Source organism: Malaclemys terrapin, chromosome 10 (assembly GCF_027887155.1).
Source record: "Malaclemys terrapin pileata isolate rMalTer1 chromosome 10, rMalTer1.hap1, whole genome shotgun sequence".
In the NCBI taxonomy this organism is placed as follows: Eukaryota; Metazoa; Chordata; order Testudines; family Emydidae; genus Malaclemys; species Malaclemys terrapin.
In genome coordinates, this window is record NC_071514.1 from 77,232,945 (window position 1) to 78,240,844 (window position 1,007,900).

Consider the following 1,007,900-nt stretch of genomic DNA (forward strand, 5'->3'; position numbering starts at 1 on the left):
GACCCATCAGGAGCAATAATCACTGAACAGAAATTGCAAGTGATTTGGGTTCCAAGGATGTTTATTTCTCAGAGCTGCAAGTCTCTTAGCACTCTTAAAAGGGGGAGTAGTGAACCAGCCATAAATGCAATCAGTAGGTCGAACAGTATGGCTAGATTAAATTCTAGTGCTCCAGCTCATTCAGCATTAAACACAGATGCAAAATCCTAGATTGTCACTGTCGCAGAAGCCCTAAACCCCTGGCTGTGCCTTGCGTCCCCAGAGTCATCATGAGATGGAGTAATTACTGCTGCTTAAAAGCCCCAATTTTACGTAGCCATTTGGCATGTCCTAATCCTCCTGAGAGCACTGGGTTTACACGCAAATTCTGAATCCTACAGCACTGAATTCAGTCTGCCTGGATACAGCATTCTGATTTCAGCACTTGGTCACTGCAAGAGTCCTCCAACCTCAGGCCATGAAAATGGTCCAGTATAAACGAACATAAATATATAAGTGACGTACAGACATTTCTATAATAGTTGCAGCTGACCTCCATCTAAACTTTGTAGGGAGGAGTCTGCTTTGTGTCAGTTCTCCCTCCCTGGCAAATTGTGCTACCACGGCTGTCTGCTACTGCAGAACAATTGACAGGTTAGCCTCCAGCCAGCATGCTGATGCAAAAGAAAATCAAATACTGTGTAATAAAGTTTGCATGAAATTCTTACATGCAACAATTCCCCACTGTGCTGACCTGTATGATACTGACTTATATAATACAGCATAATTTAAAAGTTGGGCAAAGCAGAATGGAAAGTTGTATTTAGTTTGCTTTTCTTTATTATCATAAATACTGCCCCACATCTAATGACTGTAAACCACTATTAATGTTACTTTAAAGTTATATAAATAAACGTTAATACCCCACCCATGACTTACTGGTACTTTACCAAAAATATAGTAAACAAAGCTTGTTTTGCTAGAGTTGTGTGGGAGCCAGAATTTTTGTGTGTGGGAAATTCCATTATTTTTGAGATATGTTTTCGGTCTAAATTGGAGCAAAACTGAGAATTTCAAAATTTCCTGTGAAATTAAATTTTTGAAAATGTTTTGTTTTGGGTCAATTGAAACATTTCATTTAGATTTCAACTTAAAAAAATGAACATAAAAATGTCAAAACCAAAAATCAAAACATTCCATTCTGAAAATGTCAAAATGGAATGTTTCAACATTATCAAAAGGCTTCATTTTGATGTAATGACATTTCATCGAAATTATCTTCCTTCTGTGGAATGTTTCCATTTTCCACTTTTTGGTGGAAAACCATACCATTTTGAAAATTTTCGACCAGTTCTTCTTTTGCAATTACTTAAGGGTAAAGAAATACATTTTCCAACAGTTCATTTTTCAAAAAGATTTTTATTTCCTGGTTCTGTAAGTGTTCTTGGAGAATAAATAGCTCATCAAGTGACAAGGCAATTACCTTGGATGTTGGAAATCTCACCTTTTCAACTTAAGATTTTGAAGAAAGTTGAGACATTTTCCAACTTCCAATTACAACTTGTATTTTAAGAGTTTGATGTAAACTTTGCTTACTTACTATAGGCCTATACAAATCAGATGCATCTTCAGTAGAGATGGCCTGAGCCAAATCTCCAGATTCAAACCCTGGATTCCAGTTTGAATGTGGTATTGCAGCTTGAATGTTTCTTTAATGGACTGCCTTACTGATATTATTTACTTGTATCGTGGTAGCACCTAGAAGCCCCAATATTGGATCAGGACCCCCATTGTGCTAGGGGCTGTACAAATGAAGAACAAAGAGAAACTCCTTGAGCTAAAGAGCGAACACCCTGACATTTGGGAAAGCTTGGATTCTAATCTGGATTTCAACCCCACACACTCAGGAGAGTTCAGACTGGGATTTTTGGCCCATCTTTATTCTACAATAAATTAAAACCAATTTCCAATTAGTTGTCTGGTGGGCAATTTGCTTAGTTATTGCTCCGAATCCCTTACAAACACTGAATAAATGCTGTCTGCTACCCAAGGATGATTAACAGATTGGCTGTGCTCAAAAGAATGTCTGGGTGACTAAGGGAGGTGGGGTTGGTCATTTGAAAAGATACATCACAAATAAGAACTAGATGAATCAAAAACCTGGAACTGAGCCCCTGCGCCAAGGGTGGATCTCAAACCTATCTCTGGAGCAGGCGGAATCTGAACACAGATGCTGAACCCCCTCAAATTTGGAAAAAACCTCATTCACATTTCAAGCCTGCATGTTTGCATATGTGTCGATACCAGAGGTTAGGTTGCCCCATTACAGAGAGGTGACACTTGGATCAGGATCCAGACCCTCAGCTGGTGTATGTTGTCATGGATAACTCCACTGACTTCAATGAGGCTATGGCAATGTACACGAGTTCTGGCTCTGTCCCTTGAGTTCACATCTGCGGATCGGATGGGGGACAAAGCTTCCAGCCCGTCTCCAGTAATTCAGCCTGGAAAAATGGATGAGGATTCCACGTACTATACAGATTGCCAGACATCTGTGTAAAGCAATTGGGTGTAGTAGAACTGGGAGCTCTGCCTGTTGAGCTACGGATGACTCCACTAGTTCACACCAGCAGACGCTCACAATTCCTTACAATATCAACAGCCTTGGAAATCCCAGCAGGTGCGTTAAGGTGCCAGGAGACTGCATCACTTCCATGGAGTCACTCCTTTTACAAAAAGAATTCGTTCTATCATCTCATCCAACCTCAGTCTCTATTGCCACCTTCCCATAGTCTCTGCATAAAGATGGTTCAACGCTAAGCCTTGCGGTCTCAGGACATTACAAATACCTGGAAAATGCCTGATATTGCCTTCAGCTCTTGTAAGTGACAAATGCCCTCTAGAGAATCATGCAATGTGCTGAGTTCACCAGTTGGTTGTTACCCCCTGCCACAGAATGGTTGCATGGTCATTGCATATGTATACTAATCGCTTCTCGGCTCTATGAGCTGTGGTGCAAGTGTAATCTGTAAAGAATTTGAGGATTACAAACTACTAGTAGTGGTATAATCTCTCTACTCCCCTACACTGCAGAAGAGGGCAGATTCCCAACGTATGGAGTAGGACAGACAACTAACTATTCTCAGAGAAATACTTGCTATGAACAGCTTTTCAAACATTAATGATGTGATGGGCACAGTAGCAGGGAATGAGAGGGAAAATAGGCAATGATTTCTATAAGGTACCATAAGAAAAAAAAAATAAAGTACACCACTGCATGTGTAGGCACAGTCTGGCAAGCTGACCAGGACAGAAAAAAGTGCATCACCGTGGAGAGGTACCCAGCACACAGGAACATCAGAGACACCTTCCAAGGAAAATGCAGTCACTCATCTAGCAACTGTGACAGCGCCAGATGTTTGGCTTGGGCTCTGTGTGCCTTTTTATTACCAGCTGCTGCATGCTGGCCTGAAGCACTGAAACCAGGGACTTTGGATGAGCACAGGAACAATGACAACTTTCAGTGTAGAATCCATCTAAAAAGGGAGGCGAATGGGGAGGCATGGATGACTCAAGGGAAAAGGGACGTAAAGCCACAGGTCACTGTTTCATTTATTCCAGGTCAGCAGTGGTGCACATCATATTATTGGAAGGTTGCTGTGAAAATTAATTTGGTGGTTTCAATCCGGTGCCTAGTGTACAGGCGTAACATTTTCAATAGCACATAGATGACAAAGGCACTTACGTCCCACTGACTGTCAACAGAAGGCAGTGCTTTGAAAATGGGGCCTACGTTCCTAAGTAATTTAGACACTTTTGAAAATTTTACCCCAGATGTCTACAGCTGAGTGTGATACTCACTGGCTTCCATGCTGGCAATCATGGCAGAGGCCAAGGACTGAATGGGTCACGAAAACTGAACTTCCACTAGAGGAAGAACTTCCCCGATCATCCTCTAAAAATGGCCCCTCCTATTCAGAGCAGGCATGTTGGCAGATGGCAGCACAGGGGAAGCATGTAGGTCTCTGGGGTAAATGCAGACATCCAGTTTCCAGGAGTGCACCAAAATTCATCTTCTTTTTTCTTGCCACGTCCCTATTGGAGTCAGCGACTTTTATAGCCTTCTTCCAAAACTCATGATTGTATGCCCGGCTGTCATGAAGATTGGCCTCTCTGAGGTCTACAGATATTTGGTCTATGTACCGAATCTTTGGTCTCCCCTTTTGTCCTCTTCTGTCTACAATCATTGCAAGAGCCATTCTACCGATATAGCTCTCAGGTCTCCATACTGACTTAACCTAACCTTCCTCAACTTGTCTTCAGTTGTGGCAACCCACATTAGGCCCCTTACAACCCCATTACATTTCCTATCATGGAGCATCCAACCATTTGACAATCTCAACATCTTCATGGCGGAGAGCATACTGATCTCCTTTCTGGCCAAGTCTCTGTTCCGTAGATTAAGATGGGTTGAGTTATAGTTTTATACACTCTACCTTTTAACTCCATTGGCATCTTTTTGTCACAGAGAACTGGAGTCAGCTCCCATCGTTTGCACCAAGCAGCTTTAGTATTAAAATATGCTTTTGAAATTCAGGATTGAAGTTGTGGGACTAGTAAAATAACAGTAACAGGGATCAGCTAAGTGAAGCGTGGGCCCATTTGGAAAGGTTTGATTTGCCATTGGGGAGCTGAGAGTTTGCTTTGTTGAGGGTGCCAGGATGGCAAATTGCTAAACAGAACTGAGGTTTAAAAATAAAGGGAAAATAAATTGTCATTTTCATTAATGCCAGAAACAATGGTTATTTTCTTTCCTTCCCACATGACTGCACCTACGTGTACACACAGGGCTGTATAGCTGCTGAGGGTATCAGTTGCAGTGTTTCTGTTGCTACTCGGCACCTTGCAGCTTCTCTAATGGAACATACTCCGCTTCTCACTTTGGACTGGGCGTGGGGCGCGCCCTAGGTTCCATGTCCTTCAGCCTGACCCTGATCCTTTATCTCCCTATAGATTTCACTACTCTGGTCACGTCAGGAGATTAATGAGGTCCATCTTTATACATAATAAATTACCTCAAGCTCTCTCTCAAGATCTTTGGCCTTCTCGTGTGTTAAACAGCTGCCGACTCTGAATGGGGGAATCCGGCGCTATGCTGGTAGCAGCGTTCTCATCCATGTCCTCGCTACCTAGCATCTGTGACACTCACTGTTAAACACACAGCTCTGATTCCATTCGACACACAAATTCTGCCAGCAGAAAGAGTCCCCAGCCAGCAAAGATGAAACAGGAGCGGCCGGCACTGCATCAGAGAATTCTGAAAGCCCCAGCTCCACTTTACTGTGTCCTTTCATTGCCGCTGAGCTCCATTTTATTTGCTGCTATTTTTATAGCTGATCTTCGTCTATCCAGATGGTTTTACGCTGCTCTTCCCCAATCTTCTCCTTGATTATTCGGATGAGATCCTCAATACTGCTCCACATGTCTGCCTCTAGGGGGGCATAAAGGCACGGTAGTGCCTCCAGTTCTTTCTCCTTCTGGCGACACATGCGTAGGAACTCCTCCTCAGTCTCTGGCCTTGGCAACAGCTTCCTGCATCAGATGACCAAGCCGAAAATAAGCAAACTAGGGTTATGTTTAAAGTGAATCCTTACAATCTCCCTCTATCCCAGCAAGAGTTGATATAAAGAAGGGTATAGGAGAGCTAGAAAGTGACAGCTTCTCCGGTCATGTCCTCTCCCACCAAAACTATCATGGAGAACAATGAAGCAGTGCTCATTGTAGGGCAATTATCACTACTCCAGACCCAATCTTTCCCAGTAGGGAACGGCACAGGAGTGCTTAGTATGGGGGAGCACACAGATAGTCCAGTCCAGTGCCATCCTCTTGCAACAAACACTGCCATCAGGAGTGGTGACAGAGGGCTGAATTTGGGGCAACTCATAGCTACTCCAGTGGTCATATTTCCAGGGAGGAGGGGGAGGAGTCATGGGAGGAAATAGAGACATACTGAAGTACTAGATTAGCAAGAAAAAGCTCTTCCCCCTCCCCCCCATGATAAAGTCATTGGACTATAGAGTTATTCAGTGACAAAGACAGAATAGCATATGTTCGAAAGATTTGATATGTTACCTGAACCTCTTGATGTTTTTCTCTGAGACTCTGATAAAGAGAATAATGGGATATATCTTGGCTTTGATTAAATCCTTTGTGCAGCTTATTCCAGCTTCCAGCAGACAATGCTTATTCTAAAAACATAAAGGCATAACAGGGTCATGAGGGAACATCCACAGCACTAATATCTTGTGATACAGACAGACATATCTCAACAGGGTCAGGTGAACTGCTCTTCATTCATCAGACCTGATGTAAAACCTTTACATCAAATGTACATTTCAGGTCCAAACTCCTCCCATGAATTCACAACTAGCCAATCAGACAAAAGCTAATTTTAGTACTCAGTATGAGAGCTCTCCTTTTGCAAAGGTTTAAAAATGAGTGACTCGATCTAAAGATAACGAATAAGCTAAAATACTATAAATAAAAAATAAAGTCAGACATATATTATATATTCACATGCACAGGTGTGGTCTTTGTTCAAAGAAAACATATACTGTAATTACTTCTGAAAAAACAACCAACTTCTCACTTTAATCCTTCTGTTTTTCTCCACCGTGTAACAAATACACTGTATTTGAAGCTATCTCTCTCTTTGACAATGTTATCTTTATACTGCATATCATTGTCTCTCTCTGCATCCCAGTCTATCCTTTTCCTTGTCTAGGTCCCTGTCTCTCTTTTGCATTCACACACAGACAAAACAAAAGGGGGACTGACTAGGGAAGAGTGGGTAGGAAATGAAAGGGTATTTCACTCTATCAAGGTAGGCCATCACAGAGAGAGAGCACAAATGTAAAAGGATATGGCTAAGGATCAAAAAGAAAAGAAAAATAACTGCACAAAGCTAAAGCTATTTGGGGAAAGATAAATAGAAATTTGGGAACAGGATGAGAAAGGGAGAAAAAAGATGTTACTCTGAAAACATAAGCCCTTAATGTGGCAGTTAATTGACCACTTTGTTTATGAAAAGCAACCCGCTCTGTAGACAGATTCACAGACAGCCTAAATACTGGCTACATTCCACAACCCTCACCTTGGCAGTGACGGCCTCAATATTGGCAGGTACAATGCATTCATAGGTGTTTGAATTCTTCTCTCTGGAAAAGATGATAGTCTCTGTCCTTTGCTTCCTTAGGAACTCTTCCTTTGTTACAATATCTGGAGGGGAAGGGGGATGAAAGGAAGGTTAGCGGGTTCACATAATATGTGCACCTAAGAAACTGTCCAGCAGGAATTCAGACAGGACTCTGACGGTACAGTGAAAGAAGACCAAGCGTCTTCTTGAGTGCTGGTCTCATTTCATTCATTTAATTGAACTGAAGCCTCAAATATGGCCTGCACCAGTGAATTTCTGAGCAATCACCACAATACAATCAAGGCACCCAATGACAACAATAAGATGCAGTAAAAACTATACCAACACCTAAAATCAAAGAGCAACTATGTTCCACAGCACCAAATCACAAGGCTGGAATATTACACAGTAGCTGAGACAGCATTTCACACAGTAATAGATTACTATGTCACCACATTATTATTGGTGTTGCCATGGGGCTAAGGGGTCCCAGCCCGTTGTACTAGGTCTTGGACAACCACATAGCAAAAAGATGGTCCCTTCTCCAAAGAGCTTACCCAGCTCTTGTACTCATACTAAATAAACATTGCAAACCAAACTCTACAGCACTGTACAGAGCCTCGGAATCTGAAAATCAATCCGACTAGCAATAGACCAATTTCACTGTCCAAGGTGCATGAAATACAGAATAGTAAACAAACCATACAAATGGCAAAGAGTAAATTAGACTCTTAAAATTACTGTATTTATATCAGTCTAAGTTGTTCATAATAACACAGACCAGGGTACTGGGATTTCAGAACAGATGGTTTTTAACCTAAGACAGGTTTCAGAGTAGCAGCCATGTTAGTCTGTATCCGCAAAAAGAACAGGAGTACTCGTGGCACCTTAGAGACTAACAAATTTATTAGAGCATAAGCTTTCATGGGCTACAGCCCACTTCTTCGGATGCATATAGAATGGAACATATATTGAGGACATATATATACACACATACAGAGAGCATGAACAGGTGGGAGTTGTCTTACCAACTCTGAGAGGCCAATTAAGTAAGAGAAAAAAAGGTTTGAAGTATCATGGTCTGGGGTCATCAGAAGAGGCTGGAGTCACCTGACTGAAGAACTGAAAAGCTATGAAAGAGCTCACAGGGAGACACTCAGAAAGTGTGGGCAGGAGAGGGGAAGAGGATGGACCGGCCAGCCAAAGTTGGCATGGGTGAGCAGGGGGAAAAGGCTCCAGGTTTCAGAACACAAACCATGCACTGCAATGGAAGGATGCTGGATGGCCTCAAGGACTCTGACTCCAGCCCACAGAATGCTCCAGAAATGGTGGAGAAACTAAGGCAGTGCAATGCACATAGGGTTTATTATTTGTGTATAGGGCTGTGTGTCTCCTGCTATTAAGAAAGAGCAATAATGTGTTAGAATCCTGTGCGACGTCTGCATGTGCTATGTGCTACACCTTACCACGTGCCCCCAAGAGGAAACCCAGAAGCCTCAAAACTGCAGGTGGAGATCTGAAAGAGGGTGCGTTTAAGCTATGGCAGGAGTCTGAGGGTGCATTTTGTTTAGTTGCTGTGGAGTGGTTGCAACTTAAGCTGTTGCATCCCCGCTGGATTACTCAGAAGCACTTGAGCTTCAGCCCAAGACCCCACCAATGGGCTAGCTAGCCCAAGCCTACAGTACCAATTAATTCAAGCTAGAGATTAGCGTGTGTGGATGGGAATTGAGTTAGTGGTCACAATCAAGTTATAACCCGAGATAACTGTGCTGTGAAGACATATCCTGAGGGGCCAGCACTGGTTCTAGGGACTAGGCTGTGCAGTCTAAACTCTCGGGAGGGGGTGCCAGATTAAGATCTGTACTCTGAAGGCGTGTTAGGGATCCTAAACTGGGGGAGTGACTGTACTCTGTTCATAGTCTGCTGGCTTAAAACACAAGGGATTCAGCACCTCATAGCTGTCTGGTGAGTGGAACAGAGGTGGCACTATGGAACTATGACAGTAGTGTATCCCAGAGCAATCACAGTACAGCAGGGTTTCTCAAACAGGGGACGCCGCTTGTGTAGGGAAAGTCCCCAGTGGGTCAGGATGGTTTGTTTACCTGCCCCATCTGCAAGTACGGTTGATCACAGCTCCTACTAGCCGCAGGTCACTGCTCTGGGCCAATGGGAGCTGCTGGAAGCAGCGGCCAGTAAGTCCCTCGGCCCGCACCGCTTCCAGCAGCTCCCATTGGCCCGGAGCAGCAATTTGCAGCTAGTGGGAGCCGCGATCGGCCGGACCTGCGGACGGGGCAGGTAAACAAACCGGCCCGGCCCGCCAGGGGCTTTCCCTACACAAGCGGCGACCCCTGTTTGAGAAACCCTGCGGTACAGGATACTGCTTTGAATGATAAACAGTTAACAAGAAAGAGTTTCATTCAAAAACCCAGTCTTTGGAGAAGATCAAATGCAAGATCTTCATGCCCTGGACTGGAAAGAAACCTATAATTGGTTGGAAGGAAGATATTCATCATTATAGCAACAGCTAGACACGAGCTGAGCAAAATGTCACATTACCTAGAGTTAAACACATTAGTACTGACAAAGAGCACTCACAATATGCCAGTCCCTGGAGCGTATCATGGCAACTATAGAACATACACATGTATAACATTCACAGACACAGCACCTCAGGACCATTTATGATGGATATCTCAGACACATTCAGAATGTTCTTACAAACTGTCACAATGCAGGATCCGGAGCTATGCTGGGTGGTGACATGGCTCTGGGAGTCCCCAGCAGCTGGAATGTGTATGCCTACAGTAAAAAGGCTTGCTAAATTTAATACATACTGCAATCTTTTACACATTTACCTGGCTTGCACATGTTGAATTCCAAGGCACCTCCAGAATTGAGAAGCTTCTGCACCAAGGTCTTTGCAAGCATAGTGGGAGTGAAGAGGACCGGGCGCCTCCGGTCACAGTGGATTGGTCGCACCAAACTATAGGGGATCAGACTTAGGCTCTTATTGATTTCACTTTCTGAATCCAAATCTGGATAAAGAGGAGACCGTTTACAATCTAGTTTGTTCTTCACCAGTACTGGGAGAAGGATGTAGAAGAATCACATACATTAGAGAAGGGAATTGCATGGTTGGTCATCTTATCCATCCCTCCATCCAGAGCAGTACAGTCCCCTACAGTATATTCTCCAGTGCAATATCCAGTCTAGTTTTAAATGACTCAAGCAATAGGACCCTTGTCATTTTCCTTGGGAGACTATTTCACAGCTAAATAGACCACTCAGTTAGACATTTTTCCTGATTAACAGCTTAAATTTTCCTTTGTTTAACTCTAATTCACTACTTAGAGTTATACCACCTTGGAGGAAGAACAGGAGAGAACCTAGGAACAGTTGTCAACAAAATAGGACGTTTCAGTCCAGTGGACTTGTTTTCAAGAGCTATCTTCCCCCTGACTCTCCAGAAAATTCCAAGGATTGAGTCACATGCAGAACATAAAAATTAGATATGGAAAAGGCCTAGGACCTGATTGTGCACTGCCTTCCACTTGTGTAGTCATTTAACCTATGTCAAGTGGGCGTAAAATCCTGTCGTGCTGTTATGTCCTTACCTTCCAGTTTATCAGGCAACAGCTTCATTGCTTCCGAAGAGGTCCGGGCCAGACTGGAGGAATAGCCAGTGACAATGCGGACTCGCTCATTGCTGTTCATACGTTTGTATTTGTTTTCAGACCTGCTAACAAACTGAAAGAGCAAACAAAGAGGCTTGACCCCCCACCCATTCTATGGAATTATATTCTTTATTCTTCCACATATTTGTTTGCTCCATGTCCCCTTCCATTATCTACCAGATTTGAATTACCTCTGTGTCTAGCAAAAACAAGGCTACATGTTCACCAACCCTTCCACAGAGATGCTGGCTGAATTCCAGGGCTATTTTAAACAATGTAGATCTGACCTTCAGCTTTTGTTATTCCCTTGTGGAATTCTTTTCCTCTTGTTCTCTCTACTTATGAGTCATGTTCTATTTCTTTCTCAAAACCCTCCGGCATCAACAGAGTTACTACAGATGGACTCACTGGGGAGTAGCATGCCCACTACGAATGTTAGCACAGCAGTTCCAGAAACTACCCATTTCTGTACCCTTACCTTATTGCAGCCCCCAACTTTTAGCTTGTCAGCACTCAACACTTTTTTCCTATAGCAGAATTTAACACCCAACAAAATGCTTCTTTCATACACCATCCACCCAAATATTCACTCCCCCACCTGTGCATTCTCTAACCTTCCCAACCACACCCTTGGGGATTTTTGTTAATAATGTGCTCTTTAGTCTAGCAGAGAAAGGCATAACATGGTCCAATGGCTGGAATCTGAAGCTAGATAAATTCAGACTAGAAATAAGGTGCAAATATTTAAGTGAGAGTAATTAACCATTGGAACAATTTACCAAGGGTCATGGTGGATTCTCCATCACTGACAATTTTTAAATCAAGATTGGATGTTTTTTTAAAAGATCTGCTCTAGGAATTGTCTGGGGGAAGTTCAGTGACCTGTGTTATACAGGAGTTCATACTAGATAATCACAATGGTCTCATCTGACCTTGGAATCTATGAATCATACCATTCACCCACCCATTTGCCATCCTCTCCACAATATCTGCCCCTGCAATTAAAAAACTATTCTCTTCTGGGATTTCATTCTCCTAAGTACCAAGAGAGTTAGTCTGGCCAAGAGAATTTATTGTCATGCTTCAGATGAGGTCCATTTTAGCCCTTCAGAGCAGGGCTGTATGATATATCCAGATTATATTAATAATGGAGATGAGAGTATTAAAAGCTAAAGGTCCTGCATGACAGGGACAGTTAGAAAGTATAAATCAATCAGATTTCTTATATGTTAAAGCTCTTTGTTACAATCATAAGCACTTGGACAATGTCTCCAGCACGGGAAGTTAGACTCTGAGAGAACATGATACCTGAGAATATCACCAAGAGCTATCTGACTCAAAACTCCCAGTGAAAAATCATGCTCTGATGTTTTGTAGAGGAGAATTTTAACTTTATTACCTGTATAATTTGTCCCAAAAGGAAGCTTGCACGGGAGAGGCGAGGGCTGGCTTTGGGGTCATTCTGTGGGTCCTCTGGCTGCAGTGTATTCTGATAAGAATTGTACAGGAAAAGATCAATTTCAGTAAATCGTAGCATCCAAAAACCAAAACAGGCCTTGAGCAGCTATTCGGCTATTTACAGTTAAGGAGATAGGGACTTGTTAGCATTCATAGCCATTACAAAGTTAAGGAGTATTCTGTGCAAATTACAGACCTAGCACTGCCTAGGCTGAGAAACTCTGCTCCTGTTACTACTTCCCCACATGCCTCTCTTCAGAGGAAGTTCTGTGACTGTGTCTGCACTAGAGATTTGACCAGAGGCCATCTGTGCAGTGACTAGTTTACTGTGGGATGGCAGGGCTATTTGCATCCAGTCATGCTTTTATGCCAGTGATTGCCGTCTACCCTGACACTTGATCAGAGGAGACTGGAGGACCATCTGGTGCTTTGCCTTGTTTGAAGTCTAATCCAAATGGTGATTGTAGCATCTCTGCATTATTGGAAGCATTCTTATGTGTGGTCCCAAAGTGTGTTAAAGGAGTGCTAGGTGCACACAAGGTGGCTAATACAGCAGAAAACTAATGTACTAGTGTACATAATAGGAACTCTTGGGGCTAAAGGAATAGACTTAACCCAGTATCACTGTGAGTAGGGCGAAAAGTCTGAAGACTTGATGCACAGAAGATACAGTAATCCCACTTCTCTGCATGGGATATACTTATGGAGGAGACAGATTCTTTGGGCCTGGGACATAGAGAACTCTAAGGGTTAGACGCTTGTTCAACATAGGAGAGAAGAAATTCTGATTATTAGCTCTAAGGACACAGCTTCTTCCCCATGTACGATTGAGGGAAAGACCTTTGGAAGGTTAGAGGTGTGGAAGACTTAAAGAGACTAGAGACCAGGTAGAGTGGATATTAAACATGTGGAGACTTCTCACTGTCAGCATCAGGAGTTAAAATTATACTGGAGCTAGACCCGGAGCAGGAAACACTGTGGGTAAAAGGAATGGAGACACAAGACAGTTATCCACAGAGTGGACCAAAGGAAGCTTACAGACAGTGATTCAAAAAAGGAATGTAACGTAAAGGTGAAGTAGTGAGCAATAAAGAGTGCTGGAGCAATTGGTGTGGAAAGACCCTGGCTGTGGAGACCTACCCGGAGTGCTCGAAGAGTGTTGGATGAACTTTCTGTCTCATCCCTGCTGCCTCTGTGCATCAATCGCTGTAGCTTCACCAGAAAGAGCTGCTGGGCTCTGCAAGAAACAGTGAACATGTGGATCAAGAAGACGCATTTGAGATCATCTAGAGGAATGCAATGGTCAATGTTTGGGAAAAGACTAAAGAGAACGGGGGAGGATAGTTCAGTGGTTTGAGCATTGGCCTACTAAACCCAGAGTTGTGAGTTCAATCCTTGAGGGGGGGCCACTTAGGGATCTGGGACAAAATCAGTACTTGGTCCTGCTAATGAAGGCGGGGGGCTGGACTCAATGACCTTTCAAGGTCCCTTCCAGTTCTAGGAGATAGGATATCTCCATTAATTTAATTTATTTAACAGCAACGAGGAATGGATGAATCACACAGTGAAGACACGGAACAAAATAGTCAGCAGGACTGTGGTACACAGCTGAGGAAAAGGGGGTCTCCATTGTACATCTTCCTATCCTGCTCTCTGAGAAACCCACAGTCTCCTAATAAAATCTGGGGTCTCCCCCTCAGAACCCTTATGCTCACATGCTTATGCTTATGTTGCAACCAAACACCCGTCTTGACCACCAACTCTGAGAGTTGCACCTCCCCCCATTATAGCAGGTACTGATTCACACAACAGTGCTCATATAGTTGCTGCTCATGGTCAGTCACTGTCCTATTTCAGCCTGCATTATGCTCACCTGCTGTAGCTGGGGATGGTCCCCGTTTCCAGGTTCCTGTCAGTGAAAGGGTCAACTCTGGCACACAGCCACTCACACTTCCCCTGGTACATGGTGTCAAGAATATGCACAATCTCATCACACTTCACCGACAGGGAGCAGCAGTCCAGCTGGCTAGAGATGTTCAGATTCAGGCGGATGTGAAATGAGTCCCCTGACGTGATCAATCCTTCATCCAGTTCCGACAGCAGTTTCCTGTAACCTGCAGCAACAAAGGAAGGAGCCAAGCATGGTCAATCTGTGGCCAAGTGCTGCTGTATTCCTAGCTTTCAATGAGTAGACACTGTTGTGGTGGAAGTTCACCGCACTGAAATCCTAGTTTAAATTGACAGGGCACTTCTGAGAGGAAACTCATACTGCTAGAGTGTTAGTTGGAATGGTCTGGGAGCAGCTCACGCTGCAGGTATCACAGTCCATAAGAGATTCCTGTTGTAAGGATACATTTAGGCAACATCATTTCTGGTAGGTTTTATACAAATCATCCATAAAACAGTGAACTTCCCAACAAAGACACAGGCTGAAAAGCTTAAGCTGTTATACTTAATCCTGCAAGTATAACATGAGTTCTACCAGGTGGTCTAATGGCAGGCTATTCGCTTCATTAACAGCTGTAACTAGCACTCCCACAATCTGTAACATGCTTTATCTGCAGCCAAGTGGTGCTCAAAAAAGGGTGATATTCTTTTCTACTTAAACATCAAAGGAAAATCAAAGAAATCACTTTCAGCATGATCTGTACAACTGAATTCCCCTGACCAGGATAAAGAAGGGGCCAACATAGCTACACAAGTAAAAAATGGGTTTTGGAATGCAATTTTTAATCCAAAATACCAAATTATTACTACAAGCCATGATCATTAAAACCAAACTCCATTCAGCCGTTAAAGATAAGATAAAAGTGCAACAGTAATAAACAAAGTAAACTCCAAAGTGTAACTGTTAAATCAGACTTTAGAGGTGTAAAAGAAAACGTAACACACCATGTTACATCACAGAAAATAGTACACAAAAATCATCTGGCACATTGTGATTATTGTCTCCAATGACCCACCCACTAAGCTCTCCAGACTCTTGGGATGACAGATGTATGGGCTATTTCTGCTTTCAGTTACATTGGTATAAATCTGGGGTAATTCTATAGAAACCAATGGATTTACCCCAGGTTTACACCAGTACAACTAAAAGCAGTGTTTGGCTCAGTGAATTCTGATCTAGCAGAGGACGTGCCTTAACTAGAATTCTGGCAATATGTGATGAGCCAAACTTTAGGTCTTACCTTCATGGTTTGATTTATACTGGAGTGTTACTGGTCCACTGCACCTCTGAATTGTCCAGTGTGCTTCTTCCTTTGTGCAGGTATCCAAGGGAACGCTCTGATTTTCCCCTTTGATGCAGCCTTCCAGCTAGATGAAAGAGATACTCTTAGCTGTGAGCTCAGTGTGTGAGACAATTATGCCACCCATTACATTCTGTAGTTTCTTTCTAGATTAAACAACCTGCCTATTTTTGTTAGCAATGCAATTACATTTAAATGATTTGTCTGTAGCTTCTTTTCTCTCCTCTGGAAATTCTAGAAGTTGGTGGAACTGTAACTCCATGATAATCCATGTTTCCCCAGTAGGAGTCACTACTGGGAATGGTATAGGGATGATGGCTTTAGGGTAAGCCAGCAGCTATTCCTTTCCCAGCTTCTCCTATCAAGAGCAGCAATAGGGAAGGGTGTAGCAATGCTGGTGGCGGGGGGAAGCTCATAGTATGTCCAGTTCCTGCAGGAATCATAGTAGGGAATGGTTCACAAGCCAGGGGGCTGAACAAAACCACAGAGCTACCACAATGACCGCTTCTCCAGGCAGAAGTGGCTACTGGGTCTAACAGTTTTAAGGATAACAGCTCATAGACTTGTAGACATTAAGGTCAGAAGGGACCATCATGATTATCTAGTCTGACCTCCTGCACATTGCAGGCTGCAGAACCTCACCCATCCATTCCTGGAATAGACTCCTAGCCTCTGGCTGAGTTACTGGAAGTCCTCAAATCATGGTTTAAAGACTTCAAGTTACAGAGAATTCACCATTTACACAAGTTTAAACCTGCAAGTGATGTGTGCTCCATGCTGCAGAAGGCAGCGAACCCCCCCAGGGATCTCTGCCAAGCTGACCTGGGGGAAAATACCTTCCTGACCCCAAATATAGTGATCACTTAGAACCGGAGCATGTGAGCAAGACCCACCATGCAGACACCTGGGAAAGAATTCTCTGTAGTAACTCAGAGCCCTCCCCATCTAGTATCCCATCTCCAGCCATTGGGGATTTTTGCTACTGCAGTTGCAGATGGGCCACATGCAATTGTAGGCAGTCCCATCATACCATTCCCTCCTTATCAAGCTCAGTCTCGAAGCCAGTTAGGTTTTTACCCCCACTGCTTCCCTTGGTAGGCTGTTCCACAACTTCACTCCTCTGATGGTAAGAAACCTTCACCTAATTTCGAGCCTAAACTTGTTGTTGGCCAGTTTATATCCATTTGTTCTTGTGTTCACATTGGCGCTTAACTTAAATAATTCTTCTCCTTCCCTGACATGTGTCCCTCTGATGTATTCATAGAGAACAATCAGCCTTCTTTTGGTTAGGCTAAACAAGCCAAGCTCTTTGAGTCTCTTCTCATAAGGTAGGTTTTCCATTCCTCAGATCCTCCTAGTAAGCCCTTCTCTGCACCTGTTCCAGTTTTAATTCATCTTTCTTAAACATGGGATATCAAATGTGACATTCCATACCTTGTGGGAGTGTCCTGTAACCCCCATATTCCTCATTTTTATATGATTGTGATCTTACATATAAAGCATGCCTTATAAGGTATCAGGGGAAAGATTATGATCTGCTGAAAGTCATTTCTTTATCCATATATGTATATCATTAATGCATATGAAGTTATGAGAATTGTGTTGTATGGTCGTCACTAAAACATGCCGTAAGTTGGGGAATCAGCCAGATATTAGCTCCCCAGTGGCAACAGCAAGGAAAGTAACCAATGCCTGGGCGGGTGTCAAACAACCCATCAACAACCATTGTCCAGCAAGGGAACTACAATTTAATGACTCACCTGCATGAGGCCACACCAGGGGAATTGCTCAACCTTGCCTGGAGACTCAGTAATGCCCACCAGACATGCCTGGACTTGTGTGTTCCCCAAGCACATGGGACTGAGGTTATAAAACAGAACAGAGCAGGCCCATGCTTCGCCTTTCTCCTGCCCCCACCTATGTTGCAAGCAACCAAGACACTCGGAAGAAGACTGAAGACTCCAAGAGAGGAGACTGGCCCAGATTTAAGGGCCAATCAGTATATTAAGGACTGCAATATCCAATGGGGTGAGAAAAACTGCTTAGTCTAGTTGTTGCCCAGTCTAATAGGATTGAGAGTTTAGCCTGTGCTTATATTTTGTTTCTTTTGGTAACTAACTCTGACTTTTTGCCTATCGCTTATAGTCTCTTAAAATCTATCTTTTGTAGTCAATACATTTGCTTAACTATTTATCTTTACCAGTGAGTTTGCCTGCAGTGTGTGGTAAATTTGCTCAGGTTTTATACAAAGGCTGGTGTATATCTGCTTTCCATTGATGAAGTGGAGAACCAATTAATAAATTTGCACTGCTCATCTTGCGCAGTGCAAAATGGTATATTCCTGAGGTACAGTGCTGGGAGCTGGGGGGATTTGACTCTGGTGCCTTTCTCTGTGTGATTCATGAGTGGCTCTGGGAGCATTCATGCAATCTAGCTAGGTGTTGGGTCTCCACATGCAGTTGTGCTGAGTGATAACAGCCCCTGGAGGGATTTGCTGCTGGTCACTAGCAAAGCATTGTGAGAGGCAACCCAGGCTGGAGAGAGTTCAGGGGGAACAGCGGTCCCACGGTCACAGGCTGCACCCCGGGAATCCCGTCACATCCAGAATTGCACACAATATGCCAGATGAGGTTTCACCAGTGCCTTGTGTAATGGTACAAACACTTCCCTGTCTCTTCTGGAAATACCTCGCCTGATGCATCCTAGGACAACATTTTTCATGGCCGCATCACATTGACAGCTCATAGTCATCCTGTGATCAACCAATACACCCAGATCTTTCTCCTCCTCTGTCTCTTCCAACTGAAAAATCCCCAGGTTATAGCAAAAATTCTTGTTCTTAGTCCCTAAACACATGATCTTGCACTTTGCACTATTAAATTGCATCCCATTTCTATTACCCCAGTTTACAAGGTCATCCAGATCTCCTTGTATGATATTCTGGTCTTCCTCTGTATTGGCTATACCTCCCAAATTTTATTAGCACACTCTCACTTGTGTCAAGATCAGTAATAAAACTGTTAAGTAAGATTGGTCCCAAGACCGACCCCGAGGAACTCCACTAGTAACTTCCCTCCAGCCCGACAGTATGACATGTTGTTGTCTCCCCTTTAACCAGTTCCTTATCCAGCTTTCAACTCTCATATTAATCCCCATCTTCTCCAATTTACCTAATAATTTTCCATGTGGAACTGTATCAAATGCTTTATTGAAATCCAGATAGATTAGATCTACTGCATTTCTCTTGTCTAAAAAGTCAGTTATCTTCTCAAAGAAGGAGATCAGGTTGGTCTGGTAAGATCTACCTTTTGTAAAACCATGTTGTATTTTATCCTGATTACCGTTCACCTCTATATCCTTAACTACTTTCTCTTTCAAAATTTGTTCCAAGACCTTGCGTACAATTGAGGTCAAACTAACAGGCCTGTAGTTTCCTGGATTACTTCCCCCTGCTTTTTAAAAAAATAGGAACGATATTAGCTATTCCTTTCTCCATTGCTGTGTCCATTCTTACTTGATTTTCCTTCCTCTTAATGTTAAAATCAGACATGGAGATTACATGAGCTTCTCCCAACCATCTCCCCCCGAGTTCCTAGTTTAAAGCTCTTTTAATGAGTTGTGCCAACCTCCATCCCAGAAATCTATTTCCCTTCCTACTCAGGTGGAGTCCATCCCATGAGAACGGTCTTTTGTCCACGAATGCCTCCCAATGGTCAAACATCCCAAAGTCCTCCTTATAGCACCACTGCTTGAGCCATCTGTTGATCATCATAACTTTGTCTCGCTTTCATTCTCCTCCTCTAGGGAGGGGCAGAATCCCTCTGAACATCACATGAGCCTCCATTTCCTTATATGTTCCAGTGAGAATCTAGCTGTGTCATTTGTTCCCACATGAAGGATAATCAGTGGATTCTTTTCTGCTTCCATTAGGATCCTCTTCAGCCTCAAGTCCACATCCCATATCTTAGCTTCTGGCAGACAGCATACCCTCTGGTTCAGCTCTGGTGACAGGCGTGTCTGTTCTTCTTAGTAGGGAGTCCCCAATCATGTAGACCTGCCTTTTTCTGGTGATGGTGTAATTCTCTGGCCTTCCTCCTGTTCTTTCTGGCTGCGAGTCCTCTTGTCTTCTATTCTGCCTTACAATCTTCTGCAAGTCATCCTGTATTGTCCTGGGGCTCTGAACTCTGGCTATCTCCATTGACTCTTCCCCTCTTCTTGTAGGATTAGCCACTCTTCTCTTCTTCCTTGCCCTCCCTGCTTCACTTACAGCCTGCTGTGCCCCTTCTTCGTTTTACAACTCAGCAAACCCGTTCCTGAGCTCTATTTCTCCTTCACCAGCCAGGCTTTTACTCAGCCTGGTTCTTATAGTCACATGCTTCCACTGATCACTCTCCTCACCCATCAGGCTCTGCTCTGAGTCCTTTGAGTCCAGCTTGCATCTGCAAGTCTTGGCTTTTCCCTTCAGCCTCCTCTTGCCTTTGCTCCATCATCTGCTCAAATCCCCCTCTGCTCAAACTCCACCATAGTTTCCCCACATCTCCATGCCTCGGATCTTCTCTTCCATCAGCTCTATCAAGTGGAACTTCATACAAAAAAAGTTTTTTCAGGTACCCACTGTAGGATCATGTACATCTAGGGTGACCAGATGTCCCGATTTTATAGGGACAGTCCCGATTTTTGGGTCTTTTTCTTATATAGGCTCCTATTACCCCCCACTCCCTGTCCTGATTTTTCACACTTGTTGTCTGGTCACCCTATGTACATCCCACAGCTTCCACATCTGGTCATCTTCATTGTCTCTTCCATGGCTTGGGTCACTACCACTGCTGCCTCTGTACCTGCCATAGCTTTCCCGCCTAAATTCCTGTCAAGGAACAAACAAACAAACAAACAAAGACCCAAACAAACACCAGATCAAAATCAGAAGACCACACATCCCTACCCCTAACAAACTCCCACTCAAACTCCCCTGTTTACAGCTCTGTTTGCTGCACCTGTGCCACTGGCTGACTGTTTGGCTGCCTAATCAGGGCTCTGTTTCTCTCACAGCACGCTGCCTCCTACCAGCCTCTACAAACTGAACAAGAGAAAACAAACAAACAAGCAAACACACAAGACAGAGATGACAGGGAAAGCTCACAGCCACTCCCGTGCTAGTCTTTTCCAAGGGGTATCACTATAAGGAAAGGTGTAAAAGGAGGTGGCAGTCACTCCTGTCCCAGCTTCTTCCAGCTGGAGTGATTGTAAGCTGTAATTGTGCAGGTGTCTGGAAAGCCTACAAATACCCCCACTTCCAGACTCACTCAGCAGGATTCCCGATTGGATCTAAAGATGTAGGAATATTGGCTGCAGAGATGCTCATGTTTTGTCATTACTAGGGAATTAAAAGAAGAAAAAAGAAACAAAGGGGATTAGTGCAATAAGCACACACTGTTTGTTGTATGTTTAATGCTCACCAGAAGCAGCTGATGTCCCTCCCGGAGGCCCGCTTTCTCTGCTTGGGATCCCAGCTTGACAGAGCTGATGAAGCTTCCTTTGTCATTCCCCCCCAGCAGAGTGATTTCTGAATTGAGGCTGTCTCCATTCAGTGTGATGCGCTGGATAGTGTGGCAGGAGTTCTTAATGCGACCAACAGATGTCACAGAAGGACGGAAAGGTCTGTGTTCATGAAACAAATAAACAGCTTAGACAATGCAGTTCTCAGCTTCTGTCAACTAGTCTGGAACCAAAATAGAAATTCTCCACTCAGGACAAATGTGGGGAGGGAGCGGGGCATGCAAATGAGCTTTCTACATTTATCAAGCACTAGGATCTAATGACCCCTGAGAAATCTGTCCTCTCTGCTACAATACTACATAAGTTATACTAGAGAGCAGCATCTGGGCACCTCCTAAATGCTGAAACAAGACTGAACAGCCTCAGATGTCTGATGGCAGAGTGAGCAGTGAGACAACAAGGTCACTAGGATAAAGCTGTTTTCTTCAGATCACCTTCCTCCCCTGATTTTTCTGAGATAGTCATGATAGTCAACCACAGTCTCAGTTTGCAGGATAAATGGTCCCAACATAACGTGTTGTGTTGCTGCACTGTGACATGAGGACATAAGGAAGCGAACTGCCCATGCAACATTGTGATATCACCATGTCATATGATATCCCATCCTCTGAGATTCATGGAGTGATCTAATATCTTGCATTTAAAGATGGCAACTCTGCCCTGGGTAGCCTTTCTACCCCCAGTTCAGCCTTGGGCAAATAAACCAGCATCCCCAAAATACCTTTCCAGAGAGAACTTCCTAAAAATGGAGCTGACGTGCTCAAGGTCATAGGCTTCCATGCCTTCAGACTGGTGAGAGGAAGAGGAGGAGTGCACTGAGGGAGCTCCATGCGAGTATCTGTCATGACTCTCATCTGAAAAAGGACACAAAAATCAGAAGGAATTCCAGATGCCGTGAGGAAACAGAGACTGGGGAAAGGTGCAGACGGAGCTGATCCCAGGGCAAGCCTGAGGTGGAGGGATGGGGGAGAGACACATTATTTTGATTCAGAGCAGGGAATGGGTTCCACCAGCCCTGGAGGCAGGAATGAGAATCCCCCTCATCCAAAGTCTATTCGGTCACTGTCAGCTTCATATTTTTGTCATGCTGTCTATTAAGCCTGGAACGGTCACCTAGTCCTTACCAGCCAGATGAGCTCTCTCTCCTCCAAATCAAATCCTTCCCTAAGACCACTTCTTCAAGCAATAGCTCCTCCCTCCTTCTCATCACTAATCACCACCTTGCCTTTCCTCTTCTGAAGCGCAAACCTGGGCTTTTTCTTGTGCTTTTGTGTCTCATCTTATTTAGATTGTTAAATCTGCAGGACAGAGGATGCCTTGATATCTGTAAGGCACCTTGTAAATTAGCAGCCCCACAGAAATGGTTTTCGATAAATGCTCCGGCGCCACTGGAACAGTGACGGAATGATGGCATGTAACAATCCCTTTGAGAAATTCTTTACAAACATTAACTAACGCTCCCAACAGCCCAAGAAGAAAAGCATCATTATCCCCATTCTATGTAGGGATAGACTGAAATACAGAGTGGTTTAGGGACATGCCCAAAGATCACACATCCATCCTGGACCAGAGCCAGGATTAGAACTCAGGAATTCCTGGTTCCCACTCCCTTGCTTAGTCCTCACTACCTCTTTCTCCAACAGCCAGAAACCATTCCCCATTCCCTATAACAACTCCTGCTGGGATCAGAGAGCTGCTCCACAGCCATTGCTCCTACACCACTTCTCATTGTGACTCCCACTGAGAGAGGTTTGGACTAAATAAGCTGCAGCTCCCTCTACAGCCAGTGCTCCAACACCATTTTCTAAAATACAAGGTTCAAAGGTCATTTGTTTCCTTTTCAGCACTGAATGTCCCTTCTGGTCATTACAGTCCCTGGATTTGGCAGAACCCAGCACAGAGCTTCGGCCTCAGAAGGCCTGCCTACTGGGGTCTACTCCATACGAAAAAAAGAAAATCTTGTGTGGATTGATTTGGTCTTAATTGTTACATTTTCCAAAAGGTGTGAGGGTGGGAATCCTTTATATCCCTGCTGCGGTTCTACCTGCGTTAATGGAGGTCAGTGAACGTCAGGCACCCCTCTCCTATCCCAGTTCTGCCTGTGATAATGGAAAGCCAGTGCATATCATGTATCCTCCTTCCTCCAACCCTATGTAACGCCGACAGACCCTGGGAGCAAACCTCGGGAGCTGAATGCATGAGCCTCTACTGCAGGAGCTAAAAGCCACATGGCTGTTAGCTAAGACTGTAACAGACTCATTAATCTCTCTCTAAGGGTACGTCTTCACTACCCACCGAATCGGCGGGTAGTGATCGATCTATTGGGGATCGATTTATCGCGTCTGTTGTAGACGCGATAAATCGATCCACGATTGCTCTGCCGTCAATTGCAGAACTCCACCGCAGCGAGAGGTGGAAGCGGAGTCGACGGGAGAGCGGCGGCCGTCGATCCCGCGCCGTGAGGACGGGAGGTAAGTCGAACTAAGATACGTCGACTTCGGCTACGCTGTTCTCGTAGCTGAAGTTGCGTATCTTAAGTCGATCCACCCCTAGTGTAGACCAGGCCTAAGTGGTCTCGGTGCCATTAGATGGGACAGAACACCACACCCAGGAGGTGTTACACCTTTATGTGATCATAAGGGCTGGTGGATAGTATCTGAATCTGGTGAGTTAAGGAATCATGATCATGGATCAGAGCTAAGGTTACAGACTGGTAACCACCCCTTACTTACCATCTAGTTCCAAAGTATCATAGCTAAAGCTGTCATTGTCCTCCTCAGCCAGGCTGGAATTAAAAACGAAGAGAGAGAGAGACTTTCACTTTTCAAAATTCAGCAGGTATCGGTAGACTCTGACAGAGGAAGCTCTGTGATGGAGGAAGGTGTTGGAGGTGGCAGGTGAAACAGCAGGACAGTGCCAACAGACGAAGCTTTACAGACACATGTGGCACAGGGAAGAAACAGGAAGGCTGCATAGGAAACATTATCTAGAGAGGCCTGTGGAGGAGAGAGAGGTGTGGGAAGCAGTAGGAAGTTTCAGAAGGAAGAACTGTTAACAGAGAGGTAATGAAGGTTCTGACAGGTGGAAGGAAACTGTGGTCTCTGGTGGCCTGAACTGGTTGATCTGCACTTACTATTTCAGTTCTTCTTTTGAACACTTTGATACAGTGCATGCATAATACTTGCTTTAGACTGCAATGTGCTTTATTCCACACTGGGTCCAAAATGTAAGGGACGGGCTTCAAGTAGAGCAATAAAAATGATTTATTTTGGTTATACCTTTGAAGTGCACTTGCAGTATTATAACAGCTGCACAGGTCTTTCTGAGGGACCTTTGACAATGGAATGTCTGGTGAAATCAGAGGAATGTCTGGTGTACCCGGCTACGTGCAGAACCTCCAACTCCACAACCATCGTCCAATCCAAATCCCTTTGAAATCAGTAAGATACATCGCTTCAATGGAAGTTGGATCAGGCACCATGACAAAATACTAGCCACTTCAGGTCTTGCTGACATCTTTACTAAAAATAAAAATAAGGGGCCAGATTGTGATTCCCTTACAGTGACCGAACAGCATCTTCCTCCACAATAGGTGGCCTCACAGGGACTTCTAGAGGCGGGAGTAAGATGCTGCTCATCATGAAGAAGATCAGCCAAGATTAAAAACAATGCAGCGTCCGTCTCTGGTGTTGACTCTGACTTGCAGCCTCGCTGCTGCAAAAAACACAGGCCCAGCACATGGTCGTATCAGTCACTCCGAGACCTGGCAAACTGGTACCAGCATCGGGCTATTTAGGGCATTATATTAGTTGCCTTTTTGGTAATAGGCTTTCCTTTTTAGACAGAAGGTAAAGGAGAGGAGAGGAAAGAGAAGAAATAAGGTGGGGAAGGAAAAGGACACACAGGAGATGACAAAGTCTCACACCCAGCTTGTATTTGGCATTAACCGGAGTCAGTGGAGACGGTGCTGTCATCTGGTCCCTCTTTATTGGCCCAGTTAGGACATCTTTCAGGATAGGATGATAAAGGTCAAGGGGGTCCCAGGAGATGGTGGGGGAGGTAGCCATGGTGATGAGGCTTGCTCCTTCCCTATCTCCTGTCTTTTCATCAGCGAGCTTTATGGTAGCCAGCTTACCCCGCCACCCCAAAGTCTCTTAAGGACCCCAAAAGAGAATGATGGAAGGAATAGCCCATCCCCTCATTATTCTGTCCAACAATTAGGCCTATTTTCCAACACATCAACTTTGGTTCATTAATTTCCGGTCCCACACTTCTCTTGTTTACCAGGCATGATCTTAACAGTCCTTGAATTATATTAATAGGCCCTTTTGTTTAGATTAATTTGGTCTGTCTCCCTATTGCATCTTTTCTCCCCAACATTTGTTATTATAGGTTATTGTGACATTTTATGACCTTTCATTCACTTTTCACCATTGAACTCACAATTAAGGTAAATTTGTAGGCCCAGTTATTACAACTGTGTCCAGTCAACGGAGTGATTCAATTGGCTAAATATCTAGGGCAGCTTGGTTATGGCAAATGCTGCCGTAAAGTTTGGAGAAAATCAATTCAACTTGTTTTAAATTATGTGATGCTGCAGGGGGAAATAAACCCAACCACTTTTCCCCACTATAAGAAATTGCCTCAATTTATTTTCACACAAATAACTCAAAACTAGCTGAACAGTGAAACCTAAAACTTGGCATGTAAATAGGTTTTTGTTGTTGTTGTTGTTGTTTTGAGCATGTCCATGAAATGAACAAGTTTGAAAAAAGCTTGGCAGGCTAATCACAAAGTTATAAACTATTGAAAAATTACTTCTGAGCATGCTCCAGGGACATCTGTGAAGATTTTTGACTCAGCAGAAAAAGGCTACACCTCTACTCTGCTGGACATTATGCACATCTGTCTTGCCAGACAGAAACAGGATGTGCTGCTGGGACAGCTTGCATGATGGAAATGCGAGAGTCTCTCTTTCACACACACCGCTCCAAAAACAAACAAAAAAACCCCTAGTACTTTAACACAGAATCATAGAATATCTGGGTTGGAAGGGACCTCAAGAGATCATCTGGTCCAACCCCCTGCTCAAAGCAGGACCAATCCCCAGACAGATATTTGCCCCAGATCACTAAGTAGCCCCTTCAAGGATTGAACTCACAATGCTGGGTTTAGCAGGCCAATGCTCAAACCACTGAGCTATCCCTCCCCCCGTCAGGAACTGTCATGGGTCCAAAGGTTTGCAAACATGGCAGATACCATGATTTGAAGATGGCATTATAGTTTTTACTGCACTCTCAAATTTTAAGTTTTCATTTGAAAAAAATAAGACACATTTTCAAAAATGGCCACTGATTGTGGGTGCCCAGGTTGAGATACGTTGGTTCTGATTTTAACAAGTGCTGAACCCTCTGCTCCTAGTGACTTCAAATGCACAAGGGCTCTGTCCCTCTGAAAACTAGAGCCAAGCTGACTCAGCCTGGGCATCTAAAAACTGGGGCAGCTCAACTCAGTGGCCTAAATGTCTATCTTTTTCACATGCTGACACACAGCCAACACTTTGTACACAGATGGGCTGATCTCTCCTCTTAGCTCAACCATGCTGAAAACTGTCTCAAAGAGATGTGAACTCTGCTTCCTCTTCCACCCCATTTACCTCAGTGAGGTGTGAACTTCAGAACCTCTTTGGGACCATTTATGTGCTAATGGTACCAAAGCACAGGCAATTGCCTAGTCTCTCTCCTTTGCCTTTATAAAAAAAACTATCACATGCAACCCTCTGGCCCCTACAACAGCACAACTTAAAGAGGGCACAGTTAAACCAAAGAGAGTCAGGAAATGTGAAAAATTAAGTACCTACAGTAACATGTACATTTTACAGTAAACATGTAATGAAACAACCAAAACTGTAATACACCAGATTTTAAGAAGAAAAATAGAACTAAAAATGCTAAATATGTGCAATGTACCAAAGTTAACATTTTAGAAAGAACCTTAACTTCTGTATTTCTTGCTTTTTAAAATTTCTACTGATTTTTGGAGTGCTGGATGAGTTGGGATTACCAGTTGCAACTCCTCTCTCATACACATGTTGTGCATGCATTGATATATGTTTTGTTTCATTATATGTTTATATTTTATATAAAAATAAAGTTTTAAAAAATTTCCACTGTGTGTCCTGAACACCAGTGTTTTGCATTTCCTAATAAAAGACCAATATTTGGTGTGACAACAATAATAGCAGTTGGGGTGCTACAATCCAATACAAACACATATCAAGATCAGGTCCCAGGACTTTTGCTTTCTTTTTTTTTAAAGGAAGTCTGAACTTAAATTGCATATCAGCAGGTATGATGAACTGGGAAGTATCTGTACTATTTGTTATGAATATGGTGCAGGCTTCTGCATGTTTGGTTATTGTCATAACTATAAAGGGAAGGGTAACAGCCCTCCTGTGTACAATACTATAAAATCATTTTACCTGTAAAGGGTTAAGAAGCTCAGGTAACCTGGCTGACACCTGACCCAAAGGACCAATAAGGGGACAAGATACTTTCAAATCTTGGTGGGGGGGAAGGCTTTTGTTTGTGCTCTTTGTTTTGGGGGTTGTTCGCTCTTGGGACTAAGAGGGACCAGACATCAATCCATGCTCTCCAAACCTTTCTGAACAAGTCTCTCATATTTCAAACTTGTAAGTACTGCCAGGCAAGGCATGTTAGTTTTATCTTTGTTTTCTCAACTTGTAAATGTACCTTTTGCTAAGGTGTTTACCTCTGTTTGCTGTAACTTTGAACCTAAGGCTAGAAGGGGGTTCCTCTGGGCTCTTTAAGTTTGATTACCCTGTAAAGTTATTTTCCATCCTGATTTTACAGAGATGATTTTTACCTTTTTCTTTAACTAAAAGCCTTCTTTTTAAGAACCTGATTGATTTTTCCTTGTTTTTAGATCCAAGGGGGTTGGATCTGGATCCACCAGGAGTTGGTCAGAGAAAGGAGGGGGGATGGTTAATTTCTCCTTGTTTTAAGATCCAAGGGGTTGGATCTGTATTCACCAGGGAGTTGGTGGAAGAGTCTCTCAAGACTACCCAGGGAAGGGAGTTAGCCCATTTGGGAGTGGTGGCAGCAGACCAGATCTAAGCTGGTAGTTAAGCTTAGAAGTTTTCATGCAGGCCCCCACATCTGTACCCTAAAGTTCAGAGTGGGGAAGGAGCCTTGACAGTTATGATGAAGGTACTTCCTATGGAGTTTAATTAAAGTAACCAAGAAGGACTGGTAAAACAATGACACAGATAAGGTTTGTTGGGGAATACCCCCTAACTGGCTCCATCCAGACTGGAATGGATTACTCTTCCCAAGGTTAAAGCCTGGAATCAAGGGGGACCCTACCCTCAAGATCTTAGAAAAGGGTGGGGGGGTTGGGGGAGGTAGGAGAAGCTGCTCACAGTGTATCAGTGAAATGCTATCAGGCTAGCAAACACAGTAGAAACTACAGCACGGTCAGTCTGTTTCCCCCTGCCAGAGATGGAGAGAGCTGGGCTGAGGGGAATTTACAAAGGTGTAATGATAGCCATGCATAAGCAGGCCATTTGTCTGGTTTTAAACCAGACAGTCCTGCTTTTCTAAATCTTTGTCCCCCGTCCAGTACTGAGACTAAACCACACGTCGTTTTGTCCGGTATCAGACGAGAGACACCGTCATGAAGAGTGCACTGCTCTGCCCCTGCCAGTGTGATGTTGCATGCACTGTGTGAGAGAAGTCACGCCAGCAGGGGCAGGGTGGCACGCTCTTCAAAATGGCACCCCCATGTGGTGTGACCTGGCCCGCACCATGCACATGAGGTCATGACAAGGGGGGTAGGGTCATGCCAGAGAGGGCAGGCCCATGCTGTTCCCAGAAATACCAGAATGTCTGCTACTCCAGGAATGTGTGAGTGGCCATCCTACCCATGCGTGTAGGGGCTTTTTATTGTTTTAACCCTGGGTTCGATGTACTTTGCACCTTTGAAAAATGAATAAAGAAAGCTCTGGTCTGACGATGCTGTTTCTGTATCACTGCAAACATATGCTTGTCACAGGCTCCCCAAGGGAAATTCTTACAGGGGCCAAAACCAAGCTGGGCCTGTGTCACTAGCATGGTAGGGAGTCATGCATCCAGTCTGAGTCTGACTGGACCACGGGGTTCCACCCAGAATGAGGTGTGAGAAGCCAGGCCAGTCACCTGAGGCGTGCCCTTGGGAAGGACTAAAAGGGATAGGAGGCACAGTTAGTTCTCTAGCCTTAACAGCGTTTTCTGCCCATCTTTCACTAACACAGCTACCCACCTGCAATGAGGAGCATCTTCTTTGTACCGTCGGACTATTGAGTCATTTCCTGGAGGTTCTGGAGTGGTGGACATGATACTGTGGTTGCGATTTCTCAGGGTTTGCTTTTATTTTAAAAAGAAAGAAAGAAAATCCATGTTAAGTGTCATATCCATTTCTCATTTGAAAAGTCATCAGTGTTTTGGTCTGGTGCTTTACTGCTAGTCTCCATCTAATATGGACTAGGACAAACTCATTCCATGGTCACAGAGTCCCATGCACATGAGCATACATCTATATGTTCCAACTGTTCTGTGCTGGTGTGTGTTGTGTGTGTGTGTGCGCACGCGCATTGTGTATAGCCATGATATGGTCTTATGTGGCAATGCAAGTGGCTGATTCACTGCAGAGTTTTAGCTTTAGCCTTGTTAAGTGGGACATATGTTGCATTGTGAATACATGTACCAGAGGATACAGAAAAAGAAGGAAAATACATGTCTGCTCATTCTAAATAAACTAATAACACCAGTTCGTAAACTATTCTAAACTGCCCTGTAATCAAGACAGTGTAATTCATCAGTGTATATGACTAATAGTCCAAAGGGTAGCCCTATAAAGGCAGTTGAGCTTATTATGAGTGGCAGAGGGTCCCCCACTGGCTAGTCTAGGTTATAGTTTTTAATTTCCTGGGGGCAGCATTTCTTACAGTGCTCTGGCAAGGTCTTTTGTTCTTCATCAGATCTTTTATTAACACTCTGCAAGATCATCCTCTCTAACTATACCTGCTGTGCCAGTGCTCACATTGTGTATAATGGCATGTCTGCCTTGGGAGATTATGGGGCTACTGCCGAAATGGATTGGTTAGTGTGTGCAGAAATTACCAGCTGCTAGCTGCGCCCCTTCTCTGACCCATTGTTGCTTATGGATATGAAGGGCATGAGAAACTCCAATAGAATTTCAAATGTTCCACTAAAATCAATTACAAAGCAGCCTTTGAAGGAACGCCTCCACCTCCTACACTAAGTGTTAAACGGAGAGATGAGATACGGAGAGGGTGTAAATACCCTGTAAAGTCCTGTTGAAATATATTTAAATAAACATAAGCCAGTTATGTGGTTTTGGGAAAGGTTAATAACGTGGTTCTAATAACATGCTGGTAAAAAGGATTAGGGAGCTAGTGATAGGGCCCTGAGTTTGACTGCAGCTGGGCTGCTAGTGCAGAGCTAGTGCTGGGTTGTGGGAGCTCTGAATCACATTATAGGGAAGGTCACAGACAAACAAGGGGCACCCGAAGGCTCCTTACAATTTTGCCAACTTCACAGCTGCTGACTGAGTTATTGATGGAAACAGGATTGGAGGAATTGGTGTCTGTGCGGCTGCTGCTGGCATCAGCCCCATCTTCATCCTGTGCTCTGACTGCTGTGCTCACAAATGACAGAGACAAAGGCAAAGGCAGAGAGGGAGACAGACACCAGAGATATTTATATTAGATCCACTTCAGTACAAATTATTCCTTACATTCCCAACAACATGTAGGATTTTCCACCCATTCGGGCTAATCTTCTGTCTGCCCCTTCATTCTCTTTACTGAATGGGAGATTGAGGAAGCTCTCCTTTGCCTTCTGATTCCAGCACCCTTTCCTGTTGGGAGATGCGCTAAAGCAGGAATGTGCACACTTCTGGGGAGCACTCTGCCCCTCATTCAACCCCCTCTTTAAAACACGTTTCTCCTATGAGGTTCATGAACATTAATCCACCAATTAAAGAAATGTCTTATTTATATAAAAACTTAAACGAGCTGGAACTGGTCATCTGCTCCATGGGTGGAGATTAATCCATCTGCTCATTTAACATACTATGTATCTGAACTCTACTGATTGTCTGCTTAACATGTAGGCTCCATGGAACAGTGACAATCTCTTCTTCTACCTTCTACCATTCTACTCAGTACAATGCTAAGCATGCTGCCTGCACATAACAAATAATGCACATATTCCCGGCTCAAACCATTTATTTTTGTTAAGTGTCTGTTAGTTAAATGCAGGGCACTAGGAAAATTCAGAGAGCCAAGACGCACATGATAATTTGGTGAGATTACAGCTAACTGATGGATATGTAAAAATAAATATCAACAGGGGATTACAGTAAAAAATGGACTCCATCTTGCCAACAGATAAAGGGACTGTTTAGATGACCCAGTAGATTAGGGGCCCTTCCTACTCAAAGATTCCATCAATATTCAGAATGGTATGATGATCTTTAAAGTAGGTCTAATTCTGACCCTTTTAAAATTATAATCAGATAGAAGATGCCAGTTAAAAGTAGCTAGAAAGCTGAGACTGTCTATGGGACGGGATAAAGCAGTCTATAGAGTGACCATGGATGGAAAGAATGATCAGACAGCCTCTCGTCAATTTGAAATGACGATTAACATCATTTAGTGCAAAAGAAGACTGCTGCTTAGGTCTCTCGGGTTTAGTTCTGAGTTCGCCCTGTTGGCATGTTTGTTACAACAAACTGACGCAGATGGACTAGATGAGACAGACTGAGACAGGCAATAGGGATACTGGTGCTCTCTCTGACCTTGAAAATCTGATGCTTTGCTTGTATTGATGGGGGATTTAGCTCGTGGTAGCTGAAAGAAAAAAGACAGAAATCAAGCCAAACTCAGGATATGTGTCACATTCACTGTAAAACAGACACCTCCTTTCCTTCCCCTTTGTCACACTGCAGAGCCTATGTGTCCTCATCAAACAGGGCCTGGAGAAGAGTTATTTAAACACCAAATGCACTGCAGTTCCCATATTCTGCAAAGGGAATGACAAAAGATGAAGTGGGTCTCTTGTGACTGGTTTAAACAGGCTGCTCATACAAGAAGCCTCCCTTTGCCAGGTAAAAGGAAAAAAATGGACCTCCACTGCTCCTGGCAATAAAGACAGCCGGGGCTCAGAAAGGTTAGGAAAGACAGAGAGAATTCAGATGGGGACACAGAGAAAGAGCAGCTCATACATTCTATACCCATCTTAGATGGTAGGTTTTTACAATTCATGAATGCAGTGGCAGCCACAGTCAGCCCAGCAGTCAGGGAAGTCAAGGACCTCAGTCATGCTGCCGCTTATATTTGAATGGGTAGGACATGCTTCATGTAATTCTGAATTAGCTAGCTATGTTTGCTCCAGATTTTGTTCATTTCTTCCGATCGCAGGGACGCCCAGAGGATTCAGGGGGGCCTGGGGTCTTCGGTGGCGGGTCTTCAGGGCACTTCGGCGGCGGGTCCCGGAGTGGAAGGACCCCCCGCCGTCGAAGACCCAGAGCGGAAGAAGCTCCGGGGGTCTGGGTCCCACGAGAATTTTCTGGGGCCCCTGGAGCGAGTGAAGGACCCCACTCCAGGGGCCCCGAAAAACTCTCATGGAGGTCCCTGTGGGGCCCGGGGCCTGGGGCAAATTGCCCCACTTCCCCCCCCGCCCCACCCCGGGTGGCCCTGTCCGATCGCTCCTTCCAGACGATGCCAGCTTTTCCATCAGTGCTGCATTTTCCATCAGCCATTCCACACATACTGGGCTTAGGGCATTAAACTAATTTTCAAGACATACTTTTTTCACTACTATTAAAGAGGCAAAGATCCATTTTATTGAAGCCACAGTGAGAATATAAATGAGCAGCATGAGTATGGAGTGCATAGGGGAGGAGGAAAAGGGGGCAGCAATTTTCCCGCGAAACCTGATTGCTTTCTCCGCCGCACAAAGCCTGACTGTATCTCCTCCACAACCCATCTGAACTACACAGTTCTGGCCTCAGATTGGGACACACCTGGATTCCCTTCAGGTTCATTCTTCTCTTAAGTCGAGACTGATCAAGGAGGAAGAATTTATTGTCTTCTGCTGACTCTTCAGAGGTGGAGGAGTCATCTGCTTCCTGACCATTGGCTTTGGGGCCAGGAGCACCAAAGGTCTGGGAAATAATGGTAACCGGCAGATTCCTTGGTAAACTCTAGAGATAAAAGAGAGATTTTAGTGACCTTTTGCTGAAGGCTATTGCCAAAAGCTAGTACTACTTCTGGTGGCCTCCCTTTAGTACATCAGGCGGGGCTGCCTGTGGACCGAGTGAGGCCTGCATGCTCAGTTGTCATGGTGTTCAGGCCACATTCCTGTAGTTCAAGTGGTTCAGCCGCTGTCTGTTGACCAAATAGATTGTGGTTCAGGTCTCAAACTAGAGACTGAAACTGAAATTCACAGAAATTTCTGTTCGTCTTTAGCATTAGTTCATGGCCCATAACCAGTTTACCTATTTGCAAACTTCATTAGAACTAGCTCCTCAGAAAGAGTTGTTAGGAGTTTCCTTCCCCAGTATGCAAGCAATCCCCCCTCTACATTTCCTCCTCTTCCATTTAGCGTCAAGGCTCAGCAGAAGTGAACCTCCAGTCTCTGAGAGACTATGTGGGTGGCAGAGCCAAGTTCCACCCCTTAGCCCTGGAGGGCTTCTCACACCATTGAAGTTGAATAGAAGAGAAATTTCCCTCAACTGCTTTCTTCAGACTAGCATTGCTGCTCACAGAGGGAATAAAAATAAAATCCCATCCTCCTCTACATCATGCTGTAACTGAGACAGCCATGAAGGGAAGAGAGCACAGCTAGTTCTCCCTAGCCCTACCTGGTCATGACAGTTCTCCTTAGAGAGTCGTCGGAGTTTGCACTCCAGGTTAACAATGCAAGCCTCCTTCCGGACTGCCTCGATCCGAAGTTCATCGTTCTTCTCCTCCAGCTCCCGGATCTGCTTTCTGTACTTGTCCTTCTCAATCAGGCACTGTGAGTATTGGGTCTGTGCCTCATCTCGGGAACGAAATGCCTGCAGAGGAAGGAAAACACTGCTTACCCGTGTGCGCCACATGGGTTCTCATCTTAATTTAGATTGCACAGTCTTTGGGACAGGGACTGTCTCTTACTGTGTGTTTGTACAGCTTCTAGCACAATGTTTGGGACCTCTGTGCACTATAGTAATACGATTAATGAAGATGATGATGGCTGACAACTTTTAGTTGGCAGCAAATGTTGCAGAGTGCTAACCAAAACCGTTGACATTAATAAGCAGCCTACTGTGTTGCCATTAAAAAGTCAGCACCCACTGGCAGCTGCCACAGAACCTCGAAGAATCTCCCTATGCTTAGACTAGTAGATAACAGTAGTATGGCAAATGCCACTATCTAGCAAGTGTTTACTTTTTTTAATAGCAACCACTATATGTAACAAATGTAGTGACATTTTGGGTCCAATTACCCTCAATTCCCAGAGGTGGCTTCCAGCAGAAACAGAAGAAAGAGAAGATCCAATTTCTCATTGTTACTTCCCCTGCTTCAAATGTGACGTACCTGGTCTCGCTCCTTCTCCACCTCCTCAAGCTGTATCATCACAGTGGTCATACGGTGCTTGTACATCTCACAGTCTTTCCCCAGAGTTGAGCACTTTAATTCCAGGTCTTCTTTCTCCTCAAGATACTGCAAATGACACAGACTAATCAATACAAGCTGTACATCAAAGTAATCGGGAGGTCTACCCTGCTGCATGGAGGAGATTCCTGTTCACCTCCAGGTGTGCACTAATCTATACATTTGCTTACATAAGACATAGACACATATGGCTAGAGTGAAGCCCCGTGCTGAAAAGGCATGGCTGTGAGGAAGCTCAGACTGCTGCAGTCCAAGCTGATGCTGATGGGGTCTTGTTGTAAATTACTCCCACAGCAGTGAATGTTGTCTATATGAAAAATAATTGGTTTGATGGAATTGCACCTGCCCTGTCTGGATGACCCTAGACAGATTCATGTGAACAGCTGACGATGGGAAGGGAGGACCGAACCAAATTGCTACTGCACTTCTCCATCAGCAGTCACCTGCAGGTATCACTGGCCATCGCAATCAGAGATCCCTCAAAGAGATCTGATCCCATTCTTTCAGTCCTGTCTTTCTCTCACCTTGTCTCTCAGATCCTCCACATGACGGATCTCCTCCTGGAGATAAAAAATCTTGTTGACCAGCTCCTGGCGGTCCTCTAGCGCCTCCTTACGGTCATGCTCCAAGATATCCAAGATGGCTTTGTCCGAATCTGGCAAGCTACGTTTGCCAGCCTGAGGGGACAAGGTTTAAAGATATAGGACAGGAGGAGAGAGAAAGAGAGAAAAAAAGGGATGCGGAGAAGAAAGAAACAGACAGACAGTAGAAGAAAAAGAAGAGAAAATAAGATTGCAGTGTGAAAGTAGGAGAAGGGAGGGATATTTGTTAATGTTTTGAAAGCTGAACAAAGCCCAGCTCACTGTCAGAATGGCTGTGGAGAAGGGGTTATTTTTATTGGATCTGATATAATTTGATACATTTTGGATGCAGCGACAATGAGCAGCCGCTCCTTTGCTCCAGGCCCTGCATTCAAAACCTCTCTCTATTAATCAGCCCACTGAGCACAGAGTTTGCCCTTTGCCAAGGAGCAGGGCCCAAGAAAACATGCAGAGGAATTTTTAAAACATGCAGACTTTGCATGACTATGCTTAATGAATATTAAACACATGCTTAGAGTCACCAATGCCCCTGCCTAGAACTAATACTTCATTTTCTACAATGTCCAGAAACTTTCTTTCCCCCTTTAGGAATTAAAATTAACAAGATGTCTGTGGGAGAAATAAATTGCAGCCAAAAATAACCACATAAACCAGGAATCAAAGACAAAAAACTTAAGCAAGAAAATGCAAATTTATTTTAAAAATACTTATACTAAGTTGGAGAGTCCACTGACATTTTGATTACTGAATAAAATAAGTATTTCTAAAATAAGTTGGCTTTTTGTTATTTTGGGAGTGTTTTGTTCCCATTTTTAGGTAGTTATTTTTTGGTGATTATTTCATTATTTCCTTGTGCGTCATAGTAATCATCATGTTAATTTTTAACAGCATATGAGTCTTCAGATTAGACTACGTCTCAAAGTAAGCTTAGATATTATACCTTTTTTAAGATTTGAGCTTCACCTGGTAGAAAACTAAGGCCTGCTCTATACTAGGAAATTAGGTTGGTATAACTGCGTCGCTCAGGGGTGTGAAAAATCCACACCCCGAGCGACACAGTTAAACTGACCTAATCCCCAGAGGAAACTGAGCTAGGTCGATGGGGGAATTCTCCCCATCGACCTACCTGCTGCCTCCCTGGGAGGTGGAGTGCCTACATAGCATAGGTAGTGTCTTCCCGGAAGCACTATAGTGGTGTAGCGGTTTATGGGTAGGCAAGCCCTAAAACTTTTTAGGCACCGCCAGAGAGGCTACAGCTGGGCTCTGGCATAAGAATGAGTTGAGAATCTTTAAAAGGCGTCATTCTGAAAAGGAAAGTCTGTTCCTGCAAGGTGCTGAGCACTCGCACATTGAGATAGATGCTGGGGTCTGGCCAAGCCCTGCTTAGCACATCACCTGAAAAGGAGGGCTAAGGTGGCTGTGCCCTCCTTTATGCCCTTCCCTTACCTGGAGCTGGCCACCCCTGGCGAAGCCCCCAATGCCAGTGAGAGCAGTTTTCTGCAATAACCCACAAGGAGGTCGTCTCAGTAGCTTGTGACTTCTGGAGCGCAGAAACATTCTGACCAGGCCTCCTTTCCCCAGTCAAATCCCTTACTCCAGCCTGGGTGATGACATAGGACTGGCTGTGCAGACCCTACACCAGGAGTATCTAGGGGAGCTAGTTAAAGGGGTTTTGCATTGGTGAGCTGGGGCAAAACAACTCCAGCAGAGCCAGGATTTGGCTCATTGATTTCAATAGGAATCGAGAGGGCTCAGCACTTCATAGCAGACACTCAGCACCTTGCAGGATCCAGCCCTTTGGCTTGTGCATCTGTTTTATATGGGGTAATCTGTAGAAAGTTGGGGGTTGTGCAACCTTTTGGTCTTTGCAAACTTTGTGATTGGGTTCATTGTAGTTCTGGGGGCACAGCTTCCCCCCACATTTCCCACCAGTATAATGGGCGTGTGTACTGATTTCAAGGCACAGAGTAAGAGGATGGCGCATAATTCCTCCTCTGGCTTACCTGAATGATAGATTGTAACTCTTGGATTTTGGTCTTCATGATCTCATTCTCCCGCTCCAATTCCAGAACCTGTTCCTTCTTGGGTCGGTTTTCAATGTCATTCTTCAGCTTCAGTGACTGGTTCCTCTCCAGCTTGCATTCCTCCTCCATCTTATTCAACCGATGCTTCAGCTGGTCAATCTAGGACACCCCAGGAACCAATGAAAAGCAGAAAGAGGCACAGGGAAAAAAAAGATTCTCCAAAATACATCAAGCCTCTGTATATGCTTCTCTAAATACATCCTCACCTCTCGTTGAGTGCACACAAAACACGGACTTCATGCTCTTGGGGTGGTTAATTCCCAACAGCTCAATACAGTGCCAGCATGGTATGCTGGAACTCTTGGATAATCCACCATGAAACTTTAGTGCATACTTGGGTAACTGCCCCAATATATTATTGATGCTGAAAAAACAATGTTTTTCCTTTCTCCATAGGCTGGGAAGTCCCATCCCTCAGAGGGAATCTTACACTAATACACATCATCTCCGCTTAACATTTCATTATGCTGTGAGCCTCTAACCTGGATAAGCAAAGCAAGTACGAGTTCTACACACCTTTAGCATAATTGAAAATACCACTGAGCCAATTGCCACACTTCATGCTCCATCTGTGATTTATACCCAAACCAATCCAGAGCATCTCTTTTACCTCTAGCTGGAGGTCCCGGCTCCTCATCACAGCCATGTTCTTCTCTTCGCTCAGCTGGGCGTATCTCATGGCCAGATTGTAGTTCTCATCCTTCACCTTGATCAGCTCGTCGTTGTAGTTGTTCCTTTCCTCCTTCATCTTGTTGTATCTCTCCTGGAAGGTCAGCAACTCTATATTGTTCAATTTCAGCTGCTTCCTGTCATCCTCCAGCTGGCGGGACTTGGCCAAGAGTTCACAGCGCTGCACATCCTTTGTCTTCACCTGCTGCTGTAGCTTAATGATTTCATTCATTAGGAAATGGGTGAGACCCTCATGTCCCTCCTCCACTGAAAAGAATCAAACAGCCCATCAGCTCCAAGATCCATGGCACTGCTCTGGAGCAGGTTAATAATGTGGGTTCAGGCAAAGTTGGGACAGCACAGGTGGGGAACAAACAAATGCACATGCGCACACACACACAATACACACACACAATGAAATATACAGACACAGTCAAACTCACTAGCAGACACACAAATACCATACATAGACAATACAATCATACATATATGCACCCCATCATATATAGAGTCACTATACACAGACACATATGTATATTTATATTCATACATGCACATGTTCAGAGTACACACAGACAGCATATGTAACTGCATATGTACACTCAAACTCATCAACTCAGTCTTCACACACATTCTAATACACAGGCATAGATACTACAATGGTGAATACACACATATCCATGCCCCTGTTTTTGGACTTGGTGGAGCAGGTTCATGTACACCCATTGGATCTCAGTTATCCTGGTGCAAATCCAGAGTACCTCTGTCTATTTCAACAGAGCTACCCCAGACTCACACTAGTGTAACTGAGATGAGATTCTGGTCCCTAATGTCTTTCCGTGAGGCACCTTGTAATGACTGCCATCCTAGAAACGGAGGCAGACTGGGTAGCACTCCTACAACCGGGGTGTTGCTTTCACCAACAGCTTAGTCAATGTTAGGCCATACCAGACCAGAGAGTGAGAAGTGGGAATGAGCTACTACCCGTCACTACGCCTCATTAACACTTCTCATCTGAAAAAAAAAAAAGCAGTCTTATCTCGTGTCTTGACTCCAGCCCTTATTTCCTCAGGGACTGATCCTACTCACCGACAATGGTAGAAAATCTCCGTGTGGGCTCCTTCCCCGTCACCAGTTTGTAGAGTTCAGGATAGTAAAACTCCAGGCTCTCTAAGAAAACTACATAGCCCCTTTGACCCTTGGTATGAAGGATGTCCAGCAGTCGGCCTAGGGACAACCCAACAATAGTGCAATGAGAGAGGACACAGGAGTACTGGGAACAGGATAATCAGATATTGTAACCCTGAGGCCAAGCCCGCTCCAGATTTAACAGTCGCTGGCACATAAATACACAGTGCAGTCTTGGCCGTTCAGGAAAGAATTACCTGCTCGGTTAATTTTGGAGAGCAGCATATGCGAGTTGAGCACCTCGTCCTCATCTTGTTCGTCGATGACTTTACACTGACGCAGATACGGGGTCAACTTGGCTGGATTGATGTACCGACTCAGCATGTGCCGATTGCACTCTACATTCTCCCACAGGGCTTCCTCCTCATCTTTCAGCATCTCTAGGCAGTCATCCATTTCTGGCTCTGCTCCTTAGCAAGGGAAACAAATCAGCAAATAAATACGAAGCACACCGACTCAGGAGGGTTTCAATCCTGTTTACCATTCTGAGCTGCCCTGTCACATGCGATGAACTCGGCTGCACCTCTCAGGAATGCTGATATTGCCCTATATTAAAACTGTTTGTGCTGAAGTGCAACCTGTCTTCAGCTCATCTGAGAAGTGACAGCTTAGAGAGGTTCTAGCTAGACTCTGAACGATTGCATATTGCTCAAGCGATGATTCTGCAGCCCGGTTAACACTATGATGGTTCCTAAAAGTCAGAGAATTCCTCTTCTGAATGGTTACTGTGCTGCAGGATGTGTAATGGAAGAAAGGGGCCTGAATTTGCAGTGCTCAGCAGCACAAAGACACGCAGCCACTAAACTATTATGGGGCATTCACTCTCTCCCCTCCCCACACAGGTTTATCTCAGCTTTACAGATGTGACCATGTACTCTTCAGGTGTATGTGCAACGTGCAGCTATATGTGTGAGTGACTGCATCTGAATTTCCAAAAGTAGATGTATGCACATGCAGTACATGGTGGCTGTCTGTGAATCAGTGCATGGGCATGAACGTAAGTATCTGTGTGCATACAGGTGTCTGTGTGTGTGTGTATGAGTGGGTTTAAATGTGTGTGACACCATCGGAGCATGAAAATATTCTCGACTCATGCAAAATGTGGTCACATAATATTTGAGCTGTTGCTAAACGGTCTCCTGCCAACTTTTTCTTGGTGACCAGCTCATCCAGGAAGGTTTCAGGGCAGGCAACAATGAGGTGAGAAAACGTAGCGAAGTAAGTCAGCACACAGCAAAAGAAATCTCCCAGGCATCAGATAGGAACGCTAGGTACTCTGAATTTTAAATGTTTTTATAATGCACTCTAAGCTTAGCAATCAAGTCAGAGTTAGCCATTCTGGCTGGCTGGACTCAGCCTGTCTTCAAGATGTTAACAGCAGCGTCCTATTATTATATCACAGTAGTGCCTGGGAGAGCCCAACCCAGACTGCAGACCCACTTTTCAAACACATAGGCAGAGATCTAAACAGGACAGACAAAGGCTGGAGGAGATGGGGAGCTGAGAGCACAGAGAGATTCAGTGACTTGCACATGGGGCCGTCCATAAATTACATAACTCATTAGGGTCCTTAATCTGTGTGTTTGTTCCAGCATTACAAGGGGGTGGGTGGATCTTAAAAAAAGTCACCGAAAATGTGTTATGTAATTAATGGACAGCCCCTAAGTTCACACAAAGAAAGTCTGTGGCAGGAACTGAACCCAGCTCTCCTGACTCCCAATACAGGGCTTTCAACCCAAGACCTTCCTTCCCAGTGATGTGTTTGAGAAAAGAAGTTTCTATGTGCATGGCCTACAATCAAATGTAATAAGTGTGAGGAACGCTGCATACAGCAGGTATATTATGTAAACACCACAACACCCTCAGATGGGGAAAGGCAGAGACAGTTCCCTTAAAGCTCCTTCCAGGGTGCTCAGATCAAGGATGTGGTAACAGATTTTTGGATGGAACTAGGAGAAGGAAGTGTTCTGGCCCTACTGCAAGCAATCCCCAAAGCACCCTGTCAAGCCCTGAAATCCCACCAGGGATAAAAGGAGGCTAGGGGCTCTATCCAGGAGGTTTCCTTAAGCCAGATATTGAAGATTTTAAAAGGATGTGATCTAAAAACAATATGCTGTTCTCCAGGTCTGAGAACAAGAGTTCTGCTTGATGAGACTTTTCTTAGTAACTGACTTTTAATCAGTAACTAATTAGCTCAACAGCAATAAACTATTTTCCTTGGGCCAGAAGAGTTCTCGTGAATGCGTTATGACTTCCTCAGCCTCCAGTTTCAGGAACTGCAAAACTGCCTGGGAAAAACTGGGAGTCACTGAGCTGAGCTAGCCCTTAGGGTTAGGTCTATGAAGCCTGGGGCTGAAAGCGCCTTCAAATTTGGGGGAACTAGAAATTTGACGCCTTGTCTACGTGAGAAAGATTTTTCTGAATATATTTTACTGCTAGAACTAATGCAGAATAACTATAGTGAAGGAGTCTGTACACTGCTTTGTTGATGCCATCTGTGGTCACTTGGGTGCCTTTGGCCGTTGTTACAGTGCCATCCAAGGCCTTCCTCCCCATGCTGGGGTTTGGTGGTGATCTCCCTTGCAAAAATCCAGTCCAGCTCCTCATAGTAGGGACAGATAGTGGGAGCATTACTGGAGGTCCCGTTCTTGTCTCTTGCCAGAGCTCTTTTGTTTTGTAGCAGCACTGGCCTATGTCCCAGGACTACCCTTTCTCCTCCATTTGTTTTTCCTTGCATCTAGTGACTGCTGTTCGGATGGGCCTGGATGATCTATTCTCGCCAGAAGGCAAGGAAGTCCAGAACTGCCAGATGGGAGAACGAAGAAGCACAGGGCATGGCTGCTATTTTGGGTATGCAGCTCCACCACAGACAGGAATTGCAAAGGCATGCACTTGCCTGAGTGTTAACATTTAAAAGAAAAGATGACACCCATTCAAACGACCCCAAAGCAGTAGAGGGCACACAATCCAGATGTGAAGCTATGCAGTTTCGACAGCAGTGGGAGGACTGCCTGAAGTGAAACAGTTAATCCAAAATACTGCTGTGTCCACAGGAACCTTACACTAAAAAACTCATTCTGGAATAGTGGTATTTCACTTCCAAAGCAGAATAATAAATGTGGGATACAATGCCAGAGAATTAAAAAAAAAAAAAAGTGGGTGTATGCGTGTGTGTGTGCGCACACGCACAGTAGTTCTTCCCCCCCCCAAAAAAAACCCTAAAGTTATTCCATGCACACAAGGCCTAAGCGTATCTTAGCTTTCATTCTTTTAAAGCTAAATTTCTAGCCCTTTTCCTTGAGAGGATGGACCAAATGTGGGCCAAAGCTTGGACCTAAAGATCACAGAGGAACTAAAGATCACCCTTATATCCACCCAGGGCTAGTCTTTTGCATCCAAAAGCCCAATGCCCCAGATCCTTTGATTTTTGATAGGTTCCCAATAAGCTCAGAGATGGGCCTCAAGGGGAGCAATATAAACTCTTCTCTGGAGTTCACAACACCCCAGAATCTCTTCCAGCCTGCTCTGTGGAATCAGGAACTGTTACATTCTTTGCCAGTGCTCCCTTGGGACATCACTGAGGGATCCCTCCATGAGATGATTCAAAGAGCGGAGTTCACTCAGCAACACCACTCTATTGCAGAAACATTTTCATAGGAATTTAAAAAAAAAAACCCTCCATCAAGATCCTTCCATTTAGGAATATAAGAACTTCATTATAAAACAAGGATTTACTACACATGCACAAGCCATCAAAAAAATCCTAGAGGAGTGGTCCCCTGTCTCCATACAAGAGCCTTTTGCGTCTTTCTTTACATCTCCCACCTTTGAAGTCCAGTGTGACAAACATCCTTGACTCCTCTCAGAGCTGATGTTTGGTCTATTAGAGGGGCTATTAGTGAGTAAAATACAGCTTCTGGAGCTCAGGGTTTTGCATCGCGGGATTCCTTGGGTCTGATTCTGTTCTTATTTACAAGAGTGTGAGCCTGGAGTAACTCCATTGTCTTCCATGGAATTACTCCTGCTGTTCACTGGAAAAACCGAAGGTGATTCTATGACAGCACCAAATGTCTATTTAACTTACTATTTAACCTAATACTCTATAATTAATTAAATACTAGTGAGAGGCTGGAGCCTGGGTGCTCTGGGGTCAGGAACCAGAGGAGATCAACTAAAGTCCAATGAAAACTAACAAATTCACTGCATTAGTGGCTAAGAGTTTTAAATGGAGAAGAGACTTCCAGCAGCACACACGTCCTGCATATCTGAAGTGCATTATTCCTTGCCTCTATCCTTCCTTCCTCTGACATCTTTGCAGAGAAGCTGTTTTCACTTAAAATAAAAAGCGATTAAAAATGACAGATTTCAATGTCCTTGAAATGTATAAAAATATGTAACCATTTATTGCATCTGATCTTTATAAGCATTCTCTTCTAGCATCTGATTCCAGCACGTCTTGAGTTGTAACCTGACACCTTCAGAGACTATTAAGTACCATGGAAACACTTTGGCATCCATCACAAATCACAGGTGCAAATACACAAACTTGGGCTGACTTGAACCGTGATTTGGCCATAAAGAAATAAGACTATACACAGCAGTTGAGGAATTGCTCTCCCGCTGTTCCTTTCAGTGTTTAGTATACAAGATATTCTTTAACAATAGGAGATCTTAATCCAATAATAACCTCCAGCTAGTCCTAACTATTTCAAAGGTCTTCGTAGATTCAGAAGAATAAAAGAGAGAATCCCTTTTTACATTAAAAGAAGCATTCTCTTCCCCTCTCTCTCTCAGGGACTGGCCTTCTCCTGGCTGTTTCACACAAATGTACCTTACTATGTGTTTGCTATTTTTTTCTTTTTGTTACAATTTTTGACTGAACAAATCACCTCACAGTTAAAGCTCTTCCCTGGTCTCTCTCAGCCTTCACACTTTCATATGCCAGGGACTGCTCTCCACTGATCAAGGGAAAAAACCTCCCAGGCTTCAGAACCAAGGTTCCATAAAGCACTCATCTCCAGGTCAGATCTAAAGCTTCATTTTTAGACAGATAAAATGCTTGGGATTTATTATTATTCTAACAACATCCAGTGAATGAGTTTAGCTTTGAATCCTGGGGTCTCTTAGTTAGGTGGAAGTCCAAAGGCAGGACAGGCAAGGAGCTTCTCTTAGAAGCAACAAGAACAGCAAGGGAAAAATAGTGGGGATGGAAGAGTTGTTATTCTGCAATTCAACTCAAGCGAGCATTGCTAAAACACTGTTGTGGAAAAGCTCCCAAGGCCAGACTTCTATTCAACGCAGGCAGCGTTCACCATGATGGTGCAGAAGTTAATCCCTCCAGCCCCTTAATCGTTTCCATTACCTTCCTCTGAATTCTTGCCACTCTATCAGTTCTGAGGTGACCAGAACCAAACCCTGCTCTCTAGAACAGAGTGGGAGCACAGTGCTCAGCGATCTCTGTGGATCACTTGGTTGCTTCTTCGTGAGATATGAAAAAACACAGGGTGCCGTGCAAGTGAGGAGGAGGAAGTTTATTCTGGAAGTGGTGAATTATCTGGGTCCCTTGGACTTCCGCATTTTGTTCACAGATGTTCATAGCGTGGTGGCAGTTAAAAAGAAACCACAACACAGAAAATTCTCATGTTAACTACACGTTAATATACAAACGGGGGTGGGTTGGGGGCGTGGGTTAGTGTTTGATGCTAAATAGATGAAATAAAAGCAAGGTTTTAAATAATATTTATAAAAAAGAAAAGGGTTACATAAGAAGGATAAGATTTTTAAGCTGGAACCTGCAAGCTGTGTGCCTATTATCATCAGCAACGCTTTGCGTGTATGCTGTAGCTCATTCTCTTCCTTTGTACGTTTCTCTAGCACACAAGGGACAGGAAGTGCCTTCCTACCATGTGTTTGTACAGTAATACAATAAATCATAATTAAGGCTGCGAGTTTGTCATGGAGGTCACAGAAGTCACAGATTCCGTGACTTTCCAGGACCTCCGTGACTTCTGCAGTGGCCGGTGTGACTGGCCCAGGGGCCGCCTGAGCAGCTCAGGCAGCCCTTGGGTCAGCCACACTGGATGCTGCTGGGGAAGTCTCAGGTCACTGTGTCCCCCTCCCCCAGCAGCAGGAGTTTGGGTGAGGGAGGGGGCTCAGGGCTGGGGGTTGGGGCGCGGGACAGGGTGAGGGCTGTGGGTGGCACTTACTTTGGGGGAGGGCTCCCCAGAAGCGGCTGGTATGTCCGGCTCCTAGGCAGAGGCGCGGCCAGGGGGTTCTGCGTGCTGCCTCTGCCTGCAGGCACAACCCCTGCAGCTCCCATTGGCTGCCAATGCAGCTCACGGCCAATGGGAGCTGTGGAGCCTGCGCTCGGGGTGGAGGCAGCATGCAGAGCTGGCTGGCCGCGCCTACACCCAGGAGCTGAGGGACGAGGATGTCACTGCTTCTGGGGAGGCATGGAGCCAGGTAGGGAGCCTGCCAGCCCCATCAACCCCCCAGCACCAGCAGGGGTCCTGGGTCACACACCACTACCCCCGCCCCCAGCACCGGCGGCACCCCCAGTCTGCCCCACCAGCACCCGTGGCACCCCCCAGTCCGCCCCCCTAGGACCTGCAGCGCCCCCAGTCCGCCCTCCCCAGCACCCATGGTGCCTCCCGGTAGTCCCCCCCAAGAGTACCCATGGCACCCCCGGTCCATTCCCCAACCCCCAAGATTTTGTCAGGGGTATATAGTACAAGTCATGGACAGGTCACGGGCCATGAATTTTTCTTTACTGCCCGTGACCTGTCCATGATTTTTACTAAAAATCCTTGACAAAAACATAGCCTTAACCATAATAATAATGACAGCAGAGAGCTTTTTTCATAAGCCCTCTCTTTGGATAGATGCAGCTTTCCGGTATCAGAGCAACATACAACAACAACAAAATACAATAAAAAGAGAAGAATTTTGTGCTATTTTTCCTCCTAAAGGAAAATCAGAATGTGAAATGTGATAGGGAAATCACTTCTTTTGCTTAAAGAACCAGGAAACGTGGCTTTATTCTTGGCTCTGCCACTAGTTTTTCATATAGCCTTGGGTAGGTCATTGAAGGCCAAATTTGCAAAAGTGGCCTCTGAATTGTGGGTGCTGAACTTTAGACAACCTCAGTCTAATTTCAGAGGTGCTGAGTACCCACCACTCTCACTGATTCTGGCTGGAGTTCTGCACTATTGAAAATCAGGCCCCTTTTATTTAGATACATAAATATGGATTTAGATACCTACCGGTAACTTTGGGAACCACATTTGAAAAGTTTGTCCAGACAGGTGTCTAAATTTGGATACCCTAGAGGAGGGAAACCTAAAATCAGAGCCTGCTTTTGAAAATTTGAACCTTAGTCTCTTTGTGTTGCAGTGTCTCCATCTGATAATCAGGCCTTGGCTACACTGGCGGATTCACAGCGCTGCCTCTCCGAGGGGAGTAGCGTGCAGTGCTGCGAGCGAGCGTGCAGTGCTGCAGGCGCTGATTACACTGGTGCTTTACAGCGCTGCACTCGCTGCGCTCGGGGTGTGTGTGTGTTTTTTCACACCCCTGAGTGCAGCAAGTGCAGCGCTGTGAATTGCCAGTGTAGCCAAGGCCTCAGGATAGCAATAAATACCAACATCACAAGGCACGATTCATTAGTAACTGCGAAGCACTTTGAAATCCCAGGATGGTAGGTATTAGGGAAGTATTAATTATTATTACTACAGTATTATTACTTCAGATTCTGAAATCCTCAAAGTATCTCTAGGAGGCCGAGAGCATTGCTGGATAATCAAGGTTGAAAATAGCTATGTTTCTGCTTTACTTAGTTTGGGTGGACACTGAAACAACCACTTCAATCAGCACTCCCTCTCTCTGTCTATAAGAGAGTCAACCAGCTTGCAAAATGCCCCAGCGTCAGCAAAATGTAGAAGATATAAAATGTCGGACCCATAAAAAACAGAATAGAAAGTTTTAAACACAATAAAGTTTTCCATTAGCATAAATATCTTCTATCCACTTCTCTTACTGAGTCAGGCTTCTTGTTACAAATAACTTGCAGCGGGAAAGAGACTATTACTAGATTTCCAGGGGATCAGTGAGGTAAAGCTGGGTCCTTGTCCTAAGGCATGTCCCCATCCCAATCAGGAGAAGGCTAACGAGCTTCTCTGGGCTCAAATGGTACCAAATTGCACACCTGCAAAGCGTGCTCCAGCTGAAGGAAGCGAGCTTAAAAAAGAAATCTTGTCACAGGAAGACGTAGCAACCAGGAGGAAAGCTGCTGTGTCCCAGAAGTAGCGGACTCTTGCAACAGAGCAGCAGAGAGGGAAACAGCTGACAAGCCTCTGCTGCCTACAAGGACTTACTAGACCTAGGACAACCTGATCACTGCAGGGCAGAGGTTGAAGGTAAACCCTGACCCGGATCCAGCTGTGCCAGACTGCCATATACAAATCAGACCTTTATAAGGGAACTCAGAGACTGAATGTCCCCTTAAGCAGGAGATCCCCATAGTGCCAGAGAGTTTGGCGTAAAGTTCCCAAATGGGGAAAGGACTCTGTAAGTGGAAGAGACTCAAACTGCCTGAGTGTGACCCAAAGGAGAGGCCCAGCCTATCACAGTCCTCACTGAGGACAGTTAGGAGGTACGCTCATATATCACTTGATTTCACTTGCAGTTCACAAGAGAGTTACCCGTTATTCAGTTTCCCTCTTGGTTCACAAGGGAACCAACTCTCATTTTCAGTACACATCAGAGACGAGAGGCAGAGACAATCCAAACCTAAACTGTGGTTTAGAATGCTCTGGAAGCAAACCCAACTCACTTCTGGCAAAAGGAGAAAGAAAGAATTCCTCTTCACTCTTCATACTTATTATCACTTCCTCAAGAGAGTCAGACCTAGAAGAATAAAAAGGAGAAATCTACAAAGTTGTCCCTACATTCATATTTATGTCCTTATGAAATATTAAAATAGTGGAATAAATCCCAGAAGATTAGTTCCTAGTCAGGAGTTCTAAACAGGAGAGAACAACTGGAATGAACCTCAGAAGAGTTCTACTTTCCCAACTAATAACAGAACGACGTATAAAACTCCATTCCACCAAAAGTGAAAGAATCATGCATGGATGACGCAAGGATCAATTATTATCATTATTGCGTAGTGCTCAGGAGTGGCTTTGTACCTCACAGTCTAGAAAAGATGACATGCATCAAAGACAGAATGCTGGAAATTGTTCTGCATGCCAGGAGAATCTTGCTTAATATCTGAACAGTACACACTCTTGCTTATTCCATTTAGTTTTACTTGAGCTTGCATGGGGATTCCCATCCCTAGCTTTAATCTATTTTGTGGAAGGGCAAATTGATCCTTTACTGAGAATGCTGGTTTGTCCTATGAGATGTTGCTGTGGAGGTCATGTGTTCTCCTAATCAGTGCAATAATATTTAGTATGTCACTGCAGTGACTTCAGTCCGGTACAAGATTAAGATTCACTTTTTCTGCAGTGCTTTCCATCAGGTAAGATATCTGAGGTCCAGGGCAAACCGATTGTGCATTCCTCAAGTCTGTTAGCCTTAGCCCTTCAGAGTTCTTATCAAGTTCTCATACAGGAAGGAAAATGACTAATTTTGTCTGAATAGCAAAACCCACAACAGATTGTGATAGCCCAGACAGGCAGCATCCAATCAGATTTGCCTGCACAACATCTATTACCAATAATAAAAACACAGAACATGGAAAAAACCCTCCTTCGCAAACAGCATGGTAGCGACGCTTAGGCTTTTTTGCCACCCTTTCTGTGTGTATTCTCTTCTATGCAGGTATTTATATCCCGCCCACCACCATAGCATCTGAGCACTAGTTGCTAATCATTTTGAAAAGCATCGTTGAGTGACTTAGGAATCTACATCCCATTTTGAACGCTGTGAGGCTATGTCTGCTCTTAAAATGCTACACCGGCATAGCTGCAGCTGTGCCACTGTAGTGCTTTAGGGTACACACTCACTACAGTGCTGAGAGGGGTTCTCCCATCCCTGTAGTTAATCCACCTCCTAGAGAGGTGGCTAGGCTGTAGCTTGCAGTAGCTAGACTGACAGAGAGTTCTTCCATTGACCTAGCACTGTCTACACCAGGATTAGGTCTGTGGATTTTTCACACCCCGAGACATAGCTATGCCAATGTAAATTTTCAGTGGAGACCAGCCCTAAGACAATGAAACTTGGGCTCCTAAGTGTCTACATCATTTTTGAAAATGGGATTTAACGTAGGCTCTTCTGAAAGTGTTACTCATGGCATTTCCCAATACATACTAAGAGAAAACGGAATGATTAACAGGGTGATCAGGACAGACAACTTGACAAGTGTTACTCCTGGGGGAATTCTGCGCCACTGCGCAATGCAGAATTTTGCAGAAAATAATGTTGTGCGCACAGAATTTCCTCTCCCCCCACCCCCCCAGAAATGGGTTGCAGAGATGTTGGATGCCACTAGGGCCAGTTCAGAGCCCAGCTCACAAATAGAAGACAAGGCCGGGGGAACTGGAGGGTTCCCAGCAGCTGCAGTTTCCAGCACACCCTGAAGGAAGGAGAGGGGCAGTGCGCAGGAATCTCTGTGCAAGCCTGGGACCCAGCATCAGGCTCTTTCTCCCTCTGGTTCCCTGGCCTCTGTGGGGGTAGAGGATAAGAGGGTCTGGGCCTGCAGCTGGCCTCTGGGGGATAGGGAGTGTGAGTGGCTGGGGTAGGCCCATGGCTGGGCTGGGGTGTGTGTGTGAGTGTCTGGGCTGAGGCGGGGGCATGGCTGGTCTGGGTTGGGTGGGAGGGGGTGTGAGTGTCTGGGCTGGGACAGCCATGGCTGGGCTCTAGCGGGGAGGGAGTGTGAATATCTGGCTCCCCAGCTGGGCTCTGTGGGGAAGGGGACAGAGAAAAAGGAACTGGGTTGTCGTAGGGGTTTCTTTACCTCTCTACTCTGGGGGGAATTTTTGTGTGTGTCTGTATTGTTACAGACATACTTGCTGACAGGTATTTTGAAATACATTACCAAAATAATTGAAACTGGTGTGATTATATAGTGAAATTTTGACAAATAAAATTTGCAGAATTTTGCAGAATTTTAAAAATTTGTGCCGAATTTTTAAGGCGCAGTATTCCCCCAGGAGTGTCTGAAGACGTACATCTGAATTTTCAGATGTGGGCATCTTAACAGAGCTTCTTAGGTGCATATGTAGCTGCTTTATACATGCACATTAGGTGCCAATCTAACATCCAAATGTAGGATTTCAATGCTCCATTTATATCACCATCGTTTAAAATGGTGCCTCTAGGGACAGCTCTCCTGTAACAGAAGGATGCGAAACAGGAGGAAAGAGAGATGGGGAAAGACAGAAAAGAGAAACAGGGATAAGGAAAGATCGAAGGGAGGAAGAAGAAGTAGGAAAGGTGAGAGAGAGGGGAATGCAGAGAGAAACAAAGAGGAGACACAAGAGAGATGGGGATGAAAGAAGGGTTATAGTAAAAATGGTGAGAGGTGAGACGCAATTGGGGAGATACAGGGAGTGTAAGATTGGGAGGTCCCGAGACAGATCTTGGCATGCTAAAGATTAGTGTTAGTTCAGAGCATGCAAATCAAGCTAATGGCACAATAATTTTAATAATTTACCACAGGAATTTAGTGCGTTTAAAAGGATTCGAGAAGCAGCAAGCAGAGAGATGAAAGCTCGACACTTAGTAAGTACTTTAATTTACACATCCTCCACGCTACTGTGCATGATGATGAGGATGACGACAATGAGGGTGATATTGTAATACAAACAGGTTTAAAGACTGGATTTTTTTGTTTGAATGCAGCATTTAGCTGCTGACACAGACACTCTCTTTTTACTAGAGTGCGGGGGAAAACAGAGGTATAAAAAGAAGCTGTTGTCCTTGGGTAGTACATGGCTCATGAGATACTTGATCTAGGGAATGTTGTTGAGATTACGGGAAGTCCATTGCCAGGCTTCACACTTGTTTTTAGTGGTGATGAACAGTCTGTTTTTACAACTGGGATCTGGATTCCAACTAGGCTAAGGGGAGGAAGAGTTACGAGTTAAGAGGAAGGGGAGGACAAGATGCTAGGTACAGGAAGGTCAAGTCGCCAGCCGTTCAACTCAGGAGATCTGGGTTCAAAATTCATTTTGGCCATCAGTGCAAATGAGTCTGGTGATCTTAGCTTAGGTCTTATTGTTAAGGCTAAGATTTTGTCACACATATTTTTAGTAAAAATCACGGACAGGTCACGGGCAATAAAGAAAAATTCACAGAAGCCCATGACATGTCTGTGACTTTTACTAAAAATATGCATCACAAAATGGGGAGCTGCAGGGTCCCCACACCATCCCAAAGGTCCCCAGCTTGGAGCTGTGGAGTCACCCCACTGCCCATGGCTCCCAACTTGGGGCACCCCAGCAGACTGTGGTGGCTTGAAGCTCCGGGGCACCCCTACCGTGGGGAGCTGCAGGGCACCCGCCCGTGGTGGCTGGGAGCTCCCGGGGGCCCTGCTGTCCGTGGCGGCCAGGAGCTACGGGGCACCCCCACCGCCCACAGCGGCTGGGAGTTGCGGGGCATCCCTGCCCCCCCACAGCAGCTGGGAGTTGCAGGGCACCCTCGCAGCGGTTGGGAGTTGCAGGGCACCCCGCCATCCACTGCGGCTGGGAGCTCGGGCCCTCCACAGTTTCCAACCACCATGGGCTATGGGGAGGACTCTGCACCTCCCAGGCGCCAGAGGCTCAAGTCACGGAGATTTCTGGACACCAAAATCGTTGCCCTACTTATCGTATATATCTGTGTGTGTGTTCGTCCCCATCATAAAACTAGCACTAACTCTAGTACAGTGAGCCTTGGCTCATATTAAATTGAATTGACAGAGCTGTGTGGGAACCAAGGTTGGGATAGAGGTTCATTCTCACATTAGCAAAAGCTCCCACTGCCCTTGCATGCATTATAGCTGGTTCTCATTAGTGCTATTAGCATCTCCCTTTTATGAGTACAAACAGAAAAATATTAAGAGAGAATGAAATGTAATTGTATCATATAAAATTATCATGGGTGTTATTTACTTAAGTTTTGGCTTATTCTAAACCCATATGTTACATGGGTTAGAAAATGCGTCCACAAAATTCAAACTTGCAATGTTTCTCTCATCCAGTGAGGTCAATGGGATTCTTGTTGAAAGTACAGTATTCTGTCATTTCCAAACAACCAGTTCATGACATGGAATGTCTGAGAGTCAGGACCAGATTGTCTCATTTACCAGGAAGTGTCCAAATTCAGCAAGAAATTAGCACAAAGTCATGTGACATTCCAATGAGCAGAAAGGCCAAAATTTTCATCTGTTACATTCATGTAATTCCACTGTCTTCATCTTGGCCCAGATAAATTCATGAATACTACTTTACTCAAAAGACTGTATGAGATCCAATATCACCTACTGTTAGGAATGTACTGTCACACTCCTGCTCACAAATGAGAGTACTACACGGTGGCTAGACAAAATACAAGAAATATGAGATATGAATAAGTAACAAGCTGACTGACAGTTTCAGAAGACAGATGGATCTTAGCAGACCTACTACTCCCAACACATAAGACAATACAAGACACAAAACCTCACCACTAAAATAAAGTATCACAATACAACAATTCTGGCCTTTCATGGGAATATGACAGCTCTTTCAAACATCTCAAATGCACTATACACATGTATAATGATTTCACACCTAGCTCTCTATGTAGAATCAATCACTTGTATGTTTACCAGCGAACTGTTTACCGTTGAATTTGTCATCCCAAAAACTGCTCAGCACCCTAGGGCCAATGATTGTTACCATCTGTGTACTGCTTCTTGATCCTCACATATATAGTATTCACCTAACTACTTATTCAATTTTGTACCTCCCTGTAATTATGCCTTTGAAATGCCAACAGTTGTAATGTAAAGACTACTTTTTGGTGCACCATCCAATTTACTAGTCCAGTTGCTCACACGTTTCTTTCTCAGATCCGCCTGAAGAACGAAGTAAACCCCATACATAACACAGGCATCAGGTGTCTTTCCAAGCCAGAATCAGTGGGTCAAATGATGGGACATGCTACTGCACTGCAACTTAGCAGAGGGTGTGCTAGCCTCTGGGGGAACATACTTACTCAACTGGTGGTAGGCTCCATTCTCAGGCATAAAGCTCCTTGGAAATGGCTCTGGATGGGCAGTGCCAACGTTCCTAAGACTCCCTTTGTGGTACCCCTGGCTTAAAGCTGGAAGTACAGTGCTGTGAGCTCTTCCCCGCAAGCAGAGCACAAAGCACATGTAGAAATCTGGATGTCACTTGGCAAGGAAAATTACCCAACAGATAAAATGCAACACTGCTGAGGAAGTACAAAGTCCTACTAGGAGTGAGAAGCAGCTCCTGGCAGGCTACCTACAGTTCTGCTGGTTAGAAAGCAGTGCCTTTCATACAGAAGTGGCTGAACCTTTTAAATAAGTTTCATCTAGTTAAACTGGCTCCCCCTCATTACCCCCTCTGATCCCCTCTCCTTCCTCTCGCTCTGTGTCCTGCCTCTTCACTTGCTGCCGCAGCGGGACTGTGTGACATAGCTCCGGAAGCGCACACCCACCATCCTCTCTCAGAAATGCTGTGTCTATATATAGCAGGGGGAGAGGTGTTGGGGGCTGCCTCACTTCCCCATTTCTTCTGAACAGAGGCTGTGAGTGACTTTAAAACATGACACCTCTGTAGAAGGAAATCAAAGAGGAAGTGTCTCATGGTGTTAGAGAGCTCTGCTCTGGATGTGATGGGGGAGAAGGGTATTACCTGAAAACAGCCTTCTCTTCTGCAGACATTACGACAGAGGTCCTTCTGCAGCAACGTGTGCATCAGTGAAAGGGTGGGGAAAACAAAGATGGAATGCACAAGACCATTCCCAGCCTGGGAGAACGTTCCCTTGAGACAGCCTATTAAGGCAGCAGCATGATGAGCCGCACCGTAATGAACTCCTAACTCCTTAACAGGTGGGACTGTACTTTGTTCCTGTAAGCAACGTTCTCCATTAATCATTATCCCACTGCCAGGGAAAAGGAATAATAGCAATACTCAGGACTTCTATAGCAGGTTCTACCATCAAACATTACCGTTTGTGCTGTGCAAACATTACTTAGTTAAACAAATCCCTTTGCGCTGCTTTACCTTGAAACTGTACCCATTGCTTCAGCTAAGGAGAATAAGATGAGGTACAAACACCAGTATGGAAAAGTTGTTCCCAGCAGGACTAGCGAAACATGGCATGAGACGGAATTCCACTTTCACCACAGAAGAGGCCAGTTGGTTCAATTCAGAGTCAAGTTGCATCACTGGTGAAGAGTGGAGAAGCCAAGAACTGAACAAGTCAGAAATCTAACTATCATCTTCTCCTAAGAGAACGTGGTCATCATGGGGAGCAGTATGGGGAAACACAGGATGAAGGAGTACTATTGACTGAATTCCCCTCTTTCAGCATGGGAAAGGAGCAGTTAGGAACTGCCAGATCAGATCAGAACAGTGCTCCATCTAACATGGATATCCTGTTTCTGAGAGTGGCCAGTACCAGTAAAACACCCTTTCTGGAAAATACTCTAAAAACATGACGAGGGGTGGGGGTCGAAGAATCCCAATCCCATCCATTTAGGGGGCCTTTTTTTAAAGGCACGAAGTGCAGACACCTAAATCCCACTGAAAGTCAATGGAAATTAGGTACCAGAGTATTGTTCGGGCCTTTGAAAATTTCCCCTTTTGTATTTGGTTTCTCTCCTGAAACATGAGGAACAACAATCCTTACCCATGTTTCTTCTAGCTAGTGGAACTGCAGAGATTGTGTGTATAAGTTATATACCTTGCTATCTCATATCACCCACTACCAATGGTTAATTATGTTTTTTGCAAAAGAGCTATCCATCGGTGGTCACCTTTTTCTTGTAATATGAGAATAGGTAAATAATTCCCACACTTGAGGATTGAATTCTTTCAGCTCTCAGCTCTAGTCAAGAGCCTTAGAACTAGATTTTTTATTTTCCTTCAACCCACAATCAAGGTCATGTTTTGCAAAGAGCTCAGCTGCCATGTAAGCAGCAAAATAACAGCTGGGGTGACCCAGCGACCCGTTGGTGTCAAGTGGCAGAGGACGTAAGGGATGCATAGGAGTTTACAGGGATCGCCTGGGTCTGACGTCTACAAAACAGTGCACCAAAGGGTGGGATGTGAGGTCTCTACCAACAGCTAGTAACACACTGGTCATCCTAATCATGTATGGATATTTAAGCAGCTGTGTGTATACACTGAAAACGATATTCTTAAGATATGTGAGTTATAAGACAGCTCCCCAGAAGACGACAAGCAGGTTTGCATCAGGCAAGGGTAGGGCGACCCTATGTCCCATTTTTAAAGGGACAGTCACATTTTTTGGGACTTCTTCTTATATAGGCGCCTATTACCTCCCTCCCCCGTCCCATTTTTTCACAGTTGCTATCTGGTAACCCTAGGCAGGGGGTAGTAGACCCTTCTCTCTCTGGCTGATCATTGTGTGACTTACAGTTTAAGTCTTGGCTAGAAAATGCAGCAAATACTTTAGATGGGCTAAACTTCACCAGACAGGAGAGTATCTGGGTAATTCAGTCTTGTGTATCATGTTATTTTACATGTAATCTTTTGTTTCCAATACTTTGACTTGCTACTTCTCAAATCTCTAAGCTTTGTTAAATAAACTTGTACTTGTTTTCACTTCAACCATATTTAAGTGCTGTGTGTTAAACAGAGCAGTGTTCTGAAGGAAAACTGGTAAACTGGTGCACAATGCTTCTTTGGGAGCAGCTAATCTGTGAATACTGAGAGCGTTCAGTGGAACAGGAGCTAGACACTCCAGGGTGGATGCTCAGAGGGTTCAGGTGTTGGAGTGTGCTGATCACTAACCAGGGGGGATGTGGGGCCTGCACATGTCTGGAGGGAAATGCTTGTGTTGCTGGTGGAGTTGGGGAGCTGACTTCTGGTAGGCACAGACAAGAGTTCCTCATGCTAATGGCAGATGGTGGCGGGGTGCCTCACAACCCTAGATGCCCTCAGGAAATATCACAGCTGGACTTTTGAAAGACCTAGCCCAGATGGTGAGAAAATCTGGTTCTATGTGTCACAATGGCAGGGAGCTGCTGGGTACTAAGCCCTTCAGAAAATCTGGCCCTTATTTAGATGCCTAAATTGGCTGAGCTCTTTGAAAATCTTGGTTCAGTTATAGATGCTGAGTACTTGAAAATCTGTTCCTTAAAGCCTTCTTCAGATGTTAGCTTTGCATGAATAGGATGTGGCTATAGAACACTTCTTGCATACAAAGCTTGCTGGAAGTAGTAGTTTATAGTTCTGGTTTGATGACACTGTATAAACTTTCCACTACTACAGAAAAACTACAAATCCCAAGAGGAAGAGACATGGCACCATAAATCAATGCTTATGCATGGTAATATTTAATCCTTGGGAACCCAAGAAATAAACATTCTGCTGGAGAGTAGATGGTAGTAATCACTGTCAATGGACCAGTCTAGAGTCTTTTTCAACATATTATCTCCCATCACAAACAACCTTTTGAGAGTTAGATTAGTATTTGCACCTTGAACCCTTCAAAAAAAATCAAAAAGGTTCTTTCCCATCTCCTCAGCAACACTGCTTTCTGAGAAGAGCAAACAGAATTGTTTTTCTTGTATTCAAAAATTAATATAGTGTAATAACTACATGGGGTTTTAGATTAGACTCTCCTTCCATCATTATTTGTTCTGTTTATCTTCCTTGTGAAAGCTGGGAAGTTTCATCTTGCTGATTCAGCTGCCTGAGCCAAAATGCAAAAAAAAAAAAAAAAAAAAGACTATTTAAAAAAGGTCCAATGATTTTATTTTCTCATCATAAATATGAAATTTAATTAGCAGCTCACTGCTAACAAAGCCACCATGGAAAATGAGACTGAGGTAACAGGCAAGCATAAAACACAACTGTTAAGCAGCAGGCAATTTAACTCCTGCTTTTCCCCGCCAGATCTTCAGCTCTTCTAAGGCTGTTGTGCCACGTTTTTCTTTCCTGGGAAGGATTCTCTGTCCTTGTGGTAGCAATCACTCCAGTGTGAAACAGCAACATACAAAGTGCAAAAGAACAACAGAAGAGGAGCACCGGGGGGCTTACCAGAGTCCTACAAAATATATAGAAACCTAGTATCCCTCACTAGTCTTCAGCCCACATCCAGGCATTTGTGGGCTGTGCACCTTTGCCTCAGGGCTTACCATGTCTCTAGCTCCCCTAGCTCCAGAGGGAAAGGAGGTTGTATGAAGGGGTAGGGTTCCAGAACTCGGGCTCCAGCCTGAACCTGAACGTCTACACTGCAATTGCCTGAGCCAGCTGACACGGGTCAGCTGCAATGAAGACATCCCCTAAGAGCAAGGGGCTTGTTCCTGGGAGTGTGTGTATGTGTGTTATTCTGCCAGCTCCTCTGACGCGGCTCCCAAGCAGCAGGAGACAGAAGTTCTTGCAACTGGGTCTGTGTATCAGTGTGGGTGTAAGGGGGAAGGAGTGTGCCAGGTTCCTGCACAACCACACAGCCACAGCTGCCTGAGGTAAGTTCAGAGCAAGGATGGACAGGTCCTTTTTGCCCTGGTGGAGGAGCACAAGTTGCCAAAAAACCCCAAACAACCCTGTACAGAGTCATCACTGAAAAGCGGGGAAGTACTGTGGGAGAACACTGGGAGAGCTGCCTGAACCAGTGCAACCACAAAACCTGCACTGCCTACCTGTTCTAGCAGTGAAATGGTTGGAAACGAATTGGTGCGGACAGAAATGTTCACAGGAGCTGCCCGGGCTAGTGCAAGTGAAACGATTTTTGGACTATTTGGGAAGCATTTGAAGCAATTCTGTGGGTGGGCAAGAGTACTGCTGGTACTTGAACTAGTGCTGTAAATGACAATCTTTTCTCATTGTTGTATGCAGTGTTGTTGTAACCATGTTGGTCCCAGGATATGAAAGAGACAAGGTGGGTGAGGTAATATCTTTTATTGGGCCAACTTCTGATGGTGAGAGAGACAGAGTCAAAAGCTTGTCTCTCTCACCAACAGAAGTTGGTCCAATAAAAGATATCACCTCCCCCACTTTGTCTCGCTAATATTTTCTAAAATAGATGCCAATTCGGAGGAGGATAGGGATTTCTGCAGGGAGACTTGAATGAGCTGGTGAATTGGAGTATCAGAAATAGGATGAAATTTAATAGTGAAAAGTGTAAGGTGATGCATTTAGGGATGTCTAACAACAATTTTAGTTACAAGCTGGGGACGCATTGGTTAGAAGTAACGGAAGAGGAGAAGGACCTAGGGGTTCTGGTAGACCGGAGAATGACTATGAGTCGACAATGTGACGTGGCGGTGAAAAAAGCAAATGCGGTCTTGGGATGCATTAGGCGATGTATATCTAGTAGGGATAAGGAGGTGCTGCTTCCGTTATGTAAGGCGCTGGTGAGACCTCATTTGGAGTACTGTGTGCAGTTCTGGTCTCCCATGTTTAAAAAAGATGAACTCAAATTGGAACGAGTGCAGAGAAGGGCCACTAGGATGATCAGAGGAATGGAAAACCTGTCGTATGAAAGGAGACTAGAGGAGCTCGGGCTGTTTAGTCTGACAAAACGAAGGCTGAGGGGGGATATGATTGCTCTCTTTAAATATATCAGAGGGATAAATACCAGGGAGGGAGAGGAATTATTCCAGCTTAGTACTAATGTGGACACGAGAACGAATGGATATAAACTGGCAGTGGGGAAGTTTAGGCTTGAAATTAGACGAAGGTTTCTGACCGTCAGAGGGGTGAAATATTGGAACGGCCTTCTGAGGGAATCGGTGGGGGCGAGGGACCTGTCTGGTTTTAAGATTAAATTAGATAAGTTTATGGAGGGAATGGTTTAATGGTAAAACATATTAGCTGAGGAATACCGAGCAATAGCAGGTAAATAATATAATGGCTAACAAGGGTCAGGCTGGAGACTCTTGCCTACATGCTCGGGGTCTTACTGATCGCCATATTTGGGGTCGGGAAGGAATTTTCCTCCAGGGTAGATTGGCTGAGGCCCTGGAGGTTTTTCGCCTTCCTCCGCAGCATGGGGCAGGGATCACTAGCAGGAGGGTTCTCTGCCAATTGAAGTCACCAAGACACAGGATTTGGGGACTTCATCAGCAGAGTCAAGGGAAGGGTAGGGACAGTTTTGTGGCCTGCAGCATGCAGGGGGTCAGACCAGATGATCATAATGGTCCCTTCTGACCTTAAAGTCTATGAGTCTATGAGTCTATGAGATGGGCCTTAACAGCACTGGCCCTGGTTACTATTTAATTCTTCTGGCTTCACTCCTGAGACTTCAGGGCAGGTCTTAAAATCCTGAAAGATGCTGGAATGAGGTTGCATACAAACAGTTTGCCTACCAATGTGACATACCCAGAGGCAGTTCTTCTGGTCAGTAATGGAAAACAGTGGCTAAGAACGAGCAGCATTCCACCCAGTGGCTTGGGGCTGCTGAAGATTTTCCAGATGAAACAGGATCTTGTCATCCTCAGCATGGCCTAAGGCAGGGAGTTTACATCTCTGATGTTTGTTTAGAAAAGTAAGAGCTTCGTAATACTGGCTCAGGAAAGTGCCAGGTGCTGATACCTGACTGCTGGCAAAGCCTCTCAGATCAAATCAAGCTCACTGGGTTTGCATAGCACTTTTCAACGGAGGATCACAAAGCGCTTTACGAACATCATTTAACTCTCATAACACCTCCATGGGGCACGTAAGTATCATTATGCCACACTTTACATGTGGGTAGACAGAGGAACACCGTGAATTGGTGGCAGAGCCAGGAATGCATCCAGGAATGCTGATGCCCAGTTACCCTGCTCTAATCACTGCACTGTCCTCCATTTCTCATCACAGATTTTTTTTCCCAGCTGAGCTTGCAGCCCCTATTTATACCCCGATGAAGAACAGTGAACCACAGCTCAGTTTCTGGGTTCTAGTCTCACTCTCCTCCCTGTAGACCGTAGCTGAAGCTGGACCTGAGCAGGTGAAAAATAAAGAAACCACCTGCTATGTTTTGGCATCCTCACTACTTCTATTTCCTGTAATTAACCCTGTCTGTTTCTGTAGCCTGCCTGTTCGGAATTATTTCTTACCAGCTGTGGACGTTGGGGGAGAGCGGGCTGGAAGAGTGATAACACACCAGGAATAATGAAAATGGAGTTAGCAAAGATAGAGGTGACTTTTCAGGTTTCCACTCACCAGCAGTGATTAATATGAAGCTTTTTACATGCTAATGTTTTCCTGCCTTCCGCCAGTAATAAATAACCAATATGCTTTAATACCTAGTTATTATTCATCCCTTTCAGATATTTGGATTTTGATTCTTTGCTGCAGCTCAATCACATTGAATTTCTTTAACCAGGACAGCTCCATTAAGGCGCCTCTCCAAGGACATCCTGGCAGGGCTGGTGACAGTAATGGATAACATGGCACATGAAAGAGAGGAAAACTACAACACAAAATATTACTAGCCATTGGGAAACATAAGAGAAAACTCAAACATACGCACAACTACATTTAAAGTAATGTTAGGGATGTGACACAAGTAATAAAATGAGAAAATGCACAATTACGCCTGACACTCCATTCTTACCTCGCTCTTTAATGTCTGGGCACTACAGCAAATACATTATGCTACTTAATCAGTGTTTGACATCCTTATAATATCTTGATATAATGTGGTGAGTTAAGAATGCAATGGCACCATTAACTATGAATTTCCTTGGGATTTTTTTTAACTCATCTGTCACAACTTTAACTTTCGTTTGTTAATTTTTTTTTTGTCTCTCCAGAGGTTTTTTTTTTAAGAAGAAACAAAGGGTAAAATTTTCAAAAGCACTTGAGTGACTTAGAAGTCTAAATCCCATTTTCAAAATTTTAGGTGCTTAACTCCCATTGGGATTCTCATTAAAATAAATGGGACTTTAGGGTTACCATATTTCAGGTTACCAAAAAGAGGGGCGGGGAGGAAGAGATCTAGAGGAGGGTACATTTGGGGGAACTGGAGGTGATACCTGCAGCAGGGATACTCACTAGAGGTGGGGGAGACAGCATCGCTCCCTGTCATGGTGACTGGGCAGCTGGCACAAGTCCAGGATGCAGCAAAAGCTGTCAATCGGTGCCTCTCTGTGGGCCCACTCCCCAGGGCTAGGAGCCGGGGCCTGGGTTGGCGGGATCCGACAGCTGTGGCTGCAGAAGAATGACCAAATCAGCTGTCAATGCAGGGAAGGGACCCATCTGGGGCTCTTTCTGAGCCGGACAATGCCTGTTATTTGAAAAATCCTCCCAGACAGAGGATGGAGGCTCAAAAAAGAGGCAATGTCCAGGAAAACCCTGAAGGCGTATGGTAGCCCTACTTATGAGCCTAAGTCACTGAGGTGCTTTTGAAATTTTTATCCCAACTAACATTCATAATCATAAAAAAGCTGATTAGTGGACACTCATTTCTAGGATACATGCTCTGCAGTAATCTGCCAATATACCCCAATCCTAACCGGCAAAACTTCTACTATACCAGTGCTGAGGAGACCTTGGGAAAATTCAAATTACATTTGGCAACTTCAGATATAAGTAAGAGTATGCTTATAAAATTTGCAGATGACACTAAACAGGGGGAGGGGGAGAGGGGAAGGGTTGCAAACACTTTGGAGGACAGGATTAGAATTCAAAATGACCTTGACAAATTTGAGAATTGGTCTGAATTCAACAAGATGAAATTCAGTAAAGACAAGTGCAAAGCGTCTTCTATATGCATGGAAGAAATCAAAAACAATACTATTGATGAAGAAAAGTGATTCAAAAGAAATGAGCAACTACTGTCCAATTACAGTCCTCCCACAAGTGTATAAAGTCTTCACCTGCGTCATACTCAATTGGATTAAGCAGGATCTTGAAATGCACGAAAGCAGAGAACAAGGTGGTTTCCGCTCAGGGTATTCGACAATTGATCACATACACTCAGTTCGGCAGTTCATCGAAAAATGCAAGGAATACAAAGTACCACTGTGTATTGCATTTGTCAACTACAAAAAGGCATTCGACTCAGTAGAGATCAACGCTGTACTCAACGCACTCAATGAAATCGGAATCGACCCGAGATACATCAACCTGCTGGAAGAAATTAACCGCAATTGCTTGACAGAGATAACATTATTTAATGTCCCCTGCATTATTAGTATATGCAGAGAAGTCAGACAAGGCAACATAATCTCACTGAAGCTGTTTGCAGTAGTACTGGAGTGTCTGTTCAAGCAATTGAACTGGGAAGAAGGAACCAGAATTGATGAACAGTTAACGCATCTTCTCTTCGCTGACGACTGTGTAATACTGGCAAAGGACACAGCAGAAATGGAGAACAAATTACAGCAATGGGATGGGACACCTGACCCGCACTGGCCTCAGAGGGTTAAAACCTGCCTAGGGAGGCTGAGCGGCAAACTGCCAATTAGGGCAGAGGCTGCAGACAATTAGGGTGGCAGCTGGACCAGTCAATCAGGGCCCAGCCGGCCCATATAAAAGGATGTTGCAGACCAGAGTGAGGGAGTCTGCTGCAGGGAGCCCTAGGGAGAAGACTGGCTTCCTAGAGGGCTCCTGACGGGCTGCCAGGACTTACAGGCTTGAGGCCCTGGAAAGAGGACAAAGGAGCTGGAGCCAGAGGCAGGAGCAGAAGGAACTGAGGCTGCGGGGAAGTGGCCCAGGGAATAGAGACAGTGAGCTGGAAGGAAGAGGCAGCAGGAAGCGACTGTTAGCCAGGTCCCTGGGCCAGGGCCTGGAGTAGTGGGCAGGCCTGCCCCTCCCCCACCAGCTACTGAAGGAGCTGGGAACTGTCAAGTTGCTACGAGGAGTAGCTGGACTCTTGTTGGAGGAGTCCCCCAGAAGGGGGGAAACCGAATGGTGATACAGCCGGAGGGCTGTGCCACGAAGTAGACGCTGAGAGGAAGGAGCTGTAATGGGTCTGCAGGCGGAAGTGAGGACAGGAGAGCCACCACCACCCGAGGGTGCACCCATTGGGACTGAGCTAATTCCCGAAACGCCCAGCAGGCAGCGTCAGTGTGGTGAGTGACAAGCAACTGCAAACATATTCACATGATATCGGGTTGGAAGTGAACATGTCAAAGATGAAGTGGATGTGGAATGACCACTGTAAATGGGAAAGAAATCAAGGAGGTCGACAAATATATTTACCGGGGTCAGCAGCTGAGCAGAGACGACTCATTCAAAGGGGAATGCAGTAGGAGGTGAAAGGCGGGGTGGCCAAGTTGCAACAAAATAAAGACATCCCTAATGGATGATGAACTGCCCATGAAGAAAAGGAAAGAACTGTATAACTCCACTGTTTTGCCAGCAATAATATACAGAGCAGAAAGCTGGTCAATGATGAAAGCGGAGGAAGAAAAATTTGCTGTCACCCAGAGAGCAATGGAAAGGCGAATGTGTAAGATATCGCTCCGTGATCATATACCAAATGAGGAGCTCAGAAGACATACGGAGGTGACCAATGTAGTGCAGGCGATGTACAATGCAAAGCGAAGATGGACGGGTCATGTAGTCCGCAGGCAAGACAATAAGTTGACAACCTGCATCAGTGATTGGATTCCCAGAGACCACAAGCGACCAATGGGCAGACCGAAAATGCGCTGGGCTGATCCCATGACAAAACTCTTTGGCCAGAAATGGAAAGAACATGCTCGCAACAAAATAGAATGGCGTGGCGTCGACTTGTGTTCATGGAGAGACAGACAGAGACGGACAAAGACGGGGGGGAGGGATATCTCAGTGGTTTGAGCATTGGCCTGCTAAACGCAGGGTTGTGAATTTAATCCTTGAGGGGGCCACTTAGGGATCTGGGGCAAAAATCAGTACTTGGTCCTGCTAGTGAAGGCAGGGGGCTGAACTCAATGACCTTTCAGGGTCCCTTCCAGTTCTATGAGATAGGTATATCTCCATATATTATATTAAGCCGGACAAAAGTGACAAATACCAAGTACTTCACTTAGGAAGGAGAAATCAAAATGCGCAACTACAAAATGGGGAATACTGCTGAAAAGGATCTGGGGTTATAGTGGATCACAAATTGAATAAGAGTCAACAATGTGATGCAGGTGCAAGGCTAATCTCATTCTGGGATGCATTACCAGTAGTGTCGTAGGTAAGAGACGAGAGATAATGGTCTTGCTCTGCTCAGCACTGGTACATAGCTAGAGCACCAGTGCCAAGGCCAGGCACCAGGTGGCCTCAGCTGGAGCACTGTGTCCAATACTGGGCACCACACTTCAGGAAAGACGTGGAGAGTCCATAGGAGAGCAACAAAAATGATAAAAGATTTAGAAAACCTGACCTATGAGGAACGGTTTAAAAAACCGGGCATTTTTAGTCTTGGGAAAAGATGACGGGAGGCGGGGGAGAAGACGGGGACCTGATAACAGTCTTCCAGTATGTTAAGGGCTGTTAGAAAGAGGACGGTAATCAATTGTTCTCCATGTTCACTAAAGTAGGACAAGAAGTAATGGGCTTAATCTGCAGCAAGGGAGATTTAGGTTAAATATTTGGGAAAACTTTCTAACTCTGAAGGTAGTTAAGTTCTGGAATAGGCTTCCAAAGGAGGTTGTGGAATCCCCATCATTGGAGGTTTTTAAGTACGAGTTGGACGAACACCTGTCAGGGATAGTAGGTTCACTTGGTCCTGCCTCAGCACAGGGGGCTAGACGTGATGACTCCTAGCCCTAAGTTTCTGTGATTCTATCAGTATTCACAAATTCAACTTTTTCTTCATCTCACAAATCAATAATGGGCCCATTAAAAACAAAGTTCAGATATATATGAAATTCAGGCAGGTGAAATCTAGATATCAGAAAAAGAAAGAAAAACAAAGAATGTTTACAATTTGTCAACTTTTATCCAAAATGGAATTCTGCCTCCAATAGCCAATGTTTCAAATGTAGGCCCAAGGATGCCATATAGGGTCGGTGACATCTGTAATTTAACAGGCTCAAATGCTATTTTTTCTGATGTTGTCCCTGGTGAAATAGCTTCAGGCTAACACACTATCAGGTTGTGACTTAGCATCAACGTCATGATGATGCAACTTTGAGTCATTGTGGCTTCCACATTATAGAAAAAAGGTCGGAACCTGTTGCCAGAACTTTCTGACAACTTGCCAGCCCCCAAAATTATGGTTAAAATTACCAGCATTTCTGCCCAGACCTTCAACCACGAATATAATTTTCTGATTGCTTTCTTGAAGTGGAGAGTTCAATCTATCCTTAACAGTAATGTATACAAAAGGCCAATATATTCTCACACCTGTGCAACACCCCTGAATTCACTGACATTGCACGTCCATAAATGTCAGAAGCATTTAACCAAGAGGCTCCTACTCCATTAGCCCCAATGACCACAAGGGAGTCGTACAAACACCAACATGTACAACAACACCATGTTGAGATGTCCCATCCTCCCTTCTGACCATAGAGTTTCAGGTAAAAAGAAACTGATTCAGTGTTTCCAGCCCTACAGGAAACATAAGGCTCCTTTATTTCTTCTAACAATCAAAGCAGAAGAAAAAAAAAGCACACCCTTTCTGACTTGAGACAAGAGTTTAAATACTTTGCGTTTCACATTGCACCAACATATTTCATAGCAAAGGCTGCAAAAGAAGCACAACTCTCCCAGTGAAATGAGTTTGATAATCTCAAATTTGGGTATACTACTAAGCCATTAGAGATTGACGGAACTGCAATTCTTTGTACAGGAGAAGCCAATAAATAGAAGCTGCAGTATGGGACCGAGGTCTGGAACGGAAGAGTTCGTTCTTGTTCAGGACTAAGGTGCAGTGGTAGAGTTTTGGAAGAACCCATAGAGTGCTGCAAGAAGAAAGTAAATAATCCTGTTTAAAACACATGCACAGAGTGAAGCGACTTCAGGTGTTTTCCCCGTTTACTTATGTTCAGGATTCAGAATTCACAGAGGGAAATATTTTAAGAGTTTCTTCATTGTTATTTTTAATCTTTATGGAAATGGCTCTTCTGCTTAGGTGTAGAAACAATATCCGGAAACCCATTAAACAAACCCATAGCCATTAACCAATCTAGCGTTGCACATACTGATATTTGTTACAATAATCATTATGTAGAAGTATTTTATGTATCGCATATAAATTTTTCAGAATTAATTTATAAACATATGTCCACATACACACATACTTACAAAACAAAAAGGAAACAACCTGTTAACTGCTAATGGCATCCAGATACATATTACCACCATCTAGCCTATTCCAGCATTCACATAGCAAATATTCTATTTTATCCACATTAATGAGGAAAACTTAATCACCAACGAAGGGACCCAGGGCCCACTGAGGTCAATGGGAGGCTTCCCACTGACTTCAATGAGGTTTGGATCAGGTCAAAGACTATTTTTCTAACACTGATAAGGAACCTTCATGCTTATGAATTTTCTCACAACTTTACCCAATTTACTTTAAAATGCTATTATTTAAGAGGGCTTACAGAATAGCATGATATTCGTGCAAAGAGAAAGTATATTTGACTATGCCAAAACAGACTTTAGACTAGGGTTACCATATTCAAACATTTAAAAAAGAGGACACTCCACGGGGCCCTGGCCCCACCCCCACCCCCACCCCAACTCCGCCCCACCCCCGCCCCCGGCCCCACCCCAACTCCATCCCTTCCCCACCCCCATTCCAACCCCTTCCCCAAAGTCCCTGCCCCAATTCTGCCCCCTCCTCTGAGCACCCCACATTCCCCCTCCTCCCTTCCACTCTGATCTTGGTTGGGGGTTGCTAAGTGCTTCCCTGCTCCCCACTGGCCCTGGAGCCCCTGCACCCCCCCATCCCTGCAGCCTCTGCGCCTCCTCCCTGCCCCTGCGCCCCCTACACCTGCAGCCTCTATGCCCCTGCTTGCCCTGCTCCTCCTCACCCTGCAGCCTCTGCACCCCACCGCCTGCCCTGCCCCTGCCTGCCCTGCTCCCCCTGCACCCCCCCACCCCTGCAGCCTCTGTGCCCCCCGCCTGCCCTTGCATCCCCTGCCCCTGCCTGCCCTGCTCCTCCTCGCCCTGCAGCCTCTGCACCCCCCCGCCTGCCCTGCCTCTGCACCCCCTGCCCCTGCCTGCCCTGCTCCTCCTCGCCCTGCAGCCCCTGCACCCCCCCACCTCTGCAGCCTCTGTGCCCCCACCTGCCCTTACACCCCCTGCCCCTGCCTGCCCTGCTCCTCCTCACCCTGCAGCCTCTGCACCCCCCTGCCTGCCCTGCCCCTGCACCCTCTGCCCCTGCCTGCCCTGCTCCTCCTCGCCCTGCAGCCCCTGCACCCCCCCACCCCTGCAGCCTCTGCGCCCCCCTCCTGCCCTGCCCTGCTCCTCCTTGCCCTGCAGCCTCTGCACCTCCCCGCCTGCCCTGCTCCCCCGCTCACCCAGCAGCCTCTGCCTGGCGGGGGCTTCGGATGCTCAGCGGCAACCGGGGCAGCGCGGGTCCCTGCAGCCCCGGCACATGCCGCACTCCTGCCCCGCGCCGCAGCCTTCTTCCTGCCACGCGGGGTGACGGGGCCGCAGGAAGGGTCCCCCAGTGGCCGGGGAGTCCAAGCCCGTGAGGGAAGCCCGAGCCGCTGGTTGGGCCCGGCCTCTCCGTGGTCCTGCGGGCTCGGCTGGGGCGCGCGGTCCGCCCGGCCTCCGGGGGCAGCAGCGGCCCCTCCGCCGCCTTCTGTGGCTGCGCTCCCCTCCTTCCCCCGCCCGAGCTCGCTACAATGTAGCCGGGCGGCTGGGCTGCGCTGCGGACCCGGCGGGTCCTGCTGGGGCCGGGCGGACCTGGCTTATGCTGCCTCCCTATTTCCTCGGACATGTCCGATTTTTTGGCAATTCCCCCCAGATGGGGATTTGAGCACCAAAAAGCCGGACATGTCCGGGGAAATCCGGACGTATGGTAACCCTACTTTAGACACCATAATCCAAGCATCTGTCATCGCTATACCTATTTACTTTACACAGAGATTCAGTCACTGAAGAAACAAGTACTAAGCCTCTAGTAATTTATACAGAACTATGTATATTTACCCTCTTTAAACTAAAACATTTAGTTTGGCATTTCTGATAGACTTCCAGGGATTCCACAACCTCCTTTGGAAGCCTATTCCTCTTTCCTGTTGAGTTGCTACACAGACTCATCGCAGCTAATAACATTGGAAAGCAATGCCACATACAGCGGTGAAAGCAGATGAGGCCTAGTGGGGCTTTTACAAGAACTATCCCTCTGCTACACTTGCACAGGAACTACATACATTATGCCCAGCTGTTAATAGTGCTATTCATTCTTTACTTTCATGAGCTTTGCAAAATGTACTCGGGTTTTTTGTATAAAAATGTAAGAGCCCTGTCTGCCAGTGATTTTAAATGCAAAACTCCCCACTGATTTCAGTAGATAGTTTTGCATGTGGACTGATGGCAGGATATGGCCCTCACTAAATTTAGTCTCTTCTGGAATCCAAATATTTGGCAGGAGAATGTGGAGGGGAAGAGAAGTCTAGTTGTAAAATAAAATCTGAAAACCACTTGTAACATTAACTGAAGCCATTGTGACAATCCTCCAGAAAAAAGTAATTCACCAACTACATTTAGGACACGTCATATGTGAAATGGGTATAACCCAGGTCTGCCAAAGCTGCAATTTAAATAGACTGATATTGTTTTTCCTTTTTGTCTGCAAGGGGCAAAAGTGAGTGAGGGGGGCCAAGAGGAGAGGAAAACGTGGCTGAGGAAGCTAGAACAGACGCACTTTTTAATACCTTGTTGGATCTGTGCCACAGATAGCAATCATATAAATCTTACAGCGACCATTATAACTCCTGAGCCCTTGAACAAATCACAAGCAGAAAGGTTACTCTCCTGAAAATATTCACCTCCATTAAAACTACTGACCCAGACAGGAGGGTGAAGGCAGCATTTTTAAGGAAATGTTGGGGTGGGGGAGATGGAGGCTGTTTGACGTGCACACTTGTAAAAATCCATCTGTACTGAAAATAAATGTATGCTTTTTCTTTTTTCTTTTTTTAAAAGTACAGACACTGTACAATACAGGCACTGTAGCCTCAGCAGTGAGGGCATCACTCTATGAGCTCAATCCAGCTTCTGCAGAAGTCCGTGGGCAAAGCGCCTAAGGGTGAAATCCTGGGTCCTCTGACATCAATGGCAAAACTCCCACTGACTTCAGCGAGGCCAGGATCTCACTCCTAGTGATTAGATTGCAAGGTCTTTGGGCAGGGGCTGTCTTTTTGTTCTGTGTACGTACAGCACCTAGCACAATGGAGTCCTGGCCCAAGACCGGGGCGCCTAGCAGGGTGGATTGCTAATTTAAATAACCAAGTGTAAAGCCTTGATTTAAATCTTTGGTTTCCATTTGCACTTCAGTTATTTTTCTAAAGAAAGGCGCATTCTCATGGGTTGATATAACCATTAAAACATGTCGATTCACAACTAACTAGAGCATTTACACTAGATTTGGTTTATCTTTTTGCTATCTAGGACAGTACACTATAACTGTCTATATTTATTTAAGCAATTACATAGTTTAATATTTTCAGATTCTTATTAATTGTACTTTTTTAATATGTTTGAAAATGGTGAATTGTATATTGCTTATTTACTATTGCGCCGCATTTATAAAGCTTGACCTCAAAAGTTAGAATCAGAGGGAAAAGATCGTTCTTAATATAGAAAAGCAGCCTTTAAACTCAAAGTTCTTGATAAAGGCTCCTGGATTCAGCATAGTTATTTTTTATTTAAATGTTTTAAGAGATTATAAGAAGTTTCTCCCTTAACATTGTGACGGGTTGGATCACAGAAAACCCCTTGGGAACTGCCAACTGATGTACCCCTAAGCCTGTTTTCCTTGCCAGCTTGGGACTCCGGAACCTTGCCTTGTTTGAGCCAGACATGCCAGTCTGCTGCAAACACAGACTCCGGTCTGAACCACATCCCCCAACAGCTGCAGGCTTCACTGAAAACAGCTTAAGAAGTGTTCCTGTCTCAAACACTCAGGTGCCCAGCTCCCAATGGGGTCCAAACCCCAAATAAATCCATTTTACCCTGTATAAGCTGTGCATATCTCTCTGTCAGTGTTATAGAGGGCGAACAATTTATGAGTTTACCCTGTATAAGCTTTATACAGGGTAAACTCATAAATTGTTCGCCCTCTATAACACTGACAGAGAGATATGCACAGCTGTTTGCCTCCCCCAGGTAGTAATACATACTCTGGGTTAATTAATAAGTAAAAAGTGATTTTATTAAATACAAAAAGTAGGTTTTAAGTGGTTCCAAGTAATAACAGACAGAACAAAATGAATTGCCAAGCAAAATAAAACAAAACATGCAAGTCTATGCCTAATACAGTAAGAAAGCTGAATACAGATAAAATCTCACCCTCAGAGATGTTTCAATAAGCTTCTATCACAGACTGGATGCCTTCCTAGTCTGGGCACAATCCTTTCCCCTGGTACAGCCCTTGTTCCAACTCAGGTGGTAGCTAGGGGATTTATTATAATTGCAGTCCCCTTTGTTCTGTTCCACCTCCTTATATATCTTTTGCACAAGGTGGGAATCCTTTGTCTCTCTCTGGGTTCCCACCCCTCCTTCTAAATGGAAAAGCACCAGATTAAAGATGGATTCCAGTTCAGGTGACATGATCACATGTCACTGTAAAACTTCAAGCCCTCATTCCTCCCAGCCTGACTCACAGGAAGGCCTGCAAGCAAACAGAGCCATCCACAGTCAATTGTCCTGGTTGATGGGAGCCATCAAGATTCCAAACCACCATTAATGGCCCACACTTTGCATAACTACAATAGGTCCTCAGAGTTATATTTCATATTTCTAGTTTCAGATACAAGAGTGATACATTTATACAAATAGAATAACCATACTCAGTAGATTATAAGCTTTGTAATGATACCTTACAAGAGACCTTTTGCATGAAGCACATTCCAGTTACGTTATATTCACACTCATTAGCATATTTTCATAAAATCATATAGAGTGCAACATCACAAACATATTTTGTATTAAATTCAGATTTCACTTTAAACAGGTTTATTTTTTAAAAGAAAAAATATGTAAATAACAACCATAAAAAATCTGTTTTTAATTGTTTTTAAAAAACAGACTATAATCCACCATAACTTCTAATGCTATAATAATACAAATACTAAATAATAATTTCAGTGGTGAAAGATCAGGTCCCATGGTGTTGACTGCTGTGCTCCCAACTTTTACATCAACATGGATGTTATTTACTAAGAGAGATGTAATGGGCCAACTACCACTCTCATTTATGACCATGCAATCCTAGTGAAGGTTGCGGCTCCACCAGGAGTGCCCAAAACCAGAGGAAATGTCCACATTTCACACACCAGTTTGAACCAGAGCAAAAATAGACTTGAGGCAGCCTTTATAAATGGGGTTAGTTTGTTCTTGCTCACTCCATTATTTACAAGTTTGTTCAGACTTTTGATAGTCAATGTTTTCCAGTTGGAAAGTGGTCATCTGTGAAGGCTCCTGCATGTATCAAACCAAATGTTTACAATTGGAGTGCAGGGCAAACAGGAGTGATTGCCAGGGAAAAGTCAAATGGAGAACTTTCTTAAAAGCTGATCCTAGTATCTTTCTAGTAACTGTTTGATTTATGGAAACACTTTTTGTCAGTTTCTGATGTGTTTTCATAAATTCATCAAAACTCTTGACATTGGAGCATGGAGCATTAAATTCTGGGGGTGAAATTCTCCTCTCTGTTACACTGTGGCAATCCTACTGACATCAACAGAGTTGCACTGGCAAAACCATGGAGAATTTGGCCCAAGGTTTATGTTAAAACCAATAAAGGGCTTGATCTTACATTCCTTGCATGCCCAAGGAGTTTGGGTTGCATAAAGAGTCAGGATTGGGCTCAAAATGTGCTAAAAGTCTGTTAAAGCAAAAATTCAAGATAGTTTTTTATTATAAACAGTATGCTGGAAATACCACAAGTTTGCTGTTTTTGCAGCATTGGAGATTGTCTACAGAGGGGGCTGGCAGACTCTTGAAGATCTCACATAATGCCTTGGAAGCTTGTCCCAGAAAACACAAGGCTCCAAAGGGGATGAATTTACACATAATTCAGAGAAAATAAGGTCTGGTTTACACTACAGATCTACATCAGTATAACTACGTCGCCTCAGAGCAATTTAGTATATCAACCTAACCCCCAGTGTAGACAGCGCTATGTCGGTGGAGGAGCTTCTTCTGTCAATATAGCTACCGCCTCTCGGGGAGGCAGATGAACTGCGCCAATGGGCGAGCTCTCTCCCGTCGGCATTGAGCTTCTTCATTCAAGTGCTATCGCAGTGCAGCTGCACCGATGAAGCATGTTAAGTGTAGACCTGCCCTAAGTGTTTAAAAAACGGTTATTTGCTTTTTAACAGGAGTCATAATTTGCCTAAAGAGCAAAATGAAGAATCAGAGAAAAACTGTCTAAAACCCGCATTTTCATAAGTGGTCCGAATTGCTGCTGCTTTCCCTTGGCTCTGAACTGGCAACAGCTCTTGGTCACTAAAGTTAAATTCATTGGGAGAGTTTGTTCAATGAAGGGTCCAAATTTGGTTGGTGCAAATCAAAATGGTGATAAATTGACAGAGGTGCATGGATGAAGACTGTACTGTTTCCACACCAGTTATAGGGTTCGTTATTCGCTTAGTTCAGGGCCATCTCTTACTTGAGACAGCGACATGAAAATGTCTTGGAGTCAAAGACTGATGTCCCGATTCTCCATTCTGGAGTAACTGTTCTCAGTCCAGTGGAAGGGAAGGCAAAATGGCGTTAACCTTTAGACCTATATTGGAGCAGACTGGGGTAAACCTAGGGGTTAAGAGAAGTTGTTCATGCCAATTCAAAACTTCCACTAGCTACAAAGACAAAGAGCACGTCTCAGACCCCTCCTGGTCATTAATGAAGCCACTGTAAGTAAGCTCATGAACTGAATAACAGCCAAGACATTGTTGTCCTGGGAGGAGATTTTCAAAGGCCAGTTACTTATCAGGTGTCCCAGCCTGCAACTTGGTGCAGTAAGAGGGAAACTCTCTGAAACGGGAGGTCTGATTACCTATAGCAATTGTACTGTAGTCCCACAGTCCTTGCAGGATGACATAATGAAAGGGTACACGAGACATGCCAGGGCCTCACAACATGTCAGGTATGGTGGCCCAGCACACAAAAGAACCTAAAACGCAAGGTGGAATCATGCAGAATGACTAAAATGGTGCAACTGAAAGCGGGGGAGAGGGGGGAAAGAAGCGCCCTGTGAATGGGACAGTGGAGGGATAGAAGGGGAAGCAAGGGGACCTATTAAGACTGGGGAAGGGCAGGGAGCTGGCTCCAACCTGGGAAGAGGCTTCCTGGTAGTTCCTATGGCCGTTCCTATGTGGTTGGTGCCCAGTGCCCCCTGAGCTCCCACACACACTTTTTAGCTACTGGCCCCCTGCCGCCTTGCTCAGGTGCTAGTGCCCTGTCCTGACCTCCACCCCAGCATCTGATGCATGTGTTCCTGCCCCTCCCCCATGCTGGGCATCTCCAGGACCCACAGTGGCTAGTGTCTGAAAGATAGGCCCATGCTGAGCTGAGGAGTCCTACCTGCTCCCCGGTAGCCAGCCTGATCTTGTGCACCTTGGTGGCCACTCCAGCCCCTCCTTCTGGTCCCCCTCTTGTCTGCATGAGATAGTGTGGGGGTGGAAAACATTGGGGGGCAGAAAGATAGATCCGCACCCCCAATATTTTCACTGTTTGGGCACTAATCACCCCACAGTGCCCCTAACTCAAAGTACTTTTCATGCCCACAAAACGAGCCAACAGTCCATGAGAAATAATAGCATTAGAGCTGGAGGAAGAAAAGCAATCGACTATCTGGGAGCCTGTGATAATATTCTCGACTTGTAGAAATTCTACTTCTCAATAGGCCTACAAGTCAACAGGTGACAGAAAAATTAGAATGCTGTTATTTCAGCATTCGGGAAGGAATGGTCACTGACAAAAGGCCATAGATTGCCCTGAAACACTTGGGATGCTGTCACATTTCAAGCACGCTATTTGCAGGCCTGCCTCCCTCTCCCCTCCACTCCCCATCCACAAGGGGAAGACCATCTAGAGAGCAGGACGGATTGCTAGAAGAATTCCAGTACACAAAGACCCCTCGTTAGTTCTGCTGGGATACGGGGCAATTCCCTACCTTTATGATGAGAAATCTGAAATCAGAACAACACTGCCAGCCTTGGAAGTAAATCTTCATCTTAAATGGCCCTGGTTTAAGGATGTGAGGCTGAGAGATGTCAAATCTAAGAAGTCTCAGGCCTTCCTTTAAGTGTCACAATCCAGTCCAAAATGTATCCGAACTTAAACCAGGACACAATATCACCTTATTACCCAATATCCTACATGTTTGAGACAACTCAAAATTCTCGGTACAGAAGAAATACGTAGCCTCTTAACTGTTTCTAACCCCTGCTGAATTGTTGTGAGGTTCTGGTAGCAATCACACCATAGTCTTAATGGACGGACACACACTAATCGGAGTCTACATCTTTGGGATTTGATAATCCAAGAGAATCAACAGGACAACCTCCTCCTCAAGGCTCAGAAGGTCCTGAGCAGACGCTCTGCAGTCAGGCAGAGGGAAGAGCGTAATTGGTTTTTCTATTTCAATTAAGTTCCTTGTCCAGCTTTTGAAGCACATATCTCATTCTGTGATTCTTTACCATTCTCCAAGGACATTTTGGACCAAACCATTCCCTTTCTCTGCCCACCCCCACTCCCACTGCTCTGCTCCTACAGCCTGCAATGGAAAGGGAAAGCACAGATATCAGCACTTCCTCCAAATTTCCTGCAGGCACCACTGGGGTATGCAAAGGCAGGGAGGCAGCAGAGAACTGGATCCCCAAGGTGGGCTCCGGTCCAGTATGGCAGCACCAGGAGCTAAAGGGAAGAAACTGACAAAGAAAAACTGGGGGAGAAGAGGAAATAGGAACATGGGGGAAGCAGGAAGAAACCTGGGGGAGACAGGGATACATGGGGGAAGGGCTGGGGTGGGGAGCTATGGGAGGGGAAAACTGGGAGGGGTGGGAAGAGAGAGAAACTGTTAGAAGAGGAGAACACTTGCAGCAGGAGAGAATGGCTCCTTTTCAGGGGAGCCGTATATATGTGCAAATGTGCCTGGAGAAGAAGCGATGTGCGTATAAAGGGAGATGCAAGGAGGCTGTGTGTGTGACAGACAGTCAGTGTGGGGAAGGGGGAGGCTGTTTGTTGTGTATTAGTGAGAGAGATTGAAGAAACCTGCATAGGTGTGTGTGTGATTGAGAGAGAGATGAAGGGATTTTAGGGGGGCTGGGGAGCTTTTGAAACAAATCTTCCAAGTGTGGACATGTGCAAAGGGAGACAGCATGTGTATGGAAGGGTAATTTTGGGGTAAAGCAAGAGCAGGCAGCCCTATGTGTGAGAGAGATTTTGGGGAGAGGAAGTGGAGAGAGACTAGAGGAGGGGAGAACAGAGAGATGGGAAAGGGGAACAAGACAGAGAAGAACAAAATAATAGAGGGAGAGGGGAGAGAAATGAATAACTTGGGGGAAGAGGTACAGCCCACTGCACAGGCTAAAAAAAGAGGAAGGTGCTGGAGGAGGATGAAAGGAAAAATAGGAACAGCTGTCATACAATAAAGAAATTATGCTGCATGGAAAATAGACGTTAAAAGATGTCAGAAAAGATAATAGAAGATATATCAGGGTCAAAGAAAACAGAGTGGAAGAAATGAGAAGTACAACTGTAAAAACATTCAAAGTGGTTTTATTACTTAGAGGAAGCATAAATCCTCAAACGAGTTTTACAGAAAGGGGCTGGATGGACTGTACTGTGGGTGGGAAGAGAAACTTCCCTAGCACCAGCCCTGGTCAATCAATCTCCTTCCCTCTTCCCTGCCCCCCAATTCTTCCTCCTGATTCCCCAAAATATTTTGCTATGTCTTGCACCTATGAATGCAACCTGGGCTTCATATATCTGTGCATGCAAAGTGGAGCTAGACCTGCTGAGGGTGAGAAAGGAGCTAGCAGAAAGACTATCAAAGAAGTCTCCGCAGAGGGGGGAGGAATGAAATTGGAAGCTGCAGTGATCAGAACCAAGCCAACAATGGTGTGGAGTTGGACTGGCAGGCGGTTGTTTTTCTTACCTTGGGTGCTCATGAGTGACCAGGCTCACTTGCTGTCCTGCTGCTGGGTGAAATTCACTAGGTCATCTCCATGCACTTGTAAGTATCCCTCTGCAGGAGCCCTAGAGAGGTGAACCTTGCTCTGCATCTGCTGGGAGGGAAGGGAATGGCAAGGGCCAGAGCCCTGCAGATAGCCAAGAGTCTAGGGAGAAGAGGGCTCTGGAATACAGGATGCAAGTGCACCAGTGTCAGAATGAGCAAGTGGCAAGACAGAAAGTAAGAAAAAGTGTGTCACAGGCTGGGAGGGGCGGAGAAGGAAAATGCAAAAACATGACAGGAAACCAGACTCTATTAATCTGCAAAAGGTAAAACAAAAAAACAAAAAAAAACCAAGAGCACCCTCTGCTCTGCAGTACAGGGACTGCTTGCAAAGGCTTCTGGACGCAGGTGGAAGCAGAGCCCAGAGGTGCACACTGCAAGCAAACTCCAGCCTCTAAACCAGAGAGGGATTGGGCAGCCCAGCAGCAGCACAACCACAAACTACAGCTTGGGGTGGAAGTATCAGATTTCCTCCCTGCCTCTTATGAGTCTGCCTGCATCACCAGGGCTCAGAGTCTGCACAATCTGTTCCCCTTTGATGCGAAGGCAGACATGGCAAACACACACCTTACAGCACTGCTCCTTTCCCAGCACAAGGTAATAGCCCTTCCCTGCCCACAGCCCACGCCAGCCAGAGAGGGGAAGGGAGAGGACGAAAGGACACTGCAGGCTACAGTGAAAAATAAAACGTTTCAAGAGCAGCAGTTTCAGGCAGAGTTTGGGGGTTTCCAAGTTTCAGAGGCTTCTCCAGGAGACATCCAGGTTATTGACTGCTTGTTCATTTTGTTGTTTTTAAACAAAGGGGGGGGATTTAAATACTATTATTTTATTTTTAAAATAACATTTTACATGTTTTATCAAGGAGGAGAAAAATCTCTATTGACTTCACTATGCAGCAGAGCTTTGACTTGCAGAACCTCTGCAGGCCTGATGCTAGGCTACTGGCTCAGGGCCATACGTGGGCAAACCCCCATATACTGGCGTCTCACTGAGCACCTTCACCTTCCAAAACGTGGAAAGAGGCCTCCTACCATCGGCACAGCCATGCGGAGTAAGGGGACATGTCCCCTCCATTTCCTTTCCCTTGCTGCTTTGCTGGCCCAATATTCCCAGCACCACCCTTCCTGCCACTGCTGACATCAAGCCCCGGGAATGCCCACACAGAAGGGCTCACATCACCCTCCACCCCAAAACCTCCAGGTCACCGCTTGCTGGGGCCAGCACAGCCTCCAGGGGATAGAGAATGCAACAGATACGGTACTACTGTACTGCCACCAGCAGGGGGCACTCGGGCAGCTATAGAACTGGACCCACCCTGAAGTTTCATCAGGAATAAGCACCAGGAGTTAAGTGGGAGTAAAGAGACAGATGAAGAGGAGACTGTGAGTGTGTGGTAGGGTGACCAAGTGTCCTGATTTTATAGGGACAGTCCTGATTTTTGGGTCTTTTTCTTATATAGGCTCCTATTACCCCCCCGCCCCTCCCCCCGTGTCCCGATTTTTCACATTTACTGTCTGGTCACCCTAGTGTGTGGATAAGGGAGCCATCATGTGTGTGTGCCCCAGAGTAATTCTGTGGGGGGGAAGAGGCACTGGTGTGTGTGTGTGTGTGTGTGTGTGTGTAATTTGCTGGGGGGGAAACAGGAGAGTGTGAGAGAAGCTAGACTCGTGGAGAAATCAGAGAGAGTGGGGAACAGAGAGAGAGAGAAGGGATCGAGGGAGAGACCGCTACACCGGAAAAGAATGAGGAAGGGGGGAGAAGGAAAGAGGAACAGTTGGTATGCTATAAAGAAAAATACAGCTGACAGAAAAACAAATGTAAAAAGCCAATGGAAAAATACCAAGATACAACAGGGTCATGGAGAACAGCAAAGGAAGTGAGAGGGCAAAGTGAAAAGAATGAATGCAAGGCAGAAAATGTAAGTCTCAAAAAGTTTTATTACTGAACAGAAAACTTAAATCCCTAATGAAAGTGTTTTTTAAGAAGGGACAGAACGTGTTGTGCTGGCTGAACAAAATGGCTAGGGCCAGCCTGCCTCGCCTCTCCATCCTCAACTTTAATTCTTCCTCTTGGTTCCCCCACTTTACGTCTGCACCCGGGCCTCTTGCCTTGATGGCTAGGGAGCAATTGCAAAAGCTCCCCCAAGGGGAAGGAACCGATGAGGGCTCAAACTGAAGGGGAATCCAGTTTCCTGTTAAAATGCTGTAATTACTTTAATAAATAGAAGAATCCAAAGACCAAAGGATACTGGAGTTCCTCATTTCCAGCAGAGAGCTGCAGTACAGTACAACGCACAGCCCAGTACACCCCTCATTACCTCCTTCTCTTCCAGTTTTTAAATGAGGGCCATCTTTTATCAGACCTCTCACAAAAATTTCCTCTTCAGCCTGTGGTGAAACCTCTGTACTGCATGTGTGCATTTACAGAGAGGATTGGTGGGAGACCAAGGAATGCACCTCAGCTGCATGCTTCCTTCTTTGGGCAGGAAGAAGCCAGTGAAAGAGGACTTTGGGGGCCGGAGTGTGAATCGCCCCTGCAATGTTTCGGCACTTGCTCCAAGTTCCATAGGCCTCAGAGCCGGAGGAGGCCATGACCCAACTATTTTTAAGCAGTGGTCCTGTTCTACTTCAGTACAGCTGCTATTGGAGTGGTCCAGAGTGTCGCTCTGGCTGCGTGTCACAACGCCATTGAAGTTGACCCAACTGCCCTTTCATATGGACAGAGGAGCAGCCGAGCCTAGTGGTGTTGCAACCTGGCGCCGGGGGAATCTGCCAAGAACTTGTCTCCTGGCGGCACTGGCTCATGTGCTGGTGACTGAATTACAGTCAATTAGTACCTACATGGGGAACAAATACTTAATAATGGACTCTTCAGTCTAGCAGAGAAAGGTACAACATAATGCAGTGGCTGGAAGTTGAAGCTAGACAAATTCAGACTGGAAACAACATGTAAATTGTTAGAAGTTGAAAGTAGCTAACCATTGGAACAACTTTCCAAGGGTCATGATGGATGCTCTGTCATTGACAATTTTTAAAATTAATATTGGATGTTTTGCTAAGAGAGACACTAGGAATTATTTTGGGGACATTCTATGGTCTGTGTTAAATAGGACGTCAGACTATATGATCACAATGGTCCATTCTGGCTGTGGAATCTGTGAAGGTGAGAGGGGATGTTTCCTGGCCTAGGGAGAGCTGGACTCTCGGGGGGAGGGGGGGAAGAGGGAGGATCTGGAATTTGCCTTGCACCCTCCCCAAATATCTGAATTGGTGCTACGGGCAGAAGTGCCATTTAAACACTGCATGCTAAGAGGTTTTGCAGCTTTTGGGGAAGTGTGGCCAACAGGCTGGGGCAAAGGAAGGAAACAGAAGGATATTTTTGAGAAAACAAGTATAGGACTAAGTTCTGTTTTATGCTTTCTACTCTTTTCACAGAGGAAGCAGATATGCAGATGCACTAGGTGAACCATTTGCAGCACAACCACTGGTACTAGCTCTGCCTGTAGCTCTCACTTCTACAGAAATACCAGGCAGTTCACAGCTGAGATTTCCCAAAGTTCTTTCACATAAATACCAAGCCACAGTTCCTTTACAACGCTGATAACCCCTCCCCGACTCCCAGCGGGAAAATGGGTTGGAAATAGGGCATATGGGAATTAGGATCTGTTCCTGGTTTGTTTGGCAAGGTGCTGTTAGGTAAATAAACAGCTTTCAAAAGACTCAGTAACTTGTTTTAAAGAAGAGCCTAGCATTCACTGGGCTCAGAGTGGGGTCTTACAGACTGGTTAATTATCTGCTGGGGCTTTAGAAACCCTAAGGATCCTGCCACTGAAACCTGCAATGATTTAAAATTATCCTAATAATAAAATGGAAGCCCCATACACTGAGATTAGCCTGGTGTGATCCAGCCCTTAGACACAAGGTCACATTCAGTCCCAATTTCTTTCATAAGAACTTCTTTTTACCATTGATCCCTATTTTCAGTGTCCTGGAAAAGGCTCTCGAGCAAGTGGTATTTCCCCCCTGCAACTTCTTGGCCCAGATTCAGTCAGCCTGGTACAAGAAAGTGTAAATTGCATCTCTCTGATAAGGGATCTGGCATTGGAAGAGGAAATTCACCAAAAGGGAACATAGGAGGTGTGTTCACTACCACTCTTCATCAGGATATCTATAAGGGAAGAGGAGTTTTAGTTTCCTCTGGTGGCTCCATAGAAATCTTGCCAATGGTGGTGAATGAGTGCACCCTTCAGCTGTCCTGTCCATAACACTCCTGACCAGCTCCACCCACTTTTGGGGCTTTGTTCATTCGCTGCGGTATCCCACTGTACCTTCCCTCCCTGTAGCACATTATCCATTGGGAGCCTTGTATCTGAGTTTACACTTTCAGAAACCAGCATAACCTGGAGGTGAATCTAGCTCATTTGGTCTACCAGGGTGGCCAAACATTAGAGTGGATTTAGCATATTAACAGAGTCCCTCTTCAGGTTGCTGGACTTGCTTTGTATGCATCCTTCCCATTAATGCTTCCAAGACATAAACTAGAACTCTTGTGGTCTGTAGGCAGGCATCCTCTCTTTGACTAGACCATAGGAGCTATGCAAAGCATCTCTCTCCACTGGCAGAGCCTCTTTGCACAATTTCCCCCGCTCCTCTCTTTCCACAGCAATTGATCACTGGCACCCAGGAAGGCATTCTTTAGTCCAGCAATAAAGCTACTAGATGTCTTTGGATATTCCCATGCTGGAGAGACTGACCAGAATCAGCCATGGGATGCAGAGGAACACTAAACTGTCCAGCTCTTAAATTGTCATCCCTGTGCTTCTCTTCCTTCTCCCCAGACAGTAATCCCAGCCCATGCAAAGACTGCCCTTAACTCCTAGGAAATCTTTCCTTATCAGCAGAATAGTTCTGAAAGTCCCTGGGGATACAAGAAATGCATTGCACAAGCTATTGATCTGAGAATTAATATAATGCATTTGTCCTGGAGGCCATAGCTCTGTGGTACTGTATATATGGTTTACACAACTCCTTTGCAGCAAAGAAACAGAACTATTGAATACCTTTTGTGACAGAGATGTCAATTTCCTGCAATATCCTTGAAAAGCCTTTTTGTATTACGTTTATGTATTATTTGTGGGCCAGGATTGTGTGTATCCTCTTTAGTGGGGAGATGTGACAGAGGTGAGACCGGGGAGTTCAAAAGACTATACTGAAATTGTGCCTGAGAAGTATTGACTTTTGGGACAATAAGTGTTAAATGGATTTCCTGGGAAATCCCTAGAAAGAGGTTAATGGAAATTCCCCAAATCCAGTTACACAAAACCCAGCCTTTTGAAGCGATGCCAACAGAGGGTAATTGTCTGCTGATTACCTCTTACAGAAGGTCAAGATCTAAGGTATAAAGAAAGAGATGATCTGCCCAGATGTTGTTCTGGATCTAAGATAGATATGAACTTTAACCGTGGAGATAACCCAATTCTGGGTTTTGAAGGACTGAAACCTACCAGAGCCCTAGGTTGGAGTTGGGGGTGGCCTTTGATATCTTTTTAGCATGTGTGTAGGCTCTTTTATTGTCTTAATATGTTTTATCTGTAATGCTTTTACTGTAAGAATAAATGTGCTTGCTTAGAAGGAGCTGTGTAATAACTTATAACTGTGGGCAATATACTGGTCATAGTCCTAGGCCTTTTTAGGCCGTCTGGCTTGTGGGGCTATCACAATGTAAGTCAGGGAGCTGGGCAGCCTTAAAATTGTTGGTCAGGAGGGAGAGAGACATGAGTCTCCACCCCAGAGAGGTGATGGTTGGGAGCCAGAAGTCTAAAGTGGTGCCCTTGGTAGACCATGGAAGGGGAATCCAGGCATATTTTAATATTATTAGTGTTTTTAATTATCCTAGATCAATGGTTTTCAACCTGTGGTTCGTGGACTTCTGGGGGGTCTACAGACTACGTCTAAGATTTCCAAAGGGGTCTGCACCTCCGTTAGAATTTTTTTAGGAGTCCACAAATGTAAAAAGTTTAAAAACCAGCTCCTCAGAACATCATTCTTAATTAGAGATATTCATAATTTATTATGTCTCTCTGAAGGTTTGACTCAGATGTATTTCCCCATCCATTTCACCACCCTGCGGACAAGTAGCTGTTAAGCCTTCAGCTCTAACATCAGACATCAGAAATACCCCTTGATCTTAAAAAGCAACATGCAGGTGGATTTTTATAACACCTATGGGGATAATGGTTTAAATCCAGCAGGAAAATGTTCCCATCTGTAGGCTTATGATACACATTCAAATAGTGTTTCAATTGCCTGAACTATGAAATATTGTGCTAGTGAGGCATATATCACAGGGGCAACAGATAGTATAAAATTCCCTCTCATATGACTGTACAGGATTTTATGTATTTTTGCACAAAATTTGTAGCCTTTAGTGATTGGCACAGTATTATTGGGTCTAGCAGTGTTTGCCTGTTGTTAGCACATTCACCCTTGTTCTGTAAGGGGTTGGGTTCAAATCCCACTCCAGGACTTTGGGGCGCATCCATTAAGACTTCACATTAAAGTAATGGTGGGTGGCGACTAGGGATGTAAAAGGTTCAACGGTTAACTGGTAAGCACTAGGCTTACCATTAACCGACCTTAACTGTTAACCCCGGTGGCCCCGCACCAGCCGGAGGGACCTCAGCCCTGGCCAGCCGGAGCTACTTTTAATCGTTTAACTGGTTAACTTTTTAAACCGATATTTACATCCCTAGTGACAACCTATCAGAAGAGCAACCCTCAGCTGAAATGGTGAACTCAGATCTATTTTGCCTGCCTCGGGGGCTGTATAGGTGAAGGTTTAAGATACTATGGCACTCTTTCCAAAAGAATACGGGTTTATTTAATGTCTGACTCTAGGCTAACAGCCCCTCGCTGCTACACAGACATTAGTTACTAATGCTCTGTGTGAGCTATTTCTCAGCACGCTGGCTGCACTATTGGCTTTAATTATACTTTCTATAGGGCTTCAAATCCAAGGATCTTAGTTTTACAGATCAAAAATTTTGCCTCACAGCAACCCTGCGAGATAAGTATTCATATCCCTGTTTTACAGATGATGAAGCTAACTCTACATAGGGAGGTTAGGAGTCTTGCCCACTCACCCAGGAAGTCTATAGTGAAGACAGGAGAAGGACTTAGGACTCCCAGTAAGAATTGGTCAAAAATGCCAATTTTTTGGTCTTCAAAATTTCCCATGAATATATTTGGTGAAAAATGAAAAAAAAAAAATTAAAACAAAAAAACTAAAAAAGGATGGTTTCCCAAAAAATATTTTCGATTACCCCCGTCCACACGTTTGGGGCTTGTAAACCAAAAATATTGTCCAGAACCGGAAAACATCCAGTTTCCATTTTTCACTGAAAAACCTGAAAACGTCATAGTTGTTGAAGAGCCATTTGTTGTTGAAAAAATGTTTCCACTAAAGCTCTGGTCAGCTCTATTCCCAGTCCGATGCCTAAGCACAATGCCATCCTTCTGCCTATGCAGTGACTGCTCTGCCAATATGTACTCTATGGGATTAAGCTGGGAAGAATGTTAGGACACCGGGAGTCAGAAGGCCACTCTATCAAAATTAAAACCGAGCAGCAGGCTGCTACTTCTTGTTCCTTTATGTTAAAGTGGAAATGTTGCAGTCTTCTTCACAGGTCAACATTTATTTTAATTAGTAATTTGCCTGTATTTTTAATGGAAACAAATTGAAAGCACCTGCACAGTCTTAATGATTGTGAGTTATTCTTAATTTTCTCTCTTTTTAATTCCATAAGGCTTGCATAAAAGGTCAGGAGGAAGCAAATCTTTGCTAAGTGCCATATACAGAGGGATCTACTACATCACAGACAGAGTAATAAAATAAAATAATAATAATAATTAACAAATGGTGCAGTGCCTGAAGCAAATAATAATTACAATTGAACAGGATTAGGGGATAAATGTAGCAAAAATAGCAGCTTCTCCTAATTTAGGGAGAGGCATGATCACAGTACTGGTAAGAACTCTGCAGCCCTAATTATGGCTCTCGCACTGACTCCCTCAGTGAGTTTGAGCAAGCCACTTGATCTGTGATTTCAGTTTCCTTATCTGTAAAATAGTCATAATATTTACCATAAGTGCTTTGAAGATACATAAAGTTAGAGATGTGCCAAAACCTGAACCTCAAATCCAAACCCCTTCAAGTTCTGTGGGGAGGCAGGATTCAGTTTAAAATCCTGGTTCTGAGCCCCCTCCTGCCCCAGGGTGTTAGTTCCAGTTTGGGTCTGAAATGAGAAGATACTTGTTTTCTGAGCCCATTCAGCTGCAAATACCACAGCTGTTTTTATGAGAAATCTCTTGAGATCAGCTGATCCCACAACATTTCTTATGTCAAATGGCAAAATCCCAAAACAGCTTGACAGTTTTCGCTTGCTCCTGAATTGGACCCTAGTCTTTTACCTTAATTTAGCCTCCAACCTGAACCATAGTCTAAATCTATTTTGCATTTATAAGCAATAATATTTTTAGAGGATCTAGCCAAATGTAAGATAGGTAGCGGGGAAGTGACTCAGAGATAACTATTAATAGCATACCCAAGTAAAACCTTTTACAAATGCATCTCCAGTGCAACTATGTGAGTAAGTTTGGGGAGCAAATGTGACATAACTCTATGGCAAATTGGAAAAAAAATCCTGTTATTCCAAAAGTGGAATGCCACAGGAGTCTACCTACAAGGCTGAAAATAAGTGCTATCTGAGGAAGACAGGAGCTGATGCAATTGTAAAGTTAAAATACAAGTCGATCCAGCTGGCTATCAATTACTGTTTGAAAAAATAACTGTGTTTCAGATTTACTTACAGCCCGTCAGATTTAGACTTCCCTTGAATATCGACATTGTAAACATGTTTCTCTTTGTCTATAAATACAAGGGCTGAACTTTAGAGTTATAATGCGAAAATATCCCTTGTGGAAAGGAAAACCAGCGAAGAGAGGGATATGCAGTAGAAGTTGCATTAAGGTTGTTTGAATTTCCCTCATCAAGGTGGAGGGTGATGCATTCATTTTGGTCACTGATTGATATATTCCTGGGATGTTCCTGCTACTTCCCTTTTTTATTTGTGGGTATGTGTTGTTTCAAAGCATTAAACTCTTCTTTCCACCCCAAGATGTTTGAAGTAAGCACTATACCACCCAGCGTCAGTACACTATGCATCAAGTGGAGTGCCAGGCTATTTTCTGAGCCGAACCACCCATATTCAGTGCAATAGCCTCAAATGCCACATATCCCAGGGCAACGGAAAACCTTCAGTCTGACTCTTACTGTTATAGCGTTGTCATGGGAAATCAGCAGAAAAACAAGACTTAATCAAAAGTTTGTCATTTAACTTCAAGGGTGAAAAATGTAGATCCCTGCTTGTCCAGGACTAAAAACTGCGAAGAGGGCCTGCAGGTGAAATTCAATGCCATTGGAAAGACACGGAATCCCTATAGTGGTCTGTAATGGCCCCTCCCTGTCAGGCTTAGAGGGAGGCCACTCTGCTTCCTGCATCAGGGAGAAAAACCACTATTAATGAGCAGTGTATAGACCCTGGCTCTCTGGGTGGGGCCGAGGCAGACAGCAAATATAATCTGGGGCTCTGACCCTTGGGGTGGGATGGAACAACAAGCAGTCTTTAGCTTCAGCCTTCTGGCTGTGGCATGCCACCAACAAGGTACAGGCCTTCTGACCTAGGGCGAGTAGGCCACCATCCTGGTGGCAGGCAGACCCAGACCCACCCTACTCCACTAGGTCCCAGCCCAGGGCAGTAACAGTGGCAGGTGGTCCTACCACTGGGTCAGCAGGGATCCCACCAAAACATGCTGACTCATTTCCCAGCAGCACAACTGGACTAACGTCTGGTTCCCTTGGGCTACTTCCTATTGCCCTCCGTTGGCATGGCTCCGTAGTCTGCGAGTCCTCAGGCTCTTCTGGGTAAATGGTGGACGGCAGTCCCAGCAGCTCCTCTCCACATTCAGGCCTCTGGGGACAGGGTGCTACATGGCTCAGCAGCAGGGCCACAGTCCTGCACTGGGCTAGAGATGTAGGCCTACTTCCCTGGCTCCCATCCAACTGAATTGAAGGGTCTGCCTCATACTTCCTGTCCCACCGCTCTGCTTCCGGCACGGGGGCGAGGCTGGCTTGGCTCCACCCAGGGGCGGCTCCAGGCACCAGCACAGCAAGTGCGTGCCTGGGGCAGCAAGCCGCGGAGGGCGGCCAGCCAGTCGCTGTGAGGGCGTCAGACAGGAGGCTTTCGGTGGCATGTCTGTGGGAGGTCCGCCAGTCCCTTGGCTTCGACAGCAATTCGGCGGTGGGAATGTTGATGGTGCGGCACTGGCGGACCTCCCACAAGCATGCCACCGAATCTGCGTGACCAGCGGACTGCCCGCAGGTGCGCAGCCGAAAGCCGCCTGCCTGCTGTGCTTGGGGCGGCAAATAATATAGAGCCGCCCATGGCTCCACCCACCAGGGGTCTGTAGTGGCACCTCCCTGTCAGGCTCAGAGGGAAACCACTCTGCCTCATTACAATCCTACAACTAAGGAAATAAATTAGTTGTTTGGAGAAAGTAAAAAACCAAAGAAAGGAGAAGCTGGTCCGTGTTTTGTTTTAATAAATCGATCCTACAGCTGACAAAACACCAAGAAACTGAAGTAAAAATGATCCAATATACTCAGTTGATGCATGGGAGGCAAGAGCAAAGACAATATTAAAAAACTAAATGGAAAAGCCAGGCTTTGAAAATTCTGGACACGGGATATGAATATAGGAATTAACTTTATGGACCAATCTAGCTTCAGTAGAGAGTGCAAGAAACCCTGTAATGGAGTAACATGCCCATAAATAGAATTTAAATGGCAAAACAAAGGAAAGATGTTACACGTGATGAAAACAAGCAGAATCTATTATCTTCCACTTATTCACCCTATTCCTCACTTGTATAGAAACCATTGCAGGAAGAGGGATTGGAAGCAACTAGACTGCAGGGCAAACGTGAAAGGAAGATACACTTTGTTTAGGAACTGGAGTCTGCAGAAAAACATGATGGCAGTTGATGAGACGTTATCAGGGTCCAGAGACCAGTTTTCAGACCTTTGGACTATGACATGAACATTTTGTTATAACTGTTATTTCTCATTATGGGCTCATTAAAATAGGACAAGATTCAGGTAACAAGTCACAGGGTATTCAGAAGTCAGTTTAGATGGAGTATGTTTGATTGTTCTATGACTTGTTGCTTGTGAAAGATTTTATCATGTTTGGTTTTATTTGTTCTTTTAAGGCTCTGATGTTCAGTTTTTAACTGTGTGCCCCCCAAGAGAATGAAACTTAACAGTATGTCGGGAGGAACTCTCAAATTGCTTATAAATAGCACTCATATTTCACTCACTATTATACTTACATGCGATTAAACATGGCTGTAAAATTATATGGCTGCTATTTATTAACCCATAAATGTAATACCTAGTTTTACTTATGTTTTACATTTTTCATAGTCCTCTTTGAAACAATGGTACTGATAGGTAGAAGCTAGGCTCCCTCTATGCATGACATGTCTATGAAATTAAATAGTTTTGTGCAATATATATATATAGAGAGAGAGAGCGAGCGAGCGTGCATTTCCATCCAGCCTGGTCCCAATGCTTTTTACATACACTACACATTGTGGGCCGGATTCTGATCTCCATTATATACTGCAAATCCATTGTCACTAGGTATGGCCAAGTGGCTAAAGGAATGGACAGGGACTCAGGAGACCCGCCACTGGTTTGCTGGGTGACCTTCGGCAACTAACTTCCTTCCCTGACCTTCAGTTTCTCCATCTGTAAAATGGAGGTGATGATGCTAAACTCTTTTGTGAAGTGTTTTGAGATTTAGAGATTACAATAATGAGGCCTGGTTTTTAATCTATGGAGTTACTTCAGATTTACACTGTGTAACAGGTCAGAATCTGTACCACAATATGTAACTGAAATCTAAATGTATACAAAGACTGAGCACATGTGTTTTTTGTGTTCACTATATAACTCCAAGTTCCCATTAGGATGATGATTTATTAGAGTAGTAGCCAGAGGCCCTCATCAGAGCTGGCTAGGCACTGCACAAATTAAGTCCCCAGTTCAGCAATTTATAATGCACAGGAAGACTGCTGTGCCCCATGTGGCTCCCTGCCGGCACAGCGTTCTGCCTGCACATTGTACATTGCAGGTTTGGGATCAAAGATGTGAACACTGTCCCTTCACCGACAAGCTTAATTTCAAAAACAGAATTTGTGCCTAAATTTGAAGCTCAAATGTTCTGGAGAAAACATACAATTGCACAATATAATTATTTCTGAAAGACAACCATTATACATCCATAATTTTATAGGTCGTGTAGCTCTCAGGAGCTGCTCAGCAACCTTCAAGATCAAGTTCCTAACGAGTACAATACAGTGCATCTTGGGAAACTTCAGTCTTTGTCCAAGATGAAATAGCTTTTTCTCAGTATTTTATTTTAGTGGTTGCAGCTCTGTTGCATCCTGTTTAGCACTACCCTTGAAGGCCATTCTGAACTAAACTTTAGCATCATGTGGTTGGCCACCTATTTGGTGGTAATACCCTCAGAGAGGATATTTCTTTCCAGGTGCACTGGCTTCCTCTTCTCTTTCAACTGAAATTCGATATGTTTAAGAAAAGCCTGTGTGGTTTGTATCCTGGCTATGCACGAGACCATCCCTCTACTCATACATTGGCCTTAGAGTTGAAGTCATCCAAGGCACACACAGCTAACTGTCCCAAGAGCGAATCAGTAAATGGTACTGGTGTGATGTTCTCAACAATAAGTTCTGTTCTCTGGAATTTGCTTCCCAGAGCCTGAGCACGTTGACCTTTAGACCCAACGCAATGGGTGTCCCTTGGCACATGCTTTTACCTGGGAACAGTTGTATGGGGAGTCTTATATTTCTTAGACTTTTGGCTTTCATTAAAACTGTGTTGAGAAATGAGTGCATTTTATAAATTAAATACATATGTTGAATATGGAAATTCATTCGAAAGAAAGTTAATTAAGAGAAATGAACAGGTGGTTGCCTGGAGCAGCATAATTTAACTGTGTATTTTGAAAGTGGCCGTGGGCTTGGAGGGAACTATATTTTCTAGTTGTATTAGGGCAAAAATGTGCTATAATGCCTGAGAGTCCAAGGAGCCCAGGAACTGGTGCTCAGCTCTCTTTCATGGGAACACACAGCTGGAACACGCCGTTGGACAAACCATAAAGTCCTCTCATTCTATGACAGTTTGGGCACTGTGAAGACATGGAGAGTGGGAAGGATTTATTTACAAGGAAATAAAAAGGTCTGCATTTTTAATGGGCTGGGAACCATTACATTGATGCCAACTTCAGTCCTGACTGCCAGAGACACAAGTGAGACAGATGGCAAAACTGTGACCAGCTTTGGAAACAAAAACAAACTACCACCCAAATCCTGCAAAGACACCAGCAGATGCCCTCTCACCGGACCCCTAAAACAAACAGTGGTTTAGTTTATGGCTTTATTTGAATCTGGTTTTGTCCGGCAAGATGTTTCTGAACAGCTCTGTAATATGTGACTGAATTTCTTGAACACTTGTAATTTAGTTCAAATTGCTACTCACCAAAGGAGCTCTGCACACTAAAACAAACAAGATTCATACTTATATTCAAGTGTACTGCAATACAAGCAAAATTAACTTAGGTAAATAAGATCCTCCTGTCACAGTAAGCATGCATGCATAAACTATGCTGTACAAAGAAAAATAATCCAGAAACAGCAAGTACCCAGTAATAAAGAGAAGGACTATAGGTTTTATTTTTATTTTCATGCAGCAGAAAAATAGAGAGAGGCGAGGAGGGTGGAGTCATTCTCACTGGGGTACAATTCAACCAATTTATTTTTGCATTCTTCATACAGACATTTAACAAAATGCATTACAGCTGATCACTTGTATTTGTATGTGGAGACTGTAAGGTATGCAGGTCACAATGTATTATACAGGCCGCATCTGCAGACACAACGACAGTAATGAACAGGGGCGGCTCTGTGTTTTGCTGCCCCAAGCACAGCAGTCAGGCGGCTTTTGGCGGTGCGCCTGTGGGCGGTCCGCTGGTCACGCCGATTTGGCGGCATGCCTGTGGGAGGTCCGCCGGTGCAACGCCTTTGGCGTCCCCGCCGCCGAATTGCCACAGAATCCGCGGGATTGGCGGACCTCCCGCAGGCATGCTGCCGAAGGCAGCCTTACTGCCGCCCTCACGGCGACCGGCAGGCTGCCCCCTGGCACGCGCTTGCTGCGCTGGTGCCTGGAGCCGCCCCTGCTAATGAACAAGGGTACAAAGGATAAAGCTATGCCTACTCTTAAACCACTACAGCACTGCTGTAGCTGCAGCGCTTCAGTGTAGCCACTCATGACAGCGATGGGAGGGATTCTCCTGTCACCGGAGTTATTCCATCCACCTCCCCAAGACATGGTAGCTAGGTCAACAGAATAATTCTTCCATTGACATAGTGAGGTCTACACTGAGGGTTAGGTTGTCCTAACTACGTCGCTCAGGGGTGTAGATTTTTTGCACCCCTGAGTGACATCGCTGGATCAGTTTAAGTTTTTGGTGTAGACCTGGCCTTAGTTTCATGGAAAATAACTAAACAAGGGGAAACAAAGAGCCTCCAGAAGCAGTCTGGCTTTGATGGTTTCATTAGAGAGGAATAGGAGCCAGGGGCCATGCAGAAGAGAGAGCACTGGAGATGGAATTTGAAGGGAGTCAGAAAGTCAGTAACAAACAAGGACATTTGAGGTGAGGAGGGAAGCATGAGAGATGGAACTGTAGAGACAGAGGTGGGGCATACAAAGAAATCTTGTACATAAAATGCCTACAGGTCGAGAACAGGAGGAGATAGTGAGGCAGGAGAGGCCAAAGCTCAATCCCTAGAGAACAGTAAGAGGAAGACTTTCCACCAATTGCTAGAAATTGACAAGGAGTTAATACTTCTGGCGATAAGAGTGTGGTTCTGTTTCCAGCAACAGGAGATGGGCAACAACTGGAAGTAAGTACTCTGCACCTCCATTAAGCTTTTGATTTGAGAATCTCAAAGCACTTTGACTCTAAATAAACTTCACCCTGTGGGGCAAGTAGGTAACAATTCTTCTCCTCATGTCATAGCTGGGTAAAGTGGGGGCACTGATAAGAACAAAATTTGCAAAAGGCTGCATGGGAGAAAACTCTGATCTGGGTTCCAATACAAGGGCACAAGTTGGAAAGGGGCAGCTAGGGAGTTTTCAAAGATTGTGTTAGATCACAGCCAAGTTCCCTGAGTGTTCTAGGACTAGTGTTCTCCAGGTGAGTCCTGATTCCCAGCCCCTCCTCTGACCACTAGACAACACTTCTCTGATCTTCACAGAGAACAGGCCCAAGTTCAAAGCTGCTATTATATAAGAACACGAGGACCCTAATTGAGTCCTCAACATGTGTCTTTAAGAGATAATTTCAGTCATACACAAAAAGAGATGAAGTCACGAAAAAGAGTGTTGACAGAGGAGTGATCAGCCTAGGATTAGATACACAGTGGAGGATCTGGAGCCGGAGTAGTTAGCATTGTAGAACTGGGAGATGTGAGAAGCAAACGATATGTCAGAATCAAACCAAACTCCTATATTAGGTTTCTGGCACTGGGGGCAAATATAGCAGTGGAGGTAGTTTTGCTGGGAGCACATTTATTGCCATTCAGAAGGATTTCAGTTTTGGATGTGTTAAGCCAAATAATCAGAAGATATCATTTGGGGGGTAGGTCCCCAGGAAAAATCCATATGAAAGATCTCTGGATTAACAACCTAACCCAGAGTGCACTAATTACAAACAGAAAGAGGGGCTGAGATGGAACCCTTCGGATTTCTTTAGTGGCTACATATCTGGGATCAACTAAACCATTTTGGGCCTGGCATATTTATGGAGTGCACACACGGATGCACACACATGCACTGAACAGCTGGAAATGGGGATCAGCTGGCAAAAAAAAAAGTATAACTATGTGGACAGAGAAGCAAAAAAAGGATGAGGCAGTGATCTCACAATAGGCTTTTTTCCCTGATCCTAAAAGCTACTCTAGTCTAGGAACAGACCTGAGACACTGATTTGAGAAACCAAGGCCCATGTTCAGGGCTTATCCTGAAGATAATAGATTCTACCTCAGGAAGGAAAGAATTAAATTAATTTCTCTTCATACACTTGGCTGACTGAGCGAGAAAACAGAGAGGACAATGGTTGCCATTGGTTTGTCTCAAAGAAAGAGCCTCAGTGATACTGACCTACATGTGTAGGAAAATGGGGACATGACACTTTGTGCCGAGAGACATGAAGCACAGGAATACATAGTACTGAGACCTCCCTGCAGTGCCCCTATAAGACAAGGTACAGCTTGATACCTATTTGCCATATAGTTGTGCCAACTTGCCTTCGGCAGGGGAGACCATTGCTGACATCCTATCAAGCTCAGAAACAAAACTAGGACTATAGCAAGTAAGTAAAGGATTAGTAATGATGAATTAACAAGGAAGGAAAGAGAGTGAGAAGAAAGACTCGGAAGATGTTCACAGTGCTTTCGGCTGCAGTTTTCTCTTTGCTGAGTCTAGTCCAAAGTGACAGCCCTGGCCGGAAGCTAAAACACAAGTGTTCAAAGGGGTGGAGAAGTGGATTTCACTTTTATTTTTTGCTGAGTTGAAAAGTGTCACTTTTCATTTTATTTTTATAGTTGCCTGAGACCATTGCAGCTCACCCCATATTGGCTGTCTCTGCCCTGGAGAAAGTGGATGACATCTGAGAATGCAATAACTGTGTGGTTTATCGGCCCATTACATAGTACCCTATGAAAACTACCACAGGCTTATCTATAACATTTGAGCTTTATGTCCACTAGATGAATCAGTGTACTGGGGGGGGTGTGTGGCTACATTTCTTTATATAAATCTCAATAATTTTACACTAGCGAAGCTGGAGTACAATGTCTGCTCTGACAGGTCTAACAGGAAACTGTGATCACCACAGAAGACATCTGAGGAACTCAATGCCCTTGAAAGGAGGCGGGGGAGGAAGAAAGGGGAATCAGGGGTGTAGAGGAAAGCAGACCAACTTTATTTTTGGAGTCCAGAATATACACATTTTTGGCAGCTCAGAATGTCTCCATATGCTGGGGGTGGGGTGGGGAGGAGATACAGTAAGAAAGGACTTACTGATTATTTCTGGCATAACCCCAAAGGCAAAGTTGGGGCACTGGAACAGTCAAATAATTCTTTTTGATTGCAGACAGATCTTAGATTGACCCACTGCAGATCATTTGATGGAGGAGACACCTTTGGGGATAATAGCACCTCTCTTTTCCTCCACTGATTCTCTAGTGCTCCCAGGGGAGAGGAAAGGGGGCAGTGCCTGGCCATACTACTTGTTAGGTCATGAGTGAAAGCTAATTAATTCTGTCATGGTGCAAATAAAGAGAGAAGAAAAACAGGAAGGAGAAGTGTTGGCAGTTGCCCTGTGCAAATGAACTTTATTAGGGCTGCATTCACAGAGACTATATGATTAAAGTAGAAGCTAAATCTCTCGCTCTGCAGCTCTCTCTAATTGAGATGAAACAACTGTCCTAGACAGTCACCTGGGGAAAGTACAATTATAGTTAGGAAAATACAAAAACACAATTAACATTTTAGTCCTTGATCCTGCAAAGTCTTAGGCAAATGTTTAACTTTTCACACTGAACAATCCCAGTGAAGTCAGTGAGCTGCTCAGAGTACATGGAGTTAAGGCCATGCATAAGTCTTTGCAGGACGGGCACCTTAGTTTGGATTTTTAATGTCATGTTACTCCATGAAGGTGGCAGATAGACATGAAAGGCTTTAAAAAAAACAAGTCTTTTTAAAATAGTTAAGATTCAAGAACCCCCATAAGGCAGACTGATTAACACTTGTTCCTCCCTGATGACACCTAAAGAGAGGTGAACATTCTTGCTATAGTAAAGGACTACAAGCAGTACTGGGAGGCAGATCTCTCTGCTGGGAAAAGGCAATGGAGTGTCATGTCTCAAAACAGGAGCATAAGGAACAAGGACCAAATTCTCAACTTATTTACGCAAGTGTAAATCCAGAGTTATTTCACTGGCTTCATTGTAGTTGCTCCATAATCACATTGGTGTTTTTGAGACCAGAATCTGGCCTCAAACAAGCACTCACTCTGCTGTGGTTCGTTTCCAGAACCAGGCTTCACCAGTGTGAAACAACCCAAGGCCAGCTCAGGACCACAGTTGCCAACTTTCACATGGTAAATAAGCACCCCGACTTTCACAATAAGCCAAAAATCAAGCTAATCCCATTTCAAAACAAGGCCAAAACAAGCCAATCCTTAAGAACCCCAACACTCTATGTCAGAGGTTCTCAAACTGTGGTCCATGGATAGTTCCCTCTAAGGTGCGTGCCTGGGTGACTGCACATGAGAGAATAAAGGGCCACCCACCTAATTAGTGGAGCCTCGCAGGTGTGGAGAAGATGCACATGTAAGGTGAGGTGGTGGCCTTGGGGGGAATAAGGATTGGTGGGAGGGGGTAGTGGGGTGAGAAGATGGGGTGGGGGGCATTTGGGACGTGCAGGCCAGAGAAAGAGGTGACTTTCCCCAGCTCCAGGGCTGCGGCTGCCGGGGAGAGATGGCCCTCCTTCCCAGCCCTAGCTCGGGGCTGCTGTGGCGGGGGAGAGATCCCCCTTCTTTCCAGCCCCAGATCGGGGGCTGCTGTGGCGGGGGAGAGACAGCACATCCATCGCATTAGAAAGGTAAGACTACTGATATTAAAATAGGAGTTGTGTGCTTTTATTTGTAGAACCCAAAAAAACGTTAATTATTATTAAGGGTTTTTTTATATAGCACTTTTATCCAAAGCACTTTACAATAGTTAGCTAATGGTACAAACAACATTTGGAAAGATCATTAAGTGGTCCGCCGAAATCCTCAGCAATTTTCAAGTGGTCTGTGAAAAAAAAAAAACTTTGATAACCACTGCTCTTTGTGACTAGATCCCCCAGTGTGCAGTCTGGGACTGTGGTGGGTCTGCTGTGCACCCCTGAGTCTCTCCCCACATTACCCCTGCTTGCCCCCAGCCCCTGCTTGCCAGGAGCCGATCAAAAAAAAGGAAGCAACAAGCTACAAGAAACAAACTACAAGCCAAAAACTAGCCAACAAGCAACTCACATGCCAATTAAGCCAAAAATAAGTCCAATTTCTGTGTTTTTTTCACGGGTTTGGCATGTCTGCTCAGGACAGAATGAAGGAGAAAGAACCTACAGCATGCATTTGTGCAGGTCTGAAATTCCATCCAACAGAGGGTACTGCTATACATACACACACAAATGGCAGCAAGTTTATTACCCATGCAACTGATGTAGAAGAAAGGAGATATGGAAAAAATAGGTGAAAAACAAAGCTCTTTCATGCTGCATTTGTAACAGGGGCTCCCCCTATTGCACTGCCACAAAGTTCTGTTAAAAATAAACAAACAAAAAACTACCAGGTATCTTACATTATTTCCCTGTGGATGTAGTGCAGATCATTTCAGACATTTGCTTTTTATTCAGGAAGTTAATGATTTCAAATACCTTAACAGCACAAAAAACAAACAGAACAGAAACCCTAAACTGAAAGTTTTAACAGTCTGATTTAAACTTATAAAAATTAGGAAAATCAGAGTCAGAAGGAAGGCTTTCAGGCTAGAGACTACTCTAAGATAGTGAAACATATCTGTTCATTTTCCAGCTTTGTTTTAAATGAAATTATTGACTCTTCCACTTTTAAAAAAATAGTTGAGTTTAAACAAAGGCTTTCTCCCCACAGGGCATCTCACCCTCTTATCTGTAGAGCCCTGCAAATCCACGGATATTCACTTTATATCCGCAGATATCTGCATCTGTGGATCATTTTTGCAGATCGAATGCAGGCACAAATTTTGTATCTGTGCAGGGCTCTACTTACCTGATTCTGCAATGTGGACAGAGGGCCACATAGTTCAGCTCCCACTTGAAACCACGTGGAAGGGGAGGACTTACCTTTAAAATATCCAAGGTATCCTTAACCTCAAAAGTTTGACATATGCTCCTCTCTGTGAGGCAGAGTTGGTGGTCCAGGATTGACCGGGGAGTCACTTGTTCAATACACAGAGCCTGAGAATGTGAGTTATGCGGGTTCAAAATCAAAGACCTTGGGCTACCCACACGCAGTATACAACTGTCTCTGTTCTCTCTCTCCTACTAGTAGCAGGCAGCAAAGCTGTCTTAGAATGGTGCCTTGGTGGTATTGGTTCCTCCTCAACAAGCTGCACCCATGTGACCCTGACTTCTTCTGCATTCCCCAGGTTAATCCCTTTTCTTAGGTGCTTCCTATTTCACATGGATGTGGATGGTGGCAGCTATATTGTGGGAAGGAAAATTCTGCATGGTCATCTTCCACAACAGACTGCACAATGGAGAGAAACAAAGTGCCCAGATTACTGAATTTGCAATTGTAATATTTCTCCATCACTGGAGATTTTTAAGAGCAGGTTAGACAATCACCCGTCAGGGATGGTCTAGATAATACTTAGCCCTGCCACAAGGGCAGGGGACTGGACTAGATGACCTCTCAAGGTCCCTTCCAGTCCTACAATTCTATGATTCCCATGGCCAAAAGCACAATCAAGCCAGTGGAATCTCACAAACTCTCACTTAGCTACTCCAAAAAACTATTTATTGTTATAAAAACACCTCGGTCATTTCCCACTTCAGGAAAGATGTGACAGATGAGCGCTCTAGCATGGTCTCTTATTACAGTGACTGTTACTTTTACAAAATATGCTGCAGCACATTTATTAGTGTGCTGTGAAGTATTATAAATAATTAAAACCAAACCAGACTAGTCAGAAATAAATGAATAAAGCTCATTTTGCAATGCAGCATCCCTGATTTATTTTTTATTGTGTTCGCTTACAGCACTTGCTAATTCACAAAATTCAGTAATCCACAATGGGTCTCCCAGTCATTAGCAAGGTTCTGCTATAAAGGATTATGTTTTCACTACAGGCTCAGCTAGGAGAAATAGATGAGGAAAAACAGCTTTCATTCAGAAACACATCTTCAAAAATAAGTATCGGATACCCAAAATTACCAACCAAGTTAATTGCTTCTTGGATAAATGTTCTATTTTCTTTTGCACCATTCTGAAAGCCTCTCGTTAAGGATCTTATCTTCTTTTATTTGAGACCATTGTGCTCCTGGGTATTGCAGTACATAAAGACACATAATATCATGTAGAATCACATTCTAATAATCACACATAATATTAAATACAACCACAGCAATATCTACACCTCGTGGGAGTGAGACTGCTTAATCCTGAATATCCTGGCTTCTGCCTGACTTGCAATGTGTTCGTTTGTGAGAAATATAATTAATGTTGCTTCTTTTTAAAGTTTTGTTTCACAGGTTTTTTGTTGTGTCATTGTCTGTTTCACTGATATATTTTGCAAGACAGCTGTGCCCAAGCCTGGGAGAGAATAAATATGCATATTGCTTCTGTGATGTTGCCAGTGATATGAAGTCATGTTGACAGAAAAAAATCCCTGCTTTTTCTGCTTTGTTTCATTTTTGTACAAAGCAGATTCTGTTTGGATGCTTATGCAAATTCAGGGGCAAATTCTCTCATTACCAGTACCTGTGTAACCCTACTGAAATCAATAAGGTCGCCCAGGTGTAAGCGAGGTTAAACATTCGGCCCTCAATCCTTTTTAAACATGAATGTACCAAGTACAAATGTACTACCTGGTACAAAAGGTAAATGTACCATATATAAATCACTAAGCATGCATGACCAGATGTGGTCCCGGAGTCATTTCAGACCCTTCAAACTCCATTCATTTCATAGCATAGCCAGCACCTCATTGTGGCTCACCCTCTACCAGAAGTTACACCTTTCACAGGAACAGCTCACTGGGCTTCTTTTGCTGGAAAAACGCCCAAGCAAACTGGAAGGAGTCTGAAGTCCATGTGAGAAATGTGAAGTGCTAGTTTGCTCTCAAGCGTCTTCTCTTTTTCTGCCAAAAGGTTCCAAAGCTGTTGCATGTATTTTTAATGCTGTATATTGAGTTAATTCATTTAACTAATTCACACTGTCTAAATATAAATTATCTTACAAGAATTCTCATCTACCCTTAGTGAGATTTCTCAGGCTCATTTATTAAGGGTCAGTAGTTTTACTGCACATATTTTCCACTGATAGCATTTTTTTTAAGCCTTGCTGAACTTTCTCTGAGATGAGCTATTCCTTCATGCCACTCAAACAGGATAAATCCCTTCAGACACTAGGGATGGGAGTGGTCTGGTAACAAGAGCAGGGGAGAGGGAGTCAGGATTCCTGGGTTCCATAGGTGCCAACTCCGTGGGTGTTCTGGGGCTGGAGCACCCACAGGGAAAAATTAGTGGGTGCTCTGCACCCACCAGCAGCCAAGCTCCCTTCCTCTCCCTCCCACCTATTTCTCCCCCCCTGAGCGCACCATGTCCCTGCTCCTCCACCTACTTCCCAGTCTTTCCTGCCTGGCCGCCAAACAGCGGGGAGGAACGGGAACGTGGCACGTTCAGGGGAGAAGGTGGTGAAGAGGCGAGGCCGGGGCGGGGATTTGGGGACGGAGTTGGAATAGGGGCAGGGAGGGAGCAGAGTTGGGCTGGGGACTATGGGGAAGGGGTTGGAGTGGGGGCAGGGAAGGGGTGGAAAGAGGTGGGGCAGGGGCATGGTCTCATGGAAGGGGTGGAGTGGGGCGGAGCCGGGGGGTTGAGCACCCAGGGAAAAGTGCAGAAGTCGGCGCCTATGCTGGGTTCTAGTTCCAAATCTGCAATTTGCTTGCTTTGTGATCTCAAGTCACTCCTCTGGCCTCAGTTTATCCATCTGTAAAATTACAGTAAACACTTACGTATATCACAGGCCTTCTATGAGAATTACTGGTCCCAATCTTGCAATCTTTGTATTGTCATACTCTTACCAAAGTCAGTGGCAGCTTTGCCAGCATTAGGCTGCAGGGCTGGGCACATAGGTCCCACCTGCAAACATTCACTAACCTGCATAGTGTTTTCTACCATGAGTAGTCTCTGCATTGACATCCAGGAAACCACGCGTGGTAGTAACCACAACATCCAAGAGTACACATTCACAGCATCAGGCCTATCATCTGGAAAACATTGAGATCCTTGGATGAAAAAGCACTGTGGAAGGGATCTAGCCTTCACCTCCATAACGGCAAAGACTCCACACGGTGGAACCAGCATGCTGTGCTGTGCAATGGAAAGTGATAAATGTAGAGGGCGTGCAAAGGAGATGCACTCCCACTATGCAGTATGGAGCTTGGTGAAGTGCAGGAGGGAGGGAGTGAACACTCGTGCGGCTTAGTGAACAAAATGTGAGCAGACTGGGGAAGCCGATCATCCTGTCCTATCTCAGAGTGGGAGACAACTGGCCTACTCCAGCCATTGGGCTAGCAAATCCTTCATGGAATAGCTGACAAGCTGGTCTGCATCTTGCAGGAAACAATTCCTTCCTCCCCTCTCCACACCTAGTATCCAATCTAGCTCCCACTGATCTCAACAGAAGGAATCCCAATGGCTTCAATAGGAGTAGGAACATGTAGCTGGCTACTTGTGGCATGAACTGAGCTCTGGGTTTGAGCCTGTACACAATTATTATTCCAATCTGATCATCTTTATGCGAGTCCTGGATTTATTTTATTCTTATGAGCCATTACTTATCAGAGCAGGCAGTGGAGAAATTAAGGAACGAATACCATTACTGCTGCCCTAGAGTGCATGTTCATATGGCTGCAAATGTACAAAATGTCAGTTTATATCAAGTAAACTGAAGATGTTTCTGGGCCTGATGGAGCATTGCAGTTATTTAATTTGTAAAAATTATCTTTCCCAATAATTATGTTTCTGGTGCCGTGCTTTCAGCACTCAACAGTTTGTTTTTCAAAATATTCCTTACTGAGTTTTAAACATCTACAAATAATGAACGCCAAACATTTAACAAAGCTACAGCGCTCGAGCTCTAAACACAGACAACAGTTTTTAAATGAGCAAACTTATTATGACTCAATTTTTACACAACCTTCAGCAGTGGAGGCAACTATTTCTTACAAATGAAACAGCTCTGATATCTATTTCAAGGCAATTAATATTAGTGACTCAAATATTGAGACTCAGACCTCTCAAATGTCCTTTATTTTAAGGGACGTCACTCAGTTTCAGTCCCAGAGTTCTCTGCATTCCACACAGTTTGTGTCCCCGCAGTTTTAGTGTTGAAAATTATTTCCTCAGAAAGAATCATGAAACTAAGATTATATAAAGAGCTATTTACACTAGATGAATGAATCCCAGAATTGTACGTTTCCTCCACATGTAAATTTTTTGTTTCTCTCATTTTAGAGTCTTCGTCACACACTGTATTCAAGTTGGGAGGTTGAGAGGTATGCTGAGGTGATGGTCATCGTCTAGACCAAAACACCATGGCTTGAACTGGGAGCATTCAGAACTAAGTACATGCGTCTTCAGAGCCTGAGATAAAGATCTAGGCTCTCTGGGCAAGATTGTAACAGATTCTAATCTTCTATGCCTCAGGCACAGTGAAGGACACATCACATGCACTGAACAGTGGATTACATACTTCTCTGGGACAGAGGAAGTCCATCTTGAGGATCTGAGTCCCACTGCAGTGGAAATCCCAGATGAGCATTTATGTGATGACCACCATATTGGCCAACACCACAGACTGAAGCACGGATCTCTAGAGCTATTTGCATAAATCACTATAGCTTGAACTAAAGAACCAGGCTCCCAAGCTAAGAGCTGTAACAGACCCATTGGGCACAGAAAAGTGACACATAATACATCCTTTCATGTATTTATACCTGCTCCTGTATTTTCACTCCATGCATCTGATGAAGTGGGTTCTACCCCATGAAAGCTTATGCCCAAATAAATTTGTTAGTCTCTAAGGTACCACAAGGACTCCTCGTTGTTTTTACTGACTAGTGAGTTACACTCTGACTTTGGTTCAGTCAGCCATACTTATGCTATCATAGCTTAACAACCCACACCAGTAGATAGCAGTACAAAAACACACAAATACATTACAGTGTCCACTCTTCTTTGTTAAGAAACACTGTTTTAACTTTTTTCACTCTATTCTTCCTAATGCTCTATTAAAACACTGGAAAAAATCCCACTTAAGCCGTGGTGAGATTTCCTTTGACAAACAGAAGTGGATCAGATCATCAGAGCATGTACGTTGTCATATCTCCATTAAAGTCAATGGACTTCTACAATAGTCAGTTTAAACCAGACGAGAACCTGGCCATAATGAGATTTTTTTTCTTATGCATTTGTAATGCTGGTGGAAATTAACATGATTTTTTTCTTTGTTTGCTCATTGCAATAATAAATTAGGCCAGCTGAATGTGCACAATGGGCCTTTCACCTGTCCTAAATAAATATTAGCTTTTTTAAAAAAGTTTCTCTGGATTGTAGTGATTGATTAGAAATCATGGAGCATTTTGGAGCAGATTATCCTATTTTTAAAATCAAATATGGGGCCTAATCTGCTTGACAGTGTCTCTAACTCAGAGCCCCTTTACATGTCAGAAGATTTATCAAATTAAAAGTTAAAAAAGAAAAAAGAAAAAAAGGAAGGTGAAAAAAGAGGGGTCACACATCAGCTGTACAATCACAGCTAAAATAAACCACAGTTAATCAAAGTGTTTCAGAGACATCTGCAGGCTCCCTTCCTGGGAGGCCTCAGCAGTACTCTTCAATTATAAAGGATCTCATAACTGGAGGTATTCAGCAAGCTGCTGGGTATAATTTATCCTGTTCTAATTTATTAGAATGTGTCTCTATATCACTTTTCTTATTTTAACAAAGAGGTCTTTAAACAAATAGAACTAAAAGTAGATTTAATTTATTTTGCCCAGTAAAGAATCCTTGAGAAAATCAATTCTCATTTACAAGGATATCCTGGCAGGTTGGAAGCCCCATTATTACCCTATTGTACCTTTTACATCCAGGTTTATGTGACATATGGCATCATTTTTCCTCCACGATTTCAGAAAACTATGTTTAAACAGCATTAAAGGTCTAACTTAAATTGACAAAAGTCAGGAAAAACAAAGGTAGTGCTGACAGTCTCTTTAACTTGTCCTATTATAGATGGAAAAAGCAAAACGAGCGGGTAAAGAGCAATAACGCAGAATTCCCTAGCTTTTGTTAATTCATCTCAAACCCTATATGTTATTTAAACAGAGGGCATTTTCTCTTTCCACTGAATGGGGATCTATCCAGGTACTCTCATGGAGTATTCAGTATCTGGGGTGTTAGGTCCAGGCTTGCAGTCTTTACAAAGATAAAACTCTCAGAGAAGTTAATAGGCATTTTGCCTGCATGGGGACTAAGGCCCTGATTCAGGAAAGCATCCTTGATTAAGAATGCAGTTAAGCACATGCTTAAGTTCCGTTGAAGTTGATAGAATTTAAATATTTGTTTAAAGTTAAGCACACTTTCCTAAATCAGAATCTAAGGGTACGTCTACACTACCTGCCGGATCAGCGAGTAGCGATCGATCTATCGGGGATCGATTTATCGTGTGTAGTGTAGACGCAATAAATTGACCGCCGATCACTCTCCCTTCGACTGCTGAACTCCAGCTCGGTGAGAGGCGGAAGCAAAATCAACAGGGGAGCTACGGCCGTCGATCCTGCGCCGCAAGGACGCAAAGTAAGTAATTCTAAGTCGATCTAAGATACGTCGACTTCAGCTACGCTATTCTCGTAGCTGAAGTTGCGTATCTTAGATTGATTTCCCCCCCCCCCCAGCGTAGACCAGGCCTAAGGGCTGCAAAATGGTGCAGTGGGACTGTCATTACAAACTCACTACTAGTATTGGGTACCATCAACCCTGTATTTCTGCAGCCATATGATCAGCTAAGTTTATGTTGTACTTTCCATCTCCCCACCTGCATTCAGTCTGCTAATTCATTGCCACTGGCACCATTTCTGACCATCTAAGCCTCAGAGCAGCTTCCCTTTCATTTAACCAAAAGAACCTTCCACAAAAGGTATTTTCTTCTTTCCTCCCATACGTTTAATTTCCTAACCCAAAATTACACTGATCAAAGACCCAGGATGGGTAATATTTAGTGCTGAACCAGTGACAGATTTAAAATCCCACGAGGGCTAGAAATATGTGCTGCATTTCAATTGGGAGATGGGAATCCCCATGTTCCAGTGGCATAATGATTTTGTTTTTAAGGGGTTTTAATTTTGTTCTAGTTTTTCTATCATTCTGAGGCCTGATAGATGGTAACTAAGGCAACTTGGCTACACAGGTGTAGGGATATAAAAATAATGCCAGTGTGTGCCAATGCAACTCTAAGAAGAATTTAAAATAACCTCTACAATAAAATGAGGCATAAATACATGCTGGTGAATGATGATATAAAAACATTTGTCTGGGTGACCTGGTTGTATTCAGGGGAGGAATTCTACTCCTGTGGTCCAGGCTGTGTCACCACAGTTGATCTCTTGACACTCCTTTGCTACAGTAACTTTGCTTCTGACCTTTTACCATGCAGCACCAAGGAGCCAAAAATTATGCCCTACAGAGTAGAGGCAGTGGTGGGAAAGATAGTCTAACACCAACTTCATTGCACTGCAACCCCCTTCGGACAACAAAAAATTACTATCCGACCCCAGGAAGAGGGTCCGAAGCCCGAGCCCCGCCACCCCGGAGTGGGGCTGAAGCCAAAGCTTGAGGGCTTCCGCCCTAGGTGGGGGAACTGTAACCTGAGCTCCGCTACCCAGGGCTGAAGCCGAAGCCTGACCCCTGCCACCCAAGGATGAAGCACTCAGGCTTCGGCTTCAGTCTTGGGCTGCAGCAAGTCTAAACAGCAGCCATGGTGGGTCCTGACCCACAGTTTGAGAACTGCTGGTCTAACAAAGTAAGTACATTCAGGCTCCAATGCTACACCCACCTCCATGTCCACCTGATTGTAGATCCTGGACCAGGCTCAAGAGGTGTAATGCCCAGGGTGGGCTAGGGGGTAGTCCAGAGCAGCAGTCAAGTGTATGAGGGTGGTCCGATAGCCAGCAGGTCAATCCGTATCAGAGGCAGTCCGGGGCAATGATCAGAGTTCTCACAGGGGTCAGTAGCCGGAAGACCTAATCCAAGAAGCTGGGTCAGCAGTTAGAGAGATGAGGTTAGGCGAGGCAGCAAGACAGGGGCAGGTGAGGCAACAGGGCAAGGCACTCTAGGCAGCAAGCAATGGGCTGTTGCTCAGACAACTTCCTCTTCCTGTTGGGCCCTTTATATAGTGCGGGTACCCAATGAGAATGCTGCCCGTCCATCCAATCAGGGACCTGGGGAGTGGCTGCTGTGAGTCTGTAGCCTTTAGCGCCAAGGCTGTTGGTCAGGGGCAGCAGTGCAGGGACAGCAGCTCAGAATGTCTGGTTTCCTCTCCAAGTTGTGACTATGGTGCAGCATCACCTATAATAACTCATTGTGCTGGAAGAGTTCCCAGCCTGACATCTGGAGGGCGGTCTACAATGCCTAGTCTCCCTTGATACAGAGCTCCTCCTCTGGTTACAGAACCTGGACATCGAGCGTTGACGCCTGCACATGAAAGATAGAGAGACCCGAATAACTCATATGTGGTTCCCTCCACTTGTGAGAAGTGCAGCCTCATGTCAGGGTTTCAGGATTTATTAGGCCTTCAGAACTGCCTCCAAACTCAAGCCTTTTGGCACTTGATGCAGCCATGGTGGTTTCAGCCCTAAGGGCAGGGGTGGAGCATGGGCAATGGGACAATGCAGGTGAATCTCTGCCTACCATGTGTACTGCTCGGATGGGCTCCAAGAAGCTGGGGGAGAGAAGCCATCAAATGCAAGGGTCTCTGGAACCACAGTTACACAGATTGTACAGCAAAGCCCCACTCCACGCCCCAGAGTTCATCCCATTGACTCCTACGTAGTTCCACACACAAAGGCTTTGGGCAAAGTAGAGTACAAATGTGTAAAAGTTACTAAAACCATTCAAAACCTCTCAGCCACACTTATCAATCATGGTACATTTCATTTAAGACTTGTAGCAACTGTTCCTATGAAACTACATATTTGCATCTACAGTCACCAGACCTTGAACTTCTAACTAACAAAATAAGGATCCAAACCTGCAATCCCTTTCGTGACTGGTTGACTTCAACAGGGCTATTTACATGAGAAAAGGTTTTCAGGTTTGGGCTTAGCTTGACATAAGGCATGTCCCGACTTTCCCCTTGTTTTAAATCTAAATGCGCATTATCTATTTTCACTGGCTTTTAAATGATTTTCAATAATTATTAGCTCTGCTGCCTCAGATGGCTTTTCCTTTTAATGTTATTGTAAAGCACTGGCCTTGGTAAGATAAAGCTCTATAAACGCTTGTTATTTTGGTTAGCAAATAAACCCAAGCATGGCGTGATATTATTTAATTCTTCTGCTTCATACAACGCTCTGTTGAGAAAATCACTGCAGAAAAGAAAAAATAGCCGTGTGAGGCATACTATTCAATAGAAAAAAATACGTGTGCCCGTAATAAATAACCAGCAGCTGTGAATTACAGGGCTATAATTCCATCAGGATGTTCTGATGACATCATAAACCATGGGAGAGAAGTTCTAGTAGATTGTGTAATCAGCAGAACTCAGAGCAGGAATTATAGCCCTCTAATTCACAATTGGTCTGCTTTATATTTTACATAATACACTGATATGAGTCCCTGGGGGTCCTGCCTCCCCCAGAGTCCTGGATTATGACAATTCTCCCCGCCCCCGTACTCTGGTAGCTCCTGCTGAGGCCTCCCCAACTATAAACTCCATCCCCAAACAGTTTCTGTTTCTGCCTGCTTTCCACCAAAGTCCCCAATTATTATCACTACCAATTCCCCCATTAAAAAAATGCCAGCAACCCCTACCGCTGCCTACTCCCAAAAACATTCAGTTTCTGAGGCTGCCTCTTTCCAACAGTACCCTTAACCGGGCTACATTCTGCTATCATGACACCAGTGAAAACTTGAGGAACACCACTGAAGTCAATGGAATTACCCTGACTGTAACTAAAAACAGACTGGTTCACTGCCTCCAAACAAGCCTACCCCATGCCTATAACGGTTATCATTTTAGTGCTACTTCAACCTACCTCTCATTCAGTGCAGTCTATCCTGTCTCTCCAGCATCAGATCCTTGACAGGCACCAGACTGCCTGACCTTGACTGCTCATGGCTCTTCTTCAAACACTGCTGGAGAGTTCTCATAGGTGCGATTTTGTTATTTATGAGTTCAACATCACACAGATGAATGTTGATTTGAGTGCATGCTATCACACCCACGATTATGAGGGCTTTTTCCAGGAACTGCAGTGTGCACAGCACTGCAATCAATATATCACAGTTCATCCACATACTGAATACCCTGCCTCAACCCCCTCCCCCCCAACACCGGACACCCAACAATCAGAAAATTACAAGGTTAAGGATGTCCATGAAACCTTAGCTTAGTCACTCAACTTCCAATAAAGCTTAGTGGGAGTTGGGTGGAGAACTTCCTTAGGACTTGTTTATGTGGGGGCACTCAGGAAAATTAATTCAAATTAACTAAAGGTGTGACTTTAATGTAGATGACTTAAACTGCATTAAATCCCTGTATGGACACACTCAATCAGAATTAAAATAGCCTTAATTTGGTTTATCTTAATTCATTTTAATTAACTTCCAAAGTGAATTAAGAATCCAATTCTTACCGGTGAATTTTCATTCTAGGCTCTTCCATGGCAGATAATTTTCACAGTGGGGCACTCCCCATTTCATGACAACCAGAGACAGACCAGATCTTTCCTTTGAGCCTGAGTTTAGGACTGCCCCTCAGGAAGAACTCTTCAGAACAATAGCTTCCAATACTAGCTATATAAAGGTTCACAGGTGCTATTCAATTCCATCATTTGCAGCAGAGCCTTGACATGAAATTTAGGGGTTCCTCAGAGGAACACCCTCTTCCCTTTCAAACTACTTAACCAGCAAGCAGTAGCAAGAAAAAAAAAAAAACAACCCTCTGAACATAATGCAATCCTCTGAGTGAGGGTCAGAGTGCTTGATGTGGCAGTATCCTGGGATGAAAATTCACAAGTAAGTCAGAATCTTCCCTTTCTCAGTCCTCTCCATGTCATGACATTTCCTTCACACTGGGATGTAGAAAACAGTGTTATTCCTAGGGAGAGAGGATGATTCAGTGTATCCATGTAGAAATGAGAAGACACCTGATGGTTACTGGAGAACCCTGTTTCATAACACCTTTCTACCAAATGTTGCATCAGCAGCTGTGAAGACATCAGTTCTAAAGGGTTTGAGAAAGTATGGAGGAAAGGCCATGTAACAGTCTTATAGACCTCCTCATAAGATGCATGTGAGGTCTCTGCTCACAAAACTGCTGCACTTTTCACAGACTGCGTAGTACTGAGAGTGTCATACCTGAGGTTTTGAACGCCTCTGCTATATACACCTTATTCCTTTGTCGACTCTGTTTCCATCTAGCTTCAATCCAAATGGCAATAATACCACTTATTATATGAGAAAGACTGTGGTGACGTTGGAGATGGAGGCTGGGTTAGTTCACAGAACTACAATGTTTGACAGAATGTATAACCAAGGTTTCATAAAGAGCACACCAAGTTCCAAAACCCCCTTTGGCAAGGCGGTGATGAAGAAAAGGACAAAAAACTACCAACTTTGATGGTGTAAGGTAACTTTATTAGGACTTAGGGGGCCCACAGTTCAAACTCATGACATGTTGTGTGCCAGTGACTAGAGAGTCTGATGGGTTTCTTATTGTGCAATATGCCTGCAGTTCCTGACCTGTCTTTCCAAAAGTTGATGGCCTTGAGCCCTATGGGTAGGCCATCTTGTAAAAATGCAAAACTGTCCTTTGCTTCAGCTGACTTTGCCTTTATGTGTGTCCCTTGTATCACCAACATCTAGATAGACCCCATTTGTGAATTTCCTCCAAAATGCTAGGAGGGTGTTTATCACCTTCTTAGAATGAGTGACTATAGTTCCCTCCTCTCAGCTCCCTAGCTCACAACTTAGGCAGCGCTAGATATTGGTGCAGGATAGGTCCCTGTTGTACTATGTTTTGTATAGGTGTATTAGGAGCTTGAGAGGAAGTTCCAATTACATCTGAATAAGGTATGAGAATCAAGATCTGAGGATTAATGAGAAGATGATTATAGTCATAGTGGCCTGTTCCTTTACAATCTTCCTTACCATATTTACTCTCACTGGCTGCAGGGAGGAAAGCATAAAGGAAACCTTTAGCCCACTGTGTTAAAGATAAATCTATGTGACAAAGTGACCACAGCATCCACTTTTGAGCATCTCTTCCTCACACAGTACTTCCTTTGTTTTTTTTAATTGAGTTCTGATGCAAATCGGTTCCATCACTAGGCTTCCAACCTGGGCAGTGATGCACCGAAAGGCTAGCTGATCTAGACTACATTACCTCGGTTCTAAGTATGTCTTGCTGAGCCAGCCGACCCTGACTTTTCTTCTTGGTGAAGAATCCTGAGGAATAGATAGAGCTTCTGCCTAGGACATGAACAAGGCTACTTTCTCTAAGCGGTGCTGAAGGTTTGCTGCCTTCATAGTAGTTGTATACATATCATGCTTAAGAATCATCTGCTGAAAACGGAGGAGTGAGCTTGGGGGCCATAGTAGGAGACAGGTTATACTACACATCTCCTCCTTGGGTCACAACTTCCCTAGAATCACATCAGACTCCAGATATGTTCCCTCTATATAGGGTTTAGTATCTGCCCTGATGACCAGCTTCTCTGGACCCAACATCCAACAACATTAAGAATGAAGTCACCAATGGATTCTAGTGACTATCTTCTTTGTTAACGAAGCCACAGCAGGCTTAACCTTAGGCAGAATAATGAAGATATTTTAGTACATTTAGGTACAGGGAGTTCTTGATAGTGAATTCCCACTCCACCTTAAAAATCAATCTTCAAAATCCAAGTGAAGAAGAATTACACAGCTCTTCAACTTTGCCTGGTTGGTGGGTTGTGCGTGCAGAGCTTCATTTTCTGAAAACATAAGATGTCCACTCATGCTTAATTCTTGGAAGCTTAGTTGGGAGCCCGAGGTATCTCGCTCAGAGCCCCAGCTTGCGAGAGCTCTCGTTCTCTTTAGAGGAGTTGGAGGAGACACTCTCTTATGAGAAGGTTTAAGACTTTGTGCTGCCTCTTAAGGAGCTGATTGTGAGCAATATCCTTCACCAGTCCCTGAGCCAAACCCCTGCAAGAAAGGAGAAGGGCCCCTGTGAAGGTGGCAGTGTGTTACTAGACAGATTGAGAGTCTGCAGGCACGCATCCTGTATGTCTCCCTAAAGAAAATAGTAGCCACTTTATGACCTCTTGTGGGACCCCTAGAGGCTGTAAGGGGAGACAAGGTAGGGCCATCTCCCAGGGAGGAGGATCTGAATCACTTCACCCCATGCTGCCTGCTATGGGGTCTCAGCTGAGTGGGGCTCAACCACACAGAATGAGGAATGAACCAGACCCAATGGAGACAAATGATTCATTGGTATCAGCAAGATTCTAGGAGCTGGCACCTGCTGTGACAGGTGAGGTTTTGCAAGTAGAACAGCTTGTGGGAAGGGGGAATGAAGCCTTCTCAACCATCTCAGACCAGATCTTGCCTACCTGCTGGCTGGGAGCAGGAATTTCTTCCTCCTAGTTGCTATGGGACAACCTTGCTTTCACCTAATATTAGGTGCAAGAGAAACTTTCCTGCTTCTTCCATAAGCTGTGGAAATTGGGGTCCCATGACTAGGGGAAAGCGGGGGGGACTTTGGAAAACTTCTCCCCAGTTCCATGCCACTGATTCTGGCTTGGTCTCGTTCAACTACATCAGTGTGGCTCTTGCCCACCCAACAGATGGGAGACGGGTCCCACTGTGTCCAGCTCAATTGTCTCAGCATGGATGGTGCCCACTTGCACACACAGAGCGCTCAATAATGCACCCTCTTCCAGACACTCACCAGCCTGCTGTGTTGGCTCCCTGTCCACGGAACCCACATGCTTTAAGCTTCCCTGGCTCTCAGAAGGCTACAACACTCTTCTTGGCCCCCTGGTACTTTTCCTGGGCACAGGCGCTCTTGTCTGTTACCCTTTCATGGAAATGGAACCACACAGACCAGATGCCCTCGGCCCCCCAGGACTAGCGATGACCCTCCCTCTAGATTCCCTTGTAGGTTAAGCACACCCTCTCTCAGAACATTCACTGTGAGGGTGCTATGGATTTACAGTTTAACCCTTCCAGGCATGTGATAGTGAAAGCAAACATACATTAAAGGCTTGTCTACATGAACATTGAGTTCATGGCAAGCTGGAGTGTGCAATCTACCCTGCACAACTCCGTCCATGTGCACCCTGCTAATCTGTGCTAACAATTCATGAGTATGCTTTAATATACTCCTGTTTCATAGAATCATAGAAGATTAGGGTTGGAAGAGACTTCAGGAGGTCATCTAGTCCAGCCCCCTGCTCAAAGCAGGACCAACCCCAACTAAATCATCCCAGCCAGGGGTTTGTCAAGCCTGACCTTAAAAACCTCTAAGGATGGAGATTCCACCACCTCCCTAGGTAACCCATTCCAGTGCTTCACCACCCTTCTAGTGAAAAAGTTTTTCCTAATATCCAACCTAGACCTCTCCCACTACAACCTGAGACCATTGCTTCTTGTTCTGTCATTTGCCACCACTGAGAACAGTCTAGATCCATCCTCTTTGGAACCCCCCTTCAAGTAGGCGAAGGCTATCAAATCCCCCCTCTCTCTTCTCTTCTGCAGACTAAATAAGACCAGTTCCCCCAGTCTCTCCTCATAAGTCATGTACTCCAGCCCCCTAATCATTTTCATTGCCCTCCGCTGGACTCTGTCCAATTTATCCACATCCTTTGGGGGGCCCAGAACTGGATGCAATACTCCAGATGTGGCCTCAGCAGTGCCGAATAGAGGGAAATAACCACTTCCCTCGATCTGCCGGCAATGCTCCTACTAATGCAGCCCAATATGCCGTTAGCCTTCTTGGTAACAAGGACACACCGTTGACTCATATCCAGCTTCTCATCCACTGTAATCCCCAGGTCCTCTTCTGCAGAACTGCCGCTTAGCCAGTCCGTTCCCAGCTTTTAGCAGTGCATGGGATTCTTCCGTCCTACATGCAGGACTCCGCACTTGTCCTTGTCGAACCTCATCAGATTTCTTTTAGCCCAATCCTCCAATTTGTCTAGGTCACTCGGGACCCTATCCCTACCCTTCAGTTTATCTACCTCTCCCCCCCAGTTTAGTGTCATCCGTGAACTTGCTGAGGGTGCAATCCATCCCGTCATCCAGATCATTAATGAAAATGAACAAAAACAGCCCCAGGACAGACCTTTGGGGCACTCTGCTTGAAACTGGCTGCCAAGTAGACATTGAGTCATTGATCATTACCTGTTGAGCCCGACGATCTAGCCAGCTTTCTATCCACCTTATAGTCCTTATAATTTCAAAGCAGGTTAGATCAAAGCATACTAACTAACAGTTAGGGTGATGCACCAACGGTCTGCATGGACAAGCTAGCATGAGGTAGATTCACAATCCAGCTTTCTGTGAACTAAATGTTTGCATAGGCAAGCCCAAATAGATTTTTGCATGAGACACGAAAACAAATTCTGTCTCTTGCTATCTAAGTAAAGAGCATCCAAAATCTAGCCAAAATAATGAATATATCTATACGCATTTCCCTGCCTCAGTTTCCTCACCCCCAGAGCGCTCTTTGGGAGTAGGGCAGAATCCTCAATCTCCCTCTCCTGCCCAGGATTTCTCCTCTCTCTAAGTCAACTAGCCTCCCTCTTCCTTGGCTGGTCCCACAGTTAAACAGAACACCTCCATTACAAAAGCATGCCCATCTCTTCCTCTCTCCTACCCAACTCTTTATGTGTCTCTGAGAGCCCCCCCCCCCAAATCTGGTTTCTTTGCCCTGTGTTTGAGGATTTTCCTCTCTCTCCAACCTCTCTCCCTGCAGACAAAGTTAGTCGAGCTGATTTCCCAAGGTTTCAGCCAACCCATTGTCCTAGGGTGTGTCCAACTGACTAGGGAATGATTAAGGTTTAATGAACTACCCTCGTAGCTGGTCTGGAAGAGCCATGCTAGAGCTCTGACAGCAGATGGCTGACTCCACATCCACTGAGGTATTCCATGATTCAATCATTCCATAACATTCACCAGAATTAATAAGCTGTACTTAGACCGGGGTTCTCAAACTTCATTGCATCGCAACCCCCTTCTGACAACAAAAATACTACACAACCCCAGGAGGGGGACCGAAGCCTGAGCCTGCCTGAGCCCTGCCACCCCAAGTGGGGGGCCTATAACCTGAACCCTGTCACTTCGGCCCTGGGCAGTGGGGCTCAGGCTTTGGCTTCAGCCCTGGGTCCCAGCAAGTCTAACACCAGCCCTGGTGACCCCATTAAAAGGGGGTCGCAACCCACTTTGGGGTCCCGACCCACAGTTTGAGAACCGCTAACTTAGATAGATTTCCCCAAATCGTCACACACACCCACAGACCGCCTGGTAGCTGGTTTCACTGCAGCCTGCTTAGCTGTCTCAGCATGGACATTGCCCACACTTTGTCTGGGAGCTGAGTTCCTTCCTTCAAACCCTCCTCAGACAACCAAGAGAAGTTTTGTTTTTGAAGAGAAAAACTGCAAACCCAGTGAAAAATCCAAGAGATGTTTAGTTAAAAATCTTTTTAAAAATCCTGTGAGAGCTCTGTTCCTAAGGGAGCCCTGGCATCTGCTATGCATGGAAGCAGAGAATTCTGAGGAGTTCTTCTTGAGGAGCAGGCCTAAACCCAGGCTCAGAGGAAGACCTGCCTCCAGTTGTGATAGAGATGTGGAAACACCCCACTGTGAAGATTGTCTCCTTAGAGGGGACTGAAAAGAGTCAGGATGCACCTAATACAATTGCTATGTGCCTACCAACATGAAAAACATACTTTTCCCCTTGTGGACATTAAGTCATTGAAATTAAATCTTTATTTTAAAATTGATTTTAAAAATCCAATTATTTATTTGTACATTTTTTAAAAGTCACCTTTTTTATTCTTACTGTTCAATCAGTGCACAGGTTTTCAGGTTCATTCCCTGCACATCAAGGGCCAAACTTGGCTCTGCCCACGCTCTGGGACCCCCTGAGGGGAGAGGGTACCTGAGCCTAAATGTCTACACTGCAATTAAATAGTTCCTTAGCCTGAGCCCCACAAGCCCAAGTCAGATGACACAGGCCAGCCATGGGTGTTTAATTGCAACGTAGACATACCATGAGTTACACCAGTGTAAATTCAAGCTATGAAGGAGATACCAAGACAATGAGCATATATAAAAACTTTAGCTAGATACATATGCTAAGTTGATATTTGTAATTGTGAACAGAATCTGGCCAAAAACATGGCATTGATCCCTGTCTCTCTATTTCATTCACTATATACTCCAGCCTTCTTCTTTTCACATCATCCAGTTTAAATGAAGCCAAAGCTTTGGGCAGTCCAAGGTTTAATGATGGTTGCAGGGGTGTAAACTTAAGCATGTTAAAATTACTTCAGGGGACAACTGTGTGGAAACCAGGTTTTCTTACTCAGATGTAGGGAGGACAGGACTTTACAGAATAATTCATGATCTGACACAATATTTAGTGTTTTTCTTAAATCCTTGGCACCTGGAATCATATGACATGAGAATTTCAGCCTTCATTTTAAAAAAAGGTAAGTTTCTCCTGATTGTGGAGAAAATATTGAAAACCTTAAAGACTCAAATACCAAAAGGCAAATAAAAAGAAAGCAGAATGTATTATTTTTAAAAAATCCTCATAGTTTTAAAGCTAATCTCATGATTTTTGAGGACCTGACTTTATTTTTTAAACTTCTGGAGTTGACAATACTGTAGATGGCTATGTTCAGGCTCTCCCCTATGTAACAATAATAAAATAACAATAATAATACCTAGCTCTTATATAATGCTTTTCAACCATAGATCTCAAAGTGATTTACCAAGGAGGTCAGTATCACTATCCCCATTTTACAGATGGGGAACCCGAGGCACAGAGATGGAAATGACTTGCCAAAGGTCATTCAGCAAGCCAGTGACAGAGCCAGAAATGTAACCCAGGTCTCCTGAGTTCCTGTCTAATGCCCTATCCACTCTATGGGTGTTGGATTCCCTTTCCTGGATGGCTCAACCCTGGGTCTGCTCCCAATAAGAACACAGTATTAGCCGAGGTGAGAAAAGGAGGAGTCTGCTGTTTCCTCACTGGGAAGTATAGCTGTCTCTAAACTAACTCATGGGAATGATGCTCAGGATACACAATAAAAATGCCTATGTATATCTCCTTATAACCAGTGCTTTTTTATTTGCTGCAGCTAAGTGAGGGATGCTTAAAAAATAAGTAAGTACTGTTAAGCCTGTAACAATAGCCACCGGAGTTAGTGGATAGTGACCTGGCCATGTGACATGGGGCATTAAACTTTTACCCCAGCCCATGTCAAGTGACTTGGGCCAGGAAATAAAGAGCAGTCTGTTGCCAGCATTCCTCTGCGTCAGACCTTAATACAAAGCCCTATCTCCAGCAGCTCTGGATTGTAATTGTGGGAGGCAAAACATACTGTATCCCTCATATAGGACCGCCAGCCTAAGAGTAAATTCCAGCAAACTACTAACTCCACAAGAATCAGTGAAAAACCAGAGGCCAGGCTGTAGCTATACAAGATCAGAATTTCTTTAGCACTTGTCCTATATATAGACACACACTGTTAATTCCACACCAAAAGCTGTTATCACCCCTCAAGCAGCATGTCAGAAGTGCTAAGCCAGTGACCACCATCTTTATCTTTGTCTCAGTCATCATCCTTCCCTCCCCCACCTCCAGCCCTTACAGAAAAAGCAACGACTAGTCCACCCCATGAAGCCACGTTGAAGGCCTTTTCAGTCACTATTTATGGACCTGGACTGGTCATTTTTGCATATTTCATCTTTATAGCCTTCACATCAAATTCTGAATAAAAACCTAAAAAGGACTAACATGCACCAAAGGCAGAACCAAAAAAGGAAATCACCTTCCAACAAAAGGGCCTAGGAAAAAATATGTATACTCTCTCTAAATTCCCTGTCCCCACCACATGCAGGTTTGCGTTAACATCTTTAATCATTTTCTTTATATACTATTCTTTAATGAGTGATGCTCAAGGAAATATAATACCTTTGAGAAGAGCACGTGCAGTATTCTAACATGAGGGCATAGAAGAATGGGAAGAAAAGGAAAGGCTGCATTTGTGTGTATATAGGGAAAGATCAAACAGTGGGAAGACACAGTGAAAGGGACTGGGGCATAGGCGGTCTTACCTAGCAGTCACAGCTGGCTGGAGGTCTGTCTACCAGGGACAGAAGTCACCGGGCCAGAGTTAGAGGAATTATAAGACTTGGTTCCATAAACAAGAGCCAGGATCTGAGACCAGAGACAGGACCAGGTTTGAATCAAGAGGCAGGAATTGGGGTTGAAGTCAGGCTGGTGTCAGAGACCAAAGATCAGGAGATGAGGCAAAGTCCAGCATAGTAACAGGCCAAAGTCTGTATGGTTGCCCAGACAACTTCAGGGGGCAACCCCTGGGGTTAAGTAGGGGCAATGGGCCAATCAGAGGGCCGTAGGATACTGTCATTCTGGGTCTTGCAGGCAGTACTTCCTGCGGTGCCTATTCTCCACAGTGCTCCCCTTGTACCACTAGTCAGCACTTCCTTCACAACAGCACCACTCCCTAGAAAGCTGCTCTTCTACCACTAGAACACGTGGCACTTCTGTCACATGTGGACTGCTGAGCCCACGTCTAATTAGGCTTCACTGCTGGCCACTTGTACAGAGAGAGTTAGGCCCAGAGGGAAAGATTCAAAGCTAAGATAGGGAAGGTTACAGAAGCTTTTACACAAAGCGTGAGAGGATGCCTGACAATACTTAAGGAAAACATCCCTCCAGTTGTCATCATAGGTGGTGTAAATATTAGCCATGTGAATTGGAATAAAAGGGCCATTGTCTGAGAGGATGCCAAGTTATAGATAAGAACGGGATCATTCTCTATTTGCATACCAATTAGCTAATATCTTCCCCTTCTCACACAAAGAGTGAAAGGCCAAAGTCTCTCTTTCACAACCAAAACGTTCAAGATCTTTCACAGTTCAGTCCAGCTGATGTTTTATTTTTTAGGCAAGTTGTTCAGTTTTCATGAGCTTTGCTAGCACATCTTAATCCTGACGAGCAGCACCTGCCTTGTTGCCAGCTCCATCAGTTCTGCCAATATACCTCAAGCAGCACCCCTACTTTTCCAGTCCCAGCACACCATCTTAGTCAATGAGCCTCCATCCTGCTCTGGAGTACCCCTCATACTTCAGACCCAGTCTTGCCTCCTCTTCCCCTCAGCTCGGTCAGTAACCTTCAGATCTTACCTCTGTAGTTCCCCTGCTGTTCTAACCACAGTCTCTCAAGGTCTTCTGTCAACACACCAAGGTCCTAACCTGCAGGACCTAGGTAATTTCAGCCCTGGGTTAATCCTAAACAATCTAAATCCCGCAATAATAGTGTATGTGATATAGTTTTGAGAGATCAGGTAATTTCCTCCCTGAGTTTATAATACATTTCAGTGATGTGCTTCACTGTCTGTCGCAGAGGCTTACAGCAGTAAGGAAAGAGGAGAGGAAGCCAGCGAGATGGAAACTTTTGAAATCCATTGACAGCTCTTTTGTGCTTATTGATCCCTCCCTTAAAGTTAAGCCCGTAGCCCTTTCTCCATGTTGTTCACACAGCAGATGGATAAGGCTGAGAAATCAGTGGTTCCACTGAGAGCAGAAGCATTACAGAGACTATAAATGGGAATTAGGAAAACTATCACTTTTCAGATTGATTTTTATAAAGTATTTTAATATTTCAAAGAATTCCTTCTAAATGTTTTAAGAGCTTTAAATTAGAAGCTGTAACCTGATCATAAATTAAAAACCAGCCTTTACCAGTGAAGAGCAGTGCAAAGTTATTTATATGTTTATAATTTATTTCCATTCCCCACCAAGATTTCTCTGGAGACTCTGATTCTCATTTCCAAGAGAATTCTAAGAGAGAATGCAGCATTCATGCTAAATCTTCCACTACACCTAATTTAAGTACCTGCAACACTCGTCATTTGTCCTCATGCACAAACATCCATCCAAAGAACATGAAATTTTAAATATCAATAAATATTCTGATGTCCACACAAGCAGAGCATCTAATTTCCACATCAGAACTCAGATAAATAGGAATACAGGTGTATATTCATATCCAAAAGGAATTCCAGTTGGTGCAACATCTCGAGAGAAGAGCTCTAGGCGGGTGCAGGAGCAGTGTTAATGCAGGTTTTCCTCTACAGTTGCAAATGAAGCTCAGACTCACAGTCGTGCAAACAAGGTAAGATTGAGTTCTGTATTTTTATATCATTTGTATAACATCTCTCATCTGAGTCAAGCACCCATTGTGTTATAGTACAGACATACAGAAAAAGATAATGGAACATGGGCAAGACTGGGGGGATGCTGATATGAAGAAAAAACAAGCTGATGAACTTGCCTCCTCTTTGGTATATCCCACTATTGATGGCACCTTCCCTCAGACAGTTAAATAATTTCACAACCTTGGGATTTGCTTCGGGCTTCTCAATGCTAATGGGTGTCCTAATAGCCATTGCAACAAAACAAACCCACTTCCATCTGTGATTGGCTAGAAAACTGAGCCCCATCCACACATTTCTATTCTGTAAGTCTCATGTCTTCAACTTGTTCTATATAGGAATGAAGACACCCACCCTGAGTAAAGTCCAACTCGTACAAACCATAGCTCACCTACTCAGCAACGTAAGTCACAATTAACACATCTCGCCGGTACTCTACTGTCTGTGCTGTCTATTTACTGCAGAGTGCAGGTTAAGATCTCTGTCCTAATATTCAAAGTTCTTAGCTATCTGAGAAACCTTTTCCTCTGTAATTATGACCTCTCATGACAGCTACATTCCACTGGAACAATGAAACTGTCACTGAACATATGAAAGCTTGTAAGAACAGGAGGCAGACTTTTCACAGAAGCTAGATCTACACTCTGGAACTCTCTGCCACCAGAAATGAGAGTGAACATGGAACTCACCACATTCAGAACTAAATGCAAAACTTTTTTTTAAACTTAGCTTCCTCTCAGTTTATGCACTTACATGAGACACAATACCCCACTCATTCCCAAACTCCAGAAGCAAATACCATTTTATGTAACCCTACTTAATCCCACCAATCCATTTGTATAAGTTTTTTTGAGTCCTGTGACACAGTTGCTCATAATTAAACTTTCTAATTAGATAATATGATTAGATTAAACAAACAGTTTATAACAACACACATCCCTCTCACAAAAAAACCTCACCATGCTAAATGCTCAGATATTGTGGTGATGGGGCCCATACAAATACTCAGACAGACAGCAGTTAGAATTACTAGAGACATCATTTTGATCATGCCATAAGAGCTGGAAGAAAGATACAGTCATTGCTTTGCACACTACAAAATATTTACAAGGCCTCACATTTAAACATTACTTTGTTTCATTAAAAAAGTCTCCCTACTTTGTTCCGTGTAAATGAAAAGATAGATGATTCATCAATTATCATCTTGGTTCCACAAGTTATTTCATGGCACACCATACCTGCCAAACCAACAGCTCTAAAGCGCCACCTAATGGCCTTAGAGTCAAGTACATATTTATGAGACTCGCATAGTAAATAAAACCTGGAGGGAGACCAGCCACATTGTTTTGGGATTTTCTTGTATTTTTATAAAGGATTTATCCAAACTCCTGGCATGTCATTAGTAATTCTGAAGGTCTGTAGGGGAATAATTCCTCAGTGGCTCCTTAAAACTGTTTGATAAACAAGCATTTTGAGTATGATAATGAGGTTAAAGCCACAGAAGAATTACATTATAATTAGAGCGGTTACAAGCTGCTGAAAACTTTGATACTCAAGTTGCCTTTGTTTAGTTACAGTCTGACTGCCAAATGACTGCAATTTCATATGCATGTGTGCTGAGTGGCAGTGACATGCTCAGCCCTGCTAAATTAATCTCAGTTATTTCTTTTATTTATTAAGCTATTTGCACAAGGCTGGATCAATTTAGCTGATATAATCTACTTAGCAATGTTTTCAAGGTAGGGTTTGTGCCTTAAAAAGCATAATGAAAATACATGCATACATACATACATACTGGAGCCATGGGATAACATTAACAACTGTGATATAATTCACAGAAACTACATGAGAAAATAATAATTACATTACAAAAGAAATATCACAGTAGCATACACTAATGCACTTAGCTGTCAAACAAACAGGGTTCTTTAAAATGACTGAGTATTGAAAAGCACTATAAAGAAATAAGATGGATAAACAGAGACAATTTATTTTATGTAACATCTATCATACTGCAAATCACAAACTACTTTATAATCCTTTACAAAAGCAGGTATTACAAATGTGGGGGAAGAGCTACAGGTTAAGTAAATGACTTACATTTGGTTACGTACTTAGTAACCAAACACTGAAATACAAAGGAGGTAGTAGGTCTGGAATTTGCATATACTCTGCAAATCAAGACACCTTTGGCTCAGTGCCAGTTTACTATCATTTGGGTACCTGGTTACACTTCAGTAAACAGATTCAATGGAAGATTTAGAAAATAGATCTATTTGGGTGGGATTAAATGGATTTTTATCACCAACAATACATCCCACTATATGGAATTTGATGGCAAGAGGTTCCCCCAAAACTATATTTATTTCAAATACTACAAAATACACATGTACATAATACTTTCCCTTTGTTTCCAATAACATATCTAAATGTAAGCAAAAGCGGCCCTATACCTACACAATAATAGCAAATGAATACAAAACCACATAGTAATTTTAAGCCTGTTATTTATTTTGAAATAATTAATAGTTGTTTCCCATTTTCTTTCAAACAGCTCTGAGTTCTGTGTTGCTCTTGCTGAGACTTGCTTCATTATCAAGTTTAGGTTGAGTCATTCAGTCTTTGGGTCCTGCCGAGTTAGTACATGCCATCAGAATTGCTTTTTTTGGCTAGAGTTAACAACAGTAACAGAACAATTATATCTGTTTTATGGAGTTGCAACACTTCAGTAATATCTATTACTGATATTACCATTGTGATAACTGAGCCTACAAATTTATTCTAATCGTGAGCTCAACTTGAAAAAGTATGTTAAAGTTCATAAGATGTCACACTAGCCTATAAGAACAAATGTTGATGAGAAAAGGTATGAAAAGATGACAGAAAAACTGAATTAATTTAAAGAAAAAGACCTACTAATGTAACTCAAGGACTGTGTGAGGTCCAGAAATCAGTGAACCAAAATTGACGTGTAAGAAACGAGGCCTTATTGGTGGACAAAATAATAAAGGGATAGGCTATTCCATCCCTGATTCTCTTTTTAGGCCCTTAAAGAAAGAGACTTTGGGGGGGAAATAAGAACAGATGGAAGCTACTGAAGCAAGCTTCACTATTGTGGCTGCCACCTCCACCATCTGCTGGGATCCCAGGCCTTCATCATCTTGGTCCTAAGGGATGTCCTGAGCAGACCCATCCAGAGAGAGGAACCCAGATAACATCACTACCTCTTCCGGTTCCAACTGAATCCCAAACACCAGCTGGGATGAAATGGGATCTGACTTTAACAACAACCGCTCCAGCCCATCTCAACTAACTTCTTCTCTTTTCCCCAAAAAGACAGTTATCATCATCTCTGATACAATCTAAGGCCTGGTCTACACTGGGGGAGGGAATCGATCTAAGTTACGCAACTCCAGAAGTTGACGTGCTTAGATTGACTTACCGTGGTGTCTTTGCAGCGGTGAATTGACTGCTGCCACTCCCCCGTTGACTTCGGTTGCGCCTCTCGCGGTGGTGGAGTACAGGAGTCGATGGGAGAGCACTCGGGGATCGATTTATTGCATCTAGACTAGACGTGATAAATCAACCCCTGCTGGATTGATCGCTGCCCGCCGATCCGGCGGGTAGTATAGACATACCCTAAGGGATTGTCAAACAAGAGGCTTTTCCTTTCCCTCCAGCTAAGGGGAAAGGGATGTTGTTCAAATGAAAGTCGTATATAATACTTATATTTCAAATTTTTAAACTGTTTTTACTTCTTTTCTTCATCTTTAATAAAAGGTTAAAAGGGTTTTTAATGATGTGTTTGTCATGGTACTAAGCAGGCTGAGGTCTCTGTATACTAAAGCCTGAACCTTGCTTAACATTGTTTAATGGTGGACAGCGACTGGGTTATGTTAACATCTTTGGCTCATTTATTCCATCTAATTTAATACAACAATTGTGGTATTTTAGGAACAAAAATTTCTATGGTGAGCATTAGGTTTATATCACTGACACAAATACAGTAACACTGCATGCTTAAGCATTTGCATTCCCACACATGGTAGTGACTTCTGATAGAATGGAACTCCATTTATAGTGAAGTAGGAAGAACATTCTAAATTCCATGCATTTAATTCCAGGTCTAGTGACCCTCTTCTGCTTATTGTGAAGTTCTTTTGTGGGGAAGAAAATGACAATTATAAGAGGTTTCATTTTGCTTGGAAGGAGATAGATGATCTTACTTTGTGCGGCATTTGAAAGAGATGCAAAACCAAACTGAATTAATTCTGTGAACACCTAATGAGATATGGTCCAGGCTCTTTCATTTGCTTAAGGATGCCTGCTAACTCATTACTGATTAATGTTTTATGCCCTTCCAAACTGATATTCCAAACTCGAGCCACATAGGCCAGGTCCTCAGGTGTGGCTGAGGAATGCATAGAGCAGGGGATGCAAAGGTGATTTGATGCCACGTTCACATTCTCTTTATACTGATCCAGCTGTGCACCAGAACAGTTCCCCATAATAAATGAGAACAGCCCTAAGACTACTCCATCCCCTACATAGGCAACAAGGGATATAAGGGACACTGCTAGCTTTCTACCACTAGAGGATCTACCTGGAGTGAAAATCTCAGGGACAGCTTTGCTGGGTTTAGGGTGGTACTTTGCCATTATCATAGCAAAAAGCAGCCATAATAGGGAAGAATTTAGGCCACAATATCTTAGGTTTTGTAGTGGAGCAACTGCCCCACTCCTGGAGAACAGGGCTTAAAAGCAGCCAAGCTAGGCGGATTGGGGAAACAACCAAGGCTGGGGCCAGCCCAATCAGGGCCCAGCTGGCCCTGAGAAGAGGGCTGGAGGGCCAGGAGCCAGAGGAGTCTCACTCCAGCCCTGGAGTGGGAAGGGCTAGCTGCCTGGGAGCAAGGTACCTGAAGCAGAGCAGTGCTGGGGAAAAGGGCCAGGGGAGCTCCAGCCTGGTAAACGCCCCCAGGCTGCAGGCCTTGTTGAAGGCCTATGAAGGTGCTGGGGTTGCAGAGGCTTAGGCAGAGGCAGTTGGTCCGGCCCCCTTGCCAGTGACGAGTGGCCTTTTACAGACTGCCGTCTGCCCCAGGGAGCGGGGGCTAGATGACGACTGGCAGTAGCCACTGAGGCAAGGTGGGTGTAGAGGGTGGTAGTTCTCCTGGGAGGGGGGGACCCAGAGTGAGTAAAGGGCACCGGAGTCCGGGAGGGACACGGGGCCAGCGGCAGGCGAGACACCGGCCTGCAGAGCGCTCTCCATATGCTGGAAAAGAGCTAATTCCCAGAAGACCAGCAGGAGGCGCCGCGCCGGTGAGTCTCGACTTCGCTACATATTCCTTTACAGAGGATGGGACTGCAGTGTGGTCTCCAGCACAGGATCTCTCCTACAAAGTCTTTAAGCACAAGGACCCTGCCACACTAACAGAACTAGAGACGCAAGGATGTAAGCTATTGAAGACTTAATTCCCTTCTTCGGCTGGCTGTTGATCTTTGCCATGAAGACGGAGCTGGCACATGTGATTCAAACCATGCTGCAGGCTGCCCTAACTGACGGGACCAAAGGGATAAGGAAAGAATGAGCTGGTCAAGAACCACAGCCAGATGACAGGGCTGGCCTTAGACAGAGGGAACTCAGCGGAGCATTCATTAACACTTTGGCTTTGGTGTTTGTTTTCCTCATTTCACCACATTCGCACTCTGGAGATTTTGCACTGATTCACGCTATCCCTTCTCCAACATTAGCATCCAGCGGCTGCAAGGTCCCCTGCCAAGCCAGCAAGGGGCACCAGGGGTAGCTTGAGGCCTCACAAATTGTAAGCCAAGCCCTGTTGAAAGACAAATAAGGGTATGTCTCTATCATAAATGGAGCATGTAATTGCAGCACACGTAGACACACTCAAGTTTGCTATGAAGCCATGGCAGCATGGGTTTCAGTGCGGGCTAGCTACCTGAGTAAGTACCCAGAGTCCGAGGGGGGCTTGTACATCCTGCGCTGAATCCCATGCTGCTACATCGTCACTGCTATCCAAGTACCTGAGCTTGGATATGTCTACATATGCTGCAGTCAGACACCCAACTGCCATACAGATGTATCCTAAAAGGCAGAAAATTCCCAAAAGGGATTGAAGAGCTCAGGCTAGACATGTTTCTGAAGAGATGCAGTTTAAAAACAACATGGTATATGCATATGTGTTGTCGCTACCTTATTACCAGTCAGTGCTGGTGCTACAGTCATGTACACTAAGCCTTTAAGTGTCTTTATCTAAGTATTATACTCAACCTGCCTTGTATTGTGTCACTGGTATATTTTGCTAACAAGTGGAAGATGCATTCGTTACACCTCTAATTACAACAGGAATTGACCAAAATGCTCAATTTTAGTGGAGACTAATTTCCACTGCAGGTGTCCGAAATTAGCAGAGAATGAGTCTGTTGATGTTTGCAGACCCAACCTGTCCAACGTTTTATTTGGAAATAAACCTCCTGAATATACAGCTCCCCCTTAATGTGTGTGTATAACTTTCCACTGTAATTCTGCATAAATATTTTAAATGAATCAATAATGGTTTCCTCCAGTGACAGAACATAAATGAAATTTGTAGGGAAAAGAAAAAAATATTTTTAGTGAAATCTGTTGAAAACTGCATGAGGTTTGCATGGAAATTCTTCTCACCACTCCCCCTCCTGTTTCCTATAATCATAAATAATTCACCACCAAAATCCCCATCCTGAGCAGGGACTGAACAAATGAAATAAACACAAGATCTGCAGATATCTATGTGCTTTGCAAAAGGCGTAAAAAAAATTCTACTTAAACTAGGTTTTCACTTGTTGGGAAACTTGCATATAGATAGAATTGTGCTTGAGAGGCTGAGATTTGATTCCCTTATCAGGCTCGATAAGTTGGCCAACATGAAGCAGAGCATTAGCAGTGAGCTCCTGTATTTCAAACATGTGGGGAAGGAAAAGTAATTGCACAGCGACAGTTCCAATTCATGGTAAACATACGTTACTGAACAGGTGACCAATTCAAACATCACATATTTGCCAAGGTAGGGGACTGGGCCAGGCTTTCTGCTGTCAACTGCAAGAAGTTGCTAGAGCTTCCTTGCGTCCGTCTTATCATGCTCCAAAGATCTTGAAGGCAAAGAACCTTGTTACTGGATAATCCAGTATTAGATCAGTGGAATACAATTTGTAATTGTAGGATGATGTTGTTTACTTTCATGCTACTGGTGTCAATATCACTCATCCCCTCCTCCCTCTCTCCCCTGCAGTTCAAACATCATTTCCAGTAGAAGGAAATCAGCCATCTAGACAGAGTACTGTTTCAGAACGTGAGCCTGCTAAGGCCGCTGCTCCTGCAGTGACTTCTCTCTGGTCTCTGGCGGTTAACAAATAATAATAACCACCAAAGTGTGAACTTGCTTAACTCTTTTTAGTTTTCATTACAGGGAGACAATTATAGCACTGGCTGAAGACATGTACTGTGTGACGGGCACCGCCTTGGCCCTGTCACAGCGTTGTATTCTCCCCTCACTGAAGTTGGTGTAAATCAGGAATTGAAGTCAATGGAATTACATCAGTGCTGAAGTAACTTGGAGGAGAATCAAGCCCAGAGTTAGGTCAGAGTGCATTAATCCTGACCTGCAGTTGCCTCTTTTAATCTACTAATGGGTGATACTGAAAGGAAAGAGACAATAGAGATGGATAACAAAGGAAAAGCAGAAAGAATATGACAATACAAGGAAGGGAAGAGCTGTAGAAAGAGAGAAAGTTACCAGAAACAACACCTTTGATTGCTCACATTGAGGGTAATGAACTTAGAAAATCCAACTCAGGCCAGGTGTCAGGAAGTGGGACAAGTGATAAGAACCACCTGACCTGGAAAATGCATTTGAAAATAATAGATGGAAAGGGCAAAGCATGTTGCATTTCTTGTGGCACAAAAATTCTCCCTGATTGAATCAATTTTTTTCCTCAGAAGGATTTAGCCCACAGCCCCAGAATTAGGATTCAACCCTCGCAGCACATCCATTTGTTCCTCTTCTCCCCCCATTTACATGTGAATTAACTGCAAAAACAGCACATGCTCAGCAGGCCTTCCCAATGGAACCTGCTCCAACTACCACTTGTCACAGCCCAGGCCTCAAGTCCTGGGTTTTAACAACCTTTATTTCAGTTTCCTGATCTAAAACTTCTAAATTACCTCTAAAGCACCGTTACTGTCCCCAATAAGCTCTTCTTGTCACTTCATTCCTGACCAGTAACTCCCTAGCTGTTCTAGTCCCAGGTCTCTCCTGAGCTATTACTGCCAGGCACGCTCAATACCTAGGGCTAGATTCCCGGCTGGTATAAACTGACATCGCTCCACTGAAACAATGAAGCTATGTGGATTTACATCAGCAGATGTTGTTTCTGATGTCAAAACGCTTCCTAAGGGCAAATTCATCATCCTGTGACTTAATCCAGACATGAACCTAGGTTGCCATAGATAAAAGGTTTATGCATTAAGCCACAGCTCATCTACTCCTAAACACTGGTATAAACTCAAAGATCATTTCCCTCAGCATGTGCATTGTGCTTTGGGATAATTTACCAGCAAGTTAGGGGGGAAAAAAAGAACTGGAGTTCAGGTCATTAAATTATTCTGCTGTTGACCCTCCTTGTCCCAAACAGACTATATGTTGAAGGACTCTTGTGTGTTTATTGTACTGGAGATAGTCTTTACTGATTCATCTACAGCGCAAAAACACCAGTTTTGTGGGGCCATGTTCATCATGTGGTTTGGTATTATCTGTACAGAGGACCCCAAATCATATTATATCCATGTTATCCAATTGTGAGACAACTGCATGAAAACTAGGGCTGTAGCAAGGTTCCATCACACAGTTACAACATGGTTTTGTCCCATCTACACAGGCAAGACCAAATCACATTATGACACTATGAGGGGGCTATCATGTTATAATACTGAAGCTGTCCTGCTGCGTGGTTGCAGATGTTGGAGACATGCAGGTTGGTTTCCAATTGGAGAAGAAATCAGTGTCATGGAGTCATTTTTTAAAGCATGACTTGTTTTCTTTACATTATATACATCAGTTCTTGAACAGAGGTGGTCACAAATGGTATGCAGAAAACCCATCTTTAAGAAATCTCAGCCCAACATCAATGTCCAGTTTTTAGGGAGCAACTCTTATTAATTATTTGCCATAAAAATTGACTACCTAGAGAGATGAAGGCACAGAACAAACTCTCTTGATATTGGCAACAGCTCCTCCCAAAAGAAACTATAACACAAAACAATCAAGAATATAGCATATCTTCAAAGACTCAACACTACCTGTTAACCATACCATCTGATGATCAAACATCCAAGTTTTGTGGCATAGCCTGGTCTTTTGTAGGAGATGAGAGGAAACCGATGTCATCAAAGGAGAAATATCTCAGCATTGTGAAAGATTTGCATGGGCAAATTCTGCAGTTATTAAAAAGAAGAACAGGAGTACTTGTGGCACCTTAGAGACTAACAGATTTATAAATCTGTTAGTCTCTAAGGTGCCACAAGTACTCCTGTTCTTCTTTTTGCGGATACAGACTAACACGACTGCTACTCTGAAGCAGTTATTAAAGGTACCTCCAGGCAACCCAGTTAAATTCAATGGGGTACATGGGTATAACTCAAGATAGAATTTAACCTGCAATTTATAATCTATTCTGTATTCTGCTGGAGTCTGCAGCTGTGTTGTGCTGATATTTAGCTGTTCTATTATGAGCTTCTTACTTTGATATGAATAAATACATTGATGATAGAAAGCCTGGGCAAAGTTAAACTCAGGGGGACTGCAAAAGGGTTTTCTGTTTGTTTATTTTTAAAAATTACTTCAAATCTTTTCAGTGGTTTTATTTTGGGGACCAGGATTTTTTAAGGGATCCAGAAGAACTTGCAGAAAATATCAGCTGGCTATCTTACTTTCTGAGTTATTTTCTTCAAGCAGTTTGTTGCAAGATAATTAAATACACCCCACGCTAACTAATTCTGTCTCTGCGGAAGCAGAAGTGAGAGAATTTGCTAGTGAAACAAAATAAAACTGTTGTAAAAGAAGATTATGGATGTCATCAGGTTGTGCTGCAGCACTGATGTTTGGGAGATAACACCAGTAGCCCACTCCTCCATCCCAATGTTTGTGGGGGAGAGGGTACACTGATGACCATCTCCTGAAGTCCAGAGATAGCAGGATCAGAGTGTAGCAATTCATTCAACACATACACACACACCATCAGCTAACTGTATATATGCAGCATGGGATAGCAAGTCACAACATTCAGCCCCCGAACCATGGGTCAATACTGGGCTAGGTAAGACTGCAGCTGCACTAAATTTAGGTAGGCTATTTTTACTGTTCTAAAAGCCCAGTGCAAAGTGTCCAGTTGACATCAGTGAAAAAATATATGCTAGCATGGTAAAGCCACTATAATGCTTTGATGTTCTTGACTATTTGGCTGTGTGACATACTGTCACCAAAATTGAAGGTCTGAATGAACATGGAGACTTGGTGCTTGCTGGGTTCCATTTGCAAAGGGGATGCCTACCCTCAAGTCCATTGACACAGCAATGGATGTGCTCCAAAGCTCACTGAAGTCAAAGAAAGACTCTCAATGGGATTTGAACCAGGCCCAGTGTGGGGAAATCCAGGAGGACTAATTCCCTTTTTGCTTCAGCAAAAGGTAGCCCTGCCAGGTCGAGTTTAGGATTTAGTTGATGAAGCAGGGTTAGGGGAACTCAGGACCGAATGCACATAAGAACTAATTTCTGTTTCATCCCAAGAAAAGGTGATCCACCAGATGGGAGCTGGGGTACAAAGCTGGAACAATAGGGGGGGAAAACAATGCTGAATGCTGGGAGACTGAATGGCATTCTCATCCTAGGAGGGAGAAGTCACATCAGGTGAGTGGTGCAGTGCACTGGTAGAGAAGGATTGTGAAAGCCCTTGGTTGATTTTGTTTGAAAATTCCCTTAACATCTGCTTTCTTCATGTACCCTTATAAAAGTGATCCTCAGCACAACGACCACAGTGGCTTTTGATACATTGGCATCCTGTTTCTCTTCATCATTATTGTGAAGCTTCACTGGTGGGGTTGTGCAGTTATTGTCAGTCTTCAGCACTAGGTAAGGTGTGAAACTCACCTTTTCTATCCTCTCTCCTTGTCTGTTAACAAGTGAGAACCAGCTTGTGCTGGAAATGGATGATCTAAAGGAGAATTTTCATCTCTCCCAACATTCCATGCCACTATATCTAACTTCCCTCAACAATCAGACAGCTCTGCTCAGGGCTCAGTCCTGCAAGGTGCTGAGTACTCCCAACTCCCACTCAGCACCACAGAGAAGTATTCAGTGCATTGCAAGATCAAACCCACAGAAAACAATACAGTATAAACTCACTCTCTCCAAGCCCTGAAATCTGACCACAGACCCTATGTAAAAGAGCCATTGCCCTACCCACCACCTCATATGTCTGCAAGGCCTTTTCTGCATAAATAACCACAATAATCTCAGCCCTGCATTTTGAACCTTCTTCTAGTCAAGCCATTGGGCCAAGTGAATATAAAACTTTAAACATAAAGGAGTAAGCAAGCTCTTATTTGCAATTTTCTCCCAGTGAACCCGCTAAGACTGAAGACAGCATTACAAATTCTCAGAATATTTAACTGCAATCAAGGGATTACCCTCCATCATTATCCTATAACGAAGAGAACAGGTTAATAGCTGTCACTGCCATTTCTAAATAGAATACTATATAATTATGGGTTGTTAATGCACATCCCTACCACAGCGTATCTGTAACCTAACACAATAACAGCAGTTATGTTTCATAAGACACTTTGATTTCTTGTAGTTCTTACAAGATTTTAGTAATCACAGTATTTATGGGAAGTGGGGGAGGAGGAGGATAAATCTTTTTCTTCTTCTTTTTTTAAATTTTTGTTTACCACACAGTTCTTACCACTTTTCTGACATGCGAGAACTGCCTGGGGGAAGCCAGTCTTTAGCAAAGCAGCCAGTAAGCAATTTATTTATGGTAAGAACAGGGGTGCAGTTACAAAAAAAAAAAAAAAAAAAGGCACATCTCACTTCACGGGTGTGTGCGATTATAAAGAAGTGATAGAATGATGGCCAGGGGCTAGCCTTTAATAACCCTTTTCCCTTCCAAGCACCCTAATCTCTTTTTCTCCATATAATTCCCCTGACCACATATACCTTTCCTTTCTTCTTTGCAATGTTAACAAGGGAGAGGTGTCAGTTGACTCTTGTTTATTTGTGCCTTGCTCTCTGGCTCCTCTGCAGAGGGACTCCCAATACAAGGGATTTGCAGTGGAAAGGGACATCTGCCATGGTCTGTAACCCAAGGGTCCCCCCACTCAGCACATGAGATGCCTTGTCAAAGGTCAAATGCTGATCTTGCTTGCCCAGTGCAATCCCAGTGACTTCAATATGGTAGCACAGGCTGCAAGCGAGAGTGACTTTTTGGCCCCGAGTGGGAAATAATTGGGTATATGTAGGAGCTGTCCATGTTGCATGGGCCTAAAACAGCTTGAACCCAATTGCCCTACAGAGCATAAAAAAGGCGCATACAAATATTCATTATGTGAGGGGCATTCCGTTTAACCTTCCTATCCCCCCACAAAGTAATGTTCAATAGCCCTTTTCACTGCATGCCCCAGTAATGAGGGATGAGTTGAAGCTGCCGTAAGATCATTTCTATTATGACAATTCTTAAGACAATAAGAGGCAAGAGCCAGCACTAATGGATTCCCATAGGGGTCTCCCCATACCATTCAGGCAAAGTGTCCATTGGCTGCAGCAAAAGGAACATTGCAGGCATAGCATTTGCACTGGCCTAGGTGGGTAGGGCATGATGCAAGAAACTTGTCATAGGTGACTGCATGGTTTGCCCCACAGTAAAATGGGTGTTAATTACAGCCATTACAGAGAGGCAGCATGAGCAAGTAGAGAGTGGTTGCCAGGTCCAGCTGGTCAATGTTTTTTTTTCTTTTTTGACAAAACTTGCCCTTTTGTGCAAACTGAAAGGTTTCATGGAAACATATTGTTTTCAACAAAAATGTAAATCGAGATGATTTTTATGATCTAGGATGGAATTTCTGGTCAAAACGCGAGACTGAGACCCCTGAATAGTCATTAGCCCAGTGATTGGAGCACTTGCCTGGCCCTGGAATGTGGAGACCCAGGTTCGTGTTGCTGCTCCATATGAGGCAGAGTAGGCCTTGAATGTGTATGTGTGTGTAATTGTGTAATTGTTGTCTTCTTGCCAGCCCTAGCACTACAAAGCCAATGATGGAATTGCAGGGCCACTGTGCTATGGCCTACAAGCTTACTGCATAATATATCAGAGTCTGGACTACAGTGTTCCCTTTGTTCCTTTTACCAAGGCCCTCCTCCTGAACCTGACCTGTGCAAGAGTGAGAAAACTCAGCTGCCCTACTACCCTACACCATGTGAGCAAGTTAAAACTGCTGGCGGCAGCGTTAACTTGCAGCCTCTGTATATACTGTTTTACATGTAGTGACAAGCACAGACCCCACACCATGGCATCCTGCTTTCATTTGACAGAGCGTCCCCTTGCCTAACCAACTTGTCTCTCACATGTACAAGTTCCAAGAATAGCTGTGGCCTCCCTCACCACTCCCGTGTTTACAATGGCTCCAGTGTCTCCCTAGAGCCGGGCCCATGCTCAGAAGGGGTCCTGGCCTGCTCCACTTGCACTGTGCCCTGAGACCCTGCTAGCTTCCCCCGCCCACTACTTGCTCCTCTTGGCCTGCCCGCCTGCTGCCTCTTCGGCCCCCTGGCCTGCACCTCTGGCTCTGGGCAGTCTCTGCTTCCCACCACCTGTGGGCCCCCATCTGTCTCCCTGGAGCCGAGCCGACTGAGACTAGTGAAGAAGCCTGGCCAGTCTCAGCCAAGGCTGGGGGTGTGGGGGAAGGGGACAGTGTGGGGGGGCTTGGCTGGGCCCCTCCAGGGGAAGTGTGTCTTGAGGGAGCCCGGCCGGGGCAGGCCCTGGCCTGGCTGATCACACCACTCCGGAGAGACCGGAGCAATTCCCTGCCCCGGGACCAGCTCTGACTGCACTGCCGGCTCAGCCTGGAAGACACAGTCGCCTCCCAGCAGGGCCAGTGAGTGGGGCCAGGAGGCAGGGCATGGGGGAGTAGGTTTCTTGCGGGGGGGGGGCATATTTATATTGGGGCACTAGGGAGTGGGGTTCTATGGGGTGTTCTGGGCAGTTGTGGTGGGTCTGTGGGCAGGGGAGTGCTGGGCAGAGATGGTGTTGTTCAGGGCACTATGCATTTGTGTGGAGGGGACTGGCGGGGGGCACTGGGTTTAGTGGGTCTGGGGGGGCTCTGGCCATAGGGAGTCAGGAGGATGTTGGGTGGGGGGCTGTGTGGCACAGCATTGGCCTGCCCCCTGAGGGGAAGAGTCACGCTGGCAGCACAGGGCTAGGTGGGCCACTGTGTGTCTGGCAACTGCCGGTTTGTAAATAGTGCCCTCCCACTGGGCTGGGCGGAGCTGGGCTGCCCCATTGCCCCTGGCTGGCCCCTCGCTCTGGGGACTGATTTCCACGCACCATGCTCCATTACCTCCATGGGGGCCCACAAATAAGTTTGGTGCTGGGCCCACAAAAGGTTAATCTGGCCCTGTCCCTCACCCTTCTGCTGAAGGAACAAAGGGTGTATCTTACATACTTGCCTAAATCGTGGGGATCAGCTATAGGTATTTTGTGAGCAGATACCCTGACTTCAATGGGAGCCAGACTACTTATGCTAGGGGGTGAATGTAGTCCAGAGTTTCATCTGTAGTTTATTTCAAGGGAGGGTCTTTGCTGCAAGGAAATGCACTCCCATACATATTCGCTTTCCTCCCCCAGCTGCCACTCACACTCTACAAATGCTCCTGGCTTCACATGAATCTCTTTGCAGCATACTAATTAAATTTTTCAAATGGTTTTATCCATGGTTAAGCAAAGATAAAATTTTAATGATTTAATTAGCAAGCTCCAGGAAAAAAAATAATAATGAAGAAAGGCGGGTGCAACTGTCCTGGGCTTTCAGTGTCTCTTTTTCATGTTGCATTAGAATTGCAGGAAGATGCAACACTTGACAACCATTCTCCTACTGCACTCTGCAGCGGAGACCCCAGCCCAGGCCCTTGGGGAGACTGTATTGTAGTGAGTTATGCCAGCTCTCAGCTGTGTGTCAAGAAGGGCATCTCCTTAGCACAAGGCGGCAATTTTCCTGTAGGGGGAAAACAAATCAGCTCTCATTTGGCCCATTAGCCTTGAACTGAAGTGGAAAAGCCTGATGCTATTTTCCAAAGGATAAACTGAAAACAGGTTCTTTTTAACATCTCCTCAAGATTTTTGTATTTTTCTTTACGGTTCACTGCTTTACCCTCCCAGGCCTCTGCGTTCAGGGCTTATTAAAGGAAATTCCAGTTGTTCTGTGTTACATGTTTTGGAGGAAAAAACTAATTATCCTGTTTGAATAATTTACTTATTATAATTTGGATATCTTTCTTCCGCTTTCGTCTCCCTTTCAGATTAGTCTCTCTATGAAAATTGCTGCACAGGTATTACTGACACAGATCACGATACAAAGGCTGTCTGAGTCTGCCTCTGGGATACAGCTATTCCAATCAACCCTTTCTGCTTCCCCTCCCCAGCCACAGAGAAGTCAGTTATAATATTCTTCTTCATAACATGCACTGTGCTCTAATATGCATATTGAATACCAAAGGCAGGCTAGGAAGGAGGGGGAGGGGCAGAGAGTCTGGATTGTTCACTCATTAGAAAGTGTCCCCTGTTCAGAGATGTTAAATATGCCAACAGGCAATCTTACCCCTTGGTAGAAGTCAGAAGGATCAATGGTGTGCTTAGCTACTGCTTTAAGAATTAGAGAGGAGACCCAAGCACAAGGAGGGCACAGAGAACATGCATTTTACAGCAATTAGAATTTCAGCCCATTGTAATTTATACATTTATTTAATCATTGTTTTAGTTCAGAAAATTTGCAGTTGGCAGAGATCTCATTCTGTCAGATGCCACAAAGCCTGCTCCAGAAAGACCAAGGCTTTGTTCACAACTGGTTATTGGAAAAAGTGGTTGCTGTGCAGTCAAAGAAATGTGATATCTATATCTCATTATAGTCATTCTTGTCAGTCAGACTCCCCAGTAAGAAGGAATAGCTGGTTCTATGAAAGTAAGTAAGTGGGGGGGGGGGAAGGGGGGGAGAAGGGGTTTACCTACATGGTACTCATTTGTTTTGCACTGTATTTTATTGAATCCACTCTATTCTATTCTGGTTCTTATACAATGCTCAGGCGTAGTCTACACCTAAAAATTAAACTGACCTAGCTAACATCAGTAAGTTCAACACAGTTAGGTTCACCTGACCCGCACTGTGGACACAATTAGGTCAAGTATCAGAGGGGTAGCCGTGTTAGTCTGAATCTGTAAAAAGCAACAGAGGGTCCTGTGGCACCTTTGAGACTAACAGAAGTAAGTTACTTCTGTTAGTCTCAAAGGTGCCACAGGACCCTCTGTTGCTTTTTACAATTAGGTCAGCGGAAGAAGTCTTTCATCAACCAAGCTACCACCTCTCAAAGAGATGGATTACCTACGTGGATAGAAAAAACCCTTCTACTATGGGACAACAGTTGCACAACTGCAGTGCTCTAGCTGTGCTGGTGTAGTAAATGTAGTGTAGACATGGCCTCAGCACCATGATATCTGGGCACCACCTGTGCCTTTAGTCTGCAAGTCCTTTGGAGCAGGGATTCTATTCTATGTGTGGCACATTCACCCTATTGTAAACCACTGGATACAACTAATAGCACTATATAAATGATTAACAATAAAACAGTGGGTGTGTAAGGAGTCTGGAAAGATGAGAAGAGCACAGGGAGCACCTGTAGAATTTATCTGAATGTAGAGAGAGATTGGAGGTCAGTACCATGAGTTCTACTTAAAATTCAAGCTTCTGGTTTTCGGCTTCAGAAGCAAACTGGGTGATATGTGTATGTCCTAAAGTTCCTTTTCCCTGCACTTTTTTATACTGCTCCCTGTCTATGAACCACATGCTTTTCAACACCAGTCTTTTCCCCAGCGGGAAAATGACAAGAAGAAATAAGGTGCACATATCAAAAGTGTTGCAAACCATATTATTCTGTTCCACTTCAGCTGATATTTTCCGGTTAGTCTGTTTTGTCCAGCCTCCCCCTGCCCAAGAGTCAAAGGTTTTGATGTTCTGGAGTCAATAGAGTTATGTTGATTTACACTAGCTGAGTATCTGGCCTTTTATTTTTAAATATTAAGTAAATTAGAATCATTACTTATATTCCCAGTATTTAATCTGGATAAGATGACAGAAGATCTTCAGGCCACACCAGATCCTTGTTGTCTGTTACATCTTTTGCTGATCTTTCTCCAATACTTAACGGATCTACAACATCCCTGTCTTTCCTAAGGAGCCTGTGTCTTTTCCCCCCTACTTTAAATAACACAAGTCATGGCTATAATTTGTGAATGAGAAAGACTAGATGGGGTTTCCTTTGGAGACCCTCAGTATTAACCCTTAATCATCTGGAAAGATTGTAACACAAGGCATGTCCTCTGCCACAAAGGATAGGGGCACAATCTCGGCATTGATCCTTACCCCTGCTGACTTGGGGACTGAAAAACAGGGATGGGGAATCAAAATATATCTGTCTTCCTAATGATTTTCTTTAGTGCCTATCAATGTAACATCTAATTATTACCACGTAGCACAGTACAGCACTGCCACCTTATTTAATCAATGTTTACAATGGATTGAAGCTTGTGATATAGACAGGCACACACTAGCCATTTGTGGCCTGTTTTTCAGAGGTTCCTAGTGTGACAGATTGACAATTTCCTGCAATATCTCTGAATTAAGTTAAACCTTATTGAATGAGCATTTATACCTTTGGGGTACATTATATAAAAACTGCAATTGTGTATATGTTATTGTGGCATTGTATGTATCTTCTCTAATAGGGATGGGGATGCTAATATATTTCCTCTGTTATCAGCCCTTTGGAGCCACCCCCCGGAAGGTGCACATATCCTTGTTCAAACTGGATTCTCCAGGGACCAATAGACAAAGAAAGGATTTTGGATAAATACCCTGCTTTTAAACTGGCTCAAGCCCTTCTTCCTGATCCAGCAAATGGACAGGAGTACGGGTCCACAGAGGGCCCCAATCCGTAGGTTAGGGTTGAAAGGACTGGGCATACTGAAGTCCCATAAGACTGAGTGCTTGTTCTAAGCTGAAGCTAGGATGAAGTGGTAGCCACAAGGAATTTCCCTTGGGTGGGGATTTGAAGGACTACTCCTGCCAGAATCCATGTTAGGGTTGCAGTTAACTCTAGTAAACTTCTTAGCATGTGTGTAGGTTCTTTGATAGTTTTAAATAAGTTTTCTCTTTAATGCTTTTTCTCTTAAGAATAAAATAAGCTTGAATTGAAAGAACTGTGCGATACTTAAAACTGTAGCAATTACACCTGTTGACCATCTCTGAAGAGAAAGCAAGCATGTGTCCTTGGGCAACCTGTTTGTGCTGCAAATAATGGAAACTGTACAGCTTTGAAATACCTCGGTCAGAAGGGAGAGAGATGCATATCTCCACCCAAGAGAGGTTTGGGTGCCTTGCAGGACCACTGAGGGGAAATACAGGTACAGTAGCTCGGTGACAACTAGCACCCAAAGATCTTAGTGAAGCAAATGGGTGTTCTCTGCAGAGGAGTTGGTGAGGAGAGTTGGCAGGAGAGGAAAGAGGAACCATAGAAATATAAAATATTTGGGATCTGTGCATTTTCTCTGGCTTTCCATATGAGTTAAAACACTGATTATTTTCAGTCCTTTTGAAAATGAAAAAATCTTAAATTACAGGTGAGATTGACACTGATGAGAACATGGCCAAGGCATGGAAGCTCCATGCTAGAATTACTAACTAATTTGCTGCATAGGCATGGCCTATTTTTAAGAACTAAGCTGGACAGAAGCAAACCATCAAAGTTCAAGAATATCTTTAAAAACGTCTAGCAGAGATTCTCAGAGTGGTGTTGCTTTAGTAAAACATCTATCAGCATTTTCATTATAATCCCTGTTTAATTCAACTGTAAAAATGTGCTCGGGACTAAGACTTGTAATTTAAATTCTTAGCCCTGGAGTAAATTTTTACTTTACACATTTTGAATATAAATTCGGCAGTGTTTCAATTAGAGGAGAACAAAATGGTCTCCTAGAAGTTTACCTGTTACAGAAGTTGGGAAGAGATGGGGGATTTGCACATTTGAACAGTTAGAAAAATCCCATTACCACCCCAGCTGACTTGTGCATGTGCATGATGCCTGACATGAGGAATTAATTCATAGGTTACTAGATATTTTACAGCTGTGTCAAGAAATATGGAATGAGTACGAACATTTAATAACCAAACCCTATGAATGAAACTATATTTGAGCACTTTGATGAACGTAACTAAGAAATTTTAGAACATTTCCAAGGAATCAAGGCCTTGGTCTTTATCTTCAACGCACTTACTGGGCTGAACTTGGGATACTGAAAAGATCACCTAAAATCTCCAGGATGAGGACTGTGCTCAGCAACTCCACTCCTCTGGAACAGTGGAGATCTATGGCGCCAACATAAAGCTCATTTGTGCAGGACACAGAGCTTTCTCAGGGGCTGGTCTAAGATTGTGACATAAACTCCCACAGAGAGTAAGAACCACCATAAACGTCACCAATATTTAATTCTAACTGGACCTTTGTTAATAAAAACACATGACATGTCATACATTAATTAAAAAAATCAAATATTCAAAAATATTGTTTAGTAAATCCACAAATGATTTTCCCCTGAGGAGAGGCTGAGAAAAAGAAAGAACAACCACACCTGACAGAGGGTAGTTATATCAGTTAGTGGACTTCTAGAAGGTGCTCAGATACCGTGATGATGGATGTAGTACAAGAACATTAATAGAATACAACAGAACCTATTCATCCCTAACTGATTGGAAAAACAATACTCTCGTCCATTATTCTTAGCACTCTTTTCTGATCTCTCTCTGTATGAGGGGTGGGGTGTTGTTCCCGTTCCCTCCCCCCCCGATCATGGTTACAGAGTGAGCTGCACCACTGTCCCGTCTCTGAGGGCAGTCCCCTCTCCCAGCCCCCCCCACACACCCGCCCCCGCAGCCCAGGTGACAAGCCCCAAGCTTTCACCTCTCTCAGGTGGACTCTCATGGTTCTCCCACTCAGACCCAGTCCTGGCTTACAGACCCCTGTGTACTAATGATTACCACCTCAGCATCCCTGACTTAGGTTCAGTACCTATAGCTCTGCTCTCTGGGGCTTGTGACCAGTGGCATATACACAGGCTTTCTGATTTTTAGTTTTAACCGATAAACACAGATAAAACATGCTAATACATACCCCCTCCTGCACCCCAAACCCGTCATCCCTGGCCTGACCCCAGAGCCCTCATCCCCCTCCCTCACCCCAACTGCCTGCCCTAGCTCGGTGAAAGTGAGTGAGGGTGGGGGAGAGTGAGTGATGGAGGGAGGGGGGATGGAGCAAGTGGGGGCGGGGTTTTGGAGAAGGGGCAGGGTGGGGACGGGACCTCAGCAAAGGGGCGGGTAATGGTGTTTGGTTTTGTGTGATTAGAAAGTTGGCAACCCTACTTTGAGGGTGTCAACAAGGGAGATCCAGTTGGTATAGTATACTCAGATTTTCAGAAAGCCTTTGACAAGGTCCCTCACCAAAGGCTCTTAAGCAAACTAAGCAGTCATGGGATAACAGGGAAGGTCCTCTCATAGACTAGTAACTGGTTAAAAGACAGGAAACAAATGATAGGAATAAATGGTCAATTTTCACAATAGAGAGAAGTAAATAGTGGGATCCGCCGGCACCAAGGATCTGTACTGGGACCTGGGATGTTCAACATATTCATTATTTTTTGGAAAAGGGAGAGAATAATGAAGTGGTGAAGTTTGCAGATGATACAAAATTATTCAAGATAGTTAAATCCAAAGCTGACGGAAAAGAATTATAGATCTCACAAAACTGGGTAACTGGGCGATAAAATGGCAGATAAAATTCAACACTGATAAGTGCAAAGTAATGCACAATGGAAAAAAAAATCCCAAATACACATCTATAAGGATAGGTTCTAAATTAGCTGTTACCAATCAAGAAAGAGATCTTGGAGTCATTGGGATAGTTCTCTGAAAACTTCAAGAGTAACAGAATGTTAGGAACTATTAAGAAAGGGATAGAAAATATCATAATGTCACTATAGAAATGCCTGGTGTGCCCACACCTTGAATACTGTGTCCAGTTTAGTCACCCCTTCTTAAAAAGGGGGGAGGGATAGCTCAGTGGTTTGAGCATTGGCTTACTAAACCCAGGGTTGTGAGTTCAATCCTTAAGGGGGCCACTTAGGGATCTGGAGCAAAATCAGTACTTGGTCCTGCTAGTGAAGGCAGGGGGCTGGACTCAATGACCTTTCAAGGTCCCTTCCAGTTCTAGGAGATGGGATATCTCCATTTATTTATTATTATTAAAAGGAGATAGTGGAATTGGAGAAGGTTCAGAGAAAGGCAACAAAGAAGATTCAGGTTAAAAAATGGCTTGCATATGAGGAGAGGATAAAGAGATTAGGGCTGTTTTGCTTAGAAAAGAGTGTGGTGTGGAGAAACTGAACATAGAAAAGCATTATTTACCCTTTCCCACAATACAAAAAGCAGGGTGAAATTACTAGGCAGCACCCAATGAAATTAATAAGCAGCAGGTTTAAATATAAACAAGAGGAAGTACTTTTCCACACAATGTACAATTAACCTGTGAAACTCATTGCCATGGAATGTTGTGATGGCCAAAAGTATACCTGGATTGAAAAAAATAACTAGATAAGTTCATGGAGGATAGGTCCATTAATGGCTATTAGCCAAAATAGTCAGGGATGCAACCCCGTGTGTGGGGCAACCCTAAACATCTGATTGAGAGAAGCTGGGAGGGGAAGACAGGGGTGGATCCACAGGTGCCAACTCTGTGGGTGCTCTGGGGCTGGAGCACTCACAGGGAAAAATAGTGGGTGCTGAGCACTCACTGCAGCCCACCATGAGCTCCCCCCAAGCGCCTCCCACCCACCAGCGGGCCCTACCAATCAGCGCCTCCACCTCCCTCCCATGATCAGCTGTTTTGCGGTGTGCAGGAGGCTCTGAGGGGCGAGGAGAGAGAAGCGGGGACAGGGCAGGCTCGGGGGAGGTGGTAGAATGCGGTGCAACGAGGCAGGGCAGGAAGGGGCAGAAAGAGGCGGGGCAAGGGTGTGGCCTTGGGGGAAGGAGTGGAGTCAGGGTGGGGCCTGTGGGCAGAGCTGGGGGTCAAGGACCCCCGGCACATTGGAAAGTCGGTACCTGTGGGTGGATCTCTCAAAAACTGCCCTGTTCTGTACACTCCCCTTGAAACTCTGGTACTGGCCACTACTAGAGACAGGATACTGGGCTAGATGGACCGTTGCTCTGACCCAATATGGCAGTTCTTATTGTTTAATTTCCTCCTTGATTTTCCTAATAGCCCCTTTTGACTTAATTCCCTACATTCAGGAAACTTCCTTTACAGCTATTGGACAATGGTATAACATATGCAGTAGACTTCATTAATACAGAACAGGCCCATGTCCTCCTCCCCACTCCCTCAATCAATTTTATCTTCATTTCTCTATTGGATTATACTGATTACTTTAGAATTTAAAACTGACAAGATCTAAAAAGAATTTAAAATAAAAAATTTAAGGTTGCATGAAGGGACAATTGTGTCTGAGTTACCATCTGACTTTTGCCAAACGCTCAACAATCACTCCCATAACATCTGGAAAGTGGTTTACACAGAAGCAGATCAGAAATGGGATATTGGATATCACAATGGCTGTGATCAGCCAATGGTAAATTTAAGATAATTTTTTCACTTTCTTCTTCTATAGAAATTGCTTTATTGGAGATTTAGTTAAAACAGATTACAAAAAAAAAGTGTGAAGAGAGAGAATGAGATATTCCTTTGAAAACCCCTTGAAGAAGTCAGAATGCACCTTTTCATATATGCACATTTTTTTTCTCTTTCAGTGTGTGTAAGTGGATTTTAATTTTACTGCAGTGACTGTCTATCATTACTCTCAAAACAGTCTGGGAGCAGCATGAGGCAACACAAAACTGGAAATGACATAGTCCTGGATACAAGACAAGTGTAGGGTTGCCCAGGTGCCCAGTTTTCAACTGGAAAGTCCAGTCAAAAAGGGGCCTGGCAGTGTCCAGTCAGATGTACTGACTGGACACCAAAAGTCCGGTTACCGTGGGGCGAGGGGAGGCACCGGGTCATTAACCCATGCCAGCCCCTGTTCAGCTGGGGCTGCCTCCTACCTGCAGGCAGGCTCTTTGTCAGGCTGCAGCAGCTCCTCTCCCAGTCCTGGAGCAGAGGGAGCCCATTGAGGTGGAGATGATCCAGCGACGAACTGGGGGAGAGGAGCAAATGAAGGGTGTGGGGCCTTGGGGGGGGGGGGGGGAAGAGGTGGAGCAGAGGCGGGGCCTTGGGGGAAGAGGTGGGAAAGGGGTGGGGCCTCAGGGGTCTGGTTACCAGCAATTAGAAGGGTGGCAACCCTAAACATGTGGCTGCATAGTGCTGAAGGTGCCAGAATCCTGGATATATGGTATAGGCCCACAAACTTCTTGAAATTTGTTCAGGATGTTAGGCGCATATTCACAAGATGCCAGAGACGCTATGGTCGTGCATACATAGCATAGGCGCACATTCCAGACATGCCAATATTCATATGTCCACAGAACAAAAATGTGTAATAAATCCTGAACAGCAACTGTGCCCATTCACCATACAAACAGCATTTGTGTGTTTTTCCACGATGTAGGAATCTCATTGATAACCCTACAGATTGTCTTCCATTTCCCCGCCAGTATTATCATTTCTGCCAAGCTGCTCCGTCAACATAGAGCCTAATTGTAAAATGATCAAACAAAGAATAAAGGGACAAACTTGCCAGGCTTGATTTTGACTAGTTCCTATTTTCTTTGTCTATGTGAGTGTGATAGGCATTTCTCCTCCAGGCCTTAGTGGACTATCTACTTGGGGACATACCATTATTTGTCTCCTTCTACAGTTCCCCACAGCTGAGAGCTTGCATTACAATTATTTTCAGGAAACTAGAAGAATGATATGCGAGGTTGTGAAGGAGTGTGAAGGACTAGCTGGAGCTTACAACTGGGCCACCTGGAGTGAAATCAACAGGACCGGCTCCAGCATTTCTGCCGCCCCAAGCAAAAAAAAAAAAAAAAAAGCCGCAAAGCCGCGATTGGCGGTGGCAATTGGAAAAAAAATTTTAAAAAGCCGCGATCGGCAGCGGCAGTTCAGCGGCAGGTCCTTCGCTCCTAGAGGGAGTGAGGGACCTGCCGCCCCCGAATTGCCGCAGGTGCCACCCCCCTCCCTTGGCCCCTCCAAGCACCTGCTTGTTAAGCTGGTGCCTTGAGCCGGCCCTGGTAATCAAGCAGGCCTGGTCCCATCTGGGGCTGAGCAATTTAAACAGGAGTAGGAAGCAGCACTGGAGAGGCCAGGCAGGCTACAGTGGGTGGTGGTTTCTCTCTCAGGAAACTAGTCTTCAGGAATCTATTCCATGACTTGGTTTTGTGGATTTTAAGTTTGGGATCTCTAAACCAGGGTCCTGATAAATTGTTTATTGTAATTATTCCTGTCTTGAAACCTTGCTAATCTTATTAAAAAGGGACATGTTATTTGGTTAATGTGTGGCTTCTCCTTGCCCCAACTGAGGGAAATTAAGGCAAGGACACAGCTTTTCTGGTGATCCCTAAAGTAACCTCCTCTGAAAAAGCCCTGAAGGTCAATACATTCAGGCTGGAATGGACCCAAAGAAGTGAATTCCAGAATTGAGCATCTTCCATGGAAAAAGTTCTGGCTTCAGCTTCCACATGAATATATCTAGGGCCCATGAATCAATTAATCCATCTCAGACTATTTCAAATGCCAGGGTAAGACATGAGGAAAGAAGTGGTTTCTAAGCTACCAGGAGCCACATCATTACAGACATTATACTGTAGATCCAAATCAAGACCTTGAATTGTACCCAAAGACTAAATGGATGCCAGGGCAATCTACAGAGAACAGGGATAACTTGGTCCATTAAGTAAATAGCAAGTGGCATTCTGTGATGTTCAGGAATAGCCCCACTGTAAAGTACACTGCAGAAATCCACTCTGGAAATGATAAAGCTATGATAATTACTGTGAGGGCGCTGGGGACTGTGATTATTTGAAAGGTAGAGGAACCCAAATGAAATTCAAAGAAAACAGGTAATATTTCAAAATTCTGAACACTTAAAGTTTCCTCTGCTTAAATTAGTAAATGTTTTACTTAAAGATTTACACAGGAAATTAAATTTTCCTATAAAAAGTTACTGTGCCAAATCTTGGAAGTAAATTAAGCCATTAAAGTGTGAAAGTCTTTTTTTACATTAAAATCTCAATGCAACCTTAACTACAGATTCCCTGCCAATGCCTATAAAATATCTAATATTACAAAACATTGGCCAAGATTTTCCAAAATGGGTGCCTAGTTAGACTCCTAAATCCTTTTTGCCTGAAAGCTACTAGGCACTCACCACTTTTGAAAATCAGACCACTTACGTGCCTAAATATAGACTTAGCCATTAAGTAAATAATCATCACAAGCCTCCCCCTGCTATCAAGATAAGTATTAATCTTATCTGAGGTAGTAATATTATCTTAAGCACCTATAAGTTTTGTTTCCAAGTGTCAATACCCCCAGGTGTGTTGTGACACTTAATCCATCACTCTGCAAAGTGCTGTGAGATCCTTAGATGAAAGGCACTAAAGATGTGTTTCCAGGATCCTTTTCAGAACTCTGGGAATATTTAAAAACCATGGGAGCTAAAAGGAAGGTGGGAGACCTCTGCAATGCCCCTTCTTCCTCTATATGATTTACAACACATGATCTCGAAAGGAAATTTAAGCAATTCCTATTTATATACACTGCCAATCAGAATTCTGCCAACCAGAGCTCTTTTCCCTCTACCTAGTCTCTCTTCTATTTTTGTTTTTCTCTAGCACTCTTTCTTCCCTTTAATGGTAAGGAAGGCAGATCTACTATAAGATGTGTACTTTTAAAGAAAATAACATACAGCACCTCACTTCTAGCTTATTAGGACTATTTTACTTTATTAGTCTCTGTACATATGCTTGTTTCTTATATAATTATCTTACACTTTTTTTTTTAAAGATAACATACGCTGAAAAACGAAAGGAAAGTATATGTTAAGTCTGGGCAAAATGGGATGAAATAATTAGGCAATCTTCCAGCAAAGACACAGTAAAAGGAAGGCCCTAGCTCAGGGGGTCGGCAACCTTTCAGAAGTGGTGTGCCGAGTCTTCATTTATTAACTCTAATTTAAGGTTTCGCATGCCAGTCATACATTTTAACGTTTTTAGAAGGTCTCTTTCTATAAGTCTATAATATATAACTAAACTATTGTTGTATGTAAAGTAAATAAGGTTTTTAAAATGTTTAAGAAGCTTCATTTAAAATTAAATTAAAATGCAGAGCCCCCCGAACCGGTGGCCAGGACCCGGGCAGTGTGAGTGCCACTGAAAATCAGCTCGCGTGCCGCCTTCGGCACCCGTGCCATAAGTTGCCTATCTCTGCCCTAGCTTTTGTTGCATATTTGATCTGTCCGGAGTTTTTTCATATATCATGACATCTGGTTTACAGCCTTGGTGCACAATTTAGTGAATAATGAAGATTGTCTCATTAACTCTATTAAATAAACAAACCAAAATGTTCTAGTGACTGCAAAGGTTGCAAAGGCTGTCTATACACTGAAACTAGAGGGGTTGCTCCTTACTGTAAAAAGCATGGCTTGTTTGAAAAGGTCCAGTTAGCAGGTCTCAGGATACTCAGCTTTCAGTATAGAATGAAATTGGAGCTGAACTTCTGCAAAACAAAACTCCAATGCACTGTTGCTCTCACGCTGACTGGAAAACTTAGTCACTGGAGAAGCAGGAAATAAAATACAGTGGGAGGGGGAAGTAGACAATCAAACCTTTTCTCTCCACATATTTTCATTTGCAGATTGACATTAAAGCCTATTAAGTGGTTTTTATTTACTTTCAGACAAAACCTTGGCTTCAAGTTTTCTCTCTGCAGCTTTAAGTTCACTCACTGAGAATAAATATTGCTAATTCTGCATAAACAAAAAAATGCCTCTTCTGAATTTTTTAATTTTTGTTTTTAAAAAATGACAATGGGGTAGCAGTGAGGCAGAGCAGTGCAGGGAGACCAAATGGAGCACATGAAACTGTTCAAGCTTTCATACAGGAGTCTTGCTTAAGAAGAGGGAGAAGCAGGCTGAACTCCTAAGTACATTAAAACAGCCCTCTGCCAAAAGGAAAACAAAGAAATTACACAGCACTTAAATAATGCTGGTATAAATCAGAGGAAAATCCTCTGACCTGAATGGCGTTACAGTAGGTAAAAGTCTTGTAAGAGACAGCAGAATAATGCCCAATGTGTGCAAAACAGTTTTCTGCTGCAATACCCAGAGGCCGAAGCCACCCTACACTTCCGTTCTAATATTCACATACATACCAACACAAAACCCCCTCTCCCAGGTGCACAATGTGGGATGGACAGAGCAGGAATTCCATTCCACTTGAGATAAAAGGTCTCACTCCTTGTTGGCCAGGTGTTTCTGATAGTGCAGCGCTTTAAGCTGCAGCTGTATTGCAACACATTAAAGCCACATTCATCCTATTCATCATACTGATCTCCCCCTGTCACCAAATTCTCCTCCTCTTCCTGATGAAGGCAAGAGATCTTTCAAGCATCAGGCCTCTGACATGCTGTAGTTTGTCCTATTTTATCTTTCCTGTCTCATTTTGGACTGGTCTCTGCTTATCTACACTGACAGAGTTGCCATTTCTCTGAAGGGGTGGAAAATAGGACAGAAAAGCCAGGTTGGCTTCATACACATACACAACCATATAAAGGCATCCATGCATACATATAGAAACACACTACAAAAAGAGGATGGTGGGAAGTGAGAGATATGAAATTGGTAAAGTCACCATGCAACTGGTCTCCCACACATTTGTAAGGTGGTATAATGGCCATAAATATAATGATCTGCCAATATATTGCTTCCTGTTCTGTACTGGGTTCCTATAAGACACGGGGAGAAATGAGGAAAATCTCCAACAGCCCTCCTTAGCATAGAACACATATGGTACCATAAGGCTGCACTGTAATAATTAAAAGTCTCCCACCACTGATAACCTCTGCCTGTAGCTACCTCTGCAATACCTAATATTTCCTAAGATCTCTAAACAGTGGATGATCAAAAACCAATGCTAAGATGGAACTGAGAAGGACATATGTAAAGGAAAAATGGCCATGCAACAGTAAGTCACAGAGCTGTTGGCAGGAGCATCCATGCTACCTAGGACCTGCGGGGACACAGGGAGGAAAAAATGTTGGCAGTCCTTAGGAAATGAGGAACACTCACTGTATATGGTACGTCTCCAAATCAGGTTCGCTGACTAAGACAGCGCTAAATACACAGATCCTCAGATGGAAGGTGCAATAAAAGTGCAAAGTATCATTATCATAGATTCTGCCAGCTGTACAAACACAGGGAACCATCTGCCACTGTTATAATATAGTACATAGGAGATCTAGGGCAGCAACAGGCTTAAAAACATGATCTTCCTAAGTAGATGAGGCTGGCTTGGGTCCTAGCCTCACTAACAATAGATCTGTGGGTTAGGACACATGCTCCTATGTCTTTCCCAACAGAACACCTGCACTTAGGGTCTTAGACTAATGGGTTTTATGGTTATACCTCTAATGCTCTCAGACACCGCATGCAGTACATGGATCTCTGGGGATGACAACACTCCAACATAGCTTTGCGGTGGATGTTGGCTTTCTTCACAATTTCCACCATAAAGGAGACTGTGCGCACAACAAGAGAAAAAATAGCAATAGTGTTTTTGTGGCCTAATAGGATCTGATCTAAAAATCTTGTATTGCTTTGTTTCTGCTTTGCTAACACTGCATTGCAACGTACGTCATGTCAAACTATATCACATTAAAGTATGCCATACTCTTACAGTACCTAATACACTGTCACAGTTACTATAACAAATGTACATTACTTCAGACTGACTTCACTATCAGTGCATATGTGAGAGATCAAAACCTCAGCTCGTGAGGAATGAATGCAGCCCAGTAACATGCAGAAAACAGGAGCTGGGGTAGTTTCTATTCCTTATAGCTAGGTTATTATTCTGTGTCAGTAATGCTGTCTTGTAGAGGTTACTGCAAACACTGACTATTTATTCTTGTAAGCAGACTAACCACTTGTGCAACATATTGGAAAATGTACATTATAAGGAAAGAGAGAATGCTAAGGCAGAAATTGATCTACAAATCCAAAAAGATTAAATCATAGTTTCAGACTGTGAATGCTTAGCACTTGATGCTGCAAAGCATGTATTTAAGTATATATACTGTATTAATCCATAAAATTGTACAATTATGGAATACAGTCCACTTAAATGCAAACTGCTTATATACATAGCAGGCACCCACTCCAAATCTTTCTCTCATGAACCACAGGTTGATTCCCCTCCATAAATTGTGTATATTGTTTATGTAAATAACTCAGTTAAGTGCTTACCTAATTGTGTCACAAGTTGCCTTCCCCTGTACACTGTGACTGCATAAATATATGGGTAGAATGTGAAAATGCAGCACTTGCATGAAAAAAGTATCACATGGACTGCTAATTCATCAGTGTTACTGTGACTGTGAAAGGACTATGAAAATCAACCTGTGGAACTCATCGCCACAAGAAATCACATGCCAAGAAGTTAGTAGGATTCAAAGAAAGAATCAGACATTTATAAAGGTAATGAGATCACCCACAATTACATTAGATAGGATAAAAATTATAAGGGATATAAAGCCTCACGCTTCAGGGCATAAAACAAACGATTAACTGATGGGGGTTAGAAAGGACTTTTTCTTACAAACTATTCCTTAAATGTTTGTTATAGGCTTTCTTGCACCCTCCTCTGAAGTACCTTGCACTGGCCAGTGTCAGATACAGGATATTGGTCCAGGTGGACCACTGGTTTTGATTCATTATGGTAAGTCCTATATCCAAATGAGCAACTATCAATGCTTTTATAACATTCATTGTGAAAGCCAATCAATCAAAATCAAGTCCAATACAGTAACAACTTTGATGTTTTTTAAAATGTATGTACAATAACACCGACAGTGTTAATAGTTTAATTGAATTTTTAATTTGAAATGTTTGTATTAAATGTGACACATGGGTACAATACAGTACGGTGGTTTAATTCTTTTTTTTTTTTAATCTTTGCTTCTTGAAAATACAGTAACCATGTTACAACAGAGTGTTGTATTTATTAAGGAGTTATTAAGTGCTCATTAGCATACGATATACTTTTCAGCTACATGTATACTTTAACGACAACAACAATTAAAAATCTATGCCTTTCAGTATCTTTTCAAGCATGAAATTGCCTTATTTAGAAGAAGGCATACTTTGCATATGTGCAGACTACTATGATGGCTCAAGAACTATGCAGATAAGAATGCTCTGTATATACACAAGAACAAAAGAGTGTTCCTCTTCTCATGTTCATATACTGTAAGGCCTTTTCCAGTAAACTGTATTCTCTTGACGTCTGTATTCTCTTGATGTCTGTCTCTCTCTCCCCCTTTCACACATACAAAAGCACATACATGCTGTCTACATTTCTCAAACTATAAACTTTTCCCATCTGCAATGTCAAGTTATAAGTGATAGCCACTGGATGCTAACTACTGAGAATTTCTTTATATACATTGAAAAAAATATATATAGTTTCTTGGCTAAATACTAAGCCTTTAATTAAATCATAGGGTTCTGCTGACATTTATAACTTGCTCCAGCTTTTATGATTTCAGCACAGCACCATCTTTTGAAAGACAGACTGGTGTTCAACTATAAAACATGTATTATTCTAAACATACAAAAGCTGTACGGTTGTATCCACATGAGCATTAACCCAAAGGAGAGCTGTTCTTTCTGGTGAGAATTACTGATGCTATTCACCAGGATGAAACATGTTTCCTGGGGGTGGGGGAGGAGGCAAACCTGCCTTATACTTAAAGGCAAAAACATAATTGAAACCAGACCAAAAATGTTTCGGATCAAAGGTTACCTTTCTCTTATTACTATTGCAAGATCTTGTACTTTGTACTGTAAGGAAAGGGTGTCTCTGTTCTAGTAAGTCCTGTAACATGAGCTAGCAGCACCTTCCCATAGGGCAGTGTTTTCATGTAATATATTTCATTGTCATAAGCACCATACAATTACAGTTAGAAAAACCATAAGCTTGAAAAAGCTCAGGGAAAGCTTAAAGAAAGCCAATGGAAAAGAATTAGGCCACCGGGGGAAAAATCTCCGATAATGAAAATTAGAGGAGATAATGACAATAAGGAGAAGAAGAGATGTTATTTCTTAACTGTGCTTTGAATTTTTTTTCTCTAAGTCCCCAACCATCCTGAGTTCAGCAAGAGAGATGTGATGTGTTATGCATATAACTGCAGCCTCTCTCACATAACTATATGTTTCTAGAACGCACACATTTGTTTTTGTTCCTGCTAAGTAGGCAAAAGCCATGATATTTTCGGAGGGAGGGAACAGAGACAAATCACTTGCAATTAAGAGGGAATGGAGGAGAGAGTTCACTTGCATTAATTCCCATTCACAACCACCTTAATGCTTGAGCCAGAATCATTCCTCTCATGTTTATTATTGTTGCTCTTTTTCTGTTGCCAGTGTCCCATTCTGATGCCAACATAGTCCCTCTGACAAATGGCAAAAGGCATTGGAGCCTTGGAGGTCAGCTTCCCCATGGAGAAGAAATCAGTGATGTAAATTCTGGGTATATTATAAGTGTAACTTGCGTTATTTACACACATATACCAGTCCTGAAATCATAGAATATTAGGCTTGGAAGGGACCTCAGGAAGTCGTCTAGTCCAACCCCCTGCTCAAAGCAGGACCAATCCCTAGACAGATTTTTACCCCAGTTTCCTAAATGGCCCCCTCAAGGATTGAACTCACAATCCTGAGTTTAGCAGGCCAATGCTCAAACCACTGAGCTATCCGTTCCAGAAATCCCACCCTAATAGTCAATCAGCAAGCAAAGCTATCCCCCCCAGAAATCTCAGCCCAATACCAATACCAATGCCCTGTTCACAGGGTGCTACTCTGTCATAAGAAGTGACCTTAACAAGATCCTCTTTCCTCAAATTGCCTCACTACAAAAAATCTTGTGTTACATAACCCAAAACTAAGAGCAACTCAGCATGTCTTCCTAAGGGTCAAAACTTGCTCAGACAATAAGAAATATAACTTGAGATACTGTGTAACAGCTCCACCTGGGGACACCTGCCATTACATTATTTGCACGATGCCAGGCACTGACCACTGTTACTATAGGGCGCTTATGGAAGCAATGGGGTTTAAAGAGAATCTTGAAGGAAGAGAATGGTGGCCCGTCACCACCAGTTTCTTTACACTTCATCACACATGGGTGGAAGATTTTTGACTGACACTTACCAGGCTATTACCATAATGTTCAATGCTTCCATGAGTAACCTCTAGTGAGAGGTTTTTAAGTTTTTCTTATGTCAACAACTCTGCTTAGTCTTTTAACAGCTTGAGATGAAAAGGATGGCACTTGGTACGGTTCAATAGTTTCACTGGTTTCCCTATTTGGGAATTAGCACTGACACCCTATTGCTCTTCAGGGGAATTTTTTTCAGGTCAATTCCCAAGTAACACTTCAGCAGCAGCAGAATCTCTCTCTCTCTCTCTCACTGGTCTTAGACTATTACAACAGAACTTGTAAGGCCTAGAGAAGAGGGACTCATTGTAGTGGTTGTGGCCACCGATGTTTTTTAGAAAGCATGCTTGCGTGAGATTTTTCATCCAGCTAGTAACCCAAGAGAATGGCAGCGGAGGGATGAATATGGGGATTATTGCAAAGAAACTCCAATAAATAAATTGAAACATAACTAAAAAAGCAGGCTTATTGGATGTGGCTAGGGTTGTGAATGGGACAATGGGAACCACAACACCTAGAGAAACAATCACAAAGGAGAAAGCACACTGAGCCAAATTCTATACTCAGTCCCCTCCACCTCTGTTGACTTTCAGGAGATTGTACAGTTGTAACAAGAACCATAATTTGACCCTTTGATAGGCAATAGGAATCAGGCAATCTAGTTAATTTTTGGAGAGGTATGTACTCAGGAAGCCAACATAGAGTCCAGATGTAAACTTTTCTCTGAATCCAAAACCAGCCACAGTACCCCTCCTCCAGCTGAATATTTCACAAAATCTACACAAACAGAATGAGTTTGTACCTAAGTAAAGACAAATATGATTTTAAATACTTTGAGCCCAATTCTCTACTGCCTTGCACCTTGTGTAATCATTTATACCTATGCCAAGTGAGGGCAGTGGAGACTCAGATCTCTTATTTTACATATTGCTCATCTGTAAATAGCATTTCTGAAGTGTCTCTTTTGTCTTTTTCAGAAATCCTTACATATGTCCCTGCACCTGCACATAAGATATGCTTTTTTCACCCATTTATTTAAATGAATCCTGTTTTGGAGGAGCAGATTTGGTAGATGAAAGTCCCACCTGTACTTTGCATGCTCTGGATCTTAAAGACATAACACGATTATATGTCACACATTCATCTTTCTGCACTGAAGCTCTTTCAGCTTTAATCCTAATGCATTATCTCCCCTTTTTGCTTTGCTTTACTATATTTGGTTTTTGTGTGAGCATATTTTTTATATGACTGAAAGTCAGGCCAACACAGAAGCAAGTCAAAACGTGCTGCTTATATTCTAACCTAATGCCAGCTGATTTCATGTGGACTGGCTAGTAGCCAGTCTCCTAATGGATTTTTCTGTGTTTTGCATGAACAGAGGTCACAGGCTGAAATCCTGGAGAACCCAGCAACATATTTCCATAAATGCTTGATAATCTAAATCCAAAGTAACTGAACAACCATTTCTCCCTCTGTTTCCCCAAGATAATTAAGATGAGCTGCCTGACCTTGCTTTCCATTCCAAGTTTCCATCTGGAATGGGTCAAAGATAGGATTTCCTCAGTGGAGGGAGCCACCCTATTGCACGCCCTTCCTGGTTATTTGCAGTGCACCACAATCCCTGAGTTACTAACTTCGGATCCACGAAAAAGACTCTTTCTTTCAGCTAATCTTTATTGATTTCAGCCTTCCTTTTTACCACTTTTTTTTAAAGTCTTTTATCTTTTTGTCCATTTTTTTGTTTGCAAGAATGGCTGATTTTTTGGGGGAGGGGGGGAACCATTGAGTCTGGATTGTATATAAATATTATTTGAGTTTGTACCAGCAATCCTAATGCTACAGATGGATGTCACAAAATTGATAAATATAAATTCCATCGCATAGATGGACCCCAGCCACAGCAAAAGGTGTTATGAAAGTGAAGAATGAGATACCATATATCTTTTATACACCAGTATAGGAAGATTCATGGTTCTCTCTTCTACAAGGCTTCCAAGCCTAATTAGATAACCTGAGACTTCCTACTCTGCGAAGGGCACCAAAATATCAAGAGACTCTTTCAGTGTATGAGAAAACTGGACAATGAGGTCAAAAGAGGCAACTTGTCTGTCTTTATGAGCAACTACTCTTCTCATAAACACTATCTACTTGTTTCTCAGATAAATACAGAAAGCCAAATTCTGCCTGAATTTACAAATGCAAGCCCCATCACATTTTTTGTTGTTGGTTATTTGAAATCAGTGGGATAGCTGAGGTAAATGAGGTTAGAATTAGGTCCTGAAAAATATTTAACTATGTAATAATGTACTAGCCCAGTTAACAGTTTCAGGTTTGTTCTTCTACAGTATGGAGTGGTTCCCCCCACCCACATTTAGCCATTTAAACTCTGAGCGCTACTTTCCCAGGCTTGGCCCCAACTGAAAATCAGCCCTGAGGAACTCCCATCTTCTCAGTTCTAGAGATTGCCACTTTTTCTGTCATCAGATTTCACCACTCCAAAAAAATGGTGTTTGCAAACATCAGAGTCTGACAAGAGGAACAAGTGAATCATTTCATTTGAGTCTGATGCCAACATCACTTCTTGCAAGGAGGATTTTGTACAATGAGCAAATACCACTTCTTTTCCCTCTTACTTCACTTGGATTAGTGGGTAGGAAGAGTGGTATTTGCTCATTGTACAAAAAGCCCAAGTGTGTCATTCCTATGAAGTGCCTGAATTTCATCAGTATATGCAATGGAAGAATCCCGCATCACAAGGCCAGAGCATTCAATCAGTCAGCATTCTGTTGTTTTCCTATTGATCCTTTTCAAACAGGGAGAAAATGTTCAACCTTGACGTTCCTGCACATCTTCCCCTATTTCTTTGCAGTGAAATCACCCAAAGATATAAATGATTGTTCTAAATAAAGCTCACCTTGCTGTAGCAATAGACATGTCTGCTAATGTATGTGACTGTCAGCCAAAATAAATTAACCGCCAATAAAAGTCATTTTAATTAAATTAATTATTCCCATATCAGCTAAAAGAGACAGGTGCACGGTCACTTTTCCTTCACCCAGACTTGGCAGAGCAGTGTGACGAAAGCTGGGAGTGTTCACCTGTACTGGGAATGACCCTAGCTTGTAATATCAGTCCCTCCCATTCATAAGCATCAAATTTACACACGCAAAACAAGTGAAAACAATTAAAGGATTCTTCAGGTTTATGTACTAGGCAGCCACACCTCTAGGTATCTACTTACCTCACTAGGCAAAACAGCAAAGCATCCTTATGGAACTTTTAGTGCAGGGTAACAGGGTCCACAAAGACCTGTGTAGTGCATGGGAAGCTGGAGTGCTATAGATTTACACCTTAGCTTGCTGTACTCTAGGTCTGCATGTAGACAAACCCTTAATAAAGAATTTGAGAAACCGAAGGAGATAATTAAAGAAGCCCCAATCCTGAGGTACTATAACAGGAAGTACAAAACTAAGTTGTCCACAGAAACCTCTAAGGAGCATACTGGCACCGTCCTCTTACAGCAGTGTGGTCAAAACTAGAGACCAGTGGTTCATGTGTCACAGGCACTAACAAAAACGGAGTGTCAATATGCTCAAATAGAAAAAGAGGCTTTGGCTGTGCCACACAGGTGTAAAAGTTTCATGTTTTTATTTATGGAAGCCTGTGTTAACTGAACCTAACCACAAACCATTTATTGCCATTGCTGGAAGGGACATGGCAAACATCTCTCTCAGAATACAGATATTATTTTTTCAGCTACAAATGCGTGATTTGCAAATTAAATACAAATCTGGGAGAAAATTGGTGGTTCCAGACACACTCGCTAGAGCATTTGACAAAAGTGCAATGGAGAAAAGTCCAGAGCTAGATTTTGCATGTCAACCTGATTTAAAAAAACCTGTCCAACCTCAGACTCAATGTGGACTGTGATTGTCAGAGATACTGGTCAGGATGAAATCCTTCAGCAAGTAATTAAGCCTATTAGCACAGAGTGGCCAGGTCAGCATGTTCTCAACCCTTATTATCAATTTAATAGGGACCCTTCAGTACTTGATAGGATCTTTTCTAAAGGCACCAAGTTAGAGATTCCTCCTAAAGTGTTACATAAAAATATGACTAATTGAACATTGTTTAGTTATAAGTATTTGTAACTGTGATATATTAATGTTGGTTTTTTTTTAAGTATTATTGTTATTAAATTTTCAGCTGGAAAGGAAAGATGTGGTATTAGGGACTATGCCTTTAGGAGCTGAAATTCCCATACAAGAACCTGGATGAGGTGATGCAGAATTTCATATTGTTGTTATGCAGACAGTTGGCACTGATCGCAGACTAAAGCAAAGCTCTTGCAAGCATCTTGAACTCCACAGTCAAGTCACACACACCAATCTTTCCACAGAATGGACAGTGAGATCCTGAGTTGTAGAGCCCTTCAAATCTGCAGATATCTGCTTTAAATCTGCAGACCATTATTGTGATTGCGGCTCAGATGCGGATACACATTTTGTATCTGTACAGGTGTCTACCGAGTTGAGATCCTGGGGTTGGAACTCCAGTAGGGCTGAGCACTCACAGCTGCAATTGAAGTCTACGGGAGGCATGCTTTGAACATATAAGGTGCTATATAATGCTATATACTCTAAAAAATCTGTTTCTGGTCTCAAATCGGGTACACAAAATTAGTGGATATTTTTGATCTTAAACTCTCTGTGCCTCAGTTCCCCACCTGTAAAATGGGGATAATGCCTCCTCATTTCACAGAGGTGCGGTGAAAATAAATTCACTAGTATCTGTGAAGCACTCAGCTACTATTGTGATGAGCACCACAGAAAAACCCACAAGGAAATTAGTAATCTGTCGTCAGAGTGGGGTTTGAATAATGTGCAGTAAATAAGGCATGGGGCTACACATCGAACTATGAAAAGAAAAAGTATATTGAATAGTAACTTGTTAAGTGAGTGCTGTCCATCCTGTGCACTGAATTAGGTTGGGGTCTTATGTAAAAAATAGTATGTGATCATGTAATTAAAGACAGTAAAGGCTATATTTTGTAAATCAGTGGGCATATTTACAGTTCAATATATGGATGATTATTAATTATATAGACTCTTGTTAAGATTGAATTTCATTGTGCACCTAAAACAGGGATTCAACCTCTTTGCTATGTATGAAAAATAAAGCGTATCCTCCCCAAACTTACAGCACTCACCCTGAGTTCAGAATGAATTCTGAGAATTTACAAGTAAAAGCATTAATTATTTTATAAGTTAAAAATAATTAAAAACTGAGTCCTATATTAAGACAGAGTTTAGGCTGAGAATACATATCAGTAATTTAAAGGTAAAACAAACAAAAACACGGGCATGTTGTAATTATCCCCAATCAAACATTACAAATCGTAGCATTAACCACAGTCTAAGAGGTTAAACTTAAAAGAACTCCAAACACGTCAAGATCTGGAAAAGCATAGTTAAGGCACCCACCCTTCGTTCTGCTCTGTAGTGACACTCTGAGTTTGAGGGAAGTATGTTAAAAAATAATCAAATGCATCTTTAAAAGTCAATTTAATCTAGGGCTACAAACATGAAAATGTCTCAATCATAATTGTATAGCTATTGCATGGTGTCACTACACAAGAACGTTAAGTTTGTTTGGGTACCTTCACTCTGCATTTTCATACCTTAACAAATTTGGTTTCCTTTCAAGTGTATCCTTAATCTGAATTTCATAGGTTTGTAATGCTTGGTTTTGGGATAACTACAATTTCACATCTTTTAAAAAAAAAAAAAAAAAAAAAAAAAAAAAAAAAATCTTTGACCCCACTTGCCTCTCCAACTACCACCTCATTTCTCTTCTCCCCTTTGTTTTTAAGTTCACAGAATGTGCTGATCATAAGTGCTGTCTGGAGTTCCTCTCTTCCAGTTCCACCCTAGACCCTTTCCAGTCCAGCTTCCGCCCCTTCCATTCCACTGAAGCCGCTCTTGCTGATGTCTCTAATGACCTCTGTGACGTTGTGCAGTCTATATGGTTTTATAAAAACATGATAATAAGTGAATATAATGTAACTGGGATAGTTTTAGAAAAATATGGTAATAAGTGAATATAACATAACTGGGATATGCTTCAGGCAAAAGGTCTCTTGTAAGGTATCATTACAAAGCTTATAATCTACTGAGTGTGATCATGCAATTTGTATGAATGTACCACTCTTATATCTAAAACTAGAAATATAAAATATAACTCTGAAGGCCTATTGTAATTATGTAAAGTGTGGGCCATTAATGATGGTTTGGAATTCTGATGACTCCCATTAACAAGGACCATTATCCGCAGATGGCTGTGTTTACCTGTGAGTCTTCCTGAATATGTGTGTGCTGGCAAGTGGGCAATGAAGTCTTGCAGTGACATGTGATCTTGTCACCTGAACTGGAATCCATCTTTAACCTGGTGCTTTTCCAGTGAGGGGGGGTGGAAACCCAGAGGGACAAAGGGTTCCCGCCTTATGCAAAAGATATATAACGGGGTGGAACAGAACAAAGGGGAGGGAGGAGCCATCATGAAGAATCCCCTAGCTATCACCTGAGCTGCAACAAGAGTCTGCACACATTCCCCTCCTGCTGTCCCACATCCTGCAAGGGCAAGTGCAGCTGTGGGCATGGTATGCGTGGAGCAGCCACTGAACTGCTGTGGGGGCTAGGCTTATAAACAGGACTTCTGAACCAGCAGGGCTGTGACCACTCAGAGTTTTAAGCAGTGCAGCTGGGCTCATTAGCAGTCTAGCAGCACAGTTATTCAGGGAGCAGGCCAGCAGCTGTTCCTAGTTGGTCCGGTCCCTGAAACCCTGGATGCCAGCCTCCACGGCCCTTGTTAAATTTTCAAACACTGTTGTGCTTTCTCCCATCTTACCCCACTTGCATGGCAGATGCTTCCCATAAGCATTCACAAAGCCACCTCATTATTCACCTTCAAATTCCCCCTCAGAATTCTTCTTTGCCATGATGCCTACCAAAAATTTGACGACGATTAGGCTGCTACTGTGCAGCCTTTCATGTTGACCAATATTTGCCACTGTTTACTTACCCTCCTCCGTCTGTCTATATCCATTTGTTGTCTTATGCTTAGATTGTAAACCACTGGGGGAAAGGACAGTCTTTTTGTTCTGTCTTTGTACAGCACCAAGCACAATGGGTCCTGGTCCATAACTAGGGCTTCTAGGGCCAATGATGATAGAAATAATAAAATAAATAACAACAAGAATGTTTTTTACCCTTAAGGTTACTGATATGTAACTCCATTTTAACCTAGTTTTTTGTCTAGAAATATACAGATTTGCTGTGTTATCATAATGGTATATTGAAGGTGACAGCTACATATTGGTGGTGGAGGAGTTTAGCCATACAGCAAGTTATATATGGGTAGGGAAAGATCATAATGCTATAGACAAGGCTTTGTTGCTGAATAGATTAATCTCCTTCTGCACAGAAGTACAATTTTTTTTTAACATCACAACATTCCAAGAGAGAATTGGAGCATATACTATTCAATTCTGCAAAACTATTGAATTGTGCACTTGAGATGGTAAATATGGACAGCATGATAAACAGACTGTTTTTATTCCAGAAAAATATTTTGTGTTGATGTTCTTTGTCAGACGATGCATATAAATAGCTGCCCTGAGGCAGGCCCCCATCGCAATCAAATTGTCAAGTTTAACACAGATATGCTATAGAAATATCTTTAATAAATAAATTAAGGATTGTGGCTACTTGCAAAGTAGGATACTTGCTATTTCACAGGCAGTTCAGGCATTTTTTATCTGTGCAATAGCAGGTCGCCATAAGACATTTAGAGGGTGATTTTCATCACCTGCAGGATAAACAAACCCAAGTTCCCCACCCTCAATCTCTTTCCCATCTATGTTCTCACACGTCAGCACACTAGTGAGGACATGTGCCCTGTCAATTTGTTGGGCTAAAGCTCTGGGTTCAAACAGATCTTACCCTGTTTCCCCGAAAATAAGACAGTGTCTTATATTAATTTTTGCTCCCAAAGATGCGCTAGGTCTTATTTTCAGGGGATGTCTTATTTTTCAGAAATGAAAAATGCCTTATTATCGATGGATGCCTTATTATCGGGGAGGTCTTATTATCGGGGGGATGCCTTATATTACAACGAGAGGCAAAACTGTAAGTAGGCCTTATTTTCGGAGGATGTCTTATTTTCGGGGAAACAGGGTAGAATGCAACTTAAGGTTTACTTCATGCTGCTGCCTGTTTTATTATTTGGAGATGTGAAAAAGCTTCGGGGAAATGAACATGCAACTTAGCATGACATAACAAAAGTATTATTTCCATACCTGCTGGCATTTGCACCCTCTTAATATATTTGCATCACAAAGGATAAACAATAGGATTTAAAAAGAAATACTCTGTTAATTATTTGATGTGCATTATTCTGTTCTCCCTAATCTGATGTGAAGTAGTGGGACACAACAGAAGTGTTAGAAGAAATATTTATTTTCCTTGTTGTAATTTTTGGGCAACAAATATACAGTGGGATTCTATTTGTCTGGATAAACCACAGAAAAATGAAGGTATGATCAACAGTTAAATTGTGTAATATCAGCAAGAAATTCACAACAGTGGGTATTTTGTTCTCATCACTTCTACAGTTGGGAAAACTAGTGACAGTAATTAGCAGTAAGTTTGGTTTGCAGATCAAGGGATGAAGGAAATAATGTCAGCACATCTATCTTTTTCACAGGTACAAGGAAAGCAGAACAGACGTTCAGCTAGGCTACTTCGTCCAGTTGGCTTCATGGACAGCACTGGTATAGTCTTGACAGAGCTTTCAGTCATTTGGATGTTGTTATGGGAACTGCAAAATTAGAGTCAAATTGGAGGTGGTGATAAAAGAAAAGAAAAAAATTGCTGTTTCTCTTCAAACATGTTTTGGTTGCTCACCATATGCTTGAAACAATAAAAATCAACGGGTAGCAGAAATATTAGGAGCATTTAGTCATTGTCATGGATTATGGGACAGGTTTTATATTTGATAAGATGGTTGAAAGAAAGAATAATGTAACATCTTATTTTCTCTTCTATGCTAACTTGTGGAAACATGCCGTAATTTTGAGTCTGTGCAGAAATTCAGATCAAATATTCTGCTTTTGCTTTCACTTGTCACTCAAACTAATGTCATATATGTCCAAACCTTATAATTTATTATACCCTAATGACCCTTGCCCACGTTTAATATTTTATTCCGAGTAGTCCTACTGATTTCAGTAGAACTGGTCATGGAGTAAGGCACCACTCATTATGGGTAACAGTATCAGAATCAGGTCCTTGGGGTGAGGATGGAAGGGAGGAAGGAGTATAAAAGAGAAGAGCTAAACACTTTACTTTGCTGAATATAGACCCCATCAAAAACACCAGAAAATCTTATCCTGGAAGGACTGCTGCAATCTCTACTATGCAAATGACTGCCCTACAAAAGCTAATTACAGAAAGCTAGTAACCAGAAGACAAGGCAATACACTGTTTAATTTAAACAATTATCTAATACTGTCATCAACACACCATAGTTCATGCTTTGTAACTAGCAACTGCTCCAGAACTAAAGAATTATTTACCTAATCATATTCATCCTCTCCTGCATAAAGTTTTTCAGCTGAAGTTTTTATAGTGTGGCATGATTTTAAATGGAAGGAACATAATGGGGTTAACATAGTTGAGTGCCAATACATAACAGCCTTTAACAGAGACATTTGTAATGAAAGAAAAGTGCAACTGAAGAACAAAAAATCCTACAATTTGGATAGCAGTTAAGAGACTCTAGATACAGCTAGAAAGCACGTGAACAGAAAACAGCAGTGGAATTTGTCTTTATGGAGAGCAACTTGTATGGAAAATAAATAACTAAGGGCCGGATTGTACCACCCTTACTCATGATGAATAATACCTCACTCCACTAAGTGTAACTGATTTCAATGGGACCACTCGCAGGGTGACATACTACTGCATGTGAGCAAGAATAGCAGACTCTGTCCCTAAACATGGTATTGACTGTAAAATATTCTAATATATTGTGACATATTTCCCATGGGATGAAAGCTTTCTGATGTTCTGTACATCTGTGGACATGTGTACAAGCTTTACACTTCTGTTAATTTTGTCTGATTAATGCAAAACTTACAAAAACATATTTTATAATTAACACTTTTTGTCATTAGAGGCACCCTGCAAAGAGACTTTGCAAACATATCCAATTTCGTCTATAAACAGCACATTAAGTAATTTTTAAATCATTTGGAAAAAACCCTCAAAACTTAATTACAGAATTCAAGTTACAGAACTTATTCATGCCAGTGTTTAAAAAAAAAAACACCCCTAAATAGTTCTCCAACAGAAATTACTGACCCATTCTTGAAAAGTAAATCCAAGAAATACAATTTGTCTCCAGGCTTTTGATAAGATTTTAATCATTTAAAACTTTGCTGGTCCCCAGTAAGTAAGGCTCCAAGACAGTTTTGATCCATTGATGAGTTCTATCTAATATGTTCCCTAAGGTACAGTTTCCTTAAATCTATTAGACATTTACAGCCTTTGAGAATGTGCTGCCTGAGATGCTCTATCACACAGTATTAACTTGACAAGTAATGTAGTGCTATCTTTTATTTTCATAGAAAGAACTATATTTGACCTTGAAACTACTAACAGTCGTTTACTATAACCTCCCTTAAAGGGCCTTTGTGATGTATTGCCACTAGATATCATACTGGACTTCCAAGACTTGCATATATCCTGCTAAGAAACTATGGGATTTCTCACCCTGAACCAGACCATTGGTTCATCAAAATTCAGTATCTTACTCCTGACCAATACCCAGTGCTTCAGAGAAAGTCAAACCAAAAAACCCCTTCCCATGATACATCTAGCTAATTATGCAACACAACTAATGGAAGGAAAAATATCCCTGCCCGTCTGTCTTTTGTTCTATGGTTTCTACATAGTGCCTAATACTGCAAAATCTTAGCATTGACTCCTGTGGTGATCACTTACCACCCACAACCATAGATGCAATTTCTCTTCTCTTAACATATATGATTACAAATATTAATGGTCATAAATTATCCTTCCCTTATTTGTTCCTTAGCAGCTTTCAAAAGAGCACCCACATACAACTGCACTCACGTAAAGAGCTGAAATACATTAGGCATAGTTGTAAACTCATCTTTCAATGGCCTTTGTAAGTTTATGCCTCACAGTAAGCTTCCAGGAATAAGAGTTATTTGTACATTAATATTCACCCAAATAAACTCTTTGTTCCAAATAATTTAACTATACTTAGCTATGTAGAAAGACAGTGACCTGCACTGACCACGAGGAGAGCTTTGGTCTCATCTTTCTTTTTCAGAACTGCTCTCCACTCAAGTGCTTATCAGCCAACTTGTGCTACCATGCCGCCAAAATGCAAATAAGATTAAAAGAATCCATCTCCTCCACCTCTTAACTGTGCTGCTCTGAAGGAAAAAGATTTCAATGTACATAAAAGAAAATCTAAAATTGGAACCATTTAAAATGGTCTTTATTATGAAAATGCTTTATCTGCATTGTTGGGTAACAATATGGGATTTATGGTTTGGTTGGCTTTCTAGGGGGTTTATGGTCAGCTATATTCTAGTAATTTTCCAAGGAGGTTTTTAATTACTTGTTGCTAAGATAAAGAACCACAAGTGACTGTAAACCTGCACAACTTGTCACAGAGATCACCCAACATATGTAAGTAAAGAACAACGTCTCCTGATATAGCACCAAATTCTGCTCTAAATGACATTGGTTTAAATCTCGAGCAACTCCTCTGAAATTAAATCCTGCAGAGATTTACACACATACTTAATTTTAATCTTCTGAGTAGTCCCATTGGACTATATGAGATTCCTCTGGCGCTTAAAGTTAAGCATGTGTGTTAAGAGCAGAGCTTTATTCTGGATTTACACCAGTGTGACCAAGTAGAATTTGTCTGAAAATTACTTAGGAGTGGCCTAACAGCTCCAAATATGTACAACTGTTCGATGAAAACTCTTACTGATTACATGCAAGTCTCTGAGACTTAAACATCCATAACAGGAGTCAGACTTCATCAAGATACTCAAATGTTTAAAGCTAATTGCTTGGGCCAAAAAAAGATGCATTTTATAAAAAATTAATTATGAGTGAATGAAACAACTCTCTGAACATATGGTTTTGAGTTTTGCCAACATTCAATGCCAATTTATTTTTTATTAATCTATGCTTGTAAGATATCTGAGCCACTCTGTGAATCTTCTCCTTTTGAGAGGCTAAAAATGGAGTCTCTGGAAACAAAAGTAGGATGGTGTCCTTGATCAGAGGATGCCACATTAGGAATCGCACTGCCAACCTGCTTTTGTCAAATGTCAGAACTAAAAAGGGAGAAGGCAAAATATTTATTTATTTACATTTGTAAAGCTCTACTTGTTTTGGATTTTTCTTAGAAGATTTAAATTTAAATTTCTTCCTTCACCAATTTAGTTCTTACCTTGGCTATCAACATGTTCCCCCCACTCCCTACATTTCCATTGACACTTGGAATTAATATGTCTTTGTTTACTTTGCTTGTTACCCATCTTCACTGCTCTCTGAGACCAACTGCAGTAGCTGCTGAGTGCTGTCTATTCCCATTAACTTCTATTGGAATTGAGGGTACTCAGCATCTGACAGTATTGGGTGAAATTCTGGCCCCAATGATGTCAATGGCAAAACTCCAATTGAAAGGGTTACGATTTCACCCCAGGTTAACTAATTGCTCCTATATGTCTTGATCCTTCCTGTACCAAAGCTTGAAGAGGGAGCATAAACATCATTTTTATATAGGACCAACATATAAACATTGGATTTTGAAAAATCTCTTTCAGTAGGAAGGAACAGATTTTGTTTAAACTTTTAATGTATAGAATTTTTAAACAAACAACATATTACGACACATTTCACAACTCCCAAAGCATGCACTCTGCATGCTTAAAGTAATCACATATGTAAGTGTGCATCAAGACTGGATTTAGCAAGCAGCATAAATAATATCTTGAAGAAAGGGAGTATATCTATCTTATCTATTTCATAAATTTTAGGTCATTCTTTATTGCTGGGGAGAACAGAAAGAGAGACGGAAAAAAGATGTCAGTGATAAAAACAAACCTGCTTATTACAGGAAGAAAAAATAATAGATAAACTGCAGTAGTTACATATTAGCCACAGAAACAAGTCAATGTACCATTAAAACATCTGACTTTTAGAATTTTATTTTCCCCTTTGGTATGGTAACAGCGTCTACCCAGTTTAGTGAACATTCACTAATAATACAAGAGTCAGTAGGCTGTATTCCTTCATTTAAAAACAATATTTTAACTGTTGTACTGCTGCTTTACAAAATACCTGCACATCAGGCAAAGTACAACTCCTGGGCTACTTGATGTATTACAGTTAGTATGTCATAAGGTTATAATCTGATTAAAGGGAACACTGGAACATCAGGGGAATGCTGCAGGAGTGGAGAAGCAACAGCAAAACATTTTATGTGATGAGAAATAACACACTTAAGAAAGGAGTATTATACAGAACACAAGCACTATATTTCTGCTTTGATTTGGGTTGCTTTTGGGTGCACACAGTTTGTCTTTGCTAGTCTGTACAGCATGATGAAATCTCTGCACAGAATCTCTCCTATACATCTCTGTAAGGCAGAAGCAAATATCCCTTGAGGGTATGTGGATATTTAAAACATAATGCAGAGCCTCATAACCAGCTCTCAGTGGACTGCTGGCTTTGACTGCTCCCATAAGCAGTCCATGATGGGAGTCTCCAACACTGGCATTTCAGCAATGACTTAAGAACAACTGCCCCTTTTCTCCACCACCCACTCTTATTCCTGACTACTCAAATGTATTATAGGTCTTGTTTAAAACACCCAACAAAATAAATGCCCATACACGAATCATATTGCTATGCCACCACTTTCAGCTAACAGCGGCTTAGAAGTCTGGTCACTGAGTAGCCGAGCCTACACCGCCATACTGTGATTCTCAGGGGATTACTGTGTCCATGGAGTGCTACAGGGGAATCATTTTCATCTTGTACTGGTAGATTTGCTCTCTTTCTCTGCATCTTTACCACAGATACCCTGTTGTTATGGTTTGTTGCCAGATTGACTATAGACTCATAGATTTTAAGGTCAGAAGGGACCATCGTAGAATCATAGGATTGGAATGGACCTTGAGAGGTCATCTAACTCAGTTCCCTGCACTCATGTTAGGACTAAGTATTATCTGACCATCCCTGACAGGTGTTTGTCTAGCCTGCTATTAAAAATCTTCAATGATGGAGATTCCACAACCTCCCTAGAAAATTTATTCCAGCACTTAAGCACCATGATAGTTAGGAAGTTTTTCCTAATGTCTAACCTAAACCTCTTGCTGCACTTTAAGCCCATTGCTTCTTGTTCTAACCTCATAGGTTAAGGAGAACAATTTTTCTCCTTCCTCCTTGTAACTATGTACTGGAAAACTGTTATGTTGCCTCTCAGTCTTCTCTTCTCCAGACTAAACAAACCCAACTTTTTCAATCTTCCCTCATAGGTCATGTTTTCTAGACCTTTAATCATTTTTTGTCCTAATCAGCGTGGAGTAGTGGAAGAATTACTTCTTGTGTCTTGCTTACAACACTCCTGCTAATACATCCCAGAATGATGTTTGCTTTTTTTTGCCACATGGCAATCATGATAATCTAGTCTGACCTCCTGCACACTGCAGGCCACAGAACCTCACCCATCCACTCCTGAAATAGAACCCTAACCTCTGGATGAGTTACTGAAGTCTTCAAATCATGATTTAAAGAACTGAAGTCACAGAGAATCCACCATTTACACTAGATCAAACCTGCAAGTGACCCGTTCCCCATGCTGCTGAGGAAAGAAAAAAAAAATGCCAGGGTCTCTGCCAATCTGACTGGGGGAGAAATTCCTTCCCGACCCCAAATATGGCAATCAGTTAGATCATGAGCATGTCAGCAAGACCCACCAGCCACACCTGGGAAAGAATTCTCGGTAGTAACTCAGAGCCCTCCCCATCCAGTGTCCCATCACCAGCCACTGGAGATATTTGCTACTAGCAGTTGCAGACTGGCTACATGCCATTGTAAGCACTCATGATACCATCCCCTCCATAAATTTATCAAGCTCAGTCTTGAAGCCAGTTAGGTTTTTAATTTAATTTTAAATCTAAAAGGGACAATTATGATCCTCTAGACCAGTGGTTTTCAACCTGTGGTCCGCGGACTCCTGGGGATACACAGAGGTCTTCCAGGGGTTTACATCAATTTATCTAGATATTTGCTTAGTTTTACAACAGGCTACATAAAAAACACTAGCGAAGTCAGAACAAACTAAAATTTCATACAATGACTTGTTTATACTGCTCTATATACTACACACTAAGATGTAAGTATAATATTTATATTCCAATTGATTTATTTTATAATTATATGGTAAAAATTAGAAAGTAAGCATTTTTTCAGTAATAGTGTGGCTGTGACACTTCTGTATTTTTCTGTCTGATTTTGTAAGCAAGTAGTTTTTAACTGAGGTGAAACTTGGGGTACACAAGACAAATCAGACTCCTGAAAGGGGTACAGTAGTTTGGAAAGGTTGAGAGCCACTGGTCTAATGGGTTTGCAAAAGGTTGTTGTTACCATAGAACAGAGGTTTTCAACCTGTGGTCTGTGAACGCTGGAGGTCCGCAGACTATGTCTAAGATTTCCATAGAGGTGTGAACCTCCATTCGAAATATTTTAGGGGTCCACAAACAAAAAAAAAAGGTTGAAAACCACAGATCTAGTCTGATACGCTGCATCACACAGGTCAAAGAAACTCACCCAATAATTTCTGCATCAAATTGATAACTTCTGTTACAATTATAGCATGTCTTTTAGAAAGGCATCCAGTCTTGATTTAAAGACTTCAGGTGATGGAGAATTTGTAAATTCTTCCAAAAGTTAATTAACCTCACTGCTAAAAACTTGTACCTTATTTGTTGTCTGAACTTGTCTAGCTTCAACTCACAATCATTTTATCTCATTATATCCTTTTCTACTAGATTAAAGAGCCATTCACTATCACAAATCTCTTCCCTATCTAGGTGTGTGAATAACACTGAGCTGAGAATGGGTTCCCAAGAGACCCCATTAGAAACACCTCCAACGGATGATGATTCACCATTTACAATTACTTTATAAAAATCTATCACTCAACCAAATGTATGATTTCATTAAAAAATTATGGGGAGGGATAGCTCATTGGTTTGAGTATTGGCCTGCTAAACCCAGGGTTGTGAGTTCAATCCTTGAAAGGGCCACTTAGGGATCTGGGGCAAAATCAGTACTTGGTCCTGCTAGTGAAGGCAGGGGGCTGGACTCAATGACCTTTCAAGGTCCCTTCCAGTTCTAGGAGATAGGATATCTCCATTAATTTGTTAGACAAGATAATTTAAAAAAAATAATGTTAATTGCATTGATTAAGCTACCATCTTTTAATTCTTTACTAATTGCACCCCCATATCAGCCTTTTCATAATTTTGTCAGGTTAACCAGCCTATGGCTACCTGGGACATCCTACCCTTTTATAAATACTGCTATCACATTAGCTTTTCTCTAGTCCTCTGGAACTTCCCCTGTTTTCCAAGCTTTGTTAAAAATTAACATTAATGGTACATAAAGCTTCTTGGACAATTCTTTTAATATTCTTGGATGTAAATTACCCACCCCTGCAATTTTAAAAGTGTTTAACTTCCTCCCTAGTTGCTGAAGGAATAGAAAGTATTCAATTGTCACTATAAGATATGAATACGTCATTATGCTTCTAGCCATATAAAAAAAGAGAACTATAATAGAACAGATGGGTGACTGCAGGTCTATTGTGCAGCAGCCTAGGTACCAGCTCCCTACCTTGTATCAGCCATATATGTGATGTTCTGGCATTTGTGGGTTGTTGCATACTTCAATATACTTGTATGAGCATACATGTTACTATTGGGTACTGGAGTTAACCTACATTTGGTACATTGAAATGCTCTTCAGAAGATCACCATGAAGACCTGCAATGTGCACTCTCTGGAGTATGTTATGGGCCTAATTCAAAGTTCTCAGGAGTCCATGAAATGACTCCCATTAACCTAAACGGGCTTTGGATCAGGCTCTTCTACAGATATAAATCAGAAGTAACCCCATTGAAGTCCATGGAGTTGGATTAATTTAAACCACGTGAGATCAGAATGAAGCTCTATATTTTCTTAGTGCTCCAGACTTAGCTGTATCCTGTTTTTGCTATTTGTTAGATGCTGCAACAGGTGCACAGCTGTGACTACTGAAAGATTTGTGTGTCATGGCAGCTCCCCAGGCAGTTTGTAGTTAGATTTTTCTTTTGTAACAATGAGGGCTCTGTAGGGCAGCTCTACTGGGGAGCTCTTGTACTAGCAATGCTTGATCTTAAAATACTTAAAAACTGATATATATATATATATAAATACATACACACACACACACACATGCACAAAACCAGGAATGACATCAATTTTAAATATGAATCTTAAGGTTTACCATGATTATTTAGAGTGGTATGTTTTAAATGGAGCTTATGTTCATAAAGCAGCAACTGCAAAAAGCTTCATACAGTTATCCCTCCTAATGCAGTTTCCGCTCAGAAAATGCCATGGAGTCTTTCCGTGCCATACTAAACTAGCTATACAGACTAGTATTGCCATCCTATTAGACATCAATAGGCAAAACTGCAAGATCTAGGGCCATATTGTACTTCTCAAATGCCCTTCATTACAAACCCATATTTACATTCATCATATGTAAACTAGGTATTCTCTCATTTTTATTACTGTGAATTACTGACACCAGAAATGTTGACTCATGAAACAGAGGTTACCAAAAAGCTGAGTTATGTGAAATGAATGAATCTCACATGGTTCCTTGAACTACTATTTTTCTTGCATCCTTTTTTGGGGTCATCTCTCTTTCATTGTAGCCCATATTCAGACTTTGGTATGTTAAGAGAATATGCCTGTCATCTATTTTAAATACAAAATATTGTATTAATTTCAATGGAATACAAGGGCCCAAAGAGTTAAAGGTGTTAACGTAACCCTGTAACTGTCCAACTCTAAACAATTTTAAATAAAGTTCAGGGGCTGGTATAGAGCAGGGGTCGGCAACGTACGGCACGCGTGCCAAACACGGCACGCAAGCCGATTTTGACTGGCACGCTGCTGCCTACATCGGTCCCGGCCCCCAGCCCCACTCAGCCCCCCTGCCCATTGCTCTCCCCTGCGGGGGCAGGAGGCAGAAGCTTGGTTCTGCGGCAGCCAAGCTTCCCCCCTCCCCCGCTTCTTCCCCCAGTGTGTTGCTTTCTTACCCCTCCCCTCCCCTCCCCTGCACTGATCAGCTGATGGCCCTTGTGAAGGGGAGGGGGAGCGGAGCAGAGCTGAGTGGCAGTGTGCTCGCTGCTCCATAGAGGAGGCAGAGAAGAGGTAGGGATGGGACCTTGGGGAAGGAGGCGCAACAGGGCATATCCCTTCCAGCCCCCTGCCACGAGCCACCCAGGGCAGGGGGCTGGGAGCACCCCCACGAGCTGAGCACCCCACCCCTCTGCCCTGACCCCTGAACACCCCCCCACACACCCAGCCTTCTGCCCTGCACCCCCACACCTCCAGCCCTGTGCCCTGACCCCCCCCACATCCCCCGCCCTGACCCCTGAACCTCCGACACACCCAGCCTTCTGCCCTGCACCCCCACAGCCCCCATCCCTCTGCCCTCACCCCTGCACCCCCCACACACACCCAGCCCTCTATGCTGACCCCTGAACGCCCTCCCCCCCGGTCTGGGGTCCTGGCTGCCGGCCCCTTGCCAGCCGACAGCCCCGCCGCAGACCCCGCTCAGCCCACTGCCGGCCTAGGTGAACAGAACCCTAGGCTGGCAGCGGGCTGAGCAGGCTGGCGGCGTAAGATCAGCATTTTAATTTAATTTTAAATGAAGCTTCTTAAACATTTTGAAAACCTTGTTTACTTTACATACAACAATAGTTTAGTTATAAAATATAGACTTATAGAGAGAGACCTTCTAAAAAACGTTAAAATGTATTACCAGCACGCGAAACCTTAAATTAAAGTGAATAAATGAAGACTCGGCACACCACTTCTGAAAGGTTGCCTACCCCTGGTATAGAGAGACCTCAGCCTGCTTAGTACTGTGGCAAACACATCAGTGAAAATCTTTTTAACCTTTTATTAAAGATACAGAAAAAGAGGGAAGAACAGTTAAAGCTTTTGAAATATAAAGTATTCAGTAAGGCTTTCGTTTTAACATCCTTTGTTCCCTTTCCTTTTGGCTGGAGAGAGTTTTAGAAAGACATCCCCAGTGTCTGGCAGTCTCTTATGGTCTTGAAGATGGTAATAACTGTCCTTTTGGAGGAAAAGAGAAGAAGTTAGTTGAGACTGGCTGGAGCTGTTGTTGTTGCTAAAATTTGATCCCGTTTCCCAGAAGAGAAAACAAGACAATCACACAAAAAAGGGGAAAGAAAAGAACAGTAAATATTGAAAGTTTAGCTTCTGTTTTGGGTGTTGACATTCATTTGCAACTTCACTGCTGAAGAAACACAGGCATGGCACACAGTCTGTTAGCCACTCCAACACCTGGCAAATATGTACCAGCATACAGCAGTTTAAATTATCGCTTTTAACTGCCTCTTTCTGGTCACAGGCTTACAGCAGTGTTGCAAAATATACAGTCATGGCCAGCTAAGCCAGAATCTGATTAGACAGAAGGCAAAGAAGGATAAGAAAAGATAGAAATAAGCTGGGGAAGGAAAAGGATTTAGCTGAAGCCAGTGGAGGTGACAATGTCATCTGGGTCCTTCTCTCTGGCCACATCTGGTCGAGACATCTTTTCAGATCAGCATGATGATGGGCCAATGGTATTATGGTAGATCCTAGGAGATGGGGGGTCGGGGGAGGGGAGGGGTAGTGGAGAGGATGGCAGCCAGGATGGTGAAGCTCATTCCTTCCTGTTTTCCCATCTTTCAGTCAACAACTGTTTCTAGCAGACAGCTGCTTCTTCCTGATTTCCTCCCCTCCCCAAAAGTAGTTAGAGACATAAAGAGTAACAAGAAAACATTCTACAAATACATTAGAAGCAAGAGAAAGACCAAGGACAGGGTAGGCCCATTACTCAATAAACAGAGAGACAATAACAGAAGTGCTAAATGCCTTTTTTGTTTCAGTTTTCACCAAAAAAAGTTAGAGCTATCGGATGTCTAACATAGTGGGGTAGATCTATAGGGAAAGAAGAAGTTGAAAATTACTTAGACAAGTTAGATGTTTTCAGGCCAGCAGGGGCTGATGAAATATATCCTAGAATGCTCACGGAGCTGACTGAGAAGATACCTGAGCCATTAGCAATTATCTTCGAAAACTCATGGAAGACAGGAGAGACTCCAGAGGACTGGAAGAGCGCAAATATAGTACCAATCTTTAAAAAGGGAAATAAGGACAACCTGGGGAATCACAGGCCAGTCATCTTAACTTCAGTTTCCGGAAAGATAATGGAGCAAATAATCAAGCAATCAATTTGCAAATACCTAGAAGATAATAAGGAGATAAGTAACAGTCAACATGGATTTGTCAAGAACAAATCATGTCAAACCAACCTAATAGCTTTCTAAGACTTTTGATACCATTTTACATGACCTTCTCATAATGACACTAGAGAAATATAGGTTAGATGGAGCTACTATAAGGCAGGTACATAACTGAAAAAACGTTCCCAGAGAGTAGTTATCAGTGGTTCACAGAGAAGCTGGAAGGGCATATCAAGTGAGGTCCCATGGTAGAGTTGCCAACTTTCTAATAGCACAAAACCGAACACCCTTGCCCTGCCCCTTCTCCAAGGCCCTGCCCCTCACTCACTCCATCCCCACTCCCTCTGTCGCTCGCTCTCCCCCATCCTCACTCACTTTCACAGGGCTGGGGCAGGAGGTTGGGGTGTGGGAGGGGATGTGGGCTCTGGCTGGGGGTGCGGGCTCTGGGGTGGGGCTGGGGAGTTGGGGTACTGGAGGGGATGAGGGGTGCGGACTCTGGGAGGGAGTTAAGGTGCAGGAGGGGGTTCCGACCTGGGGTAGGGGTGTGGGAGGGTGTTTTGGGTGCGGGCTCCAGCCAGGTGGCGCATACCTCAGGCAGCTCCCAGAAGTAGCCTGCATGTCTGACTCTTAGGTGGAAAGGCCAGAGGGCTCTGCATGCTGCCTGCACCCACAGCTCCCATTGGCCGGGAACCACGGCCAATGGGAGCTGTGGAGCCGGCACTCAGGGCGGGGGCAGTGTGTGGAGCCCCCATGGCTGCCCCTGCACATAGGAGCTTGACATGCCAGCTACTTCCAGAGCTGCGCAGAGCCAGGGCAGACAGGGAGCCTGCCTTAGCCCTTCTGTGCCACTGACCAGACTTTTAGTGACCCGGTCAGAAGTGCTTACTGGAGCCTTCAGGATCCCTTTTCGAACGGGCATTCCGGTCGAAAACCGGACGCCTGGCAACCCTATCCATGTGGGGATTAGTCTTGGGTCCAGTTCTATTCACTATCTTCATAAGTGATTTAGATAATGGCATAGAGAGTACATTTATGAAGTTTGTGGATAATACCAAGCTCAGAAGGGTTGTAAGTGCGTTGGAGGATAGGATTAAAATTCAAAATGATCTGAACAAACTGGAGAAATGGTTGGAAGTAAATAGGATTAAATTCAATAAGGACAAATACAAAGTATTTCACTTAGGAAGGAATAATCAATTGCACACATCAAAAATGAGAAATGGCTGCCTAGGAAGGAGTACTGCAGGAAGGCATCTGGGGGCTATAGTGAATCACAAGCTAAATGTGAGTCAACAGTGTAACACTGTTGCAAAAAAAGCAAACATCATTCAGGAATGTATTAGCAGGAGTGTTGTAAGAAAGAGAGAAGTAATTCTTCCACTCTACTCCACACTGAGAAGGCCTCAACTGGAGTATTGTGTCCAGTTCTGGGTGCCACATTTCAGGGAAGATGTGAACAAACTGGAGAAAGTCCAGAAGAGAGCAACAAAAATGACTAGAGGTCTATAAAACATGACTTATGAGGAAATATTGAAGAAATGGGTTTCTTTAGTCTGGAGAAGAGACGACTGGGAGGAGACATGATAACAGTTTTCAAATACATAAAAGGTTGTTACAAGGAGGACAGTGAAAATATGTTGTCCTGTCCTCAGAGGTTAAGGAGAAGAAGCAATGGGTTTAAACTTCAGCAAGGGAGGTAGGTTTAGGTTGGACATTAGGAAAAACTTCCTGTTAGGGCTGTCGATTAATCGCAGTTAATTCACGCGATTAACTGAAAAAAAATTAATCGTGATTAATAGCAGTTTTAATCGCACTGTTAAACAGTAGAATACCAATTGAAATGTATTAAATATTTTTGGATTTTTTTGACATGTTCAAATATATTGATTTCAATAGCCACACAGAATACAAAGTGTACAATGCTCACTTTACATTATTTTTTATTACAAATATTTGCACTGTAAAAATGACAAAAGAAATAGTATTTTTCAATTCACCTCATACAAGTACTGTAGTGCGATCTCTTTATTGTGAAAGTGCAACTTACAAATGTCAATTTTTTTTGTTACATAATTACACTCAAAAACACAACAATGTAAATCTTTAGAACCTACAAGTACACTCAGTCCTACTTCTGGTTCAGCCAATCGCTCAAACAAGTTTGTTTACAATTGCAGGAGATAATGCTGCCCTCTTCTTATTTACAGTGTCAACTGAAAGTGAGAACAGGCATTCACATGGCACTTTTGTATCCGGTATTGCAAGGTATTTATGTGCCAGATGTGCTAAACATTTGTATGCCCCTTCACGCTTCAGCCACCATTCCAAAGAACATGTTACATGCTCATGACGCTCGTTAAAAAAATAATGCATTAATTACTTAGTGACTGAACTCCTTGGGGGAGACTAGCATGTTTCCTGCTCTGTTTTACTTGCATTCTTCCATATATTTAATGTTTTAGCAGTCTCGGAGGATGAACCAGCACATTTTTGTTTTAAAAACACTTTCACTGCAGATTTGACAAAATGCAAAGAAGATACCAATGTGAGATTTCTAAAGATAGCTACAAGCACTCCACCCAAGGTTTAAGAATCTGAAGTGCCTTCCAAAATCTGAGAGGGTTGAGGTGTGCAGCATGCTTTCAAAAGTCTTAAAAGAGCAACACTCTGATGCAGAAACTACAGAACCCGAACCACCAAAAAAGAACATCAACCTTCTGCAGGTGGCATCTGATTCAGATGATGAAAATGAACATGTGTCTGTCCGCGCTGCTTTGGATTGTTATCAAGCTGGACCCGTAATTAGCATGGATGCATGTCCTCTAAAATGGTGGTTGACGCATGAAGGAACATATGAATCTTTAGCACATCTGGCATGTAAATATCTTATGACTCCGGCTACAACAGTGCCATGTGAATGCCTTTTTCTCACTTTCAGGTGACACTGTTAACAAGAAGTGGACAGCATTATCTCCTGCAAATGTAAACAAACTTGATTGGCTGAACAGAAAATAGGACTAAGTGGATTTGTAGGCTCTAAAGTTTTACATTGTTTTATTTTTGAATGCAGTTATTTGTTTGTACATAATTCTACATTTGTAAGTTTAACTTTCATGATAAAGAGATTGCACTATAGTATTTGTATTAGGTGAATTGAAAAATACTATTTCTTTTGTTTTTTTACAATGCAAATATTTGTAATAAAAATAAATATAAAATGAGCACTGTACAATTTGTATTGTGTTGTAACTGAAATCAATACATTTGAAAATGTAGAAAACATCCAAAAATATTTAACTAAATGGTATTCTATTATTATTTAACAGTGCAATTAATCGTGTGATTAATTGTGATTAATTTTTGTAATTGCTTGACAGCCCTACTCCTTATGTGTCAGGGTGGTTAAGCACTAGAACAAATTGTCTAGGGAGGTTGTGGAATCTCAATCATTGAACGTTTTTAAGAACAGATTAGACAAATACCTGTTAAGAATGATCTAGTTATAATGTAGTCCTACCTTGGGTGCAGGGGACTAGACTGGATGAGTTATTGAGGTCCCTTCCAGTCCTACACTTTTGTGATGCTATTTTCTTTTAAGGACCCTAAAACAGAGTGATGGGCGAAATAACTTATCCTCCACATTAGTTTGTTTACCAATTATGCCTAATTTCTGACACACCAATTTTAGCTGATTGATTTCCAGTCCCACACTTTTCTGGTCTACTAGGCATACTCTTAACACAATCCTTGAATTACATTAGCAGGGGTTTTTTTGTTTGGAGTTATTCAGTCTGTCTCTTTTTTGCCCCTTTCCCGTCCCCCGCATCAACATTTACTATTATAGGTTATTGTGACATTTTATAAACTTTCACTCAATTAGCATAAATGTGTAGGCCCAATTATTACAAGAAAACATTTCAAATTACTACTATGTCTGGATAAAAAAGATGTTCAGAAAAAATTAAAGTAGTATTAAAGGAAATGACCACAAGGCTTTGATGCTTACTTACTTCTTTAAGGATTCATTTTGATTTTTTTACTGCAATATTCCCCCTTCATTTCATCTGCCTTAGCATTGCTGCAATTGCAACATTCTGCCATTTGGTTAAGTTAATTACAATTGAGTATCGCTATGGCTTTTTCAAGGAACATGTATTCCAGATCATGTTTACTACTGAAAAGTGACAGTCTGAATTTGAATCAAATGTGCACTACCTGATGAACTTTATTACACATTTAAATAAATTTCTACCACTTACCTAAAGAATGTGCAGGAACAGCCCATGGGATCACTTGGAAAAGCTTTGTAATTAGATACTTTTAAAAAGATGACAATGGATATGGACAAGTCAGAATTTCTGTTACTGGGAAATATTCTTCCCTTCCAAAGCACAGAACTGCCTTATTGACCTTGAGTTAAAGGCTATACTTATTGGTACTCCTGAGATGGGAACCATATAAATAAAATATACACAGCCTGACTTGCTATTTAAACTACTTTTCTGTGTGTACAAACAGGATACGCATGGCAATAACTAATCAGGTGAGCAAAATTATTTTTAGTGTTCTTCTTGCTCTGACCCTGGGCCTAACTTGACAACATTCAAAGATATAGTCTATTTGCTGTTGATCACCTTCAAATGAATAACTCCATGAAGAAGGGAAGAATCATGGCACTCAGAAGAGCAAGGCTTGAAAAGCAGAGAAGTGCTGATTAGATGCCAGATGAATAATGGAGAGTCAGTACAGAGAAGGGGTTGGTTGACGTACACAAGGATGCAGCCACGGAGAACAGTGGCAACAATTAAATTATTTTGGCTGCTTAGATTAAGAACCTGTTGGTGAAGATCCTCAGCACCAACTGCCTGGGAAAAAATATACTAAATGACTTTAATATTGTGCAGTCACCCCAGAACTTGTAAAAGACAGCTAGCACATTGGCTCATCTGGTTTAATCCTCTGTCTTCATCTCCCTTGAGTCACATAATCTAGTTCAGCTTTTGTTTTGGCCACCTGGAGTTATGAGATTTAAGCTTGATGCCTAAACTTGAGCCATCAGTAAATTCAGAAAATTCTTGTATATGCAAGTATATGCACGCACAAAAGATTAGCAACCAAGAGAATATCATTAAAAGATAAGCAACACTCTAAATACAGGTAAAAAATTCTGCTGAAATCAACATAATGGCAAATTCCACTGGATTTGAATCTTAGTCTAAATCACTACTAATGAATACTTTTTTATATCCTTCCAAAAGAAAAATAATTTACAGTTAGGTCAAGAAGCCTATACTGTAATCACTATAGACACCTATGTGTGTTTAGAATCTTACGCTCTCATTTCATGATCCGTTTATTGTTCAAGTCCTCATAATAATTGTTTTCATCCTTCTCTTTGTTATATCTTTATTACCTTGTATTAAACATGATTTTTTAAAAACATTATTCCATTATAATCATGTCAGCCAATTAAAAAAATGCAGTCTTGGAATGCATTCCAACAATGGAATCAATGTTCACCTCGATCCCAATATAACGCGACCCGATATAACACGAATTCGGATATAACGCGGTAAAGCAGCGCTCTGGGGGGGGCGGGGCTGCGCACTCCGTCGGATCAAAGCAAGTTCAATATAACACGGTTTCACCTATAACACGGTAAGATTTTTTGGCTCCTGAGGACAGCGTTATATCAGGGTAGAGGTGTATTTATTTCTGTGCATTTTTCAACTAACTTAATTATAGTAACAAGTATATACTAAATTTATTTTAAATTATGTTTTCTTTGTATACATTTAATATTTTTTCTTTAAAGAAAAATACCGATTATGTAACCTCAGAATATCAAAATTCAACAGTATCCTTCCTTATGCAAGATAAAATATCTATGAACAGAACATATGTATATCATACATTTTGAAACAAGTCTTGCATTTAATAAAAATATTATCATTTGTACTTCTATAATGCTTTTCAAAACACTTCAGAAACATTAACTGAGCCCTCACAACACCCTTGAAAGGAAGTTAAGTGATATACAGTGATTATTTCTTCCACCATTAAAATGCAGCCCTTTCTGGGGTGAAATGCAGCACTTAATGGTGCAAATGAACACTATAACAGTTTAGGTCAGGAAATGAAGAAAACTGTGATCAGCTGAAACCGCACTGGAATTAAGGTAGGAAGAATATAATTCCTGAGCTGCATTTTTGCCAGAACACTGAGGTCACCTCTCCTCATACAGAAACTGCAATGGAATCTTTAATTATTACAAGTGGTCAAGACTTCAGTTTTGTGTCTCACCTTAAAGACAGGACCTTCAGCAGTAGCACACATAACATTATGCTCAGGCATTGGTTCATTAATGACTCATGGGGTAAGTGTACTGAATCACCAGCACCTCTCCTTGCAGCCCTAGGTGTTCCTTGGAGGTCTCCCATCTGGCATGACCCTGCTTAGGTTGACATATTACTGGAATTCATTACGAAGTGGTATAACTGCAGGTTTAAATACAATTTATTAGAAACTTTCTCTTTTGTACATATGATCAATTTTTACTTGTATTTTAATCTTGATCAATAAGTAGATTCAGAGACTTGAAAGCAGATGCAAAAGGAAGATCAACACTTAAGGAATTTAATATGATGGAAGAGTTATGGTATAAAGGTTTGGTACAATCTATACATTTTGTCTGTGTCTATAGTACTTATGGACAATCCCAGCCATTGCTCCACTCGCTCAGGTCACCTTTGCCTGGGGCATCCTCTGAATCATGAAAGGTAATCATTGCTGCCCGTTGCTGGATGTCCAGACCGATTGGTGTTTGAAGACTGCAGACTTGTTAAAATAAGATCTCTCTCTACATTTTATCCAAACTCGTCTGGAGTAGAATCATTACAGCCCCTGTGGTCTTCCTCCTGGAGGCTCTAAGAATGTTTTCAAACATCTACATTTCAAAAACGCAGAACCTGTTGTCTTGATCCTTTATGTTACTCCGCTAACTCTCTACTCCATAAAACACAGCAGGGAAACGTGGCCAGGTCATTGTAAATTTCTTCTGACAGCGAAATGGGATGGTCTTGTGTTACATTGGCATAATGCAGAAGATGGGGGTAATTCAGAAGCTACACTTACCCTTTTCTAGAGACTGTACAGATACTGTCCAAATCTGCTCATCCGGCTTTTGAATATATTAAACACAGCTATGTTAAGCATTATGAGGATAGGTCTTAAACTCATAAAAGCCATGAAGCGTGGAGTTCAGTCAGTCTGCTCACTCTGCCCTTAACTCTTACCGCTGTGCCTTAGCTCTACTGTTCTCAGATTCCTATTTCTTGACACAATGGTACTACGCAGTAAGTGAAGAACTTTTAACTCTGAATTTGCTGGCATTTGTGAACTTAGGCTCAGACTCTGGATGGCATTTGAACCTGTCTTCTATGTTTAACTGCTTTTTAGTAAATTAAAACCAAACAGAAGAAAACACAAGACTGTTACTGTGTTTGTATAAGAGGCATTATAACTCATATCATATTAAGTTATTTAACCCCCCAAAATTCTATCTGAATTCTTATTGTTATTCCTGAGCTGTCTTCTTTGCAGAAGACACTTCCAGAAGTGTGGTGAGGTCATTGTATAATGCTTCTCATGGGATTCCCAGCTATGTAATGTGATATTTTTTCATTCTCTTCCAATATTTATTATTGATGTAGGAGCAGGTTTACACCATTAAAGTAGAGCAGCTGGCTAGTGACCCTTGGGACTACCCCCTTGTTTAGGAAGATTTCAGACCCTTCAATGGTTTACTATACTCAGACTGATTTAGTGGGTTGCAAAACCATCCTGTTTTTAAAACAAGTTATTTTTCAATCACATATCTGTTGTTTTCTAAAGCTTTGTCTCTTGGGAAGACTGGAAAAGTACTCATAGTAGTATAAAATCGTTTGGAACAACCATATAGTTAAGTTAATGCAATTGTTTTTCCTAGTGATGAATTTGCACTGTAATTTTAGACTAAAGCAAAATCCAAGTTTAAGAATAAACTCCTGGACTCAGGAAGCTTGGAATTCTTATTGTTACCATTGTACAGACATGTGTTGTATACACAGAAGGGTTCTCTACATCAGAAACTTGAATTGCTTTATGGTTTAGCAGCTTATTCAAGATGGAGCAAGGAAGGCCTGGATGGAGATCATAGTACAAGATATGATGCTCAAGTATAAGAGGATAAATAGTGTTCTTGAGAGTCTGAATATTAACACCTATGCTGGTGCCACTTCTTTGTTCTATGGTATTACCTGTCAATGTAGAAGTGTCTTTCCTCTTATCTTTTAAAGCTATTGCTGTTTTTTTTTCTTTACCAGCTATATTTTCTGAGTACAGTAAAACATAAAAGAAAACATCTTGGTGGAAAATACTATATGCTGGCGTAAAATTAGTCAGAAATGCCTTTTCTAGAAGAATGTATGAAAGAAAATGACTAAGTTTCATTACAGGACTAACATAAGCAACCAAATCATAGTGATTTCCTGGTTGAAAAACTAGAATTTGGTGTGATTTGCAACCTTGCAATTCAGTATTATCCATCAGTGAATGGGATAGCTTTAGGAAAGTAAGATGGGATACATCTGTTGAAAACAAATATAATCAGGCACATTTGAGATACTCTCTCCACAGGAGTCTGACTGGCTTACAAAAGTCACAACTGTAGCAGTATTCAGTACAATTGTATGAGTCAGGACAAATTAACTGTTTGTGACAAAATTATAACATTTTTGTTAATGTCAGAAGTATAGTTACAACAAATACACCCAAGCCATATGAGTAACATAAAGATGTAAGTTGTCAACTTGTTGCATGGCAATTTGTTTCCCCCTTCTCTTTCCTACCAAACCAAGAACTGTGTTGTTTATCTTTAGTTCAGTTCCTCCATAGCTTGGTTGTATGATCCTTCTTTTTTAGCTGAACAGCTGTCCTCAGAGAGCTGGCATCTCTTGGGTAGGTGAGTTTTCTATTCCTTCCTCCACCTGTTGTCTGCCCTCTGTTCCCAATGTTTCTCTATGCTCTCATCACGTATATAAATAAAATGATACAATATTCTACAATGATGATACAAAACTATATAGCTTACAGTAGAATTGGTATCATGTTTGCATTTTAGTCATTTTTAAATTATAGGATCTGCCCCATATTTATCTTATTTTCTCCACCATCTGCCTGTCTTTTTACACCATTAGCTCCATCTCCTTCTCATCTATGCTTCTCCCCCCCCCCCCCACTGGTTTGCCTTCATAAGTCTCTAATAGTTGTCTTGGTTTTATATGGGAGAGCTGTTCTACTGCCTTTCCTGCCACTGGTTCAGCAGTTTGCTCCTCACTCATAATGTACATTAGGGAGAGTGGAGAGCAAGTGTGGAACAGCAGCATGGAAACAGCAAAAGCAATATTACCAACATCCAGGCAGCCATCTCACATTGCAACACTTAAAAAAAATATATTTCTCCAAAACAACTGAGCTGCATTTTAGAGACATAGGTCTTGTGTTTAAGGCCAAAAATGGTACAATATTGTCTTCAATTGTCTTATCTTAATACAATTTAAAAGCATTCTTAACACTTGTTAAGATGCAGGCTAACATCTTTGAAGTCAGGCTGGTCGTGTTGTAGCCTAAGTTCCACCCAGACCCACTAGCAGGTCTCCAAACATGTTATTCTGTGTCTCAGCAAACCAGGTAACAGGGCCGTTCAATTGCGTTAAGCTAACACAACTGAAGAAAACACCATTTTTGCCCTTCAGGAGACCAAAGGCACTTTACCAGGTCAAAAGAAAGTAATCAAACACACACTGCTTCCCTACTGAAAATACACAGGGGAATAATTTTTAAGAGACATTATCAGGTTGAAGAGATTTTTTAAAAAAAGCAGATGTCTTTGTTACTAAAGCACCCTGAAATATTAAAATTAAAATGTTTTAAAACTGATTTACTTTTATTTAGATGGTGTATTTATTTTTTTAATTTCACTCAACTTCATAGGCTTGGATGATGCAAATGGACTAGTTTAGTTTAATTTTCCTGTTTTTATAGACCAGCACAATCCTGTGGATTTAAGATGACTATAAATGAATGTTTTATTACAAGGAAAAACATGGCTTCAGTGAAAACAAAATAATGTAAACAAACATATTACTGCTAGGTTTTCTATAACTCATCTTTTATAAAGCCTTAATTTGGGGCCTAAACTGCCTGACGATTATTTTAACAACTGCTACTTCTTCAGTATTGATAACCACCTTCAACTTCACTATAACTTAAATAGAGAGTACCTGAGCCTTTCTTCCTACATGCAGGGATGTCATTTCAGGGGAAAAAAAAGAACTGGGGTTTGTGGCAAAGTTGCATCAGCATACAAAACATTATATATCATATATCCTCCAAAGTCCAGGAGAGGGGCCAAAAAGTGGCGCATATATACCTCTGTCAGGGGGCAGTTGCCCCATAGCAAATGACACCCACTGATTTCAAACTGACCTTAAAATCTGAAACTGAACTTCCAAACTTCTCAGGCAGATCTACAGCCATAATACTGCTTTGTAGTAATTAAAAACCCAATTAAGTGTGTTATGCATTTCCAGTTAGGGGAAATTAGACCTCCATCCCACCTTCAAACAACTAGTTTTAAAACAGTTTCTCCCCACTGCAGTGAATTGTTGATAGCTCAACAGAAATTATAAACACAGTTGTACCCCTGAGACCAGTTCTCTACACAGTTTAAAACAGGCTTGGCTCAGCTTGTACTGTACTGAAAACAGACCTTAGGGAGGGATGAGTATAAGAGTGGAGCCCTGAGTTCTATAATTATTCACCTGTTTCATACCAGTGAGGGAAAATGTGCTGGGATAGAGTGTATCATGCATCTGGTTGTTAATAAGGTTGGGGCTGAGCTATAGCTTGTATCTTTTGGTTACTAGGGAGAGGTTACAGAGCATTGGGGTAGCCTAGATCTCCTGTTAGCAGATATGGAACACAGTGGGATATCGATATCACAGAGATGTTAGATACTGAAGTAGAAAGAGTTCATCTGCAGGGGCAGAGGCATACTATGCACTAATTCAATAACAGAAAGAGAAAGATTGGGGAAAAGCTGGGATATATAATGCTTCTGTTAGATAATAAGGGGAAGAGGGAAAGAATGTGCAGGGCACTGGATATCATGAGCCTGATACTGATTGGGGGGGTTATAGCCACCCATTAGTTACTGCATAGGTAAAAAAGTGCACATGTGGCTATTAGAAATCAATGAACCTGTTACACATTAGGGAGTGGAAGGGCTACAGATATGTTGCACCTGCCGGATACTATATGTGAAGGAGATTGTGCAGGTGTGGGGCTAGTAGATATGCTCCAGTTTGTGAGGTGGCGTCGGAGACTTTCCTTTTTATTATGCAAGAAAACAGGGGAGTGTGGAAAGAGAACTGGCTTAATTTAAATGCCTCATTTCTTTGCCAAAGCTTCATGCCATCCCTTAATAATACAAAAACATCTTACATTTGACGTGACTGTGTGCGCCTGGTGAATCCAACGCAATAGGTATCTTGCCAAGATATTAAAAAAAAGTTGGGCGCAAACCTAGTTCAAACATTTGCTGATATATCAAATAAAACAAAGCTCAAGAACTTTGCAGCGCTGCTAGCCCTTGCAGGCTGAGCTAAAGCACCACACAAAGAGAGAAGGGGGGGGAGCGTTAATTTGTACCTCTAGGCGCCCTGGCTTTCGTCAAATCCCTCTTTTTGCTCGTTGCTGCCAAAAATTAATAGCTGCAGGGGATGCACAGAGAGAGATTCTTGACCCGCAGCTACAGCAGACTCACCCATTCTTTGCTGGGCGTGCCTGCCCTTCCACCCTTTCTGCTGCAATTGCTGCAGAGGCTGGCTTGCAAACCTAGGGGGCGCAGCGAGCGCGAGGACCAGGGGCAACGTTCCATCGGGGCTAGCGCGCGCGGCCGTTAAAGAACGCCCCACCCCTCCCCCTCTCTTTTTCCTCTTCCCCCACACGTCTTCTGTCCAATCAGTCGCCTGGCTGGAGGCGGCGCCTCGGCAAGGGTCGGGGTGGGGGGAGGGAACAGAACGGGTGGAATGGAAGGTCGGGACGGCGAGCGTTCCGTGCGGCTGCTGGAAGGTCCCGCGCTCATTACCAGCTAGTGTGTGAGGGGAAGGGAGCTGGGCTCCCCCCCTCCCAGCGCCTGTACAGAACGGGCGGGCAAACCTGTGTGAATACACCCAACCCCCGCACATCGTCTGCCTCTGACAGCCCCCCCCCCCCCCCCAGTGCCCTCGCAGCAGCTTTGCTTGGCCCCGGGAGGGATTTCCCCACACAGACCCAGCCCTCCTAGGTGTAGGTCAGGGGATGAGGGAGGAACTGGGAGCGCTGTGTGGGGGTCAGTTAGGTAGGGGAGGTGGTGAGATGGGGTATTTATGGTTGGGGGGGAGGAGAGAGGGGAAGGGAATGTGGATTGAGTAAGGGGGGTGGGAGAGGAGGGAGGCGATGAGGCAGGGGACACGACAGGAGGACTCAGTAAAGTGAGGGTGGGGGTGTGAAGGGTGGAGATGAACTGGGCGATAGGGGTAGGGTTGAATACCAGGTGACACAGAGCGAGAGGTGAGGAAAGTTCAGGCTCAATCTTGTGGCGGGCAAGGGAGGGAGCTGGCAGGATTTTTGTTTGATCCCTTTCCCTCCTTGGCGATTTGTTTTACTTTTGGTTCTGATTCGCTTTGTACTATTTGTATTTTAACCATCAGGACAAAATCTGAGGAGGAAAAACCTCTAAAAAAACTTTCCCCCACTCTCTTTAAGGGGCGGGGGGGAGCAATTCCCGCTGTTTGTTTAAATGTTAAACCTTTAGCGTTTACTTATTTTTTTTTATTGTGTAGGGGTTTATTGCTGCTCCGATAGAGCTTTCCCCCTTGTGTTTGCAGCCTCTCTGAGGGAGAGACACACAGGAAGAACCAGGAGCCCTGGACTGCACAAACAAGGAACGTAGGAGGAGTCCATATAAGCAAAGGGACTGGAAGGATTTCACCTTGTTGCTGCTTGTTTCAGGCGATTTTCCGTCCTCCTCCTTCTTGAAACGCCCCAGCAGAGGGTTTCTTTGTTGCTTCCACAACCGACCAGAAGCAAATCCTTTGCACGTTTTTGGAGGTGGTTTTTACTGCGGTTCCCTTGCAAGAAACAGACCAGCACCTTCCTGCTAGGAGGGAAATCTTGATCAACTGAGGTTTTCCCCACCTCCGGCTGAGTGTGCGAGTTCGAGTGACACCCCCACTGGCCTGTAGCTGACTTCAGATCTAACTGGAATCACAGCTAGGGCTGCTAAATCTACCTGGTCAAGGACCCTTCAGACCCTGACATTGATGACAGATTTGTAGCCAAAAGAAAATCGGATTAATATAATTGTGGAGCTCTGGGGGGATATCTGGAGACTACTCTGTCTGCATGGCTAATCTTGAAATTGTCTGAAATAAATCTTTAGTGCAAGGAGTAGTGCGCTATTTCCCCTTGGTTTTAGGTTTATTTTCTACTTATACAAGAATTTAACACTTCTGTAGCTGGGGTTTCACGGGGAATGGGACACATACGGAAAACTAACCTGCTCCATAAAAATCACAAGTGGGAATAGTTTCCGTCATCTTTGCGGTATGAAAGGTGCTCTCTGGATTGTCTGCTGGTGGCTATCTAAATGGATCAATCTCTCTCTGGTTTTGCTAGCGATGTGATGAAGGACCCAGATTTATTGGAATACTAACGCCAGTAAACTTACTTTCTCAGCGTTGAAGGCATTGGATGTGACAGTGCAAAGAAACATGTGTTTCACATTTCTGCCTGGTTGTTTTGGTGCAATCAATACCTCCCCAAGATACATTGATTTAGATGGCGATTATAACACAGTCATGCACACGGCGTGCTGCCTTCGGGTTGCATGCAAAGTGAGCACAAATCACCGAGTCCTCCGCTCCTGTAAACCGGGGGTTTCTGTTCCCCCCAAACTTCAGGATGAAGGCAAAGGGCGATGTCCTCAACCCACCAAAGAGAAACCGGCCTCGGGGTGTGGAGTGATCAATGGCCAAAGAGCTGACAAAACTGTCATCAGGCAGTCGCATCGACTGGGGATCCGTGAAGAAATAATGGTTGGAAGAAAGGTGGATCGAGAAATTATTGCACGAAGGAATAGCTGGAGAGACCGGATGATGATAAAGTTAAACTTCTGTTTCTTCTTCTGTCGCGGATGGTGGGCGTTTCTGTTGATTCAGCTCCACATGTTGCAAGCACTGGCACAAGGTAGGGCTCAGAGACATTTTTATTTAGAGAAATGCTGCATCTGCCTTTTAAGACGTAGAAATCCTGTTCAGGCACGGATATAGCCTTTTGCTTTAATCCCATAGAGAACAAACTTCAGAAACCGTAATTAACAATGGATTTAATATATAAATGGTATTTTATTTATAAACAGTCCTTTCTTTATAAGAACAAGCGTTTACCCCCTTACCTAATTCTCTTAGCTTTCTGTCCCGTTTCGACCCCCTATATAAGTATCAATAGCTATATCGGGACCTTGCTGTTAATCGTCACACAACCTTGCCTTTTTATTTAATTGGAGATAAACATACATTTCTGTTATTTCTTAGGCAGCAGAAGAGTTAACTTCTGTGTGAATTAAAAAAAAAAATCATTGTGCACCGACATAAGTTGTCAAGAGAAACGGACTCATAAATTCACCGACTAGAACTAAATCAGGCATGTAAACAATTTTTTTTAAAAATAGTAGTACCAGTGTATGTGAACTTCGAGTGGAGTCTTGTTCATTCCTTAGATTGTTTAAAAAAAAAAGTGACACAAAACTGTGATTGATTCGTAGCTGAGTATTTTCAAATCAGAGATCCTTGCTGTTAAATGAGTCTCTTGTAAACGAAGGGTCACAGTCGACCAATCGATTTCAAATATCAAGTGGCAATCACTTTCCATCTAAATTTACGTCTGTAAAAAAATAGCCAAATGCAGGGTAGTTCTTAATAATCCTTTGACAGAGTAAACAATAAGTGGTAGGCTATGGCATTACGGTTGGCTGAGCAAAATGACATGCTGAACAAATGCAGCTTTCACTTTCTTTGCTGTTTTGTGTTTTATTGCTGAATGTATTGTGTGTGCTCCACTAATGTGTTCATCTCTATAGTGTGGGATGCCGGGTCAGCGATTAAAACTTGTAAATTAATAATCTCTTAAAAGAGGGAATGAGTTCTGTGAACAAATCTTTAAAATAAAGTACCCTCTATGTTTTGATTAACCCTGTATTTAATAGATGTTTACCAACTTCATTTTTAAAGTGTAAACCAGTATATCCTGATTTAGTCAATCAGCCTTTTACAAATAAGCAAACTGCTGCATTGATTTTATCTTTGAACTGTTTCTGTGGGTGCTCACTAGCTCCTTAGTTTTTGTACATGGAGAGAACGCTACAGCTAAAGTTTAATAACTGGATAGTCTGTATGTTGAGGGAGAGGGCTATGAAACCAAGTCTGCTGTAATCTGTCTGCACCCTTTCAAACATTTTCAGCCCCAGGGTATGGAGTAGTTCTAATCCACTGTTTAATAGTCAACTCCACCCTCATAAATCTGTCTCTTTTTCAAAGTTTTGTTTATGCTGTCATTCCTATTCCCAAACTACTTGTGCTGAGGCCTGCAAACTGTAACAGAGGGTATTGTTATAGTAAAACAGAATGTACTTACATCTAGTTAATGTAATCCTCTGCAAATTATAATTCACATTTATTCTCTTTTTCTGTATCCTTGATTGGCATCTACCAATGTGACCTTTTATTTTGAAAGGCAAATATTTTAAAATATTTATTTAAATTAGACTTCTTGAGATTAGCAGTGAAGCCAGTTTTACATGTAGATCCCTGAATCAATTAAATTGACTCTTTAAAAAAATATTTGCTGTGAATAGTAAAAGTAACCTTTATCTTGCAGTAAAAACTATGGACATACATTTGTTCAGTACTTAATATACTGAAACAATATTTCTTTAAGTACCATATTTCAAAGTTTACTAAGCACATTAAAAATGCATCTTTATTGAATTTGTTTGGGATTTGTACAAAGTCTAGTGTTACAAACTATCCTAAAAAGTCGTAACACCAAATCAGTTTATTAAATGCACAGGCAAAGCAATAATTAAACAAGCAATAGGCCTGCAGGGGGGCAGAAAGATAAACTACTTTCTCCTTCAGTAGAAAAGCACTTATGCAACTACATGGGGATGGGGTTTAGTAACTATTAGTCAATGAAGTATGAACAATTCATTCAGTGAGGTACCAACAAAGGGTGGGCTTCAGAAAGGAACCTAGGCATTGCAATGCTGAGTGTCTAGGCCCCTAACTTTTAGATGCCAAGAAAATCACAAGAACACTACTGTGATCCACAAAGTTGAGTTAGGTGCCTCGGTTCCCTGTACAGTAAAATGGGGAGAGATAAGCACCTTAGAATGCAATCCACAAAAGCCAGCATGCCAGATAGGGACCTGCTTAAAGTAGACAGTGGAAGGTGGTGGTGAGAGTCGTATGTCCTAAGTCCCATCCTTCTATTGGAGATAGGTGCTTGAGTCTGGGCTGCAGGGAGGCACCCTCTCTCTGCTTAACAATCCATGAATTGGAATCAGGCTCCTAAGGTGATTCTTGTGAAAATGAGTTAATCTGGATATGGTCACCCTCACTTTCTCTCTGGCTCAGTGACTATTGAGGGATTTATCTACAGTCATTGGGCCAAAGAGAGAGAGAGAGTGTGTGAGAATGATTCTGTAGTCCAGTGGTTAGGGCACCCATTTGGGTGCTAGGCAACTCTGTGTCTAGTCCCCATGCTCTGATCACTCTTTCATTATTTAGCCACAAGCCCCACATCAGTGTATCCCATTGCCCACAGTAGTAGTCCTTTTAAAATGTGATGTAATAAAAAACAGTACCAGTCTTAATGCAATGCACTTCAAACAGGTTGTCACAAATTTTAAATTCAGTGACAAGTTGCTGTTCTCTATGCTTTCTGAATTGTATGATGTATCCATCATTTTTATATCAAATTGAAAATTCACATTATAGAAGATATTGATGTCAGTTTATGACAAAAGCTCATGTATCTTGAAAATGAAAGTTTTGGTACAGCTACATAGGGTTTCTAATGGGATGATGAGTTGGTCATATGGACAAGAGTATTACATGACTCTCTAATCTTTTTATCTGATAAAAATAAAATGCAACATTCTAAATGTGAAGCCTATGGCTGTTAGAATCTGAAGTCTTCACAAATGACTGTTCCAGCACTTTTAAAATTAAACTGGGTACATTGAAATGCACTATCAGTTCGGTTCCCAATAAACTGAATGGAAAAGATCAAGACTAAGTATTTAATATTTTCAAATACACAATCAAGTATTTTTGTGGTTGTAACTAGTTTGAGTACTGGCCACAACTGGATGATCTATATAGAACATAGGATTCAGAGATGAGACATACAAATAGAACATTTTGGCAATACGCTTTGCTCAAAGTTTTCATTGCAATTTTCTTAGTCTGTGTTACAGGAGATTTAAGCATTTATATTCATTAGCTTTTCAATCTTCATTGATAGCTAACTGTGATACTGGCTTATTGTGGTGTATTTTTATTTTAAAATGAATCCAAAGATACAAGGACTGAAAGTACTGGAAAGTGAAGTCTTCCCTTCAACTTGCAGTATTAGCGCAAGCCTTCCTACCAATGGTTCACCAATGAGCATGAATTTGTTTGGATAGACAACCCTTAAGGATGAGAGGGTAATTTAACATTTCTGTGCCTATTCAGTCCTTGGTCTTTCTGCTGAGCCTGCCAACCATAATGCTTGTGGTGGTTTTTGACAGGTTTGCCCATTAGGAATGAACTAGTTAGCACCAAATTATCATAGGCCATAAAATAGCCACAAGACAGTCATTTATAACCACTGTTAGTCATTGTTTAGGAATTTCAGGTTCAGATTAGCAGATAAGTGATGAAAGGCTTCAGATCACATTAACAACCCCCTAAATTAACTAGTGCTCCTGCAGGTAGCTACTGTATTGAAAACAAAGGTCCTGCTCCTGCAAATTACTCTCATTGGGTGGATCCCTGTGACTATGCAGAGCCCCACTGATTGAACAGAGCTCATTACAGGATTGGGCCATTAGAGTTTAATTGTAACATGTCTACTAGAGGATTTGAATTGAAGTACTACTGTTTGTTTAAATACGGTGGAAGTTGCTAAAGGCTGAGATACATTTTGGGGTGTGTCTCTAAATACTAAAAAAAAATTATCTCACTTTTTATTAAGGATTGAATAAATACTTTTTAAAATTTGACTGTAACGGGGGTAATTTTGAAAAAGATAAAACCACTGCAAAGCTCTAAGCATCTTTTAACAAGAAAAACAGTATCGTAATATTTAAAGAAAGAGAAGCTTGTCTGATTCTTAGTTTAACAAGAGATGAAAGTGTAATTTTTCCCATCACTTGATCAAATTTATAATATAAAATTGTATAAGAAGCTGAATCCTTATTTAAAGTGGCATTAATATCCATTATGCTTTTGATAGACCAGTGAAATGGATGGTTCAGGAATGTATTTTCATGGGGTATGGTTTTTTTAATGCCAGTTTGTAATCTGGTGGGATTTATAAACGTGTTAAGTGCAAGACACATGTGAAATAAATTGTACACTGCATTTGATACAAAAAGTGGATGAAGAAGTTGCAAAGGATACTTAGCAAATTATGTCAAGAGATAAATAGTTGTTGTGTAAGGGGAAAGACAGGCAGGCAGATGAGAGGATGAACTTACTGGAGAGCAGAAGGTATGGCAAGTTAAATGTTAGGAGAGGTATTTTTAGTCTTAAAACAGCCTTATGCCATTTGTCAGGGGGCCATCAGATCACAAAACATTTTCCTTCTGTGTTCCCTTTTCTTAGTACAGCATTTATGTTAGTTTTCAAATGTGTGAATTCTTCTTCCTGTGCATTTAAATAGATTTATTAAAATGGATTCATTTGTATACTTTGCTAAAAAACTTAAATCTAATATTCTAAGCATCATACATATTTGCTAATTTAATCATATTTTGAGTGAAGTGCCGCAGACAAATTAATGAGAGAAGACCTTAACGGTAGTGCGAGAGAGGATGAAGAGAGTATACGTAAGCCACACGATAGACATTGGTCTTGTTGCTTAATGCACTACTGGAAGGCGGATGACAGAAGAATCCATATGGAATCGAGTGATAATAGGGGTTTATACTCATGCCATTGTTCCATAAACTGCATTTATAGGGCCAGGTCATCATCCTCCACTAAAGTCAACATGCACTACTGTAGTGGTGCAAAGTGACTGTGAAGATGTTCTAAAGGAGGAGCTGAGGATTCGTACATTTTAGGGTAAGTGTCAGATGCCTCTTGTGGCGTCATCAGTGCAGAGGGCATGGTAGGTCCAGCAAAGGGTAGGAGAGGGTAGAGTATGATGCTCTTGACTGCTCTCGGACCACTGGAAAATAGGGGACTGTTTTAGCTGGTGTAAGTTCGAACAGTCTTATAGCCTGATTCACCTCTGTAATACTCTGTTTTATGCTGAGGGTCACTGGTTTCAGTGAAGTTAAGTTACAGTGGTGTAAAACTGGAGTGATGCAGTATTGAATCAGATTCTTTAGGAAAGTTTGAACCAAATGTGTTCAGATGACTTTGTGATAAGAATGTTGAAAAAAAACAAATGTTTTTGCTTTAAAATGCCCTATTTAAATGAACTTCTCATAAAGCTTCAAATTCAACATGCAAGAAAATTAGTCCTCTTGTTTTCACTTCCTCACCTATTGATGATATTCAAGGGAAACCAGCAAGGCTAGTGGCTTTTCTTCTTGACCAAACACCTACTGTAAGATTTTGGGAATAGACTGTGAAGTTAGTTTTGGGAGTTCCCCAAACCATATCACGCAACTGCCTCACAAAGTTGTGATGTCTGCATCTTCTTCTCATGCCATTGCTTCAGTGTCTGATGGTTCTGCCTTGTTTTTTTTTTCTTTTCCCCTGAGTAGGTGGGACTGTTGATGGTAGTGGGGGAGGGGGAAAGGTGGAGGTGTCTCCCCTTGAATCAGATGCATTCAGGTGAGTCAAATTCTTCACAGATCTTCCCCATGTTGTGCTGGAAGCTGCTCAACTGAAGAGAAGGAATTTGCAAAAATCCAAACATCCTCACGGTTTTGTTTTTACTGGTATGGCAGACGCACAACATAACTGAGAACCCATGTCCACAGGCTTCTTTGGCCCCATAGGCAAGCCTTTGGAGGTTCTGTTAAGGACTGTGACTAACTCACAAGTTTCAAGCAATAATCTGACAAATGTTTGCTTACATATGAAGATTGTCTGGGTGACAAAAAACTCTAGAAACTTAAAAAAAAAAAATCTGATCTTATTACAGAACTAAAGTGTTCCAAAATTAGGGGAAACTCGTGTCTTCAAGCTGCTTGAGCTTTTGTGGCTGTCAGTTTTTCAAATTTTGCCATTCTTAGGAGTGCATACAAGTATGTGCATCTCTAGAACACGTTCTGATCAAATGTGGGAGGACTTTAATGCATTTGTCAGTTTTGTATTTCAGCTATAGCTAAAATATAAACTGACTATATTGTAGTTTTAGGCCCTAGTGTTGTAATGAGCTTTGTGCCAATGGAGTCCCACTGAAGTTAGAGATTCAATAGGGGCTCTGGTATCTGTCTAGCTAGAGCTCATTGCAAGAATGTGGAAAAATTAACTATTTCAAAATAGTTTAAGGAACAGATTGATGCTAAGGTTGCCCATGAAACCTTAATTTGCTCCCTCTAGTGTTTGCATTTTTGACAGTCTTTAATTACATGGTCATTGTGTTGGGGTCCCTGGGGTGCAACCTGGACTGTGGGACCACTGAGCCGTCTGTCCCATCAACCTGGGCCTCCTCTCACACTGTGATGCTGTTGGCAAGCTACAGACCTCTGGCAGGTACTGCACTTACACAGAAAGGGACACACCCAACTGAGTTACATGAATGATCTCTCTGCCACTCATGAACCAACAATAGAGAGGATCCAGCCAATTGCCCCTTGCTCCTGATCCTTGCATCCCAGAACTGTACCATGTTGCACTCGTCAGAAACATGGCCAGTGTAAATTCATTACTCAGTCCACCCCTCCTTGATGTGGAGAGGACACACCAGCCTTTGTAAACTGAGCTGAGGTTTCCCAAGCACTTCAACCAAAACAAATCGTTTTAGCAAAAAGAACAGGAGTACTTGTGGCACCTTAGAGACTAACAAATTTATTTCAGCATAAGCATCTGAAGAAGTGAGCTGCAGCCCACAAAAGCTTATGCTGAAATAAATTTGTTAGTCTCTAAGGCCTGGTCTACACTACGAGTTTAGATCGAATTTAGCAGCGTTAAATCGAATTAAGCCTGGACACGTCCACACGACGAAGCCCTTTTTTTTTTTAACTTAAAGGGCCCTTTAAACCGGTTTCTTTACTCCACCTCTGACGAGGGGATTAGCGCTAAAATCGGCCTTTGCGGGTCAGATTTGGGGTAGTGTGGACGGAATTCGACGTTATTGGCCTCTGGGAGCTATCCCACAGTGCTTCATTGTGACCGCTCTGGACAGCACTCTCAACTCAGGTGCACTGACCAGGTAGACAGGAAAAGCCCCGCGAACGTTTGAATTTCATTTCCTGTTTGCCCAGCGTGGAGAGCACAGGTGACCACGCAGAGCTCATAAGCACAGGTAACCATGATGGAGTCCCAGGATTGCAAAAGAGCTTCAGCATGGAGCGAATGGGAGGTACAGGATCTGCACGCCATATGGGGAGACGAATCAGTGCTAGCTGAACTCCGTAGCAGTAAACAAAATGGCAAAATATTAGAAAAAGTCTCAAAGGCCATGAAGGACAGAGGCCATAACAGGGACGCACAGCAGTGCCGTGTGAAAATTAAGGCGCTAAGGCAAGCCTACCACAAAGCCAGAGAGGCAAACGGAAGGTCCGGGGCAGAGCCGAAAACGTGCTGCTTCTACGGGGAGCTGCATGCCATGCAAGTGGGTGTGGCCATCACTGCCTCAACCATGTGCTTTGACTCCATCAATGGAGAATCACGCAACAGGGAAGCGGGTACGAAGAAGATGATGATGAAAACAATGAAGATACTCACAGCAAGGAAGCAGAGAAACTGGTTTCCCCAACAGCCAGGATATGTTTACCACCCTGGACCTGGAACCAGTAACCCCCAAACTCACCCAAGGCGTGCTCCCAGACCCTGAGGGCACACAAGGGACCTCTGGTGAGTGTACCTTTGTAAATATTACACATGGTTTAAAAGCAAGTGTGTTTAATGATTAATTTGCCCTGGCAATCGCGGCCAGTACAGCTACTGGAAAAGTCTGTTAACCTGTATGGGGATGGAGCGGAAATCCTCCAGGGACATCTCCAGAAAGCTCTCCTTCATGTACTCCCAAAGCCTTTGCAAAAGGTTTCTGGGGAGGGCTGCCTTATCCCATCCGCCACGTTTGGACACTTTACCACGCCAGGCCAGTAGCACGTAGTCTGGAATCATTGCATAACAAAGCATGGCAGCGTATGGTCCCGGTGTTTGCTGGCATGCGGACAACATCCATTCCTTATCTCCCTTTGTTATCCTCAGGAGAGTGATATCATTCACGGTCACCTGGTTGAAATGGGGTGATTTTATTAAGGGGACATTCAGAGGTGCCCGTTCCTGCTCGGCTGAACAGAAATGTTCCCCGCTGTTAGCCATGCGATAGGGGGGAGGGGTGAAGTAATCATCCCAGAGAATTGGGTGGGGCGGGGGTAGTTGGGTTTGTGCTGCATGTTAACCCGGAAACCGCAGCCCCTCCTTTTACATTGCAAATCCATTTTAAATGGCCAAGCCAATGGGTGCTTGGTATGGGAAATGAGGGCACTACTGTTTGAAACCATTCCCACATGTTAAGAAGGTTAAAAAAGCCAAAAGACTGTGGCTTACCATGGCTGCCTGCAAGCCGAAATCTGTTGCCTGGCACTGCGTGAGTGATCTCTCCCATCAAACCGGCAGGCCCTCAATATAAGAGGAAAAATGCGACCTTGTAACGAAAGCACATGTGTTGTGTAATGTGAACAGCAAAATTTAACATGAAAGAGTGTACCCATTGTTCTCTTAAATGTGTCTTTTTTAACCACCTCTCCCTTCTCCTCCACCAGCTGCAAATGTTTCTCCTTCACAGAGGCTAGTGAAGATTAGAAGGAGAAAACGGCGGACTCGGGATGATATGTTCTCGGAGCTCCAGATGTCCTCCCACGCTGACAGAGCACAGCAGAATGCGTGGAGGCAGTCAATATCAGAGTGCAAAAAAGCACAATATGAACGAGAGGAGAGGTGGCGGGCTGATTCGCGGGCTGAAGAGAGCAAGTGGCGGGCTGAAGAGGATAGGTGGCGTCAGCTTGCTGACAGAAGGCAAGAGTCGATGCTCTGGCTGCTGGAGCATCAAACTGAAATGCTCCAGCATATTTTTGAGCTGCAGGAAAGGCAGCAGGAGCAGAGACTGCCGCTACAGCCCCTGTGTAACCAACAGCCCTCCTCCCCAAGTTCCATAGCCTCCTCACCCAGACACCCAAGAATGTGGTGGGGGGGGCCTCCAGCCACCCAGTCACTCCACCCCAGATGATTGCCCAAGCATCAGAAGTGTTAAAGTTTTAAAGTTTTAAACTGCAGTGTGTCCTTTTCCTTCCCTCCTCCCCCATCCCTCCCAGGTTACCTTGGCAGTTATCCCCCTAGTTGTGTGATGAATTAATAAAGAATGCATGAATGTGAAATAACAGTGACTTTATTGCCTCTGCAAGCGGTGCTCGAAGGGGAGAGGAGAGGGTGGTTAGTTTACAGGGAAGTAGAGTGAACCGGGGGGGTGGGGGCGGAGGGTTCATCAAGGAGAAACAAACAAAAGTTTCACACTGTAGGCTAGCCAGTCACAAAACTCATTTTCAAAGCTTCTCTGATGCGCACAGCGCCCTACTGTGCTCTTCTAACCGCCTGGTGTCTGGCTGCGCATAATCAGCGACCAGGTGATTTGCCTCAACCTCCCACCCCGCCATAAATGTCTTCCCCCTTACTCTCACAGATATTGTGGAGCGCACAGCAAGCAGCAATAACAATTGGAATATTGGCTTCACTGAGGTCTATCCGAGTCAGTAAACTGCGCCAGCGCGCTTTTAAACGTCCAAATGCACATTCCACCACCATTCGGCACTTGCTCGGCGTATAGTTGAACAGGTCCTGACTACTGTCCAGGCTACTTGTGTACGGCTTCATGAGCCATGGCATTAGGGGGTAGGCTAGGTCCCCAAGGATAATGATAGGTATTTCAACATCCCCAACGGTTATTTTCTGGTCTGGGAAGAAAGTCCCTTCCTCCAACTTTTGAAACAGACCAGAGTTCCTGAAGACGCGAGGATCATGTACCTTTCCCGGCCATCCCACGTTGATGTTAGTGAAACGTCCCTTGTGATCCACCAGGGCTTGCAGCAGCATTGAAAAGTACCCCTTGCAGTTTATGTACTCGGTGGCTTGGTGCTCCGGTGCCAAGATAGGGATATGGGTTCCGTCTGTCGCCCCACCACAGTTTGGGAATCCCATTGCAGCAAAGCCATCCACTATGACCTGCACTACCCTTGATATCAGCAGGTCTTTGATAGCGTTGGCTACTTGGATCATAGCAGCCCCCACAGTAGATTTGCCCACTCCAAATTGATTCCCGACTGACCAGTAGCTGTCTGGTGTTGCAAGCTTCCACAGGGCTATCACCACACGCTTCTCAACTGTGAGGGCTGCTCTCATTCTGGTATTCTGGCGCTTCAGGGCAGGGGAAAGCAAGTCACAAAGTTCCATGAAAGTGCCCTTACGTATGCGAAAGTTTCGCAGCCACTGGGAATCAACCCACACCTGCAACATGATGCGGTCCCACCAGTCTGTGCTTGTTTCCCGGGCCCAGAATCGGTGTTCCACGCCATGAACCTGCCCCAGTAACACCATGATTTGCACATTGCTGGGGCCTGTACTTTGTGAGAGGTCTATGTCCATGTCAATTTCCTCATCACTCTCGTCGCCGTGCTGCAATCGCCTCCTCGCCTGGTTTTGCTTTGGTATGTTCTGGCTCTGCATATACTCCAGGACAATGTGCGTGGTGTTCATAGTGCTCATAATTGCCGCGGTGATCTGAGCGGGCTCCATGATTCCAGTGCTATGGCGTCTGGGCTGAAAAAAGGCGCCAAACTATTGTCTGACGGAGAGAGGGAAGGAGTGGCGAGTGACGACACGGCTTACAGGGAATTAAAATCAACAAAGGTGGCTGTGCATCAGGGAGAAACACAAACAACTGTCACACAGAATGGCCCCACCCAAAGATTGAACTCAAACCCCTGGGTTTAGCAGGCCGTTGATTTCACGGAGGGAGGGGGAAGCAAATGAATACAGAACAAAACTGGTCCATCTATTTTTTACATCTTAAGCTGGCAGCAGACGGTGCAGCATGACTGATAGCCATCGGCATCTTCTGGGTGCTTGGCAGAAAATGCTATATTACGACTGCTAGCCATCATCATCAAGACAGTTCAATAGGACTGCCGGCAGGACTGAGTCTCCAGGAGACAAAACATGTCTGCACAGGTGCCTCTGACCAAACTCACTGAGGAGTACGACGACGACGGATACCAGTTGTAATACACCATCCACTGCCAAAAGGCAAGGAGCTGCTGCTGTGTAGCAATGCAGCCCCACGTCTGCCAGCACCCAGATAGCCGATGACTGCTACCTGTCATACTGCATCGTCTACTGCCAAAAGGCAATTAGCTGCTGCTGTGTAGCAATGCAGTACCACGTCTGCCGGCACCCAGGTGACATATGGTGATGGTGAGCTGAGCTGAGCGGGCTCCATGCTTGCTGTGGTATGTTGTCTGCACAGGTAACCCAAGTAAAAAGGCGCGAATCGATTGTCTGCCATTGCTCTGACGGAGGGGGAGGGGCCTGACGACATGTACCCAGAACCCCCCGCGACACTGTTTTTGCATCATCAGGCATTGGGATCTCAACCCAGAATTCCAATGGGCGACGGAGACTGCGGGAACTGTGGGATAGCTACCCACAGTGCAACGCTCCGGAAGTCGATGCTAGCCTCGGTACTGTGGACGCGGTCGCCGACTTAATGCACTTAGAGCATTTTATGTCTAGGTCACAGGTCACAGATCCTCAATGCATAGGCTGGAGCTGCCTTCCAGCCTAGGACCACCCTCCTCCAATTCAAAGTCTTTGTTCTTCAGACGTGTTTCTTTCCAGGTGTTGAGTTGTGGGGTAAACTGAGGCCAAGGATGATGTCACTTCCTCTCTTTTATAGTTTCTTCTAGCTTGTTGGAAAGATCTTTTGCTATGACATGGGTCAAGCAGTGTCCACTGTATATGTGCTCCCTCTGAGAAGTCTTCTTTCTATACAGTTTCTGGGATAGTGGATTCTTTCCTTGATGTGTGTTAATGAGTCATTAACTGCTGTCTGGTTACTCCATTGTTGTACCTGAAAGGCTGATTGTGGGTGTTCCCAACCTCACAACAAATTTCAGTAACAGACACATAGCAAAACTTCATAACTTCACATACAATGATAGCACATACAGTCCAATAAAATATTAATGTTCACCATATCAGGACTTTTAAAATGATACCTCACAAGTAATACTTTGTACAAAACAGATCATAATTATATGACAGTGGTGAATATGAAGGTTCCAGGGTGCTACTTTGAGGTTCCGAGTGTCACAGTCACATACTATTTTTCTTCCAAACAGGATTTCTGCCTCCTTTAATGCACAGAATGGATGGTGCTCATTTAATGGGAAGCTATTCAATACACTGTTTTCTCCTCAGTGTCCAAGTGTAGCCCTATGTCTTATTTATTGCATTGTACTCAGACAGAATTCTTCCTAGACTTTTCTGCAATACTCCTCACTATAGTATCTGAGTGCTTTACAAATATTTATTTATTTTCACAACACCTTGGTGGCGTGAGGGGATATTATCTCCATTTTATAGATGAAGATTTGAGGCAGAAAGAGATTGAGGAAAAAATTATCCTCTAATTTTGGCTATCCAATTTGAGAACCCGAACCTGCTTTTTCAGAATATTTACCTTTATATAACACTCTATAGATTGAAAGCAGAGCTCTCATTGATTTCAATTGTAAGTGCTCTCATCACTTTTGCAAATCAAGCCTCAGAGTGTCAAGGCAGGTACCCTAAAAATGAGGAACACAAATAATGATCACTTGTGAAAAGTTTGGTTAAAGTGACTTGAATAGCATCATTCAGAAACTCTAAAACACAAGCAGGAATAGAATACAGTTATCCAGGGCAGCATTCAGCTGCCTTAACTATGAGACCATCCTTTTTCTTCCTGCAATCCCCTGCTTCATTGACTTTATGCCGTATAACTTCTGCAACAAATGAAGCAGGAATCTACAGTCTCCTTCACCATGCAGTCTTGATTTATTCCTCAGTGAATGAGGCAGGGCCCTTATGGAAAAATTAGAATGTGATCATGCAAATAAAGACTGTTATAATGCATATGTAAAGGGGGGGGGGAATTAGGATTGCACAGGCAACCTTAATTCTGGTATATCCTAACTTTTTAAACAATTGATTTTGCAGTCTTAGTAATGTTGTTTTAACTTAGGTTTATGTGTTTAATTTCCTAGGTTTTTAAGAAAGCACACTGAACCTCCCACAAATTCTGTGCCACAGTGCAGGCATGTCCCCAGTACACTCTCTTGGGGTCAGCTGTGGTGTATCTGAGGAGACCTGCCTCAATTTTCCTCCAGTCAGAGTATAAACAAACCCCAAACAAGCTTCAGGTATTCTGGACCACCTTCCCCATAGAATTTATTTAACCGAAAGTCCAATACAAAGCCTCAACTTCCTGGCTGAGAGATTGAATCAGACCCAATCTGTCCCCCAGTTGAGTCCATTACTTACCTCCTCCCCGGGTCTTCATCAGGTTTCTCTCCTGATTAGTTCAGGCTCCCTTGCTCTAGGAGTACAGCTTCTACTTAGTTCAGGCTCTCTAGGAGCTCCCCTCCTTGAAAACTTTCTTTCTTCTCATGGGTCTCCTCTAACTGAGCTGTCATAAGCCTTTATTTAATTATCTTCCTTATTTAATTAACTCACTGTCATACACCTAAGCAGTTAACTAGGGGATTAATTGGGTTGGCTGAATCCCCCTCTGAAGGATGTCAGATGTGGGTAGAGCTTCTGACCCCTTCACAGGACCCTATGTCATTATGTCAAGTGGCATCATATTGGTAGCCACATGGTTCAGCAGGATTGGAATCTTTAGATCCACCTCATAGACCTGTCACTTGAGCTAATGATAGCAGTAAGTAACTGATAGGTTGTCATCTTCAGTATGGATCAGCACTAGCATAGTATGGGACACTTTATCGGTGGATTTCACAGATATTTGCAGATGGCAGAGGAATAGTGAGAGTCAGGAATCTTGGGTTCCATTCCAGGCCCTGGATTGGAGTATGCTCTGGTGGACACAGACTCTTCTGCCCATTTCTTCCAAGTATGGTCCCTTTTGCTCCTTCTGACTCCAATTTCCATATCCAGCAAGTCCCTCAGGACATCTTGTTTCAGTCTCTGTTTCCCCACCTATCTCTGTCCCTGTCTCTTTGCTCAGTTGTTCTTTGTCCTCAGTTTCCTTGCCTAGACTTTTCCAGTCTCGTCCCCTGGACAGCTCAACAACCAATCTATTTCTCCCCTAATCTGGCCTCCATTAACCCCTCCCTGCCCAAATTCCTCATTCCCATTGGCTCCTTGTCCAGTCTCAGTGTCCCTTTCTCCTTCTTCCCTGGATCTTTGTTCCAGTCTTCTTCCCCTGCTAGTCCTAGTTCTCCTGCCCTACAACCTGGCTCTTCATCAGATCTGATTCTCCTCCTTCCCTCACTTCCTTCCCCCCTACTCACTGTCTCTCAGGCCCAGTCTCCTTGCCTAGCAAGTTCCAGTCTCCCTTTGCCTGGCTCCTCCTTATCCCCCTCTCTCCTTGTCCCAGTGTACTCCCCCAACTCTCCTCCCCTTCCCCCCCCCAGGTCAAACTCTTGTTCCCTCTGCATCTGAATCAGGCAACTTTCTCCTCTATGCTGTCTGAGCCCAGCATGAGATCAGTGAGAGCACATGAGAGACAGTATCCTAGCTCTCAGCTCACATGCCCAGACATAGAGGTTACATGGCTTGCAGCAGCCCAGAGCTGCAATGGCAGGCTGAATAATGCCCAGTGCAGATGGAATTATTGGGGAATTTAGCTGCTAAATCTCAGAAGTCTCTGCTGTCCATGTGCAAATTGTGATGATCAAAGTCTTATAACTTGGCCAAATTTGGGCAGATTTTCATGGGGACTGTGAAAGGCACATCTCTGTTACTAAGGGCATCTATCTGTCTTATTTAACATCTTTGCTCCAGGGTGCTAAAGCTTTTCATAGAAAAGACTGCCAGATTTTTTTAACATGGCCAAGACACCCCCCCATTGTTTTCAGAAACCGCTGAAACATTTTGTCTAAAATTTTACAAAAAAAAAAAAATATCAGCCTGAGGCAGATACCTACCATAGAATAGATCAGCCAGTTGGTTAAAGTTTGGCAGAGTTCTAAACAACTGAAAAATAGAGTGCTGGGCAACCTTCTTAATAGGGAGTGCTACCAGCTCTATTTATAATCCCAGCTGTAGCTAGTTTTCTTCATGCAGCTAATTTTTCTTCATAATTTACAACTCTGGAATCGTATAATCCATTGTTGAACAATTTCAACAGTGTCCTTTCTATAATATTTATTTTAGTTTGCTGGGAAAACAAGAGTCTTTTCCAAAAATTAAAGAACCTGTCAAATCAAACATAGTAAACAGAATAGTTAATACAGTCCACAGATGCTGAGGAGTAGTTTTTAGATGCAGATAAGTTTTATAATCTTCAAATGTGCCATTATTATTTGGGTAAAGTGACCCAGGTTTTATAAGACCCAATGTATACTTTGGTTAGTATCATCTCCACTTTCCCTAAGTGGTTGGAAATCAGTTCTTACATTGGCTGCTCAGTCATAAGAATGGAAGAAGCCTATCCATGGTGTGCCCACGAGAGTGACTTTGTAGTCCAGGGGTTAGGGCACTTACCTGAAAGCTGCTTAAATCCTTTATGTGGTGGGGGAGTATTGAATCGGGGGGTCTTCCCCATCCTGGGGAGTTCCTAACCCCTGGGTTAACAGGGAGTCTGCCTCCCTCCCTCCTGATGTCTTGTGTAGAGTTTGGTGTATTTTGCCACCATTCTGTAAAGAAACAGCGAAGGGACCTGTTTTCAGGAGACAGTCCTGTGGGTTGCAAGCAGAGGTAGGTGCCTCCTTCCAGCCTGGATTTAGCAGGACTTGAGAAGGGCAGGGTTTAGAATACACCGTTCTTGTCAGAAACTGTGATTGGCCAGTTTAGGCAGCTCCCCACCTAGTGTGCAGGTTTTTGTGGATCCCATTCCAAGCCCGTATCTTTCTCCATGCATTGTATAGGGAGTGTATGCACCTAACACAGGGTTTGTGGATTCCAGTGATTTTCATGGCACCTAAAAGTTAAGCATTGCAACACCTAAGTCCCTTTGTGCTGGAAGAAAAGTTGTACTCTGTCTGAAAATGTCTACAGTATGCAAGGAGTGAGTGTGCTATTGTGGGGGAAGGATCTTGGAGGAAGGAGTCTCCTAAGACAGTGGCTATGAACCTTTCCAGACTACTGTATCCCTTTTAGGAGTCTGATTTGTCTTGCATACCCCCAAGTTATACCCCACTTAAAAACTACTCGCTTACAAAATCAGCCATAAAAATACAAAAGTGACACAGCACACTATTACTGAAAAATTGCTTACTTTCTCATTTTTACCATATAATTATAAAATAAATCAATTGGAATATAAATATTGTACTTTTACATTTCAGTGCATAATATATAGAGCAGTATAAACAAGTCATTGTCTGTATGAAATTTTAGTTTGTACTGACTTCACTAGTGCTTTTTATGTAGCCTGTTGTTAAACTAGGCAAATAATTAGGTAAGTTGATGTACCCCCTGGAAGATCTCTGCATACCCTCAGGGGTACATGTACCCTTGATCGAGAACCATTGTCCTAAGAAAGTGTTGCACTGGGGCTATGCTTATCATTTTGTCTAGAGGAGGTATCCAGACATTATGTGAGGGGGTGTACAGTTCTTTTAGCAACCCTGGAGGGTTCTGTGGCTACAGTGTGTTCCAATCCAGTGGTGCTATTAAGGAGAAGACCTTACTAAACCAGAAAATGGCATGGTATGTTTTTTAAATTAAATTCCAGCATGGATATTCAGAGACCTACCTTGGAAAGCCTCTCTCTTATGAGGTAATTGGGTGGATGAGAATCTTAGAAAGAAACTGGACTGTTTTAATGCTGGATGGAGAGAAGGGTTTGTTTTCTTGAAGTTGGGGCAGGCTGCTCTGAAAATAGATTTGGCTTGTTTATATTGCAGGTGTGTGATGGAATCTTTTAAAAAAATATGAATATACAGATTTTTAATATCAGATTACATCATATTTCTGAGCACTTCACATATTGTTACCAGAAACTCACAAAGGTTATTATAAAATAAAGGGATTAAAGAAAAAATGTTTTTTATGGCATGTTATGTATAGACAGTTTTATGTTCCCCCATCTAGTGAATTAGTCAGTTTCTCATTGTATGAGTTTTTCACTCAGTAACAGGGGATAGAGAAAAACACTTTAAATGCAGCACAGTGTGATATTACAACTGCAAAAATGATCAGGTGTAATATCTGGAATTGCTTTTAACTAACTTTTTTTTTAATCGACTAGATTGCCAACTTGAAATATCCCTTTAATTGCTAATAAGGGAAACGTGGCCATTGACTCTTATTGGTTACGTTTATAATTCTGCACAATATCCCACATAAAACCCCAGAGAGTACCCTGAGTCTCTTGCAAAGTTTCTCCTTAGCTCTGCTGATGCTGGTCTTATCACTAAGTAGTTCAAGCAGTTGATTTAATAGTCATTCAGTAGCACAAGATACTTTCCTTCCTATGGTCATGGTGCCCTAGGGCAGTGGCTCTCAACCTTTCCAGACTACTGTACCCCTTTCAGGAGTCTGATTTGTCTTGCATACCTCACTTAAAAATTACTTGCTTACAAAATCAGACATAAAAATTAGGGCTGTCGATTAATCACAGTTAACTCACGCGATTAATTTAAAAAAAATTAATCATGATTAAAAAAATTAATCACAGTTTTAATCACACTGTTAAACAATAGAATAAGAATTTAAATTTATTAAATATTTTTGGATGTTTTTCTACATTTTCTAATATATTGATTTCAATTACTACACAGAATACAAAGTGTACACTGCTCACTTTATATTATTATTTTTGATTACAAATATTTGCACTGTAAAATGATAAACAAAAGAAATAGTATTTTTCAATTCACCTCATACAAGTACTGTAGTGCAATCTCATTATCATTGAAAGTGCAACTTACAAATGTTGTTTTTATTTGTTACATAACTGCACTCATAAACAAAACAATGCAAAACTTTGGCGCCTAAAAGTTCACTCAGTCCTATTTTCTGTTCAGCCAATCGCTAAGACAAACAAGTTTGTTTAGATTTATGGGAGATAATGCTGCCCACTTCTTATTTATTATGTAACCAGAAAGTGAGAACAGGTGTTTGCATGGGACTTTTGTAGCCAGCATTGCAAGGTATTTACGTGCCAGATATGCTAAACTTACGTATGCCCATCATGCTTTGGCCACTATTCCAGAGAACATGCTTCCATGCTGATGATGCCTGTTCAATAAATAATGCGTTAATTAAATTTGTGACTGAACTCCTTGGGGGAGAATTGTATATCTCCAGCTTATTTACCTGCATTCTGCCATATATTTCATGTTATAGTAGTCTTGGATGATGACTCAGCACCTGTTGTTCATTTTAAGAACACCTTCACTGCAGATTTGACAAAACGCAAAGAAGGTACCAATGTGAGATTTCTAAAGATAGGTACAGCACTCCACGCAAGGTTTACGAATCTGAAGTGCCTTGCAAAATTTGAGAGGGAGGAGGTGTGGAGCATGCTTTCGAAAGTCTTAAAAGAGCAACACTCCAATGCTAAATAACAGAACACAAAGCACCAAAAAAGAAAATCAACCTTCTGCTGGTGGCATCTGACTCAGAGGATGAAAAATGAACATAGCATCGGTTTGCAATGCTTTGGATTGTTGTCGAGCAGACCCTGTCACCAGCATGGATGCATGTCCTCTAAAATGGTGGTTGAAGCAGGAAGGCACATATGAATCTTTAGCACATCTGTCATGTAAATATCTTGTGACGCCGGCTACAACAGTGCCATGTGAACGCCTTTTTCTCACTTTCAGGTGACATTGTGAACAAGAAGCGGGCAGCATTATCTCCTGCAAATGTAACCAAACTTGTTTGTCTGAGCGATTGGCTGAACAGAAAATAGGACTGAGTGGAGTTGTAGGCTCTAAAGTTTTACATTGTTTTATTTTTGAATGCAGTTATTTGTTTGTGCATAATTCTACCTTTTTAAGTTCAACTTTCATGATAAAGAGATTGCACTACAGTACTTGTATTAGGTGAATGTAAAATACTATTTCTTTTGTTTTTTACAGTGCAAATATTTGTAATAAAAAATAAATAGAAAGTGAGCACTGTACACTTTGTATTCTATGTTGCAACTGAAATCAATATATTTGAAAATGTTGAAAACATCCAAAAATATTTAAAGAAATGGTATTCTATTATTGTTTAACAGTGCGATTAATTGCACTATTAATGTTTTTAATCGCTCGACAGCCCTAATAAAAATACAAATGTGACACAGCACACTATTACTGAAAAAATGCTTACTTTCTCATATTTACCATATCATTATGAAATAAATCAATTGGAATATAAATATTATACTTACATTTCTGTGTATAGTTATAGAGTAGTAGAAACAAGTCATTGCCTATATGAAATTTTAGTTGGTACTGACTTCGCTAGTGATTTTTATGTAGCCTCTTGTAAAACTAGGCAAATATTTAGATGAGATGATGTACCCCCTGGGAGACCTCTGCATACCCCCAGGAGTAAACGTAGCCCTGGTTGGGAACCACTGCCCTAGGGAGCTGCCAAGCATTTCTTAAGTTGGAGGCTTGAAGTATCTCGCTATGTTTACTTGTAGACACTGTATTGTTAATTAATTGGTTAGCAATGTGTGTTTTATTAAATAGCTGTTACAATAAAATATTTTGTTCTAAATAGGGCTTCCATATTCCTTTGCAGATCTATGGCTTGAGCTGTCAAATGCTTCATTCTTGGCACTCTAATTGACTTCAATGGGATTTAGTGCACAGAGCCTTGAAGGATTGACCCCACTGGGCTGTACAATTGGGAGGGAAAAAGCTTCTCTTTTAGTGTGCTTTTTACCGTTATTTCTTAACAAATACTTTATTACATTAAAGTTCACCTTGCTGTTGCAAGATGTCTCTGCATTATTATTTGTCTTCTCACAATACTGTTGTGTACTGTATTTTACGTATTACTATTCTCATTTCAGAGGTATTATTTTACTGTTTTGCTATAAAAATAGAAAATACTGTTTAATGTTACTAGAATTCCATACTTTGTTGCCAATCCTGTGGCTTACCTGTGTGTTTCCAAACAGGTACAAAAATATATTTTGCCCATGAGATTCAATGTTAACAGCCTGCTCACTAATATTTAAGTATAGGTTTAGGTTTTCAAAAGTGTGCAGTGTTGGTAAAACTCCAATTGACTTCAGTGGGAACAGAGTTAGTCCAACAGTGTGCTTTTGAAAATCCCACCTTTTATGTTGCACAAATGATTGTATGTGTTGATATAATGTAGCACCCTCTGGCAGTTCAGCTATACTACAGTCTTATTTTTTAAAATTAAAATGATTGAAATACAGAGTAGACATTTAACATAATAAATTTGGAAGTTTAAGTGACTAGTTGATCAACTATATCCTTAAAAAAATAAAAAGTCTTGAATGGATGTATTTGAATGTACTTTTGTGCATTTGAAAACTATACATGAGGATGGAATTCTGTTAACACATGTCCATTTAATTTTCAGCTATGTCTCAGGGCTGCATTTGCCTTTTTGGGGAGATTTTCCTCTTCAGCTCTGCTTCATTTCTGAAGTGTTTGCAATGGTTGGTGCATTTTTCTAGTAAGGACAAGGCCCTAAGTTACAAGGTGTAGTGGGGAAGGACCTACCAATCTGAATAGGCTAGCACCTAAAAGCATTTATGAATTCACCTTTAATCTCTGGAGACTTGGTTTCAAACATAGGTTAGGTCATAATTAAATGAATTTGGTAGTCTCAGACTAGTCCCTATTAGACTTTTTTCTAAATTCCGAAAGTGCATTATAATTTGGCATGATAACATGGCATATTTTTGGAATAATAGAAGTGTTGGAGGTTAGGAGGGGTGAAGTTTGTTGACAGAACTGCTAAAAAGAAACTAGCAGTGTCTATATCATGCCTATTTCTAGCCAGTCCTGCCACTTCCATCACTGTTTAATGAAATTCACTCCCTAGCATCTCCCCGACCCAAAATAATTCATGGGGAATCAATTGTCTCAAGAAAGTGAAGTAGTTAGTTGTTTTATGCTAAAGAAAATTTCAGACATGTAATTAAAGAAATCCAAAAATCAAGCAGAACATATTTATCCATTCAGTCAAGTAGAATTCTCAAGTATTATGGAACTGGAAATTGGCACAGGTAGTTGTTTTTGTTTTATTTTTTTAACACAGCTAATGTGTTCCTTCTGAAGATTTGGTACTTCCATCTACACAAGCCATCACAGTGGAAGTTGAAGCTAGACAAATTCAGATTGGAAATGAAGCATACATTTTTAACAGTGAGAGTATTAACCACTGTAACAATTTACCACGGTTTGTGGTGGATTCTTCATCACTGACTATTTTAAAATCAAGATAGGATGTTTTTCTAAAAGATGTGCTTTAGGAATTATTTTGGTGAAGTTCTATGGCCTGTGTTATACTGTTACTGGAGATCAGACTATACGATCACAATGGTCCCTTCTGGAACTGGAATCTGTGATTATATGAACTCCCATGTTGGTCTTTGATAGAAGATGCTTTGAGCTCAGTAGGTTGTAGGTACATCAGTTCTGCTGTAGATGTAGTTGCTAGTGGAGTAAGGTGGACCCTTTCTGAAGGAAACTCCTGGATGTGAATCAGTTCTGTTTTCTTGGTTGCTTACTATGCTGCTCGTGGAAGTTGATGTGGCCATACCAGACAAAAGAGTAGGAACTGCCGGTGCTTTTGGGAAGGTAGTCCTTCATCAGTTAGCTCGATACTTTAAAAAACTCTTTGTTTTGCAATTAAAAAAAATGTTGTTGAACAAAATAACAAGTAATCAAAAGTTATAGAAAATGTAATAAAACAGAAAAATGTACCATAATACATCCAAGTCATCCAAAAAGCGGAAAACATTTTCCTAGTGTAAGATTATGCTGCTGGATTCTTTTTTCCTTTGCATGTAAATAAGGTCCTGGATATTTTTGCAGATAATAACTTGTAGGCTAAGCTTTTAGTTCAAGACAGACCCACTTGGCTACGAACGTGATGACATGGAGAAAGGGGTTAATTCCTGCATGGTATATCTCCCTTAGTTCTTTTCTTTTGATTCTTGATCCTGATCTGTCAATACAAAGCTTTGCCAGAAGTTTTGGAATTCTTAAGGCTCTCAGATGAGTGTGGCATAAAAGACTGGGTGGATGGATAGAAAGCCATTTTGTCCTGTAAGTTCTATTTTCCCTTTTCTCAAATTTGTCTCGCTGGGGTGTGGTGGTGGTGGGGGAAGCATATCAAGTACTTATATACCACAGTGATCAGCTCTATACAGAAACATTAATTCCTTTCCACTATTTCAGCATCATCATGTGGACATCGCTGATAATACAGCTAAAGATGATAATACAGATATGGATGATAAATAGGAACGATGATAGGAAGGATGGCTTTGTAGTGGAATAAGATAGAAATCTGGGTTGAATTCCTGGCTCTGCCACAGACTTCCTTTGTTATATTAGGCAAGACACTTAATCCCTCTGTATCTCAGTTCCTCATCTGTAAAATAGGGATAGCGTGTCTATTTTGTCTATTTAAATTGTAAACTCTTTGTGACTGTCTCTTTCTATGTGTTTGTAACGTGCATAGTACAATGGAACCCTGATCTTATTTGGGTCTCTAGTTGTTAACATAATACAAATAATAAAAAATGTGAACTCAACAGATACAAGAGGTGGTACAAGAACCAACAACCTTGATAAGGGGGAAATCCTTTATGACCAGTTTATGCTAAATGCAAGAGGGGATTATAGCATTTTATTATATGCCACACCAGATATATTTTGAAGGTATACTCATTAACAAGTGATAAGGTATACATGCTGATTAAGCACATTCTTAATTTGAAAGATGAGTTGCTAGAGGTTGGCAGACAGAGAACATACCTTGGCTGGCCAGAAAAGCAATTCTACTTTTTTACATTTCAGCACACTAACATTATTGCTTGAAGAGAGAGTAGACTGCTCCAGATAAATCATTGTCCTTTAGACCTCTTTAGACACCTTTCAAAGGATAAGACTGATAGCTTCCAAGAGTAGACTCTAATATTTCTGGGGTTACTAAGAAAACCATTCTCCAAGTCAGTTGGGTAATGAACCTCATAGACCAAAAGGCAGAGGGGAGTGTTCCAGGGTCTCTGTGCAGATGGCCAAGGCAATGTGGTTACAACAATTAGTTTCGGAGCAAAAATTAAGAGCCCTTTTCTCTGGGTGATCAACCCCTTTTATTCCTGGTACACACTATTTTCTGCCATGCCTCATAACTCTTCCGTTCTGAGATTCAAAATTAGGTAAGGATCAACATCTATTAGTTCAGAATGTTTTGCGGTTATGTGTTGTTATTTTTTTTAAAGGAAAATAACAAGGAACTCATGAGGAAAACAAAAACATTTAAAAAAACTTGAAAGGAAGTAGAATACATTTATTCATACTTTTACCAATTATACACACTCATACGCACCCAAAATGTATGCTGCTCAGTTATACTGGTACTGTTTTTGTTTATAGCCATTTTTAAAAGAATGTTTATGGACTAAGATACTCTCAAGAAGATACAAGAAACGGGGCAAAAATAACACTTCATGAATAGTTGGCTTAAGTTACTGATTGTTTGTTTGTAGTATGGCCTAGGGTATAGAGTACTGAAGTGGGCCTCAGGAAATCTGGGTTTTACTCCCAGAGTCTCCATTGGCTTGTAGGTGGCCTTGGGCATGTCACTTCTTCAGTTTTTCCATTTCTAAAATTGGGATAATAATACTAACTACATTTGTAACGTGCTTTGAGAACTATGAATGAAAAGCACCATATAAGAGCTAGGTGGTATTATTACTGGGAGAAAAGAAAGACTTTTTCTATAAGAAGAGAGCTATCATTTGAATTCATCATAGTGCGAAGGCTCTTTGCACCATTTAAGCCTTGTAGTGGGGGCTGCCAGCAGATTGGCCCTACTAGGTGGAGCCTCCAGGCTGGCATCGCATAGACTGATGCAGAGGGAAGCAATGGAAGTTTCAAAGGGGAGGGGCCACAGGGGATGCATTTATGCTGATACAATGTCCTAATGCCCTATATGTGTGGGTGTTGTTTCAGTTTATAAACTGGCATAGCATCTAAGGTGGGGGGCTTAACTCTGACTTTTTGGAGTGGTGATGGATTTCACTGGTCCAATACTTTGCCTGCATAATGACTGATTATTTGGGCTTTATGAAAGTGAAGTGACTTTCACTTATTTATGTACTTTTACATGTAAAGACATATTATAAAGGCATATCAAATTTTTACGAGGAAGAAGTCTAAAATCCACTTCTCTTTTGGAGGTATGGTTTGGAAAAATATATCAAACAAAAATTCTGCAAAGACCTGCGACAGTAATGCAGCCCTGTGTGCTCAGAGAATCACAGTTTTACCCCTGCTTTCCCCTTGCTCCAGAGGGACAGTCATCTGCACAAGCATTTTTGCTGGTACAAATTCTCACCTCTGTGGTTGCTTTAGGGCTAAAGCTCCACCCCTTCCCCACCTCAGCCTGTCCACCTCCCCACATCTGCACAGGAGGTGGAGTAGCAGCCTGATGGCAGCTGCTCTCCCCCTTGCACAGGCTCTGGTGATGATGCAGCCTGCTTGGGCTTAAATGGGGAGTGGGTCCTTACATCTCCTTTCTCCTCTGTGCGGGAGTGCAATAAGAAATAAATTACCCACACGTAAAAACACTATTTACTTCTCTTGTTTACAACAAGTTTAGTTTCCTTAGATGCCAAGTAAGGCTGGTCCATCCAATTTCCACATTTTACTGGTCAATATTTTAAGGCATCCTTAACACACATTTGCACTGTGCAAACTTGTACTAATATTCAAAATTAAGTTTGTCATCCTGGTTTAAAGTCCCTTCTTGGCTGTCAGACATGGAACTAACTCGTTAGTCATTCTCTAACTGGAATCTGCACAGAATATCCTATCTGTGACTAACATTATTTGAAGTTGGGCTGTTATTGTGCTGGAAGACCAGGTTCACAACAGATAATCAGAAAGATTATTACATGATGAATTATCCCAGATGTTGTTTTTCAAAAATGTCAGATAACACTAAGAGGCAAAAGATCAAAAGCAGTAATTTCTGTGCTACGCCTTCTATCAAGTCATTTTTAAAGAGGTTAGATTTTTTTCTTTTTTTAAAAGAGAGTAGTAAGAGTTGCAGTATTTTTGTGGCATTATGCATGCATATCATTGAAACAATAGGCATACCACACACCTGTTTTTTAGAAGTGGTATATCACAAAATACTGTAATCATCTCTTACATTGTCTTTTTAAAAAAATATTTCCTAGTACACTAGGTGTATTTAAAATAGTTAGGAAAATGATTACAGTTTACTTTTATCAAAGGTGCATCCTGAAATCCTGACAGCAAGATTTGATCCTGCTCAGTTTGTGGGGCAATCTTTAAAACTGTCAATCATAAGCTCAGCCTCTGGAAGAACTAATCCATTAATTCATTGTGAGAAATTCTGCCCATGTAGAATCATTTGAAATTTCTGGTTTGTTTTTTATTAGTGTAGAGCCCTTATCCATCTGGTTACCTCCTTTAACACCAGTTTCCTTATGGATTTTGTTGGACAGGCCTGGGTTCATCTGGATCCTGACTCCCCTCTCGCACCTTCCTGGCAGAGTCACCAGGGCAGGTTGGAAGGAAAATTGTAACCACGGGGTAACCCTCACTTATTTGCCAGATAATTGGATACTACCAAGAAATAACACAAACACACACAATATATTCAACAGAGTAATTATATTAAACAGGTAGTAAATATAACATGACAGGGTAAAACACTACTCTCAAGGTCACCAGTGCTTCAATAGAAGATTCTGCCTGGATAGCTGCTCCCATCTGAGCCTCTTAAAGTTTGGATGCTGGTACTCAGAACTGATCCTGTTTTCATACCAAAGTTTAACTCCAGCTTCTGGAGAGCACAGTAAATTGTCCTTCCATCCGTCTCCCCAGCTCCAGTGCAAAGAGAAATTGTGGCATATTTTGCACATCCGCAGAGCTCTCCAAACATATATTCACCATGCAGCTCAGTTCAGAAAGACAAATGTTTTGTTTGTGCTTTCTTATTTGTGTCAAAGGGAAAGAAGGTTTCAAAATCATCCATTTTAGCTGGCTGAGGTATTGTATGCTTTTGACATACACTTTTTGAATTGTAACTTCATCTTCCAATATCAGAACTCACTCTCTCAGAACTGTGGCAACTTCATGAGCAGGAAGATCATATGCCTCATATGAGGAAATCTGTAAAGCTGCCATTTAGTCACATGTTCTTCAAATTCAGCCAGCTGAACATCACTCATTGACTGACGTTGTCCTCTGTAGACGGGTGATCCTCACTGTAGTAACCCAGTAACTATCTGGAAAGGGCTGTTGCCTTTTGAATCTATACATAACTGTAGATAGTTGACCCTCCTCCACTCCAGTGGACACTGCTGTGAAAATTCCACTGTCATGAATCTGTGAATATTTTTATGAATAAGAATAGGAAAATTATCTCTGCTTTACTTGAAAATTTACTATTTTAGAGTAATGAGGTCCACAAATCCACCCCACCGTGAATGGGCTGTTACTTGGGGAAAGCTGTGGGATTATTAATTGGTACTCAAGAGTTTGTTTTTTCATTCAATTTGTTGCTCTGCGGGAGGATTGTTCTGTTTAGTCATAATGCTTAATTTTTCCTTACCGATATAAAATGAATAGTTTTCCTAGGCTATGGAAATGTCTTAACTGGCAGTTTTTCAGAGGTGGAGCCATACCTCCCCTGTCACTGATTGATAGGTTTAGTCTGCCTCCATGGCTTTATAGAGTAGAGACCCAACGTCATGGGTTTATGGACCTTATTATTCCAAGAAAGGAAAATCCCAGATAAGAAATGGGTAAGTTTTCTTAAAGTATTGTTACCTGATAATTTTATTTCAAGTTCTCCTATGCTAGTCTTGGTGCTCACCCTTACAGGATTTAATATTGATTTTTATTTTATTCTAGTGAAAGTTATTTAATTGTTCACATATTTATAAATGTACTGTTTTCAAAACCTCAGCTGAGGATTCTATGTCAGGAAGTGCAGAAGGATGTCAAATTCAAAAGTTCAAGTGCTGGGCAGTTTGGTATCAAAGGCACTCTGTGAATATAATGTAACAAAGATAAGGTGAGTTTTCAATCCTGTCCCAGCTTCCTTATGAACTTATAAACAGCATCAGCTCCCGGCATAGATAGTCCTTGAAGGCCTGTCTGCACTCCACTGTCCAGCGTACATACCGGGGCTGTCCTTTGTTAGGAGCTCTGACAGGGGGCCGCAACTGAGGCAAAATTGAGGATGAATGGTGGTAATAGCCTGCTAGCTCTAGAGACTGCTGCATCTTTTCTTTGTTATCCGTGGCAGGTAGGTTTGCAGAGCCTGGACCTTTCGTACGAGGGGGATACTTGGCCCTGCCCTAGGATGTATCTGATATAGGTGGTTTCCTGACACCTGATCCTACAATTCTTAGGATTGGCCGTCAGCCCAGTGGTGTGGAGGGCTCTAAGAATGGCTGTAATCTTGTTAAAATGGTCCTCCTAGTGGCTCCTGTAGTCGTCTAGATAGGCAGCGGTGTAGGTGCTTTGGGGCCATAAGGAGCAGTCCATCAGCAACTGAAGGTGACTGGGACTCCCTGGAGACTGAAGAGCATCCATGTGAACTGATATAGCCCAGTCAGTGTGGCAAAGGCTGTTTTCTCCCTAGAGCTTGAATTTAGTGGGATTTGCCAATACAATACCCCTTTGTGAGATCCAAGGTGGTGATATACTGGGTATCACCAAGTTGATTGAGCAACTCATTGATTCAAGGCATCGGGTACGCATCAGATTTCAAGATGGGGTTCACCCTCCAGAAACTGATGCAAAAATCTAAGATCCCATCTGGTTTCGGGACCAGAACAATGGGACTGTGCCACTTGCTTTGGGATTTCTCAATTAATCCCAGCTCCACCACGGCTTGAACCTCCCGCTCCACTATCTTGCGCATCTGTCATGGAAGTGGTCGGGTGGGCTCATGGACGACTTCTCCTGGGCTCGTTAATAAGATATGTGGGTGAGGTAAGTTTGGCCTGGCAGAGGTGTGAAGATTTTGGGGAAGGGCTTCAGTAGTCTCTGGGCCTGTCTCCACTGTTCTTTGGTGATGATGTCCCCCAGTTGTGGGTTTCCAGAATCTGTCGGTTGGGGATCCAGGGACACAGATCCGGCTCAAGGAGATATGGGGCAATTAGCAGCCCTTGTGCTCCTGCCATGGCTTTAAGAGGTTAACATGATAAATCTGTTGTTTCTTCCATCGGTCAGATTGCCATATTTCATAAGTGACCGGCCCCACCCAGCGAATAATTTCATAAGGTCCTTGCATCAGGCCAGGAGCTTTGATTCGTCCAAGGGAAGCAGGAGGAGGACCCTCTTGCTGGGTTTGAAGGTTCATCTTCAAGCTTCTTTGTTGTATGTCAGCTCCTGAGTTCCCTGCATGGCCTGGAGGTTTTCTTTCACCAGGTCCCTTGCTTAGGTCAAGTGCCCCTGCAGCTGTAAGACATACTGAAGGAAGCCTTGGAATGGAGATGGCATTTGTTCCCAGGTCTCTTGCATAAGGTCTAGCAGCCCCCATGTCTGCTGACCATATAATAACTCAAAGAGGGAGAACTTTGTTGAAGACTGGACTGCTTCTCAAACGGTGAGAAACTGGGATGGGACCAGCTGAACGCACTGGCAAAATTCCTTTGGAGGGAACTTCTGTAGCATGTCCTTAAGGGTCTGGTTAAAATGCTCCACCAGTCCATTGGTCTGTGGGTGGTAAACGGTCTTCTGCAACTTTTTTATCCCTAAAAAAAAATGATAAATCTATCAGAGCAGTCTTGAGATGAAATTCATGCCCTGATCCATCAATATTTCCTGGGGAGGCCCACCTGGGCAAATATTTTTAAGGAATTCCCCAGCAATGCTTGAGGCTGTGATGTTCTGCAGGGGGATAGCTTCCGGGAACTGGGTGTCATAGTCTAAGATGATGAGGGTATACTTGAATCCTGCGACACTCTTTGTGAGGGGTCCCATGAGGTCCGTGGCAGCCCTCTTGAATGAGGTTCTGATCACTGGCAATGGTATGAGGGGGGCTTTTGGTACTCCTTGCGGGGTACTCCTTGGCACTCGGGGCAAGAGTTGCAGAATCCTTTACATCTTGGTGTATCCCTGGCCAGAAGAAGCGGGTTAAGATTTGGGCTAAAGTCTTTACATGTCCTAGATATCCTGCCACAGGGTCATCATGGGTCAGCTTCAAGACTGTGTGTTGGTGGCACTGGGGTACGACCAACTGGGTCTGAGTGTTTTGGGTCTGAGGGTCACAGTCGATGCAGTAAAGGCTGTCACATGTCAATTCAAAGCCGGCGTCCTGGCTCACTTGATGGGGTTCAGTCACTTCCCCGTTGATACAAGCCAACGGTTCAGAGGCCTGGCTGAATGTGTGGCCTTTCCATTGGTCCTGGCTGAAGTCAGTTCCCAAACTCAGGGACTCTTCGCAAGTGGGTGGCGTCCGAACGGTCACAGTTAGTCTCCCAGGTTGGCTGGTCATCCAGATCTGGGTGCTTGGGAGGCTCATCTGCTCCTTTGAGGGAAACTCTCTTGAAGGCCCTCTCAGCATGTGGGGTCCCAAAGTTCTAAGAATTCCTACCAGTCATGTCCTAGGATGACGGGTATACTAGCCTCGGTGCTAGCCTACCGTCATGACCCACATCACCCAATTCACTGTCATATTGACCCTGGCACTAGGGTACAGCTTCACATCTCCATGGATGCACTGGAGCCAAATAGCCCCAAGTGATATATCTGATGTTCTGACAAGGCCCTGATGGACAGGGGTCTGCTCACGGCTGCCCACAGCCCTTCCCTGTCCAAAGGGATCATCACATTACCAGCGTGCTGTTTGCAGGCCCACGATTCCCCAGTCCAGACATGGCCAAAGCTGCAGTTCATCATTGGACACTTGTATTGCAGGTGCCCAAAACGGCCTGTGACATTGCACTCTACATGATTTTATAAAAATATGCTAATGAGTGTGAATATAATGTAACTGGAATATGCTTCATGCAAAAGGTCTCTTGTAAAGTATCATTACAAAGCTTATAATCTACTGAGTGTGGTCATCCTACTTGTATAAATGTATCACTCTTGTATCAGAAACTAGAAATATGAAATATAACTCTGAGGGCCTATTGTAATTATGCAAAGTGTGGGCCATTAATGGTGGTTTGGAATCTTGATGGTTCCCATCAACCAGGACAATTGACTGTAGATGGCTCTGTTTTACTTGTAAGTCTTCCTGTATACCTGTGTGCTGGCAAGTGGGTAATGAAGTCTTACAGTGACATGTGATCATGTCACCTGAACTGGAATCCATCTTTAACCTGGTGCTTTTCCATTGAAAAGGAGGGGGTGGGAACCCAGAGAGGGACAAAGGATTCCCGCCTTATGTAAAAGATATATAAGTGGGTGGAACAGAACAAAGGGGGAGCCATCATGAGAAATCCCCTAGCTATCACCTGAGCTGGAACAAAGGCTGTACCAGGGGAAAGGATTGTGCCCAGACCAGGAAGGCGTCCAGTCTGTGAAAGAAACTTATGGAAACATCTCTGAGGGTGAGATTTTATCTGTTTTCAGTTTTATTAATGTATTAGGCTTAGTCTGGCGTGTTTTATTTTATGTTACTTGGCATTTCACTTTGTTCTGTCTGTTACTACTTGGAACCACTTAAATCCTACTTTCTGTATTTAATAAAATCACTTTTTATGTATTAATTAACCCAGAGTATGCATTAATACCTGGAGGGGGGAGTGGGGGCAAACAGCTGTGCATTTCTCTTGATCAGTGTTATAGAGGGTGAACAATTTATGAGTTTACCCTGTATAAGCTTTATCCAGGGTAAAACGGATTTATTTGGGGTTTGGACCCCATTGGGAGCGGGGCATCTGAGTGTTAAAGACAGGAACACTTCTTAAGTTGCTTTCAGTTAAGTCTGCAGCTTTGGGGCACGTGGTTCAGACTCTGGGTCTGTGTTGGAGTAGATTGGGATGTCTGTCTCAACAAGACAGGGTGCTGGAATCCAAGCTGACAGGGAAAGCAGGGGCAGAAGTAGTCTTGGCACATCAGTTGGGAGTTCCAAAGGGGGTTTCTGTGACCCAACCTGTCACATGGCTCCAAGTGAAATGGGCTGATTTCAGGCCACCTGGGCCTATCTTCAGGATTTGGTGAGCATGTGGGCTGGCCCAGGGTTGGGGACCTCCCCACCATGTCAGGGCCTCTATGCGCTCTGCAAGATGCCAGGGGTGAGTGTCAAGAATTGATGACATCCCTCCTGTCGGGGCGTCTCAGGCCGGGCCAAGAGTCGTTATTTTAACCCCGAGTCCTCTCTTCCTGCAGTAGGGTCATCACCTGTATCACAGGGCAAGCACCGGGGTCGACGGGGGTCTCTGTCAATAAAAAGTCTTACATCAGGGAGACAGTTGCACTCAGTGTTGTTGGCCAGTGGCGAAGGATCCAAGCCCTCCCTCAGAGTGGGAGAACATTTGTAAATTGTTTGAGTGCCAAACTCCATATCTTTGGTGCTAGAGTGCCGCTCAGGCTGCAGCCACCTGGACAGGCATGCGTCTTTTAGCTGTTGCACTACCATCGTTGGCCAGGTGCTGGGCAGGTAGGTCCTTCTCCAGAATCGTCGCCAGAATGTCTCAGGTGCCATGTCGAGAGCTTTCAACTGCCCATAGTGTTGGGCTTCCTTGACTGGCAGTGGCACTGAAACATTTTTTACAGTGGGGTACTGTAAAAGCCATTGGAAAAAAATGTAAACCCTGTATATGATGCAAACAACTTCAAGCCAGGGGTGCTGCCATGCCCCCAGCACTCCTAATTTCAACACCCCTGTTGACTGGGAGCCCGCGGTATGCTGCCTGTGCCAGGCTTGTTAGATATGGGGCCACTTGGCGATCGAGGTGACCCGCTCGAACGTAATGAGGAAGGTCTCCGAGTTGTCTTTGGACCCCATCTTCGCCAAGCCTACAGGTATGGCTGGGACAGCCAGTGTTGCTGCTTCTCTGGGGTTTGAGCCCCCGGGGTTAGGTAGCAGGATAGAGAGTTGTTGCAAACATTGTAGCTGCTGCTCCCAGTGTTGGGCCCCCAACTCTCAGACCAGCTGCTGCTGCTCATTACCGTGTTGTTGCAAGAGTTGTCGTTGTTGCTGAAACTGTGCCACAAGTTGCTGCTGCTGGCTCTTGGCTAGCCACTTAATTTTTCGATGTCCATCCTTTATAGTTGGGTAGTTCGCTTCTGCCTTAGGCTCAGCCCCTTATCTCAGGGGTGTGGCATTGCCCACATTCTCCACCACATGTAATGGCCCCTCCCTGTCGAGTCTGGAGAGAGGCCACTCTGTCTCTTCATGGCTGACACCAACAGTTGGGTTTCTGGCCCTCTGTCCAGGGCAGAGTAACAAACAGTCTATAGCCACAGCTTCCCAGCTGGGCAGACAGGAAATAAGCAGTCTGTATAGCAGTGGTTCCCAAACTGTGGGGCGTGCCCCCCTATGGGAGTGCGGAGGAACTTTCAGGGGGGCGCAGCAGGGCCTGGGCCAGTCTCCAACGTGGTGGGGACAGAGTGCCCCCCATCCCCGCTCTGCCCCCACCCCTGCCTCCCAGCTGTGGACCCGGCTCCCGCCCCTAGCCATGGCCCCGGCTCCCGCCCCTAGCCGTGGCCCTGGCTCCTGGCCCAAGCCCCACCCCCAGCCATGGCCCCTGGCCACAGCTCCACCCCCAGCCTGGGCCCCCAACCATAGCTCTGCTCCCTTTGCTGCAGCCCCACCTGCAGCCTTGTCCCGCAGCTGTGGCTCTGCTCCTGGCCCCAACCCCACCCCAGCTGCAGCCCCAGCCTTGGCCCCCTTACCTCTGTCTGCACCCCCCACCCCCGGAGTTGTGGCCCTGCTCCCGGCCCTGGCTCCTGGGCGGGATGTGGGGGGACACCGACAAAGGTAAAGGGAGGCGCAATGTGAAAAGTTTGGGGACCACTGGTCTATATACTCTGCCCCTGTGGGCAGGGCATAGCAACAAACAGTCTATGGCCACAGCCTTAGGCCTCAGGGGAGTTGGTCACTGGCCCTAGGTGTGGGCAGTTGGTGAGAGGGGTTAGGGGGTCCTTGCCTCCCCCTGCACTTCACTGGGTCCCAGCTGAGGGCCCTAACAGTGGCAGATAGTCCCACCACTGGGTCAGAAGGGGAACAATCAAAACATGTTGCCTTGCTTCCCAGCACTAGCACAAGCGGATCAGTGTTGGGTTCCCCTGGGCTACTTCCTGCAGCGGTGTTGCTCCACTGGCAGCTCTCTCTCTCGCTGTTCCCTAGACTGCTGGCATTGGCTCTAGCAACTCCTTGCCGCCCTCAGCCTCCTCCATTGGCAGGGCACTGTGCAGCTCAGCGACTGATCTGGGATCCTGCAGAGAGCTTGAGACGTCCTCCTCCTTCCTTGGCCCAACACCAGCTGAGCTGTAGGTCCCTCTCTTTATACTTCCTGTCCTGCCCCTGTGCTTCCAGTGTGGGTGGCAGGGTGGGTTTGGCTCCGCCAATGAAGGCATGTAATGGTCCTTCCCTCTCTGATCCAGAAGGAGGCCACTCTGCCTCACTACAGAAGGACTGCCAGTCAGTCTGGATTAATACAGTCCAGTCATAAAGGAATTGTTTGGTAATAAATGATCAGGTAAGAAATTATCTTATTTGAGACATGCCCTGCAGGTTTTGTAGAATTTAGCCCAAAGCGTTCATTCTGTATATTTGTACTGTACATTTTTTAGATTTCCTAACATTCAAATGAGCAAATGCTTATCTTCTTTTAGAAACTTTTTGTGTTTTTTTCAAACTGTTATTGTCATAGCACTTCCTGAATAAACCAGCTCCTGTATGAATGTGCACTATTGTGGAATAAGCGTTGGCTGTCATTTTCTTTGTATTAATGGTGTTCTTGTGGTGTGTTTACTTGGAAATCATTGCAGCATGAAGTGAATAGGCATCAGTGCTTTGGTAAATTATGGCATACTCCACAATCTTTATTCCCCATCTGTCAATGAGTGTTGGGGCTGGGTACAGCTAGCCCATTCAGTTGTCAGTTGAGTTGAATATAGAGTTAATGTAACACCAAAGTCTATACATATAGTAGAACTGTTCTGTGTCACCCATCAATGCATGACAAAGTGCATTAATTCCCAGCTTGCAAAGGCAGTAGGTATTATATCATTAGGGAAAGGAAGAGCAATTTTCTACTTTGCGAAGTGATGTTACTTTTATTATTTTTGTAGACAAATTATTACTTATATGGAAGAGAGAAGCTGTGGATTAACTTATTTTTATAGCTATTTTTGGTCTCTTACATAATTCAGTTTTTGTTTCAAAATGATATTTTAAAATCTCTGACTGGCTCTTTAGTATTCTTGCTACACAGGTTGATTTTTCACATATCTTGAGGGATGTTTCTTGCCATTTGGGGTCAGGTTAAATAATTGTCTCTCTTTTGGCCTTTTTTGTCATCCGGCTGTTCAGAAGGATGGCCTTCAGGGTGCAGTGTAAGATGGGAAATGCTGTTCCAGCGGCAATAGCTTAGCATTCATTTCCCCCCAAACACTTGTCACTTGACACAAGTAGAACTGAGAGAAGCAACAGGGGAACTGTCTGAAGCAGTGCTTTGAGCAAGGAAGAAAGAAAATACCCTGAAAGCGGAGTTAAGATGCAGAAAATGGCATTTGTAACCTTCAGATGTGTGCATAGTGTGTTCTCTTAACGCAGGCCTTCTAATGTGTCAGTTTTCATAATATTCATTTTGAAGTCCTCCTTTCTCTTCATTTTTATGGTTTGCTTGTTCCCAATTCGTTGTCTGATTTAACTTTTCAGAACTTCCACTATATTAAGATCCTTCTGATAGTTACTATGTTGAAACGTCTAATGTCTGCATTGATGATTATTAGTACTTCTTGAAGGATTGCTTATGCAGTGCTTAACTGGATTCTAGACACATCAAATTGCCAAATACAGTAGATGTTTATTTCAATCAATCATATACACTTGTTTTAAACTGATCTCTTCAAAATTCAGCTATCCATTTCCTTTTTTTCTTCATTGGATGTCTATTTTGTAGAATGTGAAACATTGCACTGTGGTTTAATAATTTTAGCTTCCCATTTGGACCATAATAACTATTATTCTAAATACACCTCTACCTTGATATAACACTGTCCTTGGGAGCCAAAAAATCTTACTGCGTTATAGGTGAAACCGTGTTATATTGAGCTTGCTTTGATCCACCGGAGTGCGCAGCTCCCTCTCCCCCTGAGCACTGCTTTACCGCGCTATATCCAAATTCGTGTTATATCGAGTAGTGTTATATCGAGGTAGAGGTGTATGTGCATATTCCCCCTGCGTCTTTGTTAGGTGTCTGAAACTGAGTGGAAGGAGTGACACTTGAAGTAATCAGCTGAAAAATTGTGACCATCATAAATAATAAGATATCACTCAGAAACCAAATGATAGATCATTGTTTGGATTATTTTTCATTTAAGATAGGTACATTAATGTATTATTTTGTATTATATGTCATGGAGTAACTTGTGGGGAAAAGTCAAAACTATTTTTGTGATCTACATTTATGTACTGCTGGGTTTCAGATTTCTAAGCATATTTTAAATTTGTTAATGCATCTAAAGGAGGTTTCATGATAGGTTATTTAGGGCAGAGCCAAAAGCATAAACTCCTTCTGTAAACACATATGCAAATCCCAACTTTCATACATCTGTGTTGTCAACTGTAATAATATTAGAGTAAAAACACTGGAGTGCTTATTGAATTATTTAATTATCCGTTTGTGTGTGTGTGTGTGTGTGTGTGTGCAATAGTTCTTTCAGAAACAAAGATTGTGGGGTTGCGGCACTGCTTTCTTTTAAAGAAACAGGCAGCTATAGGCAACAGGTTTCAAACTTATTTTTAGCCTTGGCTATGAGTTTGGTAAAGGAGGGCCTATTGTCATGTTTGGTCTTTGTACATGCTGTTAATGTTCTTAAAGAAAGGGAAGAGTATTAAGTCCTTTACATATAATATTTGGAAACTTCAATATTTTTTGCCTAATGCTACACACAGGAAAGTGAATGCAGAACTTGTATCTGGTGCAAACTTCCAGTAAAGTCTTGGGCAGTTCCCAATAAATTGTTTGGGCACATGGAAACTAATGACATTTGAATTAGTGTTGTAAAAACAAAGATTGTGGCTTGAATTGATTAGCATTGTAATTTTAATATTTTCATTTGTAAGTTAAAAATGTAGTTGATTTTAATTTCAGCTTGAATATGCTCCAGTCAAACTGCCTCAGTCCAGGTGTTACATTGCCATTCAAAATTAAGGTTTTTTTTATTTGAAAATATTCTTTTTAAGGATTATTTTACATTCTGTGAAGTCTTTTGTTGATATGATGGGATTACTGATATAGAATACTTAACATTTTATATTTTAATAGGAAGTTTTAAAAGCATGACTTGCACTGGTCTGCAGCTTTTAATCTCTTCGTTTTTTGTCTGGGTAATTAATGTGTAGAACAGGGCTTACTAATAAGTATTACTGAAGTTATACAGATTGATCCCAGTAAAGTTCCATTCTTTAATGTCAATGTGTAAATTCTTCTCCTTTCATTACTGTTGCTCTGATCTAATTTCTTGCACAGATATAAATCCCTTTTTTGTGTGTGTGGAAAGGGATATGGTTCAATAGGGTTCAAGAACTGAAAAATTAGTCTGTCCATTTAAATTGTTAATGGGCAATAATTCCTTTTCCAAGTAAAGAGTCATTTTAAATGTAAGGAATTTATAATGGAATCACTTATCTTTTTGGTCATGTAGATTTTATTGGTGTTCATAGTAAAACCATATGGTCTTGCATTTATTTAAGAAAAAGTTATTAGATTCCTGGATCCTAAAAAGGTTCAAGGGGATAAAAAAGATGAAGTACTCAGCTGATGCTTGTCAAATTTGAAAAAAAAAAATGGTAAACATAGAGGAATAATTTATTTGTGTGTTTGGAGCAGAGGGAAGGAAAGGGAAAGTTTATGAGGGAGTGTGTGTCCTCATATGCGTAATATATATTTTAAAAAAATGAATACTTAACTAAATAAATTTTCTATACTTGGGCTGAAAATTAATGTCTGCATTGCAGAATGCACTGAGCAGTTTGATGGCTCATTTAATACATCACCATTGTCTATCACTGCAGATCATTTTTTATTAAATTAAAATCACCTGGTGCACACAGTCATAAGCTTTAACCCAGGAGTGGGCAAACTTTTTGGCCTGAGGGCCACAGCATTAAATTGCTCCCTGTAGGAATGTGCTACTTACAGCTGCCAGTCCTGGTGCTGTGAGCAGCATGGTAAGGGAGTGGGGGTGGGTGGGTGGGGTGGTTGGATAAGGGGCAGGCGGTCCCGGAGGGCAGTCAGGGGACAGAGAGCAGGGGGCGGTTGGATGGGGTGGAGGTTCTGGGCTGGGGGGGCGGTCAGGGGAGAGGGAGCAGGGGGTGGTTGGATGGGGCAGGGAACAATTTAATACACTACACCCCACCCCACCCCGTGGCTCTTGCAGCCCCGCCGCCCAGAGCGCTGGCGGCACGGCGAATTGAGGCTGCGGAGGAGGGAGGACAGCAGGGAAGGGACCGGGGGCTAACCTCCTGGGCCAGGAGCTCAAGGGCCGGGCAGGACGGTCCCATGGGCCAGATGTGGCCCCCGGGCCATAGTTTGCCTACCTCTGCTTTAACGACTTCTACTGGGGAAAGTATAAGCTGTTGAATAAAATTAAATATTTTTTCCAAGGGTAACGTTTTAAGTCTTAACTTTAGATGCATATTAATGTAAGTGTCTTAGACAAATACAGTCTGTTGAATATTGAATGAGAAGTGTGCCCATTTAATGTGATTGAAAGGCCCAGTTTTAATAATTGGATCATCAACAGAAGGTGAAAAATTTAACAAGAAATAAAGCGAGAGGATTCAGTACTCTAAAATCCATTTTAAATGTAACCATTTGGATATTTGGATTTATTTAAAAAAAACTTAGAACAAAAATGCATGGTATCTGATTTAAAACCTGGAAACAAGTTAGTTGTTTTAAAATAACATTACATTTAGCAGTGGAAACTAATAGAGAACTAGCATAACATCTTAAAAATCAAAATGAAGTTATCTTTCAGAATAAAAAAGAGGACACGGTCTGATTATGGAGGCAGCTTCCGTTTCTTCATTGTAGGGTAGATATGTCTGCAGTGCCTCCTGTGGTGACTGGGTGGAAATCCAGTGAGTGACGGATGATGCCCATCCTGACAGGAGCAGCAGTGTGAGTGGGGGCGACCTGGGAGACCTAACTTTGCTTCAGCAGCAGAGTTCCAAGACAACTTAGACAGGGAAATGGAGGAGAAAGAAAATAAAGCAGAGAATTTGGCCTAGACCATGAGTTCAGAATTTTTCTATATTTGAACCAATATTCCAGGATTATTCTGATACTTGTGTCCCTCACTCATTAAAAGAAATATTCTAGTCTCCTTCTCCTTTCCCAAGATCCAAAGAAGAGGCAATCATCATTGTGATCCTTCAGCAACTCATTCGGATAGGGTTTATTACCCTGGTTTGGGTACATTTTGGTTCTCAAGAGGATGGAATACATATGCCTTGTCCTGGACTGAGAGTAGCTAAACCAATTAATTAAATTATAAAAGTTGAAGGTAGGCAGTCCGTTTACACGTTCCTATCAATCATAGACAAAGAGGAATTTCTTGCATGAGGTTCTCACTTCCCCATCCCCACTGCTCTTTTCTCTCACTCCCCCGAAGTACCTTTCATTTACAGTATGGCATTTGTATTTCCAGAACCGCTCCCTTCTTTTCAGCCTGTCCTCAGTTTCCTGTATATTTTGCAAATATAATGGCCCACCTAACAGAGAGAATCTTTATGTAGCAAGCATCTTCAGGTGGCCTCATCAGAAGATTAATATAATCTTCCTATTCAAGAACACAGAAACAAGATCAATCTTGTACTTATGTTCCTCATGAAAGTATCCAAACCTCTTGTAAGTTCTGTGCCCACTTTTATTCCTGACCTTATAACAGTTCCTCCTGTCCATTCTTTCTTGGGGGGATACAGTTTGGAGAGACTGGTACCCATCCCCCTTGGAGTAAAATCATTCCTGAACTGGTGGCTGGACAAATCCCCCTTTATTGTACTTTGCAAGTTCACGTTATTGTTGATGCCAGCTTCGTTGTGTGGGAGGCCCCATTCAGCTCCTATGTTAATGTAGGGGAAATCAGTTAGCAGGTTGAGGAAACTCCAAATCAGTGTTCTGGAACTTTGAGCAGTCTACTGCACTTTTCTGTCCATGGAAAAAGTCATGTCAGCATCATTACATTTTGGTTCATGTGGACAAGTTTATTGTAGCCCTTGTTCCCACTTTTTGACCACAGCAGCTAGTCAGTGTTTGGGCCCTGGGAATGTTTCCAGTTGGAAGTAGAAATTGGTGATAATCAGGTATTTCTTTATTGCAGTTTTGTTTATTTAAAAAGAATGTACTAAGTCCTGTGTCTCTGAATACAGAAGGAACCAAGAACTAAAGGAGCAGCTCACCGCCCCTAAGTCTTAGCCAACATCAGATCCTAAAACTCTCTTTCTCTAGCTTTTTCCACACCACATTGTGCTTACAGGTTCCTGCTTGGCTTTTTCTTGCCTCTTTTCTTCCACCTCTCTCTCAGTTCTTGTCTGTAATGTCAGTATCTCTGTTCTCTCATGCTCCCACATACACCTGTCCAAAACAATATTCAGCCCAAAAGCTCCTGGGTGGATTCACACACACCTTTGTCTTAGGTGGGTCTTATTTTTAGTTATCTTAGATGTGAACTCACCCTTCAATTATCAACCTCAACGGGGCTTTTAATCCAGCCCATAACACCTATCTAAATAGCCCAGGGAGAATCAAGAGTAGCACCCTCTTATACAAGTTCCTTATACTGTTAATGTGATCAGAGAATAAACGAAAATCTTTGATGGCTCTGTACATTACAGTAAAGCAAGCATAGGCGCCAACTTCTCCTGGCACCAGTGGGTGCTCGACCCCCCCCCCCAGTCCCCTCCCAACTCCACCCCTGCCCTGCCCCAGCCCTGCCCGCATTCCAACCCCTTCCCCAAAGTCCTCGCCCCAACTTGGCCCCCTCCCTGCCCATATTGGACTCCTTCCCCAAATCCCCACCCTGGCCCCGTTTCTTTACCGCCTTCTCCCACCCCCCCGGAGCTTGTTAGGCCGCAAAACAGCTGTGGGGCAGCAAGCGTGGGGACGCAGTGCACTCAGGGGAGAAGGCGGAGGCGGAGGTGAAGTCAGCTGGGGTGGGGCAGGGAACTTGGCTGCTGGTGGGTGCAGAGTACCCACCAATTTTCCCCCGTGGGTGCTCCAGCCCTGGAGCACCCACGGAGTTGGCGCCTATGAAAGCAAGATCAGTAGGAGAACGGGCTAATGAGTAGTTTGTTTCTTTCCAGGACAGTGATGTCACAGGGACATCTTCTTGGGACTGATCACCAAGATGGGCACCCTGTCCTTGGACCTGCTTGCGTATCTTAGATATTGCCATAGATACCCTGGCTTGGCATATGGACTTAACTATATTCTGAATGGAGGAATTTGCTTACAAATTTCCACTCTTCCTTCTAATCTGGAAAGACTTGGAAGATTGCCAATGGGGAGCATTTTTCATGGTCACTCACTATAGCTTCATTGTGGCTGAGATGGTCCTGGTTTATTTATCTTCTTTATCTCTCAGAGGGCTATTGAATTAGCCAGCACATTATCAATAGATTTGTTTATTAAGTTGTAACCAGTTACACCTTTGTAAACCCTGTGAAGGTAATGGGGCTGCACAAATACCACCGAATGAGATTGCACAGGTATAACAGAGGGCCTAATTTCTCATGTACATACTTTATTACTGTTGTTGGTGTTCCAAAAGGAAAGAACCCAGGTTGACTTTCATCTGCTAGGTTGAGCAGGACTGTCAGATACAAAAAAAAACAAAAAAACCCAACCCCTTTTTATTTGCAAATAGAAATAATTGAGAGACAGTAAGCTTGGAAGCACATTACCAATTTTACCATCTCTTTTCAAAGTAGAACAGTGCTTTAAAGTTCAGGCATGAGCTATTTCAGTACTAAGGGACAATACTGGGAGGTTTCATATGGTGATAGTGTTTTGTCTTCCCAGGCAGTCGCCTATCTTAGGCCTCCACTTATTATAATTTATTATTTATTTATGTAGCACCAAAAGTATGGTACACTAAGTGCTTTACAAATTATTTAAAAGACAAGGTCTCTAATCTATGAGTTTATAGAAATCTCAGTCCCTTCTTGAAGCCTAAATTCAGTCTACCTGTAATGTTGGGACAAGATTTTAAAATGTGCATATACCTGACTTGCATATTGGGAGTTGCATATGTACAAGTTGAGCTTGGATAAATTTGCAAATGTGAAAAACTAGCCCTTGGAAAGTGGTCTATGTAATGGGCATTTATTGGCCAGAATGATGGAGTTATCAGCCCTTTTCTGTATTCTTTCTCCCTATTCTGAATTGTTCATTCATTAGAACACTTTTTGTCCTTTGTACCAGTTTCCTCCCTAAAATCAGTCTCTGTAAGAGGGTCCGGACTCACTCCTGCGGCGCCTCCTGCTGGTTGTCCAGGGAATTACCTCTCCAGCCTCTGGAGCGCCCTCTGCAGGCCGGTGATCTGCCTGTCCTCTTCCTCAGGTTCCCGTGTCCCTCCCAGGACCCCGGTGCCCCTTGCTCTGGGTGCTGCCCCCTGGCAGTACCCATACACTAGGTCTCCCCTCCCAGGGGAACCCCCACCCACTAACCCCACCTCACCTCAGGATAAGGCCACTGCCAGTCACCAGCTAGCCCCCACTCTCTGGGGCAGACTGCCGTATAGGCCACTCATCATCGGCAAGGTTGGGTTCGGACCTGCTGCCTTGGCCTAGCCCTGGGCTGCCCTCTGCAACCCCGAGTACCCCTTGGCCTATTACCAGGCCGCAGCCTGGGGCTATCCAGGCTGGAGCTCCCCAGCCTTTCCCCAGCCCTGCTACACCCAGGTATCCTGTCTAGCTCCCTGGAGCCAGGCCCTTCTCTCTCTGCACTCAGAGAGAGACTCTTGAGCTCCTGGCTCCCAGCCTTCTTATACAGGCCAGCTGGGGCCTGATTGGGGCATGGCCCAGCTGTGGTTACTTCCCCAATCAGCCCAGTAGCTTTTCCCTTTGCCCCAGCCCCCTGCCAGGGCTGTTTTAAACCCGTCAGGCAGGAGCGGGGTAGCGACCCTGCTACAGTCTCCCTTCCACTTAAAGGAATACTACCAATTTAAAACTCACATTGCTATCTAAAAGTTTAATAACCATAATTAAAACAAGTAACACCTCAGACTTCTGGAGCTGAGAAAATTTAGACATTATTTCTACTTTTAAAAAAAAATGTTCTTACCCTGTGCATTTGACAGCATTCTGTATATAACTGGTTTCACTCTTTCCCTTATATAGTTAGTCAATGTCCCCTTTATTTAGGTATGTTCTTCACACAGCAACAGGGCAAAGTAAAACATTTAACAAAATAGGAAAGTGTGATAATTAAATCAGCAACTTATAGGAGAACTTAGAGGTAGATATAATATTTGACACTACTAACTTTATAAAAGTGATAAAATTTTAGATTGACAGTATACCTTTAAAATAAGGAGCTGTTCTGCTTAGTGTCTATCCCAATCCGAAGGAAGAGTGGAGAGGGAAAAAAAGCCTGGTTGAGGTTAGACATGCATAGGATAGGGTTATTAAGCTTGAGCACATTAGAGTCCAGGAAATTGCCTTAAAAGTCACAAATCAGACCCCTATAACTTATTTTGTTCTGGACATATGATAAGTTCTGGGAAGTTGTGGGCATCCATTGTTCCTGTCATAAATAAGGCTCAGTTATCCTGTTTCATATCCTTTTGGGCTGAAAGGGGAGATGCCTCAGCTGAGTAACTGTGCCATGTTGTTACTTGATGTTTCCTAGTCCATGCTTTCACTAAGAACTTTCACCTCATTATGCTACTTTCAGCAGATGTCACCTTTGTGAATCATTATCTCTGATCAGTTTTTAAAAAAAGATTTGCTCTCTTCCTTTTAATTGGAGCCACAGGTTAATTTTGTTGATTGGGGCTCATTTTCTTTAGTTCTGAAGTAACTAAATTTTACTCCCCCACCCAGACTCTTAACTTTATGTAGGATCTGTTTAACTAAGGCCTCTTTCTCTTCCTCTCCCTGCCTTTTTGTTGTTGTTGGGGTTTTTTAGAGGGGGGAGGAAGGAATACTATGCTAATTCCATCTCTTTGCACTGACAACTAGGATAGGGAAAAGGAAATTTCATACTTGCTAACTATTTTTTGTGTTGTAGCTCCACCAATCAAAAAGTTCTGTGACCTCAAAATAGTTATGTTACTCCCTAATCCAAATGTTTTTCCAGCACTGTAAATCCTTGCACTGGAGAAGAAAAAAAGACGGTGAGGCTTGGCTGGCTCTGGGGAGTGAATTTGGAAGAATTCTATTGTGTGCCACTCTGCCTAGTGAATGGATAAGAAGGAGCCCAGCATCACTGTGCAACTTGTGTTACTAGGTCACAAAAATAACTAAATAAAGTACTTTATCAGAGCCAAAGTCCTTTTTTGTATTTAGCCACTGGGAATTATTTTAGTTGGCATATCTTTAGAATTGGAAGGGATTTTTCTTGTCCTGTTTAAATTCCTGGCTCACTGTTGCACTTAGACCACAGGTGGATGGATGGCCATGAACCTCATTCCACTTTTGACACGTCTCCAGGGGTAAAAGTGTAGCACATTTAAAACAATATGTTACTAAATTCCTTGAATCCAGATTTTAATTATGTGGTCTGACATCATACCACAAGTTATCACTCAAGTTAAAACAAATTGAAAGCAACGCTATAAACGTTAAAGAGCAGTTATTCTGAGAGTCTGCTGCCACTAATCCCAGTGAGTGAATACTCCCTTGGGCTTTGCTGCTGGTCAGCATATCAGCAGATTTTACAGAAAGAACATAACTTTGCCATCTACAAGTATACTTAGAAGCCTTGTGTTGGTGGTCCTCCCTGTTCAGCATATTCATTACTTGTGGAGGATGCTGTAGGAACATGTAGAAATGTGGACCTCTCTGCTTCTACGAGTTGCCATAAAAATAGAACTTCTTTGTTCCTAGGTTCAGTTGGGAAGATTGAGGAGATAGTGGTCCTTTTATGTTAACAATCACTTACGTACCATTCCATGTTTTCTCTGAACTGTAGGTCAGCTTTATCCATATTTTGCCTCTGGCGCTCCTCTGAATACGAAAGGATGTTACACTTCCTATAAATTAATCTGTTTTTAAAGTTCTGTTGCCTTGGGAGGCTGGATCCAATTATTCTGCTTGTGCTTAGAAGACCTTTAATATTAACTTTGTAGGTCCAGCAGTGCATCAACGATGAACTACAATGCTAAAATGAAAACCCAGAAAGATATACTGAATGTCCCCACTAACCAGACACTTTTAACTTTACTCTTTTATGTTCTTTTTCACTCTTCTGTGAAATCTTTAACACATCAGCATTTCCTGGTTTGCTAATGACAACCTAGAATTCATCCACAGCATCATTGTACAGATGTATCAAGTAACTTAGAGTAGTCAATCCTTAAATTTAGCATGCTTGGTCTCAGAGGAGAGCTGAATAATTTAAGAAAGTTTTAGCTTCAAGTACAAATGTTAAAAAGATGTTGCATTAATATTATTTAGCATAACATTGCTTTTTCTGCTGAAATACTTCTACAGTAAAAAGATAGGTGATCAATCATTTTTATTTGATTTCTGCTAATAACTTCTTGTGTGGATCATTAATTCCTGCATCCCCTGCACAAAAAAATTAAAATAAAAAAGCTTAATGGTAAAAATGGTACTGAACAGAGAAATAAATAAAATCACTTTCCTTTTATAAAAGTAAAATCCAAAAATCCCATTGCTGCTTTTTTTATTATTATTATGAGCAGCAAACATTGTTTTCCTCATTAACAATTTACCTGGCAGTTGGCATTTAAATGCCCAGTGGAACTACTCATCAAGCCTAAACCTGTTTCAAGTCCCAGCACTGTCATGACAACAGGCTGTGAATCACAGAACATAGGGCTATACCTATACAGCTGATGTTAATTGTGTATTTACACAATTTGCAGTGTCAATAATATGGATTTAGGACTTCCAATTATTTAAAGGGACGTTACAAATTTTTATAAAAAAGGATAATTAGCATTCAGGTTCAGAACAAGTTTGTTGACAAAATAGCATAATTTTAAACAAAGAAAATGGTGTTCAAAGGTTTGAAATAGAGATCTTATGAATTTCTATATTACTAAACAACAGTTTAGGAAAAAATGAAATAGGTTAGCTTAGTTTTTTAGCTAAGGACGTTGTTTTAAAAGAATTGCACAAGCCAAAAAGTCTATATAGACGTACTGCCCACTTTGTACAGAATAATCTTTTATTTCTGTCATGCTGTGTGTGTGTGTGTATCTATCGATATAGATATATATATATATAGAGAGAGAGAGCGCATCATAGTGGAATAGACATGAAACTATTTTTCTATTTAACAGAAAAAAAATCATAAAGCACAAATCTAAGGATTAAAACTTTGAAGACATTTGCGGTCAGAGTATATTAGAGACTAAACCATTCTCATTCATGCCAGTTCATGTAGAAGTGTTGATAAGGACATTTGAAAGGTGAATAACTTGTGGATTCTTAGAATAGTACCTGGGGAAAAGAGAAAACTCCAATGTCTGGATAAGCTGAGAGGAATTTTTTAAAACTTTTTCAGTAATTTTCGTTAATAAGCTAAAATTATTTTATAATTGGTCTATTTATACATTTTTAAAACACTTAGGGACTTGTGGTTAATTTTGTATCAAGTGATTGGCTGGCATAAATAATACTTGATATAATGCAAAATGTCCATTTAATTAATACTAGTGGTTTCTTTCTGAAAGATTGGTATTGTAGTTATCCTAATTTAACATCAGTATATATTGTCATCTAAGGCAATATAACAAAATGTGTGGAATTTTCAGTTACATTTTTATTTAAAAGTAACCATTAAAAGTTCATCAGCTTTGCATAGAGATTTGTTACTCCAAGCCTGAACACCCAATGGAGATGAATGCAGCCTGAGACAATAACTTTGAGACGTATGAACTACTCCATGTCAGTGGATATTCCTATCTTCACTCCCCAATGCTGGAGAGTTTCTGATATGTATTAAGCAAGCCTGTTCTCAGCCCTTCACCCAGTGTCAGCAGTGCAGTTTTGGTGCGTGGTCCGAGCATGCCTATTCTAAGCTCCCCACCTAGAGGGGCAGGGCTTCCCAAAATGCTGAATTATGTGGGAGGGAGCTCTGGGACTCTCCCACCCTGCAGGGTCCTAGAGCCCAGGCTCCAGCCTTAGCCTGGAAGGCCACACAGCAATGAAACAGCCCCGCAGCATGAGCCCCAGGAACCCAAGTCGACTGGCAAGGCCAGTCATGGGTTTTTCTTTGCTGTACAGACATACCCTTGGTTCATTAGCTGTTGTTGCATAACACTATCAGAAGCAGCACTGAAATTGTATCTAAAGTTTAGATGCAGGCGCACAGAGGTGCTTTTTCTTCTGTGGAAATTTCTAGTCTTGTTCTACTTCAATACAGAGTGAGGCCTGGTCTACACTTAAAAATTAGACTGACCTAGCTACGGTGCTCAAGGCTGTGAAAAATTTAGTACCTTGAGTGCCTAACCTCGGATGTAGGTCGACCTAACCTCTGGTGTAGATGCAGCCACGTTGACAGAAGAATTCTTCTGTCACCTTATCTACTGCCTCTTGAAAAGATGGATTAATTACATTGATGGGGGAAAAAAAACCAACTGTCAATGTAGGCACATCTGCACTATGGTGATACATTGTCACAGCTGCAGACACTCCTTCACTTTGACTGAAATAGATTTGCTTCCTTTGATTAATTTTCTAAAGACAAATTAAAATACTAAAGTGCAGCAATTCGCTTCAGTCTATGAGCTTGTCTACATAGGTACACTCAGGAAAGTTAAGAAGAATTAACTAAAGGTGGAAAGCTAAAGTGCATACATTAAAGCTCATTAAACCTGTGTATAGACACTCTCATGCAGAAGAAAAATGACCTTAACTCACTATAACTTAATCCTCTAACGCAATCAGGCAAACTACATTGAAAGAAAGCGATGTTGGATTAGAAATCTTCCTCCAAGGAGGATTAAGCTACAGTGAACCATGGCCATTTTATGTCGGAATGAGGAAATCCGCACAGGGATTTAATGTGCTTTAATTTATGCACTTTAACATTCCACCTTTAGTTAATTCATCTTAATTTTCCTGAATGTTCCATGTAGACAAGCATTATGAGTCTATTTACCTTTTCCTGCTCCGTTACTCCAAATTATCAAGTAGGATGGTCTTGCAGACACCTGGTACACTTCATCCTTCTATGTCAAGTAGTTTTGCCAAACTTGTTTCAATTGCATTGAAATATGAAGAGATTTACTAACTTCATAACCAGTTACATTTTTCAGGTGAATATGTAATTGTCCTTATCTTTTCTTCTTGAGCTGCCCTTTAATAATGAAGTAGAGGGAAAAATACAAGATGTTTCCTCAACACAGTCTCCTTCTCCAAGACCACTGGAGCTAGGAGGATATGTTTTACGTAATATTGTTAGTCTGTCCAGGATTAAAAATCCATTCTTCCTATTCTGTGGAAGCCTCTTTGGCAGAGGTGAGGCTGGTCAGGAAGAGCTGTACAACATGGCAGTCTGATCTTCCCTAAATATCTATATGAAGTACTACAGACTGGATGCTTTCGCTTCTGCTGATGTGGGTTTAATCCTTCTCAATTTAGTGCCTTCCCTGCATTTTCTGGTGTCTTAGTTTACTTCCCTTTCTGGGATTGCTATTCAGACCTCCATTAGCTTTGAACTAGAATACTAAAGATGCAGAAACAGATTTTACCATGCAGTTGGATTTCTATATTTGATTATTCCAATTTATTTCAGAACTACTTATCCGAGGATAGGCCAATAATTCATTCTTTAGGATAAGTTAAAATATAAGGTTTAGTTTTCTTAGGCTGAAGTTCAGCTGCATTCTCCTTACTCCTTAGTAGTTAAGCTTAATATTTTTTGTTGTTGAGAGAGAGTGAAAGTTATTAAAGTTTACAAGAAGGTTATAGAGTATATATTCTACCATATTATAGGATGTAGCTCTGGGAATGCCATATTAACTAGTATCAGCAACTCTTGAAAGGGAGGGCCAGCAGAGAACACCAATGCTTTTTTATTGGTTATTTGCTGCTCAGTGCATGGATGAACTCCAAAGTGCAATCTGTCAATCCTGAAATTCAAAAGTCAATTATAAAGTAATATATTAAAAATATAAATGCACCCTCCTACCTTTTTTGGCAATGGGGCCCTATAAATTATCTAAATAAATGTATTTGATTTAGTTGAAGTATAATCTCTCTTTTAATAATCTTAGTTGCAGTATAACCTGTCTTTTCATAATACAGAAAGGATGCAGGAGGACTAGTTTCAGCCATTTCAAAGGACCACAGAATCGCTTTACCCTTTACATTGAGAATAGTTTTTAAGGTTAATATTTATAGGGTATGCAAAAACTGTACCGCTAACATTTTAAAATATTTTTTAGGTTTTGTAAACATGCACAATAAAGTGCTCCTATCAGGCTGTGGGTCTCCTGCCAACACTTTAAATTACAAATCTATAATACAGATCCCAATCAACTTCACCCCTTTACAAAAATCTAGCATTTTAAAATAAGACAAACCCACATCCCTTCCCAAGTGAACCCTAACCCTCCCCAAAAGTCAAATAGACTTTGCAGCATGCCCAAAGGTCAGCAGATAGTGGGGCAATGAATCCCAAACTCAAGAGGTCCTCAAGGAGGAGAATACCCTGCCAGCCCCCTCTTTTATTATACTATTGTTTTTCCAATAATAGCATGTGTTGATGAACTTTCCAGTTGATGTCAGGAGAGTGTAGGAAGACTTATGCCACAAAACTTCTAATTTTATTGAAAAAAATCCCAACATGTTTATTGAACACTAACTTCCTGCTGCCTATGCTTGGCAAAGGAGAGAATTACTAGTATGCAGTCAAAATCCATAGAGCAAAGATTATATTGTTTTACTGGTGCTTTGCATTTTTTACTTCAAATTCCTATGCATAAGTTTTTTTTGCCTTGCATTTTTACTAAATATATTCTGCCACCACTGAAATTGTTTCAGAAGCTTACACAAAATACAGCTTCTCAGTTGCATACCATGTTCCAATTTCCTACATCTTTTCCCCAGAAGCTCTACTGCTGCAATACCATTGAACAATTTTAAGCAAAATGATAAAATGTATTTTCTTCCTAAATTTGGGAACTCTCATTCTAATTAAGCAATTTTAAAACAATATACTTATGCATTTCATTAATTAGGAACAACATAGTGTAACTTATGCAGAAAAGGTATGAAAAACAAACTTATTTAACATTAGGCATCTATGGATTCAGGATGCCATATGTATACAAATTTCCTTTTTCTTTTTGCAGTATACATTATGTTCATTTTAATTAGAAATAAACAGTAGTTTTCTTTTGATGCAGCCTTCTCACCTGAAGCTGTGTTTTCTCTTTACCTTGAGATTTAGTATTTTTTCTTATAAATTCCCCATGTTTTCTCCACTGGCCTTTTAAAGAAAATATTGACAATATTAAAGAGAAGTACAATGTGTTCTTTCTTTCAGCTATTAGGCTACTTTATTATACCCAGTTTGAGCACAGCCTGGCATCCTCCAAAGTGAGGAATTCATCTTAAATAGCTGAAAGTATGTTATAATATTTCACTTAGCAACAGTACAGTTAAGATTCTGTTGATGTTGCCACCACAATGCCATCTTTTTGGTGTTAAAAATACTACTTAAGCTGTTATATGTTATTTGAATTTGACCTACAGGATACCAAGTCTACATCTTTAAATTTCCATTTGTTGCAGTGTAAACCCAACTACTCCCTATATGCTCCAATGCCAAGGCTGAAAAGTGAACTGATAACAGCATAGTAACAAGCTTTATGACAGAATGTCACATTAAATGTTGTTGTTTGTTAGCCATATAGTTTTGTAATGAGATATTCATCTCCGTACCTTAAGATTATTTCAGTTCTGACTATTTAAAAATACATTTCACACTGGTGAATAGATATATATTAAAAGGTACACATTGAGATTCAGGTAACTGAAAGAGTTATCATGCTGTTCAGACCAATTAGTGTTTTTCCAAAGCACTTTAATGGTAGTGTCTCCACAATGTTTTCAGTTTCTATTCCACTTAATTCCCCTTTTTGAAAACTTTCTCTGCATTTGACTGACATATTAGGTGATACCATGGTGACAGATACCAGGACCGCCCGGGGTGGAGGGGGAGGAGCAAGTGGGGCAATTTGCCCCAGGCCCTGGGCCCCGCAGGGGCCCCCACGAGAATATAGTATTCTATAGTATTGCAACTTTTTTTTATGGAAGGGCCCCCCGAAATTGCTTTGCCCCAGGCCCCCTGGATCCTCTGGGCGGCCCTGACAGGTACATTAGAAATACTCAAGATAGATACTTTATATAATTATTGCAAACACCAGTGAGGACAGATAAAATACAAAAATGGAGTTAGCTGAGAAATGGAGTAGAAAATTCATAGATTCCAACGCCAAAAGGGACCATTGTGATCATCTAGTTTGACATCTCATAAAACACAGGTCAGAGACATTCCCCAAAATAATTCCTAGAGCATATCTTTTAGAAAGACATCCAATTTTGATTTAAAAATTCAGTGATGGAGAATCCACCATAAATTTTGGTAAATTCTTCCAATGATTAACTACCCTCACTGTCAAAACTTTAAACTTTATTTCCAGTCTGATTTGTCTAGCTTCAACCTACAGCCATTGGATTGTGTTATACTTTTCCTCTACTAGATTGAAGACCCTATTATTAAATATTTGTTTCCCATGTAGATACTTATAGACTGTAATCAAGTTATCCCTTAACTTTGTCTTTGTTAAACTAAATAGATTGAACTCTTTGGGTATGTCTACACTGGAATTAAACACCTATGACTGGTCCGTGTCAGCTGACTCGGGCATGTGAGGCTAGGTTGCAGTGCTCTCAAGCTGGAGCCAGGGCTCTAGAACCTGCGAGGGGTAGGGTCTCAGTGCCTGGGCTCCAGTCTGAGCCTGGATGTCTACCACTGCAGCTTTATAGTCTCACAGCCCGAACACTAGTCAGCTGATACAGGCCAGCTGTGGGTGTTTAATTGCAGCACAGACATACACTTTCAGTCTATCACTGTGCATGTTTTCTAATCCTTTCATTATTCTTGTGGCTCTTCTCAGAATGCTCTCCAATTTATCAACATTCTTGAATTGTGGGTAACAGAACTGGAAACCGTATTCTAGTAGTGGTCACACCAGTGCCATATGTAGAGGTAAAATAATTCTCTACTCCTCAAGATTCTCCTGGTTATGCATCCCAGGATTGCATTAGCCCTTTTAGCCACAGCATCATATTGGGAGCTCATATTCAGCTTATTATTCACCATGAGCTCTCATATGAGATTCAGCATGGAAAAATGCAAGCTAATACAATTGGGTAAAATAGTATGAAAATTAGATATTTAGTAGAATGGAAGTAATTGTTAACTGTAGATTGCAATGAACTAGCAATATGATAAGGTAGTAAAAAAAACCCAGCAACCCAAAACCCATACAAAGAGACACCATGTCAAAGATCAGGATGTGCTATTCCTTTTCTATAAGATACTGGTAAGATCACACCTTGAATTCAGTGTACATGTCTGCATCTTACTACCACAAAGATTTACTAACTGGGGGATATTCAGAGAAAAGAAATAAAAATGATTTAACAGCTGAAGGGACTGATCTGTGTGTAACAGAAAAGTCAAATATATTTTAAAGGATTAAAATATATACTGATTACGGTAGAAGGACGGAGAAGTGAATATAAATATACAGTAATTAGGAGAATGCACAAGTAAAGAGGGACAACAATTCTCTAGGGTGACATAATGGTTTGTAATGAAAAATATTCAGACAAAACTGAGTAAAGGAAAGTTTAAGTAATCACTTTATAATAGTAAAGTCTATGTTTCATAGTATGTATCATTGTCCCAAGAACTGTAGTGGAAGTCCCTCCCTTGAATAATATAAAACTAGACTGGACAAAGCACTTGAATCTATGGTAGAGAAATATCCTACATTGGTAGGAAACTGACAAGTTGAATGACTCTTCCATCTCTAATTACTATTCACTCATTTAAAATTAACACTTGTAAATGTATTTTTGTAAGTTTCCAGGTTGCTGCCTCTTTTGCACACACAGAAACCATTTGATAGCTTCTCCCTACTGTTCATTAAAATGTTTCATGGAAACTAATTGTGTAGTTCAAAGAATGTCACCAGACTTTTTGGACTAACGACTTCCTAATCCATGTGGTGTCCTTGACTATGGTTCAGATATATAGGTTTAAATCACTTTTACTAAGTAAATTAACCCAAACTAAAATCCTTAGAAAACAGGATAGAGATTCCCAGAGCACTCTGTTTTTGTCTTTCTTGATTGTTTGTTTTCTTCCAACCAGTCTGCTTAGATGGCAAAAGGATTCATAGAAAAAAGGATTTACTATCTTATCAATTCTTTTCTGAGAGGCCTATATTACTACAGATGTCTACCCTACAATTGAGGGATTTTTTGTTTTGTTTTGTTTTTAAGACTGAACTTAAATCTTGATGCATGGAATATCTCAAATAGAGAGATGGGTGATCTGACATTTCTCATTTCCATTTGATCGATCATCGATGGAAAGTGAAAATGGTCACAACTTTCAAACATAAAGCCTGTCTTGAGGGAAGGGTGGATAGTCAGTCTGTAGTTGTGTAATCATATTTCCAGAAAGGATAAAGGAGAGACATATTTTTCTTTTACAGACTCACAATTGGACAATATTTACTGTGCTGTCTTAGCCTTATTAACATTAGTTAACAGAAAATGTTTAGCTGGAGACTGATTGCAAATATAGGGACTGGGGCACTGATTGATTGCAGCTGACAGAGATATATATGACAGAAAGTAGGGAGAAAGTGTATAGACAGCAAGAGAAGCAGTGTGAGTTTAGCCCTGGGAGGAAGCCAAAAGAAGGAGTTTCTTTTGGATAGAGTACTTGCTGTCCTCTGGTGTCCGTGCCTTGTTGTGGCAGGACAGCTTGCATGCTCTAACGATCCCCAAAGTCTGTGTCGGCGGGGGCTTTTTGCTCTTAGCAGGTTCAACCATGCTGGACTCATCTGTGGGGGAGTGGCCAGACAAAACAGACTGGTCCTCCAGGTTGGGGGTTTGGCACAGGGCTAACAATCCTATCCCATAAAAAACAAGATATGTTACGGAAACAGTGGCGGAAAACTCAACCATTACTGTTTGCGATGGCCTACAGGAGTCAATGACCTCTGTGATTGCCAGTGTGAAAGCCGAAAGGAAGCCACTGGCATGAAGACTGAAGTGCTCAATACCTAGACAAAAAACAAACTTGTTTTTTGGAACATATGGACAATGTACGAAACAGGGAAGCAAGCGCAGGTCACAGCAGAGATGAGACACTACAGCTTACAAACCCTGGGTGTCAGCGAGAGCAGATGGATGGGATCAGGAAGATTAACAACAACCTTGGGAGAAACTTTGCTGTATTCTGGATGGGATGATGGACAACACCATGAGGGTGTTGCCATCCTTTTGAAGAAGGGAGTGGAGCAGTCCTTGCTTGAGTGGAAATCCATCAGCAGCAGACTTACGAGAGCCAGACTGAAAAGGAAACACAATAGTATCACCCTGATTCAGTGCTATGCTCTGACAAATGACAGTGATGAATAAGCAAAGGACAAATTCTACCTTCCATTACAGAAGGAGTTAGAGAGAGTATCACGCCACAACCTAACTATCATCATGGGATACCTGAATGCCAAGGTCAGTAAGGACAACACAAAACGCCAGAGCAATGGGAAGACATAGGTGTGGCACCATGAATGAAAACGGAGAGAGGCTTGTTGATTTCTGCAATATGAACAATCTAGTAATTGGCAGAACCCTATTTCAACATTGTGAAATTCACAAGCTGACATGGTGTTCTCCAAATGGCAGAGACAAGAACCAGATTGATCATATGATGATCAATGGCAAATGGCGACACTCACTGACAGATGTGAAAGTGAGAAGGGGAGCAGATGTTGGCAGTGACCACCACCTGGTGATAGACTCCATCTAGCTAAAACTGAGAAGCGTGGGTCCACCAAACAAGTGACATAGGCATTATGTCATTAACAAAGTTTCCTGAAATACAGAAAGCCTTTGTTCTGCAGTTAAAGAACAGGTTTCAGGCACTTGAAGACCTTGATGAAAAGGAGGGGAATGCAGATGAGGAGATCAACAAGAAGTGGGACAAAGTAACAACAATCTATAAACAGAGTGGTGAAGCTTGTCTAGGCTACCAGCAGAAGAGAAGAAAAGAGTGGATTACACCCAACACCATAGAAACCAGACGAACCCCGAAGAAAAAAGTTTTAGACAAAATCCCAGAAGCTAAAGGACAAATACCACAAGCAGTGTAGCAAGGCACATCAGGAGGTCAAACGCCTTGTGAGAGCAGACAAACGACATTATATTGATAATCTGGCAACACAAGCAGAGGATACAACTGCTCGTGGTGAACAAGGAACCATCTACAAAATAACGTGGTTTATCAGTAGTAAACGGCAGACACCAACAAACACTCTCATCCGGGACAAATAAGGCCATCTACTGACAACAGAAAAAGAACAAGAAATGCGCTGGACAGAGCATTTCAAAGAATTGCTGAACAGCGAGCCACCTAAAGAAGAAGCAAACATCCGGAAGGCAGAAGATCTTGATATCAGCACAGACACCTCAGCTAAGGAAGAGATCATTCAAGCCGTCAAATCCTTAAAAAATGGGAAAGCTCCTGGCAAGGATAACTTGAATGCAGAATTGTTCAAGGTAAATCCTGAGTTAGCAGCATCTATCCTGGCCCCTCTATTTACATCAGTCTGGGAAAGGGAAAAAGTGCCAGATGAGTGGACCAATTTGGTAATAGTGAAGATACCAATGAAAGGAACTCTCAGTGATTGTAATAACTGGTGTGGTATCACACTTATCTGTGCCAAGCAAGGTACTGAATAAGATCATAGTCCAGAGTATATCAGAGGCAGTTGATAGCATTCTCAGAAAAGAGCAAGTCGGTTTTCAGACAGTGTGTGGATGCACAGACCAAATCTTCACTCTATGAAACATAATAGAATAATGCTTAGAATGGCAATGGCAACTCTACATAAACTTCATAGACTTTGAGAAGGCTTTTGATAGCATTCACAGTACCAGCCTATGGTGCATTCTGTGGGCATATGTAATCCCTCCCCATATAATCAACATCATTAAAAGCTTCTATTCCAACTTTACATGCAATGTTGATCACAGTGAGCTTAGGTTTGAAATCAAAACAGGAGTACATCTGCATGTCTGCAATCCTCTTCAACATTGCCATCAACTGGGTAATGCGACGTACAAGAGAAGACATGCCAAGAGGCATTCAATGAATACCCTTCTCATCCCCTGAAGACCTGGACTTCACAGATGATCTTGCTTTCCTATTACATACTCAACTCCATATTCAAGAAAAAACAACCTGACTCAACACATTCAGCCAGCAAATTGGACTGAAAATTAACTGCAATAAGAAGAGATATCATGACCTTTAATATTGCCTCACCATCACCAGTACAGATAGAGGATCATGTTCTCTCGAATGTAGAAACATTCACATACTTGGGCAGCACTATCAGCCAGGATGGTGGAATAAGCCAGGACATCCAGAAATGAATCAATAAAGCCAGAAACACCATCAGGACCTTAAATACAGTCTGGAAATCCTCAAAATACAACACCAAAACCAAACTCAAGATTTTTCAGAGCTGTGTACTTCCAACATTATTTATAGTGCAGAATGCTGAGGAATGAGAAGATATGACATGTCCAAACTGTCTTCATTCTATACAGCCTGCCTCAGAAAAATCCTCCGTATCTTCTGGCCCAGAACAATCTGAAACCAAGACCTAGTCACACAGTGCAGCCAAGAAGTATGAGCACCATCATTACCAGGAGGTGCTGAATATGGATTGGTCATGTGCTTCAGATGGAAACTGATTCCATCACCGGAATAGTATTAAGATGGACACCTGAAGGCAAGCGAAAACGAAGCTGCCTGAAAAAAACATGGCGAAGAGCTGTGGAAGCTGAGCTGAAAAACCTGGCGCACAGCTGGGAAACCACTGAAAGATTTGCCAGAAACAGACAGGAGTGGAGGAGCTTCGTTGCTGCCCTAAATGCCAGAGGCATAATGGAAACATCATGATGATGATGACTTGCTGAGAAGACAGACTTGGATCTGTGAACAAGGAAACTGCATCCTGATATTTGTTTTTACTGTGTTCAAGGAAATAAGACTTTGTGCACATTCTTTGTAAATAAACAGGATTTAACCAAAGAAATAACTGGCTCATCTGTTTCTTCTTCTAATGGAAAAAACCTGGAAAGACCCTGAATATTGGCTCATTACTTGGACCAAAGAACAACACTAAAAAAAGACTCCAACAGAACAAATGTACCTTCCTTAAAAGGAAACAGTCTTGCTGTTGCTCTTCAAATATCCTGTTCTCCTTTAGCAGAAATTCTGTCTGATGACATGGCTTCTGACTGTGGAAATCTAAGTAGATATAACATGTCAGATTCTGTTATAAAGAGTTTTCAATCAGTAAGAAAAGACATGACTAGTTCCAATCACTCAAACAAGTGGAAAAGGTTTGCAGTCTTCTGCTGTCCTAAAAGACACAATCTTTGCACGTGACTTCTGTTAACTGTCTCATCCATGTTCTTCCAGACTGGCATACAAACACTGGAGCCCATTTGACTGCTGTATTACTTTCTATGCAAATACAAATTATTAAACACTACCTATTCCTAAATTGCACTGAAGTGAGAACAAATCTGGTATCCCAGAGTACTGAAATGGGATCTAGTTTCCACACACCCTTTCAATACCTTGATATCTTATGAACCAAGATTAATGTTTAAAAATTATTTTCTTTCTAGCAGTTATGTAAGCCATGAATGTAGGAGAATTTTATGTTGAAGAATTACTTTCCTCTCTCCAGATGCTGAAGAATGCAGATCTGGAGGGAATACCAGAACTCCTGCCTAAAGTCCTATTTTCACATCAGCGTTATATTTGTATTCAGAATCAAATATGAAGGAGACCTAATAAGAGTTTTAAGGTTGTTAAGCTTTGGTTTCATGTACATGAGTATAGTGATATTCTTTCAAATCAGAAACAGGAAGCGTGTGTGTGTGTGTGTGTGTGTGTGTGTGAGTGACAGAGATTATTTGAGGGATTTTTCATACAGCAATGTACAATTAAATATATTCTCTAGTTATAGTGCTTTTGAAGTTCTCACAACTATTCACCCGGCTATCTGTCTAGGAATTTTGACCAGATTTGATAAAACACTGTATTCATATGCAGTACTATATACTGCTTTTAAATCATTTTCAACTACTTTTCTGATTCTGACTGTCAGTTTCATAGCAAAAGCATGCATTTCTCAGGTCTATAAATAATGCTAATGTTGACAGGAAGTAATTGATTAAAAAGAAATTATCCCAGCACAATCAGAACCATGATCCCGATTTGCCACTGTGAAATTCCAGTTTCAGTGGTATAAAACTGGATTTATGCAGAGATGAATCAAGGCCTTTGTTATTAGACATACCCAGCAGACACTGTATAACTACTCTGACCTCTGCTGCTAGTGCAAGAATGTGTTCCAGTATTGCAATATCACTTGTCTATAAGGCTCTAGGAAATGGAGAATAACTAGTAATCTTTGTGACTAAAATAAATAACTACTTGAAGTGAGAAACTTATTTTACAGTTATTTAATTATGCAGTTAGTAAGAGAAAAAAAGATTAACATCTAAAGTATGTCCGTGTACAGGAGTTGGCTGGGGCTTGACCCGCTCCGGGGCGGCGGGGAGCCACACTGACCCACTACCTGCTGGGGCTTGAGTGCTTTGTTTGGCTGTCAGGTCTCGGCCGGCAGCCCTTGCAGTCCTGAAAGATACAGGAAACCCGACCCCGGCTCAGGGTGGGCACCAGCGTTAGGTCGGGGGTCAGACCCTTAGTCAGGGTTGAGCAACAGCAAACAAAGTATTTAGCCCAGGCCCGGGGGTCAGGGCGGGACAACAAACACGGAGGCAGAGCTCAGGCCCTAAGGTACTTAAGTCCAGGCCCTAGGTCAGGGCGGGGCAACAAACGCTGAGGCAAAGCTCAGGCCCTCAGGCAGGGCTAAGCCACAGTAATAGGCATGAGCCTCGACAGGCCTGGGAGAGGGGGAGACAGCCACTCACAGGTTGGGTGGCAGAGGGGACATAGGCCCTTCCACTCCACTGCGTCCCAGCCTGGGGCCCTAGCAGCAGCAGAAGACCCGCTGCTTCATCAGTGGGGATCCTGGCCGCAACACACTGACATTGGCTCTGGCAGTGCTGCAGCCAGACTGGGGTCGGCTGCCCCCGTGCTACTTCTAAACTCCCCCTCTGGGCCTACTTGGATGCTGGCTTCGGCCTCGGGGGGATCCTGGAGCATGGGTTCATCCGGCCAGGGATCGTTTGGCAAGTCCGGGAGCTCCTCCAGATAGGAGGCGCCGGGCAGGCCCGGCGGCTCCTCGGGGTAGCGGGCGCAGGGCAGGCCCGGTGGCTCCTGGCGGTCACTCTGGTCTGTGGAGGTTTTCCAGCCTCGAGCTAGGCTGGAGACGTCTGGTCTCTCTGGCTGCTGGGGCCAGACTGAGCTCTGAGGGCCCGGCTTTATACTTCTGGGTCGCCGCCTGACCCTCTGAGGGGCGGGCTCAGAACTCCCTAGCTCTGCCCACTCCAGCCTCCGGATGGGCTCTTCCCCTTCCAGGGCGGCGGGGAGCCACACCAACTCACTACAGTCTGAAAGAATTAATTACATAACATGTTTTAAAATTTACCTAAGATTAGAATTTACTGAAAACTATCCCATAATGTATTAACACTTAAAATATTTCTGGAATTAATAATTATACAGTGAGTTTTTATTAAAATATATTTTTATAATTTGTTCTTAGGGAGAAAGTATAGAGAGCAATACTGGTTGTGCTAGTTTTTTTTGTTGCATAGTAGCAATTAAGCAAACTGGAACAATGACATTAATCCAGACATTTAAATGCAATTGTTGTTTTTGAAGGAGTTTAATAATTTGACTGGTTTTGAGCTATTGAAAATAGTATGCAACTAGAAATAAAGTTAAATTTCAGAACTTAAAACTGAAATCAAAGTTTTAACATTTTGTAAACCTCAGAAGGTGTTCGGTGGCCTGATTTTTAAATTGTCATAAAAGTAAATCTTGAGTGTATGGGTACGGTGAGATGTTTATTTTCCAACATGATAATTATCAGACAAGGACTGTATTCCAGACAGCTTGGCAGATGGTGCGCTCTTAAAATGGGTTGGGTCAACAAAGAGATAGTTACACAAATGTTAACCCTTAAGGGATAGAACAAGCTCTGTCTTGCCCCTCCCCCCCAGCCCACTCTCCCCTCTCCCCCCCACTAGCTTGTTTTGAAGAGAATATTGAAATGGTAATTTTGGTCTAATTATTGAAAAATACTGCATTTAAAAAAAATTATCAGTGCATACCTTTCCAAGTTCTCAAAATTCTCTCAAAAACCACAGTATACTTTGGAAGCTGGTATTTAACATGTAGTCGCATAGATGAGGTGTGAAAAATGCAGTCTTTGCCTCAGGTCAAGTGTATATCAATTGCAACATCGTGAAGATGCTGACATACATTTAACAGAAATGGTTCATAACTTGTAGTACAATTAACTTGTGCAGGAGAAGAAAATTAAGTTTACTTAAGAAGTCTTGCTATAATTTTATGTTAGAATTATTTGACTTTTAAATGCTTTATCAAGATCAAAAGCTTTGTCTGTTGCCTAGAAAGATATTTGTAGTAATTACATAAAAACAAAGTTAGCCTTGACTGATAAAGCAAGAAACATCTGTTAAGAAAACTATCCCACATTGAGAAGTCTTTGGTCTTTAAGAAATTCTCAGCATACTGAATATTGAATTCTCCAGTGTCCATCTATGCCATCCCAGTCAAGTGAGTTTTGTCATTCTTTTCTCAGTGGGTGAAGACAAGGAAACAGTTTAATATTACTCTGTATTGGGGGGGTCTTCCTCCTTGCCATACTCCAGTTATTCTTGTTTCCATAAAGTGAAAAAGCTTGCCTGACTTGAGTATCTTAGCTTACTAAGAAAGGTAGATATACTTTGTTCTGTGTGTGGTTTTTAGCTTTAGATTAATTAACTTAAATTTCGTTTGCTCCTTTAATGGAACTTAAGTAAGCTTTCAAAAGTGCTAGACGTTTTACAGAAAAAAGAATATCCGCCATCCCTGCCTTTAAAGCTTACAGTCTAAATTTGACAAGACAAAAGTAGTGGTGATTATAAACAGACAAAAAAAAGGGAGAATTGGCAGAAGGACAAGGGTTTAAATAATAAGATAACATGATTATTTAATAAGGCATTTATACTTCTCATAGGTTCTGTCTGTTAGATCAGTCTGTGAATTCTTTTTACATCCTCTTCATAGGTGACATGGTGTGAGTGAGTTTTTAGTGCTGATTTGATCGAGGTGAGGGAGCTGGCTTGGCGGACCACATTTGGAAGGGGCTTTAATGCTTTGAGGGCAGCATTGAAGAGGCATGAGATGGGAGTAGGATACAGAAACGGGGCATCATGGTTGGCTTCACTGGTGAAATGGAAAGGACTTGAGAATCTCTCTCTCTTTCATATAGCATCTGCAGAGCAACATTCTATAGATGCAGTTGTAGGTCCTTAAGCCATTTCAAGGCCTTCTCTGTGATGTTGTGGATATGATCCAATTCACCTTTGAATCCATATTTGGGGCAATGTATTATGATGTGTTCGATGAATTGGATGTTCTCACCTTAGTTGCACAAAGGGGAGTCTTTGATTTTTCGCGTGTGCATCAAGTAGCTGCATCTTCCATGGTTTGTTCAGATGCAGTTCAGTGTGGTGCAAGGTCTGCGTGGCAGGTTGAAACTGGGAGAGCGGCTTGTTGGGTCAGTAATAATGTTTGGAATGTTTGCTGCTTCAGGATAGTTATCTGCGAGCCTAGTGCCCAGAAAGTGATAGCCTTGTTCCTCTTTTTTTCAACATGCGTATGAAGTACCTCTCATGTTGGATGGAAGTAAATTATTGGCAGCCCAGTGGGTGAAAGTTCTATTGACTCAGGGTGGTGAATGCATCATTTTGAGGTAGAAGAAATCATTTCCTGGTAAAGAGAGTGACTTGCCTGAAAGCTAGTAGCTCATGCTACTTTCCACAAGGGTGAGGGGAATCAGTTATTCAGCAGATGAGTGGATTTGTAGATATTCGGACTCAGGCTGGAGCCTGGGCTCTAGGACACTGTGAGGTGGGAGGGTCTCATAGCTCGGGCTGCAGCCTGAGCCCAAACATCTACATTGCAATTAAATAGTCCCTTAGCCTGGGCCCTGCAAGCCCGAGTCAGTTGTCACGGGCCAGTTGTGGGTGTCTAATCTGTGGGTGTCTGAGGCATAACTGAGGAGCAACTTGTTGATGTTTTGAAATACCTCTAGTGGGGAAGTAAAGGAATGTATAGGTGGCTCTGTCTTCCTGCTTGTAAATAGGAGTTCACTAAAAACAGGAGGATCCCGTTTTCTATCATCAGGAAGCGTTTGAACCTTATTTTACATAAGTAATGTCATTCTAATCCAGTGTCTCTACTGGTGGGGGTACCCCAGAGATGTCTCACACACTATGGTCTACAACTACATGATCAGTGGTTTCCTAACTTAATTGGTTTTGCATCATACTATTTTAACATGTTATTTATCAGCTAGAATATTTCTTTTTATTCTGATCAAAGAAATAAGTCAGAATCTCTTAGTGTGATACTTGGACTTTGGTGATAAAGACAGTAATTTCTGGACATGTTACAAGATTACTCCCTTCTCCAGCCTCAGGGTTATGTGTGATATATTTGAAGTCTATTAATAAAGGCAGTCATCATATTAAAAGTAATGCCATTTCTGATGCTCACATGTGAGAGTCTTATGGGGGAGACAGCAACTTTATAAACTGCTTTAATAAGGGTGGTACAATCTGCAGAAGAGTTTCAGTTTAAAAAAAATAAAATAAAAGTTAAATTTTTCCTTTGTGCAGTTAAACCAGTATTAATAAATGAGTTGGAAACTAGTTAACTTTTTCTTTCATAAGGTTGTCTTACTGCTTGCATAATGAACAGCATTACTTTTTAGCAATATAGCCTCCTCCAGGACATGGGCCTAGAAATGTCAATTGTAAAGTTTTTAATTACATTTCACAATTTATTGTTAGTGAAAATGAGATCATCCATTGATCTGTTCTAGATAGGGATTTAAAAACATCTTGGGCGGATAGAAAACTGATAAAGAAATTTGTAAAGCAGCAAACAATTTTATTTGTGGAGGCACTTGGGAAACTCTACAAATTTAAAACAATTAAATAAAATGAGACCCAATGGCCGAGAAAACCAGCTACTCTAATAAAATAAGTAAATAAATAATCCAGCTGTTGCAGCTTTCTGATCAGTTAGGGAAGATAGAGTGCCTATCCTAACCTGAAGGTATCAGAAGCATAAGTATAAGGAGGTTGTCACTAGTCATCCCTTCGTTGGCTATTGTAATTTCCTTCTCTGAACTCCCTTCATCTCTTATCTTTCCTCTCCTGCTCTATCCAAGAATATAGTGATGGAATTGCTGTCTGTCCTTGAAGCCCTTCACTGGCTTTCTCTCTTACTGAAGCAAGCTAAAACTCCTCGCCTTGACCTTCAAATCAGTTCATAATTTCTGATTAGGCTTCCACTGCTTCTCTTGGGAGACTATTACACAATTTAATTAATAGAGCTAATTATAAGGAAGTTCTCTTGTTGCTTATCTTAACTTTTCCATTTCTTAATTTCATCCCATGAACTCTTACTTATTCTACTTCTATCTATTTGGTGTTGTCAGATGCTTGTAGATGGTTATCATATCCTCCCACCCAGTAATAAATTAGCTAAGATTTGCTTATTTAATTCTCTTAATTATTCCTCATAAAACAATCCTCACAATCTCCTCACAATTTTTTGTCACTCTTTTTTGAGCTTGCTCCAATTTATATCTTTCCCAGATCTGAATGCAATATTGTATGCCCTGTGCCTTGGTTTTCTCATCTGTAAAATGGGGGATTGTAGCGAAGCGACGACTCACCAGTGCAGCAGCTCCTGCTGGTCATCTGGGAATTAGTTCTTGTCCAGCCCAGAGCACCCTCTGCAGGCCGGTGTCTCACCTGTCTTAGGGCCCCCGTGTCCCTCTTGGACCCTGGTGCCCCTTTACCTCAGGGTTCTGCCCCAAGCAGTACCCCCTTACTCTGGGTTTCCCCACCCAGGGGAACCCCCAACCCTCTAAAACCACCTTGCCTCAGTGGCTACTGCCAGTCATCATCCAGCCCCCTTTCCCTGGGGCAGACTGCAGTCTGTAATGGCCACTCGTCACTGGAAAGGGGGTAGGACCAGCTGCCTCTGCCTATTCCCAGGCTGCACCTCTGTAGCCTCAGTACCTTCTTTAGGCCTTGCACAAGGCTTGCAGCCTGGGGAGTTGCCTCTGGTACCCTGCTCCCAGGCAGTTAGGCCCTTCTCTCTCCACTGGTAGAGAGACTCCTCTGTCTCCTGGCCTCACAGCCCTCTTATCAGGCCAGCTGGGCCCTGATTGTGCTGGCCACACCTGTGATCAGCCACTCCCTCAGCTGCTCTCACTGCTTTTCCCAGCCACAGCCCTCTCCAGGGGTGCTTTTATCCTCTCTTCTTCGGGAGTGGGGCAGCTGCCCCACTACAGGGATAATGACAATGATCTCCTTTGTAAAGTGCTTTGAGATTTAAAGATGAAAAAGCACTATATAGGATTATGTATTACTATTGTATTCTAGGTGTGATCCCATTGGAATCATATAGAGCAGGGATCGGCAACCTTTGGCACGTGGCCTGCCAGGGTAAGCACCCTGGTGGGCCAGGCTGGTTTGTTTACCTGCAGCGTCCGCAGGTTCAGCTGATCGCGGCTCCCACTGGCCGCAGTTCGCTGCTCCAGGCCAATAGGGGTGGCGGGAAGCGGCGCGGGCTGAGGGATGTGCTGGCTGCCGCTTCCCGCTGCCCCTATTGACCTGGAACAGCGAACCGTGGCCAGTGGGAGCCGTGATCAGCTGAACCTGCGGACGCTGCAGGTAAATAAACCAGCCTGGCCCACCAGGGTGCTCACCCTGGCAGGCCACGTGCCAAAGGTTGCCAATCCCTGATATAGAGGAACTTGCCTCAGTACTCTGACATCATATTTCAGTTCATGCAGCCCACACGTTTTTTGTTTTGTTCTGTTTTTTGAAGTGATGTTTTATTTTTCCTATTGACTGTCACCCTTAGGTCACTTTCAACATTAGTACTTCCCAGATTTCTTTCTTCTACTGAACATTTTTATATTTGCATTTTCCCCAAATTGTACTATGGATCTCATATGTGCTGCCTATATTTCCAACTTCTCTAAGGCCGTGATCCAACAAAGTGCTTAAGCTTGTGTATAACTTTAAAATACACCAACTTCAAAGGAACTACTCATATGATTAAAAGTGAACTACGTGATTGAGTATATTGTTGAATTGAGGACAAGATCTCTTTGTTTTACTATTATGGAGCAGTAAACCACCACAGTTCAGATTGCATCCATTCTATTATCCATTTTGAGATAGAGAATCAATTTCAAATACCTATCGTACTTTGTGAACGGCTTGTATTTTCTAGGACATTTTGAAGAAAATCCTTTGTTATAAATAGAACTACACCTCTACCCCGATATAATGCGACCCGAGATAACACAAATTCGGATATAATGCGGTAAAGCAGTGCTTTGGGGGGGCGGGGCTGCGCACTCCGGTGGATCAAAGCAAGTTCGATATAACGCGGTTTCACCTATAACGGGGTAAGAGTTTTTGGCTCGCGAGGACAGCGTTATATCAAGGTAGAGGTGTATTTCAAAGAGCACCATATGACCAATTTTTAAAAGGGGATAATAAAGAGTCTTCAGACTCTTTTAAAAATGTACTAGAGCTGTATGAGGTATTAAATGCATATAATGTTTTTCTACAAGAAGTTGGGAAGAATGTTTGTTAAAAGGTGCAACATGTTTTGTATAAATAAATAAGGTTAAAAAGTTACTTTTATGTCATCAGTAACATTGTGTCAACACAAGTTATGTTGATATTCAAAATAGTATGACGACCTCATAGGTGTTATGTTGACACAATGATAGAGGGTTTAGGATGAAACAGTGTATCAGACATACTATTCAGTATGATTTGAAAAGACTTCAGAAAATATGATTGTTACCTACCATGCAATGATCTGATCCCAACACAGCACCTCCTTGAGGTGTTGCAGAGGATTTGCATGAACTCACTCGGGTCCAGTTACTCCAGCAGGGGCATGCCCTAGAACTCTGGCAAAGATGGGGTCTAAACGGTCTGGCCAAGCCCTTCTGGATACTTATCTTCCTTTTAAAATTCCAGGGAACAAATAAATTGCTCAGTAGCAGCAACAGTAAATAAACAAAGGAAAAAAACATACCAAGAGTCACAGCCAGGACACTGATCGTCCTTCCTGCAGAGGGGCCTTAGATGGGCCATAGTCTAACTCAAAGTCCACTAGTTCTCTAGCAAAAAATATAGATTACAGTCTCATCACTTCATCCTAGGAGACCTGCATTCCTTTTAGGCACGGGCATGGTCTCTGCTTGGTACCGGGCTTCTTCCTGGGAGCTGAGAAGCTCACCAATCTGCTCCCCTCTCAGCAGGACTCTCTACTGAGCTGCGTCTCCTTTTAAACTCCTCCTCCATTCCTACATGACTTGCAGGTGCAGTGGGGCAGGGCTACTCCAGCACAGAGCAACTCCTTAATCCCTATATACCCCATCACACCACCCTAACACAGTGTCTCTATCCCCCTGTAGGGCTAGACCACAGGTAGTGATTTGTGAGTCTGCGTCTGCCTTTAGCTAATGAATCTGGTCCTTTAGCTCATGCACTAGAGACACATGCTTTTAGATCCAGATGGCCCAGATTTAATCCTTGCAGACATGTATGGAGATTTCATTTTTTGTGTGGACCTCAGGTATTGGAATGATCTTCCCTTGCTGGCATACTTCGTAAGTATGCACTAAAACAATTAGGTTTTTGTGTAGCCACTAGAGAGGGGACAATTTGTAATTATGCCCCTATTTAGGTCTCTGGATTTAAAACCATGAGCCTTTATTGTTTGAGCTGAAATACCAGGTCCATTAACTCAAAGACAGTACCAGACTCATGAAACTCAATAGGTGATGTAGCTGTTACAGGGGAACAAAGCTAAACTGTGTTAGCATGGATTACACAATATTTTCTGTAGCAAAGGTGGCTCAGGGCATTTTGGAATAACCATTACATTACTATGGTGGAGTACAAAATAGGGTCAATGTATTATTTGTTGACAAAATTTTGTTCATGTATTAGCAAGCATGATTGGTGTCATTCATTGTTGGTTCTGAGCGTCAGGGAGCTTGGTCTCTCCCATTGGAGCCTGTGCCTCCGTTCCTCTGTCCCACCCGTTTGATTTTCCTCCAAACCCAGATTCCAACTTCTTTCACCCCAACCTCTGCTTCCTCCTGATGTGAATAAAAAGGTACCTAGTTTGTGTTAATGTAGTCCTACATTGCTACGCTAGCAGGCTCTACACAGAACAGTTAGAGAGAAACACTTCAGAGCACTCTACAAATCACACCTCCATAGTCTGGACTGCAGCGCCATGTAGACAAGCATAAAAACGGCAAGCAGTCATGTAAGTGTAAGGTTTAACTGCCTTGGAAAACTCTTCTGAGGAATGCTGCTAAAGTTAAAGGCTATTTTATGACTGGAATAGTGCAGCTTAAAATAAGTACTGGAAAAAATGCCACTTCTCAGTCCAAGTGTCCGCCAGTCCCTGGAAATTAGAACCTTCATCATGAAGACTGAAGGGAGTTCTTAGAATTATCAGTGCTGGCCAAATAGGGCCTGCTCTCAACATATTCTATTTAGAACATTCTGCCCTTGTTATGTGGACAGACCAAGCACTTCAGCTGATACCCAGCTTTTCCTTCTTTGGGAGAATTTTCAGATTTCTCTTTCAATTTTCCCCATAATTTCCAACTGTTATTGAGCCACAACACAAAGCAATCTGTCAGGACAAACTAGAAAAATTAACTGAAAATGAAAATCCCTAAATTTGGCAGATCAAGAAGATTCCACTGTGATAAATGAAGTAAACCCTCATAATGTTGTATAAATGGGCTAAATTCCTAGAGCTCAGATTTACACAGAAGGAAAACTTACAGGAGAGACAGAATTTTCCTACTCTGTCCTGTGTCCTGAAATGTTAATGGTCCAAGTATTGCTGTTTCTGAGCAAGAGTTGACCTCTTAAAATGCAGCTGCTTGAAAAAATATTCCAGTGAAAATATCTTGCCAAGAAGCTAGACACATCAAAAAACACCATTGGAGTAAGTGAAAATATCAATTCTAATAGCACTTCTATTGCATTTGCATCAGAGACCTTATTACTCCTTTCTGAAGTTTTATACAATGCCTGCAGCATTCAGCATGAGGAAGAGGACATTGTACCAAGATTTTCCTTGGCTAAACAATCTGTCCTCAAAGAATATGGTCTGCAATATGAGGCTATATTGTCTAAAGATGAAGATATTCAGAAAGCTGCCTCACCCAGAATAAGGAATCTGAATTCTGAATTTTACATTTTTTACTCTCTTCTGACAAGTCTTTTGGAATCTACTGAATCAGGAAAAAGTAGGAAAACTCCATCAAAAAGTAAAAATAGAAATAAAAGTATTAATTTTTGTGTTTCTTTGAATATCAGTTTAAACAGAGCATTCAGTATATAGTAATTATGCCCAAACTGCAGTACAGGATAAGTAAACACATAATTAATATCCATGTACACTCTTCCCAAAGTGCACAGATATTTTGGGGGAAAAATCAAACAGGCTTTTGAGAAGCTAAATTCAAGAGAGGTATCAGCTCTCATTCTAGAATTTCTTAAGATGGCATGGATATAGGCTTGAGACATTGCACATATGGCAACACTTTGTATTCTTGGTCAGTGAGGAATTCCATCCTCACATTATAAGATTAATTTATGTTGTTAACTTACACTATCTTCATCTAAAATATCTAGACACCATCAAGCTCTAAAAATAAATACAAACGGAGAACAGCCCAAAGTAAGGGGTGTTGTGGAACTCTCCTGGGGGATATAGTACTTGATCAAAAATTCACTGGAGTTTACTTAAACTCTGTTTTAAAATGAAAAAAATTAATTGAAGTATGGGACAGTGAGCAAAAGATCAGATTTAAATTGAAACTTTTTTGTATTAAGGTATTTAGTTTTATTTTAGCACTAGTTAAATGAAAATTGAAGTTCTAAAATAGTTTTAAGATACATACAGATCTAATACGCTGGTCTAATAAAGTGTAATAAACAAATTATGAAAGTCACATTGTGATACCTAGCAGTTACAGATTCATGGTAATATGAAGCTGTTTAATTGCAATCCATCTGAAACACATTTTTTATTAAGGGATATACATATAATATGGGCTTTGTGACTGATTACTTATGCAATTTGTTTCCAAATGAATACACTTTATAAACTACAGCTTATGCAATATAGAGAATAACTTTACATTGACTCAAGAACCTCTGAGGTAATATTATTCGCTACGTAACATTACTATTGATAGTATGTGACATAAAAAGGACCTTTAGGATAGAGCCTAAAGAATGTTTTTAGAACATTTAAATGTTCTTTAAATCCTTAAAACCTTTTAATTTAAAAACAATATTAGTGGCGTTTATGAACTCAAATATTTGTTTTCTCTCATTCTTGATAACTAAACTGTTATATGTTTGTGAACATGAAAATCTTTACTGTGGGTTAAAAGTTTTGCTGTAGAGGACTGCTGCTCATGATTTGCCAAAGTCCAAAGTACAATCAGTCTTTTAAAGGGAGGACTCAAAATCTGCTTCTGAAGGAATCAATGTATATATTTTTTAAAGCAAATTGTTCTTGTTTTTACCATAATTCTGTGGTTAATTAGTGAGAACATTCATTGTGGGGATAATTCTCATTCCTTTTGCTTAGCAGTAATCCTGCCTGTTAGCATGCAAAAAAAAAAAAAAAAAAAAAAAAAGGGAAAATCATGGTATTGTAAATGTCATTTGCATATGGATTATGCTTTTTTGTTTTTAAATGGTTAAAAAAAAGAGACAGAAAAATGGGAAAGATAAGTTCTACTTATACACACCAACAGCAATCAAGACATGAAATGAGGTGATGCAGGAAAACTGAAAGATTGTAAGGCAAAAACTAAGTTCAGGATTTAGAGCCCATTAACAAAACACTTCATAGAGAATCTACGGGAAGAGAACTTTCATGGTTTAATTTGAAGTGTAGTAGGATTATTAGAAATGAACTGTATCATATGAGATCATAAATTTCTTTATGAATTGGTACCATATGTCAGCCTGTCAGGTTGCAAATATTTACAGAACAAATATGTCTAATAGACACATCTCATTACAGCTTCTATTTTGATTATCGTAAAAACCCATGTAACAATAAATGGGTAAGAAACAGAATGATATAGTTTCAGTTGCAATTGCAATCTAAACAGCCCCAAATCATATTTTTTAAAGCTTTTTATTAATTCCTCATTATATTATGTGAGGTGAAAGAGATGGCAGGTTACATGGAATGAAGGAGTAAGAATTCATACAGGAGAAGGATTCTGTCATGAGAGCAAGTGTTGTATATTGGTTTGAAGTGTTATATTGTTCAATTTGAAATTACGTTGTGTTTTTGTGGACCAAGAAAATAGCATTTCTTTGCACTGTATTTTATTTAATATTTTAACCAAATCTTACTACTCAAAACAAGATTATACAGTCTGAGCTAAATTGTGTAATTTATGCGCTGCCCACAAGAGCTTCCAGGATGGATTGTGCCTCATAATAGCTTTCAATAGCTCCAGCGAATTCAAGGGGGGCAGGCATGCTACATCCACCCTTAGGCTGATGCAACATGCTCCTCTCTCCTAGTGGAGTAGTTTGCTCCTTCAGAGACACTTAAGAGGGAGCAGTCTCTGGATTCCTCTTGTTACGGGGAATGTGATTTCCCCTAATCCTTGCACAGCAGGCACAAAGCTGATGGAACCACTACTGTACTTGCATTCCCATCTCAGCACACTTGCATAAGGCTCAGGTATAACGTTAGCCCTAAGTGTTTTGGCTTAACAACTGCAGAACATTCTTTGTCAGAAAGCTCTTCAAATGGAAGCATTGCATCTTAAGTTAGCTTTTTTTTTATTGTTTTCATAGTTGGTGTATTAACATTTCCTGATAATTTCCTCCTGTACTTTTACTGCACCAGTTAGGGAGTGCTTTCTATCCCATTGGCAGACTAGAAGCCTGCTACAGGCATATGCACAATTAAGGTATTATATGTTTCTAAAAAATAGAGCTGTCTTGTGGGAGTCCTGGAGAGATACTGGTGAATCTCTTGGCAAATCACTACTTGATACCCAATAGCAAAATTCTATCTTTCTCATTCATCTTCAGTGAACTAATGTCTAAAAATAATCCGATTTCAATAAAAATATAAACAAATGACACAACAAAGAAAAATGTAATGGGTCTGGTTCTTGACTGACTTTCACTTTGTGTAGTCATTTATCCCTGTGAAAAGTGAGTTCACCACCCATGCAAATTAGTGGACAGTTCTGGTCAGTTTTATAGTCATAAGTGTAGATGACTATGCTAGTTGCAAGGCAATGGAGGATCAGGCCCAATAAACTGGATTTTTGTTGTTGCTGTTTTGTTTCAGCTTGGTACAGCTTAGTATGGTTGAAGAACTGAAGTCCAGTTCTCCAAAAGTCAAAGGAGGCTGACACATTCCAGAGTGCAATCCAGATCAGTGAGGGGTTGTGTCACCACCTGTCCTGCAAACTTAGGTATCTCACAATGCTTTGCTGTTGTAGCTCCCAACATGGGTCGTTTACAAAGAGCCAAGCAGCATGAAGGTCACATCCTGAGTATCTGTATAGCTGCAGTCCTGCTACAGCAACTCTGACCCCAGCAGCCTATCAGCAGTATATCAGCAACACTCCAGCATCCAGTAGCCTTTGTTACTACTTGCAGGTTGACTCTAACACACTCCCAGTCCCAAATTTTCCCCAAATTTGTTCTGAACTGTCTAGCATTCTGGACAATTCACATATGATAGGTCTGTTGCTGTGTAAGGGGTCAATATCCAACAGCATGCTCCTTTAAATGGATTTACCGAACAGCTCACTTTAAACACAACACTGAATTAATTTTGATTAGAAAATAAAGCAAATATCATTCTTGAATATATTAGCAGGGATGTTGTAAGCAAGACACGAGAAGTAATTCTTCTGCTCTACTCCATGCTCATTAGGCCTCAGCGGGAGTATTGTGTCCAGTTCTAGGTGCCACATTTCAGCAAAGATGTGGATAAATTGGAGAAAGTCCAGAGAAGAGCAACAAAAATGACTATAGGTTTAGAAAACATGATGTATGAGGAAAGATTGAAAAAATTGGGTTTGTTTATTCTGGAGAAGAAAAGACTGAGGGGGGACCATAATAACAATTTTCAAGTACATAAAAGGTTGTTACAAGGAGGATGGTGAAAAATTGTTCTCCTTATCCTCTGAGGATGGGTCAAGAAGCAATGGGCTTAAATTGCAACAAAGGCAGTTTAATTTGGACATTAGGAAAAACTTCCTAACTTCCAGGGTGGTTAAGCTCTGGAATAAATTGCCTAGGGAGGTTGTGGAATCTCCATCATTGGAGATTTTTAAGAGCAGGTTAGAAAGTCACCTGTTAGGGATGGTCTAGATAAATACTTAGTCCCGCCATGAGTGCAGGGGACTGGAGTAGATGACCTCTTGAGGTCCCTTCCAGTCTCACGAGTCTATGATTCTGTGTGCTAACATCATCATACAGGAGGAGTACATAACTTTGCATATAACATTGCTACACACATTTCACCTTGATATTATTGATGAGTGAGTTATTAGTTTTCAAATGATACCCCACAAGGCATATTTTGTACACAGGTTATTACAATAGCGTGTAGGGTGTGAATACAGGGGTGCATTCAGTCACAGGGTTTTTTTAGCCATTCCAATGGTGTGGTTGTCAATTCATCTTGAACTGAATTGTTGGAGGAGCAGTAAAAATTTCTGTTATGCACTTTGGGACAGAGAATGTCATTCGCTATATGTTTGAGGTCTCTAGGAAGTACGGGAATATAAACGAATAATCATAATGGTAGTCACTTTTTTGTGCCACGTTATACAGAGATAAATACTTAAGATTTTTGGAACTGATAGAAGTGGAAATAGTGTTTGTTATGCATGCTTTTCTTTGTCCTGACATAAAGTCTGTGTATTGGTTTACAGACGGTAACTGGAATTGAGACTGCAAAAATCCAGTCCAGCTACTGAGTTCCTCTAGTGGATATGCATACAATTTGTTGGATTAGTATCATATGGAGTAAATAGGCTTATTTTTACTTTTAATCATATAGCTCTTTGTATCTTCAAAATGTTGTACAAATATTCATTAAGGATTAATTTTATGGATTGCTTCAGTACCTTCATATTTATATCTAAATGCTTGAGAAATTTAAATATATTTTAGAGGAAATGCAGATAGTAGAAGATGGTGAGCTTTTCAAATATTTTTCTCATCCTTTCCCCCCCAAATTAATTTAGCACTTTTAATTTCCATCCATGTCATGCTTAATTTCCCCACATTCTGACTCCCTCTAATCTCACTGGTTAGATCATTTCTCCAGTAGTCTCCGGAATAGCAATTTTTTGCCTGGATTAAAAAAACAAAAAACTTTAAGAAATATGTTTTCTGGCACTGTCCCTGCACAACTCAGTAATTTCAGAAAGTTTTGTTTTAGAAAGTAAAAAGTAATTACTTTTCTTTCCTTACCTTTTTGTAGACCTATTGGACTTTGATCACAACTAGAGTAGACATTAGATATTAGCAGGGCTGTGTGTATTGTTATAGCTTGGGATAACCTCAATAGAAACTTGGAGGGTGGGTCTAGCTACCACTATTCATTTAATATATTTGTAATAATCTATTAAGCTCCTTTATGCAAATTTTTCCTCTCGCGCCCCACCCCTTATCAGTAATAGAATGTGTCTGCCAGGAGAGAGGGCCGAAAGTCGGGAGCCAGGAGCCGGGGCTGCGGTCAGGAGCCAGGAGCGGGAGCTGCGGGAGGGAGCCAGGAGGAAGACTGGGTGGCACTCCCTCCCTACCCCACAGTTTGGGGACCACTGCCTTTATGGAACCAGGTAGCTGAAACAGTAGGGGCATCCAGCCAAAACACAGGCACATGTGACCAAAACAAAGGCATGTGTGAGTGCCCTCAGGAATTTGAACTACATGGGCACAAGAGCATCCCTGGGGATTGTTTTAGGAGAGGGGGGTTGTCTATAAGAGAAGCAGGAAAAAGACCCATAGTAGAAGAGAGAGAAAAGAAAACACCAGACACAGAAGCATTGGTAGTGTTACCCTGAGAAAAGCTAAGAGAACTTTTGGTTTAAATGCTGACTGACAGAGGCTTGGAGCTATGAACAAATAAACTATCTGCTGATGTTTGATTCCTCCAGTGTTCAAGGAAACAGGACTTTGTACATCAAAGAAATAACTGACTCTACCATCAAATCTTCTCATAATGGAAACAATCCACAGGTCCCACATCTTGGCTAACTGCCTGAGTCAAAAAGGGGTAATACTGTAGTTTTTTGTAGCACACTGGACCTCAACACAGTTGAGACACACTTGTTTCTGTGATTTAGGGCATGTCTATACTTACGGCTAGATCAATGCAGCAGTGTCGATTTACCGGGTCTGGTGAAGACCTGCTAAGATGATGGCAGAGTGCTCTCCTTTTGACTTCTGTACTCTAGCTTCCCAAGAAGAGTAAGGTAAGTCGGTGGGAGAGCATCTCTCGTCGACACAGTGCAGTTTAGACACCACTGTAAGTCGACCTAAGGGTACATCTACACTACAGGGGGGAGTCGATTTAAGATACGCAAATTCAGCTACGTGAATAGCGTAGCTGAATTCGATGTATCGCAGCCGACTTACCCCGCTGTGAGGACGGCGGCAAAATCGACTTCTGCGGCTTCCTGTCGACGGCGCTTACTCCCACCTCCACTGGTGGAGTAAGAGCATCGATTCGGGGATCGATTGTCGCGTCAGGACCATGGCATCTGGAACCAGGTAGGAAGTAGCTCCGGGAGACTGGCTGTGGTGCTGAGTGGGGTCAGCATGTTTTGGGCGGATTCCCCGCTGACACAGTGGCAGGCATACTTGCCACTGACAGGGCCCTGAGATGGTCAGGGTGGAGCAGGGAGGAGCAGGGAGGCCCTGGGTCCCACTATCCGGCCGCCACCCATCCCGGAGTGACAGCCCACTCCCCTGACGGGCCACTGGGCCACACAGCCCCAAGGAAGGGGCAGTTATACTGACTCTGGCCACTAGGCCATGCGGCCCTGAGAGAGGGCGACCTTACTGACTCTGGCCATTAGGCCCATGCGGCTCTGAGAGCAGCCTTGACAGAGGGAAGCCCTCCTGACTTTTGCTAATAGGCCATACTGCCTTGCTGAGTCAGGTGGCCACAGTGACTCTGACCGCTAGGCGATACACCCCGACGAAACCGGGAAGCTTTATTGACTTGGGCCATTAGGTCCCACAGGCCTGTGGGGAGGGGCCGTCACCCTGACTCTGCCCATTGGGCCACACAACTTTGGGAGCGAGAACTGTCATATTGACTTTTACTGCTAGGCCACACTACCCCAAGACAAAGGGTTGTTTGTAAGGCTGTTACTGTGGGGAAATAATTACCCCACCCTGACCCAAGAGGGGACGGGGCTCACTTGCCCTGTGACACTGCCTTATTAGATATGCACCTGCTAAGTGGAGACCACAGGAAATGTAGAATACTGCTAATTTAAGGAGTGCCTTTTGCCTCTAGAGAATAGGAGCCAGATTCTGTACTGGACTACACTTTTGTAAAACTGGTGTAATTCCATTGAAATCATGAAGTTACACTGGCATAGAACTCTTGGAAAACAGAGGAGAATGTGGACTTACTTGTCTGTCTCACTCTAGCAATCTGTATTTAAAAAATATTATTTTGCCATTATCAAGAAAGTTTGTTCTGGAAGAGGGCAGAGGTAGATCTGACTATCAGAATGTAGGCTTAATTACCTTAACCTTCTAGGTCAACGGTATAAGCAAACAGTATTCAGAATAAGGTCTTTAACCTTTCCATAATGCATTAGACCATTTAATTTTTTAGATACAGAAATCAATTATTTAAAAAAATGAGTAATTTAAACAATGGTTGATTACTAAAATGTATTATTGCAAAAGGAATTATCTTCTTAATTATGATTTGGAGTTTAACGCCTGATTCATCTGCTTAATGAAAAGTAGTTGTTCTAATTGTGATGTATTTTTCACATAGTGATGAGAAAAGGACCAAGTTCTCAACAAAATATAATAGAAAAACTAATATCTAATATGTGTTTTGTGGGTTTATGAGAATGCCAAACTGATACTGGTTTTTATTTTGAACATTTTGAAAGAGTAAATAATCAAATATAATACATGTTACTCTAGCATATATTTTTCTGTCTAGAATTTGGCATCTAATTCAGCTTTGTACGAATGCTACAATTAAACATTTGGTATGTCTCTAAATTCCCTGAGTAGCTCAAAATTGGTATTTGGAAAACTGTTGAGTATGCAACTTCATACTTTTTAATTCAGAAGATTTGGCTGCCAACAGTAGCACTTTTATTTGTCCTTCAAGCAAAATAAAAATTCCCAATAGTAAATCATTGAACCTTCCTCTAAGATTAGTTGCAAGTCTCTGTGTAGTCAGTAGTTTAAGTTTAGTGTTAATAAACCCTGTAAAAAAAAAACCATAAAAAGTTTAAATTTAATTGCTGCTGGGGTATAAAAAAAGGAAAATTATTCCAGTGAAATCCTCCCCTCCCCCCCCGTTAGCTCTAACTGAAGCATGTATTCCCAGAAGGTTTAGATTTTGTAAGGGTCCTTAAGAAAGCAGCCCCTAAATATGGGAGGGCAGAATCTCCATTTGTTTGTTTAGTGCTGCTGTGTGTGTGTGTGTGCGTGCGCGCACGCTCTCCCTGGTTAATTTCAGGTGAGGTGGCCTGCTATACTGCAACCTGTTCTGCTGCTTCCATCCAGCTGACTGACAATGCCATTTTCACAATATTTCTAACTTACACAGCGTGAAACTTGATAAAGTTCAAATCCACTTCTCTTCTTGGTAGCGCACTATAGCAGTTAATGTAGTTTGCCTAAATAATTCCTGATGTCCTAGCCCAGCATGTATGTATGCAACAATTTGAACTCAATTCAGTTTTAGTTTATATTTTTCTCCCATTCATCCCATTTTAACAAGTAGTGACATCTTCAACCATTTGCTTTATCTAATTATTAGAATCACCCTTTTTCATGCCATAGGAAGAGATCAAAATCTAAGTAACCTGATCATATTTATCTATTAAATATTGACATATTGTTCTATATCAGGGCCGGCTTCAGCTTTTTTGCCACTCCAAGCGGCGAAGAGGGAAAAAAAAAAAAAAAAAAGCCGCGATCGGAGGCTTCATTCTTCTTCGGTGGCAATTCGGCGGCCGGTCCTTCCCGCTGAGAGGGACTGAGGGACCTGCCGCCGAATTGGCCACTCCAAGCACCTGCTTCCTGCGCTGGTGCCTGGAGCCAGCCCTATTCTATATCAATGTTTTCTGATTGGGGGATCCTTTCTTCTTTAAAACATAGTTGGTGACAGTACCATTGCTTCCCACTCTCCTGAGGTTATTACCTCATTCCGTTCAATCACAGACACTTTTAAAAAATGTTGTTGCCACTGCTATTTAGAAAAAGCTGATCAACTTTTGCACCATTGATCAGGGATCATTTAAGACCAAGGTTTGCTCCTGGGTACACAATTCCAATCTTATATACTCTTCTCTCCCTCCTCTCCCCCGCATCACGGCTTCACCTTCTGATTTCTAGTCATTATCACTTCATGAGTTAGACCAGGGGTCGGCAACCTTTCAGAAGTGGTGTGCCGAGTCTTCATTTATTCACTCTAATTTAAGGTTTCGCGTGCCAGTGATACATTTTAATGTTTTTAGAAGGTCTCTTTTATAGGTCTATAATATGTAACTAAACTATTGTTGTATGTAAAGTAAATAAGGTTTTAAAAATATTTAAGAAGCTTCATTTAAAATTAAATTAAAATGCAGAGCCCCCCCAGACCGGTGGCCAGGACTCGGGTGGTGAGTGTGTCACTGAAAATCAGCTCGCACATGTGCCATAGGTTGCCAACCCCTGAGTTAGACATTAAAACTGATGCTAGTATATAGCGTAGATGCTCAAGAGGGAGAGTAGTAAGAAGGTAGGGGGAGTGTGATGAAGGAAAGGAATATTATAATTCTTTCTCAAGTTAGCTGCCACTGATCCTCAACTGCTGGGTTGAGCCCTTTCATGGCAGTGTCAGGAGGTAAGTACAGCAATTAGTCATCCTGAACCACAGAGTGAAGCAGACTGCCCAATACCTGTCTGCTCCACATTTTCTGCTCCCCAGCAGGAGTGCACAGCACTTCTGTACTGTTGCCTTTAGAAAAAGAAATTCTCTTCCTACTTTTTTTAAATCCAAATTTTTTAAAAAATAAATCTCTTATTGCTCTTTCTTCTCTCCACTCAGCAGCATGCAGAGCTGTCATGTTTTGCAGTATCTTTAAGAGCAGTAAGCTTTCAGAATTGTAGAAAGTAGGGAAAGAACAGCCCATTTTTCACATCCCTTGGAGATGTAACTGTGCTGATGTAACTTTTCAGTGAGACCAGCCCTTAGAAAGTAACAGGAATAAAACCATGAGTGTTTTACAAATATCCCACTTAGGGCATGTCTCCATGGGGACACTTAGGAAAGTTAAGGCAAATTAACTAAAGGTATGAAATGAAAATCCATTAGTTAAAGCCCATTAGACCCCTGCATGTTCACTCTTCATTTAGAAGTAAAGTGGCCTTAGGCCTGGTCTACACCTAAAATTTAGGTCAACCTAGCTACATCGCTCAGGGGTGTGAGAAATTCACACCCTTGAGAGATATAGTTAAACTAACCTAAGACCCAGTATAGACAGTGCTAGGTCAAAGGAAGAATTCTTCCGTTGACTTAGCTACTGCCACTTGAACAGATGGATTTAGTACAGCAACTGAAGAATCACTCCAATCACTGTATTGCTACAGCTGTGCCCCTGCTGCATTTCTCGTGTAGATATACCCTAAATTCACTTTAGCTTAATCCCCTAAACTAAAGCCTCTACTTCCACATAAGTGTCCACACCGGGGTTTAATGTGCTTTAACTAATGCACTTTAACTTCACACTTCTAGTTAATTCATTTTAACTTTCCTGAGTGTCTGTCAGACCTGCTCGTAGAAGCTGAATTTTGTATGTCAAGCTGTTACAGCTGAACCATTCAAGCCACTAGTGGACACTGAATATACAGATGAATGGTTATTGTCTTCAGGAATTGGAGTCCATTCACTATCTTAGCCTACCTAAAAGTCAAATCGAATATTAATTTCAAATGCAGCAAAGACTAAATTGAAGAGAGGAAATTTTACTAAATGTTTCTATGAATGTTTGAGGGTTTTAATTATGAAAACTCAACTGTGGTTGATTGTTGAATGGAAATTACCAGGAAGTTGTTATCAAGCTGTGACAAAAATGCTTTAAAGGTCATACACAAAACACAATTATATTCCTCAAATGAAACAATAACATGCATTGCAAAAGCAAAATAATTTGAAGTATTTTTAATGCTGAATAATGCATGATGACATTTGAGTTATTTAAATAAATCAAAATGTGTTGTTCTTTCTCTTAATTGAACTTTTTCCCCTCCACTTTGGTTTGTTCTTTAAATATAGAAGTTAAAAGCCTCGAAGTTTAGAGGTATAGTCACCTCATGTGTTCATAGATTTATGCTAGACATACTGAGAAATTAACAAGTAAATCCATATATAACTTGTTCATTCTTCAGTGAAAATGTTGCTGTTCTTATACCAATATCTTTAAATCCTAGTTACTCAACTAAAAGTTGTTTCAAACTACCTAATTGTTTATGGTAGAATGATCCATGAGTTATATGCTTTCATAATTTTTAATTATTTTATTGTTAGTTTTATAAAATGCATCTATCAGAGTCCCAGAGTGAGTTTACAAGAAACTATTTTAAAAACACAACTATTTTACGTCTGGTAAATATGTGTGACTAGTATTTTTAAAAAAAAAGAACTTCACAAACACGTCCCTTTTTGTCGGTAATAAGACCATGTACTGAGATAGATGTACTCCCAGAAAGGAGGGAGTGAAGGATGCGGAAAATAATTTTTGGTCATCCTATTTAAACCAAACTGTTTTTTTCACAATTCAGGAAAGAGGCAACAATCTTCTATTAAGCAATACATGCTGGAAATGTTTACACTTTGTCCTGGACAACTATAGAGAGCATATTCATAATATAACAGAGTATTCCACTTGGGTAATTTGGAATGAGGAGTGAAAGCATAATGGAGAATATTTTATGAGGGTATTTTCCCCTATTATAACTTAAAAAAAACCCTGAGAGTTGTGACAATCTGGTAAATTCCAAAGGAAAAAGATTTTGCTTTTCAGAAGTGGTTTTTATGAAGTAGGGGTGAAAGTAATTTCTGGGGTAGGGATGATTTAGCAATATTTAGAGAGGGGGAGAAATCACCCCAACCCTCACTTCATTTGGTGTCAGAATCTTTTTCTGGAAGCTCCCATGAACTCAATACCCTGTCCAGCACATCTTTGCACCCACTGACCCCAGCTCAGGAAACAGCCTGAATAAAAAGGAAAGGCTTACATTGTATTACTGAAGAACAGCACATTTGGTCTCTTTCTAGGACCTACAAATTTCACAGTTGAAAATTTATCTTCCTTTATATAAATATAATACCTTATCAATGAAATGTGATATTTAAAACATGTTTATAGTTTACAAATAGAAAACTGGATGGAGCAGTGCAGAGATGTAGTAGGGGATCCCGGGGGACAGTGATCAAGAGGCAGTGTAGCTTCTGACAGTCTGTAGTAGGGCTAAGGTTCCAACTCATCAAACTGTTTAAGCATGTATATATGTAAGGCCATCTTATTCAATAAAAAACTTAAGCATGGGCTGAACTATACACATGTGCTTCAGTCCTATTGAAGTCAGTGAGCTAAAACACATGCCTGAGTGGTTTGCTTAATAGGGATGGGCTTAAAACACATTCAGTATTCAGTATTTGCAGAATCAGGGCCCAGGAGAGGAGCTTCAGTCTTTTTTACCTTTGGAGGTTATGACCCTAATAGCATCCTAGTGCCAAACAGCAAGGGGCTCACTGGTATCTGGTACTGAGTTTCAGCTGGCCTGAACCAATTCAGTGTGCCCCAACTCACTATGGCTATCATCTGTATTTAAAAGGTGTCATGTCATTGGAAAACTAATAACTCACTGATTATTAATATTCTTGCATGATGTATGTACATTGTATGTATTAAGAATTATGGCTATACACTGGAATTATGACTAAAGTATGTTTAAACCAGGCATGTCACGGGGTGTTAGTAAACAGGTGTATCCTAGACAAAGGAATGTATTTGTTTCTCTGACCAGCTCACTCATCAGGCAGAGTCAATGAAGGTCTAGTTACATATTAGGTAAACAAAGCTATCAAGCTATCAAGTGGCAGTTGTCTGCAGTTGTTGAACGCTGCAGTAATTGACCTTAGTCGTGTAAGAACATTGACAAGAATGAGCTGGCTTCCAGCCCAGCGGACCTTCAAAATCACTAGTGAGGCTCTTAATATTTCATTACTTGTTTTCCACTGGTTATACTGTTAACATAAACAAAAACGAAAACCTTACCACATATATTACTTTCGTTTTTTTACTGTATAGCCCAGTGGCTAATCTGCCAATATGGCCCATGCCCAGCCAGGGCCGGCTCTAACTTTTTTGCTGCCCCGCCGAGCCCCCCCGCCCCCCCCGCCGAGCGCCGCGCCGCCGGAGCGCCCCCCCCCCCGCGAAATGCCGCGCCGCGCTGCCCCCCGCCACCCCAAGATTGGCTGCCCCTTACCAGGTGCCGCCCCAAGCATGTGCTTGGTTGCCTGGTGCCTGAAGCCAGCCCTGTGCCCAGCGGCCGCGGCCAATTGGGGTGCCCCAACGTCCCAACCCGCTCCACCCGGTGCTCCTGCAGGAGTGCTGGGTGGTCAGAACGGGGCAAGCCCCTGCACCCCGACCCCATTTCCCCAGCAGCAGTGTCAGGAGGGAGCTTGGGATGGACTGCAGGCAGAAGGGGTGGGGAGGGGCCCCCACTTGCTCTGGCCCAGAGTCCCACAAAATGGTAATCCGCCGCTGTTATAGCCTAATTAAATAACAAACATTATTAGTCAGTTTTAGTTAAACTTCTGCTGGGCTTGATGGATAACTTTGAGTAACATAATATTTGCTCAAAACACGTTCTCTTAAAAGTTGTTTTCAACTATGTTGATTTCAATTTAGATATTATGTAAGAGAAACCCATTTGCTGAATCAAGGCCTTATTTAGCAGAAGTCACACTGAAGAACAACACACCATAGCATAGAGGTGGTTAATGGAGTGGGTTCAAACTAATTTCTCTAAACACCAGGCCTAGAGCCCTTCGTAATAGTCCTAGGAAATCTTGTTGTTCATAGCATATTCATTATGCAACACAAAATTTGACTTTTAAACTTCCTACAGAAGGAGGGGGGAAAAAATCACACAGTGTGGTCTGAATTTCAGTGACCAGACCCAATGGAGAATGGTTGCAAATTGGACGCAGCACTAGAGTGAATCCAAGCCTATGTTCAAATTCATCTGTAACACGCAGAATAATTGGTTTAATATTTAATGTATTTTTCCTGTTGAATAGACTTTGAACATTAAAATCCCTTTGTTTTAAAATGAGCTTGATATTCTCCCCCCCCCACTTATTTATTAAAAAAAACAACAACAAAAAACTTTGAACAAGAAGTTTTATAGTGATGTTTCTGATCAATAAAAGTGAAGGTCACAAATATTTTCATTTGTTTAACTTAAGGTTTCGAATTACAGCATGATTTCCTTTGTATTTCCCTAATGTGTTTTTTAAGTAACAATATATGTTCTCTTCCTATGAGTTCTCTTCATATTATTAAAATCATTAATTCCATGAACTTCTAAAATACATGTTCAATTTACATCTCCTACCATTGGTTTTGTACACTCATCTGACTAAGAATTATCCTTTGGAGATGATGTTGAAGGAGCTACCGTTTTGCTCTGATTTATTCAGAGAAAAAATCTGCTGTTCTTCCAAGCAGTCATGATGATATTTAGATTGGTCTGTAAACTTTAAAGTACTAAACCACTTTTATCCTGTGTCTAAACATATAGACATTATTGTAAACATTCTGGAAAATAATATAAATCAATCTAATCTGGTTTTGCAATATGGGGAGCAAATTCTGTTGCCAAGAGATTTCCATGCTTGTCCCCTCAAGCTCCTAGTAAAAAGGGCAATAGAATCTGCAGGAAGAAGAATTACTATTAACACCTTTTGAGGAAAGACTAAGAAATTCATCAAGATTTCAATTTTTTCCCAAGGAACATAGAAATATCAGGTCTGAAGGAACAAAAAAAATTTCACATACAGCATATGTTCATCTTGAAAACTGTAAGGGTATGCAGAAACATACTGTACCAGTATAGACTAGAGATAATAGTTTTCAGTGCAGGTAAGTTGAAGTGTTTTATCAGGAAAAAATCCTGAAATACTAAGGTGTGAATGACCCTAGATCCTAGTAGAGAGCCCCTTCTCAACCACTCACTGGGAGCCCCTTCTCAACCACTCACTGGATTTCTGTGGAGGAACCCAGCTGCAGGGTTGTGGGCATAGGCTACAGAGGAGTGTGTGTGTGTGTGTGCGCGCGCGCAACAGATCATAATGCCACTCACTCAGATTTGGAGGCAGTGGGTATAGGAGCTTGTGGGCCATGAGGGCTGGGGATAGGGAATCTCAGGCTGCTGGCAGGGGCACCTGAGAGCAGATGATTAAGCTTTCTTGGTTCTTGTTTGTAGATTTTTCAAAATAGCTTGTTCAGTCATCTCCCTTATATTTTTGTAAAACAGAGTCTAAGATGAAAGGTAGTATTTTTGCCTTTGGGTCATTTTTGGATAAAACAAAATCCCATTTAATATACAATTCCTGGATTTAATTATTAATTGGATATTAAATTGTGAGTGACAAAATTAGAAGAGGAATCTTGTAGTATTTGCCTTATCAAAAGCTTGCAAAATGTGTACATGGGATTGGCCCATTGAACCTGAAAATAAAGTTTTAAAGAAAAAGATTTAAAAATGGTTAGCTAGATTAGTATTTACTTTAAACCAGTGGTGGGCAACCTGTGGCCCATCAGGGTAATCTGATTGCAGGCCATAAGACATTTTGCTGACGACCGTCTGCAGGCACAGCCCCCCGCAGCTCCCAGTGGCTGTGGTTCGCCATTTCCAGCCAATGGGAGCTGTGGGAATGACGGGCTGCAGGAATGTGCTGGCAACCATTTCCTTCAGCAGAGTGCCCCAAGGGTCGGTCCTGGGGCCGGTTTTGTTCAGTATCTTCATTAATGATCAGGGGGATAGCGTGGACTGCACTGTCAGCAAGTTTGCAGATGACACTAAACTGGGAGGAGAGGTAGATACGTTGGAGGGTAGGGATAGGATACAGAGGGACCTAGACAAATTAGAGGATTGGGCCAAAAGAAACCTGATGAGGTTCAACAAGGATAAGTGCAGAGTCCTGCATTTAGGACGGAAGAATCTCATGCACTGCTACAGACTAGGGACCGAGTGGCTAGGCAGCAGTTCTGCAGAAAAGGACCTAGGGGTTACAGTGGACGAGAAGCTGGATATGAGTCGACAGTGTGCCCTTGTTGCCAAGAAGGCTAACGGCAAGTAGGGGCATTGCCAGCAGATCGAGGGACGTGATCATTCCCCTCTATTTGACGTTGGTAAGGCCTCATCTGGAGTACCGTGTCCAGTTTTGGGCCCCACACTACAAGAAGGATGTGGAAAAATTGGAAAAAGTCCAGCGGAGGGCACCAAAAATGATTAGGGGGCTGGAGCACATGATTTATGAGGAGAGGCTGAGGGAACTGGAATTATTTAGTCTGCAGAAGAGAAGAATGAGGGGGGATTTGATAGCAGCCTTCAACTACCTGAAAGGGGGTTCCAAAGAGGATGGATCTAGACTTCTCAGTGGTACCAGATGACAGAACAAGGAGTAATGGTCTCAAGTTGCAGTGGGGGATGTTTAGGTTGGATATTAGGAAAAACGTTTTCACTAGGAGGGTGGTGAAGCACTGGAATGGGTTACCTCGGGAGGTGGTGGAATCTCCATCGTTAGAGGTTTTTAAGGTCAGGCTTGACAAAGCCCTGGCTGGGATGATTTAGTTGGGAATTGGTCCTGCTTTGAGCAGGGGATTGGACTAGATGACCTCCTGAGGTCCCTTCAAACCCTGATATTCTATGATTCTATGAACGGTGAACCACGGCTACTGGGAGCTGCGAGGGGCTGTGCCTACAGACGGTCAATGTCAACAAACCGTCTCTTGGCCCATAATCAGATTAGCGATGGGCTGCAGGTTGCCCACCACTGCTTTACACAGCTTGATGGATTGTCAAGAGCATGGTTCTGGAAGGTTTTACAGCTGAGGTGGTTTCAACACCTGTCTGTTCTGCTTTCTGCATTTTTGTTTAAATCTCATTAGTTCTTTTTAGAGCAGTAAACATTTTCCTGCAGGCAGAGAATGATTCTTATGTGGAGAGGTGTTAGTGAATCCCTCCTGTGCATGTGTGTGTGTGTTTTTTTTACAAGTTTTGACAGCCTAGTGCTTATGTGGAGTTTTCTCAGTCTGCTAGTTCTGTTGGTTTAAAATAATAGCTTGATTTTGGGATATGTTTTTATCTTTTACACTGTCTATTCTGTGGGTTGAGAATGTGCAAGGTTATAGTAAATTATTGTTCAAATTGTTAAGAGAAATGCAATGCTATCTTTTGTTGTTCATTTCACATAGATAAGTTCATGATGCTATTGTGACTTATAAGCAACTGCCATGGAAAAAAGTGACACTGTAGAAGATCTTGCCAAGACTCATGACAAGTTATCTTTCAAGTACTTTGTTTTCTACCTTGATGTTATTTATTATCCTTACTGAAGTAAGAGAATACACCAAGGCTATTTGGTAAATTTATTGATTTCTCTGATTTCTCCCCCACCACCCTTTTAATCTCTTATCTTCACCAATACCTATGTTAATGCACTACTTAGTGAACTGACAGCAGAGCTATAACTAAAGCCTTCTTCATAAGTGACCCGCTGAACACTTGTTATATGTTATTAGAATGTTCTCTTTGTATTGGAACTATTCTTGATCAGCAAACTTGTTGCTCAATAGCCACAACTAAAAAATCAAGTAGAACCTGATTTTCAGAAGTGCTGAGCAATTACAGTTCCAGCTGAATTCCGTAGAAGCTATTGGTACTCAGCACCTCTGAAAATCAGACTGTTGGTTTCCAGCATGGCTCCATCCCATCCTAACTTGACCTAGCTGAAGAGTGGTTGGGAAGCTACTTTCTGTGGTATCATTACCCTGTAAACCCATGGGGATTTTCTAGGGTACATAAATGCTGATATTTTTCTATCTGGGGGCATGACTTGAACTTCAGATAGGAAAATATCATTATTCTATGTAAGCAAGTAAAGAAAACATGGAGGTGGGAATATTATCAACACCATAAAAAAAAAAAACCTCTGTAAGGAAGATTCTGCCTGGGCAACAAAATGGCAGATGAAATTCAGTGTTGATAAATGCAAAATAATGCACATTGGAAAACATAATTCCAACTATACATATAAAATGACGGGATCTAAATTAGTTGTTACCACTCAAGAAAGAGATCTTGGAGTCATTGTGGATAATTCTCTGAAAACATCCACTCAATGTGCAGCGGCAGTTAAAAAAGCGAACAGAATCTCATATTGTCTCTATATAAATCCATGGTACGCCCATCTTGAATACTGCGTGCAGATGTAGTCATCCCATCTCAAAAAGATATATTGGACTTGGAAAAGGTTCAGGAAAGGGCAACAAAAATGATTAGGAGTATGGAACAGCTTCCATATAAAGAGAGATTAATGACTGGGACTTTTCAGCTTGGAAAATAGATGAGTAAGGGGGGATATGATAGAGGTCTATAAAATCATGACTGGTGTGGAGAAAGTAAATAAGGAAGTGTTATTTACTCCTCATAACTAGGGCCCTATCAAATTCATGGTCCATTATGGTCAATTTCATGGCCATAGGATTTGAACATTGGTAAATTTCATGTTTTCAGATGTTTAAATCTGAAATTTCACGGTGTCATAACCTTGACCCAAAAAGGGATTGTGAGGGGGGGGTGTCGCAAACCTGTTGTAGGGGGGTCATGGGATTGCCACCCTCACTTCTTTGTTGCCTTCAGAGCTGGAGCACAGAGCTTCCTGCAGCTGCAGGAGGTTCCCAGAGGTGGAGATGGGTCTGATCTCCCTCCCACCCCCCTGAGCAGCGGTGCAGGGGATGGACAAGTCCTGTCCCTCCCCAGCCCAGCTGGAGCTAGGAGTAGGGTGACCAGACAGCAAGTGTGAAAAATCGGGACGGGGGTAGGGAGCAATAGGAGCTTATATAAGAAAAAGACCCAAAAATCAGGACTGTCCCTATAAAATCAGGACATCTGGTCACCCTAGCTAGGAGCCTTCTTTGTTGGGGCGCTCCCAGCAGCACAGGGAAAATTGGACCCAGCTCCACAATCTCCTCCAGCTGCTGGAACCTCTGGGGCTGCTGCCCAGTCCCAGAGCATCCTGCAGCAGGGGGAGGCACCCGGAGATGGGGCTAGTCTCCCCCCTTCCACGTCTGCTCCCTCAGGGGAGCTACAAAAGGATCTCTCAAAACTGGGTGATTGGGCAACAAAATGGCAGATGAAATTCAATGTTGATAAATGCAAAGTAATGCATATTGGAAAACACAATACCAACTATACATATAAAATGATGGGGTCTAAATTAGCTGTTACCACTCAAGAAAGAGATCTTGGCGTCATTGTGGATAGTTCTCTGAAAACATCCACTCAATGTGCAGCGGCAGTCAAAAAAGTGAACAGAATGCTCACAAAATTGGGGTTGGGATGCGGGAGGAGGTGAGGGCTCTGGTTGGGGATGAGGAGTTTGGGGTGTAGGAGGCTGCTCTGGGCTGGAACCAAGGGGCTCGGAGGGCTGGAGGGGGATCAGGGCTAGGGCAGGGGGTTTGGGTGCAGGCTCCGGGAGGCACTTACCTCAAGCCACTCCCGGAAGCAGTGCATGTCCCTCCTCCGGCTCATACATGGAGGCGTGGCCAGGGGGCTCTGCACACTGCCCCGTCCGAAAGCACCGCACCTGCAGCTCCCATTGGAGTACCGGAGGGGACCATTGGAGCGGGGCCTTTGGAGCTCATAGGAGCTGGAGAGGGGCCATCCCACTCCTTCCAGGAGCCATGTGGAGTGGCCCCAGACCCCGCTCCCCAACGGGCACTCAAGGGCCAGCTTAAAACCGTAGTTTTTGAGCCGTAGTTTGCCCACCCCTGCTTTAGATAATCACTTAATGTTCTCTTTTTGAATACGTCGAAGAGTCTTCCCTTACTTTCTTTTGGAAATATTTCCTGTTAGCAGTTACATTAGCCAGGAGTCTTAGGGCTTGTCCGTGGGTGTGATTTGTAGAGCTCTTTAATGGGTTATGCTCTAACTGCCCCCTTTGGAGCCTGCTGGTGTGAACTAAAAGGCACCTAACCTTAACGTGAATTAGGTACCTTTTAGTTTGCCCCAGCAGGGTCTATGCAGGGCAGTTAGAGTGCAGTACATTAGAGCACTTGATATATTACATGCCTCTAATTTGCTTTGTTAGTGCTGTGTAGACAACACCTCAGTAAGTTTGGGACTGTGTTCACCTGGAATGCTTATGTGCAATTTTTCCCAGATAAGGTGATTTCAGGCCTGAAGCAGAATCTGGTCTCATAAATTTGTTTTTCACTTGAACTAATCTATTTATTTGCTTTCTGTGTATGCCAAGCCCCTCAACAACTAGGAGAATCTGTTGCGCACCTTAGATACTGTCTGGTAATTGAGATTGTTTATGCAAACCATATCCAGGAAGAAAATTGGATACAATTTCAGAAATAGTTGGGTGATCTAAGAAGGGGCATATTCACTGTTTTCACACAGATAAATTCAGTAGTTTGTCTGGCTTGCAAATTGTTCATAAAATATTGCTCTCATTCTGTGATGGCTTGCTCAGACAGGCACATGGCTATTTCTTGTGCAGAACAGCACAGTGCTTCATTCCAGTAAATTTGCTCTATGACTATGTGGTCTTCAGTGTATTCTTTTATCCATCACTTTAAAATAGATGCTGTTTTTCTTCTTGATTCCGTTTTCTTGATGCTTTAAATTTCCCTGCCATTTGTAGAGATTGTTTTTACTGCTGGCTATTTCCCAGATGTAGTGGATCATGAAGCAACAGGTGCTCACCAGGGAGTATGATAAAATGTACTTACCTACCCAGCTGTAATTTTTCCTTCTCTGTAGTGGACACCTGGTGTTCCATGAGACCCCAGCCTCTCAAAATCTTCCATTAAGTGCCTGTTGGAGAGGAAATATCTCTTTCCTTTTTCACCCTTTCTGGAGCATTCCTACAGAGAGAAGGAGAACTCTTAGATTTCCCTCATATTGGAACCAGAGTTTGCAATGTCTTCATTTCCATTTTTGTATAATAAATGAATAAGTAGATAAAAGATAAAATTTCCTGCCTACATTTGGCTAATTTCTTAACTTTTGTTTATAGAATTTATATAGTTTGTTTTCTTAGCGTGGGCAATTGGTTAGGAGTTAGAGAGGTAGTCACTTCTCTGAATGGCAGTTGGTGGAGCTAATACATTGTGAAGCTAGAGAGAGGGGGGTTTAAAAAACAAAAACCAACTACCAACTCCCCCTCATGCCCCCAAATAAGAAGAGCTTCCTTTTGAAAGATGAGGAAGAATAACCCTGTTGTAATGGATGATGGAGTACCAGGTGAGCGCTTCAGAGGAAGAAAAGTTATGGATGGGCAAACAATTGTTACTGTTTTTGAATAAGAGATCCTTCAGTGCGTTCTCAATCCTTTTCAGATGAAGGTGTGTATAACTAAGTAAATACATAAAAATCATATGTAGAGATATATAAAATTATTCCTTTTAGGAAGTAGTAATTTGTGCATGCACAGTTAATTGAAAGTAGAGTTTGATGCATATATCTAATCTCAGGTCAATTATAGTTTGGGTATGGTCTTTTCATTTGGCTCACGGTCATCTCTATAGTTCCTTAATTTGAAAGGACTATTTTTGCATTTATTTATTATTTATGATGCATTTATTCATCATGGCCCTGCAGCTCCTAGGTGGAGAGGCCAGGGGGCTCTGCATGCTGCCTGTGCTCGCAGGCCCCAACCCCACAGCTCCCATTGGCTGCAGTTCCCAGCCAATGGGAGCTGCCAGTGCTTGTGGCAGGAGCAGCGCTGGAGTCCCCTGGCTCCTCTGCCACCTGGGAGCTGCAGGGACACGCGGAGCTGAGTAGGGAGCCCCGCCAGTCCCGCCAAACCTCCCCCACAGCACCAGTGGGAGTCCCGGGCCGCGCACCGCTGCCTGGCCCCTCCCTCCACCACCAGTGGGGGTCCCGGTCTGCGCACTGTTGCTCCCTGGGGGAGGGGGGGTTCCTGGCCACGCACCACCGCCAGCATCCGCAGCACCCCACTCAAGCTTTAGTTAGGGGTATATAGTAAAAGTCATGGACAGGCCACGGGCCGTGAATTTTTGTTTAATGCCTGTGACCTGTCCACGACTTTTACTAAAAATACCCGTAACTAAAATGTAGCTTTAGTGTTTGTTGATCACTGCTTGCTACTTTGAGTTATGATTTCTATTCAGAGAAGTGGATCCATCGTAAGAGAAAAGCAAACTTTGATTTCATATATGTAATGATCCATTGTTCAGGACAGACTCTCTCTCTGTTTACCTAGTATTTATTTACTTATTTATATTTATACAACAAATTAAAAGGACTCTGCTCCTAGGAATCCCTGCCATAAATTATATATAAAAAAATAAGTTAAATCATCCTTGCAGAACACCAAACTCCATCCCCCACAAATTTGATTTTCCTCAGAATTCCACCTTGTAGTTTACCCTGAAGATCAGTAGATTTGGGGTTTTCAGACCAAGTGGGGGGATCTGTTCTGTAGAGATTTGGCTTAACATGGGATTTCTGTCAAGTCAGGAGAAGAGGAAAAGTCAAATGGAGCTAAAAATGTCACAGAATGTCATCAACATAATGCTTATGTTTATTTAATCAGTTTAAATGATAATTGTCCTATTTGTTGCATCTTCTCACCTTTGGAAGTACTCCTCTGGGAGAATCGTGGTTGATTGAGCCATCAGGAAGAGCTTTCAGTTCCAGTTTGACACACAAATGAAGGAGGAAGTCTGCCCCACCTCCATTTATTTGACTGGACGGACATGCTTTATGATCTCTTTCCAGAGTAGTGGATCCATATTGGGAAAAATGAAAATTACAGGAAAAACCTCCTACATTTGTCCTTCTAATAATTCACTTTTAATTAAACAAACTGATGATTTTCTGATGGTTTTTAATAGAGTGAGAAGTAGTTGGTAGTTCTTTATTAAGTAGCTCAATAACTTTGTAGTATTTCATTTAAATCAGTGGGTCTCAAACTTTTTTACTGGTGACCCCTTTCACACAGCAAGCCTCTGAGTGCGACCCCCCTAATAAATTAAACACACTTTTTAATATATTTAATACCATTATAAATGCGGGAGGCAAGCAAGGTTTGGGGTGGAGGTTGACAGCTCGCGACCCCCTGAGGGGTCCCGACCCACAGTTTGAGAACCCCTGATCTAAATGTTCTTATTTTACATCTAGTATTTGTGTTTCAAAATTCCTAAACTTATCTGCAGTGCCAGATCTTTTATTTTTATGTTTGAAGTAATAATTATACTTTTTGTGCCTCAGGGCCTTTTCTGGATATTGGCATCATTGAATCTGTGGTGGTGTATATCAAAATGCACCTTTTCTTTGATAAGAAACATATTAAGCTTTTTTATTTTAAGAACAATAATTTCTGACTAATATAACCTGATTGAACATATATCAAGTGCCATTCAGTCTTTACACCTTGTTTTTATTGAATAATGTAATTACAGAATTTCACTGGAAAATGAAGTTATTTATTTTTATTGTTTTTATACAGGATTTTATGTCTTTCTTTCCATAGTTGCTCTAATAGAAAATTGAAAGATAAGTGTCTCTTGGGCTTCTTATTGTGGGATTACCTCTTTAAAATTTTATGATCTAAAAAGTTTATAACCTGTACACACTTGCGTGACCCCAGAGCAATTCTCAACATTCTGTTGATTGTACTGATAATCTTACTAGCTGTATTGCTCCTGAATTTTTGAGGGGGTGTGATATTTAGAAAGTTAAGGGAAACTCTGAACTGATTAATAATGTCATTATTCAAATATAAGTTTCAGAATATGGCATGGATTATTACTGGGTAAATTTAGATGATGAAGAAAGAGAGGGATTTGTAGCACTGGCTAAAATCAGGCATAGCATGCATATACATTATACTCATTTTGCCTGTATAGTTCTTCTAAAATGTTATAGTACCATTGCTGTCACCTCATTTTCAGTCACACCTAAGTAGGATATTGTGTGATTGTATTTAGGATCATGTCTAAGCAATTGTATCAGATAATGTGGTGGCTTGTGAACAAAGGAATAGCATGAGACCACTTACACCCTTTCACTTGTTTTAGGATGGAATTTGAATCCAGCTTCTTAGAGGTAAAAAGCAAGTGCATGAAATTGTGCTATCTGTGGTAACATCCTTGAGTCCTGAACAAGATGCAGGGCTCCCTAAAATCTTTCAAATATACCAAGAAATGTCTTCTTAATATAATTTAATAAAACAAGCTTCCAAAATTCTTCTGTGAAGTGTAGAAATTACCTTTGTATATTTAATCAAATTCATCTTAAAGTATTGTTTTAAATTACTTTACTGTAGTGTTATGTACTGAACACCAAACAAAAATACGAGGGGCCTTCAGAGCATAGATTATTATTAAGGAAAATTCTCTGCATCTACAGCATACTGGTTTGGAATGATTTCAAGGGCCTCTCATTAGTTCCTTTTTCTGTAACATCTTGTGTCCCATTGTTGTTTTGCCTGCCACAGTAACACACTAAACAATCAGCTCTTAGGGAGGAACTTTCTTCAAAATTTAACCAGAAAATAACTGGCTAAAGGAACAGTAAATATGCTTTTATTAATATGCCCAGCTTGTGATTAGAGCGCCACTGACAAGTCTGGCAGATAATTCTAAAACCTTCTTATTTGATCTTGGCTCTAGAGGTACAGCTCCACAAACTGGTGGTTTGACACATTCTGGCCTAGCCATCAAAAGGTCTTTTATTCTCAAAAGCTGGCTAGATCGTCGGGCTCCATGGGTAGTGATCAATGGCTCCATGTCTAGTTGACAGCCGGTATCAAAAGGAGTGCCCCAAATGTTGGTCCTAGGGCTGGTTTTGTTCACTATCTTTATTAATGATCTGGAGGTTGATGTAGATTGCACCCTCAGCAAGTTTGCAGATGACACTAAACTGGGAGGCGTGGTAGATACACTGGAGGGTAGGGATAGGATACAGAGGGACCTAGACGAATTGGAGGATTGGGCCAAAAGAAATCTGATGAGGTTCAACAAGGATAAGTGCAGAGTCCTGCATTTAGGAGGGAAGAATCTCAAGCACTGCTACAGACTAGGGACCGAGTGGCTAGGCAGCAGTTCTGCAGAAAAGGACCTAGGGGTTACAGTGGACGAGAAGCTGGATGTGAGTCGACAGTGTGCCCTTGTTGCCAAGAAGGCTAATGGCATTTTGAGCTGTATAAGTAGGAGCATTGCCAGCAGATCGAGGGACGCGATCATTCCCCTCTATTCAGCATTGGTGAGGCCTCATCTGGAGTACCGTGTCCAGTTTTGGGCCCCACACTACAAGAAGGATGTGGAAAAATTGGAAAGAGTCCAGCGGAGGGCACCAAAAATGATTAGGGGTCTGGAGCACATGACTTATGAGGAGAGGCTGAGGGAACTGGGATTGTTTAGTCTGCAGAAGAGAAGAATGGGGGATTTGATAGCTGCTTTCAACTACTTGAAAGGGGGTTCCAAAGAGGATGGATCTAGACTGTTCTCAGTGATACCAGATGATAGAACAAGGAGTAATGGTCTCAAGTTGAAATGGGGGAGGTTTAGGTTGGATATTAGGAAAAACATTTTCACTAGGAGGGTGGTGAAGCACTGGAATGGGTTACCTAGGGAGGTGGTGGAATCTCCATCCTTAGAGGTTTTTAAGGTCAGGCTTGACAAAACCTTGGCTCAGATGATTTAGTTGGGATTAGGTCCTGCTTTGAGCAGGGGGTTGGACTGGATGACTTCCTGAGGTCCCTTCCCATCCTATGAGTATATGATTCAAAATGTAAGACTTCCCATTTTGTCACTACTGAGTCATTTGTGTGCCTCGTAATACATAATTCCTCTGTAGCAATCTACAGAGTTTTTTGCAGGGCTGAACTCCTGCAGCTCCATTGATGGCCTACCAATCCACTGCAAATATATCTTGGGCCTTGTCTATGCTACAGGGGAAATTCGATCTAAGCTATGCAATTTGCGTTATGTGAATAATGTAACTCAAATCGACGTAGCTTAGACCTGTTTACTGCATGGTGCACACTACACGATGTTGATGGGAGATGCTCTTCACTAGACCCGCTAAATCAACCGCAGATGCATCAATCGTCACTCATCGATCCCCTGGTAAGCGTAGACAAGCCCTGGTGTATGTGGAGGTAGTGCAGGCTAATAATTCTGTAAGGGAGAATGTTAAACTCTGTTATTTAGTGGAGGGATAAAATGAAAATTGTGAAGCCAATTACATCCATGAGTTATCATCAGTGAATTTAAGGTGTGGAACTTAACACTGGATTTAGAAAAAAGAGGATCCTTTTATAAAGAAAACAAAAAAGTTTAGAGTCACTTTTGTGCTGATAGTTCCTGTTTTATTGTTCCTATTTGAGATATATAGCACATAACCCTTCTGTCATGTAATTAATATAAAACCTAATATATATGCATCCGATGAAGTGGGTATTCATCCACGAAAGCTCATGCTCCAATACGTCTGTTAGTCTATAAGGTGCCACAGGACTCTTTGCTGCTTTTACAGATCCAGACTAACACGGCTACCCCTTTGATACCTAATATATATGAAATTCTTCTTTAAAAGGGCAGTTTTGCTGTGCTTTTTATGTAGAGGGAAAAAGAAACAAAGCCTTGTAATGGTCTATGGCAACTGTTGCTAGGTGCATTTGGAGACTTTATGTGAAACAGACCTACAGTATATATGTAATGTACATTTATAATGGCAAATACTGTTTTCTTCTGAAGATTACTCTCAAAATTGCCTACAAGTAACAAAAACAGCACTTCCTTGGAATCGTGTTCTGGGATTAACAGAAAAACACTATGTCTTGTGGGATTGTGGAAGTCAAAATTCACCTAATAATTCACAATGTAGCAGAGCAATAATGTCAAACCATTAAGTGCATGGGTTCTGGGCCTCTTTTAGTCTGCAACTCCAGAACTACCTATGTTCTCCCCCCTCACACACTGCCCATCTTTCACTCTTATCTAGGAATTTTTTGTATATTTTCAACCTAAGACCAAAAATGCTATGGTACATCATAATTTATAAAAATAAATTCAGATTTTGGCAATATATACATTGAATGAAATTGCCCAATTTCACATTAAAATATATAATGTATGCATAGATGTTGTAAACTACACATTCCCCAATGTTTTTATTACTAATACTTCAGGATGTCACGTATAGCCCTAAAAGTGGTATACAATTCAAAATTATTAATATATTATATATAGACCCTGATACTGATGTCTGGATTTATGTGGGTGGACCATTGTGCCCATGTGGAACCTAGTAATTTAGATATGATTCTGTTCAATAATTCAAAACAGTAAAACAAATATTCTCAAAATATATCCAGCTCTGTGTGTGCATGTGCATAATATGAAAAATAGGGAAACAATTTCTTTTGAAATATATGTTAAAGACAAACAATAAAACACTCCTCTTGAATGTGAGTTATACCATAATTGATTATTCGCTGTTTTTTCAGAAGTAGTTACACTGGAATAACTAGAAATGGGTAGAAGAAAAGAAAAGGGGCCTAATTCTTGGGGCTGGCCAAGCTATGCTAGGTACACTATTTTGGTGGGAAGGGGAAGCAATCATCTGATTCAGTTCATAAATTAGAGTAGCCTAAGTTTATATTCTGAAGATTATTTTTGTAGCTAGCAGTCTAGAAACATTTATTTTTAAATGAAAGCTTTAGAATCTATAGAATATACCTCAACTCTCAAAAGACAACTTTGGATTCACCAGGGGGTTGAGTCACTGGTTGGGGCCTGAAAATATTTTCTAGCAGCTGTAGTGCTTACTACTGTGAATAATCCTATCTATAGCAACATCGGGTGAGAGTATCTGTAACAGCATAGCACCGACCTCTCATGAGCACCCCTTCTTGGTCAGGTGTGTCTGCAGTCTTTAAACAGTCCTGGCCCTGGTATCAGGCTGTACCCCCACAGCTTCCTCTCTGGAGGCAACGGTTTTGCCCTCTTGGTCTGTTCTGGCTCCAGGTGGGCCTCTTAACAGTTCAGTTCCCCTTCCAGGGTGTTCAATTATAGGCCACTTCCCCCATGGCCTATGGGGGGACCTGGGCCCACCCACTACTCCAGGTCCCAGCCCAGGATCCCTAAGAATAGAGGCCACATACCACCATGTCCCTTTAACAAAACTGCTTTCAGTTCCCTGAGCCACTTCCCCACATCCCCAGCCTTCACCGATGCTTCACCCTTAGCTCAGGGCTTTTCTGTGTTCAGGCCCAACAGCCAGCCAGGAGCTCTTTCTCATTCCCCCAGTCCCTGCCAGCACTGAGCTTTCCAAGATGTTGCCATTCCTTTTGGCCAGCTCAGAGCACAGACTGCTGCCCTCTAGTTCCAGCAAGGAACTACCTGTCTCTGGTTGTGAAACTCTTTTTATAAGGCCCTCCTGGGCCCTGATTGGCTGCTCTCTGCAGCCTCTCTGATTGGCTAGCCCTTTGCAGCCTCTCTAGACTGCTTGGAACACTTAGCTCCACCGCTCCTTTCCTGGGATGGGTGTGGCAGGACCCTGTGGCCTCCAGCAGGGGGCTTCTGGACCTAGTCCACCCCATCATAGCATCTTAAACAGTTTTCTGGAAATATCTGATTAGTTTTCTAAAAATAATACTGATAGGGGTTAATCAACTTGTCATGATGGAATAATTTTCTTCCTTATAAAAATGAACAAAAATGAGACAATAAATAACACAACTAAGATGCACTCCATGTGAAGACATAGCTGCAGTCACTATAGAGAATGTTTTTTTACAGATAAGCTATGTGCTTAAGAAATTAAATGTTATGCTAAGACTTTGGAAAACAGATCACAATGTACAGTGCTGCATTCAAAGAGAAGACACAAACAACGTTAGCTGCACTGTATAGGTCTGTTTGCTAAAACTCTTACAGCTATTGTGTAGTATATGCAGAGCTGATAAACTGTATATCAAACACCCTTGAATTTTGACACAAACATTAATTTATTTCTTTTAGTGAAAACATTAATTTATTTCTTTTAGTGAAAACAGTTCAACTAGTGTTTTAATTTAGAAATTTACATTTCCTTTCCCCCCTCTTGCATTAAGATGGTCTTCTGTTATCTACTTGCTATACATATTGTCTGTCCTCTTACTTTATGATGTCCAAACCATGAAGTTTTGATGCAGTTATATAGGGTTGTCACTTTTATGTTCAGCAGCATGTATTTTCAGTAGTAAAAGTCTTCTTTGCACTAATGTGGACACTAGTGCAGTACATTGAAAATGACAAACTAGAACTTTTAAAATAATAGTTTAATGCTGTATTGCCTCAGGTATATATGACAGGTCATATTAGAGAATGATACTGATACAAACAAGAGTTATGGAAGCTTCAAGGTGCATGAATTTGTTCTTGTAATAAGCCATGGACTTAAACCTGGTTCTGTCGAGACTCATGGGTCCTCCCTTTGAACCACTAGCATCGTGCCCCCTTTTGTTTCTCTGTTGGAAGGTCGCCTTCTTGGTGTCAATCAGCTCAGACAGAAGGGTCTCTGAAATTAAGGCTCTTACGTCGGAACTGCTTTACATGGTGTTCTTCAAGGACAAGGTCCAACTGCGCCTCTGCCCGGCCTTCCTACCAAAGGTTGTGTCACAATTCCATAGCAACCAGTCATGTTTCCAAAGCCTCACAAGAACTCTGAGAAACAGAGTCTTCATTCATTGGATGTTAGGTGTGTCCTCACCTTCTATATTGAGAGGACTAAACCCTTCCGCAAATCCACACAACTTTTCGTAACAATAGCAGAAAGGATGAGAGGGCTACCTGTGTTAGCCCAGAAGATCTCGTCCTGGAGAACTTCTTGTATTCAGGCTTGCTACAAGCAGGTGAATGTCCCGCCACCAGCCATCTTAACCGTTCACAAGAGCCCAGGCTTCATCAGCAGTGTTCCTCAAACAGGTTTCAATCCAGGACATCTGCGGAGCTGCAACCTGATCATCGGTGTATATACCTTTGCATCTCACTACACTATCACCCAATAGGTCTGAGATGACACCAAATTTGGGAGAGTGGTGTTACAGTCAGCATGTCCATGAACTCCAAGCCCACTTTCTGGTGTACTGCTTGTGAGTCACCTCACATGGAATGGACATGAGCAAGCACTCGAAGAAGAAAAACAGTTACTACCTTTCATAACTGTTGTTCTTCAGGATGTGTTGCTGATGTCCATTTCATGACCCACCCTCCTACCTCTCTCTTGGAGTTAACTGGCAAGAAGGAACTGAGAGGTTGCATGGCCAGCGGCACCCCTTATACCTGTGTATAAGCGCGTGGCACCAGAGGGTGATAAAGCCAACCTGGCAGATACCACAGAGGGAAAAATCTCTGGCAGTGGTGCATGCAGTGCACATGCACCTAACATGGAATGGATATGAGCAATACATCTTGAAGAACAACAGTTACAAAAGGTTAGTAACCATTTTCTTTTCATCTGAACTAGCAAGTGGAGTCAGGAAAATAAATCAGCAATTTCAAAAGATGTGGAGACACAAATACTGAAACAATTACCATCATTTAGACTGAAGAGGCAAACACAGCCATTTTGTTGATAATACTGACATTTGAGCTCAATTTAACATTCTCTCTTGTCCTCACTTGAAGGAAGACAAAATTCCATGCTAAACCACACCTATATAGAATACTAGATATGCATAGGGAGGGTCAGTTAAGAGCAATAGATTCATATTAGGAGAATTAAAAATTAAAGGTAAGAAAGCTAATCTTGCCATTGTTCTGAAATGGATGCACAGATCAGGACAAAAGCCATAATTCATGGGAAGTAGCCTGAGGACATGCAGATCTGGACTGTTAGCCCCCACACAAGTGCAGTAGTAGGAATTTCCAACATTTTCCTCCATGTCCTCTGGAAATTGTATAATAACCAGGTAGAGAGCTATCAGTCCAACACAGAGAGCACTTAAAGTGCTAAGGCCCACCAGACGCCTTTGGGACATAAGTAAATTATTATAGTAGCTGTCTGCCTGGGGCCTTATTAAGAGTTTTCCACCCTTTAACTGAAATTGCTTACAGACTTTGTAGGTTCAAGCAGGTTTTGGTGAAGAAGTAGACTGCCAGTGTTGGTTCAAAAATGCTCTACTACTGATGTAAAACTGTTGCCAACCAAGTACAAGGGCATCTTGGATAGAAACATGACTCTGATCTTGAGAAGACAAATTCAGGTCCTAAAACTGTTTTACTGAACCCTCTTGATATGTCCACAATCTGTTGGGCAGCAAAGCAGGGCATAGCTAAGCTTCTGGATACACGAGCAGAGAAGGAGTTGCTGAACAATATTGGTGGGGAGGTAAGAGGAGAAAACCTCTGATGCTAAGAGAATATGTCCTAAGTGCTCTATTCCATTTTAAAAGAAGAATATTTTCTGAACTGGAAAGCATAAGCAGGAGCCATTTGTTGTTGCTGTTGGTCTGCACAACTGCTTCAATCACTAGCAACAGCTGTGGATTTCCAGATGGGCGTGGGCCAAGCTAGAAGAGGAAGAAAATAAGCAGGAATAAATAAAGGGAAACTTGTTTGGCAGGGTAAAAATTCCCTTACAAAAGACTGTCCCACAGGTAGCAGAAGAGGAGACATTTGCCCCCCTCCACAGAGGCAGACACACTGATGAGGACACAATTAGTTCAGCAAATATACTATCAGGAGGAACTTTTAACCTCCAAAAAGGAATTATGCTTCAATTTTGCAAATATTCATAAGTTATAGCTCCTGTCCAGAAAAATGGATCTGTTACAGGAGAAAGTTGTTTCCTGGACCCTTCTGTGGTTCAGTAATTATGTCTAGTAAACCTAATAATAAACTTCCTTGAACTTCTCAAGCTGAAGTACAGCTGTGCAAGTTCTCTTGCTAGGGAAAGGTTATAGCACTGGATTGACCTGTCAAGTAGAAGAGCAAAATCCATAAATTCAAGTTACTGTAAGAAAATTGCGGAAATCTGATTTACAGGTAGGATTTTTTTTTCTTAATAAAAAAAAAAAAAAAGCCCTAACCATATTGTGTGTGGGGAGCAAGTGACATTTTAAAAAAGGTTCTCTTTAATCATTTTTTTTTTTGGCTAAAAATATCACATGTGGCTTTTCTAAACCTTGCTCAGCAATCTCCATTCATGTTTGATAACTAGTGGTGTGAGCTCATAAACTCTGCTGCTGGCAAGGAAGCTTCTCATTAATCCAATAGGTATTTTTATTAAGCAAATGAGAACCTTATGAACTGTTTTTCATTTTGTGATGAAGCTTTTCCCTCCAGCAAGTTCTGAGGTGTATCTCTTATACTGAGTATCAGAGGGGTAGCCGTGTTAGTCTGAATCTGTAAAAATTGCATCTGAAGAAGTGAGGTTCTTACCCACGAAAGCTTATGCTCCCAGTACTTCTGTTAGTCTCAAAGGTGCCACAGGACCCTCTGTTCCTCTTATACTGAGTTTGCTGCATATGTGTTTTTAAATACTAAGCCTTTGGTCGACGCAAGTTACGTGGGTGTACAGCTGCCAAAATTAGTGTATTGCCTACCTCTTGCTCCCTTGGCTCATGAAGCCATATACTGTCTGCCTTGATAGCACCAAGGAAAGATTCAACTACCAGGTAAGCAGGTGAAGAATGACTATTAACGGTGCGTTTGTTAGATTGAAGGGACACTGGTGATGTATAGTCACTGGATTAGATCTCAGAGAGAAAGAAATATCTCAATGGTTACAGCTACCTGTTGTGTGCTGCATGATATATGTGAGGCAAAGGGAGAAAAGTTGCGACTAGGGTGGAGGACGTAAGTGGAACAGCTGTCTGCTGAAATTCCAACATGGAGCTTTCAAGCTACAGGAAGTCTTGAAAGACCACTTTTATGGTCAGCTTGTGCTTGTCTGCACTCTGGCCCTGAAGGTTTGTGGGCTGTTAGGAATTATGTAGTGCTTGGTGTATGTTTATGCATATAACACTGTCTTATAATGAACCTATGAACTATTCTATTTTGCTATACATTTATAACTATTGCACTCATTCACTGAAACTATGAATTATGTGGTGCTTACTGTACATTTACACATATGACAGTATTTTCTTGAACCTATGAGTTCTGTGGTGCTGTACACATAGAAATACTGGATGCTTTGAGAATTGCTATACATTCTGCAGTATGTGTGGTGAACTAAGAAAGATGAATTTATTTTCAAAAATTGAATTTTATTGACTGTCAAAAGCAGTGAAAAAAACAATGTACAAATAAAATAGGACAATGCAATACAAACTTCCAATTTAAATGAACTGAACATTCTGCGGGTGTGACGGGGACACCCCTCAAGCTCACAATGGTAGCAACTACAAATAAAACTGACAGATGTATCATTGTATTTACAGTCATAACGGAACGTGAAAAATAAGTATCAAAACTCCCCCCCCATTCCCACTACATTTTTAAATAAACCTCTGCACAGCACCACTGTCCTGTGAAGGGATTGGGGTGGGGAAGGGGGGCGGAGAGAGAGAAGAAGGGCATTAAAATTTGTAGTTGCATGGAATAATTTGGTCCCTATTTTCATGGGTACAAGTATACAGCAATGGCACTGGAAAAAATGGCACTATTTTCCACAGGTGGTGGTGATTTTAGCTGATATCTCACTCCTGAGGATCACAAAGAATGCAGCTGCTGCTGGCCTCCTGAAGCCACCCAGGCTGTTATGCCACTAGCCTGTTTACTGCAATGGTGCCAGCTGAAGTTATCACAAACTGGCGTGAGACAGTGCCCTGCTGCAGAGGAAGAAGTAAGGTGGTAATCCCTAGACACCTTTGGGAGAGAATTGCAGAATACCTCTGTGAAAGTTCATCGAGATCTCTCAGGAAGATACAAGGGACATCCCTATGTACATCAACAAACTGTTCCGCATGCCCCTTCTTCCCCCTACCCCCATAGGGGAATGAAAAGTAAATAACAACTCTACCTGTTTTTGTAGCGCTACCTCTTCTCATACAAATAAAAGAATGAAAAGTTGATACATGTGTCTTTGGTGACTTGGAATGGGCCCGTTACTGTCTTTACATTTAAACATTGCAAGGGAAAGATTCATGCACACACCCGAGGTTCCCTCCCCTGTGTCGTGCTTGGCTGATGGGGCTGGTTAGACTGCAGGGGAGTCTCGAGCAGGTCCTAGCTTGTGACATAGCTGGATTCTCCTTCCCCCACATTGCCACGTTTTCCTGCTCCTGCTCCACCTTTTCCTCGTCTTTATTCATGGCAGGGTTCTGTGTCTTGGGCTCCACTCAGGTATCCACAGTGGTCTGTGGGGTGCTATTGGTATCTCTGCTGAGTATGGTTTGCAGGTCATCGTAAAAACAGCAGGTTTGAAGCTCAGCACCAGATCAACCTGTTGGCCTCCCTGGCCTTGTGGTATGCCTACTGTAGTTCCTTCACTTTCATGTGGCATTGCTGCTCATCCCGGGCCAGAAAGTTCATACGTTGGTGTCTAAATTTAGGCACTTAAATCTTGGTGCCTTTGTCTAAATAAATGACTGGCTTTTCAGAGGTGGTGTGCTCCCAAAGCTCATGCTGTGAAAATCTGAAAAACAGCTCCCTTGCATTACTGCAGCCACTTATACACATGCTTCACTTTGACTTCAGTGGGACTACTGGTGTGGGTAAAATAAAGCATAAGTGTTTGAAGGATTGGGATTATATTTTGTTTTCTAAATATGGATTTAGTTGCCTGACTTCAGGCACCCACATTTGAAAATTTTGGCTGAGCTTCCACCAATACGTATTATAATTTTGTTGGAGCTGCATTTTCTTTGGCTTGAGATAAAAGGTGCTAATTCGACTGTAAAAAGTCTGGTAATAGACCAGATTCTTGGTAGTTTTACAAATAATTTAATATGGTGGTCTCCTCAACTAGCGTTTTATCCTATCTGTAGGACAAAAATGATAGAGCCCCAAAGGGATCCTGCCAGACATTGTGATTCATAGCAGAGGTGTATTCTGCTGTGCTACTTTTCTAATAAAGAATTTTGTCACTGACCATTTGCAGTCTGTAGAGTCATAGCTTGTCATTACTACTTGTAATTTGCAGAGAATACTGAATAAAACCATTAGATTTTAGGAATTTTCTTATACCACATATAAGATTTCTGTGTAATCATCATCAGCATTTATTTTCAATACATAAGTCAGGAAAAGATTAAATCAGTATACTGAACAGATTGAAGAGATCTGAGAAATTTCACGTGTCATTTCCCTTCAACTTAGCAAACTACATTTATTATCAAATAAAGTGCTCTAATATTACTTTATGTAACTGTACTGGAAAAATTGGTTGTCTTAGAAAGATTAGTTTCTGTCGAAAAAAGTGTGCACATTTTTGCTTGAGGAAGGAACTATGGGCATCACATGTGTTTATTAAAAATGAAGATGACTCCTGTGGTGACAGCAAGTGACAGACTTAATAACACTACCTTCTTTAAAGTTACCATTTTTACTCTATATAGCAGAGGCTTTTGAGAAGCGACAAGCTCCAGCTCTTTCCTTGTAATTTTCAAGAGGATGTTTGACTGCTACCTGCAGTTTCAGAGTTATAGTTGTTTCTTTCTCACATATATAAGAAACAGATCAGTGTGCTATAAATGCACTCAAGTTTAACTTTTGCTTTCTGTAAACTAACACAATTGCATTACCTGTTAGAGGAGTAAAGTAATTTAGTGAGTGAAAAAGCTACCATGTTTCCAAAAAATTTCCATATTCAGCTGTTTTGTGGGAGATTCTTCAAAAACATTGTAATCATTTATTAAGCAACTTAAATGCTTATTGGGGCAGAAACCTTGTCATTTTATGTTTTCATAAAGCAGCATGCACACCAAATATACTGCATGAATAATATTAATATTTAAAAGATAAATAATTCCTGTGTAAATTTAAAAAATTGAGGATGTTTAATGGTAAAATTTTATTGCTAAAAAGCTTAAAAATAATGTAATTCTTCCTGAATGGTGCTAAATAGAATATTTCAGTAGGTTTTTGGATGTCACTATATGTCCTATATTTTGTTCTTTCTTTACTAAAAAAGCTTAGTCAAGATAAAATGTTTTTTTTTTTAATTTATTTATAGTTTTGATTGAAAGGGAATAATACAGTGAGTGACAGGTTGTTGTATTGTTGGTATTTGCTTTATTTTTATGATCCCTAAGCCTATGATACAGACATATAGCCCTAATACTGTAATATATCTTGCTGAATCCCCTTGCTGAGAAGGACTATAACTGCTCTCAAACGGCTTTCAGTAAATGTCTGAGGAAGTGTTTTAATTGAATCTTAGTCACTCTAATTACAATTAATAGTAAATCAAGTGCTGCTCAAGGAAAGGTAAGGTTTAGCTGACTTGTCAATCATTCCCTTTTAGCATACGTTAATCAGATTACCAACCACTTTTGCAGCAAATAAAAAGTAGTTTATGGCAGGAATGCATTTCATCACCTGCAGAAAGTGTGACGTAACTGCCTTTTTAAGCCCAAATCTTTGCCAAAATGTAAAAGAATATGGTTTGTTGAGATGTTTGCACCACCTGAAAAGTTTGAACATGACCATGGTTTTGTCTGCACTTCTGCAGTAATTAAATATTAACCCTAGTCTGCTCACTGTAACTTCTTCCTATAAAACTTTAGAGGCATGCCAGTTTCAGTGATCAGGCCCTAATCATAATATATGCTGAAGGGCCTATAAAAATGTAGGACTCCCCACATTTTGGGATCCAAAACTAAAAACTCCCTTTCAACATACCTGAGGAAGCTTGGTGCTGTATATTTCCAAAGAAGGCGCCATTGTTACCACTACACCATTTCCCCTTTAAAAAAAAATATTTTTAAATCATCTTTCTTTTTGGTAGATCCAAGCCACATTTAGCTTTAATTCTCCGAGGCCTCCTGTGCTCTTGCTCTTCATTGGGCTCATTTACCAGTTTGGTGTTAGTAGGAAGGACAAGGAAGCTCAGGTCTTCTAGGTCAGGGTCTTCCTATGTTAGAATGTGTTTTATTAGTGTTTATCCTGGGACAGCTGAAAAGACACTTTTTTGGGATGGCTCTATTCTCAGCATAGTTTGTGATATTATTTACTGGGAATAAGCTGTGATTTACTGGGAAGTGGGAGTTTAACCCTAACTACCTGTTTGGGCAATTTTTAGCCTGCAAAAAACAAATAGTTACTTGTTTTAAACCCTTTCTCCTCATCCCAAAGGATATGGATCCCTCATGCACATTTGAAAGTGGTTATTTACTGCAGTTATGTTCCTCCATGGTGAGGAAAGCTGACTGGAATCTTGGTGATATTTACTGACTTGGGAGCAATTATTCAGACTTTTATTAGTAAGAAAACAAACAAAAAAGAGTTCCCACAAAGAGCACACTACTAGTGTGATCGCAGAATAAAGCATTTATCAAATAAAACATAATTTTAATGTTACTGATGTTTAAAGTTATTGTGGGAGGTAGTTGCTCCTTTTGTACTTAATGTACAATACATCAAAGTTACTTTGTGGTAAATATTTTCCTTGTGAGGAAAAAAGTTCAATATAGCTTTGTATTACAAGGGCATAATTTAATTCTAGTTGTAATCATCAAGTTAAAAGCAATACCACTTTTCTAGATCACTTCATATGTAAGCATATTCTTAAATACAATGGTATAATCAATAATCAAATGGACACTTTGTTTTTAATAATTAACTTTATCTAGTAATTTTTCAAAAGACCCTACACTAGCATATACCATACAATAAAGCTCTTTCATCTCATTCTATTTACAGATGGAGACAAATTTAGACAGGACAAAATTACTTTTTTCATTCGCCCTCCCTGATTTTAGTTGTCATCCTGGGAATGAGTGTTCAAAAGGTTAAGACCTAGCTACTTTATAACAATCAAGTCAACAGTATTTTTTAAAAAATCAACTTGTTAGCAGATCTGGCACATTCAGGTATTATGTAACTGTTCTGGTAAAAATATTGTCTGCAGTGTAGTTGAAGCCATGTTGATTCCAGGATATTAGAAAGATAAGATGAATGAGGTAATATTTTTATTGGACCAACTTCTGTTGGTGAAGGAGACAGAAGATGGTCCAATAAAGGATATTAACTCACCCACCTTGTCTAACTGTTATAAATATAACATTTAATTTAATTTAAACATAGGACACAAGGCTATTACATGCTAATTTGTTAGTGGGTAGATTGCTATTTTCATACCTGGCCTGGCAAACTAGCTGAGATCTTGAGTGTCTCCCACCACTTTAAGAGGACACAGCTGCAAGGGAGTGACCCCCCAGGCTCTGGTCAGAATACTTTTCTGAATTCATTCACCTCTGTAAACATAATGATACAAGATATTTCTTTAAATATCTTTCTTTATAAGATCATCGCTGGACTTAGCAGATGAACTTGATTTTAAAGAAAACAGACAGGACTTATTTATTTATTTATTTGATGTATAGCCTTTTCTGTGACACTTATCACTGTGGAGTCTTAGTGCCTCACAACTATTGATGAATTTATCATATCAACGCCATTGTAGGGTGTGAAAGTATTATTTCCATTATACAGATGGGGAACTGAGGCACAGCTGGATTAAGTGATTTGCCCAAGGTCACTCAGGAAGTCTGTGGCAGAGCTGGAAATGGAACCCAAATCTTAAGGAATACTTAGAGGCAACAAAGCAGAGGTTTCCTTTTCTTTTGAAAACTGAAATAAGTTTTTTCTATTTCAGAAGAACTGGTTCCTCATACTGACAAATTTCCTTCAGCAGAGTCAAAACTAAAATTTTATTTCCCTTGCCTTGTTTTCTCTAACAGTATTATCCAAATTCAAAGTATTTAAGTTTAGTAAAAAACAATTATCTAAAACAATTTTTTCCCCAGAATGATAGCTCTTAAAAATGTCAAGAGAATGGCTGGTGTTGTTTTGTTTCAAAGAAACATTCACTAAGGGCTAAATTCTGCTACCCTGGCTTATGTTGAATAATATCTTGCTATGTGAGTAGGGTTGTATTCTATGTGTGCTTAGTCATAGAATCCAATTTCTTAGCCTCCATTTGAGAGACCTACTGATATAAAATAACCCTATAACCCCCCCCCCCACCAAACAAACAAACAAACAAACAAAAAACATAAACAAAACGTGAGACCAGACTTGGTCTTCTTTAAAAGCAAGGAAACCCACTTAATCTTATATAGTGTTGGGAGCCCAGTCTAATTATCTCATTTCCTCTTGTTTCTAAGAAGAGTGGAGGACAAGAGGTATAGCACTCCGGGAGAGCTCACTGGGTGAGATATATGCAGTGAATCTGTTTGCTTCTGCTTTCCTCTCTAGTAGCAGACTTTACTGTTGCCAGAAAAAAAAAAATCAGTCAATTTGGCAATCTCTCACACACACCTCAAACCAGGTTGCAGTGGTCCTAGCAAAAAAGCCCCGTTTCCTCTCACCTGTTGATGGCAATGTGCAGAGGAGTAGAGGAGGGGATAGAGGCAAGAAGTGGGTGGTTTGGCCAATGTAAGCAGTAGTATGAGAAATGTAGCTAGCCTGCTGATTTCCTTAGGGCACAACTCCCTCTCATGGTAGTGTTAGTGTGGGATGATGATTTTCCTTTGGACACATCCTCAATGCTGGACATGTGGTGGGAAGAGATGGGGGAGAACAGCTGCTTCTCACATTCCTTCTCGATCCAAGCTGCTGCTGAAGTTTGAAATAAATACAACTTCCCCTTCGCTTATGCACTGAAGAAGAGGCAAGATGTAGACATTTTTATGATAATTTGAGGAATGTCTCTGTCCTATTATGAATTCCATTTGTTATTATGAGCACTATTTATGTAGCAAGGAGAGAGAGACCAGAACCAGAAGACTCAGCTGGAGGAGTGGGGAGAGCATGCATAAACCACTGGGAAGGCTTGGGAGATTCAGCACTGATCTTAGCATTGGGGGCAATTGGACTACAGATTACCATATTCAAAACTGGAAGTCTGGCCTGAGAGCCCAGAACGAGAGAGAGGGTCTGAACACTACTCAGGCCCAGTTGGTATATAGCAGTGGTGTGTAACCTGTGGCCCGCATGCAGCCCATCAGGGTAATCTGATTGCGGGCTGCGAGACATTTTGCTGACATTGACCGTCCGTAGGCACGGCCCCCCGCAGCTCCCCTTGGCCGTGGTTCACCATCCTGGCCAATGGGACCTGCACGAAGCATTCCCAGCCACTGGGAGCTATGGGGCGCCATGCCTGTGGACAGTCAATGTCAGAAAAATGTCTCGCGGCCCACAATCAGATTACCCTGATGGGCCACATGTGGCCCACTGGCCGCAGGTTGACCACCACTGGTATATAGGATATAGGATTCAAAGGTTGGATCCAACACAGTAGACCTGTGACTATCCAGTAGGAATAAATCTGTCAGGGCTATATCAAAGAGTCCTTCCTTTAAAACAAACAAACGAATGCACAAACAACCCCACACATACAACACCAGGAAGGCAAATATCAGATATTTTGTAGTGCAAAATTCTGCTGTAGTCTACCATACTGTGTGAAAGCCACTTGAAAAATCTTATCCATATCTATACTTCAGGATGATTTGATAATTGATTTGGAGTTTTATAAACAGAGAGCTTGACTGACAAACCATTCAGTAAGGTTGGGATCAACTTTCCGTGTTTTCAGTGATTCACACTGAGATGGGTAAGACATCAGTGAAAAAAATACCAGTAGCAGTTTAACTGTACTTTGGACTCAAATGTGTCCATTTCTGGTCTTATTTTTGTCTGTTTTGAATTTTAACCAGTTTTTCAATACTCTGACTCTGCCAAGTCAAACAAAATATAGAAGAATGACTATCCAAGAAAATATTAATCTCTGAATGGCAGGCTCTAGAGACAACCATCTAGTGCAAACACGCAGGGGAAACCTCTTGCCATTCCAACTTAAAGTAAAAAAAAAATCCTTGGAGTGCTGCTCAGTGCTTAGCTGATAAGCAGATGTGATCATAAATTTTGAGAACAAACTCAACAGCAGCATCTTTCTTATCAATCACATGTCTGACAGTGTTGTGGATTGTGGGAGCAATGTAACTGGCTTTGAATAAGATACCATAGAAGTCTGACATTTCAAAATATTGCTAGAGTCACTATTAAACAGACCTCCCTTTTTTTTAAAGTAACATTCAGGGTGAGAAAATGACCAAAGTATATAACTGTTTTAAATTTTAGCTATTTTCAGACCCTGAAGGATTCTTCCCCTTTTCTTCCTGCTTACAGGAAGATTTGCTCTCTTGCTGCTCATGTGGTTTCTAGTGTCATCATCAGGGAGCTGGGGCCAGAAGAAGCATTAAGGGGGTAACATACTGCTAATGAAACAGCAGTCTAAGTAGTACAATGAAGAGTGTCTTGTACCAATGGCATCTAGAGCAAGAACAGTCGTTCCATCTGCTTTTCACTTCACCGAGATACTGTCAGGTAGGAAGCCAGTGTGATACAGAGAAAATAGGGTAGTGTAATTCTTTACATCTCTATATTTTACTCTCATTAGACCTAGAAATAATTATAATGTTTAGCTAGGTGCCTTTCATCTTAATGTCCTTTACAAACATTAAATAATCTAATAGCTATGATTAAACTTTCACTTGGTAAAGTTATTCATGTTTGGAAACAAATTACTAATTTCTTATACAGCCAGGAGCATATATAATAGAATAGTGATTTGGAAATATCAACTACAAAAAAGTTTGTAAATAAGATGAAGAACCAGCAGAGGGCGCCTGAAATCATTCTTGGTTATTGATGGTGATGGTTGTCCTGCAGGCAGTACAAAGAACTGCAACCTTCTCATTTTGTGTCTGTACACTGATACCAAGATAAACAATTACTAGGCAAATTTCAATTTCCTATTCAAGAATGCCCCAGGAGATTTGTAAAGGATGCTTAACAGAAGCAGTGCTTTCAGCACAAATTTCTACCCTTCAGACTCTCAGCTGCTCCAGCTGTATTCACATAAATACTAATTTTGGTCTTTGCATCCCTGAGAAAAAGGAGAATATACTTATTTCTTCCTTTTGGTAGCATATTAGTAAGATTACAGCTTGTAGAGGCCACATTCAGAGCAGTGATATCTTGGTGGTTTCATCCCTTCAAAGCTTTGCAGTTTTAAGAAACTTGGACTAGAGTACTTTGAATCCTGCTCAGAGCCTGGTGTATCTGGTATTTACTGATAAAGTATATAGACTGTGGCGAGAGTATTCCTATAACATATATCTGAAATCTTGCACTATTTATCATTTCAAAATGGAAGGGATGCAGTTAGTTTAGTATCTGGACAGCCAGTGGCAGTAAAGTGCTTCTTGACTCCCCTCTTGATCTCCTTGCCTTAGGGAATCAGTTTTCTCCAGGAGTTGTATCTCTCACAGACTATAGCTCATAATGAGAAAATGGCTCCAAATCAAGGAACATTTAAACTGAAAAGTAAAACAAATACTGTACTGAGCACTGTGCAAGAAGACAGCTACTGATCTGGAAAAGAAGCAAGTAAGTCTGTCAGATAAATGTAAAGCCTCCATACTTGCTCTTGGGCCTTAAAGATGTGGTTCCACAAACAAGCAAATCAGGGCAGTCAAACTAAAGCCTGTTCTTGGGTTAAGTGGTGTGACTTTAAAAACTAGGTGAAGAACCTGGTGAGGTCAGATGACTTTGGGACACAGTAAATAATTTGTTATCCCCAACCTGTGTGGTCCCAGTGTACCATTTCAAGTAACATTTTTTTTTTTAAAGATGGTTATGCTGCACATTCCACACACACAAGTATGTCCTGGTTGATGGAGAACAGTAAATTATTTAAAGGGGACTATTAGCCTCTGACTTGACAGGTGCAAATTGTGACGTGATTTTCATCAACCAAAAAAGTGATAATCAGTCAGCTGAATATGTAGAGCAGGGGTCGGCAATGTTCGGCATGCGGCTCGCCAGGGTAAGCACCCTGGCGGGCCAGGCCAGTTTATTTACCTGCTGACGCGGCAGGTTCGGCCGATCGCGGCCCCCACTGGCCGCGGTTCGCCGTCCCGGGCCAATGGAGGCGGCGAGAAGCTGCGGCCAGCACATCGCTCGCCTGCGCTGCTTCTCGCTGCCCCCATTGGCCCGGGACGGCGAACCGCGGCCAGTAGGGGCCGCGATCGGCCGAACCTGCCGCGTCAGCAGGTAAATAAACTGGCCTGGCCCGCCAGGGTGCTTGGCCTGGCAAACCGCGTGCCGAACGTTACCGACCCCGATGTAGAGCATCCCTAGAGCTCTATGAAGCCACTACATGGTTTAAAGCAGAGACCTAAGTTTGTTTGGCAAGATTTTTGGCTAAAGAGTTTTTTTAATATTTAAACATGATTCATCAAACTCTAAAAAGCTTTCAGAGGCTTTAGTGCTAAAAGAGGACACTGAAATAATTGGTAATAGTGCAGTTACGTAAAGCCCTTAATTCAATTTAATTGGGAAAATTTCCCTTCTGGAATATCCAAAATAAATTGTTCAAGGACAAACTTTTTACCTTTGGCCAGCACATCCTATGGACTGATGAGCCTATCTAGGATTTCTTCCTTATTACATGCTCCCCCCTCATTATATATAGTTTGGCAATGTATTACTTAAGGGATTACTATGCAGATACCATTTTTTCTAAACTGGCATACAGAGGGTGTAAAATAAAATTGTACTTGTTAACTGACTTGCTGCATTGGCAGTGTGCATTTTAGAATGACGTTGCTTGTAAAGAATCTCAGTATGGGTATTACATGTTGAGCTAGCTTCTTATAGCACTTACCTCCTTTCTCTAAATGTTGGTGGTTTCCATCACCATGACAAGTTTCAAGTATTGCTAATAGCTTGTTGAAGCATTTATTTGAGAATGAGAAAAACTCTGGAAGTCTAATCTGAGGAAAATATTCTTTTAGGAGGTTTCCACTGGAGAATGCTAAACAGTCCCCTTTAGTAAGCAGGATGCTGTTGCCTATGCAAATTGAGAATGTATTGCTGGCTATTAGTCCTGAAGGGGGATGCACCTGGAACAGTAACACAATTAACAAAAAAGATCTCCATGAACTGATCAGGACACACAGGCAAATGAATGACAGACAGAGATGGATTTAAGCAGCAGGCCACAACTTCATGAATCTGTGGTGGGCTGTGATATCCCCACCCTTCAATCTTACATACCAGGCATTTGATTGGGTCCACTGTCAGGTGACAGGGCTCCCACCATATTACTAATTATTCAAGTTAGACCCTCCTTGGCCTATCCCATCTCACTTCTGAATCCTCTCACCCTCCCCCTGGTAGAGGTTGCAACAAGCTAAACAGTCTTACCTTTCCTTATATTAAACTGTCAAGTCCTCGTCTTTTCATTACGATGCAAGGAATGCAAGAACCCTCTGGATCTCAGATAGTTTGGCCCAATGGGAAAAATTCCTTCTTGATCTCAAAACATGTGATCAGTCACTACCACAGCATCCTGAAAAACACATCTCCTGTACTCCCCCTAAGGTGAATGAGGGAGAGTGGGGCAACTAAAGGAGCATGATTCTTTTGAAAAGCCCAAGAAGGGTTTAAATAGAAGGATGAGGAGTCAGGGGTGGAGTGCAAGAGCCAGTCAGCACACCCAGTCCCCCCTGCCTGGCCAATGGAAGACTGAGGACCCAAGGAGGAGAAATCCAGCTCCTCCCTCCCCAACCTTGCACTCTCCATCTCCCCCACACCCTTTCTGGGCACTGTGTCTTATTCCTTCTGACCTGATTAACAACCCTTCCCATTGAGAAGTCAAAACTCCAAGAAAAGTAGATCTAAGAATTCTGGAAAATTGCAATATCCTCATTTGTAATTGAGTCCAAGTCACCTTGATGAAAAATACCAAAATACTGTCATTACAGGCAATAGCAATAGTTTGCTCTCTACTTCATATTCCTGTAATGACAATTCAGGTCACTATAATGGGTAGACACATCTGTATGAAGGGAGTGCTGTACCTTTTCAAGTTTTCATAAAGGATTGTGATCTGAATAGATGTCAGCCTGATGGGACAGAAGGGTTTGTGACCTGCAGTAGAAGGAGAATACTCATGGAAACAATGAAGAACCCCCACTGAGTTCACAGAGAACAAAAGGCAGAAAGACTGGCTTCCTAAGAATTCAGGCATCTCATTGGAGAGTAAAATATTATTAAATGGAAACATGAGAGACTTCATACATAACCAATCAGAAGAGTAGAAGTGTAATTCTGAATCAGGAGGTAATTATATTGAGGTGAGCACAAATTAATGTGTTTCAGACCTATGAGTTTAAGATATAAAACTGATTAAATTCAAAGTCATTTAATCTAGTTAAAAGGGTGGATACTAGGAAAGTTTGAAAGATCTAGAATAATTGACCTCTTTTAGGTACAGAAGAGGAACCACAATGTTCAGGTGTTAAATACGTTATCTCAGAATTGGTCCAATTACCTGATTTTTTTCCACGTATTTCCCCCCCCCAATTAATTAAAAAAAAAAAAACTTTGTTAATTAACGTAGTTCCCAAGTGGCCCCAAAGATCTGGTACTGAAATCTGCCATTAAATTCTGAACTACGGCACAGTATTTATCCATACATCATTAAACTGAACCTGGTTATTAAAAAAGCCGGCATTCATTTTCCTCAATGGACAACGCCTACAGTATGATCCATACCCGATTTACCTCGGTGTGACATTGGATAGGTTATTAATCTACTGCAACCACTTGAGGGAGACGGCAGCCAAAGTCAGCACTCAGAACAACCTGCTCAGAAAATTGGCTGGTTCAACCTGGGTTGCGAGTGCGTGGACACTCAGAACATCAGGCCTTGCCCTCTGCTATTCAACAGTAGAGTACTGTGCTCCTGTCTGGTATTGCTTATCTCGTATGAGGCTGGTCAATGTAGAGCTTAACAAAGCTATGGGTATTGTTACCAGGATTTTACAGGCAACTCCATTGCCACGGCTACCAATACTTAGGGCTAGTCTACACTAGAAATCCTGAAGTGCTGCTGTGGCAGTGCTTTAACGTGCCTTGTGTGGTCGCGGCATAGCGCTGGGAAAGAACACCTCAATGAGGGGCGTAGCTCCCAGCGCTGGGGCACTGTTTACACTGGTGCTTTACAGCGCTGCAACTTGCTGCGCTCAGGGGGGTGTTTTTCACCCCCCTGAGCCAGAAAGTTGCAGCGCTGTTAATTGCCAGTGTAGACAAGCCCTTAGTAACATAACACCACCCCATATTCGCCGTGAGAAGGCCTCTGTCATGCTGCTGGCCAAGATCCATGAGAATAGTGACCTGCCTTTGTATGCAGACCTCTTCAACACCCGCCAGCTCTCCTGTTTTCTAGATGCCTTTTATGGTCATTTATGCCACCACAGGACCTGATGGTGGAATCTGCTTGGTGCAATCAGTGGTCAGCAGCAACAGTTGTTAATCACTCTCTCGTCACTGACCCAAATATCTGTCCACCAGGTTTTGATCTGCCAAGGTACCTGTGGTCATCTCCGAACTGGTTTCAAACAGGACAGGGCAACTGTGTGGCCAATCTCTTTAAGTGGGGTTTTCTAATGACCTGTGATGCAGTTGCGGTCAATTTCAGACTATATCTCATATCCTTGATTAGTGTCCACTGAGTTACTTTGACAGCAGGCTCTCCACCTGGCTGACGATGACACCATTAAATGGCTGGGCACATTGCACATACGCTGATATATGAGAAAGGATACTGCAATTCTCTGTTACATTAATCTAGTAAAACCCCAACTAAAATTATTCTGGAGTCTGCGCACTGGGTGGATGTATTGAAAAAGAGATGAATCCAAGAAAGCAGATGATTTCATAGATATCAGTTTTTACTTAGGATGGACTTACTTCTTAGGGCTTAGTGTTAATATGTTAGGAGTGCAGTGTGATGCTTTGGGAGTTCACCCAGATCAGTAAGGGGCTCTGTCACTACCTGCCCTGTAACCCTCACACAACCTCACTTTGACTTCCACCAGCCTGGTTACTCCTTGCAGGGAGACATCAACAGTCCTTCCAATCCTGAAACTCCACAAAACCATCTCCCCTGCAGTGTCCAGACTATCTTGCTGTACCCTCACAGAAGTAATTAAGTTTGCTATCTCCAAAGAGACAGAATACATACTAGACCAGTGGTTCTCAAAGCTGATCCGCCGCTTGTTCAGGGAAAGCCCCTGGCGGGCTGGGCCGGTTTGTTTACCGGCCGCGTCCACAGATTCGGCTGATCGCAGCTCCCACTGGCCGCGGTTCACCGATCCAGGCCAATGGGGGCTGCAGGAAGCAGCCTGGGCCAAGGGATGTGCTGGCTGCTGCTTCCCGCAGCCCCCATTAGCCTGGAGCGGCGAACCGTGGCCAGTGCGATCAGCCAAACCTGTGGACGCGGCAGGTAAACAAACCAGCCTGGCCTGCCAGGGGCTTTCCCTGAACAAGCGGCGGACCGACTTCGAGAACCACTGTACTAGACTGTTAGTTTATCTGAAGGCCCACACTTCAGTTTAATACACAGCACTGAGATGTTTTTTTAATATAGTTACAAGTAAAACAAAACAAAACATGCTTTCTAGTGACTAAAACGTAAGCAAGTTACAATCATTTTCAAAGCAGGTTTATCACCTATAGTCAGTTCCCAGAGACTTCAACCCTCTTGCCTGAAGGATTCACCTTTCTCAATTTACAAGAGCTCTGGTCTGTTGTGTCCCTCAGGTGATGGATGCCAAAATGGCTTTTTGCCTTTGCTTGTATTTCTCCAAAACCTATTGCCTTTGTTTCAAGAACTAGGAAGGCTTCCTGGGAGTGCAAGCTACATCTGCCATCATAATAATTAAAACTGCAGTCTTCCCCCTCCTGCTTGTCTAGTTTGATGGCTTTATTTACCTTTTATGTAGATGTACTTTTCATTGTCCTCTGAGGTGTTACCTGGCTCACTTTACATGGGAGACACAGGAAAATAGGCAAAACAACTTTCGTTTGGCTAGGACAGGGTGGGTTTATGCACTGCTTGCAAAACACCTTTTAAGAATGTATTTCCAGGGCACATCTATAATTCATTATACGCTGCCTGTACATACATCACGCAATAATATTCATCATCAGTGAGTTACTGGATTGCATATGATACCTTACATGATACTTTTTAGATACAGATTATGACAACACTATGTTTGGACAATGAGTGTGCTGGGCCTGATGTGATTTATGGCATGGTTTGCACTCTGCCAGTTGGCATTGAGGGACTTCCTGAGTCACATGCAGGTATCTCCATTGAAAGTATAATTGCACTTGACAATTACATTAGCCATTGATACATCCACACAATAAAAGATATCTAAAAGCATCAAATGGACTAAAACCCTCACAAATTAGAAAATGTTTAAATTGGGCACTGAATTTGGTTCTTCAGGCTATTATGAGTCAACCATTTGAACTTTTAAAGTTAATTTGAATATATTTTCCATTTAAATTGCTTTTATTCATTGCAGTAACATCAGGCAGGCTAATTTACAGATCAGAGGGGTTGGTTCTTTAGAAGGTCAGTACTATCTTTTTCAACAGTATAAAATAATTCTAGGAATCGCACCTTAATTTATTCTTAAAATATTCAAAAGATCACAACAGCTAGTATTGACTTCCTTCTGTCATACTTATGTGAGGAGAAATTATGGCATACACTAGTTACTAGGGTGGTGAAGGTGCACATCAAAAGGACAACTGAATTTAGAAAGATGTGTGCTCTTTTAGCAACATTTCATCCTAATGTCAAAGGTAATAATGTGTCAAGATCATTTATTTCCAGCTGGAACAGGGATGTATTTTCAAAGCATAAACCTCTAAGGGACTGTCTTCACCCCATGGTATAAGAATTCAGTCAACTAGAACCAGAGCATTATCTTGGGCAGATAACCTTATGTACTTTTAATGTAAATATGCAGAAATACTATTTGATCTAATATTCATACTTGTGATAAGTTTAGTAAACTGGATTGGTTCTACAAGCTGCAGTTAATGCAGTATTTGTAAGAGTTATTTTACACACTGCAGTAACTCAGTTAAAAGCAATTATGATGGAGATATTTTATCATGCTTCCTTTTATTCCCTTACTTTCTGCGGTTAGAGGCTCATTATGACTCTCTCCCCATTTAGTTCCAATGTCTGTATCACAGAAATGTAGAGAAGTAGTGGCACATGGTAAATATGAATTGGAATCCTGCTTGCTGGCAGGATAGAAAAATGTTGCTATCATATCAGCAATACATTTTCTCACAGTTTAGAACTAAGAAATAGTGTGCTGCAAAGATAATGACAACTTGAAAAATAGTTTTAGTATAAACTGATTAAATTTTTGTAGCTATTTGGCTCCTGTATTTCAAATTCAAGCATAATTTAAGTACAATAGTTGACAGATGTCAGGCATGCTAACCAAATTTTGATACTCTGTATATTTTCTATTTTGTAATTCACTCTACAGAAAATGAGATCTGTTTTTGTCACAAAAGGCTTATTAATGAAGGGGATGATGACTAGTTACACAAAAGCTGATATTAGCTACCTATGAAGTTTAACTAATTTATTTTATAGCTGGCATGTAGAAGAGTTTTACTAGCCCAGTACTTACATGCCCTTAATGCCATCATACAACATTGACAAGAGGAAGACTAATTTTATTGTGTTGCTCTGGGTAACCTTGAAGATACCAACTTTGTATTTTTCAGTGAATAATTGTGCCCTCATTTTAAAGCTCCATTTCATAAAGCTCTTGTACCACTCAGCTAGCGTTAGACACAATTATATAAATCCACATAATGAAATGCAAACAAATGACTTCAAATTGCATTAGTACCACAAGTATTAACTATCCATAACGCTTATAGACCTGCATGTACAGCATTTGTAAACTGAAAAGGATTAGCATCAAAATACAGACATAGAGCTGTTGTTCATTAAAACAGCATTAGTTTATAATCTAAGATAAAAAATACCAGGTTGGAAGATATAATTCTATACATAATAATTAGTTCACATTGGAGTCCTGTCAACTGAAAAGTTTACTTCCTGAAAAGCTTCACTGATCATACTATTATGATACCTGTTTCAGATCTCTGAAATCACAAACTTGACTTCTTCATTCAATCTGCCCTCTTGCAAGTCAAAGACTACATCAGCCCTAGGGGGATTCCTTTACTTTTGAGAAAATAAATTTGTAAATATTCTGATATGTGATAAGTTCTTTGTGATAAAGTTCCTCCTCTATCTTGGTGGGTCCTGCGCTTAGTGGCGGATTTTGCTTGCCTCAGAGATTCACAGTAGCCCTCAGTTTGGCCACTTTCGTGGCTCAAATCTGCTGTTCACTCAGATAACCTCATCACTGGGCAGTATGGGGAAAAAAGAGTAAGAATAATCCCCGCAGTTTCTGCTGATCCACCATGTGGGTCGGGGAACAGGCCAGAGACCTTCCCCTCTGGTGGAACCTCCTGTGTTGGATCAGGAATTGGGAGGTTTGGGGGGAACCTGGGCCTGTTCTCTACCCCGGGTTCCAGCCCAGGGCCCTGTGGACTGCAGCTGTCTAGAGTGCCTTCCGGAACAGCTGCGCGACAGCTACAATTCCCTGGGCTACTTCCCCATGGCCTCCTACCAACCACCTTCCTTGTCCTCACCACGGGACCTTCCTCCTGATGTCTGTTAACACTTGTACTCCTCAGTCCTCCAGCAGCACGTCCTCTCACTCCCAGCTCCTTACGCACACCTCACTAATTGGAGTGAGAGCCTTTTTAAGCCAGGTGTCCTGATCAGCCTTAATTAATTCTAGCAGCTTCCCAATTGGCTACAGGTGTCCTAATTAGCCTGCCTGTCTTAATTAGTTCTAGAAAGTTCCTGAGTGTTCTGGAATAGTCCCTGTTATCTTACCCAGGGAAAAGGGACCTGCTTAACCTGGAACTAATGTATCTACCTTCAACCACTCTCTTGTAGCCATCTGGCCTGACCCTGTCACATCTTACAATACCGATAGCTATAGTCATAATTTTAATTATTTGGTTTTTTTTTTTTGGAAAATATGCTAGACTGAAAAAACTGTACAAAAATCCCTTTTCAGAGTTTTGTATTTTAGTAATATTTGGTCAGAAATTGGATTGGAAGGTAAATTATTCCCAAACTTGCACAGAAACTAAAAACTGATTAGGAACTGCTGTTATATTCCCATAATTCTTAATAATGAGTCTAAAACTTCTCAGCCAGACTGGTTAAAAATACACAATTGTGGGAAACCTGTTGCCAAACAGGATGGGCTATTAGGCTTTACTGTGTAGAGAGCCGTCACAAGACCTGTGTCCCATTTAAATTCCATATTTTAAGGTCTTAAGTTGTGCATAGGACATGTTGTGTCTTTGCCCAGGAGAAAATTTCAGCCATAGGCCCCAGTTCATAAAGGTACTGAAACACATGCCTAACTTTAAATATATGAGTAGTCTGTCCTTAAAGTTAGGTATATGATAACTTGATGAATAAGGCCCTTGGTGAGAAACACACTTCAGGAAGACTAACATAATAAAATGCATACATTTTAAATTTGCTTCAGGAGATGAATGCTAGATCTGTTAACTTGTAGGAGATTTGATTTCATCATCATCATGCCAAATTCCAAAGGGATGTGGGCTGTTTGCACATTGAGTGTCACCTGGATCAATCTTTGGTTAGGTCCTTAAGGTGGTTTGGCTGGATATCCATTGTATGCCCATCACTAGCAATCTTTATCGCACCACTGAAGCATTTGACACCCATGTGATCAATAGGCATTCCTTGGTAAATATGCTTTTGAATTCTTTTATCTTCCACTCTGATAATATGTCCATACCAAGAAAGTTGCCAAAACTGAACCCATGCGGATGGAGGTGGTTGCTGAGTTCAGCTTCAAATATCCTCATTTCTGATCCTGTCCTGCCTCTTAATATGGAGCAGCTGATGAAGACCGCGAGAACGAAAACATCAGTCAAGTATTCTTTAGCATTCCTCAGTGCCACATTTCACTTCCATACAATAAAGTTGATATAGTCATGGCTCTACAGATTCATAGCTTTGTGGCAAGCTTGATGTCATGATGTCCCCACAGAGTTTGGTGAAGGACCTTAAAAATAGCAGCTGCTACTGCTATGTGAATATTCACATATTTTGAGCATTTTCCAGCACTGTCTATGATGTTGCCCAAGCATTTGAAAGTTGCTGCCTCTTCAGTGTTCTGTCTGGACAGGTTAATGCTGAGCTGATTTTAGTTTTGACCTGGAGGATGCTTGATGAAAATGTCCAGGGATTTAGTTTTATCCAGATTAATAAGCAGGCAGTGCATGCTGCTATTTGTCTGACCAGACCAGCCATCAGCTGCAGTGATTCACCAAACTGAGCCAACAAGCCAACATCATCAGCGTATTCCAGATTTCGAAGCAGAATAGTGTTCAGCTCAATGCCACTGACAGCTGCCTCCTCAAGCTTATCCATCAAACAATCAATGCCAGTACTGAACAATGATAGTGACAGAGTGCAGCCTGGCTGATCTCCCATGGAGACAGAAAACCTTGCCATGTTTCTGCCATTGATGCAAACACAGCTTTCTGTTCTGGTATAGAGCTCTTCTATCAATAACATTCTCTTCCTAGCGATTCTGAGTTGCCTCATCAGATCCCACAAACTTGCTTGCTGAGCTGATCAAAGCCCCGATGGAAGTCTTTAAAAAGTGCTATGCATGGTTTAATGAATTCAGCTATCTTCTCAAAAAGTTGATGCAAGGTAGAGATCTGGTCAGCAGTGGAACTACCAGATCTAAAGCTGTACTGAGTATCCAGCCAGTGCCATGAAATCTGCCTGTTGATTCAAGACATTAACAGGGAACTGAAGACTTTCCCTGGGGCCGACAACAGTGTAATACCTCTCTAGTTGCTACATTCAGCCTTAACAACCAATTTGACTTAGCTGAATGATGAATGTGGCCAACTGTCATAGAAGTTGCCTAACGAAGAAGAAAGACTAAAAGGAACAGCATGCTGTATCCATAATTTCATTGACTATGCAAAACTGTACAGATAAAAGTCAGTCGTGGAAATAAACTCACTTCAGCCTCAATGAGTAACTGAGAATATGAGAATGAGAATAACTAGTTAAATATCAGGCTGAATTTCTGAGGGCTTGTCTACACGATGGTGGGATAATTACAGGGGTGTGATTTCTATAGCACACTAATGTGTCCATGTAGATCTTGCTGGTGTGCACTATGGGTATGTTTATACAGTGAAGAAAAAGCTACGGCTTGCCCATGCCACCCAACTCAGGCTTGCAGGGCTCGGATTGTGGACTGTTCCATTGCTGTGTAGACTTCCGAGCTTGGGCTGGAGACTGAGCTCTGGGACTCTCCAACTTCACAAGTTCCTAGAGCCTGGGATCCAGCCTGAGCCTGGAAGTCTACACAGAAATGAAACAGCTCGAGCCCAAGTCAACTGGCATGGGCCAGCTGCGAGTGTCTAGTTGCTGTGTAGACATACCCTAAATGTTCCTAGTGCACTTTAACATAGTGCTGCTTGAAACAGTACCTGTTAAAGTGCATTGGGGAACTTTTAGCATGCACCAACAGGGCAATGCACAAAACATTAGTGCTCTTTAGAAATCACATCCCATCCGTGTGCATTACCCCACCATGTAGACAAGCCCTTAAGAACCTCATTTGGAGAAAAAATGTCATTATCATTTGTTTATTTGAAAGGGGTTTGGGGGCAGAACCTTCATCTTATTTAAACAATGGATTAAGCTATTATTTGATCTTGGACACTCTGGGCTGGTCTACACTGTGGGGGGGATCGATCTAAGATATGCAACTTCAGCTACGCGAATAGCGTAGCTGAAGTCGAAGTATCTTGGATCAAATTACCTGGGGTCCACTCGGCGCGGGATCAACGGCTGTGGCTCCCCCGTCGACTGCGCTACCGCCGCTCGCTCTGGTGGAGTTCCGGAGTTGACGGTGAACGCATTCGGGGATAGATATATTGCGTCTTAACGAGATGCGATATATCGATCCCGGATCAATCGATTGCTACCCGCCGATACGGCGGGTAGTGAAGACATACCCTCAGTCTGATCCTATATATAGGGTCCTACCAAATTCACCTTCCATTTTGGTCAATTTCACGGTAATAGGATTTTAAAAATAATACATTTCATGATTTCAGCTATTTAAATCTGAATTTTCACAATGTTGTAATTGTAGTGGTCCTGACCCAAAAAGGAGTTGTGGGGGGGTTGTGGTACTGCTACCCTTCCTTCTGCACAGCTGCTAAATAACCTTGTGATCCCACTGCAACTCCCTTTTGGGTCAGAACCCCCAATTTGAGAAACACTGGTCTCCCCCGTGAAATCTGTATAGTAAAGGGTAAAAGGACACACAAGACCAGACTTCATGGTCTGTGATGCATTTTTCATAAATTTGGTAGGGTCCTACCTATATACCACTATATTGATTAAGTCCTGTATGATTACCCACAGGACCAAGTACAATATACCAATCAGGGAATTGCAACAACTGTCTCGGTGAGAATGTCCAGCCTTTAGGACAAACACCACAGCATCACTTTTGCAAGCTGCTGTGCATGCAGAATAGCTTGCAGGATCAAGGCTTTGCATATAGTAACAGTGTGGAACTACTAGAGAGTTCACGTACGGTAACTCCTCACTTAAAGTCATCCCGGTTAACGTTGTTTCGTTGTTACGTTGCTGATCAATTAGGGAACATGCTCGTTTAAAGTTGTGTAATGCTCCCTTCTAACATGGTTTGGCAGCCGCCTGTTTTGCCTACTGCTTGCAGGAAGAGCAGCCCATTGCAGCTAGCTGGTGGGGGCTTGGAACCAGGATGGACCGGCAGCCTCCCTGTCAGCTCCCCACTCCCCTAAGTTCCCTGTGCAGCAGCTGCCCAGCAGGCTAGCAATTGTAGCTGTCCCTCCCCCCCACTGCCATGTGCTGCTCCTGCCCTCTGCCTTGGAGCTGCCCCCCGAGACTCCTGCTTGCTGTGTGGGTGGGAGGGAAGGAAGAGGGGGCTAATGTCAGGGTGTCCCCCTCCCCCCTGCTCCTGGACCCCTCTTACCCCATCTTCCATAGAGCAGGGGGGACACACCAGGGCTCAGGACAGAGGAAGTTTGCAGCAGCTGCGGTCTCAGCAAGCTGATCTAATTAACAAGGCAGTGTACTTAAAGGGGAAATGCGCATATGTCCCTCCATTTCTGCTGCCTTGTAGAGTGAGAGAGTTAACCCTTGAGGGTTCAGCCAATTGCTAGTTCATCACTTAGCAGTAAGGGAAATAGCCCACCCTCTGACTCCTCCACCTCAAACAAGCTTCACAATCATCATCACTGTGTACCAGTATTAAATTGTTTGCTTAAAACTTATACTGTGTGTGTGTGTGTGTGTATATATATACACACACACACACACACACACAGTATAAGTTTGTGTATATATATAAAATATAGTCTTTTGTCTGGTGAAAAAAATTTCCCTGGAACCTAACCGCCTCATTTACATTAATTCTTATGGGGAAATTGGATTCGCTTAACATTGTTTCACTTAAAGTCACATTTTTCAGGAACATAACTACAACGTTAAGTGAGGAGTTACTGTATACAGGATCAAAAATGCTGTTATTTTTGGAAATGGTGCCAAACGCATAGATTAAGTAGCTGCTTTTCTATCTTCTGTAGGCTTTACTGTGTGAAAAAGGAGGCTGTGTTGCTTTTCTAGTGAAAGATGCAGGTGACTGATAAAGAAAACACTTATTTTAAATGTTCAAGGCTGTAGAAACTGGAATAGCTTCTGAGAATTTAACCTCAGAATATGAAAAGTAACTATCATATTTTATAAAGATTACCCTTTCCTTCCTTGCATGACTGTTTATTTAGTTTGGTAAAAATGGTTTAAATAAGTTTTGTTGTTAATCTTTCTCTGTATATTTTATAGACAGTAAAAATGATTGTATATTTTCCTTAATCATTCATTTTATTTCCTCATCAATCATTCTTTTCTGGCAAATTGGTTCAGTGTAATTTAACCAAAGCACAACCAGAAAAATATACAGTACTTATGAGAATAGCTAAAAAAGAATTACTGTTGCACTTTGTGTTGTTATATTCTCCCAGCATGAGCAGCTGGATAAAAGAAACAAAACAATATTTAACCCTAATGTGCTCTCAATTTCAAACCTCTTCTGAAATTTCTAATTTGAATGGGCATAATTACCTTTGAACAATGCACTTTAAGAATTATATGGGGTCAACAACATTCAGGGTTCTTTGCAACTGTAAGCTGTTTGGATATTTAGGATATATTTTTCCTCAATAAAAAATATTTTAAAATAACAAGCAAACTCCACATTGTAAACCTCAACTGTAGTATCAAGTCAGCAATACTAATAACGTATTATACTGTAGATGCCTTCTGCTTTATGGATGAGAGTCCCTATCTGTGCACAGAATGGGTTCAGAATAAAGTTAGCTTCAAGGCACAGTTGTGGGAAATAAGCTTAGTATGACTGGCTTTCAAATTTCTTCCCAAAATTTTCATAAATATATGTAAGGAAGACAATCCAGATTGTATTGGGCAGCTGGCTGTAATTATAACTTTTATAAAAAAAAACAAAACCAGAACAATCAAGAGCATGACTTTTGTTTGACACTAGTCAACACTAATTGTCTAGTGCCTTTCAGGGAAACTTTATTTAATTCTCTAGAATGTGGATTTCAGGGTGGTGCTCTCCAAGTTCAAACAGACTAGATAAAGTCACCTCAGTCAATCCCATGGTTTGATGTCCCCTCGATTTTGTGATTTGCAGTGTAGATGTATATTGTTCCTTCTATCTTGTTCCCATTCTTGAGCTGCTCAAAGCACCCCCTCTGCCCATCAAACTTCTTTTTGAGCTACTATAGTTTATGATATTGTCCTCCAGGCTATTGTGAGTTCATTCCAAAAATATATTTCTGTGTTCAGCTTCACCAGGAGATTACCCCTGATATCTTTTAAATTCAATCTTAGGAATCATAAGGAAGAAAAGTCTGCATTACGTAAACGTCAGAAAAGCACTTAGCTTCCTTTGTTGCACAGTCTCTCAGTCTATTCAGTCTTTTCTATTTAGTACTCAGGCAAAGTGATTTATAAGTTGAAATGTGAGTGGAATACTTCTGAGATAAATGACTTTAGGCTTTTCCATTCTCACTCTATTTCTCTTGTTTTTATTGAATATAATTTCTTTTTACCTGAGTTCTTCACTGTGTTAAAACTACAAATACTTGATCATCCAATTATTGCACCTGGGTTGCGTTGTCATTGTTGAAATATGTCCTTCCAGTGTGCAAGTCATTCAGCAAGAAGAGGGCAACTGAGCAGACCAAGTACTTGGAATGGGTAATGAGATAAAGATAATAATTTGTGGAGTTTAAGTTTTATAGATGGTGTGACAATGAAATAGATTGATTCCCAATCTTCTTGGAAATAAACTGTGATTCAGCTCCTGGACTGTATATTGTATATATCAACTAATTTTAATTAGGATATACTGTTAATTTAATGTTTTTCTGTATTCTGCTGTTAGCTCCTAAAATAATAGGAGATCAAATTAATCATCTGGCTTCATACAGTGAATGTAGAACCAAGTGGGTTTGTTCCTCTCAAAACCTACAGAGTCCATCTTTTAAATTTGCCTGTGTTGTAGAGGAGTAGTGTAGTTATCAGGTTTTGCCTAAGAAAAGGCTTAGACAAAAGTCATTTTGGTGAGTCTTCTACCAGCACAAGACATAATGGATCCATTCGTCAGGTTTGGATGATCTGTGCCTGACACAGGACCTGAGAGGAAGAGTGGGGGAACATTGCTGTATGCCACCTTTATGCCTCTCCAGTATTGGTGTTACCCAGGAGCTGTTTGAGTCTCCATCACAAATTAGAACAGACTATGCTTTAACTTACAGCTGGCTTTAGTTGCTTTCCAGGAGCTGGGGTTCAGTGACATTCTGGCCATGCTCCCTTGCCCCACAAGCTACACCTCTGACAATTTAGGACAGATTTGAGTCTTCTTTGCACTGCTGGAATGGCACAAAGCAGATTTAATGAGACACTATGATATGACTCTGGTTGGTATTTGGTATGAGTTTAGACTGCCTGCAGATATGGAAGTATTTTAAGGTGCTATTTTTGTGTAGTCTGATTTACTGGAACTTACTTCTGATTCCGATCCCAAAGGTGCTTTTAAGGGTAGGATCTGAAATCTAGTTGTAATCCGGTTCAGTAATCATCCCTGATGGACAACACTCTTAAGATATCAGCTGCAGAATTAATGATACTGCTTCTCCAGCCAGTGCAATCGTTATTTTAAGTTCTGCATTGATTAATCTAATTTACCATTAATTAGATGGTATTATTTACTATTAATTTTGCCTTTAATTCTAGATTCTCTGTTTTCTCTAATAACTCAGATGGGGAGCAGCAAGATTGTGGTCAGTAAGCTTCCTTTCTGCAAGTGTAAGATAGAATTCAAAAGGTCTAAGGGATAAATTCCTCATTTATAAGGAATGGGGATGCTATACCAGAGAATTAGTAAAAAGAACAGGAGTACTTGTGGCACCTTAGAGACTAACAAATTTATTTGAGCATAAGCTTTCATGGGCTACAGCCCACTTCTTCAGATGCATAGAATGGAACATATATAGAGGAGATATACATACACATACTCTGTATACAGTATATATCTCCTCTATATATGTTCCATTCTATGCATCCGAAGAAGTGGGCTGTAGCCCATGAAAGCTTATGCTCAAATAAATTTGTTAGTCTCTAAGGTGCCACAAATACTCCTGTTCTTTTTGTGTATACAGACTAACACGGCTGCTACTCTGAAACCAGAGAATTAGTGTAGTTATGTTCACATGAGAGTAGAATGCTACAGTTTGAAGACTAAGTTTCAGAGTTACAGTTGCTGATATCATCTAAACTACAAATAAGGGATGTTAATATGTAGATTGAAAGAAGTGGACCTGAGAAAATAATGTTTTTCACTGGTAGACTTACTAGATAGTTTGGAAACAAAAAAGTCAGGTGAGAAGGACTGCTTTTTCCTCTTTTTGTCTATTACTCCTTCTGACAACAAAAATTACTACATAATCCCAGGAGGGGGGACTGAAGCCTGAGCCTGCCCAAGTCCCACTGCCCCAGGGGGCCAGAGTCCAAGCCCCACTGCCCTGGGTATGGGGTGCCAAACCCCAAGCGCTTCAGCCCCAGGCAGGGGGCCTGTAACTTGAGCCCCATCAACCAGAGCTGAAGCCCTCAGGCTTTGACACCAGGCGGTTGGGCTCGGGCTTTGGCTCTAAACAGGGTCGCAACCCACTTTGGGGTCCTAACCCACAGTTTGAGAACCGCTGGCCTATATTATGAAGAGTGGTCTGTCTAAAGGGGAAATGTTAACAATATTGAACAACACTACTTATTTTCTTTTATGAGTTACTCTTAATTCAAGAATCCTACCTTTCACTTGATGACTATAATATTGTCCTTCTTACACAAATAGGATTGGCAGATGCTCTTCTGGTTTTCCTAGCTTGGTAGCTGTGAGAATGAATCACACTTCTGTTGTTTCTCTTAATACTGATACATCGTACACACATGTTTTTGTCATTTTTCCAAGGTTGATTATACTTACATAGAATCTCATCTTCTGACTAGTGATTACACATCTTCTCCAAAATTATTTCTTTTGTAGTCCCATTGGAAATTACTTAGGGACTATATAATGTCTCAGAAATCTAGTTTTCCCTTTAGGTTGCTGATTGTTGATGGCATTTTTTTTAAATGATCTGTTAATTGGTTTTTTTAAAGACATTTTACATACCAAAGAAGCTCTGTTAGTATGTATAGAGCAATACAGTATGTTGCTTTCACTAGTAGATGGTAGTAATAACTTATCATAGTAAACCTGAAATGAAATGAGTCAAAGTTCATGGCATTTATAAATTGTAAAGAATGCCACTAAAAACAAAAGATAGGCATAAATTGTTAGAAGTTAAAACTAAAAATAAAACTAAGTTTATTGTTAAGAACTCTCATTTGTCTTAGTGGGTGAAATTTAGCTATTGTACAGTAAAAAAAAAAAAATCCTTTCAGAGAAGAAGCTGGCATGGCAATGAAGTGAAGATGAACCTGTAGACATAGTTGTCAGGACTAGAATATATTATTTCAGTATCTAAATTAAAAAAAACAAACATACTGAAGCTATATATTCCTGTCCCTGCAGCTCTGGCCAAAGGTTCATGCCTACTTCAAAGCTGTATATAGCTTATTATTGAAATTTTTTGCATAATAAATAGTATACTGCTAATGGACAATGACATGGGTTATATGGAAGAACCAAAACTTTGTGAAAGTTCTCATATTTTATAAAATTAAATTTTAGATAATCCTCTGCAAAAAAATTATTGAGTGAATGGATAAGAATGATAATATAGAAGAGTGATTACCAACTTGTAATTTGCGGACCGCCAGTGATCTGTGGATCTTTTGCTGGTGCTCTACAGTGAGTTGGCAGGTTATATGGTGCTGACACTCCTCCTTGTGTGCAGCTGCTAAATAGCATTTTAAAAGATCAAATAGATTCCTAATATTGTTTACCCATTTAAGCAGTTGCTACATTCTTGTTTATTTGTATTATGGTTGTGCATAGTAGCCAGGGCCCCAATGTACAAACATGTAACTAAGAGACAGTCCTTGCTTCCAGTCATAGGAATGTTATTCAGTTGCCAACACAAGGGTAGGTAGTGTACAAGGCGCTCGCTCTGTTAAGACACAATACAAACAGAAAATGCTTGAGGGATAGGATAGGAGAATCGGCTCTAGCTAATCATGCGGGATCAATTTTCTGGACTCGAATAGTAGATTTTTCATTATCTGATTATCATGGTTTGTTTAGGGCTCTGTGAAGTCCTACAGCACATCATGGAGAGTGAGTGGAAGGAAATAATAGAAAGACCATATATCTAATCTTAGACCCTATGAACTGTCAAAAATGATAGAAAGATTGGCATGTATTCTCAAAACATAAAAAATATAAGAGCATTAAATTGGGTTACATTTGGATGCAAGGGGGAAACTGGCATCCTAGAAAGGATAAATGCCTTTACATTCCAGTGAAGGGCAAATAGAGAGTTTCTTAAATATTGGGAATTTTTTTGTGTTAGGGAGTGGTCCAGTTCTCACTTACAAACTATATGTGCATTTCAAAACAGGGAGCCTCTGAGGTTTTTGTTAGGAATTACAGAAGATAGAAATTGAATCAGCCAGTAAATCTTTCCCTTAAGAAAGGTGATGAAGTGATTTTAATACCCAGTTAGTTTAATAAGACTTAATCTGATTCACCTTTATCCCTTGCAGACATCCCCCCGAGTGTTGTCATTACTGTATACCAGTTTTATGGCGGTCTTGTTAAATTAGTTTTGTTTCAGTTGGGACTTAAAATTTTACGTACTATCTGCATCGTACGTATAAAAGATTTCACTTTTGAGTATTGTAATTGAGGAACATTTTACTTCCTCCAGGTAATTCAGAATGGACAGTGATAATTTCTCTCTCAAATTGTTGTTAGATGTAGAACTCATGCGTCTGGCCCTTAAGCTCTGAAGAAAAGTTAGAGGAAACAGAAAATGAGGATTTTACAGCAGATACTTCTGTGATGGGTTCCCTCCGAGGTGCCACCTGGAACTGGGGTACCACTGAGTTCCCCTGACCCTCCAGCCCGGGTTCCTTTTACACTGTACTGTTGTGACCAGCCTGCACTTTCACCAGCACAAATGCAGGTAGGGACATACCCCACTGCAGTTACATGCAGACGCTGTGAGCAGCCCTGCATGGGAAGGCTCCAGCTAGGGAACTTCCCAGCTACTCAGGCATGCACCCTGTCTGGAGTGTAAACCCAAAATTATACCATCTCGTGCTGCACAGGGAACTGTACAGCATAAGCTCATGAAATTCATCCCTACCTCAATGTGGAGAAGAATACACAACACCTTTCTGCCCCGAGTTATGACTCTCACACACTGGTTTAGACAAAGTAAAAACAAATTTATTAATTACAAAAGATAGATTTTAAATGATTATAAGAGATAGCAAACAGATCAAAGCAGATTACCTAGCAAATAAACAAAAACACAAATGAAGCTTAATATATTAAATAGATTGGATATGAATAGCAGATCCTCAGCCTAAGTGATGATACAAGCAGGCTGCAGATTCTTAAGGGGCAAGCTTCACTTGTCTACAGCTTGGAATCCCCAGGTGTTCCTTTCACAGGCTAAAAATCCCTTTACCCTGGGTCCAGCACTTCCCCCAGTTCAGTCTTTGTTCCTCAGGTGTTTCCAGGAGTCTCTTTGGGTGGGGAGTCAGTGAAGAACCAAGATGATGTCACTCCTCTGCCTTATATGCTTTAGCATATGGCGGGAACCCTTTGTTTCAAAGCTTGGTTCCCATGCCAGTCAGTGGAAAAATACTGATATCCCAAGACAGAGTCCAGCACCAGGTGCTGGTCACATGTCCCTGTAGTGTCCCAGCACCCATGACTCAGAGGCTGTCTGCAGTGTCTTCAGGAAGGCCCCCAGGTGGGAGATAAGCTTCTTCTAAGGCCTGTTGTTTTCTCTAATGGCCCTTCCCCACCCAGCTTTTCAGAATGAAAACATCTTGTCTAGTGGGCGTTCCCCAGGTGTAAACACATTTGTAATGCAGATACATAGTCAATATTCCTAACTTCAGATACAAAAATGATACATGCATACAAATAGGATAATCATATTCAAAAAATCCTAACCTTTTCAATGATATCTCACATGATCTATCTTCCATAAAATACATCATAACTATGTCATAATCATATCATAATATCACTGTGAAGAATATGGGGTGCAGTGTCACAACTTCTGTTACAGATATTTGCTGTGCAGTTGTGGCTGATGACATTTTATGAATGGGTAGACAGATGGACAGGTAAAGGGTGTTCACAGCAGTAGGTACTGTAAATACAGTGTATCTGAGTCTTCTAGACAAAGCCTGCTGTCGGCTGCCTTCATTGCTTTTGTATGAATTGTTCAGTTAGTGGTTATTTCAAAGTTGGGTGATAATGCTATTTGCATCAACAAGCCAGAAATAGATTAAAATTCACAATCTCCAGATCTGCTAAAACCAAGGAAATAGGAGTGATGAAAAAATGATAAACTTATTGAATTTTTGGGGGTATTTTTAAGAACAATGCCTGTGTTGGTTGTTCCTATTAAACAGTAATGTATGTTTTTGTTGAAAGCTAAGAAAAGTTTTATCTGTGGGAGGACTTTGGAGAGGCAGTTTAGTTTTAAGAAATTCTCATGGGATTTGGTACTGACAAATGGGAATTCAGAGTAAATACTGAAGTTTGTATAATAAAAAGCAACTGGAAAAGAGTATTTTTAAGCAGCTTTACTATTTTATCTTTAATTCTGCATATTAATGTCTTAAGCTCTGTCGATTGGACTTTCACTTCATGGCCTGCAGCAACAGCAGCAGAAGCGTATCTCCTAATTTTACAACAAAAATATCTAGCTTTGGGGATAGTTAATGGACCAAATTCTTTACCCCAATAACCGACTGGAATTGCTAGGGATGTACAGGCCTAAGTGAGGGCAGAATTTGGCCCTGTTTTCATATAGAAGGTAAGGGCTTAAATGTTTCTTGGTGGACACCAATTTGATGCCCTTTTTAGTGTTATTAATCAATCTGGCTCTTTTCCTAGGTACTGAGATATACATATTATAATTCCAGTTTTGAAGGAGGGTGATAAAATTGAACCTTCATGTTATGGACCCATTAGTCTTATTGATGTCCCAACTAAATTCTATGCAAGGTTTTTGCTGACCAAACTATTGCAGTAAGAGGCTGAAGTTTGTTATTTTTGTGAAGAACAGATTGGCTTCTGGTTTTCTCATTCTGTTATTGATCAGTGTTTTGTATTGTCTCCCTGGGTCAATAAATATGTAAATATCCCCAAATCAAAAGCTGTATGCTTGTTTGCTCACCTTTGGGCAGCCTTTGATTTCTCACATATGAATCTTGTTAGCTGCAAGATACTTGAAGCAGGGATTAAAAATGAGCCTGAAGTAAGTTTGAATTTTCTTATAAGAATCCTTCACTTCTCTACTATCTCTCAGGACAGACAATGTGGGGAAGAACTGAGATTTAGCTATCCCTTCTTCTTTGAGTAGTGTCCCTATTTGCACTCCTGCACCTCTAATTGGAAATTTCAGGTAGCAGTGTCCATTCTGTTGTGTATTTGTTTGTCGTGGTGTTAGAATCTTGTTGTGGCTATGGCAATTGAGTTAGATTATTAGGGGATAGCCCAGCCAGTTTTGGCTGGCTTTGGTTAGTACAGTGTGTGGCAACAAATGGCTGCTTTTAAGGTTTACAGCTCTTTGTGTCTCAAGTGATTTCTTCCTAAAACTGTTGCCCCCAATGATACAACACATTCGACCCACACATTTGCTCTCACTTATGCTATACTATCGTGTATTTAGCTGTAACACTCTGAGTACCTTTCCCAGACCCGAAGAAGAGCTCTGTGTAGCTGGAAAGGTTGTCTCTGTCTCTCACCAGCAGAAGTTGGTCCAATAAAAGATATTAATTCACCCACCTTGTCTTTCTAATATCCTGGGGCAGGGTGTAGACTGTGAGGCCTCCAGCAGGGAGCCTCAAAGGAGCTATTACACCCTGTCACAGCTTCTTAGTATATCTATGTAATATTCCCCTACCTGAATGAACAGTTAGATCACAAGGAGTTATTAAATGAAATCAGTCAGAAAAGGTAAAACAGTGGCCTAAGGTAAAAAGCATTCCCTCAAACAATAGCCAGGTTTATAGCCCTGAAGAGGGACTCCTTAGGTTCCAGGGCTGTCTGGTCAAGGCTGAGAAGAGAGAGATCAAAGGACACTGATCTGTTGAAAGGTGCCCCTGGGGGAAAGACAGGAGGGAACGGTCAGCAGGCAAGCTGACACAGAGACAGCAGGCTGACTGAGAACCAGGGTCTATACTAAGCAGGTTACAACTTGGTCCCCAAGATAATGGAGGACACCAAGGCTGTTATGTCCACCCAGGGACTTGAGTGGAATAACAAGTGTAGAAAAGACAGTATGTGTATAGGTTTTTTTGTTGTTTTACATTCACTTCTCCGTGTACCTTTGGGCAAAATAAAACATACTTTCTTTTGGAGAAGTTGCTGTGTGACTGTTACTGTCAGCAGGCTCCCAAAGGGAAACTCTTGCAGGCACCAATCCCATAGGGCCTACAAAGTAATATAATATGGTTGGCAACCAGAAGGATGTAAGCCAGAGACCCATTGCTACAATGAATCATAAACTAGTGTCTGTTTAGTTCATGGTTTTTAGTGTCTAGCAGATATATGAATTTAAATTTCCAAGCGCATCTTTTGAAGGGGTTGTGCAGCTTTCCTTTGAGAATGAGGACTGAGAGGTCAGATATGGACCTTCAAAAAGATGCGCTTGGGAATTTAAATTCATAAATCTGTTATATACTAAAAAACATGGCCTAAACAGAGACACTGGTTTTATGGTTCATTACAACAATTTGTAACGAACCCTACTGCCTGATAACCCTTAACTGCCCACTTCATTTTAATTGATCTTCTACAGAATGTGTGAACCCCTTATGTTTAACAATCTGTCCCAACTTGTATTTCCTCAAACACTCTGGCTATCTTCCCCAGACCTGAAGAAGAGCTCTATGAAGCCCAAAAGCTTCCCTTCCACCTGCAGAAGTTAATTCGTTAAAATATTATCTCACATATCTTCTTTCTCTCACAGAATTAACTATCAGTCATATTGTTTATTTCTGTCATTTGTCATTTAAAATGTAACAATGCAGTCATGTTGTACATGACGTGTTATAATTGTAGCATAGCAATTAATTCTGTTCCACTTTGTACAGTTCCGCCCCCCCCAGCAATTCACACAAACAACTTTTTTTTCTAAATGGACAATTGTTCTGATACTTACAGCCTGAACTGACTAGAATATTTTTTTGTCAAATGTAGTGGCTCAGGAAGAACATTGTAATGTTTTGATGAATTTTGCTCACTCATTGTAAGTTCAGTGTTCCAAACTGACTCCTTGAGCTAACCAGCATTGTTCCTTTAAATGGTCATATTGGCCACTTGTAAGATTCTTTACCTCCCTTTTCCAAACCAATGTTAAATCAGATGTATTTCAAGTACTGACTGCTCCTTTCTAGTTTACCATGCCACTACTTTGTGTTTTCTCTCTAATGTTGTGCATTTTTTGTTCGATGGTAAAAAATTGTTCTATTTATTGGATACCAAGTAAATTAAATGTTGTTATTATTTGCAGTTCTTCATACAACTTTTTGAGTCAGAGAAAATCATGCTTCTAACACCTAATTTTATTTCTGCTGAGATTATTCAATTTTTAAAATATTTTAAAAAATGAAGTTGAGAAGTTGCCAATTCCCCCGGGATGGAAGACGTAAAGTGCACCCACTTTTACTACAGTTACTCTCAGTGAAGAGGAGCTGATCTTCTTACATCCCTTGGATATGAACATATGGCCTTCCAAAGACATCTTCCTGCCAATTGCCAGTGTCCCCTGCAAATGCAGAGAGTGAAAAGGAATTCCGTTTCCACTCTTGAGTGAAAGATGTTTACCAAGTAGGCCCTTTCCTTTTGTAATGAAGCTCTACAAACTCATTTTTTGTTGGCAGGAACTCAGATCTCTGGGTATACTGTGAATACTTCTGAAATGTCAGTCTGTATTTCAAAATTTCACTGTGTACCAGTACTCATTATTTAAAGCACAAATAGAAGGGATTTTGTTACTGCACCTTTTCCTTCCTCTCTGCCTATTATAAAGTTTTTTTAAGATGTAGGGGAAGAGAGGCAAGGCCAGACTGATCATTTTGTTTTTCTTTTTAGGCATTTGCATACCGCTTGTCCTCTCCTGTGTTAAAAATCATTAAAAAATACTGTTTTTTTTTTTAATTAGTACACTAATATAAAAATGACCAGCATGTGATTTAGATGATAAATAAAGCCACCATGGATTAGGTATTGATTTGGGAAACCAATATTGGAGCTAGTCTAAGCATTTGGAAAAACATCACCTAAGTGATTTGGAGGCTTACTCTATTATCTCTATATAGTTATCACTACTGTAGTTATAGTGCTCCAAGTAGAATTTTAAAACAAAATTAACATTTGAAAAACTTTACATATTTTTAATGTTATTGACTGAAAGCTTTGCATGAAATCTTCAAACAAAAATAAAAAAATAGCCCTAATATCCTCTCTTCAATTCATTCAATTGAAGGAAATAATACCCATAGGACACATTTGATATTGTATGTATTGTGAGTTTATGCTGTATTTTTCTTATCTCTAATTTGCAATGAATCTTTGACATTTAGTTTCAGAGTGTGCAAATTAGTTTTTATTGAATAAATAAATGACAATAGCTTGATTCACCTGTAGTCTTTATCCAAAGTATACTCTAAATATCCCTAAACCATGGATACATAGTTTAGATCGCCACAAACTATTATGACAGGTTTCAGAGTGGTAGCCGTGTTAGTCTGTATCAGCAAAAACAACAAGGAGTCCTTGTGGTACCTTAGAGACTAACAAATTTATTTGGACATAAGCTTTCATGGGCTAGAACCCACTTCATCAGATGCATGGAGTGGAAAATACAGGAGCAGGTATAAATACATGAAAAGTTGCCTTACCAAGTGTCTAACGAGACAATTCAACTAACAGTAGGATACCAAGGGAGGAAAAATAACTTTTGTAGTGGTAATGAGAGTGGCCTATTTCAAACAGTTGACAAGAAGGTGTGAGTAACAATAGGGGGAAATTAGTATGGGGGAAATTAGGTTTAGGTTTTGTAATGACCCAAACACTCCCAGTCTTTATTCAGGCCTAATTTGATGGTGTCCAGTTTGCAAATTAATTCCAGTTCTGCAGTTTCACATTGAAGTCTGTTTCTGAAGTTTTTTTGTTGAACAATTGCCACTCTTAGGTCTGTTATTGAGTGACCAGTGTTCACCTACTGGTTTTTGAATGTTATAATTCCTGATGTCAGATTTGTGTCCATTTATTCTTTTTCAAAGAGACTGTCCGGTTTGGCCAATGTACATGGCAGAGGGCATTGCTGACACATGATGGCATACACTTATGTTCACACTTGAAGCCAATGGGATTACTCATGTTCTTAGAGTTAAGCACGTGCATAAGTATTTGCTGGATCAGGGCTTCAAACAGTAACTTCAGAAAATTGAAAACCCAACTTAAATGATATAAAATCTGATCTGTATAAATGACAAATGATTATCTATTTCATATTTAAGGACTAAGCTAGTTCAGTAAAAGGCTTATTCTGAATGATCTATCCCTTTTCACTTGTGGATGACCATTTTAATTATGTGAACAAGGGAAGGAACAAAGTTTAATTGAGGCTTTAAATTCTAGCAGGAGATGTGTGTGCATATATTTGTTTTTTCCTCAGTGTACCACCTTCATTTACAAGATTATCCCCAGGAATCATATATTATAATAGTTTCATGGTTAGTGAGCATTAGTAATGTAAAATAAAATAAAATAAAAAAATAAGGTAAATGTCTTAGGCAAAAACAAAATAACTTCAATCATTGTCAAGGTTTATCTAAATCTTTCAGACTATCACAATGTTATTGTAAAGTATAGTAATTCATTTCAACGGTAGATTGGCTTATTACTTCTACAGTAATTTCTCTGTAAGATGTGCGAGTGTGTGTACACAGACAAACACATAACATATGTACATTCTGTCTATACACATACACACACTTAATTCAAGAGAGGATGAAAGGTAACCCTACAGAATTTTAATGGATAATTCTGAGTCCTTTCCCCCCAACACAGAATATATACAGATTAAACAGGACAGCAACTATACAAAACTTCTATTCTGGTATCTTTCAGCTAGCTTAGCTTCACTTCATTTCCATTCCATTGTTTTCTCAGTCTCTCTCCTATCTTGCTGGGATGAGGCAGCAGACTACAGTCTTGCCTGCTTTCTGAAGTGGCTTCTGCCATCATGCCAAAGTAGCAGTCTTGGCTTCCAAGCTGCCCAGCCTGCACCATGGAGGACAGCCAGCTTCACAGGGACTCACATTAGCTGGAGTGTCCCACTAGGGTCTTGGAATAGAGTGCCTGAAACCTATTACTTGACTCTCCTCCTCCTATCATCTCCACAGAACATTAAAGTGATCTTCACCTCAGGGGTTGTTGCTTGACTAAACAAGGACTTTGCCAGATCACAGGTGAATATAAGGAAACCCTCTCTCCCCGCCCCCCCCCCCCCTCCCAAGTAGCTCCTACAGTTGGGCCTCCCCAGAGTGTTATTTCATTTTGGTGGGCAGAGAATAATTTATCTCCAAGTTCTTCAGTAGGCTGGCCAAGTGCCTGGTTTTTGACCGAAAAGTCCACTCGAAAAGGAGACCTGACAGTATCTGGTCAGATCTACTGACTGGACACCCAATGTCCAGTTACTGCGGGCAGGGGAGACGCTGGGTCATCACCCGTGCCAGCCCTTATTCAGCTGGGGCTGCCTCTTACCTGTGTCGGGTGGCTGCAGCTCCCAGCCCTGGCTCCACAAGTGAGCCCCTCCTGACCCGGGTGGGGGAGTGGGAGGGGAAAAGCAGTGAGCGAAAAGGGGGGAGGGGAGAAGAGGAGTGGATGGAGGGCAGGGCCTCAGGGAAAGAGGCAAGGCGGGGACTCAGGGGACCAGGTGGGGCAGGGGCGGGCCTCATGGGGAAGAGGTGGGGCAGGGAAGGTTCCGGCATTCCTGCTGGAATGTCCAGTTTTTAAATATTACAAAGTTGGCAACCCTATTCTTCAGTATGCCCAGGCCTGTTTTTCCCCCTTTCCTCTGCTATTCATATGGACAGAGGAGTGGAAAGTTCTGTTTTCTTGACTCTAAATTGGTGGTTATAGATGCTCACAAGAGGGTTTCTGAAAAAAGATGGGAACATTGTTATTAAATATGCACCTGGTACATTTAAGATCCACTCATTGGGGAATTGGAAAATGATTTATCTCCCTGTTTTTTTGGATGAAGCCCAAAGGAAGGATACCTTGCCTATCTTCTCTTCAGTTAAAAAAGAATGACAATACTTGTTGGGAATCCCCAAATGCCATGGTTTATGGGGCCACACCAGTGAGCAAGCGGTATAGTGTAGACAGTGAGTCTTAGGAACTCTGGTTAATCTCCCCTACCTCACTCTGGATGGATCCCTCAGTGACAGCCTGTATGAAGCCTTGTATGATACCAACATTTTATATGAAAGCGTTTCAGGAAGAAAGATAGGTTTCCTCTGTAGGAATTTTGAGTTGGCTGACACTCAGCTAGAGTAATTTCTTTAGGCCTCCTTTATCTCTAGAGCTTGTGTACATGGTAGGGCTCAAGGGGCCATGATTAGTTTTCCTTATGTGGAGACTCATGTTTAAAAAGTTTGTGAAATGCTGTTCTAATCCAATCCTTTTGAAAACTCAGTTTTAAGCTAAAGAACCAGCAGCTGTGTTTAATATGACCTCTCAGAGTAGAAATCTACATAGGACAGACAAACTCTTAAGTGTTCTGTCTCAGGATACACTATGGGCTTGTCTACACTGGCAATTTACAGCACTGCAACTTTCTAGCTCAAGGGGGTGAAAAAACACACCCCGAGCGCAGCAAGTTTCAGCGCTGTAAAGCGCCAGTGTAGACAGTGCCCCAGCGCTGGGAGCTGCGCCCCTCGTGGAGTTGGTTTTTTTAGAGTGCTGGGAGAGCTCTCTCTCAGCACTGTACCGCGACCACACAAGGCATGTTAAAGCGCTACCGTGGCAGCGCTTTAGCATTGCCAGTGTAGACTAGCCCTAGACTTGTCTTAAACCTCAGATTTATTCTTGAGGGAATATCATTACTTTAGTCAAAAGCCTGGGTTCATTATGTGTAGATATTTCCATGACTTTGGATGGTTGTTTCTTCCCAGTGTCACACTGGTCAGCTAGAATGACAATAGAAAAAAATGTTCCCCCATCAGGAATCATAGTTTTTCCAGCATTTCTTCTGGAAACACAGTCTTGGTAACACAGTCTTGGTACATTTTGCTGCACAGGCGAGTCTCTGGGTCTTTTATGATTTGTAGAGAGACAAGCCTATAATCAGAGGTCAATAAAGGATATTTTAAAAGATAAAGGTGCATCAGTTCATGATGGATCCAGAAATCATCACTGCCGTTTGAACTGTTTTCTATATGACAAGCTGTTTTACCTCTTGTCCTTTACAACTTGTTATCCGAATTGAAGGATGTTAGTGTGAAGTCATTTTTTATGTTCAAGCATATCATTTCAAGTTATGGCCTCCCTCTCATAAATCCACTTGGGCTGTGTCTAATCAAGTTATGTTTTTAATGATATCCTCTAAAAATTCATTGATAGTGCCTTTCTCCACAAATGCTGGTAAGCCAACTGGTCTAACAGCAACAGGGCCGCCCGGGGGGAGAAGGGGGGAAGTGGGCCAATTTGCCCCGGGCCCTGCAGGGGCCCCCACAAGAGTTTTTCGGGGCCCCTGGAGCGGGGTCCTTCACTCGCTCTGGGGGCCCCGGAAAACTCTCACGGGGCCCGGGCCCCCGGAGCATCTTCCGCTCCGGGTCTTCGGCGGCAGTTCAGTGGCGGGGGGTCCTTCCGACCCGGGACCCGCCGCCGAAGTGCTGGGTCTTTGGCGGTGGGGGCCCCCCGCCGCCAAAGACCCCAGGCCCCCTGAATCCTCTGGGCGGCCCTGTCAAGCAAGGGGACCATTAGCCCCTGTTATTGAGTTCATTGACCATTAGCCTTTGTGGCCCGCTGTGTCATCACAGCTCTCTCACAGGACTAACGCCCCCTTCTGTTGGTCACTCTGGAATTGTGGTGGTTTCGCTGCCAGTTAACTCAGCCCTCTGACTGGGTAATCATTTTAAATCCACCCCTTTCAGGGTCACAATTGTCCAAAGTAAGAAGTCCCCAAAATGTCTTAATACAAAAGATCCTTCTCTCCTCTCTGGGGCTGTTCCTCAGTCTGTCTTTGAGGTTCAGCCTGAATCCCCCTTCACTGGGGACAGTAGCAAAACCCAGTACCACCCTTGATTCTGGGTTTAAAAGCCCAAGGCCCTGTATAGCACAGCTAAGTCAGCTCCTTTGCTTGTATCATGGTTTTCCCTGGGCCATTTCCTATCTTGGCTCTTTACTTCCCCTCTGGATCTCCCAGTCTCTTCATTGTTTTGATCAGGGTCTCTCCCAGGCCTCCCTGCCCAAAGAGCTTACCTCCCTGCTCAGCTTCCTTTCCTGCTATGACTCTCCTTCCAGCTCTTTCCACAGTTGCACCCCATCAGTGCTTAAAATCTGGCTCCTTTTATACAGAAATCACCTGATTCCTCACAGGAAGGGCTCATCCTATAATTAGGGCCTGACCAAATTCACAACCATGAAAAGTGCATCAGGGACTGTGAAATCTAGTCTCCCCCCATGAAATCTGGTCTTTTGTGTGCTTTTATCCTATACTATACAGATTTCACGGGGGAGACCAGCATTTCTCAAATTGGGGGTCCTGACCCAAATGGGAGTTGCGGGGGGGTTGCAAGGTTATTTTAGGGGGGTCACGGTATTGCCACTGTTACTTCCACGCTGCTTTCAGATCTGGGTGGCTGGAGAGCGGTGGCTATTGGCCAGGCACACAGCTCTGATGGCAGCACTCCGCCAGCAGCAGCTCAGAAGTGAGGGTGGCGATACCATACTATGCCATACTTACTTCTGTGCTGCTGCCTTCAGAGCTGGGCATCCAGAGAGTAGCGGCTTTTGACTGAGGGCCCAGCTCTGCAGGTAGCAGTGCAGAAGTAAGGGTGGCAATACCATCCCACACCATCCTTACTTCTGCGCTGCTGCTGGTGGTGGCTCTGCCTTCAGAGCTGGGCTCCCAGCCAGCAGCTGCCGCTCTCCAGCTGCCCAGCTCTGAAGGCAGCGCCGCCGCCAGCAGCAGTGCAGAAGTAAGGGTAGCAGTACCGCAATCCTCCCTACAATAACCTTGTGACCCCCACACAACTCCTTTTTGGGTCAAGACCCCTACAATTACAACACTGTGAAATTTCAGATGTAAATAGCTGAAATCATGAAATTTATGATTTTTAAAAGCCTATGACCATAAAATTATCAAAATGGACCATGAATTTGGTAGGGCCCAATCTATAATCAGGTTTGGCTTAGTCCCAGATTCCCCAGCTATGGGCAAACCACTCTGTTAAAGTCCCCAACAGATACTGCTTATTCCAGTTTCTCGAGAGAATCCTTTATCCCTCAGTAACATCTCATTGGACAGCCTGTACAACATATGAAAAGGTTTTGACATATTTTGATCTAGAGCATTTTAGGGTTTAGATCAGCTTGTTCCAACTGGAGTGTATATGTGCATTTTCACTCACTTCCTTTCTTCTAAAAATATGGCCAGATCTTGTCCTTCATCTCTTTGTGCATTGTGCCTTTCTCTCTCTTTGTGCACAGGGGGAGGGAGATGTTCATCCACCTCCTCTGCACTGTCTTTTCTGCTATTGGGGTCCAGAAATCTCACACATGGGCGGGAGAAGGGGGCTGCATTTAGTTCCCCCACCAAGCCATTTGGGAATCTGACTAATAGTTAATGCTTCGTGGAGTTTCTGCCTTTACTTCTTGGCCCCTTCCTGCATGCTTTACCAGTCGTCAGGCATTGGGCAAAGGTGTGTGGAATAATGCTCCCGAGGAATAAGGCTCATTTTGAAACCTCAGCTGGTACTTCTTCTCTGAGACCTCCAACTGGTCCAAAATACCAGCCTTTACAGCCTCTGTGGCTACAACTTCATCCAGCACACGGTATGCTGCCTGTGCCCATCCCATTAGAAAAAGGGCCAAACAAATATCCCTGGATTCCTCCCAATAAGCTTCAGTAACTACCAACTCAAAAATGATCAGGTAGACAAGTGAGTCATCTTCCTATCCCAGTTTGGGCAGGGCTAGGCCTTAATTAAGGCCTGCTTTTGCGTTAATCATCCTGTGAAGCACCTGCTCCTGGAATTGTTAATATTGTTGCTATTGAGTTGTAGCCTGGGCTTATTGCTCCTTCATAAACTGGAGAACAACATGCTGCTGTTGCTTCCATGATTCCGTCATCTATTTCAGGATCTTTCCATTTTCCATTCTTTGGACAGATGATGTTTCATACCACTTCTGGTACCATCTGTAAGCAGGTAGAGTTCCTCCTGTATTCCAAACAGAGTGTACAGACCCTGGATGTGATGAAAACTTAGTCCATTTGTGGGATTTTTCTTAACTAACAACAAAATACAAACCCCAGCCTAAGCTTTCTCTTGATATTGGACATTTACAGGGTTTTTTCCTGCAAGATCCCCAGGGTTCTGCTCGGAGAGTCACTCCAAACATTGTTATATACTATATCTTATATCTTTTTAATGGGTTCCTACCATCTGACATTAGGGTGATTTAGCAGAAGGGCTCCATGTCCCTTTGTAAATTCCTAAATCCTGGCCCCAGTTAAAATATGTAACAAATCTTTTTGTGGAATCATGTCTTTAATGGCTGAATTCATTTTGGAAGGCTACGCAGAAGAAATGTATCTAAGGGAAATCTGAATAAACTCTTGTCCCCAGTTTATTTGGCAGAACCTGGTCAATGTAGTCAAATATTCTTTTTTTTCTTTGTTTGTAAAAAGAATCCCAAATTTTGCTGATTAAAGTTGCTTGTGGGCATCGTATTACATGGTGAGATATCTCTGCTCCTGAGATACAAGATACCAGAAGTCCATACAGTAATTTGAAAAAAGAACAGGAGTACTTGTGGCACCTTAGAGACTAACAAATTTATTAGAGCATAAGCTTTCGTGGACTACAAGAAGTGGGCTGTAGTCCACAAAAGCTTATGCTCTAATAAATTTGTTAGTCTCTAAGGTGCCACAAGTACTCCTGTTCTTTTTACGGATACAGACTAACACGGCTGCTACTCTGAAACCAGTAATTTGAAAGTTGGTCTCTGGCTAGAAAATCTGCCTTGGAATTGGCCCTCTTGAGCGTAAGTGCCAATGACATTTTTGAAATTATTCCTTTGGTTTTGTTAAATTAACACTTGAACATAGACACCCATGGACATCTACTCTGTCAGTCCAATTGTGGACTACTTTTAAGTAAAAGCGAAAAGCAGTTTTGAATATAAGCCTCTTGCATATGCTCAGACATGCATTTTAAAACAAAACCCGTTTCTGTCTCTGAGTGTTCTCATTAAAGGTACTCATTATCACATCTTGGAAACATTATACATTAGGATTTTTCAAATAGCCTTCAGAATCTAACCTTTTTTAACGTTTATCTGCCAAGTGTATAAATTAAGCAGTATGTAACCCACCTATTGTGACACTCTGTCTCTCTCTAGTGGTGACTGGATTACATATAGAGGTTTATGACATACTACAGCCTTGGCTTACAGAGCTGACTCTTTTTTTAGCTAAAGCAGTAAAGGCTCATGCTTAGAACAAGAGGTCCTAATTTCAATCCCCTACTGACAACCCACCCAGCTGTGTGGTGTTACAAGTACATAGTATTCTATACCCGTGTTTGAATTTAAAAAAATGTAATGCTTATATTTCAAAATAATCCAAGAAGTAAATATTTGAATGTACGGGGATTTTTTTTTTCATTTTACATTTACTTTGATCCTGGAAATCATAGTACTGAGAGACCATAATATTTTACTATTTGAGCATTTTAGTTATTGTTACCAATTTTGATTTCAAGGCAGGTGTCACAGGAAGAAACCAGTTATCAAACAGAAAATTTTAATAATAGATGTTCAAGCTCTAGTTGAGAAGTTCTGTTAGAAATGAACTACCTTTTCTCACTAACCAAAAAGTTTGTTGTACCTTAAGAAAAAAACAAACGGTGGGCCTTACTCTACCCTGTCTCTCACCTTGTGTCTCCATTTACACCTATGCAAATTGGATGTAAAATGCTACTATTCTGTTTTGGTGGCATTCAATACCCTCTTTGCCCAGGTTTTAGTCATGGCACAAGGTACAAGATGGTGAAGAATCAGGCCTGCTTATTTTAAAGGTCCTCTCCCTGCCTTTCAAATATTGTGCGTAGTTGATACATTACTGGAATTCAATGACTGATCATTTGTTAGGCTTCTGTTTTCCAATTAAAGCTTATATCTAATGTCATTCTGCTATGAGTTACTGTAATTTTGAGTAATTTTCTGAAACTCAAATTGAGATTAGCCATCTGGTCACTGGATTTTTTAACTCCCTGAGTTGTTTTAGTTTGTTTGTTTTTTTTTTTTTTCTTCAAACATTTGATTAAATGTTACTATTAGGAAACCCATTTATCTGAAATTGAATGCCACTTCTTTGTGTATGTATGGTACTTGTTCTTTATCAGCAGTACTTAACTTTTTTAAAGTGGTTCTCTGCTTAAGAGGAACAATTGTTAGCATGACTAAATTCCACAGTTAGTGGTTATTTCCAGGTTGGTTTTCCAACAACATTTTTTAGTGAATGTCAAGGTTTTTTTTTTTTTTTTTTTTTTTAATCCATTGACCTTTTTTAGGTTTTGTACTCTCCATTCTGCTGCCTGCTTACTTAAGGATTCACTGAGCAGTTTGCTTGAAGGCTGTTCTTTTTCCTAGCCACTGGCATGAAAATGCATCTGCCTGTCTGAGTGAGGCCTCTTTGATCTTCAGAGAGCTTTAACTAAAAGCAGATTAAAATGAAAGCTGTCAGGCAATTTTTTTCCTATGAAATTGGAAGTACTTCCTAAGATTTCATGTACCAGGTGAGGCTTTCCCTTCTCAAGGAATTAAGATTTGGGAAAGTGATCAGACTGTTTTGACCAGCATTCTAAGATATATAAATGTGTGTGATGTACAGCTTTAGTACTGTGCCAAAAACCAATGCAGGGCATCATATAATCATATGTTAGTTAAAACCCAGAGGGATAATGATCCTGCTAACCCCTGGATAAAGTAGTATTTAAAAACCTCATTAAGAGCCTAGAGTCCAATAAAGTAATTAAAACTGAATCTGTCTCTAAGTAGTCTGAATTTAATTCCTATACTAAGGTGCTGATTTGCAGATAAATCAAATCACTCCTTAAAGTACCTAATAGTTTGTTTGTTTATAGGATAAGAACTGCAAAAATTTACTCTGCAAATCTTACAGGATGTCTTGAAATCCACTGCAGCAATATGAAATATTCTTTTGCAAATACATGCCAAAAGTGGATTGAAGGAGCCTTAATTAAAAAACCCACATAATTCCATCTTTCTCTTTGTTTTTCTTTTGAACCTGTGTATTGGTAGTAAAATTATATAGAATTTGCTCTACTGAATCAGACCATTGATCTGCCTATAGTAGTCAAACATTTTGCCTCCAGTAGTGGCCAATTCCTGGTTCTTCAGAGAGAAGCAAAAGACTCTTAGGGCTTGTCTACACTTACAGTGCTGCAGTGGCACATCTATACTGGTGCAGCTGGGCCGCTGTAGTGCTTAGTGAAGACATGATCTCTTTTCAGCATAGGTACTCCACCTCCCCGAGAAGCAGTACCTATTTCAACGGGAGTGTTAATTCCAACTGGAATTTTAAGTTATTCTCCATAATTTTTACTGACTAAAACAATTTAGCATCATCGGCAAATTTCACCAGATTGTTAACCATGAGTTTCTATAAATCATGAAGTTAATTAAAACACTGGTTTCAATATGGCCCCTGGGGGTAAATACTCCACCACTCACCTTTCCACTTTGAGGAGAACGGTTAAGATTTTTCAAGGGGAAGTGATCTGTAAAACAGTAGTATTATAGTATTTTTCTTATGTCCCTTATTTCACTGTAAACTGGGGAAATTTGATTATTATTTTATTACACAATATAAGGAGTTTGTGTTACTTCTAGTACATGATAGTTGTTATTGTCCTTAATTTTAATAATTAGCTAACAAAACTATTTTGATTTTTACATACAAGTGCTTATTAATTATTTTATCATGAGAAAAATGAGTGAGGTCCAAGTGTTCTATTAATGCATTTCAGTCTGGAAATTTTCTTATAATTGGCTTGGCAAATGGAATGAGTGAGATTAGTTGCTAATGAGAAGATAAGTATAGTAATTTTTGCATGATATAAACCCGTGATTGTCAGTAGGTAGAAAAAGGAAGTTAGATTATTTTCCATGAGACCTTGCTGCTTTGTGAGAAATCATTAACATCTTCTGATATTGTAAAGTAGGTTATTTCACACCTGCATTTTTATAACTAACCACTAATGCTCCAGCCACAGATTCTGATGTTTTGCTAATTAGGGAGACATTAATGAAGTAAGGGATATGAACAATCATTTGTGGCTTGTTCTACTAATCTAAACAAAAACCTAACTGCATACATTTATCTTATACGTCCACCCTTTGGCAGGATATTTGTGAAATGCATGAAGTGTCAACTTTTCACAAGCAACAGGTGTGACCTATATAGATTCAAAAGCCTTTCTAATGTTAAATTGCAAATAACTTGAGTCATTATATGAAATGATAGGTTAATGGCTTGTTGAAATCCAGGGGCTCCTGTAAGCCAGGATTTTGCATTTATGCTCTGGTTCATTTTACTTGAATTATTTACGTAGCTAGTTTCTGCTAGGTAACTACTGTGTGTTATTATTTTGAGCATCTACTGATTGTTCACAGATTTCAACATAGTTAAGTTTCTATGTGAACAAAATGAGGCACTTCTCATCTCCTGTTTCAAATTCAAGTTTATTGTCCCCATCCTCAAGGGCCTTCAAAATCCCTGACCCTGCCTAACTCTCAGCTTTCATCTTCTCCTCCTGTCTTTCCCACTGTTCTCTCTACTCAAACCACCCTGGCATGGTATAGTTCCCTATTTATTGCTTCTTAATGATTTCTGTATCAAATTTCCTTAATTTGCAAGTAAAAATAGTTTGTTATCTAATTAGCAGCCCTGAGATATAAGAGTCAAGCTAGCATTTTTGCTTCTTAGTCATCACCACCAGTAATGAAGTCTTTACAGACCAACTCGTACCCTCGTTGAGACCTGTGCAACCCAACTGACATCAGTGTATTTGCATATATTTAACTGAATAGAACATAGCAAACAATTCTGTTAATGCACAAGAAGGAATGGAATCCAGGTCATTGTTGCAGCTTGGGGCAGTCCGGGCTCGAGGCTGCACGGGCTCCAGGCTTCAGCCCCTGCGGCTCCTGCAGGGGCTCAGAGTGACCCAGTAGGGGCTTCTTCCAGGGCTGGGGCACCCATTTTTCCTGGGGCCCCAAATTGGCCAGGGTCACCTGCCTTAATCTGTCCCTGGCGTGAACTCCCAGCAGCATAGAGGAGATCCTACCCACCTCCACCTCCAGGGGAACCTCCTCTAACTGCAGGAAGATGGGAGGGTGTTGCCTTCAGAGCCCAGCTCTGAAAGCAGCACAAAATTCAGGGTGGCAATCTGGGGACCTCCCTACAAAAACTTTGCAACACCTTCCCATAATCCCATTTTGGGTTAGGATCCCTATGGTTACAACACCATGAAATTTCAGATGTAAACATCTGAAATTGTTTGAAATTGACCAACTAAAAAACCCTATGGCCATGAAATTGACCAGAAAGGCCCATGAATTTGGTAGGACCCTAATTATGTATTAGTCTGAGATATGGTGAGGATATGAAGGTTTTAATAGATACGAACATCTGAAAGAGGGACCTTTTTTGCCCCAAAGCCTGTGAATTATATCTGTTTCTTGGCCAATAGATGCTACTACATTATCTATGTTGTCCAGAGCTACTCGGGAACAAATTTGATAAAGAACTGAAAAACAACATTTCAGAAGTCTTAACTAGGCATTCTATCATTTTGGGGTTTTAGTTATTGTAAAAAGTTACAGGATATTTTTCATGAATTCATAAAACTAGGAAAAATTCTAAGAAAAATGGCAGGATTATTTTTTAAAGCAAAGCAATATCAAAGATTTGCCACCTTTGCAAGCTTATGAAAACACAGAAGCAATGTTAAATTACTAGTCTCAAAATTACACCAGTTAATTATTCCAGAGCTAAAGTGCTAAATAAAAAAGTAAAGTAAAAAGTTTTCTTAGAGGAATGCTCTTGGAAGAAAGTTATGATTAGATAAAAAATCTTGCACCAGGGCATGTTATGAAATGTATGAAGCATTCAAAAGTTAATACACTTGTAGAGCTAATTCCTGGTTTAAAAAAAAACACCTTACTGTTATTTCTTGTTTCTGATCAGGAATGATACACTGTCAGTTGCCTTCTAGCTGGAATTATTTAGTGATTTCTTCACTGAAATAACCACAAGTGTAGTGTATTCTTGTCAGTAGCCATTTGATCCTATAGCTCTAGGTTTCTTTAGCAAGTAGGCAGATACACCTCTACCCCGATATAACGCTGTCCTCGGGAGCCAAAAAATCTTACTGTGTTGTAGGTGAAACTGCATTATATCGAACTTGCTTTGATCCGTCGGAGTGCGCAGCCCCGCCCCCTGGAGCACTGCTTTACCATGTTATATCCGAATTCGTGTTATATCGGGGTAGAGGTGTAGTTTAACATGAATGATGGGTTATGAAATTTCTTTTATAGGGAGTAGACATATTTTAGGTTAATAGTTCTTATAACTGATGCCAATTAAAGGAAAGAAAATGAATTATTTTTCTCTTGATAGCTCTCCTTGAATAGCTGTCTCCCTGGAGAGATGTTTGCTAGCCAGGCCTACTAATCTGTGATATCATACCTAGTATGAAAGGAATTGGCATGTCAAAAGTATTTTTTTGTCTCTAGTGCTAGAGTAAAGAACTTCTTCTGCCATCTCTCAACTAAGCCTCCCAAGTACTGTTCACAAACTCCAAGCAGAAAGATAAACCAGCTCAGAACTTCCTCTACTGATCCAAGACCCATCATGTTAAAGCACATAAGAGAAAGGAGTGGTTTCTCAAACAGGCAGAACCCAAATTTTTCAGGGCCAGTCTTTGAAGAAATAGCTTAATATGTTCTTGGAAGTTTGAGTCAGAAACTTCCAAGTGATTTTTAAGGCTAACCCTATGTGTACAGCATATTGCAGAAATCCACTCCTAAAGTAACAAAAGCATGAATAATTATGGTAAGGTGAATATCAGAGAGAATAGGTGATGATCAGTTATCAGAAGTAGACAAAAAAGCAGCATAGGCCATCAAGTCTATGTGGCAATCCAGGAGTCATTATGACGCATAAAGTACCTCTAAATTACTAATCTCATGGATAAAGTATGGGGGAGTTCATTCAGTAACATTAGAAGACCTCCCCACCAGTGTGTCCTACTTTATGATCTAGAGCAGATGCTTTTGCCAGCTTACCAGTGTCACCTTCAAGTTGTCTGGCTTAAGCTCAAGCCTTCCTACTTGTCCCCCTATTTTTTTCTGGCATTCCTAGATCCCATCTTTTTTCACAAGAAGGTTGTTCAGTATATCCAGCTGTGCTGAAGTACCATTCATGATGAGAATAAAGGATTGATGGTTATTCACTCTGAAGATGTCCTTGTTCTCTTTTGGGTACTGCTCCTTCTGAATACATTGAACATCTCACACATCTCCATTAGCTAAAATATAAACTTGCTTTTGTACATTCAGAAAAAAAATACCGAACTAATACTAAGCCTCTTCCCTTTGTACCTATAGCATGAAGAATTAACCTTTTTCTCAGTCTTCCTCCTGAATCTTTCAGTGATGTAGAGCAGTGGTGCCCATACTTTTCCTGTTGGACCCCCCTTACCAGTAATGGAATCTGTCTGCACCCCCCTCCCCGTTACTGCACAGTTGGCTGAACAGAGAAGCTTGGGCTGACGGCAGAGCTAGGACCAGAACTGGGGATGGGGGAGAAGCTGGGGTTAGAGCTGGGCTGGTGGCAGAGTGGGAATGAAGGCAGAACTGGGCTTGGGGCAGAGCAGGGGGCAGAGTGGGTCTGGAGCTGGGCTGGGGGTAGTGCAGGGGGCAAAGTGGAGCTATGGCTTGGGGTGGAGAACAGTTGCGGCTGGGGCCGGAGCTGGGCTGGGGGCAGAGCGGGTCTGGGTGGCGCTCCCGCCCCCTGTGGGGGCTAGCCTGTGCCCTGCTGCACACGCCCCCAAATGTTCCTCTGTGTCCCCTTACGGAGGCATGCCCCACAGTTTGGGGACCATAATGTAGAAGGAAAGAATAAAGAAACAAATATCAATTTCCCTATGGGGCCGTATTCAACTCTAGAAGTCCTGTTATGGATAATAGCAATTGAGCATGTGAAACAGTTTAAACATTTCTTCAGAACTTGTCTCAGTCCGGAGTACATAAGAATGGCCATACTGGGTCAGACCAATGGTTCATCTAGCCCAGTATTTTCACAGAACTATCCACGATGACTCCAAGATCTTGCTTCAATGGGAACAGCTTATTTAGACCCCATCATTTTCTATGTATAGGTAGGATTGAATTTCATTTGCCATTTTGTTACCCAGTTTTGTGAGATCTCTCAGTAACTCTTTGCAGTCTGCTTTGGACTTAAATATCTTGAGTAATTTTGTATTGTCTGAACATTTTGCCACCTCACTGTTTACTCCTTTTTCCAGATCATTTATGAATATGTTGAATAGCAGTGATCCAAATATAGATCCTTGGGGAACCCTACTATTTACTTTTCTCCACAGTGAATACTGGCTGCTTATTCCTTCTTGTTCCTCTCCTTTAACCAGTTACTGGTCTGTGAGAAGACCTTCCCTCTTATCCCATGACTCCTTACTTTGCTTAAGAGCCTTTTTTGAGGGACCTTGTCAAAGGCTTTCTGAAAGTCAAAGTACACTATATCCACTAGATCACCCTTGTCCACGTTTGTTGACCTCCTCAAAGAACTGCAATAGATTGGTAAGGCATGATTTCCCTTTACAAAAGCTGTGTTGACTCTTCCCCCAAAATATCATGTTCATCTATGTGTCTGATAATTCTGTTCTTTGCTATAGTTTCAAACAGCTTGCTTGGTACCAAAGTTAGGCTTGTAAGTTTGGCCTGTAATTAACAGGATCGCTTCTGGAATCTTTTAAAAATTTTGATGTTACATTAGCTATCCTCTAGTCATCTGGTACAGAGGCTGATTTAAGTGATAGGTTACATACCATAGTTAGCAATTCCACAATTTCATATTTGAGTTCCTTCAGAACTCGCAGGTGAATACCATCTGGTACTGGTGACTTATTACTGTTTAATTTATCAGTTTGTTCCAAAACCTCTTTTACTGACACCTCAATGTGGGACAGTTCCTCAGATTTGTCACCTAAAAAGAATGGCTCGGGTATGGAAATCTCCCTCACATACTCTGCAGTGAAGACTAATGCAAAGAATTCATTTAGCTTCTCCACTACAGCCTTGTCTGTCTTGAGTGTTCCTTTAGCATCTCTATCATCCAGTGGCCCCACTGATTGTTTGGCAGGCTTCCTGCTTCTGATGTACTTAAAAAATGTTGGTGGTTAGTGTTTGTGTCTTTAGCTAGCTGCTCTTCAAAGTCTTTTTTTGCCTGCCTAATTATACTTTTACACTTTACTTGCCAGAGTTTATGTCCTTTTGTTTTCCTCAGTAGAATTTTACTTCCAATTATTAAAGGGTGTCTTTTTGTCTCTAATCATCTCCTTTTCTCTATTTAGACATGGTGATGTTTTTTGGTCCTCTGTTTTTTTATTTGGGGTATACATGTAGTTTGAACCGCTATTATGATGATTTTAAAATGTTTCCGTGCAGTTTGCATGCATTTCATTCTTGTGACTGTTCCTTTTAATTTCTGTTTAACTAGCCTCCTCATTTTTGCGTAGTTCCCCTTTTTGAAGTTAAATGATGATGTGGTGGGTTTCCTTGGTATTTTCCCCCCACAAGGATATTATATTTACTAATTTTTAAATTTATGTTACTACCTTTTCATAAATGTCTTTTTAATACATTGAATTTTTGTAGCACTTTATATCTTCAAAGCATTATTCAAACATAAACTAATGCTTAAAACGGCCTTTTGAGGTAAGTAAGTAACTATATTATTATTATTCCATTTTACTGATTGAGACTGAGGAACAAGGAGACTAAGTTATTTGCCCAGAATTAACCAAATGAGTCAGTGAGTAAACATGTTCTTCACTTATGTTAGTTCATTGTTATTTAACTGAAATATAGAGCATATTATTCAAAACTCTGTTGCCTCTAAATCAATCACTTTCATATGTATACTTATCAAATTATGAAATAGCTATTTAAAGTTGCTTTCAAAATGATGGAGACAGTATTAAATTGAAACTTGAGCAAAATCAGCTAAATTCGAAAGCTGTTGCAGCATGTAGCAAAAGCTTAATCTGGAAGTGAAAATGAATCATCAAGTGCATTTTTGCTGTTTTCAAAGACTACAAACCTTCCCCAGAGGAAACTTTAAAAATGTAGTTAAGCATACAGTGTATGAGGATGCTTTGTAAAACGAATACAAGATGATTATGTTAGTGATGTTAGCTAATTGTTAGTGAGGACAAATTTGTGTCCTGATCCTGTAAACATGCACATGAGTAATTTTATTCATTGGCGCTTGACTAATAAACTATGGTAATATATTTACAAATAGCATTGGGAAAATCCAAGGAATACTTAGACTTGATTGGAATGTTTTATTTGACAATTTGATTAATGTATGTAGGTATATGGATGCTAGTATAGCATCCACCTCTGTCATAATTTTAAAGAGTTATTTACCCCAAGAAGCACTGACTTTTTAAACAGCTTTCTTAAGGTTTAGAATGAATAATATTGAAAAGTAAAATACTAATGCTGGGGCTACTTGATACCCAATTACCTGAAAGAGCATCTTGTTCCCTGTGATATACTGCCATACTTGGGATCAGCAGAGAAACTTGAGCCGGAGTTCCCTCAATACAATAGAGATGAAATTGCTAGCAAGGCATTCTCTGTCAAGTGTCCTTCATTTTGAAAATTCCCCCTCCTCTCCCACCTGGTCTGCCATACCTCAGATTTGTTAACTTTCCAGGTACTCTTTGTGGAGAATGTTGAGGAAGGTGTTGGCTGAATGGACATTCTTTTATTTATGTTCTGATTTTTAATTTATGGGATAGAGAACCAGAGCACTGGATATGTGCGTGTGGATGTGTTTTAATTATTTGAATAGATAAATAAATTTGTCAGTGCTCACAATGAGCAATTTTATGACTTCTTTGTCTAACTTATAAGGTGAGTGTGTGTGTGTGTGTACTTACATACAGAGTAAATGCTTAGCAGTTCTAAAATAGTGTTAATATTTAGGATTTTCTTTAAATATCCTTGTACTGTCTGGAGAAGAGAGATTATGTAAAAAATATTATGTATTCTACTATAAAAGTATCAGAGCCCTGGAATTCTGTGGCAGTTCAGTGCAAAAAGAAAACTTTTCACATATTAGTTCAGAAATACTGATGCTGACTATCCCTGTTTACCTTTGATAGCGCACTAGGAGTAAAATAACATAACATAGGATTTGCAATGCCAGATTAGATCATTGGTGTCTTTTACTATATTATGCAGAATTTGTGAGAATTTAAACATTTTCTGGCTCTCCTGACGTTCTTCCTTTGTTTCACAAAATAATTTGACCCTCACTTTAAATCCATTGAACCAGAAAAATTAGCTTAGATTGCTAGAAACATAAACATGGCCATCTTTTTCATTTTTTGAAACTTAAATGTTGGCAGTTCAACATGATGTCTATAATTCTTCCGAACATGACTGTCCATTAACATTTTTAGCAGGGCAATGTAGGGGCGTATGAGTGATGCTGTAGAAATAATTATGACCATTTATATCGTTGATATATTACTGTTATACATTTGCAACAGATGTTGTACACAATATGTCATGTAAGGTGTCAATGGAAAAGTTATGATTTGCTAAGGATGCTTATCCTGTTTATATGCATGTATCATCTTTGTATCTGAAGTTTTGAATATTGGCTATGTACTGGTATCGTACACATGTGTTATATTCCTGGGTAACACCCCCCAGATAGAATTTACATTGAGGCCAGACAGATATATATTGATGGCACATCGAAGACACTTATCTCTCACAATGGGCCATAGAAGAAACTCATCCCACCCAGTAGGTCTTCCTGCAGATGCATCAGACTCCGAGAGGCCAATGCCTATCCCCTGGGAGTCATCAAAGTGTGTAAGGACATGTGATATGCTCATGTGTCCCTAAACTCCATCTTGGGCCAGTAACTTTCCACAAACAGAGGCTGTTGGCTTTGTTTGTGATAGTAAAATTCCACGCACATGGCAGAGAATATAAAAGGACCCCCGAGATATCTCCATTTTGTCTTAATTTCTACTTCATTTCTCTGGGCTGGATTTCTAACAAGGAAGCTTTGGACAGGGACTGATGAACCCCAGTATGTTTGGGTAAATCCAGAGAGACTTTTGCAAGTTCACAGTTTGTTCCATCACTGCTATGTTTCTGATCTATGAACACTGAAAAATCACTTGTATGTATATTTCTCACACCGACACCCAACAACCCTTCAGGTTCACACCCAAGCTCCTTCCTAGTAATTACTTCCCTCTCCCTCACCTCCTCTGTTACCCCCAATTCCCTCAAGCCTTTGCACTGCTTCTCAGGAATGCAGGCAATACATTTCTGTATTCAATTTTAAGTGAATTATTACTTGGAATTCTGTAATAATATCCCTAGTAAGGAATCTATTTGTCAAAAAACATTTCCTGAATCTTTTTTGTTGTCTGTATTGTTACAGACATTCTTTCTGACAGGTATTTTGAAATAAATTACCAAAATAATTGAAACTGGCATGATTATGTTATTATTTTGACAAATAAAATATGCAGAATTTTAGAGAATTTTAAAATATTGTGTGCACCATTTTTAAAATTTTTTGGCACAGAATTTTTAATTTTTTGGCACAGAATTCCCCCAGGAATAGTCCTAGTCAATATGTTTATTTTTACTATTAACAGAATTTATAAATCTAAGCTAAATTGCAATATCTGGAGATGGGAGAAATTTTGTACTGAAATTATATGAAATTGATTCAGTGCTATATACCCAGGCTTTGTAATTTTAAAAATACGATTCAATAAACTTTAGCTAATACTCAGAAAGTTTTATGCACAGTAGCACATCAGAGACATATGCTATATTTTATTTTTTAATTTGTGCTCTTGTACACAAACACCTAAAGAGAACTGTAGCTCTAATTTCCTTAGTGTATGTTGGGAACACTTTAAAATGTCAGAGAAAATAGTTCTTATTTTTCTGTTTCATTGTTTCACGTAAAACACTTAACACTAATGGAAAAGTTAGTTTCAGTGGGTAATTTGCCATATATAAATTATATGAAAAGTGTTCCATTCAAATGGAGTTTGACTATTTTTGGTGTTTCTAGAATAAAATATTTATTATTACTAAGGCTATTAAACATTTCAGGGCTACGTATTGGAAGTATAGCTTGGGGGGAAATAGACATACTGTACTACTTGTTTTCAGTTGAGTGATATTAGTTTATTTATTTTTACTTTGTTATGCTTTTAGGGAAATAAAATAACATTATAAGGAAAGTTTTCAGGAAAAAATGGAGTTTAGGTTTTAATTGATCTGCTGAAGCTGAAATATAAACAACCAATGCTGACATTTAAGCAGGATGGAAGTAATCTGTATGGTCACAAAATCTTGACGACATTGATAAGGACATGCAGGCGAATGAACGACAAACACCTGGAGGGGGGTTAAGCAACAGGCCACAGCTATATTTAACACTAAGGAAAGGTGTTATGTCAGTGGTGGGCAACCTACAGTCTGCGGGCTGCACATGGCCCGTCAGGGTAATCCGCTGGCAGGCCGCCAGACTGTTTGTTTACATTTGCCCGGTCGCCCGCAGCTTGCAGTGGCCGCAGTTCGCTGTTCCCATCCAATGGGAGCTGCGGGAAGCAGCGTGGGCCTGGCTGCTGCTTCCCGCAGCTCCACTGGCTGCAAACAGCAAACCACTGCCACTGGGAGCTGCGGATGGCCATGCAAATGTAAACAAATGGTCTGGCAGCCCGCCAGCGGATTACCCTGATGGTCTGCGTGCAGTCTGCAGGCCGCAGGTTGCCCACCTCTGTGTTATGTGCTCATCTCCTATTCTCACATACAAGGCATTTAACTGGTTCCAGTGTGTGGTTACAGGGCTCTCACCATATAACCAATAACTTGCAATAGACTGTCCTTGGGGTATCCTTGGGACTCAGCTCACTTATGAATCATCCTCTTCCTCCCCACATAGCGGTTAACAAAAGGTCTCCATCTCCTATAGGCACAAGATCCACCAGCAAATTCCTAGGTGTCATTTACCTCTGGGAGATGGACTTCTTAGCCTTTATCCTCACTAGACACAAGTTGCAATGAGCTAAACAGTCTTACCTTTCCTAGTATTAAATTTTAAAGTCCTGTTGCTTTGAACCTGACTGTGCTTCTGTAACACTGTGAGGAAGACAAAAGGACCATCTGGACCTCAGCCAATTTGCCCCAACGGAAAAATTCCTTCCTGATCCTAAACCAGCCAAATGAGCATACTCACAGAATCCTAAAAACACACTCCTATACTAGTAAGGGGAGGCAGGGTGCTGCAGATAACAGAGGCAAGAGGCTTTTAAAATGCCCCAGAGAATTTAAATAGGCCAGTCAGCCAGCCCAGTCCTCCCAACCCCAGCCAACGGGAAACTGGAGGACCTGAAGAAGGAAGGGGCCAGCCATTGTTTTGCCAAGTAAGTGTTCTTGCATTCCCACACACTCACATTCCCTCCTGTCCTCTCCATTGAATGTGGGCATGGGGTGGTGGGGTGCTTTTGTTTGATCTTGTAAGTTAAAATTCTAGTAAGTTTAAAAACTTTAAAAGTGTGCTTAGCCCGCTTTGCACTTTTTTTATCTCATAATGATATATGATCTATATCACCATTCATAAGAACTTTGATTGTATAACTATAGATATCATATCTGCTTTATGATGAAAAGAATGTAACTTAGTAGTCATTGCTATTCTATAGTGAGTTTCTGAAGCAGCAGGAGAGAGATTATTTTGCAAATTGTAATATAATACCAGATATGATCTAGCCTGAACCTGTAATATCTGTCCCCTCACAGAAATGACATTTAATTATGGTAATATCTTTCCTGATAGCTGATACACAGCACGGTGTATGTTAAAATTATGCAGTTTGTGGTAATATATTTTAGAGCATTGTTTAAAAATATAAAGAATGAAAATGTTCACACTTTGGGGAAAACTCTTAGAAATTTCTATTAACTGTAGGGACAACAGCTTGGGGTTTTGTTTTTTTTCTTTCCCCACAAAGGTAAAATAATTTGACAAACACTGTCAAATATGGTAACCCCATCTAATTCCTTCACTGCACATCTTAATCCCTGATGGACTCTTCTCAAATAGATGGGCTGTGAGGTTAGGGTGTTTTTAGATGTGACGCCTTTGCAGCAGTCTCCCACTGACAGATGCAGTGACCTTATCATACAGACAACTCTATCCAGTGTGACAGCCCAGCCATCTGGCTTGTATCGATTATAATTGATTTAAAGAAACTGATCCTCCAAAGCTTGGTGAAGTTAAACCCCACAGCTAAACTGACATACATTTTATTTGGAGATTTGAACCTTAAGGGTTTTTTCCTTTCATTACAGACTGATTTGTTAACCACAGTTTTAAAATATGTCTAATGGTTGTAAAATATGTCTAATGGTTGTAAATATGTCTAATGGTTGTAAATATGTCTAATGGTTGTAAATATGTCTGCCTTTGTTTTTTCAAACAGTATATTTAAAACTATAGACAGAGGCAGTCCAAACTCCAGGGGGAAGGGACAAGAACTGGAATTCACTACTATTGAAATAGCTAATGACTGCCCTTTTTTAACAAAATGACAGGATCTTTTGTATGCTTCCACAGATTGAGGATAAATGTACTGTTCAGTTCTCCAATGCTGTTTACTGCTTTCATGAAAATGTTATGTTACATATATATATATGTGTGTGTATATATATATGTAATATATATATAGCTATATACAACCTAGCCATGTCTTATGATAATATATTTCATCATATAGATAAGTGAAAATATATAACAATGCACACAAATTATATTCAACAATATACATACTGGCTGTGCCAGTTTTCTCCTTTTAGTTTTAAATCACAGAACTATCTAGAATAATCTTATCTATAATTTTTTAGTTGTATTTTCCTATGCAATTCAATAGATTGTATTACAATAAAAATCTGGAATATTTTATTTTAACTTTGAAATCTGTTACTTAACATTTAATCAGAAGAGTAGTATTTCTAATAGTTCAGGACTGTAGTATTAGTTTCTGGTATGAGACCAAGTCCTGGAGAATGTCTGGCTTAGGGGTGGGAATGTTTGGAGTGAGCCATACACTGTGAAATGCTACTATATAGTCCCCTCTATACTGAAGGATCCCAAAGCACTAAACAGGAAACACTTCACCTAATGGTAGAGTGCCGCCATCTCTGAGTAGGAATGCAGAAGATGTTTAACAGTGTACATTAATGCTATACAACAGTTTAGGACAGGTGGTGAAGAATAGTATCAGAGGGGTAGCCATGTTAGTCTGGATCTGTAAAAAGCAACAGAGAGTCCTGTGGCACCTTTAAGACTAACAGATGTATTGGAGCATAAGCTTTCGTGGGTGAATACCCACTTCATCGGATGCATGTCTGGTGAAGAATGTTATATTTGAAAGAAATCGCAAGGCAGTCAGCATAATTCAAGGATTGAATGGGCATAGAGTGTAAATTATTCTCTCATTTCTAGAGGTGATCCCTTCAGGTCAGGTTTTAAGTATGTTATCTGTGCAAGCTTGAATACCTGCTCACTGATTATACATGTTGTGGGTAGAGGGCTTCAATCTGCAGTGCTGTCAATTCAGCACTTTTCAGAAACTCTAATGGGGAGATCTTCAAAGGAGAGTTAGGCATGCTCCCCAATTTGGAATTTACCATTGACTACTCCACTGAGAAAAGAGTCCTGTGATATTTAATGACCACAAATCGTTAGAGGTTAATTTTTTAAGTCTCATCCAAAAGATGACATCTACAGTGCCCCAGTGCCCATTACATCATCCTTGAGAGGACTGTTCTTCTGGAAAATCAGAATGTAAGGAATATGAAGAGGCCATTGTGTCTTCACTAGAGTACTTGCAGAGCTGAAGTTTTTAAAAGATAAAACTTCAAAATCCACAATCAGTAGTGTAAATGGAAAAGGGGAGAGGCATCCAAACAAATGCACTGTTTATTAAGACTTGCAAGAAAAAGATAAAGAAAAGGAAAAAATAGTTAATAACTAGATGTGTTAGGGGGATTAGGAAGAGTTTTTATGCATAGTGAGAAAGGTGCTGTGAAGAAGGGAGTTCTGTAATAAATGAAAGGGATAAAATTAATTATAATTCAAAAGTAGTTAAAATACCAATATCCTTTAGAAAATATTAAGCAAAGAGAAAAATAAAGCAAGCAATTTAGACAACTAAGAAGTGTGGAAGACCTTACAAAATAGCTATTGATAAAGAGAAATTAAGATGTGTGTTTAGGTAACCCTTCCTTCCTCTGAAGAAGGATAGATGTGCCTCCTTGTGGAAGTAGGCAACATTGCCCCTAACATTTGATGAAAGTTACTAGAGTGAAGAGATATACTGCTCTTTTCTCCAGGAGCTTACCATGCTGCCTTTGCTGGTTTCCCAGGTTTTGTGGTCCTGGGAGCTTGGATGGCATTTTATTTTGGTTACACTAGTTTGCCAGATTGACCATCTATAATTAGATCTTCTAGTGAAAGTGGAAATGTGGGTGGGGAGGAGAAAGCTGCAAATGTTCCTTTTGAAATTCTGCTGTAGTACTGTGCCTCCAGTTACATCAGAAGGTCAACTATAGTTTATCTATAAACACCATTAGATTGAAATCTGTGTTTCATGAGTATAGTTGCCAGTCTTGATGATAGTCATAGTCGTACAGATTAAAAAAAAGTGTAATAAAACTTGATAATCAAAAATACTTGAGACAAAAAATAGTAAACACTGGTGTTCTGGGAATTTGACAGCTAACTTTTTGAATTAGTACAGTAAGCTCAATAGACTCGTAAGAGCAAAAACATTTATGGTAAAGTAATCCACTTTTTGCTCAGCTGTCTTCATTTGTTGTGGCATGGTTAATGTCTTATTTCACTGTGCAAGCTGCATATACTATGCAGCATTGGCCTCTGACCCAGAAAGGCAGCTAGTAGTTGAAATGTCAACAAGCCACCAATTTACTATCTAAAATGCAAAAGAGACTCTGCTTTTACCTCCACGCTGTGTGTACCTTGAAAATGTCTTCAGGTTCTTATAGAATCAAAACTTTGGAAAATATAGTTGATGAAAGGTGAAGTCTTTTAGTGGCTAAGAACATTTCATTTGCAGATCAAATCTTTTTATATTGATTGGAATTGCTTGATTGCAAAGTTAATTATTTAAAATAAGATTTCCCCCCTTTGGTCTGTTATTACATATTGCTTTATTAATTTAAGAATTTCATCATGTCATTATATTTGCAGTTGTGTATGTATTATATTATACTATTAAGCACTGACTTTGCGCCAAAAACAAAACCGTGGTGAATTCAAACTAATGTAGTTTGTGCCTCAAAATAAATTTCTGTCGGACATCCAGCACTATGCATTTCTAACCACCTTGCAAAATGCATTTCTGTCAGACACGCTGAAATCCCACAAGATTCTATAGGATTCCCCAAACTGGACTGCACCATGAGTAATTTAAGGTGAAGATATTGTATACAAGCAGAACCCTCTAGAACAGCTGTGTTTAATTGCTTGACTGCTGCTGAATTTTAAACAGACTATACCTGTCTTTTTGTGCTGCCTGCCTAATATAACAGGTGTGTCTTGTCATTCTGTTGATTAGAGTATCTATGGAAAGCTGCCTCATGGCTACTGAAGTGAAGAACCAGCAACAAAAAGATTAGATTTCTGACAGCTTTTCCACTATTAAATCCTGTTTTTAAGAATTTAGAATTTTATGGCCAAATTTTGTTCCCAGCTTGGGTACAAGACTTGGGGTAATAGCATACTTTTTGCTTAGCAAATGTGTCTAGTTTATAACTGCAAAAAGGTAGCAGTAATTTTATGTGTGTGCTCACATCCTTTTAAAAAATGGCTCTATTTAGTGAATTGAAATGTAGGGTAACTATAAACTCCCAACGTTTTTTGTTCTTCATAAAGAAAAGCAGCTTACTGCGGTTGCACATGTTTTCAATGATAAATATTAAGTATTCATGGGTAACTTTTGTACAGTAATTGCACTCAATAAATGTACTTTTACTTTGATACCAACAGTTGGCAAGCATTATCAAATACCTTGGGAGTCTTTCACCTTTCTCAGGAGCTTTGATTTAGGGATCTTCCCGTAGAGTTAGATAGGTATCCCACATATCAAAAATTGGAAATCAAAAGGGGAAAGGAGTAGTAATAGTCTTCAGTCTCTCTCCTATCATGTTTCCTTTCTAAGGTAAAATAACAATAAGAATATATTGTGATTTTTCTATTTCTGGCAGCATTAGTAGAGAAGAATGTTAATAAAGATTCTTGTGTTTCCTTTTTGGGTTTATACTCAATATTTGCATAATGTTAAAACACCTAAAAAATATTACATGACTACTAAATTGTATAAAACTTCCTAATGGGAAAGACCTTATAAACACTCTTGTTAACCATCCTGTTTGGGGCAACAAAATATCTTGTTAGGTATGGAGTCTCCTTGACTCCACTAGTTGCACAGCACTGTATTATGCTTAGGACTCTTAGCTCTTATGCTAAACTTGCTATATGAATGCAAATTAAGTACAATTTTAAAACTTGGATATAAAAACTTATGTATGAAATACATAGTCAGTGTATTTATACACATTATCTAATATTCAGTGTTTCCAGTAAACATCATTACAGGTTATTATTATAAATGTAGCTTATTTAAGTAATTCTAATGTTGTTAGACATGTTCAATGCATTGTGTTAGATATTGGCGCCATTGTTTCATCTGTGTTTTTTTTTTATTAAAATTACATAGAATTGTTGGGAAATTTACTGCAATCATGTCCTCACTTGCAACTGGTGAATGAGCATAAACTAGAAATATTTAAATTATATATAATTGCTAGGTTCTTGACAACAATTTAGTTAGCTCTACAGAGAGGGAAAGGGGAAGAAATGTTCATTAGGATTCAGGGATTCAATCCGGGGTATTAAAAGGAATTGGATTATTTGGTTTATAGTGTCTTTAACAGATTCAATTTCAGCCAGAGATAATTAAGGTCCTGTCAAAGCCGTGTGCATCACGGACAGTCAGACAGAAAGACATGGCTCCCAAGAGTTCAGTAAAATGATATAGAACAACATGGAGTAGCTGCTCAGAGATTTAACTGGTATTACATAGATTTCATGAGAATTAATATTTTTAGAGTTTTTCTTCACTGATGTTTGTTCACTATTATTTTTCTTAAAACAAGTTACTTGGAGTGTTTGAACTACAGTAATTCCTCGATGTTTTTGATTATTCTCTAGTACCCCTCTAAACTCTCAGCATTTCCCTGTAGGAAACTGTAGGTCTGGATTCGATTTTAAAGCCTTTTTTATGCAATGAACACCATTGCAGCTAAAGTCAGTCTGGGAATGTTTGGTTTCATTACTATTTGTAGCTAGACCAAGCTATATTAGCTGGAGAAATTCACTAATCTACCCTTCAGTTCATCATCTCAGTGCAGACGATTGTTACTAATTTCAGCTCACTGATTTGTTGCCTAGACCTTATATGTTGCAAAGGCCATTGACTGGCAGTACTTCAGGGGCTCTCCTCATTTGCCAGACAAAGATTCTACCACAATATCATAACCAAAGAGGTTCCTTCATGATGCAGCACAGGACAGACTTAGTTCTGTTTTCTACTACATAGGTGATCTGCTGGAAGTCCAGGTCATCTTTTAAATAAGAGTATGGAAGCTATTTCTTCTTAAGCAGGAAGACAGCAGGAACAAAAATCCCCTGAGGTAATCAGGAGTTGGTTGAAGTCTATTGAGAGTTTAGAATTGCAGCACCCTTTTAAACTATTTTAACTGCTTTCTTGGAAAGGAATTGCTTGCTATAAAAAAAATCACCAACAACAGAAACTTCCAGAGGGAATAGATAGTTCTTTTGGAACTCATACAGAAACTGTAAGAATTTTGAGAGAGACTTGATACAGCAAGAAAAGGTGCTGTAAATGAAACAGAGGAGGAGATAGACTTAGACAGGATAATCCTTCCTCTGTCAAGAGCAGTTACTATTACAAGAATAACAGAATGACTATGCCAGGCATCTGGAGGGTACCTAAGCTAAGGAAATTACAATTGCATTTTGCCATAGGATAAGAAAAGTTATCACCAGGATGGTGGCTATTGGAAGCAGTAAATCTGGGTAATTCCTTATAAATTGGGAAGTTTTCAACTCTTCTTGGTAAATACAGTCTTAGGCTTCCAACAGCCTCCAACAAAAGCATATAAAGGAGTTGGTAACAGCCTGGTTTTTTTTAGAACTAGGAGCTATAAAAATCTTAGTCAGAAATTCTCAGTACTATATTCAGTTATCTTCATTGAAAGAAATCTTGAGAGTCATATTACCTCTCAAGAAACTTAGCAGATGCATAGGACAGTCAACATTCCAAATGGATGCTGCATCCTGCCAGTGAACTATGATTTGTACTGCCTCTTGGCTTGCAAGGACAGAATATGCTCTTTTGTTACCCAAATCTGTTATATTCAACATATTTAATACATTATTTAAACAAATATGAATTGAGATTCTGAAATCAATAATAACAGTCTTTTAGAGTACTTCATAGATTTCTATAAGGTCTGCAGAGGTTATCTACACATTCCTAGAAGGTCAGACAGCCAAAAAGTCCACTGGTTTTGTTATTTTCACAACCATTATCAATATTGAATCCTTCTGTTTGGTCTCTAAACAACACATTGAGTCTTAACAAAGCTCCTAGTGACTGTAGGGGCAAAAACTAGAGGAATTCAGATTTACCCACCTCAAGGGGTTCATGTTTACCCGTAATAATTTATTATTGCTCAGGGAACAAGCCAAAGAAGGCACTGCAGTTCTGAAGAATCAGAAACTCACCCTAAAAGTGAACAAGTTCCACCTGAAGCTGACTCTTCACCACTTCATTGGACAGGGTTCATGTACATATTTCTTCCAGCAGAGGTTTCCTATCTCATCTGAAATCAGTCTTAGGGAAACAATATGTGAAACTGCTCAGTCCATGCACTATCTACAGAAAATGAAAAAGACAGCAATATCAGTATCCTAGAGATTTAGGCAGTACAACTGGTGCTTTTATAATTATAGTGCCTCCTTGAGAAGAAAACTATTTTGCTAATGTCAAAGTACACCACTGTGGTGGTAGACAGGTATCAAAGGAATCGGGTATCAGGGAACTAATGTTCCTGTTTCAGTCAACAAAATAACTCATTTTCTGTGGACAGAAGAACAAATTCTCTTGCTCAAGGCCAGTCATGTAAAAGCCACTCTAAATAGGATGACAAAGATGTTCATCTGAAGCATGTCAAGTCCAGGGAACTGGTCATTGAATCCTGCAGTATTATGGTTGATAATATCCAAATTTCAGACAACCACACTTTTGCTATGCTTGCAGTGGTAGACAAGTACTAAACTCTGATTAATCAGAAATGGAAAATAGGATCAGTGGATTCACTAATCAGGAGTGGTAACCTGCTGTCTAAAATTTACAAGAGCAGTACAGATTATTAAACAGGACAAGGCCAGAGTAATCCTACTTTCCAGTTTCAGCTTCCTGGCACATGAGACAATGGTTCTCTGAACTGACATTCCTCACATCCCAGTGTGACACTGCACCCCGTATTCGTCGTAGTGATATTATTATGATATGATTATGGCATAATTATGAGGCATTTTGTACAAGGCTTCACATGTAAGGTGTCATTGGAAAAAATATGATTTGCTGAATCTGATTATCCTATTTGTATGCATGTATCATTTTTGTATCTGAAGTTATGAATATTGAGTATGTATCTGTATATCACATGCTGTCACACCTGGGTGACACCACTAAGCAAAATGCTTCCAGTCTAAATAGCTGGTTGTGAAGGGCCCATTCAGGATAATTGGCCATTAGAGAAAACAATAGGCCTCCCCCGACTAGTGAGCCTTCCTGTGGACGTTTTGGCCAGCCTGTAAGTAATGGCTGCTATGACTCTGAAAGGGCATGTCACCAGGCCACATGATTCTGGACTCTATTTTGGGATGTCTGTATTTTTCCACAAACTGGTCTGGGAACCAAGTTTGAAACAAAGTGTTCCCACCCTATGCTAAAGCTAGATAAGGCAGGGAGTCACATCATCTTTTGTTCTTCACTCCTCATACAAGAGGAGTTCTAGAAACACCTGAGGAATAAAGACTGAACTGGGGGAAATGCTGGACCCAGGCTAAAGGGATTTCTAGCCTGTGTATAGAAACCTGGGAAATCCAGGCTCCAAAGCAAATGCAGCTTGTGCCTTAAGAATCGGCAAGCCTGCCTGTATCATCAGACAGGGTGAGAGACTACTAATTCATATCCAATCTATCTAGTATGTTAAGCTTAGTTTGTATTTTTGTTTATTTGCTAGGTAATCTGCGTTGGTCAGTTTGCTATCCCTTATAATCACTTAAAATACATCATTTATAGTTAATACACTTGCTTTTGCTTTATCTAAACCAGTGAGTTTAAATGAAGTGCTTGGAAATCTTAGCTCAAGGGGAAAAGGCTGTTGTATTTCCTCTCCACATTGAGGGGGAGGCAAACTGGATAATAAATTCATACTGGTTGGGGAATTGACCAGGCCAGGATGGTACAGTTCTGGGGTCCTAGGCTGGGAAGCTGATGGTTATTTTGGCTGTAGCCTCTCTCTTGTTGGTTCATGCAGTGGCTGGTCAGCCTGCATGTAACTGCATCTGGGTGTGTTCCTACCTGTGTGAATGCTGGTGGAAGTGTAGGACTGGGAGTGGGTCTGCCGCTTGTCACTGGAGCACAGTGTGAGAGGGAGCCCAGGCTGGTGAGTCAGAGGGCTCAGTGGTATCCCATTTCCAGGTGCCACCCCAGGGGGGAGCCCATCACACCTAGTTTCTGCTATGACCACAAGGATAGCCTGCTTAGACAGAGAACTTTCATATAGAGGAATCCTGGAAGCCACAGTCTGCCTACATAAAGTATTTGTAAGTCACCTATCACCTTGGTATATTAGCATATGAAATTATGACATTTCTGCCTACTGTGAGACAACATACTCCTGGGGGAATTTTGCACCACTGTGCATGTGCAGAATTCATGTCCCCTGCAGATTTTTCCTCTCACAGAAAATACATTCTGTCGGGGAGACACTTCAATTAAGTCTTTCACCCACCAGGGGCTGCTGTGTTGGCAGCCAGCTCAGAGGCCAGAGCAGCCAGCCATGGAGAGGGGAGGAGGGGCAGAGGCTACATTCCTCAAAGTGACATGCCCGCAGGGCCAAGTGAGGAAGCACAAGATATGGGGGGATGGACAGAGTGGTGCACATGGGACAGCTCAGGGGGGCGCATAGATTGGGGTTCAGAAGGGCTAGTGAGGGGTGAAACACTGGGAGGGGACACAGGATCCAGTGGGATGACAGCATTGAGCTAGGATCTGAATGGGGGGGGGGTGCAGGGCCACATGAGGATGTGGGAGAAGGGGTGGCTGAGTGGGGGTGCAGGGACACATGGGGACAGAGGAGAAGTGTGCAGGGACACATGGGTACGGGGCAGGAGTGGCTGAGTGGGGGTGCAGGGACACATGGGGATGGGTAGATGTACCTGACTAAATGGGAGAGGCTACGGATCAGCCAGGGTCTGCATGGGGAGGCTCCCCAATTCCCTAACAATTCCTCTCCTTCCCCAGCCAGAAAAAAACCTGTTCCATACTTCTTCCACCAACACCCAACAACCCTCCAGGTTCACGCCGAGGCTCCTTCCCAGCCGTTAATTCCCTGTCCTTCAGCTCCTCCATTACCCCTGACACCACCAAGCTTTAGCACTGCTTCTGAGGGTTTTGGGAAATACATTTCTGTATTTTATTTTAAATGAATTATTACTAAAAGTTGTATATTTATATGTCTAGTAAGGAATCTTTTTGTCAATGAAGAATTCCTGAATGTTTTTTTGTTGTCTGTATTGTTACAGACTTACTTGCTGACAGGTATTTTGAAAAAAAAAATCATCAAAATAATTGAAACTGGCCTGATTGATTATATTGTGTTATTTTGACAAATACATGCAGAATTTTAAAATGTATGCAGAATTTTTAATTTTTTGGTGCAGAATTCCCTCAGGAGTAATAACATATCAAGCAGCTTGGCTACTCATCAAGAGGGAAATGGAAAAGGGATGAAAAAGGGGAGATTCTTGGGCAAACTGACACCTAAAAAAAGTTACCGTTTCTATGCCGTATATTGTTTTCCTGACCCAGCAGTCTGTAGTGCCTTTATTATAGTCAGTCTAGACCATAGCACTTTAACTATCTTTTAATTTCACATTTACACAGTGCTGCATAAAATTACCAAAGAGCCTTTAAAATGTATTCTATTGTCTCATGTATTATAGTCAAGGATTACTTTGTTTTTCTTAACGTGATGGGAAATGTTGCATACTGTTTGACTAGAACTGGATGTATAACTGGTTTTTTAATTGCTGGCAGTTCTGGAAAACAATATTAAAAAAACAGTTTCATGTCAAACCAAAACGAATTTTTACATTTTTTTGGTGATTCTAACAGTTAACTAAAATTCAGTTTGGGTTGAACAAAACATTTCATTTCTATTTCAATCATTTAAAACATGTTTGATTGTTTTTATATTAAAGAAATGTTTAAGTGAAAAGTCATTTTGGACTGAAAAAATCAAAACATTTTGTTTCAATGTTTTGGAATTTAAAAAAAAATGTTATGAACTGAAACAATCTGGTAAAATGACACGAATTTGTGGAATGTTTCAGTGTTGCCAAATCTGCATTTTTGCCTCCTCCCCAAATTTTTACCCAGATCTGTTTGACTTTTAACTCGCAAAAGCAAGGAAATTCACAGTTAAAGCTGGACATCTGGCCCAATGCTTCTGCCTTCATTGAACACTGTAGTGGAAATGTTTAAACTTGGGTGCCTTAAATTAGGCACTTAAATACATATTTAGCTCCTAAATAAGTTGCCTAATCTTCAGAAGATATGAAGACCTACAACTTTTTTTTTTAAATTAATGGGCATTCAGCACCAAACTACTTTTTTAGGTTTCTAACTTTAGGCATCCAAGCCTGAGCATTCTGGCCTGTCTTTTTCATTTTAATAGATATTCTGAGTTAATGCTTGAAAGGTTGACCAGAATTGTATATTGTATACTTGTACAATATTTATTTAAAAGCACTTTAGTAATTTAATTAGAAGAAAACTTTAATTTATTTTACTGGACTGGAACTTGAACATTGCTTTAGATTTAATTCCATGGCACTTTAAAGAAATGTTTCAACTTTTAAACTTTGGAAACTGCTTTGTGACCCTTTTTAATAATATTACTTCTCTTCCAACTTATCTCTCACTTGGGGCTTGATTTTGTGAGCTGCAGAATTCTCTGAACTCCGGACTGAAGCCTTGAAGTCAGTTATAAATTTGTGTTTATGAACTCCATATTCATAGGAATGTGATGACTCAAAGAGAAAAGGTTGACATCAAGCAAGAAATAAGCAGCAAAGACAGAAGCAATAAAGATCTTGTTTTCACTCACCTGTTCCTAGTCATAAAATGCTTCAGAAGAAAAACACAAAGTATGAAATGTAAGGAGTGTCACTAAAATGATTTTCAGTAAGGTGGTAATGGAGAAAAAGAGATCACAGTGCACATGCTTCATAACTGACCAATAGAGTTCCAGATGCACTGCTTCATAATTCATAATATCTTTTTTTAAAACATGGTTTGTGGTCTAATAGGATTTGTGTGAATCATGATGTGGTAACTATGTCCTTGGGGACATCTGTAAGAAGAATTCACATCAACAAGTGTCTGCCTTTCTATGGCGATCTGATTACTGTGTTGAAATTACAAGCGGCACTTTAGACATGGTAACAGTAAAGGTTACAGGCGCTCTTTGGATCTAAAACTTCATTTTGGAGCAAGAGGTCCCCAAGGGCTGGTTTCATTTATTTAATTACATTTTACAAGACATGGGTAATAGTTTTAGATCAAAGTATAAAAACCTACTTCCAGGCAAATTTGTAATGTAATTCAAAGTGGTAAATTGCTAAACTCTTTAACATTTGTTTCACATGACAGATGAAATATAGAGATGTGGATTGAAATGAAATAATAGAGTTCAAACTTCATATTAAAATAATAAATAATAAGCTGAAAAATACATCTTTAATTTTAACAGCGGACCTTTTTGAGAAGATAGAGGTATGATACTACATGAAATAGTTCCTAGAAAGCCTTTTAACTTTACTTTTCTTTTTTTTGTCCTGCAACCGTAATATTTTGGACAAAGAAGTAGGATTGCTGTGACTGGATTGCTTTCAAATGGATGTTACTGTAGTAAGGCTGATTTCATCAGTTTTACACACTCCCTATTTAGATGAGTATATAGCTATCTTTATAATTTTCTTTTTCATATATAAACCATGGAAAGGATATTATATTGTCTTTTTGCTGGAAAAGAACTTCCTCAGGTAGTTTCCCTGTCCCAGGGTCTTGGGATTTATTTATATTGGAAGCATAGCACAATTCCTCTGTTAGGTGCCATTGAGCTTGGATTTGAGATGACTGCAGTTTTTTTCCATATCTATTAGGTCTCTTTGAGAAGCCTGCCATATTAGCTACTTAATCTTAGTGATTCTCTCAGCGCAGCTAAAAGTTGTGATTCATCTAAATTGTTTTCTGTCTTGTGTTCTTCCACCTTCTTAAAATTTAGTCCATCTAAATAAAGTACAAATACAGAACTTCTTAATATTTAAACTGTTATTGTTTGGAGCTTGAAAAAGAACAAAAATGTATATTTCAGATACTAATTTTTAAATTTACTTGAATTAAAAATAAGGGTTTATTAGATTTAAAAATTACTTCTTAAAATGGAAATAAAGTGGTAGCTATTCTTTGATTTACCCTTTGTCTTAGGTTTCTCTGTAGTACCTATCAATGTTCTAAACAAGCACTTTGTCATATTGTTATATTTAAATTTTATGGTGGGAGTAATAGATGTATCAGTAAGTCTTTGCAAGGAGGAAGACGAGGCTCTTGGGGCCAGATTCAGTACTTAAGCATGTGCTTAACTTTACACATTTCAGTAATACCATTGACTTCAGTGAGAAGTTCCTCGGTAGTCACATTGACTTCGAATAAGTTGCTAGTGTATTTTCCATATTCCATGCTCTTGGGATCTATTTAATCATTTACTTCAATAGAACTACTTAAATACTGAAAGGTAGACAAGTGCTAAAGTACTTTGCTTAGTCTGAGCCTCTGTGAAGAAGGTGCATAGCTGAAGTGTGGTAGTGAGGTTTTTGGGGACTGCTTGTATTTTCTTTTGAGGCAAAGGGAGATCTGATCGGCTAGAGGTCATTAGGATCTCTGTAAGGGAGTGGTTGGAGGGGCATCTCTGGAAAAGAAGCAGTACAGTGTGGTCTCTGATGGGAAGTAAAGAGTATTTGGGAGTCCCGTGTGAGTATAAGAGCTCATGGTTTCTAGAGTTTAAAGTCAAAGAACACAGAATTTAGTGGCATAATCCACTTCAGATATAACTTGCTATGGATTGAGAAGCTTCTCCTTTACATCCCTCAGCTCCACTTACTGATCTGTTTTTTAATTTGTCACGAGACTAAGGTTACTTCTTGCCCCTCTACTGGATCCATTTTGAGTGTTTCCTTGATTAAGAAAAATGTTGTTGACTCCTTCCCTTTCCTCATCTCTTGAGTTACTTCTTTGTGAGTATTTTTACTTCCGGTTTAATCTTTTATTCTTTAAACCTGCAGTTAATCATTTAGGGAGTCTTTTTTTTGTATCAGTCTGGAGGTCTCAACTGAAAACCCACAGTAAAAATATTTAACTCTATTTCTAAAGAGCTCTCACCATATTTAAGCCCTTTTATGTGACTAAGAATTACAGTTGCTCCATTGTAACCTTCTTTCTCAGTTTCTTTATATTATCTAATAAATAAATAGAGATATCCTATCTCCTAGAACTGGAAGGGACCTTGAAAGGTTATTGAGTCCAGCCCCCTGCTTTCACTAGCAGGACCAAGGACTGATGTTTGCCCCAGATCCGTAAGTGGCCCTCTCAAGGATTGAACTCACAACCCTGTGTTTAGCGGCCAATGCTCAAACCACTGAGCTATCCCTCCCCCCAGGGACATCCTTTGATCACTATTAATAAAAACAAAACCCAACTATTTATTCATTTATCTGTCAAGAATGGATGGGTACATTTGGGAAACTGCAAACTACTTATATGTGGTATTTAGAAGCACAATGGAGTACTGTAGACGTGCGGACTCACCCCTGCGGCGCCTCCTGCTGGTGGCTTCCGGGAATTAGCTCATTCCAGCTCCGGAGCGCCCTCTGCAGGCCGGTGATCTGCCTGTCCTCTAGCCCCCATGTCCCTTCCTGGATCCCAGTGCCCTTTTACCTGGGGTGCTGCCCGCTGGCAGTAACCCCTCAGTCTTAGGGTCTCCCCTCCCCGGGGAACCCCCACCCATTATTCCCACCTCGCCTCAGTATAAGGCTACTGCCAGTCATTGTCTAGCCCCACACCCTGGGGCAGACTGCAGTATCAGCCTACTCATCACTGGCAAGGTTGGGTTTGGACCTGCTGCCTCGGCCTATCCCTGGGCTGCCCTCTGCAACCCCCAGTACCCCTGGGCCTTCTGCTAGGCTGCAGCCTGGGGCTTTCCAGGCTGGAGCTCCTCAGCCTTTCCCCAGCCCTGCTCCACTCAGATACTCGGTCTCCTGCTCCCTGCAGCCAGGCACATCTCTCTCTGAATGCAAAGAGAGACTGTGTCTTGCTCCTGGCTCCCAGCCTTTATAGGGCCAGCTGGGCCCTCATTGGGGCGTGGCCCAGCTGCGTCTGCTTCCCCAATCAGCCCAGCAATCAGAGCTGCAGCCCTCTCCAGGGCTGCTTTTACCCCTGCAGCCCTCTTTAAGGGCTGATTTCAAGCCCTTCAGGGCAGGAGCAGGTGACCAACCCTGCTACAAGTACCAAAAGTCAATGTTTCCAAATGTTTCTTGGCCCAAGCATGAATGGATCCATCTTATCAACTACTTGCAGGGCTATTTTACTAGTGGGCAGGACTGTTAGCCTAAGGGCTAAATCACTGGTTCTCAAACTTTTGTACTGGTGACCCCTTGCACATAGTAAGCCTCTGAGTGAGACCCCCTTGTGACGGGTTGGGTCACAGAAACCCCCTTCGGACTGTCACTTGATGTGCTGAGACTACCTCTGAACCCATTTTCTCTGCCAGTTTGGGCCTCCAGAATCCTGTTTTGTTGAGCCAGATACGCTAATCTGCTGCAACACAGACCCAGAGTCCAAACCACACCCCCAAAGCTGCAGACGTAACTGAAAATGTATTAAGAAGTGCTCCTGTCCCCAGCACCCAGACACCCAGCTCCCAATGGGCTCCAAACCCCAAATAAATTGTTTTACTCTGTATAAACCTTATACAGGGTAAACTCATAAATTGTCCGCCCTCCATAACACTTATAGAGAGATATGCACAGCTGTTTGCTCTCCCAGGTATTAATTACTTAATTAATAAGCAAAGTGATTTTATTAAATATAAAAAGTAGGATTTAAGTTGTTTCAAGTAACAACAGACAGAACAAAGTAAGTTACCAAGCAAAATAAAACAAAATATGCAAGTCTAAGCCTAATACAGTAGGAGACTGAATACAGGTAAATCTCACCCTCAAAGATTCCCAATAAGCTTCTTTCAGAGACTAGACTCCTTCCTAGTCTGGGCCCAATTATTTTCAGACAAACATTGTGGCTTATGGCCTGGGTCCAACAATCACTCACACCCCCATAGTTACAGACCTTTGTTCCAGTTTCTTTCAGGCATCTCTTTGGGGTGGAGAGGCCATCTCTTGAGCCAGCTGAAGACAAAATGGAGAGGCTTCCAGGGTCTTTTATAGTCTCTCTCTTGTGGGCGGAAACCCCTTTGTTCTTCTGTGCAAAGTCACAGCAACAAGATGGAGTTTGTAGCCACCTGGGCAAATCACATGCCCATGAATGATGCAGCTTTTTGCAGGCCTACGCCATTGTTTACATGTTAGTTTGAACGTTCCCAGGAAAGCTCAGATATGGATTGGCATCCCCCAAAGTCTATTGTCAGTTAAATGTTTCTTGATTGGGCACTTACTGAGAAGAGTCCTTTCTCAAGAAACTGACCAAATGCTTCACTGAGGCTACTTAGAATCAAACACATTGAGATACAAGTACATAGCCAATATTCATAACTTCAACTACAAAAATGATACACACATACAGACAGCATAATCATAACCAGCAAATTACAACCTTTCTATAGACACCTTACTTGACCTCCTTTGTACAAGTTTGGTGCAACTATAGGACCTTGGTTACAACAATGATTTATACGGTCACAGTTCATGTCAGTAACATCACACACCCCCTTATAAATGAAAAACACTTTTAAATATATTTAACACCATTATAAATGCTGGAGGCAAAGCGGGGTTTGGGATGGAGGATAACAGCTCGTGACCCCCCATGTAATAACCTTGCGACCCTCTAGGGGTCCCGACCCCCAAATTGAGAACCCCTGGGCTAAATCAATGTGGTGCTGAGAAGGTGTATGAATATTCTGGAATTTTAAATGTGAACACCAATTTTTTCAGTCTCAGTAATGACTGATGGTGTGATTACACCTCAATCTTTTCTCCATGGGCAATGGGTATAATAGGCCAGGTGAGGCTAAGTTTCCCCGAACAGCCAGGCTGTGGCCCCACCCACACTCTGGGTGGCTCAGGTTGGCCGGAGCTCAGGGTGGCTCGGGCGGGTGCTCAGGGTGGCTTTGGCCAGCTGGCGGCCTGGAGCTGCCAGTGGCTCGGGGCTGCCAGCAGCCCGGGGAAGCCCAGGACTCAGGCTGGACTGCGGCCCAGGACTCGGGACAGCTGGGGTGGGCAGGGCCAGGGCACGGGCCAGCCAGCAGACTGGGGCTTGGGCTGGCCAGTGGCCTGGGACTCTGGGCAGCTGGGTGGGTGGGCTAGAGCTCAGGGCTCCTCCAGCTCCAGCGGGCAAGGGGGCAGAAGGGGCAGGCAGGGGACTAGCTTCCCCAAACAGGGGGTTCATGTGCCGCCCATGCTCTTCTCAGATCCAAGATATATCTGATTTACATTTGTATAAGCAAGAGGAGAATCAAATACATTGTCTTTAACTAATTGGCTCAACTCAGTCCCCCAAATATTTCTTGTAAATCTATCATTCAGATGAGAGCTGTTATTTGAAAAACTGTAATTTTTTCTATTTTAAATAAAAGGGGAGGGAGGGTCCTCCACATTCCTACCAGAGGATTCAGCATACTCCTGTTTTCCCTCAACATAGTTTTTCAAGCAGAGTACTGGACAGGTCTTCTTTTGCAGGCAGTCAGTTACTCAGTAATGAGCTGCAGTGATTATTATTGAGTGCCATGAGGGATTTTTCCCTTCACTCCAGAGAATTCCAGCCCCTGATTGCCCAAGATTTGAGCCTTGGATGAGCAATCTAGTCAGAGTTTCTTGCAGAATGGCAATGCAGAAAAATGCAGTTAAGACTGTTGGGCTGAATTGTCTACAGTTCTGAAACTATCAATTTTGCCTGCTTCACTTCTTTAAGTAGAAAAATATTCCCAAATCGAGTTGCTGGTCTGAGTTATAGTCTCACCAACAGACTTCTAGTTCTGAGAATTTTCATCCAAGTTTTAGCTTTAACTGATTTATCCAGCTTCACTGAATTGGAGTTTATTTCCATAGAAGATTTTAAAACATCTTTCTCCCCTTCTACTTCCGTTTTTCTGTCTTAATCCACAAACCTCTTTTGAATGGACTAGAAATCTCTGAACCACAAAGCTTGGCCGTCTATATGGATAAAACCCCATCTTTTTTTCCCTTCAGGAATGGTTCACTGTTGTGACTGTGGTGGATAAAAGACAGTTGAATCAGGGGATAGCGCTAGGTTGTCTTTCTTTCACTAATGCTTTTTTTGTGTGTAAATTCTCACTCTTAAGCTTTTTGAAGAAGAGAAGAGAATAGACCATCTAATCCAGGGGTTCTCAACCTTTTTCTCTTGGAGGCCCCCCTTGACATGCTATAAAAACTCCAGGGCCCAGCAGGGGGAAGGGGAAGGAGGGAGCCCGGGGCAGGGGTCTTGGGCATAGATGCAGTTTGACTTCTATGGGAGGGAGGGCAGGATTGTAGCTCAAGCTACACTGCATGGCAAGGTCCAGGGAGGGAGCGCCACCTCCACCCCCGACTCACCTCAGCAGGCCACCCGTCTGTTTGGGTGGGGTAGGGAGCAACCAAAAATTATAATTCAAAGGTGGGGGGCTTAGCTCAAAAAGTTTGAAAACAGCTTAAGGCACAGGAAGGGGGTAGCTAGGAGCTGTGTGCAGGCAAGGGAGTAGCTCAGGGTGCAGGGACGGGGGTGGCTAGGGGCTGTGTGCAGACAGAGGGTAGCTCAAGGTGCAGAGAGGGGGTAGCTGGGGCTGTGTGCACACGGGGTGGCTGTGGGCATTGCCCACTTGTTAAATTTTTCAAACAAGCATCTTTGTGCTTTCTCCAATGCTGACTTTCACACTTGGGAGATGCTCCCCAGAAACATCCACAAAACTACCTCATTATCCACCATCAAATTCCTCCTCAAAATTCTCCTTTGCTGTGATATCTATCAAAAACTTGACAAAGATTAGGCTGTTGGTATACTGAGACCACTCCCTATCGTACAGATCATTATTGTAGTATTGTTTCCTTATACTCCCCTGTTGGTCTGTATCCATCTGTTATCTCTTGTCTTATACTTAGATTAAAAGCTTCTTGGAGTAGGAACTGTGCTTGTACAGCGCTAGGACAATGGGGTCTTGGTCCATGACTAAAGCTCCTAGGTGCTCTGATAATACTGCTCTACAGCCAAAATGCTTCTGAAATAAATGTAGTCAAACTTTACTAATTCTGGGTCACTGAGAACGAAAATGATGCTTAAAATTGTTGATTGGCTCTAGATTTCAAGATATGCTATTGGGTCAGTATATACGACTCTTGACTTGGGAATGGCGGAGAATAAGTGAGTTATAAAGGGAAGGGATCTCAATTTAAACCAGAAATGACTAAAATACATCTTTGACTGGATCTATGAATAAATCTATGACTGGATTTGGACAGTACTTGCTTTTTAGGCAAAACAATGAATGATGCAATCTGAAGCTGGTATTGCGTCATACATGATATGAATTGCATCATGTTATTCCTAGAAGTCATGGATGATGCAATCATAACGAAGCTTACATCACTCTGCTGAACAAATTGCCCTATATCAGCTCTAGAAATCATACAGTGTGGTGCTCTCTTATTTGTCAGTGTTTGATTTTGCAAAGGGACACATTTCTGTTTAGCCAAAGTGAGCAGAGATGCCTCATACTTGTGTGAACAGTGCAGATAACTTCTGCTATGTTTGTGGTGAAGTGACTTTTGCATCACAAAAGCGCAGTATAACCACTATGGTTAAGAAAGCCTATCACCTTAATTTTGGTGCAAAATTGGAGATCGGGACAAGAGGTGGGCCCCACGCATATGCTGCAACACTTGTGCAACAAATCTTCACCAGTGGTTGAACAGGAAAAGGAAATCTATGCCTTTTGCATTGCCAATGATTTGGAGAGAGCCAACAGATCATACCAGCAATTGTTACTTCTGCATGGTGCCTCCAGTTGGGAAAGGTGTGTCAAAGAAGAAAAAGTGGACTGTGCATTATCCAAACATTCCATCAGCTATATGCCCAATACCCCATGGAGAAGGACTGCCGGTTCCTGATGCACCAGAATCATTCTCACTTGAGTCAGATGAGGAAGAGGAAGAGGATGATACTTCTGGTCCTGAACCATCAATGTCACAGGACCCACATTTTCTCCCATCCTCCTCCTCTGAACCACACCTCATAACACAAGGTGAACTGAATGACCTTGTCAGGGATTTGGAACTACCCAAGAGTAAGGCAGAGCTGTTGGGCTCCAGACTACAGCAGTGGAATCTCCTGGCAGGTGATGTTAGGGTTTCCATGTTCCATGACCATCAAAAGGATCTTGTCCCATTCTTCTTCATGGAAGGTGATCTTGTAGCCTGCAACAACATTGATGGTATGATGGCAGCCCTCAACATCGTTCACGATCCAGATGAGTGGAGACTGTTCATTGATTCATCGAAGACGAGTCTTAAAGCTGTTTTACTGCATAATGGCAATGTTTTGCCATCAATTCCAGTTGGTCATGCAGGCCATATGAAGGAAACCTATGACAACATGAAACAACTTTTGAGGTGCATAAACTATGACCATCAGTGGCAGCTTTGTAGCGATTTGAAGGTTGTTGCTCTCTTGCTTGGTCTGCAGACTGGATACACAAAGTACTGCTGTTTTCTCTGCGAATGGGATAGTCGTGCAAGAGATTCCCACTACATCAAGAAAGATTGGCCACTCCGACAGTCATTGGAGCCTGAGAGGAAAGGTGTTCAGCATCCACCACTTGTTGAATCAAGGAAGATTTTGTTACCACCCTTACACATCAAGCTGGGTCTGATGAAGAACTTTGTCAAGGCCATTGACAAAACACAAGCAGCTTTCAAGTACCTCTGTTGAAAATTTCCAAGGTTAAGTGAAGCTAAGATAAAGGAAGGTGCCTTTGTTGGTCCTCAGATTCGTGAACTTCTTCGAGATGATGAATTTGACCATGCACTGCGTGGCAAGGAAAAGACGGCATGGAAAGCCTTCCAGTTAGTGGCAATAAATTTTCTCAGAAACAAGGCAGACAACTACAGGTTGTTGGTAGAAAACCTCCTCAAGGCATACAAAAGCCTTGGTTGCAACATGCCACTAAAGATACATTTTTTGCACTCTCATCTAGATTGTTTTCCACCGAACTGCGGAGCAGTGAGCGACAAGCACGGCGAGCGATTTCACCAGGACATTGCAACAATGGAGAAACGCTATCAGGGCAAATGGAGCCCATCAATGCTTGCAGACTATTGCTGGACAGTGACAAGAGATGCTCCATTTAATGAATACAAGAGACAAGCCAAGAAGTGCCGAGTAGACACTGAATAGGACTAAACTATGTACATAATAGTTTTTTGCCTTTTGTTTCATAATCAATTTTATTTATATAACCCTTTTGCTGATTGTTACAGTGTTACATAAACAGGACAGGTGAAATATTATCATGTAAAGCAACCATAAACACATGAAAAGACCTAGGTTTACAATTTATGATTAAAACTCTACTATCTACACAATATACATAGACATAAAATGTAAAAACTTAAATATCTTAGAAACAGTAGCCAATTAGTTGTTTTAATTTTCATATTTGAATTTAGCACATCAAAATACATAATATTTTATCTCTGAAGCAGACGACTTCTCAAAAATTGTAGACCAGTGTAATAAATATCATAAATACCAATAGTAATAATATAATATTTCACAGGGGAAATCTCAGTCAGTAGAATCTTGAATGTTATTTATTTGGGTATCATATAACGTCTAGAGGGGATGTGTAAATGTGGTAAGACATCATACGTACATACAGAATAATTTCTCCATGAAATATGAGAATAATCACAAATATCAATATTCAACAATTAAATATAGAGTTCAATTAAGACAATGTGCTTGAGCTTCCAGTTATGAAGTTCAATAAGGAAATGACAGTTTATCCATTATAGACATATCAAATGGGAAAACTCCATTGGGTTGTTGATTATTGGACTTTAAAGAATATCCCAGGCTATTAAAAGAAAATAATGAATAATAACAAAAATAATGTGTATGAATTGTCATTTAAGTATTTACATGTTATTAACAAATTTGATGGCAACTTTGTTATGCAAAGACAACTGCATTTTGTACTTATCAAAATAAACAGTCTCCTGGTGAAGTAAAATGACACAAAGGAAAACACAATATACACATAAACAAAAGAACATTTCAGAATAAACCAGATCCCTGTTATCCATCAGTTCTTAAATTAACTGGGTAATAACCTTTTTTCAAATAGACAAAGGCACATAAGAATTTTATATTCTATCTCAAATTCATCTTGGATATAAGTTAATGTGCACATCAAAAAGGAAATGAGAATCTAAGCAAACACCTCAGTACTTAAATTCTTGCATAGAGTGTAATAATATCCCATCAAAGAAATGAATACTGAAAGAGCCTATGAATTTAACCAATTTGCGTCTACAGCCAAATAACAGACAGATTTTTTAGGATTTTTAAAAGCAGTATATTCTTTTTTAAAAAAGGAAAAGGTTAAAAGCTAGCAAAATCCAATTGTAAATCTTGCAATATAAATTAATAGGACTGAGATGATGATGGTGATGATAAGGTGTCAGTATTATGTCTATTATCATTTTAGTACTAAGCAAAATTTAGGGGAAATTATATAGAAAATGGAAATTAAAGGGCCTGAAATTGACTCTTATGGTTATTCAGTGTCACTATAAAATGAATAAATAATAGTCAGTCCTACATTGTTTTGTGCTTTTCTCCTGCAGAACAAATCGAAGAGAGCACAATTTAATTACCAAATATTACTTGCAGATATATTGATTTCATCTGTAATAGTCATGAAACAATAAGGAAATAAAGGGCATTAAGCCATATTAATTTTAAGGAACACAGCAGTGAATTAATGTTAATTTATGGTAGAAAACTGGAAACATTTTGTGTAGAATAATAAGAATAACTTATTTCATTGTAGAGCTCTCTTAAGATATGTCTACACTAAATCTGGGAGCAAGCCTCCCAACCCGGGTATACAGACTTAAGCTAGCAGGGCTTGAGTTAGCACTCAAGCTCATCTGAGCCACAGCCCAAGTTGGAACATCCACATTGCTATTTTTACAGTGCTAGTTCAAGCTCCACTAGCGTGAGTCTGTCAAATTGGACTGGGAGGCTCACTCCAAGCTGCAGGATAGACAAACCCTCATGGCCTGATTCTACAACCCTTGTCATAGTGATTAGTATTTACCCATGTTGTCCTAGTAAAGTTACTTGCCCCCCTGCTCAGGGTCTAATTGAATGCCATATTTGGGGTCAGGAAGGAATTTCCCCCTGGGTCAGATTGGCAGAGACCCTGGGGCGGGGTCACTTGCAGGTTTAAACTAGTGTAAATGGTGGATTCTCGATAACTTGAAGTCTTTAAATCATGATTTGAGGACTTCAGTGACTCAGCCAGAGATTAAGGGTCTATTACAGGAGTGGGTGGGTAAGGTTCTGTGGCCTGCGATGTGAAGGAGATCAGACTAGATGATCAGACTAGATGATGGTCCCGTCTGACCTTAAAGAATATGAGTCTATGCTGCAATGCTACTCAGTGTCAGTGATGGCTTAACAGAGGGGTGGGGAACCTTTTTTCTATCAGCAGCCACTGATGCACAGAAAAAATCAGTCATGAGCCACACACAGCCCCACAGGGCGGGGGAGGCTTGTGGCTCCAGCCCTGTGGGGAGGTGCGGAGGCTTGGGGCTTCCTCTAGGCTCTGGGGTTCAGAGTGCAGGAGGGGACTCTGGGCTTGGAAGAAGGGGTTTGGAGTGCGGGAGTGGGCTCAGATGTGGGGCAGGGGGTTGGGGTGTGGGAGGAGGTTCAGGGAGTGGGCTCAGGGAGGGAGTTAGGGTGAGGGAGGGGGTTCCGACCTGGGGCAGGAGGTTGGAGGTGCGAGCTCTGTCCGGGTGGCACTTACCTTAGGCGGTTCCTGGTCGGTGGTGCAGTGGAGCTATGGCAGGCTCCCTGCCTGATGGGGCTCTGCACTGCTCCCAGAAGTGGCTGCCGTGTCCGTCCCTAGGCGGAGGGGCCAGGGGGCTCTGCACGATGCGTCCGCGTCTGCAGGTGGCGCCCCCGCAGCTCCCATTGGCTGGGAACTGTGGCCAATGGGAGCTGCAGAGCCAGCGCTGGGGGCAGTGCATGCAGTTTCTCTGATCCCCCCTGCTCCTAGGGGCCACAGAGACATGCAGGTTGCTGCTGGGAGCTGCACAGAGCTGTCCGGACTTCTGGCAACCTGGTGAGCAGTTTTTTCTCCTGCCCCATAACTAGGTGATGTGAAAATGAGCATAGATGCAATTTCATGTATAAAGTTTGTATTACTTGATCTGATATTATATTATTGACAGACTGATTCAAATTTACCCATACATTTTCTTCTGTTTCCAAAGAGATTTAATACATAGACTCATACAAGTAAGAGGAAAAGACTAGTTATATCCACCAGTGCTTTCTCCTGCAAATTCAGAATTTAATCAAGTCTCTTAGCGCCTGTTCAACTGTTGGATACTTTTGCAGTCAGACTAAAGGGATTCTTTCTTTCACCAACAATGATGCAATTTGCATGAAGTCTAACATAGGCATGTCTCACATGTATCTGTCCATTTTCCAGCATGTTCCAAGGTGCATTTCCAAGATGGAATGAGTGTCTCTTATTTAGTACTCATGTTTTTAAGGGTTCATTTCCTTTCCATCTTTTATTTTGTCAAGCCATATTTCTCCAGTTTACAGTACTGATTATTTTGGAGATGAAGTTTTTCTGCCCATAGTTTTTTGCCTAGTATGTTTAGAAGCTACATTATTTTAGGAAGCTGGGACAAAATCTCAGAATGCTTCTGCACAATCCTGTGCAGTTGATAATAACTAGTTAGTATGGATCCCATATTTTTCTTGAATTAATGGAGGAAACCTGTCTTTTACTACCGTTTGACTCTCCACCCTGGATTTAACTCATGAATTTAACTATATATTCTTAACCAGAATTCAGTATAAACCTTATTTTTACAACTCAGATCTTCTACCTAAAATAGTTCAGCAATATGGTTTTTAACCTATTTTAATTCAGCAATAGGATTTTTACTAGTCCTTCACACTTCTTATAATCTATTGTTCCCAGTTTAATTTATCATAATATTTTACATTATCCATTATTGTAACAAGCACACTTACAACTGTCTGAACTACATATTATAAAATTAAATTGCATTAAACTGTATATTTAAGTAGAGCTAAACAAAATCCCTTTAGTACAATGCTTATTATGATTTTACTTTAATATCAGCAGGACTTCTGTAAAGAGTGTAAATTACATCCAGATGATATAATATTCAGTCTCTTACATTTCTACATTTATTGTTTAGTTTAGCTCTATAGTTTAGAATAGGCCAAATGCTACTACCACAGAGTTTCAGATGAACTGATAGATGACCAGAGGTGTCTTGACCAGACCTGCCCACCTATTCTTCCTAATCCAAAGCATTTGGTGCGCTCCAGGAACTCCCTCCTTCCCTATGCCTTAGCTTTTTCATATACATTATAAGATATGAATGACTGGTATAGATGGGCCTGAGAAAGAGACATATAAGGGGTTTCCCTTTCTTATTTGTCCACAGTTACATGAGATTGGGTCTCTGCTCCATGCAACCTTTGAGGCAGACAAAACCTATCAGTCATTGGCAGGGGAGATGTGGCTGAACCTCTGACAAATTGCTAATTTTTTGTCTATCTCTTTAGCTGCAGGTAGGCAAACTAGCTCCTCCCTGCTGCAGAGCAGATTTAAAAAAGAAAACTTGGATTGACTTAAGATCTCAATGGGATTGCCCATTTTCCTATAGTTATTGGGACTCTCCGTACCTCCCCACCCTGCTCACCCAAGCAGAGTACAGCATGGTAGAGAAGAAGAAAGGAAAAGCCAGAAACTGTGTCTTCTGCACCTCTCCACTGATTGTGGCTGGATGGAGATCTGTGCCTGTTGTGTCTCCTGCCCCTCTGAGGCCAGGGAAGTGTTTCCTGAAGCCTCCCTCCTCAATTAGGAGAACTCCCAGAAAGCAGCCAAATCTCCAAAATCTGGCACAGTCAGTGGCCCCAGGACCATAACAGTGGCAGTTCCTTTCCCACCCATGCTGTGGAGGGAGCATAGGTTGAAGCACAATATGAAAGGGCCAAGGAAGCTTCCTGCCCATCCCCTGGAGTTTTGCTCACAGCCTTGGCTGTTGATTGTGCAGCTGCTGTCTAGCCCCTCGCCCTGTGGCTGCTGTGGAAGCCAGAAGGTACTAAAATGGATCCAGAGCAGATAGAGCCTGGTAAGGAGCCCATGCCATGAATGCCTCCCTCCATTCGACAGCATTCCCCTCTCTGTCACCTCAGCTCTGTCTGCCAGTGCAGCAAGCGGGCAAAGGAGAAGGAGGAAAATCTGTCTAATAGGGAAACTAAGACCACTAAGTGACATTACCCCTCTGGGTCCAGGCTAGAATCTCATTTTCCTTTAACAATAAAATTATAAAGGAGGAATGGGAGCTTCCAGGGAAGGCCAAAAGGCTGAGGACAGTGGCTAGACCAGGGGTCTCAAACTCAGTTTACCTTAGGGCCAGAGCCAGTCCTCAAATCCTCCCAGTGGGCCAGTAACCCGCCCCCCCCAACTCCGCCCACCACCTCCAGGCACCAGCCGACCAAGCACGTGCTTGGGGCGGCACCTTGGGGCAGGGCGGTGCCTGATTTTTTATTTATTTATTTATTTATTTGGATTCGGCGGCGCGGCGCTTGGAGGGGGGGTGGGGCTTTGGGCAGCATGGTGGTCGGGAGGCAGGGTCTTGGGAGGCAGGGGCTGGCGCGGTGCGGCGCTTGGAGGGGGCAGGGGGTTTCGGGTGGCGCGGCGCTTGGAGGGGGCGGGGCTTTGGGCAGCGTGGCGCTGGGGCAGGGCTTCGGGCTGCGTGGTGTTTGGAGGGGAGGCGGGGGCTTCGGGCGGCTTGGTGCTTGAGGGGGCGGGGCTTCAGGCAGTGTGGTGCTCGGGGAGGCGGGGGCTGAGGCGGTGCAGCGCTCGGAGGGGGGGGCGGGGGCTTCGGGTAGCGCGGCACTTGGAGGGGGTGGGGTGGCGCTGGGGGGCGGGGCTTCGGGTTTTGTGGTGCTGGGGGGGCAGGGATTTTGGCGGCGCTCGTGGGAGGGGGTACGGCGGGGCAGCACTCTTCTTTTTTGCCTTGGGCGGCAAAAAAGTTAGAGCTGGCCCTGGGTGGAGGAGGAGATCTGGGGTAGGGGATTGGGGTGCAGAGTGCAGGCTCTGGGAGGGAGTTTGCATGCAGAAAGAGGTGAGAGGTTGAGCTCTGGGAGAGTTTGGGTGGGGGAGAGGGTCTGGGGTGCAGGCTCTGGGATGGAGTTTGGGTAATGGATGTAGGCTTTGGGCTGGGGCAGGAGTGGGGATGCAGGAGGAGGGGTGGGGTTGCAGACTCGAGGAGGGGGGAGGGGTGCAGGCTCTGGGAGGGAGTTTGGGGGCGGGAGGGGATATGCAGGGAGGCGGTCGGGGGTGCAGGCTCTGGGAAGGGGTTGGGGGCTGCGGTGCTTACCTGGGCCCACTGCTGCGCCCAGGCACCACCCCTGCAGCTTCTCATTGGCCGCAGGGGCGCACGGGGTGGGGGCAACATGCAGAGGCACAGCTCCGCCCCACCCAGGGCCGCAGGGAGGGGCTGGCAGCCATGTGGAGCGAGCAGGCAGGAAGCCACTCGGCTCCACTGTGCTACCAGTGGTGGGTGGGGCCCCGGCCCATTTTAAATTGCCTGGGAGACATGCGGGCGGCATGCCCGGGGGCGGCAGGCGGGGCCAAGGGATAGACCCGGCCCCAAAATTGCTGGAGCCACACGGGCCGCATTGGGGAGGTTCTCGGACCACAGATGGCCCGCAGGCCAGGAGTGTGAGACCCCTGGGCTAGACAATACTACACAGTCCACCAATCAAAATCAGATCTGGCCTCCCTCCTTAAAGTTTATGCAGTCTTGTCCTCTCTGGTAAAGGACACAACGATTCCATCAGAGGAGGCCTTGCCACCGGAGGACCTTCCAGATAGGAGGGTTGAATCATCAAGAAGAGCAATTTTTTAAGCTTCTTTAGCTGGCCTTAGAGCTTTGAGCTTTGAAATCTACTGATGTAAAGCACTATATCGTTTTGCCAGACTAGCACTGTCTAACATGGGTTGACAATATGGCTGACACAGGATGTGACGAAGTGGGACTGTTCTTAATGTTTCCTCTGAATACTGTGTGGGTGCCTCAGTTTCCCCTATGCATTTCTTAAGTCTCCAGTGTGCATAAATGGCTGACAATCTGTCTCCTAGCAACAAATGGGCAGGGCCCTTCCCCCCTTGCAAGGAGATAGCTAAAGGTGAACAAAGAGATCAGGTGACCTCCTGGCCCAGGAAAGAGATAAAGGCCAGAAAGGAGGGGTTGGGGGGGTTCAGTTTGGAGCTGGCGGGGGATGGGAAGTGAGGGCAGATCGGGTTGTCTGGCTCGCTGGGCCCCAGAATGGACCCGGCTGAGGGGTCCGGTTCCCTGTACCTACAAGCTCTGTTTTAGACCGTGTTCCTGTCATCTAATAAACCTCTGTTTTACTGGCTGGCTGAGAGTCACGTCTGACTGTGAAGTGGTGGGTGCGTGCAGGACCCTCTGGCTTCCCCAGGACCCCTCCTGGGCGGTCTCACTGTGGGAAACGCACGGAGGGGCATATGCTGAATGCTCCAAGGTCAGACCCAGGAGGTGAAGCCGTGTGAGCTTCTTGCCCTGAAGACAGTCCGCTCCATGGGAGAGGAGGCTCCCCAAAGTCCTGACTGGCTTTGTGGGGAGCAGTTCCAGAGCATCGCCTGGGGACTCCGTGACACAGTATCACTAAAATACAGAACAGCCTTAAATCTAAGCACATCTCTAAAAAAGATATCCTTAGCTGCTGCATTTGTATCTGCTGCCTTCCTGGTTGCATTCCAATATGCTGCGAGGGCCATGGGCTACAATGTAGTAGCATGTTGACACATAGGGCTCTGGAACTGGAAGTCAGACCCACTGGCTATGCTGCTTTTTGCCACTTCAAGATTCTCTGAGGGCAGGCTATTCAGTGAACCCATGAATTAAGTGTTAGTGGTCTTATCGGAAAAGTCAAAGACCTTAGTCCCCCAACAACCAATGAGGGAGAGAGATGGGAGAGGCTGAGGAATTTATCCAAAAAGTCTCTTCTGGGATCAATGGTCTCCTGTGTGGTTATGCTTAGTGATCTCATGATCTCATGAGGCTGCTATAGAGCTTCCTCTCATCCCTCCATCAACAATCTTTATCCACCTCTCAGTGAAGGTCTCGCTCCCCAGGAGGATTCTCAGGTCATTCAGATGGTGGATGAATCCAAACAATTGCAAATCAGACTTTCCAGTGAGACTGTCAGGACATTTATCACTACAGGTGTCCGCCTGGAGGGACGAGAGACACTGATGGAGCCCAAGTCTGATCCAAACAAGAAAGGAATACCGTATAAACCAATGAGCACTAAGGGCAATCCATTATGATCTTTAAGCTCTGCTCTAATATCTGGATTCCTCTGATCATGACAATCAACACTTGAGCCACGTCATATTTCAACAGACAAAGGGAAGCAATATCTACAGTCCTTCAAAGGAAACTTCACCTGCTGATGACTTGGGCAGAGGAAAATCTGTAGTCACTCTGTTTCCTTGTCATCCAAAACTCACAGTAGTAAATGCTATATCACATACTAAAGGTTTCCAGGACTGGGTCATAGGTGTATAACCTTTATTTTGAACTTTATAGATCAACTTTCCATATAAGAGGGTTATCATTTCATGTACTTGCAGCCATTTTTCTCCTCGCAATGGCTCCAAATGCACCATAATTTGATTATTAAATTATGTTGAGAGCAATTGGATTAAATATATGCAGTGTGCTGCTATCATTGACCCCTGGCTCTTATATAATTGTGAGTTACTGATCCATAATGATACTTTGCTGGCATGAATCTTGTTTTCTTGTATCTATTAGAGCATTTTATTGCCCTGTCTGAAATTCTGCAGCTTGAAACAGTTCAGCTATTGGTTTTTAACCTTTTTGAGCCATTCTTGAAACTAACAAATGTCGTACAGAGAGTTGAATGTCTACAAGTAACCAAGAGTAATGAATCCTTCAGATTGCTCTCATATATTACATAGGATCTCTTATGAAGCTAGAAAAAAAGATCTTGAGTACTAATTACCTATATTAAATTAGTCCAATGTGCTAATTTGTTTTCAAAATAATCCCTTAATAAAATAAAACCCTGTACTTCAACTTTCATTATAGTGATTGTGTGCAAGTTATGTGTATTTCTCTTTCTTGCAAGAAAAAAATAGTGACAGGAATGGTGGAGAGGGAGGGTGTAGTTTAAAAACTGATGAGCAGCAATGAAGAATATTTTGTTCTTCATGATCCATTGTTGATTTGTGGATCATTCCTAGTATAACTGTAATTATTTCTTTAAACAGTATCTAAATGAGCCATAGTGTGATGGACTGGGTTTAATTTAAAGAAGAAAAGTGGAAATGACATCTAACAAAATGAGGGACAGGAGCAACTGGTGGCAGTGTAGAAGAGAGCAAAATAAAATAAAACAACAAAACCATGCAGGGGAGCGCTAAGCATCCATCAAAGAAATCTGATTGGAATATAGGCTAGATGCAGAGTGTGTAAACAAAACTTGGAGGAGGGGAGTAAAAACAGTCTGTGCATCAGAAAGAAGCTGGGATCCAACATGGAGGGAGTCGGCCTCCTACAGTAGCTGTTAGAATAGGCAAATTCTGAAAAGAACAAAGCTCTTTGGAGAAGATCTGGGAGAAAGACAGAAACTTTTGAGCACCCAAGTCAATAATCATTCCAGCAGATTCCCAGCTTGCCACCGACAGTGCAGAGAAATTCTTCTATAAGAACCCTGTATGCCAGACACTAGCTAGCTGTAGTATTACTGGAGTGTCCTGAGAATTTGAGAGTGGAGTTCCAGGGACAAATCCATTGCAAACCCAGGATGTATGACTGGATATGACCAAGGAAGAGAGTATATTATAAAATGGGTACCTGGTAACCTATGTATGACTGAGAACCAACAATTGCAAAGCTGTGCATAGAGAATGCTAGATGAAGTCCAAGAGATTCTTTGACAGGTGGTAAGGGTATTGCAGGCAGTGACCAATGGGAGACTGAAGAGAAAGACATTTGGATTGAAGCTGGGGCAAATAGCAGGAGCAATGCAGTTCTGTTGTTTTATTTGCCTAGCAGAAATCTCAGACTCTTCTAGCTGATTCTTATTGCAATCTGAGCAACTTTGTCATGAACTTTGCAAATCGGCATAACTGTTTAGTTTGTAAATCATCCCTGTGCTCTCTGAGTAGTGACCAGATGTCCCGTTTTCAGAGGAACAGTCACGCATTTAAGCCCTCCTGCAGGTGCCTCAACTTTTTCTTTAAAATGGGCAAATTGTCCCATATTTTCTGTCTTCCCCCCCCCCATCAGTACTGGTGGGTCCTGCAGCTGGCCAGATCCACCCACTAGTGGTGAATGGGGGGTCCGGTAGCCAACGAGGGGGGTGGGTATGCAAGGTTGGTGGCAGGTCAAAGATACAGTGCAAGGGGCCAGCTGCTCCCCCTGCTGGTCCTTCAGCACAGCCCCCGCTGCATGCTCTCAGCCAGCAGGGCCCTGCCCCCTGTCCCGTTTCCAGCTGGCATGGGCAAAGGCGCCAAGCAGCAGCCGGTTACATGTCACCTCTGCTGCCCACCCATTGGCCCTTTATGTTCTTCCCCTCTCACTGTCTTCTCCCTGCTTTGTCCCTTCACCCCCTGCTCCCCAGCCCTGCTGCTCCTCCATATCCCCCCGCAGCGGGGTGCATCCCGCTCCCAGCACTGCACGGAGAACCAGTCCTTGGTCGGAATGCTCAGCTCACCATCTGCCTGGCCGGCAGGCTCCTTCCTTCCCCCACTGCCTCTGGCTGGGCCGGTGCCCCAGGAAAGCCCAAGACTCTCTGGCTCAGCCAGGAGGAGCTGAGCTCTGTATGTGCCAAAGCCCCGCACAGCGCTGGCACAGGGAAGCCTCTCCGCCCCTCAACCAAGCTCTGGAGGGGGGGGGGAGCGATTTCCAATCTGTTCACGTCCCCAACCTGGAGGTTCCACAGCAGCCCCTGGGGCAGGAAATTAGCACCCTCTTCACCCACCCCTCCAGGGTCCTGCCTGGGGTATGGGGCTGCTCCGTTCCCTAGGCACCCTCCTCTGCTGAGCCACCTCTCTGGCTGGTTTGCTGAAGCTCCTGCAGTCAGGTTCCTTGGGCCCTAGTGCACAATGCATCTTTAGGACTTAACCCCTTCCTGCCTGCTCTGTAGCCAGGGGACAGGAGGCGGCTGGGTTATGTAGGTGGTCAGCAGCAGCTTGGAGGTGTTAGCTGCCTTTCGCCACTGTGCGGGCAGGAAGGGACAAGCTGCTTCCAGCCACATGGGAGTGGGGCGGGGGAAAGGGGAAGAGATGAGCTCTGCAAAGACATAGGCCTGGTCATCCCTTCCCCCTTTCTCCTCCCATGCAGCTGGAAGCAGCTCCCGTCCCTTCCCTCCTGCACAGTGCTGAAAGGCTGCTGCTGGCCACATTTTGATGTGAACCCTGGCAGAAATCTTGGGAGTGGGGGCTTGTGGCCCTGTATGTCCCCCCACGTGTTGTCTTGGGAACACTTGTTGCCAGGTACCAGGAGAGGCGGGGCTGTTCCGGAGTTCCAGCCAGGTATGGAGGGTTGAGAGCGCCGGGCAGGAGGATCGTGTCAGTCGGTCATCCCCGCTGTGTGAGGGAGGTGTATGGGAGTGTGTGCGTGTGTGTGTGTGTGGGGGGGTAGGGATGTGTGTGTCACGCTTCCCCATGTGAACTCTAAAGCCTTAAAGATAAGAAGGTAAATAAAAATAATCCAATTACGCAGTATTTCTTTTTAACAGGGCCTCAGTCAACTTACGTTAATTTGAACATTTGTACGATTGATTGCTGTTAAACTCACTTGAATACAAGTAATTTTACCAGGTGTCCTGTATTCAGCGTAGGAAATATGGTCACCCTATCTCTGAGGTTACCTTAAACCCCAATCTTTGCAATAAACTGAAGCCTTAGCCAACCTGAGTAAAGTACTACCAGTCATTGAGACAGACTGCGACATTTGGCCACTGGATATATTGATCAGGAGACTCTTTGCTCTCTGTTGCCCATATTCTTTAAGTATCAGTCCTCAGACAGCTCACAGACTTGCACATATTAGTAATACTTCTGAAAAGAAATATTGCCTCACAGTAAATGTTTGAACTTAATGAAGCTACTGCTGAAGTCCGTGCTGGCTGTTTGAAATGGCACTGGACAAAAGTTGACTATATAGAAATCATAGATGCATATTCATAGTAGCTAATGTGGAAGAGCTGTTAATGTTAATAGTTAAACTTTAGATTATTTCAGAAAGTATTGCAAAGTGTTTAAAGCAAATCTAGTGACGGGAAATAAATTACTGATTATAAATTGTTAAAATCCTGGGTCTAATCTAAAATAATTTTTGTAATCCTATGAAAAACAAAAAGGATAATTACTATGTATTTGTTTAACGGAATAAGGGCACACTCCATCAATTGTTTTGTTGTGTAATATATACATATTTACTTTACAGAATTTAGTCTTGAGAAACTATTAAGAAATAAGAGCCATTGGTGGTAATGAGTATTGCAAATTGTCATTTTTGTTTAAAAGACGAAAAAAATCCTTGTTTCTTAAAGTAAATAGTCACTCCTGACTATTAAAATTGTGCATGATTTGAATCTTTCTGGAGAGTTATTTTTAAAGGCCTAATCAAGGGATAATCTACAGCTCACAATAAAAAGTATGTGCACAGATGCTAGCTGGTCAGATATCTACTGAAAACACAAACCGCATAAGTAATTAGCCCCATACAATTTTGATAAAGTTGCTTTTTAACTTATTCATAGATTCATAGATTCTAGGACTGGAAGGGGCCTCAAGAAGTCATCGAGTCCAGTCCCCTGCCCTCATGGCAGGACCCAATACTGTCTAGACCATCCCGGATAGACATTTATCTAACCTACTCTTAAATATCTCCAGAGATGAAGATTCCACAACCTCCCTAGGCAGTTTATTCCAGTGTTTAACCACCCTGACAGTTAGGAACTTTTTCCTAATGTCCAATCTAGACCTCCCTTGCTGCAGTTTAAGCCCATTGCTTCTTGTTCGATCCTTAAAGGCTAAGGTGAACAAGTTTTCTCCCTCCTCCTTATGATACCCTTTTAGATACCTGAAAACTTCTATCATGTCCCCTCTCAGTCTTCTCTTTTCCAAACTAAACAAACCCAATTCTTTCAGCCTTCCTTCATAGGTCATGTTCTCAAGACCTTTAATCATTCTTTAATCAACTTAGTTACCTGTCACTTGAATTGACAGTTTTATCAGAGGTAGGTGACTGTTGCAATACTTCAAAATAATTTATAATTGCAGCTGTAGCTCATACATATAAAAAGATAAAATATTTAATAAACTATGCAAAGTTAATGACAACTTTTTAATATACAAAAAGTTTGTGGGTTTTTTCCTTCTTGAGTGACAATGCTCATGAGATGTAGCCTGGGTGGCAGTCTGAAGTCAAAGACGGCTTTAGGCCAGCTTTGTGCTTTCCAAATTATGGGCCTGGCCCCTGATTCATCCTAGAGCAGTGTTATGGCACCTCATATGGACACGTGTTGGCTGCTCCACAAGTCCAGGATAGCTGGAGTGTAGTGGGCTCTGGCCATGCTCTCTCCTGTCCTAGGACATGTCCCTGGTATACCCCACATTGGAAACTGCCTGAGGTAGTGGTGTAAGGCTTACCTGCCAGCCTTATGGCACTGGGAGGACTCCTTTACTGTAAGAGTCAGAATGTGGACCACAATCTGGGCCAGAGTACCTTAACACCTTTCCACATTAACGGGTGATGTTTATTCATGTATAGTTCAGAAGGTCTGGCTTGTATGTTTTGGCTTTATTTTAATTTTTTGCTTTCCATTGTCACTAGATTTGGAGGAAGATCTTGCCATTGTGGTATTCCGCTCTCTTTAGTTTATATTAGGGTTTTTACTTATTTTAATAGATGAACTCCAGTTACTGAATTTCATATGGGAAATGTAGCCTGTAGCTCTTCCCGTCAGCTTGTGCCTGCATTGTGAAAGATAGAAAAGAGTCAGCAGGAGGAGAGTCTCAGGAGGGATTTGTGAATGACAGCATGACATAAAGCAGCTGACTGTCATCCATTATAACAGGAGAGATTGGTTTGTAAACTAGGCTAAACAGGAGGAAACTTTTTTACATCAGGTCAGTTTGCAGCACTGATCTGGATACAATTTACTGTCATTCAGGAAATTATTTACTGGACTGGAATTTTGTGTGTGTGCATGGGCAGGAGAGGGCATTATACTTACACTTCTGCCATCTCTTTTTCAACAGCTGCCACAGCTGTGAAAAGAGATTTATCATAACCATCTATACTCCACAATTCAAGCAGTTACTAATACAGTTTTCAATTCTGTATATATTTGACATAGTCTGCAGCTTTTGTATCATTTAGAATAAAATTATGTAAATATGTAGCGGTGGCTTTGGAATTACAGAGGGAAACTGGCATGCATGAAATCACTGAAGTTCTGAAAATTAATCAAGAGTGGTTCTGGAGTGAAACCATATTAATATTTTTAAAGCCATTAATCCAATATAATTGAATTAGAAAATTTTGTTTGTCTTTTGGAAGCCTCAAAATACAAAATCTCAATCTCCTCCAGCAAGTGAATATTGCACTGCTTTATATTTTAGGAGAATTTCAGTACAGAGAATTGAAGCTCCTCTGAAAACATTGGGGGCACACCATTAATTTTCAATCAGTGTTCACTGCAGAAGCTCAGAAACCCAATATCTATCAAATTAAAATAGAAATTTGAACCCTCCAATTATTTCCAATTGCTCAACTTGCATTATAAGGTTTGTTTAATATATACACTTCAATTTGAAGGTGAATCAAGGTGCAATCTTGTGTGATGACCTAAAACACCCAGGATGAAAATTTTTTGTTTTGTTTTTTAAGTTCACCTTCATATAAAGATGAGAGGCTGTTTAAAAGTCATGTCTGATTACAAACACCAACTCCCTCAGGCTCAGATATGTAACAGTCTCTTAATATATACTAGGTAATGACTCAAGATGAACTCAATTTGTTAAGAGAAAAGATGCACGTGTTAAGGTTGTAAAGCTGCCATTTCTCTGGTGTAAGTGTGGTAAATAAAAGAGGGAAGGAGTTCTTGAAAATACAAGGTGGCACCGATAATTGTTACATAACATATTCGATGGTTTCAGGTGTATCTATATCTTCTTCTTAATGTCATGTTTTAAAATTTACTGTTACAGTAATGGTTAACCACTGCACTGGTTAATAAGACCGTGTCAGAACTTTCACTGCAAACTGGACTTCTCAGACTATTGAAACTCTGAATTCAGACATAAAATTTCTCTTTGGGCTGTAACTTGACACTCAAGACCTCAACTTTGGAATTTTTTTTGTTTTACAGAATTTTTGTTTAAACAATAAGCTTTATTTTTGTTTTAGTATTAGAATATTTCATAAATGATAAAAAAGCAATTCACCAGTTTTTAAATATTTGAAACTCCAAATAAAAACTGTTTTTATTTTAAAAAATTGAGTATATTGGGACACGGCGGGAGGGGCCGCATGGCAGCGTCCCGCTGAAGCCCTGGCTGTCCCCCTTCTCTCTCTCCCCCCGCTCCTTTCCCCTCCCCCTGCTAGCCGGGGCACATCTGCAGGGCAGGGAGTCCCCCTGCATCCTGGCTCCAGCCGTGCTGCAGGGTTGTTGTTTTTTTTTTTTTTTTTTTTGCTTGGGGTGCCCAGAAAGCCAGAGCCAGCCCTGATTGGGTTACTTCTCCACAATCTGGTTGAGCTGGAGGGAAAGTTCTAGCCAGTGGAGTGGACTGTGTTACCCAGTTCAACAGTTAGTCAGAAGAGGGCTCCATAATCACCAGACTAGCTAGAAAAGGAAGAATTATCCTGAGATCAGGAGGAGATCAATCTAAGGAGGAACCTGCGTGAGAGCAGGAGCAGTGGGCTAGAGGGAAGTCTGGATATTAGACTGAATGAGAGCTGGAAATGGAAAACTTAGAGTTGGGCTACTAGTAGTCACAGCAGCAAGGTATAAGGCTGTAGCTTGTAAGCAGGAGGGCAGTGTAGAGATACTACAATGAGACATGTTCACACTTTTACCCCTTTACTAGACTGTCCCTATGAACTGTGCTAGGAGCTATTGGGTTGATCTTTTATTTTAACTTAAGCTAACTCTACCTGGGTATTTGTACTGCTTCAATTCCAACAGCCCTGGTAAAATAATTCTCTGTTACACAAAGTGTGTGAGTGTTTATGGACTAGAGATGGAACTACCTAAAGCTGGGAGTGCCTGCATTGCTCCTCTCTGGGAATTTGGTACCCAGAGCATGCTACCCAACATCTAAAGGGAACTAATGTACTGTAACACTCACAGTGACACATTGTAGTATGATTGGTTATAATATCTTCCTCATGTTGCCCAATGTCACATACAATTTTAAAATATTTTAGTAATGATTTTTTTCTGTATTAAATAGTATCCTCTGCAATATATTCACTGCCACATATATTTTTGGGCATTTAACACAGAATTGTCAGTAGTCGACAGAAGTCCACCCTCTGATCCAGAAGCTGCATGCACCTCGACATGTGAATAACTGTATTCATATGAAGTGTTTGTAGATTGATCCATTAGGGTGGCTGTGGCTATCATCATAGCTGCTCCCAGTGCACTCGTTTGCTTTCAACAATTTTCATGGCTAAAATCCATTAAATCGAGCTGGTAATGTCCAATGATGATGATTTTTCCAAAAGAAGTCTTATATCTAACATGAGCATCTCATGGAAGAAACTGATGCATTTTGTAAAATGTTAGAACCTTTGTAACAGAAATGTCTAGTTTCAGATTTGGGTTTTTATCCCCCTGTACTTAGTGTCTCATAGTGAATATGTACCAAATATCATGACTTTAAGTCAAGGGGAATGCAAACATTAATTGTATCACTTCACCTTGTACACGTATCTGTGTCATAGTGATGTTATAGATGGTGCATAGCCACTCACAGATAAATTCGCCTGTTTCCATTTTCAGTTCCATGTAACTTTTTCTTAAATTTCAGGCTGAAATTTTCTGGGTCTGGTCTATGCTTGTGGGTGAATGTTTTTGGAAAGTTTGAACAAGAACTGTTCAAGTATTTCTGAATATAGGGAGAGGGGGCAAAAATAAGGAGTTGTCATTTAAAATTAATTCACAAAATTGTTAGAATAACTTTAGAACCTATTATTAGGGTTAGAGACATGAAATTTGGTGGAGAGATAGTCATGTGCCTTTTAGTGGTCCTTCGAACATCTGTAGTGATTTGGGTGAATTAGAGCAGTTTTTAAAAAAGTGTAAACACAGTGATTTCTTTTTTTGACCCATAGGGTTTTTTTTCACTAATGATCCACCAATATTCTATTAGAAATTTAAATGTATAGGTAATTAGTAATTTATCTCTGATGTATGTGGAACAAAGGGGAGTTGTGAGGCAGTATTTAATTACACAGTTGCATGCTATGTTTTTCTTCAGTACTGATCCCTGCTTTGTTAAGGACATAATCCGACAAGAGGCAGAGCACCCCAAACACCCATTGAAGTCAGTGGAAGTTAAGGGTGCTCAGCACCTCACAGGAATGTTCAAGCACCTTGCAGAATGAAGATCTCAGTATTCAGGTTGGACGATGTTTGGTGAATGAAGCAGGGACTTGTATTGAAAAATAGGTCCTGGGGATCTGTAGCCTGTTTCCCCCTAGCTACAGGGCAGCTGCAGTAAGGTCTCTATACTCTCTAGGACCAGGGTGGAGCATATATTGACATTTTTGTTTGTGTTCTCCCCTACTGCTTGTTTGGTACATTTCACATCTATGTGCATTAATAAGTTGGGAACATTTGGTTCTTAGTTTCTAATACAAGTTTGATTCTTCCACAGAACGCATCAATAGTTTAAGCTTCATTGACTTCAAGGATTCTGATTTTTTCTAAATTTAAACTGAGTTTCTATCATTTCAATTCTCCTTGATAAAAAGGTGTTCTCTCTCATAAATGCAGTTGACAATGCCTTTACAGGATCAATTTAATTTTTAAATCTCTCTTGAGAGGTACTTACAACTTTTAAATTCTCTTGTTTGGATTCCAAAGAAGTCTTCCCCTTAGAAATCCAAGGACTATGTCCATTCATCTTTGCTTTTGAATGGGTTATAGCTGCCAGAATAGATTTAAGTGAAATTTTCTCTGCAATTTGATCTACACTAGAAGACTCATTAGCAATAACAGTGGGGTAGAAGTGGAAATGATAGCTGCCATGGATTTGTAGTTCCTTCACCCGACACCAAGGTCTAACCTTAAGGCCCAAAGAAAACTACTGCTGGCTTAAATATTCTAGTGATATGTGAATGGCTGACACCATCATACAAATATTCAAGAAGAAATACACCAAGGAAATCACTAAGAGATAAAAAAAAAGTCTAGGAACTAACATTTAAAAAAATGACATCTCAAGCAACATTCACACAGTGATTACTGTGTTCACTGAACTGCAGTTTAGACAACAGATTCGACGTCATGGCCACCTATTGCATAGTATTTTGACTATTAGGAAGATTAAACCAGGCACGCTCTTGGATCTGGCCGATTAACTCAATGAATGTTGATGGGCTTGAAATGTGTTTTCCAAAATGTTTAACTACTGGTTTTTGCATGTACGTATTCACATTATAACCTATATTGCTTTTTCTAAAGGCTATTAGTTTATCTTATGAAGTCCTGTAAAAGTTTGGAAATGCATGTCCATTATATAGCACTGTAAGCTGTTGGAAATCAGGACAGACAGAAGTTTTAATGTACATTAGATTGCATTATTTAATGCAGTTTCTGACTGGTGTGGGCTATCACTTTGACTTTCCACGTAAAATGTATGTTGTATCTTAGCTCTTTTCATAATACATATTATAACAATATGGTTTATAAAAGAATCTTCCCTGTAGAGACTTTCTGTGGTACTTGTTAAATAAGGCCTGAAATGGACAAAGTTTCAGATCAGAATTGTTAGTTTGCTTCTAGCTTTTGGTAGATGTGCTTTCTTTCTTTCTTTCTTTCTTTCTTTCTTTCTTTCTTTCTTTCTTTCTTTCTTTCTTTCTTATAAAATAACATGGGCATAACAACATGGTAAATTAAAATGCTTGTCCCGAAATGGAGTTTTAGAAAGAGCTATGAAAAATATTGGCACTATGTAAATAATTAAACAAATAAAATGGATACAACATCATTACAGGATGAAGTATCTTCAGCAGTGTTTCCTCTCTCCCTTTTTAGGGCAAGAGGGTGAGTGTTACTAGTTGCAAAAACGCATGAATCATTAAGAGTGATAATTTTAGAAGTGCTCACTGTTGGGCTAATTGCTCCCAGTGAAGCCATTGGGAGCAGAGTTAGGCCAACATTGAGTGCTTTTGAAAACCCCTCCATAAAATGTCGTATTTGGACAAAAATATCAAACCGACGCTGCCATTTTCACAATTTGATGTCAATTAGGTCATGGGAATGTAGATCTCCATCTAAATGTTGGCAAAAACAAAAACACTTCCAAAGTTGTAAGGTAACTTCTGACATTTAAAAATTGATTAACTTAATCCAGAAATATTAATATAGCCAAATGGGAGAAAAACTGAACTTAACTGCACAATTTTGAATGTTTTCTGCCTTTTTCACTACCATCTCTATGTATTACTCTATATTATTGTAGTACAGTAGTTCTTCTGCTGGGAAACATCAGAAGATAGCATATTTCAGTGAGTAGTATTATTTACTATGCTTGTTTTTTCCCCATGTAGTGCTATATATTAGTTTCCATGGCTATGTGAATATAACTATTCACAAGTTTATCTTTAGTAACAATTCTAGCAGTTGCCATTTAGTTATTCTACACGATAACTTAGCTTTCCAAGCTGATGATATCTGCTGGAAGAAAAGTGTAAACTATTGTTTTGATCTTTCATTTTGTTGATTAAAAGTGAATTTAACAATTGTGTAATATGTGACAATGTATGACATCTTTTTACTTCGATAAAATTAATCCTTAGTGTAAACCTTGAGCAAAGTACTTGTAACTGAAGTAATTTTGGTGAAATGTTTTCTGAAATAGGCGTCTGTTACCAATATTATTTCACACAAGTAAACTTTTGAAACAGATAACTTACTTATTTATCTTGATCTATAGTTTCCCCCTTTCTCCAAGTAAACTCTCCTGCTAAGTTGCTTCTTTGAATCATACTGTTGGTGTGATCTGGCCCTAGAACTAGCTAAGGAAACTGGATCACCTCAGGGTGTCTCTGTGGTGTTGAGATGATGTAGGGGTTTTTATGCAGTTCTCCCTCCTTGCTGCCAGAGTAGCAGCAAAGAGGTTGCACCACTGAGATGCTGTTGTGTCATGCGTATCCTGGATACACTTTCAGTAGCTGCCTGAAGATTGTTCTACCTGGATTCTGGTGGAATAGCCCTGCACATAGTCTGCAGTAGGATCAAGGGAACCCTGGTCCTGTGCTGTGAAGATTGGCCATACTCCAGGATCTGGCCAATTAACTGAATTAATGTTGAGGAGTTGAAATATGTTCTCCAGTAAGTTTGAGTCACAAGAATTGTGTGCAAGGAAGTAATGTTTTGTGTTAACTCATTGGCTCAATAATGTATCATTCACAAGCTTCCATTCCAACCACTTATTTTTGAATCTTCCGACAGACAACAAAGAACAGATATTATCTACCTTGGAATAATGGCATACTTCCAATTTCACAGTACATGATACAGTGATTTTATTCGGACAGCTGTCTACTCATGGACAAAGAGAGCCGCAGTGTGTCTAATTCTTTCTAACGTTTGCAAAATATAATACTATGAAAATTATTTCTTGTACCAAAGAAAATCAGAATTTTCCCCAAAGCTGACTGCCTCACACCTTACAGCATTCAGTGAAAAGTAGCTATTATTGCTCTGGTATAAAGACACATCATCAAGCACACAATGCATGGCACACTGATTTTATAATGGTTGTTTTCTACTGGCTGTGATCAGAGACCCCTTTTGTCTCTGTGTATGGTTCTTTTTTTTAATGCTTATAATATTGAATGCTACATCACAAAGAAGCTGAATTTTTACTTTTACAGAATTGCTGCTACGGTTCATTACCAACAGTGTATGATCCTAAAACCAAATAAAAATACTTTTCATACAAGCAAGAAGTACTGTGTGTGTAGCTTAAGGAAGGTGTGTATATTATTCTAACTTTTACCAATTTTCTTCTGCAAGCAAAGCAAACTAAGAAGCAAGGTATGGGAACCGTATTCATAGATTTAATGTTTCCTCAACTCAAAGCTCTGTAAGAAAAGGAGCCATCTGTACAGGGCAGATGTTGAAATCCCAGTCTTATAAATACTGTATCAGTGCCAAAGTGAAGCTCACCACACCCTCATCTAAAAATCATTGTCTGAGCTAAGGATATTGCATTATGTGTTGTCTTTTAAGTCCATTAAACAATACTACAATTGTGATGATAACACCTCTCCATTCATTCATAGATTCATTCTAGCAGTCTTTAATGCATATCTATCTAATGAATAGAGCTGACTGAATTATTCATCCAGTACAAATTAAAAAATAAGCCGATTCTCCTTTCTGTGAATATATTTATCTGTGTCTGCTGAATAGTTCAGATAAACAATGGGTTCAGCCTATGGATTGATCATAATTGGTTCACTTCAACTGTTTGCTATTTGTGGTATGTAAATAGTCATCTTGGTCACATGGTATTGTTTTTCCTCCCTGTTTATAGGGCTGAATCCTTTTAAACAGAAAAACAAGAAATTACTAGTAATTAAAAAAAGAATAATTTTGTTTGCATGCAGAAACCCATGTATTTTTATGGAGAACTGTCATTCATCAAACATTTATGTGAACAAAAAGCTGTCCATGCCTATTTGAAAAGAGCAAATAAAAAGGGGCACAAACATGGTCAAACAAAGTGTCACTTGAGACGATTATTTGTTTTTGCGGTATTCAACTAGCTCTGATCCCAAAGATAATGGTGCATGAAGATGAAGTGTAACTATATTTTAAAATGTATTAATAGTATGAAAGTAACTTTTTTAGTTTCACCAGCTTAATGGTTGAAGCGATCTTAAATAGCAAAGAAAACAATGTCAGTATTTATTAAGCTGCACATTTATGCAGGTTTTAACCTTTACATTTTAGTCTTTCTTTTGGAATGGATTTTGTCTCTAGTTGTAGTATTCTTGCTTCAGATGGGTCTGTCTATTTGAAATTGTTTTCAGATGTCAAGAACAAAATTAAAGATGTTAGCACAGGTTGTCACAGATCAGGGTAGGTCTTTTTATTACTAGGTACCACACATCACCCATCATTTTCAGAATGTCTGGTCTTGAGTGTTAAATGTTAAATCTCATGTGATTGTTGCCCACAGACAAGTATCTAGTAACAGTATTTAAATGTATAATTGTGTGCCTGTGTAGTGTGAATTATTTTGGTCTCCTATACCCTTCCTACTTGACTAATGACCACTAAAAGTGAACTTTCAGAACAAATATAGAACAAGTCAGGCATGGCCCTGTTGTGTTGATAATATCAATTTGACAGATATATTCTGAATTTTGCCTGCAGCTATTTAAAATGGGAAGCAAAGTCTGAAGTGTTTTATGTGAGTTTTTATTATTATTATTGCTTGTAGAGGCTAGCATTGCACTCATTTTCTCAAAGAAAAACATCCTTTCTTGTAATGTACTTGTGGTCCTGTTGACTCCCAGCTGGAATAATGTATTTTAGTGTGCCTTCATATAACTTTACTGATTAAGAGTTTACCTGCAATAATGCACAGGATCCATTTTCTTTTACAGTATTATAAACCAGTGGCCAAAAGGCCAGATGGAATAAATGTTATGTTTATGCTGATTATCAGCAAAATTTGTTGGCTGGCAGCAATAAAGAGGGGTTACTAAAGTCACTCCAGAGCTTTGTGTACACAATTTCATTATTTTGGCATCTAAAGATAAAATCTGCTCTGGTCATATTTTATTTTGTTCAACATGTAAATCACTTAAGCAAGCTTTCTCCCCCTCTCCCCCCAATAAAGCTATATTTGATACTTGTAAACTATGGAGTACAGTTATACAAATAGCAGATTGTGGCCAGATGTTGCAAGCTGAGAAGAAACACATGTAGAAAACTATATAATGCAATTTAACGTATGTTGCTTTAATTTAAAACTTACCAATTTTTGTTAGCCTCCTGATTTGGCACTTGTCCAATACGTGTTTTCTGTAATCATAGAACATGCCAATTTAATGTATTTGCACCTGAAACCAATTTCAAAACTGCCACCTGTTTAGTATTGCCTCAGGATGTTAAGCAAACAAAAAAAGCAACTAATTTACATTCTAGTGAACCAATAATAATGTGTTATTATTTCAGTCTGTTTTATTTTAGGTCAGGCACAAAGATTTCTGGGTAAGCATGTATTTTCAAAGATCTAACAATTAGATACTGAATTGTTTGTAGTCAAAGGGAATCTTTTCATAAACCACATGAATATAAGATTAAAGGAGTTGCTTCTCTTGCTGAAAATTGTATAAACAGACAATATTCATATAACACTATAATTTTTTTTTAAAAGTAGATAAAGATATTTAGAATGTGAAGTAATTTTAAGATGGTTCAATTTTCAGTCTGCAATGCTTGGTTTACTCCAAGCTATTTTTTCGTCTGTAATTTGAATGCTAAAAATAGTAAGATCAGGTATATCCAATGTATCCTTTCTTTCTTTGTGCCTTAGTTACATTAGAAAAGACGGTGAAGGAAAGCAAGTGTCCGTCACAGAAAGCAGCTTATTGTCTCAGCCTGTCAGTATCACTGTGATACCCCCTCCCAGAAAATGTGTATCCTGCCTCACCTGTTAGTTCATTTTATAAGCTCCTTTATCTTCACAGTTGGTAATGTAGCAGAGTATTATCATAGGATTACAACATCCATTGGTTTACATTACAAAATACATCTTCATATTGTATCTGACTAAAGCCTCTGAAATCATTTACAGTATTTCTAAATGTACAAAGATCTCTTCTCTCCTGTTACCCAACATATATTGACTTTTCCATTGAACTTCCCCTATGATTTTTTTCTTTAATTTTTCTTGTATTGGTATAGGGTATATTCCTTGTATTGGTTTTTGCTAAATCTTTTTCTATTTCCAAAATTATAATAATCTTCATGCCTGCTTCAAATGAATGTTTTTATTGTATTGGTTTAGGTTAGGCAAACAACTGCCATACATGCATATGGTTTTGTCTTGCAATTGGGTATATGATAAATTGTAGAGGCTAAAAGGAGAGATGGGCTGCTGTGCGAATCATGAGGCTCAAGAATATACAGACTAGTTATCTTCCAATTGGCTTAACACCAAATATCCAAAACTTGAAGTCAGAGTTAAGTATTATGGATTGGGGGGAAGCAGTAGATGTGACATGTCTAGATTTTAGTAAGGCTTTTGATACAGTCCCACATGACACTCTCATAAGCAAATTAGGAAAATGTGGTCATAGATTATTATAAGATGCGTTTTTTCTCTCAGCCTCAGCTGGTTGTAACCCTTTCAGGTCTGAAGCGGGTGACTACCCCGCTACACAGGGTCATCCTCAGATCTGAAAAGGACCTTTGCTGTGGTGGCTAATGTTGAATATTCCACTTTGGAGCATTCCTCAGATCTGAGTGAGAGACTAGTGGGGGAGAGGAAGAGAGAGGCTTCATTGCTTCCTAGATCTGCATCCCCTTCGCCTGAAAAGAAGGGGAAGATATTGAGAGACTTTCTCCAGCTCCATGTTTGCCTCCTGTTTCTAAGACTCCTACAGGATCACCAGGCAGAACCTTCTCACCTATTATTTCTCCAGTGCTGTTGCTATCTCCACTGAGGTCTGTAGTGGATCCAAGGTCATATCGTCAGTGGGAGGAGGCTAGAGGAAGAATTAAAGGACCTGAACCATACAAATTTATGCTTCCTAAATCTGGGTTTCCTCAGCCTTTTGGACAGTTTGTCACTTCTCCTATGGGTATGTTTCCGGATCCCAGCTATTGGAGAGACTGGCAGTCCTGGGCTCCATAGCCTTATTGGGTTCCACCACATGAATTCTTAAATCATCTGACTTATGGACTGAGATATGACATCTCATATGATAAGGATCTGGTGGTTGGGGAATCCTTGGATCCAGTTCCATAGGATCTATCTGCAGCCCAGGAAGTAGTGCCTCATAGTGTGTCTGAAGAAGAGGCTGAGGAGATGGCTTCTCTTTTTGAACAAGATCAGATGGATACAGACTTTGATCCTGATTTGTCACTTGGTGAACATATGGGTGTTGCTTCTATATTGTCTCTTTCTGAGGCTGATTTTCAGTTCTATGACCTATTGGGTCATATGGCATCCACTTTGAATTTATCCTCAGTTGCTGTGGAGGAGGTGTCACATCTCATATTTGACTTTGTTGTTGCTCCTTCCAGGAATAGAATGTCTTTACCCTATACTGGGTGGTCTTTTGCCTCCTGTTTGTGTTATCCCTGCTTCTTGTCATATCCATCTAAGAAAGTGGACAAGATGTATCAGATTCTTCATGAGGGGTTTTTGTATTTTCACATTCACTCCAAGTCAAATTCTCTGGTGGCTGCTACAGCCAGTAATAGGCTCAGGTCAAGCCCATTCCATTCCTGAAGACAGAGCAGGGAAGAAGATTGATGCCCTTGGGAGGTATTTTTTCTTCCTGTTCTCTTGGATTTAGGGGTGGCTAATTACCAGGCAGTGATGGCCTCTTAATAATTACCTCTGTGGAAAAAAGATGTCTTTGTTTGTGTAGGATCTCCCAGATTATAAGAGGATATTGGCAAATGTAACATCAATGGAGGGACAAAATGTGCTGAAGCATGCTTTTGGGGCTTCCTTTGCTTCTGACTCTTTAGCCAGAGCACGGACATCTGCTGTTACTTTGAGGAGGCATACATGGCTGCATTTGTCTTCACTGACTGTGGATATTAGAGTTGAGGATCTCCCTTTTAGACTCCAGAAGGAGACTGCCTATTCCTTTTTGTCATCAGAGGCAGTCTTATCCTCAATCCTCATCTTATTGTTCATCTCAGACATCAGCATCAATATCAACAGACTATGTCTTCTTCACAGTTCTAGAATAAAGAGAAATCATTCTGATTGGGAACTGCAATTAGTCAAAGCTATCTGCTCCTTCCTCTTTGACTTTGCTGAATACAAGGCCTCATATTTTATGTGAGATTTGGGAGTTGTGGGAGTTGGCAAATTTTCTGAAGTGTTGTGATAAGCTGTCTTTAAAGTCTCTTACAAACAGCCAACCAGGAACTCTCCTTATTTTCTAATTTTGATGGCTTTTACTTTGGTGAGAAGGTTAAGTGTGCAGAAATTCTCTTTTGTAGATCTCTATTTCCAACTCTTTGGTAGGGTGATCTGCAGGCCAGCCCTAGACTCTATCAAACTTGTATAACTGAGTTCCGCCTAAAGTAGATTTTTCTCTCTTGTCTCAAAGCCTTTTGACAACTTGGAAGTGCATTTTCACTTTAGTCTGGACAATTTTAATCAAAACCATTTTAATCTGTGCTCTCTCCTGGTGTTTGCAGTCCCATGAAAATACTATATTATCTTCCAAGTCCTGCTTTGGCAGACAGACCAAATTATCTTACTTTTTTTCTTTTGAGTTTCCAGTTTATTAAAAATATACTGTAAATCATTTTTAATCTCAGGCCAGTGCTAGTCTGAGAAGATTGCTCAGGGTGGGGTTGTGGTTTGCTTTGTTTTTGTTTTGGCTTCACCCACAGTCACTATTCTTAGCTTTATTTGCAGTGATTTCTGTTTATTATTTCATTACTCTGACTAGGTGATTAGTGGATGATAGTCACTGCTTTCTTCTTCCCATGACCTTTGTCCAGGCAGTGGATCTAACTAAGGAGACCCTAGTTATGCCCAATTTAGTTTTCTGTATGAATTTGATACACCCTGGGATTCTTTCATTTTCAGGTCAGAACAAATTAAACTGAAATGTCATGTCAACACAACTGTCTGTTTCTTTAACTCTAAACTCTAATTTTTCTTGTGTTGTGTCGCTTAACCTTTGCAAATACTATGAGAATGTCATCATTTTAGGAAGCACATCATAGATTCACAGCATTTAAGGTAGACGGAACCATTAGATGATCTAGTCTGACCTCCTGTATATCACAGGTGATTAAATTGACAGTGCTGTATTGAGCCCAATAACTTGTTTGTCGAAAGCATAACTTCCACAAAGACATCCTGTCTTCATTAGAAGACATCAAGAGACACAGGTGTTGCAACAAGATGTGCTGGTGGTGTTGGCTTGAAGTGGTTTCCATGATATACTGGGCTTAGAGTTTGGCTCAATGACTCTCAACTCCTACACTGTACAAATTGTTCCAGCACCTCTGTCAAGAGATGGAGAATATACTGTTTCCATTGGTAGTTTGTGTCAATGGTTAATCACACATACAGTTAAAAAATTCTGACTTTTTCTGATTTGACTTTGTCTAGCTTCAACTGTCAGCATTGGTTCTTGTTATGCCTTTCTCTGCTAGATTAAAGAGACCTTTATTACCCAATATTTTCTCCCTTGTGAAAGTACTTATGCATTGTAATCAAGTCACCTCTCAAGCACAATTGCCAACTTTCATGTGGTAAATAAGTACCCCGACTTTCAAAATAAGCCAAAAGTCAAGCTAATCCCATTTCACATCAAGGCCGAAACAAGCCAATCCTTAAGAACTCCCACACTCTAGATTCCCCCTGGCGTGCAGTCTGGTGGTGGGCCCTCTGTGCACCCCTGACTCTCTCCCCCCTTGCCCCTGCTTGCCCCCCCTAACCCCTGCCGGCTGGGAGCGGATAAGAAAAAAAAGCAACAAGCTGCAACAAGCTACAAGCCAAAAACTAGCCAAAAAGCAAATCACAAGTCAATTAAGGCAAAAACAAGCCCAGTTTCTTCTTTTTTTTCCACGGGTTTTGCATGTCTGCTCTCAATCTTCTTTTCGATAAGATAAACAGATTGACTTCTTTAAGCATCTCCACTCTTCAGTTTTTCAATATCCTCTTTTTAAAAAGTGGACACCAGAACTGGATACAATATTTCACTGTCTGTCTAACCAATGCCATATACAGAGGTAGAATCACCTTCCTCCACCTCCTCCCCTGTTAATTCATCACATTGTCCCTTTTTGCCCCAGGATCCCTTTTGCTTTGGTCTCTATCGTTCTTTTTATGTTGGATTTTTATCACCTGTAGGAGTGAGTTGCATTGTCAGAACTTTCACAAAGGAGATCTGATCTCTTGGGCTCCGTTTTTCTGTGTTTGACCAACAGTTGTAGCACTGTAATTGAAAGTATAATGCTGTGTCCATTAGGCTAATCTGAAATATGATAGCGTCATACACTGACATCAAAAGCAAAAGATGATCTATGCAAATATTAAAATAAATTGTAACATCTATTTTCAAAATGCGGTTTTAAATTCTCTCTCTGACTAGCTAGAAGTTAATCTTGTCTCGCTTTGAAACAAATCTTTTTTCTTTTTCTTGTCATTTGGATGCAAGTATGTCATTTATTGAGGTTAAAAAGAGCAGCAAATGCATTTATCTATTACTACACTTGGCAAGCTAAATAACATTTTATGTAAGAAATATTGATTTATAAAATGCAGTACATGTAATTAACATTAGAACTGTCAAAAGTTTAAAACAACATTAAATTATCTTTTGTTTATAATCTGAAGAAACTAAATAATGGACAAGTTTCCACATTAATAAGCTAAAAGCATTTCTGCCTTGAAATATGTCAGGCTGAATTGTGATTTCAGGTTCCATGAAATGTTTCTTCCTATTCCTGACAAGGATAAATTAGGTGTTTAGTCAGTATTGGGAGTTTTGTTTATAACTCCTTATGAAGGCAAAGTTGCAATAATAATATATTACATATTCAGGATCAGGTTAGTAGTCAAAGAACCTGGATAAAGATTCTGGCTTGCTGGCTGCAGAACCCTCCTGTTGAGTTTGCTAGAAAGGGTGATCAAATTTCTAAATGCCTATTCCTTTCTCGTGCCTCTCTTGTGTACATACTTGGTATGAAAGATCTTCTGTTGCGAGGGGAGTCTATATTTTACTATACCACAATTCATAGGTGTATTACACAGTTTCCAGTAATGTGAAATACAAAGTCTTTAGTCAGTATTGTTAAAAATACGTTGTCAGAAAATATATATGTGCTTGGGGATGAGACTAAAATCCTACGTGGATAGCTTCCTAAAGGATCTAGTAAAGTTGAGACAAACTTGGTGCCAAATTTCCAAGAGTGCTTTGATCTGGCCTTGAATTTTGTGTCTGCACTTTTGTATGGGGGAGGGACAGGTTTGTGCATCCAAGTGTGTGCTGCAATATAGGTGTGTAGATGCTTACTTTTGAGGGCTCAGATGTCTATGTGGCTGTTGTTGTTGGTTACAGGTTCAGATGAAACCAGGGGACCTGAACCAAAGCTTGTTGAAGTTGATGGGAATGTTTCCATTGACCTCAGCTCGTCAACGTCGATGCCCTAATTCAGCAAATGACTTATGTGAATCATCCCATGCCTACTTAGCATAGCACTTAAATCAACTACAATCAGACCACTCAGATGCTTAAAGTTGAGCATGACTTTAAAAGATTTATTGAATCATGCCTTCCCATATATATACATTTTACATACATTTTGCTAGACAAAGACAATTACAAGTTATGTACATAAAATAGCAATAGTAAAGAATGCACATAATTTTATAACAAAGAACTGTTCATAAATCATTTCCCTTTAGCTCTTAAAGACTGTGTCAATAAACCTATGTTATCTTTCATAGATATTCTCAATTGCTTTGCTGTTTGGAAATCAGTATCATGATGGCTTTCTCCTCATAATATGGAATAGGCCTACTGACTTGGTTTCCAGGTCTGGCAGTGCCTCTGCTGTGCCATTGTTTGCTGCCACTGCAATAGGGTTTCTATTCCTGGATTTCCAGAATTGGAGGCTCCATCAGCAGCATAACTTTATGACTTATGGTATGTGATCTAAAATATCCAAATAAGAATGTCTGCTGTTCTGCCAAGGGCAGGCTTTTGAAATGAACACTTGTGTTCTGAATTTTTCCTCTTTTTCAGCTGTATTCAAAGGGGTCATTTGGATCTCTGATAATGCAGTGGAGCATGTTCAGAACAAGGTCCTTAATGCCCTGTTGGAAAGCAATAGATTACATGGTACCAAGGCTGGCTGCTCTCAAAAGTATTGGTGGAACTCTTTCTGCAACTAGCTTATTTCCTGTTCAGTCTCTGTTGAGCAAGAAACTGTCTTCTGCATGCTGAGATTTAAACTTTAGCAACGTATTTCCTTCATAACTCCTTAAGTCACTGGAAACATCACCAGATATTAAAAAATCAAAACCATGATTTCCTGCGAAGTCCGGCCTGAAGTGTTGTAGGTTTCTGCTGCTTTTCTTTGTTCCCTCCTCCCTTGATTTAGTAATATTTTAGGACAGAAAGAGGCCATATGATGCCAGACTCATCCACCTGCTTATGTAACATTTATACTCTGTCATGCCTTTTTCCTTTAAGTGGATTTCTAACTTTCTTTAAAATATGTTCATGGTTGCAGTTGCCTTCAGTACCATTTTTCACAGATTAGCTACAGTCTTCATAAAGAAGTTCTTAGAGCCCAATCCCTTTTTTAGTGTTGGTTCTTATCCTTTTGTTTCTGAGCCTGCCACCTTTTTGAACAGTTTAGAAAGATTTTGGTGGTTGGTTCTAATTAACATAGAATAAATCTAACTTTTCTTAAACTCCACTTATAATTATAACCCTTGAGAATCTTTATGTATCCCCACTTCTTCCCTCTCGCCCCACATTCTGTCCTATAATACAGAGCTGAACATTGTGAAATCACTCCATAAGTGATTCCACTGGCTCTTAGCAAGGATGCTGCAATGGTCTCTTTGGGTGTGCTTTATTCCCGTGTTTACAGATGTTCCGAATAGAAACAAAACTCTAGCGACTACCAGAGGTTGAGCTCTTATGTTCTCTCAGCCTGCAGAAAACCATAACAGAGCTGAATGAGGTTGAACCACAGCGTGTTCTTGTATGATACCATGGCAGGCTGATGTACTGAGGCTCTTGCTGGGTCTGCAGTGTTTGGTTAAAATGTCAGTGACTTATACAAACATGAACTTTTACAAAATTGCAGCTGCTGAAGCAGATCTGATTGCATACCTGAAACACTGGATCTTATTGCCTAAGTGTAGGCATTTATTTTTGGGGTTTTTTGTTAGGTACTAAGAGCATTTGTACTGAGTTTCCTTTTGATAATCTTGTAGCATTCAAAAAAGCTAATAACCTTGCATTAATTCTGAAAGGGCTATGGGAAGTGTACAGTTTTCATGAGATGATGGGTTCTCTGTTTAGATTCTAGATAAGGGACAACTACCAATAATTTATTTTTATTAAGACTCGAATTTTGTGAAATACAGAGTAAAATGCTTCTAAATATCAGGAGTCCTCCCATTTATTCTCAAGGCAAATACTCAACTAGTCCTCTTTAGCTTTCCCCCCCCCTATTCATTAGAGGAAAGACTTTTCTGCCAGTGTCTTGCTTTTCTTGCAGCAGATAAACTTGAAGGTTTATTTAAGATGGATAAGAATATTGAGATTATGGATTTCATAATCTCATAAACTTCTGTCTTAAAGGTGCCACAGGACCCTCTGTTGCTTTTTACAGATTCAGACTAACACGGCTACCTCTCTGATACCTGGATTTTCATAGTAGAATCTGGAGTTTAATTTAGTATGTTTCTGCAAATATAGTGAGAAGATAGCATTGTCAAATAGCTAGAGAGCAGGGGGCTGGGAGTCAAGAGGCTGAAGCCTGCAGTTGCCAGCAGGGACTTTCCCTCAGGCTCACAAGCTGGATTTTAATGTCTACTGGGGGGCAGGGAGAGGAGAGCTATAAAATGGCAAAATATCATTGCAAGACTCAAGAATTTTAGCCCCAGGTGATGATGATCAGCTGGGAGTTAAATGTCTATTTCTAACTCACTGTTGTAGCCACATTGGTCCCATGATATGAGAGACACAAGGTGTGAGAGGTAATCTTCATTGAACTAATTTTTCTTGGTGAATGACACAAACTTTTGAGCTCCACAGAGCTCTTCCTCAAGACTCTTTCACTAACAGAAGTTGGTCCAATAAAAGATTACTTCATTAACTTCATGTCTCTCTCTCTCTCTCTCTCTCGGAAAATGGCTTATTACCCCATCCAAATATGAATGGTGGGAGTTGACCTCTCTTGGTTTGAGCAATCAAAGATAAACCCAAGGAGCAGCCACGTCTAGGGAGAAATATTTGTTTGGTATTTTTTTGTGTGTGTGTCTGTGTGTGGATTTTGTGTCTTTGTGAATAAAGTCAAGCCCCAGGAAGTTTTTGTTCTCACCTGCTACAATTTATGTGGACTCTGTTTTGGAGCAGGATGGGGAAACCACCTTCTAAGAAACTCTGATAATCTTAAAATAACATTATTCGATACATTTTCTCTGCCACACCATTAATAAATGTTTAAAAGGCACTCAACAAGGTAAGCCAAATCTCTAGCAACAGTATCCTGAACCTAAATTACTATTAACTGTATAAGTTTTTTGTTTTTAAACAATTGTTATTTCAACAAACTTTTATTCTCCTTCTCTCTTTGCTTGACAGTTTCTCAGTTTGATCAAATGCCCTTCTTAGGAGGGTGAGAGAAGTCACTTTGAGTTCAGATCCTTGGCTTTTGTTACAGGCTGTTCTTGGCTTATCTTAAGGTAAAACACACACAAAGAGGAGAAAGAATAGTAAAATAGAGCATCTGGTGCTGGGTTACAGTTATGTTGTTGGAAAAACCACATGCAACTATCATTCAGGGATGCAATTCAGACCAGTGAGGGGTTTTCATGACCTGCTCTGTAACCCTGGATGCCTCACAATGCTTTGCTGCTGTAGCTCCCAATGTGGGCTTCCAACTAGCCTACCAGCATGCAGGTCACACCCTGAATGTCTGTGTATAGCTGCAGCCCAGGTCCAACAGCCTGCCAGCAATATAGCATTCACACTCTAGTTTCTACCAGCCTTGGTTACAACCAGCCAGGTGACCCCAACACAGTCCCTATCCCAAATTTCCCCAAAACCACGTGCCTGGAAGTGTCCAGCCCTCTCCTGGACACTTCAAAGAAATAAGGTTTGTTGCTCTTGTAAAGAGACACAACGATATCACAGCTTATTAACTTAACTGGGGTAAGTACACCCTTTCATTTAAACACTGCACTGAGTTGGTTTATAGTTAAAAAATAAAACAAAGTTTATTAACAATAAGACTTGGGTTAAGTGATGCTAAGTAAAAAGGAATAAAGTTAGAAAGGGTTACAAGCAAATACAAGTGAAAATATGCATAAAAAAGGCTCAAACTTAATCTAGCAAGATACAGGCTTCATTCTCTCACCAATCATTTTTCTTTCCAGTCATGGCTGACTTGGGACCTTCCCTAAAAGTACATGATACTGGCTTCCCTTGTTGTCTTAGGCAAAAGATCTCTTGCCTAAGCAGGTTTCTTGCCTCCAGTCAGTTCCAGAGACTTCAACCTCCCCATCTGGTTAAAGGACCCATCTTCCTCAGCTTGCAAGTGTTCTGGTCTCTTGTCTGCCTCGTGATGGATGCCAAAGACGACTTCTTTCCTTGTTTATATCTTCCAAAGTTCAATGAACTTGTTTCAAGAGGCAGGATGACCTCATATTGTTTTTTCCCTTCCTCTGGGCTTCCCATCCCCCTATATGACATCTATGTAAATAGGTTTTCCATTGCTTTTTTGATTCCACCATGCTTAGTTTACATTGGAAACTGATAGATAGCTGTGGTATTCCCTTCTGTCTAGGCACACCGCATAGCCTAATATCAACAAGCAGCTACAATTCCCAACATAGTTCCAATACATACATTTCACAATGATATCACCAGTGTTATTAGCTTTCAGAAACGACCTCACTCTATACACTTTTATAATATTGCATACAATTAGTTGATTCAATTGTTTATCACTTGAGGGTTAGCCTCTTGTCTTTATAGATCAGTCAACCTTTGAAATGGAGCCTCCTAAAAAGAAAATCCCAGACCAAGCTTCTCTTTCCGGCTGGTGTAGACACCATGCTGTCTTCTCCTTCAGTTATGTGTGAGGTTTGCATCTACTCCTTGTTAGCTTGAGGGGGTCTTCCTACTGCTTGTATGTAAAATGAGGTAAACACACATTCCTTTGTTTAGGATAGACCTATTTAACAACTCCTCTGAGGTACCTGGTTAACACACCCTTTACTTATAATTCCAGTATAGAGTCATAATTTAATACCTATTGCATGCATACATAAATCACACAAGAATATTAATGATCAGGTGAGATCAGTTTTAAAATCTCACAAGGCATATTTTATTCAAAGATTACTACAGAAGTGTAAAGGGTGTGAATACAGGGGTGCTTAGTGTCACAGAATGTTGCTTTTAGTTTGCCAAAATAATCACAGTAAAATGTGGTGATGTTAGACTGTCTTGATTGGCAAAATGAGTGTATTCCTAGACAGAAGGTGGTAAAAGAGAAACTGAAATGGGAGAGGTGGAAATTGACATGCTATCAAGGGAATTTCAGAACCTGAGGTTAACATCTCAGGAATTGCTTAGAACTTAGCCATGAAGATAGTGATGGCAGCTGGTTCCCTCGTCTGGTCAAGACATATTTCAGGCTTAAGAGAAAGAAAACCTAATGGTATATTGGCACATCCCTCTCAGCGTCTTGTGGTTGTAACCAAGATGATGATATCCTTAGTTCTAAACACAATGAGGTTAGTGATCATCCTCGGCCCTTGTGACAGTACCCAGCTCCTATAAACATTCTGTTTTGTACACTTACATCCTCCTATTGGTTCGTGATTTTATGATTCCAGCAGAACATACCTGTTTAGCCTTTGATAAATGTAGGCTGCAAAAATGCCAAGTCTCTAGGTTCTTTTACTCAGGTGGCTACTTGAGATGTTATAGGAAATGAGATTGGTGAATGATGTACACAGAAACACTAAGACTTCGTTTAGCACCTACAAGCAAACAAGTACAATAGCAACCATAGAAAAGATAAGAGTAGCAAAATGACCTCTTGCATTGCACATACTCACAGCTTTGTGGAAACCATCAGAAGTGAAGATGGAAAGAATAAGACATGGAGAAGCATTATGTTGAATGAAAATGTCATTCCAGTGTCTCAAGTAGGGGCTGGTCTGACAGCCTTTTATACAGGGTGGATTGGTTTGAACCAATACTATTTAACTCATGATTTTAAATCACCAAGTGGAAAGCCTCAATTTAAATAATCAATTTGAATCAACTTTTCTATTTCTACTTCACTTATTTTCAAAAGAAGGGTGCATTCTCATTGGTTGTTATAAACATTAAAACATGTTTGATTTACAAGCAAATAGTCTCTCCTCTAGATTTGGTACATATTTTTGCTGTGTAGGAGGATACACTAACTATATACATTTTAAGCAATTTATACAGGTTAATATGTACAAATGCTTATTGTACATTTCAGTATGTTAGAAAATGGTAAATTTTAACTTTTCGCTCATGATTTGTCAAGCTGCATTAGAACGGTTACTGGAATTTAATTAAACACGTTTTTTATTAAACAGAACAACCTTAAATGTTTTGGATGCTTAAAAGGTTATCAAAACATGTTTCACATTTACAACTAAATGATTTATTAAGAGGAACACAGATATTAACTGTAGTCACTGAAATAAACTGATTTCAGGTCAGCCTGGGAAAATTTTCAAATGTCACTAAATGAAAGGTGATTGGAGCTTAAGTTTCTACTTGCCTAAGTCTCTGGAAAATGTATGTAAGTTATGTAGACTATCCTTCAAACTTTTTAAAGTAGTAGATCTCATCCTTCCCCTTGTCATTTTTATTCCTAGACTAGAATAGAGACACACGTTTTCCTGCTTTTTCAACTCCCAATCAATTTGTCAACATTGAATGAGTTAGTCCAAATTCTTTCTGTGCCTGCAAAGGAGGCTACTGCTGTTAAAAGCCGGTTCAGCACTTCAACAAACTCTGGTTCCAGATGCTTAGCTAGTGCCTTCCAACAGTTCAGTGGTCTGACTTTCTTTAAAACATCAGCAGGAAACCTGCACTGCTTGAATGGTTCACCTTGGCAGTCTTGACATTTATCATAGTTGGCGTGATCATTTGTATGATTATTAGGTGCCCATGCCATAGCAGCAGCCTTTTCAGCAGTTAGGCATTTACCCTGGTGCTTTGGGATGAGAATATTGGCAAGAAAATGAGGTGGAGTATGTGCTTGATCAAGGTATAGTCAAGGGCCAGATTCCAGAGAAAGTAAAAAAATAAAGATTTCAGGGTCCATTCAAAAGCATCTGGTAGTCCAGATTTGGCCCACAGTCCACCTGTTGATTATCTGTTGATCTAGTCTTTCACTAACTAGATATTCTAGAGATACAGAAGTAGTTTTCCACATGAATCTTTACTTCATCCTGAGATCATGGGCCTTCGCCAACCAAATCTTCTATCCACACTGAAGCTTCTGTCTGTCAGCCTCAGTTAGTACTGTGTTTGGGTACAGAGACCACTGTACAGATGTCTAGTAGCCATCCTCCTCCTGTCTTTGTGTAGTGTGTTCCATAGACTCAGTTACTTGGAGATTTAAGGCAGAATCTGGATTTACTCCAGATTAACTGAGGTCTAATATGGGCCTCAGTCTCTAATAAGAATTTAGAGGCACACCCTTTATGGGAAGTTGTGAGTCTGTGCAACGGTGTCCCTCCTGGCCAAGTGAGGCATGGCCATGACTCTCTCAGCTCAGCAGAGTGATGGGTTCACCCTGGGGTGTCACCTGGAACTGCGGTACCACTGAGTCCTATGACCCACCAGCCTAGGCTCCCTCTCACACTGTGCTGCTGTGGCAAGGTGCAGACCCACTCCTGGTCCTACACTCCCTCCAGCATTCATACAGCATTCATACTGGCTCTCTGACCAGCCACTGCATGAACCAGCTATAGAGAGGCTACAGCCAAAATAATCATCAGCTTTCCAGCCTAGGACCACAGAGCTGTACCATCCTGCCCTGGTCAAAACCCTGACCAGTATGAATTTATTATCCAGTTCACCTCCCCCTCAATGTGGAGAGGAAATGCAACAACCTTTGTTAAACCGAGCTGAGATTTTTCCCCAGACACTTCACTTAAAGGCACAGGGGGTTCAGATTAAAACATAAAACAAGTTTATTAACTACAAAAGATTTGTAAGTGATTATAAGGCAGTGGTTCTCAAACTTTTGTACTAGTGACCCCTTTCACATAGCAATCCTCTGCATGCGACCCCCCTTATAAATTAAAAACACGTTTGAATATATTTAACACCATTATAAATACTGGAGGTAAAGCGGGGTTTGGAGTGGAGGCTGACAGCTTGCGACCCTCCATCTAATAACCTTGTGACCCCCTGAGGAGTCCTGACCCCCAGTTTGAGAACCCCTGTTATAAGGGATAGCAAACAGATCAAAGCAGATTACCTAGCAAATAAACAAAAATGCAAACGAATCTTAACATACAAGATGGATTGGATATGAATTAGCGTGATGGTACAAGCAGGCTTGCAGATTCTTAAGGCATAAGCTGCCTTTACTTTGCAGCTTGGGTTTCCCAGGTTTTCATATGTAGGCTAGAAATCCCTTTAGCCAGGGCCCAGCACTTCCCCCAGTCTCTGCTCCCCAGGTTCTTCTAGGAATCTTCTTGTGTGTGGACTGAAGAACAACAGATGATGGCACTCTCTGCCTTATATAGTTTATGCATATGCCAGGAACCCTTTGCCCCAAACTCAGTTTGTGGAAAAACACTGAAACCCCAAGATAGAGTCCAGAGTCATATGGCCTGGTCAGCCATAGCAGCCATTACTTACAGGCTGTCTGGTACATTCTCAGGAAGGCTCAGCAGATGATGGATAAGCTTCTCCTAGGACTTACTGTTTTCCCTAATGGCTCATTACCCTAAATAGGCCCTTCCCTACCAGCTATCTAGACTGAAAGCATCTTGCCTAGTGGGCATCACTGCAGTGTAACTACATTTGAAATACAGATACATAGTCAGTATTCATAACTTCAGGTACAAAAATGATACACACATACAGATAGGCTAATCATATTTAGCAAAACATAACTTTTCCAATGACATATTACATGACCCATCTTGCATAAAATGCATTATAAATATGCCATAATCATATCATTAATATCACTGTGAAGAATATGGGGTGCAATGTCACACAGTCTATTTCTGGTACCCAAGGATCTGAAAAAACATCTGATATTAGGTCCATCAGGGGAACCCAGGCCTGTCCACTCCACTAGGTTCCAGCTCGGTGCCCTCAAACTAGACAAGCAGGATCAGGGTTCACCAACTCTGATAGTTCCCTGAGCTCCTTACCTTCCCCGTGGCCTCTGCAGGCTCCTCAGTTTGTTGGTCCATTCGGCCTTTCGTGGGGGGTTTGTCCCTGGGCGGCTCTTTAGCAGTTTGCCAAAAGGAGTTCCTTTCTATGGCCTGCTCACTCTCCTGGTACCCACCCCTCTGCTTTCCAGCCCTTCTATCCTCCCAGCTGCTGTGAGGCTGCCAATCAGCAATGGCTGGCAGTGCCTGTATTAGGTAGCTGGGGTACATACACCCATGACAGAAGGTTTGATCACATAGTACAATAACAGTATTTTTAAAAATACTATCTGGTATCTTAAGGAAAGATTCACTGGGTGATTTATCTGTTTTGAAATATACATTTGGAGAATGGCAGTAAAACATTTGTTTAATTTAATTGGTGTGTTCAAAGATTTGTCACACTTACAGCCAAAACAATCTGAATCACAGCTAGCCAACATATTGGCTAGAACAGCCTTCTTGCAGAGCAATACTGCTAAGGAGACTCCAATATGCTAATATACCTCTGACATAGTAGATGGTAATCTTCTAATGTGTCTCAACTCTGTATTTTAAAAGTTTGAACTCAAGCACAGGACTAATTTAAAAAAATCTGGGCCTCTGAAACTAAGCCATTAAATTTGGTCCCTATGCTGTAAGGGCCCAAGATTCAGTGCTTGACCTTCCCCATACTCCTAAGCCATACAAGATAGGCAGGTTCAGTTGCACAGGGAAATAAATCTTGCATCCAGAACTTGTGTGTGTTTGTGGGGGTAAGGGGAGTTAAGGGGATAAGAGATGGAAGTTTCCTTTTGAAAAGAAGAAAGAGAAGAGCCTTGGGATGTGCCCAAGCCAGGGCATGATAAAAAGAAGTCTTGATTCCCCAGGAGGTTCTAGTTCTCAGCTGTCAATCAGTACAAAGCTGTTTGCACTCCATGCCATGTGCACTGAAGCATCGGCAGTAAATGTCACACCAGCATTTTAACTTGTCTTTGATGGGGTGTTGCTCTTGTTTGTGGTTAAAGATTTGGCACTGTTGACAGTACTGGCCCTGGAAATGAACATTTCTGGTATCTCTGTAGCATTATAGGTATGAGAAGTGTAACTTGGTGGAATCAAGACCATTATCCATAGAAGAAAAAATCCATAAATATATATGAGTTTAATTTTGATTAATTTATAACATAAGACTGTGGATATTATTCAGCATGATAATTTCAAAATGTATGTAAAATAACGACGATGAAAATGTTTTCTTTGTTGATTTCATTATTTTGCTTGCTTGCTTTTTATATATTTATATTCCATTTCTTTTTATTGCATTCTTCTTTCAAGCTCACTGAAAAGATTTTTCTTTCTTTCTTCTAGTCTGTTAACCCGTTGCTATTCCACTTTGGTTTTCTTAACTCTATCTTTTTTTAATTTTAATTTTAATTTTTAAGTAAGGTTAAAGTAAACTGCTATAGTTTTGTGTCATCCAGTCAGTCATCTATGACGAATCACAACCAATCACCAACCAACAGGATGGACTGCCTTTTAGTGCTCTTCTTTCCTTGTTGCCCAAGTCAGCTTACACACACACTGCTTCTTCAGCACAACCCTTATCAAGGCCCACTTTACACACTAGAAATAAGATATTGAGGGTCAGATGCTGCTGGACAACTTCTGTACAGAAGAACTGGAGATAAATTTCCCTGAAAGGAGCTGGTTCAGGTACAAAGCTCCTACTTAAGATCCCTTGAATCTCTAGATCTAAGGCACTCCTCTATCGAAGGTACTCATAAGGATCCACTTACCACAGGATCTGAGCACCTCATAGTCTTAACTTTTATTTATCCTCGCAACAACCCTAAAATAGGGAATTGCTGTTCTTCCATTTTACAGAAGGAGAATTGAAGTGCAGAAAATCTAAGTGAGTTGCCCAACAGCAAAGTAGAGACTTGAACTTGGATCTTCTGAGTCTCAGGCTAACACCCTTACCACTGGACTATCCTTCCTCTCATTGTACTTTGAATCTGAGGTGAATATTTTTAAGATAACAAGTATTGCAGTTTAGTGGCTGTTTCCCACGATATTGTATCTCAAGAATGGAATCCATTTTCCAGACGCCTTTGTCATTTGTCTCTCATTAAAGTATCATTATGGAGTAATGTTCCCTCAGTTAAATTTTTAAGATCTCAGCAGTGGCCCTTAGAACTTTTGCTCCCAATCCGTTCATTACAGGGCTATGCAGTTAGACTTCCTCTTCCTCCTGGGGTTCTTTAGTTGTAGAACCTTTGCCTGACTGATTTTTCAGGGCAGATATTGAGCATTGGACAGCTAACTCCTTTTATCTGATACACCATACCTGCTAGAGCTATAGCGAAATATATAGAAGACAATCAAATACAGAATAATTGTATTGTATTTATATAACACCATCTACCAAAAGGGTGGCAGGATGGCCGACTGGCTGGGACACTGGCCCAGCTTCAATTCCCTGCTCCACTATGAACTTCCTATGTGACCTTGGACAAGTCACTTAGCCTCTCTGTGCCTCAGTTCCCCATCTGGTATACTTCCCTACCTCACAGGGTCCTGAAGAGGACACTGGCACTGCTGGGATAAAAAAACTCCCATTGAAACATCCTGAAAATGACATTCCTACAACTGAGACAGTCACAGGTTACATATATCTATCTAAAGCATAAGAGTACTGTTAGTTTGCTGGGATCATCTGGGTATATCTCACCAAATTATTTCCCCACCATTACCTTGGTGCACTTCTGTCCTTCCTGTAGTTTAGTCTCCTATAATACTTTAGTCTAATCCAGGTTATTAGGTTCAATATAGGGATAACTGGGTGGAATTTATTGGCCTGTGATGTTCAGGAGATCAGACCAGATGATCTGGTGGTCCCTTCTGGCCTTAAATTCTATGACTATCACTGTGCCTTCTTTCAGAGAGCTTTACATATGTTGATGATCTTGGAACTACAGTCTGAGATAAAATCCATCCCGGCTCTTCATGTGTTGGAGAAAGAGGGAATAAAAGATAGGTAAAATGGCTAATTGGGCAGTGTATTCCAGTTGTTGGTGAATCACTGGGGCATAGGAGGAACACGGACAGATTTTTCAGCAGATATCCAAACCATGAGGTATGATAGTTTTGATCCCATTTTGAATTCAGTTAGTTGTTTGCCGTGTCTTCTCTCCTGCAACTTTGGGAGGGTGCTGAGAAAGATAAATTAGAGCCAGACAACTATCATCTCAGTAGTGCCAATCAGTGTCTAAAGAGTTTGGACATTTTCAGGAGGCCTGAATACCAAAGACTATATAATCCATCAGACAGATCTGCTGTGCCTTGACTCTTTCCTGCATCCCAAATGAAAGCCACTTTTTCGATCAGCCCTTGAACATGAAAGGAACATGCTAAAGAGGCTGGGGAATCTCTAAGAAAATCAAGAAGATTCCATTATCATCTTGGTAGCATACTGAATATAGTTGAGGGTGTACTTGATGCAGTGTGCTAAGAAACCCCTTTCAGCTACAAATCTGACAGCTTCACTGTTCTGTCTTTTCTGCTTGCAGGATTTGAAAAAGGCCTTTCCCTCTGTTTTCTGGTTTATCATCCTACAGAGGAAAGGTTGGAGGTATTCTTGTGGGTCCCCATCTCCTTGCTTCTTAAACTGTGAATCTTTTTTCCCCCCCCTCACACACCCACATGGATCTTCCTTGCCTCCCAGGAGCCTGATCAGAGCCTTTATCCCATCAAACTGTTTTATTTAAATCCCTCTTCCTCTATCCTGAAGATCCCTTGGGGACCATTGCTTTATGTAGGTAAGTCTAGGACTTAGTAGCACTTCCCTACAGTTTGTCAGTGGGATAAAGTAACCTGTGCTTATCTCAATTTCCTTCCAGAAGTTTTTTATCCTCTTTCTGTCCATAGTTATGGCTTATTTCTGTCCATAATCCTTAAGCAATGAAAGAGAAGTTATGGCATAGTCTCAACATATATACGGCTTTACAGTTTTATTTAGACAGAGTGTATAACTTCGGGTGTTCTGAATCCCCTTTTGTTAACTTTGAAGGCTAGAGGAAGGGCCACAGAGTTTCTGTATGTGATAGCAAGGTGGACAAAGTTTCCCTCCTACCCTGTGTAGTACACACTGAGCCTTACTCTGTTTGAACTATTGCACTGTTCTGGGATGAGAGATCAAAGGTTACAATAAAGGAATTCAGGGTAGTTTATGTTCAGTTCCCTGCATCTACTCTCTAGAAATTATATTTGATATTCCTGCACCTTTGGCTACATCCTCTGGTAGATGCATCTTCCATATTGTAACTACTCAGCCTTTCCCAAATCAGTAGTCTTTAGTTTGGGGCCCCAGCTGTCTTCTTTTAATTTGTTTATGTCCTCTTAGTACTTCAGTTGGAAAGGTTTCTTTCTATGAGATCAAGATAACTATAGCCTTTTCTACCTCTTCAGAAACGGGCTAGGAGTGTTAGATGCCCATCTCCCTCTGAATTTCAATTTCAGTCAGATTTTGGCACCGAACTATCTTAAATTCCTTTGAAAATCCCAGCCAGCAGGTAAAGCTCCGGTCAGGTCAAGAAGCGCTGATTACCAGAACAAAGCATAGAAAAAGAAGCAAATAATGTGAATGTATAAGGCTTTGATGTTCAGGAAAAATATGCTTCTGGTCTATGCATGTATAAATGCTGCTTTTGCTTCTAAATTATACCCTGGCTTTTTGGTGATGGGGGGGGGGGAATTAATTAATTGGTTTTATACTGTTAAATTTTATGTATTTTATTAATGTGTTCAACTTTGCTTGTGTAGCACTGTGAATAGAAGGGAGGGTTGAATGGAATATACAACTCAGAAGTACTCACTTGAGAAGCTGAACCAAACTTCAGTGTGGTGAAACTGAAATAGTGACTTAAAGAAACTTGTCCTGGGACTCCTTTACTTCTTTTGAGCTCTGCTGAACCTTGAGTTGCCAAGGTCCCTCTTTGGTTTGGGGTTTTCTGTCTGTCCAACAATTGAACTAATAAAGAGAGACTACCCCTGTCATGTTGAATTGTCCAGCTGTGTCCCCAGATTCTAACTAGCTTCTGCATCCTTCTTTTCTTCCTGGGTCAGCTTTTCTCATTCTGGCTGAACTTATACTTCCTAGGGTACATCTACATTACAGGGGGGAGTCGATTTAAGATATGCAAATTCAGCTACGTGAATAGCGTAGCTGAATTCGACGTATCGCAGCCGACTTACCCCGCTGTGAGGACGGCGGCAAAATCGACTTCTGCGGCTTCCTGTCGACGGCGCTTACTCCCACCTCGGCTGGTGGAGTAAGAGCGTCGATTCGGGGATTGATTGTCGCGTCCCGACGGGATGCGATAAATCGATCCCCGAGAGGTCGATTTCTACCTGCCGATTCAGGCGGGTAGTGTAGACCTAGCCCTAGAGTGGTTATTCTGGTTCTGCCATATGGGAGTCACAGTTAACTTCCCCCTAATAGTCCAATTTGAAATTTAAATGCCTCCCACTTTAACTGCCTCGATTTAACTCCATTTAAAACATGCTTTGGGGGTATAAGTATCACTATACTCTATAAATGAACACCAATACTGAAAATATACACTAGTTCTCCATGGCACTACACTTGGCTTCAAAGAAAACACAGTCATCAAGGCTTTTCTGCTAACTTTTCTTTTACAAGCTTTGCTCGGTATTTTATTTTCATTTTTTCTTTTAGTGAATTTTTATTGATTGCTGATTACATAATTGAATTTGACAAACTAATGGTGAATTCTTGATGAGAAAATCAGGAATAAAAGATTAGAGGATAAAATTACTTAAAGGGTTTAAGTAAATTTTCTGGAGAATCAGGATAATTTATATTGTGTGCTATATTCTTTTTTAAAATATTCCAGATGATCTATCAAATTTTAGCTTCAAAGAAAATTGGATTGAATTCTGAAGACTACTTTCCTACAATACTAGCTTGATTATAACATTTGAAATCTGAAAAAAACCTCTGGGTAGGCTGCATTAGCAGTGATGTTTTAATTCTTTGTGGATAAGGCGAGGTGCAAAGTTTTCGACAGCAGTTTTGCTCTGACTTTTAAATAAATTGTTTGTTTTTAGAAAGGGTAAATGCTTACATAAGAGTGAAGTCACGGGAGGATTTTTACCAGCATAATGTCTGCTTCTTATTAACATGGATGTTGAAAGAAACCACTGAAAAACAGGAACAAATAGCTTATTAGGGCAACCGTTTATTTTGCTGATGTCCGTTTCATTGGAGATTAATCTCACTGCATGGCGCAATAGTCTCACAAGGAAAAAATAGGACTAATGGTTTTATTCCATTTCTTTACACATCTGTGGTTAGCTTGGTTAAACAAAATCTGCCACTTTTTTACGTAGCAAAACTCCACGAGCATGGATATATGTACTTGAATGCTTTTTATTATTAGATTGAAGTCTTAAAATTTATATACAGTAGAACCTCAGAGTTATATACAGTAGAACCTCAGAGTTACGAATACCTCGGGAATGGAGGCTGTTCATAACTCTGAAATGTTTGGAACTCTGAACAAAACGTTATGGTTGTTCTTTCAAAAGTTTACACCTGAACATTGACTTAACATAGCTTTGAAACTTTACTATGAAGAAGAAAAATGGTTCTTTCCTTTTTTTTAAAGTACTTTACCTTTAACACAACGCCTTACTGCATTGCCTCTTTTTTTTTTTTTTTTTTTTTTTTGGCTGCTGCTGCCTGATTGTGTACTTCCAGTTCCAAATGAAGTGTGTGGTTGACTGGTCAGTTCATAACTCTTGATGTTCTACTGTTTTCTTTTTCTTATTATTGATTCTCTGTACTTACAGCTTTCAATACATTTTCAGAAAAGTTAGAGATATTGGAAAGAAATTTTCTTTCTTTTGCCTTGAATGAAATTGATGGGATTTGATTCCGTCTGTCTGACATGTTTTGTACCAAGTATAAGACAAAAACTGTAGAATCTTATTAATTTGCTCTAATCACTGACCCATTTGGAATTAATGAATTGTTGAACATTTTCAAGGAAGGGGGAAACATAATTAAAAAAACCCAGCAAGGATGATAACATCATAGAATGTACTATACCATTATTTTAGTAATGGCTATGTAGATGGGTTTAATTTATGATAATTATAAAGCAAAATACCTGAAAGTGTGCTATGACTTATTCTGCTAAAGTATTGAAATCTTTCTGCTGATAAAACTTGGAGAAGTTTCTTTGCAACAATTTGTGGATTTCATAATTTTTGCTGTTTTACTGTTGCACCCAAAACTATCTGCAAATGAAGTTTGGGTGACTATTTACCAAAACAAGAAGAGATCCATAATTTTCATATTGATTGACTGATCAGAAAGATAACAAATAGTGCATTAGGCCTTTTCCTCAAAAACTATACAGATATAACTTTCAGTCCTTCAGTAGTAAATCCATGCAGTGTGCTGGAGAATGAAAATGTTTGATTTTGATATAAAATACGTTTTTGAAAGGAAGATTAGCAGTTTTAACCAAAAGGTTAGTCGCCCTGGGAAATTCAGCTGTCTAAAAACCAGAGTGCGATTAATAAAGGTCCCACTCAGGCTGATTGCTTCATTCATGCTGAGATTTCTAATCCTTCCTCAGCTGGACACTAACCTGATTGATAGCGCTTATTATGATGGCTTAATAAATTTTATTGTCACTTTACAAGAACATTTTAGAGAATTTGTGTTCTAGTGGCACCCCTTGTTTATGGTACAATTGATTCTTCTGGTATCTTGGGGTGGATTATTATTTCTTTTTTTAAAAAAGGAAAGGAAAATAAAAGAAAAGGGCAGGTTATGAAATAGATTACAGTCATTAGGTCTCTCAGCTCAACTAGTTTATAAAAAATTTGGGGGGACCATTCTTTGATGTCCTGTTGTCAGTTTGACAATTAAGATACAAAAAGTATTCAAGTTAATGTGGTAAAGTAGATAATGCAAGACATTTACTTTATTAGTTCCTTTATGTAGATTATATATTTAAATTCTTTAAATTTAAAACAGTGGTTCTCAAACTTTTGTCCTGGTGACCCCTTTCACATAGGAAGCCTCTGAGTGTGACCTCCCCTTATACATTAAAAACACTACAAAAATTTAATACCATTATAAATGCTGGAGGCAAAACGAGGTTTGGGGTGAAGGCTGACAGCTCGTGACCCCCCATGTAATAACCTCGTAACCCCCTGAGGGGTCCCGACCCCCAGTTTGAGAACCCCTGATTTAAAAATATAATTACATTGATAAATTATTGCTAAATCATTGGCAAAATAGAAGCATATACAGAAGAAAAATAAGATCTAAATTTAATCTACTGTAATTAAAACATCTAAACATCTAGGGTAAACATTGTCATTAAAAATATAACTACAACAACAACAAAAACCCCATGCACTGCTAGAATATAATGTTTCATTGATTCTTAAGAACAGTATTGTCACAAATTGGTAACATACTCACAGCCAAGATGTCTATTTACAAAAAAAGTGGGGTGGAAGAATGAATAACATCCAAGTTACTGTTTTTTTGTTTGTTTGTTTTTTAAGAATTCATATCTGAAAGCATAGAATAAGATACACTAGCATCATTGTACAACCCAGTCAAGTTAACATTAATCAAAATATTATTATTTTTCATTTTAAACAGTCAAAAAACATAATAAATACATATTTTTGTCTAGAACAATAACACAGAATTTGGTTGGAAAAAGTACTGAAAGTTTTTAAAATGTAAGGAAACAAAACTTTATAAAATGTAACTGAATTAAAAAATCATCTGGTGTAATTGAGTAGACATTATGAGACCCAGATAGATATAATTTTCCTCCTTAATAATTTGGAATATCCATGCACTTCTCTATAATTCTCTCTCACACCATTAATGGACATAAAATCACAATAAAAGTTCTATATTCAAACAGAAGAATTGGGTATGGCAGTGGAGTGAATAGAGCTTATTTTTAATAGGGATTTTTAAGTATTAAAATGATGAGAAGGAAACATTCAGAATGTGATATTAATTCTAAAAATGTAATTTATATATCTAATTCTATGAGTTTTTTGGTAATACTAACATATGAAAGCTACATACCTTGGTATTGTTTTCCAGGAGCTCAGCTTTTATGATATAGAGCAAAGTTATAGAGTAATAGAAATGGGATGAAATTTAATAGTGCAAAGTGCAAGGTCATGCATTTTGGAGCTAACAAAGAGTTTTTGTTTTAAGCTGGGGCTGTATCAGTTGGAAACACAGAGGAGGAGTGTGTATTGGCTGATCTCAGGATGACTATGAACTGCCAATGTCATATGACTGAAAGGCTACTACAGTCCTAGGAAGCATCAGGCGAGGTATTTCCAGCAGCGATTGGGAAGTGTTAGTACCATTATCCAAGTCACTGGTGAGGTCTCACCTGGAATAGTGTGTGCAATTCTAGTCTCCCATGTTTAAGAAAGATGAATTCAAACTGGAACAGGTGCAGAGAAGGGCTACCAGGAGGATCAGAAGAAAGGAAAACCTATCTTATGAGAGGAGACACAAGGAGCTTGGCTTGTTTAACCTAACCAAAAGAAGGCTATGGGGAGATATGATAACTCTCCATAAATGTATCAGATTGATAAATACCAGGGAGGGAGAGGAGTTATTTAAGTTGAGCGCCAGTGTAGATACAAGAACGAATGAATATAAATTTGTCATCAACAAGTGTAGGCTTGAAATTAGGTGATGGTTTCTAATCATCAAAGGAATGAAGGTCTGGAACAGCTTTCCAAGGGCATTGAGAGTAAAAAACCTAACTGGTTTCAAGACTGAGGCTGATAAATTTATAGAGGGGTATTGTCCGATGAGACTGCCTACAATGGAACGTGGCCCATCTGTGACTGCTAATAGCTAATATCTGTTACGGGTTCCCCCCGGGGTGCCACTTGGCACTGGGGTACCACTGAGCCCACCTGACCCACCAGCCTGGGCTCCCTTTCACACTGTGGGGCTGTGATAAGTTGCAAGTTGTCCAAGCTTGCTCCTTCACCAGCATACACACAGATAGGGACACACCAAGCTGCAGCTTCACACACACGTGCTGACATCAGCTTCGCATGAGAAGGCTCAGCTAAAGCACCTCCCAGTTGCTAAGGCACACACTCCCCTTCGGAGTGTAAACCCAAAATTATACCATCTTGTGCTGCACAGAGAACTGTACAGGGTAAGATCATGAAATTCACTCCCTCCTTCAGTGTGGAGAGAGAGACTCAACAGCTTTCTGCCCCAAGTATGATTTCCACACTGGTTTTAGATAAAACAAAAACAAATCTATTAACTACAAAAGACAGATTTTAAATGATTATAAGGGATAGAAAACAGATCAAAGCAGATTACCGTAGTAAATAAACAAAACCGCAAACTGAGTTTAACACACTAGACAGGTAGGATATAAATTAGGAAATTCTCACATTGAGTGATAAATAGGCTGGCAGATTCTTAGGGCACAAGTTGCCTTGGCTTTCCAGGTTTTCATACACAGGCTAAAAATCCCTCTTGCCTGGGACCATCACTTCCCACAGCTCAGTCCTTTCCCTTCTGGTGTTTCCAGGTGTGTTGTTGTAGGAAGAGTGAGGTGCCATCATGATGTCATTGTCCCCCTTTTATATCTTCTTCCCACTTGCTGGAAATCTCTTTTGCTGTGACCTGGGTCAAACGGTTCCCATTGTGTAGTGCTAGCTCCGAGAGGTTTCTATTGTACACAGTTCCTGGGGTAATCCTTGTGCTTGTGTGCATTTCCTCAATAAGCCACTAACATTGTTGGGTCTTTTTACTGTTATACTTGAAAGGCTGCTTGTGGGTGTTTTCCACCTCACAATATGTTTCTGTAACACATACATAGCCAAATGTCATAAGTTTCCATTCAATGGTAGCACATACAATCCAACAAGATATTAATGTCTAGCAGATCAAGACTTTTAGAATGATACCTCACAAGGCATACTTTGTACAAAACATATCCTAATTACATCACAGTGGTGAATATTGGGGTGCCAGGGTGTCACAATATCCTTTGGCTGGAGATAGGACACTATACGGCGAGGTGTCTGAGTTACTGCAGAGAATTCTTTCCCAGGTGTCTGCCTGGTGGGTCTTGTTGACATGCTCAGGGTCCAACTGATTACCCTGTTTGTGATCAGAAGGGAATTTCCCCCCGGGTCAGATTGGCAGAGACCCTGGGTTTTTTTCCTTTTCCTCTGCAGCAGGGGGCACTGATCACTTGCACATTTAAACTAGAGAAAATGGTGGATTCTGTGTACCTTGAAGTCTTCAAATCATGATTTGAGGACTTCAGTAACACAGCCAGAGGTTATGGGTCTATTACAGGAGTGCGTGGGTGAGGTTCTGTGGCCTGCAATGTGCAGGAGGTCAGACTAGATGATCACGATGGTCCCTTCTGGCCTTAAAACGTCTGAGTTATTTTTAATAATGTCACCACATCATATCTTTAAGCTACTATAATACCTTTTGAAGTTCTGCAATACTGTGTTGCATCAACACAGTCTATTTTTAAAAAATCAAAATCAAGAACACTTGAATTACAGAAATTAATCTAGGATTCCTTTGAATCAAAATATATTTGCAAAGCCTGAATACCAGTACATACAGTATCCAGAATATCTTAATGATTTAGATGCAATACTGATGGTCTAGTTTGAAAAATTACTTTAGGATGAAGGAAGCACATTGCAGAGTCAGAGTTTTTTTAGAGAGTGCCTTGCTACCACCTACCTCTCAAAGGAGCTCTAGCATGAGCATCTCCACTGATTTCACCAGCAACTGTATGTTGGGTTCCTTTCAGGTCTTTTTTTTTTTTTTTTTTTTCTTGACTACACAGGTGAAATTGCTTTCACACCTGATTAAACCTCTATCTCTTCATATTTTTTGTACTGAAACTCTGTGATCTGGAAAGCAACATATTTGTTTTTATGCACTATTACACCAATGGGAGCTGAATTTTGTAGACTTTCTTGTTGAATAACTTGGTCTAATTTAATTGGAATTTGACTAGTGCATAAAACCAGCGTTGACTTATATTCTACTGATTTTTCACATTAAAATTTTGTGAACTGGAAAGTAATATTGCTATAGTTTAACATTGACAGGAACCTAATTTTATGGAATTTTTAACTGAATAATCTGACAGACAAAAAAGCAGTTTTGACACAGTTCCGTATTGACTTTTTTTCCTCTAAAGCTCTATATGGACAGTAAAATGTATTCTATTAATGGGGCTCATTTTGTATTCAATATCAAGTCCACATTTTGTGTAATATGGTAAATGTAATGTTCGTCTTAGTTTTCTATGTTAGAACCGTCCTATATGATCAACGGAAATTCTTTTATATTCTTAGGTTTTTAAGTAGCTTATATTTTTTAATTTGGCCTCCCAACACTCATGTGGGTAAGGGAAGCATTATTAACCCCAAATTACAGATGGAAAATAAGATACAAAGAATGAATTCTCCTGGATTTCATACAGGGAGATTAAGGCAGTTTTTCACCTGGTGTAAATTGTCATAGCTCCAGGAACTTGAGTGGAGCTGCGACAGTTTAAACTAACTGAGGCTCTGCCCCTAAGTGACTTGGCCAAGGTTACATAGGAAGTCTATAAAACAACTAGGAAGAGAGTCCAGATTCCATGCACAAATAGGCCTTGCATGTTTACTAAACCGGCTCAGTACCATTAATGGGGTATTTTGTCAGTGTAATTCAAATAAAAAAACATATCCAGATTAAGAAAATCTGAACATTCAACTTTCTTTTTATCTGTCTTTTCAAAATGGTCTATTAGTAGTGGTAATGTCTAGTTTCAGGTAGTTTGGTTGTTGATGATAGTTTGAACTCACTTGACTGTATCCAGTATTAGATAACATAGGCCAGATCCTGCTCTCGTGAATGTCAGTGGGTGTTTGTTTGGGCTCAGAATGTTTCATAATCCTATTGGATATTTGCTTCCAGGTAAAAGAGGAGCATCTTTTATGTTTGAATTAACAACCCCTAATTTCATCTAATGGAGTTGTTAGCAATTGTGATCCACAGAAGAATAAGAGTTTGCATGCTACATCTATCTGACCCTTGAACGTTATTAAAACACCCTAATTCAAAACCTGCGATTGGTCATAGAAAATATAATTTAAGATACTATAGTTAGAGACAATATTGAAAGACACATTAATCTTGTTATTTTGTAAGATGTTTTGTTCTAAGCTGATCTTTTGTCAAAATTCTTCATTTGCCCTGAGACTTGTCCTGCTGTGATGATCACTTCCATTCAACCTTCGTTTTCTGATTTTTTTTTTCAAAAGGGATTTTTAAAGTTTTGCGAGTGGATTTAGTGTTAATGAAAGTAAGACACTAATAGCAATGGCTCCTACCAGACACATTAAACACAGATGTAGGCACTGAGTAGATTTCTGTTGTAAACCTCTGATGAGCAGAGGCTCAACAATGTGTTCCAGGTTGTCCAGTGCTTTTGCCATGTAAATAAACACCTATGAAGAGGAGCCTAGGCTGAGGATTCCAAACTTGTTTTTAACTTGTGAACCAAGCAGCATTTTAACCAGTAGCATGTTTCTAGATACAGAAGGTTGGTGCTTAGGAGGTTGATACTTAAGTACTGGACAGCCTAGACCCCTATTTTATTAAATAATTTAGGAGGAAATTGGCTAAATATGGGTGGCCTAAAATCAAGGATGATATCCATTTTCATAGTCATTAAAGCATTTTTTTCTCTTGTATGTTTCAGATGACGTTGCACCATACTTCAAGACTGAGCCTGGTTTGCCCCAGATCCATCTAGAGGGGAACCGTCTTGTACTCACGTGTCTTGCGGAAGGCAGCTGGCCCTTGGAATTTAAGTGGTTACACAATGACACTGAAATCACTGCCTACTCCACTGAATATAAGTAAATGGATTTTTTTAAAATATCGTTTTAATTGCAATAATTTTTTGTGATTGCGCTTAGAAGAGATTTGCTATTAGTCACAATATCACAGTGTGGTAATGATGACAGGCAGTGCAATGCATCATGAAGAAAATTGGAACAATGGCACTATATAAATAAAATGTGATGTTATGTACACTAAATTGAGTGGAACTTTGAAAGTGTCTTGCTGTTTTGCTAAAAGAATGCTTATAACTTGCTACAAATCAGGCCCTACAATGGTAATGCAGTAGAAGGGAAATGCTTACAGTATCATCTTCAAGGATTTCTTAAATGATGCCTATATAAGTGTACTCACCTTTGAAAATAGGAATTTTCCTGGTACAATAGTGTCTTCTAAAACAACAAAAAACTCTGTTTTAAATTAAACAAAAGGCTTTTCATTTCACTCTCCATTTTTACTTTACTCTAGCTGCTACTCTAGTACCTTGCTTCTCCATTCTGGAGACCAAGTATGGTGGGTTGAAAGCAGAGCCTATTTTACACAGTATATGTTATATTGACTTAGCTACATTCCCCTGATAGAGAACTGAGTTTGGAGGGGCTATTGTCCTGGCCAAGCAGGAAGAAAAACAAGATGCAAGGAATGCCGTTTTAATTTCGCCTCAACGACCTAGCAAGAAATTGTACAGTGCAGGTCATCATTCCTTCCTTAATCATTTCCATGTGTTCGGGAAGTGCTGCCATCTGCCCTCCTCCCTCCTATTCTAGCCCCCACTCATTGCTGGGACCCCACAGCCTTCCCCTCATATGAGGATTTAAAGGGGCTTGGGAAAGGAGGTTGTCTCTCCAATTTATTAGATATTAGAAGTTCCAGCTCTCTTTCCTCAGCTTCCCTGGGGGATGACTTCCCATCAGTCCAACTCCCTGGTTTATCAGGGAGCTATTCTTCCTTATGGAACAAGTATCTGCACTGGACACCTCCAATCTGCTAGGTTGCGACAACCCAACCAGGCCCCTGACCTGCTGTGGGGAAGGAGCAGGGGAAGCCCACTCTGCACTGGAAAAGCTAGTGAAGGAAAATTCCTTTCCAGCTCCGAAACAAATAACTAGTGCAATGCCTACAGCAGATGATAAAACCTGTTTATTTTCTGATAATATGGGAGGGATAGCTCAGTGGTTTGAGCATTGGCCTGTTAAACCCAGGGTTGTGAGTTCAATCCTTGAGGGGGCCATTTACAGTGGGGCAAAAATCTGTCTGGGGATTGCTCCTCCTTTGAGCAGGGGGTTGGACTAGTTGACCTCCTGAGGTCCCTTCCAACCCTGATATTCTAAGATGGGTACTGCTGCTTCATGGTGAAAGATGACTCTGTCTGCAGGGAATGGAGTAGAAATACCCCTCCCCCAGATGCACATAGGCCAATGGCCCACTTGAGCTCATTTCAGTCAGTTCCTGACTCAGGTGATCCTCTCCAATCCTCCCTTCTATAGCCCAAAAGGGGGGATCCCTTAAAGTAGCCAAGATTCTTCTTCTCACTGGCCAGACAAAGCCCCCACTGCATTCAAAGTTATAGAAAGTGCACAATGAAGCCCTGAGTATAAAATCACCACTCTTTTTGTTTCTGCTTCTATGAATGTGAAGCTTAATTTTGGAAATGAAAAAAAAGCTGCATCCTTATATTTACATACTCAAGGTAAACAAAAATGGTTCATAGCATTGTATGTGGAAATAATACCAGTGCATACATTCTGATAACTATCTATTTTAGAGTTTTATACCACTGCCTGTCTCCATAATGTGTGAATGCCTTCCATGTGACATCAATAGCAAAGTCCCTGGACTTCAGGGCGTATCTGGCACTTCCCTCTTTTTGGGCTCAGATATTTATAACTGTTTGTTTATATATTCACTTTGATATCACTGCTTCTATCAAAATTGCTTCTTAAAAATTCCTGCTCACATCAATAATAACTGTTCTTGTAACTCAGTTGCATAAACAGACTAGCCCAGGGGTCAGCAACGTTCGGCACATGGCTCGCCAGGGTAAGCACCCTGGTGGGCCGGGCCAGTTTATTTACCTGCTGACGCGGCAGGTTCGGCCGATCGCGGCCCCCACTGGCCGCGGTTCGCCGTCCCGGGCCAATGGAGGCGGCGAGAAGGTAAATAAACTGGCCCGGCCCACCAGAGTGCTTACCCTGGCGAGCCGCGTGCTGAACATTGCCGACCCCTGGACTAGCCCATAATTCATTTTTGTAGATTTTTGAAAAATATAATTTACTAATATTCAGCATAATTTTTAAAATGTTGAACATTTACATTGGGGAGGAGGAGGAGGTGACATTTCGGGACCTGTACCATAAAAATGCACAAACACGTGCACCATTTTTAAACAGTATCCACAATTGTAAGAATTAATCTGATAATACATCCAATCAAAATTCACCCTACAGCAGTTTCCAAGGTAACGAACACATAGTTATTAGAATATAACACTGCACATGTTGAAAGAAAGCCAAACAAAAAAATATGGGTAGCATTTCTTCTTTTTATTAAAAAAAAAAAAGATTTTGTATTTTTGTAATTTTATTCAAATTGGTAAAATAGTAATACAATGCAAACTGATCAACTCTATGAACCAAGCTTCATGTTGGCCACTTGAATACTTTATGTGACATATGTATTTTCCTAGATTTGGGTTTTTTGAAATTGGGTTTTATGTCATTTAGAAAATAAATGTAATTAATAAAATGAAGTTTGCTAATCTAAAAGTTGTCACTTTCACCTATTTCCATTTCTCTACTCCCTCCTTTTATTCTTTCTTCATAAAACCATAGAAAGTAGAAATGAGGGAGCCCTATTAAGTCTTGTTGATCCTTTAGCAATACAGGATTGTTACCTATCAAGTATGCCTCCATCTTCCTTGGATTATTTTTTGGATTTTATCTCCATGTCATTATTGTTTTTCTGTTTCCTTTGCACCTTGCAAAGCAAGGAATTTTAGAACATACAGTCCCCACACTTATGTAGGCCACACCTCTTTTTGCAAACATGTAGTGGAGCAGAAATGTGCATTACAGGGCTCTGCTGGCCACATTGTGGCCACCTTTGCAGTATACAGAGTTGCTCGCAGTGGAGTATTATTTTAGAAGACAGTTGCCACCAGAGTAGACATATAGAAGGAAGTGCTACTGTTTTCTATTAATCAGATAAATGACAGTAACTCACAAGGGAACATTTTCTCATCAACTCTCCTTCACTTCTACTCTCAGGAGTATGTTTCGTAGTTCACAACACTGGTTGTTTTTCTACCTCTTAAGATAGTTGTTCACTATGGAATGGGTCCATTTTAATTCCATTTATACTTTCAACTTTTTTTGAAGGGCTGCAGTGCTTTGGGGCATCACAAAGCATTCAACACACACACAAACTGCTGCAGCTGCACCACTTGCAGTAGTAGAACACTGTAAATCTGAATACTGAAGTTAAATCACTTTGCTCTGCTTCCTGCACTGGATAGTCTCTTTGCAGTATCTCATGCCTGCATCACAGCTTCTCTTCTTTCAGACAGTAAAAATCCATCCAAATTACAAACCAGCAGACTGTAGCATATCTATGGAATAAAGCCTGTTCCCTCTACTGAAGAATATAATAACCTAAGTATTAAGTTTTCCTACATTATCTACTTTATTGACATGAAAAGGGATTAGTGCTATCCCATATGCCTATGTTTTGGACCCTTCCAATTTCTCCTCCACCATCACTCAAAAATTCAGTGGCTCTGAGGTTCTTGGAAGAAAGAGGTATTCTTGGCTTAAGTCTTATCTACTTCTTTTGGGACTAGCTCTGTTAACGTCTTCATCCAGATTTATTCTTGTCTAGTATAGAAAGACACATCTAAATTTCCTTACTGTGTATAAACTTAGATAGACCTATAATTTCTTCTGATTAAGCCCAGGAAAGGGTTTCTTTCTATAACTTTCATTTTTACCCCCAAGGGATCTTACTGTGGAGGAAAGAAGCTTGCTTTTTCCCAAAACCAGTGGTTCTGTACTGCATAGAACATGTGGGTTTGGGTAATAATTTTTGGAGAATAATTAACAGAATTCCCTGTATCCTCTCTCAATATAGTAAATGCCAGTAATCTGCCTTCTACCCCAAAGAAAGGAATGCTTATGGAGACATTCGGAGTCTCTACTTCCACATGGACTCTACTTCTCTTTGCACTTCCCCTAAACATTAAGGGATTCTACTTTATATGGGACCACTTATGGTTGAACAGTTTTGTGAATGCCAGCTATTCAGATATGTCAAAACATGCTGAACACACTCCATGGTATGTGTTAGTTAGCTTATAAAATGGAGATTTTAAATATTTTTTTCAGAAGAAAACATCTAATAGGATGATTAATCACAGCAGGAAGCATGAGCATCGCTGAGTCAGTTGATTGACAGGAGCAAAGTTGACTGCAGTGTATCAGCAGCAGGGAAGCTGGTAGAAGGATCAGAAAACACTAACTGTCACTTAAGGGGTAAGAAGGAAGAGTGTACGGGGAGGGCAGGACCTGGGACCTCTCGGGTGGTATTGAAAGGCAGAGAGTAGGACTCAAGAACATTAGAGATGCTAGGGTGAGTGAGAAACTTCTTATTTTCTGCTCCTGGAAAAAATCTGAATAAGAATATGTCGGACACATGCGAACTGAAACAAAAAGTTCAGATTGCCATGGTATTCAGTATTCAGATTTGCACACATCTGTAATAAATTAAAACAAAAATTATAATTTTACCATGTACTGGTCTTGTAACAAACTCAGATCAGTGGACTGTAACAGTGTGTGTGTGTGTGTGTGTGTGTTTGTATTTGTGACCACAAACCTATTACATACACAGTACCTTGTTTCTTATCTTTATATTCAATTTAGTCTAGTGAATTTCAGGCCATGATGTATGGCATGGTTATTTTATTTAGCACTTAACTGTTCTTGTTTTTCATATCTAATTAAAGCACATTTGCTACAGCTTTATGTGCTTGAAAAGCTAGTAAAATATGAACTATTAATAATTACAATAACTGTTACATAAAATATTAATTTTGCAAGTCTGTTATTAATTTTAATAGTTCTCCATAACCCAAGATAAGCACAAAAGGGTTTTGAACTTGTATGCATGGAAAACTTCTAGATTTGCTGTCTTAATATTCATGTGCTCCCCCAGAAAGGTTTTTGTGCTGTAGGTATGTTGGAATGTATTGCAAGAAAGGCACATTTTGACATAAAGATTTTGGTTGCAGGATTTAAACTTTGGATGTGATATAATCGGTTCTGATTTCATCTCAGGAGATAAACATCCTTGTTAAATAAAGGTTCTTTTTGATGGGAGCTTGAGAGCTGCAAACTGGCAATGTCACTGTCTGTCAATCCCCACACATCCTTTGTGGGTTGTCTATTGGTCTTTTTCCACACCTGGAGTTCAGTAACTATGGACAAGTGGGACTTAAATATCATCCATTCTGACCATGTGATTGAGTTTACATTGCCCCCTCCAAAACCCTTTGCCAATCCCCTTTCAGGGGCCATCCTTATGAGGAGATTCTCAAACAAGAAGCAGAATCGAAGTGCATTCGAGCCCTGGTATCTCTTCAGCATTAGGGGAAGGACTTTTACTCAATGTACTTACTAGTACCCAAGAAGAAGGATGGCTGGATACCCATTGTCATTCTCCACTATCTCAACCATTTTATTTCCCATGATGACACAGGCACATACCATCCCTAGAAAAGGACATGTGGGTTGCAGCTCTTGATATGAAGGGCATGTACTTTCAGGTAGACATTCACCCTGCTCCCAAATGTTTACTCAGGTTCATGGTAGGATTCGACCACTTTAAATACAGAGTAATTGGAGTCTTTGCACGGAGTCTTAACACAAATTATCCTGAATGAACAACTTACGTTATACAGGTTAGAAATTCTTTCTTTGTATAATGCTAATTATGTATGCAGAGCATTGTAGTGACTTTGCATACACTAGTTCATCTTACATATTTATAGATTAACCTTATAACTTTGTGGCATGAGATAGACACGTCACAATGAAAAACAAATCAATACTGGCTGATTGAAGTAAGGATATTGGATAATACACATTAGCATGCATCAAGTCTGAACTAGTAGGTCTGAACTTCAGACATCATTTTTCCCCCTTGTTTTTTTTCCTTTAATTTTTGTTAATTAGAACAAGACTCCTTGGATCCCATCCACTGCCTTTGTCCCAAATTTGTTGAACTTGGAGATTGAAGCAAATGTTATTTAGCTTAACATAAAAAAGTGGTTTTGAGCAGTAGCATGATCTAGTTTTCTACCTGGCAATCTCAGTATTTTGATGTGTTTTTAATTTTAGGGGCCACATTTTACTTTGACTATATATAAAAGAGGCTAAAGCAGTAGATTCTTAAGGCTCTGGTAACATATTTTGAATAGACATTAGTCTTTCCAACAGCTTTTCTTTTAAAACGAGTATGTTTTTTTCCTGAATTTGCCTTGTATTGGCATCTTTGTGGCCACAGCTATAAAAAGCCTTTCTCCAGTGCTTAATTTGGGCCAGGGTTTGCCAGGGCTGAGCCCTGGTACCTCTAGGCTTGGCACTTTATATCCCGGCACCTATGAGTATGCCACGTCAGTTATGAAGGTAAAAAATTGCTTGAGACCTGGGACCTAATTGCTTGAGCTTCGGCATGTCTTTCATTATGAATTAAGCACTGCCTTTCTCCTGCAGCCACACTGTCTTTTAACTTACATGGTGCATTAAAAAAAAAATGGAAATTGGAAAAAGTCTTCTAATGAACTAAACTTCAACTTGTAGTTCTGCATAGATCTTTGGTCACGGTTTTGTCCTTGAATCCCAAGATCTCACAATCACTCTGGCTGAATGAGCCCTTATGTTCTGGAACAGGAGCCTTTTAGGTTTCTTTGATACATGTCACTATCCATCTTGCAATGGAAATCTTCTAGGCAGCTAGTCTCTACTTGGCTGTTCCATTCAAAACAAATAGGCTGTCCATCTTTCTAAATTACTTGCAGAAACTTTAAGTGCCCTGCTGGCATCCAGACAATGGAAATTCCTTTTCTCTTGTGGTTTAGAATGCATACAAAATGAAAGCAAAATAATCTCTTGATCACTGTAAAAATGCTGTTCATTTTTGGGATTAAGTTATATTTGGATCAACTTTCTGCTTATGAATTTTGAAAGTATTATGTTTCTGTCTCTAGCAGAAAATGCTGAAGCTTTGTTAAATGTAGAGAACATAACATAAAATGGCCTTTTTTCGACAGCCGAATGGATAATTATGATTTAAAAAAATAAAAATAAGTTTTTTGGATTACAATATTTTTTAAAAATCCATTTTTATTTATATTTTGATGATTCTCTATGTTCTTCCTATCTCATAGTCTTAGATCACTGAAGCAGATATTTTGTAATTGTTTCTTTAGTTCCTTATTTTAGAATTTTCTGCTAAGTTTCATACATAAAATGCTTATATCTTCTAAAAAAAGGACAAGTCTGGGGCTTTTTTAATATCCTTTCTGTGAGAACTACATAAACTCAAACCCAAAATTGATAAGCAAATATCCCATGCTATATTTTCAACCTACATGACCTTCTGGTATATTGAACTTCCAAAAGTCAAGAAATCTGAAGAGATTCAACCTAGATATGCACCTCTATCAGCATTTGCAGTTTGAAGTCAATGGGACTTGTGCTCCTATGTTACTTGAGTGCTTTTCAAAAACCCACTCTCAGGTGCCTAAATATGGGCTAAAGAGCCTAACTTTAGGTGCCTTGAGGGGCTGGCAGGCAATTAAAAAAAATAATTGCAATTAATTGTACTGTTAATAATAAAATACCATTTATTTAAATATTTTTGGTTGTTTTCTACTTTTTCAAATATATTGAGTTCAATTATAACACAGAATACAAAGTGTACAGTACTCACTTTATATTTATTTTTTATCACAAATATTTGCACTATAAAAAAACAAAAGAACTAGTATTTTTCAGGTTTCAGAGTAGCAGCCGTGTTAGTCTGTATCCGCAAAAAGAAGAACAGGAGTACTTGTGGCACCTTAGAGACTAACAAATTTATTAGAGCATAAGCTTTCGTGTTCTACAGCCCACTTCTTCGGATGCATATAGAATGGAACATATATTGAGGAGATATATATACACACATACCTAATGTAAGTACTGTAGTGCAATCTCTTTATCGTGAAAGTTGAACTTACAAATGTTGAATTATGTACAGAAAAATAACTGCATTCAAAAATAAAGCCATGTAAAACTTTAGAGTCTACAAGTCCACTCAGTCCTACTTCAGTCAATCGCTCTGACAAACAAGTTTGGTTACAATTTGCTGCCCACGTCTTGTTTACAATGTCCCCTGAAAGTGAGAACATGCGTTCTAATGGCACTGTTGTAGCCAGCGTCGCAAGATATTTACGTCCCAGATGTGCTAAAGATTCATATGTCCCTTCATGCTTCAACCACCAGATGACATGCATCTATGCTGATGACAGGTTCTGCTCGATAACAGTGCAAAGCAGAGTGGACCGATGCATGTTCATTTTCATCATCTGACTCAGATGTCACCAGCAGAAGGTTGATTTTCTTTTCTGGTGGTTCGGGTTCTGTAGTTTCCGCATCTGAGTGTTCCTCTTTAAGACTTCTGAAAGCATGCTCCACACCTCGTCCCTCTCAGATTTTGGATGGCACTTCAGATTTTTAAACCTTGCGCTGTAGCTATTTTTAGAAATCTCACACTGGTACCTTCTTTGCATTTTGTAAATCTGCAGTGAAAGTGTTCTTAAAACGAACATGTGCTGGGTCGTCATCCAAGATTGCCGTAACATGAAATATATGGCAGAATGTGGGTAAAACAGAACAGAAGACATACAATTCACCCACAAGGAGTTCAGTCACACATTTAATTAACACATTATTTTTTTAACGAGCATCATCAGCATGGAAGCATGTCTTCTGGAATGGTGGCCAAAACATGAAGGGGCATACAAATGTTTAGCATATCTGTCACGTAAATTCCTTGCAATGCCAGCTACAAAAGTGCCATGTGAATACCTGTTCTCACTTTCAGGTGACACTGTGAACAAGAAGCGAGCAGCATTATCTCCTGTATATGTAAACAAACTTTTTTTCTTAGCGATTGGCTGAACAAGAAGTAGGAGTGAGTGGACTTGTAGGCACTAAAGTTTTACATTGTTTTGTTTTTGAGTGCAGTTATGTAACAAACAAAATCAATATTTGTAAGTTACACTTTCACAATAAAAAGATTGCACTACAGTACTTGTATGAGGTATATTATCATTTTTACAGGTCAAATATTTGTAATCAAAATAATAATATAAAGTGAACACTGTACACTTTGTGTTCTGTGTTGTAATAGAAATCAACATATTTGAAAATGTAGAAAAACATCCAAAATATTTAATAAATTTCAATTGGCATTCTATCGTTTAACAATGCAATTAATCTTGATTAATTTTTTAATCATGATTAATTTTTTTGAATTAATCACGTGAGTTAACTGTGATTTATTGACAGCCCTAAAAAAAAAGGCCTATTTTGTGTGTGTGTGTGTGTGTGTGTGTGTTTAAAAAAATTATATATATCTATAACCTCATTAATGTATTGGAAGTTTAAATAACTTTTCATTGTTAATGCTGAAGCAATTTTGTTTTGAAATTACAGAGATTTTATACCTCTAAGAGGGAAGTTTTTAATAAAGATGCCATTTTAGCCGCATAATTCTGCAATCACATATGTTCATATTTTAAGACCATGAATTATCCCATGTAAGTCAATCGGACTAGTGACATGAGTAAAGTTACATTCCTGTTTAAGTGTTTGCATAATCAGGGACTTAATTTTCAATATAATATTTATTTCCTTTAGCAGTTTGGGAAAATTCAAATACGATTCCCTAGCAATAGTGGCATTTGAAAACAGTGTTTATAATTTAGTTCTCTATAAATTTGCAATAATTTTCAAATTAGACAAACTTCAAACTGATTGAAATCACCTTGATTTCAGTTGCTCCATCATGTTTGATTGATTAAGGGTGTCAATTAGAGATTAAAATGGAGTTCTGTCGATGCTCAAGCATCGACAGGTTTTTTTTCTGACTGGTCATAAGATACTTGCTGGTCTCAGAAATGTCAAGTTATCTAGACAGTGGTATGGCATTTGCAGGTGTATGGATATGAATATTTTTGATTTACTGGTAATGCCACTAGTTTCTTGGTGCCAGAGATAAAACAAGTGGCATATTTTGTATTGGTAGTGTTCTTTACCCATTCCAAACCTCAGAGTATGTAGGTGAATGGGTCAGGTTGGAACATGATTTTAGACTTCCTCCAAATCCATTGAGACTGCAAACTGTCAAGGTTGGACAACTAAGGAGTTAGAGTGCAGCATCTGCTTGAAAATTTAAGATTTAATAGAATCGTAGAATTGTAGGACTGGAGGGGACCTCGAGAGTTCATCTATTTCAGTGTGGTGTACTCATGGCAGGACTAAGTATTATTTAGACTATCCCTGACAGGTGTTTGTCTAACCTGCTCTTTAAAATCTCCACAGCCTCCCTAAGCAATTTATTCCATTGTTTAACCACCTTGACAGGAAGATTTTTCTAATGTCCAACATAAACTGCCCTTGCTGCAATTTAAGCCCATTGCTTCTTTTCCTTTAAGGAGAATATTTTTTCTCCCTTCTCCTTGTAACCACCTTCTATGTACTTGAAAACTGTTCTCACGCCCCCTCTCAGTCTTCTCTTCTCCAGACTAAACAAACCCATTTTTTTTTTCAATTTTCCCTCATAGGTCATATTTTCTAGACTTCTAGTAATTTTTCTTACTTTTTTCTGGACTTTTTCCAACTTGTCCACATCTTTCTTGAAATGTGGTGTCCAGAACTGGACACAATACTCCAGTTGAGGCCTAATCAGCGTGGAGTAAAGCAGAAGAATTGCTTCTCGTGTCTTGCTTACAACATTCCTGCTGATATACCCCAGACTCAGGTTTGCTTTGTTGCAACAGTGTTATACTGTTGACTCATATTTAACTTGTGATCCACTATGACCCGCAGATCCTTTCCCACCGTATTCCTTGCTAGGCAGTCATTTCCCATTTTGTATGTGTGTAACTGATTGTTCCTTTCTAAATGGAGTACTTTGCATTTGTCCATATTGAATTTCATCCTATTTTCTCCAGTTTGTCCAGATCATTTTGAACTTTAATCCTATCCCCCAAAGCACTTGCTATCCCTCTCAGCTTGGTATTGTCCACAAACTTTATAAGTGTACTCTCTATGTTATTATCTAAATCACTGATCAAGATATTGAACAGAACCAGACCCAGAACTGATTCCTAAAGGACCCCATTCAATGCGGTCTTCCAGCTTGACTGTGAACCACTGATAATTACTCTCTGGGAACGGTCTTGCAACCAAGTATCAGGGGGTAGCCGTGTTAGTCTGTATCTACAAAAACAACAAGGAGTCTGGTGGCACCTTAAAGACTAACAGATTTATTTGGGCATAAGCTTTCGTGAGTGAAAACCTCACTTCTTCGGATGCATGGTCTTGCAACCAGTTATGCACCCACCTTATAGTAGCTCCATGTAGGTTGTATTTCCCTAGTTTGTTTGTGAGAAGGTCATGCGAGACAGTATCAAAAGCCTTCCTAAAGTCAAGATATACCATATCTACCACTTCCCCCCATCTACAAGGCTTGTTACCCTGTCAAAGAAAGCTATTAGGTTGCTTTGACAAGATTTGTTCTTGACAAATCCGTGCTGACTGTTACCTGTCACCTTATTATCTTCTAGGTGTTTTCATGAAGTAGACTTTCTTTAGGTACCAGGACTACCTGGAGTCTTGTCAAGCTTTCTTGGAAATGAGGAAGATTGAATTACACACATTTGTCTCTTTCTTCACAGGGCACCAAACATATATTTAATGCTAGAAAAATCTTTATGGCTGGGGCATTGCTGTCCATATTTCAGTTCTCTTTGATAGGGTATTCTGTAATGAGGTCTTGACATGGCAATAAGGAAAATGACTCTGAGCAAATGACCACTGCATAAAAGATAATGCCTGGCTAAATTTGGAGATTGCCTCCAGGGGCTGGCTTGGATTCATGGATCCACAGATATTCAGGAGTACTTAGGGAAGTATAAGAAGAATGTCTTCTCCTCTACATCTGTTACCACTGAAGTTTGGAACTGATGATAATAAAACTTGAATTTATATTCCCCTTGTCTGAGACTGAATAAGTTCTGTTCTTATGATGTTTCTGGCAGAAGGCTGGAGAAGAAAAATATTCCTGAGATTAAGAGTCTTTCCAGTCCTGAATAGCAGATGCCTTTCATAGGGAGTCTGGTTAGTCATTTTTGTAAACCAAGATCTGAGCAATAAAAGTTGGCAAGCATAAGCACTAGTCTCTGTGATCAAGAGTCACATCACTGGCTCCCCACGGCACTGTGAATGAAGTTCAAAAATCTTGTCCTTGCTTTTAAGGTTCTACATCATAAAGTTCCTGTCTAGATCTCTTTCCCTGTCTATTTTAGCATTCTTCCCCTTAACCTCCCGACATGCAGCCAATCCCCCAGTTACACCAACCTGGATTCCCGTTTCATCTGCTTCCATAAAAGGCTTTTTGCCTTCTTTCATGCTGCCACTTGCTCATGAATCACCGTTCCAAAATATTTTGGAGCCTTTTGCCTCATTCAGATCGCTTCTAAAAGCATATTATTGGAGCATTATCTACAGAAAGAGACCCATGTTTACACTCAAAACACAAACTAACAAAAATATGTTGAACCCACTTTACATATGTATATCTAAACCCAAAGACTGTGGAATCGGCTCTGTAATCATCTCCTTCTTAATCTCTCCTTCCCAATGTATGTTACAGCCTCACTTGTCTGATCCATCATCCTGACTGTAATAAGTTTGGGGCAGGGACTTCTCTCTTTCTTTTTTAATCCCTTTGCAGCATATGGGAGTATTTATTATTATTTTATTATCTAACACTTATATTGTGATAGCATCTAAAAGCCACAACCAGGCACTGTATAAACATATAATGAATGACAATCACTGCTCCAAAGTGTTTACAGTCCGAAAAGACAAGACCTAGCAGGTGGATGAGATAAACAAGCAGACTGGGGTGGGAAAATGAGGTAGCAAATACATATTTATGGATACAATGAAATAACTAACAATAGTTATGGTATAGTTATTATGTCAAATTTAACCATTACCAGAAACTGATGGTATCTGAATTCAAGGGGACAATTTGCCATTTTAAGACTGTGGGTGCTTCTGAAAATGAAAACCTGCCTAAATCACAAAGCCATCCTTCCATCCCTTCATGAGGACTTGATGGTGTAGGTTCCATTGTTGAAATAGCAGCATCCACCTTTGGAGCTACTGCCCAGAACCTGTATTGGGAAATGGGAAAGAGGTATATAGACTTTCCCTGAATATAACATAAACAAAATGCATTTACACTGACATGATCAATAACCACAGGATGCAGGTGGACATCGCAATTCAAGTGTGGAGGCAGTAAATGAATGTAATTATGTGCGATCATACATATCCAACCAAGGAGGCTACTCCAAAGAAATCTGAAGACTACAGATAGCTTGCTCAGCCATTGCCCCCCTTACAAAAGTGTGGAAAAATCATGGCATCTTGAAATGTATGGAGGTTCGACTAATGAAAAGCTTAGTTTTTTCCATAGTGACTTACTGATGTAGTTCCTGGGAAACTAATGCTTCTGACAAGAAGAAAATTGAAGTCATTGAGATGTGGTGCTGGTGAGGACTCTTGCATCTCTTTTGGACAAAAAAAGAAAACAAATGCTTGTTAGAAGTATTATTAAAGAGAATTGTTGGAAATCAACAAATGCAAACTTACATACTTTGGTCACATCAGGCATAGAAATGGAAATAACCTTGAGAAAGTTATCACGGAAAGCATGGTGATGGGTCATCATAATAGGGGACAGCTGGCAGAGAGATGGATAGATGGTTTGCAGCAGATCACTGGGAGGTCAGCTGAGTGTGTGACATTAGAGATGGATTGAGAATGCTTCAAAAAATTCTACTATGTCACCAGTATTCAGACCCAAATAAATAGGCTTTACACTTAAATTGAAGAGCCTAGAGCTAAAGTTTTGGACCTGTTTGAAAATTGGATGTTAGAGGAACTGAGAGATCTTCTCCTTTTTAAAATAAAAGATTTAGTAGGTTTCTGAGACACTTTTAAAATTTGTTCATAATCCACTAGAGAGTAACAGAATGATCCCCCCCAAAGTGTGGGAAACTAACTCTCTCTTGTACATCCAGTTGCATTTAGGAATTCCATTCCTGTGCTGGATATTTGGTAGGTGAATGGGGTTGGAAAGGAAAAAGACCAATGGCTTAAGTCTGCTGCATTGGGTTATAAGTTGTGTAACAACTCCCTGCCATGGTATACTTGCTTCAAGTGTAAGCAGATATCTGCATCATTTTAGACCATATGCTGCAAAGATTTCATGGTAGGTTTGTGCCAGAAAGCGTGTCTCCACTTGCCCTACTTGACAAATGGTAAGACAGTAGATCCAGAGTTAGAAGCTACCCCTTAGGTGGGTTTAGATGGTTTCTTCTTTGTAACCTTTAAAGGGATTTTCTTTCCTCCAGCCAACAATCACACTAGAAGTGTTTTCATTCTGATACACAAATAAGTCTGAGAAAAGGACGTTAAAGCAGCACACTTCTGATCCACTCAATCTGTTCTACTGTCAGGAAAACTAGCTCTGCAGTCCTGGCTTGGTGCAGGTGAACACAGGAAAAATGGGTGTTTTAATTTTGACTCCATTTAAAACACAAGGGGAAGAAATCAATATTGGCCAAACAGAAAATTACAAAATATTTTAGAAAAAGTAAAATAAATTTTAGCTTGTAAGAGCTATAAACTATAAAGAAAAACTAACAATAAAAATGACTTGTCAATGTCCAGTTAAATCAGACTCAATTTTTTGTGGTTTATGTTGTTCCGCTTTAGTCTTCTGCTTAGCAAAAGAGAAAAAAATCAGTCATATATTTGATCGCTGAAACTTGTTGATTTTAATTTATTGATTGTGGGCTACCTTACCTAGATACAAATGTGTATATAGTGATAATTATGATACAGTAATCATAGCTGGTGACTCAGTTCTATATTTATTTTAAAAAATGACTTTCCCCACCTCCCTCATTTTCATTGCATCTGATTCTGTTCATGGATTTCGTGTGTGTGTGTGTGTGTGTGTGTGTGTGTGTGTGTGTGTGTGTGTGTGTGTGAGAGAGAGAGAGAGAGAGAGAGAGAAAATGAACACCTTTTCCTCTATTGGAATAAAATTTTAAAGATTAAAATTCAGCAGTATTATTTTCCCTTATCTTTTCATAAAGGGTTTCATTAATCCTGCCATAAGATCTCCAGAGGTGACCGGAGGGAATATGTACTTTGATTAATATTTGTTTAATGAAGGATTATTTATATTACTCAGGTGTTTTATTCACATTAAAATTGTGCCTATCAGCTCATTTTCAGGTTGACTAGTTGGATATAGTTGAATGAAGAAGATGAACAATTAGTAGACTAAGTGACTTTTAAAGTGTGCTGAGAGGCAGAGCAAATACAATATATAATGCACCTTGTTTGCTCCAGTACTCTTATGAGTTAAGTTGGTCACATAGTATAGTAAAAGACATTTCCATACCTGAATTTTAATGTTGTTGGAAAGCTTTCCCAATTTAGATTTCTGTTTTGTTATAGCACCTCTGGGAAAAGTATTAGACTTCTCTTGCCTTATGGATGAAGGTAAATTGAGTTGAGGGAAAAACTCAAATCAATACTACTAGGCGAAATGTTGAGTCTAGTTAGTCTTATCATAAATGGATCTTAAGACTGAAAGTTTGCCATACAATTCAAATATTTCATTCTTGAATATCATGGGATCATTGATAATTTGAGAGTGCATGTCATTTATCCATTTTTGCTCATGGGAAAGAGGTGCAAGATGTGCATGAGGCAATGTAAAATGTTAGAGTAGGATGCAGAAATTCATCACAAAATTTAAGAGTGGATAGGACACTCTTCTTAAGGCATAACCTGTTTTTGGAAATAGATAGTAACATTTTCATCCATCAAGATATGTTATAACTCTGCCTTTCTCTTTGTGTCTCACAGATACATTATCCCAACCTTGCAGAGGTCTCATGCTGGGTTTTATCAATGTGTGGTGCGGAACAGGATGGGGGCGCTCTTACAAAGGAAATCTGAAGTTCAAGTGGCATGTATGTGTTAACTTATTAACAAACCAATTAAGTTCTTATGTGCAGGAAGAACAATATAGCAATAATGTTTGTCAATTCATTATAGGTATGTCTTGAGATAAGTCATATGTTTCAAAAGTATTATATTGCAAGAATTTCACATTGACAGTGGTTGCCATCTGGTAGCAAAGTTCGAACTGTCGCAGTGTGAAATATTTGCAGCAAGTATTGAATCACTCAAACCGAGACTGGATTAGAGGCTTGCTATGTTTTATCTTCCAAATCCCATGGCTTACTGCACAGCCAGTAAGCAGGGCTGACTTCCCCTTCACACACAACTGCAGTAGACATAATCAGACCAGGTAAGGCCAGGGCCTTCTGCGAAAGGAAAAAGAGGGATCTGAAAAAGTGGTTTCAAAGGGGAGACAATATTTTGGGGCTAAACTATGGAGAAATGAGCCCTCCAAAAAACTAAAATGGCACAAATGTGGAAGAATAATGGAGGGAGTCGACAGTTTAAAATATAGCTGAGTTTTTAGTGTGTTGGAAGTAAAGAAAGAAACTTTGACCACCAAGCAAGGAACAAGAATTTAGTGGAACTCCATAAGGATTGTGAGACATGGTGATACCTTGGTGATTATGGCCAGCAAAGACACTACTCTCTGAGAGAGAGGGACAGATTGCCTTCTCAAATGAATCAAAACACACAAAAAGGAGCTTTGAAGCTGATTTGTCATGTAGCTGATATAAAGGGCAGGCAAGCACTGATTGTTCTTGCTTTCTGTGTCTTCCAATTTTAGCAACAGCCCCTACTTGCAATGTGTTGCTCCTGGAGGGAAATAGGGAGGAAAGATGTATCTCAATATAGTTCAGTTTAAACACTCTCTACTCAAAGGAGTACCGAGAAAGGCCTCCTAAGAATCCATAACAGTTCTATGGTACTGTCAGGGCCTTGCAGGAGAAGAAGGAACCCTATATAATTCCCTAGCTAACATGCTAAGCCTAGTGGAGTCCTACCTGCCTCTAAAAAAAAGAAGAACAGGAGTACTTGTGGCACCTTAGAGACTAACAGATTTATTAGAGCATAAGCTTTCGTGGACTACAGCCCACTTCTTCGGATGCATACCTGCACTTCTACCTGCCTCTGGGTTTAGTATAAGGCTGGCTACATCAGAAGATGGAGGATTTCCATCTGCTGCTGTTTGTGGGGGAAAGGATGTCAGACAAATTTCTAGCCCCAACATGATTCTTTTCGTTGGGAGACAGTCGCCCTACCTGCCAGTCCTCTCTTCCTGGTCTCCAACAACAGAAAATGGAAAGAGCAGACAGTTGTCACACTCACTCCCACACCCCTTCAAAGACTCTTGGGAGGGAGACAACTGGAAACAGCAGGAGGATAATAGGAGAACACCATGCCTTTCCCTGAAGACACCAATGATAGAGGCTCTAGAGCATGAAGGAGGCAGGGGGCTATTAGGAAGACAGCTAGAGACAATCCGAGAAAGGGATGTTGCCTTGGAGGTTCCAGGTAATCACCCTTGCAATAGAAAATTAATGGGTTTGTTCACAGTCAATACCTCACTAACCAAACTCGGAGATTCTGTTCCTGAACATGATTGTGAACCAAATCTTGTAGGATGTTCATATCTGTAGACTGTAGTTCAGAATACAAAGGCTGTCAAACTTGACCTCCGATTTGATTTTTGACTTTCACTTGGAAATGTTAGTTGATTTTCTCAATCATTGGTGCTGAGTTACCTGACTTGACTTGTAAGATATGAAAGAGATCATAATTCAGTGTACTTTTGCTCTTGTTTCTTGCATTAACGTCTAGAAAATATAAATCAGATAACTTGTTTGAAAGTATTTTTAAAGAATTAAACTGTGATCAATACATTACTCTTTAAAAAGTATTTTTGAACATATGCCAGCTTTGGACTTAAATTCAGCTTGTTACTTCCAATCCTCCTCCTTTCACCAAAATAATAGGATTCTTTTGAAGTAAATATTTCAAAATCTATAAGTAAAATACCTTTTGTTTGTAACACTGCATGTTAGCTGTCTGATGCATAGGATACTGTTCCTCAGGGTACATAACTGGAAGATCAGCAATAATAAAATGGATAATGCTTGATAAATGGAAGTAAGATTAAGTAGATGAGTTGAATTCTTTATTAGTCATAACCATTTTCAAGTAAGTGATTAGACTGAATAACTGTGTCATAAGGGAAAATGCATAGGATTTTCTTTCCTGTACTTTAAAATGAAAAGTGGTAATGAGAATAATAAGTTGCACTTATGCAATGTTTTACAAAGTTCAAGTAATTTATCCCTTAAAACATCAGTCTCCAATAAGCATTCTTATTATCTCAGTTTTACAGATATGGAGATTGACACAGAGGGTTTAAGCGACTTGCCCAAGGTCATACAGCAAGTCAATAGCAAAACTGAGATTATGACTTGTGGACTGAGCATGGAATTGGGATTTCCCAAGAGCATGTTGCAGTGGCATAGTGATTTTTCAGAACATAAAAGTGCTATAAAATTGTTTTCCAATAAAAAAAAAAAAGAGAGAGAAGACAGGAGTAGAGGAGATAAAGCATGAACTATAATAGCACAACTAGAATTGTGTTGTAAGGATAAATTTGAGCGTCTCTATTCTGATGGTTATACCCAAATGATCAATAAATGCAATTTCACAAAAACCAGTGAATTCCCGAATCAGACATATCCTTAGAAGCACAACTTCCATCTCAGAAGGACAGAATGAGTCCTGCTCATTTTAGTCTGGTTAGAATTGTCTCTAATAGCAATCCCGCAAGATGTGATGTTCTACACCTATAATCAAATGGTACCCAAGAAAGGTAAGAAATTCTTTCCTACCTTCGAAAACAAACAATAAAAATTACAGAAATTATTTCTCATTTGGTCTTCACAACTGAATGTCCCCTGATTAGTATACATGAGGGACAAATATGTCAGCGACAGTATAAAATAGCTTTTGAAAAATCACTTTGATCCATTGTTGAATTATCTCTGTAAAATACGATCATTAAAATTGAATTCTATTGTAGTATTAATCTGTCACCATTATATTTAATAATATTAAATGCCAAAAGGCCAATTTTGGTAACAAGAGTCTGAATTACTGTAAATCAACACAAATCTGGAAACTCAGCACCCAAGGTTAAGATCTGTTCCTACAGAGTAAAATAACTTAAAATATCATAGAAGTTTAAAAAAAATGTGTTTAATACCCAAGGGACTGGATTTCTGTACCTAGTAGTGACTGCTGCTATCTTATGACTAATCATTTGCAAAACTTTAATTTTCAAATCTAAATTGTTTTAAGCAATGTGCACGCAAGACAGCACCTTAAACTTTGTAGTGTTTTACTGTTGTCACTTTTACAGTATAAAAGTCCTCCAATTTTTTTCAATTTATGCTCATAAAAATTAGTTGAGATATAAATGAATGGAAAAAGATGTTTACAAAAAAAATGCTGACCAGTTCTTTTTGGGCTTAAAATGCCTGAATTCAGAAGGCTAGACTAGTCACATGACAGTGAGATTAATTAGAATTACCTACGTGATTCAAAACTTCTTTTCAAGTAGGCGATCTGATTAGTTATAAACAAAAATACATGAAGCAAGAGTGCTGATTATGTCTGAATAAGTAGCTTGAAAATCACAAAAGATGATTAAAATCCTTTTAAAAATACCATGTTTTTTCTTCCTGCTTTTGTTTGTTTTTAGTCTCTTACTTCCATCCTTAGACAGGGCTGCAGGTTCGTGCTCTTCTACCCTCCCTGCATCCCTTTCTGCTACAGATAACTTGAATACCGACCCGTTGGCATCCCTTTCTGCTACAGATAACTTGAATACCGACCCCGTTGGCCTTTGGGATATGGGAATTCAGTGGGGAAACCAATTTATTAATTTAAAGAAAAATGAAATGCATACTGGTTTTTAGATGGCAGAAGAGTAGAAACCTGCAGCTCAGTGACAAAGCTCAAAAGACAAAACAAAAACAGGAAGAAAAAATGCAGTGTTTTTTTAATGGACTTCCAACTCCTTGGTCCTTGCCTATAAAACTGTAAGCTAGATGAGTGCACTTGTGGGAGGACCCATAGTAGAAATACATAGATGGGGTGTTCGGTCATGGAAGGAGGCCACAGCTAATGAAGAACCCACAGCTAATGAAATATCGCAGATAATCATGGCCTTGATCCTGCAGTTATATCAAGTGGGCACACAATGGTCCATCAGTGTGAATCTGATTGCCTACTGGTGTGACTAGACCATGATACAGCTATGCCTGTGGGTGTAACAATAGACTGAAGGAATATCATGACCAGAAACACTTGGGAGCAAGAAAACTGTGCTAAAGACGTCATAAAACATTTACACTACTTTTGCATTTACATTACGAACTATTTTATCCAGTGTAAGAATATATTGCAAAATTATTTGTACATTAAAAATGACACTTTCTGGTTTAAAAAAAAAGTCAGTTATTACAATAGGACACATTAAATCGTGCAGCAATGCTTGTGTGCTCTGGAGGTACTCTGTTTTCCCTTGTGCCTTACCACGCACCTGAAATCTTCATTAATCAACACTATAGTCATATCTTTTTGCTTAGTTATGGCAATGCCATTGACTCTGATGCCTTTAAAAAAAAAAGAGACAAAACTTCCAGAACTTTGAATATAACTTTTCTCTTCAGATATGGGAAATTTCATGGACACAGACCAGAGAAAAACAGTGTCACAAGGACAAGCTGCAGTTCTAGAATTCCTGTACATCATCAGCTATCCCAGACCACAAGTGACTTGGTTTAGAGATGGCCACAAGATTATTCCAAGCAGCAGAATGTAAGTTGATGTGAAGTTCAAAAAATTAAAGATGTGAAATCTGACTAATTACATTTGATAACAGCTTACATTTTAAGCAGACTAAATAAGGTTTAAAGAAAACGAAGTAGTCTAGCTCATCCCAAGTTTGAGATAAATGGCTATTTCAAGACTGGCTCTGAAATTTTTAAATAATTCAACAAAATAATTCACGTGATCTTAATGGTTGTTGTACTGCAGCAGGCAGTGGTAGTGGAGAATGGCTGCTTTCTCCTCCTCCCATTCATTTTCATGGTGTGCTTCAGAGAAGTAAGTGTTTGTCCCTGGATTGTATTTACTTGAATGCACTAATTTAATGAATGCTGGTATTTACTTATAAGGCTGCACTTTATTTTGAGCTCTGCTTGATGCTATTTTCCTTGACAATAAAACTGTAATCACTGATTATTTCTCTTTATCTTTTTATCCTACTGGCAGTTTTATTTCCTTTGGTCTAATTAGCAGTTCATCCACTCATGGCAAGGTTGTTGCACCGTGATTAGCTAAGCATTATCTCAAGGTGTATTAGTTTATCCCTTACTTAAGACATTTAAAATGCCAATGTCTATCATTACACTCATGCATTTATTTAAAGCTTTGTGTGGTCAGCTGGAGCATTTAAATTTTTTTTTGTCCCTGCCTCCTTGTCAAATTGAATAGGGAATTACTGGGTTATCAAAGTTTTTGGAGAATGAGAATTTCTAAAGGATCCAGTAGCTGGCAGCTTGTGGTGAGAGATATTTTTTGGTTCCAGGATGGCTGCTGAGTGCTAAGAGTTCTTAGTAGGGAAAAAAGGCTTTTGAGTTTGACTTTTAATTTGTAGAGTCATACTGTGTTCTAAGAGCATAAGATCAGCCATACTGGGTCAGAACAATGGTCCATCTAGCCCTGTGTCTCTGACAGTGGCCAGTGCCAGATGTTTTAGAGAGTATGAACAGACCCAGGCAATTTCAAATGTTCCATCCCCTGTCATCCTGTCCCACCTTCTGGCAGATGGAGGTTTAGGGACACCTGGAGAATGAGGTTGTGTCCCTAATCTTGGCTAATATTTTACTGCAGTCCATTTATACACTTTTTAAACATAAAAGCTAGTGCTCTTTTGAAAGTCAGTTGGAATTAATGTGGTAAAGGATGTGGAGCAGCTCTGTAATGAGTTATGAATATACAGCCTGCTAATTGGGGTAGTTACTATATGGCTATATTCTATATATATTGTATATATTCTATACTATATGGCTATATTGGAATGTTTAGTGTATATATATGTTGGTTTAGTTTAATAGCAGGTTGTTGGGGAAACAAACTGGAAACAGAAACAGTAGTTCCAGATGAAACACCTCCTGGTAAACACTTCAGTGGGGCTAAGAGACAATGCCTGAACTCTTACCTGTGAGGAATATACTCATTGACAACAGCCAAGTTACAAAGCTTGTTTGCCAACGCTGGGAACAAACAGTCCAAAAGAGCTACAGGCAGCTAAAAAGTCTCTGTCCAGAAGCCAGGCATTTGTTTGGGTGCTGTTTGCAGGGAACCGATTGACACAAGCAGATACCTGTTTGCATGTCTAAAGAAGCAAAGCTTTCTTAGGCCTTCCATCACAGGGTGGGGGCGCTTTAAGTAAGACAGATATGCATATAGGCTGGCTGTTTATTTTAAAATCCTATTTCTCGTATCTTATGCTGTTTCCAACTGTTAAGATTAAACAGTACTTTGATTTAAGAAGGCTGTTTTGCATCCCTGTGTTAACCACTGGTCACAAGCCCCTGACAGGAAGAACTGCAGGTGTTGAACCTAGTCAGACCTATTGGGATAAGTGCAGTAAATACGCAGGGTACCGGTTTAAGAGTGGGAGAATCACAGGATTCCACCTTGAGAGAAGTGAAGGCATGAAATCTGAGACCTGGGGAGAGGGGGGATACAGTCAGAGGCTAGAGAAGATATCAGAGGTGCAGCTAGCCCTCTAACTATGACAAATGTGTAATGCCTCCCTTATGGGGACTGAATTAATTGCCTCGGGGTAAAAGTTTTCTGAGCAGCAGCCCTCCAGTTTTAAATAAGGCCTTATATACACACAAGTTGTAGCAATTTAACTGAATCAGTTTAGAAACTGATCTGGTTAGATTGTTTTGATCCTTTGTGTGGATGCTCTTAAATTGGTTTGAGTGCCTTATATTCCTAAATCAATACAAATCACTTTATATCCTGAGTGTCCACAGAAGGGGTTTGCACCCCTCTAGCTAAATCAATCAACTAGTCAATCAGCTACAATATTTCCCAATAGTGAAAACATTACACTTTATGCAGGCTGATGAAACATTCGGGGCATGTCTACACTGCAATTAAAAACCCTTTGGCTGGCTGGTGCCAGCTGACTTGGGCTTGCAGAGCTTGGGCTAGGGGGCTATTTAATTATGGTGTAGATGTTTGGCTCAAAGACCTGTTGGAACTGCTTCTCTTTTATACTAAGGGCCGTCCACTGCTTTCTCAGTGTAAAGTGGACTTAAAGTCAGCCTTGTTTAAAGTTACACACCTTTATGGTCCCTTTCTAGTTCCAGAGTGGTGTAAACGGGTGTTAGAGTAAATCAGAACCAGGCCCATTAGGAACACAGGGATAACAACCACAATTCAATAGAATTTACATCACGGTAACCGAAATCCAGGTGAGTGTATGGGCTTTGTCATTATTGTAAAAACTTAAAGGATCAATGTTAAGAATAGTTATGCAAAAATATGAATTCTTCAGCAGCTGGTAAGAATCTGTCATTTAATTTGCCATTATTGGCATTCGCAGGGGAGCTGACATAGCAGTTTTAAAGCAACTAATGCTCATTCATTTGCCTTTTTAAATTGATATTTAAAATTTCAGTTTTTTTCCTGCCAGTGTGTTAATGTCTCAGTTGAGCCTGTTCAGCATTCCCATCTTTATTTGTTTCTAGGGAACGCAGGTAGCAGAAGATATTATTACATTGTCGTAAATTCTGGCATCACTTTATTATTTTGGAGGTATTTTACAAATATATTGATAGGACTAGCCTTTGTTCTTTTTCTTTTCTAATGTCAACTTCACATCTTAGCATGGTCTCCAGTTGTAACAGATCCTTTTTGAATTCAGAATAAGCAAAGATAATAGACCAATTTCTTATTCCTCTTACTAGGTCATTAGGCTTAAAATTGTCAGTTGGTTAGACTGGAGAAAAAAAACATTGATTCAATGGATAGATTAGTCTTCACGTTCTTCCACAAGTGAAAAGTCATGATGATAATCCTGCTGTGCGAGAATGCAGAGCTGTGATATTTACTGGGATGGGGCTTCCTTTTGAGATACAGACAATGTCTTTCAAGCAGAGAGGATTTTAATTAATTTAAATGGCAATGTAACTCAGGGTGGAAAGATTATTCGACTTTGTAGAAAATAACTGTATTAATTCAGCTGTTAACCAGTATCTTAGCTGCATTGATTAGATAACACGTTCTTAAATTGTGTTAAAGCCAAAGGATATGGATCGGAATAATGACTTAATTTTTACAAGCTTTTCACTTGCAAATCCACTCTGAAGAGCTTTATCTCCTGCTGCATACAATCACAGGTAGGCTAATGTAAAGATAACACAAGCATATGGAGTTTATCATGTCTAGTAAGAGGCCTTTCATATAGTCATGAGGTTGCTGATAAAATTCCTGATATAAGATGACTGATATGCCACAGTAAATTTATTCAAGCAAAACAATGGAGTATATTTACAGCATTTCAAAGCCCCGGAGTTTGTTTTCTTTCCACCCTATTTCAGTGTATTCATGTGTGGTGTGTAATACAACAAGTCAATATAAATTTTGGCTATTGGGAGTTTTCTTTCATTGAAGTCTTATTTAGATATTTTAAAGGGATGTTTGTGCATTATCAAAGAAAAGCCATGTTACTTCACCTGCAATAAAATTTGTACGGTGCTCTTAATTGTCATTTTCTTCAGAATAAGGGAAACTTGACAATGTATTCAGATGAATTCATATGGTGGCCAAAGAAGGTGTATTCATATAAAAACATCATAAAGGATTAGAATGTTTTGTCCATTATTTCATCATGGAATCCTCGTTTAGAAAAGGATTATGAAAATCTTATTTTTAGTACAGGTGTTCTGCTACCTGAGTCACCAGTTTACTTGCTGCATTGTTTCCGCTCATGTGTCCAACTTTTCTCCACCTGTTCATGGGCCATTTGGATTTTTGTTATGAAGCAAAAATATTTGGGAATCAAACTTCATTTTGTAGAATGTTGGTCAAATATGTTGCTGGTCAGAAATACTTTTCATATGTAACTAGCTAGTTTGTTTCTACCAGGAAGTGGTAACTTTAGTCAACACTCAAAGTAAATTTGAGAAGTATTGGAAAAAGTGTGGAAATTCAATGGAAAGACTCCGGTTGACTTCAGTGGACTTTGGATGAGGGCCTTAAATGTTGTAGCAGAAGACCAAACTTTGGGGTAGAGCACAAAGGGTTGAAGCGATACACAGCTATTAAATTACTAGATGCATATAGTACAGAGTAGGAGTGAGGAAAAAGGAGGGAACAGTGCAAACCTTCATTTGAGAGGAAAGTAACTGGAAAGTGGCACTTGGTAGAGGATGGAACCAAAAGTTATCGAGAGAAATATTTTTCTGTATGGCTAAGCTGTCTTTGCTTTGGAAACTTACAGTTTCTCAGGCAATTGGCATCTGGTTTAAGTACTTTACTGTAATTCTCCCTTCTTTAACATTTCTGTTCTGTGAAAATCTATTCTCCTGTTAATACACACACGTGCAACACTCATTAACGTGTGGATTTGAAAACCAAGAGTCTGATTTTCAGCTCCTAATTGGGTGCATGTTTGCACGGGGTGCACCTTTGTAGCTACACGTGCACAAATCAATTATTTTCACACATCCATCCACATAGATACATGCAAAAATATACATACCAACCTACAGCTGAAAATCACTTTCTTGTCCAAAGTCACATCCCAAAAGCAAAGAAAAATCTGTAGATGCCTTTATGAATATGACTAACTGGATATTAAAAACTTTTTGCTGTCCTGCACTGGTATGTATAACTGAAAATTTAAAATGAAATTTAACGGGCATGAGGCTAAATCGTCACTTGAATATCTGCCCTGAGCAAGGAGTTTCATGTAGTTGTGCTGCCCTAAGAGCAGCCTGAGAAGCAGATTGTGACGAAGAGGATATCATAGGTGTGATTGCTTCTCATGTAGACATAACCGAGCAGGCTTTGATCTTCCTAGAGTAACAATAGCTATAAAGCTGCAGCAGCATGGGTGGTGACTGCAGAAGTATGTACCAGGGTCCTTGGTGAGCAGGACTGATGCATGCCCCGGCTAGTGCTGCCATGGCTTCACTGCTGCTGTTGCGCGATCTAACTAGATTGCTAGTTTGGGTAAGTCTGGAGATTCTGCAGTCACACCTCCTGATGCAGTGTAGACAAACCTTGAAAGAGAAATGGACTTCAGTGAGACTTAAGCATATACATACAGTTAAGAACATGCTTAAGTGCCCTTCCTAAAAAGGGATACTTTCCTAAATTGGAGCCTTTGTGACTTTCACTGTGGAACCTCAATTTTGCATAAATGTTTATTTTTCATTTATAGTATTTTGCATTCTTGATCCCCATGCCTTTTCTAGATAAAACAGTAACCTTTTACTCACTAAAATCCACCCTACCTGTTTCTGAAGCACCACGGTTTGGCTATCAGAAAAACCTGACAACTTCATTTGGACCATGGCCAGTAGCTAAGATTGAAGAAGAGTCTGGGCTGTGATGTTTGTAGGATGGAGAGGGAGGCTGGAGGCCATAGTAAAGATAAACTTGCACTCTTTTGGATGGGAAATAGGAAAGGGGAGTGAGGAGGAATCTGCTCTTTGATACAAACACAATTCAATGCTCTCCTGGAGGAAATTGGGGTCAAATTTGTTCACTGATTCATAGATTATAAAGCCAGAAGGGACCATTGTGATAATTTAGTCTTACCTCCCGCATAACACTGGTAACAGAACTTCCCTGAATTAATTCCTGTTTGAAGTAGAGCAGATATTTTAGGGAAAAAATCCAATCTTGATTTAAAAATTGCTAGTGACGGAGAATCTATTACAGCCCCTGGTAAGTTGTTTCAATGGTTAATTACTCTCGTTGTTAAAAATGTGAGCCTTATTTCCTGTTTGAATTTTGTCTAGCTTCAACTTCTAGCCATTGGATCTTGTTGTACCTTTTGTCTGCTAAATTGAAGGGCCCCTTATCAAATTTCTGTTTCCCACATATGTACTTACAGACTATGGTCAAGTCACTCCTTAACTTTCTGCTAAATAGATAAAGTTCCTTGAATCTGACTATACAGGGCATGTTTTCCAATCCCTTAGTTATTCTCACGGCATTTCTCTGAACCTGTCCAATTTATCAACAACCTTCCTGAATTGTGGACATGTTGTAACAATTTAGATAGCATATAGGGGCCCAAAGATGTTAATATAACCCAGTCCAATATTAAATGTTTTTAAACAAGATTTGGTATACAGAGACCTCAGCCTGCTTAGTACCATGGCAAACTCCCCATTAAAAGTCTTTTTAAACTTTTTATTAAAGATAAGAAGGAAAATGGTTATAGCATTTGAAATATAACATATTGAGTAAGGCCTTTTTTTTTTTTTTTTTTTTTTGCAAAGGAAAAAACCTTTGTTTTGACATTTTCTTAAATGGTATTAAAAATGGTAATAATTTTTCTTTGCGGGGAAAAGAGAAGTTAGTGGAGATGGGTTGGAGCTGTCATTGCTGCTGCTGTTAAAGTTTGCTCCCGTTTCCTAGAAGACAAGCACATACACACACGAGGAGAGAAAACAACAGCAAAGATAAAAAATGCAATCTCTGATGTTGGCTCTCTCTTCCTTACTGCTGGAGAAACAGGCACAGCACATGGTCTTATCAGCCACTCCGAGACTTAACAAACTTATACCTGAATCAGGCTGCTTGTAGTTGCCTCTTTCTGGTCACAGGCTAACAGCAGTGTTGCAAATATACAGTCTTGCCCAGCTAAGCCAGACTCTTATTGGACAGAAAGAAAAAAGAGAAGGACAGGAAAAAGAAATAAGATGGGGAAGGTAAAGGAGACATGGGGGTAGGGATGAGGGGAGGCAGTCTCACATCCCCAGTGGTATTCAGCTGGAGATGGAGGTGACAGCACGGGCATCAGGTATAATAGGCCAGGGAAGGCTGTGCCTTCCCTCGTGCTCCCGCTGCCAGACAACTGGGCCACGGTTGCCCCCCCCCCCCTTTCCCGAGACCTCCGCTGCCTCCTCTACTCCACCCCCTGCCCCCAAGGTCCCTGCTGCTCCCCGTGGCTCTCCTCCTCGGGACGGGGGAGTGAGGAGCGACACGAAGAGCCAGCGGCTGGCGGAGTGAGGCGGCTCAGTCGGGCGCTGCTGGGGCCGGCAGCTCGGTGGGGCCTTCAGGGCCGGGAGGAGCTGGTGCTCTGGGAGGCTGCCATCGGCTCTTGGCTGGCCGATTCTGGCCGGGGGGGGGTGAGGGGGGGGGATTGGGGTGGAAGGGGGGGCAGGCGGGCTGGCCCAGAGCTCAGGGAGCTGCTGGCTCAGCCCGGCCTGGCTCAGCGCCTGGCCCAGTGCTCAGGGGGGCCGACAGTTTGGCCTGGCACTCGCGGGGCTGGTGGCTCAGCCCGGCACTGGGTCTCGGGGGCGTGCTGTGGGTCTGGGGGGGTGGCTGGGGTGGGTGGGCCAGGGCTCCTCCGGTCATGGGGGGCCCTCAGGGCTTTTCCTTTTATGGGGAGAGAGGGGTTGGGGCGCCACATGCAGGGGGCAAGGCCTTTTACTCACTTTTTACAGTTAGCTCACAGTTGGGGTAAATTTGTAGGCCCATTTATTACAATGCACACCAGAACTGGACACATTTATTACATCAGCAATTACACCACTGCCAAATATAGAAGTAATATAATCGTCCTGTTCCTCCTTTATATTCCCATTTATACATCCAAGGATTGCATTAGCCCTTTTGGCCATTGCATCACATTGGGAGCACATGTTAAGCTGACTTTCCACAATAACCCCCAAGTCTTTTTCAGAGTCACTGCTTCCCAGGATAGAATCCCCCATCCTGTAAGTATGATCTGTGTGCTTTGTTCCTGAATGTATAACCTTACATTTGGTCATATTAAAATGTATATTGTTTGCTTGTGCCCAGATCACTCAGTATTAGTGATCTGTCTTTGTTATTTACCCCTTCTTCAATTTTTGTGTCATTTGCAAAGTTTACCAGTCATGATTTTGTTTTCTTTCAGGTAATTGATAAACATGTTAAATACTATAAAGCCAAGAACTGATTCGTGCAGAACCTGACTAGAAACACATCTACTTGATGATGATTCCCTGTTAACAATTACATTTTGAAACTTGGGAGTTAGCCAATTTTTAATCCATTTAATGTGTCTCAAGTTAATTTTGTATCATTCCAGTTTTTTAATGAAAACGTCTTCTGGTATCAAATCAAATGCCTTACAGAAGTCTAAGTAGATTACATCAACACTAGTCCTTTTATCAACTAAACTTGTAATCACTTAAAAAAAAAGATACATTAGAGTTTTAATGGGCTAATTGGCTTCTTTCATATTCCCGCAATTGTTGCTTTTATACTGAAAATTTTACTAAGGATTCCAAACTTAGTTTATATTCTGAGATCAAAGAACTGAGGCACTGGCATCGCGAAGAGCAGGCATACGTTCATTTACCTTGCTCCATTTACTTTGCATAACAAAAAGTGGGAACAGTCTTGCACTAGACATGAAAACAGCAATATCCTCATTTGAAAGTTTGAATTATTGACTTTTACCTTTACACATTTGTACCTTCTTTTTCTTCCTTGGAAAATGAAATGTATAGACTGTCAGTCTGTTTTTTTTTTGTTTTTTGTTCCGCTAGGAGGTAATTTCTACTGGTGTTTATCAGATTAGTACGCAAGAGCATGTTTGGTACCATGCTAGGCTCCTACTTAATTGCAGGTTCTTGTCTTCAAATTGCATCCTGTGGCCTACCTGACAAGAATGTTAGCAGAATCTCCTTTTCTATGTTGTTTTCATTGTGTGGTTTTCCTTGAGATGTGAAGTTTATGGTTTAAACAGCTCAAATCTCTTAATTAGTTTTGCAGTAGTATGCTTTCCTAATAATAATCTTAATTGTTACATCTAGGGGATAAACTGTATCCCAGGTGATTTAGAAAACAATATAATGCATAGTTGCACATATTTAAATAGTTCAACATCCATTAACTTATTACCATTTCACTTCAATTACTTTAAGAAAGAGTTGTCTAAATTTAGCATTTGTAATGGAAAGAACATAGCGATGTCAATGATTTTCATTTTTACTGGACTTTTTGTGTACACATTTGTTTTTATTGACTTCTGCAATAGTGGCTCTGTGTTAGTACTTCTGTTAAGTTGTGGCTGTCATTCATCAGCTTCAGTCAAACTGTCTTGATAATTCTGAAAATGGAAGCTTGGTTTAAATATGTAATAAAGTCAACCTGTCATCATACGCTTACATATCTAGTGATAATGCCATAGATTGGGCCATTTAAATATTTTAACTTAATTTTATTGAATCTTTATATAGCATAATAAAAAAGAAACCCTAACATTACAGCAGATGTTACCAGGGCTCTGGTAAATATTTAATTATTAAAAGGTAATTTGAAAGGATTATTACAATGCATTCAGGAATGAAATATTTTAGATATAAGATCCCAGCCTGGGAATTGTTTTGCAAAATAGCAAACTAGGTTGGGTGGATGATAGTTCATTTTGCTGTGTTTTAAGTTTAAAATGAGTCAACTCATTTTATAATATAATAAACATATCCGTCTCTGGTGTTTTCTAAATTCCAGTATAAAAACATCTTTGTTTCACAAACTAAAATTTTGTTCAGCAGTAGTGTATAGTGGTTCTGATGCAAAGCCTACTAAAGTCAGTGGAAGTCTTGCCATTGATTTTCAATGGATCAGACCCATTGTGAGCTAGTTAATGTTTATTTCTGAATATTTGTTTACCTTTAGAAAAATTTAGACTGCAGGTGTAATATATGCTTGTTTCACATGTTACTGACTGGGATAGTGGCAGCAAAAATGCAAGTAGGGTTAGTTCATCTTTTGTTATTTTGCTATAATTCTTTTAAAGGCAAAAATAGCTCTTCTTGTGAGGTGACCTCTCTTTGGCCTCTAAGGATTTGGTTAAACTAATTGTGATTTTTTTTGTTTCTTCACTGAGATTTTACTGCATTTTACCTAATTTTTTTATGGTTGATGTTTACATTTTTTTTATTGTAGCAAATGTCTAGTATTAAATTAACGTTCCCTGGTGCTTTTAAGCACTAACCTAAGTGTACCCAAAAGATGTCACTCATGGCCTGTTGTATGTTGGGGTGATCATGTTTGCTCATAGTTGTAGGAATTGCTTGAGGATTTCCTCAGAAGTTTTCAAGGTCCAGTAGACATGAAGAATCTCCTGATGCCTTTCAGTATGAAAGGACCCCTGGGTCAAGAAGATGCCCCACTGGGATGAGGATCTTGAAGTAGGATCCTATCTTCAAAGAAGCCTCAGCATGCTGTGTCCCTGAATGAAACTTTGAAATTATTGAAGTGCTCCACAAATAGAGCTTAATTAGAGAGAAAGGGGAGGTGTTAAGGCATTGAAGAGCCCTTTTGGAATGATGATATGCTTCATCCTCTGTATTCTCTTTAGATACATGGTCCTCGGCATTTTTTGTTGAAGGGTCTACAAGATAATTTGGAGACTGCTTTTCAAAACCTTATCTTCTTATGAAGGTACTCAAGGTACAATATAAGGAAAGTCTTAAAGAAATTTGCTTAAAAAAAACCCCAAACCCAAAAACTAGAACTGGTGAAAATTATACAGAGTGAATTTATTTAAGGTTCTTACCAAGAGATCAGGAGAGTCGCAGCATGGAGAGAAGCTAACAGTGAGTTTCTCCAGAGTTTAGTAATTGAGTCAGTTATTAACAACTTGGAATTTGAGGTAAAGGAAATATTGCAGTGGCAACATTGCTGATGACACGTCATTTGTTAATCATGAGTAGGGAGGATTATGAAAAACTCCAGAGCATGTGATAAAACTAGGCAGGGCCGGCTCCAGCTTTTTTGCCGCCCTAAGCGGCGGGAAAAAAAAAAGCTGCGATCGGTGGCAGCTTTACTGTGCCGAATTGCCGCCAAAGAGCCGGACGTGCCGCCCCTTTCAATTGGCCGCCCCAAGCACCTGCTTCCTGTGCTGGTGCGCCCTGAAACTAGGTAACATGCAACATGATGGCATTTAAAATTCAGTATTCAGATGCACAGTGATGTGCATCAGAAGGAAGAACTTAAAATACTCATACATCTTGTTAGAGTCCTGGATTATTTGTAGCCTCACAAGAAGTTGTAACTAGATATCATTGTGAACAGCTCAGTGAAGACACTTGCTTTAGGCATTGTAGCAGTCAAATAAATACATTTTTGTTCTGAGGCAACTAGATAAGAATATGGACAATATTCTGTTTCCATAATATAAAATAACAGTATATTCTCACATTGAACACTGCCTGCAGGTTTAGTAGCCTCATATGGAAAAAAACCACAGTGGCAGAATAGAATGACCTAGTGATTGATGTATGTCAATTAATCAATGGAATAGAAATGGTTTATCAGATGCTCCTAATATAAGAAAAAGGTGAAAGTTCAAAGTCACTGACATAGAAAATTGAGGCAAATAGCTTAGAATTTTTTAAAGGATTCTATGTTTATATGAATTAGAACAGCACTTGCAGTTGTAATTTTTATCCTGGCTAGTTTAAGGTGATGAATTGATCAGATCATAAATTGGTTGTTCAAGAAAAATTCTACATCACTCCCCAATGGTATAGTAATGTATACTTGATTAAGTACAGTTATAGAGGGGCCTAAATTTTCCTCTATATAGTACATCTGACATTGTCATAGAGAGTAAACTGGACTATAGAGGGTACTGTATAAAAATAATTAATAAACCACTGGTCTGTTTCAGTGTAGAAATTCCTTTGTTCATGTGCCTGTTGTTGCTATTAAAATCTTTACATATGTCTCCTTGCTAAGGCAAAACAGTGAAGATTTTAAGAGCGATCCCTATAACTATAGCTCTAATCAAATACTTCAATGTGGAAGATGACCAAGGTGAAAAAATCTGAAAATTACTTATTAGGCTTTGAATCTAGGTTAGAATGTTTTGCCTTGGTGGTGACAGCTCAGTGTAATGTTCCATGTACAGATTTTTCATTTGAAAACAAACATCATTTCATTTTACATGAGCAGATTCATTGCCGACAACGCATTTCTCTACAAATATTAGCCTGTTACACAACTTACACTGGTCGCGCATAATTGCATTTCACATGCACCAGATAATACTTTAATTAAAACTGTGATAATTAGCATGTATATATAATCAACAATAAATTCTGAGATTGCCAAGTCTTTAGTGAGTTAGCTGAATAATACTTTACTTTTTTTAACAGAGCTTCTAAATCTGCAATTATGAATTGGAATAGGCAGCCCTTTTGAGCAAGACAGATGATAGTACAGTACCTGAATAATCTGGCTGTCTCAGTGTATATGTAGTAGTATAGACTTCATATACAGTTTAAAAACAACCTCTTTTAGTACTTGGTCCAGCCAGGACTAGAAAACCGCTGATATAAAGTTTTGTTGTTATTCCTCTAGAGCATCTACTGTGAAAATTATAGGAAAATCTCCCAAATTTTGCTCTAACACAGGTACAGCTTGAACAGTGCTAGATAGTCAGAGAACTAGTGCAAATGGTTTGCTATTATGTGTGGTGGAAGAAGGACACTAATGCTTCAGAATAAAGGAAGCTGGGATTATTCTCTCAGGCTGAGTTGACAGGATTCCATCTCTCTGTCCTAGGAAACGTAGGTTCATCCCTTTGCTCATAGTATCTTCTGGAATATGTTCTCCACTGGATATTAAATGTATAGCTCAGAGATTATTTCATTACATTACATGGAAGGACTTTGATAGACTACTTTACATTTTGTACTAGAACTAAAAAGTGCAAGTACACTTGTAGAAAAAAAATGAATTCTTGGGACATGTTTATTTGCTGTGATGGGCTTCTAAGACCAAACTGTACCTGGAAATCCTTCAGTGCCATCTTCAGTAGTTATAGATTCCAAGGCCAGAAGGGGCCATTGTGATCATCTAGTTTGACCTGTATAACACAGGCAATAGAAGAACTTCCTCAAAATAATTCCTAGGGTATATATTTAAAAAAAATCCAATCTTGATTTTAAAATAGCCAGTGATGCAGAATCCACCATGACCCTCGGTAAATTGTTCCAATGGTTAATTACCCTCATTGTCAAAAAATAGTGCCTTATTTCCAGTCTGAATTTTTCTAGCTTCAACTTCCAGCAATTGGATCATGTTATACCTTTCTCAGCTAGATTGAAGAGCTCATTATTAACATAGATTGAGCTCCTTGAGTCTATAACTATGAGGCATATTTTCTAATCCTTTAATCCTTGAATACTGCCAGCAGATGTGGGCGCCCCATCTCAAAAAAGATATATTAGAATTGGAAAAGATTCAGAAAAGGGCAACAAAAATGATTAGGGGTATGGAACAGCTTCCATATGAGGAGAGACTGATAAGACTGGGACTTTTCAGCTTGGAAAAGAGACAACTGGGGGGGATATGATAGTCTATAAAACCATGACTGGTGTGGAGAAAGTAAATAAGGAAGTGTTATTCACTCCTTCTCATAACACAAGAACTAGGGGTCATCACATGAAATTAATAGGCAGCAGGTTTAAAACAAACAAAAGGAAGTATTTTTTCACACAACGCACAGTCAAACTTGCCAGAGGATGTTGTGAAGGCCAAGACTATAACAGGGTTCAAATAAGAACTAGATAAATGCATGGAGGATAGGTCCATTAATGGGTATTAGCCAGGATGGGCAGGGATGGTGTTCCTAACCTCTGTTTGCTCGAAGCTGGGAATGGGCGACAGGAATGGATCACTTGATGATTACCTGTTTTGTTCATTCCCTCTGGGACACCTGGCATTGGCCACTGTCAGAAGACAGGATACTGGGCTAGATGGACCTTTGGTCTGACCCAGTATGGCCATTCTTATGTTTTTATGTTCTTAATCATTCTCATGGCTCTTCTCTGAACCTTCTCCAATTTATCAACATCCTTCTTGAATTGTGAGCACCAGAACTGGACAGTATTCCAGCAGTGGTCATACCAGTGTCAAATATAGAAGTAAAATAACCTCTACTCCTACTCAAGATTCCCCTGTTTATGCATCCCAGAATCACATTAGCTTTTTTGGCCACAGAGTCACACTGGGATCTCATGTTCAGCTGATTATCCACTGCAACCCCCAAATCTTATTCAGAGTCACTGCTTCCCAGGACAGAATCCCCCATTCTGTAAGTATGGCTTACATTCTTTGTTCCTAGATATATACATTTACAGTTGGCTATATTAAAACACGCATTGCTTGCTTCCATTTTTCCAAGCAATCTATACTGTTCTGAATCACTGACCTATCCTCTTTGTTATTTACCACTTCCCCAATTTTTGTGTCATCTGCAAATTTTATCTGTGATGATTTTGTGCTTTTCTTTCAGGTTATTAACAAATATATTAAATAGCATAGGGCCAAGAATCGATCTCTATGGGACTCCACTAGAAACACACCTGCTCGATGACGATTCCCCATTCACAATTACATTTTGAGACCTATCAGTTAGCCAGTTTTTAAATCCATTTAATGCATGCTGTTAACTTTATATAATTAAAAATTAGAATAAAAATGTTATGCAGTACCAAATCAATCGCCTTACAGACGTCTAAGTATATTGCATCAACACGATTACATTTATCAACCAAACCTGTAATCTCATAAAAAATATATCAAGGTAGTTTTCATAAACCTCTGTTGATGCTTTAGAGCAACACAGTGCAGGAGAATATGCCGTTACTGAATTTCAGTACTGAATACTGAATAGAGATCAGCATTGTGTCTGTATTGCCACAGTCTGTTAACCATAAATGTGGAGCTGGTGGAAGTAAGGAGGATGGGAAGCTAATCCTCATTAGACAGAAGCCTTTAGTATTAAAGATGATTCAGTTAACTCTGCCTAGGTTAGGAAGTTGATTTACAAGTTTGTATTGGCTCTTAGAGGCAAATGGATTTTGAGAGTAAATATAAACTGCCAAAAGAGAATGAATAACATTCCTCTTTCAAAGGGTACCTGTGATACGTCTTTTCAAGAAAGAATCTCCAGTGTATAGGTAGGAAGATTATAGGATTTAAAACCAGAATTTGAGTTTCACTCCTATGATTTTTGTTATCAGAATTATTTAAGATTAAGGCAAATAATTACATCAAATTGTAGGTTTTATAAAAGCATTATTTCTTTTAGAGGTGACTGGATATCTACCTCACCCTCATGTATTGTGCTTTCTGGAAGTGGATTATTCTTATCATAACCAAGACAAAATTTGCTTGGCTGTTTTTGCAACCGCCATTCTTGGTAGTTGGTTGTACAAACAGAAGAGTCTTGGGTCGTGCCTGAAAAGTTGAAATACTCCAGATCTATACTCTTGTGACCACCTCACATAGGTATATTTTTACAGAAATAGATGCAAAGTGCTTGTGACTTATCAAATGATACATTAGGTAATGCCTTGTATTTACCAATTTTATTTTATTAATTGAAACTGACTCATGTAAAATGCATCAGTCTGATTGCTGCAGACTATGATGAGACATTAATTTTGTGCTTGTGCAGACACAAGCAAATCCTGTCTGGTTCAGATTCCTAGTGAATATTTTTATGATGTGTAAAGATGGGTAAATTAGTAATAACATGATGTGGATTTTCGTTGAATGATTTTAGAATCCTGTCAGTTTGGGGAAGATTCCTTTTCATATAAAAATTTTTAAGCCTAATTCAGAAAAAAAAATACAACTTTGGGATATGTTGTGGCTTTTTTGGTCAATTTGCGCCAGGTCAACTTTGAACAAAATTCAATTTGAATATTAAGAATTTGGTCCATGGAAGCAAATGTGAAGCAGACCGTACATTAATTAAAGCTGGAGAGGCAGGAAGGAGCTGGCAGCCTGCCTGTGGCTTATCTCTGATCGTTAGTTGTGAGCGGAATCTCTAGCTGTTTTGTGTCTGGCCTTCATCTAGCAGATTCAAAATGAATATAAATAAATTGTAACTGCCTTGTCTGAGATTTCATGGGTCTGTTTGATCTGTAGGAGAAGCATGACTCTTGTCTCTGGTGAAACCTTTTGATGGAGCCTAACAATTAAAAGAGAGAAAAAATTTACCTCAAAATACTCAGGTAGAAATCCATTGCACTGATGTAAGTTAAAATTGTCCCCTCTTTTGTGAATGTGTGCGCACCTATTTATATATTGCATGAGCTTACTATTATTTGCCACTTTACAGAAGTCACAAGTTTGATAACATTTCAAAAAATCACAAGGGAGATGGGGGTCAAACTGTCTCGAGTGGCTCAGGAGCGTGTGTACCAACCTCTGGGCAAATTGTTAAGAAGCAGGTTACAAACCCCAAACTGGTTGTGAGTTCTATGCTTGGATTTCACCAACAAAATATCGAGTGTGAATTCCTCAAGCATTATAACAGCCTTAACATGGAGTCACAGACAGACCCTGTGGTACTCCGGTCTATCGTGCCACCCAGGCAAGAGTAATAGAAGCTGCTGTAATATGCAAGCTCTAGAAGTCCTCTAGGGTTAACCCAGGCCAAGCACTGAGAATCCTTTGCTTATGCTTAGAAATCTTGCCCACTCCAAGTCCAAGCAGAATAGAGACCCAGTTTCTTCTTGTCGGGGGGTTTTAGTCCCTTCCTCCCAGAGTTCAAGCTGATGAGCTGAGTTCACTGGGGGTCTGCTCTTCATGGGGTATCGGGGCAGGAATGCAATTAACAAAATCTTTCTCCTTTGATTTTTCATGACAGCTCATTTGGTTTCAATGGGCTTTCTTATTTGTTGGTTGTAACACCTTCTGTGGGAGCTCTGCCATTACGTTAATTAATGCTTCTTTCCTGTTTAGTGAGTTACACAATTACAGAGGCTTACAATGCAAACACTTGATATAACCTGATAACATGGGGTACATACTAACTGAGATTAATACATGCAGTTTAAACACAATTTTATATATCTAATACCTATTTTTATAATACTAACACACAGGTGAGCGAGACTGGTCTCCAGCTTTGCATTCATCAGTGTTCAGCTGGAGCCTAAGGGCCTTGGCATGAGTTGGCACTTGGTCTGCCAGCATCACAATGAGTTCCTGACCTGAGGAGTCTACAGTATAAGCTCTGACTCTGCAAACTCTTATGCGTGTGTGTGAAGTTGAATGTGTGTTTGCAGGATTAGGGACTAAATGATAGGCTTGATGGAGACATAGGGATGTGACATATATTAAAAAGCGGGGAGAATGAGGAAGGACATGGGTTACAGATACCTGATTATGTAGATACTCATTTCAGGCAACTTCCTACCTGTTGTAGGAATATACATTACTGGCTATTACAATTCTCAAGGCAGAGGTGGGGATAGAGTGGGAACAAATGGTTTAAAAGAAACCTCTGTTATGTTTTGTGGGCTACTCTCACACACCATTAGGAGATACCTTACTGAAATCAGTCAAACAAAAGATTTGTGTGTACAATATAATAATAATTTATATACTCTTTCTTTGAAAGTTCAAACACACACTTTGAAAGAGACTGTTTACTAAAGTCTCTTGGTGGTGTTGACGAAACTGCATTTGCAGTTGTCATTCAGCAACCAATGACATTTGCAAGAGTTCTAACAACTTTGTTTCTGGCTTCCATGTGCTATGTGTTCTTATTCCCACTCCCTTGGGGATACGGGAAAAAGAGTGAGGTGCTTTTATAATAGGCGCTGGTTCAAAACACTGATTATTTTAAAGGATCATTTCTCATTTTTGGCAATCCATCACCTGTTTCCATGGGAACCAGAATGGGAGCAAACAGCCGCCAGAAGCAGAGTTTATTGGAACACTTGTAAATTTCAGTGACTGCTGGTAGACAGCTGCAAATGCTATTTTCCCAACAGCACCTGCAGACACTAGGACACAACAGACTTCCAAAGCCCAGTGTATATTAACTTCGTAAACATCTTATTTTAAAAAAATCTTAAAATAAGGAAAACATTATACAGATTTTTCTCTTTATTTTTCCTAACCTAGTATAAGTGTTAAGATCAGGGAAAAAGTAAACTGGCTAATAGTTCCCACCACATGGAGTTAGTACTGGATATTTGCAGTCAGAATCCTTGGAAGCTGAACTGAATGCTTCCTTTTATACTGCCCATTAACCAAATACATGTAGTAAATTATTATAGCAGTCTGCATTAAAATGTTGTTTCACTGTGGCTCCTTACTGAGGAATAGAGAATTACAAGAAAGAAAATCAGGCAATTAGTTGTATACAGTATCAGCATGCATGTCTGCAACTGACCAACAGTTTATCATTTTCTCATCTCCTCTGTTATTAGAATGCCTTAGCCTTTTAATCTCCTGCTATACTGGTGCAAAATAGAGACTGAGTCAGTTGGGATCCCCAGCAAAGCTGTTCTATTATAAGGCGTTACACTCGGCAGACTACCCTACCCTCATCTTCTGGACACTACTCTGTCATGCCAGCCGGATGGGTCCCTGGGGGGGGGGGGGGGTGTAAGCGGGTGGAATAAGTTGTATACTGATCAGTTTGCTGATAGAGGGACTCAGTGAAATAGTGGGTGGAGGTTTCTTGTTAAACAGGAAGAGAGAGGAAACTGTGATGTGCTCCCTCTAGGGCGGAGATGCCAGGGGAGACTTCTTGATTTCCCCAGGGCCTTAGGTTATCACCACAGAGCTCAGATAGCATGAAGCATCTCATAAAACTAATCAAGAGGGTAGCAAAAAAACAGTCTCTGTCTCCAGCTCCACCTGTCAGTTGCCAGTATACTGAATCTTTCTTCTCAGTCAAGCTTCAGGCCAGTGCACAATACATCCGACAGCACTTGTTGCTCTGATGGATGACCTGATCCTGCCCTCAGACATGGGAAATACATCCATATTCATTCTGCTGTAGTTCTCTGTGGTATTTGATAGCACTGATCACAAAATATTCATATCCCATCTCCAAGAGGCTGCAGAGGTGAATGGAAATGCCCTGAAAAGATTCAGGTTCTTCTTGTGTGTGCAGGAGACAGAATTTTCACTGGAGCTGAACCTAGACTATGGATGTCAATTCCTCAAGAGATAATAATTACCATTGAATTAACCACTTTCAGAACTAAATGCAAAACCCCCTCACCTCTTTGATTTTGCTTTTCCTCAATAACTTCTTTACTACCCAGCTACGCAAACTATAAATAAATCAAGCTATTTCTCCTTTAGACTGGGAAGAGGGTTGATTATTTTGATTTCTTTTTCAAATACTTGGGTGGCATTCAGGCACTATGTTGATGGGGATACATAAAAGTACTTGGATAAGCAGGTGATACCCCCCACAGTATACAGCACTGGAGCATGAGCAGTGAATGTTATGCTAGCATTTTAATTGTGTGCCAGGGCCTGCATAAATTGCCTTCCTCCCCTCCTCCCTGTAGATTTGGCAATATTGTCTAAACTGACTCAGTAGACAAACAATACAGTACTATGATTTTTTTTTTTTTTTTTTTTTTTGCTAAGATACCATTTTGATTAGAGGAGTGGAAATATGACCTTGTGAATTGTGTCTTCACGATGTGTTGACTATTTAGACTTCCATTAGCAGGGGCAAACTGATACATTATTGATAATTTAATGGACAAGTAGTTTGCAAAATCTTTTTGTTTAATGGAAGTAAAAAGAAGTGAAGGTTTAATAGTTTAATGCCTGATAGCTTTTAATCCATAGTTGTCAGTGTTAATTTCATTGAATAAAAAAAGTTCACTGCACTGAGCTTTACTAATCAAGATGCATAAAGATAGAATTTCACTTGTCACCTTATTGTACATGATAAATCAATTTAATTTAAAAAAATCTCCACATGGGGAAAAAAATGCCATTCCATTGAATTAAGAGCTAAAATGTTAACTTTGTTTAAAATGTATATAGTATTCTCTGCTGAAAAATATCTAAGCAACCTCCTGATATATTGGCATTTAAAAAAAAGTTATGTCACGTGTAGCTCAGGATATTGATTATGCCATGCCTTTTAGAAAAACAACAAGGAGTCCAGTGGCACCTTAAAGACTAACATATAGTCTTTAATCTGTTATTCTTTAAGGTGCCACCGGACTCCTCATTGTTTTTGTGGATACAGACTAACACGGCTACCCCTCTGATACTTGATGCCTTTTAGAGTTATTTTGTTATTCATTGTGAGGGCTAATGAATTATGGGTCGCTGGGAGTTTTATTATAAATTCTGGAACTCCCAGTTCCCAATGGGATATTTGCTTCATCTTTTCAAATAAATGACAGTAGTTATTGCTAGGTGCTACATTTTAATCATCATCATAGCAAAATATATGTTCATTAAGTATTCCAAATAATCTTTTCCCCTGTTCTGTGGGTAAGTTTGTGTTAGGTAATGACAGGCAGGTTTTTATGTCAGAGCATAATAGACACCCAAATCATTTTAAACAATTTACCTTATTTTATTTGAGATACCTTGAGTTATACCAAGAGCATATGCATTAAGTTAGAATGAGGAAACACTATGAAAATTGATCTAAAATGTCTAGGTAGATGCAGATTGATCTGCTAATCATTTAAATCTTGCAGTCCCTAAAGTTTTATTCATGCCAGTGAAATAACATCATAGTAGTGTCTTTCATTGGCACGATTATCAAAGCACTTTAAAAAATCTGGATTTTTTTTTTTTTTTTTACTTCCATGTGTTAGCAAATGGTCATCAATGTTTCACTCTCATGGAAATGTTGAATTTCTCCTCTTAGTAAACAAACAAAAAGGATTTACCAGAACTACATAAAATAATTTGAACTTGTACTTTATAAAACGCTAACGTAAAAATCAAGTCTTAACTATTTTTAAATTTAATTTTGGGGGTCAACCTTTTAAAAAAAAATTCCCCCATTTTGATTCTTACTACTTGTTCCATAGGGTTTCCCGTTCCATTAAAAAAGCTATAACTCCTGATTTATTAGCAGTGGGAAATAATCCTCCCACTCTGTGTCAGCTCAGCTAAGTTTGCCATGAGGATGGGGTCAGGGCTATGCTCACCCATTCCCCATCCATATGCACAGGAGGGGAAGTAGTGACCTTGCAAAGGGTAATCTCTTTCTCCCCCATGACCCATGATGCGCAGCAGCAAGATGCCTTTTAGCAGAACAGTGAATAAATAAAGAAATACTAGATATTATTCTTTGGTATTAAAAGGTTAAAAAGCTGGACATTGTCCATAATATTAGTTTAGAAATTAGGAATTTAACTTGACTTTGAAATAAAAGTATCAGTCTCATTTTGTTTTAGTCTGGTGGTAGCAGTGGCATTTTAATTTATATGAAAGCGAGAGAGTCAAAGTGAGAATCAGAGTCAATAAAAAAGAATTAAATGGGGTTGCACGATCGTTCAAAACAGGACAAGCAGAATGGAGAGAAATAAGTCACTTTAATATTAGTATTAATAGTATAATAATAACTATTACTACAGCAACTACTACTATCACACCTAGAAGCCCCAGTCATGGATAATGACTCCATTGTGCTATGTGCTATACAAACATAAATCAAAAAGATGTTCCGCGATCCAAAGAGCTAACAAACAAAATATAAGGCAAGAGACAGCAGATGGATAAGGCAGACAGGGAGTATGAGAAAAACAATGAGCAGTCCCGTGTCACTTTAAAGACTAACAGATTTATTTGGGCATAAGCTTTCATGGGTAAAAATCCCACTTCTTCAGATGCCTGTATCTGTAATTTTCAGTCCATGCATCTGAAGAAGTGGGTTTTTAACCCATGAAAGCATATGCTTAAATAAATCTGTTAGTCTTTAAGGTGCCACTGGACTCCTCATTGTTTCTGTGGATACAGACTAACACAGCTACCCCTCTGATACTAGGGAGTACAAGGAAACAATGAGACGACAGGTCAGCATAACAGGCAGTAGTTTCAGTGCACCAGTTGTCTGACAAAAACATTGTCAGTTTTGGGGTTTTCTTTGTAGGCATCATGCCAATGAAGTGTTTTAAGGAGGGTTTTGGAAGAGGATAATGAGTTAGTTTTGTGGATGTTTATGGGCAGTTCCTCCCAAGCCTGAGTGGCAGCATGGGAGAAAGTTTAACAAGTGGGCAATGGAGGCTGGCACCACCGGTCAAGTGGAGGCAAGAGTCAACATCTCAATAGCAAATGAGAGATGATAAGTAGAGTGGGGATAGACAATGTAGGACCTTGAAAGGTGAAGACAAGCATGTTTGATGCAATAGAGAAAAGAGAGCTAGTGGAGGGATGCAAAGAGAGGGGAAACATGGTTAAAGTGAGAGGCAAGGAGGATGATCTTTGCAGCAACATTGGACAAGATTGCACTTGTCAAGGCCAGAGAGATGGATGTTGCAATAATCAAGATGCTGGGCTATTGAGTGACCTTGGGTAAGTCATTTCACCACTCTCTGGGCCTCAGTTTCCTCATCTGTAAAATGGAGATAATGAAGCTTACTTCATAAAGCATTTTGAGATCTACTGATGAGAGGCTCTATATGAGAGCTCGGTGGTGGTGTTATTATTATTATTTATTCTCTCTACATCTCTTGGCCAGTTTCTGATACCTGACAGCACTTTGCCTCTTATCCTATGACTACTTAGTTCCTTATATAGCTTTTGGTGAGAGATTTTGAAAAGTCTTTTTGAAAATCCAAATAAATTGTCATCTGGTTCTCCTTTATCCACTGGTCTGCTGACATTCTTTAAGAATTCAAGTGAAGAGCAAATTAAAGTAGATGATAAAGTATGTGTGTGTGTATGTATATACATATATATATTCATTTATTATTACTGTGGAAATTCCTATTCCAAAGACACTTTCATGGTGATTCAGTGTGAACTCAACCGAGACTGAATCGCCTAAGGAAGAATCCTTAACCCACTTTACATTCTTATACATTAAGGACACAATCCTGTAAGGTGCTGATCCAGCAAAACACTTAAGCACATGCTTAACTTTAAGCATGTGAATAGATCCATTGCATTCACATGCATATGTATTTGCAGAATCTGGGTTTTAGATTGTAAGATTAGAAAAGTACACTTGATTAAGTATAATCTAATCAGATCAAACCAGCACAGTTTTTATCAAAGAAGATTATGCAGCTCTTACATAAACATTATGCAATTCTAATAGTTGATAAACTGGGAGGTAAAATGATTGTATAAAATTTACTAGGATTTTAAAAAAAGAACATTTGATAATCTTACTCAAAATAGACTACTAGCAGTGAAAGATAAAGATTTTTGAAGAAAAAAAATTCCAAACTCCTTGATAAGGTTCCAAACCAGGAAATCAGTACACTCTATATATTATCCATTGTTTAAAACTGAAACAAGCTTTGTATTTCAATAAAATGCATATAATCACCTCAGTAATAAGAATAAGAATACTTCCCACTTCTATGGTGCCTTTTGTCTTGAGCTCTCAAAGATTCTGAGAAATCTGAACTGCAGACTTTCCGGTTTCTTTGCCAGGTAAATGTCGTCATCATAAATACAGTACCATAAGCTTGAATTTGAAATAACCATTTCATTTTATATGCTGTTTTCATTCCCATGCTTTATATTATAGTAACTGTGGTGTCACTTATCGTTTCAGAGAAAACCAGAAAATCTGGTGCTCAGATTTCTCAGGAATTTAAGAAGCAATTTTGTAAAACTACTTCGTTAATTACATTTTTTTTAAAAGCGACAAAGAGTCATGCATCTGACGAAGTGGGTATTCACTCACAAAAGCTTATGCTCCAATTCGTCTGTTAGTCTATAAGGTGCCACAGGACTCTTTGTCACTTTTTACAGATCCAGACTAACATGGCTACCCCTCTGATTTTTTTTTAAATAGCCATTTAATAGATTCTGCTTTTGGAACCTTACAAACATGTTTTTAACATGGAACTCTTCAGTTTATCTTTAAGGAAAATGTCTAACTACTAGACAAGAGAGTGAAGTCTTGTTGCAGATTAAAAACTGCCAAGCAATAGGAAACCAAATTATAGTTGATGGTTACCCTTCAGAGTGAAGAGAACTTAATAGGATTGGTACTGGGTCCAATGTTTTAATGTATTCTTTAATTTTTGGGGAAGGAAGGAAGAGGCATCCAGTTGGTGAAATCTGCTGATGACATTAAGTTGTTCATTTTTAGTAAAACTATGTAGGACTGAGAAGCTCTAGATGTTTAAACTTGGTTGATTGGGCAGGTTGAAGGCTAAAAAAAATTAACTCGAGTAAATGTAATTATTGCCCATTGGCAAAAAGTAGTATAAACTTCTCAGATACACTTATGGGCTTTGAATTTGTGGAATGCCCTGAAGGAAAACTATGGATAGCTCAATGAATCACTGTGGATGGTTCAATGAAGATATCTGTGTGATGGGTTGGATCACAGAAACCCCCTTGGGAGCTGCCAACCGATGTGCCAAGACTACTTTTATTCCAGTTTTCCCTGCCAGCTCAGGACTCCAGCACCCTGTCTTGCTGAGCCAGACACTCCCGTCTGCCTCAACACAGACCCAGAGTCTGAATTACTTGCCCCAAAGCTGCAGGTTTACCTGAAAACAATTCACAAAAGTGTGCTTGTCTTTAGCACTCAGATGCCCAACTCCCAATGGGGTCTAAACCCAAATAAATCTGTTTTACCCTGTATAAAGCTTATGCAGTGTAAACTCATAAATTGTTCACCCTCTATAACACTGATAGAGAGATATGCACAGTTGTTTGCTCCCCCAGGTATTAATACATACTCTGAGTTAATTACTAAGTAAAAAGTGATTTTATTAAATACAGAAAGTAGGATTTAAGTGGTTCCAAGTAGTAACAGACAGAACAAAGTAAGTCACCAAGCAAAATAAAATAAAATGCGCAAATCTATGTCTAATCAAACTGAATACAGATAATCTCACCCTCAGAGATGCTTCAGTAAGTTTTTCTCAGACTGGACACCTTCCAGGCCTGGGCACAATTCTTTCCCCTGGTACAGCTCTTGTTCCAGCTCAGGTGATAGCTAGGGGATTCTTCATGATGGCTCCTCTTTCCCTCTTGATCACATGTCACTGCAAGACTTCATTACCCACTTGCCAGCACACACATACACAGGAAGACTCACGGGTAAAATACAGCCATTTGCAGACAATTGTCCTGGTTAATGGGAGTCATCAAGATTCCAAACCACCATTAATGGCCCACACTTTGCATAATTACAGTAGGCCCTCAGAGTTATATTTTATATTTCTAGTTTTAGATACAAGAGTGGTACATTTATAAAAATAGGATGATCACACTCAGTAGATTATAAGCTTTGTAATAATACCTTACAAGAGACCTGTTGCATGAAGCATATCCCAGTTACATTATATTCACTTATTATCATATTTTTATAAAACCATATAGACTGCAAGGTCACAATCTGTCCAGTGGGTAGTGGCATTACAAAACAAATAGGATGTTTGGGTGCCTTAAAATAGGGACACAAGATACAGTGAAGTCACATTTTATGCGGGGGTTAGGTTCTAAAGTCAGCGCGTAAGGCGAAAATCACATATAGTCAAAATTACCCTTGAAAATCCCTTAAATCATCCATAAAGTACAGTATACATGGTTTTGTGTACAGTATACAGCCCTGTACAGTAAAGTGTATAATGTATACAGTAATGTACAGTATATAATAAAGAGTACATATGCAAAATATAATTTTACAGTACTGTGTTTTTAATTACATAAAAGAGAGAGAGAGAAAGAGAGAGAGACAGAAGAATGAAAGAATAAAAAAGGAAAACAGTAAACCTAACCACTCACCATTCATCCTGGATATTCTTGTTAGTCTACGATGACGATGACACTATTGGGGGGTCGTCAGGGCTTGATGTTGATCCAGGAGTTGATGGGCCAGGCTCATCTGCTGCTGATTGTTTTTCTTGAAAAACATGGTAATTGGCAACTGTTGCTGTTGTCTCTTAAGCTGCTCAAACATTTCTTGATACGGTCTCAAATCATCCGTAATATTATGTGTGATTTTGAGGCTTCGTTCCATAGAGGGATCGTATTTAGAAATTAAATCATTCAAGTGTTTAGCTGCTTGGAACACTTCAGCAAATTTATGAAGATTCCAACTTGCTAGGTCTTTCTGTTCGTCGTCATCATCTTCGTCTTCTGTAGTTCCGCTAACTCTTCGTTAGTCAATGTTTCTCTATGGCTCTCAATTAATTCTTTAATTTCTTCCTCAAGGAGCCATCATCACCCACTTGCCTGGCCACCTGAACAATGCGTTTCACTTCTTTGTCAATGGTCGGGAAATCCTTAAAATCATTCACACATTCTTTCCATAGGTTTTGCCAACATGCATTGACTGTTTCAGGCTTGATTGCATCCATTGCCTGTTTAGTATAAGTGATGCAATCAGCAATGTTGAAGGACTTCCAAAACTCCATCACATTAACATTGGGATCAGCATCCATAGTGCTATGCATCCATGAAAAGGTACGCCTCGTGGACATGGCCTTGAAACAGCAAATCACGCCTTGGTCGAGAGGTTGGAGGATGGAGGTAGTATTGGGGGGAGAAAGATGACTTCAACGTCGTCATGCGCAAACCGGAGTGCCTTAGGGTGGCCTGGAGCATTGTCTATGATCAGCAACACTTTAAAGTCAAGTCCTTTCTCTTCGAGGTACCGCTTGACCTCTGGAATGAAACACTTGTGGAACCAATCCAGAAATAATACTGTCATCACCCAAGCCTTTTTATTTGATTGCCAGAACACAGGCAGGAGATTTTTGTTCTTGCCTTTTAGGGCACAGGGATTTGCAGCCTTGTAGAGCAAGCCCGGCTTTATTAAATGCCCAGCCGCATTGCCACAAAACGACACAGTCACATGGTCTTTAGCTGTTTTGAAGCCAGGGGCTTGTCTTTCTGATTTTGAAATGTAAGTGTGGTTGGGCATTTTTTTCCAGAAGAGCCCAGTCTCGTCAGCATTAAAAACTTGTTCCAGAAGATAGCCCTTTTCTTCTATGATTTTCTTTAATTGTTTCTTTAAATGAAGAGGCTTTTGCTGCCTCTTCATTGGCAGATGCAGCTTCACCAGTAGTCTGCACATTTTTGAGGTTGAAGCAGTTCCTAAAACTGTTAAGCCAACCTTTGCTGGCTTTGAATTCCTTTTCATCAGAAGGCTGTCCCTCTTCGACGGGAGGTTTGAACAGTGCGTAGAGGCTAAGAGCCTTTTCTCACAACATGTTGCCATCGATAGGCACACGTTTATGGTTCATGTCTTCCAGCCATAAGTCTTCACTAAAGTCTTATCACGCACCTGGCTTGTCACCTTAGCAGTTATTGGAGCACTTGATGCCATGGCTTGACGAATTTCTCTCTCTCAAATCTTGATGGCACGGATGCTAGATTCGTTGCGGCCATATTTATGCGCCACGTTGGAGACCTACATACCGTCTCTCAGTAAGTCCAACACAGCCAGTTTTTCCTCCAGCATTGGAACAGATCACTGTTTCTTCGGCTGAGCACCAGATGAAGTAGTTGGCTTTCGTTTAGGGGCCACGTTGTATGAAAAATATGTATCTTTAAACACTAGAATCACACTCAATGCGGCGAGATGCTCACCCTATGAGAGGCTCGCAGGAACTGAGACTGACTGAAGGAACAGCTGAGTCACGTCTCCTATCTCATGCTCACTCCAGGGCATACGCTCATTGCGCACGTATAGTTGAATTATAAATGTGCATATGATGCGACTCCACTGTATAGTAATGCCATTATACTGAACTAATGGTAGGCTTTCGTCTAGGGTAATGTATCCTCTTTGGACATTCCCTTAAAATATATATAGCAGGGATGGAGATATTCCAAAGAATGGCAGTGCAAATCGTTAAAGGTATGGAAAGACTTTTTTCCATAAAGGACATAATCTACTCTGATTTACGCTCTGGATCTCTGTTTACTTCAGTGATAATCACAGGTGAATTTGGACTTGTCCAAGAAGATATAAAAAAAGCCAGGATTATTCTGTACTGAGGCACAGTATTCAAAATAAAGACACAATGAAAACTTTTTAGTCTCTTCTTCTAGTCAATATATCAAAACAATGGTTTATCCAATAGATTTAGAACAAATAAAAACAAATATTCCTATATTCATGCCCAACCTGTAGAATTCACTGCCACAGGAGGCCTTCGGCTCAAATGGTGTAGCTGGATATAAAAACATTGTTGGAACTTTTTATGACCACTAGTAACATAGGAGCTAAAATCATGATAAAGGTAATCAAATCTCATGCTTCAGGGTATATGCTAATACTTACTAACCTACTTCACAGGAGTATTGTGAGGATTCATTAGTTAATGTGTGTAGCGCATTTGGAACATGAATAGTACTGTGTAAGTGTTCAGTGTTACTACATGCTGATCATCTGAGAGGCACAGGAAGTAATTTGGCCATGTGTACAACACTGTACAAATGAAAACATGCATTAAAAGTTTTTTCACCTTTTCCTGATGATGCCGGTATTGGCTACTGCCAGACTATTTAGACCAGTTATATAGCCCCATAGCATGCGCTACAGTGTGTTCCTTTAAATCATCATATCTGGCAGTTTCTACATTTTTTGGCACTATGCAACATGTTTGTGAGCAACAGTCTTCCTATATCGCAAAATTTGTAGCAAAGGCAGGACTTAAAACCCCTCCAATTTTTACATGAATTTCCTGACAAACTGCCTAAAGAGCCAGTTTACAGCCAGCGTTACAAAGCTGACACAAATTGATGCATAGATGAAGGGAAAGAACAGTTTAGTGATAATGCTGGGTATAGAACAGGTTGAAAATGTCCTGCATGGGGTCCTAAAGATATTGCCTGGCTCTGTCTGAAGCAGACTGTAGTATCACCTAAACTACAGTATTTCAATTCAGTGGTAGTGAACAGTGTCTTTGTATAAGTACTTTATGGGGTTTGTGTAGTTAGTACTACTTTTGGATGAAAGATGTATAAGAGTGAGATTTATAGACTCATAGACTTTAAGGTCATAAGGGACCATCATGATCATCTAGTCTGACCACCTGCGCATTGCAGGCCACTGAATCTCACCCACCCACTCCTGTAATAGACCCCTAGCCTCTGGCTGAGTTACTGAAGACCTCAACTCATGGTTTAAAGACTTCAAGTTACAGAGAATCGACCATATACCCTAGTTTATATCTGCAGCTGACCTGTGCCCCAGGCTGCAGAGGAAGGCGAAAAAACCACAAGGTCTCTGCCAATCTGACCCCAGGGCAAACATTCCTTCCTGAACTCAGATATGTATTATATTTAATATTAATTTTACAGTATTTATTAAATTAACATATCTACTCCTAGACCAAAAAAAAATCTTAGGTAACATGGAGTTCAGGTTTTACATATGCATCCATTTAAAAAAAAAATGAGAGGACATTCTAGAAATTGTTGGGTAAGGCATAATTGACATTTACAATCAAGATACCCTCCTTGGCAGTTCCACCAGGAAGCCCAGGATCTGAGGATATCATACCAGGTATACTTTGGCATTTTGCCTGTTACTGTGGACATCTTAAACCATATCCATTGATGTTTATGCCACGGACTACCTATAGTGCATGAAAAGAGTAAAGGGTTTCAAGATGTGTGCTGCAAATGGTTAAAATGGCTGTAAAATTTTCAAGTGGGAAGTATATTAGGAAGGTGGGATGGGAGCTGAGTAGGTTTGGTGTGTATATCAAATATAAAGATGAGATGCTGGCACTGTGGTGTTTTCAAAGTAAGGTAAATCAAAAGATAGTATCTGTTTGAGTAGCTGTCATGGTGGCTAGGTGGTACATATATTCTTTCTCAACAGTCAGACAGTTTTTCCTGTTCTTTGAGATTATTCGAGGAAGAATGACGTTGACTATACATAAAGTACTCCCAAAGCACACAGAAAACAAAGGCAAATATAGAGAAAAAATATATTTTTAAAACTTTGTCATAATAGTCAGTATTGTACTTACTATAAGAGTAGACAAAAAAATTTCAGACAGAACTGATTTAAAAAAAAATCTGATTGTATCTCTTTAGCTCCTCACAGAGGCAAACAGGACAAAAATATTTGAGTTTCTAACTTAATATGTTTTTTTCAGATAAGTAAGGGAAAGTTTAAAGACATGAAAACATTCATTTTTTTAAACTTCATATCTCTTCAATGCCTTGCCCAACAATTTCTCTCAAAATATCTAGAAAAACTCTACACTTGCATAAGGGCATCCATATTAAATTTCAAGGAGATAAGGGTTGTTTTTTCAAAATTGTTTTTGAATGTGGGAGTGTGTCAGAATTGGGTTTATAATAGAAAGCTGGCTTCAAGCTTAATTTTAGAGGGACTGGTTTCTTTTTATAATATTTATTCTCAAAGATGATGGGATTGTTGATTCTTGCCTTGAACTGTGCTTGCTGTCACTTCCAAACAAAGGCTGTTCAGATAGTGGGTGCTAAGCAAAAGCACGGTGTTAATCATTTATGGAAGTGACAGAAGGAAGACACTGTACACTGAGTAAGCAGATCAGTGAAATGTATTTCAATGCCAACTTGATTAATTTGATAATCATCTCAATATATTCCCCATGAACCACAACAATTAGTAGCTATGGATTTCTTTTTATGATTAGCTTCTGTCAGAGGCTCACATAATCCGCAGACAAAACTCTATGGTATGTGGAGGTTTTCAGGAAAATGCTGGAACTACTGCATATAATAGCAAGAGAAGCCTGGGACAATATTGGCTATTTGGTCCTGCATTCTGATTAATAGAATTTTACAGAGAAGGGACAATAGTCTATTCCAACAGCATATATCAATAGAAATGCACATCAGTCTCTTTCAACAACCCCATATATAATTAGACATTTTTATTCAGATTCCCAGTTACTTCAATAGTGGAATAAATGCCATGGGCAGTTTAGAATGGTATCAAACGTTAATATTCTGTTAATAGACGTGTCTATATCAGCAAGTCTATGGGGAAATGTTTCTGTTGTTCAAAGATGATTTCTCCATCATTACTTTGACCCATGAAGATCATATTTATGCTGAGGCCCCACTCTTAGTTTTGGCCATTGCAGGCACTTCTCACAAATCTTCCATGTAAGAAGCAATTGTAGATTAAGTTAATAGAAGAATAACAAGGACCCACCCCAACAAGTGTTCATATAGAATATGCTACACTGTGTAAATATAGAGCTATTTTGGTAAGCAGGTGTACTATTGTCATAGTTCTTTCTTTTTAGAGAAACAAAACCATCACAAAAAGAAACATTTGATGTAACCATTTTTCTTCATACTGAGATCATGACTCTTGGTTGGGGGCATGGCCATAACTGGGATAGCATTTCTTCAAGGAGCCCACTAATTTGGAATCTGGGTTGCTTTTCCCACCATGCAAGATCCATTCAGATTCAGCTCAGGTCAATAGTGTGGTATGTGTGAAAGACAAACAGTTTCTTATCATCCACTCTGCAGAGGTCTGGAAGACTTTTGAGGAAGGAAGTGCTCCCTAGAGAGACAGGTGCCTCCCTTTCCTCAAGAGCAGTCCAGGGACTTCAGCACCTTTACAAAATAGCAGTTAATTTCAAATTCAGAAAATAATGACATTTCCTTTATCCATGTGCATCTTGAAATCCATCCTCACTCCTCAAACTAGGCATTTGGTTAATTGTTGTTGTTTTTTACAGCAAGCTCAGGCAATCTTTTAGCTCTTTCCATGTATTATGCTAGGATAATCAAAATGCTGGGTAAAAAACTGGTTTCAGATCAAATTAACATAAAAATAAGCTGTGGTTGGAAATAAATGTCCTGCAGATATCGTCACAATTTGAATGGGGAAACAATGCAAAAGTAAATGAACCAGAAGTTCTCAAATTGAGAAGATAATGAGAAGAAAGCCAAGTACAAGAACCATAACTGTGAGGTATTACAATATGAAGAAATAAAGAGGATTTCTTGAGCAGAAAGCAAAACAACAGTAGTGGCGAGAAATATGCTACAAGATGGATTTTTCAACACTCCGGGGGAACTTTGATTAACTCTTTCTTTCTACTGCACTGTAATTGGGGCACTACATGGCATAGAGCTAACAGGAAGACATAGAGAACTACTGGAAAAATATTGCAATAGACAACGAAGGTCAGCAAAATGTTTTCCAGTCTACACAAAGAGTGAGGCAGTCATCTCTGACAGATACACAACCCTTCTCCCCCCACAAAAAAATTCTTTATTTTTGCCGCAGCAGGATGAAACTAGATTAAAAATTACCTGAGGAAGCATCAAGTACAAACAAAACTAATAAAATAGATGTCCATTAAAAATCTGTCAAAGTGCATAGAGAAATTTCAGAAGGGTCTGAAGGTAGCTTTCAAAACCTCTCATGTTCCTTATGTACAAAGAGACAATGAAGGAAGAAGAAAGCCTGAACAATTACATGTATATTTATGCAAGCAGGTTTCATATTGCTTATCTTTTGAAACTTTGAACAAATCTGAAGCTAAAACTAATGAAAGATGTCTTTTTAAAGATAAGATTTCTGAGTATTTTAATTGTTCACATAAGGATTTTGTAGAAGAGGTAGGATCTATCTAATCTGTTTAAAATTTTATGCTGCACTCCTCACAATCATGCTTGAGAAGGTTATGTTGCCCAGATCTCTGTGACTCAGCAATTAGATGTGATAATCAGATTGGTGGGAGTTTAGAAAAATGGCTGGAATGTCCACTTTCCCTTGATATGTGGTGCTGCTGGTGCCTGCTCTGTATCTAATGGGAAAAAAACAACAAAAGGTTCCCTCCTTCCTATATTTATCAATGTTAAAACATTGCCATTTGGACTGAAGTATTTAGACAGATAAAAAAACCAAACCAACATATACTATTTGGAAATCTGGTTTCAAGTAGCAAGATTCACCAATCCAAAACATGACATTCACTTCCTTTCTTTCTGGAGATGAAGAGAATCTTCCATTTCCTGCTATTGATCTAAGCTGTGCTCTTCCTTGAAGAGAAAAAGGTGATGGAGGATACATAAGGCCTAAATCCTTAGTATCTGTATTAGACTGATTTGAAATTAAGTAGAAGGACTTATTGTACTATATTTTTCAATGAAAATTGATGGAGCTGGGTCTTACAACGCAAGTTTCCAGGTAAAATTTGCAATTTTAACAGCTGCAGTACAAGCATTCTGAAGACACGGAGGGCAAAATAATGTGGTGCAATGGAAGAACCATTGGTGGAAGGGCCTGGGGAGCTAGTGGGAAATAGGGACAATACAGTAGCTGGAGTGGGAATGCTAGCTACATTAAAGATGCTTCTGACAACCGCCAAAGCTATTGTGAAGCTGCATAGGCATCTTTCCTTTCATTCATTCATTCACTCATTCATTCAATACAGTTCTTCAAGTTCTATTGTTATCTTACTGCTGACTTTATCCATTTTAAATGAAATGCTTACATTTACCGTTAAACAAGCTATAGCGTATTCATGATAGTGTAGTGTATCATTGGCAGGGCACCATATGTATTGATTCATACCCAGTGCAATATAGTGATGTAGTATTATACTTGTTATTCCTACCTGGTCATCTCTTTAATTCACTCTTTCTAATACAAAAGACAGGTTTTCTCTCACTGTGGTGAGTCAAAGGTTTACAGACTACATGAAGCTTCTGGTCTTGTCTGTACTCCCTACTGCTTTCTGTATTCTGTCACTAGCATACTCACTTAATTGTATGACAGACAATAACTGTACTCTAAAGGAGCAAAAACAACTGTTGAATTCATTTTTAAATTATATCATATTGCTCTGTTCTAAGCCTCCCTATTATATAAATGTTGAGATGAGAAATATTGATGTGGTTTTTAAACTTTAAATTTCAGTTAGTTCAGATCATTTTAAATAGTCCTTCAGCAAGAATAAATCAATTTTTATAAGCTATAACTTTCAATTACAGTCTTTGGAGAGAAAACAGTATGTTTCAAGGAGCTTAGAAGTGTGTCAACAAGGAAATTTTACTGTGTATAGTCTGTGTCAGTGATAAGGTCTCATGGACCTTATCAGGGGTTTTTTACAGGGGAACCTATTCAGCCAGAGCTTCTGTGCATGTATAAAGAAAGGTATACGATTAATAAAATCTGGAAATATTAAAAGGATGGTAAGACACAAGAAGCAGTATCCCTGTGCTAAGTGTAATCCAGGGCACATATCATATCACCAATGTCTGATGCCTCTTGGCCATTTCCCTGTAAATCGTAGAAGGAAAAGTTTTGAGCACCAGCATCATGCAATAGCTATAGATGGCACCATGCATGTGTATTAAATGTGCAAAATGGGATGTAGGAGTCAGCGCTCAATGGAAGAAAGAAAGGACCATAGGAGCAAAAAGGGAAGAAAGACCTGGAGGAAGTGGAAAAGAACCAACGAGCTATAGGAAAATGAAGAAAACCAAGGAGGACAAGTGGCAATAAAGGTGCAGGAATTGCCAGACCCTACTTTATTTGAACACTGTAGTTGCTAAGACTATTTGCTACACTGCTGCAACTGTAGCTACCAGAGAACATTTCTTCCACTTTTGCATGCCTGAAAACTACAGATGCACTGTAACTATAAGGTGCCAAACACCTTGGCATCTCAGCTCCTAAGTCACAGAGCACTCTTCTAGGGCATCTTCTTCAGCTCAGGGAGGCCCAGGAGAATTTCAGAAAAGAAAAAATAATTTTAAAGAGGATAGTTTAAAACACATATTTCTAGATCATTGTCGACTACAGACAGGTTGGGGGCATTCAGCATGTAAATCTGGGTATAAAATATATCAGATTTTGATTTAGCTTTGTACTTCACCTTTGAAGCTACAATAATGAATACATTTTAAACAATGATAATTTTTCCTTCTTTTGGGATCATAGAAACTAATTTTATTTTCAGCAAATACTTTACAGCAGAGGTTCTCAAATAGTGGACCACCAATGGTCTGTGAGCTCCATGCAGGTGGAGGGACGCCCAACTAATTAGTGGAGCCGCGCAGGCATGGCTCCACTAATTAGGTGCCTGGACCCTGGAGAAGATGCACATGTAGGGTGAGGTGGTGGCCTTGGGGGGAATAAGAGGTAGGTGGGAGGGGGCAGTGGGGTGAGAAGAGGGAGTGGGGGGAATTTGGGACATGCAGGGCTGCGGTGGCCGGAGAAAGAGGCGACTTTCCCCAGCTCCAGCCCTCCTTCCCAGCCTTTCTCCAGCCCTCCTTCCCAGCCCCAGCTCTGTGGCTGCTGTGGTGGGGAGAGACCCCCCTCCTTCCCAGCCCCAGCTTGGGGGCTGCTACAGTGGGAGAGAAGGCATATCCATTGCATTAGAAAAGTCAGACTACTGATATTAAAATCTGAGTTGTGTGCTTTTATTTGTAGAACAAAAAATGTTAATTATTCAGGTTCTTTTATATAGCACTTTTATTCAAAACACTTTACAATAGTTATCTGATGGTACAAACAACATTTGGAAAGATCATTAAGTGGTCCGCCGAGACCCTCAGCAATTTTCAAGTGGTCCGCGGGGAAAAAAAAGTAGTTTGAGAACTACTGCTTTACAGGACACTTTTGAGGGCCAAAGTTCGGTAACAAAAATGGAGAGCTGTTTTGGAGACAGAGCGGCCTTATTTGGGTGGTGGGATGGAAAACTCCACTGAATATGTGCTCAGAAAGAGCCATATAGTCTCTATCCTTCCTCTGACAATTTTCTTCTTCACTTCTTAACTTTCTTTTTGATTGGATGCAGAAGTTAATAAAAGGGCAATACTTCATGCAGGATCCATCATTTCTTTTTTGGCATTTAGGTTCAGGAGACCTAATAACTCACGAATGGCATGGATCTTCATCTATTGAGTTAGGAAGTCATCTGTAACTTGGATAAATAAATCATGAATCCAGACCTCCCCCCCTGTATAGAGGTTTTTCTTTAAAAAAAAAACCTCCCAAAAACAAAGCTACATCCACCATGAAAAGCAATGTTACGGTGCTATTGATTTAAACTTATACAGCCATGTTAGACATTCTGCATTCCATTAATGCAGGTCAAGTTGCTTGTAAATGTCACCACAGCACCAAATTTTAATTTTTTATTTCTTCAAAGGTATAAAAACATTAAATTGGTGCCACTCCTATGCACTATACCACAAATTAAAATAAAGTAGAAGAGAGGGCATGGGAGAGAATACAGCTTTCTAATAAGTATACCATGTCAGTAACAACAAATACCACCAACACCGAATGTGCACTTTACAATTTACATCAGACAGTGTACTGTTTCTCAGAATGCATCCTGTAGCCTTTTTATTTATTAACTTAAATTTAGTAATTCTTTTATTACGCCACCATACGTTCAGCTCTGGTCGCCACAGTTTCAAGCTCAACAGAAAGACAATCACCTTTGGTGCTTTTTTCAAATTTGGAGACTCCAAGAACATACGAAGTCCAAGGATAGTGATCACTATCACAAGTACAAAGTCTTATGTGTACTACAAGTTTTATTAAAGTAATAAGTAAAGTTACAATTACACAAACATATATAAATCTTACAAAAAACGCACACAGTGACTAAGACTATAGTCATACTCACATCCTCAGAGATATTCAAGGTCTGATGGATCGTTCAATAGACGATCACTGATAAAGGGAAGGTTCATGCTGGGGTTTCCCATGGGACTGTCCCTTGAGTCTTCCCACTTTTGTGGCGTTTCCTTCCCCTTCAGCTGTTAGCAGCTGGATTACAAAGTATACTGAGAAGAGGGGTGGTGATCCAGGTAAACCCACAAATTTTCCCTGATCCTCTGTCGATGGTGCAGTACAGAGGAGCCTAATAATTTGGGGAGCTTATTAGGAGATTTTTGGGGAGTTTATTAGTGACGGCTGACCTTCTGATTCACTCTGCCATGCCTGATAGGGTCTTCTACCTGTACATGAGTACCATATGAATTGACCATAACATCACATAACACAATGATAAATGGACGATAAAATGAACTAATTGGCTACAATCTTGTATAGCAGGAACTGCAAAATCTAGTTACTTCAGGGCTGTCAGGTTACCTTCTAGAGGCACCTTCAAACACAGACATTTTAAAAGGATTTTCTTATTAAACATAGCCACTCTCTTCAAAGAGACTAAGTCTCTTAACATAAATTTTTTTAAAAGTCTCTGGTCCAATCAGATGCATTGGCAATTACATGTTGTGTGCTGAGCTTGTGTTTGTCAGTCTGTTTGTTTGTTTTGGTTGTTTGAAGGACCGTGTGCTGTGGCTGGCAGTTGGAAGCTGTGAGCTTCAAAGGAAGGTTTGAAAGCTAGAAGCCTCTGGTAAGTGGCTGAGCCTTAATCAGTGGGCGGGGCATTCATACAGGCCAGGGCTTTATAAAGCAGCGCACAAGCGACCAGGGAGCTTTGCGAACAGGGGCTGCTAACAGGGAGTTTCGCAAGGGAGTTCTCCAGGTGAAGGAGGAGCAATACAGCAACCTTTTGGGGTAAGTGACTGTCTGTAGTGTGTGTTTGTTTGTGTTTGAGGGTTACTTGCTGTGTGCTGAGCTTGTGTTTGTCAGTCTGTTTGTTTGTTTTGGTTGTTTGAAGGACCGTGTGCTGTGGCTGGCAGTTGGAAGCTGTGAGCTTCAAAGGAAGGTTTGAAAGCTAGAAGCCTCTGGTAAGTGGCTGAGCCTTAATCAGTGGGCGGGGCATTCATACAGGCCAGGGCTTTATAAAGCAGCGCACAAGCGACCAGGGAGCTTTGCGAACAGGGGCTGCTAACAGGGAGTTTCGCAAGGGAGTTAGGAAGGGGGCGAGGGTCCCTTGCCAGTTCCATCTGTTTTCTCTTGATTCCCCTTAATACCTATAAAGCAACTACATTCTAACTGTTTGCTTAAACAACCCTTTCAGCTGACAGGGGGCTGCAGACGGGAGTTTGACAGAGGGAGGCTTACGATGGTTAGGAAGACCCGCAACACCTGTGCCAGCACTGCTACTGTCTCCTCCACCTGTGCCTGTAGCCAGACAGAGTGCCTAAGCATGGATGCCTCTACCCAGATCCTGGTGTGGTTTTGCAAAGACTGTAACTTGCAATTTCCACTTACGGATATCCAGGCTGGGGGGACCATCCAATGTGAAAGGTGCCTGCTGGTGGAATCTCTCAGGCAGCAGGTGAGAGAGCTACAGGAGGAGGTGGCTAGGTTGAGGAGCATCCGTATCCACGAGCAATTCCTCGACAGTGTCCATGTGGAGACAGCTGAGGTAGCTGTCCCAGTACACAGGACTGCTGATACACCACTGGTGGAGGAGGAGATGGCTCAGGGTGGACGCTGGCAGCTGGTTACTTCTGGCAGCAGGCAGTGCTCCACCCTTGCTCCGAACCCTCCTGCCGTGGTTATAGGTAACCGTTATGCTCTTCTTGATACAGGAAAGAAGGAATCACTCCCTACAGTAAAGGAGGAGAAGCCTCGTACCCCTAAGGCTGGAGAGTCTGCTGCCACCACTGCGAATAGGAAACGTAGGGTAGTGGTGGTCGGAGACTCTCTGCTGCGGGGGACGGAGGCGCCCATCTGTCGCCCTGACATTTCATCTCGAGAGGTATGCTGCCTGCCGGGGGCCCGTATCCGAGACGTTACGGAGGCATTGTCGAGGATTATCCGGCCCTCTGACTACTACCCCATGCTACTCATCCATGTGGGCACAAATGATACTGCGCGGTGTGACACTGAGCGGATCAAGAGTGACTACAGGGCTCTGGGAGCACGGGTGAAGGAGTTTGGAGCACAGGTGGTATTCTCTTCAATTCTTCCTGTTAAAGGTAGGGGCCCGGGCAGAGACAGATGCATCATGGAGGTGAATGCCTGGCTGCGAAGATGGTGTCGCCAGGAGGGCTTTGGCTTCCTAGACCACGGGATGCTATTCGAGGAAGGACTGCTAGGCAGAGATGGCGTTCACCTTTCGAGGAGAGGGAAGACCCTATTCGGACACAGACTGGCTAACCTAGTGAGGAGGGCTTTAAACTAGGTTCGACGGGGACAGGTGAGCAAAGCCCACAGGTAAGTGGGGAACATGGAGACCGGGGAAATGAGTCGGAAACAAGAGGGAGTGTGGGCTATATTGGCAGAGAGAAAGGAGAGTCAGGAAAAAACTGGGAGGAAAGATCAAACCAGTATTTTAGATGCCTATATACAAATGCGAGAAGTATGGGGAATAAGCAGGAAGAACTGGAAGTGCTAATAAATAAATACAACTATGACATTGTTGGCATCACTGAAACTTGGTGGGATAATACACATGATTGGAATGTTGGTGTGGATGGGTACAGCTTGCTCAGGAAGGATAGACAGGGGAAAAAGGGAGGAGGTGTTGCCTTATATATTAAAAATGTACACACTTGGACAGAGGTAGAGATGGACATAGGAGACGGAAGTGTTGAGAGTCTCTGGGTTAGGCTTAAAGGGGCAAAAAACAAGGGAGATGTCATGCTAGGCGTCTACTACAGGCCACCTAACCAGGTGGAAGAGGTGGATGAGGCTTTTTTCAAGCAACTAACAAAATCATCCAAAGCCCAAGACTTGGTGGTGATGGGGGACTTCAACTATCCGGATATATGTTGGGAAAATAACACAGCGGGGAACAGACTATCCAACAAATTCTTGGACTGCATTGGAGACAACTTTTTATTTCAGAAGGTTGAAAAAGCTACTAGGGGGGAAGCTGTTCTAGACTTGATTTTAACAAATAGGGAGGAACTCGTTGAGAATGTGAAAGTAGAAGGCAGCCTGGGTGAAAGTGATCATGAAATCATAGACTTTGCAATTCTAAGGAAGGGTAGAAGGGAGAACAGCAAAATAGAGACAATGGATTTCAGGAAGGCAGATTTTGGGAAGCTCAGAGAGCTGATAGGTAAGGTCCCATGGGAATCAAGACTGAGGGGAAAAACAACTGAGGAGAGTTGGCAGTTTTTCAAAGGGACACTATTAAGGGCCCAAAAGCAAGCTATTCCGCTGGTTAGGAAAGATAGAAAATGTGGCAAAAGACCACCTTGGCTTAACCACGAGATCTTGCACGATCTAAAAAATAAAAAGGAGTCATATAAAAAATGGAAACTAGGACAGATTACAAAGGATGAATATAGGCAAACAACACAGGAATGCAGGGGCAAGATTAGAAAGGCAAAGGCACAAAATGAGCTCAAACTAGCTACGGGAATAAAAGGAAACAAGAAGACTTTTTATCAATACATTAGAAGCAAGAGGAAGACCAAAGACAGGGTAGGCCCACTGCTTAGTGAAGAGGGAGAAACAGTAACAGGAAACTTGGAAATGGCAGAGATGCTTAATGACTTCTTTGTTTCGGTCTTCACCGAGAAGTCTGAAGGAATGCCTAACATAGTGAATGCTAATGGGAAGGGGGTAGGTTTAGCGGATAAAATAAAAAAAGAACAAGTTAAAAATCACTTAGAAAAGTTAGATGCCTGCAAGTCACCCGGGCCTGATGAAATGCATCCTAGAATACTCAAGGAGCTAATAGAGGAGGTATCTGAGCCTCTAGCTATTATCTTTGGAAAGTCATGGGAGACGGGAGAGATTCCAGAAGACTGGAAAAGGGCAAATATAGTGCCCATCTATAAAAAGGGAACTAAAAACAACCCAGGTAACTACAGACCAGTTAGTTTAACTTCTGTGCCAGGGAAGATAATGGAGCAAGTAATTAAGGAAATCATCTGCCAACACTTGGAAGGTGGTAAGGTGATAGGGAATAGCCAGCATGGATTTGTGAAGAACAAATCATGTCAAACCAATCTGATAGCTTTCTTTGATAGGATAACGAGCCTTGTGGATAAGGGTGAAGCGGTGGATGTGGTATACCTAGACTTTAGTAAGGCATTTGATACGGTCTCGCATGATATTCTTATCGATAAACTAGGCAAATACAAATTAGATGGGGCTACTATAAGGTGGGTGCATAACTGGCTGGATAATCGTACTCAGAGAGTTGTTATTAATGGTTCCCAATCCTGCTGGAAAGGCGTAACGAGTGGGGTACCGCAGGGGTCTGTTTTGGGACCGGCTCTGTTCAATATCTTCATCAACGACTTAGATATTGGCATAGAAAGTACGCTTATTAAGTTTGCGGATGATACCAAACTGGGAGGGATTGCAACTACTTTGGAGGACAGGGTCATAATTCAAAATGATCTGGACAAATTGGAGAAATGGTCTGAGTTAAACAGGATGAAGTTTAACAAAGACAAATGCAAAGTGCTCCACTTAGGAAGGAAAAATCAATTTCACACATACAGAATGGGAAAAGACTGTCTAGGAAGGAGTACGGCAGAAAGGGATCTAGGGGTTATAGTGGACCACAAGCTAAATATGAGTCAACAGTGTGATGCTGTTGCAAACAAAGCAAACATGATTCTGGGATGCATTAACAGGTGTGTTGTGAGCAAGACACGAGAAGTCATTCTTCCGCTCTACTCTGCTCTGGTTAGGCCTCAGCTGGAGTATTGTGTCCAGTTCTGGGCGCCGCATTTTAAAAAAGATGTGGAGAAACTGGAAAGGGTCCAAAGAAGAGCAACAAGAATGATTAAAGGTCTTGAGAACATGACCTATGAAGGAAGGCTGAAAGAATTGGGTTTGTTTAGTTTGGAAAAGAGAAGACTGAGAGGGGACATGATAGCAGTTTTCAGGTATATAAAAGGGTGTCATAAGGAGGAGGGAGAGAACTTGTTCACCTTAGCCTCTAAGGATAGAACCAGAAACAATGGGTTTAAACTGCAGCAAGGGAGGTCTAGATTGGACATTAGGAAAAAGTTCCTAACTGTCAGGGTGGTTAAACACTGGAACAAATTGCCTAGGGAGGTTGTGGAATCTCCGTCTCTGGAGATATTTAAGGGTAGGTTAGATAAATGTCTACTAGGGATGGTCTAGGCAGTATTTGGTCCTGCCATGCGGGCAGGGGACTGGACTCGATGACCTCTCGAGGTCCCTTCCAGTCCTAGAATCTATGAATCTATGAATCTATGTTGGAAATCATTGTGAGTCAGGATTTATTATACCCTTTTAAATCCTGCAGGATTGCCTTGAGGAGTGGTGTTTCACACTAGCAGGGGGCAGAGCACCAGTCTGGGTGTCAGGACACTGGGTCCTTTTCTTAACTGTCATTGGGTGAAAGAGTCAGAGCAGTGTAAATGGGCCCTAAAAAAGCCCTGTATTTGGCTGGGCCAGGATTCCCATGGTGAAGTCACTGTGCAAGACAGCCATAAAGTTGCCTTCTGAAAATGCTGTGAATGACCTAGTGGAAGAGGTGCATCGGGGCAGGTCTAGGGGAAGAAGTGGCTTGTTGGGGGTGGGGAAAGCATCTGTAGCACAGGAGTGCTGGGGCAGCATTGTGGCCCATAGATCATCCATGAGAAGCTGCTATAACTTCAATTTGCCCCCAGGATTGTGTAAATTACTCCAGGTGCCCCTGCAGCCCCTAGAGCATCCGAAGTTCAGGAGGGCACAAAGATGGTTGAAAACCACCTTAATACCCCTTCCTCCTGCAAGTTTTGTGTTGCCTCGCTAAGAAGCACAACAAAAAAATCTCACTTTGCTGTAGATAATGCCTTAGAGACATTAACTGTGACTTGGAAGAATTATATGATCTTTGCCCTTTAGTAGTGTGCCATTTTTGAAAAACATTGTTTGGCAAAATCCATGGTGGAACAATTTTATTGATTTTTTTTTTTTTGGCTGTGATCTTACCCTTTCAGTGTAAGCATAAATGTGCTTTAGTTAACGTTATTCCCAGTTAGGATAATATTCTCTGAAGAAGCTGTAAGGAGCTAATTTAGTGCTTGACAGCCAGTGCAACACACATATTTAAACCAACACTACAATGTAAGGCAAGCCTACAAATGAGACTATTAATAGAATTAGTGATTATGTGTTTTGAGCTTTGTGGAACTGGAGGCCTCTGAGTGCCCTCCCATAGCCAGATTGCTTTTGCAAGCAAAGAAGATTTCCTCATGTTGATTTCTACTGGATAAATATGTTGACAATTACTTTATAAGGGTTGGCTGTGGAAAAATGTTTTTAGTATCTGATAGTAAATATTAACTCTTTTAGTCCTTTACTTTCTGTATATTTGATTTATACATTAATTATTCTTTAGCATCTTTAGGATATAAACAAAGAGTGTTGAATTCTAAGGTCCAGAACAATGGTCCTTGATTGATAAGTAACCCCATTCAGGAATTCTATATTCTAAACTTTATTTAACAATCTTGGGTGCCTCTATGTCCATGGAACTCCAGATAGTCTGGGAAACTATTCCCTTTAGATATATATGCTTATGTAAGCATATATAAACCTGGGAAACTGATAAGGGATAATTTTTACAGCAGATAAAAAAGAATAATTATGGTGGAAGAAAGACTATATTATTTTGTTAGTCCTCTCTGCTGTAAATAATTATGCCTTCACACATAAATAAGGTAAACTGAGAATGTATAGAAATGATATCAAAACATATTTCTTTTGACAAAAGAGGTTTTCTTTGTTTGGAAACCCCTATGTAATGACACTAATATGGGAATTTAGTTGGGGAATGAATCTGCCTCATCCCTCCATATACAGTGAAGGAGAGACATATAACCAGCTCTTTATCATCAATCATCATCATCACATCAAAAGGTGATAATATATCTATTCTTTCAGTATTCTGTATTGTTCTTTCGGTGTTCTGTATAGTGCTGTACTAATCTCTGATTGATAATCTTTGATTACATAATTCCAGTTGATCCTGTTATTCAACAACCTTGAGTCATAATTAACTCAAACATGCAATAATGTGTCCTTATACACAGAGATTTTTCTAAACTCTGTGCCTACTTCTGTCCTCAGAATTGAAAGCTAAAAAAGATATAGCCTTGTCTGAATCTAGGGTGACTGGATGTCCTGATTTATCCTTCCTGAGAGGCTACTTCGATATTCAAACTGATTTTTATAGAAATTACATTTTTGTCCCAGCTTCAGCATACTTCCACCAATATTACAATGTTGAATCCACATTATTCTCTCTGGAGCAGTCCCTTCTCCCAGCAGCACACCCTTCTCCCTTACAGGAACACGAGGCCCTGCTGCCTCTGTCTTGGGCTCTGGTGCATCACCTGCTGGCTTCCCTAATAAAACATGGGTACATTGGTGCATCTGATACAAGTGCCTCTTTCCTGCCTCATTCAGCTGCTCCAGCCCTCCTGCTAACAGAAGCCATGCCACAGCTTCTAAAACCCTTCTATGTGTACACCCTCCTTTCTTGACAGTATTAAGCTTCCCTCATTTTAAAAGAGGCCATTTGAGGAGAAAAAATGAGGAGGATTGACAGAAATACAATACAAAATGTTAATTAATTTCTGATTTACTGGTTCTCTAATTGCCTTGTTAAACAGAATATTGAATTTAGAATGAACATTTAATTGCAAGTAAACTATTACCAGTAAAAGAGAGCTTTTCAATATTTTAAAAACTGTGTCAGATATCAGAGCTGTTGAGATGGGGAAAGACCGCTGATATTTTAAATGGTGATTTTCTAAAGAAAATATAATTTACAGTCACAAAATTCATTCCATCTATTAAATGGCTCTTTTGGATGTAGCTGTATATTTTAAAATTGCTTTGAAGAGCTTGATAAGGAACGGTAGCCTCTCCAGTGGGGTTTTTTTTTTTTTTTTTTTTTTAAGACTGAAAATTAGAATGTGAAAGAGAAATGCTACTTGTATTTTTGTTTCCTGAATTTCCCTTCCCCAACAGTGTCAGACCAATTTCTGTAATGAGACTAGACTGAGTGAGTGAAGTAAAAGTCATCCATTCCCTGCCAGCCTTCTACGCTCCCTTTGGAAAATAATGATAATGATTCTGTGCAAGATTGTGGTTTTTAAATTGCTTGTCTGCTAATTATAAGAAAAAGCCAAGATACGGAGATCTGTGTAGTGCTAATTAATTGTGCCTTTCCTGCCCAGTGTAATTTACAGTACTTTTTTGGAATGTCACTTGCTGCTCTAGTATTTCTGCTTGAGCTTTGTTTCAGACATTCAGATTTCATGTTCAACTAATGAAATAGAGGAATCTGGCAAACAGTAGGGCAGGTTTTCTCCTCCTTTTTCCCCGACCCCTTTTGTGTGCTTCTTCCCCCACCTGGTCTGATATGTGGTGCTGCGAATGGAATGCATATTGCCACTGCTGCATATTTCCCACTCGAGCCCAGGCAGTACAGGCTATTGTGTTAGGCCTTGTTTACACTACGCTTCTTATTCTAAAATCTCCCATTGGCTCAGCTCCAGCATGGGGAATGCCAGTGTAGAAGAAGCACCAGTGACCACCACCATTTTAAGCATCATATTCTATAGATGTCCTCGAAGCGGTTAGACAACATGATGCTTAAAACTCCAGGAGCCACTTGAAGTTTTCTCTACAATAGTGCTATCACCATTGTTACCACCAGTGAAGCAGAAGTGCTGAATGCAGCAATTGGAAAATTTTGGCCAAATTGTATATACCCCATTAAAGACAGCAGTTGTTTTCTGGCTGCATTGTTTTGGTTTGCCTTCCCTATCTACTCACCCTACCTCATTTTCCCGCTCACCTGCAATGTATGAGTTGGAGACGTCCACCGGTTGCTATATAAATCTGGATTCATGTTCTGTGAAATAAATGGATTCCAGCTTACTATTTTATTAATTAAATGTTTGGATTCATGTCATGTAATTCAAATCATGTAATCTCATTAATTCAGGACCTGGGTCCTAGGCATGGGTTTATAGTGCTCCAGGTAGTTGTGGGAGTCAGACCCTTCTGCCACAAGACTCAAATTCCTCTCCCAGATTTCTGAACCATGTGCTGGGAACCCATAGGGCACTGTAATTGCTCTGTTTGACTGGAGTGCAGTGTGTGGATGTGAGGGCAAACAGTAGCCAAAACAGGGGGACTAGTATGGATGCACTGCATCATGGCTCTTTACACTACTGCAGTCCCATCAGTTAAGTTAGCAATGGAACAGTTCTCTTGTGTAGATGGGTGCTCAGTGTCAGGGCCCGTCCTTTCTTTCCAATTTATACCACTCTTCGTCAAAATGAACTCTTAAAAGGAAATGTTGTGTGTAACCTGATGTCATGCAACAAACAAAACAAAACATGGACAATGATGTATGGAAACCCCAAGCTTCTTTATTAGTTTAAATGTTCAAAAGGTAGCTTGAGGACTCTTACTGAATGTGAAATCAATGTATCTTATTGCTCATTATAATCCAAAGTCATTACATTTATAAGTAACATTCAATTAACATGAGCACTACTAACTTTGAGTACTCCATTCACAGATGTGCTATGACAGATTGTCCAAACTTGATAGCAACCAATGACAGTCTTCTAGGCACTCTAATTAGCCTTCAGAAATGAAAAGTGGAGTTTTACTAATTTAACAGTCAAGTCTGTTACAACTCATTATATAGCTTTATGTAATCATAAATACACTATTTTATAAAGAATTAAAAGAAGGTAATATATTTAATGCCAATCAACATGAGTTTATGGAAAATAGATCCTTTCAAACTAACTTGATATCTTTTTTGATGAGATAACAAGTTTTGTTGATAAAGGTAATAGTGTGATGTCATGTACTTAGACTTCTATAAGGCATTTGACTTGGTACCACACAACATTTTAATGTCAAAGGTAGAATGATACAAAATTTAACATGGCACACATAAAATGGATTAACAACTGGCTGGGGGGATCAATTCTGGGCCCTATGGTATTTAACATTTTTATCAATGACCTAAAAGAAAATCATAATTGATAAAGTTTGCAGGTGACACAAAGACTGGGTGAATGGTAAATAATGAAGAGGACCGGTCACTAATACAGAGCGATCTGGATCATTTGGTAGGCTTAGCAGAAGCAAGCAACTTGCATTTTAATATGGCCAAATGTAATCCAGGAACAAAGAAGATAGGCCATACTTACAGGATGGGGGACCCTATCCTGGGAAGCAGTGACTCTGAAAAAAACTTGGGGATCCAGATGGATAATCAGCTCAACGTGAGCGCACATTATGATGCTATAGCCAAAAAGGCTAATGCAGTCCTTTAGTATGTGAACAGGGGGATATTGAGTAGGGGTAGGGAGGTTATACTATCTCGTGTTTGACACCGGTACAACCACTGCTGGATTACCGTTTCCAGAACTGGCATCCGTAATTCAAGAAGGATGTTGCTAAATTGGAGAAGGTTCAGAAAAGAGCCATGAGAATGATTAAATGATTGTAAAACATGCCTTATAGTGATACTCAATGATCTCAATCTATTTAGCTTAACAAAGAGAAGATTAAGGGGTGACTTGGTCATAGTGTATAAATACCTACCTGAGAAACAAAAAGTTGATAATGGGCTCTTCAATCTAATCGACAAAGGTATAACAAGATCCAGTGTCTGGAAGTTGAAGCTCGACAAATTCAGACTGCAAGTAAGGTGCAAGTTTTTAACGGTGAGGGTGATTAGCCATTGGAACAATATACCAAGGGCTGTGGTGGATTGCCCATCACTGGCAAGTTTTAAATCAAGATTGGATGTTTTTCCAAAAGATACACTCCAGTTCAAACAGGAATTTAATTCAGGGAAGTTCTATGGACTATATTATACAGGAGGTCAGACTAAATAGTCACAATGATCCCTTCTGGCCTTATAATCCATGAATCTATGAATTATGGCATAAACTGGTAAATATTATGAATTAATGGACAAATATGGATTGTATGAGTATAGTTTACTTATCTAGGGAGTAGAACTGGGTGAATAAACAATTTTTTGGTTTGTTGGCAACTTCAAAAAGTTGAAAAAAAGTAGTTTGGATTTGAAAGAAATACTTCATTTCGACAAAATTGGAATGTTTTGTTATGATTTTGGCCATTTTTAAACTTATTTGAAATTTTAAAAATAAATTATACGATATTTTGAAATGAAAAGTCATTTCAAACCAACAAACCTACACATTTCATTTTGAAAATTTTCATTGAAATCAACATACATTTGCCAAAGAAAGAAAATAGTATATTCACACTATGACTAAATGGTACTCTTAAAATTCAGATTGGCTTGGATGGAAGAATCTAAGACTGGCTAAAAGACATTGAACATAACAGCGGCCATACGGGGTCAGATCAATGATTCATCTAGATCAGTATCTTGTCTTCTGACAGTGGCCAGTGCCACATGCTTCAGAGGGAATGAACAGAGCCAGGCAAATTTCAGGGATCCATCTCCTGTCGTCCTGTCCTGGCAGACAGAGATTTAGGGACACCGAGAGCCTGGGACTTGATTTTAGTCCTTATAGGTCTATAGGTCATATAGCATGCTTATAGGTCCACCATACGAACCCCTGGTTCAGGCATAATTAGAACATCTCTCTATCAAATCATCATTCTTAATAGCTAGCACCTCTTCTAGGAGAGTTAATGTGCTTACTATGTTGATGGCCACTCCCCCCTACAGGATGGTATACAGAGATAAGTTGTCATGAGGCCTCATGGTAGCTTTATGCCTATAATGTCTCCGAAGAGATGTAGGGGGAAACCAATTAATAGTTCCCCTGGTAGAGATTTGCAAAGAAGCCATTTATATGAATGCACAGAGGCAACTCTCTAAGAATAGTTACTAGTAAGTAATCTCTTCTCTTTTTTGGGGGGTAGTATAACTGTATCTACACTAAAAATATCATAAAAATCACACCCATAACCAATGTTACTGTAATGGTAAAAGTTTTAATTATAGACCTTGCTTCAGATTGTGGTGGCCATTTTAACAAGTGTGTAAACAGAAAATGGATCCTTGGACTCTCTTACCCCCTGTGCATCTGAGCAAGAGTTGTCATAATTTGTCGCACTGTCATCATGTTAAAATGCTTTGAGATTGCAGTACTATGAAGATAGTTCACTCAGCCTCAAGAGAAATGGGAAGATAAGCTGTGTCATTCCACAGCAACACTTGTTGACTGATCACAAACAACACTGAATTGCAAATGAACAACATATTGCAAGGGAAGGTTTAACAATTTGTTCAATGAAACGGTTACGTAAATGTTGGGGGGGGGAGGGGAATATTGTGTTTGGATCAAAGCAGGCTCCACCTGAACCACTGCTCCCCAGAGCTCAGATTTCACAATCTCTGCCCCACATGAAGAGGTTCCAATCTATGCCAGTTTCTACCATTGGTGTGGATAGTGTCCACAGTGTAGACAGCAATTGCGTGATCTTAGTGAGTAAAGAAAAAGTAGGTTAAAATAGAAAAATAATTTTTTTCACTTTCCACATGAGAAATCCATTGCATGCTACAAATGCCTATAATTTGTCCATGGTGAATCACTACATCCTAGATTAAGAAGGCGGCACACCTATGATTATATTAAATAATTGAAGACATTGTTATACTTAATTTTTTCTTCTGGAATCACCCCTTTTGAGCAGATGGTGCTAATGAATGACAGTTTCTCTAAAACCAGAGTTTGCAACTACAATTAAGTTTCTGAGATCTCAGCAGTCAAAATCCAATTACATGAAATATTAAATTGATTGTGCACTACAATGTACTTATACAATGTTAGAAAAGAGCGTGGAGTGAACTAAAGATTTTGCATTTTTATGCCCACCCATTATGCTGCAATGAGGTTCATTGGTAAAATCACATGAGAAAAATGTATAGAGCAACTTCCTGCACTTCATCTGGCTCAGGTAAGTGTCATCAGTCTTTGTACTAGTGAGGGCTATGGTTAGACTAACAGCAATGATATGAAGAGGGTGTGAATACCAAGACACAGCATGAGAAAGATCTAGATCTAGGAATACATTTAGCAAAAAGAATTAATAGTGATGAACATCTGGAGACAAATTTGCTCCTGCAGGAGTATGTAATCTATAAAAGCAAAGAGGATAATAAAATGCAGGCTAGAAATAAACAATAATATTAGAAGAGACATTTCAGCTTTGAGCTCTTCTTATGGCTATAGGAAAATAATTCTATTTTTTCCACAGCCTGAAATGGTCTCCTGGCCTAAGTGTCACCTCTTATTTTGTTTTCCTTTACTAGTTTAAATTAACCCTTTGTTCTGTCTTTTGCAATCTGTGCACTGCTAAAAGATAGATTAACTGTTTCTATTTTTACTGTTAACAATCTTCTTGTTTTCTATCAGTCTAACTAGTTCTTGAATTCAAAGATAAATAGATTGGTTTATGCTATCCACTTACAAATGCGATCAAGATCAGGAAGAACCATAACAATAATTAAAAGAGTTGGAGAGGTATATGTTTTATAGCTTCTGTTAACAGGAAATCTTTCCTTCTTTCATAGAACAGAAGTTCTTGCCTCTTTCCTCATTCCATTGCACAATTTTTTTAAAACCCTAAATACACTTTTATTGGATAATCTTGATTAGAATAAAATCTCTCAAACAATTGTATCCCCTTCTCTATTCCCTTCCACGCCTAGCATCATCTAGTTGCTTTAAATGAATTATACTAATGCATTATTTTGTCAGAAATCAGTTACTCACTTACTATATGATTGAATCAAAGTAATAACTTAAAATAACAACACAGAGCTTAATTGTTTTCAGTAACTCTTGGAGATGCATGTACTTTTTATATTTTTGACCTTTTGTGTTCTGATAAAACTCACTGATCGGTGCTTAGGAAGATTTCTTAGTTTGCAAAGTGAACAGAAGCACTATTTATTACAAAAACAACAAGGAGTCTGGTAGCACCTTAAAGACTAACAGATTTATTTGGGCATAAGTTTTCGTGGGTAAAAACCTCACTTCTTTGGTTGCATCCGAAGAAGTGAGGTTTTTACCCACGAAAGCTTATGCCCAAATAAATCTGTTAGTCTTTAAGGTGCCATCAGACTCCTTGTTGTTTTTGTAGATACAAACTAACACGGCTACCCCCTGACACTTGTTTATTACAAGCTTTACAATCTACCTACCAGCGATATTGATCATGATAGAGGTGTCTTCTTTTGACTGACATTCCTGGGAATGTGATTTTTAGTCTTTACAAGGGTGGCATGACTGCGATAAGAAACAAGAATGGGTCGTTTACTGTTGTTACAGAGAGACACTGATGTTTCCTGTCATTGAAGTGTATTGATTTTTTTTATTTTGGCTTGCATCATAAATAGGCTTTGGAGAAAAGGTATCACTCAGTGATTGTTTACATGGCAGAAAGAGAATCAACTTACTTTTAGTTTAAAAGGCAACCTCGTTGCTGCATTGATTTTATCTGACTCCTGTTTGTTTGTGTGTACTGATCTAATGTATAATCAGAATCACTAAATAGGGAACACAGTAACTACCACTATATGTTAGCTAACAATAGCAGGAAAGTACAAGGTTTGTTTTCAAAAGCACAGTGTAAAACTTGGCTTTAACCTTTTCAACTAGCTATTAAAATCACTAACAATAAAACATCTAGTCACTGTGTTTTAAGAACGTAAGAATGGCCATGCTGGGTCAGACTAATGGTCCATCTAACCTAGTAACCTGTCTCCCTATACTGGCCAGTGCCAGATGCTTCAGAAGGATTGAACAGAGCAGGGCAATTTATTGAGAGATCCATCCTTTGTCATCTAGTCCCGGTTTCTAGTAGTCGGAGATTTAGGGATACCCAGAGCATGAGGTTGTGTCCATGACCATATTGGCTAATAGCCATTGATGGAGCTATCCTCCATGAACTTATCTAATTATTTTTTGAATCCAATTATACTTTTGGTCTTCACAATATTCCTGGCAATGAGTTTCAGGGGTTGGCTGTGTGTTGTGTGAAACACTTCCTTTGGTTCATGTGTTATGTGAAGGGGTAAATAGCACTTCCCAATTCACTTTCTCCAAACCATTCATGATTTTATCATATCCCCCTTCAGTAGTCTCCTTTCTAAGCTGAACAATACCAGTTTTTAAAATCTCTCCTCACAAGGAAACTGTTCCGTACTCCTAATCATTTTTGTTGCCCTCTGTACTTTTCCCAGTTCTATTAATCTTTTTTGAGATGGGGTACTGTAGCGGGTGGTCACCCCACTCCTGCCTGGAGGGGATAAAAGCACTCTGGAGAGGGCTGTGGCTGGGGAAAGGGTCGGGTCGGGGGGGGCGAGGGGCGGAGGGCTCTCTGCTTGCTGCTGGCGCCTGCAACCCCTGTCTGCGCAGCTCTGATTGGACAGGAGGGAGCCGGTGCAGCACGCGGAGACGCCCTCCACCTCTGTGCCTAGGGGCCGCCCACACTGCAGGCTCCTGCTGGCGGGCGGGCACCGGGAGCTGCCCCAGGAAGCGCCGCCAGCCCCGGGACTTTGGATTTAGGATTACCATACGTCTGTATTTTCCCTAAAAAAACAACAAGGAGTCTGGTGGCACCTTAAAGACTAACAGATTTATTTGGGCATAAGCTTTCGTGAGTAAAAACCTCACTTCTTCGGATGTATTTTCCCTGACATTTTTAGATATTTAAAAATTCTTCCCGGATGGCGATTTAAGAACTAAAAAGCCAGACATATCCGGGAAAATACGGACGTAGGGTTCCTAACATTCTGGTAGCTTTTTTGGCTGCTGCTGCACATTGAGCAGATGTTTTCAGAGAATTATCCACAATGACTCCAAGATTCTTTCTTGAATCATAACAGCTGATTTAAACCCCATACTTTTCTAGCTATTGTTGGGATCATGTTTTCCAATGTCCATTACATGGCATTTACCAACATTACCTTTCATCTGCCATTTTGTTGCTGAGTCACCCAGTTTTGTGAGTTATTCTTTGTAACTCTTCCCAGTCTGCTTTGGACTTAACCATTTTCAGTAATTTTGTATTGCTGCAAACTTTGCCACCTTTTTCAGATCATTTATGAGTATATTGAACAGAACTGGTCCCAGTACAGATTCCTGAGGAACACCACTATTTACCTCTCTCCATTCTGAAAACTATTTATTCCTATCCTTTGTTTCCTATCTTTTAACCAATTACTAGTTCATGAGAGGGCCTTCCCGCTTATCTCGTGACTGCTTAGGTTCCTTAAAAGCCTTTGCTGAGGGTCAAAGGCTTTCTGGAAGTCCACCTACACAGTGTTCACTGGATCATCCTTGTCCATATGCTTGTTGACCCCCTCAAAGAATTCTAATAGATTGGTGAGGCATGATTTCCTTTTACAAAATTCATGTTGACTCTTCCTCAACATATCATGTCCATCTATGTATCTGATAATTCTGGTCTTTACTATAGTATCAGCCAGTTTGCCTGGTACTGAAATTATGCTTACCGGTCTGTAATTGCCAGGATCGCCTCTGGAGCCATTGTTAAAAATTGTTACATTAGCTACCATCCAGTCATCTGGTACACAGGCTAATTTGAGCGATAGGTTACATACCACAGTTAGTAGTTTTGCAATTTCATATTTGAGTTCCCTCATAATTTGTGGATGTATATCTTTGGTCATGGTGATTTGTTACTATTTAACTCACTGATTTGTTCCAAAACTTCCTCTGACACCTCAATCAGGGACAGTTCCTCAGATTTGTCACCTAAAAAGAATGGCTCAGGAGTGGGGATCTCCTCCACATCCTCTGTATTGAAGACCAATGCAAATAATTAATTTAGCTTCTCTGCAACAGCCTGTTCTCCTTTCAGTGCTCCTTTATCACCTCGATCATCCATGGGCCCCACTGACTGTTTGACAGGCTTCCTGCTTCTCATGTACTTAAAAAAATGCTTGCTGTTAGCATTTGTGTCTTTAGCTAGCTGCTCTTCAAATTGTTTCTTAGCTTGCCTTATTGTACTTTTATACTTGATTTGGCTGAGTTTATGCTCCTCTCTATTTTCCTCAGTAGCATTTTACTTCCTGTTTTTAAAAAATGTCTTTTAAACGATGTCTAAAGGCCTCTTTTACTCTGCTGTTTAGGCAGAGTGGCATTTTTTGGTGCTCTTACTGTTTTTTTTTTTTTAATTATTATTTGAGGTGTATCTTTAGTTTGAGCCTCTGTTGTGGTATTTTTAAAAAGTTTCCATGCAGCTTGCAAGCATTTCACTCTTGTGACTGTTCCTTTTAATTTCCATTTAACCAACCTCCTCATTTTTGTGTAGTTCCCCTTTTTGAAGTTAAATGCTACTCTGACGGGTTTCTTTGGTTATCCCCCCACAAGGATATTAAATGTAATAACATTATGATTGCTATTACCGAGTGGTTCTGCTATATTAACCTCTTGGACCAGATCCTGTGTACCAGTTAGGACTAAATCAAGAATTGCCTCTCCCCTTGTGGGTTCCAGGACTAACTGCTCCAAGAAGCAGTCATTAATTTTGAAGGCTCTGAGATGAGTTCACTCATTTATTCTACCAGTCACAGGATGGGTGAACCCTTTAGACCTTCTGCTTTGTGTCTAAAAATGTTAGTTAAAAATTGTCAGGAAGACTTTTAATTGAAAAACTCTAATCATGACAAGTGTATATATTGGGATCAGCCTGCTTCAAGGATGAACCATCTTCCCAAATGATCTTTCTGTGTAATGTATCATATTTGCCATGGTTGTCCCTGGAAAAATCTAGCTCCCTGTTAGTACTAGTGTTTGCTACCACAAGTTTATTGCTGGAGTCCTTTCCATTGCATGAGTTTTACTACCGGTCTTCTCCAGGATTTTCACAGGTAGTTTCCAACCAACTATATTTTGCTGCATTGTTTTCAGGATTTCTTTTTCTGACCTGCTTTTCTTCCAAGTGAAACACAGGAAGGCCTGTATATGTCTAGATTTGTATAAAGTCACCCATCACCATGATATCTGACCACCTACGTTCAAAGCTTTTCCTGGCAATCACCAAGAGATGTTCCCAAGAGGCTGCTTTTGTCCTTTGTATCAACACTCTTCAGGGATTGCATTGGGCTGGTTCACCATGGCTTAGTAAGCCGTAATCTTTCCATGGTGGGTATCACCCTGTGCTCTAGAATCTAAACTTTATGAATTTTTTAAATTAGTCTGTAGCCCTCCTGGAACTTGTCTTCACTAACTATTTCACTTGAGTTATGATTTGACCGTTCTTTTTATCTCACTAACAGTCCAGACACAAAATCCCTCAACTGTGTGTGGTTGGTGGAATTACTTGAGACAACTGGCATATTTAGAGGTATAGGGCAGATCCTGAGTGAACTTCATTTGAGAGCTGCTCACTTGAGCTATCTCTAGTGTGGACTCAGGTTAGCACTGTGACACAACAATCAAGAGTTGCTAGTCCTCCCAATGCCTTCCCACAAATCCCCAGGATTCCCCTCCTCCACCCTGTGACCTCTCTTGCCATCTACCTATTCTCAGTTCCCTGGTTAGAAGTCACATACCACTGAAGACAGAGCTGCATCTTGGTCCTCAGTTGTATGTAGTTTCCAGTACCTGCAGCTTCCCGCATTTCTGGTACAGAGCTCTGCCTTTCAAGAATGCCTGTTGTGAAGTCATCATCTCAGTGAGCTGCTAGGTGGCCAGAGATTCAGGCTACATCCACATTAAAATGCTAAAGTGACACAGATGTAGTACTGTATCTGCACTGCTGTAGTGCAGATACTTACTACAGCGACAGAAGAAGTTCTTCCATCGCTGTAGTAAATCCACCTCAACCAGACTAGCGGTGTCTACACTGGGGCTTAGGTTGGTTTAATTACATTGCACAGGGCATGACATTTTTCACATCCATCAACTGGGTAGTTAAGCCGCCCTAACTTTGTAGCATAGACCTGTCCTGACACCAAGGCATTAGTGAAACTTTTGTCTGAGGCTAGCAGGACCCATAACTTCGGGAGAAAGAACAGAAATGCAAAGCTCTGCCAGGAGGTGTTTGACTATGTGAACTGAATATAAACCAATGCCATGACATTTGCCTGAGTATGCAAACACATGGAAAAAACCTCTCAGAAATGTGTGGACTGCCCATTCATATCAATGGAGTGTGAACATGGAAGACTTAGGATGACAATGTAAATATTAACATTTGTAAACAATATCGCCAGTGATCAAAACACACAAGAAAGAAGTGCCTTGGTTTTGTATTTCAGTATATGTCTACATTGCAAATAAAAGATGTGTTCATAACTCAAATTGGCTAATCCATGTTAACTAACTCCAGTTAAAATAGCAGTGAAGACATGGCAGTTCGACTTTTAACTGGGGTTAGTTAACAGCTTGAATTCAGTTCTAGGCTTCCCTATAGGCTTTAACTCTAGCTGCTAATCTGAGTTAAAAGACGAGTTGCCATATCTTCACTGCTATTCAACCCAAGTTAGCTACCTTGAGTTAGCTAACCTGAATTAAGAACACACCTTTCATTTGCAATGTAGACATACCCTTAAAGCTTGTCTACATGGGAAAGTTATACCAGTATAAGGTTGGGTGTAAATTTAAACCGCTCTAGTTGTAACTTGGTAAAGTCCCAATGGACAGTTATTCAGGTATAAGAGTACCTTTTTCCATTTTAGTTTATTCACTAACTGTGTCACTTTGGAAGCAGTTTAAGCTAAAATGAAAAAAGCCACTCTTATTCTGAATATGAGCATTCACATGGTGTGTGGGAGGAGGCGTTTATACCAGCTTACAACTATAGCAGTCTTAGGCCTGGTCTACACTACGACTTTAATTCGGATTTATCAGCTTTAATTCGAATTAACCCTGTAACCGTCCACACAACGACGCCATTTAATTCGATGTAAAGGGCCCTTTAAATCGATTTCTGTACTCCACCCCAACGAGCGGAGTAGCGCCAAAATCGATTTTAGCAATTCGAATTAGGGTTAGTGTGGCCGCAATTCGATGGTATTGGCCTCCGGGAGCTATCCCACAGTGCATCATTGTGACCGCTCTGGACAGCAATCCGAACTCGGATGCACTGGCCAGGTAGACAGGAAAAGCCCCGCGAACATTTGAACTTCATTTCCTGTTTGCCCAGCATGGAGAGCACAGGTGACCACAGATACCTCATCAGCACAGGTAACCATGCAGGCTGATAATCGAAAAAGAGCACCAGCATGGACCGTGAGGGAGGTACTGGATCTGATCGCTGTATGGGGAGAGGATTCAGTGCTTGCAGAACTTCGTTCTAAAAGACGAAATGCAAAAACTTTTGAAAAAATTTCCAAGGGCATGATGGAGAGAGGCCACAATAGGGACTCTGAGCAGTGCCGCGTGAAGGTCAAGGAGCTCAGACAAGCCTATCAAAAAACAAAGGAGGCAAACGGTCGCTCCGGGTCAGAGCCGCGGACATGCCGCTACTACGCCGAGCTGCATGCAATTCTAGGGGGGGCTGCCACCACTACCCCACCTTTGTTCGTGGATTCTGGGTCGGGGATAGTCTCGACGCCTGAGGATTCTGCCGATGGGGTAGAGGAGGAGGAGGAGGAGGATGAGCTTGCAGAGAGCACACAGCACTCCATTCTCCCCAACAGTCAGGATCTTTTTCTCACCCTGACTGAAGTACCCTCCCAAGCCTCCCAAGCCAGTACCCAAGACTCTGACCCCATGGAAGGGACCTCAGGTGAGTTTACCTTTTAAAATATAAAACTTGTTTTAAAAGCAAACGGTTTTTAATGATTACTTTGCCTGACTTTGCATTCGCGGTCAGTTCAGCTACTGGAAAAGTCTGTAGCTACTGGAAAAGTCTGTTAACGTGTCTGGGGATGGAGCGGAAATCCTCCAGGGACATCTCCATGAAGCTCTCCTGGAGGTACTCCGAAAGCCTTGCCAGAAGGTTTCTGGGCAGTGCATCCTTATTCCCTCCTCCATGGTAGGACACTTGACCACGCCATGCTTGCAGCAAGTAATCTGGTATCATTGCCTGACAAAGCCTAGCAGCGTATGGTCCCGGTGTTTGCTGGCATTCAAGCAACATCCGTTCTTTATCTTGTTGTGTAATCCTCAGGAGAGTGATATCACTCCTGGTAACCTGGTTGAAATACGGGAACTTAATTAAGGGGACAGAGGTGGCCGTTCCTACTGGGCTGTTTGCCTGTGGCGGAAAATAAATCCTTCCCTGCAGTTAGCCAAGCGCAGATGGGAAATTGGCCCTGAAGTTTTCCGCGTTTGGCTAGCAGGGTTCTTCCCTGTTACCAGCCACGCGGTGGGGGGAGGGTACCGTGATCATCCCAGAGAATTCATGGCGAGGGGGGGCGGCGGCGGCGGGGGGGGGGTAGTTTGGTGCCTGCAGGGATCTTCCCTGATACCAGCCATGCGGTGGGGGGAGGGGTACCGTGATCATCCCAGAGAATTCATGGCGGGGGGGGGGTTAGTTTGTTTTCTGGTGCTGCTGAATGTTAACAGAAAAACCGCAGCACTCTACTTGCCTGAAGGGGCCCAGACAAGCCCCCCCACACTGCCCCCCCCCCAACTGGCTGAGATTGGCCAGGCTTCTGCAGCACTCTACAGGCTATGCTTGGTATGTGGGAAAGGAGGGTGCAGAAGCTGTAAAACAATGGCTTACCATGGCCGCATGCAAGCCGAATTCTGTTGCCCAGACCTGTGATCTCTAGCAGCAAAGCCACAAGCACTCAGCATTAAGAGGCAAAATGCGACCTTGCACAGAAATCACATGTGCTATGTAATGTGAACAGTGTTGGTCACCGTGAAAGAGTATAAGCATTGTTCTGCAAAATGTAGCTTTTAAAACAATTCTCTCTTTTTTCCCCTCCCTACAGCAGCTGCAAATTCCTCAAGCCTCCCTCCTCCATCCCGAAGGTTATCACAGATAAGGCGTCGTAAGAAGAAGACGCGGGAGGACATGTTTTCTGAAATTATGCAATCCAGCAGGAGTGACAGAGCTCATCTGAATGAGTGGAAGGAAACAGTTTCAAAGTATAGGAAAGAAGTCAGTGAACGTGAGGAGAGGAGGGACCAACGTGAGGAGAGGAGGGACCAACGTGAGGAGAGGAGAGACGATCGAGATGAGAGATGGCGGCAGGAAGACCAGAGGATGAAGGATGCAATGCTGGGGCTGCTCCGGCGTCTGGTGGAGGTTCAGGAACGGCTGCTGGAAAACAGACTGCCGCTTCAGCCCCTGTTCCACCCTCCCCCCTCCCCATGTTCCGTATCCTCCTCACCCAGACGTGTAAGAACGCGGGGGGGGAGGCTCCGTACACCTTCCCATTCCACCCCAGTAGACAGCCCAAGCAAAAGGCTGTCATTTTTTTAACCTTTTCTTTGTGGCTTTTTCCTTCCCAGCAATCCTCCTCCCAAATACCACCCGGATTCCCTCCCTCTTTTTCTAATCTATTAATAAAGAATAAATGATTTTTAAATGATAGTGACTTTATTTGGTTTGAAAGAAAGCTGGGGGAAGGGGCAGGGTGGGTTCCTTACAGAAAATCAGTCAGTAAAGGGGGAGGGTTTTCATGAAGGAGAAACAAACAGATATTTCACACGGTAGCCTGGCCAGCCATGAAACTGGTTTTCAAAGCTTCTCTGATGCACAGCGCTTCATGGTGTGATCTTCTAATCGCCCTGGTGTCTGGCTGCGCGTAATCAGCAGCCAGGCGATTTGCCTCAGCCTCCCACCCCGCCATAAAGGTCTCCCCCTTACTTTCACAGAGATTGTGGAGCACACAGCAAGCAGAAATAACAATGGGGAGATTTCTTTGGCTGAGGTCAGAGCGAGTCAATAATGAACGCCAGCGACCTTTTAAACGGCCAAATGCACATTCTACCACCATTCTGCACTTGCTTAGCCTGTAGTTAAACAGCTCCTGACTCCTGTCCAGGCTGCCTGTGTATGGCTTCATAAGCCATGGCATTAAGGGGTAGGCTGGGTCCCCAAGAATAACTATGGGCATTTCAACATCCCCAACGGTTATTTTCTGGTCCGGAAAGTAAGTCCCTTGCTGCAGCCCTTTAAACAGAGTAGTGTTCCTGAAGACGCGAGCGTCATGAACCCTTCCCGCCCAGCCCGCGTTGATGTTGGTGAAACGTCCTTTGTGATCCACAAGTGCTTGCAGCACCATTGAAAAGTACCCCTTGCGGTTTATGTACTCGGTGGCTTGGTGCTCCGGTGCCAAGATAGGGATATGGGTTCCGTCTAGTGCCCCACCACAGTTAGGGAATCCCATTGCAGCAAAACCATCCACTATAGCCTGCACATTTCCCAGAGTCACTAACTTTCGTAGCAGCACCTGAGTGATTGCTTTGGCTACTTGCATCACAGCAGCCCCCACCGTAGATTTGCCCACTCCAAATTGATTCCCGACTGACCGGTAGCTGTCTGGCGTTGCAAGCTTCCACAGGGCTATCGCCACGCGCTTCTCAACTGTGAGGGCTGCTCTCATCTTGGTATTCTGGCATTTCAGGGCAGGGGAAAGCAAGTCACAAAGTTCCATGAAAGTGCCCTTACGCATGCGAAAGTTCCGCAGCCACTGGGAATCGTCCCAGACCTGCAACACTATGCGGTCCCACCAGTCTGTGCTTGTTTCCCTTGCCCAGAATCGGCGTTCCATGGATAGAATCTGCCCCATTAACAACATGATCTCCAAAGCACCGGGGCCTGTGGTTTCACTGAATTCTGTGTCCGTGTCCGTGTCCATGTCCTCATCATGCTTGTCGCTGCGCTGCCGCCGCCGCTGCCTCCTCGCCTCGTTTTTCTGGTCCTGGCTGAGCATAAACTCCACAAGAACGCGCGAGGTGTTTGCAATATTCATGAGTGCTGTCTTGACCTCAGCGGGCTCCATGCTTGCCGTGGTATGGAGTCTGCAGTGTTCACCCACCCAGGAAAAAAGGCGCGAAAATGGTTGTCTGCCGTCCGTTGCTTTCATGCAGGGAGGGAGGGAGGGAGGGAGTGAGGCTGTACCCAGAACCACCTGCGACGATGTTTTTTGTCCCATCAGGCACTGGGACCTTAACCCACAATCCCAATGGGCGCAGGAGACTGCGGGAACTATGGGATAGCTATGGAATTGCTACCCACAGTGCAACGGTGCAGAAATCGACGCTAGCCCCGGTACTTGGACGCACACCACCGAATTACTGTGCTAGTGTGGCCGCACTCATTTCGACTTTATACAACCTGTTTCTCAAATCCGAATTATCTAAATTCGGATTAATCCCGTAGTGTAGACATACCCTTAGTTTACTGGTATAATTATAGTGGTATAGTTGGAAAATTTTCCCATGTAAACAAGCCCTTATTTTGGTGTCATTGCGGAGTGGAATTTGTGAGAATAGCATGACTCTTTTTTCCCAGTCAGACACCTATTGCTCTGGACAAGACCCTCCTTTAAGTGACTTTACCAGCTGCTGGTGGGACATGCATGAAAAAGAGGGCAGAATAAAATTGTGTAATATAGGCAGCTATTTCTTCTAGGAACATACCCTCTTTAGATGACAAGGTAGAATGACTCAGCTCAGTTTAAGCTTCATCAGACCCTTAGGGGGATTTTCTGTTTGGAGAATTTCTCCCCTTCATCTTTTGTAGATTAAAATGGAGCAAGGAAATGAAAAGAAACCTCCTTGCAGTTCTCTTGGTGGCAAAAATGCTTTTTTTTTGTGTGGGCGGGGGAGGGAACACAAAAGTAGATTTAAAAGACAAAGTGGACCACAGCAGTGGTCTAGTCAACTGAACTTCATGTATAATCTGGGAATTTTGTTACAATTGTATAAACAAAGGTTATGTTTGTACTTAATGATGAAACTGTTATGATTCGTTGTAATTGCCTGGACCGCATCCTGCAACCCTTACTCATATGCATGAATACCCTCATTAAACTCTATTGGGTCTGCTCTTGTGGGTGAGATACTACTCAACTTGAGAAAGGCTGCCGATACCAGAACTGGACAGTAAAAACGTAATAGTAAAAATATGGGGATAATTAGAAAAATCTGTCACTTGTTCAGCTAGCTTTGTAACTCTGTGTCTGATCTTACAAACACTTACTACTGGGTAGCACTTACAACGGTGAGCAGTGTGACTTTCTAGTAGTAAATGTTTGCAGGAAAATATGGTGTGAATAGTCTCTCAGTAGAAGTTACTTTTACACGTGAAGTTTCCAGCAAGCGCAGCAATGTTATGGAGTAGGCCTCAGTTCCTCTTGTAATATATGAGAAACAAAATATTTTCAGAATTAATGTAAGTTTTAAATATTTTTTCAACATGGTTACCTTAACCACAATCAGATGTAATGATCGGAGCGGCTTTTATATCACGTTACACTTTTCCTTTATTGGCAATCTTGGCCCTTTGGAAAGTATAGTTGTTTCTTTATCATCAACTGAGTCTTAATAATCACAAATTCATTGTCATTCAGAATAAAGAAAAAAGTTAAAACCAAGTTTCTCACTTGTGTTTTGAATAGAGCAGAAAATAATGGGACTGTTTAACAGCAACTATATAGTGTTAAATCTTGTGAAAACATTTTGATTTTAGCACCAGTTTGTTCAATGTCAGCTCAGCTTTAGGGTTAGCACTTAGCAGTTAAATGCGACTGCAGGGCTAGCAGAAATCTGTATCAGTTTGGTACTACAAAAACAGTAGTTATTAATCTTGGGTCAAGATTACAAGCTGTTGAGTGAACTCAACTCCCTGTGAAATTAATGGGAGTTGAGAGAGCCTAGAAGTTTGCAGGATAGTGTCCTTTATTAACTGAGTGGTTGTAATTTAGCCAGGAGAAAGGTAACTATTTAGAAACTAGAGATTGCCAAAATAAGTGGTTAGTAGTGAAAAAGGATAATGGAAGTGTGTGCTGTACACATCAATCTTTAAATCACTTCAGCTAATATGGCAGCATGTTCAGGGTGTATTAATTTTACAAAGTCACAAATACAAAGCAGTCACTGAGAGCTAGATTGACTGTAGCCCTGCACTGGTGTTTTGTGGGCAGAAGGGTTGTCCTTTCCATCTCCAAGTGCCCAGGAACTTGTGCAGGAGTGGTCAAAATCTCAGGACTTGTCTATTTGGGGAAATTGACCAGAATAGCTATTGTGGGATAGCTATTTCACAGCAGATATTCCAGAAACTCTCCCTTTGTGGATGCTGCTGTTTTGAAATGAGTGTCCAGCTGGGGAGCTATTGTGGAATATCTGTGCTACTTTAAATAATTCACACCCTACCTTACTCTAGAATAACTTCCCTGTGTAGACAAGCCCTGAGTACAAGTTGAATTCTAATGGTTGTGATAGTCTTCCTAAAGGGAGAGTGATATTGACCTCCCTTTCCCCAGTGCAACAGAGGGGAACACACACACTGGACCCTTTCAAAGGACATAACAGTGGTCACTTGATATGTACTCACTTAGATATCTGAGAGCCAGGCACAATGCCTGTTAGACCACCTGCTAGAGGACTATACTTCCACAGCTTTGCTTTCCATTGTTTTCTGTAGCTTTGCACAACAGTCTATCCCTACATTGCTTGCATATATTCTAGCACTCTCTTTTCAAGTCAGTTTCCATTCCTTAAATCATGTCAATATCAGCAAGGAAAATAAGAGTGAATTCTTACTTTTGTTAGCAGGTACCCATAAATAGACTACTCAGCTCACATTCAGTACCTGACAAAGATGTTCAAGCCAGAGGCTTTTTTAATGGAGAAAAAGACAGAATAAAAACATTTTCCTATATTGGGAAACACTTTACATTGATGGTTTTAGATAGATTTTATAAATCTGCCTGTCTGTTAAAAAAAAATCTTTTCAATTAAATTTTGATGGTCTGCTGCTAGTTGTGAAGTCATGAAAAGCTATGTAACGTATAATCATAGGGAAAGATAAGATAAAGGGCCAAATTCAGCAGTGATGAGTAAGATTGTTGTTAGAGCCCCTTCCACTAGTGGACACCCTTTTATGCTCAGCTAGCCTCTTATGCTAGTCTGTTGATGTGTGAGGGGATATAAGTGGTCATATCGTTCTCAGGAGAAATTTCTAAGCTAAAGTAACCATAAGTCCTACCATTTTACCTTTTGTACCTTTTTATACTTCCAACTCCTCAGATTGTAAGTAATACACAGTTAGACTCCCCCACACCTTGGAGCAGGATTATGTAGGCCTAAGGAAATAGAGGATATAATTTATACCACAATACACACCATTTCTGAATTAGGCCCAAATACATTGAATTTGTTTTTATAACAGAAAATATGTTTAATAAATATCCAATGGCATAGGGCTCTTACTGAGTTGAAGGTTTAAAAATATTCTATGGACCTTGCAGGGCTTAAAGAAAATCTGAACAGACATAATGAGATGCGAATGGAAGCTGAGTTTGTCTTTGGAAAAATCACATACACAAAATATTCATTTCTAAATCAATTCAATAGAGCATAATATGAGACAAAGATAGGTGCTGCTATTCCAACTCACTTACTAAGATTGTGTTGGAAAGTACTAAATTGTCCCTGTAATTTGGTTGACATTTTTCTCTGTCTTAGACTTGGAGCTGAAGGAAAGCCTATCAAGTAATAAACTTTGGGTATTAGAAGGACATCAGCCAAGATGGATTGAAATATGTAGTCAAATATTGTTTCCCTTCCAAAATCAGGGGATATGCTCTTTCCTTCTTGAGCAAACATAATAACAGTTAATTAACCAGTAACCCCATTTGTTGTTTTAGACAATGTTTGCAAATACCAAAGGCTGAAGGCCAAATTATTTTTGAGATGTATGAGACATTTATACTGATTACTCCTTATGCATCTAAACTACTTCAGTTTATATAGTTGAGTCTTTGGAGAGATAAGAGTTCTGTCATAAAACCTTTACAGGAACAGATGACAGTCATCTTACAGCTATGGTTTGTCAGAGTGAAAAATGCCAAAAGCCATGCATATTCATCTGCACCCAAAATAACCTTTATTTGGCCATTGCTAATAGCAGCATTGAATCAAGTTTACTGTGACATCTTAATGGCTTTCCCTCTATTTACTGGTACATATACCAAACACAAAAATGACTCCTACACCACACCACTTCCTCTGTCCATATATTTGCATGCATATGTGTTTGTGTGTGTGTTTTTTATGTACTATAGAGGCACCATAGTGGCTCTATAATTAAAGGTTTAAACTTGCAAATTTCATACACTATATTATTCCTATCTAAGAATCCTCCTCCAACTTACACCACTTATTCTTTGTGTGCAGAATGAATGTTTTGACTATTTACAAGAATATCTGTTAAAGTACATTTTAAAAGGTACACCTGTGCAAAGCAAGTGTAAAGATGAAAAGTGGCATAATTCTCATTTGTTAGTATGTTGTACTCACTTTGCAGAGGTAAAAGGTGGTGGAGAATGAGGCCCTGAGGTTTTGCCATTTTTATGGTAAGAGCAACAGATATGTTCCATGCATATAGCTGCCATCTGGGGTAGATGCTGAAGCCACTTTCCCCTTAGAGGCTGCATCCGAAATCCACACAATGGGCTATGCTACCTCCCCCCATGACTACTTCCCTGCCATTTAAGTTCCTGTTCTTGCTGTACTGCAGAAACCTATTGACATCAATGACACTGTGATCCTGTCATGAGATTTATTACTGTGGAAATGAGAGGCAAAACAAAACTTAATGCAGAAGGAAACAAAATGGGTAATGAGAATAGTTTATAGACCATAATTTCATTATTCCACACCTCAGAGCTTAATCAGATGGTCTAATGTAAAACGGTGTTACAGAAGGTCAGATGGGAAGGACACTACTTAGTATCTATAATGAGGACAGCGAAGAGGTCAGAATTTAAAAGGGCAGTTAGATTTTCTCAACTAAGATGATAGATAAAATACCTCTCCCAGCATACATGGTTATTTCATGCACTTAAAATTAAGAATCACTGTGTAGTACAAGTTTTTCTGTGAAAAGTGCTGGGGATTTAGAAAGGTGTGTCAGGCCTTTTGTGTGAAGGAAGTGCTGAAAAAAAAATAAACGAAGAAAACCTTTTGTGCTGTCAAAGATCACAGGCAGGGTTACATAATATTGTTACCACATTCCTGTTTGAAAACATATTTCACTGTATCTTCTTGGGTGCTCACAGCAACCTACACTGCTGGTAGGAGGGGAGGTCTGTAGCAATAACAAGAAACTGAAATTCAAGTCAGTGATTCTGAGAAATATCTCAATCTTTACCAGAGTTGACAGGTTTTTTTTCTTATGATATCAAAGTAGAGGGGAAACCATAACAACTAGGATTACATGGCTATTTATTTCTTTTCTGTTAAAACTTAAAGTCAAAAGCATAGTTCAGATTTCTTTCACAAGAAGGTATTTATACATAGTTATTCATGGGTGCTGCTTGGGCCACTGTAAAATAGTGTAGATATGTGCAAGAAGGGGAGTTAGACTCCAAATACCTTTTCATCTGTAATGTGATTAGTTTATTCACCAAGACGGGATATCTACTATTAATTAGCTATGTGGGTATATCCTTTGAAAGCATTGATTAAAGCACTTTCCATGGTCACCATCCACTTCTGCTTGAATGGTGAAGACACCTGCTTCCATTCTACCTGTTGCAGAGTTAAGTGGAATAGGATCAAACCTCCTGTAAGAGGTAAGGCATTGTGAACAAAAACCTGTTGGGGTAGTACTGTCCTGACCCACGGGCCTCAAGCCCAGCTCCCTTGGGGTCATGGAGCAGCCACATTGCAACCCTTCACCTAGCAGCCTGCTGATAGTACGTTACCTGGGACCCGCGAGGTCCAGTTGGCAGATCCCCAGAGTGGCCGATTGGCCCACTAGCCCTGCTTAAGTCAGCAGCAGGAACAGGAAGCAGTCTGAACAACTGAATTCTCTCCTCCTCTGGATTGTGTGCCTTTTACTTCCACTGAGTGATTTCCTGGCCTCTGGTTTGTTTCCTGCCTTTGACCCCCTGGTGTCCTGACCCAGCCTGACTCTGATTCTTGATTTGTGGTTCTGATCTCCAGTTTGTCTCCTGCTCCTGGGATCCTGACCCAGCTAACTTGTCACTCCTATAGAATCATAGTCTCTAAGGCCAGAAGGGACCCTCATGATCATCTTGTCTGACCTCCTGCACAGTGCAGAACCTCCTGCACATTGCAGAACCTCACCTACCCACTCCCGTAATAGACACACAACCTCTGGCTCTGACTACTGGGTCTGGCTGCCCATGATCTGGCTGTCATAGGAACAGGAGATGAAACAAGCAGCTTTCCCAGAAGCATTAAGAGAGCTGGCATGTTTAAACATTCTTATAAGAGAACTGTCAGGATGATAGTCCTCTAACTGATCGGGGGCGGGGGCGGGGGCGGGGGAGGTAGGAAGATGTGTGCTAGTTACAACCTTTTGTACATTATACTGGTGAAACTCTGATTATTTTTTTTAAAGCTATTTATAGGGCCTCATCCAAAGCCAATTGAAGTAAATGTGCAGGGATCAAAAGGGAAAAGGGGAAAAGAGTCCAAGTATTGTGGTTCTACATAGTGTGCAGGAGATTAACATGGAGTGAGCAGGAAAAAGTCACCTTGAAAGAATAACTAAAGCATATATTTTGCTGTTTTGAATTAAATACAAACAAACCAGAGATCCATAACAAGAGGCAACCTAGTTAGGTGTCTTGCAGATTATTGCTTGGAGTATTTAGCATATATAGGAAATTTTTATTTTGCTTGTACAACATTATTGATAAAATTTATGAAATGGTTTACAAGTACCTCATGGTTGAAGGGGTAAAATTGACTTTGGTAACTTGCCTCCCACAAGACTTATTCTGTGTTGTGTAGGGCTGTAAATGTTTACAATCAATTTACTTAATTAATTTAATAGACCTGTTTTTTTCCTGTGATGTATTCCTTCAAGGGCTGTAAAATTCTTCTTCTTTTTTTTCCTGATTCCTTTTTGGTTAGCTTTTTTTTCCTTCCCAAGGCTTTTCATGCCTTTTGCTTTAATACTTTCAAAATATAAGGACTTGAATATATTTTTACTCTGTGGCTTTACTGGATTAAATAAAAAAAATGAAGTACACAATACTGTAAATTGCATTCCTTTAGAATCACCTGGCAAGGTGACAGCAACAGAAGAGAGGTAAGGATTTGAGGGCTATTTTTTTTTTTACAGTGATGCCCAAAACATGGATCCATGTTCAAATAATCTAAAAAGCATTGGTGTGGAAAGACACTTTTATTCTTATGTACATCTTATCACCTTTTCCAGAGCTTTGAGATTCTGCCAGAACCTAAAATTCTACTGTGGAGTTGCACCATTTTTGATATACCTGCTTAGGATTTTAGTTTTCTAATAGTACACCAGCCTCAGGAAAAAATGACTCAGCTCCTCTTCATATGCTTCATGGTACATTATATTGTACACATTATATAGAGAGACAAACGTTTATCCTTTAGGGCTTGCCTTTTTATAAGAAAGTGATAAGGTTTTTTGTTGGAAGAATAAATATCAACGATTTCAATTATCAGTAGTAGCAAGCATTTGAATGGTATATATTTTAACTTTTTTTGTCACTTTAGTCTCAAGTCCTACCCATTTCCTCTCTCCTCCTACCCCGTGGACACGTGCTTGTTTTCTTTCTCTCTCTCTCATATATATATATGATGTGCTTTCTCTCTCTCTTTTATCTATATCTTTATCTCTCTATCTATGATGTGATTTTAGCATTTTGTAAGGGCACCCAGAGCACTGGAAGGGGTTCTGTTGCTTGGTTAGGAATCAAAATAAATATTGCATGGGTACTGTAGCATCTGATCCCCATCTCCCTCTTTCAGTCATGGTTAGGAGCACGTACCAACTGTTTCTAACTCATTGTCAAGATTCATTAAGAGTTGTACCCAATTTTTTCCCCTTCTCATTTAGGGCAGAACCAACAGTTTTCGTGACTTTTTTTTTTTAGTCCCTGCCTGCCCCAGAAGGAAATGGCTTCATCCAAGGATCAAGTATTTTTGCATGACTGTCACTAGTTCATTGGGTCTACCTTATTGCAAATGCATGTATGATGGCTGAGGGTTTCCCTATATCATTCATATATCACTAGCTTTAAGCATTAAAGATGTGACTTGCATTTGAAACACTCTGTATTTTAATCTGTACTGAGTGGACTGCCAAAGTAAACCATTTGGAAAAAATCTTCTATAACATGCTACCTGAGAAGTATTTTCTTACAAGCCACAGTGAGTGTCATTGAAATTAGTAAGATGGAGTTCGCTTTGTATGTCTGAATACTTTGTAATCATTTGAAGAAGCAGTTGCTTCTGGGAATTCAGTCACACTCCATTGTGGCTAGGGAGCAGAACTCTGACATAGTATGTTTTTTCTCATCATTACCTTCCTGCTAACAGGTGAGGTCAGACTTCTGTTTGTCAAACAACCAGTTTCAGAACAATAACAATAACAATATAACCCTTTGGCATCCCAAAGGAAAACTGAACTTTATAAGTAAAAGTTAAATTATTGATTTTATGAAGAAAAATCAATTTCCACAAGAATGTTCCCACCATTCTTTGCACACATTTGAACTTTGTGAAAATGTATGGCTGGAGAATTTGCAACTTGTTTGGGAACGTAGTTTCTGATTAGCCATCTGTGGTATAATGAGAGATATGAAGATGGGTCATAAACAGACTCTTTATTCAATTGAACTGAAACTCTTTTATAAGCAAACTGTTATTTTTAAGCCACTGTCTTGGTTGGTACATGCTGGGGATTTGTGTCAGGTTCATAATTGAATATTGAACTTTTTTGTTTCTGAATACCAATATTTATTGCTTTCCCCCCAACAAATTTTGTTCTTTCTGTCTTAATACCTTTAAACGGTATCAGGTAATTTAGCATACATTAATAGTTCCCTTTTATTTTAGATAGCTTGGGAGATGTTGTTGTACGTAGTGAGGAAGAAAAGCTTTTAGAAATGAAACTCAAGAATGTTATCTTATTATATGGTGAATCATTTCAATCAGATACTGGAAGTTTTCCATTATTAATTTAATTTAATGCCTCTGAGATAAGCAGATGGAGCTTCTTTTCCTGGGAAGCTTAAGTAGGGGAATAAAACAATTCTTTCCCTCTACACCCATACCCTCTTCCCCCAGCAAAAAAAAAATGTTTGGTTATTCACAGTGTACTGAATAATATCGGCATGACCTGGTTTCCAGGCAACCAGAAAACCTTGTCAGTGGTAACAATACGCAATGAATAACTCCAAGATGATGAAAGAAAGGGTCTCGTTTGACAAGATAGCACCTGTTTCACTGTAAACAGCCAGTGTTGAAATAATGATGGCATTAGTCAGGGGAATACAAGAGGTTCAAAAGGGTTTTTGTGACTTTGAAAGTGAATTGCAGCACAGGGAGCCATCACTAGTTTCCTCTTTAGAGATCAGTTGTTATGCCTGTTATTTATTTGGTGTCTGTTTTATGATTTTTTTTCTCCTCCTCCTAATCTCTTTCTGAACTCTTGCTATGGCTGGTTGCAAATATGGATGGGCTTCCTTCTGAAAAGTGAATTTATCTAACAATATGAATTGTAATAAGGTATATGAAAGCTCTGGTGTGTAATGAGAAAATGATTACGATGTTGGCAGAAATGTTTCAGTTAGTGATTGTTCTCATGTGTGTCATAAACAATACTTCACTGATCTTAGTTAGCTAGTGCATTAACTTTTCTCCTGCTGAACTGTCACCCCTTGCAGTTATATAGCAGGTTAGTAGATTCATAATCTTGTGGAGTGGAAAGATGCAAAAGAAAAGTAAGTGGAATGTGTGATAGTGTAAAAATGGAAGAAATACAGACTGAAATTATCTAAACAGGGACCAAGTGTGAGGGAGAGTAAAGGCATAAATGTAGAGAAGCTGCGGAAAACCCCAAAGTAGTGCAAGCACAAGAAGGCAGAAAGATGTGGAAATTACAGAAGCAGCTCAGTAGGGGACCAAAAAATGTAAAATTGAAATATTCAGATGATGAAATAATGCAGGACTAAGACAATACAGTAGAATGTCCTAAAATTTTATCAGGAGGGAACTAGCAGTATAACATTAAGGGACATGACTTAGGGAAATTGTATGGACCAGGAAAGGGTTTTGATGCCTTATGTGACTGGTACCCACAGCAAGTCCTTTCATCTCTAGGTCAGTTGTTGAGGTCTAATCCAAGTTGTTAGTGACCAAGATTCATGTCCATGTTATGGTGATTTGGTGAGCTATGTGAAATGAGTTTGTGGTACCTGGCTGTGTCCATCAAATAAGTATCAGATTGTAATGGCTTTTGATCACTGCCAACTGGGGATAGATGTGCAATAATGAAGAGGTAGAAAGTCCTGTATCTCATTAACAGCATCCTAGCCTATCCAATCACCTTGTCAAATTAAAAAAAAAATAGCATGGAAAGAGAAGAGAGGGAAAACAGAGGAGATTAAATGAAAAAATTAAACCATAAACTGGGTTGGAAAAAGCAAACACAAACATAAAGTAAACAGAAGAGTAAAAGAGGGGTATTAAATGTATGTGGAAAGTACATCATCTTCTCCTTGCAGTTCAACTGACATACCTCTGACTTGGAAAGGAGAAAGGAATTGGAAACTGGTCAGTCTGTGAAGAAGCAAACTTGGAATTGGAAAAAAAATAAGTAAACTGGTTTTTATTTGTACTGAAAAATAAATGGTAAACTGGAATTAGGTATCGAATGGAACATCAGAAACAGGACATAAAAAAAAGGAAAAACTAACATAGCAACACTTCACTCTTCCCTTTGTACTCTACCACTTTCTTTCCAGTTCCATCTAGCTTCACCTGCTTCTGTTTCTGGTGTTACCTCCTTTTCCTTGATAATTTGTTCAATTTTATCTTAGCAGCTTCCCCTCGCCCTCTGTGTTGGGTACTATGCCTTTTCCACTCTAGCATCGCTTCTTCCCTCACCTGTTCTGTGCAGTCTAGACTGTCTGTTTTCACCAAACCAGTAATGGAGGTGTGATGTTGGGACGGTCTGAAATTAGAACATTCAAGAGCAGAAAACTAGAAATTGAGAGGGATCAAGAAGGGATACAAAAGAGGCTGGAATGTTTCACAGCTGATATAGTAGGAAACTGAAATGACTTTGAAATGGAATGATCGAGTGACCACAGATAAGCAAAAATTTCTCTACTTCATCAATTTTAATGCCCAAAATTTGAGGGATTTTTTTGAAGTTTTTTGGGGAAATGTACCCAGAACAAATTCCCAAACTTCCATCATAGATTCAGCTTTTCCACAGGGTACTAACTTTGCTGTTTTTCACCAATAAGCACAGCTTCTTATGACCAGGTGATAAAACTTCCACCATGGCTTTGCCTCTAGGCAAAAAACATACATGATGCTGTAGTGTGAAAGAATACAATAATAAACTTTATCTAGGGAGGGAGAGAGGGGGATTTGTATATAACTTTCCACGCTATAGGGCTTCAGAAAGGACAATGTAGGTTTTAGGAGAGTTTCTCGGGGTTCAAGGAGTAGAGTGTGCTTGGTGTTTATATGGGGAGGTGGGGCGACCTATACATTATATCAGTCCTGAGCTTTGTGTAGCTTTACAATTTTAGTGCTAAAATGAGAAGGCTTTCTGATAGCCTTTCTCCAGAAACTAGATGAGAAAATGCGCAAATTTGCTTTTCTTAAAGTTGGGTGAAGACTTTCTTTGTAAAGAATTATTTTCATACACTTCAGCCTGCAATCAAATGGAAAAATATTAGAACAATCCGATGCATGCACATAATGGTACATGACAGTTTTAGGAAAGCCTCCAATTTTTTTAAAACTGTTCAAATTCAAATGCAGTTCAATAACTGACTTAAAATACTAAAACTGCTTCGAAGAAAGAAACGGCCAACTGAATGGATATAGTGATGTTGCTTTTGGACTTAACTGATATGGTGGACCCCATGGGACTGCTCAGTTATACCTCCTGAGTCTCTAGTTAGGTGTGAAGTGTTGATGGGTTCTTAAATTGAGCCAGTCCAATGTCAGTTTGAGATGTTTTTTTCCTGCTGAGGATACTTTTGTCTGTTTGCAACCAGCAGTCAAAGAGTGGAGTGTCAGTGTCAAAGAAAGAAAGGGGAAATCCTCCCAGCATGTACCTGTTTATTCACCTTCAATAGACTCCATTAATACTTGCTTCAGAGTTATTCAACCTGTTCCTTCCATCCCCAGGAGTGGTTGGAATACTCTGGACTCTTTCCTGTTCTTCAAATTCACCTATATCCACTTCACATAAAGAAGACAAGGCAAGTGGAACTGTTGCCTACAAAAAAGATGTAACTTCAGCAATTATTTTAAGCATATGAAATAAGTCTTTGTAAAGAAAACAGACGATGTTCAAGACTCCTTAGTAAAACAATTTTCAGAAGATATTGTGGTAACATTTGTGGCTATCCATTGGACTAAATTGCAAATGTTGTGGGCAGGTGTAAAAATGCTAAATGAAGATTGAGGCAAAGTGGGTGAGATAATCTCTTTTATTGGACCAACTCTGTTGGGGAGAGAGACAAGCTATCGAGTTTACACATTATCTCTCACCAACAGAAGTTGGTCCAATAAAAGAGATTACCTCACACACCTTGTCTCTCTCATATTTTCGTACCAACACTGCATACAACTGAAGATGTTGTTTGTTTTCAGAGAAAAGCTCAAAACGCTGAACATTATTGAGAATATAGAAACAGAAGTTGGTGGAAAAGTTCTAATAGTTTGTTAAACTTCACTGGCAGAGGGAATGATTGGATAATCTCTAATAAATATTAGCAGGGGAACAACTAAATATAGTGAGTATCCTTCAATAGTGTCCTTTTACCTCTTTTTACTGTGCTGATGTGAGCATTACTCTTCATTCTCAATACCTTAAATATCACAAATACCATAAGTATCTTACCCACTGTTAAAACACTATAAGAAAACTTTCTTTAGGGTATTTGCTGTACACTCAGCATATTTGCAAGAAGATCTGAGATTTTTTGAGGGGACTCCTCAGTCTTCTTGTTAAAGTATGTTACTTGCTGGTCAAGTGTAAAATGTTATTTTCTATTTTGGCCATTGTGAGGGAATGGAAAGTATCTGTCCTGGCAGAACAGACATCAACTCCTTGCATTGGGTAAGCTATCAAGAAGAATGCTATAATAGCACCTCTGTCAAGCAGTAGCAGAGGTCAGGGCCTTGCAGGTAAGTTTCCCATTGAAAAAGAAATCTATAATACTTTCTTTAGTGTAACTTGTTTTATTTACACTACATAATGAGTCTCTGAATGACTGAGGGGTCAGCATGCAGGTAGTCAGTCCCCAGCAGTTAGGCAATCCTCTCTTTCAGAAATCTCAGCAAAAACATCTTTGCCAGGTTCCCAGGGACCAATTCTCCTCCAAAAATTCTCTCTAATTATAATTAGAGAGGTTAAGGCAGAGAGCACACTTTACTACTGCTTTTGACAGCTCCTCCTAAAAGATCTGCATCAAAAAACTAACCGCAACACAGCCTTTCTTCAAAGACTGAACAGTGCTCACATGCTAAGAAAAAGATCTTACAAAACTCTACATATGTGTCAGCACCTTCTGATTTCCACCATAACACTATTAATACCTGTTTTTCCGTTGGATAGAGACTGAATCTTTGAGCAGTCTCATCTCATAAAATATTTGTCCCCTAAGCAATGCAAACCCCTAGATAATTTTTTCTGGTATAAAACAAAGGGACATGCTGAATTAAGCTCCTGGGCCATATTTGTTTGTTATATGGATGAATTGCTGTCATTCGTTAAAGGAAAGAGAAGCAAATTTGCTTAGTGGAATCAGCTATTTCTACTGAGTTGGAACTGCATCAATCTCCTGAGATCAGTATCAATGATCATATGGCGGGTAATTGAATTGGGACACATTTTTTTAGTCCTTCTCACAAGATGAATTTAATGCTGTTTTCTTTAGGTAGTGTTTGAACTACTATAATACATTGCAAGATAGTCTTTGCTTTATCAATTTAGTAAAAGTATTTTGAAGTGGAGACTGATGATCTACTTAGTTTCAGCATGGGGTTTTGTTTGGTTTGTTACAGATGTGTGGGTTGGGTGGTTTGTTTTTTTTTTTTTTTGGTTTTTAGTTTTTTTTTTTGTTTTTGTTTTTGAGAGAGAAACATTTCCAACTTGTTCCTTCAACACTTAGAACCTGATTCACCATTGCAGTCCTCCAACCTTTCAATGTAATACCATGAAACTGGAGTAATGCAGCGGTGAATCTGGAGCATGTTCCTTTTACAGAACTGCACCAAGAAATTATCTGTTTTAAGACTGATATATGCACATATAATGAATATGGGAAAGTGGTATAATATTTCCTAAAATAGATAGTTGTTTCATATTAATGTTTGATGCAAAGTATGGGGGTAAAAAAAGCCTTTATTTATTCACATTCTGTAGCCCAAAGAATATTTCCAAATAAAATTAAGAGAATATAATTGTCCTAAAACAGCTTGTGGTTCATTGGCCTGATCCTGAAAGCTGCTTCCAGCTCCCACATTGTCAGGCTATGCCAGAAGGACAGAAGACACTGGATGTGGTTTTATTAGGCCTTAACTTTATTCACTGTCTAGGAGTATCTGGCAGAGAAGTGTACAGTGTAATTCAGTGACCACTTCAATATATACATGGGAGAGCTTCTGTCAGCCCTTCCCTTTATCATTGTGGTCCCCAGCCAACCTGCTGCTGGGATCTTACCATCCCCCCTTTGAATGAGGGTTAAGGTGGGCTATAAAGGAAGGGGACGGGGTTGGCTCCCTGCCATGCCAGTGATAGGAGCCTGGAACCCCCTGTTTCTGCTCTTTTAACAAATACCTCCTTTAAATCCTTTACCAATCAGTGTCTCCCTTCCCTATGGAGTACCTGCACTGGACATCTACCCCACATCAATATAATGAATTATGGCATCATGGCCTAATTCCATCCCATGTTTGCCTCCATACGCCCTCCCCCCAAACCTGCTGTGGAGAAGGCAAAAAACAAAAACCCCACTTCACCAAGGCCAATCTGGCGGTGAGGGAAGAAATTCCTTCCCAGACCCCCAAAAAAGGAGTGACTAGTGCAGTGCCCACAGTGGATTCTGACCAAACCTGGTATTTTACCACTTCCATGGGTGGATCCTGCTCCCTCTGGTCCATGTAAAAGAGGGGGTCTTCTGCCCAGCATGTACTTATATAAGCTCCCCTCTCTTCTGGTCACCTGAAGGGATGGGTCAGTGTCCCCAGGCTGATCTCCTCGGCAGCTGGTGGAAGATCACTCCGTGCCTACTACTTAAATAGGTACACACCTTTCTCCAGCAAGACAAACAGCCCCCCAGCTTAATGGGCATGTGTGGTCATTGACATCAGTAGGAGTTGTGGGTGTTAATTCAGCACCTCTTTGGCTTTGAATGATTGAATCAAATGTACTAACATTAATATATGTTCAGGGATTGACATCACTGACAAACGATCACATTTTTTCAGTGGCAGTTATAACATTTTATTCCTGAAGATTGGCATTTTATGAAACAAGCTAACCTGGATTTTCCATGTTCAGGAAGTATTATCACTATGTAATAAGATCAGATTTGCCCCTCAGTGTTTCATATACATTGGTAATGTAAAATATGCAAACTAATTTTCCATCCTTCTCAGTCTGAATGCTCTGCAAATTCATGCTTCAGTAATCTGATCCATTTTAGACATATAGTCCAAATATCATTACCTGAAAACTGCATGATCTCCCATTCCTTAGATCTGTTTTAAAGATTTGAGATTAGGGAGTTAGCTGGTAACCTGGAGAACTTTTTTTTATTAATTCAGGCAGCTTTTCCCAATGCCGCTGATGAAAGCTTTTTCAGAATCAGATCTATCTGAAAACTTTCTTCCATGGTGCTTCACCTAATTCACAGTGAGAAAATACTAGCACTGTCTAAATCAGAAGTTTGCAACTGCACTTTCTCCTACGTTTCTTTTGTAAGTGGAGTGATCATCTGCCAGGTTTTACTCCGATAACCAGGATGTTGAACATTGCTTGTGTTTTAAGTGATGGTTCCTCTTGGGTGGCTTAAAAACAACCTAAGGATAAAGCTCTTTCAGTGTCTGTCTCTCACTATTTTGAAACAGTTTGATGTCTGATTTTTTTTTATTACTTAAACATTTATACAGCACATCTCAAAGACGTTAGGGCAGCACAGGGGAGGGGAAGGTCTTATAGAGGAAGTTCTTTTTAATATTCAGAAGTGAAATACAGACAAAAGGGGGGGGGGAAACCCTCTTTATTCTGTTAGTGCTCTGAGAGACAGAATTTGGTGGTGGAATGGGAAAGTACCTATAGTGAACTCCCAAAAGGACTTTCTAAAGATGATAGCTTTTAGGGAAAAACATCAGAGTAAAGAATTGTGGTTGAATAAGTAGGTAGCTTTACTTTTAATGTTAACTTGTCATTTCATAGATGTCATAGATTACCTTCCATTTTATTAAACCACATGAAACTTGCAATCGTAGATATATTGAATTCTCCTGTACTTATCTTCCATTTCTGTGAACAGTTAAGTTTTGAGATGTATGATCAGTTGGTTAAAAGCCTGCATTTCAAAGGCCTCTTAGGTTGAAGGAACAGCTACAGATGGGATCTGAGCTTGCGCTTTTGTTGTCCAAAAGCCATGACATATTTCCCATTACCCAAGAGAGCTGACAAATTCTTTCTGGAACTCCCAACAACTAACCTTGAGTCTTTTTTCTTTTGATCTCTAAGAGGGTATTGCAACTGTCTGTTTGAAATAAAAGCTTGTTTCTATTTTTTCCTCTTCTCCTCGTTGAAACCCTATTGTATAGTAGATACAGCAGCTTTACAGATTAAATTATTATACTTCTGTCGTCCTTTCCTAGTCTTAAACTTCTTTGTCCAACTTGGTATAATATAGACTATTGCCCTAAACCCCATGCCTCATCATCCTATTCATCATTACTGAACAGAAATTAAATGTTAAGACTTTGGTTTAAGTACACTTGTCATGAATCCTATCTTGTAAGGGTGATTAGACACAAACATTCTCTTCCATGCTTTGAACCAGTTTGAAACCTTCATATCAATACCATTAGAGTGGGTGAATGACTTGCCAACTCTGACTGATACCCCCTTGTAAAATTAAGTTGCACATTACATGAAGAATAGTATCTATTTAATAGGCTTTTCTCCACTGACAAAATATGCAAAGGTGTGTAACAGGGAGCCTGAAAGATGTTCTATCAAGTCTACAAATATTTTACTAAAATTAAAAAAAATAAAAACACAACCCAAACCATAAAGTTTTGCTTTTCCACTCAGAAAACTTTTTCTTACATACAGTGTAGTCTTCAGCAATAGGTTTAATGAGCAGTTGGGTTAATATCTTGTTTGTTCCTTTTATTCCTCTATCTAATCCTAAATGTATTACTTCCCACTGATACTATGAATTGACCAATGTACATACAAATGGCCAAAAAAAGTAAATTGTTTTTTTTAGCACTTCTGTAAATGTTGATTTGACCCTCCTAGCTTAACAGACTATTGGGTCTCTCTTCTTCTTTGAAATTTTTCTGCTGTATTTACCCAATGTATAAATCTCTAAATATACACGATTATTATTCACAACTAGAAGAACTCCTCTCTGGATAGTGCATGAAACCGACAATGTAGACATGTTTTGCCCCAGTGAATATTTTCCTTGTTGACTGACTATCTTGCAAGTCATTAGCAATGAGATTACTGGAAGTATGTGGATTAAAGGCTGAGGGGAAAAATAAATTCACAATAGAAAAAAAAATCACTTTAGAAAATACACCCCACAAAGTTGGGAGGAAAGTCAGTTTAACCTTCTCTCACTTTAATGTTCAAATCTTAAGTGAGTATTCTCCAGAGATTCAAACTTTGGTGAAGAAACCCCAGTAGGCTGTTAGAAATTATCCAGAGAGCAAGGCTGTTGGAAGAACAGACACAAAATGAAAAGTGCTAGAATTTATATTTGATCATTCATTTGTTTTATGTGAGAATGAGACCAGTTAAGGGGCAAAGCACTTGATCACAAATAGCAGATATATAACTACTTTTTAAATGGAAAAAATGTTCCTTTCTCTGTAAATAGCTTTTTTTTTTTTAAAGGAAGAGTATGAATGTATAATAAAAGCCATTACACAGGCAACACTTGGCAACTGTTACCACACAGTAATCTCCTATTCTAAAAATTAGGGGAGAAAGGGTGAAATTTGGTAGTCTCAGATAATGTCATGTGCACAGTTGGTAAATATTGCCTTCAGTAGGATATGTTGAAAATCAGCCACTTATTTCAGTGTATACTGGTAAATATGGATTTAGGCACCTGTCACGGGGTCACCCACCACACTGGTGCCTTCTGCTGGCCGTTTTGGGAATTAGCTCTGGTCAGCAGGTGTGCCCTCCGGTGGTGGTGGCTCTCCCAACTTTGTCTCCGCCAGCAGACCCAATACAGTTCCAGTCTCTCTGCCTCTGCTTCGTGGCAGTGGGTGGGGAAGGGGGACCCAGGCCTGCCCACTACTCTGGGTCCCAGCCCAGGGACCCTGTAAACAACAGCTTCCCGATGCCCCTCCTTTCTTTCTCCACCAGTCTGTCTCGATCCTCTGGCCATTTCCCCGCAGCCACAGCACCTTCAGCTCTTGCCTCTTGCTCCTTCACCCTCTTCCCAGAGCCTCACGCCTGCAAGTCCTAGCATCCCTGTTCATGGTGCTAGTTCTGCAGCCCTCTAGGAAGCCAGTCCCCTTCCTTGAGCTTCCTGCAGCAGATTGCCTTGCTTTGGCCTGCAGCTTCCTTTCATATGGGCCGGCTTGGTCCTGATAGGTTCGTCCAACCACTGCCCTAATTGGCTGCAGCCACCACCCTAATTGGCTGTTTCCTTGCAGCTCTCCAGGCTGGGTTTTAACCCTATCAGGGCCAGTGGGAGGCAGACGTACCTAACGGTAGAGACCAAATGTGGTGTAAAGCAGGGATCGGCAACCTTTGGCACACAGTCCGTCAGGGAAATCTGCTGGCGGGCAGGGATGATTTGTTTACCTGCAGTGTCTGCAGGTTTGGCAGATCGCAGCTCCCACTGGCCCTCGGCCCGCGCCACTTCCCATAGCCCCCTTTTGCCTGGAGCGGCGAACCGCGGCCAGTGGAAGCTGCGATCGGCTGAACCTGTGGACACTGCAGGTAAACAAATCATTCTGGCCCACCATCAGATTTCCCTGATGGGCCACGTGCCAAAGGTTGCCGATCCCTGGTGTAAAGGCTCACCAGTCAGAGACTGAACAATGAAGTTTCAGCTATGAAATCTCATCACATCTTTTAGGGCTTGCTTTAGTCCCAAAACACAATCTCAAAACTACTGGATACTAAACAGCTGAGGCCTTTCCAGCTTCATCCCTTTAGTAGCTCTTCCTAGCTACTGTGGAGATACCCATAGTAGGTCTCCCCTAACCATGGATCTCTCCTGTCATCTCTTCCTGCCTAATAGGCAGAAAGGCTTACATCTGCCTTCCTGTAGGTCACATGCTTGTTCCTAGTTATGTGCCCTGCAACTAGAGCTCCCAAATTTAAAGGGTTCTGGGTTTGTAACAGGTCCACTGGGATGTGCAGATATATTTTAATTTCCAACACTTTTCATTCCATTGCAAATTGCATCATGTTGTAATGTTCAGTACACAATTCTTCACAACTATGGTAACAGAAAACCAACCCTTAAGTTGCAACACTGACTTGTAACCAGAAGTGGTGCATTCAGAATAGTTGCAATTTTTACCTTTAACTGTTCAGCCATTATTCAAGTGATTGGAGGCCATCATGTAAAATTGGAGCTTTGATTAATAATACTGTGAGAGGTGAGGATGTGCTTTCTTAATAAGAGACCACTCATTTTCCCAAAGTTGATTTACATGCTCTCTTAAAACACTGGTGTGCCTCAGAAACAGAGTGTGAAAGTCAGGGAAATCTGGAAATGTTGTAGTTTGTCTTCCCCCAGGATATTGGTTATCACAGAGAAGAATGACTCTTCCATGCCAGAGTGATGACAGTAGATTATTGTTCCAGTTCCTCTTTAGCTGATGCTTGTAATTTTATTAGCAATTTTTTCTGGTTGTAAATACCATCCTTGTCAAATCAGCTAGAAGTATGAAAGGAAGCAGAGGAGGCTTAATATCTTCTGGAACCTGAACAGAAACGCTGTTGCTTTGAAACTCTGGAGGATACAGAATAGAATGGTATAACAGGATTACACTGTATTAACTGGAGGGTAGACACACAACTCAGGAGCAGCATTCTAGTGAGTAAATAAAACAGGGATTCAGCATACTGATAAAGTAGTTTACGATCACTGCAAGGGAAAAGTTCTGAGGTGAGCCTAATAGAGATCAATGTAGATACAGATATGGATACTTAGAATATTTTATTGAGCAACTAGGTCTCTTTCCAGTTTTTTCATTGCCATGCTGTCTACTCATATTTTGACATCCATTTTAAATGGAACAACAATTCAGAGGAATTGAACTTTATTAAGTATTTTATTATTGTCATTATTTATTAGGGTAGGACACAATGTACTAGGAACTGTATAAACATACAGAAATATATAGTCCCCGTCCCAAAGACCTCAAAGTCTGAAAGGAAAAATATGAGTAGTGATCACAGTAATGGCTAACGTGCAACGTAAGTTTCATGTTTTTGTTTTCAGTCTTGAACGTATAATCTCTTCCAAGCTGCCTCTCTACTTAATCATAATTAGTTGGCATTTGCTTGTAGAAGTAACAACAATAATGAGTCTTCTTGAGGGATATGAATGAGGAACATTAGATTCATTTTGAAATTTCCAGCTGCATGGAAGGTGGGTTTCTTGAGGATGATATATCTCACACCACTTATGTGGTTATCTGTTCTATGAGCTGGCAAACATAGAAATGCACATAAATATTCTTTATCCTACCCATTCTATGTTGTATTCAATAATAAATTAAGTCACAATGAGGAAACTTATCTTGAAAAAGGCTAACAGAATATGTTTTGGCTCTCTTTTATTTATTGATGCATAGATACCACAGTGACAGATGCCTTAGAAACATCTAAAATAGATTAAAGATCATTCACATTAGTAATTTTGACTGTAGAAGCAGTCTATCACCAAAAAGAAAAGAAAATGTGGTCTCAGTCTTCTGTCAGGATGACAAGATTAGTATGAAATCTATCTGGTAGGACCCTATTCTACCAACAGGGATTAGAACAATGAGATCAAGGAATCAAACCAGTTCTTGTTACAATCCTAAGGCTGTTATTCACTAGTCCATGTAAATACAGCACCACTGTGGGTAACAAACATCAGATTAATCATCATGGTCTATGCATACATTGCATGCAATGTATCATGATGTGTGGTATCTTACACTGTGACAAAGTATATGTGACATTGACTGATGCTCAAGAGTGAGTTGACATCTACAGGGAACCATTAGTATGTGACTAACCTCTTCACAATAGCTTGAATTTCTTACATACCCTTCATTTTACGCAAATGCCTAGAAGTGTCTTCTCAAAATATTCTTTCCCCTCCCATGGGATCAATGCTCTTATGATAAGGATAATATTTTACACAAACCCTCATTAATTGAACCTTTCCATACATCTTCTATCCACATCATGCACTATTAGTGTGCTGATTTCACTAACACAGGAGATAGATAACAGAAATGTGTATGGAGTTTATAGCAGCTTTTATTAATACATCAGCCAAGCTGAAGCTCATCTCTTCAGTGTCCCAGACCGCAGCTTTATAGACATTGAGCATAATACTGTTTTCAGTTATTCCAGAGTAAAGTCAATGTAATTCCATTGACTCAAGTGGAATTATGCCAGATTGTTATTGGTGTAACAAAGCAGAATTAGGCCCACTGAGTTTTCCCACTGGCAAATATATCTGACTGAATGAAAGAGAAACTTGTGCCTTTAAAACAAATAAAAATACCCTGCAGTTTAATTCCTAAAGGTAATACAACGTCTAAGCAGCTTATAACGCTTTTAAAACTTCTGCTGGAAAAATCCAGATCTACCTTTATATCTCTTTTACTCACTATGGACAAAGTTCATAATTACGTATTTCATATCTGATAAAGACAGATCAGTAAAAATTTGTGTTTAGCAGTTATTTTTCTTTTACTTTGCATCGCGGAGTCATGCACACAGGCAGAGTATAAATACATGTGTTCTGTAGATCTGCAGAGATCTGTGCATACAGTATATAATGTATTTCAAATGGCTCACAATTTTAAAGGTTTTATTAAGAGTCAGATAAACTTGCACTGTATAACTCATGTAAAGATTTATTTGAAATCTGAACTGAATAGATTTTTTTTTGGAAGAGGGACACATCTGACACTCTAACTTTACAACAGTGCTTTAAATGTATTTTAATCTGAAAGTTACTAGTGTAAAAGTGGCACCTTCTTACAATGCAGTTCTGTTCCTTGAACATGTTCAGTCCTAGCTATTTACTTTTTGTCAGAAGTAGGCTTTTAGTGTCTTTATCTTCTGTTAGCAATGTGGCACCAACACCAGCTATTGAAATGTGAGATAGATTCTTTTCTGAGTTTTGCTTAATCAATGGAATTGCTAATTAAGTTTCAAAGTCAAGGTCAAATTCTTCCTTGAGATACCCCTGTACTACTCTAGAGGAGACAACCAGTTACTCATGTAAAATCCTGTGCATTGTGATTAGTGGTTATGCAGGTGCTTTTCAGGACATAATTTGCAGACTATGAGGGTCCACAGGTACAACTAAGCAGAACTTGAGCTGCAGAACCTTTATTACTGATGATGATATACAAGAAGAGTGAGAGCCCAACTTGATTCTCAAAATCATTTGGAGTTTGCAGGGCTGGTAACTAGGAAAAAAACTCCTTACTTCTGAACTGAGAAAATTTAATCAGGATGTAATTAGTAAACGGAAACCTGCTATGCCATATTTGCAGAATAGAATCACAGTTTAAACAGAAAGGATGAGTTCATAATTATCCAACATAGGGAATAAGGTTGAAGGGTCCTTTGGGTCCATTACATCAAAGTGCTGCAATGATGGTACTTTTCTAGACAAAATTTTACCAGTAAAACACTATTCAGATGGGACATTAGATAGCAGAACAACATTTTTACTAGTAACTTGACCTTAGGTTAGGAGATCTTTAGTTTTGTGGGTTTAACATCCTTGACGGGTATGTCTACACTGGAAACTTCAAAGCGCTGCTGCGGGAACGCTCCTGCAGCAGTGCTTTGAAGTGAGTGTGGTCACGTGTGAGCGCTGGGAGCTCTCCCAGCGCTCCTGGTAATCCACCTCCACGAGGGGAATAGCTCCCAGCGCTGGGAGCGCGGCTCTCAGCGCTCGGAGCCTGTCTACACTACCGCTTTAAAGTTTGGTGATTTTTCACACCCCTGAGCCAGCAAGTTAAAGTGCTATAAAATGTAAGTGTAGATAAGCCGATTTGGGATCCCATTGTAACTGCTGCTTTATTATATGGCATTTTAATTGACTGCCTTAGAGTAATATTAAATTAACAAAAAGAATGGTAAATTATTGTTCTTCCCCCCTCAACAAAGAAATGTGCAGGTTTTCCTTTCTGATGGTACATTTTCTGTATTGATTGGTATGAAATAAACATACAGTCGGTCTTACAGAGCTGTTCAATATCAGTTAGTCAAACACATTCTGAACGGGAAAGGTACAGAGTTGAAGTTTGCCAAGCTGTCTTTCTTAGGCTGCAGAAATCAATTACAGTAGAGCTGCTATTGTTTAAAAAGGGCCGGCAATAAATCCCTGTTCCTGAGTGGTGTAGGCAAATCTGTCTTCTGTGTTATGGTTTACAGGATTACAAATGATGCTAAAGGGAAGAAGTAGGGGGAGGAACAATTGCTTTTGTAGCTATAAAAAATGATGTCTGTTGGTGATTTTGGTGTTATTAGTACAATGGCCTGAAAATTCTTAATCCAAGATTTACATATCCTCCAGGAGTAAACAAAGTTCAGTAATGTAGTTTCAAAGTCATCTGAGAACAGTAGTTCCTGAAGACAGCTTGTTAGTAGCTTTCATTTTGGAGTAGGCATATTAGTGTCACTTGGCAAGAACTTTAGAATTTCACCTTTTAATACAGTATAGTGGGGGGGGAAAAAATAAACCAGCTAAATTAAATCACCAAGGAAGTCTATGATGTCTGTGAGCGCAAGAATAATAGTCTTTAGTCTATGCCAAAAGAATGAGAAGTGTGACATTTGTAGGAGAAAATGTGTAAATAGTAAATAATACATACCAAAAAAGTTTTCCTTACAAAACTTTCTCAGGGTAATATTTTTCAAAGTGAGCCATTTTTCAAACTTATTCAATATATTTTCTACACCATGATATCAAAAGGAAGATGATTCTTTATCACACATCATCAGAACACCTCATTCTGATGACATAACTCATCAGTGAGAGCTGTTTCTGGGAATTCAACACAGTAAGAGCTTTTTAAATAGAAGGAACTTGATATCAGAATCCATCTCACTTGCCTCTACTGTGTCAAGTAATTCGTTTTCCACTAGCACAGCTGATTTTGTTTGTTTGAACGGGTGTGGGGTTTTTTAATCTTTTTGTTGTTGTTGTTTGTTTCTAAACTGAACACCAGTTGTGGGCATACAAAAATTGAACTAATTAAAGATCTGTTTATCAGCCTTTACTGCCATTTTTCTGCCTGTCTTTTGCTGTATGGAATTGGGATTTATTAAATGCCCATTAGGGGATACTGCTACCATTAGTACACAGGGGAGTTTTTTTTTTTTTTTGCAAATTATTATTAAAAAGCTGTACAATGTTTACAAAAAGAAGTCAGTGAAAGGTGGAGGTATATTTCGTGCTCTTACATTACTTTCCCTAAATCTCTGAATCCTTCCTGTCCTTTCCCATCACTTGTCTTTCCCCCCCCCCCATTCATGCACTGACTCCCCTATTTACAAGTCACATTCTAAAATGATACAAATGTAAATGTTAAGATACAAGATGCTTTTAATGGGCTTTTAGTTTCTAAAATTGAAATTAAGTTGTACTTGGCCATATAAGTTGCATTTAAACTATGTTAAAGGTTATGGTACAGAACAATGAAAGACACTTTGTAGTGAAGGTAAAGTGAAATATTACCATAATTTATGTTCCCCAATACTGAGGCACAAATGGGAACGACAAAGGATGAAAGGTGGCTCCCTCTGATGCCTAACTACTTCATGTTTAAATATGGACATCAGAATAAAAAGAAAAATCAATTACTTTTGGAACTGAAAATAAAGAGAATGTTACAGTCTTTGAATGTTTAAGAAGAGTTTGAAGTTCAAGTGGCATGTGCTTGTGTAATATGGACTTCTGCTCACTCATTGCAGTTGCATTAGAAATGAGTCTCCAATAATCAGACATTGGAAAATGCAGGGCCTGACTCATGTTTTGTAGTCCTTACTCGTACTCCTGTCAGAGACTGAGTCCTGGTCTACGCTACAGAGTTAAATTAATGCAAGGCAGCTTACGTTGACCTAACTCTGTAAGCATCTAAACTAAAATGTAGCTTCCACCAATGTAACTCGCCCACTACACTGACTTCATAACTCCACCTCTGTAAGAGACATAGCACTTACGTCGATGTAGTTAGGTCAACGCAGTATCAGTATAGACCCACTCCTACCATGAGTTATTGACTGTATAGTGGGAGCCTGTAACCCCATGTTACACCCATTTAAATACCTAGTATGGAAGAGGGGATAGGAATACTTTGCCCCTTTTCTTTGCTAATAAAACTGTGGCCTGTTGCTTAAATCCATTGTCTTTTGTCCATGTGTCCTGATCAGTCAGTAACCCAGAACTGTCAGAATCTCCTTAGAATCTCTTTACAGAAATTCCCCTCCTTGTCCTACACTTGGCAAACCCTCTACCAGCCCTTTGCAGCACGTGTAGGGACCCTGTATGTTGACACAATAGAGTACAGGTGAGAATGGGAAAGAATCTCTCCCTTGAATGTTAACCTCTTCCCAGAAAGGTTGTTCTGTAGGGTCTGTCTTTTATGCATCGATATGTGACTCCAATTAATCACAAATCTCTAGCCTCTATTATTCACAGGTATCTAAAAGTTCTATGTAAATACCCATACATTAGCTCTTTACTTTTGCTACACACTGGCACCCTATAGTACTGTGTAACCATTCTGCAAGGTGGAGCCAGCAGCAACCAGGACCACATTCAATATCTAGGGGTTCCTTTTCAACAATGCAATACAAAACTGGCTCAAGCCCCCACCCAGTAAGCTGGGAAAATTACACACCACCCCTGGGTGCCTCTGAGAGGCAATGCTCCCCATTCACAAGCACAGAGTCTGAGTGTAGAAAAGAAACTTTTAATGAAAGGAGAGAAGTCACCCGATATTAATTAGGGAAAATGCCACGAGCAGGATTCATAAACATAAAACTGTGAGCAGGACACCCACCCCACAGTGTGTGGGGCAGAGTCTTCCGCCTCATATTCTTGAGATATACAACCAAAAGTTCCTTTAGCGTGCCCCCCTCTGCTCCCTCACCATACCCCACTCACAGTGGTTATCCTTGGTTAGTGAGGACCCAGGATTCAGAAATGCATCTGTGTGAGTTCACCTCCCATCCTGGGAAGAAGGCACCTTGCTTGGTCCGCCACTTGAGCGCTTATGGTGGCTGCTCTCGCTAGTTGCTCCTGCGGGCCACCTGCTCGCCGGCCACTCCTGCTGGCTGCCTGCTTGCCACCCATCAGTCACCTTCTGCTGCCACCTGTCTCTCTGCTGTGACCTCTGCAGGTCAGTCTCTTAGTGATTTTAGCTCTTAGCAGGCTGGGCAGAAACACAGTCCCACTACAACTGATTTCAGCTCTGATTGAGCATTTAAAATAACAAAGAGGCTTCTACTGAAGTTTATTTAGCTCTTTCTTTGAACAGTAGGGTGGAACAGGCATAAGCGCTGACTTCCCCTTTGCCCAGTGGGTGCTCAACTTTCCCCCCTGCCCCTGGCCCCACCCCTTCCCTGCCTCTTCCTGCCCCTGCACCGCCTTCGCCCTGCCCCCATTCCGCCCCTTCCCCAAACTCCCTGCCTCTGCCCCGCCTCTTCTCCACCCCCGCCCCCAAGCACGTAGCATCCCCGCTCCTCCCGGAAAGTCCAATGCACCACAGCGGGATGGCTGGAAGTGCTGGGGGGGAGGGGAAGGAGCGGGGATGCGGTGCGCTGGGGGGCGGGGACAGGAGCTTGGCTGCCGGTGGGTGCAGTGCATCTGCTAATTTTTCCCTGTGGGTGTTCCAGCCCCACAGCACCCATGGAGTCGGCACCTATGGGAACAGGTTAAACCAGAACAGGAAATCTTGGGAAGGGTCCACAGGGGACACACAGTCTTACTTTCGCAGGGCTCTGGCATTCGAGCCACTGGCTTAATGAGGTCCTTTCAGCTGAGGGTGACCCCCTCATTTAGGATAGGTTAAGCACAGTTCTGCTCCTCTTTATTCGTACAATAATGACAATATTGATAACAGCAGTTCACTACTACTGCATTCACTACTAAAGTGATTTGTAACCCAAGACCAGCCAAAGTTGATCATTTTGAGCAATACCGCTCTATCTGCTGGATATCTAAGCCGAGTAGGTGTGTTCATGTAAATACAGTTTGCTCCTGAAGTCTCTCCCCCTCCCAGCTAGCTGTCAGGGGAGAATTCATTCAGCCCTGCTTACATGTGCTTTATGCTATATGATATCCATGTTCTCTGTGGTATTTTTAAAATTAACTATTGCAAACTCACTGTAAAAGGAAAACTGCTGGGAGGAGCTCATGTGATGTGTGAGAATTTGGATGTTTCTGGAGACTGGTAATGGGATATTGAACCTTTCACATCTATATCTATGGTACTGACCCATTTGGTGACCCATATGAAATGAGCTCATTATGCGCTCTTGTAATCTACAGTACTTGCAGCAATTAGTCTAATTGTAAATACTTTCCTACTGGACTGCTAGTTGAACTCTTCTAAAAAGGCCAGAGGTTCGTAGAAGATAAAGTAAATCAGACCAACTTCAGCAGCTAATTAGAGGACTCCCAAGAGAGTGGCATGAAGATATTAGGACCTGTCCTGAAGAAATTCATGCCTATGCAGAGGGCCAGCACACGGGTTGTTCACTACTTAAGCTCTACTTTAACCCTGCTTAAACAGTGCATAGACTTTTTTTGGCCTTCTGCACAGGAGTGACTTTCCCTGTGTGAGTGCTTGCATATTACTATAGGTTAAGTGAATTGGATTTGGTTTCATCTAGGAGCACCAAAATTTGTCATTAATTACAGCAAGCAGAAAATGTTTTGTTTTTGTTCCTCTTTAAAAAAGATGTACTGAAATTTGGCCATTTTTACTTCTGTCTTTTCTCTGGGGATTTGTATTCTGATGGAGAAAAAGCTCGCAGCAGTATTGCATTGTGTTCTGACACTATGAGTAGCTCTAAAGGAATAATAGAGGAAGGTGGAAAACTGGAACCACTCAATCTGATGTTTGTTCACTTTGTGTTTTTGAGCAGAAATTGTTAATTTATTTGGAGCTGAAATCAGGGTCAGTTTAGAAAACAATGTTACCCATTGCCAGTGAAATAAGATTTTTTTTCTCTCTCCTACCCATTGCTACAGCAGAACTCTTCTTATTCATTTAACACATACATGAGCTTTCCCTGTAGCATTTTATAGTAAGTAGGTAGCTCACTGTTATCTCCCTTCCCCCAGAAAGTTTCCCATGATGGCCCCTTAGTGCATTGGGGAATATAATTTTTCACGGAGGTGTGCAAAAATCCCGTGTCATCTAGTGTTCTGTTGCTTTCTTACTGCAGTTGTTAGCTCTAATAAAAAGTAATAGTTCTTTTGGGGAAAAGTTCGCACAGGGCTTCTTCTCCTCTAGTATCATTGTAGTTCCGCAGTATTAACCACAGTCAACTCTGAACATACTAGGTGATTTATTGTGCAAATTCTAATAATTTTATTGTAACTTTGCATTAATTAATGCCCATGTATAATAAAACCTTTTGGAAAACTGCAGTATTATGTCTCATATTAAATTCTGCTAGGTCAATTTGGTTATCTGTTGTGTGGCTTCTCTGAACTATGATAGCCTCTCATTTGCCAGTGTTAACATGGTGTTTCTACATTTCCTAATTCCAATTTCAACTGGGTACAGTATTTACATTCATAATCTGTTAATGTGGATGCTGCTGTAATAAAAAGAACAAAATCAACTATATTGATTGTACTGAGCAGAGTTGCATTTAAAAATACAGACAGAAGAAGCCTACCCGTTCTCTGCTTTCAGGGCTGTACTAGAGAATAAACCCTAAATTAATTTCCCTTGCTAAGAATCTTTTAGAGCTATCTTTTGAGCAGCCTAGCTGAGAACTCAATAAAGCAAATTTGAACTCCTTCCAGTTATGGAAACTAGAAACAGGACAAGGCTTTATCACATGAGATGTTCTCTGTGCAATGCAAATGTTGTGCATACATCATTTGGATTTTTTTGTCTCAAATATTTTATTTAAAGTAATAAACACTTATATAAGCCCTTATTCATGAAAACCTCTATAAGGATGAAGTGGGAAGTCTAAAAAGGGAAGTCTGCATTATGGTACCCACCACAGTCCTCCAGAAAAGGTAATAGGTAAGATTACCGTATGCTTATACTACATAGGAGACAACAGTAAACAACAAAATTATAAAACTACCAACTCTAACATCAAATGTTAGAAACCAAAATGTGCATCACCTGGAGTTTTACAAGTGCACTTCTGTTACACTGAACTGGCTACTGTGTATTTGTATACCACTGCCCTTTACTGGGATAGACTTTGAACTTCTGAACTGTCATACAGCTACCAGTTAATGGCGATTCTCCTTTAACTCAGGTGGGAGGAGCCAATGCTTTTGGAAAAGGAGAATTCAAGTTCAAGCTGTGCTTTGGCTGTGAAATTGAATGGCCATTGTATGCATCGTAGTGACAAACAGGACATCTTTGGTTGCCCTAGATTTGTTACACTACATTGGAAGACAGGTAGGAATCAGGAGTAGAACACACAGACTGGAACTTCCAGTTTAAATATAGAAAAAATATTGTGGTTTGGCAAAAACTGAGTTTTCCATAACAATGATACCAATGTTCTGTATAATCTGAGAATTTGTTCACTCTTTATGTATTCATCTTTATGAAAATCCTGAGATCCAAGATATTTTTAGAGCACTCTATTGTAGACTCAATAGATGTTTTCATAGTTCTAAAATAACATTTATGCTATTATAAAGAAAACAAAGGATTTTTTTTAGAAGATCAACAATGAACAAATTTAATTGAAATTCCTTCCCCCTCCATTCCTCCCACTACAAGGCAACTATTTTAGCGAGTTTGGTTGTGACCTTAGACAAAGGTGTGGTTTTAGAAGGTTCCTTTTCCTCTCTCTCCTTTGCATCAACAAATATATACAAAAATGTAACTTGTGTTCACAAAAGCATAATTATATAATAATTCTGAAGTGTTTCCAAAGTTAGTTTTTAAATCTGTTACAGTGTATGCCTACTTTTATAAAACTTTATGTACTTGATAATACATATTTTGATTATTGAATAATATTCAAAACATTCCACAATTATCTGTAAGCCTACAAGTATTGAGCAGTAAAAACATATGTTGTGCTAGCTTCAAACATTACAACATTGTAAAATCACATTTAAAATACCCTTAATTTATCCTGTTGTAGAAGCTTATAAGTCAAACAAAAAATGCCACCTCTGCACCCTCAAGTTGTGAAGTTGACTAGGAGAGGGAGACCACTTTCAAATAAGCTCTCAAATGTACTATTCCCAGTCTTGCTGAATTCCTTCTCCTGGCCCTAACAGATATGAAATTACTTGAATTCCTGATTTGGAAAACTGTTCGTTATAAACACAGGTTAATGGTGAATGGGCTCCTCCCTGATTTGCTTCAACATTACTTTTTAAATAACAAATTAGCATGCTTTGAGAATGGGTGAAGAATCAGAACTCCCCTGATAATCAATATATAATTTGCCTAGACACTTTTTGGACTGTTCTTGATTCCTATATTGTTTTTCCCTGGCTGACAGATCATTAGCCGTGACCAAATCACTGTCTTTCATCTTTGTTATGATGATAGAGTGGGGTCCGGCCTCTTCAGCCCGAGAGCCAAACCTTATTTCAAAAAGTTCAGGATGCCATATTTAATACTTTGGGTCAGATTCTTTGTCCTGTTGTTCCACTCCCTTTGCACCACTCAACGAGCTCACAGGAGTAGAAACAACCCACGGATTCCTTGCACACTTCTCTCCTTCCCTGCAGTCCCTGGAGTGTGGGGAGAGAGTGGCATGCTCCACTCTGGCTCTGCCAAGCTGGCATATGGACTCTGGAGCTGGAACAGAGAATCAAAATTGATTTTTGGTTCCCAGCTTTGCCTCTGCTTACTCTCTCATCTACTATGAATGGCTCTGAATGTGTAGTGAAGGAGGAAAGCTTAATTTAATAGGTGCCTGAGTCTAGGGGACTTTCCAAAATCAGAGCTACTCTTTTCCTCCAGTCCCTCTGTTGCAGGAGACAGCCCGCAGGGGACTGCTGAGTAGCTGCAGCAAGGAAGTGACAGCAGCTGCCCAGAGCTGCACTTCCTGCTCAGACCAGAGCTGCTCCTGGGGCTGCAGGAGAAGGGGTAGGAGGTATTTGAAGAGACATTGGCCCATTTCAACAGTGCTGATTTAAACACTTCCCTTTACAAAATACAAGGCACAGCTCAGGGAACATATTTTCAGTCTATACTCACTTTCTTCAGTCTCTCAAGAGTCACAAGTGACGTCTGGGTTGCCACAGGTTAGATACTACTATTCTAGGGCATTGAATGCTGCCATTAACTTATACCGATTGTCAAATCCTAACATGGCTGCCAAGTAGGCTTGCCAACTTTGTAATATTTAAAAACCGGACACTTCCAGAAGGAGTGCTGGAACCTCCTGTCCCCCCTCTTCCCCTCCGAGGTCCTGCCCCGTCCCAACTCTTCCCCCAGGGCCCCGCCCCCATTCGCTCCTCTTCTCCTCATCCTCCCTCGCTCACTGCTTTTCCCTTCTCCTCTCCCTGCAGTCGAGGTTGGGAGAGACTCGCCTGCACCGCTGGGGTTGGAAGCTGCAGCCGCCCAACACAGGTAGGAAGCGGCCCCAACTGAGTAGGGGCTGACCAGGTGATGACCTGATGCCTCCCCACTCGCAGTAACTGGACTTTGAGTGTCAGGTCAGTAGATGCGACTGGACACTGTCAGGTCCCATTTTTGACCAGACTTTCCGGTCAAAAACTGGACACCTGGACACCCTACTGCCAAGGTAACAAAATGTACATTAGTAGTAATTAGGGGCTCACATGATTTCTATGATGCCTTGTGAAAACAAGCAGCCTCCCATTTTGATTATGTGTAAATATCCTTTCCTCTTGCCTCATGGCATCTCTTCCTCCATGTCATGATTATTTTGTTTTGTTTTATACATGTAGGCATTTTGGGTCAGAGTTCTGTGTAAACCCAGAAGCTTGTCTCTATCACCAACAGAAGTTGGCCCAGTAAAAGATAATACCTCACCCACTTTGTCTCTTTATTGAGGTTGTAACTTGTCATGGGTATCTAAGTCCATAATCAGATATTTAGTAATTACAATCATAAAGCCATCCCACCACTGGTTGGGGAGTTAGATGCAAATAAGTAAATAAAATGCTCTCCTAGATAGCACTGCCTAGATGACTTTTGCAATAGCTCAAGAATAAAGCTTAAGAATGTAGTTGTGATCTCTTTAAAATTCTCTTCTGTCTGCACAGAGAGCTAGCTGTTCAGCCAGGGTAAAATACACTTCCACTTTAAGAAGAATGGGGTTTTCCCTGAAAACAAACTGGGTAGTAGTTGAGCTGTGTAGAGTCAAGGAGTATACTCTTTCCCCTTTCCAATGTGGGATGACTAAATCAGGCATTTTGCAGCTTCTGAAGCGAGATCCTTGTGTCATGGTTACAGGACAAACTGTGCTTGAGACCCTTTCAGTACCTCTCAAGTGTTCCCCTTTTGAAGTGGTAAGAGAGTGGTCCATTACAGACAGTTGACAAGAAGGTGTGTTATTTTTCCTCCCTTGGTATCCTGCTGTTAATTGATTTAGCTCGTTAGACTGATTTCACACTTGGTAAAGTAACTCCCATCCTTTCATGTATTTATACCTGATCCTGTATTTTTCACTTCATGCAGCTGATGAAGTGGGTTCTAGCCCACAAAAGCTTATGCCCAAATAAATTTGTTAGTCTCTAAGGTGCCACAAGGACTCCTCGTTGTTTTATCTGTGTCACTGTTTTACCTGCCCTGCTTGGCTCCTTTAACAATTCCTTTTGATCTAACTCCATAGCAAAACCCTAGTGAGGTAAATAGAAAGGAGCATAAACGCTGCCAAATTAAGTGTAAAAATATAATAAGAAATGCCAAAAAGGAGTTTGAAGAACAGCTAGCCAAAAACTCAAAAGGTAATGACAAAATGTTTTTTAAGTACATCAGAAGCAGGAAGCCTGCTAAACAACCAGTGGGGACCCTGGATGATTGAGATACAAAAGGAGCACTTAAAGATGATAAAGTCATTGCAGAGAAGCTAAACAAATTCTTTGCTTCAGTCTTCACGGCTGAGGATGTTAGGAAGATTCCCAAACCCGAATCGTCCTTTGTAGGTGACAAATCTGAGGAATTGTCACAGATTGAAGCATCACTAGAGGAGGTTTTGGAATTAATTGATAAACTTAACAGTAACAAGTCACCAGGACTAGATGGCATTCACCTAAGAGTTCTGAAAGAACTCAGATGTGAAATTGCGGAACTATTAACTATGGTTTGTAACCTGTCCTTTAAATCAGCTTCTGTACCCAATGACTGGAAGATAGGGAAATCATGTCTTACTAATCTATTAGAGTTCTTTGAAGGGGTCAACAAGCATGTGGACAAGGGGGATCCAGTGGACATAGCGTACTTAGATTTCCAGAAAGCCTTTGACAATGTCCCTCACCAAAGGCTCTTATGTAAAGTAAGTTGTCATGGGATAAGAGGGAAGATCCTTTCATGGATTGAGAACTGGTTAAAAGACAGGGAACAAAGGGTAGGAATAAATGGTAGATTTTCAGAATGGAGAGGGGTAACTAGTGGTCTTCCCCAAGGGTCAGTCCTAGGACCAATCCTATTCAACTTATTCATAAATGATCTAGAGAAAGGGGTAAACAGTGAGGTGGCAAAGTTTGCAGATGATACTACACTGCTCAAGGTAGTTAAGACCAAAGCAGACTGTGAAGAACTTCAAAAAGATCTCACAAAACTAAGTGATTGGGCAACAAAATGGCAAATGAAATTTAATGTAGATAAATGTAAAGTAATGCACACTGGAAAAAATAACCCCAACTATACATACAATATGATGGGGGCTAATTTAGCTACAACTAATCAGGAAAAAGATCTTGGAGTCGCCGTGGATAGTTCTCTGAAGACGTCCACACAGTGTGCAACGGCAGTCAAAAAAGCAAACAGGATGTTAAGAATCATTAAAAAAGGGATAGAGAATAAGATGGATAATATCTTATTGCCCTTATATAAATCCATGGTAGGCCCACATCTTGAATACTGCATACAGATGTGGTCTCCTCATCTCAAAAAAGATATACTGGAATTAGAAAAAGTTCAGAAAAAGGTAACTAAAATGATTAGGGGTTTGGATTAGGTCCCATATGAGGAGAGATTAAAGAGGCTAGGACTTTTCAGCTTGGAAAAGAGGAGACTAAGGGGAGATATGATAGAGGTATATAAAATCATGAGTGGTGTGGAGAAAGTGAATAAGGAAAAGTTATTTACTTGTTCCCATAATATAAGAACTAGGGGCCACCAAATGAAATTAATGAGCAGCAGGTTTAAAATAAATTATAGGAAGCTATTCTTCACACTGCGCACAGTCAACTTGTGGAACTCCTTGCCTAAGGAGGTTGTGAAGGCTAGGACTATAACAGGGTTTAAAAGAGAACTAGATAAATTCATGGAGGTTAAGTCCATCAATGGCTATTAGTCAGGATGGGGTAAGGAATGGTGTCCCTAGCCTCTGTTTGTCAGAGGGTGGAGATGGATGGCAGGAGAGGGATCACTTGATCATTACCTGTTAGGTTCACTCCCTCTGGGGCACCTGGCATTAGCCACTGTCGGTAGACAGGATACTGGTCTGGATTGACTTTTGGTCTGACCCAGTATGGCCACTTATGTTCTTATAAATACCCTATCATAAAGAAACACTGACACATGCACAATATTAATAAGAAATAGTACAGAGATTTCCCAGCATGTAACACCTTGTAAGAATTGCCTTTAGAGAGTTTGGATATTAAAAGCAAGTAATCTGTGGAGCTACCATGGACTAGCAATCAGAGAAACCACTTTCTCTGTTTTGAGACTGACATGTTTAAAGAAGTCAGGATTTTTTAAAAGTATGGTGTTTTACTGGTAGTGTTTAAGGCTCATCAGGAAAAATTCGGAAACAGCTGAAACCATTTATTTCTTTTACTGACTGAAAACTAAAACAGCTTTACAAATTTCAGCAGTTGGTTTGTTTTGTATTAGACAAAACACATATATCCAGCTATTGTACTTTCTATTCCTGCCAGGTAAGAGCATGATGCACAAACTAAAGGAAGTGCATTACATCTGCTTACTATATCAAAGCTTCCGTGCACAGTAGGAGAATCTCATTGTGTATATTATCTTTCATCTAGGTTCTTATACCACACCCATCACTGTGTATGTGGCTTCTGTGCTTCAGTAAACTGCATACGAAAAATCTATCTTCATTGTGCAGTTGCAGGTTTTGTGGCTTATTGAAAAGTAGCTTAGCAAGAATCTGCTGTATTGCACTATGTGGTCACTTTGTGAGTTAGACTTTCTGATGGCTCTTATTGTAACAAGATTTTTTAAAATTTGGTACTATTGAGCAATCTTTGTCAAGACATTCCTGTACCTTCTTAGTCTACATTCAATGGTACGCGGTCTATTACAACTGGTACATTTGGAAATATGAAAACTACTTATCTGTACTTTGTCTTTGAAGGTAGAATACATGGTTGCAATAGATACTCACTTAGCCACCCACAGTTCCTAAGGGTATGTCTACACTATGGGATTAATCCGAATTTATATAATTCGAATTTTGGAAACAGATTGTATAAAGTCGAATGTATGCGGCCACACTAAGCACATTAATTCGGTGGTGTGCGTCCATGTACCGGGGCTAGCGTCGATTTCTGGAGCACTGCACTGTGGGTAGCTATCCCATAGCTATCCCATAGTTCCCGCAGTCTCCTCCACCCATTGGAATTCTAGGTTGAGATCCCAATGCCTGATGGGGCCAAAAACATTGTCGCGGGTGGTTCTGGGTATATCCTCCCCCCTCTCCAGGGAAGCAACGGCAGACAACCATTTCGCGCCTTTTTCCTGGGTGAATAGTGCAGACGCCATACCATGGCAAGCATGGAGCCTGCTCAGCTCAAGACAGCAGTCATGAACATTGTAAACACCTCGCGCGTTATCGTGCAGTTTATGCTGAACCAGAACCTGCAAAATCAGGCGGCAAGGAGTAGGCTACGGCAGCGCGGCGGCGAGAGTGATGAGGATATGGACATGGAATTCTATCAAACCGCGGGACCCGGTGCTTTGGAGATCATGCTGTTAATGGGGCAGGTTATAGCCGTGGAACGCCAATTCTGGGCCCGGGAAACAAGCACAGACTGGTGGGACCACATAGTGTTGCAGGTGTGGGACGATTCCCAGTGGCTGCGAAACTTTCGCATGCATAAGGGCACTTTCTTGGAACTTTGTGACTTGCTTTCCCCTGCCCTGAAACGCCAGAATACCAAGATGAGAGCAGCCCTCACAGTTGAGAAGCGAGTGGCGATAGCCCTGTGGAAGCTTGCAACGCCAGACAGCTACCGGTCAGTCGGGAATCAATTTGGAGTGGGCAAATCTACTGTGGGGGCTGCTGTGATGCAAGTAGCCAAAGCAATCACTCAGGTGCTGCTACGAAAGGTAGTGACTCTGGGAAATGTGCAGGTCATAGTGGATGGCTTTGCTGCAATGGGATTCCCTAACTGTGGTGGGGCGATAGATGGAACCCATATCTCTATCTTGGCACCGGAGCACCAGGGTACCCAGTACATAAACCGCAAGGGGTACTTTTCAATGGTGCTGCAAGCACTTGTGGATCACAAGGGACGTTTCACCAACATCAACGTGGGCTGGCCGGGAAGGGTTCATGACGCTCGTGTCTTCAGGAACACTAATCTGTTTAAACAGCTGCATCAAGGGACTTACTTCCTGGACCAGAAAATAACCGTTGGGGATGTTGAAATGCCAATAGTTATTCTTGGGGACCCAGCCTACCCCTTAATGCCATGGCTCATGAAGCCATACACAGGCAGCCTGGACAGGAGTCAGGAGGTGTTCAACTACAGGCTGAGCAAGTGCAGAATGGTGGTGGAATGTGCATTTGGCCGTTTAAAAGGTCGCTGGCGATCGTTACTGACTCGCTCAGACCTCAGCCAAACCAATATCCCCATTGTTATTTCTGCCTGCTGTGTGCTCCACAATCTCTGTGAAAGTAAGGGGGAGACCTTTATGGCGGGTTGGGAGGCTGAGGTGAATCGCCTGACTGCTGATTAAGTGCAGCCAGACACCAGGGCGATTAGAAGAGCACACCAGGAAGCGCTGTGCATCAGAGAAGCTTTGAAAACCAGTTTCATGACTGGCCAGGCTACAGTGTGAAATTTCTGTTTGTTTCTCCTTCATGAAAACCCGCCCCCTTTATTGACTCATTCTCTGTAAGGAACCCACCCTCCCCCTTCCCGCAGCTTGCTTTCAAAGGAAATAAAGTCACTATCGTTTAAAAATCATGTATTCTTTATTAATTGATTATAAACATAGGGAGAGAACCGACAAGGTAATCTGGGTGAGGTTTGGGAGGAGGATAGGCGGGAAGTAAAAGGCCACTGAAAAAATTCAATATAATGACAGCCTTTTGGTTGGGCTGTCCACTGGGGTGGAGTGGGAGGGTGCATGGAGCCTCCCCCACCCCACGTTCTTACACGTCTGGGTGAGGAGGATATGGAACATGGTGAGGGGGGAGGGAGCATGTCCGTTTGATCACGCAGCAGCCCAAGCGTTGCAACCTGCCACCTCTCATCTCGAGCGTCCCTCATGACCTCACGTTCACTGGCATCTTTCCTAAATTTAGATACCGTATCCTTCCACTCATTCAAATGAGCTCTTTCATTGCGGGTGCATTCCATTATTTCCATGAACATCTCGTCTCGTGTCCTCTTTCTCCGCCGCCTTATCTGAGATAGCCTTTGGGACGGAGGAGGGAGGCTTGAAAAATTTGCAGCTGCTGGAGGGAGGGTTGAAAAAAAGGAGAGAAGTTTTTAAAATGATACATTGTACAGAACAATGCTTATACTCTTTCATGGTGAACAACACTATTCACATTACATAGCACATGTGATTTCAGTACAAGGTCGCATTTTCCATCTTAATATTGAGTGCCTGTGGCTTTGGTGTTAGAGATCACAGACGCAGGTCCGGGCAACAGAATTCAGCTTGCATGCGGCCATGGTAAGCCATTGTCTTTTGGCTTCTGCGCCCTCCTTTCCCACATAACAAGCAAAGCCTGTTGACTGCTGCGGTTTTCCTGTTAACCTTCAGCAGCAGAAAACACACTAACCTCCCCCCCCCATCCAATTCTCTGGGATGATCGCTTTATCCCTCCCCACACCGCGTGGCTGGTATCAGGGAAGATCCCTGCAGAAACCAAACTAACCCCCCACCCCTCCCTCCCGCCATGAATTATCTGGGATGATCACTGTACCCCTCCCCCCACTGCGTGGCTGGTAACAGGGAAGATCCCTGCTAGCCAAACGTGAAAAGCTCAGGGCCAATTCCACCCCCCCACACCCCGCACTTGACTAACTGCAGGGAAGGATTTCTTTTCAGCCACAGGCAAACAGCCCAGTAGGATCGGCCACCTCTGTCCCCTTAATTAAATTCCCGTATTTCAACCAGGTTACCATGAGCGATATCACTCTCCTGAGGATTACACAGCGAGATAAAGAACGGATGTTGCTTGAATGCCAGCAAATACCGGGACCATACGCTGCCAGGCTTTGTCATGCAATGATACCAGATTACTTGCTGCAAGCATGGCGTGGTCAAGTGTCCTACCATGGACGACGGAATAAGGCTGCACTGCCCAGAAACCTTGTGGCAAGGTTTTTGGAGTACCTCCAGGAGAGCTTCATGGAGATGTCCCTGGAGGATTTCCGCTCCATCCCCAGACACGTTAACAGACTTTTCCAGTAGCTGTACTGGCCATGAATGCATCCCAAGTCTTCAGGGCAAAGGAATCATTAAAAAACGCTTGCTTTTAAAACAAGTTTTATATTTTAAAAGGTAAACTCACCTGAGGTCCCTTCCATGGGGTCATGGTCTTGGATACTGGCTTGGGAGGGTTGGGAGGGTACTTCAGTCAGGCTGAGAAAGAGATCCTGGCTGTTGGGGAGAACGGAGTGCTGGGTGCTCTCCGCAAGCTCGTCCTCCTCCTCCTTCTCCTCCTCTTCCCCATCCGCAGAATCCTCAGGTGTAGCTGATGAGATTATACCCGCCTCGGAATCCACGGTCAGAGGTGGGGTAGTGGTGGCGGCCCCCCCTAGAACTGCATGCAGCTCGGCGTAGAAGCGGCATGTCCGTGGCTCTGACCCGGAATGACTGTTTGCCTCCTTTGTTTTTTGATAGGCTTGTCTGAGCTCCTTGACTTTCACGCGACACTGATCTGCATCCCTATTGTGGCCTCTCTCCATCATGCCCTTGGAGATTTTTTCAAAAGTTTTGGCATTTCGTCTTTTCGAACGAAGTTCTGCTAGCACTGAATCCTCTCCCCATATAGCGATCAGATCCAGTACCTCCCGTACGGTGCATGCTGGTGCTCTTTTTCGATTATCGGCCTACATGGTTACCTGTGCTGATGAGCTGAGCTATCTGTGGTCACCTGTGCTCTCCACGCTGGGCAAACAGGAAATGAAATTCAAATGTTCGCAGGGCTTTTCCTGTCTACCTAGCCAGTGCATCCGAGTTCAGATTGCTGTCCAGAGCTGTCACAATGGTGCACTGTGAGACAGCTCCCGGAAGCCAATACCATCGAATTGCGGCCACACTAACCTTAATTCGAAATGACAATATCGATTTTGGCGCTACTCCGCTTGTCGGGGTGGAGTACAGAAATTGATTTTAAGAGCCCTTTATTTCGAAATAAATGGCTTTGTTGTGTGGACGGGTGCAGGGTTAATTCGATGTAACGCTGCTAAATCCGAATTAAAGTCATAGTGTAGACCAGGCCTAAGAGATAGGGGCATAGTTTTGTCTGAGGTATTTTGGTTTATTATTTTGCAAAGAACTGAGGAGTGGCACTTAATGGCTGTTAGCATGCCCAGGTTGCAGACCTTTGAGCTTTGAGATCTGAATCTGCACAAGGTTCACAGGGTGGTGTCCGTTTATTACAACTGCAAAACCTCATAGAACAAAACATGGATGAATAACTTTTGTTAATGTATCAAAATACTCATTTTAAGTATTAAGAGCTACATAAACATATACTTATTAAATATGCATAGTACACAACACTTTATATGTTCGACATTGAATATCAGAAAAGCATAATGGCCATAGAATGTAGCTCCAGTAATAATGGTTTTATTGTGGCTTTCTTTCTCTTTATACGCATCAATTGATGGGAGCTTTTAAGCAGACCCCTGAATTCTGCCCTTTGCAGCTTCTAGGCAGATTGCTGCTGTGTTGATTCTGTAGTCCTTGTCAGCTATTCGGCAATCTCATTTTTCTTTAGTGTTTTGGCAGAGATGAACTGCGTAGTTTTTAACCTTCTGCTCTCCTGCCACTTATTTAGCTGTTGGAAGCAAAGCTTGAATAGGAGAGTAGGCTTTGAGAATACCGTTTCCTCCATGGTCATATGCTTTTTCTCTCCCAAGAGCTCTTGAAGCACGGAGATGATTTAAATATATTAAAAGACTAAAGTTGCTTTTTAATTAGCATTAACGTTGTTAGTTTCCATAACTACCGTAGAAATTCCCTCCAGGATGACACTTATCTTACAGATAATCTTTAATTTCGAAGAAATTTTAAGATTCTGCAAATATTTGTGGAGACATTGGGACATATTTATTAATTAATGGCCTGGGCCTGCAAGCATTTAAGCACATGAGTATCTTTATTCATCTGACTAGTCCCATTGAACTCAATGACTTGTTGATGATTGTTTAATATTAGTATTGCAGTAATGACTAGAGGTCTCAGGAATCCATTGTGTTAGGCACTGTATATGCATATAATGAAAAAATAGTCCCTGTCCCAAAGAATTTATAATTTTAGTGTATGAAAAGAGACACTAGGTGGATACAAGAAACTGGAGAGAGCACATGGTAACAGTGAGTCTAACATGATCAGTGTAATAAATAGCGGTCACACCCACTGCTTGTCCTAGCCATTTTCAGTTGTTTTGTTCACAATTGGTATAGCTGAGATTTGAAGGAGCATTATGTAATGGCTTTGTGAATTTTTACAGACCTTTCCTCCCCTCATGGGAGAAAGTGTGAAGGCGCTTGTTGGAAAATTTGAGTAATGGCCTATAAAGGCTGGCACCATTTAGCAGAGCAGAGGTAGTCATCAAATAAAGTTAGTCACATGGTTGTGTTGGCAGGAAATGGTACTGAGGCATGCACTGTGTATGCCTACAACTTTGAGAACCTAGGTGATGTGTAGAAATGCTCACTGTGCATACACAAGCCATGTATCTGCACACATACATGGCCAATTAAACGCATTAGAAGCCATGTGTATACACAGGTACACAATTTCTACAAGCATGTTAGACATTTGCATGCCTAATTTTGGTGTGTGTTGATTTGGAAAATCTGGTTCAGAATTTTCTAGCACAAGGGGGTGCAGAACAGGAGAGATTGCTTTTCCCAATCAGGTACTAGTTCTCAGCATTTTTTAGAAGTGGTGTGGTAGAACAATTACAGTTTTAAAATGAAGCTTCCTTTTTTACCAATTGGCTAGTTTTTGCAGTATTTTATTCAATCAGGGTTTAATTCCATTAATCACAAAGTAACAGCCATAGTGCATCAGCCTGCATTCCTTGAGCCCCCAGCCAAACACCTTCAGAAGTTAATGGGAGTTAGCAATGGGCAAGGAATGCAGGATCAGGCCCATAGTGCAGCAAATCTTTCATATCCCTTTATCTGCAAGCAGGTTATTACAGATGTAAAAACCTCCCTAGGAAACTGCTTAATCTACATTAAATGAATACGGATGTGACTCAAAGCAGCAAAAGAATTGAAATTCACAGCTCTGTGGGTTTAAACTGCCGTCTTTGCATACTACCTTAATGCTACCCCGGCGTGCTTCACTGAGCCTGTGTGCAGATGATTTGATCCTAAATTGTGAATTTCCATTCTTATGTGGATGTATGTTTCATCCTTACAATAAGAATTACCACAGAAGACTATTCTGTAAGCTCCTTGGGGCAGCAGAGATTCTGCCTCTCTGTAATAGATAGCTATAGTAAAACTTGCAGAATTAAAGGGCTTTTTTAGTTGATGATGTTCCCTTCAGCCAGTGAAGCATGGGATTTCTTCAAGCCACCAGCCCTTCTACTTCTGAAGGTAGCAAAACAGATGGTGTTTGTGTTGCTGGTTCTTGTCAATTTTTTTTCATGCCTGGACTGGTAACAGGCTATATCTTCCTACAGAGTGAAAAACTGAAAGCTTGTTCCAGGGTATGACTCTCTACTCTCCTCTGCAGTATGTAAATCTATGGCAAAGAGTAAGGATTGGGGCGGGGCGGGGGGGGGGAAGACATTTGTTGTACTCGTGATTTTTGAGTGAAGAGTACTACACTGAGCACTCTCAGAATATTGTCTAGGGAGCAATACTTAGCTCTGTTGAAATGTGATTCTCCGATTATACTGATCCATATTCCATGCATACACTACTAACCTATTTGAGGCATGGGGAATTGAATCTAAAACAGCTGCTTCAAAAACTCAGGCTCTCCAATGACCTAAAGGAGCAACTTCAGTGGGAACAGAGATCTATAAAGTAGGAGATCTGACACTTCTCCCATGGCACATGTATATGTTAGCATGCATATGCATAGTGCACACTCTGACAGTCTTTTAAAAAATTACATGTGGGTTTTTTGTCAGTGATCCCCAAGACTGCTTAGAAAGCTTATTGAGGTAAAAGCTGAACTTAAACATATCAAATACCCAGAGAGAACCTGCTTCAATACAAGAAATAAAACCCCATCCAACTGCATACCCGTGTGGGGTATCATCAAACAACTACAACCCATACTCGATGGAGACTCCATCCTGAAAGAAATCTTTCCAGAACCCCTTCTTCTGGCCTTCAAACAACCCCCTAACCTCTCAAAGCTCATCAAAAGCAAGCCCCCCAGACCAGGACACACCAACTCAAAGTAGTATCAGACCCTGCCAGAAAAACAGATTTAATAGCTGCAGACATATCTCCACTACTACAATGATCAACATACCCCACAACACACCTTTCAAGATCTATGGATCCTATACATGCCTATCACAACATGTGGTGTACCTCATTCAGTGCGCTAAATGCCCCAATAACTACGTGGGTGAAACCAGACAATCACTTGTGCTCTCAGATGAACTCCCATAGGAAAACTATAAAAGACAAAAACACCCTATCACCTGTGGGTAAATGCTTTTCACAAAGTGATCACTCTGTATCTGACCTCTCAGTCCTCATCTTGAAAGGAAACCTGCACAACACTTTCAAAAGAGGAGCCTGGGAGCTTAAATTCATAACTTTGCTAGACACTAAAAATCATGGTCTTAAGCCATAATTCCAGTGTCTTTATTTTTACGACAATCTGTAACCCGCCAGTCCCCTTTTTGTCCTATGACTACAAGGTGTTAATGGGCCATTTCATCTTAAATGGTCCCATAGCACGTATTCTAAGTACTTATGCTAAACAATCTGTGTGACCTTGTATTTAGCTGTGACACTCTGTCTACCTTTCCCAGACCTAAAGAAGAGCTGTGTAAGTTCAAACGCTTGTCTCTTTCACTAACTGAAGTTGGCCCGGTAAAGACACCCACCTTGTCTTTCTAATATCCTGGGACTGACACTGCTACAACAACACTGTGTACAACCCATCAGGTAGTTAGTTAGAATATTTTTGGGGTTAAATACTAAGCACTTTTACTGTGGGTTTTTGGCCACTTCTATAGGCCATTTAACTTTGTCTCTCATGCACACTTCTCATTAAGAAGACACAGCTTAACTTCCTTACAAAATCCTACTTTCTCACTAATTGGGAGCAAGTAATTTTTGCTTTGAAAATAAGTAACTTATTGGTTCATTAGCATTGTTCTGGTAAGATGGGGTGAGTAAATTTTGTGTCTGGGCTAGTAAATTTTCATGACTGTTTATCTTGTAAGACTCAGATTCAAAGCAATCTGATCCATGACTTAGCCATAGGGTACGTCTATACTTACTTCCTGGTCCGGATGTAAGCGATCGATCTGGGATCGATTTATCGCGTCTTGTCTAGACGCAATAAATTGATCCCAGATCGATCCCGGAAGTGCTTGCCGTCGATGCCGATACTCCAGCTCAGCGAGAGGAGTACGCGGCATCGACGGGGAAGCCTGCCTGCTGCGTCTGGACCCGCGGTAAGTTCGGACTAAGGTACTTCGAATTTGCGTACCTTAGTCCGAAGTGGGGGGTTAGTGTGAACCAGGCAATAATGTATGTATAGCACAGGGATGAAAAGTGAAAGAGCAACATAGCCAGCCTACTTTAGTTCCCCATTCTGTCTCCTGTTACCTCTTTCTGAGCCTAGGACAAGTCTGCATGACACACTTACTTCTGTATAACTACGTCACTCAGGGTTGAGATGCTCTAAGCCAATGGGAGAGAGCTTCTCCTGCCAACATAGCTACGGCTCTCATAGAGGTGGAGTTATTAAACTGAAGAAAGAGCTCTCTCCCATCCGGTCTGTTACAGTGGCGCAGGTGCACTGGTGCAGCTGCGCCGATGCATGTTTGTAGCGCATACCTGTTCTGAGGGTTTTTCAGTCAATCTTGCCAGGCCAGGCCCAGGATAAAATAATTCCGAGGGTTGTGCTTCACTGTCAGCCAGCCTCATTTCTGGATGACCACATGTCCATTCTGTGCCTTTGTCTGGTGTCCTTTCAGTGATACCACACCTTTATTAAGTCACACTTTCTCAACCCTGTTTGCTGCTCTTTCTCTTCATTAGCGCTATTGCTGCTTCCCTCCTCCCCCACGATTTTAATCCTTTTGTGACTAAATTTAAATGTTCAAAATCCAGAAATGTATCTAATTAAAGGAATTGGCTGAATGGGTGGGTAATATTTTTGCACTCATCGCTCTCTTCTTCCCCTCCCCTTCCCAAAAAGAAGGCAACAGGCAGGAACTAATATTATCACTTAAAATATGAGTTGGATAACTCTAAGTGTAAAATAAGGTGTTGTCTGCATTCCTCTTAGGCTGCATTAGGAAGGAATATAATTTGTTTTTATCTAACCTAAGTAAGATGTAATGTAACCTTTCATTATTCATCTTTACAGTCATAATCAAACCATCCTTTCAACATTTACAAGGTTTGTTTAAAAGAAAATGAAATAAATATATTTATCTTGTTATTTTCAACTGAAAAACCATCTCCTCTTTCACATTATATTCCTGCAGCAAAGGGATAAGGAAATTTTAATGTTTTCCTGCATCTATTTGTATGTTTTTATTGCATTGCAGGATTAGTAGATACCTGATGCTGCTGTAACAAAAATGTGAGCAAGTGAAGTGAGAGTCTCAGTACAGAGTGAAGTGGGTAATATGAATCAGTTACTTAAGGTGATGGAACTCTGTTTGCTGACCATAAACTCAGCAATGACGCCTCTTCTCCTCAGGATGAGGGGATTCGCAGCCAGCAACATTCTGCTGAGTTGTAGGAGCAAATCCTTAAAACTTGAGTAACAGAAGTGTCCACAGGTGAAAAGATTGTAGTAAAGGCTCTGGGGCATCACAGGCTTTCATTTCCTGGTCTGACTGTTATCTAGAGTTATGTGTATTGGTGATACAGGGCACATTCTGTTCACAGCCCAAGAAATATAAGACAGTTTGGTAATTCACAGGCATATTTACTGGGATTTGTAAATTCTTATAACTGAGTATTTTCAGCACTGAGGATAAAAAGGCTGTACATGGCACATTGTACCTATAAACCCAGAGAAACCAAAGTGCATCCAATGACAACAGTTCAGTGTTCCACTGGACTGCTCTCTGGGCATATCTTTTATGTATCACCCAACAGATTTGAACAAAGCAGTCTTTCATTTTCATCCTCTGAGTTCCACATTGCCCTTCACGTTAAGGAATACGTTGTGGTGCTTCCAGTCTCAATATTCAATAGTGCTGTGACAAAGGGGGTTGAAGTTCTTTGCTCCCCACATATTTGACAGATACTTTTAAAGTAGAAGTTACTCTCATTCTATCCCGGGGCTGGCAAGATCGGCTGAAAAAACTTTGCTCTTCTAACATAATCAAGCTATACTGGTCTAAGAAATTCAAGTATTTGTTACTGTCCGACTGAAGCGAATTTTGTGCCATTAACTCACAAGTCAAATAGGCTATAAGTCATATAAACAACCAATCTATTGATTTAATTTAGAAATAAATGGAATTGATAGATTACCAGTACCTATCTCTCTGTTCTTGGGAACACAGCCCAGGCTGAAATAAAAAATCCTATGATCTGCTGTGTTTTAATCATACATAATCCACATTTTTGTTGGTTATTGAACTCATCTTATAGGTTATGGACTCATAGGCTACACTTTGGTTTCAGGTACAAATACAAATGCACTCTTTATGGGGCTATCTCACAGAACATTTGTTTTTAAAAGGCACTGACATAAGTGAAGTTTCATGGATACTAATATGCATACTATTGCAACTGGTGGGAAGAAGAACTTCTGATTGTGAGGATATTGAAAACATAAGGCCATTTCATGCTCCCCATATCAGTACATTACTCCTGGGGGAATTCTGTACCAGGAAAATAAAAATTCTGCGCACAATATTTCAAAATTCTGCAAATGTTATTTGTCAAAATAACACTACATAATCATGCCAGTTTCAATTATTTTGGTAATTTATTTCAAAATACCTGTCAGCAGGTAGGTCTGTAACAATATAGACACAGAACAAAATTTCCTGAGGAGTAGAGAGTTAAAGAAACTTCTGTGACAACCCAGTTCCTGTTTCTCTGCCCCTTGCCTCCTCCCCCCCAGAGCACAACCAGGGGGCTGGACACCCACAACCCCTTCCTCCCAGAGCCCAGCCATGCCCCCCCAGCCAATTCACCCGCACCCTTTCCCCCCCCAGAGCCCAGCTATGGCATCCCCCCAGCCCAGATATTTGACCCCTTCACACACACCCCGAGCCCAGCTGCTGACTCCCCCTTGTCCAGATACCTGCACCTCCCTCCCCCCAGAGCCCAGCTGTGTCCCCCCACTCAGCCCAGACCCCTGCACCCCGCAGCCCCCCCAGCCCAGACCCCTGTCCCCTTCCCCTCCAGAGCTCAGCCATGCCCCCACCCACCCCAGCCCAGATACTCACTCCCCAACCTCTCAGAGCCCAGGGATCCAGAGGGTGAAACAGCCTGATGCTGGGTCCAGGGCTTGTGTGGAGTTTCCTGTGTGCTGCCGTCTCCTTCCCTCAGGGTGTGTGGGGAACTGCAGCTGCTGGGTACCCTTTAGCTCCCTCCCCCTGGTAGTGTCTTCTATGTGTGAGCTGAGCTGGGCTCCTCTGCTGGGTCCAGTGGCCACTAGTGGCAGACAGCAGCACTGCAGTCCATTTCTGTGGGGGAAAGGAAACTGCAAAAAACATTCCTTTTTGCAAAATTTTGCATTCCACCGTGGTGCAGAATTCCCCCAGGAGTGGTACATGCAGCGAACGCTCTGCCAGCAGGTCCTTCTCTGTTACTATAGGAGGGGGTGACCAGATCTTTTTTGATACAATTTTACTTTCTCTCTCAAACATTGGTAGGTTTTACCTTATTCTATTCACTTGTTAGGGTTTGGAAACCTTAATCTGTGCTCTTGAAGATTTGACCTCTTATTGGGTAGCATTTCTGCTCATTTTTACATAATCTCAAGTTTATAGAATTCTGCAGCTAGCAAGTTATAACACAAACTATGGTGTTTCATGTCATTATACATCTAAATACCTAAAATACTGTAGAGAGACCAGGTGAGTCAGGCATTCTTTTATTGGACCAATTTCTGTTGGTGAAAGGAGACAAGCTTACACAGAGCTCTTCTTTATGGGTCCTTGTCTGGCTTTCTGTTTGATAAAGAATTGGTTATGAAGTGTTACTAATTGTATAGAAGTCATTACATAGAGAATGTCACAGATATCTTAGTGATTTGTCCCCTCCATTCCCAGAGCTCCCTGAATTCTGCTTCATAATAGACTTTTAAGAACACCATATGGTTGAAGATCATGTTTGCTTGCCATCTTGCTTACCATATATCCTGCCTGTGTTAGAAATATGGAATTAGTTCATTTTAAATCTCTGTTAAAGTCCTATTTGTTTACTCGTCTGTATTTTACCCTTTGTTTTGTAGTGACTGGATTAAAGCACTCTGAGGTGCTTGCATTGAGGGCACCATTCAAAGTAAAGTGAATGATGGACTGGCTTGAAAACAATAGTACAGAATAGGGAATTTACAGGGATCAAGATAAACGTATCCATTACTGAATATGTATCTACATTAAATACAAAATTGTTCAGTTCAAGAGATAGGGAGATTGTAGTTGGCAAAGTATTGCAAAACCACTAGTTATTGGAAGACAAGTGTTTGAAATATAAATACACCGTGAGTGGGTGGATGGGTATAATTAAAGAGATATTAAAGGAATTTTAAAATGAGCAGGCAAAAAGAAGTTGTCTTTAGCCTGCAGTCATAACAAAACTTCTTATAGTCAAACTGAAAAGCAGAAGTAAGGAAAATTAAGACTAATAATAACAACATTTATATAATCCTTTACATCTTTGAAGTGCTCTACAGACTAACAATTTCATCCCCAAAATACATTCCTGAGGTAAAGAAGTATCAACCCCATTTTACTAAGGGCAGTACAAATACACAGAGAGGTTAAATACTTTGCCCAAGACAGTGCAAGAGTTAGAGCTCTGTCATTTTTGGCTCTGAGTCCTGTGCTCAGTCAATGTTGTGTCACGCTAGTATGCATGTTGATATGGGCAGGTAGCAATATTTGTGCAACCCCCCAGATTTGTACATAAACGATGAACATCAATAAATATTAAACTCTTTATACTCAATGGTTTAACTCAGTGTATTTGCAGCAACAGCAGAAGTACTGGTCACAGCAAACTGCAATCTTTTACAGTGATACCACCAGCTACTATATTGATCTTTAATTTAATGTCAAAATAAAAACTTGTTTGAATAAATTGCTCTGTCATCACCCAGTACCACTGTACCTGTCCTACTTCATATGGAGCCCTGAGATTTTTAATAGGTGACGCTTGTTTCCTTTTAGCATTCTTGTTGTTGTTTTGGTTTTGGATGATATGGAGGAAAACTAGTGCTTGTGAAAATACTGGATTACTGGACTGACTACCCTGGAGAATAAAGTCCTCAGGTACATCATAGGCTATAGCAGTCCATAGTTCTCCATGCCACCATATCTATTTGCCCTAATTCTTTTAACCACCTATAGAGTTGAAGAGTTCCTGTCTTCATTCAGTTCTTCACTTGTCTGTTGAGATAGCCAGGACCAGTGCCAAGTTTGGAAGTAGTTTTTGTGAAGTGGACATTTGTCTTCTGAGAGCCGAGGAAGAGTGAGGCCACTAGTTCCCTTACTAATACCTTACATATAATAGCACCTTTTTTATCTTGAAGTATTCCGAAATGACCTACAAATGACTGGATACTCCTTCGATATATAGTCACATCAGGAAGTGAGGTCTGCAGGCAGATTAATAAATTCATAGATTATAAAGCCAGAAGAGACCATTGTGACCATCTAGTCTGACCTCCTGTATTACACAGGCCATAGAATTTCCCTGAATTAACTCCTGTTTGAACTGGATCATATCTTTTAAAAATTTCCAGTAATCAAGAATCTACCACTACCTTGGTAAATTGAACCAAATGGTTAATTAAACTCACTGTTAAAAACTTGCATCTTATTTCCAGTCTGAATTTGTCTAGTTTGAATTTCCAGCCATTGTTATACCTTTGTCTGCTAGACTGAAAAGCTCTCAATTACCAAATTTCTGTTGCCCAGGTAGGTACTTATAGACTGTGATCAAGTCATCCCTTAACCTTCTCTTTTTTTAAATTATACACATTGAGCTCCTTGAGTTTGTCACCATAAGGCATGTTTTCCAGTCATGGCAATTTCATGGCTCTTTTCTGAACGCTCTCCAGGTTTTCAACATCCTCGTGCTCACCAGAATTGTGCTCACCAGAACTGGACACAGTATTCTAGTAGCAGTCACATCAGTGCTGAATACAGAGATAATATAACCTTTCTCCTACTCGAGAGTCCCCTGTTTATATATCCAAGCATTGCAGTAGCCTTTTGGCAATAGAATTGTATTGAGAGCTCATGTCCAGCTGATTATCCACCACAATACCCAAGGCCTTTTCAGAGTCACTGCTTCCCACGATAGAGTTGCCCATCCTGTAAGTGTGGACAGTTGGCACAAAACAGTGCCCAACTTGATGTGTGGGTGTTGAGGGAGGAATGGATTTTAGCTAAGAAAATTGGGCAACACCTATCGGAAAGATATAGCTGAATTGTGTCTGTCAGGATTTGAACCTGTGATTCCAAAAAGTCTATATGCTTTAAATACAGTGGTACAAATGGTTAAAATCATTCTTGACAAGCCATGGGTAAGATTCTGCTTTGAATTACACTGTGAAAACGGAAACCGTGTGTTCAGGGGAGAGTTACAGAAACAAATGTAAAATGGCAGCAGCAATGCCAATGGCAGATGCAGAATTGGCAGTAAATAGATGTAGGGGCATCAAGATTAGCAATGTTATGGCACTTCTAAATTTATCTGCTAAATAAATTATTAGGGGGTTGAAGATTCACCTCTGTCATTGTTACTTAATCCATCATCTGTTCATTGTGATGCCCTGGGGCAAGAGGCATGCCATTGCTAATTTGTTTTTGTTCAATACAGTTCATTGTCATGGCTCCCCTTCATAATTATTTTCAAGAATAGCTATCAATGAAATAGTGCTAGAAACATATAAGCCGTGGTGCAAGTAGATTTTAATTCTTAGTGGTACGCATAGGCAACTCATGGGAAGGACACAAAGTGGGGGTATCAGCTAAAGAGGGGGCCTCCCCACATGACTTCCCACGTGCATCCTCCCCACCCCGCCCCAGCCTAGGGCCCCAGTGCTCTCCAAATCCCCTCCCCATCCCACTTTACCTGGAGGGGGCTCTGTCCTCCTGGTGCACTGGATACCAATTCCTGAACCACAGGGCTCTCCCAGGAACCGCAACAGTGCCGCCAGGTCCTCCGGCACGGCTGTATCACCCCATGTCCCTCCCTCAGCCTGTCCTTCAGTGGGCCTGTACAAACCCCAGGCAGGAGATGCAGCTGTGTGGAAGGGCTGGGGGCAGGGCTGGGGGCGGTACAGACACGCCGGAGGAGCTGCTGGTGTGGGGCCTCCGGGTGCCCCCAAGTTGTGCTCCTTTCGCCACTGTGGTTCCTGGGAGAGCCCTGCGGTTCTGAAAATGTCTTTCCGGTTCAGCTTACTGGCAATAAATATCTTAATGGTACAGCATGACTAACTGTACCTGCTTACTTGCACCACTGCATATAAGACTCTTCCAGCAGGAGATCTTTAAAACCAAACTACAAAGTATAATAACACTACATTATAGTGATCTCGTGTAGCAGAAAGGTAGGTGCTATTTAATAACACCAAAAATATTCCTTTCACAATAGAGGAGGTAAAAAGTCAATGTAAAAAATGAACAGAGAACTCTCTTTTATTCAGTACAAGAAAATGCTTCATAGTGAGGCAATATTTACTTGTATTTGTATCTTAAAATTGACCCGCCAAATCCCAAACTAATACAAATAGCCTCTTGCTCATCTTTAGTGGAGTCAGTTAGCTTTATAGATCAGTGACCTGTGAATACCTCCCAGCAGCCAGTTTTGTTTAAATAATCCATTTATATTTAAATATTTCTACTATTCCTCTCTCCAGTGGTTGCTAGCTATGTCCATAGCAACAGATAGTGATGTTTCAAGTGGAGTTCAATAGGTTGATTGTATGATAAACCAGAGAGAGAGAGAGCAGAAAATAGATATTCTGTTGACACACACATACCTTGATTAGAGTAACAATTTTATAAAAGAAAAAAAGACTTGAAAAGAAAATTGACTTTTTTCCAGAATTTTTGGCTTCCATTCTTGACGGCGTTTTCTAGTTTAGCTTAAAAGTTTGGGATGTGTTCTTATAGTTACACTGTTACAATAGCATGTCCAGGAGAACAATTATCACTGCATTGTGATTCAGTTAGATACCACTTGCGTGCTGTGATTCAAGCATAGCCATTACAGGGACTGACGTCTGCTGGACTGAGCTCTTGTTACTTAATAATAATAAAAAAATTAACAAAAATTTCTTTTCTGGGGGGAGAGGGGCGATTATGTCCCTTTAAAGAAGAACTAAAATCAGTGCAAGCTTGAAAGATAAAGAATATTGAAACAAAACCTAACTTATGTCACTTGCTATTTTCTGTAGTCATTAGTTTATTATAGAAGTATTTGCTGTGAATAGGAGCTTTCTCTTTCCCTGCACAGCATCTCCTTCACAATTCTGCAATGCTGTCATCATCCTGTATTTAAGGTATCACTCTGTGATGTCCCTGAGGATGCTGCCTCTTCTTCACCCATTCTATTTGCAGTGGGAAGGGAGCCCTGCCTCAGTTGTCTATTTCCCCACTTTTTAAAAGGTGGCTACACTCAATTTTATCTTGCCCTTCACTTTGCAAAAAAAGGCAGTATCTGGGGCACTAACTAATATGGGCATAATTTTAAAAATATATTTGAAATAAGTATTTTGGGGAGCACCTCCTGAGAACCTCCAAACCCAAAGAAGGAATGTTGTAGTACCTGACAGAGAACCCTTAGGGCTCCTTCCAGGCGGCAGCAGTAGGGAGCAGAGAGGGTCTTTCGTTGTTGCCAACTCTCATGATTTTATCAAAGTCTTGCAATATTTGGTGGCTTTTTTAAAGCCGCAGTGCCTGGAATCATGTGATTACATGAGAATCTCAACTTTCAGGGTATTTTTTAGAAAACCATCCTGGCTGTGAAGGAAAGCTTGAAAACATCTCCCGAGTGCGTGCTAAGAACTTTTAAAAAAAAAATCCAACATGTATATTTTTAAGCCAATCCCCTGATTTATGGGGCCTTGTCTCATATTTTTTGAATGCTTGGGGTTCATAATACTGGGCTGTCAGTCCAGGAACCTGAATCTCTAGAAATACTTACTAGGGAGTACAGGGAGAGGAGCAGAAGACACTGGAGATATAGGCATGATCGCTATACCAAGAGGGCTCTGCTATTTCACTAGTAACATTCCCTCTAAAACAGTACTGCCATGGGGAGTGGAACTCATGATGGGTATAGGGGGAAGTGTAAGTCAAAGCGACAGTCAGGGCTGTCTCTCTGATCCCCTTCCTGCGGAGGCAGTCAGAGCTGCCCAGCTTCAACTCTGCATTTGGCAGGTTGGCCCCCTAGGCTAGAAGACAACCAGCTAAAAGGTCTTAAGACGTGTTAGCCTGTACTTCAGTGAGAGTTTTCAATTGTATTAAACTAACTCAATTTTGCTAACATGATTGAAAAACACACACTCTTTTTATGCATCAACTCATCCTTGGGAGCAGAGCTGCAGACTGGGGAGGGATATGTGCAAGCAGTGCCTCAAAGGAATATCCTGTAGGAGGATAAAGATGAATGGCATAGGAGGGCAGCCAAGTATTGCCTGTCTTCTGTTGCCTTATTTCCTGTATTTTACAGGCTCTGTAAGAACAGAGATCAAATAATAGAACAATCAGTGGACAACCAGCTTCTATTTTCTTCCTAGATTATCTCAGTGGTCCCTAATGTGCACTAGAAAATTTTTGGGGAAAACAAACACTGTAAATGATTGGTATATTGCAATTAACCCACTAGCTTACAGGTCTCTCTCTCTCCTCTGCGTGGGAAAGGTCTTAGGTATGCGGGAAAGGTGGTGGGACACAACTGTAAATAAACTGCACAAGGTGTTGAACCAGCAAAAGGGTCTCCACGTAATTTGTGGACTGAGACAGTGGCAGGACCAAGGCAGACCTATTACAGGGGGGAGGAGCTAAGTAGACTGAAGAAGTCTCCATCTCACTGTGTTTACAGCTAGACTGTCCCCATTGGCCACTAGTATCATACCTATGCCCGCGCTGTTTTTGGTTCCTTTTCTTTACTGTAGGTCAACTAATTGGTTTAGTTTCGACCCTTTTGACTGAGTCTTGGAAATGGCTGTTCCACCATCTACATATGAATTGCATATTTCTTTTGTTAAGTGTGAAAGTAAAAAAGAGGATACTCTCTCTTTAAAAACAAATCTTCTTGAAAAATCTTGACTGGCTACAAAAACCCTAGAAATAAAAAAACAGGCTGTCAGCTAATGACTGTCCAGCAGGCCTTTAAGCAGAAGTGTCCAGAAGATAGAATTTGGTTTATGTTCTGTTTAGTACACTGCATGAATTGATTTACGCAGTATTCAATGGGCGTGTTTGTGTGTGTACTTAATAAACAGCTGTTTTGCAGTATTAAGTACCTGAAATCTGAATATTTTGTTCCACTCAAGAATGAGATCTGTCCGGGACCCCTCATGCTCTGTTGCTACAGTTATGTTATAATATAGCCAACTTCATAATACTTTAATCTAGGACTGAGTCCTAATGAAGGTGAATTCCAAGTTTTATTTAAACATATTTTTCTTCTGTCATTCATAATTACCAAAAGTGGCAAAGAAATTTTGGAAGAAAACATGGTGAAATTCTTGCTCCACTGAAATTTGAAAAAAAAATCCCATTGTTTTCAATGGAGCCAAGATTTATATATATTTATAGCCAGATAATGTATATTTATATATGATATTACTGCATATTTGCTGAGGCCAAAAATCCCTCTGGGAATCCTTTAGTAATTACATCATCATTATGCTATAATCTCTGCATTTCTTAGTAAAATCATTGTTACTGGGGGGTATCAGCCTTTGTGGAGAAGGATCAGCTCTGGTTACACGATATAAACAGAAGTTTTAAAAAGAAATACAGATTTTCTGGAATTAATGTCTTGTAAAGAGGGTTTTGATGTTTGTATTAGCTGGATGGTAGCATTGGAAAAGAGGCTTTATCAAAGGCCTTTTTACTAAAATATTGCATTCTGGAGCTTGAACAGATGGCTCTGTTTTAAGCAGAGGCTGAATCAGGTTATTGTGTGTTTTTTGTTTTATTACTGCAATGATTTAGATTTCTAACATCTGTTTATCCACCAATCTGTTAACTAACAGTCTAACGAAATATGCCTTTCTGAAAATTAGTCCCTTATATTAAAAATTACTGTTTCTTTCCATTAGTTGTGATTTTCTGTGCAAAAATCCAAGTTTGGTAATCTGATGATTTCTTTGGGATATTTTGTTAAATGTTTCCACCTATTAAAATCAGATAATTTATTTAGGTGCCTAAATGTGGTCTTAGGTGTGTTGATTTAGGTATCCACTGTTGAAAATGCTAGTCTATATTTCTCTGATCCAAAACCATCAGGGGGAGTTAAGCATTTAGGAGCTTTGGAAAATCCCACCAGGCACTTATTTGTGTCTTCAGGTGCCTAAATACCTTTATAAATCTGTCCTTTTCTCCTTCTACCCTATGTTGAGCCTTTTGTCCTTTCATTCTGTCAGTCATATCTCTTGGCCAGGCAGTAAGTCATAGGCTTGACTACATGGTACTTTAAGTCTGCACCAGATGGGTGTACACTTTCAAAGAATATCAGGGTTGGAAGGGACCTCAGGAGGTCATCTAGTCCAACCTGCTGCTCAAAGCAGGGCCAATCCCCAGACAGATTTTTTTTCCCCAGATCCCTAAATGGCCCCCTCAAGGATTGAACTCACAACCTTGGGTTTAGTAGGCTAATGCTCAAACCACTGAGCTATCCCTTCCCCCCTTTAAGCCACACTAACATGTCATGCACTAACTGACCTGTGTGGACCATACTGAGGCACACTAAAAGTTCCCTAGTGCATGTTAATGTAGTCCTGTTTCAAACAGGACTACATTAACACACACTAGGGAACTTTTAGTGTGCACTAGCAGTTAGTGAACAACATGCTAGTGCAGAGTAACATTTATACTCCATTGGTATGGACTGAAACAACATACAGGCCAGCCCACAGCTTCTGATTTCAGCTGTCTTCTGCTTCCCTCTCGTTCAGATCACAGTCCTTCAGTCTGTGACTGTTTGTTTTTGATGTTAAAGTTGTGACAGAGATTGTATTCAGCCAATGTTACATCAGCAATTCAATTGTAATACTTGGTCAGGTGTACCATCTGGGAGAAATGTACATTATTCTCCGTACAATATCTGTTTCCTTTATCCTTCCATCTAGCTCTAGAGGTGTTTTCCAACTTCCTTTATTAATACATAACATTTCAAATGCCCCCTTGATTTTTTTCCCTACAAACTAGTCACCCTCAAGGGTCATAGTGACAGCACCCTAGTTCGCATGTCAGTTGTCCCTTTCTGGAGATGTTAATTGAGTTAAATTCAGTCTCACTCTCAAACAATAAACCTCTACCCTGATATAACGCTGTCCTCGGGAGTCAAAAAATCTTACCGCATTATAGGTGAAAACAAGTTATATCGAACTTGCTATGATCCACCGGAGCACGCAGCCCTGCCCCCTCCCAGAGCGCTGCTTTATTGTGTTACATCCGAATTCCTGTTATATCAGGTCACAATATACCGGGGTAGAGGTGTAGTTGTATAGTTGCCTTATATAAGCTATGAATTATTAACAGATTAAAGTCCATCTGTAAGAACTGTCAACCTCAAATAGACTATTAAATGAACAGCCTGGAACCAGGTTTGTCCTTAGAATATTAGTTGTGATGCTGAAATAATTAAAAAGTTGTAATTGAAAATGAAACAATAATTGTAATACAAATTTTAAGACAACTTTAGTGTGAAGAGCCACCTCAGTGCAGCCAAAGATCAGGACATATGCTTCAAAGTGATTTAGAAACATTGATTAATGAATCTTCACAATGTAACTAATTAAGCCACCCAATGCAAACAGGCAGTTTAGCTCTTTCCAGATCCAGATCTGAACTCCTAAAGCTTGGGGGCTTCAGATCTTGCTATTCCACTGTAGTCCCTCTCTAACAACTAACAATTATTCAGTGAATTAAAACTGAACATTTTTACTGAAACATTTTTCAGAAAAGAAATCAATAACTTAACTCAGAATGTTTAAGATTAATTGGACACTTTTTAATTAAAGATATAAAATACTGTCTTCAATAATTTCTTATCTTATCTCCTGTTTCCCAACTCTTTTTGTCCTCATATCTCAATTTTTTCATGTCACTGTGATGATGTAATGCAGGGGTGGCCAACCTGTGGTTCCGGAGCCACATGCGGCGGTTCAGAAGTTAATATGCGGCTCCTTGTATAGGTACTGACTCTGGGGCTGGAGCTACAGGCGCCAACTTTTGGAGGGTACTGGGGGGTGCTCTACCCCTGGCTCTGCCACAGGGCCTGCCCCCTCCCCTGAGCCTGCAGTGTCCTCGCTCCCCCCCCCCCGCCTTCTGCACGCTAAGGAACAGGAGGTGCGGAGGAGGGAGGGGGAGGTGCTGATCGGTGGGGCTGCCAGTGGGCGAAAGGCGCTGGGGGCGGGGGGTGGAGCTGATGGGGGGCTGCTGATGTATTACTGCGTCTCTTTGGCAATGTACATTGGTAAATTCTGGCTCCTTCTCAGGCTCAGGTTGGCCACCCCTGATGTAATGTATAATGCTGTACAAATTATATATTTATGTTCGTATAGTCTTTAAACGTCTTCCAGATTTCATCCATATATCTTAATTCACACAGACATTCTAATAAAGTTCATTTTGTATATTGCAATTTAGGAAATCCTTCATTTTTAAAAAAAATCCTTAATCTTAAAATTTCCTTTGCCTTTCATTCCTGAACATTGGCTATGTGCTTTATTACCCACTATCTTGGGAATTCCCAACCAATCACTTACAATAGTTAAATCAATAACAGCGAGGTAAGTATGCAGCACTCTTTCCAAAAGTGCTGCATCGCCTATAAGACTTTTGGCTACACCTGCAGCTGGTATTGGATCTGCCTGAAATGGATTCCAGAATTTAAAAATAATGTTCCTTATTGCTGTATCTTTTTGGAATAACTACAGTAGGAACAAATATAATATGCATCGTATTTAAAGCTACTATCATTATTATTTAATAGGAAATTTCTCTTTATCCTGTTTGCTTTATTAAATGCAGTATTGATTACATTTTAGCTCCTCATTCTATAAATCTATGAAACATTTCCTTTGATCCAATTTCCAAGTCAATTAAGCTAATACAGTTCCATTCAACATGGAAAAATTGACCCACAGGGATAATTTAATATATCTTTTTTGAATAAAAACTTTCAAAATGTGATACCGTGGGCCAGTTATGCAGCTGGTGTAGATTGGTGTAACTCAATTGAATGCAATGACACTGCTCCAAGTTACACCAGCTGAGGATCTGGCCCTCTGTCTTTATCAGGAGGTTGAGCTGTCAATCATTATGGGTATCTTTACAAATGTTTACTGTTATCTGTCTTCTGATTGTAAAGTCAAAATGTCATGGATAAAATATAACAAACATAACTGGAAAGATTGTTTAAATAGAAGCTATTTTGTGCCTCATTGTTCAACATATAGGCTAGCATACAGCAGTTGGGAATACATGTTCCTTCCATTGCTGTCCCTTTTATGAAGAGGAACATTTCTCCAAAAATAAAATAATTGTAAGTTAATATTAATGAAACCAGACTGTGCAAAAACACTATAAGAGGAAAACTCCTTACTGATCTATCGGCGCGAGAATAACTCAAAACATTCACACGCTATTTGAGTAATGTTAGTATATAAACTTTTTCCATCTAACATAATTAATCATTTACACCTGCAAATGTTCCTTGAACATATATGGAACAGAATGTATTTTTTGCATTTGTTCATAATTTGTTACATAATCTATAAGAAGAAAAATTCAGGTCCCTTGATGGCCACTCGGAGAGTATTTCTAAAATGATAGGTTTCCCCAGGGGGTTCACTGAAAGCATAATATTTTCGAGAGAACATGTTAGATGACACTGTTGGAAACTCAGGCTTGTATCCTTTAAAGACTTTTTTACGTACTTGACTTTCCTAGTCAGTGGGACTACTACCAATACATCAGGTTAAGCACATGCATACATCTCTGCAAACTCAGAGCCTCAGTTGTGAAATCTTTTTCTCTAATAGCAATGTATTCATTATGATAGGTTTCAGTAGTTAGTTCATCAATGCCTTTGAAATATTGGGCGTGTGTTATGAGATAACCATTGATTAAAAAAATCCCATTCATTAACAATTTTAAAATCCCATTTTATATCTTTGGCAACTGCTCTTTTGCTAACAATTACATTATAATTTTCTAATTTATTTAAAGCTCTCTCCTAGAGCCAGTTTGGGGGGGTGGGCGCGGGGGGGAGCCACATTCCTCTCTCAGCGCCTGTATATACAACTTCTCAAAAAATCTGTGAAACTGTTAGTGCTAGTCAAATATCAGGAGGTAGCCGTGTTAGTCTGTATCTACAAAAACAATAAGGAGTCTGGTGGCACCTTAAAGACTAACAGATTTATTTGGGCATAAGCTTTCATGGGCATCTGAAGAAGTGAGGTTTTTACCCATGAAAGCTTATGCCCAAATAAATCTGTTAGTCTTTAAGGTGCCACCAGACTCCTTATTGTTTTTGTTAGTGCTAGTAGGTGTAAATTAAGATTTTTCTCTTAATATGCCCTCTAACTTCCTCAGTCTGTGAACCTTGTGAAGTAGTGAAATAAATATTATTATTCCAATGTTACGAGTGAGGAAATCAAGACACAAAAGGATGAAGTGATTTGGCCAAGATAACAAAGGATTCCATTCAACCACCCTTACTCATGCTGAATTATACCTTACTCCACAATGAGCCCCCTTTAATTGAACTAGATTGTGCCTTGTCCTACATAGCTGCACAGCGGAGTAAGCCCCTTCCACGCCGACTAAACATACACAACTGTTACATTGCATAGGACCAGTCCAGATAGCAGTTCTAGCCCAGCTGAAAGAGCAGAAGACTGCATGCATGATACTGCTTTATGACCAAGTGGACAGAGAGGATCAGAAAGAGAGCATAAATATGGATCCCCACCCGTATGGGCTAGCCAGAACTGTTGGGGCACACAGTGGGGATCAACAAAATTACTTTCCTCTGAGTCTGGGCAGAAATTGTGCCCCCAACCCATATTCAGCGCTATGATTTAAAGGTACACTTGAGCCTAGTGCACTTCTCAGAGAACAGTGACTATAGGTGGTAGATTTGGGCCCAATGTTAGGAGTTTCTTGCTTCAAGTCCTATATTCAGATCACTAGATTGTGCCTTTATCAAGGTCAACATAAAAATGACTGCTGCCTGACCCACAACTCTGCCACTGTAATGCTATGGGGTTCCTATTTAATTTTCATATAATTTTTGAGCTTCTCATGTCCTATTAAACCCTCTATCCCAGTGTTTCTCAACATTTTTGATACCAGGGACCAGCTTGCTGCCTTCCTAAACTGTATCAGGGAGATCTCAGGGATTGGCACTGGTCCACAGACTGGTCGTTGAGAAACACTGCCCTATCCACACTAAGACCTTATCATGTCAGTGCCTCTTAATGGCTCCAACCCTGGAAATCCAAAAAATGACCCAATTCTGAAAACAAAGTTTAATCTTCTAGGTGGCAGAATATTGTGCTCTTATTAGATGGTCAAATCAGAGTTCCTCATCTTTTATAATTTGTGAATATGGCATTCTGAATAGTTAATACTGCTGCTTTGCACCATTAGTAATAGCAGTGCTGGTGTTTGGTCTGTGTTGTTATTACAAGCCAGATAAGGAGAACTTAACTTGTGGAAAGGAACAGATTCAGTGGAGAGACTATATTTATTCCAAGCACTTAAATTTTTACATATTTCCCTAGATTTATATTTTATCTAATAGAGTCAAAAGACTATACAGCACTGTAAAATGCAAACAAACGGATCTTACTGCAGTACAAATGATTAGCACTGTCATACAAGGGAGTTTATGAAGACAACTGTTATGTAGCAGCTCTAAGAAAGAGTAAATTATATTAGACCATGACATTTATTGACTCCCCTAGGACTACGCCACCACCAACTACAGAATAGTGCTGTGCTTTCATACCTGGTTTAGATTAAATAGTTTTGCTCTTCACTCCCTCTATATGCATGATTCTTCAGCTAAGCATGTTAATTAGTCTCTTGCTCTTTTTGTATCTGTAACTGAAATAATTACACAGGCCGTAAATATAGAATATTTATCTCCTGAAATTCTATTGCCTCTGATTTTTAACTGAAGTGTGCGCTCTCATTCCCAGAGTGCTGATCTTCTCACTTTCTGAGAAGATTTTCAGTCAAACTGGATTTGCAGCAAAATGGTGTTTGCCAGGATCATAGAACATGTAACCCATATAGTTATGGTCAAACACTTTCTCTCGTCATTCTTAAATAACTATTTAATTTTTATATATCATTTATGGTAATCTTCTGTATCACTGGAAGCATCTTAAACAACTTAAAGAAGAGAAAAGGCTCAAACATCACAGACCCAAAAGCTCTTGAATCCTTCCTGTGGTTGTGTTTAAAGATAAAGTCCTGCTGTTGAATTCCACACGTCTCTGTTTGAATGACCTTTGAATATTGTGTAGTCCTGCCAGGGTCTGTACAGCTTATGCTTAGTTAATATCATTGTTCCTGTTTTAACATGATCCTTTGTTTTCCTAAACAGAGCTATAACACTGGAGAATCAGTTGGTGATCCTTGCAGCAGAAGCAACAGATGCAGGAGGTTACTATGTCCAAGCAGTCAATGAAAAAAATGGAGAGAACAAGACGAGTCCATTTCTTTATCTGAGTGTAGCGAGTGAGTATTGAAATCTCACCAATTTGCTTTGGTATTGAGGTCAACGAAAATGTTCCCAAAGATCGGCATGCTGAAAAGAATTTACTAGCAAAGTGATCCTGAAAGGAGCTAAGCTTCTCCTGGGTGGTATGGAGCGCACTCAACTCCCAGTAAAGTCAGTGGGAGTCCAACATTAAATGGTTTTACACAAGATTTGGGGTTTGGTATAGAGAGCCTCAGCCTGCTTGGTACCATGGCAAGCACACCATTAATAATCCTTTTTACTGTTTTATTAAAGATTCAGAAAAGAAGGGAAAACAGTTAAAGCATTTGACAAATATTAAGTAAGGCTTTCATTTTATTAACATCCCTTGTTCTCTTTCCCTTTAGCTAGAGGGAATTTTTAGAAGGAAACCCTGCGTATTTGACAGCCTCTCAAATGGAATTAAAGATAATTACTGTCCTTTTAGGGAAAAGAGGAGAAGTTAGTTGAGATGGGCTAGACCTGCTGTTGTTGCTGCTGTTAAACTCCAATCCCATTTCCTAGAAGACAAAACCAAGACATAAAGCCACAAAAGGGGAGAGAGAAGAACAGCGAGGATAGTAAATGCAGCCTTTGTCTTTGGTGTTGAGACTCACAGCTGGAGAAACACAGGCATAGAACATGGTCATATTAACCACTCTGAGACCTGGCAACTTGTACCAGTACTAGGCTATTTAGGGCATTGCAGTTAGCGGTTTGGTTATGGCCTGGTGAGGAAATATCTCAGGATTAGGACAAAGAAGGCCTGGGGTCCCAAGAGATGGTGGAGGTAGTTGTCAAGCTGTCAGGAGCATGAGTACCAACTTCAGGTTAGTCTGTTAAGAAGCAGGGCACACACCCCAAATTGGTTGTGAGTTCTATACTTAGATTTCACCAACCATCAAGTGTGAACTCCTCAGGCACTACAACAGCTTTAACAGGGAGTCACAGACAGTCCCCTTGGGAACTCCAGTTGATCCTACCACCTAGGTAAGCTTGCCTTTGTGAAAAATAGTCCTTTGCATCAAAAAGGGTTACTCCCTGTCCCAAAGGACCAGTCACTTACCCCAGGCATGATTTTAACATAGTCCTTGAGTTTTATCAGAAGGCCTTTTTGTTTGGACTAATTCAATTTTTTTGTCTCAACTTTTGTACCTTTTCCCCTCAACATTTGTTGTTGTAGGTTTTTGTGATATTTTGTGAGCTTTGACTCACTTTTCACAGATAAGATCACAATTAGGGTAAACTTGTAGATCCAGTTATCACAACAGGTCCTTCTGAACAATCAGCCAATCGGTTTTGAACCACACCGTACTAATCTGGGGCTAAAGCTTGACCGCTTTCTGGCCTTTCAACAGCAATTGAGAAGGTGTATACTACTATCCAGTCAAGGGTCACACTGCTCCACAGGCTTAAGTAACGGGGGGGAGGGGCAAGAAACTATCTCTGGCATACTTCTAAGGTGTTTCATCTACCCATCAATATTGCTTCTGTCTTGTCTGGGTTGAGTCTCAACTCATTGTTATCAACATCCTGAGGCTGGCCGCACTCTGAAAAGGTTGGCACAGCAACATGTGGATTGGATGAAAAAGAGGAACAGAGCTTTGTGTAATCTGCACCGTGATTATTGTGCAGCCCAAATTGCCGCACTGGATGCCCTATTTGCTTCACACATGTATTAAACAAAAAGGTGAAAACCAATGAGTAGTTTCACCAGCTGTGGAAGGTTAAAGCTCAAGACAAGTTCCATTTTCTCAGTTATTGTTTTCCCAACTTTGGACACCTGGAAAAAGTGCTGAATACCTACCCGCTGGAAATCGGGACCCTTTAAAGTGGCAAGTTGACCTCCCAAAACCAGAGGCACACAAAATAGATATAATTTAAAATGTAGCGTAGAGATCCAATCCAGCTCCCTTTGAAGTCAGTAGAAATATTTCCGTTTATTTCAAGGGCAATTGATCAGGTCTTAGATGACAAAGAAGCAATTTATGAGCTCAGATACCACAGTGGTGAGCGCAATGGAAATATCTATAATAAATTAAACAGAAAAGGGAGAGAATTGTGGAAATAATAGAAAACGTGCATGAAGGGCTAGTGACTGCTGGTCTTTTTGTTCTGAAGAGGTTTCATAGTCTTATTATCTCATGAAAGCTAGAGTGAATCATGATTGTGTCCAACAGACAGCACAGTAAGAAAATGTCAGTTATATGTCAAATGCAACCTGGACCAAGAAGACATAGATTAGTCATAAATTTAAAATGCCTTATCTTCAACTGAAAAACCTATTTACTGAACTAATAAGTCGTGATTTTTATAAACTATGTATCCCAGCTTCTGTGTAACTCCAGGAGGAATTTTGGCTAGTAAAACCTGGGAAATAGGAGTTTGAGTTCTGTTACCATTTCTGTCACTTGACTTGCTGTGTAAGTTTGGGTAGATCATTTAAACTCTGAGAAAGATCTTCAGCTGGTGTAAATTGGTGACTTCAACAGAGCTGTGTTTTGGAGTAAGGGTATAGCCCCAGTATGCTGCTGTAGCTATATCAGTTTATACAAGCTATGGGGCCTCCCCAATTAATATAGTGAGTATAATAACCAGCAGTCTGATGGGCTGTTGTGAAGCATAATGTTTGTAAAGCACTGAGCTCCTAAAATGGAAACACTATACTATTTAGATGGAAGTATTATTTTCATCATAAAAACTATGGAACCTTGCATATGCATGACTTCACCAGTGTCACATTTCTGGTCAATATCCCCTGAAGGACATCACTAAGCTGTTGTTTGGACCCACACATTGGGCCCATGGGCTTTTTTAGCTCCTCTGGGTCTCATTGGGCTCCAGCCAACATCTTTGGCCTGTTTGGCCCAGCTGTGCTAGGTCCCCAAGACCAGTGCTAGGCGCTCTAAGATTACCCAGTAACTTAAGCAAATGCTTTCCCTGAGTACCATTCTTGTGGACACTCTGGTTGATCGTTTACCCCTTCAGGGACATGTGATATTTGAAGCAAATAGACACAAACTTGGCAAAAAGGATTTCTAATATTTACTTTTTATTTTAGATGGCACAAGAGACAAAAAACCCATCCAGACAAAATAAGAAATATCTGCACACCGTTGTCTGTGTCAGTTTCTTCATGACTTGAGTTTTCTTTGGGATTTTGTAAGAGTCCTCTAGGGAGTCCAAGGTCCTTCTCTTCCCATTCTCTTGTAAATGGCTTTTGCTTCAGAACATGGAGTCTCCTGTCTGACCCTGCAGCCAGCATCCTTCAGGTTAGCTTTTCTAGCAATCAAAAAGCTTCCCTGTCCCTCAGGAAACATGCCCCTTTATTCTTGTCCCCCAGACTTCTCAGCCTCTCTGGTTTTAACCAACATCTTGGTTCCTTTGTTCCTCTCCTGGGGATTTTCTGCTCTCTCCTCTAGAGATCTGGAGAGAGCTGGTTTCACCTTGGCAACAGCCTCCCCATTGTTCTGCAAGGGCCTGGTATATTCAACTGTTGATAGTCCTTAATGACTCTCATTCAAATATAGGCACCCAGTTGCCACTTCCTGTCTCCTTAGCACAAGGAGTATCTCTGGAAAGAACTTAATTTCTTGAGACCATGTAGGAATATAACAGTGACTGGGTAAACTGAGTCGCACATAATTTTCATAAAAATAGAGAAATTTCTCACATTCTCCACACCACATTTCCCCACTCCTATCCATATAATGACATATATACGATGTAGTGATATCATCATCAACTGGTTCCAGGTCCTGTTATCTATTCTCTTCTCTCTCACTTACTCTCTCATGTACAGAAATACAGTAATGCTTTAGCACAGATCATCAGATCACTTCCTGAAGACTTTGGTTTGTCAGGGGAATTAAATAACATTCTTTTGATCTTATCAGACTTGGCAGAACAATTACAGATAGAACTGTTTATTAAAGTAAGGGCATCACAAAACTCTGACACTTCCTCCAGGGGCACACACTATGCACCCAAGCATAGTGAAGCTTGAAGCATCTTTCACATGTAACGTAAGCCAGCTGAAAGTACAGTGGTAAACAGGAAATTTCTCTGCAGTTTCTACCACTTATAGATGAAAGTTATTCAGCGCTTATGATGCTTCTTGATGAAATTACAGGTATTTCTAGAACCCAAGCTTCATGAAAGGCAACTATAAGTAACCAGGTTCACAAGAAGGTGTGATCCTCACATATGAAGTTGACTGAGGTTTCAGTATGTAATAAAATGACAAAGATGATAAGGTAGTACTCTGTGGTATCACTTCAATAAAAAGGTGAGGTTCTGAGAATCCAAGCTATACTGAGACCTAGCTATTAACCTAAATAGAAAACTATTGATAATAAGAAACCCTACACCAATATAACCCTACACCAGTCTAGGAACTTTAGCAATGTGCAGTTATATTGTCAATCTCTCTCCAAATATTTTATGAAAAATCAGAAAGAGCATAGCCCTGGTATATGAGTGAAAAAGCAAGATTGCAGAAGGTGGGCATACGTAAACTGTTTTGACAGCATGGACACTGCTGGTTGAATTGCTTTTGCAGCACTAATCATCTGGAACTGCAATTCAGGACCTTGCTGCTGGACCTTCTTGTTAAGCTGTGAAATATTGAGGTGCATGTCGTTTCAGTAGATATATTAGTAAATTAGATATTCTCAAGACCTATTCATACTGCTAGGAAATATAGAGCGTTCTGCAGACTTGGACATCTTTTTCTGATGCAGGCTTTGTAAAAACACAAAACAAGATTGATGAAAATTGTAAAAACCTTGCCTGCTAGCATTTCTGAAGAGTCAAAAGATAATAAAGACAATTATCATTTAATGAAGATAAATTTCCTCCCTGAGCATTGGGAGTGTAAAAAGGAAATGGTTGTGCAATTGGTAAGATTGGAATAGTTGGGGTCTAAAAATTATACTCCTGGTATGGTTGTATTGTAATTAATTTAAAATACAAGGATGTCATATTATCATGCCTAGCTTCCACTTGCAGTAAGAAGGTATTTTATTCTGTGGTGGTAGTCATCTATCAGATGAAGCTAAATAGACCTAATTGTCCCTGGCTGAAACCCATTTAATTATTCAGTTAACTGTTATCAAAACACAAAATTTAAAAGATGAAAAATATTCAACTTCAGAACTGCAAGGTACTGATTTTTCACCAAAAGTATTTGAACAATAAAATAAAGGATCTTATTACAGTACAAGATGTTTAGGTCACTGTCAGGGTCCATGGAGGTCAAATAACTATAAAAGGGTTTTTACGCAGTGAGCATAACATTTTAGAAATTAATTGCAACAAACAGAGGCAAAGGATTCATTTAGTTTTGGGGCCATATCTAGATTCTTTTATCACATTCCCATCCACACTTCATGGCACCCCAAACTCATCTTTCCTTATTTTCTTTTTATTTATATAACTAAAAAAACCCTCTTATTACTTGTCTTAATTTCCTTGGCAAGAGCTAATTCTGCTTAACTTTTAGCAATTCTCACTTTTTTCCATACGTTTTCTAAGCTCCAGGATGTAGCTTTCTTTGCTGATCAATCCCTTCTTCCATTCCCTGTAGGCATTCTGCTTACTTCTAATAACATTTTTGAGGTGGTTTTTCATCCAGCTGGGTCTGGAGCCTTTCCCTACAAGTTTTTTCCCCTTGTTTGGGATGCATTTATTTTCCCCTCTGTCAGTATTGTTAGGAAGATAAATCATCAGCAGGTCCCGAGTAGATATTTTCCTTTCAGGAAGAAAGCATTTCTAAACCATAATTTCTCTTATTCACCACCAAAGTTTACTGCAAACTAGAAGAGAGGATTCACTTTGAGGTTTTAATGTGAAGTAAAGTCAGCAGATGTTGAGGGTATAGAGGTGGGCGTTTGAAACATATTGTTGCATGAATTTTTCATAGCTAACTCCAGCTGCTCAGATGTAGGAAGAAAAAAGGAATTGGCCAGACCCTCCTGAGGACAGACATTTCTATTCTGAGGTCAAACTCAAGCAAGCTCTATGAACTTGTCAAACTGTTTCTAGTCCTTGCCATGGGAATTTTACATTCACTTAGCCTCCATGGATTAGTTCTGCTGAAATAAAATTAATGCTTCAATAAGACATTTTTGTCTAAAGAAAAGGTACATGGGATGGAAGCTGAGAGGAGAAAATTACATTTCTGAGCAATGATTGTACTTTATAAGCCGTCAGTTCTGATCAGATGCGAGGAAAGTCCAGTATAGCCCAGCTCTGGGTACTCTATCAGCTGTGCCATTTTTATTTCTTTCTTGAAAACAATGCCATTTCATTTCCCTTCCTTTTCTTCACAATGTTTAAAATTTCTCCTTGTCAAGGAGAATTTCCAGGAAGACTATCATTGTGATTGTTTCATCTTGTCAGGCTGGTCATAAGGTGCCATTCATTCTGAGAAGTGATAGGATACAACTTAAAATAAATTTGTGGGGGAGGGGGAGTCTTTATTCTTAAAAGTCAAATATATATTTACAGTAATTGAAGTTACAACAAAAAGATTCCATTAAAATGTTAAAGGTTTGACTTTTGAATCACAGAAACAAATATTAAAGTTGGATTATAGCTGATCAAAGCTAGGAATTTTAGCTAAGGCTGTTATAATTAATTTAACCCATTATAACTACCTGGAATATTGATTTGATATGTTGATATTGGACTACATCATATACATTAAATTGGAATAATGGTGTGCATTTAGGACATAATGGCAATCTTAAACTCCAAATTTCATGACTCCCTTTAGATTGTCACATCTTTTCCTGTAAGGAAAGCTCCCCCGCTTTTTAACAACGGCTGGAAATAAATTATGAATTACAAAGAATATATCATTAAAATATTGAAATAATAAATAGTAGCTAATAATTATCTCTGGAAATCTCATCTCTTTTCTGGCCTTATATCCTTTTAGTTGCCTTCCTTCCTGCAGACTAGAAGGCAAAGTAACTATCTTATGTCCCTCTGTTCCATTGCACTGTTTTGCCAATGCTTCAACTTCCCAGCAGGTTGCATTCCACACATTTCACATCTGCTGTTCCTCCCTGGCCCAGATTGAAAACATCTCCCCTGCTGATTTGAACTTGAATTCCAGCTGACTTCACACCTGGATACTGGTATTCAAGGTTCACACAGCATGAGGGGAAGGTGAGATTGAACATCCAGACCAAGGAATGAGGTAATGAGCAGATAAGATCAACTTATAACTACAGTGTTAATATTTTAAAAGCCAATGTCATTATTTTTGATAGTAGATAATATTTCTGCAATAAAAAAGGCAGGTGAAATTTCCTTTAAAATAACAAAACAGAACTCCAAATCTTTGAAGTTTGAGAGTTTTCGATTTCTAAATCAGCATAACAAAATATGTAAAAATCAGAAGCTGCATGTCTGTGAAATGTATCATTTTAAATATTATTACACTGGCAAATGTGTATCCAAACTTCAAGGTTTTCAAAATGACTACTCTGTTCTTGAACTGGGTGAGCCACTCCGCATGTCTCATTGCTGCTGACTGTACTATGGAAAATAAGTGGGTGGAAGAGGGAACAATCCATCCCTTTTCTCCTAGATACAACTAGAAGAATCATCATAAGAGGGGGCAGAGCCTCTCCTATTGTACATTTTCATAGCTCCATTGACTTCAGTGGGGCTATGAAAATTTATACCCACTAGAGATCTGCCCCCTAGTGTGTATATATTACACACATTGCTCAGCCAAAATAACTGGCTTTGTTTTTTGAATACCTAGCCCCTATTTTAACCTAGGTTTATAATATATATTGAACTTTGTGGATGTAGGTCTATATATCTAGCTATATAATACATATGTATAATATATCTAGGCTGTCACCTAAATCTTTTATTTATATCTGACACATGCAATTAATCTCTCCCTCTCTCTAATCAGTTTTGCTATTACATTCATTGGAGTGATTTGTCTCCTATCTTTGCCACTGCTCTGTAAGTGATATGTGAAGATAAGAGATTCTTAGAGGACACAAACAGGGAAAATAGAAAATTGGATTGACCTTGCAATCATTTTATAAAATGTGACATACATCAATTATACATGCCAGCTAAGGTAATGCCATGTTGTACAAAGCATGATGATTTTCTGGAAGACCATCATAGCAGTAGTAACAAAAAAATTTTATATACAGAAAAGTTTTATTATGACAGTGGACCTCTACTTTGCCAACTTACTGATTCACCTAGAAAAAATATTTTAATAATGTTTTGCAAATTATGGTGAAAACATACTAAATGCCAAACAAATTAAGCTTGTGTCTACATCTTAAAAAGTACAGGCACTTCCAATGAGATATAGCATATACATTTTTATGTCAGTCAGGCTTTGAGAGATAAGTAAATTCATACTACAGTTGTGGGGTTAATTTTTAAGAAGAAATTAAAAGCATGAAGAGTATATGAATGGGTAGAAGAGATGGGTGATTAATAATCCTGAGTCTCTACAGACATGGGGTAAATTTCCTATCAAATAACCAGATACAGATAGTCCTGTTCAAAGTACTGTACAACTAGCAAAATCTGTTTACATTTGGTTCTTAAATATTTGGGTTAGGATACATAAGTTCAGATTCTCAGGCTGAGGAGTGCTTAGCATAGTTGAGGAGGGGGCAAAAAGATGACTTTAAGCAACATTTGGCTCCCTTATCCCAGAGCCCTCTGGTCCTCAGCATAAATTAGAGTGGCTTTATTAGAGCCTTTTCCTTGGACAGTCGCCCTGTACCAGTAGCCAGGGTGTGTGCGTAGGAGCTACTTGGGCAGCTATATGCCACTCAAAAATCCCCTTAGTCTGGGGGATATCTTGTGCGGCCTGACTGCTGCATCAGTTTTAGGGCAGCTTGGGATCATTAGAGTGGTGGAGAGCAGCTTGAGAACGCTGGAGAACCAGGGCTATTGACCATTGTAAATCAGTTTTATTTTTCATTTTGATAAAAATTGTTTTCATTTCATTATGGTGATCGGATATTCAGAAATCCACAGATGCTGGAAATGGTAACAGGAAAAGGATTACCTTCTATATCCAAACTCACCCATAAATAGTAATAAAAGATGTATCATAACACCAAGAAACATACTCTGTACTGCTTTCTTCTGTGTTCTGCTCTGGTTAGATATAATTCAGAGTTAAATATTGCAGTAATAAAGCTAATGACAAATAACTACTTGTCACCTTGCTACATAGGTCCAGCTATCCTCCTTGTAGTGCGAGATCTTACAATAAAGCAGGGTCAAGCCTGGTTATTAGTTGGATACGAGACTTCCAAAAACTTTTGTGTGCTGCAGAAAGTGATAATGATCATTGAACTTTCATGACTACGTCAGTTTTGAACCAGTACACTACCATGCCACTGGAGGGCATTGAGCTGCTTGAAGATGGCAACTTTTCAACGGGAAATAAAACTAAGCTTTTATCCACTTTTGATCATTCAAGCTCTCATGCCAATTTTTAGAAATCGGGAGCTAACCTTAATATTCTGGACCAATTCCATCTTAAGTGTATTCTGCCTACCAAAAATCCCTTCTGTAGTTTCAGTTGGCTACGTCATTACTTCATTTCCTAAACATTATGTGCTGTTAAAGAACTGCAATCTTGCATCCCTGAATTGTCTGAATTTTTCCTGTGTAGGAAGTGATAACTATGTATATCTTTAAGTTTGCAAAATACTTTGGGATATTTGAAAAACTCTTTATATGCATTAGTAATAATAATAAATTATGTATTATTATTATTTCATTTGTTAGAGTAGAGGAGCCATTAAAACTGAATAACAATATCCCATGCTGACCATTTCCTGGGACTGTATGACTAACGACAAATAATTTAGAACTGTCAGTTTTTCTCAACAATGTATTCCCACCTAAATGATCAACCTAAATAGAAAATATTTAAATTCCCAGATAAGAGAACTTTATTAAACATGCTTTAGAAGCATTTATAAAATGTTTTTTAATCAAGATTTTTATATTCTCACCTCTACTAAAGAGAAAAAGATGTTTTGGTTTATGTTTTTCTAGGTTGTTTGTTTGGTTTTTGTTGTTATTTTTTTCTAAAAAAGAATAGCTTCTGGAGTCCTACATATCGGTTTATCTTCTTCTTTTTCTTCAATGCTTAGCTGAATGGTCTGCCATAGCAATCATTCCCCTTTGGTCTGTTCCTGTGTGGCCACAAGGGCTTAATGGGTCAGGAGTCCAACATCAGAACAGACTTGATGCACCCACGTGATACGGGGTCTGCCTCTAGGCTGCCTCTATTGCTCAGTTGGTGGAATTTTATCCAGAATGTTACAAGCTGCCCAGAGAATGGCGGTAGCCAGTACGTCTTGTGATATTCTGGTGACATGTCCAAAAAGCAGAAGACGTGGACAATGGCCCCAGTAGCCTGTAGCTACCATAACCGTCTGTGTTATAATGAAGTCGTTCCTCTTTATGCCCAAGATATGACATTGGTGTTTTGTGTGGAAAGCCTCCAGTTTTGCCCAGTCTGAGTGTCCATGTTTCACAACCGTACAGCGGTACAGAGAGGAAACAGCTCGAATAGATCCTGAGCTTGCTTGTCATGCTGAGCTTGTCATGCTGCTGATGCTGTGATGCCAATTTGGTGAAGAACCTCTGTATCAGAGTTGGAGGAAACAGGCGAGTATAGAACCCAAATAGCAAAAGCTGGAGACTGCTTCAACAGTTTCATTATTCAAAGAGATTGGAGTTGGGGGAGGATCTGACATAGGTTTTTCAGCTTTGTCTTTGACCATGAACCATGGAGCCCAACCTTGGCCAACTCCAGCCTCGCGAAACCTGTCAGGGCTCTTTACTAGAAGAACAATGTCATCAGCATAGTCAAGGTCTGAGAGCAAGAGATCACTAATCTTAATGCCTATGGACCTAACGGAATGACACCAGATACTGATTTAAAAGATGCCAACATTCCAATTCCAGTTTACCCCCTTTGGATATTGCCTTCTGAACTTTTGTATGAGTCTTTCTACTAATCCAACTCATTAGAATCTGTAAGGAGCTAAGATGACTGATTTGAAAAATTTCTGTGTGATTTACACATTCTTATAATCTAACCTATCTAAATCGGGAATTCCATCTATCTAAAGTTGCTGGGAAACAATGGAAGGTACCTGCACAATTTCAGATCTCATAGATTTCTAAAGGTATACACCAGGAGCCATATTTGCCTCTGTCAAAAATTCTAGAAGCTGTAACCTTTTCTGTGAGATTTACTGAATGCAGAATTAACTTAGAATAGCTATTTTAAGGAGAGCTAATCACAATTATTTTCTTGTGATATGAGGCTGCAACAGCTCTACGTGATTTTGTAATAAAATAAGATTATATGCTATCAGTTCTACGAGTTATAGTATGGAACCATATAGGTATCTTGCTCAGCTTCTCAGTGATCTTCATGTCAAAATATAATCATCATGTAATTTCTTACAAATGAAAAGATGTAATTTAAAATGACATGTTCCAAGGATATGAACAGGGCTCACAGGTTCAGTCATCCAAAGTAAACAGTTTAGGAGATATTTGGCAGCAAATAAGTTGAGGTTTTCTTTTTTAACTACCCCTATATCAGAAAAGTTTGCTTATAAGTGTCTCTCTTGTTTTATGCATATTTATTTGTTAGCAGAGTAGCTCAATATAATAAGCAGTCACTGAAAATTTCTGCCGATGGTGTGTTTTACATATATTAAATAGTTCTATTAATGAAGATTATGACATATCTTAGAAATAGTATATTTTAAAAATCTACTGCTTTCCTCTTGCATTTTTGACAAACATAATCTGAAAAAAATAAACGTGAAAGATCAGGGATTATTATTGTCATAAATGTTCAGGTTAAAGCGTTTCTTTTTAATCTTTTATCAATATAAAACACAGAACTAGAAAACGGAATAAGGCTGGAAGTTCTCTTTGTGTTCTGATGCCAGCACTATCATTCTGTCAGCAGAACTACTTGCTGGGAGTATATTATTATTATTTATTTTATTAACCATGATTATTACAGTAGTGCTTAAAGGCAACCAAGAATGGGGCCCCAGTGTGCTGGACACTGTACAAGTATATGTACTCAACTCTAAGCTATATATGCAATGACATGCAAAAAGGCCATCTGAACATTTTAATGTTGGAAAGTCAAGCATTCATAAACTAGGAAATGCCAGATTCAAGTTTGCCCATGCAATCTTAATTCTATCATTTGTGCATATGCATTATGATACCACCTGTAACATGATCACAGCCTATTTTTTTCAGTCAGACCTCTGCTTCATTCAGTTCACAAGATGGACAATGCTTAATGAATTAGCGAGGATTCTGTAGCGAGTGAAGTTGTTGTCTGTAGGACTCTGACTGAAGTTGAAAAGTGTACAGTAAATGAGACATGGGTCTATAAAGAGAGAATGGATAGTCTTGTGGTTAAAGCATTTGATTGCAACCCAGGAGGAGAATCATAGAAATGTAGGGCTGGAAGTGACCCTGTGAGGTCATGTAGTCCAGCCCCCTGTGCTGAGGCAGGGCCAAATATATCTAGACCATCCCTGACAAGTGTTCGTCTAACCCATTCTTAAAATCTCTGAAGAGGGGGATTCCACAACCTTCTTCGGTAACGTATTCCAGTGCTTAACTATCCTTATAATTAGAAAGGTTTTCCTAATATTTAACCTAAATCTCTCTTGCTGCAGATTAACCCTTTACTGCTTGTCCTACCTTCAGTGGACATGGAGAAAAATTGATCACCATCATGTTTCTAACAGCCTTTAACATATCTGAAGACTATTATCAGGTCCCCCCTGAATCATCTTTTCTCAAGATGAAACATACCTGTTTTTTTAATCCTTCCTTATAGGTTAAGTTTTCTAAACCTTTTATCATTTATTTTTTTGCTCTCCTCTGACCTTTCTTCAATTTCTCCACATCTTTCCTAATTATGGCTCACAGACACACTTTAGGAAACAGTACTCATGCTGAGGCCTCACCAGGTGAGTAGAGTAGAACAGAACAATTATCTCCTGTAACATACCTACAATACTTTTGTTAGTACGCCTCAGATGATGTTAGCCTTTTTTGCAACTGCACCACATTGTTGACTCGTATTCAATTTGTGGTCCACTATAACCCAGATCCTTTTCTGCAGTACTACTGCCTAGCTCAGGGGTGGGCAAACTTTTTGGCCTGAAGGCCACATCGGGGTTCCGAAACTGTATGGAAGGCTGGGTAGGGAAGGCTGTGCCTCCCCAAACAGCCTGGCCCCCGCCCCCTCCCACTTTCCTCCCCCTGACTGCCCCCCTCAGAAGCCCCACCCCATCCAACCCCCCCACTCCTTGTCCCCTGACCACCCCCTCCCGGGGCCCCCTGCCCCAACCGCCCCCCCAGGGCCCCACCCCATATCCAATCCCCCCTGCTCCCTGTCCCCTGACTGCCCCAACCCCTATCCAAACCCCTGCTCCCTGACAGGACCCCCGGGACTCACATGCCTATCCAACCCCCCTGATCCCCGTCCCCTGACCACCACCCCCAGAACCTCTGCCCCATCCAACCGCCCCCCTGCTCTCTGTCCCCTGACTGCCCCCCAGGACCTCTGCCCCTTATCCAACCCCCCCCCCCGCTCAAAGCCCCCTTACCATGCCGCTCAGAGCACCAGGACTGGCAGCCATGCTGCCCGGCCAGAGCCAGCCACGCCACTGCGCCGTCTAGAACACTGGGGCAGGCCGGCGGCTCTCGCATCTGCACTGCCCGTCAGGAGCTCACAGCCCCGCCTCCCAGAGCGCTGGTGGCATGGCGAGCTGAGGCTACGGAGGAGGAGGGACAGCAGGGGAAGGGCCGGGGGCTAGCATCCCTGGCCGGGAGCTCAAGGGCCAGGCAGGAGAGTCTGGCCTGGGGGCCACAGTTTGCCCACCTCTGGCCTAGCTAGTTATTCTCCATTTTGTAGTTGTGCATTTGATTTTTTTTTCCTTCCTAAGAGAAGTACTTTGCACTTGTCTTTATTAAATTTAATTTTTGTGAATTCAGACCAATTCTCCAATATATTGCGGTTATTTTTAATTCTAATCCTTTCCTCCAGCGCACTTGCAATGCTCCCCTCCCCCCCAGCTTGGTGTCATCCGCAAATTTTACAAGCATACTCTGCACTTCATTAACCAATATTTTCATTAATAATTTGAATAGTACTAAACCCATGACAGACCCCTGCAGTCCCCACTTGATAGGTCCTCCCAGTTGGATTGTGAACCGTTAATAATTACTCTTTGAAAATGGCCTTTCAACCTGTTATACACCCACCTTATATTAAAATTTCATCTAGACCACATTTCCCTAGTTTGCTTATGAGAATGTCATAGGGACTGTAGCAAAAATCTTAATAAAATCAAGATATATTATGTCTACAGCTTCCCCCTATCAACTAAGCCAATAACCCTGTGAAAGAAGGGAATTAGTTAGTTTGGCATACTTTGTTCTTGACAAATCCATGTTGGCTATTACTTATCACCCTACTATCCTCTAGGTATTTACAAATTGATGTTTTAAATAATATGTTCCAGTATCTTTCCAGATATTACAGGCTGACTAGTCTGTAATTCCACATGTCCTCTTTGTTCCCCCTTATAAAAGAAAGGTATTATGTTTGCCCTTCTCCAGTCCTCTGAAACCACATCTGTCTTCCATGAGTTATCGAAGATAATCGCTAATTGTTCCAAGATTGCTTCAGCTTCTTGCTTATGTATCCTCGGATGAAGTTCATCAGGCCCTGCCAACTTGAATACTTATCTAAATATTCTTTAACCTGTTCTTCCCCCTTGTTGTTAATATTAATTGTGTTAAGTATCTGGTCACAATTAACCCTTCTTTTAGAGAAGATTGAAACAAAATAGGCATTAAACACCTCGGCCTTCATGATGTCAACCATTATTAGCTCTCTTTCCCTGCCAAGTAGTGGACATATACGTTCCTTCATCTGTCTCTTGCTCCTAATGCATTTAAAGAACCTCTTCTTAGAGCCTCTTATGGACCTTGCTAGACGTAACTCATTTTGTCCTTTAGCCTTTTTGATATTGTCCTTGTACATGTTTTTGAGGGTGCCTCTGACAGCACGTATCCAGCCGAGCCTTCACCACTGAGTGAGTTTATCATGTATCCCTGTGAGTGATAGTTTCACAGCTATTAAAGAAGGTAATTGGTAGTGAGTGAATAAAGTTGCAGATGGTCTTTTCAAGGTGATTGCGAATATGAAATCAAGTCTTTAACAGATAGGTGAAAGGGTCTGTGAAACTGAGAAAAGAATATTCTGAAAATCATTACAAAAAATTGGAATAGTTGCATTTGCGACTTATCTGGCATGCCACTGGTCATCACAAAAGACTGGGAAGCTTGGCAAATTGCAACAACGTAAGACAAATGGGCCTACTGTGTCTGAAGAGGTAGAACCAACTACGTATCTGGGGTTTTTTTAAATCCCTCTGGGCTGGGATTTTTTACTTGTAACAAATTAGCTATGAACTTTGGTGTTTATTATCCCATGCTCATCATTAAGACTGGGCATCTACAGATCTGAATAGCCTGATGCACACCTATGATACTATACAATTAATAACAATCTTGGTTCTCTCTTCCTCTGCTATTTGAATAATAAGTGATTATGACAAATGCTCACTTCCAAATAACCTCTGCTTCTGTTCCACAGCCAAGAATTACTATTAAGTGTATTTTAATTTTAATATGGGAAATCTTGTGTCACAATAAGAAAAGGCTATTTCAGACATTTTATTTTAGTTAAGCATGCACTGCCTTTTTTTAGATTTTTAGATTGGAAATTTAGAAGAGACAGAACTTTGATAGAAAGAAGAGAGAGGTTGAAAGGAAATAAATTCCAACATACTGTGTCCTGCACAATTATATATAAGCTACAATGAAAGTCTGCAAAAGAGGCTTCACATTGTGTTTAATGCAGTGGCTTTGGAAAGTTGAAGCCTTATGGCTCCTTTGTTGTGAATGTCGTGACTATCAAGCAGATTCTGATGGATGTCCTGCTTTCAGACAAAAATATTTTGCATGGTTGCGTATACTTCAACCATGTATTATTACAGTATTGATCTCATCTTTATACTGGCCTATCTAATCTGGGGTTGAACTGTAAAAAGCCAGGGGATTTAGTGTAAAGACTCACCTAAGTGTATTGTGTGTTTATCATTTATGACCTTTTGTTTGACTGGAAGTAATTGGTTTGTTAAATAATTTAAGATTTCTTTTTTTTTGTTTAGAGAATTCTTCTCCTTATCTAAATTTTGTTGCACATTTTGTGAGTCCATTGTTGTGTTAAAAATCTACAATGTATTGTTTCTTCAACTAAATGAAGTTATAGCAATATTGCTGGTAAATTTGATCCACAATTCTGTTTTTCTATTCAAATAATATTTATTTCTAGTCACTCTGCTTAGAGTTGTGTGTTTGCATTTGCCCTGACAAATTGAAGTATTTGTAGTATACAAGTGTTTAAAAAGCTGTACTAAAAAAAAAAAATCAAACATTCATTATTAGTCCAGTCCTAGTGAATGTAACAGGCATGTTTTTGAGGAATGGACTGTTTAAACAGATGATAACCACTCCAATTTAGCTGGGAAAAGGAAAACTCCAACTTTCACTGCAAATGGAAAACAGCCACGAAATAACATCGATTTAAAAGAGAAAGGAGTGAGAATTTGTTTCCTGTTAAAAAAAAACTTTATCCATAAAAACATGCAAAAGCAATATGTTGATCTTTGACACTATTATGTTCCTTTGCTCTGAAGACATCTGGTAAATTTACAGCTATGAAAATAATTTGAGTAGGATTTTGGAAACTAACCAAACATTTGGTGCCACTCTTAGGATTTAAGATTCTGCTTCTTATGTTCTTCTTTAAAATTAACAGCCTATACCATAAGGTATGTAGGACTTGATGTCTATAGATATGTCTTACAGCTATTTCAAAATAATGTACTATCCTTTATATTAGAATGAGAAGTTTCCAAAATTTCTATCTTCCAATCTCCTTAATTGCTTGAATCAATCTTAATAAAATTGTAGTCCTTCCTAAATATTTACATAAGTGCATTCCAATTGTTGTTACTAATGAGTTCTGTAAGAAAGTTAGTGACTTACTTACCAGACTGATATATTATAGGTGGTTGCCATGACTCAACGGTACTATATTAATGTTGTCTTAAGATGGGGCATAATTCCTATATTTTCCAACTGCATAGATCAGGTTTAGTTTTGCAAAATGCAATTCATCATAAGTAACAGATACACTCAATTTTGCTTTCAGTTGCATTGGTATAACCTAATCAATTCAGTGGAGTTCAGTATTGTAATTGAGGTTAGCATTTAACAGTGCCTTCTATGGGCTCCATTACTGGTCTCATGATGTGAAGGACCTAATGATAGTGATGATTTAATTCTCCTTTAAAAAATACATTGAAGTTTTGACATTGCGCTCTTGAACAGATGAGCAAAGTAGCTATCACCCAGAACAAAATGATGGAATAACTATGCCTCATCAATTTGAAAGAGTTGAAATTCAATATGTGGGCCCAGGAAAGTATCTCCTTTTATAAGATCTTTATTTGAATGGAGCATTTGTCTTTTGATCAATATGGTGGAAAATATAATTTGAGCTACACTCTTTTTAGATTTTTACATTATAGATATTGGGAGACTGGTTCTGCAAACATTTGTGTGAATAGTTCTTTCTTAGGTTAGTGGTTTCTTTGGCTTGGATGGGACTACAGACCTTGGTAAGGACTACTTATATTAGCATTTGCAGGACTTCTAGCATGTAGTCTGATGGAATACTAATGTGTCTCAAGTCAGACAAAAAGGGGACTGTTCTCATTCAGATACAAAAACGTAACTCAGATTGATGCTAAATGAAAGTGCACATACTCAGGTGAGAGTACAACCAAGAAAAGGTATTAATTGAACGTTTGAGCTGGAAGAAGAGTATCTTCAATTAATAAATTGATTGTGAAAAGCACTTAGTATGAGGGGCCAATCACAACAATGCAATATGAAAGTTCAGTGGACTCTCTCTGTGTGCATGTGGCTTTGCCTTATATTTATGTGGCTTGTTAAAGAAATCCCAATAAAGGTAAATGTGAATTGGTAAATTCCAGATTTAAGTTTGTGCATAAAACCTTAACCCCGCATAAATTATATTAAATTCTAAACACTGTAAAGGAGGCATGCTAGAACTTTTGATTATTTGCTATCCACTAGTTTTTGTGAAAAGACATTAAATGTTTTCTATTATATAGTTTAAACTGTTACGTTGGAGCGGTGAAGGGCTTGGATACTTCAGAAACTAAACTAGTGATATTGTCTGTGTTGCCAACAAAACAAACAGTTATATTAGACAAGATGAGAGAAGGTCAGAAACACCACCTTTGATTAAACTGTGGATGAGAAATCAGATATTATGTTCATTGATGGAAAAGGCAATTTGCACTTCACGGGCTAATGCAGAGAAAAATTATGGAATCTGGCAGACCTCTTTGGACTTCATAATGTCTGCTGAATTCCTATTTCAAGTATAATGCAGAATTTATTTTGATAAATTACTCTGGGACAATTATATATTTTAGTTATAGATTGGAATGTTGCTGATATCCTGCCATCACCTGTGTTGCACATATGGTCGATAAAGTAGCTGGGCTATTTATTTCTTCTCGTTGTTTTAAAAATTCCATCTATCAGTGTACATTCATAAATAAATCTTTTCTAAAAGGCTGTTACAAATGCTCTCAAAGGGAGTTTATAATGGAAAAAGTGACAGACCCTTAATTATGGTGGCAATGAAAGGCACGTGTGTGTGTGTGTATACATGAGTGTGTGCAGAGAAAGGTGGGAAAGGGAATGGAATAATAGCCTGTTGTAGCAGGGTGCTGGTGCAAAACCACCTAATTAGCCCCTGCCTGGTCAGCTCCAATCAAGGGAAGCAGATTGGGGCTGATGGAAAGGCCTGATGCCGGCCTGAGGATTGGCAACACCTGCTGGGCTAACAAGCCAACGGCTATAAAGGCTGGGAGGGAGTCAAGGGCAGGGGGCAGCAAGGGAGAAGTCAGTCAGGGAGGGAGCAAGAGGCCTCCTAGCTGAAGGCTGACTCTGCCTGTAAAGCTTGTATATAGATGGACACTGGTAGTGGGACAACCTTAAGTAAATAAAGACATGGGTGTTGCACAACCCTGAAGCCTCTCTGAGCCTTACTGGGGAGAGCAAGCGGGTCCCAGGAAGAGGGTCAGGTCATGAACCCTGTTGCACCTGTTTTCACAAGTCTGGAATGACAACATAACTTCCAAGTGGAGGAGTGACCAGAAGCCACAAGTGAATTGTGTTAGGGTATTTCTAGCAAAATGTAGGTAGATTGTATATTTTGCTCTTCAACTTTCTATTGTAAATGCCTGCTAAGAGAGGGAGTATTTAATTTTGTCAAAATGTTTTAAAAACTGTTTGTCAGTGAAACTTCAAATACATCGACTATGAACATGCTGCTATTATGGCTCAGGCAATTCTCTTAATGAACCTTTGCACGCACAGTTTCTTTCGGGTGACTATAATAATTTCTCGTCACTACCATCCAGTAAAGATGCTATCTGAAAAGGGGTACTGTGCCTTTAAAACCGAGAGGTTTATGAAGTCAACTGATAAATCCTTATTGAATTCTTTAAAAGATAGGATTTTAATTAGGTGGTCATCCTGTGTTAGAGTTTCATATGGAACTGATAATTCGTTTCAGTTTCATGTTAATGTTGTAAGCAATCTTGGTGATTTTCGGTCTCTGACTGCAGCATTTATACTAGATCTATCAGTAGGGCTGGAAGTTCAAAACTAATCTCTGTATTACAGTTATAGATATTAGATTTGTCAAAAATGGTTATCTTTAATGGGACAATATTCTGAAAATATTCATCACAAGTGAACTACCATTTAGATCAGTAATGTGTGATGTGAACACTTGCCAATCATATTTTAATAAGAGCATTACCAACCAAATCGGATTAACCTGCATGAGTTATGTGGTTTATAGGAAGGTTTATGAATGACTATGCACACCACACAAATAAAACTTTCTGCATAGACCACCTTTGTGACTCTAAAAGTAGTAGTCTTTGAAAAAACACTGAACTGCAGTCAATCACTTCTACAGTTTTGCTCTGTTTAGCACCTTAGAATGATTTCAGGCATGCAGAAGTAGGAAAACTAAGAGTTTTAAAGACTAGATATGCTATTAAGAATAGTGTATTCTGTGAAACATGGTAGTTTTTGAAAAATCAGATGGAAGCTAGGTTTATTTTATTAGAAGAATGACACAGCAATATGTATTGTGTGGTGTCAGTGCAGACCCGGACAGTGAAATATCAGTTTTAGACTGGAAATAGAGTTGAATTGAATTGCATGATCAGTGCAGAAAGAAGGGAGGCATGCATTAAAGTAGTTGTGTACTAACTCTGATGTCCACAAATGGAAAGAGTGCTTATGTTTAGTTCTGTAGTTACTCACTTTGATGAGCCTTTAGGAATAACAGTGTAAGGCTCTTCTCCTTTTTATCTTTGATCTCCTTAGGATCTGTGTAATCCATGTTTTAAAAAGGAATCCTGGCTAACTGCCCATGCAGATTTGTAAAGCTGATCAACACTGGATGATAGATGGCATAAAATACCACTGAAGAATTCAGATCTTGTCTGGAGGTGAGGGGATGGAGATGTGCTGCATCAGAGAAGCACTTATAGCTCTGGATGCATTGCTGCTATCAGGCACAGCAACTGTAAACATATCAGCTTTATGAGCCATGCAAAAGATGGAGAGCAGTAACATTTGTTTAAAGAATACAATGTATGCAGTCCACTCAGAAGCTGTCAGTCATTTCAGGAAAGGATGAGAAGCCTTTGTAAGGAAGCTGACTTTTAAAAGGGTTATTAGAGATAAGTCTCCTCCTAAATCAATCTGCTCTCATGAACAGGGAGGGTCATTTGGAGTATATTGAGTTTTACACTAGTTTGGTTGAGGTAATTGACTGTTGTAAGGTGTTTTCTGTTTCTTGCATGATCCTCAGTTTACCACCTACTGCTATGATTTCACAAAAGTGAAAGTGAATAAGAAATGTGAAAATAATCCTTAAAGAAAGCTAGTGTTATTTCAGTGCTTTTCTGGAGAGAATTTGGTCATTTATACAGGGATGGATTTATGCTAACTTGGTGCTCATTCAACATGTGATTATTATTATAACTTTTTGTGAATGCGTCTTTACAAGATGCCATCATGATCCTGAAGTAATTCACAGAGACTGATTTGTAAAACATTCTGAATCAATTAAGGCTTTAATCAGCAAGTAGCAAACTTCAGATGGCTTCTGGACTAATTTTACCATCTCCCATCATCATGAACCTAAGCTGAGAAAAGAAAACAATTAAAGGGGATGTAATTATCTGTCCTGATTAGTGAATTAGAAGAGTTTGTGTTTATTCCGTCCCTGTGTAAAAGGGGAAATCTGCTTTGAAAAAACAGTTCAAGAGAGTTGCTGAAATGCTAAGGTTTTCAGTGAGAAGATCAGATGCTTGAGAGGAAGATGCAGTCAATGACTGTAACACAAAATGGACAGCAATATACCTAGTTACCAAGCGTGGGAGAGTCTGGCCTCTCAGCAGGTGCTCTACACGATGCTATGCAAGACCTGGGTTTGAGACTGTCTTTGGTGCATCTGCTGTGCAGGATAATTGGTGTCACCACACGTTTGGGCTTTTGAAGCAGGACTTCAGTAACCATTACTTTTCCAAGCTCTCCTTAGATGGGTCACTTCAAATGACCAAACAGTGATAGTCTCACAAAGGCCCACATACTTGTATTTAAGGCTGTGCTTAGCAGTGCTGGGTAAGAAATGGTGGGGCTAAATGCATGTCTCAATGATCAGGTTGGCAACCAGCTGAGACATACCCAGGGTACTATCTTAACTAGTGAGTGCTTATGTCACTCTTGACCTCGGGTGCCCTTTATGCTGCTTTGCCACTGTAGTCTCCAGTTCCGGCCTGCTCACAAACAGCCTCCAGCATGCAAGTCACTCTCAGCTTGGTCTATGTGTGAGCTGCAGTCAGCCACACCTAGGATCTTATCTGCTTATACTGCAGGGTGACCTCAACACACCCCAGTCCTAGATTTCCCCCCAGAAATGTGTCTTGTACTGCCCAGCCCTCTCCTGGACAAAACAAGCTTATGCAAAGTCCATCGTTTTATTAATAGAAATGATCTGCACATATTATTTTATCCCAAGTGGAGTTTCCCAGACACTTCAATTCAAATACACTGGATTAGATAAAACAATAAAGCAAGTTTATTACCCACAAAAAGATAGACTTTAAGTGAATACAGGTAATGAGGTGTAAAAGTCAGAAATGATTACAAGAAAAATAAAGATAAAATGCAACTAGTGCCCAACTTAACGAACTAGGTTAAACTCAAAGCAAAGTTTTTTTTCTCACTGCATGCTATCAATAGTCTTATTGGCCAAACTTCTTGGAGCAGGGCCCCTTTCCCAGTTGAAGGGCTGCTCCCTTTGTTCCTTCTGGTACAGTAAATCGATGGACAGAGAGAGAGAGCATGAGGAGGAGGAGTACATTGGTGTGTCTTCCCTTTGAGAAGTATTTCCATCTGGGAGCATGGCAAAGGGCAAATGGTGGCCAGGAATTCCATGCTGTTTCTTTGCTAAGATGTAGATTTTTTTCCTACTGCCCCCTTTTTTCCTACTGCCCCCTTTCCTTCTAAAGAATAGCCACTTCTCAGGTAATGGCCCTGTGACTGGTTCCCCTTGGGGTATCATCTAGAAGTGGAGTACCACTGAGTTCCCCTGACCCACCAGCCAGGGCTCCCTTTTACACTATGACAAGCCATCAAGCCCTCTCCAGGCTCCAGTCTACACTTTCACCAGCACACATACAGATAGAGACACACCAAGCTGCCATTACATGCAGACACTCTGACCAGCCCCTGCATGGGAAAGCTCCAGCTAGGGCACCTCCCAGTTCCTAAGGCACGCATCCCTTCTGGAATATAAGCCCAAAAGTATACCATCTTGCACTGCACAGGGAACTGTACACTGTAAGCTCATGAAATTTGTCCCCTCCCTCAATGTGGAGGGGAATATGCAACAGCTTTCTGCCCCAAGTTATGATTCCCACACACTGGTTTTAGATAAAGCAAAACCAAGTTTATTAACTACAAAAGATAGATTTTAAGTGATTATAAGTGATAGCAAACAGATCAAAGCAGCCATTACTTGGAAGTCTCCCCAGGGGAGATAAGCATGGCCCTTCCCTACCCACTACTAGGCTGAGAACATCTTGTCTAGTGGGTGTTCCCCAGATGTAAACACATTTGAAATACAGATACATAGTCAATATTCCTAACTTCAGATACAAAACTGATACATGCATACAAATAGGATGATCATATTCAGCAAATCATAACCTTTCCAATGACACCTCACATGCCTTGCATAAATACATCATAATTATATCATACTATAATTATATCATACTAATATCACTATGAAGATTATGGGGTGCAGTGTCACAGGCTCATTGACCTTGTTTACACCTGGCTGAGGCGTCAGCTTGCTGTATGTCTTTGAGGAACTGGTTTGGCCACTCCCCAGACCTGGAACATGTTTTAGGGCTAGTCTACACTGCGCTTTAATATGGCTTGTGTAGTCGCGGCGGAGCGCTCCACCAGCGCTCTAAAAAACCCACCTCCACGAGGGGCGCAGCTCCCAGCGCTGGGGCACTGTCTACACTGGCACTTTACAGCGCTGAAACTTGCTGCACTCAGGGGGGTGTTTTTTCACACTCCTAAGCGAGAAAGTTGCAGCGCTGTAAATTGCCAGTGTAGACAAGCCCTTAGTAACACCATATGGGGGAATCTTCTAACTTTACACACAATGTTGCCACATGTTTTTTACCAGGACAATAATGACCAGTAAATTATGAGTTTTCAAATGATACCTCTCAAGGTCTACTGTACAAAGATTATTACAATAGTGGACACGAGTACATTCTGTCACACTTGCCCAACCTGGGATGCCAGGTTCCTCCTGCAACCAAAATTAGTGATTTTTAAACAAAAATTTGGTAGTTTATTTTTGAGAAGGGCTTGGAAATATGATTTGGATAATTGTTTCTTGAAAGAAAAATTCAAGTTTCTCGGTAATAACCATCATGAAGATCAAGTATCAGAGGGGTAGCCGTGTTAGTCTGGATCTGTAAAAAGCAACAGAGAGTCCTGTGGCACCTTTAAGACTAACAGATGTATTGGAGCATAAGCTTTCGTAGGTGAATGCCCACTTCGTCGGATGCTCCAATACATCTGTTAGTCTTAAAGGTGCCACAGGACTCTCTGTTGCATCATGAAGATGTGGCTAGAAGAATGGCAACTACATCACTGTGCATCTTGTTCAGCAAATGTGAAGGGTCCCATTAGAGATACGTGGTTAACAATAGCTGGGTTCCTCTAGTCTTGCTTTTTTCATGTTATCTCAGTTCCTGGCAAATTGAATTCTTAAGGTTGGATTGCGGCATTTCAGGAGCCACTTACCTTTTCGGGGCACTCTGCAGCCCATTTTGGTGCAGTCCCAAAAGCTCTAAATTTAAATAATGGGATCATAGTGGACTAGGGAAGCCATCACATCATAGAGTGCATCCCTGGAAGTGCAGGGTATATTTGTAGTCCCTCAGTACAGGAGATATTAAATTCACACTGTATGCATACCTGTGTACAATGGAAAAATAATACTGAGATTTCCCTCTTACCCTAACTCCCCTCCACATGTCCCACATCTGTAGCTTTTTTTCTTTGTTTTAAGATTTGGGAAAATTAAACTCTCTATTTATCTCTCTTCCCCTCTCTCTCTAAAAATCAGAAAAATATCACCCACTTTAAGTGAATCCAGACTGTGGAAATCAAAAATTCTTTATACTTTGTGGCCTGCCTAGACAGGACCCATCTCTGTATTCCTTTTCAGTTCTCTTCCATTTCAAAGGCTTAGCACCCCTGGCCTTTGCACTCCCAACTCTGACACTACCAAAAGGCCTGAGATTTTTTTTTAATGCAGTCCTGAGGGAACAAGACGTCCTTAAAAGCCTTGAAATCAATGAGGCTTTGGCACATATGGAGCAGCTTGCTGGGTAAGGTCCTTAATGTGCAGTCTGATTCCTCCATGCATCTGCCACAAACTCCTATGCCAGACAGCTGCGAAGTATCTAAGGCCAGAAGAGGGAACAAGTAATGAGTCTAGAAATGGTATGTGTATTCATGGAAGGAGTTAAGGGAACAGTGTTGGAGATTTCCTTTAAAATAGGAGAAGAAAAATCTGTGATTCTCTAGGAGACTCAAATTATCACTCCAGAGTTGCTTGTTAATGTGCTGCAGTTGGTACTTGACATCACATGGCACTGGAGCATGAGCAGTAAACATCACACCAACATTTAATCATACCCCTTCTGAAGTGGCAACATTGTCTGAACTGGCCTAATGCAAGAGATGTAGGTAGATTGGTAGGTGGTGGTGTAGAAGTTACGCAAAGGACATTGACCCAGTTATCTACTGTACGAGTCAGTGGATAATCAGGTTGTAGGCATGGTGGGAGAAAGCTTAGGAACATATCAGAGCAAATTCATGGTCTGCTGCCTCCACCAGCAAAATTCCTATGAGTTCAATTGTGGGAGGCAGAAAAAAATGTGAAGAGACATATAAAAAGCATTGTTATTTATGAAAGGGCTCTGTAAACGAACAGGAATTAATAAAGAATTAAGCACTGAAGGGTACATGGGGTCCAGGCACTAGCAACAAAGATATTTACAGTTCATAAGTGAAACTCCACAAAAAAGTATGTTAGCTGTGTGTCAAATGAACTGATAAAACTGAGGTAAAGATGATTTCACTTGTGTGTCACTTCTGTTTTGGCCTTTGTAGAATTTTTCTAACAATTTCAGTTTAAATGAGGACAAAATGTAGAAATTTCAATTTACTGTAGAATTTTCTCTTATACCCTGGTGTTTGTTTCTGTAAAAAGACTTATACTTCTCTTACTGCTTTTCCATGGCATTAGCAAGGTTTTTGCTTAACTGAGAGATAAGTAATAGTCTGCTAGGAGATGATATTTATCCTTTATATCTTCTCAGAGCTGATCAGAATCCACAGATTGCATAAAACCTCTCATAAACCCCCTTTTTACAACTCTAGTGTAATTTCTATTTGAATGTTTAGCAGAATGTTAATCCTGACATATTTAGCTGCCACGATGAAGGATTGCTGCTGCATTCTGTGCAAAGTTCAGAATAAATGCCCAGAAGTCTGGTGAGTTATAGGTCATTTACAGTAATTAGACATAAATGTAATCAAGTAACCTCAGTATTATCCAGCAGGAATGATAACCTTTATTGTTTATTAATGAACAGAACACAAACCTGTCAACAATCACTGATTCTGAAAAATTTGCCACATAATTTATTCCAATAAATGGTATCTGTATAGAGAGGATGAGTCTCTTGATAACACTGGGGTTATTAAATACCATTGAGCAAAATCTTCAGTGTAATGAGATTAAAACTGTCTACATAAGGAAAATACATTTTATTAAAGAAGAGAGAAAGAGAGAGGATTGCATTATCAATGTTGACTTTATAGTGTTGGCGACACCCAATTAATGGCTCACTGTTTTTTTGAGACTTAATTTACATTACTGTTATATGAATTCAAAACTCAATAGATGTACAAATACCAAATAATATCCTAACTGTCTGCTAGAACACAGCCAGTACAAAGACCCAACAAAGTTCTCATTTATGCAGAATAACACACGTTCAATTTTAATGATATTGTAATTTATGCTGCTTTAATGAATATATTTGGCTTTCAGAACAATAAAACTGGTTATCACATTATTATAAAGGTAATGATCGATGCTGTTGTCTGCTGCATTTCACTTTTCAATTAGGAGGATCCATAATGATACATATATGTGAGAGAAGTGTATATAGATTCCCTAACAGGGCCGCCCAGAGGATTCAGGGGGCCTGGGGCAAAGCAATTTTGGGGGCCCCTTCCATAAAAAAAGTTGCAATACTATAGAATACTATATTCTCATGGGGGCCCCTGCAGGGCCTGGGGCAAATTGCCCCCCTTGCCCCACCCCACCCCCCTCCCGGGCGGTCCTGTCCCTAAAGACCTTCAGTTTTGCTATTCACCTAATTCAGTATATTATCTGCAATTGATGGGTTATGCTTCTTCTGGTAGGATCTGGAGTCCTCTTTGAACACCACCTTCTCCTGCAGGAGCAAGAAACAACTGTACCGACATTATTTGCCTCTGTTACCTAATTCAGCAAGATGAAAAAGTAAAGTCTGCAGTGTCAGTGTTCTACAAATAAAAAATAAATTATGCTATCAGGTGCATACAAGTAGCTGGTAGAAAGGGAAATCTGAAGTCTATTGACTTTTGTCATTAGTGAATAGGATCATGCAAATTGTGACTTGTTCTGTTTCTGGAATTCATGCTGTAGAGTAATTTACTTTTTTAAACAAGGGAAATAGAAAGCAATGTGTAACCTTGTGGAACAAAGATTTTCCCCACTGAGAAGCTCAGATGTGTATGGGCATGTAGAAAACTCTGCCCAAAAGACCGTCTCTCTGCTTAAAGAGAAAGATTGTGGTTTAAATAAGTTTTCAAGTTAAATTAAAAGCTATAATAGCACAACGCCTGCTGCATTATTTTTAGTTCCTTTTATTCCTAGTGGTAAGAAACGTAAAATGCTATTAACATTGATATTAAAAATGCTAGGCAGGGTTTATTGTCCCCATGATAGTACATTTTCAAAATGTATCTTTTGGATTTGTTTTAGACCATTTAGCAATTGTGAACAGTCCTTTCCTAGTATTCTTGTCACTTGCTTTTCCAACCAGGCATAGCTTGTAAAACTGTGCACTCATTCAGTAGCTCTGTCACTGTTGAGACTTCTATTCTATGAATACATGCTCATGAAGCAAACAAAAGTTATTGGTGAGTCTTTTGGGGAGACTGGGGGAAAAGTCATGCTTTCCTTTAGAATGTTTTCTGTGTTTCTCAATGCAGGCATGTTTAGTGTTTGCTGTATGGAGAAGTTTATTGCATTCTAGAGAGGTAGAGCTCAGATTTCTGAAAAATACCCTAAAATGCTGCAATATAAAATCAGGGCCAGGTAGAGGGCGGCATAGTGGCTAAAATGGGACACAGTGCCACACAGGTTTGGCCCTGTAGACAGAAACAGAGAGACAGACAGGCCAAATTTCATTGGCCTTGCGTCCTAGCACACAATATTGCAATGCCACTCAATTTGGCCTGGCCACCTCTTCATAGATAGAGATGGAGGGGTGGTTGGGTCTAGGGAATCAAAGCAGGACAGTCCTGCAAAATTTGGAACTGTTGGGAGATCTGGAAAGGGGTTAACTTTCTTGTACAACATTTTACCAGTTTGTTTTGCTCAGTTTTCACTTCCTTGTAGGCTTCCAAGGCTCTGGATGTTACATAAGAACATAAGAAAGGCCATATGGGGTCAGACCAAAGGTCCATCTAGCCCAGTATCCTGTCTACTGACAGTGGCCAATGCCAGGTGCCCCAGAGGGAGTGAACCTAACAAGCAATGATCAAGTGATCCCTCTCCTGCTATCCATCTCCACCCTCTGACAGACCGAGGCTAGGGACACCATTCCTTACCCGTCCTGGCTAATAGCCATTAATGGACTTAACCACCATGAATTTATCCAGTTCTCTTTTAAACTCTGTTATAGTCCTAGCCTTCACAACCTCCTCAGGTAAGGAGTTCCACAAGTTGACTGTGCGTTGCGTGAAGAAGAACTTCCTTTTATTTGTTTTAAACCTGCTGCCTATTAATTTCATTTGATGACCCCTAGTTCTTGTATTATGGGAATAAGTAAATAACTTTTCCTTATTCACTTTCTCCACATCACTCATGATTTTATATACCTCTTCATATCCCCCCTTAGTGTCCTCTTTTCCAAGCTGAAAAGTCCTAGCCTCTTTAATTTCTCCTCATATCGGACCCGTTCCAAACCCTTAATCATTTTAGTTGCCCTTTTCTGAACCTTTTCTAGTGCCAGTATATCTTTTTTGAGATGAGGAGACCACATCTGTACGCAGTATTCGAGATGAGGGCGTACCATCGATTTATATAAGGGCAATAATATATTCTCAGTCTTATTCTCTATCTCCTTTTTAATGATTCCTAACATCCTGTTTGCTTTTTTGACCGCCTCTGCACACTGCGTGGACATTTTCAGAGAACTATCCACGATGACTCCAAGATCTTTTTCCTGACTTGTTGTAGCTAAATTAGCCCCCATCATATTGTATGTATAGTTGGGGTTATTTTTTCCAGTGTGCATTACTTTACATTTATCTACATTAAATTTCATTTGCCATTTTGTTGCCCAATCACTTAGTTTTGTGAGATCTTTTTGAAGTTCTTCACAGTCTGCTTTGGTCTTAACTACCTTGAGCAGTGTAGTATCATCTGCAAACTTTGCCACCTCACTGTTTACCCCTTTCTCCAGATCATTTATGAATAAGTTGAATAGGATCGGTCCTAGAACTGACCCTTAGGGAACACCACTAGTTACCCCTCTCCATTCTGAAAATCTACCATTTATTCCTACCCTTTGTTCCCTGTCTTTTAACCAGTTCTCAATCAATGAAAGGATCTTCCCTCTTATCCCCTGACAACTTACTTTACATAAGAGCCTTTGGTGAGGGACCTTATCAAAGGCTTTCTGGAAATCTAAGTACACTATGTCCACTGGATCCCCCTTGTCCACATGTTTGTTGACCCCTTCAAAGAATTCTAATAGATTAGTAAGACACGATTTCCCTTTACAAAAACCATGTTGACTATTGCTCAACAGTTTATGTTTTTCTATGTGTCGGACAATTTTATTCTTAACTATTGTTTCGACTAATTTGCCCGGTACAGACGTTAGACTTACCGGTCTGTAATTGCCGGGATCACCTCTAGAGCCCTTTTTAAATATTGGCGTTACATTCGCTAACTTCCAGTCATTGGGTACGGAAGCCGATTTAAAGGACAGGTTACAAACCTTAGTTAACAGTTCGGCAACTTCACATTTGAGTTCTTTCAGAACTCTTGGATGAATGCCATCTGGTCCTGGTGACTTGTTAATGTTAAGTTTATCAATTAATTCCAAAACCTCCTCTCATGACACTTCAATCCGTGACAGTTCCTCAGATTTGTCACCTACAAAAGCCAGTTCAGGTTTGGGAATCTCCCTAACATCCTCAGCCGTGAAGACTGAAGCAAAGAATCCATTTAGTTTCTCCACAATGACTTTATCGTCTTTAAGCACTCCTTTTGTATCTCGATCATCAAGGGGCCCCACTGGTTGTTTAGCAGGCTTATGCATAGATTCATAGATTCTAGGACTGGAAGGGACCTCAAGAGGTCATTGAGTCCAGTCCCCTCCCCGCATGGCGGACCAAATACTGTCTAGACCATCCCTGATAGACGTTTATCTAATCTACTCTTAAATATCTCCAGAGATGGAGATTCCACAACCTCCCTAGGCAATTTATTCCAGTGTTTAACCACCCTGACAGTTAGGAACTTTTTCCTAATGTCCAATCTTAGACCTCCCTTGCTGCAGTTTAAGCCCATTGCTTCTTGTTCTATCCTTAGAGGCTAAGGTGAACAAGTTTTCTCCCTCCTCCTTATGACACCCTTTTAGATACCTGAAAACTGCTATCATGTCCCCTCTCAGTCTTCTCTTTTCCAGACTAAACAAACCCAATTCTTTCAGCCTTCCTTCACAGGTCATGTTCTCAAGACCTTTAATCATTCTTGTTGCTCTTCTCTGGACCGTTTCCAATTTCTCCACATCTTTCTTGAAATGCGGTGCCCAGAACTGGACACAATATTCTAGCTGAGGCCTAACCAGAGCAGAGTAGAGCGCAAGAATGACTTCTCGTGTCTTGCTCACAACACACCTGTTAATACATCCCAGAATCATGTTTGCTTTTTTTGCAACAGCATCACACTGTTGACTCATATTTAGCTTGTGGTCCACTATAACCCCTAGATCCCTTTCTGCCGTACTCCTTCCTAGACAGTCTCTTCCCATTCTGTATGTGTGAAACTGATTTTTTCTTCCTAAGCTTCCTGCTTCTGATGTACTTAAAAAACATTTTGTTATGTTATGTTTCTCAGATTGGCTTTGAACTTCTAACTTGAGATTTCTAAATTTTGTAATGTCGAGCATTGGATCTCTTTCCCACAAGTAACATTGTCACCAATCTTTAGTGATTTTTTGGCTTGTAGAGAGAAAACATGGAAGGGATAACACAACGCTTAGACATTTATACACATATTTATAATCTATTTGATACTATACCCAGATACACATGTCAGGTATGACGGGAGCATGAATCACTTGTGCAATATGCACACTGATTTCTCCTCTACAAGTGATAGGATTAAATTATGATTTCTATATGTCCCAACATTCCTTCAACTCATTGTCCAGCCAGCATGGAGGGCTAACCTGAGGTGTCAAACAACATCAAGAAGGGCAGCAGTTGTTGGGAGCAGTCCATAGAAGAGTAGGTTAGTGAGAACACACAAATGCAGCCACTCCATTTAAAAAAAAAAAGAGTCAAAATTGTTTCTAATACTCCTCAAAACACGTAGAGTAGGCTAAATCATTCGGGTACTAGAAATAATGCCCAAGTGACTTATGAACCAACCACAACCAACCAATCTAGTTTGACATTTAAAAAGTAATGTGATAATTTGCTATCAAATTTTCAGTCATCCTAATATTATGTGTGTGTGTGTATGCATGAAATTTACTCATACATTTCTGACATTTAATAAAATTGCTCTAATTGTTTGGACATTTTGCAAACTTGGGAACATGTAAATTAGGATGCAAAAATTTGCTACAAATATTTCTCCAGTTAGAAATTGAGCTGATTCTGGAAAATTAACCATCTCTCTGGTTTATTTTTTTTCCCACCTGGTTTAATGGAGTTTTCAATCAGCCTAAGTAGATCAATGAGTAGGTGCTTTACAAATTTAAATAAATAAGGTTCCCTTATATTTATTTATTTATTCTCTTTCTTGAGGTTTATTGCAGTTATGATTACCATCCAGAGCTCTGAGTGCTTTTACAACGGTGATTAAAATAGTCACCACAGATTATAAAATAATATGCCCATATAATTCTAACTCACCAACCAATAATGAACATTAGATTCCTGTTACACCATAAACCCTTCCTCCTCCCCAAATGTTTGATTGAAAAGGGGGTCTTTGAAGTGTGTGTGACGTTACACTCCATATTCTTTATGAATATATGCTTATGATATGGATATGACATAACTGAGATATACTTTATGCAAGATGGCTCATGTAAGATATAATTGGAAAGGTTATGATTTACTGAATGTGATTATCCAATTCGTATGCCTATATCATTTCTGTATCTAGAGGTAGGAATATTGACCATGTATCTGTATTTCAAATGTGCTACTTTGGGTGTCACCCACAACTAGTCCTTCAGGCATAACAATGAAAAAGTCAGACTGTGCTGTTGGCCTGTTAGGAAGAAACAACAGGACTGTGAAGATACTCATCTCTCTCCTTTCTGGGAGTCTCTGGGACTAGCTGTGACAATACTAGGTCAGGTGATCCTGCCACCTGGTACAAAACCCTATCTTGGACTTCTAGTAATTTTCCACTCACAGGAGGGGGAGGTCAAGTTTGGGAAATAAAAGGCTTCCTGCCTTGTGTAAATTCTATTTAAGGCTAGGAGGGAAGGCATTCCAGACTCTCCTCCATGGCCTACCCAAGAAGAAGGACTGCTGAGAGAACCTAAAGGGACAAAGAAACCAACCTGAAGGGAAAGGCAGGGGTGAGTCAAGACTGAGACAGGGATCCGGTCTCTAAGAAAATAATTGGAACTCTGAGCTACAGAAACCCTGAATCCCGCCTAAATTCAACATTTAGGGTGAGAAATTACATTTTGTAACCTGTTTCTTTAGTGAATCAAGCTTAGTTTGCGTCTTTTGTTTTATTTGCTTAGTAAGCTGCTTTGTTCTGTTTGCTATCTCTTTAACCACTTAAAATCTGCCTTTTATAGTTTATAAACTTTGTTTTGTTTATTATTAAACCCAGTTTATGTAATTTATAACTGGGAGGGGCAAGAAGTTGTGCATATCTCTCTTCCAATTGAGGAAGAGGTGAAATTTTATGAGTTTGCGTTGTGCAGATTTTTCTATACAGTGCAAAACCATATACTTTGGGGTTTATCTCCCAAATGGGGTGTGCATGTGAGTGCTGGGTGAGACTTTTCACACAGAGCTGATTTCAGTCTGTGTCTGCAGCTGGGTGTGGCCCTATCTCTGTGTGTGTGTGTGTGTGTGTGTGTGTGTGTGTGTGTGTGTGTGTGTGTGTGTGTGCGTACGCACGCGCATGCGCCCTGCAAGAGACCGGAAAGCCTAATTCAGTAAAACAGGGAGAGGGAATCCAGGCTGATGGAGCTGGAGAGGCTCAGTGAAACTCCAGTACATCAGGTGGCATCCTGGATTGGGGGGGCGGGTCCAACCCATCACAGTGTGTCCAAAAGGTTAATGGAGCTGTGTTCTGATGGGGCAGTTGTGGATCTGTTTGAATCACTGCATGAGTTCCAGACCCATGGGCACTCCCAAAGAACTCCTGACTTGCAGTCCTCAGCAGTTATGGGCAGCATGGTGTAGAGGGAAGTTTGACAAGAGTTCTGTTTCTCTTTCTCTATGGCGCTTGTGGGATGGGGAAGGCAGGGCGTGTTTTTCTTGCTTTGTGTCCTATAGTTTAATGAGCTATATCATATACCTGTGGTTGGCAAAAAAGGTGTGGAGGGAAATTACAATAGTACTACTACATGTTTACAGTAGTGTCTAAAGTCCCCAATCAAAATCAGTCCCATTGTGCTAGGTGCTGTACAAACACATAATAAGAGACAGCCCCGCCTCAAAGAACTTACAATCTAAATAGACCTACATGTACAAAGGGTGGGAGACGACAAGTCATATTATCCCCATTTTACTGTGGCAAAGTGAGGCACCGAGAGATTAAGTGATCTGCTAAGGTCACACAGAGAGCCTGTGGCAGAGTCTTTAATTGAACGTAGATGGATCTCTGGAGTCCCAGGCTAGTGCCTTAAGTACTTGGTCAGAAATGCCCTGCTTTTCCAATCTCAAATTTCATTGTGATGTTGTACCTTTGCTCTCCAGTTGCCAACCCTGGTTATTTAAACTGGATTTCTTATGTGATGTTACCTCATGAAAAGACTGGAATGAACTAGAGAAAGGCCAAAGAGGCAATGTTTGGATCCAGATGAGGTTTAGAGGAGGGTATGGGTTATGAGTCCAGCACAAAGCTGGTACTGAACTAGATTTCAGTTCAGATTTGATAGTGCTGAAGTCTCATGCTCTTATCCTGAGATTTTGCCCCAATGTGATGGAAATCTTGTGAAATGAAGTTCTGCCATCTTGAATGACAGAATCTTACAAGAAGAGTAATATTAATGAGATTTCAGCAATTTCCGAGACAGAAAATAACATTTTCCTGTTTTGGATCCAGAGCAGAAACATAAGATCAAAAATGACCAAGGTTTTGACTTTTAATCCCCCTTCTTCCAGTTGTAAAGGGATTCAGATTCAAGGTTCCTGATTTGAATCCTTATCTAGTATTTAATTTCCAAAAAAAAAAAAATGTTTATGGGGCTCATATATAAAGAAAAAAGCAGAAATAACAGGAATCAAAATGTAGTTTGGTCACTTATGTAGCAACATCCACAGTAAGATTTGGAATTGGCAAAAGCAGGATATTTCAGACCCAGCAATACCTTTAAGAATCAAATTAGGTGGATTGAGTGGGTTTTACTGGATGGAGGAAAAGTCCTCCTTTGGAAGGATTACATATTTTGGGTTTATTATGTAATTCTGGAAATTTGCTCACAGATGGGGTGGATTTAAAAATAAATCAAAAGAAATAAATTCTCTTCACACACTTTTATGTTCTCCTGCTGATAGCCAGTTTGATTCTTCAAACCATGAGGAATTGGTAGGTTGAAATGAAATAAAAGGAAACAAATTAATGTTTAAGGTTTCTGCTTGCCTGATAAAACAATGAGAGAGGAGCTTGAGTCCACATCACCTATCCTAGCTTATTTTTTTCTCTTTGCAGTATAGTGCTTATTTAGGGCCAGCTAGTGGTCCTGGAATCCCACTTCTCAATATAAAGGTAAAGCATCCTGAAAATTATATCTTGCAGAGGTATCATTATGCCCTTTGCATTGCCATGCTGCATTGTGATGTCAATGACCCTTGTGATGAGGATAAATTTGGCCTAGAGAACATACTGTTAGACGTGGCAACCCTGCTTTCCAGGGCCGGCTCTAGCTTTTTTGCCGCCCCAAGCAAAAAAAAAAAAAGAAAAGGGCGGCCAGACTGCCGAAGCAAAAAAACCAAAACGGCAGCCGCAGGGAGCGTGTGGAGGGTGGTCAAGGCGGCTTGCAGGGAGGTGAAGGGCGCGCCTTGCAGCTGGGCAAGAGGGGCTCCCCCCTCTGGCTTTGGGGTGCCTCTCCCGGTCAGGCAGGCGGAGCCCCTTGGGGCTGCAGGAGGTGCTGGCTCAGTCACTCCTTTAAAGGCGGCTCGGCTGGGTCGGGCTTAGAGTGGCGCGGGAGGCGGAGGCCTGTGCAGGTGGCAGGGAGTGGCATGTCCTGGGGAGCCCAGCGGCACGGTGAGCGACGGGGATCGCTAGTTCCTGCCCCCTCCCCCGGGCCAGGGTCCGTGCCCCTGTAGGGCTGGGCTGGGACTGGCAGAGCGCGGGGAGCTGCACGGAGGCTCCAGAGCTGCAGACCAGGCTGCCAAGGAAAAAAAAAAAAGAACCACGGCAGGGCGGCCGGAATGCCGCCCCTTACAATGTGCCACCTCAGGCACGTGCTTTCTCATCTGGTTCCTGGAGCTGATCCTGCTGCTTTCACACTTCTATGTTGCATCATGTATATCAATTGTTGCTGGGTTTGCCAGGTGTCCGGTTTTCGACTGGAAAGTGTGGTTGAAAGGGGACCTGTGCAGCATCTGGTCAGTACTGCTGACCAGACACTAAAAGTCCGGTTACCACAGTAACTGCAATTGGACTCTGCCGCCGAGAGGGTTGGAAGAGCAGCTGCTGCTGCCGGATATGGAGGGATCCTGACAGTGCACGGCGTTTGAGGAGTGGGGCCAGCATCTGGACTCACCACCATAACAGCCCATCCTACCTTCGCAGCCTCTCGGGGCCCCGGCTCTCTTCAGCCCCTTACTCCAGGGACTGATCTCCCCTCTGCCCTGACATGCCCCAGTTTGGCAGCCAGGCTCTGCATCAGCACCTCCCAGCCCAGCTCTGCAGGCAGCATGTGAGTCTCAAGGGAGGGGAGTGTGAACAACTTTGGGGGGAGGGTGAGCAATGGGGGTGGGGAGAAGTGAGTGACGGGGGAGGGGCACGTAGTGTCTGGTTTTGAAACACTGGAAAGTTGACAACCCTAGTTGCTGCTGAGAACTCTGGATGCTCCCCTCTTCCTAGCCATCTTGAAGATGTTCTGATTAAATCTGAACAATGCTTCCATTTTTTTCTGGGGGAAACTAATGCAGATTTGTCTCTTCCTTCTGTATTCCAAGAATGGTGCTTCCTCCCCTTGTCACAGGGATTAACGTTCTTTAAAAAATAAATACTCCTTATTCCTCATTCCGGGAAAACACCCATAAATGAAAGACTTGTCTGAGTAAGATGTGAGCCAGAAATACTGAATAGGGCCTATAATAATCATAGCAGAAGTTTTTAAAAGGAATCCATTGTTCTAATGTCAGATCAGGGGACTCTGACTTTTGTAATATCATAACAGTTAGTTCTCTCTCTTTCTCTGCTACTATGCAATTATTTCCCTTATTCCCCTTCTACATTGCTGGAACAAGCAGAATTGGAGGTGGAGAGAAGGCTACTGTTTGTAAAACCCCTTGTTAAGAAGGTGCTTTTGTTTCACATTTTCAGTCAGTGAGCTGCTGTCTGGTTTTAACTCTAAGCTGGAGAAAGACTCTAACCCCTTTTTTGATCACCCGTAGCCATCCTGCCTCCATTCATGGACAGAAGCCTAGGCTTAGTCTTGTTGTTCAGCTGATAGCTTTCACAGTCTCTTTGTTGTCTGTGGTTAATGTACCAAATTTCTTTTCCACCCCCTTAAACAAACATTGCCAGGCTTGAAGTGCTTCTCCTGCTTGTAGAAAAGTTATAGCCTGGGATGGAGCGTAACTGTGCTCTGATTAAAGTGATTAAAACTATATACAGCATGCATAATTAACCTTTGCGCTGGCTGTCATGGGGAGCTGATGCATGGAGCTGATACAGTATCTATCCATGGCAGCAGGCGTATGCTACATGACCATTTTTTTTTTCCTGGAGAATTTTAATCACTTGAGATAAAGAGCCAGGAGAGAGAGATCAAGGCTGTATTAATCCTCTCAATGGCTTTATAATTTCCCCACTATTCTGCTGCTGGTAATCAAGAAAAATAATGCTGCCTTAATCCTGGATGCCAAGGTCAATCATCCCTGAGCATTTTGATAGTAAGGATGTCATTATGAAAAGTTTTTTTAATGAACATAATTTCCCATGCATGCTTTGGGGGCAGGGATGTGTATGGGGATTTCATACTGGTCGTGCTCTAAAAATCTAATGGAAAGGGTTCCCCTTCATCCCTGTTCCTGGTGAAAAAAAGTTAAAAAAATAATTGGTCTGTTTTGGAAGTAAATTCTTAACGTCTGGTCAAGGCGGCCACATTAGGCAATGAGCATTTGGAAGGTACAGTGGGAGGGCAACACCAGGCAGTCAGCAGGTGAAGAGAGGCAGCAGGAAGGCTTTTTCCAGGTGATCAGCAGGTGGACATGGAAGTACAAGGATCACAGTAGACAGCCAGCAGGAACATAACACTACTTAACATTAGTTCCCCTTCCTGGAATTCTGCCAAGCTTCTGCACAGACATGCAATGACACTTTAGAGCCACATGCTCCCTTTTAAGAATGTGCAAGCTAACGATCTTTTGGGTCACTGCTGCTGGTATGACCTTGCCAGATGGACATACAAACTGGAGAGAGGCTGCTGGGTCTCAGAATCCTGTTGCCTGGCTTGAATCCATTTTATCATGACTTTGGAACGTAGGAACATTGCAGAGGTCAGGTTTCCGCTGTCTTTAACTGGCACTTAATGAAATGAATAAAGTGCAAAGGGTTTTTAAAATCTGTTTTTCTAAAAGCCTGTATTCTGAATACTTAAAAAGCCTGCAGTGTAAATTATATTATTTACCATGGCATTTAATATAATCCTGCAATAACTTCAAAAATATAAAGGAAAAGAAGTGTCCATCCTTAAGACTGAGTACTCCCATCAATTACAGTAAGTAAAAAGACAGACATGGGGTTAGTGCTGCAATTATTAGTAATATGGAATGCATGCTTTAAGAAAATAAGTCTATTCTCTTGGTTTTGGTTCTGGGTTATTTTTAGACACAAAATATTCAGTTTGGAAAAAGCTATTTTGTCCTTACAGCTCAAATTAATATGAGGCATGATTAGGGTGATTATTCCATACTCCCATGTCTCACACCATTGGTTGAAAAAAATATTCAAGCCCCACCTCTAGAAATATCTGTTGTCACAGATCGCTAGATCCTGGCCTTCTCTCAATTTCACCAAGGTCCTAGCTTAAAGTCAAAGAGATACTAAAAGAAAAAACGGTCAACGTAGAAGGGATCTTTGGATGCAAGTGAGGTAACTTAACCTCTGGCATCCAGACTCGAATGTATCCTTAACAGTACCAATCTCATTTACTGCTAGTCTGAGCATGAAACAACGCTCATCATTGTAGAAAAACATTAAATGCACTAAAAAATATACCCAAGTAAAAATAATGTTAAGATTTTGACTTAATCCTATAAAAGCCAGGAAATTCAGAGTAAAGGCTTCTCATTCCTCACCTCTCACTGCTATGTCTATTGTTATTGCAGCCCATATATTGTCTATGATCACATATTGTTCTCAGACTCTAGCAATACCTGGGCAGACAAGTTAGCTTCCTCGCAATTGTATGAAATCCTTTATCAGGCCTTTCAACTCCAGGCCATTGGGATTCAGGTGCCATCAATTCCTGGAAATACAGGAATTTTGTAATAATGGCCTTTCGTAATTTAGCACTTTCATAGGAGGATGCAGCAAATTCATGATGAAAGAAGCTACTTGGGATTTAGCCATGGGATTTAGGTAAGATGGTGTCACAGAACTTAGATTCTCTAGAGACAATGCACATTGTTTTATCTTGAATGTGGAAGTTGTTGGGCTTTTTATGGCAAGATGAGTTATACAATCTAAAACATCATTTTCCCCCCCCACAGAGAAATGACAGGGTTTTCTAGGGGCACAGCCAAGAAAGTTTTAATAGCTTTTCTGAGTGATAGTTTGGTTTGACCAAAACAAATGACAGCCTCTCCATACAATACTTTTTGAAACCATAATATCCTATAAGAAGATAGTATATTAAATGAAGCCAATTCTAATCCTTGCTATTCTGTTTGCTGAAGTATTTGTAGAACCAGCCTTTCCCTAAAATATAGCCTGTTTTATTTTTAAATAAGATGCTTTCTGCGTGCATATTGCACAGGAAACCAAATATAATCTTTTTGTATGTCCGCCTAATTGTATTTGTTTCTTTTAGAATACATTTGAGGATAGTGCCAATGACATGAACATAGACATGGATATCCACATTAGCACTGTCTAGGATCACATGTCGTGCGTATAGCAATTAATATACAAAGAAACACAACAGGTTGTTGCAGTGGAACCCAAAATGGGCTAGGCACTTTCCAAATTTATAGGAAGACGCAATCCCTGTTCCAAAGAGATTACAGGTTTTTTCGGCTTTTTTATGTTTAACTGAATAACAATTTTTTAAAAACTTACTTTTTTTTTCTTCTAGATGCCTCCTCTTGGTCTCACCTGTAGGAGTACAACTACCAGTGAAAATTAGGACACTTATTTAAGTACCTAACTTCTGGAAGAGGTTTGCCTCAGGCCATAAATGCCAGTTGCTCATTAATTCCCCAGAAATACCGTGGGCTAAGGTTGTTATTGCTAATCTAATTCATTTGTTTTGTTATTAAACAAAACAAAAAAGAACTTGTTACCATTTTCCCATGGAGTCCTCATTTCTTTTGAGAACTTCAAGGATAATAGTCTGAATATAGCACTGCTGTAGTATGAGGATTTTCTAGATAATTAATATACATTCCAATGGCCAGTCAGGTTTCCTTTCCTCAGTTCCAACCTGGAATCTGGGTTATAATTAAGAGCTAATGTCATTGGAATAGAACATTGTCACTGGATAATGGTCTCCTGCTGCTAGATAAATGTCAAGGCAAAGCAAGAGATATTTCTGAAATAAAAAACATCTATGGCTATGGCATTATTAAACCAAGTAAGCGATATAGCAGGAATTATTTTGTCAGATGAATGCAGATGCAGAATGGTTAGCTATTCATTGTTCCATTACTGACTTGCCTAATTTGGAGCAACTAAAAGAGCCAACTTACTGTATGCTTCAGTAAAGCAGACGGCAGGTGAGCTATACAAAAGTTTTGTTTTTGTTTTGTAAAGGGAAATATTACTTTAATAACCAACCTGGTTTCTGACTGTCTGAAGTTTTTTCTTTTAGTTTCTAGCAGTGAATAACTGTCAGGTGTTCAACATTCTGAGTGTCTGACACACAGAAAGAAATAATGTGACTTGAGTTGAGTTTCTGGTTGTTCTCTCCAGGGCCGCCCAGAGGATTCAGGGGGCCTGGGGTCTTCGGTGGCGGGGGACCCGGCACTTCGGCGGCGGGTCCCGGGGCGGAAGGACCCCCCGCCGCGGGTCTTCGGGGCACTTCGGCAGCGGGTCCCGGAGCAGAAGGACCCCCCGCCGCCGAATTGCCGCCGAAGACCCGGAGCGGAAGAAGCTCCGGGGTCCGGGCCCCGTGAGAGTTTTCCGGGGCCCCTGGAGTGAGTGAAGGACCCCGCTCCAGGGGCCCCGAAAAACTCTCGTGGGGGGCCCTGCGGGGCCCGGGGCCTGGGGCAAATTGCCCCACTTGCCCCCCCCTCCCTGAGCGGCCCTGGTCCTCTCTGTGCTGTTTGTTATGAAGCCAGTGGGTGAATCCCTATTCAGAAGAGAATGAGGCCTCTCTAACCCAATATAGTGTTTTCCTATTGACGCTGCATCCGAAAGTCTGCGCTCCAACAGCCCAGATGTTATCTGCAGCAGTCTGTACTAAAAGCAAAAAGGGAAACAAAATGAGACATGCCCTGCAGAGTAGTTATATTGGCTAATTGCACTAATAGATACAGTGGATTTTACAAAGGCTTTTGTGGACCAGAATACAGGGCACACCACTGAATAAATCAATGGCAATACATTAATAGACTACTGCTCAATTCTTCATTCACTCAATGAAAATCCTTGATAATGACATTTTGTTCAGTATATCATTTCAAAACAATAATTGTTTCACCACAATGGTAATGGCTTTGATAAATTATACATGAATTGGATGCTTGAAGTTAGACTATAGATCTGATTTGGGGATGTCCGTATTCATGGACAGGATGGTTCTATTTGTACTGCATGTTGGTACTAGAGCATGAAAATTTGAGTAAGAGGTTTGCAATTTAAGACCCTCAACAATATAGAATAGTAATTCCAAAAACGACAATGTCAGAGGTACATTTCAAAGATTTGTATCTTTTTTTACATTGATATCTTTGTGTATCTACTGTGAGATAAATTGTGCTTAATTTATCTTCTCAGTATTTGTGAAAGTAAAGCTGGAGTAGACAAACTCTGATGTGATCTGAAATCTGAAACAGTTAAAGTTTGCTTTGAACTTATTTAGCACTTTTCATCCAAGGATCCCAAAGCACTTTACTATTACTAATATTAATAATTATGATAATACTTAGTTCTTATATAGAGATTTTTATGAGTGTCTCAAAGCACTTTACAAAAAGGGTACATATCATCATCCCAATTATCCTCATGTTACAAGTGGGGAGATGGAGATACAGAGTGGTGAAATGACTTGCCCAAGGTCGTCCAGTGACCATCAGTGACAGAACCAAGATTAGAACTCAAACTTTCTGATTTCCAGTCCCATGCTCTTACCACTAAATAAAACTGACTCCTAAATACAAGGATAGTTATTTTCTAGACTATCTAATAGTTTGTCCTCAAAAATGAATCTCTACTGTAGAGGACAAGGCAGTGTGAGTGGTGAGAGGGGAGAGAACATATCAGAATTGGTCAGATGAAAGCTCGTGACAAGGATGAGGAAATGGAAATAGAGAAAAAACTTAAAGGCAAGTTCTACTAACACTGAGATCATTTTTAGTGAAAGATGAACAGGTGGTATCTTAGATCACATGAATTGTGTTCTTTCTTTTCCTCTTCCAACCTGTAGCAGGGTGGTCACCCCGCTCCAGCCCTGAAGGGGTTAAAGCAGCCCTGGAGAGGGCCGCATCTGGGAAAAGGCTGATGGAGAAAGCAGCCACAGCTGTGGCCGGATTAATCAGGGCCCCAGCCAGCCATTATAAGAGGGCAGTGGGCCTGAAGCGAAGATTCTCTCTCTAGCTTTTTGGGAGAGAAGGACCTGGTTGCCTGCAAGGGGACAGCCCAGAGACAGGCAAAGGCAGCAGGTCCTAACCCTCCTTGCTGATGATGAGTGGTTTACAGACTGCAGTCTGCCCCAGTGAGTGGGGGCTAGATGGAGACTGGCAGTAGCCACTGAGGCAAGGTGGGGATAGAGAGTTGGGGGGTTCCCCTGGGTGGGGAGACCCAGATTGTTGGTTATTGCCAGGGGCAAAACTCTGTTGTAGAGGGGCACCGGGGTCCTGGAGGAATACAGGGGCCAGCGGCAGGCGAGACACTGGCCTGCAGAGGGCACTCCGGGCTGGAAGAGCTAATTCCCTGGATGACCAGCAGGAGGCACAGTGCCGGTGAGTCGTCACCCTGCCACACAACCCTTAAAAAATTTTAGTATTTTGAAAGGGGCCTCCCTGCGATTTTTATATTTTTCTTTGTTACGCCAACTCTAACCATACTAAACTTTTCCACAGTGTGTGGAAGAGTTCTTATGGGCATAGTCAACTTTGTGTGTTAATGTCACAGGGCCAAATTCCACATTCACTTTCACCTGAACAACTTCATTAATGACCAATTAAAGGAGTAACTGAAGGAAGAATATGGTCACAGACTTGACTGCAGGTGTAAAATATTTTATTGTTGGCATTCAGAGGATCCTTGGCCATGTTACATTCCCTAGTGTCCACTAGAGCAGTAAACAACAGCACATCACAGACAGTGCTAAAGAGAAAAAGTGGAATAGATTTTGCCTTATTTTCCTTAATATAGCACAAGAAGCAGACAAATCTTAATAACAATCCCCTAGCTTTTAGGCTGGGAACAACTATTTTTTTGTTGATACAGAATCAACCTATTTTAGGTGATTTGTCTGGCAAAGAGAATGTTTATTAAAATCAGCATGTTTTCAACAGATATTAGCAGCAGTTTATTTTTAATGTATTTTGCAATTTTTTCCATCACTGGATTATTTTGATTAGTTCCCAACAAATGTAGGAGAAACAAATATTACTAGTTCATCGTGGCACTCAATTTATCTGAAAATGCAGCTAGTGCATAATGAGGCTTTTTTTGGCAGGATCTAAGCAATAAATTGGAATTATAGGGAAGATAACATAAAACTGAAGAATAAAATGTTGGAAATTAGGTAATGGGAAAAGAAAGGAGTCAATGCCCAGAGAATTTATGAGTGCAATTCTCAGTAAGGTTAACAGGAACTGTTCACATAAATTTCCCCCACATAACAATGCCAAGAGACACCCCAAACAAATTACAGTTGTGAATAAACAACAGGATCGGTACAGAATGTGATGCAATGTAGGGGAGTATGTTTTCACTTTGACTTGCAGGGATTTATATGCAGGGTTTTGTGATTATAAAAAAAGGTGAGTGAATGCAGCACATGCATGAGCAAGAAACTAATAACCATGGTTTGAGCAATGCATCTTGCAGATAGACATTCTTCCCATACATAGCTCTGCCAATGCCCCTGAGTCCTAGCCTGCTGAATTCCCTGTTATTCCACTTGTAGGCCATTCTTAAATAGAGAATGTCTGTTTTGTCAAATTATCACATGGATTGCTGAATGCCCCTTTCACAAGCTTCTTTCTATTGCACCATAACCCCATATCCGTTCCACGGTCACCTGTTAGATGTGGTCATGTAACGGATAAGCGGGGTTACTCCACAGTGGACCAGACTCCCTAGCCTGTCACAGATTTAAGAGAGGGGATTATTTTAGTGGGTGGGGCTGCAATTCTAATACTTCCCTTTGTGCCAGCTAAAGAAGAACAAATAGATCCTTCTGTAGAGAATATGCTTCGCTACTGTGCCTTCAAGAGGTGCCTTGAGCAAAGTCCCTGATGATTATATTTGTAATGTTTATATACAGGCCAAACATGATAGTGGAAACAACAAAATAAAAACTGAGAAATGCTGTACTGAAAAATAACTAAAAGGCTTGTGTGAGATAGGCAGGATGCTTCAGGAAGAGGCAACGTGTAGGTGGAGGCATGTGAGGTCATGTGCCCCTCCAGATTTGCTTCTTGGTGAGAACTGAGCATGCTCATATGGACTGAGCATGCTCAGTAAGACTGGTAAAGCTGTCTGCCCTCACTCTGCCTCCTCCCTATTGGCAGGCACAGGTCATCTCCAGCTAGAGTTGCCAGGTGTCCGGTTCTGGTCAAAAAGGGACCCTGGCGGCTCCAGTCAGCACTGCCGACCAAGCCATTAAAAGTCCAGTTGGGGTGCTGCATGGCTAAGGCAGGCTAGTCCCTACCTCTCCTGCCACTGCGTTGCACCCCAGAAGTGGCCAGCAGCAAGTCTGGCTCCTAGGTAGGGGGACCATGGGGCTCCGCACACTGCCCCCGCCCTGAGCACCAGCTTTGCACTCCCATTGGCTGGGAACCATGCCCAATGTGAGCTGGGGGCGGTGCCTGTGGGCGAGAGCAGCGCACAGAGCCTCCTGGCTCCCCGCCTAGGAGCCGGACCTGCTGCTGGCCGCTTCTGGGGCACAACGCGGAGCCAGGAAAAGCAGGAAGCCTGCCTTAGCTCTGCTGTGCTGCTGACCGGGAGCCACCCAAGGTAAGCATGTGCCCCAACCCTGAGCCCCCCCCCCAAACGCAGAGCCCCCTCATCCTCAGCCGCATCCCAGAGCCCTTACCCCCTGCCTCAACCTGCAGTCCCTTTCCACATTCCAAATCCCTCAGCCCCACCCCCAGAATGGAGCTCCCTCCTGCACCCCAAACCCCTCATCCCGAGCCCCACCCCAGAGCCCACATCCCGAGCTGGAGCCTGCACCCCAACTCCCTGCCCCAGCCTGGAGTTCCCTCCCACACCCTGAATCCCTCATTTCTGGCCCCACCCTGTAGCCCTCACCCCCAGTTAGAGCCCTCACCCCCTCTCGCATCCCATCCTCCTGCCCCAGCCCAGTGACCATGAGTGAGGGTGGGGGAGAATGAGCCACCGAGGGAGGGGGAATGTAGTGAATTGGAGATGGGGTCTCAGGGAAGGGGTGGGAAAGGAGGCAGGGCCTCAGGGAAGAGGCGTGGCTAGGGTGTTTGGTTTTGTGCGATTAGAAAGTTGGCAACCCTATCTCTGGCTTCAGGTGTGTCTATACAGCCCATAACAGCAAGCCTTCTAGCCCAAGCTAGTGGAGCTCATGTTAGTGCTTAAAAATAAATGTCTAAACAGTGCTTTGAAATTGTGGGTCAGTCTTGAGCTCGTGCTTAATCTCACTTCCTCCCTAGGATTCAGAGCCTTAGCTCCAGCCTGAACCGTAACTTCAAAGCGTGGTCTATGCAGCTATTTTTGGAGCGCTAGCATAAGCCTCAATGGCTTGAGTCTATTGACCTAGGCTGGGAGGTTTTGCCCCTGAGCTGTGTAGAAATACCCCTGATGCCTGATTCTCCTCTCCTTTACATGAGTCTAACTCAGTAGGTTTCAATGCAGTACAATTCTCATTCAACAGAGAATGCCTTTTCACTAGCAACTGACTCTTTGCATGTCTGTCGATTACAGAGAAGTAGTCTTTTTGAAATAACTAGAGCCTGCTGGTTCCTAGCTCTACAGATGAGAACCAACACCTGGATGTGACTCCGCTATTTGCTCAGGAGTGAGTGTAGATTCCAGAGCACCTCTATAATAATCTTTTGGGTCACTACACTCAGGAAGTGTGCTGGACCAGCTGGAGATTTCATATATATTTTCTTCCAACGCTTCATAGACCAAATTGAATTAAAGTAAGCAGGCCCACCAACAGAAATTCCAGGCCCCACGTCCAGGGCCGTCCCTAGGGGAGGCAGGGCCTGGGGCAGAAGTGATGAATCTGTCACTTCCGGGACTGCCTGCACTGGCCAATTGCGCCAGTGCACGGGGCCCGGAGCAGTCTCAACACCTAGGAGCCCTGCGGCCCATCTGGGCGATTTAAAAGGGCCTGGGTTTCCCGGCCGCTGCCGCAGGAGCTCCTGGGCCATTTTAAATTGCCTGGGCCCCTAGACAATTGCCCCTCCCCCCCGGTCAGCGGGCCTGAAAGTAATGAGAAATTGTGGGTAGGTCATCAGCTTAGAGGAAAGCTCACAGTCTCTAGATGAAAATAGTAGGATGTTTCTCTGGCTTGTGTGTGTGTACGCATGTGTGCAGGGAGCAGAAGCGATTAATCCAAGAAGACCCAAAGACTTTGTGCTGTTCTGCTCACTACAATACAGATACCTTGGAGGGTGGGTGTTAGCTTCTGCCACTTCATAAGTCCTTTCTTTTTCCTAAATCTCCATCTTCCTCAGGTTTATTTTAAGCTAACTTCCTCCATCCAGGTTCCAAGTTTCCTTAAAAAAAAAAAAAAAAAGTGGCAAGGCAACAGCATTGACTGTGCTGAGAAAGAAAGAGCTGTGTAGAGCTGGGTGTCACCAACATACTGATGGCACTGTAGTCTGGGCCACTTCAAAATCCCTGCTAGTGATAGTACAGTGTTTAGAAGCTGAATGCAAAGTTTCCAGTCTCACAAGAAGTAATGGAATACAGCATTTAAAATTATAATAGATCTGTTTTTCTTTGTGTTTGGAGAAGGTCGGTTAGTGTTGTTTAAGATGCTAGTAAGAGGGTACAGAAAGTGAACACCAGAGCAGGGGAAAAGCCACATGGTGAGAGACAAAGGGATGAGGACCTTAGGAAGCATGCAGGCTAAATAAACCACAGATCAGAAGTAGAACTGAAGAGCAAAGAACTTTGCTGAGTAAAAATCAAGGCAAGACAGAGATAGAAAAAGACACAGAACTGCAGAAAATATCTGGCTGAAAGGCCTGCACAGATGAGATGGGATAGATTGCAAACCCACAAAGGTCTCTGACCATCTATCACCTTCCTTCATCGTTCTGGCCAGCAATCCAGGTGAGGATAATTTCCTTCTAGATAATACGGTGATTTGTGCCCTAGGTAGATTAGATTGGATAGATTTTTGGTCACATTTTTAGAGCTAGGTCACTTTATATGTGAGTTTATATTGTACTTCCCACTGCAGAATGCACAAAAAGCGTGTGGCTATTAAACTAGGGTGGTTTGTAAACAAAAAATATACAGTATATGTATTTGGACACTTAGGAGAAACAAAATGTTTGGGAATTCTCAGATCAGAAAAGCAACAAATGAGAACAGGCCATTGTGTGACAAAACCTACAGATGTCCAGAATCTCAGTTTCAATGAAACCTCAACACCATCATTGGTGAAGATCCTGCTTACAAATTCTTACACATAGCCCTTGCTATGAACATTCATAGATTAAACTAGACAGCTCCTTTTCTAGTTTTACTTCATCTTTGCTGTGTTTGCTCCTGGGGCAATCCACAGTACATTTTCTAAGATTTAGAGAATGAGTGAAAAATTACAGAACATGAAGCACCACAGAAATATTCTTTTAAGGTGTTGGTTTTATGAAAAGGAAGAGAGGAGAGATTGAACTTTGGTTCAGTTATAACTGAAACCACAGTGTTCTTCAACCTATAAGCTTTTGAATGCCTTTTTGACCAGGAAGTCAAAAACTGTGGGTTTTTGGAAAAGTTGTTGTTGAAACATTTAAAACATTTTAATATTTCTTATCCTAATTAGGTTTTTCTGTACATGGCAGCTAAAAAAAAGGGGTATAGTGAATTACATTAAAGACTAACAGATTTATCTGGGCATAAGCTTTTGTGGGTAAAAAACCCATTTCATCAGATGCATGGAGTGAAAATTACAGACATCTGAAGAAGCGGATTTTTTACCCACAAAAGCTTATGCCCCTATTAATCAGTTAGTCTTTAAGGTGGCACCGGACTCCTCATTGTTTTTGTGGATACAGACTAACATGGCTAGCCCTCTGATACAGAGTGAATTACATTGATGTTAAATGCTACAGCTAAATGCTCTTTTTTGCAATGATATTTGTCAGCTGTTTAACAGTTCATAGCCAACTTCAGGGGAGTCTAGGGAATGAACTGAAAAAGGATTATGTACCCAATAGAACTTACAGGAAGAATTTTAGGTGCATAGAATATAGTTACTGTAACTAGACTGTGGCCAGGACACCAGAGTTAATGTACTCTTGTAAAATGTACAGTGGGATTGAAGTCAGGAGATCTCAGTTTTATATCTCACCTCAAAAATGGTATCTTCTTTACCCTGAAAGTCACTAACTCCATTATGGGGCATTAGTTCAGTACAGACTCAGAGGGAAAAGTGCCAAGAATTTTTGACATACATAATTTTATATTAGCATAAAAAAAAAAGCCTTTAAAAATAATTAGTTTATTTATCATTGAAAAATTGGGATTTTGCTTTTCATGACTTGTACTGATATGTGTAGGGTATGATCAAGCTATTCTGTAACATTAAACTTTTAATGTTTTTCTTGTTAAAATTAAAATAAATTAAGAAAATGGTTAGGATATCCAAGAGGTATTTATCTAGCAAAAGAAGTGAAACACTGAATTAACCTCTTGCACTTTCCTTAAATTGAAACACATAAAACTAGTAAGTTCAAAAGGTGACCTATCCGCTGTGTTTTGGGTTGACGACATACATGTGAGGTGTGGCTTGGTGTGAATGAATTCTTTCCCCTAACCCAATGACTTTATTCAAAGTTGTTCATGTTGTTAGATACTACTAAGCATAGAAATGGACAAGAATCTACCTCTTCAAAACATTTCAGGGGAGAGTAATCAATTTCAGAATACTAGCAACTCTGGGGGCACCAGGGGCAGTCACAGGAAAAGAAAGTGCCACATACAGCCCCATGATTGCAGAGAGAAACTGTTATTGTTTACATATGTGGAGGACCAAGGGGAGTTCAGTTTGTTTTTTGAAAAGCAGGCTTTGCAACCTCTATTTTGAGAAATGCTGTGTGGACATTAAGAGATAATTATTGTTTTGAGGGAGGTCAATTTTTTGTTTTACCAACTTTGACGGTGTCTTTTTAACTCAACTTGTATCTAAACAATGCAGGAGCGTAATAAGAGAGTATAATGTTGCATACCATATGTGCTACTCACTACTAAGGGATGTTACTACCCAGGACAGTGATAGTCTGAAATGCCCTAAATACACTGTAGCAATTGCATTTAGTTGTGGATCACATTTCCTATCCATCCTATTCATGCTCAATAATTGAATTGATGCCATTCCTTGTATCCTGGGATCTAACTTTAATTTTTTCTTTTGCCCTTATGTCTTATTTATTGATGGGAGGCAGAAATTAACTGTATCTTTTTAAGTACTGGTACCCCTAGAAGAATCTGTGATACATGTATTCTACCTATATTACACGGAAAGCATAAATTTACAAATAAATAAGGGCTAGGTGCACAGAAATGAATAAAATGCTTTCACAGACTGAAGAGCGGCTGAGAGGAGTGTTAATTTTTCTTGAAAACAGTGATTGAAGAACTATTTCTTTCTTTGCTGTAATAGAATGACAAACTATATGAATGGTTCTTTGGCACTGTGCTGCATCAGCAAACGGTCTTCATTTGATTTTCTGTGGAGTGTGCAGGGCTTTGTGTGTCTGTTCAGCAGCCCATGTGCAGAATCACAGGGTTATTTTTTTCTTACTTTTTTTAAAAGACAAACAAAACCAAAATAGACTCTCTTGCTATGCTGTTGCCTTACCCTAGCACAATAGTCTATTCATGGCTGTCTCTTATCAAAAATGTTGTTCAAGCAGAATTAGATGCACCCAAATTGCTGTGTGCCTACAAAGGCATTCTGTATTTACCAGTGAATTTGACTGTGCTAGTAATATATCTGCATGTTATAAAAGCCAGACAGGGTCATTAAAATACAAAGCTATGGAAATAAATGTCTGATTCCTTATTTTTTACATAACATAAATGTGTGTATGCCATGTACTGTGTGTATCATGTCACCCTGATCATGTATCACTTTTGATGCCTTGCTCTTAATCACTTTTGCATCCAGTCTGACATAGCTCTCCTGGTTTTCAGAACTCTCCACAGACTTGCTCTATTGCATCTTTCTGATCTCTTATTCATTTCTCCTCCCAGTTTTTCTGTCTGTGTAGCCAGTCATAGAGAAGTGGGGGAAGGGAGGGGAAATGCTCGGGAATTTTGCAGAAGCCTATGTGCATTAAAAAGCCACCATTACCCATAGGATTTAGTGGCACCACAACTAGTAATAAAAAATCTTGACCTGGCTTTCTGACATCTCCTAGTGGATGTCTAGTGGTCAGCTAAAGCTCAGCATGGCTGAAACTGAGCTCTTAATCTTTACTCCCAAGCCCCTTTCTCCCCAACTCCTTTCTCAGTCACTTGAGGTTACTGTGGTGATAGTCTCTCAATCTCTATAACTATGGACAACACCAACATCCTGCCTGTCACTGAGGCCTGTAAACTGGGCATCATTTTTTACTTGGTCCTCATATCCAGGCTATGTCTAAATCTTGCAGAATTGGTCTGCATCGCATGACATTTCCTAACCATCCACACAGCTAAAATTCTTGTCCAGGTTCTCATAAACTCATGTCTCAATTACTTCAATAACCTTCTCTCTGATCTTAACAAATTCAGTCTTGCCTTACTCATAGCCATCCATTCAGAATGCTGCTGCAAATGTTTTCCTAGCCCATTGCTTTGATCAAGTCACCCTTCTCTTTGCATCTTTCCACTGGCTTCTCCTTCTCTATAGGATCAAACTGCTTGTTTACTTTCAAGGCCCTTCATGGTCTATCTCAACCCTACCTGTACTGTCATTTGCTGTCAAGATGTCGACTCTCCCCTCCAATTGGCCATGATGCCAGCCTCCATTGCTTGCTTCTTTAATTTTCTAACAAGTGCCTTAACGCTTTTTCCCATGCTGTCCCTCACATTTGGGAGGAGCTCTCTGTAAACATCCACAAACCTAACTCATTATCGTCAGGGCCGGCTTCAGGCACCAGCTTCTCAAGCAGGTGCTTGGGGCGGCCGCTCCGGAGAGGGGCGGCAGGTGCAGGTATTCGGCGGCAATTCGGCGGACAGTCCCTCACTCCGGCTCGGAGTGAAGGACTTCTCGCCGAATTGCCACTGCAGATCGCGATCGCAGCTTTTTTTAGATCACGATCGCGGCTTTTTTTTTTTTTGGTTTTGGCTGCTTGGGGCGGCCAAAACCCTGGAGCCGGCCCTGCGGCCCTGATTATCGTCCTCAAAATTCTCCTTTGCCATCATGCCTACCAAAACCTTGACAATGGTTAGGTTGCTGGTATGCTAAAAGCACTGCCATCATGCTGACCTATTGTGTCATTGTTTCCTTGTACTCCCCTGTCTGTCTATCCATCTGTTGGCTTTTGTCTTATACTTAAATGGGCAGAGGAACCATCTTTTTGTTCCACATTTGTACAGCAGCTAGTGCACTGGGGTCCTGGCCCATGACAAGGGCTCCTAAAAATAATAAATATTATCTTTGATCAGCTTTCCTATGTGCCTCATGTCACATTTTTCCATATTGATAGAGGGAGAAACCCTGATTTATTTATTTATATTTTCATATTGATGTCTTTGAGCAAGATAATAATGGTGAACTAATAACATATGGGTCAAGTTTGCTGGAATATAACACATCTGAAGATCTGGATATCAGTGGGGGCCTACTTCCTCACAGCTGAAATTCTCTTTGGGAGCCTTAAATATTAGCATTCTGGAAATGAAAAAAAAATTGTATTCAATTAATTAAATAGTACTAGATTTTAGTACTGATCCAAAAAGAATGTAATATCAGTGTAATAAGCTATAATGTTTTGGAGCATTACTATAGAATAATACCCAAATTATTAACTACTCACAAACTGAGTTACTGACACCAAACGAAAATCTTTGCAAAGATAAGGAGCAACAAAGGTCTAAAATGATTTGCTATGCCCCGTCCATGATGAAGTAATTAGCCCTAATGTTTTGCTGTTTTGTTTTGTTCTTAAACTCTTTGGCAGATCCTTACTAAAATATAAATATTAAAGTTAACATTTCAAGAAGAGAGTTAACATTTCCAAAAATAAATAATTGGCTCTTGAGGGTCTTGCAAATTGTACATGTTTAGTTCTGTGGCACAGGAAAGCACCTGTATTGAAAAGCTTTGTTATTATTATTTTTTAAACAATCCAGACTTTGATACAACTGCCCTATATCAGCAAAAAAATCCTAAAATATCAACATTTGATGATGTGAAAACTTTGTATCACAACATGGCAACAGTCTTGTCCCAGAAGGCAAAAGCGGTCACCACATTTTGCGTTTATCCATGGTTTTTCAGCAAAAGTGCAGTTGGTTTAAAAAAAAGTGTTTTGTTGGTTGCACTTAGATTGAAGTGCATGAAGATTGCAGGATACTATTGAGTATAATAGTTTGTCCCTGGTTATATTTTTTTCTGCGTGATAAGTAAGGGGTTGGAGATATATTGAGGTCTCACATCTGTGAAAGAGGGAAAGTGTACGAGGAAATGTTTACTATCTTTGGTTCCTTTACTGTACAACTTACATATTTTATTATTCAATCTCAGGACAGATTTTTAATATATATATATATTTGGTATTTCAAACACCATACAGAGTCTCCCCTGGATTACACAGTGGCTGGTTGTAAATTAACATTTTATATGATAAATAATTATTTTGCTACATTGTAATTATAATTTTCTGATATTGCCACCTTTCTTATGTTTGTAAAAATTGTTTAGAATTTGGCTGCATAGTAGATATTATATAGTCCAACCTCATATACACAGTCTTGAAGTTCAATGTATTCCATTTTTTATAGGGCATAAATGGATAGAACCAAGTGAAGACTTACATGAGAAGTATCTCTGTAAGTCTGCAATACCATGGAATGATTACAGTCAGCTCTGATTTGATGTCAGAATTATTGATTTCCAAACCTCACAATCTAAGATGAATTTACTTAATTCAGTGAGACGGAAAGAAGGGTGTGTTGGGGGAAGAAAATCACAATGGAGTAAGAGACCAGGAAAATGGCAGAAGTACTATGGACTTGTCATTTATTGTTTTATTTCTTTTTGTAATACTTGTAGTTGTGCATGTGCCTAGAATACAGATACCTCATTTTAAAAATCCATAACAATAAATAATACAGGGAGAAGTATATTGGGAGGGGAGGGAAGTAAGGCTGACATTCACCACCAGCATAAATATGTGTAAAGCCATTGACTTCCAATTAAGCAAGTGATTGATTAGGCCTAGGGAGACGGATATAGAAGGGAGAGGGATGATGGCAGAAAGGGTCAAGGGGAGATATACAAAGATAAGGGGCACAGACTGAGGGAAACAGAACGGTGGTGGGGACATATAGATGTAATAAATGGTTCCATAGGTTGGGATGCACAGGTGAAACAGGGTGTCCTATGTATATGCAACTCTTTCTCCCTCCCTCTGAATCATAAGTCATTGAGTCACTCATTCTCCACAGATCTCACCTATAAAAAGTTCTCATTATTTTAGGCTGTGATTTAGACTAAATCTCATCTACCATTTCCTTCTCACATTCCTATATTCTTCCCTTCGTCTCTGAATGTAATTAGTATCCAAGACAGCTCATCTGCCGTAGTTAATGCTTTGAATTTATCTTTTTATTCTACTCCTATCACCTTGTTGTTTTGGCTTGCAGTGTATATAACTATTTCTCTAAAAGCAGCAGAGAGTCCTGTGGCACCTTATAGACTAACAGACGTATTGGAGCATGAGCTTTCGTGGGTGAATACCGTTGCGGATGCATCCAACGAAGTGGGTATTCACCCACGAAAGCTCATGCTCCAATACGTCTGTTAGTCTATAAGGTGCCACAGGACTCTTTGCTGCTTTTACAGATCCGGACTAACACGGCTACCCCTCTGATATTTCTCTAAAGGGTTTTTACTTTGATCTCTTTCTAAAATATTTTATGATGCTTTATATGAAAGAGCCTATATAAAAATAACATGCATTGAATGGAGTGTATATATGGACACAGATAAACTATGAGGTTGTGATAGAGAGTACCAACAGAAGTTTGCCAATTTAAGGGAATTTTCATGCTTCTATAACTCACATTTCTTAGATCTAAAAACGGAAAGATTTTCAATTGCTCCATACCAGCATCTAATTTCTTTGCTGTTTATAAATAGGAAAATTAAAAAAAAAATTCTAAAGCATAGAAGTTCAAAAACCTGCTGCTGTGAACACCTAGCAACCTTTTAGAACAATACTGTAATTTCATAATGATTTTTAGCTAGAGGACGAGTGATGTGCATTTGTAACAGCCAAATTGACACGATAGAGTGTAACGGCTCCAAAAGAGCTATTATAGTCTTTTGGGTAATTAAAAGCTAGATGGAATATTGACAAATGATCCATGCAATCTGATTGGCTAATTTCTTTGCTTTTTGTGGATTTAAATCACTTTTGACCATTTTATCGTTTTTTCTTGTGGGTTCATGTTGTTTAAACCACCATGAAATCATATTCAGACCCAATATGTGAACTGAGCTGTCAAACTTTTGCTGCTTTTTGTGTATTCTATATGTAATTTTTGCATCTCAAGCCATATGTCACACTTCTTATGGGCAATGGTAATGTTCCACTGAGCTGACAGTGAGAACATGTATTTTATTTAGAACTTTCTAAAAGTATCACACAGATTCTCTGCCCATTCTGCTCCCTTTGCACTGCTCAGGTAGAGCAAAGGGAGCATAGACAGATTGCATAGACTTTCCCTAGTATGATGGAGTCCCCCACTGGGCATAGGACTGGCATAACTGCCTCCTATTCCAGTCTTTCCACAGGTCTCAGGGTGTTTCAGAGTGGAGAAGAGGCATGGCTAAAGAACACTGGTCTCCACCTGTCCTCAGGTGGTGAATGGTCCCTTGGGGACCATTGCTGTGCTACCAGGCTCTTCTAACCAGTATCTCACGGCCTGGCTGGACAGAAAATCAGGGAGATGTAACTGGCTCCCTGACTGCCCCTCACCCCTTTACTGTCCTCAGTTTGGCCCTAAGTTACTACCTGAAACTGTGTATTATTTGAGTTTTAGAGTTTTGAGTTCTGTGGCACTTCCGAACCAATTTCTGCTGCTGCATTAGTGAGGGTACAGCTGGATTTTATAGGTTCTGCTGCATTACTCCTGCAGTGAGGAAGTGTGCCTGCACATTCCACTGTTGCAGAGTACAGGAACTGTTTTTAATCTTTTATTTAAATAGCTTAGATGTATGTTTTCAACTTTCTCAACTCTCAATTAAGCTTTTTAAATAAAAGATGAGAAGACTGAAGAATGCCAGTGTATGGTACCATGGGCTCCTTAGGGGACATGGGACTTTTTGGAAGAAAAACGAATGATTTTAAAACATAAAATCTGCTTCTTACCATACCGTTATTATTGCTTATTGAAGCATTAGTGAGCATCTCCAAAACAAACAAAAAGAGGGACAGGGTGCAGTTATGTATGGAGTGGAATTTAACTAAGGAGGAAGAATTTGCTCATTGATGTCAGATTTAAAGGCATTTCTGCAGTCCTCCATTGATTAGACAGTATTTCCCATGGCCACAGAATCGGGGTACAGTATAGGCCCCGAGGTTTTGTCTCCTTTCATGTAGTATTCTGAACATACTTAAACCTTAAAATAAGCTCTGCAATGCTGTGCACAAATTATTTCTGGTATTATTCATTCTGCTGCATCCTAAGGGTAATCCGTTGTGGCACAAATACACTCTTATGGATTTCCACCAGTTTTTCCCCTTTGGACTTCTTCTCCCATGAAGCATGCAGTTGTGGCCAAAATTAGCCCAAGGATGACTCCAGTCAAACAAGATTTTCTTCAAAACCCATCAGACCTGCTCCTAAGCTGCACATTGAGCAAAGCTCAGATGTGCCAGGTTTCACTCATTTGGAGGAAAAATCCCTAATTTTGAATGACTGTTATTATTTATTGAATACAGTCAATGTGATTAGAGTTGAATAAAGATTAAGGAATACATGGGACCAGATCTTCTGCTGGAGTGAATTGATTTAGCTCTTTTGAAGTCAAAGAAGTTGGGCCTGGCTGAAGATCTGGACCATCAAGTAGTTTGTGGTCTGAAAACCAGATTTTCAAACCTGTTCACATGCACAGATACTGTCTTGTGCTTGAGTACAGGAGTTTGCTCTGTATTCCTAGACTAAATTCCCACTGTTAACTATTTTTCTTTCTTTAAGCCCTCTAACTTGGTTTTGATGCATTCTATAGTGTTTCATTCAGAACCATATTGTATGTGGCTCCATCTAACTGCTGAGTCCATAACTTTGTTCAGTAATTAGTAATGATTTTCCACATACACTGCCATGATATTTTAATTCCAGTAGTTACTCTAATTCCTTCTACATGCTTTATTTCCCCCCTCTCTTGTGTATGTGGCAAAGCTTTTTGTTTGGAGGGGAAGGGCAGTCTCTCTAATAAATAGCCCTCTTCTCTTGTATTTCAGGCTTTGGAATCTCACTATATGTAGCAGTTGTAATTTTAAACATCTGGCTGGTGATGCAAAGAAGCCAACTGCATACACTCAAGTAGGTCAGGACCTACAAGTTCCAGCCTCTTAATCTGACCCTTGACAATGCTTCTGTGGGTTGACCTTCACTATTTTATTTTTTTCTTATCTTCTTAATTGCAGTTGTAGTGTAAATCTATCTATGAACACAAGGGGTTGAAGTAAAGAAAAGAAATGCAGCTATTCCTGGGTGCTTTGGCTCTCAAAGTAGCTTCTCAGCCCTATGGTTGTGCGGAATCAATGCCACTGATAACTTTGAGGTCATATGTCGTCATAGTGTTGAATAGGAGCACTGAAAACGTTTTAAAAAACAAAAGCTTCAGAACTGTGATAATGTTGACATATCATTACTGTGATTGACATGATAAATAAGTCAGGTCATAAGGAATAATGCAGCAGTAAATCCCTGGCCACATGAACTTCCTGAGGGGAAAAGGGGTCTATTAAATTTTCTGTATAGAAATTGCAGTCAATGGTGTATAAACAATGTATTCTACAGCAACCTGTCCATTGCTTAAGTTATTGGCAGGAGTTGTCACATTTCTATAGTGAGACGGGGCAAGGCCAGATGGCTATAATAAAGTAGTGAGGAACAGGTATGTTAGCCCCAGGCTAAACAAATCCCTGGTACCATGGTAACCAAATGGCAGTTGCTCCAGGTTAATCAAGACACCTGGGGCCAATTAAGATCCTTCTAGAAAGCAATGGAGATAGCTAGGTTGATTGGGACACCTGAAGCCAATCAAGGGCTGGCTGGAACTAGTTAAAAGCCTCCCAGTTAGTCAGTGAGGCGTGCGTGTCAGGAGCTGTAGGAGAAAGCTGTGCTGTTGGAGAGACTGAGCAGTACAAACCATATCAGGCACAAGGAAGGAGGCCCTGAGGTAAGGGTGAAGTGGATCTTGAGGAAGTGGGGGCTGCTGTGGGAAAGTGGCCCAGGGAATTGTACGTGTCCTGTTTCTAAAAAGTCAGCTACCATAGCTGATACAATCAGGGTCCCTGGGCTGGAGCTCGGAGTAGAGGGCGGGCCCAGGCTCCTCCCTTTGCTCCCAATTAATCACTGAGATCGGGAGACAACAGAGACTGTGCAAGGGAGGGTAGCTTCTCCTCACCTCCCTTGCTGGCTTATGATGAAAATGGCTCAGTAGGCTGTGACACTTGCCTCTAGAGAGAGAAGGACTACGTGTAGGGTCACAGTGAGCTTCTGAGGCTAGCGAAATCTGCCAGGAAACACGGGACTCACAGAGACAAGGACAGAGTTTTGTCACTAGTTATTAGAAGAAACTATCACTATTAATCTGCAGTCTCTAAGTAAACAGATGCAATCCTGAAGCAGATCACCAAATAATGGGAACATGCAGTAGTGCTTTATTGAATGCATTATTTCATCACTGGATTGCTATTCTAACAATGTGCTAAGGAGGGGCTGTGGATTGTGGCTTTCATTCTTAAATTCAGTAATTTGATAACGTGCATTAAAGAGTCTTCTACCCCAGAATCAGGAAGGTTCATTAAGGACTGGAGTTTTTGAGATTCAGTAGCACACACTGTCTGTATGCAGCTAGGCACCTCATTCAGTGGCTCTCCAACATTCAGGACATCGCTCGTTATCTGTCAACCAGATCAAGGAGACTCAAAAATGCTGTCTAAATGTAAACAGGTGGGAAATCAGTGATGCAAGTCAGGACGGACTAAAATTGTCAGCCAAAGGCCTGGCTAATAAATAACTCAATGGACAGCAGGGCTCTGTGGCTTTAGCCCTGGTTGAGGAGAATCTTGACCAATTTTAGGATAGTATTCCCAGCATTTAACGGAGTTTCAGGGTAGGTTGAATCAAGCCCTCAAAGAGATATCAGAGAGCCAAATCCTCTCTCTTTCAAATCTAGGGGATTTGAGTCCCATTGAGCCACCCCTACAAACAGTACCTCTGGAGAAGAGGTATATAGTTGGTCTTGTTGAGGCTCTTCCTTCAAAAGATGCTCCTAGCGTAGACCCCAAGAGATTCAAAACTATTTCTGTCTCGCCTACATTCATACTTCCCCTTCCTCTAGAAAGGCCTTGGTTTCTTCTGGGACATATGGGAATCGGTCACCAAAGAAAAATAGGTAGCTGTGATTCACAGAAGTAACTGAACAGAATTCAGTTTCCTTGATCCCCATTCCCAGGGGGATGCCATCTTCCTTTCCCAAAAATCCATTCAAGTGCTCCAGGATTTGTGATACCATCTCTCACTTAAGCTCCATAAGCACAGTTGTTCCAGTTCCAAACTCAGTGTAGTGGTATCCAAGTGACTAGGGAGAAACAGACTGATCCTCAGTCTCAAGAAGCCGAACCAGCCATTTCCCGATATAAACTAAAAAATCTTTATTCATGATCATCCACTCAGAGATACCTTAGTATCAGCTGACCTTTCAGACACATGTATTTATCTATGCGACATCTCTAACCACGCATTACCAGCAATGTTTCTATTTCACCAAAGGAGAATCTCCAGCCCTACCAACCTAACTCGCAGCTGCACCATGAGTACTGACCAAGGGGTTGTTGATAATGGCAGCATTCAGGAGTGAATGAAAACAATGGCATTTTACCTGGCTGCTCACGTCACTCTAGTTGATAGGTTGATTTGTTATGCCTGGAGACTACTACAAGTTACAATGATCTCTGGGAGCTGAAGCGGCTGGGACGTAGATTGGAGAGCTGTCAAGAGAACAGCTTGGAGTCTGGTCATTTTCTATGCACAAGTCCCAGCTAGTGTTTAGAAGAGTTGTCACCGAGGACAAGAGATGTTATTTGTCCTTGGCCATTAAGAGCCAAATTGGGCTGCCTTGAAGTGGCTCACTAAGATGTAACTTTTTTTTGTTCTCCCATATTGTATTCCACAATTTAACTTTTCATTTAAGAGTCTCTAACCCATATAGTTATGAAGATAACTTTCAAACTGTGAACCAAGTATAAATCAATGCAATGTCTGCCTGAGTCTACCAGGCTGCATGAAATAGCTTTGAAAGGTATGAACCACTTCTTTTATTCTTATTTTGACATCATGTGTGGTGAATCTTGGGGAGAATAACATTGACTTATTTTTTTCCAAGCCGATCGTTGTTGGCCAGAGACACCATGAGGAACTGTTCAGCTTAGTGCCTTCAGGAAGCATGCAATTGCATTTAATCCAGACTGCCTTGCAGCATTAATAATTCTTTCAATTCAGCATTGTGGTAAAAAGGGAATCTGGGGAATGTGAAACAACATAGATGCACGGGGCATCTTCAGAGCCACAAAATCAGTATGGATCTTGGTTATCTGCTGATATGGGGGAAAGAAACCCTGCTTCTTCCTCCAATGGGAAAATGTGTAAGAAGCTCAGAGAGGGAAACCTCAGAGTTTCCTGTCCCCTATATGGGTGCGGCCCTGGCAGAGGTAGAGACGACTCAGTAGAGAGGAGAAGGCAGACTTTTATCTGTGGTTACCTCCTTTACATGTTGCTCACGCTGTATTTTCCAAGAGCATGTTTGACTTCTTATGTTTTCCTCTGGTGATAAATTTAAACTTTCTAATAGTAGGAGCAAAGGTTTTATGCAGAATTAAATTAGCTATTTAAAATGTTTAGCTTCACTTCCTTGCTCCATTTTACATTTTATGTATTCCTACCCATAGATCTAAATATGAAAGGGCAGAAAAATTCTTGGTGTTTGAAATGTTTGTTGTAAAGGATTTTTCATGACAAAGTAGGCTCTGCCAAGTTCCTATGGGAGCTAAGGGAAATAGGCCTTTTTCAGTGAATAGTGTTGTTTCCTTTTGTCTTTAATATTAGTTGCCACTATTAATTGTAAACTTAATATTGTTTTTGACATTTTGTGGGTAAGAAAAAGGGACACACTGCCTGCAATTCTTTGTCAAATGAACAATTTTTAAACGGAACCTGCCTTTAGTAGGTTCAGCTACCCGATCTGATTTCAAAGACACTTGTTGTATGGTCTAATGTCATGTATAGAAGGTTCATAATAATTTCCATCAGGAATGAAGCTAGTGCTACTCTGGCCACTATTCAATTAGTTATGAACCTAAAACGGCTGAAAAACAGGCAGGAACCCCATGTGGGAGGAGCAAAGTGACAGATTTGCTTGGCCTCCCCCGTTTGAGAGGGCATTCAAATCGAGTGGCACTGTGACTTATTGCACAGAGTCACAAGGAGGGGCAGCCAGGCCAAACCTGAATGGTGCTGCAACCCTGTGAACCAGGCCTGGAGTGGGGAGCTGGGCCCAGCCTTGCAGGACGAGTGTAGGGAGGAGCTCACTCTCCAGTCCAGTCCCCTCCAGTCTTCCTGAGGCCACCCCTCAGTGGTAATTTTTTGGAAGGATGAGGGGTGGCAGTTTCAGATTTTGTTCAAGGCCCCCAAAAACCTCTGTGCACCCCCAAAAATAGGAAGCCCAGAGAAATGCTCAAGGCCTCAGTCCTGCAAATACTTGTGCACATAAGTAGTCCAACTGACTTAAAAAATTAAACATGTCACTGCTTCCAGGACCAAAGCTTAAGTAGTGAACAAATAAGAACATAAAAAATCAAGTCTACATCAGTACTGGTGAAATAAGGCTATTTTAGTCACCTGGGAAACCAGTAATATGGAATGAAATAGCACCGGAAGGAGAACTTTATATGTACACCGCTATAGGCAACATTGTAAAGCCACCATAAAACAGTAAGATGAAATACCAATTTTTTTTTAAATAAGAAGTGAGAATTCATTGATTTTTATTTTCTTTTAGGATCAACAGTAGTTCAGGATTATTTCTTGAAAGAACTATTGAGAAAGCAAAACTTTAACATCATCAAAAATACTCCAGACAAACAGTCTTAGGCAGTGTTTCTCAAACTGGGGTCGCTGCTTGTGTAGGGAAAGCCCCTGGTGGGCCGGGCCGGTTTGTTTACCTGCCCCGTCCGCAGGTCTGGCCGATCGCGGCTCCCAGTGGCCGCGGTTTGCTGCACCAGGCCAATGGGAGCTGCAGGAAGTGGCGTGGGCCAAGAGACTTATTGGCCGCTGCTTCCAGCAGCCCCCATTGGCCCGGAGCAGCGAACTGCGGCCAGTGGGAGCCACAATCGCAGGGCCGGCTCCAGACACGAGCTCAGCAAGTAGGTGCTTGGGGCAGCCAAGGGGAAGGGACAGCACGTCAGGCTTTTCGGCGGCGGGTCCGTCAGTTCCTCTCGGAGGGAAGGACCTGCTGCTGAATTGCCACTGAAGAAGAAAGCGGCGCGGTGGAGCTTTTTTTTTTTTTTCCCCGCCGCTTGGGGTGCAAAAATCCTGGAGCCAGCCCTGCGCGATTGGCCGGACCTGCAGACAGGGCAGGTAAACAAACCGGCCCGGACCGACTGGGGCTTTCCCTACACAAGCGGCGACCCCAGTTTGAGAAACACTGGTCTTAGGCTTCTTTTATATCACTCTTAGACTGTGTTTTGTTGGATTTTTTTTTTCTGGGTTGGTTGGTTTCTGTTTTGTTTTTGTTTGGGCATGGGGGTTGTTTGGATTTTCTGAGGGATTTTGGCTAAATATGACACATTTTATTGTCCTAAACCCACCCCATATGAAAAAAAATTTGGGATCTTGAATTAACCAAAATCCCCTGGACCCATTTAAAACTCTCCTTAGTAATCACTTTGGCTTTGCCAGCTTCTGATCAACTGCATCTCTCCCTCTGTGGAGTGCTTCTAAGAATCTGTAAAAATGGCCAGTTTTTCATGTGTGTGATCTATTCACTTAGTGTTTCCTTTTGTCACACAATTATGGCCGCTCAGAATTTGTAGAACTAACAGCAAAATCAAAAGAGGACAGAAGTCACAAAGCAGAAAGGGGAAAACACTATACACTCTTACTGTCTGACAGGCATCCTATAGAGAGAATTCTGTTTGCCAATCAGCAGAAACCAATTACCTGTTTATTTCTACTTAGGGCTTCAGGTTTCGTTTCAACTACCTGACATAATTTTAATCCATGTCTGAAAGGCATTTTATATGTGTGAAAGTGACTCTCTCTCCTTTCACTAACATGTCTGTCTGTCTGTCTAGAATATGTAAACAACAATTTATGGATATAGTGGTGGAGGGGTCTGTTTTGTTTTCAGAAGACCCCTGTTACACTTTTCTATTTCTTTTGCTGATGTGAGAAGGTTCTGCCCTAATTTTCCCCCCTAGATAGTAAAATTGTAGTGTTGGTATTAATTCTAAAGCAAATCTAAATGGGTTATGTTGACTAAAAGAAAAATCTTAGCTGTGTAACAGACTGTCTGACTATAGGACCAGTTAGTTTTAAATAGATAACCTGGGGCAATATCTCAAACTGTCTTGTACTAGCTGAGCACTATGTTTCTACAATCTAGGAGCAAATTTATTCCTTTTTAAGATAGCTGGGGTAGACAGGAAAGAAATACATACATTTTCACTTTATTTTATCTTTCTTTCACTCCTAAGATTTTCCTATTTATCTGCACCTCTGTTGTGACACCCTACAGTCTGTGATATAACAACTTCAAACAAGAAGCAGCACAAAGTAGAGGTTTGCACGGGTGGGTGATGGGTGGGAAGAGAGACACGAATTTTTCACAGCCACAAGCTTCCATTTTCTTCTATTGAAGCAACTGTCATATGCAGTGAGGGGTGGTCACCATTCATATTGCTAAAAACAATTACCCATCCATTCCCTAGAGGGTAAAAAGCCAATATGGGATCCAAGAGACCTTGTGCTCCCGAACCCCAGTCTTATCTGGGAGCACCAGATAGAAGATAATCAGTACATTAATGCAAGCAGCCACTGGACTGGGCAAGTAAGGTGCATCTAACAATTGATTCGTAACAATGCTGACACTTCCCGTTTTACAGAAATAATAACAACAAAGAGCCCTGAGTAATAACTTCCCCTTAGCTTTCTTTTGACTGTACTTGCAGTATTCTTGTAGTATGCATTTATATACGGTATATAAATAGCTACAAAAACCCATTCCATCTTTCAAAAGAGAGAGGCTATTTTATTCTGACTTCAGAAAATTAAATGCTTATCCATCTGTGGAATTATTTTTGAATAAATATGTTTGTAGGCTTTGTTTAGCTGGCTTATTGTTTACCATTTTGGAATGTTCTGTGTATTCACAGTTGTTTTGTTCTTGCTACAGTGGAAATACAGCACACTATATTTTTCTCCTTGCTGAGGTCTGAAGCGACCTTATAATATAAAATAGCCAAAAGTTTGGTAATCACAAAGGCTGCATAGGGAAAGCATCACATTTGGAAGAACTTCTGTGCTTAAAAATGTGGGGGGCGAGGGCATTTCTTTACATTGGATAAATTATTTCTGATCTGTTTATGGTTCTGGCCTGCTTTTAGGTTTTACAGTACACTAAATATGTAAATGAAATATTTTTATTTGCTTCTGGATCTGTGACCTGCACAACTTATTAAAGATTTTATTTCTTTGTGAAAGAGAAGAGGAAAGTAGACTGGTTTGATGAGATGAATGGGGAACTTCAAACCATATGGGGTGGACCTCAGGCCCCTAGTAACCTATTTCTTAAAATATTATTCTGACAAGTCATTCCATATGCTTGTTTCAGTTTGTTGTTGGGGGAAGGCTGTGAGGTAGCTCTTGTTTTTCAGTTCTGTTCTCATTATGAAAAGGATCAGAAACAACAGACCTTTTGGGAGCAAGGTAGCAATCTGGATCCCAAAAGATGTTTCACATATAAATAGAATACAGCAAAAGTTGACCTTGAGCTTAAAATGCTGTACATATGTGTCTTTTGTATTGAACAATGTTTTTTTCAGCAAACAAAAGACAGCTATGTTAGTTCAATTTTCTAAACATCTTTGCATAATCCTTCCCCTCACCCTTTAATAAATGGATTCATGTTCATAAATTATAGTGTTTGAAGTGGGGTTATGTGACATTTTCATGTATGAAAAGCATTTAGATGTAACTACATTTCTTCAGGGACCTGAGGGTGGGTTTTCTGTGGATGGCTTTGACTGACACATTGCTTATCCAATGACTGATTTTCCTTGGTGAATCACTTATCATGTAAAGTGCAGATGATTTTCAGAAACTTGTAACTAAAGCTGCCTTTTTGTCATCGAAGACGTGGCTTCTTTGATTTTTATTTTTTTAAAAGCATTTAGGACTTTTGACATTTTACTTTTTCTGTCCATGGCAAGTGGATGAAAGAGTAAACAGTTTCAGTGAGAACCTTAGGAAGTTGCCATGTTAAAATCTGGACTATGTGGACGGATAAAACAGATTATAAACTCTCATAGGCCCTCGTCCTGCAATCAAATCCTCACTGACTTCAGCAAATCTTGCCCTGGGTGCTCAGGGAATAATACCAGTGTCAAGGATCTTCCCTGCGTCTTTTGCAATGTAATATGCTCACCATCTAATCATTGAACCACTAAACTAACCAATCAACATTCTCTTGATTTAGTGCAATTCAAGACAACTAAGGAATTTGTTATGGTTCTGAAAAATCTGGGCAAAAATGGCGTGTAGAATGTGATCAGTAACAAATGCACTCACAGACATCATGGTGATGTCAGTAGTATAAACAGATGAAAAGGGTGGACGTCTTTGATATGGTCTGTGTGAGCTCTAATGGGTTTTCCACAGTGCTTAATTTGTAATGAAATAGGTGCCAGGGCTCAAGCAATTTTTTTACTTTCATAACTGACACGGCAAACCCAGATGTGACGGGGCTATGAACTGCTCAGCCCTGGAAAGCTCTAGCAAAAATTAAGCCCTGGTTTTGTATAAAACTTGATTCAGGAACATTGAGGTGACTCTCCTTGTAGCACACAAATCCGCTCACTTTACACATATGATGAAGTCCCATTAGCTTCAGTAGTACTCAATGTGAGTATTGTAAGAAGGATTTGGCCTAAACATACCATTTAAAAAAAATTCCCTTCCTGAGCAGAAATTTCACAGAGTTTTGGGCAGAGAGGCAGGAATCCCCTACAGATTCTGCTTGAATGACCTGCAGATATCTATTGTTTCTGCTAATATCTTTTGATTAGCATGGATTGACACTAACTGTTCAGGTTTTCCAGATTTGCAAAGAAAGTATGCTCTGATTTTGCACCATTTATTTTCAAAGCTGAAAATCATCTACATTAAAACGAGTTAATTACAAAAAAAAGTCTTTACGTCAGAGAATTGACATTTGGTTACTCATCACCTGGATTCTTCCTTTACACTGTTGCAGACTGCCACTCAAACGTTAAACTGTGAATGCATCGAATTTTATAAACCAGAATTGTTTTAACAGTTAAGGCCCTGATCCACCTTCATGACCCTTCACACCCTCCTAGATTTCCTTTGATTTCAGTGAAACGCTGCACAAATGTAAGGGTCAGCATGGATACTTTGCAGGAACAGGGACCAAACTGAACTAGATATTTCCTTGGCAGCTGTTGTTTCAATTTTTATACCCAGAAATTAAGCTATTATTTAATCTTATCTGATTTCTTAAGTAATTTTATCTGAAAGTGCTTCCTCACCCCTTAAAATGATCCTTTCAAAGTGCAGTCAGCAGAGTTGCTTTTCTTTATCCCTGTCATTTTTCTTAGCCCAAGAAATGGCAGATGAGAACATTTTCCTTGTTACATCTCATTCATTCGAAATGGAGGTGTGTTCAAATATGTTACAAATGAGGGGGGAAAGAAACAACTAGACAGTTTTTCAAATTGTCATATTTTATTTATTTTCTCTTGTCAAAGAGAAGAATCCTGAAGTATATAAAGTGAGATAAAAATGGTTAGAGAGACAAGGTGGGTGAGGTACTATCTTTTATTGGACCAACTTCTGTTGGTGAGAAGTTTTGAGCTTACACAGAACTCTTCTTCAGGTCTGGGAAATGTACTCAGAGTGTACACAGCTAAATACAAGGTGAAATAGATTGTTTAGCAGGTATCTAGTGCACTAAATGCTCCAATAGCTACTATGGATGAAAGAGACGATTACTATGCTCTCAAATGAACTCTCATAGAAAAATAATAAGACACAAACATCCTATCACCTGTGGGTGAACACTTTTCACAAAGCACTCACTCTATATCTGGCCTCTCAGTCCTCATCCTCAAAGGAAACCTGCACAACACCTTCAAAAGATGAGCCTAGAAGCTTAAATACATAGTTTAGTTAGATACTAAAAAAAAAAAAAAATGGACTAAATAGAGACACTGTATTTATGGCTTTTTACAACAATCTATAACCCAGTTTCTTCCACCACCTCCGCCTCAGCTTTTTCTCTCCCTTTCTGCCCTATGACTGGAGAGATATTAATCAACTACTTCACCTTGAATGGTCTCTTGAAGTATGTTTTAACTACATACGCTGAACATTCTGTTCTACCTTGTATTTACTGTGACACTCATTTCCCAGACCTGAAGAAGAGCTCTGTGTAAGTTCGAAAGCTTGTGTCCTCATCAGCAGAAGTTGGTCCAATAAAAGATATGACCTCACCTACCTTGTCTTTCTAATATCTTGGGATCAATATGGCTACAACACTTCATATACAAATGATTGTGTATATATGGAGATGAAATTGAACATAAAATGTGGCATTATATTTTGTCTCATTTTTCTTCTCTTCCTGCTGTTGGACAGCAAAAAGTAAGAGGTCCCACATCTAGGCTTCCATGAAAGCTGTCATTATCTTTGGTAATACAACCACGCCTGGCACTCAGCCTTCCCTCTTTGTTTCTTTCCTCAGCTTTGGTCACTCCACTACTGAACCTCTCTGGCTTTAATGTTTTAGAACAGATTTTTTGGTTTTCTCATTATCTATTCATCAGATTAATTGGCAATTCTGTTATGCCTTTGTTTAAATTAGAAATACTAACAGGTAGCACAATAAATTAACTCAAATCCATTGTTGAGAAAGGGGATGATAAATACATGAACTAGGTACATGAAACACATGGGCTAGAAGAAGAAAATGGGGCCCTGTTCCATCAGAAGGTGACTCTTAATGTTTGCCACAGACATTCATGTGCAGCAAAGCACCATTTTTATAACTTTTGGAGAGCTGTCTGTGTGAACCTCCCAAACCTGTGTTTCCTCCTCCTGAGCGCGTACCTATTTCTCTTATTTTAGAGTATCATAGAAAAATATAACCTCAATTCCACTGATTGGTTGTTTTAAAATCTTTTTAAACCCAAGCAGTCATATTGCAGATACAAAAAGGTTCTAGTTGACATGGAGAGGGAATCAAAGTATCCAGCTCCCCCTGCTGGCTATCTGGAACAGGCTGTGGTACCTGTTGCTTTTTGTTTGCTTTAAAGAAGACTAAAGCTAATTGATACCATTGCTAGACCATAGCTTTTGTTCCCTTGTTGAATAAGATTACACATTACATCCAGTTAGATATTTGATATTAAAGCTATTTGAAGAAATGAAAAGCCACCTGAGTGTCCTCTAGATAAAATGTCTTGGGGTATATATTTTCTCGAGTTAAAAGCCCTAATGATGTGTAGGATGATAAGTTTCTTAGCAAAAAGAAACCCCTCACTGTGCATGGGGGAAGGTCAGGTCAGTGACAGAGACTGAACTTCCAAATTGCTCTTTTTGCACACGGAGTTGTGAGAAGGCAAGTTCAGAGTGTAGAACAGAAATTTTGTCTGCTTTTGAGTTCTACTGCTGAGAAATAACAGAGAGCTGTATAACTAAATAGAGTCTTAATTTCCTCAACACTACATGGGACAATGTAAAGAATTTATTTCTGGAATGTTCTTAAAATACAAGCCTGGTTCATGAACTTGCGCAGGAGCAGAGGAGAAAGCAAAGACCCTATCCCCTCTTTATACAGGCAGGGAGAGGTCACTCACAAGAGCAGTCCCTGTACTCCCTGCATCTGGAGAGCACCAGGACTGTTCACTTCTGCTTTTCCTCAGAGCAGGGGCTCTGAGGAAAAAGAGCTGGGACAGGACTCCATGCCCTCTCCTAGCCTGTAGATACAGGGCTGGTGCACTGTGGGGAATGATGGGGCAGAGTGCTTGCTCCCTGAGTGTAAGGAGCAACCTGGAGAGATTGCGCCAGCATGAGGTCCAGTCACTCTGGTGCCTCTCTTGGGGCAGTGTGACCCTGCACCATCCACCACACAGGGCTCTGGCTTAAAAAGCCAAGATCTTGCCCAAAATGTATTTTCTATAGATAAATTAAATCACTGTAGAGTCCCATAAATTGTCTCTTATTACTCCTGAGGATTGGGCCCTAGAGAACTCCCTCAAAGATTTCTGAAGCTTCTCAGCTCTGCATTTTAGACTCTGTCATATGTAATATAATATATAACGTGCCTTGTTGCCAGGGTATCTGAGGCAAGTTTCCTTGTGGTTGGAGTTCAGTTCTCCATTAATCTTTCCCTAGGGCTAAAACTAACAGTTCTTTCTGTCTGCATGAAAGTCTTTACAAAGAAAAAAGTACTTTTTAAAAATGTGTAAGGCTGTTAAGTGTTTAAACATTTGGACATATTTATAATGTGGATTTTAGCTTGTTTCATTTTTTCCTGTTTCTGCTAAGCTCTTGTTAGTTTGTATATATTGTCTATAAGTCTTCTTCAAATTTGTCAGACAATGGAAACAGCTCACATAAAATATTTTCTTGCATAAGAGCTACTGGTTTACATGATTAATATATTTTCTGTTTTCGTATAGAAAGCCCTGATCCTGAAAACACTTCTGTTTGTGCTTAACCTCAGGCATGAGTATTCCTATTGAATTCAATGGAACTAGTGACATGCCCGAAGTTAAGCACATGCAGAAGTGTTTGAAGGATCAGAGTCTTACAAAATATTATTGCTTTTATGATTTCAGTATTTGAGGGGTACTTGACTTTTCATTAAAAATGTGCTTTGAGTGTACTTTTGTAACATATATACAGTATATAACACACGGTGAAAGTGTGATTGTATGGGATGCACTCTTGGTTGCTTCTTTTTTTTAGGTGACTGCATTTCTCATGAGTAGGCTTGGTGTAGGAGTCTACTTTAATCTATAAATGTCTAGTTTCAGAGTAACAGCCGTGTTAGTCTGTATCCGCAAAAAGAAGAACAGGAGTACTTGTGGCACCTTAGAGACTAACAAATTTATTAGAGCATAAGCTTTCGTGGACTACAGCCCACTTCTTCGGATGCATCCGAAGAAGTGGGCTGTAGTCCACGAAAGCTTATGCTCTAATAAATTTGTTAGTCTCTAAGGTACCACAAGTAGTCCTGTTCTTCTTTTTTCTATAAATGTCTGCAATTGTACATTTCAGCTGACACTGAAATTGACCACACACAAAAAAATCAGTGAGCACTTCTGCAGGCAGTGCCATATTATTGCCTAGGCCGACAAGGCAAATTTGCAGGGGCGGAAGCTCCCCTCCCTGGCCCCCTGCTCCAGCTCATCTCTGCCTCCTCTGCAAGCGCGCCGCCGCATCCTGTTTCTCTCCCCTCCCAGCGCTTGCGCCGCGAAACAGCTGTTTCGCGGGGCAGGGAGGTAGGGGGGAAGAGGGGGAATGCCGCACGCTGGGGGAAGAGACGGGGCCGGGGGTGGGGATTTGGGGAAGGGATCCAATAGGGGAAGGGAGGGGGTGGAGTTGGGGTGGGGACTTTGGGGAGGGGGTTGGAATGGAGGTGGGAAAAGGGCGGAGTCGCGGCGGGGCCAGGGCAGCAATTATTTCCCGGCCTAGGGGCGGCAAAATTATTGATCCACCACTGCCTGCAGGGACTGGGTATCACCAGCCCTGCAGCTGTGAAGTGAGTCCTCTGCAGCTCCGTTGTCACAGGAGTGAGTGAGCAGATCCCTCACGGCAGAGGGCCCTCTATGCTGCTTCAGGCCTGGTGACACCTGATCCCTGCAGACACAAGGTGCGGGAGGAGGCAGATATAGAGTGATCACTTTACTACATGACCCCAGAAGGAGGGACTGAGACCTGGGCCTGCCTGAGCCTGCTGCCCCTAGTAGGGGGCCCAAAGCCAAAGGCTGAGCCCCATGGGTGTTGGGATCAACACTGAAGCCAAAGGACTTCAGTCCCAGGTGTGGGGGCCTGTAACCTGAGTCCCGCCATTCAGAGCTGAAGCCCTTGGGCTTTGGCCCCAGCCCTGGGCAGTGGGGCTTGGGTTTGACCCCAGAAACTCTAATGCCAGCCTTGGTGACCCCATGGGGACCCGACCCACAGTTTGAGAACTGCTGGAATAAAGATACTGGATTTATGGCTTACTACAACAATCTGATTTCCCTCCCCCGCCCTTTCCTTTCCTCCCTGTGACTGGAGGGTTGTTAATGGGTCACTTTACCTTGAATGGTCCCTTGAAATATGTGTTATCTACTTATGCTAAACAATCTGTTCCATCTTGTATTTAGCAGTGACACTCTGAGTTAGTTTCCCAGACCTGAAAAAGACCTTTAGGTAAGCTCGAAAGATTGTCTCTCTCACCAACAAAAGTTGGTCCAATAAAAGATATTACCTCACCCATCTTGTCTCTGTATTATTCTGGGACCAACATGGCCACAACAGCAGTGCATAGAAAACCTGAACAGTTTCTGTCTTACCTGACTATCTGAAATTGGTGGTCCACTTCTCCCAGGTTGCATTGAAAAATGGTTTACATGCTGTTTCTATGGTATTATTTCCTTTCTATCTAAATTTAGAAGTTCTGGTACTTTCTGAAATTGTATCTTGTAGGTTTCTACAAAAGGATTTCCCTTAAGGCATGTTATGGGCACATAGGTATCGACTACATGGTTACAGTTGTGTTGAGATTAATACTTTCAGAGGGACTTTAGTCTTGCTTCATCATGTATTGACCACACACAATGAAATGTTATGGATTCCATCCTGCAAAGGGAACCATGTGGATGCCCCTGCTGAGACCCATTTGCAGGATCAGGGCCATAGTGGATTTCAGCAGGTGACTCTTTGGTTGTGCAAATGGAACTTTTGACTGTTCTTGAGTATGAACTACTAATATGTATGCTGCCTAGTTAATGTTTATACGGTGCTTTGAAAATTTAGTGTTCTATGTATATGCTTATTATTTCTGCAACTGAAATTTCTAGGTACAATACTAGCAGCCAAGCACCAAGCATTGTGATGAGCTCCATATAATGTGAGAATACAGCATATTATACTGGATATAGTAACGAGCACATTAGCTTTCCAGTAGATAAAAGTTAGAACATTGGCTTTTTATGTCATGATTCAAAAGAAATATACTAGGTCCAGATCTGTATCTTCTTAACCCACATGTTCAAAAAACATTATCAGACGGCTAATTCTTCTAATAGATTTATTCTAGGACATTGTATGACTATGGCTCAAATTCTATTCATTAGTATTCTCATTACAATTAGTAATAAAGAAGTAAATGAAGCCTTGCCTATATTACTCTTGTTGCAAGGAAAATAAAGTGTACTTCTAGCTCTTGTGCTTATCTTTTTATTGCACAAAGAGCCTGTTTCATATGGTGAACTCCTGGACGTTAGCACAAAGCCCAATTCTATTCTTTGGTTGTTGTTGGAGTGCTGGGAGCTGTCCTCCAGAGGTGCTGATAAGGAGTGAACATGGTTTCCCTCTTTTATAGATGGAGATAAGTAGTAATTAATGCAAAATTAGTGCCTTGTTCATTGACCTTTTAGCATTTACTGCTGCTAACTTTCACCTCACACAAAACCAGTGGAGAACAGTTGATTTACCACCTGCTAATAGTCAGCCCAGCATTCCCAGTAATTTTGTGAAAAGAGATCTGAATTGAAACAGAAGTAAAAATCACTAACAATTTAAATCTTTAAGGGGTCTTTGGCTCTAACAGTTAGTGATTTGCTGTGGGTGTAAATATATTGAAAAAGAGGAATTACTAAATGCTTACTTCAGAAAGTATCTCTGCTGAGAACGGCACTTTGGCACATGCCCAAAGTTGAACACTTGCTTAAGTGCTGTTGTGAATGGGGATGGACTTAAGTACTTCTGGGGCCTGAGGTTGAACTACATGCTTTCTTCTCTCATACTGTGCCTTCCACTGTCAGCTGAGAATGTGTTAAAGAGTAAAAATCTTGTCACTATGAGATTTAGAATATTTGTTTTGCAAAATGCTGCTTTCTTCTCTTCTCACCCACCCTCCCCATTTTAAATGTGTATGAGCCCCTCTACTGAAAGCCTGTTCTGTCCAAAATGTGAAGGAAAGAAAGATTTCTGGAAGTACTAGATAAACACAGAAATTTATTTCCATTTTCTGCTCTTTGTGGATATATCATTGTGGCAGAGATAGCAGAGTTTGGTACCTTTCATTTGCCAGTTTCCCATTGTCATTACCCATAATGATGGATTTTGCATTGGTAAGCCTCCTTAGCAAAAAGCGTTTGAGCCAGTTTGAATTTGCCTCAGTTTAGATGTATTTTCATTTCTTTTCTCTATAATTCCTTTATTGAATTCTTTATTTTTGGAAATCTTTCATTATTCTCTTATTCAAGTTACCTCCCCCCCTCTTTCTTCCCCCTCCAAATGAATAGCTAGAAGCAAGGCAATAACACACTGGTATTTTAATTCACTTATTAAATGCATGTACAGAAATTTTTAAAATGAAACCAGTAAGACACCAACCTTTTTATCATTTTTCTAGTGTCTACTGACTGTTGCATAAGCTAAATTATTTACAGTTTGATGCCTCACAAAAGAGAAGCAGATTTGGGTTATTTATTTCTCTGATAAGAAAATGGATTGAAGTTGCTGTGATATGTTCCTTTGTTAATTTCATATTTGTTCCCTGGTGTAAAAAATCTTTTAAAAGAACTAATGCAAGTCCTGGCAGGCTCTTTTGAAATGGTATGGAAGCTGTAAGATTAAACAGAACCTGAAAAGTCCTTAAAAATATAAGTCAGCAAGGGTTTGATAAAAATAAGTGCTCAGCAGTTGAAAACCTCTAGGATGCTTAATTTGTTTGCTCTCTATTTGGGAGTAGTCCTTGTGAGTTATGTGTTTTGAATTATTGCAAGCTGGGCATTTTGAAAGTGTGTGTTTGTACAGTATAATGAAAGTAAATGAAAATGACCATACTGAAGATCTCCTTTTAATGAGGAGATTAAGACGCATGATAAGGTTGAAGAGTGAAATTTGCAGCTGTGTCATTTGCTGATATCCTTTCCTGGAATGTTTCAGTCATTGCTGTTTGCATATGTACAGTGTTTTCACAAGGTTTTTTTCTGCCCTTTGTAGATGCCAACAATGTGTCTGACACCACAGCTCCTATCATTGTAGTCCCTCCGCGCAATACCAGTGTGGTAGCAGGGAGCAGTGAAATCACACTGGAATGTGTGGCCAACGCAAGGTATTGTAAATATAGTAGTAGTAATAATAAGGAACTGTCCTCTGCTAAAAATGGAGTGAGAACCTCTTTTTTTTAATTTCATGGTTGTAATAAGCAGAATATAGCATACAGCTTGCTTTGCACAACTGATAAGGAATCCATATTACTTGTTTAACATATAGATTATTTCTGGGAAAATAAGAAACTAGACATAATTACTTTCCCACCTTTACTCATGCTGCAACAGAGTCAAAAAGAGAAGGCAGAAACATGACATTTGGCCATCAGCAAAAACTCTGTAACAGGAGTCCACAACATTAATGATTAACCCTATTACTATTAAGTTGGCCGTTGAAATGCAAGATGACTGTTATAGATTAATATTCTACATTTCCCATTAACTAAATTATGAAGGAGATCCTCCTATTTTCCTCACCCCACATAAATAAAATGGACAAGGCAGAGTACTGCAGTTAACTGTTACAGCTGTCCTCAGTTTACAGTTATTACAATTAACTTTTTGTACACACCATAATGTAGAGTGTACATTAGGAATCTCACTAAAGGCTAGAAATTGTTCCTATTAAAGCCAATTGAGGGTATTGGGAGTAGGATTGAATCCTAAGAGAGGTAAAGGGCTGGGACCTTTGGATGATAAGAGGTCCAGCTGATTTCCTCTCCCCCTGAAGTCAGAGATGTTCTTGATACAGTTAGTGCTACCTCGGTAACTGTGCTATTATGAAAGCCTCTCCCATGTAGCTGAGTCCCATGGTAGTATTTATTTTTAATGTTGTTTGCTTAGACAAACCAAATCATTAGCGCTTAAGTTCCATTGCTATAATAATAATAATAATTAGCCATCTTTGTTCAGTAGTACTTGAATAGTCTGTACCCTTGATGTGTGATTGTTAAGACATCAGAGTTCTATCTGAATTTATTTTTAAGTGTCTAATGATCAATCTGCCAGGGATATTGGAAGAGTTAGGTGAGTTATATTCTCTGTGTATTATAGGTGATAATATCATTCACTGCAATAATCTGAATGTTTTTTACTCTCACAGACCTGTTGAGAAACTGAGCATGACCTGGAAGAGAAATGGAATAAAAATAAGCAGTGGGGTTAACAGTTTTGGGAGACGTCTCACTATCACCAACCCAACCACTGCTGACATTGGAATGTACTTTTGTGAGGCAGAGTTGAAAGACAGCACTGTTGAGCCGGCAAGAGCAAAGGCCTTCCTCTCTATAATGGGTAATTCTGAAAGCAGTCTCTTTTATAGTAAAGCAGGGTTTGGACTCAGGTATAATAGGAAATAGAATTGATATTTTAATATTTCATCAACCTTACATCTGAACCTCTCCTCAGTGAATGGGATAAACAAGGTGAAGTGGAGTTTTCTTCCAAATTAATTCTGCTGTTCGTCTCCATGAATATAAATTAATTAAACATACTTTTTTTAAGCATTGATGTGACTCTGAATACCCTTTGAAACTTAAATGTAATCGTGAAGCTGGGGAAGCCCAGGAGTAAAATCCTTATCATGCAGCTTCCACGTCGTGGCTTTTAGCTACATTAAATCCTGATTAACTCCCAACTTGCTTACTTCTAGCTTTAACATGTCACTTTGCTATTTTTGCAAGAGGATCTTTTAGGAGAGCTTTTGTACATTGCCCTTTGCAAATTCTAGTCCTGGGGTGAAGGACATTCCCAGGCACATGTGCTGGCCAATGTCAAATGAGAGAGAGAAAGTTGAACTTCGGTGTTACAAGCCATGTCTCCAGTGCTTCATTGGTAATGAAAGAGGTGCCGGGGCTCAAGCAATTTTTTTACATTCATAGCTGATGCAGCACGCTCAGTGGTGCTGGGGCTATGAACTACCAAGCCTAGAGGTGCTGGGCTGAACCCTGGCACAGATTAAGCCCTGCATGTCTCTGCTAGTCTCTGGGCTCTAATATTTAACAGTACATTGTTACATTCAGGCTAAACTTTTAAATGATAGCAGCTTACTAAACACCCATGAATTTATCATGGACATTTTTATGTTTCCTTTCCAGTTTTTGCTAATTAGCAACATATGTGTGTGTAAATTAAGCTTTCTCCAGCTGGGGTTGCCCATGTGGCCCTTGACTAATTAATCATGGCTCAATCTTTGAAGCTTTGCTAGGTGCTAAACTCCCGCTGATTCCAGTGGGGGTGCTCATTACTACACAGGAGGGCCTAAATACCTGGGAGGATCAGGCCTCGACAATATTCATTATCCATCACTTTGGCAGATATTGTGAAGGCTCAAACCAAAAGTGGAACCAGACTGCTGGCACTTAACATTAAAAAGGTTGCAGAGCAGTTTTTAAACTAAGAGATGGGGGAAAGCTAATTGCAGCAGCGAAGTACGTGGATCGGACAGAGACTTCTCTTAGAGGAGTGTCCATTGATAGAGATTCTCTAGGCTCTAGTCAGGAGGAGAGGAAGAGGATAAAGTATGGGCCAGATCAGATGAGAAACATTCACATAAAGAATCTGACACATCAGAAAAGGGCAGACAAATAAACAGTGACAAGTTTTTAAAGTGTTTGTACACAAATGCTAGAAGCCTAAATATTAAGATGGGTGAACTAAAGTGCCTCGTGTTAAAGGGGGATATTGATATAATAGGCATCACAGAAACCTGGTGGAGTGGGGACAATCAATGGGACACAATCATTCCGGGGTACAAAATATAACCAAGTGGCACTATATGTGAAAGAAAATGTAGAATCAAATTAAGTAAAAATCTTAAATGAATCCACATGTTCCATAGAATCTCTATGGATAGTAATTCCCTGCTCTAATAAGAATATAACAGTATGGATCTATTATTGACCACCTGACCAGGACAGTGATAGTGACGATGAAATGCTAAGGGAGATCATAGAATGATAGAATGTCAGGGTTGGAAGGGACCTCAGGAGGTCATCTAGTTCAACCCCCTGCTCAAAGCAGGACCAATCCCCAGACAGATTTTTGCCCCAAATTCCTAAATGGCCCCCTCAAGGATTGAACTCACAACCCTGGGTTTAGCAGGCCAATGCTCAAACCACTGAGGCTATCAAAATAAAGAACTCGATAATAGTGGGGGATTTCAATTATCCCCATATTGACTGGGTACATGTCACCTCAGGACGAAGTGCAGAGACAAAATTTCTCGATACTTTAAATGACTGCTTCTTGAAGCAGCTGGTACAGGAACCCACAAGGGGAGAGGCAATTCTCGATTTTAGTCCTGAGTGGAGCACAGGATCTGGTCCAACTGGTAACTATAACAGGACTGCTTGGAAATAGTGACCATAATATAATAACATTTAACATTCCTGTGATGGGAAGAACACCTCAACAGCCCAACACTGTGGCATTTAATTTCAGAAAGGGGAACTATGCAAAAATGAGGGGGTTAGTTAAACAAATTAAAATGTACAGTGACGAGAGTGAAATCCCTGCAAGCTGCATGGACACTTTTCAAAGACACCATAATAGAGGCCCAACTGAAATGTATACGCCAAATTAAAAAAACACAGTAAAAGAACTAAAAAAGAGCCACCAGGGCTTAACAACCATGTAAAAGAAGCAGTGAGAGATAAAAAGGCATCTTTTAAAAAGTGGAAGTCAAATCCTAGTGAGGTAAATAGAAAGGAGCATAAACACTGCCAAATTAAGTGTAAAAATGTAATAAGAAATGCCAAAAAGGCATTTGAAGAACAGCTAGCCAAAAACTCAAAAGGTAATAAAATGTTTTTTAAGTCCATCAGAAGCAGGAAGCCTGCTAAACAACCAGTGGGGGCCCTGGACGATTAAGATACAAAAGGAGCACTTAAAGATGATAAAGTCATTGCGGAGAAACTAAACGAATTCTTTACTTCAGTCTTCACTGCTGAGGATGTTAGGGAGATTCCCAAACCTGAGCTGTCCTTTGTAGGTGACAAATCTGAGGAATTGTCACAGATTGAAGTGTCACTAGAGCAGGTTTTGGAATTAATTGATAAACTTAACCATAACAAGTCACCAGGACCAGATGGCATTCACCTAAGAGTTCTGAAAGAACTCAAATGTGAAATTGCGGAACTATTAACTATGGTTTGTAACCTGTCCTTTAAATCAGCTTCTGTACCCAATGACTGGAAGATAGTTAATGTAACACCAATATTTAAAAAGGGCTCTAGAGATGATCCCGGCAATTACAGACCGGTAAGTCTAATGTCAGTACTGGGCAAATTAGTTGAAACAATAGTAAAAAATAAAATTGTCAGACACATAGAAGAACATAACTTGTTGGGCAAAAATCAACATGGTTTCTGTAAAGGGAAATCATGTCTTACTAATCTATTACAGTTCTTTGAAGGGGTCAACAAACATTTGGACAAGGGGGATCCAGTGGACATAGCGTACTTAGATTTCCAGAAAGCCTTTGACAATGTCCCTCACCAAAGGCTCTTATGTAAAGTAAGTTGTCATGGGATAAGAGGGAAGATCCTTTCATGGATTGAGAACTGGTTAAAAGACAGGGAACAAAGGGTAGGAATAAACGGTAGATTTTCAGAATGGAGAGGGGTAACTAGTGGTGTTCCCTAAGGGTCAGTTCTAGGACCAATCCTATTCAACTTATTCATAAATGGTCTGGAGAAAGGGGTAAACAGTGAAGTAGCAAAGTTTGCAGATGATACTACACTGCTCAAGATAGTTAAGACCAAAGCAGACTATGAAGAACTTCAAAAAGATCTCACAAAACAAAGTGATTAGGCAACAAAATGGCAAATGAAATTTAATGTAGATAAATGTAAAGTAATGCACACTGGAAAAAATAACCCCAACTATACATACAATATGATGGGGGGCTAATTTAGCTACAACTAATCAGGAAAGAGATCATTGTGGATAGTTCTCTGAAGACATCCACGCAGTGTGCAGCGGTGGTCAAAAAAGCAAACAGGATGTTAGGAATCATTAAAAAGGGGATAGAGAATAAGATGGAGAATATCTTATTGCCCTTATGTAAATACATGGTATGCCCACATCTTGAATACTGCGTATAGATGTGGTCTCCTCATCTCAAAAAATATATTCTGGCATTATAAAAAGTTCAGAAAAGGGCAACTAAAATGATTAGGGGGTTGGAACGGGTCCCATATGAGGGGCGATTATAGAGGCTAGGACTTTTCAGCTTGGAAAAGAGAGACTAAGAGGGGATATGATGGAGGTCTATAAAATCATGAGTGGTGTGGAGAAAGTGAGTAAGGAAAAGTTATTTACTTGTTCCCATAATATAAGAACAAATGAAATTAATGGGCAGCAGGTTTAAAACAAATAAAAGGAAGTTGTTCTTCACACAGTGCACAGTCAACCTGTGGAACTCCTTGCCTGAGGAGGTTGTGAAGGCTAGGACTATAACAGGGTTTAAAAGAGAACTAGATAAACTCATGGAGGTTAAGTCCATTAATGGCTATTAGCCAGGATGGGTAAGGAATGGTGTCCCTAGCCTCTGTTTGTCAGAGGGTGGAGATGGATGGCAGGAGAGAGATCACTTGATCATTACATGTTAGGTTCACTCCCTCTGGGGCACCTGGCATTGGCCATTGTCGGTAGACAGGATACTGGGCTGGACGGACCTTTGGTCTGACCCCATATGGCCGTTCTTATGTTCTCAAGCACTAAACCTGTGGCTTTATTGAATGGATTAGGCAGGAGCAGTCTGGTTACTATTCAGAGGAAATAAAAAGATCTTGCAAATCAAGGTGTAGGGATGCTCATAGAGGAAACAACTAAAGAAATGCAGAAGTGTGTCCTCTGGCTTGATAAGAGTAATAATACACTGGTTTTGCTCCAATCCTTTAAATATGGAGCTTTTCTAAATGTTGGTGACTAAATGAAAGTCTCTTCTAGCATCAGTTGTTTTTTTTTATGTTGAGCACATTGGACACTTCACCAAGCTTGGTGGGAAATCTTAAAAGGAAAATAAAAGAGAAGCTTTTGAATTACAAGCCAGTGCTGATTTCAGACTCTGGATCTAATCTGATTCTTTATCAGATATCACGACAAATGACAGCTATACAAATATCCTAGATGGGTAGATTATTGCTTTGTTAATGACACCCTGGCTGTTGATGTTGATCAGAACTGATACATATAGTACTGGGTTGCACATTATAGATTAAACGGAAAATGTTATATTGTAAGACTCTAGCATATAGGCTCCATTCTGTAAAAGTGCTTTAAGGCACTTTATGTAAGATGAGAAACAGCTCCTTTCTCTAGCAAGATGTGTTCCAATTTCATTTTGTAGCATTCTTTCCCTTTATATTTAGATCCTATTGTGTGAACTTTAGTTCCAGCTTCTTTCCTCTGTATTCAATTTCTTAGAATTATTACCTTGCAGCCTCTCTTCCTTTAAGGAGCAGGGACACATTTCATTTATTTATGATTTTGATTTAAGCACTTTTTTATTCATAAGATTTTATTGTGACTAGTTTAATTTTGCTGCTATGCTGTCAGATCCTGCCTAGTGTAGCCTCTCAGTGTAAAAGGTACTTAAATATAGTTAAACTAAACCTGAGAAAAAAATCACTGGGGACTCATAGTAAAATGGTGGTGCCACCTTTGATTAGGAGCGTGTCTACTCTCTTTTTGTTAGATGTTTTATTTATTTCTGTCCCAGTATTAGGGGGCCGTCAGTGAATGAAGTTATGAAAAGAGCCGTAGATATGAACAAACAGATGAAAGAAAGCAGAAACAAATTGGTTACCAATTACTTTTATTTCATCCTGATGGAACAAGACACTCTAGTTGCAGGTGTTTACTCAATGTGTCAGCATTGCCTGCTACGTTTCTTTATTTATGAGTTTCTTGAACAGCAGGATGGATGTCTAATTCCAAACAGGAAGCAGAATCAAGGGATTAGTAGTTAATTCATGAAAGAACTGTTCAACCTCAGAGTTCCAAAATGGAACAGAGCCATTATTTAATTAGCAAGGGAATGGATTCTGGAGGAAACTGGAGACATAACTCAAACAGCAGAGGCTCCTTCTGCTAATGGGATGCTCTTTCTCTGAGCTTTATTTAGAGGTGTTTCCCAGATCACTTACATTATTAAAATCTGTTTTAGTAGCACTTACAGGGACTCAAGTATGCCTGTCTATTTACATGTATGAAATATTTGTAGGATGCACAAATTGATACCACATCACATCAAGAGCTGCACTTCTGGGCAGGATAATACGGAATGAACGTAATGAGCGATCTCATGCTTACAACAAAAAATTGTGTTAATGGAACAGTTTTTATTTTTAAGTTGTTATTATGATATATCAAATGCACTTGCTCAGACAATGTAGTGATGAGAGCTGTATAAGTACTGGATGGATTCATACCTGGCTAGATAGACCCTGCAATTACCATATTGAACAACAACAAGGATAAGATATCAAGAACATTAAACAGATTTAAAATAGACAAAATGTTATAAAACACATGATTCCTTCCATTCCCCAATCAATATGTCATGCAACTAAGAGCCTGTTCCAGAGGTACTGAGCACCTCCAGCTCCTGCCAACTTTTAATAGAAGCCAAAAGAATGCTATGCTGAAGGGACTGTGGTCAATTTAAACCCCTAGTAGAACCTGCAAGAATGTTCTTTTTAAAGTACACTTGAGTTGTATATTAAAATCACACATAGCATTTGCAAAATCTGAATTAGAACAGTGTATTAGAACAGTGCATTCACAAGTATAAAGCTTGCTAGCCTCTTGCTACACTGCCATTTTCCAATGAAGGTGGAAACGCTCCTTCTGACCTCTTCATACTGTTTCAGCAAAGATAAACTGAGGCGGTTCCAAACTCTGGTTTTATTAGCTGCAGTTGTTAGAATTTTTTTAAAGGGTAGCATGTTCCTCAGTTGGCAGAGTAACAGTTTGGGGAAGGTTTCAGAGTAGCAGCCGTGTTAGTCTGTATCCGTGAAAAGAACAGGAGTACTTGTTTGGGGAAGATTTGTTGCAGATTAGATAAGAGCACATTTGTTTCACCACTAACCGTTTGAAGATTAAGTTATTGAAAGAGTCTGCTCATGACCAAACTCATTTAAAAACTGAGCTAATTTTTAAAAATCTTTTACTCCAGTTCTTCAAATTCCTTTAACAGTTATTTTTAAACTGACTTTTTCTATGGGAGATTATGAATTCCAGGACTGAGAAAGTGTGGAAAATGAAAAGGAAAATGATTGTGCTTTAAAGCAGATAGAGATTGAAAACAAAATCTGAACAAAATGAGAGCGAGAGAAGCAGCAATACAAAGACATCAGAATGGTCTTTTGGGACAGAGTAGCAGTATAAAATTTTGTGCCAAGTATAAGGGAATTGAAGAAAAAGGAAAATTACATGATCGAAGATTAATCTTTCTTCAGTATTCTTTCTGTAGCTGGAAGCATTGGCCAGCATTTTCTTTCTTTTATTTTTCTTTTCCTTCTTCGTTTTTCCTTGAGAGAGCTTTTGTATCCTATCTGGGTAAGGTTATTTCCAAGAATAAGATCCTAGGGGGCAATATGGAACAAAAGATGGGAGAGACGTCTAGGCCTTGCCCCTTTTGTGAAGGCTGCATGGAGTTTTATCAGGCACCAAGGGTACAGCATTGCAAGTCCACAGGATTCAGAGGCCAATCCAAAAACAATTATGAAGTTACTAAAGAGGGCTGAACTGATTGGAAGCTGAGATGAACTACAATTTGGTTGGCAGTCACAGGTAGGTGGCCCGTCATGACTGCCCCTCAAAGTAAGGAGCAAAGAGTAGAAACCAGAGGAGAGAATTTTAGTTAAGGATTCTGTTTTTGCACAGGGAAAATAAAAATACAACACATGGCCCTTTCAAGGCAGGGAATTCTGGGAGTTACCTTGAATATAAAAGCCACTTGACTTGCCCAGACTTGAGTAAGGAGCTCAGAGAGGGAAAATCTTTGGGGAGATTACCTAAAGCATCTGGAAAGAGTAGACCTGAGTTGTTCCTGGGCTTCGCAGACTGTTGAGCTATATTTAGAATCCATGTGTCATCCTCTTAAGGATCTTTTTCGCTTTCATTAGTTCTTTAGATTTATTCTGTGATTGGTACATCTTTCTCCCTTCTTTATTTTAATTTTTTTACAAAGATCTTTCAGATGTGTATTTATTTTATTTATTCAGGTGTCTGTCATACATTAAAAATGCAATCACATAAGAAGCTATTAGGTTCTCCCCACTCTGGGGACAAAATTGTGCTAGTGACAACCATGCTGGAAGACAATTGTTGCTAACATGGAAAGGGATTTTTCCTGAAATTCATATTCTCCAAACCAGACCACCTGGAGGTAGTCCGTGTAGGTCTATAACAGTTCTGTGATTGATTTCAGACAAAGAAAAGTCCTGGGTCAAGGAAACTGTTATCAATATTTGTGTATGGACATGGGTACATGATATGGTTCTACTCCCAAGATGGACATATTCTTATCCACCTTCACACTTTGTACTCTAAGTTACTTTAAAGCCGCCAGTCCCATCTTCCTTATAGTATGTTCCGGGATTCATTTAGTTTATATTAATAATGGAGACAGGTTCCAAAGTTTCCACTTAAATATGCAGGGCTGAATTTCAGACTGATATGGAATATTGGCTTGTGGTGGAACCCGTGGGGCTTTCTGCGCTTTCTGACTTCCATGCATGGATCTTGGATTAAGTCACACATCTCTGATGCCGCTTGAAGGGTGTGTAATGGATGCTGACTGTTATCTTTAGAATTTTAAAATCACTCTCCATGTAATTCTCTCTATGTAGGAGAGGTTTGAATAGTATCAGATTTTGCAAGCTCCCAAGGGGATTGTGGGGAGACTGTTTACAGAATAATGTCAACAGTACATAAAAAGCCTCAACAACTATTAAAACTACCTATTTATATTCAGATATCCGTTCTTCCTCTTGCTTGTTTTTGGCTCTTTAATTAAGATAGACTCAGTATCTGTACAACTATAGTATCTGAACCCATATAGTATCTGTTCTTCTGGTCTAATATCTAATCTGCCCTTTCTCGTTAAACATCACCCTGCACTGCCAGGAGGGGTGAACCTGATGATTTCACCTCTTACTTCTGATTCTGTAATTAATGTAAATCAGACAATTGGCTTGATCCCAAGATATCACAGCCATCCTCTTGAAATTGGTGTTTCTGGGTCTCCTGGTATCACAGTGTGTAGTTTGGTGGGCACTATAATTTCACCACACATTTTCCCACCTCATTTTTCCCTAATATGACGAATGTTCAAATGTACATATTGTGTGATTTTTAAACCAGTCATTAATCTATACTCTCTAAATATGTAATAGATTCATAGAGAAATACAGGATACTACTGTAGAATATTATTTTTGACACAATGAAACATCATTGTAACAACCCTGGGTGTGCTCCCCCTGGTTGAGACTCATCAGGCTGTGTACTGGACCCAAACCTTGGGTCCTACATACTCTTAGCTTGCTGGGGATGGGCAGAGTTCAGGCACTGTTTTACTGGTTCTGGGTGAGATGGGTTGGGTCACAGAAACCCCCCTTGGGACTGCCACCTGATGTTCTGGGACTACCTCTAAGCCCTGGCAGCTTGGGACTTCAGAGCCCTGCCTGGTTGTGCCAGACACACTAGCCAGCTACACACACAGAACCAGGCTTAACTGAAAACAGCTTAAGAAGTGTTCCTGTCTCCAACATCCAGATACCCAGTTCCCAATGGTATCCAAACACCAAATAAATCCATTTTACTCTGTATAAAGCTTATACAGGGTAAACTCATAAATTGTTTGCCCTCTAGAACACTGATAGAGAGAGATGCACAGCTGTTTGTTCCCCTGGGAATTAGTTGCCTGTTCTGGGTTAATTAATAAGTAAAAAGTGATTTTATTAAATATAAAAAGTAGGATTTAAGTTGTTCCAAGTAATAACAGACAGAACAGAGTAAATTACCAAGCAAAATTAAATAAAACACGTAAGTCTAAGCCTAATACAGTAAGAAACTAAATGCAGGTAGATCTCACCCTCAGAAATATTCCAATAAGCTTCTTTTACAGACTAGACTTCCTCCTAGTATGGGTCCAGCAATCACTCACACCCCTGTAGTTACTGTCCTTTGTTCCAGTTTCTTTCAGGCATCCTTTGGGGTGGAGAGGCTATCTCTTGAGCCAGCTGAAGACAAAATGGAGGGATTTCCAGGGGCTTATACAGTCTCTCTCTTGTGGGTGGAAACCCCTCTCTCCTCGTGTAGAATCACAGCTACAAGATGGAATTTTGGAGTCACATGGGCAAGTCACATGTCCATGCATGACTCAGTTCTCTACAGGCCAAGCCATTGCCCACATGTTAGCCTGAATGTTCCCAGGAAAGCTCACATGTGGATTGGTGTCTATCAAGGTCCATTGTTAGCCAAGTACTTCCATTTACGTGAATAACCCCTTGACATTATATTGACCAAATCTGCCTTAGATGCTTTCTACAGCAAACACTTTAAATACAAACATAGAGCCAATGCTCATAACTTCAGATATAAAAATGATACATGCATACGAATAGGATGAATACATGCAGTAGAACATAACCTTTGCAAAGATATGTTACATGGCATATCTAGCATAAAACATATTCCAGTTATGTCATATTTACACTCATAAGCATATTTCTATAAAGCATTATAGGGTGCAACATCACACTGGGCATCTAGGCACACATTCCAGATGCAGATCCTGTGTCAACACCACTCTTGGCACTACAGACCCTGTGGTCTAGTTGCCTTGACCTTGAAACTAGAACCAGCTCCAAAGCCTCCCCAGTGGCTGTCGCATGCTATCAGAGTTCCTCCAAAGCTGTGGATGGACCCTCTAATTTATTGTTTTCCCCTTCCATGGTTATGTGACCATATCAACGAGTGACACCAACTCTTCAAAGGAATTTTTAAACACATCCTTTAATTTTAGGCAGCACAAGAGATACGCTGATATAGGGAAAAACATGAGGTCTGCATGAAAACCCCTGCCTGAGTTTCCTCACCACTTCCAAAGGCTCTTTGGGATTTGGTCAGAATCTTTTCAGGGCCCTTGAACCCTCCTTCCTTCCTTCATCTTCTGCCCACTCTTCATCTGCTTTTGTTTCTGGTCTCTCCTCCCAAAATGGCTGGTGAGAGAGAGCCCTTCTTTTATAAAGTTTGTCAGGTAACTACCATAATTGACTTCAAGTCCTTCATCGTGTGATCTCACTTGGAAGAAAAGTTTTATCTGGGCAGTAGCTAACTCATTCTCCAAGGGAGCTTCTATTTGAACAGGACAAGATGGGTCAGGTTAACAATCTGATTACTTTGAATTGCCCTCTCAGTGCCTTTATGAATCCCAGTTCAAGATGGAGACAAAAAAGACAACAGGGAAGGCACAGTGCAGTTTTACAATCAAAATAGTATTCATGAAACAAAATGGAGTTTGTACTTTGATATAGATACATACAGGCATACACTAATTCATGACACTCAAAAAAGCCCATTTCAGAAGGAAATAGAATTTTTTTCCTTTTAGGTTACCAGTTTGAATTTGGTTCTAGATCTATTACCATCTGTTGGCTATTAGTCTCAGTGAACACATTTGTATCACCAAAAAAACCCCCAAAACAAAGCAAGACACCACCACAAAACCCGAAACAAAACACCATCATGACTGGTTGTCATGTTGGCAATGAGCAGCTGGAACTTGCGTTGCGCTGGCAAGGAGGCTAAGGCCCCAATCGAGCAAAGCTACTACGCACCTACTTCATTGTTTCAAAGGATTGGCGCCCAAATTACTGTTTTCCATGCTGTACCTGTTCTGTAGATAAGCAGAGTTCACTCTCCAAGGCTGTAAAGCTATAGTACTTCGTATAGTACTAAAAATTAATTTAAGTATGCCTAAAAACACATGTAAATGATTCAGTGTGAGTGGATAGCAATTGCACTGATATATTGTGTAGGGTTTTTGGCTGCTTATTGTGGCTTCAGTTGTCCAAGGTATTAAGCACTCTATCCTTAGTCTCGCAAAGCACTTACAAATGTTTTATTTTAAACATGTGAGTAGTCCCGATTAAGCCAATGAACTACTTAAATATCATGCATCAGACCTCCAGAAATCATCAAATTGACTTTAAAATTATGAAATGTTAACAAATAAATTCTGGGTTCCTTTTATTTGCCTTCTGGGTTTTGAGCCTTCAGATTTCACATTTTCAAGCTTTCCTCCACAACCAGGAGGACTAGAAACTTACTCTTTTTTTCTTTAAGTGAAAGTTGAGATTCTTATGTAATTACTTAATTGCAGGAGTTGGGATCAAATGTAACAAAATTTGCAAAAAAAGTCACAAGAGTTTGCAACTCTGCTACTCTTGTGTTTAAAGTTAAACATGTTCTTTTGCTGGATTGCAGAGTGCTCAGCAACTTGAATCATGATGTCTATGACCTGCACCGTAATCCTACAATGAGTTTGAATTTTATGTTCAGCTTTTCAATTTGTAGTTTAGAGTAGTGAACGAGACTTCGTATGCATTATATAAGAACTTATGTGTGTTATCAGAAGTCATATAGCTGGGCATTGAGGATCAGTAAGGTTTACACATTTATATTATTAAAATGTAAGAAATCACTTGGATAGTTCAGTTTATTGCAGTGGTTCTCAAACTAGGGCCACTGCTTGTTCACGGAAAGCCCCTGGCGGGCTGGGCTGGTTTATTTACCTGCCGCGTCCGCAGGTTCGGCCGATCGCGGCTCCCACTGGCTGCGGTTTGCCGTTCCAGGCCAATGGAGGCTGCAGGAAGGGTGGCCAGCATGTCCCTCGGCCCACGCCGTTTCCTGCAGCCCCAGTTGGCCTGGAGCGGCGAACCGCGGCTAGCGGGAACCATGATTGGCCGAACCTGTGGACGCGGCAGGTAAACAAACCATCCCGGCCCGCCAGGGGCTTTCCCTGAACAAGTGGCGGCCCTAGTTTGAGAACCACTGGTTTATTGGTTTTGCCTTGTAGATGAGTTTTCTAGGCAATTTCACACCTTTGCCCCCTCATTCTCTGCACAGACTTTGAAAACTGATTTGTTCGACTTTGTTTAAAAGGAATATAGAAATGTAACATCTGTAATGGGTCCTTAGAGGGATACCTCTTCTCTACGTTGGAGAGAACATTTTCTAGTGGTTAGAGCGGAGGAGGGGGGATTGGAGTCCTGAGTTCTAATCGTGGCTCTTTTACTGACTTGCTGTGTGGGTATGGGCATGTCACTTAACCTCTCTGCAAAATGGGGGTAACAACACTTACCATACCACCAGTGAGGTGTTGAGGAATAGTTAATTAATATTGTAATGTAATATACATTGGGATTGTTGTATGATTTTATTCTATTTATGAAAATAAGTAATGCCATACAATTAGTACTAAGTGTACCAGTCTGGACCGGGGAATTATTTATATGTTGTTGGGGTGGGGTTGAGATGTAGATAGCCTAAAGCTACCTTGGGCCATCTTTAACCCACTACACTTTTTCTCAAATATACTTGTATTCTTCAAGAGGAAAATTCACAGCAAAACATATCCCCTTTTCTGTATTTTCCACTCTTTTAAGAGGCAATCAGTGCATGGTGTTTGTGCTTAGTTATGCTATGATAGAATTGTAGTTATAATCAAATAAAATGCTTCTGAAAACAGTACTCAGATGATAATCACATTGAGTAAAGTATGACAGTTTTTAGTTACCATGATAATCACTGCAACCTTAATGCCTGTGGGACTTTGACGTGATACTCCTGAAATTTTATGCTGCATAGATTAAGTAGTTGCATGACAGTGTGTTCTACAATTCCCCCAAGTCTAGTCTTTGTTTAATGCAACCTATAATGACTTTTGTTTAGTCCTAATGATAAACTGTCGGTTTTGTTGGTTATTACTGCATGTTCGATTAAAGCATTAAATCTGTTTGCTTTCAACAAATAAAACTGTTAGGGTTTTTTTTAATATACTGTGCTTACTTTCTGATATAGGGTCACTGGCATGGTATGGCACTTTATTTGACATGCTTCATGACTTCATGAGAAGCTGGTGTTTAGCTTAGATACTGAAGCAAACTATTCTATAAAATATTATGCTGTAAATATAAACCTTTATGAACCTCTTGGGATGGCCCTTCTAAACAGAATTAAAACATTCCATGATTCAAACCTATAAAATGAAAAGTAGCCGCTGCACTGAGTATTAATTTGCAGTGTGAAACCCTAAATATAAATTGGCATCGGCTCAGCTATCTTTGAAATTCATATTCATCATAGCAAAAAACAACAAAAAACCCTCCCATGATCCCCAAACAGGAGATGAACTAGGCAGTTTGTATTATACTATATTAAATACAGCATTTGTGAGGAAACTATATTAAATTCTTTAAATCAACCTCAGTTTTCATTTTGTTGTTTATTTCCTTTCTATTCTAAAGAGCCACCCTATTTCACTGCTGAGCCTGAGAGTCGAATTTTGGCCGAGGTGGAGAAAACAGTGGACCTCTTATGTCAGGCGATGGGTGAGTGCGCAGTACATAAAGTATATGAAGCTGCTTAAAAGGGGTACGAGCTTGGAAAAAATAAATGCACCCTCTGTTGAATAAAGCACCCAATACCAATTCCTAACATTTCGGGGTAGATTTCAGTGAGCTATGACCATTTACAACATCTGAGGAGCTGCCCCTTCACCTTTAGAAAATTGGGCTGTTCTTTTAGTTTTGTTTTGTACATGTGATGCAAGTAAGTGGAATTTTGGTATAAGAGCTGGGTAACATTAATGCTGCTTGTCTCCTGGGCAAAATAGCCCCTGCTCCTTCCGTTCATGTTCCTTGCTTTAGAGGATACTTTCTACAATTGTAGTTGGCTAAAAAGGATTACGGTCTTGAGCCAGTAAATTAACTGAAGTAAAACAATGGCTTTGGGACTCATAACTTGGGACGCCGCGAAACAATCAATAATTCCAATACTTAAACCTCCTTGTTGAAAATTATGGTGCTTTTACACTGAGTAGAAATGTCAGTTGCAGTAATGTTCAAGTGTAGTTACACTTCTACAACAGCACTCTTTCTTTCCGTTTTTAATTGGAAGGTGTTTTAATGCCATAACAACCTTCAAAATACTTATAACTGGACTTAAAATGAAATGCTTTTTTCGATACAATTCCAAAGAAGCAGAAGCATGCCTTCTAATTAAAAAATAGGAAGCACCATAATCTAGTGATTAGAACAGTGAGCTGCAAGTTTCTAACCCTGAATATTATGTTCAACTCTGCCACTGAATTGACTTATGACCTTGGCATGTTATTTAGCCTCTCAATGCCTCAGATTCCCTATCCATAAATGGAGATAATAGTGCACACCCAGTAAAATGCCTTGAGGTCCTGAGATGAAAGGTGCTATAAGTGCAAAATATTGTCATTAAAACAGTTATATACACAAGAGCACTGTGAGAAAACTGTAAATCATTAACTATTTCAAATACTACTTTCCCAACACCAGCTGTTTTTGACAATATGAATGTTCTTTATAGCATGTTGTTGTTTCCATTCCCACTAATTCACCCCACCCCCTGCCTGTGCCAAATAAGGTGCTGCAGAGTGCTATCAGTTCATATTATGGTAAATATATTGGGATTTTTCTGTTACCCAGATGAGATTCTCACCCAAGTAGCTGTTGTTGTTTTTTAAATCACAAAGTTTTTTATAGCAAAACTGGCTATAATAGTATTTTTCTGAGATTTGTCAAGTGTGTGGCAAGCAAATAACTCGAGCCTCTGGACTCTCTGCCGTGCCCAATGGGAGAACTATCTAAAACCCCAACTGCTCGTCAGCTATTAAAAGAAAAAACCTCTCCTTGAGAGGTCATGCAGACCTCATGGTGCTTTCTGACTTCTCTTCCAGACCTACTCTTCCTTCCATCTAGCTCCCTGGGGAACTAGCGGGGCACACCTAAGCAGTCTTATGGCCTGGATCCTGTTTGTGCAGTGGAACCCTCTTATAGCCAAATCAATTAATATAGCTTCAATGTGGATCCAATCCATGGACAGCAAGGCAGTTCTTCTGCCAGAGTCTTGGTTAGCTGCATAACAGGCATGCAGAGGGACTCCTGGCCACACGCCAGCTCAATATAAATTAGGAAAGAGTAGGGATTAGAGGCACAGGAGTGATTGGGGAGACACTAGATCTGTAATTACACAGATCAAGCTGCCACAAATCCTTAAAAAGAGGTTGCTGCTTCTGTTCCAGCTCAGCTGCCCTATGCCTTGGCCACAGGTATGAAGGTGGATTTGACTTCACCCAGCTCCTGTGGAAGTCTGTGCACAAAGCCCATTTACTCAGCCTTTGCGCACTGTGAGTGTGAGAGACGGATTAATTTCACAGTATAAGTAGCGATTAACTATAAATAAAATTGCAACCTGCACAGACTAGCTTTTTACTTCCTCATAAATGGAATTTCAGTATATCCAACTGTACTGTAACCAGGCTGGGGTATATATCTCTCAGCAGCCATTGATGCTTTGTACATTTTCAATGCACTTTTTTTATCCTTCCTTATTTACTTATAGAAAGCATGGAGCTACAGGCCGCATTGGTGGTGTCATGGGAGTGCAGTTAATTGGACAACAGTTCTACCTGTGTAGACAAGTAGATGGAAGGATACTTGTGGGACACGGCAGCCCACTGGGAGATGGTGGTGCTATAAAAAATAAATAACAAAAATAATAATTTAAACTTCTCTAGTCTTTAATCCATGATCTCCATGTACAATTGCTAAAATTCAGACCATGGCTATAAAATAGTTAAAGATTGTTAGCCCTATTTACAGGTGGGGAAACTGAGCCACAGTATGGTTAAGTTACTTGCCCAAAGTCATATAGTGAGTGGTAAAGCCAGGAATGAAGTCCAACTTTTCTGGCTCCCAGTCTCCTCTCTAACCATTAGATTAATTTTCTAATCTTGGTAGAGTGCTTTGGAAAATGTATGGCACTCTATAAACGCTAAGTATTATGATAATTTTATTTTATGAATCTTTAGATCACACTGCATCCCCTCAAACAGCAAGGTAGGACCAAGGGTTGGCAAAATGCCTACATGGAGGAATAAAGATCTTTAAAATGTTTCCTTCTCTAGATTTTCCGTTAGGACGGATCAGGGAGAAATAAAGACAAAATTCATAATTGTTTTTGCTATTTTTAAAATTTTCATTGCAAAATGAAAAAAGGGAATTTTGTACAATTTTAGAGGCAGTTGTCTCTGGGAAGATCACTAAAAGCCTAAATGAATGCTATTGACAGGCCCCTAAATGCTTAAATAAGATCTTTGTTTATCCATATGAGATAAGATTCATAACTGTGGGGTAGGGGAATGTATCCATGGCTGAAACATAGGAAATAAAGAGATGGTAATATTCATTTTATCAGCTGAGTTAATGATGGAAAGATGTATTTCACGGTGATTATAGGATTAGGATTTTTTTGCTAATATTGTTAGTGGGAAGGGATTTGAGAAATGACTCTAATGTTAAAGGTAGGGGTCAAAGTATTGAATGCCAGGTTTCATTATCTGAATGCCCATCAAATCTAATGTGTGGGGAAATGGAGTTGTTATTATTTAAACTTGAAATCATTTCCAGCCTCTTCCATATCAGGAGGACTATTCCATTCTGTTTCTTCATTACTCAGGCCTTGTCTACACTACGAGAGTAGTTCGATTTTACTTAAATCGAATTTTTGGAATCGATATTGCAAAGTCGAACGTGTGTGTCCACACTAAGGACAGTAATTCGACTTTGTGAGTCCACACTAACGGGGAAAGCGTCGACATTGGAAGTGGTGCACTGTGGTCAGCTATCCCACAGTTCCCGGAGTCCCCGCTGCCCATTGGAATTCTGGGTGGAGCCGCAAATGCCTTCTGGGTAAAAAAAAGGTGTCCAGGGTGCTTTTGGGTAACTGTCGTCATCCGTCCATCACTCCCGCCCTCCCTCCCTGAAAGCGCCGGCGGGAAATCAGTTCGCGCACTTTTCTAGTCAGTGACAGCGCGGACGCCACAGCACTGCGAGCATGGAGCCTGCTGCAACCATCACTGCAGTTGTGGCCGCTCTCAACGCCTCGCAACTTATCATACACCTTTCCCTGAGGCAGATGCAGAAAAGTCAGGCGAGGAGGCTACGTCAACGCGGTGATGGCCTGAAGTCTGAGAGTAGCACAGACCTCTCAGAAAGCAGGGGACCCAGCGCCGAGAACATCACGGTGGCAATGGGTCATGTTGATGCTGTCGAAAGGAGATTCTGGGCACGGGAAACAAGCACTGAGTGGTGGGACCGCATAGTGCTGCAGGTCTGGGATGAATCCCAGTGGCTGCGAAACTTTCGCATGCGGAAGGGAACTTTCCTGGAACTTTGTGAGTTGCTGTCCCCTGCCCTGAAGCGCAATGACACCCGGATGCGAGCAGCCCTGACTGTCCAGAAGCGAGTGGCCATAGCCCTGTGGAAGCTTGCAACGCCAGACAGCTACCGGTCAGTCGCGAACCAGTTTGGGGTGGGCAAATCTACCGTGGGGGTTGTTGTGATGCAAGTAGCCAAGGCAATCGTTGATGTACTGCTGCCAAAGGTAGTCACCCTGGGAAACGTGGAGGCGATCATAGATGGCTTCGCAGCGATGGGATTCCCAAACTGCGGTGGGGCCATAGATGGAACTCACATCCCTATCCTGGCACCGGAACACCAGGCCAGCCAGTACATTAACAGAAAGGGCTACTTTTCCATGGTGCTGCAAGCACTGGTGGACCACAGGGGACGTTTTACCAACATCTACGTGGGATGGCCGGGCAAGGTTCATGACGCTCGTGTTTTCAGGAACTCTGGTCTGTTTAGACGGCTGCAGCAAGGTATTTACTTCCCGGACCACAAAATAACTCTTGGGGATGTGGAGATGCCTATAGTCATCCTCGGGGACCCAGCCTACCCGCTAATGCCCTGGCTCATGAAGCCCTATACTGGCGCCCTGGACACTGAAAAAGAACTCTTCAACTACCGGCTGAGCAAGTGCAGAATGGTGGTGGAGTGTGCTTTTGGCCGTCTCAAGGGGAGATGGAGAAGCTTACTGACTCGCTGTGATCTCAGCGAAACCAATATCCCCATTGTTATTGCAGCTTGCTGTGTGCTCCACAATCTCTGTGAGAGCAAGGGGGAGACCTTTATGGCGGGGTGGGAGGTTGAGGAAAATAGCCTGGCTGCTGATTACTCACAGCCAGACAGCCGGGCGATTAGAAGAGACCAGCGGGAAGCGCTGTGCATCCGGGAGGCTTTGAAAGCAAAGTTCCTGAGTGAGCAGGGTAACCTGTGACTTTAAAGTTTGTGTATTGAGAAGCTAAACCTGCCCCCATTTCTTTGCCCAGTTAATGTTGACTATCCTATCCAGTTACATACCCCCTTCACCCCACTTCCAACACACATTTCAAAATAAAAATAGTTCTACTTTGTTAAAGCACACCGTTTTCTTTAATACTGTATTCGCGGGAATTTTTTAAAACTGGGACGCAGACTGTGGTGCGGAGCGGGTGTACTGTAGTGGCGCGAATGCAGCTTCTAAACTCAAGGATTGACAGGCTCCGCTGCGGTGGGATGGTTGTTTCAACGGAGCCTGTCACCCCTCCTGATAGGGACTGTGTGTATGGGGGGGTCTATGTGACTTTGTGGCAGGGGGAGGACGGTTACAGATCCCCTGCTGTGTGGCTCTGTGATCCTGCCTAAGGACCGCCGCTTAAGATCTGTAACTGCCCTCCCCTGCCACAAAGTCACAGAGCAACCCACCCCCCACCACATAACATGAAAACAACCTCCCAGACTAACCAGGGTAACTAGTCACTGCATCACTGCACTATGTATGTGCCCTGCTGCTGTGCCTGCCCCCGACTATATACCCTGCCAAAGGTGACTGTCCTGTCGAATTACCAACCCCCTATCCCCCCCTCCTGCAAAAGAACATGATGGAAACAGTAGTTAACAGAAACGTATTTTTTATTATCAACCAAACATGGAACTGGGAAAGTGAAACTTGGACGGGGGCTTGTGTCAGGCGGGAAGGAAAGAACTTGTCAAATTTTGGGGAATGAGAGCCTTCTGCTGCTCGAGCTCTCTGCAGGGGTGGAGTGAGAGTTAGCAGGGACTCTGCCGCCTCTCCTTCTGTGCACTTTGGGTGAGGGGAGTATGGGACTTGGTGGCGGGGGAGGGCGGTTAGAGATGGACTGCAGCGGGGCTCTGTCCTCCTGCCTCCGTTCCTGCAGAACATCCACAAGGCGCCGGAGCGTGTCCGTTTGCTCCCTCATTAGTCCAAGCAGGGTTTGAGTCGCCTGCTGGTCTTCCTGACGCCACCTCTCCTCCCGATCCATGTTGGCTTGGTGCATTCGGGTCAAGTTCTCCCGCCACTGGGTCTGCTGTGCTGCCTGGGCTCTGGAGCAGGCTATAAGCTCCGAGAACATGTCCTCCCGTGTCCTCTTCTTCTTATGCCTAATCCGCGCTAGCCTCTGGGAGTGTGATGACAGGCTAGGTTGTGAGACAGTCGCAGATGGGGCTGTGGGAATGGGAAAAAGGGAGTGAATTCCTCAGAAAGATAAATGTAGTTGTGAACAAAGAACATAGTCTTTCTCTGTTAACAAGACCATGCACAGCACCTCTCACATGCGCACTCAGCACAAGGTCGAATTCTCGGCCTTCGCATTCAGTGCCTGGGGTCTTCTACAGCACATTTGAGAAGCCTCTCAGGAGAACGGAATTTCTGTTGCAGGCAGACATGGTAAGCCGTAGACTTGTGGCAGCTTAAAACTTTAATATTAGCAATGGCCTCATTTCACATTGAAATCAATGTCAGTCCCTGCTGCCAGCAATTCGGCAAGCAGGAAGTCTGCTCCTGTCCCACACCCTCGCGGCTGTCCCCGGGAACGATCCCTTTCGGCTGCCCCTCTCCCGCCTCCACCGCGTGGCTGCAAACCAGCGGTTACAGTTCTGTAAAGGAACGGCAAAGCAGTCCCAACACTAACATTCCCCTACCTCATTCAAAGCAGGTCATCATGAGCGACATCACCCTCATGAGGATCTCTGACAGCGAGAAAGAGAGAATGCTCCGGGAAAGCCTGCAAAGACCAGGGCCGTATGCCGCCATGCTGTGCAGAGCAATGATTCCAGAGTACTTGATAGTCTCGTGGCGTGGCAACGTGTCCTACTACGGAGGACCCAATAAGGCCGCTCTCCCCAAGAACCTAATGCAGCGGATTTCCAATTACCTCCAGGAGAGCTTCCTCGAGATGTCACAGGAGGATTTCTGCTCCATCCCCGGACATATAGACCGCATTTTACTGTAGCTGCTGTAGCAGTGACTAACCAGTAGAGCGGCTTGGGCAGGACAATCATGCAAAACCGGACATTGCTAGATTTTTTTTCAATAGTTGCACTGCCCATGACTGAACCGTTAAGCTAATCAAACTAATCATGAGAAACCCATTTTTTAAATTGTTAATATTCCTGTTCTGTTACAAATAAATGTTTAGATTTTTACAACACTTACTGGCTGATCCTTCCCCAGATTCTGTGTCCGGGGTAACGGCTGGGGAGGGTTGGTAGGGGATCTCTGTAAGGGTGATGAAGAGATCCTGGCTGTCGGGGAAATCAGCGTTGTGAGCGCTGTCGACTGCCTCGTCCTCCTCATCTCCTTCCTCATCTTCCCCGTCCGCTAACATGTCCGAGGATCCAGCCGTGGACACTATCCCATCCTCAGAGTCCACGGTCACTGGTGGGGTAGTGGTGGCGGCCGCACCGAGGATGGAATGCAGTGCCTCGTAGAAACGGGATGTCTGGGGATGGGATCCAGAGCGTCCGTTTGCCTCTTTGGTCTTCTGGTAGCCTTGTCTCAGCTCCTTGATTTTCACGCGGCACTGCGTTACATCCCGGCTGTATCCTCTCTCTGCCATGTCTTTAGAGATCTTCTCGTAGATCTTTGCATTCCGTCTTTTGGATCGCAGCTCGGAAAGCACGGACTCATCGCCCCACACAGCGATGAGATCCAAGACTTCCCGATCAGTCCATGCTGGGGCCCTCTTTCTATTCTGAGATTGCACGGCCATCACTGCTGGAGAGCTCTGCATCGTTGCCAGTGCTGCTGAGCTCGCCACGATGTCCAGACAGGAAATGAGATTCAAACTGGCCAGACAGGAAAAGGAATTCAAATTCAAATTTTCCCGGGGCTTTTCCTGTGTGGCAGTTCAGAGCATCCGAGCTCGTACTGCTGTCCAGAGCGTCAACAGAGTGGTGCACTGTGGGATAGCTCCCGGAGCTATTAGCGTCGATTTCCATCCACACCTAGCGTAATTCGACATGGCCATGTCGAATTTAGCGCTACTCCCCTCGTCGGGGAGGAGTACAGAAGTCGAATTAAAGAGACCTCTATGTCGAACTAAATACCTTTGCGGTGTGGACGGGTGCAGGGTTAATTCGATGTAACGGCGCTAACTTCGACATAAACGCCTAGTGTAGACCAGGCCTCAGTGATAACTTGTATTTGCCCAGGGGATTTTCAAAAGATGAATAACACTCTCGCACTGAGAATTCTGAACATTAGAGTTTATACTAATTTTGTATATGGGCTGTTGTATGAAATGGAAATTGTGCCTGTTGCATGGTGGTACACTGCATCTATTCATATCAAACACCACACACTGTGTACAGTGGATTTCTTTCTGAGATGATTATCGGCTTCAGAGGTGATTTTGGCAACGGATGCATGTTTGTATAAATAACATTAGGATGAATCAAATATTCTTTTTCTGCTACTTCTTATTTTTTTTGTACATTTTTATTTGGGTAAATATAATTTTGTCCACACCCAGAGGATGAGTAAAATTGAAAGGAGACACAAATTGATATGTTATGTCATATTAGTAACTTTGGGATTTTCAAAATAATGGTAATATTGTGCTCTTCTATAGTGCCTCCCATCTGAGGATTTCAGTCTGCTAACATTAGGGTGAAATTCACTGCCTGCCCAAGGCTCTAGGCATCCTATGGGCTTAAATGAGGCAAAGGGCCTTCACTAGAGTGAATTTCACTCATTAAGGAATTAAACCTCACTGCTGCCCAGTAATGTAGGTAACTACTATCCCCACTTTACAAATGTGAGACACAGAGATTGCTCGGCACCTCTGAAAATCAGGCAACTTCAGTTCCCATTGACTACTTCAGTTGCCTAGATATTATTGTGATGGGTGCATTAGAGATATATAAGGTAGACGGATGGATGACCGACACAGACTGTAATGGGGTCTACAAACCCCATACCGAGTATAGATGGGGGAGTTGTGGGGAGGAGAGTCTCTCCTGTTCACAAGCAAACAGCCTAATCATACCCTCTTGCAGCTGCCAGAGCTGCCAGTCATGGAGGCAGGCACCCATAGCTGCTACCAATAGAGAAAACAAGGCCTGCTATAAAGAGGAGAGTGAAGAGCTGGAAGCGGAGGCAGAAAGGTCTGGGGGGTGGCAAAGAGGTGACAATGCCACCTTTAAGAAAACAGGCAGGCAATTGCAGGGCCTAAAATTGAAGGACTGATAGACTTAATTGGCGGTGAGAGTCCAGGAACTGACCTGACTGAGAACAAACTAAGGAGGGCCAGTCAGGAGATGCAGAGATCCATCGAAAGACCACACCAGGAGACAGTGACTCTTACCTTACAATCAGTCAGTGGTTCAGATCCTGGGCTGAGTTCCAGCTGTGCCTGTAAGCTCAACACAGCTTGTGGTGGAGACTAGGGGTGGGTCAATGTCGTTTAAGCATTTATGCCCTCCCAATCTTGGGGTCATCCAGTTCCATCATAAATTAAAGCAACTTTATGGCTGCTTTACTTTAGGCCCTTGGGGGCTGTTCATGAAGAGCCAGGGACTGCTGGAGTGGGAGGACAATGCAGGGATCATGATGGGTGGCATAGGAGCTTCTATGGCTACCCTACACCACTGAATAACTCCACTAGGAAGGGAAAATTCTCCACTGGCCTGAACTGCTGAATTTACAGTCCCTTTTGTGCAGCAGACTGGTGTGAAGTGGCTACAGCGTAAGTGAAAACCTGTGCCAGTATTTCTATATATGTGCATGCAAGAATAGAGTAATACAAAGTATGAGATGTTATTTTTAAGGTAGGATTTCTGTTTACATTTTAGTTTGCATTAATGCACAAATGTTTCAACCACAGGTGAAGTAGAAAATGAATCAAAATACAAATTTTAAAACAAGTTTACTGAATACAATATGCTGCTTGTACATTATCGCTTAAAGATACACTGCCAGTTATCATGAAAAGGATTGTTAAATTAAGAATTAAAATACCTATTACAGTCACTTCAGCATTTCATTGCTAATGTGTAATTTGCCATTTTCTTTTAATTTTGACAACTTGACTGTAGCGGGATATAAGATTTTTATTCAGGATGAAACTACACTATAGGAATTTCTATGTCACAGTGTTGCTATGGTTCACATTTACAGGACTTTGGTTTTAATCTAAAATTTTGTTTTAAAACGTTTTTCCCAAAGTGTGGTATGAAGTATGATTATGAGGAAGAAAACATGATAGGGTTATCTCCACACACTATCATTATTTGCTGTTGTTGTCATCACGCTTTCTACAGTATCTTATTGTCGTTGATAACATGATCTGTATTCACCATTGATCAAACAGTGCTTTTGTACAAATATCTATATATTTATATAGATTTTGGGTGGGGCAAGTTAGGCTACGTAGGGCTCAAATTTGTGCTCAGATATTTGACTATAACATTGCTGTGTACTTTGATTGTACAGAGTATTCGGTGGTCGGCAAAGAATAATAGTGAATTGGCTTTGTTTGATATGTAGGAGTTCCCGTTCCCACTCTAGCCTGGTATAAGGACTCTGTTCCTATCAACGAGCTACAGAATCCTCGTTACAAAGTGCTAACGAACGGGGGGCTGCAGATCCAGGGATTGCATCCTGATGATTCCGGAATCTTTCAGTGTTTTGCCAGTAATAAAGCTGGAGAAATACAGACCCACACCTACCTGGATGTAACCAGTGAGTACGGAACTATGGTAATGATTAATGAGAGCAATGTTCCCATTTCAGCTAATTGATTGAAGGGCCACAATCATTTGTATAGTCTTCTGGACAGCTTTGTGGGTGCAGTGGATTGATTCAGATTGATTGAATTAAATCTATAGAGGCAACACCTGCACTTCCATAACCTTGTAAGTGTTCTAGAGCTAATGCATTCACTTGAGGCTTGATCCAAAGCACGTTGAAGTCTATGGAAAGACTGTCATTAATGTCAACGGCCTTTGGATCAGGCCGTTATTGCTACATTTAAAAAAAAAAAGAAAATTTTGGGGAAAAAATTGGGCTCGCTCTCTTCCTTTTAGTTCTATAGTTGAGTTTTCCTTTTCTATTGCTTTATATAATTCATGCTACTGTTTTATGATTGTGTAGGATGACACTTTAGGTAGATTTTTCTTGGGGGGAATAAACACACATAAAGTCAGAAGTTCCAAGTTAAACATATTTTTCAACAGTAAAAACCAAGTTAAATGTTGTAGTTATTGAATCACTCTGCCGTCTTATTTGTTGGAAAAATTCCATGGTTGCCAATGTAATGATTTTTTTAAGCTCAAGGACAATATACAAGTACTGACCAGAATTCTTTGGGCTTTAGAAAACAGATCTGCAACAGTTCGATATCTATTTGGGAAGTGGCAGTAAAAAAAAGTAATAGAGTGCAACTGGGGGAAAATAAGAAAGAAAAAACGTAGACAATGTATTGAATGAGAATCAGATTCTAACTATTTTTGGCTGACATTTAACTTTCAAAGTTAATGTCATTCTCAAGTTGCTTTTCATCTTAAAGAACTCTGTATTATGAAGATGAAAGCAAATAGTTTTGTTTATCTAGATTTCTGTATTCCCCAAAACACTAATTTTACACCTTTCCACTTTTATCATTAAGATCTCTTGCTTGTACTTATACAAGCACTGATAGATTTTATTTTCCGTTTAGGTAATAAAGTGTGTTAGATCATTCCTAGGAGATGAATAATGAAAGGTTACAGTCACTGCTGAAAGGTTTTTATTTATTAGTGTCATGTCCTTCTCCATGATCCGCTCTATAAAAGTGGAAGTAAACCACTCCAGGATGGTATTTAAGGGATTGTTTTGATAGGTGATCCCATGAATTTTTTTACTTTTTTGATTCCAGATATTACACCAACATTTACCCGACCTCCAATGGACATTACTGTTACAGAAGGGATGACTGCAGTATTAAGCTGTGAGGTTACTGGGGCTCCAAAACCTGCCATCACATGGAAAAGAGGTAAACACTTATTCTGTTGTGAAACCATAGTGAATTCCTGCTCTGTTCTCCCCTTGAATACTTTGGGAGAGTCCATTCAGCATGTACGTCTCTATTTTCTCTAGTTTGTTCTGTGCAAGAAGAGGATGGCTGTGTGTGTGTGTGTGTGTGTTCGTGCACGCGACTGAGTGAGTGAGTGTGTGAGCACCTTGTGTGGTTTTGTTACTTAATCTTTTGGAATTTCATCGCTTAATTCATGCATTGCAAATAACAAGAGTCATGCCATTTCCTCCTCCTATGTTTCAGGGAACCAGATCTTAGCCAGTGGCTCTGTTCAGATTCCCAGGTTCATTCTTCTTGAATCTGGTGGGCTCCAGATTACTCCCGTCTTCCTCCAGGATGCTGGCAATTATACCTGCTATGCAGTCAACTCTGAAGGAGCCCTGAATGCTTTTGCTATCCTGACTGTCTGGAGTAAGGATAATGCTTTGTTTTAAATCTAACATTAATCAAGGATTAATCAGTTTTTGGTGTGCTCTCAGGAAATTGTCAAACTATTATACAGCTCCATTTAATAGAAAAACTTGTATAAATTAATAGGAATAATGTGTCTATTTAAATAAATCTATCAAATTATCCATTTTTGTGAAAGGATGAATATAAATGTTGTATATTTGGATAGCTATTCAAGATGTTTTTGCGAAAGAAACTAATTTAATAAAAAATTAGAGTGACTATGATCTTACTTACACAGGTTTTACACTGGTGTAATTTCATTGGCGCTGATTCTCTGGCAGGGAAAAGCAGCCCTAAAGCTGGCAGAGCTGGCCACTTAAGGATTCCCCCTACCTAAAGGAACCTTCCAATGGTATAGAACCAGGGCAGGTTCCAGGTTTTTCCAAGCAAAAAAACCCCAAAAAACAGAGTGCCGCCCCTTGAAAAGAGCCGCCCCAAAGGGCCGGAATGCCGCCCCTTAAGAAGTGCCGCCCCAAGCACATGCTTGGAACGCTGGTGCCTAGAGCCTGCCCTGTATAGAACAACCCTCATAGCTTCTGTGCCACCAGCTCCCTGACTGCTGCCACGGGGTGTGTGGCCATAAGGTCATACGTGATCCCTTGCTTACGTAGTTACCTCTGACAGTTGTTGACAGCCAATGCAAAATACATCAGGCTTCAGCTGCTCTAAATTGATTTAGGGATCAGCCTGGTACCGATCAGACTCAGGTTTGGCTTGCCCTCCACCACTACCTGGATTTGTACTGAGTATCCTCTTAGCTGGTCTACAGAGTCTGACCCATTGACTTCATCTGAGTTACTCCTGGTGTATGGAAGGTGAGATACATTCCCAGTGTGGGAAATCCAAGCTACAAGTTAAAAAAGGGAAGGTTTAACATGTTGCCATTAACAGCAGGAAAAAAAAATCCTGAGTTGAGAATAAAAATCCTTTTTATAAAAAGTATATTGCTCTCCTCTCCTTCCCTCTCTTTGAAGTGCAGCTTAGGGACTGATTATCCTTGGGGCGGATGGTGCACATTTTACATCTATTCATCCCCAAAAGAATGTAAACATTCCACCTTATGATCTTGAGGGTATCTGTGGAATATACTGGCAATAAATGTAATGTAAGACACACTTGTCATATATGGATGGCATATTGATATTACTGGCTATGCATATGGTTTAAGTATTAGAAGAATGTGTACTGCTTTATATTCAGATATATTTAATGGAGCACAGCAGGGGGTCTCCATTATAATTCATTTCTCAATGGATCAAATACCTGTAATAGATAGGGTCCCTGTTCATTTTTTCTCTCTTGCTAAACTTTTATGATTGAATATAACCACACACTACATGTACAGCAGTGAGAACTCCATTACAGAACTAACCAGCTTACACAGGTACAGTAGAAATAATACTGACATAGTACATGGTATTAGTAATATTAGACATAGTGCATAATTATTGTAATGTTGTTGTTTGGTCCTAGACTATTAGAGAGACAAGGTGGATGAGGTATGTTGGTGAGAGAGACAATAGAGCATACATAGAGCTTTTCTTTTTTGTGTAAGCTGAAAAGCTTGTCTCTCTCACCAACGGAAGTTGGTCCAGTATAAGATATTACCTCACCCACATTGTCTCTAAGAGTATGATATCTCTACTTGTACAGATCTGATTCAGTTGGTCATCTCTTGTACACCTGTGATTTCTCATTTGTTATGGGTTATCATATCTACGGTAATTTGGGACTGCATTCCTTTTATCCACCCATCTTCCACACTTTACTGTCTGTCTGCCTGTTTTAGCTGATGATATGAGCTGCCACCACCTCTTTGCTGAGCATAATAGAGATCTTTCACATTTGATCTAGTTGCTATAGTTACAAGCAATTATTGTGTTCTATGTCTCCAGCGGTGTTTGAATGAAGATAGTTTTGCAACATTTGGGAAAACACCTCTTTCTTATGAGGAACATTCACTCTCCTTGAAACTGCTCCTCTTCCACCCTCATTGCATAGGTTTGATGGGATAAGGTGCCATTTACATTTTCCTGTTTCTGAATAATTTTCAGAGTATCTTCTTCCCTTGCACAGTTTTTGACTCCAAATAGCATGCCTGGGCTCCTGAATAACAATATATTATTGTTGACTTATAGGCACCATAGATGTTCTTGGAACTTTATGACTTTGGGGTTGCCAGTAACTGGTTGCAGCAAAGACAACAAATAACATTTAGTACTCCTCTAGCGCTTTTCATATTCAAAGCACTGCCCGCAGATTAACTAACTAAAAGCTGCACATGCTGGTGTCCTCTGCTGCTTCTCTAAAGTCTCTTTATCACATACTTAGGACCTCAGCTTTACATAGTTAAATTAGACCAGGGGGTGCGGCGGGATCCACATAAAATAGTGGTAAGAGTGTCCTGCCTGTTAGATTTAACTACTGGGCAACCTTCCATATGCCAGTCAGGGAGCTTCACGCTCACACTCCCATTGCCAGAGTGAAAGAGAGCTTCTTGCCCAGAGTGACAAATAACTCGTTCATTGCCCTTTGAGAGAGACCAGATAAAAGTCTGCAATTTTACCTGAACACTGACTTCTGTTCTTTTCAGATCGCACTTTTATTGTTCACCCTCCTGAAGACAGCACTGTTATTAAGGGAACCACAGCCACTCTACAATGTGAAGCGACTCATGACCCTAGAATTTCAATCAGGTTGGTGGTATCCATTATTGTTTGTGTGGCTTATCTGAACTTAATTTTACAAACTATCAGAGTGTCATTAGGTGAGAAGTTTCAGGATCCCAGATTTCAGCATCAGACCCTTGATTACCTCATCATAAGATTGTAGACTGCATCATTAATCACATAAATTCCATTTTCTACTTCAGTCTTATGTATTATTTGCAATGAGCTATGTTCCACTTCATGACTTCAATACAGCCTTCCATGATTTTACTGTCAAGGTTAATACACTATCAATAAAACCAACTTGTCAGAAGCTGCTACTTAATGAGAGTAAAGCCCAAAGGGATCAAATAGGACTTCAGAAGTGTTTACGTTGGGAGTGCTGAAACTCTAGGAGGGGGGCTGTCCGCACTCTCTGAAACACTTTAATAACTAAGGGATAAATTCTCATTTAATTGAACCCTGTGTAATGGAGAGCAGAACTTGCCTCTAAACTAGTAGATCTGCACACAGAATTCAGAGGTAGCTCACCACTTTTAACAAAATGACAGCATTGAAATATGCACAATTTAAAGGCACCACACATGAATGAAAAAAAGTTATTTGTGGCTTTGAGGATTGTTTTCAAAACATTAGAAAATGACAGTGCAGAGAACCTATAAAATTATGTAAACATTTTTAGACCATACTGGATTGTAGGGCTGTGTATACACATGTTGTGTAGCTGTATACATGTATCTAAATCTACACACACAAGGCTCGATCCTCTGGCATGGCAGCCACTTTGCATTGTGTTACTGGTGTAATCTGGCAATATACCTGGCGTAACTAGCTCAGGGAGGATCAGTCTGTGTACGTGAGAGCCTGAAATCCATACACCAAACAGAGCAGCTCTTATGCCACATTCCTTCCCTTCTGCTGTCATAAGAGTATGGGGGTGTGGCTGGAGAAAAGGGGAAGTCAAGGTGGTTCTATTTTACACTGATACTGGGCTGCATTTTTGGCCCCTTTTGGTTAGAACAATAGGGTGAATGGTCTGCACCCCAAATATCAGCTGCATCAGGAGAGTGCAAAGGAGAGCTTTAATTAACTTTTGCACATATACCACCTCCTGACTGTCACTTTGTGCATTTTGGCCACACCCAAGGATCTGGCCCATAAACACATATAGTATAAAAATCAGAGTTGGGTAAATACTTGTGGAACATTTTTGCAGTATTTGCTTACATTGAAAAAATGAGTTCACTTGGGCCATAACTTCCTTGCACCGCTTTTGTGTTCACTTTTTGCAAATATTTATGTTACTGAGTATTTTTGTATGGAATGGGCTAGAGTTTGATATCACAGAGATAATGAGATGAGCCAGATGAAGATTCAATCACACTGCTTTTACCTAAGAATGTGTATTACTTGCAGTACAGTACTTCATAAAGGCTTTACCCGCACCTGTTAAAGATGGCCTACAAAATTCACTCATAATTTTGCCACTCATGAGTAATGTACTCATTCCATATATCTATATGGAATATAGATATATTCCATCATCTATACATTGTTTGTGTGTATCAAATTTTCTTTCTAGTCACTAGTCTAAGATCGAGGTCAGAAAAGTTTAAATGTCCTGAAAATATTTGTAGTGGTTTATCAGTTTAGTGCCATTTTGACTGTAGAATTTTAACAGCTGATATCACCTTGTTGTACAAATCTTTCTGAGCTTTCTTAGTTGTACTTGTTAACATTTTGAAACATTGTGACATCCAGGTATGTTTGGAAGAAGGACAGCATTGCAATAAACCCATCTAGCAGTTCCAGAGTTACAGTAGAGAAAGGTGGTACCCTCCTTATTAGCCAGACCTGGTCAGGTGACATCGGCGACTACACCTGTGAGGTTATTTCTTTTGGAGGAAATGATTCGAGAAAGGCTCGACTAGAAGTGATGTAAGTATTGCAGCTGTCTGGCTTTTGATGGCACATTATATTTGGTTTTTAATTCTCTTGAGCATTTTTGTACTGTTTCTTTCTATTACTTTTTAAAGAAAAAAGTTAAACCAGTTCTTCTTGCTAATGACTCTGCCTTAAGAGCTCCTCAGTTTTAAATAGGTATATCTCCATATATTTATTTATCTATCTTATAGAGCTGGAAGGGACCCTGAAAGGTCATTGAGTCCAGTCCAGTCTAGTCTGCTGCCTTCACTAGCAGGACCAAGTACTGGTTTTGCCCCAGATCCCTAAGTGGCCCCCTCAAGGATTGAACTTTCAACCCTGGGTTTAACAGGCCAATGCTCAAACCACTGAGCTATCCCTGTCCCTTTTTGTGTTTGTATGCCGCAGTGAATGGACTTCCAAATGGCAGAAGCCAGTTAGCCCTCCTGAGACACTGTGAGCCACCATGTATAAACGTGTGCATATTGTAGATGTTTTGAGAAATAGCAATAATAATAACTCGGCTCCAGGGACTCAAGGTTATAAAAATGCATCTCCCAGTTGTTTTGCTTTCCTCAAAACTCAACAGATCTCAGAACTGTTGGTCTCTGAGGCATTTTTTTATTCTCCTGCTTGCTTTGCATTTCTAAATAAAGTTTCCTCAACCATTGGCATGTCTCTGCTCTTAATGATAGTTTTTAAAGACCTTTAAAGTGCAGTATTCTGGAAAAGGACTGTTTTTTTTTTTAAGGCATTGTGGGATTCTGTATCTTCTGTCTCTATCCCTTTAGATCAAATATGATCAGTTTACAAGTAAGATGTCTTTTTCTGTCTGCCAACCCAGCATATTCAGGCTATGGTCTGAAAATCAAACTGTTTTCTGCCTTGTGCATCATCAGCAATAATAGATAAATATTCTGCAGGCCAAATTCTGCCTTCAGTTTTACCAGTGGACCAAATTTTGCTTTCACTCACACTGATCTAAATCCAGAGTAACTTCACTGAAGTCAGTGTAGTGCAGAGAGCAGAATTTAGCCCATTATCTTAATTTAGGACAGAATTTGGTCCTGACATTGGTATTTAATTAACAATTCTGATGATGATGTGTGAGCCATAACAGAACGTCCTTCATTCACCCTTAGCTGTGTTGACTCTGTCTAACAGGAGTAAAATGCAATAGAATTGTATTGGTATCATGCAAGTCATAAGCTATGACACTGATGTATGTATGGAGCATATCTGTTGAGTATGAAGGTAATGTTTTTATATAGTCATTTTTCTGAGTTAAACTGCACTTTAGTGTAACTAAAATAGCATCTGTTTCTGCTGGTCACTCCTGATCGTCTCTTAGAGAAGATTCTTATAGTTCCTTTTACCGCCTGGCAGTGTAATGTGCTCCCCTCTGAGATTTGCTACACGGAACTCAGTTTTATAAAGCATTAGGCACAGTTCCATGGCTAGATCAGATGCCCATTTTGAGAGAGCTGTCAACTTTCTCTTGTTAAATAAGCATTCTTCCGCTCTCCTCCTGGAGTGCATTTCTACTGCTGGGTAGTCTCCAAGAGTGGGAATTTTTGAGGACCATTTGAAATATTCCTTCCACTCAACCATCTTCACTTTCCATTTATCCAGATTTCTCTGGAGCCTTTGTGGGCTTTGGCAATGTGTATGGTATTTTTTTGAAAGGTGTACAGGTGTGAGGGAGGAAAGCTGCCACATCTTTATAACCAAGGCTTTGAAGCCGAGCTACAAAGCTATGTTGACACGTGTCACATTCCTGTGTCTTAAGTAATCTGAATAGTTCTCAAGTCTGCTCAGCAAAAGGCAGCCTTTTATATTGTGTTCTGGAGCAGCTGCACCATCAGATGCATTCATCCCCAGAGGACGGTAGGTGGTGTTAATGTCACTGCTCACCTCTGGGGGGTTTATCAATAGGGAACAGTGTTACACCCTATAGAACTCCTGCCAGTGGAAGTTACTTGAAAGGGGCACATCTCTCAAGTGTCCTGGGCCTGTCCCTCCCTGCAACCCTGCCCACTTCCTACTCTGCTGGCTAGTTTTGGGTCCCCCTGCAGAGTAGAGCCCGTTGGCACTCTGTCCTCACTCCTTGAGGATATTCTGCTGATAGCCTATACCTCGGCTTCTGCCACAAGAATCCAGGGAATGGATCAGACCCAGTCTGTTTAGAGAACTCCAGTAACTGACAAGTTACTCAGTTATACTTTTGAATTGTAATATTTTGATCTCACTGAGATAAAGTACTGCAAGAACACAAAGGAATGCTGTTTTTTGACAACTTGCATTAATATTATTTGGCTAAGTAGCACAAATCCACAAAAAATAGAGACCTATTTTCTGCACATGTCTTCTCCTCCTAATGATGAAGTGTGTCTCTCTCTCGCCTGTCATAATGTTTCCTTCTCCTCACTTCCAAAATGGCTAGTGAGAGATCCTGCCTTTTATAACCTCCCATCCCCTTTGTCAGATGACCCTCTGCTCAGCCTTATCAGATGATCAGAGTACCTCATCAGGTGATCCGTTGCTTAGTAACCTCTCCCCTGGAATTCAGACCAGAAAACTGGTGTGCCCTGAGTAGCAGCCAACTCTTTGTCCAACGATTTGCCATTTGAATGGATGATTGTCAAAGTTAAATGTCCTTCTGTTATTAGCCTTGTGCCAGGTGCATGAATTTCTCCTTTTGCAAATTTTGGATTTTAGCTCAATATGGAGACAAAAGATAGCAGACAAGACAACCAAGTTCCGCATTCAGAGTGGATTTTGAAGTCTGGTACAGATATACAGAAAATCCCCAATATCAACCACAATTCATAAGCTGCACATAGACAGATTCCCTGAATCATCACAAGGAATAAAAAAGCTTCCTTCTCCAGCCCTTTGTCGGTCTTGTCTATTTAGAATATAAGCTCTTCTAGACAGGAACTATATGTATATGTGGTGCCTAACATAATTGGTCCCCTACTGTGATACAAATAATAGATAACACTAATTGGTGCAAACAGTACAGAGTGTCTTCCCTGATGCAGATATCTCAGAAGCAAAAAAGGTGTGAAAAGGGAGGTCCTAGAAAAACCTTGCTAAAGTTCAGCCAGAGATCACAGATCACTCATCAGTCCTGTGCTGGTGGTACTGGGGCACAGAAAGGAATTGCTATGTAGTGTATTCTCCATTCATTCATTTGCATGCTGGACTTCTATTTCTGTTGCATCCAAACTCATAATGTCTAATCCTGAAAGTAATTGCGAGTAATAGAGCATGCCAGCTTCATTCATCTTATCTTTATAGTCCTGCCCAATAAGAAGATATACACAAAGGAAACGTCCCATTTTCCCATAGCTGAATAAACTCAGGGAGATCAGGCTGTATTTCTCCAAACATTAAGGTTTGCTGATTCCAACTCAAAAGTATCCTAAAGGTTCTTGATACATTTAAAGTATTCTATGTTAGTAATATCTATATCTGACATGACCTGCTGCACCATACCCTCCTCCCCCACCATTCATTTGAGGAATATTTTTTTGTTGAATGAATAAATGAATGTGACTGAGAATCATGGTAATACCCTACACTGTTGGGAAAATAAAATCTCCCCAAAGACCAAAATCTTTTCATTCCCCCCCCCCCCCCACTACAAAGAAAATTACTTGTTAAAAATTTAGGAGGGGTAGAAATACCTGTAATACAAAATAGACAATTTATATTTGGCAGCCAGTTCATCTTGCTACCTTTAGTCCTTTCTCCAGAGTTTTCCACTTCCATTGTTCTTCCCCAAAATTGGAAAGCAAGGGACTGGAGCTAACCACTTACAGCAGCTATCATCCTATGGACTTCAAAGTACTCCTAAGTATTTTCATTAGGAGTCACCTGTCGGGGAATTTTGGTACCAGATAAATAATGGTAGTTCTTAACAATGTGCAATAACAAAAATCAAAATGACACCTAATTAAAAAGCCATTTGCTATGGATTCCATATCCCATGTCCTCTAATATCTTGGCAATCCCTTGCCTTTTCAGTCTGTGTGTGATGGAGCAGAAAACCTCACACCAGCAGAGAAGAGGTTAAAGGGAGCCAATAGGCCAAGCTAGCCCCACCCTGCTATTCCTGCAGCCAATGCCAGGCCTGGAGGGGGAAAGGAAGGAGAAAACTCTCAGCTCAGGGCTGACTGGCGAAGACACAGGATGCAGTTCTGAGTCTCTGCAGCCACGACAACCAATGAGAGAGGAGTGCTGCATCCCTGACTGGAAAAGACTGTTGAGGAAACTGGGGAATGCCCAGTAGTGATTGGACTCTATTTTCTTGAAGGACATTGTAGGGCCACAAAGATCATAAAGGGCTGAAGAGCATGGAAACACCCAGCGAACATAGGGAATAGAGACTTCCTCCCCCCACTGAGCTGGCTTCCTGCCACAGCTGCAGGTAGAAGGGTCAACCAGGGGATGTTACTCCAGGCAAGCCATTAGAGAATTGGTGGAGAAGGTGCACGTCGACCTAAACCCTGCATAAGGGAGTTGATTGAGCCTAAAAACCAAAAACACAAAAAGCCCCCAAAGACACACACTTCAAAAAAAACTTGTCCCTACACTGCTACAGTGGATATGGATCAGTTGCTAAAATGAATGGCCAAGCAGAAGGCACAACAACAGCAACTCTTTCAACAAATGGCCAACCAGGGGTTTCTCTGCTCCACCACACTGTGTATTTCACAGTTTCATGGGAACAGGAAGGAAGTCAGGCAGAAAGCCTCTTCCTCTCTAAGGAGAAGGTTTTAGTTGTTTTCGAGCTCTCTATTGGGCCGTTACCCAGGATATAAAAATTACTGACAAATCCAAATTGAAAAAAACAAATAGAAAACTATTTTTAACTATTTACCATCAAATATAAAGTAGCAATAATGATGATTAATTTTTTTAAGTATTTGCTTTTTTAGACCAAGAAGAGAGAGTAAGATAAGAAAACTCTCCCTTAGTCGTCTGTGGATTTGACCTCCATGGAGGTAAATCCAGTGTTGGCTCCAGGAATGAAATCAGAAATAAATCTGTCTGATTTGACTCTGGCCAAACTTGTAATTTCTCAATACAGCCATGATATAGGCTTTCAAGAAGGCACACTCTTCTTGAGACTGTCTGTTCTCTGTATGGAGTACAGTAATCATTCCTGTGTTAGGAGTTTGGTGAGATAAATGGGAAAGCTCTGAACAGAAAACAGGCTCTTCATTTAATATGTTAGAAACATTTATGACAATGCCATCAAGGCAGTGTGTTTTGTTAGATTTCCTACCTCGAATTCTTAGCAAGTTGTTGGGTCCATCAGCTGAGCCACCTGCTCCAGAGTTTAACCGGTGTATGGTGGATCTGACTTAGGAAATCATTCATGAGTTAGGAGCAAAGCTTTTTTATAAATTGACAAGAAGGCTTGTTTAATCTCCCTTGCCTCCTTAGTAATCCCCTTTTCAGTCCCAATCTCTCTAATTACCTGCTCGTGGGCCATTCTTCTTAGAAATCTCGCCAACAACATGTCTGGTTTAGTTCCCTTAGCAAGTAGTTTTCTTCTAACTAATTTTATAAGACACACTGTGTGTTTGCTGTGTAAATTTTTCAGTTGCCCTCTCGCAGTTATGAGCTGACTCAAAATATTACAGTATTTGTTTCTAATATGTATCATCTGCAACTCTCTAACATTATTCTCTAGCCCTATCACCAGGACTGCACATTCATTCTTGTTTACATAACCCCTATTTTAATTGCTTTGTCAGAGTCCCATCAGATGACCTCAGTGGCTGTCTCATTAACCTCAGACATGACAGTATGAGGCAGATACAAAACTATATCACCATAGAAAGTCTTCTTGTGGAAGTTATGGAGAAAAGTGACCACACCTGACTCCTTAGCGTGAGAGGTGCATGGTCTGAGCTCATGATATTTCTTATGTAAGATCTTCATATGTGGTTTGAGCATTGGCCTGCTAAACCCAGGGTTGTGAGTTCAATCCTTAAGGGAGCCATTTAGGGAACTGGGGTAAAAATCTGTCTGGGGATTGGTCCTGCTTTGAGCAGGGGGTTGGACTAGATGACCTCCTGAGGTCCCTTCTAACCCTGATATTCTATGACTCTATATTTCTATTTGTAGTTTGGGAGAGTGAGAAAAAAATCAGTTCTTGAATTAGACTGATGACAACTGTTCCATGCCCCATACATCATTATCCCAAGTCTTGTTCTCTTCCTTGGTTTGTTAGAGGCAGAACAGTCCTAGGTGGAAGTTCCTCTCAATCTAAAACAGTTAAAATTATCATGCACGCACATGACTTTCAGTATGTTTAAGCAGCAAGGGAAAGCAATTTCTTAGAGAAGAAAAAAGCAGCACTCTTTGGGGGCATGAATATTCATGACTGTGATGGGGGATTCATTTATCATTGCCTTGCATGCTCTCCTCCTCCTTTGCCACCATCTCTTATGTACAAAGTGTAAGTGTTTTATAAAGTGGGAAATTAATATTTGTTAATCACCACTTTTGTGCATTTGAGAGCAAGCAATACCCTTCCCCACTCCAATTTCTTTTTAATTTTAAATGTTCATTTCTGATCAGGTGTGTTTCTTACACACACTCTGTATCCGCCCCCAGGGGCTTAAATCTGTGCACACCATCTGTTGCTAGACAAGGTAGACCCTTAAGATTAAAGGAAGTTATATTAGTGGTGCTAGGTGTATTGCATGAAAGTTACAGTTCATGGTGTTAGTGCTCTCTGGGAACAGAGCACACCACCCATTTCCTTCATGCTGCTAACTAATTGTCCCGCATATTAACATTATCATTTGGTGTGAATCTGACAGAATCATCAACTAAACCAAATCCTAAGCAAAAATATGTTTAAACTCAGTTTATGCTTAAAAAGAACTTTAACTCATGTATATCACTACTCCAACAAGTCTCCTGACTGCTTCCTTAATGGGTCTCTAGACAAGCTTGACAGTCTCCTTTTCAGCTGTCAGAAAGCCATTTTAGGTCCCTGGACAAATTTCACCACAGAATTGAGAGTGAAAAAAGATATGTCCATTTTCCTCTGTAAAATCATTCAATACATACCCTAAAGAAAAACGCTATCCTGCAAACTCTTCCCCAATAATATAGCTTCTTATGTCCCCAGATGAACTTAAATGCAACTCTCTATATTTACAAGAAAACAGGATTAACCCATCAATATAAATACTGGCAACATCCTTAATACGTTCAAATAATTGTTTATGAAGTGCTTAATAAAACACTTATTTGGGTGGAGATTGTTGCAACCCCACTCCAACCCCAGCCACTGCTCCTATGCAATGCCCTGTGCTAGTGTCTTCTTCTGGAAGATGCTGTGGCTGCAGCACATCTCAGCCCCATTCCCCACAAGGCCTTGTGATAGATGAAGGAGGGCTGTGACATCAGTGAGCAGCTACGCAACCAGCCATTTCACTCTCCTCCCTTCACTCTCCTCCCTTCAGCAGGTTCCTTTGCCAGCTTAATTGCAAATGTGCTTTCTGAACCAAGGTGCACAGGTTGATCTGGGGTTAGGATGAAATACAGCACAGGACCCTTAATGTGGTTTAATGTTTAATTCAAAAATAAATAACTCACCTTCTTCCTCCCACAAGAAATCTGAAATTCAGAGTATGGTTTGCACTGCTCTGATTTAAAGATATGGTCTGCATTGGAATCATTTGTATGTTTAGATGTGCAGGCGAAGGAGTTGGTTGTGCTTTTTAGAGAGCGGTAACTATCCCGCAGTTTAATGAATTAAGAAAATAAATGAGTACATTTGCTAATTCAAGAATGTCAAGTACAATTATGGCTTTTTGCTCTGACCGGCATGGGTCAGCAATAATGGATGTTGAGGAAGAATTTACAGTCAGTTCTGACCGTGGGAGGAGAGGTAGATCCAATGGGTGATAACCAGCACTCTCTCTTCTTCTGCTTTCCCTGACCGGGAGATCTTGGCCCGTAGGGACTGAGATAGCAAGAAATAGAACTCAGGTTTATAAAATATAATGGCTCTCCCTGTTTTGTATGTGTTGTAGATCAGCATTCAATGAATGCAGCAGAATTTGGTTTCCGCACCTCATTGTACAGCCTCCATCGCTTTCAGCCAGTGAATCCAAATGAAGTATTTTTCATGGCACATGTATTTTTAGGAATTGCACTTTTTAATTGAGGTTGTGGGTTTTTTTTTTTTTTTTTTAATGTTTCATTTAGCATTTCCATGGAGTTTCTGCAGGCATTTTCACGACATTTTCTGCTTGGATGCTTCCAAAAATTCCTGTAATATGAGGGAAAGATTCTACCAAAGACAGTTAAAAGCTTTCATCCACTGCTAATCAAGCTGTTTTGTAGCCTAAAAATATATATGCTAATTTTGATTACTAACTCTGTTTGGATAGTGTCAATGAGTATGAAAAATTCCATGTTAAATAATGTCTCCCGTGTGTTTTACTTTTTATATGTTTTACTTCTGTGCATTGCTAGGATAGCCTTGGGTTTTTTTAAAACAAGAAAAGTGGGGGAAAATGTATTAACCAAGTTGTCTCAATTAAAAAAAAAAGAAGTTTGAATTTGGCTTTTTCCACAATAAGTCAGTCACAGTTCCATTCGCTGTTGCACTGTCAACCATAGGAATCTCGGCATAAATTACATTTTAGAAACAGGACAAAACTGTGAATAATTTAGAGATCTATTTTATTTATTTTCCAGTGGCTACTGGTACATATACAACTATCGAACTGCACGGTCTCAATGTGTGGATGAGATGATGGTGTAGTGAGGAGGGCTTAGATTCATTAGGAACTGGGGAAACTTTTGGGAAATGGGGATCTTATATAGGACGGATAGGTTCCACCTAAACCAAAATGGAACCAGATTGCTGGCACTTAAAATTAAAAAGATCATAGGACAGTTTTTAAACTAAGGGCTGGGGGAAAGCCAACAGGTGCGAAGGAGCATGGGGTTCGGACAGAGACATCCCTTAGGGGAGGCTCTATCAGTGGAGATTCACTGCGTCCTAGTAAGGAGGAGAGGATGGAAGATGATAAAATACAGGTAGGATCTGATGAGAAACAGTCAAATGAAAAAAATCCCATTCAATTACATCATGTAATGGCAGACAGCTCAACATCCACTCAATGTGCAGCAGCAATCAAAAAAGCGAACAGATTGTTGGGAATCATTAAGAAAGGGATAGATAATAAAACAAAAAATATCATATTGCCTGTATATAAGTCCATGGTACACCCACATCTCGAAGACTGCATGCAGATGTGGTCGCCCCATCTCAAAAAAGATATATTGGACTTGGAAAAGGTTCAAAAAAGGGCAACAAAAATGATTAGGGGGTATAGAACAGCTTCCGTATGAAGAGAGATTAATAAGACTGGGACTTCTCAGCTTGGAATAGAGACGACTAAGGGGGGATATGATAGAGGTCTAAAATCACAACTAGTGTGCAGAAAGCAAATAGGGAAGTGCTATTTACTCCTTCTCATAACACAAGAACTAGGGGTCACCAAATGAAATTAATAGGGAGCAGGTTTAAAACAAACAAAGGAAGTATTTTTTCACACAACGCACAGTCAATCTGTGGAACTCTTTGCCAGAGGATGTTGTGAAGGCCAAGACTATAACAGAGTTCAAAAAAGAACTAGGTAAATTCATGGAGGATAGGTCCATCAATGGCTATTAGCCAGGATGAGCAGGGATGTTGTCCCTAACCTCTGTTTGCCAGAAGCTAGGAATGGGAGACAGGGAATGGATCACTTGATGATTACCTGTTCTGTTCATTCCCTCTGGCGCACCTGGCATTGGCCACAGATGGAAGACAGGATACTGGGCTAGATGGACCTTTGGTCTGACCCAGTATGGCTGTTCTTATGTACAAGTCTGATGTTATATGAATGTCTAACCTTCTACAAGCATTGGGCCAAATGAAGTGTAGATTGATTTTTCTGTGGGATTTATCCCTTCATTTTTTCTTTTATTTTCTTTTTAAATAGAGAGCTGCCTCACTCCCCTCAGAATCTTCTGGCCATCCTAAATTCTTCATACAGCCGCAGTGTGATGCTTTCCTGGGTGCGTCCCTTTGATGGAAACAGCCCTGTTCTCTACTATATAGTAGAGTTGTCTGAGAACAGTAAGTGGAGTCAATACATTGCAACCTCTTGTGTTTCTTAACTATTCAACCTTCATTTCAGGCTTAGCTTTTACCAGAGCTAGTGACAAAATATTAGTACTATTTGCATATTCAGAAAGAAGTATGGTTTCTGCACAGGACTGGGAACAAGAACTCCTGAGTTTTAATCTAGATTAACATCACATCAGAAAGGTTATGAAGAGAAAAAGGTGATTAAAGTAATCAGCAAACCTGGACTCCATCCCCAGCTCTGCTAGTGAATTGCTGTATGATCTCAAGCAAGTCACTTAACCTTTCTACGCCTCAGTTCCCCATCTGTAAAATGGGGATAGCAATACTTTTTCTCTCACCCTCTGTCTGTTTTGTCTGTGTATTGGAAAAGGGATTCTCTCTTGCTAGGTGTTCATATGGCTCCTAACACAATGGGGCCCCAATCTCAGATGGAGCCTCTAGATACCATGGCAATGTTAAAAATTATTTTAATGGCTTACTAAAGATGCTGGAAATGGAGGTAACGATGCACTCTGCCTTCAAGACTCTCATCCTTAATGCACATACAGTTTCATATGTTAACTCCCGCTTTCCCTTTTCTGCTATTTTAACACCCTTCCTCTAAGTTGGCAATTGAGGCTAGTGCCTAGACGGATACCTAGCTTCATAGGTTGCAAACCTGGACATTCTGAACTGTCACTCCTTACAATTCCCTCTTCCTGCCAGGCTGCCACTTCATGGCACTTTGTTTGCAATGTTATCCAGGGACATAGCTAATGCCTCTTTAGAATTTAGCTGAGGGGTGAGGTGCACAAAGGGCAGTTATTTGCTCCTCTTTCCCGTTTTGGGGATCAGTTACCTTAGCGAGACTTTCTTGTCTCATCTACCCTGAGAAGTGGAAAAGCAGGCCCAAAAAATGGATTTCCCATGGCGAAGCAAAAAGCGCTGCTTTTCTACCATTTGAAAGTTAGCTAGTGCAAATCTAAAAGGTAAATTGTGATGATTTCAGATCTAGTGAATAGCAACTTGTTTTGCTACATGGAGAACCTGGGGTTGGGATCGCTCTTAAGACTCACTTTCTAGGCTGGAGTGTATGGATCTTCAGACTTAAGGTTTCAGAATTGATGATTTTGACATCAACCAGGCAGAGTGCAATTATCCAGTCCTAGCATAGCTTTGAAGTGCTACTCATAGCCAGGGCTGGCGCAACCCATTAGGCGATCTAGGCGGTCGCCTAGGGCGCTACAATTTGGGGGGCGGCGACCGTGGCGGTATTTCGGCAGCAGGACTTTCCGTCGCCTTTGTGGGGGGCGGCATTTCGGGGCGGGACCTTCCGCCGCCTAGGGCAGCAGAAAAGCTGGCGGCGCTCCTGCTCATAGCTATTGTCATGGAAGCAACTCTTGAGAAGATTCTTAATGGCTGATTCCCAGTCTATTTAGTATGGAGCTCCTTAGAACACGCTGGAACAATGTGCAGGTGCAATGTGATGCCTGCTAATTAGGTGGTCAGCCTTCTTCTTCACCAGCTGAAGTTTCTTAGTGGCCTTAAGGTGTAGCCTTGCAGTATTCCAGTCTGGTGTTCTGAAAGGCACCATCAGCTAGAAAACACAATAATTCACCTTATAAAATATGTAAGAAGTTCAGCAAAGGTCTGAGAGAGTTCTACAGAAGTCATGTGACTAATGTCTCAGAACTCCACAGAATCCTCTGAACTCTTACACACGGTGAGATAGCTCCAATAATTTTTATCTGAAGGCATTTTAATCTACCACTAAGTGAATCTCATCACAAATCATAGATGTGTGCTTGAGTAAGATGGATAACTGCAAAAAAACCCAACCCCCTTGCGTTCTATGAACTGAGTACCTTCTCTTCACTGAAAATTCTCTCTCTTCCAGGACCATTCTATACTGTACTGTACTTTGAGTTTTCACTGTTTGTTTTATCTACATTGCTTTTATTGTTCTCACTTCATAATCACTTGTTTACGCAGGGCAGAGGGGACTCTGAGTTCCTGAATGTCCGTGCCCTTGTTTCAGTCCTCTCCTTTTATGTATTAATACTCATTTGCTATCGATTCCAAAAGGACCATAAGCAATGTCGGCAGCGAGTTTGGTTTGTATCACTGATTTTAATTAGTGCACAGCTTCACTATCTCCATTTCATTTCTTTTTTTAAATCTCGGAATATATTGATTGTGAATCATTTTCATCTGATGAGTATATGGTTTAGCCTTAGTTGGCACCTACCGATTTCCTACTTGAGGTAACCTTGGCATCGTGTCTCGTCTGTCTTTTTTCAGCAGTGTTCCTGATCAATGCTGAATTGTGATACTATACTGTTGACATAGCTTTGTCTCATACATGTTTGTAAACAAATTCTCTCTTCGTTTTTCATAGAAAATTCTTTACTTTTTTTTCTGCCTGTTCTTTTTGGGCCACAGGTGCCTTTTCATATACAGAAAATATTTTTTGCATATGCTCTCCATGACCTCATTTGCTTGTATCTGTAGCTCTTTTACTGTCAGCAGCAATACAATATGTTAGGTATCCTATTTCCCATTTGTTGTTATATAGATGAAGATTGGTGGGGTTATTACTTTTCAGTTCCCAGTGATGCACAGAAGTCTTCGTTCTTGATTCGGTGCAATTTTAATACACAGATTTCATTTTGCAGTGTTATAGTTGCCAAAATGTGTCCTGGATTTTGTTGACTTTTCTTTTGACTGTTGTGGTTTGAATACATTTTTAATAGCTTTAACATCCATTACACATTTTAAAGTACATACAGTGAGCAAATACATAATACAGGTATCTGTTACAAAAAACTAGCTGAAGAAGGCTCAAAATAATGAGTGAAACTTTCAGGGGACTAATTACTAGCTCCACTGAAGAATGGCATATTGCTCCACCTGGCATGGATGAAAGCTCTTTTCCATTGGTATCGGTGCAGTAAAGAGATGTAAACAACTGATTTTAATTAGGGGGGGGGGGGAAATAGCAGCAGCTTGTATAGATGGATTGCAGGAAAAGCATCTGATTTCATTCACCTTGTTCACCTAATCTTTAAAACAAAGTGTATGTGCCTTGCAGGATACAGCAGTTTTCAAACTAATTAGTCACAATAGACCACTACCATGGGTGATTTGAGTCATAGGGCCTCAAACATGTTGCATTTGGGGAAAATGTATAGTTTGATTAATAAAAAATACATTTTCTGGGAAACGTTCCTTAAGCATTCAAACTACATGCATACAAGGGTAAGAACCCACATTCACAATAGACATTCCAAACAAGTGATTGTGTGGCTTACTGTGGATTTGTACTGGCATCATTCTGTATGCCTTCATAACATGGTTAGCCACTGCTATAGTGTACCTAGGAATTCTGTGTTGTATATATCTTTGAAGAGATCCATTCACTTTATTGCCAGGGTGTCAATGTTCTGGAGTTAATCAAAAGTTACTTCTACTTGGTAGCTATCTGAGCAAGTGTCTATGGAGCTTTGTTGGACACAACTTAGGTGAAAGCCTGTTTCTCTTTTACTGAATTCTTGAATATTTGGGCCTTGAGATATAATAGGATAACCCAGAGCCACTTGTTAATGAGGTAAGGACCATATTAAATCCCTGCTCCTAAAAAAAAAAAAATATGCACACGCTTAACATTAAGTCTGTGTATAGTTCTACTATCTCAGTAGAATTACTCGAATGATTAAAGATAAGTAAAAAGAACAGGAGTACTTGTGGCACCTTAGAGACTAACAAATTTATTAGAGCATAAGCTTTCGTGGACTACAGCCCACTTCTTCGGATGCATATCATGCATATCATGCATCCGAAGAAGTGGGCTGTAGTCCACGAAAGCTTATGCTCTAATAAATTTGTTAGTCTCTAAGGTGCCACAAGTACTCCTGTTCTTTTTGCGGATACAGACTAACACGGCTGCTACTCTAAAGATAAGTAGTTGCATAAGCCTTTGCAGGATCAGGGCTTAAATATATATGTCTTGAAGGCTATTTGTTACGACCAAGACTCATTTCTACATAAGGCTTAGAGGATGGTAGTCCGTAAGGCCTTCGAGCAGGGGTGGGCAAACTACAGCCCATAGGCCGGATCTGGCCTGCCAGCAGTTTTAAGCTGGCCCTCGAGCTCCCGCTGGGGAGCGGAGTCTGGGGCCGCTCCACGCAACTCCTGGAAGCCATGGCATGGCCCTGCTCCGGCACTTCAGCTGGGGTGCAGGGTCGGGGTCTGCTCCACACGGCTCCTGGAAGCAGCGGCTTGGCCCCCGTCTGATTCCAATGGGAGCTGCAGGGGCGGTGCCTGCAGACGGGTCAGCATGCAGAGCAGCCTGGCCACGCCTCCGCATAGGAGCTGGAGAAGGGACATGCCGCTGCTTCCAGGAGCTGCTTGAAATAAGTGCCGCCCGAGCCTCTCCTCGCATCCCAGCTGCCTGCCCCAGCCCTGATCCCAGCCTGGAGCACTCTCCTAGACCCCAAACTCCTCCTCCTCAGCCCCACCCCGGAGGCCTCAATCCCCTCCCCACACCCATTCCCCCCCAGCCCAGAGCCCCCTCCTGCACCCTGAACTCATTTCTGGCCCCACCCCAGAGCACACACCACCAACTAAAGCCCCCATCCCCTCCTGCACCCCAACCCCAATTTTTTGAGCATTCATGGCCCACCATACAAGTTTCTATTCCCAGATGTGGCCCTCGGGCCAAAAAGTTTGCCCACCCCTGCCTTAGAAGATGGTGATCTCAGACCAAATGAAATCCCTAAAATTACATTTGAATAATTGGACCCTATTGGATTCCTGCAGACTGTTGGAAGCCTTGAACTTGAATATTTCACATTCTCAAATTGTTATGAACACAGATGTATTTGGGGAGACAAGAGAAACTTCAGCACTTTCCAGTAGTGCAGGCTATACGATAGCATCTTGGAAAGGGGCAGCATCTGAAATATATTCCAGAGCTATGGAAATCAGCTTTCTGCTAAGAAAACAATGGTTCTATATCAACAAACAGGAAGGACTAGGACATCCATCTTGAGTTAGGAAGTCTTTCAACTCAGTTGATATCCCCTAAGAACAGCAGGCAGACCTCAAATGTGTAGAAGAAATTCCTCTTGGTGAGTCACTTGTCTTAAGAAGGAATGTCACTGGTGTCAAATAAGAGCCTCCAAAACAGAAATTCTTTTGACAATCAAAACAGAAGTTCTTTACCATTTGATTTCTTGACCTGTCAAGTATAGAGTCACTTTCTTATTTTCATGCAGCTTAATTTGAAAAAAGGCAAGACAGCACTAATTCAAAATAGCCAGCATGTTTGAGCAGATTGATAACTAAATGAGAAACTTTTTCAGCCAACAACAATTAAATTGGAAGACCGAGTGAGCGGAACCCAGAGTATGTTCCGGGCAGCTTAAGTTAAATGAAAGATTAGCACTGTCTGCTCAATATAATGGAAGTTTATTTAATAGATTGACCTGGTAAGTCTTTTGTCATCGTGGAACTTCTCCAGGCTTTCTGGGTCAGGAGACTGACAGTAATCCCTGAAGGAAGGGAAAGTGGATGTTGAAATTTTTATTGAAGGTTTCCTATGTCAAAATTGTTCTTCTACATGGTGAAACAAGTTTCTTTGTAATTCTGTTTTGGTTGTGCATTTAAGCTGGAAGGGCAGCCCTTCAACAGGTTTAGTTTATTGATTGTCAAGAGAAGACTTGCTATTTAAATTTTAAAGATACTCTGCAAACCTGCTGTATCCGCTGCTCCATGAGCAAGCAAATTCTCCCCAAACCACTTTTCCTGTACAAATCAGAGTGCCCAGGAGATGAATAGGGTTCGTTTATATTAGTTTTCAGTTTAATCTCTCTTCCTGCCAGATCTTTTATCTTCCACCAGGAGAGGAAAAAGAATAAATAAAGTATTCTACAGATGCAGTATATAAACAGAGCAGAGTCCCAAGGTGCTGAGGAGATTAATAGGCTCCATTGTTGAATCAAACTGTTCACTAGATCGAACTGTTTGGGTTAAGCACACTCAAGTGGTGTTTACACTAGCAGTAAACAAATGAAACTGAATTGTTCCAGGAAATGGACCAGCGCGGATTAGCTCATTTAAGGGCATTCAGCATTCTTGTTTGTGTGTGCTTTTCCATTTTCTTGATTAAGTGGCTTCAGGGAACTTACTAAAGTCAGCCATACCTTAACTCCTGCTTCCCATTAATTTTCATTGTGCACTTGGGTGTAGTGAGGTGAACAGTTGTTTGGCCGCGGTCATAGGATAAGTTCTATGAAAGGCAAAGTAAAGAGTGCAAAGAGAAAACTTAGCCTATGGTTTTCATAGTAAATATATTCTCAATGTAGATTGCTATTGAGCTCTTGTAGTCAAGATCACTGTTAGCAAGCCTTTGCCAAACAAACCCCAACTGGTGTGAGAAATCTACTGTTCTGCAGGTATCTATCCAGGATTCCTACGACTTGCTGTGTCAGGGGTCACATTAAGATGACTTTGCTCTCAGAAAGCTATTACTATAATAAATATATTTTGAATAATTAAAAGATGCAGCCTTTATAGCCCAACTGGCATCAAGCCTGAGAGGGTTTTAACTGGTTAAAGAACCAGCCAGCAAAGCACTGAATTAGTGATTTGTATGTTGGTGACATTTAACACATTTGGGACATCTCATCTTCATTTGCAGGCAGTGTATGGCTTCATCTAGGTGATCTGTTAGGGACTGCAGTGCAGTTCTGAACCATATGCACAGATATGTTGCCAAAATCTCTGGCTAGGTCCTCAGTTGTTTTCAGAAATGTTTGTAATTTTAAGCGTGGAATGTGAAAACAGCTGGTATTATTAAAAACTGAACAAGTCTTTAAATCCACTGACAAGACCCAAATGTCACCTCTTCTTGACTGCCCCAGTCATGACTTGGGGGAGAATATATGACGCCATGCTATGTAATAGAATGCTAAACTGTATATATGTTCAGCCACTAGGTGGCACTGTAATATACATTATTTAAGCTACCCTCCGCCATACCTGGCAGAGCATTAAAGGAACTTTTAGTGAACAGCTGGTATGTCCCTCTGAGAAGAAAGCTCTGTGGCCATTTCATATCTAGTACAGAAGCATGACCTGCTAGTAGCAGCCCTGCAACCTACTATGTACAAGAAATACATGATGTGGTGTCAGAAGTAAACTAGTGCCAGAGGAAAACAGAAGGAACAAAAGTAACAGAGGTTGCAGACTGGAAAAAAGCAACAAAGGATCTCATCAACATGCCACTCTTCAATGCCTCAGAGAGTTTCAGCTTTGACACACCTTCACAATGGACAGACGGGAAGCAGTATTTTGCATGATTATCAGTTGCTACAAAACTCTATAAGGAAAATGAAGAATTTATGCTATTGGGAAGCAGGAAGAGCATATCTTTAAATCCTTTGCCTTTACTGAAGACCGTCACAAAGATGATTATGAAGCGTTCTGGCTATGTTTGATGCAAACTTTGTCTCAGAAACAAGTGGTTTATGAAGGAGCATGTTTTCATCAGAGATTTCAAGGACCAGGGGAAAATATTGAATATTTTTTTAGGCGCTCTGCATGCATTGGCTGAAAACTGATTTTGGAACTGCAAAACATGAAAATATCAGAGACAGGCTTGTTAGTGGGTTAAAAGATAAAAATTTGTCACAGCAGGTGCTATTTAAAATAGACTTAACTGTACACAGCTATTCAAATAGCAAAGCAGTCTGAGCTGGTGAGACAGCAAAACCAAGAGCAACTTATCAAACTTGAAAATAATAAACTATCTTGGATGCTATTAACAGATGCAGCATGATTGCTACAAGTCATTACCATAAGAACCCTAAGGCAAGAGAAAAGAACTCCCAGGCTACTAGGGACAAATTCCAGTCAAACACCAAAGCCTTACACCCAAAATGTACAAAATGTGGAAAATCATATCCCATGAGATGAGGCATGTCCAGCCAAAGATGCAAGGTGTAATGAATGTGCAAAATATGGATATTTTGCAGCTGTTTGCCACACTAAAACAATCAAGGAGCTTCATATTACAGACAATGAAGAGCCATTATTTCTGTGGATCTATCATGTGTGATGACTAATGCTTAGATTTTGTCATGGATATTTTTAGTAAAAGTCATGGACAGGTCACAGGCAATAAAGAAAAATTCATGGACGCCAGTGACCTGTCCATGACTTTTACTAAAAATATCCATGACAAAATGGGGAGTTCAGCTGTGGGGTCCCCACATGGCCCTACAGTGGCTAGGCAGCTGCAGGGGCCTGCTCAAAGCTCTAGGGTCCCCTACCAGCCGTGGTGAGCTCGGAGCTCTGGGGTCCCCCCACCACCTGTGGTAGCCAGGAGCTCTGGGGGGGGGCCTGTACCTCACAGCTGTTGCAGGCTGAAGTCACGGAGGTTGATGGAAGTCAGATTTTGTGACTTCCGCGACCTCTGAAAAAATCGTAGCCTTAGTAATGACAGAGCCTGTCTAGAGAGTGAAACTTAATATTAATAGGGACCAATTAGGAAGAGGACCAATCAGGGCTCTTTCTGAGCAGCCGTTTGTCTGCTCTGCAAAAACCCCAGACATTTCCTGATATTTGAAAAGTCACCTGAACAGAGAAAGGAGGCTCAAAAAAAAGAGGCTGCGTCCAGGAAAACCCAGACATATGGTAATCCTATCAAAGACCAGCAATCTTCTTAGGCATGATAGCCATGATGGGCCTAGTGAAAACGGTGGAAGAACTCGACAGAGAATTTGAAGATATTGGACTTTTGAAAGGAGATCCAGTACAAATAAACTAGAGACAATGCTGAACGATGTAATGTACAAACACTTCTACCAGACAGACTTTGGAAGAGACTAGCTCCAGATTTATGCTAATTCAGAAGACATCATTACCGGATCGTACTGATCTATTTTCCAAATGCATGGAAATAATTAACTTGAAAGACAAAGCATGATGCAGTGTTATTAAGCTCAAGTGCACTTTTGCTCACTTTGGTATTCCAGAACAACTAGTGACACACAATGGACTACAATTCAGTGCAGCATAATTTAAGTCATTCCAAACTAAATATGATTGATCATATTACTAACAGCCCACATTACTCACAAGAGAATGAAGAGGCTGAGAGAGCAGTAAAAACAGTCAAGAAAATCGTATGCTGGAAGAGCCATTTCTTGCTCCGAGTTACAGATAACAGCACGAGCATCTGGTGGGTCTAGTTCTACACAACTTCTGCTGGGAAGATCACTCAGTACTGCTGTTCCAACTTGAGATAGTCTTTTCCAAAGTGGCCAGACATGAAGAGAGTTGCCAAATTGGATAAAAAGGAAAAAAAAGAGTATGAACACTGTTACAACAGACACCACTCAGAACTGCCACGTCTAGGATCTGGTGACCGAGTTCATGTCAAATTGGAAAGAAAAACTTCAGCTGTCATAAAGAAAAAGAATTCAGTGTTCAGAACATATGTGATGGAGGCCAACAGTGGAGAGTTCAACAGAAATTGTCAACATCTACAGTTTGTTCAGAACTGAACAATCAGAGAAAATTCTACAGATGGCAGACAGAGAACAAAAAGATGACGATTCAAAGATTCCAAACTGAACACAGCCAATTGTTGCAGCAAATGGACAGCCAGATGACAAAGTTGCTGTGCATTCGGGTTATGTAATTAGAAAACCAGTATGATTCAGTGACACTTAACAGATCGATCTGTTCTGAACTTCAAAGACAGCATGAGAGTGTAAATTTTGTAAATGGTAGGAATGTAGAAGAGATATAATGGAATGCTAATCTGTATTATACTAATCTATCACTATGTGGCACAGTGTATACCATACCTTATTTAAGTTAACCTCAGCCACATCTGTTCACTATAAGAAGGAAGTTCTATGGCCACTTCATATCTGGTACAGAAGTGTGACCTGCTAGTAACAGCCCTGCAACCTACTGTGTACAAGAAATATATGACATGCTAAGGTGAAAAGAAGACAGAGTATTTAATTTCCAACATATTTCATTTTTCACCTCTCTGAAATTTGGGACTGTAATTCAGACAGCAGAGAAGCTCAGTGTGTGAACTGACAGTGGAGGTTTTACACTACCGCTGGAGCAGTTTATTCCAAGGAGCCATCCTAAGAAATTATTAGATTGAATATAAGACAATACATCTGTAGGAAACATCCAGGCATGTAGAAGCCTTCCCAGGTCTTGCAGCAAAGAGCTAATCTGGCTGACAGAGTCACTCTTCCACACCTGCTAGAAAGCTGGGTAGAAAAATGTTGCAGACTAGCTGTGAATTTCATTACAGCCCTTCAGCCAGAGACACTCATAGGTGCAGTGTGTAATGGACTGCTAAACAGATGGGTTGCGAAATACACAGCCCATCTGTCTTTATTATGCTCATTTCCTCTTTTATTAAACTGTTAATGAATACAGTTTTTAGTTATTAAACAGTGACAAGGGTAGCATCCCTTTCCAGTAGACACATGTGCAATCTACCTAACCATGGGGGTAGACAGGAAGGTTTCTTTTGTTCCTCTGAGGAAAGAAGTTAAAGGAAGCATATTGTAGTCATAGACATTCACTCACTTCTTAAGGGCTTTTAACAAGCACCTCAATATTATTAACATGTGTGTGTTCCTCCACCAGACTCTCCCTGGAAAGTGCATCTATCAAATGTTAACCCTAAAATGACCAGCATCACTGTGAGTGGATTAACTCCAGCCCGTACCTACCAATTTAGGGTGTGTGCTGTTAACCAGGTGGGCAAGGGCCAGTATAGCACTGAGACCAGCAGGTAAAGTAAAAGTAGATCCCTATGTAAAGCATGTGAAGTAACCCCTAATCTGTTCAGAATTGTTAAAATGAAGTTACCTTTTGTACCACAGTGCGGGGATGTGGGCACTCAGCGGACAGCCCTGGTTACATGAAGTGCCTAAGAACTTTGAGCAGTATTTAGCCATACTGGCAGTTAGCACCAGCAGCAGCACATTCTGCATGCATTGGGGACAGAGGTGCATCCATCTTTGCAGAGTAACAATCAAACAGGAAAATAGAAGAAGATGAAATGAATGCATGTAGGGCCAAAATATGTTTTCCTGTTGTTTAAGACTCAGTGGTTAACTCTGGCCTGGGCAGAGCACTCACCCAGTCACTGCATGTCACTTCTATAATTACTTCACTTGTGACATAGAAAGATGGCTTCATCAAGTTTAGTTTCAGATGTATCCCCCTACCTTTATAAACCAAAGCTTGCTATGAGCATGAATTGTAGAACAGCTGAGGTTTAAATGGCTTTTTCAACATGCAGGTGTTTGATATGAAAAATAGTGAAAGAGTCAAAAGGAGTCACAGATTCTGATCTGAGCTCTAACTCATTCAGGCTTGTAATGTTTTCATACAGTTGAAGCAGCATGGGGGATTCAGACAGAATAAGGTTACCTCAGCTGTCCTCCTTGTTGCTTGCTTAACTGATTTTCTATTATGTTGATTTGTTGTAACTATTTCATGCAAAGTCATCAGTAGTTTGATCAGCATTATGCTTCTTTCTAGTCTTTGGACTTAAGTAAATAAAGCTGGTTCACATTTAGTGGAGACATAAAATAAAATGCTAGAGCTTTTTCTCCCAACGCCCACATCCCATCACATTCTTTTGTGCTTAGATTGATGTTACCTGAAGAACCTCCCAGCGCTCCTCCTAAAAACATAGTAGCGAGTGGACGTACCAATCAGTCTATCATGGTTCAGTGGCAGCCTCCTCCTGAAAGTGAACATAATGGGGTTCTCCATGGGTACATCCTAAGGTGAGTGACTTATGCTCTGGCCTAGAGGGATCTTAATATAAAGTCTGGCGCTAAATGTCTTAGTGTCTTAGAGGTGGACATCCTAGCGGTGTGATACAAATAAAAAAGAAAGAGTGTTTAAAAGACAATGTCTAATTCTGTTCTAATTTATCATTAGATATTATTTGCACAGTGCCATGCGTGCATAGTGCTTTGCAGACAAATAAAAGACTCCCTACTGCAAGGAGCTCATAATTTAAGTCAGACATATCACACAAGTGGAACAGTGGCATTCTGGGTTCTGGAAGAACAAGGATATTGCCAATAAAGTAGAGAGGATGTGACAGATCAGGTGAGCCATGGCCAGATTAGGGTTTGGAGTTGAAAATAAATTAAGTAAATAGTCTTTCTGCAGCCCAGCTATACTGTTAATGTAAAGGGACTTCAAATGGGTAACTGAAAAACACTTATTTCATCCAATCTTTCCACTTATGTATGGAGAGGGTGTGGCTCCTAAAACAGGGTATGATCAGATTGAGAGATTTCCCAGACCACATTCATTTTCTAGTCTCTTTGGGAGTCAGTAACCAGTCCAGCTGGACTCAGCGATTGCATGGTTCCCAGTTGGCTCCCTAATTGTCCCTGCAGTGAGAGCAGGCAGCTGTGGCATTCCCTCTGCTCAGGAAGGCCTTGTCTACACTCGATTCTTTTCTGGGAAATCTAACATTGTACAACCACTGGTATAGTGCCAAGCAAGGTTGGAGCCCCAGTTTAGACAGACTACAGATGGCTGGTGGTATTTTTACCAGTCCTCTAGATCTGCTAAAGGATATGGTGATAAAAATTCTAGTACCCTTTTTACACTAGTGTTATCACTTTGCTACCATTGATGGAGCTGCTTTGGTGGTATTACTGAGGGTGGAAATTTCCTGCCAAGCCTAGTGCAGACACAGCTGACGAATGTTAACCATTTCCCTGTCACCCAAGCAATGAGGTCTGTATGTCCAATCAGAAGATACAACAATGTGGTTTATATAACTCTTGACTATATTCCTGCACCCCAGCCTTCTTACCTGGCAGTTTTTCAAATGTCAATTTGTAAAAAAAATATTTTTTAAAGTGAAAAGATGTGTACACAGCACATACCGTATTTGGCGAGCTCTCACTATGGTATGCTTTCTCCACCACCCCTTTTTATTGTCATTTTTGTGTGTGTTATATCTATTTTATAGACTATCTGCTCCTCTGGGCAGGGATTTGTCTGCAGCAACTATGGTGTCATGCACATCTATGGGTCCGTCTATAAATAACAAACAGTAACTGTAGGCAACACTGTTTGCACGCCATCAATCTTGGCCAGTTTACTACATTTCTTGGTGAAAGCCTGTGAATCAAAATTGCAATATGCCAAAGACTAAAGCTGAAGCTTTGAGTTCAGATGGATTGCTGGGGAAAGCCGCAGGACCTTATTCGCTACTGGGCACAGATATATTGGGGAGCTGGTTGCAGCTCACTGATTCAGGGCTCTGGTTGTGGTGGAACAGGAGGTATCCTGCTCTTTGCTTACACTGCTGAGGTCCCTAATGGCAGCATAGTGTCACATTTGGTGGAACTCAGCTCTGCCACGCCGCTTTCTGCCCCTACTATGTCCCTTCCTCCCCATTTACTCAAGGGTTGGTGAGGGAGGTTATTTTAGAAGATTTCCCCCTACGGAGGAAGATGTCTTCACTGGGAATTTCTGGTTGGTAAGCAACCTTGGTGGATCAGAGAATCTGTTACCATTTTCTCTGGTGCTGATATACTGTTGAATGAGTGGGATCAAAAGGCACTCTAGTGGGTCAGCTAGTCCAATCCCTTGCTTTGTCACAGGATTGGTTTTGATATTCCTAAACCAGCCCTAATAGATTGGTAGTTAGTCTGCCCTTAAATACCTCTGGAGATAGCAATTTTGCAGCCTCCCTACCCTTCGCAGCCTGTTCTACTGTCTGACTGTTTCATATAACATGTTGACTAATTTTTAGGTTAAACATTTCCTTCTGCAGCTCATGCCAAATTAGCATAATTGATCCCTGTCCTCTCTTTAACATCCCTTTTCATATTAGTAGAAAGTTATCCAGTCCATTGTCATCAGTCTGTACGAGTTTGTTGAAAACATTCTTTAGACGTTTAAATTATTGTGTCTAGGCTCCTGAGTAGGGAAACAAACCATTCAACAGGAATTTAAAATTGTAATAAAACTTTCCCCTGTAATATTCCAGGGTTGTTCTTGGGATTCAAAATGTGAGGGTTACAGGAAGGTATCTGCTGTTGAAGGGTTTTTCTGTACTAGTTTCAGCTGAGTTAGACTACAGTTGCTCTTTATTAAAGGTGCCTTTTGAAATTAAGGATGTGAAAGACCCACTATAACATCAGGTCCATTGCGCTGTCTTTGCAGCATAGAATGATAATCCCACCGTAGAGGATGTATTGGACTTAAACTGACAGAATGCCTGATCTTAAAAGTGAAGGTGCACTGCACAAGGCCTATACAATATACAGCAAAGTATATATATGGTGAGAAAAATCACTAGGGCATGACATTTCTGAACTGGCCTTTTTCCTCTGCTCTCTTTCTCACCAGCAGAGTGTTGTTTTTATAGGGGTGTCACACTAAGAGCACAATAGATTAGACCACAGGAGCACTCCACATTTTGACTGCTACCTGTGAGAGAAAACAGAGTGCTGAGCAAAGAATTGACATTGCCAAGATTCATACAACCTTCCTATCATCCCATAAGTGGAGGAAGGGGCGGTCGTGCATTGAATGGAGGCAGAGAGAGCCACCTAATAATCCCAGGGAGAGATTCTGACATTGCTTTGCTATATTTGCCTTCTGATTTTGTGTTAATATTTCATGGAGCTATGCTGATGTAGTCTCAATACAAAACATGCCCAAGTCAGGAAGCCACACTGCTCTTCCAACTCTTTGGGGTTGTCTGTATCACTGCTATTGGGTGATCAAGAGCTGCACTGAGATCTCTCTAGGAACAACAAAATCTCTAAGAATTAGGCCTTGTCTAAACACAGGGATTGCACTGATTAAATTTATATTGGTTTAAAATCACACCGTAAATGAACCAATGAAACTTTCTCATGTAGGTAAGCCTTTAGTTATTGTTAAGCAGGGGCTGACTTAAAACAGCATAAACATAGTACGATGAATAAAATTCCAAACCTTCCCATAGTTGCCTTTTCACAGAATAGCAATGCTTCATTTGCAAGTCATAATGCCATTTGGTCTACTTATTTCTGATATGTTGATTAGCATATTGTAAGTATCTACTACACAGCTTGTTTCCTAAAGGGAAAAAAAGCAAACAGTCTCACTTGAAGTGTTCAAATTTCCAAGGGTTGTTTGAGAGGAAATGGTAATTATAGAAAACGGTGGATTCTCAGAGTGCAAAAGAACACACCAATAAAAAAGAAGGCATCCAAATCTGTTCTGTTTTCCATAACGCCTCCTACAGGGAAATGTATTCAATTGTTCCACCTCTTTGGCAGAGGTTCATCACTATATAGCTATGATATATTACTAATCCTTATTTGGCAAACTGTTTCATCTATGTATTACCATTCTTCTGATTCCCACTCTTTAGCAAGCTCTTCAGTCCCTAGGCAACCCCTGTTTCAGGCCTTGTTATAATCATTCTGTGAATGTGGATTCCTGATGCAGGCTTGAGCTGACAGTCCCTTAGACCAGAAGGCCTGAACGCTACTGAGATCTTCTTGCTTTTCAGGTTGAGGCTGAGGAAGAAAACATTTCTCAAACTGATTTACATCAGCACCCTGATAAAAATCCTGTCCATGATATTTTTTATACTAAATCACAGCTTTTACTAGACAAGCCACATTTAAAAAGCTATAATTTTTCTACAGCCATAAAACAAGATAAAATGCCAGTTTTGTTTAGCCCTGAGCATGTAATTTCAGTGAAATCAGATTATAAATACTATAGCAGTCAAGCAGGGTATGATCTTATCAGGGGTTAGTCTGTTGTTTTTGAGGACGTTCTATTATCCTTTGTATAATTCTGCAGTAAAAGTTTGAATATTGCATCTTCAGAGAGGAAGCTGTTTTGCTAGTCAGTGCATTTGCTATAATTGATGCCTTTTAACTGACTGCATTGAATTTTCCTTTTCTGTATGCAGGTATCGCCTGGCAGGCCTCCCTGGGGAGTATCACTATAAGAACATCACCAGTGCAGAGATTAACTACTGTTTGGTGAAAGACCTGATCATCTGGACTCAGTATGAAATCCAGGTGGCATCTTATAATGGAGCCGGGCTGGGAGCATTCAGCAGAGCAGTGACAGAGTACACTTTACAGGGAGGTGAGCTCCGCTCTGCAGGCTAAACTGCAAATCCTTTGCAGTCACTAATTTTTAGACCGAGTGAACAAATAGTGCAAGGGTTTGTCGGAGACAGAGGATTCTACAGGAGAGGTTCAAGTGAGATAGAGGCATTTACCAAGAGGAAAAGAGAGCCATAAGTCTTATTTACGCTAAAAGTCCTTTACACCTCTCTTCTGCCCTGAAGTGGGTGGAAATTACATCTATAACAAAAGGGTTTGTAATTACTTTTACACGTACTGAAAGGCGTGTTTACAGTACTGGATCAGTCTGAAGAATCCTTAGCATAATTGAGAGTCAGGCCCTTAAGATTTCCATTGATTTCCATGATTGCAGGACTGAATTTTGAGCAAGAGACAGTCTCATGATCTCTGCTTTAGTAGGTCATAAAAACAATTAAACTATTTGAAGAAACTTACACTTTTACAGGGCATGTTAGTTTTTAATCAGGGAAGTATATATAATGGTTTGCTAATTGTTGATAGGAGTACATTATGATGTGAATACATGTATTGAGAGTTGTAGAGAGATTTTAAAAATAGACTATCCAAGTGCAGCACCAATTTACCAAGACAGTTAAAGAGCAAGAAAACAGTCCAAGTTATATCTCAGAGAATCTAAAGTCTTGCAATATAGAAATAAGTAGACAGCCTCCAGTCCTTTAAAAACTTTGTATCGGAGCTGGAAATGCATTTCTTAAAGCCTTCTGCTATTAGATGGGAGTAATATTATATATCCCAGTTCTCTACCGAGAATTGATTTCTAAATGGAAAATCTAAAATTACTTTCATACATTGGTTTCCATTCTCTTTTTGTGCTCAGTTTTGTTTAGTTGGACACTTCAAGCTATCACAGCACCTTAACCTTCCCTCTGCTAAGACCCTGGTTTCTGACTTCCGACACTTTTTGTTTAACCCCGCAATTGACTCTAATGTTCCTTGATATGATAGTTGCTGTTATCATCTTTCATCAGTTCGCTGTCTGTCATTTGTAAGGATATAAATCCTCTGTTACAAACAAAGTGCAGTGAGTCCTGCGTTCAGTATGACTGGTAGAAGTATTTATAATGCAGGACAATCTATAATGCCCTATTCATCTTTATGTAATTCTTACTTAGTACAGATGAAAAAGCTAGGTGTTCCCTTTTTAAGTAATTCACAATAGCAATAAATAGCTCCATAATGGATGTTGCCATCCCCTAATGTTCTTGCGGATATCCTCGGGCTTTCAACCCACTTTAAAAACAGTTTGAATCCTTTTCACATTTGGAGTTGAGCAGAGGGGAGGCTGCGCAGCAGAGTTAGTATCAGGTCTCCGTATGCTAAGAAATGTATCATGTCCTATGCCACTCTCCCTGCAATTGGAGAATGTACAGACACCTGTTGTTTGTGACCATTTCTCACTGCTGACTGTGCCTCCTAAACCAGCAGGCGATTAGGAATGTAAATCAGAGCATGGGTGGAAACTATGTCTTGTAATACATAATATAGTTTAAAGATGAGCCTAAGAAACCTGCATCTATGCACCTTGCCCACCTCTCCACACACACCCCACTTCACACATATTAGTGATTCGGATTGCACTGGCAAAAACCTGCCTGTCTGTGGCTAGAAAAATTACCTTAAATACCTGGTATTAGTTGAATGTGCCATGCAATCAAAACCCTGGCAGCAAATGAGTGCTGAGAGCAGATCAACACATTAATATTGAATTCCCCTCCACCTCATTGGCCACATGAGCTGTGGCCTCACACCTGAATGCATATGATTGGACTTTTATTAGTCTTTTTGGCATTTAGTAGTGGCAGCCCAAGAACCCATAGTTGATTATCAGCTGCTCAGAGCTCTTTTAAAATAACTCGTGGCCAGTGTCTAAGACAGAACGTAACTTGCAAGATGCCTGAAGACCTGAACTCTCACAGAAACTGAGTTATAATGTCAATATAATGAGAGATATTGGCAAAGCATGCAACATCCTGAGGTCTGAGGGTTTGACTGTTTCAAAACCCCAAAAGTCTTTTTAGTGGGATATTCAGTATAACCCTTTGATGCTCTGTGTGTGTGTGTATATATATATATATATGCCTTTCTTCATCAGGGTTTCTCCAGCTGTTCCTTACTTCTTTGATGTTATCTTTGACAGGGATTTGTGCCAACTTTCTGCACAGAGTAGCTGTTGCTCATTTGAACAGAGTCCTTCAGGAGTTTTCATCACTGTGTGAAAAGTTGAGGCTTCCAAGTATCTCTGCACAGAAGAGTTATTTCATAAACATAAAAAGCCTTTTGGAGGATGATGCAAGTTGTCTCCCTTGCTGTGTTTGGTCCAGGAGAGAGACAATTTTTCTTCCCTTCACTCTGGGATCTAGCACTTCGATCTCAATCTTATTTACCTCTGAGGTGCTCTCCCTTTGAACAGCTCCTCCCAAAGTTAAATGCCAGTCCATGGATGTACATTAGCCTTCAAGTAACTTACATAGTAGACAGACATCAATTCCCCACCCATTTTCATAGCCCTCGAGGGTCACCTTTGTGATGTGTCTGAGAGACTGTGGCTCCACACTGAGGAGAACTATACCTGAGTCTCCAGTGCTCAAAAGCTGCTGCCAAACCCCAAGGAGAAAGTTATAATTTCAATATACATCTCTCTGATTTCGTGAGGAAACAGTCTGTAACATCGATCCCATTTCATACCGTTTTACTCAAGCTAGTTCTTCAACAAGTGCGGCAATGAGAAAGAAAGAATTGTTGTTGTTTTAAATACTTGGGAAGTGTTCAAATGCTATGGTAATGGGAGTAAGGGGGCAAAATAGGTTCTTAGTGGCCTACTGTACTTAGACTCTGAAATATGGAAAATGCCCTCCAGTTACAATAGGGCAAACTCAAAACTACATACACTCAAAACCTTCAGACATTATGAACACGAGCCATACTACCAGGCAAATTGACTCAGAGGAGATCAATGAGATTAGTAAAGACAGAGGGCCAATGACAATGCCAACAGGTTGAAGAACCATGCTTGGCCAGTACAACCCAGAACTACCGAACCCTGCTCTATTTTATTTTCTGCAAGAACTGAAGTACCAAAGGCCCCCATCCCAAAAAAAAGTGCCTTTATGACCCACTCTCAAAATAAATTTGGGCACTTTACATTGCTTCAGGAAACCAATAGGTCTACTCTAAATGAGCCAACTAGAAAAGAGAGAGGTCATTCGTGCTGGTCCTGAAACCTGAGGTTTAACTTGTTCTCCGAGGAATTCTTTTTGACTGGAAAGTGTAGAGCAAAAGGAAATGCATCTCTTAGAGTCATAGCATTTAGGCCAGAGGAGACCACCAGATCATCTAGTCTAACCTCCTGTGTATTGCAGGTGGTCAACACCACCCAGCACCTACACACTAAACCCAACAACCAAAATTAGACCTAAGTATTCCATCAACACACCCTGCTCCTGTGAGAGGGAAGAAGGAGAGAATGAAACCCACTGGCCAGTTCAGCAGTCCTCTTGGTATTCATGTTGTATATGACAATTCAACCTTCTTTCCTCCAACTGATAGCAGGAAAGTTCTGAGGGCCAGTCTTGTAGCCCAAAGTTCCAAGACATGGATACGTAGTCTGATCTCTTCTTTTTTGCTTCCAAAGCAGTGCAGTTTAGAGACATCCTCTATTGGGTATACCTGTGCCTATCATAAAGGTTAGGAACAGTTGAGTGAATGGTGCTTCTTGAACTCATGAGAGGTTGGAACCACCAGATTAGTGAATCCTTGATAGACATGATAGGGAGAGACAGAAGAGCAAGGTGAGTATTCGGATGATGTTTCTTCCTTAGCAATATGAAGGGAGTCACAAAGGAAATCTTGTTCCCTTTTCATTGAAAACTTGCCAGCAGGGCTGCCTTCTGTGTGTAGAAAATAGTTCTGAGGAAGAAATGTAGCTGCTATCCTTGAATCAAGAGTATCATCTCCAAGTGTTGGGTCCTTTGTTAGTTAAAAAATAGATTTCTCCCTGTTATTCCTTTAGGCCAAGTGGCTGAAACAAAGAGCAAGAGACTTGCAGAGGGGAATCTGCTTAGAGCAACCAGTTGTCTACGGTCAGATTGTGAACTGCTGCTTTATGATTATCAAGATGGGAGGGAACAAGGACCTCACTTCCCCTTCATGCCCCTACACAGAAGGGGCACAGAATTAAAGTCCTGGATCTCAGGCCAGGTGCTTAGGGAGAAAATGCTTCATTCCCTAAGGGGGTGTATCAGCAGCTACACAATAAGAATTATGTGCTTTTGAGGCAAAATTATTTCCAGAGCTCCCACTGGGGCTCCACAGCTTAGCACCTGAAACCACTGCATGAAAGGAACAACCAAATTCTCAGATGGAGAAAAATCTGTGAGCCTGCCTTATTGAGATGTGAAAGTTGGCATCCTGAAAGTCAGGAGCTTGGGATCTTTCTGCACGCCTTTGTTGAAGATTTATATTTAAAACTAGTAGTCTGTCTATCTGAATCTGTGTGAGAATTAAATGCCTATTCACACATAGCTAGAGACATGGACATGTGCTTATCCTTAATTCCTTCTTATTCCCATAATCTTGTTGGCGAACCCCATTTAATGGCTTTTATCTACAGTGCCTCCATGACCTTTTCTGCTAAGAGTCGTTTTAGAATGTTTTACAATTCAAGCACTTGAATTCTAATACATTTTTAGCCAGATTAACTTTACCTGGAAGAATATAAAGGTTTGTTTCTGTCATACCAACTATGCTCTGAAATTCAGGGACATTTCAAAGGTGTCACACAAAGTTTGGAGCTGTACTCCAATGTGAGAGCTTCAATATAATCACAAACATTACCAAAATTAGGTTTAAAAAAGTCCAACATGCAATTACATAAGGATTTCTTTGTAAATACTTGTTGAAAGGAAGTTTTGTGTTCCTTGATAATAAATATATAACACAGATCTGCGTAGCTAAATACTGTGTATAATTAGAGATACCTTTGTATCCAATTTCAGCTCTCGCTACTTACTGATGATTTAATTTGGAGCATTGTTTGAGAGGTCAGCTCTGATGGAAATGTAGCACAACCCAAGTTCATGTTTTAATATACACTTGTTCAGATAACCATGGAGGTCAACTTTAACTTCAGCTCATAAAGAGAGAATTTAGCGTTATGTTTTGAAGTACATTCAGGATTATATTGCCACATTTTAACTGATAAAAATCGATTGTATTATGCTTATGCAATAAAATTAAGCTTATGCCCATTAGCCAGCCTTGTTCTCTCCATGTTTAAAATGCATTAATTAAGATGTAGATGTTGATTTTCTATAAAGAATTCCAAAGATAAATTATACCATAAATCATGATTTCCAGCATACCAAAGATTTTATTTTTTTCTGGTCAAGTTTCCCCCCTCCTTCCCCCCGCATCATTTTTCTTCTTGTAATATGTATTTTTGGACTAGAATGATTTATTCTAGTTTCAGAACATTCATAAAAAGAAATGAAAAAAAAATTGGTTATCCACATTTCTAAAACTTTTGTAAATACTCCTAAGTGTTTGCTTGGGTTTCTTAGAAGTTTACTAGAGTGAGAATTATAAATGAAACCCTGTGTTTGTAGGGTCCGTGCTCCTTTTCTGTTAGTAAATTCTCAATGCTGTAGCAAGTGACAGTTCCCACAAGGCAGATTTTCCAGTTCCTAAAAGGCCCTCTGAACTCAGGATGAAATCCTGGCATCACTGAAATCAATGGCACCAGGATTTCACCATTAAAGAAAAAGATGATGTCCAACAAAATCCAAAATAGGAGTAAGCTGGCAATGTGCAGGATACAGAAAATGTTTTACAACAACTTTTGTTGTTAGGAATGTGCTGTTAGGAATGGCTTGATATTTAACTATCATCTATCCTGCAGAACAATATTCGGTCACCTTCACATATATTCATTGTACTCTACGAACAACAAACTATTCCTAGTGGTATTGTACACACACACACACATATATATATATATATGTATATACACACACACCAATATAATACCAATAAGATTGAAGTGTCAAAATTAAGGAGAAGAAAAAAGGAGAGAGGATGATGCTTGATTTACCCCTCATGTCAAAATACCATGCAGGAGGGTATTATAATCCGTCAATGAGTTGTTCATAACTTTCTAACATCAAACTAAGTGTAAAAGATGTTTCAAACACTTTTCTCCTATAATAGGAAATCTCTGACAAATATATTATAAAAATAATAAGGAAATATACCGGAAGGCAGGAATTTTAATTTAAGAAATAAGCTTTTCTAATGTAGGGTGACCAGATGTCCTGATTTTATAGGGACAGCCCCAATATTTGGGGCTTTTTCTTATATAGGCTCCTATTACCCACCACCCCCGTCCCGATTTTTCACACTTGCTATCTGGTCAGCCTATTTTAATGTGAGCCATAAATATGCAAAACACTACACAGGGAAGCTATGAATAGGACTATACATATATCACAGGACTCCAGTGACATGACAGGTTTCATCAGAGTTTTTGATAAGAGGTTTATGAGTGTAACAGGGTGGAACTCATCACCGTGGCACCGCCTGCTGGTCATCCTGGGAATTATCTCTCGGTTCTTCCAGTCCACCTTCAGCTAGTGGTGTCATGCCTGCCATCACTGTTGTTGCCACTCTTTGGACCCAATCGCTCCCCGGACCGCAGCGTCTTCTTATGGGCACAGCCCTCCAGCTGTGCCCCATTCTGCTTTCTCCCTCCTTCTAGGGGGGCCAACAGTCCTTAGTCCCACCCCTTGCCTCAGCGGCCAACTGCACTCCCTCACTTCAGGGGCAAACTGCAATCTGGATACTGGCCACTCTCCTCATTGGCAAGTGGAGTGCAAGGGAAGGGACCCAGGCCTGCCCGCTACTCTGTGTCCCAACCAGGGAACCTATAGCCGGCAGCCACCTACTGCCCTCCTCCAATCTGCTGCCTATTTTCCCTGGGCCACTTCCCCCGTAGCCCTAGCACCCTCTCAGCCCTTGTAGCAAGGCCCCAGCCTGGCAGTGGTCAGCCAGCAGCTCACCCTCACACTCTGCTGCCCCTGCCCAACACTGCTCTATCTAGGGTGCTTCTTCAGGTAGCCAGTCCTCCTCCCTTACTTTCCAGAGAGAAACTCCCCTCTGCTCCCCTCAGCCCTTTATATATGGCCCTCACGGCCCTGATTGGCTGCTTCAGCTTCCCCCTATTGGTGGGCTCAGTAAGCCCTTTCCTGATTACTGGATTCTGCTCAGCTTCCCTAGTGCTGCTTTTAACCCCTTCTTCTCCCTGTGTGGGGCAGCCGCCCCACCACAATGAGGAATAATATTTCCTAAGCAATGTGGTATACAGCTGTAATGCTATCAAAACATTCTCATGAATCTCTAAACCAAAGGTGAGCAAACTACAGCTCGCGGGCCGGACCCTCCTTCCCAGCCCCTGAGCTCCTGCCCCGGGAGGCTAGCCCCCGGCCCCTCCCCTGCTGTTTCCGCTCCCCTGCAGCCTCAGCTCACTGCGCAGCGGGTGCAATGCTCTGGGCGGTGGGCTGTGAGCTCCTGCGGCAGTGCAGCTGCAGAGCCACGGCCTGACCTGGTACTCTGTGCTGCACAGTGGCGGCGGCATGGCTGGCTCCAGCGGGGCGGCGTAGCTGTAGCGCCGCCAGCCACTGGTGCTCCAGGCAGCGTGGTAGGGGGCAGGGAGTGTGGGGGGGGTTGGATAGAGGGCAGGGAAGTTCGAGGGGTGGTCAGGGGGTGGGGGTGTGAATAGGGGTCGGGGCAGTCAGAGGGTGGGGAACAGGGGGATTGAATCCTGGGGGGGCAGTCAGGAATGAGAGGAGGGGTTGGATGGGGTGGCGGGGGGCAGTCAGGGGCAGGGGTTCCGGGGGCAGTCAGCGGACAAGGAGAAGGGGTGGTTGGATGGGGCAGGAGTCCCGGGGGGGCAGTCAGGAAGGAGAGGGGGGGTTGGATGGGGCAGCAGGGGGGCAGTCAGGGGACAGGGAGTGGGGGAGGTGGATAGGGCAGGGGTTCTGGGGGGGTTGGATGGGGCAGGAGTCCTGGGGAGGGGGAAATGGGGGGGGCTGGGCCATGACCTCCTCCCCAACCGGCCCTCCATACAATTTCCGAAACCCAATGCGGCCCTCAGGCCAAAAAGTTTGCCCGCCCCTGCTCTAAACCGTAAGAACTTTATAATGGCAAGAGATAGCATTGTAAGCCTTATAATGCATACTGGGGATTCTAATATATGGTAGGAATAATGTTCTACTTTCAGTGATAATTTAGAGCACCTCCGCATACATTCTGACCCCGAACTTGCTGGTTATGTATAATCCATGAGTAATGACATCAGAAGTCAGTTTACGGGTATAGAATTCTGGTGACATACAGTTACAGTGTATATAGAAGGGCGAAAAAGGGTAGTAAACGTGTAACAGAAATTTCAGGCCATACAGTCATCAAGGAATTTCAGTGACATAAGACTAAACAGAAGTGTGATGCTTGAATAGTTTATAATGTCATTCCTGAAATGCTTGGTTTATACCTTAATTTTCCTTTGTAGGGCCCTTCGGAGGAAATCCTCAGCTGGTATAAATTTGTCATAGCTCCACTGGCTTCTATGCAGCTGGGACTGTGTATACCAGCTGAAGATCTGCTCCCTTATAGTTAGCTGATTGTGAGTTTTATTAGTTTGGTGTGGGTCAGTTTCCACTAATGTTTTTATCTCCACTGAGTGTAGCTTCTGGTGGACAAATAATCGTTTGTGCTTTTTCAAATTTTCTGGTGGCTTGTCTTGCTTATGACATGATTTTGAAAAGCACGGAGCAACCATAACTCTCGTTGGACGTGGGGAATTGGGGCTATTTCTCAGACTCAGGTTATTAATTTTCACTAGAAAATTCCCATTTGAACGTAATGAAAACAGTACTTTTAAAGCATCAAAAATAGTGGTGAAGAATTCCTCCCTTTATGGAATATAAACAAACATGGCCACCAATGGATAGATCTCTGAAAACATTTATTATTTGTGACATATATTATTTTTGCTAACTTTCAACGGGTTTTGGCAAATCTTGGTTGAATATGCATGTATTGTATGAATAAATACCGTAATAGGATGGAAAAAGCAAATGAGAAAAAATACTTTATTCCAGGGGATAATCTGTATTCCACAGGAGATTTCTTCATCGTATATTTTTCAGAACAGTAAATGATATACAGAGGCAGTCACCATATTATGATTCCTCAATTAGAATTCCTATATATTCACATTATATCTTTGCTTGTCTACTTAGAGGGCTTGTTTGATTTTAAAGGGCTTAGGGAATTTCTTGGTGAAACCATTGATTGCCCTTACAGCCTTGGATAATTGAAAGAGATGTATTCACCTATCATCATCTAAGCTTCTGTCTCGGGTCTCTAGGAGAAGCTCATCAGTGGAATAATAAGCCACAAGAACTATTTCATACCCATTAAAGGAATCTCCACTAGAAAATGAGAAATAACCCAATTACCTTTCTCTTTAAGTCGCTGCTGGGCACCAAAATCATAAATCACATGTCCCTTTTCTCAGCACTGTTGTTATTTTCTGTGAATCATGAATGGCAACTAAAGGTTTCTAAATTCATCTCGTCTTCTCCTCCCCGTCATTCCACCCCACCCTCAATCTATCTTCCCTGCTGACTTTGAACAGTGCCTACAGCTCCACCACAGAATGTGCAAGCTGAAGCTGTGAACTCCACGACCATCCAGTTCCTATGGAATCCTCCACCACAGCAATTTATCAATGGTATCAATCAGGGATACAAGGTAAACCAAAGTTTGGATCTAGGCAGTCTAACTTTCTTGGTACTGCATATAATTTTCTTGGGGCCAGATTGGAGAATTCCATGTATCTCCAGAGCCCTGCTGTATATCATAAGAGACAATGTCTTACATCAGAAGGAAGCTTATGTTAAACTAAGCGAGCTGTTGTCACTGCTAACATAACATCTGCTGACTATGTAAGCTCTCACTGAGAGGACAGGAACATTCGATCGGTTGCAAATCCTAATTCATTTGATGCTAGGGTAGAGATTTTCAAAGGCATAAATGGGAGTTAGGTGCCCAATAACTTGGACAGTCAGTGGGAATTGGGTGCATAAATGACCTTTGTGCCTTTGAAAGTCAACCCCTATATTTCTATCTGCTCTAAGGCAAAATTCCCACTGACCTCAGTGGGGCCAGGATTTCACCCTAAATATTTTTTTTCAGTTTCGCATATTTTAGATTTTCTCTTTTGTTCAGTCAGAAGCACTTAACACACTTAGTTCCAACTTTCAGTCCATCAATTTTGGAGACTTTTCTTGCATAGTTATTTATGTAAGTTGAAAATTCCTTAGCAACTGTATAAAATGACTAAAAGCCTGATATATACCTATCAACAGATAGTAAAAACTTTATTGAAACTGTCAAAACCCTATTTGCTTGGATTTCTTTAATTTCATTAGATTGCAACAGCTTTATAGTTCCTGCTTCTCCTGGGAATTCTGAATAGTATTATGTCGGGCATGGGGACAACATTTCTGCCACATTTACATCTACCACATAATTTTTTTCATGACTTATAAATTATTAATTGAAGTCAGGTATCTTTTCTTTTCAAAAGGGTTCCACCAATTACATCTTTCCCTGGCACTTTATAGGTCTGTTTCTTAAAGAAACCTTTAAGGCACCTAAATATAAATGTCCTGATTTTCAAAGGTGCTAAGTACCCAAAAACCCAGTGAAATCAGTGGGAGCCACAAGTGCTGAGTACCTATGTGAAAAAGGTGAATGCAGTCCTAGGATGCATCAGGAGAGGTATTTCCAGTAGAGACAGGGAAGAGTTATACAAGGCTCTGGTGAGACCTCATCTGGAATACTGTGTTAAATTCTGGTCTCCCATGTTTAAAAAAGATTAATTCAATTGGAACAGGTGCAAAGAAGGGCTATTAGGATAATCGAATGGCTGGAAAACCTACCTTATGAGAGGAGACTCAAAGAGCTTGGCTTGCTTAACCTAACCAAAAGAAGGCTGAGGGGAGATATGATTGCTCTCTACAGATATATCAGAGGGATAAATACCTGGGAGGGAGAGGGGTTATTTAAATTAAGTGCCAATGTGGACACAAGAAAATTTACTATTAACAAGTTTAGGCTCGAAATTAGGCAAAGGTTTCTGACCATCAGAGGGGGGAAGCTGCGGAACAGCCTTCCAAGGAGAGCAGTGGGGCAAAATACCTAACTGGTTTCAAGACTGAACTTGATAAATTTATGGAAGGGATGATATGATGGGACTGCCTATGATGGCATGTGGCCCATCAACGAATGCCAGTAGCAAAAATCCTCAACTGACAGAGACAGGACACTAGATGTGGAGGGCTCTGAGTTATTACAGAGAATTCTTTCCCAGGTATCTTCCTAGTGGGTCTTGTCCGCAAGCTCAGCATCTAACTGATCGCCATATTTGGGGTCAGGAAGGAATTTTCCTTTAGGTCAGATTGGCAGAGACACTGAGTGGTTTTCGCCTTCCTCTGCAGCATGACTCACTTGCAGGTTTAAACTAGTGCAAATGGTGAATTCTCTGTAACTTGAAGTCTTTAAACTATAATATGAGGACTTCAGCAACTCAGCCAGAGGTTATGGGTCTATTGCAGGAGTTGGTGGGTAAGGTTCTATGGCCTGTAATCTACAGGAGGTCAGATTAGATGATCAGGATGGTCCCTTCTGACCTTAAAGTCTATGAGTCTATCAACAGGTTACTTTAAGTGCTTAAATATGGATATAGTAACCTAACTTCTGGCACCCAACTTGGAAAAACTGTGACTATTTATTTTCAAAATATGCTTTTTATTCTCTGTCGAGAGTTGATAGTAATGTACAAACCCATCCAGTGAACCCAATAACAGGATTATCTCAAGTTGCACAATGATAGAGTTTACAATTGTTTTCACTGTATTGTTTTTTGTAATTGGACTAACAAGGTCTTGGCAATGAAGTTTATTGTGAATAGAAACAACTTTTCATGAATTTTAATCTATATTTAAATTTTCTCTATTCCAGCTCCTGGCATGGCCAGTGGCTGCACCGGAGTCTGTGACTGTGGTCACCATTGCTCCTGATTTTCATGGAGTTCACAGTGGCTGCATTACCAACTTGAAGAAATTCACTGCTTATTACACATCAGTTCTATGTTTCACCACACCAGGGGATGGACCACAAAGCCCACCAGAGCTGCTGTGCACTCATGAAGATAGTGAGTATAGCGAAATCCAGCCAGAAATCACTGGCCGTGCCTGAAAACAGTTCTGCTAAAGGTGATGGCCAAAATTTTCAAACCTTGGTTCCTAAGATTAGGCTTCTAAATCCATATCTATTCACATAAAAGAAAGTGACCTGATTTTCAGAGGTGCCGAGCACCTGTAGCACCCACTGAAATCAATGGGAGCTGCAATTGCTTGGCACTTCAGAAAATCAGGCCACTAGAAATTAAAATATTTAAATACCCAAATATGGATTTAGGAGCCTAAATTTGTGAGGGTTTTTTTTGTCAGTAAGTACATTGAAAATGTAATTACTTTATTTATTTGCATGCTGCAAACGTTTTATACAAATATTTTTTATGTTCAAGTATTTGGAAGGTGAGTTCATTATTCTGATCCTGTCCACCAAACCAGGCTCAAATCTGTACCAAAGGATGAAAATGAGTCTGGTAGTTCAGTGCAGAGATTATTTGCTGTGTCTCAAAACCCATACATTTTAGGCCAATTTGGTTCATGTAGAGGTGTCTATTCAAGAGAGGTTTAGGATTGATATGTCTGGAGGGGTAGGGGGGAGTTGTTGCAGGTCAAGATTAAATTGCAGTGGCAAAGCTGTGTGAAGGAGGCTTGCACAATTGTCTGTCATCACTAATCTTAGCTCTGGGCAGTGTTTTTAATCCTCTTCCCCTCACTGAGCACTGTACTGACAGCCCAAAATTTAAAAGTAAGTTAGAAAAAACTGCTTAATGTATCCAGGTTAGCTAGTGGTTTTAGAAATATTGTTTTGTCTTAATAACTGTTGGTTAGGCTAGTCATTGTTCCTTCAAAGAAGAGTCTGATCAAGAAGTAAGACTTCAAATGCTGGTCCAGTTGTCCATGAGAGAGTGTTGAAAGAACATAAAAGAAACTAGCTATTTATCCAGAGATTTTCTCGTTCATAGTCCATCTCCTCCGGGTGCTAGGAAGTGTGGTATCTCTGTGCTCAAAGAGCAGATTTCCTGCTGCTAGAACTTAAAAACATTAGCAGATCACTGAAACAGCATTATAACCATCAGGAATCTATGAGCCAATAATTTAATCTCGTACGTGTTTACTGAAGCATTAAAGCTGGAAGACAAGGCGGAAAGAAGAACAGTTATTGTATTTGGCTAATACTGAATAGGTGGTGTGACTTTTTAAAGGTTTCAAAGTAGCAGCCGTGTTAGTCTGTATCCGCAAAAAGAACAGGAGTACTCCTGACTTTTTAAAGACTCTTCAGAAAATAATTTCCTTGGAGTTGCGATGGCTAAAAGGAGACCTAGCGTTAGGATATTTGTACATACTGTAAATCTGTGCCTTCAGAGGACAGATCCTCCAGGACGACAGCTTGGTTTATTTATGTGGATTTCATTTCATATTTCGCTGGACAGATCTGCATGGTGAAAAAAGATGTAGACTTTAAATCTAAAGAGAACATGATCCTTCCAGACCTCTGCTCACAGTTGGGTTACTTTCTGCCTTTCTTGACAACAATGCTTGGTGATTCTGAAAAAGAATTTGTTTGCTGATCAGTTGTAGATCAAACATGAACTGACATCCAATGAGAGACAGTCTTCGGTGGCTTAATGTAACCCATGCCATCTTTTCAGAATTGTACAACAAAATTAAAATTGGACTGTAACTGCAGCAGCAAATTGGATGGCAACTTTGTGGGTAGGGAGATCCAGGCTAGGGATATAGATACCCACTCCTGAATACTGCATACTTGCTATTATTAGATATTCCTGGGATTCGTACCAGAGTAGCAGTTTTTTCTATAATGCTTTGACTACTGGCTATTGGAGAACAGTCTCAGAGGTTTCCCTCTCTGGGATTGCACAATTGCAAATGTGGCTATAGCCAGCCTACTGGCAGGCTTTCTTTTTTCATAGCGGGAAGGGAATGAGAAACTGCACAAAAGTGAAGAGGAAATAAAATAGAAATTTGTAGCCCAGAAATTGCCAATTGGTGTCAGCAGAGCTGGAGGACAGCATATTTGGGCAGGAATCCAGGTAACAAAAAGCACAGTGAATATAAAGTAAGCCAAAAGCTCCCTTTTCCAGTGCATCGATTGAAGAGAGAACAGCAAGTTGGATCAAAAATCAGTCAGGTTGTCTTCCTTGAAGATCAAAATTGAGGGAGGATGGTGTATTCTTGACAGTCATTCCAATTTATAGTCTCATTGCACACCAGGGAACTGAACATTTCAAGAGCCCTTGAGCTACACCATAAAAATCCTTTAAAAGTTTCACGAAGTTGTATACATTTTACAGAAGATAGCTACCATTATACTGGAGATTTTTTAGAGCTGTTTTGCAAGAATTTATCCAAGTGCTGATTGGATAACACTGACCTTGATTTGTGAAGTTAAAAGACCCTGCCCAAATTCTGCTGATGCTGTTTCTGCAGATACAAGGGCTGAAAACTCAATCCCTGCAAAGACACAGGAAAAGACTATAGTCTGCATGATATTGTTGAGGGATAACAGCAAACACAATTGCTTTTCCGGATCCAGCTAGCCTGATTGTTCTAATTAGGTTAGACCAAGAAGAGAGACAGAGAACAAGGTGTGTGTGAATCGCCTGCTGCCTCTTTAGTTCTCTGCACAGTGAGGATGAAGACTGGATAAAATAATGTATGTGATGATAGCCAGATTGATTCTTAACACCTTGCATTCCCCCTCTCCCCTGCAGCTCTTACAGACGTCTCCTGCTGGTTTCCACTGACCCTGGCTCAGTGTTTTATTTCTTCAGTGCTAACCTTGCCGCATGAATCATATCAAAAGAAAATGGGGATCTCCTGTTAACAGATTTCCCTTTCTGATTGCCAGAGCCAGGAGCTGTGGGACACCTGAGTTTCACTGAGATTCTGGACACGTCTCTCAAGGTCAGCTGGCAGGAACCTGTAGAGAAAAATGGCATAATTACAGGCAAGTATCAGATGTTATCCTTTAAAATAAGGTGTTGGAATGTATCGTTGCAGTGTAAAAAATGGCTGGATAATAGAAGATTTAGAGAGAGCTGCCGTCAAGAATGCACGCTTCCCACTTCCTCTTTAGGGTAATTGAAATGTCAACTAGGGCATGTTAGAGAAGGCACAGGTCCAGTTACCGCCAGTCCATGATTGTGGCCACTGAAAATTTGTGGGCTCTCTGTATTAGAAATCAACTCCCCACAGAGTCTTCAAGCTTGTTAAATCTCCCGCCGGTTCCACCTGTGGTAATAGATTTCTGAAACTCTTTGAGACTCTGTTTGACCCTTGGTGCTAAGGATCAGGACCTCCTGATGCTGAATTTACAGCTGGGAAATCCTGATTGGTGGTGCTAAGAGGTTACAATTAAGATGAAATAACAAGTTAACAGAGTCCTTCACTGATCAAGCAGTCTGGCTATGGGTCATTTGACAGAAAGACTGGAACAGTATTTCTAAATATAGAATATATTATAACAGCACAGATTTCATACTCACATGCTACTTCACCCTTTCCTGCTATATAGCCATATACTGTACGTCAACTTGGTTGGGACAAGCAGCCACTCATTTTTCTGTCAAGGGGAATACTTACCTGGGAAAGTTCATGCGACTTATCCACATCGGTAATATTGTCATCAGATGGAAAGCCTTAGAGAAAACAAACCGTGTAGAGGTCTGTTTCTCAAAGGAGTATGAATTTGGCTTCATTCCAATTTTGAAAAAGCCTGAAAATTTCAAAATTCTCCTGTGACAGGGTATATAAACCCTACATTTGCGTGGAAGGAGATAAGGCTGCTTTGGGCTGGAGTGGCCCTGCCTCTCCGCATTGGCAAATGATGCCAGGACTGGAGCAGGAGTTAAAAGGAGGGGGCTCCACTCAGAAGGGGGCGACCTGGGGAAAGGAACAGGCTGTTGAGCTTTTCCAGTCTCAAAAAGAGGGCGGAAAGCCAATAGAGCCTCTGCCCTTTCTGAAGGAGGCGCGGATCTCTTGAGCTAAAAGGGGGGAAAGACTGAGATTTGCATTGAAGACCCAGTAAATGCTGAAGGAGACTATAATGTTCCCAGGGCCCTGTGAAGTAAGGAAGGCCCATATCCTGAAGGGAGCTGCCTACGGGGCTATTTCCCTGTTCTTTTCCTTCATACCTTTACTTGACCTCGTTTGCTTACTGCAGGCTGTTTTGTTGTTTCTCCTGAGGGGGGGAGACAGCCAAGAGGCTTTGTCTGGCGGGTTGAATGCTGGCCCGCTAAAAGGACATACCCTTGCAGCCAAAATCTTCAAACCTGGGTGCCTAAAATTAGGCACCTGAATCCACATTTAAACACCCAAATAAGTGGCCTGGTATTCAGAGCTGCTAAGCGCAATCAGCTCCCACTGAAGTCACTGGGAACTATAGGTAGGTTTGACACACATCGGGTTTTCGACAGAAATACCCGGTCAAAAAAAGGACCCTGGCGGCTCCGGTCGGCACTGCTGACAGGGCAGTTAAAAGTCCGGTTGGTGGCACAGTGGGGGACCAGGGCTAAGGCAGGCTCCCTGCCTGCCCTAGCTCCTCGCGACTCCCGGAAGCAGCCGCCATGTCCCTGCAGCCTCTCGATGCATGGGCGGCCATGGAGGCTCTGTACGCTGACCTCGCCCTGAGGACCATCTCCGCAGCTCCCATTGGCCGGGAACCATGAGCAATAGGAGCTGCGGGGGCAACGCCTGTGGTTACGAGGGCAGTGCACAGAGCCCACCCCCCCCAACCGCCCAACACCCTGCCCCAGCCCCCTCCTTTACCCCCAAACCCCTCATCCCTGGCTCCACCCCAGAGCCCATGCCCCCAGCTGGAGCCCTCACCCCCCTGCACCCCAATACCCTGCCCCAGCCCTGAGACCTCTCCCACACCCTGAACCCCTCATCCGCGACCCCACCCCAGAGCTCTCACCCCCATCACGCACTCCAGCCCTGAGGGCACGAGGACAGCGCACAGAGCCTCCCCGGCTGCCCATGTGTCTAGGGGCTGCAGGGACCTGGCGGCCACTTCCCAGGAGCCACAGTAAGCACCACCAGGACCTGCACCCCAAACCCTCTCCCGCATCCCAACCCCCTACCCCAGCCCAGAGTCCCCTTCCGCACCCAAACTCCCTCCCAGAGCCCACACCCCCACAACTGCCCAACACCCTGCCCTAGCCCCCTCCTTCACTCCAAACCCCTCATCCCTGGCCCCACCCCAGCGCCCATGCCCCCAGCCGGAGCCCTCACACCCCCTGCACCCCAACACCCTGTTCAAGCCCAGAGCCCTCTCCCACACCCTGAACCCCTCATCCCTGGTCCCACCCCAGAGCCCTCACCCCCATCCCGCACCCCAGCCCCCGTCCCAGCCCAGTGAATGTGAGTGAGGGTGGGGGAGAGTGAACAACAGGGGGGGATGATGGAATGAGCAGGAGCAGGGCCTTGGGGAAGGGCTGGGACGGGGTGTTCGGTTTTGTGCAATTAGAAAGTTGGCAACCCTAGCTGTAGGGTCTCAGCACATCTTAATAGAAGGGCACTTATTTAGGAAACTAAATATGGGTTTTGGTGCTTAATTTTAGGCACCCAGATTTGAAAATTTTGGACCATGACATTCTTTGAGGATAAACTTTAAAGATAAATATTTTACATGTATTCAGTTGTATACATGAATTCAAGTGAAGTATAAAAATAAAATGTGTAAAGAAACACATTAGCCATATCATTTTCAACTGTAATCTCCTCACCTCTCATAAGGGTCGGCCACTTTCGCCAGTTTGAGTAGCTATGTTCAGTTTATCTAATTGCTCCAGTACTTTGAAGTGAATATGAGATTCTTCTTTAGTTCCTGTCATAAATGCTTCTGTGATAGTGGGGATTATTTCAAACAGCTGCCCTATTCTATCCCAGAGGTGAATGCATTTTGGTATTGGGACAGGGGAGTGATTCCTGGTTGTCCTAATCTGATGTAGCCTGTCATTTCTGTTGCTGCTGTCACTGTAATATCTACCATAACATGCTAACTATGTGAAGTTTGTAAAGCGTTCTGGGTTCTTTTGGGGTGAAAGGTGCTATACAAATATAAGATAATATTATTATTACTATTGAATGGTTTCAGTGTTGCTTTGAAAATTCCCCCCAAATTAACACTGCAATTAGCAATCTGCCCTCTGCATAGCAGATCACAATACATTTGCTGCTTCAGAACTGCTCTGCTGGAAACAAGCTGCCATCTCCCAGAATGATTTGGAAACCTGATGGAGCGAGATGATGGGCTGTTTCATATACAGGGTAAATTGTTTTAGAAGAAAAGAACTGGAAAAAAAAGCACTATTGTTTATGAGGAAATACAGGCAGGAAAAAACATGCCAGCCAAGGTTTATAACTTCCCCTTTTAGTGGTGTACATTGTGTTAAGGCTGGGAGAAAGGGATGGCAAAACCATTCATTTCCCTGAATAGCTCAAGGCCTTTATACAGCGCTGCTTGGAAATGTAAGAGTGCTTAGAAAGCCACTGCTTCATCACTTCTGCTCATTGATATCATTTACTATGGCTCCTTTTTAATTCTAGTGCAAGGAATGAGAGGAAAACACACGGGGCATTGCAAGGCAGGCCGCCAGCCTGCTCTGCTAAACTGCCCATTGCTCTCCTTGTAAATTTCAGTATCTTCCTCTCTCCCTCAGTATACTCTGATTTATGAGAGCCTGTATGTAGATGGACAGTTTGTGATTGGATGTACTGGTCTCTTGTAGAGAATTTACTCCAGATCAACAGAAAATTATTTCTGAAACTCCTCTGGTTGTTAGTTTTGGTTAGGCAGCAGTTCAGGGAGAAGGTGTAGTGCCAAAGCGTAAGGAAAACTCCGTGTTACATTTTGTCTTCTCGCTTACACTCAAACCAGATGAAACAATTGTTGCCCAGGCCCGTTGGACTCCACTGCCCACATCCCTGGCATAGATTATGTCTGTAAAACAGAGAGGGCATTTTTTCCAGCCACAAGTCCCAAAGTTCTGCCCATCTGTCAGTCACTGGTGCTTAAGTGCTATGTCTTTTGGATACTGTTTTTGGAGTTCCTTTCCTTCATTGCTGTGTTTGTTTGTTTTTATCTTGCCTGGTTTCACTAGGCTTTATTTGTGTGTGTGTTTGTATTTTGGTTTGTGTTTTTATATGGATAGACTCTAATCATTTTATTATTGGAATTGCTGCCTCTGTTTTTGCTCTAGATTGGCATTGTAAATGATACATCTTGGTGTATTTTTCCTGGTGACTCTCTTTTCAGTAAATAAAAGCATCAATAATACATGCTTGATATGCAGCAAAACTGGATCTCTTTCCAAATACAGTATGGCTTTGGAGTAGGGATGGGCAACCCATAATATGTACCCAGGTGAATCCTCAAAATTTGGTGATTAGCCAAAGCTGCTCCTAAACACACTACATCAGCAGAGGAAAGTTCACGTTGTTTAACTTAGGACAGGATATTGTCACTTGTCCTTTGGGCACAGATGGAGAGGAAAAACATTGCAAATACCTTATTTATCTTTTAGTTTTAAAAAAGTCTTCAAATGTTTTATTTTGTTTGTGCATTATGGGTGAAATTCCCCCTTCCCCACACACAGCCTCAATAATCAGGATGCTGAACAGGAATGGAGAAAATATCAGCCCTCTCCACAAATCATGGGCAGATTGTAGGTCTGCAGTGCAACTCCTCTCTGACCACTACCCCAGCTGTGAACTGCCCTTTGGCAGCTTCTAGGCTAAGAGTGGCTACTGATTGTGTGCCCCCATGCAGGAGTTTTGAGTCACAAGATCCTGCATAGCTGCAGTTTTCCTAGTTCACCTCCCAATCCTTCCCTCCCCCCCACCCATACTGGTCTATTTGGAGCAGCACAGAGTGCTCTCCTCTGAGGTGTGCAAGGGATGAAGAGGTTCCCTGTGAGATCACACTGCCCATAACCCCAACATTGGGCAGCAAAGAGTGGGGAGAGCCTTGCTCTTACTCTGTGTTGCTGTGACCTTCACCCTTTATTAATAGGTCAATAGACCCCTTGTTCAAAGTCTGCATACTCATAGACTTTAAGGTCAGAAGGGACCATCATGATCATCTAGTCTGATATCCTGCACATTGCCAGCCGCAGAACAACACCTACCCACTACTGCTCTTAATGATTTTTTTTTCCAATAACCATCTGTGCTACACAAAGTATGATTTCTCTGGGAAATAATACTGCTCGCTTCGTGAACGTTAATGAAACCCCACAACACCTCTGAGATAGAAGTAGATTATTATCATTCCCATTTTACTGATGGGGGAAACTCAGGCACTGAGTGTTTAAATCGCTGATCCAGGGTTAGCATTCAGGAATTCCTGGTTCCCTCTCCAGTATCTAATTTGCTAGATCATGTTGCTTCTCTGAAGTAAACATTTCTGATTAAAATCACTGCACATTTTGTTATTTCAACTTGTAGGTATTAATCACTTATGTTGTTATCACTGAAAACAATGTGAGTTGTCTGAGTTCAGCATTGGGAGATGTTGAGGAAGGCACGTGGTTGGAAGGCCTGCCTGTCCCTTGCCAGTGTGTGCCCAGTACAGTCAGAGGGGTTCCTTTCTTTTACTCATTTGAATCACATCCGTTTCCTTTGATTTTGAGAGCTGCATGTATTTTTTTGCCCTGAGCCAAATCACAGGGGCTGACACAGTAAGGTTCAAATGGGCTCAAGGGAGAATAAAGTTGTGACAGGTGTAGAAAGGGGCAGAGCAAGCAAAGAGAACGAGGAGGAAAACGAACACGTTCAGAGACAAAACTGAACAAATCAGGCTGTAGAAACTTTTGAAAGTTCCTGGAAGGCAAATGGATATAAAAGAGATAAGAAGGAAAAGTTTTAGCAGGCCGGTTCCAATAGAAGAATGAGGTGGAGGGTCAGGCTTTGTAGGGATGATTGGTCGGCTACACTAAGTTTTAAAGGACAGGGTAATGATTCACCTTGCTAAAAAGTCTGTGCAGCAGGAAGATCTGGGGAGTAGAGGTTTTTGTGTTTCTGTAAGAGTCCCACCGTGTTCCTGCAAGATCATTATCATCTGATTTGTAAGTATTTCTAGATCCTCAGCCTAGGTAAGGCGTCACCGTTGTAGCTGTGCATAGATTTTTCACTGAATTTTCCAACTACTTACTGGTGAGAAGAGTTTGAGTTTTTCAGTGTCTCTTCCTATTCATTTTTTAGAGTTCATAAATTGAAATCCCATCCTTCGGCGAAAGATTATTCCTGGGGTTCCTCAACCTTTTTATTGTGTATGCTACATACTGATAGAAGGCTCTTCCATGTAAGCCACCTCTCTTCTCCTTTGCAATTTCATGGTCACATGATATCCCAGTGACATCCACAATAATTTCTCATGTGGAAAAGTAGTACTGGAAAAGTATTTAAGTATTTTTAATTGGCCTTAATGCATTAAGTGTGTTTTCCTTTCTGTAAAAAGGTATCCATGGTGGAGGAGAGCCAGCAACATAACCCCCAGCTAACTCTCCACCGTCCACCAGTAGCAAGTGTTCCACCATAGTTTGTGAACTTCTGGATTATCATTCAAAGGAAGACAAAGAACACACCATTGTTACAACTCCTTGACTTCTGTGTAATTGTTTTCTAGGCTACCAGATCTCCTGGGAGGTGTACAGCAGGAATGAATCTCGTCTAGCTCGCACTCTAGCCAACACAACCCTTGAATACAAAATCACTGGGCTGTCGTCTCTCACCACCTACACTATTGAGGTGGCAGCTATGACTGCAAAAGGCACTGGGTTGGTCACCTCCTCTACCATTTCCTCTGGAGTGCCCCCAGGTTGGTAAAACTACAGAGAATGACCCAAAGTATACTGATTCCTGTGTGCGGCCGAATTCCAGGAAACACTGATTTCCTGAGTACGGTAATAATAATGCTTTTATTTCTAACGACGAAGGCACAGTACAACATAATTAAAGAAGTATAGAAGGGATGGAGAAATGAGAGGGAAAGGTAATAGATATTTATTATAGTATCTTTCTGCATTTATAAAGTAACATCAGATATGGGGCGAGCAGTGACCATTATTAAAAAAATCCCCAAATCCCACAACTTTTGGGGCAAGGGAGTTTAGATCTTTTTAAAAACAAAGAAAGATTTTTCTATTTGTAAGGATTAGAACTGCAGTGCACTTGGACTGTAAGATATTTGTGTGATGCAAATAAAAAATATTTACAGAAGTGGGGAGTGTTGGCATGTGAGAGATCTTGTGAAAGAAGTAGTTCCACATTCTAGAGCTTAAGTTGCAATAGTGGGACCACTAAAATGGAAGTGGCAACGTACAGCTACTTGTCAAGATGAGATTCAGGGGAGGAGGTCTCAAATGCAGTAACACTGTTTGACTTAGATCTGCTTTGAAAATCTAAATCACCTTGGCTATTGACTCCGAGGGGTCAGGTCTCTCTCTGGTGTTACCTAAGATTTTCATTTCCTCTAGAGGAGTGCATGCCCTGACTCCTTTTGTGCATTCCAATGTAGATGTGTCAGTAGGTTTAAACCAGTTCAGTGCAGTTCGCCTTCTTGCCAATCCTACAAATATATACCAATACATTTTGTCCCATTTTGGCAAGGTCATTTTACCAATCATACTTCCTGTGAGTGTGAAATATGAGTCAAGAAATATTGTGTGTTCCTGTATCCTCACAACACATGCCATAAAAGTCTTCTGTTTTAATTTTGCAGTTTTTTTACATAGTGCAACATTATGAATGATTACTTATTATAATAATAATACTTAGTACTTTGGTAGTGCAGTTGGAGTTTCCGTGCTGCTTGGAATACAATCTACAAAAAAATATATTTGGTCCAATTTTATCACCTTCTTGGGGTTTGGTAACTCAAATACCAACATAAAAAAACAAACTTCAGCCTAAGCTTTCTGCTTAAGCTTGGCTGATCATGGGATTTCTCTACAGAGACCTCTCTGTCCTATACCCCCATTTCTTCTGCCTAAAGAGTCACTCCCACCTAACTTATATCCAGCATGTAGTTAACAAACCGGATCTGCCACACTGAGTCAGCAGATACTGGTCAACATTTCTCTGCAGAGTTCCAGCACCTGCTAACTAGATAGGTTCTCAGAAATCCTTGCTACCCTATTCCAAGAACCTTCCATCTCATAGACTCGTAGACATTAAGGTCAGAAGGGACCATCATGATCATCTAGTCTGGCTTGCACCTTGCAGGCTGCAGAATCTCACCCACCCACTCCTCTAATAGGCCCATAACCTCTGGCTGAGTACTGAAGTCCTCAAATCTTGATTTAAAGATTTCAAGTTACAGAGAATCCACCATTTACTCTAGTTCAAACCAGAAAGTGCCCCATGTCCCACAGTGCAGAAAAAGGCAGAGATCTTGTGGGTTTTTTGTCTATCTGACCCAGGGAAAAATTCCTTCCTGACCCCAAATATGGTGATCAGTTAGACCCTGAGCATGTGACCAAGACCCAACAGTCAGACACGAGGATCTCAGTCTCTTACTATCATTTATATATTAAACCTCTATACATCTCATGAGGTAGGTAAATATTATCTCCATTTTATAGATGGGAAACTGAAGCACAGAGAGTTTAAGTGATTTGCTTGAGGCCCCACAGCAATTCACTAGCAGAGCTGGGAATGGAGACCAGATTTCCAGACCACCTTAACCATAGACCATGCCTCTTTTTTCTTATGTAACCTTTGTGGTGTGGTGTTAATCTAGATTCTAGGGTCCTCAAGACAGGGATATGTCATTTTATTAGTCTGTAAAATGCCATGCATACATATGGTGCAGTATAAATATATATGTCTGTGTGCAAAATTAAAGTATTCACTCTATTATAAGTGATATACTGTACTACTTGCTGAAATATTGAATGTCTACTTATTGATCTGCCTACTTGTACCCTAAATCCCAAAGTATTTCTACCCTTTTTAATTTGTTTTAATTTCTACAGAACTCCCCGGTGCTCCATCTAATCTGGTTATTTCTAACATCAGTCCTCGCTCTGCCACGCTTCAGTTCTGGCCCGGGTATGATGGGAAAACCTCCATCTCCAAGTGGATAGTAGAGGGGCAGGTATGTACATGACAGAAATATGTTGAGGTTTCTGATCAGTAAGAGATCATCTGACTCTTCCACTGCTACTCAAATCACATTTTTGATCAGGTTCAGATACAAGGTCTTGAACAAGTGACCAGTGGACTGATTGTTTTGGTGATGTTTGGTCTCTTGGAAGAGAAAGTAGAGGTTAAAACCCAAGAGAATTCAGAAGGGTTAGCCAAGAAATGGCAATGGAACAACCAGAGAAAGAAAGGGGACATCTGTATGTTTTAATTTTTGTGCACAGGCAGAACAAAAAGATCAAAGGAAACACAGGAGCAAACTGAACTTTTTCTTGAACGGTAAATATCTTAAGACCCACACATAATATATATCTGAGAGGTCTCATCCTTTGAATAATTCAGATGAACCTATATAAGAAGCTTTGTATGTGTTTTCAGGAAAACATAAGATGGAACCTAAACTAAGCAAACTCTCTCTGTTTGAAGTCCAACATTTTTGAAAAATTTTAGTAAAGGAAACCTGATTTCAGATTCCTTTAGGTGAGTTTACAGACAAAGTACTATACCTTGGGTATTAGTTTATAGGCTACAAAGGGTAAGAACAGGATGAATTGCTTTATATAGTAAACTTCCAAACATTAATGAGGTTGTGTTATCATGTAATGAAATATGCCTGTGTTTCCTATCTAGGTCTTTAGATATGTATAGGGTGAATTCTCTTCCTCATTAGTTTTAAACAATATTCCTCCTGGTTTCTGTCATTATGCCTTGGAGGGAATGTACGTTTCTCAGTTCTCCTGACAGATGAGTTGTGCTTCTTCTTTTCTGCCAACAAATCTTTATAAACAATATAATCTGTTTTTAAAACCAAATGTTGACTTTCTTCAATCAGGTTTCAGAGTAGCAGCTGTGTTAGTCTGTATCCGCAAAAAGAACTGGAGTACTTGTGGCACCTTAGAGACTAACAAATGCTCTAATGCTCTAACAAATTTGTTAGTCTCTAAGGTGCCACAAGTACTCCAGTTCTTTCTTCAATCAGCGTCACCACTTTCGATATGTTGATACAATTCATTCACTTGGTAATGAGATCATTGTGAATTAATTGGTACATTTTAGTTCATTGACATACACTTTATTGCATATTACAAAGTGGAATGGTGAAACCTACAATCTGATGGTTTGGCACATTCTGAGCAGGGTCTCTATCATGGAACACCACACGGATGTTGCTGGGAACTTGTTAATTCGTGAGCTACATTGGATCACAAAACATCATTGAAATAAAAATGAATCTTAAATCAGCTTAATAACAGTTAAGGGCAAAATCCTCTCCTCCACATCCATGGAGGGTCTCAGCTGCAACAGAGCTTAGAGGCCTTCTGTTGTGCTAGGTAAGGGGATTCTTGGAACCCCAACAGGAATCCCCACAGTATGCGTGCTCTGAAGCCAAGCTCTGTGTATGCTCCCTCACAAAGAGGGATTTTGTGGCCAGGGGAGATGCAGGACCTGGATGAGGAGTGGGACTAGTGTCTGCGAAATCACAGATCCACCAGCCATATCGTCCTCTGTGGAAAGGGGCTCACCAGTAGTGACTGTGGAGTAGCACTCGTACTGCTGTGTAGCCTGGGAGTGAGGAAGGATTTCCTTCTGCCACTGCTCTCTCAGAATGTCTCCTCTGCACCAAACCCAGCTCTTTGGACTTGATATGGTGGGAGGACTTTCCCATTAAGGCTTTAAAACTATGTTACAGCCCACAGTAATGATTTATAGTCTTTCTGATCTTTTCCCTTCACTGACCTAACTGCATTTTTAATAGCCTTATATTTGTGGACAAGGTCCCCTTTTAATTGTAGCATTCTATGAAAAAGAACCCAGCTAAATCAGGCTTTGAGCCCGAGATTTATCATTCATGAATTACTGAAGGAATGTTTCCAGTCACTGGTGCATCTGCTGAAAGCCCCTGATGCCATGACACGGAAACAACTGCGAGTTTAAAAATAGAAATTGCTGGTCTGAGCAAGCCTTTCTTCATGCCTCTGGCAATAGAGTGAGCTGAACAGCTTCTTTTGCTTCTCATGTTGTTATATTTTACTTTTCAGAGGCTCTGTTTTAGGGTAGTGTTTTTCCTTTGTCATTTCTACTTACATTTGAATGTTATAGTTAAAGCATACATGGAAACAGCCTGTGGTTTTCAAATCTAAAGCTTTTACTGTTTCTATCAACTAGAATCAAATTTAAACATCTGATTTTTACAATATCACAAAACTGTTTTAAACTGTCATCTCTGCAGCAGTCATGATGGTGGTAATAGCTGCCGTACCAATACAATTACATTCCATTCCTAAATTTAAAATACAAAAACACTTAATGCTTCTTTGTGCATTATAGCAACATAATAGTTGCTGTGCCCAGAGGCTCCAGCTTCCAAATGATTCCCCTATTGTAGGGGGATGCTCAGTGGCATTGCCAGGGGAAATGGGGTGTGGCTATTGGTAGCTAAAGCAGATTTGAGTAGCCTTTAGGTTGCTCTGATGTATGTCTTAGCTCCAGTCTTTGAACAGAATGCTCCAGGATCAGAGGATTGCAAAGGCTGCTGTGCTGCCACAGCTGAGGATCTGGCCTTCAACCTGTTATAAATGCAGTATTGTGCCTTAGGTTGTACACTGGTCCTGGATTCCATCACCTCTGGGATGACTGAGGGCACTTGAGGAATCACTGCTGATTTACTCTTGTGTAATTTCGATCAGAATCGGAAGTCAATATCCATAATGTGAACAGGAAGTAGTTTTACTGCTTTCCAATACCTGGGTTCAAACTTCTGTATTTCTGCTGCCAGTGGAATCTTTGTCACCTGAGAAGTTGTGGTGGATTGAGTTCTCTATGCTGCTTTACATTGATAGTGATGTCTCAGCTTTTCTAGGAGAAATACAGAACTCGGAATGGAGGTATTGGCATATAAGCAAGGACGAAATTGATTTTGCAATGCATTGTTTGGTTTGAAACTGTCTTCATTAGTCTGCGCATGAACAAGGCTAGATTACTGATTAGGGTAGCTCTTAAACTTATTACTTATAATTTTTTGGAAAACATAAAATTCTCCAACACAATTCAAGGACTTAATTCTGCAATCCTTACTTATGGGAGTAATCTTACTCATTATAAATAGTTGGATGGTTTTTAGTGAGACCGCTTGTGTCAGTCAGAATTATTGGACTGGTCCCAGCCATATCACATCACAATATCTGGTATAAAAAAAGAAAAGAAATACAAGCAGTAGGACTCTAATAGTAGCTACTTAGTTACATTTAGGAACGTAAATAATTTGGGAGGTTTTTTTTCATCTTTTTAAAGTCTTTGGAGTTCCCCTTAAGCTTCATATCTGACAAACCCATCTCAGCTGTGTGGGTATCCAGTGTACATACGTACCATGGAGTGCTATCGCCTGCTGTATATTTGGATCACTAGCTTTCTCTTGTGCAGTATTAAAAGTACTCTTTAAGTTTCAGTTTTCAGTGAGGGAGGTCATTGTTTTTATATTCTAATGTAGTGGTTTTCAACCTTGTTTCATTTGTGAACCCCTAAAAAACGTCAAATGGAGGTGCGGACTTCTTTGGATATCTTGGACATAGTCTGCGGACCCCCACAGGTTGAAAACCACTGTTGTAATGAATGAAACCAGATTGGATGTGTGTAACTCTTATAATCAGGGAACAGACGTAAAACCAGGGGACTTATGTGAGCAATCACAACCAGCTAGCACGGATCAAGTTTCAAATATTGAGAATTAATTGCTTGCAGTGAACTGTGTGTAGCCAAGTTATACAGTAAAAAGAATGGATGAAAAAAGTGCTGATTAATTTAGAATAAAGCGTCAGTCTGAGGAAACTGCAATACAGACGCTCCCTGGGTTATGCAAACCAGACTTACAGAAATCCGGATTTACGGAAAAAGTTCTGTAAGTTCTGTAAGCTTTTTTTTTTCTTTTTGGCATAGTTGTCGGAGATACGTTCCCGACTTCTGTAAAATTCGACTTACGCAAGGCGTAAATCGGGGCGCTTCTGTAAGCTCATGAACATCTCAGGAATAGAGAGAGAAGCTGATTTTGTCAAATAAATTATTCACTGTGAATAATTCATTTAGGGCCAAATTGTGACCTGGCTAATGCAGTGCAATAAAGGGGTACCTCCTTGCAAACCCACACTGACCATTTGCATCATGGGTAACAGGTACAAAGCCACTATTCCCCCCACCCCCATGTAGGTGGACCGTTATGGTGTGGAAGAGGGTGAGACTGTATTGTATTAAGTATAGACATTGTACTATTCACTCTCTCTCCAGAGGTGCAGGGGAACAATCTCCCTCTCAGGCTGTAGCTCCGGGGGCAGCACAACAATGTGGGCTCATGACAAAGCATGACTGAGGTCTCAGCAGACCTAAGTATGCTATTGTACTCTCACACTCCATGTGTTCTATGGGAACTTGATAACCAGGAGATTATTTTCCTTTATTTCTGCTGCTGCAACCATGGAATAAGTTTAATTTACTTTGAACTTTTGACTTCCTCCCCTGCACTTGGCCCACTATTCCATCTCTACTGGGTCTCCTTCCAATATTCCAAATCTCTGAGCCTCTACAAACAACTTCCATCTGTTGTTTGTAGGGCTGTCAATTAATCGCAGTTAATGCATGTGATTAACCCAAAACAAATTAACTAGATAAAAAAACAGTTGCGATTAATCGCACTGTAAAAAAGATAAACAAAAGAAATCGTATTTTTCAATTCGCCTCGTATAAGTTCACTCAGTCCTACTTCTTGTTCAGCCAATTGCTAAAACAAACAAGTTTGTTTATATTTATGGGAGATAATGCTGCCCGGTTCTTATTTACAATCTCCCCTGAAAGTGAGAACAGGCATTCGCATGGCACTGTTGTAGCCGGCGTTGCAAGTTATTTACATGCCAGATATGCTAAACCAGGGGTAGGCAACCTATGGCATGAGTGCCGAAGGCAGAACACGAGCTGATTTCAGTGGCACTCATGCTGCCTGGATCCTGGCCACCAGTCCAGGGGGCTCTGCATCTTAATTTAATTTTAAATGAAGCTTCTTAAACATTTTAAAAACCTTATTTACTTTACATACAACAATAGTTTAATTATATATTATAGACTTATAGAAAGAGACCTTTTAAAAACATTAAAATGTATTACTGGCACGCAAAACCTTAAATTAGAGTGAATAAATGAAGACTCGGCACACCACTTCTGAAAGGTTGCCGACCCCAGTGCTAAACATTCGTATGCCTCGGCCTGCTTAAACTTATGGGCTCTAAATTTTTACATTGTTTTGTTTTTGAGTGCAGTTATATAAAAAAAAATTCTACATTTGTAAGTTGCACTTTCACAATAAAGAGATTGCACTACAGTACTTGTATGAGGTGAATTGAAAAATACTATTTCTTTTGCTTATCTTTTTACAGTGCAAATATTTGTAATCAAAGAAAATAATATAAAGTGAGCACTGTGCACTTTCCATTCTGTGTTGTAATTAAAATCAATATATTTGAAAATGTAGAAAACATCCAAAAATTACAATAAATTTAAATTGGTATTCTATTACTGTTTAACAGTATGATTAAAACTGTGATTAATTGCAACTGTTTTTTATCTCACAATCAATTGTGATTATTTTTTTAATCATTTGACAGCCCTAGTTGTCTGTATATATAACAACACCCTGCCACCAAAATGTTTCCTTCTTTCTTCCCATATGTGGTAGGAGGCTGAGTCAGATAGGAGCAGGTGCAAGACATGTTATATTTGATTTTTGGATGAGTGACCTTTTTAATGTCTAATACTGCATAAACTCTTTGAACTAAAAACACTTGTTTCATAACATTGGGGAGCTTGGAATTCCAGCTTGCAAGTAATATGCTGATTCCCTCCTCTTGTCCACTAGTGTATCTCCACTGAGGTCAATGGAGTTACTCCTGGTTTACACCAAGGAAAGCGAAAGGAGAACTGGGACCTTTAATTCTAACTTTGGCTGGTATTGCGATATCAAACATTAAAATCTCATCACCCTGATTTATAGTAAATCGACATGGCATATTTCTTAAGAGGTTTATTAAAATTTATTAGCAGTAGTTTTCCTCTCTTTCATTTTGTACAGTTAAACCCATAGTACTGAAGCAAATTGGATTTCCAAACCAGAAGTACAAAAAATAGTCAGAAGACCATTTAAAAACATTTTTAAAATTGGTTTTCCGTGAAACAACCAGCATTGGCAAAGTAGAGAAGAATGTGGTGTGGGCATGAAGGCTTTATTGACATCTGTTCGGAATAACTGACTTGTGGCTTTGCCACTGATGAGTAATGTGGTCATTGCAAACTCATGTCAATAAATCCTTCATATTGCCACACACCACCATGTACTCCAAGATACATTCAGTGCCTAATATAAAGGGCATGTATGCTACTGATTTGGGGGGGGGGGCAGTTCCCTACCAATAATATGTTTTAGATCCTGGCTGTTGTTCCTCATTGTTTCATGTTTGGATTCTCTCCATGCTGCAACCTAGTTTCATCCTGTTTCTCTCTTGCCGGATTTCCTGGGACTCTGACACGAGTCATGTGTAAATGACACCACAGTGAGAGTGACTTGCTGGGTGTTTTGCCCGTCCCATCAAAAATTTAGTAGATTATTATTACATTAACAGCTGCCAAGTTTGATTGACCGTGGGTATCAATAATGCTGTCACAAAGTGATTAGAAGGCTTGTGGCAAAGTACAAGGCAAAGTACGAGGTCCCACTGGGATTAGGTATGGCAGGATGTCGTGGTGTAACTGTCCCCTTTAAGGGGAGAAGGGACCAGCCCCTCTCCCCCAGTCATAAATAATTAGCTGGTTCCCTGGCTGAGGGGATGGGACTAAGGGGGTCAGGTGATAGGCTAATGAATAGCTGGTCCTCATAAAAGAGCTGAAAGAGCTCAGTTTGGGGAGGAATCATTCCTGCCAAAGCCCTGAGCTGGGATCTGCAGGAAGTTGGGTACTCCAAAGGAACCAGCCTGGGGGCCAGTGCTCTATCGTGGAGCAGGGAAGGATGCAAGAGCTCAACGGGGGCTGAGAACAGTACTTCAGGTGAACTAGCCCGGAAGGCTGAATGTTCTATATTGGAGCAGGGGAGGGGTAGAAAGATAGTGTAGAGGAACAGGGGCTCGCAGGTCAAGCTGAAGAAAAGTCCACCAGGGCGGAAGAACCTTTTTGTTTGTTGAGCCTTTTCTTACCCCAGAAGGGATTAAATTTGTTTGTGACTTGGCTGGAGGGCCAAGCTACATCTCCTAACTGACCAATGTGTGGAAGGCTGAGGAGACCTACCTCAAGGAAGGAAACCAAGGCAGGAAACACTGGCTGTGCCACACTTAAGCAATAGGAGGCTCTACAAGACGACCACAGGGTCTCAGAACTGGGGGAGTATGTACCATATGTACTGAGCGAGAGAGAGAGCACACACGAAGTATTTCTGCTGGTTTGAGAGAGATTTCCTGTACATAGAATGGAAAATAATGTCAGAACTGGAAAACAGATTTTCAACCCAGGAAAATATTTAAGGGCTACTACAATGTGGAGCCATAACCTCCGTGAGTTAAGAATGAAGTGGTAACTTTAACTGAGAATTACTCTTATTTCATGGGATAAATCAAAGCCTCAGTGTCAATGGAGCTATTCAGATTCATCCATTGTATAAGGTACTTCTCTTGAGGTCATTTTCACTTTAGAGCTTGGTAAATAAAGTGTCTGGAACTCTGACAGTTTTATACCTTTGCCAATCTTTAAATCAAAAATGGCTGAATCAATTTTAAGTATTCTTTTGTAAGGAAAATATTGCATCTGGGCTGACAACCTCTGTACCAAATTTCCTCCCAAAGTGACTTCAAATGCCTGTTTATAAACCTCTACAATGAAAACTCTGACATACCCTGAACTATAGCAGAACACAAGTTGCCTCTATAACATATACAGTATGTCTACATTACAGACAGACACCCACGGCTGGCCTGTGCTTGCTGACTCCGGCTCAGGCTACAGAGCTGTTTAATTGCAGTGCAGACGTTTGGGCTAGGGCTGCAGCCCGAGCTCTGGGACTCTCCTACCTCGCAGGGTCCGACCCTGAATATCTACACAGCAATTAAACAGCCCCTTAGCCTGAGCCCCACAAGCACAATTCAGCTGGTACGGGCCAGCCAGGGGGTTTTAATTTCAGTGTAGATATACCCATGGAAACATGTTCCATTTACAGCGGTTAGTACTTGATAACCATTCTCAGGTTTGGACCCATTTCCACTCTTTGTATTAGCATTTCTTGTAAAAGTGCAGAGGCGAACACCTCTGATTTTTCACTCCAATATTTAATGATGGTTGGTTGGAATTATAAATCTGGTACTGTTCTATATTGTCTGGTTTCTAAAAGCATTACCCTCTCAGTGATAATTCCCTTGGCAAAGGGATTGGATGGATGAAGAGTTTGGCAACAGAATGAAGCCTTAAGCAGTTAGGGCATCAGTCAAAAGCAGCCCTGGTTGGAAATGAACAATAGCTATCGTTATGTGATGGCTGATATTTAGTGGCTTAAAAGGAATGAGTTTGATAGGCATTATTATATTTGTAATGCTGTAGCACCTGCAAGCCCCAGTCAGGATTGTGGACCTTTTGTGCTGGGCACTGTTCAGAGGCAAACTACAAGACAGTCCCCTGCATTGAAGAGTTTACATTCAGATAGCAACCGAAAGGTCTGCAAAGGGCATTATGAGCAGGGGGCATTCCAATGATGCTTCTAACACAGTACACACATGTATCTGTGTGGGTCTTTTCCAGACTTAATCCTTTCCTAGAGTTGCTTTTATTGTTATCTGAAACAACAACAACAAAATATAAGCCTTAACCTAAACTTCCTTCTGTTCCAAAAGAATTGTTTTTGCTGAAGGACTTCTCTGTCCCTGCCCTCACTTCTCTCTACCTGAGGAAGCTCCTTTTATACTCATTCGTTTGAAGCTGATAGGACACTTCTAAACTGACATCAGAGTGATTTAGCAAAAATAACTGCATCTTTGTGCAAGGTTGGTCTTAGAACCACGTATCAGGATGAGTCACCAAAAAAGTTCTGCAACTCTGTGCGTGGAACCTGGGACCCTGTTAGAGACATCAAAACAGTTAAAACAAAAGCCCACCTTTACACATTCTATTGTAAGCCTGATTCCTAACATTACTGCTAAATTCATACATTCTTACCTAATTAACAGTGGCCTACAACAGTATTTATGTCTGTCCAGTCATCCACAACACCCTCCGGTTGTCTTCATTTGGCTTAATACAGGGGAAGTGCACTCAGAGTCCTACTGTTATCTTCAGTGGAGGTAGGATGAGGCCCTATATGTGGAAGTTGCCCTCCTGCTGGCACCAGGATACTGGAAGATGGGTGGGATGTTGGCAGGTTTCCACAAAAGGAATTCTCTGAGTCTGTATTCTGTTTTTCTTCAAAGTTCTGCTGAGAGACCTGAGCATCTCCTGCAGTTGTTTGCTTCTACTCCTCCTCCTTTCATCCCCCTCCCTGTTTTTATCTTTCACCAGCATACAGGTCTAAGCAAGGTTAATAATTACTGTCTGTAAAGCCATTCTGCCCATAGCCTCCAAGGCCCTGAAGCAGGTAATATGCCACCTGTTACCCAGCTGGCTTTAGAGTGAGGAAACTTCCAATGTGCCAGACTGGTCCTGGGTCTGCTTTTTCTCAGAGACTGCACCAATCATCCTTATCTGACAGAGAAAGCTTTGTTCTGATACGGGGTCTCACATGGGACATCCTTTCTGAGTCTCGCCAAGATCTTAAACACACAGAAACTTCACTGTTATCCAATCAGTGAAAGATCCTTAATGTCTCCAGTTTCATAGCCAGCTGGTAAATGCATACCTGCAATACAGGCAGGGAATTGGACACCTCTCAAGCTTGATTCAGTGTCAATTGTTTACAAAGTCTCATGGGCCTCTGTGGTTGAACCATGTGGTCCTTAATGTGTATTAATGACCTGCCTGCTGCTGCATATGGATTGAAACCTGTGGTGTGTTTTGCTGTGCAATAAATATTCCAAAGGGCTATTCTTGTTCTTAAGGTTTGAAAAAAAAAAGAATCTAAATCTCTGCAGGAGACAGAAAAAGAAATTTTGCTGTCTTTGAAACATTGTGGATTGTTACTACATACTTACTGCGGCACTTTGAGGTGATGTCATTAAGAGCCAGGAGCCTTGCAAAAATAACCATTTACCAAAGATTTCCTACAAAATTAATCAAAAACTCCTTTTAGAAAGTATTCTCTGCTTCTGTCTTAAAAATTCAGCACCCTCCCCATTTGGAGTTGTTAAAGAAAACGTTTCCTTTTATCAGATATTTATTCCTTGGGCTCAGTCTGGGGCTGCTCATTTTTGGAGTGGAGATCTGACTTGCAATGCCTTCTCTATGCTTCTGTGCCCCGGTGCTTTGCAAAAATCTCTGTAATATAAAGAATCGGGATCTTCGCACAGAGTGTTCAAAATTTCCCAGACTTTATTTTTTCTGTAAGAAGTTTCTAGTTCTTTTCTGTGAAGTTATCATTGACATCCTTGAGGCTGGCCCTAGGTATCTGAGAGGCCTCCTCTCCATCCATGTCCATGACTCTCCATGAAAGCTGTTGTCTGCCAGAATGATGACAAAACCAACCACTTTCTGAATCAAGTGCTAAGCTCATTTCTTCAGTTTAATTTTCTCTCGATTTCTGCATGCACAAGCTCATAGACACACAATAAACCAACTCAGACCCAAACAAACAATAAACCTATAAATTAATCAAGCTACTTCTCCTTTAGGAAGAAAGAGAGAATGAGGTAGAAATTTATTTCTATTTTAAATAGTTAGCAATGCTAGATACTACAGTGATGAGGCCACGTGATAGACAGTGTACATTAGTACACAGAGTCTATTGCCATAAAGAGTAAACCACACGAGTGCTCACTTCCGCTCTACTCTGCTCTGGTTAGGCCTCAGCTGGAGTATTGTGTCCAGTTCTGGGCACCGCATTTCAAGAAAGATGTGGAGAAATTGGAGAGGGTCCAGAGAAGAGCAACAAGAATGATTGATGGTCTTGAGAATATGACCTATGAAGGAAGGCTGAAAGAATTGGGTTTGTTTAGTTTGGAAAAGAGAAGACTGAGAGGGGACGTGATAACAGTTTTCAGGTATCTAAAAGGGTGTCATAAGGAAGAGGGAGAAAACTTGTTAACCTTAGTCTCTAAGGATAGAACAAGAAGCAATGGGCTTAAACTGCAGCAAGGGAGGTCTAGGTTGGACATTAGGAAAAAGTTCCTAACTGTCAGGGTGGTTAAACACTGGAATAAATTGCCTAGGGAGGTTGTGGAATCTCCATCTCTGGAGATATTTAAGAGTAGGTTAGATAAATGTCTATCAGGGATGGTCTAGACAGTATTTGATACTCCCATGCGGCAGGGGACTGGACTTGATGACTTCTCGAGGTCCCTTCCAGTCCTAGAAAAAAAAAAGAAGGGTAAGTGGAATGCAGAGTTCCAGTGTGGTGTTAGCAGGTATAAGATTATATTAGAGGGCTCTATTTGAGACCCTCTCTGCTGCACTCCTGAGTCACCAAGCTAATAACTAATCCTCCTCACTCGCTTTTCCAGCTCCCTCCCAAGATCCTTGCTACCACTCTATCAGGCCTGACCCAGTCTTCAGCCTACTGTTGCTGTCAGCTTCTGAGACCCAGTGAAAGACCCTGGCTCGCCTCTTATCCATTGGTGTCTCTCTTTTAAGTCCTGACTGTTCCTACTTCAGTTTTAACCTGGAGATGGCATGTGGATTGTAATGCTTTAAATTCCCATGACTGTTCTGCCCCTGCTAGCAGTACGCTAGCTGAGGGGCTGTGCCGAGCTGGCTCTTGGCCACACTCAGTGGTTAATTAATACAGAGCACTGTGTATAGAGGAGCATGGTCTCAGCGCAGCACAAAGCTCCTTTGTTCTTTGTCTTCTTTTGTTCTCTGTCTTCATGACTGAGGGGCCCTTGCTTTGCCTCCACTCAGACCTGGTTAATCTGCATCAGTTACTGAAACTTATTCTGATGAAGTCAACTCTTCATTTTTGTTATAACACTAGCCAACACTTTTGCCTTTTAGATACTAACATGCAAATGAATCAAACATGGCTTTAGCCCTCTTTACTCTGGGTTGTTATGATGTGTCTTTGCAATAGGCCTCACCAGTGAATCAAAAGTGAAATCCCAGCAGTAGATAAGGCAGGCTGGAAGTGCCACTGTTTCATATTTACCATTGTTGAGTGCCACAGCACATAAAACAAATGTTAGCTAGTTACTCTTGATTTAAAGGTATCCGTCCTTCCACTGCAGCAATTACACGTGTCGCCAGGTGTGGACATTGTGTTGTCTGGTTAACATTTGTTCCTGCACTTCTCAACTATAGGTTGGTGTTCTAGGAGAGGAGGAGGAGTGGGTGAATCTATATGAGGTGGAGAATGAACCTGATGCCCAGATGCTGGAGATACCAAACCTCATTCCATACACTCATTACAGGTGAGAAGAGCTGGTAATTAAATGCAGTATCAACATCCTAGAAAACTGTAGCATGGAGAAGCTTTTCTATTCATAAGCAGCTGACTGTAGTTTGCAATATGAATGAAAGGCAAAAGTTCACACCCCATAATGTATACAACGTGTTTAATACATTTAAATTTTAACCTATGCATAGTAAAATAACTAATCGTGATCCAAAGGGGAATAAACCAGCTAAATGGGACTATTGGGTAACTTCTTAGATCATGAGGCTGAGGCCTTGTCTATACAGAAAGGATGCACCAGTTTAACTAAAACTGATTACAAATCGGTCTAGTTAAACCGTCACGATCTCCTATCTACACACTTACATCAGTTTAAAGATGTTTCTATTGATTTAGCTTAATTTGGTAATTTAAATTAGTTTAAAGGTTTGCTTACAGAAATTCACCAAATTAAGATAAATCAATATATGTAAAGTTTAAACCGATTTTAGTACATCCAATTTAATTAAACTGATGCAGTTTTCTAGTATAAACAAGGTCTGAGAATGGGGATACCCAATCCTAATGGAAAATGCCTATATTAAATAGTGTCCTAATAAAAGACTTAGTAATAAGGGACTTCTGGGAGCCAGGGCAAAGCAATTTGCTACAGACACTGTCTACTTTCACACCACTGAAAGGCCTGTTACTTGGGTCACATGATACTGTGAATTGCTAAGCAATAAGATACATATGATAAGATCTTCACCTTGGTTGTAATTAGTTCAGTACCTGTGCACTAATTTTCTTAATTTTAGTAAAAAACCACCAGAGCATATTGGACTCTTCCTTCCCAGTAGAGCATATTGCCACTCAGTTGTATCTGATATATACGGACCTGTCAAGAATTTCTAAAAGCTATTTCCGGATGTGGGAGATTTCTAAAAAGGCAATTTTAGAAAAAAAAATGTATCATCAGGATGTCTTTGTAGTCTTTCATGATGACAATGGATAGTCATTGGGCCAAAGAAAAAGAATGAGAAGGATTCCATGGCCTGGTAGTTAAGGCACTCATGTAAGATGTGGGAGGCACAAGTTCAAATCCCTTCTCCAGTGACTCTTTAATTGTTTATATAAAAGGGGCAGCTTCAAAAGGAGAGACTGGGAAAGCCTCATATCAGAATATGCCCCAGTGGCTAGGCCCCTCTCTGGAAATGGGGGAGATCCATGTTCCATTCCTGTCCCTAGGTTAGGTAGAGGGGGTAACTGAGCCCAGGTTGCCCCCATCCCAGCTGAAGGCTAAAGTTAATAAGGGATGCAGCAGTACCACCACCTCCTCCTCTGTGAATCTCATCCTCCTTTCCTTTTGTCAAAATTCCCGAAAAGCTAAACAGAAACTTTCAGGGTTAAGACTTTTCAACATTACCAAAATGTTTCATGGAGGTTCAACTCAATCTTTTCAAATTTGCTGAAAAATTTCAAAAAACATCATTTTCAGTTTGGCCCCAAACCATTTTTTTCCCCAAATTGCCTGCAAAGTAAATATTCACTCAGCTCTCTTCATAGGATCATTGAAAGAGATGAATTTCCCAGCTGTCACCAGATCCTTGAGGTTATCAATGGTATCAATGGTCAGGAGAGTGCTAGAGCTGGGAAGGGGGGGACTCTCTTGCACTCCTTAGCCTGGTGGTTAGGGTCCTGGCCTGGATGTGGAAGACTCAGATTTAAGTCCCTGCCCTGCCTGAAGCAGAGTGGTCTGAGATAAAAAAAACCTCTGCTTTGAATAAGACAGAGTAGGGATTTAAATCTGGGTCTCCCACATCCTTGGCCAGTGCCCTGCTACCAGGCTATCTACACGCTCTCTCTCTGACATTTCAACACAATTCTGTTTTCATGAAAAAATTTGCAAATTTCAAAACCTCAAAAATTGCTGCAAAACAGAGTGATCATCCTGCCAGCTCTAGTTACAGCACGCTGAAAGGATAAATCATGAGCACTAATTATCAGTTAGACAGTCTTTGTCAGTTGAGCTTCTTTCCTACACTCTTTGCCAATGTTTAAGTGTGAAATTAAGGATGATGTTTGTTTGATGTATTGCCTTTAATGCACCTCCTAAAGTGATCAAAGCAGATAGATAAATGGTGCTACGTAGTGTAGCTCGACCCTTATCTAAGTCCAATCATGAGAGCCAGATTTCCACTGTTTAATATAAACAAATTGAACAGTTACAAGCTAGCCTCAAATATTTGGAACTGCAAGACCCTCCTGTGTTTATGTCACCTGTGGGTATCTGAAGCCTACAACAAGTCTTAACTTTTTTGTGATTCCTTATGAAGTTGAAAAAGGCTTTCATGCCCCTATAGGGACTCCTGCTGTAGAAGAGATCATTTGGAGCAAACAGGATGGCTTTTAAACTGTGTATCCATATTAAATGACTTAATCATTCTTGTGTAGGCAAGGAGACAAGGCTGTCCACAGAGTTATATCAGCCCTCATTGAATTGACCATTGAAAGGAAATATAACTGATGCATTTCTGATATTTGCAAGGAACTATGATATCCAGATACCGATATTTGTAACACCCTTTCTGAATGTAACACAAAGGCATCTCAAGGGAAAATCAGTTAATGCTTGCATAATCTCCTCAAATGTGGTATAATTACCGTAATCTCCTCATATTGCCCATCTGTTTCTAATAGACACTAAATTAGTCTAATTTTGAGGATCTTGCCATTGTTGCAGTAGTCAACAGGGCGATGAATTTAATGGGCATTCATGAGCAATGGCATTTATGTCTCAAACTGATGACGGCCTGGTTTTCTTTCTTTCTATTGGTGTAGTCCTGGGCAAGAAATAGCATTTGTTCAGTTTTCAGGTTAGCTTTGCTTTGGAACATGTTTGCATTATGCTTTCTTTATGCTTTAGATTCCGGATGAGACAGGTGAATATTGTCGGCCAAAGCCCACTCAGCCAACCATCTCGTGTCATCCAGACACTGCAGGCACCACCAGATGTTGCACCAGGGAGCGTTACTGTGCGCACTGCCAGTGAGACTAGCTTGTGGATCCGATGGATGGTGAGTTAGTGTAAATTGAGGAGTCTGGGGGAGATGTCGACATCTGAGGTGTCAGTTTCCCCAGAGAATTTGTCCAAAGTTCATGAATTACTTTTTCATGCATTTGACCCAAAGAGGAACAGCAAAAATATTTCCTTTCCCAAATTGTCTGAAATCTGAGATTTATCTAAGTGCTTTACTAATCACCTCAATTCCCCACTGCCCTCGCTTACAAGGGAAATATACGCCTTGTGTAAAAGGCCAGAGATGTTAGTGCCTTAGCTTTTGAGGCTCTCCATGTCCTCAGCTTCAGTCAGCACATACAGGCAATATGAATACTTGAGCTAATTTGCTGCTTCTTTCTGCAGAGTTCTTTATTGAGTTCTGATCACTAAAATATGGTGATCTTGCAGATACTGATATCAAGAGATGTTAGCTAGGTTGGGAGTAGGGTGACCAGACAGCAAATGTGAAAAATAGGGATGGGGGTGGGAGGGTAATAGGAGCCTATATAAGAAAAAGACCCAAAAATCGGGACTGTCCCTATAAAATTGGGACATCTGGTCACCCTTGTTGGGAGCTGGGCTTTTGAGATCATTTAAAAAAAAAAAAAGGATTGATCACATGATGGTGAGGAGACGATGAAATTGGTTGTCTATAGGAAAAAAACAGAAGTATGTTGTAATGATAAATTGTTAATGAACTAAAATTGTAATAAGTTAAATGCTGCTTCTGCATTACACTGGTATATATCTAGTGTAAGACCCTTTATATTTAGAGAGTTACTCTGGTTTTATGCCAGTGTAACTGAGAGCAGAGTATTTCCATATATACCTACACATCACTTAGGTAGAAACTGTATCCAGGTGATCGATTGCAGAGCTATGTGATAAATTGTGGAGCCAGATGATTAATTGCAGAGCCATTCACAAATTAATTTATCATGCACCTTTGACTGCCTCAGTTGCCCATGAAAATATCTCACTGGGATTTACTCTAATATTCTAGCTCCCTTCAAATAGTCTCAATTCTGCATTATAAATCTGACCCCAAAATAGTTCCCCCTGCTGCAGCTCCCTCCTCCTCCTCCTCCACAAATGTGACTAGATAGGAGCAGTATTTCATTGGAAAGGCGAGATTCCAGCTTCCAAGTGGCACCCAGAACTTGCCTAGACCTTGAAGGGCTGAGACGTCAGACTTATAAATGGGACATTAGTATGTATAGAAAAGCTATTACAGTTCATTTGATCATTGAGCTGCATAACTCACTCGTGGCTTCACATATGAGTAACATGCTCATCCCTAAACCCTGCAGTCACACTTTAATGGCATATCACACGTTCATATCAGTGGCCCGTACTCTGGTTCATTCAAGAGCATTTTAGGGGATTTTTAAAACTTTCATTAGGACTGTTTTATATTCATCCACCTGTAAAGCGAGATGTCATATTTACCATGAGACCAACAGTGCAGGGGTCAGAGGGAGCCACAAACACATCTGAAAATGACCCAGTTTAGCTTTTCTACACAGCATAATGTCAGTATTTTAAAGTGTGACATCGCTGCCCTTCAAGGCCGACGAGTGAGTTTTGTGACCCTTTGGGAACTTCTTTCCAACTGAATGAAGTTTACATTTCTAGTCCTACTGGGCCGCAGGATAGAATACTTTAAAGCTATGAAATGTTAATATACAACAAAACCTGTTTCTGAAGCAGTGTTGAATCTTGATCATACATGGGCTCATACAGATGTAGTTTTAAGGGGGGAAAATCCACACTCGGGTGGAGCAGGTGATGACATTTCTGGGGCAGGTTAATTTTTCTTTTAAGTGTCTGATGCTGCTCAGGGAGTTGGAATGTTAGAAAAAATCCTAGGTAGATGGATTAATAGGCAGAGGGCCAGTGAAACAGTCTGAGGTGCATGATATATTTATCCCACGGCTCTGCAATTTATCACTAGTTTCCACAGTTTATCCCAATGGTTCTGCAATTTACCACATTGGTATTACCTCCACGTATATGGAGTGAGGGGTGTATGTAGGTGTGGGAGGGGCAGAGAGAGGTGTTGTTTGCTATACAATATTTAGGTAGGGTGGCATAGAAAAAAAATAAAAATATTACATGCAAAATAAAAAAAATATTATAAATGGTCAACAAAGGTAAACAAAATGTATAATAAACCCTCAACCTCTCACCCCCCTGAACTTCTCTCACCTTCTTGCAGTATTTATTAAGTATATGAGTACAAAAGGCAATGACATATGATTTGAAAAGCATAGTCCACCCATTCTGTGCAATAATTTTGTGCTCTTATTACTAATGGCCAGCCTCTCCTGGATGCTCAATATAATGGCAACCCAGAGATGGTGGGTTACAGGATAAAATTGTGGCGTGTGGATCTGCAGTCTCCAGTGCTCATGAAGGTTATCAGTGACCGGCTGGAGAGGGAATATACTGTTGAGGATCTGGAGGAGTGGGTAGAATATGAACTGCAGATTCAGGCCTTCAATGCCATCGGAGCAGGACCATGGAGTGAAGTGGTGAGAAGTTGCACCCGGGAGTCTGGTAAGTAACAGTATATGGGCTTCTGTGAAGAATGGGCTCGGTGCATTTCAGTATCTTCAGCCCTTTCCCTCAACCTCTCTTTCTTGCAGATCTACTAAACCTAAAAGTGCAATCTACGGACCCATTGGTGGTAAAAAAAGACACATTTGCTAGCCAGGCAGCTGGTGGGGGAAGATTTTAAATGGAGTAGATAGTAACCAAAGAAGAAACTAATGATCTGAGCTATCAGTGCCACCTTCCAAAATTGTGCCTGTAGATCTGCATAAATGTAACCCACATGTGCGCATGCTAACAAGCACATAGAGATTGTACTGTCCACCTGTTCTGAGTATGCAGATATTATACTAGTTTAGAGACTTCTAGTGGCCAGAAGAAAGCAGTCTCTACAATATCAAGACAGCAATAAATAACTGGTAACTCTGTAACAGCAGCAGAAGCTAGATCTTGCAAAGCTATTTCACGAGGGGACTTCAAACCGAGCTTCTTTCTCAGACCCAGCTTGCACGCCTCTGATGTAATTTGCTTTTATTGCAGGTGAATAATTAGATGGAGTGACCCTACTTGGATAAAATAGTCAATAGTAAAAGTGAATTATTGTTGCATGTGACTTGTATTTAAGCAAGGATCATGCTTGTTACTTTTCTTCAAAATCATTTGAACTTGAGTGCTTTGAAAGTTAATACTGTACATGCTGTGTGTATGTGCACATCTGCGTATATGTAAATATAGACAATGTGCCAAAATTACCAATGGAAGCAACAGGTGGTCAGCACCTTGCATGATTTGGTCTACTGGTTCAGGCAACTAACCGTTGAACTCACTGAAGGTAAAAGGCTAAACAAAATCTTTGAGCCCCTTCCTGTTAAAGTGTTGGGTTTTTCCTAGTAACTGGAATGTTATTGCTAGAGGTGTTTTAAACAAGACATGTTTGTAATGGACTTTGAGATAGTATGTCCCCAGTTTTGAAGAGCTCTGTATCATTATAAGGAGATAACTGCGTTTCCTCTTTTCTCTATTGCTGTTCAAACCATTCCTCTGCAAATTAACAGATACTGAGATTAAGTGATTTCATAAAATCTTGGGATAATAGTGGTCCAGATCAGCCGTTAAAGATCAAAAGTTCCATGTGTATATGTCAGCATTTTCTCTCCCAGTATTAAAAAAAAATATTTAATTTGGCATGAGATTCTAGAGGGGAAAGAATGAAAACTGGAATCAAAATGATGCTGAGCACTGATCTGGGCCGTAAGGACTAGTTTATTTGTTTGTTTTCCATGTATTTTCTTGGTGCACAATTAAAGATCATACATTAGGCTGCATCTTTTCAGATTAAGTGGCACAAGAAAACAAATGTTGGTGAAGCAACCTGCTCTGTTGAAAACAAAAACTTAAGACTGAAATTAACCTGACAGGCCTTGCATTCATGGTCATGGCTGGGCTAAAGTGTGGGTAGGGTACACCTAAAGCCAGAGGTGGGGGGAAAGGGAGGGCGGTCATTCAAGGCAAACACAAGTCCTATCAGCCACTTTCAGGGAGTGAGCACAATAGTAATACTTAACATTTATACAGAGGTGTATATGCTCACAATGCCTTACAAAAATTCTCCCAACATTCCTGTGAGGCAGGTCGAAAGTGGGTAAGAATTGATATCCTATATTACAGATGGGGAGACATAGAAAGGTTGATTTTAGCTAGAATTGTGGGTGCTCAGCACTCTTGACAGTCAGACCAAAGTTGACTCATCCAAGGCCACGCAGTGACAGAGCCAAGACTGGAGCCTCTATTTCTCAACTACCAGTGCAGAGCTCTAACCACTAGCCCAGGGTGGTAGCCTGAGAAGTGAGTTCAGGCACTAAACTCACTCTTGGTATCCTATAGGTCAGTGCAGCTGGACGAGTCCATGATCTTTATTAAAAAGAAAAATTGCATCTGGATGACTGTTTATTCTAAGATGTGTGATTATGTCACTGTTAACTGAGCACACATGCTAACAATAAGTTGCATGTCACTGCAGCTACTCTGTCTTTTAATGCATTTCATTATAAAGAAGGCTAGAGGCAACCAAACAGATGGAGCATGGAGAAGCAATACTGGGATAGCTTGGGGGATGGCTTAAGTGTAGACAGCAGGAAGGATGAACATGAAGGGAAGATCGACATCCTGGTTATAGTAACAGGTTGTTGAAGAGGGGAGAGAGATTAATTTGGGCTTCAAAAAGGACAGATTTTATTGATCCAAAATGTTTTCATACTCCGGGAACTTAAATAATTCAGTTAATTTCACTGTGTAATATAATCATAGAATGACAATTTACAAACTCTGTTTCCACTCATTGTGATGGAAATTGGTTTTCAGGATTACATATTTCAACTACAGAAATGCTAACTAGACCTTGATAGTGTTCATACAACCTTGATTCGAATGTTTCTTTCTTGATCCATAACCTCGTGTTTTCATATAATTCATCTGAAATGCGCCAATCCACTGCCCTAGTATTTGTGGGCTCATAATGCTTCCTGATTACGTGGATGTGCATAGCCACTTGTCTTACAAAATCAGCTGTTGCACAGGCACAGTCACGTATCTGTGGAAGGTTCAAGCTCTTAGTGTTTCAGACATTGACCTTCATGAAGCAGTTAAGATGCTGAGATAAAGCATTGCTTTATTGCAGAAATAGGGCCAAATCCTCCGTTGGTGTAAAGAAGCATTGCTCCATTGTAGCTGATGGAGCTATATCAATTTACACTGGCTGAGGATCTGGCCTATAATGTCTAACTCACTTTATAGACAAAGGGTTTTATGGTGCAACACTATTATTTTTACCATAGCCATAGGTCTGAACCATCACCTCTAACTAACATAAGAGGTACAAATTATCAGCTTTATTTTTACTTTCAAAATGTGACAATGATTCAGTTAACTTAAATGAGCGAATACAAGGAACCAGTGGACCACTCCACGGTGTGGCATCTTTTAAGACAGTTGAGCTTTCCTGGTAAAATCCAAAATAGAGACCAATGGATTGTAAGGATTGTCACTGACACTGATAAAGAGATTGTGACGGGTTGGATCACAGAAACCGCCTTGGGAGCTGCCACCCAACGTACCAAGACTACCCCTGCTTCTGTTTTCCCTGCCAGCTCAGGACTCCAGCACCCTGTCTTGCTGAGCCAGACATTCCCATCTGCCCCAACACAGACCCAGGGTCTGAATCACTTGCCCCAAAGCTGCAAGTTTACCTGAAAACAGCTCACAGTAGTGTGCTTGTCTTTAGCACTCAGATGCCCAACTCCCAATGGGGTCTAAACCCAGATAAATCCGTTTTACCCTGCATAAAGCTTATGCAGGGCAAACTCATAAATTGTTCACCCTCTGTAACACTGATAGAGAGATATGCACAGTTGTTTGCTCCCCCAGGTATTAATACATACTCTGAGTTAATAAGTAAAAAGTGATTTTATTAAATACAGACAGTAGGATTTAAGTGGTTCCAAGTAGTAACAGACAGAACAAAGTAAGTCACCAAGCAAAATAAAACAAAATGCGCAAATCTATGTCTAATCAATCTAAATACAGATAATTTCCTCACCAGTTCCAGAGCACTCCCTTTTACAGGCTAATCTCCTTTTAGCCTGGGTCCAGCAATCACTCACACCCCCTGTAGTTACTGTCCTTTGTTTCAGTCTCCTTCAAGTATCCTGGTGGGGTGGAGAGGCTCCTTCTTTAGCCAGCTGAAGACAAAATGGAGGGGTCTCCCACAGGTTTAAATAGACTCTCTTGTGGGTGGAGACCCCCCTCCTCCCTCCTATGCAAAGATGGAGTTCTGGAGTCACCTGGGCAAGTCACATGCCCCTGCATGACTCAGTCTTTACAGGCCGACGCCATTGTCCACATGGCATCCAGGAAGACTTCTCATGTGGATTGGAGCATTCCAAGATGTATTGTTCCCCAAGCGTTTCCTGATCAGGTACTTAACCTGGCGAATTCCTTCCTAAAGAAGCTGACCAAATGCCTCCCAAAGCTTACTTAGAACCCAAGCAAGCATACAGCTCATATTCTTACCCTTAAGTAGAAAATGATATATATGTACAAATAGGATGAATAGATATAGTAGACCATAATCTTTACGGAGATCTGTTACATGGCACAGGCAGCACAAAACATATTCCAGTTATATCATACATACATTTATAAGCACCCCCTCCCCATAAAGCCTTATGGGGTACACTGTCACAGAGATGAACTATGAACCTTTGTTGCATTTACAATATGAGAATGTTTGAGTCAGGACAGGGATGTATGGTCCTACCTCAGTGAGGCACTCCAGGTATAATGGACAGAATGAGGCTATGGTGATGGTGAACGAACTGCAAAACCATGAGCTTCTGCTAAGGTCCAGTGGAAAATACCAGTAGATTCTCTGTAGTTTCCCATGTCTGATCACGCAAAGTACCCCATGCAGTTGGCATTACTTCTAACTACCTCATGGAGAACAGTAGATTGTCTCAACATTTAGCTTCAACTTTTCGTGTCTTTCACTTTATCCTTTTGAGACTTTTCAACATTGTATTCTGGTTGTGGCACCCGGTGAAAAACAACCATAAATTCAACCACCTTATCACTAAACACAATACACAAACACACACATTAACAGCCTCTGTCTAGTGATCATCTTGAATCTGGTCCCCCCTTGGAATAGAAACATGACCATCAGAAAAAGATTTGCAGTATAGTGCCAGAACAGAGACAAACTAAAGATTTGGTAAGCACTTGACCCACAAAAAAAGAGTTGCCATTTAGGTATTGTGCTTACGTTCCCAAGGTAATATTTGGGGGAATATTTGCCCTGTCCATTACTGAGAGGTGAGAGAGAGCATCAAGAGGCTGTGGTAGCAAATCTTCAGAAAGCTCCACTTCCTGCATTGTTAGACTTAGACTCTTGCTAGCAGGAATAAGTGATCATATGCACAACCTAAAGATGTATGCACACACTGTGAGCACAGCTTCAACAGCAACCTTCTGTGAACTCTGGAGAACTTATGGCAGCTGACCAAAAAGCAAAAGATTATTCATAAAAATAAAGTCTTCTCTTGTAAAAAGGGAAATTCAAAGCAAAGAAAATATGAATAAATGAGGCTGGCAAAGGACTGCTTTCCTTTACACTTACTCTGATTCCTTTCCCTCTCCCGCCAAAGTAATTCATGTGGGAGTAGCTCTTTGTGAAGATCTACAGATAAAGTTATGGCAGGGATCCAAAGACATTCATGGCTCCTGGCAATCTGTTTTCCTTTAACATAATTATATCCTTGTGGGGGATAAATCTAGAAGAAGATAAAAAACACTTCAGCATAGAGAGGGGAAAAAAATCTGATTTCAGTCTGCTGCATTGTCGTGTGACGGTGCTGTTTTTCTCATGTCCCAGGTAATTGTTAACAGGGAAATTGTTTCAGAAATGACTGTATATGCGGTTAACCTTCAGTGCACCGGGATGTGGGTTGGTGAATTTTTTTTCCCAATATATATTCTTGTGTCATACTCATTATACTGTTCTTGCTGCTTGCAGCCTCAGGAGCTAGCCCTCCATAACAGCTTTTCTTCTGCTTTCAGTTTGGACGGCAAGGAGAGTGCTGGCTTTTTCAGGGGCATTGCGCTCCCTTGGTGATGCACTCAGAACCTTAGTCAAGCCTTCTTTTCCACGTGTGCTTGTGTAACATTCTCTTCCTTGGCAAATGAATGTTCTCTGAAGCTTGGCAGGTTTTATTGTGCTTTAAGAAGGATTATGCTCTTCAGACATTAGAAATGCACAGAAAAAAAGACGAAAGGGACAAAATAAAATCGTGTTTGTTGGACCCTTAAAAGCAGCCTCCAAATTTAATTGCATAACTGCATGGTGTTAAAGTTGTGGTTGTGTGGTTCTTCTGTGATGCCTGGAGAGGTAATATAGTCAGAGGATAGAGATTCCCTCTGCTTTCAGGTCAGTGAGGAGTCAGTAATTTCAGCTCCAGTCGTATTTCTAGTTTCATAAGGCCCAATAATCACATTTTATAATTTAAATGAAATAGGCATGTCTTTCTTTTATACCCTGCTGATCCAAGCTGAGCTCCTCAGTGATAGATCTACAACATTGTCATTTTGTATACTACACCATAATCAAAAGGCTTGGAGGTTGGAGCAGTCCTCAGTGAATCGGGAGGTCTGGGCTCAATCCAGAGGCTGGAATTATTGCCAATTCTACACAAGATGCTATAATTTCCTTTCAGATAGCATAAGAAGCAGGGCAGATGTAAAACTTCTTGTTGGAACAGATTTGCACCTTCAGATAAATTCCCAGTATATAAGGATCTCTGGCTTTCAACACAGGGAAATAAAACGTGTGACAGAGATATGGAGAAAGATATTTACATTAGTCCAATGCTAACTTGATTCTAATTATTACAAAGTACATAGAATGCTGAGCGTTCAAATCCCAATTTCCATCTTTATTATTATTTTATAAAAATAAAACAAATGAGCACCCAGAAATGCACTGTCCGTAATTTAGAATCTTTGGTTGTTCACAAATGTCATGGAAGAATTAGTGAGAAATTAGGGTAGAAGGAGGGATAGAGCTAGGAAAAATAGGATGAGATTTAAGAGTGGGAAATATAGGGTGAATATCAGAGAAAAATGGACTTTTGTCTGTTTTAGGCTGCGGAGAAGTCTTGCAACGGACACTGAAAACTAGACTAAGCAAATGCTCTGTGGGGAACAATCCTGAGCTGGCAGGGCGATGAAGAGGTGACGTAATAGGAAAGACCCGTCTCTAATGTCTGTGATTCTATATGATTGCAGTTCCTTCTGCTCCCCCTGAGAACGTGTCAGCTGAAGCAGTAAGCTCCACTCAGATCCTACTGACATGGACATCAGTACCTGAACCAGAGCAAAATGGACTTATCCTGGGCTACAAGGTACACAGTCGAGCTTTTAATACATGTGCTAGGCTGTTTTTCCATTTGATAGTTATTATCTAACAGATGCATATTAATTTACCCATTTCTCTTTTGAGAAGGGTCAGGAAATAGTCTCTTTCTTCGGAGGAGTGATCTGATTTGTTTTAGGTATGTCTACACCTGGAGCTGGAGATATAAACTACACTAGCTCTGGTCAAGCTAGCATGCTAAAAATAGAGTGTTGCCACCGTGACGTGAACAGCAGGAGTGGGCTAGGTACCCCAACTTCATGCCTAGTGTCTCAGATGGGTATGTACTAGCTTCTCCTGTTGTTCACATCGCACGTCTACATTCTGTTTAAAGCATGCTAACTCAATCAGAACTAGCGTGGGTATGTCTCCTTGAATTGGAATTTACACCTGCAGCTCGAAGTGGAGACCACAGAAAGGAATATCAGTCAAGATGCTTGAATAGGTCTGCTCATACTCACCTCATTATCCCAGATCATTGCAGTTCAGTCACCAGAGATGAGGGCAAAGTATCCAACAGAGTTGCATTGTTTCTAACAATGCCCTCTGACTTCTAAAGTCATAATCTCTCAGGTTCAAGCATGCAGTATCACTAATTTCCCTTCACATGTCCAGCAGTTCATGGCTTACCTTCTGTGTTATATACAGCCAGTGCTCATGTCTATGGGATTACCTGTTTGCTCTGTGCAAAAGAGTGCAGTTGAGTCTGTTGCTTTATAGTTTAAGATCAGGAAGAACCCAAAATACATACAATCTTTCTTGCAATCCTTTTGGATAATGATTGATAATCATACTTTTTCTGTTGTGTTTATTCTTGCAGATTCTGTTTAAAGCAAAAGATTTGGACTCTGAACCAAAGACCCAAATAGTGAGAGGTAACCACACCCAGAGTGTCCTGCTGGCCAGCTTGAAGAAATATGTTCTTTATGAGATTCACGTGCTGGCGTTCACACGTATTGGAGATGGGGTCCCTAACTTCCCTCCAGTCATAGAGAGAACCAAGGATGATGGTGAGTTTATGGGTCGCTCAAGTTTTTCTTCCCATTCATTCTAGCATTTCTTTTTAAAACAAAAGCTGTTTTCATTATGCAAACTTAAAAATATAGCCTAGATTTGCTTACAATTTTAAACATAAAGAACCTGATCTTTGGCTAGTGTCAATTAGCACAGCATTGGGGGCAAGCTGAGGTTCTGGGCCCAAAAACTGAAAACATTTCCCCCCCGTAATTGACAAAAGAAAAAAACTCCATTTCTCACTCATTCAAACCTCATAGAGCTAGTTCCAGGCTGCAGTGAAGTTTGACAGCCCAATTATGAACTTCTACAGAACTGCAATCTTAGCACTAAAACAAGAAATGCTATAATAGGACACAATAAACAAATCTAGCCCTGACTGGGCCTGAAGAAGATATGGAGTTTGGCATTCCAGTAAGAATGTTCTGCAAAAGAATAGCCTGTGCTGCCTTTACCGGGGAAGGTACTTTGATTAGGCATCAGGGAATGAGAGAAGTCTAAATGCATGCACAACAGGAAGGGGGTTCCCCCCTTCAGTTCTCTGCTTAGCCATTGGCTGAGTAAGGGAGGATGGGGACAGTTGACTGGCTGCTGTGTTTCTCTCCCCCCACCCTTTGCTTGGATGAGCCATGCTGGCCACTGCAGAAGTCACAGAGGTCACAGAGGTCACAGAAAGTCACGGAATCCATGACTTCTTCAACTTTCATGACAGACACTGAGCCCTACTTATACTGTTACGATTGCTGACTTGTCACAACTTGCAGCTGGTGTCCGGGGGTAAAGGCAAGAAGAGCCAGCTTCCAGAGGTCAACAAGACCTCCAGGATTGTACAGCTGAACCTTGCTCTCATGAAGTAGAAGAACTTTGAAGTCTTTGAGTACTGAGGTTCCCCTCTCATGCTTTTGTGGCCTCTGTCACTCCACCCTCCTTATGCGGAGAACCACGGCAAAGAGGTTTCACAGCTGAACTGAGTGCTTGAGTAGATGAGGAAGGATGTACCTCAAGTTATTTTTTGGTTTGTGGTAAAAGCCCTGGAACCCTCACTGGAACAAATTAATTAAATGCCTCATACGTGAGCGCCAGGGCAGGCAATGAAGTGCCCCTCCACAAGGTAACATTAATAAAGTTGCAGCCTGCTGTTTAAACCCAACCCACAAGTCTGTCAATCATTCACCTGCTTGATCTGGTCAATAAGAGACTGACATTTGAAAAGTGACCATATAGGCTTCCCCTGGTAATGCCCTCCAATGCTTCCTATGATCTCAGAGATTCCTCTGTGCAGTTTGACCTGCTGAAAGGACTAGAGCCACCCCCTGTTTCTGCTTTAATTTGTCTTTGTGGACAGAGTATTCCTGGTGTATTTTCACTGAAGTTTACGTCAGCAGTAAAAATATTTTTCAGCTTTACAGATGTCAAACACTTAAAGGTGACCATTTTCTCTGCATTTTCAGTAAGGTATAAGCAAGTATAAAGAATGTGTCAGTTGAAAACTCTTTTTTTGTATTCTTCCTAATAAAAATAAATAAAAATAAAAACCCCAAATCCTTTTGGATCTAAAGCTCCCAACAGAAATTAAATAACTGTAGATTTCCATAAGCAACTTTATTGAAGTAATTACATTGGACTGAGAACATGTTCAGACTTCTGATTTAGTACAATATTTTCTGCTGTCTCCAGCAAAGCACTAAGGATGTGCCTTGCAGAGAGGAAGAGCGCAATTACCCCCAATCATTGCTTTAGTCATTCTCCTAACACACTAGCTGTGTGGTAACTTAGCCTTTTTCTAAGAGATGAGGCAGAGTGCAGATTATTGTAGCAAAACTCTACAGGGAGATAGTGCGTTTTCTGAATTCCATAAACCAGAATGTAATGAGAAGTGTTTAAGGTTGTTTGTCAAAGACAAGCTCATTATAACAGTTCCCTCCTAAAGTATATGTTGGCAAATGACACAAATTGTTCTTCCATCTCCAAACTCCTGACATAAACATGTTGTGTCTTCTTTCAGTTCAATTTAATTAAAAGTATCATCAGTGAGAGTGCAGGTGAGATTTGTGCTTACGGAGAATTTCAGAGCCTGCGTATTTGTGAATTCGCATAAACTCACCTTGTGAACCTGAGATGGACAACCTGGGTGCCAGCCATCTGTGTTAATGAGCTTCTGACCTCACGAAGGTTCTCGAGCCTAGACACACGTACAAAATGCATATGTAAAATCAGAAGGGAGTTCAAAGCTAGTGGTACCAGCAGAGTTAGATGATATTATTCAATTTCAACAGGCATGAAGGGAATTAAGCTGACACATTCTCTCTCTCTGGAAAGGTAGCTCAGTGCCTCGCACCCTAGAATGTAATCAGCTATGTAGTGACTTAGATGAAGTGTGTAATCTGATTGGCTCACAGGGATTCCCAGCTATGCTGTTATGAGATCATTCTCACATAGGTCAGAACTCATTTGTCAAAGCATCCTTGTAACACTCTTTTATAGGTGCAGCAAAACAATCTAGGGTGTGTGGTTGCGGTATTATATTTACTCTTCTGTGGTACTAGAGGCACCCAGCCTTTCACAGAATTCCTCACAATAAAACCAGAGTGTGCATGTACAGCATCGTAAGCTCACAGCTATCTCTGGAGTTCTGGTTAGATACTGCTTGGCCTGACTTCTGTATAAAGCAGACAGAGAAGTGTTTAAACAAGCAGCTGTCAGAGAACTAGCAGTTCCTTTGGTACGTAATATTCACTTTTGTGATTTCTGTTGTTCTTTTCAGCCCCAGGACCTCCTGTGAGGCTGGTGTTCCCTGAAGTGAGACTGACATCAGTACGAATTGTGTGGCAACCACCAGAGGAACCCAATGGAATTATTCTGGGTAAGAGAGGCAACATTTAAATTTCCAAACACAATGGTTAGGAAGAGGCGGAGAGAAAATAGAAGGAGAACTATCAATATGTGCTTATTCTTCTTGCTTTCAGTACTAGAAAGCACATCCAAGCCACTTCATAGATGAACAAATTAAAATATTACATTGCTGTCAGCTGAGAAGTGTGGTACCCCTTGCTGGAGTTTGAAAGGGCTGGTCTACACTGGGGGGGGGGGGAATCGATCTAAGATACGCAACTTCAGCTACGTGAATAGCATAGCTGAAGTCGAAGTATCTTAGATCGATTTCCCTTGGGTCCTCACGGTGCGGGATCGACGGTCGCAGCTCCCCCGTCAACTCCGCTACCGCTGCTCGCTCCAGTGGAGTTCTGGAGTCGACGGGGAGCGAGTTCGGGGATCAATATATCACGTCTTAACGAGATGTGATATATCGATCCCCGATAAATCTATCACTACCCGCCAATACCCAATACGGCGGGTAGTCTGGACGTACCCGAAGGGTCAGTGAGATTCTGTATAACTAATATAACACTCTTCTGATCCCCATGAGTCAGATGCACATGTCATTTCATGGCACTATATTTAAATTGTCTTCCATTTTTCTGTTTTGTATCCTTTTTGGATGAGTGTTTGGGGAGTTGCCTACTACTCTATGGCAGGGGAAGAGTTGGTTTTTCCCTTCTGATGCCAGGACCACCTAAGCTCTTAGTTGTATGTGTTCTTGTGTTTTGCTTTATCACTTTTCTTTGGAGAATACCATCTGTCAGGTCACAAGGAGTTAACTCACAATTAGCTTTTCATCAAGAGCAATAGTAGTACCTAACTCAATTACAAGAATCTGTGAAATATTTTATCACCTTTTCTTTACCCTGACCTCTCAAGATGGCTTTCCAGTGCACAAACTTTTACAAAAACAATGGGATCTGTATGAAGATGTTTACAATATATTAATCCATTCCTGCCTCTAATAATAAAGTACTGAGTAGTTAAATAGCACTTTTGTCTTCAAAACTCTGGACTAACATTAATAATCCTCCCACCAGCCCTGGTAGGTAGGTAGGGATGCTAATTCCCATTTTAAAAATGGGGAAATTGAGACCCTCACTTCTCATTTTGTGCTCATTCTTTTAGACTCTGCTGCCTCTGTTCTGTCTCTAGTGTTACCTGGCATTGCTGTAGTTTGAGTTTGTATTTAGAATTATGAGATTATTTCCCATAGCATTAGGATAATTTTAAGGTAGACCCATAGTTTGGGTTTTACTAAGTTGACAGTGTCCCTTTAAATTACAGGCTGTTTATTTACATTTTGTTCAAATCTTGGGTCAATAGCTGTAGAAAGTGCTCAGGTTCACGGCCTCCAAAAGTACTCACGTGAGGAAATCCTGGCACCTGAAGCAAAAGTCATCAAATGTGATTTGAAGGCAGCTGCTGCAGGGATCTCCTGAACACAAGAAAAAAAGTCGTTGCATGAAAGTTGGCACCAGTTAGCTGTCAGAGACAGAATCCTGCAGTTTGTGTTGTTGGGTGTGTGGTTTGGGTTTTTTGTTTGTTTTTTAAATAAAGGAGTACCCTCCTATGTGCTTATTTCAATGGAAACTAGGATTTGAAGCACAGAATGTGTCTATTGAAAACTCCAACTGATAAAGAATATTGGGAAAATATAAAAAAATACTTTACTCTATAAACTGTGCCTCCTCTGTCACACTCTGCCTCATTGCTGATCTTTGCCTTATCTGTTTAGACTGTAAGCTCCTTACGGGCAGGGACTATCTCTTATTCTCTGTTTACACAGCGTCTAGCACACTGCAGCCCCATTCTTGATTGACTCTTAGGCACTATCTCAATAAACGTGATAAATAATAACATGAGGGTCCAAGGAAGGAAGTAATTAGTTGGCAACATCAGAATGAAAGGGTAAGAATTACCCATCGAGGGTATTTCTGATCCCTTCTAACAAAAGAAGGGTATCTCAGAAATATGTGAAAAACAGCATAGCGCTGTAACACTATTGGAAAATGAAGGTTACAATTTACTCTTTTTTCCTGTATTGTTTTTTAAATCTTCTTACTGCAGTGAACTTTTAGAAAGCAATTGTAACCATCACAGCCAAGTGTACTGAACTGGAAATGGTGGTGAAAATAGGTTAATACAGCTCTGGAGGGCGCCCCGCAAACCATCAGTGGTGCTGGAAAGAGAAAATGTCTTTTTTTTTTTTTTTCTTTTCCAAGAGCAACATTAGAATCAAAGGCTTAGAATCAATGTTTCTGCTCTGCTAGTGTGGCCCTCTGAGCATACAAACACCTTTGTAGCTAACATTTTTGTAATCCATATTAAAACATGTTCTAGCATTTCAGAGAGGGATTAGTAGCATGCAACACTGGCAGACACCTAGAGGGAAAAACACTTGTTTGTTTAAATATTTTACTATGGAGAGCTGCAGATATTTCTAACTCCTCTTTTGGGAGTGTTGAAGTAACCACCTGGGCCCCTACTCTTCCTCTTTTTCTGCATTCCACCCACTTGCCATGAGACACAGTTCCTTTACATACCATTTAAACAAAGTGATGCATTACGATGGATATGTGCTCTTCATATCTGTGAGTGGTTCACTGAAAATGAGAGCTCATTCGGCACCCTTCCAGTCCCTGGTTAGTATTCCTCATGGTATCCTTGTGTCTAACATTTACCTGAAGCTTATTGCAAAACTGTGTGTAAGAACTCGTCTGAGAATTAGAACAAAAATTGGATGTAATCCATGTTTGCAAATTCACATTTTAATCCGGTATTGCATTTGCACGCACCCTGGCCCTTAAATAGCAAAAGTGGTAAAATAAACAATCTGGATGGCTTCTGCACCAGGCAGGCTGTAACCTCTCAATATCATTCAGCTTTTCCTAAATTCTATGACAAATTAGTGAGTGTTTATCGGCCATGTGAGCAGTGCTGTCGGTTCTGTATGGTGACGAGCTTGAAAGATGCTTTAGTATTCACTGTCTGTAGTCATTCTCCTGCCTGTTTGCTTTGGGGAATCAAGTGGTTGTGTTACAGTGACCTAACATTTAACAGGCAGTTTAAACTGTTGCCTTTTATTCAGTTCAGAAAGCACTGGCATATGAAACTGATTGCAGACACGCAAAAAGTATTTTAAAAGATACCCATGCAAATGTAAGCACATTTAAAAAAAAAGAAATTCCTAAAGAATGTATCTACTTTTTTGTTATGCACTGGGGGCCTGATCCAAAGCCCACTGAAGTCAATGACAAGGCTCCCCGGGGATGGTAGTGGGTTTAGGATCAGGCTCTGTGTGGGAAAAGAGTAAGGAAAAGGCTAAAACACCTTAAAGTTACAGTCACAGCTTCAGGGCAACTGCTGTCTTCCTACTCAAGGGTCCTGGCTCCTCACCCATCACCTCTCTTGAGTAGAGACCTGTGTTCCTCTCCCTTCTGAGGGGTTTTTCCAGGCTGCACAGCTCCCTGCCGACACTGAGATATTTCCAGCAAGCCAGACTACCTAAACAGACCAGCGTCTGCACTTCGCCTCTCTCCAGAGGCTATGAACAGCTGTAATTGCAGTCACAAATTACCACAGCTCTTTGTAGGCAAGCACATTTATTCTTAAGGTTAAAGCATTCAGAGAAAACGTTAACAAAAATGAACCTAGACACATGCTAAAAAGCTTGCAAGAAGTCACCCCACCTCCAACCTCAGGTTGTGGTAGGTGTCAGTCCTTCAAAACCCACAACTGGTTTTGTCCAGGGCTACAAGTTCATTACAAAATCAGATTCAGAACCACCAGAAATAGTTCAATCTTCCCTTTATACAGCTTGAGCCGTTGATCTTGGCCTCACATATCACCCTCTCCACAGGGCAAAGCTTCAGAAGGCTGGGGCTTTTGCATAACTGGATGTGGGGAATTTTCATTCACCTCTCCCTAGGTATTCTCCCATCAACCTAACTAGTATCTCGTGGGGAAGTGGATGACCTACACGGATGGGAGAAGTTCTCCCATCAACCTAGGTAGTGTCTTCACTGAAGCACTACCGCGTTTTCAGTGTAGATATTGCAGGAAATCTCTTATCCTTTGTTCCTTTCCGAGCTTCCTTGTTCATCTGCAGGAGCCTTTAGAGCTCCTTTCGCAGTTATTGCTCCATTGCTTCTTAATGCCCTGAGGCATGTATTAATTTCACTTTGAACACTTTCCATTTACCTCTATTGATTTGCCTTGTTTGATTTAACCCAACTCTTCCTGCATTCTTCCATCCTTTTGTTGCTAAAATTCATCAACCTAATAATTTTATCATTTTAATTTCACTTCAGCTTAATTTAACCAAACTCGACTATGGTTTAGACCTCCATGCTTAAGATATTGCCTCTGTGTCACTCAAAAACAAGACAAGAATTGCTCTTCCATGACTGTCTCCTGAGTACTCTGGAACATCAAAGAATGACATAGGAGAGAGTGACCCAAGAAACCAAAGATGCAGATTCCAACTATCTTTCAGGTGCTTTAGTGATAACAAGAGTGAGTTGGGCTTTAGATGTGGTAGCATATACACCTTCCACTCAGGGTGGTAGGTGGACTGAAGGGAAGGAACACTGAACTTCTGAAGAAACATCTGCGGGAAGAAGGTTGGAGTCTCTGGTTTCATAAACTCTTTTTGAAACCACCAAGAAGGGGAATGCTTTCCCAGACTGCCAGCCAGCAAAACAAATGTGGGAGAGAATGGTGATAGCTTGTATTTTTTCAGATTGCACTGAAGGAGTTTGCATAGCTGTCAGACACAAGTGAGTCTACATGTTAATCTTCTTAACAGTTAAACGAGCATTAAGAGTAGTAAGAATTTGTTTTTCTAAAAACTCAGTTATTATAATTTCCTGTATGTCAATCTACTTCCTTGATTAATTTGTACATCTGTCTATCATTTAGTCTTGGCATTTTGTAATACACTTTTTTCTTTGCATTCATTTCTAATACTTATAACTTTATTTTATAGCTCAGAGGGATTAGAACAGGGAGGAAAGTGCCTAACAATAATTTGCCCTTTAACATACTTACCCTTTAACAACTAGATAGAGTGAAAAGCAACAGAGGGTCCTGTGGCACCTTTAAGACTAACAGAAGTATTGGGAGCATAAGCTTTCGTGGGTAAGAACCTCACTTCTTCAGATGCAAGTAATGGAAATTTCCAGGGGCAGGTATAAATCAGCATGGAGATAACGAGGTTAGTTCAATCAGGGAGGGTGAGGTGCTCTGCTAGCAGTTGAGGTGTGAACACCAAGGGAGGAGAAACTGCTTCTGTAGTTGGATAGCCATTCACAGTCTTTGTTTAATCCTGACATAGGAGGGAGTGACCCAAGAAACCAAAGATGCATTTATCCAAAGATGCATTTAATCAGGATTAAACAAAGACTTCCCTGATTGAACTAACCTCGTTATCTCCATACTGATTTATACCTGCCTCTGGAAATTTCCATTACTTGCATCTGAAGAAGTGAGGTTCTTACCCACGAAAGCTTATACTCCCAGTACTTCTGTTAGTCTCAAAGGTGCCACAGGACCCTCTGTTGCTTTTTACAGATTCAGACTAACACGGCTACCCCTCTGATACTAGATAGAGTGAGTTTGCTTTTCTCTTAATATTCCATGTTTTTCCTCCAGGTCCTTCTACTACTTCTTTTCTTCTCCTGTTGTACTTCTTATCTGCCTCTTTCTTCATAGCTCTTGCTACTGTATAAATTCCGCAATGCATTCTTTCTACTGTTTCCCCCACTCTGATCACCTGTATCTGTGCTCTCAATTCTGCTTTCTGTACATGTACAGAAACAGAACCGATCACAACATATCCCTTCCTCTTCTTCCTACTGATCTGTCTTTCTCTGGACTTTAAATAAGACAGACTACTCTAGTATTAAAGATGCTGAAATACCATGGTGATGAGTGCAGGACGGATGGGAGGCTCGGAACTAAAGGTCAAAAGGGATAGATTACATATACTTGCCCGAAAAATGTAAGGCTGGAAAGTTCAAAGTTGGGTACCTCTGAGATATCACTGGGAGTTGTGAGTGCTCAGGACCTATGAAAATCAAATCATTTTTTGTTTAGGTACCTAGTTTTAGTCACCCAACTGTGAAAATGTTAGTCTAAATTTCCTGTTAGCACTGCAGACCAGTATAGCTTTGGGAGAGCAAGATGGATTGTCTTCTGGCTCATGGGTCATCAACACACTTGTTAACTGAGCCCTAATTGCACCCTCTTTATTAGTGATGCAGCAGCCAGAAAGTACATAGCTTGATGTTCAGATCTTAGGATGAATTTCAGAGCTATAAGCTTTATACTCATCAAATGAAAACATTTGATCAGGAAGTCACGGAGAAATGTAACAGGGGTGCTAGCCAACACCTGGAAGAGATCTATGTGATTACTCCTCTATAAAAAGCAGCTGGAGGTTGCAATGAAGTGGGGAGAGATCAGGAAATTGTAGAGACTACAGCGAGTGTGAAGGGCTTCTGTAGGGGAGACCTGAGATCAAGGGCGTGTCAGAGAGGAGCCCAGGCATCAGGAGGCACCTGTGGGAAAACCCAGGTGACATTTAAGTCTCAAAGTCTGGGTCCTAGATGCTGCTGCCCAAAGGCTAACCTCCAGCTAGGAAGAGCTGGGAGAATGGGCTGTGAGAACAGTCTGGGACAGAAGAGCAAGTTGTGCCTGTGAGAGAAGACACCCGCACGAAGTATAGACTTGTAGGGTCATGGTCTTTATTTTGGGACCCTGTGGTTTGTTAAGAACTATTTCTGTTATTAAACTGTGTTAATGACACCCCAGGCAAAGAACTGTTTCTGCTACTAAACCCGCCCATGGCAGGGGTGGTGTTAACCCAGAGGGAAATCTATGTGTCGTTCTTAAGGGACCCTGAAGAGAGGGAAACAGAGGTAGGATGTTGCAAAGCAAGCTCTGGCCATGAAAGGGTGCTTAGGAGATGGCCAACCCTGTTACAAGAGACAGTACATGTAGAGCCTCACCGTGTCATATTACAGTCACTGTTCGTAGTAGAACAGCACTTTAAACCACACGCTCAGGTTTCTAATCTGTGCTATCTCAGCTGGGCCTATAATGTTTCTGAGAAACTACCCAAGCTCTTACTATTCAACTTATTTTCCAAAGCCAGACGTTTCAAACTTGGGTGCCCAAAATTAAGCACCTAAATCCATGTTTATGCACCTAAATAAGTGGCTACATGTACAGAGGTACTGCAAACTCACAGCCCCTAGTGACTTCAATTGGAGCTACAGGTAATCTGAAAAGCAAGCTGGTTATTTAGATGCCTAACTTTATGCACTCAGGTTTGAAAATGTTGGTCTTCCAGTCTATCATCTGTATATGTCATTATTCTTATATGGGCTCAGACCATTGGCTCCCTCTCTGTTTTTCACCTGCTGTAATTTGAATACCAAGGAAGACTGGTCTCCTACCCTTGTGCTTGTGTAGCCACAGGGTCTGAAACTCTGGGTCACAGCAGCATACAGTACCAGCATTCAGATTCCCAGTGCTAACAGTTGCCACAGCTTTCCTTATAGCCTCCAAAGCAAAAGACAGGGAAATACAAGGAAGAGAAATTCAATCAGTAACAACATGGAATAGGGTGGCCCCACCTGGATCACCCTCCTGCAGCAGGCCATGGCAAGACAGTCTCATTTGCCTCAGTTTCCCCTTTCAGAGTCCCCATAACTCCATGCAAACTTAACCTCTAGTCCATCAACATTACCATTACCAAAACATAGCTCAAATCATCCCCACCAAAAATCCCAAATAGTCTATTTCCCACACCCAGTGTATATAGTCCTTAAAACCCAAGACATCTTGCCCCTAGCTGCCCCGCATACCACAGACTGGTCTGCCACAGACAATCATGCCTGGACATTGTCAGTCCTCTCTTTTCCTTGTTCCAGGACAGCCACCCCAGCCCTTCCAACTGGAGTGTAGCCCCACTCTTCCCAGCAGGAACCCCATGGCCTCTCTGCTGGGAGTATCTTTCACTCCCCCTAGCGCTCTCATAGTTACCTTGAGTTCAACTTTCCAGGCCTGGGATGTCAGCAGGTAAGCTCCTCTGCCACTCCCCTCTCTGGTCCTCGCTCTCCGGCTTGGAGATGCCAGCCAGCAAACCCCTCTTGCTGCTCTCCTTGTCTTCAACTTTTCCCCAGGAAATACCTTCTGCTTCCTTCCAGGACGTCCTCCAGTCCCACTGGTCTTTGGCAGCTCTCACCTGCCTTTCCTGACTGAACCAGTCTGCTCTCTTCTCTGCGTCTCCTGACTAATCCAAGCATCCCTCCTAATTGGCCAAATGGGAGCACCTGCTCTCGTACCCGGGAGCTGTACCTACTTCATTTACTGGGGCCAATCACCCTGTGACACACCATCCCCATCATTACCACTGTCTGCATACACATATAACACCATTTGTATCCCAGGTAAATTCTATGGTTCACAAGATAATACACATACTCATATACAGAATTCTCTCTGAAAGGCACACTAATTCTGTTTGTAGTTCAGAAGATCAGCAAAGGTTTGGCAGAAATCTGTCACGACTGAGTTCAGCTGTTTTGTTTTGTGGGTTTTTTTGGCCATTACCCTCTCTCATGTAACTTGATGAAGCATTTAACAGTTCTGACTTGGACAATGGAGCACCACACAAGTTCTAGTATGAATTGATTTTGGAACATAGCCGCTGGACTAAAAGTTGCCAATGAGCTCCAGGAGAAAGAGAACCTGGTGCAGTTGCTAGCATTTCCAGAATGGGTTTGAACATTTGGTATTCTCTCTTTGGGGGACAGTTGTTGTTTGTGGTGTGTGAGAATCCTGGACACACTAGTTTGCACAGTTGGATCATTAATAATGTGTGATAAACTGTAAACTCATAACCATCAGAAAGGCTTGAGAGGAGATTAGAGTCGACAGAGCAGAATCTACTAAACAGATGAAGTGCGGTATCAGCTTTTCAGCATAAGGGGTATTTTTCAAGCAGGACCCCACAGTCTCCTGATCTTCTGCAGTGAAGGAGAAGAGCAGGAACACCAGGTGACTAAAAGAAAGAGGCTTGTAGCATCAATTACAGCATGAATTCTAGGTCTACACGTGGGCAGGAAAGATGAAAAAAGATAACTCCAAACAGATGTGAGAATTAACTGTGTGTGAGATAGGAAAGTTGCACTACCTAAGCGATCTGAATGCCCATGTTTTAAAAAATTCTCAATCGGCATGCTCTCCTTTGCAGTAAATGTGTATGTGTCGGGGGGGAGATGAACAGTAGGGGGAGATTAGTTTCAGTTAAATGACTTGGCCTGTCAAAGTCAATTGTGTGGACTCTATTGGTTCCTGTGGCATTCTCTCAGTGTACCAATATGCTCAGGAAAGATTAAACTGTTTTCATATCCCATTCTGGTGAAGGATGAAAAGTGAAACGAGTTTCATGGTGGATTAATACTCAGAAGGCCCTTCCATTCATCACAACGTGTGTAATTTCCCTGATAATGTACTGCATCTGGCTGGGGGAGGGGTTGTTATAAAGCTGAATTACTTTGTTTTGCCTTCAAATAAATAAGTAATTAGGATGAACTAATAGTCTTGGCATTTTTCCCCCACTAAAAGATTGAAAAACAACCCTAACCTCTCTTCGCTCTTCTGCTTTTGTTGCTATGAATTCAGGATATCAAATTGCATACCGCCTGGCAACCAGCAGCCCTAACAAGTTCACCACAGTGGAAGTTGGCTCAACAGTCAGACAGTTCACAGCTACCGATCTCAGCCCTGAGTCTGCATACATCTTCCGGACATCTGCCAAGACCAGACAGGGCTGGGGAGAGCCTCTGGAAGCCACAGTAATCACTACAGAAAAACGGGGTAATGCCTGTAGTCATCCTGGCTTCACCAGTACAATGAATGTGATGGATTGTTGGAGATTGAACTTTTCCCATCAAGCAGTGTGTTGACCATGTACAACCCCCTTCTGCAGTCAGATATTTTCTTTCAGGTCTATGCTGAACTTCTAAATAAAACATTTAGGCAGCAGTCTCAGGGAAAAAAAGAAGATTAATTGCACTAATTAGGAGAGGCAGCTGTGAGCAGATACTGTGCAGGCTTCCCCCACGCTGCCCTGCCACTGCACCTCAGTTCTGACCTAAGGACTTCCCTGTTATTTCATTCTTTGGCTCTAACGCACACTGCCAGGGCATCCCCAGATTTTAATCTGGCTCAAAATTATTAACTATATTCCAAATCCAGAGTCACCTCTGCCGTCAATTTACACCTGTGGAACCTCATTGGTGACAATGAGGTTGCACAGGTGTAACTGAATCCAGTTAAATACCAAGGAGATGGATTCCTCAGAAATATTATAGAAAAAATAAGAGATGACGGAATCTGATCTGTAGAATTTTTGGTACTGGTATTTTCACATAAGCAGGAAAGAATCCCACTTGCCTTGGAGATCCTCAATTTAGTCTGAGGATCTGACAGAAAAACGTTTTTTGTTTTTTTTTCACTTGTAAACTAAGAAAAGTTGATTGGCCTGAGAGAAAATAAGCATGGAACTCCAACATACCAATTATACAGAATCACTTTTCAGAGTAGAACCACATTTCATGAGGAGGCAATAACAAGAAAGCCCAACATAAGCAAGCCTGATAGTTCAACTGGTAGCCCTCCTGCCGACTGTGGGATCAGCGTGCAGACTTTGGCTCTTGCCTAGTTCTGACTGTGCAACACTAGGGGATTTTGCATTTTATTTCTCAGTTTATAAAATATGATTGTCCAACAAGTTCTAGATCTGAACCTGAATCTGAATCCTTCCTGTACCATCGATGTGAGGGGCATGAGCAAGGCTCCGCCATCCCTATGTATCTCACTATTTTCTGGAATGGCTACTTTATTGTGTTTCTATAACTTTTTTACAAGCATACCATTGTTGGCCTATTGCTCCACCCCTGGAAGACCAGTGGGGCTGGGGTTTTTTGTCTGGTCCCAACCATTTGACCTGTCCAACTTGGGTGGCCCTACCAGTAGTTATAACTTCCACTGCCATAGCTCTCAGGGTCAGTGGAACACACAAGTTTTCTTATCGCATCAAGGGGCCGTCCCCAGGGAAGGAAAATACCTGTAGAAATTTTTTTAAAATACACATGCTAACAGTCCCATCCATCTTCCAGACTGATAAGCCTGAGATCTCCTCACCCATAACTGCTGTTGCCCAAGTGGAAGGTTAAAAAATGCATGGAACTTTCCAATAAAGTGTAGACGAGAACCCCAATGTCCTGGGAAACATTCTCTTTCTCAAAAATAGCCATTCTAATTTCCAACGCTGCACATTAGCTGTTGCTGAGCACATAATAGCTCACTGCATAATTCCCACTTTCACTGCAATAACAATGTTCACCATTATCATCAAGCCCGTAGGGATATCTTGAATGTGAGAGTCATTATATAAAGCAAAACCTTTCCCTCTCTAATAGCTGGCTACGTGTCCCTGCATGTATCCCATAAAGTTGAGACCAGCTGTCTGGTCTGTGTGTCTGGGAGAGAAAGAAAAATGGTGACACTCATATCAATAAGATGATAGGAAATGCATAAGGTGCAGCTGTTCAGTTAGAAAACAAACGAATATGAAAGTCTTTATAGTGTGTGCTTTCATGAATGAATATTCACTTCTCCACTAATAAAATTCACTTAATATCAAACAAAGATGGAAGTTTCAAAGGAGTTTAAAACAGATAGGCATCCAAGTCTCATTGAAACTCAGTCAGGATTTGACACCTGACTCCTTTAGGCTAGTGGTAGCCCAGCTGGATTAGAACAGCCCATGCTGTGAACTCAGCATCAGTCTTGAAATGGTTCAGCAATAAACAAACTCCAAATTTGGCTGTCTGCACCTTTCAACTAACAAGTAAACATAAAAGGTATCTATTTTGTTGCAGTGTTTTAAGCAAAGGCCCTGATCTGGCCCTGGGGTTCTGGGTTAACATTTAGGAGCTCCTCTCCTGTCCCAGCACTCCCCCATTACAAGAGGTGAGGCAGGCAAGCCTTCTGAACAGGACTGCTAGCTCCCGATTGGCCAATGTCTCCTCTTGGCCCTTTCAGGCCCCTGGAGGACTAAGGCTTTTTGATTGCCCAGCCTGACTGGATTTTCCTTAAGTGGGGGGCGTCAGGCACTGGCATCTCCAGCAGGAGGCAGCGAACGCATGGTAGACCCCCGCTACCAAGATTCCTATGAAAATCCAAGTGTAAAACTTTATATATATGGTGCTTGTTATGACTTAATTATCACAAGGTGCTTCATGGCAATAGTTATAGCTAGACAGCATGGTATTTCTTGATCCTTTACACTTTACTATAATGCCCTTCCAGATAGTGACTCCTGCTGGTTAGAGTGGAGCTGATGAGCCTTGAGATTCTCCATTGTTAAACTTAACAAGAAACTCTTGTCCCTGCCTGTGAAAAAGTTCTGTTGAGTTTCGTGAACTGGCTTAGTTACTTCTGTGGGAAAGCTAACCTTTGAGTTTGCTTGTGGCTAAACTCCGGTAATGCGGGACCTCTGTAGGAATAGTTTCCTACTAACAGTCAGGGAATTTTTTTTGACAAAAAAGAAGATGCTAATGGGTCATCAAGACTTTAACAACAGACTAAAACCCTCTCATGGGAAACTGGATAGAAGATGTGATCTGCCCAAAATTGCAAGCTAGTCAAAGTTTACCAAATGAGAGTATTAAAGCCCCACAAGACTTTACCAGGTACTCACTTCATCTAATAGAATAACCCTGAAACCGTCTAGTCCTGCCAGTGCAAGACAGTGACCTTTATGTTTAACTCTGCGATGCACACTACTGGCACTTGCGGACTCTGTATGGCTAATAGCTTACAATTCTTTTGGCATTCATGCGTCAGCAAGAGCGTGCTGCAGAGAAATGCCAAGCCATAAAGGAAATGTTTTGAGTTGGGGAGGGGGAGAGGGAATGAAGTGCTCTTCATACAAAGCTAGGAGAATCATGCAGTCAGAGGTGTGTGTTTATGGAAACAAGTGCTGATTAAGTTGAATCATATCACTTCTTGAAGGCAAGTCACTGTGGTGTCTCCAATCAATTCCTGCTTTATTACATGCCACACATTTTAATCAGAATCAATAAACTTCATGATAAACAATTAAACAATTATTTCTCACTCTATTGAGTTTCTCTATTGAAATCAATGGGGTGAGCAGATACACTGACAACGGAGAGGAGATCTATATTCAAACTGTTAGGTACTGGCTTTTGCAGCACCTGCATTCCCATTCTTTACCTCATATGAAAGATATTAACCATTAATTGCTCTGGAGAGTTCCCCATCTGCGCTGGGACTAGCTGTCTTGCCTCTGCAGGCTCAAGGTCAATAAGTGTGAAGGAAGAAAGAGGGGAGGGTCTGACCAGTGAGCTGAATGAGGCACTTAGGCTCCAATTCTGCACTCCGCCAAGCTGTGCTCTGACATTGTGTACAACGGCAGCCACAGGAAGATGGGTGTGGTTTCTAGATCTTCGACCAGCTGGCTCAAGTGAAAGTTAGAGTAACAACGTGGCCTCCTTTACTTCTGCTGCTGGCCCATGAGGGATCAGGCATAGTGAAATTTGACCACCACACTCCAGCGCACCCTGACGCATACCCTCCTCCCATGTATGCTGGGGCAAGGGAGCAGCTCTTTGTCCAAGGTGTGTGTAGAGGGTGAAGGTGTAGTCAGGTCTCTAGAGATATCAAATTTATTGATTACAAGATCTGGCTATTTGAGGGCATGGCCAACCAGAGGTGTCTTTTTTTTTCCCTAGAGAGACAAGGATCATTCCTAACACTCCTCTTTGCAAGTGAAACGTGAGATATGGTACAGAATGTCTTCTTCACTGTTTCATGCAGCAAATTTAAAAGCAGCAGCTCAGTAATCTGTTGCATTGCATCTGGGAAGTTCCATGAGCATCTCTAGATTTGTCTAGCTTGAGTTTCTTCCCACAGTAATACCCCTTGTTTGCTTAATTGCAGAGCGGCCAGCGCCTCCCAGAGAGCTGAAGATACCCCAGTCTGAGGTGTCATCACAGAGCCTGCAGTTACAATGGGTTCCTGGTAGTGATGGATCTTCACCAATACGGTACTTCACTGTGCAAATGCGGGAGCTACCAAATGGAGAATGGAAAACCTATTCCTCTTCCATCAGTCATGAGGCAACGTCCTGTGTTATTGAGAGGTATTACATAACATCAGAGTGTCATAGAAAGTACAATACATACCATTCCAAATATTTTATCATTTCAAAGCACTAAGCAAACATTAGATAATGAAACCCTTCTGTGAGGCTGGTAAGTAATGGTCACTATCCCTGTTTTAGAGGTGGCAAAGCTGAGATACACAGGTTTAGTAATTTGCCTAAGGATGTCCCACAAATTTAATTCAGAGTTGATTCAAATCTAATTCAGAGTTAACCATTTCTAGGCTCCTCCCCCAATGTTTAGTATACTAAACCATAGAATCATAGAATTGTAGGACTGAGGGAGACCTCAAGAGTTTATCTAGTCCAGTCTCCTGCATTCATGGCAGAACTAAGTATTAGGTAGACTATTCCTGGCAGGTGTTTGTCTAACCTGCTCTTAAAAATCTCCAATGATGCAGATTCCACAATCTCCCTTGGCAATTTATTCCAGTGCTTAACCACCCTGATATTTAGGAAGGTTTTCCTAATGTCCAACCCAAACCGCTGTTGCTGCAATTCAAGCTCGTTGCTTCTTGTCATATCCTCAGAGATTAAGGAGGACAATTTGTTACCCTAATCCTTGCAACAACCTTTTATAAACTTGAAAAGTGTTATCACGTCACCTCTCAGTCTTTTCTTCTCCAGACTAAACAAACCCAATTTTTTCAATCTTTCCTCATAGGTCAAGTTTTCTAGACCTCTAGTCATTTTTGTTGCTCTTCGCTGGACTTTCTCCACATCTTTCCTGAAATGTGGCGCAGAACTGGACATAATACTTCAGTTGAGGCTGTATTAGTGCAGAGTACAGCGGGAGAATTACTTCTTGTGTCTTGCTTAGGACTCCTGCTAATACATCCCACAATGATGTTTGCCTTTTTTGCAACAGTGTTACACTGTTGACTCATACGTAGCTTGTCATCCACTATGACCCCCAGATCCCTTCCCACAGTACTCCTTCCTAGGCAGTCATTTCCCATTTTGTATGTGTGCAACTGACTGTTCCTTCCTAAGTGGAGTACTTTGCATTTGTCCTTATTGAATTTCATCCTATTTACTTCAGACCATTTCTCCAGTTTGTCCAGATTGTTTCGAATTTTAATCCTATCCAAAGCACTTGCAACCCCTCCCAGCTTGGTATCATCTGCAAATTTTATAACTATACTCTCTATGCCATTATCTAAATCATTGATGAAGATATTGAACAGAACTGGATCCAGAACTGATCCCCACGATATGCCCTTCCAGCTTGACTGTGAACCATTGATAATTACTCTCTGGGAACCCTATAGTAGCTTCATCTAGGCTGTATTTCCCTAGTTTGTTTATGAGAAGGTCATAGGAGACAGTATTAAAAGACTTACTAAAGTCAAGATATACCACATCTACCACTTCCCCCCATCCACAAGTTTTGTTACCCTGTCAAAGAAAGCTATTGGGTTGCTTTGATACAATTTGTTCTTGACAAATCCATGCTGACAGTCACTTATCATCTTATTATCTTCTAGGTGTTTGCAAATTGATTGTTTAACTATTTGCTGCATTATCTTTCCGGGTACTGAAGTTAAGATGACTGCTCTGTAATTCCTTGGGTTGTCCTTATTTCCCTTTTTATAGATGGGCACTATATTAGCGCTTTTCCAGTCCTCTGGAATCTCTCCCATCTTCCATGACTTTTAGAAGATAATCGCTGTCATGGAAGACGGGAGAGATTCCAGAGGACTGGAAAAGGGCAAGTATAGGGCCCATCTATAAAAAGGGGAATAAGGGCAACCCGGGGAATTACAGACCAGTCAGCTTAACATAAAGTTTCTCCTTGTAGGTCATCTTTTCCAGCCCTCTGACTCCAGTGCTCTGGAAAATACAAATAATTACAGAACTTTCAATAGAGGCTTATGTTAAAACTCACCCCATCAATGCAACGTGATTATTTCTGTGGGAGCCCTTGACCTTTTTTCAGAGGAAATTAGGGCCATTTTATCTGTATTTTCCATACTGAAATGTATAGATTACATTAGTGTTTAAACTGTGTTATCCAGCCTTAATTAGCTCCTGAGAGATAGTGGGCATGTCTCAGCACTGGGGGTGGATTCTCAGCACAAGGGGAGACACTCGCACTAGCTTGATCAGTGCTAGTGGGCTAAAAACTCCCCATAACTTGTAGCCTGGAAATTGAAGCTTTTGAAGGTGAGTCAAAAGAAAAGCTAGAAGAAGCTTTGCTAAGGTTATATCAGTTGAAAGTTGCTCTTTGCATATCTTAAAGCCATGCGTATACAGAAGAACTGTAGAGAATCTGCAGTCACTGTCTATACCAAATATTTCAGGGAATAGCATTAGCTTGAAATTGCATAGGAATGAAACATGCCAATCTTGCAGCATGATCTAGAGGATTAACTGGGAGACTGGTGGCCTCAGAGTTAATGCCTGCTGTGCTGTTGACTCACTGGGTGGCCCTGGGGAAATCATCTAACCTCTCTTTAGCTTAGTTTCCCTATCTGTAAAATGAAGATGATAGTCTTTAGCTGCTCCACAGGTGTGTTGTGAGGATATATTACATAAAATATGAACAGTGCTCTGAAGCTCTGAAACACTAATATACATGCTGAATTCTATTATTATTAATAAGACGTGCCCTTTTCCAGAACCAAAAGCTACCATAGATCTATCTGTGAATCATAGCTATGACTATTCTGTAGACCATCAAGAGCACAAAATGCCTGTCTTTAAGAACTCTGTCCAGTCGATATTTGAGAAGGTGATGACAACAGTGGAGAGTTTGAGCAAATCCAGTGCTACTAGGAAGGACAAGGCCAGATAGAAAGGGAGGAGTCTTAAAAGGAAATGAACTATTCTAATAATTTAATTTGCCTTTGGGCAGGTTCTTTGTAAGAGGTTTGGTCTCAGACAGCTTGTGAAGAGAATTCATTCCTCATCCTTATTATTATGTTTTACAGGCTGAACCCATTTACCTCTTATAAGCTGCGTCTGAAAGCAACCAATGATATTGGAGATAGTGACTTCAGTGCTGAGACAGAAGCAGTCACTACTCTGCAGGATGGTAAGAGAGATGGAGAGGGAATAAGATCCTGTCCTTGGCATGAGATGGGGCGTGGGTAGAGCTCGCTATAACCTCTAGAACACACTTTCCAGTGGATTTAATTCCATTGTGTGCCTTAGACTGTGGTACCCACCCAGTTAAAAACAGCTCTGTTCACAAACAATTGATATGGGTGGTAAAGAGCTGAATTAATAACAGGCAGCTTTAAGTGTCCTGGTGTGCCCTCTGAAAATGAACCAAGTTTTCAAGAGTCTCCAAATGGAATTAAACTCTGTTTCATTGGTTTCCAAACTCTGTGCCAACCATTATCTTTGCAGAAATTGAATAATTTACAAGGGATCATTAAAAATAAATGTGGAGCTGTGCATATGTTTGAAGAAATGTCTTCAATTGTTTTCACTCATGATCCACATTAGGCTGCAGTCCATCCAAATGGCTGAGGTGTGTTTAATTTACTTTGAGTTTAGTTACAGGGAATCCAGAACAGTTTGGCCTCCTTACAATCAAATGGGTAAAAATTGCAAAAATTCTCACCTCCTTAGCAAAGTGTAATAGTTTAATCTGCTGAGCAAACCTAGTGCATTACACTGTGGAGAGCTGTGAGCACCTGATAAGCTTTTCCTTCTTTATTTCTGAGCTGATACATACTGGGTGTTAAGAGAGGTAGCCTAGACCAGTGGTTCTCAAACTAGGGCCGCCGCTTGTTCAGGGAAAGCCCCTGGCGGGCTAGGCCAGTTTGTTTACCTGCCACGTCCGCGGGTTTGGCTGATCGCGGCTCCCACTGGCCGCAGTCAGCCACTCCAGGCCAATGGGGGCTGCAGGAAGGGTGGCCAGCACATCCCTCGACCCGCGCCCTTCCCACAGTCCCCATCGGCCTGGAGCGGCGAACCACAGCCAGTAAACAAACCGGCCCACCAGGGGCTTTCCCTGAACAAGCGGCGGCCCTAGTTTGAGAACCACTGGCCTAGACAGAGGGGAAGTATGGTAGGTAACTGACCATGCATAGGAGTACTCTTGTCCACTCTCTTTCCATTGAGCAACATAACACTGAAGCTGGGACAGAAAGATCAGTAGTGAAGGAAGGAGGGGTTGATGGAGTAAGTTTTCTGTGTTTTGCCACAGTATTATAACCTTTTATTGTGTTTTGGATTTTGTTTAGTTCCAGGTGAACCTCCACGTTCTGTGTCAGTAACTCCCCACACTACCTCCTCTGTCCTCGTTCAGTGGCAGGTAGGTAAAATACAAAAATTACTAAAACATTTCTACGGTGACCTAAGATTGATGAACTTTGTTCGCCTAATGGCACAATGCAGTGAATAACTACTCTGCAAAGTGAGTATTAAAGCACACTAGAAAGACTGCAGCCTAGTTCCCTGCTGCTGATCCAGTTATATGTTATGATGAAAGATGTAAATTTCTGGTTCCTGGCTTTTAGTCTAAGGGGGACTGGGTAGTTATGCACCTTGAGGGAGACAGGAGACATAAAGGGGTTTCTACAGATGCCTGAGAATGTTTCTCTTACAAGTAGTACTGTCATCTTGCTGATATTACTAGGTATCACAGTTTGCCTGTACAATACACAGCAGAGTCATTGTCAGAGTTGGTAAGGATCAGGGAACAAAAATCTCATTCAGTTCAGATTGCATATAATCTCCTTCAGTTGATAAAACAGGCAAATGTGCTGTGTCTAAGACAACATTCAGATCTCCAAGGAATTCCACGTACACTTGGGCTCTTCCATTCTTTAGACCTCAAAAAGAAAGTTTCTCCAGAATAATGGATGCTGAGAGTAACCATGCCATATCTGCTTTAGAAATATATGCATTTTCAGTTTCTATTCCTATTTTTTTCAGTCTGGCCTGGGGCTACTTAGATTTCCTGGAACTCTTTGTGTGCTATTACTCGAGACTTCCTCTTGCTAGTGAGCATTAATACAGAAAACCCAATGGGTTAACCCATTGGATCTGTGACCTGTGCCAGAAATTCTGTCCCACCCTATGCCTAAGATAGACTTCTGCCCAAATAAGAAGTGCATCTTTGACAGGTTGCATTCTAGCGGAAAACATACTGTTTACAGTGTAGACCAGGCTTCTTGCATGGTGGAAGAATTTTCTTTTATGTATGGAGGCCTGTTTATTGCCATGCAACAGTACTTAGAAGGTATGTCTGGCTATTCAAATGAGTAGTGAGCACATGTTCATGCAGCAACGCACTTTGTAACTCTCTCACTTTTACTGCATGTTGACAAATGGAAGACATATTGGACAACTTTACCAATGGAGCTAGTATAGGTATTAATCAATTGCCCCACCTCCAAATCAATATAGTCCTTTGCAAGGACAAACAGGGAATGTGAAATGTAGTGTACAATAAAAAAAATTGTCCAATTGACTGATTATTGGGGGGGTAATTAATGTGAAATAGGTGGTTGTTTAGGTAACTGGATCCTTTATACTTCATGAAAATGAAATGGGATAGTTGTGCCAGGCCACGTCAAGGGAGTTGCAGGCAATTACTTGTCATTACGACATGTCTTATATGGGATCACAGTAATTCAGCCGTACTTTATTTTTCAAATAAATACAAATCTCAAATCCCACAGTAGCCTACAACTAACAGGGCATTCTGCATCAGTGTTAAAGAATAATGTAAAACTGAAAACACCAGCCAGTCTAAATGGGGAGGAGGGGAAGGAAGACTGTCAAGTTCCAAGCAAACCTGAATTTTTAACTTTGTATGTTGTTAATAACTCACAAAATAAAATCCAAATGCACCATCTCTCTTTGAATCCACTTATAGACTTTAAGGTCAAAAGGGACCAGTGTGATCATCTGGTCTGACCTCCTGCACGCCACAGAACCTCACCCACCCACTCCTGTAATAGACCCCTAACCTCTGTCTGAGTTACTGACGTCCTCAAATCATGGTTTAAAGACTTCAAGTTACAGCAAATTCACCATTTACATTAGTTTAAACCTGCAAGTGACCTGTGCCCTATGCTGCAGAGCAAGGTGAAAACCACCCAGTGTCTCTGCCAATCTGACCCTGGGGAAAATTCCTTCCCGACCCCAAATATGGCAGTTGGTTACTCCCTGAGCATGTGCACAAGACCCTCCAAGCAGATACCTCAGAAAGAATTCTCTGTAGTAACTCAGAGCTCTCCCCATCTAGTGTCCCATCTCTGGCCATTAGGTATTTTTGCTGCTAGCAGTCACTGATGGGCCACATACCATCGTAGGCAGTCCCATCATACCCTCCCCTCCATAAATTTATCAAGTTCAGTCTTGAAACCAGTTAGGTTTTTTGCCCTTACTGCTCCCCTTGGAAGGCTGTTCCAGAACTTCACTCCTCTGATGGTTAGAAACCTTTACCAAATTTCAAGCCTAAACTTGTTGGCCTATTTATCCATTTGTTCTTGCGTCCACATTGGCACCTAAGTTAAATAAGTCCTCTCCCTCCCTGGTATTTATCACTCTGATATATTTATGGAGAGCAATCATATCCCCCAGAGCCTTCTCTTGACTAGGCTAAACAAGCCAAGCACTTTGTCTCTCCTCCCATAAGGTAGGTTTTCCATTCCTTGGATTATCCTACTAGCCCTTCTCTGCACCTGTTCCAGTTTGAATTCATCTTTTTTAGACATGGGAGACCAGAATTGCACACAGTATTCCAGATGAGGTTTCACCAGTGCCTTGTATAATAACAGTTTCCTGTCTCTACTGGAAATATCTCTCCTGATGCATCCTAGGACTGCATTAGCCTTTTTCACAGCCACATCACATTGATGGCTCATAGTCATCCTGTGAGCAACCAAGGCACCTAGGTCTTTCTCCTCCTCTGTCGCTTCCAACTGATAAGTCCCTAGTTTATAGCAAAAAATTTTGTTGTTAGTTCCTAAATACATAACCTTGCACTTTGCACTATTAATTTTCATCCCATTTCTGTTACTCCAGTTTACAAGGTCATCCAGATCTTCTTGTATGATAATCTGATCCTCCTCCGTATTGGCAATACCTCCAAACTTTGAGTCATCTGCAAATTTTAATTAGCGCACACTCACTTTTTGTATCAAGGTCAGAAATAAAACTGTTAAATAAGATTGGTCCCAAGGCCGATCCTTGAGGAACTCCACTAGTAACCTCCCTCCAGCCTTTCAGTATAAGCCATTGTAGTCTCCCCTTTAACCAGTTCCTTATCCACCTTTCAATTCTCATATTAATCCCATCTTCTCCAATTTAACTAATAATTTCCCATGTGGAATTATATCAAATGCCTTACTGAAATCCAGGTAGATTAGATCAACTGCATTTCTTTGGTCCAGTCAGTCCATTATTTTTAAATGTAACTAGTAGCAAACAAGTGCTTTCCATCAAAGCCTATTATAATAATATTCTAAGATTGGTTTTAAAAATTCTAGATGATGTTACTGTTAACTTCAAGATTGTGTATCACTTTACTTCCATTTTAGACACAAGAGTTTCTGTAACTCACATGATGTAAACAAATTGTTCTTATTACCGCTGCACTCCATCCAGGCAGCCACTCATAATCACTTTACCTACCTCAGCAGATCCCTTGGGCCTTTCTCCAGATAGATAAAAATCCTAAATAATCCATTACATCAAAAGCAGAGGTTTACCCATGAAAGACAGATAGGAGTGGAAAGACCTGACCTTTCAGCAAAGTACCCTTTTCAAGGAAAAATCATCATTTTCATGGCAAAGAGAGAAAAACATCCTGGGCCATTTATCTTCTGAGTATTTGTGCTAGATTTGAAGGAGGAAAGGACTGGGGAAAACATGAAAGCATAAATACAAGTTGATTGTCAACAGATTCATGTGGAATTAAAGAAATATCCTTTAATTAGATGTATAACATAACATGGAGTATTAGTGTCCCTTATATACTCTTGTTCAATAGTGTTTACCTTTTTTTTTTACATCATATAGGAAATGGTACAGTAAAGTATTTGTCCGTAAACAAAGTCTTTCATGTTTTTTGAAGTGCTTTATGACACTTCTCACTAATTAAAAAGAAGCTGCATATGTTGGATGTAAGAAAGGGCCTTGCTATTCTACTTTGACAGGACTAGACCCCTCACAAAATTCCCCAGGCTCTTTGTGGCTTATGGGGAAAGGGCTAGGAGACAAGTAGTGTCCATCTATCCAGATGGATAGCCAAGATGCATCTGATCATGTTATAGATGGCAGGGGCACCTCTTCCTGGAAGAGAATTAGCACATTGCACAAGGGCACCGGCTACATTGGTGACCTCTTGTGCATACCTCTCAGAGACATCCACAGGGCAGTAAGTTGGTCTTTTCTTCACATGTTCACAAAGTGCAAGTGACCAGGGATGATGCTAGGTTTGGCAGGATGCTACTGCAGTCACTCTACGTGTGAATGCCTTGTACCTTCCTCCGGGAAGTTCTACTGCTTACGAGTCACCAGCTGTGGAATGTGATGAGGACTATCACTCGATACAGAAAAGGATTCCTTATCTATTACTTACTATTACTTATCTCTACAGTAATGGATCTTCTTCAAGATATGTAGTCCATATACATATTCCATGGCCCACTCTCCCCTCGTGCTACTGCAGACTCCACAGGCTAGGGGCTCTGAAAGCCGTGGAAGAACTGAGGTGGGGGAGCAGGTCCACCCCTTATACTCTCACGCAGGCCCCTGAGGAAATGAAGGATGCATGTGCTGCCCCTCCCGGCACTGCTAACTAGAAAGTTCTTCAACACATGCACACTGGTGTGGTGCAATCACTAGCTGTGGAATATGTTTACGGACGTCACATCTCGAAGAACGTCTGTTACTGCACAGGTAAGCAATTCCCTTTTCCCTCAGCCTTAGGTTATGCACCAACCCCCCCCCCCCCAAAAATATTTTTTGCCCTAATGCAGAGGCATTATTTTTCTGTAGTACAGTCAGTTCTGGTGGGTGTCTTTTTGTTGGTGATGGTATGGAGCCGGGGGTGTTATGTTCTTTTTTTTTTTTTTTTTTTTTTCATAGCAGTATGCTAGACTGTTACCAAATTCTTCTTTAAATTTTCCAGTACTTGCCTCTTTCCCTGCTTTAAATAGTTGAATTATTGGTTTTCACTTTCTTTAAAATTACACAGGGTGTTACCTGGTATTGTCACTGCATTTCACCCCAGTAGTTACCGTTTCAGTGATGGACAAAGTTATTTCTGTAAAGTTTCCAAAGTACATGGAGATCTTTCTGGAATTTAAAAGCAAGATCATTATAGCTACAGGCATTATCATTTACCCTTTCAGTTCCTTGCTGCTTAAATTTGAGAGCATGGATCTTTAGAAAATAATGGCTCAAGGTCACTTTTCTTCTCTGCCACATTAAAACTACAGTGAGCTCCTGAAAAAAAACACTTTTTTTCCAAACCATCATGACTCCCATATCCTGTCTATATCTAAGTAAGTCACTCAGATAAAAACTCTCCTCTCAGTATAATGGATTTCTTAGGCTTTTTTATCTCTAGTTGGAGAAGGACCTGCGGGACTGCAGTAGCATTCCACTGCTGAGGTATAAGTCCTATTGAGTGGCAGAGTATCTTCTAGAGAAATAACAAGTGTATGGATGGCCAGGCTGGTGGCCCTACATAATTACTATGTAGCTCCGAACTGTTATGCTAGAGATCCATATTTAGTTCTCAAGTTAAATTTCTTGTTCTTCAACATAGCCCAGTATCCAAAGAGGGTACCTTGCTGATGTGAGAACAGCAATGTTGGACTCTATTCACTCCTCCTCAACCAGAAAGAAGATTCTTTGAAGCAGGAGTGAGTGGAACGAGCAGAATCCTGGGGGGTCCCAATTTATTATGTGCAAGACTCCTTGGGGGAAAAGAAAGACAGTCTAAAGGGGAAGGGATAGCTCAGTGGTTTAAGCATTGGCCTGCTAAATCAAGCGTTGTGAGTTCAGTCCTTGAAGGGGCCATTTAGGGATCTGGGGTAAAAATCTGTCTGGGGATTAGTCCTGCTTTGAGGTCTCTTCCAACCCTGATATTCTAAGGAGTGTTGTAGGTGAGACTTATACTCATGGCACAAAAAGGGAGAGACCATAACCATCCTTCACTTCCTAAATTGCAGTTATTCTCATGACTTGTGTGTTTCTTTGTTATAGACAGACACATGTGGCTTGAGGGATGTGTGTTCTGCACTAGCCAAATGTCAATGAGCAGCAGTACCTCATATGGAAGTAGGGCTATTACCAAAATACCTGTTTTTCACCTAATTAGTTAAAACTACTAATCCTTATTCTGCTTCTCATCACCTACTCCTCATCTCCAACCATGCTGAATCCAGAAGCTGTCCTCAAGTTGAACAGCCAGGAGAGAATCGCTGTTTAAATAATAACGCTGTTGCAAAAATTTGAATTCCTCTTCTGCTGCTAAATGTCTGAAAAATTGGCTTCTTTTTCTGCTGTTTTTGTGGCAGGCAACATGTAGCCACATCTGTGTTTTTTGCCACTGGTTTGTCCAGACAATTTGTCACACACAAGATCTTGTGCATTCAGGATGTAGAAAGCTCATGTTCTTGTGAATCAAATAAGCCATGAACTACTAAATCCAGAGCATTTTTTAACTATTGTCTCTGAGTTAAAATAACAATGATGCCTTTAAATGTTGTTTTGTAACTTCCACGAATGTTTTGCTCTTGTATTGTTGAGGGATCTGTTTTCACCATAGAAGTCTGAGTCCCTGTCGCACAGAACCCAGACTCTGGATGAGACTGTCTAAACCAATGTCTTAAGCTGTCTGATGTTTGTTGCATTGAACTTCTTACCAAGCACATTCCTAATGTGAATTTCTTGCAGCCACCAAAGGTTGAGAGTCTGAATGGCTTGCTGTTGGGGTATCGGATTTATTACCGGGAGCTGGAGTATGAAACTGGGCCTGGAACAGAGTCCAAGACTATTAAAATCCCTTCAGCTTTACGAGCTGAACTTACACGTGAGTAGACACACTGCTGTATTACAAGCTGATAATCCACCATTCCATCAGAGCCCGCACCCCTCATTACTCAGTGGAAAGGATGTGCCACAGGTGCTAAATTATTTAACACTTAAGTACATAGGACAGAGATGCTCAGAGATGCTATTAACTATGGTCTAAACTGCATTATATTTAATGGCACTCTCCAGTCCATGCCAGCATGCTTGAAGTGGCATTCTCTCTCCCTCTTTGTTTCTCCTCCCTCCATGCATACTCTGATTTCCTGCTTTCTCCTATTTCCATCTGGTGGTTACTGTGGTACACTATGTTCTGGCTTCATACACAAAAGGTAGCAGATGCGTTTTTGGAAAATGTATTATTTCAATAAAAGGTGTTTTTTTTCTTTCTTTCCAGTATGACCAAAACAGCTGATGCGAATATTTAAAGTTTCTAAGTGTTTGTCATTATTTAGGGAAGAAATGGAAAGGAAATAAAATAAATAAAAAGCAAGAGTCTCATTGGCGTATCGGTTAATAATAGTCAGCAAACATTTTATTGATGGAAAGAATAGTGAGAAGGAGAAGAGTAAGAGAAAAATGAAGATGAGATTTAAACAGAAGAAGGAAAGTAGGGGGGGGAAGAATAAGGCCATAAGAACCAGGTGGGAGAGGAGGACCACGTGATGGCTCAGTAGCTTGAGAGATGTGGACTAGCAATAAGATGTCATCATGACGGATAAGGTTCTGCCATGATTGAAATCAATGGGATTACTCTCAGGTTAAAATTCTACTCACTGTGAGTAAGAGTGGCTCAATCTGGCCCTGCAGGGTTTACATGATGTGATAATGTCGTGCAGCATTTCTCAGTACTGGGAGAACCCATCCAGGCTATCTCCTATAGACGCTGTTATGATGAGATCGATAGAGAGTAGATTTTCTTTAAAATAGCTTATGCATCAAATTCGGTCTTAATTTACAATGGGATTGCACATAGTGTAAGTCAGGGCAGAATGTGGCCCTAAAGGTTCCAGAGCTGATTTTCTAATAGTGCTGAAGTATAAATCACCCTCCTGTGCTTTTTCAGGAAAGAGAGAGAGAGATTTTTAAAGAAAATTCCCTCTTCTCTTAAAGCAATACAGTGTTATTTGTACCCATGCATACCGCTCTTCCACAGTGACCTGCTGTTTTTATACAGTTTATTATTACTGTAAATACCATGAAAATGAAACTGGGGGAAACTTAGTTTATGTTTTAAAGAAATAAATCCCACATCATTTTAAGCGTTAGCTGTTTATGTCCCATATTTGGGGACTTTATCCTATGATGCTCCACATTTAAGCTTGGGTAGGCTGAGAACTAACAATTCAGTGCAGTGCTGGGAGTTTTCCCCATAGAATTTGCCTCCCTTATACGCATTTGTTCTATTTAATCTAAGGAATCAGTACATTTCCCTGTGCTGTATATTTGTGTGACTCTCTCTGTGGTGATGAAATGAAACAGCCCCTTGTGAGGGAGATGCTTTTGATGTATTACGAGAGAGTGATGTGATTTTATTGCCCTTCAAGGTACAGTCCTAAAGCTCAAACTGTGTACGTGTGTGCTGCATCATTTCCTTCTGTCTCTGCTGTACATCATTTGCAATAACTGTTTCCCTGCACTGTAACAAGCTTTCTGCTTTGCTTACTCTGAATAGCCCAAAGCAGCTTCCAGACAGTGAATAGCCCCTCTGCATTAACGACGTATGAATTAACACGTAAGTGCACGCTGCCTTGACTTTTTGTAATGGTTGGGAATACACTATGGGCAAACTTCTATGGTTCCCTTCACCGAATCATGCAGAAACCAACTCAGATTAATGACTCTGCTTCTTTTTCTTTAAACGCTTCTTTCCAATATATCAAGACATTGATGCTGCAAGTAGGTAACAGTTTAAAAATAAGGCTGCTGGGAAGGTGAAGCATTATTGACTCTAACATATCAGTATTTCTGATGCTAAATGAATTCTGATTTTGTTCGCCTCATATTTCACAGCCCATCTGAGTTTAGCTGAATCACATCATTAGTCCTTTGATTCGAACACTGGGATGCTGAGGCACTCCCGCAAGTGGAGGGCTAATTTAGAAAGGGCCCAAAGAATTTGTATGCAGCTCAGAGGTGTGTTCAGTTGGAAATGAATAAAACAGGCTTCGACGGAGTTAAAAGGCAAGTTGCTTTCTGGTGATGATGGTTCACTAGGCAGGTTTGGCCCCAGGCTTTTAAGTTACAGATTGTTAGGGGGGAAAGAAGTGAAGCCCTAGCCCCACACGCATTTGGATGCCTGAACTCGCATATGTTCCGTTTTCCTGGCATTGAAACCCTTCTCGTGATTTTTTTTTTAACAACAAGAGCAATAAAAGTTACTCTGTCCACGCTGACAAGTGCTGCAATTCCTATCAAGATGGCTGTTTCCTACGGTATATCAATGTTTTATTTATAGGCTGGCAAAGCCTTAGTGATGTATCAAAAAATCATCTACTGTGTATCTGAAACGAGTCAGAGATGCTGGACTCTGACTCAGAGATGTGGGCAGAACACTTGTAAATACTTCTGTGAAGCTGAAATTAGAAGGACCCCTGTGATCAGATTTATTGAACCTTTACTGAACTGATGGCCTGCCGGGAGCCACAGAGGTTGGGGTGTAGTGTGATTCACAGATAACTGGGAAAAGGTATTGACAAGGGGAGAAATTCAGACCCATATCCACAAACACACCTGTGTGAATAAACTCAGTGCTGATTAAAGTACAATTTTTTTATACTATTGGCCTGTCTTTCGATATACTTTTGCTGTGATACTTTTGCCTGTTAGGTGATAAATATTTATTGTAGAGTAGGTTATTTCATTTTCAGATGCAAATCCTGGAACTCTGGCAGCTGCAGCCAGCCCTCTGTGAGGGTATTTACATGATTCTAGTCTGCCTCTTGTCTTTCCCTTGTTTATTAATTACCCTAATGCCATGGTTTTTGCTAGCTTCTTTTCTCCTTGCTGTCATTCTTTCCACAGCTGTTAGTGTATTTCCTATGGGTCAGCTAAGAAATTTTTGCCCAGTGGCCAAATGGAGCATAGAAGAAGTTGATCTTAAAAAGGAAGGAGATATAAAGTGGGACGTTAAAAGTGCCCATTTTTTTTAATCTGCTGATTTAAATTTCCAGAGCTGAAGAAATACAAGAGATATGAAGTTGTAATAACAGCATATAACATCATTGGGGAGAGCCCTACCAGCACACCTGTGGAAGTATTTGTTGGTGAAGCAGGTAAGCAAATGGAAAATGAATTGATTTAAATAGCACCTGAGTTTTTTCACACTTTCCAGGTGGTTGAGACGGAACTGGGGTATTGGAGAGATTCCTACACAAGTTTCTGCAGCACCTCCTGCTGGCAGAAGTTGGGACTAGAGTGCCATAGTCATTTGCTGTTCAGAAGCTAACACATCTACAATACCCAGAATAAAGAAGGAAAATGCCTCCTGAAGAAAGAGGAGAGCAAATGTTTTGAGCAATTTTCAAAAGATTAACATCTGTACCAAATTAGCTGGGAAAGGGAAACTGGAAGTATGAGGAAAAGGCGACTCAATATAAAGAAGTAAAAAGTGGAGATTAGGAAAACTACAAGGGAAAGGAAGAGGGGGGTCATAAAACAGAGACATTGGAAGTAGATTCTTTTTTATTTTACAGCCCTCTTGCATGGCAATGTTTTCTGTGCATGCACCCCCACAAACATAGCTTGAACATTTGAATCCATGGAGGGGATTGTCTCCAGGTTAGTGGTAGCTCTGGAGCTGAAGTTCCCAGTCACCCACAAGACAATGAATACTCTTTACCTCTGCCTCTAATCTAACCAGCTGCAAACCCTCCCTCAGCACCTAGATATCTGTCTTGCCATGCACCTTTGCATTACTTTGTATGGATCTAGTACAGAAATGTGCAGTGTGCTTTACAAAGTGTAACTTGCAGATCAATTTACAGTCCCTATCCTAAAGGGCTCAGAGTCAAGAGGCACAAGTCATCACAGTGCTCATTACCAAATACTTACCATTTGAACACTTCATGAAACATGGACCCTGTCCCCCACAGTAATTCTTGCTGGGAGAGGATGGGATTGGAGTAACTGTCATCTTCCCCCACAGCCCATGTCACTACTTCATTCTTTACAAGTGACTCCAGCTGGGAGAGGCTGGCACTGGGGTAGCTGTGAGCTTCCTCAGCTATTACTTCTGTACCATTCCCCATAGCAAATTCTCCCATTAGAATCTCAGGTAAGATGGGATTCCACCACCACTTGGTCTCTTGCCCAATCAGCTATATGAACCAATCTGATTTCACTTTTACTCTTTTTCTTAAATCTAAGATTTAAAGGTTTGAGTTCGAACTCTAGAGATGACTTTTTTATTGCTATATTAAATACTAGATTTCTGTGAACTAAGAAAAAGAAATTATTAACTCTGTTTAATCTTTTTTATTTCAGACATAGTTGTAATGTTCACTGTTATATAAAATTTCATCAATTAATCAGAGGTGGCCCTGCTCTCCAGTTCCAGTTGGAGATACTTACATAATTGAGATAGTTAGTTATTTTGCTAGAGTTCTAACTTCTTCCTGCAAAAGATGGCAAAGGAAGCTCCAAATGGAGCCAAGTATGTCTGGCTTCAAAACAATTTTCCTTTCATAACTAATAGCTCATCTCTACAAGGTGTTTATACACACACACACACACACACTGATAAATACAACAAAAGGAGGCTGCTACATGTCTTTAAAGCCCTCAACCCACATATTGCTCTTAGCAGCCCACATGGGTGGCAGGGGGATGAAGAGCTCATGAATACTGCAAGGCACCTGGAGGGCCTTCTTTCATATGTAGCCAGGGATTCTCAAGCTGCAGCACAGTTCGCTGGGTTTGTTAGGCCTTGTGGAGTTTACTCTAATTAGGGACAATACAGATCCGTGCTGTGGAAATTGTGAATTTAGGATCTTCCTGCAGATTTTCCGACCTATTGTGGGATGTTACAGTGCAGTGTTAAGTGGCTGTCATGTTTCAACCCAGAGGTGGCAGCTTTTTTTTATGGAGTGATGTGTTCCCTCTATATAGCTTGTATGTTATTTTAAGTTTTTGAAGTGATTTTGGAATCCTTTAGGATGAAAGGTGCTGCATAAATAGAAATTGTTTTGTTTTATTGGCATTTCTCAGGGCTTCCTAGCTGCAGTAGCAAAGGCAACTAAACAGCAAGCAGGAAGAGATGGGTCTTTGATTTGGTTTTGGCGCTGGAGACCCATTTACAAAAGATCACACAATTAAAAAGTGAGGGTTACCAACACTGGGGGTGGGAGCTCACTAATCCACTGAAAGATAGAGATTATCATACCATCGCCAGTAGCACACATAGACAAAAGGAGACCAACACCAGTTCATCTTACTCCAGATAGTCTATTGATGACTGCTGTTAAATGGCTGCTGCATTCCATCCCACAGGTTGCAGAATGTGGTGGGTAAAGTGAGTCCTTTTGTAGCTTGTACCGCTCTTCTGGAAGGAAAGTGCCATAGAGAGAGAAAGATGCAAGGTATATATTTGGGGGGAGGGGGAATATGTCATTCCTAAATTTAGAATCCACTAGTCTCAGAAAGTTAAGATCTTCTGGCACTGTTTTCATCTTTATGTCTTGTGCTGCATGGAGCACAATCAGCACCAAATTACTCCTACCAGGGCCGGCTCCAGGCACCAGCGAAGGAAGCAGGTGCCTGGGGCGGCCAATAGAATGGGGCGGCAGTCTGTCCATTGTTGGGGTGGCACATACGGGTCTACGGTGGCACTTCGGTGGCCGCTCAATTGGGTTTTCCTTTTTTTTTTTCCTTCGCCGCTTGGGGCAGCAAAAAAGCTGGAGTTGGCTCCAACTCCTACACACTCATTGATGTGCAGTTCAAATAGTCTGAATTAAGGATTTATCCTTAATCTTTACCCTCTACAGATGGTAGAACCAACTTTCTGCAGGAGGATTACCTGCAGATCTGCCCCTTCCCTCTCTGTTAAATTTAAATTATTCCTATTTGTTTGGATTTTATGTATTACAGTAATGCAGCTTTTCAGTACTCGGGACATGCTTGACCATTTTTTTTAAAATGCCCTAATAAATAGAGATCTGTGGGTTACCCCAGATCAAATCAAACAACCCAGTAACAACATAACACAACTATAACAAGACAAGAAGGAATCACCAGCACACCAGACTCCTACACCACTACTACTAATCAACCTTACCCAACACCCATCTCCTCAGAGGCAAGGATCCTAGCCATCGGGTACCCATTGTGATGCACTTGGCGTTCAGGGCAAGAAGGAAGATGACAATATTTCTGTGAGAGTGACATGATTGTTGACAAGACTGGGCAGTAATGGTGACACTCTGTCTCCTGACTTGAGCAGTGAAATAGCGGGGTAGATGCAAGCGGCTTTTTCCTAGGGGACGAGCACACTGACCAGCAGATTCCTCTTCTGAGTGGACTAGAAGATGCTTGTAATGGTCTAATGTTGCCGTTTAGATCCAGCCACAGCTCTGCCCTGCTCATTAGTGAACCGTGTGCAGCTCCTCACAAATGACAGAAAAATGGAAAGCTGCTACTTAACAGAAATTAGAAAGGGAGTCACAGCCCCTTCGGCAGGCCCCCTTCTCTCCTTGTTAATTCATTTAACAGTTCAGCTGTCAGGGCTCCAGCTTCGTTGGAAAGCCAGTGAATGTTCAGTGAGAGCCTAGGTACTGATATTAATCCTGGTCCTAAATACAGCTGCTACCAGAGGTGGTGTTCTGCTCGAATGAAATAAAGATTCCTTTACAGCCGCTTCTATGCCAGGAGCATTGGCTTGTTGTCGTTATCCGCTTGTGGGGTGGGATCTGGAGTTTAGGAAGCTTCCACTATCTGCATAATAGTTGAATATAAATCACAGATTTAGGGTAGTCATGCTTCCCCTAATTTAGGGAGGTGAATAAAATGGAAGGCAGCAGTACAAATCCTTTGCTAACAAGCATGCACACACTGGTGCTTTCTCTCATCCAGCAGAGCTGCCCTGGATGAAATATAATGGAATTTTTAATTTTTTCTAGCAGCTGCTGCTGGAGGTGTATATTTCTGGGCAGGAAAGGGTGAAATATGCCAAGAACTACTTTCCTTTTGAACAGGTGATGAAGACACTTGTGGGAAGGGGAAAGTGACGTGTGTCATTATAACTGATGGTGACATTGACGACCTTCATGCTTCACGGGAGCTGATGCATCTGATTTTTTTTCTTTTTAATTTTTTTAATAATGAGCTCTGACAGCGGACTCGGCACAGGAAGCAAAAAGACACAGCCAAGGACTCAGAGATGCAGACCCTCTTCCCGGGAGTCCTGTATTGAAATGCTGCCTTGGCTGCTAACATCAACTTTTGGAAAAGTATCTGTCTTGCTTTCACTTTGTCTAATGAAAGTTGCAGTCTGGACAGTAATAGGACCATTTCTTCCCCTCCACCGCCTCCTGACTTGAATTTGCCCCCACAGTACAAAGCTTACAGAAGCCAAAGCAAATATCTTTTCCCACTATTACCTGTAATTATTTTCCTCTGCCTCCTTGCTGCAGCACCACAAATGTCCCTAGAGCTCATAAACTTGTGTATTTTTCATCCCCCTGCCCACCTGCATCTAAAACACTGATAGTGCACTCCAGAAGGCTTTGTTCCTGTCAATTACAGCAGGAAAAGCATTCAAATTCGTCTGGGAAGTGTCTGGACTAGTACAGACAGACAAGGAATAGAAACAGGCTAGGGAGTGCCAAGGACATGAATAGGAGATCGAGACTAGGAGGAACACAAGGTGCAGTGGGCGGGGGGGGCACTGAATATCTAGGTGGGAGAACAGGGACTGTGCTCAGGAAGGAGGAGTGGATAACAGCATTTTGGGGGCTGAAGGCTAAGTTCTAGACAATGCGGTGAGCTGCTCCCAGGAGGGTGTGTTCTCCCTTTGATTCTCGTTCTGCTATTGGAGGAAGATGTGAGTGCAAGGACTTATCCTCATTGGCTGTTTTCATCCCCTGATGTAAGCCCTCTCCAGTACTTTCAAATGTCCTTCCAGAATGGCCAATTTGGCATCATTTCCCCACACCCCCCAATTACTTTGAGGGAGAGGAGAGGGAATCTTCCCCCCCATCTCAAACCTCCCAGCCCTTACAGAAAAAGGGCTTCCTCTTGTTCGCTTTCCAGAATGTAGTTGAAATGATGCCTCTAGAGCAGAGGTCGGCAACGTTCGGCACGCGGCTCGCCAGGGTAAGCACCTTGGCGGGCCGGGCCAGTTTATTTACCTGCTGACGCGGCAGGTTCGGCTGATCGCGGCCCCCACTGGCCGTGGTTCGCCGTCCCGGGCAAATGGAGGCGGCGAGAAGCCGCGGCCAGCACATCGCTCGCCCACGCCTCTTCTCGCCGCCCCGGGACGGCGAACCACGGCCAGGGGGGGCCGCGAGCGGACGAACCTGCCGTGGCAGCAGGTAAATAAACTGGCCCGGCCCACCAGGGTGCTTACCCTGGCGAGCCTCATGCCGAACGTTGCCGACCCCTGCTCTAGAGAGAGGTCCCTGGAACCTTCTTGATAAAGGCCCAACAGGAAAACCAACACTTCAACACATTATAGCTGGCAACTTCAGTCACTCTAATTTGGCCCTCTTCGCTGTTTTCCCTCAATCTGTTTGGGGCATGTGTGTTGCAGCCATAGGTGCTGGAACTAGGGGTACTGGGGGTGTCTCAGCGCCCCCTGGCTTGAAGTGGTTTCTATCATATACAGGGTTTACAGTTTTCGTCAATGATTCTCAGCACCCGCCACTCTACAAATTGTTCCCGCGCCCCTGGTTGCAGGTGTGTGTGTGAATGACTGGGCGTCTGCAGATTAGAATTACAGTGCTGCCAGTGTTGCTGCAAGTGTTAATTGAACATTTCCACTCCAAACCCCATTTTGAGGGAGGTTAAATATCTTGGCCATTTCAAATGGCATCAGTTTAAAATGTAGGATGCAGTTTGTCAGCCTCGCTGCAGTTTTTCCTTCTGTTAAAGAGGTGGGGGTGGGGAACCGGTTTCATTTTGGTCAAGCTTTAAACAAAGTGCAGCTTACCTTAACACCCCCACTGCCTAAATAAATCTGTACTATAATATCTTGTACTGGCAGTGGGCCGATCCCTCTTGACATGTAGAAATACCAACCTTTTGGAATGTAGGAAGTATTTTAATTGTAAGAGTTACCTTCTGAACATGAGTAAAAGGCTTCTTTGGGTGAGGGGGCGGGGAATAAGAAGTATGTAAGATGTTGATTTTCTGTTTAAATCTGAAGGGGCTGCAGAGCTTTCATGGTGCACAGTGGTACTGGGACATTGCCATTACACAGTGGGGGGGAGGGTGCTGTTCTCCAGCAGAGACATTAAATCCTTCCCTCAGCTTCTTGAGTATGAAGAGGTTTCAGTTGACTCCTTCCACTTGCTGCCTAGTTTACCCCTCATCCCCCGCCCCATGCCACTCTGCTTTGCACAGGGGCCTAGCAACAGCAGCAGTACATCTGAAACTGACTAACAGTCTGGTCTCTGAAGCATTGTACTGGGGTTCAGAGTTAAGGATTGCGAGCTAGTTTCCCTGACATTGCTGCTTGAAAGAATGGAGTGAAATCGAAGCAGAAGAAGAAAGGAAAAACATAGGAAGGTGGAAAGAGAAAATGGAGGGAAGGTGAGTGTTCTATCTTGATTGGGGTTTTCCGTCACATACCTTTCTCCAACCTCTTATGCCTTATAAGAAGCCAATAAAATCATGGCTCTTATATCCAAATGGCATAGCCATCTGTGTGATCAGCCACTGGACTTTACAGGTATTGCCCTGTACCAGCATTTCTCTGATGATCCTGTCAGCTTCTGTGAAATGTTTTGTGGTTCCATAGTCTCATTCTGTACATGGGCATCACTCTGGATTTGCCTGCACTAAGCCCACATGAGACCTATAATTCACCATTGATGCAGCTTCACTTGTGGTAACACAGGTGTGGATAGTGCACAGCATCTCTTTGGACCCTGGAAGGTTGATGAAAACACCTGAGCCTTGCCTATGTTAGAGTTTTCACCACTGCACTGGAGTTGCATTGATGGTATGGATATGAATTGTACTCATCTAGACAAGGCTTATCTCTATTTCCTACTACCGTCACCCACCCAAGCTACTCTGTTAGAGGTAATTTTAGGATCTCACGCTCTTTGTAGGAGATCAAAGAGGTTTATTTATTAAACACCCAAACTGAGTAACTTCAGCTCTGTGGATGTTATAATGGAAAGGGGGAATCTAACCAGGCCAGTGCAAGCCCCTGGAAGAAGTGTCCTAATGTCAATGTGACAAAAAGATATCCCTGCAGGTTGCTGGGGACTTCAATCCATTGTCAAGAGAGGAAGGAAGGAACCAGGAGTTAGACTGCTGTCAAACCATGTTATTCTGCCATATAGAAAAAGGAATTTCAAAACAATGCATTGAAAAATGTCAGGATTGAGACATAGTTTTGATAGTTTTATCTGACATCTTTAATTCCCCATCAAGAATGCAGAGGCTTACTGAAATCATTTGCTATATTTTCATGCAGCAAGTAAAAGCAGCTGACTGAGCACCTCGTTAACAGCTCGTTAAGCTGTTAATATCAGTCATAAGCAGCCCTGGGTACAACACAATGCTTTATACAGTGCAGCAGTTTCTTGTTTAGCTCTGGCTTAATTGCCTCCTTCTATCATGTTGCGATGCAGGAAAGGTGTTAGTGTCCGAGCTAAAGGGATAAGCGTTTTTGATCAACAGAGCTTACCGTCTTTTCCCCTGTTATCATTTATTTATGTCCCATTGTACCATACTTTGCCATGCAACACTTGCCTGGACAATTAACTTACCTCTTACAAACCTGACAGTCCCCTGGCAGCTCTCAGCAAGGGCCAGCCGAAGACATAGACTGTAGCTACACTAGCGTTTTTTAGTAAAACTACCACCGTTGCACTACCACCAATGTAAGCAATTGTAGGAGCACTAGTTAAACCAGCTGACAGCATTCATACTGTTGTGTTGCCCTGATAGGAACTAAGTGCAGGGACAGAGGATGCTGTGGTGAAACTATTTGTGCCCAGTAAAGCTGCATCTGCACTAGGTCTCTTTGTTCTGTTTGTCCAGGGCCTACCACGATGGGTTCCTGGTCCATGACTATGGTCCCTATGTCCTACAGTAATACAGTAACAAACAATGGTAGGAAATGTGCTGGTGGATACATGGCCTTAATGAGAAAAGTAGCAAGACTCACTCACTGAAAGCAAAGAAATTAATTTCCCTTAAAAAAACACGAACAAGCTCTATTAAAATAAAATGGGCCATGTATTGCACAGATGAGGTTGGGGCTGTGACAGAACCACCTCTGCCTTTGGCTTATAACTCATATTCAAGCTGGGATAGGCTTTAGCGTTTGACTACGGTTGGCTCAAGGGTTAACATTGCAATCAGCTGTGTTTCCTCTCACTCTCCCCTGTCCTGCTCTGCTTGCACACACTCATCCTGGGATAAGTGAGCAAGGTACTGTGATGTTTCTCTTGCATACCTCAACTCCCTACGGTCCTGCCATCTCACTTTTCCTCCAGCGTGACTGCTGTGAACCTAGGCACAGGGGAATGGTGTTGTTTTTGCTTTCAGATTTCAGCATCCCAGCCATTGTCAGGCACTGAACTGAAGGTATTTATCAGGGATTGAAAGTAAAAAGGCCTCGATTTTCCTCATGAAAATTTGAATTAGCAACCAAATGAAATTATATGGTCATAGCAAGCGCAAATATTCAATTGAGTGCAAGAATGTTACAGTGAAAAAACTCCAACCCCCAGAAAATGCAGAGCTTAGTCTTTCCCCATCTGGACCCCAAACTTCTCCAGTCACATTAGCCTCGTAGCAATCCTGCAGCCTCAAATGAACCATATTTGGCTGCTGAACCCTAAATGAGCCAAAATTGAGACCTCTTGCCTGATTCACTTCTAATTTTGGAGAGAGTCTGCCTTAGCTCCTGATCTTCCCTATTAATTTTGAGACTGATATGATTTTTTTTTATGTAGTGCTGTAGCCTCGTTGGTCCTAGGATATTACAGAGAAAAGGTGGGTGAGGTAATATCTTTTACTGGACCAACTTTTGTTGGTGAGCGAGACAAGCTTTCAAGCTACACAGAGCTCTTCTTCAGGTCTGGGAGTGTGGCTGCTAGATACAAAGTGGAACAGATTGTTTAGCATCAGTGGTTAACACATGTTTCAAGGGACTATTCAAGGTGGAGTGGCCTTTTAACACCCCTCCAGTCATAGGAAGGAAAGGAAGGGAGGGAGAAGCAGCTGAGGGTGTGTGTGGTTGTTAGTGGGTTACAGATTGTTGTAATATGCCATAAATCCAGTGTCTCTATTCAGTCCATGATTTTTAGTATCTAGCAAAGTTTTGAAATATTTGTGGGTTTTGAAATTTGAGTGTAAGGTGGAGTATGTAAAATCAGGCTTATAATCAGGGCTGGCTCTAACTTTTTTGCCGCCCCAAGCAAAAAAAAGAGTGCCGCCCTCCATAGCGCCGCCATACATACCCCCTCAGCACCGTGCTGCCACCCTCCCCCCCGCGTGGAGGGCCGCACCACCAAACCCCCCCAGCGCTGCGCCACCAAACCCCTCTAGCCCCCTGCAGAGCGCCGCGCCAACGAACATGCCAGCCCCCTGCGGAGCGCCGCTGAACCCCCCCCCAACCCCCTGCGGAGCACCGCACCACCAAACCCCCCCAGTCCCTCGCGGAGCGCCACCGAACACGTCAGCACCCCACAGAGCGCCGCTGAACCCCCCACGAAGCACTGCCGAACACCCCACCCCCCCGCGGAGAGCCGCACTGCCGAACCCTCCCGCCGCCACACACACCTCCCACGGAGCACCACCGAACCCCACAGCCCCCCGCGGAGCGCTGCCGAACCCCCCCCAGCTCCCTGCGGAGCGCCGCTGAACACCCCCCTCCCCCGGAGTGCCACTCCGCTGAACCCTCCCGCCACCACACACACCTCCCGCCGAGCACCGCTAAACACCCCCACCGCCGAGCTGCGCTGCCGAACACACACACACACCCCCGCGGAGCGCCACACCGCCGAACCCTCCCGCCGCCACACACACCTCCCGTGGAGCACCGCCAAACCCCCCCCGTGGAACTCCCCCAGCTCCCCGCGGAGTGCCGCCGAACCCCCCAGCCTCTGCGGAGCGCCGCTGAGCACTGCTGAACACCTCTCACACCGCGGAGTGCCACGCCGCCGAACCCTCCCGCCGCCACACACACCTCCCGCCGAGCGCCGCTAAACACCCCCACCGCCGAGCCACGCTGCCGAACACACACACACACCCCTGCGGAGCGCCCCGCCGCGCCGCCACCCCCCCCCCCCGGAGCACCGCTGCCAAATCCCCCCCTCAGCCGCCAAAACAAAAACAACCCACCCCACTCCCAGCGCCGCCCGACCGAAACCCCCCCCCAAATAAAAAACCCTGAGCACCCCCCGACACCCCAAGATTGGCCGCCCCTTACCAGGTGCCGCGCCAAGCACGTGCTTGGTCGGCTGGTACCTGGAGCCAGCCCTGCCTATAATGGGAAGAACTAAAGACCATCACAAACCTCACCACTTTTCTTTCACCTGGCATTTGCTAGTATAAACACATAGCAACAGGTATAGATATATTAAAAACAACAATCCACCTCCTGCCCACACACACAACCAAACCAGTACACTCCACTGTGCCTCTCCCTCTGGGGAGAAGAGGAGAGAACAAACAATGCTTGAAAGATGTTAGTCAGACAGCTGAACTCACTTCTGGAAGGTGCTCAGATACTATGGTAATGAGGGTGGCATAAGAACCTACATAGAATGAAATAGAACTCAGCTGCAGCCTTAACGATTTGAGGGGCCAGCAGGGTCAAGGTGAGGAGTAGCTTCATTTGCTGTGAGGATGGAGTTTCCATGCAGACTAAGTAGTCTTTGTGGCTTAAATATGTACATACATTCTCTCATAGTGCAAAGTACCATAGGGTCACGTCACAATAAATAGTCAGGGCAGCACCAGACTCTTCCCTGTGTGGGAGCTGGGATGGGCCTTAGCCCCCCTCACCATGATGCCTGCTTCTCTCCATGGGCTCCAGCCCCTGCTCCTCCCCCCTCCCCCCGAGGTCTCTCCCCATGGCCCCATCAGAGGCCAGAAGCCAAAGCCGGGCAGTGCTCGCAGCCAGTAAGAGTTGCCTTGGCAGGGGGACCCCGCTCTGGGGCTGGCAGAGCCTTCAGGGTCCGGGGCTCTCTACAGTTGCTCTCCAGGACTCCGAGGGCTCTCTCAGCCCCAGAATTGTGTCCCCCCTGCCGAGGTGATGCTTATCGGGGTCCGGGGAGCAGAAAGTGTAGAGAGCCCTGGACCCTCCACCTGCCCTGGATGGCATGCCCTGGCAGGTGGGGACATAGGCCAGGGGCTGCTTTTGGGCATCCCTGCCCAGACTTACTTCTCCGCTGCTGCTCCACTGCTCTCTCCACTCTGCCTTCAGAGCTGGGTGGCTGGAGAGTGGCAGCTGCTACGGGATGGCGGGGGGGCCTAAGGCAAATTTTGGGGTGGCTACAACTCCCCCCACATCCCCACCAGCACCGCCCCTGTGAATAGAACCCAGAACATAAGAATCATTGGCCAGCAAACATCCTCCGCATTCCGCCATCTTCACACAGCCTTGAGAGGCGCGCCATACCGCATCCCGTCCAGTCAGCCACATTGTCAAACCACACTTTCTGTGGGCATCCCCAAGCACCTGGCACCAGATCCTGCAAAACTTACTGTGGCAATCTTCCTCTGCTCATCAGACCCAATGTCTTGCAAACTCACGTTTTCTTCTTTGGCTTAAATGGAGAAATGCTGTTAGAAGATACTGTACATTACCATTATGTGAAACATGAAGGGCTTCAGATCCAAACCATAACTATGCTTTCCAAAGCCATGAAGGTGGCTAGTCACCCAATTATTGCTAGAGGACATACCATGTTTGTATGTGAGAACAAAGAACTATATAGCACACAGTGTCACTGAATAATGCATTCATTTGGTGTGTTCAAGACGAAAAGTCATTACTTTTTCTCCAATCTATTAACCAAAAGGTGCTTGTGGACAGCCCAATACTCTGTTAATAGCACCATATTTGAGACTCTGGTTTGGCCCTTTATTCCTAAGGTGTCAGGAAATGAGACTGCTATAGACACAGCCCACAGTGGGTAGTGGGGAAGGGTGTAGCAGTTCTTGGCATGGGTGACTCATGGGAGGGACACAAAGGGGGACACCAGCTAAAGGGGGGCATGTGACCCACCATGTGACCCTAGCATGTGACTCCTCCCTGCCCCCAGCCTGGGTGCCCGCGCCCTCCTCATCCCACATTACCAGAGGGGGGAGCTCTGTCCTCCTACTGCACTGGATACTGATTTCAGGCAAAAAGAGGGTGGCCCCACACCGACAACTCCTCCAGAGTGGCTGTACTGCCCCCAGCCCTTCCACGTGGCTGCGTCTCCTGGGGTCTGTACAGCCCCGCCAGAGGACAGGGCTGGTGGCTTGAGGCGGTACCAGTACAGCCATGCCGGAGGAGCTGCCTGCGTGGGGTGCTGGCTCCTGGGAGCGGCAGTCCCACATTCTGCTCCATTCGCCGCTGCAGTTCCCAGGAGAGCCCTGCCGTTCAGTTCAGTGCTAAACAGAACCGCAGGGCTCTCCTGGGAACCGCAGAAGCAAAAGGAGCAGAACATGGGGCCGCCTGGTGGCCCCACACCAGCAGCTCCTCCGACGCAGCTGTACTGGTACCAGCCCCAGCCCTGTCCTCCGGCGGGGCTGCACAGACTCCAGGAGATGCAGCTGCATGGAAGGGCTGGGGGTAGGGGGAGGGCAGTACAGCCCCGCAAGAGGAGCTGTCGGTGGCCCCACATTCTGCCCCTTTTGCTGTTGCGGTTCCCTGCTGACTGTGCCCACCCCCACCAGGCATCTAGAGAGGAGCATGTGACCCTATTGATCCTCCCAGGCATTGCCTTTGGGTCTTGGGGTACCCAAGGCTATGTGTCATCTTGTTACCTCCTGCCTCTAGCAAGAGGGAGTCTTGCCAGTGAGAGCTGGGTGTTAGCTCCCCAACACCACCAGCCTATGCCAGCCCTGTCTTTGCCTTGCAGGTTAAGATTTTTAAGAGCAGGTTAGACAAACACCAGTCAGGAATGGTCTAGATAATACCTAGTCCTGCCATGAGTGCAGGGGATTGGATAGATGACTTCTTGAGGTCTCTTCCAGTTCTATGATTCTGTGTCCCTGACTCCCCTTAGATCATTCCCCTGTGATATCCAGCTCCTGACACTGGCTCCTCACAGAAATCCCAGATCATCTGCCCCCAAAGGAAGTGTCCTCAGTTTACTGGTTTTACTGTAAATCATCACTCCTGTATCACACACAGGACTTGTGAACACTTGTAATAAAACAAAAGAAAGTTGATTTAAGAAAGAATAGAGATTCCACTACAAACAAGAGAGAATGATAGAAACAAATGGTTATAATATAAAACAAAATCATAAAACACGGACTAAGGCCTACACGGTTACCTTTCCCATCTAATGAAGTAGGTTTTCCCCTTCTGAGTTCAGCCTGTTGCAGAGCTGGCTTGCTTCTCAGGAACTAGGATCCAATCATTCATGAAACACCCCTGCTCAACAAGATGTCTCCGCAGTGAAAGAATGCAGTGTCTTTTTCCACCCTGTGACACGTTGAGTGGATCTTTTACCTTTATTCCCGGACAGGGCAATCCCCTGTCTGTTATAATGTTTCTTTTTACCTTCAACTCCTGTCGATTGTTTGCAGCTGTCTTTGATGGTTTTCCATTTACTGTTCTAGGATGGAGCAAAGGTAGGCAACTGAACCTTGCATTAATTACCTCATCTGCTGATCAGGGAGAGGTGACATATCCCTCCCGCTTGAATGGGCCATCAATGAGACTAACTTTTACCCCAAGCCCATAAGGCATAGTTTCAATAAACCTTCAGAGTTACAAACGCCTCAGGAATGGAGGTTGTTTGTAACTCTGAACAAAACACTGTGGTTCTTTCAAACATTTACAACTGAACATTGCCTTAATACAGCTTTGAAACTTTACTATGCAGAAGAAAAATGCTGCTTTTAACCATCTTAAATTAAGTGAAACAGAGACAGGAACAGTTTACTTACCTTGTCAAATCTTTTTTTAAACTTTCCCTTTATTTTTTAGTAGTTTACATTTAACCCAGTATTGTATTGCACAGTATTTGCTTTTTTTCCCCCTCTGCTGCCTAATTGTGTTCTTTTAGTTCCAAATGAGTTGTGTGGTTGACCAGTCAGTTCACACTATGCTTCATTGATAAATACCATGAAAGTGATGTTTGAGGCAGGAGTTGCTTGTAAAGAACAGTGAACCCTTTGTCTGTTGGCACCAATGGGTCTCTGCATCACAAAGGATGTGCCATTGTGTTGCTCTACAAGTTGTTCTACAGATGACTATGTAGGGAACAGTCTGGCTATGGCAGAAATTTGAACTACCTGATGTAACAGTATTTTCCATCTTTAATGTCTGAGATACAGAAGTGGTGCTGACTGATGTGATAGGAACCCCATCCATTTTCCTTAGACTGAGAGACAGCCCTCTTGACATAGGGTATTAAGGGAGTGAGAGGAAACTGAGGAAGGTCAGAGGGATTCTAAGGTTTCCCCTCTACTCCAGGAGTTGGCTTTTATACCAACACTCTTTAGTATTTAATGTATGGTTTTATACTTCATTTTACACTGGCTTTGGTTTGTTAGTTTTATCCTGTAGCCCTGACCCTCCTAGCAAGTGTGTCTGGGATGATGAGGTGAAGGAGGGATCCTTTCATTCGGGAGGATGAAGGGAAAAGAGCAGAAAGGAATCATTTTAAAATGTATATTCTGCTGTGACTGAATGGTGCACATGTATTCTAATTTCCCTTTGATTTTGATAGGAGAAAAGATTACATGTAAAGATTGCAGCTGTTTTAGCTCCCCCTAGTGACACTTTGAGCTGTACTAATCCCTAGCAAACGAAATTTTCAAAGATCAAGGACAGGATGGATTTTGAAGCTTGGGTCTGTAATTAACAGTCATTTAATTGAATGATATAGTATTCAGTATTGCCATCTGCAAGAAATTGAAAATCATGATTTGGACCCCCCAAAAGCCATGAAATTTAAACAATATATATGTCGTATTTTTTAGTCTTCTAATTTGTGAGCTCCTCCTGCCCATCCCCAGTGCATGTGCGTGCATGTGTGTGTGACAATTAGTGTTGACACTCTCCCAAATATATTGGGTAAAGTGATTTTGGTCGGTGTTGTAGGAGCTCTCACCCCCACATCTGCCTATCCCCTACCATCAGTTCTGTCCCCCCAGCCTCTCCCTCAGTTCAGCCGCATCCCATCAGTTCAACCCCTCCCACTCCATTGTTCCCACCCCCTCAGTTCAGACCTCTCCCAGTCGCCCCATCAGTTCAGCCCCTCTCAGTTCAGCCTCCTGCCCATCTTCACCAGTGCTCCTCCTGGGTTTCTACACACACACACACACACACACACACACACACAGCAGGCCTGGGGGCTGCTGCAGGGTTCCTCTCCCCATTTCAGGTCTGTGGGGGGCAGCTCCAGGGGCTCCTTCCTGTCTGCCCCTTCCCTGGCCAGGAGCTGCAGTGGGGAGGAGCAGAGGTGCCAAGTAGGATGACCAGATGTCCCGATTTTATAGGGACAGTCCTGATATTTGGGGCTTTTTCTTATATAGGCTCCTATTACCCCCCACCCCCGTCCCAATTTTTCACACTTGCTGTCTGGTCACCCTAATGCCAAGGAGCAGAGGTGAGCAGAGAGACTCTGCTGGCTTGCAGCAAGGATGAACTTCAGGAGGAGGCTGGAGCTTCTCGCGGCATTGTGAGCCGGCTTCAGCCCCCATCACTCTCAGAAAAATGGCAAGAGTTGGCAACACTGATTACTAGGAACATTTCCTACATTCTTAAATTCTGGCTATTCTCATGCTTTGCTAACTTCCCTGACAGGGTCCTGAGATACCCTAACTGCCTCTAGAGGGAGCTAAAACCACCTGTTTTCAATGACATTCTTGAGTAGAGAAATCCATATATTGGCTTACAAGGTAAAGCAGGTCAATACTGTGGAAGCTGGGACCCTTTCCTGGTTGATACAGACAGACCCACACATGGATGATACAATATATATTTGGATAACAGCTCTCACATCTCCGTGATACCAAACAGACCTGGACACCTATCCTGATGAAGAGCTGCACAGCCTCTCCTTAATAGAAATATATATGCACCCCTTATATACCCATAAGCATGTGAAGTCTGTGGACCTTATTCTACTCTCACTCCTACTGGTTATACACCACTGCAACACTACTGACTTCAGCAGAGTATTAGAGAGACAAGGTATGTGAGGTAATATCTTTTATTGAACCAACCTTGATGAAAGAGACAAGCTTTCAAGCTTACACCTTGCTCTTCAACCTGAAGAAGAGGTCTTTGTAAGTTTGAAAGCTTGTGTCTTTCACCAACAGAAGTTGGTCCAATAAAAGATAATCCCTCACCCACCTTGTCTCTGTAATATCCTGGGACCAAACCGGCTACAACAACACTACATTCAGTGGACTGTAACAAGTTGACACTGTTTGCATGAAACACCCCATTCTGTTAGCAGATGTTGATCCTGCTAATAAATATTAAACAAATGCTGCTGACTCACTGATGTAGGTGACTCATTACCCCATCTGGATATAAAGGTAGTGGGAGTGGTCCTCTACAAAGACAGGAACTAGGATGTGGGATGAGCAGGGAGAATTGGGGAGGCAGGCAAGCCTGAGGAGAAGACTTGAACAGAACTTTGTTAATTTCTTGGTTAATAAAGCCAGACCCCGGGAAGGATGTGAGTTTTGACTCCCCACAAGGATAGACTTTGTTTTAAAGCAGATCAGAAAAGGCACCTTCTCCCATGGCGTTATCCTAATTTATCCTAATTTATACTGGTGTAGAAAAGGAGAGGAGAATTGGGCCAGTATGTTCACACAATGTCAAACACCCAGCAGTGTCTTTGCCGTATATTCTTGCATACTTGAACAACCTTCAATACATCCTTGGGGCTGAATTCTGAATTGTGCTCTCAGCGGAGCTGACTGTACTCTCATTTACACAAGTTTCACACTGATTTAACTCCACTGACTTTAGTGGAGTTAATCCTAATTTACATTGATGCAACTGAGAATGGATTTTGGCCTTTGGGTTTAACCCTGTCTATTCATTTGTAGATACCTAATGTTTGTAAGACTGTTATTGTTCCTCCCAAGCATACTGCTGACATCAAAGGAGAAAAACAAAGAGAAAAAGAATAAGATACGTTTTATTCTTTCCCTTCCATCCGTTTCCCATCTGCTCTGTGCCAGGTCTGGAGATAGTTCGATTGTTCCATAGGAGGTGTTCCTTTTGGTCCGGACTATATGCAGCCTTTTGACTGACAGCCCCTTTGGCCAATGAGATAATCACTTTTAGTTCTTTATTAAGGAAGTAGAATCACATGTTTCAGCAACAGCAGAAAAAGGTACACCCTGTCTTTGTGGAGTGAAAGTAGTTCCTTGCGAAAATGCATATACAATGTTTGTGATTATTTGTGCCCAGTACTACTACATGAGTCACTCAGGCGTTTGCTCCGGGCATTATAATCATAGTAACTTGTGATTCCCCCAGGCAATAACTGACCCCTTAAGATATGTGTTTACAGATGACTCAGTGGAAACTGTGATGCCCACTTTAAAAGATCAGTGAGCATTCAGGAGAGAGAACATAGCAGCCCCACCTTAAATGGAAATGGAAGGCATTGAGAGGGGAAGGAGCTGGTGGAAGAAAATTACCTCTGCTTGACTCACCCTCTATTTTACAAAGGGTCTTAACAAACTAATCATATTTGTTGGATTTTTGTTGAGAAATGATTGCCCTTAAATCTGGGGCTGTGGGAATTCTATTCCACTTCTGGTCCTGTTTCATCTGTTATCCAAAAGCTTTCTAATATAAACTTGATCTACAATACAATGAACATGATCTCAGTCTCTCTCTCTCTCTGTACACACGCTCAGAACATACGTGTTTTTAACTCAAAACATTGCGGGACACACTTCCTGGTACCACTAAAACAGCTGGGGACATTGTATTTACTTATTATTTAGAGCAGCTTTTACTTACTTTTTTTCATGCTTTCTGTGTCCTATAAAAATGCATTAGAAGAGCAAAGACTGTATCTGCATATTCTTCAAGTGCAGAATACAAAGGAGGGGACTGGCTTGGTCACAGGCCAGGATGCTGAAGCTACAGCAGATGCTCTAGGGTCCCAAACACTCTTCTCCCCAGGGTACATTCTCTTCCTCCTCAAACCCCTGCCTAGGAGTGTATGCATGTCTATATTATTACATATATAAAATTAATATTGAACTTGTGTACTTCGAGGGACATCGCCACATAATTTAGTCCCGAAATGTGATCTACCTCAAAATAGCTAGAATTGGTTGGAGAACATCCTCTAGATTCTGAACATATGTTTCTAAATGACAGGTTTCAGAGTAACAGCCGTGTTAGTCTGTATCCGCAAAAAGAAGTGGGCTGTAGTCCACGAAAGCTTATGCTCTAATAAATTTGTTAGTCTCTAAGGTGCCACAAGTACTCCTGTTCTTCTTTTTATGTTTCTAAAGGATCCCATTCTGTCCGTGAAAAACTGCTTCATCTCTGGCTGTTTCTATAACACAAACTAACTAATCATCCTAGTTACACAGCTATGGTAATAGCGTCAGTTGTTGCTGGAGGAGACCCAATAAATAGTATGACATACCACACCTTCATTCCACAAAGGTGCCAGCTTTGATTGCCCAGTAAAAAATTTTCCCAAGAACTATCTTGGTGCTGTCTCCCATGCTGTCCCTTATGCATGGGAGGAGCTACTGGAACATTTGAAAAGCTGTCTCTTTGTCCTCCTTTAATTTACCTCCTTAAAACCTTCCTCTGTTGTGATGCCAGCAAAAACTCCACAATAATTAGGCATCTGGTATGCTGAGACCACTGCTTATCATGCTGATCTCTGTCATCTCATAGCTTCCTTGTGCTCCTGCCCCTTTGTCTGGGTTTTTTTTAATCCACCTGTTCTCTGCAGTCTTATATTGTAAAACCTTTAGGAAAGTGGATATCTTTTTTATTATATGTTTGTACAATTCGTAACACAATGGGATCCTGACTTCTAGATGTTAGTGTCATACAAATAATGATTAGAGGGGAATAAAAACAGCCAGGTTAATTTCAAGCTCTTGTTGAAGAACAGAAAAAAATAAATAACGCTCACTTGATAAAAAAGGATCAGATGTGTTAGCAAAATAGAAACACAGAATTGTTTGAAACTTGTGGACTCAAAGAGAATTATGTTAAATAGCATGCTGCAGTCCATCTTTGTTTCATTGCATCCCTCCCCTTAACTTTTATATGAGTGTTTTCTGTTTAAAAAGCAAACTCCTGAGGGCAAGGTTTTTGTCCTACACTTTTGTCCTGTAAATTGCGTAGCATAATATTGACATTATATAAACAATAATAAAATCAGTAGAGAGAAATTCTCAGCTACCCACAAATATCACAGACACAACAGTAGCAGCAGGGTGCGTTTCATAAAGAAAGTTATTATGTTTAAACAATAAATCACAAGGATTTGTAGCCTATGGAGTGCTACAAAGCATCGTAGCAACTGTCACTAAGAAAAGAAATGAAAGGCCAACTGCAACATCATATTGGTGAGAAGTTCCACATGCCACACAGCCTTGAGAGGTAACACCCCACACTAACAAGAAGTAATGCTGGGCTACATATGCAACTATGTTTTGTTGTGGTGTTGTTGGGTTTTTTTTTTTTTTTTTGTAATTCTCCCATCATTCGAGTAGATTGTAAAGCCAGAAGGGACCACTGTAATCATATATCTAGTCTGACATTCTGTATAACACAGGCAATAGGGCTTTTCTCAATTAATTGCTGTTTGAACTAATGCAGAGCTTTTAGAAAAACATCCAATCTTCTTCTAAAAATTGCCACTGATGGAGAATCTACCACAACCCTGGGTAAATTGTTCCAATGATTAATTGCTTTCATTGTTTAAAAAAAAAAAAAGTGCTCCCCATCTCCAGTCTTAATTTGTCTGACTTTAACTTCCGGTCATTGGATCTTGTTGTACCTTCATCTACTAGATAGAAGAGATTATCAAATTGTTGTTCCCCGTGTAGGTACTTTAAACTGTGATCAAGTCACCCCTTAACCTTCTCTTTGGTAAGCTAAATCGAGAGACTCAAGGAGCTCGATGGCTGTAAGGCATGTTTTCCAATCCTATAATCATTCTTATGGCTCTTCTCTGAACACTGCAATTTATCAACCTCCTTCTTGAACGGTGGACACCAGAACTGGACATAGTGTTCCAGTAGCATTCGCACTAGTGCTAAATACAGAGGTAATATGACCTCCCTACTTCTAGTCAATAGTCCCTGTTTATTTGTCCAAGGATCATATTAGACCTTTTGGCCACAGTGTCACACTAGAAACTCATGCTGAGCTAATTACCCGCCATGACCCTCAAGTCTTTTTCAGAGTCACTTCTTCCAAGGATTGAGTCCCCCATCCTGTAAGTATGGCCTACATTCCTGGGACCTAGATGTATAAATTTACATTTTGCCATATTAAAACATATATTGTTTGCTTGCTTCCAGTTTACCAAATGATCCAAATCTCTCTGGATCAGTGACCTGTTCTCTTCATTATTTACTGCTCCCCTAAGTTTTGTGTCATGTGCAAACTTTATCAGTCATTATTTAATGTTTTCTGACAGGCGAATGATAAAAATGTTAAATAGCAGAGAGTCAAGAACTGATCCCTGCGGGACAGTACTGGAAACACACCTGCTCGATGATTCCTCATTTACAGTTGCATTTTGAGACCTGTCAGTTAGCCACTTTTTAATCCACTTAATGTGTGCCATGTTCATTTTATATCAGTCTATTTTTTATCAAAATATAATTCAGACTTATAATATAAGTCACATGCCTAACAGGAGTTTAAGTATATTGCATCAACAGTGTTACCTTTATCAACCAAACTTGTAATCTCATCAAAAAAGATACCAAGTTAGTTTGACAGGACCTATTTTCCATAAACCCCTGTTGATTGGCATTACTTATATTACCCACCTTTAATTCTTCATTAACTGAGTCCTGTATTAGCTATTCCGTTATTTTCCCCGGGATTGATGTCAGGCTGACCAGTCTATTTACCCAGCGTGTCCTCTTTACCCTTTTTAAGCACTGGCACATCATTCGCTTTCTTCTAGTTCTCTGGAGCTTCCCCAGCGTTCCAAAAATTACTGACAATCAGTGTTAATGGCCCAGTGCAACTCTATCAGTGCTAACAATACAGGAAACTCTATTGTAGCCCGGCCACTGAGTATTTTAACCACCATGTTATCTAAAGGTGATTGGCACTTGCAGCTCCCGTTGACTTTGCTGTGGGCCAAAAATTAGGCCACTTACATTTTAGGTGTCCAAATATAAATGTAGGTGTCAAACTTTAGGCATCCATGTTAGTAAATTTTGGCTCTAGCTTTCACCTTTTTGTGTCTCCATGTGGTATTGTTGATTTGCTGGCCTTGTGTGATTCTGTTGGCCTCATCCCAATCCATAATTAGTATTATTATTGTATTAATCAATTATACAATCTGCTCATTCAACTCCTTACTCTGTCTCTGTGTTGCTGAGCGAGTCTTTAAAGGCAGCAGCCTCAAGGTGAACTGAAATCCTATTCAAAAAATAAGCGCTTGCAAAAAGCTACTTGAGATCCCAAAACAGAATACATGTGGAGACTTAGAAATGACAACTAAATACATTTTTCAGAGGAATTGAAATGCTTTTTACTGGCCAAGTGCTGGGTTCAGACCCTCGGGGTTCTGTGTCTCTCCTGATAAAGTTGATAATGTCACTAACACCTAAACCAATGTCAGGGAAGCAGTTCCCATTCTGCTTTATGTTTTAGTGAGACTAGCAGCTATGAAAAACACAGAGCCCTGAAATCTTGAACTGAATTCCTAAAAGGTAAAAGGCCTTTCAGCTCACCTTTAAAATGTGTTTGCTTGTACTGGTAAAATCTGCCCATGCATTCAGTGAAGGTTTTGGGGTCTCAAACAGGAGTGATTTTAGGGATGTGTTTCATTCTTTTTTAAACATTTCACTTCGCCCAGAGCATCAGGCATGTGTAGCACTATTCTGCTGTCCCTGTTTATTTCAACAGGAAATCTGTGCATGTAGGGCAGGGGTCGGCAACGTTCAGCACGCGGCTCGCCAGGGTAAGCACCCTAGCAGGCCGGCCCAGTTTATTTACCTGCTGACGCGGCAGGTTCGGCCGATCGCGGCCCCCACTGGCCGCGGTTCGCCATCCCGGGCCAATGGGGGCAGCGAGAAGCGGCACAAGCAAGGGATGTGCTGGCCGCGGCTTCCCGCCGCCCCCATTGGCCCAGGACGGCGAACCGCGGCCAATAGGGGCCGCGATCGGCCGAACCTGCCGCATCAGCAGGTACATAAACTGGCCCGGCCCGCTAGGGTGCTTATCCTGGCAAGCCGCATGCCAAACGTTGCCGACCCCTGATGTAGGGAGAGCGAAGCATCAGAGTTTGAAAGTTGGACAGCGAGACAGACTCATATGGCACCAAACCAAACATAATTTGCATGACATCAGGATTCTGGGGCTGTAAATAGGAGAGTCGGGGTGGAATGATCACTGGCATTTTTAAGCGTGTTGTCTAGACATGCTCTGAAAAGAGTTCTATGACACGGTTAAAATGACAGGAGTCTGTGTATGCTGTTGTTTGCAGCATTGGAGCTGCACTGGTTCTAGCCCAGCACTGGGAATTTGAAGAAGAATGCTAGTGTAGATGCAGCCTCAAAGTACAATCTCTCTGTCAGTACAAGACATCCAGTTGTGTCACTACATAGGACAAAAGTAGATTGTAAAACTGATCCGTTTTTCTCTGTGGTTATGCATATTTCTGTTTTCTCCAATTTGTCATCATCGCCAGACCTCAAAGATGAATTTGCAGGGTTTCTATTGTATGAGATGCTTGGTTGTGTGCTCTGATGTGTGGTATAAAGCCCTCCGCATCTGAGAGTTTCAGGTCTAAGGTAGCAACATGAAGTTGAACTGAACATAGCCATCAGGTGAGCTTGCTGCTATGTTCACATCACCAGTGAAATCTAGAAGAGGGGTTGGATTGCAGAGCAGCAATTGGATGAGTTTGCTTGATTAAACAAGCCCAGCTTGTGTTTTATTTACACCCATTCTCACCTCCTGCATTTGACACATCCAACTGGAAAAAAGAGGCTAAAAAATAATAATAAGCAAACAGTTTTAACTGAACACCGGGATAATGACCCTGCTCAGTTTTGCCTTTCACGTTTTAATTGTACAACAATAAGTTTGCAATAGGGTTGCCGATGGCAAACATGCAAAAGACATTAACTGTATTTATGTTTTGGATTATTAATGTGGCTGTTAAAATTCCTCCAGTTAGTTTTGATTGAATTGTTTTTTGTAGGTTTTTGTGCGATTCTGTCGTTTAATGGAGCGGTAAATAAGAATTTCTGATAATGAGCCCAAGCATCTGTCACAACAACCTGGTGCTGGTTATTAACATTTCCATTAACGGCAGGGTGGGCAGTGATAATATGGGAAACCACACAGTTAGAACAAAATAAATAGTTGGTGTCAGGCTGAGTGGGTGTTAATTACTGTTTTATTTTATAACCCTGGAAGGCGGGGGGGTAGAGGGAGAGTCTGACTTATGAAGGTCATTCTCTCTAAAGAAAGAGCTCTCTAGAGGCACAGATAACCAGGGCTATCTTACTTGGGTGGTGAATATTTTATCACATCTGTTTACAATCTATAAATGGGCAGGGAGCTCAGACACTGTGGGCAAAGGCTGCAGTACCATCTGCTCATGCACAAGGAGAAGGTAGGAGTGGTATTGTTTTATGCCCTGCCCTCTACTTCCCATTCTGGGAACTCAAACAGGACATGTTTCGACATCTTTTCTGTATCAAGAACATGTGCTGTTTGTTAAGAGCTGCCATAGGCTAAGACAGCGGATCTAGAAAACAGACCATCCATGCCAGTCACTTGGGAAGATGTTCCACTTCCCCTGAGCTGGATCACAGCAAAGGGAAAAGATTGTGTGACCCAGATGCGCACAAAGAGGAGAGATTAGTTTTCTGGTATGGTGCAATGCAAAGAAGGAGAAATGGCAAGCATGTGAATAAATTACACATTCAGGCAGAAAGAGACAAAATTCGAGTCTGTGTTTATGTTTGAAGATACAATGAAATCAAAACTAAAAAGTATCAGAATCCATTTACTGTACAGAAAACATTACTTTAATTGGTTGTTTCTAAAGTGCTCTGGAGATAATTGTAGAGACCCTAGCCACGCTCCCTTTGCTTTTTGTGTTTGCAGCCCCGATTGTCTGAGCCTCATGGCAGCAAACTCCAATAGCATAAACAGGACATTATGGTGACTCTTGCTAAGGAGAAAGATTGGGGAAACCTGAGCTACTTCTCTATATGTTTATCTTCACTAATTGGCCATTCAGGAAAGCAAAGTCACCGTTGAACATTTGCCTTTGAAGCTTAGATGAACACAAATAAGGAGATTTTTCTCTGCCATTTTCTTCTTAAAGAACTGCCTGCTGAACTGAGTATACTCAGCTGGTCTGTATGGGATGGAGAACACAGCCACCTCCAAGAGGCACAACTGATTCTCATTCCACACGCACTGCAAGTGTTTATCTGAGACTTCTCTGGGGTGTAAGATGGATTTAAAGCCGATTCTGTTTCTTAGCTCACTTATGGCATAAACAAAGCGACTAACCTGGTCACTCCATAAATGGAAAAGTACAACTTGGATATCAGTTTAGTTCTGCTTGTCACTATTAATTCTCCTTATTTCCTTATCTGACTCTCTCTCTCTAGCACCAGCAATGGCCCCACAGAACATCCAAGTAAATGCCCTTACTGCGAGCCAGCTAGAGATCACCTGGGACCCACCTCCTGTCGACAGCCAAAATGGGAACATACAAGGCTACAAGGCAATACCTCGTTCCTACTGCTTTCATTATCTTACTTGGCTTCAGAATTACCTTTGCTGCACGAGGCAGACTAAAGCAATGCTCAGGCTACAGTAATGACCCTGGCATCATGTCCCAAAACCAGAGGGAGAGAGTATGAGACAGAGACAAAGAGAAGGGGGTATTAATGTTCAATGGAAATTCAGTGCATACAGAGAGTGGGGGAGCTCAGAGTATGCAGGCAACATGTCTGTTCCAAATACCAAAGGCACAGGAAAAGTCAGGGTGGGAACTGACAGCTGTTATGAGCCATCAGGAAATGGATAACTTTCTCCGAGCTGTAAGAATGAGCCATGTCAGATTTCAGAGAGTTTATTTCATTTCCTTATCTTTAACAAAATTAAACAGTAGTATTTATTGCACTTGGTTTGCGGAGACACAAGGCACGTGGCAGAACCATCTTGTTTTGTCTCTCCAGATGGGAGCGGACCCTTTGAGAGTGAAAGTGGGCAAGCCTACAAACGCTGGAGGCTGGCTTGAGTTCGGTGTCTGGCTCTGCCTTTCTCCGTGTATCTAGGTCTGCAAGTGAAGGAAAGCTGAGCTAGTGAGAGAGAATAATCTGGCATTACTTCTTGGCAGTAGCAAGCAATGTTATATATCAATTTATGTATATTCCCTCTTGTATGGATATAGATAGTTCTAATAGCTTAGCTTGTAGAGCCAAGGTAGACTCTTCGCTCAGCCTGACTTTATGCCCTGGCCTGTTGTATAGTTGTCACTTCTAGGCCTGTCCACAAGCAGTGCTACCAATGGCTCTGGAGGTAGCCTACTGGAATCCTCATCTCTGGAGTTTAAATTGTATGGTTTCAGGATAAGAATTACATGGGAGAAAAGGGGGGTGGAGGGGAAGTACCTACATGAAAGCTAAAGAGAGACTTTTTCACTGTCTCCAGTAAGTTGTTAGAAGTTGGGCAGAAGACAACCTGAAAGATTAAAGGGTTTGCGATAAACACTTAATGGTAATGCTTTTGTGCTGGTACTTCTCAAAGGAGGTGGAGCTGTGTCCGAGACCAAGGACTTTCTTGTGTAGTTTGTAGCCATACCAGAATGGGGGGTGGGATAGCTCAGTGGTTTAATCATTGGCTTGCTAAAGCCAGGGTTGTGAGCTCAATCCTTGAGGGGGCCACTTAGGGATCTGGGGCAAAATCAGTACTTGGTCCTGCTAATGAAGGCAGGGGGCTGGACTTGATGACCTTTTGGGGTCCCTTCTAGTTCTATGAGATAGGTATATCTCCATATAAAATATAATGCTAGCACTAAGGGGCAACTCACACCTGAGAATGGTTTGGTACCTGGCCGATTATTGCTGTGTTCTGGAAGATCTTATATAATGTCATTAGGCCATGTCACATTGTCTGTACTCTATTTTAAAAGACCTTTCTCAGGAAACTCTCTTTGAACCCAAGGGGAGTTTTCCTTAGTAAAAATAAAATAAGGACTTCAGGATTGGACAAAGAGTGAATAATACTATTATACCCAATAACTGAATGGTCCAAAATAAAAACTGCCAACATCTTACTGGTCATGGGGAAACAAGAGTACTTGTTTTACAGCGTCCATCACTTTGAGGCTGTAATCTGAGTGCAGGATTGACTTCAACATCTCTCTGTTCTTAACAGATTTATTACTGGGAGATGGACATCCAGAATGACACTGAGAAAGTGAAGGTCCTTTTCCTCCCAGAGACAACAGTTCGGCTGAAAAATCTGACCAGCCACACCAAATACATGGTCTGCATATCTGCCTTCAATGCAGCAGGGGATGGACCAAGAAGCAGCCCCAGGCAGGGCAGGACACACCAGGCTGGTATGAGATTATTTTCCTTTTCAAACCACAGTTTAACCTGTTTAGTGATTATGATCATATAACTGTTCATTCTGTGTGTGTCTAAGGAAACAAAATACAGAGCTATAGGATGGTTGTGTTTTACATCTGATTGTTGGATAAATTATTACATTGTATTGTTATTATGGTTAGGCAAATATTTTGGATCAAATTAGAGTCAACCCTTTGGAAAGGGATTTCAGAATTGAAGCTGCAATACGAACTAGAACAGGCTGGGATAGCAATAGAATCTCTGTCACAAACTGATCCAACAAAAGGTTATGGACCTGATTCTGATCTTACCATCTAAATTAGAAGTAACTCAGTTGAAGAGAGTAGAGTTACACTGATAAAACCATGCGAGAGAAGAATCATAGAATATCAGAGTTGGAAGGGACCTCAGAAGGTCATCTAGTCCAACCCACTGCTCAAAGCAAGACCAATCCCCCTCTTTTTGTTTGATTTTTTTTATTGGGCCCCTGGCATTATGTACAACCACAGTAAGTAATATCTGTGCTGGAGATGCTGATCCCAGGGGAACACATATTCTATGGATGTTCCCTAGTCATTAAGTTCTTTGAGAGAGTGTGCACCAACAGCAGACTCCTTCTTAATGTCTTTCTGCCTCTGCACCTTCACTTTTTTGTCACTGGGGAAGACTGTACAATGCCCTCTGGGTTTCTTTGGGTCTCATTACTAGCCAAGAAACTGATATTCTGCAATGGGAGTCTACATCCCCATCCGAAACTGAAGATTGTTGCACAGGGTTGAGAATGAAATTCACCCCAGTGCAGAGAGCGCACACAAGGCACCATGCACCATTTAAACCCTCAGGGCCGGGCTGGCCTTGCTCCACCACGCAGTGGCAAAGGTCTGCAGCAGGCAGCACACAGTAACAGTCCCTATGCTCTGGGATAACAGAAAATGCCATCCACGTGCACAAGATTTGCAGGCCAACAACTCCATATCAGAAGTTTGGCTGCTTAGTCAAGGTGAGACCCAAGCGTGAAAGCATGGGAACGCTGATGTATGCACATAAGCTGGGGATTTGCATGCACACATACAAACCCAGGGCCAGCGCAACCCATTAAGTGACCTAGGCGGTCGCCTAGGGCACTACAATTTGGGGCGGCGACCGTGGTGGTATTTCGGCGGCGGGACCTTCCGCCACCTCTGTGGGGGGCGGCATTGCGGGGCGGGACCTTCCGCCGCCTAGGGCGGCAGAAAAGCTGGCGGCGCTCCTGTACAAACCGTATACTTGAGTACAGACCGACCTGCACATGCACTTTGGGCATATTGTGTGTTCAGTTTACATACAGCCACTTAATCACTTGGACCTGAAGCCCTAAACTTTTGATGTTTTTCCTTGACTCATTTTTATGTCTTACACTCCCCAAAAAGTTGTAGAAAAGGCATTCTCACCATCCTGGTGATGCAGTCATTTGGAAATGAAGCTCTCCACTGTTCTCTTATGTCATTCCTTCTACATCTTTGTCATTTCCTCCTCTTATCCTGTTTAATTTCAGTTTTGCAATTTAGTGTCTGCTGATTTTAGAACACTTTGTATTTCCAATCGATTACAGGAAGACCTGATACTGTCGATAAATCCTGTTCTCATCTTATTTCCTTTAGATTCATACTGGGTAATAAATACTGTTTCATAATATGTATATGAGGTTAAATATTCCTTCTGCAGTTGAGTGTCTTTGTAATCCTTTCAGCTCCCAGCGCTCCTAGCTTCCTGGCATTCTCAGAAATCACTTGCACTACACTCAATGTGTCTTGGGGAGAGCCGATGGCAGCCAATGGAATCCTGCAGGGTTATCGAGTGGTGTATGAGCCCTTGGCACCCATCCAGGGTAAGTAAGCCCCAAAGAACCTATATATTCAGGCTAGCGGGAAAAAACACCATCATGTCTTTTATCTCTGTCCAGCTTCCCATTCTTCTCCATGGAGTTTCTACATGTAGCTGTGACAATTTAGGAAAAGTGGGGGTACTCTTTATGAAATCGTTGTCAGTTTATGAACTCTCTGTATGTATCTTTACCAACCTGCAAAATACATTTTGAATGCAGGGCTAGTTGCCTCTCTGTCGTCTCTTTAGGTATGTCTACGCTGCACACTAAGCCCAGGCTCCGACTCAGGTTTGAGCCCAAGCACCCCTTTCATCCACACACAAATCAGTCTGGATGTCAAATCAGTCGGGTCAGCGAGCACTGAGGACCCTGATCCTAGGGCCCTGCTAGGAAGGTGGGTCACAGCCCAAGTGCCTCTGGCTCTTGGGTCTAGTCCCTGTCATTTTGCAGCTCAAACTGCAGACCTGAATCAGCAGATCTGCATAGTGCAGTAATGATGTGTTAGCACGGCTGTGAGACCTGAGTTCGGTGATGGTAAGCCCAGGTTTACATTGCAGTGCAGATGCTCGAGCACAGACTTGGAATCACTGAGTTCACTTACTATTTTTATTATTTTATTGCAAGTATTATTTTGCTATAAATTTCTCCTGTTTTATTAAAGAAAGAGTAATGCTGTGTTTGGGTCCCGTGCACAGTCTGTCTGTTTTGTATACTACACCTGATCGTGTGCTCCTGAGAGAGTTAAACTGGAACCCAGAAGGTCTCTCACCTTTGGTGAGATTCAGGGAGAAGGTGTGTTTAAGCTGTGGGGGAGCTGCAGGGCCTGCTCTGGTTCCAGGGACTCGGCAGTGGATTTCATGGTCTAAACTCTCAGGAGTGGGTGTTTGATAGAAAATAGGCACCCTGAGAGTATGCCTAGGGACACCAAAACAAAGACAGTGTTCAGAGCTCTGTTCAGACTCCAGAGTCTGAAGACACATGGGATCCAATGGCTATGTCCCCTCACAGCAGTCTGGTGAGTGGCCACGAGGGGGCGCCTGACTAAAGCTGTGACAGTAGCCATGTGGACACAGGTGGCTGGGGCAACTGGGGGTGTTCCTGCTCTGCTAAAACTGCTCTGTAAGCTATATAACTGTGGAATACAGCTTTTTTCCATCTCTCTCATTCCCCTGCAAAGATGTATTCAGCGTGTTCTTGAGTGGCTTGAAAAGCCACTACACTGCCATTGTTACTCTCTGTGGCAGAATAGGAAACTCAACATATTAGTGTCCTGATTGTCTCCCTGCGCTTCATCCCAAAACTGCAGCGTAGGCCTTGCCACAGAATACCCCTCACTGAGTCCCGTTTGTGTTCCTGCTGGTAAACTATATCATTTGTATCATAAAACAAGGGTCGTATTGGCATCATGTATGTTCGTTTTCAGTGGTACCATGACCACTTTAGGAGAGGAGAATGGCAGAGATTTAGTTGTATCTGTGTGTTTATACTGAGTTTTCAAATAGCATTTTTAAGCCAGCACTAGATATAATCCCACCTGACAACAATATGACAGTCACAAATGCGTTATTAATTTGCCAAAAGATCAGCAGAGAAGGAACTGGCAATCTCTCTGAAAACAAATGTAAAATCATTCTAAAGATGAGTTAGAAAAGATTAAAAAGTTTAGGGAGGGAGTTATTCATATTTTTTATATTCCTAATACATTTCCAGTAGTTCAATAGGATGTCTAGCTTTGGCAGAGTGACAGCGGGTCGAGTAATTTCAACCATTGCCAGTCCATTTTAAACTTCTTCCAGAAGAAATAAGGATATCAATCACTAGCATTTGTTTCTGCTGTAAGGAATAAAGGATTTCTTACTAGCTGACTTTCCATGTCTTGTGCATGGGGAAAGTCGTACTCAGAAATGAAAGCAGGAGAATAAAAGCACTTTTACCCTTTATTGCTAGTAGAGTTACAGCATGAAGAGCTAATGCAGAATGGATGCATAATTCTGACCAGGAAATGTGGACGGGGCATAAAGGACATTCAGATACTTTGGAGTTTTCCTGCTTCTTATTCTCTCATACATTAAACTTAAAGGGAATCCATCTTTTATGTGGAAATATTAGTGTTTCAAGTATTCTTGTCCGGTACTGAAATAATCCTTTCATGAAAGCAGTTGGGCTTTCTCATCAATCAACCAAATCTCATGCTTCAGCATATAATCTGATTGCTTGTAGGGCCAGGAAGGAATTTCCCCCTTCCCTGCCCAACATCTACAGATTTGCACAGTTGGCAGCTGCATTACATGTGAAGGGATTGCCTTCTTCTGAAGCATCAGATTCTGGCTTCTGCTGGAGACAGGATATCGGACTATATTGATTACTGGTATGGCAAAAACTATGTGTCTGATCAGTTGCTGGTGATGGATGTCAGGGTAATGAGATATTATGCAGCTACCATTCCTGTGTACAGTGAAGAAGCACAAACTTGATGAACCTTCATGAAAAATATACCTGCTAAAAATTTCTAGAGCTACCCAAGTATTTAACCAGTTCAGAGGCCCTTGAATGAGCAATTCACAGAGTTCAGAGTTGCCCTCAGGATTCCAGCAAACTGGGATGGGTAAAGTCTAAGCTAAAAGCACCACCTAAAAGGTGGTCATCAGGGACCCACTTCATGTGCAGCTGGATGCTGGAGAGAACAGAAGGAGCTGCAAAGAGGACTGCAGCCTCAAATCCCCTTGATCCATCAGAACCCATTCCTTGTAGATGTGTTGTCCTCCTTTCACTCACAGTTGGCCAAGAAAGAAAAGTTCATGCTCCAGTTTTGGAGAGCCCTTTGCTGAAAATAAAAAGAAATGTGTGATGTGTGAGTCTGGGTACTCTGTTTCACAGTGTATCTGTAAAAATACTCTCTGGATTATCCTGAACTTCTGTTTCAGTATTTGTTGACGTCCCTTTTAACTAGTTGGCATGGATGGCAATTACAGTGTAGGGGGGGACAAGGAAAAATGAGACTCCAGTGTCACCCTCTCGTCTCCATATTTGATAGCAATAAATAATTTCCCCTTCCTCTGTTCTACTTCTCAGATCTCTCTCTCTCTCCTTGTGCATCTAGTTTAACCCACTCACCCTTATCTTCACCATTTTCTGCTCTTCCCTACCATGTCTGTTTGTGCTGTCTTCCCCTTCTCGGGCTGCCCCACTTGTACCCTGAATGCTACCAAATCCTCCTCCCTAAATCTGTTTTCTTTGTCTCCTCTTCCAACTCAGGATTTTGTGCCTTTTCTCGTAGGACTTGGAACAACCTGTCTCTTACTGTGCTCTAAGCACCATTTAAAACCTTCTTCCTACAGTGTCTTCTCTAGTGCTGTCTTCTCCCGATCATTCACATTTAGACATTTATAATGTTTTGTTTTACCAATAACCGACAACAAAACTACCCTGGAGCCTTTTTTCACAGTTTAAGGAGGGGGGAGGGGGGGGAAAGCTTGTTTGAAATTTCCGAGGTTCTTGCTTTTCAGCGTTTTGTTGGATTATGTCTCCACATTTGTCACTGAGAAATTAAATAATATACCTAGATACGGAGAGAGAAGTTTTGCAGCTGAGAGCTTTTTCTCCTTTAAATAAGAAAGGGTTCTTTGAATAGGAAGTTGTAACTGGAATGAAATTTTGATCAAAAACCCTTTGGAAATTTTTTTTTAATTTAACTAATACAACTGCATCTTGAAAATGGATGTTAATTTGCATAAAATGTATATCAAAAACTGGAAATTCTATTCCGAATGTATTTCCCTGAATACTGCAAAACTAGTACACTCCTCCTGACAGAGCAACCTGTCGTATTTGTCTGGAAAGGGCTACATACCTTTATTTCACTGGCAAATATTAAAAGGACATTGTCAACTCAGATTAGCCCCAAAATTTTGTAAAACAATTTGTACAAAACTTAAGAAATGTTTCCATGTAATTATTTTAGAAAATTCCAGTGAAAACAGTTGTTTTCAAATAATCTGCAGTTTTTGCAACCTAAATAGGGCATCATTGAGAATCTGACTGTGAAATTGACTCTAAAGGTTAGTGAAAGAAACTGAATTGATTTTCATTGTTCTACGAGAGAGGAATGCACGTGAGAGAAAGTGTTGTGTTAAGAGTGAAAAGTAAATTGAATCCTTTAAATACTTGCAGGCTTAATCCAAAGAGATGACAGTAACATAGTTAAAGAAATGTGTGTGTATAGAATATAGGGGTAAGGGTCTACAAATCACAGCACAGAAATTGCAGCGCTGGGGAAAGTGCCACTGACGTCGTTTTAAGTCACATTTGCGCCGTCCTGATCCTGGGCTCCTCCAGGAGCGGGAGAGTCCCTCAGTGCAACTCAGACAACCTTGAGGATCTGTCTCAGCTATGACAACCTCCTGGGGCTGCCCTGTGGGTCGTAGTGCTGCCCGGAATCTCTTCAGTGCTGCATGCTACAGCGCCACCCCGACACATCATTCCCATGCCCAGTATTGCCCCTGGGTCCACCCCCATGCCATGGCTTATGAGGAGGTCCTTGGAAGACAGCCATATGTTTGTCCCCCACTGTGCCTCTACTGAGGGAATTCTTCCCAAGACCAAGCCATGACTTTTAGGGCCCCTTTATGCTACTCCAGTCCTTTTCCCCTGGCCTAAAGGGGCCTGAACAGGGGGGAGGATCTCACTGTCCCGTTAAATAATAATGCAGTTGATGAGATTCACCACTGCAGTGCACCTGGTGTGGTCATTTACTTCAGGGTAAAACACTACTGAGTCAGAATGGTAACTGTTTACACCCATGGTGCACTCACTTCACACTTTTGTAAATGAAAGTACAAGGTGCAGGGCAAAGATGAATCTGGCATAGTATTTCTTTGCTTGGAATAGTGTTGCAAGGTACAGGGCAAAGAGACACCACACGGAGCAGCTCTGGCTTAGGAACAGCTGTGTCACTTGCAGTCCCCTTCATTTACCGCCTCCTTTTTTCCCTGTGTAATTAGTGAGGTTGCGTGCAGTCTCGTGGTAATTTCCCAGTTGTGTTGTAAGGTTTTTTTTCTTGTCAGTACCCACTTATCAAGCTTAAACTCTAATTATACTTATCTGTGCTGAAAATTGGCTATTATCACTACTTAAACTCCCACTAATTGTAAGAAATACTTTCTTAGCAAACTGTGAGATAATTTTACTTATCTAGACATGATAAGCTCTGCTCAATTGCTTTTTTGCATTGAGACTCTCTTATTTTTCATCTTGGCGCTACTCCAGGGGTGAGTAAGGTGGTGACTGTGGACATAAAAGGAAATTGGCAGCGCTGGTTAAAGGTCCGAGATCTCACCAAGGGGGTGACCTACCTATTCAGAGTGCAAGCCAGAACCATCACCTATGGACCCGAGCTACAAGCCAACATCACAGCTGGGCCAGCAGAGGGTAAGTGGAACCTTAGCGACATGCAACAGACCAGAGCCAATTACTTTAATTCAATCCAACAGCAGGGAGTAATACAGTGTATGCGCAAATACATTTCCAGTCCGAGGAAGAATTGAGTCACAAGGGCTCTAGGCATGATTTAGTGGGTTCGTAACACTCCATGAAAAACGTTTTTCCTTTTTTATGAAATCCAAAAAAAAAACTGACTGCAAAAACCTGTGCAAATAAATTGAAAGACAAACCAACCAGCCAAGGGAATTCAAAGCTGTGCCTTGACAGCATGGTCCTGATTCTGATTGCACCAATCACACTCCTGATCCAGACCTGGATTAAGTTTCCTGGGTGTAAAACTGGTGAGAGTTCAGAAACATTCCCTCGTGTCTTTATGTTTTGGCTTACACACATGAATATACTCACCATATGCAAAGAGTGGAGAACAGCAGGCTTAACTTCAGACTCCCTGACTACTTCGGTTTGTGCACAAGATTTTTTGTTGATAAACAGCTGATTCATTTTAATCATTACAGTTTACAGCAAGAAAAATTAGAGGTTTTACAATGATCTCTGGCTGGTAGTCCTTAAAGCATCTGTGCAGTATTCATGCACGATTCTATTTTGTGTCTCCCTGCCCTCTTAATCAAACAGAAGCTACCCTCCACCTCTCTCATTGCATCCTTCCCTTGTGATCTTATCTTTTGGAGCTGCTATATGATCATAAATAGCTCTCCTGTAATGTTTGTGCAACGGTTATAATGTTCTTGAAATACCTTCTGTGCCATGTAAATGCGATGGTGATACATGATGCTGCAGTTTAACTCATCCTGATGCCCACATCACAGGCATTATAACTACTAGTCCAGTCAGATGTGCTAATGACATGGTATTGAATGACTGAACAGGCAGCATGTCTGCTGCTGATCTCTGAGTTTCCAGGGATGGTGCTGGGCTGACTCTGTAGGCAGGAATACCAGTGATAATATGCAGATGTTTGCAAGGGATGTAAGTGGTGAAGGTAACAGGGTTTTTTGTTTTTTTGTCTGCTTAGTTGATGTGAGTACCCCTGTAAAACCCAGCAACTGATATTTTAATCTGTGGTGCTCGAACCAGGGAAGATTTGGGCCAGCACCCCATTAAACTGGTTTACCCTGTGTATATGTTTAGCTTCTGTGTGTGGTTTTATGTGCATATTTCTGAAGATGTTAAAAGTGTAATGTGATCACTTCTCACACCCCCTGATGTTTGCTATTCTGGTCTGATCCCTTAGGGTCTCCTGGCTCCCCTCAAGAAATTCTGGCTACAAAATCTGCTTTTGGGCTAACTCTGCAGTGGACTGAGGGAGATTCAGGGGACAAACCCACAACTGGCTACATCATAGAGGCACGGCCATCAGGTAGGAGGAACTACTACTGAGAAAAAAAAAATCTATAAAATGTGGACAGGATTTGGTGGTGGGAACTTGTTCCCTTTAGTCCACACCATAGTCCTAGCCACCGTGTAATAGTTTGGAAGAATTTATTTGTCCAGGAAGCAGAGTGATGGGACCTTTTAAAGAAAGATAAGAAAGACACAGCTTTTCTTTTCTAAATGCCCACCACCAAGTGTTTTTGACATAGTTTCTAGTTTTGCCTTCTGTAAACATATTGCTATGTTAATTGTCATATTTCCTCCTGTTGGCAATAGTCACAGAAAATTGCCATGAGTACTGTGCCATTTTTCCTCAGATGTCACCAATAAAGCTGCCAGTTAAGGAACTAATATTATTCATAATTTAAAATAATGTACATGTATGCAGCTCATTTAATGCAGAAGGATCCTCAAGCACTTTGCCAACTCTATGTTTGAGGATCATAGAATATCAGGGTTGGAAAGGATCTCAGGAGGTCATCTAGTCCAACCCCCTGCCTAAAGCAGGACCAATCCCCAGACAGATTTTTACACTAGTTGCCCCCTCAAGGATTGAGCTCATAACCTGGGGTTTAGCCAGCCAATGCTCAAACCACTGAGCTATCACTCCCCCCTCACAGATCCACCACTGAAATACATCTCTTCTGGGCAGAATGCAACAGCTATCCTGTATCAGTAAGAAAACATGGCTTTTTGCAGTGGGCATACAGCATAACATCTCCAATTCATTCTACAGGAGGAATGCGATCAAGACAACAAAGTTATTACACCTCTACCCCGATATAACGCTGTCCTCGGGAACCAAAAAATCTTACCGTGTTATAGGTGAAACCGCGTTATTTCGAACTTGCTTTGATCCACTGGAGTGCGCAGCCCCGCCCCCTCGGAGCGCTGCTTTACTGTGTTATATCCGAATTCGTGTTATATCGGGTCGCATTATGAGGTAGTTGTGTATGTCATGGGATCTTTATTGACTATGGGTACGTCTGCACTTGGAGATGGGGGTGTGATTCCCAGCTCAAGGAGACATCCCTATGCTAGCCCTAAAGTTAGAATGTAGCCACAACAGCACGACAGGCTAGCCTCCCCAGATACATGCCTAGGGTCTCTGACAGGCACCTACTAGCCATCCCTCTACTCACAGTGATGTGGCTACATTTTGTTTTTAGTGCGCTAACTCAATGAGAGCTCACGTGGGTATGTCTCCTCAAGCCCCAAATTCCAAGTTTAGACACACCATATAAGGGGTCAAAGCCTCATTTTTGTATCTGCTCTGACAGATGGCACCTTCAGCGGTGTCATCATTTTAACTAATGCTGGACGTTAATTCAGACCTGTGCCAGAGGGAGGAGTGCCGCCGACGGAATTCCACTAAGGTTTTTCATTGGCACTCTCCCAGTACTGATTAGCTGTTGAGATCTGACCAGACCATAGACTGAATTATTGTGATCTTCTGCTCTAGGGATATAGGCTTCCCTCGTGCCTTTGACAGAATTCCAAGGTTCCACTGTGATTCCATTACCTTTTCCTAATTTCGAGAACTCAGCCTTGATAATGGTTTTCAAACAAAGCTCATAAAATGTGCACATTCTTCAGGGATTGGAGTGTCCAAGTTTAACAAGGCCTTACATGAACTGGGTTTGGGCCCTGCTGCTGCCTCAGTTTCTCTTTCTTGATCTTCCCAATAACTGCACCCAGACTTCTGTGAGTTGAGCAACAGCCCATCTTGGGTTGGGTGGTTTATTAAAACAGTGCAGTTCAAATGTCATATTAAACTAAAATGAATTACCTTCCACCCCCTCCATTGTCTCTTCAGCCCTTCACTGGTCTCACCAGTTCTTTCCACAACCCAGTTCCTGCTGCCTAGCATTTCCTCAAGCCAAGCCTCTTAAAGTTTTTGTTCCTGACCCCCACTGCAGGTAGTTCCAGCCAGGCCTTTTCCTCTGACTGGTAAGGAGAGCCTCTTTCCCACTCCTCTCTGACTTTGGTCCCCTCTGGATCTCCGCAATAGCCTCCTCGCAGATGTATCTCCCTGGTTACCCTTGTATCAAGACTTCAAATCCCAGCTCTCTCACCTCCCCAGCTCACTCAAGGCAAAGGAGCTATCAGACTTATCCCGGACTCTGGGCTTCTCTGAAGAGACCTTCCCTAGGTCTTTCTTAGTCCCTGGTTTCCCTCTGTCTAAGAGAACAGACCCACTCTTATTGGAAGCCTCATCCCCAGATTGCCATCATCAGATATTCAGTCACCTGACCCAACCACTGGCCCAAGCCCAAACTCATCAGCTAGGACCAGACAAGGCACAGGTGGAGCTAAGTCCAAAACCCTTAAAGGGCCCATCCTATAACACTCAGACAAAACAGTCATTGAAGCTTGGTAGCCAACGTTTACCAGTCCAGAAAAATGGCGCTCAATAAAACAAGAGTATTTGAGAGTGAGGCCTACATCCCACTACCTATCACCTACTAGCAAGAAAATGTTAAGTGTTGTGCTGAAAAAACAAGCATACATCAACTAGAGGAGATCCATTAGCTTCAACCTTTCTTTAAGATATCCTGGTGAACCCACTGTCACTCACATCTCGCTGAAGGTGGGAAACCCCGAGCTCTAATGTGTTCCCCTAACACTATGGAAACAAATTACGAGACTTCAGAAGGAGCATTTCCATGTAGCAGATAACACCGCAGTGCAACGGCTACACCACAACTCCCTCGCATTGCCGTGCGTGGCTCATCGTTTAAGTGAACGTTTTACGTGCACTGCCTAGGGATTCATAGAATGCTGTTGCTTTGTGTGCAGGGCCGGCTCCAGGGTTTTAGCCGCCCCAAGCAGCCAAAACAAAACAAAAAACAAACAAACAAACAAAAAGCCGCAATCGCGATCTGCAGCGGCAATTCGGCGGGAGGTCCTTCGCTTCCAGGCGGAGTGAAGGACCGTCCGCCAAATTGCCGCCGAATACCTGGACGTGCCGTCCCTCTCCGGAGCCGCCGCCCCAAGCACCTGCTTGAGAAGCTGGTGCCTGGAGCCGGCCCTGTTTGTGTGGAGAGAATGGTCCTTACATGGCAGGCCTGAGCCGCATTAACTCATCCTGGCCCCATTCGACTGAGCCTGCAAACAAACAGGGGAGAGGTCTCTTAGGGCTTGTCTATACTTACCGCGCTGGTTCGGCGGCAGGCAATCGAACTTCTGGGTTCGATTTATCGCGTCTAGTCTGGACGCGATAAATCGAACTCAGAAGTGCTCCCCGTCGACTCCGGTAATCCTGCTCGCCGCGAGGAGTACGCGGAGTCGACGGGGGAGCCTGCCTGCCGGGTCTGGACGGCGGTAAGTTCGAACTAAGGTATGTCGACTTCAGCTACGTTATTCACGTAGCTGAAGTTGCGTACCTTAGTTCGATTTGGGGGTTTAGTGTAGACCAAGCCTTAGTGCTCCTGCTCTCAGGACCTGATTGTTAAACCATTTAATTCCTCCGCCGATTATTTTAATCCTATTCATACTGCTGTAGCACATGAACTGGCCATTTGTATGCTAGATTCCCGTTCTTAGTTCTGGCTGAAGCTGCAGAGAGCGTGAAATGTGATCCAAGTGAGGAGAGGGACTAATTGCAATGTTTGCTTATTTCATGCAGGCTTCAGCTTCCTTTAAATATCTCATTCTTCCTCATCTCTGCATGCAGGAATTTGCCATCTGAATTTAGAGCTCAGCAAAAGAAGGGGGCTAATTCCCGCTGCCAGTGCTGGTCATTTCAGAAAAACATCTTTTTTTAATATAATGCAAAGAAGCTGTTCCTGCCTTCTGGGTTGTTACTGAGCAGGTTGGAGAGACTTTTTTTTTTCTGTTTCTGAACAATTGCTGTTTCAGAGAAGACATGTGCCGTTCACATACAAAGCAAGAAAGGGGAGATCTCCATCTTTCTGGGGCCAAGAACAGAAGCATCTAATAGGCAAATAAAAAGCTTTAACATGATGTCGATATTTAAACACCGTACCATTACCTTAGGGCTTTGGATCTCAGGTGGTCTCTATTATAGGCCTCATTACCCAAAACATTAACTGCTGTATCATCTCATTTTTCCTGCGGTAGCTCTGTGCCAGAGCTGCCTTCCACCAGGGAAGGAGGATGGCTTAGTGTAATAAACGTTGGCCTCTGCTCTGAGTTGCCACTTCGTCAGGTTGTTCTTTGCTCTGTTTCAAAGAGATCCTTCTGTCCTGCTGCTTTTTCTTTTTATATACACAGGTAAGGGTATTTATCCTGCCTCTCTGCTGTTCCCCTGGATCTATGTCAGGTGACCAGCCTGCCTACCTCCTCCACATCTACCATATAATTCAGACACTGGCACAGAACAGACAAAGCAATGTCTTTTCAGAGATGTCAGGGCAAGTGGGAGAATGTTCAGAAAAACAGAGGTCTCTCCCGTCCTGCCTCCGTTCTGTGGCAGGAGAAATAGATTCCAGCTCAGTTCCTCCTGCATTGAAGTAAATGCCACTGGGAAGTCTCTGGCACTCTCACAGTAAACATCACCTAGGCTTCGACTAGGCCACTTGTGTAGTGTGTATCAGATCATGCCTTCGTCTTTTACGTGCAGAGAACAAGTAGAGAATGGCAAACCTGTCCAAATGGCCCTAATTTTACCACAGGGAAGAGAGTGGAGTTAAGTGGCTTTATCTGCGTTCTGCAACACTGTGGCATCCCGTGTGCTTCCCCTCCATGTGGCTGGAGACCTATGGCTGGGGAGGAGAGAGGTCTGGCCTGGGGAGCACCACTTTGCATAGAGTTGTCCCCCTCCAAGCCCACAGCTTTCCTCATGGATAATGTTGCGGACTCCCCCGCCCCTCCCCAACATCACTGGCCTCCCAAAAGGGGGGATTTCTGCATGGTTCCGGAGGGATCCATGCTGCCACGGATGTGTGGAGGGAATGGTATAGAGGCACTGTGCCTTAATGCCTATGTTGGCCTGCTGCGGCTGCCCTGAGATCTGTGGTATTTCCTTGCAGATCACAGGATATCTCCAGGGCAGGCAGGCCATGGATTTGCCTGCTTTGTGGGACAGACACCCCATGCCCAGGACAGGATGATGCAAAGTTTCCCGGAGCTGACCTGGTTTTTCCCTGTAGGAGGGCATGGCTTAACCCTATAGTAGGAAAATGCATTTAAACATGCTTCCAGTTATCATGGTTTCTAATATGGGCCAAATAAGCCCCAAATAGCCATAACGCCTATATTTAGGACATAGCCAAATCAGGCAAATATTGTATTTTGTCCTCAAAATTACTCTCCCGAGAGGGCAGACATTTCCAGGAAGAACCGTTCTACTCAGCGTGGGGGTTTTCCTTCCCCTAGATGGCTGAGGCACTTTGTTTCCCAGAGCCCTGAGGACTGATCACTCTCTAGCTCTTCTCTGGTCTCTTGGGTAATGTTTCTTTTTTTTCATTTTCTATTTATTTTTAAATAAATAAGTAAATTTTGTGTTTAACATGGACACAAACCAACAAAATTCAGTAAATTCAAAGTGAAGGGTGCAGCTGCATCTCTGGCTCCTGCCATGGGGCCTTTCATTTGCTCCTGCTTCCGAACTGCGTGCAGTGACAGTTTGTCAGCCTTCACTTTCCATTCTTGTCCTTTTGTTAGTTGGCATCATAACCCAAACCTTTCCCTTGACTCAAGAAATTAACATTTTAATCTTGTCACTGATGAACACTGACCAAGTACAGGAGGCCCTAACGATCAGGAGTTTCTATTCTTGTAAATCTCCTGATGTATGATTACTAGTAAGTTTTACAACACAGCTCTCCAATTACACAAAGAGAGAAAAGCTAGTGCTTCAGAAATGAATAATTGACAGGTTTCCATCTAGCCCCAGCTCCAGCATGGCTGTCATTTGTCACCTAGCCTGTCTTATAAGAACCAGAAGCCTCTGTTACTGACTGACAGTTTTATGCAGCATAGAGACCCTGATTAATTGTCCATGATATCAAGCTTTCATGTTGGTGTGGCGTCTGTTCGAACACCTGCAGTGCACAACATTGCTCACCGCTTTAGAGGAATAAATTGTGTGCGTAGCCCAGGCTCAACATGGTGATAGGTAGGAGTGGTTAGTGTCTTCTAGAGTGATTAGAGCCTTCTCGCCACACACAGGCGCATGCCTCTCAACTCTGATGGAGAAATTGAAGCTGGAAGATAGAGATCAGATTCTTGTGTCAGCAGGAAATGAGGCTGGGCCTTGATGCGGTGTAGCATTTATAAAAACAGGAAGCAAAAAAGGATTTATTTTTCAAAGGAACTCTCCCTTTTGTGTCATATATTTACCCCTCCTATCAGATTCCGCGTACCCAATGAAAGGTAATATGAATTGAAGGAATGGGCAGATGTTACTGAGGCAAAAGCAATTGAGAGCAATATGCCTGCATCCCCATTGCCAGCTGTGCTGAATCTCACAGTACGTTAAACAGGAATTGAGTGGGAACGGCTAGACTTGCATCTGTTTTGAGGGGTGTTAATCAGTGGTGCAAACTTTGCTTCTCTCAGTGGTTTCTCTGTACTGATAAAGTGTTGAGATATTAGTTTTCGGCATGCAAATCTTTCCTCACCATGACCTGTGTGGGAAATGTTGTGTACAATATGCTAATGATTTTCCACTTAATACAGAAGACAATCTTCCCTTCCTCCTCCGCCCACTTAGGTGTCTCACTAATGAATTCTCTCTCAGATGAGCTGCTGACATTGGATAGCAAAGTTTGCCATGAAAATAAGATGTCTTTTTAGCCTGAGTGTGCTGTCCATCTACAGGCAGACCCAAGTATTCCTGTCAGGAACAGGACAAAGTCTTGTCGGCCGGGTCTTAGTCTTGCAAATCCAAAGGACTGGATTGTGCCTGGTGCGTGCATGTGTTGTGCAACGGAGAGGGAACAAGGAGCCTTCCTCCATCTTCCTGCCTGCAGTGCATGGGTCAGTCCAACTGCAGTCCTTCCTAGCATTGTGCAGCTCTGCATGGCTGGTTTCCTATTGGGCACAATCTGGCCCAAACCGAGGGTAGTTGGAATCTGGGTTCCATTTCACACAAGTCCCCAGAGTTTGGATTGAGGGATGTGAGGAAAATGGCTCCATTTTGGCCCAGCTTCAGGAGGCGATCCCCTTAGGATTGGAGCTGAATGTGAGCCAAAAGTGGTGGTGGTCCGAGCAACTGGAATTCCTCTGATACAGTGGTTCTCTGAAGAAATGCCACCAGCAAACTTCCATGGATAACTTGATATAAAATACAGCTGTGTCTTCTCTTCACCACCCTCTCCAGCATAGCCCTGGGGCAGGACAGAGGCAGAAATGCCACTATCAGTCCTCAGGGAGTAATTTCCCCTTGGATGCAGGCTGCACTGTGAGGTTGACTTTACAGCTCCCTGCAGCAGCTTTGCTGAATTTAGCACACTGTCTATACAAATGATTTCCTGGACTATTTTAAGAACAACAGCGAGAGAGTGGTAGGTTTGTTCCTGTTGAAATTAGTGTTGGAAAAATTGTTATTTATTCTGTTATTTTTTTCCACCCCCTAAGCAATTTGCGGTGCAAATGAATTGCTTTTAAACCAAATCACAGTGGGCTGAAATTCTGTATCAATATTTACAAATGTGTTTCTGAAAACTCATTCAGTTCTCGCAATTATGACAATATTGTATAGAATCAGATGCAGGATCTAGTGTCAGTGAATGCAGCAAACACTGTTTGAAAATGTATCCACACTCCACCCACTTCAAGTAAAAAACATTCCAACCTTTTATATTACATTGTTAGCTTTGCATAGTGAAAATAATCTCGCTTTACACTGCCCTATATATGGGAAGTCCATATTTTATCTTCTGTTTTACACACATTGTAAAAAATGTAATTCATAACAATGGTACATTATGATAACTTCATTAAACTCTGAAAATGAGGGTGAATAATGTACTGGTCTGAATTTTAAACATGACAGAAAATTTACCTATTCGTTAGTATTTCTCCAATGTGGACAGAATAATAAAATCTTCAGCCTCCTTGTTCAGTCCACTTGGGACTGCCAATCATCTTGATCAGAACAGATGCAGTTTGGGGGACACGCAGCGCATTACAAATTAGTATTTACTTATGGCAAAATTAAAACATTCACATGGAAGTGCACCTACAGCATAAATCATTCAGTTCTGCCCATTATTTCCTGTTGCAAAGGAATAGGCTAAGGGCCAAATTCTGCTTTCACTTACACTGGCGTAACTCTGGAATAACTACAATGACTTCAATGGACTTGTGCTAAGGTAAATCTAGAGTAAGTGAGAAGAGATTCTGCTCCTGACATTGCAGCACCAGAACATGACACCAATGATAATGCTGCGGGCTTTTACTTTACTGTTATACTGGTGGTGCCTCTTGTCAGAAGAAATCATGGACGTGATAGACTCTCAGTGCAGAGGGCTTTCTTTCAGTGCAAGCATCTCGTACACTGTATTTGTGCAGACTTTGTCTTTCTATTTTTATATTGTCATTAAGACATACTGGGGGGAAATGGAAATTAATGACCAAAAATGTTAAAATAAAATGAATAGTCATTGGGCCAGGTCCTTGAAGCCATGCCAGTTTACATCAGCTGGGGATCTGGCCTATTGTCCTCAGCACTGCAGCTTGGATGCTCCTGTGGCAATAAGCATTACTCCCACACATGCAAATGGTGCCTATATTTCATCAGTGGGAAGTCAATGGAAGTGGTACGTTTGCCGATCATCTCTGGAAAATAGGCCACGTAGCCTGATGTTAGGGTCCCAAGTTCAAAATTGTTGGCCAGAGTTTTTAATCACAGTTGTAATTTTTTATCCTACCACTCGCAGTGACTATCTTGTTGAAAATGACATCTTTTCATTGTAGATATGAGAATATGACCTGTGTCATAGGAAAACAGTGTCATACACGCTCTGGATGATTATCAATATAAATATTAATATGGCTATTGAATATCTAGATTATCTAATTGTGAACATAAGAACGGCCGTACTGAGTCAGACCAAAGGTCTGTCCAGCCCAGTATCCTATCTACCGACAGTGGCTAATGCCAGGTGCCCCAGAGGGAGTGGACCTAACAGGCGATGATGAAGTGATCTCTCTCCTGCCATCCATCTCCACCCTCTGACAAGTCTAGGGACACCATTCCTTATCCATCCTGGCTAATAGCCATTAATGGACTTAACCTCCATGAATTTATCCAGTTCTCTTTTAAACGCTGTTATAGTCCTAGCCTTCATAACCTCCTTAGGCAAGGAGTTCCACAAGTTGACTGTGCGCTGTGTGAAGAAGAACTTCCTTTTATTTGTTTTAAACCTCCTGCCTATTAGTTTCATTTGGTGACCCCTAGTTCTTGTATTATGGGAATAAGTAAATAACTTTTCCTTATCTACTTTCTCCACATCACTCATAATGTTATATATCTCTATCTTATCCCCCCTTAGTCTCCTCTTTTCCAAGCTGAAAAGTCCTGGGGCATAGAACAGGGAGGGTTTCATCACACTCCAAGTTCTATCTGTAAGTTTCACCCATGTGAAGGTTTCATGTTTGGATCCTGCCATAATGTAAAAGCAGTCACAACCTAGAATGACTGTGACTCAATAGCCTACCACATTGGTTTGATTTATGTGCTGTGTTGGACAGCAGTAGTTCAGGTAGGCATGGAAATTGCCTCATGTTGAAACACATGATTAATAGCAACTCATTTCCATGGAACAGGGGAAAGAGTGCACAGTAATAATGCTAATGATGCTCTTCTTTTGTACGTGTGCTGCTTTCCTAGATGAAGGACTGTGGGATACGTTTGTGAAGGACATCCCCCGCAGCGCTACCTCCTACACAGTCGGCCTGGACAAGCTAAAACAGGGGGTGAGCTATGAATTCCGAGTGATTGCAGTAAATGAGTTTGGCTATGGAGAACCAAGCATCCCATCTGCAGCAGTATCAGGTAATCATGCATTCTGTATTATACTTTCCCCACTAGGCTTCCTTTGTGGGGAAAGAGAAGAGAGAAAACCAGAGCCAACAGTTAAAATAAAGCACTGAGGCCCTGCTTAAAAAACTGCTATGTTCCTTTATGCCATGAAACCCCATTGAACTCCTGTTAAAACCAGAATGATGCAATGATGAATCAGATACTGATTTTACAGTGGGCCTTTCTCTCGAGGGAAACCATTTTGTTCAAAAACAGGTGCCTACCACTTTAATATTTGCTGAAGAAACTCCCCCAGGAGTTTGCATGTAAATTAGCATGTATTGCAACATGACTATACAGTTTGTGATTTGTTTGCTTTTTCCCTCTCCTCAATTCCCTTTCTGTTTCTTCTCTTCACCTGGGCCCATTCCCTCCCCAGTCTCCTGGGGTAGATATTTCTGTGTTATTTTGTATATATCGCTCTCAAAAATGTGCTAGGGGCAATTTACTGGCAGAGTAAACTGTATCCTTCTGCTGGCAAGTCAAATTCTCTAAGGGCCCTACCCAAATTGCACTGACCTCAATGAAAAGACTTCCATCACAGCATCAGGCCTAAGTCTGTATGGGTTGGATTGTTGATGTTCTTCACACACCTCCCTGCCGGCTCTGTTGTGGTTATCTCCAGTGTGTAGAGATATGGCATGAACACCCTTCAGAAATCTCTTTGAACTCAGAGTTCAAGACTTGCCAGAAGGAGAGTGATGGTACTTTGAGAGGTAAACTAGGCTGACGCTTGCTATGTTCCATTGGTATCCCCGCAGCTGGAGTTTGGTGGCCTGTTGCTGAAGCAGGAGAAACTGCCCTGGTTACGGCCTTGCACAGGTGTCTTCTTACCCTTGCTTCCTCCTTCCAAGCTGCTTTTAGGCAAACTGTTAAAACGGCTTTGTGATTCAAAATTCTGGAGCTTCCTGTGGGCCTGGCAGTGCCAGTATCTGAAGCAGGACTTATCTCTTTGCTCCTGGGGTAAAGAGCACATATACCCCTCAATTGTTGTACAGCAGAAAGGGAAAGTAAATGGTACTATTGCTGTTGCTGTTGTGTTCATTCTCTTCTTTGTCCCTGTGCAACTAACCACTTAGCCCCTAAGAATTACCTCTGGATTTCCGCGTGAACTGTCTCATTGCATTCCTCTCCAAGCGCAAGGGAGAAGGGGAACCCACTTCACATATTAGAGTGTTTCTCCATTCTGTAGTTTCACACAAAATCTAAAGGGACGTTCTGTAGTTGGAATCACGTCAGCCCCGCCGTCCTCTCTTCCCATTAGCAATTGTTTCCTCAAAGGAACTCATAGAGTTTCCCATTTGTATGTTCTCCACTTGAGCAGAATTATTTAGTTCACTTTCTTTTGATGCTCTAAAGTTTATCTCAAATTGTAGCCCGAAAGAAAGAAGTTTCTATTGAGATTCACAGGCATAAAAGCTGTAAAGCATTACAGGCTAGCACAGCTGGATGGTCCATTCAGCACCCAGCCTGGCCTGCACCACTTGCCTTTTTGGCTTTATTGGTCCCCAGCAGAGGGGAGATGGCAGCCGCTTTTCACTGCTACAGAATTCCCAGTGCCCTGGGATGAATCAGGCCCCCCACATCATAAGGCTCATAACGCGGCTGAGTTTAAATCCAGGGAATCTGGGCAGTAAAGTGCTCTTCACAGCCGTAGGAAAGCTAGGAGAGGCGTGTGGCTCAGTGGCTTGGGTTCAACTATGGCTTTGGTCCCAATTGAAATAGGTTTCCTGGAATCAGCCATTTCAGCAGGTATTTCTCTGTCTCACTAACTGCAATGTGGTTATGCACAATTGATGATCTATGCCCTAGTGGGAATGCTGCCCTTCATGGCTGAGATGCCCTGAAAAAGGGGATGACTGGAAAGGAATAATAATAATAGTAGTTTCCATTTTTAACCAAGGATCTCAAAGCACTTTATAGAGAAGAGTAAATGTTATTTACCTATTTTGCAGCTGGGGAAACTGAGGCATGGTTGGAGTTAAAATGGGCCACATCGAATGTGTGGGTAGGAATAGAACCAAACTCTCTGAATAGCCGGGATGCTGCTGGTCAGGATGGTTTAAACTGACAGCGGGTGAGGGGTAGAGGTAGAATAACAGGGATGTTGAGAGTTTGGGTTGAGGTGCATTGGCACTGGAGAGTGCTTGGACGTTACCCACAGGCACCAACTGCATCCCTTGCGAGTGCTGTTGGGTGATGTTCCTCCAAGTGAAGTGACATTTGTGGTGAGTCAGCAGGGCTCTGTTTGGATCCAGGACTGGAGTATCAGAGGCCAGGGAGACCTGGGCACTTTGGAATCGCTATGGGGGAGAAATAGGCACAGCACCTTCCTCTGGCACTAATCCGGCCTTTTAGCCACGCCCTTTCCTGAGAACTGACAGGGGTACAGATCTCAATGGGAAAAAGGCAGGGAGATGCTAACGGGGCTTAAGGGAGGAATGTGTAGGAATTGTTATTAGGTGGAAGGGTCCTAAACCTTTGTTTATTCTCTCTGTAGCCCAAATGGAAACCCCTTTCTACGAAGAGTGGTGGTTCCTGCTAGTGATGGCTCTGTCTAGTCTCATCCTCATCCTGTTAGTGGTGTTTGCGTTGGTCCTGCATGGTCAGAGCAAGAAATACAAGAACTGCAGCACAGGTGAGATAGTGGCTCCATTTCAGTCCCTCCCATGCCACGGATGTTCTTTTTCCATTTGAACCAGTGACTCTGGCAGCATGAAATCTCTCGCTCTATGTGTTTCTTTGGGTGGAGCAACCAATCAGATCTCGTTGAGCTCTAATCTGGGAGAAATAGCTTGTACTTTTCCATGGGTACACCCCGTATACATATTTGGGTGGAGGGATGTATTTACAAAGTGTGGAGGGTGCTGGGAGTAGATAATATCTCATCGATGATAAATGGTGTATGTGGGTACCCCATGTCTCACCTCTGTTCGTTAGTGCTACAGTTGTCATGGCAGTGTGGTCGCGTGGCTGACCTGAATTGCTGGACTTTAAGGCACAATCTGAGCCCCAGGCCTCTTAATTTGCCTTTAGGAGTGTTTTTTTGACAGTCACCTTTCTCACAGAAAACAGGAACAGCTGGTCCATCACTAGGAATGTTTAAATATTCCCCTTTCAAATCCCAGATCTCTGGCCGTGGAGCTTTTAAAATCATTTTTGCCTTTTCCCCTTTAGTAACTTGAGTTCTGGCAATGTTGCTAGTGTGCATGTTTCTCCGAAACCCAGGAGTGAACTATTTTAATTCTCTGGTGCCAATCAGACTAATCAACAGGAGCGGGCAGTGGAAGTCTCAGCTCTCCTGATGCTGAGGGGTTAATAGAATACAGGGATGTGGAAAGAACCTCCCACTTCCCCTGGCAGTGTTCAGTGGTTCAGCCCAAAGAAAGATTTATTTTTTCCTGTATAAATTCACTTCTAACAAGTGTTAGTAAATCAGATTTTATCCCCACGGGATTTAAAATGTATGAATGCCATGGCATTTTACCAAGCTAATACTATTACGGATTCCTATGCATGGCACATAGAAAATCTCTCATCTTCCTACTTGTGCTCTACATTTGGAGGACAGACATGAAAAGACAGTTCTGACCTGCACCTTCTGATATCCATGTTCACACTGGGCCTTAATGTAACATTGTAATGGAAGCTGAGGATAAAATACCTGTCTACAGCAGACTGGCAATATGACACCAGCCTTTCTGCCCAAGACACCAGCAGAGCTCAGACCTGTGGAATTACACACTATGAGCATAGGAAAAAATCTCTTGCTGTGTCTTCCTCTCTTCTTCTCCCCCACCGCCCTCCGTCCCCCGTCTTTTGTCTTTGTTCTTTACTTCCATTAAGAGCTCTTTAATGACCTAAAAATCAAAAAGGAATCATATAAAAAATGGGAACGTGGACAAATTGCTAAGGAGGAGAGCAGAAGAATAGCGCAAGCATGTATGGACAAAATGAGAAAGGCTAAGACCCAAAATGAGTTACAACTAGCAAGAGACATAAAAGGGAATAAGAAAAGGTTCTTTAATACATTAGGAGCTAGAAAAAGACAAAGGAAAGCATAGGTCCTCTACTCAGCGGGGAAGTAGCACTAATAACTGATGACATAAAGAAGGCTGAAGTGGTTAATACCTGTTTTGCTTCAGTCCTCACTGAAAAGGTTAATGGGGACCAAATACTCAATACAATTAATATTAACAACAAGGGGAAAGGAACCGAAGCAAAAATAGGGGGAAAAAAAGGTTAATGAATATTTAGATAAGTTAGATGTATTCAAGTCAACAGGGCCTGATGAAATTCATCCTAGAGTACTTAAAGAACTAGCTGAAGCTGTCGATCAACTGTTAGCAATGATCTTTGAGAACTCATGGAATATGGATGAGGTTCCAGAGACTGGAACTTAGTACCTATCTTTAAAAAGGGGAACAAAGAGGACCCTGGGAATTATAGACCATTCAGCCTAACCTAGATACCTGGAAAGATACCGGAAAAAATTACTAAACAATCAATTTGTTAGTACCTAGAGGATAATAGGGTTATAAGGGACAAAGAGTCCTGTGGCACCTTATAGACTAACAGACATATTGGAGCATAAGCTTTCGTGGGTGAAGACCCACTTTGTCAGATGCATGTATTGGAAATTTCCAGAGGCAGGCATAAATATGCAGGCAAGAATCAGTCTAGAGATAACGAGGTTAGATCAGTCAGGGAGGATGAGGCCCTCTTCTAGCAGTTGAGGTGTGAACACCAAGGGAGGAGAAACTACTTTTGTAGTTGGCTAGCCATTCACAGTCTTTGTTTAATCCTGAGCTGATAGTGTAAAATTTGCAAATGAACTGAAGCTCAGCAGTTTCTCTTTGAAGTCTGGTCCTGAAGTTTTTTTGCTGCAGGATGGCTACCTTTAAATCTGCTATTGTGTGTCCAGGGAGATTGAAGTGTTGTAACATAACCGGTTTATTCACCTGCACGTCCACCAATGTAATATACTCCATCATGTGCCAGCAATGCCCCTCTGCCATGTACATCGGCCAAACTGGAAAGTACCTACGTAAAAGGATAAATGGACACAAGTCAGATATTAGGAATGGCAATATACAAAAACCTGTAGGAGAACACTTCAACCTCCCTTGCTAATTAGGAAAAACTTGCTAATTATAAGGGTAGGTAAGCTCTGGAATAGGTTTCCAAGGGAGCTTGTGGAATCCACATCCTTTAAGAACACCTGTCAGGGACAGTCTAGGTTCACTTGGTCCTGCCTCAGCACAGAGGTCTGGACTTGGTGACTTCTTGAGATCCCTTCCAGCCATACATTTCTAGGATTTCCCCCGTCCTGTAATTTCTCATTTACATACCTTCTCTCCATTGCAGCTCCAAACCCTTTTTCTCCTTCACTGTCTACCCAACCATTCTCTCTTGCTCTGCTCTCTTTCCTTCCTCACTTTTTTCTCTTCCCATTTGTCTCCCACTCTCACTTCCCTCCTCTTTTATCTTTCCCTTCCTCCCTTCACTAGTCTCTCTCTCACCCCTTTTCCTGGTCCACAGCCCACTGCTGATCTTTTGTCTCCTTTTCTCTCCATTCCTTGCTGAGCTATTCTACCACTATGAAAGAAGGGAGAGAGCATTATGGAAAGTGAGGATACAAAAGTAACCATAAAAGGAAGGACGAGGTTTGACACTTGTTTGTAGTGGTTCTTTAGGTTATCACTAGGCATATAGTTGGTGGGGAAATACCTTTGTCTTTACTGATTGTTTCATTGTTTGACTCCAGGTAAAAACATCTCGAATGTGGAAGAGTCGGTCACACTGGATAACGGAGGCTTCACAGCCCTGGAGCTCAACAGCCGACATCTCAACGTAAAGAGCACTTTCTCCAAGAAGAATGGGACGAGGTAGGATGACGGACCCTCTTTGTCTCAGTGTTGGCCGTAGCATTCAGTTATTGCCGAGCTTCATACCTACCACAGGACAAGCAAAGGGGATTATGGGGTGGAGCTAGGGTTACCATTCGTCCGGATTTACCCGGACATGTCCTCCTTTTTGTACTAAAAATAGCGTCCGGGGGGAATTTGTAAAGCACTCAAAATGTCCGGGATTTCCCCCCTCCCCCGGCAGAGCAGAGCGAGCGGCTGGGAGGGCTGCAGGAAAGTCCCGGGCTGGACTCCGGAGCAGCTGTAGAGGAGCCGGATCCGCCCTGCATTCTGAGCAAGTGTCTCAGCACAAAGTGCAGCCTCCCCTTTTGCAACTGGGAGCAGTTTCTGCCATACAGCGTAGCAAAACGGGAGCGAGAGCACTTTGTGCTGATACAAGGGCAGCTCTCCCCTGCAGCCCGGTCCAGGCCAGGGACCGGGTTTTGTTGTGCAGGGCCAGGGATCGGGTTTTGTTGTGCTGGGGAGCGCAGCCACGTGTCCTGCTCGCACAGAGCCCAACACCCTGTTCTGAGCAGCAGGGTAAGGGGGCCAGGGGGCAGGAGAAGGGGCAGGGAGGTTCTGGAGGTGGCAGTCAAGAAACGGGGGGGGCTTTTTGGGGGGAGTGGAGAAAGTTTTGGGCAGTCAGGGTACAGGTAGGGGGTAGGGTCCTGGGGGGCAGTTGGGGGGGTCTTAGGAGGGGGCAGTTAGGAGACAAGGAACAGGGAGTCTTAGGTAAGGGGTGGGGTTCTGGAGGGCAGTTAGGAGCAGGGGTCCCAGGAGGGGGCAGTCAGGGGACAAGGAGCGGGGTGGGGGGATGAGAGTTCTGGGGGGGAGCTGTTAGGGGGCAGGAGTGGGGAGAGGGATCGGAGCAGTCAGGGGACAGGGAACAGAGGGGTTTAGATGGGTTGGGAGTTCTGGGGGGGGCTGTCAGGGGGCAGGAGTGCGGAGAGGGATCAGAGCAGTCAGGGGACAGGGAGCAGAGGGGTTTAGATGGGTTGGGAGTTCTGGGGGGGGGCTGTCAGGGGGTGGGGAGTGGTTGGATGGGGCGTGGGAGTCCCAGGGGTCTGTCTGGGGGTGGGGGTGTGGATAAGGGTTGGGGCAGTCAGGGGACAAGAGGCAGGGAGGCTTAGATAGGGAGTGGAGTCCTGGGGGGCAGTTAGGGGCAGGGGTCCCAGGAGGGGGCAGTCAGGGGACAAGGAACGGGGGGAGGGTTGGGGGTTCTGGGGGGGCGGGAAGTGGGAGGGGCAGGGGCGGGGCTAGGGCGGGGCTCCTCCCGTCCTCTTTTTTGCTTGCTGAAATATGGTAACCCTAGGTGGAGCTCTGTTTGGAGGATATGGTGAAAACTGTGGGCTAATAGCTAAGCCTCTGCCCCAAAATGCAACATCAGCCCCTGATGGTAGATGCCATGATCAATGATTAAAGAGATCTAGGCCTGGAGTGGGACAGTAAACGTCTCATTTCAGGGTTGAGATAAGTGACTGTGTTTTTGGAGTTCAGAAGAGGGTGGGAACTGGTTGATATGTTATGTCCAGGTATGAAAAGGATTGTAGGACATGTAGTGTACCCATTATTTAATGTTCCATATGCTTTCTCCTGATGTCCACCTAGGTCCCCTCCTCGCCCAAGCCCTGGTGGGCTGCACTACTCAGATGAGGATATCTGCAACAAGTACAATGGAGCAGTGCTGACTGAGAGTGTGGCCCTGAATGAGAAGCCTTTGGAAGTGTCAGAATCAGAGGTGAGTATATCCCCCTTCCCTGGCCTCTCCTCCCATCAAGCAGTACCAAGGCCTTGCACAGTCATTGAACTCACTCATCTCCTCACTGCATGCAGCAGGTTCTCTGGAAACAGATTTCCATGCCTGCATTATGCTACTTTTGCATCAGTTTTTCATATTCAGGCACAGTACTTCGGGGCATTCAAACCTTAGAGTCTCGTGGCCCCTCCCCTCTAGAATAGCATCTGTCTTTAAAACTAAAATGCCGTGGTGAAGAATAATGAGCAGGTGCCAACCGGAAAAACTTGAGGTCCTGTCAGATATTATTAATAAAAGGCAAATGCAAAGCAGTAGGCTTCACTGGTTAGGCACTGAGCTTCCCGCTCTCCCTTCAATGTTATCACCCTGAAGCTCCTGGAAAGAAAGCATGAAACAACATGCCGTGAGAAGTCCAGCTCCGTGCATCTACTGTCTGAAGTGACATTTAATCAGAAATGAATTTCACATCATGGAATTGACCCAAATGTGGGAGATAGTTTGGAATTTGACAGTGAGTATCTTTTGCAGCTGATAGGCAATTCCAGTCACTACTGAGGTTCCATAGAGCGGGTCTTTTATTTGTAAAAATTCTATGTCACCTTCCATTCAAGAATCTCTACCTTTGTGAGTTAGGTAAGTATCCTTGTGTTACGGATGGGGAAACTGAGTCACAGAGGAGTGACTTTCCACAAGATCACATAGCAAATCATTGTTAGAGCCAGGATGCAGGTTTTCTGATCCCAGTCTTATGCTCTAACCACAAGGCTAATCTGCCTTCCTTTCTGTTTGCCAGTGATTTTCAAACTGGGATACACGAGCTCTCTGCAGGGGGTATGCAAGAAAATTCCTATAATAGCTGACAATGCATTTTATATAGTAAGACCTGGCAATCTAATCCTAGATATATTATAACCCTATCTCGGATGGGGTATGAAATAGACTACATTATTTGGAAAGGAGTACGCAGCCTAAAAAGTTTGAAAACCATGTATTCTGCGAGGAAGACCGTACTGTGTACTATTGCTGTGTATTTGACAGTCCTCTATTTTCTGTCTCACATTCGCTTTATGAAGCGCTTATAGTCTGTATAAACTCAGCAGGAGCCCTGGCTTAAAGGGCAGGCTTTAGAACTGGCAGTGAGGAATGTGCAGAAAGGTACATTTGTCTCTCAAATTGGGTGCTGTCAGCTGAAATCTTGATGAATCCGAGATGACAGCACAAGCAGCAAGAAGTGGGCCAAAATATTCCAGATCTGACCCTTCCAGCAAGAATAAACCAAAAGCAGCAAGTGGGGAAAGAAGATGACAGTTTTCATCTGCAGCTTCTCTGCACCTGCAGCTACAGCTGCTGTTTTTTATTTTTATTTTTTTTCTTCTTGCTGGTTTCCTGGCTCTGACCTCTTGTTAATTACCCTGGACAGCCTGCCATTTTATGTTGCCCTGTGACCAACCCTCCGTGCAGTCAGTGTTTCTTGTTGTAGCTCAAACAAGCTACAGTCTCTTTGTGATGTACACATATTACCTACAGATTAAATCCATGATGTCTGTGGTCATGTCCCTGTACCAACCCATCATGAAACCTGCCATTAATACGATTTGGTGAGCATGATCATGAATTTAGCACTGGCACTTTCTGACATTAATTTCAATATTCCATGTGTTGTTTTCTGTATAGTGCACGAAAACCATCTCACAAGTCATCATTTCTGCCCTACATAAGTGGGCCCTGTTTACACAGCATAAACAGAGGAAAGTGAATTTTATCCTTGCTATTTCCTTTGTATTCCTTTCTGTGCATGCTTCTATGCAAACAAAATGTGCCACCCATTTTTCCTTGGGGCTCAGATATGCAGCCCTTCTATATAGTGCCTTTGATGCTTGCTTGTTTTTCCGTGAGGAATGCTTTTAGGCAGGACATGTTAATGGGCTCCCAGCAGAGGCATATCAGTAGGGGATGCTGCCTTTTGATTAGTCTGGAAATGCTGTTTAGTTTGCGATCGTTGACCACTTCTATCTTACAGAATTTGAGTATCTTTTCTCTCTCCCTGTTTTGTGTTTTCTGCTCATTTAGTTTCAGTTCTCACAGGGTTTCTTAGGAGACGAACTTTATTTTCCCAGGATTTCAGTTTTTCTGTCATCTTTAGCAGAAAGAGATGTTCTCCATGATACAGATGTCTCATTTCCATGTGGGCACTGCAGAGGCTCTGTCCTTTGCAGCAGGAGATGTTCTGATGCTGTTTTCCTCTGATGCCTCTTTGTATGCGTCTTGGATTCCACTTAATACAGTGTGCATTTGGCCAGCTGAGGCCAAAATTGTGCTTTTTGCTTTCAGCCCAGATGTCATCTTGTTGAATTTTTGCTTTAACCTCTTAGCCTGAAAAGTGCCAAGATTTGGCATGGCGGAGAGGGAAATCAGCTGCCTCCAAGTGCCATGGGGTCACTCAAATGTGAACAAGGCCATCATAAGAGACTCATGGACTGATTCGCCACAGTTAGATCAGTACACAGCTGTCTGGGAGCACTGCCTCTGAGCCTCCCACTGAAAGAGGAGAGCAGGAAAAAAAATGGGAGAAGAATATACAGTATTCAAATATGCATATAAAAAATACTAACATACACTCCACGTCCTGGAATACACTTCACATCCTGGAAGCCAAGTATTTGCAGATGGAAATGATTTAATTGGCATCTACAGTAGACAGAGCAGTCGAGTAATAAGAGAGTAAGTGCCAAATGACAATTAATGATAAAAAACCAAAGCTCTTAGGTACAAGCTCAAACAGGTTAGGCGCTGTGCAGATACCTTCGGGGAGTTCTGAGGCCCGTGCGTAGTCGCTTGGCACAGCTCACCTTTCACCAAGCTAGAGGAGGAGCCATCGTTTTTGGGGAGGTCGGAAGGTTGTTTGTTTGTTTTTTGTCATTTCCTAAAGAGTTTCTCCAGAACCTGATGCTTTCACAAATTATCTGGCCATGCTGAATGCTAGTGCTTATGATGGTACATTGATGCTCCATGCACTATAACTGAATTGTGGTTTCTCAACTCTGTATGAATATAGTCTATTATTCACTTATAATTCATTATTGAGAAGGAATCAATTAGTATCCAATAAAATTCTCCCACTGATTTTGATTAAGACGGTACCACATGAAAGCCAGCTGTAGATGGCACATTAATAATAATACCTACCTCTCCCAAAGGCTACATCTACACTACAAGCCAGGGGTGTGATTCTGAGCTCATACAGACGTACTCGGGCTAACTCTCATCAAGCTACAATGCTAAAAATAGTAGTGTAGCTACGGTAGCACAGGCCACAGAGGCACGGGCTAGGTGCCCCAAGTGTGTATTCACGAGGTTCAGGTGGGTTTGTGCTCAGGCAGCTAGCTCATGCCACTACAGCTGCTGCCGGTGCTACTGCTGCTACACTACTCCTTTTAGCATGCTAGGTCGGTGATAGCTTGTGTGCGTATGTCTAGGCGAGCTGGGAATCGCATCTCTAGCTCGTAGTGTAGATGTACCCTCAGTGAATAGATATCAGAGTGTCCACAGACATCTTTGCCTGTCTGTTTCCTTGTCCTCTCTCCTACTCCTTACTCTCAACGTGGCTGACGCATTTCATTTCAACCAATAGGGTGCAGATGGTTCGTGCACTCGCAGGGGAAAGTGATGACTGGTCCTGATACTGTCACTTGGCAGTGAGATGAGCTATTCATAGGTAGGGAGGAAGAAGTGAAGAGCGAGGAAAAAGTAGATGTCACAGGAAAACACATCACTGGCTATGCCTGTATTGGTGCAGTCATTGGCAAGAGCTGCTGTTCTCTACATTGTTGGTTATAAATGAACATATATGTGAACACTTCAGCTCCAATCGCTTTTTAAGAAGTTTGACAACCCAGGACTATTTTCAAATTTCCCATAATACTAACCCACTAGTCCCTCATTTGTCTCCTAAATAGCATTTGTGTCTTTCATCTTACCAATAAAATACTTAAATTGTCAGGCATTTTCTTTATTTGTTGCTTCAGTGGCATGCACGCACCTTTGCTGTCAGATTAGAAACTGACAACCACAGCCAATCAAATTCCAGCCTACCATAGTTTCCTAGGTAACAAACCCATAATCATGGTAAACGGCTGCATACAACAGAGAAAACAAATAATAAAAAAAACCAACCCTACAGCATTTCCATGTAGTCAATAGTTCTGAATCATTAAAAATAATATATCCATTCCACAAAATGATCCTGCAAGCAATCTTGGTCATAATGGGAGACCGTGGGGGAAATATACCTTGATACTCCCTGGTTTACAGAACTGGGACTCGAGCCAGGAGAAAATTTTTGGATAAATAGTTTGTTCACTGAAAAAATGCAGTTTTGGTCAACCTGAAACTGTTCCCAAATTTTACATGAATTCACCAAATGGTTTTGGCGAGGGTCCGAGAGCCTAGTCTCCAGCCCAAACCCAACTGTCTACACTGCAATTTTGTAGCCCCGTAGTCCGAACCCACGAGCCCAAGTCAACTGATACCGGCCAGCGTGGGTGTTTTATTGCAGTGTAGACATACCCTATGAAACTTGTATCATCTACGTCTGGCCCGGAGGTTGCCAACTTTTCTTTCAGATATGGACTTTGCCACTATTATCCATGTGTAAGCAGGGTCTGAATGAACTCTCCCCGACAGCTAGTTGGGAGTGGGAGCGACTTCAGGAGCAAACTGTATTTACATGAACATATCTACTCTGCCAAGATATCCAGCAGATAGAGCGGTGTTGCTCAAAGTGATCAACTTTGCCTGGTGTTGGGTTACTGTAGCGGGGTGACGATTCACCTCTGTGGTGCCTCCTGATGGTCATCCAGGGAATTAACTCTTTCCACTCAGGAGCGCCCTCTGCAGGCCTGTGTCCCACTTGCCGCTGGCCACGGTGTCCCTCCCGGATCCCGGTGCCCCTTCTCTCGGGGTTCTGCCCCCTGCAGAACCCCTGACCCCCTATCCCCACCTCACCTCAGTCTTTGGCTACTGCCAGTCACTGTCTAGCCCCTGCTCATTGGGGCAGACTGCAGTATATTTGCCACTCATCATCGGCAAGGAGGGTTTGGACCTGCTGCCTCTGCCTATCCTTAGGCTGCCCTCCGCAACCCCAGTACCTTTTCCGGCCTTTAACAAGGCCTGCAGCCTGGGAGTTTTCCAGGCCAGAGCTCCCCAGCTCCTCTGGCCTTTCCCCAGCCCTGCTCCAGTCTAGGTACCCTACTCAGCTCCCAGCAGCCAGGCCCGTCCCTTTCAACATCTTGAGAGAGACTCTGGAGCTCTGGCTAGCAGCCCTTTTATAGGGCCAGCTGCAGCCTGATTGGGGTGTGGCCCCAGTTGAGGCTGCTTCCCCAATCAGGCTTTCCCCAGTCACAGCCCTCTCCAGGGCTGTTTTTAACCCCTCCGGGCAGGAGCAAGGTGACCACGCCGCTACAGTCACTTTAGTACTGAATGCAGAGGTGGTGAAATGTTGTTATCAATGTTGCTGTCTTTATTGTATGAATAAAGGGGAGCAGAACTGTGCTTCACCTGTCCCAAATGAGGGGGTCACCCTCAGCTGAAAGGACCTCGTTAAGCCAGAGGCTCAAATGCCAGAGCCCTGTGAAAGCAGGAGGGTGGGGACAGGTGTTCTAGCCAAGAGGTTTGGACTCTCCCTAAGGACTCCCGGTCTGGTTTAACCTGTTCCTCCCCAGTGTTCAAAGATAGAGCTAAATAGGCTTCATTTGGAGCCTTTTGTTATTTTAAGTACTCAATACACTGAAATCACTTGTGATGCGGCAGCGTTTCTGCCCAGCCTGCTGAGAGCAAAAAATCAATAAGAGACTGACCTGCAGAGGTCACAGCAGAGAGGCAGGTGATGGGTGACCGGCGAAAGTAGGGAGCAGTTGGCCAGCAGGAGCAGCCAGTGAAAGTGGCAAGCAGGCAGCTGGTGGGGCGGCCAGGCGGCAAGCAATCGCGGCTGGCAGTGCGGCCAAGTGGTGAGGAACAGTGGCTGGCAGGGTGGCCACCAGAAGGAACAGTGGCAGGCAGGACAGCCAACCAAAGCAAGTCTCAGATGGGGGAGCAAGCAAGGTGCCTCCTTCCCCGAGTGGGAGGTGAACACACACAGTTGCACCTCTGAACCCTGGGTCCTCACAGGTGGGGAGGGATAGCTCAGTGGTTTGAGCATTGGCCTGCTAAACCCAGGGTTGTGAGTTCAATCCTTGAGGGGGCCATTTAGGGATCTGAGGCAAAAATCTGTCTGGGGATTGGTCCTGCTTTGAGCAGGGGGTTGGACTAGATGATCTCCTGAGGTCCCTTCCAGCCCTGATATCCTATGATTCTAAGGGTAACCACTGTGAGTGTGGGAGCAGAGGGGGGCACGCTAAAGGAACTTTTGGCTGTAGAACTCAAGAACATGAGGCAGAAGACTCTGCTCCACGCACTCTGGGGTGGGTGTCCTGCTCACAGTTTTATGTGTATGAATTCTGCTGGTGGCATTTTCCCTAATTAATGTCGGGTGACTTTTCTCCTTTCACTTAAAGTTTCTTTTCTACTTTCAGACTCTGTACTTGCGAGTGGGGAAGTATTGCCTCTCAGAGGCGCACAAGGGTGGTGTGTAATTTTCCCAGGTTACTGGGTGGGGGCTCAAGCTGGTTCTGTGTTGTATTGTTGAAAAGGAACCTGTAGATATTGAACCCCACCCTTGCTGCTGCCGGCTCCACCTGGCAGAAGGATTACACATGCTTTTGTTGCCTCAGGATTAGACTATTGCAATGCACTCTACACCTTAAAACCATTCAAAGACTGCCGCTGCTGCAGAGTGTAGTGGCTTGCCTTCTGAGCAGGACATCTTGCTGACAGTATGTTATAGCAATTGTGATGGGTTGCCCCCCACTTCGAGGTGCCACCTGATGTACTGGCAGGGCCTGCCCATTCCACTAGCCTGAGCTCCCTCACCCTGTCCTGCAGTGCCAGGCCCGCAAGCCTCCTGTAGCACACACACAGGTAGGGACTTGCCCAACGGCAGAAAGATACAGACACAGAAATCAGCTCTGCGTGGGAAGAATCAGCTAGGGGACTGCCCAGCACTCAAGTGCCCACCCCCTCTGGAGTGCAAACCCAAAATGGTATTGTCCTGCGCTGAACAGAGAACTGTACAGCGAAAGCTCATGAAAATCGCCCCCTCCCTTAATGTGAGGAAGATATGCACAGCTTCCCCCCCCCTCCAGTTATGAGTTGCACAAACTAGTTTAGAGAAAACAAAACAAGTTTATTAACTACAAAGGATAGACTTTAAGTGACTATAAGGGATAACAAACAAAGCGGATTACTTAGCAAATAAAACAAACAAGCAAACTAAGCTTAACATATTAAGAAATTGGTTACAAGTAGTAATTTCTCACCCTAAATGTTGTTTTAGACATTTCTTTCACAGGCCAGACACCTTATACAGCCCAGGATCAGCTCTTCTGCCCCCCCTCAGTCCTTGTTTCTTAGATGTTCTCAGCAGTCATCCTGGGCGGGGTTTCAGTGAAGAATTAACCTGATTAACGTACTTCCCTGCCTTAAATAGGATTTATATATAGCGGGAATCCTTTTTTTTCCCAGTTTAATCCCCACCCCCCCACCCCCACTAGTGGGAAAAATACTAGTTGTCCAAGGTGAAATCCAGTACCAGGTGACATGTTCACATGACTCTGCAGTGTCAAAGCAGCCAGGAGTCAAAGATTGTTTGCAGCATCCCAGGAGATGAGAGATCAGCATCTTCAAAGTCCTATTGTTCTCCCTAATGGCCCATCCAGGCTGATTGAATTCTGCCTGGTCTGCATTCCCCTGGTATAAACCAACTTGTAATTGTTACATAGTCAATATTCCTAACTTCAGATACAGAAATGATACATGCATCCAAATAGGATAATCATATTCAGTAAATCATAACCTTTCCAATGATACCTCACATGACCCATCTTGCATAAAACACATCTTAGTTATGCAATATTCATATCACAACAACGTCCCTATGAAGAATATGGGGCATAGTGTCACACCAATGCTCTGGGATCTGTGCTAGCTGCCTATTGGTTTCCAGAGAGAGTTTAAGGTGTTGGTTACCTAAATGGCCGACGGGACCGGCCTGCCTGAGAGATTGCCTCTCTCCCTGTGCAATACTGCCATAGCTGCAGTCAGCAGAGGCACTAGAGATGGATCCATGTGTTATAAGACTCTGGAACTCCCCTTAGATCCGAAATAGCCCAAATCTGGTGACGTTCCAGGCAGGCTGCAATAGACATCTGTTCAACAGGGTTTTGGATGAGGCTGACAGTTTGCTTCTCAGGATGATGACAGGGTGGAAAGGAGCATTTTGTAGTTAGCAGGCTGGCTGAGTTCCTTTTGGAGAAATTGTTTAATGCTGCTGGGTTTGGTTTTGTTGTAATTATTAATTATGTGTCAGGATGCCCGGAGCACTGCGTAGGCATCTATTTTATTATTCAAAGTGAAATAAATAAGTAATAAAAATACAATAGCTCTGGTAGTGCCAACCCACTGTTAAAAGCAGTAGGATATTTTTTGCAAAATTTCCCTGTTATAAAAAATGCTACTATGTTATAAAAAACTGCTCTGCAAAGATTTTCAAAGCACAGTGGTTAAAAGGCCTAAGACTTGTCTACACACTGTTGCTGATAAAATGGGCACTGAATTTACTAGTGTTGATGCAGCGTTACTGACAAATGAATAGGATGAAGGATGTGACATCCTTTTTTAACAATAGTTTACAGGGCATCTGATGCTTGTTCTTTGGGGAATGTTAAAAAGTGATTAAAGAGGGATTTGAAGGAGGAGAGGGCAGTTGTGTAACATACAGGAGATGAATGAACATGTGTTTGCTGTCACAGATCATAATGACATGGAAACTTCCTAAAGATACACCAACACTTTAAATCTAATGCCAGTAACTATAAACTGCAAACTCTAGTTATCCATATATCTGTTGTATTTCTTAAGCAACTACTGCTTTGGTATCTAAAGACTTTCAGAAGCAACCAGACTATCAAAAAAGAGAAAAACCATTTTTGCATGACAAGCCCAAGGGTGTTAAGAAAAGACCTAAATTATGGAAATGTTTGAGCAAATATTTGTACATTTCACATGATGTCTGTTCTTGGTGGGAATAGAAATACAAGACAAAGGTGCACCTGAAATGCATCCCTCATCGAAGGCTTTGCTTTTGTCTCTGTGTTCTGATGGGATCTACAAACCAGTTGAGATTCTATCTGTTGGGTAACAGCAGCACCACTTCAAAAGCAGGGCAGACCAACGGAGCTTGTTTGATTAACCTAAAGGAGCTTCCAGACTCCAGCTAGCTGGTGGTGGGTGCTCCTTAGCTGGCTAGCCACCTTGCACAATTGATTGATGGAATAAGAGTCTATCTGAGCACAGGCGAACACATGGACCATCCCAGGAAAGCAACTCCACCACTTTGGAAATACTCTTTCAGGCCTGGTGCTCAGTTATCTTTCAATATTGCTAGTTTTGTAAAACAAAAGCCGTTGAACTTTATTTGATGCTATTCTGATGTGTTATCAGTAAGGGCAATTGTTCTGTGCTTGAAATCAAATGTGATTTTGTTTAATTTCCTTTATAACGACATAGCTAATTTCAAAAATCAGTTGGGCTTGCGAGCAAAACCCAGTCACATGCGGGTGCCTCAGTGTTATCACGATAAACACTGGATAGCAAATTTGGCTCAAGCCAGGGAATTTGCATGAATATTTTTTTCCTACATATCGAAATGTGAAAGATACAGAGAAACTTTTTCTGTTCAACATTTATTAAGATTTCACTTGTCTTGACATTGAAACTGTGAGCGTTTTGATGAAATGATTGAAGGCTTTTTATTTCACTGGGACATCTGTACATTCCCTTGCATCTTCTACTGAAATAGAGCTTGTTACTCTTACAGCAGTGAATTGAGACAGATCTCTCTGTCTCCTCCAGCAAGGGTCCATTGGGCAAGGCTCTCTCTCCAGCCCAATTCCACTGTAACAGAGCTGTGCTAAATCAGAGCACAGTACTTTTCTACGTGGGCTGCACTTAGACTGCAGACCTGCCTATCCTAAATATACAGGCTTGTGGTGTATGTGGTGGTGGTGATTTTGTATAATCTGTATTAGTAAGGAACAACCTAAGTCATGGATGCTAATGGCTGTTTTCTCTCTAATGCTGCAGGCCACTGACTCGGATTACGAAGATGAGTTGCCAAAGCACTCTTTTGTGAACCATTATATGAGTGACCCCACATACTACAATTCTTGGAAGCGTCAGCAGAAGGGTGTGAAGCACCCAACGCCCTACAGGTATGAAGAGTGCGCGGCGAGTGAGACAGAACCCTATTTCCAGACTGTCATCACAACGCAGAGCACAGGTGGGGTGTACACCCCACCAGGACAGCCTGCTCCCGGCTCACGGACTCCAGTGACAGGGTTCTCCTCCTTTGTCTGACACTGGGAGGGACCTGGCAGCACAGCGGAAACTCCTGTCAAGATGAGAATGACCTATCACAGTGACTGTGTGTGTGATCGGTGCAGTGAACTGTGGGTAAATTTCTCTATCAGGGTAGAACAGAGGTGAACGTGAATGAGTCTATTTTTCTGAAGACAATCAACTCTTAAAACACGGAGCTGAACGTGCTAAACTTTTGTTTAAAAAAATATTCTGAAAAGGTACAATTTTAACCACTTGTGAATAGTAGGGGGGGGTTTTTAACCACTTTTGTAACACTGCTTCAGGAAGCAGTTCCCATATTCTTCTTTCCTCTTTCCAACCAAGGAGGTGAATTCCCTTGATGCTGTGGGTGACTTTGTGATGTAATTTGAGGAGAAAACACAGGAAACCTCCCAAGATCTCCCCCACCCCCATCAGGATCAAGTAGGAATATTTAAAGAGGGGGGAATGTTTTTCATGAAAAGCCACAACATTCTTTCCCCTGCTCCTTATCACCATTCTGCCTCCACCTTAGAAACACCAGCTGATTAGTTTACAGTGGTATCACTTCTCTTGCCTGTAGGTTCACTATGGGTGTTTCTGATAACGAATATCTTACCTGCTTTTCTATCCGACTCAAACAGGGTTCTTGAATTCCTAAAATATTCCTACCCCCGGCTCCTCTAAGAGGAGACAGCTTGAAAGTTCTGTAGATGGTACTGGGTGAAGCAGCTAGGATGCTATTCTGATGTGGTATCCATTTGTTCTTGGTGTGGCTCTAACCCTCCTTTGGTAGACTGCATGTGCCATTTCAATTGCAAATCTGAAAGGAAAAAATAGCAAGAAGAGGAAAATTTGAATGAACATGACAGTTACAAACTGGGGAACCTGCTAATTGATTGATTGGTTTTCAGTAATCAAAGTTGTCTTTCCTTGTCGATAGAAGCCAAGCGCCTTCCTCCCCGCCATGCCACTTTGACTTGATTCTGCAGCACTGCCCACTGCTCTGTAAAAAGTACATATTGTTAACAGGGTCGGTTTGTTTTTTATTTAATACAAAGACACATCACACGAAGGGGGTGAGTTTTGGTGTCCACCGGTGCCTTTTATTGATTGTTGCAGCTTTGTACAAGAGAGAAGCGACAAAATGTCTCCAAATAAAGTTCAACGGGTTTTCAAACGTTAGGGTTGCGAATTACCTCGTGCACATTTACAGGCTCGCTCTGTGCACCAAACCTCCGGCCTTTAGAAATGAGACAGCTTTTTTTGTTTGTTTTACATCCGTTTTGTACTGCCCCATTTTTGACCCGCAGCGCTGCAGGCTTTTACCCAAGTCTGTTGTGTTTCTCAGTAAGTGGTTGTTTTCAAGGGGAAGCTGTCAGTGGTTTAAAGAATCCTAGTCCAGCTTTTGGATTTAGCAACAGTCCTGCAACACCATTTCTACATGAGGTGTTTGAAACAATTAGTGTGGAGTAATCATGTCCTTGGCACTGCTGCCATCTGGCAGTTCCTTCCAGGTGTGTTTGGGGAACAGCCATGAAAAATTGGCACTGCTGCAACTGATGAAGGCACCTTTGGGGGCGGGTGTGGAACAGCCTTGGCATTACTATCATTGCTATTTGTCCACATCTTCAGCAGAGGCATGAAACAGCTTTGGCATTGTCCCAGCTGCTCCCTGCCAATGGCCTTTAGGGCAGGTTTGAAACAGTCATTGCATTATTACTGCTGTTACCTGCCAGTGCCTCTTCAGGGCAGATGAGGAACTAATTGGGCATTGGCACTTCTTCTGGACAGGTGTGGTGCAACCACAACCTCAGCACAGCTGTTGTCTTTCAGTGCCTGCTCAGAGCGGGTGACCTTAGTTCTGCATTATTCTTCAGTACTGCCTCCGGGCACTGCAGCTCTAGGTGCATACTCTGTGTAGCTTTGACATGGGATTTATGTTCCTTTCCAAACGCTTCGGAAAAGAAAGTGATTCCAAACCCAAAACTTCAGAGAGTGCGTTTAACAGCTTTTGAAGTTGAGATAACTATCCACAGTTCTTGGGATGGAAAGTGTCTTGGAGAGACATGTGCTTGAGGGAAGAAAGGAGCCTCCCTCTCTTCCAGTACTGCTTGTGCACAGGGGACAACTGGAACTTACTGTGAAGGTAAATGGAGAAATGGAGAACATGGAAAGAAACGACTACCTTTCTGTGCACTTTGACTGTTCTCTTAAGCCATATGGACATTGCTTTAATTAATTAACCGAAAAGAATTTGTTTTGAATCTATTGTTTGAATTTTTGTTTTGTTTCTTGGGGAAAATTACATGAGTGAGGGTTTTGCTTTGATTTTTTTAATAGCCTCATTATTTCCTGTGAATTGATTTTTTTCAGCTTTATTATTTCCTGTGTCTGAGTATGTATTTTTAGATTTGTTTTGGGGGTTTTTTGTACAGAATTGTTTCTACAATGTAGCTGCCCTGGCAGTGTGATAGCTGTTGGAATTTTAGTAACTGTGCTGATCCAATAGCCTTGAGGGATGATGTTACTGGACGCATGTTTCACGCCCCTTTGTGGTAAGATACCTGGATTGGAAGGTTTTAGATCCAAACCTGGAAAGGCTTAGGTCCAAAGTCAGTGTTAGCTTAAGCAGGTGCACCACCACTGATGACAACACCAGGTCTGAATGTGGCACATGATAGAGCACTTCCTGGAATAGTGTTACCACCACATTGGTTTGTATCCCAACTTCCATTCTCATTGAGCAAACAGCTAGTGAACAGTGCATGATAAAAGGAAATGGACCTTAATGGCCACCATTCCCCTGTGGCTTGAAGAGGGGAACGGTGAGAACTTGACAGGGTGAGGTGAAGGGAATATTCCTCCTTCCTTCGACCCTTCTGCTAGTTAAACTGTCAGGAATTTTGTTGAGTTTGTTGAGGGCCTGCTGAATTGGCCGTATGAGAACTCTCTTTGACTCCCAAATAAAAATGTCAAGTGTGATTCTTTTAGGACCTGTTGACACTAACAGAATAAGTTCTACTCAGTTCTACTCTACCAGTCATTTCCACATCTGTACATGTATTTAGGTTACCCTATCCATAAAGAATGGAAGTGCATGGCATTAGTTACTCTTACCAAATGGGAATATAACGTGCATTACCCCTCCCACTATCATGTATCATAGTTAAACACATGATGAAGCTGAGCCCCCCGTCATCTGCTGTTAGTATTCTGTAGCTGAAAAAGTATGATTAATAGTTGTGTTTTATTTATTGGGATTTAAGGGATTTAAGATAAATTGCCATGTCTGGCATGATGCGCCCCATCAGTTAGCAAGAAAATCCTGTTTCAAAGCTGTGATCTTTGGGAAGCAGATCCTTTAAAAGTTATGTTTCAAGTTTGAGGAAAACTCAAGACACCATTCCACATTTTAGCCAATAAGACCTGAGTATGCAAATAAACTAAAGTGCATTATAGGTTGAGATAGCTATATATCAAAATCCTTCTACCCATCACACCCACCTTCCACCATATCACTGTTCAGAACAATCTTTTAATTCAAAGCTTATATTTGAAAAATCTGTTTCGCTCTTTTGCTCCCTCCCTCCCCTGTGGATCTATTAAAAAACAAAAACAGCATAATTAACAAGTCCATGCAGGAGCACAGAGGGACATCTCTGATCTGATTTTAATGGAAACATATTTTTCTTGTGGTAGCCTTCAAATATATCAAACCTCACACAGGAAAACAGTGCATAATATTACATACCCATCTCTGGGCTCAGATGACGCTGCAAACCTCTCAGTCAATGATGTCATCTTTGATGTGAGCATATAACCTGAATCTCAAGTTATCCGTGTAACAAATCTAACTCTGTTGGGAAAATTCACACATTAAAAACACCTCTACAAATCTTTTGTATCATTCTGCATAATTCTAAGTATGGATTTTTCTTAACCTCTGGTTCTGTTTCATAAACAACACTGTCCCCCACCAAGCCTCAATCATTCACTCACTCTTTTGAAATGCTCTACAAGATCTCTGTTTAATGTATCCACCGAGAAATAAGGTGGGTGAGGTAATATCTTTTATTGTACCAATTTCTGTGGGTGATAGAGACAAGCTTTCAAGCCACACAGAGCTCTTCTTCAGGTCTGGAAAAGGTACCCCCAGCATCACAGCATGATTTTTAGTGTCTAGCAGAGTGTGTCCTGGTCTGTGGGGAGCTTGTTTCTAGTCTTCAAACTCCTCTGGCCTTTAAACAACACCCCAGCCTTTCCAAGCTCATCACCAAAAGCAAGCTCCCCACGGACCAGGAAACACCAACTCAAAGCAGCAACAGATCCTGCCAGAACAACAGATGCAACATCTACAGACATATATCTGCTGCTACAATGATCAACATCCCCCACAATAAACCTTTCAAGACCCTTGGATCCTACACATGCCTATCACAACATGTGGTGTACCTCATCCAGTGCATAAATGCCCCAATAACAGCTATGTGGGTGAAAACAGACAATCACTGTGCTCTCACATGAATTCACACAGGAAAATGATAAAAGACAAAAACACCCTATCATCTGTGGGTGAACACTTTTCACAAAGCGATCACTTTATATCTGACCTCTCAGTCCTCATCCTCAACGGAAATCTATACAACACTTTCAAAAGAAAGCTTGGGAACTTAAATTCATTACTCTGCTAAACACTAAAAATCGTGGACTGAACAGACACACTGGATTTGTGGCTAATTACAACAACCTGTAACCCACTAACCCCCTCTTTTTGTCCTATGACTGCAGAAGACTTAATGGGACATTCTACCTTGACGTCCCTTACAATGTGTGCTAACTACTTATGCTACACAATCTGTTCCACCTGGCATTTTGCAGTGCTGCTTGGAGCACCAGTCCCAGACCTGAAGAAGAGCTCTATGTAGCTTGAAAGCTTGTCTCTCTTACCAATAGAAATTGGTTCAATAAAAGATATTACCTCACCCACCTTGTCTGTCTAATATCTAAGACCAACATAGCTACAACTACACTGCGTACAATAATGTATCAATCCTAATTCCTGACAATTGCTGAAATCATGTGCTATGACGCAGTACTAATGAAGAGACAGGAGAGGGCACTGTTTCACTTTAATCAATGACAGCCTCTTGCTTTTTTCTTCATGGCCAGCAGTTGGACGTGACTGGAAAGGGGTGAAAAGTTCCAACGACATTTACTAAAGGAATAACAGTCTGGTTTGCAGTGTTGCTTTTGGAAGTAAGTGCCGCCACTGCAGAGAAGAAGAAATATTTGAAAAAGGGGCTGGTTATTTACCCAGTGGGAAATGTTTTGCCTTTATCTGAGTGCTAAAATCCAGGCCTGTGACATTTTCCAAGTTGGCTGAGATCTCATTTGAGTCCATACTCCCGGGTCAACATCAGACTGCTGCAGTATTTGGTCAGAGCAAGCATCTGACTTTGGCTCCTCCATGTGAAGATGCACTTACTATCCTTATCATTGCTGCCCTCAAGAAATCCATGGCTTACATAAAAGGCTCCAAGATGCTTCTCAGAAAGGAAGGTAGAGGTAGTTTTTTGTGCATACACAGCACTGCTGTCTTCCCTGTTTACTCTTCACAATCCTCATACTCAAAACACATCAGTCTATGGTATGTTCGCTGATTGCAGAAAATGAAATTATCAGGATATGAAAATAAATCGCTTTGACAGGCCTACTAGAAACCAGCTGAGTCTTAAAAACTAGAGAGAGCGCGTGGACGTGATTTCAGACACTGCTTTCTGTCTGAGAGCTCCTCCATAAATAGCCAGCAGCAGGGAGTGTGCATTAACGGATGAGCTGTGGAGGAGAAAGGCCATCACAGAACTAGGTGCTAGTAGGCGCTTGTGTTGTGTACAGACCTGGAGTCAAACCTCAGTGTTTGCCAGTTCCCAGTTAATGAGACATAGTAAATATATAACTAAAGCTCATTTGGGGAGCAGAGGTGTTGTTGTTTTGTGTACACAAAAGCCACTGATTAAATTGGCTGAAACGGTTCTCACTGCAGAAAGTCATTCTTCAAGTTTGGAGCTGAGTTATTGCAGGGAATGAAAATGATAGAGATGGATGGGCCTATGCAGGTGAGTCTGAGAACTGCCGTAACTCGCTCAGAAAGGTTCTTCATCTTTGTAGATAACCCTCCACCCCCAATAGCCAAACAAACTTGGTTTGCTTTCCAGCTACTGGTAGTGGAGTGCCTGCACTGATAAGCACATTCACCATGCATGGGACAGACGAAGGAGAAGTGGATGGATCAGACAGAATCAGTCAATGACCTTCCATATACATGTCTGGATAAGGGACGTACTTCCATTGTGATGTGAGTTTCAGGATCTGACCCAGGATGATGATCCTCTCAGAGCTGCCCCAGGCACCCTTTTAATAGTGTCTTGTTCCTCGAGGTTAGTCGTGACTTGTTAGGAGAATCGTGATTTTTAACCCAGTTAGATTTGATTATTGATCTTGGCACTTATATCTTTGGATTTGGAGGCCTGAAGCTGGATTGCAGCGTTTTATAGCAAAGGTATCCTCCATGCATGTCTGTTTCTCTGCGCTGCACACTAAGCCCAGGCTCTTCCATCCACACACGAATCAGTCTGACTCGAGTCAGCAGGAAATCAGGGCCCAGGTCCTTGGACCCTGCTGCTGGGTGTGGGTCAGAGCCCAAGTCCTGCTGTAACTCAGGTCCGAGCCTGTTCATTTTACAGTGTGTATCAGGTCAAGCCGCAGTCCCAAGGCAGATGGCCTGAGTAGTGAAATATGGACATGTTAGCATGGCTGTGAGATCTGGGTCCAGCAATTGTAAAACCAGGTTTACAGTGCAGTGTGGATGGGCTTGCAAACACTTGGTATGTCTACACAGCCATTAAACACCCCCATGGCTGGCCTGACTCGGGCTCCCAGGGCTCAGGCTCCCCCCACCCCAACAGAGTCCCAGAGCGCGAGCTCCAGCCTGAGCCCGAACAGCTACATCACAATTAAACAGCCCCCATAACCCGACTCCTTGAGCTGATAAGGGCCAGCCATGGGTGTTTAATGGCAGAGTAGACATACCCACAAGCCCAAGTCCCACAGCCCCAGGCTTAGTGTGCAGAGCAGATATACCTCAAGGCATCTAAGCCAAGTCTGGAAATGAGATCTTCCTAGTAAGGCGACAGGTGGCGTCTTGCAGGTGGGGGTATGGTATGTTTGCACTAGACCTAGCGTACTATATATGTTCATCCTGTGAATAGCAGGCACTGCTGTGATCTATGTCTGTACAGTGTGAGGTCTCAGGTAGCAGAAAGGTGCAAGAAAACTGTACATTGAGTTTGTAGCCACACATTTGTTACTCTTCAAATGGAGATTTAGTCTTTTGATGTGTCTGTTGTCAGCGTAGGAGGTAGAACCAATGTTTCATCCCTCGTTTCAAGAATTAGTCTCTTTTTACTGTACTGTGGTAATTGGGTCCTGCTTTTACTTTGGGTTTATTTCCCTCAGGATTTGACCTGTTTTTTGTTCCACTCCTGTTGTTAGCCTCACTCCCACCACTCCCCTCTTTTCTATGAAAAAATTATTTCTTCTTTTGCAAAATTGCTTCTGATTAAAAGAACGTTTTTTTTAACGTAAGTGTCCTGGGTACATTTATTTTTGAAAAATATTTGCAAGCTGTCAGTTATTTTTGGTTTGCTGAGAGTCCTCAGTGCCTTGCCAGTGCGCTCTTGGTTTAGCAGCTCAGACCAGTGAAAATCGAACATGGGTGAAATCACAAGCTGATAGTTCTAGCCAGTAAAAGCGTATAATCCCCTGTTGCTTCTCAGTTAAAATGATACTTCAAGTAGTTTAGACCCACAATGTGATCAACCTTAAATTGTTGTTGTTACCGCGCGATAAACTTCCTCCAAATTCTGAATATTAGCGGTAGGGGGAGCAGTCAGGAAATGCAAAGCCAAATGGCAACCATTTTGTGTGGTTCTGTCCCTTCACGAGCCACCTTTGGCCTCTCCCTGCAGGCTTCCAAGCAGCAGTGAATCTGTTCCCAGATGTGTGCTGATGTTGATGGGGCCAGATCCTGAGCTGGCCTAAATCAGCCCAGCTCCATGGATTTCAGGGGAGTTATGCTGATTTATACGAGTTGATGAGCTGACAGTAGAAAATCAGTGGAGCTACATCAATTTACACTGTTCAGGATCTGGCCCTAATATCAGTGTTTGCCCAATGGAAGAAAAGAGCCGAACCTCTAAGGAAGGCCTTTTATTTTCCAGCTCCTGAAAGGGATATTATAAATAATGCAGCGTTGTATAAACACGGCAGCCCTCTGGAGCTGGTAGCTCATCATAACCCAGAAGTAGCAACGTGCCCGTTTTGAAGATGAAAATCCTCTCTCGGCAGAACAGTGCGAGCAAGAGGCTCTTCTACAAAATTGCCACAAAACGCAGCCGTGCTTTTTTGAGGTCATTCAGCTCCAAAGCATATCATCCTCCCACTTCCAGCCTTAACTGTTTTCAGCACACGTTTCCCCTGCACATGTTTTTGTGTTTAATAGCAGAGCATGGATATAAACACTGCAGAATGTGGGAATGTTGCCATGGCCTAAACAATCCCACAGAAAAAGGCTTGGCTGCCTGCCCCACTCTGAACAGCACAGGCGATGAATGACTTGACTGAATCAAGAAATCTGTTTTGGTGGCTGACTCTCTTCCTGGAAACTGTCTCATTGTTTCCTCCTCTTCGCTGTGTTGTCTCCTCTGTGGTTATTTTACTTAGCTCCCTTCTCTTTTAATTTCTCATTTTTCAAACTTTTTCATTGAACTTACCCTTCCGGTTGATTTTCTTTTCTACATTTTCCTCCTTTGCTTGATTCACTCGTTTATTTTCAGTTCTTGCCCATTTCTTCTTTCCCATCCTGGCCCTTCTACAAAACCAAAAGAAACGTTTTTATAAATGCACAGTTATGTTCATTTGGAGGCACATGGCTTAGAGAAAAGGAGTCCTCCTTCCTCCCAGCCTTGTCTAGCCATTACAAGCCAAGCAGAGCATGAAGGAATGGCTCATACTGTGAAGCAATCACATGTCCTTAAGTAAAACAAAGTATTTTAGAGGGGAGACTTATCCCTTTTATATGATTCCTAGTCTGCTTCCCACTTCTGCCTCTTAAGTCCTCTGCCCAGTATAAACGTATGTTCCTCCCCACGACTGCCACACTTCCTGTCTGGTGTTTTTCAGGAGTATAGTGTGCTGTGCTTCTCCACAAGCAATGGTTGTAGCACCCCATTGCTGTGTGTGTGCACACAATGCTGCAAGCGTCGGGATGAACTGGAAAGCCCAGGACAACAAAACTAGGAGCTGAAGCTGCAGCTGTCCTATCCCTATCCCTTGCCCTATCAAGACCAGGGCAGAATCCTGTAGTAGGGGTCTCCATTGGAAAGAGGGCATTGGATAAACACTTCAGACTCTCTTATTGCGTTGGTTCCTAGATGAGACTGGGAAGAGGCATATTTGTTCAAGACATGGGAACTCTGCTTTGGAGAAAGGAACTAAGTGCATCTGCTTATTTCCATCCATGTGGAAGCTCTGTGGACAGGTGTAAGGGAGAGCTCAAAAAGCAAGGAACATGTTGACTAGAGGCAGATAATCTCTGGCTGGGGATAAATCAGGCCAAACCATGTCTGAGGGGTAGAGGGAATGGGCAATGGGGAGGGAACCTGTTTGGGGAATGTCTACTGGGGCACAGGACATAGGAATGGGGGTGAGAAGATGGTAGGGAGTTTCCGGGCAGGGTGTGGGTAGGACACAATTCAGAGATAAAGACGGGCTGGGATCCGGGGCAGTAAGTAACCTTCGGGGGTGGAAGACACCCCTTAAAAGGAAAAATGATTGAAAATATGTTTAAAAGAGCAGAGTATAGAAGAGCCTCAGATACAGGGCAGGTGCTGGGCATGCAGAAGATTTTGCCCTTACTAAATAAGATCTTCAGGACCATAACTAGCCACAGTAAAAGCAACATTTTTGAAGTTCACGTGTCTCTGGTGTCTGAAAGGGTTGAGTATTTGAACAGCGGCAAAAAGGTTTAACGCAATGGGCCGATTTCTGTGCTGGCCTGACTCCACTGAAGCCCATGGAGTTTCGCTAGCAGAGAATCTGGCCCAATGAATGGAGAAGTTAAGAAAGCGATAGTGTATGAGAGTGCTACGAGATAAAGGGTCAGGGAGGAGGAAGCAGGCAGCACAAAGCCTATAATATCACGAAAGGGTATCTCCCCAAATTGCTTAATAACCTGGTGACTGATGAGGAAACAGCTTCCTGCAGGTTTTACTCAACAGCATGTGATTCCATGACAAAGCAAGAGAAAATGCTGTCTGAGGCAATGGGAATGAAATACATTTGTCCTGCCCTTTATCCTGGTCCTTGAAAAAAAGAAACCACGTGTAAGCAACAAGGAGTCTGGCGGCACCTTAAAGACTAACAGATTTATTTGGGCATAAGCTTTCATGGGTAAAAACCCACGAAAGCTTATGCCCGAATAAATCTGTTAGTCTTTAAGGTGCCACCAGACTCCTTGTTGTTTTTGTAGATACAGACTAACACGGCTACCCCCTGATACTTGACATGTGTAAGCAAGACGTTAATTGTTTGTGCACTATCCAAACAGAGAACTCAAGGTCAGGTATAAAGATAGCCATGAAAGGAAGCATATGTAATATCGTTGGGCACCTATGTAGCACCTTCCTTCTAAGGATGTCAGCAGGCTTTACAATCAGTCCACATAGTGATTTCATTCATGCTGTACCAAGGGAATGAGTGTGAGAGTTAATTAGCCTTTTATCAGTACAACTCTCTGCTCTTAAATACAAATAGTTTCTTTATGTTGGGGTAGTTTTTTAGCCATTCACACTGAGGGTCTGGACGGTGTAAACGCCAAGGAGGTGGATGAGGAATGCTTTTGTTGGATCGTGGGTGGGGGAATAGAACTAGGAATAATGGGAAGAAATTGAACTATGGAAAATTTGGTGTGAAGTGCAGGATAAATTTCCAGACTGAGCTATTAGCCCGTGGAATGATCTCCCAGGAGACGTGAAGAAAACCCTGTCATCCGAGTCATTAAAAACTAAACTGCACAAAGCAGCTAAGAATAGGGAGCAATCCTGCATTAGCCACGGCAGGGCCAGGACAGGAGGAGGAAGAACTGGGCAGAACAATCCTGCGTATGAATTGTCTAACACCTAGTTGACTGACAGATGAGGACTCATTTATTAGTTCATGCAGGTGTTGCCGCGGAAAGAAATTAACGAGGTAAGAGAAATGTGCTTATTTTCTTTCAAATGTAAGTAAGGGTTAAAACAATCTATTAATACTCAGGTTCAGTTGCTATGGCAAATTCTTCCCCATCAGGATGAGTGAGCAGCTTCCAGTCACCCCTGCTGTGTTTCTCCAAAGTAGCATGCCCAGGCATGCCCTGACCTGTAGCAAACAGCACAGCTTGCTAATGTGATAACTATGCTGAAATAACTGCAGACCTCAGAGGTTACATCACTCACCGATGAGGTCGCTCTTTGATCAATATGCACAGCACTCTCTACCAACAAAAAAAAGATGGCTACTTTAGTCACAGACACTGGAGATAGCAAGGTAAGGTGCAGATTCTGCCCTTAGTCAATGGATTTAGATTAGCGAAACTGAGAACAGATTCTGGCCCTAAAACACATTGTTGCCGACTCCTGCGGTTTTTATTGGGAGTCTTGTGATATTTGGTGTTTTTCTTAAATCCCCAGCTCCTGGGGTGAAGTGATTATGAGAGAATTTCATCTTTCATTTGAAAAAAAAAAAAGAGTTTCTAGCCCTCCTGGTTGCAGAAAAAGCTTGTCACTGTGACCCGAGTGCGCCCTAATGGCTCAGAAACCAGAAGACAGCGAACCCAATGTTCCTTTGTTTTTTAAATCTCATGAGTTCCTAAGCCAGTTTCATGATTTTTCGAGGACTGACTCATGATTTTGGAACGTTTTGGGGGCTGGCAACACGGACTCCCCCTGACAAAGTATAGGAGAGTGTTTTGCTCGGTGGGTGAGGTCATACGACGCGAATTCATCGAAGTGATGTCGTTGCTTTGGCCATGTTTCTTTGAACTGCCTTGGGTGACTGTTCAGGGGAGCCCCAGTACCCTGAGCAGAGCTGTTATCAACGGATTGCCTTCTTGAGATGTTTCTCTTCGTAGAAGGGGGGCAGAGTGTGAGCAGTTAATTTCATAAGAGCTGGACGCTAAGTACAAAAATGGATGGCCGGGGTACCATGACGCAAGGTAGCTAGAGAAATACGCTTGAATTTCTAAAAACGTATGAGAGGCCGCGTTCAGTGGGCGCTCTGGCCCAGGACTATAAAATATTGAAAGCTTTGATCGTCAAAAATCATCTGTTGCGCTTCACCAACCGGCTCGAAAATTTCCAGATAAAAATGCAAAAGTTCCATTCTTACGGAAACCAATTTGCAACACGGTGTAAGGAGTAAGTGCTATCTAATCTCTGACTGTCCAGGAATTTCTAGCATGCTCATCCTAATGTCTCAGCACCCGTGCTGCGGTCTAGCGCATACACAATGTTTACACAGTAAAAAGAGGATGTTGGTAAACTATGCTCGTTGTCTACAAGGCTCGACCATGCAAGAGACTAAGGCTGGGTCTACACTACCCGCCTGAATCGGCGGGTAGAAATCGACCTCTCGGGGATCGATTTATCGCGTCCCAACGATCCCCGAATCGACGCTCTTACTCCACCAGCAGAGGTGGGAGTAAGCGCCATTGACGGGAAGCCGCAGAGGTCAATTTTGCCGCCGTCCTCACAGCGGGGTAAGTCGGCTGCGATACATCGAATTCAGGTACGCTATTCACGTAGCTGAATTTGCGTATCTTAAATCGACCCCCCCCCCCCCCCTCTGTAGTGTAGATGTAGCCTCAGATACCCAACCCTAGCTTCTTGATCCCTGGGAATAGATGTGTGCAGCATTTTGCATTGTTCCATAGCAATTTCCTCTCTATGAATCACTGGGAACTGAAGGCGTAAAGCAGGTGACAGTGTGGAGACAGGGACCTGTTAAACCGCTCCAAAGGCGGATAAAGATTTCCTTAAACTCAGATGATTGTGCGCGTACCAGGCTAGAAAAGAAATATCTATCGCAATGTATTCATGACTGGTCACTATTTAAGGAGATGCTTCTTCCTCTTCATTGTCCCCTTCCCATCCCTCAATGAGGCTTTGGAAATGCACTCATTATTCTGGAATAAAAGCAACTTTTATTCTGGAATAGATTGTCCACCTAGGCAGCTATTCCAGTCCAATTCCCTAGGTAGGCACACCTAATATCTGCCTACACCTGACTTTCCACAGCAGCACAAGCGAGCATTAGTTTGGAATCCCACCAAATTATCTCCTCAGTCCTTTCCCTTCACCTCCCGGATACTTCACTCACTGGTGTTGTTTGAATCCTCTTTCAGAAGGACTCCCCTTGCTGGGAAGATGCACAGTGCACTATCAAAAAGCTCAGATTTAAACTATGGCTGAAGCACAGATGACACTGTTAAGGTGTAATCAATGGCATTACAAATGCGGCATCTCCACCCTGCCCCTGAATGGGTCTCTGGACTGCACTGGGTGCTTTGATCATAGGTGAGCCAAGGTTACCTACTTGGAGGTTTGAGACGAGGAAGGCACATGTCACTTGGCAGTGCTAAATGCCTTCCAGGTATTCAAGGGACCACAAGCGGCCGGGCCCTTATTTCAATTTGCTCCTTTGTGGCAAAATCATTTTCCAGTTATAATTGGGTCAGAAAGAGAACAGCTGGACGACCTGCCCCTGGATGCGGTATTTGATCGCATGGCGAGTGCACTAGCCTTTCTGTTTTTTATAAAATACTGTGTGCTGTAATTCTTGCTATGAACTATAATTCTCTCTCCTCACTGGGAAATTACAGAGTCTAGAGGGGGAAATGCTCTTGAATTGTCAGCACTTCAGGAGCAGAGCGATTACTGATTTAACAGAAGTAGATTCTTGCTCAGGCAGAACAGCCTGTTGTATCGCTATGCAGAAGTGATGGGAACATGCAGACGTGGTGGGCTGGGTCCTGGGGTTCATGAGAAAGAGGCGAGATGTGAACACCAACATTCAATCATTCCCTGAGAGTGAAACCCTTGGCGGAAGTTATACATCTCATGCTTGCCCAGGTAGTCTCTACAAGTTCAGGAGTGAGCAAGCGGCTCATTGGAAGGTCGGTTAGTGGGAAAGTGCTTCCCTGTCTGGAAGGAAAGGAAAGGAGCATCACACAGAACAGCCAAAGGTGGGGCAATCAACTAAAGTTGCTTCATTAACAAGTCTAAAGTGTTGCTTTCTTCTGTGGGAGATGGTTCTGTGTTGCAATATGATCTTTTTAGAGGGCGAAGGGGAAATGAGGAACCTTGTGGCTACATTACTAATGTTCCTCGTCACTGAAGAGCAATGGGAGAAGGGCCTCAGGGGACTTCTCTCCCACTGGTTCTCCTCTAGCCCATCCTCCCCGGGCAGTGCAGGATTGTTCCCACAAAGCTCTGTTCAGTCTAGTATTCAGTGGCCCGAGTGGCAAGGATCCCTCTGCCACAATGTCTGTAGTGACTCATGAGCAAGAATACCAACCCCAGGATTGATGGTTAAGAAGCAGGGCGCAAACCCCAAACTGCTTGTGAGTTCTGTAATTAGATTTCACCAACCAAGTGACAAATGTGAGCTCCTCAGGCACCATACAGCCTTACCATGGAGTCGCAGCTAGTCCCCTTGGGCATTCCGATCTGTCTTGCCACCCCAGCAAGCTTGACTCTGTGCTAGATGGTCACTTTACACCAAAGCTCACAAAATATTCAGGTTACTCCCCTTTCCAAAGGCCCAGTCACTTACCCCAGGTCAATTTTCACTTTAGATCACACACCAAAGACAATGCTTATAGCCAATCATGTACTAAACTAACTAAAGGTTTATCAACTAGGAAAAAGAAATGAGAATTATTTACACGGTTAAAGCAGATAAACCTACATCCACAAATGAGTTGTGGTCTTAGGTTTCAGAGGGTGATGGAGCTGCTGAAATATGCCAGTTCTATATGTCCAATAGGGCTAACCCAAGTTTGTCCTGGAAATCTCTGGCTTATATTTAGGAATCTTTGCACCTTTGAGTCCAAACAACATAAAAAGACCTAATTCCTTCTGGTCTGGAATTTTTCCCCCCAGTCCCCTAGAGTTCAAGGTGATGGGACGAGCACTTCTGCATGGAGCCACTTCGTGAGTGGAGGGTGGGGAGCAATCAACAAGGTCTTTGTGCCACAATGACCCATTTGGTTCAGTAGGCCTTCCTGATGGGCAGGAGATAACGCTTTCTATAGAAATCCAGCATTTTGCATTAGGTGACTTTTTTTCCCCGTTTGGTGAGTTACAGAGTTTCAGAAAAAACATTTGACGGTTCTAGAGCAAACATTTACGTATTACTTTATAGCGTGGGATGCAGATATTATAACTAGGATTAATACATGCAGCGTCCTACAAGACTTCCATAAAGTCTAAACACTAAACCCATTCTTATAACACTAATATTTATTTTAACTGTGCTGACCCACAGGTGAGCCAGACTGGTTTCTAGATATGCATGTATCAGTGTTCGGTGCGGCCTGGGGCCTGGGCCAGCACCTGGTCTGCCGGTATCACACCCACCTTTCCCTGCGGGAGGCTATTCCAGTGTTTGCTAGGGTTGATTTACTGGTTGTATATTTGCTTTTCTCCCTTAGCTGTAGGGCCCTGCCAAATTCCCAGCCGTGAAAAATGCGTCACGGACCGTGAAATCTGGTGTCCCCTGTGAAATCTGTATAGTAGGATAAAAGTACATAAAAGATCAGATTTCACAGGGGAGATCAGCATTTCTCAAACTGGGGGTCCCAACCCAAAAGAGGGTAGCGGGGAGGGGGATGTCACAAGGTTATTTTAGGGGGGTCGTGGTATTGCCACCCTTACTTCTGCGCTGTCCTCAGAGCAGGGTGGCCGGAGAGCAGCGGCCGCAGGCTAGGTGCCCAGCTCTGAGGGCAGCACCCTGCCAGCAGCAGTGCAGAAGTAAGGGTGGCAATACCGTGACCCCCCCTACAATAGCCTTGTGACCTTCCCCCCTTTTGGGTCTGTACCCCTACAGTTACAACACTATGAAATCTCAGCTTTAAATAGCGGCAATAATGAAATTTACTATTTTTAAAATCCAGTGACCGTGAAATAGACCATGAATTTGGTAAGGCCCTCCTTATCTGGCACCTCCCCAGTTTTGCATGTTTTCAAAAATAATTGTCAATCTAGGAAGTTCATTAGCCATTTCTCTTACACTGTAGGATCCATCTCCCTGGGCCCCTTTTGGGGCCCTTCTGTGTTACCGCTGCAGCTGTGATGTTATGGTCACCATAAATAATACGTTTGATTTAGCATTCTCTCTGAACCCTTGAAGATCTGTTTGGACATGTTCATGGAAGCTGCTTGCTGGGTGCACCTGGGTTCTCAGAATGAATCAGCCTGTGTCCCTGGAATGGTGGTTTTTTGCATTCACACCTTCCTACCATGCTGCTCATCCATTTCTGAATCAGTGCAATGTGGGAAAATTGGGGCAACTATCCTATAGTGTACGCTGGGGTAGAGCACCCTGAGAAGGACAAAGAGCAGCATCAGCCATATATGGGGCAATGCACTCTGGGATGTTCACAGCACAGAGAAATACAAGAGAGGAAGGAAGACCAGCCAAAATGATTGTATAGACCTGGCTGAATAGGGTTTCCTGTCCATATTGCAAAATAAGGTTAATGGCTGAACCATGCACCTGCCAAAGACTCTGGCAGGGGAGAGACACTGCAAGCTACCACAGTTACTAACTATGCTGTGTGTAGATGCAGCCAGACCCTGCCGCTAACTGTAACAAACATAGGCGTGGTACTGGACCTTTGTCTGGGGTTCTGTCTGAAACCTTGAAGGGTTATTTTGACACATTAGTGGAAGCTGCCTGCTGGGTTTAACTGGGTTCTCAGACTGAATCACCCTGTGTCCCCAAGCTAGAGAAATAATCCTTTATATCACAGTGCATCTAGTGGAGGGTCACACCCATCTCCCTATTCACTGGTGTCCTGGGGCTTTATTTCTTATTCAATAGGGGATGTAATGGCACGTTGTCTGTAAAATTCCAGTAATAATGGCATGGTCAGGAAAGTTAAGAAGCCACTTCTACACCAGCTCATGGAGCCAGGGAAGAAGACTTCTTCTGACTATTCAGGAATCTCTAGCATCCTCCATAGCTAGAGACGCTTCACCCCTCAAAGATATGACTTCAGTTGCACGCCGCCTTCTCTAATAGCTAATGGTGTACGTAGACCCCTGAAACAGAGGCTTGTACTAAGTTGGTGAGGTTCTCAGTACCGGGGTGAGTGGCTCTCCAAGAGAGCAGGAAGCCAGGGTTCTGTTTGTCCCTGGCCAAGGTCAAGACCATACATGGTATGTTCCATAAAAGAGTGAAGTCACACCAGGAGCCTGCACTTTGTCTATTGTAAAACTGCTGACTCCCACGGCTATCATCATTGAGCTTTTGAACAAAAAAGGAATCAACTTTCTCTCTATTGATATAATGTTACTTCATGAAGGTTTGGTAACACCTCTGCCACATGAGATCAGGGGAAAGTCATGCCAGTGCACTAGTTAATCAGTAACGCAGTTCGGGGAGTGCCGTGTTTGCTGTTCGCCTATCGTGGTGATAGCGTGCTGGTGCTGTCACTCTTGCCGTAGCAGCAGAAGGTAAGTTCTTTGGGCAAGGGACTATCTTCCCATGTGTGTGGCAAGTGCCTGCCCCATTGTCAGTGCTACTATAATACAAAAAATAATACAGCCCTATCGCAGACGGGCTCTCATTCAAAATGCTGATCCTCCCCCTTCCCTCCACCTCTGGTCCCTCTCATCAGCAGATGAGGTCCCTATTTCCCTTCATAAATATGGAGCTGGCAAGACATCTCAGAAAGGCCTTCAGGGAACCAAGGCTCCCTCAGCCCTCCCCACACCACCAGCCTAACTGTGTAGGTCTGTGTCTATCTAAATACGAAGGGCCATGTTCTGCCCTCTTCTGGTTTACACCCCGTTGGTTACAATGGGGTTGCATGGGATGTATGTTAGAACAGGATTCAAAACCTGGCCAGTTTTTTACCTAGACAAGGGACTGATACACCCCAATAATCTCCTCCTGAAGCACCGAGGACTATTCAATCAAAGCACTGAAACCCTTCTCCAGTCCCCAAGACAGGTAACCACAGAATCTGGATAACCTACGCTTATACTATGAGAAATAGGATATTTCCTTCTTTAGCTGCCAAATAGCTGGTTTTCTTAATATTCCATGGTATGGCGAGTGAAAAATCTGGCCCTTGGTAAAGGGTCAGTCTTTGCATTTGGTGCTACGGGAGGGTCTTGATTGATTCTGAGGGATCTCTTCCCTTTAGTAAGGGGTTTTCTAACACCCACGTTCGATGAAATCCCTCTACCTTGGAAGCTCAGTCTGGTGCCATCTTGTTCCATCAGTTTTTTTCACTTGAGGTGGCATTTTTCGTTGTGATTCTCTGAGCAAGGAAACTAGGACAAATCGCATGCTTTTCTGGCAGATTCTCATTCATTGCCAGTCACCCTCCCCACATAGACTTGAGTGCTGTGCCCAGTTCCATCCCAAAGAAGAACCCTGTCTTTCACCTTCATCCAGACAGCACCTCTCCCTTCCTTCTGCCCCCGCCCCCAATGGGAGAAGGAAAGGTCCTACACTCACTCAGTGTGATCCAACCTGGAAATATAAAGGAAAAGACAAACAGCTCTTCCATGAACTGATCACCCTTGTGGCGTTTTGGAGCAGCATATAAAGTCCCCTTTCTCAGAAGGAAATGAAACTCTGAGAAAGGATCCCTGTGCCCCCGATCAGCGAAAGTCTAACAGAATAGGGGGACAACCTCTATATAAGAGCTTCGCAAAGCAGCCGCTGGACGTCCTTTGCTAAGGCCTGGTTCAGGGAGCTGGCTTTCCTCTTCTGAATGTGGCTCACTAGTACTGCTAGACCACGGGTTCTCAAACCGGGGGTCGGGAGCTGTCAACCTCTACCCCAAACCCCACTTTGCCTCCAGCATTTATAATGGTGTTAAACATATTTAAAAGTGTTTTTAATTTATAAGGGAAATGGCACTCAGAAGCTTGCTGTGTGAAAGGAGTCACCAGTACAAAAGTTTGAGAACCAGTGTGCTAGACAGAGCCCATTGTTAGGGTTACTGCAGCGAATTGCTGCAGGAAAGATATTTTTCTCCCAAACGGTACAAAGGGTTTCTGTGTGAGCTGCTCCAATGACCTGCCCAGTTGTTGTTGTTCTGTATCACTGATGCATGTTAACCATTTCTATTAGTTTGATCACTCTAGAGAAGTTGGTTTCCTATGTGTGACAGCAGCAGTGACGCCTTCTGGTGAGAGACTCTTCTGTCTTCTGATCTGTCCCACAGCCAGTGGACCTGTTAACATGGATCATTGGGGCTGAAGCCCATTTTGCAGGTAGGGACACATTTCCTTGTGTGGAAGGTGCTACATTGAACTAAATCCTATTTTGTCTGGTGCCCCATCTCTTCCTTACCTTCTGTCTGGGCCAGTCCACTCTCCCTCTTTGGGGAAACTGGCTTTGCCATCAGCCGCTCTCCTGTGATTTAGAGAGGAGGGGGATGAAAACTGGAAATACAAGCTGGGTTCCCACTATAGCCTGTGAGAAATCACAGCCGTCATTAGCCGAGGTTATTGGAAAATCAAAGGGTTTGTGTGTAGGAACGCAGCCAGCCCTTATTTGGGATATTTACTACTCTTTTACAGAGCTGTGCTCTTTCAAATGGCTTGTTCTTCAAAACTGAGCACTGGCTAATTCATCTCCCTCCCCATAACCGTGGTCTCGAGTCTCCTTTCTGTATTAAGCTGGATATAATTGCTCTGGGCTTTGGAAGAGTTGGCATTATATGAAAAGTGGGAAGGGTGGCTCTAAAGGTATTGCATAATCAGCACTTTTGTGGAGCCTGTGAGACGAGAAAAAGAAAAGAACCAGATTTTTCAAGGGCGGAAAAGGACAAGTAAAGTTAAAGAGCCAGGGTTTCTGGCCCCAAACGCTCACTGCCAGGCCTGATCTGCGAAGAGCTGGAAATTCGCTGCAGCCTCGGGATTTGGAAATCAGCCAGGCTCCCCCAGTAAACCGACTGACTGATTAGCAAATAAATCACTGCGCACGTTATAGCAGCGAGAAGCTGCGGCTGCCTGTGATCTTGTCCTACCAGAACCAACACCACTTCATCCCTCTTTTGTGTGGGCTTTAGCTAGAGAGCTTCTGCAGTTTCAAAAAGACTGGCACTGGGTGTGTCTGATGGTGTGAAAATAAGAGCTTGGGCACAATACCGTAGCCTCCCCCAACATCCCTACTAGACCTCTGGGCTAGGTCTACACTGCAGCTGGGAGTGTGCTTCCTGGTCTGGGCCGAGAGACTCGTGCTAACAGGGCTGAAGCTGGGACAACAAAAAAGAAAAACAAGGATGGGTGTGAAGGTCAAAGGGTCAAAAAGACAGAACCTAAAGGAGACACTGAGCAGAGAACCCTGGACAGCACCTACTGCTCCTCAAAGGTTTCAAGGGAGCCAGCGGACAGCGCCCAGAGGAACTCCAACCAGATGTGTGAATGGAGGCAGAACCGGAAATTGGCCCCACTGTCGCAAAGAGTGGAAGGCAGATACATCAGCCCTAGAATGGTAAAGACCCTGTTCCCTAGGAGCTGAAAAAGGAAACTAGAGACGCCTGTGGTCAGTTAAGTGCTGCCAGTGACCTTTAAAAACCCGTCTTCTGTTGAGAGAGGGGAGGGGAGAGAAAGGCTGCAGCAGGGGTAGTGGCGGCAGGAAGGAAACGCTTCCCCTGGGTGGAAGCAGGGCCGGCTCTGGCTTTCTGGCCGCCTCAAGCAAAAAAAAAAAAAACCCGCGGCGGCCAGAACAGCAAAGCAAAAAACAAAACAAAAACCTGCGGCGCGGCCAGAGGACTCCCTGCCCTGCAGATGTGCCCCGGATAGCAGGGGGAAGGGGAGGGAGCGGGGGGAGAGAGAGAAGGGGGGCAGCCAGGGCTTCAGCGGGGCGCTGCCTCGCAGCCCCTCCCGCCGTGCCCCCTGCCGGGAGGACTCCACACCGCTCCGGTCAGCTGGGAGGGAAGGACACGGGCTGCCCTGCCGGGCTTGCTGCAGGGCGCTCCCGTCCTCTGTGCCACTGCCCCCTACAGTGCGGCCGGAGCGGAACAATAACAACAACAACAACAAAAGCGGCCGTGCCGCCCTAGGATTGGGCGGAATGCCGCTTCCTACAAGCTGCCGCCCCAAGCACCAGCTTGCTCGGCTGGTTCCTGGAGCCGGCCCTGGGTGGAAGGCTGTCTTCCCTCCCTATGGGGAAAGAAAGTAAGATAACAGCTGCTTGGGGAAACACTGGCAAGTAGGACCCCAGAAGAGGGGTCAGGGGGGAAGAATTTCTGTTTGCGTTGTGAGTTTGGAGGTTTTGTTCTTTTTTTTTTTTTCCCTTAAGGAGAACTTTCTGGGCCAACCCTGAGGCCCACCATGTAAATAAGGGAAAATAAAATCCAAGGAAAGAGAAAAACCTTCCGGCGTCACCAGATTGGTTTACTCCAGGCCCCCTATCACCCAAGGGAGAAACGCTGAGGCCGACAAGGCAAAGGAAGTGCCCTGCCATGCTTCACAAGAGAACTGGACCCGCCAGACAAAACAAATTGCCTTCTGCAACCACAGTCCCAGAGTGGATGGGAAGTCGTGACCATCTCCGGGATACAGGTGTGTCATAACTGTAAAGGGAAGGGTAACAGTGCTCCTGTGTACAATACTATAAAATCCCTCCTGGCCAGAGACTCCAAAATCCTTTTACCTGTAAAGGGTTAAGAAGCTCAGGTAACCTGGCTGACACCTGACCCAAAGGACCAATAAGGGGACAAGATACTTTCAAATCTTGGTGGGGGGAAGGCTTTTGTTTGTGCTCTTTGTTTTGGGGGGGAGTTCGCTCTTGGGACTAAGAGGGACCAGACATCAATCCAGGCTCTCCAAATCTTTCTGAACAAGTCTCTCATATTTCAAACTTGTAAGTACAGCCAGGCAAGGCGTGTTAGTTTTATCTTTGTTTTCTCAACTTGTAAATGTACCTTTTACTAGGGTGTTTACCTTTATTTGCTGTAACTTTGAACCTAAGGCTAGAGGGGGGTCCTCTGGGCTCTTTAAGTTTGATTACCCTGTAAAGTTATTTTCCATCCTGATTTACAGAGATGATTTTTACCTTTTTCTTTAATTAAAAGCCTTCTTTTTAAGAACCTGATTGGTTTTTCCTTGTTTTTAGATCCAAGGGGGTTGGATCTTGATCCACCAGGAGTTGGTGGGAGAACGGAGGGGGGATGGTTAATTTCCCCTTGTTTTAAGATCCAAGGGGTTTGGATCTGTATTCACCAGGGAATTGGTGAAGAGTGTCTCAAGGCTACCCAGGGAAGGGAATTAGCACATTGGGAGTGGTGGCAGCGGACCAGATCTAAGCTGGTAGTTAAGCTTAGAAGTTTTCATGCAGGCCCCCACATCTGTACCCTAAAGTTCAGAGTGGGGAAGGAGCCTTGACAAGGTGACAGAAACCCAGCTGGAAAGCTCTTCGCTGACATTGGGAGGCTCTGAACATAAGTGCCACTTGCTAGATTTGCCTAATGGCCTTTTGGGCCCTGTGAGTTTCTTAACATCCAATGAGCTTCCTCTCAGAATCTCACTCTTGTCAGGTCCTCCCAGGGCCTAGGGAAGGAGCAGATAAGTCACCAAAACCATCACATCTAAACTATATGGTGGCTTGGAAGAAGTGCTGTAGTTAACTGTCCTGGCCAGCCTGGTTCCGCCTGTCTCGCTTGCCCATGCTGTGCTGGAGGGGGCCTGCTCTGCCATGGACAGCACTCTTGTGTCTGAGGTAATACAGTCTTGGAGAGTCCAGACGCAAACTGGAAAACCAGCTCTGTTCAGAGAGGTTAATTCAATCATGCAAGCAAGAGGGCGTCTGCTCACAGCTATAGAAAGAACTCCCCATATCCCCCGTCTAGGATACTGAGTGAAAAGACAATCAACCACAAGAAAAGAAGCATTATGTCATCAAGACAAACTCCCATAGCCTGGTGCGTGATCCTGAAGCAAGGACTCTGTTAATAATTAGCTCCTGAGACCTGATATAATCTTTGGTGGTGTCACTTTCTGGCCCTGAAATAGTTCTCACGAGTGGCCATTACATATCTCACACGCACTGTGAGGATTCCAGACTGACAGCAGCACACCGGATGTAGATGGTCATTTAGTCCAATTTTTCTTTGCAGAGAGGCTGAAACAATAGCTCTGAGGGGTGACCTCTCCTCTTCATTTTAGTGGTCACTAATTCAGGTGCCAATAATGATACTTTAAATGTCAACTATTATTGTTAACTATAGCACTGCCTGTCATTCTGTATCACTATCACTGCAGGTCGGAAAGGAATGGGAGTATCATACTGAAGATTTGCCCAGTCTTCTCATTTTGCAGAGGCCTTTCACATCACATGCTGGGATTGAAGACGGGTGCAATTGGTTTCCGTTATCTGAAGAGGGGGCTGTAATGAGAGTCACTCACCACTGGGGCACCTTCTTGTGGCTGTGTGTGGGGATTAGCGCCTTTCAGGTCAGGTGCCCCCCTCCTTTCTGACAGATGCTCACACCACGTCCCTTCTCGCTCTCCAGGGCTAACAGTGCTCCCTCTTCAAGCCTCAGCCCTCTGGCAGATCACTGTATAGCTCTCCCCTTCTGGAGCATCAAATTCCCATTGGAACAGCTGTCCACATGCTGTTCCAGTCAGTCATCTGGTTCAAAACCAAGACCTGTGCCACTTTCCCAGTGGCTGGTAGGAGAACCTGGGCCCATGCACTATTCCGGGTTCCAGCCCAGGGTCCCTATGTCCAGCAATAGTGGCTTGCTCCCAGACCTTGTTGTTATTTCCCTGGAGTCCTTCCTACGTCCCTTCTCTATCTTCTGCCCTCTCCCCTGGGTTTAACAGCCCAAACTCCCTCCTCTCAGGGAGTAACTGTAGACTACTTCCCCTGCAGCCCTCTTCCATTCTCAGCTTCATCCCTTTATACAGGCCCAACCTGCTCCTTCCCAGGTGAACTTCCTCTTCCATTAGGCTTTATTGCACTCTGGCTCTCCGCCAGATGTAGCATACAAGGTTAATTGACATAATTTAACCTGCTTTGCCTTGTGTGGGGGTGGACACCCCATCACAGCGGTTCAGCTTTGAAAAGTTTGGGAGACGCTGCCTTAGGCCAGGTAGACTATAAAGTTTGGGTGACATCTACATGCAGCTGCTGGCTTTTGTACATTGCTTGGGTACACGCACACTTCGCTGCTTGTTTTGGCACTGTGCGTCCTCATCATGAGTGGTTGCGTTGATGGAAAATGCTGTGCACAACGGGTGGGTATCCCAGTGTGGCCTGTGTTGCCATCTGGGGCAATCACTTGTGGGACACTTTCACAATGCTCGGTGGCATAACAGAATTCACCCAGGGATTTCTGGGAACTAGGGGTCAAATTCCTACAATGCCACCTTCTCCATCCTGTAATGCTCATTCCATCTCATAATTCTTGTGCCATTTAAACAGGGCCGGCTCTGGCTTTTTTGCCGCCCCAGGCAAAAAAGCCTCCCGCCGCCCCTCACCCCCCAGCGGGGAGCACGGCAGGGGAGGGCGGAGAGCCCAGCCGCGGCCCCGCTCTCCCTGACCGGCCGGAGCGCCGGGGGAGGGCAGCGAGCCCAGCCGCGGCCCCGCTCTTCCCGGGTGAGCGCTGCCCCCCTCCAGGTGCCGCCCCAAGCACATGGTTGGAGGGCTGGTGCCTGGAGCCGGCCCTGCATTTAAAAAACGTCCACAGTCCTGTGCGCTGCTTTTCGGTCTCTCCACCATCTCTCTGGCAGAAGCATGGACCCTACAGAGCTCAGCGCAATTCTAATGACCGTTGCTAATACAGGACACACGATTGTACTATATTTGTGGAACGTCAGTGGATATTACTACAACCAGTTGTGTGAGGAGGAGGAAGAGAAGATGTTCGACAACAATGACTGAATGCTGCTGGACACGGCAAATAAAATACCAGGTTGCTGCTGGCATTCATGAAGCACCTCCACATTCCGGGCCCAAGACATGAGCACTGTGTGGTGAGATCACATAGTAATTCAGGTTTGAGACGATGAGCAGTGGCTGAAGAGATTTTGGATGCAAAAGGCCACATTTCTGGATCTATGTACTGAACTTGCCCCAACAGTCCAGTGCAGAGACACCAGAATGAGAGCTGCACTGACAGTGGAGAAGTGAGTGGCAATTGCATTCTGGAAGCTTGTAACACCAGCTTAGTATCTGTCACTGGCCATTCAGTTTGGAGCTGAAAAATCTACAGTGGGGACCATTGTTATTCAGGTGCACAAGCTATTATTTGTCTCCTGTTGCACATGACTGTGACTCTTGGCAATGTGCAGGAAGCAGTGGATGGATTTATAACAGTGGGGGGTCCTGAGCTGCAATGGTTTGAGAGATGGGACACATCTCCCTATTCTGGCACTACTCCCACCTTGCCAGTGAGTCCATAATTGTGGTTATGGAAGTGCTGGAGGATCTACTGCCCTCATTGTGAGCTGGTCAGGGGAGGAGCAGGATCTTTCACATCTTTAAGAGCATAGGACTTTTCCAAAAGCTGAAAACAGAGACATTTTCCCCTGACTAGCACATTCCTATTGGCCATGTTGAAATGCCAAAAGTTGTTATGGGAGACCCAGCCTACCCCTTGCTCATGAAGCCATACACCGGCTGCCTTGACAGCACCCAGGAAAGATTTAGCTACCAGCTCAGCGGGTGCAAGACAACTGTTGAATGTGCTTTTGATAGATTCAAAGGTCACTGGTAATGTTTACTGACTAGATTGGATCTCAGTGAGGCAACTCTTCCTGTTGTTAGAGCTGTGTGTTGTGTACTACATAATATCTGTGAAGTAAAGAGGGAAAGGCTACCAGCAGGGGGGAGATTTGAAGTGGACTGACTATTTGCTGAATTTGAACAGCTAGACACAAGGACTATCAGAAGAGCTAATGTTGCAGCTATAAAGGTCTTTTAACAATCAGCCGGAGCTGTGCTGTGTGATGCTTTTACGAACTAGTGAGCTTTGGTGTGTCCAGAGCTTAACTATGGGTTGGTTACTGTCTCCTGTGACGAATTTTGTAAAGTGATATTTATGCTTATTGTGAACTAATAAACGAATTCCGAGTTTCCAAAAATATAACTTTGTGTGCAAAGAAACGGGAGACAACATTAATTAAAGAGGAAATACACAAGTTAATCCCATTTTAGCAGCACTGTAAAAGGGTGACCCATACGTGTAAAACCCAAGTAAATGATAAACGTGCATATTAAAAACATATAACACGGGTTCATTCGTGTTACTAAACATGTAGCACCCTGTGCCTGGGGCTGATCCTGCGGTTATTACAAGGTGTAGTTATGGTTCTCCTCTTTTCCCCAGGTGTGTGGTGGCCACGAGGGTAAGGGTTCATGCCATGCTGCCACCTGGTATGTTGGGGGTTATAGGGAGCCGCAACCATGGCGTTTCCCAGGAACTGTAAAGGCTGCTGTGCCAGGAGTCTTTGTGCATGAAGCTTGATAATGTTCTGCAACATCTCCGTTTGTTGCCTGACCAAAGCCGTAATGTCCTGCTGCACTTCCTGCTGCTCCTCTCTGTCCTTTTGCCACTCCTCCCGTAACAGATTTCTCCATTCCTAGTCCTGCCCCCTGCTCTCCGCCCCGTGCGCCGCTCTAATCCCTGTGTTCACTGTCAGCAGCTGCAGAGGACTGAAGGATCTCGCCGAATGTACCCTTTCTGGTCTGCTGCTGCTTCTGACCAGGTCAGACATTCAGCAGACATGGAGGGGACACCTTTAAAGGCTACCATGCCAGAGGCTACTGATTAAAACAGACAGATCCAGCATTAGATTTACAGTCACAACAGAAAGAGAAATCTAATTATTTCCATAAACACCTTTCCTAAGAAGTGGTAATTGTCATTTTAGCTTTGGAGCACTTCATTACAGCACCATGCTGCAACACAAACCATGGTGAGTATGGCTTAGTGGGGGACTAGGGGCGGGGTGAAGGTCTGTTGCATGGAAGGATTAACCGCTGGGTGCCTCTGGGTGTGAGTATAAGGAAAGTGCAGTGAATATTGCCAATATTTTCACAGGCAATGGTGCTTTGGGCTGATGTCTCACTCCTGAGGGTGACAAAGTCACAGAGAACCCAGCTGCTACTGATGTTCCAAAGCTGGCCAGGACTGTATGCTGCTAACCTGTTTACTACAATGGTGTCAGCACAAGTACACTTCTACCCCGATAGAATGTGACCCAATAGAACACGAATTCAGATATAACGCTGTAAAGCAGCGGGGAGCCCCAGGCCCTTTAAAGCGCCACCTGAGCTCCGCTGCTTTACCGTGTTATAACCGAATTCGTGTGGCGCCCCGGGCCCTTTAAATCCCCGCCCGAGCCCCGCTGCCAGAGCTCTGGCGGTGATTTAAAGGGCCTAGGGCTCCCCGCAGCGGCTGGAGCACTGGGCCCTTTAAATCACCACCGGGGAAGCTGGTCCAGTCCAGCACGGTGTACCAGCTCTTCAGCTGCCGCCAAAGTGCCACCGAAGAGGAAGAGAGGGAGCGAAGGACCCGCCGCTGAACTGCCGCCGAAGAATGGAGCGGCACCATTGAGAGTTTTGTGTTTTTTTTCCGCCGCTTGGGGCGGCAGAAAACCTGGAGCCAGCCCTGCATGGGAAAGTCTCCTATCGCAGGGAAAGAAACAATAGAAATGTTCAGGAAAGGATTGCAGAGTATCTCTCAGAATGTTTCATCGAGATTGCTCAACAGGATAAAAGGGACATCCCTGGTCACATAAACAAAGTACTCCACTTGGCCCCCGCCTAGCCCAACAAGCCAAAAAATGGAAGAGCTGATTTGCCTCCACCTCTTTCTTCTCCCACTGTCCGAGCACAGGACACTGATCTTACGCAGACTGTGTAATCTGGACAGCCAGAATAATCTGTATACCTTTATTTTCTAACATTTCACAAGGAAAGTGAGCAATCAAGTCAATGTCTTTGTTCTCAGAGGGGATGGGTGCCATTTTTAAGTGGGGAAAAAGGGGCAGGGAGGGAGAGAGGGAAGACTTGGGGCAATGAATAGGTAAAAAAACACTTATAAGGAAGAATGCCTGTACACACTTACAGAGCCGGCGCAACCCATTAGACGACCTAGGCAGTCGCCTAGGGCGCTACAATTTGGGGGGCAGCGACCGCGGCGGTATTTCGGCGGCGGGACCTTCCGCCGCCTCTGTGGGGGGCGGTATTTCGGGGCGGGACCTTCCACCGCCTAGGGCGGCAGAAAAGCTGGCAGCGCTCCTGCACACTTACCTGAGCTCCCTTCCCCTTCATCAGCAGGTTCATGCGCACTTGCCTTGTGGGACTGGCTTGACTCCGGTGGAGGCTCCTGGCTGGCTTCATGGTTTGTGTCTCCCACCGTTTCCCCCACACCCTCATCCACCTCCTCCTCCTCACTGTGCACTTGCAGGGGTCTCCTGGTCAAGTTCTCACTAAATGTCCACAGTCAGATGTGGGGTGCTAGTGGGGTACCTGCCAAGTATGGCATATAGTTCACTGGAGAAGTGGCAGATCTGCCAAAGTTTCTTTGCTTTCACCCTCCACTGCTGTCCATCCCTGTCTGCCCCAGTTTCAGCATCCCCTATGCAAGCTGCACGTAGATATCTATATTTCTTTGGCTGATCCTTAGCTTCTCACCACAGGAGAAGGAGATCCATGAGTTCTCGCCTGCTCCAGGCAGGAGCACATCTAGTAGCTCTGTGTGTGGAGCTGGCATGGTCAGATGCTTGCAAAGATGGGCTAGTAGTTGTGCTCAGGGCTTAAATTCAGCTGGAGCTTGGTAAATATTTTCAGCCCCCTGGAGTTTTAATAGCATGTGGGGGGAGGCGGGGGTGGCCCTCTGGGGAATAATCTATGAGAATTTAAGCCCTGGTTGTGTTCGTCAAAGTGGGCCTCAAGAAAAGACATTCCAAAAACAGGCTGGGGGAGGGGAGGATAGAAAAGGGGGAAGAGGTGGTTTTTAAGGTCAGGCTTGACAAAGCGCTGGCTGGGATGATTTAGTTGGGGATTGGTCCTGCTTTGAGCAGGGGGTTGGACTAGATGACCTCCTGAGGTCCCTTCCAACCCTGATATTCTATGATTCTATGACTTCCAATGTCTGTGACCCCTGGCCAGTGCAATTCAAAATTGCGACTGAAGCAACCACTTCTGCAGGGACAGAGGCATTGTGGGAGAGCTGCTGGAGGGCTATGAGGGTTGATGCAGGTAATGCAGCATCTACACTTGCCCTGTGTCGATGGAAGTAGGTTGACTGTGGCTCTGCCTTGTTCAGGGAGGTGGTGTTATTACGTCACTGTAACAGGGTACTTGTATCGGTGGGAGGCAAATTTAGGTGCAGACACATGCAAAAACTAGGTCAAACAAGTCAGCTTAGGTCCACCTAACTCTGTAGTGTAGACCAGGCCCTAGTCGGTGTCTTTCTGACCAAGGAATCTGAGCTGAGCCGGCTGCAGAGACGCATTTATCATTCCCTCTTCTCAGTGGTTAAGATTGTTACATTGTCTCAGCCGGTTCTGCACAAGATGTCCAGACCACAATCTAAACCAGTGGTTCTCAAACTTTTGTACTGGTGACCCCTTTCACATAACAAACCTCTGAGTGCGATCCCCCCTTACAAATTAAAAATACTTTTAAATATATTTAACGCCATTATAAATGCTGGAGGCAAAGCGGAGTTTGGGGTGGAGGCTGACAGCTCGCAACATCCCATGTAAAAACCTTGTGACCCCCTGAGGGGTCCCGACCCCCAGTTTGAGACCCCCTGGTCTAAAGCAGTGGTTCTAAACCTGCGGCCCAGTCAGCACACAGCTGCGGCCCATGTGACATCCTCAGGGCCGTACAGGTAATATATATATATTGTGTGGATGCAGCCCACGTAACACATACACAGCTGCGTATGCAGCCCACAAAGGTAAATACATTGGGCACCACAGGGTTAAAGACACAGGGTTGTAGCAAAATAAGACAAGAAAAGAGAGTGTGTATGTCACAGGGAGAAAAATGGTCTGCTTCACCCATCTAGCCTGGAACGCTTTGGCTTGGTGCCATTTGGGGAGTTTCCGTATCGCACATCCTCTCGTCCTGTTCTCCTCTGACCCCATTCCAGGCAGCATGTCAGAGAAGTAGCTTTTTGTCTCCAGGTAGCACCCCTTCAAAAGTTGATGCCCAGCACTGTTCTATATCGCAGGTGAGTTCAGAGTGCTTGGAACCCCCAAGTCCCCTCCCCACTCACCTCGGTGTTCCTATCAGCGGGGGTAGATGAACAGAAATGACCTTTTGGGTGAGTTCACTGTTGCTGACTGGTTTAGCCCTCCCCCTGTAGTCAGAGCAATGAGGTGGCCGTGGGCTGTATTTCAAGACTGCAGCACAGGGCACCTCTCTAGCTTAGATAGGGTGACCAGATAGCAACTGTGAAAAAATGGGACAGGGGATGGGGGGTAATAGGCACCTATATAAGAAAAAGTCCCCAAAATGGGACTGTCCCTATAAAAACAGGACATCTGATCACCCTAAGCTTAGGAAAAAGGGGAGGCAGCATGAGGGATCTGACGGGTAGGTTGGCTAAAAGCCAATAGGCTTTGCTAAGGCACCTCAGAGCTCAGAGGATGCTGAGGGAAGTGATGCAAACAGAAAGCAGAGACAGTTTTCACAGGCACTCCAGGGAGAAGCCCATTTGAGGGTTAAATATCGTGCAATGAGAGTAAATAACAGCCTACTAAGTCACGTGACCAGGAACATCCCTTGCAGAAAAACTGCCGTACTCGGCTGGAGGGCTGAAAAACTTTAAATAGCAGAGAAGCCTCTTTGGAACTGAGAGTTGTTTGCTTGGAGCAGGCAGGGAGTCAAGATGAATTTCCTTCCGAGTTTATCCCTAGAAACCTGGATTTTACTCATTGCCTTCGTGAGCCTCTCAATGCTGTAAGTAGAACCCTGCCTCTAACAGGCGATGGGACAGGGGATCTTCCGTGGTGTTTGACCAGTACTTGCAAGGCCTTTGGGAGCATTTAGGGGAGAAGCAGACCAGGAAAATAATGGACATTCAGCTAGAGAAGAGGGACTGGCCTTCCTAACAGGGAAGGGCATGGCCTTCACTGGACTTCAGAGAACTCCTTACGGGTGGAGAAAAGAGAAACAGGGGAAGAGGATAATACACAGAGGAGGGCGAACGCCTTTTGCCAAAGAAACTCGGCAGAAGACGCTCTGGCTTGCATCTTGTTTACTGTGAAGCAGAGCTGGTCTATTTGGTCCCGCACTCCTGTGGGCACAGCACCTCCCGCCTTCAACTCCCCAGTTTGGGTTGGCTTATAAATATAAAGACAGAACCTGATTTTCGGTTTAGAAAAAGATAACGTCTCTCAGGATAGGTCTACACTACCCACCGGATGGGCGGGCAGCGATCGATCCAGTGGGGATTGATTTATCGCATCTAGTCTAGACGTGATAAATCGACCCCCGAGCGCTCTCCCGTCAACTCCTGTACTCCACCGCTGTGAGAGGCGCAGGCGGTGTCGACGGGGAAGCGGCAGCAGTCGACTCACCGCAGTGAAGACACCGCGGTGAGTAGATCTAAGTACGTCGACTTCAGCTACGTTATTCACGTAGCTGAAGTTGCATAACTTAGATCGACCTCCCGCCCCGTGTAGACCAGGGCCCACTCTTTCCACCGGGACCCTTAAGGTCGGTCTGCACTCCAATGGCGCCGCTGCAGTGCAGACACTTGCGACAGCAACAGAAGGGGCTTTTCCATCAATTCAGTGAATCCACCCGTTCGAAAGGTGGTAGCTGAAGAATTTTTTCCTCAGTCTACTTTGGGGCTTAGGTTGGCGTAACTATGTCTGAAGAATTTTTTCCTCAGTCTACCTTGGGGCTTAGGTTGGCGTAACTATGTCTCTCGGGGTGTGTATGTGTGTGTGTGACTTTTTCACACCCCTGAGCGACATAGCTAGGTTGACCTATGTTGTAGGTGTAGACCAGACCCTAGAAATGTACCTACTGCACTAGTGGCTTGCAAGCTCCCTGTTAGCCATAGTTCAGCAGGCAGCATGACCTCTAATTGCAAAGGGGGGCAGTCCAAAAATATGAGAGGCAGGGAGGTCTGATGGCAAGGGACCAATCCCAGCTTGGATACTGACTCCCTCTGGGACTTCGGTCAAGACACACAGGCCAAAGTGCTCAGGGTAAGGCTATGTCTACACTGGTGTTAGACACTCGCGGCTGCCCTGTGCCAGCTGGCTTGGGCTAAGGGACTGTTTAATTGCGGTGTAGATGTTCCGACATGGGCTGGAGCCCAGGCTCTAGGATCCTGCAAGGTGAGAGGGTCCCAGAGCTTGTGCTGCAGCCTGGGCCCAAATGTCTACACCACAGTTCAACAGCCCCTTAGCCTGAGTCAGCTGGCACTGGCCAGCTGTGGATTTTTAATTGCAGTGTAGATCCCAGCACCTGAACCTGCAGAGACAACGCAGCAGGAGGAGCGACGGTCACGAGCGAGGGTCGCCACGCCGTGGCAATCCGCCTGGATGGAGGAGCTGGCAAAGGCTGAGGACTTTGAGAACTTCGACACCCTGATGGACAGACTGACTGCAGAACTGTCTGCGGAAATTACGGCCAGAAGGAGGGAACCCCAGGAAGCCGCACGGGCCACTCACAGATGCCCTGCGCCGAGCCGTAACACCGCCAGAGAAGGCAGGAGAGGGGACGTCGGCCGCCGCTATGATCCGGCAGCTGCATCCTGTATTCAGAAACTATACAGGATGAACCGGACGAAAGCCATGAGGGAGATCCTCAACGGGATCTCCTCCTACTGTGCCATCCAGCCCGAGAGGCTCTACTCCTACTACAAGGATGTGTTTGATCACAAGGCCCAGACCAACTTGCAACGCCCAGAGTGCCTTTCCCCACTACCCCGGATCGACCTCACAGAGGACTTGGAACGAGATTTTTCCCTACAGGAGGTGCAGGCGAGGCTGTCGAGGACCAAAAGCACCGCCCCTGGAAAAGATGGCATCCGCTACCCCCTGCTGAAGAAGCGAGACCCCGGCTGCTTGGTGCTCGCTGCCATCTTCAACAAATGCAAGCAGTTCCATCACGTTCCCCGCTCCTGGAAAAAGTCCATGACCGTGCTCATCCACAAAAAAGGCAAACGAGACGACCCCGGCAACTGGAGGCCCATCTCCCTCTGCTCCACCATCTACAAGATGTATGCCAGCTGCCTCGCGGCAAGGGTCACAGACTGGTCAGTGTGCGGGGGCGCCGTCAGCTCAGTGCAGAAGGGTTTCATGTCCTGCGAGGGATGCTACGAGCACAACTTCCTCCTTCAGACGGCCATGCAGGAGGTCAGGAAGTCCAAGAGGCAGTGCGCAGTAGCATGGCTTGACCTGACCAACGCCTTTGGGTCCATACTCCACCATCACATCTTTGCCATCCTGAGAGAGTTCGGGATGCCAGAAACCTTCATCCAGATCCTCCGGGACCTCTACAAGGACTGCACCACCACCATCCGCGCCACGGACAGAGAGACGGACGCCATCCCCATCTGCCGCGGCGTGAAACAAGGATGCCCCCTTAGCCCCATCATCTTCAACCTGGCCATGGAACCGCTCATCCGAGCCATCTCCAGAGGCCCAACCGGCTTTGACCTGCACAGCAAGAAACTCAGCATTCTGGCCTACGCGGACGATCTAGTCCTGACTGCGGACGACCCAGAGAGCCTCCAAGGTATGCTAGATGCCACCAGCCGAGCTACTGACTGGATGGGGTTCCGCTTCAATGCAAAGAAGTGCGCAACTCTGCACATTGACGGCAGCAAAAGGGACTCGGTGCAGACAACGGGGTTCCAGATCCAGGGTGAGCCCGTCATCCCCCTGGCAGAGGGGCAGGCATACCAGCACCTGGGCATGCCAACAGGATTCCGTGTCCGGCAGACACCCGAGGACACCATCCAGGAGATCTTGCAGGACGCCGCCAAGATTGATGCCTCCCTGCTGGCACCGTGGCAGAAGATAAACGCCTTGAACACCTTCCTGATCCCACGCATCTCGTTCACCCTAAGGGGATCTGCCATGGCGAAGGTGCCCCTCAACAAGGCAGACAAGATCATCCAGAAGCTGGTGAAGAAGTGGCTGTTCCTTCCCCAGAGAGCCAGCAACGAGATGGTCTACATCGCCCACAGGCACGGCGGCGCCAACGTCCCCCGCATGGGTGACCTGTGCGACGTCGCGGTTATCACCCACGCCTTCCGCCTGCTGACATGTCCCGACGCCACGGTGAGGAACATTGCGGCGAACGCTCTGCGTGATGCAACAGAGAAGTGGATCAGCAGAGCCCCCTCGAACCAAGACATCGCCACCTTCCTGAGCGGCTCCCTGGATGGGGAATTCGGATGAGACGGGCACGACATCGCTTCACTGTGGTCCCGCACTTCCAACGCCATGCGTCGCCTGGGGAAGTGCATTGGCTGCCGCTGGGAGTGGTGCGAGGAGCGCCAGGAGCTGGGAATCCAGGTGCCGCAGATCAGGTCCGACGACAACACCATCGTTACCCCGACGGCCAGGGGCTTGCTGGAGAGGACTCTGAAGGCCGCCATCCGCTCGCTGTACGTGGAAACCCTGAAGCGTAAACCGGACCAGGGTACAGCCTTTGAGTTGACCAGCAAGTGGGACGCCAGCAACCACTTCCTCGCCGGGGGTGGCTTCACCTGTTTCACCAACTTGCGGTTCATCCACCATGCCCGGCTCAACTGCATCCCGCTCAATGGAGCCGTCCACCACGGGAACCGAGACAAGCATTGCAGGAAGTGCGGCTATCCCAATGAGACCCTGCCCCACGTCCTGTGCAGCTGCAAACCCCACTCCAGAGCCTGGCAGCTGCGCCACAACGCCATCCAGAACCGCCTGGTGAAAGCCATCGCGCCACGCCTGGGGGAGATCTCCGTGAACTGCACCATCGCCAATACTGACAGCCAGCTACGACCTGACGTGGTCGTCATCGATGAGGCCCAGAAAAAGATCATCCTCGTCGCCGTCACGGTCTCCTTTGAGAACAGGACTCCGGCATTTTGCGAAGCCCGAGCTCGTAAGCTGGAAAAGTACGCCTCCCTGGCTGACACCCTGAGAGCGAAGGGCTACGAGGTGCAGATGGACGCCCTGATTGTCAGAGCCCTGGGCGCCTGGGACCCCTGCAACAAGCGTGTGCTGCAGACTTGTGGGATCGGTTGACGCTATGCACGTCTCATGCGGCGCCTCATGGTCTCAGACGCCATCCAATGGTCCAGGGACATCTACATCGAGCACATCACCAGCCACCGACAGTACCAGGAGGCGTGAGCCAGAGTGACATCGTTCTCCCACTACGAGAAAGGGACCAAGTGACCTTCTCTGTTGGATCATATGAACTGGAACCAAAAACTCCCTAAACATTAAATCTCACCAAATGAGGGTCAATCCATCCTCATCATCATATCCACTCATTATAATCCACACCTGAACATAGCCACTTTATGAACTTCATACCCTCATATCTCAATCTCTGTACTTTGACCCATCAACATTTTACCCCCAATTGGGGATATTGCAGATTATGTATTCCTCATGCCACTTTATCTTAAACCAAACTTTTCACCCTCTATAATCTGTATGTTATTCCCTGATAATCAGAAACTTCTATGCTCAAACTCTGTTCACTATTTTTTTTAACATCATCTTAATAAAATTTTTTATACCCTTAGGTGCCTAAAGTAGTTCCCCCAGGAAAGGGGAAGATTTGGGTGGCTAACCTTACAGCCATGTTTGTAAGTGCTGGCCTCCCCTCCAGGACTGAGGCCTGGAGCTCCTCTGGCTTCTCTCCTGGCTCTGTTAGGGGAGGGAAAGATGGTGTTTCCAAAACAGCAACAACCACCTGTTATACTGTATTGAAATAAAATCTAAATGTTTCTTGCAAATGAAGCAATGCCCCATTCAGGTTTTTCATGCTGCTTCACTGAGCTAAGGCAGCAAAAGCCCAGGGAACAGAGATGGGCACATCCACTCTCCAGGGTCTCGTGTCCATCAGCACGGTACGTCTGGGAGCTTTCTATCTCACCCTTATCCAGCAGGAAAGTGTCACATCCCAGCACCAGGTTTCCAAATCCTCCGTACCTGCTGGGGATTCCAATACTGCATCCTTTACACATTGGCAATGGAACACACTTTGTGCCCTTATAAAAATAAAAAGGACAAGGGTATCAGCTCCAAACTGCAGAGTCCCTGCTGAAACTGCTACGCTTTGGGCAGTGACTTTATGCTGCTTTGTCGGAGCCTTCTGACCTCCGTTTGAAACACCCGCGCTGCTACATGTAGGAGGCCGTGTGGAGTAACGTGGCAAGGAAGCTAAGGCAGACTATTGGGACCACCTGGAAGCTGACTCCTTGCGGAGCACTGCAGGTGACAGTCGTCTGTGACACAGAGAGCTGGTGCAAGGCTCTCCACGCGGTTCAACTCTTGCATAGGGTAAGCACGTAGGGGCTGCAAGCTGATCTGTGAACAGCTGATAGCCAGGGTAAAAGCCCCTTAGAGTACCAGTCAGAAAGCCATGCATGGGCTGCTTTACGCTGATCCCGTGGCTACTGTATCCTGCATGACTAGCACTGAAGGGCTGTGGAATGCGGCTACTTTCCAGCCCATAGACAGGAACAGCAGCTGTCCCTCACCCTAGCACTGGGTGGGGGTGGATTTCCTCTCCCCTCATGCCACCTGCATGGAGTATGACTATCTGGGCTTTAGTTGGGTGGAGAGGATTTTGCCATATGGAGAATGGCACAAGAAGGTAAATGTGCCTGCAACACGCTTATCCCCTTCCCATTAGGCAGAGAAAGAGAGAGACAACTAGACAAAGCCTTTGTACGTGCGGTCTCTCTCCATTAGTTCAGCAGTACCTAAGTGATGGTGACAGCTGTTGAAACCGTCAGCACAGAGGCCATTCACGTATAAATGACCTGTCGCTCATGTATTTGCTCTCTGTTTGCTCTGCAGTTATGGGATTTGGCCATACAGATTCTTTAAGAAGCTGGGCATTCCTGGGCCAAGGCCTCTGCCTTTCATCGGAACATTCCACGAATACCGGAATGTGAGTGGTGGGAGTTTGTGCTATCTGCCCATTCGGAGGATAATGGCTCTTAACTAACCTGTGGTCGTAGGGAGGGGGGTTGTCTCTGCCTTGCTCCTGTACAAAGGTTTAATAGGGGGTCTAAACCTGGTGTCTATAGGAGACTCAGGGCATATCTTCATGGGGACATTCAGGAAAGTTAAGCTGAATTAACTCAAGGCATGAATCTGAAGTTCCTTAAAGGCCACTTTACTCTGAATGAAAAACATCGACAGAGGGGTTTAATGTGTTTTAAATAACGCACTTTAAAGTCACCCCTTTAAAGTCACCCCTTTAGGTTACTTTAGGGTAAGTTAATTTATCTTTCCTGAGTGTTCCCGTGTAGATGTGCCCTTAGAGAGAATTGTATCCCAACCATGGGAGCAACTTGGCTTCAGAACTTTAGGAGAGGGGAATTGATGTCAAGTCTGTATTGTGGTTCCTAATTCACCATTGTTAAACCCTGGTCTATATTAATAGTTAGGTTGACATAGCTACACCAGTCGGGGTGTGAAAAATCCACACCCCGACTGACATACACCTCTACCCCGATATAATGCGACCCGATATAACACGAATTCGGATATAACACTGTAAAACAGCGCTCCGGAGGGGACGGCGGCGGGGCTACACACTCCAGCGGATCAAAGCAAGTTCGATATCACGCAGTTTCACCTATAACGTGGTAAGATTTTTTGGCTCCCGAGGACAGCGTTATATCGGGGTAGAGGTGTAGTTACACCAGCCTAACCACCCGTGTAGATGCAGCTGTGTCCAGGAAAGAATGCTTCAGTCAATGTAGCTACCATTGTTCTGGGAGGTGGCGTTGTTCCGAGTACAATCCCACTCAAGACCTCCAAGGTCTGGAGTGGGATTGTACTCGGAACAGCCAGCCCACCTCACTGCCCACGTCATTCCAAATGTTGTTACATTGACGCTTTTGATAATTACACTTTACACCTGAGGGCAGGAGAGATGTTTACTTGGGAGAAAGATACACGGTATGCCACGGGAAATGGCTTGTCCCTAAAATGCCCCTTAAAATAAAGCATTGACTCTTTTTTCATATGGTTTCCCTTATTTCCATCCAACAAAGATGGTCACCGTTAGTGGTGCCTTTAGGCCAGGTGGTTGGATTCATACTAAGGGGTTGTCTTCCCTGCAGAAAAAAAGGTGTGTTAGCTAACTCAAGTTAAGAACACACCCTTTTTGGCAGTTAAGACCTATCTGCACCTCAGGGCAGCCCACCTTTCTCTTCTGCCCACCTGACCCATCTCTGCCATTTATTTCTGGTTTGCTACGGAGAAACCCAAGCTGCGGCCCTCCTTTGCTCACTGTTTACCTGCAGACATCTAACCTCTGTCTCTCTCTGGCAGGGAATTCTGGATTTCGACAAGAAGTGTTTCCAGAAATATGGTAAAATTTGGGGGTGAGTTTTCCACTGAACAAAATCCCTAATTCATGGTGAGATCTGAGGAGCCCCAAAACATAACGATTACATCCTTTCAAAGGGCCATTGGTCATTGCAACCTCTTTTTCTCCACATAATGCTCTATCTTGGCATTTTAATTCCTGCTGCGGTAGGCTAGATCACAGGGGAAACTCAGGTTCACCAGTCTCAGTTCTTCTGTGCTGAAAATATGACTGAGGCTACTGGAGCACGCTGAGATCTTCCGCTTTGTCCTCAAAGGCTCTTTGTAATGGGGTGTGCTCATCTCGAGACTGCCCCCTTGTGTCAGGGTGCAATGATGCAGGGGTTTTCATCTTTAGCACCCCTGGCAGGCTGTCTGTCTTTGGGCACCATTCAGCCCCTCCAGCTGAGAAGTGACTAGTCCTAATAATAATAAATATCCAAGTGCAGTCCAAAGTCCCAGAGTCAGCCTGTCCTCTGGGAACTGTGCTCAACCCTTCCCTGGGGCTCCACTGCCTTTCTCCAGCTCTGTCCCACCCAACCTTAGTCTCCCTGAGGCCTCTAGCCACTAACTACACTAGCTACACAGCAAAGCAAAACCCGGGCCAGGCCACTCGGGGCTGTTTCATTGCTGTGTAGACGTCCAGGCTCGGGCTGGAGCCCAGACTCTAGGACCCTGCAGTGTGGGAGGGTCACAGAGCCAGCCCTGGTCAGCCGCAGGTTTTTCTTTGCTGTGTAGAGGTAGCCTAATAGTGCCCTTTGCCAGAGCCTGCTTGCCTGAACTCTCGCAGCCTGTTTATAAGGCCCAGGTGTCGACCCTCTGGCCGACAAGCTAGGATTGGATTATTACCCAGGTGGAGTGAATGTGCCCAACTACCCTTTAACCCTTTCACCCCTTCACCCTCTTCTCTTGCCCTTTGTTTCCAGTTGGGGTTGTAACGCTCAGATCAGTGTTGGGATGATGGCAGATAGTGCTCTGATCTTTTGTTTGCACAGCAGCTTAGTAAATAGCCCAATCCTACCCCCTCTGGGCCAGATTTGACACGGCCCTACAGCCCCTTGTGCCAGCTAGCCTGGAGCTAAAAGCTTGTAGGGTAGGCATGAGGCCCCCCAGGAATACCTCCAGCACAGGGAGCCCCTATATGTGGCTCTGACAGCTAGGCAGAGCTGCCCCCCTACAATCACAGGGGCATTCTGGGATATAGGGGCAGGCATAGCAAGGGTTGGAGGAGGCATGGCTGGGACCGGCCTGCTCCTGGAAGATTCAACTCCCCTGCCAACCCCCATAGGGGTCATTGTAGTAAGACACAAATTTGAGTGGCCCTCAGGGCTCCTGTAACCTGTGCTGGGTGTCCCAGGGAGGCACAAACTGCCTCTCTCTGTGCTCTCCCTTGTTCCTCAGCCACAGCACTGTCAGAGACGCCATTTCTGTCTGTGGAGTGCTTCCCCTTTCACCTAACCCTGAGAGAATGGCACCTCCGCTCAGTGCGGTCCAGACCTTACCCCTGTGCTCCGAGTAAGCCTTCCCAGCCAAGGAAGGGAGACCGTCTTTCCCCAGCTTTACAACCCACGCAGAAATCATGGTTTCTGGATCCCAAAATGAGCCTGGAGCCTTTGAAGTTGCCATTCTGTCTGGCCGGCTGCTGCTGCAGGTTTTTATCTTGTTTATCAGCTCCTCCTACAATCAGGGCATGAGCTACCTTTAGTCCTGATTGCCTCTTTCACAGTGTGGCCAGAAACGCAGGGGGCTCTCTCATCACATTTCCCTTAGGATCCTCTCAGAGGGAAATTGTTGCACAAAACTCTGAAACGTTTCATGAGCTCAAAACATTTTTAAAAGATAAAGTGCTTGAGATTTGTGAAATCTGAGACACGCACCTGCACCCCCGGCTCACCCACCCCTGGGCCCAAGCCTTGGATTTTAATGTTTTTCTACATACTTTGGTTAAAAAATCAGACGCAGCAGATGTTTGGGGTTTTTTCCCCCTCTGCTTTTCTGAGAAGCTGTGCAGAGAAATCCATTTTTCTTCCATTTGGGCTAATCTGGGCGGATGTATTAACCAATGGGGGAAACAGAGAGAGATCAGACAGCACAAACACAGTGAATCAATACAGTGATAATCAGCATCCCCCTGCCCAAACACACCCCACTTTGGCAATGCTGTTGTCAGCAGTGCAGATATTTGCTAGAAATGCTAGATATCAACGCTTGGAACTATTCTTCCACCCCTATTGCTTCTATTTACCGAGTCATAAAACAATTTCAGAATCGTATCCCTTTTGACGGGTTTTAGGGGAGTTTGCAGGGGACGGGATGCGGAGAATTGAGGCCCGTTGGTATTGGCACTGTAAATTAGTATGGGTGATTATTTATTCATGACTAAACCAAGACACTGCTGCTCTATCTGATACAAACATAGGACTGATTCAGAGTTTCTCTTTGGCCTAGATTTTTTGATGGCAGGCAGCCAGTCCTGGCTATTCTGGACCCTGTAATCATCAAAACCATCCTGGTGAAAGAGTGCTATACCCTCTTTACCAATCGCCGGGTAGGTACCCAGTATAGGGCTTTCCTATGCCGACCTGATGCAGCATGTGTGTGGTGGGAAGGCAGGGTTTCTCAGAGCAATGCAAACTTTCAGTAACACGGGCTGCTCCCAGGACAGGCCTGGGTAGGGTTACCATAATCCAGCAAGCAAAAAAGAGGACGGGAGGAGCCCCGCCCCTGTCCTGCCCTAGCCCTGCCCCATCCTGCCCTAGCCCCACCCCTGCGCCTCCCACTTCCCCCCCTCAGAACCCCCAACCCTCCCCCTACTCCTTGTCCCCTGACTGCCCCCTCCTGGGACCCCTGCCCCTAACTGCCCCCCAGGACTCCACCCCCTACCTAAGCCTCCCTGCCTTTTATCCCCTGACTGCCCCCTCCTGATACCCTCCCCCCATCCTAACTGGCCCCCTAGGAATCTACCCCCTACCTGTACCCTGACTGCCCCAACCCTTATCCACACCCCCACCCCCAGACAGACCCCTGGGACTCCCACGCCCCATCCAACCACTCTCCACCCCTGACAGCCCCCCCCAAAACTCCCGACCCATCTAAACCCCTCTGCTCCCTGTCCCCTGACTGCTCCAATCCCTCTCCCCACTCCTGCCCCCTGACAGCCCCCCCCCAAACTCCCAAACACCCCCCCCCGCTCCTTGTCCCCTGACTGCCCCCTCCTGGGACCCCTGCTCCTAACTGCCCTCCAGAACCCCACCCCCTACCTAAGCCTCCCTGTTCCTTGTCCCCTAACTGCCCCCTCCTAAGACCCCCCCCAACTGCCCCCCAGGACCCTACCCCCTACCTGTACCCTGACTGCCCAAAACCTTATCCACCCCCCCCAGAAAGCCCCCCCCCCCCGAATTCCCGACCCCCCCCCATTTCTTGACTGCCCCCTCCAGAACCTCCCTGCCCCTTCTCCGACCCCCTGGCCCCCTTGTCGTTGGCCTTTCTTCACCTAATGTCTCGGTGAACTTGCTCAGGAACTGCCTGAGCCGCTCGTTGGCACGCTGGGCAGCAGGGGAGGAGGAGCGGGGGAGGAGCTCCAGACTGCCGGAGCCGATCTGCGAATGCAGGGAGGGAGGGAGGGAGTGATTTCTGCTGCAGGGGGGAGGAGGGGCTCTGTCTGGCTGTCGGAGCCCCATGTAAGTGGCACCATCCGGCCGGCTGCCCTGTTAGCCGCGCGCGCTCGGCATGGGGGGGGGAGTCCGGACATTTACAAATTCCCCCCGACGCTATTTTTAGCTTAAAAAGCCGGACATGTCCGGGGAAATCCGGACGAATGGTAACCCTAGGCCTGGGAGACAGGACACCTGCGTCCTATTCCCGGCTCTGCCATTGACTCACTGTGTGACTGTGGGCAAGTCACACGTCCCATCTCTGTGCCTCAGTTTCCCCATTTATAAAACAAAGGTAATGATACTGACCTCAGAGGGGGTTGTGAGGCCAGGTTGATTGATATTTGGAGTGGTTCAGTTCAAATATACTGTAGCATTGCATACAATTCATTGCTTCACCCACCAGGCAGGGCAAGGTCTTTGCTTCCATATTGCAGTAGTACCATAATGGGCTTGATCCTAGAGTTTCCTGGTGCAGGCAGCAGGGGTCCCATTGCTAAGGCGTTGTGGGCACAGTCAGTTTCGTGATCAGGACGGCCATGTGAAGGTGCTGGTTGAAATCCTACCACAATGCATTGTATAAGCAGGTACCTTTTGCTTTATTCTCCCCCTTTAGATCTTTGGTCTAAGTGGAGATTTGGAGTCTGCCCTTACGATAGCTACAGATGAGCAGTGGAAAAGGATTCGCACTGTGCTCTCTCCAACGTTCACCAGCGGGAAACTAAAGGAGGTGAAGTCCAGATTACATTAATAGTTCCGGTTTGGGTCAGTGGCTTGAAAGCTATTTGGATTTGGTGCCTGAATACAGAGCCACCTGGAAAATCATCTTGCTGTGCCACTCATCCCCTTACTATACTCATTTGCCAAAAGGGCCTCTGCCTACCCATCCTTATGTGCATTTCCACAACATGATGTTTTTTCAGTCAGGATGAGGGTGGTGGATTTTTCCCCATTCTGCCCCTCATCATGGCCTCTCATCCTTACTGAGAGTAAAGAACTGACCTCTGGGGAAATGAAATGGCTACATTCTCTTTCCAAGATTTGCCATACTAGGGTATGGCAATCTGTTGCCGGGGATCCCACCATTGACCTGAGATTTCTTCTTGCTGATCCCTCTTCACAATGAGGACAGCAGCACAATGGGTAGATCCGCAGTCGGAGCGCTGGGGGTGTGATTCCCAGCTCAAGGAGACATATTCCTGCCAGCTGTGATCCAGGTAGCATGCTAAAAATAGAGTGTGGCCGTGGGACCATGGGTGGCAAGACAGGTTAGCCACCCCAAGTTCGTGCCCATCTGAGATAATAGGTACATACTCTGTCAGCCAGCCCCTCCTGTCACTCTCATCACCACGGCTTGTTACCCGCACACTATAGAGCACCTCACCTTTACTTTTCCGTGGGCACAAGGGGTTAATATACTCACCCCGCCCTTACCCACTTCTTAGGCTCAGGGAGTATTCTTCTGCAGGTTTGTGGGGCCTTTTACCAGTGAAAGTGCCTAACACGGTAATATCCTTAACCTCTATTTATTAACAGTTACCAAAACTGAATACACACACTAATAGGGTGACCAGATAGCAAGTGTCAAAAATCAGGATGAGGGTAGGGAGGTAATAGGTGTCTATATAAGAAAAAGCCCCCAAAAGCAGGACCGTCCCTATAAAATCAGGACATCTGGTCACCCTACACACTAAGCATATATGCTCATCACTCCCAATAAGGCAGATGAATTTTTCCTGCTGGCCAGTCAGGGTCAGATCATCTGTGGCTCCAGCTTCTGCACAATATAACTGGCAGGGTGTTGAGATCTGGCAGCTCTGATTTTGGGCCGTGTCCTGCAGTTAGGTTCCAGAGAACTTCCTTTTGGACCCCAGTTTATATAGTGAAACTTGAGTCCGGCTTAGCTGTACCATAACCAATCATTTTGAACTAAAGTACTACCAAACAGTATTTTTCACCAATCACAACCCATTACGAAACAATTCTTTAACCAATCACATCCCACCACCTTAGTTGATTTAAATCTTGCAAAATTAGTTATTGAACAGAAGGAAACAATTAAAGAATCAGAGACCCTGCAGCTAAACAATAGAGAAGTATCAGAGGGGTAGCCGTGTTAGTCTGAATCTGTAAAAAGCAACAGAGGGTCCTGTGGCACCTTTAAGACTAACAGAAGTATTGGAGCATAAGCTTTCGTGGGTAAAAACCTCACTTCTTCAGATGCAAGTAATGGAAATTTCCAGAGGCAGGTATAAAGCAGTATGGAGATAACGAGGTTAGTTCAATCAGGGAGAGTGAGGTGCTCTGCTAGCAGTTGAAGTGTGAACACCAAGGGAGGAGAAACTGCTTCTGTAGTTGGATAGCCATTCACAGTCTTTGTTTAATCCTGATCTGATGGTGTCAAATTTGCAAATGAACTGGAGCTCAGCAGTTTCTCTTTGGAGTCTGGTCCTGAAGTTTTTTTGCTGTAAGATGGCTACCTTTACATCTGCTATTGTGTGGCCAGGAAGGTTGAAGTGTTCTTCTACAGGTTTTTGTATATTGCCATTCCTGATATCTGATTTGTGTCCATTTATCCTCTTGCGTAGTGACTGTCCAGTTTGGCCAACGTACATAGCAGAGGGGCATTGCTGGCACATGATGGCATATATAACATTGGTGGACGTGCAGGTGAATGAGCCGGTGATGTTGTAGCTGATCTGGTTAGGTCCTGTGATAGTGTTGCTGGTGTAGATATGTGGGCAGAGTTGGCATCGAGGTTTGTTGCATGGGTTGGTTCCTGAGTTAGAGTTGTTATGGTGCGGTGTGTGGTTGCTGGTGAGAATATGCTTAAGGTTGGCGGGTTGTCTATGGGCGAGGACTGGCCTGCCTCCCAAGGTCTGTGAAAGTGAGGGATCATTGTCCAGGATGGGTTGTAGATCACTGATGATGCGTTGGAGAGGTTTAAGCTGAGGACTGTAGGTGATGGCCAGTGGAGTTCTGTTGGTTTCTTTTTTGGGTCTGTCTTGTAGCAGGAGGCTTCTGGGTACACGTCTGGCTCTGTGGATTTGTTTCTTTATTTCCTTGTGTGGGTATCATAGTTTTGAGAATGCTTGGTGAAGATCTTGTAGATGTTGGTCTCTGTCTGAGGGGTTCACCTGCATGTCCACCAATGTTATATATGCCATCATGTGCCAGCAATGTCCCTCTGCTATGTATATTGGCCAAACTGGACAGTCACTACGCAAGAGGATAAATGGACACAAGTCAGATATCAGGAATGGCAATATACAAAAACCTGTAGAAGAACACTTCAATCTCCCTGGCCACACAACAGCAGATGTAAAGGTAGCCATCTTACAGCAAAAAAACTTCAGGACCAGACTCCAAAGAGAAACTGCTGAGCTCCAGTTCATTTGCAAATTTGATCAGATCAGGATTAAACAAAGACTGTGAATGGCTATCCAATACAGAAGCAGTTTCTCCTCCCTTGGTGTTCACACCTCAACTGCTAGCAGAGCACCTCACCCTCCCTGATTGAACTAACCTCGTTATCTCCATACTGCTTTATACCTGCCTCTGGAAATTTCCATTACTTGCAATAGAGAAGTACGGGACCATAAAATAATCCAAAATAATTTGAAAAATAATCCCAAAAAAGTCTAGCCATTTTGTTTTGACATTTTTGAAAAGTTTTGATTTTTTTTGTTTGAAATGACTTTTCCTTTAAAAGCTTCCTTTAATTTTTTTTTAAGTTTACAAATGGTGAAAATCTAAATGAAACAATTTGATTTTGTCAAAATGAAACATTTTGTTCAACCTGAAATGAAATGTTTTTCAACTGTTTGGTTTGCCAAATATTTTTTTAAAACAAACAAACAAACAACACCTTTTCAGTTTGACCCAAAACAGTTTTTTCCCCTCCTCCCAATTTTTAGGAATTGCCCCCAAACCAGAAAAAAACCCTATTTGCCCAGCACTAAGAGTGGGTGCTTGACTGCTGGTGCTTTCCACACTGTAGCCGGGAGATGAACTACATGGGTTTCTCAATCCTTTTCACCTATGCTCTCCCTTCAGGGCAGACAGCTACAGAATCTTCCTGTGTCACTGATGGACGGCACTCCATTGGCCTTTGCACCATGTGATGCTTTCTGGAGGGGAAGCTGGGTGTGTTGTGGTGGGGACCCCTTTTTAGTTCACACCCAGATGATTCTGTGGAACAACTACAGAGATAAGAGCAACCCTGTTTTATCCCCAACCATGTCTGATCCCTGGCTGTAATGATGCCCCCCTCAAACCAGAGTGTTGATCATTATGAGGGGACAGCCAGCATATAGCAATGCTGAGTTACCTAGCGGTGACCCTGCCTCAGGATCCAGAAGGTGTCTGCAATGCCTCGTGCTTTGGTTTGCATTTCAGATGTTTCCTCTCATGAATCGCCATGGAGAGATTTTAGTGAAAAACATCCAGAAGAAAGTGGATAACGACGAATCCCTGGAAATGAAAAGGTGAGTAGCTTTGTTGGGTTGGCAGGAAAGAGCCTGTGTTCACCACAGGTGTGGGGAGCAAGTCTTTGGAGTTCAAAGGTAGCCCCAGCCACAGAATTTGGTTTGGCTCTAGCTTGCCCTAAGCATGCTGCACATTTCATCTCTGTGAAGTATAGCTGAGTTGGAGAGGCTATGACAGCCTTCACACAGCATCTTCCACTCGAGACAATGCCCATCACACTGTAAAGATGTGTTTACCTTTATTTAAAATGCACATGGATAGTCTGATGCTTCCACAATAGGGACCAGGCCCCCACAAAGATATTTCTACGTTCCCACTTTTCTCCCCCACCTTTCCTGAGATGTGACATGGAGACAATCTCCATAACAGTCCTGCTCATGGCACATTTCTCAGTTGCGTGCTGCCTCTCTCTGCCCGGATCAGACAAGACCAGTTCTAGTCACTACACTTCTGTGGTTTTGTCATTCTACTAGCTGTTGTGGGATGGGGGGAAGGGGCAGAGTCTTGTTGGGGATGGGAGAAATCAGGCCCATCCCAGGAGCATGACAAACTGCAGAAGGGGAAAAAGGCATTTTAAGGTAATTTTAACAGTCGCTTTTAGAGATGAGAGGTGCTTGCTCTCAAATGCTGATGGAATTTAGAGCATGTTCTTTGCTACCCTGTACTGCAGTTCAGCTCCATCCACCTACCGTCCAGTGTGCTGGGCTCATAGAGAGAGAGATTGAGGGCAATTTAGTCATAAAGGGAACTGGCAAAAACTGGGGAAGTGTGTCCTGTTCATATCCAAACTGGGGCAAGGACTCGATTTTGATAGGACCAAGGTTCCAGGCTTTTGGAGGTATTGAGTCCTTGAGCAGGGGAAGTTCTCCGTGCTGAGGATTCTCCCTGGGATGATCCCCTAGTCCTGCTGAGTTTCTCGCATTCATTTTCTCCACCTCTCTCCTCAGCATCTTCGGCGCCTACAGCTTGGATGTGGTGGCCAGCACTTCATTTAGTGTGAACATCGACTCTATGAACAACCCCAACGACCCCCTGGTCGCCTACATCAAGAAGTATCTCTCATTCAATTTCTTTAACCCACTGCTCCTGTCAGTAGGTATGAGGATCCTACACACCTAAAGACTCAGATTCCTGGATTAGTGCCTTAGGGCCTGTGTACCCTATCTCCCATCATCTCCTTGGTGATTTCAGGGTCCCCTTCACTTTTCAGGAAGTGCTCAGCCCCTTGTAGGATCAGGCCCCCAGGCAGGTTTGTAAAGATACTTATATAGAGAGATTGTCCCCCATTCTTTTGGCCAGCTCAGTCTGCAGTACCCAGCAAAATAACTGGATGCAGAGGAAAGATGGAGAACTTTTATTCCCTTGGCAGGACAACTACACTGAATGTGGCACCACAGTTGGCTAAGTAGAGGGGTAAAAGTCAGGAGATTCTCAAGTGAAATTCCCACCCACCCCACAACCGTGGGCTCCTGTTATCCCTCTTGACTGGGCGTCTGAACTAGGTGAAGTAAATTGGGAGTCACCAGTTGTCATTAGAGCCAGAAGCACCAGAAAAAGGTGATTTGGCAGGCTAGTTGTTCTTGGCGAGTAGCCCAGACCCTGCTCCCTCTCCCGCTGTGCCTTGGAGCTCACATCTTACTGCAGTCTGTTAACAGCGAGGGGAACGGTTTTGTTTCTCTCCTTTTCAGTGATGTTCCCCTTCCTCGTGCCAGTGCTGGAGAAGATGAACGTGAGTCTGTTTCCCTCGGGATTCCTGGACTTTTTCCTCAACATCATCCAGCGCATCAAGAAGGAGCGGCAGAAGAACGACCACTCGGTCAGTCTGGCCCACCTCGTCTTCCTTATCATGCATGCGCTCGCTCCGAGAGTATGACTACACTGGAGCTGGAGATGTCATTTCCAGCTCCAGGAAACAGACCCAGGCCAGCTCTGATCGAGCTTGTGTGCTAAAGATAGATGTGTGGCTGCAACGGCGCAAGCAGCAGGAAGGCCTAAGCACCCCAAGTGGAATTCTATCTGAGAATCTAGGTACGTTCTCAGGTGGCTAGCCCCTCCCGCTGCTCATGCTGATGCAGTTGTAGTTCTATTTTTAGCACGCGAACGCAATCGGAACGAGCGCGGGTATGTCTCCTCCCACTGGAAATTGCGCCTTCAGCTCTGGTGTAGACATATCCTCTGTGGGGAAGATGTCTGAGCCCGTCCCCAAAGGCGACACTCCATACTAGCTCTCGGTTTGCCAAATTTGGGTGAGACTGGAAAAATGTCCTGCTCAGGCTTCCATGAGAAGAAAATCATTCCCTTGCTCAAAATGGGTCTCCAGCCTGCACCTTAAGGAGCCTCCTAGCCACCATGCTTTGAGGGCTTCCTTCTCATCCTCCTTATGCTGTTGGACTGACGGAGGAACTGGGACTGAAGCATCAGAGGGGAAGCCTGTGCTGGACTAGCCTTTCATTCCACCCACTGCTCCTCTGAGGGTGCATCTACCCAGCACACAAAGGTGTGATTATAGCATAGCCCACACTAGCTTTAATTTAGTTAGCATGGGTAACAGTAGTGAAGATGTGGCAGCATGGGCTTCAGTGCAGGCTAGCGGCCCCAATACAAGCGTGCAGGGAACCCTGGGTATGTACTCAAGGTGCTAGCCTGCGCTGAAGTCCATGCCACCATGTCCTTACTACTATTGTTACCTGTGCTAACTAGATTAAAGCTAGCACGGGCATGCCTACCTGCACTGCAAGCACACCTTCATTTGTGCTGTAGATCTGCCCTGACTCTGTCCTTCCATCCCCAGGACCGGGTGGATTTCCTGCAGCTGATGGTTGACTCGCAGAGCTCAAATGGCAGCTCTGAACCTAATAAGACGACACACTCCTATAAAGGTAAGGCTGCAGGCCCCTCCTCCTCCCAGCCACTAGCTGGGATGTTTCATATAGAGTTTTGGAGGGGCAGGGTTTTAGTACATGTCAGTAGGATGACCAGAAATGCCTCCCCTGCCACCCCCGCCAAAGCAAGTTCTGTGCTTTCCGGAAATGCATGCTGTGATCTGGATCTCTCTCGGAAATAGAGAATTGAATGCCAACAGCTGGAGTTTCAGAAATGCTGAGCACCCACAATCCCTACTGAAGCCAATGGGAGTTGTTGATTCTCAGCACTCTTGAGAATCAGAACAGTAATGATGTGTGCTGCATATGAAATGGGACAGAATCAAACCTAATGAGCTAGAAGCAAATCCCGAGGCACTTAATCAACCTAACTGGAGATTTCCCGGTGTGAAATCTGAGCCATCAAACCATCAAAGCCAGCAGGGCAAATGACTCAGGATTTGGCCCTAGGTGCTCCTAGTTACTATAATTAATATCTCTCTCTATATCTCCTTACTTCTCTGCCCTTGCCCTTGTCTCTTGCCACGTCCTCCCATACTCTGCCAATGACATTAGCCTTGATCACTCACCTGTCTGTCATTCCCATCGCTCTTTTCATCCCGTCTTCCTCTGCACATGGAACGCCCTCCCTGGAAAACCAATAACTACTCTGCCTTCCTGTATGCCATTCGTCAAGACCCTATATAAGAAACTCAGCCAGCAGTAAAAGGGAGGCCAAGGGTAATTGTAGCGAGGCAACGACTCACTGGCACGGCGCCTCCTGCTGGTCGTCTTGGGAATTAGTTCTTGTACAGCCCAGAGAGCCCTCTGCAGGCCGGTGTCTCGCCTGCCTTAGGGCCCCCGTGTCCCTCCCGGACCTCGGTGCCCCTTACCCTGGGGTTCTGCCCACTGCAGTACCCCCACTCTGGGTCTCCCCTCCCAGGAGAATCCCTACCCCTCTACACCCACCTTGCCTCAGTCGTCATCTAGCCCCCGCTCACTGGGGCAGACGGCAGTCTGTCATGGCCACTCATCACTGGCAAGCGGGTAGGACCAATTGCCTCTGCCTATCCCCAGGCTGTAGCTCTCCTGCCCCAGTACCTCTGCTCCAGTTCAGGTACCTTGCTCCATGGCAGCTAGCCCTTCTCCCTCCAGGGCTGGAGAGAGACTCCTCCAGCTCCTGGCCCCCGGCCCTCTTATCATGGCCAGCTGGGCCCTAATTGAGCTGGCCACAACTGTGGCTGCTTCCCCCAGCTGTTCTCACTCTTCTTATTTCAGGAGCCAGGTAACCACCCCGCGACAGTAATCAAAGAGAGTTCAGATGTCGTGGTTATATTTTAAAACAATGCATAATCAAGTATAAAAATGTGTGTCATATAAGTAAAATTTGTACATCGTTTTATTTTATCCCTCTCCTTAGTTTGTAAGCTCTTTGGGGCAGGTGATTGTACAGCACCTTGCACGATGGGGCCCCAATCCTGACTGTGGCCTCTGACACTTTGCAGTAGAATTGTTAAATAATAATTATTGCAGAGTGCTGCCAGCGTGCTTAGCACAGTCCAGACCTTCCCTCAGGAGATTGCAGTTCACCTCAGAGCCTAGGGGAGAATTTCAGACATCTGTCCACCTATAAATATCTCTGTTACGTTCTTATATTTTCAAACACTCTATGGAGCAGGAGTGCAGTTCCGCAAACCCTCTCCAGAGCAGGGGCTCTCCTACGCCTGCTCTTCAGGTTGCTGTGTTGCAGCGAATAAACTCAATGGGCCTGTTTCCCATCTCACGGACGTGGATGTGACTCAGTTGATTTTAATGGAGTTACTCCTGATTTACACCAGGGTGAGAGGGGAGTCAAGTCCACCACTTGCCGCTGTTGCTTATTGGATTCTAGAGGGGTTAACCCACGTCAGATGGACCTTTCGCTGTTGTGGTGAAAAGATCAGCAAAGGAACTGTAGTAAACCCAGGCATAGGGCTCTCATCTGAGCTGGTCAGTGTATAGAAGGGAGGCTTCACCCTCCCTGTGTGCTTTCATTCCTCTTTTTCCAGCTCTGTCTGACAAGGAAATTATGGCGCAGGCCCTTGTCTTTATCTTAGCTGGTTATGAGACCACCAGCTCCACCCTCAACTTCCTCTCATATAACCTGGCCACTCACCCCGACGTGCAGCAGAGACTGCAGGAGGAGATTGACGCCGCTCTTCCCAACAAGGTCAGAGGGGTTTGCAGGGCTCTGGGTCCAGCAGACGCACTCTGGTCGCTGCTGGGCGGGGGCTGAGCTCAACCTGGGTGGAAGGCGGAGCATCTGTTCTGTGCATAGGAGGTTTCCCCACCAGGGCTGTCAATCCTACACCATGCACTATTGTGACCAAGGCTTCCTTTGGCCATAGTATCCCAGTCTTTCGATAGCATCTGGGTGAATCAGGGAGCAGAGACGTCTATGGAAGTTCCCTCGTGCGACCTGCCTGTCTGTGCCAGGGGGCACCTGGAATGGCAGGGCAGGACCAAGGACGGGGATTGAGGTCATTCCCTGGTGTCCATCTTAGACAACCTCTGGATTGGATGACACAGGCAGAGGCTACTGAAGGGGAACCTGGATACAGGAGCCTCATTGAGCCCACATCTGCAAGACGGGGCCTAACTAGCCCCAGTTTAATCTTGGCATCCTGATGCTGCAGTATTTAAAGTAGCAGCCCTCTGGGTCAGCACTGTACCAGAACCTCAGCCTCATGCTAGAGGGCGCTGTCCTGCTGGAGGTGGACATGACGATTTGCCCCCGGGTCCCATCGTCATCCCGATCTGTTTAGCATGGCTATTGTGCATATACGCAGCCAGGCAAGCCCTCAGATGGCCTCCTCTGTACCTGAAAATCTGTTTCCCTCTGCCATTCCCTCCCCAGGCTGCTCCCACCTACGACGCCATCCTGCAGATGGAGTATCTCGACATGGTGGTGAACGAAACCCTCAGGCTCTTCCCCGCAGGTGGGCGGATCGAAAGAGTCTGCAAGAAAACCATTGAGATAAACGGAGTGACCATTCCGAAAGGCACCGTGACACTGATCCCAGCCTACGTGCTGCATCAGGACCCGGAATACTGGGCAGAGCCGGAAGAGTTCAGGCCCGAGAGGTAAGGGCCAGGGAGAGGGAAGATGTGCTGCTTCCTCCTCTCTGTGAGTGAAAATGGCAGCGAAAATGGGGGAAGCGTGACTATAGCATTTAAATGAGGCATTTATTAATGTCTGACATCCAGTCCTAGCGTTGCCGCGCAGGGAGTTTTATGATCTACATCCATAAACTGTGCATGGAATTTAATTAACTGTATTGAAGAAAATGACACTGAAACCAGTGCTCAGCCGCTATAACTCTGAGGGGTTTATGGCCAGACATTAAAGCAAGAGCAATAGGGTGACTGGCACGGTGCCATGCAGATCAGCAATGGAAGGGCAAAGGGGTGTAGAAAATAAAATTTAATTTTCCAGTTCACGTTATGAATGTTCCCTGCTCAGGAATTACTGATGGGTCAGACCCTGAGAAATGAGGCAAGAATCTGATGGAATTAGGTGGCCTAACCCTCACTGGATTGCAAAAGGCCCAGCAGCTATTCTGAGTTGGCACAGAGAGCCAGGAATAATTCTCTCTCTCAATAATGATATTAAGTGCTGACATTTATATAGCAGTCTTCATGCGAAGAGCCCAAACTCTACAAACTATTGCAGACTAATCCCCAGTCATTGAAATGCACCCACCTCTGGGGTGAAACAGGGCAGCTGTTTAACAGTGCATGACAGCACCAGGCCAAAGTTTAGAAGATGTGAAGAATAACATGTCCAGCTGAAACTGCATGAGGAATCTTAGACAGATGAAATGTAATTACCCAATTGGATTTACGCACAGTGATGAGAACTGTGCTAGGTGGCCAACTCTGCTTTAGTATCAGATACATAGCTGGCAAGTGATACAACTGATGGCAGATAGCACCACTCAGGAGGGGACAGCATTAGAGATGAGACTGAATAACGTAAAAATGACTAAAGAACTAGAAGTTCCGCACAAGTTACTCTGAAGTCAACTTAGCCTCTTTGTGATGCGCTCCAAACAGCTCTCCCAAGCCAGGCATGGTAGGGCCACCTCAGCAGTTGGATGGGTGAGCTCCAAGGAACACCTGACATTGTGTGTGTGTGCTCTGGGAAGCGGTGTTGGGAATTAAGTAGGTGTAACACGTTCCTCTGGGTCAGCACTGCATATGTACCTCAGACTCAAGCTAGAGTGCTGGCCTTCTGGAGGTACTGTTGGTTCAGATGAAGTGTAAAATTGACATTTTGTCCACTTGTGTGATTAATGTTCCCATGCTGCTTTTCATAAGAGTACGGGTATTCTAGCTAAATTCCAGCCTGGGATATTGTAATCTACCTAGCCTACCTTTCCCCATTACAGTTAGATATAGTATTCGTCTTCACTTCCTAGTCTAAGCATTTGTGTAGTGTTGTTGTCTGCCGTTAAACAGCTGCTCTATTCTACCCCAGAGGCTCTATTTCAGTGGTGATTGCAGTGAGCCTTATCTAGTTTGTAGACCCATTTAAATCTGTGAAGTACTTTGGAATGGAATGTGCTATAAAAATATAAGTTGTCATTTTGACTTAGGATTATTTAAATGTTTCACTGGCAAAGCTCTTTTATTTCACTGATCCTGTCCGGTTTGCAGCACAAAGAAAGAATATCTCTTCTCTTCTGAGCGGCACGTCTCAAAAGCTAGCTCTTGTACAGACCAGACAGGGAGAGACCCTTGCTCTGTTTGTCCATTTATTTGGTATAAGAAGATCTAGAGCTGGTTTTTGTGATATGGACTCTGGGTTTAGTTTCTGGGACGAGAAGGATTTCAACTTCAGTTCTGAGAACAGAGTTACTCTGAAATCACTAGTATATTCTAGGACTTCCTGCTCATTTGAAGGCCCTGAAGATATACAGCAAATTCTAGGCACCAGCATGGAAGTTGTACGGTGATGGAGGAACATGGGAAATAGATGAGTTCTGATTGAAATATGCAAAACAGGCCTTTGCCTCCTCCCAATCCCTTGAGCATGCCAAAGGACAGGTCCTGAGACAATAACTTGTTTCTTCATTTCTCTGATTGGAACAGGTTCAGTAAAGACAACAGAGAGAGCATTGACCCCTACATTTTCCTGCCCTTTGGAGCTGGTCCCAGGAACTGCATTGGAATGAGGTTTGCTCTTCTCAGCCTGAAAGTGGCCATGATTGTGCTGTTGCAAAGGTTTTCCTTCAGAACCTGCAAAGACACCCCGGTGAGAATCCAGCCTTGTATCTGTATCATTTGTTTTACTTCCTGTGATGGTCTTCGCTCGTGGGAAGTGTTGCCTAGTGGTCAGGGCTTAGGCTCTTCGATATTGGGAGATCTTATATAGATGAGGCAAATTCTTCAAACTACCTCCTTCCTCCTGTCAGCATGTCCTCAGTCTTGCTTGGGCTTCAGATTCATACATGTACTGATTGAGCAAGGCACTCAGAAAGTTGGAGATGGTGCAATTTATATTTGACATAAAGTAGGTGCAATTTGCTATTTGAAAGTATATGTCAAATAATCCCTGCTGTAAGCTCTTTGTCTGTAACTGCTTTGGGAAAAGTTTGTTCTGTTCCCAGCTAAGTGAGTGTTATTCTTAGGTTTTCAGGGCAGGTTCTTACAATTTCAAATTCTAAGTTTGCTTTCTGTGAATATTCTACAGCACTCCCGTAAAATGTGCCGTTTCCAAGGACGTCATTGTCCATGAGCTTGTTTGCTGGGGGAAGATGAGCCCAATGGCCAGGAACATGCTCAAACCAGATTTGTTTTAAAAATCAAACAGATATTTGCAGAAGTTTTTCTTGGCTGTGAGTGCTCAGCTCTAAACTCTACTGACCTGAGCTGTAACTGAACTGTTAACTTGGAGGTGAAAGACTGTAGCAGCCCATTAACAATCCACTGACCTACCCAGCCTCCCCTGAGTCTAAAGACACTTTTCTAGTCCTGAAATGGATCCGTTTCATTTAATTAGAGGAAGACTAGTTAAATATGTATCATATCACTAATGCCAGTAGCTTTATGTAGCTCTTCCAGCTTGCCCACCAAAATACCACTCCAAAATATATGCTCAAAGAGACTGCTTTCCCCTTGGGCTGAGTGATGCAGGCTGTACTGAGAGCCAAACTTCAGGCATCAGGAGGTTACTCAGGATTCCTGGTATGAGCCCGTAGGAAGCCTGAAGCAACCTGTTGCGTTGTTGATGTTGTCTTGTTGGGAAGGAGGATGCTGGGTATCCTGCTTGAACTGGTGAATCTCAGCAGCATTGAATCCCCTAAGAGCTAGACAGGGAAATAGACCATGTCCTACCCATCCTCTGCAAGTGCAAGACTGTTCCCAGCACTACATCCTCTGTTGCTCTATCCAGACTAGTTTTAAAAGTCTCCTGGTTCGATGTTTCCAGCCTGTCCCTGGGACAGACAGTTTCACTGCCTGGTGCCTCTCACTGACAGGAAGTTTCTCCGGCTATTCAGTCTGATAATCCTTTCTTCGTTTCATTCCATTACTCCTGCATGTCACATACAATACCTCTCCCGCCTTAGCGTTTACACTTATCAGCTATTAACAGACTGCTACCATGTCCCTGTTTAGTCATTGCTCAGCCAAGATTTACCTCATAAAACCTATCCTTGTATGTCCAGCTCCCTCATCCGTTGTGTGGTTCTCCTTTGAGCTCCTCCCTATATATCAATATCTTAGGGGGCCAGAATTGAAGGCAATATTGATCCTGCTACTGGAGAACATTATACCTGTACTGCACCCAGGGCCGGCTCCACCTATTACCCCCACTCGCGGGTCCTAATTTTCCATACTTGCTATCTGGTCACCCTAAATGGGTGCTTTGTAGGGTATGTCCACATTTGGAGCTGGCAGATCAAGCACTCTCTGAGCTAGCATGCTAAAAATAGTGTGTAGCTGCTCTGAGTGTGTCCCCGTCAGAGACCCTAGGTATGTACTCAGGGCAGTTAGCCCCTCCTGCGGTTCATGCTGCCATGGCTACGTTCTATTTTTTGCATGCTCGCTTGATGACAGCTAGCGCCTGTATGTCTGCTCAAGCTGGGAATCACAACCCCACACCGACGTGTAGACAACATGCCCTTAGTTGTTCCCAGGGCATTGGGCTTTTGTCAGAAAAGCCTGGGAGGGGTGTAATGTCTGCTGTGTCCCTTTATAGCTCTCTGCATTCACTAGCTTTCTTTTGATTTTTCTCTACTAATGGTGAAGATCCCTCTGGTGCTGGACACGAAGGGTTTCTTGCAGCCCAAGAAGCCAATCATTCTGAAGATGGTCCCCAGAACCCAGGTTGATCCAGAAGAGTAAAAGAATTTTGCAGCGGATCAGAGGCTGCTGTGAGCTGCTCCTTCCGCCCCACTCGTCTCTCTATCACTCCCATGAGAATAGGAATGAGCCATGTAAAACTGCATAGAGAAAGTAAAAGCAATATCTAGAAAAAGCCCCAGCTGTCATGAAAGCAGGGCCTTGTGAATATACAGCACACCAAATTTTAATCGGAGATTGCGGATGGCTTTTCTAGCAAACAAACCCACACAAAGTACAGGCTGAGCAGAGTTCAATTTTTACAAAGCAATAACAGAGACCCTGGCCTGTTTCTGATTTATACCAGGGACCCCTTTACACTGTTCGGACAGTCTAAAGGGACCTTTAAGGGTCTGCACCCGCTTTCAGGCCCCCTTACACTGCCAGAGCAGGGCTTAGCGTACATGAGAATCAGGCCTCCCGGCGTTGGGACAAAAACGGTGTCACCTCCCATCTGGCTAGACTCAGCCAAAGTTGAGGTTGTTATGACTCTGTATAAAAATCACATGCCCCAAGTTAGTTTACAATGCCGCGTGGGTAGACGTACCTGAGCTAGCTTTAATCTCACTAGCAGTGAAACCAGAACCACCCGGGCTGTACAACCGCACCTGGGGACACTAGGTGTGTACTCAAGCAGCTAGCCTGTGCTGCTGGAGTGTCATTATTTTATTTGAGCTAGTTCAAAGCAAGCTCGGCTATGATTACACATGTCACAGTCACACTCTTGACTACTGCGTAGATGTACGCTTAGTCTATGCTATGACACTACAGTGGCATGGCTGCAACTACACCACTGTAGCCTCATCATGTAGACGCTTCTGACATCAATGGAGGGGGGTTTTCTGACAATGTAGGAGGTAATCCACCTCCCCGAGAGGGAGTGCAGCTGAAGCCTGACATGAGTGATTGATACATGGAGGGGGAGGCCCCATTCTTTGGAAGATAGCATTAGGAAGATAAATGAATCATCAGGCTGAAAACAGGACATTTGTGCTAAAACAGGACATTTGTGCTAAATAAGCGAAGTAAATAGGTTAGTAGGCTAAAAAGACAGAATGTCAGAACCAGCTGAGAGAAGAGGAAGAACACCCCAGGAACTGTTTGCTATGAACTAGATAGCAAGGGACAAAATAAGTTAGGAATGTAGAGATAAGGTAAAGAGGAAGTCAAAACATAGGCAGCATGTGGACAGATGCACGTGGTACAGGGATTGGTCTCGGAGGGAGCTGGGTTGATGAAGGAATTCTTCCATCTGCCAAACCATGTCTACACTGGAGGTTAGGATGGCTTAACCATAGTGGTCAGGAATTTTTCACACCCCTGAACTCCGTAGCTAGGTCGATCTACCTTTTAAGTGTAAACCAGGCATCAGACATCAAAGAGCCTTCTGCCCTCAATGGCTATGTAATCTGGTGCTACAGCAGCACTGTCTCTGTCAACTGTCAATGCATCAGAGATCTCTGCTTGGTTTGAAAGACTTATTGGTGCTGTTTCTGACCCTAGTCCAAAGACACTGCCAGTCTTCTGGGCGATCTGATGCTTTAGAAGGAGAGGTCAGGAGGATCTCTCTCTCTTAGCAGCGGTCACAGTTCATAGAATATCAGGGTTGGAAGGGACCTCAAGAGCTCATCTAGTCCAACCCCCTACTCAAAGCAGGACCAATCCCCAGACAGATTTTTGCCCCAGATCCCTAAATGGCTCCCTCAAGGATTGAACTCGCAACCCTGGGTTTAACAGGCCAATGCTCAAACCACTGAGCTATCCCTCCCCCCATGTGAGGTTTCCTTCCATACATTCCCCTTACTGAAGCTTTGCTTCTGCTTGGTTGCGTCACACCAGTGTAGCTACACGTTGCAACCCCCTCAGAGTAGATGCTGCACCACGGCAGCTTACCCTGGAACTTGACTGGGATAAGCTGCATTGATGCCAACCCCATTTTGTAGAAGTGCAGTGTGTCCACACTAAGGGTCTGCCCCAATGTAAATACATCAGTGCTACACTGGTGCAAATTACCCTAGTCTAGATGAGTACCCCTCGTATCATGACCATCACCCTTTTAGCTGAGCACTGGCTTTGAGACACCATTCACACTGCTAGGTTCAGCTGCATTTATGAAGCTTTTTGGATATTGGGCCCTGCTCAGCAATTTTATTCAGACATTGTCAGTCTCTTCTGGCACTTCAATTGAAATCACGGTGTAGAGCAAATTGCCCATATGTGACTGGTGCTGCCTATTTTGTCCCCATTCCTATTTCTTGCCAAATTGGCCCTGTCTGTCTTCTGGTTTTACAACCCCAGGAAGGAGGTGACATCCCGGGCTGTTTTCCTGGATCACGTGATGCTGTAGCGTTATGGCTCTGTCAGGTGTTAAAGTGACCACATCCTTGCAGGAAATAATGCATGTGACCAATTTCTAGGGCTGACTTGGCTAGATTCTGGTATGTTTTTAGGTGACTGTTATTACTAAAGACTTGCAAAATGGCTCAGCTTGCAGATGAGTTAACTAGAGCAGCGTAGGTATAAGCAGGTACCATGTATAAGCAGTAATTTGCTAAGTGGGAGTGAAGCATATCATGTGTTCTTTTTATTTGTTTGCTTATTGTATCCAGTGGTCTCCTGTGAGAGGGATTCTTTACATAGATATTAGCCCAGTTATGACTTTCTAACTTTGTTCTCTATTATTCCATTTTGTAACTTTGATTTGAATTGTAGTATTACGGCAAGGTGCAGTGCTGGGAAAGCCCTTGGAGTCCTGGAGGACTTGGGTTTGGAAGAAGGATGTCTCTCTCTCTTGGATACTGAGAGCAGAGAAGGCTCACTGGACCTTGTCATTCTTAAATTCCAAATGAGCATAATGCTGAATGCTCTGTATCATAGGTGCTGTGATTTCATATTTACTAATCCAAAAAGTACTAATAAAAGGATAATTAAAATAAAAATCAACATAATTCCTTATCATTTGCACTGAGATGATGCCAACATCTGATTCCACTCCTCGCTCTTCCACACACAAATCAATCCTTTTCTAGGACAGTGTCCGTGCAGTTCACAATCTCGTTACATCTCCCAAACTCAGCAGGGTGGGGCTTTGTCATTAGCTAGATGGGAGACTTCTAGGGAAATCCCTGGTGTTGCAGGAAAGTTACATTAATGACTGAGATGGGGACCCTCTTCCCTCTGAGTCAGGAATGAGCAAATACCCTGCTATGAATCAATGAACTACTGGAGGTGCCATCTTTTAAATGAGATGTAAAACCAAGCTCTTGACTTTCTGCGATCTGATCCCTTGGCACTTTTCACAAGAGTACAGCGTTCTAATTATCGTATCCTCTCCAACTTGCAAATTAGCTCGTCATATTCTGTGATAAAATACATTTCACATCCTTTTACAAAATGTATGGCGCATTATTTCTGTGCACTATTTAACAGCTGCCATGGTTTTCCCTAAAAGTGGCTGCATTTCAGAGTGGGAGAAGTGATTTCTATATAGGCTTTACAATCTGTAACATTTGTGATGCACTTAGGGATTCCTGTGCGATGGAAAATCATTATTATAATCAATCTTTACTGTAGAACACAAAGCATTAGAGCATTATGTCAGCAGCAGAAAGAGCCACTTCTGGCTGCAGCTTAGAAACACAGATCCTAAAATTGGATACTTCTGACTCCTATTAACCAACAGAAATACACCAATCCATCGGAAAAGGCTGGGTAAAGCTCTGGAGACTGTCTAAATGGCTTTTATACCAACCATCAATTTTAGGAGCTATCTTCTACTAGTGCGTATTCGCTATCCAGGACCACACATGTTATTTTCTCTATACTTGTATCCTTGTGGAATTTGGTAGAATGCTACATTAGGGAAACATAACATGCTTTCTATACAGGATGACATTCCCAATATAGGGCTTTCCTTACCTAGAGAAGGGAGATAGAGGAAGATTTATTTTTTTAATTTTCGGGGAGCCAGCTATGAACCGGGAGAGAGAACACTGAAAGTACGGACATGGATTCTGACATCTGAGGTTACTGCTGCCACCTTTTATGTTTCATAATCCTCAGTGATGCAACGTCCTGCTGCTGCGTCTACCTGAGAGCAAACACCTTTCTATATTTTAAGCTCTTTCTCTCTTCTCTCTTAAATATATGGCACGTGCAGCTAGACCAGCAAACACTGAGAGGGAGCCCAAGCAAGGCTCAGCCCTCAGAAGGGAGAGCAAAAAGGGAGAATCCACTGACTCTGTGATGCCAAGACTCAGGAGGTTCTCTGGTCCGTGTCTTGAGAGGTGCCCCAGTCTGTCAGATGGAACAGTAGCGGGACCCAGTATTGCAGTTCAGGAAGAAGAGCTATGAATTAATAACTCAGCTATATTTTGCTGTCTGCTGCACAGAAAGCCACATCCCAACCAACCATGTTCAGCTACATGTCCAACATCTTTCAAAGGGGCTTTGAGAACAGCAAAGGCGCTTTCCACTCACTCCATTGCTATGTTGGGTTAAGTCACATGCATCATAACTAAGCCAAACACACTCCTAGGTATAAAATACAACCTTTCTGATAAGATATTTCAGGATAGTCAGTTTCTTTCTCTCTCTCTCTCAAGCAAAGCATCACAACAATATGGTAATATTAGTAATATACAGTTCAGAGCCGTAACTAGATATTTTTGCGCCCGAGGCAAGAATATAAAATTGCGCCCTCCCCCAGGGCTGGCTCTTCGGCGGCAATTCGGCGGCAGGTCCCTCAGTCCCTCTCGGAGGGAAGGGCCTGCCGCCGAATTGCCGCCGAAGAATGAATGAAGCGGCGGCGGTAAAGCTGCCGCTTAAGCGCCACCAATCACAGCTTTTTATTTTCTCCGTCGCTTTCGGCGCCCCTCGGCTTTGTGTGTCCGAGGCAAGTGCCTCACTCGCCTCGCCCTTGTTACGGCACTGATACAGTTTACTTTTCTGGGCGTGTCAAAGGAGTTCTGCCACTCTGATCGCCATTCAAAGCTGTGTTCGTACCCTGACAACCTAACTCTGCATTATTACCACTGGTTCAGCTTACAGTTTCCACAGTTTTGTTCATGCAACACAGCTCTACACATGGAGAATTGGATGGTGAAACGCACTGTCTCTTGGTCACAATGCATTTGCACTGAATTCAAACGATGTAATAACAGAAGAAGTGCTGATATCATGTGGGAAGCTTTAGACTGAATTTAACAGGCTTTAAGAATAAACCTGCAATCACAGGATGTTACCCTCTGACAGCTGCTGGGGCTTATATGAAATGACTCCGTGGTTTCACTCAAGTTAGTTCTCAGCGGATATGTGTTCATGTCACACAACCAGCAGCAGTCACTTTGCTGAAGGCAAACGGTGTAACTGTGCCTCAGTGGGTCACAACTGAGAATGCCAAATTCAGGCCAAACTGCTGAGAAATAGGGCAGATACACCCCAAGACTGGTGGTTAATACCCCATAGGATATACCAAACCAGCAACAAAAGTAAACATCTGTTTCACCACACTGGCTAACAAGAAGTCAGGAAAACAGTTTCCTTAGGTATTCCAGTCCTTGTATCACCACCAAAAATCACTGGATTTAAAGTTGAGTGGTTCTTTAAAACCAGTCTCATCAAACAAAAGGTTCTTCTGATCCCAAAGGACCAGCCACACACCCGGGTCAATATATAACTTAGATCTTACCCAAAAATCACGCTGATGCCAATTCTTTAGTATCTAAAGGTTTGTTTATAAAAAGAAAGAAAGGTGAGAGTTAAAATTGTTTAAAGGAATCAAATACATACAACAATTGCAAAGTTCTTGGTTCAGGCTTGTAGCAGTGATGGAATAAACTGCTGGCTTAAGTCAGGTCTCTGGTTGTTTCCAAATTATTGGAAGGTCCTCAGTCCCTTGGTTAAAATGCTCCCATTAGTATAAGCCCATAGTCCAAAGGCTTGAGCAGGAAAGAGGCAAAATGGAGGTGTTTCCAGGGCCTTTTATAGCTTCTGCCTTGTGGAGGGAAACCCATTGTTTCAAACAAAGCCCTCAGCATAGCGAGTGGAAAATTACAGGTAAAAGATGGAGTTTGGAGTCACATGAGCGAGTCACATGTCCATGCATGACTTCGCTTAGTCATGGCGGGAGTCATTACCTATACCTCAAAGGTTCACAGGAAAGTCCATTCAGGTTAGATGGGCGTCTTCCATTGTGAGTTAAATGTTCTTTTGATGGGCCACTCAATTTAAATAGTCACTCCAAGATGTGCTGGCTAACTACCTTGTGGGTGTTACCCAAGAGCAAACATTTGAAATCCAGGTACAGAGCCAAGGCGCATAACTTCAAATACAAAAATGTTACATGAATACAAATAGCATAATCATATTCAGCAAATCATAACCTTTCCACAGACACCTTACTTGACAACCTTTGTACATTATTTATTGCAAGTATATAACAGTGGTAGCAACAATGATCTATGTGGTCATATTATAATCAGATAACGTCACACAGGGTAAAGCTTGAATGAAGCAGAACCTGGGGTGAGAGGAGACAGGGACTCAAGGAGGGGACACAAGGGGGCATGAGGAGGAATAGACTGAGAGGGACAAAAACCTGAGGGGGAGCAGGGTCTTGTGGCATGACCTTGAGATCCCTCCAGCTATCTTTTTCCACTTGGACTCTAGGATTTGAGCTGGGGGCAGTGCGTGTGTACACCGCACACCGTGAGCTGGGGGCAGTGCGTGTGTACACTGCACACCGTGAGCTGGGGGCAGTGCCTGTAACACCGTGTGCAGCACCGAAAGAGTCAAGTCAGTTTTACTGCGATAGAAGACTACTCGCCCCAAGATTTTCCCATATTTCTGAAAACACTCCTCACTGAAGTTCACAAACCCCTGCAAGAAAGTGCGGGAGGGGAACTGGGGTTATGAGCAGGGTTAGCTAACAGACCTGTACCAACAAGGGGGTGTAATTATTCAGTCAGCACAAGGGTTGTGCTGCTTTAACACTGGAAGCCTCATGTAAGTCACTTTACCGTACTCTAGGCACATTTCAAAGGAAGGCAGGGGTCTTGGCCCAGGAAGACCCAATTTCTTGACGAAAACGAATGCCCAGATCCCATACCTGCAAAGAAACGAAGAAAGGTTTGTGTGAAAGGTGAGCTACAGTATTATAAGAAGTAGAATGTTGTGTGGAACCACTGGATTGCCATATAAACTTGGGAAGCTGGAAACTCGGGCTGCATTCCCAGGGAGGGGTTTCCCCTCAGTCAATGCCAGTCGCTTAGCAATGTGTGGAATTACCTCAGACCTGGGGTGGGGTGGGGCGGTTAAATCTGATTTTATTATTTTTAGGACATAGGTAATGTAACTGGTATTTTATAGTGCAGGAGAATGTGCACACCATGTAATCAGTCATTAATCACTGCATAAAGAGCTAAAAAACGCAGCCCAGTTGATCCACGCTCATCTCTCTGGTCTGCTCATGTGTTTCAGGCAGTGTGAAAGGAGTGGCCATTTGACTGGCAGTTGGTTCAGTGCTCTGTTTATGTGCAACTGGCAGCATAGGAGTGATGGGTGGGAGGGGGAGGAGGAGGGAGTGGACTGCTAGCAACATTGGCGTTTGGGAAGGAAAAAGAAGGGGAAAACTGGATCAGGTGGGAGGGAGGGAGAAAAATGGGAAGATCAAAAGAGGAAGCACAGGGGAGAAACAACAAGATGTATTAATCTGTGGGTGTGGATGGGATTGTAGAAAATGTCAATGGAAAAAATCAACCTCTATACCCCTATAAGTGCAGTGTCCAGCATCTCTTTCCCACCCCCACCCCTGGACAAGTCTGTCAGGAGTTTTTGCATCAAGAACAAAAGTAAAAAATCAGCAAAGCACATTTTCAGAAGCAATAAGGAAAATTACACTTGAAGTGCCAGCAGAGCTAGCAATATAATAGGAATCCAGATTTCTATAGAAGGAAGCTCATTTTCATTCTCTCCGTTATCCTCTCAGTCTCTCTTCTTTACTTTTCCCTGAACTCACATGGGTCTGTGGTTAAAATGAAAGGCACGGTGCTTCTTTTTGCTTCCACTCCAATATGCCTCACTGTCACTCTGTCAACACTTTGCTGACATGTGAAAGGACTTGAGAATGTACATGTTGGGGATAGAGCAGAGTCCGATAGGATTTTTCTACCATGGTTTGGGGATGCTTAATGATTAATTTCAGAACTTTTTTCCAGAGTGCACAAGTTTGCTTTTTTCTCAGTAAATCCCCCTACTAATGTTACTTTCTTTCTGCCATGCTGGTGTGAGAAAGATCCTGTACTTCACCAGCAAGCTCCTTCTCATAACAGGAATTAGAATGATTACAACTGTCTATACAATCTAGAGAACTTGAAAAGTAAGAAGTATATTTAGAGTAATCTTAAAAATTAACTTCAAGTGCTAATGAAATGGATCAAATTACTAGCGCTTCAGTCAGTCTTGTGTGTGTCCTCAAATCAAGTAGATCATGACCAGAATTAGTGCAAGCTACCTTGCACTGCCCTGACAATGGCCTTCAACCTGGTCCCATGAAGACCACCTCTGAATTTGAGAACAGAGTTTATACTCCATTCTATTCAGTCCTCTCCTTCTCTACTGAGATTGGAACTTGTGGCTGGTTTTTGTGATTTGGACATCTTTACTCTAGGAAAAGGACAGAGAAGATCAGCTAATTTCATCCTGATCAGTGACTAGGCATAAAAATGGTAGTAATTTGAGGACATCATTGACATGAGTCAGGATTGTACCTGTGAACTTGAGGTTAAAGGCTCCATATACAACGACCTGTACTGTAAGTGTATTATGGACACTTTATCTATGATTAATATTTCACTAGTAATAACTATTCTCCAAGATAATGCAAGAACGATAGTAAACATAAACTTCTGCTATTGACATTTATCCTTTTCCATCCCTCTGCAAATGTTGAGAGTCTAGAAGATGACAGGTACCCAGTCTTTACTAGCATTTCTGCCAACACCACAAGTCCCTCTCCACTCCTCCATTCAGCCCCTCTTCCTTGAAAGTCAATAGAGCTCTCAGATCATGTGCCTAGCCAGGCTTTGGTTGGTTCAGTATGGTGACTCTTGGACTTCGCTTCCATGACTGAAGATGACACAGAAGTCTGGAAAGTGTTGGGATACGTGGGAACCAGCCTGAATAGTCAGATTAGTGTTATGCAGTAAATCACAGCGGCTCTAATCACCATACTGAACCAACCAAAGCCTGGCTAGGCACATGATCTGAGAGCTCTATTGACTTTCAAGGAAGAGGGCCTGAATGGAGGAGTGGAGAGGGACTTGTGGTGTTGGCAGAAATGCTCTCCAAGTGCTGATTAAAATGGGTAAAGAAATTAGATAGAAGAAACATGTGCATGCGTGAGAAATGTCTGAAGTCGTCTTGTTAATTTTTTCATAGTACAATTAAACAGCTACAGCCATATATTGTCCTTTATACAAGATAGGAAGTCATAAAAAGATGGTGGAGTCTGTTTACGGTAGCTACTAACAATGGTAGGGCATGTTCAGGCCCACACACTTAAGCAAAGAGAATGATTCCTGCATTATAATTTTTAAATTACTGTATAGTAATAGTTTTCCTGTGGCAAACAATGGTAACCACAGTCTGGAATCTGTCCGTACATTTCTAGAGCATTCATTACCATGGTACTGTATCTGGGCACCATTGATCATAGCCAGTTAATACTCATGTTAACAGAAGCTAACACTCCATCAGGTTCCTGTGACTGTTTCTGAAGGTGTCAAAGTGAGGCTACCAGTAGACATATTCAAGCTGAAATCCATTTTGGGTGCAGGGGTTGGTGCGTAGGTATAGATTCAGGGACAGAAGTGTGAATGTACAGTACATGACAAAGCACAACAGTCTTGCACTTTGAAGAAAACACTGAATTTGAAAAGTGATCTGGGAAAGACAAGAGTATGTACTATTTTTTTCCTTTCGTTTGTGAGGTATCCCAGGGTGAGCTCATCTGTAGAACATCATGAGACCAAAAGGATGTTGACAGAACAGCAATTGCTTCACTTGATTAAGGAACAACATCTTCATGAGGTTCTAGCCAGAAATACAGGAAGCATTTCTTGCCCAAAATACAAGTGTAGTGATACGTTTTGTGACGACTGTGGAAACTATTGTGCCCAATCCCACAACAAGCGAAACAAGAGGTGGTCATGTGGGAAACTGCATATCAAATATGTCTAAAAGGCTTTTTATCATATTTACTTCATTCATTTGACCAAGTGGATTACAAGATGGAAATGAAATTAGTAGTACAGTGTGTAAACAGTTTATTAGATTAAGTCCATTCCTATTGCTTTGACTGAACTAAACAATTAATCTTGTCATCCATACAATAATGAGGACTCTCATCACAGATTGTTTAGCACAGACATGCCAATGCTCAGAATGTCAGTAACAGTGTCTAAACACAAATTTCCTCTATAGCTTATCTGGTGTATAGTCTGAATGAAGACCCATAAGACAATTGGTCTTCTCTGTTGATTAAATGGGAACTTCCTATAGCCACTGCTCAAATTATCAAATATTTGCCTAAAGCAATCCCATTCATCAAGGTATGTGGAAGTTGTATTATATGTAAAACAAATGTTTTTGTTTAGGAGATTTTGAGCAAGATAAATGTTCAAATTTACCAGAGATTGAATTGAGTCGAAAATACTATATATTAATAATTTCAGCGGTCAAGACTGCATATTTCTTTCAAATGACAAGAAGTGATGAACTCGTTCATAATATAAAACAGACAAATGAGCTCTGATCAACATATTTTTATTGATTTCTGTCATCTCTGTAAATTACCACTTTATAAAATAGATGCACTACACAAGCGATTAGTTAGCAGCATATAGCCTCACTGCAACCACTTTATTTGTATAACTGTATCCAGACAAGAACTATTTGCACTATCCTTAAAATATCAATACATCAAAAAGAACCTTGTCATTCACCCATTTTTCATCACCTATATTCCCACTCAATAATAATAATAATTAATAACTGATTCCTATTGGTCTCAAACAAGTCTCTTCTGCATCTGGAAAAAGACTGTACGTTTCTCCCTTTTGGGAAGGAATACCGCTAGAAGAGAGTCAGACCTGGCCTGCACTGAAGTTTAACGGTGCCTGACTCAGCACAGTTGCCAGCAATCATGTCTGTCAACAAGGGGTAGGTGTGGTTGAGTTTAATTAGCTAACACAATACTGAACATTGTTTACCCTTGTCCACGCTTACTGCTAAATTGTGTTCCAAGCCCATTCAGCTAATGCAATTGCTGACAACTCTGTTCAGACTTGATTAAATTTCATACTGTGGACCAGGTAGCAGAAGGTAACTTTGTGAATGAGGTGTTGCTCTTTAGTGGAAACTCTACTTTGTGTAACCCCCAAGGAGGTTACCTAGATTCCTGGGGCTCTGTCTGCTGGCAGCTCAGGGAGAGGTGCACTGTCCCTGGTAGGGGAAACTCAGAGTCTGCCAGGCAACCAATAGGGAGTGAGATGCCCCTCCCAGGGAAAGGGGAGAAGCCACTTTTGAGTGAGTCTGGAGCCATCCAGGACAAGGGCAGGACTGGCTCTGTGGGGAGCTGGTAAGTCCCAGGCCTACATGCAGGGTTCCCCCTGAGACCTGGCCTCTAGGGACCTGAAAGTAAGATCCCTCAGCTGGGCTTTTCCTTCTCCACTGATTATTCCAGTTTGTAGAGTTTTGCTGGGAAACTTCCCCAGCCAGGCTAAGTTAGCCCTCCAGCTCCCTAGGTGAGACCAGTCACCAATGGTCAGCTCTGCTCTGCCTGCTAGTTCAGGGCTGCTGCCTGCTGTGTGTGTGTCTGGATGCTGGGCTAGGAGATGACAGTTTGGATTTTAGTACAGTTGTGTAACCTGCACCTTGAGCCCTGCACCCCTTTGTGGTGAGGGGAAATCCTGGGACCAGAGCAGCCTGATTCCTGCCTGAAGAGGATATATGCCAGCAGAGATCCGCCCTCTGCAGTGACTGAGGAGTCCAGCGTCATCTCTGAACCTGAGGATCATTCATGGAGTTAGTGAGTGCATCATCTTTTAGTTAGTTAGTCAGGGAATTTGTTTTGGGGACCCCCTACTTCCTGAACTGTATCCTCAAGCCAGGGAGGAAGGGTTTGGGGATTTTATAACCTGATGCATATTAAATCTGTGAAGGGACTTACCACCTCCTCCCACTTGTGAGTCCTTTGGACTGTACTGAACCGAGTCAGCCACACTGCTAAACCACTGCAGAGAAGAATTTTGTAGTCATAGGTCATCAAGGGCCCCAACAAAGTACGTGTACCAATGGGACACTAATCTTACATTTGCTACATCAAGTCACATGACTGGGGAAAGTCACAGGTATTAGCAGCATGGGCACCGGTGAACCTAAAAATAGTATTTTATCCTGTATTTGTTTCCTGTTTAATATAATTATTGTGTCTGAATATATTGTATGCATTTGTGTTATTTCTTGGAAGTCTCCAACTAACTGGCAAGTAAGTGGGGATTACCCTATGGTTAGAATTTTCCTCCCAAGCTGCCCTGGTGACCATGCCAGGAAGGAGCGAGGGGGGTGGAGGCACCGCCAAATAAATTCATAGGAAAAAATAAAGAAGATACACCCTGCTGAGTGGGTGGCAGGATCCAGAAGAACCCAGACCTGTCCATCAAAACCTGTAAGCAGGTTGGCATTAAAGAAGGTAACCGGGTGGAGAGGGGGCGCTACATTTGTAAATACATTTTATACAATCAGAATTAGAAAAGCTATTTACTGTATAGTTACTGTCCAGTGACTCAGATTACATTTCTGACAAACATGCTTTTTGTGTGCAGTGTTGTTGTAGCCATATTGATCCCAGGATAGTAGAGACACAAGGTGGGTGAGGTAATATCTTTTATTGGACCAAATTTTGTGGCGAGAGAGACAAGCTTTCCAGCTACACAGAGCTCCTCTCCAGGCCTGGGAAAGGTACTCAAGTGTGTCACAGCTAAATACGAGATTGAACAGATAGTTTAGCGTAAATAGTTAGCATTTCTGAATTAAACTCTTCTGTGTCTACATTAGCTTCCCAGAATAACGTGTAGAACATCTGTTGGTATAGCAGCTATTGGCCTCTGAAAAGCTGCTATAAAACTCCACTGGATTTTACTCCTTCGATACTGTGGTTCTGGGGACCAACTTCAGAATGATAGGTTCCACTGGAGTTATGAATCCTCTTGAACTCAGTTTGAGAGGTATCTGCAGTAATTAGAGAAGATCATTTAGATCCCACTCAATAAAAGACAGATAAAAAGGGAACATAGGACAGAGGGATTTTGTCCTTGGGAATAGGACTGTTTCTGGCCTACTCAGGAACACAAACCCTTGTATGTCTGGGTCCTCGGTTTTCCCTGTTTGAAGTTTACAAGATTTGTGCGAAACGTGGTGGCTTCATGCAAATCTCCTGGGGTTTGCAGCCCTCCCTCTACCACTGGTTTAGTTGACTTGTAGGTTTAAACTAAGCCAAAATCTCTAAATGAAACTCATATTGAATAGGTTTGCCTGATTTTTGGGTAGAGGTGGGCCTGGACCAAACCACATATCCAAATGGCTTATTTTGCAAGTCACAGTATTCCATTAACATTTTGGCTAGGATTTGGTGAAGGTAAAATTGAAACTATCAGCATATATATCACTGCCTTTAGGTAGAATGGTCTCTTTCTGTGTAGTCCTAGTGCAAGGAAGTGAGTTGAGTCCTGATGAAACTAAATGAACCAATAACAAACATTCACTTGCCTATTATCTCTTGGACAATATAACAAATTGTCCAAGAGATAATACTTTTGGATGATCATATGGGCACCTACTGAAATGTTATTTGTGGAGACTGATTATTTATGATCATTCTTACAGTCCCTTGCTCCCTTTGTCTCCATGACTCACAACTAAATATTTCTTCATGATGTTCAGGGAAGGAGATAAATGTGCATTTCTGAATAGCAAGGTTCCTAGTTCCAGGGAATGACAGATTCTCGATGAAATCCTTTCTCTAATATGTCTGTGTCACAGTATGTCTGCATTATAGTACTCCTGGTTATGGTTTGTGAAGGCCTTTGGCTTTCAGATATGTAGTGTTCATCTCTACAAGAGCTTGTTTCCTGCTAAAAATGTTTAAAGCCTGTGATCTTAATATTTGTCAAAGCAGGTTATAACTTTGCAGTGGAAGTCTGGCAATATTTTGACTCGAGCCATTGTTTTCTTAGGAAAATGTTATGTAGGCAACTAAGCAAAAGCAAAAGGGGTTTGGACTTCAAAGGGGCCACTTTACTAAATAGATGAAGGATGAGCCATGATTTGCAGAAACCTCACCTTAAGCTGCTTAGGGACTTACACTATCAATGAGTCCTTGTTTTGTTGTTCAACTTGATATGAGTCAAGTCATTTCATTTCTGTATGGACCACTATGCTGATATCAACTAATGTACTTGAAGGTTTCCACTAAAACTGATGAATCCTTCTCACTCTCCTCTGCCCTCTAATTTCTCTCTCCTAGACAGTCTCTTTTCCCTTTCAGAATATTCCATTGTAAATTTCAGACTACTTCACATTATGCGCATTGAATATGGTGTATAGTCTGCCATGTATTATACCTGTACACTTTACATCTTGTGTTGCATATTTCTCTTGCACTATATTCCACTGTTCTAGCCAAATAAATTGAGGCCGTTTTATATTAACTGTTTTTGTAAATAACTGCATATAAATCTGGATTTCTCACCGGAGTTTCTTTGCAGGGTCTGAAGGTGAAATTCTGCAGCAGACTGGCAATAGCAACTTTCATGGAGAGGACAGCAAACCTCATTCCAATGCAGTTTCTGGGTCCAGCTCCAAAGGGCAGGTATATATAAGGATCCATCATCTCTTTGTTCTCTTTACTGAACCTGGTTCCAGATACAAGCACATGAGCGTTTATACAGGAACTGAGACGCAAATTCTTGCCTGCTGTAACTCCATTGACTTCAGCAGAGCTACCCCAGGGATGACTTCACCTGAAATGTCTTTTTTTATAGACAACATGCTTGGTTTTGGGGTACAGAAACATGATCTGATTTTAGAAATAACTTGTATTTGCCACATGAATGGTCTAACAGTTACCCAGCCCCTTGCCATATGGGGGAATTTCAGTTCAAGATCAAAGTTCTATCCTTTCTCCCCAGGACTTCCTGGGAACTTCATGAAAGTAAAGTCAGGGGTTGCTTCACAGCACCAGGGACCTTGCTGGCCTCTACAGAGGATGTCCTGAAGAATGGCTGAACTGCCCTGTTTCAGGCAGGAATGAATCTTGGGGATGAGTTTGGGTGGGGAAGAGAGTGTGTCAAATGGTGTCATAAATATAAAGGGAAGGGTAACAACCTTTATGTATGCAGTAACATCAAATCCCTCCTGGCCACAGGTACAAAATCACTTACCTGTAAGGGGTTAATCAGTTCCATTAACCTAGTTGGCACCTGACCAGAAGGACCAATGGGGAAAGAAGATACTTTCAAATCAGGGGTTGGGGGGCGGGGGGGGAGGTTTTGTTTGTGCTCTCTGTGTGTTCCCTCTTGAGACAAAGACAGAGACTAAGTAGGTAATCCAGCTCCTACTGAAATGATGCATCTAAAATTACAGAAATTGTAAGTAATAGCAAGGAAATGTGTTAGATGATCTTTTGTTTTAGCTTGTGAATTTTCCCTATGCTAAGAGGGAGGTTTATTCCTCTTTTGTAACTTTAAAGTTAAGCCTAGAGGGGAATCCTCTGTGTGTTAAGTCTTTTTATTACCCTGTAAAATTACCTTCCATCCTGATTTTACAGAGGTGCTGCTTTTACTTTTTTTATAATAAAGTTCTTCTTTTAAGAACCTGATTGGGTTTTAGTGTCCTAAAAACCAAAGGGTCTGGTCTGTGCTCACCTTGTTAACCTATTTGGTTGGTATATTATTCTCAAGCCTCCCCAGGTAAGGAGATGAAGGGGTTTGGGGGGGATATTTTGGGGGGGGGGGTTGGGCTCCAAGTGGCCCCTCCCTGAATGCTTCTTTAAATCACTTGGTGGTGGCAGTGATACCGTCCAAGGACAAAGAAAGGAATTTGTGCCTTGGGGAAGTTTTTAACCTAAACTGGTGAAATATAAGTTTAGGCGGTCTTTCATGCGGGTCCCCACATCTGTACCCCAGAGTTCAGAGTGGGGAGGGAACCCTGACACATGGAAAAAGTTGGCAAAGTTTCATGAAAGCCCAGGGGCTAGCTGTAAGAATTTGCAGGGCTAAAACCTGGGACTGTGGTCCCCTGATGCCTCCACAGGAGGTTGGGCTCCTGTTGGAGGGCCCTGTAAGGCTGAGCCCAGCAGGAAGTACTGCCCAGAAGATCCTGAGTGGCAGCTCCTTGAAGTCCACTGATTGGCTGGCACTGGTACTTAAACCAGGCAGCCATGACTGGGGATTGTCTGAACAACAGTACAGACTGCCTTTCTGTCTTGCTTCAAACCCTGTGTGCGAGAGATCTCAGACTCTGGCTTTTGACCTTGCTTGACTCTTGGTTTATCCTCTGGCCTATCTGGGACTCTGACCTCCCAGTAATTGGACCCTGCCTGCTTACTGATGCCTGTCTCTTGATTTTCCCTCTGGCCTGTCTTGGACTCTGACCTTCACATGGGTGTTGTGAGATTTAACTGAATAATTTTTGTAAAGTTTTTTTTTTTAAATCCTCTGGTGGAAAATGCTATAGGGGTGTGAAGTATAATTGATGTACTGATAGGGAGTTTACACTGCTGGTCTCTACCAGATGAAATGTCAGACCTACTCAAGTGTGTGCAATCATGACACCCTCTCACTGGCTAATGGAAGATGTAATGCCTTCTTAATCTGAAATGATAAAAGCCAGTGGGTTTTTTTGGACAAGAAGATCCTGACTTTTGGGCACACTTTTGATTATATCTGTTTGGCCTTAGAAACTTGACAAGGTACGTTGAAGTGTCCAGTGGGGTCAGAAATGAATTTCAACCTCAGGCAGGACAGGAAAGTGAACAGCCAAAACAAAGAAACTGAGCTGACAATCTGCTCCCATAGGATACAGGTTTTCCTGTGGAGGTTCAGTTGATAGTCCTTAAAACATCTGAGTGCTTGTGATTACCAGTTATGTTCACCTTCTAGCTGTTAATGAGGTTGTCATATCACATTGCATGGCAGCAGTACCGCCTCATCATGGCATGGTCTGTCATTGGTCAGGTTACTGTAAAGTGTAAGTGCAGGGCCATAGATGTCCGTCAGCTGGACCAGGCCAAATGTTTCTCTATATCTTCTATATGTGACTGTTATAAAGAGGGGTGGCACCTTGGAGACGTCAGCATTGAGTTCATAAATGAAAGACCAGTAAAACTCAGACACAGTTGCTCATATTGGGCGTATAATCTTGCTCCTGTTGAAGTTGATGGGGATTTTGCAGTTGGCTTCAGTGGGAGCAGGAGCAAGTATTTTGATATTCTCTGAAGACTCTCGCCTGTCTCGTTACAGTTATGAAGGTTAAACATGACAAGGAATTGCTTTGCAAGAGACTGATATTTAAAGATGTCGGTACTGTATATTACTTCTTCCCTATAAACATAGGTTCTGTACCTTTCCGGTCTGAACTCCTCTGGTTCTGGCCAGTATTCTGGGATACGATGCAGAAGGTGGGGTGGGATCATAACCACAGTGCCTTTGGGAATGCTCACTCCATTTATCTCTACGTCTTTCTTGCAGACCCTTTCAATTCGCCCTCCGAGAGGAAAGAGCCTGAGGGTTTCACTCACTGTCATGTCGACATACTCCAGCTGCATCAGGGCATCATAAGTGAGAGGCGCCTTTAGTGGAAAGCAAAAATGTTTGTCAGGCATGGGGGAGTTTACACAGCTAGTTTTAATCTGATCAGTGTTAAATTGGGGAGGACGGCATGGTTTTATCTCTTGTCACAGGACGTGTCCTACGTATACTGGGGGTAAAGCTAGGAGTTAACTTACATTGAGGACAGGAAAATCAAGGTGAACAGGAATCGGTGCCCATTTTGCTTATACTGAAAGCTTAGATGGAAAGGGACCCCCCTTAAACACACAAGCTGTATGAAAACAAGGCTTGTAGTTAAAATCGGCAGTTCTGAGCCTCTTGCTGTGGCCAAAATATTGGTGAAAAGTGGCGGTACAGGAGCCCAATGTAAGAGATTATAAACGCAAGTTGGTACCTGTGAAAATGCGATGAGTTACCTTATTGCCCTGTCACTGCTCCATATCTCTCAGCCAATCCCCCCTCAATACTGTGCATGTGCTTTCTCTTCTTACAATTGCCCCTTCCCTCCTCCTTTGCCTCTGCCCTATAAATGCCTTATTGTTGAATAGCAGGATTAAGAAAACAGAGGTAAATTGTCCCTTTTAATATGCATTGTTGAATGGTGGGATTTTGATGAGAGATAAATGAATGAAGTTGGTGGAAGGGGGAGACATAAAGACAAACAGATACAGAGAAGACTTATATGTGGGTTGGTGAAGATTTCTTATTGTCTTCTCACTGTGTCCTTCTGAGCTCCCAAAGCAGTGGTGAATCAACACTTAGACTATTGGGGGAGGGATATCTCAGTGGTTTGAGCATTGGCCTGCTAAACCCAGGGTTGTGAGTTCAGTCCTTGAGGGGGCCACTTAGGGATCTGGGGCAAAATCAGCACTTGGTCCTGCCTAGTGAAGGCAGGGGGCTGGACTCAATGACCTTTCAAGGTCCCTTCCAGTTCTAGGAGATAGGATATCTCCATTAATTATTATTATTTTTAATACAACCATTTAATTTCTTTAAAGAACAGTGTTGCTGACTTTGAACTAGAGAAGAGGGATTTCCCATAAAGAGACGCTACATATCACTGAGCATCCAATATTCTTACCTGGTTGGGAAGAACAGAGTCAATCTCCTCCTGCATCTTCTGCTGTACATCGGGGTGAGTAGCTAGACTGTAAACTATGTAGCCAAGAATGGAGCTGGTGGTCTCATAGCCAGCAAAAATAAAGATAATTGCTTGTGCCAGAATCTCAGTATCAGTCAGGACTGTGAAAGGAGATTAAAAACCGGCAGAAAAGGTGAAGTCCAAATGCACAGTATGTAGACTGTGCTGTTTGTGGCACAATGCATATTGTATTTTATATACATACACCCAGATGAGGAAGGTTTCTCTTATTGTCCCATGTGCAGGAGCACAGGGTTGAGGTAGGTGAATTAGATGCTAATAATTGATTTGAGTCCCTGGTATTGAGAGTTGGCTTATTCAGAAAACACCAGTCAAAACAAGAAAGTCAAGTTTGCTGTTCCTCTGCAGGTATTATAATTATAGTTTGCTATAATAAAAAAAATCATGTAACCTATATAATCCTGCCACAATCCCTATGAAAGGTTCTCCTGATTAATGCAGCAGGGCCTAAAGAAATAACTAAATGTAAATTACGGGTGTATGCATCACCCTGTGGCCAGGTGAACCTGTTTGGCAGGGAGTCTGATGTAAGGTCAGTGAGCTCACTATAGCCCTAAACCTGGAGCATGAGGCAGAGACCTTGGTCTGGAGTTGGTGTAATCATCTCATCCTTGTAGCCTGTAGAGCAGGGAAAAGACTACTGAAGGGGTTAAAATGAGAATGTCTGTGTTTGGATCTCAAGCTCATCCCTCACCCCAAGACTTGAGTTCTACAGGGAGAGTAAATTCAGTCCCTCTGAAATGACCCTGCTAGCTAATGAATGGTCAATTGCTGGGCTCCAGGGCCAGCTGTGTTTTGTCCCCTTTAGGCAGAGAAGGGGTGTCAGACGTGGGGCTTTTTGAGGATGATGTGAGAAAAGAAAAAAGGGGGAAAATCTCTCAGAGCACCTGCCTCCATCCACCCCTGAAAAGAACTGAGAATATTTGCTCATAGTGATAAGAAATACATTGCTGACAAATATTTGGGGAAGTGAAGAGGGACAGTTTGTCCCTGGGTATATTGGTACATACCACCCCAGTATCTTTCATTGAACAGCCCTAACTAATATGCTATAGAAGATGCCATGGAATGCATTTTTTTTTTAAACTCCAGGAAAGGAGACAAGTTACCTATTTTATATAACACTGTTGTGCAAATGTGCACATGAATGAGTATAAATCTTCTCCACAGCTGAACAGGATGAACAATCCTATCCCCCTCAGTCCAGGAGCCTCCAAAGGCACTCAGTTATAAATAACTTCATGGTTTTTACCTTTATTTGGGTGATTCAACCCATTGCTCTCGTGACTGGTGTTTAAATTCTGGGAGTCAATCATCAGCTGTAGGAAATCCACTCGGTTCTGGGGAGAGAAGTAACATTTAGAAGACAGCTGACGGCAAAGACAGCAGACTTGGACTATCATTCTCACAAGAAGCACTGAGTAGAGCCTGGAACTACAGAGCTAAACCTCTTGAGTCCAGATTACTTGGCACCCTTATACGACTTTACAATTTCGGGGGAAATAATAGAGTAAGTGTATTTCAGAACCCTCTACGATAGGGTTTAATATTCTCCCTGGGCCTGGATTGAGGAAGTCCTGCAGGGTAATAAGAGTGACTCTGTCCTCTTATCTTTGGTGTGAAGACCACGTCTTTTATGGGGACCATGTTGCTGAATATTGAGTATTTGTAGTCATTACTATATCTACTGCTTACTCAGCAGTATCTCTCCCTCTCTCTGCTCCAGCGTCTCTAGTCCACTCTATGGGTGATCACATCTTCTGCCAATTTGCTGTCAAATCAAAAGCATTGCAAGCCCAAACTGCAGTTGCTTTTATCCTGATGTAGCCCGAGGTCACTGCTACATTCATTCTGTTCTGTGACTCTGCTGGGACTCTAGTTCAAGCAAAATTCTGGGGGTGGTGTTGTGCTGGCTTCTGGTCATTATTTGACTTTAGTTGCATTTTCAATGCTGTCACGTGAAGAATTTTTCACGTGGGCTAACTGAATGGATAATATTCTTTGGTTCCATCATTGGAGAAGTCTTCCTTACCGTGGGGGTGTCTTCCTTGCGCTTTTCCTTTATTTTGATGACTGACCGTGTGAAGAATTCCAGGGCATCATTTGGGAAAATGTTCACATTCAGCATATCAAGAAGAGGAGTAAGGAATGGAAATATAGCTAGAGCAGAGAGAAATTCATTGTGAGAGTCAGGCAACCTGGGCAAAAAAATCCATTTCCTTAAGGTATCAATGGAAAAATATAATCAGAACAATAAATTTGACAAGATTTAGACCCTTTTCTGAATGGTTCAGAATCCAGATTTTTTTATTTGGCTGTTAGGATCCAAATGACATTCTTAGCTGAACCAGGCACTGCGCTAGTATAGTGATTCAAATCCAGCTCCAGATAGCAGCAACCTAGTGCCCAATTCACCCCTGGAGCAAATGGGCACTGCTCCCATTTACATAGGCAGGTGTGCTGACATGGTACAGTTTGTGTACGACCCAAAGGCAACAGGGAGTTGAGAGGGATAGTCCCTCCTCGAACGCAGTTCCTGCTTGAGCTCTGCCTGGGGCAATGCAGTTTCACACTACCTCTTACTAAGGTTCCTGCCGCACTGCTACCATTTAGCCCGGTGTATGAATACCTGCCCCAAGAACATTCCAGTCGGATTAACTCTCCTGTGGGCCAGGGCTATTAGATTTTTATGGGGCCCCGTGTACAAGTCTTTTTCCTAATTTAAAACAAAATGATCACAATTATGGCATCGAGGCTATTAACACTATACTAAACTTGCCTTTTAATTGATATAAAGCTGTTCTGTGGTTACATTTCAGTCTTAAAACATGTAGAATATAGTTAAATTAATTCAAAATAGCCTCCTTCTTACCTTAGAACAGCTGTCATATTAGTTTCTTTCCAGGAGGGAGTTTGGGTGCAGGAGGGGGTTCCAGGCTGGGGCAGAGTGTTGGGGTGCAGGCTCTGGGAGGGAGTTTGGGGTAGGGGTTGGGGTGCAGGAGGGGTGTGAGCTGCAGGTTCTGGCCGGGAGGCGCTTACCACAGGTGGCTCCCGGCCAGAGGCACAGCAGGGCTGCCTGCATGCCGTGGCCCCACGCAGCTCCTGGAAGAGGCGGCTGCTGGCCCATCTGTGTGTGCCCCTGGGGGGAAGGGAACAGTGTTCCTGGCCAATGGGAGCTGCGGGGATGGTGCTGGGGGAAGGGGTAGTATGCAGAGCTGCCTCCCCCTTCCGGGAGCGGCGTGGGGCCACAGCATGCAGGCAACCTGCCTGAGCCCTGCTGCACCAGGGCCCCTCTTAGCCTCTGGCCCTGGGCTGCAGCCCCTAATTCAGCCCTGCTTTCAAGCCATGTGTGTCTGGTGTCTTTTTGCCGTTGAGACTGGGGTTGATTATACTGTGGGAGTACAGGACATTCCTCCAGCTAGCACTAGCAATGTTCCACAGAAATAGCTTCCCACCCCAAGAAATCGTTGGAAAAACCGAACGAATAACAAAGCATGGCGTACTCAGGATGAAAATAGTGTTGCCCTTTTTTGTCCTGAGCAGCTAGTCAAGATTTGGGGCTGGAAGTAGAAACGTGATAATCAGGCATTTGTTTGACGCAGTTTTGTTTGTTTACAAAGTCCTTTCTCTCTGAATGCAGAAGGAACCAAGAACAAAAGGAGCAGTTTCTTAGCTAACAGCCCCCAAGCCTCTGTGGCCAACATCAGACCCAAAAGCGCGCTCTAGCTTTTTCCAGGACCAAATTTGTGCTTACAGGCTCTTGCTTGGCTTTTTCTTGGCTCTTTTCCTCTTCCTCTCTCTGTTCTTGACTGTGACCTCAGTATCTGTGTGTACTCCCTCACCTGCTGGTCACACACCCAGCTGAACCCATTGCCCCTGCGGTGCTAGTTTCTGGGCACACCGTATTAGGCTTTGGTTTAGGTGTGGCCCCTTAAGTGTCTCTTACAATTATCTTAAAGGGAGGACACACTCACACTTCAGCTTGAATGAGGCTTTACCTCAGCCCATAACAAGGTTTCACCCAGCTCATAACTATATTCTGAAAGCTTTTGAAGTTTGTTTCAGACTGGCTTGAATGTTCTCAAACCCTTTATTGTCCCATACCCTAGGAACCAGCTCCAAATCTCCACTACACTGTTGTGACCCTTCCTACCTGCTATACAATAGAATTGACAAATTTTGGTCTTATGTGTCAACACAACTCCACTGACAACAGAAAATCTTGTCTCTTCTAGAGATTACCATAGCCATTGGGCATAGCATGGGTATAAATGAGTATAATTTGACACAGATAAAACCATCCTAGTGTAATCATAGGACTGGAAGGGACTGAGGAGGTCATCTAGTCCAGTCTCCTGTACTTATGGCAGGACTAAGCAATCAAGGTGGAGAGTTTAGTTTCCCTAGACATTAGCTAAGTTATGGAATGGAGCAGTATGTACTGTTGTTGCTCCACTCATCCTTACTGAACGTCAGGATCACAAACTTGGCTAAAGTTTTCAATGAGCAGGAGCCAACTTACATATCAAAACAAAGAGCGGGGAAAAGACGTCAAACTTCACTAGTTTCTTAGCCTCCTTCACAAATGGGTCTTGGGGGTTGTTCATGGAGTCAATATTCACACCAAACGAAGTGCTAGTGATAACATCCATGCTGTAGGCACCAAACACACTGAGAAAAGATGGAAAATAGAATACGGATTATGGACTTAACGTTTGAAATAGGTGATTATAACCTTTCACTTGCTTCCCATATGATACCTCCTTAAAGAAAACAAAACCCTCAGGAGGAATCCTCTTTCCTTCTTCTGAAAACAAAGAAAGATACGCAATACTGGTATTGCATCAGTCAGGAAACGGACAAATTTCCATAAACCCTCACTCAGAACTTGCATAGGCTAGAATCTCGTAATCTCCCTCGGGGTATTACACAGTTATTAGCTCATGTGTAGGTATTCTGGTGGAGTCAGACCTGCTCAAGTGTTGTGATGATCTTGTCAGCTAATGGCTGTGGCCCGTTAAGCCATAATAGTAAAACAGTGGAGTCTCTGTTTGCTCCAGTAGTAAAATCTGTGGTATTGGAACCAAGTATGCTAAATTCTGTCTCCCATGCTGCATGTATGGTGACAATGACTTTATTACCATTAGTTTCATTTATTATTTACACTCCAGTGGGCATAGGTGCGCCCCGGACAGACACCATCCCTGCCTCGAAGAGCTCAAAATCTAAAAATCACACCATATCAACAGCTGTTGTCTGACAAGTCCCAGTCTTGCAGGACAGATTTACTCACTCTTTAACAGCTATGGGTTCATCCTTTTCCACTTGCTTCTGAACATTTCTCACCAAAACCTTCCCATAATGCATCATGATGGGAAACATCTGAAATATAAATCAGCACCCATAAATAAAAATGTCCTATTTATAGATAATTAATATAGTAACTTTTCCTCTGGTTTAAAACATGGTTTCTAATAGCCTAGGGGAGAATCATAAACATTCACAAACATCATCTCTTTCAGCTTTCTGGCATTTTCATTTTAATCCTTTTCCTCTTTACATTAGGAGGCGCAAAGGAAACAAGCTGATTTAGTAATCTGATTCTGACAGAAGAGACCAGACCATTGTGACTATCTTTGCCTCAGTGCTGTCTGCACTGACCCAATGGTTTAGTTTGTGACTGCTCTTCTGGGTTTTACCTCCTTTAGCTTCCCACTGGTGAAGGTTGGAGAGAGTACAGTGCGAATCCTCTTCCACTGCTCATCCTCAGCGATGGAGACAGCCGACTTCAGCACTCCTGTTGGACCAAATCCCTGGGGGGAAAAGGCAAAGCACAGAAAGGGTCATATTTAGCTCTCACTGATTGTTTCAACTGAGTGGAATTTGTTCTGAGTGTTTTGCTCAGTAAACTACCCTCACAGGTTCAGCCACTTTTGAAGTGCAGTCAAACAGGTTTCTTTGACAACCAAAGTACCCTATTCCAACTGAACTTTTCCTCCCTCTTTCTTTAGTGCAGGAGTGGAGTGACACGCAGTGGGAAATGAGCTTAATCCTAGATGTACATTCATTCTCCTATACTAAGAGACTCTAATGCATACCAATACTGTGTGTTTCTAACAGTAATTGAGATTGTTTTCGTTTAAGACTTTATTATGTCTTAATGAAGAAGGTTAAAGATTGGAAACCTACCCGTCGGTTGGTAAAGGTGGTGTAGCACTCTTTCACCAGCACAGTTTTAATGAGTGTAGAATCCAGGATGGCCAGCACAGGCTGTCTGCCATCGTAAAGCCTATGGAAAAAATAACACATTTCAAAACCCACCACTGTCAATGGAAAATAATGAATTCAGTGGAAGCGCCTTCATCAAGTTTTCTATGATGGCCACAAGATCTAGTCTTCATGAGCTTTTTATAGTAAAGTACATGACTGGATCTGAAAAATAGGAATATTTTTTCTTTAATCTTTCATTTATAGTCATCAAGGTGCTACTGGTAACAATAGGTAAAGGATTTGCAGACAGAAGTGTGGTTTTTAAGTTGATGATGCTCATTTAATTTCATCCCATTCCTCCTAGTTATGTCTTTTTCAATTCCTCTAAATACCACCACTGCCTCCTTGATGTTTACATCCTTCAAATACATGTAGACCATTCCCTACAAGTCCTCATTTTGCCAAGCAATACATACTCAGTTCCTTAATCTCTCTTCATAAATCAATCCCTTCATTCCCACTGGAGCTAGAATAGAATTTGTACTGAAAACATCTTTCCAAAACCAGACAAAGGACACAAGTTTTTCTGTGACACAAGCACCTTGTCCTGTGTCATTGGGGAGCATTTCTACAATATAGAAATAGAATAGACATGGAAAATGTTTTACAAAAAAGAATGTACAGCAGGCTGTCACCTTGACTCATAACAAAGTGATTTCTTCGAGTTTCTTTGCAAAATTTTAAAGAAAAGATCCAGGCGCAAAGGGGATTGAGCACCTATGACATCCACTGCAATCCATGGCAGTTTGATGAGTCACAGCACCTAAGTTGTTAACTCTTGACATTTTAGGCATTTGTGTTAAGTTTCTGATTGTGTACTTATTTCTGGCATCAAACTCATGAATTTTGCCCTTCTTCAGAATGCCCACCCTTTCCCACTACTTTCAAAGTGTTTGAAGCCTGATGGTGTCCTTAGTGAAGTTGGCTTCTATTTCCCTACTTTGCATGTAGAAGTGAGGCCAGGTCTAGTAAAGATGTTTGCTCCCTCACATTGTTTCCAAGGGGCTACCCTCAAGAAACATGGCTGTCCTTGGGCTCTGTATTGGGAATTGTAAGGAGACGATGGGAGGGAGAGAAGGCAGGAAGATGGCTGGTGCAAGGATATGTGGACTGCTGTAGGGAGAATGAGGTGGGAAGCAGAGTCATGTGGGTTGTAGAAGGAGACTAGGGCAGAGGAGGCTGTAGGGAGGATGAGGGAGCTCAGAGAAATAGGAGTGGCAGAGTGGAAGACCCACTGCCTATCGTGCTGACTGGTATTGTCTCATTGTTTCCTTGTCCTGTTGTCTTTTGTCTTATTCTTGGATTATAAACTCTGCGGCAAAGACTGTCTTCTTGTTCTGTGTTTGTACAGCTCCTACCACAATGGGGTCCTGGGCCATGACTGGGGATCCTATGTGCTACAATAATACATAATAACAATTAATGGGTAGGAAAGTTTGTGGGGAAAAGGAGAGAAAATTGGGGGGGGGGGTGGAGGGGGCATTTAAAGGTATTTTCCCTAGACTCTGAAACTTTTTCAGAGTTGTTACAGTGAATAGATATATACATTGCTGAAAACAGCAAGGTGTGTTCCAGGTGTAGATCCTGAGTTATAATCAGAGTGACAAAAGGTGATGCGAACATCCAATGCAGAATAAGAGTGTTGGTAATGCAGATGTATTACCCTTCATCAGGTCAGGGTCAGGACAGATGTGACAAGGCAGACTCTATAGCACCCATCAGCTACAGTATTATGGCTGTTTCTCAGTGGAGTATCTGGGGTATATATACTCCTGTCACAGGTTTTAAACAAGGAGAATAGAACACCTGAGTTATAAACCCTGCTGGATCTTTTTCTTATTAAAGGCAATGGGAATTTTGTTATTGTCATCACTGAAAGCAGGATCTAGTCATTTGGATCCAAATTTGAACACCTTTCATCTGACAATCCAGGTTAAGCTCTATATGGGCTAGTCTACACTACCCACCCGGATCGGCAGGTAGAAATCGATCTCTCGGGGATTGATTTATCGCGTCTCATCTAGACGGAGAAATCGATCCCCGAATTGACGCGCGTACTCCCACCTCATCAGGAGGAGTAAGCACTGTCGACGGAGGAGCCGTGGCGGTCGATTTGCCGCCATCCTCACAGTGGGGTAAGTCAAATAGGATATGTCGAATTCAGCTACGCTGAATTCGACATATTCCCCCCCTCGCCCCACCCCCCCCCCCACCCCCGTGTAGACCTAGCCTATAACATGAGGTTAAGCTCACCTCTTCTGGTGGATTTTTTTCACCATCCAATTTATTTTTGGGGTGAACTTTAAAGACCCTGAGCTGATAAATACTGTCTAGTACAAATACTCACCCCCAGATTTTCCCATATTTCTGAAAGCAGTTTTTGTCAAAGTCCACCATACCCTGCAAAAGAAATTTTAAGATGGAATTAGAAATGGAGCAAGAGTACTCAGGCAGAAATTTCAGCAGCTACATGGCAGAAACAGCCTAGGGACTCTTGAGGATCTACATTATAAGCAAATGCTGCCCTCAGATAGACATGCACATTGACTTTGATGGTTACATCACACATGTACCTGTGCACATAGTTCATCCTGATGTTCGTTACTGTGATTTCTTTTTTAAACCACAAACATAGCTGGATAGGCTTGATGGGTCTGCCTGTCTGCTGGGTCTGCCTGTTGCTTGGTGGGTCTACCTGTCATTCCTGGGATGGGTTGGAGGAAGGGAATATTCTACCATGTTCGGTCAGGGGTGTTCAGACAATCCAATAGATGCCCAAGTAGTTTAGTAGTTAATAAATAAACAATTTCCTGTTATGCAAATAGAGTGTAATGGTCAGAAGGGACAGAATGCTGCCCTTTTAAGAAGGAGCCATGTACTTCTCCTTTGCCTGTGCCAGATAAGGAGGAAGCAGGAAACCTGCTGAGATGGGAAAGTGAAGCTAAAGCTGGCAGCTGGGCTGAGAAGACTCCTGTATAGGCTGTTCCTGAGGCCTGTGTGACTCCCAATGACCTGTGAGCAACAAGACCCTCCTAAGACCATCATTGGATATGTGTGCCCGTATGTCAAACCTGAACTTAAGGAGACTGTAAGTAAACGGTGTATCAAAAAAATTGTTTTAAAGGAAAATGTTGAGTCTGCAAGCCAGCTACATCTATGTTTGTCTTTTTTGAGTTAGCACCAAGGTCCCACCAGTTCCTTTACTTGAGCAGTACAGAATAGGTGTCATGGTCTACATTACAGAGACTCTCTGCTGTCTTGGGTTTCCAGGTGCGAGCAGAGCAGCTTGTACAGGATATATCCATCAGTGCTGTGTAAATGTTTTGGTACTGTAATATGAGGGACGTGTATTTCTGGAGCCCTCAGTCACTTACGTTGCGATACGCCAAGGTGGTCCCAAAGAAAGGCAGGGGTGTTGGCCCAGGAATACCCAGTTTCTTAAATGTACCATATGGCCAGATCCCATATCTGTAAAATAATAAGAATGTGAAGGTCACAGAACAGTGACAACAGGCTGTTGGATCTCAAAGCTATCCAGGGGCAGCGGAGCTGTTGCACTATAACAGGAACGAGGCTGTGGAAAATTTGGTCCAAAAATTAGTATTTTGTAAATCTGTTTAATAAACACAGCCAGTGATAAGCTTCACTGCTGTAATGGACCATCAACGAGCGAGCCCTGAGGTAATCATCTCATAAAGGAATAATTGCTCCAGTAGAATGGGTCCTTCAAGCCATTAGCAAAATGCAAAAGAGAAGCCTCTCTGGGCTCATTGCCAGCATAGGGAGAGGAGCCAATAAAGAGAGAGAGAACCATGGGGGGGGAAAGCTTACATATGTTTATTACAGACAAACCAAAGCCTAGACAGACATTGTCCTGAGCGGAGCTTTTATAAGGCTGCACTTTAATTTCATGTATTGTTCTCCCAGTGCTTAACCCAATGTTAGTGCAGTGGTGTGTCGGGGAGCCTAGTCTGACGGGTTTCTGTTTGGATTTTGTTGACAGCTTTGCAGATTTCTCTCCTCTGAAGCACCCTTTTTTTGGTGTAAAGCTATTCCTCCTACCTCAGGGCTCTCTGCTTCTCTATAAAGATCTGGGCTGCGGCATTTTGAAGCTTGTCTTTGGCAGTGTTGAAAGAGCTTTTCAAAATATTTGTTTCTGGATGGAGATTACCAACTTCCCAGAGGGGGGGGGCAAGTGGGGCAATTTGGCCCGGGCCCCACAGGGGCCCCCACAAGAGTTTATCACTGGGTGAATGTTATAGCTCTAATGTTTACCAAGGAAACCTTAGCAGAGGCTTTGTTTAGGCCGGAACAAGGAGGGGGGTTGTGGGGGTTTAAAAAGGGGTGAGTATATTGAAAGATTGACCTCTTGCTGATGCTGTATTTTATTGTGCATCATACTGACACTGGAAATTGTACAAGATGTTTATCAATATTTATAATTCATGCAAAGGATCCCAAAGCAGTTATAGACTGAGCAATAGTCACCCCACCGTCTATCCCAGATTCTGCCACAGTAAATCCTAGACTCAAACTCTGTCTGGATGCAGGAGGCGGTTGTGGTGGGAAGTGTCGACATCCTTCCATCTACTGGAGGCTCCTCCAGGCTAGTGCTGCCCCCAAAATGAATGGTGATACACAAATTTAGCACATTCCCTCAACTACCTCTACCAGTAGAAGTCCATTGAAAGCCCAACTGTGATTTAATGTACAGAAAACTCAGATGGGAGGCAATAGCATCAGCATGCTTAGCCCTTCCCCCAGGTGCATAGAGATAATAGTGGAGTTTACTGACCCAGCACTGAAATGCTACCAGCTCTGGAGGTTTTTCATAGAATATCAGGGTTGGAAGGGACCTCAAGAGATCATCTAGTCCAACCCCCTGCTCAAAGCAGGACCAATCCCCAACTAAATCATCCAGTTTTTTGCCCCAGATCCCTAAATGGCCCCCTCAAGGATTAAACTCACAACCCTGGGTTTAGCAGGCCAATGCTCAAGCCACTGAGCTATCCCTCCCCCCAATGGCCTAGTCACCAGCAGGGCTGCCCAGAGAGGGGGGCAAGTGGGGCAATTTGGCCCGGGCCCCACAGGGGCCCCCACGAGAGTTTTTTGGGGGCCCTGGAGAGGGGTCCTTCACTCGCACTGGGGGCCCCAGAAAACTCTCACGGGGCCCGGGCCCTCAGAGCTTCTTCCGCTCCGGGTCTTCGGCAGCAATTCGGTGGCAGGGTGTCCTCCTGCTCCAGGACCCGCCGCCGAAGTGCCCCGAAGACCTGCGGCGGGGGGTCCTTTCGCCCCGGGACCCGCCACCGAAGTGCCAGGTCTTTGGCGGCAATTCAGTGGCGGGAAGACCCCGGGCCCCCTGAATCCTCTGGGTGGCCCTGGTCACCAGTGGGTACAGCACAGGCCTGTGAGTTAGGAGACATGCTCTATTTCTGGGTCTGTCACTGACTTGCTGTGTGATATAGGGCACATCAGTTACTTGTTTGTGCCTCTGCTTTCCATTATACAAAATTGGGATGACAGTACTTCTCTTCCTCACACCTTGTCAGGACGGTTTATTCATTGATGTTTGTATAATGTTTTAAGATTCCCATGACAGATGGTAACAAACTCCATGCCCAGTTGAAATCACAGGGGAATTTTAGGATAGCAGAGTAGAATTACCTAATTTGAAATGTTGCCAGAACACTACAGACTAACAAACACACTTGTAACTGTAATGTGATCTACCCAATCTGTTCCTTTCCACCTTGAGAAAGGGGAATGGTGCTCCAATTTAATCCCTGTAGGTAACTAGGAAGTTTTCATATGAAAACAAAAAGAAAACACTGCATTTTGATTTGTTTGGGATCTAAGCTACCCCAAATCTCAGTGTAGGGAGTACAAAAAAATGGATAGTAGAGCTGGGTGAAAAATGTCAGCATTTGAAATTTCAACAAATTTGTCAACATTTCAAATGTCAAGAACAAAATGATACAAGATTGTGTGAATATTTGGACCCATTTTTAGTTATCTCTACTGGCTAGTGTGTGGGCAAACCATTGCCCTTCCCTGGGTAGAATCACAACTTGTGTATTGCCCTATATTTCTAACAGCTAATAAAGATTCTCCTTCAAGTGGGCTATACTTTCAGAGCAGAAGGATTTAGCTTCTATCACTGTTGTCACAGGGAAGTTCGGAATAGCCATGGGGTGCAGCCAAATGACACCTGGGAAGTCCTAGAGACAGGTTTGTTAAAAGATCAGGGTTTGGATCAGCAAAGGATCCAAACTGAAGAGCAGAAAGTTCATGGGGGCAGGAGGAAGGGTTTGTCCTTGGCACAGCCCACCTCAATCTAAGTCATGCAAAGATGTTCAAGAATTAGGTGGTCACCGTTTTGGAAGCCAGATATTACTGAGTTGTAGGAGCTCGATAATGGCCAGTGTAGATCAGATAAATGGACTGTGCTATTGACCACATTAATCATTAGGCTCTGTGCTTAAAAACCTGCAGTCTCTAGCTCTGTGAAAATCTGTGCTGCTTTTCCTGCCTCAAGGAAGGTAGTTGGGAGGAGCAGGCTTAATAAAAAGATCCCTCAGCAACTTCTCAGAAGCAATGAACTTCCAACCGCTTCAGAAGTATTTCTCCGAGAACCCCATGCATACCCCAGTCCCCTTCAAGCCATTAAAGGAAGAGCAGCATTGGCAAGTGAGAAACCTAGGACCCATTGCCACCCTCCAGATTGCCCTCCTGGGTGTTGCTGTCCTGTATTGTCTTTCTGCTACTCTTTATTGTTGAAGTGTGTTTGTGTGTGTGTATATACGTATGTACATTTTTATAGAGCTGTACATGTAAATACTTCTATTTACTGCATATTCTATCTCTACAGTAGCTTTAAGATAGTGCTTGCCTCACAGAGTTTACAATCTCTTGCTATGTATTTCTACAGTGTGTAGCAAAACTGGTCTGTGATCCTGTTTGGTGCTACTGTAATGCAAATTATAACCTCCACCAAAACCTTAGTAGACAGCTCTGTAACTCATCTAGCAGATACAGGTATAATGAATTCCAAAGGTTGGAAGCTGAAACTAGAAAAATTCAGACTAGAAATAAAGCACAAACTTTTAATAGTGAGGAACAACTTACCTAGGTATGTGGTGGATTCTCCAACAGTTGCTGTCTTTAAAACAGGACTGGATATCTTTCTAAGAGATCTGCTATAGCTGAAACTGAAGTTATGAGTTTGATGCAGAAATATGGGGGGAGATTCTTTGGCTTGCGTTATGCAGAAGGTCAAAGCTAGATGATCATAATGGTCCCTTCTGGCCTTAAAATACATGAATCAATATAAGTATCCCCCGCTATCACAAGGGGATTGTTATTACCTTGACACTTTGTAACCAGATAATAGCAATTCACAAAAATACTCTGTTTGCAGATCTCCCTAGATTGGATTAAGGATGGCTGGACCATCCCTTTGCCAATATGTCTTTCAAAAAGTTTTGCTAGCCAGAGAGCCCTTTGAGTTCACAGGCTACAGATCCTATAGCAGTGGTTCTCAGCCAGGGGTCCAGGGTCCCCTGGGGGGCCTGCAAACCGGTTTCAGGGGGTCCGCCAAGCAGGGCCAGTGTTAGACTTGCTGGGGCCCAGGGCAGGAAGCCGAAGCCCCACCATGCGGGGCTGAAGTCTGGGGCTCTGAACCCTGCCACCTGGGGCTGAAGTCGAAGCCTGAGCAACTTAGCTTTGCAGGGGCCCCTGTGGTGTGGGGCCCTGGGCAATAGCCTTGCTGCTACCCCCTAACACCGGCTCTGGCTTTTATATGCAGAAAAAAGTTGTTGTGGCATAGCTGGACTGTGGGGTTTTTATAACATGTTCGGGGGCCTCAGAAAGAAAAAGGTTGAGAACCCCTGTCCTACAGGACTAAAGTGCAGGTTGCATTTCAGGAGACCACTAGAATTAAGATATTGACAATTCTCAAGATCTTGAAGAACATAGCACAAGAAGAGAAGTAATGTATAGAACTTCACTTACAGTATCAGGAGAGCGAGGAGGATGATCAGAAGACCCCAGGTCTCAATGGAGAAATATGGAAAGAAGTTCATCTTAGCTCTGTACTCCTCTCTCTGACTAGTCTAACTCTTCTCTGCCCTTGATTAGGTCGGCACACTAGGGAAAATGAGAGAGAGTTTCACAATTTTGTCTGTTACTCATGTGACGCAGTAGCCTTGTGAAAGGAGAGGGAGGAGTAAATGCCAGTGCGAGTGGAAAGTGGCAAATCCAGAAAGGTTATGTTATCTTATGATGTAAGAGCATCTGAAACTAATCTCAAGGGTTTTAAATTTCTTCAAAACAAATACTTCAATGATAAATTGTCAGCAATTCCTAACCTATGTGATAGATGTTCCTTTATTATGGTGATAATCTCATAGATTTTAAAGCCAGATCATCTAGCCCAGGGATCGGCAACCTTTGACCTGCGGCTTGCCAGGGTAAGCACCTGGCGGCCCGGGCCGGTTTGTTTACCTGCCGCGTCCACAGGTTCAGCCAATCGCGGCTCCCACTGGCCACGGTTTACTGCTCCAGGCCAATGGGGGCTGCGGAAAGTGGCACGGGCCGAGGGATGTGCTGGCCGCTGCTTCCCGTCACCCCTATTAGCCTGGAGCAGCAAACCGCAGCCAGTGGGAGCCGCAATCGGCCGAACCTGCGGACGCGGCAGGTAAACAAACTGGCCCGGCCCGCCAGGGTGCTTACCCTGGCGAGCCGCGTGCCAAAGGTTGCCGATCCCTGCTGTAGCCTGTCCTCCTGCATAACACAGGTCAAAGAACCTCATCCAATAATATCTATATCAAATGCATAACTTCAGTTTGAACTACAGCATCTCTTTTTAGATTATAATAAGGTCGTTTTAAAAATTTAAGGATAATTATGTTTGTTTAGTAGCTATCCGTATCCAAAAGCCTCTGGTCTCCTTAAGGGAAATAAATATAAATACAGGTACAATTTAAAAAAATAAACCCTGTTTCCATGAAAACATTTCCAAAATCAGGAGTCAGAGCTGGCTTGAGCAGGAGTTAGGAGTAGGAGTAACCATCCCATCACATCTCTGGTGGTCCCATCAGTTTTCAGTCAAAATTTAAAACTTTAATTTAAAAAAAAAAAAAGTTGCTAGCTCTACTGAAGAAAACATATCTAATGTGAACCAATGCAGTAATGTCCTCCTGAGTCTGCAGGCAGAGAGACCGAAACAATGGGCATGATTCTCCACTCTCTTACACCAAGCTAATGCCGGTGACATTGCTCATGATTCATACCAGTGTGACAAAGTGAACTTCCCATTCATGAATGTGGGGGTGTTCACAATTTAAACATCATCACTGTTGCACTGAATAGAATTTGGACTTGTGAGCAAGACTTGAGGAGAGCCATCCAATAAACCCTTTCCCACCCAACACAAAAGCGCCAGACAACCAAAAACATTAAAAGATATCTGTGTTAGGCTCTCCCTGAAGACTGGCACAGGTGTTCTCTGGTGTTTATGGAAGGGGCTTCTTGTCCACACAGATTTTTCTGTAGAAGATTATTATGTAGGAAGGTTGGCAGTTCTAACCATGCTGTGCTTAACAGTAGGAAGGGCAACAAGTGTCCTTCAGGTAGATTGGCCCTGTATTATTATTTAGGGCTGTACTAAGAATAGAACATTGATGCAAGTACATTTGCTTGACGCTAACTGATTAGAATTGGCCTTTTTTAAAAAAAGACCGTACTGAATTCTACTACAATATAAGTTATAGTTATTAGGAGAATCAAACATCTGGGTGTTTCCTAGGTCATTTTGCTGATGGCTGGAGTGATGTGTGGATAACACCAGAAAGCACCATGAATGGCAGCATCTGATCTTCTTTCAGGAGGATCTGTATTGCTTTCCACTTTCCCCTGGCTTTTGCTGAGAGCTTTGGATACAAATCAGTCACAGATTAATGCCTATTAACAACAAATGTCTTAAAATTATTACGTGTGTTATGTAGACAAGTTAATGACAGGATTAGGTAAGCATGTGGCAAATTAGTATCCTGTTCTCCTTAATGCAGGGAGATTGGACTCTGTGATCCAAAAGGCATTTTCCAATCCTATTATCTAGGATTCTATAATAACAGTGACTGGCCATCTCCAGGATCAGGGAGTTAGTTGCCAAGGTTGTGCATGCCACCTCCTGAGACTGCTCAGACCCAGTTCAGGATATGAAGTGTAGACTTGATTTTTTTTCCCTGGCTTTCCACAGAAGCCAGTTCTTTACCAAGCAATCAGAGATGAGCTGATACCCCATAGTCCTATTAGTTTTGTTTTTAAAGGTCAATCATGTGAGTCCTCAAGTTAGGACAGAGTCCCTTTAGCTTTTATTGATATTGTAAATACCAATCCTGTCAACAAACTGGTGTAATCATAAGAGCATGCAAAGTTCATTAACTAAGAGATATTTTCTTCTATCTTATGCAAACAAAGATGAAGGCCATAAACTGGGCTGTCAGCTTTTCTCATTTCCAAACCTAGATCTCCTGTAGAAATTGCTATGGGAGGAGCTCTGGGGGATGGTAAATCCCTTGAAAATCCTCTAGCAGGGGATCCACAGGAACCCGGGGTCTTCTGTGATGAGGCTGTCAGGGACTTTTTAACCCAGACGGCAAGGTTCGTTGTCTGACCGCAGAGTGAGAGACAGGCAACACCAGCAAGGTCCAATACAAGCTCTTTATTGAAGAGTGCACACAACAATAGAGAGCGGCCCGTCTCCAGAGAGACCCAGCCACGATTACAATAACTAGTGAGATTATATAGACAGTTCCGTCGCGTCATAGTTAAAGCAACTCAATTTTTTCCTTTACTAGTTAAAAGCTTCTAATATTCATGCATATTTATGTTCTTTGACAGTACAAACAGTTCATGATTTCTCAGCAGCTTCTTATTAGCTTTTTCGTTATGCACTAGAAACTAGGAGAAAGTAGGGAGTTAAGAACAGAAACAGGGAGTGGAGACTGCAAGGTCTCCATATGTCCAAACAAACCGTTCTTAGTACATTTGGTACAAGAATATGGTCCCCCCCTTTATCTCATTCTTTGAAGCCCAAGCAAGCATGTCCTCATGTTTCACAGAGAGACAGGAATGGCCCAGCAACTACAGTTAGCCTAACTTTGGCTAAGCAGGCCAAACAACCTGTTCTATACTCCATTTTTTTTGGACCTAACAGTCCCCCCTTTGTCCCTGGAGTACCTCGAAGGGACTCCTGGGACAACTACTGAGCAGAAAGATTGGGGTTGGTTACTTTTGGGCAGAACACACCTTGGCGCCTATCCAACGTTCAACTTTTATTATAACATACAAGGCTAGTAAGCCGCATATAATTACAACGGCGCTTCGGAGTACATTATGGAGCCAACCACTTATATCTGGAATTTAATTGAACAGGTTACTCCACCAGGATTCAATTCGCTTTCTTTCGTGGTCTTTTGCTACTTTTATAAGGTGGTTTGCTCTTTTTTAAGTGGCATTATAAACGTCTGGGACATACACACAGCATTCTTGTCTAATTAATGCACATGTTTTTCTCTGAGAGGCCAGTAAAATATCTAGAGCCAAGTGGTTCTGGAGAACCATCTGCCTTAGTTTTCTTTGTGCGGTTGCTAAGTCCACCAGGGCATCGGCGTTAGTCTAATTTCCCAGATGTCTCGGTGAATTACCTAATTCCACATGCATTTTTCTCATGGACTCGGCAGGATTTGGTATGTGGGAGCGCACATCTCCTTAACCGGTCTATATGCTTGGAAGGAGCATTGAGAATGTCCGCACTTCCACCAGGAAGTCTCCAAGTATTTCTTTATGGCCACAGATCAGATGGTACTCCTGATGTGTCTGTAAGGGCAGTGGGCCAAGCCTGAACATGTTAGATCCCACTGCAATGCCTTCCCAGCTTCAGTGATATTCAATACCATCTCTGTCAGCAACTTCTGGGTCATAAAACTAAGGACGGAGATAACATGTAACTCACTAATTTTAGCCTGTACTTGGGTTAGCTGTGCTCCACAAATAAGGCTTGTGGCCTTCTTTAGTTGCTTTAATTTTTTATTATGTTTTTGGTTTTTTAAAAATATTTTAAACTGCTGCTGTACTATTGGCCCTATCTCATAGGGATCTGGTCAAGTCTCTCTTCTTTCTAGAGGAAATAACTCAAGCCCTCTGTTGTGCTAATTTAATACAGCCCTTTTTGCATTTAAAATTTAATTAGGGAGGGCAATACATGCTGAAGGACTTATTCAAAACACAGGGCGCAGCCTGTAGAATAAACCCCAAAATTCAATTAAAACCACATTCTTAAGCATGGGTCCTACAAGTTTTTTCTTGCCAGTGTATAATTTTTTGTTTCTTTACTAGGGTCAGTTTTTAATTTTTTTTTGTAATCAGGAATTCTTGGACTTTGGTGGTTTCAATGGAGCAAGTGTTCCTTCTTCTCATTTCTTGAAACAGTGTGGTTTAGCATTATACAGGGGAGAGGTTACTAGCACATCACCCTGTGATGGTTTTGCTTTTTCTGGAAAAATTCAGAGCAACAGTAGGTTTGTCAGTGGACAAGGGAGAGGTTACTAGCACTTCACTTTGTTTTTTTTTTTTTTTTTTTTTTGCTGTCCAGAAGGCACAGCAGGGCTAGAAGAAGAAATAGGCTTATCATTAGTCAAAGAGTCCTCCCGAGGTGGAGGGGTCTTTTTGCAGTGAAAAGCATGGGTCTAGGCAGGCAGTCCTTGGCACTTCACAGCGGTGTTGGTGGTTAACAGGACTTGGAAAGAGCCTTTCCAGCATGGAGCCAAAGCAGTCTTTCGTTGATGGACTTTACATAGACTTAGTCTTTTGGTTTTAATAAATGGCAGGGGTGCTAGGGTCTTTGGGTAGCACTTTTTTACCTGTGAGAAAAGAAACTTAACACATTTTATTAATGCCTGGCAGTGTTTTGCAAATCTCATAGTTGCTCGGGCACATTTAAGCCCCCCCCTTGTCTTGGGGGTCAGCCAAGTTTTGGCTGTGGCCTTGGATGAGCCTGCAAGCTGTATTTTTTTCTTAGTTAACTTATTTTGTGCTTTTTTCTTTTTTTTTTTTTTGGCTTTTTTTAACTTACAAAGGAAACTTTCACTTTTCTAGTAAAATAACTTTATTACAGAGCTTTGGAGCAACAAACCGGGACAAGCACACCCACTTTTGAGGAGTGCACTCGGTACAACCTCAGGTGTCTAATTGCTTTTTTTTCTCCCCAGCCCTCTGGCTAGAAATCTGAGGTAGCCAGAAGGATCCCATGGGCAATATGGGGAGTGGGTTAACCTTCCATGTCCTTGCTTCTAAAGACTGTTGGTATGCAACTCTTAACAACAATTTTTGCCATAAAACACAAAAATAATCCCTATTGTGCTAGTAAATGCATGGTACATTGAATGCTGTTCAGCTGGCATCCGTTTTCTCTGATGATCTGAAAAACAAAAGAACAGAGGTCTACCCCTTTTGGGCAGTCAGTCATTGCTTAAAATGTTTCCTTGTATTTGTTCATAGGCAGCCCAGATTTCAGTGGCTTCTACTTTATTAGTTAGAAACTTGCATTAATACAGATGCTTTCTGGCTTGCTTCTAGATCCAAAACTATCCACAGCTTAAAGATTTTTACTTTAAAAAAGGACACAATTAACTTTTTTAGACTTTTGATTGCCTTTTACTTCTAACTTCTGCTTTTAAACACACAGTGATCTGAAAAAGACAACACAACTTATATTGGCAAGTTTGCATTTCTTTTACTTCTGCTACAATATACACTGCACATATTCTGGGGAAAATGCACATTTTCTCTACAATTCAATTTCTACAACACTAGCCACATCAATTTTTACACAAGGTGTAACTGGTTTTTTTATGCTTACAAAATCTTCATGCACCCACAGCAAAGTGACAGCTCGACCACACAGAGCCAGGGGCACTGTCTTTCTATCTCTTTACTAGATCTTTTATCTGCTATTTTGTTACTCAAAAACAAATTTAAATCTTATATTCTTTTGACTTTGACTACTCTGCTGCAGCCACAACTTTTGGTCTTTATTTAAAACATTTTAAATTTTGTAGCATTAAGTCACTTTAAGGATTAAATGCTAAATACTTTAAACAACACTAGTTTCCTGTGCCTGGCAAAAGTATTCTCGGTTTTTGCAACTTTAAACAATACCAATTTATTTTAAACTTATAAAATACAGATTGTACACAGCAGGAGTGTTCTTCAGCAAATTAGACTAACGTATTCATAGTCGAATAATTCCACTTAAATAACTTCTTGCCTGGATTACTTACAGAAATTTTTACCAAGTTTCACTGCTTAATTTTTTCTAGCAACTATAGAGTTAACTTTTTACTCTTGGGAGGGCTGTTCTTTTACACCCTGGGGTCTCTTTTAGAGATTCTAATCCAGGCCGGCTGCCTGGGGCTTCTTCAGCATCCCCAAACCATACTAGCTCTAGGGTCTCAAAGGCAGACTGTTGGATCTCACTGGATAGTTAAGCTTTGCAAATGTAATCTCAGCACTGTAACTTGTACTGCTTTTGGTTTGCCTCTGTCTATATTTTTTTACAGCTAGCTGGGGCCGAAAGCAGTTTTTTTTTTGGTTTATAGTTATACCATACAAATAAATAATCCATTTGTCCTGGTTTAAGATTAACCAGGATATTCCTGAGGGAATCCATCCTGTCAACAGAAAAGGTTTTGCACTTTGGCCAGTCTTTAGTCGGGGACAAATGGGTAGTAAAGGAAGGCCATTGAATTTGGCATAAGTTTCTCATTTAGATTTAGTCAAACCGGTTGTTCTAGAGATTTTTTTCCAATTTTTAAGTACCAGAGACAACGGGGCGTCTCCCGGGCATTGCTGCCAAACTGTCCCATTTAGCCTGTAGGGACTCTAACCTTACTCCGGGGACTCTAACCCTTCACTGGGGACTCTAACCCCTTTGCCGGGGACTCTAACCTCTTTATGGCGATCGCTTACCTTATTCAGGGACTCGAACCCTAAAGACCTGACCTTCCCAGGGACTCGAACTCCGAAGACCTGGATCCTACTCAACGGGTAGGTGGACATTGCTGGGTTTCTACGGGCTTCAGCTGGTTCACAGAACTCGCCTTATCGCCGATGCAGGGATCAGGTTACCGGGCAAGGCTCCTCGAAGCCAGAGGATGCGCGCTGCGTTGCTTCGGAGTCTGATCCCGCACCGGAGAGTCAGACGAGTCCCGGCGGAGTCGCCAAATTTGTCAGGGACTTTTTAACCCAGACGGCAAGGTTCGTTGTCTGACCGCAGAGTGAGAGACAGGCAACACCAGCAAGGTCCAATACAAGCTCTTTATTGAAGAGTGCACACAACAATAGAGAGCGGCCCGTCTCCAGAGAGACCCAGCCACGATTACAATAACTAGTGAGATTATATAGACAGTTCCGTCGCGTCATAGTTAAAGCAACCCAATTTCCTCCTTTACTAGTTAAAAGCTTCTAATATTCATGCATATCTATGTTCTTTGACAGTACAAACAGTTCATGATTCCTCAGCAGCTTCTTATCAGCTTTTTCGTCATGCACTAGAAACTAGGAGAAAGTAGGGAGTTAAGAACAGAAACAGGGAGTGGAGACTGCAAGGTCTCCATATGTCCAAACAAACCGTTCTTAGTACATTTGGTACAAGAATATGGTCCCCCCCTTTATCTCATTCTTTGAAGCCCAAGCAAGCATGTCCTCATGTTTCACAGAGAGACAGGAATGGCCCAGCAACTACAGTTAGCCTAACTTTGGCTAAGCAGGCCAAACAACCTGTTCTATACTCCATTTTCCTTGGACCTAACAAGGCTATGAGCCTCAATGCCTGTTCTAGGACCCCTAAGGCCTTGGCTACACTTGCAGCTGTACAGCGCTGTGAAGTAAACCTGTCTTCATACAGCTGAGTAGGGAAAAGCGCTGCAGTCTGTCCACACTGACAGCTGACAGCTAGGGTTACCATACGTCCTCTTTTTCCCGGACATGTCCGGCTTTTCGGCAGTCAAACCCCCGTCCGGGGGGAATTGCCAAAAAGCAGAACATGTCCGGGAAAATGGCGGCTCTGTTTAAGAGCCCGGCTGCCTGAACGCTACCGGCTTCGGGCAGCCCCGTGCCTGGAGACCCTGCGCCGCTGGAGCCCGGGAGGGGAAGTGCCCGGCTGGGGGCGCAGGGTCTGGAGGCACGGGGCTGCCCGAAGCCGGTAGCTCTCGGGCAGCCCGGCTCTTAAATAGAGCCGCGGGGACTGGAGCCTCCAGTCGCCGGGGCTGTGTGTAACTGACACAGTGTCAGTTACACAGAGCCCCAGCCGCTGGAGGCTCTGTTTAAGAGCCGGGCTGCCCGAGCGCTACCAGCTTCGGGCAGCCCCGTGCCTACAGACCCTGCGCCCCCAGCCGGGCACTTCCCCTCCCGGGCTCAGGCGGCGCAGGGTCTCCAGGCACGGGGCTGCCCGAAGCCGGTAGCTCTCGGGCAGCCCGGCTCTGTGTAACTGACACTGTGTCAGTTACACACAGCCCCGGCGGCTGGAGGCTCCAGTCCCCGCGTCTCTATTTAAGAGCCGGGCTGCCCGAGCGCTACCGGCTTCGGGCAGCCCCGTGCCTCCGGACCCTGCGCCGCCGGAGCCCGGGAGGGGAAGTGCCCGGCTGGGGGCGCAGGGTCTGGAGGCACGGGGCTGCCCGAAGCCGGTAGCGCTTGGGCAGCCCAGCTCTTAAACAGAGCGGGGGCGGCTGGAGCCTCCAGCCCCCGGGGCTCTGTGTAACTGACCCAGTGTCAGTTACACAGAGCCAAAGAGGAGAAAAGCCTCCAGCCCCCGGGGCTCTGTGTAACTGACACAGTGTCAGTTACACAGAGCCCCAGCCGCTGGAGGCTCTGTTTAAGAACCGGGCTGCCCGAGAGCTACTGGCTTCGGGCAGCCCCCTTGCCTCCGGACCCTGCGCCCCCAGCCGGGCACTTCCCCTCCCGGGCTCCGGCGGCGCAGGGTCCGGAGGCACGGGGGCTGCCCAAAGCCGGTAGCGCTGGGGCAGCCCGGCTCTTAAACAGAGCCTAAGAGGAGCAGAGCCTCCAGCTGCGGGGGCTCTGCTCCTCTTCGGCTCTGTGTAACTTATACAGTGTAAGTTACGCAGAGCCGCCGGAGCCCCGGAGGGGAAGTGCCCGGCTGGGGGCACAGGGTCCGGAGGCATGGGGGCTGCCCAAAGCCCGAGCGCTACCGGCTTCACGGTTTGCTGGGCAGCCTCCAGACCCTGCGCCCCCGGCTGGGCGCTTCCCCTCCCGGGCACCAGCTGCGCTGGGGAAGCGCCGGCTGGGGGCGCAGGGTCTGGGGGCTGCCCGGGAAACCGTGATGCTGGTAGCACTGGGGCAGCCCTTTCCCCCTGGCTGGGAGTGGGAGGGAGGAGGGGGCGGAGTTAGGGTGGGGGAAGGGGCGGAGTTGGGGCGGGGCTAGGGGTGGGGAAATGGGCGGGGCCATGGCCCGTGGAGGGTCCTCTTTTTTTATTTATGAGATATGGTAACCCTACTGACAGCGCAGTGGTGTGGCCACACTTGCAACATTTGCAGCTGTGTTGGGAGCGGTGCATTATGGGCCACTATCCCAGCATTCATGTGGCTGCAACATGCTTTTCAAAATTTGGGGGGTGGGGTGGATTGTGACAGGGAGTGTGCGGGGGAGAGAGAGTGCTTTTTGGAGCATGTCAGCTCTCTATTTTGCAAGTTCCGAACTCCCGGCCCCCTGCTCATTCACTTACTCACTCAAAGCCAGTTGCAAACTGTTTGCTTTTCTCTGTAGTACGAGCTTTGAAACAGGCACTTCTGCATTCCTGCAGTCCGGTCACAACAATGGAGAGGATTGGCCACTTGACAAGGTGATTAGTACAGTGCTGCAAGCGTTTACACTCACACCCGTGAGTCATAGCCACTCCGCTGCAGCTGTTATTCCTCTCGGAGATGTGGAGTACCTGCAGCGGTGTACCCAGGGAGATACAGCACTGCAAGTGCCCTGCCAGTGTGGACGGGGAGTGAGTTACAGTGCTGGGGGAGGCATTACAGCGCTGTAACTTGCAAGTGTAACCAAGGCCTAACAGTGCTCCTCAAGTCCCACATAGTGTGATTAGCTTATTTAGCTGGTTCAATAATAAAGCAGAGATCTCCATTGGTAACAAACGCAATATAAACACCTTGTGTTCATTTTAACAATTTCAATTCTGCCCGCAAAGAAAAGGGAAGAAGCGACCACCTTATAATGTCATAGTGGTTTTATTATGTAGTGTCTGCATGGGGTATATGGGAGAGGTTGTGCATGCCTGAGTATGTAATATCCCTGCAGATTTTAAAAAGCATATGATCTTTCAAAAATGTCCATTATGTGAGAATCAATTCCAAGTGATTTGGCATCCTGATAATTCTCCAAACCGGTTTATTAATGCCAGCAAGGGAAGACTGAATAATAATAATTCCCAAGTAACATTAAAAATCATCTGCATGCAAACTACTCTTTTGCTCTGTGCATACCTTTTGTTTATTTGTAGGCTTGCAATGCTGGACTACTTTCTTAGACTTATTACTAGGTGCTCAACAGATAAAAGGGAGAGGGGACAACTTTGCCGCATTCCTTCTTCCAACTGAAATATATGTAAAAGAATTCCATTTGTCAGCTCCTTTGCAAAAGGGGTATTGTAAAGAACTTCAACACAGTTAAGAAAAATTGGGACCAAAAATTAGTTGTGCAATTAACAAGAGACACTCGACCCTATCAAATGTCTGGATAAAATTATTGATGGAATACCTAGTAACTTGGGCTTGGTGAATTAAGTGAAATATTTTTCTTTTGCTATCAGCAGCAATTCTGCCTTTCACAAAACCAAATTCACTTTTGTAAATAATTAAAGGGATTGCTTCATTTAGTATAGGTGCTGGAACTAGGGATGTTGGGGGTGCTGCCACGCCCCTTGGCTTGAAGTGGTTTCTATTATATACAGGGTTTACAGTTTGATTCAATGACTCTTAGCACCCCCACTATACAAATTGTTCCAGCACTCCTGTCATTTAGACAGGCTGCTAGAAGTTTGGTAAATATTTTCTATTCTGTATTTTACAGAGACATAGGAAGGAAATCTTACCAATTATGACCAACTGTACCTTTCTCCAAAGTTAATTTGAGCCGTTCTTGTATCATGAGAAACATTCCCCTTTTGAAAAGTTTCAGCAAAGATTTTAAATTAGAATGGGAGATATCTGTGCAGAAAACCTCTTCTAGAAGCTTGCCTGGATAACCAGCTACCCGGGGTAGATTACCAAAGTTTGGATCCTGTGTTACTTTTTCACTGTTTTGTACTAATATATGCATCCGAAGAAGTGGGTTGTAGCCCACGAAAGCTTATGCTCTAATAAATTTGTTAGTCTCTAAGGTGCCACAAGTACTCCTGTTCTTTTTGAGGATACAGACTAACACGGCTGCTACTCTGAAACCTACTAATATAGGGTTGCCCACTAACAATACTGATATGATGAAGTAGTGTTTTAAAAAAAAAAGCTTTTGAGAAACCAATCAAATTTAATTTGGTCAACTTAATTCTCAAGAGCAAAGAAGGCTTAATAAAGTTTTTTTTTAAACTACGCGTGTAGATTATAGTTCAAGAGTGACACTCCCATTCTGAAATAGGCAGGGATTCAAGAAAGCATCCATAATGAGGAATTGCAATTAAGCACTTGCTTCAGCACTCATCCTGAATAGGGCTGGATTTAAGAGTCAATGAAGGATTTTCCGTGGTTAGAGCACTAGCTTAGGGCTTGGGATACCTATATTCAATTTCTTTGCTCTGCCATAGACTACTGTGTGACCTTGGGCAAGTCACTTAGCCTCTCTGGGCCTCAATTCCCCATCTGTAAAATGGGGATAATAGCACTGCTTCACTTCCCAGGATGTTGTGCAGATAAATACATTGAAAGATTGAGGCACAGAGATACTACAGCAATGGGAGCCATATAAATAGAATTACCTGGCATGTGCTTAAGTGCTTTCCTGAATAAGGGCCAGAATTATTAGATGTTATTAACAGCTTGTTCCACTTTCAACTTTTTTATATTTTTGAGTTATTTGGGAGGGTTTTAGAGAGGAAGTGAAAGAGATGTGCCCTTAAATTAACTCCCATGCTGTCTTGCATTTGGAAAACAAATAATCTGACACAGAAAGGGCTTGGCCACTGCAATGCAAGACTTGATGCAAAACAATGGTCCAGACCTGTCAACTGTATGCTGTGAGCATCAGTTAGAAAGGATGACATCCTAATAGCGGTAAAGCCTATATGAAATTATGTTACACTAATAAAATAATACCAACAGGAACTTATAAGAGGAATAAGACAAAATGCCAGGTTTATTGTAAATACAGAGAGTGAGAGAGAAATCAGGATATGCAATTCAATATTATTTCACTACCATTCCTTATCATTCACACACTCATTCATCCAAGTTCTGCAGAGTTGTTATAGTTACCAGTGTAGAGGTTGCTCGTGGCAGAGTACTGGCCAGGTAGCCTGCACACAACGGTGGAGCCAAGTCCTTGTCCGATGCTCCTGGAGGGTGGTTGCAGAACCAGAATCAAAGTCCCTGAGTTTTTGGTTCTGTTCTTTATAGGGTTTTGTCCTTATACAAGTCTATGGGAATTGCTTCATCATGCTGATGTTTGTTTGAAGTGATTATCAATCAGCAGGTGGCACATCCCTGATGCTGAGTGTTCTCTTGTTCTTCGGAGTCTTTAGCCCTCCATGGGGGATGGCACTTGCATGAATTCCGGCCCGCCCTGCGGGGTCATCCTGTTATCTCCATGCTATGCATTCTTCGGCCATTGGAGATCACAGTTATGACTCTTTGGCTGGCACCTTTGATTTGCTAATTATTTATTTGCATCACACACATTCATTCACATTCATCCCTTATCTATAAGTCACATCTTCTACTTTTGTTTTACTACCTCCTCTTCCTTGACAACCTTATTTTACAATTCTGTTTTCCAGATGTGACAGACTTTCATCAGTCTATTTAACCTTTTTAATACAATAGCAGAAAGCAAGCAGGATAATAAACAAAGGGGATAAGGGGTTTCTGCAAGACCAATTTCAGAGCACAGTTGTTTTTACAACAGCTCTTGTCACCTCCTGGAACAGACTCTCTCTCTGTAGATGTGCTAATCGAGCTCCTTAATTCCTTTCTGTTGGCTTGATTTGGTTTGAGGCCTAAAAGGGGATATATCTATACCTATGAAATTACAAAACCATATATAAAACTATCAATATCTCAACAGTTGATGTGAGGAATCACAGCCCTCAAACCTGGGCCTGGAGGTTCCTAGCTAGTGCGCAGATCACCTGAGCCACTGGAGAAGGGGGTTAATGAAGCGCTAGCTCACAAATGGCCCCCCCCACAAACTTCCTGATTGGGGGAATTGTCCAGCCCCACGAGTTGGCTGGGATGCACTATTTAAACCAGAAAGAGGCACAGGAAGTTGTCTGAGCAACTGGGTGAATCCTGGTTGGGTACTATTATTAATCCTGCCTACTTACCCGACTACTGCCCTCCATATCCCAGACCCCTGTCTGTTCCTGGTTCTGGCTTTTCTGCCTCACTCCAGGTCACTGCCTTTAAGCCCCTTCCCCTGATGCTGACTCCAGCTCCAACCCTTGGCTTGGCACCTGGCTCTGACTGCCCCAGTCCCTACAGTTAATGTTAATTAACATGGACTTCTTGATATCCCGAAGATAAACAAATGGTATTTTGCAGCCCGGACAGTAGAGTCTCTGGATTGAAAAGGAATAAACTCACATAAATAGCGTAACTAGCTGGCCAGTAGACTGGCTAGAATGATCACCCATATCACATACCCAGACAGTTTGTTGGTAGCTGGATAAATGCCAAAAGTGATGATGATGAACAAAGAACTTTAGAAAGTTCTGGTATATGCAGGGAGCAGCCTGCATAGGCAACGCAGTTTTATGTAGCTAAGCCACTGTGGGTGTAATTTTCTTCTAGAAGATGTATTAATGTTATCTTATTTTAAACATCATATATATGACTCCATGTGCTCATGCTGGCAGGTCATAGTTGGCCCTTGCTGGAGAATTATCCATATTTTTCATTCTTGAGAAAATGAACAGCATATAGTGTCCACACAAGAGTCGAATGCAGTTTAACTACTCCACTTTTAATTAACATGTAGTTAATCTGGATTAATTTTCCTGAGTGTTCTCATGTAGACAAGCCTAGTGTGTTACCATATGATAGAGTGAGCATCATTACAACACCTATGACATATTGTTTCTAATGGTTTTTATTAACAAGAAGCATTTCTTGCCCAAAAGAGGAGCTTAGTAAGTTATATTTTTTGTGTTTGCTGTGAATATTCTACCTCGTCCTGCAGCAACCAAAACAAATGCTGCTGATATGTAAAGGGCATATCAAGTATATGACCAAAAGGCTAGGTTTTTGTTATCGCATTTATCTGAATCACTTGACCAAGTGGCTTATAAGATAGAAAGAAAACAGTAGTACTATGGGTAGTAGCCTGCCTCTTATCTTAGGATCTCTTCCTATCAGTTTGACCTTACTAAGTGATTGATCTTGCAACCCATACAAGAAGTAGGGCTCATATCACAGAGTGCCTATAGATTCATAGATTCATAGATTATAGGACTGGAAGGGACCTCGAGAGGTCATCGAGTCCAGTCCCCTGCCCGCATGGCAGGACCAAATACTGCCTAGACCATCCCTAATAGACATTTATCTAACCTACTCTTAAATATCTCCAGAGACGGAGATTCCACAACCTCCCTAGGCAATTTGTTCCAGTGTTTAACCACCCTGACAGTTAGGAACTTTTTCCTAATGTCCAACCTAGACCTCCCTTGCTGCAGTTTAAACCCATTGTTTCTGGTTCTATCCTTAGAGGCTAAGGTGAACAAGTTCTCTCCCTCCTCCTTATGACACCCTTTTAGATACCTGAAAACTGCTATCATGTCCCCTCTCAGTCTTCTCTTTTCCAAACTAAACAAACCCAGTTCTTTCAGCCTTCCTTCATAGGTCATGTTCTCAAGACCTTTAATCATTCTTGTTGCTCTTCTTTGGACCCTTTCCAATTTCTCCACATCTTTTTTAAAATGCGGCGCCCAGAACTGGACACAATACTCCAGCTGAGGCCTAACCAGAGCAGAGTAGAGCGGAAGAATGACTTCTCGTGTCTTGCTCACAACACACCTGTTAATGCATCCCAGAATCATGTTTGCTTTTTTTGCAACAGCATCACACTGTTGACTCATATTTAGCTTGTGGTCCACTATAACCCCTAGATCCCTTTCTGCCGTACTCCTTCCTAGACAGTCTTTTCCCATTCTGTATGTGTGAAATTGATTTTTCCTTCCTAAGTGGAGCACTTTGCATTTGTCTTTGTTAAACTTCATCCTGTTTAACTCAGACCATTTCTCCAATTTGTCCAGATCATTTTGAATTATGACCCTGTCCTCCAAAGTAGTTGCAATCCCTCCCAGTTTGGTATCATCCGCAAACTTAATAAGCGTACTTTCTATGCCAATATCTAAGTCGTTGATGAAGATATTGAACAGAGCCGGTCCCAAAACAGACCCCTGCGGTACCCCACTCGTTACGCCTTTCCAGCAGGATTGGGAACCATTAATAACAACTCTCTGAGTACGGTTATCCAGCCAGTTATGCACCCACCTTATAGTAGCCCCATCTAATTTGTATTTGCCTAGTTTATCGATAAGAATATCATGCGAGACCGTATCAAATGCCTTACTAAAGTCTAGGTATACCACATCCACCGCTTCACCCTTATCCACAAGGCTCGTTATCCTATCAAAGAAAGCTATCAGATTGGTTTGACATGATTTGTTCTTCACAAATCCATGCTGGCTATTCCCTATCACCTTACCACCTTCCAAGTGTTGGCAGATGATTTCCTTAATTACTTGCTCCATTATCTTCCCTGGCACAGAAGTTAAACTAACTGGTCTGTAGTTACCTGGGTTGTTTTTATTTCCCTTTTTATAGATGGGCACTATATTTGCCCTTTTCCAGTCTTCTGGAATCTCTCCCGTCTCCCATGACTTTCCAAAGATAATAGCTAGAGGCTCAGATACCTCCTCTATTAGCTCCTTGAGTATTCTAGGATGCATTTCATCAGGCCCGGGTGACTTGCAGGCATCTAACTTTTCTAAGTGATTTTTAACTTGTTCTTTTTTTATTTTATCCGCTAAACCTACCCCCTTCCCATTAGTATTCACTATGTTAGGCATTCCTTCAGACTTCTCGGTGAAGACCGAAACAAAGAAGTCATTAAGCATCTCTGCCATTTCCAAGTTTCCTGTTACTGTTTCTCCCTCTTCACTAAGCAGTGGGCCTACCCTGTCTTTGGTCTTCCTCTTGCTTCTAATGTATTGATAAAAAGTCTTCTTGTTTCCTTTTATTCCCGTAGCTAGTTTGAGCTCATTTTGTGCCCTTGCCTTTCTAATCTTGCCCCTGCATTCCTGTGTTGTTTGCCTATATTCATCCTTTGTAATCTGTCCTAGTTTCCATTTTTTATATGACTCCTTTTTATTTTTTAGATCGTGCAAGATCTCGTGGTTAAGCCAAGGTGGTCTTTTGCCACATTTTCTATCTTTCCTAACCAGCGGAATAGCTTGCTTTTGGGCCCTTAATAGTGTCTCTTTGAAAAACTGCCAACTCTCCTCAGTTGTTTTTCCCCTCAGTCTTGATTCCCATGGGACTTTACCTATCAGCTCTCTGTGCCTAGTGTCAATAACAGTGCCCATAATGCAACACAATAGCAGTGCCTAGTGTCAATAACAATGCCCATAATGCAACTTTCATTGCAGTCATCTTGTTCATTGTCAAAGAGCTCTTCTAGGTCTCTCCCACATTCAGAATTTTACTTTATTGATTAAATGACAACATTGTGTAGTTAGTGATCAAATTAATAACCCTGCCCTAAAGTGATCCACTTAACTCAGGGGTGGCCAGCCCGAGCCTGAGAAGGAGCCGGAATTTACCAATGTACATTGCCAAAGAGCAACAGTAATACGTCAGCAGCCCCCCATCAGCTCCCCAACCCCACTCCCAGGGCCTCCCACCGGCAGCCCCGCTGATCAGCGCCTCCCCCTCCCTCCCTGCACCTTCCAATCAGCTGTTTTGTGGCATGCAGGAGGCTCTAGGGAGGAGGAGCAAGGGCACGGCAGGCTCAGGGGAGGGGGCGGGAAGGGGTGGAGTGTGGGCAGGACCTGTGGCAGAGCCAGGGGTTGAGCAATGAGCATCCCCTGGCACATTGGAAAGTTGGCGCCTGTAGCTCCAGCCCCGGAGTCGGTGCCTATACAAGGAGCCACATATTAACTTCTGAAGAGCCGCATGTGGCTCTGGAGCCACAGGTTGGCCACTCCTGCATTTAACCAAAATACTAGGTAGGAATTGTATTATTTGTAATACACTTTACAGTAGGAAACTTTGATCAAGTTAAATGAAGGACCAAATTCAGTAAATTAAATGGAAGATGCTATATGTGGATAATTTCAGGAGTCCAGACTGAATATTTTTTCAAGTAAGAAGTGAACAAATTATTCAGAATACACAACCGAGAGCCCTTTCACAAACATTTTATGAATTCTGTTTTCTGTATATGTTACATGCTTTTGTTCCATTAACATATGACCCAAGATAGATTTGGTTTCTAGGATCGTCTCACCACATCCCAGTAAACTCAACAGCCCAACAGTTTATACATACTTCTTCAAATATCAGTACAACTCACAAAAACCCTCCCATTCCTTGTCGTTCACCAATCCCTGCCCCCAGTAACTCTAGTGATTTCTATTTCAGCAAAGAAGTTCCCACTGCCTCTTGGATGAGACAGTAATTCCCTCTCCAGATGGAGGACCCTCACTAAAAAGGAGTCAGAGAGGCAGAGCAGCGCCTCAGTAGAATTTTTCCTTTATGTACATTCTCTAATTTACAATCACTGCCCAGTGACTCAGTTTACATTTCTGACAGTCACATTTTTCTGTAGATATTTAGTAAATGCCTTTGGAATGAATGGAAGCTCTTCTTCTGCGTCTGTTGCAGAGACTTAATGACTTGTAAAGCCTCTGCTGGTACTCTGGAGAGCTGCTGTAAACTCTGTTGGGTCTTAGTCCTCTGGGTGTGAGGTATAAGCTCTGGGGACTAACTTCAAAACAATAGGTTTCTCAGGTGTTATGAATCCCTGGGAACTCAGCTTGAGTGGGATCTGCAACATTAGCGGAGAAAAGAACATTTGTAGCCCAGCAAATAAAATATACACAGATTATGCTTTTGTTTTCCCTTGTTTGCCCAAAATCCAGTCCAGGTTCATTCAAAACCTGCCCCACAGTTACTGTAAGTTTTACAAACTCGGACATGCTTTTGGTTTTCTATCAAACCCCCAATCCAGGAGAGTTTACTCCTTGCGTGGGGTTTTGTTATAGAAGTTTCATCCAGCCCTAACGGGCCCAGACCTGGGAGGTGCTGAGTGCCTCCTGGCCTCAATGGAAGCAGCAGGTGCTCAGCATTTCTTATGTTCATGGCCTGTGATGGGGTCTACCATGCCTTCTCTGCCCCCTGCAGGAGGCATCTCTGCTTTGACACACCCACCAGACAGAAAATTGCCACCTGGGGAAAGAGGGGGCAGTAAATTTAGACATCTGAGCACTACTTAGAGAGGCCAGTCAGGCTCTGGTACCGACAGAACCAAAAAGACTTGGTCCTCCAATGGCTAGAAGGAGTAGAAGGAGGCAGTAGCCAATCATGACCCACCAGGTGAGATAAGCAGGCTTGCCCCCTCCCATCTGAGGGAGATTGTTGGCTGGAGCTAAGGCAGGAGAGGAGCTTCTCCAATCCTACTCCAAAAGCACTTGAGCTAGGATCAGGGCCTCACAACCCGACTGCACCTTTAATTAATGACTGCAACAAACTGTTTTTGCTGTGGAGTTAAAAACCCAGGTGACCATTTTTTAGCTGAATTTCAACTAACTGTTACAGAACTAGCAAGCGGTGTGAAGGTATCTTTGCTGTTCTTCATCTCTTCTTTCTTTCATCATTGCTTAATCTCCATGATCATTATAGTAAAATTTGGTATTCCCCATTATTTGTAGTTTTTAAGGAGGATCTTTGAAATCCATAGAAGAAAAATGCTATGTTAGTGCAAAGTCTCCATTATTATTTCTATGATTGCCATGTCATTTGCCTGCCTAATTGTGTAAAACACACTGTTAGTGTTTCAGGCTGGGAATTTCTGAATTAAAACAGTGTTCATTTTAGATAGAATGATCTCTTTCTCTGTTAGCCCTTTTCAAAGCAGAAAATGAAATGGGTCTTTATTAAACTACAGGCACCAATGACAAATACACACTTGCCTTCCTCCTCAGAAATGTCTAAAAGACATCCATCCTTTATGGATTATACGCACTTACTGAAATGCCATTTGTGGCCCTTGGTTATTTCTGATCACTCATGTAGACCTCATGATGCACAACTAAATTTGCCTCTTTGATGCTCAGGGAAGGCATTTGCTTTTGTAAGACAGCAAGGTTCCCAGTTCCAGGAAATGACAGATCCTTGGCAAAACCATTTCTACAGCACGTCTGTCACAGTATGTCTGTGTTGCAGTATTCCTGATGGTTTATGATGGCTGTAGCTTTCATAGAAGGCAGTGTTCACCTCAACAAGAGCTTATTTCTTGCTTTAAAAAAAGTGCAAAGTTTGTGACCCTAATATTCGTGACAGGTGGTTATAATTTTACTTTGAAAGTCTGGTAATGTTTCAACCCTTTATAAGTAGCTTAAAGCCATTCCCTGTTATGCCCCCCATAGGAATGGCTGAACAGGTAACCAGAGAAGAGCAAACGAGGTTTTGGATTTGTTTGGAACACATTCAATAATTAGATGAAGGACGAGGTATGACTTCCAGATATCACACCTTATGCTACTCAGGAACTTGAGCAATGGCAACAAAGACACATATTTATAATCATAACTGGATAGGAGTCAAGCAATTTTATTCCTCTATGGAACATGGTAACACTGTTGACTAATGTACTTGAATGAAGGCATCACTAAAGCTGATTAACCACTTTCCTCTCCTTTCTGTCCTGTAATGTTTTCTTGGTTGCTATTTTTTCCCTTATAGAATTACTCCCATGGTATATTTTAGAATACAGTATACTACCCACAGTGCATGCAATATACAATCTGCTATGTATTACACTTCTATGTTCTCTCATCTGTGTTGCACATTTATTTTGCATTTTTCACCGTGTACCATCTGTTTACCCAAATAAAGTATTTAAAATGGTTTTTAATGAACTGTTTTCAGTAAATACGGTCATCATCTGGTTTTCACACCTGAGTTTTCAAATGTAAATCAAAATTTCTCACCTGGGTTTCTTTGCAGGGTTTGAAGGTGAAATTCTGCAGCAGACTGGCGATAGCAACTTTCATGGAGAGGAGAGCAAACCTCATTCCAATGCAGTTCCTGGGACCAGCTCCAAAGGGCAGGTACATATACGGATCCATAGTCTCTTTGTTCTCTTTACTGAACCTGGTGCCAGTCACAAGTGTAAGAAGGAAATTAGGGAAGCAAAGAAAAAGGAGCCCAAGTATCTCTCTCTCGCTCTTTTTTAAAAGAACCTCTGATTGTGTATTAGAGAAACTTTGCTTTTAGAACTAGCACATCTTTGGTTATCCCAGCAGTCTAATAGTTACACAGCCCCTCGGATGTTCGGGGTGGGTGAGGGGGAGGATCTGAGTTCAAAGCCCAAATTATGTCCTTTGCACCCAGGCTAGCAGCATCGTGAGTTCCACTCTTCCAAAAGGACCACAACTTCTTTCCCATTGTTTCCTGAGAGAGTGAAGCCACCAGACATCTTTGTTAAGAGCAGCCTGTTGTTTCAGTCCTATTGGGAACAATGGGAGATAGGTGGCCATTTTGAAAATGACATCTAACTGTGGGCAAGTATGACCTCAGTCCCACTGAGACCAGTGGGAGATGGTATCAGTTTGAAAGAGGGCAGTTCTACGTGGAATTCTCTATAGCAACCCCTTCTGAAGGAAAAACTTTCAGTGATGAATACTAATGGGAAAAATTATCTTTAATCCTAATGGTTTTCAAGTGTAGCTTATATAAAAGATTTCAGTGAGTTCTGACTATATGGGAAGTTTGGAAGTGTCAGTATTATTCTGTTGTTGAGATCGGAGAAAGAAATAGTCTGACAATGGGTGCTAAATTTCTCAAAAGGACCAATTTTTAAAATTAATTTTAACTCCTAAATTAATCAACCAATGTACTTGCAAAATCTCAGCTCAGAGAAAAACTGTACTCAGAGAGTAAGTGCTGTACTTCTGAGGAGGATCTGATGTATTCTTCATATGTAACGGAGTTGTTAAATTCCTGCTTTAAGTGCAAAATTCAATTAACCCTTAACTAGGGAATCATGAGTGGTGTGTCTTCATAATGATGAATCCTCTCCAGCTTTTGAATTGGCAAACAGGTGTTAAGATTAAACACAACAAGAATTCGTTTGTAAGAGACTGATATCAAGGAATGAAGTACACCTCTACCCCGATATAACGCGACCCAATATAACACGAATTTGGATATAACGCGGTAAAGCAGCGCTGCGGGGGAGGGGCAGGGCTGTGTGCTCCGGTGGATCAAAGCAAGTTCGATATAACGCGGTTTCACCTATAACGCGGTAAGATCTTTTTGGCTCCCGAGGACAGCGTTATATTGGGGATGAGGTGTAATATAGGTAAAAGAGAGAATTGCTCATTCCCTATTGATATAGATTCTGTACCTTTCCGGTCTGAACTCCTCTGGTTCTGGCCAGTATTCTGGGACACGGTGCAGAACAGAGAGTGGGATAATAATCACGGTGTCTTTTGGAATGGTCAGTCCATTTATCTCTACGTCTTTCTTGCAGACCCTTTCAAGTCGTCCTCCAAGAGGAAACAGCCTAAGGATTTCATTCACTGACATGTCTAGATACTCCATCTGCATCAGGGCATTGTAGGTGAGAGGAGCCTTCAGGGGAATGGGAAAAAGGTTGTCAGACATGTGGGAGTCTAGATCAGATTTCCATATGATCAGTGTGGCAACCATCATGTCCTCCCCTCTCATCTGTCACAGTGCACATTCTACATTCAATGCTGAACTGAATGTTCAGTGTGAACCTAAGGATTCACCTTAATTTTTCTTTCCTAAATAATGTAAGTTTCTGGAAATCTCTGCCCATTTTTGCAAACAAAGTTTGTACTTAAAATCAGCAATTCTCTGAGTCTCCTGGTGTGGCCAATGCATTTTTGAAAAGTGGCATCTCTTGAGACATGTAGAAGTCCAGTGTAAGAGATCACAAACACCATAATATGAGTACCCATAAATAATGGTATGAATTTCCTGAGTTGTTCCAAGAATACTCCATGTCTCCCATCTAGCATCTCCTTTCCACTCTTCATTGTTTCCTTTTGCTACTGCTTCATAAACAATTCATTGTTGTTTAGCAAGTTAAAGTAACTAGAGATAATTTGGCCCTTGCTGAGTGTGTGAATTCTGATGTGAGAGATAATAGGTAGAAAAAAGGGTAGTATGGGGAAAATACATAGACAAGCCAGAGATGAGAAAAACAAGATAAGTATGTGTGTCTCTGTGTCTGTATATGTTGGTATAATATACATATATGACTCAGTAAGGATTTATTTTATTGTCCCATGGCCAGAGTTACTGGTGTGGGTTTGAGATTGGGGATTTAAAAATTGTACTAAAGACTGATTTGTAATCCCTGGTATTGCCAGGCTACTGTTATCCATGTTCACCATCCCTTCAGCCTCCCTTCCCCTCATACATCATCCGGAGATTTTGAGAAATGCACAATAGCTATTTTGCATATAATAGTTATGGTACGGAGTTTGCAAGACAGTCGTGGTATATTCCACACATGGTACTTTACGTAACACCCCTGAAATGAACATATGCCATTTTGGAAGCAAGTTATTGGCTCTCCTTTTAGTGAAAGCAGAAATTTCTTAAAGTGTGCCCATCAGAGCTTCCACAGGATAGCAGAGTCAGTATTTATTAAATGGCAGTTTTTTAGCACATGTATTTAACATCTTTAAAGAACAGTCTCATTAACTTGACTTAACTAGAGGGAAGAAACTGACTTTAAAGAGGCTCTACACAATCACTGAGCAGCCCACATTCTCTTACCTTGTTTGGTAAAACTGAGTCGATCTCCTCCTGCAGCTTTTGCTGCACATCAGGGTGGGTGGCCAGTTTGTAAGCGAGGTAGCAAAGGGAGTTGCTGGTGGGCTCATAGCCAGCAAAAATGAAAATAAATGCTTGTGCCAAAATCTCAGAATCAGTCAGGCCTGTGAGAAGAGAGGAAAATAGGTAGAAAAGTTGAGGCCCAAACACTACCGCACATAGGCTGCACTCTCTGCACATAGTATATTTTATAAAATGATAGATGGACAACAATTTATTATTATTAAGGCTACAATTTTTTCAAGGAGGTTGCGGAAGTCATGGAATCTGTGACTTCCAGCGACCTCCATGAATTCAGCCCTGTCGGCCAGGAGCTGCGGGGTCCCCCTACCACCTGCTGCAGCAAGGGCGACCTGCAGTTCCCCATGGCCTCAGGCAGCGGGATCCCCTGCAGGTCCTGGAGGACGCAGGCGGCAGGGCCTCTTCAGCTCCCGGTAGATGTGGGTGCCAGGGCCGCAGCTCCCGGTTGATGCGGGCAGCGAGGCTGCAGCTCCTGGCTGCCGGCAGCTCCCGGCGGACGCACACAGCGGGGGCCCCCCGGAGCTCTGAGGTGCTGTGGGCAGTGGGGACCCCCACACTGCTCCCAGCCGACACAGGCAGTGAGGCTCCCCGGAGCTCCCAGCCACCACAGGCGGTGGGGCCGAAGCTCCCAACCACCTCGGGCAGTAGAGGTTCCCCCACAACTCCGAGCCACCGCAGGCAGCGGGGGGCCCCCAGCTCCTGGCTGCCATGGGGCAGGGGTGCCCAGGAGCTCTGAACCGCCATGGGCAGTGTAGCCCCCGGAGTTCTGAGCTGCCGCGGGCACCGGGAGGCTTTCAAAGGTCCCGGCCACTGTGGGTGGCAGGGTTACCTTGGAGCTCTGAGCAGGGGGGCCCTGGATCTCCAAGCCCCCACAGGTGGTGGGGGCCCCCAGAGCTCGGAGTGCCCCCGCAGCTGCTCAATCTTTGCAGGCAGTGTGGGGACCCTGCAGCTGGGCTCCCCATTTTGTCAAGGATATTTTTAGTAAAAGTCAGGGACCGGTCACGGGCTTCCGTGAATTTTTCTTTATTGCCCATGACCGGTCCCTGACTTTTACTAAAAATATCCCTGACAACATCTTAGCCTTAATTGTTATTATTATCCCATAGGGATGGCTGATGGGGTATGGTGGGAAAATTAAACAGGGACTAATGATTGCTTTGTAACCTCTGGCATTGTTGATTGGTTTATGCAGAACACACAAAGCAAAACATGGGTTCCTGCCAAGTTTGCTGTGGTTCATTTTCAGGTTATCTAACCCAAGTATTCTGTAGTTACATAAACGTCATAGGACACCTGCTATTTCCAGTCCTGAGAAGAACTGAGGATATTTCTAACCAAGCTGTAATTGAAGCAGTTTTCTTTAAATGAATTGTGAATAGTGATGCAATGCAAACAAATAGCTGGGGGGCAGAGCTGGCCTTTTGGCAGGTACCAACTCCATATTTTTCACTGGCCAAGGCTAACGATTATATGGCAGGAGTTGGCCTGGAATGCATGTCTTCTATTCTACTAGTGGAGAAAGTGTTACATAAAAGTGATGATCACTTGTCCCCATCTAACTCTGTGCTGAACAAAAATGTATGTATAGTCCAGGTGAGTCAACGAGTTCTCTCCCCAACTGGAGACAGGGGCACGAACCATTTATTTCCTCTCCAGTAGGAACCCATTCCTATTCCCCTCACTCCAGCAGCCCCCAAAGGCACTCACAAGTATGGGTATTTTTATGGTGTTACCTTTATATGTGTGAGTCACTCCATTGCTTTCATGGCTAGTGTTAGAGTTCTGGGATTCGATCATCAGCTGCAGGAAATCCACTCGGCCCTGGGAAAAGAAGTAACCACTCAGTGGAGAGCTGGTCTGGTGAGAGATCCCCCAGGGAAGGCTCAGAAAGATGGGCCTCAGAACACAAATGTTGTATTTTAAAGTCCCCAGGCGAGCCAGAGAGGACCCAGCAGAATGTAAATGCCTTTCTTGTTACAGTGGGTCAAAACATGGAATTCTTACGCTTCTGGGAGGGTTCCATCTGCCCAGTCCCAAAGAGATGTCAGCAAAGACAGCACACTTGGTCTCTTGCTGTCGCAAGGAATGATGACTGCAGAGCTAAACTATTTTTGTCCGCTTTGCAAAGCACCCTCATTAATACAGCTATGCAATTTTCGGGGAAAGTAATAACTACATCTCAGTAAGTGACTTTTACGAGTAGCTATCTTACAACTACGGTGACCAGATGTCCTGATATTTGGGACTTTTTCTTATATAGGTGCCAATTACCCCCCACCCCGTCCCTATTTTTCACACTTACTATCTGGTTACCCTACTTACAACAGGATTGCTCTGGGGAGAGGAAGTCTAGCAGGGAGATAAATGTGATTCTGTCATTTTTGGAGAGTGAAGACTGCCTCTTGTGGGGACTGTGCTCGTGAATACCACAATATCAATGACACTGCACTGTGTATTGATGCACAGCTCTACTGCTGGCTCAGTGGAGTCTCTCCCTCTTTCTGCTCCAGCTCTCCAAGTCTACTCCCTAGGGTAGTTTTCTGTAAATCATTATCTTTGCACACCCAAACTGCAATTCAGTTTGCATGGTTTTTACCCTGATATAGCCTGAGATCACTGATGCACACACGCTATTGTGGTCCTTTGCTAGACTCTAACTCAAGCAAGTAAGTGTTTTTCACTTGGGCTAATTGAATAGAGAATGTTCTCTGGCATCATGACTGGGAGAGTTCTGCTTACCCCTTTGGCCTCTTTTTCATGTTCCTCCTTCATTCTGGCAATCGACTTTGTGAAGAATTCTATGGCATCTTTGGGGAAAACATTCACATCCATCTTCTTAAGAAGGGGAATGAGGAATGGGCATACAACTAGAAGGGAGACAAAAATAACTGTGATTGAAGCAAGGTCCATGGAATAAAAGTCCATTTCACCTAAGATATCTATGGTAAAATACTAATTAGAACAACTGGAAATGTTTATTAGAAAGATGAGGCTGCATCTAAATGATGGCTCTATTTGATCACGTCTCCTATGTACTCAGGAGCTCACTGAGGGCCCATCTGCCACCATGTTCTCTGTGGGGCAGATGGGCTCCACCCTGCCTCTACTGAGGTTTCTGCAGAAATGATATAATTTAGTCCTACATGTAAATGAAAGCAAAAGGAAAATTACACTATTTCACAGCACCTCTGACTGGAGGCACTGTCATTGAGACTGGTGAGTCATATTCTGAGGGCAGGACATTCTTCCAGTTTGCACTAGCAATACTACAGCGATATTGACCAGAATGAAAATAATCTAAAAGTTTTGAATTTCTTCAAGTCATTTCAGACTGATCTCAATGTTCTGAGATTTACTAACATCTCAGGTCCCAGCAAACATCTCCAAACCATCCCCACAGCATTGTGATCCTTCCCACAACCCATAGACCAAATTCTGAGCTTACTAGCACTTGCATAACTCCAGATGATTCTCATCAGTGTGATTGTATGGGTATAAATTGGAGCAGAATTTGTCTAAGAAGACCCTTGAGACTTTTATCCTTAGCAGTAAAGTTGCCTAGTCATTGGCTTATAGGCTAAGGTATAGTCACTTGTATTGTGTAACCAATAGACCACTTGTCTGATTCTGATGCTGAAGTCACGGTTCAAAACGAAACACTTAAATGAGCACTTTTAGTGAGCAAGAGCAAACTTACATATCAACATGAAGAGTGGGTCAAAAAAGTTAAACTTCACTAGCTTCTTGATTTCCTTGACAAAAGGATCTTTGGGGTTGTTCATGGAGTCAATGTTCACACCGAAGGAACTGCTAGTGACAACATCCATGCTATAGGCTCCAAAGATGCTGAGAAAAAACAGAACACAGATAGGGGAGTTAATATTTGAAATAGGTAATTACAACTTTTCCCTCCCTTCCTATACTGCATCTCCTTAAAGAAAAGAAAACTCTCATGAGACTTTTCTTTATGCTGTTGAAAAGGGTGGGGCAAGGTACTCAACACAAGTAGAACATCTATACAGAAAGGGATAGATTTTCATGAAGTTTTACCTAGAGCTCTCAGAATGTAGAATCTGGTAGCCTTGCTCTGCAGCTCTGGATATTACACAACATAACGTATTGGCCTATGTGTGTGTCCTCTGGTGGAATCAGACCTATTCAAGGGCCTGTGAATATCTTGTCAGGTGCCTGTGGCCTTTTAAGAGGCTGTGAGCCCTAGTTCTGCTGACAGCTGATATTAAATCTGTGTGCTCCAGCGGTACAATAAATGAGGTGTCAAAAATAAATAAAAATGCAATAATAATATTTTATTTATTTATTTATTTATTTATTATTTGTATTCTGGTAGTGCCCAAACATGCTGGGTCAACACAGGCAAAAAGACAGTCTCTGCCCCAAAGGATTCACCATCTAAGAACCGTCATGGAAGCACACCTTTACAAAAAAGTTTTGTCTGACCAAGTCTCAGCTTTGGTCCTCATGTATTAAATCATAAACCTAGAGATAGTAAAGGTCTGTTAGACCATCCTCTCAATCTCCTTGCCGGTGCAGGGTTGTTCCCTACACTACATAGTCTAGTGTTTTTTCCACTCTAGTTAAAATGTGCCAAACTTTGGGGCTTCCACCAATTCCCTTGCGAGACTGTTCCACAGATTTCACCCCAGGGAGTTTTTCTTGAGATTTAGCCTAAATTTTCCCTTTTAAATTTCATCTTAGCCCTTCAGATAGCCCTGTTCATCCAAAGAACAATCTGCATTTCCAGTAATGAATGAACCAAAGGGTTGCTAACAAGATTTGCTGTTCCTGTTCCTGGCAGAGTTACTCACTCCTTAACGTCCACGGGCTCATCCTTTTCTGCTTTCTTCTGAACATTTCTCACCAAAACGTCCCCGTAATGCTTGATAATGGGAAACATCTGAAATACACATTACAGGACGTGAGTTAAACATATCAAATTTTACTTCTTCGTTAAGCCTAGCTTGTGAAAAGTGGAGGGGAGGTTCATTAATACTTATAGACTTGATCTGTTGCTACTGTTGGGAGCTTTCTGTTTTAAACCTTTTTCCCTTCTTTTTTTTTTTTTTTTTACATTAGGAGGCACAACTGAAATAGGCCAGTTTAATCATTTGAATCGGACTGAAGAGACCAGACCATTATAACTATCTTAGCCTGAATGCCATCTGTGCACTGACCCAAGGGTTAGTTTGTGACTCGTCCTCTGGGTTTTACCTCCTTTAGCTTCCCACTGGTGAAGGTTGGCGAGAGCACAGTACGAATTCTCTTCCACTTCTCATCCTCAGCTAGGGAGACAGCCGACTCCAGCACTCCCACTAGACCTAAATTCTGGGGTGACAAAGGCAAGTTTATAACTCTCAAGAAGCTATTGGGTTTCTCTAATAAAGGTAAGAGTGCATGAAGCAATCCTTTTCCCTCACCATGTACACACACACATAGACTTCCCCAAACTGGTTACACTTAAGCAGATATACCCACAAGAAGACACCACTCTACACGCACAGGGGGAGACCTGTACAAATGTATACACACTAACTCAGACTGGTGCACATGCACTTGTGCACACACACACAATCAAATTCACCTCTTATTTATACTGGTGTAACCGAGAGCTGACTTTGTCCTAAATACTTTTTTTTTTTTTTTAATAAATAAAAATCAACAACCTAAGCAGCTTTTAAAGTGCAGTCACCCAGTTTTCTTTGAGAGCCAGGGTATCCAGTTCCAGGTGAGGTTCCCCTGCTCCCTTGCTCCTTTAGGGATATGCAGTGGCCACTTAGATTAATCCCAGGTGTGCATTCGTTCTGCATCTCCGAAAGAAATCTTGTGTATCCCTACAGTGTTTAACTACAGTATTTGATGTTATTATGGCTTTATTGCCTCTTTCTGATTAATATTAATGATTACAAGCCTACCCTCCGGTTGGTAAAGGTAGTGAAGCACTCTTTCACCAGCACGGTTTTAATTATTGTAGAATCTGTGACAGCCAGCACAGGTTGCCTGCCATCATAAAACCTATGGGGGAAAAGAAATAAAAATTCATGATTAACTACTATCAGTGAAAGTCAGGAGTTAAACAAAAGCTCCTTTCTCCTTGGTGTTTCTCTGATAGCTACAAGTCCTAGTCTTTATTAGCTTCTATAGCAAAGTGCACTGACTGGAAATACAGAATCATAGAAATTAGAGATGGAAAAGGCCTTTCAGGCCACCATATATTCCTGCCTTTTCCAGCCACTGCAGGAATGTTTCCTTGAGAGACTATGGCTGTCTGAAAAATCTCTCTTTCACACACACATAAATGTCCCCAATATACAGCCTACATGTATCTTTTCTGAAAGGGACCCAGCATCATATTTTAGTCACTTCAAAAAAAGGAAGTTAAATGGAGTTTTAGGTGCAGTACTATACCCGTTCCCAGTTCCCCCTCTTATGCTTACAGTATTACAGTTTTATTTTAAATTAGTTTTCTGTTTCTTGTAGTTGCATTAAAGACCCACAGAAAGAATAGGAGGAACTGACTATCCAGGGGAAATGGTGAAAATGACTATATACAAAGTGCTGTCAAATGCACATAGTTAACAAACTGAAGCTACAGAGAGAAATACTGTTTTTTCTCGACTTTCTTTCATTTATATTCATGTGGGTGCTACTGGTATCTCTAGTAAGTAAAAGATTTCAGGCCAAGGTGTCATTTTTAAATGGGTGATGCTCATTTAATTTCATCCCATTCCTCCTAGTTGTACCTCAGCCTGCTGACCTAAACTCCTCTCCCTCTTCGGTGCTTATGCCCTTCAAATGCATGTAGACAGCTCTCTAGAAGTTCCTCATTTTCCCAAGTAAAACATTTATTCTTTTCAATTTTTCCTCAGATCAATCCCTCCCCTCTCTCTGGAGCTAGAATAGGATTTTTCCTGTATGAGATTTGTACCGGGAAATCTTTTCCAAAAACAAACGATCAATAGTACAGATTTTTCTGTGACACAAGCCCCTCACGCGATGTCATGCATAACTCGAATAATAACAAAAGGTTTATCAGAAGCAAATAATGTTCAGCCAGATGTCACAGTAACTTATCACACAATGTGAAAACAAAAGGATTGCTTCACATTTTTGAACAAATGTTAAAGAAAGGGTCCAATCCTGTAGAAGGCCAAACACCTTCTAAAATCAATGAGAGATACTGAACACAGAGCTACAGAATCTAAAAGGCAGTAGTAGGTACCTTCACTTTCACTCTTTGGACTATAGATTTCCAGACTTTTACTCTCTGTTATGATGTTAGCAGTAAATTTGTTCCATCCTTTTGATTCACGTACTTGAACCTTTTCAGCTGGTTGCACTGAAATACACCTGTAGATTGGTTTGAATTCTTGTTTTAAATCATGGTTTTAAGACCAGATTTTTAAAGACATCCATTATAGGATAATAAATAAGTTAAATATGGATTTATAAGGGTTTTTGAATGGATGGGAAAATGTTATAAGGGCCAGCTGGATAGATTGCAGAAGATACCAGAGCATGTAGCCCAAGTAATAACCGCAGTGGCAAATACTGTAGGGAGTATCCAGTGTTGAATAAGACCAGTGGTAATGTAAATGTGTCACACTTCAGCATGTCAGGGTTAGAGATGGAAACAGAGTTGGTAGAACTGGGATCTATATACAATAACAGCATATCTGTGTAGTATCTGGAATACATATACCTTCCTTTACAGTTTGCAGTCCAGGAGAACTGGACTTCTAAGTTACAAATTTCCTTTTATGTCAATGGTAGTTTTGCCATTAACTTCAGTGGGAGCAGGAGCTGGCAGTCTGCATCTGATATGGAACTGCTTTCATGTGGGAGTTCAGATTAACATGTACATAGCATGTCTGTGGCCTGGCTCCTGCAGTCAGATCCATGTGAATGGATGCTTGCATCTGGGCACTGCCCCATTAACCTTTTTGGGGTTCTACATGGAGAACAGGGTCCAGTTACAGGATTTGGGCCTTTGAGATCGCCTCTTCCAGTGGATTTTTTTCACCCTCCGATTTGGATTCTGGCTATAGGATAATGTGAGGAGAATACCAAACAGTATTGGTTGGTAAACATACTCACCCCCAGATTTTCCCGTATTTCTCATAGCATGTAGCGTCAAACGTCAAGAAACCCTGCAGAGAGAGATGTTTAAAATACAATTAGAAAAGAAGCAGGGTTTCCAGGGGTGGGGCTGGGAATGGGGCTGTAGTGGGACTAAAAGTCTAGAGCTAGCAGCCGGGCCAAGCACTCCTGTGTGCTCCTGAGACTCCTAATGTCTTTGTGAGGGATAGAATCCTATAAGAACGTCGCTGGATCTAGTTATTCTAGGGTCATATCATGCTTGAGGTTAAGGAGTCTGTAAGTAAACTGTTTGCAAGCAACTCAGTAAATAGTGACTGCAAACCAGCCACCTGTATGTGTTCACCTGTTTTGGGCAATCACTCCGGGGCTCACCAGGCCCTTCACACTATAATCAGCATTACAGAATTGTTATCCTGCATTAGGGTCCTACACAACCTGTGCATTAGAGCAGAGCTTAGCACACAGAAGAACTCAGCAATGCAGTATACAAATCTAGCTATTGTATGATGAAGGACATATATTTCTGGAGGCCAGGAGACGCCTTCAAACACTCACTTTACGATACTCCAAAGCAGTTCCAAAGAAAGGCAATGGCTTTGGCCCAGGGATACCCAATTTCTTGAAAAAACCAAATGGCCAGATCCCATATCTGTAAAAATAACAGAAGATTCTGAAGATTTCAGGACTGAAAGATCTCAAAGCCTATCCGGAGGAAGTGAAGATGTTGCATTAGCTCAGGAATGAAGCACCCACTCTGGAAGCTCGAAAGTGTGGTCCAAAAAAGTTGTGCCTTGTAAAGCTATTTAATAAACATAGCTAGTGATAAACCTCACAGCTGCACCACAAATCTTTGGAGAGAGAGCCCTGAGGTAAAAGCAAGCCTCTCATAAAGGAATAGGTGCTCCAGTAAAAACGGGGTCTTCAACCCATTAGCAAAATGCAAATGAGAAGCCTCTCTAGGCTCATTGCCAGCTCACAGAGAGGAGCCAGAAACTAATGAGGAAATGAGAACAAAGCTTACTTTTTTTTTTTTTTTCAGAGAAATCAAAATGGAGCCGGAAGTTAAGTCCTGAGCAGGACTTTTGTGAAAGCTGTACTTTAATTTCATGAATTGTTCTCCCTGTGCTTAGCCCAATGTTAGTGCAGTGGTGTGTCGGGGGCCCCCGTCTGATGGGTTTCTGTTTGGATTTTGTTGACAGCTTTGCAGATTTCTCTCCTCTGAAGAACCCCTTTTTTTTTTTTTTTTTTTTTTGGTGTTGTAAAGTTATTACTCCTACCTCAGGGCTCTCGGCTAAGCTTGTCTTTCGCTGGGTTGAAAGAGCTTTTCAAATACACCTCTACCCCGATAAAACGTTGTCCTCGGGAGCCAAAAAATCTTACCATGTTATAGGTGAAACCAAGTTATATTGAACTTGCTTTGATCCGCCAGAGCGCGCAGCCCTGCCCCCCCCCCCCCCCCCCCCCGAGCACTGCTTTACCGTGTTATATCCGAATTCGTGTTATATCGGGTCGCGTTATATTGGGGTAGAATGTACTGTATTTGTTTTCAGATGGAGGTTACCAGCTTCCCAAGCAAAAGCTTTGTCACTAAATGAATGTTATAGCTCCAGTGTTTGTCAAGGAAACCGTATCAAAGGCCTCGTTTGGCCCAGAACAACAGCTGCCATACAGCCTGCCTTTCTTCCAAGTGACTCCTCCCTCGGACACCAGGAACCATGCTGGGGTAGGGAGGTGTAACTTACCCCTCGCTTTATTATTACTAGTTAGTATCTGTATGATGGTCATGCCTAGAAATCCCCGCTGAGATCAGTCCCATTGTGATAGGTGCTGTACAAACACACTGTATGAGAGTCTTTGTTCCCAAGAGCTTACAGTCCAGACAGCCAAGACAGACAGAGTGAGGAAAAAGGAAACATCATTATCCTCAGTTTGCATGTGGCGAGCTCTTGCCAGAGCATTTGCCAGTTTTGATGACTCTGGTCCAAGTGTGCCTGTATCTACAGGGAATACTTGCTCACCACTGTACTACAGCACTCTCTGGGGTTTAGCATTGCCTAGTGGGCTTAGCATGGACCTGTAAGAAAGGAAATGTGGGCTTTTTTTTTCAGGGTATGTCACTGGCTTGCTGTGACCCTAGCGCAAGTCACTGGCTCCATTTCCCAATCTTCAAAATTGGGATGATGACCCTTGCCTCCCTCCCAGGGCTGTTAGGCTCAATTCACCATTTGTAAAATGCTGTGAGATCCTCAGACAGATGGTGCTACAGAAGTGACAGGTATTAGTAGGACAGGACAGAAATGTAGCCAGGGCAACACAGAATAACACACATGTTGTAATGTCAGAGTATAACCATTACATTTTCAAACAATGAAAACAAACAGAAGGTTGGTGGTGCAGCGTGGCTGCCGGTAAGCAGGCTCCTTGCCTACCCTGGCCCCGTGCCATTCCAGTAGGGTGACCATCCGTCCGGGTTTCCCCGGACATGTCCGGCTTTTTCAGCTTTAAATGACCGTCCAGGGGGGATTTCTAATAAAGTAGAAATGTCCGGGATTTCCCCCTTCCCCTCATGCAGAGTGCGGCGCGGCTGATTGGACGGCTGGGCCTGATTGAAAGCTGCTCTCAGCCACTGGGGCCTCTAGCAGCCAGAGTCCCTCCCCCGCCCCCGCAGAGCAGCGCCACAGTGTTTGGCTGCACGTGGAGCTCGTAGTTCTCCCTTGGCCTGGTGGGGGGAGGGGGGGAGCAGGCAAGGGACAGGGAACGGGGGGGTTAGATTGGTCGGGGTTTCTGTGGGGGGCTGTTGGGAGAAGGGGGTGTAGAGAGCGGTTGGGGCAGGCAAGTGACAGGGAACAGTGGAGGTTAGATTGGTCGGGGGTTCTGGGGGGGCTGTCAGGAGAAGGGGGTGTAGAGAGCGGTTGGGGCAGGCAAGGGACAGGGAACGTGGGGGGGAGCGCGGCCCTGCAGCCCCGGGGACGGGGGGGGAGCGCGGCGGCACATGACTCCGTGCCCTGCCCCTCTCTGCAAGCGCTGCCGTCACAGCTCCTATTGGCCGCAGCTCCCCATTCTCAGCCAATGGGAGGTGCGGAGGTGGTGCTTGCAGGCAGGAACAGCACACTGAGGGAGACCCCTGCTCCCCTGCCCCCAGGGCTGCGCTGGCCACTTCTGGGAGCGGCATGGGGCTGGCACAGGCAGGGAACCTGTCTTAGTGGCAGCCCCTCTGTGCTGCCAGAGATTGCGATTGACTGGGAGATTCTCTAGGATCGACCAGTCGAGCGCGATCGACCGGTTGATGACCCCTGGACTAGATGGAGCTACCAGAAGGTGGGCGCATAACTGGTTGGAAAACCATTCCCAGAGAGTAGTTATCAGTAGTTCACAGTCAAGCTAGAAGGGCAAATTGAGTGGGGTACCACAAGGATTGGTTCTGGATCCAGTTCTGTTCAATATCTTCATAAATGATTTAGATAATAGCATAGAGAGTTCACTTATAAAGTTTATGGATGATACCAAGCTGGGAGGAGTTGTAAGTGCTTTGGAGGGTAGGATTAACATTCAAAATGATCTGGACAAACCGGAGAAATGGTCTGAAGTAAATAGGATCAAATTCAGTGAGAACAAATGCAGAGTACTCCACTTAGGAAGGAACAATCAATTGCACACATACAAAATGGGAAATGACTGCCCAGGAAAGAATAGTGTAGGAAGAGATCTGGGAATTATAGTGGATCACAAGCTAAAAATGAGTAAATAGTGTAACACTGTTGCAAAAAAAGTAAACAGCATTCTGGGATGTATCAGCAGGTGTGTTGAAAACAGGACACGAGAAGTTATTCTTCCACTTTACTCTGCTGATAAGGTCTCAGCTGGAGTATTGTGTCTAGTTCTGGGTACCACATTTCAGTAAAATGTGGACAAATTGGAGAAAGTCCTGAGGAGAGCAGCAATAAACATTAAAGGTCTATAAAACATGACCTGTGAGGAAAGATTGGGGAAAAAAAACAATCTTTGTTTAGTCTGGAGAAGAGAAGACTGAGGGGGACAGGATAACAGTTTTCAAGTACATAAAAGGTTATTACAAGGAGAAGGGTGAAAAATTGTTCTCCTTATCCTCTCAGGATAGGACAAGAAGCAATGAGAGGTTTAGGTTGAACATTAGGAAACTTCCTGTCAGGGTAATTAAGCACTGGAACAAATTACCTAGGAAGGTTGGGGAACCTCTGTCATTAGAGCATAGGTTCCCAAACTGTGGGGTGCAACCCCTAGGGGGGGTGCGGAGGAACATTCGGGGGATGCGGCAGGCTGGGCCAGCCCCATGGGAGGCGGGGAGGGAACGCCATTCAGCCCTGCCCCGTTCCCAGCTCTGCTCCGGCCCCACCCCCAGTTGTGGTGCTGTCCCCAGCCTTAGTGCGGCTCCGCTTCTGGCCCCACCCCAGCCTTGGCCCTGGCTCCCAGGGCCAAGTCTGGGGACGGGAGCAGGAGTGGAGCCATTGACAGCCCCTGGCGTGGCCCTGACTGCCGCAGCTCTGCTCCCACACCCAGCCTCTGGCCCCTGCCCTAACCCTAACCCCATCTCTGGCCCTGGCCCTAGACCTATCCCCAGCTGCAGCCCCCAACCTCGGCCCTCTTACCCCTGGCCACATCCCTTCCCCCTCTTCCCTGGAGCTGCAGCACTGGCTCCGGGGAGAGCGCAGACAAGGCATAACTCCCAAAAGTTTGGGGACCACTGCACTAGAGGTTTTTAAGAGCAGATTGGACAAACACCTGTCAGGAATGGTCTAGTTATTACTTAGTCCTGCCTTGAGTGCAGGGGACTGATCTAGATGACCTATTGAGGTCCCTGCCAGCCCTACACTTATATGATTCTATGAAAAGACCAGTAACATTTAAATTAACAGTGGCTCTCCTTCAAGAATTTGAAAACAGCACAAGTAGAAAAGCAATGTGTAGAATTATACTTACAGTATCAGGAGAAATAGCAGTGCAATCAGGAGAGCCCAGGTCTCAATGGAAAAGCTAGGAAGAAGGTTCATTTTAGCTCTGTACCTCTCAGTTTCTTGTTCTCTATCTGACTTCTCAGTTGTTTTTTCCCTCTCTCTGCTCTAATCACTCTTGGGACTAGGGAAAGAACAGTGTCACAACTTCTTATATTTGTCTCTAATCACGTGGCTCAGTAACTAAATGAAACTTGAGCTGATCCTTTATGTAATCAAAAGGGTGGAGTGAATATCAAAGATAGTGAAAATGCCAATCTAGACAAGTAATGTTACCTTTAATAGCTCATGACAAAAGATATAATATAATCTCTAGAAATATAAAGATCCTCAGTACAAGTTCTTTAATATACATACAACCAGCTATTCCAGTTTTCTCTTGATAAAGTTCCTCCAATGTAATATTTAGTTTTAATGAGTAACCACCCAATGGGCTCTTAAACAGAAATAAATAATGTCAAAGTGACAATAAAAAGACAACATACATATATAGAGTGTGTGACAGGTGCCACCTGGAACTGGTACCACTGAGCCCTCTGACCTACCAGTCTGGGCTCCCTTACACACTGTACTGTTGTGACAAGCCACAAAGCTTTCCAGCCTGCACTTTCATGAGCATTCACACAGGTAGGGACACACCCAGATGCAGTTACACACAGGCTCTCTAACCACCAGCTTCCCAGCCTAGGACCCCAGAGCAGTACCATCCTGGCCCGGGCGGGATAGCTCAGTGGTTTGAGCATTAGTCTACTAAACCCAGGGTTATAAGTTGAGTCCTTGAGGGGGCCTTTAGGGATCTGGGGCAAAAATCTGTCTGGGGATTGGTTCCCCTTTGAGCAGGGGGTTGGACTAGATGACCTCCTGAGGTCCCTTCTAACACTGGTATTCTATGAAATCTGGCCAGTTTATGGGTTTAATACCCAATCCACCTCTCCCTCAATGTGAAGAGAGCAATGCACACTTGTGGTAACCAAGCAGAGATTTTCCCCAAGCACTCCAGTCAAAGATCACTGGTTTAAATTAAAACAAAAACAAGTTTATTAAATACAAAAGATAGATTTTAAGTGATTATAAGTGATAGCAAACAGAGCAAAGCTGATTACCTAGCAAATAAACAAAAAATGTAAACTAAGTTTAATATACTAAATAGATTAGATATGAATTAGCAGATTCTCATCCTGAGAAATGATACAAGCAGGCTGCAGATTCTTAAGGGGCAAGCTTCACTTGTCTACAGCTTGGAATCCCCAGGTCTTTCATACACAGGCTAGAAATCCCATTAGCCTGGGTTCAGCACTTCCCCCAGTTCAGTCTTTGTTCCTCAGATATTTCCAGGAGTCTTCCTGTGTGGGGAGTAAAGAACCTCAGATGATGGAACTGCCTGCCTTATATAGATTTAGCATATGGCAGGAACCCTTTGTTTCAAACCTTGGTTCCCAGACCGATTTATGGAAAAATACTGACATCCCAAAATGGAGTCCAGAATCATGTGGCCTGGTCACATGTCCTTGTAGAGTCATAGCAGCCATTACTTACAGGCTGTCTGTAGCGTTCTCAGGAATGCTCACCAGGTGTGGGATAAGCTTCTCCTAATGCTTATTGTTTTTCCTAATGGCCCATTACCCTGAATAGGCCCTTCCTCACCCACTATCTAGACTGAAAGCATCTTGCCTACTGGGCCTCACCCAGGTGTAACTACATTTGAAATATAGATACATAGTCAATATTCATAACTTCAGATACAAAAGTGATACGTGCACACAAGTAGGTAATCATATTCAGCAAATTAGAACTTTTTCAATGACACCTCACATGACTTATCTTATATAAAATGCATCATAATTATGCTATAATCATATCATATAATAATATCACTATGAAGCATATGGGGTGCAGAGTCACAGAGTGATCCCAAGGGAAGGCATGAGAGTTGTATTGTGCAGGAGTCCGAATGGGTATTGATGCAGTATATGGTAGCATCCCTTCTCTGGTGACCCAATTAGCTTCTGTAGAATTTAAGGTTTAGTTTTTAAACAATTATGTTTCTAGTCCTAACAGTTCTGAAGAAAATGTATCTACCATGACCCAATAAAATACTGTCTGCTTGCATCTGTAGATCATCTGCGACAGACGCTGTAAGAGAAATCTGAACTGCCCCATTCATCTCAGTAGGATGCTAACAAGTTTAAAGTCTACGTTTTAGAATAGTCTACACACTTTGGTTACTGATCATTTTCACAGAAACATCCTGTTATTCTGGGGCCTGTGAGCAGAGATTGTGTAGGGGTACCATAACTTCTAAAAAATCTCACCTTTATCCTGGAACCAGGCAACAGCCCTCTTCTCACAACAACCCAACACAGAAACCATGAAACCGAAACTAAAAACAGATATGTTGTAAATCTTTCCCTGAAGGATGGCACAAATATATTCGGGTGCTTTGGGAATAGCTTTCCAGAGACACAGGCACATGGTGTAAGAAGATTATTAAGGTGTGCCGTTCTAATGCAATTAGTTGTCAGAACAATAGCTAGGGCAGCAGGATGTGTCCTTCAGGTAGGTGGGTCCTATGTTATTATTTAGGGCTGTATTAAGAATAAGACTTTAAAGTAAACACACTTCCTTCATATTGACATGTTGTCTCTAAAAGGTCCCTTACTGAATTCCATTGCAGTCTAACTTGTAAGTATTAGGAGCATCAAATGCCTGGGTGTCTCCAAGGACATTGCTGTGGTTGCTGATGGATAGATTGATGTCTGGATAACATCAGAGAGCAGCATGAGTGGCAGAGTCTGACCTTATCTCAAGAGGATCTGTATTTCTCCTCGCCTTCTCCCGGCCTCTGCTCTAACCTCCAGATACCAATCAATCACAGATTAGTGTCTAATAACAGCAATCTTCTTAAAAGTGTGACATGGGTAGACAAGTTTTTGACAAGGTTAGATAAGCTTGTGGCAAGTTGCTGTTGTGTCCTCGATGCAGGTTAGACTGCTTGATCTAAGAGGCCTTTTCCAAGCCTGTCAGCTAGGATTCTATGACCATAATTATTTTCCTCTGTTTCTCCCCTTGCAAAATTTGCTATTTCCTTGCAGTGAATTTAGTGTTGACTAAAGGTGCCAGAGTCATCCTATCAGAAAGAAGGGGATGTTGTTTATCCACAAAACAGAAATGCTGTTAGCTTTACCACTCCCTCAGTCCCCAACCCCACTCAGACCCAACCATCTCATAGGGGTCAGAGAAGTTCAGACTCCATGCTCATTGTGGCCTTGGCCTCACTGCTAGGACTGTCAACAAGACTGACGGTGTCAACCCTAAGTATTGGTTATGCACTGGGGACACAAGACCAACTGGACTGTGTCTATTGACTTGTTTCAAACTGGCCTTGAAACAGCTGATAGATGATAACTTCTGGTCATATTGATCTGGGCCAGATGAATGTCAGTGACCTAGAGATGAGTGATTCAGTCTCCCACCTCAAGTTCCCTGATTCATCCACTTACGGACATAACTTTACACAGACAAAAAAATGTTGAGGGATGCTTTTCTCTTTGTGTGCCTGTCAACAGCCTACTGCATTTGACTCAATATGAATGAGTCTGGATGTTCTCATTCCAGATAGGGAGCAAGGCCTGGTCTCCACTAGGCATATTCTCTCAGCTTCTCAATGGTAGAGAAGTAGATTCAGTTGTTCTGCAGTTTGCAAAGTTCAGCTATCCAGGCAGTGGTGGGAGAGCAAAATAAGTCACAGGCATTTTAAACCAGCTGACAGCTATTGGGCAATGTAGCCAAGGAAGCTGACTGGCTCTGATTTTACATGGGAGACAGGGATGCTACAGGTCAGGCACACAAAGTGGCATTCTCATCATGGGGAAAAGTACACTGTGGGATGTCTAACAGGACAGAGTTATGGGTGGAGGGAGGACAAGATTTATCTGTTACAGCAAAACTACCATGTACCTAACCCACTACAGGAACTGAACCATGTATCAGACTATGCAGCTAGTATGGGTGGATAGGATATATTGATTATTAAGTGTGCTATATGGACACAATCTGTGATTTTAGCCGACTCACTGCCCACCTAGAGGCATGGTAAACTGTTGCTGTATGGACAGAGCTTAAAAAGGGGACAATAATTTTTATCACACCAGGGTGTTGGGAAGTTTTATTAATGCTTAGAAAGAATTTGAAGGGTGTTATAGAAATGATAAGGAATAAACAACTCAAAGGTACAATTTGAGTTTTTTTCACTGCGTTTAGGGAAAACATGAGTATTAGAGCTGTTCAAAAAATGGAAAAAATCCATTTTGTGGGACATTCTGAAGTGTTCCATTTGTTTCCATTTGGCAGGGTTTGGGGCAGAACAATTTTTTGTTTTGTTTTCTAAAATTTTCACCAACTATTTTTCAAAACATTTTGAAATCTCAACATTTCAGAAATTTTGGAATTTCAAATTTTCTGAAGTTTGCAAATTTTCATTTCCCCCCTCTCTTACAACCCTGTTGCTTTTTTTTCTGCTTTGCCATTAAGTGCAATGAAGTGAATAATGTTCAGGCTCTTTTCTCCACACTCCCACACTTTTTCCTTTTTCTACTCTGTAACTCCTCAAAACTTCCTCAACTTCTGAAATGCAAGAGTGGCCAAATTACCATGTTTTGTTTTTTCTTTGTCCGCTCTTTCATTTTCCAGAGTTGGAGAAATTTTGAAACTTGCAGCATGGGACAACGAAAAAAGAACTCATAAAGCCCTGGACATCATTCTTTCTGTTGCATTCAGTAGGAAAGAGGGAAAAGGAAGGAGAAGGGAAAAAACATTTTGAAAATTTATAATTTTCAGTTTTCCCAAACTGAAATAAAGCAAAACTTGTGATTTTAGTATGAAACAGAAAATGTTTTGTTTCAAAATTTCCTCATTGAAAAGAAAAAGACAAGTGATATTTTCTGGGGAGGAAAAAATTATTTTCAATAAAACACCATTTTTCAGTGGGAAAATTTGTTGATTGAAAAAATTCTACCAGCTCTAATTACTGTAGAATCATAGCCTTTCCCTGAGTGCTTAAATTGTTTTTAAGGAATGATAAAGTGAGTCCAAAGGAAAGGTCAGAGTCCCTTTAACTTTTATAGATATATCCTTTAGTCACGAAAACTTAGAAAGCTGAGTTGCTAAACACACAGTCCTATCTTATGCAAACAATAAAAGAAGATATGAGCGTATAAGAAAACAGGAAATGATAACTTTTCTCACTTCCAGGCTTAAGGCATATCACTCCTCCTGTAGAAATGCCCTGGGGAGGACATCTGGATAGCAGAGAATTCCATGAGCAGGGGCTCCCTGGGATTCACTAGACTCCAGGGCCCGTCATTCACAGGCTCTGTGTCCCAACTCCTGGTTCAGCTCCCTGGCATTGAGCTTTCTTTGAAGCCTCACTGTCAGGGCTTCCCTCCATTGCTGCTGCCTCTTGGAATCCCCCTTAAAGGGGGTCCCTCAGTGTAGAAGGGGATATGGAAGAGTTATTGTAATGTCAGGCTGTGTTAGCCCCCTGTGCCCAGCCAGAGTTTCCCCAACCACACAGATGGGGCACCCCAAAGGCAGAGACTGGGGGAGTAAGTGTTGTGAAAATATGACTGCTCACCATGGAAAGTGTGTCGGGTTGTGGGGAAATCTACAAGGAAAGTACACTCTGCCCTGCCCCCAGCCTAATACTGGCCAGACAATCTGGTCCCTTTTGCCTTATTTCATTGGCAGAGGGACAGTGATCACAATCCTTTGTGCATTCATGATAAGACACTTGCCTCAGGCTAGTGGAGGACCGACAGTCACCATTTTGTTCCCTGAGGTGTAGAGTTCTCCCATGAGGGGGTGCTCTGGGATTTCTTGTTTTCAGACACAGGACTCCAGTTTTAACAGTGCAGAAACTCAGTGATTTATGTTAAGAAAATGAGAGACCAAACTGAAATTCTCACTGCTTCAGAGTTTCCCATTTCTCCCCTCATCCCCACAGACTGCCCCTTCATTCTGTTCAGCCACTGCAGGTCGGTCTTTATCCTGGCACTTTCAGCACCATTGAGCGTTTTGATACACCCCTCTCTTAACAGACATTTTTACGCAGATTTGTGTCCTGTCAAAGCCCAAGTCTGAAGTGCTTTTAAAAGCCATACTTTACAACAAATTTCTGGAGAGACTTGAGCTACCTGCCTACCACTAATACCTTGAAGCTGCTCAGGCTAATGTGATAGTGTCTTTCAGAAAAGAAAAATAATACAGCACTAAAGTGTCCTGAAAGCATCCCAATTCCCAAAGAACTTTTTATATGCTAATTTGTATATGTGTTAAGTTGCTTCCATATGCTTCACTATCTTCCCATACTTAATTGGCTCTCTCCAGCCAAGCCATAATATGGGGTTCAGTTGCTGCATAGGCAAATGCTGATGGTTGGGAGGGGAAGCAATTGATTTTCCCCTGGCCTCCGCAAAGTTTTGGTGAGCCATGGCAAAATATTTCATAATAAAGACTAAATGTTGGTTTAAGTGATAAAAATATACTGCTTCTGGACGCAAAGGAAAGGAAAGTTGCTGTATATCTGAGGGTCTTTAATGATAATATATGATCTTCTAGCTATAGATAACGTCAGTACTCCCACTCAAGTATACTTCCTTGGGTTTTAAATCCTCCCTGAATATGCAGCAAAATGTAATGAAATCCCCTGGACGCTAAGGACCACATCCTGAGCTTTGGAGCTATGTAGAAAGTAGGACATTTGTCAGATGTTTTGCCAGTTAAAGTCATAACTCTGAAGCTTACCAACCTTTTTTCATTTCCTTAAAAGATGTAATTATATTCTCTCTTAGTCTTGAAACCATACCATTACCTGGATAATTCAGTAACTGTCAGCAGCACATTTTGCTGCCCAATCCAGTACCAATGAGTGTTTCAGAGTCTCCAAGTTTAGCCTAGTAGAATTAACTGAGAGTAAGTAAAAGAAAGAATTTGTCTCCTGCTATCTCTGCATCTAAACACCTAAGGTATGATACAATAAAATACAAGGTGCTCTCTCAGAAGCGAGCAACTGGAAATATCCTGCACACATGCAAAATAGATGAGATCACCAACAGGGATGTTAGGTTGATTAAGCAACTGAGGTCATATGTTAGGTTTGTCTAGTCAAAAATGCTCACAAGGCAGGTTTTCTTAGCAGCCACAGAACCAGATCATGTGAATAAGGCATGGAAGAGTGTGAACTGTGAGGTTCCCAGGATATTCGTGGAGACTGGTGGTTCTGTGGTACAGCATAGGGTCATCCGTTATAACCAGCCTGATTTTTTCAGGGACGATGGACTACCGCTGTCAAACGCAGCAGCCGACATCTGGCTCTGGAATGTGAGGGGCTGGATCAGGCAGGCAGGACTTCTGATACCAGGCAGTGTGGGTGGAGGTGCGACAAATCTAATTACTGGCACCCCCAGTGGCCAGTTTCCAGTGTGGTTAAAAGAATAAAACGAAAAGTTCCCAGAAGTAAAAGACCTGGGATTTTGCTGATGGGCCTTGTGCCCATGAGATGGGGGAGATCTTGTGACCTTCGTGGACTGAGGTCCCCCTTGCGGGGGATGGTGGTAGGATTCAGATAAGCAAGCTGGTCCCAGGAGTAGGCTAAGGGGAGTCTACCCTGAGTTATGGATAGGGCCTTACCAAATTCACAGTCCATATTGGTCAATTTCACGGTCAGAGGATTTTAAAAATAGTAAATTTCATGATTTCAGCTCTTTAAATTGGAAATGTCATGGTGTTGTAATTGTAGGGTTCCTGACCCAAAAAGGAGTTGGGTGGGAGGGGCGGTTGCAAAGTTATGGTGAGGGAGGGTTGCGGTACTGCTACCCTTACTTCTGCACTGCTGCTGATGGCAGCCCTGCCTTCAGAGCTGAACAGCTGCAAAGCGGCGGCTGCTGGCCGGGTGCCCAGTTCTGAAGGCAGAGCCGCCACCAGCAGCAGCGCAGAAGTAAGGATGGCGTGGGATGGTATTGCCGTGGAAGCAATTATGAAAATGCTTTGTTGTCATTACACAAAGCAAACCTCTTCATGTGTATGTTAAAATCTGGCACAGTGGGTGCACGTGAATCATTCAAAATGGTGGATCTGTTAAAGGGTGCCAATTGTAGTTGCTCAAATCAGATAGTTAGGCATGGGATTGCCCAATTTCATATGCAAAAGGATGTATATTTTGCCCAGAGTATGAATAAACCAATATCTTCGAGGATCTGGGCACAAATGACTATGCGTTATTATTATTCATTTTCCCTACCATAATTCCAGTTTCCCACAGTATGGCTCACCATACTATAACCATAGGGGAAAGGTTAAATTTCCATTCAGTCATGGTCACAGTTCTACTAGATAGTAAGGGTTGAGTGATTTTAAGGCTTTATAATAACAAATAAGTCTGGTAATAGCTGGAATAGGTGGGATTTTAGGTCACAGATCACTTTTATATCTAGTTTTGCCAATATTTTTAGTTCCTTTCTGCCTTTTGTAAATGTAATGGCTGTGGGTCACCACTGCCCTCTGCTGGATGCAATCAGACCTGCACAAGGGATTGTAATCATGTCACTCTCTAGCGGATTGCTTGGGGAAATAAACACACACACACGCACACACACACACACACACCACACTCCGTGGAAAAGGCATGTATGGTTTGTTTTTAAAGTGAATGTTCAGAGGGGTATTCTGTCCTATTTTGTTCAATTTAGCTGATAGCAATGGTTCAGTTATGCAGAATTTTGCAATCAGTGGCCATTTTTAAACAATGTGCTAGAGAACAAAAATAATTACTTATAAAGTATACACGCACATAAAGAAAGCCAAGCTGAGAATCCTGGTGGTCCGGCCACTTCGGAAACACTACTCTCTACAACCTGGCTAGTTGCAGGGATAGGTCTCATAACTTCTCTGTGGTCCTGCCACTAATGGGTAACCTCACTCACTCGTCTGCACAGGGCCAGTACATTACAATATCCTCCACATGTACAAGGAAGATCCAGGTATGCTGTACCCTCTCCAGCAATGTGTGATTCTACATGGCTTAATACACCACTGGAGTTATATATCATCCTTCTATCCTTTTGGGGCCCAACCTTGCAAACCCCTTCCTGCCAACCATCATCTCACTGAAGTCAATGGGACTGAGTATGGTAGTAAGTGCTATGCTCAGTAGTACAGGTTTTGTATTGTGTGTCACCATCACAACAGACAAGGTAGGTTCATGTGTTTACTCCCTGCCTCCAACTCTTTCCTGGTCAACTACCTAAGTCTGCCCCCATGTACAGGTAATGTGTACAGGGTTATTTCAAGGCATTTTCCATCACACACTAATACATCCTGGCTGATCTTTTCTTTAAATAGCGCTGCTTCTGTGTCTATAGTTCTGTGCAGCTTTAGATTAGATCCTCTTTTTGTATTCAATTTCATTTGGGGGACTCTAGCCTTGCATACGTTTATTTTATGGGAGTTCAGGTGATTCAATCTATGTGGACTGTTATTCAGATAGCCTATAGTGGTCCCTTCTATAACATATATTTATAGTAAGGTGGCTATATTGTAGGAAAAAGGCTGCGTCTTGGTGATTGCAGTTTATGAATGAGTCTGAAATTTCAAGAGAGTTTGTGAGTACCTGGACAAGTGACTGCAACTCATTTAACCTCATGGACCCAGTTCATGAGGTCTCTGGAGTTTATTTATTTTAACCTCCAAAGTTTACGTAGTTACTGTGTCCTGTTGGAGATCAAAAGGGCTGATCTGTAAGCACATGCCTTGCAGCCTGATGTGTCTAAACAGCCTGTTTCTTTGTTTAATATTTCATTGGTAACCAGAATGGTTAACAGTATTACAAAATCATAGAGGGCAAGGGGGAAAAGATAAAATAGCTTTTGGCTGAACATGCCAAAGGATTCTGAAAATAGAGATGTCAGAAAAGATGGAAATGTCTACTCGACACATTATAAGAAATTAAAAATCATACCGCTCCGAAACAGTAGCATTGTTTATGGGATCCCTGGATTTGGCATTTCAGGCCTGTTTCTAGATCTGTGTCCCTCCAATACTCCCCCACACCACCACTATGCCCACCTTTTGGTTTGGTTCCCTGGTAGAACAAGCAGCCCTGTCCAGGCTACAACGCTCTCAGCAACAGAGAACATTTGACTGTGGTTCTGAGAAAGTCCCCAGTTACTTCTTCCTCCCAAAGGAATAAAGTCCACAGATCTTTCGGGCTCTCTGAAGAGTTTATCTCTGTGGTAAGGACTCCTGTGCTGCCCCCAGGTTGAAAGACTTTTATTGCTGTTCTTTTAATTTAAAGAGAAGTGTACTTTAGAAAATTGCTCACTGTGTTCTCACCAGAGAGCTGTGGAGTCTTTGCTGCCTGAGGCTGGAACTATACATTAGCTGGTATTGATGCCTCTGAGGTGAGTTCAGGTGCAAATCTGACAAGACAGGTATAAATGGCAAGAACAGAAATAGAAGCTTTAAAGCAGAATTAGTCCCCCAGGTTGACGCTTGTGCGTGTGTGCCCAGCAGCGGGTCAGGCTTTCGGGGCGGGGGGAGGAAGCAAAGCGGGTAATAGTGGCTTCAGAACCGTTCTTTGCAGTTTAAGGGCCTGATCCTGTAATCCTCACTCCCATGAAGAGTCCCACTGATGTCGATGCAGATGGGTACTTGAATGAGGATTTTGAATCAGGCTCTAATTAGGGAATTCTGAGCTCATTCATTACGAACAGTGTCAGATTTTGCACGGCTATCATCAGATGCCTCAGGCAGCTCTAAATTCACCTTGACGTTGATTTACCCATTTTGAGAAGCCTTTTAAAAAAATGTTGCGCTTAGTAGCTCTCATATCCTGAGTCAAAGGTCCATTTTATTCCTTCCCTATGCAATCAAACTCTAGAGTGGGCTGTCTCCTGTTATCTACTGTTTTCCAACCAATCAATGAATTTATTAATGCTGAGTTCCATTTCAATTTGGACACTGTTAGGAGAATGGACGCTTATTCCTTCCTGTCTCTCGCTGGGCTGTATCTACAGTGCCAGCAGCAATCCTCTGCCCTGTTCGCTAACTCTCAGCTTCCCGGGGCCAAAATGTATGACAAAGACCTTTATAATCTAGGACAAAGACCTGAACTGAAGGGCAATGTGATAAATAATGGCAGAAGAAGCTTGACATGATGGGGCATTCATTTCTTCAGTATGAATTATTTTCTGTGCTTTTCTTTTTGGAATTCATCATTTTACCCTTTCTCCGTGCTAAACAGTGAAATATGACATTATCTGTTAAACTCTTCTAATGGGACATAAAACTAATGATGCTCTGGACAGCTTACAGTCAGAAGCATAAACACAGTGAAGACAAGACACACTGGAAGACCCAGAGGAGGGATTTAATTTTCAGGCGTTCTGTCTGTCTCTGTAGTTCATACTTCCCAACTGTCCCACATTTTGAGTGACGGAGTCCCAGAGTTATTTACACAAATTTGGGGTCCCCTCTCTTTTAGGGTACAAAGTTGTTTCCATCAGAAATGCAGAATCACGTCACTGAGGTTATAGAAAGAGTTATTTGCACTGAAGGAATTAATCCTACAGCATATTTACAAAACGAACAGGAGTACTTGTGGCACCTTAGAGACTAATAAATTTATTAGAGCATAAGCTTTTGTGGGCTACTGCCCACTTCTTTGGATGCTGTAGTCCATGAAAGCTTATGCTCTAATAAATTTGTTAGTCTCTAAGGTGCCACAAGTACTCCTGTTCTTTTTGCGGATACAGACTAACACGGCTGCCATTCTGAATACAGCATATTTAGTTTCCTGAATGAAATTTTGGGGGACCCTTATTTTGAACACATTGCAACACACATTTGGGACGTGGCAGCATGAAAGGTATGCTTTAGTTACCCAACTAAACTTCACTTCTCAAGATGCAATAGAAAGGAAATTTGATGTGGGTTAGGGCTTCTGGACTAATTGGAAGCGGCAAGCCAACTCCAGGATGATGTGGATCCCAAAGGAACCATGTGCTGTTGAATCCACTTGAGTGGAATAATATGAAACTCTCGGTTGTCCAGCGGAATTGCTGCCTCTGGAAATCCCAGCACTGCATGTCAGGAGCAGCAGCCCGAAGTTGATAGAGAAGTGAATAGAAATCAATATTATCAATATCTGTCAGAATTATAAAGACTAAGATGTTCTGTCAGCAGTAACAAATAATCAGCAGGGTGTAGGTATGCTGTCTTGTAACACCACACATTGCAGTCTGAAGTGCAGATTCATCCCTGTGCGGCTGTGCAGTGACAGTGAGGAAATTGTTTGCCCCTTCTCTGGTCTGGGGAAGCAGGGAAGCCCTGAGACTCTCCTAAGTTATGCCCCTCTTTGAAAGGGCCTATAATGCTTTATGGAGGAGCAGAGTCACTGAGGCATCAGTCTGCTCCAGCCATGTCCCCATTTCCTTGCACTTAACACCCCACTGCTACCTCCATCTCGCATCCACTCTGGGGATCCCTGGAGGTGGTACAGAGCTGGGCAGTGGAGCTGGGTCAGCAGGTGGGTCTAGAGGACCCCAGCCCTGGGGCAGTGATGGAGGCCTTACTCTTGTCTACCTTGAGCAAATGGCCACAGAGCAATCAAGAATCAGCCCTGAGAGTTTTGCCAATTATTTAAATGGGAGCTGATCCTGTCCATTAGAGTATATTGCAAAGGCGCAATGACGTTTTTAATCACCCTCGCTCTGTCTGAGATATATAATATCATCGCACAGTGAAGTGCACTTTTAGTATGAGAGATTGTTCATTAATCAGGTCTCTGGAAAAGCTGAATCCACTAACCCTGTAATTTTCCAAGCTGGGAAGTCTCAGGCTGGGGAACTAACTATTCTTAGATTTGCTTGTTTCAGAAATAGCAGCCGTGTGAGTCTGTATCCTCAAAAAGAACAGGAGTACTTGTGGCACCTTAGAGACTAATAAATTTATTAGAGCATAAGCTTTCGTGGACTACAGCCCACTTCTTCGGAAGCATTAGATTTGCTTGTAACTGTTCAGCTCCATTTTAAGGTAACAGTGAGCAGTGGAGAGAGAGAGAGTTCTTTCTTTTAATAAAATAAAACTTGAGCAAATATTTTAGTGCTTCATAGTTCACTCCATACCACTGCACAGGGCTGCTGTCCTGTAACCCAAGCAAGAGGCTTGGAGCAGGAGCAAATCGATTCATATTATAAAACGGCTGTGTGAGAACCAAACAATGCTGCAAAGTGCTGAGGGACCTCCACGCCTCATTGACTTCAATGGGAAATGAGGATGTTCATACCATCCAGAAGGAACTCAGCCCCTTTCTGGATCTGGGACAGATGTTGGTGTTTGTTGCCTAGATGAATTAAAGGGCTGCAGAGGCAGAGATTATGATTCTCTTCTTATCTCGTTTCAAAGTCCAGGTAATAGCTATATTGTTTCAAAAACCAAATGATTTTTTTTCAATTAACAGTAGTAGAGTTCTCATTATCACAGCCCTAAAAATAAAGCAGACCAGGGAAGGGTAAACACTGGTGAGAAAACAGACTTCTCTTTCAAATTTGCAAGAGATTATCTTAGGCAGTGAGAAAAAAGAGAGTCTGAAAAATTACCCCAAAACCCCCACTTTTCCAGCCTCCTCTTAAAGGTCTGGTCCCCCCTTGCCCTCCTCCTCCCCCCCCCCCCATGTTAAACTGCTGTGAATTTTTTTTAAAGGTAATCATCTGAATGTGGAGCAGTGTCTTTCAAAACAGGAAGCCAGCCAGACCAAACAGTTTGGCCTAGATCATCTCGCCCACTCCTGTCCACAAGGGCAGTCCAGCTGCTTTGGCAACGCCGTTCCTCTACCAACATAATGGTACTCCTTGGGTCCACGCAGGGGGAGGAGCAGAGGCAGAGTGGGCCCCAGGGGAGAAGTAGACGGGCCATGAAGGATGCACATAATCCCCTCTTGGCCTTGAGAACTGAGATGGAAATGATAATACAGTGTCCTCTTTTCCATGTAGCTTCCCACCTCCCCTAGGGATCCAAGGGAGTCCCTGGTAGTGAGGCCCCCAAATAATTAGCAATGTTGACAATTGAATCTACATCATTAGACTTCAGCGTAAACGTGCCTTTGAGATGAGTGGAGTAATTAACACCTCTTTTAGGGGCAGATGATGCTGTCCTTTACCCATTGCATGCAAAGGCTGAGTAAGTGGGCTTTGCACAGAAACTCGACTTCTTCACTCCACTGCTCCCCTGGAACTCCTGGGGGTTTGGGCAGGGTAAGACAGCTTTTGTTGTACAATCAGGGCTCTGCTGAAGCCCTCCTCACAAAAGCTCTCCGGGGGATGCGGTGAATTGGTGCATCTCCTACCAGATCAGGACTGGCCAGTCTGTGGGCTCCAGGGCCATGGGCATAGTTTGGAGGGACATACGGGGGGGATGCCCTCCCAAATGACAAGCCTCCGGCAGGCGTGGAATTTGCCCCTCACACGCAGCCCAGTTGGCCTAGCTGGAGCTGCCCCTTCCCAGATATAGAAGTCAAACTATATGTCCAGGGCCCCATGTTGCGGTGGGTTTCCTGCACATCTTCTGCTGCTGCTCCTTCCGTGTGGCAGCTTTAGGGTCACGACAGTCCCACGGTCCTGGTTGCACCAGCTCAATCCCAGTCCATGTTGTGACTCAGGCCCATGATTTTAGCATATCAATGTCCCTTTCAAATTGGCATAAGTTACCATATGAAGCAGTGAGGTCAGTGGAGTTGACAGCGATAAACACACCGTCACAAAGGGTAACATAGTTCAGAACAGACTCTGCTCTTTCTTATCGCAATGAATCCAGAACAGCTCTGAGTCAGAGCTGGTTTTGACTTGAATTCTTTACTTCCTGAACAAAGACTGGTGATGCGCCATAGTGGCCTCTATTAATCTTATCCCCCCGGAATCCTGAAAGGCTCGTGTGAAAGGCATCTCTGTGTTTGTGCTCGCTCGCTTTCATGAAGGTGACAGTGAGAAAGGAGTGACAGTCCCGGTGGAAAGGGCCTTACTCTCTGTTACATTCCATCGGTATTTAAGAGTGAATTCTATGAAACCCCAATACATTTCTCTACAAGCCTATTGGTTTAATCCTTATTTCATGTGAGGGGGCTTTTCCATGAGAGTGCTTCTGAGTCTGTGCTTGGACAAAATTGGTGGTTTGGGCAGCGCTCCCAGGTGATCAGGAAAGGTGCCACTATGTCTGCGTTTGTACAGCGCCTAACACAATAGGCTCTTGGTCCAAGGCTGGGGCTCCTAGATGCTACTGCAGTACAAATTATAAATAATAATAATAATTGCTAGCAAAGCCTCTTGCATTCTTCAAAGAATTTGGCTTTCTGCTACTCGCTGCCCCGTCCAGGATTCTCTAATATTGCTATAGACATTTTAGACCATTAGCATTTTGGGGTAAAATCAGCCTCAGCACACTTGGGGAATGACATAAAAAACTGGATTCCCAGCCCCCTGCACTCATCACTAGCCCCTGCTCTGTTCTCTGAGGGGCAAGACGTGGCAATACCTGAGTTTGCAATAATAGGAAGCTGTGGAAATTAGTTTTCTACAGAACCTTTCATCCTCCCCATATCGAAACCCTTTGTGAAGTCAGGATCTGTGGGAAGTGTGTAGGGAAGCAGCACTGCTATGATCTGATCAATAAAAAGTTTTACACATAGACCTGGATGTTGGCAAAAGATGGCTAAGGAGTGTAGCCGAAACAGCTCTTCACATGAAAACAAGATGTTTATTGGTAGTTGAATACCCTGCTAAGCTGCAATCAGTGGCCGGGTCATGTAAATTGAAGTCAACACTGTTTTAGCTTGGAGTAGGGCGCAGCAGGTTAGGGCTGTGCATAGGATTCGCTGAAATTTCCCTGTCCCAGTGTGAGATCACAGGATGATAAACGTGCAGCATCACAAGACCCGAGATTGTTGATACTGGATCTAAGAGTTAGAGCCAATAACATTTTATATTATCCTGTAATACAGATTCTTCACACCATGAACTAGTTTTCCTGGATTTTTATTGAGGCAATAGACAATAAAAGGAAACTAATGGATAAGAAACCACAGAAGCAAGATAGCTAAGCTCCCTCCCCCTATTGCATGACAGTCCTCACTGTCTTAGCGCAAAATAGCACCACCACGTGAGGCGTGACAACAGCAAATGATGTTCATGGAGAGTAAAGCTTACTAGATTGCAGCTAGATTTTTCGACATCCATCAGTATGTTTCTCTCTCTTTGCACTAAGACTCACCATTGGGCTATCCCATGTAATGCGACACCGCTGGGTGAGCCATCAGCAGTTGGGGTCAGATCTGGGACCTCCTGAAGCGTGAGACTCTACTGTCAGAGCTAAAAGACCCAGCTCCATTAGTCCAGTCTGTAGCAGGAGCATCACTCTCTATATGTGGCCCAGCCACCACTAGAGGGTGACAGAGAGCCACATGGAGTAGATGTGAGTTATGTGGTATTGGGGGCGGTGTCTTTGAGGACTCAGCTTGCCAGACAGAAGGGCTGGATGGGGCACTGGCTACGCACAGCAGTTGGAACTGGACACGGACTAGTGCCAAGCTCATACAAGCACCTTAAACACGAACAGATCACTGAACACCACAGGTTACGCTCAGAGGAGGCTTAGATGATAAGGTGGTTGAAACACAAGTGTCTGGTCTATCTAGTGGTCTCACCATTGCTAGCACCGTTGGTAGGAGAATTCCTGTAAGTCCTCAGCGTAGCCAAGACCAAAGAGCACTGAGTGGTCCGGTGTTTGACTAAGGTTTGACTCACCCCAAGCTGAGATGAGAAGCCAGTTTCTTATCTGGTGGGGATAGAAGTAGGTTGAGTGTAATGAGTTTGCAGCAGTACTTTTCTGATATACCATATAATAATTCTGTAGTATTGTGCTATGATCCTCCTTGTGTCTCAGCAGTATCATGAACAGTAATACAGATTAATAGGCTGATCCTGCAACCCTGACACGTGAATGAATAATCTGAGTAATTGCCCAGTAATTGAATTTGTCCTGGTAAATTAATAACATTCTAGCCAATGTATCAAAGAAATTATATAGCTGTCTGAGGGTCATGCTGGCCATAGGTGAAACCTCAGAACTGTAAATCTAGGGAGAATTACCTTCCAAGACTATCGTGTAGATAGAATGAGTTCAGGCAGAAATGCTTAGGCCATTCTCAATGCTCTAACTATACAGGTAATGACTAGTAAAGCAGCCATTTCGCAAACAATATTTTGCTGGTTTAACAAGTTACTGCCCCTGTTTGTTCCTTCCCCGGGCCCATGGGTTCGTGGGAAACTCAAGTTATCTCTTCTAAAGGGTGTTAGATGGGAAAGGTCTGTCCCTGGCTGGGATGGTTTCCCCCCTCATCCCTACTTCTAGTTCTTAGTAGTTTCCTTTCATCCCTCCTGGGCCTTTGTGAAGACAACTTTTAACATGCAGTGCATAGTGCTGGTTATAGGGCTTTAATGCACAGCTTTGGGCATGTTATTCCCCTCTTTAAATTCCTTCACTGGCTTCTCATCCCCTTCTTCATCAAAGCCAAGCTCTTCACTTTCAAAGTTCTTCATAGCTCTGCTCCAGCCCAGGGCCGCCCAGAGGGAGGGGCAAGTGGGGCAATTTGCTCCCTCCTCCTTCCCCTTCCCCCATCCCCCGGCGCCTCAGCGCGCTGTGTCCAGGAGTGGCCCTGGACAGCGCTACAGCCACGTGGCCTGAGCTCCTCCCACTTGGAGCCGCGTGGTAAGGGGGCGGGGCTGCGAGCTCCGGCGGGCCAAGCGGCAGGAGCTCCTGGACGTGGCTCGCTGAGGGTCTGGGAGGTGGGGGTAAGCAGCATGGTAAGCCCCTCTGAGCCGGGCACCCCCCGACCCCATCCCCCCCCCCCCCAGCCCTGACCCCCAGCTCCAAGCCCAGCCTCTCTGAGCCGGGCACCCCCTCTCTACTCCCCCCCGCAGCCCTGACCCCTAGCTCTGAGCCCAGCCCCTCTGAGGCTGACACCCCCCTGACCCCATCCCCCCCACAGCCCTGACCCCCAGCTCTGAGCCCAGCCCCTCTGAGCCAGGCACTCCCGGACCCAGAGCCCAGCTCCCCACCCAGCCCTGGGCAACAGTAATGCCACCCCCAGGCAGCGACAGCCCATTGGCACCAACCATCACCATCACCCAGTGACAGCCCATTATGTAATTGCAAATGTATACATACCATTAAAGCATTTAATTTTTTTAAATAATGTATTTAGTGTATTTTCAAATTACATTCAAAATTTCACTGGCTATTTTTTACATTTCCAAATACATGTTACCATAGTATTGCAACTTTTTTTTTATGGAAGGGGCCCCTGAAATTGCTTTGCCCCAGGCCCCCTGAATTCTCTGGGCGGCCCTGCTCCAGCCTACACCTTTGTTTGCCTTTTCCTTCTGCTTCCCTTCTCATTGCCTGTACCACACTTCCTCTCTGTTTGTCTCTTCCCACCTCCTACGATGCCACCCCCTATGCTTGGGATTTATTTCCCTTCCTTGCTAGGATCCCTCTTGCTCCACATTCAAATCCCTTCTTAAAACATGCTTCTGGCTATGTCTTTCTCCATGAAATGAGGAGAGACTATTTCTCCAGCTTACCTCCTGCCTCCTGCCTGTGCCCTTATTATGTCAGGTAGGGCAGTTTCAGACCTAAACTTCATTCCTGCTGATGATGTCTCCCTTTCCTTACTACAGCTTATTGGCCTCAGAAACGTTGAATTAGCAAACCCAGGCCTCCTGCACACAGAAGACATTATTTCCACCTCATTTGAAGTTTACTGCTCCACAGATTTTTGCTGTGCTCCTTCCAGATCCCCGGTAATTTTGCTCCATAATGATGGGAGCGGTGCCTTGTAATTAGTTTGAGCGAGGGTGCCATTTCCTAGAAAATGAGTTGTTTTGGGAAGGTACTGAGTGTTCTCTATTCCTGGGAGACATTAACCCCTGAATTTTCAAACTGGTGCTTGGGGCTTCAGTTGTGCTAATCACAGTGAAATTCAGTGCTTTGAAAATGCATCCCTAAGTCTTACACTCAGATACGCCCCAGCATTGTTCTCACAGGCCAATTTATGCTTGATGCTGCAAGTCCTTGTGAGGCACCCAGCTGCATACACAAAGCAGTTGTGCTCCAGTGAAAGTATGAGTGAAGTCCAAACGTGGGTACAAGTTAACGTAGGTGCTAGGCATGCTACTATACTATGAGCAACAGCTAGTCACGAGTCCCTTGTGCACTTAATGCAGGGGCGGCTCCAGGCACCAGCGCAGCAAGCACGTGCCTGGGGTGGCAAGCCACGGGGGGCAGCCTGCCAGTCGCTGGTGAGGGCGGCAGTCAGGCGGCCTTCGGCAGCTTGACCGCGGGAGGTAAGCCAGTCCCACGGTGTCGGCGGCAATTCGGCAGCAGGTACGCCAAAGCCGCGGGACCGGCAGATCACCCACAGAAATGCCGGTAGGGTGACCAGACAGCAAATGTGAAAAATCGGGATAGCGGGTGGGGGGTAATAGGAGCCTATATAAGAAAAAGACCCAAAAATCGGGACTGTCCCTATAAAATCAGGACATCTGGTCACCCTAAATGCCACTGAATCCGTGTGACCGGGGACCGCCCGCAGGCATGCCGCCGAAGCCTGCCTCACTGCCGTGCTTGGGGCGGCAAAAAACAGAGCCGCCCCAGACTTAATGCGTGATCCAAATACCATTGAAATCCTTCTTTTTGTTTCGGGGAGGGGTTGGGTCAGCCCCTCGCACCCTTAATTCAAAAATGTGCAGGGTGAAAAAGGCACAGGGCAGGGACAGGCTGTGTCTGAGCAGATATAGGCTTAAATGTGACCCTCACCACGCTCATGAGGTGTGTAGTTACATGTTCTCCCTTCTGCCTCACTCCTGCTACTAGACAGGAGTAGCTTGGCAGCTGTGCAGCGTTGTTCCCATTAATGAAGGCTCAGGCTCCTCCGCACGCTTTGTCCCGCTCACCACTTTTACCTTGTGCTTATCCCCTGCCCTTTACACTGCAAGCCCCTGGTGTTGCTCATGATTTCACGCTTTACTCAGCCACAGAATTCCCCACTTCCATAAAGCTCTTTGGGAGCCTTGGAAAAAGGGCACCATGAGACTATGATGTATTATTGACATTTACGTTAAGAGTAAGAGTGTGTTACTTAAAAGTCAGAGGATGCAAAATTAAGGCCACCTGTGTGACTGAGTGCCACCCCCTTCTGCAAATTCACCTCACCATCATTCTATACGCGATCCCATTCTATTTCTCAAACCAAACAATATTTTCCTACAGCCTTAGGGTACATCTATATTGTAATCAAAGGTACGATTGCCGCTCAGATAGACATACTCGCTCTAGCTTTGATCTACCTAGCGAAGATAGCAGCAAAGCCTCACCAGAACAAGCTTCAGCGTAGACTATACAAACCCTCCAAGAACCTTCGGGACGTAGGCACGTTCCTAGCCAACGCCAAAGCCCATATTGCCACAGTTTCACTGCTATTTCTACCCAGATTACAGCTAGCATTGGTATGTCTCCCCAAGATGCAGTCACACCCCTAATTGCAGTGTAAACATACCTTTGGTACACCTGTGTAGTTTCTTGTAACAGTTAATTCTTGTCAGCTCAGGCTATTTTTATGATGATGATTCCATAATGCCGTTTTAGGAAGGTGCGCAGGGACTGACACAAGGGCTATACACCTTACAAGGAGGGAGCCTTGCTTCAGTCTGTTGCAAAGTTACTGTGCATTTTAGCTTAATCAGTATGTGGATGCAGGATGGAATTCACCCCATGCAGATGATGTAAGGGCCGGTTTGTGTCCTGCTCTGTTTGTCAGGTATTTAGAGCTGTGTCATAAGTTCTGCACATTGGCTGTGCTTTATTTCAGAGTTACATCTATCTAGCAGTAGGGCTTGAGAACAGATGCTAGGGTGGGTTGTTTTTTTTAAAACACTGTAGAAGAAAAACACACTCATCTTCCAGAATTGGGAGTTCTTTTGACAGCAGAATAGAGTGATGGATATGCCAGGGCATCAATTCATCAGAACATCAAGGCATGAGACTGTCTAGTGCCATTCATTCTTGTCGTTCGAATCCTCTTGATGTGTAAGATCATATTAAAATCCTGTAAAAGAGAGGCGCAGCATGTCTTCTTGTCAACGATGACTACCCTGGTTCATCCATCCAGCTCTGGTACACGGGAGGTGGAGAGGGAGCTGTTAATTGGACAGTTTGTTCAAGGTGAAGCAAAAAGAAAAGTCTGCTGGCCCTGCGTTCCAGAGTACTCCCATTCTCCAAGCTGTGTATATGAGATGTGTGGCAGTGAGGACACCTTTCAGTTACCATTGGATTAGTCGTGCATTTCAATGGCATTTATTGTATGCGTTTTCCCCACCCAGGTCACTATAGAATTTTGCAGCATCTTTCTTCATCTTGGTGATGACAAAACAAATTTGCCTTTCTCTGTCTTTTTGCTGTTTTCTGTCCCTGATTTTTTTTTTTAATGTATTGAATAGTGAATCGAGGGCTAGATTTTTTTTAAAAGGTATTGAGCTGCTTACATTGCAAGTAGGTGCCTAATGAGACTTTCACAAGTGCCTCATTTCAGTTGGGTATGGTATTTTTCACATCCTGTCCCAAGTGGCTGGGCAGTGTTGCTATTACTGTGAAGTAGATTAAATGTTTTACTCCAGAAGCAACTGTTTTTCAGTGTTCAGTTAAATTCTTCCATTATTATTATTATTAATATTACTACTGTAGCACCTAGGAGCTGTACAACCACCGAACAAAAAGACAGTTACGGGTTGTTGGTAATGTTTAAGTCTGTAAAGGCTTTGGGATCCTTGTGGATAGCAGTGGTGTTGGTAGAGGTGGTGCAGGGAAATGCATGCCCCCATTTACATCTGTAGAACCCCCAATATAAGTTAAAATGTATTAATATACATACTCTTGTTACAAGAAAGATATAGATAAATCAGCTACTGGATCCCTTTATAATACTTCTTATATATTAAAACCCCCAAATTTACCAGTGGCATTAGGTCTTCCATTTATTTTCTTAATATGAACAGTTAATTGTGGTGAGAGATTTCTCAGAGGTTTTGGCAGAGTTGAGATTATATGGTTGCTATAAGCTCCAGTGGTTCCACTGTTGTTATGGTTAAAAGTCAAGGTAAAAAAATGTGAGAGAAATTTTAGTCAGATCGATCTGAAACTAACCATGTTAGTACAAGGCAAATAGTTCTGCAATTTTCATCCTGTGCTGCCATCTATGGTACACTGCTGAACACAGCAAAATGATCAAGGACTAAAGAACTACGTTGGTGAAAGAGTGTAAAAGACAGAGTGAAATCAACAAACTAACTGCAGCCAGCAAGTTCATTTGTGGTTCCTAAAGATTCCTGAATGTTATGGATGAAAGTGTTGATTCACCAACTGTTGCTTTAACACCACGATTCAGTTTTTGTTGGACTCAAAAATGCTTGGGATTCACTTGCGGCATTAAGTCAGAGGCCTGGATAGGGGGTGGTGATGTGGAGATGCACTGTCCCTATGAGTACTCCAGGATGTGCCCAGAACTCCCAAGCATGCAGTGGGGAGCAAGTCAAGCAAGTCTGTGACAAGTCAGCTCTTCCATCTCCTCCCCAGCATCCTCACCCTCCCAACTCATTGGGATGCTTGGTGCCGCTAGCCAGGAGCAGTCCTTGATTGCAGTTGAGGGGAAGTTCTCTTGGCACTTCCCCCCTGTTCACACCCATGCAGGCATGGCCATATTCAGCCCTTTGCTGTTTGATGAGTGCTTCCAGCAAGAAGGAATGTGCTGCAAATACTAGCTATGCTCTTGTGCATGATTTTAGGCATCCCTAATTTTACTTTGTAACCTTAGTTCTTCCTCAGTAAATCAATAAAGCCATGGCCTGCATTCTCCAGGCAGGGCTGTGTATGCGCCACATTAGGTGATATAAACCAAAAGCCATTTTTTTGACTCTGATGAGCAAAGGGGGGAAAAAAGTAGGAATATTTTTTTTAAAAAAACAGATGTTACTTTCATGCTCTGATAACTCAGAAACAGCTGAATGGGTTTTCTTCAAACTTCTCTCACACAAAAAATTCACCTTTAGCCTGAGAACAAGCATGAGAAATTGCAGCACATCGGGGATTTGTAGTTATTTATTTATTTGTCTTTTTTTTAAAGTTATAAGGATCCCAAAATAGTCAGTTCAATTCTCACTGCTGCCTTAGTGTTAACACCAGCGTCACTGCTCTGACTCTGTAATGATTATTTCTCAAGAGCTTTGGGGCCTGTATCTCTGGCAGTTCTACCTTCAACTTTTGTTATAATAACTGTATGTGGCTACATTGTGGTCCAGATTATTTAGTACATGATCTCGGGATAGAGTTGCCAGGTGCCCAGTTTTTGACTGGAAAGTACAGTCGAAAAGAGGACCTGGCAGTGTCCGGTCAGATGTACTGACTGGACACCAAAAGACCGGTTACCATGGAGTGGGGGGAGGCGCCAGGTCATTATCCTGCACCAGCCCTTGCTCAGCCAGGGCCGCCTCCTACATTCAGGCAGGCTTCTTGTCAGGCTGCAGCAGCTCCTGTCCCAACCCCGGAGCCCAGCTGGGGAGAGGGAGGGAGGTGGAGACGATCCAACGAGCGACGGGGGAGGGGAGTGAGCTATGGGGGCTGGGCCTTGGGGAAAGAGGCATGGCCTCAGGGCCCAGTTACCAGGAATTAGAAAGGTGGCAAGCCTATCTCAGAATGGGGCTTTGCTAATGCACCTGAGAGAGTGACATCCTTTGGTGAGCCCAGTTTAAGTGTTGCCAACTTTCTAATCGCACAAAACCGAACACCCTTGCCCTGCCCCTTCTCCGAGGCCCTGCACCGCTCATTCCATCCCCACTCCCTCCGTTGCTTGCTCTCCCCCACCTTCACTCACTCGCTCATTTTCACCGGGCTGGGGAGGGTCCCTGGCAACCCGCCATCTAATCTAGAAAGCCGGGTGGGGGAAGAGGACTGATTTGGGAGATAATCAACTGCTCCTTCTCAAGGAGCTGATATGGCAGCCAGCAATCACCTGGCCATGAGGGAATCCCAGGTAGCAGAAGGGGCAGTGTCATAGGAACACCAAGACAGTTCTAATCCCCTGGATGATCCTCCTGTGGCCAGTAATGTTGACTTTAGAGTTACTTTGTACCAGTGGTTTGGTGCAAAATGGCAGCACATAATCTAGGCCATAATTCTTAGTTTTTGCAATTAAATGAGCACTTCACTCCAATGCTTTACAATTCTGGTGGGGAAGCAGAAAGTCCCAGTGCTACTAAACACATATTTGAAGCAGATCCAATGAGATAGAGTCCCAAAAATTTATTACTTGTATGGCACCAACATTGTACTGGATACTTTAGCATGACTGTTTGAGATTGACATGCTTCGCATGCTCCTAAGGATAACAAGGGACACAACAGACAAAACACCCAATTTGCAGACATTAATGGACAAATAAATCTCAGACTGTTTGATTTCAGGAACTCAAGCAGGCTAGAGGAGATACGAGAGATAAAAGGGGCACCATGTTGCTATGTAGCCAGCATACCTGTCCTCAATTACTTCTTTATGGGAACAAAGGACAAGAATGCCAACACCATGGAAATCTCAGACTTGATCCTTATCCATCATTCTGAAGCTCCTTCCTCTATTTTCCATTTTAACAGTTCCAGTGAAGAGCAGCTGGCAGGACTGAAGACCTTTCAAGGAGCCTGATCCTAGCACTGCATGAGTTAAATAAATGCCTCTCCACTCTCCCAGCTGACACTACACCTGTCTGACTACATTTGTTGTTTATAGAGTGGCTAAATCTGCTGGACATTTTGTTCTAGTAAAATACCCTCATCTCCAAAGTAAGGGCCCAAATCCGCAAGCCCTTGCTCCTACAAGTAATTCTCACTCATGTCAGTAGCCCCATTGGTCTCAGTGGAACTACTTGCATGATTAAGGACTACTAATGTGAAGAAAGGTGTGACCGCTCGGGCCCTACATTGGGATGGGGAGAGAGTGGGTTAATCACTCAGATAGGCCATGCAAGTGCCAACTGATTTCTGGAGGCCAGGAGCACCAGAGGTTGAAAAAGAGCTGTTCATAACCTCTGCAAGTGTTCTGGCGAGAGCAGCCCTTCAGTCCATATTGCGCCATTGAAGCAGGTCAGACTCTGTACAATATGATTCTTAGGCTGGCTGTTAACTGTTTGAATAGAAAATTATGTGCTAAATGAGACACTGGGAAACAAATTGTATAATTTTAGTGACTGGAGTGCCAGGCAGTCATGCTGTAGCAGTGCCTGGCCCAGCCAAATGTGTAGTGTGATGAATGCAATAATGTTGTCACACACCCAGAGGAAAGCACAACAGACACAGGGTTTTTTTTACCAATAACTAGCACAAGCCATTTACTGGGGACTAAGGTCCAGATGCTCAAAGGTATAGACTCTTAACTTCCAGGGACGTCAGTGGAAGTTAGGAGCCTGAATACATTTGTGGATGCAGGCCTAACTGATTAGTGAAGATGAATAGTCTAAGTACCCTTTTGGGAGGTCCCAGTACTCAACAGTTTCACCATGTACGTGTTTGTCTTAATGCCCTCGAGAAGTTAAAGGGAACGCGCCAGAGAGGTCACACACTAGTCACCAAAAGGTGAAGGTTCTCGGGGTTTTCCTGAGGGTGGAAAAGGAACTCACGTAAGCAGTTTGGGTGGAAGCTTTGCTTGGAGTGAAATCAAAGTCTCAGTCTTGTCTGGGGAGTAGGCTGAGGGTCTGAGTGCTTCCTCTTAAAGGCTTAGTTGGGCCATCCAGGGAGTAAATAGAGGTTGGGCTATGACTGGCTAATAAAGCTACAAAGGAATAGCATCTCCAAGTCTTGAGCTGGAGACAGCTGAAAGCAAAACCTGGGTTATGATTTTAGCTAATGACGTTAGCTATAAACATTTCCTGTTTACACCTACGGTAATTCCTCTGCTGTTGTTCTCTCAAGCCGCCTTCAATTTTCCTTTTACATTTGTATATGTATTTGTAAACATCCAATTACTAGTGTTAGACTCTGCAAAGAAATTGTGTTGGTTTTGTCTGTTTTGCCTTCTTTACTGAGGCTGCTTTATCTAAAGTAACAGTTGTGACATACAAAAGAGGTTGGGGTGAGGAAATGGAGGCTAAGGTGACGCATGCTACTTTCAAGCATACCACTTATTCTTACAAGAGGGACCCAGGGAGATGGCCCTTACCCCTGGAAAATGTAAACAGTTAAAATATGGGTAATTTGGTGGCAGTGAAAAACCTCATTTCACTTTGCCTTCTATTGAGAAGATCCAGCCAACTGCATTTGATCAGCCAGTTGATCAGTCCGGGATTAGAGGCAGTCACATCAGCTACCACATATGTATGTATGTATTTTTCCATAATAATTATTTCTTCCAAAAGAAAATCAAAATCTAAGTGTAGCTGGAACTAAGAAACAAGAATCCCCGCACCCTGCTTCTCCGTCTGACACTCTGACCCAGGCTTGATATGCTCACTTAGGCTCCTTTCAGTTCCCGGCATTCTTCTTGGTTGCCTAGCAATCTTTTTTATAACATATTTTATGAGACTTTATTTCAGTGGTTCATTTTCCTAATACTGAATTTCTGTCAGAAGCTGCAGGGGAAGCATGGAGGGGGCCAGAGATAATATCGTAGCAATTCATTACAGTCAGTGGTATGGCAAGAAATATAATAAAACAATCATGATGGACACTTAACAACAAGGACTTAAATTGGATTCCAGGGAGCCAGCACAATGCTAGAGATAGTCCCTATTCCTCAAACCAGCAAAAGCAGTGCCAGCAAATATTTGCTAATACACTGAAGCTCAAAAGCAAACAATTAAAAAAAAAGCCCACCCCAACTGTCTTGCCCACAGTTGCTACAGGCCCTGTGTTTGTAAGTTGAATATTTTTAAATAAACACCTGAGAAAAAAAGCAATCACCAGCAAAACTGTTTTTGGTAAACGGGACCCAGTAACAAGGGATAGATAGTAAGTGACCACTTCAAATCCAGTTTAGGTTGGTAGTAGCCAAAAGTTATCCTCTCATGCTTGTTTAGTGGCCTATGCAAATAAGCGTAGAAGTTTCAGTCAAGTCCCAGTGGACACGTGGACACATCACAAAATACAGCACCAGATGGCTCCTTTTGTGTCAGTCTCAGTGGAAAGGCGGAAAGTTGAATAGGGTACAAAGGCTGAACAGCCTTGTCCCTTCATAGGGCTGAAAAAAAACGCTGCCTCCCCTCGGGGAACGCTTGCTGTGTTCTCCATGGTACGAAGTGAGTTCCTATTCCCGTCACTGGGATTTCCAGGTGCCCTCCAGCCCCTTCCACGGGAAAGCTGTGCCCCAGGGTGAAGCCAAGCGACCTATGGACCTGCAGGGGATGGTATAATCGTGCCTTCTGCCCCAGCCATGGGGCAGCGGTGGTCCCAGCCCCAGAGACCCCTGCCAGGAGAAGGGGACTGCCCCTGCAGGAGCTCCCAGAGGGCATCAGCAGTTATCTAAGCACCGAAAGGGAGCAGACACTCTGCGTCCTCGCCTTGACGGGGGCCTTTCTTCTGGGGCCAGGTGCAAGGAGGCAGAACTGGCGCGCCAGCTGGGCAGACGGTGGCCAGCCAGACAGGCTGGCTGACCCCAGACGGCCAAGGGTCATGGCCGGCCTCAGCCTTGGGCAGCCCCGTCCCCAGTCAAGCCGGGCTGCAGGGAACGGGGTTGCAATGGCAGCCTTTGGCCACCAGAGGTCGCCGCGACGGCTGGCCTGCAGGGAAGCGAAGCAGCCGTGAGGAGTCTGGTCTCTCTCGCTGCGCGACGCTCCCCCTGCTGGGTCGCAGCGCGGAGGGAGCCGCTCCGAGGGGGAGGAGCCGGGGGAGGGGCCCAGGGCGAGGGCTGCCCCCTCCCCCAGCCAGCGAGTCCTCCTCCCTAGTCCCCCTCCCCCAACAGCCCTTCCCAGCCCCCACACTCCCCCTCAAACAGCCCTCCTAGCCCATAAAGGGCTCCCCAGACCCAGGGTGGCCAACATTGTATTTCAAAACTAGGGGGCTGTTTTCTTAGCCCCCCTATGGGGGAGGAGTAGTGCCCCGTGCCCACCGGGCCGGAGGTGGGTGCCCATTGCCACAGGAGGTCGGGAAGGAAACCAGGTGGCAGTGGAGGAAACCCTGCGCTCCCTGCAGCAGTCAGGCAGGACCCAGGCAGGGCAGTGCTGAAGCCAGGGCTGGGGGCCGGAGGCGAGTGGAAAGATGGATCCGGGAGTGATGGCCCCCTGCTGACTCAGGCCCTGGACACGGCCCGTCTGCTTCCCCCACGCAGGCTCTTTCTGGCAGGGGAAGCGGACCCCAGACGGGACTGTGTGCCCTGGGGCTGCGCTGAAGGGCCCCCCCGGTCAGGAAAGGGATCTGGCTAGTACTCCCGGGGTGCTGCTGGTACAATTTGTAGCATGGGGGTGCTGAGAGCCATTGAACCAAACTGTAAACCCTGTGTATAATGGAAACTACTTCAAGCCAGGGGGTGCCTCCAGGCCGCCCACACCCTTAGTTCCAGCACCTATGTGGCAGATTCTCTCTGCCAACATTCCCAGCACAGGAGCATAAGGGCTGGTTGGTGGCTGCTGCAACAGTGGGGGAGCGAGGCGGGCAGGGAGCCTGGTCCTGACAGCTGAGACCACCTGCACAGTCCCATCCGCTTCTCCTGTTGGATAGAGCCCCCACCTGACTCCAGCCGTTCAGCCTGGCCCCATCAGATCCTCATGCCCGCTGAATAACCTTGTCACACACCCCTGAGGGAACCACACCCCATAGTTTGGGAACCTCTGTGCCATAGGGAGATGGGTTCAGTAAATCATGGGACCGATTTTGTGTTACTACATTGTCTAATTTTACAAACTTTATAGCATGGGAAGGTAAGGTCATGAGAAAACTGGCTTTGCATAATGATGATATTTGAATATGTTGAAATACGGGATAAAAAGCGTCCCATACTGATTTTGTATGGGATAGGCAATTTCTATTTAAATAAGGGACGCCCCTATTAATACAGGACTATTGACAACCCACCCAGCCCCCCACCCCAAACAGCCCTCCCCAGCCCCCAGCATACCCCAGACAGCCCTCCTCAGTCTGACCCACAAATTGCCCTCTAGCTGCCAGTTTCCCCAGACAGCTCTTCAGCCATGAGATTCACACACATACCCACTCCCCAACAGCCTCATTTCCCTCAGAACACCTCCACCTCCTCACCCATCCCTCCATCCCCAGACACCCAGCACCCTGTAACCCAGGACCCTCAAACACCCATCAGCAATTCCACTCCCCTCTCAACACCTTCCCCTCCAGTCACTCTCGAACACCCACCGATCTACACTCTCCAGATACCCTCCAGTACCTACCCACTCGTTTACCCTGGTTGTCCCCAGACTCCCTCCCACCTTTCCCAGCCACAGCTGGCCAGCTCTGAGCAGCTACATGTCTTGCCCATGCCACTGTTTGTGGAAAGATTTGCTCACTTCAGGCTGGTGTTCATGGTCATATGCAAATCTGTTTCAAATATGCAAAATAGCTCAGTATATATTTTGCATAAAATGTCACACCCGGACCCTAACAAAACTTGGCAGCGATGTCTGACCTGTAGTCAAACTTAGCAGGGCTTCTAAGCCTGCCCAGCATTTTCCCTGTTGCTTTCTTTATGGGAGCAGCTTGTTTGATATGTGGCCAATAGGTCAGCTTTAAGGGTTTGATCCATGGAGGTGCTGAGTACTCAGTCCCCAGTTGAGCAAAGCACACAAGCAGGTGCTTACTTAGTCCAATTGACGTGAGTGGGAGTGCTCGCATTCTTAAAGTTAAGGATGTGCGTAAGTGCATTGGTTGGGGACAGTGTGTTCAGCACCTCTCAGGATCAAGCCGATAGGTTGCTAGAGAGAAAGTAAAACCGGTACAAGGGATCATTCTTCTGTCTTAAAAGGCCCCCTTGAATGATGAGTCGAGTACTCCTAAACCTTTAATATAATTCACTCACTTCACTGCTGTTAAGTGGCTGATTTGTGTCTCTCCTTGGAGAGGTAATTTAAGACAAGTTCTGTACGTCTGGACGTCTAGCTGGCACAGGTTTTTTTCTCTGTATTGTATTTTTTGGTGAGCATGACGTATTTTGGATGCTACTGTAAACTAGAGGGTCACATGCTTTGTAGCTCCTCTAGGCCGAGCTCACTGCACACCCCAGGAACTCCTTGCCTCCCTCCATTCCGCCCACAAGCTTTCTGGGTGCCACCCTTCCTTCCCCCTCTATTTCAAGGACTTTCTGCAACTCCTTCCCCTCAACATGCCAGGGCTGTGGATGCTCCTTGTGTCCCCTTCCCCACATACCAGGGTCCCCCATTGTTCCCCTGCCATGCCAGGGGCTCTTTGTGCCCCCTCATTACCCTCTTCTTTCCCTCCATGGTTCCCAAGCCACCTTCCCCACCTTGGCAGGGGCTCTGCGTGCCTCCTATTCCATTCTCCACCACATATCACGGGCTGAGATGTCCCCAATGTCCCCCTCCTTCCATACCATTGTTTCTCATTCTCTCGCCAAGCCAGGAGTTCTATGTGCCCCCACATACCCTGCTATATCAGTGTCCCTCATTCACCACCACTCCCATGCCAGGGCATCTGTATGCACCCAGCATTCTTCTTTCTTTGCTTTCTCTCTGGCAGATAACTCATTTGGGGTGTCAGCATTTTAAACTGTATGAGGATAAGCAGAGCTGAGATTGGGGGGGTGGGGGGTGTTGTTGTTGTGTTGAAAGGTGTTAATGGCTGCCAACTACCAGGTTTTTGGTCTCTAGACAATTACAGAGGTGCTTAAAGCTGCAGGGTCTGCAAACCAGATGCAAAGGGCGCCATGTGCGGCCCCCCGCCCCCCCATTTTCCCTTTCCAGTTTTCTGGTTTTCACCAAAATAAATAGGATTCTGGCCATTGATGCCTAAAATATACCCTGAAGTTTTGGAATTGTTCATATGCAGTATTCAAAAGTGATGGCATTACAGACAAGCAGAAAAATGCCATCAAATTGAGTGTAGGGCCTTGCTTTGCTCAGCCAGTAAATGCATCTGAAACTTTTGGGATTTTTTTGGATTCTTGAAAACCATTGGCCTACAAAATCATGTTATGGTCCACTACCATATTCCTTTTCAGCCTGATATATACAAAGAATAAAGGCAATAAAATACACATAGCTGTTTAAAATAACATTCCCTTTGTGTCCCTCTCCATCCCTACGTGAATGCGTGACCTGTTCATGGGATTGGATTGACAGTGTGGGAAGGATGTGGAGTTCCTGATCTTTGTTTAGTTTTGTTAATACAAACTTTTTCAAGAACAAATCATTGTTTTAAATGTGAAAAAGATCTTTACCCTATTTTTTTTTAATTGAAAACCTAATTTTGCCCAGGATTCTTAAGTAAGGAAGCCTACTGTTCATATATCTTGTATTAGATTCAGCCTATTTGTTAAACTTTTATACAGTGTCTGTCTCAGTGAGGACAGCTGCTGAGCAAACATTTAAATTTTATAAATACAAGTATTTGTTAGAACAACCAATAGAAATGTTTCCCTCGCTTTTTAAAAATTCCAATGTCATCAGTTGTTTGGGAGCAAACATGCATTCACCTGGACTGTCTGAAAACCAGCCACTATAGCGCTAAGGACCCTGAAAGTGAAAATGACTATAAACAAAAATGAAACAGACGTCATTGATTTTTCGTTGTTCAAGGTGAGGGACAAGCAAATTGGGTTTTTAAAATCCTTTCACTTTTAATACTATAAGGGCTCGTTAGTAAGGTAGGTAAATCAATGTGTGACTTTTAAGTGGACAGTGTGCCTTTAAAGTGATTATAAATCATTACAAGCCCAATACTGTTTCCCAGCAGTTACAGCATATGTTCTTATTGCATTAACTTCTCTAACCAAAATAGTTGAGGAGGAATGGAAAGAGAATGCAGAATGGAAAGAGAAAATGGATCAACCATTAAACTAGGACTGAAGTGGGAGGACTTGTTAGTACTGTAAGTAAAAGCAATGTTTTGGATTGCCCCTCCCATGGAAATGCCCTTAGGAGGAGAACCAGTAGGAAACAGGAGTCTCTCCCCTATGGAACAAAGTCCACACCTTGCTAGAATACTCAAGAGGTTCTTCCCCAGAATCTAGAGATTCCAAGGGATTCTCAGGATGTCTGGGCCCCTTTGGAACAAAAATTTTAATGCTGCCTTTGCTGCTCCCCAATTCAAGAACAAACTAGGGGCATGGGCAGCATGTGAACTGCCGGCTCTGGGAGGCTAGCCCTGGGCCTTGCCCCTTCTGCCCAAGGCCCCTCCCCTGCCGGAGCCCAGAGGCCCCCCACCACGGCCACTGGGCCTTCCTGCCCCAACCCCAGGCCACCCAAGCGCCCCCAGCCCCGGAGCGCCGGGTAGGCAGCGTGGCCTCCAGCCCTGGAGTGCCAGGCAGGCAGCGTGGCCCCAGCCAACCCAAAGTCCTGGGCCACAGGCCGGTCCTCCCTAATCCCAACCCGGCCATAGGGAAGAACGCCAGCGGGAAGCAGAAGGGAGCCTCGAGGCGGAGGTTGGCCGGGGCCACACAGGGCTGTTTGGAGAGGATCAGCCCCGCCCGGCCTGCAATACCCGCCGCCCATGACTGGAGGCCAGTTACCTCCTCTGACTTAATGACACCCAGCAGCTGAGGTCTATAGATGCTCCAGCCATACCCCCTTTCCAGCCTGGATCTGTGCCCCTTCTGAGGGCTCTTCATGAGGTTCAGGCCAGGGGGATGCTGCTGCTGCTGCTGCTGCCGCTGCCTCCCCAACCGTGTGGGACAGGGGAGATGGATAACATGGATAACACCCACCACATTCTTTCTCTGGGTCCAGGGCCAGCTCCAGGGTTTTGGCCGCCCCAAGCAGCCAAAAAAAAGCCGCGATCGTGATCTGCGGCGGCAATTCGGCGGGAGGTCCTTCACTCCGAGCGGGAGTGAGGGACCATCCGCCGAACTGCCGCCAAATAGCTGGACGTGCCGCCCCCCTCCGGAGTGGCCGCCCCAAGCACCTGCTTGCCAGGCTGGTGCCTGGAGCCGGCCCTGTCTGGGTCATAACCAGGCCCCCAATGTACAGTATACAAAATACAGACTTGTGGGATCCCTGCGCTGGAGAAGATGGGCTGTGTATAAAATCAGATAGTAGTAATACAGACACTCTTTTCTTAACCTATGTATTATATAATTTTAACATTTGCTTTAATAAAGTTTTTAAATTTGTTTCATCTGAAGGGACCGTTGTAAGCCAGCTCTAAGGCATGTTGCCCCAGTGCTCAACAGAGGTTTCTCTCAACATGACAGGTGAGTGGAAGCAGCAGAGGAGCAGGGATAAGAAATAGCATGTGTTCATGATCTTCCCTCATGGCCAGTTAGTGGCGGATTCTTCTGCTTTCAGTGAGTCCCCCACATCTACCCTCTGCAGCCCTGCAAGCCTACCCGGTTGTACAGTCTGCACATCTTACTCATTTGGTCACGGGCAAAACATTTCCATATGGCGCCAGAAGTGCCCATCTATTAGGCGAAGTACACACATAGTGTAGCTGCTGAGAATGGGTCAGATCTTGCACCTCCAAAGTCAATGGGAGTAGGGCCTGGCCCTGTGTTGACTTTTCATCTTTGTAAAGCATCTTGCTTATCATAGACATGTTGACAGTGGGACGTGGAACATTTCCTACCAGACTTATGGCATACAGTCATTGGCTCTGATTTCGAAGCAAGCACTTATAGAAGATGAATGAGATATCTTAGGGTTACCATACGTCCAGTTTTTCCCGGACATGTCCGGCTTTTTGGTAATCAAACCCCCGTCCGGGGGGAATTTCCAAAAAGCTGAACATGTCCGGGAAAAATACTCCCTGGCTTACCTTAGAGCGGGCGCCGGGGGCTGCTGTGCTCTCTGACTCCTGGGCTTTGTAAGAGCCGAGCTGCCCGAGCGCTACCGGCTTCGGGCAGCCCCCATGCCTCTGGACACTGCACCCCCGGCCGGGCACTTCCCCTCCCGGGCTCCGGGGGCGCAGGGTCCAGAGGCATGGGGGCTGCCCGAAGCCCGAACGCTACCGGCTTCACGGTTTGCCGGGCAGCCTCCAGACCCTGCGCCCCTGGCTGAGCGCTTCCCCTCCCGGGCTCCAGCTGCACTGGGGAAGCGCCGGCCGGGGGCGCAGGGTCTGGGGGCTGCCCGGCAAACCGTGAAGCCGGTAGCGCTCGGGCAGCTGTTTCACGTGGCTGGGAGGGAGGAGGGGGAATGCGGGGCACTCAGGGGGGGCGGAGTTAGGGTGGGGACTTTGGGGAAGGGGCGGGGAAAGGGCAGAGTTGGGGCGGGGTTGGAAAGGGGCGGAGCCAGGGCCCCGTGGAGTGTCCTCTTTTTTTATTTTTTAAATATGGTAACCCTAATATGATATCTGAGCATATACTGGGGCATAGGCACGGGTTTCCTCTGGGCCTGAGGGGTGTTCAACCCCCTGCTCTGCCCCAGGCCCCGCCCTCATAGATTCATAGATTCATAGATTCTAGGACTGGAAGGGACCTCGAGAGGTCATCGAGTCCAGTCCCCTGCCCGCATGGCAGGACCAAATACTGCCTAGACCATCCCTAGTAGACATTTATCTAACCTACCCTTAAATATCTCCAGAGACGGAGATTCCACAACCTCCCTAGGCAATTTGTTCCAGTGTTTAACCACCCTGACAGTTAGGAACTTTTTCCTAATGTCCAATCTAGACCTCCCTTGCTGCAGTTTAAACCCATTGTTTCTGGTTCTATCCTTAGAGGCTAAGGTGAACAAGTTCTCTCCCTCCTCCTTATGACACCCTTTTATATACCTGAAAACTGCTATCATGTCCCCTCTCAGTCTTCTCTTTTCCAAACTAAACAAACCCAATTCTTTCAGCCTTCCTTCATAGGTCATGTTCTCAAGACCTTTAATCATTCTTGTTGCTCTTCTTTGGACCCTTTCCAGTTTCTCCACATCTTTTTTAAAATGCGGCGCCCAGAACTGGACACAATACTCCAGCTGAGGCCTAACCAGAGCAGAGTAGAGCGGAAGAATGACTTCTCGTGTCTTGCTCACAACACACCTGTTAATGCATCCCAGAATCATGTTTGCTTTTTTTGCAACAGCATCACACTGTTGACTCATATTTAGCTTGTGGTCCACTATAACCCCTAGATCCCTTTCTGCCGTACTCCTTCCTAGACAGTCTTTTCCCATTCTGTATGTGTGAAATTGATTTTTCCTTCCTAAGTGGAGCACTTTGCATTTGTCTTTGTTAAACTTCATCCTGTTTAACTCAGACCATTTCTCCAATTTGTCCAGATCATTTTGAATTATGACCCTGTCCTCCAAAGTAGTTGCAATCCCTCCCAGTTTGGTATCATCCGCAAACTTAATAAGCGTACTTTCTATGCCAATATCTAAGTCGTTGATGAAGATATTGAACAGAGCCGGTCCCAAAACAGACCCCTGCGGTACCCCACTCGTTACGCCTTTCCAGCAGGATTGGGAACCATTAATAACAACTCTCTGAGTACGATTATCCAGCCAGTTATGCACCCACCTTATAGTAGCCCCATCTAATTTGTATTTGCCTAGTTTATCGATAAGAATATCATGCGAGACCGTATCAAATGCCTTACTAAAGTCTAGGTATACCACATCCACCGCTTCACCCTTATCCACAAGGCTCGTTATCCTATCAAAGAAAGCTATCAGATTGGTTTGACATGATTTGTTCTTCACAAATCCATGCTGGCTATTCCCTATCACCTTACCACCTTCCAAGTGTTGGCAGATGATTTCCTTAATTACTTGCTCCATTATCTTCCCTGGCACAGAAGTTAAACTAACTGGTCTGTAGTTACCTGGGTTGTTTTTAGTTCCCTTTTTATAGATGGGCACTATATTTGCCCTTTTCCAGTCTTCTGGAATCTCTCCCGTCTCCCATGACTTTCCAAAGATAATAGCTAGAGGCTCAGATACCTCCTCTATTAGCTCCTTGAGTATTCTAGGATGCATTTCATCAGGCCCGGGTGACTTGCAGGCATCTAACTTTTCTAAGTGATTTTTAACTTGTTCTTTTTTTATTTTATCCGCTAAACCTACCCCCTTCCCATTAGCATTCACTATGTTAGGCATTCCTTCAGACTTCTCGGTGAAGACCGAAACAAAGAAGTCATTAAGCATCTCTGCCATTTCCAAGTTTCCTGTTACTGTTTCTCCCTCTTCACTAAGCAGTGGGCCTACCCTGTCTTTGGTCTTCCTCTTGCTTCTAATGTATTGATAAAAAGTCTTCTTGTTTCCTTTTATTCCCGTAGCTAGTTTGAGCTCATTTTGTGCCTTTGCCTTTCTAATCTTGCCCCTGCATTCCTGTGTTGTTTGCCTATATTCATCCTTTGTAATCTGTCCTAGTTTCCATTTTTTATATGACTCCTTTTTATTTTTTAGATCGTGCAAGATCTCGTGGTTAAGCCAAGGTGGTCTTTTGCCACATTTTCTATCTTTCCTAACCAGCGGAATAGCTTGCTTTTGGGCCCTTAATAGTGTCCCTTTGAAAAACTGCCAACTCTCCTCAGTTGTTTTTCCCCTCAGTCTTGATTCCCATGGGACCTTACCTATCAGCTCTCTGAGCTTCCCAAAATCTGCCTTCCTGAAATCCATTGTCTCTATTTTGCTGTTCTCCCTTCTACCCTTCTTTAGAATTGCAAAGTCTATGATTTCATGATCACTTTCACCCAGGCTGCCTTCTACTTTCACATTCTCAACGAGTTCCTCCCTATTTGTTAAAATCAAGTCTAGAACAGCTTCCCCCCTAGTAGCTTTTTCAACCTTCTGAAATAAAAAGTTGTCTCCAATGCAGTCCAAGAATTTGTTGGATAGTCTGTTCCCCGCTGTGTTATTTTCCCAACATATATCCGGATAGTTGAAGTCCCCCATCACCACCAAGTCTTGGGCTTTGGATGATTTTGTTAGTTGCTTGAAAAAAGCCTCATCCACCTCTTCC

General features: G+C 42.3%; 5 protein-coding genes and 1 long non-coding RNA gene across 9 annotated transcripts; 2 read left to right on the forward strand and 4 right to left on the reverse strand.

The window, feature by feature from the left end:
• Window positions 1-1,378: 1,378 nt before the first annotated feature.
• Window positions 1,379-184,105, reverse strand: CARD11 (caspase recruitment domain family member 11). 4 transcript variants are annotated; one of them, XM_054041285.1, is made up of 24 exons: window positions 183,899-184,105; window positions 39,592-39,804; window positions 39,296-39,433; window positions 38,148-38,473; window positions 37,457-37,636; window positions 35,376-35,528; window positions 34,774-34,899; window positions 34,059-34,253; window positions 33,219-33,398; window positions 31,992-32,043; window positions 30,712-30,827; window positions 29,430-29,533; window positions 23,843-23,895; window positions 21,832-21,964; window positions 21,011-21,212; window positions 15,495-15,621; window positions 14,180-14,420; window positions 13,447-13,543; window positions 12,248-12,337; window positions 10,789-10,921; window positions 10,030-10,209; window positions 7,133-7,257; window positions 6,112-6,227; window positions 1,379-5,571 (listed from the first exon to the last, which is right to left on the reverse strand). In XM_054041285.1, exons 2-24 carry the CDS (start codon window positions 39,788-39,790, stop codon window positions 5,367-5,369), a joined length of 3,471 nt encoding a protein of 1,156 aa, XP_053897260.1. In that variant the 5' UTR covers window positions 39,791-39,804; window positions 183,899-184,105; the 3' UTR covers window positions 1,379-5,366. The 4 variants fall into 4 exon arrangements, with proteins under 4 accessions (XP_053897260.1, XP_053897259.1, XP_053897262.1 ...); XM_054041284.1 differs by lacking the exon at window positions 183,899-184,105 and adding an exon at window positions 76,775-76,993; XM_054041287.1 differs by lacking the exon at window positions 183,899-184,105 and adding an exon at window positions 54,241-54,328.
• Window positions 184,106-185,075: 970 nt separating this feature from the next.
• Window positions 185,076-845,929, forward strand: SDK1 (sidekick cell adhesion molecule 1). The gene is made up of 44 exons (XM_054042917.1): window positions 185,076-186,478; window positions 418,882-419,041; window positions 435,308-435,414; window positions 440,122-440,269; window positions 564,142-564,275; window positions 638,906-639,017; window positions 640,058-640,248; window positions 654,500-654,583; window positions 664,956-665,150; window positions 666,325-666,441; window positions 666,727-666,894; window positions 669,530-669,632; window positions 671,367-671,543; window positions 681,563-681,699; window positions 692,377-692,524; window positions 693,390-693,530; window positions 697,697-697,878; window positions 707,593-707,708; window positions 709,983-710,175; window positions 713,028-713,126; window positions 719,808-719,999; window positions 722,158-722,279; window positions 734,777-734,886; window positions 737,776-737,926; window positions 740,232-740,469; window positions 747,301-747,416; window positions 748,248-748,437; window positions 751,206-751,304; window positions 761,015-761,209; window positions 765,365-765,566; window positions 768,521-768,624; window positions 769,784-769,854; window positions 776,463-776,598; window positions 779,771-779,872; window positions 804,786-804,901; window positions 806,560-806,746; window positions 808,486-808,623; window positions 813,886-814,047; window positions 815,312-815,437; window positions 825,254-825,418; window positions 827,946-828,083; window positions 831,213-831,333; window positions 832,960-833,089; window positions 843,344-845,929. Exons 1-44 carry the CDS (start codon window positions 186,004-186,006, stop codon window positions 843,614-843,616), a joined length of 6,771 nt encoding a protein of 2,256 aa, XP_053898892.1. The 5' UTR covers window positions 185,076-186,003; the 3' UTR covers window positions 843,617-845,929.
• Window positions 845,930-874,676: 28,747 nt separating this feature from the next.
• On the forward strand, window positions 874,677-903,823 carry LOC128844289 (cytochrome P450 3A24-like). The gene is made up of 13 exons (XM_054041877.1): window positions 874,677-874,870; window positions 880,957-881,050; window positions 882,445-882,497; window positions 884,929-885,028; window positions 886,750-886,863; window positions 890,532-890,620; window positions 891,569-891,717; window positions 892,310-892,437; window positions 893,413-893,500; window positions 895,531-895,691; window positions 896,379-896,605; window positions 898,616-898,778; window positions 900,776-903,823. Exons 1-13 carry the CDS (start codon window positions 874,800-874,802, stop codon window positions 900,869-900,871), a joined length of 1,533 nt encoding a protein of 510 aa, XP_053897852.1. The 5' UTR covers window positions 874,677-874,799; the 3' UTR covers window positions 900,872-903,823.
• A 9,977-nt stretch (window positions 903,824-913,800) lies between these two features.
• On the reverse strand, window positions 913,801-934,333 carry LOC128844549 (cytochrome P450 3A9-like). Its single transcript, XM_054042366.1, has 13 exons — window positions 934,199-934,333; window positions 929,563-929,656; window positions 928,536-928,588; window positions 926,108-926,207; window positions 925,618-925,731; window positions 925,212-925,300; window positions 924,441-924,589; window positions 921,951-922,078; window positions 921,171-921,258; window positions 919,838-919,998; window positions 918,550-918,776; window positions 915,678-915,840; window positions 913,801-914,158 (listed from the first exon to the last, which is right to left on the reverse strand). The coding sequence occupies exons 1-13, from the start codon at window positions 934,267-934,269 to the stop codon at window positions 914,066-914,068; spliced, it is 1,530 nt and encodes a 509-aa protein (XP_053898341.1). The 5' UTR covers window positions 934,270-934,333; the 3' UTR covers window positions 913,801-914,065.
• Window positions 934,334-936,891: 2,558 nt separating this feature from the next.
• LOC128844551 (uncharacterized) lies at window positions 936,892-942,041 on the reverse strand. Its single transcript, XR_008446494.1, has 2 exons — window positions 941,219-942,041; window positions 936,892-939,939 (listed from the first exon to the last, which is right to left on the reverse strand). It is a non-coding gene; the product is annotated as an uncharacterized LOC128844551 (long non-coding RNA).
• Window positions 942,042-951,881: 9,840 nt separating this feature from the next.
• LOC128844775 (cytochrome P450 3A9-like) lies at window positions 951,882-970,810 on the reverse strand. The gene is made up of 13 exons (XM_054042755.1): window positions 970,664-970,810; window positions 966,263-966,356; window positions 965,705-965,757; window positions 963,523-963,622; window positions 962,822-962,935; window positions 962,419-962,507; window positions 961,290-961,438; window positions 960,332-960,459; window positions 959,326-959,413; window positions 957,515-957,675; window positions 956,109-956,335; window positions 954,691-954,853; window positions 951,882-952,526 (listed from the first exon to the last, which is right to left on the reverse strand). Exons 1-13 carry the CDS (start codon window positions 970,732-970,734, stop codon window positions 952,428-952,430), a joined length of 1,536 nt encoding a protein of 511 aa, XP_053898730.1. The 5' UTR covers window positions 970,735-970,810; the 3' UTR covers window positions 951,882-952,427.
• Window positions 970,811-1,007,900: the final 37,090 nt, after the last annotated feature.

Coding starts and splice junctions, on each gene's coding strand:
- CARD11 (XM_054041283.1), bottom strand. CDS start 53,606: ATGCCTGAGAATGGAGCCTACCACCAGTTGA. Junction 33,399..34,058: donor AGGAGAACTGTCATGACCAG/GTAGGGCTAGGG, acceptor TTTTATCTCTAG/AGTTTACCAAGGAATCTGCC. Junction 15,622..21,010: donor AGGGACATCAGCTGCTTCTG/GTGAGCATTAAA, acceptor TCTTTCATCTAG/CTGGAAGGCTGCATCAAAGG.
- SDK1 (XM_054042917.1), top strand. CDS start 186,004: ATGTGTTTCACATTTCTGCCTGGTTGTTTTGGTGCAATCAATACCTCC. Junction 761,210..765,364: donor AATCACTACAGAAAAACGGG/GTAATGCCTGTA, acceptor GCTTAATTGCAG/AGCGGCCAGCGCCTCCCAGA. Junction 828,084..831,212: donor ATACAAGAACTGCAGCACAG/GTGAGATAGTGG, acceptor GTTTGACTCCAG/GTAAAAACATCTCGAATGTG.
- LOC128844289 (XM_054041877.1), top strand. CDS start 874,800: ATGAATTTCCTTCCGAGTTTATCCCTAGAAACCTGGATTTTACTCATT. Junction 874,871..880,956: donor TTCGTGAGCCTCTCAATGCT/GTAAGTAGAACC, acceptor TTTGCTCTGCAG/TTATGGGATTTGGCCATACA. Junction 886,864..890,531: donor CCAGCGGGAAACTAAAGGAG/GTGAAGTCCAGA, acceptor TTTGCATTTCAG/ATGTTTCCTCTCATGAATCG.
- LOC128844549 (XM_054042366.1), bottom strand. CDS start 934,269: ATGAACTTCTTTCCATATTTCTCCATTGAGACCTGGGGTCTTCTGATC. Junction 928,589..929,562: donor CCACCTTGGCGTATCGCAAC/GTAAGTGACTGA, acceptor TTTCTTTTGCAG/GGTATGGTGGACTTTGACAA. Junction 914,159..915,677: donor GACCCTGCAAAGAAACTCCG/GTGAGAAATCCA, acceptor TAATTACTGCAG/ATACCTCTCAAACTGAGTTC.
- LOC128844775 (XM_054042755.1), bottom strand. CDS start 970,734: ATGAACCTTCTTCCTAGCTTTTCCATTGAGACCTGGGCTCTCCTGATT. Junction 966,357..970,663: donor CTGCTATTTCTCCTGATACT/GTAAGTATAATT, acceptor TTATTTTTACAG/ATATGGGATCTGGCCATTTG. Junction 954,854..956,108: donor GAGGAGTTCAGACCGGAAAG/GTACAGAATCTA, acceptor GACTGGCACCAG/GTTCAGTAAAGAGAACAAAG.